The sequence below is a fragment of the Pan troglodytes genome, chromosome 8 (genome assembly GCF_028858775.2).
Source record: "Pan troglodytes isolate AG18354 chromosome 8, NHGRI_mPanTro3-v2.0_pri, whole genome shotgun sequence".
Lineage (NCBI taxonomy): Eukaryota > Metazoa > Chordata > Mammalia > Primates > Hominidae > Pan > Pan troglodytes.
Genome location: NC_072406.2, coordinates 89,022,632 through 90,176,064, shown reverse-complemented (window position 1 = coordinate 90,176,064; position 1,153,433 = coordinate 89,022,632). Strand labels below are relative to the sequence as shown.

Here is a 1,153,433-nt window from a genome sequence, read left to right as displayed (position 1 = left end):
ACCCTGTCTCTACTAAAAATACAAAAATTAGCAGGTGTGATGGCGGGTGCCTGTAATCCCAGCTACTCCGGAGGCTGAGGCAGGAAAATCACTTGAACCCAGGAGGCGGAAGTTGCAGTCAGTTGAGATTGTGCCACTGCACTCGAGCCTCAGCAACACAGAGAGACTCCATCTCCAAAAAAGAAAAACGGCTCAGACAACAGTAAGCCGTCTTTAAAGTGTTTCTCAAATAGTAAGTTTCCATCACTCCGCTGGACTTCCCTGGGACTGGCCCAGGCTGTGCACTCTCTCTGTCGCCTTGTGGGACACTTGCTCCCTTGCCAACACCAGCTATTATCACTTCATTATATGCACATGTATTTATCTATGTATGGGCATTTATCAATTTGACAAGAGAAAATGTTATCTATTTTATTTTCTTTATTTATTATTTTGAGAGAGGGCCTTGCTCTGTCACCCAGGCTGGAGTGCAGTGATGCAATCTCAGCTCACTGCCATCTTCCACCTCCGGGGCTCAAGCCATCCTCCCACCTCAGCCTCCTGAGTAGCTGGGACTACAGGCACGTGACACCATGCCTAGCTAATTTTTGAATTTTTAGTAGAGACGGGTTTTGCCATGTTGCCCAGGCTGGTGTTGAATTCTTGGGCTCAAGTGATCTGCCTGCCTCAACCTCCCAAAGTGCTGGGATTACAGACATGAGCCACCGTGTCTGGCCCTATCTATTTTAATTTTTACTTCTTTGTTTACTCCTGAGGTTCAGATTTTCTTGGCTATTTTTCTTTTTTCATGAGTTGCCTGTCCTTAAGGCTAAGAGAGCAACCAGGAGAACAAGTGTGTTCACTTAGCGTTCTCAGTCCCACAGGTGTGTCAGACCTCATTGCCCTGTTTTTAATAACTTGCATTGTTTTTGGCACCAAGTGTATTAATCAGAGTTCCTGGTAACAAGAAATAGAAACCAAATCTGGTTAATGAAGTGGAAAAGCTTTGTTTTGTCATGTTTTTGGAAACATATCAGGCAGCTCACAGAATCATCAGGAAGGCTGGAAACCCAGGATGAGAAAATGAGCAAAAAACAAGGGTTACTGGCAGCAGAGTCCAGCTGGATCCCACCCAAGGCATGGTCCGGTTAGGACACTGGGTTCCATGCCAAGGGACCCGGTGCTGCCTCTGCCTCCACTACCCAAATAACATTCTCCCGTTTTTCTTAGCAGGAGCATCCAGTGAGCCACACTGACCACCACAGAGCAAGAACGGGGACAGTGAATATCTATCATTCCTGTCCTGGGGAACAAGAAGCAAGGGGAGGCCTTCACACAGTGGAGGAAGGGGGATTTAGATGCTGGGCTGTCCAAAAGATGCTGACCACCAAGTTTATGAACTACTTAACAGGGTACAAAGCATCTTCCTGTCCATAAATAGAGCTATCAGTGGCCATCACATATTGGATGTTGCTACGTAGAAGGCACTCAGCTGAGCATATGATATGCTACATCATTAACTCTTCTAATGATCCTCCAAGATTGGTATCACTCTCTCTGTTTTGTAAATAAGAAAACCAAGCCCAGAGTGATTCCATCACTTTCCCCAGGCACACAGTAAATGTCAGAGCCAAAATGCAAACCCTGCTCCATCTGACTCTAAAATCACACCCTGGCCAGGTGTAGTGGCTCACGCCTGTAATCCCAGCACTTTGGGAGGCCGAGGCAGGTGATCACAAGGTCAGGAGTTCGAGACCAGCCTGGCCAATATGGTGAAACCCCGTCTCTACTAAAAATACAAAAATTAGCCAGGCGCGGTGATGGGCCCCTGTAATCCCAGCTACTTGGGAGGCTGAGGCAGGAGAATCGCTTGACCTTGGGAAGTGGAGGTTGCAGTGAGCCGAGATCGCGCCACTGCACTCTAGCCTGGGTGACAAAGCAAGACTTCGTCTCAAAAAATAAATAAATAATAATCACACCCCACAGGGCCTCCCAGGTAGTTGGTTTGACAATCACAACATCCTACCACCACTCACCCCTCAGGAGTGGCCAGAGGCTACCCAATGAGGAAGTGGCAGAATACAGCCCCACTAGATTCATTCTCTTTGGATTATCTTCAAGATACCAGGAGAGCTCCACATACAAGGGCTCTCCTTATTGCCATAAGGAAGAGACTTTGGTGATGTGTTTTCTGCATGTTCCCCGTTTTAGCCAGCATGTCAAGAAAATGTGAAAAATGTGTATTTAAAAATCTATTTTAGGTCAGGCGAGGTGGGTCATGCTTGTAATCCCAGCACTTTGGGTACTTCATTTGAGGTCAGGAGTTTGAAACCAGCCTGGTCAACATGGTGAAACCCTGTCTTTACTAAAAAAATACAAAAATTAGCTGGGCGTGGTGGCATGCACCTGTAGTCCCAGCTACTCGGGAGGCTGAGGCAGGAGGATAGCTTGAACCTGGGAGGTGGAGGTTTCAGTGAGTCAAGATTGTACCACTGCATTCCAGCGTGATTGACAGAGCAAAACTCCCTTTCAAAAAAAAAAAAAAAGGTATTTTAAAGCCTCTGGTTCTAGGTCTGATGGAGGTGTCTGATGGAGTAGTGGGTATCATATTTATCTTTCCTTGGCCTCTGCTGTGGGTGAATATAAAGCCCGGACAAAATATAGTAAATAACTCTTTGCAGATATGCAACATCAACCAGTACAGGGCTATGGTCACTAAGAGAGTTCACCCCTGCTTTCACGCTGAAGACGTTTTCTTGACTATGGGAAACAGTGTCCAAGGAGAGACTAGCAGTGTTACTAGCTGGGGAAAACAGATGAGAGTGAAGGCTGCTGAGGCAACAGGGATTTCGGGGAGAGGAAGCAGACACAGAGCAGAAACCCAAAAATTCTGCATAAAAATCCTTCTTGAGACACAAGGAAGCTTTTTGAGGGATAAAAATATTCTATATTTTGATTGTGGTGATGGTTACACATGTGTTTACGTTCATCAAAAGCCATTAAACTGTGCTCTTAAGATGAGTGAGTTTTATTGTAAGTATATCAATATATTAATTACATTTTGTATTTATTTATTTTGAAACAGGGTCTCGCTCTGTCACCCAGGCTGGAGCACAGTGGAGCGATTACAGCTCACTGCAGCCTTGTCCCCTGGGGCTCAAGTGATCCTCCCACCTCAGCCTTCCGAGAAGCTGGGACTACAGGTGCAAACCACCATGGCCAGCTAATTTTTTAATTTTTGTAGAGATGGGGTCTCCCAGTGTTGCCCAGACTGGTCTCAAATTCCTGGGCTCAAGTGATCCTCCTGCCTCAACCTCCCAAAGTGCTGGGATTACAGGTGTGAGCCACCACACCTGGCCAGTTTTTATTTTTGAAGAATGCCTTTGTCAAGCTCACCCATCATCACCAACACTCTGAATGAACATTAAAAAAAAATTGCCCTAGACCATTTCCTAGTAATTTTACTAAGGCAGTGATAGTTACAATAGGCTAAAATACGATGAGATTGGCATTGCTCATCTTAAATCCCAACGTACTGTATTTTAAATCAATAAAGTTATTGTATTTTATTTTGTTTATTGAGTTGGGGTCTCCCTCTATTGTCCAGGCTGGAAAATAGTGGTGCGATCGCATCTCGCTGCAACCTTGACCTCCCAGACTCATGCAATCCTCCCACCTCTGCATCCCGGGTAGCTGGGACTACAGGTATGCATCACCAAGCCCTGCTAATTTGTTAATTTTTTAATAGAAATGCAGTCTCACTATGTTGCCCAGGCTGGTCTCAAACTCCTGGGCTCAAGTGATCCTCCATCCTCAGCCTCCCAAAGTGCTGGTATTACAAACATGAGCTTCCACACCTAGCCAAAGTTGATTATTTTATTTTTTTGAGTTGGAATCTCACTCAGTCGCCCAGGCTGGAGTGCAGTGGCAGACTATCGGCTCACTGCAACCTCTGCCTCCTGGGTTCAAGTGATTCTCCTGCCTCAGCCTCCCAAGTAACTAGGATTACAGGCTCAGACCAATACGCCCAGCTAATTTTTGTATTTTTGCAGAGACAGGGTTTTCACCATGTTGCTCAGGCTGGTCTCAAACTCCTGGCCTCAATTGATCCACCCGCTTCAGTCTTCCAAAGAGCTGGGATTACAGGCATGAGCCACCGCGCCCAGCCAGAAGTTGATTATTTTAAAATTCTCCTTCTTGAGGCTTCGCTGACTCCTAAACTCCCATACACAGAGCAAGACTCTGCAGATGGAGTAGAGAATAGCCTCTGCAGCTAGACAGCTGAGTTGAAGTTTCAGAGGCTTTTCAGGGCTAGGAGAGTTGGAGTTTGGCCCCAGCCAGAGTAGAAAGACCTTGGCGAAGACCTGAGGTTTTCACTTGAGATCCTAGAAAGATCATACACACGCAGAGTGGGCCATGAGTTAGCAATGGGAATGGAGACAACTATGCCCTCTTGGAAGCTGGAAAACAAATGAATAAGTGGCAACTAATTTAGCAGATCCAAGAGAGCTGAGTCCTAAACTGAACAGGAGAAGAAGCTAAAAGTAACCAGATTTACTCTGTGGAATTTCCAACAGGCTCAGGAATTGGCACCAGAATTAGAGGTGAACGTGGGGCTTAAGAACAAGAGAGCTGTTTGAAAATTTAAGAAAAAATTATATACCCCAAATGCCCTCCCCATATCCTGCCATCCAGAAAATTGGCGGGAGATTAAAGTTTATTCCCAGGAGATGGTGGCTCACACCTGTAATCCCAGCACTTTGGGAGGCTGAGGCGGGTGGATCACTTGAGGCCAGGAGTTCGAGACCAGCCTGGCCAACATGGAGAAACTCTACCTCTATAAAAAATACTAAAATGAGTGTGGCATGGTGGCATGTGCCTGTAGTCCCAGCTACTCAGGAGGCTGAAGCACAAGAATCTCTTGAACCTAGGAGGCAGAAGTTGCAGTGAGCCGAGATCATTCCACTGTACTCCAGCCTGGGTGATACAGAGAGATTCCGTCTCTAAATAAATAAATCAATAAAGTTTATTCCCGGAAGAAAGTAAACTGCATGGTCTCTAGAGGATTCTGGACTCAGCTAGTAAGAGGGATCTGTACTTCAAGCAGGGGATTAAGCAAACATTTACAGCTGTAGTGTGAAACCCCAGCCTTCTTCATTCACTGAGCTCCCAGGGCTTCGTAACTCCAGGTGATCAGTGAAAGAGTGTATTTTGGAGAATCTGACTAGCTAAAAAACAAACAAACAAACAAACAAACAAAAACCTAAGATACTGATAACAATGAATGGCTCAGCCAGATCACCCTGCAATGAAGTTCATAGTCAAAAAGTTCTCCCCATGTGCTCAGACTTTTCAATCAGCTTTTTAGTGCCCCTACTCAGATAACCAGCAGTCATCAGACATCTGACCAAAGTCTCTAACATGAAAGGCAGAGATGAAAATAAATGGAAAAACCTACTTGGAGAAAACTATTTTATGCAGGGAAAAGAGAACTTTTAAAAATACGGCAAAAACCCTATCATTATTATTTCTTAGCGAGATCTTAAAAATATGCATCAGGCTGAGCACGGAAGGCCGAGGTGGGTGGATCATTTGAGGTCAGGAGTTCGAGACCAGCCTGGCCAACATGGTGAAACCCTGCCTCTGCTAAAAATACAAAAATTAGCTAGGCACGTTGGCAGGCGCCTGTAGTCCCAGCTACATGGGAGGCCAAGGCAGGAGAAGCTCTTGAACCCAGGAGGCGGAGGTTGCAATGAGCACAGATCACACCACCGCACTCCAGCCTGGGCGACAGAGCAAGACTCTGTCTCAAACAAACAAACAAACAAACAAAAACAAACATGCATTTCTGAAACAAGAACACAATACTATCAAAAACAGACATAATACTTACATGGATATTTTTCCCCCTTTCTGAGACAGAGTCTTGCTATGTTGCCCAGACTGGAGTGCAGTGGTTATTCATAGGCATAATCCCACTACTGATCAACTGATCAGCATGGGAGTTTTGACCTGCTCCATTTCTTTTTTTAGTTTGGGATATGACCTTTATTGAGCTTATGCACCAGAGTGGAAATAATGCCTGTACAAAACCAAATGTTTGTTACTATAACTTCTGCATCACTGTTAAAATCCAGTTTTTAAAAAACTCAATCAAAACCCACTACTTTGGAATCAATAGCTTCTTTGAAGCCATAGTAACAATTAAATATGGTTAAGACTAGAATGCAGAAATTGGTCAGTTGGAAAGCTAATTAAACTTCCAACTTGCTCAGACACAATTACAAAAAGACAAAATTGGGCCGGGGGTGGTGGCTCACGCCTGTAATCCCAGCACTTTGGGAGGCCAAGGCAGGCAGATCACCTGAGGTCAGGAGTTCGAGGCCAGCCTGACCAACATGATGAAACCTGTCTCTACTAAAAATACAAAAGTTAGCCGGGCATGGTGGCAGGCACCTGTAAACCCAGATACTTAGGAGGCTGAGCCAGGAGAATAGCTTGAACCCGGGAGGCGGTTGCAGTGAGCTGAGATCATGCCATTGCACTCCAGCCTGGGCAACAAGAGCAAAACTCCATCTAAAAAAAAAAGAAAGAAAAAGATGAAATTATGTTTTTCACAGAGATACAGCCTACTGGAATCACCACACTGGACAGCTGGTAAGGTACTTAGAGTCTCGAGATAATAAGGAATCCAGGCAGCCTTTAGACAGCCTTCTGTTGTCCTTTCTTCCCCATCAGAGATCTGTGAGTGTGTGGAATGACACCACCATCAGCAATTGTAGCCTCGATGACAGAATCCAATTCTTCATCTCCACAAACAGCAAGTTGCAAGTGACGAAGGGTAATACGCTTTACCTTGAAGTCTTTTGATGCCTTTGCTGCCAGTTCAGGTAGCTCTGTGGTGAGTTACTCCAGGATGGCTATGCTATGCACTGCGGCATTTGCACCCACATGCCCATGACTGGTCGTCCTAGATCTCAGGTGTCGATGAATATGTCCCACTGGGAACTGCAGGCCAGCTGTCTGCGAGTGGGAAACCGCCTTTGTCTTGTTTTTTCCAGAGTCCTTCCCAGCCTTATTGCCAGTCATTTTGAATTCTGCTGAAGCTCAAACAAGCAAGACAGAGAAAGGGCTAATCAAACACCCAGCAAGATCCCACCACCTATTTCTTCAATGCAATGCAATTTAAACTGCCAACCTGCTCCTTTTCTGATCTGGGCCAGTTCACCCCTCCTTGGGCAACCTGGTGGTCCTCTGCTCCTGGGAGGTCATCATATTGATGCCGAATTTAGCACCCGATCGGCATAGCATGCTACAGCCCAGAACTCCTGGGCTCAAGTGATCTTCCTGCCCCAGCGTCCCCAGGAACTGGCACTACAGGTGCAAACCACTATGCCCAGCAAGAACATAATTTATATAGACATTCCATATGCAAATATATAAACCTGAGACAAAAACACAATACTGTTGGGGTTTTGGTTGTTTTTGTTTGTTTTTGAGACAGCGTCTCACTCTGTCACCTAGACTGGAGTACAGTGGTGCGAATATGGCTTACTGCAGCCTTGACCTCCTGGAATCAAGCAACCCTCCTGCTTCAGCCTCCCATGTAGCTGGGGCTACAGGCACATGCCATCACACTCAGCTAATTTTTTTATTTTTTTGTAGAGATGGGGTCTCACTTTGCTGCCCAGGCTGGTTTTGAACTCCTGATCTCAGTCCTCTACCTCAGCCTCCCAAAGTGCTAGGATTACAGGTATGAGCCACCATGCCTGGCCACTATTGCTTTTTTTTGTTTAGGGGAACATTCAAAGGACAAAAAGGGAGCTCTTTAAACTTAAAAATATAATGTGAGAAATCAAAAACTCAGTAGAAGGATTGGAATATAAAATTGAGGAAATCTTACAAAAACATAGTCACAGAAAATAGGAGAGAATAGATAAGAAAATTAGAGGCCTAATACAGGAATTCCACTTCCTGAATAATAGGAATTCCATTAAAAAAATAAACAAAAATAAACAAAAAACAACAGAGAAAAAGGAATGGAGGAAATGATTAAAAAAACACCTGGGCTGGGCACAGTGGCTCACACCTGTAATTTCAGCAGTTTGGGAGGCCAAGGCGGGTGGATCACAAAGTCAGGAGTTTGAGACCAGCCTGGCCAACATAGTGAAACTTCATCTGTACTAAAAATACAAAAAATTATCCGGGTGTGGTGACAGGCACCTGTAATCCCAGCTACTCAGGAGGCTGAGGCAGGAGAATCGCTTGAACCTGGGAAGCGGAGGTTGCAGTAAGCTGAGATTGCACCACTGCACTCCAGCCTGGGAGACAGAGCAAGACTCTGTCTCAATAAAATAAAATAAAATAAAATACCCAAAGAAAAATTTCAAAAACGGAGACATATATTTCCAGTTTAAAAGGGCCCAAGATTTCTTGGCCCAATGGATGAAAAGAGACCAACATCAAGACAAATCATTATAATTCAGAACACTGAAGACAAAGAGAAGATCCTGCAAGTTTCCAAAGGGAAAGGGGAGGAGGTCAGGCATTAGAGTGGCTTGAATGTCTCAATAGATGCACTGGAAGTTAGAAGATAAGCAATGCTTTCAAACTTCCAAAGGAAAATCATCTCCAACATAATTCTTTCTTTTTTTTTTTTTTTTTTTGAGACAAAGTCTCACTCTGTTGCCCAGGCTGGAGTGTAGTGGCGCGATCTCAGCTCACTGCAACCTCCATCTTCTGACTTCAAGCAATTCTCCTGCCTCAGTCTCCCATGTAGCTGGGATTATAGGTATGAGCCACCAGACCTGGCTAATTTTTTGTATTTTTAGTAGAGACAGGGTTTCACCAAGTCTCAAACTCCTGACCTCAAGTGATCCACCCACCTCGTACTCCCAAAGGGCTGGGATTACAGGTGTGAGCCATGGAACCCAGCCATTCAACTTAAAATTTTATACCCAACCAAACTATCTTTTTTTTTTTTTTTTGAGATGGAGTCTTGCTCTGTCGCCCAGGCTGGAGTGCAGTGGTGCAATCTCGGCTCACTGCAAGCTCTGCCCACCTGGTTCACGCCATTCTCCTGCCTCAGCCTCCCGAGTAGCTGGGACTACAGAACCAAACTATCAATCAAGGTTGAAGATAGAAAAAGACATTTGAGTCATTTAAGGTTCAGAAAAAAATGTTTATATACTCAGGAGGCTCCTGGATGATAAGGTAGTAAACCAAGAAAAAGACAAGGGGAAACAGGAATCTGACATGTGATAGATAAAGAGAATCCCCCAGGATGTTGGTAAAAAGAGATTGCAAGATGACGACAATGCAACAGTCCTATAGGACAACCAGCCTAGACCAGATAAGGTCAGAAATGTCTAGGAGAGATTTCTTTTTTTCTTTTTTTTGAGATGCTGTTTTGCTCTTGTCACCCATGCTGGAGTATAATGATGCCATCTCGGCTCACTGCAAACTCTGCCTCCCCGGTTCAAGCACTTCTCCTGCCTCAGCCTCCCGAGTAGCTGGGATTACAGGCACCTGCCACCACGCCCAGATAATTTTTTTGTGTTTTTAGTAGAGATGGGGTTTTACCATGCTGGCCAGGCTGGTCTCAAACTCCTGACCTCAGGCGATCCACCCATGTTGTCCTCCCAAAGTGCTGGGATTACAGGCATGAGCCACCGTGCCCAGCCATGTCTAAGAGAGATTTCTTCAAGAAAATAAAATTGGTAGAATATCATCTGAAAGTATTAAGGGAAGATTATAACAACTGAAAGAGCTTGGCATTAAACACATAGGAAACTAAGTAAATGAAGGAGGGGGGTGGAGATAATTATTAGCTCCAGGGAAAATAAAAAATTGTGCATAGTCCATCACATGGTAATAGTCTTTACATAGTGGTATTAATGTAAAAACTGGCTATTGCTGTAACCAAATTATTGTATGACTGTAGTGGAAAGATGGAGGCCAGGAAGGGTGCATGGGTTGTTCGAGTATGGAAGACAATAAATAGTGCCTAAAACTGAAAAATCATGACGTAGTAATAAAATAATATTATTGAGGGAAATGGAGACAAATGCCAAAAGAATGAGCTATAAAAATTGAAGATGGCCAGGAATGCTGGCTCACACCTGTAATCCCAGCACTTTGGGAGGCCAAGGCGGGCAGATCACTTGAGGTCAGGAGTTCAAGACCAGCCTGGCCAACATGGAGAAACCCCATCTCTACTAAAAATACAAAAATTAGCCAGGTATGGTGGCATACGCCTGTAGTCCCAGCTACTCGGGAGGCTGAGGCAGGAGGAGAATCTCTTGAATCCGGGAGGTGGAGGTCGCAGTGAGCCGAGATCACAGTGAGCCGAGATCACGTCGCTGCACTCCAGCCTGGGCAACGGAGCGACACTCTGTCTCAAAAAAAAAGAAAGGTGAAGATGATTATCTCTGCTAAGGGGAAGGGAGAGGGCTCTTTTTCATAAATCTTGCACCATCCTTTGACTTTTTAAACTATATAAATGAATAACTTAAATAAAAACTAAAACTTTGACCCAATTTCTATCTCCGAAAGTACAAGCTGAGGCAGGCAAACACACAAAGCAATGTACAGACAAAGCATCCGAAACCTGGAAAGGAAAGTTAAGTTGTACACAGGGAAGAACAGCATACATGTAGGTAAGAGGAACAGCAGGACTTCCGGAAATAGGCTGAAGATATTAATGATACGTCCTTAGACTCATCCAGGAAACCATCATATTTAACATGACCTGGAACTTGACCTTCCAGGATGCAGTCTGTTCTCCCAGGGATGGGAAGTGGGAGCTTCCCTAGGGAAAGTAATGTGGGATGGAAGTTTCTAAAAGCCAAAGCAGCCATCACTCTCCCCTCACTTCCTGTTCCTCTTCATCCATCCTCTGCTCCATCCTCCACCAGCCCCTCAGGACCCAAGCTTAGAGATATTGACCTGTGCTCATGTTTGCGAAGATCAAACTGACTGAGGGGATTAGGATGCGCTTAAGAGCCAGCAGACAAATCTGGCATTACTTTTACCCCTGCATCCTCTCTCCCCAGCCATGTTTGTGGTATCTGGGCAGACAGCTCAGCCAACCCACCTGCACAGCTTCCCCAGACATTCCACACCCAGACAGTGGTGCCAGGAGTAAAGCGGCAGAGAAAGGGAAGGTATTAGGGGAGAATTAAGGTGAGGAAGTGACTCAGCCCCGCATAAGCCTGCAGGCATCCGGAGGAGTTCTCAGGAGGCAGTGGCGGCTGGGCCGAATTTCAAGCTGGCCTGTGAGTGAGGCTGAAATGTGACTCGCTCTGCCCCGCCAGGCACTGAGTGTGGTGGGGGGAGGGCTGGCTAGGGCTGGCTGTGCTCCTGTCCCCAGCTCGGACTCCCAGAACATCCCTGGTGGGCTGGTTGGGTTTGGAATCACTGGATTTTGCACGGCAATGGGTTTCTTTCTTCTGTGTTTGTTTGCCTTGCATAGGGTGGAACCAGGTAGAGAGGTGACTAGTAGAGAACATGCTGCCTTTCAGTCAGACAATTCAAATTCAGGCTCTTGACCTTGGACAAGATACCAGCCTCTCAGAGATTGTTTATTCATGGAGCAAACCCTGGAAAACAAAATTACCTCGACTGTTCGTCAAATGCGTTCACTGTGTAACCACCTCTAACATGCCAGGGTCTGGGTTCAGTTTAGAAATAATGTTTAAAAGTAAGCCATCTTACTCCATTAAGATGGCTCCTATCTGGCTGGGCGCGGTGGCTCATGCCTGTAATCCCAGCACTTTGGGAAGCCAAGGCGGGAGGATCGCTTGAGCTCAGGAGTTCAAGACCAGCCTGGGCGACACAGCTAAACCCCGCCTCTACAAAAAAAACATTTAAAATTAGGCAGGCGTGGTGCCATGCACCTGTAGTCCCAGCTACTTTGGGGCGCTGAGGCAGGAGGGTTGCTTGAATCGGGAGGTAGAGGCTGTAGTGAGCCAAGATTGTGCCACTGCATTTCAGCCTGCGGGACAAAATGAGGCCCTGTCTCAAAAAAAAAAAAAAAAAAAAAAAAGATGGTTACAATGAAAAATTTAAGAATATATTTAAAAATAGACTGGGCACAGTGGCTCACACCTGTAATCTCAGCACTTTGGGAGACCAAACCGGGTGGGTCATTTGAGGCCAGGAGTTGGAGACCAGCCTGGACAACATAGCCAGAACCTGTCTCTACATAAAATTAAAAAATTAGCCAGGCATGGTCACACATGCCTATAGTCCCAGCTACTGGGGAGGCTGAGATAGTAAGATCCTTGAGCCAAGGAGTTCAATCCTGCAGTAAGCTATGATCATGCCACTGTACTGCACTCCAGCCTGGGCAACAGAGCAAGACTCTGTCTCTATAAGTAAATAAATACATATTTTAAACATAAATAAAAACCAGAAAATAACCAGCCTTAGCAAGGATATGGAGAAACTGAATTTTTTTTTTTTTGAGACAGAGTCTCGCTTTGTCACCCAGGCTGGAGTGCAGTGGCACGATCTCGGCTCACTGCAAGCTCCGCCTCCCGGGTTCATGCCATTCTCCTGCCTCAGCCTCCCGAGTAGCTGGGACTACAGGCGCCCGCCACCACGCCCAGCTAATTTTTTTGTATTTTTAGTAGAGACGGGGTTTCACTGTGTTAGCCAGGATGGTCTCGATCTCCTGACCTCATGATCTGCCCACCTCGGCCTCCCAAAGTGCTGGGATTACAGGCGTGAGCCACCGTGCCAGGCCGAGAAACTGAAATTTTTGTGCACTCTGGGTGGAAATGTACAATCATGCATCTGCTATGGAAAAGAGTGTGGCAGTCCCTCAGAAAATTAAGCATAGACCAGGCATGGTGGCTGACACCTATAGTCTCAGCACTGTGGGAGGCCAAAGCAAGAGGATCACTTGAGGTAAGGAGTTCAAGACCAGCTTGGGCAACACAGAGAGGTCCCCATCTCTGCAAAAAAATTTTTTAATTAGCTGGGCATGGTGGTGTGTACCTGTGGTGCCAGCTACTTGGGAAACTGAGGCAGGAGGATCATTTGAGCCAGGTTGAGGCTGCAGTGAGCTGTGATCACACCACTGCACTCCAGCCTGGATAACAGAGCGAGACCCTGTCTCAAAAAAAAAAAAAAAAAAATTCAACATAGGCTGAATGTGGTGGCTCATGCCTGTAATCTCAGCGCTTTGGGAGGCAGAGGTAGAAGGATACCTTGAGCCCAGGAGTTCAAGGTTGCAGTGAACTATGATCACATGACTGCACTCCAGCCTGGATGACAGAGTGAGACCTTGTCTCGTAAATGAATAAAACATAGAATTACCATATGATCCAGGCCGGGCACAGTGGCTCACACCTGTAATCCCAGCACTTTGGGAGGCCGAGGCTGGTGGATCACCTGAGGTCAGGAGTTCAAGACCAGCCTGGCCAACATGGTGAAAATACAAAAATTAGCCAAGTAAAGTGGCAAGTGCCTGTAGTCCCAGCTATTCAGGAGGCTGATGCAGGAGAATTGCTTGAACCCAGAAGGAGGAGGTTGCAGTGAACCGAGATGGCACCACTTCACTCCACCCTGGGCGACAGAGTAAGACTCCATCTCAAAAAAAAAAAAAAAAAAAAATTGCCATATGATCCAGCAGAGTATTTGCCTAAAATAACTAATTATACTCACCATTTGGGCACCACAGTTTCCTAGATGAACAGAGAGTATATCTTGTAATATTTAAAGACATGCCATTGACAGGCAAGGTGGCTCATGCCTGTAATCCTAGCACTTTGGGAGGCTGAGGTGGTCGGATCACCTGAGGTCAGGAGTTTGAGACCAGCCTGGCCAACTGGTGAAACCCTGTCTCTACCAAAAATACAAAATTATCTGGGCATGGTGACACATGCCTGTAATTCCAGCTACTTGGGAGGCTGAAGCAGGAGAATTGCTTGAACTGGGAAGCAGAGGTTGCAATGAGCGGAGAACGTGCCATTACACTCCAGCCTGGGCAACAAGAGCAAAACTGTCTCAAAAAATAAAATAACATAAAATAAAATAAATAAAGACATGGCATTGCTAAATACCTATTTTACTCTCCATTTCGACTTGTGAGATATGTATCTGTAAGTGTGTGTGGTGAGGGCATTAGGCAGACCTACCCAGAAGTGCTTTCCTGAGCAAGGATATCCATAGCAGAGATTGTTCATTGTCCTGCAAAATCCATTCTCCCTCCTTCCTTAATCATGAAACTCCCGGATTTTAGCTGGGCACACAGCCACCAAGAACAAGGACTACATTTCCCAGTATCACTTGCAGACCTTTCTTTCTGTGAGATTAAGCTCTGGCCACTGGAATATATGCAGTGCCTGTGTGACTTTCTGAAAGTGTATTCAAAGGAAAGGGACACAAATTTATTTTTGTCTTTCCTCCTTCTTGTTGGCTAGGATATAGACATGATGGCTGGAGCTCAAGCAGCTCAAGCCATTTGCAGAGACAGTGGAACAAGAGCAAAGGAACCTACCTCGTGGAGCACTGTATCAGTCTGGATAGCTGACTTCAGACTTTCATTTATGTGGGAGAGAAATGTATTTCTGTTTTGTTTAATCTGCTGTTATTTGGGGATTTCTGTTACTCACAGAAAAAAATAATTTTTTATTTTGGGTTTTTTTTGTGTTTGTTTTTGTTTTTTTGAGACGGAGTCTTGCTCTGTCGCCCAGGCTGAAGTGCAGTGGCATGACCTTGGCTTACTGCAATCTTTGCCTCCTAGGTTCAAGTGATTCTCCTGCCTTAGTCTCCCTAGTAGCTGGGATTACAGGCGCCCGCCACCACGCCTGGCTAATTTTTGTATTTTTGTAGAGACAGGATTTTGCAATGTTGGTCAGGCTTGTCTCAAACTCCTGACCTTAATTGATCTGCCCACCTCAGCCTCCTAAAGTGCAGGATTACAGGCATGAGCCACTGCACCCAGCCAGAAAAAAATAATTTAACTGACTGTCACAGTAGCCAATGAACCTTGGGTTTACTCCCATCGGGGGTCTCTATACACCATTTTTCTTCTCCTCTTTTTTTTTTATTGAGATAGGGACTCAGTCTGTTGCCCAGGCTGGCATACAGGGGTATGATCATAGCTCACTACAGCCTCTAATTCCTGGACTCAAGTGATCCTCCTTCCTTAGCCTCCCTCCCAAAGTGCTAGTGTGTGAGCCACTATACCTGACCTTTTCTTTTTTTTTTTTTTGATATGGAGTCTCACTCTGTCACCCAGGCTGGAGTGCAGTGGCGTGATCTCAGCTCACTGTAAGCTCCGCCTCCTGGGTTCACGCCATTCTCCTGCCTCAGCCTCCCAAGTAGCTGAGACTACAGGCACACACCACCACACTCAGCTTATTTTTCTGTAGTTTTAGTAGAGACAGGGTTTCATCATGTTAGCCAGGATGGTCTCCATCTCCTGACATTGTGATCCGACCACCTTGGCCTCCCAAAGTGCTGGGATTACAGGTATGAGCTACCGCACTCGGCCACACCTAACCATTTTTATCCTCCCCTTTCCCCAAACGCTTACCCTGATGAAACTGAGAGTTCAATTGGTATTACCTGTTAGGAGAGACTACCCTAGTGCTACTGAGTAAGTTGAACTGCAGATGAGACAGCCTAGAAGCAGATGCATTTCAGAAAACAGTTAGGCACTAGCTGGGAAAGTTGAAAATCACATACCCCATGACCCAGCACTTCCTCTTAAATATATTAAATAGATGTGTGCATTAGGAGTCACATACAGCAGCATTGCTAGTAATTGCCAAAGACTGGACACAATCCAAATGACCATCAACAGGAGAATGGCTAAGTAAGTTGTGGTATGTTTACACAATAGAATCGGCCATGCAGCAGTGAGAATGTATACCTACCGCCACAAGCATCGACACAGGCAAAAGTCCAAAAAATATTGCACAAAGAAAGCAAGCCACAGAAGAAAACGTGTGGTCATAAATTCAAAACAAGGCAACGTCTTGTCTTGTGACATAGACATTCACAGTCAAACAATAAAGAAAAGTAAGAAAATGGCCAGAGGCAGTGGTAATGCCTGTAATCCCAACACTTTGGGAGGCCAAGGCAGGCAGATCACTTGAGGTCAGGAGTTCGAGACCAGAGGCAGTCTGGCCAACATGCTGAAAGTCCATCTCTACAAAAAATACAAAAATTAGCTGGGCGTGGTGGCAGGTGCCTATAATCCCAGATACTTGGGAGGCTGAGGCAGGAGGATCGTTTGAACCCGGGAGGTAGAGGTTGCAGTGAGCTGAGATTGTGCCACTGCACTCCAGCCTGGGCAACAGAGCGAGACTCTGTCTCAAAAAAAAAAAAATTAAGAAAAGTAAGAAAATGAGCCAGGCACGGTGGCTCACGCCTGTAATCCCAGCACTTTGGGAGGCCAAGGTGGGTGGATCACTTGAGGCAGGGAGTTCAAGGCCAGCCTGGCCAACATGGTGAAACCCCATCTCTACTAAACATACAAAATTAGCCAAGTGTGGTGGCGCATGCCTGTAATCCCAGCTACTTGGGAAGTTGAGGCAGGAGAATCCCTTGAACCTGGGAGGCGGAGGTTGCGGTGAGCCAAGATCATGGCATTGCACTCCAGCCTGGGTGACCGAGCGAAAGACTCTGTCTCAAAAAAAAAAAAAAAAAAAGAAGGAGAAAAAAAAAAGAAAAGTAAGAGAATGATTCCCCTCAGAATCAGATTAGAAGTTAGATGAGGGCAAGAGGCGGGGAATGATGATGTCATGGAGGGGGACAGGAAAGGCTTCTGAGGTTCTGGCAAGGTTCTATTTCTTATCCTGGGGGCCAGCACATGGGGGTGACTATATGGGTGTTTGCTTTGGAACTGTTCTTGAAACTATACACATACATTTTCTGCTCTCTGGTGCCTGTAAGAGAGATGGAGGGAGGAAGAGTGAAGGCACTGTTTTGACAGTGGAGGGGGAGAGAATGAATGCCTTTTTCCCTCTTCCTTCCCTGTCAGCATTCATGACTCATTCCACCACTATTTAGCACTTACTCCATTCTGCTTGAATTACTGTTAGCTGTTAACACGTCTGTCTCCCTCTGTCATTAATTTATTCATTCAGCTGACAATTACTAAAAGTCCCCAAGGTGTCTGCAGGAGAAAGGGGCGACTGAAGAGAGTTAACCAATAAAAGGAAACAAACCTGGCCTCTTTCCTCCAGCAGCTCAGTCTTAGGGTGGGGGACGGGAGAGACAGATTTCTCTGGAGCTCTGTGGCAATTTGGCCCTGTGCCCTCAGGGCCTGGGCTCTAACAGAGGTGGAAGCACGGGATCCACCTGAGAACCGGGACTCGTTTCCTGCTGCCCTGTATCCTTCACTACCTGGTGCAACCATGGAGACAGCTGCTGTGTGTTAGGGCCTGGGTAAGTCAGTGTGAGTCTCTGCAAGCTTCAAATGCAAGTTTAAATTGAAAGCCTCGTTGACTATCCCGGGGAAGGGATTTCAGAGAGTCCTGGTTCAGTGTCCTGATAAAATTCACCCAGCATGCTAGTTAAAAATTCAGGTTTTGCCGGGAGCGGTGGCTGACGCCTATAATCCCAGCACCTTGGGAGGCCAAGGTGGGTGGATCACCTGACATCAGGAGTTCAAGACCAGCCTGGCCAACATGGTGAAACCCTGTCTCTACTAAAAACACAAAAATTACGGCCGGGCGCAGTGGCTCATGCCTGTAATCCCAGCACTTTGGGAGGCCAAGGCAAGCAGATCACGAAGTCAGGAGTTCCAGACCAGCCTGGCCAACATGGCAAAACCCCATCTCTATTAAAAATATAAAAGCCAGTGCGGTGGCATGCACCTGTAATCCCAGCTACTCGGCAGGCCAAGGCAGTAGAATTGCTTAAACCTGGGAGACAGAGGTTGCAGTGAGCCGAGTTTGCACCACTGTACTCCAGCCTGGGCAACATAGCAAGACTCCATCTCAAGAAACTAAAAATAAATTTTAAAAATACAAAAATTAGCTGGGCGTGGTGACAGCCGCCTGTAATCTCAGCTACTCAGGAGGCTGAGGCAGGAGAATTGCTTGAACCTGGGGTAGGGTGGGGTGGGGCGGAGGCTGCAGTGAGCCGAGATCTCGCCATTGCACTCCAGCCTGGGTGACAAGAGCAAAACTCTGTCTCAAAAAAAAAAAAAAAAAAATTAGGTTTGGCCTGGTGTAGTGGCTCACACCTGTAATCCCAGCATTTTGGGAGGCCGAGGCAAGAGGATCACTTGAGCCCACGGGTTTGAGACCAGCCTGGAAAACAAAGCAAGATCCCGCCTCTACAAACATTTTTTAAAAATTAGCCCCATGTGGTGATGCGTGCCTGTAGTCCTAGCTACTCAGGAGGGTAAAGTGGGAGGATTCCTTGAGCCCAGGCATTTGAGGCTGCAGTGAGCTATTACTGCACCACTGCACTCCAGCCTGAGTGACAGAGCGAGACCTTGTCTCAAAAAAAAAAAAAAAAAAAAAATTTCTCAGGCTCTTTTCCTAGGTTGAAGCCCAGGAATCTGGATGTAAAACTAGCTCTTCCTGTGTTACGTGTGTTGTCTGGTGATACGTGTGTCCTGCTCTTTTCTGAGTGTAAACTATATTTCACCATCTGAGAAGCCCTGAAGTGAGTGGGTTGGGGGTTAGCAGAGTGGCCTCCTCAACCCCGGGAAAGTGCTAGGTCTGAGGCGGAGAAGGCCTTATTCATATCTCTCAGTATCTCTCTTAGGGGTCAGTGAATGTTTGTGGAAGCCAAATGAACTAAGAATAAATGAGAAAGAACCCAACATTTCTCTGAAATATAAATGAATCCTGCTCCCAACTTTGGAACACGCAAAATACTGTTCTATTAGTATTTGATTTTTTTGATATTGTTTAGAGAGAGGACCTGGCTGTGTCACCTAGGCTGGAGTGCAGTGGCGCAATCACAGCACACTGCAGCCTCGAACTCCTGGGCTCAAGTGATCCTTGCGCCTCAGCCTCTCCATAGGATTACAGGTGTGTGCCGCCATGCCTAGCTAATTTTATTTTATTTTATTTTATTTTATTGTAGAGATGGGGTCTCACTATGTTGCCCAGCCTTGTCTCCAACTCCTGGCTTCAAGTGATCCTCCTGCCTTAGCCTCCCAAAGTGCTGGGATTATAAACATGAGCAACTACGCTTGACCATGTCCTATTCATACTTGTGTTCATTTGAAAGCATTCTGAAGTGGTACCATAAGGTGTTTGAGAGCTCATCTCTGGATGTGGGTTTTAATCCCTGTTCTTCGACTTGCTATTTGTGTGACTTTGGGCACATCATCTGATGGCTCCATGACTCAGTTTCCCCATTTGTTAAATGGACATGCTAATAATGGTACATATATGTATCAGAGGGCTGTTCTGAGGACTGAAAGGGTCTATATATGAAAAGTAGTTAATATCGTGTATTATGGCACACTAGTACTAGAATGGTGAGTACTGTGATTTGTGATCCCCTTTGCTTTTGTCTTGCAGTGAGAAGGTGGAGCCAGGCTTGGGTGGAAACAACCCCAGGAAGGGAAAAGGGACTCTCCTAGAGCCAGCCAGCCTCCCTGAATAAAAGAGGTTCAGAAAACCTGGGTGGGGCTCACGCTCCCTGAAACCAAGGAAGAAAAACCTCCCTATGGAGGGCAGAGCTCCGTATGCAGGCCACAGCTGGCCTTTCCTGGTTGGGAAGCTTCTGTGGCACCTGGTAACTCACTCCTGTGTGCATTTTTCCTCCTTTAGCCTCCTCAGTTTCACCATAGATTGAAGCCACACCCCGCAGAGTTGCTGAAAAGCCTCATGTGCTTGCTTTCCTGGGCAGTCAGGAGGGAGGAAACCAGAGAGCAAGACTGGGTCATTAAAAACCTCTGGAGGAGAGGACCTCGGGTAAGTCAGCATTTTCCTGCTTGGATTCAGGGTCCTCCCCTGAAAAAATGAAGGAACTGGGCATGTAGATGTGCCCAGTTATGCTCAGAACAAGAGGGAGGTGGGTTATGTGGCAGCTGAACTGAGATCAGAGGTGACCCAGGGAGTGGGGATGTATCGGGGACTCCCCTGCAATTCAAGGCATTTTCCTCCCAAAAGATTTGTGTCCAAAATTATGGTCCCATTTCACAGATAAGAAAATCAAGTCATAAAACAATTAAGCAACTAGGAGGTATGGAAATAAACGAAGCCCAAATGAAAATGAGCAAAGCCTATTGATTCAGAGCTTGCTATAGCAAGGGAGTCAGCTACCATCACTTGCCTTTGTCAGAGGACTCAAAGGTGGGCAGGGAAGTGGAGAAGCTTTGTGGTGGGAAAAGGGGAGGCTTTGGGTGTGCCCTGATTGGAGGCTGTTGACATCAGGAAGCTGTAGGTGGGCCTATTAGAAGCGGGACATCCTATGTGACTGGTTAGGGGAGCACATCTGGCTTCCTCCAATTGGTCCTAAGTTGCACACTGGGGCAAAAATTAGGATGTTGTTGGTCAAGTTCTGGGCATTTTGTCAGTTGTTGGTCAAGTTCTGGCCATTTTGGGCTGATTGCCGCAGACACTGTTTGGCTTCCTGGACTTGGTTGCCAATGGTGGGTCAGCTTTCTGAATTGGTTGCTACAGGTTGTGGGTTGGAGTTCTATTTTTAAATATAGTCTGGCCATTGCCCATTTGTATGTTCAGTCTCAGAGGTCTTCATGGCCCTGCACCCAAGCAACTATCTCTGTGGTGGCCTGCTGCTGCTGCAACACCTCATGTGACCGTGTTTGCTTAAACGAGGCCTCCCATGGAGGAGCTTTTCCTCCAAGGAACTCCTCCAGTAAAGCTGCATAGAGCTGGATGGCTCCCAGCTGGAAAGTGAAGGCCAGTGTTCCATCTGGCAGCTGTTTCTCCAGCTGCTGCTTCTACACAAAGGAGGTTTGCTTAAAGGGGTCAGCCTTGCCCACACCTGTGGGGAGTTGTTTTAAGGTGGTTGATTTCATCACTTTCCAGCTTCATGATCCTGAGCAAGCTGACTTGCTTCTCTGAGCCTCAGTGTGGAATGGTGGTACTGCAATGGCTACATGGAGAAAAGGAGGAACAATAGAGGTGTAGGTGAAAGGGACTCTGAATGCCGTGGAAGGGTTGGTGCCCAGGGGGGTTTCTGTTTTACCCACACCAGAATTCCCAAGCTACACCCGTCTCTTCTAGCCAGCTGTTTCTGGCTTCGGGGCATTCTCATCACTTCCAAGAGTCTGATTGGGCCCATGGGCCCCCTTTGCATCTGGTTTCCACATGTCTGCACCCACCGGCAGGGCAGGCAGGGCCACTATTGATTTCTGGCTTATTCCCCAGGAACTGGCTTTCCTTCCTTGGAAGGCAGGGGCAGTTTTTTGTTTGTTTGTTTTGTTTTGTTTTGAGATGGAGTTTCACTCTTGTTGCCCAGGCTGGAGTGCAATGGCACGATCTCAGCTCACTGCAACCTCTGCCTCCCGGGTTCAAGTGATTCTCCTGTCTCAGCCTCCCGAGTAGCTGGGATTACAGGCATGCGCCACCACACCCGGCTAATTTTGTATTTTTAGTAGAGATGGTTTCACCATGTTGGTCAGGCTGGTCTGGAACTTCTGACCTCAGGCGATCTGCCCACCTTCCAAAGTGCTGGGATTACAGGCGTGAGCCACTGCACCGGGCCTGATAGGGGCAGTTTTGATGCATGTGCAAAAGCTCTTCTGGGACTTCTCAGCCACTCCTGAGATTTTCTTCCCCTGCAAGATGGGAACCACACACAACTAGAAAGGCTGGGAGGGGTAGAAATGCACAGCTTCAGATCCCTCATCTGTATGATGGAGCTGCTTATGATGCTTACTGCCTATGGGTGTGGTGAAGAGTAACTGGGGCCTGTGGGCAAAGCACTCAGTACAGTGCCTGGAACATACTTAGTGCTCAGGAAAGGGGGACTGCTTCAATTTGCTTTGTGGCTGGGGTTATATTTACCCTAGAGATACTGGTCCTCTCAGACCTGAGTCCCTGGTCTAGACTGAAAAATGGAAGTGTTCTTATGGAGAGTTCCTGAAGACAATTACAAATACCCAAAACAAGTAATCTCCTCTCCCTTCCTAATTCATTCTTTCAACAAGTAGGTGAGGTTTTTGTTTGTTTTTATTTTTTGAGACAGGGTCTTGCTCTGTCACCCAGGCTGGAGTACAGTGGCACAATCATAGCTCACTGCAGCCTTGACCTCCTGGGCTCAAGTGATTCTCTGATCTCAGCCTCCCAAGTAGCTGGGACCATGCCTGGCAAAATTTCATTTTACTTTTTGTAGAGACAGGGTCTCCCTATGTTGCCCAGGCTGGTCTCAAACTCCTGGGATCAAGTGATCATCGTTCCTTGGCCCCCCAAAGTGTTGCGATTACAGGCATGAGCCACCATGCCCTGCCTCAACAAATAGCTTTGAGCCCCTATTGTGCATCAAGCTAGATACTGGGGATATAGAGGTGAACTGAACAGGTGTTCTGTGGAGCTTAGAGTCTAGTAGAAAGCAGTCAGCAAACACAGAGTCACATAAAAGTAGTATAAAATATGGCCAGGCGCGGTGGCTCACGCCTGTAATCCCAGCACTTCGGGAGGCTGAGGCGGGCAGATCACCTGAGGTCAGGAGTTTGAGACCAGCCTGGCCAACATGGTGAAACCCCATCTCTCCTAAAAAAAAAAAAAAAAAAAAAAAAAAATTAGCTGAGTGCACCTGTAATCCCAGCTACTCGGGAGGCTGAGGCAGGAGAATCACCTGACCCAGGAGGTGGAGGTTGCAGTGAGCCAAGATCATGCCATTGCACTCCAGCCTGGGCAACAAGAGCGAAACTCTGTCTCAAAAAAAAAAAAAAAAAAAGTATAAAATGTGATGAATGCCAGGAAGGAAAATGACTGCTCATAGAATCCAATTTTGGTCATTTGTGGGGTAGGTGGGAACAAGGTGGGGATATGCAAAAATAACCTTTAAACTGAGACCTAAAGAACAGAAAGATGAGAGCTCCCCTTGGCACACTTTCCCTTGTCTTGGTTTTTTCGATTCTCAGGTATTTCTGAAGCATCTACTCCAGGCCTTCCTCTGTCATAGGCACTGTGAGGGATATGAGAAAAATAACAGTACAAGGTCCCTGTCCCTAGCATGTCTGGGAGGCAAAGACATCCCAGGCCAAACTTACAAATGATGCAAGGCAATAGATAATGGCAAAAGAGGAAGAGGCAATTCAAAGCATAGCACATCAGGACTTCTGGGAGGGAAAGGCAAGGTCAGTAGGAGTTTCCTGGCCCTAGAGAATGAGAGGAGTTTGGACAGGCAAAGAGGAGGCAGAAGTGGGCCCTGGGAGAGAAGGGGCACATTGTGTTGGTGGAGGACAGAGAGGGTCAGTAGCTGGAGCATTGGGCCAAGCAATAGGAGATGAGTTAGAAGACAGCCAAGCTCTGGATGCCCTGCAGGCAATGGGGAGCTAGTGAATATTCTTGAGGAATTGAGGGAGTGGTATGTTGTTCTGAAGAGGTGACTCTCACAATGCATGAGGCATTGTGCATTGGAAAACTAGGCTGACCAGGAGATAATCTGCTTGGCTCACTGGGGTTCACCGAGAAGGCTGTTCAGGCCTCAGGTTAAAGTGTCAATCCTTTGGGAGAAGTAACCAGGATGATGTTATCACAGTGTCAGATCCTTTCCAGCTGTGACTTCAAACTGGTTCCTGTAAAAGAGACACATTGTAGGAATGTTTTAACAGGAAGAAGGGATGACAGCTGAGGAGCTAGGGCATAGGCCTCGCAGGGTTGCTGCAAAGAATTGAGGTGATAAACTTGAATTCCCACTCCAGTTTTGACAATAATTGACGTGTGGTTTTGGGCAAGCAACTTCTTAGCTCTTCATTTGCAAAGTGAGGTTAGGTAGCCTTAGGGCTTAGCCAAGAACTTGGCACACAGTAAGCACTTAATAAATAGTATTTTTATTTATTTCATCGTTAATAATTCATTAGTCCTTTCTAAGGATTAATCTGAGGTTCTCAAATGCTTTGAATCTCTCATCTCAGAATCTTGCCTTGTCCTTGGTATCTGGGCAAGATTCATGACTAGGTCTGGGCCTCTCTCAGATTCCTTTTTTTTTTTTTTTTTGAGACGGAGTCTCGCTCTGTTGCCAGGCTAGAGTGCTGTGGCGTGATCTCGGCTCACTGCAACCTCCAATTTCCTGGTTCAAGGGATTCTCCTGCCTCTGCCTCCCGAGTAGCTGTGATTACAGGCATGCACCACCACGCCCAGCTAACTTTCGTATTTTTAGTAGAGATGGGATTTCACTATGTTGGCTGGGATGGTCTCGATCTCCTGACCTCGTGATCCACCTGCCTTGGCCTCCCAAAGTGCTGGGATTACAGGCATGAGCCACCATGCCCAGCCAGATTCTCTGTTTTAAAATCCTGGGATATTTGCCTCTGGGCCATTCCTGAACTAACAACAAAAGCAGTCTGGAAGAAAAATGTCTTCATGATTTGAGAAGCTACCAAGAGCCAAGTTGAAGGTAATTTTTAACAAACAGGCATAATTCATTTCATAGATATAGCATTCCTAAAAAGGTGTGTGCAATATGGCATTTTCCTAAATAGAATTCCATTTTCAGCATCCTGGAGGAGTTCATTCTTTTAAGAAACTCTGGAAGGAAATCCTTTTAAATGTTGCATCTCGGATGTTGGGCCACGTGCAATTTCCCATGTGGGACAGGAAACCTGTCCTAGAAACAGCTGCTCCTCTGCTCACACACATCCATGTGTTCAGACTCACACGTGTGCAGTTTGCACTCACAGACACCCACAGGCACCTGGAAATGGTTCCTCTCCTGCTCACAGTGCCCTCACACTCTTGTCAATGTGAGTGCATGGACACTTATGTGTGCACACGCATGCGCTAACATGCACAGACACATGTACACATGCTCTTGTTGGCAGCCTTGTGTACTTCCAAAGGAGCTGCACACTCAGAGCAGAGCGCCAGGATCTGTTTCTCCAGGGAGCAGCTGTAGCTTATCCATTAAAACATAAAATCCAAGGCCAGAGTGGGGCCTCTGCTCACTTAGCCTGCAGAGAAAGCCCTGTATCCAGTATCTTTATTTGAAAATGTTCCCTCCAATCACTAGTGGAATAATGGATTCTGCCACAGATAACTTCTCCAAAAGCAAAGCCTGGTGGAAGGGTAGGTTTCCATTCTTCCTATCACAGGGTGTTTTTGAGTGCCTAGGGCAGTGTCCTAGGCAATATCTAGGCACGTAGCTACAGAGGGTACAATAATGAACAAGTCGATGTCCCTTCTGCTCCCACAGAGCTCATAGCTCATTGGGGATTGTTGGTCTCCTAATGCCATAACAAAAACCCACCAACTTAGAGCCTTAGAACAGCACCCATTTAAGGCTGGGCACGGTGGCTCCTGCCTGTAATCCCAGCACTTTGGGAGGCCGAGGCGGGCGGATCACGAGGGCAGGAGATCGAGACCATGTGGCTAACACCGTGAAACCCTATCTCTACTAAAAATACAAAAAGTTAGCCAGGTGTGGTGGCGGGCGCCTGTAGTCCCAGCTATTGGGAAGGCTGAGGCAGGAGAATGGCATGAACCAGGGAGGCGGAGCTTGCAGTGAGCCAAGATCGTGCCACCGCACTCCAGCCTAGGCGACAGAGCAAGACTCTGTCTCAAAAAAAAAAAAAAAAAAAAAACACCAAAAAAAACAGAACAGCACCCATTTAGTATTTCTCAGCTCTGTAGATGACAGGTCCAGGTCAGCTTGGCAGGTTTCTCTGCTCAGGCTTTTATAAGGCTGATATCAAGGTGGTAGCCGCTGGGATCTTCTCCAGGGCTCTGGGAAGAATCCACTTCCAAGGTCATTCAGTTGTTGCCAGAGTCCAGTTCCTTGTGATTGTAAGAGTGAGGTTCCTGGCTCCTTGCTGGCTGTCAGCTGGGGACCACTCTTAGCTCCTTGCATGTGGGCCCCTCCATCTCAGAGCCAATAGTGACCAGTCAAATCCTTCTCATGCTTGGAATCTCTCTGACTTCCCTTTCTATTGCCTCCAGGTGGAGGAAATTCTCTGCTTTTAAGAGCTCACATTATCAGATTAGATTGTGCCTGCCTGGATACTCAAGGATACTCTCCCTATTTTACTTTATGTATTTATTTTTTCCTTTCCTTTTCTTTTTTTTTTTTTTTGAGATGGAGTTTCACTCTTGTTGCCCAGGATGGAGAACAATGGCGTGATCTTGGCTCACTGCAACCTCTGCCTCCCAGGTTCAAGCAATTCTCCTGCCTCAGCCTCCCAAGTAGCTGGGATTACATGCATGCACCACCATACTCGGATAATTTTGTATTTTTAGTAGAGACGGGGGTTTCTCCATGTTGGTCAGGCTGGTCTCAAACTCCTGACCTCGGGTGATCCACCCACCTCGGCCTCCCAAAATGCTGGAATTACAGGTGTGAGCCACTGTGCCCAGCCTACTTGCCCTTTTTTATTTTATTTTTATTTTTATTTTTTTGGAGACAGAGTCTCACTCTGTCACCCAGGCTGGAGTGCAGTGGTGCGATCTCAGCTCACTGCAACCTCTGCTTCCCGGGTTCAAGCAATTCTCCTGCCTCAGCCTCCCAAGTAGCTGGGATTACAGGTGTGAGCCACCGTGCCCGGCCTACTCTCCGTATTTTAAAGTACAGAACTTTAATCACATCTGTGAAGTCCCTGTAGCCATATAACAAAACATCTTCACAGGTTCCAGGGACTGGAGCATGGTTGTCTTTTGGGAGCTTGGAAGGGGAGCTATTCTGTTTATCACAGGAATATAGAAAAGAAACGCAATTTTTTTTTTTTAAGGCAGAGTCTTACTCTGTTACCCGGGCTGGAGTGCAGTGGCACGATCTCTCCTCACTGCAACCTCTGCCTCTCAGGTTCAAGCGATTCTCCTGCCTCAGCCTCCCGAGTAGCTGGGATTATGCTGATAAGCCGGGCACAGTGGCTCACCCCTGTAATCTTAGCACTTTGGGAGGCTGAGTGGGGTGGATCACCTGAGGTCAGGAGTTTGAGACTAGCCTGGCCAACATGGTGAAACCCCATCTGTACTAAAAATACAAAAATTAGCCGAGCGTGGTGGTGGGCATCTGTAATCCCAGGTACTTGGAAGGCTGAGGCAGGAGGCAGGAGAATTGCTTGAACCCAGGAGGCGGAGGTTGCAGTGAGCTGAGATCACGCCATTGCACTCCAGCCTGGGGAACAAGAGTGAGACTCTATCTCAAAAAAAACAAAAAACAAAAAACAAAAACAAAAACCCAAACAAAAACAAACAAAAAATACACACTGATAAACCTTAATAAAGGGAGTAAAAAGTTGCAATGAGAGCATGTAGCAGAGACACCACACCCTTTTCAAGGAGATTGGTAAGGCAAGTATGGCTTCCTAAAGGTTAACATCTAAGCTGAAGTGTGAAGAATGGGCTCAGAGTCAAAGAGTTAATGCTCCCAGACAGCACTGTGCTTGCAGAAAGCTTGAGGGGACTGTGCCCTCAGGGCTATATTTGCCTTGGTGCCATCAGTTTAGGTCTGAATTTCTGAGCAGGGGCATCTTTTTTCTTTTTTATTACCCAAAGAAAATATTTTAGAGGCAGAGTCTCACTATGTTACCCTGTTTGGCCTCGAACTTGGGTTCAAGTAATCCTCCTCCTCAGTCACCTGAGCAGCTAGGAAGAGCAGTGGGGCCTGGTAGGCCAAGTTTATCAGCAGGACAAAGCAGGACAGCGTGGAGCTCCTGGTGCTTAGCGCCCCAGCAGTGGCCACTCTGCAGTGGGCAGAGTTCATGGTCCCTGCATTAAGTTCCCAACCTGCCACCCATTTCCTGTGGCACCAGGGAGAATTTGTGACCTTCTCTCATTTTGCTTCTGATGCTTCTCCTTTTTTATTTTTTATAGACACTGGTCTCACTATGTTGCTCAGGCTGGTCTCAAACTTCTGGGCTCAAGCAATCCTGCCTCGGCCTTCCAAAGTGCTGGGATTATAGGTGTGAGCCACGGCGCCCAGCCACTTCTCCTTTTTGAGGTACTTTCCTTCCCCATCTTCCCATTTTTAGTTGATATTATTTTGAAGTAGGGCCTCAATGCAAAACTCTTTAGTTTGTTCATTCATTCATATGTTCACCTATTAATTAAAAATACTATCTATTGAGCACCTACCACATGCCCGGTACAGTGCTGTGGAGATACAGCAGATAACAAGGTACTGGGGGCCCCTGCCTCACTGTCTGAAGACAAGCTAAATGGAAATCTTTCAGCTAGAGTCCACAACCACTCATTCATGAAACTAAAAACATCTGTTCAAAACCTGTTGCTACATGCTGTGGAGTCTTTCCTTGCAGAGGGAAGCCAAAAGAACAGTGGTACTTACCACGGATTCAGCGCTAGCTACTTTGATACTATTATTGACATCCCCATTTCACACAGGAGGAAAACGAGGCAGATGGAGGTTTACCCAACATCGCTCAGCTCATAAGTTGCCAAGCCAGCATTTCAGTCAGGCATTCTGACCTACAGGAGTTGCCTGCTCTAACATTAGGGAGTTTATATGCCTGCCAGACACCAGGCATTGTGGAGGGCTTTGTATAAGTCCTATCATTTACTTCTCCTAATAACCCTACCAAAGGGTGATATTTATTGCCACTTTAGAGATGCAGAAATTGAGGCTCCGGGAAGTACAGTACCTAGCCCCAGGATACATAGCCAGTGAGTGTCAGAGCTGGGCACTGAGCTCATTTCTGTCCAGCTCCTCTGCAGGAGGGAAGGAGCATGGAGACAGAAGAGGATTGAAGAGTCAACCTTAGAGAGAAAGGAGCCAGGGGGGAGGGAGAGGAAGGTGGGAGAACAAGATGTCCCCAGTGGATGAAGCCCAGCAGAGTTGACAGTAGAGGAGGTGTGAAGGATAAGGCCTGGAGGTGGCATCAGGATGGGAGACAACAGTTTTCTATGGGGAGTTGTGCTCAGAAGCCTGATTATAGGTGGGGCATGGTGGCTAATGTCTGTAATCCCAGCATGTTGGGAGGCCAAGGCAGGAGGATAGCTTGAGGCCAGGAGTTTGAGCCTAGCCTCGGCAACATAACGAGACTCTGTCTCTACAAAAAAAAAAAAAAAAAAAAAAAAAAATACCTAGGTGTGATGATGGTGTCTGCAGTCTCAGCTACTTGGGAAGCTGAGGTGGGAGGATCACTTGAGGAGTTAGAGGCTGTAGTGAGGTATGATGGTGCCACTGCACTCCAGCCTGGGAGACAGAGTAAGAATCTATCTCTAAAAATAAATAAATAGGGCGGGGCACAGTGGCTCATGCCTATAATCCAGCACTTTGGGAGGCCCAAGAGGTGGATCTCTTGAGGCTAGGTGTTCAAGACCAGCTTGGCCAACATGGTGAAACCACATCTCTACTAAAAATACAAAAATTAAGGCCAGGTGTGGTGGCTCACACCTGTAATCCCAGCACTTTGGGAGGCCGAGAAGGGCAGATCACCTGAGGTTGGGAGTTCGAGACCAGCCTGACCAACATGGAGAAACCGTGTCTCTACTAAAAATACAAAATTAGCCAGGTGTGGTGGCACGTGCCTGTAATCCCAGCTACTCAGGAGGCTGAAGCAGGAGAATCGCTTGAACCTGGAAGGTGGAGGTTGCGGTGAGCTGAGATCATGCCATTGCACTCCAGCCTGGGCAACAAGAGTGAAATTCCGTCTCAAAAAAAAAAAAAAAAAAAAAATTAGCCAGGCGTGGTCATACGCACCTGTAATCCCAGCTACTCAGGAGGCTGAGGCAGGAGAATCACTTGAGCCTAGGAGGCAGAGGTTGCAGTGAGCCCACTGCATTCCAGCCTGGGTGACAGAGCAAGACTCTTGTCTCCAATAAATGAATAAAATAAATAAATAGGCTGGGCTTGGTGGTTCATGCCTGTAATCCCAGCACTTTGGGAGGCCGAGGCGGGTGGATCACCTGAGGTCAGGAGTTTGAGACCAGCCTGGCCAACATGGAGAAACCCCTGTCTCTACTAAAAATACAAAAATTAGCCGGGCTTGGTGGTGTGCACCTGTAGTCCTAGCTACTTGGGAGGCTGAGGCAGGAGAATCGCTTGAACCCGGGAGGTGGAGGTTGCAGTGAGCCAAAATCACGCCACTGCACTCCAGCCTGGGTGACAGAGTGCGACTCTGTCTCCAGAAAAACAAATAAAATAAATTTAAAAAAAGCAAACACAAGAATCAAAAAAAAAAAGAAGCTGATTGTAAAGCACCAACCAAGCGGTGAGCAGTCTATGAGATGTGGAGGTCCCAATGTCAAGCAATGATTGTTTCCGAAGGAAACATGAGAGGAAAGGGAGGACCCTTGAGAATGGGGAGACTCAAGCCTGTTTTTGACAAACGAGAAGGAGCCCAAACCAAAGCAGAAGCAGACTGTGTGTGAGTGCGTGTGTGCGGGGGAGGAGAGGGATACACAGATTATATCCAGAGCATGGAAGGGCTCTCCTTAAAGACAAGGAGCTCTCTTTTTCTAAGACCAGAAGAAAGTAGGAAAGGTGGGTAAATCTACAGAGATGTCCTTAGGCAGTAGAAGAGTGAAGTGATAGGGTGATTTGTAAAATAGGGACCCCCGTCTTTGTCCTTCTCACCTCCCCACTGTGCTGAGGCGAGTTTGAGTTTCTTAGGACTGCCATAACCAATGACCACAAACTGGGTGGCTTAAAACAAGAACCACTGACTCCACTGCAGTTGTTTTATTGGCTCACACTTCTCAAGGTCAGAAGTCTGAAATCCAGGTGTTGGAGGGTTGGTTTCTTCTGGATACTCTCAGGGAGAATCTGTGCTGGCGTCTCCCCTAGCTTCCGGTGGTGGCTGGCCATTCTTCACATTCCTCGGCTTGCAGCCGCATCACTTCTGTCTCTGATCCATCTTCACATGGCATTTTCTCTGTGTCTCTGCATCCAAATTTCCCTGTTCTAATAAGAACACCAGTTATTGGATGAGGACCCGCCCTAATCCAGTATGACCTCATTTGAACTAGATTACATCTGCAAAGACCCTATTTCTAAATAAGTCACATTCACAGGTACTGGGAATTAGGACTAGAACATATCTTTTGGGGGAACACAATTCGACCCACTACAAGGGTGTGCCGCAGAAGGTATAAAATGCTGCAGAAGTACAAGGTCACACCAAGGTCACTGGCTAAAGGAATCCTAAAATTGGTCCGGGTGGTGACTAACATCTGTAATTCCAGAACTTTGGGAGACCGAGGCGGGAGGATAACTTGAGCCCAGGAGTTCAAGACCAGCCTGGGCAATGTGGCAAGACCCTGTGTCTACAAAATATTTAAAAAATTAGCCAGGTGTGGTGGCAAGCACCTATGGTCCCAGCTACTCCTCGGGAGGCTGAGGCAGGATAGTTGCTTGAGCCCAAGAAATTGAGGCTGCAGTGAGCTGTGTTTGCCCCACTGCAATCCAGCCTGGGCGACAGAGTGAGACTCTGTCTCAAAAAATAAGTTTTTTTTTTTTTTTTTTTTTTTTTTGAGACAGAGTCTTGCTCGGTCACCCAGGCTGGAGTGCAGTGGTGCAATTTCAGCTCACTGCAACCTCCACCTTCTGGGTTCAAGCAATTCTCATGCCTCAGCCTCCTGAACAGCTGGGATTACAGGCTTGCACCATCATGCCTGGCTAAATTTTTGTATTTTTGTTAGAGACGGGATTTTACCACGTTGGCCAGGCTGGTCTCCAACTCCTGAGCTCAGGCAATCCGCCTACCTCAGCCTCCCAAAGTGCTGGGATTACAGGCGTGAGCCACTTTGCCTGGCCAAAAAATATGCTTCTAACCATAAGCCAGATTCGTCTCCAACTTTTCCTCTTTTCCCCTTCCTCCACTTTCACCTTCCTTCCTCCAACTAGCTTTCTAGTTAATCCAGCTAAGAACACAGGTGCCGGATGAAAGGTGCCTGAAAGGTTACTGCCTTGCAGATGATTTAAGCTCTGGGGTTGCCCTAAGGGAAGTGGCGGCCAGAAAGAACTCTATCTCAGGAGCAGGACTGGGAGGGAAGAGCCAGGGAGCCTGTCTGGAACCCTGATACTGTGCAATGGCCAGCCTTCCACTCCCCTAAAACCCTGCTTAGCCATAGAGGGTCAGACTACGGGAGCAGGCAGGTATCTTTAAATAGTTCAGTTCTGCCATATTGGGGTCCATCTGGAGGTCTTAAAGAACTTGATAACTCTATGGACCCCATTCCAGAAAAATATATAAATATTCACAAAAAAGTTGAGATCATGTCAAAAGCTTCATTGACATCCTTGAGCTTATTCATGAAGCCAAGGCTAAGAACCCCTGATCTAATATTCTCCCTCCACCATTTCTCCTAAGGACAAAACAGATCAGCAAGGATTATTGGTTTGTTCCACCTTGTGCAGCTGCTTAGAGGGGAGTCCAAGTCCAAAGTGCAAATTCTGATACTCTTGTTCTTTCTACCATATAGTGAGTTCGTTTCCATAAATAAAAACGACTTCTCCCCTTGAAGAAGCAGACTAAGAAGACACTGCTTTTTGAGGGAAGAGAGGAGGCAGGTGGCTGGGACTGGCAGTGTGGGTAGACAAAGTGCCTCCCACCCCCAGCGAGATCCACTCATTCCAACGTAGATATTTGAAATGGACCTGGGTTCCCACTCTACAGAGGAGCACTGCGGGGTCACTGAGCGCAGTCAGAGTTACAGCTTTGAAGGACCTTGTCCTGCAGTCAGGGAGGTAAGCAGTATGTGTCCACACACGGCTGTCGTGGAAGAGAAGACATTCTTGGGCTTTAAGGGGGACTGCAGATCCTTTCCAAGTCATCAAAGGAAGCAAGGTAGTCCGCTGATTTGTCTCCCTCTGAGACATTTAGGGGGAGAGCGCCTCACTTGCCAGAAAGACCAAGGACTGCACCGCAGACACCCACCTTTCTTTTCCTCATCCGGCGACACATCCTTCCTCCTGCCAACATCCCAACTCCTTTACACTCTGGGGACCAGCTCTTCTCAAATGCTGGCGCGGGGAACAGCCTATTTACCGCAGTTGAGGCGATTTTACTGGGAAATTCTCTTAGGAGCTCCTTGGAGAGGGAAAGCCTCACGGATTCGGCAGAGGTCTTAATCTGGAGATGTCCAAATTTAGGGGAAACCCTCCCCACCATTTGTCTCCAGGCTGTATTTTGGAGTTCTCAGATTAGGACCCTCTGGACTGGGGGCAAGATTTGTATGAGGGGGTCTCCAGCAGCTTGTGGGCTGGCCGCGTGCTAGGCCTGACTCCGTGTCCCCCACCCCCGGCTGCGCCTGGGCCTCGGGGGACCGGGAACCAGCCGGCGCCGCGTCCCCGCCTAGCGGGCGGGCCGGGGACCCCTCCCCTCCGCCCGTCCCCTCCTCCGCTGCTGCCGCCTCCCGGAGGGACGGCCTGGGGAGGGGAGAGAGGAGGGACGGGCCGGCGGCGGCGGCGGGGCTGTGGCCACGGCGGAGCGGGTGGCGGCCGCGGGGCCCCGGTGAGCCGGGCCGGGGTGCACGGGGGCCGAGGCGGCCTCCGAGCCGGGCCGGAGCCGTCGGGAGCCTGGGAAACACGGCCCAGGCGACTTTCTCCCGGGAGTTGTAGTCTTGCTCTGGGGGCGGCGCGCGGCCCGGCTTTCGGGGAGAGTTTTCTCGCGGGGCGGGCGGCGCGCGCGGAGGCTGAGGGGGAGGGGGAGCATGCCCGGCTGGAGCCCGGCCTCGGGGCGCGCCCCGGCCGCCGTCCCCACCTCCGCCTCCTCCTTCTCCTCCTCCGTCTCCTCCTCCTCCTCTTCCAGTCCCGCCGCCGCGGCAGCCAACATGGCTGCGCTCCGGAGCCCGGGAGGCGGCCGCTGCTGAGCGCCGCCCGCCGCCCCGGGCCCCCAGCCCGCCCAGGCCCCGGCCCATGGCTCCCGCCGCCTCACGGCTCCCGGCGCCCTAGGGCTGCTGCCGAGGCGCTCGCCTGCCCGCCCGCCGGCCTCGGGGGACCAGGGAGGCGTCCGGCGGGGCGGGGCGGCGCGGCCCGCCACCATGGAGCCCCAGCGCCGGGAGCTGCTCGCCCAGTGTCAGCAGAGCCTGGCCCAGGCCATGACGGAGGTGGAAGCCGTGCTCGGGCTGCTCGAGGCCGCGGGAGCGCTCAGTCCCGGCGAGCGGCGGCAGCTGGACGAGGAGGCGGGAGGCGCCAAGGCGGAGCTGCTGCTCAAGCTGCTCCTGGCCAAGGAGCGGGACCACTTCCAGGACCTGCGGGCGGCGCTGGAGAAGACGCAGCCTCACCTGCTGCCCATTCTCTACCTGAACGGCGTCGTCGGGCCGCCGCAGCCCGCCGAAGGCGCGGGTGAGTGGCAGACCCTTGGCCCCCGCCTCTGGGACGCGCCCTCCGCTTCTCCCTCCTGCTGGCCGAGGGTACCTCGCCGGGGCCGCCGCTCCACCTGGCGATGGCCTCGGTGGACTCGCTCCTCTGGCCCAGTTGGGGAGGCGGCGGTGCGCGGATCCCGAAGTCCCGCCGCCTCCCCCAGTCCCGCCGTTCGCTGTGAACAATGCCCCCCGCTGAAGGCCTTCACTCTCAGGTGCCTCGACGACAGGGTCCCCGGGGGCCACCAGGTCCAGTAGCGGGTAGGGGGTACCTCGGAGGATGTCCATCAGTCCCTTTTCTGAGGCTCCTCACCGTCCGCTAGCTTTGGCACCCTGTGCTAGCCTTTAACCAAGGGTACCGTCCAGAAGAATGGGACTTGGGCCAGGACCCCTACTCTTAAGTTTTGGTCGCTGCCATCCTGTGCCGGGGCCACAGCTGCTTTTTCATTTTCTGGCTGTCCCAGCTCCTTTTCCTCTGCTCAGAGCCCAGTCTCTCCCAGACTGGTGGCTGATTGTGCACAATGCCTGCCTGGGTTTCTTTGGAAACTGGGCCCGGAAAAGTTGGGGAAGTTGCATTGCACCATGGGAAAATCCTAGTAGTGGCTGCTGGGGCTAAGTTCTCTCCCTGAGAGCGCAGAGCTGCTTAACGAGGAAGGCTGGTGACTGGTTCCCTTGAGGGTGCCTTTTGGAACCCCTGTGTCTTTGGTCTTGGGGATGACTGATTTGTAAGTGTGTGTCTGGGTGCAGGAACGGATACTGGCGGGAGTTTCTGACAAGTGGTAGGCTTGTCCTGGCCTGGCCGTGGAGTGTGGAAGCCAGCCTTTTTAGACAAGGCAGCTGGAGGAAGAAGACATGGCACTGAGGGAGGAGGAGAACTAGCATTTATTGGGCATCTACTGTTGTGGCAGGCGCTCTGCTTTATCACGTTCAGTTGTCGTTGCCACTATGTGAGCTTTCTGTTATTCTTTGCCAGAGAGAAAACTCTGGCTTGGAGTGGTTAAAATGCTCAGAAAGTATTGGGCACCAGGAATTTTGAATTATAACCTATTGTTTGATTTAACTTGTTCAGAGCCAGGAAACAAAGTGCCATCTTTCTAGGTCTTGTCCCTGTTTTAACAGTGAATCGATAGGTACAGTAAAAATAAATAAGGATATATGTATAAAAGAAAAACAAGTGAACCGAGAGGGCTGAGAAACTGCCCTTAGCAACCTGAAGGTCAAAGGCTGATGGGACCCATTTATTTGGCTGTTAAAAGCCCCACTTATTAAGGGAATGATTTTATAAGGCATTCCTGGTAACAGCTCTCTTATGTTGGCCATCTTAACCTCAATTTTTGTAGCTGCAGGAAACTGACAGAGAGACTAAATTGCTGGCCACACAGCAGGTCATTTCATTGGTGGCCCTCCCGTCTCCACTTTGAGCTTCTGACTTGCATCTCTGTCCCTCAAACCTGCATTCTTTCCCCCTAGTTGTGGTCATGTCAGAGTTACTGGGCAAACCTAGTCCTTTCCTGGGATAGTGCTTTGGGAGATGCTAGGAAGGGACTGTCAGATGTGGCCATGAGGATAAGGACAGAGGGGATCTCAACAAAGTAATTTTTTTCTTTTTAATTGTATCTATGTATCTATCTAATCTATCTCTGAATGAAGAAGTTAAGATCTGTTTCTGAAAGTCTTTCGTAAAGCACAGAACTTAGTACAGACTGGAAGTCTGCATTGGGAAGCATGTGAATCAACGCTTGCCTTAATCTCTGAAAATTGATTGATGGATCAATTGCCATTAATTAGGTCTCACCCTTTCCGTGTCTGGTGGAGAATGTGGGGCCTCATGGGGCTGAAGTTCTAGGAGCTAGTCTTGACCTCTAAGGAAGGCAGAGATTAGGGTTTGGATTTTATCCCCTAGGGCATTGATTTCATACCCCAGTTTTACCACAATGCAGAGTTATGTGACTTTGGAGAGGGTCATGAAATCCTTAGAAAAATACTTTTCAAGGAGAAGTTAAGTTCATTTTATTTAATGCATTAGAAAAACCTGGTTGGGTGTGGTGGCTCATGCCTGTAATTCCAGCACTTTGGGAGGCCGAGGCGGGCAGATCTCTTAAGGCCAGGAGTTCGAGACCAGCCTGGCCAACATGGTGAAACCCCGTCTCTAATAAAAATACAAAAATTAGCTGGGCGTGGTTGTGGGCGCCTGTAGTCCCAGCTACTTGGGAGGCTGAGGCAGGAGAATCACTTGAATCTGGGAAGTGGAGGTTGCAGTGAGTTGACATGGTGCCCTTGGATTCCAGCCTAGGTGACAGAGCAAGACTCCGTCTCAAAAAAAAAAAAAAAAAAAGAAAGAAAAAAGTTAGGACAGCATTTGGTATGGCAAGATGCCACCTGAAGCCCCTGGGGAAGAGGGTGACATGGTGTGTCAGCAAACAGTGGCGTGTTGGGGGCTTTTGTTTTTTTGAGACAGGGTCTCACTGTGTCACCCAGGCTGGAGTGCAGTGGCACAATCTCGGCTCACTGCAGCCTCCGCCTCCCGGTCTCAAGCCATCCTCCTGCCTCAGCCCCGCAAGTAGCTGGGACCACAGGCACATGCCACCACACCAGCTAATTTTTGTATATTGTGTAGAGATGGCATTTCTCCATGTTGTCTAGGATGGTCTTGAACTCCTGAGCTCAAGCGATCTGCTTGCCTCAGCCTCCCAAAAGTGTTGGGATTACAGGCGTGAGCCACTGCCCCGGTGCAGGGGAGGCTCCTTTGTGAAGGGTAAATTGCTGTGTTGTAGGTCTCCAGTTTTTTGCTTTTTTTTCTTTTAGCCAGGAAGTATTCCTTATGGTCAAAGCTCAGTGCATAAGAGAGCAGCTCTGGCTGAAGGAATGGAAGTCTTCTTCCTTGAGGAGCCATAGTCAGGAAAACCCAGCACTTGGTCCTGCCTCCTTCCACTCCTGAGTGATTTCCACTCTGTGCTCTGGGCAGCAGCTCTGGGTATGAATTGGCCTCAGTTCGAGGCCATTGCGGAGCCTGAGAGAGGAACCAGCTGGCTCCCTGGGATCCTTAGCGTCAAGGGGTGGCTGCTTTGGCACCGATTCTCTGTTGGAGATGATGCCATCACCCACCTAGGAGCTTCCTTGATGGATTCCACACCCTGTGTGGGCTCCTGATCCAGAATGCCCATCCCCCACTGGCACTTGGGTGCTGAGGGAGTCTGCATTGGCAGCAGCCTACCACGTGGGGCCTGGAACTGGAAGGAAACTGGGGAGGACACGTGCCTGGGTGTTGGTGGGCAGGTGAGCAAACCCAACCCATCGGGGCAACTCTTGCTGAGTTAGATCCCCAGACATTTAAACCTACCACGCTCAGGCCTGGGGGTGTGGAGTGACTAGGAGACACACTGTGTTGTGGTTTTTTTGTTGGAGGTGTGGCTCTTATTCCGGTATTGATAGGGCATTGTCATTCAGGATTTTGTGTCCTATCTTCATATCTCATTAACTCTGTGGCAGCCCCAGGGAGATGAGTGGTGTCTTATGATCTTTGGTTCCAGGGCCCTGTCTGTAAGGAAGAAGTCGCAGGGCAGAAAGGTGCCTGAGTCAAGGCCAAGCCCAGTGCCCCTGATTCCTTGTCTGGGGTGGTTTTTCCTGTTCCCTGGTTAGGCCTTCCCACTACAATTTCAGGACATTTCCAGTCACTGTGGGACTCTGAAATTATGTAGCTTTCTCTTGTCCCGGATTTGATACATGGATCTGCCGGGAACAAGTGAACACCTTTGCCCCAGCTGGTGGTAGGGAGAAGACAGAATTGTTTACTTGAGTGGCTCAGTTGGGTCTCTTGTTTTTCCCAGTAGCCAAGTCTAGCTTGGTCACTTGGAGCCCCATGCAGTCCTTTGTTTTTTCCCTTTGATTCGGGGAAACACCTGAGTTTTTTCCCTTGAGGATTCTCAACTCCCTGCCCCTGGGGTGAGCCTCAGTATCTTCATCTGTAAGATGGGGCTAATGGTGCTGCACCGCCTGCCTCTGTCACCGGGAGCATTGAAGTGCCTGGCCCAGGTGGGGCTGGGGTGTAGACAGGGGCCGGCGTGCACAGGATGTAATTCTAGTCCGTAGCTTGCCGCCTTGTTGGGGGAATGGGACGCTCATGAGAGTGACATTATGAGACAGGTCAACTGATAGAGATGCACAAACAGGCTTTTTCTTTTACAAAAAACTCGGTATGCTACACACTTTCCCCAGATACTCTCATTCACCTCTAGTGGCTCTCATTACCATCTAAATGTGGGACTCCTCAAGTCATTCCCACCAGGCCTCTATTGGGAGGCAGAAATGGCAGAACTTGCTGGACCTCTCGTGTGCTCATTGCCTGATGTTTCCTTCTCATTCCCACTCCCCACACCTCCCGTGCCTCCTCTTTACTTTCCTAGTGAACTGGCTGACTTGCTTCATCAAACTTAAGAGAATGGAGCCAGCAGCATCCGCTGGAGAAGCCGAGGAGAGCTTCGCGAATGTGCTGGGACTTGGTGTTGAAGTGAAGCTCTGAATGCATGGAGCCATGGAGGGAGGACATGTGGGCCGCGTAGGCTGGACCGCACAGGCTGAGCCATAGAGAGGAGCCATGTGTTTACCCAGCCTGAGCAGAGCAGGGGATTGGCCTTGGCTCTGGGTGGAAGGGAATTGGGGATGCAGAGGTAATCTGGAGGACCTTAATGGCTAGGCTGAGTGGGAGGTTTGAATTTAGGCATTGTACACTGTCAGAAGTTAGAGCTGGAAGTTTGTTTTTTTTCCCCAAGGGAATAACCCTGCCAGGCTTTTCTAGTGGGACTAATGCAGATGGGTGCTGATTGTCAGGTGTGGGTTATTTATTATTCAGCAGAGGTTGCCTGGGCCTTTTGTTCTCTCTCTACTTCCTTCGGGTACCAGCCACCTTTTCTTCATCCCCTCTGCCCTGGAGGGTCAGCAGGGCAAGGGACATAAGTAAAAGCTCCAGCTGTTGTAGTTTTTCTTTTGGTTCTTTTGTTTGTTTATTTACTTATTTTTTAGAGACAGTGGAGTGCAGTGGTGCAATCATAGCTCACTGCAGCCTCAAACTCCTGGGCTCAAGCCATCCTCCTGCCTCAGCCTCCTTAGTAGCTGAGATTACAGGCGCATGCCACCCTGCATGGCTAATTTAGGTGGTTTTAATTGTGTTATTTAAGAGGAAGTGGCAGAGTCATTTGAAATTAATGGTTGAGAAGAGGTTTTTAAGTAAAGGGCAGATTTTATCTGTGTATCATTTCAGGGTACCTTTATTGCAAAATGACAGAAACTTAGCTCAGATCATCTTAGGTAGAAAAAGAGAAATGTATTGACTTAGAATATTCCACAACCTTTGGATGGATGGTGGAAACTGGCCTTTGGGACGTTTGACCTCTTGGATCGATGCTGTGGGCTTTTCCCACGGGTCTGAACATGACCTCAGGCCCCTCTGTTCATGTTCACAGCCCCTGACCAGGGAAGAAAGGGAGCTCTATCCAATCAGCCCAGGCAGACAAACCTCATGGTAGGATTCTGATTGGTCTGGCCAGTGTTATGTGTCCACATGAGGCCCGGTCACTGTGGCCAGGGCTAGAGGACTAAGACTGGCTCAGCTTTGGCACTGTGCCCAGCAGTGGAACCCCAGGGTAAGGTGATGGGCTACTGTGATTGGCAGCCCATTCCAACACTATGTGGGTTTTTGGAGGGCAGCAGAGCAGTTGTCTAAAGGAAGACAAGCAGCAGCGATGTCACGCAGGTAAAAGAGCAGATGAATGTCCACTCCAAGCATTACCACCTTTGTGCGATAATACAGTTAGCACAGGCGGTCATTGCTGGAGTGGGATGGTGGGTCTAGGTAGTAATGATCAGACCTTACAAGGTTTTAGACCTTGAGCAAGGTTTTTAACCCTTCTGAGCTTATCTCCTCTACAAAGTAATTAAAACACTAACTACTTCACTGTGCTATTTGACAATCCATGGTAGGAAAAATGGAAGAGCATTTTGTTACCCTGAGTAATATAGCACAACAGTGGCAGTAGTAGACAGCAACTAGCCTTAGAGCCAGAAAACTGGGAATCTCCTGGTGTTTCTGAGGGTTCTGTGGGAGCTCCTTGTATACTATGCCAAGCAGGTGTCAGAGCTGTCCTCCCTGAGCTGAATTTGCTGTTATAGTCCTCATGCCCAGAATAGAGCCTAGTACAAGATAGGTGTTCGATAATTTTTTGTTGAACGAATGAATAGTCAGCTGTGTGTAGAGTGAATGATGTATCCTTGTCCAGATCCTCTTCAAATATACATGCAGATTCCTAAGTGGTGACCTCATGGTGGCAGAGGCTGTGGGAGAGGAGGAAGGCTTGAGCAAGCCCCAGATGTACACAGGGATATCACCGCCCACGGTATGTCTGTGATGGAAGCAGGTGGTGTGACATTGATGTCTGAAGTTCCCAAGGTTGCCCATCAGGTACTGGTGGTGTGGAGCTGGCTGCCAGGAGCCATGTGGAGCACCCACACTGTCTAAGAGTAGAAAGTCATTCCCTTTCTACACATAGAATTTGAATGTCAACTTGATGTCCTCAAAAGAATACTGAGGAACTTTTCTTTAAAAAAAAAAAAAAAAAAAAAGCCCTGAACTGGAGATCTGCTCCTAACTGCAAAATCTTGACCTTGGCAGAGCCTTTTAGCTTCCTGGTGCTTGTTTTTTTTTTTTTCCCCCAGTTCAACAGTCAAAACAGAAGAGGTTGAGCATTGACGGGAGACTTGCTCATTCCTGTGGGGTTTTGAGCACTTACCAGGTGGCATTTGGTCCAAGGAGGTTGGGTGATTGGGTTGGACTTGATTTTGGGGGCCCTTCCAGCTCTACATCAGGATTGCTGTTAATCTGATTTAATGTTAGTGTTGAGTGGTTTTTGATACTCTGGTTTTCCATTTCCTGAAAAAGTAAGCAGAGTAGGATAAATATTTTGTTTCAGTTTTTTTTTTTTGTTTTTTTTGTTTGTTTGTTTTGAGATGGAGCCTTGCTCTGTCGCCCAGGCTGGAGTGCAGTGGTGCAATCTCAGCTTACTGCAACCTCTGCCTCCCAGGTTCAAGTGATTCTCTTGTCTCAGCCTTCCGAGTGGCTGGGATTACAGGTGTGTGCCATCACCCCCGGCTAATTTTTATATTTTTAGTAGAGACGGGATTTTGCCATCTTGGCCAGGCTGGTCTCGAATTCGTGACCTCAGGTGATCCGCCTCCCTCAGCCTCCCAGAGTGCTGTGATTACAGGCATGAGCCACCACTCTCGGCTGTTGTCTCATTTTTTTTTGTCCCACCTCATTCCAACCACCTGTATGTTCTGCCCCATGTGAGGGGGCTCTATAGTCGTTTCCTGAAACCCTGGGAAGATGTGAGCCACAGAGGTAGCAAACATAGAGAAAGAGGGCTGAGCTGCGTGTTGGCCTGGACAGTAGGGATGCTATGTGTGTTCAGCAGGGAAGAATCTTAAATGGGATTGCGCTGGGGGGAAATTGGATTTTTTTTTCGCCTTTTACCTGGGATAGACTGCATTCCTCTGAACGGTGTATCTCTATTGATCTTTTTGAGACTGCGTTCCACAAAAGTGCTACAGAAACATTTTAAACCAAATAGAGATGTTTGGAGTGTCCCATGTTGGCAGTCTATCCCTCTAAACCCTTGTTGGATAATTCCTGTTGACCTTGACGTTCATTTCACACTAAGGCTCATAACCCATTTGCTTTGAGGATTTAAACAAAATTGTGATAATAATTTACATAACATGAAATTTACCATTTGAACCTTTTTTTTTTTTTGATACAGAGTCTCACTCTGTCACCTAGGCTGGAGTGCAATGGCGCGATCTCGGCTCATGCAACCTCCGCCTCCCCAGTTGCAGCAATTCTCCTCCTTCAGCCTCCCAAGTAGCTGGGACTACAGGCATGTGCCACCACACGTGGCTAATTTTTTTGTATTTTTAGTAGAGACAAGGTTTCCCCATGTTGGCCAGGCTGGTCTTGAACTCCTGACCTCAAATGATCCACCCACCTTGGCCTCTCAAAGTGCTGGGATTACAGGCGTGAGCCACTGCACCCGGCCTTGAACCATTTTTTATTGTGGAAAAATATATATAACATTTACTATTTTAATAACTTTTTAAGTGTACAAATTCAGTAGCATTAAGTTTTTTGTTTTTTGTTTTTTTTTTTTGAGACGGAGTTTTGCTCTTGTTGCCCAGGCTGGAGTACAATGGCATGATCTCGGCTCACCACAACCTCCGCCTCCCGGGTTCTCCTGCCTCAGTCTCCTGGGTAGCTGAGATTACAGGTGCCCACCACCACGCCTGGCTAATTTTTGTATTTTTAGTAGAGACGGGGTTTCACCACGTTGGCCAGGCTGGTCTCGAACTCCGTACCTCAGGTGATCCACCCGCCTCGGCCTCCCAAAGTGCTGGGATTACAGGCGTGAGCCACTGCGCCCAGCCAGCATTAAGTATTTGTACACTGCTGTGCAAACATCAGCACCATCCATCTCTAGAAATTTTTCATCTTGCAAAATCGAAACTCTGTACCTATTGAATAATAACTACATGGCCCCCTAGACCTTGACAGTCACCATTATATGAATATTTCCTGTCTGTCTCTTTTTTTCTTTCTTTCTTTCTTGCTGTCTTTCTCTCTCTCTCTTTCTTCTTTTTTTTTTTTTTTGGAGATGGAGTCTCACTCTGTTGCTCAGGCTGGAATGCATGGAGTGCGGTGGTATAGTCATGGCTCACTGCAGCTTCAACCTCCCATGCTCAATTGATCCTCCCACCTCAGCCTCCCGAGTAGCAGGGACTATAGGCACATGCCACCACACCCAGCTCCTTTTTTTGTTTATTTTTTTTTGAGATGGAGTCTTGTTCTCTTGCCCAGGCTGCAGTGCAGTGGCGCGATCTCGGCTCACTGCAAGCTCTGCCTCCCGGGTTCACGCCATTCTCCCACCTCAGCCTCCTGAGTAGCTGGGACTACAGGCGCCCGCCACCATGCCCGACTGATTTTTTGTTTTTGTATTTTTTTAAGAGACGGGGCTTTGCCATGTTGCCCAGGCTGGTCTTGAACTCCTGGATTCAAGCAATCTGGCCGACTTGGCCTCTCAAGTTGTCGGTTTCTAGGAATTTGACTACTTTAGTTACCTTTTATAAGTGAAGTCAATACAGATTTGTCTTTTTGTGACTGGCTTACTTCTCTAAGCATAAAGTCCTCAAGGTTCATCCATATTTTAGTATATGTCAAAATTCCTTTTTTAGGCCGAATAATATTCATATATATATATATATATATTCTATATTTTATTTGTTTCTTTACCTGTTGATGGACACATTTGGGTTGTTTTCACCTTTTAGCCATTGTGAATAATGCTGCTATGACACCATGGGTGTACAAATATCTCTTCGAGTCCCTGCTTTCTCTTCTTTTGGGTTTATACCCAGAAGTGAACTTGCTGGGTCATATGGTAATTCTGTGTTCAATTTTTTGAGAAGGTACCATACTGTTTACTCTGAGTTTTAATTAAGGAAATCCATACTGTTCACAGCACCCTGACATGGGGGTGGATAGCATTTTCTTTCCTTTTTTTCTTCTAAAAATTGTTTTTGGCCGGGTGTGGTGGCTCATGCCTGTAATCCCAGCACTTTGGGAGGCTGAGGCGGGTGGATCATCTGAGGCCAGGAGTTCGAGACTAGCTGGCCAACATGATGAAACCCCATCTCTACTAAAAATACAAAAATTTAGCCGGGCGTGGTGGTTCTGTGCCTGTAATCCCAGCTACTTGGGAGGCTGAGGCAGGAGAAGTGCTTGAACCCATGAGGCAGAGGCTGCAGTTAGCTGAGATCGTGCCATTTCACTCCAGCCTGGGCAACAAGAGCGAAACTCTGTCTTACAAAAAAAAAAATTTTTTTTCTTCCTTCAGATATGGTTTGGAAAGTCTTAGGACAGTTCAGTAGTTATCTGTGACTCTTTTCTTTTTTGAGACAGGGTCTTGCTCTGTTGTTTGGGCTGAGTGCAGTGGCGTGATCATGGCTTACTGTGGCCTCAACCTCCTGGGCTCAAGCAATCCTCCTGCCTCAGCCTCCTGAGTAGTTGGTACTACAGGCATGTGCCACCATGCCCAGCTAATTTTTTTTTTATTTTTAGTAGAGACAAGGTCTCACTATATTGCCCAGGCTGGTCTCGAACTCCTGGCCTCAAACAATCCATTATTGAATAAGCCACCACACCCATCCTACATGTGACTCTTTGGAGGCCAGACATTAACCAAACAATCCTAGTGGCATTCATATCTGGCAGCCAAGGAATGTTCACACATTTTCTTTGTGTTTTCAGTACTTACATCTTCATCCCTAAAGGCCTTGAAGTATGTTCGTTATTTTTGCTCTTTGGATACTTCCTCCTTATCCCATTTAGGATTGGTTTGGTTTTTCAGTCTCAAATCCGGGATAACAAGGCTATTGAGACTTTCTTTCAAAAGGCCTAGATCAGCATTTCCCAAAGAAACATCTTCTAACTGCTAGTTTGCTGGGATGTTAGTGTTGCTATGCCCTAAAAGGGTTCTGTGGTCAAATGCATCCAGGCAGTGCTAGGTTCTTTTCTGCAGGCCACTTGAGAGGGCTAAGCCAGTGTGCTTTGGGGCTTCACTAGAGTGGCTTTATTAGGCAGTGTTTCCCAAACTGATTTAACCACAGAGTCCTTTATCATGGAGCATCTTGCGACATCAGTGTTCTGAGGAATGCATTTTTGGGAAATTAAAACATTAATGTGTGAAACTGGAGCATCAACGTATACCATCATTTTTTTACGTTTCCCCTAGCCCTCTCATTCAGAGTACCAAAACACTAAACTTTCCTATTTTTTTTTTTTTTGAAACGGCATCTCACTCTGTCGCTCAGGCTGGAGTGCAGTGGTGCAATCTTGGTTCACTGCAACCTTCGTCCCCCGGGTTCAAGCAATTCTCCTGCCTCAGCCTACCAAGTAGCTGGGATTACAGGTGCCTGCCACTGCGCCCAGCTAATTTTTGTATTTTTAGTAGAGATGGGGTTTCACTTTCTTGGCCAGGCTGGTCTTGAACTCCTGACCTCGTGATCCACCTACCTTAGCCTCCCAAAGTGCTGGGATTACAGGTGCGAGCCACCGTGCCCAGCCCCTAGTCTTTTAAATTCTGATACCAGCTGAAATAGTCACATGTGATTCTGGGGCCAGTAGTCATTATTTTATAGATGTGTGTCTTCTCTGGTCCTGTTTCCCCTATGGAGTTCGCCAAGAATGAAGCCTGGTTTTGTGATCATTATTCTTTGAATTGCTCTAGAGACTAGAAATGAGTGAAGAGAACTGGGCTTTGGGCCACAGTTGGGGTTTCTGGGAGAGCCTTGGAAAGATTTGTGGAGAGCCATCCTGGTGGTTTGGCGGCTGCAGGTCTGGGACTGGTTAAGTTTTGGGCAACTCTTTGCTGAGCCCCTGGGAGGTGCTGGGCTAGGAGGTGGGGAAGGTGGTCTCTGCTTTCAGAGTGTTATGTTACTCTTGGGAGGAGAAGGACATGGATGAATGACCCAGGGGGCATTCTTGGTGGGTTTGGAGCCAGGGAGCAAGGCTGCGGGACTGGAGACATCTGAATGTCATGAGTCCACTCTTGGGGACCCCCACAGACTGGGGCTTAAATCTTGGCTCTTTACTCCTAAGCTGTGTGACTTCAAGTCGCTTAACCTCCTGGGCCTGCTTTCTCTTCCCCATCTGTAGAAGAGGGGCTAATAGTATTCACCCAGGGCTTTGGTGAGGGTGGAGATGATTTAGGTGAGACAGGAGCAAGCTGCTGCTGCCGCCTCTGGAGCTACTCGGGGTAGCTTGTCCCTGAGTAGAGAACAAGCTCCCAGCCTGTGCATGGAATCAGGAGGCATCCCAGGGCATAGGCCATACTTGGAGTTCAAATGGGAGATGCCCAAGGCAGAGGCCTGCAGTGGACGAGGAGGCCCATGCTTCTCTGGGCTGCTCAAAAGACACCTTCACAATTCTTTGGTCCTGAAGCCCACATTTTTAAGGAGGGCATTGCTGTGACCTGTGAGGAGTTCAGTTCCAAAAGGACCTTGAAGAGCTTGTTTTTGAGGAAAGGATACTTAGAGGGACTTAGATGCTGCTCATTTTCAGATGGTGCAGGGTATGTAATAAGACCTGATTCTCTTTGATCCCAGAAAGCTGAACATGGTCTGATTGCCAGAAGGTACTTGGAGGTAGAATTGAGTTCATTTTAAGGAAGAACCATTCTCCCTCCCTGTCTTTCTTCCTTTTAAAATTCTATTAAAGACTTTCAAGAGCCAGGCATGGTGGCTTATACCTGTAATCCCAGCGCTTTAGGAGGTCGAGACAGGAGGATTCCTTGAGCCCAGGAGTTTGAGACCAGCCTGGGCAACACGGCAAAACCCCATGTCTACAAAAATAAAAAAAAATTAGCTGAGCAAGGGGACCCTGCCTGTATCCCCAGCTATTCGGGAGGCTGAGGCGGGAGGATTGGTTGAGCCCAAGAGTTTGAGGTTGCAGTGAGCTCTGAGTGTACCACTGCACTCCAGCCTGGGAGACAGAGCCAGACCCCAGCTCTAAAAAAGTAAAAAATGAAAAAGACATTCACACATGTGGAAGAACAGAGAGGATAATGTAACAATCACCCATCTCTCCCAACCAAATCCCAGGCAGCATGTCATTTTTCTTATAAATACTTAAAGATGTGTCTCTAAGAGATGAGGCATTAATAATAATTTCTTAATGTTATCAAGTTGCCCGGGTGATGCTCAGTTTTGCTTGTCTCAAAGATGTCATTTTATTGGTGGCTTATTAAAATCAGGATTTTAGCAAGGGCCACCCACCGCATTTAGTTGATGTTGTCTCTGAAGTCTGTTTTATAATCCCTGGCAGCTCCCCTTGCCCAGGCCGGTTGTTTCAGGAAGAACTTTTAAAAATGATTGGTGCTATCCAGCTCTGGAGTGGACTGTTCTAGGTGGCGACTTGCAATCCTGAAACTGTTTAGCCATGGTTTCCTCACAGGGCTGATGCAAACAATTAAATGAAATAACACGTACAAAGTGTAAATGTCTTTTATGACTTAAGTTTTTTATTTTTATTTTTTTTAGCCATGAGATCTTTTTTGTTAACTGCACTCTTAGGTGAGAGCCAGATCTGTAAATTAGACGAGAGAGGCACTGATGGGGAGTATGGGCTTGGAGCTTGTCCCTTGAGCTTGTGGCCTTCTTGAGGCTCCTCCACAGGTTTCCCTGGGGTTCTCCACAGTTCACAGAACCCAGTTTGAAAACCACTGGTCTGCTTGCTTTTGGTTTAAGATGCTCCCCATGTGGGAGAGGGAAGCACCACCTGAAAGCCTCACCTTGCTTTGCGTGAGCTGAGCTGGGGTGGTGAGCCACTGCTGGAGCCAGAGGCTGCGGATGGTGTTTTCACTGGGTACTCTTGTCTTCACCTGCTTCCTTTGTAGGTTTCCTCTTGGGATGAACTGTGCTTTTAAAAAAGACAAATAGCCACTTTGTGGCGAGTAAAAACTACTCTCTGTTAACCAGGACAGTGATGTGGGGAGGAGCAGAGTGAAAATCCCATCAGAAGGTCAATTGCAGTGAGCAGTGGTTACTTTTTTTTTTTGAAAAATTATTCTTGTGGGCATGCTGGCATGTTCCTGTAGTCCTAGCTACTTGGGAGGCTGAGGAGGGAGGATCGCTTGAGCCCAAGAGTTCTGGGCTGTAGTGTGCTGTGCTAATCAGGTGGCCAGTTTGGCATCAATATGGTAACCCTGGGAGCGGGGGACCACCAGGTTGCCTAAGGAGGTCAGAAATGGAGCAGGTTAAAACTCTCATGCTGATCAGTGGTGGGGTCATGCCTGTGAATAGCTACTGCACTCCAACCTGGGCAACATAGTGAGACCCCACCCCATCTCTATAAATAAATTGATAGATAGATATAAATAGAAAAATTATCCTTTTTTTTTTTTTTTAAAGAGACAGGGTCTTACCCTGTTGCCCATGCTGTCATGATTGATGGCATGATCCTAGCTCAATGTAATCTTGAACTCCTGGGCTCAGGTGATCCTCCTGCCTCAGCCTCCCTGAGTAGCTAGGACAACAGGTACCCACCATCATGCTGAGCTAATTAAAAAAAAATTCATAGAGATGGGGTCTCGCTGTGTTGCCCAGGCTGGTCTTGAACTCCTGGCCTTAAGTGATCCTCCCTCCTCAGCCTCCCAAAGTGTTGGGATCACAGGCATGAGTTGCCACACCCAGCCTGTTTTTTTTTTTTTTTTTTTTTAAGAAAATGTTATCACTTGTTTGCCTTACCCCTCTATTGCATAAGAGAACTGTTCGTTTTTATGCGTAAACAAGCTCCTGCTAACATGCAGCCTGCCGTGGGGGCTGTAGGGCTGCCCGTGTGGAAAGCGGTGCCATTAGAGATGGCCATCTCTGACTCAGAGCTGCTGCCCTGGTGGCCACCTCAAGCCAGGGTGTGTTTTCCCTGCCAACAGGATTTTTATAGATGTGGCATGCCTCTCAAACCTCTTCTTCAGAGTCCACCCCAGTTTGCTTGTCTGAATGGTACCTCCCTGGCTGTAAGATGACCCCTGAGTCCCCAAATTAAATCTGCACATATTTGACCATTGCCAATCTGCTATCCGAATGTAGTAAAGATCTTTCCAGCCAATATTGAGGAAGGTGATAGCAAAACAAAGGAAACAAAATCTAATTCTATTTACATATTTTAATGTAAGAAGTAATACTTTAAAATACTTTAATTCTGGCTGGGTGTGGTAGCTTACACCTGTAATTCCAGTACTTTGGGAGGCAGGCGGATTGCTTGAGCCCAGGAGTTCGAGACCAGCCTGAGCAACATAGGGAGACCCCATCTGTACAAAAAAATACAAAAATTAGCTGTGGCGCATGCCTGTGGTCCCAGTTGCTTGGGAGACTGAGGTGGGAGGATCCCTTGAACCTGACAGGTAGAGGTTGCATGAGCTGAGATTGGGCCAGTGCACTCCAACCTGGGTGGACAGTAAGACCCTGTCTCAATCAATCAATCAATCAATCAATAAAACACTTTAATTCTTAAAAAAAATATATAGTGGCCTTTTCAGTATTCATGGTAACCTCTATTCTCATTCCAAGTAACCTTTCTTCTCATCTGACCAGAACTTCTTTTCCTGTTTATGTTTTTTTTTTTTTTTTTCCTTCAGACAGAATCTCGCTCTGTCACACAGGCTGCACTCCAGACTGGAGTGCAGTGGTGCAGTCTCAGCTCACTGCAACCTCTGACTTCCGGGTTCAAGAGATTCTTGTGTCTCAGCCTCCCCAGTAGCTGGGATTACAGGCGTGTGCCATCACACCCAGGTCATTTTTGGTATTTTTAGTAGAGACGGGGTTTTATCATGTTGGTCAGGCTGATCTCAAACTCTGACTTCAGGTGATCCACCTGCCTTGGCCCCCCAAAGTGCTGGGATTACAGATGTGAGCCACGACGCCTGGCCTACATTTCTTAAGCAGCCTATGATTGTTGAATGCCATGGCTGGAAGGGATCTTAGAAACCACTTTGCCCAAACTCCTTATTTTACAAATGAGAAACAGTAGTCCTGAGACACAAAGTGACTTGACCAGGATTTCATGGCATGCCACTGGCAGAGGTGGATACAGGATCCAGGTCTCTTCCCAGGCTGGGGTTCCTTCCAAGACTTCTTTACCAGGGGCAGGCTGGGTGGGAAGTCTCAGATCCGTGGCTGGTTTTTCCTGACATTCTCCTGGCTTTGTGGGCACCAGCCTTTACAGTGAGGGTGAGCAAGTGACACAGCATCCCAGTTTCTGGACTTGAGCTACAGCCTTTCATTCCTGATCAATGAAAAAAATCTTTTATCAGCCTCTGCAATTGATATTTATCTTTTACAGATGGGCACACTCGGCCAGTAGAGTTTGGTAGCCTGCTCAGGGCCATCAGCTGCTGAGAGCTAGGCAAGCCCTGGAGTCCTTGTCAGTTTTTTGATAATGACTACCTTTACTCGGTACTGCAGGCCACCCTGTGACCATTTCTGTGGTCTGAGCCTTGCCTACCTCTCCACCTCTCTTCGTCACAGCATTCGTCCATTCATTCAGCAGATGTGTTCTGAGCATCTGTCACACTGGGGGCTTTCTGGATGTAGACGTAGGACGTGGTATCTAAATTGAGTGCTGAGTCGGGGAATGGGTCTGATGCTGGCAGGGAGACCCATGACTCCTTTTTGTGACACAGCAGAAACTCTGGGTGCTGGCTGCCGTGGCTTCTTCTTGCTTAGTCACAGGGCAGAGTTCAGGCAGGAAAATGAGGCCACCGGGCCTCTTGTCCCAGGGAAAAAAGCCTTTTATAAAGATAAGAGGATAAGGCCCTGTGGACACTGAGTTGGGACCCACCCTGATAGCCAATCTCAGTAGGAGCTGGATCCAAGAAAAAGCAGGAAAGTAAACAAAACCAAAATGTGCTGGTTTTGAGTCCTTCTCCTGAAAAAAACGGAGCTAAACCCATGGCGGTTTAGAGTTTAGGGGCTGTGGGTGTGAGTATATATACGCCTATGTATCCCCCCACTCATTTTTGCTAGAAAATGGCAAACCACCTTTCTGTATCTTGTTGCATTTCCCCCGATTTTGTGAGCCCAGGGAGAGAGAACAAAATGGTGACCAGCTGTCCTTGTTTCTGTGGGAAGTTGTGAAATTTCATGTGGTCTTGATCTTTTGTCCTCAGCCACCCTCATTTTTTTTTTTTAATACCTTTAAGTTCTGGGGTACATGTGCAGAACACGCAGGCTTGTTACATAGGTATACATGTGCCATGGTGGTTTGCTGCACCCATCAACCCGTCATCTACATTAGGTATTTCTTCTGTTGCTATCCCTCTCCTAGACCCCCACCCCTGACAGGCCCTGGTGTGTGATGTTCCCCTCCTTGTGTCCATGTGTTCTCATTGTTCAACTCTCACTTAGGAGTGAGAACATGCAGTATTTGGTTTTCTGTAACCTCCCTCATCTTCAGGCTTCTCATGAGAACTCAGTGGAGCTGGTCACAGTGTCTTCTCCTTGCATGAGATAACACAAGCTTTAGGGTGGAGCCCAGATTCTGACAAGAGTTTATCTGTCCATCTCTCCAGCAAGTACCTGGTCACTACTCTTTCCCAGGCTCGGCTAAGTGCTGAGCATGCAAAGATGGAAAGATATCTACCATGAACAATATTCCAACCTGGATTTGTTCTTTTAGCTGGAACATATATATCCTGCTGTTGTGTTTCAAAGGTTTTCCTTTTTAATTGCTCTATTGTGGAGCTTTTAGAAATACCAGAAAATAATCAGCCTAGCTTATACTGACTTCCTCCTTCTCACCTTCCATTTTGTGCTTTATAGCACATGGCAAGTGTTTTTGTGTCTAAAAATCCATCAGATTCTCAGAAGGGCAACAAAGAAGATGGCTTCTGTCCCCCCACCCCCCAGGAGTTTATTGTCTTGTTGGAAAACTTGAACGAGTGGGTATCTAGTAGTACAGATAGTGCCAGACAGGTGAGGCTGCTTGAAGTTTCAGTGCCTAAGGAAGGAGGGTGTATGGTGAGCTGGGCATAGGCAGGCGGCTGGAAGGAGGGAGGTAGACCTGGCGAGGGGAGAGCACAGAGCAGGACTTGGGAGAGAATCCATTCTGTGACTGGCGGGTTTGTCTGGTAATTCGGGGCTTCTGATTGGAGCATTCGCTCGGCAGGTGCTGGAAAAATGAGGCCAGGCCAACCAGCCTCTGTTGTCCTTCCAGTCATTCTCTCTGGGCTGGTTCTCTTGTGAGGCTGCTGGGGCTGGAGAGGGGAATGGGTTGGGTTGGCATTGGGTGGGAGGCTGATGGGTAGTCTGTGATGTGTGAAGGAGGACCCGGTGGCCGCAGGTGGGTAGGTGAGGATGTAGACTGGCTGGCCTTCCCAGGATCCCCTGAGGTGTCTGACTGGCTGTCTGTGAGTTGCTAGGAGGATTGGAAAGCCAGCGTTCTCCCCAGTTTCAACTCTGAGAGTTACAGTGGGGATGTTTGGAAATAGAGTTGGTGTGTCCTCTGGGGAGTGTGGGACATGCTCCTGTGTTGTGGCTGTCTCTTTGGGGAGGAGAAGAGCATGGCTAAGGAGAGAGGGGGCTGAGGGTACCTCTGCTTTCCAGGCCTCATGTCCTCACCTCTGCAATGGGATCCGTGACTCCCCCGCCCTCTCGTGGCTTGTGTGAAAGGTAGGTGGCTGCTGCAGGTTCATGGCCACACATGGGTGGTTGTATGCTGTGTAGGTGGTAGGTGTTGTGTTGCATAAGATGCTTTATTATTTTTGTATTTATTTTCTCATTTGATCTCACCAGCAACCTTTTAGGGGTCCTTACCTGACCTTACAAGTGAGGAAACAGGTAAGGAAGGCCGGGTTACTCAGGAGTCAGTTTAGGAGAGTAATTAAGAGCCTGTACCTGAGCCAAGATACTGGATTTGAATCCTGAATCTGCCACTTACCGTGACCATGGCCAAATTGCTTTCTCTCTCTGTGCCTTGGTTTCCTCATCTGTGGAATGGGGATAATAACAGGACCTTGTATTGTGAGGGTTAAATAAGTTAGTAAGTGTTGACAGCAGTGTGTGGCACATGGTAAGTACTGTGTAAGCATAAGCTGCTATATTTATGTGTGTATTTGAGACAGGGTATAACTCTGTTGCCCAGGCTGGAGTGCAGTGGCATGATCTCAGCTAATGGCCACCTCCACCTCACAGGCTCAATTGATTATCCTACCTTAGCCTCCTGAGTAGCTGCAACTATAGGTGCATGCCACTGTGCCTGGCTACTTTTTGTATTTTTTATAGAGACAGGGTTTCACCATGTTGCTCAGGCTGGTCTTGAACTTCTGGGCTAAAGTGATCTGCCTGCCTTGGCCTCCCAAAGTGCTGAGATAACAGGCATGAGTCACCGCGCCGGCCCGGTTATTTTCATTCTTATGATTGTCCCAGTTCCATGGCTGTTTAAGTGGCATAGGGGGGCAGGAGCCCAGCCATGACATCCAGGGCGGGTTGGTTGGTTTGTTTCTCCCTACTCTACCCCCAACTCAGGGTGTGGTCTACAGACCAGTGCTGGTTTGCAATCTCCTGGTTCCTGGTCTGTGATGAAGTAAGCAAGCACAGAGATTGAGTGTTTAGCAACCTTTAGAGCAACTTGACCTTGCTAGTACTCATTGAACAGGTATAGACTGCTTCAGTGTTGTCAGATCATGTGGTGAGTGGTGTGTAGTGTGAGCTGCAGGTAAGTCATCAATAGAAGGATGATGTGATTGCAAATAAAAAAGTGGAGCTCTGGGCCAGGCGCGGTGGCTCATACCTGTAATCCCAGCACTCTGGGAGCCTGAGTCAGGTGGATCACCTGAGGTCGGGAGTTCAAGGCCAACCTGGCCAACAGTGAAACCCCATGTCTACTAAAAAATATAAAAATTAGCTGGGCATGGTGGTACGTGCCTGTACTTCCAGCTGCTTGGGAGGCTGAGATAGGAGAGTCGCTTGAACTGGGGAGGTGGATGGTGGAGTGAGCCAAGATCGTGCCACTGCACTCCAGCCTGGGCAACAGAGTGAGACTCCATCTCAGGAAAAAAAAAAAAAAAAAGTGGAGCGCAGCACTGTTGCTGCCCATCCTGAACAGTCGACCTCCTTGGGAGGAGCCTCAGCCAGTGGGAGAAGGTGGGATTGATGGCATTTTGTAGGCCAGTGCATGACATTTGTGTTCCAGAAGTCCCTGACGATTCAAGAAAGTGAGGCCTCACAGTGGAGACTTATCAATGAGCAGTTGTTTCCATTTCACACCAGTGATGCTTAGGGTACAAGTGCTTTTCCTGCCATTCCCTTAGCAGGTACGGTTCAGTCAGGTTTGGTAAGAATCCATACTGGAACACAACCTTGAGCTCGATCCTGTTTCACCTCTTAGACTGGTGGGAACTAGAAAGCTGGATGCTGCCTATCAGCAGTGGGTGTGGGGATGCAGGAACTCTTGCCTTTGCAGTTGCAGCTGTCCTGGAGCCTCTGGCAGGGTACCAGCAAAGCCCTGACCCAGAAGCCCCTCCCATGGGTGTCAGTTCCCCAGGTTCTCATGCAGGTCCTAAGGGGAAGGTCCAGGGTGTTCACTGCAGTGTTGTTTGTGGTGGTGAGGTAGAGCTGGATGTCCATTCCTGCAGAGCAAATGGGTATAATGGGTGGGTATGAGTCTGTAGTCCCTTGCAGCAATTCCAAGTGACTGGTGAGAAGCACACGTGGCAGGCAGCATGATGTATTTAAATGCACAGTGCTCAGTGAAAACATAAGAAATAGAGCATGGATGGTGCAGTGCTATTATGTAGATTGCTGATATAGAACAATACCCATCTTGCAAGAATATGAACAGATAAACACAAGAGAATGGTTGACTGTGGGTGAGGGGAGGGAAATGGGAATAAAAGGAAATAAATAAGACGAGAGAGAGAAGAGGAAATAAATACATCTCTTTCCCATCCTAGTGCTGTCTTTGAGGGGAGGGTCTCGGCTGTGCTCCATCACTCAACTCTGTGGCACCTTGTGCCTTGGCTGAGCTGGCAACCTCAGGCAGGTCGTTCACCCAGAAATGGTTTTGGTAAAGAGTTACCCATGCTGTTACATAGCTGTTAAGGTCACTAGGTGGGGAGGGACAACTTCAGGTCATGTGATAGTTGACACAGCAGGGACAAGGGTGTTTTTAACATAGGGACAAGGATGATTAGCTAGGTGATTGTGGAAGGAAGAGGTGCGCAAACACTTGATTTAAAGATGGCATTGTGAATATGCATCAGCAGTGCTTGTAAAAACCCATATTCTCATCTTGGCCATAGTGGAAAAAGTATGAATGGTCTAGGAAAACAACCACTCCATTCCACATGTTTATTGAGCTTGTGATACTACATAAGACAGGAAGATGGGCTGGGTGAGGTGACTCATGCCTGTAATCCCAGCACTTTTGGAGGCCGAGGTGGGAGGATCGATTGAGCCCAGGAGTTTGAGACCAGCCCGGGCAACACAGTGACAACTCATCTCTATGAAAATATTTTTAAAAATGACAAGGAGCCAGGAGATTTTTTTTTTTTTTTTTTTTTGAGATGGAGTCTCACTCTTGTCGCCCAGGCTGGAGTGCAGTGGCGCGATCTCGGCTCACTGCAACTTCTGCCTCCCGGGTTCAAGTGATTCTCCTTCCTCAGCCTCCCGAGTAGCTGGGATTACAGGCACCTGCCACCACACCCGGCTAATTTTTGTATTTTTAGTAGAGATGGGGTTTCACCATGTTGGTCAGGCTGGTCTCAAACTCCTGACCTCAGGCAATCCACCCGCCTCAGCCTCTCAAAGTGTTGGGATTACAGGCCTGAGCCACCGCGCCCGGCCGGAGCCAGGAGATTTTACCTTCAGGAAAGTTAAACTCTGCTCAGGATTAGGAGCAACATGTTTTTGTTTTTTTTTTATTTGGAAGAACAGGATGTTTAATTTGACTTACAGTTCCACATGGCTGGGAGGTCTCATAATCATGGCAGAGGGCAAAAGGCACTGCTTACAATGTGGCAGCAAGAAAGAATGAGGAAGAAGCAACGGCGGAAACCCCTGATAAACCCATCAGATCTCGTGAGACTTACTATCACAAGAATAGCATGGGAAAGACCGGCCCTTATGATTCAGTTACCTCCCCGTAAGTCCCTCCCACAACACGTGAGAATTCTGGGACATATAATTCAGTTGAGATTTGAATAGGGACACAGCCAAATCATTATCATTCCGCCCCTGGCCCCTCCAAATCTCAGGTCCTCACATTTCAAAACCAATCATGCCCTCCCAACAGTCCCCCAAAGTCTTAACTCATTTCAGAATTAATCCAAAAGTCCACAGTCCAAAGTCTCATCTGAGACAAGGCAAGTCCCTTCCGCCTATGAACAGTTCCATATGGCTGGGGAGGTCTCATAATCATGGTGGAGGGCAAAAGGCACTTCTTACATGGTGGCAGCAAGACAGAATGAGAGGAGCAACATGTTCTTTTTCCTTTTGTTGAGATGGGGGTTTTGCCATGTTGCCCAGGCTGAAGTGCAGTGGCCATTCATAGGCGTGATCATTGTGCACTACAGCCTCAAACTCCTGGACTCAAGTTATCCTCCCACTGCAGCCTCCTGAGTAGCTGAGATACAGGTGCACACCACCACACTTGACTTAGAGCAGCCTTTTAATTGCCAGAAACCACTGTTAAGGAATTGCGAGAGCTCTTGTTTTCTGGGAATATTCAAGTAGAACCTCAGCCATGTCAGGGAAGGAGTTCTATCATCTTCATGGTGTATGTAGATGCCATCTGCAGTCCTTCCTGCACTAATTGAAGTGGGCTCCAAGTTTTAGGTCTGATGCTGTAACAGGCAGAATATCCCTTATCCAAAATACTTAGGACCAGAAGTATTTCAGATTTTGGATTATTTTTGGATTTTGGAATATTCCCATATACATAATGAGATATCCTGGGGATGGGACCGAAGTCTAAACATGAAATTCATTTATGTTTCATATATACCTTCTACATATAGCTTAAAAGTGATTTTTTTTTTTTTTTTTTTTTTGAGATGGAGTTTCAAAACAGAGTCTCACTCTGTTGCCCAGGCTGAAGTGCAGTGTCGCGATCTCGGCTCACCGCAACCTCTGCCTCCCAGGTTCAAGCGATTCTCCTGCCTCAGCTTCCCCAGTAGCTAGGATTACAGGTGCCCACCACCATGCCCGGCTAATTGTATTTTTAATTTTATTTTTCTTTTTTATTATTTTTTTTGAGACAGAGTCTCACTCTATCACCCAGGCTGGAGTGCAGTGGTGCAATCTCAGCTCACTGCAACCTCTGCCTCCCGAGTTCAAGCAGTCCTCCTGCCTCAGCCTCCCGAGTAGCTGGGACTACAGGCACGTGCCACCACGCCCGGCTAATTTTTGTATTTTTAGTAGAGACGGGGGTTCTCCATATTGGCCAGGCTGGCCTCGAACTCCTGACCTCAAGCAATCTGCTTGCCTCGGCCTCCCAAAGTGCTGGAATTACAGGCGTGAGCCGCTGCGCCCGGCTGCTTAATGGTGATTTTATACACTATTTTAAATAATTGTGTGTATGAAACGAAGTGTATGTACATTGAACCATCAGAATGCAAAGGTGTTACTATCTCATGTTGATGCTCTGAAAGTTTGGGATTCTGGAGCATTTTGGATTTTTGAATGAGGGATGCTCAATGGCTCGTTTATTTATTTATTTATTTATTTATTTATTTATTGATTGATTGAGACGGAGTCTCGCTCTGTCGCCCAGACTGGAGTGCAGTGGTACGATCTCGGCTCACTGCAAGCTCCGCCTGTTGGGTTCACGCCATTCTCCTGCCTCAGCCTCCCGAGTAGCTGGGACTACAGGCGCATGCCACCACGCCTAGCTAATTTTTTGTATTTTTAGTAGAGATGGGGTTTCACCATGTTAGCCAGGATGGTCTCGATCTCCTGACCTCGTGATCCGCCCACCTCGGCCTCCCAAAGTGCTGGGATTACAGGTATGAGCCACCGCGCCCGGCCCTCAATGGCTCGTTTTTAATGGGAGCACAGTCTTGCCTGATTGAGATTTATGTCACCAGTTCTCCTTGATTGGAGATGTAGAGATTTCCCATTTTTTCTGTACTTACAATGCTGCGGTGCATCGCCTCATGCTATAGATCTTTGTATGCTTCTTTATTTTCTCAGGATGAATTCCTAGAAGTGGTGCTGTTGGGTCAAAGGGTGTGGACTTTGAACGGCTGTTGATACAAATTGCTGGGCTGAAACAGCAGTCCTGGGTTCACGCTTGGGGTTCCCCAGGTGCAGTCTTTGGATTGGCTTTTTCAGAGTCACTGGGGAAGCTTCTGAAAGATTAAACCCCTTGGCCTCACCCTAGGTCTGTGAATCAGAACCTGGGTGTGGGCTGGTCCCCAGGGGGTCCTTTTACTCGGTGTTTGGGAAATAGGCACGGCATCTCCTCAGTGTCCAAGCCTGTCCTGGAAGGGAGACAGAGACCACACCTGTCTGTTCCCTCTAAGGGAGAGCTGTGGTGTGAGTGCAGCTCGGTGGCAGCGAGTGAGAGGAGCTCAGTTTAGGGACTTGGCTCTGGGTGTCACTTTGTTCCTCTGTAAAGTGGGAGTGGCCTTGGGGAGTCTAATGTGCTAATACCAGCATATGAGTGAGTATTTCTCTTACTAATGTCATAAGATGAGAAGGATCTCATAGTTGGCTTTCTGGCTGGGCCAGGCCAGATCTGGGAAGAGTGTGCAGGGAGAAGTGGGTCAGGACGGAGAGCTCGTCTTTCCAGCCCTTCCCCAGGGGGACCCTGGGCTGCTCCACTGTTGGAGCCAGGTGCTATTGGCTCAGGCCCACTGTGGGTCCTGGCGTCCTTATGTCCAGGTCAGCAAAGAGGAGCTGCTTTTGCCGGGGGTTGCTGCATCCTGTGCCTAGAAGTGAGAGTGCCAGGAGGCTGGGGTGTGGGCTTCCCAGCCATTGTCTGCAGTGCGGGAAGGAGGCCCCAAGGTGCCTCCCCGCCCGTCAGCGTGGACCGCAGAAGTCACTGATGCTGCCTTTCTGATGCGATGCAGCAGTCTTTCCTCAGAGGGCCATAGCTGCACTGTGTGGATGTGCTACTTCCTGACACCGCAGTTAGTCCAGATGGGTTTGCTCAGGTGCACCCAGCCAAGGGGTAACTCTTTGCCAGGTGTAACCTCCAGGATAGTACTGTAGATGGGCTGTTTACCAGTTGTCCCTGTAAAGGTCAAGTCTGCTCTGACGGCCCTGTTTCTTGGTCTGTAAGTCAGAAGGAACATCATTTATTCACTTCTTCAAGTAAACATACTGTGCTGTAGTAGTCAGGATGAATGGTCCACATTAGGGAGCAGACAGCAGCACAGCTGACTTGGGGACTGGTAAGTTGTGCCTTGCTGTGGGCGCTTGGGAAACACATCCAAGGAAGGGGATTGTTTTTCTTTTTTCTTCTCTTTTCTTTTTTTTTTTTTTGAGATGGAGTTTCACTCTGTCACTCAGGCTGGAGTGCAATGGCGCGATCTTGGCTCACTGCAACCTCTGCCTCCCGGGTTCAAGCCATTCTCCTGCCTCAGCCTCCCAAGTAGCTGGGACTATAGGCGTGCGCCACCATGCCCGGCTTGCTTGCTTGCTTATTTATTTATTTATTTACTTGAGACGGAGTCTCGCTCTGTCACCCAGGGTGGAGTACAGTAGCACGATCTTAGCTCACTGCAACCTCCGCCTCCCGGGTTCAAGCAATCCTCCTGCCTCAGCCTCCTGAGTAGCTGGGATTACAGGCTCATGTCACCACATCTGGCTAATTTTTATATTTTTAGTAGAGATGGGGTTTTACCATGTTGGTCAGGCTGGTCTCAAACTCCTGACCTCGTGATATGCCCGCCTCGGCCTCCCAAAGTGCTGGGATTACAGGTGTGAGCCACTGTGCCCAGGCTTTATTTTTGTATTTTTAGTAGAGACGGGGTTTCACCACGTTGGCCAGGCTGGTCTCAAACTCCTGACCTCAAGTGATCCACCCGCCTTGGCCTCCCAAAGTGTTAGGATTACAGGCGTGAGCCACCATGCCCAGCCAAAGGGGATCGTTTTTCTCTTATGGAAGGGGGCCCTGGGGTGAAGGTCTGTCTCCTGAAGGAGATAACTTGAGAGCAGAGCTTTCTGGGCTGAGTAGAAGTTCATTAGGTGATAGGTAGGTGCGTTCCAGGCAGGAGAAGCAGAAGCGTGAGGATATGCATTAATGTAGGACACAGCCAGGTGTGCCAGGTGACCATGGGCACCATGGTGACTGGACAGTGGCTGGGTCAGGGAGGGGTTGCAGGAGATGACCTGGAGAGGAGGTAGAGGCTGTGCCAAGGACCCAGCCTTGTGGCCTCCCAGATCTGGCCTCCAAATCTGCTTCTGTTTCTGAGCTGTGACGCTTAGGTAAGTTGCCTAGTGTCTTGGAGCTTCAGCTTCCTCACCTGTAAGATGCAAGCAATAAGATGAACTTTAGAGGGAGTTATTAAATGATATAATATATATACACTGTAGAGCAGAGAACTTGACACATAGTCAAATGTTCACTAAGTGTTTATCTCTTCCTTTTAAAGTCTGGGGTAAGGCTTTTTGACTTTAGGCCAGAGGGAGCCATAGAAGGTTGTGGAGGATGAAATTGATAAGATTATATCCATCTGCTGTTATGTTTGGGTGTTGGTGTTGTGTGGAGGATACTGGTCCAAGATAAGGATGAGTGAGGAGTGAGAAGAGCCTTCCTCTTTCATGGTCTCTTGCTGGATTTCTCGTCAGCCATCTCCGGTGGGCGGCAGGGATGGCTTGCCAAGGCTCTGAGCTGAAGTTTTGGAGGAAGAGGCCAGGTTTTAAAATGTGTCCCTGGTGAGCCAGCTACCCCTGAGCGAACCTATAGGAGTGGACACTTGCTGAGCACAAGTCTGGTCATGAGAAAGTGGAATGAGTATGAGGAGAGGGGCAGAAAGCTGGGCCTTGAGCCTGTGGAACTGTGCATTGTAGTGTAGCCATAGAAAGCATTTGTTGACCACTCATGTGTGCCCCGGGAGATTGCAAGGATCATCTCATCCCAGCAACTCTAAGATGAAGGCCACTACTCTCCTCATTTTACAGATGAGGGAACTGAGGCACAGAGAGAATAAGTCACTTGCCCAGAGTCCCAAGCCAGTGAGTCGGGATTTTGCCCTTGGCTGTTGGAATCCTGAGGGCACGCCCATTGTACTGGGGTGGAGAATTGGAGCAGGCTTTGGGGAGTTTTCTGCTACCAGTTCCTGCTGGCAGATTTCCATTGCCCACAAGGAAGAACGCTGCAGCAGGGTGTGTTGGTCTGTGGTGAGGTGGCTGCCTCTGGAGGTGCTGAGCTCCCCTAGTCTGGGAGGGCCTGGATGGCTGCCTGGCCTGGATGCTGCCACAGCAGAGTCAGTGCCATCCTTACTAGGGAGATAGGTTACATGCTACCCTAGCCCTTGCCAACTTCAAGGCGGATGGGACCTCAGAAACCAAGCCCTGCAGGAGGGCACAGATGTGGGAGAATTCAGAGGAAAGCCATCTTCAGATTGGGCCATGAGTTGTCTGAGTACGTGGAGAGTGGCAGGTCTGGGGTGCTACCTGCTGTTTTCCAGCACTGGCTAGTTGATAACAGCTGTCCTGGGCTGCAAACCTCTTTGCCGCATCTGGGTAGGAGGAGAATCCTGGGATTGCTGCCCCGTCCCGGCGTGGGTGACTTTGGGTGAGTGCCCTCCCTTTCTGGGTCTTTGCATCTAGCATTTGGTGACCTTGCACAGCACGGAGCTTCCTCTACTTCCTCACCGCCTGCCTGGCCCTCTCAGGCATGCACAGGCCTGTCAGGAGCCAGGCCATGGAGGGGGCAGGGGCCCACTTCCTCAGGAGCACTCAGGGCAAGCCCTGACCTGAAGGGATAGACGCGGGGCCCAGCCGCGTGACTCGTGTGCCGTCAGGAGCTGCTCCTGCACTGGTGCCAGGTGGTGTCATCGGGGTTCGGATTAAAAGATAACTCTATTGGCAGGAGGAGGCAGGCCTTTTCTGGCTTTAATAGCCAAGCCCACAGCCTGCGCCATGCAGCATCTCCCAGCCCCTGCTCCCATGTGCCTCTGCCTCTCCTTTTGCTCCCTGTGTGCCTGGAGGGCTGGCAGGGGACCCGTCCTCAGATTGTGCTGCTAGCACTGTCTCCCCTACCTTGTCCCCAGCTCCCCTCTGTGGAGAGGTTTTTAAATCCTACGAGCAATCAGGATTTGCTTCCCTTTTTCTCTCTCCTTCTCCAAGAAAAGCGAAGTCCCAGGGAACTGCAGAGTCCACGTGTGGTAGAGGGTGGAGATGTGGAAACAGAATCCAGGTCTTTGGGGAGGCCAGGTTGATGGGGACATGCAGGGCTGCTTTGGCCTAAGCGTGGTGGCCAAGTGAGCCATGTGCCACTTGGTCACCTGCGCTGATGGAGAAGGCTGTTCTGGCTCCTGGGAGGAAGGTGCTTGTGGTAGCAGCAGCTACCCTGAGGCCAAAGCTTCCTTGAAGCCATGCTGGTCTTGAGTAGTCTTTGGTGGTCCCACACTCCTGAATGGGCAATCACAGGACTTCGGAGGGTCTCTGGGGAGCCTCAGGGGCTATGCTATCTATGGGAAAGGAGATAGAACCTGCCTGGAAATTCTACCACTCTCCAGTGACACAGAGACAAGGGGACCAGAATATTTGGATAGAATATTTTCAAACTTCTTCATCATGTCTCCTGTGTTTGTATAGGCCCTCATTTTGGGAACCACATCCTTTTTTTTTTCTTTAATTCTACCACTAAGAAATTATATGATAGATCTTTTTCTTTTTCCTCTCTTTTCTTTTGTCTCTTTCTTATCTCCCCCTTTCCCCTTCTCTCCCTTTCCCCCCTCCCCCTCTCCTTCTCTTTCTCTTTCTCTCTTTGTAGAAATAGGGTCTCACTATGTTGCCCAGGCTGGTCTTGAACTCCTGGGCTTAGGTTATTGACCCACCTCGGTCTCCCAAAGTGCTGGGATTACAGGCATGAGCCAACCAGATTTTTTCTTCAAGTGTTATTTTTATCTGTTTGCCTAAACATTAGTTTATTAAGAGGAAAGATTCTCTTAGGATATTTTCCCTTTTGGGGTACATAAAACATGGCAGCAGTAGCACAACATTACTCACTTGTTTTTAAATCAATTGTTAAATAGCAAAAATTATTTATTTATTTGTTTATTTATTTATTTATTTATTTTTGGAGATGGAGTCTCTCTCTGTTGCCCAGGCTGGAGTGCAGTGGCGCAGTCTCCACTCACTGCAACCTTCGCCTCCCAGGTTCAAGCTATTCTCCCGCCTCAGCCTCCTGAGTAGCTGGGTTTACAGGCATGCACCACTACATCCAGCTAATTTTTGTATTTTTAGTAGAGATGGGGTTTCACCATGTTGGCCAGACTGGTCTTGAACTCCTGACCTCAGGTGATCTGCCCGCCTCAGCCTCCCAAAGTGTTGGGATTATAGGTGTGAGCCACCATGCCTGGCTTTTTAATTTTTTGATGCCTATTTTTTTTTCCTGCAGTAAGCAACAAATATTTTATAGAATTATTTGGGCAGTGGGATTATTTTTCTTCGAATTTTCTGTTTTAAACATTTTAATGATACTCTCTTTCTCTGACATTTTGTTTTGAAAATGTTCAGATCCATCAAAGAATGGAAGGGAAAGTACGATAAACACTTGTTTAGTCTTCACCGAGACTCACCAGTGGTTAACAGCTTGCCATATTTGCTTTTTTTTTTTTTTTTTTGAGATGGAATTTCACTCTTGTGGCCCAGGCTGGAGTGCAATGGTGTGATCTCGGCTCACTGCAACCTCTGCCTCCTGGGTTCAAGCGATTCTCCTGCCTCAGCCTCTCGTCACCATGCCCGGCAAATTTTTTTGTATTTTTAGTAGAAACAGGGTTTCACCATATTTGCTGGGCTGGTCTCGAACTCCTGACCTCAGTGATCCACCCCCCTTGGCCTCCCAAAGTGCTGGGATTACAGGCGTGAGCTACTGCGCCTGGGCCATATTTGCTTTTTTACTTTCTCACTCTGCAGATGTATCCATATAAAACTTGTTTTCCTGATTCATTTGGAAAAAAGTTGTGGACATCAGGACAGTTTACCCCTAAACCTTGAAGTATGCACAAACCAGTACATATTCCTACATGACACACCACCATTATTAGACCCAAGAACCTCAGCACTGATGCAATTATATCCTCTAGTCTATAGTTCTTCTTAAATCTCTCTAATTGCCCTATACCTGCCTTTTATAGATTTTTTAAAAATCTAGGCTCTAAAGAAACATGTTGCAACTGGTTGTTATGCTAATGTTATACTAGCCAAATAAAATCTGGATTATCCATGGTTGACAGATCTTTGTTAGAACATGTTGTTATGATATAGACATTTACACTCACTACTATTTTTTTTTTTTTGAGACACAGTCTCCTGGAGTGCTGTGGTGGGATCTTGGCTCACTGCAAACTTTGCCTCTTGGGTTCAAGTGATTCTTGTGCCTCAGCCTCCTGAGTAGCTGGGATTACAGGTGTGCATCACCATGCCTGGCTAATTTTTGTTCTGAAGGTGTTCAGAGCTAAGGAGGCCAGTGACCCCACATCAAAAGAGGAAAGGAGAGAAAAAGTTTCTGAGCTTTGTAAAAGATGCTACTGGTTTTTCTCTGTTTTATGTCAAATAACCTGTAACACTCCTGGCAATGGTACATTTGAGCCCTGGGTAGAGATGGGGTTTCACCGTGTTGGCCAGGCTGGTCTTGAACTCCTGACCTCAAGTGATCCGCCTGCCTCGGCCTCCCAAAGTGTTGGGATTACAGGCGTGAGCCACCGTGCCCAGCCTACACTGACTACTGATATCCCCAGGATAGCCTTAGAATTCTTGAAACTTGGGAGGGGACTGGGAGATCTGGGGACATCTGCTATCCTTTTTTTACAGAATCTGTGGTCTGAACAGCTGAGGGACTTTTCCAGTGTCCCTGAATTGAGGTTTGCTTCTGTGTTCTGAATTTCTTCACTTACGAAATCTGACACCTTCAAGTCTGGACATTTTAAACTGTCCTGCCAAATTCTTTTCTATACCCAGGGCTCAAATGTACCATTGCCAGGAGTGTTACAGGTTATTTGACATAAAACAGAGAAAAACCAGTAGCATCTTTTACAAAGCTCAGAAACTTTTTCTCTCTTTTCCCCTTTTGATATGGGGTCACTGGCCTCCTTAGCTCTGAACACCTTCAGAACATCAGCCAGGGCCACTGCAGACCAAAGCACAGCCAGGGGAGAAGGGAAATCCTGGGGAGGAAGGAGAAGGGGCGTGAGTAGTGAAACGGCATTGGCAGGGACAGGGTGGAGGAAGAGATGTATGATGGGCCAGGGCAGTGCTGCCCTGCGGGTGAGGGTCTGTCAGCTGAGTGCCTGCTGTGAGCCTCCCATGGGAAGCAGCCTGGGGCTGCAGAGTGAGCCCTGATGGACTTGGTCAGACTGGGGTTAAGTCCAGCAGTGTGACCTGCTCATCACTTTTCTTCCCTGAACCCATGTCCACCTCTCATAAGGTTGTATCGAAGTTCCAAGAAGAAAAGCAGAGCGAGTGCTTTGAAAGGACATAGGAAGGAAGGTGGCCCTGCCCCTCAAGACCGCTGTGCTGGGGTCTTGGCAAACCCCTTGCCCCTGGAACAGAGACCGGTACAAGACCTCTGGAGTGGATAGTGCCAGCTAGGGGAGGGCAGAGTGAGGAAAGGCCTTGTTCCCCGGGAGGAAGAGAGGTGCTGAGCTAGCAGTGAGGGCTTCTTGGAGGAGGTGAGATTTGAGTTTTTCTGGATGGGCAGAGGTGGAGAAGGGGTACGCTGGGAATCAGGGAGCAGAAAAGGTTGGGCTGCTTTGGGCAGTAGAACTCCTTGCCCATCCAGAAGATCCTAAAATAGACCAGCAGAGAGAGGGCTGCTTCCATCCTCTGTGTTTAAAAGAAAGGGTTACTTGGGATTCTGAGCTGTTCTTCCTACCCCATCAAAAAAAAAAAAAAAAAAGCTTTATTCTTTGCTGACAATAAAGCATGCACATTCATGTAGAAAATTTAATTAATGAAGAAGAAAAAGAAAAGCACACAAAATCCCAGAGGCAACCCTATTAACATTGTGCTGGGGAAAAATAGAACTTTTCTTGTCTGGCAAGTGTGCTAGGTGTTATCTCATTTTAGCCTCACAAAAATCCTGGGAGGTGGGTACTTTGCTTACCCCTGTTTTAGGGGCAAGGAGAGTGAGGTGCAGACAGAGGCACAGAGTGGTTAAAGAACTTGCCCTGAGTCACACAGCTAGTCAGTGGGTAAGCTGGGATTCCCAGGCAGGCAGTTGGGCTCCAGAGCTCACACAGGTAGCCCCTCTGCAATCCTGACCCCCCTTGTAGATACCTTGCTGTTTTTGTATGTGCACATGCAGCCTCTCACACACACAGGCTAGGGTTCAGATTCTGAGTAGGTGATAGAGATCCAAAACCACCAGGCAGTAGAAACGCACCATCTTCCACCCACAGCTTCCTATGTGAGGCCTTCCATTGGTGGCTTGGAGTTTGGGAACGGAGGTTTTGTCCACTGGCTCTGGTTCTGAGGGACAGAAAAATCAGTCCACCAGTGGGAAGGCCGCATGCCGGCCACGCGCCGGGTAGGGAGACAGTAGGGAGTGGAGAAGAGGACTCAGCTCTGGGAAGGGTTCAGGCCCAGGGAGTAGGGGGTCAAAAACTGCTGTCCCTTCCCCCATCCCCCATTGATCCAGTTTCCTCCAGGGAGAATTAGAAAACCAGGTAATGGTGTCTGCACTGACTTCTAGTCCACAGGCTGTTGGCTATGTTTTGGTTACTTTTTGCTGGTCTGTTTGAACTACTTTGGACTTATGTCATTCTGCCCCCAAGCACGGGACCGTCCAGAGCAGATGCTTCCCTATGGCATTCAGGGACTGACTATGGACTTGGCAAGTCACAGCCCAGCACTGCTGCCCATTGAGACACAAGATTGGCAGGTGCTGCTGTCTGGGGCGGGCAGGGACTCCTGGAGCCCTTTGCCGTGCCCCCAACCCCTTGGCCTGGCAGGGCCACTGGAGGACAGACACTATCGATGGCCTCTCTCGACCTTGTTTTCTCTTCAGTAAAGTGGGGCTGAGATGTCTGTTCTCATTACCTAACAGGGTTATGGAGGAGTAAATGGGCTGGTGGATAAGGAAAATGTGGCAGCATTACTGGGTGGGGGCGGGGGGGTCCCCAGTGAATACCTTTGTCCCCTGACAGTCCCGCTTAAGTATGCATTGTGTATTAGGTCTTCAGTGCACTTTCACCTCCTTCTCTCACTCCTTCCTTGCTGAGACACTGGTCGGTAGGTAAGGTGACGTTTATTTGTCCTGCAATCAAGAATGGAAGAAACTGAGCTTCAGAGAGGGGCTGCTCTGGTGGTCAAATGGCTAGCACGCCAATGCCAATGCCAGAGGCAGGGCTGGGACTAGGCTTGGCTCCCAACCAGGGGGTGCCCTGTCCCTGCACACACAGCATACTGGCCTTGCCATTCTCCCAGTGACCCAGTACCTACTGCGTTTAGTCTGAGAGGACAGCAGGAAGCCAGTGTTCCAGATTCAGCTTTGTTTGTCCTTGGCTGGTGGCCGCCTCTCTGGTTGTTCATTTATTCAGCAATCCTTTATTTTCATTTTAAAAACTTGATTACCCTTTAAAATGGACAAATACTGTATATATTTATCATGTACACGTATTGTTTTGAAATTCAGCAATCCTTTATTGGGTGTCTCCTGGCTGCCTGGCCCTGTGAGGGAAGCTAGGGCAGCAGAGATGAAGGTACCACCCTGGTCTCCAGGAACTCACCGTCTGGTGTGTGAGGTGTCTTGTAAACAGTCATTGGCAATACAGTACACAGGTGCAGTGTCCAAGGGGAGCAGGCTGGGGCCCTGGGAACACAGAGGCCTCAGTTTCCCCATCTGTCAAATGGGGCACTGGACTACTTTATCTTTGGGGTCCCTTCTGTTGTTGACATTCTGTGACTCTTCCTGATAACTGTGCTGTCTTACAAGTAAGAACACATCTAGTGTCAACCAAAATTTTATGATGAAAGTGCTCCCAAGTCAGATGCAGAGGGAGGAGGCTGTTGCATTCCATACATGTACCTTTTCACAAACAAGTCCTCACTTTCTAATGGGCCACCTACATTTGTTTTGCATGGCCAGGCAGTGTTTTTCTCACAGGTTGCTTGACTAATGGCTGTGTGCCTGTGCCAACAGGCTGCTTATGGGTCACGAGGTAGGGAGGGATTGAGGGCACGTGTCAGATGTGCTACTGTGATCAGAGCCAGGACTGGGTGCGATTCCATTAGCTGGGGCATTCCGGGAAGCTGGGGCACCCCAGGAAGCTGTGCCATCCCATGTTCCTAATGCCTTGTTTGGCCTGTGGGTGTGTCTGTCCTCCCGAGTCTGGGACTTGTGGGGACCATAAATGCAGATGATGAGGGCAGGGTGCTGTGATCCCTGGGGGCCTGTGTCTCTGAGCCAACCTGCAGAAAGAGGCAGGGTCGAGTCTGAGAGAGGGGCAGGGCTGGGGACAGCCAGATCCCTGAGGGTTCCCCCTTTCTGGGCCTTGTGCTAGGGGACTCGTTCAAAGTTATACAGCCAGCAAGCAGCAGAGCCGGATGGCTCCGGAGTCAGTGTTCCCGCATGCAGAATGTGAGCTTTTCAGCACACCAGCCCTCAGCCACCTGCTGTGGGAGAAAGTGTTTGAGATGAAGTGCTGAGGGGCTGCATTTTCAGTAGGATCCAGCGACCTTTTTTTGTGATGTCCTGTGGGAGTGATGTGTAGCGGGGTTGGAGGGAATGTGGCTTTTGGGAATGAGCTGAGCTGAATTGTTGCTTTCTTCTCGTGTGTGTGTGTGTGTGTGTGTGTGTGTGTCTGTTGGGGGACAGAGGTGAGCTCACCAGCCTATGAATAATGAGCTGTGTGAGGTGACAGCTGCTCACAGAACAAAGAGACATGGAGACTCACCACCTTCCCTCCTTTGTTAAGTCCTTACTGTGTCCCAGTCACTGCTGCAGGCTGTGAGATGCAGAGATAAACCAAAGCCTCATCCTTGAGAAGTCCTCAGCAGGACCACATCTGCAGTTTGCAGTTTGCAGTTTGCAGGCCCAGTGCAAAATGAAAATTGGGAGCTCCTTGCAGCACATAAATCATTGAGGATTTCACGATGGCAACAGCAGAGTGCGAAGCCAATTGTGAGCCTTGTGAGACTGCACAAGGTTACACATCCATGAAACCACCCTGACCCCAGCCTCATAGGTGAAGCCAGGCCTAGTAGACATCAGCTAGAACCATAGGGAGGCATGCATAGGGAGATAGGGGAGCAGGTCATTCCTGGGTAGGGGGATCTGGGAAACTCCTCGGAGAGGTCTCATTTGAGCTGGGCCTGAAGGGTCAGTTGGGATGTTGGTAGAGGCAGTAGTGATGGTGGAATCAGAAAACTGAATGGGAACACCTGGGAATGGGCTGGGTGTGATGAGCAAGTGGCACTATAGTCTGGCCAGAAGTATGGGTGGTAGAAGGGGGAGCCCTGGGAGGGTGTGGACAGGTTAGGCTGGGCCCATGGAGACCCTCCAGTGCCAGCTTCCAGGCAGGTTTTATTCTGAGGCTGGAGAGCTGGGGACTCCTGGAAGCTCAGAGATGGTACAGGGCTGGGCTCTGGGAAGCTCCCTCTGGAGGTGGCACTCGCTGATATTCCAGTAGCTCAGAATAACTACTCCAGCGCTACCTTGAGACATCCAAGTGTAAAGCATAATTATTTACAGGCATGCGCCACTATGCCCAGCTAATTTTGTATTTTTAGTAGAGATGGGGTTTCTCCATGTTGGTCAGGCTGGTCTTGAACTCCCGACCTCAGGTGATCTGCATGCCTCGGCCCCCCAAAGTGTTGGGATTACAGGCGTGAACCACCGTGCCTGGCCGTAAAGTGTAATTATTGACCTCATCCTCTGTGTGCCATTATAGAGGAGGAATCAGAGGTGCAGAGAAGTATTATGTACCTTGCCCGTGGTGGTAAATGGCAAACCTGGGACCCTAGAGACCCAAGGTGAATCGTGGGGTAGATGAGATGAGTTGAGCTATGAGAGGTGTGGCCACATCGTGGCAGTGGAGAGGAAGTGACGAGCACAAGAGGCTTGGAGGTAGGACAGGTAGACCTTGGCTGCTGATGGGCTCAAGAGCGCCCTCCAGCTGAAGACATCCTGCTGCAGCTCAGCATCCGTGTTGGCAGGGGCATCCCTCTTTGAGAAGCTGCTTGCCGTTCTCATTGTTAAATCCTGCTAGCTGTTGTCTATAGGTTTTTGGCCCCAATCTGCCTCTAAGTTTCCCCTTTTCCTCATCACCACCTTTTGGGCATGTTGTATTTTTTTTCTTCTTGCAACTCTTCGTTCTTCCCTGCCTTCCACATTTGTTGTGGCTTTGTGCTGAGTACAGTGGTTCAGGTATGGTCAGAGCAGCTAGGGTAGATGGAACTGACTTCAGTATATCTCAATGGATGCTCTTGGCTTTGGGATCTTCTGCACTTTTGGGATGCTCACCATCTCTGGCTCCCACCTATAGTGCCCCTCCCTATCATTGTGTCCACCGTACCATGTCTCCACACATTTCCAAATACTTCCTAGGATGGTTGTCAACCACTGGCTCAATTCTCAGATTACTCCTGGGATAGGTTCTAGCCTCCTCCTTGTAACACCTTTTCTTTTCTTGCCCTCCAATGTCAGAGGGTGCAGTGCTTAGCATAAAGATACGGAGGCAGATGAAGTAGCCTGTGACCCTGCCTAACCCCTTCTTGGGTCTGGAACCTGCATTCTGTCCATTCTCCCAGCCTAGCAGGTGACCTGCTGGAGCTCAGTAACTCGACACCGCCTTGCTAATTGTCTGCTGAGGTCACAGTGAGCTCTTGTCACCGCCCATCCAGCAGGACCACAGTCCCCGACTGGGTTGACTGGTTCAGCCACTGTTCTGGACACTCATGGGAAACAAGTGGCCTTTGTCATGAGCTGGTGGACAGAGTGCGCTGTCAGCACGGGTGAGGGCTGGATACCCAGAGTTTCTGGGGAAAGCTGCACCCAGGGCAGCCAGCTCAGAGCTGGGAGGCCCAGAACAGACCTCATTTTCTCTGATAATGGGAAGCACAGAGTTGCAGAGACTTTTTTTTTTTTTTCTTCCCTAGTGACTTGTGTCAACAGACTTCATTGGTTCTGCTTGGCAGAGGCCTGGGAGGTTACCTGTGGGCTTGTGAGGCCTGGGAGTTTACCTGTGGGCTTGTGAGGCCTGGGAGGTTACCTGTGGGCTTGGGAAGCCTGGGAGGTTACCTGTGGGCTTGTGAGGCCTGGGAGGTTACCTGTGGGCTTGTGAGGCCTGGGAGTTTACCTGTGGGCTTGTGAGGCCTGGGAGGTTACCTGTGGGCTTGGGAAGCCTGGGAGGTTACCTGTGGGCTTGGGAGGCCTGGGAGGTTACCTGTGGGCTTGTGAGGCCTGGGAGGTTACCTGTGGGCTTGTGAGGCCTGGGAGGTTACCTGTGGGCTTGTGAGGCCTGGGAGGTTACCTGTGGGCTTCACAGCCAGGTGTTCATCTTATCCACTGAAATGCAAACACCTAGGGGGAATGGAGACGTTTGGAGATTTGAATGTTTCAGTTTGGGCAGTTCTTCTTCAGTTATCTTGATGGGGGTGTCTTCGTCACTACCCCTCAAACACACACACAACCCACATATAAAAGACCACACATCTTAAAAGAGCTTGGAAAATATTAGTTGACTTGGTTTAATGCATAAAGCTTGAGAGGAACATGTACATATTAACAGGGGTTGGGATGGTCCTTAATGGGTGTCCTTTCCCGAGGATTCCATTTGCTTGGCACACGGTGTTGGTGCGCAGGTGGATTTGGGTGCATTCCTATCTGTCTTTTGAGACTATCTTAAGAGGCTCCAGTGAATGGACTTATAATGAAAAAGCGAGTGGCCCTTTAAAATGATTCCAGAAGAGTCAGTACCATTGCCTAAAACTATGTCGCAAAGCTCCGCCTGATGAATATTAACACATTTAACCCCTTCTTACCTAATCCTATTCATATGGGAATTCTGCTGTCCTCTGTCATCATGGTTTTTTGCACATTCTTTGCTACCATTTTCCTCTCCAGGACCTTGTAGGTCACCCGAGGGAAGAGGTGCTGACACAGACTGGGCTGTCCACGCAGGGGCTGCAGGAGAGGTGGGGAGCAGAGCCAGCCAAGGTCTTTCCTCTGAGGCTGCTGCCCAGGAGGAGGCCAGGCACATAAGTTCCTGCCGCACTTTGCCTCCTAGTAATTCATTCTGTTCTCCCTGCACTTTGCATTTGCTCTGTTCTCTGGTGCTCCCCGACAGCCCTCCCCGCCCACCTCTCATCTTTGATGTAGTCACCATGGACAAAAAGCTCTCAAAATGAAAGAACAAGTTGTAGGCTCAGAATGTTTGCCCCCGAGGAAAACGCATGTTTGCACAAAATCCTGTCTGACAGTTTCCATTTAAACTAAGAAGTTGGGAGCCCAGCAGGCCCTAGGAAATATGAAAATTGCTGCTTTGTTGGGCTGCATGATGATGGCAGCTCGGTGTGGAACTCTCTCTGCCATGAGAGATCTGAGTTTTTCAGATGAAAATCGCCGGCTGGCTGTAGGCACAGCTGCTGCTGCCGTGAGCACACACAAAGGCGTGTGGCTCTGGAGCCTGTTTGTCTGTCCCTCAAGGTCTCTTCTTTGTTTTTCTGAAATGTGATGAAATGGAACGTGACTTTAAAAATAGATATTTTCTGGAGATGGCCTGGCTGGGATCTCTGGCCTCAGCAGCCTTACTTCTGCCCCATGAATCTCTTATCTCATCTCAGCTGATGGGACATTGGCAAGGGCAGCTTGTATTTTTTTTGTTTGTTTTTATTCTTAGTAGTCTTTCCAAATATATTCCTTTTGATCACTTCTTTCTTTCCACACAGGCTACAGATTCAATAGAAACTCTTAACTGTGTTAGCTTTTTTCTCTTTAATATTAATTTTTTTTTCTGACTACCAAAGCAACAGTGCTTATTTAAAAAATAAAAGAAAGAAAAAGTTTCAAAAACTACAGATGATAGCAAGTCAGTGTTCCCCTGAAGTGTCTGCTGGGGGCCTGAGGCTGGGAAAGAAGGCACAGTGGGCTCAGACAGTGTTCATCCAGGTGGGGTAGGACTGCAGCTGCTGAGTGGGCCCAGGACGGATGGCAGAGAGGACTGAGGACTCAGGCAGCTCAGGAGCAGTTACAGGCAAAGGGCTGGGAGGTGGGTGCATCTGGTCGTTGACTTTCTAGCTGAATGATCTTGGGTTAGTTCCTTGATCTTGGAGAGCCTTGGGGTTCTTGTCTGTAAAATGGGGCTAACAGCAATACGTTTGTCCCGGGGGCTGAAGTTTTAAGTGAGATAGTGTATGTGGGTGATGTCTGTATTGGAAGGGCCTGCACAGAGCATGGGTAAATGGTTGCAACTGTATTAGTTTGCTAAGGCTGCCATACAGAGTATCACAGACCAGGAAGCTTAAACAACAGACATGGATTATCTCACAGTTCTGGAGGCTGGAAGTCCAAGGTCAAGGCGTCAGATGGGCAGGTTTCTTCTGAAGCTTCTTTCCTTAGCTTGCAGATGGCCATATTCTCCGTGCAGTTCTTCATGCAGTTCTCCTTCTGTGCATGTCTGTGTCCTGATCTCTTGTTATAAGGATGCCAGTCATTTTGGATTAGGGCCCACCCTCATGGCCTCATATTAACTTTATTACATCTTTAAAGACCTTATCTTCCAATACAGTCATATTTTGAGGAACTGCAGAAGGGGTTAGGGCTTTAACATATGGATTTTGGGGGAATACACTTCAGCCCATAAGAGCAACATTACTGGCAGGGCGCGTTGGCTCACGCCTATAATCCCAGCACTTTGGGAGGCCAAAGCAGGCAGATCACTTGAGGTCAGGAGTTCAAGACCAGACTGACCAACATAGTGACACCCCATCTCTACTAAAAATACAAAAAATTAGCCAGGCCTGGTGGTGTGTGCCTGTAATCCCAGCTACTCGGGAGGTTGAGGCAAACCTGGGAGGTGGTGGTTGCAGTGAGCTGAGATCTAGCCTGGGTGACAGAGCGAGACTCTGTCTCCAAAAAAAAAAAAAAAAAAGCAACATTACTACTCTTACACGGTTCTCTAGTGACAACGGTACCCTAAGGGGGCAAGCATTTCTGGCTGAGGGTCAGTGGCAGTGTTCAGGAAGCTCAGAAGGCAGGAAGCCCAGGGTGCGTGTGCAGACCCTGGTGGTATTCCCCAACTGAGCCACTCACCAGAGACTCTGAGCAGCATCTTAAAAGCCTGGAATGCTGGAGGTGCTGATTCCTGGGGATAGGAAGGGGTCCTGAGACATTTTTGGTTTTTATTTTTATTTTTTTCCAGCATTTTTAAAGAGCAGCTTGGATGATTCTGATGAACAGCCAGGCTGGGAGCCATTGGCCAGAAGCTCCATTGACCGACTGCCCCTCCTTGTTGGCTCTCACAGCCTGCACAGGGTGTCCAGGTGCTTATCTGAGGGGACCTTTCTTTACCTAGGGATTCCAGCACTCTTGCCTTTGCTGGAGGGCACTTTCTTCATCCCCTTCCTCCTCTCATCCTGCTCATCAGAGTTGTGGGCTTGTTTCACTCCTGGCACTGGCACCAGCTTGCTGTGTGACCTGGCTCAGTCATGCCCCCTCTGAACACCTGTAGGATGTCAGGGCTGGACGGTAGAGAGGATGCCCCTTAAACTATGAGAGGGCTGAAGTCTGACTAGAAAATGCAGATTCAACTCTTACTCTTCACACTTTCACTAAGCATTTGCCTTGCTCAGGGGGCAGGGAGAGTAGAGCAGGCATAGTGGTGCAGGCTGGAGGGTCCCAGTCCATTGAGATGAGACTGCCTGGAGAGCTCCCTGCAAATGGCCAGAGGGTCAGGAGCTGCAGGAGGCTGGAATCTTTGGGGGCTGGCACACTTTGATTCCATTTGCTGTACTCCAGGGTCTTGGATGTGGATTTTGGTTTTTTTCTCTTTGCACAAGATAGTGAGTGAAATATTTTCCCTCGTTACTCAAGATCAACTTTTCTGAGCGTTGCCCACATGTGAAAGATAATCTACATCCCTTTATGCATTTGAAATCCTTCTGTGATCTCCTCTTCCATTTTCTGTGGTTGACTTGGGGCAATTTGAAGGCATTGTGTGTCCAGATTTTGCTTGGAGTGTTTTAGGGGGAGCTCCTCTTTCTGCATTTAAACAAAGAGTAGCATGGGCCTGTTTTCTGAGCGTAGGTATCTAAGAATGGGCTCATGCTCTAGCTGAGGGCCCATGTGAGCACTTGAATGTACTGAGATGACAGGTGTGGAATGGGTCATGATGAAAGCTTGCTGTAGGGTTTTAGGGCGAAGAATGCTTGTGCTGTTTTATCTTTATTTGTGGGGGGATAGGAGGTGACAGCCTGAGTGTATAGTACCCAAAGTCTCATTTAAAAGCTCACTCCTGCTCTGGGTGTGACAAAGGTGAGCGTTGGATACCTCAGTGGATGTCTGCAGGTAAGTGTGTGCAGCGTCCTTTCTGTAAAACATTGGAAAGAGTCCCAGCAGTTTCAGGAATGGACTTCTGAAGTCCGCCATTTCCAAAATGCACACCGAGTACTGTGAAAATGAGGGTGAACCCTCCTGGATGGTGTTACTTTATCGGAGAGGAAGCATGTTTGGAACATCTGAGGGCCCGTCTTGGATTGGAGGATCATCTGCTTTGGGCAGGGCTGCCCAGAGCGCCTCTGATAGCCAAACTCTCAGACTTTCTGTTTCTCGGGGCCTCAAAAGAAGTCGATGGAAAAACGATAATTGCCCTTTTATTTTTCCCTGAGCGCTCTTTGAATCACAGTCATTTAAAGGATGTCAGAGACACAGATTAGATTGCAGAGTTTAATTCCAATCAGTAATTAATTACGGGAAGCCTGCTAAGTGCCGACCACCATGAACCATGTCTCTGGAGGTGGACAGGTCTGTAGAAACCATGTGCTCCGGGGATGAGATACTCTTGCCCGACTTGCCCAAGGCAGACGTTGCTGATCCACTGTGGGGTCCTTTCCCAGTGAGCTGAGGTATGGCTTTAGGCACAGTACTCAGGCAGGCGGTGTGATGCATGGCTGCTCTTTCAAGATGCACCTTGTGCCTTTTCTGGTCTTATCCAAGCCCTTCAATTCTCAGATGGAGAAACAGGGCCAATCAATTGCCTGCTTAATTGACTCCATGCATAGCATCTTTGACCTCCAAATGACCAGATCAGAAGTTTCATTGCTTCCGAGTCCTCCCTAGCATTTGGTGTGGCAGACCAACCCCTCCAGGCTCCCTCCACCCCATTGCCTTCTAGGATGCATCATTCTCTTGCTCCTCCTACCCCTGCTCCAAGTGATCTTTCTATGTCTTTTCCAGAAACTCATTTTTTTCTCCTGTCTTCACAGGAAGTATTTCCCCAGATTCTGAACTGTATATACACTTAGAACAATGTTACTTCAGGCCAGGCGTGATGGCTCACGCCTGTAATCCCAGAACTTTGGGAGGCTGAGGTGGGTGAATCCCCTGAGGTCAGGAGTTTGAGACCAGCCTGGCCTACATGGCAAAACACTGTCTCTCCTAAAAATACAAAAAATTAGCTGCTTCTGGTGGCAGGCACCTGTAATCCCAGTTACTTGAGAGGCTGAGTCAGGAGAATTGCTTGAACCCAGAAGGGGGAGGTTGCAGTGAGCTGAGATCACACCACTGCACTCCAGGCTGGGCAACAGAGGGAGACTCCGTCTCAAAAAAAAAAAAAAAAGAAACAATGTTACTTCATAGTCACTGTTTAGGGGGTCCATAGATCCAGCCCTCTCCTCTGTTTTTTCTTTTTCTTTCCCAATGACATTGTTCAAATTGAGTCTTATGTTTTTTTCTAACCCAGGGGCTTCACATTACCAATTAGTGACTCTGGGCTTGTCACTCACATCCTGCAGGCTCAATGGTGTGACTCTGGAGTGGACTGTGTTAGCCTGAAACTTTCTCTGTGGTGCCACATTCCAGTTTCTGAGTGTGAGCAGGCTGTCTTCACAGGGATTTTTTTTAGTGTATTCTACCTGATGGATTTCAACGATCTCATTGCTCCTCCTTCAATCCTCTGCCTCTGTTAACTGTGTCACTTTCTGGGATGCCCCAACCACAAACCTCAGCACCATCCTCCATTCTTCCCTACCCGTGGTCTTGGGCCCTCTCCCTACCCATACCCCATGACCAGTAGTTAAGGGCAGCTCTTGTGGGAACATCCTAACTGTTCTCTCGGCTTCCAGGCTCTCCCTGCTTCCATCCTTCCAGTTCACAGTTGCTGGAGACAGGTTCCTGAAGCTCATACCTGCTTGCTTATTCCTGTGTTCAAAAACCCTGGGCATTCTTGCACTCCAAGGCCCAGAAGCTGGAGCTTTCACCCATAGTAATGAAAGTCAGCGTAGAATTGCGTGAAACTAGGTGAGGTGTGGTCCACCCTGAGGGCCCAGAGATTTTGGACACCTCTAATGGAGAGAAATGGAGGTGAAGCTCTTGGGTGTTTTTTTTTTTTTCTTTGAGACATTGTTTCGCTGGAGTGCACCCAGGCTGGAGTGCAGTGGAGTGATCTCGGCCCACTGCAACCTCTGTTTCCCAGGTTCTCGTGCCTCACCCTCCCAAGTAGCTGGCATTACAGGCGTGCACCACCACACCAGGCTGACTTTTTTTTTTTTTTTTTGTATTTTTTTTAGTAGAGACGAGGTTTCACCATGTTGGCCAGGCTGGTCTCCAACTCCTGGCCTCAAGTGATCCACCTGCCTCAGCCTCCCAGAGTGCTGGGATTACAGGCGTGAGCCACTGCACCTGGTTTTAATTCCTTTTCCTTTTGTATGCATGTTTGTTGTTTTTGTTGTTTGTGTTTTGAATAAGAGTAGAAGGAAGAAGGAGTTTGTGGAAGAGAAGAGGCTGACAGTGGAAAGTAGAGAGAAGCATGAAGGAAGACTGGGAAAGATTTGCAGTGGAGTCGGGGACAGAGAGAGACCTGAGCCTCCTGAGGAGGTGAAAAATGGATCATTTATTAGCAGTTACGAAGCACTTTCAGCATCCAGTATTTCATTTACTCTGCACGACAGCCTGTGAAAAGACTGCTAAAAGCCTGCTAAAAGACTGTATAAAGACTTTTAGCCTCAGTGTGCAAATGACACCGAGGCTCAGAAAAAGTCTTTGCTCCTGGTCACTGATTAGGAGGTGGCCAAAGCAGAGGGAGCCCATGTCCATCCAGCTCCTGATCCTGGGCCCTTTCCACAGTATGGGGTCACTTTGTGCCTCCCGCCCAATGGCAGGGGTCCTGACGAGTTCAAACTCAGCAGGAATATTGTGGTGGGCAAGGGGTTCTCCATGACCTCAGGAGCCCTAGTTGCTGCTACTACAGACCCAGGCTGAGTTGCCTTGGTGGTCCGTGATTCTCAATGCAGCCCACGAAGTAGATGAGGAGGGCAGTGTAGATGACATTGAAGAAAGAGGGGGCAGAAACAGCACCCGTTTGCTGATGTCTTAGATAAGACTTTTCCTTTGTAGTTGCCCTCTTTGGCCTTTGTGGACAGAATGTCCCCGTCCTGTGAAGCCTGGGATGCCATGTCCTTGCCTAATGCCCAGCTCATGCCATGTGACTTGGGCAGTTCCCAGAGCCATCATTTTCTCTGGCTGATGACTCAGCTTACCTTGAGCTGAGATTAATGGAACATGCCATTATGGGATGGTGTGGCACTAAGGGACAGTGGGGGAGGGACACCTTTACAGTTCTTTTGCATTTGGTCTAAGCATCAGAATCATAAACAGCTTCCTGAAACTCCATTGGCCCACTCCATTTCTTGCTGCCTTCTAAAGACCCAGGATGGAGATATTTATGTAGCTTGTTCCAGAGACAGTACTGGTCTCTTCTGAGGGGGACCAGAGAAATCCACGGCCAGAGGAGTGACAAGGCCAGAGAGGTTGAAGCCAGGACTAGAGGACAAGGCTGGCAGCTGAGCTGTGACAGAGGTGACTGGAACCCTTCTTTCTCATGCTTCCCTTTTTTCCTTCTGTTGGAAAGATGGCCTTGGCCACAGTGCTGCATGCTGGCCACGAGATAGCATGCCTGCTTGGAGAAGAGCTACTGACCTGCCAGTAGTGATTACTAGGTATCTCCTGTTCCCTGAGTGTTGACACTGGGTGAGGGATGCCTGCTTGCATCTTTTTCTATCCAGTGGGACAAGGAACTAGTGAGTATCACTTTTTCTGATCTTGTCAGAAAGGAGGAGGTCTGGTCAGGAGTTCAAGACTAGCCTGGCCAACATGGTGAAATCCCATCTCTACTAAAAATACAAAAATTAGCCAGGCTCAGAGGCACATGCCTGTAACCCCAGCTACTCAGGAGGCTGAGGCAGGAGAATCACTTGGACCCAGGAGATGAAGGTTGCAGTGAGCTGAGATCACACCACTGCACTCCAGCCTGGGTGACAGAGTGAGACTTTGTCTCAAAAAAAAAAAAAAAAAAAAAAAAAAGGTCTAGGGTTAGTGGATGAGAGTCCTGCTTGAGTTGGGACCCTCTGCTTACTAGCTTTGTGGCCTTGGGCAAGTTACTTGGCTTCTCTGAGCCTACATTTCTTCATCTAGAAGGTGAGTTGATAGTGGCCCACCTTGTAGGATTGTTGGGAGAATTAAATGAAATAATCCATACAAATAGTACCTTTCTTGCAACAAGTACTCAATAAATGTTACCTGATATGAGTAGAGTGTAACAACAAAAACATGAGCTGTGCCATGTGGGATGCCTAGTATACACTGAAGGGTCTCCCTAATGCTCTGCCTCATTTCCATCAGCCTCCTTGATAACTGGAGAAGTTCAGGGGGTAGGTGGAGTGCAGATTCAGCTTGATCAGGAGTCGGGAGGATTGTGTGTCTGTCTTACCTTCACCATTAAGCAACATGGGCCTATCTGAGCACCTCTCTAAGACCTGACCACATGCAGTTGTGTTCAGTTTGTTTGTTTGTTTGTTTTTATTTATTTTTTGAGACGGAGTCTCACTCTGTTGCCCAGGTTGGAGTGCAGTGGTGCAATCTCAGCTCACTGCAACCTCCGCTTCCTGGGTTCAAGCAATTCTCTTGCCCCAGCCTCCTGAGTAGCTGGGATTACAGGCATGCGCCACCATGGCCAGCTAATTTTTGTATTTTTAGTAGAGGCGGGGTTTCACTTGTGTTGGCCAGGCCTGGCCAGGTCCTGAAACCCTGACCTCAGGTGATCCACCCGTCTTGGCCTCCCAAAGTGCTAGGATTACAGGTGTGAGCCACTGCACCCGGCTGTGTTCAGTTTCTTTACTTGTGTGGTCGACTCTCCCATCTCACTACCCACTTCTCCTCTGTCTTCTTGGTTGATTTCTCTTCTCATCCCTTAGCCCCTGCATGCTCAGGTTAATTCCTTGGACCTCTCCACTGCCCTTGCTGTCTGTACTCCTTCCTTGGGTGATTTTATCAAGGCTCATCACTTTAAATACTAAGCATATGCTGACAATTCTCAGATTACATCTCTAGCCATGACCTTGTCAGTGAACTTGAGGCCTGTACATCCATCTGCCTGCCTGACACCTCCTTTGTGTGTCTATAGGCACCTCACGCATGACCAGGCCCCGCGGGAACTCATGATTCCCCAACTCCCTCCCCCATCTGTTTTTCCTGCAGGCTTCCCCCTTTCAGCAAGGACCAACATCATCCTTGCAGTTTCCAGGCCAAGAACCCTGGAGTCATCCTTGACTTTTCTTTCTTTCCTATTCCACATTGGGCCTATGAGCAGATCCTTTCAGCTCTGCTCCAAGCCAAATGTGGAATAGGAAAGAAAGAAAAGCTCCAAAATATCCCTCAAATCCAGCTACTTCTCACCAACACCATTCTTGTCACTCTGGTCCAGACCCCCAGCATTGCTCCCCTGGACTTGCGAGTTTGCTGTCTGACTTGTTTCTATGCTTCCCTGCTTGTGGACAACATTCAACAAATCATCTAATGAGCCTAAGTAGATGTAAGTCAGATCATGGCTTTCCTCTACTCAGAACCTTCCAGAGGTTTCCCATCTCACTCTGAATAAAGCCCTGTATCCTCTGTGTGGCCCATAAGGTTCTGCCTGGAGCTGTCCTATTGCCCCTGTGACCTCATCTGCATCCTCCTCCAGGTCCCTCCACCCACAGCAGACAGGTCTCCCCGCATGGGGTGGCCCCAGGGCCTTTGCACTTGCTATTCCCTCCTCTGGCACTCCACGCTTCCTCTAGGTCTCTGGGGAAAGATGACCTGCCCAGAGAGACCCCTGCCACCGCTGTACAATAGCCACATCTCCTCTCCACCCCCACCACCTACCATTTAACTCTGCCACATTTTTCTTCATAGCACTTACTACCCAATACAGTTTATGTTTGTTTATTTCTCGCCCGCCCCTGTCACCCTGTTCATGTGAGCTCCATGAGGGCAGGGATTTGTCCATCTTGCTTCCTGCTGCATCCCAGTACTTCACCCAGCATTAACCCAGTGTTTGGCGAATGAGTGGGCCTTGTGTTTCCGGGGACAGACATGCCCACCAATGCGTAGCATCTTTTACAGGGCACTGACTGATGTCTGTATGTAGGTGGTGGGAGCCAGGACTGGATGAGTGGAGGTGCAAGCCTGGTATGATTCCAGGCACACTGTGAGCGCTCTGGTTTGTTCTTTGTGAACCAGAGAACCAGAAATCATAAGGGATGCTGGGGATGGCTTGGAATTGCCATGGCCACGTGGAATGGTGGGAGGGGAGAGGAAGCCTCCTTATCCACAGGCATAGATAGAGCTGTATTCAGGTATTGAGAGGCGACACTCATGGCTGGGTTGAGGGGGAAGCATTAGCTCCTGAGGGAGATGGTGATGGGAGGTATACAGAGTACTCAATGCAGAGCTTCTAACCAGCAAAACACTCCAGAAGTCAAGGGAAGGCTGCGTGACTGTCCTCCAGGTCCCATCCATAGCATCTGCTGTCTGTGTACACTGCAGAGGCCACCCCATGCCCTGCCTTCCTTAGGAGCCTGCGAGACGGTAACAGTAACGAGAGCTGGTGTTTGTGGATCGCTTGCTGTGCGCCTGGCTCTGTTCTAAGGGCTTTCCCTCTCGTTGCTCATTCTGTTCTCATCACCTACTATTCTTCCTATTTTATAAATGAGGAAATGCACAGAAAGTAGAAGCAACTTATTTGAGGTCACACAGCTGGTGAGTGGCAGGCCTGAGCCAGCTGGTCTGATGCAGACCAGCTGCATCAGACCTGCTACAGTTGCCCTGGGAGGGTGGAGGGCAGTGTACTCTGCAAGGTATGCGCTCCATCCTGTGTGGGAGGGAGGCAGCCTCTTCTCCATTTACTGACTAGTGGAAATTGAGCACCGGGCCAGAGCAGGAGGGAGCCGGGGGTGCCCGGTGCCTTTCAGAGAGCTGCTTCCTGCCTGTTGTGACTTCTGGGGCTTATCAGAAGTTTATTCTAGGGCAGACATGGCCCCCGGGGGATGTCCGGCTGGAGCATAATGGAGGCTTGGCTGCCTCTTGGGTGCCCCTGCTGCTCAGATTTCCTGTCTGGGTTTGGTGTGACATGTGCTGTCAGGGTGGCGGGGCAGAGGCGCTGCGGCCGGCCCTGCTCCACTCCTTCACACCTCGCCTTGTGGGTGCTGTCAGGCTTGGCTATGTTCGTTGTCCCCCCTCCACCCCCACCTTCCAGGGCATAGCATGATGGCCCCATCCTCCTCCTTAATCAGACCCTCTTTGGGCCTCCTCCTGTGCCTTTTAGGTGCAGAACTGTCTTAGTCTGGCCAGAAGTGACAGCAGGGAGCAGGGCTTGGTTTTGGTGATGGAAAGCAGGAACCGAGAGGTGGTCCCACCTGGTGTCAGGTTTGATGGTCTTAGGTCCTCCCACTGCCTTCCCTCCCTCCCTGCTCCCATCCCCAACCTGCAGCCCGGCAGCTCTGAAGGGAGGCAGAACAAAGAGGGTGGCTTTCATCAGACACAGGCTTTGTGCTCATCCCAAAGCCTCCAGGAGCCTTTGCTTCGCTGATGAAGACAAGCAGGCTATCCAACTGTGGACTCTTTTCATCCCTCGAAATTCAACAAACTTCCATCTTTCCTTTATGTGCTAGTTTTATTTTATTTTTTTTTAGTCCCTGTCACTTGCCACTTAAAAGAGGAAAAAAAAAAAAAAGTAAAGAAAAAGACCAAAACCAGTCCTGTAGTTAGCGAGTGAAGGGTCTTGCATGGTACTGAATGATTTAATTCTGGGGTGCACATGTTTTGTTTTCCCTCTCTTTACATATTTTTGCCTTGGGGCATTTTGGGTGGGGAAGGGAGGGGAGTCACAGATGGCAAAATTGATACGAGAGTTTTCTCAGGTTCAGGCAATTTAGTTCATTATTTTATAAATGGCCTCAAAAGTCCAGTGGGAAGGGGTTAGGGAATGTGTTAAGGAATGGACACAAAAGCCAGGTGTGGTGGCGCACACCTGTAATCCCAGCACTTTGGGAGGCTGAGGCGAGCGGATTGCTTGAGCCTAGAAGTTTGAGACCAGCCTGGGCAACAAAGAGAGACCCTGTCTCTATTTATTTTAAAATATAAAGTTTAAAGAAAAAAAAAAAGAATGGACAGAGAGCTCGGCAGCCATCATCTTCCTTCCTGCCACCCCACACAGATCTCACTGCATACCTGAGGTTAAATCTCCAATTATCTGGGCAATGCCCCTTCCCCTTTACTTTTTTTTTTTTTCCTTCCTTCCTTCCCTCCCTCCCTTCCCTCCCTCCCTCCCTCCCTTCCTTCCTTCCTTCCTCTTAGAAAAAAAAGATGGGATTGGCTGGGTGTGGTGGCTCATGCCTGTAATTCCAGCATTTTGGGGTGGATCACCTGAAGTCAGGAGTTCGAGACCGGCCTGGCCAACGTGGTGAAACCCCGTCTTTACTAAAAAATACAAAATAGCCAGGCATGGTGGTGCATGCCTGTAGTCCCAGCTACTCAGGAGGCTGAGGCTCGAGAATAGCTTGAACCTGGGAGGTGGAGGTTACAGTGAGCTAAGATTGCGCCACTGCACTCCAGCCTGGGCAACAGAGTGAGACTCTCTTTCAAAAAAAAAAAAAAAGAGAGATGGGGGTCTTGCTATATTGCCCAGGCTGGTCTTGAACTCCTGACCTAAGTGATCCTCCTGCTTCAGCCTCCCAAAGTGCTGGGATTACAGGCATGAGCCACCTCACCTGGCCACCTTTACCTTTTAAAGATAGGTGAGCAGTTCTTATAACGACCAGAAATAGGCTGAATCCACATCATTATGATTTTTTTTTTTTTTTAGCGCAGTGATGCTGCTTGTTCCAAAACTTGGTGGAGAATACTATAGCATTATCTCAGTTGAGGAAAACAAATATTAAATCTTAACTTACAAACCAAGAGTAGGATTTTCCCACCCTCGGGTGGCATATAAGGTGCATGAGCAGGACTTCCTTGATGACATGCCAGTGTCTGTGGTTGCTCCATTCCAGGGCCATGGTCACCCTATACCTCCCTGAAATACTGGGCCTTGTCCGCTTCCCAGTTTGGGTTTCAGTGTCTGTAGCCTTGGGCCATGCTTTTAAAGGGTAGGAGGCTGAGCCCCTAGGGAGGGGCTAGGGCTGCCCTGAATGTAGTTTTTTCTTTTCTTTTTTTTTTCCCTGCCACCTATCTTCCCTCCTGAGAACTGAGCATGGTTCTGCAAGCAGGCTTCCTAGTAGCCTAATAGTAGGATATGAGCCCTCTGTCCCCCCAGCATCCCAGGAGGTCTTTAAAACAGAGAAGGTGGGCTCTGCCAAAGGTGATAGCACTCCGCAACTTTCACGGTCACCTCCTTCCTCATCTCTGCAGTTCACAGAATTGAGTGGCTCTTGAGTGCAGGCTTGCCCACACACTGCGACTCCCCTCTGCAGCCAGCACAGGCATGGGTATGGAATGGGGGCCATGAAGCCACAGCTCCTTCTCTTTCTTCCCACTTGGGTGGAAGTGGCTCAGCTCAGCATGCCTATTGAGTGTTGTCTCGGTGTGGGGAGGTGGGCAGAGAGGAGGTGAGCCCATTCCCAGGGAATGCCCAAGCCAGCCCTGCTCTGAGACTTCTTACCCTTCCAGAGAAATGGGTTCCGCCTGTTGTCTCCTGCAAGCTGATCGGGCTTCTCATGTGCTTATCCAAGGCCACCACCTTTCAGGGCCAGCTCCAGGCCCCTGCCTCCATGAAGTCCTCTCTGACTGCTCTTCCCTGTGGAGCCGGGCAGCAGTATTGTGTGTAGGATTTGAGAGCACAGGCGCTGTGGTAGACTGCCTGGGTTTGTATCCTGTTGGTGCTCTTAGTAGCCCTAGCACGACCTTCAGCAAATTAATTTTTCTAACTCTTAGTTTCTTCCTCTGTGAAATGGGACTAATAATGACAACCTTTGGGTTGTTATGGAAATTAATGGAGGCAATACATGCAAAGTGCTTAGCACAGTCCCAGCACTTAGTAGTGCTTAGTACCTATTAGCTGCTATTATTTTTCTTGAGAGTGCCATATACAGTGCAGCAGTTTGCTTGTGGATTGTGTGACTTGTCACTCTAGTACAGCTTTCCATGTAGGTAATTGAGGAATTGAACAGCAGAGTTGGAAGGGCCCTCTGCAGGTCTGGACTGACCATAATAACACCAGCTAACACTTAGAGTACTGGCTATGCGAGGTACTGTTTCAGTCACTTTTCACAAACAGGCAGAATATCCCTTATCTGAAATCCTTGGAACCAGAAGTGTTTTTGGGGTTTGGATTTCTCTAGATTCTGGAATATTTGCATATACATAATGAGATATCTTGGGGATAGGACCCAAGTCTAGATGTGAAACGTATTCGCATTTCATATACACCTTATATACACATAGCCTGAAGATAATTTTGTTTTTCCTTTGAGGAAGCAGAATAAACTGTATCCTGCGCCTGCGTTTTGACTGGCCCATCACATGAGGTCAGGTGTGGAATTTTCTGCTGTGGTGTCATGTTGGTGCTCAAAAAGTTTCAGATTTTGGAGATTTTTGGATTAGGGATACTCAACCTGCATTAAATCAGTTTATCCTCAAACAGCTCTAAGAGATAAGCACTTCTATCATCCCATTTTGCTGATAAGTATGTGGAAGCACAGAGAGGCAGAGTGACTTACCTAACAGCACACAGCTCATAAGGGGCTGGGCTGGGAGTTAACTCCAAGCAGTTTGGCCCCAGCTGTGCTGCAATCATTATTGTTTGGCTCAGAGAGAAGGGCCTTCTTCTGAAGGCTACTCACAGCAGATGAGTAACCTCCAGGCTCTTGAGCCCCTGGCTTGCCATTCTTTCTCCCGAACCTGGCCCAGTGCCATGCTAGGCGGGGGGCACGTGTTGGAAACCTGGCTGACACGTGTGAGTCCGGGAGCGATTGGGCACCTTCGGTCATTCTGCTGTGGTTCCTCAGGCTGTGGTTCCTCAGTGTGAGCTGGAGGAGGGCGGCAGGATGTGGCAGGTGCCCTGAAAGTGACTGTCCTCCTGGGGCCCAGGCAGCACTTCCTGCTCTGTCTTCAGGGACCCCAGAGCTCCAGAGAGTAGCAGCTTGGTGTCTCCCTCTCCTTTCCCTGGGGATTGAGGTAGGGGGTGCTGGCCTCCCTGTGACCGTGAGCCGTCAGCTCTCTGCCTTTCTGCCTGGGCCCTTCTGGAGGACAGGGAGAACTCTGTGTGCTGGTTCAAGGCTGGAACAAGTTCCTTCAGCCACTGTGAGCTTCACGAAGAGGAAGCGTGAGTCACCAGGGCCTTTACAAGCTCCAGGTGAATGGAAGGGGTGTGTTGGGGGCGTGCTTCCATCTCTCTTGGGCCCCATGGTCTATGGGAGGGGGCCTGGGAGGGCTGGGGCATTCCATTATTGTTCGGGTGATTTTTCCTGGAATTTCTTTTGAAGTGGTCTTCGTGACCCAATGGCACTGAGTCACAGGGTAAACAGAATTATCAGGGGCGGGGCTCTTGGAAAGGACACAGACAGTGCCCGTGGGCCAGTCCCAGAGGGTCACCAGGCTGGCTTCCTCCCAGTGGCTTCCTTCCACCTCTCCCAGGGTTTTGGCTGCAGCTTCCATGTGCATCCCACCTGTGGACTCCAGCTCTGGGCCAGTGTGTAGAGCATGTGCCCTGGGGGCTTGTGAGAAATGCATTCTGAAACCCCACCCTCATCTGCTGAATAAGAGTTTACGTTGCCCAGGTAGTTCCTTTGATAGTAAAGAATCTCCTTATATCACGCTCTGGCCCACATGTCCACGTCTAAACTTGGCTTCAATCCCCTTTTCTGGAAATGTTTCCACATCATCCAACTTTCTCTGGATCTCATCAGCACCTCTGCATGGTACTTGGTAGCTTGCACAAGTTTGTGGTTGGTGCCCTCCTCTCGTGTGTGTGTGTGTGCACGCACGCACGCGCACACACACACACATCAGGAGGCTGATCCTACAGTCCCCCTTAGCCCTGGGCACTCTGCGAGGTAGAGAATGTCCCTCCACACTGTTTCTCCTTCCACAGCAGCCCATCCTAGGTTTCAGGGCAGGTTGGGTGGAGGTGCCTTCAGGAGAACCTGGGGAAATTGTCTCCTCCTGGATTGGGCCGTGGCAGAAGATGAGGAGCACCAAATTTGACTCCAAATTTGATGGCGAAACCCCAGAGGTAGATGACGCCGACACCTGCCCCTCAGCCCCATGGAAGCAACCGGCCTTGAAAGGACAGCGTGTGACTTTGGGGGACAGTGGCTTCTTTTGCCTTTTCCTGACTGTCCTGACCACACAGGCCTTTAGGACAACAATAACCGTAGAGACAAAGCATGACCGAGACAATGTCGTCTTTGGGCCTTTTTTCCCCCTTAATGACGTCCAAGGCTCTGGGAACATTGTAAAAACTGGGTCCTGTCCAATTTTAACCACTCCCCCCACCAGCTCCTAGGAGCCCTGCCAGCTCCCTGGGTTGGGGGTGGGAGTGATGCCCAGAGATGCACACAAAGATGTCATGCTGCCCTGGTTAGGCCCCAGAGGCCAGTCAGGACTGCAGGGACAGGGAAGAGGAACAGAACGTGTCGCTTGGCCTGCGGACTCCCCCAGCCAGGGAGGTAGGTGGGCGGAGAGAGGGAAGGGCATCTGCCAAGCTTAATTAACAGTGGAAACTTGCCACAGGGGAGGAGAGAGACGATTTGAAGAGGAGGGGCAGTTTACTGGAAGATGGGGCACTGCCGATGCCAACAGTAAGAAAGAGGGGAGCGTTCCAGCAGAGGCATCTGGAGCGCAGGCTGCCAGTGTCGTAAGCTGGGATGGGTTGAGCATAGAGATTTCTGGAGGTGAGAGTGGGGAAATTTATTTGTGCCTGCTTTCCTGAGTAGACATCTTCCAAAAACAATCCACCAACATGTCAGTGGCTAGCCTTCCTTGCCCCCATAAAGAAAAAATACTATTTAAAAAATGGTAGTTGAGTTTAGAAAACAGACATTGTGTTGGGTTCTTGTTCTTTGAAGATATCAATGGATTGCCCGAATTGCATTTGACTTTATTTCACAGATATTGAAGCAACACGTAATGTGTATGATATAGAAAGAGAGATGGGTTAAAAAAACATGTGATGCAGGCCAGACATGGTGGCTCATGCCTGTAATCCTAGCACTTTGGGAGGCTGAGGCCTGGTGGATCCCGAGGTCAGGAGTTCAAGACCAGCCTGGCCAACATAGCAAAACCCCGTCTCTACTAAAAATAGAAAAAATTAGGCAGGCATGGTGGTGGGCACCTGTAATCCCAGCTACTCAGGAGGCTGGGGCAGGAGAATCGCTTGAACCCAGGAGGTGGAGGTTGCAGTGAGCCGAGATCGCGCCATTGCACTCCAGCCCAGGCGACAGTGCAAGACTCTGTCTCAAAAAAAAAAAAAGTGTGATGCTTATTGTTTTGTTGAGACAAAAATGCAGAGATATTGAATGTACAGCAAAACTAATAGTGTGGGTTGGACTTCAGATATGGGAGGTGGAGCATGGGTTATTCATTATTAGCAGGATCATAGAATTTCAAGGCTGAACTGGGTTTTCTGGTTTCATCTCCCTTCAGATGCGCAGACTTCCCCATGACATCCATGCCACTGAGTGCTGGGCCTCCCTCACTCTCTCACCCCCTCACCCTCAGGCTTTTCATACCTGGCAGTGCTGACCGTGGCCATCCAGACCTGTTTAGAGATGCAGCTTTCTCCAGCATCCACCCGCTGCTCCTGGTTTGGCTGCTGGAGGCCATCAAGAACAAATCTAATCCCTTCTGACAGTCGTATTGAGAGACAAGACACCTACCCATTCCCCAGTCATTCTCTTCAGCCCATGCTCAACGCCTTCAGATTCTTCAGAGAGTCTCTGAAAATGTGATAATGAGGCTACTGGTCATTGCCGGTCACGCCTGTCCTAGTGCTTGCCATTACCAAAGTTGCTTTTTGCTTGCTTTCTCTTTTTTCTCTCCCCCTTCATCTCTTTTTCTGATGGACACGCCTGTTAGCTCGCCTGCCTGCAGTCTATCTCTCTGCCCTCCTGCATGGTCCTCACCTCCCCAGCAAAGTCTCCCTGCTTTCCCCTCAAGGTCTCTCCTGTCCCCCAGGGGCCTCCCACCTACTGTGCATCTCCCTCCCCTGCCCCGCTCCCCCATTTACCCCCATTTCTTCATTTCTCCTCTTTCCCGTCCAAAGATGCGTGTAGGGTGGCTAGTCAAGAATTGCAGTGGAAGAGTGTTTTTTTTTTTTTTTTTTTTGAGACAGGATCTCACTTTGTTGCCCAGGCTGAAGTGCAGTGGCATGATCATGGCTCACTGCAGCCTTGACTTCCCTGGGCTTAGGTGATCCTCCCACCTCAGACTCCCAGGTAGCTGGGATTACAGGTGCGTGCCACCACGCCCAGCTAATTTTTTGTATTTTTTATAGAGATGGAGTTTCACTGTGTTGCCCAGGCTGGTCTCAAACTCCTGAGCTGAAGCAATCTGCCCACCTCGGCCTCCCAAAGCACTGGGATTATAGGTGTGAGCCACCGTGCCCTGCTGGGAGCTCCTTAAATGTGGTCCCCCACATTTCTGGTTGTGGAGCCCAGGATCTCATTAGTTCTTGGCAGCTTTCTGACGCCAGAGCCCTAAGGCTTGTTCAAAGCCCTTATTGCAAAAATTCCATCTCCAGCTCACCCACTTGGCCTGGTACATACCGCTCTTCATTGTATAGTTCTTTTGGCTCCAAGAACAAAACACTGGATTTGTCCTTGTTTTATCTGACCTGCCATCTCTGTGTGTTATGCTTTGTCCACTCCCAATTTAGTCTCTGAGTCAGTTTGCCCTCCCTTTTAATTTTATGTCATCCATAGTCTTGATGAGCAAAGTGTACCTTCTGTTTCCATTAATCATGGAAATTGCTGAAATGGGATGGGGGATGGAGGATGGGGGAGGGACCTTATAAGCCATCTGGTTGAACTCCTTCATTTTGCAGACCAGGAAACAGAGTTCCAGAAAACAAAAGCTACTTGCTCAGCACGACCCAGCTATGGGCACCTACATAGAGCTAGGTTCAGAAACTGGGCTTCCCGGTGCTGGGAGGGTAACATCTGGTTTTGAAGATATTTGAATTCAAGCCAAACCACAGTGGTTGTGTGTCCACAACCAGGAATTAACATTAAGTGTGGACAAAAAAAAGTGCTACCCTCTGGCTTTGGTGATGGTATAATTGCTCATCATTTTAGGAGTAACTTTTAATAAGGGGGCAGATACTAACTAAATTATTAAGAACTGAGCTTGAATACAGTTAGAACCTAAAGAGCAGAACAGTCAGAGAAAGAACAGATAGTTCAGTTGTTCTTTAATTTCTGCTCTGTTACCGTCTGCATGGAAGCCAGAATCATATTGATAGAGATGTGGAGGAAACCCCCACACCCCATGTTTACCTGGGGCATGTCACTCCCTTGCTAAGCCTTTCCCCAGATGTCCCAACAAGAAGCCAGCTGACTGACTCCAAGTTCCCCTCTGCCCGCCTGCCCAGAGCAGGAGGGGCCGATAAAGTGAGGTGGGAGGCCTGGCAGAAACACCGAAGTCCAGATCTGCTGAGCGCGCCTCCTCTGCTTGGCCCCTGGATGTGGATTTCTAGTGCCTGGTGCATGTAGCTCTCATGGCCTGGCATTGACTGATGATCAGCTGGCTTGGGGTGAAGACGAGTGACCCCTTGGGGTTAGTAACATGGTCTCCCCTCTTTCCCCAGGTTCTACCTACAGCGTCCTGTCCACCATGCCCTCAGACTCAGAAAGCAGCAGCTCCCTCAGCAGTGTGGGTGAGTACCACCGTCTGGGGAGGACACCGGGTGGGCCAGGGGTCTGGGTGAAAGCCAAGGCAGCTGGGGTTCATGGGAGAGGAAGCTGGTTCTCCCTTGTCAGATTACTCACAGGATCATCCTTCTGTTGATTTCATTTACATGTTCTCCCATCATCAGAAACCCAGTTCTGATGTTAGAAGGAAGTGGGGAGGTGAGTGCTGGGAAGCACATGTTTTGCCATTGTTTACTTTGTCAGGGCACAGGGCTTCTAGGGGAGCCTGTTGACCCACCATCCCCACCCCAACCCCAAAGGCCTTGTAGTAACTCAGTGACCACTGCCCAGGAGACTCACCCCTTTTGGAGTTTCCTTGGGGATAGGCATTGCCAGTCCATGCTGAATTGGGTGTGTTTCTCTGAATATGGGTTTCAGAAAGCCCATAAAATGAGGCCAGCCCTTCTCTGAAGTCCAGCAGGAAGGCTGCAGTGGTTTCTCAGCCTTCCCACACCTCTGTGACCCATTCCCTCTGTTTAGCACCTCTAGTGGGGTTTCTCATGGCCTGATCTGACCATGATGGATGCAGACACCTTCAGTGGTGAGTCCCGGCCATCTTTTGAGCCCGAAGGACTCACAGAGGTCATCTACTCCGATTATTTTCTTTTCCCTCTGCAGAGAGATGGGGAAATTGACATTCTGGGAGGGGAAGTCACATGCCTGAGATTCTAGAACTAGTCAGGACAGCTCTTTCATATGTCAGCTCACATCTTGAACACCTCCAGTGTGCCAGAGGTCGGCTTGGGCCGTAGTGGCGAATTAGGCAGATGTGGGCCCCGCACTTCTGGATGTTAGGGTCTTTTGGTGGGAAACAGTTAAATAAGTAGCTGCAGTAAGGGAAGGCAGTGTGATAAGAGGGAAGACAGTGACCAGCCAGGGAGTTCCCTCTTAGTTTTCTAGGGCTGCTATAACAAAGTGCCGCAGACCAGGTGGCTTACACAGCAGAAATTGATTGTCTCACAGTTCTGGAGGACAGAAGCCCAAGACCAAAGTGTCAGTGAGGTCACGCAGGCTGAAGGCGCTAGGGAGAGATCTGTCCCGGGCCTCTCTCCTCGCTTCTGGTGGCTTGCTGGTAATCCTTGGTGCTCCTTGGTTTGCCGACATCACACTGATCTCTGCCTTTGTGTTCACATGATGTTCTCCCTCCGTGTGTGTCTGTCTCCAAATTTCCCCTTTTAATAAGGACACTGGTCAGATTGGCCTAGGAGCCTGCCTTACGGCAGCAAGACCTCATCTTAAATTGATCATCTGTAAAGACTGTTTCACCATCAGCAATAACTGCTGTGGGCTGAGCAGTGTCCCTCTCGGGACTCCCCTTTTAGAATGCAAATGCGCCTCGGGAAGATAACGCTTTGACCTTTCCAAATAAGGTTCACATTCACATTTACTGGATTGGGACTTTAGCATCTTTTGGGGGGCCACAACTCCACCCATAAAAACACAGTTCCTCCCATAACCCTCATCCTGTTTAGGGCTCAGGGCAGGCCCTTCTGGGACTGCAATTCAAAGCTCCCAACGGTATCCTATTACTTTGTTCTGCCTGCTTTTGGTGCCCGGAGACATATCAATGGAATGATGGGATTGTTGGAATTTGGAATGTGGGACTCACCCTTCAGGAAGTGCATGGAGTGGGGCAGTCAGGATCAGTAGATGGGGAAGGTGAGGCTTTTTAAGGTGGACTGGGTAAGCCCTGAGCATACTCCTCTGACCTGTCTAGTTTTTCACCCTTCACCAATATCTGTCTAACAGATAGCAATCAGTAAACTCATTCCCATCGGCATTTCAAGGGTTAAATCGTTACCTTTCCTAGGCACATGTGCATTCTAAAAGGGGATTCCAGAGAGGGGTATTTGCCTAACCCATAGCAATTACTGCTGATGGTGGAATTCCCAGCCTGAGTAGGAAGATATTTCTTGGGCAACTGGACCCCAGCATACTCTGGAAGAAGCGTCATGGCCGTGACCCACCAGTTGGTTCTGCACTCACCTGAAGCTGACTCAGTACTTGCGATGGAGCCGTCAACAGTATCTCTGTGCTCTTCCTGGGCATCACAGGCAGGCAGAGTGCAGTGCTCTGATGTGTTTCTTGGAGCAGGATGGGTCTGTACTGTCTGTGTCTGGATATTTAATGCTGAAATAACTGGTTGCATCCCTTCTGGGCAAAGCCTCTTGAGTTCACAGGGAACCGAGTTTTGCTTCTCTTGCTCTTCTGCTTGAGATTGCCATTGTCCTTTGGGTGCAGGCAGCAGGGAACACCCACTCATACCACCTTAACCAATCAGGAAATGTATGAGCTCCCATATGAGGCTGTGCTGAGGTCAGCCAGTACATGGGGATGCAGCTCTGCCCTCCTTTGTGTGGTGTCTTCACACAGTCTCATGGCGGGGTGTCTGTAGCAGCAGCTCCAGCCATCACATCCAGACCTGACAGTGTCCAGGTCTGCAGTGTCCAGTATGGGCGCCACTAAACACAGGTGGCTACTTAAATTTAAATGAATTAAAATGAAATTTAAATTTCTAGTTTCTCAGGCAAATCCACCACATTTCAAGTGCTCTGTAGCCATCTGCGGTGACTGGCAGAAGAAGAAGGCGGGGTTCTTATGAGCAAAGGAACCTGTTCCAGAGTCCATCAGTATGGCCTCCTTTCATTGACCACAGTTGGCTGCTTGTTTGTGCCGAAACCAGTGGCTCACAAAGCCTGGTCGCTGGACCACTGGGGCACTTTTATTAGAGATGCAGGTTTGAGCCTCCTCCCACCCCTGCTGCATCAGAAACGCTGAGGGTTTCTACAGCGTAATAGCCCTCCAGTTTGAGATGGGCTGGCCCAACCTCATCCCTGAGAAGGGAACCAGAATGTCTGTACCAGGCTTGTACCAGTCCCTCGGGGTGGAGTGCCTGGTGGGGCTGGCCCTGGCTGGGAGCACTCTAGCACCTGCCAGGGAGTTCCTGCTGGCTCAGCCACACCTGATGAGAGGCAGAAGTCTTTGCAAGCACACACCGCCCTGGCAGGAGGGGCCACTGGTAAGGTCACATGGTGATCTTAGGAACCTGAGAAAAGGCAAGAGCAAGATCCTTATAATAAAAACATCACTTCCACTTTCCCATTTACATCTCCCTAAATGGAAACGGCTGGGAAAACAATGGCAGGTTGTATTCAGCATGAGAAGAAATCGGAGGCTGAAGCCTGGGGCGTGTAGACAGCGTTCTCTCAGGCGGTCTGTCCGGTCTCAGATCTCCAGCCTGGCCCTACTCACAACTTGCCACACCTTTGCCAACAGCCTTAAAGGCAGCAGGTCTTTGTGCCAAGGCCTCCTCGGGCAGTTTTCATCAGCTAAGCACACACAGCTTCCCCGAGGCCCTCCCCCGCCTCCTGCGCCTGTTGCTGTGACCTGCCCCCGACCCTACCTGGTGGATCTGCCTGGGGACTGCACACTCGTTTCAGGCAATCAATACTTTTTTTCCTCCCCATTCATCCTGACCTAATTTCTCAGTAGCCTTTTATTTCTCATCTTGGAAAACTGGGGAGGTTTTAAGGAGGAGAAGAGACATTCTTGGGCAGCACTTATAAAGCCAGCCTTAAATTCCATGAAGATTGAAATAGCAGGAGATTTCTTATTAAATGGAGAGTTCTCCAGGCTTATCGGCAGGAGATATTGCTGGAGGGCTTCTCTCATATCCCAGGGAAGATTCCTTGAAAGTGCTTCTTCTGGTTGGCAGGGGAAGGTGGGGTGAGCCATCAGGGAAGTGGGGGCTGCCACTGATGCCCTGTGACCTCTGATCCTTCATTCCTGGCCCAGACTTTTGGGTCAGGGGTAATCCTTTGCAAAGCCAATTTATCAGAGATGGGAATGCCTCCTCCTTGTGGGGCAGGTGTTTGGTACTCATAGGGATCATGGTGAACACGGCCCCAAATGTTATCACACTGCCAGGGAGACAGGCACTGTCTGGCACGACTGGCTATTCTGTTCTGTGTAGAGCAGAAAGAAAGAAGTAACTCAAGGGAAGAAGCAGTTAGTTCTGATGAGGGGAATCACAGAAAGCTTCCTGGAGGAAGTGGCCCTTGGACTGGGCCTTCCAGGAAAGGTGCTCTGGACTAGATGCAGCTGGGAAGTAGTTGGCCATGGCTGCTTATGGTGGTTTGGGTTCTGAAAACCAGACCCTGAGTCAAGGGTTCGAAAGCAAGTCTTTGATCTGGCTGGAGATCTGGGGCCTGGGCTTCCAGCATTGGAATCTAACCTCCTTTCACTCCAAGCTGGGGAAACGCTGAACTGGAGTCATGTACTCATTGACTAAGAGGGGTGTCCCCCTTAGGCCTTCATTGTCAAGGACATCAGTGGGGGATTTCTTTAGAGGCAGTGGCTGCTGGATAGCCAGTAAAACAAAGGAGAAATATGCAAATGCAACTTTGGTCTGGAACAGAGGTTCTCAAACTCTAGCAGGCATCGGAATCACCCGGAGGGCTTTTACCACACGGAGTGCTGCAGGGACTTACTCCCAGGGTTTCTGATTCAGTGGATCTGGGTGGGACCTGAAATTTTGCCTAGCAGGTTCTCTAGTGAAGCTTAGGTGCTTTAAGAAGCACTCGTTCACCCCAGGCAGGGCCTGGGTCTTTCCTGGACGGCTCTGGGTGTCCTGAGTTGTAGGTGAGGATGACGTGGTGCTCTGATGACTGTGGCTCTGGGTGTCCTGAGTTGTAGGTGAGGATGACGTGGTGCTCTGATGACTGTGCTGTGCCACTGCTTTGCCTCTCCCGGGCAGCCAGGGCCCGGAGGTGGCCAGGAAGTTTACCTGGACATCTCTCTGGCTCCTGGAAGCACAGGCATACAGGGCCTGGAAGCAAAGGTGAGACCTGCCCAGCTGTAAGACCAAGGATGCGCCTCCAGGATCAGTGGGAGCATGACAGGGAGCCCAGGACAAAGGGCGGTGGCTGAGAAATCCACCCAGCTGCCAGTCCATTTGCTGAGCCTCGGTGGTGGTGACCGTAGCAGCCAGGGCAACTGAAGGAGCTGAGGATTCCTGTGATGGGGACACTCCCTTCTGCCCTCCTTCTTACACCCAGGTCAGAGAGAGGCTGGCCGCCCCAAGGTCCTCATGGCTGGAGACTGAGATGGGTTGTGTTGGGACGGCTCTGAGCCCCTTCCTTCTGTCCTGCTTCCTTCTCTCCTCTTCCAGCTTCCTCGTAAGCCAGGGCTGTGTCTTCCTGTTGCCTCCTTTACAAAATGGGGGTGAAAAGAACAGCGCAGGGCTGGCTGCTCTTTGTCTCCATCCAGAGCCTGCTCCTGATCTGGTGTCTTCCTGTTTTGGGCCATTTTAGTCCAAACCAAATCCCTTACCTCTGAAATCTGATCCTGAACACCAAAAGGAAAAGGACAATCTGCCTCCTTCTCCAGTGGTTGCCAGACTTGGGTAAGGAAAGCCTGAGGTCACGGGAGAGTTGACAGCTTTGCGTTTGAGTCCAGAAGAACAACTGCACGAGGTTAGAACTGCATTGGAAGCTTTTGTTGGCAGCTACTTTGGAGGCTTTTGTTGACAACCCAGCTTTATGTTAGTTTTTGTTTTGCCTGTTTTTAAAAAGTTTACTGTAAATAACCACAGTGACAGCAGAGGAGGTTGGTCCTCATCTCTTTACCTGTCAACATCACTCTTAGGATGATGGCTTCATTCAGGGCATCACAGTTTGGTTTTCTTAAAAAAATAGGCTAGATGTGGTTGCTCAAACCTATAATCCCAGCACTTTGGGAGGCCAAGGCAGGAGGATTGCTTGAGCCCAGGAGTTTGAGACTAGCCTGGGCAACATAGTGGGGCCCTGTCGCTACAATAAATAAAAATAATAATAATTAGCCAGGCATGGTAGCACACCCCTGTAGTCCCAGCTGCTTGGGAGGCTGAGGTGGGAGGATTGCTTGAGCCCAGGAGGTGGAGGTTGCAGTGAGCCTTGATTGTGTCACTGCACTCTAGCCTGGGTGACAGAGCAAGACCCTGTCTCAAAAAAGAAATTTTTTTTTGTTAAGGTTATGTTCATTGAGATATAATTTACATACAGTAAAATGTATTTTTTGTAAGTATACAGTTCAAGTTTTGACAAATAGTCATGCAACCATTGCTACTTTTAAGATGCAAAACACTGCCCTCTGTATCTTAAAAATTCCCTCTGCACTTTTGCAATCTGCCCTTTCCCCACCTTCAGTCCTTGGCAGCCACTCATCTCTTTTCTGTCCCTGTAGTGTTGCCCTTCCCAGAATGTCATATGAATGGTTGTGTAGTATGTAGCTTTTAGAGTCAGGCTTCTTTTGATTAACGCAGGGCATTCCAGCTTCCCCCACACCCTGTGTGCGTCCGCAGTTGTATTAGTCATTCATCCCTTTTCATTGCTGAGTAATACTCCATCATAAGGACATAACACAGTTGTTTATTCATTCCCTAGCTGCTCTAAACAGCTGTGTGCTGGTTTTTGTTTGAACATAAATTCTCGTTTCTCCTGGGTAAAATACCTAAGAATGGGATTGCTGGGTGGTATGGCAATTGCATGTTTAGCTTTATAAGAAACTGTCAAACTGTTTTCTGAAGTGGCTGCATGACTTTGTATTCTCATCAGCAGTGTTTGAGAATTCCAGTTTTGAGAATCCAGCTGTATCCTTGCCAGCATTTGGTGGCATTGCTTTTTATTTTAGCCATTCTGATGGGCATATGGTGGTAAAGGAACTTCATGGTTGTCTTCAAATGCTTGCAGGTCTATTGCATACAAGAAATCCAGTTGTTCCCTGTGGCCCTTAGGGGTTAGATCAAGGGTCAGTGGAGGGAATGTCCAGGGACAGATTAACTCAGTAGAGGGCATAATTTTAGGGAGAGAGATAAGATGGGCTCTGCTGGGAAGTAGTGAGCTCCTTTGCTGTAGAATTTGGTCTTGGTGGCCATTTGAGGGATCCTGACAACCATTTGGATGGTAGGACTGCATCATTTTCAGAATATCTGTCAACCTCTAGATGCAGGTAAAAAGACAAAAACTTCAGTTGAATGGGGATTGAGAGGATTTTCTGCAACCCTTGCTGTTCTTTTGGAACTTCTGGGCGTAGCACATCTTGAGATTGGTCATGAGGTCCCCTGTGGCCCTCCTTGGCCCTCCCCATCCCCCAATTACAAAAGGCCGGAGGCATCGGCTGCACTTTCTGCTGGGTCTGAGAGCCTGGTGTGTGATGGATCTTGGGTCTGGTTGACCTTACTTTCTGTATGTGTCCTGTATGCTCAAGCCTTTGGGCCAAGAGAAGTGGAACAAGAATCCTTCCCTATTAGGAGGCATTGTTGTGGAGTGGTTGAGGTGTTGGCTCTGGCGTCAGAGCTGAGTGTGCATGGGAATCCCATTTTCCTAGCCATGTAGTCTTTCTGACGTGTTTCTCAATCCTAGCACAACCCCAGTAGGGAGCTGTGGAGATTAATGAGTTGAAGGTAGAGTGTCTTTAGCACAGAACCCAGTGCTTGGGCAGTGCTTGGCACATGTCATTGCTACTTTATCTGTGTGGCCAGCCACCCCCAGGTCCTCATGGCTATAGACTGAGATGTCTGGAGACAGAGATGGGGTGTGTTGGGATGGCTCTGGGCCCCTCCTTCTGTCCTGCCGCCTCCTCTCCTCTCTCCAGCTTCTTTGAAAGCCAGGGCTGCATCTTTATGTTGCCTCGTTTACACAATGGGGATGAAAATTCAAAATTTCTTGTCTCCCCAAAGGCAGGTTACTGGGCCTGGTGGTGCTTTTCTGTTGTGAAACTGGACATTTGATGTTTCTCTGCTATTTCTTGAACTTGACTATAGCATAGAATAGCCATTCTGAAAGTGTGGCCTGATGTCCCTGAGGTCCTTTCAGAGGGCTCGTGAGGTGAGACTGTTTTCATAATGATACTAGGATGTCACTGGTCTTTTCTGCTTCCATCCTCACATGGGTGTAGAGTCTAGTTTTCTAAAGGTTCCATCCTGGGTGTGTGACATTACACAGAGATGAGACTCCAGCTGTCTCTGTGAAGCTGGATGTTAAACAGCCTGTGTAACAAAATGCAAAGCAATGATGCTGTTCCTGCCGCATTGCTTTGTTTTGTAATGGAAAGGGTGGTTAATGTCTCATAAAAAATCTTATGTCAATATATAATGGAGTTTTGATTTTTTAAAAAATAAATAAATATTTAAAAATTCTTCTTGGTTTTAATTTCTAATCTTGTAAATTTTATTAGACATAACGTCTGTGAACAAGAGCTCTTTGGAGTGCCAGATAAGTACAGAGGTCCTAAGATCCAAAAATGTGCAAGTTTTGAGGTTAATACCTTGGGTTCTAGGATCATTTAGAGGTCCATATTCCATATTCCATAGCTCTGTGACCTGGACACACTATTTAACCTTGGTAAGATTGTGTTTCCTGATGTGCAAAATGAGGATAACAGTGATATCTACCTTATGAGGCTCGAAATGGGATAATGTATGAAAAGCATTTCAAAAACTGCCAGGCATGGCCGGGTGCGGTGCCTCACGCCTGTAATCCCAGCATTTTGGGAGGCCAAGGTGAATGGGTGGATCACCCACTCCTGAGGTCAGGAGTTTGAGACCAGCCTGGCCAACATGGTGAAATTCCATCTCTACTAAATACAAAAAATTAGCCGGGCATGGTGGCGCATGCCTATAATCCCAGCTACTTGGTAGGCTGAGGCAGGACAATCGCTTGAACCCAGGAGGTGGAGGTTGCGGTGAGCCGAGATCGCGCCACTGCACTCCAGCCTGGGCAACAAGAGTGAAACTCTGTCTCAAAAAAACAAAACCAAACAAAAAAACCCAAAACCTGCCAGGCTTGCATTGTGCGCTACTGGTGGTTGTTATTTGGGAGGCAGCGAGGCATGAGGGTGAAGTGCATGTGTTTAGAATCCAGACTGCCTGGGCACTTGAGTCAATTACCTAACCTTGCTGGGCCTCAGTTTATCACCTGTGAAATGGGGACGATGTTATCAGTACACACTTGTGAGGTTGTTGTGAAGGTGAAATCAATGCCTGGAACATAACCTCCCCCTGGGCTTGGTTAGAGGTTGAGTAGCAGGCACGTTCAAAGGAAGCTCCACTTGTTGGAGAGTCAGGTAGGTTATGGTCAGTCAGATGACTCAGCACCATCACCCACCTGACCCACAAAACTGCTGGGGGAAGCAGTGAAGCTCAGGGTCTCTTGGTGGAAAGGTGTGGGAAGGCTTCGAAGCTGCAGAGGAGACCCCTTTGGGGAGAGGAAATGCTGACCCCTGGCCTCACCGCCAAAGAATATTTTGACCCCAAAGGTGCGGCCTGGAGCAGAGAAATCCTGGCTGTCGTGGTGCTGGTGGCTTTTAAACACAGTCTGTGTTGCTTAATGACAGGGACACATTCTGAGAAATGCGTTGTCATTTGGTAATTTAGTTGTTGTGTAAACATGAGTGTGCTTACACAAACTTAGATGGTATCTACCCCATACCTAGGCTACACGATATGGCCTGTTGCTCCTGAGCTGCAAACCTGTGCAGCATGGTACTGTACTGGCTACGGTAGCCAGTTGTAACACAATGGTAAGTATTTGTGTGTCTATACATAGAAAAGAAAAGCTGCAGCAACAGTACAGAATAAAAGATAAAAAATGGTCCACCTGTACAGGGCACTTACATGAATGGAGCTTGCAGGACCTGAAGTTACTCTGGGTAAGTCAGTGAGTGAGTGGAGAGAGAATGTGAGGGCCTAAAACATGACTGTACACTGCTGTAGGCTTTGTAAACACTGTACACTTAGGCTATATTCGACTTACAGAAAATATTTTTCTTTCTTCAGTAGTAAACTGTAGCTTACTGTAACTTTTTTACTTTATAAACTTTATATTTTTTTAACTTTTTGACTGTTTTGTAATAACACTTAGCTTAAAACACAAACACATTGGGCCGGGTGTGGTGGCTCACGCCTGTAATCCGACCACTTTGGGAGGCCAAGGCAGGCAGATCCCTTGAGCTCAGAAGTTTGAGACCAGCCTGGGCAACATAGCGAAACCCCGTCTCTAACAAAAAATACAAAAAAATTAGCTGGGTGTGGTGGCACATGCCTGTAGTCCCAGCTACTTAGGAGGCTGAGGTGAGAGGATCGCTTGAGCCCAGGAGGCAGAGGTTATAGTGAGCCGAGACTGTGCCACTGTACTCCAGCCTGGGTGACAACAAGACCCTGTCTCAAAAAAACAAACACACACACACAAAAAGAATACACACAAACACATTGTACAGCTGAATATTTTCTTTCTTTATATCCTTATTCTATAGGCTTTTTCTATTTTAAAAATGTTTAATTTTTTCGTACTTTTTTTGTTAAAAACTAAGACACAAATATATTCATATATTAGCCTAGGGCTACAGAGGGTCAGGATCAACAAGACGTCATTAGGTGACAGGAATTTTTCATCTCCATGGTAATCTTTTAATTTATTTTTTTAGAGAGAAGTTCTTGCTTTGTCACCCAGGCTGGAATACAGTGGTGTGATCTCGGCTCACTGCAGCCTTGACGTCCTGGGCTCAGGCGATCCTCCCACCTCAGCCTCCCAAGTAGCTGTGACTCTAGGCACGTGCCACCACACCCAGCTAATTTTTTGGTATTTTTTGTTAGAGACGGGGTTTCGCCATGTTGCCCAGGCTGGTCTCAAACTCCTGAGCTCAAGGGATCCGTCTGCCTTGGCCTCCCAGAGTGCTTGGATTACAGGCATGAGCCACCACTCTTGGCTAATTTTTGTATTTTTTGTAGAGATGTGATTTAATCTTTTTTTTTTTTAAATACATATTTCTTTTGTTTCTAACTCTATTATAATCTTATGGGACCACGTCCTACATGTGGTCCATCATTGACTGAAACGTCGTTATGTGGCACATGACTGTCGTGCATTTCAGGGGGTGCTGGAGTCAAGTGGTTGGGGTTCCACAACCTGAAAAGACTGAAAAGCACAGCACTGGGAGTTGAGGATCCTCCTCCCACTGTGGTCTGGCTTGTCATGCCTGGCCCTGAGCTCCCTATCCTCTCTGGCCCTTCTGGAAGGCCCCAAGCCACTGCTTTTGTCTTGGGTTGGGGGACTCTTGGTTTGCATGAACATTTGACCAACAAGGATCAGTGGGACAGGGGTGGTCAGGACAGCACAGAGAATCAGAAGACCTATCATGTCCTATGCCCTTTGTGCGTTGTGGGTCCAGTGCGGAACAGACACCGTGTCCCCTGACACGAGTCAGCCTGCCAGATCCCATCCACAAATTGGATGGTTGCTGTGAGCTCCTCTGACCCCAACAAGGGTCTCTAAGGGTTGATTGAGATATCAGGTAGACATATTGACAGGGTTCAATATAAAAGCACCATGGATTAGTCTCTTCTCCTGGGATGAGGTGCTTTCTTCCTAGAGATGGATTTGGATCTTATCAGAGGTGGTGGTGGCAGCGGTGGCTGTTGCCTGCTAGGAGCATAAGGTGTGGGGCTCCCTGTAGGACACTCAGTCCTAGGGTGGGTGATGAGGGCTGGTGAGGGTTAAGTAGCCTGGAGGCATCAGGACCAACTTGAATTGCGTCACACTGACCTCAGCTGGGAGCCAGCAGCCCTCCTCTTAGCCTGCACGCCTGGGCTGGTTGGGCAGGTCTTTCAGGCGGGTGGACGGCTTGCAAAAAGGGAGCCGTGCACTGTCCAGCCCTGGTCGAGGAGGGCGGGGACACGGCCCTTGGGCCCCAGCTGCCCTGGTCCTTAGTAGCGTCATTGGATTTCAGGTGTGCCTTTCTCCTCGAGCCATGCCTTCCACTCTCGTCAGGGCACAGGTTGGTCTGTCCTGCTCCATGTGCCAGGCTTAGTGGTGGGTAACAGCTGATATTTCCAAACCAGGGGAGGATGCAAGGATCACGGCCAAAACAGTCGCATCCTGGAGGTGTGAAAGCCAGGTTGGGGAGAGAGTGCGCGTCTTTAGGGTCCTTGCTGGGGCGGTTACTGGGGGTTGTTGAGTGCTTGGATGCTGGAGCCAGATGCCCTGCACTCACTTTCAGTTCTACCTGCTACCGTCTGTGGCTCAGTGTTCTCATCTGTGAAAGGGGAATGCTAAGAGGACCCACTTGTTGGGTCACGAATAGCTAACACAAGCCAACAGCTCAGAACAGCACCAGGCGCCTCGTGAATGCCAGATGAACACAAGTTCATTTCATTATTCTCCTTCCGCAGGCACTACCGGGAAGGCGCCGTCCCCACCACCCCTCCTCACTGACCGGCAAGTGAATGAGAAGGTGGAGAACCTCTCCATTCAGCTGCGGCTGATGACCCGGGAGAGAAACGAGCTCCGCAAGCGCCTGGCCTTTGCTACGCATGGCACGGCCTTTGACAAGAGGTAGTAATTGCGCCGTCTCCCCTGCCCAGGCCCCATGGTTGGGATTACTACCCCGATGCTGGTGCTGTCACCCCCAAACACCCCTGGCTCCTGGGGGTCCAGGCTGCGCTGCCTGAGTGTCCCCTTTCCCCCACCTCATGTCCAGAAATGCTTCCCAGGGGCAGGACCCACAGGCTTCTTGTGGGGCAGGTCCCCATCCCATATGTGGCGAGGCCCCTGATAGTGGTGTGCTTGTGTGCAAAGTCAGCTCGTGTGTGTGTGTGTGTGTGTCCCTACCACTGTCTCCTAGACCTGCCTAAGTTGAGTGAAGCTTTATGTGGTTGGTAAACATATTAATTGTTCCCTGTCACACATGTGTTTTATTTGTTTTTTGAGACGGGGTCTTGCTCTGTTGCCTGGGCTAGAAGGCAGTGGCACAATCATGGTTCAATGCAGTTTTGACCTCCCCGGCTCAAGTGAACCTCCCACCTCAGCCTTCCAAGTAGCTGGGACTATAGGTGTGTGCCACCACGCCCAACTAATTTTTTTTTTTTAATTTTTTTGTAGCAGCAGGGTCTTTCTTTTTTGCCCAGGCTGGTCTTGAGCTTCTAGGCTCCAGTGATCCTCCTGCCTTGGCCTCCCAGAGTGCTGGAATTACAGGCGTGAGCCACAGTGTCTGGCCCCACATGATGTGTTTTAAACAGAGCACATTGTACCTGGTGTCTTTGTTGCTTTGAAGAAAATGTTTGCTGCTTTTGTTGTGATTTAGAGGTAGATACCAGGGAAGGGTGGCCCATAGGGTGGGGCAGAGAGAGTCTTTATCTACCTGCATGATCTAAGAGGACTTTCTGGGAAGGAGGAGGGCCAGAGAGTGGTTTATCCTTTAGCTCCCATGCTGGTAGAGGTCTGGAGGGGAGAGGGGCTTGGTGTAAACACTTCAGTTTCACCTCTTTCCTTCAGGAGTAAGGGTCTATGCCTCTGCACTTTGTGCCTCTGGGATTATGCCAGAGCTGCAGAGCCTGATCCCTGAGCTTGTGTTCATGAGGATATGCCCCTCAGTCAGTTGGCCCGAAGGCAGGATGAGTGAAGACGTGGATGTGCTAGCACATGAGAGTTGGCACACTATGGCCCACGGGCCCACTGCCTGTTTTATAAATGAAGTTTTATTGGAACACAGCCATGCTCATTGGTTACAAAGTGTCTATGACTGCTTTCCTGCTACAAAGGTGGAGTCGAGTGGTTGCAACAGAAACTATGTAGTGTGCAAAGCCTAAAGTATTTACTGTGTGGCCTTTTGCAAAAAAAGTTTGCTGACCTCTGCTCTAGAAAAAGGGTCCTTAAACTTGAGCATGCACCAGAATCATCCACAGAGCTTGTTAATGCACAGATCATTGCCTCTCTTTCCCTCCCTTCAGAACACCTGACTCAGGAGGGCTGGGGCTGGGGCTAGGCTTGAGAATGTCTATTTGTGACAAGTTCCCAGGTGATACTGTGCTGCAGGTCTGGGAACCCCACTCTGAGATCACTGCTCATGGCCAGTGTTCTTAACCTTGGTTGCACATTGGAATACCCTGGGGAGTTTTTTAAAAATCCTCACGTTTGGGTTTTATCCTCAGATATGCTAATGTAATTGATCTGGGCATTGGTATTTTAATGTGTACCCAAGATTGAGAGTCATTGTTCTAAAGAGAGGAGAAATTTCTTTTCTTTAATATTTTACTTTTATTTATTTATTTATTTAGTAATTATTTTTGAGACAGGATCCTCTCTGTTGCCCAGGCTGGAGTGCAGTGGTGTGATCTCGGCTCACTGCATCCTCGACCTCCTGGGCTCAAGTGATCCTCCCACGTTAGCCTCCTGAGTAGCTGGGACTACAGGCGCATGCCACCACAACAGGCTAATTTTTGTATTTTTTTTGTAGAGGCGGGGTTTCACCATGTTGCTCAGGCTGGTCTCAAACCCCTGGCTTCAAGTGATCCACCTGCCTCAGCCTCCCAAAGTGCTGGGATTACAGGCACGAGCTGTCACGCCGAGCCTACAGAGAAGAGACATTTCATCACAGGTTTCTGGTGGACTCAGACCTGTTGTACAGACTCCTGGAAGCTCCTGCAGAACAAGTTGGCACCTTCTTAGCTCTCCAGGCCCATGCAGGGAGCTCAGGCAACCACGGCTCCCTCCATCCTAGGGATTCTGATTCTGTGGGTCTGAGTGAGGCCAGGATATCTGAGTTTAACAAACACCCAGGTGTGTGTGGTGCATAGAAGACCAGTACTGGGGAACCACTGGGCTGGCCTAATCCAGGACCTGGCTCCCCTATCCGTGTGAATCCTGGGGCCTGTGTTCATGGGGCCATTCGCTCTCTGGGCCAGGCCCTACCACAGGCTGAATCCTGACTATGAGAGGCTGAAGATCCAGTGCGTGCGAGCCATGTCGGACCTGCAGAGCCTGCAGAACCAGCACACCAACGCCTTGAAGAGGTGTGAGGAGGTGGCCAAGGAGACTGACTTCTACCAGTGAGTGAGGCCTGCTTGGCCAGGGCCTCCAACACCCACAGACAGCTGCCTTTGCCCTTCTTTTCTCTGGACTTAGTAGCCAGGGGTTCTGGTTCTAGTCCTGTCCCTGTGCAAGCAGCAAGCAGTCTGCCTACAGCAGGTGGATTTGTGCCTTTGGGCCTCAGTTTTCCTAAGTGTAAAACAAGGCTATTAATCCTTCACATCTTATTGCCAGCTTCAGAGACCTGGCAGGCATGAAAGTGATTCAGAACATGCAGCAGGGCTCAGGCAGGCCTCTGGGTCTCTGTCCAGGGGCCCTACTGCAGCTTCTTCTTGTAGGGTAGGCCCAAGAGGTGTTTCCCTTTGGTCTCCCAGCATCCCTCTGAGGGTCTTTGCCTGCCCACCTGCTGATATCTGTCCAGGCCCCAGTATTTGGAGGCACTAGGTCTGTACCAGAGGGGCCTGTCTCCCTTCCCTGGAGATACATGTGCCCTTTTTGGTGTCAGGTTTGTAAGTGGTGATTTGGATGTTTCTGGAATTGGGCTGTTAGCAGGTTTTGGCTTGCCTCTGAGTGCTACAGACCTACCTGCCATTGGCTCCTGTCCGCTGTATCTACGGGAAGTGTTGGGACCTGAGGCTGGTGATGCCCTGGGGTGGGGCAGGGTGTGAGGGGCTGGCTGGGGCTCACTGAGCATGTACCGGGTGTTTCAGCACACTCCACAGCCGGCTCCTGAGTGACCAGACTCGGCTGAAGGATGACGTGGACATGCTGAGGCGGGAGAATGGGCAGCTGCTGCGGGAGCGAAACCTGCTGCAGCAGTCGTGGGAGGACATGAAGCGGCTCCACGAGGAGGACCAGAAGGAGATCGGTGACCTCCGTGCCCAGCAGCAGCAGGTAGGCCCAGCCCCTGGAGACTGGCCATTTCTCCCAAGTAGTCCTCATTCCTTTTAATGGAGAATAGTATTGAGAAGTAAATGCTGGGCCGGGCACGTTGGCTCACATCTGTGATCCCAGTGCTTTGGAAGACCAAGGTGAGAGATTGCTTGAGATGAGCCTGGGCAACATGGCAAGATCCCATCTCTACAAAAAAAAAAAAAAATTAGCTGGACATGGTGGCACACCTGTAGTCCTAGCTACTCAGGAGGTTGAGGCAGGAGGATCATTGGAGCCCAGGAATCTGAGGTTATAGTGAGCTATGATCATGCCACTGCACCCCAGCTTGGGCGAAGGAGTGAGACACTGTCTCTGATGAAAAAAACACAGCCAACCAATTGCTGGATGTGCTTGTAGCTTGGGTTGGCACTGTTTCTCGGCCCTCTTAGTGGAAAGAAGTAGGGAGTAGCTAAGTGTACACATACACACAGGCACATATACATACATACATACACATATGTATATCTGTATTTCTATATCAGACAGGTAGATTGAAAGCCATGAGTTCGCATTGACACTTTCAATTCTAATCCAAGACCACAGGTTCATTTTGGTTTCCACCTCTTTTATTTTTGTAACTTCCTTTAAAAACATCAGTGACAAGGCCGGGTGCGGTGGCTCACGCCTGTAGTCCCAGCACTTTGGGAGGCCGAGGCAGGCAGATCACGAGGTCAGGAGATCGAGACCATCCTAACATGGCGAAACCCCATCTCTACTAAAAATACAAAAAATTAGCCGGGCGTAGTGGTGGGCACCTGTAGTCCCAGCTACTTGGGAGGCTGAGGCAGGAGAATGGCGTGAACCCGGCAGGCGGAGCATGCAGTGAGCCAAGATTGCGCCACTGCACTCCAGCCTGGGTGACAGAGCGAGACTCCGCCTCAAACAAACAAACAAACAGTGACAAATGTGATTCCTGTTATTTTATTTATTTATTTTTTTTGAGACAGAGTTCGCTCTGTCGCCCAGGCTGGAGTGCAGTAGTGTGATTTTGGCTCACTGCAACCTCTGCGTCCTGGGTTCAAGCGATTCTCCTGCCTCAGCCTCCTTAGCAGCTGGGACTACAGGCACATGCCACCATACCCGGCTGATTTTTGTATTTTTAGTAGAGAGAGGGTTTCACCATGTTGTCCAGGATGGTCTTGATCTCCTGACCTCATGATCCACCCACCTTGGCCTCCCAAAGTGCTGGGATTACAGGTGTGAGCCATCACACCCAGCCAATTCCTGTTATTCTTAATTTGTTTACTTGGTCAATCCCCCATGTGTAGCTGCCTCCCATGCCCTCTGCAGTCCCCCATCCCGTTCCCATCTCCTCCTGACCCTTTGTGGGCTCTTCCACCCCATGCCTTCTCTCTGTCAGGCCTGGTCTCCTCATGCCATGCCAGGACCCACTCCTCTTTCCATGCCAGCTGTGATATCCCCTCTGGGGCGACCTGCCCTAGTGTAGGTCCTTGTCTTGCTCTGCTTTGCCTAATGGCTTTAAGGTTTAATTGTTTAGATAAAAGGAGTATTCCATATTCCAATGAAACTGTATTCCATTGAAAAACTTGCTTCTGTTGAAAAAGTTGCTGTTTATTTTCCTTTCTCCGATATTGATTGAGGTTTTATGTGGAGTAACCAGGGCAGGCTCAGCAAGAGACCCTAAGATGGATATACTTGGAGCTATTAGAAGTATTTTTTGTGTGCCCTCTGATTAGGGGAATTGGTCGTGTGAGGTCAGGCCCAGTGGCTGGGGCAAAGGTTGGTATTTAGCCCATAGGTCTTGACTGAGCCTTGGTAATGGAAAGCCGGCAGCAGGAAGACTGTCCCTTCTCGCACCTGCTGCATGGCACAGAGAAGCTGTGACAACACGCTTCCCACCCTTTATAGATTCAGGAGGTGGGGGTGGTGCTCTTGGAGCATTTCTCTAAGGATGAAATGAGAGAGTAGAAAGTGCCGTGCTAGCTCTGGTCAGTACTGCCCACAACCCATTCCCCCTGCAGGGACCCTTCCTTGTGCATGTCAGTGGAGCTTCCTGGAGCAAACAGATTTAAAGACTGTAGGTTTTCAGTTTCTAAAGAGGCAAAAATATTTTTAACCTCAAAAGAAATCCTTTGGAGGAATCTTGCGTGTGAAGCAGGTAAGGATGGCGGTGCTGTGTCGAAACAAAGCTCCCAGGAAGCTGCCCGAGGGGATGGCCCTCTAAGGGTTTGAGCCCCTTCTCTGCCCTGGGGTGCGTGGTAACTTCCCCCACCTGAGGGCAGGCGGCCTCTCCCGGCCTTCACCTGCACCCTGCTGTGTGCTTTGTTTTCTTGCTGTTTTGCCTGCCGGCAGTTTGTTCTTCTTGGTCTACGCTTGGCTCAGGTAACCTTTTGCCTTGGGGTTTAGTTTGGATTCTGTACTTCCTTGAGAGAGTCATCATTTCAGAGGTGTATGTGGCTCCACCTCGGTCCAAGGGAAGCCCCACAGCCTTGCTAGAAAGCGCGAGGTTGGCACATCTCAGTGTAGGAGAATTGGTCTGTATGGCTGTCATGAAGACACTGCGTAGAAGGCACTGCGCCGCGTGCCCGTGTGTATGAGGCACTCAGTCAGTGTTGTGGTCGTTAATGATATTATTCTAATCCTGTCAAGTCTGGGTTTAAATCTGCCTCATCCAGGATGTGTAGAAATTGGGACCTGCATACGTTGTGGGTGGGAATAAATGATACAGCCACTGTGAAAGGCAGCCTAGTGATTCCTCAAAAAACTAAACAGAGCTAACAGGTGACCTCCCAGCGACACTCCTAGGTGTGCACCCAGGAGAACTGAAAATATACGTCCACACAGAAACTTGAGGTGTGAATATTCATAGCAGCCCAAAACCGGTAACAACCCAAAGGTCTACTGACCGATGAATGGATAAATAAAATGTGATCTATCCATACAATGGAATATTATTCAGCATAACAAGGAATGCAGTACTGATCCATGCTATAGTGTGGATGAACTTCAAAAACATGACAGCCAATGAAAGAAACCAGCAAAAAGACCACAAACTATGATTCCAGGTACATGAAATGTCCACAACAGGGAAATCTATGTAGACACAAAGCAGATTTGTGGCTGTCTTGGGCTTGGGGTTTGGGAAGTGACTGCTGATGGGTATTGGTTTCTTTTTGGGGTGATAAAAATGTTCTGGAATTAGATAGTGGTAGTGGCTGCACAACTTTGTGGATTCATAACCTTGTGAATATATTAAACACTGAATTGCACACTTTGTGTGGTATGTAAATTATAACTCAGAGAGGAAAAAAAAAGACTCAGAATTTCACCTTGTCATAAATAGAGAAATCCAGGCTGGGTACAGTGGCTCACACCTGTAATCCCAGCACTTTGGAAGGAGCAGGAGGATCCCTTGATTCCAGGAGTCCAAGATCAGCTTGGGCAACATAGACTATCTCTACAAGAAATTGTTTAATTGAAAATATTATTTTTTTAGAAAGAGCACTCTGCCCTCAAGAAGCGTAAAGTTTCCTTGTCTCCCATTCTCTGACTTTCTTGAGCACCTGCTCAGCTTTACAGACATTCAGACTGAGGTCTCCCTCCCACCCCTGTCCCCCTCTCCCTTTCCTGTCTGCCTCACAGGGGAGGGTCTTCTTCCCCCACCTTGCAGCCCATTCCCTGCTCTCCTTTTCCTACCGTTGTGGTCCTTGGCAGCAGGGGCGGGGGTGGGGATGCATCCTGGTCATTGGGGTCCCCCAGGTCAGTTCAGCTGGACCAGTGCCTCTCAGCAAACGCCACCTCCAGACCCCACCAGGAGAAGAGGCCTGGCTGCCACAGGGAGCAGGGCTGAGAGCATCTCAGAGCTGCTGGGCGACCAGCCCCGCGTCCTGGCATCCTGGGCCCCCTTGCCTTCATCAGGCGTGGGGTGGATGCCTGGCTGTGGGATGCTCAGGTGGCAGTAGGCCAGCAGCAGAGGAAGCGGGGATAAGGGGATGGCCACAGGCTTGCTCCCCGCTGGGCCCAAGGGCAAAGGTCAACCTCTCTGGACAAGGGCAGTTTTGTTGCCGGGTTCCTCCCACGCCTTGTAAACTTGAAGAGGCCCTTGCAGGGTAAATGGTGCTGTTTGACTTGCATGTTTGCTTGAGGGATTTGTGGGGCTTCCCGGCCCTCTGCATGATTTATCTCAGAGGAAATGAGGCAGCCCTAGGGGAGGGGGCGCCATGGTTGAGAGCAGCACACAGGTGTTTTGTCCATATGTGTGTTTTGCTGGGGAGGGCCTCTGCCTGGCATCCCCATCTCTGGGTTTGGGCAGTCCGAGTGCACCTTCTTGGATTCTTCTAGGCTGTGTCAAGAATGCCCAGAAGACCCTGACAAGGCTTGGTTGGGAAATCTAAGTAGAGGGTGTTTTTGCATCTTTTTTTCTTTACTAAAATAGTGTGTATTCTTTAGTTAAAATAGAAAAAAAATCTTCAACCAATGTGGGCAGCCACCCACCTCCTCAGATCCAGCCTAGCTTTGTGGAAATGACCATCCTCTGTGTAAACCATTGGGATGGATGTGTATCCTTGTAGATTTTTTTTTTAATGTCACATTTAATACCCATATAGTTTTATTTTTTATTCCCTGAAACCTGCTTTAAAAAAAAAATACTACAATATATCATGGGTTTCCTTACATTTTCTGTGAATTTGCACATACAAAAAGGTCCTTGCTTGTTTTGTTGTCTGTCAGGTGTTAATCGAATTCTGTGTGGAGCGTCTTGGTGGTCAACATCTTCCCATGTTACAAACCATGTTTCAGTGGACACACATGTCTTTGTGTTCTTTTGCACACATGTTTTGAAGTTTGAGCCTTACAGGTAGAATTCCTGGGACCAGGGCAGTGCACATGTTCTCCTAGGTCCTGCTAATCTATTTGGGAAACCTCTCAGGCCCCGAGAGTCTTCTCTCTCTTCCTCCTTGCCCTTTCCCCTGTCTTTAAAATATACTTTCTCTTGTAATTCATGAAAGTTGATTTTCTTGTCCCAGGTATCCTGAATGAATGCCCTTTGATGGGCCTGGAGGAAGGAAGAGAGGAGAGGGGTTTCCTGGTTGCTGAAGGGCATCCCTTACAGAGAAGCCCACAGAGGAGTGTTCTGACCAATGTAGGGTACAGGTAGGAGGGTTGGTCTCTTCCTGGCCTCCCTGCAGGGAACAGCTTAGACTGTGGCTGTCTTTGTGCCTCCCCTGTGCAACTTACACCCATTTCTCCTAAGCCCCTTGAACTCACAGGCCAACTGTCCCGTGCTCAGGCTGGAGGGACATCATCTCTAAAGACTGCTGCCTGCCTGAGTGGAGAAGTTGACTCTCAGGCCAGGCTCAGGGGCTCACGCCTGTAATCTTAGCACTTTGGGAAGCCAAAGTGTGTGTATCACTTGAGTCTAGGAGTTCAAGACCAGCCTGGGCAACATAGTGAGACCCCCATCTCTACAAAAAATAAAAAATCAGCCAGGTGTGGTGGGGCGTGTCTGTGGTCCCAGCTACTTGGGAGGCTGAGGCAGGAGGATCACTTGAGCCTGGGAGGTTGAGGTTGCAGTGAACTGTGATCACTGGGAGGTTGAGGTTGCAGTGAACTGTGATCACTTTAATTTTAGAATTCTGGGCCAAATTTAAATAGTCTCTCTTCATTAGCTTTTGCTGGGAAGCTAAACATTTGACTGTAGTTAGGTGTGTGTGTGTGTGTGTGCACTTGTGTGTGCACATGCATGTGGAAATACCTACCAAGAACATAATCCTCTGATGGCGAGAGGGAAAAATTCTAGACCAATAGATTTAGTTTTTTGGATTCTCCGGAGTTAACCGTGACCTGGTTCCCCAGCTTTGTTCAGAGGCTGTTGGTTACATAGTACAGGCCTGACACTGAGTCCTGTTTGTAGAGAAAGGGTGAGAAGTGTTTGGGGCCTGCGAGCGTCTTTGAGTATCTGGATGCTGCCCTGTGGGAACAGGTTATTCTGTTTGACTCCAAGGCTAGAGTGAGAACCGGAGGTTAGGAGTTGCAGGGAGGCGGAGTAGCTCCTGGTGAGCACGACCCTATCCCAAGGAGCTTTCACTTGTGGAGCAGGCCGAGGGTGGCCGTCATCGTGGTGGAAGCAAGCAGTACGGGGCCTGATCTCTCTCTCTCGGTCTTCTGACCCGAGGATCCTACCATGTTATGAAGGCTGGGGGAAGCAGCTGAAAGGACCTCAAGGTCTGTGACCCACCCTGTCGCACTGGGAATTCGTGGCCCACTCTCACGGCCCTTGCTGGCAGCCTGATTCACACGGCCCTGAATCATCCCTGGATTGTCACACAGGCCCGGATCCAGGCCCCTCAAGGTTAGCCGTTCAGGGGACTGCAAAGAGGCCAAACCATGGTATAGACTCCTGATTCTGCCGAGCACTTGTGGAGGTGGGCTCTGCGGGCTACCACCCAGAACCGGGCTTTGTGTCATTTCAAGGCTGCCTTTGGAATGAGTTTGTTTCTGAGCTGGGAAGGCGGGAAGCCGCTGCAGGAGAGCGTTGGCTCGTCTCCCCGCGGCTGCCACCTTGTGGGGAACTCAGGCAATGACAGCCTCCTTTGTTCCCCAGCAAAGCAGACTCATTTGGAGCCAATGGGGTTCTCACTTGGCTTAGGGGATGTTTAGACAGTAAAACATTTGAGGTAAATTTTTTTTTTTTGAGACAGAATATTGCTCTGTCGCCAAGGCTGGGGTGCAGTGGCACAGTCTTGGCTCACTGCAACCTACGCCTCCTGGGTTCAAGTAATTCTCCTGCCTCAGCCTCCTAAGTAGCAGGGATTCCAGGTGCCTGCCACCACACCCGGCTAATTTTTGTATTTTTAGTAGAGACAGGGTTTCACCATGTTAGCCAGGCTGGTCTGGAACTTCCAATCTTGTGATCTGCTCACCTCGGCCTCCCAAAGTGCTGGGATTACAGGCGTGAGCCACTGCGCCCGGCCTGAAGTAATTTTTAATTGGCATTTTTGAGGTATTGCTCACCAATCAGGGCAATCCAGTTTAGATGCTGGACCTTTCCAGATGTGGGTAGAAGGCGTTGGTTGACCAGATGTCAGGACTGTCCTTCGCTGACCCCGTATAGTCATGGTGAGCCCATTCTTCTTCTTTTTTTTGAGACGAAGTCTCGCGCTTGTCACCCAGGCTGGAGTGCCATGGCGTGATCTCGGCTCACTGCAACCTCCGCATCCTGGGTTCAAGCAATTCTCCTGCCTCAGCCTCCCGAGTAGCTGGGATTACAGGTGCCCGCCACCACGCCCAGCTAATTTTTGTATGTTTAGTAGAGACAAGGTTTCACCATGTTGGTCAGGCTGGTCTCAAACTCCTGACCTCAGGTGATCCACCTACCTCGGCTTCCCAAAGTGCTGGGATTACAGGCATGTGCCACTGTGCCTGGCCAGGGCTTTTTTTTTTTTTTTTTTTTTTAAAGAAAGATTTTAGATGTAGAGTGGGCACTGTCAGTGAGGTTCTGTTTCTCAGTGTGCATTCCTGTTTTGCAGCAGTGATGCCATTTTACAAAACAGTGAAGATTTTGACTGCCTGAGATACCTGTGTACTGCTTTTTAAAATAAGTTCTGTATTTTTGGTGTACTAGTAAGATTTCCCTTGAAAGAAAATGTTCTGCTTTAAAAATAAATAAAGGAAAAAGAATGAGCCTGAAATGAACCAATCCTCCCTCCCTCTCTCCCTCCCTCCCTTCCCTCTCTTTCTCTCTCTCTCTTTCTCTTTCTCCTCCCCTTCCTTCCTTCCCTTCTTCCCTCCATTTCTCCCTCTTCCTTGACTTCCTCTTTAAGAGTCTACAGTCCTAGAATCTAATGCTTAGGTCTTAGAGGAAGACCTTACTTTCTTGTTGCTATGATTCTGACTTTTAAATTAAGCCCTCTTTTGCTTTTTGTGTTTTTCGTGTTTATTCAGAGCTGACCCTAACTCCAAAGGTTCTGGTTCTCTAGGCTGCAAACACTTGATAACCCAGGCTGCCACTGAATGAGCCAGGGGATTCCTCGGCTGTTGGAGCTGGAAGGGCCAGACAAGCTTTCCTGGTCTAGCCTGGGCATTTGAGGAATCCGGAAGCTGAAACCCAGAGAGGTGGAGTGACTCACCCCAGGGCTCAGCTCCCATGAGGTGCTTAGCCGAAGCCAGCAGCCCCCCTGGCAACCTCTTAACTCATCTTCTTGGTTTGTTTTTTTCTCTATAACAGCACCCCAAATGAACTTTAGTGCCTGTCATTTAGAGTAGAATGCTGTCTAGCTTAAAACCCTCCACAGCTTCCTGTCTCACTCAGGAGACAGTCTTCACTGTGAGGCCTGCGGCCATGGCCACCCCCATGCCCACACCCACTTCTCCAGGTCCCCTTTGAACCCACCTCCTCCTGTGCATTGGGCTCTTGCTACTCCGCCTTGCCCCTCTCTTTGTCTCTAGAACACGCCTGCAGGCCCTGCCTCTGGGCCTTTGCCCCTGCCCTCCCCTCTGCCCGGTGTGCTCTCGCTGCTCTTCTTCATTTGCCTCTGAAGTCACCTTCTTGAAGAAGCCTCTTCAGCCTTAGCCTCCCTCACAGACCTCCACTCTGCTGCTCAGATGGCTCTCTCCAGCCCATTATTCTGTTTTATTTTTTATTTTCTTGATAGTTCTTACCTTGCTCTGAAGTTACTTTATTTGGCCTATCTGTGTGTCCACACCCTCCAAATTAGGATAAAAGGCCCACAGGGCACAGCGTCTTTCTGTCCTGTCTGGCATCACCAGCCCCTAGACCAGTGCTAGACATATTAGGTACTTGCATGGGATGCGGGGGGACCCTACACCATGGAGGGTCACCCTAGGGCTTTTGAGAGTCTTTAGGTCCGATTTACATAACCTGATTCTGGGCTATGTCACTTTCTGGGAGGACTCACAAGATTCAGTATGTAATTATACTCAATGGCTGACATTTATTACAACAAAAGTACACAGAGCAAAGTCGGCAAAGGGGGAAAGGCGCGTGAGGCAAAGTCCAGGGGAAACTGGGCCTGAGTTTCCAAGAATCCTCTCCTGGTGGAGTTTCACCGGATGCACTTAATTCCTCCAGCATGGAATCACAACAACACACAAGAAGTGCTGGCCTCCACGGAGGCCCATTAGAGACTCAGTGCTCAAGTGTCTTATTGGGGGCTGGTCATGTAGGAACTTCTGCCTAGCATGTACCCAGATTCTGGACTCCCAGTAGAAAGCAGGTGTTCAGCATAAGCCACTTTATTTGTACAGGCTCAGTACCAGAGCTGCTTATATCACCGGAAGAAAAGTTTTACATCAGCCTAGAGAACTGTTTACTGTTCGGGTTCCTAGACGCCATTCGGTAGGGTCAACCTTGCAAACAGGCCTTTCTAAGGATATAGAAGTCTCAGGTCAGCTGTGTTAACTGTTCTGCACAATACTTAGTAAATAGTTGTGACTGAGTGAATCTAAATGAATCAGCCCAGTGTGACTGCAGGGCCTGGAGAATTGGACCTCAAGACTCTCAAAAGCCTTAGGGTGACCCCCCACCCCACCGCCTTGTCATCAGTCTCACCCTCAGATAGACAAAAGTGAGAGTGGGAGGTCTCCTCCGCCACCTCCCGCAGACCCTTGGTAAGTGAAACTGTCTGGTCTCCAGGTGTTGAAGCACAACGGGTCATCCGAGATTCTCAACAAACTGTATGACACGGCCATGGACAAGTTGGAGGTGGTCAAGAAGGACTATGACGCCCTTCGGAAGAGGTACAGTGAGAAAGTCGCCATCCACAATGCAGACCTGAGCCGCCTGGAGCAGCTGGGGGAGGAGAACCAGCGGTTGCTGAAGCAGACAGAGATGCTGACCCAGCAGAGGGACACGGCCATCCAGCTGCAGCACCAGTGCGCCCTCTCCCTGAGGAGGTAGGGCTAGGGCCATGGGGGGCCGGGGGCAAATGGGTCCTATAAGGTTCCCAGCCACCACCAGGGGAAAAGCATGAGTTATTGTGCTTTTTCAATCAAAAAATGCTTCTGACCAGGAAACATTTTTTTTTGACACCGAATCTGTCTTGGGAATCGTGGCTCCCTCTTCCCATCTGAACATCCCTGTTTACCTTCGGGTTCACGGACACCATTCAGTGGTTAGCCTTGCAAGCGGGCCTTTCTGAGCGTGTAGAAATCTCAGGTCTGCTGTGTTAACTGCTCTGCACAATACTTAATAAATACTGGTGTGTTCTGAGCATCCTGTTTCTTTGGTCACTGTCATGTGCCTCTCCCCTCTGTGGCAGTCACCCACCTAGCAAATAGGAAAGTTAATTATCTGGGGCATGTGTCTTCTGTCATCTTTAGAGATGTGATATATGCCCTCAAACAGTGTTTTGTAGAGGATGTGCCTGTGAATCACCAGTTCTCTGGGGCGTGTAGCAGTTTCACATGAAAAGTGCTCTTTGGGGATAAATAGGTTTGAGCATTGCCAGGTTGAACCCAGACAGATGTCTCTGCTGCAGGACTTCTCAGAGCCTTCAGCATGGTGTTGTGCAGTAGACAGACTCTCCAAGAGGGGGCCAAGATGCAGAGTTTCCCAAACATAAGTCATCAGATAATATACTTTTTTGGGGGTAATGGAGCCCCATGCAGAACCGGTGTCTATGGAGCACACTGAGAATTGCTGGTCTGGAGCCATGGGCTCTGATTTGCAGGCTGCCTGTGTGGAAGATGCCCCCTGGCCTGGAAGGACAGAGCTGTGCTCTTCGAGCGAACTTGATGACCTTGTCACAGGGCTGTACTGTTCGTATCTGTGAAATGAGGCGGTTTGACTAAATGATCGTTAAGGCCTCTTTATGCTGTTATCCTGGCATTGTTTTGTTTTTATTATTTTAAAAAATTAATGTGGCTTGACTGTGGGAGAAATATGCTGTTGTTTCTAGTGGAGTGGAGGGCATGAAGTCCTCAGTTCAACTCCTGGCATTTGTAAAGGGCTGAGAAAAATTCCAGGTCCGGGGGCACTGGTACTCTGTGACTTTTCTCTCTTGGGGGTAGAGAGAGTGACTTCACTTGAAACTTCACGCTTGACTGTCCAGCACAGTAGAGCTGGCGGGAGGCAGCAGCGCAGCCGGCCACTGACCGGGCAGGGCCCCCGCCCCTCCCACATCTCGCCACCTCTCTTGCCAGGTTTGAGGCGATCCACCATGAGCTGAACAAGGCCACGGCGCAGAACAAGGACCTGCAGTGGGAGATGGAGCTGCTGCAGTCAGAGCTGACCGAGCTGAGAACCACGCAGGTGAAGACAGCAAAGGAGTCGGAGAAATACAGGGAGGAGCGGGACGCTGTGTACAGCGAGTATAAGCTCATCATGAGTGAGCGTGACCAGGTCATCTCTGAGCTGGACAAGCTGCAGACCGAAGTGGAGCTGGCCGAGTCCAAGCTCAAGAGCAGCACATCTGAGAAGAAGGCGGCCAATGAGGAGATGGAGGCGCTGCGGCAGGTAGGTGGGTGGGCCGGTGGCTGGCTTTCAGCCTGTCCTACAGCGTCCCGGGAAGAGGGGCTGCAGAGTGCGTGGTGTCCGGATTAGAAGCCTCTCCTGAGTTGGAGTCAACGGCTTCTCACTGGAGGCCTAAGTGCAAGCTGGGTTATCAGACACTGCCTGAGCTCATGCTTAATGCCCAGCTCTAGTCTGGATTACAGGGGACAAGGGGGGAGGGAGACCCAGACACAGTCGTGGCTGCCCGGAGCTTACATACCAACACTCACACCCAAACCCATTGCTACGTAATTGCAGATCAGTCCCATGCTGAAAGTCATTGATATCTCAAGGACTTGCTTATTATGAAGCAAGATACCAAGGCCAAGTTCCCAAAGCCATAGATACGTTAGGCCTCTTGTGTCTGGAAGAGCACCCTCAGGGGCCCTTTTTCACCAGCAGTGTGCATCTCACGAGTCTGCTCTTGAAAAAGTATTTCACGCTCCTGCTGGGAAGATGTGCTAGTAGGCTGAGCCCAACATTCTTCTCCTAAAGCCTTGCTCTCTGGGGGCCACACCTCCAGGGTTGGGGGGCTGGGATGTTTGGTAGCACTAGATTGGGCCACCTAGCTCAACTCCTGGGTGGCCAATGTGGATTTTCTGTCTCCTTCCTACCTGTCAACCTCTCCTCATCGCGGAGCTCCTTGCCCTAGGTCTAGCTGAGCCCTGCGGGGGCTTGGATGGGCCCATGGAGATTCCCTTCAGTCTGTGTTGTGTGTGGCTCTGATTAGAGCTTCTAGACTTGATCACAGCAGATTATTTTCCTATCAGAATAGTTCTCAGATATTCACATCCCTCTATTCTTCTGCCTTTCTGTGCAGGTCAGTTAGAATGCAGCTTTCAAAGGTGGTTTATGAGAAGCAAAAAGCAAGGCGTTTAAAGGTCAGGCAGATTGGCAGGGCTGGTATGCATTGGATCATTACTACCAGGTCCTGCTGTACTAAGTGTGAGGCAGGTGATGCCCAAGGGGCGACCAGCATGTCTTTCAACCAACAGCAACTCCTCGTCAGGCCTGGGCAGTGGTAGGGGATGTGGGGAATGCATGAGACACAGGCCCCTTGCTGGGAGATGGCCCTCCTCAGTCATGTGGTCTCAAACCTCTCTAGGCCTCCGTTTCTTTCTTTTTTTTTTTATGAGACTGAGTCTCGTTGTGTTGCCCAGCCTGAAGTGCAGTGGCGCCATCTCGGCTCACTGCAACCTCTACCTCCTGGGTTCAAGCAATTCTCGTGCCTCAGCCTCCCAAGTAGCTGGGATTACAGGCATGTGCCACCACGCCCGGCTAATTTTTTGTATTTTTAGTAGAGACGTGGCTTTGCCATGTTGGCCAGGCTGGTCTCGAACTCCTGGACTCAAGTGATCCTTCCGCCTCGGCCTCCCAAAGTACTGGGATTACAAGTATAATTCACCGCCTGGTGAGCCACTGTGCCTGGCCTCTGGGCCTCAGTTTCTATTTTAAATTTATTTTTTATTTTTTTATTGAGACAGCCTCTCTGTTCCCCAGGCTGCAGTGCAGTGGCACAATCATAGCTCACTGTAATCTCGACCTCTTGGGCTCAAGTGATCCTCCCACCTCAGCCCCTCCAAGTAGCTGGGACTATAGGCGAGCACCAGCTCACCCAGCTAATTCTTAATTTTTTTGTAGTGATGCGGTCTCACTATGTTGCCCAGGCTGGTCTTAAACTCCTGGGCTCAAGCGATCCTCCTGCCTCAGCCTCCCAAAGTGCTAGGATTACAGGCGTGAGCCCCTGCACCCAGCCAGCCTCAGTTTCTTCATTTGCACAATGGAATGGTGGTCATGATGAACAAATGATTCAATATAGAAAATACATCATTGTGCCTGCACAAAGCAACAGTGAGTTGAGATGGGCATTCATTATTATGCCCGTCTGAATCTTACTACTCTGTTAGGATTAGGGTGAACCTCATTAAACTGCTTCTGTGGGTAAAAATGGGCCAGCCAAGTAATGGGAATTTCATACAAGGAACCACCAAGACTTCTCCAGACCCTTGAGGCAAAAGCCAGTGTGAAGAGAAATATTTACTGCAATGAAATTTTTGAAAAGCCTATTAGAATAAATTTTTAATAAGTAAAGATAATGCATTAGAATTTGGTAATCATCCTAGAAAAACCGTGAACTCATGTTCACATCCTGGTATCTGAGCACATAATTTTTTGGGGAAAATGTCAATATCAAATAAGGAAAACAAAATGATGAAGAAGGAAACTTGGAAAATGACCGAGTCAGTAACTGCTCTGAAATGTCACAGAATGTCAGACACACGCCTGGGGAATAACAGTGAGCCCGTGTGGATGGAGTTTTGAGATTTTCTTTTTTCTTTCTTTCTTTTTTTGAGATGTGGTTTCCCTCTTTTGCCCAGGCTGGAGTGAAGTGGCACGATCTCGGCTCACAACAACCTCCACCTGCCGGGTTCCAGCGATCCTCTTGCCTCAGCCTCCTGAGTAGCTGGGATTATAGACACCTGCCAGTACGCCCAGCTAATTTTTGTATTTTTAGTAGAGACGGGGTTTCGCTCTGTTGGCCAGGCTAGTCTCGAATTCCTGACCTCAGGTGATCTACCCACCTTGGCCTCCCAGAGTGCTAGGATTACAGGCCTGAACCACTGCGCCTGGCCAAGTTTTGAGATCTTTGAAGTTAATCGTGAAGAGTGTTTGTAGAAATATAGAAAGCACAGAGATGCACAAAGAACACCTGAGTTCCCTGTGGTGCTGGCGTCCAGCAATGAGACCTCCAGGCCTGACGTCCTTGCGGCAACCACCGCATTCCCAGCACTCAGGCGAGCCATTCAGCCTGGAGCCCGCCTCCATCCTCCACAGGGGGTGTTGACTGGGCATCAAGTGCACCTGTCAGCTGAGGCAGGGATCTTTTCCAGGCCCTGTTCCGAGTCAGCAGGCAGGAGAGAGCCCCCGTGGCTGCCCCATCAGCTCTGAGAGCTGAAATCCTCAGCTCCTTCTCAAGTTGGTCTGGCTTCATGGATAAGAGAGCACTCTCCACCGGCAAGAGCAGGCCAGGAGGGGTGGGCAGTGAGGCACCCTGGGGATTGGCCCCGCCACCCCACTGGCTGCTGCCTGTCAGGGGTCAGCTGTGGGGGGCCTTCTGGCAGGTCTAGCTCCCTCACCGCAGAGCCATCTTCATCTTGCTCAGCCCGAGGGCTGGGCTTCAGTTTCTGGCATCATGCTTGCACGCTTCTGTCTTCTATCTGCACCTCTTGCTCCATTTTCCCCTTTCCTTCTCTATGCCCTCTCTCCCTTCTGTGTTCTGAGTGGGCTGAGGCAAAGAGGGAGCAAAGAGGTAGCATGGGGAGGCCGGGGGCCTGTCAGGATCTTTGCCAGGTTGGCTGTGCCCTTGCCTCCCTCGCCTTCTTCTTCCCAGCTCCCAGGGGAGAGATATCCTCAGGAGCTCCCCTAAGGCCGCCCTCCTGCCTCAGGCCAGTAGCTGACCTTGTCCGGGGAAGGCTCATTGCTCCCAGGAGGAGGGAGGAACTGCCTGGGGAGTTGAGGTCGGCACCACTGGAAGCTGTAGGCCACTGCTGTCTGTTGCAGAAATCTCCCAGGTTCCAACGCACTTTCCTAGACGGGCCCTGCTCACCGAGTTCCGTCTGTAGAAGGGCAGCCCCCCATGCTCCTGCCGTCTGCTGCCCTGAATGCAGTTACACATGCAGCTACAGGTCCTGCTTGAGGAGCTGAGCTCAGCTGTGGTGGACAGACTGGACAGTGCCAGGGGACAAGGCAAGGCAGCAGTGGCCTTTCCAGAACTTAGAGGCAGAGGGCTGTTGTAGCAAGAGAAGCTTCCCAGGAAGCAGAGGGAGGTGCCCTCACCCGAGAGCCATCTGCTCAGGGGCACCACTCCACACTCGGGCCCCATCCTCCCCTGGGACCCTCGAGTGGGCTCTGGCCCTCTGGGGCTGGGTTGCAGCCCATAGGCTTTTCTCACTGGCCTCATGCCTGGGTCTGGCAAGTGTCTTGTGAAGACTAGCCCATCTCTTCCCACGCCTTTGTTCACCCAGCACAGGAAGAAAGAGACTGCAGGTGGCGCTTTTAGAGCAGACTCAGACTGACATCTGATGCCGAGGCAGCCTGGGGTAGAGGAGCCGGTACTGATCACGAGTCAGCTCTGCAGGATGGGGGAGCCCTGGCGAGTCACTTCTAGATCCTGTGGTTCCTCACCAGTGTAATCAGAATCAGTCAGTCCGTCACTTGGGTCCTCTGGGCTTCCAAATTTTACCATTTGTTTAAGGTACCTCATTTCCCTCTCCCCTCTCACTAAAACTAAGTATAGTACTTCTTGTATTCCTTATAAGGAAGCAGTATTTTGGGGATGAATTCATTTTGGAGACCAGCAATGGTGTGGGGCCCAGGGAAAGGAAGGGAGCTGTGGGCTGGGGGAGCTGCCCACCTCCTGCGCTGCCTGTCGTCCTGTCTGCACCTGGGGCCTCCCTCCTAGATGCTCATCTAGAGCACCATGGAGAAACCTTTCAGGGAATCCACGTGGTAACGTGTCAGCTCTAAAACTATCCGTAAATATATTGTAAAACAGCAAATATAATGTAAATTTTTCAAAGTATTGTTTATCATAAATTCTTGACTAAATTAATACACTTTTTTTTTTTTTTTTTTTTTTTGAGACCGAGTCTCCCTCTGTTGCCCAGGCTGGAGTGCAGTGGCGCCATCTGGGCTCACTGAGACCTCAGTCTCCCAAGTTCAAGCAATTCTCCTGCCTCAGTCTCCCGTGTAGCTGGGACCACAGGCACATGCCACCATGTCTGGCTAATTTTTGTAGTTTTAGTAGAGATGGGGTTTTACCATGTTGGTCAGGCTGGTCTCAAACTCCTGATCTCATGTGATCTGCCTGCCTTGGCCTCCCAAAGTGCTGGGATTACAGGTGTGAGCCACTGTACCCTGCCCCCAAATAATTCTTTTTAAAATGAAAATTTAAGAAGGATTTTTTTTTTGAAAATAGCAAACTAAACAAACACGGCATACCATGTAAAGCTGAAAAAAAATCAAAACTGAAATGATTTGAATGACCCCCAGAAACCGTGAGGTCTGAGGAAAGCCTGCCACTGCACTGTCACCCTCGAGTTTTGATGGTCCTTTTTGTGCAAATTGTTTTTCAGCTCCTCTGCCTCTGTTTTCAGAGATGAGGGGAATTATCAACTGACTCCAGGTGTTTTCTTGTCAACTTCATTCTCTTCTCTTGTTTTCTACGTCTGAGATCTTTCTGAACACGTTTTTGTAGAGGCTGCTGTCTCCTGCTGTCTGGAGAATGATCTTTAGAGGGAACGGAAGCTTTCTTCCTGTGCGTGTGTGTCTTCCTGTGTCCTAGCACTTGGGGGTGGAGAGTCTCGGGGCGGGGACACCAGTGTCATCAGCGCCTCTGCTGTCGTGCTTCTCTTTTGCATGTTTGGAAAGCCTCAAGCGGGAGGAGGAGTTATTCTTGCAGTAAACACTTGCTTTGTCATCCGTCATTTCCCTGTGTTGTCTAAGGATTATAGAGGTGTGGAGGGGGTTTTCATATGAGTGCTACTAAGAGTTTGACTTGAAATTTTAGTGGAGCATATAACTCTCTAGGGATGTGTCAAGATGCAAATGCTTTGGATTTCAGCTTTTTAAATGAACTGAGATACACAGCACTTCACCAGCAGGAATACTGGTGTATTTTTGTCTTTAAAAATAACTCAGTATGCCAGATTATAGGATCACAGACATGGTGGGGGCTAGGGGGTGCTGGTTAATAGGACCGTGGCTGTGGGGTGCAGTCACTGGGGGTATGGGGTATGCTGCGATGGGCTCCGTGTTTCCCTCCATCCAGCTCCCTAGAGCCTCAGCCTTGGCCCCCGCACTGGTGGGAGGCGCTCCTGGTCCATGAGGCTCAGCAACCTCTCCCTCTTCCTGCCCCTTGCTCCCACCAGATCAAAGACACGGTGACAATGGATGCTGGGAGAGCCAACAAGGAGGTTGAAATCCTTCGAAAGCAGTGCAAGGCTCTGTGCCAGGAGCTGAAGGAAGCCCTCCAGGAGGCGGATGTGGCCAAGTGCCGGCGGGACTGGGCCTTCCAGGAGCGAGACAAGATTGTAGCAGAGCGTGACAGCATCCGGTATGGGGTGACCTCAAGCTGGCGTGGGCTTGCGTCTCCCCAGGATGAGGGGACCTGCTAGGGTCTGTTGGGAGGGTCAGAATCATTTACTGTATGTCCAGGTAAAGTGGGAGGGACCTGGGCTCCTCCTTTCTCACCCCTAGTTGATGCCCTAGCCTTGCCTCTTAGTTTTAGAGTTTTCCATTGTTTCTCCCTCCCATCTCACTCAGCCCTAGGTGTCCCAAGTGTGTACTATGTCCACGTGAGACCGCTGTGAAGGGGCACGAGGCCGACGTCTTTTATTTGAGGGTTTCTGATGAGAAGAGCACATCCGAAGTGTGTCCTTTCAGCAGTATTCACCGGGCGCCTACTGTGTGCCAGGGTCTTAGATCTCTGGAGCAAGGAGACCTTGGGAGAGGCTTGGTCGGGCAGGGCAGTGAGGGAGGAAGATGTGTAACTGAGCTCTAGGGCTGTGGGGGGCATGCAGGGCTCCCTGGGGTGTGAGGAGGTCTCCCCAGAGAGTGTGGCATTCACGCTAGAACTGGAAGCATGAGTGGGGTTTTTCCAGGTGGAAAAGGGGGAAGGGCATTGCAGATGGAGGGCACCTGTGGAGTGTGCTCAGGGCAGGGATGTGGGCAAGTCGTGGGGAGGGCAGGCTGGCGAGATTCCCAGGGGCAGGTGTAGAGGCCTTGAAAGGGAAGCCAAGCAGTGTGGGCTTGATCCTTGGCTGGGGAGGAACCAGGAGAGGCTATGGTGGTGGTGATGTTTGGGGTGGGGAGAGATAATGTCTTGCTATTTGGGAGGTGTCCAAAAGATTTCTTGTGGTTTGTCAGGGGAGAGACCAATGTCTCTAGGGGCTGGTCAGGAGATGAGGATGGCTAGGTGGTGAGGCCCTGCTAATGGAGAGCACAGTTAGGTGCCCAGTGCAAGGGGAGGGAGGCCCAGGGGCTGCTTCCTGTCTGCTTCTGCTCAGACCCCTTCCACGGGTGTCTCCAGGGGGCAGTCCTCAGCCGGGCTCTGACTGAGGCTGGGGGAGATTCGAGGCTGTGGAGAGGTAGGAACCAGTCCTCTGGGTATATCCATTTCTGGAGGTGGCACAGATCCCAGGCCCCTCCACAGCCAGGTAATCTGTTTCCACCTCCTTGGGGTCCTCTTTCATAGAGTCTTGCCAAGCTTGTACTTTGCACCTGCACAGAGCTAAGAGAGACAGAGATGCATGAGGACTGGCTGGTATCCGAAGGGGCTCCCTTCCTAGTTGCAGGGTACAGGGACAGCTCTAGAAAGCTCTGCCTGTGGGTAGATATGAGACATGTGGTAGTGCTGGAGCACAGGCCTGCCAGGCAGGTGGGGGGTGCTTCATGCAGAGGAGAGCCACCCCCTGGCTCCCCAAGTTGGCATTAGAACAGTGAGTGTGTGCAGAGGGTGGTCCTTAACCCCAGGCACATTGAGGGTGAAACAGGGCATTGGGAACCTGACAGTTGTTGCTGGGTGACTGTGGGGGTGTCTCTTCCCTGCCCAGGTCCTCCACATTCCCTCTGTCATGCACTGGGGCTGGCCTAGGTGGTCTTACCCCTAGATTCCCAAGTGCTCCTGTGCATCTGGGGATGGGATAGGTGCCGGCAGGTATTTGGAGTGAGGTGGCCAGACCATCCGCTGCAGACCAGGAGCCCCCTTCCCCATGCCCCTTGAGATGACCTTGTCCTCTGCTCCTTCCACCAGGACACTGTGTGACAACCTGAGGCGGGAGCGGGACCGTGCGGTGAGTGAGCTGGCTGAGGCCCTGCGCAGCCTGGATGACACCCGCAAGCAGAAGAATGATGTCAGCCGCGAGCTGAAGGAGCTCAAGTAGGCTCGGGCGGGCACCCGCTGGAGTGGGCATGCATCTGGGAGCCTGGGGCCCCTCTCCCTTCTGGGCAAGGCAATGCTGAGTGCATTGGCCAGGGCCTCATCCTTCTGTGTCGACCTGGCTGTTTGTCCCTTCACTTCACTCTGCCTTACTCTGTCAGTGTGTAGAATGGGTTCGAATGTCATCTCCATGTAGGGTTAATTAGAAATTCTTAGGCCAAAAATTCTTAGACACAGGGCAGGCACCATGTGCCAAGGCACTAGGAAGGGAGGACCCTGTTCCCAAGCAGTCCATCTGGGGCAGGCATGCATGTGTTATCCATTCATTCATTCCCCTGCTCACTCACTCACTCACTCGCAGAGATTTTTCAAGTACCTGCTCTGTATGGGCCAGCCTCCATTAGAGGCACTGGAGAAATGGCACTGACAAGCATACCAAGTCCCTTTCCTCATGGGCTCACAGTGCGCAGGAAGAGACACAGACCAAGGTCAGGTCCATCTAAGAGACAAGTACGTAAATGAGTAAGATGACGACAGATTGTGATTTAGAGTTTTAAAGGCAATTGCAACCCCCATCCAGCAGTCTGTTCTGCCTGTGTTATTTGGACGCCCATTTGGAAGACCATTTAGGGTGTCAGACATCCTCCCCTCAATTACAGCAGCCTCCCAGGGTGTCATTTAAACACTCAGTGGCCTTTAGTAGTGCATTGAAATACAAAGATCAGGGTTTAAGCATAGAAATTGGCAGAGCCCAATAGGCCGTGGTCTAAAACCCAAATCTAGTAGGAAAGCAGTGGCTCTCCATCCATTGTGCGACATTTTCCTAGCTGTTAGTGTGGTGAGGGGGCAGTGAGAAGCTCGTGTGTGAGTGCAAGTGTGCAAGCCTTGCACACTCAAGTGATGCCCATCAGAAGGGAGTGACAGCTTCTCTTCTTTCCCATTCAGTAAAACTCCTAATGAGACAAAGAGCTCCATTTATTCTATAAAAACCCAGACTCTCTGGAGCTTGGGTGCTCTCAGGAATATTATAGGGGTTAAGAGGCAAGGCAAGACTCTTCACAGGAACCATCTTGGGTCTAGCAATGTGATGGAATCAAGGGGTTCTCTTCGAAGGGAAAGCCTAGAATCTCTGGCCGTGAACATGGGACATTTTGCCTCTTGTTTGGGCCAGAGTTGCCTGAAGCTTGTGCATTCAGCTTGTGTGTTCATTCAGCATGTTTGCATTTGTGCCTCCTGTCTGCTAAGTTCTCTAACTGGCAGGATGCTGGTGAGGGGGTCTGTGTTGCTGCCTGGGAAGCCTCAGGCACTCCCTGGTAATGCCAGATGAGACAGGTATAGTGAGCATTGAATGCTGAGCTCAGCTGCACTGGCCTGGGGAGGGGCTGGGGCAGTGTTGGAAGGCATTGGAGCTCTGCCCTGGAGGCTGAGTGGCATTCTAGAGCTGGCTGGTGAGAGCACAGCCTAGGCAAAGGTGCGGCCCTGGGGCCTGTCTGCTGGAGCAGGAAACACAAGTAGGTCAGGAGCCCAGTGGGCAGTGTTCATGAGCTGGCAAGGCAGCCTGGGCCCAGATTTCAGGAAGGGTGTCACAGGCAAGTCACCTGAGGATATAACGAGGCTTCTGAGTCTCCCTTTCACATCTTCATTACTAGGTCTTTCTCTGAGCTAATATTTATAATTTTGATGAAGTCAAATCTATCAAATTTTTTTTTTTTTGAGATGCCCAGGCTGGAGTGCAGTGGTATAGTCTTTGCTCACTGCATCCTCTGCTTCCTGGGTTCAGGTGATTCTTGTGCCTCAGCCTCCTGAGTAGCTGGGATTACAGGTGCATGTTACCACACCTGGCTAATTTTTGTATTTTTAGTAGAGACGGGGTTTTACCATGTTGGCCAGGCTGGTCTTGAACCCCTGACCTCAAGTGATCCACTTACCTCTGCCTCCTGAAGTGCTGGGATTACAGGCGTGAGCCTCCGCACCCGGCCATCAGTGAACATTTTTTAAAATTGTAACAATGGCATTAAAGGAAATGTTAAGAACTACATCTTCATCCTAATATAACTATTTAAGTGGCATTTCTGTTGCTGCTTCTGTCAGTTTGCATTTCAATTTGAGATATAGTTGGCGTTTTTATCTGAGGTTAAGTGGTTTAGGTTGAGATACATTTCTTTGGCCATGGATGTGCAGTCGCTCCAGCATCATTAGTTGGAGGCTGTCCTTCCTCTGTTAACTTATGCACCTTTGGTGACTTGGGGCATTCCTAGGTTCCTTATTCTGTTCTACAGACCTGTGTGTCTGTCTCCCTGACAGCAGCACCCAGTCTTGATTGCTGTAGCTGTATACTAAGTCTTAAATTGGGTAGAGAGTTTCCTCCCACTTTAGTCATTTTCAAAATAGTTTTAGTGATTCTGATGCCTTTTTGTATACATTTTAGAATAGCCGTCTATATCTACAAAAATCTTGTTGGCATTTTGATTTTATTTTTTAAATTAAATTTTATTTTTTTTTTTGAGATGGAGTTTCACTCTGTCGCCAGGCTGGAGTGCAGCGGTGTGACCTCCACTCTCTGCAACCTCTGCCTCCCTGATTCAAGTAATTCTCCTGCCTCCTGAGTAGCCGAGGTTACAGGCACATGCCACCACGCCCGGCTAATTTTTGTATTTTTAGTAGAGACGAGGTTTCACCATGTCGGTCAGGCTGGTCTCAAACTCCTGACTTCAGGTGATCTGCCTGTCTCGGCCTCCCAAAGTGCTGGGATTACAGGCATGAACCACCGTGCCCAGCTGGCATTTTGATTTTAATTGTGTTAAACCTCTAGATAAATTTGGGGAGAATTTGTCTTTTTTAAAAAACCACTGTGAAAACTCACAGATATCCCAGCAGCCTTGACCTGACTCTGAGTTATTGGGAAACAAGGGGGAAAGGAACCCATTTTAGCTCTTTCAAATGGCCTGCCTCGTGAGGTTCAGAGCCGTTACGCGGTGGGATGTTTCACCTCCCAAGGGGCTGTCACCGTGGCTTTCTCTGTTCACAGGGAACAGATGGAATCCCAGTTGGAAAAGGAGGCCCGGTTCCGACAGCTGATGGCCCACAGCTCCCACGACTCGGCCATTGACACGGATTCCATGGAGTGGGAAACGGAAGTTGTAGAGTTCGAGAGGGAGACGGTAAGCTGCCTCTGATGGTTCTTCTCTCCTTCTCTGATGGATGAAGGAGGAGACGGTGACCCGCTTGCAGTATCTCCCAGTTTCACCACTCCAAGTTTGGAGGTTCTCCTTTTCCTCCCAGGAGTGTGAGGCATCCTTTCCCAGCAGCTGTCCAGGCTGGGTTGCAGCTGGGGAAAGGCAGGGTCCTCGGAGGACGCTGACAGGGATGTCTGTCTGCAGTGGCCAGAAGGGACAGGTTGCAGATACTCATAGGTTTCCATCCTGGGGATGGAGTGTCTTATCAGATGAGGTGAAGGGACAGTCCCCCACATTGGAGTGGGCAGCTTTGGGGCTTAAGAGCCAAATGTCTCTGTCACTGCTTTGTGAAATGCGTTGCTGTTGCTGCTGTTTTTGCAGGAGGATATTGACTTGAAGGCACTGGGGTTTGATATGGCAGAAGGTGTGAATGAGCCTTGTTTCCCGGGGGACTGTGGCATATTTGTCACTAAAGTGGACAAAGGAAGCATTGCTGATGGCCGCTTAAGGTAAGAGTTGAGGCCCAGGCTCTGGAGGCAAGGTGGGGCCCTTCTCCCCAGTGCAGAGGACCCGAAGAGAGCCAGGTAGCACTTAGGTGAACGTTTCCCAGCCTTAGACTCACACACAGTCTGTCCAAGGCCTGCAGTCTCAGCAGCTAATAATGCTCCGAAAGAAACAGTGCTTCTCAGTTGCCTCTGAATCTGATTATTCTTTAGTTACCAGGTACTGTCTTTTGCTCCTTTGGGTGGGAAAGTGCTCAAGGGGTATGTGTGAGAGCCCAGGATGTACATGGCATGCTCATTCAGGGAAATAGTCATGATGATAAAATAGCTAACACTATTACAGTGCTATTTGCTGAGTACTGGTTTAAGCACTTTATAGAAATTAATTGATTAATCTTTACAATCCTACAAGGTAGGCGTGATTATTGCCCCCAGTTTACATATGAAGACGCTGAGGCCTGGAGGGGCTAGGTCATACAACTAGTAAGTGGTAGGGCCAGGATTTGAACCCAGGCTGTCTAACCTCAGCATCTGCAAATTTCACCACTGTGCACTCCTGCAAGAGGAGATTTTCTGAGCGTGTATGTGAGGCACCCACTCCTTGGCAGTCAGTCCCCTGAGTGAGAGTTGTGGGCGGTAGCCGCTGGTCTCACAGCCTGTGTGGGTGCTGAACTGGCTGTGCCCTTTCTCAGGGTCAATGACTGGCTGCTGAGAATCAACGATGTGGACCTCATCAACAAGGACAAGAAGCAGGCCATCAAGGCGCTCCTCAATGGGGAGGGGGCCATCAACATGGTCGTGCGGCGGAGGAAGTCCCTGGGTGGGAAGGTGGTCACGCCGCTGCACATCAACCTCAGTGGACAGAAAGGTAGCGGGCCTGTGGACATGGCAGAGTGCCTCAGGTGGCTGGGGCCCTTTTTTGTGGACAGGGGCCGGGGGTGCCCCTTAGAGCACCTCATTCACAGGGATGAGGGGCCAATGCCATTTAAATGTAGCCCATGTGCTTTCCTGGAAAGAGGTGGTCTGGGCCCTGAGTCTTGCTTTCTGAGTGTTTGATTCACCAGGGTAGATGTAACTGAGCCCCTGATTGGTGGGACTGGGGCAGGGTGCAGTCGTAGACAGGGCGCAGCCTGCTGACATCCTCTTTTGTAAGAAGATGGTAACAAAGATGAGGTAGGGTGACCCAGGGCTAGGCAGCGAGGCCAGGGGCTACCCAGTGACCTCCTGTGGCTTGCAGACAGTGGCATCAGTCTGGAGAATGGAGTGTACGCTGCCGCTGTGCTGCCTGGAAGCCCTGCCGCTAAAGAAGGGTCCCTTGCTGTGGGAGACAGGATCGTTGCGGTAAGTCTCAAGGCTGGAGCCAGGGTCATCTGCCATGCATAGGCAGATTACATTTGGGAGGTTTGAGCAAGAAGTAATGAGCAAAGTTTTTATATTTTCCTTGTTCTGGGCATTGTACTATGTGAACATTTAAAAATAGGTTTCTTGATGGTATGTTTCTATTTACTGTAGAAAATTAGGAAATAAAAGGTCTGGGAGGGAAATAAGAATCAATTGCATTGCTACCACCTGTAGATAACCTTTCTCTATCTCTCTCTGTCCCTCAGGCTGGAGTGCAGTGACGCAATCCCAGCTCACTGCAACCTCCAAAGGCCTAAGCGGGAAATAAGAACCACTTGCTTTGGTACCACCTGTAGATAACCTTTATTAACTTTTTTTTTTTTTTTTTTTTGATATGGAGTCTTGCTCTGTCACCCAGGTTAGAATGCAGTGGCGCAATCCCGGCTCACTGCAACCTCTGACTTTCGTGTTCAAGTGATTCTGCTGCCTCAGTCTCCTGAGTAGTTGGGATTACAGGGTGTGCACCACCATGCCTGGCTAATTTTTGTACTTTTAGTAGAGATGGGGTTTCACCATGTTGGCCAGGCTGGTCTTGAACTCCTGACCTCAGGTGATCTGCCCGCCTTGGCTTCCCAAAGTTCTGGGATTACAGGCATGATCCACAGCACCCAGCTTTATTAACATTTTAAATGTAGTTCTCTACATTTAACATTCTCATGAATGTTTATCAAGGACAATTTAAAAAATTGACATCATTGTGTTGTGACTTTTAAACGCCACCCCTTTTTTTTTTTAACTAAATGTAATACTTATTTTAAAATTTTTTTGTTACCAAAGTAAGTCCTGTTTGTTGTAAAACAGCCAAGCAATATAAAAATATGTAAAGTGAAAAGTGGCAGTCCCTTTCTTCCCCCTTTAATCCTGCTCCTAGAGATTGTCCCTGCCCCCGTTTAGAAGATAAGCACCCAGCCCAAACCATATGTGCCCCTACAAATCTATATATACCTAGATAGATTTCTTGGTGTTGTTTTGCTATTTATGTACAGTAATGGGATCTGCAATTTGCATCCTACCTTGGATATCTTTCCAAGTGTAGCCTGGCTAATGTTACCCACCTTATGGTATTCTGTTGTTTGATTATATGTAGTTTAAATTATCCACCTATTGATGGACATAGAAGTTGTTTTCAGGGTCTGCAATTGCAAACAGGCCTGCATTGAACTTTACCTGTGTGCACAGAGCCTCTGGAGACACGTAATGGTATCTCTGAGACTAAGCTACAAATGCCATGAGATTGCTGAGTCATAGGACATGCAAATTTAATACTTCTGACCTTTTAAAATTGAAAATGCCAGCGGGGCATGGTGGCTCACGCCCGTAATCATGGCACTTTGGGAGGCCGAGGTGGGTGGATCACCTGAGATAGGGAGTTCGAGACCAGCCTGGGGAACGTGGTGAAACCTGTCTTTACTACAAATACAAAAATTAGCCGGGCTTGGTGGTGGGTGCCTGTAATCCCAGCTACTCGGGAGGCTGAGGCAGGAGAATCACTTGAACCTGGGAGGCAGAGGTTGCAGTGAGCCGAGATCGCGCCACTGCACTCTAGCCTGGGTGACAGAGCAAGACTTCTGTCTCTAATAAATAAAAAACAAAAACTGAAAATGCCAGACACTTTTTCATGGCATACATACAAAATTCCAGTAGTACAAAAGGCAAATCGTGACAACAAATCTTCCTCTGGCTAGACCTCTTGTGTACTGCTTCCCACCCCGATGGCAATCACTGTTAACAATTTATTATATTATGTCCCAGACACTTTCAAAACATGTACATCTCACACATTTTTGGGGGGTTGAGGTAACCTGGATGGGATTATAATATACTCAGTTGCTCATCTTGCTTTTTGTTTTTATTTTTATTATTATTTTTTAAGATGGAGTATCACTCTGTTGCCCAGGCTGGAGTACAATGGTGTGATCTGGGCTCACTGTAGCCTCCGCCTCCCAGGTTCAAGTAACTATCCTGCTTCAGCCTCCCAAGTAGCTGGGATTACAGGCATGCGCCACCACACCCAGCTAATTTTTGTACTTTTAGTAGAGACGGGGTTTCGCCATTTTGGCCAGCCTGGTCTCGAGCTCCTGACGTCAGGTGATCCACCTGCCTTGGCCTCTCAAAGTGCTGGGATTACAGATGTGAGCCACCACGCCCAGCCAGATTTTAGCAGCATGTCTTTTTGTTTTTATTTTTGTTTGAGATAGCCTCACTCTGTTGCCCAGGCTGGAGTGCAGTGGCGTGATCTTGGCTCACTGCAACCTCTGCCTCCCAGGTCTAAGTGATTCTCCTGCCTCAGCCACCTGAGCAGCTGGGATTACAGACATGTGCCATCACGCCCTGCTAGTTTTTTTGTATTTTTAGTAGAGATGGGGGTTTCACCATGTTGCCCAGGCTGGTCTTGAACTCCTGACCTCAAATGATCTGCCCTCAGCCTCCCGAAGTGCTAGGATTACAGGTGTGAGCCACCATGCCCAGCCCACATTCACATCTTTAGATCTGCCCCAAGGCATATAACTGCGTGTCATTCCTTAGTGGCAGCAGCCTAAGTTGTTGACCAGTCCCTCCCGAGGGATAGTCTGGGCATCTCTGCCCTTACTTACATCTGTGTCGTGCTGCATGGCCACTGGCATGCTACTTCATAGGGACCCAGGAGTGTGCCCTGGGGTACATTCCTGGGGGTGGGGTTTGCTGGGTCAGAGGACATGAATGTTTAACATCCAGCTTGATCTTCCCCCTTTGCTCCAAAAAGGTCATGGCTTTTGCAGTCCTCCCTGCAGTGTGTGGGGGAACTCATTGCCTCACATCTTTGCCAGTGTTTTTCAGATTTTTTGGGGAGCCAGAGTGTAAAAGCTATATGGCCACTATGAAAATTTTTTAAATGTGGATATGTTATAAGGAAAAAACCACAAATTAATTTACTACTTCAAGATAATCACTCTGCAGATATTTTAAAAAGAAAACTTGACTGGCCGGGCATGGTGGCTCACGCCTGTAATCCTAACACTTTGGGAGGCCGAGGCGGGTGGATTGCCTGAGTTCAGGGGTTCGAGACCAGCCTGGGCAACACGATGAAACCCCATCTCTACTAAAATACAAAAATATTAGCCGGGCATGGAGGCATACATCTGTAATCCCAGCTACTCGGGAGACTGAGATAGGAGAATTGCTTGAACCTGGGAGGCGGAGGTTGCAGCGAGCCGAGATCATGCCTCTGCACTTCAGCCTGAGGGACAGAGCGAGACTCCATCTCAAAAAAAAAAAAAAGAAAACTTGACTTTGAAATGATTATAGATTCATAGGAAGCTGCAGAGATAGTACAGGGGGGTCCTATGTACTCTTCTCCCTGCTTCCCCTCATGGTTGCACCTTGCATGAGTATAATATCAAAGCTAGCATATTGACATTGGTACTGTGTGTGTGTGTGTGTGTGTGTGTGGTTGTGTGTGGTTAAACACATGTTGTTCTGTGTAACCACCACCGTAATGAAGATACGTAGCTGTTCTATCAGCACTGAGGTCTCCCTCCCACTGCCCATTTGTAGTAACACCCCCTGCTCCCTCCCATCCCTGCCCCCTGGCAGCTGATTTTTTCTCCATCTCTGTGGTGTTGTCCTTTTGAGAATGTTACAGACATGGAATCATATAGTATGTGACCTTTGGAGCTGGGCTGTTTTGATTCCGCACCATGCCTGCAAGATCCACCCAAGAGGCTGCGTGTGCTGGCTGCTTGTTACTTATCGTTGCTGAGCAGTGTTCTGCAATGTGGGTGTATCACAGTTTGGTCATTCACCGGTTGCACATATACTTCTTAAGAAGGTCTGCACATAGCTGTGAGGGATGTGGGCAGAGATTCCGGGAGCAGGGTTGAGAGGTTCTTTGTGAACACTCACAGGGCCCCACTTCGCGTGGTACTTTCTCTACAAGGCCTTTCCTATCCATGGTCTTGTTTTTAGTCCCCCGCTCTCCCGAGCCACATGCATGTATTTATCTTCCATTTCCTCTGTGGAGGCAAGGAGCTGGGAAGTTCTGAGCCAAGGTCCCACGCCACATGGCCGGGCACAGCAGTGCCAAGATGTTCCCTCCGGGTCCTCGGTGTTCTGATCCCAGAAGGACATGCTCCTCCCCTAGCCTGCTGTGAAGGCTTGTGTGTTCCTCTACCTCAGAATCCCCTTAGTTGGACTCCTTGGGCCTCACCAGGAAGACCTCTATCCTTTGCCAACTCCTGACTTTGGCACCTTGCATTTGGTGACTGTCTAGCACAGGAGGTTAGGTAGGCAGAGATCCTGACTGGTAGGCCTGAGGCCGCTCTGCCTGTGGCCTGACATGCTCTCTGTCCTGCTCTAGATCAATGGCATTGCACTGGACAACAAGTCTCTGAATGAATGTGAATCTCTGCTGCGGAGCTGCCAGGACTCCCTGACCCTGTCCCTCCTGAAGGTAAGGGCTGGACCTGGCTCTGCTCTCACGGTCAGGAGTATGGGCAGAGCCCCGGCTCCACATAGCCATGCTACTCCTCGGGGTCACAGGATCCTTGAGAACAGGGTGGGCATTTACTGAGTGCAGGGGGGGCAGGAACCCTGACTGGACGCTGGTCTGAAATCAAAAAACAGCAGTCAAGGCCATGTTGGGCACAGTTGGGTACATTTGAATCTGGACCTGATAATTAGATGATCTTAGGGAATTGTTGCCAGTTTTCCTAGGTATGATGATGGCATTGGGGTTGTTATACAGGAGAATGGCTTTATTTGGGGGAGGTACAAGCTAAAGTTGTTAGAAGTGATGTGTCATGGCCGGGCATGGTTGCTTATGCCTGTAACCCCAACACTTTGGGAGGCCAAGGCAGTCGAATCACTTGAGCCCAGCAACACAGCGAGACCTTGCCTCTACAGAAAATACAAAAAGCCTGGGAGGTCGAGGTGGCAGTGAGTTGTGATTGTGCCACTGCACTCCAGCCTGGGTGACAAAGTGAGACCCTATCTCAAAAATGAAAGGAAGAAGCTGGGTGCGATGGCTCATGCCTGTAATCCCAGCACTTTGGGAGGCGGGTGGATCACCTGAGGTCAGGAGTTCGAGACCAGCCTTGACCAACATGGAGAAACCCCGTCTCTACTAAAAATACAAAAATAGCCGGATGTGATGGTGCATTCCTGTAATCCCAGCTACTCAGGAGACTGAGGCAGGAGAATCGCTTGAACCCAGGAGGCGGAGGTTGCAGTGAGCTGAGATCACGCCTTTGCACTCCAGCCTGGGCAACAAGAGCGAACCTCCGTCTCAAAAAAAAAAAAAGGAAGGGAAGTGACATGTCATGATATTTGTAACTTGCTTTCCAGTGTTCTGTAGTATCATTATAGACAAAAAGACAATTTAGTGAAATATTTTTGAATCTAGATGGTACATTTATGGACATTTATTATACTTTTCTACATATTTGAAAAGTTTAATAATAGGAAGTTAGAAAAAATAGGCCGAATTTAGAAAACATCTCTTAATGAAATGGCTGGGCCTATTTTTTCTAACTTTCTATTAAGAGATGTTTTCTAAATTAACTATTTTCAAATTATTTGACTTTTTTGGAAGCGGTTTTATGTTTACAGAAAAGTTGGGCTGATAGAGAATTCTTAGCACTCTCTCAACCACCCCATCACCACCATCCCCACTCCTGTCCCCAAGTTTCCCCAATTTTGGCATTTTGAGTTAGTGTAGTTAGTACATGCGTTATAATTAGTGAGCCAATGTGGATGCATTAGTATTAACTATAATGCATAGTTTACATTAAGGTTCAGTCTTGGTGTATTTTCTGTGAGTTTTGATGCAGGTGATGACATGTACTACCATTGTAATATCATACAGAGTAGTTTCACTGCTCTAAAAATTCCCTATGCTCCCCATATTTATGCAAGCCCCTGGCAACAACTGATCCTTTTACTGCCTCCATGCTTTTGTGTTTTCCAGAATGCCATAGAGTTGGAATCACAGAGTGTATAGAATGGCTTCTTCATTTGCTAATATACACTTAAGGTTCTTCCACGTTGTTTCAGTTCTTTTTAGTGCTAATTTATATTCCGTTGTCTGGGTGTACCACAAGAGATATATTTTTAACAATGAATTTTTACTTTTATGTTTAATATTTAAAAAAAAATATTCAAGACATTATGCAGGTAATTTCCTTCTTTTTGAGACAGAGTCTCATTGTGTCGCCCAGACTGGAGTGCAGTGGCGTGATCTTAGTTCACTGCAGCCTCCACCTCCTGGGTTCAAGCGATTCATCTGCCTCAGCCTCCCAAGTAGCTGGGACTACAGGTGCATGCCACCGTGCCTGGCTTATTTTTGTAATTTTTGTATAGATGGGGTTTCACCATATCGGTCAGGCTGGTCTCGAACTCCTGACCTCGTGACCCGCCTGCCTCAGCCTACCAAAGCGCTGGGATTACAGGCATGAGCCACTGTGCCCGGCCCAGATGATTTCAGAAAGTGTTCAAAGTTAAGAAAACTTTGACTCTTCTTTGAGTTCAGAGTGACCAGAGCCATGAGAAAACTTATCCATTAGGGAGAAGCATATGTGTTCATGTGTGTGTGCATCTCTGTCTATCTGTCTCTTTTTTAAGGGGCAGGTGGCCCATTCCTGACCATTGCTTTACCTCTGGGGATGGTTGTCAATGGCAGCTCCAAGTCCTGCCATCTCACTCTCTCTCTCACTCCTCTGCAATCCCTGCCTAGGTATTCCCTCAGAGCTCCTCGTGGAGTGGCCAGAACATTTTTGAAAATATCAAAGACTCTGATAAGATGCTGAGTTTTCGAGCCCATGGCCCGGAGGTCCAGGCTCATAACAAACGGAACTTGATACAGCACAATAACTCCACGCAGACAGACATCTTCTACACGGACAGGCTGGAAGACAGGAAGGAGCCAGGCCCCCCAGGAGGCAGCAGCTCCTTTCTGCATAAGCCATTCCCTGGGGGACCCTTGCAGGTCTGCCCCCAGGCCTGTCCCAGTGCCTCTGAGCGTAGCCTGAGCTCCTTCCGCTCAGATGCCTCTGGGGACCGTGGCTTTGGGCTGGTGGACGTGCGTGGCCGGCGGCCACTGCTGCCCTTTGAGACTGAGGTGGGCCCCTGTGGGGTTGGGGAGGCCTCCCTGGACAAGGCAGACTCTGAAGGCTCCAACAGCGGCGGGACCTGGCCCAAGGCCATGCTCAGCTCCACGGCAGTGCCTGAGAAGCTCTCTGTTTATAAAAAGCCAAAGCAAAGAAAGTCCATCTTTGACCCTAACACTTTCAAACGCCCCCAGACACCCCCCAAAATAGACTACCTGCTTCCAGGTCCTGGGCCTGCTCACTCTCCCCAGCCCTCCAAGAGGGCGGGGCCTCTGACACCCCCAAAACCTCCCAGAAGGAGCGACTCCATTAAGTTCCAGCACAGGCTGGAGACTAGCTCCGAGTCAGAAGCCACTCTGGTGGGCAGCTCCCCATCCACTAGTCCCCCGAGCGCCCTGCCCCCTGACGTGGACCCCGGGGAGCCCATGCACGCATCACCCCCTCGCAAGGCCAGGGTCCGCATTGCTTCCAGCTACTACCCTGAAGGAGATGGGGACTCCTCCCACCTGCCGGCCAAGAAATCCTGTGATGAGGACCTCACCTCCCAGAAGGTGGATGAGCTGGGGCAGAAGCGTCGCCGGCCAAAATCTGCTCCCAGTTTTCGGCCGAAGCTTGCTCCAGTAGTGATTCCTGCTCAGTTCCTGGAGGTATAGCTGAGCCCCAGGGTGTGGGGAGGGGAGGCCTAGAGAGGGGCAGTTGGCCAAAGGAGGGCTGCTAAGTGGCCCTGCACCAGTGTCCCAGGCTCCTGTTTAGCCTGGTGCCTTTGCCTTTGCTGTTGGACTCAAGTGGGAAGTGGCCCAGCTAGGAGGTAGGTAAGTGGCGTGGAAGTGCATGGTAGTGGGAGTGTGACACAAGAGGGGAACACTTTATTAGGCATAGCATTTGGTTTGCTTTTTTAATAAGAAGCTTTTGAACTTACACAATAAAACCTAGGGCATAGACTTGCCTTGAAGGGCTAGGGAGATGAGGTGGCACGTGTGAGGCTGAGTGGGCAGCGGGACGGCCTGATTGCGTGTGCTGTCATAGTTTCTGGAAGGGTGAGATTGCTGGGGACTGTGGAAAGCATCTCAGGCACCAGTCCACACTGCTCACTGGGGACAAAGAGCTTCGCACAGCCCTGCACGTCGGGCAGAGTTGTACGTGCCTGATGCACTTGTGCATTCTCACCTTTTACGTGATCTCTATGTGAAAGATTCATTCTCTGTGGTTTTCTTCTGAAGTAAAGCTGCTTCCTTGCAGATGTGTAAGGCAACATGAATGGGCAGTGTTCCCATTCATGTCCCTTCCTGTGCCCCAGTGGGAGGAGCTGGTTCCTGGGGGGCAGAAACTGGCTTGCAGAGCTGCTCAAGCGTTCCACTGTTTGGTTTTTTTTTTTTTTTTCCCCCTAAGGTGGAGTCTCACTCTGTCACCCAGGCTGGAGTACAGTGGTGCAGTCTTGGCTCACTGCAACTTCTGCCTCCCGAGTTCAAGCGATTCTCCTGCCTCAGCCTCCCAAGTAGCTGGGATTACAGGCACCCACTACCATGCCCAGCTAATTTTTGTATTTTTGGTAGAGACGGGATTTCGCCATGTTGGCCAGGGTGGTCTTGAACTCCTGACCTTAGGTGATCTGCCCGCCTCGGCCTCCCAGAGTGCTGGGATTATAGGTGTGAGCCACTGCGCCTGGCCACACTCTACTCTTTCTAGCAGACACTCTTGCCCTTACATCTGCAGGAACAGAAGTGTGTCCCGGCCAGTGGAGAACTCTCCCCAGAGCTCCAGGAGTGGGCACCTTACTCGCCTGGGCATTCCAGCCGGCACAGCAACCCCCCGCTATACCCTAGCAGGCCGTCTGTGGGTGAGTCAGCCAGCCAGGGGCTGGGGCTGAGGGTCGGTGTAAACTCGGGATGCCTAGTCTCCAGGGAGAGGGGAGGCAGCATTTCAGAGAGCTGCCATGTGTTTTCAGCCCTGAGGTCCAGAGAACTGGGAAATGCTGCCCTGTCTGGGATGCTTTGTCTTATAGCCATGACATGTCTTAGCTTGTCAAAATGCTTTCTCCCCATAGCAACCTGGGAAATAGGAAGCATGAAAGAGACTTCCCCCCTTTTTACAAATGGAGACAGGCCAGGAGCCACAGCCACATTGTGAATTGGTGGTTAAAACTCATCTCCCAAGTCCTTTTCCCAAAAGACTGCGGCTGCGTCCTGGGATACAGGGGAAAGGCTTGTGTAAGTCCTGGGCTGGCTGGGTCCTTTGGGGCGTCTTTTCTCACCAAGCCCATTTCTAGGCACTGTTCCCCGGAGTTTGACCCCCAGCACCACTGTGAGCTCCATCCTGCGGAACCCCATCTACACTGTGCGCAGTCACAGGGTCGGCCCCTGCAGCTCTCCACCTGCGGCCCGAGATGCTGGCCCCCAGGGTTTGCATCCCAGGTATGTGAAGGCACCCTACGCTTCTCTGTACCCCAGCTGCGCAAGCCTGCCTGGACATGGAACCATGAGCGCATAAAGAGGCTCATTGGTGGAGAAGCTTCCTTGCCTGCCTGGGAGGGGACTGGCTAGAGCAGCACAGGGAAAGGGAGCCTTAGGGCTGCTTTCTGAATTCATCAGCACAAGGTTTCAAAAGGTACTGGAAGGACACGATAGTGATAGCAGCTGATGTCTGAGTGCTTATGTCCCAGCCACTGTGCTCAGACCTTTATGAATATCATTTCACCGAATCAACAGCAACCTCATGGGCTAAGTCCTATTACTGTCTCTGTCTTGAAGATGAGGAAACTGGTACTTCATAAGAGGGTGGGCTGGCTCCAGGCCACTCTTACTCATTCATTTGACAGATATTTTTTGAGCACCTACTACATGCCTTGGTCTATCCTAATTATAAGAGGATACAATGCTGAACTAAACAAATTAGCTTCTAGCTCATGTGGTGTGGTTTTTCAAATGTGGGAGGCAGACAAAAAAAAATGAACAAAGTGATATCAGATGGTGCCAAGAGGCTATGAAGGCAGTCAAACAGGGTGACAGGCTGGGCTGTAATTTGGAAGAGGGTGGCAAGTTAGAGTGGGTGGTCAGGAAGGGCCCTGTGGCAGAGGGGATGCTGCTGTGACCAGAAGGATGAAAGAGGCCAGCTGCACAAGACCTGGGCTGGAGCCTCCAGGGAGAAGGGCCATCGGTGCCAAGGCCAGGGCACCCAGGCACAGTCGTGGGAGCTTGGCAAAGGGGCAGCGAGTCAAGAAGAGGTTTGAGGTCACAGGGCACAAACCCTGTGGGACCTGCAGCCGTGATGAAGAGTTTGGATTTTATTCTAAGGACAGTGGAGACCACCATAGAGTTTAAGCAGGGAAGAGATGTCACCTCATTACATAGCTGGAAAAAGATGCTGTTGAGGCCTGGTCTCAGGGCAGCCTGATGTGGGCGATCCCTGCTCTGCCCTTCAGTTTCTTAGGCACGCTGTCCCGAGTGAGGCACATAGGTCCCCTCCCCAAAGTCCTCTGTGCCTTGTCTCTCCTTACCCACTTCCTGGGAGGACAGGTTCCCCCTCCCCAGGCCCACCCAGGTTGCAAAACCTCTGTTTTTTATCACTTCTTCCTAGTGAGCCTAATCCTGACCCTATGGCTGGAGTGGGTATGATACTGACCGCCCCATGTGTGTGGCCCTTTCTACTGCTTGAAGGCTCTTAGTGGATGCCACCTCCGGGAGTGGCTGAGGGCAGCCTGCTATCCTCGGCTGATAATCAGTGGCTCCTGGGCCTCCCTTCTGCCCGCTTGGGAACCCTTGCCTGGTCTGTGTGTTTCTCCCCAGTGGCCACATCTGTTCCTGGTTCTCCTCCCGAACTCCTCACCTCTTGTTTTTACGCAGTGTCCAGCACCAGGGACGCCTGAGCCTGGACCTGAGCCACAGGACCTGCAGCGACTACTCCGAGATGAGAGCCACCCATGGGTCCAACTCACTGCCCTCCAGCGCCCGCCTGGGTAACTGCACCACTTGGACTTTGTGCTGCAGAGGGTGCCAAGCTTTTCATCTCTGCCTGCATCCTAATGTCCAGATCTGCGGGTGGGCTCCCCACACGAGCTCCTGTCACCTCCTGGGACTGAGCTCATTTCTCTACTGGGAAGGGCTGCTTCCTTCATGGGCCAGCCATGCCCATGCTGCTGTCAGAGCCATTGCTTTCGCCTTCCGCTTTCTGTGGGGGCCTTATGGTCATTCAGGTGACCCCTCAGCTAGGAGCCTTGCTCTGTGTCCCTGAGGTTGTTGGCCTCATTCTGGACTGTTTTGTATGGCTCTTCATACATTTTTGTATGGAAAGTGAACCCCAGAGGACAGTCGGACAAAGGTAGCCCATGGAGATCTTGGGGAACTCTGGCGCTGGGGAGAAAAGATGGAGCAGCTGCCGTGTCTCTTAGGCTGCTGTTCCGTGGCTGGAAGTGAGACTTGTGCGCTCCTGTTCTGGAGCAGTCTGGGCCTGCACAGTTTATTGAGATAAATGTTAAACGTCTGCTTTTCTTGACTGTTCCACATCAAGGCTCCCTTGGGAATAAATAGCAGGGCCCAGCTTTGCATTTATTATCCTGACTGGTAGCCTGGTGGAGAGGAAGGACAGGGTGGTGTTTAACCATGAGGCCTGAAGTTTTGTTCCCTTATGGAACAATAGGTTCTTCGAGTAACTTGCAGTTCAAGGCGGAACGCATTAAAATCCCATCAACACCAAGATATCCGCGGAGTGTCGTGGGCTCCGAGAGAGGTAAGGACTTCTCGACACTCCCATCTCTCCTGCTTTTCCTGCGGTCTGACTCCTCATGGTGGAGTCTCTGGGCTTAGCTGAGAACTTCATAGTCATCTCAGTCAGTCAGTAAAAATTCACTGAGCCCAGCAGTAGGCCTGGTGGTGTGGGGGTAGGGGGCAATGCAGAGCCTAGCATCTGAGCTCCAGACTATGCGATGCAGTGGGGATAGAGCTGTGTGTCTGGATCGCATCTGCCTCTTGGTCTTGGCTGTTGGGGAAGTGAGATGGGAGTTCACACCGGCATTACCCGCTCCTCTCTGCAGGTTCAGTGTCACATTCTGAATGCAGCACTCCTCCACAGTCACCCCTGAACATCGACACCCTGTCCTCTTGTAGCCAGTCCCAGACCTCAGCCTCCACATTGCCCAGAATCGCTGTCAACCCCGCGTCCCTCGGGGAGCGGAGAAAGGACAGGTGAGCGTGGCCGGTCATCGGTGGAGTGGGTAAACCAGTGGACAGTGTGCATCCCGGCAGCGGGCCTGGGCTCTGCAGGGAAGGGGCTTAGTAGAAGCAGCAGGAGTAGCTTGGGTGTCCCAGCATTTGCTGGTGTCACCAGTAAGTGCCATGGGGCACTGGATGCAGGGAGGTGGGGCGTGTGTGGATGGCAAGGCAGGGAGCCAAGAGGGCTCACAGTAGATGATGCTGGAAATGACCTGACGGTGATCGTGCCATCATGGCACCATTTACACCTTCCTGGGCCCTTGTTCAAGCACTTTACGTGTGGCTAAGTCACGAGATCCTTACAGGGACCCTGCCAGTGTCGTTATTATTGTTATCCCTGTTTCACAGTTGAGGAAACTGGATCCAGACGTTGGAGTGACAGACCTGTGGCCACGTGGTTAGCGGCTGGCACCGGGACTCATTCTTACCCTTTGCTTTTTCCCTCTCATTCGAAGCTTTCTGTTGTGAAATAAAATATACACAGGAAGAAAGCATAAATGTGCAGCCTAGCTTTTTACTGGTACTGGTTCATTTTAGAATGTAGGTCCATCTTAGGTTTCAGGTTGACTGTAGGCTTGCTGTCTGTCCAGAGGCACCTCCTCCATGGAATCTGTCACCCCCACGCACTGTGCACACACATCCCTCTCTGTTGTTCCCCTAGCTGGAACTTACTAGATTGTGTTTATATTTAACAGCTTCTGTCTAGATTGTAGATCTTAAAGAGCTCTGATAAACTTACTTTTATTTAATCACCAAAAGAAACACAGATACTCTCTTTCATTTGAGTCCAGAAAGCTGAGGCCTCTGTAGCTGTGAGCCTCAGCAGGGGTGGGCCCTATGTTAAGAAAACATATTTTTTTTTGAGACAGAGTTTTGCTCTTTTCGCCCAGGCTGGAGTACAGTGGTGCAATCTTGGCTCACTGCAGTCTCTGCCTCCCAAGTTCAAGGCGATTCTTGTGCCTCAGCCTCCTGAGTAGCTGAGATTACAGGCGCCCACCACCACGCCTAGCTAATTTTTGTATTTTTAGTAGAGATAGGGTTTCACCATGTTGGTCAAGCTTGTCTTGAACTCCTGACCTCAGGTGATCCACGCGCCTCGGCCTCCCACAGTGTTGGGATTACAGACGTGAGCCACCGTGCCCAGCCAGAGAAAATCTTATATTTGACTTGAATATCTGAACTTAAAAGGCAACAAACCAGAGAACCTGAGGGGTAACGGAAGGACAGCAAAACACAGAGGCCTGGCCCCAGTAGGGGAATCGGGTGTAACTCGGAAGAAATGCTGACGGAGCTCTTACCATGTGGCACGCGCAGGAGCATGCTGGCCTGTTTTACTCAGCCCCGGCCCTGGCCACAGAGAGGACGGGACCTTCCCCAAGTGAAGTGGGTTCTTCAGTTGTGGAAAAGGCCTTGCCACCCACTGCCAAGCATTCCCTTAGCTCCCCACAGGGCACGGAGAGCCAGGACCTGCTCCAGGAGGGAGAAAAATGTGAGTGACTCCTGCCCTCATGGTGGTTAGGATCCGATTGGAGATGAAATTTGACATGTGTGACCTGACTGAGCAACAGCTTTCTTTTTAAAAATAGCCCTGTTTCCCAGATTCTGAAGTACAGTATTTTATACTTGTTATGGAAAATCAGAGACATAGAAAAGTAGAAAGAAGGCCGAGTGCTGTGGTTCACACCTGTAAGGAGGCCGAGGCAGGTGGATCACTGGAGGTCAGGAGTTCAAGACCAACCTGGCCAACATGGTGAAACCCCGTCTCTACTAAAAATACAAAAATTAGCCAGGCACGGTGGCGGGCACCTGTAGTCCCTGCTACTCGGGAGGCTGAGGCAGGAGAATTGCTTGAACCCGGGAGGCGGAGGTTGCAGTGAGCTGAGATTGCGCCACTGCACTCCAGCCTGGGTGACAGAGCGAGACTCTGTCTCAAAAAATAAAAAACAGAAAAGTAGAAAGAAGAAAAAAGTCACAGATTATTTCTTCAACAAGAGATTCAATTGCCATTACCCGTTGGATATATATATATATATATATATATCTCATGCTTTATTATTTATGTACATAATCAAATCTCCCTTAATGTTATGTTTTTAGCTATTTTTAATAGTTTAAGTATACTTTATAAACCTCTTTTGAGAAGCAGCTGTTGTTTAGAGAAAACTTCTATGCATATTACAAACAATTCAAATCATTCAGAAGACTATAAAGTAAAGATTATCTCTGGCTGGGTGCGGTAGCCTATGCCTGTAATCCCAGCACTTTGGGTGGCTGAGATGGGCATATCACCTGAGGTCAGGAGTTCGAGACCAGCCTGGCCAACATGGTGAAACCCTGTCTCTACTAAAAATAAAAAAATTAGCTGGGCGTGATGGCGTACACCTGTAATCCCAGCTACTTGAGAGGCTGAGGCAGGAGAATCATTGGAACCCAGGAGGTGGAGTTGCAGCAAGCTGAGATCATGCCACTGCACTCCACCCTGGGTGACAGAGCAAGAATCTGCCTCCAAAAAAAAAAGAAAGAAAAAAAAGATTAGCTCGGATCCCCTCACTTGGAGACACCATTGTTAACACTTGGTAATGTCCTACATAAGAAGCCTCCTTGTGCATAAATCCACACATACTTTTGTTTGCAGATGCAGATAAATATAAGTGAAATGATGCCGATCGGGCCTCCCCACCCCGTGGTGTGTCCCTTACGTCTTTGCATGTCACTGGAACCTGGGAACCTGGTTCAGATCATTGTTCTGTTGGGTGGCTATTGCTGTGACTTAGTTGCTTGCTCCTTTATTGTGATACACGTGTTGTACGGAGGTGGACCTCTTTCTGCTCTGGGCCTCTGTTTCATCATCTAAGGCTGGGGCAGGAGGGTGATGTAGGGGTGGCTGTGTGCTGAGGGCTCTGCAGCTCTCAACAGCACGGGGCTATAATCCGTGTTGAATTGGAAGGGACCGTGGGTGTAGTCTGGGGTGGATCTGTCTGAGCTGGAGGGTCAAGGGAGGATTTCCAGAGTGGGCAAGTTTGGGAAGTGGGAACACTTTGGAGGGTGGGAGAGAGCAGGGACAACTCAAGAAGAATTTTAATCTCCCCTTCCCAAGAGGGCTGGGCCATAGGGCCACAGGCTGAGACTGCCAAGTGGGAAGCTGCTCTGCCTCCAGGTGGCCGGGGTGGGGTGGTTTAGGTGCCTCCCCGCTAGAATCTATCCTGACCATGTGCTGTAGAGGGGACCTGGACTGGCCCCCTCAGCCTTTGGCTATATGGTTTTATCCTGCGAGGAAAATCTCAGGTGTCCATACCTTGGAGGAATGAAGCCCTGGGTGGCGTGAAGTCCCAACGGGAGGCTCCGCATCACTTGACTGTCTTTTCTGTTATGTTCCAGGTGTCTCTGATTGTCTTTCTCCTCTGAGCATCCCTTATCTTCTTTCTAACCTTTGTCACCTTCCAGATGTCTCTGCCACCACAGATCTCTTCTGAGGCTGCCCGTGGCCACCAGGCCCAGGTCTTCCACCATGCAGTTGGCCTGCCCAGAGGCTCCCTGCCGAGCCCCTGCCCCGGCGCCCTTGGGTGCACTGTACAGCCCCAGGGCAGCAAGTGCATGGCTGCAGCCTTGCTCCCAGCCTTCTCCCTTTACAAAGGCTTGGGTCTGCAGCAGCTTAATTTCCGTGACCAGTTTGCATCACTCTGTGTAGCCAGTAAACATAAAACTGGATTATTTTCTGTTGCCCCCTTAGGATGGAATGTCATCCCAGGAGCCATCTCTTTTCCTCGGAGGGCATCTCAAGACCCCCCAGAGTTTGTAATTGCATATTGTGGGGCAGCTCCTCTCCTGTAATGAAAATCCACGTGTATCAGTGTTTATAGTTCACACGGACCGTTCTCTGTGTCTTTGGCCTGGGTGGTTGCGTGTCTGCGTGTGCTGTGCTCGTGTTGCGTGAGGCTGTGGGAATGTGATCATTTGTCACACAGGGGTGGGCCCACCATGTCCCCATGTAGCTGTGTCACAGTGGGAGCATCCAGGCTCGGGGCCCTTTCTGCACTGTCTGATCATATGCCTGATCGGAGAGCTCAGGCTCTCCCCAACCCTTTTGTTTGACCCTGAGTCCCCGAAACTTTTGACTTTTCCTTAGGCCTTATGTGGAGGAGCCACGCCACGTGAAGGTGCAGAAGGGCTCAGAGCCGCTGGGCATCTCCATCGTGAGTGGAGAGAAGGGCGGCATCTACGTCTCCAAGGTGACCGTGGGGAGCATCGCTCACCAGGCTGGCCTCGAGTATGGGGATCAGTTACTGGAGGTGAGAGGGAGCTGCCCTCCTGCATGGCGCCCATGGAAACCTGCACTTCTTCCCCCTCTCCTCCTCCTAGGGAACAGCAGTGCCCCCAAGTCCCCAGGGCCTCCTCCCTGTCCACAGCCCCGACCCCCTCACTGAGCCCATCCTGGTGTTTCCCCAGTTCAACGGCATAAACCTGCGGAGCGCCACGGAGCAGCAGGCGCGGCTCATCATCGGGCAGCAGTGTGATACCATCACCATCCTGGCCCAGTACAACCCCCACGTGCACCAGCTCAGCAGCCACTCCCGGTCCAGGTGAGTGCGGGCCTCCCCGGGCCGTCTGGGCTGGGGATGGAGAGGTGGGTGCAGCAGCACTCTGCTCATTGCAGGGAGACCCAGGGTGCCAGCCGTAAGTTCTGGGGATCCTACTGCTGCTAAAGAGAGAGTTGACCAGCCCTGGATTTTGGAAAAGGGGCATATATAGAGAGGCTGTCTCCTCCTGAAATGGGGTGTGGAAACAGATGGCTGTGGTCCCCCTGACCAGCAGGGGCCCATGGTAGCCAGGAGTTGTGGCCCCGGGGGTGGATTCTCACTCAAAGTGTTTGGCTCCCTGTCCAGGAGCAGATGCTGTACACCTGTCTGTATCTGCCCCTGAGCTGTGGGTTGAAGGGCAGAAAAGAAGGGGAGGCATGCCCTGCAGTGCTGCGCCACAAGCTCAGCAGGAGAGATGGGATGCACAGGCAGAGGAAAAGGGACAGGATGCTCACAGCTTCCTGAGGTCAGATGCCTTTGGAGAGTGCCCCTGAGCTGAGGACAGGTGGAGGGGAGAGGACAGGTGGATGTCATGGGTCCAGGCTTCTAATGTGTCTGCTCTGCTCAGGGCACAGGGTGCAGGGCTATGTGACCTGGTCCCCATTTATAGCTCAGATCTAGTTGCCACAGGAGTGGGGGTGGCTCTGGGTGGCTTCGTACTGCTCCTTATCCCTCCTGTCCTCCGCCTCCAGCTCACACCTGGACCCTGCCGGTACCCACTCCACTCTCCAGGGCAGTGGCACCACCACCCCGGAGCATCCATCTGTCATCGACCCACTGATGGAGCAGGACGAGGGGCCTAGCACCCCCCCAGCCAAGCAGAGCAGCTCCAGGTCAGCAGATGTTGCTGTGAGCCTTCCCTGTGTCCGCTTCGGCTGGGTGGGGCTGAGCACATTCTCCAAGTGGCGTGGGCACTGGGCAGCTGGCCTCATGTGCTGCAGGCCGCACACCAGGTCTTCAGGAGTTGGGCCGGGAGCACGGCATTCCTTTTTTCCTTCCCTACTCTCTCTTTTCCTTTCTCTTTTTCTCCTGTTTTCTATTGACTTGTTTTTTCCCCTGCATCTTCTCTTTCTCTTCTCCTTTTCTTGTTCACTCGCTTTCTGAGTCTGTCTTTGGACACATTCCCACAGTCATCACCCGGCCAGGCCCTGGGCTCTGGCCACCCACAGCAGTGCTTCCCCCAACGAGGTGGCAGACCAGTGCCGGGCACGTGCAGCAGAGTCAGGGTGCTGGGAGGGCACTGCTGGCCGCCACAGAGCAGGCAGGAAGATCACTGGAGTGTGGCAGGGGAGGTGGCAGCTGGATTAAAATGTTCAGGACAGGCAAGAGCCAAGAGTGGGCATAAAGAGAAGTCCAGGCCGAGGGAGCAGCAGAGTTCAGGAGGAGGAAGGAGCTCCATGGGAGCTGCACAGCGTCCAGCCTGGCCTGGGGCTGCAGGGAGGGCCATCCAGGCCATGGTGTGACATGATCACTCTGCCGTCCTGGAGGAGCTGTGTCTCCAGCACTGAGAGGCCTTCACCAAGCCCTGGGCAGCATCTCACAGAATGAGGCCAGCTCTGCATTCTCTATACCAGAGTCTGTCACATTGGAACTTACCTGCTGCAAGGTTTTCCTCCCGGGCTGGCGTCTCCCCTGAAGCCCCCTGTATCTGTTTCCATCGCTGTCCCATCTCACTCCCTCCATGTGTTCAGCAGCTTACTTTCAGCTTCCCTTCCTTGATTGTAAGTGCCTTGATGGCAAGGGGCCCCTCTTCACAAGTTAGCAGTTGCTGGTCTATAGAAGCTTCTTCGTAGACATTTGCTGAATACATTGCTGTGCTCTGGACAGTGAGGCCAACTTTACCTTTCCTTAGGAAGTACTAAGTTAGGAAAATGAGTGTGATCCACATGGGAGGGAGGCCATCCTGATCTTTAAGGCATGAGATTGATAGCCGGGCCTGGGAGCAGGGGCACTGATTTACGGTTCTGACTGCCCCCGCTAACTGGCTTTGGACCTGGGGTCTTGCCTTCATCTCCAGTGCACCTTAGCATCCTGTCCCGAACGCCAAGCCAGTAGAACTAGAGGCCACCTCTCAGCTCCCTGTGGTTCTGAGACCCCAAGAAGCAGGCAGAAAGCAGTTAGGGCATTGGCCACTGCTTTGTCTTTTTGTGCCTCCTCTTTGTGCACAGTTGAGGAACTTTGTTTTTTTCCTGAAAGGATTGCGGGAGATGCCAACAAGAAGACCCTGGAGCCACGCGTTGTCTTCATCAAAAAGTCCCAGCTGGAGCTTGGGGTGCACTTGTGTGGTGGGAACCTGCATGGGGTGTTTGTGGCCGAGGTGGAGGATGACAGTCCTGCCAGGGGTCCTGACGGCCTCGTGCCAGGGGACCTCATCCTGGAGGTGAGTTCTGAGCTGCTGAGCAGGCCAGGCCTCCATCTACCTGCACAGTGGGCTTGCTGCCATCTCAGGTGGCACCAAAGACGGAGGAGTACAGCCTCTCATCTGGTGAGCCAGTCAGGGCTGACTTTTGTTGTTGTTGTTGAGGCAGAGTCTTGCTCTGTCGCCCAGGCTGGAGTGCACTGGCACAATCTCAGCTCACTGCAACCTTCACTTCCCAGGTTCAAGCGATTCTCCTGCCTCAGCCTTCCGAGTAGCTGGGACTACAGGCATGTGCCACGATACCCGGCTAATTTTTATATTTTCAGTAGAGACCAGTTTCACCATGTTGCCCAGGCTGGTCTCAAACTCCTGACCTCAAGTGATCTGCCCGCCTCGGCCTTCCAAATTGCTGTGATTATAGGCATGAGCTACCGTGCCCAGCCTCAGGATTGATTTTTTTTTTTTTTTGAGACAGAGTTTTGCCCTTGTTGCCCAGGCTGGAGTGCAGTGGTGCAATCTCAACTCACCACAACCTCCACCTCCCAGGTTCAAGCGATTCTCCTGCCTCAGCCTCCTGAGTAGCTGAGATTACAGGCATGCGCCAACACGCCCAGCTAATTTATTTTTGTATTTTTTGTAGAGACGGGGTTTCATCATGTTGGCCAGGCTGGTCTCAAACTCCTGACCTCAGGTGATCCACCCGCCTCGGCCTCCCAAAGTACAGGGATTACAGGCGTGAGCCACTGTGCCTGGCCAGGCTTGTCTCAAACTCCTGACCTCAGGTGATCCACCCGCCTCGGCCTCCCAAAGTACAGGGATTACAGGCGTGAGCCACTGTGCCTGGCCAGGGTTGATTTTTAATCTCTGTAAACCCAGAATCCTGCCAAGCCCTTCTGAGGAGGTCCCTGTGAAGCCAGGCAGGCCATTGAGGGAACCTGAGGGCAGAGCCTTGGCTCAGGCCCTGGGCACCAGGAGGTGCTCGCCCTCAGGTGATGTAGCTGCAGGACTCTGTTCTGATGAGAGAGGATGGTCTTTCTCTGTGGTCTCCTGCCTCATGGGGGAGATGGTTTGTGAGAATATAAAGGCACAAGTTGGGCTGGGTTTGGTGGCTCATACCTGTGAATTTTAGGAGGCCAAGGTGGGAGAATTAGTTGAGCCCAAGAGTTCAAGACCAGCCTGGGCAACATAGTGAGACCCTGTCTTTACAGAAAACAAAACAAAAAAATTAGCCAGGTGTGGTGGAGTGTGCCTGTTGTCCCAGCTATTCTGGAGGCTGAGGTGGGAGGATCACTTGAGCCTAGGAGGTATAGGCTACTGTGAGCTGTGATTGCACCACTGCACTCAGTCTGTGTGACAGAGGGAGACCCTGTTTCAGAAAATAAATAAATAAAAGCACAGGCAGCATCAGCAAGAGGAAGGTCCCTATTCTGAAAAGCCCAGACTTGCCAGTCACCAGAACAGGGGTTTTCCTGGATAAGCTGTCAAGGGCAGGGCAGCCACTTGGCAGAGGACCTGGTGTCCAGGGAGCATGCACAGGACCTGGAGACTGGGGCGACCATGAAGACTCAGTCCTTCCTGCAGAGGGGAGGTAGCCAGAGTCTCAGTTAAGGAGGGATGTTGAATTTCTGCCGTATGGTCAGCACTGGCCCCTCTCGGGTGCCCAAGCTGCCCCCTGGCTTCTGCCTTCTGATGCATCCACCCCCATCCCTGGCAGTATGGCAGCCTGGACGTGCGGAACAAGACAGTGGAGGAAGTCTATGTGGAGATGCTGAAGCCCAGGGATGGCGTCCGCCTGAAGGTGCAGTACCGCCCTGAGGAGTTCACGAAGGCCAAGGGCCTGCCTGGTGACAGCTTCTACATCAGGTACCAGTGACTGGGGAATTGGTGGGAGATTTGGAACCAGAGGAGAGGCTTTCACTGGAGACTCTTTTCCTGGTGAATGGCTCTCTGTTTCTTGCCCCCCAAGGCTGGGGCCATGATCGTCATTCCTTGACACTCAATCTGCACGCTTATTTATGTTGAGATGATTGTGACTTAGAACAACCCTTTAGGGCTTAAAGAACCAGATGGGCTCCCTCTTTAGGGCTTAAGACCTGGAGAATTTGGAGGCAGTCAAGCCCCGTTTTCCTGTGTGCTGTGCTCCTCTTTTTCTGGTGTCCCCCAAGCCAGGTTTGCAGATCCCTCTGCAGTGTGTGTGGACTTCCAGGCATCTTCAGTGCCCTTACTACTGTATGAAATGCTGTGGGCATTTAGGGATGGCAGCAGGCTTTCTAGGAGGAGCTCAGAGCTTTCTTCACATTTCTTAAGATCCAAGATCACAGAAAGCATGAGAACACTGATGCGGTACAACTCCCTGTCTCTAGGGTAGAAGATGACATATTTCCATCCTAGAGAGATTCCAGTCTGTAGGAACCAGGGGCTGGGCCTGGGCTTCGAGGAGGGAGGCAACTGGGAAAGGCCACCTGGAAAGGGAAGTTACGGCCTCAGATCTTGGTGAGTTCTTTGATGGGGATGCGCCCTCAGTGTTAGGGGAGCAAAGGCAGTCTTTGCCCCTTTATGTAAAACACAGGGCTCCCCACTTTGAGAATCACCACCCTCGGCGATTCCTGATCAAGTTTGGAGACAGCCCAAAGCAGAATGGCAGCCTTAGGGGCCTGGCCACAGAAGGCACCTGGTTCGTCCTTGGTGGCCAGAGCCGCCTGATCGTGTTCCTTCTGTGCTGTGGTCCAGGGCCCTGTACGACCGGCTGGCAGATGTGGAGCATGAGTTGAGCTTTAAGAAGGACGACATCCTCTACGTGGATGACACCTTGCCCCAGGGCACGTTCGGGTCCTGGATGGCTTGGCAGCTGGACGAGAATGCCCAGAAGATCCAGCGCGGGCAGATTCCCAGCAAATATGTGTAAGTGTTCTCCGGGCCTGGGGTGGGGTGGGGCAGGGGTCGCCGAGGGCCACCAGCCATGGAGCTGTCCCATGGGAGGGGGCTGGGGCCAGGGCTGCTGGAGGAGGGATTCTGCTTCTTATCTTAGCTTCTGCTCTCTACATTTTGCCACAAGTGCTGGTCTAAAAAGCTGCTCCTAGTGTGAGTCAGTGCTGTATAGAGCACAGTGATGGGTCAGAAGGCATAACTTGTTTTAGAAAAATGGATTTATGGAGATACTCGTGCCTTGCCGCTCCCTCAAAGTGTACCATTCAGTGGTTTTCAACATATTCATAGGTGTGTGCAGCTGCCACTACAGTTAATTTTAGAGCATTTCCATCACCTCAAACAAACCCCAGACCCATTAGCTGTCAGCCCCTTATCCCACTGTCCTCCCACCCAGCCCTCAGCCCTAGGCAGCCACTACTTTACTTTTGATACCCATGGGTCTCCCTGTCTGGACTTCTGTGTGGTTGGGATTGCATAGTGCGGCCTTTCATCTGGCTCCTGTCACTGAGCATGTTTTCGAGGCAGCCTGCATCCCTGCATCATTTCCCTTCTATGGCAGGAAGCGTAACTCGTCATGTCACCAATTGAAGGCTGTCCTAGCAGTTCCTTTTGACACCGAGCTGAATATGCTGTAGTAGAAAAAATCGCCTGCTCTGAGAGCTTGCCCTGGTGCTGGTGTTTGTGTCACCCCCACAGCATGTACCGAGGGTTCCCAGGGGCGTGGGAGGAGATGTAGCCTTGAGACCTGCCAAGGAGTGTGGGGGGAGCCCAGTGTCTGGCCCACCTTTGCTTTTCTCACCAGGAAGGGCAGGAAGGGCAGGGCAGCAGGGTCTCGATGGCCCTGCCCAGCATTGTCCCCTGTGCCACAGGATGGACCAAGAATTCTCCAGGAGGCTCAGCATGTCTGAAGTCAAAGATGACAATAGCGCCACAAAGACGCTGTCAGCAGCTGCACGCCGGTCCTTTTTTCGGAGGAAACACAAGCACAAACGCAGCGGGTCCAAGGACGGGAAAGACCTGCTCGCCTTGGATGCCTTTTCCGGTGACTCCATTCCACTCTTTGAAGGCAAGTGGCTGAGCTCATTTTCCAGTGGGCTCTCCAGATGGGGCTTGCTGTGGATCCAGGAGCTCCACAACAGGGACTTAAACAAAAGAGAGTCTTACTTTGCTTTTGTGCACAAGTCTGAAGGTGTGTGTTCGGCTTGGTCGGGGGGTGCTGCCATCTTCAGAGCCACATCTATGGGGTGTGGCTTCCATCCTCCCAGTCACCGCCTGTCAATGCAGCTGCAGCCATCATGTCCCTGTTTCAGGCAGCAGGAGGAAGGAAGGAGTGGTAAGGCAGAAGTGTGCCTCAGCTGAGCGTGCCTCTTTCAGCAGCTATCTGGAAGCCCTAACCTGTGACTTCAACTTGCATCTCATTGTCCACTTGCATGTGCAAGAGAGGTCAAAAAGGCATGTTTTGGCCAGGCACAGTGGCTCACACGTTTAATCCCAGCACTTTGGGAGGCTGAGGTGGGTGGATCACCTGAGGTCAGGAGTTCAAGACCAGCCTGGCCAACATGGTGAAACCCTGTCTCTATTAAAAATACAAAAATTAGCCAGGTGTGGTGGCAGGCACCTGTAATCCCAGCTACTTGGGAGGCTGAGGCAGGAGAACTGCTTGAACCCAGGAGGCGGAGGTGCAGTAAGCCAAGATCACACCACCGTACTCCAGCCTGGGTGACAGAGCAAGATCCTGTCTCAAAAAATAATTAAAACAAAAAGAAAAGGCATGTTTTAGCTGGGTGCATTGCTGGCCTCAGTAAGAGGTTCAGTTACTAAGGAAGAATGGAGGGATAGCTATTGGGTAGGCAAGAAGCAATCTCTGCTGAGTGCCTTGCTTGCCATTTGTTTTTAGGTTCTTACAGGCTGCTTGGTAGTGACCAAGAGCTGTCGGTTTCTGCAGAACTTCGGCATTTCTGGCCTCAGTCCTGTGTTCATTAACAAGTCTTGTATAATCCTTATGGAGCAAGATGCTAGTCCAGGGCTGGAGTTGAGTAATAGGAGATGTCAGACATCCCCTGGTAGACAGCCCTTGTGGAAAGGATGCATTTGTCCTTTAAAGCAAGAGGCCCTTAGGAACGTGGCTCCCAGGGCCCTGGTGTGTGTCTACTGTCTACTGTCCTAGAATGTGCCCTCCCTGGCAATCAGGTATGGGGGTGGCAGTGAGCAGCAGAGTGTAGGGCAGCTGGCTGCCTCCCTCCCTCTCTTCCCTTTTTACAATGAAGACCTTAGGCCTAGGGAGTTCAGTGGATCACACTGTAGTTCATGGCCCACTGTCACTATCAGCTGGGACAAGGGTTGGCAAACTATTGGCCATGGACCGAGTCTGGACTACTGCCTATTTTTAAATGGTCTGTGAGCTGAGCATGGGTTTTTACACTTCTTAAAATGTAAGATGTAAAAAAGTCTATTAGCCCTTTGCTGATAACAATTGCTTAATTTTGCCGTTTTGCCTTCAAAGCCTAAAATATTTACTATCTTGCCCCTTATAGAAAAAGTTTAGGCCAGGCATGGTGGCGCATGCCTGTAATCCCAGCACTTTGGGAAGCCGAGGTGGGTGGATCACCTGAGGCAGGGAGTTCAAGACCAGCCTGGCCAACATGGTGAAACCCCATCTCTACTAAAAAATACAAAAATTAGCCTGGTGTGGTGGCTCATGCCTGTAGTTCCAGCTACCGAAGAGGCTGAGGCAGGAAGATTGCTTCAGCCTGGGAGGTCAAGAGCTGCAGTGAACTGTGATCACGCCACTGCACTCTAGCCCAGGCAACAGAGTGAGACCCTGTCTCAAAAAAAAAAAAAAAAAAAAAAAAAAAATTGCCAACCTGTTACTCAAGGCAAGGTTTCTCTCTTATTTTGCTTTTTGGTTTTTTTCCTTCACTCTCTTTGGCCTCCACTCTTGTGCCCTCTGCTCCTTTCTCCGTAGGTGCCATCTCCATTATGTTTGGCATTTGTCCGGTGGTGCTAGTGTCTTTAAAAAATAGCCCTTTGTCTATTCTTCCCTTTAGCTCTTCAGGTGTTTTTCAGTATATATCTTGAAGTTGTCGTTAGATACATACACCTTTTGCATTGTTACACCTTCCTGGTAAATTAACCTTTTTATCGTTATAAAATGCCCTTCTTGATCTCCAGGAATGTTTCTTGCTGAAAGTCTATTTTACGTGATATTTTTATTGACATTACCAGTTTTCTTTTGGTTATCTTTGGCACAGTTTATCTTTTTCTTTTACTTCAAACTTTTCTGTCACTTTATATTTAAATATCCCTTATAAGCAGCATGTGGGACTTTTTAAATCCACTGTGGCAATCTGTCTTTTTAAAAATTTTATCCAAGTGTAACATACATACAGCAATGCACACATTCATTTGCAGAAAAGTGAGCAGTGTGAGGAATTTCCACAATCTGAACACCCCTGTGGCAGTCTTGATTGTTTCATCAAGAGTATTTACCTCATTACATAAAGTAGACATTTCCCATCTTACTGTTTGTTTTCTATTCATTCTACCTCGTTTGTGTTTGTCCCTTCTTTCTTGCTTTTTAAAAATGAATCATGTGTTTTGTTTTATTCTGCCTCTATATCATCTACTGTTATCCTCTCACATCTACTAGTGTTTAGTTGTTTCTATTTTATTCTTTTGGGGGTTAAAATAGACCTCACAGTGTGCACCTTTGACTTACTGCTAAGAGAAATCATTGCTTTGACCACTTCCCTGATAATTCTAAGACATCAAACCACTAACTCCATTTATCTCTTTTCTAACTTTGATACTATTTGCATTTTATTTTATTATTATTTTATTTTTTGAGGCAGAATCTCGCTCTGTCGCCCAGGCCGGAGTGCAATGGTACGATCTCGGCTCACTGCAACCTCCGCCTCCCAGGTTCAAGCGATTTTCCTGCCTCAGCCTGCCGAGTAGCTGGGATTACAGGTGCCTGTCACCACATCTGGCTAATTTTTGTATTTTTAGTAAAGACGGGGTTTCACCATGTTGGCCAGGCTGGTCTTGAAACTCCTGACCTCAAGTGAGCCGCCTGCCTTAGCCTCACAAAGTGCAAGGCACTGCGCCCGGGATTACAGGCGCAAGGCACTGTGCCCGGCCATACTTTTCTCATTTTAATTCTACAGATACTTTAACTCTGACTCAGTCTGTCCATTTGCACATCAATTATTCATCGGTTTTTGCCTTTTACATTTCCATTGCTCTTTATTCCTTCCTGCAGTTTTGTGCTTCTGATTTTGTTTTCTTTCTGCTAAACAACTTGCAGAAATGTTTTTCTTGTAGTGCAGGTTTTTTGGTGACACATCCTGTCAGTGTTTGTGTCTGAAAATGTCCATTTTAATATCGTTTTTGGAGATTCTCACTGGATATAGAATTTTAGATTGGTGGATGTTTTACTTGGGTGCTTTAAAGATATCATTCCTGGTCCCTGGCTCTCTTTGTGTAGTAGTTTCCTGTGGCCGCTGTACCCAATTACCACAGACTGTGTGGCTTCAAACACACAGGTTTATCCTCCCACAGTTCTGGAGGCCAGAAGTCCACACTCAGGACCACTGGGTCAGTCAAATTGTTGGCCAACCTTCGCTCCCTCGGGGCTTGAGGAGAGAGCCTGTTCCTTGCCCCTCCCAGCTTCTGGTGGCTGCTGCCAAGCCTTTGCTGTGGCCACATCACTGTCATCTTCAAATCTCATCTGCTCCATCTTCACGTCACCTCGTCCTCCACGTGGGTCTCTCTCTCAACTCCCTCTGCCTCTCAGAGGACCCGTGGGGTTTTATTTAGGACCCACCCAGATACTCCAGGAAAAGCCCTTCCTCCCAAGGCCTTTAACTGAATCATCGCTTCTTTTGTTGCATAAGGTGTAATGCTCATGGGATCTGGGGCTTAGGACATGAGTCAGTCTTTGGGGGACACTTGTCAGCCTGCCACACTCATTGCTGGTGAGAAGTCATCTTTCCAGGCTCAGTGCTGAAGGCCGTGCCACCACCCGTCCACCACCATGAGTGGGTAGGGTTTTCTCTGCCTTCCTTTCTCAGAAAGAAACTTCTTAATTTCTTACCATACCGTGCTTCCCCCGTGTGGTTTTCTTTGTGTTTATCCTGCTCAGAAGGTGCTTAGCACTTTTTACATCTGTAGTTTGATGGTATGGTCGGTTTTGGAGATTCCTGGCCGCAGTTTCTTTCATATTGCTTCTGTGCTGACCTTGCCTCTCCTCGGGGTTTTTGTTCTTCGACAATACCCTGTCTGTCTCCTGTCTTCTGGGCTCTTTTTCTCCTGTATTTTCCACTTCTTTCTTTCTCTCCATGATTCAGCCAGCCTGGTTGTTTTCTACTCTTTTTTCCTGTTCATTATTCCACTCTTCTGTTGCATCCATTATGTTCTTACTTTCAGAAGTTGTATTTTATTTATCACTCTAGAGTTTCCACTTGGTTCTTTTTTACCAGGCTTTAATTCTCTGCTGAGACTTTCCCTCTTGTCATCTGTCCTCTTAAATACTTGAATCATATGTTTGTAAAGACTGCGTTTGGTAACTGTCATGTGTGGTCATCCCTGAGTCTCTTTCTGTGGTCTTTGTTTTTCTTGGTCCTGCCCCATGATATGCCTGGTTATTGTTTATTGAGATGTCAGAAGTTATGTTTAGGGGATTTTCAGGGCTCCGGGTGATGTTGCCAGCTTCCAGAGAGGGTCTGCCCTCTGCTCTGGAGATAGCCGCTGCTCGCAGATCACTTTGATCGAGCCACAGACTCAGCTGACCTCAGGCTGGGTTGCAGCTTTTGTGCAGCTGGTGGTTCACCTGACCCTAGGGGGTGGCCCACCAGTGGTCCCAGCCTGGGGTGTTCCCTAGGGCCGCTCTTCCCTAGGGAGCCTTGACTTCCAGTTTCTCACTCTTCAGCACTGGGAGGCCATGGAACACTGCTCAGTGTCTTAGTGACTGTCTTAGATGCTTAGCTTCTTGCTTTTCACAGCTTAAGAATTTGGCAAATGGCTTTAAGGGAAAACCTGTGATACCAGACTTAGTTCTTTGCCCTTCCCTTCCTCTGGAATCATGACCCACCAGGTCCTGGCAGCCCTGAACTCCGTTTTGATCTCACCTGCTTTGGAGATTTTCAGAAACTTTTTGTGGGTTCTCAGTCCTTAGCAGCCCTGTGCCTGGGTTCTCAGCCCTCAGCAGCGGCCCTGTGCCTGGGTTCTCAGCCCTCAGCAGCGGCCCTGTGCCTGGGTTCTCAGCCCTCAGCAGCGGCCCTGTGCCTGGGTTCTCAGCCCTCAGCAGCGGCCCAGTGCCTGGGTTCTCAGTCCTCAGCAGCGGCCCTGTGCCTGGGTTCTCAGCCCTCAGCAGCGGCCCAGTGCCTGGGTTCTCAGCCCCTCAGCAGCGGCCCTGTGCCTGGGTTCTCTGCCCCTCACTCTCACTTTAGAAGTCTCCAGTTGCTCTGAAGGGGGAAAGGCCTGCAGAATGTCAGCTTCTAATACTCCAGTTTCCTTCTCTCCAGGATCTTGGCATCTCAAATCCTGTCTTGTCTCTGCCACTCTACGATGCCTTCAAAAAGATATTTCTCATTTTTTATCCAGATTTTCTAGGTGTTCTCCAAGGGATGCTGCAAGCTGTTCCATTATACCTGGGAGTGGTAATCCCTGTGTAGTAGTTTAAAAGTTACCCCAGCTAATTCTAATGCACAGTGGGTTTTGAATTCCTGCTTTAGTTTATTGCTTCCAACTGCTGCATAGCATCCCTGGTACCCCCCACCCTGCTGATAGTGCACCCACCTGCAATGGTCTAAGTGGACTCAACTCTCCACCACCCAGAGGACACTGTATGTCTTTATGCTTGCTCTTTTAGGGGCTTGTGCAGGAGTGTCTCAGGAATATATGGAGGACTGGTTTTCCTCTTATCTTAGTCTGCTAGGGCTGCTGTAACCAAATACCACAGGCCAGGCACGGTAGCTCACACCTGTAATCCCAGCACTTTGGGAAGCTGAGGCAAGAGGATCGCTTGAGGCCAGGAGTTTGAGACCAGCCTGGGCAACATGGCAAGACTCCCATCTCTACAAAAACTTTAAAAAACTAATCAAGTGTGGTGGCGTGTGCCTGTAGTCCCGGCTACTCAGGAGGCTGAGGCTGGAGGATCACCTAAGCCCAGGAGTTCAGTGCTGCAATGAGCTATGATTGTGCCACTCCACTTCAGCCTGGCAACAAAGCAAGAGCATTTCTCAAAAACAAAAACAAACCAAAAAACCAATACCACAGACTAGGTGACTTAAATAACAAGAATTCATTTTCTCACAGTTCTTGAGGTTGGAAATCCGAGATCTGGGTGCCAGTGTGGTTGGTTCTGGTGAGGGCTGTCATCCTGCCTTGTACGCAGCTGCCTCCTTGCTGTGTCCTCACATGTTGGAGACAGAGAGATCTCTGGTGTCTCTTCCTCTTAAAAAGCCGCAGTTCTATCAGATTAGGGCCTTGCTCTTCTGACCTCATTTAACTTACCTCCTGAAGACTCCGTCTCCAAGGGGAGTCACACTGGGGCTTAGGGCTTCAACATATAAATGTCGAGGGGACATAGTTCAGTCCACAGCACCTTTTAAAGAAAGCCATTGCAGTATGGTCTAAGGTTGGAACCCCCAGGACCATGCCTTTGCTCTGCCCTGATTAGCTGTGACCTTGGATAGGCTGTTTTTCTTCTCCAGTTGGAGTCAGTGACTCATAAGATGCTGTCTAGTCTTACAATTCTGTAATTGTGAGGACATCTGACAAAGAAGATTGTCAGGGAGGAAAAAGAATCTCCTAAATTGGTACCCCACAGTGTGGAATGTTAGTAATCATTAAGGGAGAATATGGTTTTTTTTAACGATTAACATTTTAATGTATTTCTTACCAGTTTTTTACTTAATACAACAAAGCTGGGATTACACTGCATTACACTGTTTTCATCCAGGTATTTCCACTATCATATTGTTAGCATCTTCCCATCTCAGTAATATTCTTCCAAACCATTCTTTTAAGCACTATATTGAATTCCACCCTACAGCGACTGTGCCATAATTTGGGAATATGATTCTTATACCAGTAAATGGAGGGAATGGTGACGTAGTGTCCATCAGCAGGGAAGTGGATAAGTCAATCCAGAATAAGTGTTAATGGGATGCCCAAAAGGAGCAGAGCGGCCCACGACGAATCACCAGGGATGCCTCCCAGAAACACAGCCCCGGACAAGGAGCGAGTTATAAAGTATCCACAGACACACTTAAACAATATATATTCTAGGTTTTCTTTAGCATATAAAAATCAGTTTATAAGAAGAACTAGGATACACTTCCAGCTCATAATAGTGGTTACCTTCAAGGAGCCCAGTGGGGACTGGGGTTGGGGAAGGGGTATCAGAGAGGAGTGCTGGCCTTATCCGTGAGGTTCAGATTTGTTACAGAGAGGATTTGTTTATGTAAACTCCTCTCGGAGGAAGTTCTTTGCCCCGTGACTCCTCCTCAGAGCCTTCACTCGGGACCACATGGGGTTCCAAGGTGGTGAATGTGACCACCAAACCCTCCTCCAGTTTTAAACAACAGAGCTGCTGGTCACCAGGTTAGGAAGTGCTGTGTAAAAGACTGTGTGGATGTATGTGGATAATGATCAGTTTTATTATTTTATTTATTTTTATTGAGATCTAGTCTTGCTCTGTTGCCCAGGCTGGAGTACAGTGGTGCAGTCTCGGCTCACTGCAACCTCCGCCTCCTGGGTTCAAGTGATTGTTGTGCTTCAGCCTCCTGAGTAGCTGGGATTACAGGTGTGCGCCAGCACACCCGGCTAATTTTTGTATTTTTAGTAGAGAAGGGGTCTTGCCTTATTGGCCAGGCTGGTCTCAAACTCTTGACCTCAAGCGATCCACCTGCCTCAGCCTCCCAAAGTGCTGGGATTACAGACGTGAGCCACCATGCCCAGCAGTGATCACTTCTAAAAAACACACACACAGGGACAGGGCAAGAGGAGAGGAGAGACTTTACTTACTCCCCGAGTTTGCCCACAGGTTGCTCTTCATGGAGCCTGCTGCTGCAGCTGGCACTGTGCTTGTGTTCTCCTGAGCCTTCTGCCTCCTGGTCCCTGTGCCTGCTCTGCAGTCACTCCTTGTTCTGCATATGCGTACAGATCCCTCCAGGCCAAGCCTCTCATGGACCCTTCCTCCCAAGCCTGCAGTCATCTTGTGCTCTGCCCTCCCCATCATCTCCATACTCACCCTCTTGCCCTGCTCTTTCTGGAGACACCGTTCTCATCCCACTTCCCTCCTGGGCCTGCCCAAGTGGTCTTTTCACCCTGTCATCCAGCCGCAGTGTCTACTGAAGCCCGCCGCTCCTGGAATTGCCAGGCAGCTCTTGCGTGCTGTCTTGCTGTTCATGTGTTGCTCTGTTGTGACTCTAGTTAAAGTGTGTGCTTTTTAATGGCAGGAACTCTGTGTTCTATTCTTTATTATGTTTCTGAGATTCCAGCACAGTGACTTATATACCAGGGAGACGCCAGGAAGATCTTGCTGGGTTTTAGACTGTGTCTCCCTGCAAGGACTTTATTCATTTGGTGCAAGGGGAGGTTTACTGCATGTATCAACTAGGATATTGGTTTGACTGCTTTAACTGAAACCAAATAACAATGGCTTAAGCATAATGGGCAGTTTATTTCTCTGTCGTGTACAAGTCTGAGCTGTGGTTGATGTGGGAGAGGCATTGCGTTCTGAGGATCATCCAGGACCCAGGTCCCTTCCATCTTGTGCCTCTGCCATTTCTTAAGGGTTATCCTCAACTGCATGGCCAGAGCTGGCTCACAGCACTCACCCGTTCTAGCCGTGCAGATTGGGGGGGCCTCACCTGTCACTGGGCAGGTCTGGGTTACACTGACCACACCTTCCTGGGGAGTGGGAGCTTTACCTGCCAAACCCCAGAGGCTGCCTTGCCAGAGAGCAGAGGAGAATGGAGATGGGGCAGGGGAAGCAGGCGTCGACCCACGAGGAAAAACCAGAGCAGAAGGAAGCTCTGGGATGAGTGGTTGAGACCAGCTGCCTCTGGTGTTCACAGAGGGCATGGGGGGTGCTCATGCTGGACTCCAGGGGTGACGATGCCCGGTTGTGCCTGGGACACGAGATTTTCAGTGCTGAAGCTGGGGGAGTCCCAGGCAAACCAGAGTGGGCAAGGTCAGGGAGTGGGGTTCCCCAGCCCCACTCAGGTCCTCCACTCCAAGCTGGGTCCGTGACGCTGCTGCTCTCTCTCCCTCAGATTCGGTGAGCCTGGCCTATCAGCGGGTCCAGAAGGTGGACTGCACCGCTCTGAGGCCTGTCCTGATTCTGGGGCCTTTGCTGGACGTGGTGAAGGAGATGCTGGTGAATGAGGCTCCTGGCAAGTTCTGCAGATGTCCCCTTGGTAAGGGGCACGGGGCACCCTCTGTGCCTACTGAGCTCTTTGTCTCTATGTCCCTGTCCACCTGCCTGCCCAGCTGTGCACAGTGGGTGGCAGTACCGGGGGGCAGATTTCACAGTGTTCCAGAAGCCTCCTGACATGGGTCAGATTCATGCATGGCAGGACTGGGTTACTGACAGCTGCTGAGCAGTGTTCTTCCCCTGCTCCCTCTGCTGGGGCTCAGCAGGGCCTGGGGCTCCCTGATTCCTGTGTCTGTGCATTGCAGAGGTGATGAAGGCCTCCCAGCAGGCCATTGAGCGGGGTGTCAAAGATTGCCTGTTTGTCGACTATAAGCGGAGAAGCGGCCATTTCGATGTGACCACTGTGGCGTCAATAAAGGAGATCACAGAAAAGGTACCCAGGGCTTCAGTCTGAGGATTAGGCATCCAGTATTAGACCTCCTGTGCACAGGTCTAGGCCCCTGGTCCGTGATCCTCTGCCCCAGCGGCTCAGACCTTCAGTGAGCCCACCGTGTTGTGTTAGTCTGAGTTCACCTGTGCCTGGGCTTGCCCTCATGGCTGCTGTGTGTTTCTGCAAGTACATCCCTTGGTGGGGATGGAGGAGTTCCCCTGTGTATGTGCCGCCCCGTCTCCCTCTCTGGCGGGTGCAGGGAGTCTCATCTCTGATGAGAGTATTGAGCTCTGCGGAAAGGCCTCTCGCAGGGCATTCCGGAACGGGGTCCCCAAATGCATGTGCCGAACAATTTCACATGCACCTTCTGGGGACAGGAACGTGCCTTCCCTCAGGGTCCCTGCCCCTAAAAGGGCTATGACTCTTGGTGCCTTCGAACATCCTAGGCAGCACGAGGGCGGGGACGTCTGTGGGGAGTGCTGGCGGGGCAAACACTCGGAGTCCAAGGACACAGCCGCTCCTTGGGCTCCATTTCTCCAGGCTGCTCAGCTCGCTCGCTGGGCTTTGCTTCCCTTCTCTGTTAGATGAAGGTGTTGGCTTCTCACTGCTGAAAGTGGGCAAACTCTACTTGGGGGAATGCCCCGGTGGAGCATCTGGGGGTCGGGAGTGCACGGGCCTGCACTCCACCTGGATGCCTGGGACGACAGACATGACAGACATATTTCAGTCTCAGCCACACAAAGGCTCACCAGACTCTGGCTCTTCATTCGCTCAGTCTGGCAAAAATAAGGCTTCAGAGGCCAGGGTGGGGCAGGGCTTTCAGAAGGTCCCTGTATCTGGGCAAAGACGGGAAAGGAAGTTTGGAGTTGGGCTGGCCAGCACCCCTAGCCCCCTAAGCCCTGGCTCCCAGCCTTGGCCTTCCTCACAGCAAGTGGGGTTTGTTGGGAGTTTCGTGGGTATGGTTTCCCCACGGTGCACTGTGTGGCTTTACTGCCTTGTTTGTAGGTAGAGCCCTGTGAGGTGAGGTGGGTCCTGCTGGTGGCAGGACAGGGGGCTGGCTGCCCCTCACTGCCCGCCAGGGCTCACTCTGCACCCCCTCCCCCTAGAACCGACACTGCCTCCTGGACATTGCTCCGCACGCTATTGAGCGGCTCCACCACATGCACATCTACCCCATTGTCATCTTCATCCACTACAAGAGCGCCAAGCACATCAAGTAGGTAACTGGCCCCCTGGGCTCCGCTGGGGCCTTGTCACAGGTGGGGCTGGGAGCCCAAGTAGGGAGCAGGGTGTGTTGGGGTGGGGGGTTGAGGAATGAGAGATGGGCCTGTGGGTCTTGAAATAGGCAGTACGTGTAGAAAATGACCCTTCCCTCTCGGCCCTGTCCCCTACTCAGAGGTGGTGTCAGCCAAGCACAGCCCCTTCCTCGCGCCCCTCCGCCATTTGGGTGCTGCCGCTGTTTTTTTGGGCATGGCCAGCTTGGTCTGCACAGCTCCCCTCTCCTCCCCCAGCCCCCTTTCCTCTCTACGTGCTGCTTAGGAGCAGGGGAGCCAGTGGCCTGGGCATAGTCCTACTCAGCCCCGAGCTGGCTCATGACTCAGGAGCTGGTTGGCCAGCTCCTGTGCTGGTTGGGCCAAGGGCTCACCAAGGCCCTGCTCCATTTTGCCTTTCTGTGCTGCTGAGCTTCTGGGACCTGCGCTAGGGGCTGCTGGTGCATCTGTTCCAAGTGTGTGTGCTGGGGGGCCCTCCTTCCCCCATCTGCCCAGAGCTACCCCAACAGCCTACAGGCTGTTGCTGTGCTTTATGTGGGGAGCACATGGGGCCTCCCTCCACAGCCTACCCCTGCCTTGATGGGGCCCCTGTTAGCCTGGACAGAGGAAGGAAAGAGGGCCTGGAGGAGGCTCAGTGCTCAGCCTGGTGTCTGGCTGTCCCCACAGGGAGCAGAGAGACCCCATCTACCTGAGGGACAAGGTGACTCAGAGGCATTCCAAAGAGCAGTTTGAGGCGGCGCAGAAGCTTGAGCAGGAGTACAGCAGGTACTTCACAGGTAGGTGTGCGTGGGCCTGGAGTGGGGAGCAGGCAGCAGGGAAGGAAGCAGACCAAGGCTGTTTTCTTAGCCGTGGAGAAGCCCGTGCTTTCTACATGCTCCCAAGTGCTGTCATGAGCACGTTCCTGACAAGTCAGGTGTTCAGATCGCAGTCCCTGGCCAACGTCAGGATTCTTACAGGTTGAATGTTAAGCTCACCGATCTTGGCCTCAGGTCCTGCCTGGCTTGCCTGCTCATTTTCACACGTGCAGTGGTGGGTCTGTCCCATAGCACAGGTGCAGTTTAGTGCAGCCACAGTGTCCCCAGGCAGGGCGGGGACTGGAGCAGCCCCCAGTGTGCCAGCAGTGTGGGCAGCGGAGGCTAGGGGCCCATCTGTCCCTAGCACCCTCCAGGGCAGTCCCGTTTTGCAGCGGGATTTGGCAAACCCCCCTCCAAAAAAAAAAAGCAAAAAACAAAACAAAAAAAACAATGCTGTCCCCTTACCATCTCTGGTCTTCAAAGTGAAACAAACTCAGTGAAGTGTTGTTCTATTTTACCTTCTGGCCTTCAGCCTCTTTGGGAAAGTCTGTCATTTGCAGGGCATTAGCATTTGCAGTCACAGAGGATGGGACAGGGATTCTAACTGCATTGTGGAGAGTGTTATGATCTAGTCCAGGGACCTGGGCTTGGTGCCCATGTGTGTGTAGGTATGTGCAGGTGTGCATGCCTCCGTGTGTGTGTGTGTGTGTATGTGTGAACTTTCATTTCCAATTCCTCACAGACTGGTATTTAGCCAAATACACTGACAATTCCTAGAGAGATGAAAATTTAAAACTCTAAGTCTTGCAAAAGGTAAGCTCTATTTTTTTCTTGTTAGATTCAACAGACATAAAATTACGACATCCTGTTTCCATAGCAGTTTCTAGACACTCGCTGTCAATTTCTGAGCATGCCTTGTTGCAGTAGGGGCTTGGTTTGTGTCCAGGTGCTGTTATGTGGAGCACACTGGAGTACCCCTGGCCTGGTGTCTATAGACCCCTTTGTCAAACTCCTATAGTACAGGGCTGGCCCAAGTTGGTGTCATCATCTTGCTGTGACTCTCCTCTTGGCCATGAGCTATCTGGCTCCTTAAACTTGTCGTTTCCTGCAGAATCCTGCTAATGATTAGACCCCCGCCACATGTCCTCCAAACTTCCTTCTGATGCCCTGGGATTCCCCCAACCATTGCAAACCCAACCCAGGGTGTTAACTGCGGTGGGGTGGGCAGTTTACATATGAGTGATCAACTCAAGAGGGGCAATTTTCTTTCCCAGTTTCTTGCTGGTGAAGGAGAGTCAGGTGGGGATGGAGCAGAGTGCCAAGGAGCACAAAGCAGACAGCCACACAGTAGAAAGAGTGAAAGCTGTACTGCCTTGCCTCAAACCTGGGGTCTTACTCTGAGCTGAATGACGTGTCTGGGGGGCTCTTTTGCAGGGGTCATCCAGGGAGGAGCCCTGTCAAGCATTTGCACTCAGATCTTGGCAATGGTCAATCAAGAACAAAATAAAGTCCTGTGGATTCCAGCCTGCCCGCTCTAGGAGAATGCTGTGCTGTGGATGACTGCAGCTGGCCGCCTGAGGGGACGCCAGGCTCAGCTCTTTTCTAGCGACTGAAAGTAGAAGTCTGTCCGTCTATGAACATGCAGGGGAAGGATCCGGAACCAGGACCCAGAAGCACCTCCTTTGTAGACAGAGGGCCACGGCTGCATGCGATCCAGGCCCAGGCCCACACACTCTGCCCGTGTCACACGTGTGCTTTAACACAAAACAGATAACACTAAAGACGGGTTCAGCACCCACCTTTCTTTAGCCAGCTGATCAGAGATGCTGCAAAGAGAACCTTTCGGATCACTCGTTTACAAGCCTTTTCTAAGTATTTGGTGGTTTATGTTTACTTGAACGGCTCCATGTTGCCGGTGCCCAGCCCCTGTCCCCTCTGTCAACCCCCTGTCGCTTTGGTGTTGGTTTCGTTCCCGTCTTCAGCAAAACGACCTTGGAACCTCAATGGGGGCTGCTTTGCTTTGGGAGGTTCTTGTTGGTGGGACCAGAGCTTTGACAAACCTCCTGCTCCTTGGTGGCACCTCTCCTGGAAGGACGTCACAACTCCAGGTGCTCAGACTGCCTGTGGCAGCAGAACCAGTGCCTTTGGCATTTTCCTCCCACACTGGGGAAGGTGACTTTGGCATTCTTACAAACTCGTCTCTCGGCCTTTCTCTCCTGCCTTCCACAGCCTCTCGTTTCTCCTCCATCTGTGCTTATTACTTGAGCACTGTGTCTGCTCCGTGAGAGCTGCGTGGGCAGGGCTGCAGTGGGGTCCAGGTGGTGTTCAGCTGTGCTGATGCCTGCCATTGGGTCCTCCTTAGGCTCTGTAAGTCGTGACAGCCTTCATCAGTGCAATGTTTGCAGGGTAATTCTTAAACTTTTTAGAGGGTGGCAGGTACATCAGTTCTTTTTGATATGAAAACATTCATGTTTCAGACATTGAATTGAGAGCTTTTAGGGGAAGCATAATGGTTATTGTCACTATCAACAGTCTAAAAAGAAAAACTGAGGTCTTTTTAATCTTGATTACAGCACTCACGGCATGCACCCTACTCAATGTGGGTGTCTTCGTTTGGGGGCTTTTTTTTTTTTTTTTTTTTTTTGCACTTCTGAGGCTAGATATGTCTGGCTGAAGATTTGATGTGGTTCCTCCTTAAGCTGTGCGTCCTGTTAATAATAGGTACTGTACTGGGCTCTGTGTAAGTGTCGTTGGGGTAGGACCTATATTTTAATACTGTTCCTAACATTTCATTTTACTAGCGAGAAATCTTTGATTTCATTTTATTCTTTGTAATTCTAGACACTAGATTGTAGTTTAGCCATAACTGATGTTTTTTAAAAAGGGATATATTTTCTTGCACAGTTGTTCAAAAAAGAGACAAGTTTCAGTCCTCAATGCTGTCCTTTGTTTTACAGGTACAAGTTTTCTAGCTCAGACAAACTATGAAAAACTGTAGACTATTCTCAAGGTATTAACTCGCAGACCCTCTGGGGGTAGGGGCTGTTTTCTAAGTTACAGGCAGAGTGGGACTGAGATGGTACAGTGTGCACAGACAGGTACTGAGCTGACAGACTGGGATTTTCTGTACTAAAATGTTACTTTGTATCAAAAGTTAAACAGGCTTTAGTACAACAAATAAAGGTCAATTTCTGTAAGGCTGTGTTTGAAGATGCGAGTTTTTAATCTCTTCCTAGTCAGTCAGCTTTCCTGTATTTCTAAACTTGAGACAGCTTCTCCTCTGCAGCGCGTAGCTGGAGTTGGCTGATGTGTAGGTTCTTTCTGTCTCACATGACAATTTGCAGTCCCTGCTACCCGCTGCATCAGCCTCTCTCTCACTCCTTCCTGCCCTTCCCTGCCACCCATCTGTCCAGTGTGGCATGAACTGGTGACTGCAGCCAGGCTGCCCATCTGTGTGAGACCCAGATTCTGCCCTCTGGCCCTCACATTCAATTCTGCAGGCTTGGGAAAAGCAAAAGGGAGTGAGCTGAGTGCTCTGGGTAGCATTCTCAGTCAGGGCCCTGTCTGGGGCCCTTGGCTGGGAATGGCCCCACCTGCTTGGGGGCTGCTTTGTAGTACCTGACAGCATCACACTGGGAGATCACCCAGCATTGCTGGACTCCCAGAACAGCCCACATGGGCCTGAACTCCGTGTTGCAAGGTGATGAGGAAGTTGGGAGGCTGGGCCTTTAGCTGCAGGAAGCCAGGTTGAGGCCTGGGGCAGAGCAGAGCCCTCCTTCTCTGATCCTTTTTCTTGGAGGGGCTTGGGGGCAGAATGTTCTCCAGAAGCCTCACTCACACTGTACTGGTGGCCAGGCTGGTGGGGGCAGACTGGTGTGGATGCCTCCCTCATCATTTCCTGCTGGGTGAAGTTCCACTGTGGCCCTGCAGTCTTGATCTCACCTGTGGCCACGGGGTGTCACAGAGCTGTGCGGGGCTCTGGTAGTTGGAGTGGGCCCTTGTGTCCATAGGGACAGGGCCTGCCTCTGTCTCCTTGACAGCCCACACCCTGCGCCATCCTCAGAATGGGCAGCAGAGCCGTTGATATATTTTTTTTTTGAGACGGAGTTTCGCTCTCGTTGCCCAGTCTGGAGTGCAGTGGCATGCTCTCAGCTCACTGCAGCCTCTACCTGCTGGGTTCAAGTGATTCTCCTGCCTTAGCCTCCTGAGTAGCTGGGATTACAGGCATGCGCCACCACACCTGGCTAATTTTGTATTTTTAGTAGAGACGGGGTTTCTCCATGTTGGTCAGGCTGGTCTCAAACTCCCGACCTCAGGTGATCTGCCTGCCTCGGCCTCCCAAAGTGCTGGGATTACAGGCATGAGCCACCACTCCCGGCCTAACACGATGGATTTTAAGTCACTGACTGGGCAGATGGGGGTGTAGGGGTTGGGGTGGTGGCTGCTGGTTTTAGGGCTGGTTTCTTTCACAGAGCTCAGGTGTGATGCCAAACCTTCACAGTTGCACTTAGGCCATTGTGATTTTATTTTCTTCTTTAGATTTTTCTGTAATTTCCAGATTTTCTACAGGTACCTTGGTTTTCTTTTATAATTACAAGGGGGGAAAAATCCTATGTCTTTTTCAGGTGGAAGGCACTTAAGTCACTGAGATCGCTCTTTCTGGACACACGGGCCTTGCAGGGCAGCCCCGAGACATGCTGTCAAGCAGCCCTGAAAGGATTTGTACCCTGGTGGGTTAGAGGCTTATTTACCCCACATGGAGACCGTGCTGGGGGGCGGGGTTGTGGGCACAGCCAAATGGGCCTCCTCCTGGAGGTGGTGTCTGTCTCACGCTGGCTCAGATCATTCTGGAAAGGCAGAGCAGATTTTCAACTCCAGCCATGAGACCAAGAAATTGAATATGAGATGACCTCTGCGGCCCCTTCCCATGCTAACAGCTACGATTCTGTGATATGGGTGGGCAACAGGACTCAAATGGAGCTTGACTTTGCTCCTGGCCTAGCAGAGACTGTGGGAAACCCCAGCTTCAAGGCAGGAGGAGACCTCATGCTTAGGCGCGGACCCTGAGCAGCTCTGGAGTAGAAGCCGAGCACCGGCCAGAAGCCTCAGGCCTTTCTTTCCAGCCAAGACAAAGCTTTGAGGCTCAACAGCAGTGGGCTAACCAGAGGCTTGGGGAAGCCGAGCTGCCACCTCCTGTGGGGTTGATGAGACACAGGGCCACAAGGGTCATGATGTCAAAGATGAAGAGAAACGTGAAGTACAGGAAGGGATGCAGAGTGAACATAAACCGCAGACAAGGGTGCACGTGCTGGCATGGGAACGGTGGACCTCTCAGCAGATGGGGGCTCCAGGGCGGGTGGGCCTTCTGTACTGCTCCCTTCTGCTACTTTTCTGGCCTGTGGGTTCCCTCACCCTTCTCTTGTCCGTCCATACTCTTTCATTTGCTCTCCCTTTGTAGAATATAGTCTCTGGCCTCCTAATGGTTCCCGTTTAGTTCTCCCTATTACTATGTGTTTTTATCTCTTTTTTTCCCCAACTGTGAAAGATGTCATCCATAGAGAAGAGCATATCCAATATAAGTGTATAGTTTTGTTATTAAGTAGAGATGGGATCTTGCTATGTTGCCCAGGCTGGTTTTGAGCTCCTGGGCTCAAACAAACAGTCCTCCCACCTTAGCCTCCCCAAGTGCTGGGATTACAGGCATGAGCCACTGTGCCTGGCCATAAATGCATAGTTTAAAGAGTAAAATGGATAGTGTTTCCATCTTTAAGGAACAGAACACTACCAACTACCTTAGAAGCACTCATATGTCTTCACCCGGTTGAATGCCCCACCCTCTCTACCAAAGTAAGTGCTAGCCTGACCTGTAGTGAATAATTTACTTGCTCTTCACATATTGTTCATTTTTAAAAACATTGAGCATCAAGCACAGATTAGCTGTGTGGGGAAAGCACAGTGTTTCCAATGTTGAATGAAGTCTGCTGGAGAACATAATGTGATCTCAAGGTCAGAGTGGACCTCAGCTTCTCCAAGAATTTACAAGGGGCCCTTCTGGGGAAGCCAGGGAGCAGCAAGGCTTGAATGAGTCCTGGGCGTAGCAGGGCTGCCACCATCAGGGCCTGTGGCCACACTATCCATGGACCAGACCCTGATCATCTGGCAAGAATGTGGATGGAGTGTGCCGGCTGCTGAGTTCTGTTTTTGTAGTCCCCACAGCTGACCTTTTGATTTCGGGAGGATGTCAAAGCCGAGCGCTGCTGTGGGATGGAGTGAGGATCTTCAGCTGATCTGGAGGGCAGGAAGCTTCTCCATCAAGTCAAGGTAAGCCGAGTAGAAAGAATGTGAATGGGATCGCCCGGTTGACCTGTCCTCAGCTGAGCTGCGGGAAGCCCGCAGGGATCTTGGTGCTGAGGGCTCCTGACCTGTCTGTCCTGAATCCTTGCTCCAGGCCAGAATCACTGCCCTCGGGGTCTGGTGCCAGCTCTCATCTTGACACCTCTCCTCTATTTTGCTGAGAATCTCCTGGGAATGTTGACTTCTTTTGATTTTCCTGTCCTCCTCTCCTTCGATGGATCTGTTTCCTGTGAGGAAACACTTGAGGAGAAAGGCTTAGCCTCGGATCTGAATTCTTAATCCACAGGAGGGTCACTGGGTTTATCTTCTCCTATGCATCATCTTCTTGAACAGGGCTGGATGAAGTAAAAACTAGCAAAGTCTGGCCGGGCGCGGTGGCTCACGCCTGTAATCCCAGCACTTTGGGAGGCTGAGGCGGGCGGATCACAAGGTCAGGAGATCGAGACTATCCTGATTAACGCGGTGCAACCCTGTCTCTACTAAAAATCCAAAAATTTGACCGGGTGTGGTGGCAGGCACCTATAGTCTCAGCTACTCGGGAGGCTGAGGCAGGAGAATGGCGTGAACCTGGGAGGCGGAGCTTGCAGTGAGCCGAGATCGTGCACTGCACTCCAGCCTGGGCAACAGAGCGAGACTCCATCTCAGAAACAAAAACAAAAAACAAAGAAACTAGCAAAATCTGTGTTCATCCTTGTGTGTGGATTGATATGTATGGGTTGGGAGGCTGGAGGCTGGGGTGGACACACAGACCCAGAGAGCCAAAACAGCAAGGGCCGTGAGCACCTGCTGCAGGCCACTTCCTTGTTCTTTCTGGAGCTTCAGTTATTTATGTGTTGGGGATCCTGGACAGTTCCCTCATGTTCTCTTCTCTTTTTCTTTTCTTTTTTTTTTTTTTTGAGACAGAATCTTATTCTGTCACCCAGGCTGGAGTGCAGAGGTGCAATCATAGCTCACTGTAGCCTCCAACTCCTGGGCTCAAGTGATCTTCCCGCCTCAGCCTCCCAAGTAGCTAGGACTACAGGTACAAGCCACCAAGCCCAGCCAATTTTTAAATTTTTTGTAGAAATGGGTCTCACTGTGTTGTCCAGGCTGGTCTCAAACTCCTGGCCTCATGATTCTCCCATCTTGGCCTCCCAAAGTGTTGGGATTACAGGCGTGAGCCCCTGGATCTGGCCAGCTCCCTCGTTTTTTGGTTACTCCAGTGTCGTTTTGTCATTTTACTCTTATTTTGTGGCGATTCACTCAACTTTCATCCTTCAGTCTCTTCTCTTGAGTTTTTCAGTTTTGCTAACAAGTTCTTAATTTCCAAGAACTCTTTTATATCTTCCTGTACTTGTTTCATGAATACAATATCTTATCTGAGGATAGTATTTTTTTCTTCATCCCACATAATTCCATTTCCTCTAAGGTTGTTTTTTGTTTGTTTGTTTGTTTGTTTGTTTGTTTTGCCTTGGTCTTGGTTTTGCACATTAGAGGTTTTAACTTCAGGTGTCAGGTAATCACTGGGTGTCGACTGATGAAGCCTGGGAAATGTAAAAGTCCGGATCAAATGGGTGAGAGTGCGGTCTTTTGAGTCTTTTGAGTTTCACTGTAGGATGGTCTGGCTGGGCTGTTCACTGGCGAAGCACAGCAGTGCTCTCTTTAGGTCTTCAGAGATTTGCCAGATTACCCCAAGGGGCCCTTCCTATGTGATGGGAAGGATCGGCCTGGCCGCATCTTGGAGCCCAGTAGGGGAAGAAGGCTAGGACTCTTTGCACTCAGCGTTCAGCATGACAGCATGTGGTCACTTCATCCTTTTGTTTTCAGTGTGGCGCCCATTCTCTGGATCCACGCTGGCATCCCCTAGTTCCAAACCTCACTTATACTCTCTAGAGAATAACCTCCTAGCTTCGGCCATGTTGAGGAAAAGGCTGTAGCTCTGTAGTTTGGAAACTAGGAATGGGTTTCTCACCCAGCTTTTACCCATTCCATACTTAAGCCTCCCCTCCACCCCAACTTCCATGGGGTAACAACGCCACAGTTCTGTGCATTTAAAGATTCTTAGCATTTTCTTCTGCTGGTTTTGGGTGTGGTATTCTCAGGTCTGCTAAGGAATTTGCCACTGGTCTCTCTCCTTTTCAACTTCTAAAATGATTTTGTGGTTGTTGCCCCTCTGCTTTCTCTGTATTTCTAAATTAATATCCTTTTAAAAGAAATTCTTTTACTATATTTACTGTTTTGTAGTAGGATTTTAATAGAGGAGCAAAATTAAGTTTATATATCAATCTGTGATTTCTTAACCCCAAAGTAAGGTTTTTCTTTGCTATTATTTTACTGTCATTTATTGGAGTCTTGAATGGCCTAAAATGTATACCTTATTCCTTCTAACAGCAGCATCCCCTTCTAATTTTTGGGTGTGTTGGCCAGGCTTTAATTAGAGAGGAAGAACCAGTGTATTTCATATATATACAAATTTGTTAAAGGAATTGGCTTACAAGATTGTGGGTGCTGGCTAAGCAAGTCCAGAATCAGGGAGGTCATGGGCACAGACCACAACTGTTGTCTATGGGCAGTCAGGAGGGAAGTGAATGAGCAGAATGGAACTCCACAGGCACAAGTACAGCAGACGCCACTGCCCGTGGGTGGAATTTCTTTTCTTTTTCAGGGAAGCTTCAACTTTTAAGGCCTTTTTAGGCTTCTGCTTTTAAAGCTTTTCAACTGATTGAATCGGGCTCACCCAGATCTTTCAGGATACTCTTTTTTTTTTTTTTTTTTTTGAGACGGAGTCTTGCTCTGTCGCTCAGGCTGGAGTGCAGAGATTTGGCTCACTGCAAGCTCTGCCTCCCAGGTTCATGCCATTCTCCTGCCTCAGCCTCCCAAGTAGCTGGGACTACAGACACCTGCCACCACGCCCGGCTAATTTTTTGTATTTTTCAGTAGAGATGGGTTTCACCGTGTTAGCCAGGATGGTCTCGGTCTCCTGACCTCATGATCCACCCATTTCAGCCTCCCAAAGTGCTGGGATTACAGGTGTGAGCCACCACACCCGGTCCAGGATACTCTTAATATTCATCACATCTGCAAAATACCTTCACAGCAGCACCTAGCTTACATAACTAGGGACTGTCACTGAGCCAACTTGACATGTACACACACACACATACACACACATCATCACAGTGGGTTTACCAGTAAATTTCTTCACTAGTTTCCCATAACTGGGCATTTGGATTACATTCTTGTTGTTACTGTTATTTGTGTTTATAGACTTATTTAACATTATACTTACAGAAGCTTCTGTGGGGAGTTTTTAGTTTATAGATAAGGACATCAGGACCGTCAATTACAGTAAACTGCCTGAGCTGTTCTCTTATGCTGTGTACCATTAAGAATAAAAGAAAATTTGTTTTTTTCTGAATTGCTGTCACAGATGGGATGTGCTGTGAGGAAGCTTAGGAACATGTAAGCTACTTTAACGTTCTCTCACTTAAGTCATTTAAAGATGGGCAGAGGTGCTGAGAACTAAGTAAATATGACAATAAGAAGTGGGAATGGCAGGGCCTTAGGTGCCCACCTGCAGACTAGAGTGCTGTGTGGGGCCAGGCTGTGCCCCGAGCACATGTAGGGTGTGTGGCTGGTATCTGACACACATCTTAGAACACAGAGTGGAACAGAACAGAATCAAAAAGTTGCTTCACCTTCAGCAACAATACATGCTGGTGTTGCTTTTCCATAGAAATAAAAAGTGATAAATCTAAAATTACATGATATTTTGCTGTAAATAACAGCTCATTTTTATTAAGGTTATCTGCTAATAATAGAATGAAGATAAAATACATTTAACCTTTGTATTTTACAAGTTTTAAGTTTTTCTTGATGCTTGGTAACCAGTTTTTGCATTTTTGTGTTTGAGATATATTAAATATTTACTTTTGTTAATATATTGTATAATTTCTAAATCGTTCCTCTTGTTCTTAAAAACCAATGTACTTTTTCAAATTGCATTTTTCATAACACCCTAAATACTTATTACTTAGTAAAAATACTAAATATTTTTAAGGGCTACAAGATTTGGACTCAGCAGTTGATTCCAGGAGGCTGCTGCTTGAGGGAATCTTCATTTGTGATGAACACAATTGTTTGTTTAAAACCAAAAATCTCAAGAGTTGAATCTGAAAGATGTGTGTCCATGTACATATCCTTGAAGATCAGAAGGCAGGTTCCTTATTTCAGGTTAAAGCACAGATAATTGGCCCTTAGAAATGGAACCAATCAAAATGTCTACAAATGCAGAAGACCATGAGAGGGAATCCTACCAGGAGAACATCTTTGGGTCCCCTCAGGCTCCTCACTCCAGTTACCCCAACAATTGGAGAAGAAAGGCCCAGGTATTGGGGAACAATGCCAAAGCAATGCTTGATCCTGGCTGGAGCCAGTTCTTCTGCCCTGTACCACTGGGCTTGATTTTCCTGTGTGGTGTAATAGATGGATTATATGGTACTGTCAATGTCGTTAGTATTAAGAGGTTAGAGTTACCACTTATAACCCAACTCCCTGGTCAGCAAAATCCTGTGCAATATCTACGCTGCCTGGGAACGGAGCTCAGGATGACAAGCCAACTGCAGATGAAGTTGTGTCAATATCCAAATGTGTTCCTGATGATACGTTCTTCTGTGCTGTTGTTGGATCTGCAGAAGATCATTGCCAATGCTGATCAGGTTCAGAGAGGTTTAAAGCCTTCATGCTGTCTATTCACAAGTGGGAACTGACTCAGTCTCTTAATCACAGCTCTGCCGCACCTGTTGATTAGGTCAGTGTGCAGCCTTGGGCTAATCTGTCATAATGGCATCATTATGACATCATTCTAGAACCCAGGTACAGAACTAGCTGAGCAGTCAAGATGGTGGCCGCACATGCCCAGGTGACAAAAGCCAACACAGACCAGTGTATGGATGGGACAATTGTAATCCCTATAGGCAGCAGCAGAGATCCAGCCATTCCTGGCTGCAGTGAAAGAGGTTAAAAAGGCTCTCGGAAAGTTTGACCTGTGCCCAGATGCCACCTGGTACCCCACAAGGATTAAACTGTCATCCAAGAGGTTTCCTAGTCATTCCACAGCAGCCAGTTGGTGGAACAAGAAACGCACAACATCATGTGCTGGGCTCAAAGCCCTGGAAAGGAGAGCAGGAACTATAATCACGATACTTTGTGCTTGTCACTGCATCAGCCTGCATGGTCAGGCATGTGGGCATCCCCTAGGGGACACAGTGCCCTCAAGCTTATTAGATAGCTAGATATGACAACTGAACCATTCTGTGGGGGATGAATTCAGGGATGAAAAACAGAGGCCCACAGGGGGCATGGTGCATGTCCCCACAGTGGGGAGCCAGCCCGTCTGTGAGAACTGCTGGCAGAAAACATTCCTCTTCCAAAACTGCGGGCCTCAGATGACCCCCAGGACCAGGTGGAGGCCTGACTTCTTGATTGCATGAAGGATCTCGCAGGCCACACCTCCGAGCCGGGTTGACACAGGTGAATAAAGGACTGGATGATTTCAGTGGGTGGGACTGAAAACCTCTTTGGCTTGGAAGATCGCTCTCTGGAAGGATTTGGTGATCAGACCTTCCTGGGGCATTTTTTTTTCCCAAAAGTAGAAGGGATATAAAAAGATTTACACTGCCCGGCCCGCAGCGGCAGTGTGCCTGCGGCAGGTGGCCACTCGGGTGTTTATGTCGGGTCGTGGGGTGTCACGGCAGCCTGGCAGACTACCTGATCAGCAGCGGCACCAGCTACGTGCCCGAGGACGGGCTCACCGTGCAGCAGCTCTTCACCAGCACCAACGGCCTCACCTACAATGACTTCCTGATTCTCCCAGGATTCATAGACTTCATAGCTGATGATGAGGTGGACCTGACCTCAGCCCTGACCCGCAAGGGCTGAAGACGCTGCTGATCTCCTCCCCTATGGACACTGACAGAGGCTGACATGGCAATCGGGATGGCTCTGATGGGAGGTATTGGTTTCATTCACCACAACTGCACCCCAGAGTTCGAGGCCAATGAGGTGCGGAAGGTCAAGAAGTTTGAACAGGGCTTCATCACGGACCCTGTGGTGCTGAGCCCCTTGCACACCGTGGGTGATGTGCTTGGAGGCCAAGATGCTGCATGGCTTCTCTGGTATCCCCCTCACTGAGACGGGCACCATGGGCAGCAAGCTGGTGGGCATCATCACCTCCCGAGACGTCGACTTTCTTGCTAAGAAGGAGCACACCACCTTCATCAGTGAGGTGATGACGCCAAGGATGGAACTGGTGGTGGCTGACGTTGAAAGGTGTGACGTTGAAAGAGGCAAATGAGATCCTGCAGCGTAGCAAGAAAGGGAAGCTGCCTATCGTCAGTGATCGCGATGAGCTGGTGGCCATCATTGCCCGCACTGACCTGAAGAAGAATCGAGACTACCCTCTGGCCTCCAAGGATTCCCACAAACAGCTGCTGTGCGGGGCAGCTGTGGGCACCCGTGAGGATGACAAATGCCACCTGGACCTGCTCACCCAGGTGGGTGTCAACGTTGTAGTCTTGGACTCATCCCAAGGGAGCTCGGTGTATCAGATCACCATGGTGCATTACATCAAACAGAAGTACCCCCACCTCCAGGTGATTGGGGGGAACGTGGTGACAGCAGCCCAGGCCAAGAACCTGATGGACGCTCGTGTGGACGGGCTGCATGTGGGCATGGGCTACGGCTCCATCTGCATTACCCAGGAAGTGATGGCCTGCGGTTGGCCCCAGGGCACTGCTGTGTACAAGGTGGCCAAGTATGCCCAGTGCTTTGGTGTGCCCATCATAGTCGATGGTGGCATCCAGACTGTGGGGCACGTGGTCAAGGCCCTGGCCCTTGGAGCCTCCACAGTGATGATGGGCTTCTGCTGGCCATCACCACGGAGGCACCTGGTGAGTACTTCTTCTTAGAAAGGGTGCAGCTCAAGAAGTACCAGGGCATGGGCTCACTGGATGCCATGGAGAAGAGCAGCAGCAGCCAGAAACGATACTTCAGCAAGGGGGATAAGGTGAAGATCGCACAGGGTGTCTCGGGCTCCATCCAGGACAAAGGGTCCATTCAGAAGTTCATGCCCTACCTCATAGCGGGCATCCAGCACAGCTGCCAGGATATCGGGGCCCACAGCCTGTCTGTCCTTTGGTCCATGATGTACTCAGGGGAGCTCAAGTTTGAGAAGCAGACCATGTCGGCCCAGATCAAGGGTGGTGTCCATGGCCTGCACTCGTATGAGAAGCAGCTGTGATGAGGACAGCGGTGGAGGCTGAGGTGGTGGAGGGGGTGCACCCCAGTGTCCACCTTGGGGCACAGTCTCCCTCCATCACTGAGTGGTACACAGATTTGCACTATGGGTTCCCCAGCTCCTTTCCAGGGAGAGAGGAGGGGAGGTCCTGAGGGGTCTGCGGCCCCTTGCTTGGCATCCCCTGCAGAGTCAGGACTGCTTCCTGGGCCAGGCTGCCCTGGGAGCACCCCCTGCTCAGCTAGCTGGGCTCTCAGGCCCTGCACCTGCCTCAGGTCTTTCTTGCTGCAGCCTGCTGCAGCCTCCTTCAGCCTGGCCCCCACCCCAGGGGCAGGCAACCCCTCCTGGCTTCTTCTCTAGGGCAACTTCCTGCCCCCAGACCCCCAGGAAATGGTGCTGTCCTGGCCCTGCCTCTGGCCCTTCCGGGGTCCTGTCCCCTCAGCCATGTGGCACTTCTGAGCTCCTGACCTAGGCCAAGGGGAGGTCTCTGCCCCCTTCCCCGGCCCTGGGCTACCCTTGGGTCCTGCTCCTCAGGCTACTCCCCTGTTCCTGGCCCTGGGGAGGAAGCTGCCCTGGTCATGGCCACCTGCCTGTCATTCCTGACTCACCACCGTCCCGAGGTGTACCATTCCTGCCCTCTCCCTCAGCTGCAGTTGAAGGCTTTTAACTTTGCACTCTTTGGGATCACAGTTGCGTCAGTGTGTATTAAATAATCAGAATAAATCAAGCAGGTTTCAATGCCTCCAAATATATATCTATATCTATATAGATATAGATATAGATATCAGTCTCATGCCACTCTTCATCCCAAAAAGTAACATTATTTTTATGCATTTCTAAATCCCTACTGCTGCTTTCTGCAGATACCAGCTAAATCAAATGTGAATTCATGTTCCCTCCTTCACACCCAGAAGGTAGCATACATAAATTTTCAGTATCTTAATTTTTTTCCACATAACACAGAAAACAGGTGTCGTGACCCTATTGCAGTCACTGCTGTGGTGGCAAATGGACTCGTTAGAGGAGGGGAGTCCGAAAGTGCAGAACTGCCAGGCAAGGAGCAGGAGAACGCAAGTCCATGTCAGTAGGGCGAGGGTTCAAAGTGCATCCTGGGGAGCCTGCTTCCCTGGCAAAGGTGCTACCAAAATGCTAACCAGTCCTCGAGAAAGACAGAGAAGACTGGGAGAGGGGTGTGTGTATATGGGGTGGGGGTGGGGGAGCCCTGGGGCTATGTGAGCTCTTAGTGGAAGAGTTGCAGCCCCTGTCCTGGGAATCACATGTAGTGATTCCTGAGTGTAGAACAGCCATTGTGTATCCTGGGGTCACAGGGAACAGAGATCTTCTCCCGAAACTGGACAAGGAAGAGTGCCTGTCTGGGCTCACCCCCTTGATGCTTATGTGATATTTTGAGCTTGAAGTGTTGGATGAGACCTTGAGACCTGAAGGGAAGGGAGGAGCTTGGAGGGAGGAACACCAAGTATGTCAAACGTCCTGGGAAGTGAAGAAAGAAATGTATATTGGCCGCCACCAAGAAGAATATGGAAGGGAGTTTCCCCTGAGGACTAGGAGTTGTCGGTGGTCCTCCAGTACTGTGGGTGGAGATGCTGCCTTCGGGATTCACTATGGGTGATGACTGGATGGGACCAGAAAGATAAAAGGGCTGGACCTCTGTGGTCTTGTGCAGTGTGCACCACCGTGGGAATGGGCTCTAATTGCAAAACACCTGCAATGTGCCAGACATTATACTGGGTGACTTTCCTATGCTTTTATATGTTTGCCCAGGGTTAAGGTCCTTTATTCTTTTTTTTTTTTTTTTAATGGTCAGTATTTCATTGTGGCATTCTTTTATTCAAATTAAAATTAAACTTATTTTTATGGAGATCAACGTAATTAACTACATGTCTTATATAAAGAGCAATAAACCTTGTTATTTTAAAACCACACAACATTATTTTGATATTTTGAGCCAAACATGCAAAACTTGACTTAAAATTGCATATTTGATGCATTTAAGATAAATTCTAAATGAAAATCTAAATCATGCTTTTATTGTAAATATTAATATAGACACATGGAAAACATCCAAGCAGTATAAGCAAGGCATGAAGTAAAAAGTCTGAGCCCATTGACAGTGTAAAGGGTCTGACTATTACCACCTTAACTGTGATCACACTTCACTTCAGTAATAATTATAGACCACCCAAATGAGAATGAGCAGCAGCTACTTATTCTCAGCGTGGTATATACCCAGAGAGTCAGCCACAGTCACTTGCCATTGCAGACACTCAAAGGCAGTCAGCGGAGTGAGAAAGCTTTATGCTGGGAAAAGGGGAGGCTTCAGGTGAGCCTTGATCAAAGGCTGTTGGCATCTGGAGGCTGTGGGTGAGCTAACTAGAAGCAGGGTATCCTATGTGATTGGTTAGGGAAGCATATTTGGCCTTCTCTGGTTGGTCCTACTAAAGGATTTTCAAAACAGAGGCAAGAATTAGGGAAGCTGGCAGGTATTGATCAAGTCCTGGCCATTTGGGACCAAAGGCTACAGGGGTTGTTTGGCTTCCTGGACTGGTTACTGCAGACTGTGGGTCAGAGTTCTGTTTTTGTATATGATCTGCCCATGGTCTGTATATTCTAGTAGATCCCATAATGAAACCACCAGATATGAGTTACAACATGAAGTAGGTAAGTACACAGTGTCAACTGGAATGTGTTCTTGCCAAAAATCCTCCACCTGGGTCTTATCAAGGCTTTCAATCCAACTGCTGGTTTATAGGAAGTTTAGGGAATGAAGACACAATCAGGCAAATCTAAAATGAAGGATATTCTATAATGACCTGGTCTCTTCAATGCTATGGATTTAAAAAGGGCTGGGGAAGGAGGGCTGGTGGGAGGACTGTTTTAGATTGAAAGAATGTTGAGACTTGAATAACCAAATAAAATAAACATTGAAACAGGTCCAGTTTTCTCATAAAACTGAAGCTTGGGCCGGGTGCGGTGGCTCATGCCTGTAATTCTAGCACTTTAGGAGGCCAAGGTGGGTGGATCACCTGAGGTCAGGAGTTCGAGACCAGCCTGGCCCACATGGCAAAACCCCGCCTCTACTGAAATACAAAAATTAGCCAGGCGTGGTGGCATACACCTGTAATCCCAGCTACTTGGGAGGCTGAGGCAGGAGAATCACTTGAACCTGGGAGGTGGAGGTTGCAGTGAGCTAAGATGGTGCCACTTCACTCCAGCCTGGGTGAAAGAATGAAACTGTTGTCTTGAAAAAACAAAGTGCTCACTTCAGCAGCACATATTCTAAAATTGGAACGATACAGAGAAGATTAGCATGGCCCCTGTAAGGATGACACTCAAATTAGTGAAGGGTTCCATATTTAAAAAAAAACAAAAACCCTGAAGCTTGGAAAACTTACATTTGTCTTATCTGAGTTCCTTTCTTGGGAAACAAACCATCGGGCCTCCTGAATGATACCGGGAACTGAGACTTTCCAGATCACTGCCACTGGACAGTGAGGTGCACCTGCTCCTTTTTGACCAACTTCTTATCCCTGCCTCATTCCTGTTTTCCCACATGTGGTTACAATGAGATGCTGGAACCCCTTATACTACCGCCTGCTGCCTATTGACCAACTCCTCATTCCTGCCCCTCTTCTTTTCCCTTAACTTTAGTTGGTGGGAAGGGACATATTTGAGGCTGGTCTCCCTTCTCTCCGGCTGACATCACTCAAATAAAATCTTCTTCCCTGGCAATACTTGTTGCCACAGTGATTGGCTTTCTGTGTGGTGAGCAACAGGACCTAGACCAAGCCCCTGGTGATCAGCAACAACATTTGGGAAACAATTGAGATTTTCATATGGACTCAATTATATGGTATTGGGGAATCACTTATTGTGTTAGGGTGTTAATGGCATCTTGTAGGGGAATATGTTGAGGCAAGGTAAACTCAACACTTTAAAGATGCAGCATCTGAAGTAATTTCCTCTGAAATGGCTCAGTAAAAAAAAAAAATTTATAATGCAGTATGGCGAAATGTAGTCTTAGATCTAAGTGGTGAGTACATGGGTTTTCATGACAGAAAAACAGACTAGTCTGTGTGTGTACTTTTTATAATCATGTTTAGAGAGGAGTCTATTGTGCTCTATCTTAAATTCTACTTAGTAACTACTGTTGCAGTTTAATGTCTATAGGAGCAAAAAATAGTCTTGTATTCCCCTTTCATATTTTTTCCTAAACATAATTATAATCCACCTACTAGATTTTTTCCCTACCCAATGCCATGGAAATTTTCCTGTATCAGACCATGTGGATCTGCTGCATTCTTTTTTATGGCAACACACATAGTATTTATTTGGGAGAATGTACTCACTTATTGAGTATTGATAACTTCATTTTTTATAGTCTTTCCACTGTTAAAAGCATTATATTACTCTAGTCTCAAAGAAACAGTGAAGGAGGCATTGAAGGAAATAGGCTGGTTGTTTGCTGTAAGAGATAGAACGTAGGATGCTGACCAGGATGGTTGAGAAGGTGGTCAGCCCAGCCCAGAGCTGGTAATCGGAGGGGACTAGTGTCTGGAGAAGCAGCCAGGTGTGCTCATCCCTCAAGGGACACAGCACGGCCAAGGGAGGTGGGAGCCAGAGGAGAGGGGAAACTGACCATGACTAAGAGCCTCTCCTTAAACTCAGCCAGTTTCAGTGAAGGTCATGGTTTCTAAGGTTTAGCTGTGAGACATCCTCATTAGGTTTTTTAAAGGGAAGGCGAGGGTTAAAGAAAGGGAGTCGGCGGCTCTACAGCAATGCAGGTTCTATGTTCAGCATAAGACCTGCAGAGATGGGGGACCAGCTTAATGCCAGTGCTCACCACTGCTTACAGGCTGGGGCAATTATAGCCCTGGGCGGGAGGGATCTTGGGGAGCATGTTGCCTGGGAAAAGGTTGATAACATGTTCCCACGATGAGGTGGTTTGGCCCTTGTTCTGGCTGAATGTGATGTTCTTTGTACTTTTTTACAGCAGAATGTAAGAAAGTCAGGTGGTTGGTCAGGCTGTTTCTCATGGCCCAAACCCCCATGGAATGTTTCACTTTAACCAAGATCTGTGAAATGCAGGAGTATGGGTGGAGGGTGTTTACAGAATGGTGCAGTTTGGACTAACAGTCCTTAGGGCAGGGGCAGCTGCCTTTCCAGCCACCTTATGTCTGCCTGGGCATGTGGACCCTTGGGGTTGTGTCTGTGCTGACTGGCTAATGCCATGGCTAGAGGCCTGAGATAGCCAGCCTGGCCAATTCCACCTCCAGCAGTCTGGCAGGGTTGCAGCAGCTGTTGGGGAAGGGCCAGATAGGGGGTGTGCATGGACCACACTGTGAACACATGCATGAGTGACTATGGCCCAGTCAGTGTCCTGCAGACAGGCATCTGTTCTGTTAGGACAATGACACAAATACTTCAAATGTCATCTCACAAGGGGCCCTATCATCCCTTACCCTCATCCCCCAGGGCAGTTAGGAAGGGGAGATGACCCATTTCCAAAGTGGGTACCGTTGACTGTGAGAGAGGTAGACTTCTTAAACAACCTTTTAAGGGCTTATTTTCAAGAATTTTTTTTTTTTTTTTAAAGAATTCAACCAGAAGTGATTGCTAGAAATAGGCAGGTGGCCTGGTGGCATGGGTGCATTTTCCAAATGTTTTGTCAACAAAGCTGCAGGGTCCTGCTACTTTTGTGTGTAGATCAGAGCCCAAACCAGGATCTTTGCTTGGAGGAGAACCTCCAGAAAAGCCCCTCTTAGCTGTGTCCCTCCGCAAGATGAGTGGGCAGCCTTGCCCTGCGAGCTTGGACAAAACTAAAACTCCAAGCTCCCCGGAGGCAGGGTGGTTCCGTGTGCATTCCTCCTCGGAGGCCAGCTTCCTCTGGATTTGTTCTTAGGCTTTTGCAGCCGAGGGCCACTGCAAAGAAAGGTTATCCAGGGAGATGACATGGCGGCGAGGGCTCTAGCTGGCCCTGTAGATGAGCCTAAAAGACGAGATTAGAGCAGCTCAGTGTGCGTCCATGACCTCAGTGGGGATCTGAACCATCAAGAAAACCATCCTATTTGTGGGCAAGAATGTCTGTTCTTGTTTGGGATCAGTGGGTCAGCAGCAACACCCTATGGAAGCAGCAGAAGCAATGGCAGCTTACAGAAGCAATGGCAGCTTACAGTTGCGGCTGGTTCTTAACTCTCACCAAGAGAATGGAGAGGTTTGGCCTTTCCCCAGGGAAAACAGGACTGAGCCACCTCTAGCGATTCTTGGGACAACTCAAGGGGACTAGGGTATTCCCAGGAGAGACACTGGGCCTGCTACTAATCTGGAAAGAAGGCCGAGAGTGAATTTAAATGAAATAGAAAATGCATTATCACCCTGAACACAAAAAGCAGCTCCTCTGCCCACACAGAGGTAGGATACAGGCGATCAGATTCCCCACGTTCCTGAGGCTGTTCTTTGGAGGACAGATCACAGGTTGAGTTACAAAACACATCCTACAGCAAATCCTGACGGCAAATCCAGAGACATTTTAGGGGGACAGTGTCACTGGCTTCAAATATCTGTGTGGGCGGAGGATTACCTAGGTGCTGAGGCAAGAGACTGAAGGCACAAACTGTTTCAGTATAATAAAGAAAATAGTTAGAATAAGAATAGTCATAATACAAATTAGATACAGAGATGATCATGAACAATTATCAATCATTATTATCAACATTAATCATTAGCTTTTAATATTACTCTTTGTTGCATTACTAATATAACCTAGGAATAACCGGTGGATATAGGGTCAGGTGCTTAAGGGACATTGTGAGAAGTGACCTAGAAGGCAAGAGGTGAGCCTTCTGTCACGCCCGCATAAGGGCTGCTTGAGGGCTCCTTGGTCAAGTGGTAACGCCAGTGTCTGGGAAGGCACCCGTTACTTAGCAGACTGCAAAAGGGAGTCTCCTTTCCTTGGAGGAGTCAGGGAACACTCTGCTCCACCAGCTTCTTGTGGAAGGCTGGATATTATCCAGGCCTGCCCTCAGTCATCCGGAGGCCTAAACCCCTCCCTGTGGTGCTGTGCTTCAATGGTCACACTCCTTGTCCACTTTCATGCTCCTCCCGTACTCCTGGTTCCTCTTTGAAGTTCCTAGTAGATAGCGGTAGAAGAAATAGTGAAAGTAAAGTCTTTGATCTTTCTTGTACGTGTGAACAGAAAACGCTGTCATATGCTGCCTTCTCTCTCTGCTTTGGCTACCTAAAAGGGAAGGGCCCGCCTATCCTGTAATCACGTGACTTGCTTCACCTTGTCAATCACTTAGAAGATTCACCCTCCTTACCCTGCCCCCTTGTCTTGTGTGCAATAAATATCAGCGAGCCCAGCTGTTCGGGGCCACTACCGGTCTCCATGTCTTGATGGTAGTGGTCCCCCGGGCCCAGCTGCTTTCTCTTTATCTCTTTGTCTTGTGCCTTTATTTATTACAATCTCTTGTCTCTGCACACGGGGAGAACACCCGCTAAGCCCCCATAGGGCTGGACCCTACATATCTGGACGGCCATCAGAAGCAGGCCCAAGGAAAGACATTCCAGGAGGCAGATTTCTGATCAGTATGGAGAACAGCTTTCCTGCCACTGCACACATTCCTTGGTGCAAGCAGACCCCGGGCCGGGCAAGGCTGATCCATGAATTGGCTGGGCCACAGGTCCCTGCCACTGCTTCCCTGACCCCAGTCCAATTCCTTGCTGGGTTTTCAGGTTGGAGCTCTACCTACACATGGAACTAATCTGAGGGAGTCACAAAGGGCCTCTGGTCTCCTTCCCCAGATGTTCCTTACTGGCCCTTTCGAGGTAGATAGCCCCTTACCCTGGATGTGAGGTCCTTCTCCTACTCTTTTTGCCCTGCAATCCTGCTGCCCCCACCCCAGGGCAACATTGCTTCCTGGGAAGGGAACCCAGGAGAAGGCAGAGTTCAAGCTCTCTTCATTGGCTCCTGGGAATATATGTTTGTGTCCATGAAGACAAGTTCTTCTGGGAGGAGGCTGAGGACTCCACCTAGGATAGCTGATGAGCACCTTCTTCTTAACGACGACAACTAAAAGGACTTCTTAATAAGGTCCTAATTACTTTTCATTTCTTAATGAGGCTACTCAAAAGCAGGAGAAACATCAGCGAAAAGGATTGGTGCATTTCTACCTGAGACTGCCTTCTTGAGAGCCTCAGAATGACAGCTGGTGGCCTGGCTTCCTTAATAAAGTACTGGTATGAAATCGGGGAATTCTGACCTCACTTCGGGTGCGTGTACTGAGTAAACTGAAATTTCTTTCTTGTATGAAGAGTGAAGGTATGGCTCTGAGCATAGAAATCCCTTCTGGGTGCCAGAAATGTCTTTTTCAAAGGGGTTGGTGTTAAAAGGGTTCTGGCTGTGCCTCTGTGACGTGGACAGAGTCAGCCCAGTTCTTTGGGTCTCAATGTTCCCTTCTGTAAAGACAAGGCTTGGAGACTTTCCCTTGGGATAGGGGAAGGGAACACATGGAGACCCCCTAGGAGGGCAGTGAGCCTCACGTGGATTCTGTTTCTAGAGGAGCAAAGCTGCTTCTGGTTACCTCCTGGGTCGGGGCTGCTTGCCCTGTGATGGGGCAGCTGGCTCTCAATGTGATGATGATGGCACCTCTTGGGCCGGACTGGGATGGGTTGAGTTGGGCTCACAGGGAAAGTTGTCCAGAGGTTGAACTATGTCTCAGAGTGTGGCCTGACCACAAAGAGTAGGGTCTGTCTGCAGCTGCTGCACCCTGACTGGGGCTGGGCCTTCCTCCTGGGTCCTGTACTCAGCTGGGGAGAATGGCAGCAGCACCAGCTCTCTCTTGCCTCTCCCCAGCACCTCATGGCATGAGGGCTGGGACCCCTGCTCCACTGGCTAGGTCCATGGGGCCAAAGGAGGGTCTAGTTTTGACTCCTGGCCTTTTTTTTTTTTAATGACATAGAAAATATTTTTAAGAAATAAAAACCTTTCTCTGCCCTGGTTATACTGCCCAGCAAAAAATTCTTCCTGCCCCTTGATATGCTTTGAGTCAAACATATCTGTCTAAAAAACACACAGCAGTGTGGCCTGAGCTTCAACTTTTAATTCTCATTGAAATTTGAATTTAAATCACAGAGATAGTATATGGTTGTTGTGTTCAAACAACACAGAAGAATATAGAGACTCTGGAAGTAATTTCTGCTATCGCCTCCACCCCTCTCCTCCCCACTCTCCTCCCTTCTCTTTCTGGCCTGAGTATCAGGCGACATTGCTTTGAGAGGCCACAGTATGCAGTCTGGGTTGGAGGGCCAAGCCAACGACAGGAGGAGCATCACCTCAGAGAGACTCAGCGGCAGGCAAAGCGCGATAACCACAGAAGAGACAGGTCTGTCGTGACCTCCAAGGCCGAGGCAGCAGGTACCAGCCAGGACTGTGCCTCTGCCATCCACACATTGACAGGGAAGAGCCAGTGCTGCCCATCTGCACTTCAGCTCCCGTGGGCTTTCTTTTTCTGGCCTCAAAGGGAAGAAGGCGTCTTCAGCTCAGTCATAGCAAAGCCCCTGACTACACATGTGGAAACCTCAGTGGATCAGGCTCAGGAGGGAAGCTGCATGACCCCGTGGCTGGCGGCATTCAGCAGGGGCCACTTTAGCAGGAAAGAGCAGGGAAGCAACATAAGCTGAAGGGCGGGGACGTGTGAGCCATGAGATAGGTGGCTGCTGTCCGCGAGTCCATTCCAGGGTCTCCTAGGGGGCTGCCAGCCCTGTGGGCTGTGGGGGGATCATTCAGAGGTGCCCCGTGTCTCAGGTCTCTCTCGTCTCCTCCCCACCACTGCATGAATTGAACATGGACATTCAGAGCTGTGGTGTACGGAATATACTGCGTCGGGGAGCAGGTGTCATTCCCTTGTCTCTGGACTGACGCTGCTGGGCTGCCCTGGTTATGCAGCATCCATTTAACTTCTTTAGGGAGCACTGACAGTGTGCCAAGCTCTCTTCTGAGTGCTCAGAATACAGGTTATTGAATCAGACATGGGTCTTGCCCTCGAGATCCTGACAGCAATCTGGTGGTGCTGATGCTAGCGGGATGAGCTGTCACCTTCACTCACACAGCAGACGGCAACACAGCCTCTGCAGGGAGTGTGGAGTATGCACTTTGTTTAGTGATGAGCTCCTAGAGTCCTAAAACACAGAGTCCTTTATTTATGTCTTTGGCCCCACTGCCCCAACCTTTCACCGTGCCCACCCTCTCTGGGCTTTTCAGCCTCCTGGTAATCCAAGAGACCCTCATTGGTTGTTTTTGAGCACAGGTAGCTTTTCCCCTCTGAATGGCCCTTTGAAAGGTAATCCCAACACCCGCCCTCACCAGTCCCCGTACAGGAGCCATGGCTCTAATAAACAATCAAGTGGCAATTATCCATTCAAGGATCATCTGTCTTGGGAATTAGTTTTTGTTGTGGTGGTTGTTTCAACTGACTTCTCAGATACTTTCTCTCCAACATGGTTGGTGAGTAATCAGAGAAGTGGGACTCATTTTACTATTGCCAATACTCGCTGCAAGAAAGAGAGAAGCAAAATAGTGAAGTGGAAAGAGCAGGAGCCAGGAGCCTGAGGACTTGTACCCTAGTCTTGATTCTGACGTGAGCTGGCTCACAGGCTTTTATCGTGGGCATTATTCCCATCACCTGTGAGCTTGAGGTTGCAAACCAGTGTGTATTATTTGTGGGAGCACGTGGTGTATTTTAAGTATAAACAATGCATGGGAGCTATAAGGAACTTAGGGACTGCTCTCAAGGAGGCAAGAAATAGGATACAGGAAGGGAAAACAGTCCTTCGGTTCTAATTCTGCTGCGTGAGAGGAACAGTTTGTATCACAGAGCGGCGTAACTTGTAGCTGGAAGGAGCAGGGAGAAAATGTAGGCCAAGGGGTAGATTGTTTAAATGGATTAATTCTTGGACTGTGCACTCAGCTTTAGCAGGGCTGTATCAGTGGGACTCCTGTGAGGCCTGGCTTGTGGATGGGTCCTGTAGACATTTGTGATTTGCTTATGCAAGGTCACCGAGGGATAGTATAGGCTTAGAGACAATTTTTTGAGTTCCCAAAATAAAAGGGCAGTGTTATATTTGAACTTCAAAACCCCTGAGAGTCCTAGACATTGGTTAATCCTCCCAGCTCAGCCTCTTGAGTAGCTGGAACTACTCAAGTATCATGTCACACCATGCCTGGCTAATTAAAAAAAATTTTTTTTGGCGGAGATACGGTTTTGCTATGTTGCCCAGGCTGGTCTTAAGCTCTTGGCCTCAAGCGGTCCTCCCGCCTCAAATCTCCCAAGGTGCTGTGTTGCTCCTAGATAATCCCAAATTTATGTATCTGTGTGAGGGGTTTCTTAGTTCCAACAACCCATAGGCAAGGCCAAAGGTTTCTGTCACTTTTCCCTGTGTGTTTCCTAAAACAGCCCCATCCTACCATACCCTTCCACCTTCAAGGCAGCTACAGCAGGCACTTATGCTTCATTCTCCAGAGTTCTGTCCCCTTGGCCTTCTGACTCCTGGGGGTTTCCATTACCTTCCTGTGAGCTCAGCTATGCATTAAAATTATGTTTTATAAATTGCACCCAACATTTTCTAGGCATTTTGTTGCAGAAAGCCCTTCAGGTTGTCTTGTCTACCCTGGTGCCAGAAGAGAAGCCTCATGAACATCAGCAGCATCTGACTTTTTACAAAGGAATCTGAGCTAGGAGAGTAAAATAGTAGGATTTGCTAGAGCTACATACACAGTGTAAGGATGCTCAGTCTCCAAATTGTTCAGTTTGTGGAAATAGCTTCTAATAAACAAAAGGATCTTACTTTGTATCTGTGGTCCTTTTTTGTTTCTCATTGAGAATAGCTTTAAGTGTTTGAGCAAGTTTCCATCTTGCATCGGGGAAGGTAGGATTCTTTAGGGTGAGAACTTCTCAGCAGTGAGGACAAGAAGCTTACCTTGGTTGATCCTGGTTAATTGAAAGTGACAGACAAAGCCTCTCAGACGTCCCCCCCTCATCTCAGGCTGGATGCTGGTGAGCTTATTCAGCACTGGTTACAGCAAGTCCTGTTCCATTGACCAACCAGCTCTCTTGCCACATGGGCCATCTGTCCATTAATATGGGGTGTGACCATTTATGGAAATGACTACAAACCCTCATCCTACTCACAGCCTCAACATCTATTGTATCTTGGTGGCCAAGTAGGAATAAGTAGCAAAGTTAATTTCATTGTGACTGTATTCTTTTTTCTGGTCCTCCCTGTCTTCACTTTATTCATATAAGTAAAGAAAACTCCTATTAAAGGCAAAACAAACAAAAAACAGGCAGCCAAGGAGTTTGAGAGTAATGTAGTTTCATAAACAGCACCTTCAGATATGTATGATCTCCCGTGATTTGCGGGTATACCCCAAACAGTTTTTTCTTAAAAGTATGGGACACACAGTTTGATGTCAAATTACTGAGAGGAAGATCAAACCCTGCAGATTTCAGATTTCAGATTTCCCTTGATAGTGGCTGTTTTACTCTGACATGCCTAGAATTAACATATGTCACATTTAAAAATGTATTACACATATTCACGTAAGCTTAAGAAAGGGTATCATGAAACAAGGAAATTGAAACACACTTCAGTGATAGAAGTTAAAGAAACATGCATGAGGTCAACTCTATAAGATTCTGCAAAAAACAGCTCTAGGCAGTTCACTGCTACGTAAACAAGAAGTTGGAAGTTGGGGGTTCAGCTTCACTTGAAAATCGTGGAGTTGTCACCCATTCCTCTCTCAACCCTGTACCCTTATCCTCCACCTCGACTCTTGTTTCCCTTTCTTTAGTTTCTGACACTGGCTTCTTGGCTTCAGCCATTCTCAACAGAGGGAACAGCATGAGAAAAGTCAGTTGAGCTTCCCCATGGGGTTACATCTCCTCCACCTCCTAGGAAACATCCTCCCTATTTTTTTGTAGCTGCCATTTTTGGAAGGCAGCTTCCTCTACACCCCTCCACTTATGCAAACTGCTCGTCTTCACAGGTTCAGATCTAGTTCTCCCTTCTCCAGGATCCAGGAGTTTCCCTCCAATTTCATGAACGGCATCATATTTATTGTCTGTACAACTCATTTTACTCAGGGGGCAGAGGGCAGTTGTAACCTCTATGGACATTGTTCTCTTCAGACAAGCCTGCCATTTGGAGAGGGATACAGTGGATGGGGGATACACATGGTGAGTCAGCTGAGTCTAATACTCTTTGGAAACCAGTAGGTGACAGACGCCACAGCCAACTCTTCCCCCACATTTAGGTCGCTCATTCTTGTACACAATAGACCCTGCCTTACCTTCACTCATTTCACCTCCATCTCTTCTCTCTTGAGATCCTAAATTTAACTCACTGAAGGGAGGGACCACTTCATCTGTTACATCCCTTTTGACATGCAACACAGGGCTGATTTTTCCAGAGGTTACCAGCCAAATTCCTATGGCATGAATGAATAAATGGGTGCTTCTGATTACCAAATCAGTCTCCAGCCCTCAGTTCCCTAAGACCATCTCAAAATTCATAGTTCTCCCATCATCTCTAGTCTGAAATATCTAAAATCCTCCACTTCTATTTTCTCCTTCAAATCTGGCCCTCTTAACCTTCTCATATCTCTTAATGATACAGTTATTCTCTAATACTCAGCAGAAACCTCAATCATCTTGGAATCCTTCTCTTCTTGGTCTCTAAAAATCACCAAAATCCACTGAGTTAGGTATTTCCTTTTCATTCGCACGGCTACAACCTGGGTTTCATCAACAGCCTAAGTTTAGGCCCTTATCACCCAAGCCTGGACTTTTGTAAGTGCCTCCTGCTTCATTGCCTTGAACAATAAAACCAGGCTAATCTTCCTAAGACATTGTTTTCTTCAAGTCAATGAACTGCATTTAAAAAATAAACATCCATGGCTCCTATAACTAGTGAAATATAATTCAGATGTCAGCCTACACTCAAGGCCCACCCCCACCACCCCCAACTGACTTCAGCTGACTTTCCAGCCTTCCTCTTTCCACCTGGACTTTGCAACGTTTCTGTCCAATTGGACTGGTTTGCTCACGGGCTCCCCAAGAAGGCCTCTGGCAATATTAAATGTCTTTGTTCATCCTGCCACACGGCCCTTTTTATTTTGTCTTTCCAAATTCTGCCCAGTCTTCCAGGCTCAGTCAAGGGTGAGTCCCATCTCTTTGACACCTTCGCCAGCCACTTGCAAAGACCACAGGCTATTTACCCTTGAAGTTCTTGAAGTTTCAACTTCAGGGCCTCACACCCCCAAGACTTGGACCTTATTATATATTTGTAACTATATATATATATTTTTTTTTTCTAAAGATGTTCTTTCAATATTATGAACTTCGACCCCACATAAACTTGCACCCACCATTCTGATCATCTGCAGCTCTCAGCTGCAGTTTAACTGATCTGCAGGGTTAGAGCTACTTACAGTGTCTTATTCAGTAAGCCTGGAAACATACTCAGAGCTCACACTGAGTCTCCTATTTCTTTGATTTCCATTTGGATCAAATCCCCAATGGTATGTTGAATACGTATTTTGAATATATATTTCCATTTGTGTAGACTTCAGAGCTCCTGGATGCAGAGGCGGGGAAGATCTTGCCCTTGGCATCAGGGCACATGTTTTTGGAAGGATTAAATATGAGCATCTATAAAGGGAGGCGGGCAACATGAGTACCCTAAGAAAAGTACAAACAAAGTACTGTAGGGGGTTAAAGAAAAGATGACGCTAGGTTTGGCATTTTACCCATGGTATACCAACATCCCAGCAAGGTGTGCTGGGTATGCGAGAGAATGGCAGCAGCCTTTTCCTGGTGCCTGGCTTATTCTCCACACCCTTGGCCCCCCAGCACAGCTAATGAGGCATTCCTTGTGCTCCTAGTTTTGCCACCCCAGCTCCTTTCTGGCTTCCCCAGAAATCTGTGGTCTAAAAAGATGTCAAAGTGCCTCCTAGTCTAATTTTCCAACATGCAATGCTTTTAGAAGAGCACTTACAACTTTCACTTTGTGTGTGTTTGAACAGTTTTAAACAACAAAGTCTTGCTCTGTCACCCTAGACTAGACTGCAGTGGCACAATCATAGCACACTGCAACGTCAACCTCCTAGGCTCAAACTCAAACCCTCCTCCTGCCTCAGCCTCCTGAGTAGGGACTACAGCCATGTGCCACCATGCCTGGTTATTATTATTATTATTATTTTAAATTTTGTAGACATGAAATTTCACTATGTTGTCCAGCCTGGTTTCGAACTCCTGGCCTCCAGTCATCCTCCTGCCTCAGCTCCCAGAGTGCAGACAGGCGTATGAACCACTGCTCCAGGTCCTTGTTTTTGTTTTTAAATCCCCATCTGTACCCATGAATTGAGTTTGTAAAGTCAACAAAAGCGAAAACTTAAATCTCTAGTTTGCCCTGGTGGACGGAGAAAGGGGAGAGAATGTGAGGGAAGGACCTGCAACTGTGCGATCCTGAAGCCGAGCTTCATTAGCTTTGCAGCCTTGTTCTTCCTTCTAACCTAAATAAACTGTTGTCTTCTTTGATTTGGTGTCCCTCACTAGCCTCCCTCTGGGGTAAGACTTCCCTTTGCTATGAATGCTGAATCCCTGGTTTAGGGATTCTTCATTAAGAAGTATGAGAAGGGACTGTGGTTTGCTGCCTTTGCTCAGAAGTCAGGAAAGCAATTTCTTTTCTGAGAAATGGATACTAATGCTTCCTTCTACTAGTCAGAGAGTCTAATGTCACTCATCTGCTCCCTTCTCTGTTTTGGGTGCCCAGCTCAGAGCTACATTTTGTGTACAGTTACTCCAGTGTTTGGAGGCAATTTCTTTGGAATTATATTTCTCTATTCCCTCTCCACTACTTTTTGGTTTCCCTGTTTTATTCTGTGTTAACAAGCTTTGGTCCGACTATATCTTGATATACTAACATAGGTCCATGTGAATCCCCATGTTGTCATTGCCCTGGTCATTTCTACCTCCTTGCTGAGAATCCTGGCCCACCCCCAGCAGGAGACCTATGGTGACATGGCCTTCTCCCCTTCAGGACAGAGCAGAAGGACTTTCTCCGCAGCAGCGGCCTCTGATGGCAGCTCTCCCAGGCCTGGCAACAGCTGTGAGGCTTCTTCAGACCCAGTTTCTGAAAGACAGCTGCAGGTCTTCAAACAGACCTGCATTTATTGGACTTCTGTTAGGGCCTGGTTCCCTAAGCCCTGAAGGGACTGCCCTTCTCCCTTTCTCCTCATCTTCAAGCCTCTCTCCAGCCTCAGGGCCAGGGGCAGCACCCCTACAGGCTTCTTTGGTAGCTCTTTTTGCAGGTTTCCTCTTCAGTGGATCGAGTCACACTGGCCACTGAGTCTGAGAGTCTAGTCCCGGCTCAGGAGGTCTGGTTTCCCTGGCAACATGGGTGGGGCTGAGCCTCCCAACTGCCCATGACAGTTATTCAGGAACTTTCAGTTGGTGCTCACCTGCTTGCTGGGGTTGACGGGGCGGTGACTGTTTAACTGTATTTTACGGAAGCGAGGCAAGGCTTGGTCAGAGTCTTCCAGGCTGGGACTGAAACCCAAGTATCCTCTCTCTGATCCATTTGTGATCTTTTACATCACACTCTGTGTCATCAATTGCTCCAATGTCACCTCCAGCCCTATATTAGAAATGCTAGGCTTGGGGACGTTTCAGGATCCCTATCAGATGGTCAAACACAGCCTGATTCTGATCCAGGGGAGAAATCTAATGCCAAACTTCACCTAGGGCAAGTTTTCCGAAGTGTGGTCACAGGACACCTGAATCAGAATCATCTAGAATATTTGTTTTAAATGCTGAGTCCCAGGCCCCAGTCCTTACCGAATCTCCTGGGGATGGGCCTGGAAAGAATGAAACTAGGCCCCTGTGTCTCACCATACACAAAAATAAAATAAAAATGGATTAGAGACTTAAATCCAAGACCTGAAACTACAAAGCTACTAGAAGAAAACATTGGGGAAATGCTCCAGGACATTGGTCTGAGCAAAGATTTTTTTCTGTAAGACATGAAAAGCAGAGGCAAACAAAGCAAAAATGATTTTTTTTTCAATGGAGTTTCACTCTTGTTGCCCAGGCTGGAGTGCAATGGCACGATCTCGGCTCACTGCAACCTTTGCCTCCTGGGTTCAAGTGATTCTCCTGCCTCAGCCTCCAAAGTAGCTGGGATTACAGGCATCCGCCATTACACCTCGCTAATTTTTGTATTTTTAGTAGAGACTGGGTTTCACCATGTTGGCCAGGCTGGTCTCGAACTCCTGACCTCAGGTGATCCACCGACCTCAGCCTCCCAAAGTGCTAGGATAACAGGCGTGAACCACAGTACCTGGACTTTTTTTTTTTTTTTTTTTTTTTTTTTTTGAGACAGAGTCTTACTCTGTCACCCAGGCCCGAGTGTAGTGGTGCAATCTCGGGTTACTGCAACCTCTGCCTCCCTGGTTCAAGTGATTCTCGTGCCTCAGCCTCCCAAGTAGTTGGGATTACAGGTGTGCACCACCACACCCGGCTAATTTTTGTATTTTTAGTAGAGATGGGGTTTCACCATATTGGCCAGGCTGGTCTCGGACTCCTGGCCTCATGTGATCTGCCCGCCTGAGGCTCCCAAAGTGCTGGGATTACAGGTGTGAGCCACCATGCGTGGCCCCCAAAATGATACTTTGGATTACATCAAACTAAAAAAGCTTCTGCACAGCAAAGAAAACAATCAACAAAGTGAAGAGGGAACCTGTAGAATAGAAGAAAACATGTGCAAACGATCTTAGACCTTTCCTCTTCACCTCATAGACAGTAGATTAGTGGTTACCAGAGGCTGGGGAAGGGGAGGAAGGAGGGGGAATAAATAAATAAACATCTTCATTACCACTAAACTGTACACTTAAAAATGGTAAAGGTGGTAAATTATATATGTATATTTTATCTCAATTAAAAATACTCAAATAAAAGGTAATTTTTTAAAAAGTTACAGTCTTCTGTATCACTGTAGGAAGGTTGTAGTTAATAACAATATATAGTTTCAAATAGCTAGAGGGAGGATATTGAATATTTCCAACACAAAGAAATGATAAGTGTTTGAGATGATGGATATGCTAATCACCCTAATCTAATCATGATAACATTTCTATCAAAACATCACTATGAACCCCAATGAATATGTACAATGATTATTTGTACATATATTTATAAATATCTTTGTACTAGTCAAAGAGTCTAATGTCACTCATCTGCTCCCTTCCCTGCTTTGGCTGCGCAGCTCAGAGCTACATTTTGTGTACAGTTACTCTAGTGTTTGGAGACAATTTTTTTTTCAATGGAGTTTCACTCTTGTCACCCAGGCTGGAGTGCAATGGCGCGATCTCAGCTCACTGCAACCTCTGCCTCCTGGGTTCAAGAGATTCTCTTGCCTCAGCCTCCAAAGAGGCTGGGATTACAGGCATTTGCCACCACATCTGAATATTTTTTGATAGTCAATCAAAAAATGAATAAAGCTTCTATGAACATTCAAAATAATGCAAATTAAAAGAAAGGAAATGATCACCCTGGAAAACATTTTTAAAAATTAAAAGGCTTAGGTTGGGCGTGGTGGCTTATGCCTGTATTCCCAGCAATTTGGGAAGCCGAGGCAGGTGGATCATTTGAGGTCAGGAGTTCAAGACCAGCCTGGCCAACATGATGAAACCTTGTCTCTATTAAAAATACAAAAATTAGCTGGGTGTGGTGCTGCATGCCTGTAATCCCATCTACTCAGAGGCTGAGGCAGGGGAATCGCTTCAATCTGGGAGGCAGAGGTTGCAGTGAGTGGAGATTGCGCCACTGCACTCCAGCCTGGGTGAGAGCGAGACTCCGTCTCAATTTAAAAGAAAATTAAAAGGCTTTGCTCTGTAAAAGACTTTTGCTCTTTACAGAGATGAAAAGGCGAGCTACAGACTAGAAGAAAATAATTGGAAATTACTGACAAAGTACTCATATCTTGAATACATAAAGAATTCTCAAGCTCAACGTCATTAGCCATCAGAACAATAAAAATTAAGAACAACTTTGGGAGGCCGAGGCGGGCGGATCACGAGGTCAGGAGATCAAGACCATCCTGGCTAACACAGTGAAACCCCGTCTCTACTAAAAATACAAAAAAAATTAGCCAGGTGTGGTGGTGGGCACCTGTAGTCCCAGCTGCTCGGGAGGCTGAGGCAGGAGAATGGCATAAACTTGGGAGGCGGAGCTTGCAGTGAGCCGAGATTGCGCCACTGCACTGCAGCCTGGGCAACAGAGCAAGACTCCATCTCAAAAAAAAAGACATCATCCTATTTATAGCATTCTGCTTTTAGTAGTGATATTTCCATTGACAAAATATAGTAATTCTCAATTGCTAAAAATGTCAAATCCTAGAAAATGTAGCTTTTTTTTTTTTTGAGACGGAGTCTCGCTCTTATTGCCCATGTGGGAGTGCAATGGCGTGATCTCTGCTTACTGTAACCTCTGCCTCACAGGTTCAAGTGATTCTCCTGCCTCAACCTCCCAAGTAGCTGAGATTACAGGCACCCACCACCACGCCCAGCTAATTTTTATATTTTTAATAGAGACAGGGTTTCACCATGTTGGCCAGGCTGGTCTTGAACTCCTGACCTCAGGCGATCTGCCCGCCTCGGCCTCCCAAAGTGCTGGGATTACAGGCATGAGCCACTGCACCCGGCAAATGTAGCATTTCTTTTTCTTTTTTTAAATTATACTTTAACTTCTAGGGTACACGTACACAACGTGCAGGTTTGTTACATAGGAATACATGTGCCATGTTGGTTTGCTGCACCCATTAACTCATCATTTACATTAGGTATTTCTCCTAATGCTATCCCTTCCTCTGCCCCCCACACCATGATGTCTATGTGTGATGTTAACATTGTTCTCAAAGAGTTGTTGGCCAAAGATTCATTTGGTGAATTTTATTTGTCTGAAATAGATGATTTTTATGATTCAGATGATTCTGATGTTAGTTCTGTTTAGAATTAACTCCAAGAACAATTTTTATATTTTCTATTTTCTTTTCTTTTTTTTTTTTTTTTTTTTGAGATGGAGTCTCACTCTGTCACCCAGGCTGCAGTGCAGTGGAGCCATCTCAGCTCACTGCAACCTTCGCCTCTCAGGTTCAAGCGATTCTCCTGCCTCAGCCTCTCAAGTAGCTGGGATTACAGGTGCCTGCCACCATGCCTGGCTAATTTTTGTATTTTTGTAGAGACTGGGTTTCACCGTGTCTTGAACTCCTAACCTCAGGTGATCCACCTGCCTCAGCCTCTCAAAGTGCTGGGATTACACTCCTGACCTCAGGTGATCCATCTGCCTCAGTCTCTCAGAGTGCTGGGATTACAGGCGTGAGCCACCGCGCCCAACTGTATTTTATTTTTACATTGAAAATCAGTCCGATTTGCTCCAAACTCAAAGAGTGTGTTTAGGTAAAATTTAATGAGCGCTGGCAACGAGCTGCACTTTTTAATTTTCTAAACAGAAAAAGGGTTAATAGATGCTAAAATTAGTGGGCAAAAATAGAACGAAAAAGAAGAGATATGATTGGTCTCAAAATATGTCTCCAGAAGATACTAATTATAAAGGGGAAATAGTAACTTTACAGTTAATAAATGTGACAAGCATCACCTTAACCAATTGCTAAAAATTAACATGAGTCATAAGACATATTGGCATCTTGTACCTCTTGATAAGATGCACTGAGAAGGGCACAACATGGTTTCTGTAGTGTTCATGCCAAAATTGCATAACTACAACCTAATGATGAGAAAATATCAGACACAAGCAAGTTGACAAACATTGTGCAAAATAATGTTTTGCAAAAAAGTGTCAAAATTATGAGCTGTCTCAAATTGGAAGACTAGGGACATGTGACAACTAAATGCAATGTGGTGGCCTTGATTGGATCCTGGGCCAGAAACATAACATTAAATTAAGAGGCATTGGTGAAATTTGAATAAGGCCTATAGATTCATTATAGTATTGAATCTGTGTTAACTTCCTGATTTAATGTGTTGGTGTACAGTTTTTCATGATAGCCTCTAATGATTCTTTGTATTTCTGAGATATCAATTGTTATGTCTCCTTTTTCATTTCTGATTTTGTTTATTTGGGTCTTTTTTTCTTAGTCCATCTAAAGGCTTGTCAATTTTGTTTATCTTTTCAGAAAAAAACTTTTCATTTTGTTGATGTGCGTTTTTTAGTCTCACTTTCATTTATTTCTGCTCTGATCCTAGTTATGTCTTTCCTTCTACTAATTTTGGGTGTGGTTTGTTCTTGCTTTTCTTGTTCCTTGAGGTGCATTGTTAAGTTGTTTATTTGAAGTCTTTCTACTTTTTTGACATAGGCACTTATTGCTAAATACTTTCCTCTTAGTACTGCATTTACCGTATCCCATAGATTTTGGTATGTTGTATTTCCATTTTCATTTGTTTCAAAAATATTTAAAATTTTCTTCTTAATATTCTTTCATTGACCCAGTGGTCATTCAGGAGCATGTTGTTTAATTTCCATGGGTTTGTATGTTCTCTGAGGTTCCTCTTGTTACTGATTTCTAGTTTTGTTCCATTGTGATCAGGAAAGATACTTGATGTGATTTCTGTTTTTACAGTTTGTTCAGACTTGTTTTTTGGCCTGAGATACGATCTATTCTGAAGAATATTCCATGTGCTGATCAAAAGAATGTGTATCCTGCAGCAGCTGATGAAATGTTCTATAAATGTCAGCTGGGCCCTAGTATGTGGTTTCATTTATTTTTATTTATTTATTTATTTTTGAGATGGAGTTTTGCTCTTGTCACCCAGGCTGGAGTGCAATGGCACGATCTCAGTTCACTGCAACCTCTGCTTCCCAGGTTCAAGTGATTCTCCTGCCTCAGCCTCCCAAGTAGCTGGGATTACAGGCGCCCACAACCATGCCTAGCTAATATTTGTATTTATAGTAGAGATGGGGTTTCACCATGTTGGTCAGGCTGGCTAGTATATAGTTTCAGTCCACTATTTCCACTATTTCTTTCTTTCTTTCTTTTTTTTTTTTTTTGAGACAGAATCTTGCTCTGTCACCCAGGCTGGAGTGCAGTGGCCAGATCTCAGTTCACTGCAACCTCTGCCTCCCGGGTTCAAGTAATTCTCCTGCCTCAGCCTCCCAAGTAGCTGGGATTACAGACATGTGCCACCACGCCTGGCTAATTTTTTTTGTATTTTCAGTAGAGATGGGGTTTCACCATGTTGGCCAGGTTAGTCTTGAACTCCTGACCTCAGGTGATTGCCCACCTGGGGCTCCCAGAGTGCTGGCATTACAGGTGTGAGCCACCGTGCCTGGCCTAACTCTACTACTTTTTTTGTTGATTTTCTGTCTGGATAACCTATCTGTTACTGAGAGTGGGGTATTAAAGTCTCTTACCATTATTGTATTGCAGTCTATTTCTCCCTTTAGATTTATTAACATTTGCTTTACTTGGGAGTTCCAATGTTAGGTGCATAGCGATTTATAATTGTGATATGCTCCTGAAGAATTGACCCCTTTATTATTATATAGTAACCTTCTTTGTCTTTTTTTTTTTACAGTCTTTGATTTGTAGTCTATTTTACCTGATATAATTACAACTACACCTAGCCTTTTCTGGTTTCCACTTGCATGTTATATATTTTTCCACCCCTTCTGTTTCAGTCTGTGTGTGACTTTGTAGGTGAAATGGGTTTCTTGAAGGTAGCATATAGTAGGGTCATGTTTCTTTATCCATTCAGCCACTGTGTTAGTCTGTTTTGCATTGTTATAAAGCATGCATCCCAGGACAGCTCTGAATGCAGCCCAACACAAATTCATAAACTTTCTTGAAACACTGTGAGATTTTTCTGCTATTTTAAAAAGTTCATCAGCTATCATTAGTGTTAGTATATTTTATTTGTGGCTGAGCACAGTGCTTCTTGGCACAGGGAAGCCAAAAGATTGGACACCCCTGTAATTTAAAGAAATATCTGAGACTGGGTAATTTGTAAAGAAAAGGAGTTTATTTGGCTGACAGTTCTACAGACTATACAAGAAGGACGGCACCAGCCTCTGCTTCTGGTGAAGGCCTCAGACTGCTTCCATCCACGGTAGAAGGCAAAGAGGTAGTAGACATATCACATGGCAAGAGAGGGAGCAAGAGAGAGAAAGGAAGTGCCAGATTCTTTTTAAACAACCAGCTCTTGCATGAACTAATAGAGTGAGAACTCACTCATCACCAAGGGGATGACACCAAGCCATTCATGAGGGACCCACCCCTGTGATGTAAACACTTCCCATTGGGCTCCACCTCCAGTGTTGGAGATCAAATTCCAACATGAGATTAGGAGGGGACAAATATTCAACTATATCAGCCACTCTATGCCTTTTAATTAGAGAATTGAGTCAATTTACTTCCAGTGCTGTTATTGATAAGAACTTACTTGTCTCATGACCTCCTTTTGGGGAGGTCATGGTTCCCTGTTTGTTGTTGTTTCTTGTGAGTATCCATCTACGTCTTTGCATTGAAGGGTTAGTTATTTATTCCAATTTTCTCCGTTCACTTTTGTTTTTTATTGAATATATCAGCTTAGCAAATCTTTGCTAGTAGGTCGCTGCCTCCATTTCGGCTGTAGATGGCGCCTCAAGCCCAAGTTCACGTTGGCTCTAGTAAATGGTCAGAGCCAAATGAGGGAGGTCCCAAAGGGATTGTCCAGGCAGTGTGGGACCGCTGGCTGGGGGTTTGTGCTGGGGCGTGGGGGTTGCTGTGGAATGTACCTCCTACAGTGTGGTGCTACTGAACAGCCGCTCTTTGATTTGTTGTCTCCTTTGGCTAAGTTTTTGACAAAGCAGAGTTTCCAGGGCTGGGGATGGTAGTCCCACAATCCCCCTTTGTCTCAGCAGTGGGATTGCTGGGTCATATGGTAGTTCTAGTTGTAGTTTTTTGAGTGACCTCCATACTGTTCTCCTGAGTGGCTGTACTAGTTTACATCCCCATCAGTAGTGTATAAGTATTCCCTTTTCTCTGTATCCCTGCCAGCATTTGCTATTTATTTATTTATTTTTTGATAATAGCCATGTTAACTGGGGTGAGATGATACCTCCCTGGGGTTTTGATTTGCATTTCCATGATAATTAGTGATGTTGAGAATTTTTAATGTATTTATTGGCCATTTGTATGTCTTCTTTTGAGAAATATCTGCTGAGATCATTTGCCCATTTTTAATGGATGATTATTATTATTTTGCTGTTGAGTTCCTTGTATATTCTGGATATTAATCCCCTATCAGATGAGTAGTTTGCAAATATTTTCTCCCATTCTGTAGGTTGTCTTTTCACTTTGCTGATTGTTTCCTTTGCTGCGCAGAAGATTTGTAGTTCCATATACTCCTGTTTATTTTTACTTTACCATATACTATTTGTTTATTCCATATGCTATTTGTTTATACCATATACCATATACTATTTGTAAACCGATTTATTTTTACTTTACCATATACTCCTATTTCTTTGCTTTTACTTTTGTTTCCTGTGCTTTTGCAGTCTTATTCATAAAATCTTTTCCCAGACCAATGTCTTGAAGTGTTTCCCCTGTTTTATTCTAGAAGTTTTATCAATTTTGGCCTCATATTTAGGATTTTGAATTTATTTTTGTATAGGATGAGAGGTAGCTGGGCACAGTGGCTCACGCCTTTAATCCCAGCACTTTGGGAGGTCGAGGCGGGCGGATCACAAGGTCAGGAGTTTGAGACCAGCCTGGCCAACACAGTTAAACCTCGTCTCTACTAAAAATACAAAAATTAGCCAGGCGTGGTGGCACAAGCCTGTAGTCCCAGCTACTCAGGAGGCTGAGGCAGGAGAATTGCTTGAACCTGGGAGGCGGAGGTTGCAGTGAGCCGAGATCACGCCACTGCACTCCAGCTTGGGTGACAGAGTGAGATGTCTTAAAAAAAAAAAAAGATGAGAGGTGAGGGTCTAGTTTCATTCTTTTTCATGTGAATATCCAATTTTCCTAGCACCATTTATTGAAGAGACTGTTCTTTTCCTAAAAAGTATTGTTAGCACCTTTGTCAAAAATCAGTTGGCTGTTGTACACTATTCACAATAGTAAAGACATGGAATCAACCCGAATGCCCATCAATGACAGACTGGATAAAGAAAATATGGTACATATACACCATTGACTACTATGCAGCCATAAAAAGGAATGAGATCATGTCCTCTGCAGGGACATGGATGGAGCTAGAAACCAGCAAACTGTTGCAGAAACAGAAAACTAAACACCACATGTTCTCACAAGTGGGAGCTGAACAATGAGAACACATAGACACAGGGAGGGGAACAATACACACTGGGGCCTGTCAGGGCGTGGGCAGCAAGAGGGAGAGCATCAGTAATGCATGCTGGGCTTAATACCTAGGTGATGGGTTGATAGGTACAGCAAACCTCCATGACACACGTTTACCTATGCAACAAGCCTGCACATCCTGCACGTGTATACTGGAACTTAAAATAAAAAACTTTAAAAAAAATCAGTTGACTGTAGATATGTGGATTAATTTCTGTGTTCTCAATTCTGTTCCATTGGTCTATGTGTTTTTATGCCAGTACCATGCTGTTTTGGTTATTAGAGATTTGTAGTAGATTTTGAGTTCTGGTAGTATGATACTTCCAGCTTTTTTCTTCGTTCCTTGTGCTCAGTATTGCTTTGGCTATTTGGAGTTTTTGTAGTTTCATACAACTTTTAGGATTTTTTTCCTGTTTCTGTGAAGAGTATCATTGGTATTTTGATAGGGATTGCATTGAATCTATAGATTGCTTTGGGTAGTATTGTCATTTTAACAATATTAATCCTTCTGATCCATGAGCATGGAAGGTCTTTCCATTTGCATCTTTTTCTATTTTTTTCATAACTGCTTTGGAGATTTTTTTGTTGAGCTTTTTCACCTCCTTGGTTAAATTTATTTTAGGTGTTTTACTTATTTGGTAGCTATTGTAAATGAAATTGCCCTCTTGATTACTTTTTAGCTAGTTCATTGTTCATATATCGAAACACAAATTTTGTATATTAATTTTATATCTTGTGACTTTGGTGAAATTGTTTATCAGGTTTTTTTTTTAAAAGAGTACTTAGGTTTTTCTGTACACGAGATCATGTTATCTGCAAACAGGGACAATTTTACTTCCTTTCCCATTTGGATGTCTTTTATTTCTTTGTCTTGTCTAATTGGTCTGGTTAGGACTTCCAGTATTACCTTGAATAAGAGTGGTAAGAGTGGGCATCCTTGTCTTGTTCCAGTTCTTAGAAGAAAAGATTTCAGCTATTCCCCATTTAGTTAAATGTTATCTGTGTGTTTGTTATATATGACCATTATTATATTGAGGTACTTTCCTTCTATACCTAATTAAGAGGTTTTTTTTAAATCATGAATGGATGTTGAATTCTATCAAAAGCTGTTTCTGTGTCTATTGAGATGATCATATGGTTTTTGTCCTTCATTTTATTGATGTGATGTATGAAGTTTATTGATTTGCGTATGTTGAAACATCCTTGCATTCCTGGAATAAATCCCACTTAATCTTGGTGTATTTTCTTTTTGATATGTTGTTAAATTAAGTTTGCTAGTATTTTGTTGAGAGATTTTGCATTAATGTTCTCTAGTGATATTGGCCTGTACGTTTTTTTTTTTGTGTGTGTGTGTGTTCTTGTCTGGTTTTGGTATCAGGGTTATGCTGGCCTTGTAGAATGAGTTAGCAAGAATACACTCTGCTTCAATTTTTGGGAATAGTTTAAGAAGGACTAGTACTAATTCTTCCTTGAATGTTCAGTATAATTCAATGATGAAGCCATCTGGTCTTGGGCTTTTCTTTGTTGGAAGACTTTTTATTACTGATTCAATCTCATTACTTGTTATTGTTCTGTTTAGTTTTTTTTTTTTATTTCTTCTTGATTCAGTCTTGGTAGGTTGTAAGTGTTCAGGAATTTGTCTATTTCATCTAGGTTTTCAGATTTATTGGCATATAGGTTTTCATAATAGTCTCTAATGGTCCTTTGTATTTCTGTGCTATCCTTTGTGATGTCTCATTTTATTTTGTCGTTCAGTTTATTTGCTTGGGCCTTCTTTCTTTTAAAGTTTTAAATTTTGATGATGTACTACTTAACCTTTTTTTTTCTTTTACGAATTGTGTTTTTAATGCCATGACCAGGAACTCTTCACCAAGCCCTAGGTCCTAAAGATTTTCTCCTGTGTTTTCTTCTAGAAGTTTTATAGTTTTACATTTAAATTTATAACCCATTTTTAATTGGATTGTTTGTTTGTTTTTGCTGTTGAGATGTTTGAGTTCCTTGTATATTTTGGATATTAATCCTCTATCAGATGAGTAGTTTGCAAATATTTTAAGTTGATTTTCATATAAGTTGTGAGGTTCAGGTCGAGGTTCATTTTTTGCCTATGGATGTCTACTTGGTCAAATACCATTTGTTGAAAAGACCATTCTTCCTGCATTTGATTACTTTTGCACCTTAAAAAAATCAGTAGATTGTACCTGTACAGGGCTACTTTGGGGTCTTCTAGTCCATTGATCTATGTGTCTATTACTCCACCAGTACCACAAAGTCTTGATCACTGTAGCTATGCAATGTCTTAAAATTGGGTTGAATTATCCCTCCTACCTTAGTCTTCATTTTCAAAATTGTTTTAGCTTTTTAAGTTCCTTTGCCTTCCCATATACATTTTCAAATAATCTTGTGTATATCTGTAATTTTTATAGAAATTGTAGCAAAAGTATGTATTAACAGCATGGTGGGTGTTGTAACCCATGAATATGCTATGTCTCTATTTCTCTTTATTTATTTTAATCTTTTAATTTTTTTGATCAGCATTTTGTCATTTTTTGCATTCAGTCTTGTATAGGTTTTGCTATATTCACACCTAAGTATTAGAAATTTTTATTACAGTCATAAATGGTATTTTAAATTTCAGTTTCCATGGATATATAGTAATACAAGTGTTTTTTGTATGTTGAACTTGTATCTTTCAGTCTTACCATAATTCCTAGGAGTTGGATGATTTTATTGGTTTTGTTTTGTTTAGGTATATTCCCTGAGGATTTCTATTTTTTTGTTTGTTTTTTTGAGATGGAGTCTTGCTCTGTCGCCCAGGTTGGAGTGCAGTGGTGCGATCTCGGCTCACTGCAAGCTCTGCCTCCCGGGTTCACGCCATTCTTCTGCCTCAGCCTCCCTAGCAGCTGGGACTACAGGCGCCTGCCACCACGCCCAGAAAAGTTTTTTTTTGTATTTTTAGTAGAGACGGGGTTTCACCGTGTTAGCCAGGATGGTCTTGATCTCCTGACCTCGTGATCCGCCCACCTCGGCCTCTCAAAGTGCTGAGATTACAGGTGTGAGCCACTGCGCCCCGCCTCCCTGAGGATTTTTATAGATGATCATATGATCTGCAAATAGGACAACTTTTTCTTGGTGATTTTTATGTATTTTATTTACTTTTATTTTTTTGAGACAGAGTCTTGCTCTCTCACCAGGCTGGAGTGCAAAGGTGCAATCTTGGCTCACTGCAACCTCTGCCTCCTGGGTTCAAGCGATTCTCCTGCCTCAGCCTCCTGAGTAGCTGGGACTACAGGTGTGAGCCACCACACCTGACTAATTTTTGTATTTTTAGTAGAGACAGGATTTCACCACGTTGGCCAGGCTGGTCTTGAACTCCCGACCTCGTGATCCACCCGCCTCAGCCTCCCAAAATGCTGGGATTACAGGCATGAGCCACCAGGCCTAGCCTTTATTTCCTTTTTTTTTTTCTTTTTATTGTTATACTGGCTAGCCCTTCCAGTACTAGAAGTGATAAAAGACATCCTTGTGTCTAATCTTAGGGAGAAAGTACTCCATCTTTTACCATTATATATGATGTTATCTGTAGATTTTTTTTGTAGCTGATCTTTACTAATTTGAGAAAGTTTCCCTCTTAAGTATTTTGAGAATTTTTATTATAAATGAGTGTCAAATTTTGTAAAATTCTTCTTTTGCATCAATTGACATAATCATGTAATTTTTTTCCTGTAGCATGGCAATATGGTAGATTACCTTGATTGATTTTCAAATATTGAACCAGCTTTGCATTCCTGAAATAACCCTTACTTGATGGTGGTATATAATTCTTTTTGGATATTATTGAATTCTCTGCTATTTTTAAATAAGGATTATTTCTATATTTATCAGGCCTGTTGATCTGTCATTTTCTTTTTTTTTAATATATTTGTCTGGTTTTAGCATCAGGGTAATATTAACTTTACAAAATAAATTGGGGATGTGTTTCTTTATTTTCTATATTCTGGAAGAGATTGTGTAGCATTGGAGTTAATTCTTCTTTAAAATTTGGCATAATTCAGTGATGAAGGCATCTGTGCCTGGAGATTTGGTTGGGGGAGGAGTTTTAAAATTAGGGGTTTAATTTTCTCAATAGTTATATCGCTATTCAAACTTTTTATACCATATTAGTTGACTTGTGGTCATGTGTGGGTTTCAAGGATTTAAGTTCATTTTATCAAAATTGTCAAGATTTATGTGTGTAAAGTTGTAGTATTCCTTTATTATCCTTTTGATGTCTGTAGGGTCTGTAATTATATCTCTTGTTTCATTTCTGATACTGTATTTTCCCTCTTTGCCTTTGTCAGTCTTTTTTTTTTCTTTTCTTTTCTTTTTTTTTGACAGACTCTCACTCTGTTGCCCAGGCTGGAGTGCAGTGTTGTGATCTCAGCTCACTGCAACCTCTGCCTCCTGGGTTCAAGCAATTCTTGTGCTTCAGCCTCACGAATAGCTGGGACCACAGGCGTGCACCACCATGCCTGGCTAATTTTTGATTTTTAGTAGAGATGGGTTTCACCACGTTGGCCAGGCTGATCTTGAACTCCAGGCCTCAAGTGATCCACCCACCTCAATAGAAGTTTGTCAATTTCACAAATTTTTTGAAATAACCAGTTTTTGCTTCATTAATTTACTATGTATTTTTTTCAATTTCATTTACTTCTGCTATTGTCATTTTTTCTTCCTTCTGTTTGCTTTTTGTTTCATTTTCTTTTTTTTCCCTTTTTTTTGTTTTTTGAGACAGGATCTTGCTTTATTGCCCAGGCTGGAGTGCATGTGAGGATTTCAAGGATTTGGTGCGATCTCAGCTCACTGCAATCTCTACCTCCCAGGCTCAAGCAATTCTAGTGCTTCAGCCTTCCACATAGCTGGGGTTACAGAGATGGGGTTTCATCATGTTGGCCAGGCTGGTCTTGAACTCCTGGCCTCAAGTGATCCACCCACCTTGGCCTCCCAAAGTGCTGGGATTACAAGTGTGAGCCACTATGCCCGGCCCCTGTTTAGTTTGTTCTTATTTTTCTAGTTTCCTGATATAGGACCTTGTAATATTAATTTGTGGCCTCTTGTCTTTTCTAATATAAACATTTCACTCAGTGCTATAAATTTCCCTATCAGCACTGTTTTGGCTGCACCACACAAATTTGAATATGTTGTATTTTCATTGTCATTGAATCTTCATGTACGTATTGGTCCGTATAGGGACAGATAGTAAATACTTTAGACTTTGTGGGGCACAAAGTCTGTGTCACTCCTCCTCCTTTTTTTTCTTTTTCCTTATAACATTTTCTGTTATAAGGAAATATAACACAAAGTCTGTGTCACTCCTCCTTTTTTTCTTTTTCCTTATAACATTTTCTAAGTGTAAAAATTATTCTTAGCTTACAGCTTATACCAAAATTGGCTCATGGGGCTGTAGTTTTCCTATCTCTGCTTTAGACCTATTTCTTACCTTTCACAGTCAGAGTATGCGTCTCTAGCCTAGCATAGTGTATGTCCTGGTTGAGCTTTTCAGCTTAAAATGCGCGCGCACACACACACACACACACACACACACAATTGCCTTCCTTCCTTCTTGCAATTTTTCTACAACCTTCTTTTTTTCTAGGACCCATTTCAGTTCTTACCACCACTTCTATGAAATTTGTTCTACCTGATTCACTCTACATCTGACTCTCAGAAAACTTACTGAATGTGGGTTTGATAACACTATCTCGTGCTGAGCACAGATTGCCATTATTTGCTACTTATGTATTTTAATTTCATGTATTTTATTTCTACAACTGGACTGTAGGTTCCCAGAGAGCTAGAATTTATCTTAACTTCAACTATAATAATAATGCTTTGTTTTAAAACAACTCCTTCTGGATTATAAAGCTTTATAAAGTGTTGTGTGTGTGTGTGTGTCTGTGTGTCTGTGTGTTTTAGTTCATCATGAGAATCCTGTGAAGCATCCAGGGCAAGGAATTTTATCTATAGTTGATAAATGAAGAAACCGAAGCTCAGACAGTTAACATGGACCAAGGCTCCAAGGCTAGTAAAGGACAAAATCAGATCTCAACCTCAGTGCTGGCCCATTGCTCCCTTCAGCTCCCTGAAACCCAGCAGTGGGATGGGCACATCAAACATCCTTGACTTAGCCTGTTGAGTATTAATGTCCATTTCCCTGGCCATGTCACCCAGTCCTTAAGTCCATACCTCTACTTCTTCCCCTCCCTCTGCACTGTCTTTCTGCTGCCTACTACTGTTGTTTCAGTGAGAACTTGGACTGTCATCCTTTAAGAAGACATGGTCAAAATAGGAACCTCGATTCTTTCATATTTAGAAAATCCCTCTCTAGAGAAAGAGGACTCGACCTGACACTATATTCATTCCCTGGAGCTGTTCTTTTTTATTTTTTTGAGATGGAGTTTCACTCTTGTTGCCCAGACTGGAGTGCAAAGGCACGATCTCGGATCACTGCAACCTCTGCCTTCTGGATTCAAGCGATTCTCCTGCCTCAGCCTCCTAAGTAGCTGGGATTATAGGTGCCTGCCACCATGCCTGGCTAATTTTGTATTTTTAGTAGAGGTGGGATTTCACCATGTTGGTTAGGCTGGTCTCGAAGTCCTAACCTCAAGTGATCCACTCACCTCGGCCTCCCAAAGTGTTGGGATTACAGGGATGAGCCACTGCGCCCGGCCTCCTGGAGCTGTTCTTGATAGGAAGGGCCACATTCCATTGGAGGGGGCTTATCGCTCAAGGGCTTTACAACTGTCCCCAAAGAAAGACCATTTCCTTGTCATTGCCTTGTCTTCCATGATAACACACTGAGGATGGGAGCCCAGGCCTGTTGGGCTCTGGCACATGAAATTGGCTCCTTTGGGGCTTCTGCATTTACAGTGAAGAAGTTAGTGGAGAATCTAGGGATGGGATTTTCACACCCCAATAAGTGACTTGAAAAACACAGAAGCAAATGAAGGCCTGCTCACTGCTGCTGTGAAACAAATACTCTATACTTGTCCCCACCGTGAGCCGGATCTCCTGAGGCTTTGAGGAAGGTCTTCAGCTTAGACTTGGGATTTCAGAATAGCCATTCCCCTTCCGGACACCCTAAGCCCGAGCCTGAACCCTGCCTGGTGTGTGCTTGCCAGTGTCCTTGCTGTCTTCACACAGGCACTGGCCACACAGGCTCTGCCTTACCCGGGAAGGGCTTGCCCACCACCACCCCCATCCCAGAGCTAAAAGGCAGCGTGCGCACAGACCTTGTCCATGAGTCAAACTCCCCCAAATCTGACTTTCAAAGGAGAAGATAACTGGGACCCAGGCAAGGAGGTTCCCTTGAGCACATGATGGGAATACTCAAACACTGGATGGCTCTTTCTTCAGTGCTCAGCACCCATTAATTCAAAAATAACACATCTCAATCAGCTGGGTGGCCATGGTTCTGTGTGCCTATAGTCCTAGCTACTTGGGAAGCTGAGGTGGGAGGATCACTTGAACCCTGGATTTTGAGACTGCAGCGAGCTATGATCACACCATTGCACTCCAGCCTGGGTGACAGAGTGAGACCCTGTCTCTAAAACAAACAAACTCTAAAAACCCAAAACAAAGATAACACATCTATCATGCCTGGAGAAGCTCATTTTCCTATAAGACCCCTTCTTCTGCCCAGTCCTCTACAATCATTCAAATCTTTGTGAGTACCTCCTCCAGGAAGCCTCTGAAGGCTGGATACCTTGGGAGGATAAATAATGGATACCATTTACTGAGCACTTACTGCAGGCCAGCTGTGCTAGGCACTTTCCTCGCATTAACTTACTCTATCCTCACAACAACTTCATAGGGTAGATGCTATTATTCTCTGCACTTTATGGAAGATGAGGCCCGGTCACTTGCCAAAAGTGTGAAGTTTAGTAAAGCAAGAGCCTGGAGTTTGAGTGCAGGTATGTGCTCCTGAACAGTATATCCTATTGGACCTCCCATCTTTCTATCAGTCAAGGACATTAGTTGCAGACAATAGAAACCAATCTTGGCTGGGGTCATCAGAAAATGAACCTCTGAAAGGATAAGAGGTGGCTCATAAAATCTCTGAGAGAGTGCTCACATATACCACATACCAAATTGGAAGAATAAAATTTCTTGAAGGGTAAACCCTGGCTGGATCCTCCCCAGTCCCATTTCTGCTTCTTAAGCACATAGGAAGATGAGGTTTTTCAGCCTGCCTTTCAGTTAGGCCAACGGAGCATAAGGGGAAATTAATGCATAGTGTTTCCAGGCCTGTCCCTAAAATTTCTTGCCATATCCTTGGCTCTCATGGTCCTGTGAAAGAGAAGGAGCTGCGATGCTGGAACCACACTAGGAACAGCCCAGGGCATGAGTCACTGCCTGGAGATGCACCGCCCAGACAAGCTGTCCAACCCGCCTCCACTCGTGTGTGATTGGAAAGCAAAACTGCTGAAATGTTGGAATTTATTTGTTTCATGGGATGACCTAGCCTATTCTGACCAATAAGACCGGAAAATTAAGCTAGGTGGCTTCATGTTCAAGGCCAGCCTCCCAAATCATAGGCTAGAACTGCTTCAGTGAAGACAGTAATGCCATTGCTGCTGGCATAGATGCTGCAACTTGCACCACTATCACCGCTGGCCCTGGACAGTGGACACTGGACAGAGCCTGTGCTGGCTGCTTCTGGAGAGTAGGAGCTGACACTACGCTTGCTCGAATACATTCTGTGCAGCTGGATCATTAAGATATGGATTCTACCTTCAAAGGGCCAACTGTCTAGTCCGAGGAGTGAAAATCCACAAAAGGCTGTTGTAATAAAAGAGAAAGTGCTGAGTCTGCTGGCAGAGGACAGTTACTAGACTCTGATTCCTGGAAGAAGAGAGGATTTTAGGTCAGGATAAGTTGGCTATGTGGTTTTGGGCTCTTGGGATATTGTCTAAGTGTATGTCAAATTAAGTTACTATCTTTTGAAATTCAAGAACCTAAGGAAAAATACCTGAGGAAAAAAGAACCTGAGGATAAAAGTGATACGGAATTAATTTTTACCAACCAAAAGAGTCCTACAATCCCCAAATACACAGTCTCAGTGTATATATAGGTATGTATATGTACATTTATACTCCAGTCTTCACTCTTAGGTCAATAGTTACCTCTTTCTCTTCCAGTATAGCCTTATTTGGCAGAGTGAAGTAAAAGGTAACTTTATTTGTTGTTGTTTTAATTATAGGACATTATGGTTTTTTTTAGATCTTTTATTAATGAACGCAAAGTCCTATCCTTTTCCTGTCAGTACTTTCATTAATGGCACAATAACAACATCACCATCAATTGTTTTACTAGTACTCTTAATTGTCATTTGGGTTTCATGTCTGGAATAGTTTTCCAAAAAAAAAAAAAAAAAAACTCATTGTATTCAAATGCTTTTCCAGGAAGGTTTATTTAATAGTTAATACAGAGAGCTGTTAACATTGACCTCCTCACAATCATTCTTGGTTTTTCTTCTTCTATTTTTTTTTTTTTTTTTTGAGACAGTCTCAGTCTGTCACCAGGCTGAAGTGTAGTCACAGGATCCCAGCTCACTGCAACCTCCGCCTCCCAGGTTCAAGCGATTCTCCTGCCTCAGCCTCCCAAGTAGCTGGGACTACAGCGCATGCCACCAGGCCTGGCTAATTTTTGTACTTTTGTAGAGACAGGGTTTTACCAAGTTGGCCAGGATGGTCTCGATCTCTTGACCTCGTGATCCACCTGCCTCGGCCTCCCAAAGTGCTGGGATTACAGGCACATTCTTGGTTTTTCATACTCATCAATCATTCCTTCACACATCTAGTTTCCTGACTCATAACATAAAACGTTGCATTTCTTAGTATCCATTTAAAATATAATTCCTAATGAAATTATTAATGACATATTAATGTCATACTTTTACTATATGTTTATGTTCCCAATCTTCCTGGGTCCCTTGATGTTTGCTATTCTACAGATGTTAATAAGGGATAGCAAAAGATTGGAAACAAGCTGAATATCCAGAGAACAGGGCCTGCTTCAGTTATGGTACATCTCACAGTGGAATACTAGATAGTGGTAAAAAATAATGAGGAGGCACTTCATGTTCTGATGTGGATTGATCTTCAAGATTACAGTGATGCCCTGCCTAACAAATGTTTTTGTCAGTGATGGACCACATATATAATGTTGATCCCATAAGATTATAATGGAGCTGCCCTATGCAGGTATACCGTTTTTAATCTTTTCTACCATATTGTTACTGTACTTTTTCTATGTTTAGGTGTGTTTAGATGCATAAATACTTTCCATTTTGTTGCAATTACCTACAGTGTTCTGTAAATTAACATGTTTAGGTTTGTAGTGTAGGGGCAGTAGGCATTACCACATAGCCTAGGTGAGTAGTAGGCTGTTCCATCTATGTTTGTGTAAGTACTCTAAGATGTTCACAGAACAACAGACAAAATTGCCTAAGGCCATATCCCTGTCATTAAGTGATGCATGACTGTATTAAGAAAGACAGCCAGGCTGGGTGTGGTGGCTCATGCCTGTAATCCCAGCACTTTGGGAGGGCGAGGTGGGTGGATCACCTCCCAGCACTTTGGGAGGGCAAGGTGGGTGGTCAGGAGATCGAGACCATCCTGGCTAACATGGTCAAACCCCGTCTCTACTAAAAATACAAAAAATTAGCTGGGTGTGGTGGCACACGCATATAGTCCCAGCTACTCAGGAGGTTGAGGCAGGAGAATCGCTTGAACTCGGGAGGCAGAGGTTGCAGCGAGCGGAAACCCACGCCACTGCACTCCAGCCTGGGCTACAGAGCGAGACTCTGTCTCAAAAAAAAAAAAAAAGAAAGAAAGAAAGCGAAATGCAGAATAGACTGTAGAGAATGGTCTCACTTTTGTTATAAAAGAGATTTAGGACATGTATTGGTTGTAAAAGCATGAAATGCCTCTGTGAGGATTTATCCAAGAAGGAGATAACATTTGTTCGCTATTGGGAAGGAAATTGTGTGGCTGAAAGGCTGTGTTGATGGGGAGAATTTTCAGTGATAATTTATACCCCTAAATACATCAGTGTGTATTTCCTAAGTGTGAGGACATTCTCTTACATAACCACTATGCAATGATCCAAATTTGGAAATTTAACACGAATATACTATAATCTACAGCCCATATTGAAATTTCAGTTGTCTCAATCATGACTTTATAGCCATTTTTTCCCCCAGTTTAAGACTGTCTTAGTTCATTCAGGCTACTATAACAAAACACCATAGACTGGGTGGCTTATGAACAGAGATTTATTTCTTGCAGTTCTGGACACTGGCAAGTCCAAGAGCAAGGTGCTGGCAGATTCAGTGTCTGGCGAGGGCCTTGCTTTCTGGCTCATAGATGGTGACTTCTTGCTGTGTCCTCACATGGTAAAGGGGTGAGGGGTCTCTCGGCCTCTTTTATAAGGGCACTGATCCCATTCATGAGAACTTACCTCCATGACCTAATAACCTCCTAAAAGCCCTAACTTCTAATATCATCACTTTAGGGGTTAGGATTTCAACATTTGATGGTAAGGATGGGAGTTGCAGGGGCACAAACATTTCAATCATAGAAAGAACCCAATTCAGGATTGCATATTGCACTTAGCTGTCTTGTATCTTAGTGTCTTTTAATGTGGAATGGTTTCTAGGACTTTCTTTCTCTTTCTTTTTGTCAACAGCAGCAATGATTAAGCCTCTTTAAGTGGCTTCTCAGGCAGTAGACGTAGACAAGTGAGAGCTGGGTTTAGAGAGTCAGAGGATAGAAAATGATAGGGATGGCTGTCAGCTTCTGCCTAGTTTGTGGTCTAATATGCAGAACCCCTTTGTGGGCTTCTTGGAATAATGGAGTCTGGAGAGGGTCAGAATATGCCCCTGCTTGGAGATGTGGCAGATGGGGGTAATGCTTACAGTCATTCTAAATTGGGTCTAAATAGAAATAGGAACGTATTTTGAGATCATAAGCTGATGAGGCCGGGTAATATTTAGAATGCATTCTTAGGTAGATTTATTTTTATTTATTTATTATTATTATTATTATTATTTTTTGAGATGGAATCTCACTCTGTTGCAAGGCTGGGGAGCAGTGGCACGATCTTGGCTCACTGCAACCTCTGCCTCCCAGGTTCAAGTGATTCTCCTGCCTCAGCCTCCCGAGTAGCTGGGACTACAGGTGCCCGCCACCACGCCCGGCTAATTTTTTGTATTTTTAGTAGAGACGGGGTTTCACTGTGTTAGCCAGGATGGTCTTGATCTCCTTACCTCGTGATCCACCCACCTCAGCCTCCCAAAGTGCTGGGATTACAGGCGTGAGCCACGGCACCAGGCCTCATCAATATCTTTTTACAGTTGGTTTGTTTGTGTTGAGATTTAAATAGGAGGACTTTCTGGTGTGGCCCTGAAGGACAGTAGTGAAGGAAAATACTCCTACTGGGCATAACTTCAAGCAGTACCCCTGATTGTTTATTTCCGGGAAAGAAGAGGTTACCAGAGATATAGATCTACACTGATTTATGGGCAGTGGCTAATGGTTTAGCTGGCTGGGCTTGGAAGGGACACAATTGGAAATTGGTCACAAGGCATTTGAGGAAGAGGTGTATGGACAGACCTCTTAGATTGGCCACAAAAGTGAAGATATCTGCATCCCATGTGAATGCTCACCTAGAGTAATTACAGCAGAAGAAGATTTTAATAATCAAGTGGGCAAGATAATCTGTCCTCTGGATCAGCCAGCCTCTTTCCTCAGCTACCTAAAGTGTTCATGCTCAAAGTGGCCAAGGCAAGAGTGATGTGGACTGTCCACTTACTAAAGTCTAATGCCTACCACCACTGCTGAGTGGCCAACCTTTGAACAGCAGAGACCAGCTGAGCCCTCAATGGCACCTTTCCCTGGAAGAACCAGCCAGCCTTTGCTTTTTCTGCCTGCAATACTCCTGCCAGAACTATTATCCATATACAGAAAGAATGCCTTATTCGCCATGGTGGTATGACACTCTGCTTTGCTTCTGGCCAAGAAATTCATTTTACAGCAAATAAAGTTCAGCAGTGGGTTCATGCTCATGGAAATCGTGGGTCTACCTTACCGTCTTGATTATTATAGCTTTATAGAAAGTCTTAAAATCAGATAGTATAAGTCTTCTTTGTTCTTTTTAAAATTGTTCTGGCTATTGTAGATTCTTTGTGTTTTCATATAGCTTTTAGAATAAGCTTGTGAATTTCTACCAAAAAAAAAAAAAAAAAGAAAACCCTGTTGAAATTTGAATGGGATTGTGTTGAATCTGTAGATGGATTTGGAGAAAATTGGTGTCTTAACAATACTGAGTCTTTCAATCCATGAACATGGCATATCCCTCTATTTATTTAAGTCTTCTTTATTTTATTTCAGCAATATTTTACAGGATTTTATTTTGTTTTTTGTGTTAAAAATTTTTAAATAGAGATGGGGTCTTTCTATGTTGGCCAGGCTGGACTCAAACTCCACTCAAGCCATCCTTCTTCATCAGGCTTCCAAGTAGGTGGGACTATAGGCTCATGTCACCATGCCTGGCTTACAGCTTTTTGTATATAGGTCTTGTGTCCACATTTTGTTAAATCCAGTCCTAATTATTTTAAAGTTTGTGAGGCTATTGTATAAATGGTATATTTTACATTTTCATTTCCCAACAGTTTATTGTCAATATGTAAAAATCAATTAATTTGATTTTGTAATTTATGATATTTACTTTGTAATTTATGATTTTTATAAGTTTTCTTATTTTAGTAGTTTTTTGTATTTCTTAGGATTTTTACACACAAATATAATTGTGTCCTCTGCAAAAATGGTTTTACTTCCCTCTTTCCAATCTGTTTGTTTCTTCTTCCCTTCCTTTTCTTTTGTTCTTTCTTTCTTTTTCTTTCTTCTTTCTTTCTTCCTCTCTCTCTCTTTTTCTTCCTTTCTTACTAAATCTTTTCATTTCCATAGGTTAATGGGGAACAGGTGGTGTTTGGTTACATGAGTCAGTTCTTTAGTGGTGTTGTGTGAGATTTTGGTGCACCCATCGCCCAAGCAGTATACACTGAAACAAATTTGTGGTCTTTTATCCCTTACTCCCTTCCCACCCTTTCCTGTTGAGTCCCCAAAGTACACTGTATCTTTCTTATACCTTTGCATCCTCATAGCTTAGCTTCCACATATGAGTGAGAACATATATTTGGTTTTCCATTCCTGAGTTACTTCACTTAGACTAACAGTCTCCAGTCTCATGCAGGTCACTGTGAATGCCATTAATTCATTCCTTTTTATGGCCGAGTAGTATTCCATTGTATATATATACCATAGTTTCTTTATCCACTCATTGATTGATGGGCATTTGGGTTGGTTCCATGTTTTTACAATTGCAAATTGTGCTGCCATATCTTTTGTATGTGTACAAGTATCTTTTTCATATAATGACTTCTTTTCCTCTGGGTAGATAACCAGTAGTGGGATTGCTGAATTAAATGGTAGTTCTACTTTTAGCTCTTTAAGGAATCTTCACAGTGTTTTCCATAGTGGTTGTACTAGTTTACATTCCCACCTGCCTCAAAGGTCTCTGAAATGCCTTGGAGGCTTTTTCCCCATTGCCTTGGATATTAGCACTCGTCTCCCTTTTAGTTATGTAAATATCTCTAGCAAGTGGTTGCTCCATAGAGACTGGTTAAATACTTGTTACCAAAAGGAAGTATCTCTAGTAAGTGGTTACTCCATAGCCTGCTTGGATTCTTCCCTTGAAAAAGCTTTTTCTTTCTTTGGCACATGGCTAGGCTGAAAAATTTCCAAACTATTATGCTCTGCTTCCTCTTTAAATATAAGTTCCAACTTTAAGTCATTCCTTTGCTCCCACATCTGAGCTTATGTTGTTAGAGGCAGCCATGCCACTTCTTAAACACTTTGGTGCTCAGAAATTTCTTCTGCCAGATAACGTAGATCATCACTTTGACATTCAAACTTGCATAGATCCCTAGCGCATGGACACAATACTGCTAAGTTCTCTGCTAAGGCATAACAAAGGTGACATTTGTTCCATTTCCCAATAAGTTTGTCATTTCCATCTGATACCTCATCAGCCTGGACTTCACTGTTCATATCACTATCACCGTTTTGGTCACAAGTATTTAACCAGTCTTTAAATAAAGTTCCAAATTTTCTCTCATCTTTCTCTCTTCTTCTGAGCTCTCCAAACTTTTCCAACCTCTGCCCATTACCTAGTTCCAAAGCTGCTTCCACATTTCCAGGTATCTTCATAGCAATGTCCCACTCCTTGGTACCAATTTTCTGTATTAAGCAATTCTTGTATTTCTATAAAAATACCTGAGACTGGTTAATTTATAAAGAAAAATGGTTTAATTGGCTTATAGTTCTTCAGACTGTACAGGAAGCATAGCACTGGCATCTGCTTCTGGGGAGGTCTCAGGAAGCTTACAATCATGGTGAAAGGTGAAGCAGGAGCATGTGTCTCACATGGTGGGAGTAGAAGCAAGAGAGAGTAGGGGAGGTGCCACACACTTTAAACAACCAGATTTTGCAGAGAAAGCACCAAGCTATGAGGGATCCACCTCCATGACCCAGACACCTCCCACCAGGCCTGACTTCCAACACTGGGGATTTTATTTCAACATGAGATTGGGGTGGGGACAAATATCCAAACTGCATCAACCTCTGATGTAAAAATCCAATAATCAAGCAGCAATATTTTAAGTGCAGCACAGAGTCTTCCATGTTATTATTTACAAGACCTAAATCTCTTTACATAATAACAAAATTGAATACAGATGACTTAGCCATTAAGTCCATTTAAAAAATCTGTCCTTTTACATGGTGACAGATTTCACTTTTTGTTATCTTTCTCTTTCTCTTTCTCTTTTGCTCTTCTTTGACTTCCTTTTCTTATGTCTGTGTTTTTTGGCTTTTTTCCAATTCCCCTGCAGTACCTACATGTATGGTTTTTTTTTTTTTTTAATGTTTCTTGTGCTTTTCCTTTTCCTACTTTTTCTTATTCTTCCTGCTATTCTAACTTTCTGCGGAACTGGCCCTGCTGCTATGGCCTCAAGTCTGGCCTCCAGAAGGGCTCTGACTTCTGCCTGGACTCTGGCTCCTCCTATGCCTACCTGGCCAACTGTGTCCAGGCTTTCTTTTGCTTTCTCCTGCTTTCTCCATTATCTTATCTTTCAGGACCTTAGAAGTGTTTCCTGAAGTTTCCTCATCTTTTACAGATACGTAACTTCCACTGTCACTTTCATTATAATCTGGCTCAAAAGCAGCTTCATCAGTGTCTCTAGTTAAGTCAGGGGACAGTCGAGAGGAGTGACTTAACTGGGGTTTAGGGTTGGTAGCATTCTTCTCAACTTGCCCAGTAATTTGCTCTTTCTCAATTTGCGTGCCTGGTGGATTAAGAATATCAAGTAACTTATTGCCACTTGACTCTTTGTTGTTCTTTGCTTCTAATATATGTGTCTCATGATCTTCACAAAGACTTTTATCTACAAATTTTGCCTCTTACCTTGAGTGTTTAGTATCATAAGTGACTATCATAAGTGTTTAGTATCATAAGTGATCATGAGGTCTTTTGGTCTCTTGAGTGACTAGAATTACTTTTTTTTGGAATCTCCTCTGCCATTTTTAAGAAACTCTCTTTCCTCCATCAGCTTAGTTTTCCGTTCAGATCAGAAGCTATAGTTTATTGTTGTTGTTTTTATTTTTTATTTTTTTCATGCTTTGTACATACTTTTTATTTGTTGAATAAATGAATATTTGTCAATATGTACATAACCACATAGAGCGAGCATTAGATTTAGAGAGCAAAATATTTGGGTTCTAATATGCAAAGCCACTTACCAGCTATGAGGGCTTCAGCAAAGAACTGAATCTGAGCTCAGCTTCCTCAACTGTAAAACTAGGTTATTTGGACCTATGTGGCCTACCACACAGGCTTATTGCAAGGTTCAAATGCAGAAACATATGAAAGTGCTATGAATACAATTTACAGCAATACAAACATAACAAGTAACAGCAATGGAATTTCAAGCTGAAATTCACACCCTTGGATTGTACCGATGTACTGATGGAGTCAATGAGAAAGTGACAAAATAGCTGATTACTAATAAGAAAGAACATGCCATTCTTCTGAGTGGGAAGGATTCTGCAACATCCTGTAGCTTGTCCCTGCAATTAGTCACTTTCCAAACTTCACAAAGATGTCAGAGACTCACAATCAATAACTCTCTCACAGAAGCACAAGGGCCAAATGTCCCACGTTTATTTACATATGAAATGTGTTTCACACAGTTATGATGGATGGAGTGCATAACACCTGACAGCAGCAAGACCTTTCGAGGAACCGAACGTTGACTACAGTAGATCATGCAAGTATCTATATATACACAAAAGAATTCCTTTTCTTAACAACAAAAAAAAAGTACAAAACATGTTCAGGGATAAATGTAAGATATGAAATGCAAAATAAAACACAAAACAAGCCTGGGCATGGTGGCTCACACCTGTAATCCCAGCACTTTGGGAGGCTGAGGTGGGCAGATCACGAGGTCAGGAGATTGAGACCATCCTGGCTAACATGGTGTATCGGGGGACCTGCCCCGATAATCACGTAGGTTCTTTTCTATTTTCCTAAGCGTTGGCTGGCTTGAGAAATAAAGGGACAGAGTACAAAAGAGAGAAATTTTAAAGCTGGCTGTCTGGGGGAGACATCACACGTTGGTAGGATCCGTGATTGCCCCACAAGCCACAAAAACCAGCAAGTTTTTATTAGGGATTTTCAAAAGGGGAGGTGTGCGAATAGGTGTGGGTCGCAGACATCAAGTACTTAACAGGGTAATAGAATGTCACAAGGCAAGTGGAGGCAGGGCAAGATCACAGGACCACAGGACCGAGGCGAAATTAAAATTGCTAATGAAGTTTCGGGCACCATTGTCATTGATAACATCTTATCAGGAGACAGGGTTTTGAGATCAACCTGTCTGACCAAAATTTATTAGGCGGGAATTTCCTCTTCCTAATAAGACTGGGAGCGCTATGGGAGACTAGAGTTTATTTCACCTCTGCAATCTCGACCATAAGAGACAGGTACGCCCCGGGGGGGCCAGTTCAGAGACCTACCCCTAGGTGTGCATTCTCTTTCTCAGGGACGTTCCATGCTGAGAAAAAGAATTCAGCGATATTTCTCCCATTTGTTTTTGAAAGAAGAGAAATATGGCTCTGTTCTGCCCGGCTCGCCGGCAGTCAGAGTTTAAGGTTATCTCTCTTATTCCCTGAACAATTGCTGTTATCCTGTTCTTTTTTCAGGGTGCCCACATTTCATATTGCTCAAACACACATGCTGTACAATTTGTGTAGTTAACGCAATTATTACAGGTTCCTGAGACGATATACATCCTTCTCAGCTGACAGGATTAAGAGATTAAAGACAAGACAGGCATAGGAAATCACAAGGGTATTGATTGGGGAAGTGATAAGTGTCCATGAAATCTTTACAATTTATGTTTAGAGATTGCAGTAAAGACAGGCATTAAGAAATTACAAAAGTATTAATTTGGGGAACTAATAAATGTCCATAAAATCTTCATAATCCATGTTCTTCTGTCATGGCTTCAGCCGGTCCCTCCGTTTGGGTTCCCTGACTTCCTGCAACAATGGTGAAACCCCGTCTCTACTAAAAAAAACAAAAAAAAACTTATCTGGGCGTGGTGGCGGGCGCCTGTAGTCCCAGCTACTCGGGAAGGTGAGGCAGGAGAATGGCGTGAACCCGGCAGGCAGAGCTTGCAGTGAGCCAAGATCACTCCACTGCACTCCAGCCTGGGCGACAGAGAGAGCAAGACTCAGTCTCAAAAAAAAAAAAAAAAAAAAAAAGAAAACACGAAACAAAACCAAAAAATAGAACTCTCTCAGAGAACTATAAACGGAAGGGACGGAAGAGTACCTCTGCTGCATTTTAATAAAGCAGAACTACCGACGTTAAATATACTTCTTGAAATGGCTGAACTAAACCCGGGTGGCTCCGCGCTTAAGGTAACGGCCAATTGCAATACACAGGCGGCTGCACTGAGAAGTCAGTGGTTGACGTTGTGCATCCCAACTCTAAGTATCAGAACGTTTGGCAGTAGCACCCAGAACAGGCAATGCCAACTCTTTTGACAGCAAAGGGTTAAGTCAACTGATTTTTTTTTCTGTCAAGAGCCAGAGAAATACTTGATATTCTTAGTTGTGTTTCTGTAATAGTTAATAAATTACATGACAAAAACCTGACTATATAAATCTATTGGTCTAACTACGTATTTGTAACTTTTATAGTAGTCCAGCCCTTTCGTTACTTTCCCTCCTCGTGCTTTTAAAGCCAGTCTTGCAGATCTGCCTAGAAAACCAGTCCCATTTTTTTCTTTAGAACAGCCTTCCCCATGCCCCAATATGGAATTGAGGAAATCAGCATTCCTTATTAGATTCCTGGCTTCAGTTTTTATCCACGGCTGGGAAAGGAGCGACCTGCAAGGCTGCTTTAAACACCCTTTGCATGGCCTGAAGACAAAGGCACGCCCACACTGGAGTGCAGTTGTCTTACATGTGAGCTCACTCCTTCAGGGCAGGCACATCGAGGCAGTGCTAAGACACTTAAAAGTTCCTAGGGTTTTTGAGACCCACAATTACTTACAATTTATGTAGTGTATTCTAAAAATTAAAAACACTAAAAAAGGCATTATTTTAGCCTGTAATTAGTTAACCCCTTCAAAATCCAAACATACAAAATGGTTTATTTGAATTCAGGAGCTGCCCCTGTTACTAAGAACTCTGTTTTAAAGAAACAATACAAAAAGAAAAATTCTGACCCAAAACAACTCAAATCGTTTTCCACTAAATATTGATACAAATGTGTAACAAACAGTATAAAAAGTTATTCATTTAAATATATACAAACTCTTTTAAACTCAAATACTGTTTTACTACTTATCGAGGATATATACAATGAGGTGAAGGAAGGTACGTTGAAAGAGAACATATTGCAACAGCCTAGACAGTACTGTTTATTATACTGCAAACTTTTTGTAACAAAAATATCTTTTTTATTCCAATGTGGACAGGGATTTTCCTCATGTACCTTCTCTGGCTATTTCTTGGCTGAGCTCATCCTTTTGGATTTGATGAAGGCCATGCCATGTATCCGCATGTGAGTATTTAAGGCAGCTTCAGTTTCAAAAGTTTTCACGCACACTTTGCACTTTCTGTCTGACACGGTGCCATTGGGGGATTCATCCTCGTGGCTGGGTTTGTTCTCCTGTTGGTTATCTTCCCCAGCCCCATTTTGCTTGGACACTGGCTGAGGTTCCTTTAACTTGTGTACAATGAAGAGGTGCCTGGACAGAGAGACGTGAGACGTGTACCAGAGGCCACACTCCTGGCACTGGTAGGAAGAACTATCAGATTTGTGCTGAGGGATGTGTTCGTGGAACTGAAGCAGGTTTTCGGTGGTGAAGCCACACATGGCACACTTGAGAACCTTAAAAACATTGATTTTCAGCTTTTTCAGTGGTTGAGTGATTGCTCCTCAGGAAGGCCTGAGCTCCAGAACTGGTTCTTCCAACTTCCACTTGGGACTGGGGAACTTGGTGTCTTCTTTTATTTCTGTTTCCTCCTCACTGGTGGCATCTGTCATTTCTTTCAGGTCAGGGTCCTTGATGCTGTGCATCAGCTGGATGTGCTTCTCTAGCATCAATCGTTTGGTAAAGGTACGTCTGGAGTCTGGGCAGTGCGAGCAGGCATACACTTTCCTGATGCCTTTGTGCTTGATCCGGTTGTGCTGGCACAGGCTGTGGGATGAGCTTGTCACACTGGCGGCAGGGATGTTTCTTCATTTGCTTCCCTTGCTCCTTCCTCACGTGGGATATGTACACATCTCTCTGAATGAACAGGCGGTCACACTCCCAACACGTCCACCCAGGACTGGCCACTTTCTTGGTTTCCACTGATTTTTTCACAGGAGATGGAGATTTCTTTTCCAATTTCTCTTTCCCATTCAGGGACTTGGTGTCCTCTTTGTTCTGATTTGCTGAATTTTGAGTTGCTGGCTTAATGCTCAAAGGCAAGTTTATACCCAAGTTCGGAGGCCCTTCAATACTTTTCAATGTTCCATGCGTAGACTTGATATGGTCCATCATAAGTTGCTTCTGTGCATATAAAGGATAACAGTCTGGACACTTGAAAACAGACAACTTCTGGTTTTCAATGTGTTGGTCAAAGTGGCGATACAGCAAGGTTTGCAGGGTGAACACAGTGTCGCACATGGAACACTTATATATTATTTCTGGTTCTCCTATCTTGATGCCAGGATGCTGTGTGTAGGTGTGGGAATGTGTGCTTGGGGCGGACTTACATGCCATTGGACAAATAGGACACTTGTAGAAGACTTCACAGTGAGAACCTTGAATGTGAGACTGCAGGGCAGCCACATCAGAATATACAACATTGCAATGCACACATCGAAAACCACCTCTCCTCATGTAGTGCAGACAGTTCTTGGTGACGTGGGTCTGGAAGTGCACTGACCTGCAGATGGCCCCGCACTCAGGGCAGGTGTAGAGAGATTTGTGCTGATGGATTCTCTGGTGTGATGCGTAACTGCACTGGTTAGGAAGCAGCATCTGGCAGATAGTGCAAGTCTTTTGTCCACTCGTATCTGCAGCCTGCTGGAAATGTGTAGCCATTGATGTCTCATACTGAAGACTTCATTACACTCCAAACATTTTAGACTATGTCTACACACTTTGGAGGGGTCTTCATCTAGGGGCATGGCTGGGGTGATGGGAATGCTTAAAGGAGCCGATATGACTGTCCCAGTTATGCCAGACTGAATTTTTGTGACAGTGTGTGTGCCGGCTCCCACAGGGCTCTGAAGAGTGGAAGTTGAAGTGGAAGTATTGCTTGATGGAGAAACTATCATTTGACCTGCTGGGACTGGCTTTAAAATTAAGTGGGAGCATTGTATTACCACCCCTTTCTCCTTATGCCCACGGGCATGGGAAAGGAGGCTGCATTTGTTGTAAAAAATGAGGTTCTTTGTACCATGGTTGCATGTTACTTCGATGCGCATGCTCTGTCTGTCGTAGTGCTGGGTCAGACTCTTTTCAACTGCAAAGGAGTCCCCACACTCCAAGCACTTGTACCCACGCGTTGGTAACGTGATCCCTGCATTGGTGGGAGGACTCAGGTTTGGAATGTAAACAGGGACTGGATTGACACTGCTCAGCACCTTGTTGAAAGCTTCCACCACAGAACTCTGCAAGGACGACACCACCTGGACTCGAGACAACTTTTTGGGGGGTTGCGAGGCTGCTGCATTGATTATTGCCTGCTTTATTTGTTGCTGAGCTTTGGTTAGCACTTGGTGGAGTTCAGAGGTGGCCTGGGCACCCTGAGGCAAAAGGTTAATGTTGGCAAGGTGCACAGTCTTTGGCACGAGTTTGGCGTTGGCCCGGCTGGGTGCCGGCACCACGACAGTTTGCTGCTGGATGGCGTTGGCGGCTTTAATGATGGCGCTGCTGGCGCTCTGGACAGAGGCAGCAGATATGACTGTGGCTTTCACTGTGGTGTTGTTAGCGAGCTTCAAATTAATGACTCGGGATCCTGCCGTCTTCACTTTCCTTCACAGCAGACACTGGGAGGAAAGCAGTAGCCACAGGCTTGATTGTGACCTGTTTAGGGGTGAGCTCTGCAGGTGAAACTGCATTGGTCATGACCGTGGACTGGAGAGGCGCCCTGAGGAGAGAGGAAAGGATGGCAGCTGATGCTGGAGATGACAGAAGGAATGTCACAGAGGCCATCACAGACGCCGTCTGCTCAGAAGATTTCTTCCCAGAGTCAAGATCCACTTCTGGCAATACCCTGGTCACTGTTCTCTTGATTTCCCCAGAAGACATCTTAATGGTTTTTATGCGGACTTTGAAGATTGCTGGTGCGGACCCTGCAGGAGAGGACGGGGAACTCTTGCTGCTGTTCTCACTTGAGATGCTTCTGGGATTATCCGGTTGCTTTAGGGATGGTCTTTTTGGTCCCGTTTATGAGATTCTGGGATTCAGGAGACTTGTTGGTGGCTCTCGGACTGTCGTTTACTTCTTCTTCTTCTTTTTTTTTTTTGAGACAGAGTCTTGCTCTGTCACCCAGGCTGGAGTGCAGTAGCGTGATCTCGGCTCACTGCAACCTCCGCCTCCCAGGTTCAAGCGATTCTCCTGCCCCAGCCTCCCAAATAGCTGGGATTACAGGCGCGCACCTCCATGCCCAACTAATTTTTGCATTTTTAGTAGAGACAGGGTTTCACCATGTTGGTCAGGCTGGTCTCGAACTTCTGACCTCATGATCCGCCCGCCTTGGCCTCCCAAAGTGCTGGGATTACAAGCGTGAGCCACCGCGCCTGGCTGTCATTTACTTCTTTTGGTAATGGGGAGGATTCCCTCGAATTGGCCACTGGTTCTTTGCAGGAGTCTGAAGCCGCCTTTTTAGCGCTGAGAGCCATGATGGCAGAGCTGCAGGATGAGAGCTTGGAGGATGACTTTGTCTTTGATGGCGCAGTGCCGGGGAGGCAGGTGTCATTCTTCTCGGAGCTCAGCTTCCCATCCAGGACTCTGTTTTCCAGCACGTTGTCAGAGTTTTCCTTCAATTTATCCTCTGCTTTTCTGACTTTAAAAGGTTCATAAACACTCAGGTTTATAGAATTGGCTTCTGCTTCTCTCTTAACAACTTTGTTTTTCTCCATATTGCCTGATGGAGAGAGTCCAGTTTTACTGGAGTTTTCCCCTCCAAATGCCTTCAGCTTGTCATAGTCCTGCTGGGGAGCCGACCCTGTCAACACGTTCGACCTGAAGCTTGATTGCACGTCCTCCTTGTCAGGGGGTCATCCACCTTGATCTTCTCGTCGTCACCACACTCTTCAGCACTAGAGATCGGACTAAACTGGCTGAACGTCGAGTCTTTCGAAGTCACCTCAGAGGCAGGCACATCTCCTTTCAAGGACTTCGCTCCATCTTTACTGTAACTGTCAAGGGAGGACGCTGTGAGAAACTCATTATGTAGGCCATTGCCAGCGGGGTTGTAGCCGTCTTTCTACCTGCCCTCTGTCGCCCAGGCTGGAGTGCAGTGGTGCAATCTTGGTTCACTGCAACCTCCACCTCCTGGTTTCAAGTGATGCTCCCACCTCAGCCTTCCAAGTAGCTGGGACTATAGGCATCTGCCCACATCCAGCTAATTTTTGTATTTTTTATAGAGATGGGGTTTCACTATGTTACCCAGGCTGGTCTTGAACTTCTGGGCTCAAGTGATCCTCCCACCTTGGCCTCCCAAAGTGCTGGGATTACAGGTGAGCCACCGCGCCTGATAAGAGTTTTTTTTGGTTTTTTTTTTTTTAATGTTATAAACACCTATTTCTGTTAAGTTTTTTCACATCTCTCAAGATTATGATTTTTCTCTTTTATCCTATTAATGTCACGAATTACACAAATTTTTCAAATATTAGACCAACTCTGCATTCTGGGATAAGCGCCGCCTCCCTCCAAGTCACATGTATTATCCTTTTTCTATATTACTATGTTTGATTTGCTAATATTTTGTTAAGGATTTATATTAATAAGAAATACTATTAGCCTGTAGTTTTCTTGTAATGACTTTGTTTTTCTTATCAGGTTAATACTGGCATCATAAAATGATACAGGAAATATTCTCTCCATCTGTTTTTTGAAAGTGTTAGTGTGATATTGGTGTTATTTTCTCCTTAAATATTTTATAAACTTCACCAGTGAAGTGATCTGTGTTGGTATTTTCTTTGTGAAAAAAACATTTTAAAACTACAATTTCTATTTCTTTCGTAGATATAGTATAACTTAGATTATCTCTTCTGTCATTTTTGTAATTTGCTTCTTTGAAAAAATGGATAATTTCATTATATCCATAAACATATTTGCATATGTTTGTTTATATTATTCCTTTCTATCATTTTAATGTTCATAGGACTTGTAGTTATGTCTCCTTTTAAACTTCTGATATTGGTAATTTTTGTTTTTTCTTGAGCAGTCTAAAGGTTTATCAATTTTATTATACTTTTAAAAGATACAGCTTTTGCTTTAATTGGGTTATCTCTGCTGTTATCCATTTTCTATTTCATTATTCTTATTCTCACCTTGATTTTATTCTTTTCTTCTATTTATTTTCAGTTTAATCTATCTTTCTAGTCTTTAATGTGGAAGCTTAGATGATTGCTTTTAGACCTTCCTTCTAAGTACCACTTACCTGTTCTACAAATGTCTTTTTGTTCTCCTTTTGCAGTCCTAATTGTTCTATTTGTCCCTGGAGGGCACTGGGCGTTTCAAGTGTCCTGCAACTGAAGCTACCTGCATTAGACTCTTCATCAGATTTTAAGAAGGGTTTGTCACCAGAAAATTTCAGACTATTTGATACCAATTAAGTATAGATTTTTAGGTAATTTCTTACAGAATCTATCAATTGTACACTTCTACATAATAAGGCCTAGAGCAGTTGACTGAACATTGTGGGGAAAGAAGATGTGTGTTTCATCTTTTTAATTCTCTTTCTCTCCCACTTCAGGAGAATCGTTGCTGCATAAGGCCTCTCAGGTCAGTGCCGTTTCCCTCCTATTTTTCTTTATGTGAAATAGCATAAATTCTGGCTGTGCCCAAGTTTGTTGGTGAACAGAAAGTCAAACTCTCACTTCAGACTCAGTAAGTTTGTTAGAAAAACTGATTTCTGGATTTGGTTCTAGTCTAGCACAGATTAAGAAGTAGAAATATGTTGAAATGAGGATAAAGAGCATTTTAAATGAAAACAGAGATCCAGTATGATGAAATAGGGGTAAATTCTTTTTTGCTTCATTTTCCTCCAATTTCATTTTAAAACAGGTGATTTTTTTAAAAGAAGATGTTTTTGTTCCAGTGGGCATTTGATGCATTAGCCTTCCTGGGCCTTCCCAGCAGGGATATAGACCTAGCTAAATGACCTGGTGGTATTTTCTCTGAGTCAAGTTAGCATTAAATATGGTCCCTGGATATGGAAAGGGATGGATAATCTAATAGTCTACAGATGTCAGAAACTTTATTCTCACCTTTTCTCTTCATATTTTAAATGTATAAGTCTTTTTGAAAAACATTTAGACTGCCACCTCCAATTAGGATATAGAAAGTTTCAAGAGATCATTGCTCTCACTGAAATACTGTGAGTAAGCTGGATAAGCTACAGAAGCATAGTTGTTAAAAACCCAAGCTGAGGATAAAGAAGTGGAAATAAACTAAATTCCAGAGTGCAAAGAGCCCTTGCTAGGAAAGTGAGACCCAAGGCTGCTTTCCTCATAGGGGTATGGTGGATGGAAGATTGAACCCACTATAGATGGGAATTTTTGCAGATGCAAGGAGAAACTAGCTGAACTTTTAACAAATTTGCATGAGCTGGCAAAATGTATTAAAATCCCCCAAAGTCCCAAATACAAAATGACATCTATATGCCAGTTCTCATCTACAGGGTCTTCACCAACTTCATAGCCCTGTCCTGGTAAAGGCTAAGGACAGGAAATGAGGGTAAAGAGATTTCTCTAGGACCATTCACCCATCAACTCTTCCTAAGTCTTCACTGAGAACCTGGCAGCAGGAGGTACAGGGAAAGGAGAATTAAGAGAGACTTGCTCAGGGCACACCTGCCCACTAATTCTTTCTAAATGTGCACATAACTAAATAGAGAAGACATGTTTATAAAAAGCAGGAAGGGCTGGGTGCGGTGGTTCATGCCTGTAATCCCAGCACTTTGGGAGGCTGAGGTGGGTGGATCACCTGAGGTCAGGAGTTTGAGACCAGCCTGGCCAATATGGCGAAAGCCCATCTCTACTAAAAATACAAAAATTAGCCAGCCATGGTGGTGCACACCTGTAATCCCAGCTACTTGGGAGGCTGAGGCATGAGAATTGCTTGAACCTGGGAGGTGGAGGTTGCAGTGAGCAGAGATTGTGCCACTGCACTCCAGCCTGGGCAGCAGAGTGAGACTCTGTCTAAAAAAAAAAAAAGCAGGAAGATGTAATGAATAATCAAGAGAAAGAAAAACAACAACAACAACAACAAAAAAAAAAACAGAATGAGGAATGACCCAGATGTTGAAATCAGCCGACAAAAACTTTAAAATAAGTATTACAACTCTGTTAAAATATTCACTGGAAAAGCCAAGCAAAATGTGTGAATAGATTGTAAATTTCGGCAGGAAATCTGAAACTCTACAAAAGAATAAAATGGGAATTCCAGTACTGAAATGAAAAATTCATTTGAAGGACTTATCAGCAGACTGAATAGAGCACAAGGGAAGATCCATAAACTTGAAGATAGGTTAATTAAATTAATCCAAACCGATGCATAAAGAGAAAAATTAAAACTCAAGCAGAATAAATACAAAGAAAACCATACCAAAGCACATCATGGTCAAATTGCTGAAAACCAATACTAAAGAGAATATCTTAAGTGCTATCAGAGAAAAGGGGCAAATACATTTAAGAAGGTAACAAGAAGAAAGAATGATGGCTGAATTCTTATTAAAAATGCAGAAGACAATGTAATGGCTTCTTTAAAATGCTGAAAGAATTTAACAAAGCATTCAAAATACATACTTCAAAAATAAAGGCAAAATAAAGACATTTGTAGACAGGAAAAAGCTGAGGAAATTAGTCCAGTAAGTAGACTTGCACTACATAAGTCTGCAAACTATAAACATTTTAGGTTAAAAGGAAATGACACCTGATGATATGGTTTGCATCTATGTCCCCATCCAAATCTCATGTTATATTGTAATCCCTATTCTTGGAGGTGGGGCCACCCGGTGGGAGGCGACTGGGGGCTGATTCATCATAAATAGTTTAGCACCATTTCCTTGGTGCTGTTCTTGTGATTATGAGTGAGTTCTCGTGTGATCTGGTTGTTTGGAAGTGTGTAGCAATTCCTCCTTTTTTTCTCTCTCTTTCTCCTGCTCCCTTCTTATAAGATAGCCTGATCCCACTTTGCCTTCCACCACAAGTATAAGCTCCCTAGGCCTCCCCAGAAACAGAAGCTGTCATGCTTCCTGTACAGCCTGCAGAACCATGAACCAATTAAACCTCTTTTCTTACAAATTACTCAGTCTCAGGTATGTCTTTATAGCAATGGAAGAATGGCCTGATACACCTGATAAATCCTGGATGTGTAGGAAAGAAGAGCGTTGGAAAGGGTAAATATGTAGAAATGTGTGTGTGTGTATTTGTGTAGATGCATGTGGATGCTCACATACATCAAGACACTATTATTATTTTATTTGCTTAATATTTATGTCTATATATTATATAAATATGTATATATTATGCATGTGTTTAATACATATTAATATGTAATTAATATATTAATATGTATGTATTTATTAAGCAAATAATAATGTCTTGATGGATGTGAGTATGTACATGCAGGCACATACATACATATATATACACATATACATACATATATATACTCATATGTAAGTAATATATATGTATACACACACACACACATATCACTTTCTTGGCTCCATATTGAAGAATGAATACTGGTATACTGGTGGTGAACTCCCTCAGATTTTATCTGTTGAATATGTCTTTAGTTTGTATTTATTGTTGGTGAGTTTTTTTCCTGGGTAAAGGAAATTGTAAATTTGTATGTTAACAGGTGTATTAGGCCATTCTGGCACTGCTATGAAGAAATACCTGAGACTGAGTAATTTATAAGGAAAGAAGTGCAGTTGGCTCACTGTTCTGCAGTCTGTATAGGAAGCATAGAGGCATATGCTTCTGGGGAGGCCTCAGGAAGCTTTTACTCATGGTAGAAGGCGAAGCAGCAGCAGGCACTTCATATGGTGAAAGCAGGAAGCAGGAGCAGGAGATGGAGAGTGAGCAGGGGTGCCACACATTTTTTTTTTTTTTAGACAGTTTCACTCTTTTTGCCCAGGCTGGAGTGCAATGGTGTGATCTCAGCTCACTGCAACCTCTGCCTCCCGGGTTCAAGCGATTCTCCTGCCTCAGCCTCCTGAGTAGCTGGGATCAGAGGTGTGCACCACCATGCCTGGCTAATTTTGTATTTTTAGTAGAGATAGGGTTTCACCATGTTGGCCAGGCTGGTCTCAAACTCCTGACCTCAGGTGATCTGCCCACCTTGGTCTCTCAAAATGTTGGGATTACAGGCATGAGCCACTGCGCCCGGCCAAGTGCCACACACTTTTAAATGACCAGATTTCATGAGAACTCACTATCACAAAGACAGGACCAAGCCATGAGGGAAACACCCCCATGATCCAAGCATCTTCCACCAGGCCCCACCTCCAGCACTGGGGATCATAATCCAACATGATTTGGGAAAGGACAAATATCCAAACTATATCATTCCACCCCTGGCCCCTCCTAAACTCATGTCCTTTACACATTGCAAAATATAGTCATGCCTTCCCAACAGTCCCCCAAAGTCTTAACTCATTCCAGCATTAACTCAAAAGTCCAAAGTCTCATTTGAAACAAAGCAAATCCCTTCCACCTATGATCCTCTAAAATAAAAAACAAGTTACCTCCAAGGTACAATGGGAGTATAAGCATTGGATAAACATTCCCATTCCAAAGGGAGAAACTGGCCAAAAGGAAAGGGCTACAGGCTCCATGCATGTTTGAAACCCAGCAGGGCAGTCATTCAATCTTAAAGCTCCAAAAATAAACTTTTTTGACTCTATGTCCTGTAACAAGGGGACACTGGTGCAAGGGGTGGGCTCCCTAGGCCTCGGGCAGCTCCACCTCTGTGGCTTTGCAGGGTACATCCCCTGTGGCTGCTCTCAGTTTAGTGCTTGTGGCTTTTGCAGGTGCAGGGTACAAGCTGCCAGTGGATCTGCCATTCTGGGGTCTGGAGAAAGGTGGTCTCCTTTTCACAGCTCCACTAGGCAGTGGCCCAGTGGGGGGGACTCCGTGTGGGGGCTCCAACCTCACATTTCCCCTTGGTACTTTCCTAGTAGAGGTTTTCTATAAGGACTCTGTCCCTGAATCAGGTTTTTGCATGGGCACCTGGGCATTCTCATACAGCCTCTAAAATCTAGGCAGAGGCTGCCTAGCATTCTTCACTCTTGCATTCTGCACATCTACAGGTTTAACATCACATGAAAGCCACCAAGGCTTATGGCTTGCATTCCCCAAAGTGGCAGCCTGAGCTGTACCTGGGCCCTTTTGAGCCAGTTGGAGCTGGAGCAGCTGGGATGTGGGGAGCAGTGTCCTGAAGCTGTGCAGGGCCACTGGGCCCTGGGCCTGGCCCATGAAACCATTCTTTCCTTCTAAGCCTCTGGACCTGGGAAGGGAGGGACAGGCATGAAGGTTGTCTTCAAAATGTCATGGCCTTTTCCTCATGTCTTAGATAAAGGTACTTGGCTCCATTTAGTTACACAAATATCTTGTACAAGTGGTTATTCCACAGCCTGCTTGAATTCCTCTCCCAAAAAAGCTTTTTCTTTCTTTGTCACATGGTCCAGCTGCAAATTTTCCAAACATTTAAGTTCTGCTTCCTGTTCATATATAAATTTCAACTTTATTTCTTTGCTCCTGCATCTGAATGTGGACTGTTAGAAGCAGTCAGGTACATCTTGAACACTTTGCTGCTTAGAAATTTCTTCTGCCAGATACTGTCAATAATCACTTCAAATTTCCACAGACCTCTAGGGCAAGAGCAGAAGGCAGTCAAGATCTTTGCTAAAGTATAACAAGGGTGACCTTTGCTCCAGTTCCCAATAAGTTTCTGATTTCCATCTGAGACCTCATCAGCCTGGACTTCACTGTCCATATCACTATCAGCATTTTGGTCACAACTATTTAACCAGTCTCTAAGAAGTTCCAAATTTCCCCTCATCTTCCTGTCTTCTTTTGAGCTCTCCAAACTCTTCAAACCTCTGCTCATTACCCAGTTGCAAAGCTGCTTTCACATTTCCAGGTATCTTTATAGCAATGCCCCATGCTAGGTACCAATTTTCTATATTAGGCTGTTTTTGCATTTATAAAGAAATACTTGAGACTAGGTATTTATATGAAAGGAGGTTTAATTGGCTTACAATTCTTCAGGCTGTACAGGAAGCATAGTACTGGCATCTGCTTCTCGGGAGGCCTCAGGGAGCTTTTACTGATGGTGGAAGGTGAAGCAGGAGCAGGCGCTTCACATAGTAAAAGCAGGAGCAAGAGAGAGAGAGTTGGGGGGAAGTGACACACAGTTTTAAATGACCAGATCTTGTGAGAACTCACTATCATGAAGACAACACCAAGCCACGAGGGAGCTGCCTCCATGACACAAACACCTCCCACCAGGCCCCATCTCCATCATTGGACATCACAATTCAATATGAGATCTGGGTGGGACAAATATCCAAACAATATAAGCAGTTATTTTCTGTTGGGAAAAGCTGAGTGTTGACAGAAGCTGAGGCAGGGTTTGCATGTCTGACATAATATAAAAAAGTCTTGGAATATGTCCGGGGTCCAGGGTCTAAAGCCCCTTGTGGCCTTTGGAACACCAAGCTCTGTGCTAAAGGGTAGAAGGCTACCCTGATGCACCATAACTTAAACCCAGGGCATAAAATCCCTCATGGCTTGGATAGAATCCAGGGCTCGAGGCTCTGGAATGTGTCTAGACTTGCTGGCTTCTTGCTCCTTGCTCTCCCAGGATCGATTGTATCTTGAGTTAAAAGAATCTGCTCTCCATTATCTCAAGTAGCAGAGCAAATGCTAAACCATCACAGCTGTAAATCATGTGCTTAATGCAACATGCCCTTTTGACCTCCACATTCTCATCACCTGTTTCTTTGTTGGATTACCAATAAATAGCATGGGCTCCTAGAGCTCAGGGCCTTCGCGGCCTTCATACACTAGTGATGTCCCCCTGGTCCCAGGTTTTTCCTCTCAAACTGTCTTTTTCTCAATCCTTTGACTCCGCCAGACTTTGTACCCCCACAACTTGGTGTTGGGTCTGATCACCCCAACAATTTTCTTTCAGTGCATTGAGATGGTCATTCTACTGTCTTCTAGCTTCCATTGTTTCTTTTGAGAATTTAGCTGTTACTCTAACTGCTGCCTCTGTAAAGACATCTTTTAAGGTTTCTCTTTGTCTTTGGTTTTTTGCAGTTTCACTATAATGTATCTACATGTTGATTTATTTTTAAAATTTTCTGCCTTGAGATTTATTTGGCTTCTTAAACACGTGGTTTTGTGTCTTTAATTAGTGGGTTTTTTTTTTTTTTTCTGAGACGGAGTCTTGCAGTGTTGCCCAGGCTGGAGTGCAGTGGTATGATCTCGGCCCACTGCAACCTCCACCTCCCAGGTTCTAGCAATTCTCCTGCCTCAGCCTCCCAAGTAGCTGGGGTTACAGGCATGCGCCACCATGCCCAGCTCATTTTTGTATTTTTAGTAGAGACAGGGTTTCACCATATTGGCCAGGCTGGTCTCGATTCCTGATCTCATGATCCACCTGCCTCAACCTCCCAAAGTGCTGGAATTACAGGCCTGAGCCACTGTGCTTGGCCTTTTATTAGTTTTGGACACTCTTTAGTAATGATTTATTCACATTTGCCTCTGTTCCCATTATTTTTTTCTTTAGGGACACCAATAAAACATATGCGTTAAGACTGTCTCACCATATCCTCTGCATCTCGATCTGTCAAGAAGCAATTATTTTCATGTCTCTTCACAATTAGGGCTTTCTGAGCAAATGTTATTGATATCTGAGTTAAGGTTAGAGGGTGTTAGGACTAAAGCCATCTGCTCCCATTCAAAGGGCAATAAGATTTATCATCTTCTAACTCCCACCCACCCCACCTCAGGCCAAATGCTTGCATTCTGTAGTAGAGACCTTCCCATTTTTCTTTCTGAGACTATTAATTTACACTTCAAAGGGGAATAAAGCCTGGAACCATGGAGCCAGTTGCTTCCATTCTGAAGGATTGTAAATGACTGGAGAGCAAAGGTGCTTCTCTCTCTGAAAGAGGATTGTAGCTGGGAATGGTGTAGTCTATATGAATTACGTTCCTAATTTAAACTGTTAGATTCATAATTTCAGAATTTCTCTCCTTCAAAAAGTCCTCTGCATAGGCAGCCTCATTGAACTAAGCACTTTAAATAGGTGGATTTTACTGTATGTAAACCATACCTCAATAAAGCTGTTAAAAAGATAAAATCAGGCAGAAAAAAAGTTATTGAATTTTTAATTTTAATAGTATTGTATTTTTCAATTCTAAAAAATCTATTTGGTTTTGTGAAAGGAAAATAAATCTTGGGGCCCCCAAATTGCTAAGTTAAAGGCAAAAGTGAAGCTGAGAACTGCTTAGAGTCAACCTGCCTCCCATTCTACCCAAAGTCACCCCTCTGCTCACTGAGATAAATGTATATCTGATTGCCTCCTTTGGAGAGACTAATCAGGAACTCAGAAGAGTGCAACCATTTGTCTCTTATTTACCTATGACCTGGAAACCTTGCCCTGCTTCGAGTCTTCCCATCTTTGCTTCAAGTTGTCCCACCTTTCCAGAGCAAACCTGTGTTCATCTTGCATTATGTTGATTGATGTCTCATGTCTCCCTAGAATGTATAAAACCAAACTGGGCTCTGACCACCTTGGGCACATGTTGTCAGGACCTCCTGAGGGTGTATCACAGGCACATGTCCTCAATCTTGGCAAAATATACTTTCTAAATTAATTGAGACCATCTCAGATGTTCAGGGTTCACAGTTTCCTTACATATCTGTTATGTCACTTTTTATGATTTCCAGTTTTCTGCCAAAATGGTTTAAATAAACTTTTATCTCCTTGAACATAGCAGACCTATTTATTTTATGGTATCTGCTGATGATTCCATTATTTGCAGTTCCTGTGGGTGTGTCTGTTTGCTGTTTCTGTTTATTCTCATCCATAGCATTTTTTTATCTTTTTTTTTTTTTTTTTGAGACGGAGTTTCGCTCTGTCGCCCAGGCTGGAGTGCAGTGGCACGATCTCAAGTGATTCTCCTGCCTCAGCTTTCTGAGTAGCTGGAATTATAGGGGCCCCCCACCACGCCCGGCTAATTTTTGTATTTTTAGTAGAGATGGGGTTTTGCCATGTTAGTCAGGCTGGTCTCAAACTCCTGACCTCGTGATCCGTCCGCCTCAGCCTCCCAAAGTGCTGGGATTACAGGCGTGAGCCACGGCACCTGGCCTCATCCATAGCATTTTATCTTCACATGTACTTGGTTATCCTTGACTCTGTGTTAGACATTGTGCTTGGAAAACATAATTTAAGGCCTATACTGTGCCCTTGTCTTCTAAAAGTAGGTTCTTTATTCGTTTTGCCAGGTGACTGGGAGCACTACCAACACAGGATTACCTTAATTCAAGTTCAGGCCTTGTTGTTTTCTCCAGCACTCAGATTTTTGAAGCACATTTTCATCTATGCGAGGACTGGTTTGTTTCTTGTTATTCTTACTCCAAGTGTGCAGCATTCTGGGGTCACATCCCAAAGCCAGATCATATATTGGGTCTGACACGTGGTGGGCCCTGGATGCCAACTTTTTTCCCATAGTATCTTGAGGCCACCAAAGCCCAGAAGCGCAGCTAAACTTGGAACAACAGAAGCCCAATTGTTTTACTAACCTCTCTAGATTCTGGGCCTCTTTTGGAACTTGGCCAGATAATTTTTCACTATCTTGCAAGCTCTGTGATGCTTGTAAGGCCAAGGAGGGAGGATCACTTGAGCCTAGGAGTTCAAGACCAGCCTTGGCAACATGGGGAAACCCTGTCTCCACTAAAAATACAAAAAATTAGCCAGGCGTGCTGGTGCGTGCCTGTAATCCCAGCTACTCGGGAGACTGAGGCAGGAGAATCGCTTGAACCTGGGAGGTGGAGGTTGTAGTAAGCAGAGATTGCACCGCTGCACTTCACCCTGGGCAACAGAGCGAGACTCCGTCTCAAAAAAAAAAGGAAGTGAAGTCTCAGAGCCTCCGCTTGGGACCCCATTGTAGCTTGGACAGGGACCAGAACCAGCAAGAACATCGCATCAACAGACCACCAGCGCCAATTGCAGGCTACACCTTCCATAGCGACACCGCGTGGCAGCATCCAGCAATGGCAGCATAGGGCTGGAGTTGTTCTTTGTCCATCTGGTGCCAGGGAGCAGGACTGAAGAAGCAGGATTCTTGGACAATACAGGGGAGGAGGGAGGGCCCAGAAAGGAGGCGTTGGACTTCCTGTGCATCAGGGTAGGCGAGTGCTGAGGCAATTATGAGAGAAGGCGAGCTCACATCTTTGCTCTGCCACAGCCTGGGGAGTTGGCAAGTTACTGCATCTTTCTGCCTCCGTTTCTTTATTTGCAGAATGGTGACAATAATAGAACCTATCTCCTAAGGTGGTTGTGAGGATCAAATGAATTAGTGCATGTTGAATAGTGCCTGGCACATATTAGGTGCCCAGTAAATGTTGGAGGTTGCTGTTGTTATCATTATTATTAGAAAAGATGAAAAGGGATGAGACAATATTGGCACCCAAGTTAGCTTATGCCATAAGATGCAGAGGTAGATATCATAATTCTCACTTTACAAATGATGAGACTGAGTTTCAGAAAATGCAAATAATTTGCTCAAAAGCAAACAGGACTGATAGCACCAAATGTTTTCCAGAAACTGAATTTATTGCCAGTAGAGATCATATCTGCATGGAAACTCTGATCTTCCGGTCTGACTTGTGTTTCCCAGAAGTTTGAACTTAACCTAAAAACCAGATCTCCACGATGCTTCAGTCAGGATCAAGTCAGATGCAAAATTTTATGGCAAATGAATGTGAAGTCCAAGTGAACCACACAGGGGAAAAAACCTTCATTTTTATTACCTCTGATTTCTTTTTATTTAATCCATTCTCTTTTTCCATCCTCAGTGCTTCTGCCTGAGTTTAACCTTCATCTCCTGCCTGGACTATGCGTCATCATCATCATCATCATCATCTTCTTCTTCTTATTATTATTATTTTGAGACGGAGTTTCACTCTTGTTGCCTAGGCTAGAGTGCAGTGGCGGGATCTGGGCTCACTGCAACCTCCGCCTCCCAGGTTCAAGTGATTGTCCCCCCTCAGCCTCCGGAGCAGCTGAGATTACAGGCACCTGCAACCATGCCCGGCTAGTTTTTTGTATTTTTAGTAGAGACGGGTTTCACCATGTTGGCCAGGCTGGTCTCAAACTCCTGACCTCAGGTGATCCATCTGCCTCGGCCTCCCACAGTGCTAGGATTACAGGCGTGAGTCACCATGCCTGGCCCCGTCATCTCCTACTTAGTTGTCTTTCTCCCAGCACTGCTGCCCTCTAGCCTGCCCTCCATGCATGTAGAAGGGTGGGGTGGTTTTCCTAACTAAAATATCCCCCTACCTAGATCCTTCCAGAGACCGCCCCCCCGCCAACTCCTGTAACACTGCACAGCCTCCTTAGCTGTGTTCAATCTGACCCCGTCTCCCTGCTGAACCTCTTTTTCTGCTGCTATCTCAAGAGCTGGGTTCTCTTTCTTTTTGTTCCTGAAGCATTTAGGCACAGTCCTACAATAGCACTCACCATGTTTTATTGCAACTATCGTTTGCACCGAATCTTCCCAGGAGACTGAATTCATTGCCAGTAGAGATCATATCTGCTCCCCTGGTGTCCCCTTAGTCACCAACATGGTGCAAACTAGAAAGTGTTGATGAATGGGGCAGATTATCCTTGGGGCTCATTTAGTATACAGAGGTGGCCACTCGAGTTTAGGATCAAATGCAGCTCTTCTTTATATTACGGGGAAGTAAAAAAAAGGGGGGGAAAAAGTAAATGGCCATTACACATTATATCAATGTGTCAATTCTATATATGCTAAGAAACCTCAAATAATGCAGTTTGGCTGTACATCAGAGATCTGTAATCAACAAGTGGAAGAAAAGATATTATCATGGCCAGAATTTATAGAGATACTTTCTTGTGATATCAGAGAACAGCACCTCAAATTGGAAAGCTTGGGCAGGTCCCAAATGGCAGGTTAGAAGACCAGAGTACTAGAGTAGTCTGTATATTTATGGGGGCACGCTGGGAGCATCAGCAGCAACTCCTTATTCTTCTGGCTGTTGGTGGTACAGCAGCGAAGTCAGGCATTCCTAACTGAGCTACTTGGATTCAATCCTAACCTGGCTGTGCTACTAGCTGTGTGACCTTGGATAAGTTCCTCAGCCTCTCTGTGACAAAGTTGACTCATATGTAAAATGGGGTAGTCATAGCACACCCAGTGTTATTATGAGGAGTTAATATTTACAAAGTGCTTGGCACAGTGTCTTAGTCCATTTCTGTTGCTATAAAGGAAAGCCCAAGGCCGGATAACTTATAAAGAAAAGAGGTTTATTGGGCTCACAGTTTGGCAGGCTGTGCAGGAAGAATGGCACCAGCATCTGCTCCTGGTGAGAGCTCCAGGCTGCTTCCACCCATGGTGGAAGGTGAAAGGGAGCCTATGGGTGCAGAGATCGCTGGTGAGAGGAAGAGAGAGAGGAGGGAGGAGGTGCCACACTCCTCTAAAAAAAAGCTCTTGCGAGAAGAGAGTGAGAACTCACTTATCCCTCCACCATCCCCCAGGGAGGGCATTAATCTATTCATGAGGGATCCACTCCCAAGATCCAAACACCTTCCATCAGGCCCCACCACCAGCCCTGGGGATCGAATTTCAACATGTGATTTGGAGCAAAAACATCCCAACTATAGCAAACTGTGTCTGGCAAGTAGTAAGCAGCACACACGTGTTAGCTCATGATGTCACCCATCCAGGAATCAGTCCTATTCTAATGAAGGCTAACCCACAACATCAAGGTGTCTGGGAGAGAAGGGTCTTGCTTCCTTCCACTCACTGTGATGCTCCACACTCATGCATGTCTAGTTCTTGTGTCATATCGAGTGTAGCTCTGGTTTTGAAAACACGTAGCCCTCATTTCCCTTCTTCTGGAGAGCTGTGGTCAACAGCTCGGTTAACGAGCCATCGTTCCTCTGAGAATAACTGAATCTGGACCATCTGATCAGTATATCACCTGAATGCATTTGGCTCCCCATGGCCTGTCTCCCTGAGAATTGGCTCCCTTGTCTCACCTCCTTGGCATTGCAAGTTTAAAAACAAAAGCTTTCTGGGCTTTGAGTTATGGCCGCCTGCTGTTTCTGTTGCCCAGCCGGCACTGAAGAATGTTCTGTCTTAGGCGCTTCCATTATTGGCAACAAAGGTTTTTCCCCCTGATAAATTGCTTAAGTTGCATCAATTGATTAATGATCTGTAGAGTGCATTTTCTAGCACTTTTCCATCGGTGTCTCCTGAGTGGGCTCGTTCATGAGCAAAATGTGTCTGCTTTTTTCTCTCTCCCTTGCCTCACTCACGGCTGTTTCTGGGTGGTGTGTGGTGGGCAGGGAATGGGGTTTCATGGCAAGAGAGGAGCTGGATCCCAGGATTCATCTGTCAACAGTGGGCACTCGAACCACCCCTTCACTTCTTGGGGCCCAGGGTCTTCTGTGGAATGAGAAGGTTGGACTTGGAATTGCCAAGGCTCCTTCCAGCTCATTATTCTTTGATGCTTCTCAGCTTCTCTCCTGATTCCTGCCTTAGAGCTGACCATTCAGGAAACCCCTTAGAGGGGGTGGCACGGGGAGCCCCCGTCTGCTGCAGTTGGAGGAAGTTCAAGACATATAATGGCCAGACTTCTCAGTCTGGAGGCCTGGCCCCCAGTAGAGGCTCTGCTGATGCAGAGGGTCCATGTGCTCCTAATGAGACCCTGGATTTGGAATCAGTGACGATGACTCCTTGAGGATCTCCTTTGGGACCTGAAGATCTTGTCCAGTTGCCAGTTAACCAACATTTCAGTGAGACTAACAGTGGCTTCTAAAGAGGCTGAGACCAGGCCTCTTGCTTCTGTTGCACTCCTGTGACATCCAGCATAGGGTTGGGTGCACTGTAAATGTTTCTAAAGATTTCTGAAGAATGGTAAGAAGTCAATGGTAGGATGTGGCTGCTGAGAAACCTGATGTCATCTCAGGTTGCATTAATAGAAGCATGTTAATTAGAATGAGGGAGGTGATAGCCTCACTGTTGCATGCTGAAGAGAACTTATCTGTAGAACACAGTTCCATTTTGATTACTCACTAATGCTCCATGAGAGTAGGCACAGTGTTTGCCTTTTTTGCTACTGTGTTGCCAGAAGAAGCACTGGGCCTATCAGATACCAGGCTTGCAATAAAGGTGTCACCTGCCCAACAAAGAGAGATCTTGGGCTCCTTCAAGATTGCAAGGAGGCTCCTCCACATGTCTCATGAAGAGCTGCAGAAGCAGCTGGAGAGATTTAACCCACTGACCCCAGGAAGCCTGAGAGTTACCCCCAAATGTTTGAAGAGTTGCTACATAGAGGGGAATTGTAACTCTGAGTCTTGTATCACAAGACTCAGAACTTAGTAATTATCGGAGCATCCACAAATAGATTGGGTATGGTGGAATGGTGAGCCTTCTGTCACTGGAGGAACTCAAGCCTAAGCCAGGGGGCCACCTGGTGGAGATGTCACGAACATTCAAATGTTACCTGGGGAGGGGCACAGTGTACCTCTGTGTTTTTTCCTGCCTAACATCTCTCCTCCCTTTTAGTCATAGTATCCTGTTTTTCATTTGAAAATCCCATTGATTTCAGCCTTGTGGGACTTGGTGATCCCACTGAGTACAGCTGTGGTGGGGACTATTTCTCAGCGTGCCCCATGCTCCCCAGCTAAGTGTGACACAAAACTTAAGTGAGGTTTCCTTAGAGTAGTGATTCTCAAAGTATGGTGCCCAGAACAGTGACATCGGCATCGCCTGGGAACTTGTTAAAAATGCACAATTCTGGAGTTCTACCCCAGAATCAGGAACTCTGTAGGGTCCAGCTATCTGTCTGCATGAGCCCTCAAGAGGCTGTGTATTTTATTTTACATTCCCTGCCCATTCCCTGCCTGCTACACCACCTAGAAGCAGCCATGGGTGAGGCAAGGGAGAGAGAGAAAGGGGAAAACGTTTTGCTCATGAACAAGCCCACTCAGAAGACACCAGTGGAAAAGTGCTTGAAGATGCACTCTATAGATCATTAAATTCATGCTTTTAAGGTCCCTGGAGCCTGTCCTATTAGGACACAAGTCTTCAGCTTTTTAAAAAATTTTCCAATTCTTTGAGCTTCTTCTTTTACTTTAAATAAACTCTGAGTCTTCTTTTGCTTCAGTTAGCTAGAGTCAATGTTTGTGGCTTAGAGTCAAACAGCCCAGTGAACACCGGATGGGAAGGATTTGGCCAGATGAGCCCTAAGGCCCCTTCCAGCCTCGCCACTTTGAAGGATGAGTGAATGAATGAATGGTTGATGGAACTGAACCAGATCCCTTCTAGTTTGAGCTCTGAGAGAAAGTCAAGTGACGGTGGTGGGAGGCAGGGGGAAGGTGAGGAATGTGACCACTGCAGATGCTGATCCCAGAATGACCAGAGTTCTGCGAGGACTAGGATTAGGACACGCTCAGGGAGCCTGCCCCTGCTGAGCGCTTCTTTTCTGACTGGCTGAGTGACCTGAGGGAAGCCATGCAAGCTCCCGAGGTCCCATTTTCCTCTCTAAGGAGAGGATTATTCTGTGCTCTTTGCTCCTTCCTCTTCTGTAGCTAAATTAAAATGCACGCGTGACTAACAGCAGCGCTGGGGTGGTCTGCGTGGAGTGCTGCCTGTTGGGCTGTGAGCAATTTGCCGAAAAAGTCTTCATCCTGGTAATTTGGGGCCAGATGCTTCAGTGCAGACCCTGCTGACTCATCAACAGCCCTGCCTTCCTGAAGACTGAGCTGGGGGTCAGCTCTCCACTCATGCCATCTGCCTTTCCAGAAGCACCCTGCTGGAGGGGTGCGGGGGAGTAGGGGGCAGGAAGAACACACACTTAGGGAGACTACTTGGTGTGGGGGGATCTGAAGGATGGGGAGTTATTTTAGCTGGCATGAACATTTATCGGAAGGAGGAATTGGTATAAGTGATTGTCTACGTGTGGGACTCAGGGGGCTGTGAAACTTGCATGCATTTGGAAGAGGAAATGTTCAAAAGCACCAGTTCACGATATTTTCACAGCTGTTTGGGAAGCAGTCTGTGGGCAGAAGCAGCAAGCTCAGGGACAAGTGAGAGAGCTGATGGTTTGGCAAGATGGGCAAAAGGCTCTTTATAGCTTTGCACCCTTTGTTCTTTCTGCTGCTCTCGGCTTCTCTTTCCTCTCATTTTTCCAGATCCTCTGGACTTCTGGGTTTCCGCCTCTTGTTTCCATATGTCACCTTCTGTGGCAGAGCCCATTTTGGTTGCAACTATTCCCCAACTTGTAACAACTTGGGGACACAGTGGGGCTTTATTGACACCTGGAGTCAAACCCTGAATTTGAACAACCAAGTTTTAGAAAGGGAAGGTTGCAGCTGGATTTCAGGAATGGCCGGAACTGGGACTTGAACTCTGTTGGCGGAGCCTCATCTTTGCTTCTCTCTGTGTGGTGGTTTTATCGTCTCTTACCATAGACCAGCTTCTGCTACACGGTCGGAAATGTGATTGCCAACAGGTCCCTCGTTCACCTTTTGTAATTCTGACGGCTGGAGAGGGGCTGGCTTTTACTTTCTTTTCTTTTCTTTTTTTTTTTTTTTTTGAGACGGAATCTTGCTCTTTCGCCCAGGCCAGACTGCAGTGGCGCTATCTCGGCTCACTGCAAGCTCCGCCTCCTGGGTTCCCGCCATTCTCCTGCCTCAGCCTCCTGAGTAGCTGGGACTATAGGCGCCCGCCACCACGCCCGGCTAATTTTTTGTATTTTTAGTAGAGACGGGGTTTCACCGTGTTAGCCAGGATGGTCTCAATCTCCTGGCCTCGTGATCCGCCCGCCTTGGCCTCCCAAAGTACTGGGATTACAGGCGTGAGCAACCGCGCCTGGCCAGCTTTTACTTTCTCTATCCCAAGTTGAATTACGGAGAAAGCTCAAGACTAAAAATCACAGCTCTGCCAGTGACTACCTGTGTGACCTTGCACGAATTCATCGCTCTGAACAGCAGTTTTCTCGCCTGAGAAGTGGGAATGAATATAGCTCCCAGATCAGAGAGGCAGGTATTGCCTGGTGGTTGGGAGCAGAGGCTCTGGAGCCAGAACACCTGGCTACAATTTCAGTTTTGCTGCTTAGATGCAGTGTGACTTTGGTCTGGGTCCCCAATCTGTGAATGTCCCAGCTTTCTCATCTCTAAAATAATGGGGATGATAATGACACCTATTTGTAGGGGTGGTGTGAGAAGTAAATGAGTCAATGCTTATAAAGAATGCAGTTCATTGAATGGCATTTGGCAGACAATCAGTGCTAGCATTTACTCCTTGCTGTCTCCACAGTTCTTGGTGACATTTCTCTAGGGCCTCCCCATGGCTGCCACTTAACCAGGACAGGCTGTGAGCTCTGGGCCATTCCCTCTGCAGCCAGTGGCCCCTCTGCTTCTTTCTCTGCTACTCCAGAATGGAAGTGAGTAAGAATTGAGAGTGATGTTCTTATATTGAATCTGTTCTGATTTATAGTTTTAAAAAGTAGCCATTCTAGAACCTTCGTTCCCTATTATGAGTGGATTGCTTTTAAGAATAGCTTCTATTCTGAGCACTGCATCAAATGCTCCATATTCATGATTTAATTGTAACAACAACACAACCAGACAAGAGTTCCTAACCATCCCCCCACCCCTTTTTTAAATAGGTTAAGGAAATGCACCTGTAGTTAACTAGCCAGAGATCATGCACCTGGCTTATGAAGGCGGCATGATTAGAACCAGCTCTGTCCGGCTAGAGACATCTTCTGGGGAAGGCTGAGCCGAGATTGAGCGTGGAGACCACGTTTCCTGGAGCCCCAAGGCCTGGGCATCCTGGTGGCCTCGGCGGGAGCTTCTCATCTGCCTCAGTCTCCCCTGCTCCCTGAGTCAGGCAGGCCTGTTTGCTTAGAAGCTTAACCTCTGCTGGCTGGTGTTTTGTTTGCTCACACACTGACTTTCACTCTGTGCGCCTTTGCCTTGACTTGTTTCCCAACTAGAGAATAGGTTCTATGTGGTGGGTGTTGTGCCCAAAGTCTTTGTCTCCCTCACTCCCCTCGCCCAGGGCAGGAGATGCAGCTGCGCGCCTCCGTGATCTGGGCTGGAGGAGAGGGAGAGGAGCGCGTCAGTCCCGCTCCCCGCCAGGCGGTGGCGCCAGTGTGCAGGCCAGGCCGGGCTCAGCGTGGCTGTGGCGGCTCGGCAGCTGCAGCCCAGGCTCCTCAGGACCCCACCTGGAGAAGCACTCGTTCTGGGCGTTACCTGTGGGGGCAGGGGGCAAGGGGAGAGGCGCAGGGGAGTGGCGAGGCTGTAGCAGAGAATGTGGGCGTTCGTTGGCCCCGCGGTTCGGGCTCCTGCTTTCTGGGGACAGCCAGCATGGCCCTGAAGTCCGCCGCCCTTCAGGAAGCGCCCCTCAGAGCCCAGGGGTGCCCGCGCCCGCTCCGGTCCCTCCGCCTTCTGCGGAAGGAAAACCAGGCCCTGGCTCGCTGGGACGGGTCCTTTCGGGGACTGCGGCTGCTTCCCTGTTCGTAGACTCAGCAGCCAGCGATGTGACTTCAAGGCCCCCTCGAGCTCTGCCTTCCTAAAAAATAAAACGTAGACCTCTCCTTAGCCATGTGGGTTATGTGAGAGCAGCCTGATGTGGTGCTGCTATTCATTCATTCATTAGTTCATTCACTCATCTGGGATCGAGAGCATGGTATGCCAGGCACCTTAGCAGAGCAGAAGACAGAGCGAGAACCCGGCAGACACCGCCACTGCTCCTGTGGGATATGAGGTTTAGTGGGGACACAAGGAATTGAGCACATGGCACCGAAAGTGCCCTTAAACCAGCCCGGGAAGATGAAGGCGAGCTTCCTGGAGGAAGAGGCACCTAAGCTGATGACTGAAGGCGAGAAAGAGTTGACAGGGCTTAAAAAGGGGGGTGGGGGTGGGATTGAACATGAGGCCTCAGGGACTCCTTGTTTTTTCAGGGGGTGTGGGGAGCTGGCTCTGTGCTCTCCCATTTTTGTCACTGAGTGCAGAGATCCATGACCTGGGTAGGGAGGAAGCTTATTTCCATCTGTCCCTGTGCAAGGCATGTCCTGCACAGGATTAGGACTCTGATGAAATTGAATTTTCTTTCTCCCCAGGAAAACGATGTCTGTATGGGTCTCCCCGGTTTTGCCCACAACTGCAGGGTCCTATGGATGCCCAGTGGAGCCCACGATGAGAACCTGAGGGTGAGGCTGAAGAGACCATGCTCCCCTGTGGTAAGTACCTGGCTTCCTGAACCGCCCTTCCCACCTGCTGCCCCGGTGACTCTGCCGGCCTGTGTGTCTACACAGGCTGTGGGGAGGGAGGTGCGGGGGGTGGGCTCTGCCCTGGCTTCTCGACTTGCTTCCATCTAGTGTGGCTCTGCAGGGCGAGCCTACTCCCTTTAGGATACCCTTCTGGTTTTGGTGGCATGAGGCAAGTGTCATTCTTGGCCCACAACAGCACCCCAGGATGCCCGGTGAAACACAATGGGTTTTCCCAGCAGGGTGGGGTGAGCTGTGCCTGGCTGGGCTGGCCTCCCTGCTTTCTTCATTTGTGGTCTCTGAATGACAGGTTCCTGGCACCCATATCTTGGGGCCACCGGGGCGGGGCTTGCTGCCTTTCCCCTGCTGTTTGGTGAAGGGCCGAGACTGCCAGTGTTCCCTGCCAGGCCAGTACTCCTCCTCTGGCGGCCTCCCCTGACCAGAGGAGGGTGGGAGGCAGTGCCCTGGAGGAGAAAGGGCTTGGGGGTTGGGAGCAAAAGGCTGAGGGGCTGGCCATTTTGGGCTCTTTACCCACAGCAGGGTTTTTACAAAGTCCTGCAGGCTAAGGTGTGGACCTTGGTTTCCTACTATAAAACAAAGATGCCCATGCCTATGGTGACTTGGGTGTAGTATGAAGCTATGAGATACAAGGACAGTGACAGTAATGATAACCAGGGCTCCTGCTTATCAATTTTTGCTAAGCCAGCTCCTGTGCATGGTCTTTACATTTGTGAATCATGCATGGGGCATAGATGTGAGCTGTCTACATACTGAAGAGCACAGTGTTACTGAGAGTGGGGTGGTGATGACTGCTGTCCTGGGCTCCCTAGACCTGGGTGAGCCCAATAGCAACCCCAGGCCTCCTGTGTAACCTAGACAAGTCCACCTCCTCTCTGGTGCTCATGCTTTATCACGGAGGAGTTTGGCCCAGATGACCCATGAGGGTCCATCCTGTGAAGTGGCCTTGGGAGTGTCACCATCAGGAATCTGCCAGGGATGCTGAAGGCAGGGGACAAGGAGACCAAGGTGCTGGTTATTGATGACAGGTGAGGATGGGAACCTGGTGGAACCAAGATCTGACCCTTGAAGGGCCTCCAAATCCATGGTTCCTCATTGGCAGTTATTCTCAGCCCTAAGAAGAGGGTGTCTCTTGCTGGAGGTGATTCAGAATCATCATGACAGTGGGGCATGGTGGCTTTGTCATCCCAGCACTTTGGGAGACCAAGGTGGGAGGATCGCTTGAACCTAGGAGTCAGAGACCAGCCTGGGCAACATCATGAGACTCATATTTCTACAGAAAATTTAAAAATTAGCCAGATGTGGTGGTGTGTGCCTGTACTCTCAGCTACTCAGGAGGCTGAGACAGGAGGATCCTTTGAGCCCAGGAGTTTAAGGTTGCAGCGAGCTATGATCATACCACTGTACTCCGGCTTGGGCAACAGAACGAGATCTTGTCTCTAAAAAAATAAAAACAATAATAAAAGCAAAAAAGACAGGGAAAACAGAATCACTGAGACTTTTTGGTAAATGAGACTTCCCTGTTGGGAGTCAAACTGCCCTGGGGAGTCAGCCTTAGGCATCAGAAGCAATAAAGGTAGAAATCAGGCCCAAGCTCCATGAAAGGCCCGGAAGGACCTGTAAATCCAATCAACAAGCTGTATTAAACACCTTGCCTGTTCAAACTTAGGTCTGGTAACCATTTACTGGGTTTGCAATGTTATTATTAAAGTTCAAAAAAATGCCAGTGCCATCCCCATTGCCCCCACAATTTATACTTTTCTTCTCTTTGCAATATTTTCCATCTGCCTCCATTCTCTCTGACCCAAGACAAGTAAAAATAAGAGCCACCATTTAATGAACATGTATAATATGGTTTGGCTGTGTCCCTACCCAAATGTCTTCTTGAATTGTAATCCCCATAATCCCTGCGTGTCTAGGGGGATACCTGGTGGGAGCTGATTGGATCATGGGGGCGGTTTCCCCCATGCTGTTGTAGTGATAGAGTGAGTTCTCATGAGATCTGATGGTTTTATAAGGGACTCTTCCCCCTAATCCTCACTCTTCTCTCTCCTGCCACCATGTGAAGGACCTTGCTTCCCCTTTGCCTTGCACCATGATTGTAAATTTCCTGAGGCCTCCCTAGCCATGTGGAACTGTGAGTCAGTTAAGCCTCTTTCCTTTATAAATTACTCAGTCTCCAGTATTTCTTTATAGCAGTGTGAAAATGGACTAATACAATGTATTGTGTGCCAGGCCCTGTATTAAGTACTTTATGAGCATTATTTCATTTAAGATTTCTGTGAGGTAGCATCATTATAATCACTTCCTTTTTATTTATTTTTTAATGAATTTTTGATTGTTGATTTTTGTTGGTATATAGCAAGTCTATATATTTATGGGCTGCATGAGATATTTTGATACAGGCATGAACTGAATACTAATCACAGCATGGAGAATGGGGTATTTATTACCTCAAGCATTTATCTTTTGTGTCACAATCCAGTTATAATCTTTTAGTTATTTTTAAATGTATTAAATTATTTTTGACTATAGTTGTGCTAGCAAATACTATGTCTTATTCATTCTAATAATATTTTTGGGTCTATTAACCATCCCCACTTCCCCTCACTCCCCCATTACCTTTCCCAGCTTCTGGTAACTATCCTTCCACTCTCTGTGTCCATGAGTTTCATTGTTTTAATTTTTAGCTCCCACACATAAGTGAGAACATATGTTTGTCTTTCTGTGCCTGGCTTATTTCACTTAACATAATGACCTTCAGTTCCATCCATGTTGTTGCAAATAATAGGATCTCATTCTTTTTTTGTAGCTGAATGGTACTCCATTGTGTATCTGTACATTTTCTTTATCCATTCATCTGTTGATGAACAACAGATGAATTTTGACTATTTCCAAATTTTCACTATTGTAAACAGTGCTGCAATAAGCATGAGAGTGCAGATATACTGATCTTTGATATACCGATATCCTTTCTTTTGGGTAAATACCTAGGAGTGGGATTGCTGGATCATATGGTAGCTCTATTTTTAGTTTTTTGAGAAACCTCCAGACTGTTCTCCGTAGTGGTTGTACTAATTTATATTCCTACCAACAGTGGACAAGGGTTCTCTTTTCTCCACATCCTCGCCAGCATTTGTTATTGCCTGTCTTTTGGATAAAAGCCATTTTAACTAGTGTGAGATGATATTTCATTATAGTTTTCATTTGCATTTCTCTGATGATCAATGATGTTGAGCACCTTTTCATATGCCTGTTTGCCATTTGTATGTCTTCTTTTGAAAAATGTCTATTCAGATCTTTTGCCCATTTTCAAATTGGATTATTTTATTTTTTCCTATAAAGTTGTTTGAGCTCCTTATGTATTCTGGTTACTAATCTCTTATCAGATGGGTAGTTTGAAAATATTTTCTCCCATTTTGTGGGTTGTCTCTTCACTTTCTTTATTGTTTCCTTTCCTTCTCAGAATCTTTTTAACTTGATGTGATCCCATTTGTCCATTTTTGCTTTGGTTGCCTGTGCTTGTGGGGTATTGCTCAAGAAATCTTTGTCCATTACAATGTCCAGGAGAGTTTCCCCAATGTTTTCCTTTAGTAGTTTCATAGTTTGAGGTCATAGATTTAAGTCTTTAATCCATTTTGATTTGCTTTTGTATATGATGAGACTTAGAGGTCTAGTTTCATTCTTCTGCATATGGATATCCACCTTTCCCAGCACTATTTATTGAAGAGACTGCCCTTTCCCCAATGCATATTCTTGGCACTTTTGTCAAAAATGAGTTCACTGTAGATATGTGAATTTATTTCTGGGTTCTCTATTCTGTTCCACTGGTTTATGTGTCTGTTTTGATGCCAGTACCATGCCGTTTTGGTTACTGTAGCTCTGTAGTAAAATTTGAAGTCAGATAATGTGATTCCTCCAGTTTTGTTCTTTTTGCTTAGGATAGCTTTGATTGTTCTGTGTCTTTTGTGGTTCCATGTAAGTTTTAAGATTGTTTTTCTATTTCTGTAAAGAATGTCATTGGTGTTTTGATAGGGATTGCATTGTGTCTGTAGACTGCTTTGGGTAGTATGAATCTTTTAGTAATATTGACTCTTCCAATCCATGAACATGGAATATTTTTCCATTTTTTTGTGTCCTCTTCAATTTCTTTAATCGGTGTTTTATAGTTTTCACTGTACAGATCTTTTATTTCTTTGGTTAATTATTTGTCGCTATTGTAAATGGGATGATTTTCTTAACTTCTTTTTCAGATTGTTTGCTGTTGGCATATAGAAATGCTATTGATTTTTGTATGTTGATTTTGTATCCTGCAACTTTACTGAATTTGCTAATCAGTTGTAATAGTATTTTGGTGGAGTCTTTAGATTTTTCTGACTATAAGATCATGTCATCTGCAAATAATGATAATTTGACTTCTTCTTTTCCAATTTGGATGCCTGTTTTTTCTTTCTTTTGTCTGATTGCTCTAGCTAAGACTTCCAGTACTATGTTGAATAACAGTGGTGAAAGTGGGCATCCTTGTCTTGTTCCAGATCTTAGAGGAAAGGCTTTCAATTTCTCCTCATTTGCTATCATCACCTCCTCTTTAGAGATGAGGAATCTGGTATACAGAGAACATAAGTAGCGTGTCTGAGGTTACCTTGTTAGGTTACATCCAGAGCCTGATTCAAAACCAGGTCTGTTAGACTCCACTGAATTGTGTTCCACAAAGTAAGGAGATATTTTTTGGTTTTTTATTGTCCCTTGTATTGATCCGATGTGGCTAGGATTGTTCACCTGACTTTACGTTGACCATACTGTTCTCCCCAAAAAGCTGGCCAGTTTGTGTTTTGTTCCTCCTGTCCTTCTGCCTAATAAACTTTGGGAAACCTAAGTGTCCCCAAAAAAGCTGCAGGCAAGTCAACTGCTGTGGCCTCCACTTTTGGTTCAGGGTCAGCCCCTCTCAGTCATAGCAGGACTCAGCCCACCTACAGGCAGTGACATCAAAACATTGGGGTGGAAGAGGCTCTGAGGTCAATAGACGGAAATGGAAATGTTTCTTCCTTTTGGCGTTTATTTTCTGGGCGGCAGGCCTTAGGGAGGAATTGTGGGAGGTGAAGGATTCATTCTTTCTAGCATCAGACTGGTTTAGTGGGCTTCTTTGCCACTTCTTCAGTCCAGTGGTGATTGCCTGTGCCAGGTCAGACAAGAGGGAGGCCCAAGGACATCCAGGGAGCAGCTGTTCCCAAAGTCATGGTGACAACACCCTTTCTTTTTTTATTTTTATGTTTTTATTTTATTATTTTTTTTGACATGAAGTCTTGCTCTTGTTCCTCAGGCTGGAGTGCAATGGCACTATCTCGGCTCACTGCAACCTCCGCCTCCCGGGTTCAAGCAATTTTCCTGCCTCAGCCTCCTGAGTAGCTGAGATTACAGGCGCCCGCCACCATGCCCGGCTAATTTTTCTATTTTTAGTAGAGACAGGGTTTCTCCATGTTGGCCAGGCTGGTCTCGAACTCAGGTGATCCACCTGCCTCGGCCTCCCAAAGTGCTGGGATTACAGGTGTGAGCCACCGCGCCCGGCTGACAACACCCTTTCTTTTGGGGATCCTTCCTGTCTTGCCCACTGCCCCCCTGCCAACAATAATCTCACTTCCCTGTCTTCTAGGAAAGGAGCAATAACTCAGTAATAATAAAGAATAAGTGACTATCAATGTTGAGTAGCTCCCTGCTTCCGAGGGGTGGTGAGGGGTGAGACAGGAGCTGCATCTCAATTGTAAAGTTGAAGGAATTACCATAACTTCTGGAACTTCAAATGTCAGTGAGTGGCTTGCGGAAAGGATATCCTAGGTTGGATGCTGATGCTGCTAGTAGTCACAAAGTATTCTCGACCTTTTTTTTTTTTTTTTTTTTTTTTTTTTTAGCTTTTAGGTTTAATTTACAAATGCCAACCTTCAGGCCCATATTCAATGGGTTCTCACCAGACTCACTCCCAGTCTCCTTGGTCTGTGCACTCTGAAAACAGCTCGTTAGTTTCCTTCAGGCGTCTCCCTCCAGGGATTCCACTTAGCAGGTGGAATCCCCATAAAAATCCAACTGTTGGGTGCTTGGTTTTGAGTGCCACTAGCCTGATAAGCCCAAGATCCCCTGGTATGATTTCGGGAGGCCATGGGCACCGCCCTCTTAATGTCATCCCCAAAGCTTTGACTACATCCCAGGGTGGCTTTAGACTGATGTAACAAAATACCATAGACTGAGTGGCTTATAAACAGCATAAATTTATTCCTCACAGTTCTGGAGGTTGGGAAGTCTAAGATCAAGGAACTGGCAGATCTGGTGTCTGGTGAGGACCTGCCTCCTGGTTCATAGATGGCACCTTCTGGCTGTGTCCTCACATAGTGGAAGGGGCAAGAGGTCTTTCTGGGGTCTCTTTTATAAGGGCACTAATCCCATTTGGAAGGGCTCCACCCTCATGACCTAACCACCTACCAAAGGCCTCATTGCCGCATACCACCACATTAGGGATTAGTTTCAGCATATGGATTTGGGGAGGATACAAACATTCAGACCATGGTGCATCTGTAGTGTGGACAACTCCTTTTCAGTCATCAGAACACCTTCTGCTTGCCTATCCTTGCAGGCATTATGGCCCAATGAGAAGGAAACTGAATTCAGACCAAGGAAACTTGGGTTTGAGTCCCATCCTTGTCACCATTTTTCTATCATGTGATGTTGAGCATTCAACATCCTGGCTCTCAATTTCCTCAGCTATTATAACTCTTGACCACTTTGAGAGGTTTTTTGTCAGGATCAAATAAGATAATATAAATAAAAGTAATTTTACTAATTTTAAGCTGAATAGTGATTAGGATGCTTGCAGCAAACAGGCAAAATAAAACAAAACCAAGACTGGCTGTCTTAGTCTGTTTTACACTGCTGTAACAGAATACCTGAGACTGGATAATTTATAATGAACAGAAATTTATTGGCTCATAGTTCTGAAGGCTGGGAAGTCCAAGATCAAGGTGCTGGCCTCTGATGAGGACCTTCTTGCTGTGTGACCACATGGCAGAAGGTAGGAGGACAAAGACAGGGCAAGACAGAAACACAAAAGGGACCAAATATGCCCTGTCATAAGGACATTAATTCCACCCATGAGGGCAGAGCCCTCACAGCCTAATCACCTCTCAAAGGCCTCCCCTCTTAATACTGTTACAATTAAATTTCAACATGCATTTTGGGGGAGACAAACATTCAAACCATAGCACTGGCTTAAATAATAAAGGAGATTTATTGGGTCCTATAAGTGAAAAGTCCAGACTGGACACATTGACACTATGGTTTCTCTGTGTGTCTCTCAGCTCTGTCCTTCTCCTGGTTCTGGCTTCATCCTGAGGCTTGAGCTGTGGTGGCTTCAGGATTCATAGGTTCTCACAACAACCCCAGTAAGAGAGACTCTTGAGAAGGACGAACAGTTTCCCCAAAGCATCCACCAAACCTACCCTTGTATCTCATGGGCCCGAATTGGGTCATATATCTGTTGTGCTCTCTGAAGAGACTCCCAGTAAATGGGACTTCTAAATTTTGATATATAAAACAAAAGAAGAAAGTATGACCTCTACTTCTAATACTGTTGGAGGCTATAACCTAGTTATACAATGGAAATTAAGGTCCATAGAGATTAAGATATATGCCTAAATTATATTGCAGAGTGGAATTTAAACTCAGGTTGTTGACTGCAAAGTCTCTAATTTTTCTTTTTCCCAGTTTGCCTCTTTTTAAAATATGAGAATGTCTGTAATGTTTTTGTAAGAATGACCATGTTCAAACCCATGTTGTTTAAAGGTAAAGAAAAAAAGGATGACCATGTCTATCAAAAAATTCAATGTAGAAAATTTCAGAGAAGTAAGTAAAAGTAAACTGAGATCTCCTATACGATGATAAACCACAAATACATTGGTAAACATCCTTCCAAATGTAACACTGCATAAAATCACATGTAAGTGTACAACTTAATAAAAATGGAGTCATATTCTACGTGACTAAGACTGCGAATTGCCTGCCAAGTGTATATTCTCATCTTCTCCTGTGGTAACAGGGCTCTTGGCCACATGCCCAGTAGAAAAGTTCTTTTCTAGGCTCCCTGACAGATAGGAGTGGGACGTGGCTCAGTAGGAGTCCTGGTAAAAGCTATTGTGTCCCTTCTCTGGGATCCCCAGACATGACATGATGGCTGAAGCTCCAGTAGCCATAATGTAGCCTTGAGGGTAGAAGCCACCTTCTAAGGATGGCAGAGTAGAAGGACTGAACGATCCTGAGCCTCTGATAGTTTCAAGGAGCTGCCACACAAGCATAACCTGTCTATCTCCAACTTCTTTTATGTCAGAGAATAAACCATTAGTCTGTTCCAGCCATTAGGCTTTAAAAACTATGTACCTTATGAACATTTTAAAGTTGAAATCTAAAATTCTTAATAAGTTTAAATAGTTGCAAATAATGTAATTCTGACTTACTGAAACTGTTAACATTCTAAAACTGTCACATCATTCTTTAAAGTGCATTCAGAGGAGGCTGGGCGCAGTGGTTCATGCCTGTAATCCCAGCACTTTTCAAGGCCGAGACAAGAGGATTGCTTGAGCTCAGGAGTTCGAGACTAGCCTGGACAACATGGGCAACCCTGTCTCTACCAAAAAATATAAAAATTAGCTGGGTGTGGCAGCTCACACCTGTAGTCCCAGCTACTCAGGAGGCTGAGATGGGAGGATCGCTTGAGCCCAGGAGCTCGAGGCTGCAGTGAGCCCTGATTGCACCACTGCACTCCAGCGTAGGTGACAGAGCGAGACCCTGTTTCAAAAAACAAAGTGTATTCAAAGAAATATAAGTTTTATAATAATCTGATATTCACTATCATCTACTTAAAAATACATGAATAAGGCCGGGCGCAGTGGCTCACGCCTGTAATCCCAGCACTTTGGGAGGCCGAGGCGGGTGGATCACGAGGTCAAGAGATTGAGACCATCCTGGCCAACACGGTGAAACCTCGTCTCTACTAAAAATACAAAAAGTAGCTGGGCATGGTGGTGCACGCCTGTAGTCCCAGGTACTCAGGAGGCTGAGGCAGGAGAATCGCTTGAACCCGGGAGGCAGAGGTTACAGTGAGCCACGATCGTGCCACTGCACTCCAGCCTGGGTGACAGAGCAAGATGCTGTCTCAAAAAAACAAAAACAAACAAACAACACAAAAAACAAAACCATGAACAAAACCTCCTTTAACAGTTTAATTTTAGATCATTCATTTTTCTGCTTGAACTCTTATTTTCATTTTGTGTATCTTATAGGAATTCAACCTAACATACTTTTATGCTTGAAAGTCTTTTATAGATTACATTTGCCAATGTTTCTACAATAAAATTCCATACACAGGAACACATACATTAAAATCCTTTCTTATTTTGTGCGATCATACACCTCTGAGGATTAAAATTTTGTCCAAATTAAGCTACATTACAATTTTAATGAATATACAATTGAGAAAAAAGTATTTTAAAATTTTATAAATAATAAACATAAACATAAATAAATTGAGAAATGCATTTCTTAATAAGATGAATGGAGTATTTTTTTTCAACTAACTGGTTTGTTCATTCATGGTTGAATATTACATACTGCTAGAATGAAACAGGATTCAGCTAGTCTTCCTATTAATTGTTTTTGTAGATGTTAGCACTCAGAAACCTTGTTCATGTAAATAAGTAAATAAAAATGGAATATGTTTTATTATAGCACTGTCATGATTCTTTGAACTTTTTATGAATTGCATGCTAAAATTGCATAATGATATATCATCGAAACCATTTTTAATATTCTATCAGCTAATAGTTTGATTAAGCCTTCCTTTAGTTTTCTTGAAAGCAAGGAATTAGAAATCATTGGCTTCATAGGATTTGCAACCCAATCATTAGAGTAATTCACGTTCTCAGTTTCTGGGAATTGTATCAAAAAGGCTATGCACCAAAACCTATCAAATGACTATTAATTACCTTCTCATTCCTTTACACAGGGGCACTTGTTTAAACTGCTATTCACAAAACGTGTTGGGAGATATCCAAACATAAATTTCAGTTTACCTTTATCAGCATAATATTTTTGATGGAATGCTTTGTCTGAGTGCCAGCTTTAAACATATTTTCATCCAAACGTTGGAAAATGTCCACCAAATATCCTAGATGGTAAAGCTAGTTCTTATTGCCAAACCAATAAGTCAAGTCAAGATTATTTATTTTGATATATGACACACATTCAGAAAATTGCACTAAGCAAACTTTTACAAGTCAATAAATAATCAAAAGCCAACATCCATGTAACTATCACTCTTTTTAATTATTATTATTTTATTAATATTATACTTTAAGTTTTAGGGTACATGTGCACAACGTGCAGGTTTGTTACATATGTATACATATGCAATGTTGGTGTGCTGCACCCATTAACTCGTCATTTAGCATTAGGTATATCTCCTAATGCTATCCCTCCCCCCTCCCCCGACCCCACAACAGTCCCCGATGTGTGATGTTCCCCTTCCTGTGTCCATGTGTTCTCATTGCATGTAACTATCACTCTTTTCTGGCATCCTAGAAAGCGCAGCTCCTCTCCTTTCGCACTCACACTTCCCTCCCTTCCTGCTAGAGGATACCACTATCCTGACTTTATGGTAAGCGTGCTTTTCTTCTTTATAATTTTACCATGCATGTACTTATCCCTAAACAATACAGTTAGTTTTTGCTTAATTTTGAATTTTTTATAAATGGAAATCTTACTGTGTGTTTCCTTTTGTGTTGCAACATTGTGTTTGAGAAATTCATACATATACTTACATGTGTTCATTTTCATTTTGCTACAGTTGCCCATTGTATAAAATTAGTACAATAAATTTACCCATGCTGCTGTTAATGGGCATTTAGGTTATTTCCAGTTTGGTACTGCAATGAATCATGTTGCTATGAATATGCATTTCTGTTCTACCTAGAAGTAGAATTGTTGAATTCTAGAACATGTCTGTCTTCAATTACAGTATATAGTGCCAATGTTTTTCAAAGTGGTTGTACCCAAATTGCACTCCTACTCATAGGAGACTGCTTTTTGCTTCACGTCCTCACCCACACTTAGGTTCATCAGCTCAAAGACCACACATTTGTACCTTCTTTGTAACTCCTGCATATACCTTTGCATTTTATGTAGCTTCTGGAGGGCACATGGAGGTAGCTCACCATGGTTTTAATTTGCATTTCTCTGATAATGAATGAGACTTAGTTCTTCCGGTGAGTTGCCTGTTAAGACTTTGCCATTTATCTATTGCAATCTTTATTTCTTGCTGTTTTGTAGGAGTTCTTTTTTATATTTCGGATATGATCCCATTAATACTTGCATGTATTACAATGTTTTCTCCCACTCTGTGATTTGTCTTTTTACTTTTAAATGGTTGTTTTTGATGAACAAGAACTTCTTTTTTTAATGGGGTCTGAATAACAAGCTTTTCCTCATTGGTAGTTCTTCTTGTGTCCTGATGAGGAAATTTTTCCCTACACTGGGGCTATGAAGGTAGTTTCTCATATTATCTTCTAGAATCTCAATGAACACAATTTTAAGCAATTTTTACTTGCTGTGTTTTTCAATTCTAGAATTCCCATTTTTTTTCCCCAAATCTGGTGTGTCTTTGTATAGTTTCTGGATTTTGCTGACGTTGTTTTTTTTTTTTTCCTTTTATCTGCATATACACAGGAAGCATAGAATTTTTAAAACTTTTAAATTATGAACACTTGTGTATGGATCTGTGTATTAAATATGCACAGGTGGAAAAAATAGTATAATGAATTTCTGTGTATTCACTCTGCTTCAATAATGATCAATATTCTTTAATTCCTTTACAAAATGTATTCCCTACTCCCTCCCCCATTGCTGCTGCTTCTGCTCCCCTCCTTCTCCTCCTTCATCATCATCTTCCTCTTCCTCCTTTTCTTCTTCCTCTTTCACTTCCACTTCCTTCTTTACTTTAAAGCAATTTAAAGCTTTAAATTTAAATTGTAATTTAAAGCAAATTCAAAGAGCCAGGCATGCTGGTGTGTGCTTGTAGTTCTAGCTACTTGGGAGGCTGAGATGGGAAGATCACTTGAGTCTCGGAGTTTGAGTCCACCCCGGGCAACATAGACCGCCATCTCTAAAAATATATATAATTAAAAAAAGCAAACCCAAGATGTTAGTGTATTTCTTTAACCAATATGAACTTTAAAAAATATATAACTGGCTGGGTACAGTGGCTCATGCCTGTAATCCCAGAACTTTGGGAGGCTGAGGTGGGTGGATTGTTTGAGGTCAGGAGTTCAAGACCAGCCTGGCCAACATGGTAAAACCCCATCTCTACTAAAAATACAAAAATGAGCTTGTTTGGTGGCGTGTGCCTGTAATCCCAGCTACTTGGGAGGCTGAGACAGGAGAATCACTTGAACTCAGGAGGTGGAGGTTGCAGTGAGCCGAGATTGCCCTACTGCACTCCAGCCTGGGCGACAGAGCAAGACTCCATCTCAAAAAACAAAAAACACCCCCCCCCTACACAAAACGTATATACATATATACATATATATATATATATATATATAACCACAAAATCACACTAAGTGATATTAATACTGATTCCTTAATGTCACCTACTACCTTGTTCACCTTCAATTTTCAGTATTCCCAGATTAGCTTTACAACTCTTTAACAATTTAATTTTTTTTCAACCCGGGCTCCAGACAGGGTCTACACATTGTATTTGGTCATGGTGGCACAATTCTCCTTCCACAGTATAGTTGTTTTAAAGTCTATATATGATAATGCCAGTATTTGGAGCCCCTGTGGGTCTGTTTCTAGTGTTTATTGTTTCTGCTGCTGCTTTTGTTGTTGTTGTTGTTGTTGAGACAGAGTCTTGCTCTGTCACCCAGGCTGAAGTGCAGTGGCACAATCTTGGCTCACTGCTCCTTCCGTCTCCCGGGTGCAAGCTATTCTCCTGCCTCAGCCTCCTGAGTAGCTGGGATTACAGGTGCCCACCACCACATCTGGCTAATTTTTGTATTTTTAGTAGACATGGGCTTTCACCATGTTTGCCAGGCTGGTCTCGAACTCCTGACCTCAGGTGATCTGTCTGCCTTGGCCTCCCAAGTTGCTGGGATTACAGGCTAAGCCACTGGGCTTGGCCTGTTTCTACTTCTTTTCTTTCATATTGTCTTGTCTTATGTGGCTGGTTATCTTTTATTGTATGCTTGAATTGTATTTGAAAAGTTGTTTTTTAAAAAATAATGTTTAATCTAGGAGGATGTTTTCTTTTTCTAGAGAGGATTTGTTTTTGCTTCTGCCAGATGTTTGGGGGCACTAGCTATCCTGCATCACCTTATTCCAGATGTAAAGACTGAAATTCGTTAAAGCTGGTTTAGACTGGGTGCGGTGGCTCACGCCTGTAATCCCAGCACTTTGGGAGGCCAAGGCGGCGGGATCATTTGAGGCCAGGAGTTCAAGACCAGCCTGGCCCACATGGTGAAACCCTCTTTCTACTAATAATACAAAAATTAGCTGGGTGTGATGGCAGGCACCTGTAGTCCCAGCTTCTCGGGAGGCTGAGGCACGAGAGTCGCTCGAATCTGACTGTCAGAGGTTACAGTGAGCCACGATCATGCTACTGCCCTTGTGCCTGGGTGATAGCGTGAGACTGTCTCAAAGAAAAAGTTTTATGTGGCTTCAGGGACTATTTTGTTTCTCTTTTACTCCTAGGTACCACTGCTATGGTGGGCCTTGGTATCCAACTTCTGTCCCTTTTGTCCTGTGAAGTAATAGAAGCACTCTTCAGGTCGGGCGCGGTAGCTCACGCCTGTAATCCCAGCACTTTGGGAGGCTGAGGTGGGCGGATCACGAGGTCAGGAGTTCAAGACCAGTCTGGCCAACATGGTGAAACCCCGTCTCTACTAAAAATATAAAAAAAAATTAGCCAGGCATGGTGGCGTGCGCCTGTAATCCCAGCTACTTGGGAGGCTGAGGCAGGAGAATTGCTTGAACCCAGGAGGCGGAGGTTGCAGTGAGCCGAGATTGCGCCACTGTACTCCAGCCTGGGTGACAGAGTGAGACTCTGTCTCAAAAAAAAAAAAAAACCAAACAAACAAACAACAAAGAAGCACTCTTCAGCCTCTTTGCCTCTCATTCTTATAGTTGGCTTTTCCAGGCAGAATTATCAAACGTCCCCAGGAGAAAAGCAGACCGACCTCTATGGCACCAGTTGCATCTCTGAATTTCTGTCTTGTCCTAGATCTTGGCCAGGTTTTTTGTTTACCTGTTTTTTGTTTCTTACTGTTTTAGTAGTTCTCCTATGGCTTAAAGAGGATTTTAAAAATACTACGTCCCCATTTTCTATTTCAATTAAGCCATCCTTAAGAGATTGGTTAAATATTCTCAATTTGCCATTAGCATCAGATTTAATTTATATTCTAAAATTGAAGTCTAATTTATATACATAAAATACAAAAATCCTAAGTGTATAACTCAATAAATTTCTCCATATTTATATATACATGTAATCAGTTATTATTATCTCAAGTAGATATATTAATATAAAATACCATGCGAACCTCACTTCTGAATTTTAATTCTAAGGAAAAAAGATAAGGTGCCATGAATGTGTCACCAAATGAAATAAGATGCTGCTTCATTCAATATTTTTCACTGACAGGTTTTTTCCCCCCTTTACTCATGGAGCTTTCCTTCAGAAGCAATGTATTCTTTGACAATACTTAGAATTTGGAAGAGGTGAGATATCATTAAATAAAAATTGTCATCACTCCTAAACATCACTCTACAATATGTCTGAATTCAAAACATCCCAGTATAGTGCAAAATACCCCATTTCTAACAGCATGTTTCACCCTTAACTGAAATGTGTTTAAGGGAAAAATAATGAGCTATTGGGTAGCAATGAGAGCATCAATTTATGGTACCTTGATTAAGGGAGGCTTTGTGACACCAAGATTTTGAATGGTTCCTTTGTTTGACATCCATGAGCAATGCACCATACTATGATTCAAGACAGGCGAGAGATACACTTTTCTTTTGTAAACTAGGAGAAGGAAAATTATTAAAGGAGCCATAGGAAAGGAGACATTGGGAAAGAGTAAATGTGGAAGTTTAGTTCTGGAAATGGATTCTCTTAGATCCATTTTGCCTGGATTATTTTGGAAAGTGCTCACAGACCCAAGGACACACATACCCTAATAAAACTATTGTTTGAAGCCACTGGAGTCTACTTCATACACCATCAGCTGAACATGATTCCTAAATGATAAACTATAATCTTTATGTTATAGGATTGTTGTGTAGGTTTAATGAGATAATGTATGTAAGTTCCTTAGCAACCATTACTTGGCATGTAATAAAAATGCAATAATAAGTTACTTATCGATCATCACTTTGATCATCACCAACTGAATGAATACATTCATTCATTCAAATATTTATTGCATAAAAGCAATTCTCAAGGTGTTTTATGGTATACTCTGATGGCCTTTATCACTGAACAAGTGTTCAAGAGGGGACTTCTTAGTTTGGAACAAAGAGCAGAAGGTGGTGAAACCTGGATTCTTGCCTCAGCTCAAACTTTGGGAGCTGTGACATCTTGGGTTTTGGTTTCATCATCATCTGCCCAAATTTTTCACTGGGTTGATCAAGAACTTAATAAGAAAGTGAACATGAAATCTTTCTGAAATACTGCAGAATGTGCAAGGAACCCCCCACCTCCCACTTTTTTTTTTTCAAAGTCCAGTTTCCAGGCTTAAAAGGAACCCTTAAGATGCCATCTCAATCCCTATGGGCCAAAGTTCCTCTTCATACACTGGTCTCAAGCCCTTTTTGCCTCTAGACTCTTCATGTGAGAACACTCTTCCATAAATAACAGCTTTCATTAGACACTATAATTCCCACACAGGGAAGATAGACACAGCAAAACCAGGGAGAGGTAGGTGGGGAAGGAGTTGGGACAGCTAGTTTGTAAAAGCCTCTTGTGGAATCAACAGCCTTCTCCCTGGAGAGACGGTTCTTCCTCCATCTCCCATGAAACTACTACTTGGCCCAGCATTCCCCAGAGTGTGGACCAAGGGGCACAAATGCCATGAAAGGTGGATCTAGATGGAAGGCAGGAAGGGCAGTGAATAAGAGTGTATCATGAGGCAAGATTGCTGTTCCCCTTTCAATTCTCCTCACCACTGCTGATGACTTCTCTAACTTTGGTTCATCTCGAATTTTGACAAGGAGAAAACTTGTCTTTGGGCAAGTAGTCTTTAGTTAATTTTTTAATTAATAGTTTGGTTTTCATTGTGTTTTTTTTTTCTGTTATCCCCTACTTATGGCAAGGGATATGCCGTAAGTAGTAGCTAACACTTACCAAGTACTAAGCCGTGTTGTGAATCATTTCTTTCTTTTTTAGTAGAGATGTTGCTGAGGCTGGCCTCGAACTCCTGGGATCAAGTGATCCTCCCACCTCAGCCTCCCAAGTAGCTGGGATTACAAGTATGAGCCACTATGCCCAGCTATTTTTTTTATATAAATTTTTTTAGAGACAGAGTCTTGCTGTGTTACCCAGGTTGGTCTCAAACTCCTGGTCTCAAGCAATCCTCCTGCCTTGGCCTCCCAAAGTGTTGGGATTACAGGCATGAGCCACTGCACCCAGCCTGAAGCTAATTCTTAAGTAAAGAATAAAAAGTAAAGGTACTATGTGGATGCGTAAAAATTGAGACAGAGGTCCTCAAAAGATCCAACTTTGGGAAATATCAGTTTAGCCCAGGCTCCACTGTCCTGCCCCAAGGGCTGAGAGTCTGGCAGAAAGTCAGTGCAGAGCTGGCTGGACTGAAGGGAGAAAGGAGAAGCCCCTTTGGTTCTCCATTTAAAGCCATGGAAGAATGGTCCACCTGGATATGGGCTGATTTATATTCTTTTATCCCTCTTGTATTTTTCACCATGCAATTGTATTACCAATTCGAACAATGTGATGTGATGTAATCTGATACAATATAAACCAGAGCTTTTTCCAGTAAACCTAGCATGGCAGGTAAGGGTCATTAGGATTAATGGATTAACACGTCAAGCATTTAGGATAGGGCCTAGCGCCATGTAAGTGCACTTATAAGGGTATTGGAGGGTGAAGGTGGTTAACAGAAGCTGAGATGGGCTGAGGGTTGTGGAGGAGGAGCTCTCTCACAGTCCTGGAAGAGGCAAGTCCTCAATGAGCTCCATCCATGGTAGCTCAACAATGGGCCTGTCTATTGTGGTTCAGGACTCACTTCATTCTGGGCAGTTGCATGGATCTGCCAGGGTGGGCTGGGGATGCGAAACATTCTGCCTGGGTGCCTGGACAGCCGCCAATGATCCGAGCCTCTATGCATCGCCAGCTGCAGGACCCCACCTCCACAGGAGTGGAACATTGATAAGTTCCTGAATGAACACTCATCAAATCCCTGCCCTGTGTTGAGGGCTGCATGCAGCTGGCTGATGAATTGGGAAAGTATGTGTTTCCAGATACCACCACCATCAGGCAGAAGTGAGCTGTTAAAGCCAGAGGAGATGGATCCTTCTATACTTCTTTAAAAAAATATTTTTAAATTCATTTTTAAAATTTTACTTTTTTAGAGGGGGTACATATGGTAATTTAATATATTAATATAGTTTTTTTTTTTTTTGAGACGGAGTCTTGCTCTGTTGCCCAGGCTGGAGTGCAGTGGCGCGATCTCGGCTCACTGCAAGCTCTGCCTGCCAGGTTCACGCCATTCTCCTGCCTCAGCCTCCCGAATAGCTGGGACAACAGGTGCCTGCCACCATGCCCGGCTAATTTTTTGTATTTTTAGTAGAGACGGGGTTTCACTGTGTTAGCCAGGATGGTCTGTATCTCCTGACCTCGTGATCCACCCGCCTCAGCCTCCCAAAGTCCTGGGATTACAGGTGTGAGCCACCACGCCCGGCCCATTCATATAATTTTTAAAGACCAAATCTGTGTATATGGGATATCCATTACCTTAAATATTTGTCTTTTCTTTATGCTGGAAACATTCAAATTATTCACTTCTAGCTATTTTGAAGTGCACAATAGATTATTGTAAAATGTAGTCACCCTCCTGATCTATTGAACCAGCTCTTATTTCTTCTATACTTATTAGACAGACCAATAGACCAAGAGAACAGGATTAGGCAGGAACCCAGGCAGCTCAGTGAGCTCGAGTGCTTGGAGCTTGGACTTGCTTACATGCTTCTGATAGGCCCTTACCTTCTGCAGAGCTCCTCCATTTGTAGAATATCCACAGGCATGTTGGTAGTTCAAGGACAGAGCTTGTATAGAATGAACACGGCCACATCACTGATTAGCCGTCCAACCCCAGACAAAACATTTTTCCCTTTGGGCCTGATATGGTTTGGCTGTGTCCCCACCCAAATCTCATCTTGAATTATAGTCCCCATAATCCCCACATGTCCTGGGAAGGACCATTCAATTATCTCCCATGTGTGTGGCAAGTAATTGAATCATAGGGGCATTTTCCCCCATGCTATTCCCATGATAGTGAGTAAGTTCTCACGAGATCTGATGGTTTTATAAGGGGCTTCCCCCTTAACTCTGCTGTCATTCTTCTCCCTCCTGCTGCCATGTGAAGAAGGATGTGTTTGCTTCTCCTTCTGCCATGATTTTAAGTTTCCTGAGACTTCTCCAGCCCTGCAGAACTGTGAATCTTTTCAATTTACCCAGTTTCAGGCAGTTCTTTATAGTAGCGTGAGAACAGACTAATACACAGCCTCTGCATCCTCATCTGTAAAATGCAAGTTGTAATTAGTACCTACCTTAAATGGTTGTTGTGTGGGTCAAATTAGATAAGGCAGGACAGGTGCCTGGCACACTGTGGGTGATGCTGCTCTGGGCAGGCAGGACCAGGGGACTGGGCTGCAGGAGGTGAAGCTACTACCCTCTGACACATGGCTGCTAAAAGGACAGAGCCCTTTTTTCAAGCCCAGTGGCCTCTACCTTAGGAAATATGTCCCCACTATGGTGTGATGTCCAGCCTCTGAAGTGCCACAAAATGAAACAGTGAAGTTCAAGACTCAGAAGTCAGCCTGTGATTTCTATAAGTTCAGATAGACAAGAATTTGGTTTATTTGATTTACATCAATGTTATGGACAGAAATGTGACCGAAGTCTTTGGGGTCTTCAGTTAGAGGTGAGTAGGGGCTTAGTAAACTGAATAAAGAGAAGCTTTATTTGCATCTCCATGGCTAAAATGAATCATACGGGTTTTAAATGAGATGTTCCACTTGTTATGCAGTGCCTCAGAAAATGCATCTAAACTTCCACATATATGTTAGATGTACCCAGGCTCAGAAAAGGGTCTTCTGTGGTGCAAGACTTACACAGACAGTTCAGCACGAGGCTCTGGAAACTGCTTAGGTTCAAATTCTGGCTACACCTCTATACCAGGAGCTGGGTAGCCTGGCACGCTTCAGCTTCCTCATGTGCAAGATGGTGCTGAGAGTGGTGTCTATTTCACAGGGGATCTATCAATGGAAATGGGGCCCAACAGAGTCTAAGCTAGATAAGGCATTTAGCACAGGGCCTGGCAAACAAGATGAGCTCCATGATCATAGCTATTATCATAATTAAGACACAAAGTCTCAGTCAAACTTACAAAGCTCTATCCTTGACAGCCAAAGTATGAACACATTGTTTTTCCCAGCTGTGGACTTGAATGCTGGCTGAGACTGGAGCCCTGGTATCTGAGCTCACAGATGTCTCCTACCTTCACGAAGCCAGCCTCTGCATTTTGTGTGGCTCTGAATTCTGCCCCCTCCTGCCCTCCCCAGCCTGCTGCCATCCTGCCTCAGGCTCAGCACAATGGGTTCCACCTAATGGTCTGCCCACCAGCATTTAATATGCCATGCATCAATTGGGGGAAGTTGTTCTAGAAGGGATGGCAGATCGGCAATGCCTGAGGATGGGACCAAGGAAAAAGAGGCCAGTGGGACCCTGTTGGACAGATGCCTGGCTGTGACTTCAGCAATGACCTTCCTGATCAAAGGTGGTGCTTTCTTTCCAAGCAACATTTCAGACATCTAATAATTGATGGGATGATGCTAACTCACAACGAGTTTTAATACAGCTGCTCCTGGGTAGTTTGTTTACCCCTCTCCGACTCAATTCTTTATCTCAAAAAATAGGAAGAAAAAATATCTGCCCTTCTAGGCATTTATAAGGATCAACTTAGCTTGTAAGTATAATGTTCTGCAAATGTAAATGCTCTCTCTCTCTCTCTCTCACACACACACACACACACAGTTTTGGTTTTTCCATCTCTCAACCTAATAGGCTAGTAGAAGATAGGAGACCAGAAGTCCTTTTTCCCGACATTAATTTGATCCTGTGCATCTCCTTTCTGTCTTCGGCTGCAGCCTCTAAAGAGAAGAGGCCATTGTGGGGCCTGCTGGGCAAAGGGAGATGGAACATGAAAGATGATGATGATCCTAGTGATTTATCTCCTAGTCGGCTCAGGAAGCAGACCTTTTGCAGGTGAGAGATTTGTGAGCAAAAGGCAATCCCTCTTTGAGAGCAAACAATTTGTAGCTAAGGTGCTTGCTCTGGCTGAGGGGAGAGTGTGTTGGCAACCCGTCCTCCCTTAGTGTGAAGTCTCAGCCACCCCAGCTCAGTTCAGTTCATCAGGACTCTGCCTCCTGTGGGCTTCTGAACTTGCCCCTGGCCTCAGCTCCTGCTCCAACTTTGACATGTACATAGCTCAATAAATAAGTTGATGATGATGATAATGATGATGATGATGATAGGGGGTTTGGTATGGATTGTTTTATTTAATTCTCTTGCCATCCCAGCAAGGCAAATACTATTATTATTCCTATTTTGCAAGTTGACAGAGACACAGAAAGCTTAAAATGCACCATTTTATAAAGTCATCTGCTTGGGAAATCGATATCAAGCCCTGGAAGTCCAACTCCAAAGCCTAAACGTTTTACCCTTAAGTCGTTACTTGTTGCCCACCATTTGGAAGAAAGGAGGGAGGGAGGGAGGTGGGAAGGGAGGAAGGGAGGATCTCTTCCAGGCTGTGAGGATGAAGTGAGAGACTGTGGGCGTGTGAAAGAGCTTTCTAAAATATGAAGTGTAAAAACGGACTAGAGTATCATTGTTAGACCAAAGCTGTCCTCTTTCAGGAAGGGAAGTGTGCCCTCTCTGAGCCGAGAGTTCGGGATTTCTAGCATCTGCCGAGGCTCTCAGGCTTTTCTACCCTTCAGTGAGCTCTCTTTACTTCAGTTCTAAGGGGTCTTTCCCTGGGAGGTGAGGGGAACAAGCTCACTCCTGAGAACTGGGAGGTTCAGAGACTTCCAGCTTTGGCCATCTTGCTGCTGTGTGTGACTTTGGTTGAGTCCCTTAACCACTGTGTGCCCAAGAATGCCCCTTTGTATTTATGAGAAATCACCATGGCCCTGCCCAAGCCATAGGGTGAGAGTCTGTGTGAAATAGCACTGAATTCAGTTGCCAGATTTCCAGTGCTCCATGGCCACAGGTGGCTAGTGGCTAGCCTTTGGACAAAACAGACGTAGAACATTTTCATTGCTGCAGAACATTCTATTAGACTGCACTGCTCTATAATTTAATATTTGTTTACAGTTTTTTTTCTTTTGAGATAAAACTTACAATGCAACACACAAAATCAAGGTACAGAATCTTGCCATCACCCTGGAAAGTTCTTTCATGTCCCATTCTAATTCAGTCTCTACCCTCATTTCCAGAGGAAACTGCTGTTTTGATCATTCTTTTAGCCATAAATTAGCTTTCTGTGTATGTGAAAGACTTTGATTGGCATTTCTAAGGGTCCCCTGAAAGCTTGCACCATTTTTCACCAGAGAGTCTTGGGACTAACAATTTCCAGCCTCTCTCCTCAGTTCACTGGGTGTTCCTACATCTAAAAGGCAACCTAGGCTTCAGCCAGTCTTTGGGGCTTGAAGATGGCCTGCCTTTGGGGAGCCACTTTCCTCTACACTATTCCACTTTCCTCTGTTTAGATCTCACCCATTGGGAAAGGGCTGGACATATTTCTCTCTGTCTTAGTCTGTTCCGGCTGCTATAACAAAATAATAAAATGTCTGAGACTGGGTAATTTATAAAGACCAGGGCCCCAGCAGATTAGGTGTCTGGCAAGGGCCGCCCCCTGCTTCCCCCTTGCTGTGTCTGCACAAGGCAAAAGGGCAAAAGGCAAAAGGGTGAACAACCTCGAACCTCTTCTGTAAGGTAATTAATCCCATTAATGAAGGAGAAGCCCTCAGGACCTAGTCACCTCTCCAAAGCCCTATGTTCGAATACTAATTCCAACACCTTGGTGATTAGGTTTCAACATGGGAATTTTAGAGAGACACAGATATTCAGGCCATAGTCCCCACTGTGTCCCTTTCTAGGAGTGTATGACTGGCATTCCCAATGCAGTCTTTCTGCCACTGTTTGCAGGGTAGCCAGGTGGATGGCAGGGGGCAGGAGAGAGAGGCTGCCACCTTCTAAGGACTGTCCTCCGAGCTGGAGTTGGCCCTGAGGATACAGTCTAAGGCCATATCCACCCAGGCTGCTTGGTGACTGGTGGCCCTGATCCTGGAGTGGGGATTGCATGATTTGAATCAAATGTAAGCTGCAAAGTGGGAGCTCTGAGCTTTTGGCTTAAAATTCTGGAAAGGGGTAAAGAATCACACTTTACCTTTATGCTTCAGTGGAGATTAAAAAAGTTTCTAGAAGGAAAAGCCCAACCCACCTGTTTGCAGAGATGCTACACCAAAGCTTGGAAAATCCTAAGTGCTCCCAGCTGCCCCCAGGCCAGCCCCTCCCAGTCCTGCCATCCCTGGGGGTGGCCAGAGAAGGCACCTGTGTGCTGAGAGCCAACCAGGAGGAAAGGAACTGCGATTCTAGGGACTTTTGAGCTGGTGGGGAAGGACCTGAACTGACTTTTCCTGGGTGAAGAAAGGGGCCCCACTGGAGTGAGGTGGGAGGAAGGAGCAGAGAGGGATAAGTGTCACAGTGCAGTGCTGGAGTCTTCCTGAGCCATCAAAGGGTGGGGGATGGCTCCAGTGCCCAGCAGGAGGGGACTTGTCTGCTCAGCTTGGGAACTATCACTTCCCAATGCCTGCTGGTTGTGATCACTTCAGTGTGTACTGATAGGCAGCTAAACCCAGATGAAAGCAAAGGGCCTTGTGACCTGGATCCCAGGAAGCGGGAGAGCGGGCAGCTGAGGACACTGCAGCTGGGAGGATGGGACTCAGGAAGGATGCAACTGGGAGCCGACCCCCAGAGTTGCTGGAGGGAGCAGCGTTCCTGAAGCTGATGGGGAGGAAGCAGGCTCAGTATGGGAGGGGTCCAGGGACACTTCTGGCAGCAGGGAGAACACAGGGATCCATGAAAATGCACCTTGGCAAGGCCAGAAAGTGATAGGCAGGGAATCTCCTTATGGAACACATGTGGAAAGGGAAACCTTTTTGGTTCACTGGGTAAAGGCCCCTTGAGAGTGTGCGTGTGTGTGTGTGTGTGTGTGTGTGTGTGTTTCAAAAGAGGAATGGATTGGCGATTCACACCATTAGTATAGGTTTCGACTAGATTAGTGTTTCTCACTCCTCTTTCAGATTTTTGACCTATCTGTGACCACGTTTTGGACACAAATAGCTATATGATTAAGGAAAACTTGAAATCAATATCATAAGGGAAAGAAAGAATAATCATGAATCATAAATAGAGGATAACCCTTAACAATCACTACACCCACCACAGCAAACTCAACCAGTGTTCATCCTAGCTTGGAACTACTGCCGGTGTCGTGGTCCCTGTCAAAATTGAGATAGCAAATGTTCAATCCTAAAGAGAGACCACCTCCAAATAAGGCTTTTTCTTTAAGACAATCAGAAGGCTTGGGGATGAACTGAGAGGTAAACAGCCTCGCACTGTGTTTCCCTCTAATGGCCCTTGTGGGCCCCACTACAAATCCCCACAGGCGGCTTAGCTCTTGATTGTTTCTTTCCCTGCCATCTCCTGTGGCCTGGGGGGAAGACTCTCCCTTTCCTCACCACAAATGCTGTTCCCCAATTTGTAAGACAAGTTTTTTGGTTGGAGAACAATTGCTAGGCTCCTTGGTGCTGTAGCATTCCTTCCATTCAATCCATTGGCCCCTATAGGATTCTTCTATTCCTGGAGGATTTGTCAGGGGTTGCCTTTCACCAGCCATCATCCAGGGAAGGGAAGGGGTTCATGCTGGCATCAGCTCCTTCCACGGGAAGCACCTGTCAGCCTGGCAGGAGGAGCACACTCCACTATTGAGCTTCTGCCTCCAAACTGTCCTCTGGGCCTTGCTCTTCTCCCCATCACCCTGCTTCCGGGTCTTGCCCCATTGAGAGCTTTATGCAGGCTAAATGTTGGTTTGAAAAATAGGATTCTGATGAAAGATTATTGTCTGCCTCCTTACTTGGGCTTTTGAGATGGAGCCTGTTATTATTTGATTTCGTTCAGGGACACCTTCAAAAGAAGGTGGCTGGGGGGTGGGGGAAGCCAATTTATCACTGAGAGTGATACAGTCAGAGAGGCAGGTTTCATTTGAGGCTTTGTTTAAAACTTGGCAGAAGGCTTTGAAACGTTTTCACCAGCAGGCGGTCAGCAGCATGATGCCCACTCATACTAAGCACAGCACCTATGTCAGAATACAGCAACAGCTGGCTTGAAACAAGTTCATGATGGGAAAATTAGGCCGGAGGAGTGAAAGGTAAATTAGTAGGTAATTATGCTCTTAACACAGGAAGAGTTTCTATAATGAATCCTTTAACCAGGCAATCCCTGGTGAGTTTTAAATAGAATTGTATTTTTTTTTCCAGGCTATGGTAAGAACTTAATAAGATGACCATGTTTAAACCAGATGCATTTCGGGGATGGCTTTCCTTCTGGAAACCACTAATCTCCTTTCTGTCTCTGTGAATTGGCCTATTCTGGGCATCTCATAGAAATGGAATCACATGTGGCCTTTTGTGTCTGGCTTGTTTCACTTAGCATAATATTTTCAAGGTCAATCCATATATCAGAACTTCATTCCTTTTTAGGGATGAATGGTTATCTTCTGTTGTATGGATATACCAAGTTTTAATTATCCATTCCTCAGTTGATTGACATTTGGATTGTTTCCACTTTTTGGCTATTATGAATAACACTGCTATGAACATTTGTATATAGATTTCTGTGTGGAAGTACATGTTCTCATTTCTCTTGGATATATACCTAGGAGTGGTATATACCTGGGTCCTATGGTAACTTCATGTTCAACTTTTTGAGAAACTGTCAGACTGGTTTCCATGCAGCTGTAGCATTGTACATTCCCACAAACAATGTCTGAGGGTTCCAGCTTCTCTACATCCTTGTGAACACTCCTTATCGTCTGTCTTTTTGTTTCAGTCATCCTAGAGACTGTGAAGTGGTATCTCCTTGTAGTTTTGATTTTTATTTACTTAATGCACACCTGGAATTTAAACTCAAGCCTCAATTCCCAAGTCCCTGCTTTACCCACAATGCCAAAAAACAAGAGAAGCAATGATGTCGGGAAAGGGAATCTTCTACCATTCCCTCCTACTGTGTCTAGGGAGAGAGGGATTTGTTCAGATTCACTGTATGAAAACTCTATTGGACATAATGACAGTATGGGACAGTGTGTTATAGATGATACAAAAAGCTCAGGCCACAGCTTTTTGGGAAATCTGTTTTTTAAATAGACTAAAAGATGTGGGCAGAGAGGATGACATGGAAATGTGGAACCAGTTCATTTAAGACACAATAGTAAAAAACAAAATCCATCATAGGGCCGGGCGCGGTGGCTCACGCCTGTAATCCCAGCACTTTGGGAGGCCGAGGCGGGCAGATCACGAGGTCAGGAGATCAAGACCATCCTGGCTAACATGGTGAAACCCCGTCTCTACTAAAAATACAAAATAATTAGCTGGGCATAGTAGCGGGCGCCTGTAGTCCCAGCTACTTGGGAGGGTGAGGCAGGAGAATGGCGTGAACCCAGGAGGCAGAGCTTGCAGTGAGCCAAGATCACGCCACTGCACTCCAGCCTGGGCGAGAGCCAGACTCTGCCTCAAAAAAACAAACAAACAAACAAACAAACACAAAAACCATCATAGTACCAGATAGATGATAGACATTCATATCGCCAACAGAGCCAACAAGACAGTGATTTTCAGGGCACGTGCCTACCATTCCCTCCCTCCAGCCTTTGGGGGGAAGGCTCCCTGATGTAGGGCCACTATCCCTGCTTGAGTTGTGTCTAGTTCCTCAGGTTATGGGGGCAAAATCAGCACTGAGTACCACCACTCTCATGGCTGATAATTCCAGAGTAATGCATTTCATCATTATAGAAGTGAATTATGAGTCAATTCAAGTCTTTTTCAAAAGGCAAGTACCATGGTTTTTAACCTTTGAATCCTCAGTGCCTGGCATATAATAGGCTTCTATAAATGTTTGTTAAATTCATCCACCCATCTATCTATCCATCTAATCAACAAATATTTATTGAGCAACTACTTTGTGTCAGGCACTGTCATGGGCTTCAAGGACACAGTAGTGAATAAAACTACTAAAATTTCCCTACCTGAATAACACTTACAATCTAGTGGATGAATGAACAAAGTCAACAAGTTTGTGTTTCAAACAATGAATTTGGAGGGAATTTGTAAGCTTTATATGCTACATAAAATAAGGGGTGATTGTCACAAAGAAGTAGCAACACCACTTATGTGGTGGCATTGACTATGTGCTGTTCACTGTTCTAATACAATATAATAGCAATTTGATTCTCACCATAACCCTGGAGCAGGACGAGCCGCAGACAAAACCTCTCAGACACTGAGTTGTAGAAGGAAGGGCTTTATTCAGCTGGGAGCATCGGCAAGCTACTGCCTCAAAATCCGAGCTCCCCGAACGCACAATTTCTGTCCCTTTTAAGGGCTCACAACACTAAAGATTTCACATGAAAGGGTTGTGATTGATTTGAGCAAGCAGGCGGTATGTGATGGGCTGCATGCACAGGTGGTCAGACAGAAACAGAACAGGGCAGGGAGTTTCATAATGTTCTTCTATACAATGTCTGGAATCTATGAATAACATTGGTTTCTAAGTTATGAGTTGATTTTTAACTACTGGGTTTAGGCCAGGCAGGCCCAGGCCTGGTTTCGGGCCTGGCGCCGGGCTGCCTGTCTTTGGTTTTACTTCCTTGTTGTTTTTCCTTAAAACAGGTACTGAGTATAAAACAATATAAGACAATATGAGAGGGTCTCTCTCTCTTCCCTCAACCCTATTAGGTGGGAGTTATTATCTCTATTTTGTAGATGAGAAAACTGAGGCACAGAGAGGTTAAGTAACTTGTCCAGAATCACACAGCTAGCAGGTGGTAAAGCCAGAATCTGAACCCAGGCAAGCGGCCGCAATGCTTATGATCTTGACTGCGATGCTATGGTCCTTCTAAATGTACGGCGGATATGAATTTGGCATCAGTTGGATTTTTGTGCTCTGAGGTCTGGCTGCCACAGCTTTTATTCATTGGGTCCATTCTTCTTGGTGCATGCCTGAGAAATTTGGGTTGGCCACAAGCTAGCCAGCCCATTACAGTGGATACAAGAACAGTTTTTCAGGACCCACTCTGTCATCTGTCTGTCCCCATAGGGCTGTCCTCAGTCTGGGTGGCTCATGACCTCATGCCCTTGAAGCTGGCCTTCCCGGAGTACATTCCTTCTATCCCTCTTGACGCCTTTCTCCTAGGTAACTGTGTGGGAATCTGCACCCACCCCTGGCAGCCCCTGAGCAACCTCTTGGCTGTGGCAAGGGCTTGACAGTCAGGAACCTGGCTCCCCAAGCTCAGAGCCACTGCTTCCCATGTGTTTTAATTTCGGGTCTTTGTAATAGAGGTTGCCCCTTCAACGATTAGGAGAGATACAAGATAGAAATAAAGGTTTTATTACTTACAGGTCTTGGGAAGTTCACGGCATGCCTAGAGCCCCTCCTCCACAACAGAGAGGGAATGAACAGGGGGTGCACGAAGGAAGAGAAAGTGGGGGGCCCCCTATGCGTCAGGGCTTTTATTGAGGCCCAGGGCATTATCCATGCACATTTCCCATAGGGAATTTTAATTGGTGGGTTTAAATGCAAAAGAGCAAGCAGGCATGAGTTCCAGGAGGTCATGCTGTGACTGAGAGGGGGTCACTGTGGCACATCTGCAGTCTGTGTAGGGGGTGAAAGTTAGCGGGCTGAATAGGTTGTCTCTAGCTCTCCCGTGGGGAGGTGAGCACCAGGGAGCAGCTGTGTATGACATTGAAGGACGGGGGGGAGGTGTAGCAGGAGAGACTGTGTCAAGGATAACTGAGCCCTGCTTCTGGTGTGAGAAAAGTAAGCTTATATTTAAAATGGATGCCGAGGGTGGGTCACTTGAGGTCAGGAGTTCAAGACCAGCCTAGGCAACATGGTGAAACCCCGTGTCTACTTAAAATACAAAAATTAGCTAGGCATGGTGACGGGCACCTGTAATCCCAGCTAGTCGGGAGGCTGAGGCAGGAGAATCACCTGAATCCAGGAAATGGAGGTTGCAGTGAGCCAAGATTGCACCACTGCACTCTAGCCTGGGCGACAGAGCGAGACTCCATCTCAACAAACAAACAAACAAACAAAAACAAAACCAACAACAAAAACCAAAATGGATCCTGAGGCAGCATAAATTATAAGAATTCACTACATTGTGCCCAGCCCCGTCAGCATCCCCATTGTGGGGCAGAGAGGGAGGTAGGCAGTGAGTGACTGGGGTTTGGTCACATTTACCCCCTGACCCTGGTGAGCTGTGAATGTCCTTTGAGTTTCTTTGCAAAGGGCAGACCACCCAAGGCTGGTCTCAGTATCTTTGGCTCAGAAGCTGGAAGTACCCCCAAGCAGGAACCAGGAGCGAGGCCTCAGGAGCTGGAGAAATGCACCAAGGACCCTCAGAATCCAAGAACCTAGGCTGCTAGAATGTTCTGCTAATCAGAAAGCTGGTAAGACTTGGTGTGCCTCACTCATGGCTCTACCCAACCTACTGCTTAGACCGGGGCCGTGCACACAACAGGCCCTCTCAAAATACCTGCTGAATGAAAAGGCTGAAAAGTAGTCTAGTCCAATCTTCTTCTTTTCCAGGAAGGAGAAACTGAAATCTAGCAAGGAGAAGTGACTCAGCTAAGCTAGTATTTGTAGACAATAAATAGGAGAACCAGAGAACCAGGCCAGGCCACCGCTGTGTGCTTTAAAAACATGGTTCTTTCCATGGCACCAGGTGGTGGCCCCAGGCGGTGGAGGTCGGCGGGATGCCTCTCCTGCTGGCATCCGTGTTCAAAGTCCCTGTCCCCACCCTTGATCTCCAGGAACATCTGCTGATTCGCAGCCTAAATGAATAGTGGGGAGGCAGAGAGGAGCCAGTTCACCTTTGCGGTTAGAAGGGCTTTCATGAGAGAAGGGGAAAGAAGAGTGGAAAAGGGGGAATAACAGCAGCAGTAATAGTAACAGCTATGATATTTTTGGGGACCTACTTCTAGCCAAGTCCTGCAAATAAACAAAGCAAATAAGGGGAACTTTCTTTTTCTTTCTTTCTTTTTTTTTTTAAGACAGTCTTGCTCTGTCACCCAGGCTACAGTGCAGTGGCGTGATCTCAGCTCACTGCAACCTCCACCTCCAGGGTTCAAGCAATTCTCCTGCCTCAGCGTCCCAAGTAGCTGGGATTACAGGCACCTGCCACCATGCACGGCTAATTTTTTTTTGTATTTTTAGTAGAGATGGGGTTTCACTGTGTTGGCCACGATGGTCTCGATCTCCTGACATCAAGTGACTGCCCACCTTGGCCTCCCAAAGTACTAGGATTACAGGTGTGAGCCACCATGCCTGGCCTGGAAACTTTCTAAATAGATTTTTAAAAAATATATAAGTGGGTCCAGGAACCCCAGACATGACCTCAGCTGTCTAGTGCTCTGCGTAGCAGTGGCTAGCAAAGCTCCCACTGCCTGAATCATGGGCTGTCCATGGTCCTGGGGCACACAGCCACAGCACAAGCTGGTGGCCCTGGAAAGCCTCCCATGAAAGGGAGCACCTGACCTGTACAGCCACACCACATGCAACTAAGTAGCTTTCTCTCATACTCCAAACCAGGTGGATAAGCGAGAGCTACCTCCCAGCACTGTAAACCACCCATGGGAACCTCCCACCAACTCACCTCCATGACACCCAGGGTTAAAGCTGATAAGGTCTCTGTCAGCCTGGTCTTTGAATGATTTAGAGGAGGAGAGTGCCCCGGTCTATAGTTAATTGAAATGTGATGAAAGGGTCTCCTTAGCATGGCACACAGCAGACATTCAGCACATGGGAGTTCCCTTTCTGCCCCTACTCCCCAAACCAAAGTCTACTTCCAAGAAAGATGATGGCCTTGCATCTTCTTCTCCCAGGGAATTAGCAATTTAATTGAAGAGTCTTAGAAATCATAGCCCAAAGCCTCAAAGAAATGCATTTCAAAGATAATTAGGGAATATAATAAAAACCACTGAATGGTACACTTAAGAAAAATTGAAATGTCTTGACATTTTTCTGCTGTTATATGAAAGAATCTGAATAAAAGTTTTCCCCAGTTTGCTAACAATTCTTGTTGCTGGAAAGGGGTCTTGATCCAGACTCCAAAAGAGGGTTCTTGGATATCGCACAAGAAAGAACTTGGGGTGAGTCCATAGAGTAAAATGAAAGCAAATTTATTGAGTAAGTAAAGAAACAAAAGAGTGGCTACTCCATAGGCAAAGCAGCCCCAAGGGCTGCTGGTTGGCTATTTTTGTGGTTATTTCTTGGTCATATGCTAAACAAGGGGTGGATTATTCATGAGTTTTCCAGGAAAGGGGCAGGCAATTCATGGAACTGAAGGTCCTTTTTTAGATCATATAGGCTAATTTCCCGATGTTGCCAAGGCATTTGTAAACTGTCATGGCGCTGGTGGGAGTGTCTTTTGGCATGCTAATGCATTATAATTAGTGTATAACGAGCAGTAAGGACAACCAGAGGTCATTTTCCTAATCATCTTGGAGATGGTTTTGGGTGACTTCTTTACCGTATCCTGTTTTGTTAGCAGAGTGTTTATGAACTATCTTGTGCTGACCTCCTATGTCATTCTGTGGCTAAGAATGCCTAATCTCTGGGGACTGCAACCCAGCAGGTCTCAGCCTCATTTTCACAGCCCCTATTCTAGATGGAGTCACTCTGGTTCAGATGCTTCTGACATTCTGAAGGTGTGGATGATAATACTGATAATAAATTGTGAAGCTGAAAGGAACTTCTCTAAACTATCAATGATAAAAAAAAGAAACCCACCAAAATTTGACTAAAAAAAGGTAATTAGGAGAGATGCTTAGGGACAGACAAGCTTTCAGAAGGGAGGGCCCTCAAGACTCCAGAAATGGAAGAGCTTCACTTACTTCAAAGTGACAAGAGCTTTCTGAGTTAACCACCTTTTCTGGAGAAGGGCAAACTTGGGATGAGGCAGGTGTATTAGTTCATTCTCACACTGCTATAAAGAACTATCTGAGACTGGGTAATTTAAAAAGAAAAGTGGTTTAGTTGACTCACAGTTCCACAGGCTGTACAGGAGGCATGGCTGGGGAGGCCTCAGGAAACATACAATCATAGCAGAAGGGCAAAGGGGAAGCAAGCATGTATTCACATGGCAGTAGAAGAGAGAGAGTGAAGGGGGATGTGCTACACACTTTTAAACAACCAGATCTTGTGAGAACCCACTCACTATCATGAGAACAGCATGGTGGAAATCCAATCTTATGATCCAGTCACCTCCCTCCAGGTCCCTCCTGCAACATGTAGGGATTACAATTCGACATGAGATTTGGGTGGGGACACAGAGCCAAACTATATCAGCAGGGTGTTAGAGAAGATGTACCATCCAGCCAGGATGGATGTAAAGGCAGGTTCAGTTGCTGTATCTTTTTTCAGAAGAAGGTGGGCTGTCCTCTGCTTCTCTCTGTGGCAGGGCAGGGCTGGACTCTTGTACAGGGAGATTGAGGTCCATGGAGATGCTTGAGCAGTGCCTGGACAGAATGCCCTGACCTGCCTTTGTCAGCCTCACGGAGGTCAGTTACATCCCTGCATGTGCCCTGCTTGAAGGCTGGGGACAGAGAGAAGGGAGCAGGGAGGCAGTTATTTGGGAGCTTGGGTTGTGGAGGGGCAGTGGTGACTTCTGGCACCAGGATAAAGGAATGGGGTCTGTTTCTATGGTAGAGTTTTGTTGTTTTGTTACTATCTTGACCAGGAAGAGGAGGAGGAGGAGGAGGAAGAGGAAGAGAGCAATGATAATTTCCCTTAGTGAATGCCCACTAGATGGGGTGAGAAGAAACTCTGGAATGCTTGAGATGAACACTTTTATCACTGGTGGGATGGGGACTTGGAGTAAACTAAATTTGATTTTAGAAAAGTGCTGTGATGTTTTCTTGTGTTGGGGTAAAACTGACATCACTACAGATACATCTACCAGCATATTTAAGTATAATACAATCATACTGTATCTATACCCTTAAAAAAAAAACAATGATATAGCCAAAACCCTTTTATCTGATGCTGTCACTGCTGGTTAATTTTAAAGAGCAGGTTAAGAGAGTAGTTATAAAAATTATATACACATACTTTAAACATTTTATTCTAATTTATGATATATAAACACATATTATTCTGACTTTTTTTCTACTTTTTATTATGGAAAATATTAAACATATACAAAAATTAGGCAGAATAGCATAATAAACCCTCATGGGCCCATCATTCAGCTTCAAAAATTACCAAATCACAGCCAAGTTTGTTTCATCTGTATCTGCCCTCCCACTGTTATCACTTTTATTTTTGAGGCGGTGTTCCACTCTTGTCACCCAGGCTAGAGGGCAGTGGTGCGATCTTGGCTCACTGCAACCTCCGCTTCCCAGGTTCAAGCGATTCTCCTGCCTCAGCCTCCCAAATAGCAGGGATTACAGGTGTGCACCACCACGCCCAGCTAATTTTGTATTTTTTTAGTAGAGATGGGGTTTCACCATGTTGGTCAGGCTGGTCTTGAACTCCTGACCTCAAGTGATCCCACCTTGGCCTCTCAAAGTGCTGGGATTACAGGTGTGAGCCACCTCACCTGGCCTCCATTATTACTTTGAAGCCAATCTCAGATGTAATTTTACTCATTCCCTAATATTTCAGCCTGCATCTCTAAAAGGTAAAAATTCAAACAAATGAACATAATAACAATATTATTGCACCTACAAAATCCATCTTTAAGCTCACAGGTATCGGTGGATGAACTTTTAATGTGATATTAAGGCTCTTCTTTTATGAGGATGCATCAGCTAATTGGAGTCCCATATTACTGTCAGTCAAAACCATACCTGTAATGAGTAATGCGTAATCTACAATTTGCGGTTTACGTTTCTTTCTCGAAGTTGCAAGATATCTGAGAGCAGAAACCTCCCCAGATCACTCCTGCCTGCCGTCTTTCACAGTCACCTCACATCTATTTTAACATCATTTTGGTTTTTGGTAAAAACTCACTTATGTTGAGTATTTTCAAAGCATTTCCCTTAGCTTTCAGAGAACTGACTCTTATTTTGTACTCATGCTCAATTAGTTCTTTCGTAGTATTTAGTTATGAATAAAAAATAACAAATGCAACTTGAGTAACCAGGCCTGGCGACGAACACAATTGCTCCTGCTAAGCCCCCTACTCAACTTGTAGGAGAAGGGTCCTGGAATGCCAGAGAGTAGGCCATGTTCATCACGTGGTGTATTTTCTGGAGGGACTAAGCATCACACGATGTGGTAGGTCTGTTAAGTGAAGACCCATTAAGTGAGCATCTTCTGGGTATTTTGGAGATCTTTCTGTTAGGACAAATGGATCCACATTATTCTCTTAACAGACTGTACCACATCCATTATATAGACATATGTTTCTTACTGGTAGATATACAAATTGTTCCTAGTTTTTGTCTGTCTACTTTGCTTTTTTGCTAATATATACAATGCATCAATGAGCTTCCTTATTCATATGACTTAGTGTACTTTAACCAGTATAGGACACATTTATTAGTGTGGAATTGTTGGGTTAAACAAAAGATACATGTATTTAAAATTATTATTGATATTACCAAATCGTTCTCCAAAAGTGTTACACTAATGTATACTCCCACCAACAGTATTTGAAGGTGTGTATGGTACACACACTTATCAACTCTTACCAAACGTTTTCATCATTACCAGTCTGATAAATAAAAAGTGGCATTTTCCTGTTGCTTTTATTTTAATGTGCTTAATTATGACAAACTTTAGGATTTTTCATTTGCTTAATGAGTATCTGCATTTTCTGTTCTATGAACTGTGAGTTCATAGCCTCTGCTCTGCTTGTCTTTTTGAATAGATTTCTGGAACTCTTTTTAATTTAGCAATATTTGCCCTCTGCCTTTCTACGTGTGACATGCATGAACGATGCGGCTGAGATGGCTAACTGCTCATCAGAAATGTGTGCTCTGCATTCTGGTGTGTAGAATTGTCCCTGGGAAGAAGCATCTAGCGAGGGACTACATTTCTCAGCCCTGTTTAGGGTAGATATGGCTATGTGAATGAGTTCTAGCCAAGGGACTGTGCGCACAGATGACATACGCTACTGCCAAGCCTAGCCCGTGGGAACTTCCCACCAACTCGCCTCCATGACACCCGGGGTTAGAGCTGGTAAGACCTGTCAGCCTGGTCTTTGAATGATTTAGAGGAGAGGGTTCCCTTTTCTGTAGTTAACTGAAACCACTGGACTTGAACCATCATACACTTTAGGTCTTTTTTTTTTTTTTAATATAATAGTAGTTCCCCTATCCTAACTAGTACACAAAATACCCAAGAAGTAGTCTATTTAACTTATATGCTAAATATGTTTAGTATTCGTTTTTTGACCTTTTACATGCTATTTTTCTAAACCTACAGACTTACACAACTTTACATGGTCAATATTTTTAATGACTTTTGGGTTTTGTGTTATGCATACAGAGACTCTCTCTAGCCTAAGATTATTTTTAAAGTCATCTGTGTATCTTTCTGGAACTTTTAAGGTGTACGTTTTACGTTTAAATTTTTGCTTCATCTGTAATTTTTTTTAGTATAAGGTGTGAAATGGGTTTCCAGCTTAGTTCTTTCCCAACCCCAATGGTTAAGCAGTTTTCCCATTTTATTTATTGAGTAATTTATTTATTACTGATTTGAATTATACCTTTATGGTATACCCAATTCCAATATGCATTTGGGTTTATATCTGGACTCTCTTGTGAATCTGTCTGTGCCAAATTGCACTTTACCGAATTGTTTTGTTGTAGATTTACAATAAATACATTTAAATATCTGACGAGGAAGTCCATCTGCCCACTTTCATTTTCCTCCATCATTTTTCCTAGCTATTCTCATATATTTGCTTTTCCAGATAAACTTTAGAATAAGTTTGTATAGCCAAAAGAAATTATGCTGATACTTTAACAAGGATTGCTTTGAATAAGGAAAACCAAAATTTCTACAACACTGAAATTTTGTATTCAAGAATATGTCTTTTATTCAAGTGTGATTAAAATTCCTAAGTGGCAGTTTAAAGTTTTGTTTTGTTTTTTTTATAGAGATCCTGCACAGTTCTTGTGAAATTTATTCTTGGATGTGTTTTTCTTTTTCTTCATATTATAAATGGTACTTTTTCTTCCAGTATATTCTCTTAACTGGTGGTTGTTTATATAAGAAGAAGCCACCCAAGTCAATTATCTTTTTGTTTCTAAAGTTTTTTAGTTGATTTAGATATATAATCATATCATCTGTAAATCATATTAAATTTGCTTCCTCCTTTCTAATACATTTACCTCTTATTTTTCTCCTTATCTAATTGCATTGGCTTGCACTTCCAGAATAATGTTGCATGATAATGTTGGTGGTGCCTTCCTGTTCCTAAAGACCATTAGAGGAGTCCTAAGTCATCTGTTGCCTGCCATCAAACCCTCTCAGCGGAAGGAGGGGGAGTTTGCTATGAGAAGCCTCTTAGGAGAGCCAGTAACCCTCTTTAGAAGGTTCCTCCCTGACCCTTCTCTTTACAATAGTGACCCTGGCCACCCCACAGTTCCTGAGCCTCACCTGCTTATCTCCTGCCCATAACTCTATGCTATGTCATGCTATTCATTCACTGTCTGTTTCCCCGACTAGAATGTAAGCTCTTCCAGGGCAGGGATGTGGCCTTTTGTTCACTGCAGCTTCCCTCCAGCTTAGGGCCCTGCCTATCACACAGGAAACAAACACAGGAATCAAGATGTGTTCTAGGAGGTGACACAATCACAGATATCCTTAGGTGACCTCCTACAATGCATGTTCTTTCTGATAACCGCCTCATATTTTCACAGCACTTCCTGTTAACAAAGCGTTTTCATATACACTGTCTTGCTTTCCCTTCTTCACAAAAGCCCTGCAAAGGTTTCCTTTTTCGTTGTCATTTCACAGATATGGAAAAGGCGGTTCAGAGAGGTTCAGCAACTGGCTCAAGATTGCCCAGCTAATAAATGCAGAGCAGGACGATGTCATAGTCTTCTGGTTCTTTCTGTTGGGCTGTGCTGCTTTTCACTGACCACCCTTAAGATCTTCCATCTTGATAATAAAATGTGACTTTTTTAGTTGCTAGCTGAAGGGGAAGAGGAGAGTGAATGGGAGAATTTCATTCCCCTGAAGATGCAATTGATTTTGCGCCTGCCAGCAAAGAGTAGGACAGTGGGAAGGTGGGGCAGGGTTGGGGGTGGGGAGGGTAGCAATGTGGGAGGAGCAGAATGTACAGTGGCCAGGGTGTTTCTCAGCTCTTTATCCAGATCCACAGGCCTTGGCTATTGCTTCTTGGAACTGCTGGGAACAGTCACTCAACTTTGGTTTAGAGGCGGAGGCTAGACCTCTTGGTTGGTGAACCTGTGGAGGGTGACTCAGAGCCCTGGGGCCTTGGCCACTGGCTACTTGGTAGCCCTCCCTGAACACATCACTCCTTTCCAGCCACTTTGGGATGGCCCAAAGCACAGACCAAGAACACCCAGTCCTTAACCTCAGGGGTTCATTTCTGAAGGGAGAGAAATAATTTAGTACCTACTGTGGTGCCAAGCCTGGTGCTTGGCCCCCTCACATGCATTCATTATTTCCTTTAATCTGCACTAGGACTCAAGAGTTAGAGATAATGACATCCATGAATTGACTCTCAGCAAGGTGGAGGGTCACAAGGTCCAACCACCACCAGTGTCACAGCTGGAATTCCAGCCCCGGGGACCCCCAGGCTAAAGCTTCTTCCACAGTGCCTACAAGGTGACTTGGAGGAGGTGCTGTGAATGGCCCCTGGGGAAGGCAGGGAGGCCGGAGACCGCAGGCTCCAAGAGGGATGGGTAAACAGTTTGGCCCGGTGGTAAGGAGAGATGAGAGGGATTAAGCGTAGGCTTTGCATTAAAGGGTAACTTCTGAGTCAGCAACACTGAAGGCCTTGTGTCCCTGAAGGCTGACCTTGGCGAAATAGTGATGTCAGTAATGTTTAGCTAGTGTTTCATCCCCTCCCAGAGCCCAGACTGAATTCTGATCCTGTTAGGCTTTATATTCAGCTACAGGTCCACTCTTTGCCCCTTATCCCTTCTCTTATTCTCCCCTCACACCATGTCAGGTTCCCCCTCCTGTGTCTCTGTGATTATTGATGCTATGTAAGGGATTCTCAGAGACCCCCAAAGCCTTCCTGGCTGTCTGCAGAGGAGTCATTAATGGGGAAATTCTGGTAGGAGGATCTCTCAGCACCCCTTATTGTCTCTATCTACTCCTGAGCCTACACTGGTGGTCCACAGGTTCAGGAAGACAGAGAGGCCTGTGGTGGCTTTTCCCATCCCTGGCCCTGGTACAAGGCCTTCCACTGTCATTGACTCCCCTCTAAACAAGCAAAGTAGAGCAGCAGCCCCATATGACAGCCTGCACTGGGCGACTCGATTTCACTATCGGAATGGAAAATCTTCAGGGGCTGGCCCCCACTCACCCACATCTCCATTAGTAACTCCTTAAAATGCAATCCAATATCCTGGTGAATATCACTTTGAAACCAAATCTGGTGTCCCTCGCTTTGCCTTAATCCCTGTAAACCTCCTGCCGTGGCTCAAAGCTGACCCAGCACTGGCCTCCTGCAGCTAGACCCTAAAACGACTTGGCTTGGGTGGTAGGGGGAAAATGAACATGGCAGCTCATACTTACAGGCTGGACAAAAATGGACTAAATCTGAGGACACTACCCTTTAGGAATCTGAGTTCCCTTCAACTGTAGGTGACAAGCAATCCACAAATAGGTACACCCTCAGCAAGCAAGAGCAATTCTTAGTCAAGAATAATACTGACATGGAAGGAGGGGCTGCCGAGTTGGAAGACGGGGTTATAAATTGCGTAACAAGATTGAGGAAGCCAGATCCCCTCAAACTTTCCCAAGGCCAAGCACATCATTAACTCCCTAATCCCAGTTGGTTTTATCCCAGCTCTTTCATCTGTGCCCAAAGAACAAGAGTGCCAGGTTGGCATGGCAGGGACCTATCAGATGGTCTCATCAAGGCAGCATGTAGCGCACTTGCACACATACACACACACACACACAAGCACATGCACACACCTCCTGCCTCTCACTTCCGCAGTCAGCGCTCTTTTACTTCTAAGAGAAATTGACAACCTGAGAGGCTCAACGAGCTCAGCTAGCTCCATGAAGTTCCTCCAAAAGAGCAGGGTTCCAAAGATCTGGACACAGCGTCCCCAGTGACCTTCACAAATACTTAGCTCACTTCTGTTACCACCTTACACTCTGCCTAAGAATGTGAAATAGTGCTCCCTTCAGTCACCCCAACCTTCTGTCTGCTATTCAAGATCACTCTCCGGGTCTCCATTGCTTGGCAATTTCCCTCCTCTCCTTTACGTGTTTGTGTGCCGTCCCTCCCTCCCTCTCCCATTCTCTCATGCCCTCATTCTCTCTCTCTCCTTGCCTGTCTTCCTCCCTCTCCCCTCTGTCCATCTCTCTCTACCTCTCTTTCTCCCCCTCCCTCATTCTGTCTCCCTGTCCTCCCCTCCCCACCTCTCCTCCCTCCTCCTCTCATATTTCTGCCCCTCTTTCTCTCCCCCAAGTCTCTCTCTTTTCTCTGTCTTTCCCTGTCCCTCTCCCCTCTCTCTTTCCATCTCTCCCTCTGTCTCTCTCTCGCTGTCCCTCTCTCTCCCTATTGCTCTCTCCCCTCTCTTTCTGTTTCTCCCTGTGTCTCTCTCTTTCTCTGTCTCCCTGTTACTCTCTTTCTCCCTGTCTCTGCCAGTCTCCCTGTCTCCCCCTCATTCTCTCTGTCTCTCTGTTCCCCCTCTGTCCCCACTGCTCTTCATATTTCTTCCCCCCTTTTTCTTTCTCTCCCCTAGTCTGTCTCTCTTTCTTTTCTCTGTCTTCCTTTCTCTCTCCCTTCTCTCATTCTCTCCTCCCCTTCCTGTCTCATTCTTTCCCTCTTTCTCTCTCCCCCTCCCTCTCTCATTCTCCCCCTTCCTCTCTTCCCCTCCTTCTCTCATTCTTTCCCTCCCTCTCTTCCCCTTCCTCTCTCATTCCCTCCCTCCGTCTTCCCCTTCCTCTCTCATTCTCTCCCTCCCTCTCTCCCCCTTTCCTCTCTCATTCTCTCCCTCCCTCCCCCTTCCTCTCTCATTCTCTCCCTCTTTCTCTCTCCCCCTCCTTCTCTCATTCTCCCCCTTCCTCTCTTCCCCTCCCTCTCTCATTCTTTCCCTCCCTCTCTTCCCCTTCCTCTCTCATTCCCTCCCTCCGTCTTCCCCTTCCTCTCTCATTCTCTCCCTCCCTCTCTCCCCCTTTCCTCTCTCATTCTCTCCCTCCCTCCCCCTTCCTCTCTCATTCTCTCCCTCTTTCTCTCTCCCCCTCCTTCTCTCATTCTCCCCCTTCCTCTCTTCCCCTCCCTCTCTCATTCTTTCCCTCCCTCTCTTCCCCTTCCTCTCTCATTCTCTCCCTCCCTCTCTCCCCCTTTCCTCTCTCATTCTCTCCCTCCTTCCCCCTTCCTCTCTCATTCTCTCCCTCCCTCTTCCTCTCTCATTCTCTCCCTCCCTCCCTCCGCCTTCCTCTCTCATTCTCTCCCTCCCTCTCTTCCTTTCCCTCTCTCATTCTCTCCCTCCTTGATTCTCTCCCTCCCTTCCCCCCCCTCTCTCATTTTCTCTTTCTCTCTCTCCTCTGTCTCTTTCTCTGTCTCTCTCATTGTCTTCTGCCTTCTATCCCCTCTTCTCAAGAAAGACCATTCTATATGTTTGTCTCATGCCTGTACAACATGACTCTTCCCTCCAGGCTAAGCCCAGTTTGGTTTTTACTTTTTCCTGAGATCCCTTATGCCCAGACCTTTCTCTCAGAGTGCCAGAGGCATTTAAAAGATGACAATACCCTCCTTTTTTCCTGCTGTCATTTCTTTCTTTCTTTTCTTTTTGTCTTTTCTTTTTTTTTTTTTAGACAGTCTCGCTCTGTTGCCAGGCTGGAGTACAGTGGCATGATCTCGGCTGACTGCAAACTCTGCCTCCTGGGTTCAAGCGATTCTCGAATGTCAGCCTCCCGAGTAGCTGGGATTACAGGTGCGCCATCACGCCTGGCTAATATTTGTATTTTTAGTAGAGTTAGGGTTTCACCACGTTGGCCAGGCTGGTCTCGAACTCTTGACCTCAAATCATCCACCCGCCTTGGCTTCCCAAATTGCTAGGATTACAGGCATGAGCCACTGCACCAGGCCTGTTGTTTCTTTAGTGCTTTGTTTTGTGGGCACTGATTCTTTCTCCCTAATGAGATTATAAACTCCATGAGGACATGTGTTTTTCTCTGTTATCCCCTGGGGTACCCACACCAGACTTGGCCATATGTAGGCCCTCAAGAAATACTGAATACTTAATTGAAGATTTTGGTTTCCTATTTCAAAAAATAACTCCTCATTGCTTAAAAAAAGCTAAAGAAAGTGAAGCAGAAGAATGTAATCAGGAAGCATTTGGATATTTTTCACAAGATGTTCTAAGAGTGCTGCGTGTGTGTGTGTGTGTTGTGTGCATGGATATGCTTGCTGTCATAGGTATACACGTTACTTTGAATCCAAGACAAGATTAGGCTTATTAAGATGTTTGCTGACCACCTGCATATGGGTGCATCCACAGAATCCTTACACTGTCCTCATTTGAGATGCTTTTTTTCCTTCGCACATTGTAACAAATCCACAGTCATGTCAGGGAGCTGAGGCTGGAATACCTAATGAGCTGTGGATGAAGAAATGATGTGATAGTATCTTCCAGATTGTAATTAACATGAGGGCCCTATAGTGCCCTATTAAAGCTGCATCTTCTTGCTGACACAGAATTCCCCAAAATAATCACTTGTCTTTCAACATCTTGATGAAAGGACTAATTGTGGAGAGCTTCAGCCTGGAAAGGCCACCCGGAGCAATTTGGGGACAATTACATGGGAACTGGTAGCTGCTGGGCACAATTACCTGGACTTGAATACGTGGTGAGTGAGATGGAGCGTGGGGAATGAGGCTTTGGCCAGGCATTCAGACAGCACCTGCCCAGGGCTGCCAGCTTCCTGGTGGAGTTTTTGCAGAACTAACATGTTGCTCTGGAGAAGAAGAATAAAGTTCTTATCAGGAATACTTGAAAGACTGGCAGAGTGTGGTGGCTCACACATGTAAGTTCAACACTTTCGGAGGCCAAAGCGGGCGGATCACTTGAGGTCAGGAGTTCGAGACCAGCCTGGCCAACATGGTGAAACCCTGTCTCTAGAAAAAATACAAAAAAAATTAGCAGGGTGTGGTGGCGCACACCTGTAATCCCAGCTACTTGGATGGCTGAGGCACGAGAATCACTCGAACCTGGGAGATGGAGGTTGCAGTGAGCCAAGGTCATGCCATTGCACTCCAGCCTGGGTGATGGAGTTAGACTCTGTCTCAAAAAAAAGAGAAAGATTTAAACCATTTTTTCATAAATCATGCTAGTCATGAAAAGATAGAAAGTATAGGTAAACAATAAAACCACTACTAACATCTTGGTTAGTACAGTCACTATCATCACCACCACCACCACTATCATCATCATCAATCTTCAAAATTGCTACCATTTAGCTTATACCCGATTCCATGTACTTTGCTAGGCAGCTTAAATATGTTACCTCTAGATCTAACATGATTTTGCAAGGTAGGTAACTATGGGCCCATTTTAGAGATGAGAAAACTGAGACTCAGAACTGTCCCAGCTCACCCAAAGCAATAGACATCGGAGGTGGGGTTTCCATGCGGGTCTGTGTGTCTAAAATTGGTGTACCTGCTACCATTCTTGTCTCTCCTCATCTTTAAGATGGAACAATGACCCTTACTCTCCTGGCTACCATGTAAGGCTGTTGTGAGAGTTGGATAAGATGCTGGATGCGAAAGCACTTTGCAGACTGCAAAGTCCTGTACAGCTGCAAGGCTTGTAGGCAGTCCCTGGCATCCAGCCAGATACTGTACCCAGCTGCCACATAAGTGAGCGATATGGTATTTAATTGGGTCTCATTGAGACATGGAGCCTGGGAAGGTCTTTGCAGAGTCTGGGTAAAAGGAAGGAAGTGAAATGAGCACAACTAGGCACATGAGTCTGGACATCATGAGTTGAGGGGCAAGAGAATGACTGGACCACGTGGCAGGATTGATGGAACAGAAATTGTACTGGGCAGTGGAAACCCCCTGACAGTTCCCATTGGCCACACCAAGTGAGCATTTAGTCAAAACCAAAAGTGTGCCCAGTATGCAAATGCAGCCTCAAAGCTAGTTCCTTAGCCCCTCTTCCAACTAGATGGTCAACTTCTTACATAAAAATTATAGAACCACTGCTGGTGCTGGGGAACAAGAGGGGCATGAGTTTGAACATGAGGGGTGAGCACAGTTAAGTGTCTGAGTGTGAGAAATGGGCTAGGCAACTTGGAACGAGGCTCCCTCTGTTCCTGTAGTCTGCCTCTCTGCCTCTCTCAGCTTTCTGTCTGCTTCTGTGTCTTCGTTGGTGTCGCTCTTTCTCCACCTCTCCTTCATTCTGACTTTTGAATTTAGAAAATATGTGGAATTCTAATATTGGGCCCCATTGTGTTTGGGAGAGCATTGGAGTCAGGAACTCGTCCTCATATTGAAAGGCATAAGTAAGGAGGACCCAGCATCCTAAATGTCTTCCCCAAATGCCAGCCAAGTTCCCTGCCAGGCTTGGACGCTGAGCTCCACTCCCATGTCGGAGGTCCTGATGGCAGTCTGGGAAATTAATTGAAGTTCTGTTGGGCAACTCTCTGCCAGGGCAACTCTCCAGCCCCCTGTGGCTTCTGGATTTGTCTTGGAAGAGGACCAAACCAGGAGTGGAGTTTGACCAAAAATAGGTGGAATTGACTCATAAGAGCTAACTCAGGCAGTCACTATCATCCAAAAAAGAAAAGAGATGGTGGGTGGAGAGGGAAATTGGAGAACATCAATGAAGATGGACTTTGCCAGGAAGAACTTGTAGCCACAACTTGGGAGGTGGCAATGGTGGCTACGTGCCACTGCACATATCTTCTCCCTGGGGCCAAGGCAGAAACAGAGCCTGAACTTGAGCTTCACATCCATACACTGTGAAGGTGAATCCAAAAATGAAGGTAGCTCCCAGGCCCCCCAGTGTGGGCCACCTGGATCTGTCCTGGCATGCAGAAATAACCAGGCCTGGTGATATAATTGGGAACTCTTTATACCAACCAGGCATCTTGTACTTGGCTATGTGGCCCTGAGTCCAGTGAGCTGGGAGAAGTAGGGAGCCAATGATTGCTCATCTGTTCACTGTTGTGGTGGTGGTTTCCTTAAGAGAGGACACCAGTTGGGCATGAACTTTCTTTCTCAGTGCTTTATTCTCTGTATGAAAGACTACATCTACGTTCCTTTTTGGAATGCTGCTAGGCTTAATAGAAAAAGGGGATGTTGACGCATGTTCTCACTCTCACATACTGGGGCCTGTCAGGGGGTGGGGGGCTCGAGGAGGGAGAACATTAGGAGAAATACCTAATGTAGATGATGGGTTGATGGGTGCAGCAAACTACCATGGCAAGTGCATACCTATGTAACAAACCTGCACATTCTGCACATGTATCCCAGAACATAAAGTATAATAAAAAATAATTTTAAAAAACAGAAAAGAAAAAGGGAGTGTTGATGTGGTATTTGCACTGGGGAGGTTGTTAGAACTAAAGAGTGATGTAAGGAGGAAGAATAATGGATGGAGATTTTCTCAATGGAAAGTGATGAATGAATGTTTAGGAAAACAAGCCTTTGAGTTGCAGCAGAGGACAAATACTTGGATAACTTGAGATGAAAAAAATCACCTAGGACTAAAAAAATGTGCAAATGCATGGGATCTAATTGAAGTAAACACCAGGGATCTGCCAACCTATTAACTAGGTTAATAGATTAATCAGATTATCACTATTAACCACTATCAATTAGTAGATCTCGGTGATAATGCCACTGCTCCTGTATGGTCTTTGGGGTCCACAGGGATTTCCAGGGAGGGGAACAAAGCCACTCAGTATCCCCTGCCTGTTCTACTATACATTGTCCCTCTACTGTGTCCTGCAATGCCACCAAGTTATCACAGGGAAATGAGGGAGACATTTTCTGTTCAAGGGTGGGACTTAGCCCTTGGAATGTGGAGGCCAAAGTCTTCATAGCATAACTTTCCACCTAAAGATGGAGAGGGTGACTTTGGGGGGGTGTTAAGAACCTTCTTAATACCCTACTTAGATGGGCTCACATGGAGGTGAACCTCAGAGATTTAGTAATGAAATAGCAGAATTCCCAGGGACTTAGCCAGGGAGCCCTATCAAATCCTGGCATTCCTTGGTCCAAGGCTAACCCGGCTGATAGTCCTGTATTGGTGCTCTCATGGATCACTGCTCTGAACTAAGTTCTGAAGAATCACTTCTTTGGGCCTCTGACCCAAGGAGTCACTCCTTTCTCATCCTGTTTCCTCTGTCCCTGGGTCTCAAATTCTACCTGCCTCTCATCTGTGGCCCATCTCACTTTCATGGAATGGAGCTCCTCTCCTCATGTCTCCCTTGTTTCAATCTGTCAAAATGCTTCATGAGGGTCTAGAAACCAAGTTTTCTGAAGGATGTTTGAAGAATGATGAGATATTCAGATTGAAGAAGAGGAGATACCAGGAGGAACCATTGCTGTCTTTAACCCACTGACGTGTGTGTAATGGGAAGTGTAATCAGATTGTGGGTGGCCCAATGTAGAATTAAGACCCATTGGAAGTTGGAGGGATTGGATTTCAGATCAGTATAAGGAGGTTAGCTGCTCCAATATTTAGGAGCTGAGCCACTACTCAGGCAGCTGATTTTTGAGGAATTTATCATCATTACCATTATCATTTTCAGTCATCTGCATCATCATCACCATTCACTGAACAGTAGCTGGATACAGACCCCCTGCTAAGCACTTTACATACATCATCTTGTCCACATAGCTTGTCACTTTATGTGCAGCGTCCTTTCTACTTACTGTTACTTCCTTTGCTCTCTCAGGCTCATCCTACCTATCTCTCAATGCCCCCTGGCATGTGGTCCTCAGGTGGCTTGGAGCTTGGGAAGAGGAATATTGACACAGCTGGGAAATCTGGGGAGAGGGCGATGGCATTAGGGAGGTGCCCACAGAACTGCATGTCTTAGAAAACCAAGTACTTGCTGGGTGCAAAGCCAAATTCACTCTCCTCCATCCAACAACTAGGCAACTTAGTCCTTAGACTAAGAAGTAGATAAAATATAGCATTCTTTTTCTGAGTCCTCTGACCCCACATACCATGGGATATACCATCCCCACTGCCCTTTCCAGCATCCTCTACCTGACCCACACAGAGAGCTGCATATAGAAAGGAGCCATTCACAAGTTTATGTGAAATTTAAAGATTTTGATTTCTTCTTCCAGGAGAATTTTTTTCTACAAGGCTAATCTCTTATCATACAATGAAAGCCTTTGTTCCTCTATTATTAAACGAGTACGATGGTTCAGAGAGCAAGTGGGAGTGTTTTGGGGGATTTGTCAGGAAGGTTTATTCCCCTCCAACTATGCTATATGGGCAAGTGCCAGCATAAACAAGAATGGATGAGGGAATAGGGGGTTCTTGTTAATGGGCACAGAGTTTCAGTTTGGGATAAATGCTTTGGTGACACTTAAACATTATGCACTTACTGCCATTGAATTGTATGCTTAAATAAGGTTAAGATGGTTAAAAAAAAAAAGAGAGAAGGAAAGAAACTGGCTGAGCATAACATTTGGAGACATGGGGGCAGCTAGCAGAAGAAACAATGAAAAGAGTTAAAAGGATTGCTCCCTCTTGTACATTGCTTGGGGAGGTGCAAAATGGCACAATCCCAATGGGGAGCCCTCAGCAATAACCAGCCACAGTCACAGATGCTTGTGCCCTTTGACCAATGATCTCACTGCTGGGGATTCATTCTAAGGATGTGCCTGCACTTGTACAAGATGACGATGAACAAGGGGCCTCACTGTGGCAGTGTCAAGAGCAATACACGACTGGAATTGGAAACAGCCCAGGTGTCCGTTCAGAGGGAGCTGGTTAAATAAACTGTGATAGAGCTATGCAAAGGAATACAATGTAGCACTCTCTCTCTCTCTCTCTGTGTGTGTGTGTGTGTGTGTGTGTGTGTGTGTGTGTGTGTATGAGAGAGAGAAAGAGATCCAGCAAGCTTCCTATATACTAATATGGAAAGTAGGATCTCTCCATAGTAAGATTTATTAATATAAAGTAAAAATAGCAAATAGCAGAATAGTGTGAATAGAATGCTACTTTTGTGTAAAAAATGGGGGGAAGCTGAATATATGTATTTGTAGAAAGAAACACTGGTTCATATGTAGGACCTAAGGAAAGTGTTACCTTCAAGGGCAGCTGTGGAGGAGGGGAGAAGGTGGATAGAGACGGGGTGGGAGCTAGGGTTTCATTATGTACTTGTATATCATTTTTATTTTTAATTATATGAATTAATACATTTCCTAGTCAGATTTTTCTCAAACAAAAAAAGGAATGAATAGAGCAGCCCGTTGCAAATTCTAAAACACTATGCAGCTATAAGGAGTTAATAATGAGAAAATGATAATACTCTTAATAATAATAATAATTACCATTGAGGGTAATAATACTCTCAATACTCTCATTTGTGAAATATTTACTATTTATCAGGTGCAATGCTAAATATTTTATGTCTGTTATCTTCTTTGATCCTTACACAACCTATGGATAGAATTATTTTCAGTACTATAGATGGGGAATCTGGCAATCGGAGTAGTTAACCAAATTGTTTAAGGTCATATTTCTACAAAGGTGCAGAGCAGCCCTTTGAACCTAGATCCTCCACTGCCAAGACGTGGCTGTTGACTCTCTGCCATACATTCCCTTGTGCTAGATGGCTTACGTGGGGAGCTTTCTTTATTTCCTGCGCTGCCAGTGCTTTCCCTAGCATGACACACCCATTTTCCAAGAAGCTTAGCTCTTCTGTGGTCTTCTTCTCTGTGCCATACTTGGAAAAAGCTGAACACCTTGACACCGCCAGTCTGCCGCAGGCCGTGTGGTCATTCTGTCTTCAGGAGGTATTTTCGGTCATAATTTTCCTATGATATCCGGACGAGTGCCACGATTAGGCACAGTGCTTCCTTGCGGTCGCTCGCAGCCTCCCTGAAATATCCGTCCAGGGCCATGCTGGCTCCGCCGCCTTGGATGGAGCCCAGAAGAAGGTTTTTATGGGACACATCTTTAAACTGGTGAACGATTTAGGAATAACTTGGCTATGAAGGCAATATGCGTACAGATGCACGGCAAAGCCTTTTCCTGTGTTCAGATGACCGCAGAGCCACGCACTTAAACTTGCAAATAGGGCTGGGTAATTACATGGTCCCAGAGGAGGCCTAACAGTCAAAAGAAAATTTGGTCATAAAAATAATTACATTGCAGGATATTTATAAAAGTAGGGTCCAGAAGTAGAGGCACAGCCTCCATCCTCCTTTGACTTTAGTGAAGGGACCGCAAGTTGAGAAGCAGAAGTGCTGGCACCTGGGGGATTGAAATTCCAGGCTACCTGACCTAGGGGACAGGCCTGCTGCTGACGGGATCACCAGATGGAAGGAGAAGCTTTTTCAAAAGATTCCGTTGCAGAAGTCTGTGGCCTGCAAGTGCCCAGTGTTTTTCCTTAAATGGAGCCCAAACCGCCCTGTTCCCAGCACCATGCTTGATGACTTGTCTCTCGTACAACCGTTGATGTATTTTTAAAGTTAATGGTATTCTGTGCCCAGAGAACGAGGCAACTGACGTGCAAGTTCTTCCTGGAGGGCTGAGTTATGGGTGTCTCTTGGAAACTGAAGGGCCAGTTTGTTTCAGGATAAATGGCCTTATTGTGTTCTGTTTGCCTTATCTCAGCCGATTTCCCACAGTCAGCTTAGCATGTTTGGGTGTAGTATTCAGGGTTTGTTTTTGTTGTGACCAGCAGCTGAGGTATACCTGTATATCATCCTCCCCCAGGCCATAGCCTCCCCCCAGGATCTGAGTACTAGTTACAGTGAATTAAGTTCCCTCTCAGGCTGTTTGGACCTTTTCCTGGTGAGGTTTGCTGGTGGGGAGCTGGCTTTTCCTTTCAGTGATGGGTATGTTGAAAATCAATGATGCTTTCTACAAAGATGTTAAGGATGACTGTATAATAGGAAGAAAAGAACAGTTTTCCCTTCTACATTCACACTCAACACAGAATACTTCTCCTCTGGTCAACAAAATGTGTGTGGGTTATTTTTTCTCATGCAACCAGATCTTTGATACCAGTTGGGTGTCCTCTAATTCAATTCAATCCTGACACTATCCACCTGAAGTTAGAGTCAGATCTCACAGGGTTAAAGATTCAGTCCCACAAGACTGCAAGACTGCCCCCATTCGGAAGCCAGTCATAAATCCCAGGCTGTGACCTGTGCTTCTGACCAAGTGGCTGTAAATTGGAGGTTTCCACGACCCCCTCCTCTTGGTTGATTATGAGGTAGGATTGCTCCCAGACCTCATGGAAATACTTGACTTAATTTTACCCATTCATTATAAAAGGATACAACTCAGGTACAGCTTGAAGAAAAGACAGATAGGGCAAGGTATAAAGGAAGGGGTGCAGAGCTTCCCTCTAGGGGCACGCCACCCTCCCAGTTCCTCCATGTGTTCAGCAATCCAGAAGCTTCCTGAGCCTCAGCCTTTTGGGTTTTTATGGAGTCTTCTTTATGTAGGCACAATTGATTATATCATTGGACATTGATGATCACCTCAGCCTTCAGCCCTCCCCCTCCCTGGAGGTCAGGGGGAAGAGTTGAATATCCCAATCCTCCAATCACAAGGTTGGTTCCACTGGCAACCAGTCCCCATTCTGAGGCTATCCAGGGGCCCCCAGCCAACAGTCAACCCATTAGTATACAAAAGGACAAATCACTTCTGCTACTCTAAGGGTTTTAGGAGGTGTGTGCTAGGATGAAGACCAAATATATATTTCTTATTAAAAATCACAATATCTACTGAGTGTGGTTGGTCACACTTGTAATCCCAGCACATTCAAAGGCCAAGGTGGGCAGATCACTTGAGACCAAGTTTTGCCAGCCTGCCCCACATGGTGAAACCCTGTCTCTGCTGAAAATATAAAAAATTAGTGGGGGTGGTGGCGCATGCCTGTAGTCCCAGCTACTTGGAGGCTGAGGCATGAGAATAACTTGAACCCAGGAGGCAGAGGTTGCAGCAAGATCGTACCACTGCACTCCAGCCTGGGCAACAGAGCAAGACTCTGCCTCAAAAAAAAAAAAAAAAATCACAATATCCAGTAACACATGCCAAGATGGGGAGAGAGCACTCTGATAAATAAGTTCCTGGAACTAGACCCTCTCTTTGACCATGTCAGTGGGAGTTTTCATCATAAGCTTTGGAAGCCCTGGCTCCTGTGCAGGTCTCGGTTGCTGTTCCAGCCACTGGCTGTCAGCAGGACTCAGAGGCTCCCATGGCTAGTGACCCACTTGGTGGCGGTTGTTCCTGCTGCCCCTCTGCTATGGGTGGTTTCTCTTTCCTGTGGTAACCCCCTGCAAACCCCTCAGCAAGATGCTGCCCCTGTGACTGTATGGATTCTTGACCCTGCTTACAGAGTTCCCAGGCTATTTCCTGAAAGCTCTCTTAAGGAACTTGTTCTGATGTCCCTAGAGTCAGGAAGTCACTGTAGAGTCACAGTTACATCTGGAGCTTTGCGGAGAGAATTCTCCAGACCATAGTAACTGTGTGTGATCTCAGGTAGCACTTGGTAACAGCTCTGAATTCTCCTTCCTGTGTCCCACTGTGGGCTAACCAGGCAAACCAGATCCCGTGAATAACCTGGGTTACCTGCTACTCCCGAAGATGGGTATGCAAATGTGAAAGGAAAATATCTTGGGTTCCCGAAATCACTAAGCTAAAGGGAAAATTCAAGCTGGGAACTGCTCAGGGCAAATCTGCCTCCCATTCTGTTCAAAGTAATCCCTCCGCTCACTGAGATTGTAGAAAGTAGAAAACTTCCTCTTCAAAGCTTGTCTTGGTTTAAAAATAAAATAATAGACACTAGGAATAATAGTTCCTTACTCTAAACCCTCCTATCAACTATTAGTTCTTACACTTTAGCCCAGTTAGTTGCTTTGGCTTACTCAGGCATGTCTGGACAGGCCCAGGCAAATCTTAGCTCATAGCTTATGCCCCTTCCTTATTTGGAAATGTTATTGCTTCCTTAAACCTTTCATAAGCAACTTCCTCTCCTTCTTTGTCCTTCCCTGCACTTACCTATTTAGGAAAGTTTCAGGTTATTAGCAAATCGGATATCAGTGAGGTCCTTCTCCAGCAAATGGATGCAGGACACAGCAGTAAGGATGACCCAAATGAGTAAGGGATAAATATTTCTGCTTTTCCTTTGTTCAGGTATATTCTCACCATTGTTCCATCTGTGATTGAGCACCCTTTCTGCAGAAAGTAAAGATTGCCTTGCTGAGAGATCTTATGTCTACGTGCTGACTTTTCTTCATGGCACCGATTATCTATTTCTAACAATTTTGGTATTTCTAACATAGATGCATATTCTGATTGCCTCCTTTGGAAAGGCTTATGAGAAACTCAAAAGAATGCAACCATTTGTCTCTCACATACCTGTGACCAGGAAGACCCCTCCTTGCTTCAAGTTGTCCCCGTCTTTCTGGGTGGAATCAATGTACTTCTTACATATATTGATTGATGTCTCATGTTTCCCTAAAATGTATAAAACCAAAGGTGTGCCCCAACCACCTTGGGCACATGTTGTCAGGACTTCCTGAGGCTGTCTCAGGGGCACGCGTACTCAACCTTGGCAAAAATAAACTTTCTAAATTAGCTAAGACCTGTCTCAAATGTTTGGGGTTCACACAAGTCATCCACAGGTTACTTTCAGGTGGAGCCATGTCTTAGTTTGCTTGGGGTGCTTTAACAAAATACCAGACTGTGTGACTTATAGACCACAGAGCTTTTTTTCTCACAGATATGGAGGCTGGAAAAGCCCAAGGCCAAGGTGCCAGCAGATTCAGTGTCTGGTGAGGGCCTGCTTCCTGGTTCATCGATGTTCCTTCTTGCTGTGTCCTCACGTGGTAGAAGGGGTGAGGAGTCTCTCTCAGTACTCTTTTATAAGGGCACTAATCCCATTCACCTCCCAAAGGCCCTACTTCCTAAAACTATCACACTGGGGATGAGGACTAAGCTCTGATTTTTTTTATCTTGTCCAAATTCCTAAGGGGTGTGGGGAGTCATGCCCTACAAATCATAAATTCTCATCAGATGGGTTTATTTAACCCTGTATATCATGACATACTTTCCAATCTGACTCTGGCATAACAAGGAAGAAAATTTGAAATGTTTTACCCCAAAATATATTTCCTTGCCATACCTTGAAATTGCCCTGCGAAGTCTCTTGTGGGAAAAAGCCACATTCTACAGAGAATACCTTTGCCCCTCTGTTTTCCTTCCTTCCTTCCCAGATCCAGGAGATAATCAACTATGAACCAGGGACCCTTTTAAGTCTGATAAGAAACAATTTACAACCTGCTGTCTCTGAAGTCTGCTATCGGAGAGCTTCCTCTGCACAATAAAACTTGGTATGCACAACCCTTTACCTTAACCTGAACATCCCTTTCCATTGATCTCAGGTCTTCAGACAAACTCAGCCAATTATCTGCCAGAAAATATTTAAATTTACCTGTAGCCTGGAAGCCCCCACTTTAAGTTGTCCCACCTTTCTGAACCGAACCAATGTATTTCTTAAATGTATTTGATTGATGTCTCATGCCTCCCTAAAATATATGAAACCAAGCTGTACCCCCATCACCTTGGGCACATGTTCTGAGGACCTCTTGAGGGCTGTGTCAGGGGCCAAGGTCACTCATATTTGGCTCAGAATAAATCTCTTAAAATATTTTACAGAGTTTGACTCTTTTTGTCAACAGGGATTAGGTTTCAACATATAAATTTCGGGGCTAGTGGACACAAATATCCAGACCATAGCAGGCTGAGTGCAGCCGAGCCTTCTTCTATAATCACAACTGATACATGAGTGCAGAAGTCAAGTTAGCTTCAATAACTAACCTATGTTTTCACTGTACAGAGACAAACCACTCTCATTCTTTCCTCCTGCTGATGAGGTGCGAGCTGGTATCATTGCTTTAGGGAAGAGAGGGTCTGATGCAGCAGCCCCAAAGCTACAGGAATATTGGTTTCTCAATTCAGGCAACAACTCCCTATCCACACTTGATCCTCTGATGTGGGCTTTCTCAACACTATTGGTATTTTGGACCAGAAAATTCTTTGTTGTCAGGGGCTTTTTGTGCATTGAAGGATATTTAGCAGCAGACCTGGCTTCTACCTACTAGATACCCATAAGCAACTCCACTCCCACCCGAGATAAGACAACCAAAGCTATCCTCGTGAGATGGAGCAGGGACCCCTCTCAGGTTGCTGAATGTACCCTAAACATGGAAATAAAGGGAAATCTTGAGTTCCTTCAAGGGAAATTCGAGGCACCGAGCTGGCTCTGAGAAGAAAGTGAGCAAGTGCATAACCTAAAAGGAAATGGTAGCTTAAACAATAGCCAAGGACGTTAGAGCCATGAGGTGTTTGGTTCCCTATAGAAACTAAAGGTAACACTTTAAACACATGTCCCTGAGTGGTTCTTCAGAAACCCAGACCCCTACCAGATGGATCTACTGGCACATAGACCTCAGATAAGGGGGAACTGAGGACTGAACTCTTACCGCTTTTGCTGGTCTTTGTTCTAAAGTTCTTCCTGAGGGGCCTGAAGGAAGTTATGCCCATGAAATAGGTAACATTCTCTACTTCTTTTTTTAAACAAAGCTTATCTTCCTTAACCAATTGCAAATCAGAAAATCTTTAAACCCACCTGTGACCTCTAAGGCCCTGCTTCCAGATATCCCACCTTTTCAAGCCAACCCACTGTGTAACCTCTATGTATTGATTTAGGATTTTGCCTGTAACTTCTGCTTTCATGAAATTTACCCACGCCTTTGAAAACCCTTACCTGCCAGCCATTGGGGAGGCTGGGTCTTAAGTGTGAGCTGCTCAATTCTCCTTGCTTGGTGCCCTGCAAATAAATGCCATTATTTCTCTTGCTGAAAACATAGATGTGGATGTTTGGTCTTAACTGTGCTGGGCAAGTGGACCTCAGTTCTGTTGGATAACACTCAGACATTGTCAAATGTCCTTAATGGGATGTCCCGAGTGGGGTGGCAAATCACCCTCATTGACAACTACTGCCTTAGTGATACCAATATGCTTGATGTTCCCACACATGTCACTCTACATGCATGTGGGTCTCATGTTTCTACCACCAGCAGTGCTCCCCTCCTCCCTCAGTTCTTTGCCAGAAAACACCTGATCCTCCTTCCGCTGAGACTTTCTCTCCTGGAACCTTCCCTTACTTTCCACCTCCTGCCAGTGTTCCCATAGGATTTTAGCACAGCTCTACCTTAGCATTCACCACACTGAAGTGAAATTGTTGCTTATGCATCTGTCTTGAGCTTCTAGGGATTCAGGACAGGGTCTTACTCTAGTTTGTATCCAGCAGAGTACCTGGCACATAGTGGCACTCAGCTGGTATTTTAAAATTGGAGCTGAATGGGATCCATTGCAGTCAACAGCTAACTATGAAATGTGCTTTTATGGGTTAGCACTTCTTGTCCATTTAAGATAGTCACATATGAATTGGCCCCAATCTTTTTGAGTTGATTGAATAGCCTCCCAATGCTGTCTCTTGGGGGTACTAAGTTTTATTCTCTTCTTGTTGAGGCAGTTCTTAACTCCCAGGGATTCCTGGATACATTTCAGGGGCCTGCAAAGTTGCTGAAAGTGTGTGTGTATGTGCAAATAGGCATTGATTCCCCCTTTTCCTCGGGGTGGGAGCCCATAGGTTTCATCAGTTTTCCAGATGGGTTCATGAGTTAAAAAGTGTTGGAGCCAATCATTTAAACATCTACTAGTGGCTCATTTGGGTGTTGTAGAGGAGAAAGGGAGGTGCTAGACCTGGACAAGCTGTGAAATAATTAAAGATGGTTTTAGGGCTGAACTGCACAGTACAAATTATCAATGCAAAGGAGTTCTAAGCATGAGGATCTATGATGCCAAGTTCATTGGTGTCTGTGGAGGGTCCTTGGGAGGGCCCATATGCTGTAGGGTTGTTGGCCCTAGAAACAAGTTCCTCATTCCAAATCTTTTAATGATTATAAAGAAAATGATCAATTTTCTTTATATTCTATAGGTCCTTTAAAATAATGAATTAGTATATATCTTGAGAACTTAACTCTGTGCAAAGTCCTATGTTCATTGCTTGGAGAAAAAGTTCAGCCTTTTAGAGGAAAAAACCTGGTTTCCCATCAGCTCTGCCATGTAGGTGCTTGGGGCTTTGGACAAGTCCCTTGGCCTCTGAGTCTGAGACTTCATTTATAAAATGAGGATAATACAATCTACTCTTGTGGAATTGTTTGTTTTTGTCAGACCCCTACTTTCAGAGAAGCAGTCCTTCTGTACATCAATCATGTTTTCTTTTATTTATTTTTTATTGTAACACCCCACACTTCAGGCTGGGCAGGCACTTGACCCAAGCTTGGCCTGTCCTCCTGAACTCAGTAATGAGCTGGAGAGTGGGCATGGGATCCAAAGTTGGCCCAAACAGTGTCCTTCCTTCTATGGGGTTTTTCTAGTGAGAGATCCATCTATTCTTACTTTTAACTCAGACTGATTCAAATTGGGTTTCAGTTTTCTATAACCAAAATTGTACTGAATAACAAAGCATCTGCATTGTGAGATTTTTCGAGGAGTAGAAATAATTTATAGAAATAATTTATAGCATGGTGTCTGGTGCCTACATGCTCAAAAATATACATTAAAAATAACAGAGCATAATGTTACAATGAAGAAGCTTCTCTATTTTAACCTATATTTGAACTTGAGCTATTGAGATTTGTTAGGGATAGTCCTCCCTTGATGTCTTTGCTCATGCAGTTCTCTCTGCTTTCAATAACTCTCCTTCTCCACCTGCCATTGTACTTAGGTCACTTCTAGTTACTCCTAAAGTCTATTTTGTCTGGTATTAAAACAGTTACACTGCTTTCTTTTCGTTACAATTTGGTACATCTTTCCTCAGTCCTTTTCAGAGTCTTTAATGTATAGATATGCTTCTGTGAAATAGCACATTGCTAAGCAATTAAATTCTTCATTTGATTGGTGAGTTGAATCTATTTACAATTACTACAGCTTCAGATGTTTGAATATATTGTATTTATTTATTGTATAGCATTTTCTTTTATTAGTTCTGTTTACTTTACTTTATACTGCTTTCCCTGACTCTTCTTTTCTTTTCTTTCTTTTTTTTTTTTGAGACAGAGTTTCACTCTTGTTGCCCAGGCTGGATTGCAATGGTGCGATCTCGGCTCACCGCAACCTCTGCCTCCCAGGTCCAAGTGATTCTCCTGCCTCTGCCTCCGGAGTAGCTGGGATTACAGGCATGCGCCACCACACCCAGCTAATTTTTTATTTTTAGAAAAAAAAAATAAGAGATGAGTTTCTCCATGTTGGTCAGGCTGGTCTCAAACTCCTGACCTCAGGTAATCTGCCTGCCTCAGTCTCCCAAAGTGTTGGGATTACAGGTGTAAGCCACCATGCCTGGCTGACTCTTCTTTTCTATCTTTATTTCCCTTTCCATCCCTCCCTGGTTTGGAAGCTATATATTTCATTTTTATTCTTTCAGTGGTTACCCCTAAACTTTTAATGTTTACTTGACTTAACAGTATCAAGTTAATTCATACCTCTATTGCCTTACAAACAATCTAGGAATCTTGATATGCTTTAACTCTGATGTAACAGTCCCTGTCTAGCATGTTATTGTTTTCTAATATTTTAGTTCCATCTTGTTTTGGTAATGATCAAAATTATCATTAATATTTTTTCTGTTTTAGAAATCAATGCTTGTTTAGTATTATCTATATGGTAATCATCATCTTTGCTCTTCAGTGCTTCTTTATTACTCTTCTGGGTTCATTTTCTTTTCTCCTGAAGTTTATCCTTTAGAAATTCTTTCAGGGAGAGTCTGTTGGTGACAGATTCTGTTAGTTTTTATTTGTCTAAAAACACTTTGTGTTCAGCCTACAATTCTAGGTTGACAGTAATTTTCACTTAGTTCTTTGAAGATCTTGTTCCATTGTTTCTTGTTTCAGTTGTTTCTGTTGAGAAGCTGGCTGTCTAATTGTCATTCCTCTGTAGGTAGTCTCTCCTTTCTCTCTTGTTACTTTAAAAATTTTATTCTTTGGCTTTGGTGAATTATGATTTCTCTATAAGGCATGTAAAAGTGGGTTTTTATTTATTTTACTTAAAATTTGTGGCATTATGAATCTATTAATTCTTGTTTTTTTACTTCCCAGCCATTATCTCTGATTATTGCTTCTCCCCATTCTCCATCATCTTCATCTGGAACTCTCATTAGGTGTATGGTAGATTTTCTCATTCTATTTTCATTCATTTTTTTTTTTTTTGAGACAAAGGTGTGCTCTGTCACCTAGGCTGGAGTGCGGTGGGCATGATCTCAGCTCACTGCAACCTCTGCCTCCCAGGTTCAAGGAATTCTCCTGCCTCAGCCTCCTAAGTAGCTGGGATTACAGGCACCCACCACCATGCATGGTTAATTTTTGTATTTTTAGTAGAGACAGGGTTTCACCATGTTGGCCAGGCTGGTCTCAAACTCCTGACCTCAAGTGATCTGCCTGGCTTGGCCTCCCAAAGTGCTGGGATTACAGGTGTGAGCCGCTGTGCCTGGCCCTATTTTTATTCTGTTCTCTGATAGAAATAAGAGCCATGCCTGTGTTCTTATTTCTATCATTTTCTTTGTATATACTACATTCTGATTATGTTTCTCAGATCTATTTTTATTGGCCTAATTGTTACAGTCCAAGTGAGTCTAATCTGCTATTTATCCTACTTGCTGAGTTGTAAAATTTCTGTGGCCGTAAAAGGATTTCCATAAGTTCTATTTGGTTCTTTTCCAAATCTGTTTTATTTTCTGTTGTGTTTTTTACATTTCATATTCCTTCCTTTATGTCTAATAATTTTACACTTACTAGTTTTGTGGTCTCTATCATATTATTCATTTACTTCAAGTTCTTGGCAGTCTTATCTGATTTTGCTTTTTTTCTATTTATTGACATTTGCTCATAATGTGATTATTTATTCACGGGTTTTGAAATTTTGAATTGTGAATTCATATTAAATGAGCCTTTATCTTTAGGAATCTTTTTCATCTTGAATTGAGGATTTGTGTCTTCTCCCTTTTTAAATCATGGTAATTAATATATTTGCATGTGTGTAATAGATGCTTAACAAACACTTGTATTTGTTGATGATATGAAAGACCCACAAAAAGACACCAAAGATCCTCATTCCCCTTATTGGAAAGGTACCTCATTTCTCTAAGATATCCTCTCCAAGATGTTTTGATTCTGAGTCTGTGAGGATTTTCATTGTTGTTAAGATATACATTCTTGAGACAAGAGGCTGCAGCTGGCCTTGGGAGAAGGGAAATGAGAACAGGTTCTGGAAGGGGGAAAAGGACAGAACAATCCTTCCATCACAGGAAGGAGAGACAGCATTGAACACCAAACAAAGGCGAGTAAACAAGAATATCACCATTCCTGGGTTGAGATAGGGGAGCAAAGACAAGAATAGCATGGCTTCAAACTAAAGGGGTTGCAGGGAGTACCTCACGGTATACATCAGAGGATGGAGACTCAAAGAAAGTGGGTACAGGTTTATATAACCACACTTCTGCCTTCATTAATTGTAGCAAAGGCCAACAAAAGGACACCATGTGCCAGGCACTGTGCTAACTAAGAGCTTTACCAGGATTCTTCCATTCAATCCTCACACCAACTCACTGAGAAGGCACTGTTATTCTCCCTACTATATAGATGGAGAAACTGAAATTCAAGAGGCTAAGAAACCTAACCCACAGCCTGCAGCCTGAGAGAGGAGGAGAGCTGAAATTGGAACCCAGCTCCATGGAACTCCAGAGTGGGATCATGCAGCAACTTGAGGGCTGAGCTAGCACTTCCATTGACCCATGGTGTGAAATATTTAATCCATGTGGTTGCTCCTCCAGGGACCCTCTCATGTGGTAGGGAGAGCTGCTGTGGATGGGAAAACCCTGTTTATAGAAATTGCCAATAGCACAAAGCACATGGTAGGTGCTTAATAAATATTTACCTAATAAACACCTAATATTTTTTCCTTTGTAGAATTGAGGAACTGAGCCCTGGAGGGTAGAGTAGAATGTGTTACACTGAGACCCTCTCCTCCCCTGCCTCATCCTTGGCTTTAAAGCCCTGTGCAGTCAGCTGGAGAGACCAGTGTCCTGGGCCCTTGCCCTGCAAGGAGGCTGGGCTGGGTGGGATTCCCATGGAAAGTTCCTCCCGCAGGCCACTAATGGGGATGGGAGGCACTGCCTGGGGATGGGAGGCACTGCCTGGCCATGTGCAGCTTCTTCTCGTTTGTTTCTGCTGAGTCCTAATATGATTAATCCTCTTCTGGGTGATGAGAAAAGAATACACAATGAAGGGGATTCTGCCCTTGTCCTCACCTCCTACACAGAAGTCCGGGCTCCCTTTCAGCTGGCACAAACCCTGACACTTATAAGACAAGACCATCTGTGTTGGAGGGGCTTCCCAGGCCTGTGCTTTGCAGGTACACCCAGCATCTCAAGCATGTATCCCTCTGAGAAAGGAGACAGTCCATTGTGTGTGTGTGTGTGTGTCTGTCTGTGTGTGTGTGTTGGGGGTGGGGAGCTCACTTGTCAGAAATTTGCCACCAGGATCCTGTGCCTTTCCTTTAATGGGAGCATACTTGTTTCTTATTGTGGGCACTTTGGACCCCCTTATATTACAGGCATAATGTCTCTGTGCTTTGTTAGGGAAGTGGAGCAACTCAGAAGAGGCCACTGGCTGGGGCAGGTGATGTCCCTTTCTCTGCCTTGTTTCTTAGGTCTCTCTATTTATTTATTTCTCCTTCCTTCCTTCCTTCCTTCCTTCCTTCCTTCCTTCCTTCCTTCCTTCCCTTCCTCCCTCCCTTCTCTTTTTCTTCTCTCTCTCTTTCCTTTTATTTTTTACTTCTTTTCTTCCTTCTCTTTCTCTGTCCTCCCACTTCTACGCTCATACCCCCTCTTTTGTTTCTGTGAACTTTCTCATAACTCGACCCGCTCACCCCACCACCTTTGCTCTTCCCAAAGGTGCAGTATGGCACCTGCACCTGCCATTCTCCCTCACCCCTGCCAGCCTCCCAGGGCCTCCAAAGGTCCTGGCAGCCCCAGGGCTCACCCAACAGAGCTTCTTCACAGCTTCTGTCTTGGCCTCAGGCTGTGTCTGAGACCGATGAGCTGTGAGGTGCACCTGCTGAGTTTAAAGCCTCCTGCAGGGGCATCTCCTGGGCTAATGGGGCACCCCGGCCCCTACAGGCTGTGCAAAGGCCCAGATGCCATGGGGCAAACTCCCTGCATGCCCCCCATCAGTGAGGGACTTCTGAAGCTCTCTGTGCTGACTCACAGCCATGGGCTTACCTGGCAGTGGGGCTCCCAATGGGGGAAAGGCCCCCCCTCCCACCCTCCCACCCCAGCCTCAGAGGCCCAGATTAGCATTTGAAAGAAAGGTCAGCAAGAAAGGATTTCCTAGGCCTGCTGGGAGCAGAAAGGAGGATGGTGAGGAAACTTTACCACCTGCCTGGCTCCCAACAGGCTCATCTGCTGGCCGGGTGGACTTTGAGAGGACAGAAAGCACACCAGATAAGGATTCTAACCTCAGCTCAGTCGCTGGGGAACAAAGAGGCTTTGGGCAGGTTATTAAACACCTCTAGGCTGCACTTTTCTCACTCTAAAAAGAGGAAGTCAGACAAAATCTCTAATGTGCTTTTCCTTCTAGAATTATAATGGCCCAGACGGCGGTAGGGTCGGAGGGCTGAGTGACCCCTGATAATGCTGTGCACTGACCTTGAGGACACTCTGTGTGTGACTTTGGACAAGTTGCTTACTTAACTTACTTGAGCCTCAGTTTCCACATCTGTATAGTGGGGGTGATACTTTAGGAGGTGGTGTAAGTTTTTTTTTTTTTGAGACAGAGCCTTGCTCTGTCGCCCAGGCTGGAGCGCAGTGGCATGATCTTGGCTCACTGTAACCTTCATCTCCCGGGTTCAAACAATTCTCCTGCTTCAACCTCCTGAGTAGCTGGGATTACAGGTGCCTACCACCACACCTGGCTAATTTTTGTAGTTTTTTAGTAGAGATGGGGTTTCACCATGTTGGCCAGGCTGGTCACGAACTCCTGACCTCAGGTGATCCACCTGCCTGGGCCTCCCAAAGTGCTGGGATTACAGGCGTGAGCCACTGTGCCCAGCCTCGTGTAAGAATTAAAACGAGTAGGAAAGCAGTGCTTCCAAAAAGGCAGGCTGCTTGACCCCACGCGGTACAAAGGATGATTTGAGCTTATACTCCGGTCTTGGCACTCAGTGGGAAAGTCATGCCCTGCCCAATTCCCTCTCTAACCTGATTGCCACAGAGATGGTCATTGTGCCTGGAACATCTCTACAACACTTACCAATTTCTCCTTTTAGCAAAGGCAGTCTAGGCTTCAGATGGAGGGCTTTCACCTGAAAACAGCAAGCTCTGATTTTACAGCATTGTTTGCATTTATTATATTTACTTTTACACTTGCCTTCTATTTATTTCTAATGTATTTATATTTTGATTTACTTATTTTTATTTTATTATTACAGTAGTCCCCCTCTTATCTGAGGTTTTGCTTTCTGCAATTTCAGTTACCTGTGGTCAACCACAGTCCAAAAATATTCAATGGAAAGTTCCAGAAATAAACAATTCATAAGTTTTAAACTGCTGTCATTCTGAGTAGTATGATGAAATCTCTTGCCAAATGCTCCATCCTGCCTGGGATATAAATCATTCCTTTGTCCAGTGTATGCACCACCCACTACCTGCCTGTTAGTACCTGAGCAGTGTTCTCGGTTATCAGATGGAAAAACTTGTATATACTATGTGTAGAGTTCAGTGCTATCTGCGGCTTCAGGCATCCACAGGGGTTCTGGGAAGGTATGCCCTGCAGAAAAGTGAGAGACTACTGTATTTATTTACCTGCTACTTACAGTGATGTTGGTTTTCCAGGAAGATAGTGGTATAGAATTTCCTTTTGAAATAAATTTAGGTAAATAAAAGTAGTCTATTGAAGACAAATATTAGTAAGTAATTGAAAAGGCAGTATGACGATATGGTCAAAATTGTGAAGGTGGTCTAAGCATTAGGGAAATATGTGCATTGAATTTTGGGACATGTAAATTGCCCATTATGGTCTCTGGCCTCAACTATTATTCCCCTAGAAGGAAGGGCATGCCCTGCCTACATGCTTTTTCTCTGCCTACCACCTCAGCTCCCAGGCAGTGCTGATCTCACCAGTCTTCATGGAAGACCCAGGGAAGAGAGAGCCGAGCGAGCCCTCTGGGCAGTGCGATGTGTGCCTGCATTCTGTTTAGTTTGTAAATTGGTTCTGACTCAAATAATATCCCCCATTGAATTTAATGGAATGTCATTTCAATGGGCCACCACATTATGAACCATTGAAGTTAATGAAAAGTCATTTCAATGAGCTACCAGATTATGAACCATTGAATTTCTATACTAATGATAAAGGGGCTGGAATTCCCTTCTGGGTCATTGTACTTTAAATAGAATATGTATTACCTTCTGAAATAAAAGCCACTTATGCATACCAACTCATCTATCTCAGTAGAGTGTCACCAAGACAGATCTTGATAGAAAAGCCAAGAGCAAGTCAAATGAAAAGCTCTAAGCCCATGACCATATATCACCCAGGGAGTTCCCAGGGCTGCTAGAGCAGTTTGCAGGTTGCTTTGTTCAACTTACAGCTTTCAATTTTGTTATTAGGAGAGAAGAACAAAATGAAATTTATAGATAACCAAAAGGATGTTTTTGCACGCTTTCAATTCAGTGTAGCATCTTGCAGAAAATGCATTTAGCACAGTGTCCTGGAGCTCACAGAGGCTTTTTCTGAAGGGAGGTCTGAGACACACGCTGGGCAGTGTCTGCCTCTAACAGTCTCCCTGTTCCAGCTGCATAGTGCTGTAGGCAAGCCATCTTTCTGGAAGCATCTAAAGTTTGTGCTTAAATAAGCCCATGTCAGAGGTCCTCAGAGAGAAAGAGCTGGCGAGGCACTCTGTGGATGCTACCAAATCGTAGTGGCTGCAGTGCTCAGAGAAACGGGATCATTTCTCTTTGTGTTTGGACTTTCTAGAATGGCCAGGAAGATGGCAGGGTCTCTCCCACCTTCAGCTGTCTTTCTGGATTAGTCAGATGTCCACGCAAAGTCCACTGGGGAAATTTCCCTGGTGGGAGACTCAAAGACTCAGTTTCTAGCCAAAGGTGAGGATCTACCTCTCCTTCCTGGCTCCAGGCAGCATTCCTAGAATGGTGATTCTTACATTCTGGGACTCTAACAGCATTCTGCTGAAATATGGTAAGCGCCTTCTACTAGGACCTTTACTGAACTTCCCTCTTGAACCCAGAAACCAGTTTATTGGTCTGTATTTATGGCTTTTTTGCAGGACACTGCTAGATTGGGTTTTTGTTCTGGAAGGACCCCTTCACTGTTTTATTATTTACCCCCAGAGCCATTAAAGTACTAGAGATTGCCAGCTGGATACAACATACCCGAGTGAAGCCGTGAAAAGGCTTCAGGACACCAGAGTTGGAAGCAATGCCCTCAGCTCCTCAATACACTTGCAAGGCCCGGAAAGATCTGAGGTTCCTCTTTAAGGGGAAAGGACATTAAGCTCCAGATGATCCTCAGTGAGAGATATTGTCCTCTCAGTATTCAAGAGTCACCTTTCTAAAGGGAACCTCTAGATTGTTCATCAGTGGGACACGACAGAGGCAAAATCCTGCCCCTGTCTCCCTTAGACCTGGCTGGATACCACTTTCACCAATTCATGGACCCAAGTCGGCCCTGACAGCTAGCAAGAGGCCAAGACCCACAGAACCACCACCGCCCCTCTGTCAGCAGGAAGAAGTTGCAGAAGACTGACCTTCATCCATTTTCCCCCAAAGATTTAGGATCTTGGACTCTTGAGGGGGGACGTGTTATAGTAGGTAGCCAGTCAGGTATGAGCAAGGCAGGAGAGGGCTCCCCACAACACACTAGGAGTGTTGGGTAACCATCAGGTGATGGTCAGGGGGTTAACTGTTTCTCTAAAGTAATAATTGGTCACAGCCAGAGCCAGGGAACAGCAGTCTCCTGACAGATAGAAAACAGCTGAAACTGATCAGCAGCTTCCCAATAAGATCTCAGGAGTGGGGAGGGGTAAGGCAAGATCTTGGAAGTAGGCCAAAGTATAAAACCCTGTGTTAGTTTGTTCTCATGCTGCTAATAAAGACATACCTGAGACTGGGTAATTTATAAAGGAAAGAGGTTTAATGAACTCACAGTTCACATGGCTGGGGAGGCCTCACAATCATGGCGGAATGCGAATGAGGAGCAGGGTCATGTCTTACATGGCAGTAGGCAAGAGGGCTTGTGTAGCGGAACTCCCCTTTATAAAACCATCAGATCTCATAAGACTTATTCACTGTCATGAGAACAGCATGGGAAAGACACACCCTCATGATTCAATTACCTCCCACCGGGTCCTTCCCACAATACGTGGGAATTATGGGAGGGAGCTACAATTCAAGAGGAGATTTGGGTGGGGACACAGCCAAACCATATGAAACCCCAAGTCAAGAGGTCAAGCTATGCACTTGGTTTCTCAAGCTGCCCACTTGACCATCTTCCAAGTTGTACTCTCCTTCTTTTCTTTCCTTTCCTTCCTTTCCTTACTGTTCTAAAGCTTTTAAATAAACTTTCACTCCTGCTCTGAAAAAAAAAATGTTTATCTTTGCAAAAATATAGCAAAAGCAGAATTTCCTGGTTTCACAGAAAGAGCCTTACCTTTCATAAAAGCATCATGGTTTATAATTTTTTAAACCATCAAATGATCATCTCATCTTTGGGAAGCAGGGTGCTTGGCAACTGTGGGATACCAAGGCTGAAGAAGGGATGCACCTTCCAGGGAGGCCACTGTGAAACAAAGGGCTTTTAAAAAAATTCCATTTTTATTTTTGATTTGAGGGTACACGTACAGGTTTGTTACAAGGGTATATTGTGTGATGCTGAGGTTAGTGCTTCTATTCATCCCACCATCCAGACAGTGAACACAGTGCCCAATAGGCAGCTTTTCAGTCCTTGCTCCCCTTCCTCCCTCCCTCCTTGTGGAGTCCCCAGTGTGAGTCTATTGTTCTCATCTTTATGTCTGTGTGAACCCGAGAGTTGATTCCCACTTACAAGTGAGAACATGGGATATTTGGTTTTCTATTTCTGTGTTAATTCACTTAGGATAACAGCCTCCAGCTGCAACCATGTTGCTGCAAAGAATGGGATTTTTTTTCCTGGTTGCATAGTATTCCACCATGTACACATACTACATTTTCTTTATCCAATGCACCATCGACAGACATTCAGGTTGATTCCATGCCTTTGCCATTGTGAATAGTGCTGTGATGAACATACAAGTACATGCATTTTTTTGGTACAATGACTTATTTTCCTGAAACAAAGGGACCTTGTTTTGGAGAACATGATGACAAAAGCAGACACCAGGAAAGCAAGTCAGAATTGGAAATAAATGAAACTCTTAGAGATGTTGTACTTCCTGACTTCTCTCCTTATTCCCAAGAGGGTTTGTAAGTGGGAAGGATGATCTCAGCATTGTTCTTACTTGCATATATTGCAAAAGCTACCAGGAAGAGGCAGGAGTAAGTCCCTGCTTCATCTGCACAGTCCCTTAGATTGCGGTCATTGGATTATTTTGGAGCACTAGGAGTAAGAAGTCAAGTCCTGGACTGCCCAGGCATTGAACTAGAGCTTTTGCAAAGATTAAATCAGGAATACTCTAAGAAAAGGATTAGAAAGCTTTTTGGTCTGTCAGTCAGGAAGACAAGTTCTGTAGCACTGAGGAAAATCTTTTTCCTTTTGGTGCCTTCTTCTCCCACTAGCAAAAATGGGTGGACTGATTTTTGCCCTGCCTACCTCCCAGAGGCAAGGCCCACAGTAGTGGTGTTCTGCTGGGGGGTGACGCTGATCACAGAGAGGAAAGGGACACAGGAATCTGCAGAATTGTTATTCTGGAAATCCTGCAGAATGGTGGTGAAAGGTGAATTCTAGGCAGGGCATTGTGCCTGAGCTGTGCCTTCTTTGACCTAGCCATGGATGTCCTTTGGGGAATGAAGATGATGTTCTTGCAAGTTTGTATCTTGGCAGGCAGGTGGCGCAATGATTGAGGAGGATACGATGAGACCACAGCATTATTTTCTTCTAATGCACTGGCTTTGATGTGTTAGAAAAGAAGAGAATTACTTTGCGGGTAACATGCCCTGGCTCAAAACTTCTTCATCACAATTGGCTGATCTGAGGCCAGTGACCTGGGGCAGGGCTGGGAAGTATCCCACGGCCAGACTGACTGCCACAGGCACCTCTTTCCTACACACACCTGCTCTCCCGAGGCACTGGAGACAGGATGGAAGCATGTCAGTGGAAATCTTCTGGACATCTTTTTTGACAACTAGAAGTCATTTGCACACAGTTTTATAATTTATTTTAAAACATATTAAACTTTGGAATCATCTAAATGCCAGGAGTATGCCATCTACTGAAATGTTATCCAATTATCATTTTTTTAAATAGTGTTTTCCATGATATTTAATGACTTAGAGAAAATGCTAACAGTTTCATGTTAAGGGAAAATAGGATAAAAGTTAGATGTTTAATCTAACCCTAATTTTGCAGAAATACACACCCAAGGAAAAGTTATGAGATAAATATATAAAAATATTAATAGTGGTTATTTTGGGGTGGTAAGATTCTATGTGACATATTCTTTTTTCTTGTCACTGAACTTGAAGCTTATATGAAACTTTTATATTCCAAAGTTTATAATACATATGAATTATTCTTACAAGCAGAAGTAAATATAAAATAAATATCTATAAAAATGTAAGCATGTGAAAGCTTGTTCTGTAAGTCCCACTCTCCAGCATTATAAATTACAAACAGATAAATCACTTCAGAGGTAACAGACTTTCCTTGTCGTGCCAAGTAACCTGGCAGAGCTAAGCCTCAGTTTTCTCACCTGTAAAGTGGGAAAATAGCTACAGCCTTTTTTTTTTTTTTTTTTTGAGACAGATTCTCGCTCTGTTGCCAGTTGGAGTACAGTGGTGCGATCTTGACTCACTGCAACCTCCATCTCCCCAGTACAAGCGATTCTCCTGCCTCAGCCTCCTGAGTAGCTGGGCTTACAGGCATGCGCCACCACATCCAGCTATTTTTTTTTTTTTTGAGATGGAGTCTCGCTCTGTCGCCCAGGCTGGAGTGCAGTGGCGCAATCTCGGCTCACTGCAAGCTCTGCCTCCCGGGTTCACACCATTCTCCTGCCTCAGCCTCCCAAGTAGCTGGGACTACAGGCGTCCACCACCACGCCCGGCTAATTTTTTGTATTTTTAGTAGAGACAGGGTTTCACTGTGTTAGCCAGGATGGTCTTGATCTCCTGACCTCGTGATCCACCCGCCTTGGCCTCCCAAAGTGCTGGGATTACAGGCGTCAGCCACCGCGCCCAGCCAATTTTTATATTTTTAGTGGAGATGGGGTTTTGCCATGTTGGCCAGGCTGGTCTCGAACTCCTGACATCAGGTGATCTGCCCGCCTCAGCCTCCCAAAGTGTTGGGATTACAGGCGTGAGCCACCGCGCCTGGCCACTACTGCACTTTTTTACTTCACAAAGAGACTGTGAAGACCAAGGGTGGTTAGAAAGAGGGATACTGCTGACTTTAAAAGAAAACACAGTGGTGATTCAAGGAAGGGCAGGGTTACTGGTGGCAGTAACAGTTGAGATCTGACATCAAGTCATAGTAATAACATGAACTTTGTTAGCTGCCTTTATCCACAACAGCTTATATGCTGGTAGGACTGGTAACTAGATAATTCATACTGTTGAAGCTGTAGGGTTTTGTTGTTTTTTTATCATTTTTTCTTATTTTTTTAAGTGACAAAAAGTGTGTTTATGGTGTACATGATGTTTCAAAATACACATACATTGTGGAATGGCTAACTTAAGTAAATTAACACATGTATTACCTCACATACTTATCATTTACCTGTGATGAGAAGACTTAAAATCTCTCAGCGGTTTTCAAGTATACAAAACATTGTTTATCCACAGTAGTCACCATGTTGCACAATTAGATCTCTTGAAATTATTCCTCCTGTATAACTGAAGTTTTGTATCCTTGGACCAACATCGTCCTGATCCATGCCTCCTTCCTACTCCCTGTAGTTTTTTTTTCCAGCAGGGTTTTCCTCTTTGGAATTTTCATATCTCAAATTTCAGACTGTTAAATTAAGTCCCATTTTTGAACATTCATGAAATAATGTCATGTGCCAGGAAAATCCACCAGAGGGCGCTAGATCGTTTAAAGAGTCACCACCTGGCTTCTCCATCGCAAAATTGCGAAGATTGATGTCAGAGTATTGGAACTAGGTCCAGGTTGGAGGAAAAGAAAATCCATTGCACATTAATTGCGATGCTGGCCAACATTTCAGTAAATAATCTTTTTTGTTCTCCTTTTACCTTAGTCACTCTGCTTTTTTAGTATGTATGTTTATGCACTTCCTTTTATTTCTTTTAAATCAGTTAGGACTGTTCAGATTAGAATATTTAAGCTTGAAACCTCTGATTTGCTTTGAGAGCTGCCATAGACACACATGCACATGGTACAGAGGCTGCCCTTCTCTCTGGGAAGCTTTTGAATGAATTTAGAAATAAAAATAAGTCTCGTGGTGTTTTCAGAACAGAGGGTGAAGTTTCTACTTCTGTTGAGACTTTCAGTTCTTGTGCAATGGACCTCAATTTCCAGCCTGCAGACACACCTACATTAGGGGAAGATGTGCTGGGCTTAGAGTGCTTCTCTATACCTTTCCCATTTCCAAGGCTGTCCAGGGACTGGCAAGAAAAGGAGTGGGCATGAGTGTTGGGTAGTCAGAGAGCTCATTTAGGCTGGAGGGGCTCTGCTGTGCCCTGGAGTCTGGCCACAGTCTGGCTGTGGACATGCTGTGGACAGCATGACATGCAGGCATGTGCACATACAATTATGAGCTCAGGGGTCAGAAGATCTGGTTAGACTTGCCTGTCCATTTTTGGGGTCACAGTAATTATAGTTAAGATCTGTATAATATTTCCTTCCTTCCTTCTTTCCTTCCTTCCTTTTTCTTTTTTCTTTCTTTTCTTTCTTTCTTCTTTCTGACAGTTTCACTCTGTCATCCAGACTGGAGTGCAGTGGTGCAATTTCGGCTCACTGCAACCTCCGCCTCCCGAGTTCAAGCGATTCTTATACCTCAGCCTCCCGAGTAGCTGGGATTACAGACATGTGCCACTATGCCCAGTTAATTTTTGTATTATTAGTAGAGATGGGGTTTCACCATGTTTGCCAGGCTGGTCTTGAACTCCTGACCTCAGGTGATCCCACCGCCTCAGCCTCCCAAAGTGCTGGGATTACAGGAGTGAGCTACCATGCCCAGCCTTCTTTTTCATCCTCACATATAACCCTTCGAGGTAGGCAGGGAAGTTTCTGGCTTTATTTTGATTGTATAAATGAAGAAACACATCAAATCAAAGATACCTAAGGTTCCTTTTAAGTTTGAGGTTCTGTCTGTGCAGAGCCTTTTCCTAAATTTGTAATGCCAGGGGCCAAGTTTTCTGGAAGTGGTGCAAAAGTTTGTGAACAATGTGGAAACGGCCAGAGAGAACTGGGCAAAGGCCTGGGAATGTCTATTTCTGGTGGATGGTAGCACTCTCTCAGTGCTTACCAGCCAGGCCATTCAGGGAGGAGGTGAGAGACTGGGGATTGTAGGAAGGAAAGGATATTGACATCAACACTGAGAGTTTCTGATGATTCCTGACTAAGCCGAGGCTTTGGACAGCACAGAAGTTGCTAAAAGCTTCAATCAGCAGAGGCAGGGGTGATGAAGAGAGCAGGAGATGGCATCTGAGGGGCCTCCAAGCACCCTCTCCAAAGATGCTGAGGTGATGAAGGTGATGATGGAGGAGAAAAAGCTATAGATCCTGCAGTTGGGGTGACAGAAGTCACAGCCATTGGCTGCTTACCAGTAGACCCCAGACTGGCATTTCAGGGGAATCCAGGCTGTAGGGAATGTCTAAGAAGGCCCCAGAGGGGATTTGCTGGTTTGCAAAATTTCAATTTTGTGGGTGAGGGAATCCATTCTGGAGGTTTCATATCCCACTGGGGAGACAGTCCTATCCTTTGCTGCTCTTTTTATGTTCTGGGTGTTTTATTTTTAAATTTCAAATCTTGGCCTTGATTTAAGGAATGTCCTTAACTTTCTTGGCATTGCTGAGGCACAAAAGCAGCAAAGTACAGCCATTGAGAGGCTAATAAATAAAGGAACCTCAATGCCATAGTCACCTTCCTGCACATCCCCACAGCACTTCTGGGTCCCGCTCCCCCAGCCCAGTACCAGAAAAGGCCCAGGGCCTTTGCATGCTTGGGTCTGGTGTGGCAGGGATGCATTCAGAGTGGCTGAACACAGAGGCCGAGGTTGGAGGTACTATGGGATGGTATGGAGAGGAGGCTCAGACAATTCCATTTTCTGGAGCACACTTTCTGCAGCTCCCTTTTACATACACTTCTTTTTGAGAACCCAATACTCAAGAACTCTTACCTCATTCCATTTTCTCCTTTGACTTTGGCCTTGACTCTTTCTTAGTGGATGTGTACTCTAAACCCAATGAATGTATTCCGAATCAAGCAAGAGAGAAGCTTCAAACATCCTCTTCAGCCTCTCTGCCCAGCTCAGCCTCCCTTGCTCGCTCTTCCTTCCAGAGACCTCCAAGGACAAGGGCAGGGCTGATGTGACTCCCACTGAGACAGCCTCAGGTGTAAAGCTAAGGATGCTAACTTGGGCCTTTTCCATGGGAAGAGCTGAAAGGAACCTGAGAATTCCAATTAGGCTTAAACTAATGAGCTGGAAACTTTGCGGAAACCACTGCAGCAATGAGGGAAGAGCGTGATCATCCTCGATTTAATTAGCGCTGGAAAAACTTGGGGTCCAGCTGGTAGCACGAGGACGGACGCTGTTCAGGGGGCGCAAAGTTTCTGAAAGTGTCAGAAGGGGGATTCCCCTGGTGGTGTACGGAGACACGCTACGGAACAAACACGGACTCCTTCTTCATCTTAAGCGGGGAGAAGGGAAGACCCTAAATGGGGAACGGTGAGCCAGAATGAAGTCTGGAGTCCCTCTTCCCCCATCTGCCCTCCTCACAGGATGGATGGAGTCTGAGACTATATAAGAGGAAAGCAACCCTTCAGGGAACTCTATTGTCTATCGGGGCCTGCACTATCCCCAGGCCAGGTCGTCCTTGATCATTTCTGCCTACTCTTTGTTGGGCAGCCTCTGTTGCTAATAAGGAAAAAGGAGAGAAACCACCTGCTGCTGTCAGAGGCCACAGACCACCCGCTGGCCTTCCTGACTCTACCCTCCAGCCACACGCGGGACCCTGGGCACATAGGTAGCAGGAAGAGCGAAGTAGGGGTGGGTAGCTGTGTGTATCCTGGCGTGGGGTCCTCCTCACTCCCGAAGCCCGAGGGTCCTGGGGAGCTCAGCCTGTGGAATCCAGTTGACAGCTGGCCACTTCTCCCCTCCCCACTGGGGGCTCTTTGGGGAAAAAAACGGCCTGACCGGGGCGCCCCGCCGTCCTCCCAGTGTACCCCACCGCTCTCGGCTGGGGGCGCAGCACCTTGGAGAGAGGCGCCTGGCCCCGCGCCTGGGCTGGGGGCGCTCTACCTTGCGCCCTGGGGGTCAGGGGCGCTTGCCGGGCCGCTGCCGAGGGGCCCTGCCCACCCCTGCCCAGCCCGGAGCCCAGGCGAGCCAGCGCGGCGAGCCTCCTCCCCTCCCGCCTGGGTCGTCCTGAGTCCGCGCCCGCTCCAGTTGCTGCAGCTGCTGCTGCTGGCGGCTGCGGGGAGCGCGGGGCGCGCGCCGAAGAGGCTTGGGCGGCGAGGACGGGGACGAGGAGGAGTCGGAGGCGGCAAGGAGGAAGAGCGAGCGGAGGCCGAGGGGCTCAGCGGCGTGGCGACAGGACTAGGGGGTCCCGAGAACATGGGCTAGCAGGCGGCCACGGGCCGGCGGCCGGACGCGGTGAACCTGCCGCGGCCGGGCGCGCACTGGCGCGGCGAGCCGGAGCCGAGCGCAGCCGGGGGAGGAGGGCTGGCGCAGGGGCGCCCGGGCGGAGGGGGCCGATTATCCATTATTAACGAGTTACCACCTAATAAGCGGAGAGCGGCTCGTTAGCCGCGCGGGAGGCGCTCGGGGAAGGGGGTCACCGGCCGAGCGCAGCGCACACCCGTGGCGCACGGCGGGCGGCGCGGCGCCGAGGACACCCGGGCCCGCGCGCGGAGCCGGGGCGGGCCCGGGGGCGGCGCAGACCCCGGGCGCGGGCGGCCCGCGGCGCCCCCTGGCTCTCGGCGCTCGGGGCCAGCGCAGCCCGGGGCGAGCGGGGCGCGGGCCGGGGAGGGGGAGCTGCCCACGCACTCCATCCCCCTCCCCCCCGGGCAGGCCGGCGGCCGGGGGGAGGGCGGGCGGCGGCGGCTCGCTGTATATATCTCGGCGCACCCCGCCAGGTCGCGCACAGCGCCCCGAGCCCAGGCGCCTCCCCGCCCCCCTCCCGCGCTCCGCGGCGGCGGCGGCGGCGGCAGCAGTAGCAGCAATATGGCTGTTGATGGGTGTTTGGGGTGGCGCTGGCGGCGGGAGGAGCTCCCCCGAGCCCCTGCGCCGGCTGCCCGTTGCTAGCTATGGCAAATGGTGGCGGCGGCGGCGGCGGCAGCAGCGGCGGCGGCGGCGGCGGAGGCAGCAGTCTTAGAATGAGTAGCAATATCCACGCGAACCATCTCAGCCTAGACGCGTCCTCCTCCTCCTCCTCCTCTTCCTCTTCTTCTTCTTCCTCCTCCTCTTCCTCCTCGTCCTCGGTCCACGAGCCCAAGATGGATGCGCTCATCATCCCGGTGACCATGGAGGTGCCGTGCGACAGCCGGGGCCAACGCATGTGGTGGGCTTTCCTGGCCTCCTCCATGGTGACTTTCTTCGGGGGCCTCTTCATCATCTTGCTCTGGCGGACGCTCAAGTACCTGTGGACCGTGTGCTGCCACTGCGGGGGCAAGACGAAGGTAACGCGCGCCCCGGGCGCCCGCCCTCTGCGCCAGCCCCGCCGCTTCTCGGCGTCCCCTGCAGCCCACCTCCTCGCTCCGCTCCGCGCCGCGCCGTGCCTCCCTCCATCCCCGCCTGCCTTCCCCTCGCCGCCTTCCCTTCCCTCGGCTCTCCCGGTGCTCTCGGATCGGGGCAGCGGGCGGCGCGCCGGGGGTGAGGAGTTGCCCCCAGCCAGTGCGCTCCGGGACGCGGACGCTCAATCCTGTCCTCTTGTTTATTGTAGGGTTGTTGGCGGCTGCGGCTGGGGCCAGGGTCGGGGACTCACAGGCTCGGGTGCCGTGGTGCGGGGTGGGGACAGCCAACTCAGCGGGGACGGAGGAAGCTGGGGGCAGCTGGGTGCGTGTTTTGCACCGCTCACCTGCCGGGGCTCGGCTCCTGGCGGTGGGCGAGAGGGAACACATCCGCCCATACTTTAGGAACCTGTTGGGGAGATGAGTTCGTGGGGTCAGAAAGAAGGGAAAAATCCTTTGGGCAAGGGAGAGAATAATTTTGCACAAGGGAATCCCGGGGGAGGAGCATGGCCCGAGATAACAGGGGGACTTCGAGGGGCGAGAGAAGTTGGGGAGATCCATCCCACTATTGGGGGTAGCCCATGGGGCTGCCACTTTTGGAATGTGTCGAGGTCGCATATCTGATGTAACCTCCCACTCCGTCCCTTAGGTGCTCTAGTGGAACATACCCCAACTTCTTCGGCCTCTGTTCCTTTGCCCCCAGGCCACCCACTTTGGGTCCCCGGAAATGCCACCAGCAGCGCGGAGCTGGAGCGGGGGTCCGCCTGAGGCCGCGGTTTTACGCGGAGCGTCTTCCCTGGCGCTCGAGGTGGCTAGATGTCGTCGGCTTTAGCTATTCCTGGTGCAGACGCCCACCGGCACTGAGGCTGGCGACACCTTCGATGTATGGTTGCTAGGCTCACTGCCTGGTCTGTAGTCGTGTCCCTAGAGATGTCTTCCCTTCCCCACAGCCACTGGCTGGAGTGGGGGACCCGACACTGTTTGATAGAAAACTGCAGAATAAAAAAGAAAGAACTGGAAAAAAGAGAGTGAGCCAGCTGCCTTCTTTCTGAGTAATTCCCATCCTAGGGGACTTCACGCGCGAACCGTTTTGGAGGGAAGGGACATCCAGGGGAATAGTGCAGGGTAGATACACATTGCAGCCTCCACATGTTCACATCTTTTCTAGTAAAGTTAAACCGAGGACCCCTCAAACTTCTACAGGGCACAGCAACTTGTAGCAGCCTCCTTGGCGGCTGAGAGAAGTAGGGAAGCCTGGGGCTATGGGTGAAGGCTGGCTATGAAAACACCAGGGGGGAAGGAGCCTGTCTCTCCTGATCATTAATTATACATCCTGTTGGGTGCTGGAGCTCAGCTGTGTTTTGTGGCAGCACATTTGTGTTTTGGAAAATACTGGTGTATTGGAACAAAGGGAGAAATATGAAAACCATCATTCTCTTCGTCATCCTCTGGCTTCTCCGGAGGCCTGCAGGTGCTGGTCGGAGAGTTTTCTTTGGAATTACCTTCTCAGCCGTAGAGGTTTCTTCTTATTTGTTAAGGAGGCAAACCTCCCACCTTCCAGAGAAGCCCTCAGGTTAAGCAAAGCCCTATACACCAGATCCCTGCCCAGCCTTCCTGCTGAGAACAGCTTATTCCTGGAGCCTTCAAATTCCCACATTCCCTCTCTCTATCCTTCTCCTCCACCTCCCCCAACAGTCTCGGGAATTTTGTTCCCCGGTTTACTGAGATTCAGCGACTGTCTTTAGGGGAAAGATAGCTCATAGTTGTGTGCGTCTGAAATGTTCCCTAGATGGAGTGATCTGGGTGAACTTTTTAACAGCTTGCTTTCTTTCAGGCAGGGGGCAATTTTTATCATAATGAAAACTTTTTCAATGATTGAAAATAAGTTGTGGTGTTTTTGTGAACCTGGGGTCCTAAACACAGCTTCCAAAGTCTTTTTATGTTAGGGGGTACATAAATGCAATTGCAGTGTCTGTAATGAAATGCTAATCCCATCGCACACACAAAGGATCTCCTAAATGATGAGCAAGCATAACTTCTGTCAGTTTACTCAAGAAAATAGGTTTTTGGCAACGATTAGAAAAAACAATTCGTAAATATTTGGCTATGTTTTGTAGCCCCAAGACCTGCTGAGTGGACATAACTGGAAGTGAGTTGCTATAAGAAATCCGCCAGGGATGAGAGGTGATGGTGGTTTGTTTGGAAGATGTGAGGCCAGTATAGAATGAGTGCAGGTTCCTTTTGATACCATAAGTCCATTTTAAAGCACACCCAGAATCTCTTGATACCTGCCCCTAGATTTGCTCACTTAAGCCATAGGTAGCCAGCTCATTATATGCAATAATGGTAAGTTAGGCCTTTTAAAAGCTTTTCTTTCTATGCTTGAGGTCTGTATTTTTATTGCAATTGTGTGCGTGTGTGTTTTTGTCTTTTTTTCTTTTTTCTTTCCAAGTATTTGGTAGTTTTGTCAAGACTCGATACACAGGCATGTATTTGGCTTAAGCTTAGAATAATAATTTTTGTGCTAGATTTCCCAAGAAAACATAGGCTGCCTTTCCAGAAAATTCTACCAGCCCTCAGATGGGTTCACCCTCACCCTCCTTCAGCCCCAAGATGGTTTGATCAAGAGCTGGAGTCCAGAGGAAAGCAGGTCTTTTGTAGCATCTGAAATTCTGTGGGAGATAAAATTCAGCAAGGAGCTCCAATTTCATGAGCGTTTGGTCTCTGGGATCGCACCAAACCTTTCTGATCAAAGGAACCCAAGACTGTGGACATGCATCGTGGGACATCTCTTCATTAGTACCTTTGGCCTCTGAATCTCAAACAGTGAATGACTTTAGTCTTTTGAAAAGAGTGGCATGTGGACTTTTTCAGAAAGTGAAGAAGAAAACATTACAATTTCCTCCTGTTGGGAACTTGGTCACAGTCATTCCAGTACTGTGTTCTTTGCTGTACTTTTTCACATTATTGTTTTTTTCCTTGTGGGATTTCATCAGAGCTCTCTATTCACTTGGGTGTGACGTTGTGAAGTTCAATCCTGTCGTAGACTATATTGAATAGGGAGCTGCTCTGGTAGCCTGAATAAAGCCATGACTTTGAAGAAGTTATTTAACCTCTCTGGTGTCTATCTTTCCTTGTGTATAAAATGTGGGGATTGAATTCTGTGAGTTCTAATGTCCTTTCCTGCTCTGTGATTCGATATAGGAGAGAGGGAGGAGTTGAGGAATGAGGGTTAAAGTTTCTAGCTCAGAATGTGTTTTGCAGTTCCCTAGCAATTCCTTTAGGAATTCAGCCTTGGGACAGTTACATATCTTTATTTCCATCTTCTGCTCGTCTTCCAGCATGTGGTCTACTTCTCTTTAAATATCTGGGGAAACTGAGGCCAACTTCCTGATGGAGCTGTGGTTTGTTGAGGGGCCTGAGTGTGGCTGGGCATAGAGTTATTTCCATTCTCAGTTTGAGCTGTTGTCCTTGTAGAAGCTTGGGCTTGATCAAGGATGGTCTGCATGTAATGAATTATCGAGATGTTGTCTCCATGGCTGTGCCTGAGAAAACAACACGTTTTCTCTGTCAGGCTCGTGACTAATATAAATATCAGATCCCATTACAGCTTGGTAATTACCCAGGGTCTGGCCTGACGCATTCAATCAGGGCTGGAGCTTCAGTGCCGTGGAGCTCTTGATTCCAGATTGGCCCTTGTGCCTCATCTCATCCTGTCCTGGGGATTGGCTGCACCAGATGACCTTGAGATACTCCTTTTTGAGCAGATCACTTGGGGTGGCCTTGGAGGAGTTCTTGGGTCCTAGTCACGGGGGAGCTCCAGCTGACCTGCCCTTGTCCAGAGAGCTCGTGCTCCTCATTCCTTGCTCTCTCTCTCTCTCCTTTTATTAATTTTTTTTTTTTGAGATGGAGTCTCGCTCTGTCACCCAGGCTGGAGTGCAGCGGCGCGATCTTGGCTCACTGCAGCCTGCGCCTCCTGGGTTCAAGCAATTCTCCTGCCTCAGCCTCCCAAGTAGCTGGGACTACAGGCGCACGCTGCCACCTGGCTAATTTTTGTATTTTAAGTAGAGACGGGGTTTCACCACATTGGCCAGGATTGTCTTGATCTCCTGACCTTGTGATTCGCCCACCTTGGCCTCCCAAAGTGCTGGGATTACAGGCATGAGGCACGGCGTCCAGCCCCTGGCCCTCTTTATGGAAATGCACACTTTAGTACAAGACTCTGCAATCAGACAAACCCAAGTTCAAATCATGGATCTCACATTTATTAGCAGGGCATCTTTGACTGCCAACCATGTTGAGCTTTGGTTACATCACCTATACCAAGAGCATACTGATGCTTACTTTGTAGGGTTCTTATAGGGAGCAGGAATAGTGGGCACATAGCACCCTGCAAATGCCAGACACTTAGCAGGCCTCTTGTAAGTGGTAACTATCATAGCTTCATAAAGTGCTGAGTTTATTTTCCCTTTGATTCATTGAACTTATAGCCCCTGAAGGGCGCAGACTATAACAAATAAAATTTTTGAGCCAAAAGGAGCCTTTAGATCCTGAAGTATACTGTCATAGATCAAAAAACCAGTTAGAGTCAGACTGAGACATGGGCTTATGGCTCTTGGCTGTTGCAAGGCTGGAAGGTTAGGGCAGGGCAGCAGAGGTAGGCTTCACGGATGGGGTCCTGGCAGGATGGTTACAGTCTTGATGGTGGGGTATCAGTGGACGAACATCGACAGTATGGGGGACCAGGAGCTGCTGGGCTGGCAGAAGGGAAACACTGTGGCATTTGGTGGGCAGGTGTGGTTGTCCAGCATTGTACCCTTGAGGAGGGACAAATTCCATCCCTGTTATCCCAAGTCCAGAACTCATAGACCTGTCTCCCAAGTGATGTCATGGTCTCTTGGCCAGGACACTCACTGTCTACCCAGACCAGCTTTTCCAAGACACCCCCTAGGCCAGCGTTTCCCGAAGTGTGTTCTGTGGTACACCTGCCTTTTAAATTACCTTGTGAAAAAAAATCAGCAGGCATGGCGTGGCTGAGCTTCCCCTTTGGAGGGCCACATCACAGGCTTGGCGGCATCCTGCTGGTAGAGAAAGTGGTTAAAATGCCCTCAAATGTGCTACCTGTGAGCAGTCTTGCTTCAGTGTCAGGGGTGCTGTGCAGTGCCCAAGGTTCAGCCTGTGATCCTGGGCAAAGACGTCATGCCTTTGTGCCTCAGTTTCCTCACCTGCAAATTGAGGTCTGTGATAGAGCACAGCCTCATGGGGTGGTTTTTTTCACCAACCCCGTTTTATAGCATTTCCTAGGAGGACACTGAGAACCTATGGCCTCCCTTTGGGAGCCTTGGGCTAGCCCTGCTTCTAGGTGCCCAGGAAACTTGACCAAACATACATCAGGAGGAAAAGAAGAGCTGCCTGCCCCCTGCTGTTTGGCCTGGGGGATAAAGCATTCCAATGGTAAGTCCAAATGGACCTTCTCTTTGCCTCATGGCTATTTTGTTCCCTGGATGGGGACATTCATTGGTGGCTGATAGCCAGGAGTAAGTGCTTGCTTTGGGGCTGTCTCTCTCTCTCATCAGGGCATAAGAGGCCTGGTGCAGAAACAGTTACATTGGCATTCGATTGCAATGCCAGGACCTCCTTCCCAAAGTGGGCGTCCCGGCTCACACTGGCAGTGACCATGCTAATCTGTGAATCACAGCAGCCAATACCACCTTGCCAAGCTGCAGATCCCCTGGAAGGTCGCCTTTGTGGTTCCAGTGAAAGGGCTGTTTGTGCTGTGATGCCAGGCCCTGGGCCGTGTGGGGAACACTGGGTCCCTTGGAGACATCCCTGGGGATCAGACAGGGCCACGCCTTTCTGTGCACAGTCAGGGAGCAGACCAAGGATGTCTCTTTTAGAACTGCTTCTTGGGTGGGTAGAACCCCACGCATTAGGCACCTAGAAAAGGAAACCCAGGGACCCTTGGAGGCAAGGGTGTCCTAGCACTTTGGACAGAAAACCTGGGGAATGTTCACTGGGGATATCACATCTTTATCTCCAAGGACTGGAGAGTGTCTCTAGGCCTGGGCTTCTCAAACTTTTTTTTTTTTGGACAGGGTCTCACTCTGTTGCCCAGGCTGGAGTACAGTGGCATGATCACTGCTCACTGCAGCTTCAACCTCCCAGGCTCAAGTGATCCTCTTGCCTCAGGTCCCCAAGTAGCCAAGACTTATGGGTGTGTGCCACCACACCTGGCTAGTTTTTAAATTTTTTACAGAGATGGGGTCTCCCTATGTTGCCCAGGCTTGTCTTGAACTCCTGGGTTCAAGTGATCTTCCCATCTTGGCCTCCCAAAGTGCTCCCACAGTGGTGTGAGCCACTGTGTCTGGCTTACTCAAACTTTAATATGCTCAGGAATCACCGAGAGCTGTTAAAATGCAGGCTGTGATTCAGAAGATCCAGTGTGGGACCTGAGATTATGCTGGTCTGGCGAGACACAGGCTATACTGATGCTGTGCAGACCACACTTTGAGTATCAAGGATCTGGTCCATCCCTCAGCCTCCCTGCAGTCCATCCCTGAAGACAGGCTTATTTTTAAATGTGGAAATTCCCAGCTCTTGAAGGGGGAAGGGATGAGAAGCAGAAGGTTTGCTCTGCCAGATCGTTGGGTGGAGAAAACTCCTTTCAGACCAGGGTAGCTGTGGTTCGGGCTGGGCTCTTATTTGCGAAAACTGATGGTCCAGGTGCCTGCTCCTAAGGAACCCATCAGCGTTGTGGATTTAGGGTTGGGTTGTGGTGGCCAGAGCAGTGTTTACAGGGTGTGGTCTGTGTGTTACCCACCAATGTGTGGGCTCTTCCTCGTGCCAGTTGGTCATTCTGCAAAGGGTGCGACTTCCCGAAGTCCAGGAGGGCAACCCAGCCAAACCACCTCCTTGCAAAATTAAAGGCTGGTGTTGTCACCAGGGCTGCACTGCGGTGATGCTCCAGGCTGGCTGGGGACCACTCCCTCTGGAGTGTTTGAAGTCAGTGGGCATTAAGACTGCCAGCCTGATTTTCTGTAGGGGCCTGGGTGGGCCTTCCCAAATGGAGGGTTCAACCTCAAAGAATTGGCTGAAGAGCTGCCCGTAGAGTGGCTGGGGGACACGCGTGGCACCGTGCTGTGTGGCCCTCCAATGCACTTCTTAAGAATTCCAGAAGATGAAAGTGAAAGTAGCTCCTTTTCTCACCATACCAGGGTTTTTCACAGCTCACACTGTCAGGGACTTTTTCCATGAGATGTGCTTTTTATGTTGTTTCATCATCAGAGGGGAGCACCATGAGTGTCTGCAGCAGGCAGAATAAAGAAGGACCTAGCATCGTGGCCTGCACACAGTAGGCCCTCAAAGAAGTCTTCTGGTTATAATTATTGTTGTTGTTTTTGCTTTTGTTGCATATTAAGTGTATACGATGTGCCAGAAACCAAGCTAGGTGCTGGGGGAAAAATAATTAAGACCCAGTTCTGACTCCCTGCTTGTTAGGACTTTTATTAGTACTTGACAGGCTGAGCAGAGGAAAAAACAGTTATCTTCTCATGGAATATGAACATCTGATCTCTGAATTGCCTGCAAACTCCTTGAGGGCAGGAACTGAGTCATGCAAATGTAAACACACATAGATGTTGGAAGGCTCTTTCCAGTAGTTAGCTGGGGGCTGAATGAGAATGCATTGGTTGGGGGTGGCAAATATATTTTGCTGCTTTTTTTGGTAATTTGTTAGATGCTATGGAGAAACTCCTGGTGAAAGAGATGGGCTTGGTTTGTTGACAACATGGTGCTTGAATCATTCGTGGATTTTAATTATTCATGCCACCTGGTTTCTCTTGATCAGTAGCTAACAAGGATTTAGTTCATAATGGGCAGTTGTTTGTGAGGTGGATGAGTCAGGCACGGGAGGGAAGGGCAGTTTCAAAAGAATGGCTGCTTTAAGATGGAACTTGCTTTGTTTTTGGCATTATTTGGTGATTGTCTTGGGACATTGTGTCTAACTGCCAATTTGGAAATGTAATTGGCACTCCAGGCCCAGAATGGATATATACTTAACGTTGTCAAGCCGAGCCTTGGAATCATCTCCCTGTAAGATCTTGTTACCTGTATGACTAATACTTCTTCACGTGGCCAAAATCAAAATTATTTAACACATCTCCTTTATTTTCTATTCTTTATGCTGGTTCACTGGCCTCTCTACCAGATTTTCTTGGGGACTCAGATCCAGTGGCCTCTAGGCATTTCAAAGCGAATTCACAGGAAAGCCTGAATTCCAGCCTTCTCCCCCTCCTCCTCTTGCTCCATCCTTTCTTTTACATCCTTCTTTCCTTAGTGGCTCTCATTCCTGAGGGTTTCTGTGGAAAGTTGGTGCTGTTTAATTTTGGTTTCTAGCACAATAGGGAGGAATACTTCAATTTGGGGAAGAAGTAATTAAGGTAAACATTATGTAGATCTCCCCATTATCAGAGTTGACTTTTACTTGGGGAAGGGGTGTTTTTTTAAAAAGGAAAAATAGGATTTTAGATTTTTTTTTTTTTTTTTGAGATACCGTCTTGCTGTGTTGCCCAGGCTGGCAGGCTGGAGTGCAGTGGCATGATCTTGGCTCACTGTAACCTCTCCCTCCAGGGTTCTAGTGCCTCCTGAGTACCTGGCATTCCAGGTTCTCATGCCCCATGCCTGGCTAATTTTTGTATTTTTAATGGAGACGGGATTTCACCATGTCAGTCAGGCTGGTCTTGAACTCCTGACCTCAAATGATCCACCCGCCTTGGCCTCCCAAAGTGCTGGGATTACAGGCATGAGCCACTGCGCCCGGCCAGATTTTAGGTTTTTGACTTGAAGTGAAGTTAATTTCCATCTGTTAACTGCTGAAGTCTGGGACCATGATGTCTTTTGCAAAAGAGTTTTTAAGGCAAGACTGTCAGTAATATTCTTTCCAGGGTCACTTCTAACTGTATGAAACTATTCAGCCACGATGGGTCTGCATCTTTGCATATCATTGTAAACCAAATTATCTACAGGCTGTTGGGCTGCCTGTATGTGCATTTCAAGTTGGGAGTATAAGATGAGTATTTATTTTATTTTCTGGTTCCATGTCTTGTTCTTGCTCCTTCATCCCTTTTAGAGACTGGACAGTCCTCTCTGTCTTCATCTTTGGGAGTGAACTGGGGCTGGGGGGTGGGATCGAGAGTGGCCTCTGCTGGCTGGAGGCTTCAGGTTTGTAGATTAGTAGACAACAAATAGCGACCTGATTTAACAAGTGCAGAAGCGCATGGAACTATAAATTCACAGTGGTGGAAGGAAGCTTTGGGGCCTCAGGCCCTATGTGATTCCTCCCCAGTGCTGGAAGCCCACCCTACCAGTGTGTTTATGATCTCCTGAGGCCACTATTCCACTGGGGACAAACCCACCTTACGATGAACTTGGAAAGATCTTTCTGTTTGCACTAGTCCTTGTTTGCTTCTAGTCTGTGGCTGGGACATGCAGAACAAGCCTTGGTGGATGGTAGATTTCAAATTCTAAATCCAGTTCAGGAAGGGACAGAGCTGGGTGGTGTTTCCATGTCCGCAGTGTTGTTGAGACGTAGAATGACCTTAACCTTAACTTGTGTTTCCTCCATGAAGGCCACTTTATTTTTCTCCCTGATGGCTTCCCTGAGTTCTTCGTCCTCTTGAGACAGTGTGGTTTCCCTTTGCCCCTTTGCCCAGAGTTCAGAAAACGACCCATTCTGGTTGTTTCTTGAAGTTTGCCTTCTGAGGTCTCTTCGGTCTTGTCAGCAGCTGTGACTGGAGGCTTTTGACTGTCGCTGGGCCATAAATTCACCTCCTTATCAATGTCACGTGCCTTGTATCTCCAAGGTTTAGCCCCCTTCTCAGTTTCACGTGGGGGTTGTAATTTGGGGGCCCTGCCAAGAATTTGGATGTAGGGTACAGAGCCTTTGTTAGGAAACTTGAGTTGGATTCCATTTTCTAGGTGTTGACTCGTTTTCACCTAGGGAGACAGACAGTGCTCTTGAACCTCTTTTTGCATCACTTGAATACAGCCTCCTTCTTAGAATAGGAGGCTGTTTCTTTCCCACCTGCTCATTGGGTCTCCTTTCCTCTGGGCCTCCTGTATGCCTCTGCTGTCATCTCCCCTATTTTGCTGAACAGAAAGAAACCAGAAAAGAAAAGAGAGCAAAACACACAAAGGAAGAAGGTGAGGGAGGGCAGGAGGTAGAGGGAGAGGTTGACACCAAGGAAAAAAGAATTTCTCCTCTGAGAGTTAGAGGTTGGATAAATAGCTAATTGGGTGGATTTTGGTTTTAGTTACCTCACCTTTGTCTTAATGAATAAATCATGTCAAATGACTTCACCTCCAAGGAGTAAAGCATGTATAAAGACCAGTGGGTAGAATGAGTTCACGTTTGGAAAATTTTAGCTCTTCAAACGAGACATTCTGTGGAATGAACTGATAGCACGCGGCCTGTGTGGCTCAGAGGTGAAGCGTTGGAAGGGTTTGTGGGAGATGTTCTTTGTGTGCTTGTTAACCAAGAGCAGAATTCTGCTCCTCTTTGGGAGAAGTTGCCACATTCACGTTGTTTTCTCTTTATGTGGTTTTGGAAAGTGGACCCTTTGTGGCTCTGGAAGGGGAAAAATGGGCCTCCAGTTATTCAAATGGAGAACTCAGAGATAAGCGTTCTAAGGCTTGGAGGAAAGATTTGGAAGATGAAAGGCCTTACCTAAGTGCTAGGGATTTTTATGACCAACATTAGCTGGCAACAGCTTAATATACATTGTTGTTCTCCTTCCTGCATCTGGGAACACTTTCCTCCCAGAGCTTAGAGGAATTATTTCAGCTGCCCATGAATTATGGCCATTTCTCCTGTGGCTTGTGGCAGCCACAGCCGATCAGGTGGTAGATTCTTGAAGAGTATAGGAATGATGTCTCTAGCTGAGCCCACAAGAGGGCTCAACAGTTTGCCTCAGTCTAAAAAAAAAAACCCAATCATTTCTTAAGTTCTTTCACAACCATGTTTTCTCCATAGGATTTACTTTTTAACTTCAGTATTTTATATTTTGTCCTTAATCCCAAATACACTACATGTTTATTGTAGAAAACGTAGGCCGTGCAGGGGCATTAAACAAAAAGGACACAGTCACATCTGTTAGGATGGCTACTGTCAAAAAAAAAAAAAATAGAAAATCACCAGTGTTGGTGAGGATGTGGAGAAATTGGAATCCTTGTGCAGTGTTTGTGGGAATGCAAAGTAGTACAGATGTGGTGGAAAGCAGTATGGCAGTTTCTCAAAACAAATTAATCATTCAATTATCATATAATCCAGCAATTCCACTTCTGGTTAGATATCCAAAAAACTTAAAAGCAGGGTCTTAAGGAGATATTTGTACACCCATGTTCACAGCAGCATTATTTACAATGGCCAAAGGTGGAGCAATTCAAGGGTTCATTCACAGATGAATAGATTAGCGAATTGTGGTAGGTACATACAACAGAGTATTATTCAACTTTAAAAAGGAAGGCAAGTCTGACACGTGCTACCACATAGATGAACATCGAGGACATCAGCCAAATGAAATAAGCCAGTCACAAAAGGATAACTTCCACTTACATGAGGTACATAGAGTTGCCAAACTCATAGAAACAGAAAGTAGAAGGGTAGTTTCCAGGGGCCAGAGGGAGGGAAGTGTTTAATGGGTATAGGGTTTCAGTTTTGTAAGATGAAAAAGTTCTGGAGATGGGATGCACAACAATGTGAAACATGCACATTTTTAAGTGTGAAGTACTACGCACTTAAAAATGGTTGAGATGGTACTTTTTTTTTTTTTTTTTGGCAGAGTCTCGCTCTGTCGCCCAGGCTGGAGTGCAGTGGCATGATCTCGGCTCACTGCAAGCTCCGCCTCCCAGGTTCAAGCCATTCTCCTGCCTCAGCCTTCGGAGTAGCTGGGACTACAGGCGCCCACCACCACGCCCGGCTAACTTCTTGTATTTTTAGTAGAGACGGGGTTTCACCATGGTCTGGATCTCCTGATCTCGTGATCCGCCCGCCTCGGCCTCCCAAAGTGCTGGGATTACAGGCGTGAGCCACTGTGCCCGGCCTAAGATGGTACATTTTTGTCTTCTGTGTATTTCACCACAATTATAAATAAACATTTGAGAAAAGGGAAAAACATTCCTCCAAATTCCCCCTCCAGGAGATGACCAGCATTATCTTTGGGCACATTTCCTTCCCTGACATGTTCTTTACGGTGGCGTTCTTGTTTTCTCGGTGGGCAGCTGATATTCTTCCTCTAAAGATTGCAGCCCCTCTAGAAGCACCCAGGCTGACTTTGATGTAGGCGCTGCCCACATTGAGAGCAGACAAATGAAGAGAACAACCCTCTTTCTGCCTGTGGGGTCTGGTTTAATGGTGTCTACTCTTAGAGTGAAGTTAAGGGAGCGCCGGATTTTTGATTTTGACATATGACAAGTGACTAGCTACAGTGTCTTAGACAAGTCATAGGCTCCAGGCCTTAGTTTTCTCATGCATATAACAAATTCTCTGATTTCATGATTTCAATATAAAGCCATTTCTTAAGTCAGATTTTAAAACTATCATTTTTACCTGATAAAGAACCAAAGATTAAGTTATTGAGGGCAGTGGATCCAGGGAGAAGTTCTTGTTCTACTATAAAACACAAGAGTGAAATTTGATTGACTTGTCCCCAGAACTTCAATATTGACTTTGATGACATATTTAAGAATTACAATCTAGGGACACAGGCCCCATTGGAAATACCGTCAAACCTGTCATTTAAAAAAAAGTCTCAGAAATAGGTTTTTGTGACTCTACTATTACTTCTAATGATATAGCCACACCACTATTGAGGTTTTAATTTTAATTTTTGGTGTAGGGGAATGGTTCAGAACATCTTAGATTATAGACTATAAATAGTGTGCTATGATAGGCTGGCTTTGTTGAGGTTAAACATAAAAAGAAACATCTGATTAAAGAGAAGGTCATGCAAATCAACTTACTTTGATCCTTTTCCTTAACTTGCCCCTAAACGCAGCCTTGGAGATAGAACGTTCTTCTCAGCCCTGTTCCACGGAGCATTCCAGCTGCCGAAAGCAGGGATAAGATAACTGCGGCTTCTGTGGCAAAAGAGCAAGTGTCTGAAGGGATGATTCCTAAATACTCAGTAACCTCCGAAAAAAACTCCCCCGAACCGTAAGCAGCCAGCACATCAGAACTTACTGGAATAGTTCTCTTAGGTTACATAACATCGATTCGATTATGCTACCGGAGCCATGCATTAAATTTTAACTTGTCACAGATACATTACATTAACACTTCACAAATCCACAGAGTACCAGGTAGCTTTGGGGTGTTGGTAATTGTGTAGGACTTGCTGCAATCCAGGCAAAAATACTTAGTTGTACATTTTGTTTCTTCTGTACTATAGTTTAACTCTTTTCGGGGGTGCAAACATCCTGCAAGTATTCTTTCTTTTTTTTTTTTTTTTTGAGACGGAGTCTTGGTCTGTCGTCCAGGCTAGGGTGCAGTGTCACGATCTCGGCTCACCTCAACCTTTGTCTCCTGGGTTCAAGCAATTCTCCTGCCTCAGCCTCCCATGTAACTGGGATTACAGACATGCGCCATCATGAACAGCTAATTTTTTTTTTGTATTTTTAGTAGAGATGGGGTTTTACCATGTTGGCCAGGCTGGTCTTGAACTCCTGATCTCAAGTAATCCACCTGCCTCGGCCTCCCAAAGTGCTGGGATTACAGGTGTGAGCCACTGCACCCAGCTGTTCCAAGTACTTCTTACAAAATAAACTAAAAATTTAGACAATAGTGATTGCCACCATAGTACTGAATACTTGATTTATGACCATGGACTAGATATGGCAGAGGTTTTTAAAACTCTGTGAACCTTTTCATTTTCCTGTGACAGGCAATGCAAGTGCTGTATTTTTAATTGGTCCCTTTTTAAAGTCAGGAGATGAAATGTTATCATGCAAATCTCTCCTAAGTTGCATGGAAACTAATAAAATCATGAAGGTTTCTATTTGTACTCTACGAACACAGACTGTAATGAAACTAAAACAGCTATCTCCAGGGATGATGCTATTTAAATTCTAGGCAGGGCTTTAAAATGATTTTCATGGTGAAAACAGAAACTAGCAACTGAGATGTTCCTGTTCTTTCTTCCTCATCTCACCAGTGCCTGTTCACCCATGATCGTTTTTACTTCCTGACCTCAGAAAATGAATGTAAAGCAAGAACCTCCGGTCTCTAAGATAGCCTGTCTATCACTGGTTTTAGAAAACAGCAATGATTCCTCCTCAGGTCTTGCATTTATTTTCAGACTTACTGGTACTTTTGTTTTGGGAAGTCTTTCTGTGGGAATTGGAGTTACTATTTTCTTAGGGGAAAAAAAATTAGAACAAACTTGTTTGAGTGGCTTCTATGCATTAAGCATTGTTTTAAGCTCCTTATGTTTATTCTGTTATTTAATCCTCAAAACAATCCTGTGATGTAGGCCCCTTTTAAACTCCCATTTTACAGGTTAGGAAATGGATGCATAGAGAATGAGAATGTTTTTCTTTTTTTGGATAACAAACTTTGAGTGATTACTGTGTGTCTGGTTGTTTTTAAACTATATGTATTATATAATCCTCACAACAACCCAGTGAATTCGGTGGTATTATTATACTCACTTATGGATTAGAAAACTGAGGCACAGAGAGGTTGAGTAACTGCTCAGGGTCACACACAGGTGAGGAGCAGAGCCAGTTTAAATCCAGGCAGGTGGGCTGTGGATCCCATGCACCTAATCCCACACTGTACACCTCATTTATACCTCCTTAGCTCTTCCTGGCCACAGTGTGAGGGAAACTCTGATGACATAGACAGGACTGAAAAGAGGAGTGGTGTGTTGTTCCTGGAGAGATGTGAGGTCCCTTGACAAGTTCAGAGAGTTTTGTACTACTGAATTCTCAGGTATGTCAATTCCCAGGATGAGAAGGAACCTTAAATGTTGTCTAGTTCTATTACATTCCCTGAGTCTTAGTTTTTCTTGCTGGAAAATGGGATAATCACCTTTTCTCTACCTGACAGGCAGTGGGCTGTATACAGTCATGCAGGTTACTCAATGTACAACTCCAGGACTGCTGTGAGATTCACATCAGATGACATATAAATGTACTTTATGAACCACAGCACATGTGCCACATCTCTGTGCTGGGGGGTATGTGGAGGCACAGAATCAATATTGGGTCATTTTTCTGAGTGTCAACAGTCTTCCATGAAGTTTTGGAGAAAAACACTATTTTTCTCTAAAACCTCCACCTCCTGGGCTCAAGCAGTCTCCCACCTCAGCCTCCTGAGTAGCTGGGACTGCAGGCATGTGACTACAGGCATGCACCATCATGCCTGGCTAATTTTTTGTATTTTTGGTGGAGATGGAGTTTCGCCATGTTGCCCAGGCTGGTCTCTAACTCTTGAGCTCAAGTGGTCCACCTGCCTCGGCCCCCAAAGTGCTGGAATTACAGGCGTGAGCCACTGTGCCCAGCAGAAAAACACTATTTTTGGTATTAACACTTACACTGTACACAGAGTATATTGGAGGTAGGATGCAGAATTTAAGTAGGTTTTTAAAAACTTGAGAGAGGGGTGTGTGTGTGTGTGTGTACGTGTACGTATGTGTGAGATGCACACAGATTCAAGAGAGCATGGGGGACCAGCAAAGTTTGCACCCACCAGTGAAGTCTCATCATTAAACCATGGGCCTGTGCATCCTGGTGTGGAATGATGCCTTATTATCCCCACACACTGCCTGCTCATATCTCAAACTCTGAAACTGTGTTAGTAAAAGAATGGGAATTCTGTGAAAGAGAAATAAATATATCCAAATTCCAGGTCTGTTAAAATTTAGCGCACTTGGATGTTGGTGCGACAGAGAATTTAATCTGCACACTCAGAAGAAGGTAGTGGTTAACTCATTCAGTGGTTATGAATCTTCCTTGCCTTAGAAAGATCAATTCCTTGTGCCTCTCCACCTCCATGGCCTGGAAATACATTATTATATTTCAATATGGCTCTCTTTCTAGGCCATTGCGCATTGTGGCCATGTGCCTGCCAAACCCCATGCATGGAATATTTGGAAGCAGGAGACAAATTGGTTAGTTAGCAAATCTTTATTAGCATGGCTGGCCTTTTCCCGGGGATATGGGGTCATGTAAGACATCATTTCCTCTCTGGCAATACCAGTAACCACATTGCATGATTCCAGGGCGCCACTCACATCCTGGTCATGAATGAAGCCCTCTGGAGTTGTGCAGTGCACAGCCTGCATGCCCATATATATTGTCTTTTCTAGGCATCTAGCTGTGTTTGTGTAAAACCCTTACACAACAAATTAAAAACACAGTGCAAAGCCCGTAATTCTTAATGGCAATGTGAATAACAGAAACATCAAGAATTTGGATTTCCAAAAATGGGGAGAAAACAGAACTGCCCGTAGAGGGAGTGGCCAGAGAGAACCCACTGGGGATGTGGGGTTATGACGGCAGCCCCAGCATATCCTCCAAATCCAGCCTCTGCAACAGGCGCTCTCCCTAACTTCTGATCACTGTGCAGCTCCTGACATGATACAAGAGGCCTCCCAGGCCTCTGTGCCTGTTCTAAGCATGAGCCTTGGAGAAGAGAGAATGCTCAGTGCCAGCTCATGTGTATCCCATGGACAAGGAATAATAGGACCCTGAGGACTTAGAAAAGCCTTCTCTGTTGCCAACTGTGCTATTTTTACCTCCCTCCCACAGCTCCTGCTTTCCCCAGGTATTTGTCAGCAGAGCGTCTTGCACCTGCATGGAAAGTGGCAGTCGGGGCCCAGGATGGCCTTGTGCTGTGCAGGCCACAGCAGTCTCCTTACCAGGCCTGGCAGCCAGGCCCAGCCTCTGAGGCTGGCAGGCTGTGGTGAGGATGGTTGCATAACTGGCCTTTCTGCCGCTGGTTCTGGGTGAGGTCGAGCCAGAGAAAACAGGTCCGCAGTCCACAGCCCCTCCTGGGCACTGGTGCAACAGACAGGCTTGTGGGCCTGGTGCTGACCCCTCACGGTCAGGAGCCACCCTTGCTCTTGAGCTGCTGATCATCACTGCAGAGTGCCCAGGTCTGATCAACATCCCTGCTGGGAAAAGCGGAGATGACCTGGCGTGGTCCATAGTGATCCAAATGTGATAGAAGGCTGGGGGTGGCCCCAGGGATGGCCTACTCCTTCCCTTCCAACCCTCCACCTCCTCCATCCTCCAAGTCTTAGCTTACCTTGCTGGGAATGCCGCTTTCCTGGGAAGCCTTCTCTACCTACCCTGGTCAGCTTTCTCTGCCTCTCCCTTCCCTGATGCATCCTCTCTGTTTGTCCTTCCATCCTGGGTGGGGAGCAGCCGTCTGATGCTGCAGCCCTATTTTCTATACAGGCATCCTGTCTCCTCTGCAGACAGCTCCTTGTGGACAGGGCTGGTCCTGGTTTCTTTCTGGATCTGTGCCTGGCAGGTGGTCCTAGAGGGCAGTGACCAGGGGTCGCTCAATGCAGTGGCTGGCCTTCAAAGCAGGCCCTCAGTGAACCACGACTCCTCACGTTCATCCTCTTGGGTTGTCCCCTTTGGGGCAGAGCTAGCCCCTGTAATCCATGGGTTGCTTGTAACCCATGGATTGTGGTGGAAATGATGCTATGTGACTTCTGAGGCTATGTTGGAAGAACCCTGGCAGTTCATTTGTTATCTGGGAATGCTACTTCTTAGGGAAGTTGGCCACTATAAGGGGAAGAGCGAGAGTGAGAGGAAGCACGTGCATGGGCATACGAGAAAGAGAGAGAGAGAGAGAGACAGACAGAGAGACACTACCGGGGCACCACGCCTATGTGTGAAGATGCCATCATGGAAGTGGATCCTCCAACCCCAGTTGACATAGATTGGAGATGAACCCACCAGCTGATCCCTCTATGAATTCCTGACTTAAAAGTCATAAACAAAATGAAATGATTGTTTTAAGCCACTACATTTTGGGGTAATTTGTTACATAGCCATGGATGACTGGAACAAATAATTACTATTTAGTGAAGTCCTTTCACAAGGTCCAGCTCCTGCCCTCTCTCTAGGTTCCTCTTAACATCTTCCCAAGCTCTCCACACTCAGCCACTTAGGACTTCCTTCATTTCATTAAACCTTTTGATTTTTACCTCTGGGCCTTCACACATGCTGTCCACACTGCCGGACTTCTCTTTTCTTGTCCTCCTTCTCCCTTTCCACTTAGCTGACTCCTGTTTATCCAGGGATGTGCTGGTAAATGATTAACAACTGGATTTCTAGAGAAGAAAGTCCCTATGTACAGTGTTCGTCAATTCCTATGGTATAAATATTCCTGCCCTGGCTGGTTTGAAGATACCAGTGTGATGTCACAGAACATAGGGTATTGTTATCCATGATTGGCAGATGTGGAAACTGAAGCCCAGAGGAGTTCAATCACTTTTCTGGGTAGATCCCAGGCAGATATGGCCTCTGATATGCTTGGCCTTTGAGACCATGCTCTTTCCTGTTCTCCTGAAGAACCAGTAGCTATGAGCACAGGTAATATTGCTGCTGGGCCATCCTGTTTCTTCTAGACTAGTGGTCTTCCCTCTGCATTTCTTGAGTTGCTGCAGGCTTTACCTTATGCTTACCATACCTGGCCAGTTGCCAGTTACCACACCACGCTGCTGGTTTCTCTCCTGGACCATATTTATGGTATCTAGACTCTGGTGTGTGCAGTGGCGATGGAATCATTGAGGCAACAGGGACCTGTGAGTCCATCTTGAGGTTTGATTAAATGTGTATTAGTCAGCTAGGCCACCTCTGTAACAAGAGGTCAACATGTCAATGACTTAATACAGCAGAAGTTTACATATTGCTCATACAAAGTACCATTGATGGTGTGTGTGGAGGGTGCAGTGAAGACACACTTCAGACAGTCATTAAGGACCCTGGCTCCTTTCACTTGTGGACCTGAAATCTTCTAGGGGCCCCTGAAGGTCTCTGCTGGACCCTCTGCATCTGTCTGGATGATAGGGGATGAGAAGTAAGGATCATGAGGGGTAGTTTTTTAGGGGTAGTTATGGAAGTCATTCACATCACGTCTACCCACACAGTTCATTGGCCAGAACTTGGTCACATGGTATTTTAACTGCAAGGGATCCTGGGAAATGTAGCACTGCACCCAGGAGATTGAAATAGATTTGGAGAACACCTGGACTGCTGAAGGGGCTCCCGAGTCCCACACTGAGGGCTTCTGCTGTCCATAGCTGGCTCTGCCAGAACCATTATCATGACCCAATGAGAAAACTGAATGTTTACTGGGTATTTGCTAGGTGTCAGACATGGTGTCAAGCACTTTATGTGTATTATCTCAATCCTCTAAATCAGCCTATGATGTAGATACTATCTGTATTTTTCCCATTTTACAGATGTACAAAAACTGGGGCTTGCAATGGCTATGTGATGTCACTTGCCCAAGAGGCATCCTTAATAAGTGGCAGTACCAGCATTAGAACCCAGGGTTTTCTGTCTTCAGATTGTTAACTCTTAGCCTCTTCCTATGCTGCCCTGGAGTGCCTTCAGCTCTGCCTCTTCTTATCCCTGTCTGCAGCTTGAAAGCTACTCAGCTTCTTAAACACCTTCAGGATAAAGGGACTAAGGGGCATAACTGCCTCCCTGCTTCATGTTTCAAAGAGATTGTCACTGGGTAATGTTGGCCCTAATTCAGGGGTGGTGAATTGACAGTAGTTACCTGAGCCTGCCCTCATGATTTGAATGCGTCATCTCCCAGTCTACCCTCTCCCACTTTGAATCTTACCTGGCGTGGCTCTTTGCCTGGAGCATTGAGAGCGGAAGGCTCGTGGATGACAGAGGCTGCTTCCCGGGTTTCTTGTCTCACTCCTGTGGTGATGTGCTTCACCTTGGAAATGCACTTCACTGTAGCCCCTTCTACCCACGTCCAATTTTATGTCTCAGCAAAGTAAGTTCAACAGTTCACTGCTGAGAAAACAGGGTCTCAAACGTGAGTAGTAACATAAGTAATACGGTTGCCTTTCTAAAATCCAATGGACCAGAATTGTAATGTCTCAATGAGCACCGTCTCTCATTCTAGATAGTTCAGTGTGGTCATCAGGGGCATGCCCTCTGGAGCCAGCCTACTCAGGCTTAAATCATAGTTGTGTTGCTTGCTGACCTTTGGACCTTGGGCAAGCCACTTCAGCTCTCCATGCCTCAGTTCACTCACTTGGAAAGTGGGAATAAAATAATACTGAAAACGCCCTCAAACAGTTCCTAGTATGAAATTGGCTTTTTTTTTTTTTTTGAGATGGAGCCTCACTCTCGTGCCCAGACTGGAGTGCAGTGGTGCAATCTCAGCTCACTGCAACCTCCACCTATCAGGTTCAAGTGATTCTCTTGCCTCAGCCTCCCGAGTAGCTGGGATTACAGGTGCACACCACCATGTCCGGCTAATTTCTGTATTTTTAGTAGAGACGGGGTTTCACCATGTTGGCCAGGCTGGTCTCGAACTCCTGATCTCAAGTGATCCACCCGCCTCAGCCTCCCAAAGTGCTGGGATTACAGGCATGTGCCACTGCACCCGGTCTTCAAATTGACTTTCAAATGCTGGGAGATGTCACCCCACATTATCCTCCTGCTGCCTGGGGTTGTTGGGAGGATCATGAGTTAAATGCTGAGGGTAGCACTTGCTGCAAACCAAGGGCTAGGAAAGTGTTAGTTATTATTGTTACTTTCATTTGGTCATCTTTGGGAGACTGTGACATTTTCCCCTAATGTGGGCATTGACAATAACCTCCTAGGTCATTGGTCACTCTGTTTCTGGTAAGTCTCCACTCTAGTCCATCCAGGTTGGGTTGCACGCCTGTGGAATGTCCACCCCTGCTGGAATGTAGCATCTCTGAAGCCTAGGACTCTGTGCCTTGCATCTTTGCATCCACAGTGCAACATTTTGAATGTTCATTTTGGTCTCTTAAATTCAGTCTTGTGAGCCTCTTAGCCTAGTTTGGAATTGGTCAAAGGCGGGTTTGAGTCCTGGCTCTACCTTGCATTAGCTTGGTGGTTGTGGCCAATTTACTTAACCTTGCAAAGCTCACTTTCTTCATTGGTAAACTGTGAATACTAAAAATACCAGCCACGTAAAGGTTTTGTGAGTATAATAGCATTTAGCATCTTGTAAGTGCTCAATAAATGGCCCTGTTATGATGAAGTTGGTCTTTATTTTAGATCCCTCTCCTTTGTCAATATAACCAGGATTGTGCTGAACTGAGGGACAGGAGACCACTGGAAGGGGCAGGGTAGCCAGGGGCCAACAGTGAGCACCAAGACGGACAGTGAGGTGGTGCTAAAGATGGAGGCAGAAAGTAGGGTGGGAGGAAAATGGGGTGAGAAACGCTCCCTTCCCTCTGCCTCTCATCGCCCACGGCACACCCCCATACCACTATAGGAAGGACGAGGGAGAGGGGAATGGAGAGAGAGGAAAGGAAGAATTTTGCAGTACGAGATGTCAGGCATTGAAAGGGTTAACTCAGGGGCGAGGCCTCAGTTTGCCACCTGTAAAACGGAGGATTGGATGAGGCCATTCTGAGGGTCCCTGGTGGCTCCAGCAGTCCCTTGCATTTTTATAAGAATTGTGATTGTGCTCCTGCCTGTTCTGCCCCTACACCACCCACCTTCTGCAGCCTCAGGCAGTTGGAGATGATGTCAAAAGGAACAGAAGGGGTGGAAAGTGCTGGAGGGCATGGAATGGCTTCTCCCAGAAGGCTGAGGGTCTGAAAAGAGGCTTAGAAGCCTGGTAGCCAGAGCAGGACGGACCTGGTGGACCCATCTGGTGATCCTGGGGCTGCTCTGGGGCCTGGTGAGTGGTGAATGGACCAGAGGCACCTTTTGGGCTCTGAACAAAGAAGAAAGGCCAGGCTCCAGACCCAGCCCTCCTGCCTGGTGGGCTTTTTAGTTGGCACTTTCCCCTGTTTAGGAACCTGTGCTACTCTGATAGGCTGAGGCAGGCCAGGCGCCTGTGTTAAGGTTGCTTAACATCTGGTATTCGTCTCCAGACTCTTTCCTCTATCAGGGATTATGTGTTCTGAGGCACCCAAAACATCTTTCTGTACACCGAGTTCCTTCAAGAAGACTTCCGGGTCTTCTTTCCACTTCACACTCCCTCTTATCTCAAGCTTATTCTGCCACAGGCATTTGGTTAAGCAAATATGTTGCTCATTGGCAACTTTTCCCATACCTGGGCCAGTTTATGAAGAGGATTCCAAGAGTGTCAGTCATGTGGTGCTTGCTTGGGGGAGCCCAAGCTGAGCCGGGGCTGGGTGAGGGATGGACAAGGGGGCTCCTTCCTCTGCTCATGCAGTGAGGTGGAAAGGGCATGGGGTTGGGGTGCAAGGACCTGGGTTCCTCTCTTGCCTCCCCTGTGTGGTCTTGGGCAAGTTGTCTACCCTCCTCATGCCTCAGTTTCCATTACATGTAGGGTGAAGACCACAGAGAAAGTTCCACCTAGCACATGAAAAATACTCAGTAGGTAATGGCTCCCATTTTTGTGATGTATCCAGGTAGAATAATGGCATTTAGCAGAAGTCAATTTATTCAAGCTCACCTTTGAGTCTATCTTACACAAAGCACTGGTTAGGTGAGGGATGGCGATGAGCCCCGGAGAATTCCACATGGCTTCCCTTCTTTAGCTTTCCAGCTAGATTGTAAGCTCCTAACTGGATCCTTCAGGATTTGGCACACTCTGGTCTGTGGGCCACTGAGACAGGACATACATCTTCTTCATTTCTCTCTGTATTCCCAGCACCAAACACGTGGCATGTCTCTGGTGGGCATTTGGTAGATGGTGGGGGAATGAATGAACAAACGAGCATTCAGTAACCTCTTGCTGATGAATTGACTAATACTCCACACTGGTTACATTTATATTTTGGGCACTGAATCTCTTTGTTGTCTGGTTCTCTCAGGGTATTTAATTTTTCCTGGAAGCTGAGGTTGAGCCTTTCAGGCCACCTTCACCAGGTCCCAGGCTCCAAGTAGACGAGACACCCACCCAGGCCTGGGCAGTGGTAGGGAGGGTGTGACCCAGGCATTGGCCTGCAAATTTGCCTCAACTCCTTCATGCCAATGACTTGTCACAGGGCTCCTGAAGCCTCTCATGCCTGACTGCCCCAGAAGAAAGGGTATTTTGTGAGCTCTGTGGGTGTAAGTGTTGAGGAGCAGTTCCCACCAGCAGACAGCCTTCACCTGTGTTTGATAAAATGACAAATTCATTTTTTTCTTCTCTACCCCATCCATCTCCTCTTTCCTTCCCTGTCTGAAGGGGCCTCTGTCAGGCCAGCCACCAGCTATCGTGAGAGGAGCCAAGTTCCTCATTGCCCTGTGCTGAACTGAATTGCAGCAAGTTGGATAGAGGAGGCAGTTTTAGCTTGAACGCAAACATCCTGTCAGAGAACAGAGTGATTATAGTTTTAGCTGCACACGGGGAAATAACAGCACAGAGGTGAATCATGGCATCTGTTTACTGCTAATTAACCCCTCCGTGTACACCAGTGTTGTATGTGAGCCGGCCTGCGGTCTGAACCGCCTCCTATAAGGAGGGCTCCCTTGGCAGCCAAAACCAGTTGGCCCAAATGCCTTGATAGGCTTCCTGCTTCACTTGTTGCCCATGTGGTCTGATTTTAGATAAAAGCATTGCTTTTGGGCCAGATAAGCTTTGAGTTCTTTAATGAGGCACTGTGTGTATTGGAGAGAGGCACAGAGCACCCAGAGCTGAAGCTGGTCAGTCCTGGTCGGCCACAGTTTATGGGGCTCCTGGGAGGTTTTAAACTCTGTGCTGCAACTGGGGAAGGTTGTGGGGGAAGGTTGGGTCCAGGGAGCTACTATTTATTGAGGGCTTACAATATATCACATTCTGAGCTGGCCACTTTACATCTTAGCTGGTAAAATTCTCACAGTTACCCTGAAGGACAAGTGTGGTTCAGGAGCTGAGACTCATAGAGGTTAAGAAATCACCTGGTGGTGGGGTTTTGGGGAGGGCCACACAGGCATCCCAAGAGGTAGAAGACAAGCTCAGACATCCAGGAACTTACAGACTTATTGTGTGTGAGATAGTTCCATACCATTTGTAATTTATTCCCAAAATAAACAGTTATTGAACATCTATTGCATGCCTGTGCTCAGTGGGGGTGGGGGGAGTAGGGAGAGAGAATCCAGAAAGGAGTCAGCTCCAGCTTTGTCTTCCATAAGCAAATGGCTTAGAGGGGATTGTTCATTTTCACTGTTTTGTTTTGGGGCAAGGAGGTGTGTCAGGGAGGTGAGGAGGTAGAGTAGAGAATCATCCTCCACCGTGAAGTGAAGAGAGGAAGGTACCCCCACATTGGAAATATGCCTTGAGGACCAGAAGGAATTGACCAGTCTTTTGACTTTCATTTTTTTAAATTGAAGTCTAACATACACGTAGGGCATGCACAGACATAAGGTGTACAGGTTGGTACAATGTATGCGCCTGTGCAGCCGCCTGTTCTTGGAGGCAAGAGCCCTATGAGTTGCATGTGGTCTTCAGGCAGAATGAGGAGATGCCGACCACAAGCGCTCCTAGGAATTCAGAGGAAATGGAGCGCAATGAACCCCTCCAAATCTAGTTTCCACCAGAAGGGAGAGGAAGATGAATATTCATGGATCTTGATCTCTTTTTGCATCATTTACATTTTGCTTTCTCTGGATTTGAGGCTCCCCACCTGCCCCTGAGTTCTGAAGAATAATTGTTTCATGCATCACATTTTTACTGCATTGGGAGAAAAAGAGGGAAGAAGAAAATAAATTGGGAGAAGAAAAGATGATAGGACTTCTTGACTAGTTCAGCCAGTTTCGTGACCATGACCTAGAATGTGCCTGGGTCTTCGGCCATGTCCATGAAATGTGCACATTATCTTTGGGATTTGCAGGAACAAGGCCTGGTGCTGGGCTCTGATGTCCTGTGGCCTCCATATGTTCTTGGGAGGATGTTTTTGGATCTGGTTAGGTCCATGTGTTGGGAGCATTGGGAGCCAGGAGAAACCAGAATGCCACCAGGATTCCCATCTCTTTCTTCTCTGGACTCCTTTAGCTTGCACTGTTGCATTTCTTAAATCATGTCACTAGTCAAATATATACTTTACTGTTTTGTGGACCTTGATCTTGCCTTGCTGATTAGATTATAAACTCCTCTTTGGACTTATGATCAGAGTGCCTTGTCCTTCCCTGATGTGCTGTCCCCTGCGTACCTAGTCTTGTCTGAGCACACAGTACCTCGCCCCATGAATGCTTGCTGTGTGCACTGATTTTGCACACAGCAAGGGTTTTTGGTAAAGTTGTCTGTGGCTTGCCATTACAGGGACATAGGATTGGATCTAGATAAGCCAGTAGAACAGTTTCTGTATCTAGACATCTGGGTGAACACTGGCCTTGGGGAACAGCAGAGAAGCTTGGAAAAAAAATGATAATAACTCACACTTAATGAAGAACTCGCTATGTGCCGGGCTTTATGTACCTGAAAGGGACTTTACGTACCTGAATCAGTGATAATGCTTTTGATTGCATGTAGCAGAAATGCTCACTTCAATGGGCTTAACATTAAAGGGACTCTATTGACTCATATAGTTGGAAAGGTGGATGACTTCACATGAGCCTTGATCCAGTGGCTCAATGATGTCTCCATGGACCCAGTTTCTTTCTGTCACTCTAATCTGCTCTCCTTACAGTTGGCCTTGTCCTGAGGCTGGTTTGCCTCTGGGTTCACACATGGCTGCTGCAGCTCTGGAGGGCACATGCTGATCTGCTCAACCTTGTCAGGAAATAAATCACCTTTGCACCAGCATTCCTAGCACAGGTTCTGAGAGTTGCTGTGACTGAACTGGCTGAAGCCAGGGATTATTGTCAGTATCCTCAGAACCTTATGGATCTCAAATGGAAAACAAGGTCTGCAAGGAATGAGGAAGGTGGAAGTTTGGAAAGGAGTTAGCCAAAGTCCCCTACACATGGGTGGTTGCATTTAATCCTCATAGCATCCCTGTGAAATTGGCATGATTATCACCCCCATTTACAGACAAGGAAGCAGAGGCACAGAGAGGCCAAGTAATTTGGCTCAGTTCACATAGCTCATGGCTTGAGCCAGGAATTGAGCCTGGACAGTTGGACTCCAGAGCTTTGCTCTGCTAACCACTCCATGGCATTTTTCAATAAGTGCTTTTTTGTTTTTTTAATTGAGATAAAATTCCTTCCTTTAAAGTGTACATACAGTTCGGTAGTTTTTTAGCTTATTCGCAAAGTTGTGTAACCATCATTATTATCTACATTTTCATCACCCCAAAAGGAAGTCCCGTACCATTAAGCAGTCACTCCCTATTCCCTCTGCTCCCAGTCCCTGGCTGGTCTACTTTGTGTGGGCTCTCTGGATGTGCCTGATCTGGACACTTCATATAAGTGGAATCACACAATATGTGGCCTTTTGTGTCTGGCTTCTCTCACTTAGCCAATGGGAGTTTCTGACTAGGATCTACTGTGTCTGACCTCAAGGAATCTCCATTCCTATCTTTCCCAGCAGGAAAGAGACAGCACCGCTGGCCGACTCTGGAAGAAAGAGATTCTGTGCTAGAGAGAGAGAGCCTCCATCCTTGTACTCCGCTTACCTTTTGGGGCAGCCCGAGGCTGCGGCTCAGTGAGGGCAGCTATGGATATGCACAGTGAGGGTCATTCTGGATTCTCCGGCACCCTCTATGTGCCAAGGACTGTCTGAAGCCCTGGGAAACTGCAACAGAAAGGTCTGGGTTGGGTTTGAGTGTGTGTGGTGGGGGGTGCAGATAATCAACACATCAGTAAATCAATGAATGAGATAATTTACAGTGGCACAATGAGACCACTGAACAGGGGATGGGATTGTGTGTGTCAGAGGGGCTGCTTTGGTGGGTAGCCAGAGAAGCCTCTTTCGGGGAGGAGATGGTCACATGGCAGAGGCGGGACTGAGGAGAAAGTGAGGGCCACACAGGATTTGGGCCAGAAAGCCGCAGGCAGAGGAGCAGCTGGTGCAGGGTGGGAACAGGGTGGCCTGGCCTTTGGGCGAATTGGGGATGGTGGGTGACTGGCCGCCTTGTTTCTGTTTTCATCGCCTTGTTACTGCTTTTTCTAAATGGTTCCTCCCACACAGACATCTTTTACTTGCAGCTTCTGCTATGGAAGGTTTTGTCCACTGCTGACAGGCTGTGGGGAGTTCCATCCTTGAGTCTGTTTGGGGCTTTATTTTCAGTCTGTGTTTTTGAAACTTGAGCCCTGACTTCCTCTTGTTCCTGATGCAGGCCTGAGAGTGCCAATCGGCTGTATTTTTTTTAAATGAACACTTATTATTAAAATTTTCTCTGGATAAATAAAAATTGTACTTGTTTATTGTATACAACATGTTGTTTTGAAATATGTATACATTGTGGAATGGCTGAATTGAGCTAATTATCGTATGTATTATCTCATATACCTATTTTTTGTGGTGAGAACACTGAAAATCTCTTTTCTTAGCAGTTTTCAAGAATACAATACATTGTTATTAATTGTTGTCACCATGATGTACAATAATAGATGTCTTGAATTTATTCCTCCTGTTTAACTGAAAGTTTGTACCCTTTGACCAGCATTCCTCTCCCATCCCAGCCCCTGGTAACCACTGTTCTGCTTTCTGCTCCTATGAGCTCAACTTTTTAAGAGTCCACATATAAATTACATCACGTAGTATTTGTCTTCCTATCCCTGGCTTATTTCACTTAACATACTGTCCTCTAGGTTCATCCATGTTGTTGGAAATGGCAGGCTATCCTTCTTTTTTAAAGGCTGAATAGTGTTCCACTGTGTACATGTACCACAATTTCTTTATCCATCATCCGTTGGTGGGCACTTAGGTAGATTCGATTTCTTGGCTATTGTGAATAATGCTGCCGTGAACATTGGAATGCAGACATCTCTTTGACATACTGATTTCATTTCCTTTGGATATATACCCAGTAGTGAGATTGCTGGATCATATGGTAGTTCTATTTTTTATTTTTCTGAGGAACCTCCATACTGTTTTCCATAATGACTTTATCAATTTACAGTCCCACCAACAGTGTAACAGGGTTCTCTTTTCTTTATACCCACACCAGCACTTGCTCTCTCTCTCTCTCTTTTTTTGCTAATAGCCATTTTAACAGGTGTGAGGTTATAACTCATCGTGGCTTTGATTGTGTAGCCCTGATGATTAGTGATGTTGAGCACCTTTTTATATACCTGTGGGCCATTTGTATGCCTTCCTTGGAAAAATGTCTATGCAATGGTTCTTTTTGATAGAGATGTTAAATAAAGCAGTTCTGGGCAGAGGGAGATCAATGCAAGTGTCTATAACAGGCTGAGAGTTGATTCACTGGTGAACAGGACAACCAAGGTCCCTGCCCTCAGAGGTCTGAGCAATTCCATCATCAGTGACTAGATTGAACAGATAATCCCCTCTTACACACGTATATGCACACTTCAGTCAGGAGTGTGATGAGAGACTATGGACTATAATGCGTGTGTGTGGGGGGGTGCATCCTCTCCTTGGCTGGGGCTCAGGGAAGGCTTCCCTGCAGAAATGAGACCTACAGGCCCGGCATGGTGACTCATGACTGTAACCCCAGCACTTTCAGAGGTCAAGACGGGTGGATCGCTTGAGCCCAGGAGTTTGAGACCAGCCTGGGCAACATGGCAAAACTCCATCTCTATGAAAAATACAAAAAATTAGCCAGGCATGGTGGCACATCCCCGTAGTCCCAGCTACTCTTGAGGCTGAGATGGGATGATCGCTTGAGCCTGGGAGGTGGAGGTTGCAGTGAACCAAGATTGTATCATTGCACTCCTACCTGGGCAACAGAGTGAGACCCTGTCTCCAAAAAAAAGAAATGAGATCTACAGGATGAAGAGGCATTAGCCAGGGGTGGGTGCAGGGGGACGTGCAGAGGAATGGTGTCTTTGAAGACTCTGAGGCTGGAACAAAGCTTCATGGAAGGAATGAGAGCTGGAAGGACGGGGAGGACTTAGGCAGAAAGCAGCATAGTCCAGGCCACAGAGACCCTAGGAAAGAGGATGGAGGAAAGAGGATGACAATATGTTACAGGAAGGCAGGGATGGGTCTCTTTTGTGAATTACTTAACCCCTAATGGCTAGCAGTGTTGAGCAGGAGAAGGGACCTCTCGAGTGGCTGAGTGTGGGTGTCAGTTTTCCCTTGCTGCTGTAACGACCACAAACATAGTGCCTTAAGATAACACAAATACACTCCTACAGTTCTGAAGGCGAGAAGTCGGAAATCAGTTTCCCTGGGCTTTTAAAGTCAAAGCATCTGCAGGGCTGGTTCCTTCTGGAGGCTCTGAGGGGCAAGTCGTTTTTCTTGCCTTTTGCAGCTTCCAGTAGCCACCTGCATCCCCAGTCTTGTGGCTTTCTCCTCCGTATCCAAAGCACATTGCTCCATCTCGGTTTCCATCATCACATCTCTTACTTTCTCTTCTGTGTCAAATCTCCCTCTACCTCCCTCTTTGAAGGACCTTTGTGATTGCATTTAGGGCCCACCTGGATGATCCAGGCTAATCTCTTCATCTCAAGGTCCTTAATTAAATTATGTCTGTAGAGTCCCTTGTGCCAGTTAAGGTCGCAGTCACAGATTCCAGGGATGAGGACGTGGACATCTTCTAGGGCCATGATTCAGCCCACCTCAGCATATAGATGAATGCCATTTTTATGGGAATCAGTGAGGCATGCTAAGCAGGAAGCAATGCCTTTTGCAAGCAGAGGTAGGAAGATCGGTCTAGTCCGTCAGCTGGCACTGGCCAGGCTCCACTGTCCATTATCCTCCTCACCTGCCCTAATCTTTCCTTTCTTGCTCCTAAGTGATACCACGTAGCTTCTTCAGTCTCAAATCATCCTACTCAGACCCTTTTCTGACATTCAGAGCCTTCCTTATCCCACAGTTCTTTCTGTCCTTTTCCCTTCCTATCTGATAAATCCTTGTGAGTAGTTGACAAAAGAGTGCCTGAAGATGTCAGGGCAGAGGCTCACTTCTGATCTGTCTGGTTGGGTGAGTCTGAACTTGAGGCCCCAGGGCTTATTGGAGGCAAACTGAGTCATGGAGAGGGAGAATACAGTAAGGCCACTACCAAGGGCTGGCTGCAGAGGGTGCAAGGGTTGCAAGGGTTTTGGGGTTTTTGGCTTCCCCAGAGGAGTTCTTTGTATGGTGTCAAGGTGCCTGTGGGCATTAGGTGACTAAAAGGACTGAACACGATAAACTCTTGGTGGCTCTTCCTGCTACAGGAAGGGAGTACTCCAAGTTCCCAGAGAAGACCACCCAGTGATGGAGTGAAGCTGCGTGCTTGGCTCCCCTCAGCTCAGGACCCTCAGAAAGGACTTAGGAAGACGGGCACTGCCAGATACAGACGTCTTTTTGGACTCTAGGAAGGGGTGCCTTTTTTCTTTTCTTTAAGAGATAGTCTCACTCTGTTGCCCAGGCTGGAGTGCAGTGGCATGGTCATAACTTACTGCAGCCTTGAACTCCTGGGCTCAAGTGATCCTCCCACATCAGCCTCTGAAGTAGCTAGGACTACAGGTGCGCACTACTGTGCCCAGCTAATTTTTTAATTATTTTGTAGAGATGGGGTCTTGAACTCCCAGCCTCAAGCGATCCTCCCCTCTTGGCCTCCCAAAGCACTGGGATTACAGGTGTGAGCCACTGTACCTGGCCAAAGATGCCTTTTTGAGGGCCATGAGGGGTTGCTGCTCTGGGTCTGGGCATTTCTCTGGAGGAGCTGCTTGTACAGCAATGATTGTCCCATCCCTCCTTTTAGTCCCACAGGTCAGAGTGGGACTTAGGACAGTGGGACAGTGGGACCCGAAACTTAGAGCCAGCCTGGTCTTTCAGCAGTATTATCTGTTACCTAGAGAGAGGCTGATGCAGGGGTGTCTGGGAGGCTGGAGGGCTGCACCAAGGGTGGATGGCAGAGCCTGAGCCATGGGTCCAGGCCGCAGCACTGCCATGCGGCTGGGAAGATGGTAGTGTGTGGGTATAGTCATGGGTGTTGCGGCTTATCTGCACCTGCTTGCGTTCAGGCAGAAGCAGGGTAGCGTGGCATGGTGAGGACCATGGATTCAGTTCCAGCTCGGCTGCTGATAGCTGCATGACCTTGGGCAAGTTGCACATCCTCCATAAGTCCCAGTTTTCTATAACATGGGCATCCCTGATGTAGAGCATTTGTGCAGTTGCGTGTAAAGGATGTGGCAGTTAGGAAGCACCTACCAAGTGTGAGCCATTTCTGTTGTCATTGCCATGTATCAGCCAGCCTGAGGGCCTACAGGACCTGGCCTGGGATGTGGGAAAGCTTTCCAGAAAAGGAGCAGGAGATGGCACCCTGTCACCTCCCCCAACTGGGCCAGAGTGTGGGGAGGCTGCTCGGGGCTTGCTCCTTCTGAAACACCCCTGACGACTGTCCCAGCAGAGGAGGGAGGCTGCCTTGGAAGCCTGGCTGCACTGTGTAGGGAGGGTACCCAGCAGAGGGCTGGGAGGTCTCCAGGCCCCTTTGAGCACTGACAGCCCATCATCTGACCTCTCCAGGAGCCCGCGAGAAAGCATGAGATGAACAGACAGACTTGGCTTGAAGCTCACTTCCTAGTTGTGTTACTCCTCAGGGCCTCAGTTTTGCTGCCTAAAAGATGGGAATCACGTCCCACTTGCCGAGTGCTTTGAAGCTCAGGAAAGATGAAGCGTCTCTTTAAGAGGCCCTCAGGGCTGCAGGCACCATGCCAGCTCTTTCCTGTGTTACCTCCTTAACCCTCTTCAAGGAGGGCATCTGGGACAGTCCCTGGCAGCTAGCAAGCACCCAACACAGGGCCCTTCTTACCAGGTGGCCTCTGAGGACCTTTCAGCCATGTGCCCCTGGGCTGCGGCTGGGCGCGGTCCTTGGGAGGGATGTCCCTCTGTGGTTCCTGGAAAGCCCAGCAGCTGGCTGCTTTGTTCTGGCCACTGGGTGTCTGCTGTTAGGACTGCGGGTTTTATGGCTGTTTCCTTGTGCTCAACCTTTTATAGGTGACCCTGTGTTTTTTGGAGCCACACCTGATGGGGGCCAAGGCCTTTGAAATGTTCCAGAGTCTTTATGGGCTGCAGCGGCATATGGTGGGTGGCCCAAGCTGCCTGACAAGGAAGGGGTGGGGGAGGGTGGAGGCAAGGAGGCCAGGACCTGCATTTCCAGGTGAGCCTGAGACCTCAGACGGATGTGTTGTTTTTCTGGTTGCCTACTTAGGTCTACTAATCTTTAGGAAGGAATGATAGCCTGGTTTATGGGATATGACATAAGTTTTTCTAAAAGGGATCTGAGATGAAGAATTAGGCAACTCTTTTTTTGGGGGGGGGATGGGGTTTTGCTCTGTTGTGCAGGCTGGAGTGCAGTGGTGCAATCATAGCTCACTGCAGCCTCCACCTCCTGAGTTCAAGCGACATAGGTGCACATCACCATGCCCAGCTAATTTTTTTTAATTAAATAAATTTTTGGGGGGGTAGAAATGAGGTCTCATTCTGTTGCCCAGGCTGGTCTTGAACTGCTGGCCTCAAGTGATCCTCCTGCCTCAGCCTCCCAAAGTACTGGGATTATAGAAGTGAGCCACTGTGCCTGGCCAACAACTTTTAAAAACTAAAATAAATATCATGCCTGCTGATTGTTTTTTCTTGAGACTTCTTTTTTTCTTCTCTTTCAGTTTCTGTTACTATGTCCCTCACTGTCCTTGACAAAAGAGGCTTTTTATGCCCACTGTGGGTTTTGCAGGTGATAGTTTAGTGTAGAATGGTAGTGAAAGCCATGGGCTTAGGGTCAGACAAAGCTTTGTTTGAATCCTGTCCCTACCACTGAACTGATTTGATTGTCACCCAGACTAGAGGAGCAACTCCTAGCATTCACTTCCTTGGGGCCAGGACAAGTTGGCATCCTGCTGCACACAGGGCAACCTGGAGAATCAAGAGAAGGCCGCCAGCCTCAGATGCCAGTGGCTCCCCAGGAAAGACAGTGTTAGTTGGTCCCCAGTAATATCTGGCCTTTATCACACACCTTTATGTGTCAGGCACCGTTGTGAGCAATTCACATTAGTCCTGGAGGCAGGAAATGTCATTAACCTCATGTTGCAGGTAGGGGAACTGAGGTTAAGTAACTTGTCTAAGGCCACACATGTAGCAAGTGGCAGAGGCAGGATTTGAATCAGGCAGCCCAATGCCAGTGTCTGCACTTAGAATCACTGAGAGCCATATTGCCTTTCTGAGGGCTGTTCTTGATCTGAGAGACTAGAGTCCTCTGTCAAGAGCTAGTACTGGGCAGCCCTGGGGGCTGGGTTGTGGGCTGTGGGCTGTGGAAGGAGTAAGGGAGGTGCTTTCTGCTGTGTAATGGGGCAGGTGGTTGGGTGTGAACTCGCCTGACTTATGGCCCCAGCTGTTTCCTCTTCTAACTCCTTCTCCTAGACGCCTGCCAGGATGCCAGAGGTTAGAGGGAGGTGTGTCCAATCATGGACTGGATCTGAGGTCCCTCTCCTTCCCTGCTTATGATACAAATGCTCAGACCCTGTTCTCCTGAAGGGACACAGAACCTGTCTCCCTGTTTGGATTGCAAGCTCCAGACTGCATCCTTGAAGTGGGACAACAGAGGGAAATCTATCTCAGCCTCATGATCCACGGATGCGTCTCATTCAGTCCTGGGCTCCTTGCTGGCCCCTGGTGCTGCAGAAATCCATGGCTGAGGGGGTGGAGATGGGTGGGGGGACCGAAGGAAGCTGTGCAAGCCTGACTCTGCAGGAAGTCCTGAGAACGCTGGCATTAAAAACGCCATTGCCTGTTGCTTTATTTTTAGTGGTACAAGGAGCCCTGAGGGCACCAGGGGGATGTGGGAATCCTATTTTTTGCTCTGTCTTGCTAATGGAACCTCTAGCAGTTTTTATGCCTGATTTGTTTCCCTCTGAAGTCTGTCATGCCTGCAGCCCCAGACTGTACTCTTCCTTGCACACAGCTCAGAGGAACATAGACGATGGTGTCAGCTGTTGGACTTGCAGCCCCACTTCCTGCCAGCCCCGGCTTCCCTGAGAAGGAAGAGGGCCGCCTCTCTTGTTTCATACCCTTCCCCATTCTTGGCTTGGTTACATTGTGCTTGTCAAATAAGCACTCAGCTCCCCTCTGAGATGAATGCATATTCCCGGAGGTGTCCCCTGGACATGTTCTGAGAATGTTCCCATGCCTGCTTTCGTTACTCAGAACCCCGAAATCCACGGGAGGGATGAGGGTGGTTGGCTGGCAGGAGGGGCTGCTGGAGGGCTGAACAAATGCCCATGTGGGGTGCTGGTCTCCTATGGTATGATTGCAAGGGCTGCTAGGTAGGACTGATATGTGCCCAGTGCCCAGGTGACAAATGACAGACAGCTTGTGGGGCAGGGAAGCACCTCCTAGTGTGCTACCTCCATATTCTTCTACACCATCAAATTTTAAAAACCGAGCTTTATTGAGGTATCACTCACATGCTATAAAATTTACTCATTTGCAGTGGTTTTTGGTATATACAGAGAGTTGTGCAATCATTGCTATTATTTAATTCCAGAACATTTTCATCAACCTAAAAGAAACAAACCCCATACCCATGAGCAGTCACTCCCCACACCCCTCCTTCCCCAGCCTCAGACAGACAGACAGCTGTCTGTCTGTACGGATTTGCCCCTTGTGGCCATTCCATCTAAATGTGCTCATACAATAGGTGGCCTTTCTGAGCCCGTGTCATGCTACAGTAGTGAACCCCTACCCTATTCTATGACAGACATGAGAGTGCTCAGAACCTGAAGAGTTGGCATTATCACAAGCGCATCCCCATCTCCCCCAAACCAGGCTTCAGTGCCAGGGCAGACATGGAAGACCTGGGAAGCCTGCCCCCCAGATTTTGCTGTCAGGCATTGGTGAGTTTTGTGTCCCTCACAAGTGGGAATACATTCAAAAGACCCCTCCCACCAACTGGGATGGTGAAAAGTATAAAGGACAGTCTCATTCTCAGTGCCATTTAGAATAGGGCAGTTTTGATGAGGAGCAAGGTAAGTTTCTTAGGTGGTGTGGCTCTTCTCGAAATCAAGGGAGCTGGAGCTGGACTCCTGCTATATCCCTTGCTCAGAACTCTGTACTGCCTGGATCTGATCATTAGCAGAGTCTGCGCCACCTGCTTTGGCTCTTGGTCCAAAAAATTTGCTGTATCCTTTGCTTAGCTACTCTGTGTCCTTGAGGGCCAGGAGGTTGCCTTGAAGTCCATGTGGTTCCTGGTTGAGTCACTGACAAATAAAGTGGCCTTGGTGCTTACCAGGGCCCGGGGAGGGGAGACACCATGGTAATGACCTCAGACAATAAACAGACCATTGGGATTGGACTGTGGCCTCCAGTGTCCTGCTGACTCCTGTCTTGGAACCAAATGCAGAAGCTACTTTGTCCTGCAGCTGATGGGAATAAGCTGCCAGCAGATATTTTGGTGCCTAGATTATGAAAGGAGAGTCAATATGTAATCCACGGGTATAAAGGTCATCACATGGTCCGAGTCTAAGGCGATGGTGTTATTTGTGCTTGATTGGCGGAATCTTATGCTGACTGCTTCTTCACTTCACCATTTAGAGAGTGGACATCACACATTAGTCAATGGTACACATTTGGGTTTGAAGATAGGTTCAATTGTATCTCCGTATTTTCATGACATCTTAGAGATCGTCCGTCCTTTTCACTCATGAGGCTTTGGGGTGGAGATAGTAAAGGTGGCTGATGTCCCTGGATGTGAGTGTGCTAGTTCAGCATGGGACCTCAGGCAGAACCTTCCCCACGTGAGCCCCAGTGACCTTCTCTGCCGAGACCCTGCCTCTTAGAGGTGTGAAGCTCAAAGGAGATCATGTTTCTGAATACATTTTGCAAAGGTGGCAAGTAAAAGCCAGGCAGTCAGACCTTCCTGCCTGTGAAGGGCCAAGATGAAGTCTCTCTTTTGCTTCGCAGATGAGAAAATTGACTTTGCTCAGTGGGAGGGATGTCTGACCATCTGAATCTGGGGAGAATCATTAAGTGCCCATTATGTGGCTGTCACTGTGTTAGGCAGTTTGACAAGCATACCCTGGAGCCTGGGAGGGGGAGTGGTGGAGTGGAGTGAGCTTAAGGACTGGAACAGAAGCCCTTGGTGCATGCCTGGGCGCTGTCACCTACTGACTATGTGACCTTGAACAAGGTGTGTCTGTGTATGTGTGTGTGTGCATGTGCGCATATGTGTGTGTGCATGTGTGTGTGTGTGTGTTTGAGATGGAGTTTCGCTCTGTCACCCAGGCTGGAGTGCAATGGCATGATCTCGGCTCACCGCAACCTCTCCTCCTGGGTTCAAGTGATTCTCCTGCCTCAGCCTCCTGAGTAGCTGGGATTACAGGCATGTGCCACCAAACCTGGCTAATTTTGTATTTTTAGTAGAGATGGGGTTTCTCCATGTTGGTCAGGCTGGTCTCAAACTGCCGACCTCAGGTGATCCGCCTGCCTTGGCCTCCCAAAGTGCTGGAATTATAGGCATGAGCCACTGTGCCCGGCCTCTGTGTGTGTGTTTTGTAGCAACTTCTCTGTGTCCTGATAGCTACAGGGGCTGCTGTGAGGACTAAGTGAGGAGGTGTATGTCAGGTGCTTGGAATGTCAGTCCATCCCACCTCCTGCTCTCCCCACTAGGCTGCCACCTCCTCCTCCTCCATTACCTTTTGATAGGTCTGATTACCTTCATTTTACAGATGACTCTGGGTCACTCTTCATCTTTTGTAGAAATACCTCTGTAACAAATGTCATGGGGACATTCTCATCTTTGGTAGCAGGGAGCTCACTGCCTCCTAGGTTTCCTATTCCATTTTGGAATAGCTTCATGTGAATCTTAGCATGTGCCAAGGTGGATGTGGAGTCTTTGCATCAGAATCCTGAACTGCTCATCCTGAAAAAATGATGCAATCAGCCTGCTTCCCACAGCGTATGCTCAGGGTGACTTCTTGTGACATGGAGATGGTTGGCAGTGAGCTTTCTCTTGTGACTTCACACAGGGACAAGTCTGTGGCATTTTAGGGACTAGTGAGAGTTCAGGATGGAGGTGAAGGAGATTGGCCCAGAGAGCTACGGAGTTGAGGAGAGGAGGGGTGGCACACAGGAGGATGGACCATCAGGGGCTCAGGCTGGCGGCTGAGGTGGGAGTGGTGTCGTTATCTTCAGGGTCCCAGGCCTTGTTCCTCCTGACCCTGAAAGGCAGTATTGGGTAGAGGCATCCCCTTGCTTCGCAGACCTCTATTAAAAAAAAGGAGAACAATCATGTAATGATCTCTCTAATTGCTGAAACGACATTCAATATGATCCAGTAGGTGCTTCATGATCACACATCGTCAACTCTGCGCAGTGGGAACTTACTTAATCTGAAGACAGATAGCTACTGAAATCTCTAGCAAACCTTATTCCTGATAGATAGACATGAGATGCAATCCCTTCAGGTTAAAAAGAAGACAAGAACGCCCACTATCACCTCTCTTATTCAACCTTGCACCCTAGGTCAGAGCCAGTGCAATACCACAAGAGAAAACCAATAGAGACATAAGTCTTGGAAAGGAAGAGATGAAGGCATCATTATTTTCTGGTGCAGCGATCATCTGGCTGGAGGAAATCGTAGACTCTGAATCTATAAATTATTAGAAGCAACAGAGTTGAGCCAGGTGGCCAAAGGTCAGATATTAAAATGCATATTAAATGCATTTTTGATAGACCAACAGCAAGTAATTGGAAAACACAATAGAGGAAACCAAGGCTCTGTGTGGGGCGGGGTTTTGCATTATCCAGTGAGGCATCCACGCCGCTGATTCTCTTTCTAATGATATTTGTACAGCATGATAAAGCAGTATCGCATACATCCAGCCCACTGGGGCAAGGCAGATACCTTTATTTTGAGTTTTAGGGAGGAAGAACCAGAGGCTCAGAGGTTAGAGCACCCTTGCCCAAGCTGACTCAGTGACTAGGAGGCTGAGCTGGGGCCTGGCCCCCTGGACCAACCCTCATTCCTTTTTGCTGCTTTCTACCCACCCCACCTTCTTCAGACCTTACTGTCTCCACCATTTGTCTTGTTCTGCCAGCTTTTCGTTGTCTGCCTCTAGTACCAGCTGAGCTGGGTGGGAGGGAGAGTCTGGGAGTGTTCGGATTTGGGTTAGCATCTACTCTATAGTGTCTTTCATGAGCCACAGCCTGACCTTCCCAGGACGCTTGCTGCACTGGATGCGGGGCAGGGATGGGTTCTTCTGAGGGAGGAGAGAGCCAGGCGGTTGTTTGGCGTGGCCTGGGTCCCTCTCTCTTCGCGTTGTCTCCCCTCCCCTCCACACTGCTCCTCTGAGTCTGACTTACATCTTTGCTTTTTTGTTTTATTTAATGTGTGTTCAAAAGTTATAAAAATAGCATATGTTCACAGCAACTGGTGGAATCATAATATGGAGAAAAAGAAAGTCTTTCTTATTTACTGTTTGATGGCTCTCGGATGCCATGCACTCCTCTCCTGCAGATTTCCTGGCCAAGTGCTTAGGGCCTAGGGTGGACCCTTCCACTTATTTCCCCAGGCCCGGGTCAAGATAGGCAAACAGGTTTTCCATTCATTCAGCAAAAATTTGCTGGATATTTACCGTGTGCTAGGTGCTGGGGATGCCACAGGGAACAAGACAGGGAAAAACCCTTGCCCTCTTGGAGCTGACAGTCCAGGGGATTAAAATATTTTACAGTGGGCCGGGTGCAGTGGCTCATGCCTGTAATCCCAGCACTTTGGGAGGCCAAGGTGGGCGGATCACTTGAGGTCATGAATTCAAGACCAGCCTGGCCAACATGGTGAAACCCCATCTCTACTAAAAATACAAAAATTAGCCAGGTGTGGTGGCACACACCTGTAATCCAGCTACTGGGGAGGCTGAGGCAGGAGAATCACTTGAACCTGGGAGGCGGAGGTTGCAGTGAACCGAGATCGCGCCACTGCACTCCAGCCTGGGCGGCAAAGTGAGACTCAGTCTCAATAAAAATGAAAACAAAACAAAACAAAAATATCTTACAGTGAAGTGAATGCAGCCAATGATAAGTGCTATGGAGAAAAATAAAACAGGATAAAGTTCCTCCCTGTTTTGTAATTTTAAAGGAGGGATCAGGGTAGAATTCACTGAGAAGGTCAGTTTTGCACAGAGACCAAAAGGAACTTGGGAGAAAGCCATATGGCTTTCTGGGGAAGGAGCACTGAGGCCAAGGGTAAGTGCAAAGGCCCTGGGGCAGAATGTACCTGGAAATGTGTCCTGTCAATGGGACAGAGCAGAGCATGTGACAGGAATAAAGGCAGGAAATGAAGTCACAGAAGGAGGGGAAGGAATTGGAGGAGGGCAGATTGGGTAGGGCCTTGTGAGCCTTGTATATGGCTTTTCAGTTGTTTAATGAAAATGGGATCTTATTACATTCCTGTCCCCGGCCTCTTGCTTTTCTTTTTAAATTTCAATTTATTATTATTTATTGATACATAATATTTTACCTGTTTATGGGGTATGTGTGATATTTGTTACATGTGTGGAATGTATAATGATCAAGTCAGGGAATTTGGGGTATCCATCACCTTGAGTATTTATCATTTCTATGTGTTGGGGACATCTGAAATTCTTTCTCTTCTAGCTACTTTGAAATATGCATTAGAAATATACAATACATTGTTGATAACTACGTTTTTCATCCTGAACGTCTCTCCTGAGGCAGGAGAGATGAGATCTATATCTTCCTGTAGATATAGATCTCATTTTAAAATATAATTACAGAATTTTCACGGTATAGAGGTACCATAATTTTTTCAATCATTCTCTTTTGATGGACTTTCAGGTTGTTGTCAGGGTATGGTTTCTTTCTCCACTACATCTCATATATGTTGCCTTTCATGCTGGTGTTGAGAGAGCGGGATTCCTAAGTCAAAAGGTGTATGTCTATATAGAATATTAATAGACACTGTTAGATTTCGCTCCAGAAAGGTTGTCGCCAATTTCTCTGATATAATTCTGTTCCTAAGTCTCAGTTGCCTGGCTTTGCCCCCTAGTTGCTAAATAGCTACTCTGCAAAGAGGGGAAGTCACACCTATAAAAAGAGATGTCCCTGGAATCCTTCATCCCGTGGGAAGGTGTGTGGCCTTTTGGCATGTGCTGCTGGGAACAATATCGTTCGCTCTTTTTTGGAGCTTGTATTTGATGGCTGTGACGTCAAAATAGCCAAGAAGATGAAAACACAGCTGTTGCTGTGTTATTTGCATTATGGCTAATTTTCCATATGTTTAAAATAAGCACAACACCAAGGAACTGCATGGAAACAGATTCACACCTTGTCGAACATTGGATTGTGCTCCCGTAGCATCTTAAGGATAATGCTTCCCCATAGCATCCCTTCTTGTGCGCATGTAAATCCTGGTACAACCTCTGTGGGTATGCGCTTGATTGCCAGTTCCCCCACCCCCCAACCTCCGGATGTTATGGAGCAGGATCGTCTAAACTTTGGGGTAGACTTTTCATCTGTTTAGTAGCCAAATGTATTTGTGTGATTTGTACTGTTGGACATTTAGGCCATGTCCCATCTGTTGCACTTCAAACAATGAATAATCTTGTGTATGAGTCTTTTTATGCATGTATGAGGATTTCTTTTGGATAGATTTCTAGAAGTGGAATTGCTGAATTGAAAGGGACTTGCCATTTACAAGTTGATAGATATTATGAAATTGATCTCTGGAGAGGAACCAGTGTCCCTGTCCACAGATAGTACAAGTGAGTGCCTTTTCCCTGCTTCTTCGGCAATTCGAGGTCTTGCCACCCTTTTTGATTTTTGCCAGTCTAATGGGTGAGACGTGATTTATTTTGTATGAGTAAGGGTGAACATTACATGTTTGGGGGCTATTTGTTTTATGTTTGTGAATTGTCTTTCATGTCCTTTGTCCCCCACTTTTTTTCTAGTGGCTTATTAGTCTCTTATGTGGCCCAGCATGGCCTGTCCACATTAGGAGGGCATTTGATACTGTGATTGGATAAACTAACCTATCTGGGCTGGGGGCAGTGGCTCACGCCTGTAATCCCAGCACTTTGGGAGGTCGAGGCGGATGGATCACGAGGTCAGGAGTTCGAGACCAGCCTGGCCAATATGGGTCAGAAGCCCAGTCTCTACTAAAAATATAAAAATCAGCCAGGCATGATGGCGCGCACCTGTAGTCCCAGCTACTTGGGAGGCTGGGGAGAAGAATCGCTTGAACCTGGGAGGCAGAGATTGCGCCACTGCACTCCAGCCTGGGCAACAGAGTGAGAGTCCATCTCAAAAAACAAAACAAAACAAAACAAAACAAAAACTAGCCTGTCTGGCTAGTTAGAGGTTGATCCGCACTTCTTTATTGTCAGGAGTATAAATCTATTAATAGGTGTTTGAGAAAAGGAAGAGCACCTCAGCAACAAACTAGATGGGAGCTGCGTTTTGGTGTGTGCTGTACTGACTGTTCCACAAACAGGTTGAACACAGACATCACAGAACTGTGGGGCCCCGAAGTCCATCTGCCGGGGTACATCTTTTATATGGTCTCATTTTTATCCTATTACTGGGTGGAAGAATTATGAGGAGACTTGGCTGTTTGCTACTAAAACCTTTTTTTTTTTTTTTTTTTTTTTTTTTTGAGACGGAGTCTCGCTCTGTAACCCAGGCTGGAGTGCAGTGGCGTGATCTCGGCTCACTGCAACCTCCACTTCCCAGGTTCAAGTGATTCTCTGGCCGCAGTCTCCCCAGTAACTGGGAATACAGGTGCCCACCACCATGCCCGGCTAATTTTTGGATTTTTTTAGTAGAGATGGGGTTTCACTATATTGGCCAGGCTGGTCTCGAACTCCTCACCTCACGTGATCTGCCCGCCTTGGCCTCCCAAAGTGCTGGGATTACGGGCGTGAGCTACTGCGCCCGACCACTAAAACCTTTTTTTCCACTCACTTGAATTTACAACCTCATTGTGAGATTTTCTAGGCAGCTACTCCACTGGGACATTTTGCTAGTCCAGGTGGCCTAGCTGCTGTAGCAAGCAACCCCCAACTCCAGCCATGTAACACAATCAAAGGGTGTGTCTGTGGCTCTGTCCTTTCTAGGTACCCAGAATCCTCCTCTGGGTCTTCAGCTGGCAGAGGAGAAAAAGAGAGAGCAGGATCGTGTGTGAAGGCTTTATAGAGCAGATACTCTGCCCACATTCTGCTGGCCAGAACTTGATCTTCCAGTCCATCTAACCGGAGGGAGGCTGGGAAAGGCCAGCCATACGCCATTGTCATCAGTCCTGACCAGGTGCTTGGTGAACCATGGTCTCTTAGTGCCCTGTGGGACTTGTAAGTTTTTGAAGTGTCTTCTCAAGTGTGATCTCACTCCATCCTCATAGCACTGACAACCCTATGAGGAAGTAAGATGAGTGCTTCTAACTCCCAGTTCAGAACCATGGAGACTGAGGTCTAGGGAGATAAGTGTTGTGGGCAAGGGTAGGCACTTAGGTAGGGACACAAACGGTATGGAGACGGGGCTTGAACAAAGAGCTCTCATGCTGACCGGCCCCGTCTGGACACAAGAGCACCCACTCTGGGTGTGCCTGGGTCACCCTCTGCATGTAGTGGGCATGGGAGAAAAGGGCTGCTTAGCGAGGGGAAATTGGTGGCTGGCTGGAGTGCTTCTCCTATCCTAGAGTGTGGCAAGAAAGGAAGTTGTCTCTTGCCTTTTGCAAATTGCAACCGAATGGTGAGGGGTGACAGTATTGCTACTGGTAGGAAGACTTGGATGGCAGGGACAGAACGGCTGTAAACCTGGCACCTCTGGGGGAGCTGCCCCCTCACCTTGACTTTGACCATTGTCCCTTTCTTTTCACGTCCATGGGACACTAGCGTTGAAAAATTGGGGCCCTTTTCTTCACACTCCCATTTCTCTTCATTTAATTATTTTAAAACATCTGATGCTGCAGTGAGATCAGCTGTGATACATCATCTGTTCTATTTTGAGCTGCAGGGAGACAAATGGAGAATGCTGCTACCTCCCCTCCTGGCGAGGACTGTGCTCCCAGGAGCCCAATGGATGGACCAAGCCAAGGCAGCTCTGGGCACAATTTGGATGCTTTCCCCTCCAGGGGAATGCCTGGGTTTCCTTATCGTGCAGATGCCTTGAACTAACCTGGTCAAAACCTAGAGACACAAAATCACAGATGGTTGCACAGGTTGTTGGAGTAGCAAAGACAGCACCAAGCAGCAGAAAGAAGATGAGGCATTGAGTCCTACGCTCAGGGCTAAGCACCGTCACTCCTAATTGAATGGCCACTGAACTTTGTTTCCTCATCTATGCAAAAGAAATAACATTTTTCCTACCACTTTCACTGGGTTCTTATGAGGATCACACAAGATAATGTGTATAAAAATGCTTTGTAAATGGAAAAGCACTCTGCAATTTAAGACATTATTATATTAATAGTAACAATTACCATTTCCAATTCTGGTGATTCACTTGGGGTAGGAGCCCATAGATCTCATCACTGCTACCATTACTACCCCACATTGTACTTCAAAGCTGCAATTACCTTGCACAATTTCATTTGATACATTACTGATTATGCAGTGTTAGAACTGGAAAGCATCTTGGGGATTAACTAATCCAACTGTATCGCTTTATAGATGGTGACCTGGCGCCTGGAAGGGAGAGACTTATTTGAGGTCCCTAGAACTCAGGACTGTGGGCTGTCATTCCTAGGGAGTGGGCTGTTTTACTATGGATTATGGTTCCCTGTCCTTTCTGAAGGGCTAGACATGGGAACTTTGGGTGGGACGTTGATCCTTAGTCATTAGGTGGAGTCTCAGCCTGACTCATGTGTGCTTACTCACGTCGACCCTGCTCTGAGCTCCACTGCTCAAGGTTCTGGGCGCGTGTGGACAGTGCTTAGAGGAGAAGCTCACATGCTGAGAAGCTTGGGCACAGGGTCAAAGAGAGGAGAAAGTAGGAACTAAAGTGGTTTGCTGGCAAGAAAAGGAGACCAGGGCAATTCCAGAACAAAGAAGGTGGAGGTGCTCCTGGTCTCAACCTTGGTCTTTATTGGACCCCACTGCCTTTGTGCGCTCTCTCTTACTGTCCACTCCAGGGGCTCAGACTGCCGGGGCACACTCAGTGGGCACAGCTGCAGGACTGTGAGGCCTCCTCTAAAGAGAAGACTGAGGGGCCTCCAACATTATTGTAAGTGTTCAAAGCGTGGTCAGAATTCATCTGGATAGAAGAACAAGCACAAACGGGTAAACATCCTGGCAAGACTGAGTTTGGCCTCATGTCATTCACAGTGCCACTGGTTGGCCCCTTTCCTGCCTCTGGGTCTTGCCCAAATGTCATCTTGCCCACATGTCACTTCGCTATTTAAGGATGCCAACTGCACCTCACCTCTTATTTGGACCATCTTTCCCAACTGGATTTGCCATCAAAATATTATACAGAAAATTTGCAAATTAGTACAGAGAATTCCTGTCTACCTGTTAGCCAGTTTCCCATAATTGTTCACATCTTACATCACTATAGAATAGCACAAGTTTCATGTTGGTCTAAAACTGCATGTCAAACTGTAAGCCTTCCTCAAATATCACCACTTTTCCCACTGATGCTGTTTTTCTTTTCCAGGATCCAGTCCAGGGTCCCACATTGCATGTACCCACCATGTCTCCTTAGTGTGCTTTTGTGACTCGTCTTTCCTTACCTTTCATGACTTTGACATTGGTGAAGAGTGCTGGTTAGTTATTTTCATAGGCGGTCTGTATATTTTGGTGTGTCTGATGTTTTCTAATGGTTAAAGCATATGGGTTTTTTTTGTTTTATTTATTTATTGCTATTGATTGGGTCTCTCCTGCCACTGGAATATCTGCTCCCTCCGAGCAAGGATTCTCATTGGTCTCGTTCACTTGTGTGCAGGAACATCTGTGTGTGCCTCGCACCCATGCTCAGTCAATATTTGCTGGGCGAACGAATGAGACTGAACTCCCAGGCATTAATGGAGCATCTGACCTGACCTGAGAGAAACGTGGAGAAGCTGGGTCCCGGCAGAGCCTTGATGGGCAGTTGGGCTGGATGGGCACTAAGGCCTCTTTCAGCATTCAGGTTCTGTGATTTTGTAACCTGATGGTGGTATCTGAACTCAAGCTAATTAAATTCCACAGGTGTTTGCTGAGGAAGTACTTGCTGTGGCATCCTGGGCTGGGCAAGGTGGGGGATTGATGGGCATGTGCGATCCAGGCTCTGAAATGCAACCACATTCCCAGGGAAGCCAGGAGCACAGGGATTGCATGTAAAACACAGGTGTCCAGTTAGTGGTTTAGAATCTAGACTTTGGATTAGTGGCTCCCAAACCACAGCCTGCTTTAGAATCACTAGGAGGACATTATTAAAACACCAATTGCTGGGTCCCACCCTCAGAATTTCTAAGTTGCTTGGCCTGGGTGGGGCCTGAGAACTTCCAACAGCAGTTCCAGCAACTTCCCAGGTGGTGCTTATTGATGATGCTGGTCTCGCAACCCTATGTTGAGAAGTATTACTCTAGATGTTAAGAGAACACACAATTTACTGCTAATTAGCAAGAGCCAGGAGGGCTTCCTGGAGGAGGTGGTCAGGCTTGAGTAGGGTAGGATTTTCAGAGGTGGGTCTGAGGCTTGAATCTATACACAGCTGGCTTGCTGCCACCACATGCGATCTGTGGTGCCTTTTGCCTGCCTTTGCCCTGCTGGCACCTGGCCTCACTCGTGGCCTTGTCCAATCCTCTTGGTACATGAGTGATCTTGGCCAGGGGAGTCTGAGCCCCCAGAGGAGGAGGCTGACTAAGCCTTAGAATGGAGTTGACCTTGGCTGGCTGAGATGAAGTCACTCTGAGGCCTGGACGTGGCCTGCGCTGCGCAGCCTGCCTTAATGTGTTTATCTGCCTGGGCCTTGCTCGCTGCCTGCTGGCACCATATGAGGTGTTGCTGTTGAGCTCCGTGGCTCTATTTCTGTTTTCTCGCCTGGCACCAGCACAGCAGGGCAGATGAGGTGTGTGCCCACCCTTGGTTTCTTCCTGGCTCCAGGTTCTTCTTGAGGTGGGCATTTGGTCAGGAAGAACATTTGAGTCTCGCTAGAGTGTCTGGTACAGAAGCAGCTGGACCTTTTTCAGGAGGGAGAGGTTCTGGGAAGGAGGGAGAAAACCTTTAGAAATTTAAATAAATTTAGACTTAGCATCTGGCGGTGGTAGTGAGAGGTGACAGCGTGCTGGCAGTCCTCACAGCCCTCGCTCGCTCTGGGCACCTCTTCTGCCTGGGCTCCCACTTTGGCGGCACTTGAGGAGCCCTTCAGCCCGCTGCTGCACTGTGGGAGCCCCTTTCTGGGGTGGCCAAGGCCGGAGCCGGCTCCCTCAGCTTGCGGGGAGGTGTGGAGGGAGAGGCGCGGGCAGGAACAGGGGCTGCCAGTGGTGCTTGCGGGCCAGCGCGAGTTCCGGGTGGGTGTGGGCTCAGCAGGCTTAGCACCTGGGCCAGCAGCTGCTGTGCTCAATTTCTCACCGGGCCTTAGCTGCCTTCCCACAGGGCAGGGCTCAGGACCTGCAGCCCACCATGCCTGAGCCTCCCCGCCCCTCCGTGGGCTCCTGTGCTGCCCGAGCCTCCTCGAGGAGCGCCGCCCCCTGCTCCACGGCGCCCAGTCCCATCGACCACCCAAGGGCTGAGGAGTGCGGGCGCACGGCGCGGGACTGGCAGGCAGCTCCACCTGCGGCCCCAGTGCGGGATCCACTGGGTGAAGCCAGCTGGGCTCCTGAGTCTGGTGGGGACTTGGAAAACCTTTATGTCTAGCTAAGAGATTATAAATACACCAGTCGGCATTCTGTATCTAGCTCAAGGTTTGTAAACACACCAATCAGCACCCTGTATCTAGCTCAGGGTTTGTGAATGCACCAGTGGACACTCTGTATCTAGCTACTCTGGTGGGGACTTGGAGAACCTTTGTGTCTAGCTCAGGGATTGTAAACGCACCAATCAGCACCCTGTCAAAAGAGACCACTTGGCTCTCTGTAAAATGGACCAATCAGCAAGATGTGGGTGGGGCCAGATAAGACAATGAAAGCAGGCTGCCTGAGCCAGCAGTGGCAACCCGGGTTCCCTTCCACGCTGTGGAAGCTTTGTTCTTTCCCACTTTGCGATAAATCCTGCTGCTGCTCACTCTTTGGGCCCACGCTGCCTTTATGAGCTGTAACACCGCGAAGGTCTGCAGCTTCACTCCTGCCTGAGCCAGCGAGACCATGAACCCACCAGAAGGAAGAAACTCCGAACACATCCGAACATCAGAAGGAACAAACTCCAGACGCGCCACCTTAAGAGCTGTAACACTCACCGCGAGGGTCCGCGGCTTCATTCTTGAAGTCAGACCAAGAACCCACCAATTCCGGACACAGTAGGATGTACACACACTTTGTGCGTGTGCGTGTGTGTGTTCAGCCTTCCAGGATCATTTAGGAATTTTTATTCCTTAATTGACATTCAAAACTTGATGGTAGAGGTGAGGAGAGGCCCAGGGAGCTTGGGAGAGGCCACGTTGTTTGTGCAGTTGGAAGACTCTGGGCAGGAAAGGAGCACCACATCCAAGTCAGAGAACATGGGAACAAGAAGGGCCGTCCATGTGCTTCTGATTCAGCCCCATCGTTTTAACTGAGACCTAGAAAACTAAGTACTTGTCCTACTCCAGTGCTGCCTCGCCAGTCATCCATGGCCAGACTAAATTACTCTATCTTTCCTTTGGGCTGCAAAGTCGTTTTATTTATAACACACCTCTCTTGTTTTATAAGTAGCCATGAAGGGGTTTGTTTTACCCACTAGATTAGGGATTGGTACATTACAGGTCGAATCCGGCCCACTGCCTGTTTTGTAAATAAAGTTTTATTGGAACACAGATATGCTCATTTGTTCGTGTATTGTGCATGGCCACTTTTGTGCTATGTCAGAGGTGAGCATTTGCTACAGAGACTAACTGGCCTGCACGGTCTGAAGTATTCACTATCCGGTTCTTCACAGAAAATGTTTGCCAGCTCCTCCCCTGGGAGGTGAGCTCCCTGAGGGCAGGAATGGCACTCCGTTTATCTTGCTGCTTCTTGTTTCTTGCTGGTAGTAGGCACTCAGTAAATGTATGTTGAATAGGCTTGAAATGCAGTGGATTGATTTGTCAAAGATGAGCGCAGCCACATGGCTGTTCTGGCTTCCCCAGGTTTCCTCTTGCTGTTTGGCCACTTTGTGCCCCAGTTTTCTCTCTACAGAAAGAAGATAATATTATCTATCTTGCTGAGTTCGTTGATCTGTGGTGAGGGTAGAACAGGATATTAAAATATCTTACTAGAACCTTGGGCCCAGCTTCCGGTCTTCCTGATGGTTTCAATCCAGCCCTAGCACGGGACCTCTGTCTAAAATTCTCTGCTCTCATGGCCCTGCCATTCCTGAGGCACCCTTTGCCTCCAGGCTAAAGTAAACACCTCTCATTCATGATCCTCCTTACTTTGATATGATAAAATATCAGGGCCCAGACTGCAGTCCCATGGCCCTGGACTCCAGACCTACCTGTCTTGATCTCTCAATCCTCTAGGGCAGCCTTCTCCTACATCCAGAATTTTCTGCATTCTGTCCCCTACATGAGTATTGCACTTTTTCTTGGGACCCTATCCCCCTCTCCCTCCTAACTTCCTACCTTTCCCCTTTCTGCCTTTCTGCTCTCAGCCTCCTGTCTGCCCTTGCAGGTCTCTTTTATGTCTGACCTTGCTGGAGTCCTTTGACCTCGGCCAACTGGAGTGACTGTCTCATTTGCCACTTAGGCACTGTCTTAGGTTTTAAATTTTTAATCTTTGTGGCTGCTTGTTAAAAATACAGGGACCCAGGCTTCATTCCCACGGAATTAGAATCTCCAAAGATGTGATCCAGGCCCCTTTGACTTTTAATAAGCTCCTAATGTGGTTGTGATTATGATCAAAGTTTGAGGAAGACTAACTTAAAATAGAGTGCTTTGCAGTATTATTTCTCTTTCTGTGGGACTCTGCTTATGTCTCCAAATAAACTATAAACATCTTGAAGGCAGATCTGGGCCTTATTTTCTTTTCAGAGTGGCACATATATCTGAAGACTGGGGCCGTGAGATCATCTGTCGGTGAGATAACTCCACCTGGGGCCCTGCATCTGATAGGCGCTCAGTAAGTGTTTGCTTGTTGATCAATAAAAGACATGAAAGCGCCTGGGAAAGCAAAACAGCCTCTGCAAAGCAGGGCATTATTACTGGGAGCAGATCTGATGTGTACCTTCCACAGATTCCACTGAAGATGTCCTCAGAGCACCGGACACTCAGGGGCCTGCAGCCCAGACACAGAAAGTCCACTCTGCTGAGAAATGCTCACCAAACAGAATCCCTCACACTCTCTAGCTTTGTTCTCTTTGATCTCTCTGAGCTTAGGAGGAAAGGCTCCTGTTCCCTCCCTCTTGGCTTATCCCAATAATGCAAAGCCATAGAAGTGCAGGCTGCTGGGGAAAAGTTTGTTTGGACACTTAAGAATGTAGAAGAGGGTTTAGCTTGTATAAAGAGTTTTGCTTTCTCATTATAATGCTTGGAGAGAAGTGCAAATGTTTCATCTCCGCCTACTGAGTTATACTGCCTGTTTACATAAGCCTATATTCAGTGGCCTGAGAAAAGGCTTCTTGCCTTCTTCAGGGCGTGATGGTGCAACCTTGGTGTAGAGTTTCCAAGCAGAGATGATGCTACGGCCTCACGTGGTGGGAAGGCTGTGTGGCAGGAAGAATAAGTTCAAACTGTGCTTTGTTTAGAACTGTTGTGCAAAGTTGTTTCTTCCATCCAAGTATTAACTGGGCCAGACCCTGCTTAGCTGCCAAGATCAGACAAGATCAGGTGTGTCCAGGGTGGTATGGCCGCAGATACCAAGCTATTTCTAACACAAGGATGCTCTCCTTTTATTGAGCAGGGAGAAGACAGCACGTACAGACCAACCATCCTGGTTGTAAACTTGTGTCCTAGTCAGAGCTCTTTCTAGCTGGAGTAGAAAATTCTTAGGCTGTATGTAATGGAAAGAGAGTGGAGTCCAGCAATAAAAACAGATCAGGTAAAAATAGAGCTAGGAGTCAATAGTGAGGGCTGAGTTAGGAGAGTTCTCTGTACTTCCCTAGAGATTTCCAGCCATCTAAGCACATGTGTGAGTTCTTGCTTTGACAAATAAGTACTCCACTGGTATGCACATAGAAACTTCTTTCACCTGTGGGATCATTATCAACATGTTTTATGTGGAGGGAAAAATAAAGATTTTAGAACTTCTTTCTTCCCTCATGTTTTCACTCCATTAATATTAGGCTTAATTATTCAAATTTATTATATTAGAGTCTTATTGCTTAATTTAAAAAATTGAATGGATTATTAGCTTTTTAATAAACAATGACATTTACTGTCTACTAATGAGGGCTCAAATCATGTAATTTATTGCTGCATCTCTATTTTGTTCATGAAATGGAACAGAAATTACTACCTACTTGAAACTGGACTTGTTTTCTGCGCTCCTATGAAACTGAACAGTGGAGGGTTGCTCGTGAAGGATCTGGGACATGTTTCATATGGAGCACAAGAAAAGGACGTCGAACATGCAACGGTCTGCATCCAGGTGCTAGAACCATTTTGTTTTTCCCTTCATCATCCCTAGAACCAAGAGCGTGGGTGGGAATAGCTCAGTAGAGTGACCATGTGATCCTGTGTTACAACTGAAGACAAAATCTGGCACAGAGTCTCTCCAGTGATGACTATGAAACTGACTGGTGCCCCATCAGATTCAGAAGTGGAGAGTGTTACATACTGATTTCAGAAAAATGTTAGATAAACATTGGGACCCTTTATTATATACCGGGAATAGAAAATGCATGTTGATAAAAGTTTGGGATGTTCCATTTCACTCTGATATAAAGTGTGCGTGGTCAGATTGGTTTCTATTTTTGATAAAAATGAGGTTCTGGAAAGCCATTCTGGCTCATGCGCTTATGAGAAAAAGGTTTCGGAAAGGAGTTTTGGAGTGCTCCCCTACAGAAATAGCACTGCTTTTTAATTGTTCTGTCACTAGAGCCTTGGCCCCAAATAACAATGCATGAATCTCAGTATTTGTCTTCAAGGAGCTGTGGTCTGATAGGAGCATATAGTATACCTATATGGATGGGTATAACTGAAGGTGGTGAGGACCTGTTTTTAGATGCCTGAGAAATCCAAAAACAAGACAGGGAAGTTGTTCGTCTGGGAATCATGAAGCATGTAAACCTAATTAGGGGAGGTGGCATCTGATCTCATCCTTGCAGAATACATAATTTTTACACAAACAATGTTGAAGAGGTGATGAGAACAGAAAAGCTGGGTAAAGTGCAGAGCATGTTCAAGGCAGGGTTACAAACATTTCTTGAGGGCCTGCCATGTGCACAGGGCACCAATCTAGTGAAAGCAATCTGATAAGACCTTGGTACAAAACCAAGTAATATAGCTTGTGCATTACCTTCACTCCTCTTACTCCAGTAATTTTTGAGTAAAATAAATGTTGTCTTTAATTATATTAATTCATACAACTGCGACAACGGCCTGATGAAATCAGTACCATGCTTGTCCTCATATGATAGAAGAGGAAACAGACATTTTAAGTTAAGCGACTTGCTTCAGGTCACCCGGCTAGTGCGTCGTGGGGCTGAGACTCACCCCAGCCAGTCTGACTGTGCAGGAGTTGCAGCCATTTGTTCCTCTGTTCACCTCCCCCGATAGTCTGAGTGGCCTGAGAGCAGGCATGTGTTTTCGTCCTCTTGGTACTCCTGTCATCCAGCAAACTGCCCAGCATGTGGTCAGAGTTCAGTATGCCAAGTACAAAAGATCTGCTATGGAGATTCTTAAGTGATCAATGAGTTTTGAGGGACAGCTTGGAGAAGGGTAGGGAGGTTGTTCTGGGGTCAGAGAAGAACGTGAGCAAAGGGCTAGAGTGGCTGAGAGGACTGTGCAGGGAGTGCATGCTCCAGTGTCCCTTGGCCAGGTGTGTGGGCTGCCCATAGGGAGCTGGAGGTGATGCTGGAACAGCGTGCTGTGGAAGCCTTAAGTGCAGCCGAGTGCTGGGTTCTCTGTGAGACTTCTTAGGGTCTGGAAGACTGGGTCAGACCTCAGCCTCCTAGGTGATGTCAGACAGCCAGGCCTTCTCCCAGCTCACTCTTGAGTGTCTCTGTCAGAGACAGAGTCAGAGACTGAATGGCGTATGGGCTGGATTTCAGGGAGCATGTTCTTCTTTAAAAACATTTATGGAACAAGGCCAGGCGTGGTGGCTTATGCCTGTAATCCTAGCACTTTGGGAGGCTGAGGCAGGCAGATCATGAGGTCAAGAGATCGAGACCACCCTGGCTAACATGGTGAAACCCTCCCTGTCTCTACTAAAAATACAAAAATTAGCTGGGCATGGTGGCATGCACCTGTAGTCCCAGCTACTCTGGAGGCTGAGGCAGGAGAATTGCTTGAACCTGGGAGGCAGGGGTTGCAGTGAGCCGAGATTGTGCCAGTGCACTCCAGCCTGGCAACAGAGCGAGACTTAGTCTCAAAACAAAAACAAAAACATTTATGGAACAACTTAAATGTACCACATTCTGTGGCTATAAAGACAAATAAGGGCTTCCCACAAGTCTTACGTATATGTTGGATTGTTGGTGCTTGTTGCTAGGGGAGGACTAGTGGGTAGTGAATACCAAGGCCCCATCTAAGGTGGTTGGGTGGTTATAAAGCACTGTGGACTGATGGTGTTTCTCTGACCCTAAGGAGCTGACTGGCAGGGTACCCAAGTCCTGCTCACTGCGTTTTTGTAACTGAGCTAAGAACTGAAGAAATCAACAAATTGCCACCAAATCAGATCCTTAGTAATGCATGATAAAGCATGACATATGAAAGAGGACACAGAATTTAATCATCTTACCCCATAAATCCAGCCCCCCTGCAATCTGTCTCTTGTGTGAATAAGACTTCAATTTACAGAAATGGAAAGTTCCTTTTTTATCTACTTATGGTTATACCTCCTTTCCTACCTGGAAGGCATTTCCTTGTATTTCCTTCCTGAGTAGTGATCAGGACTTGGGGTTGGGCACCAAAGCCTTTAGGAAGTGGAGTTGGGTGTGTTGGCCTCTCCTGTTGAGTCAGGACTGAGGCTAGGCCTGAAAGGTAGGTGACAAGGTTGAAGCCCCAAACCACCAAGAATCAACACCCACTTCCTCTTCATCTGCTCTGCCCCAGGCCAGGGAGGCAACCCTGAGACCCAGGAGTAAGCTCAATCCTGCTTTACTTGCCTGGAAAGTCAAGTCACTCATCAGAGGAGGAAGAGTCAGTTTCCCTCAAGGATGGGCTCTTGGTCATGAAGCTGACTGCTGTTGTATTACTTAGATTTCAGATCTTAGAAAATTATAGCAGCATGGGCTTTGAAGGCCAAATACATGATCATCACCTCCTTTTGAGATGAGACTCTCCTGGTGTGACATCCAGTACTCAGAGATGCCATATGCCTTCTGGACTTGTGTCCCTATATGAGAAATATTCAACCACGCTCTATCAAGTCTCTATTTGTCAGGACCTGGATTCCAGCAGCCATTTGTGCCCCCGTCCATCTTTCTGTGAAACTGGGCCAGTGATGCATTGACCTCATTTCTGATGGGCTTCATAGTGGGACTAGTTGTGGTCAGACCAGCATAAGACTGACCAGGAAGAAGCCCAACCTGGGAGTCCAAGGAGCAGAAGCAAGGTTCAGGACCAGGGAAGAGCGGGCAGAGCTACAAGGGCCAGGCTCTGAGCAGTAAGAGATTGGCAAGAGCAGCCCTGCTGATGAGCCTGTCATAGAGGTACCATGATAATCCTGGACCTGTGAGTTATCTTTGTAGCACAAAGAAGGTTGGAGGCACAGATTGCCGTGGACTGAAGTAGGAGGGGAGGGAGATGCTCTCGTAATCTCATGTTGCCTGAGTCAGCTTTGCCTTGCTATTGGCGGATGGGGCTGGTGGCCTGTCATGTGTGCAGATGAGTCAGAGGAAGTGGGCCCTCCCTGGCTGGTGGCTTGCCCCATGCCTTGGGGCATAGCTAAGCAGTTGCATGTCTACTAAACAGTCTTATCTGGAAGCAAATATGGAACCAAACACCTGAGCGTCTGCCAAGGCCTCCACCACCAAGGTCAAGAAGTCCCCCGAGGGGCATGGCTCTGTGAGCTGCCCTTGTAGGTGTCCTGGAGAAGCAGGCACTTCCTTGCAGTTGGTCAAGAAGAGGCAATACTTCTTGCTTGTGTTAGGGATTTTAGAGCAGCGGATTTAGGGCATGGCAAGGTTGGGGCTACTTCCGGGGGAATGAACATTTTTTAAAAATTTTACTTTAAGTTCTGGGATACAGGTGCAGAACATGCAGGTTTGTTACATAGGTATACATGTGCCATGGTGGTTTGCTGCACCCATCAACCCGTCATCTAGGTTTTAAGCCCCACTTGCATTAGGTAGGGAATGAGCATTTCTTCAGGTCCCTAAGCAGAGCTTGAAAATGATGATATCAACATTAATCACTAGCAATTATTAAGCTCCTCTTCCACATATATTAAGTTGTTTATGCCTCATAATAACCCTGATGCAGGCATCATTATTTATGTTTTACAGAGGAAGAAACAAAGATATGAAGAGGTTAAATAACTTGCCAAGGCCAATCAGCTAGCGAGCATCAGAGCTAGGATTCAAGCCCAGGCAGACCAGCTCCAGAGCCTGAGCTAGACTCAATGTCAGTGATGATGTCGTTGACCTTCGGGGACAGACTCTGCTTTTGCCCTGGTGGGTCTGGGTTGAGATGCATTGCATTTGATCTTGCTGGAGAAATTTCCAGTCTTCTCAGCCCTGGGAAAATATGTACATTGGAACCTCAGAGCTACACCCTGAGGGTATGTCTCCTGGTTTGCTGAATTTTTAAAAAGAGGTTTTACTCTATGGCCAGCTTTCTTGCCAGGAGATCAGAGACCGATGACAGCTGGCAGAATCGGCCTCTGTTCCAGCCGTCTCCTACCCTTCCTAAAACTCAGATGCTCTTTGAAGCTGTCTTCCTCCATTGAGGAGCATGTGCTTCTTCAGTGACAGCCGGAGAGTGGGACTGGGCTGGCCCCTGTCCTTCTAAGGCCACCACCTGCAGCACTCCTAGTCACCGTTCCAAGGTCACTGTGGAGGAAACAGAAGTGGCCGAGAGAGGAAAGGTGCTTCTCAAGGAGGCTGAGAGTGGAGGGAGTAAGGGAGCTGAGCACGGCAGTTGGGTGGGCCCAGGCCACCAACTGTTTGTCCTGCCTGAGTTAAGAGTCCAGAATTGGGGCTGGGTGTGGTGGCTAACGCCTGTAATCCCAGCACTTTGGGAGGCTGAGGTGGGTGGATCACTAGGTCAGGAGATCGAGACCATCCTGGCTAACACGGTGAAACCCCGTCTCTACTAAAAATACAAAAAATTAAACAGGCGTGGTGGCGGGCGCCTGTAGTCCCAGCTACTGAGGCTGAGGCAGGAGAATGCCGTGAACCTGGGAGGCAGAGGTTACAGTGAGCCGAGATCACGCCACTGCACTCTGCCTGGGTGACAGAGCGAGACTCTGTCTCAAAAAAAAAAAAAAGTGTTGAGAATTGGGTATCTAACAGAGCCTGGTGTCTGTCCTGGCTTTGGCTTTTAGCAGCCTGGAATCAAATAGCCACTTACATGAAATTTCTAACACTGTCATGGATGGCAGGCAGGTGCTGGAGTCCTACTGCCTGCATTACCCCTGATGTCACCACCAGTGAGCCGTGAGACCTGAGTGAGATTGGCTATGTAACTTGCAGGGTCCTGTGCAGAATGCGAATGTAGGGTTCCTATAAAATGTATGAAGAATTTTATGATGGTGATAGCAGAGCATTAAGCCAAGCATGGATTCTTCCCAGGTGTGGGGACCTGTATGATGGCACAGGTTGTACTCTAAGCCTCAGTTTCCTCATCTGCAAAGTGGAGAAAATAGTATATTTCTCATAGGCTTGTTGTGAAGTTTAGGAAAGATAATAATGCATATAAAGTATTGGGCCACATGGTAAGGGCTTGATGGACACCAGCATTTATGAGTGCAGGGTCAGAAATTCACAGCTTCTTTTTGGGTCATTGGCAAAAGATCACGGAGAGCAAAGGTACCTGCAACAGTGGTTTAGCTTCAGGAACAGGTCTGGACTTTGGTCTCTGCCCTTGGCTGCTATGGCTTGGGACTCTGACCTCTTTTGCAAAGCACAGATGGCTCTTCTGCAGGAGCAAGAGGCCCCTCATCACATGCACAGGCCACATGGATCCAGAGACACCTACCTCCCAGAAGTGTGTGTGGGATCCCGGGGCAGGCTGACCCTGCCCTGCATTTCCCAAGTCATGGGCCAGGAGGAAGGCAGTAGAGATTGGAGCTGTTTTTGATGCATTCATTTTTCATTTGCTGAAATATGTTGAAAGTCAGTTACCAATATCACAGGATTTCATCCCTAGAGATTTTAGTTTGCATTTCTGAAAATAAAGACATTTCTTTTTTTTTTTTTTGAGATGGAGTCTCCCTCTGTTGTCCAGGCTGGAGTGCAGTGGCGCCATCTCGGCTCACTGCAAGCTCCATCTCCTGGGTTCACACCATTCTTCTGCCTCAGCCTCCCAAGTAGCTGGGACTACAGGCGCCCGCCACCACGCCCGGCTAATTTTTTGTATTTTTAGTGGAGACGGGGTTTCACTATGTTAGCCAAGATGGTCTCGATCTCCAGACCTCGTGATCTGCCCGCCTCGGCCTCCCAAAGTGCTGGGATTACAGGCATGAGCCACGGCGCTCGGCCAGACATTTCTTATATATATACTATAATCTTATTGTAGACATTGAAGGTTTTTGTTTGTTTTCTGGATTTATTAAGGATAGCATTTTATGGAAAGTTAGCTGGATATGTATGGGGAGGGAAAGTGATTAGTATTAATTTGGTTTGCTAGGATGAGAGGCTGTTATCCAAATTCAAATTTGGCATTCAATTCAATTGCTGTTCATGGAAGAAACATCCGGGGACACCTGCCTCACTGCCCCAATGGGTCAGATGGAAATCACTTTCTAGGGGAGCTTCTGTGACTCATTTCCTTTGCTGGGATCCCTTCTGTCTTCCACCTAAACCATCACAAGGGCCTCCTGAGGGTCTCCCAGCCTCTGGAATAACACCTTCACTGGTCCGTTCTTTACTGGCCACCAGAGAGGCCTCTTGAAGACATAACCCAGATCTTGTCTTTCTTTTTCTTAAAACCTCCCAAAACTTCCCCATTGCCCACAGCAGGAGTCTGCCGGCCACTTCTTTTTGTGTAGTCCATGAGCTAAGGATGGGTTCTATCTCTTTAAATGGTTGAAAAAAACAATAGACACATTATATTTTTGACATATGAACATGATAAGATATTCAGATTCAAATATCTATAAATAAAGTTTTATTGGGAAAGAGCCATCTGCATTCACTGATGTATCTTTTATGGCTGCTTTCAAGCTTACCGTGGCAGAGTTGAGTAATTGTGACAGATTGACAGCTTGTTACAGAGAAGTTTGCCCACACCTGAGCTGTAGGATAAAATTCAGGCTTCTTCGCACACACCTGTGGCCATTTGTCACTGACACCCCTGCCTCCCTGATCCCTCCTGCTTTGATAACCTTCCATGCTCTTAGCAACTCCCAGCTGCCGGCAGATGCCCTGCATGGGCCATTTCCACCTCTGTGCTTTGCCCCTTCTCTTCTCTCCATCCTTGCTGCTTCCTTGGCTAGACATCACTGACTCATCCTTGAAGAAATCCCCTTCTCCAAGAAGCCTTCCTGACCTCCCCTCTTTCCCTTTCATCCTGTTTGGTTTAGTGGCTCCCTCCCTGTTTGGACAGGAAAAACAGAAGCCCAACGACTCCGGGAGGTTGGCAGCTGGGCGCTCAGCACAGAGAAAGGAGGCCTGGGGCCAAAATGGCTCACTGAGTCAGCAGACCCAGTGCCTGGTATATGCCAGGTGCTCTAGATGTGAAGAGCACAGATGCAGGCCCTGCCTCTGTGGGGCTCACATCCCAGTGGGAGATACAGACAGTTAATGCACATTTTAACAAATATATAGGGGATGAGAATCCATGTCTTGGGAGTGCCCTGGCCAGTGGCTAGGAAGTGGTGGCAGGTGGATTTTCTAGATAAGGAACCCAGGAAGGCCTCTGAGGAGGTGACATCTGAGTCCCGAGAGAGGCAGAGCCCTTGGCGGCTGGATACTCTGGAGCGAGAGGGAAGATGAGATCTCTTTCTGTGTCCTCTTCAGGCTCCAGGAGGTGGTGAGAGGTTGTCACTTCTCTTCTTCCAGGCTCACAGCACCAGCAGCCTGAGAGTTTACACCAGACTTTCAAGTCAGAGTCCTCCTCCCTCCTTGGGGGCTGCAGGCTTCCCTCGGACCCTTCTCTAGAGGGCGTTTGATCCCTACCACAGGACTTAACTGGAAGCCCCTTTTTGAGATCTGTGAGATGTCTGGGATTTTCCGGCCAAGAAGGACTTCAGAGATAGGCCTGTCTTCATCTCAAGAAGCAAAGCTGAAACCCAGAGCAGTTGAGTCCCTTGGCCACCGGGCTGATCAGCGGCACAGCCGGGACCAGAGTTCTGGTTTTCTGACCCTCAGAGCATGAGATCACTCATCTTCTTCTGATTTAATTGGGGGATCTCAGGACAGATCAGCCACTAGAATTGGGAGGAGGCCATTAAAGGAACCCCTTGGGTCCACACACCACTCAGGAGAAAGGCCCACTGGTGAGGCCAAACTACTTCTTTGAAGAGGCTTCTCTTAGTATCACCAGTGGTGTGTTGCTGGAGGTGTCCAGAGGCACTGTCCGAAGCTGCTGGCCTCTAATCCCACCAGTTTAATTTAGCTCCAGTCCTAGGGGAGCTTTGCTAATTATAGCTAGCTGGCCATGCTGGGAGCTATAAATAGGGCAGGAGGCACCTGTTTGGTCCTTACTGGATGTTTATCAAGGTACCTGCAGAGGATTTGGCCACTGGACTGGGTGCAATGTGGGCACAGAAAGCACCTTGAACTGTGCTCTTTATTCAGTTTAGGCACCAAAGCCAATGTGAACTGTGGAGGGGGCAGGGGGATGTCACCAGCACAACCTGGAAACCAGACTGTCAGAGTTCAAATTCTGGCTTCACCACCAACTAGCTGGGAGACCCTAGTTACCCAGGTTCTTTGTCCTTTAGTTTTCCCATCTGCACAATGGAAATCTAGATATTTACAAAGAAGGCTGTTGTGAGGATGGAATGAGTGTATGTTTTTATCTATACATAAGTTACGTATGTGTGTATATATGTGTATACACATGTAATTTAGAGTTGCCTGGTGTATTAAGTGCAATTATATTGCTTGATGTTATTTATTACCATATGAAGTGGCCTGAGGACGGGACCATCTTGCATAGAAACCTGGATCTTGGAAGGAGGCTGAGTCTCGGTCTCTCCCAGTCCTTGATGAGGCAAGTTAAGTGCCTCATCTTTAGGCAGTTAAGGCAAGTTAACTGCTTTAACTACATGGCAGTTAAGAGAGTGTGAGCCGGGCGTGGTGCCTCATGCCTGTAATCCCAGCACTTTGGGAGGCCGAGGCGAGTGGATCACAAGGTCAGGAGTTCAAGACCAGCCTGGCCAAGATGGTGAAACCCCCGTCTCTACTAAAAATACAAAAAAATTAGCCGGGCGTGGTGGTGGGCGCCTGTAATCCCAGCCACTTGGGAGGCTGAGGCAGAGAATTGCTTGAACCCGGGAGGCAGAGGTTGCAGTGAGCCGAGGAAAAAATAAAAAAGAGAGAGAGTGTGTAGGCTCGTCAACATGGGGTCAGTTACTGCTGTTAACTCCTGTTTGGCATGCTACTTCACATCTGTAATTCTCCATTCTTCTCCATTCTTTCCTGTTAAACTGTGGTGCCATAGCAATGAGCATTTCATGGGATTTCAGTGAGAATTGAATGAAATAATACCTGCAGAGCATTTCACACAGTGCCTAACACATGGTGCATGGGAAACAGTGTAAGCCATTGTCGTCCTTCCTCCTCCCGTTAAATGACTTGGACGGGTCACCAGCATCTCGAGGCTTGATATCCTGTAGCTCTCTAGGCTAGAGAATGGGACCAGTGGCTTAGAGGGCAGAAGGCTAGCAGTCCTGAGACCCCTGGCCTGCAGATGGGAACTGGATCTTCTTCCTTTGCAGTCTTCTTGTCCCAGCTGTTAGCGTCACTCCTTTTAGAATCCCATGGTGAGCTTTCTTGCACGGCTGTGTGCTTCCCGTGTTTCTGTCATTGTGCCCCAGCTGGGTCCCAAGCCCTGAGGACCATATGCAGCATGTGGTGGACACTTAGGAAGCACGTCTCCAGTGGAGGGGACTTAACTGTCATGTAGTACTGCCCCATCAAGTGCTGGGAGAGGCTGAGAGTCCGCCTGCTTCCAAGATCCCTGAGGTTTTGTTTGTTGTGACATAGCAAGAGGAGTTAAAGGATGGGGGATTGTTTCGTAGGGAGAAAGAGAGGCCAAGAGGTAGAGGTGGGGACAGGATACCTGGGTGCCTTTCTGGGAGAGGAAGTCTTTTTCTTTGTCCTGTGGCTCAGAGCAAGTCTCTCAGAGTGGAGGTTTCAAGGAGGCAGATCTCTGTTAGGGAAGGGCGAGTTGCCTGGCCCTAGACCTGCTTGAAGTGGGAAGAATGTAGATTTGGCAGTCAGGCCTGCTAGTCTAGGGCCTTGTTCCTCAGACTGTGGTTAGAGGATCAGCAGCACAGGTTCCACCCAAACCTACTGGGCATGAATCTAGATGCGTCCGGATGTGCACACAGAAGACTGAGGAGTGCTATTCTAGAACAGAGCTTCTCAAGCCAGGAGCCATTCTCCCCAATCCATGGCTGAGAAGCCTAAGGCTAGAAACATGGGCCTGGAGCACTGGATCTCAAAGCTCTAGTTTCCTCTCTGGACCAGCAGCATCAGCCTCACCTGGGAGCTTGTTGGAAATGGAAATTCAGAGGCCCAACCCCCAAGTCAGTGACTCCACTCTGGGGGTGGGGCCCAGGGCTCTATTTTAACTGGCCTTCCAGTGGCTCTGAGGCACCAGTGAGATCGATAACCAAGAGCCAGAGCACCTGCACGTTGGAAACTCCTGGGGAGATAAAGCAAATGCTTGGAACAAATCCGAATAGCCTCTGGGTATGGCAGGGACTCTGGGAACTTCAGATGCTCCCCGGGTGATCCTAATGTGCAGCCAAGATTGCGAACCAGCATTTTAGGCCTGAGAACTAAATCTCAGTGTTCTCAGCTATCAGTTGGGTAGACTAACCTCTGTTTGCCTGCCAGTGATGGGAAAGTGCCTTGGGGAGCATTAAGACTTAGCTCCCTGGGTTCTGGAAGGCACACCAGAAAGTGGGCTTCCATCTGTCCAGAAAGGTGCAGCCAAGATTCCCATTTTGGAGGAGGCAAGATTGGATGCCCGCCATGGCCTCAGGTGGAATTGCAATGTGGTGGCTGGTTGGTCCAAGTACTAAGTGCCGTAAAGGCGATAACCTGCTCTGGAAAAGGAAATCGCTAGTGCCTTGAGAGAACAGTTCATGCATTCTCCTCCTCTTGTGCTTCCCAGCCTCTGCCACCACTGCTTAATTCTGGGGCTTACCTTTAGTGAGGTCATTTGCCCTGTATTCAGGGAGCTGATGCTGTCAGCACTGTCCTAGCATTGGAATGGTGGGGCTGTTGGGGAGCTGACCGGCTCGTTCTGGGCACTGGTGGAGGCAAGAATGAGGTTTAGAGAAATATTTACCCAAAGTAATCCGTTTGCTATGCCACTGCCCATCTCCCAGGAGGCTGGGCAACAAACACAGGGTTCTGGTCATCATTTATTGAGGGGACAAGCTTTGCCTCCCAAGGGCTAGGAGGAGGCAGGAACAAAGGGTGGTGGTACGATCTGTGGTCCCAGCCCCTGCAGTGGTCAGGCCCTGGGGCCTCCTGAAAGCCATCAGCTCCCACTCCAAGCAGGCTGCATGTGCAAAATGAATACTGGATTCAAAAGCATCATGAAGCACCAGACATGGAAAGCATTCATAGTCTTGTCTTAGAGGCAAAATTATATGGCACTTACAGTGTGTTGGGTGCACCATTCAAAGTATGACCTCATGTGATCCTCACGACCATTCTATGAGCTAGGAGTCGTCATTTCTCCAATTTTATGTGAGCAGTTGCTCTTCAGAGGTCTGTGATGGTCAGCCTCTGCATTTCAGAAATAAGGAACTAAAGGCTCAGAGATTAGATACATGCCCTAGTGGTCATAATGAGTGAGTGGCAGAGACCTTAGAAGTCAGGTCCCAGTGGCTAAAGTACATCCTGAAAAAGAGAGAATTTAACGAGACTTCTTTTTGATTTTCAGTCTGGGATGATTTTAATACAGAATGCCTGGATTCAGTAACACCAGAAAAAACAATCCACAGGATGTTTGTGTTAAAAAGATTCAGAGGCAGTCATCTAGCACAGTAAATCCTAAATTTTTTAGACCACATCCCACAGTTAAAGCACACATTGTGTGTGCAAAGCATACATTGTGTATATACATGTGTATTATATCTATGTGTTATATATACATGTGGATACATTCTGCTAGATTATATATATATATATATATATACACACGCATAGATATTAATATATATATCTTATAGAAAGAAAAGTTCCTGAAACAATGGCTGTTCTTACCACATGAGATGCAGCTTGACATAATCTTTTCATTATAAAGAATGTTACAAAGGATAGGTCTGGGTACAGTGGCTCATGCCTGTAATCCCAGCACTTTTGGAGGCCAAGATGGGTGGATCGCTTCAGGCCAGGAGTTCGAGACCAGCCTGGCCAACATGGTGAAACCCTGTCTCTACTAAAAATACAAAAATTAGCCTGGCATTGGCACACGCATGTAGTCCTAACTACTCGGGAGGCTGACGTGGGAGAATCACTTGAGCCTGGGAGGCGGAAGTTGCAGTGAGCTGAGATTGTGTCACTGCACTCCAGCCTGGGTGACAGAGTGAGACCCTGTCTCAGAAAAAAAAAAAAAAAGAGTATTATAAAGGATATAAATGAACAGGCAGGTGGACAGGTATACAGGGTGAGTCTGGAAGGGTCCTGAGTACAGAAGCTTCTGTCCCTGTTGAGCGAGGTACAGACCTATTCTATTCTATTCTATTCTATTCTATTCTATTCTATTCTATTCTATTCTATTCCATTCCATTCCATTTTCTTAAAAAATAATTGCTTATAACCTGTTACATAGATTTCCTGGTCAACCAGGGGGCTGAGGCCTGCCATCTGAAATTGCTGTTGTGGTCCAGCTCTCCTGCTGTAGAGGAGGATGCTGAGGTTTTGCCTCATATTATGCTTCTCTTAGTCACAAATCTGAGGCCAAATGTAACGGTACTGAGGGCCACCCCTGCCCAGCCTGCCCCTGCTGTTACACCTGAGGCTTTGTTAAGAGTCTTCCTGGGTCATGTCTGACCTATCCTGTGGTTTTATGCCTACACATCCCCACCGCCCATGCACACACTACACATCGTGGCTCCCGGGGAGGCCCACTGGGCTCTCTCTGGCCATCAACTGTTTCATGCTCCTCTCCTCTTCTGGTCACTGTTCTTTTCTGCCCCTTCTGAGAATCAGAGTGAAGATTTTGAGACTTAGTGTGAAGGACTTTTAAGCTGATGGATTTAAATATAAGATATTTTGAGAGATGACTTATGTATCCAGTTCTACACCAGCTCATTCCCAACCTGAAGTCCCCCCAAACTCTGAAAAGTAAGTGTTTTTACCTAATTCATGGAGGGGCTGGTGGTGAGTGGAAGCTGCCCTGAACTGCGAGGCAGTTTATGGTCTTCATTCATCCAGCTTAGTCTGAATTGTCGTGTGTCATTGAAGAAATGTTAGTGTGTGTGACTGTGATGTGCAGCCCAAACCTCAGAGATTCACCTTAATAATTTCCTAAAACCCGAAACAATTGGAATTCTAAAACACATCTGGTTTTGAAGATTTTGAGTGAGGAATCATAGAGCTGGAGATATATTTGCAGTGTGTGCATGTTATTGATTTTTTTTTTTTTTTGAGACAAGATCTCACTCTGTTGCCCAGGCTGGAGCACAGTGGCACGATCATGGCTCACTGCAGCCTTGACCTCTCGAGCTCAAGCGATTATCCTGCCTCAGCCTCCTGAGTAGCTGGGACTATAGGCACATGCCACCATGCCCAGCTAATATATATATATATATATATATATGGATTTTTTTTTTTTGTTTGGAGCGACAGAGTTTTGCCATGTTGCCCAGGCTGCCTCGAACTTCTGGGCTCAAGTGATCCAGACATCTCAGCCTCCCAAACGTATTATTGATTAATCAATGAATTTTTTTTGATAAGAAGTAGTGACAGATGTGAGAAAGTACAGTAGACTGGTTATCAGAAGGTTGGCCATTACTGGTTATAAAATGCACTTCTGAGGGCTTTTGTGAGGACGAACTGAGTGATGGCTATGAAGCCTGCTGGAAACTACCTGGATAAGTTGTTGTGTGTGGTCTGGTTTCTTTGTAAAATTCTGAATTGTAGTTTCTAATCCTACACTCATTTTCAACTTTTGGCCCACATCATGTGTGTATAGGGTAAAATATACCTCTTATGTTGACATCCTGTGATGAAGAATGACCCAGAAAGATACGGAGACAGAGATAAATGTCTCTGCAGTCTTTGTGGATTCTTTCCCCATCCACTCTGCTCTGTTCTAATATTTCCCACTTTGTTCTACCTTCTTACAGCATTTCAGATGCTCCTCAATTGGAATTGCTGACTACACAGGCGTGTACGTTTTTTCCTCCCTTCCATTAGCCTTATAGGTCATTAAAACCTTGTTGCTGCTGCTTTCCTTTTCCTATAAATACATCTACATTTCAAAGTTTTGAAAGCTTATTCCTTAGAAGGCCCTGGGAACTCTGGGCTCCAAAGACCAAAGAAAGGTGTATCTAGCTTTAAATTAGGTACGGGAAAAAGCACAGATCTAGGCTCTAAGAAAGACTTCGCTGTGTTTACAATAAATCAGATTGAGGGCGTGTCAGGCTTTAAGCCAGGATTGAAAGCATGGCCTTTAGAGTACCCAGGGAGCCAGACCTGGGACCCTTGCCAGGTGGGGAGTTGGAAATGAGATTCCTGTCTGAAGCTTTCCCCTACAGGAGAAATACATCCCTAGGGGACAGACAGGTGGTCCAGCAGACATCTGCAGGGGGGCAAAGGGAGAAGACAGGGGCCCTTATCTGTTTTGGCTTTGGCTTGCCAAAGGATGGAACAATGTTTGCTGTGAGAATTTGTAATCATAAGTCTGCCTTCATGCAAGTTTGGGGTTTGAATTTGTACTGCCTGGGTGACCCAGGAAACTCCATGCTGCAAAATTAACTGGAGGTAGTTTGGGGTTGGTCACACCAGAGTTCCTGTCAGAATCAAATGCACATTCTCTCTGGAGGGACATACTTGTAGCTCAAGCCTTGATGGATTCCTGTAGGTAAAACCCAGCCATTCAAGCATGAGCTTTCACTCTCAAAATCCAAAACAGATGAGGAAACCAGTCACCACGAGTGAAAGTCAGCAGAAACAACAGACAGAAGAATCAGATTCCCAAGGGTTTCAGATATAGTTCCAATGGAATAGGTAATGTATTTTAAATGTTTGAAACAAATGAGGAAGAAACAATAGACTAATTTTTAAAATCCATGGAGATTTGAAGAATACAAATAGGACTTCCAGAAATAAAAAATAGAATAACTGAAATTGAAGATCTTCAGCAATTGGCACACATTTGTGTAAGTTATTTTTATGAGCAACATTAAGATAGCAATTCTCATAAAGATATGTCAAAGAAAGTATTTTTTTTTTTTTTGAGACAGAGTCTGGCTCTGTTGCCCAGGTTCTAGTGCAGTGGCGCAATCCTGTCTCACTGCAGCCTCCACCTCCCAGGCTCAAGTGATCCTCCTGCCTCAGCTTCCAGAGTAGCTGGTACCATAGGTATGTGCCACCACACCTGGCTAATTTTTTTTTTCCCATTCAAAAGTAATTTCTTTTTTTTAAAAATATTATTATACTTTAAGTTTTAGGGTACATGTGCACAATGTGCAGGTGAGTTACATATGTATACATGTGCCATGCTGGTGCGCTGCACCCACTAACTCGTCATCTAGCATTAGGTATATCTCCCAATGCTATCCCTCCCCCCTCCCCCCTCCCCCTACCCCACAACAGTCCCCAGAGTGTGATGTTCCCCTTCCTGTGTCCATGTGTTCTCATTGTTCAATTCGCACCTGTGAGTGAGAATATGCGGTGTTTGGTTTTTTGTTCTTGCAATAGTTTACTGAGAATGATGATTTCCAATTTCATCCATGTCCCTACAAAGGACATGAACTCATGATTTTTTATGGCTGCATAGTATTCCATGGTGTATATGTGCCACATTTTCTTAATCCAGTCTATCATTGTTGGACATTTGGGTTGGTTCCAAGTCTTTGCTATTGTGAACGATGCTGCAATAAACATATGTATGCATGTGTCTTTATAGCAGCATGATTTATAGTCGTTTGGGTATATACCCAGTAATGGGATGGCTGGGTCAAATGGTATTTCTAGTTCTAGATCCCTGAGGAATCGCCACACTGACTTCCACAATGGTTGAACTAGTTTACAGTCCCACCAACAGTGTAAAAGTGTTCCTATTTCTCCACATCCTCTCCAGCACCTGTTGTTTCCTGACTTTTTAATGATTGCCATTTGAACTAGTGTGAGATGGTATCTCATTGTGGTTTTGATTTGCATTTCTCTGATGGCCAGTGATGGTGAGCATTTTTTCGTGTGTTTTTTGGCTGCATAAATGTCTTCTTTTGAGAAGTGTCTGTTCATGTCCTTTGCCCACTTTTTGATGGGGTTGTTTGTTTTTTTCTTGTAAATTTGTTTGAGTTCATTGTAGACTCTGGATATTAGCCCTTTGTCAGATGAGTAGGTTGTGAAAATTTTCTCCCATTTTGTAGGTTGCCTGTTCACTCTGATGGTAGTTTCTTTTGGTGTGCAGAAGCTCTTTAGTTTAATTAGATCCCATTTGTCAATTTTGGCTTTTGTTGCTATTGCTTTTGGTGTTTTAGACATGAAGTCCTTGCCCATGCCCATGTCCTGAATGGTAATGCCTAGGTTTTCTTCTAGGGTTTTTATGGTTTTAGGTCTAACATTTAAGTCTTTAATCCATCTTGAATTGATTTTTGTATAAGGTGTAAGGAAGGGATCCAGTTCCAGCTTTCTACATATGGCTAGCCAGTTTTCCCAGCACCATTTATTAAATAGGGAATTGTTTCCCCATTGCTTGTTTTTGTCAGGTTTGTCAAAGATCAGATAGTTGTAGATATGCAGCGTTATTTCTGAGGGCTCTGTTCTGTTCCATTGATCTATATCTCTGTTTTGGTACCAGTACCATGCTGTTTTGGTTACTGTAGCCTTGTAGTATAGTTTGAAGTCAGGTAGTGTGATGCCTCCAGCTTTGTTCTTTTGGCTCAGGATTGACTTGGCAATGCGGGCTCTTTTTTGGTTCCATATGAACTTTAAAGTATTTTCCAATTCTGTGAAGAAAGTCATTGGTAGCTTGATGGGGATGGCATTGAATCTGTAAATTACCTTGGGCAGTATGGCCATTTTCATGATATTGATTCTTCCTACCCATGAGCATGGAATGTTCTTCCATTTGTTTGTATCCTCTTTTATTTCCTTGAGCAGTGGTTTGTAGTTCTCCTTGAAGAGGTCCTTCACATCCCTTGTAAGTTGGATTCCTAGGTATTTTATTCTCTTTGAAGCAATTGTGAATGGGAGTTCACTCATGATTTGGCTCTCTGTTTGTCTGTTGTTGGTGTATGAGAATGCTTGTGATTTTTGTACATTGATTTTGTATCCTGAGACTTTGCTGAACTTGCTTATCAGCTTAAGGAGATTTTGGGCTGAGACAATGGGGTTTTCTAGATATACAATCATGTCATCTGCAAACAGGGACAATTTGACTTCCTCTTTTTCTAATTGAATACCCTTTATTTCCTTCTCCTGCCTAATTGCCCTGGCCAGAACTTCCAACACTATGTTGAATAGGAGTGGTGAGAGAGGACATCCCTGTCTTGTGCCAGTTTTCAAAGGGAATGCTTCCAGTTTTTGCCCATTCAGTATGATATTGGCTGTGGGTTTGTCATAGATAGCTCTTATTATTTTGAGATACGTCCCATCAGTACCTAATTTATTGAGAGTTTTTAGCAAGAAGAGTTGTTGAATTTTGTCAAAGGCCTTTTCTGCATCTATTGAGATAATCATGTGGTTTTTGTCTTTGGTTCTGTTTATATGCTGGATTACATTTATTGATTTGCATATGTGGAACCAGCCTTGCATCCCAGGGATGAAGCCGACTTGATCATGGTGGATAAGCTTTTTGATGTGCTGCTGGATTCGGTTTGCCAGTATTTTATTGAGGATTTTTGCATCAATGTTCATCAGGGATATTGGTCTAAAATTCTCTTTTTTGTTTGTGTCTCTGCCAGGCTTTGGTATCAGGATGATGCTGGCCTCATAAAATGAGTTAGGGAGGATTCCCTCGTTTTCTATTGATTGGAATAGTTTCAGAAGGAATGGTACCAGTTCCTCCTTGTACCTCTGGTAGAATTCGGCTGTGAATCCATCTGGTCTTGGACTCTTTTTCATTGGTAAGCTATTGATTATTGCCACAATTTCAGCTCCTGTTATTGGTCTATTCAGAGATTCAACTTCTTCCTGGTTTAGTCTTGGGAGAGTGTATGTGTCGAGGAATTTATCAATTTCTTCTAGATTTTCTAGTTTATTTGCGTAGAGCACACCTGGCTAATTTTTGTACTTTTTGTAGAGACAGGGTTTCATCATGTTGGCCAGGCTTATGTTGGACTCCTGAGCTCAAGCAATCCACTTGCCTTGGCCTCCCAAAGTGCTGGGATTATAGGTGTGAGCCATAGCACCTGGCCCAAGAGAGTTTTTTTTTTTAAAAAAATAATTTACAGTTTTACAGATTAAATGTGTCATAATGCATTGGAAAGGGTGCCCTAGCTCAGACCTGAGTGTTTCACTTAATGGCTGTGTCACCTTGGGTTACACTGCAGCCCCTTGGATCCTCTTGTGTAATCTGACTGCATGGTTTTGCTCCCAAGGTTCAATTAGATAGTTTTTGAAAGGATCTGGATTTCCCTTTAGCCTTTACTTTCCTTGGTTCTGGATACTAAATAGTTTCTCCCTTAGGAAGGGTCCATAGTTTCTCGTTTAATTAAATCAGCTCCTGAGATGAACAAAGGGACTGTGTTCATAACCGCCGGTAGTTCCTCCAGGGGCTAGGATTTGCTCAAGAGTTACACACACTTATCTGGAAGCCCATGGAGGAGGCTGGCGGCTAAAAGGTAGGCTGCCAGCCAGAAGGTCAGTCTTGGACTGCGAGGCTCTGGCCGTGCCTCTCCACCGGGGTGGTGATGGATGGCGGGGTTCTGATTTTAGGAGGGGCCTGAATGTGGTTAACATGGTGACAGATATGGATCTTGGTTGGGCACAGTCTGCAAATTCCAATTAATCTAATCCCCCGCCTTGGGAAATCTGAACATTGCGTTGAGCTTGAACTCTACTGTAGGGCTCAGTGCCCAATCTGTTACATCGCTCTGCAGGCATCCCGTGCTCTGTCTCCTTGGTCAGCTCTTCTAGAGGGCAGTATCTGCCAGGGCTCCCCCAGGGCCTGAGCTCCCTGAGCAAGGGAGAGGAGGAGAGAGGAACTGGGAAGGTCTTGAGTAGGGAGGTTCAAGGTAAAACTAGCCACAGGACAAAAACTTCTTCCCTGCTTTTCTCCCTCCTTCCTTCCCTTCCCCTCTCTCTCTTTTCCTCTTTTCATTTCCTTCCCACCTTTTCCTTCTTTTGCTTTTTCTCCGTTTCTCTCTTTCCCTTTTTTACTTCCCTTATTGTCTCTCTGTAGCCGAAGAATGCAAGACCATTTTGTTTTCATGCCGCGAAGTGAGTACATGAACATTTGGAAAGTAGGTCTCACCTGGGCTTGCCTCCACCCGGAACAACTCTGGACACATAGTAAGTTTTCAGAAGCAGTCAGATGGAATCATCCTGGACATTGGTGCAGCTTCTGGACCTTTCCTGGTGTGAATCCAAGTTATGGCAATGGAATTCTACCCAGGAAGGGAAGCAGCAAACCTGAGTAGTGCCCACCTTTGTGGGGGAAATGGCAGGTTCCTCCCTCTCCAGTGATGGGGGCTCAGCCTGCAGGGAACCTTTCTTCCCAGCCAGCCTTGGAACTCAGTGCTGTCAGGCTTGCTGATGACATCACTGGCCTTCCGTGGGACAGCTGCAGCCAGCATCAGGACACTCCAGAAATGCCAGCAGTAATTGGAAACTTCATGTTCAGATGCTTTCCACAGCATTCACGCATGGCGAGAAGTGCTTCTGCCGAGGGACTTTTCAGGTGGTGCCCCGAGCAGGATCCCTGGGAGACCAGGGAGATCAGAAGCCAACTTCCATGTTTCCTGGACCAGGGATCCTGGGGGATGGGATGGGGGGACATTCCCCAGAGGGCTGCAGCTTTCTGTCAATGGGATTTCATTTGGGTTGGTCTCCAGAGAGCCCACGGGGTAAATTTCTAGGCATTAATTTCCAAAGCCTATTTTTGCTCTTCCACTTAAAGAATATTTCCATCTTTCCTTGCCTGTCACTGCTGCCTAATCTTGTTTGTGCAGTGGGTGAATAGAAGAGAAATAAGAGGAGAGAAAAACATGAAGATTTTAGGGGAGAGAATATTCCATGGAGGCACAGCAACTGCCTTTGCATTTCTGATGGTCTGTAAAGCGAGGAGGCACTGGCTTGTTCTGTGTGTCCTTGGTGAGAGCGTTAGGGCTGTGGGGAGGTGCATTCATCTGGGGATCTCAGGGGGATGGGATGGGAGGCTCACATTTGACACCTCCTGTGGGACAGCTGCAGTGCTAGGGTTTGCGTCTCCAGATGTTAGAGGCAGTAACTGCTAGCCTGGTGCCCATCACAGATAACAGTTACTAACCACTTATCTTGTGCCAGGTACTAAGCACTGCACCAGATCAACTCATTTCCTTCTTACAACTACCCTCTTGGGTGGGAACTATCTCTGACATCATTTTACAGGTGGAAGAGAGTGACTGGGAAGAGCACAGCTGCTTAAGGTCACACAGTGCGTTGGTGGCAGGGCCTGCCCTGGAACCGAGGCTGCCCATCACCAGGCTCCTGTCCCCAGCTCTTCAGCACCAGGATCTGTTTCTCAATCATGTCTGAGCTGTGTGTTGAATGCACTGTTCCTGTCTTCCACATTTTTTCCCTCTACTTTCTTTTTATCATCATCTTAACTGTCATATTAACATACTACCTTATAAAAGTGTTGAAAAGATAGCAATTTGGGAAAATGTGCTCAGAAGTAAAAGCTCTCTCCCTGTTTCCCCGCCCGCTGCTGCATCACTGTGCTTCCTTTAAGGGAGTGCTTACCATCCGCGTTGTCCTCTAAAACGGGAATGGGAGGGAATCCCTGGAATCCCTGGAATCCCTGAGCCTGGAGGGATTCACAAGGGGAAGGTAACCACTTGCAGGAGGCCAGTGCTGGGTGCAAGGCAGGAGGACTAGGGACATTTAAGGTCCAGCCTAAAGAGGACAGTCACTGAGAGTGGCCCTTGATGGGGCTTCCACTGGGACAGAGATGGGTGCTCCCAGAGGGCGATTTGGCCGAGAGGCAGTGGCTTCCCTTCTCACCGTCTGCCTGACTCATTGCCCTTGCCTCCTGGCCACTCTGCCAGCTTTCCTTCACCCCCTGCTGCATATCCTGCATGCAGCTGCCCAATTAAGCTCCCCAAATACTGATTTCATGATGTCACTGACTCCTCTGAACTCCTTTTACCTCCCTTTGTGATCAGAAGCCTGAACTTCTGAACTCCTCTACTCCTAAGCCAAAGAGTCCGCCCTCTGACCCCAGCTTGTCTTCCCTCTGCTATCTGGGAGTCTCTCCTCTTTTCCACTTAGTTGAGTTCCTGGTTAATTCAAGGCTCCATTCATTCTTTCTTTCACCTAGATGCCAGGAGGAAGCTGCGAAGGCTGAGACATAAAGACATGTCACCTGCCCTCAAAGAGCGCTTGGTCTTGGGAAGGGGCATGCATGAAATCACCTTTTTTACATTTACATTTAAATTTTTTTTTGAGACAGAGTCTTGCTCTGTTGCCCAGGCTGGAGTGCAGTGGTGTGATCTTGGCTCACTTCAATCTTTGTCTCCCGGGTTCAAGTGATTCTTCTGTCTCAGCCTCCAGAGTAGTTGGGATTACAGGCGTGTGCCACCTGTAAAAAAAATACCTGGCTAATTTTTGTATTTTTAGTAGAGATGGGGTTTCACCATGTTGGCCAGGCTGGTCTTGAACTCCTGACCTCAAGTGATCTGTCCGCCTCAGCCTCCCAAAGTGCTCGTGTTACAGGCATGAGCCACCATGCCTGGCCATGACATCACCTTTGATCAGCGTGGTGAGAGCCACTTCAGGCTGCATACAAAGCCTTCCTCTTGCAGGAAGCCTTTATTGATTGCACTGTCACTGTGAATTCACTCTTCTCTGGAGCCTGGTGAATCCTCATCTCTGTTCTTCTCTTTTTGTTCCTTGTTTTCTGCCCGGTATAATTCACTTTCTTTTATTGCCAATATCTCTTGGACTTTAGCCCCAAGGAACATACCACACTGCCTGGCACTGTGCCATGTAGTACATTTATATTGAGCTCTGATTCTGAAGCCTGTTCACATCTATGATTCCCCTTAGTTTGCATAACAGCTCTCTGGGACAGGTGGGACAAATGTGATAAGCCCCAGTCTGCAGAGCAAGAGACGACTTGCTTATGGGCACACAGTTCATAAGTGGCAGAGCCGGGACCAGGGACTGGAGTCTTGCCGTGGGTGTGCTACGCGGCCGCACAGAAGGATGGATGCATGGAGTCCCATTTTGTGGACTCCTCCCTGGGCCTGCAATGTGTAGGGATGTGTTAGGGGAGGATGAGAGGGCAAGAGGGGGATCTGTGGCTAGAATTCCGGAGGTTCATTGGAACCAGGGAGGTACATGGGGTGACTTGAACCCCAACTCTTTTCATCTAGGCATGACACTCCCTTTTTCCTCTATGGAGACTGGGAATAGCAGGATGGAGGGAGGGTAGAAGGAGTAGAGGGGTCAGTGTTGGGGCTAGGGCTGGAAGGGACGGGGTAGAAGAGAGCAAGTTCTGGGGACAGAGGGCAGTCAGGCGACCTGTCAGTTCTCCCTGGGTAGCCTGGACTCTCGAGAGGACTGAAATGCATCAAAGGATGGGTAATGAAAAAATGGTGATGAGGACGGGTTGCCTTATCACCCAGAAGGGAGGAAAAGCTTCAGGCCCAACCATCCTGCTTAAACATTTGAGAATTCTATGCGGTTCTTTTAAGTATTTAGAGGTACTGGGGACAATGTGTCCAGAAAGTGGAATCCCAGCTCCTTCTCACCCTGGCTATTGATTTTTGGCCTTGCAATTACTGCAGAGGTGCTGCCTCTGTGAACACTATTAGTGCTAGTTAGAAAGCTTGAGCTTTTGAAGCTTAGCTGTTTGAGCTACCTACGGGTTTGGAAAAAAAAAGAATCTTACCATGTGTTTCTTTAGCCTGGGCATGAATCAAAAATAGTTGAACTTTTTTTTTTTTTGCTCAAGTCTCAAGTTTAAAAATAAAAAAGTCACCTTTGGGCTGAGATCAAGAATGGAAAATTTCAGGGCATAGCGTAATTTTTTCCCCATCTGTTCTGGGCAAGGGATGATAAAGCATTCTGTTGGAAGATTGTGTGTAAGCATCAACCATGAGTCTCACTACTTTATTGCGTTGCAATGTCTACTTTGTTAAGATGTCTTGAAAGAAAGACTTCCTCCATCTTTCTGGCACAACTGAATGTGCTTGGTATGGGGAGACGTGTCTAACTGAATCTAAGCAACTAATTGGAATAGGCAAAGGAGGAAGTGATGAAAGTGAAGCTGCAGTTTCTGCAAAGGTGGCTTTATTGTATAAGGTTCAGGTTACTACCCCAAATGATCAATTACTAAAGTTCTGGATTGGGCAGTGACAAGTGTCTAGAGGGAATGCTGGGCCGAGGGAATTGCATTGTCATGTGAGAATAAGGCTGGGGCCACCTTTACATTTTCATTAAAAAAAGATCTGGACAGTACTTGACTGTGGTAGTAAACTTTGTAAAGGTTATTATGGTTACAGCTTTGTTTGCTTGAGATCCTCTATTTTTATAGTTCAATATTATTAAGGTATGAAGAAACTGTTTTATGGATGTCAATTTTACTGTTTCTGACAACAGCTTGCGAGGAAGTATACGTTTGTGCAACAGACTGCTTTGGATGTTAATTCTAAATTTAGAAGCCGCCTTCAATGGGTGTGGAAATCAGTTACACAAAATTCAGGTGCTTACTAAAAAAAATCTGAATATCCACGAAGCTTGTATGGTCCCTGGTGGAACTTTGAGCAGCAGAGCCTCTCTGAAGATCCTGAGGTTGTCAGGGTGTGGCACAGCAGCTGGGGGCTGGGCCCCGTGCATGCACATCAGCATCTGTGTATTGAATATAATCAGCACAGATAGGGAAGAAACAAACCACCACCACCAAACACCCTAAGTACCAATCTGGGCATCTGGGCACCCTGGATTTTCATTTTGACTCTGTCATTTACTAGTTCTCTGACCTTGGGCACCATGCTTTGCATAGCAGCCTTGGTTTCCTCATCGGTAAAATGAGGCTGTTGAATTCTATACGGCTCAAGAGTTCTTTCCAGCCCCGAAACATGCAAAAATTCAGTTTCAACTAAGAGCTATAGCACTCTCTTATCTGGGCTGTTTGCAGTGGCCAAAATTGATAACATATTGGAAAACTTCCCTGCTGATTAAAATAGACATTGCCCTAAGTGCTGTGAGTGTCCCTGTTACCTTATCCCTTCTCTGAAACCCTCTGGGTTTCCCCTTGAAGCAGCCCCTAAAATGGCTCAGTTTCCAGCATAGCAGGAGGTCTCCAGCCTAGCCAATGGTGCCCCTTGTGAAGGTCATGGACCTGCCTTACCCATTGTTAAATGTTTTCCATCCCTCTGGTGTACGTGGAGAGCTTCTGGGTGGAGTGGACACAAATGATTTAACTTTCCCGAGTCTTTGCTTCTGCGCCAGAAAGTGGAAGGAATCATAACCAGTGTAGTGGAGGTAATTAGGAGGGTCCAAAGCTTGGACCATCTGGGTTCAAACCCTGGCCCCACCACTTAGTATCTATGTGAGTGTGGGCATGTCAGGTAGCCTTTCTTACCTCAATTCATAATCCGCAAAGTGGGGATGAGAATAGCACCAACTGTATCAAGCTGATGATGAGATCAAATAACACACAAAATTCTTAGAATAGAATAAGCACTGTAGAAGTGATAGCTCTGTGTATGTCATTAATACATTCACTGGTATCACTGAACTTTATTTTATATCAAGTGAGATAACTACTATACCATCCAGGGAGATAATGTGTGTGAAGCCCATAGCACAATGCTTGACAAATAGTTTTCAGGGAATGTTAGCTTCTATCTAAGCAGGTCCCATTGGAAAAAAAAATAGTTGTATTTTTATATAGTTCTAGTTAGTTTCTCATCTGTGATCTATGCTATTTTTAATTGAAAAAAAAAAAAGTGTTTCCATACATCGTCAGGAGGAGCCATTCACCTGTCCCAGCCTCTCACAAAGCACACCCTCACTCCCTCATTTTTCCAGTAGTCCCAGGGCTAGACCACCTGTAGAGACAGGAAGCCTGCCTAAAGAGCAGAAGCATCTGCTCAGAAAGATCTAGTTGTTTGCTGGAGCCTCAGCTTGAAGAAGGCTCCAAGTTTATTATAAAGTCCCAGCCACACAGTTTGCTTGAGACTTTATAAAGAGAGAATGAGATGTGGAGGCTGGGCCCAAACCCACTACCAGGCTGTGGGAATGGGGGATGGGGTGCTTGGCTGGCATCTCTTCTCAGGGCCTCCTGGTCAGCCTCAGGAGATCTAGTGCTAAGGGTTACTCTGCTGGGGAAAATCTCAATGGCACTAGAGACCACTTGAGCACAGCTCTTAGGAACTGAGGAGCCAGCTACTTAGCATCCCAGAATCCCAATGCCCATGGCCAGAGCCAGAGCTGCTTAGAAGAAAAGCAAAGTCCGCAGGCTGCATGGACTGAGAACCACCTCACCTGGCTGCACATTCTCTGAGCGGCCTTGACCATGCTGTTCTCTGAGCCTCACTTTCCTCATCAATGATAGGGTGGAGTTAGCTAGATCAGGGGCTTTCAAAAGCTTTTTCCCCTGAAACCCAGAATAAGAAATACCTTTTCTTTCTCAACCCAATACGTATGTTCATGTATGTAATTAAACAAAAGTTCCATGCAGCAACCCTTTTAATATGCAGTACTCTGTTTTCTGTGCTGTTGTTTCAGTTGAAAAATGCTGATTGTGAATGATTCAGTTGATTCTGTGACCTGCTGATGGGTCATAACCTGCAGGGTTTTTGTTTTATTTTGTTTTGTTTTTGTTGACAGAGTCTCGCACTGTCACCCAGGCTGGAGTGCAGTAGTGCGATCTTGGCTCACTGCAGCCTCCGCCTCCAGGGTTCAAGTAATTCTCCTGCCTCAGCCTCCCAAGTAGCTGAGATTACAGGCACCCGCCACCATGCCTGGCTGATTTTTTTTTTTGTATTTTTAGTAGAGACAGGGTTTCACCATGTTGGTCAGGCTGATCTTAAACTCCTGACCTCGTGATCCACCTGCTTCAGCCTCCCAAAGTGCTGGGATTACAGGTGTGAGCCACCATGCCTGGCCATAACCTGCAGTTTTAAACATATCGGGCTGAATATAGTTGAGGGCGCTTAAATGCTATGATGCTGTGATTCAGCTGGGCCAGGAATATAGAGAATAGTGGCACCCTACTCTGTGTTGGGCCAGAGATTGCTGAAATGTCTAGCATATTAGATCAACCAGATTTTTAGTTCTAAAGGTGAAACCAGAAGCATTTTTTTTTTTCCTCTCAAAAACACACATAGACTCAGAGGTATGGATACAATACCTGAAGGGCTATAGTTCTTTTTCCAGGATTGTCCCTCTCAGCAGGAATGGAGGATCCCTAGCTAGAGAGGAGAGCTGGGGGTGACACCTTCTTGCCCAGTGGAGGACAGCTGGTGGTGTGGCCTCAACAGGTTCTTAGGAAGGTGAGTTCCTTAGCCTTTCTACTAGTGAGGTGTTTGGGTTAAGGTGCAGCACCATTGACTGGGCCCGTGTGGGGAGGATATTCAAAGCATTTCACAATTACACAGCTGCCTGGGCACCGACAGAGTCCTAGAGAAGTGTCGACTGTGCCAGGTCCAACCCTTCAGTCGCTGGATCATGGGGAGGCATGGAGTCCCATTGTAGAGGCTGGGTGGTGGTAGTAGGCATGCAGGAATTCAGGGAAGCCGCTACTTACCACCATGTAAAAAGGATTTCAATATTTTCACCCTGGTAGGGATGCACCAGTATGTGCTTCTCAGCCTCAGTCCTGGACGTATGCCCCATTGCCCTAAGGTTGTCCCAAAGAGGCCACCATTAGACCTCACCTTTTATGGACAGGTGGGAGATGTCTGAACGCAACCACATGTTGCCCAGTGACAGGGGCTGGGCTGACCAGGACACGGAGAGTGACTTGCCATCTGGGGCTGAGCCAGTCACTCATACTCCCAGCGTAGCCCTGGAGCTTCACTGCAACTGCTATGTTACAGGAAGTTGTACCAGCAGCTCTACACTAAGGTGTATAGTCAGTGACCACTTTAAAGAAAGACTCATTAGAAAGAGGCATTGTTTGGGGAGGCCAACAGGCCAGCTGTTGGGGACCATGCCAGAGGTTCTGTGTCAAGGTACCTGGCTTGATGCTTACTTCCCATTGTCTGTTTCTTGAGTTTATTTTGCGCCATCTGCCTTCTTCCACCTGATTTGGAATTCCAGGACTGCTGTGTAGGCTTCTCTTCAGATGAGATGCAGCAGTGTTCTCAACTGGCAGGGGCAGCTTTCTTGGGGGCAGGGACTGGGCATCTGTGTTATCTATCCTGGGCCCATCTGTTTCTTTCCCCTTGACACCCACCACAGGGGTCTGTGTACAAGAGGGTTGGTTGATACCAGTTTTAATGAGGGAACCTATCTTCTTGGAACCATCCAGAAGCTGTGGTCTTTTTCCCTGGAACACCCCACCCCCGACATCCCAGTGCTGGATTCAAGCTGGTGAACCACAGGTCAAAATTTTCAGTTGCTGTCTTCCAGGGCCTTGGTTGTTCCACTGTCCCCTCTCCCTGTACCAGGATCATCGTGAGCCAATGGATCTGATGGAGTTGCTACACCCAGCTTGGCGTGCAGGGGTGTTTGGCACATCCCTGCCTGTGGAATTCTACGCTCTAAGGGAGATGCTGCCAGGGTATTACCTGATTCACGAGGCATGTCCTACCATCTGTGTTATATTTTTTTTAAGATCAGAATTATGAATATTTCAGGAGTCATCTGGGATCTGAAGAAGCAAGAACCCACTTTCTGAGTCTTTTCCTTAACCATTCTTGGGGGGTAAGAAATGTCACAGGTTTGTTGTGAAGGTCAAATGAAAGAGAACTTGAGAAAATTTGAAAATCCTTCAGTTCAAGGTGAAAGAAGGTAATTTATTATTAATTCATATTGTTATTATGTAGCATTTCTTAGAATATATATACCAAATGCCTTTTTTGACTGGTGCAATCTTTCTATAATTCCAGTCTGGGATGTTAGCTTATTTGCTTAGAGAATGATGTAAAGAGGGGAGCCCGAGGCCGGCAGATCACCTGAGGTCAGGAGTTCAAGACTAGCCTGGCTAACATGGTGAAACCCTGTCTCTACTAAAAATACAAAAATTAGCCAGGTATGGTGGCGGCCACCTGTAATCCTGGCTACTCGAGAGGCTGAGGCAGAATTGCTTGAACCCAGGAGGCGGAGGTTGCATTGAGCTGAGATCATGCCATTGCACTCCACTCTAGCCTGGGTGACAAGAACGAAATTCCATGCAAAAAAAAAAAAAAATCACTTCCTAGGCAGTCTGAATTTCTTAACCTGCCCCAGAGAGCTTAAAAACTTTAGAAAATGTGGAGGATCCACTTTTTAAAAAAATATATATATTCTCTGTTCATTTCGGGAAGCCCTAAGGAGGATGAGAGTTACATTCTCTGTCACTGCCCAAGGTTCTCTCATGAACTGTATAAACAGTGTTGAACTACATGCTTGTCTCATAAACCCAGTTAGGCAAATATTATAGGCCTATTTCTGTCACCTCTGGCTGGTGGAGTGTTTGTATTTGTCCACACATCCTGATAGGAGAAGCTTGTGCCCTCCCAGCTGGAAAATGCCCATAACTCATCAGCCCAACATTGGACTGCTAATTGTAGGCCTGGACTCATAGTGTTCTTGAAAGCTTCAGGGTGAGATTAAACTGCCTTTTGACAGTGATTGACAGCTTTCAAGATTGAAATAATGAGCCTGGAGCCCCCATTCCCTGCAAACCACTCTGGAGTTAATTTCCTTGCATTCTTCCTACCTTCCAGAAACCTGACTCCTGTGCAGCTCTGTGTTCAATGGATGTCACATCTATCTTTTGCTCTTTTGCCAAAATTAATTGCCAGCATTATCCAAGGGAGTTATCTATATTAGTCTCAAACCAATCAGGTCTTGCAGCTAGAGGATCATCAATATAATACATGCTCTATTGCCTCAGTGACTTTCAGTCTCTGCCCTGGCAGGGGTCCTAGGAGATTGGTTTGAGGCATTGCAGTTTGATTGTGCTTGTGATTGATGGGCCGGAGGCTGGAGCTGAGGAAATGCCCCAAGGATTACATTTTCTTAGGGTGTTTTTGACTCACAGGTGTGCACCACCATGGAATGACTATTGTGTGTGGAGGGAAGATGGTTCCCTGGAGTTGGGCATCAGGCACTTGGTTGGGATGCTCATGACCCAGGGATCCACGCTTATCTTGATCCTCAGTTCTGGGTGTGTCTGGGCCATATTTCCAGGGTCCTGGCTTCCACCAGATGCAGCATAATCACGGTTTTGAAAGCATAAAGAGTCCTTATTGTACTGTATCCTGGTCTTCATCATCATCACTTCCATAGACTGCACTTTACAGGGCATAGAATTCCCTTTTTTTTTTTTTTTTTTTTTTTGAGACAGTCCCACTCTGTTGTCCAGGCTGGAGTGCAGTGGTGTGATCTCGGCTTACCACAACCTCTGCCTACCAGGCTCAAGCAATTCTCCTGCCTCGGCCTCCCGAGTAACTAAGATTACAGGCACATGCTACTATGCCTGGCTAGTTTTTGTATTTTCAGCAGAGATGGGGTTTCACCATGTTGGCCAGGCTGGTCTCGAACTCCTAAACTCAAATGATCCACCTGCCTCGGCCTCCCAAAGTGCTGGGATTACAGCATGAGCCACCGCGCCTGACCCTGAATTGACTTCTAATTCCTCGCAATTACTTTGAGAACTATAATACCATTTTTAAAGGTGAAGACACAGGCTCAGAGAGATTGGGTAATTTGCCCACGGTTCCTCTGATGGTAACTGGCAGAAAGGGGAACTGACCGGAAATCCAAGCCCAAGCTATTTCTCTCTGTTCACACCATATGTCAGCTGTGTCGATTCTTATGCCATCCTCTTTGAAAAGAACTCAGAATGCTTTTGAAAACCCTCATTTTGCAATTGCTGCTTTATAGAGTGTCAATGTTTGTCTAAGTTAATTCTCAGGTAGTGACGATCAAAGATGTAACAGTTCATCCAGGGTTTACCTAGTTAATTCCAGCACAGAACCAGAGGCCCCCAAATACAAACAAGATTTCTGGCCTCTCTAGCACTAACCTCTCCAGATGCCTTCCATGAGGCATATGTGTGTGCTAGAGGCGTGGAGGAGCTAAGTTTGGGTCTCTGTACTGTTCCCTTCTCATCTGTTTAACCTCCAAAGTATTGTAGCATGTTCTCTGTGTCCAATGGAAAATGATGTTTTTACATTGCATCATCCGTCATTCTTAACCCCAGAGTGGGGCTGGAGTGTTGAACACTTCAGCACAGGACTCTGTTTAAAGCTGTGAGAAGCTCTTTTTGTTTTTCTAAGTCGGCTGAACTAGTAAAACAGTTTTACAACTGTATTTTTAAGTTCTGTTCAGAAAGACAAGCTTGAAAAAATAGGTGATGCTGAAGTGTCATTTTAGTAAATGGCTCTTCCTTGATTCTAATCTTTAGGTTATTTCTCCAAGAGCTACCTTTCTGTTTTTTTTCTTTCTGCCCCATGAGGTCTTCAGTCCTGGATACTCTCATCCTATAATAGCCAGAAATGACCCTTGATCCATGGAGTTTGACTTGGGCTGAAATTAAGTTTCAAGAAATACCACAGGGCCTTGTGACTTTGTCACATGTCACCCTGGCCTGTGAGGGGGCCATCTGACTCCCACCCTGAAGTGTATCAGTCACATGCCCTTGTTTGTTTGCCCCCTCCCCAAGTCCCCAGCCCACCTCCCTATGTCAGTGTCCTCTTTCTTAAATCTGCACTGGACTGGGGAAGTTCTTCATCTGATGTGTTTTCCTGTGGTGTGCGTGTGTGCGTGTGTGTGTGTGTGTGTGTGTGTATGTGGTAAGAGTGAAGAGATGATAAAGGAAGATTGAGGCAGCTCGAATTTCATTACGAACGGTTCTTCTGAGAAGAGAAGTCACTTTCATATTATGAGAAACGTTAGGAAGAGGTCAATGCCAACCTGCACCCCTCTGTGATTGGCTATCCCCTTCACCTGCCTTGTGTAATGTTGCCCCCTTTCCCTAAGACCCCCAGGAGGGCCTAGTTTGAGAAAATGGGCCGTAATGGTTGACTGTGCCCGAGAGATCAGGCTCTTCCATGTGCGGAGGAGTCTTTGGAGATGGCACCGTTTCCAGGAACAGGAAGGCCTTGGAGAGTGTGTGGGCTCCTTGGGCAGAGGCAAAGTTTCTTTTGGACTCTTCCTTAGTCTTCCTCATTTCCAAATTTCAAAAGTGTTTTCTCTTTCTCTTTCTTTCTTTTCTTTTTTTTTTTTTTTGAGATGGAATATTACTCTTGTCACCCAGACTGGAGTGCAGTGGTGCGATCTCGGCTCACTGCAACCTCTGCGTCCCAGGTTCAAGTGATTCTCCTGCCTTAGCCTCCTGAGTAGCTGGGATTATAGGTGCACACTAGCACGCTCAGCTAATTTTTGTATTTTAGTAGAGAGGAGGTTTTACCGTGTTGGCCAGGCTGGTCTTAAAACTCCTGACCTCAAGTGAGCTGCCTGCCTTGTTCTCCCAAAGTGCTGGGATTATAGGTGTGAGCCACCACACCCAGCCCAAAAGTAATTTCTTTGGACTCTTCCTTACCTCATCAGAGAGGAGCTGCTACTTTGTTGCCACAGACTGTCCTCAGGGAGCCTTTGATCCTGTCTCTGCTGTTCCCTGTGCTGCAACCTGGGCTTTCAGCAGGCGAAAGACACAGCAGACCTGCCCATAGCTGTGGGCAGTCCGGCTTGGCTTGTTACCAAGAGATTTGCTCAGCTTGCTTTGAAGAGCTTGTGTCGCCCAGTGAGGAACCCTGTGGGCTTCTCCTTCCACTCTGTGTTGCCAGTGGCCTACATCTGAGCTGCCCATCGTGGCCACAGTATCATCTGTTGGAACCTAAAAAAAAAAAAAAAAAAAAGTCAATCCCTGCTCAAGACCTACAAAACTGGAATATCCAGGAGTGGAATATCAAATCTGTGTTATTGAACCCAGATCCACAGGGAGTTCTGATGCTCTTCTAGGTTTTAGAACCATGTCTGTTTACTTATTTACTAGCCAATGGGTAAGCTGGGAGGAGGGGCAAGATGACACTTGGGTGGGGCCTTCTGTCCTTTTGGTTACCTTGAGCAAAGCTCCTGGCCTTCCTGGTGAAACAGCCTGCTGCTGACCTTGAACCTGGGGTGGGTTCAGCAGGACCCTCTAGTCCCTGATGGGGCATCCCCTGGGAGTAGGCTTGAAGTAGAAGCAGCTTTCTGGGTGTGGGATGCCCCTGAGACATAGCAGGTGGGCTCACTGCTGAGTAACTAGAGGTGCCCAGGCCCTGACTGGGTGTGCATTATGGAGGAACAGCTTGGTGCACTGCCTGCAGGGTTGCCTGGTGACTGCCCAGCAGGAGGGAGGCGAGGGCACTTCTTGGGCTGGTGCTCACTGCTGGCCCAGTGGAGGGAACATTCATCTCACTAGAGGAGTGTCAACGGTGCCTGGTTCCTGCCTTCTCAGCTCCCAAGTGCCCCTTTCCTTGCTGCAGCAGGAGAGGAGACTTGGCCAATGGGGGAAGAGTCATTTATCCATGAGCTCCAATTCAGGAACATTTGAAATATTGACAGGCTGCCTTTTAAAACATTTACAACAAAAATAGTTTTATGGAGTCCCATGGGGGAAAAAAAAACAAGAAAAAGTTATATTTCTGATTTCACTCAATAAAGGAATGATACTGAGAATATCAGCTTTGTTATTTCATCACTAAAATGTTAATGTCTATGCTGTTTGGGAAGTTGTAATGCAGAGGCAGGTTTCTCCCCGCCTCCCCACCCCGCCACCCCGCGTTTTTTTGTTTTGTTTTGTTTTCTGTTTTTTTGAGACAGGGTCTTGCTCTGGGGTACAGTGGTGCAATCTCGGCTCACTGCAACCTCCACCTCCTGGGTTCAAGCGATTCTCATGCCCCAGCCTCCCAAGTAGCTGGGACTACAGGTGTGCACCACCATGCCCGGCTAATTTTTGTATTTTTAGTGGAGACAGGGTTTCACCAGGTTGGCCAGGCTGGTCTTCAACTCCTGGCCTCAAGTGATCGGCCTGCCTCAGCCTCCCAAAGTGCTGAGATTACAGGCGTGAGCCACTGCGCCTGGCTAACCTTTTTGGATTCTTAAATGTGTTCATGGGCTGCATCAGGAAGCCAGGCCACCGCTGGTCCCTAGGTCTGGGGTGTTCACAACAAGAGAAGATCATAAACATCATGTCAAAGGCAGGAAAAACAAAACTCTGCCCTCTGTGGTATTAAGTCCCAGCACTTGAAATTCCAAATGTCCAAAGGGGAGCAGAGAGCAGCACACCCATGTATCAGTTGCTTGTCCACCTGGTAGTTGAGTGCCTTCACTGGGTATGTGTGGTAGCTACAGCCTAGACAGTACTGCTCTGTGCTGTGCACTGTGCTAAGTGCTTGCCCTATATTAACCCTTTTAGTCTTCCCTACATCCCTGAAATGTGTTTATGCACTTCTTGTTCCTGTTTTCATATGAGGAAGCAGACCCAGAGGATGAAATAATCTTATCAAGGTCACACAGCTGGGAAATGGAGAAATTAAGATTCAAACCAGACAGGCATCCTCCAGAGCTAATGGTTTAACCCAGGCACTGAGTTGCCTTTTCCCAAAGTAGAGGATAAGTCAGTCAGGCAGCCATGGCCCTCAGGGTATCTCCAGCACACCTCATGCTGGGCCCCTTTGTAGTGGCTGGGCTCTCCCCTTGAAGAATTTTCTCCATCTCTTGGTCTACAATCTAGCTTCCCAGCCTTCTGCAACCAAATCCTTTCCTTACTGGTCAGAAATGCCTGGAAATTGCAGATTGGTTCAGGGAGATTTTTCCCACCATGGCTCAGAGAGGTCTGAGCCTCTCTGTCACTGACATTCGACCTCATCCTCGTCACTTCTGGCCTTCCAGTGGGGCTGGTCTGTTCTAACCATCTGTAAGCTTAGAACTGTACGGTCCCCTTTGTGGAAATCTGCTTCCAAGAGTGGTCCCTGGAAGGAGAAGGTGACTTCTACATCTGTCCTCTGGTTGATGGCTTGAGTAGATGTGCTGGCCAGGTTGGATTGGAAGGTCTCAGTCTTCCCAGCAAGCTCCACACACACCATGCTTAGGGGAAAGAGGCTCTTCCTTGATGGCTCCAGGCTGCAGCATCAGTTGAATCCTAGCTAGAATTTTGAAGCATCATTGTGCTCATCAGAAATATTTAATTAAGGCTGCATATTAACAGTGTGTTTTTCCAGGCCCTAGGCAGGACCAGTTTAGTTGGAAACAGTTCCTGGCCACATGGAGAGCAGTGCCTCCGATTGGAGGTGGAAAGAGCATCAACTGTGGGGCACAGGGATTTGGGATCCAGTCTGTTTCTGCTCTTCTTTCTATAGGTCTGAGTTTTCTCATCTGTAAAATGAAGCCATTAGAAAGTTGGAGCTTTTGAGATTTTTGCTGGGTATACATTTGTCCAGAAGTATCTTCCCACCATGGCTCAGGGGGTCTGTGCCTCTGTCTGTGACATATGATGAATTTTTAAAATTGGATACACAGAATTCTCTAGGGAGAGAGAAGAATGAAGGTAAATGAGCCCTTCCTCTGTCCTTCCCCTGTACATATAAGAGCATAATTTAAAGTCACCCACTTTAAGTACAATATTTACTTAAACTTGCATAGGTTTTTCCTGTCACTCCATGATACTTGTTTTATTTAATATAAAAATAGTGGTAGCTGGGTGTGGTGGCGTGTTCCTGTAGTTCCAGCTACTCGGGAGGATGAGGTGGGAAGATCACTTGAGCCTAGGAGTTTGAGAGCAACCTGGGCAACATAGCAAGACCCTGTTTCTACAAAAAAATTAATAGGAATAGCGTTCTTCCCACATCTCTGAATCAGTTGAATACTCTATGAGTGTGTCCCCTGAGTGGGCTTTGTATGCCCCTGACTCCAAAATCTTGGTTGGAGTCTTACATCTGGGAGGTGAAGCTTGAGGGGTAGGGCCCATGTACTGCTTGGGTTGTGGGGGGAAATGTATAAAAATAGTCCCCCACCTGGACAACCTCAGAGTCTTATTTTCACACTGCTTCTAGCATCTGCCTTCATGGACCTAACAATTATGTCAACATCCTACCTTGAAAATGCTCCACTTCTGAAGATGTGCTTCGAGGGAGTACACACAATCCTTGCCACTCCCCCAAGCCTTGCTTCTGCCCAGATGCGGCCTGGTTCCCTGGGGAGAGGCATGCCTGAGTCTGCCGAGACGCCTGCTCCAGAATGTTTCCAGGGCCCGTTCCAGCTCTTAGGTTCTGTGGATCTACGTGAGATCACAAAGCTGAGACAGGCACGCTGACAACTGGGTAGATGGCACAACAGTATGTTAATCCAGGAGATAAAAGAGAAAGCGAGACAGGAAAGAATAGGGTGAAATCCCAGAGGGAGCGCCAGGGCCCCTGGGACTTCCAGTTGCTTCCAGCGGCAGAAAGAGGACAGCTCCAGCTGCTACAGCACCTCCCAGGACCAAACATGGGGAAGTCTACCCAGCAGGTGCTGGGAGAGAGGCAGCCCCAACCAGAGCCAATATCAGATGGGAGTTCCTAGGGGAAGATGATCCCACTGGGCTTGGGAGTAGGCTGGGATCCCTCTCTTCTCCAACCCTTCACTCTCCCATCCAGTGTGCTCCTGTCTCTTCCTTCTCTTCTTTTCTCCTTTGCTCTGACTTGGTCCTGGTGGTGAAGGACCAGATGTGAGCATCACTGCCTGGCTTGGGAGAATCTCTTGGTTGGCTGGGCTGGGGGTTCGTGCACAATGCTGAATCTTACTCCATTTGTTTTCAACTTATTCTTGCTCCCTTCTTAGCATCCTGCTCTTCTAAAAAGGAAACTGTGATTTCCCTGAATAAACTAGTGCTTTCATTGTCCAGCGTTGGCAAGGAGGAAAATGCTCTGAGAGGGCAAAAAGTAGTTGGATGACCCTGACTCTCTCCAGCTTTACCTTCCTTTGGGAGAATTTCTCACGTATTTAGTACGAACACCTACATACTAGTTTTAAGGTGGTGCCATTTTCCTCTAACTGTGGTGGGCCAAGCTTGGGTGCATGACTTTCTAACCTTTCGCTAATTGTCTATGTTGCGTTGAGAGTCTGGTGGGATGTTTAGACAGGACGTTACTGAAAATGTGGAGACAGAAAAAAGGAAATGAATGGAGGCTGACAGAGCTAGATAACTGCCCTGTAGGGCATAGCTCATCTTAGCTCACAGACCCTGCCAGAGTCCTCATTTTTTTGGCCTTCTTCATGGGCTGGGTTCGCTCTTCTCACTGCAGCCCACAACTGGTTATCCACCCTTCTAAAAATCCCCTGCTAGGAGAGTTCAGCCCAAAGAGGCAGATAGGAGGATCACCTCTTCCAAGGAGTTTAAGGCCTCTCTTCTGGGTGCTACTTTCCTGTTAGATGCTTTCCTTTTCTGTGATGATTGAACTAGGGAAGGAGAACTTCCCTTCCCCATCTAGGGAGAGAGACTTCCTCTCCATCTGAAGGGTCCTGGCCTTACTCCTCAAGATAATGGAGAAGAATTTAATATAGTAAATTCAACATCTCCAGCCAGTATGGGAGATATCATGAGGGACAGGACACATATTTCCTTTTTAGCTCCAGTGCTCCAGGCCTCAGCTTCCTTGTTTGTGGAGTATGCATATTTAGAGTTCCTACTTCAGTGTTGAGGACTCTCTGTGATGCTGAGGTTAATACATACAAGGCATTTAGAATAGTTCCCAGTGAATGACTTTTATCAGTGATGTGTTCCCAGCAGGTCTGCTCAGTGTGTGAGTCTAGTCCATGAATGGCCCAGAGTGGGAAGATAGCATCACCATCCACGACTCAAGTGAAGCACATCATGATTTTTCAAAGTATTCATCTATGCATCCCTTATTAGTTTCCATACCAACCCCAGAGTGTAAGCTCCACAAGGCAGGGAATTTGTCCATCTTGATTGCCACTATATCCCAAGTGCTTAGCATAATGTCTGACTCATAGTAGATGCCCAATAATTACTTGTTGCATGACTGAGCTCTGTGAGTTAGATGGAGTGGGTAGTATGAATCCATTTGACAGAAGAAGAAAGTGAGTCCCAGAGACATGATATGACTCTTCTAAGGTTGCATCAGGAGTTAGCCACAGAGCTGGGGCAAGACCCTGAGTCTCCTCAGTCCTGATGCAGTGCTCCATCCCCAGTGTGCTGTTAGATCTATCAAGAGTTGTGCCTGCTGGTAGGTTGGAAGCAGGGAATAAACCCTGAGCTGCCACCAGGTCAGCTTCATGGATTCCATCGACCCTGCTTCTCTGGGCCTCTGTGCACACCTACATGTGTACATGCTGGGAGTCAGAGGCTGTAGAGACTGTAGACTAGTGGCATCTGCTACATGAAATCCTGCCAAGGGACAGCTTTGGAGAAGGCTTCTGTCTGCCTCTGAGCTAAGTGGGGGTGGAACATCTGACCACATGCCCTCTTGCACCAGGCGTTGTCCACGTTAGGCTTCCAAGTGTTGGGCGTGGTTGCAGGGTAAGGCTGCATGATTGCACCAGGCATGTTGGTTTGGCCTCCCTGAGGTGGTGCACAGATTGCCTTTCTGTAAATAGGATGTCTGTCACCTGAGGCATTTGTACCAGGCACCTCATTCCTTTTTTGGCTTCCTGTGGATTTGGAGGGAAACTCAGGGGCCATTTTTTTTCATCCTTTTCCCTCCATATAAGACTATACCAAATATATTCCAGAGATATTATTTGCTCTTAAAAAGGCTCAAGAAATAGGCCTAACTACATCTGAAAGTTTTTCTAAATCAAGGGTTGGCAATTTTTTTTTTTAATTTGTAAAAGGCCAGATAATAGAGATTTTAGGCTTTTCTGGGCCATGCTGTTGCAGCCACTCAACTATGCCTTTGTAGCATGAAATCAGCCACAGACACCCCAGAACAGATGAGCATGGCTGTGTGCCAATAAAACTTTATTTATAAAAATAGGCATCGGGCTGGATTGGGCCCTTAGGCTGTTGGTTTGCTGACTCCTGTTGTAAATGGTTATCTTTGGGTCAGCCCATCTTTGGTCTTGCTAGTCTTGGGTGCTGCTTGAGTCAGATAATCCAAGAGAAATAAAATTCCATGTTGACTCCTCTCCTTAGCCTCTGCTTCAAAACCTTTTTAAGAGAATATTTACTCAAGAAAGAGCTTGGAAGTTCCTGGAAACATGTGCCTTTCATGCAGATGCCTTACTGCATGGAGAAAGGCAGGCTTTCACCCCAAATTTCTGTTGATCTGGAGAAGCCACACAGAAGTGGGCCCGGTTGGGCAGCCTGTCTTGGGTGAGTTTGGGTTACTGTAAAAGCTCAGACACTTGGGTTCTTGGCTCTGTATGCCCTCCCTCCCTGTTTTCCTAAAGCCAAGAGAAATGAAAGGCGAGGGCTGTCTGAACTAGGGTGTGATATTTAAGTCTTAGTGGGTAGGGTGAAATATAACGGAGCCATTCTGTTCATTGAGCCAAGCCTGTGGACTCCTTAATAATCCATGGTCGTGATTGCAGCCCTGTGGGGAGGCAGTGGGAGCCTTCAGCAGCTTGAAAGTAGATGTCTGGATTCCAGGAGGTACAAGCTTCCAAGAAGGAAATTTTCGTAGCCCATCTTTGCACAGGAAGGTTTTAATGGAAATTTGAACACTCCTAGTAAACACCCTTGCTATTAGCATCCTTCATTTTGACAGAGGAGTTTTCTTCCTCTGTTCTGATGGATTATCCAGGCTGGGCTGGGTTCCTGTGTGGAGTTATGGGCTCTCTTTAGGGAAACATTTGGTGTGGTAGAAAGATGTTGGTTTCTGGAATGAGATTTGTGTCTTGACCACGTGCCATTAATTGTAGGTAAGATCCTCAGGCAAGGTCTTTGACTTCTCTGAGCTTTGGGCCTCACTGTTGCTGGGTGATGGAATGAGAGTGGGTTTACAAAGCACCGAGCACAGAGCCCGACACATAGTAGGTAGCCTAGAAGGGAAAACAGAACTCCAGTTGCTAATACCCAGGTCTGCCCCGCCATCTTTGGGGCTGGGTTGTCTGTGTGCTCCCCTGACAGGGAACCACCCAGGATTCACTTTCAAAGATGGGAAAGGAGGCCTGAAGGGGACATGCTACCACGGAGTGAGCAGGCATTCCTGAGAGTTGGTCTGTCCTTTCCTCTCCCACTGGAGATACTCAGCCAGTGTGGGGGCCATGCAGCACCGGGGAAGGGACACATGTCTGGGAATATTGGGGATAACCTTCTGTGAAATTTTTCAGAACAGGCCAGCAGTGGCCTGGGACATGGATAGCTCAGGCTGCCTGCTTTGCTCCTGTGCTTGTCCTCGTGACTTAGATTCTTCAAGATGGAGGGGCTCCCTGGCTGGTCCCCTGCACAAGGCCCCTATATCTGTGCTGGGTGGTGGTTCTGATCCCTTTTTCCCTGTGGGGTGGATCAGAGCTTCCTGTGGCTTCTCGGTGGGGCTGGGGGGCCCTAGCACACTGTGAACTAGTGGGAGGCAGTGAGCTGGGAATTCAGTGGAGGAGGGAGAGGGAATAGGAGGAGGATGAGGAGGAAGAGGAGGAGGCAGTTGAGACAGTTCTCTCACTTATGCAGAAAGTGTGTGATGAAAGTGTGTGATCACAGCCAGCCCCACACAGACTTTCCTCCAAATGAGAAGGGAGTGAGAAAATGTAATTTTAGTGTCTGTCTTTTGACTGACTCCCTGTGGAGGTTCCTTCTGGGCTGTGGTGTTGGGTGTCTCTCCTTCCCTCCAAGGGACAGCCAGGCCTGGGCCTGGAATAAGTGAGTTCAGATGGTAACTGGGGAATGGCCATAGGGAGGGAGTGAAGAGCTGTGCCTGTGCCCCAGGGGGCTGGGGGGCTTGGATTTCAGGACATCAAGGAGGTGACATCAAGGACACTGCAGGGGGGATTTAGGGACAGGGTAGTGGGGTCAGTGCCTGACTCAGTCCAAGCTGAGCTATATTGGGTCTCTGTTCCTACGCTGAGGCATGCTCTCCCAGGCGTGAGGCCATGTTTTCCAGGCCACAGTCCACAGCCTCGCTGCCAACACAGGTGTGCATGTTGGTGGAGGCTTGCTACCCTCTGTGTGAAACCAAGGGAACAGAATATTTCCCTGAAATCGGGGCTCCTGGAACATGACCCTGCCAGGAAGCTCAAAGTCCTGGGAGAATATGTTCCGGGCAGGGCCCGGGGGGCACCTCCATGCCCCACTGCCTTGTGGCTCCTGGCACAGGAGATGCTGGACAGTATATACTCTGCTGGCTGGACAGGCTCTCATGTCTGCATGTGAAAATCAGGTTCTGGGGAGTTTATAAACCAAAGAAAACCCCTCCACCCAGCCCACAGAGTGCCAGCGATTCCCTCAGTGATTCGTGTGTGGAGGATTCACACTTGGTGGAAAATCTACTTAACATTTTTATCCTATTTTCCCTCCACTCACTGTCAGTCCTCATGTGTTAGGGGAGTGGAAACTCATTTAAATATGAGTCTATGAAAAAATATAATTAGGAGGATAAATTGAAAAATGCATATAATACATTTCCGTGTCAGACATAAATTACTTTATCCACACCACTGCACCCCTCAGTTAACCCAGGGAGTTGGGAGTTGTCTGTGGGATGAAACCCTCTTAGGAGATTTTCCGGAGGAACCCAACTATTAGGAACTCCTTAAAAGCAGAACTTAAATGATAGCATATAGTTAAGTACATATTAGAAACTTCATGATTCCATTTAAACTAATCATTCAGTGACTTCATCGTGGGTCAGAAAAAATATGCTCTCTTCTCGGTACATTTTGCACCTGCAGAAGGATCACTTGGGGAGGAAGAAGATGGGGTAGATGAGGGTCACATGATTTTTGTCTTCCTATGTTAGAAGACAATGCTTATGGAAGGGGATTAGACTTTTTGCTATGTCCCCAGGGAGCACAGTCGGTGCCATTGGTTAGAAGTTATAGAAAAGTGGATTTGGGGTCAATGTGATGCAATACTTTCTAGCAAAGAATTTTGGTTAAAAACACAGGCTTTGTATTCAACCACAGTGAAAGCTGAAGCCCAGCTCTGCAAACTACTAGCTGGGGGACCTCGGGAAAATTTACTTCTCTGGGCTTCAGTCTCTTCAACAGGAAGACGGGCAAAACTATAGTGAAACCTCATACCTTCATAGAGTTGCTCTGAAGATTTAAAGAATACGCTTAGCTCACAGTTAGGGAAATTCAGTGAAAGGTGGATATTATTACTAGAAGATAGGGTAGCAGTAGAAAGAAAATTTGTAGTCCTGTAAAATTGAAGTTGCCCTGCAGTGGGATGGGGCATATGAGGATAGTGAGTGCTTCATCATCACTGGAGATTTTGACAGCAGCTTGGTGTGTGGCTTCTTCTCAGGAGTGATTTTTGGAGATTCAGGAATCAGATTCCTGGGCTAGATGCCGTGCTCTTCAAGTTTAGCTATGACCATCTCAACCACTTGGGAATTTTTTCCTTTAAACAATTATAACAATTGTTTTTGAAAATATCAAAGTTCAGAGAAGAAATTTAAAAATTACTAAAAAATCTCACTTCCTAGACATAACCATCATGAACATTAAGGAAACTCATGTAATCTCTCTATCATCACACACACACACACACACACACACACACACACAGAGCTGGAAAGATATGTAGATCACAGATTGACAGGAATAATTTTAGAATAGTGGGATCACACTCTACATCCCAATTTTAACAAAGAGTATTAACGTGCATGGCTTAAATTTCTAAGAGGAAACAAGTACATCTAAAGGAAGTTCTGAGTTCTGGATAAATATGTCTTCATTGAAATGGATATCCTTTAGAAGAGCTCATCAAGGTTATGAAAAATTTTAAGAAGATGGAGTCATTGCTTTCTGTTAATACCTAGTTTCAATTTTAGACTTTTGAGCCCATGTTATAAATGATGAAAAAATTAGCAATCACCTGCTTCTTCCTACCTTCTACCCCCTTTCTTATTTTAATTATAGCTTATTTTTACATTGTTAAGGCTGATAATATCTAACAAGTCCCTGAGTTGTTTAGTCTCAAGCATGTCCCCTACGTAGGAATTCAATTTCCAGTTGTATTCTTTCTGTTCTAGTTTACTCGACAATCTAAAATGGGATTATTTTGGTCTTTGATTTGTTTTCTTTGACCTGCTAACTTTTCTGAATTCATTGAATATATGTTTTTGTTAATTTCTTCTATAGCATTAAACATTTACAGGGAATTTTCTTTGTTTCTTTGGTTATGTTTTCTTCTAGAGAGGTTCTTCATCATCATAATAGCACAATATACTATTATGTTCCTTATTTTCCTCCTGTAGTGTGTGTTCACAAGTGCCATATTTTTTTTTATCTTGCATATGTTTAACTTGGGTAGCTGTGTCCACTTCTTCTAATCACTCTGATATTGAGGGCAAATTCTTTAGGACTCCTTTTGTGACTTACCTGAAACCTCTGCCATGGTGTCAGCTCCAGTTTGAGATGCTTTCTGATGCCTGGGAGCATTATAGGGGAACATGGGAGATGAGGGTGGTCAGACTCAGAGCTGTGTGCTCCTTTGGGTAGGACCACATTTAACTCTTGCATGACTTTGTTAAATGTGCTGTTCCAGGGTTCATTCCACTAATGAGGGGATATAGGAGGGGATGTCCTTGCCATTTAGATGATCCCCTCAATTAAGCAATGAGTCCTGGAACCTATGTTTCTATGAGAGAAAGAGAGAGAGAATGAGAGAGAGAGAAAGAGAGAGAGTCTTGATTGTTCATGCTGCTGTTTTATAGCTCTTTTTCTAATAGTTCTCAATCTGTTTCCCCAACTCTCTCCGTATTAAGTCAGAAAAGAGGAAGAAATGATGTCACACTCACAGTCTGCTTCTCTGCAAATATATAGTAATTAGTGAGAAGTCTAAAGATTTTGGCCTCAGCAATAATACTTCTGAAGCATGGGGTGGGGTTAGGAACCTGACAACTTCTGCCAAACCCTGTTCCTGCCCCCACCCTCACCCCAGGTCTTTTAGATGTTGATAGTATGAGTGTGTGCCAGTTCCTTGTTTGATTGCTGCTCGCTTTCCTCCTTCACTTATTGGTTTTTGTTTTTTTGTTTTGCTTTGTCTGATTATGTATTGGGACACTCTGCCATCTTTCTCCAAAAGCCTCCCTGTGTATCTTTTAAAAAAATACAATTTCCTAGGCTCAACACAGAGCTATAGAATTAGATTCCCTTAGGGGAGGGCCACAGAAATTTATATTTTTATAAAACTTCCAAGGCGTTCTAACAATCAGCCAAGTCTGGGATCCATTTTAAGTTTCCCCTAAGATTCTTTCCAGTGCTGAGATTCTGTGGTTCATTGTGTTCTCTTTAAGAAGCAGGGAGGGGGTGTTAGCACAGGGATTCTGTCATATTCTCAGGCATGGCATCCTCTCACTATGCAGAAGAAGGGCTTACGTCTCTCTTTATGCCAATTCTTCCTTTTGTCTTGGTCCATTTGGGTTGATATAATAAAAATGCCTTGCACTGGGTGATTTGCAAACAGTAGAAATTTATTTCTCACAATTCTGGAGGATGGGAAGTCCAAGATCAAGGTGCTTGTGGTTTTTGGTAAGAGCCCACTTCCTGGTTCATACATGGAGCCTTCTGTGTCCTCACATAATGGAAGGGACCAGGCAGCTCTCTGGGACCTCTTTTATAGAGCAGTAATTCCACTTATAAGGGTTAAAATTGCTACATATAAATTTTTGGGGAGGGACACAAATATTCAAACCATTGCAAAGGGATAAGGTTGGAGGATCTTCTCATTTCTCTTTGTCACAATGACCTAAAGATACCCTCCATGTTTTAGCAAACTTGCCCTTGAGTTAATGAATGGATAAGTTGTTCTCAACTCTGGCTGCACATTAAAATCACTTTGGAAGCTTTTAAAATATTGATGCCTGGGCCCCACCCCTAGGCATGTGAAGTTAATTGGTCTAGGGTAGGGCCAAATCACTGGCCTTTTCTTTGAGTTCCCTAGGTGTTCTATCTAGCATGCTTCCAAGACTGAGAACCAGTAGATTGTTCTTTCTTATTTTTTTAGTGACTCATGATCCATTCTCCATTTTCCTTACTCCTATCTCAAGCCTTGATTTTGGAACATGTACTTTCTACACACTGAATAGTTTCTAAGGTAATGTTACTTAGAACAATAGAGTCACGTAGTTTCAAGAATGGGCTTTGGAGTAATAGAAATCCAAGTGTGGATCCTTTTTCTGCCCCTGCTGCTTGTGTGAGCTTGAGCAAGTAACCTAACTTCTCTATTTCACAGTCTCATGCAAAATAGGGATTTTAATTCTACTTTGCATTGTTTTGAGGAACAAAATTAGTTTCATATCATATTAATTACATGTTACACTAGTTTTCTTGTGGGTAGAGTTTTTCTGACATATTATTTTTTGTCTTTTTATTGTCAATCTTTTAATAAGGCTTTTCTATATGTTTCTTACAATCATCAAATAATTGAATTTTGTTTAATGTTTTCATCTGGTTTGATAATCTCTGTCTTTTAGTAGGTACGTTTAATTCATTTATACTTAATATACTCACTGATACAATATGTGAGTTTTTTCTGCTGTTTTATTTTGGGTTTCTTTGCTCCTCTTTCCCCCTTTCCTGTCTTATATTAAAGGAATTGTTCCATATTTCTTCTTTTTTTTAATTTTGTTGGTTCATAAGCTGTAGATCATATTCTGTTCTCCTAGTGATTACTCTTTTTTTTCTGAGAGGAAGTCTTGCTCTATTGCCCAAGCTGGAGTGCAGTGGTGCGATCTTGGCTCACTGCGATCTCTGCCTCCTGGGTTCAAGCGATTCTCCTGCCTCAGCCTCCTGAGTAGTTGGGATTACAGGCGTGCACCACCACACTTAGCTATTTTTTTTGTGTATTTTTAGTAGAGTTGGGGTTTCGCCCTCTTGACCAGGCTGGTGTCCAACTCCTGACCTCAGGGGATCAGCCCACCTCGGCCTCCCGAAGTGCTAGGATTACAGGCATGAGCCACCATGCCCAGCCTTCTCCTAGTGATTACTCTTAAATTTTTGAGATACATTTTCATAATTCTGGGAACATTGAAAGTGATAACAGTATTTTTACTCAAATAATGTATTCAAAATATTCAGCACAATGCCTGACAGTCATTAAAATACATAATAAATTCCAATTGCTAGTGCTAGTCTTACTACTGCCAACACTACAATTAATATTACCATTTTTACCCAAAGAGCCACTAAGTATTATTTTTTATCCATAAGTATGGTATCAAGAAGATGAACATTGTGAAAGTTATATGAACAAATTATATTCTGAACAGTGCCAGTTTTTCCCAAAGGAGTTTGCTCATTTGTAAAATGTTATACTGATTATTCAATGAGGTAAGTTCTGCAGAGTGCTTAGCCCACAGTAGGTGCTCAATCACTGTTAGCCTTTATATGGATACCAACCTGGACTTCCCTTTTAAAACACCCCAGCTTTGCCTTATTGCTCTGCAAGCCAGTTCTAGGCATGTGTCTCTTTGGCTGTGACCCTGGATCCAAAGCTTTTGGGGACTGAGTGTGGATGTGACTGCTCTGCTCCACCTGGCTGGGACATAGCAGGACAGGCAGCAACCCAGGTCTGTGAAATCAATCATGATGATTCTGGGAGGAATTATTGGTGAATTAGGGGGATGCTCCAAGGGATGGTCCAGATGGAGGTAGGTGTAAAGTGGAGTTTTGCTGGAAGGAGTTGTTTTTGCACAACATATTGATCTCCTTGGGGTGGGAGAAAAAAGAAACAGCCGCTCCTCGCTGCTCTCCCAGAGTGGTGGGTAGGAGAGGACAGGTGGGAGTCTGTGGGCCCCTTTAGCTGATTATTTTTTTAGATGTACCATCAGGTAGCTGCAACTGTATTCCCACTGCTTCCCCAGCAATGCAAAGGGCAGATTACGAAGCAGAGCTGGGCTGGCAGCAAGTTTTGCTTTGCTTTCTCCCAGCGGCCAACAGCATTTGCATTGGTGGGTGGTGCGCACACTCTGCAGAGAGAGGGCGATACCCAAGCCCAGGGCCCACAGACTGAGCACAGAACAGAAAATTAGGGCTGGGAATTCACCCGTGGCTCCTCAGTGTCTGGGTTGCCCATCTCTGATAGACTTCCAAAATAGCAGGGGCCAGGAATTGGGTGGGGACACCTGGGGATGAGGGGCCCTGCCAGAGCTGGGTTCATTCTTGAGGGAATGTCTCCCAAATCTGCCATTTGAGAGGATAGAGTTTCGGTCCCCAAGCTCAATTCTGCCTCACCTCCATGCTCCATTATCTGGGTATCCCCAGGCCACTCACTTATCCCACCCATGTCTATTCTCTTACCTGTAAAACTAGAATTGCAGGTATTTTAGTGGATACGTTGTTGGGAGATGAGACATAGGTTTTGATCCCATCTCCATCTCTGCATTATCTTGGACAAGCAACCTGACTTAGGTGCTTGCTTGTCTTTAAAATGCAGAATGTTAGTACCTGTCATGCTAGCTCATGGGGAAGTTGGGAATGGCAAATAAGAGAATGGCCTTGCAGGCTCTTGAGGGAACAGAAAAGAGAAAAGTGGGTTCCTCAGAGACATATGCTCTTACCTAGGGTTGGGGAGCTGGTTTATGAATGGTGTAAGTCTCAGAGTCTCCAGCTTCTTCCCTAGGGTCCTCCCGGACCAACCAGCCTGTATTGGAGTGTGTTCAGCCTCTTGGGTAGATGTAGGACCATGGGTGGTGGCATGAAGGAGACAGGTTACTGCTCAGCAGGAGGGGCGACCTATGTATGGAGCCTCCTAGCCTCAGAGGCAGCTGTTACTATGCAGAGCCTTCATGCTGAGCCCTGTGCTAACCACTCCACACACACTGTCCCCTGAATCAGTCTTGACAACCAGCCCTTCACAGGCAGGGAGCAATGGGATTAGATGCCTTTTGTGGCATGAGAACAGGTTCATAGAGGCCCTCTGTTGGGTCAGATTTTAACTCCATATCCTTAGGTTTTAAGGAGATCCATGGAGTCTGTGGCAGAGGGACCAAGGTGGGGGAGGGGGTGCCATTGATGGATCATAGATGGGACTCACCATCTAGCTGGGCTGTTGAGGACTCCATATTAGCCTGGGAGTTTAGTACTGGCATTCTCCAAGACACACCTGAAGAAATTGAGGTTCAGAGAGGTGACCTTGCCAAGGCCACACAGCTAGTAAGCTGTGGAGCTGGGATTCTAACTGAGATCTGGTTGACTCAGAAGTCCAGCTGGGGGTAATGATGGCAATGAAAGCTCTAGAGTTGGAAGAGACCCAGACAAAGCCGGTTTGGGGCTGCTTCAGCGACCAAGGATCTTGGGGAGAATCCTGGCCCACGAGACCACAGTGGATTCACCTGGGTGCTGCTGGCCAAGAGTTTGAGTGTGAGTGTGTATGGGTATGTGTAGGGTGTAGGGTATAGCACATGTATGCAGTGTGAGTGTAGAGTATGTGAGTGTGACAGCATATGTGTGTGTGATTGTGAGTGTGTAGAGTATGTGAATATGAGAGTATGTGTGAGTATGAGTGTGTCTAGTGTATGTGTGTGTGTTTAGAGTATGTGAAGAGTGTGTATGTGAATGTAGAGTATGTGGTGTGTGTGAGTGTGTGTAGAGTATGTGAATGTGAGAGTATGTGGACGTGTGTGAGTGTGTGTGTAGAGTATGTGAATATGAGAGTGTGTGTGAGAGTACGTGTAGAGTATACGAATGTGAGAGTATGTGAGTGTGTGTGTATGAGTGTGTGTGTATGTGCGTGTGTATACAGTGCCTCCCCAAAGGCCCCACTCCACCAGCAGCCTGCCCATCCATCATCGTAACGGGCGTGGAAGCCCATTCCATTCCTGCTGAGCCCTGCCAAAAAATCAGTGAGGGAGAGCCAGGAAGAATGTGCGCCGGGAGGAGCAGGCAGCGTGTTGCAGTCCGAATGGCCCACTGTGATGATTTGGGTGACGATGGGGCCAGCGGTGCCACCGAGACTCTGATGGCTCATTAGGAGTTGTTATAGTCAAAATAATAGATTGTTCTCTGTTTCTCAATGCTAGGTCCATTCTTTAAAATTTTTTTTTCTTCCTTTAGAGGCAGAGGAGGAGATGGAGGGTTGGTGAGATTGAGATTTTAGGTGTCCTCAAGTCAATTCTGAAACTCTAAGAAGAAATAGAGAATTCTGAGTGATTTTAATTTTTCTGCAGTCATGGGGGGAATTTCCATAGGGAAGATGCTTTCCAAGGAAGCTCATGTGTCTTGGACTCTGAAAGAGCCCTTCTCAGGCCTGGTTCTGGCATTTGTCCATGGTTTGGGGAAGGCGGGTCCTGGGTGGGGGCAAGGATGCAACTTTTGGAGCAAGGTGTGGGCACTGTAGGCTCAACGTGGTTCTGCTGGGGTGGTGTTCTTGTGGCTGAAGAATGTGTCCCCTGAGTTGGCACAGTGATGCATGACATAGGATGGACCAAACGGAAGGCATTTCCTGTCACTGAAATTAAAGGAGCAGGGGGGTGGAGGGGAAGCAATGGAGCAGAAGAGGAGTTTGGTTCTAGGAGCATTCAGAGGTCTTGGGAGTGTTGGGTTAGGTGACACAGTTCCTGTCTGTCCTGGGGCTCTATGTACTCCCCCTGGAGATTCCACTGGAACTGGTGATGTCCCGTGTTTAGGGCTATCTCTGGAAAATAAATATGAACATAAAATAATAAGAGGCTGAACCTACGAAGGAAATGAACTAAAGTCAATACACATTTTTCCCAGGCACCATACGAGGTCCTGCAAATCACTGGGAAATGAATGGGACACAGGACATCACACTCCATGCAGTGAGCTTTGTGTTTGGTTTTTCCCAGTCATTGGCTGTGGTGAATCATGTGTTCTCCCTGTGTTCAAACGGCTGTTGAGAGAAATGTGTGGACGTTGGCAGCTCTGGGGAGGAGACCAGTGATGACAGCAATTGAGGGCGCCCTATGGTGTTTAGATCATTGGCTTTTAAAATTTAGACAATGACTTCTGAAGTGGGCCTTTTTGCTTCCAGCTGACAGACATATCAGAGTGCGGGAGACAGAGTACCCAATTCCAACCCCAACATCCTGCCCACAAGCTGTGGGAACCTGAGTAAGTTACTCACCTCTTTGTGCCTCTACTTCCTCATCTCTACCTGGGGTAGGCAGTCAAAGTACCTAATGTTATTTTCATAGTAAGGCTGTTGCACAGAATAGATGAGTTCGTAGGTATGAAGCCCTTAGCTTTGTATCTAGCACATTCTAAATGATAAAAATATTGGCATTACTGTCATTAATGAGGATATTGAAGATCAGTGAAGTGAGGGAATTCTCCCAACACTGGGAAGAAAGACCACAGCAGGAAGTAAGCTCTGGGAAAGCCCATGCTGTCTGATTCTAACAAGAAGGATGCTGGCGTCCTCCTGCTCCGAGATGCCAGGAACTGTGGCCTCAAACCTGAGGGACAATTCTAAACTCCATCTCTAGACAAGGAGTAGTTGCCAAACCAAATCATTCCACAAAATACACATGCCAGTGCATTTTCCTTTCTTTGTCTTAACAATTTTTATGGATACATAATAGTTTTATGTATTTATGAGGCCCCTGTGATAGTTTGCTGTGAGCACACAATGTGTAATGATCAAATCTGGGCACCTGGGATACCATCACCTCAAACATTTATCATTTCTTTGTATTGGGAGCATCCCACATATTCTCTTCTAGCTATTTTGAAATGTAGAATAAATTCTTGTTAACTACAGTCGCCCTGTTGTGCTACTGAACACTAGATCGTATTCCTTCTATCTACCTGTATGTTTGCACCTATCAACCAATCCCTCTTAATATCCCCTCCCCACTACCCTTCCCAGCTTCTGGTAACTACCATTCCACTCTCTTGCTCCATGAGATAGTTTTTTAGCTTCTACATGAGTAAGGACATGTCATATTTGTCTTTCTGTGCCTGGCTTATTTCACTTAACATAATGTCCTCCTGTTCCATCCATGTTACTGCAAAGGACAGAATTCCATTCTTTTGCATGGCTGAATAACATTCCATTGTGTATATGTAACACATTTTCTTTATCCATTTGTTCATTGATGGACACTCAGGTTGATTCCGTGTTTTGGCTATTGTGAAGAGTGCTGCAATAAATACAAGAGTGAAGAGATCTCTTCCGTGTGATTGCTTTTCTTTTGGGTATATACCCAGCAGTGGAATTGCTGGATCATATGGTAATTCTATTTTTAGTTTTTTGAGGAGCCTTCATACTGTTTTCCATAGTGGCTGTACCAATTTACATTCCCACCAACAGTGTATGAATGTTCCCTGTTCTCCACTTCCTTGCCAGCATTTGTTATTTTCAGACTTTTTGATAATAGCTGTCTTTTATAAAACTGAATTAAAGCTACTTCCATCCGTATTTTTCGGGAGGAGGGGAATAAACTTCTTGGACCAAATCTGATGAGTCCTGAGATATATGGGATAGATGAACAGGAGTCAATGGTGGGACCTTTTGACTTTTGAGCCCTGGTTGGAGTATTTTGGGATGTTAGAGCATCCTTCTGGAATTAAGATGTGCTTAGTAACTGATGTGTGGTTGCTACTGGAGTGTGTGCATGTGTGTAGAATTTAAGAAATTATAATTCATGCGCCACCTTCATATAACATATTCAGGTAAAGATTGGCACTTGGTGAATCTCCACGACCCTTATAGCATCCCTGTAGTTTGTAGGTGTGGTTGTAGATATAGGTTGTAGATTATGGGTTATAGGTTGTAGGTATATGGTATAGATTGCAGTTGTAGGTTGCAGGGTATAAGTTGGAGGTACAGGGTGTAGGTTTTAGTTTGTAGTTATATGCTGTAGGTTATAGCTGTAAATGGTAGGTATGGGTTGTAGGCTGTGGGTTGTAGTTATAGATTGTAGGCTGGAAACAGAAAGAACATTGATCAAACGTTCGTCACTTCTTTCTTTTGGGAACATCTCAAATATTTTCTTTTAGCTATTTTGAAATGTAGAGTAAATTATTATTAACTGTAGTCGTTCTGTTGTGCTACTGAACACTAGATCTTATTCCTTCCATCTACCTGTATTTTTGTGCCTATTGTATACATAGACCTGGACCTTGAACCCAGAACTTTTGATGCCCAAATCCCTGATCTTCCTGAGTATATTAAGTTCCTTCAGGAAAAATGAGATGCTTTTCAGTGGTAATGTTTATGCTTTGCTATAATAAATACACATAAACGTGGATAGAGAAAGGACCTCGTATCTAGTTTCTTCCTAGGGACACCTGTTGGTTATCTTTTGATGCATTTTCTTTAAGCCTGCTTGTACCAATTTTTTAAATTATTTCAACTTCTTTAGCTCTGACTGTACCCTCTGCCAATTTTGTATGCTGCCTTCTGCCTCCCAGTTACTATAACAAACATCTCCTATGTAAACCCTTTTTATGACTACATTCTACTTGGTATGGCTGCACCATAATTTCTCTAGTGTAGGATATTTAGGCTGTTTCTGCTGTTTGGCTATTATAAATAACATAGCAATAATCATCTCTGAGCTAGAAGTTTTCCTAATGATTTTATCTTTAGGTTTCTGGGGTGAGCATAGGGCTGGATGTTTGCCAGGCTAGGGAGAAGCTTGGGAGGAGCCTGGTAACGCCCTGAGGGGGAAGCCTGGCCTGGAGTTACCTGGCTGCCTGGCTCAAGTGTGCCCTTGGCAGGGGCTGCTGGCCCAGAGGCCAGCACCAAGCAGCATAGTGGGCCAGCTTTGGCATAGATGGAGCAAGAGAGGGAAGGATTCTCCCTCTGTAATCAGGAGTAGAACATTCAGGCATGGAGCTAAGACAAATGAGTACCTTTTAGAGCTTTGGCTCTATAGAGACAGTAGAGGTAGCCATGAGGTGGTAAGGAACAGTCACACATTTATAGCCTCCCCACAGTTCATCCTTCTGATATTTCTGCCCTGAGTTACCAATGAGCAACAGGCAGTTCTCTCCCACAAAGCCTAAGCAGGGGGAGTTCATCCTCCTTTGTTAGGATTTGATTTTATCAGAGGGATATTTGGAGGTCAGTGGCTGGAAGAATAATGCTGTCAGAGTTTGGTGACTCTTGCCGGGCAGTGATGGAGGTGGGGGAGGGGCAGAGCCTGGCACACAAATCTGGGGAAGAGTGGTGGGATGCGGGAAGAAAGACTGGTCCCTGTACTCAAGGAGATTAGGATCCTTAGGGTTTTTACTTCCAACATTTACTGTTCCTCCTCCCGGGATGCCTGCCTTCCTCTTGTTTGGCTTGTGTTTGCAAATGAAGCAGACAAGTTCTAGAGAAGTTAAATGATTTGTCCTAAGTCATGTAATCATTGACTAGGGAAGGGAAACTAGACCCGGAGTTCCAGCTTCACGGGTGCCCTTTCTCCCGTGTCATGCAGCTGCTTCTGTGTGTTGGCTAGTCTGCCCAGTAGACTCTGCTCCTTGGGGCTCTGGTTGCATCTGACCTTGTTGAATCCCCTGCATGTGTAGTATGACCTTGTTGGGGTGTCTCAACACTGGGCATATTAGCAACACTGAGGGATGAAAGCACTGTCATGCCCTGGATGGTCAGCCTTGGTTTGTTGAATGCACGAGTGTTCATATGTCAGAAATACATATGCATTCACTCTACAAATATTTTCAAACATTTATTATGTTCCCAGCATAATAGTAGAGCTTCTACTATTGCAGGGGAGAAAGTCTTCAATAAAAGTTATAGAATAATTAATTACAGATGGTAGAAGAGCTAAGGAAGAGAGTGATTTCAGGTTGCCAAGAGAACATACTCAGAGAGGCATGATAGCTTTTGGGGACCCTGTCAGTATCATCAGGATAGCCCGGACTCAGAAGTTAGTCTTTCATAGAGCCAATAGGAAGGTTTTGGCAAATCTGGATTTTTTCATTTGCATTCTGGTTTTGGTTCTGCTATTGACTATCAGGGTTACTTTGAAAAAACCATTTGCTTCTTTATGTCTTGCTTGCTTTATCTGTAAAATGAAGAGGTTGTAAAATTCTGCTGTAAATCATTTAATTACCACCCTCTTCCCCCGTGGAAACAAACCTAGAAAATCCTAACTTTGCTTTAAAAATATTCAGTACATGGAATATTTTAGTGTTCATGTTTTCTCTTTTGAGTGGGGTTTGGCCATTGGCTGGTTCTTGGATAAAATTTGGAGGGAGGTATTCTCCAGGCTTAAATGAGTGAAAAAGTCTGGGAAAAAATAAACCAACCCTACCTCCTTCCCACCCGAGGAGTGTCCTTTGCATCTGGCATCGCTGTGTTTTCATTCGCTGGTCAGTCCCTCATCTGCTGCCAACCTCTTCCCTTCCTGGCTTGGTCAGAAGGTCCAGAGAGCCCACTGTGCTGGCGGGGAGAATCTGTCCCTTTTGCGCACATCATTGGGAACTCAAAATCATCTCATGGTGGAGTCAAACGACGTGTTAGCACACGCCTGCTTGGGGGATCCTCCTGCAGTTGGCATATTGCGTGACACACGGGGGGATTCTCATCGTGCTGGAATGCATGGCTAGCCCCTTCTTTCTCCAAGCACAGTTCAGTGCATTTTCCCCCCAGTTGCTGCTTCTCGTAGGAGATTATTTCTGATTCATATTGAGTTGTTACTGGAAAACACTTCAGAGAGATAATGAGCTGGGTAGTTTTCCTCTTCATTTTTCTTTGTTGTTGTTGAATTCATATGGGTAACTGGGCTCTCCACTTACACTTTATTGATTCCTGAATTTAGGGCATAGCTCTGTAATTGGCAATTTCCTCAGTGCCACGTGGGCAGAGAGAAGTACTGTGCCTGGGGCTGCTGACTCTGCGGGAAGCTGTAGGGGCACTTCCTTTCAGCCCTGGACTGACACAGCTGAGTGCCCGTGGGCAAGTCCCTTGTCGCCTCTTTCTTGGCTCTGGTTTTTCCTTGCTGTCTTGTGAGGGGTCAGACCAGATGACTTTGAGCACCAGCCCTTCCAGTTCTTGAATTTTCCAGGCTAGGTTGGAAGCCCTTTTCTTTGGTGGGTTTATGCATGAAGGGCCGGGTGTTTCTGTGTTCACGGATGACACTGCTGATCCCATGTGCTCTTGTCATTGTTTTCCTTGGAGGGCTGAGGGATGTGTGCTGAGTCACGCACATGCACAGCCGGAGTCCCTTGTGACTAAGCTGTGCATTTGCAGGAGCGCTGGCAGGGTCGGTGGTGCAGCCTCTGAACTGGGACAGCTTGAACCCAGCGTTGCCTGGAGTGGGAATAAACCTTGACCTTGCTGGCGTGGGTGAGGGGCACCTGCCCAGGGAGCTAACTGGTCTGGACTCATACAGTGCTCTCCTTCTGTCCATTTCAGTATGCTGGCTGTCAGCTTTGTTTATGCATAGATGAATTACTCTCATTTCAGATTATCGTGGAAAATCTTGCTGTCAAGTTCTTAGGACAGGATTAAGTAGAATAGGTGATAAAGGTCATTGGCATTATTTACAATCTCTTGACTTTCATTCACCCCCATCTGCTGTAGACAAGCTGGATGCTTGCAAGAGCGGCAAAGACTTGGGACTTAGAATCCGGCACACCCAAGTTTGAAGGCCCGCGTGGTGCTTTCTGGCTGCGTCACCTTGAACGCTTGCTTCCCTGAGTCTCGGTTTTTCTAAAATGGTAGGAAACAGCTTTGTTTGGCCTAAGAGGTTTGCTGGTGGAAACTAAGTGAGCTACTGCTGTGTTTTGCCACACCTCAACGCTGGTGGGATGCAAGATGCTTTGAGGAGGGCCACAGACGAATTTCTTATTATAGTTGTGTATTTGAATACACTTGTGGAAAAATAGAACTAGCACATCAGAGCTCGTGATTTCACAGATATTATTGCCCAGGACAATGCTAATTTGAAAAAATCGAGACAATTTCAAGTTGATTTCAAGGATAATATGCACTGAATATTAGTGCAGGGCAGGCAGGCGGGGCAGAAATCAGGAAGATGGGAGAGAATGACAGAATTTGGAGTACTACTGAGACCTACACTACAGGTTTCCTATAGAACATGTGGTGGGAGCAGAATAAATGCATCTTTCTCTTTGTGTCTGTCCTGGTACAAGGAATGTTTGGGGCATTGGTATAAGAAGCTCCCAGAGAAAAGGTGATGGTGACTTAGCTTTGTGCACTGCATCACCCTCACAGGCAACGCTGTCTGCTCTAGGCGTGACTTGCACTAAGTGAATGTGGACAAGATGGCCACTTTTTCTAGATCCTTCTGGGGAAGCTGTTAGTTGTAATAGTGTTAGAACCTAAGAGCTAGAAGAGACTTTGGAGATGATTTACTGCATTTTATGTTAGACTTAGACAATTTTTTTACAAAAGGGAAAAATTAAAAAGCCCCAGAGAGACCTGGACTTACTCAAAGCCACACAAGTAGTTGAGCACAGTGGCTGAGACGAATCATTTTGTGTCTTTCCCCAAGGATCTCTCTTTCCTTGTCCCTCTGTCTATCCTGGTCAACAGCATCATTGTTTGAAGTGAGTTTTTGGAACAGGACCCAGCTGCATTCGGTGGGTTAGTCCAGCACCACAAGGATCTGTCCTTTAGCATTGCCTGTGTCTCTGGCCTTCTCGTGTTGGTTAGAAGATTGAGGAGGCAACCATGTAGACACTGCTGGAGGAAGAGGAAACGAATTTAAAAGCCACAAGTTTTGGCCTCAGATGCCTGTGGTGTTGAACATTAGCTTTGTTGTCGGGGCATGCGCCTGACCTCCGGAGTCTCAATTTCCTCCTCTATAAGGTGGCTTTTACCTCTGCAGGTTTGAATGAGGTAAGAGGTGGGGAGAGCCTAGGGAGACTGAATCCAAGGCCAGGCTGTCCACTCCAAACTGGGATTAGGACATCATGGTTCTTCAGCCCCTGACTTTCCTGACAAAGGCCCACGTGGGGGCTCTTGGTTGGCCTGGTCACTCTCTGCTTGGGGTGTCCTCATTCTTTTCCCTGGAGAGGTTCTGGGATCAGGGGTGAGAATGGGGTTAAGTTATCTAGGAATTGAGAGTCCCTTCTTCATAACTAATTTTTCTTTCCTATCTCATGACTTCTAGATAATAGTCTGTAGTTTTAACTCATTTGTTATTTATATAATTTCTCTGTGCTCGGCTCTAAGGGTATGAGAGTAAATTAGATCTGGCCCTTGCATGGAAGAAGCTTACAGCTGAGGTGGGGAGCTCTGTCTAGCATGCACAGAACATGGTGCTTTGACAAAGGGTAGGTGCCGGGGAGTGAGGTGGGAGCCCTGAGGAGGAGATCTTAACAAGGGAAAGCCTTCTACAGCAGGCAGGGGCTGAGCTGGGTTTGAAGGGCTGAGAGGAGCTAGGCTGGCCGAGGTGGGAGGGTGCTGGGGTGGCAGGGGGTGCACTCCTGGCAGAGGGAATAGCACAGGAAAGGCCCAGAGGTGAGCTGGGAAACCACAGGCAGAGTGGTGCGGGGAAAAAGAGGGGAGGGCAGGAACACAGTGGGGGAACTTAGTGCATAACAACAATGCCCTCAACCCTTTTGCCTGGCTCTTCACCACGTGAGAGGACTCAGGGGAGAAGAGTCTGAGTGCTGTGTCCTTTCTGAATTCTTTTTTTTTATTATTATAGTAAAATATACACACTATAAAATTGACCATTGTGAGTATTTTAAGTATACAACCAGAATTCTGTTCAACCATCTGTGCTACTTACTTCCAGAACCGTCCAGCACTGCAGATGGAAACCCTGGACCAATGGGGAGTCACTGCCGTTCTCTCCTCCATCCAGCCTGAGAACCTGTGATCTGCTTGCTGCTTCTTGAGGCCTATTTGGATATTTCCTATGAGTAGAATGATAGGATATGTGGCCTTTTGTGTCCGGCTTCTTCCACTTAGCATAATGTTCTTGAGGTTCACCTGTGTTGTGGCATGCAGCAGTACTCCGTTCCTTTAGTTCTGTACATGGCCACACCACATTTTTCTTATTCATACATCAGTTGATGGACATCTGTGTTGTTTCCGCCTTTGGCTATTGTGAATAGTGCTGCTATGAACACTTGTGTACGAGCTTTTGTTGGTATCTTTTCTTTTCTTTTCTTTTTTTGAGATGGGCTCTCACTCTGTCACCCAGGCTGGAGTGCAGTGACACAATCTCAGCTCACTGCAACCTCTGCCTCCTGGTTCAAGCGATTCTCCTGCCTCAGCCTCCCGAGTTGCTGGGATTACAGGTATCCGCCATCACACCCGGCTAATTTTTTGTATTTTTAGTAGAGATAGGGTTTCACCATGTTGGCCAGGCTGGTCTCAAACTCCTGATCTCAGGTGATCTGCCTGCCTCGGCCTCCCAAAGTACTGGGATTACAGGCATGAACCACTGTGCCAGGCCTGTGTTTGATTTGGGGTATATGCCTAGGAATGGGATTGCTAGATCCTATGGTAATGCTGTGTTTAACTTATTGAGGAAATTGCTGGATTCTTGAGGATGTGTTTCAGGTCCACCCTCTGTTGTTGCCTTGACCTTGTTACTTGCTCTGTTGGGTGCAAGCTCTTAGGCATGGGCTAGACACCTTGTGCCAGGTCCTGTTTTCCATCCTCACAAGCAACCCCAGGTGGTGGGCACTCTTCTTGGTCCTGGTTTTCAGATGAGGAGACGCAGGCACAGAGTGGTTAAGCATCATACCCAAGGTCACACAGCTTGTGAGTAGAGGGTCTGGGAATTGAACCCAGACAGGCTGTCCAGAGTGCAGTCTCTCCCCAACACACCCCATGGTGCCTCAGAGACAGGAGTCCCATAGACAACATGGAGCCTGTAGCCTCCTGATGGTGGTTGGAGGCTGTGCGCACAGCATGGAGCCCGAGCCAGCCCCTGGGGATGAGGGCTGCACCAGGGCCCACTCGGCCACCCTCCACCCTGTGTTCTTTCCTTGCCTTGCCTCCCCTCTGCACTCCTTCCTTGTGCCTCCTCCTCACTCCCCACCAGCCTCACCTCTCTCTCTCTCTCTCTCTTTCTTTCTCTTTTAATAAATGGAAATGGTTTATGGGCTCTTCTAGAAATTGCACCTGCCTTCTGGTTATAACTGGGGAGAGAGAGAGGAAGAGACACAGAGAAGAGACAGAGAGGCCTCCTTCAGCAGATCTGGGTATGCCCATGGGACCTCCTGGCCTGGAAATCCTGGTGGTGCTTTCAGGCCTGCCACAGAAGTGACCCTGAGTTGGCTCTGGCTCTAATGTCTGAGAGTGCCTTCTTCCCCTCTCCCCCTGTGACTGCCTGCAGGACAGCGCAATTCCTCTGCCATTGTGTAAGCAGCCCCCACAGATGATACTCCATGCTAGGGCATTAACTACTTGTTGAAAAGCACTTGTGTGTTCCCCTGGCTGAGGCTGAAAGTGGGGGAACCCTGGGGAAGGGGGTGGCCTGGCTATGGATGGGGAGAAGGCCCTCTGGGGAAATGAAGAGGGGAGCCCCAAGCCAGTTCGTCCTGTGGGAGCTGGCCCAGATTATGGTTCACAATGTAAATTTGGGAGTATGCCAGGGCCATATTAATACTGCATGAGGCAGTAAGGGGACCTCGGGCTTGAAACCTGAGCTGTGGCCTAGAATGGAACTGAACAGTGGGCCTTGTCTTAAAGGGACATGACGAGCTCCCAGAAGTATGTGTCGGCATTATTTCCCTCTAATGCTGTTTACTATATTTGTACACAATGCCCCCAAAGGATTTGAAAAGGAAATGGCAATGTAATAAGAGAGGTATTTTTTATTGCACATGCGAGCATGCTCATTGACTTAATTATTGTTTCTTTTGTTACCTTGGTGAATTAGAGAGGGGGAGATATGGAGAGGGAGGATGGGAAGTTGGAGAGGGGGAAGAGAGAGAGAGGAGAAGGAAACCCATGTCTACTGTTATTTTGCTGAAATCTATCTCAGCGAGTAGGCAGATTGAGAAATCAAGGATTCATTCACAGGTAGAAAAAAATGAATAACACTTTGAAAGCTCAGAAAATCAACACAACAGAGAATTCAGTTTCAAGGTGCCACTTTTGACTCTTCTGCTGCTCTTTGAATTGAGTTCATGGCTGTGCTCATCGTCTCCATGGAGAAGGGCAAGTCAGTGCCATTTCTTGTAGGAATGATCGGGCCACTAACATTTGTCTAGAAACCAAGCAACCGAAAAGTGCAAATATCTGGATGCTATTGGCTTTTGAGAAAGAAAGGATGTCAGGCATTTATTTGAAAGGGTAACCTCCATCCAGATGGTGTTGTAGAGCATTTTCTCAGACATTAGAAAGATTCAACTGTGTACAGTAGTTTTAGTGTTGAGTGTTTCAGAATATTTTCATTCTTTCCAAATTGGGGGTCCACTACATTAGTTAGATGCTTTTGATTACTAATGATCAAGAACACTGACTCAAATTGGCTTAGACAGTAAGGAAATGTATCTCCCATAAGAGAACAGAGTTGGGGGAGGAAAGGCTCCACTATGGATGGATCAGTGGTTCAGTGATGTGGTTGAGGCCCTGGGCCCTTTCTTTTCTTCACTCTACTGTCCTTAGTGACAACTTTATACCAAGTCTGATTTCTCTCATGGCTGCAAGATAGCTGCAGTGGTTCTGGACATCACATCTAGACATGGCAATGTCCAGAGTCAAGGCAGGGACCATGTCTTCTGGTGAAAACTTTATATATAGAGAAAATCTTTCTCCAAAGCCCCCGATACTTCTCCCATTTTTCTCATTGACCAAAACCAGGCCACTTGCCTGGCTCCAAATCAGTCAGTGTCAATAGAATGGGAAAGCCCTGATGGTTGTAAACTAGACAGGACCCACCAGCTGGTGAAGGAATGGGGTCAGTTTATCTGAGCTGCAAGACAGTGTGGAGAAGGAGTGGGAACCTGGACAAGATGGGGCCATGTTAGTAACGAGGAGGAGGGTGACATCTTTTGCCTCCATGAATAGCAAAGGGCAGTTCTCACTTAACTGGGGTGCACATGGCATCACAGAATGCTAGAACTTGGAAGGGAAATTAGAGACAATCTTCTTCAATCCTTTCATTTTACACATGAAGAAACTGAGCTCCAGGAATGAGGAGGAGTTGCCCAAACTCACAGATCCACCCTGGGCCCCAGGCACCAGCTGTGTGGGGCCAGTGGGCCGTTGGAGCACTCTAGTCAATGCCACACAGCCTGGGAGCAGTACCAGAACCCAGGGTGGGAAAATGTTGGCAGGGCTTCCAGAAACTACTTGTAGGGCCTGTCATTTTCATTCAATAAATGTACTGATCAACCATTGAGTCTCCAACCCTGCACTTTCTGGGTGGTTATGAGGAAGAGTAAAGTTAAAGAAGCCTCAAGGCATCTGGAAGAGAATGGGTTCCAACCTGTAAGGACCTATTCCAGGCTGGGTGTGCTTTCTCTTCTGGAGATAATTCTCATTTTGGTCTCTTTTTTCATATTCTTACTGCCTGATTCCAAGGACTTACAACAGTGTCTAGAACACAACTGGTATCCATAAATCCATATGGAATTATATTAATTAGAACTGCATGAGGTCCAGAAAGTATTGTTTTCATCTTATTTTAATGTGTATACATTGGCTACAAAATTAAGTCATGGTAGATATCGTCTAGATAAAATTGTCCAAAGAAAAATCGAACACGGTACCTTACTGAAAGTGAGCTCATTTGAGGACTGTGATCTTGATGGTTGGGTATTGACTGGGTTAGGGAGTCAGGCAGTGACAGCGGCTCAGCCTGCTGGTGCGGAGGGAGGCCGGGGATCATATCCGTGCAGGTGATCCATGACAGCCCTCGACCCCAGTGTTTAGAGGAAGTGGATGGGCTCATATTATTTCCTCCTCTTCCCTCCCACATAACCCTCTGAGTAGTCTTTAGAGCCTTCTCTTACCAGCTAGGTGGCTCTCATTGTGCGTGATGTCAATTGCAGAAAATGTGAGTGGGGAGGTAGCTGATAGATAATGAGACCCAGGTCCCTCAGTCCCGAGCTGCCACCCTAAATAAAGCAATAAAGCAACCCACAAGCTGCATCAGTGTGCCTGGTATTTTCATTTCTCCTCTAGAAACAGGTTTCTAGGGCTGTCAAGAATTTGGAACTCATACCACACATACCACCATGCTGAGGTTTCTAAATTCAGGCTGCGGTTTCTGCATGTTTTTGAGAGTGTCAGAAACTTCAAAACATTTGAAGAGTCCCAGAGGAGAAGGGAAAATTCTTCTTCTTATTATTCTGAGAGAGCATAGTTTGCACATTCTTGGCTTCTTCAGCATTTGGATGCTGGAGCTCTGTTGGTCTGAGGCTGAAGAGCAAACTCTGCCAAAGCTTCTCTTACCGTGGGGATGGAAAGTTTTCTGTCTGTTTTATTACTTAGGCATTCCACGTTCTCCTTCGACATCTCACATACTCCTGCTGCTTTCCTTTGTGAGTGGAGACCTCGCTTTCTTTATAGGTGGTAACAGCTGTGTTCTCTAGAGAGTGAATTTTTGCACCACAAACCCTATTCTCACAATAACTTCACTTGGACATCGAGGATAAGTTTCCATGTGAGAAATATTGTTTAGTCATTTATTTTAAAAAAGCTTTTAAATTATTTAAAACAATTTGTGGGTTACATAGTAGGTGTGTAGATTTATGGAGCCCATGAGATGTTTTGATACAGGCATGCAATGTGAAATAAGCACATCATGGAGAGTGAATATTCATCTCCTCAAGCATTTATCCTTTGAGTTACAAACAATCCAGTTACATTCTATAAGTTATTTTAAAATATACAATTAAGTTATTATTGACTATAGTCACCCTATTATGTTATCAAATAGTAGGTGTTATTCATTCTTTCTATTTTTTTGTATCCATTAACCATCCTGCCTCCCCTCCAATCCGCCACTCCCCTTCCCAGCCTCTGGTAACCCTCCTTCTACTCTAATTTGATTTTTTAGATCCCACAAATATTTTTACTTTTCAAGTTGAACTATATAATATGATACTAAAACTTGAACACACCACAAAGTGTATGCATATTCAAAACTGAACACACCCATGGAACTAACATCCAAATCAAGAAACATAGCTGCTTTACACTTTCTTGAAATAAGCACTTACCTGGAGATGCAAAGGCACTTGCGTGCTCTTTCAGTAGCATTTCTCTTCTCCAGCATCTTCCCTTGACATCAGCCTTGCCTGCACATTGCCCAGTTGGGCAAATTTCTCTCCCAGGTAGAGGTTACCAGGCTTGCATTCCCTATGTTTTAGCTTCTGTCTTGGTCTGTCTGTGTGTTTGTATACCTCCATTTGAAGCAAACCCAACACATGAAAAGCTATATTTACCAATGGGACCAACTATTGGGGCAGTGTCTACTTACTATACATATTTTTAAAAAACTGTTTCTTTAAATTGGTGAGCTCCAAGGTGACTAATGTTAATAATTTATAACTATTTATTAAGCACCTACTATGCGGTTCTGTGGTGTGATTGCAAGGGGGGGCCACGTCCAAGGTTGAGTAAGACATAGCTTCTGTTCTTAAGGATGTCCCAGTCTAGAAGTGGAGATAAGCTATGCATGAGCTTGACCAAGATCTTGCTACAATGAAAGATAGCTGGGAAGAGCATGAGAGAGTTCAGGGGAGGAAAAGACCACTCCCACCTGTGGCATGGAGGGGCATTCAGGAGGACTACATAGAGGAGGGGGCACTTTACATTGGCACTTAGAGGAATCTGCCCCTTGATGGGACCCAAACTTACATTTATGATGTGAAAAATGGAAAGGAGACTTGTTATGCTTTAACAGTAGGTGTTGCTATTTAATGTATAAAGCTTACTCAAATGGAAGAGTTTGGGTTTATTAAAGGAAATTAGAGGTCTCTGTGTTAGCAGTTCTGTATGTTCAAAATGTGATACAATGGGTTTACTTAAACCATTGGTTGCCCCGAGACCCCTTTCTTGAGGAATTGGCAGCTTGGCAGAGTTTGCACCTTTGAAGGCTGCCCTCCAAGGATAAAGACCTCCCTCCAAGGGGAAAGGCCGGAAGCAGGCTCAGAGCTAGGTCCCACAACTCTGCTTCCCTGTATCCGGCCCCCCTGCCAGCTCACTCAAGCAAGCCCTGTTTCTGGGCAGCAACAGCTGTGAGGTGTGGGTGAGGGGCTGTTGCTAGGAGCAGGGATCCAGCTTGCCTTTTCTGACGCGTGTGTTTAAATTAGCATCTTTAAATGCTGTTCCCGACAGTTATTCAATTTTGAAACTACTGGGGATTTTGGGGCAGGTGGAGAGTGTTAAGGAGGAGGCGAGGCAAATGAAAAGGCAAAACATTTGGGGGTGTTTTTGAAAAAGTTAAATAAGGAAAAGAGTGTCAGCTGGGGGAAAGCACATCTCAGGCCCCATTGCAGGACCCCTCCCCCAGTGGAGTCATAGAGTCCCCTACTGTGCCCCAAGGTGTTGGAGATGGCTCATGGCTCATGGGAATGTGCAGGAAGTCCCCTGAGTCTTATTTATTTATTTATTTATTTATTTATTTTGAGATGGAGTCTTGCTCTGTCACCCAGGCTGGAGTAGTGCAGTGACATGATCTTGGCTCACTGCAACCTCCGCCTCCTGGGTTCAAGTGATTCTCCTGCCTCAGCCTCCTGAGCAGCTGGGATTACAGGGACCTGCCACCACGCCTGGCTAATTTTTGTATTTTTAGTAGAGATAGGTTTTGCCATGTTGGCCAGGCTGGTCTGAAACTCCTGACTTCAGGTGATCTACCTGCCTCGACCTCCCAAAGTGCTGGGATTACAGGCATGAGCCACCGTGCCTGGTCCCCGAGTGTCCTCTTAGGGTCTCCAGAAATTACTATATCAAGTGAGGTTTGGGGATGGGCACATCTAAGTGATAACCACCCACTAGGCAAAAGGATCCTGGTGTTGGGAGATGGGGTGAGAAACTGGGGTGGGTGTCATTCATTCAACCGAGTCATCACTCTCAAGGGACCAGATGGAGAAAGGGAATATAACAAGAAAAATGAAGATGCTTAAAATAAATATTGATAATGCCCACATTTTCAGGGAACTTCTATGTGCCTTAGATATTTATTTATCCAAGAGCCTCACTTCTTTTTACTTGTCCGATCCTTACAGCAGATCTCCAAAGAGGTTCTCTGTTATCCATGGTTTACAGATGAGGAAACTGAGGCACAGAGAGGCAGTTAAATCACTTGCCCCAAACCACTGAAGCCATAATTGGTGGATCTGGGATTGAAGCCCAAGCTTCCGGGCACTAGTGTGTGGGCCTCTAATCTTGCAATTTGCTGCCACCAGAAATTAGGCACCAGGATGGTAACTGAGGAAACCAGACAAGAGTGAGAATGTAGGGGTGGAGGATGGAAGATGGGTATCAGGGAGGTTTTCTGAGTTGAAGACAGTCTGTCCTGTGGCTTCTTAAAGGTTGCTTTCAGATGAGGGTGACACAAAGGTGTCCCCCTGTCCTGGACATGATTTAGAACCCTGTCCACAGAGAACATGCCAAATTTTATGCACCTCAGGGCCTTTGCACATGCTGTTTTCTTTGGCTGGAATCACTGTTCTCCCTGCTTTGTGTGTTATGGTTCGTTCTCATCTGTCACACTTAGTTTAAAGCTGCCTCCTGCAGAGGCTGACACGTCGTAGCAGTTGCTCCATGAAAGTGTTGAGTAAATGGATGAAGAATAAAGCTCTTGGCCTTTCAGGGAATAACTATAATGAGAAATTTGGAAGATCTTTCTGCAGCTGAGCCTTTGGAATTTTGATGTCTTCCAAAAGCTGGGGTTGTTAGGAGAAGAGGTACCAAAGTGGGGCTTCATCTGTAAAGACCCAGCTGGAGCTCTTGTTCACGCCTTTCCCTGAGGCTGGAAGGTCTCATGGATGTCACAGGCTGCCTCTTTAAAATGGAGACAGTGGTGGACTTTCCTCTCTGTTGAGGATGGGAATGAGGATGAGGGAGCAGGCTTGGGGTGAGCCTACCATCCAGGGGCAGTGAACTTTATATGGCGTGGGATGACCAGTGGCCTCCCCTGGGGTGGCTGCTGGATATTGGCTGATGAATGGTAGAGGAAACACTATTCTCATCTCAATTCCTGGATTGGTGTGGGGGCCAAATGAGATCCCATCATTCCTAATTAAGATGTAGTTACATTAATGATAAAGACAACAATGGCAGCTAATACTTAGAGAGTGCTGCTACCTGCTGGGCACTGTGCCAAGCCCTTTAGTGTGCCTTATCCTTGAGTCCTCACCAGCCCCTATGTGCAGGAACCTGCTGAGATGAAGTGACTTGCCCGGGCCACACACCTGGTAAAGTTGGAAACCAACTGGAGCCAGCCCCAGACCTCACATTGCATACCCCAGACCTCACACTGGATACCCTCACACTGCACACCCTCACACTGCATACCCTCACACCACATAACCCAGACCTCACACTGCATACCCTCACACCACGTACCCCAGACCTCACACTGCACACCCTCACACTGCATACCCGAGACCTCACACTGCACAACCTCACACCACATACCCCAGACCTCACACTGCACATCCTCACACTGCACACCCCAGACCTCACACTGCATACCCTCACACCACATACCCCAGACCGCACACTGCACACCCTCACACTGCATACCTCAGACCTCACACTGCACACCCTCACACCACACACCCCAGACCTCACACTGCACACCCTCACACTGCACACCCTCACACTGCATACCCCAGACCTCACACTGCACACCCTCACACTGCACACCCTCACACTGCATACCCCGGACCTCACACTGCACACCCTCACACTGCATACTCCAGACCTCACACTGCACACCCTCACACTGCATACCCCAGCCCTCACACTGCATATGCCAGGCCTCACACTGCACACCCTCACACTGCATACCCCAGACCTCACACTGCATACCCTCACACTGCATACTGCACACCTCACACTGCATACCCTCACACTGCATACTGCAGACCTCATGTATACCCTCACACTGCATACTCTCACACTGCATACCCTCAAACAAGGCCCTTTTCTGACTGTCACTTGCACCAAACAGAATGCAGAAGTTTTCTAACTTGAACCTTTGAAAATTTTTTCTGTTCTGTGTTTCACGAAGGGACGTGTTAATTGTTGAGGTAATTGCAGAGTTCCCTGGCTTTATAATCACTCATGTTATTTATTGTTCTTGTTATTATTAGTAAAAGCCATAGTAATTCAGCCTTTGGGTTGGAATGGCAGCAGGAGCCAGCTGAGTGACCTTGGCCGTGATATTAATACTCTTTACAGTCTTCCCTCGATTATCCAGGCTAATGGAAAGAGAACCAGTGCCCGCAAATAATCATAAAACAAAAAAAAATCAATTATCTTCTCAGTGGAGTGTTGACTGACACGTAGGTCCTACGCCTTTTATGAGGCTGGCCTTCAAACACAGCTGCATCTCTGGTGATATTTCAGAAAGCGTGAGGTGGGAAATAATCCCTGTTTTGCAAGTCAAGGATGGAGAAGGAGCCTTTCATCTCTGGATAGAGATGGTGTGTGGATATCACCAGCTGCCAACGGAGGGGTCAGTGCTGTTATTCTCTTTCCTAAAGCAACTCGGGGGTGATGGAGAAGGTTGCCTTAATCCCCTCTGAGCATTTCACTGGCTGATGTGGACTCATGGAAAATGTCAGCGTGCTGGCCCAGGCCAGGCGGGCTGAAGCCAGTGTGTCTTACAGCTCTGTGGAGCAGACGTGGTGTGTGGCTTGAATGGAAAGGTCATAAAGGCCTGGGACAAGGGAGTGGATGGAGCTAATGGCACTGTCTGGTAACACTATATGGAAGATGAAATTGTAGTGTGGAGCTGAGAGGTGCAGGGCTGGGGAAAGAGACCTCAGCATTTTCCATGATTAACTTTCTAATAGTAACCAGGCGTGGACAGTGGGTGCTGGGCAGCAGGGAGACAGTCTTCTCCAAGCGTGCATTCATACAGTGCAGGCGGCTTCCCACTATCTTTGGGTTTTCTCCATTTTGTCTGAGGCAGGGATCAGAACACAGACCTATTGTCTTTGATGGCAAAGTGAGGAGGCAGCCAAGTTCATGTCCTCCTAATTGACTCATTTCCTCCCCGCTGGAGTCCCCAAAGCATAGGTGACCAAGAGCTCCCTCTCAGCTCTAAGTCATGAAGAAACGGATGCTTAGAGAGGTTACCCAGAAGCTGGGGACAGAGCTGGCACCATACCCAGGCCTCCTCCCTTCCAGTCCTGTGCTTGGGCAGGCAGCCTGTGGGCTTCTTCCTTCGGCTCTGTCCCCTTCCCTCAGTACTAACACGTGCTCCTAGATTTCTGAGCAGCCCCTAGAGAGAAGTGACGGATTCACACTAGAGTGTTCATGACTTCATGTATCACTTGCCTGAGAGTATTTTTAAATGGATGCTGGGGGAGGGCATTGCTTAACCCAAAGGAACAAGAAGTGGACTATGAAATTTCAGTCCCAGGGCCTACCATGTGTTGGCCTGTTCTGGGTGCTGAAGATATAGTGGTCAGCAAGACACACATCCTCTCTCCTTTGAGACCTCATATTTCACTGGGGGAGGCAGAAATATAGTAAATAAATAATAAACTAACTTCAGATAATGAGAACTGGTTTTAGAATATGAAACAGGCTAAGGGGATAGTGATGTGAGTGCAATGGGGAACCTGTTTTATGTAGTTGGCCAGGGAGGGTCTTTCTAAGGAAGTGACCAATGAGTGGAACAAGATCAACTTGCCTGGAAAAGGAAACTATGGGGGATGTTTGAGGGAACAGCACTTCAGGTGTGTGGAACAGCAGCTGTGAAGCCTCTGGGGAGGGAACGAGGCTGGCTGCTGGAGAGTTTCCTTGGCTACCCTGATTAACGGCCCCTCTTCCTGCCTCCCTTCCCTATTTTATTATTTTCTCTGGGGCATTTGTCACCATCTTATATTTGTCTTAACACACCTTATATTTCTCTTATCAGTTTGGCTTATTGCCTGTTTCCTCAACTACAATGTCTGTTGCATGGAGGCAGTACTTTACCTGTGTTGTTCAGTTCTACACCCTAGGAATGTGCCTGGGAAATAGTGGTGCTTGATACCTCCTTGTTGAATGGGGAAATGAACAAATGCATGGACTCAGCAAGCAAGGCAGACGGTGGGAGGAGATGTGACCAGGAAGATGGGCAGGAGTCGGAGGGGGAGAGGCTGAGAACACGGGCCCTTCAGTGTCTGTGTCCTTGTCTCACTGCTGCTGGGAGGGGCTGGCAGAAACTGGCCTTCTTGCCCCATGAGCCCCAACTCAGCAGAACCACCCAGCAGGTCTTAGCATCCCCAGCCTGGCTGCTCCCAGTGGATGCAATGCTCATTAACCATGGAGCTGGTAATAACACGCCCATGTCCTGCACTGCACTGGTGCCTCAAATCTATGTGTTCAGCCTTGGTGCAAAATCACTAGGAGCCAGGGACAGAGGGATTCCAGGGACCCCATGCCCAGGGGGCCTGAGAGGCTCATCCTTCGTGTCAGCTTGTGTTTTCCAGGGGTGGTTTTGCCTGCCCGGTTACTGCTGTGGAATTGCCTCTGGCCCATTTATGGTGGAGGCCTGGGTTCCGGTGGCACTGCTTTCTTTCTGTACACCTTGAATGAGGTCAGGCAGCTCTTCATAGAGGGAGGAATTCTTCTTGGAGCGCCAAGGGTAGGGTCTGCCTAGTCCCAGTCTCTCCAGCCTGAGTTTGCATCAGGGAGAAAAAGCACCAGCACCTTTTTCACCAATGCGCCCTTCCCCACATTCACACACGCATGTTCACATGCATGCACATGTATGCAGGCCGGCTTCCCCTCACCTTTTGTTTTGTTTTTTTTGTAAAAAACACACATCCCTATGTCCACAAACACCCTCACCCTCACTTCCTCCCTCATCCACAGACACCTGTTCCCCAGTGATGCACATTTGCTCACACACCTGCAGCTGCTCACACATGCCTGCATGAGAGGCCCTCTCCACCCTTCAGTCTCCCATACACAGGCAGGTGCCCACCCCACACCAGCCGCTCACACGGGCACCCCCGTTTTAGCCTCTTACACTTGCACAGGGGGCCCTTCACCTGCTTTGTAGCACCGGAGCCCAGACACGTGATGAGGCATGAGAAGTGGAAAGTTCTGCAGGTGCTCTGCCCGCCGTGCAAAGGAGGAGGCAGAGGTCCAGCTGCCTCTCAGCATATAGAGGCTCAGAGGCCTTTGCAGCATGCAGAGCTTTTGGAACGGATCTTACTTTCTCATTCTTAAATTCATTCGGGTAGCCACTGTTTACTGTGCACCTACCATGGGTCAGGCGCTGTCCTCTGCACCGGGCATACTGCAGAAAACGAAGCAGATGCAGGCCCTGCCCTCATTGGGTTAGGTCTAGTAGTGGAGACAGACCACAGACAGGACAAATAGGGAAACAGGAGAAGCCAGGTGGCCATAAGTGCACAAGCACAAATGAAACAGGGAATGGGAAAAAATAGTGCTATGGAGGGTGCATGGAGAGGAAGCTCTTTGTTAAGGGGAGTTTGGAGCAGATTTCAGGAAAGGGCCATGTTGCAGGCAGAAGGAAGAGCAAGTGTGGCCAAGACCCAGGAAGGATGGGAGGAGGGTGGCTGTGGCGGGGCGGAGTAGGGGGGTGGGCTGTGGGTACTCTCCATGATGGGGATTTCTTAAACATCTGTCAGACCCAAGAGACTGTGATCCTCTGAAGCCCCTGGATATGTCAAACTCATCTCAGTGGCCTTATGCACCCTTCGCATGCACCTGGTATAGGCCAGTGCTCAGAAAACATTTGCTGCTGGAGAAGTTGCTGGTTCAGTTCTGTGTGGAGCTGCTCTGTGTTCCAAGATCTGCGCTGGCTGCAAGGATAACAGGGATGGAAGAGAACCAGCCCTTCTCTTGAGGAGCTCCCTGCTAGTGAGGGTCAATCAAGTGCCTGGAAGTTGTGTGTGGGCATGCAGAGTGCATGATATGCCAGGTGCCGGGAAGCCTCCCAGCCCAGGGGCTGGAGGGAGGGGCACTGCTTAGTGGGCAGCTCTTTGGAGGGGCTGATGCTTGAACAGAGTCTTCAGGAAGGAGAGGAGTTAGCCCTGGGTGGGGAGGCAGAGAAGGAAAGAGACACTGAAAGCCGAGGGGTGAACCACAAATATTTGGGAAATGGCACCAGCAAGGTGTACAGCAGGGGATTCCAAAGAGTTCCTGATTCCCTCCTCAAAGTGATGGGAGCCACACTTCCTGGCTTATCAGTTGGTCCTTGCCCTCTGGCTGGTGCTGTGTGTCTGAGAGGCAGCCTAGGAAGACCTCTCTGGGGAGAAGCAGAGAAAGATAGCGACCTCTGAACGTGCTCCCCAGAATTCAGTCACCCCATCCTACCTATGAGAGGGGACAAACTGGCAGTCTACAGGTGTGTTTGGTTTAGCCCATGTGGCTTCATTGTTTTTTAATTTTTTTTTCATCAATTGCCTATATTTACAAAGGAGATTTTGGATAAAAATCTGGATTGCTAGCTGTTTTTGAAAAAATAAAAGATTGAAAATGTACCTTTGTGTGCCTGTGTCCCCTCATGGTGATGATTGGTTTGGGCAGAGCCATTGCACGCTCTCCTTTCCCCCCCACCCCCCGGTGCTGAATGCAGCACCCCTCACTCACCATAACAGGCTGGCTCCTGTAGACACATGACCTTGGATCCTTTTTTGGATTAAGGAGGCAAACATGTAGGATTGTGCTTCTGCAAATTCTCAGAGATGGCTTTTGAGTCCTTAAGCTCTTCTGGGGCATTCTCATTTCTCAACTAGAGCTAGCGGGTGGGAGCCCTCTCTCTGTTTTCATCTGCTGCAGGACAGCTGGACTTCGCTGTATCTCATAAAGAAAAGGAGGTGGGGTGGGCAGGGCCCTAGGCTGTATTACTGGAAAAAAAACAAAAAAAACAAAACAGGCAGTAGCTCCTGGTTTCTGTAAAAATGGTGTCTAGACGTGAGTGAAGAGGCAGAAGGTCAGAGGGGATTTGGAAATCTCAAAGGCTGAGCACAGAGCGCCCACAGGTGCAAGGAGAAAGTACAGGGCCAGGGCCAGAGATTTCCTTTCTCTTGTTCCTCAGCTTATTCTTACCCTATTCCACCCACCCTGCCACTGCCAGGTGCTCAGCGAGTCTTTATTGAAAGAGAGATTATTAATATGGTGAAATGTCTGAGATGGTTCTCTCTCTGCATACCCAGTAATACAGGGTCCCTTTGGCTTGTGGGAGTCACATGTGGCCATTTTCAGTAGGTGGGAAGCCTGGGGGCCAGCTGGGAGTTGTCACTGCATTGGGAATCTGCCTCCTGGGCCTTTTTATTAAGGCGTGGAGTTGTGTGCTGTTCTCTTACCTCTGGTCCCTGCTTGGAGGAAGAGGCTGAACTTGTACCACCTGGGCAAGCCAGTTTGCTGTGACCACACATGGATTAGGTGCCAGATGACCACCTGGGGAATGTGCCAGTCAGGCAGCCAGGATGCAAAGTGATTCGCTTCCCCCTTGCCAGTATTTTCTAGGGCGTGGTGTTTGCCCGCATCTTCTGGTGAGGCCTGGCTGTCTCTGAGGGGCAGACCAGCACACCTGTGGGTGCAGCAGCTCACAGGAGTCTGTCGGGCAGCACTGCCAGGCCCTCGGGACCCTGAGTAAGGTCTGACGCATCAGGGCAGGCAGAGGGGAGGCCACATTTCGCCTGCCACTGATGTTAGCGGGGAGGCCCCAGACCCAGGTGCCAGGCGGGCAAATTGATTTTTCAGCCTGCGGAACTTCTAAAGATAGGCACGGGTGGTGCTCTGTGCTGGCACTGGGAGTGACGGGCCATCTGTGAGTCATAGTCCCGCCCGCTGGAGGAGTGCAGGTCCTGGGCAGGCAGCACTGCGGTGAGAGGGGCCCAGATGCAGGAGGGGAGGGCTAATGCAATGAGCTTGAGTCAGCCCTGCTTGCCAGGCCAGGATCCTCCTCCCAGGCTGGCCCCAAGGAGTGTTCTGCTGCCTGGCTCCAGGAAAACTGCTGCTGCCTGTAATTTATGCAGTTTCTATGGCTGAGTGGAGCAGACATGGCCTGAATGGATCATTGGAGTGGTTTGTGCTTCCCTCGCCCTGTGGCCTCACATATTTAACAAAATTGGTTGCTTGGTTTATTTCTTGAATCATCACTTGAAATCTCTCAACTTCATTCTGAATTCCTCATCCCTCTTCTCCCCTTGTTTCCTATTTTCTTTGAATTATTTGGCTGGCTCTTTTTGATATTTGTGACATTATCTTACATTTATGCAGCACTTTACAGTTTGCAAAGCTCTTTCACATACATTATCCAGGCAACACATATTTACTAAGCTCCAAGGCCTTGGAATAAGTGCTAGGCTCCCGGGAGGCAGCAGTGCATTCGATAGCTACGGTGGCTGCTCTCAGGGAGACAGTGATAAGCTACTGCTAACTTGTAGGAAGACAATAGCGTGAGATGATGCTGAGGGTTTCTTTGTGATGGATGGGAAAAGCCTCTCCGAGGAGAAGACATTTGAACTCAGAGGAAGCCAGCCAGGAGGAAATTTGGGGGAAGAGCGTTCCACGTAGTAGCACCAGCTAGTGCAAAGGCCTGGTGGCAAGGATTAGCTTGCTTGTTTCTGAAACAGCAAAAACGCCACTCTGAGTGGAGTTTAGGGCATGAGGTGGTGATGGTGGGGGTGGGGGAAATGCTGGGTAGGGGGAGGCTGGCAGGGGCCATTTTTCAGGGCTTTGTTGGCCATGGTGAGGAGCTTGGATTTCCTTCTCAGTATTAGGTGACATATTGGAGGAATTTAGGCAGCCACGCGTGTGATCTGGTTAACATTGGTGAAGTTCACTCTTGTAACAGTAAGGCCAGGGAGTAAGGGCAGGAGTGGAAGCAGAAGGGCCCCTCAGGTCACTGCACTTGTCCTGGTGGGAGTTAATAGTGGAATGGTGGCTTGGACTTAAGGCTCAAGTCGGATATACCATCTCAGTCCTTACTATCTGGAAGTCCAAGATCATGGTGTTGACAGGGTTGGTTTCATCACAGGCCTCTCTGCCTAGCTTGTAGGTGGCTGTCTTCTCCCCATGTCTTCACACTGTCTTCTCAGTGTAAGTCTGTGCCCTAATCTCCTTTTCTTATAAGGGCTCCAGTTATATTGGATGAGGGCCCACCCTAATGACCTCATTTTAACTTAATTACTTCTTTAAAGACCCTGTCTCCAAATACAGTAGATGCCCTTATCTTTAGGGGTTACATTCCAAGACCCCAGTGGATGCCTGGAACTGCAGATGGATAGTACCGATACCTGTATATACTGTGTTTTCTCCTACACAGGCATACCTGCAATAAAGTTTAATTTATAAATTAGGTACAGTGACAGATGAGCAACAGTAATGAATAATAAAATTGTGCAATTATAACAATATACTGTAATAAAAGTCATGTGACTGTGCTCTGTCTCATTACAGAGCACAAAAATTCCTCATTGTACTGTACTGTGGGTAACTGAAAAAATGAAAAGTGAAACTATGGATAAGGGGGGACTGTGGAGTCCTAATTAGGGAAAAGGAGTCAGGCTGGTGGGACCAGGGGAAAGCAAGAGATAAAGCAGATAAGCTATAAATCTGCCTTTCTTCACGTCCAGAGAATTTAAACAAAAGAGAAACCAGATAAGTTACAGGTCTGCCTTTCTTTGTGGCCCAGGGCATATGGCCCAGGATATATGACCCAAGACATTTGGCCTTCATGCCCGGATAACATACATAACTCCCGGGCTTCCTGCTCACCATCAAACACCTCAATTTATCAAACATCCAGGCTGACAGAGGAATGCAAGTTAAGCTCCCTGCTGCCTTGGCATTATCAATCAGCCCAAGTTCCATTCTCTAAAATCTGCAGCAAGCTTTTGTCTTCTGGAAGTTAGCTTCTCTCAGGCTAACTTGCCCATTGTCTCTCGGGCAACATATTTCCCCACTTTCTCTAATAAATCTGCCTTTCTTGACCTATGATTTTCTTGGTAAATTCTTTTACCCCTGTGCCATCAGCCTGCATTCGCCCGTGACAGGGACGACTGTATAGTCACATCCTGAGGTCAGCTGACAGTACGCAGATGAGCTATTTACCAGATAAGATGATTAAATAACAGTCATTAAAAAGAATAACCAATCTTTATTGAGCACTTACTAGATGCCAGGCATTCCCCAAGCATCCTGCTTGCTTTATTTCTACATCACAGAAATTCTATGAACTAGGCATTGCCATGATTTTCCCTCCCTTAGAGATGAAGAGGCTGTGGCTTGGGAAGTTTTAATAACTTGCTGTGTTCACATAGCCAGGCACTGGGAGATCTGGGACTTGCAAACGTGCTGTTTTCTGACTCCAGAGTCCATTTTCTTAACTACTATGAAATGCTTCCTTTAAGAACTTGTCCCAGAAGAGAATGGATGTTTCAAGTTCTGAATTATACTTGATTTCTTTGGCATTGCAGAAAGTAGACAGATTTCCTGTATGGTCCTGTATTAAACTTGTATGTGAGGGGTTTTTGACTGTCTGCATCAGTGGTTCTCAAAATGGGGTCCCTGGGTCAACAGCATCAGCATCACCTGGGAATTTGTTAGAAATGCACATTCTTGGGTCCCAGCCCAGAGCTGCTGAATCAGAAACTGAGGCTGGGGCCCAGGACGCTGGTTTAACAAGCCTTCCTGGTGATTCTCATGCTCTATGAATTTTGAGACTGCTGATCTGCAGCAGCCCCAACATACTCACAGGTGTTTGCATGTGGAAATTCAAGGCTCGATGTCCTTGAGGAACCAGACTTCCAGGTTTCAGGTCGGATGAGGAGTGGAGCAGCACTGCTCACTCCATGTGTTGTTAATCGGCGTTATCTCCATGTGTTGGAGATATGTTATTTCCATGTGTTTCCACATGGAAAATCATCTCCATGTGTTGTTAATTGGCGTTATGCCAAAAAGGTGTTCAGTGGTCAATATGTTTCAGAAACATAGGTTTCTCCTTTTTTATTTTTCTAAAGAAGTAGGGCCTTGCTTGTTGCTCAGGCTGGAGTGCAGTGGCGCTGTCATAGCTCACTGCAGCCTTGAATTCCTGGGCTCAAGTGATCCTCCTGCCTAAGGCTCCCAGGTAGCTGGGACTACAGGCGTGTGCCCCCATGCCCAGCTAATTTTTTCTTTTTTTTTTGTAGAGACAGGGTCTTGCCAGAGAAACATAGGTTTCTTGGTTACAGACCTTTCATATGTTAATTATTATTCTTTCACTGTTTTTGAAGATAGCAATCTTTGTGCTTCCCAGGCTTATTTGATCCTGAGATCCTTTGTTTGAGGAGAAGAGAACAGGACTATGTTTGAGAAACCTGCACTCCATAGAGGCTTCCAGGAGAGGACATAAATAATTGAATTGGGATCCTCACGGTGACGGGTTTCTTTCAATCAGTCAATTAAGTGGTATTTACTAGTAGGTATGCTGTATTTCTTCCTGTGGCAGAAGCTATGCACAATTCCAGAAATGAATAGGGATCCTTATTTGTCAAACACTGACTCTATGGCAAGTGGAGTGCAAGACCCTACAAGCTTATGGACCTGATACCATCACCCAATTAGCAGATGAGCAATCTGAGGTCCAGGAAGGTGACATTGCTTATCTTATCACTGAGCAACTGTGGAGCTGCGATTGTACCCCAGGACTGTGTGAATCCCCAAATCTCTTTTCTTTCCTTTCTATACTCCTGTCATCGCTTGGAGCTTGAAGTGGGGGGTAGGAGTGGGGAGAAAGGAGCAACACTCATGGAAGGAGAACCAGGCCTCCAAGCAGCAGCAGTGGGATCGTGCTAATTGGGTGATGATATCAGCCCCGTAAGGTTGTAGGGTCTTGCACTCCACTTGCCATAGAGTTGGTGTTTGACAACTAATGATCCCCAGAATTTAGCTGTGCCTTGCTGAGGGTGGGAGGAGGACTGTTAGCCCAGCAGCATTGAGGAGTGAAGTGGATAACATCCAGTGAGCCATTCCCTGGCACAGTTTTAAAACATAACGTTAATTTTTGTTTTTCTTATTATAAACATACCACATGCTTCCCGAAGGAGATTCTGAAAATACATAAAAGCATAAAAATGCATATCCATTAGGATGGCTATTATCAAAAAAGTTGGAAAACAACAAGTGTTGACAGGATGTGGAGAAATTGGAACCCTTGTCCATTGCTGGCGGGAATGTAAAATGATGTATTCACTGTGGAAAACAGTATGGCAGTTCCTCAAAATATGACACATAGAATTACCATGATCCAGCAGTTCCACTTTGGGGTATATAACCAAAAGATATGAATGCAGGAAATCAAAACGATATTTGCAAACCCATCTTCATAACAGCATTATTCACAATAACCAAGAGGTAGGGCCGGGCACGGTGGCTCACGCCTGTAATCCCAGAACTTTGAGAGGCTGAGTCAGGCAGATCACTGAGGTCACGAGTTCGAGACCAGCCTGGCCAACATGGTCAAACCCCGTCTCTACTAAAAAGACAAAAATTAGCCAGGTATGGTGGTATGCACCTGTAATCCCAGCTACTGGAGGCTGAGGCAGGAGAATCACTGGAAGCTGGGAGGCGGAGGTTGCAGTGAGCCGAGATTGCATCACTGCACTCCAGCCTGGGTGACAGAGTGATACTCTGTCAAACAACAACAACAACAACAAAACCCAACAAAATGACAACAACAAAAAACAGTAACCAAGAGGTAGAATCAACTGAAATGTCCGTTCAATGTGGTATAGACATACAGTGATTATTCTACCTTGAAAAGGAAGGTAATCCTGCCACATGCTACAACATGGATGAACACACCTTGAGGACATTATGCTAAGTGGAATAAGCCAGTCGCAAAAAGACAAAACACAATACTGTGTGATTCCACTTATATGAGATACCTGGAGTAGGCAAATTCACAGAGACAAAAAGCGAATGGTGGTGGCCAGAGGCTGGAGGTGGAGGGAATAGGGAGATGTTTTTGGTTACAGGGTTTCACCATGGGTTGATGAAAAAATTCTGGACGTGGATGGTGATGATAGTTGCACCACAATGTGAATGTACTTCGTGCTATAGAACTAGACACTTAGTTCAATACCAGCCTAGGCAATGTAGTGAGATCATGCCTTTACAAAAAGAAAAAAAAAGAGAGAGAGGGAGAGAGCACCTCTACAAAAAAAAAAAAAAAAAAAAAAAAAAAAAAGAAAAGAAAGAAAAAAGAAAAGTGGTTCCAATGGTAAATTTTATGTGATATTTATTTTGCCACAATAAAAAGAGCATAAAAGTCAAAGCAGGCTGAGTGCGGGGACTCGCACCTCTAATCCTGGAACTTTGGGAGTCCGAGGCAGGCAGATTGCTTGAGCCTAGGAGTTTGAAACCACCCTGGGTAACATGATGAAACCCCATCTCTACAAAAATTACAAAAAAAAAAAAAAAAAAATAGCCAGGCATGGTGATGCGTATCTGTAGTCCCAGCTACTTAGGAGGTTGAGGTGGGAGGATTGATTGAGCCCAGGGGGTTGCAGTTCAGTGAGCTGAGATCGTGCCACTGCATTGCCGGCTGGGTGATACAGTGATACCCTGTCTCAAAATAAAATCAAATAAAAATGAAAGCAGCAGTTAAATCCTAGAGATGATTGCTGTTCATATTTGAATGTTTTATGTCACTCTTTTCTCTATGCATTTAGATGCATACATAAATATCTTCCTGTTTTATCAATAATTCTTTGAAGCTATGCTTTTAAATGATGCATATTAGTTTCCCAAGTAGATACACTGCAGTTTACTTAACCATCTCCCTATTGTTGGTCCTCTGAGTTATTTTCAGTTTTTCAGTGTTTCAGGTTGCACTGCAGTCAAGAACTGAATATGTCCATTTTTATTTACATCACAGACTTGTTTCTTTAGGACAGATTCCTAGAAGCAGAATTGCTGGGCCAAAGGATGCACATGTTTTTTAAGATTCTCTATACATTGCCAAGTTGCTTTCCAGAAAGGTCACGCAGCTTTCATGAAATCTCACCAAAAGTGTGTGAGAAAGTGGCTTTTCTGTTAGCTTTCCTTTCCTTTTCAAGAGGGAGCTCAGGGGATGCAGAGAAAGACAGGAAGGCAGTCTGGTCCCTTCAGATCTTGGAGCTGGGTCATAGCTTGGGCATGTTGTCTCTTGGGCAGTGAATGGGCACCTCGTTAGAGCACTGGGACAGGGCTGATTGGCACTCTGGCCACCCAGGAGCGTGGAGCCTGCCTGCAGGAAAGAACAGTCAGTTCATGGATAATCCCTTGATATTGGTGCTCTGGTTCTAGTCCAGAGATTTTTATCAGGGCTGACTGCAAGTTCAGCTCTGGGATGGGGCAGTGGGGGTAGTCTGCTGAGCTGGTCAGACTGAGCTTCCTGATTCGGTCCTCAGGTCATTTCAAGGGAACACATTGGAAAGTCATCTCCACATTGCTCTTCTCCATTGTATGCAATACAACATTTTAAGGAACAAACAAACAGTGCCTTCTTCCTCATGAACATTATTCTGTTTAACAGGGAGCCAAACGAAGTTGCAAGAGTCCTCATTTTCCCATGGTGTTCCATAGAGCTGTTTGTATTTTTAATAAAAAACTAATAATTCAGAGGCTGCAAAGCATTTGTTTTTAAATTTAAAAATGTTTTATAGACTATGGAAACAAAAGTTTGCTTCCCCTGCCCGTTTGGGAAACAGAGCACTGCTCTCATTCTTAGGGGACAGCATACACATGGGTCTGGGATGCATGGCCCGCTCCTCTGGAAGGAAGTTTTGCCATGGGCGGCTGGAGGGGCTTCAAACACTGAGCCAGAGAGAGGGTTAGGAGCTGAGGGCTTCATAGGAACATCTGTCTTTTACTCTCTCTCTTCATATTTCAAAGCTCTCTCTCTCTCCCTCTCTAACACACACACACACACACACACACACACACACACACTCTCTCTCTCTCTCTCTCTCTCTCTCTCTTTCTCTCTCTCTCTCTCGGAACATCTTTCTCTCTCTTTCTTCATATTTCAAAGCTCTCTCTCTCTCTCTCTCTCTCTCTCCCTCTCTGTCTCTCTCCCTCTCTAACTAACACACACACACACACACACACACACACACACACACACACACTCTCTCTCTGTCTCTCTCTCGGAACATCTCTCTTTCCCTCTCTCTCTTCATATTTCAAAGCTCTCTCTCTCTCTCTCTCTCCCTCTCTGTCTCTCTTCCTCTCTAACACACACACACACACACTCTCTCTCTCTCTCTCTCTCTCTCTCTCTCTCTCGGAACATCTCTCTTTCCCTCTCTCTCTTCATATTTCAAAACTCTGTCTCTCTCTAACTCTGTCTCTCTCTTTCTCTCTCTGTCTCTCTGATAGATGCATACAGATTTGGTATTTAAAAACATCAACTCTGACTGTGTTCTTGGTTTCTCTCTAAGTATAAGAAGCCAACAAGGCTCCTTGAAGATTCCCTCTTTTGATTTTAGAATGATTTTGAAAGGAGCTCTAACCATACCCAGAGTAGGGGGGCTCCCTTAGGTTGAACCCCTAGATGTGCTGCAGCCAGTGGGGAGATGCTGGAAGAAACAGATTGAATCATGGACCTGCCTATCAGGGTCATCTGAGGAGTCTCACTGTTGGTGGTTTCAGATCTTCCAGAAGAAACTCTAATTAGCTCTACACAAGAGCCAGAGGGGTTAAAGTCACCAAAGAATGATTCACCCCATCACTCTTTGGTGAATTTAACCAAATCTAAATGGTGATAGGGAATTCCTTTTACAATTCCCTAAGAGGAAATGAGAGAAAGAGTTGGTCTTTCCCAAGCAGCATGGTTTTCAGGGACTTGCTTCTCCTGGCGCCTTCTCTAGTCAGTTGCCAAATCCTCGTGGCTCAACTCTTCTCCACTGCTGCTGTCTCTTTTCTAGTTCAGGCTTCCATTGCTGCTTGCTTGGACTCTTGCAGTACTCTTCCAGCTGGTCTCGTGACTCTGTCATTTCTGATTAGTCATACATCTTACTACCCACTTAAACTTTCTAAATGTTAGCTAATTACTTCACTTTCCTCCACAAATACTCTTTCATGGCTCCTCATTAACCAAAGGAAAACAAAAAGTCCAAACTTCTCTTCTTGGTGCTCAAAGATCTCCATCATTCCTCCCTGTGTTCCTGGGCTGCAACCCACATAACTAGTCACCCCTATCTCCTGCCTTATGTGGGAGTTCATTTTATCTTTTCTGCTTTCTTGTCTGTGTATCCTGAAATTCCACTCATTCTTCATGGCCTGGGGCTAAAGCCAGGAAGCTTCTGTTTTTGATGTTCTAAGTTAGAAGTAACATCTCTCTCCTCTAACTAATGAGCTTCCCCCCCAACCAAAGCTTCTACCCCATTTCCTCTCTAATGGCACTAATCTTTTGTATCTTCTGTTAGGGTTTTTGGAATACTAGTGACATCTCCTAGAGCCTTGTAAAGCTCTTATTTGCCTTCAAGTGCCCCCCATTGCCAGGGCATGGAGCCTTGCACAGGGCAAATATTCAGCAATGTTGGATGAATAAATGAAGAGTGACCAAGGGTTGCCAGTGGTAGTCAGTCTTTATTTTCACCCCGCACTGCTATTTGCCCTGTACTCACTTGGACTGGTTCCTGCTGGTGAGAAACTTGCTACCCAGGTACCACTTATTTTAAGCACATTTATGCATTTCCAGGCACGTAGCAAGGGGGCAGCAGGTTAGTGATTCATGAGTAGGTGGAAAAGGTGATTGCCTTGAGAGCTGCTGACTCAGCCGCCAGCCGTTAACCCTGGTGCTCCTCTGGGCCCTAAATCAATGAGTGGATGGCATGAATGAACAGATGGCCAAGGAATCTCAGGAGACCCGAGTCTCCTGGATTTGGACTTTCCAGCATTAGAGGTGCACAGCCCAGAGCCTCACAGGGAATGCTAGAAGCTGCAGTATAATCATGGCACATTTTCCTGGAGAACCAGTTCTTCTTGAAGGTTTGGGAATGAATATTATTTTGTATTCAATCGCATTTGTCATGAGGAGGAATAAAATATGCATACATATTTTAAAAGATAAAATGCAACAATTTAAAGAAGCTTCCTGGCTGGACATGGTGACTCATGCCTGTAATACCTAGTGATTTGGGAGGCTGAGGCAGGAGAATTGCTTGAGCCCAGGAGTTCATTGCATCATAGTGCAATGAGCTATGATTGCACTACTGCAGTCCAGCATGGGCAACAGAGTGAGACCCTGTCTCTAAAAAAATAACAAAAACAAAAAGATAAAATTTAAAATATATATAAAGAAACTGTCTGCTTGTGGAAGGCTTGCTTCAAATTCTAATCCAGACTCCCTGAGGTAGGAGGTAAAAGTTTCTTCTTTTCTGCCTTCAGGGCTGTCATGGGAAAGTTTGCAAGGATCTGGGCTAGTCTGGCACCCCTCTCCGTTGCTCGGTTCCCCATCACTGCCTCCCCACTCCATGGCTTCTCCTCTGCAGGGTGTAGACTGTGATGAAGGTTACACTTGAAGAGCAGTGAAACAGAACTGGGTTCCAATCCTGCCAGCTGCACAGACACCATATCTGGAGGGTGATGGGGCAAGGGACATGCTCACTCTCCCTTTCCAGAAGAGATAAAGCCATATGGGCAACCTGCTATCACTGTGAAAAGTGAGTGGAATAAATCGTATAGTGAGTGAAGTGTAAGCCCATGGCGGCAGTATAAGAAACACATTCTTGCCAGGCAGGCAGATAACCAAGAAATGACAATTGGGAACACGTCAGCTGATGGAGATGCTACCCAATTGTATCCCTATGTGGAGAGACCCTCCAGCACCATATCCCAGCCACCTGCGCCCTGCCCCCCATCGGACCCCCTCTTCACTCTTTGCTGAGCTGAACATTGGACATGTCACATGTTCCCTCCCTCAGTGCCTGACTTACTGAACAGAAAATGCCCAGTGAAAACTTAGGTAAGATGTCGCACAGTGTTTGGCACTTGATACCTTGTTGCTAATATGGTGGGGACCCCTTCCAGCACTGAAAAATCCCGCAGCACTTGTGGCAGCTCAAACAGAGAATGTACCAGTCACTGGCTTCCCTGAGTTTCTTCAGAAATTGTTTAAGGAGTGCTGGATCCATGAGGGCAGAGGCTTGTCCCAGTCACTACACTGTCTCTACCTGCTGGAACAGGTGCTTAGTATGTACACCTGCTCTGTGCTGGGCCCATGACTGCACAAGGACAGCTGACTTCAGAGGATTTGCTCAGGATCACTGAGAAATTCATTTGGCAAAATATTGTGAATTTAATGACCTCTTCAATTTGAAATAAAGCCACCCGGCTTTTTGAAATAGAGCTTCCTTTGGGAGCTTAGAACTAAATTCTTGGCTTCATAGAATGCCCTAGCTGGGTGGACGGAGAATCCTCACATATAGATGTGTCTAGAATGTCAGAAGTGAAGTGATCTGTCTCTCCAAATCACTGGTGCTAGGGAGAAAGAGGTGAGCATGCTGTCTTTTTAAAGGATTCAACTAACTCTCAGAGCTTTGGAAGAAAGAAAAAAAATCCAAAATGTGTACTAGGTCAGTTTTTATTTGGAAGATGGATTTTATTGTTACATTTTTAAACTAGGAAGTCTCTTACCACTCCCATTCTCCTTCCCTGGCCTAGAGGGGTGGGAGTTCAGATCCCTGCAACATTTTAACCCAAAAAGCTCTTACCTGTTTACCTTTCTTTGATAGAGTTGCCAAGTGGTCTTGGTTTTGTTTTGTTTTTCTTTTAGAAGAGAGGATCTAGCTATGTTGCCTAGGCTTGTCTCAAACTCCTGGGCTCAAGCAGTCCTCCAGCTTCAGCCTCTCAAGCAGCTAGGATTACAGGCATGTGCCGCCACACTCAGCTCACCGAGCGGTCTTGAACAAAAAACCCAAATTGGTCCAAGTATGGATTATACACTAATGATATTTATCACCATCACTATCGTTGTCATTATCAGTTTTATTATAGTGACTTCCAGTTCGGTATCTATTGTGGGTGCTTGGAGCTTTTGCACATGTAATCTTACTTAATCCTCACACCAACCTAGGAGGAAGGTATTATTATTATTGCCCTTTTCCAGGTGGGAAAATTGAGGCTCGGAGAGTTGTAAGTGGCTTGCCTGATGACAAAGGGTGGGTGAGTGGTAGAGGCAAATTTGAACTCAGTGAAGAAAGAGTTCAGGCTTTGCTGTCAGATGGACTGAAGTTCTTCTCTTGGTGTCCATGGGGGTGCCAGAGATGTGGGGGTTCTTCTTTCTCCTTCCAAATCAGATGCAACTGCAAGTCTGAGGACTCAGCTTCAATCTGAGCTCTGATTTCTCTAGAGTATCCAGGATGGAAAAGGGGATGGTAAGATGAAGTTTGCAGGGAGGGCTTCCTGGAGGAGAGGGCTCTGAAACATGAGAGCATTCGGGCAAATAGGAAGGGCAGGTATTTCGGTGGATCCAGAGGCAGGTGGATTCAGAGGTGGGTGGCTCAAGAGTACGGGCCTCCGTCTCCTCGTCTTCCTAAGCATATTTAACTGTGAATGAAGCAAGACAAGAGGTGTATTTCTCCATGTAAGGGAAATGCTATGAAGAAAAGGCATTTCTGGTGTCAGAATCACGATTGTCAGTGGGAGTGTCAGGAAGAAACTTCGTGACTTTTTCTCTCTTCCCAGGCGCCCCCAGCTGTTAGGTTTCATGGCAACCCAATGTGGTAGAAGGCAGTTTCTTTTCCATTCTTGCTGTTAGATTTTTATGTTGTGTGACCTTGGGGCTGCCTTAGGGCCTCTCTGTCCTTCATGGGTCTCACCTGGCAGAGGAGGGGGATACACAGGGTGATTTCCATAGGGACTTACAGCTCTAAAATGCTCGAGTGTATGATCTAATCATGATGACACACAGTCAGCCACAGTGAAATCCCTGACACATCTCAAATTTGAACTGCATCTTTATGAGTGGAAAAACTGTTTCCTGCCCCACAGGACATTTTGATTTAACTAGGACACACCTGACCCTGGTCTGCTCACAGACAGAGAGAATTTGTTCTGTGGCCCAAGGCCTCTGCCTGCCCCTGCTCCCACCCCACCATGGGTAGCAGTGGCCACGTGGTACTTGAGGACAGCATCCTGGAACTTGCCCAGGAGTCCGCTGCATGCTGGCTTTCTCTCTTCTGCAGAGACGAGGGGCCCAGATCGGGTCAGCCTCTGCTCAGCTCTGCAGTCTTGCCAGGGGGAGGAGGAATCAGGCTGGGGGGCAGGGATAGAGGGCCGTGTGCATCAGGGAAGGAGGCCCTGAGATGACAAGCTCCATGAGTCACTCAACTGGCCGCTCCAGCCAGAGAACATCAAGGAGGGGTTTATGACACTGCCTCATGCAGCAGTGATCAGCCATGAGGTGGCATCCATCCATTGTCAGGGGACAGTCCATCCTCCTCAGGCACATGCACAGAGGATTGGGTGCAGAGGAGTTCACCCTCAACACCTCTGGGTGTTGGGAGGCAGGAGAGCAGTGGGGCTGGAGGCACAGCTCTGCCAAGCATTCCTGAACCAAAGCAAGCCATCAATGAGTGCTCACACCGTGCAGGCACTGTAAGCCTGTGTCCACGTGATCTCATCTTGTCCTCAGGGCCATGCCAAGAGGAGGCACTATTCTTCTTCTTCTCAGTTTATGGATGATGATAATGGAGGCATAGAGAGGTTAAGCAACTTGTTTGATGTCACCCAACAATGCTGAAATGGGGCAGGATTTGGCCCTGGCCCTCCAGAGCCTATGGGCTTAATTGTTGCCTTGGCGGGTCTTAGCCTTGAGCCTGCATTAGAACAACCTGGAGGGCTTGGCCCCACTCCAGAGTTTCTGATTTCGGTCAGGTCTGCGATAGGTCTGAGAATGTGTGTTTTTAATAAGTTTCCATTTGAGGTAAAGCCCAGGGACCACACTAGTCTTTGCTGTACTGACTCATCATCCCGTCTCAGTTTCCAACCTCCGAAACCAGAGGGTTGAGCTTTCTACCAGTTCTCTCCAGTTGACCAGTTAACCCAGAAATTCCAGCCTTCTAATCACCCATAATTATGTTTAGTTTTGGACAACTTAACGTATGAGAGAGCAATAGTACTTCAGTAAACTCCTCTACTGCTACTGGGTTTCTGTCACTTGTCTCCTCTTATTTTTGACAATTTGATGTTATGTGTTGTGAGGCTTCCTTTGTGCCTAAAAGTCATTGACTTTTAGATACTCACTTTGGATTATCTCCATCAATGTGAAACCTCCTGTGTTGCCTTATTTAATGTCTTTTGCCTTGAATTTCACTTGCTTGGATACCATTGCCTTTAACTTGGCATCACTCCTTAGCTTGCTTTTCACAGTTTGGTAGAGATGGGGTCTCACTATATTGCCCTGGCTGGTTTCAAACTCCTGGCCTCAAGTGATCCTGCCACCTCGGCCTCCCAAAGCAGTGGGATTACAGGTGTGAGCCTCACTTGATTTTTGCCTGGCATATTCTGGTTTATTCTTTTACTTTTAACCTTATTTTGTCACTTGGTTTAGGGTATATTTCTTATAAACAGTGTATAATTTTATATATTTATTTATTATATATTATTGCATATAGTTAATACTATATATAATGTGTACCACACATTTTGATTGTAATAACTAATATGTTTTGGCCTTTCTGTTTTTTAGAAAATGCTTTTTGCAGTCTTTTTTGTCTATCTGTAATAGATATTTAAATTTTTTATTTTATACTTTTCTTTATTAAATTGGAATGTCTACCCATGCTGCCTCTCAAGTATTTAAAACTATTGTTCAACCATATTTTGCCAATGGTTAATGTGTAGAGTGAAATAGCCTCTTACTCCTTGCCACGTAAGATAAATAATTTTTCTCTTTTCATTCCCCCATTCCATAATATTACATTCATGCTTTTATGGTATAATCTGATATTTAAAACTTCTACTTATTATTATTATATTTTTCACATTTTATCTTCTCTTCCAATAAATTTTAGTTTTCATTTTCATTTTGATTTGTAATCACAGTTGTAACAATTATTTAAACCTAATAGATCTTAGGGTTCATTGCCAGATCTTTATTACCACGGACATCTCCTGTTGTTGAATTCCTTGTTTTGATTAATGTCTTAATTACAAATATGAAAAATTTTAACACCTATTTAATCTTCTTGAACAACGTATTCTGCTTTATCGCACTTTGCACTTTGTTTCTTTTAATATGAATGACAACTTGGCCCTGCTGTTGGGTTTTGCAGAGGAGACATCAGATATCAGCTTGATTTTTCTCTTTTTTTTTCATAGATAATCTGATATCTTCTGTTTGGATGCTGATAATTCTTCACCATGAAATTAAAATATATGTATGTATGTGTATATATATGTGTGTGTGTGTGTGTGTGTATATATATATATATATATATATATATATATATATATATATATATATGCCTACTGAGCATTTTGACTTTCAGACTTGGGTCTGTCTTCTGTGTTAAGAAACTTTTTTTTGTTTTCGTCTTTTCAGTTTGGTTTATTCTGAATTGGCTGCCTGTCCTCTATATCTGTCATCTTTTTGTATAATCTGTCTTAGACCTCACAGTATTTCTGCTTCTGTATTTTTTTCCTCTTCATTTTGAGAGTGCTTTCTAAATGTGCCCTTCATAACACATCTTGTTTCAGAAATAAGTTCTCTTGACTTTTACTGCAGACATAGAATAGATGATTTCTCCAAGTTCAATTATCACAATATCACACGAGTTGTTTACTGAGCACAGACTGTCCTCTGTGCACTGTGCTAAGCACTTTGTGTGCATTACCTCAGAACAACTCCAAGGGGCATGTGCTTTGTTTGTCCTCATTATATAGATTGGGGAAACGCATGTCCAGAGGGTTGAGCCCTACTCAGCCTCATCTGGGTACTGACTGGGGGCCAGGACTCAGGTCCAGCCAGTTTCACAGCAGAGCCTGTGCTCTTGGCCATGATGATAATGGCACTTTCCCACCCAGTCCTTTTTTTTTTCAAATTTATTTATTTTGAGTGCTGCATTCTCTGCCTTTTATAGTTAAGAATGTTTTCAAGGTCTGGTGGGAGGTTTTCGTGTTTTGCATCCATGAATGCAGTCAGTGTTTGCCTGTAAATAGGGAGGGTCAATTCTCTTGGGCTCCTCTGCTGTGCACCTCATTGCCCATAGAATGCTCCTCTCGGATCTTGCACTAGAGCACTGGATGATGAAGTGAAGCCTTGCAGAGACCTGTGAGTCTGGGTGAGTGAGCTGGAACCATGAATAGTTCCAGAAGGGGAACTTAATCCTGTGATATTTCTTCTCTGTGTTTGGTAAAGCCACTGCACCTTGTGCCAACTGTTTGCATCTGGCTTGCTGTTTAACCTGGCCAACATGCCAGGTACAAACTGTGCTTGGACTTGTCCTCCTTCCTGGAGCTGCCACCTGCTGTGTCAGGGACAAGCCCCTGCCCTGGCCAGTTTTCTTCTGGATGTATCTGCCATGTGATTCCCAGGGCTTCTCAGAGCTGCTGCTGCTGCTGAACACTGCTGTGATCCATAGTGACCAGGGAGTCCCGGTGCCTGATACTTGGCTCACCTCCCTGTTCAGCCCTACTGATGTAGGCAGCTCTGATGTGAGGTTCTTCAAGGGCCTCACTCCTTGTTTCACAACCATCCCGCCGCTTCTCAGGGAGCAAAGCTGCCCAAGGGACCTCCCTGCCTTCTCTTTTTCTGCATAACTGATTTTTTTTTTTTTCAGATTCCTTTAGGTTTTTGGCACATTGATGGCACCTGTTCCTAGTTTGCTGAGCTGTGGCAGGTTTTCCAGGCATACTGGATTTGTTTTGATTTTGAAGCAGGAATCTGGGCAGGAGGGCATTGCATGCCTGAGCTCAGGTTGCCATGGTATTTGTAAATGGACAAATGTAAATGAAGCTAGTGGCAGCATCCTTCTCCCTCCACTGCCCATGCTCCTGAGTGTGGGAATTGGGGGACAAGTCACTACTTCTTCCTGACTTCTCCTTTACTCACCTGCAAGTTAGCCACATCTTCCACTTTCTCCCTTATTCCCCACCTCAAATACAAAGTCCTAGGAGAAGAGGACTGGGAGCACTGGATTTCATATTGAATTGGAGAAGACCATTACAACCTCAGATTCTAAGATTCTGTGATAGCATCTGTCCTGGTGATCTAAGTCGGGTTAAACTCAGCTCTCTTTTAGGAGATCAAGAGGTTTTATAATATAGGTTGGGTCCCCTGCCAGTTCTTCTTACATATCACACAGTCTTAGTTTGGGGACACAGTTTTTGGAAGCCTGTCTGCGGGGGTTCTGGGACTCAGGGGTGGATGCAAGAAAGCAGCATTGGTTCTTTGTCACGAGGTGAGAGCAACAGTGTCAGGAATAGACTCTGTGAGCTCACCCACCCTCAAGGGGCATCGACTTCCAGCGCATCACTTTCAAGTTCATCTGTGTCTGGCCATAGGCTTGGTCACATGCTGAGGTTTAGTGCATGAACCATCATGTCTACCGAGGTACCTGACACTCCAGAGGCATTCAATATGTTATGCAAATGGCCTTCATGCCCAGGCTAATTGGGGAGTCCCCATTGGACTTTGATTATTCATAAAAGACAGTTGATAATAAAGCCCTGGCTGCTTTTGAAAATTCATCAAGCAAGAATGCAGGGTTTTTCCAGTGGGAGCTCAGACAAAAAGCCAGTGGAAGGACACAATAGGATCTGTGCTGAACTCCCATGGTTAGTTCGCTCTCTGAGATGCATGCACAGACCTCTGCAGAGGCCTTGGGCAACACTGGTCCTTTTGTTCGCCTGGGTCCTTTTGTTTGCCTGGCCAGCAGAGTAGAGGGTGGTGTCCTAGTGAGGACAAAGGATTCAGGAAGAGCAAGGTAGTGTGGGTAGGGGCTGGTAAGGATGGCGAGTGGGAAGACAAGGAGCAGAGCTTTGGAGAGCAGAGTTTGAAGTACTTGTGGGACACCAGGTGAAGACAGCCAGGTGACAGCAGGAGCCAGGTGTCCTCAGGCTCTTGCTAGTGCTGTGTCCTGGGCAACACACTTAATCTAGCTGAACTTCAGTTACCTTACCTGTAAAATGAGGATGTTCATAGCTCCCTCACAGTGACATTGAGAAATCAAGTAGGTAAACAAACATGGTATATAGCTTTGGGGGCCCACTGGTCTGACAGGGCGCTCAACCTGTCCTCTTTTTTTTTTTTGAGACAGTGTCTTGCTCTGTCACCCAGGCTGCAGTGCAGTGGCGCAATCTTGGCTCACTGCAAGCTTTGCCTCCCGGGTTCACGCCATTCTCCTGCCTCAGTCTCCCAAGTAGATGGGACTACAGGTGCCCGCCACCACACCTGGCTGATTTTTTTGTATTTTTAGTAGAGACGGGGTTTCACCATGTTAGCCAGTATGGTCTCGATCTCCTGACCTTGTGATATGCCCATCTCGGCCTCCCAAAGTGCTGGGATTACAGGCGTGAGCCACCGTGCCTGGCCCTGTCCTGTCTTTCTTGAATGGTGCTCCTTCTAGAGCATTCCTTGTAACATGCATGAGGTGGTCTCTTATCTTGAAGACCCGCACCTGGTGAGGAGGGTGACAGACAGGATTTTGTTGTCAAGGAGGCGGTAGGAATGGAGTCCAGGGTGCTGCTAAGGGAGGGCCAGGCTGTATGGTCAGATGGGCACAGCTGCATGGAGGATGCTTCAGGGGCTCTGGAGAAGAAATGAGTGACAGAGTTTTCAAGGACCACCTTCTAGGGGTGGGGCTTCCAGGCCTCCAAGGAGGGCTCTGTGTCTTTATCAGACCGATGGCTGCCCAGAACCTTTGGCAGAGGGGCTCAGCCTGCCTTGGTGCCAGTGAGCTTCCACATAGGAAGACTTCCTGAGGCTGGTGGCTTTCCATGAGCAACTACAGGGAGGAACCGCGGGGTTACTGGTGGCTCAGTAGCCTCTGCTTCCTCTGAGGGAATGGAGGGGTCTGTCCCTGGTGTGGGGGTCTCTTCCCCGTCCTCTGCTCATCGTGAGGCTGGCTTTCCTCTTTTGCCCACCCCTTGGGCTGGGACCAGAGCACAGCCAGTCACCAGTATGGTGGCCCAGCATGGCAGGCTGTGCCTGTCTGTGTACATGCCAGCCCCATGAGGTGGTAGCCTTGGCAATGGGCTCCCAGGGAGCTTCCCCGCAGGTTTCTCAGGGGAATGTGTTGGGAGTAGATGCATGGAGAGTTCGTTTTTTCTCCCTTTCATGAATGAGAAAACGGGCAGAGAAATCACGGCACTCATTGGCCAATGTTTCTGTTGGTGCAGATTACCAAGGGTGCTGAAGTCAAAAGGAGTGAGCCACAGTCAGCCCTCTGGGTGGCTGACTGCCACTGGGGGCTTTAGACCAGGAAGGTGTCGTGACCGAGGTGGACCTGGTGGTGAGATGCAAGGTGTGGCAGCCTGATGCGGAGATAGCAGAAGGGAGACAGGCCAAGTCAGGGCAGCCGGCAAGGGGCCCGTCACAGAGCAGTGCAGGCGGGAGGCCACAAAGGCCTGGGCTGGGGTAACGTGGGGGCCGGAACCGGGAAGCTCCTTCACACATTGAGCCTACTTCTTGGGACTCTGTTCCAGTATATTAGTAATGTTAGGAATTTCAGTTTGGCTTTTTAAAAAGCTGTTTTTCCTTTGAGGAACTCAAATATTATTGGTTGAATTGTGTCTCCCCAACAGATAATGAAGTCCTAGCCCTCCGTACCTGTGAATGTGACCTTATTTGGAAATAAGGTCTTTGCAGATGATCAAGTTAAGATGAGATCATTAGCGTGGGCTCTAACCCAAAATAACTGGTGTCATATTTATAAAAAGGGGAACTTTGGACACAGAGACAGACATGCACACAGGGAGAATGCCTATAAAGATGAAGGCAGAGATTGCGGTGATGAATCTGTAAGCCAAGGAAGGACAAGAAAACTAGGAGAGAGGCCTGGAACACATGCGCCCTCACAGCCCTCAGAAGGAACTGACCCCAACGACATCTCCATGTCAGACTTCTGGCCTCCAGACCTGTGAGACAATGCATTTCTATTATTTAATCCAACTCAGTTTTTGATACTTTATGATGGCAGCCCCAGCAGACGAATTCACCAAGCTTCCCGGATCCCATTTCTTCACTCTCTGGAAAACTGCTCCCTCTGGTGTCTGAGAATCACACGTATGACCTCCCTGAGGGGCTCAGGGTTGGCAAGGCCTCCCCATCTGGGTGGTGAAAGGTGCTTTCTGGGCTGCAAAGAATCCAGACAGCTCTGTGAGCAGCGGCTGCCAATTCACTGACATTGACTGACTCTGGGGACTCTACCCTTTTCATCCCCATGTGCCCATTTGTCCAGCCCCTGCAGAAACCTCTGTGGGGTCTGGCAGTAAGCGAGGCTGCTGTTCCAGGGAATGTGTGTGCTGAGGCTAGCCAGGCAGCTGGGCTAGCCTCCTCCTGCACAGTCCTTCTTAGGAATGTCCTAAGTACCTATCCAGCCCTGGCCTGAAGCAAAGGAGGCACTGGGTAATGAGGACTGGGACCCCATTGCTCATGGTCCAATTGGCGAAATGCCAGACTAAGCACAGATCACTTTTCAAAGTCAAAGGCAACGTGGTGAGTTTCTTTGGCATTAAAAGTCCTCTCCCATGGTTATCCCATTCTGAGTAGCCAGTTGTGTATTTATTCACCCAGCCCTGTGTTGCGGTTATTGTCTTTTGAATGTTTGATTCTATCCCCTTTATATGACTCATCAGCCCCCAGAAAGAAAAGGCCCTGTCTTGTTCAGCCTGGCACAGGGGCAGCCGAAATTCCCACAGGGCTCACCTCCTTCAGCCTCTGCCTGAGATGTCTTATCAGCATCACTCTCATTCTGCAGGGGAGGAAACCAAGACTCCAGGGTGGAGTGATTGGCTGTATGTTTCACCTGCAGCCAAGCGAGGCCCAGAAGTCTTCCAGTGCTTTGGAGGTTCACAAGAAATATGGTGACTCAACTGGAACCACATTAGAGGTCAGCGTTTAACAGGTCCCCTCAATTTTCCCACAAGGGCCAGTCTTGTGTCCTTGGCTATGACCATGAGCCACTGGGGACAGAGATGCTCTCTTCCCTGCAGCTGCACGGCTCCCCGTGCTGGGTTGGCCACGCACTCCCCACCCAGTGCACCTCCGTTGATTGATTGACGTGGTGTTAAACATGTGGCCTTTTGCAGGCAACTCTAGGAGGGTGATGAGCTTTGCAAATCTGCCCAGTGCCTAAAACTGAACCACACACATAATTCACTCACACGCACTCGCTCAGTTGGGCTTGCATTCTCACTGCCATCCTGCCTCCAGCTCACGCTTGACGCCTCACAGTTCTGGACTTCTCTTCTACCACACAGCAGTGCCTGCCCTGGCTGGCCAGTACTACATTCCTGACCTTTGGGTTTTGGGTCCCTGGGGGCAGCTTGCTGCCATCCGAACCACCAGGCCCTGGCCCTCAGCGAGGCTTCTCCAAGTGTTCTGCTGCCTTACTTCTGCTTTCGAAGCACCATGCCTGTCCTGGGGTGGAGTCAGAAGTCAGAAGAAGAGGCTGATCAGCCGGGGTGCCCTTGGAGGGGCCAGGGTCTCCTGATCTGCAGCCAGGGCTCTGCATTTAGGAAGCCTTGTCAGAAGCCTGCAGTTGGCATTGAATCTGTTTAGAGTGCTCAACCTAGTGCCAGGAACTGTGGGAAATCTGAAGACATGATCAGTTTCCAGAGAGTCAAGACAACCAGCAGAGGATTCAGGTTAATAAACTTAGACTTGTGTTCAACTACCTGGTTCAAATCCCCATTCACTAGCTTTGACCACAGGAGAATGATTTCACTTCTCTAAGCTTAATTTCTTCGTAAAATTTCACAAGGTATTATGAGCATTAAATAAGATAATACATGCAGAATGCTTTAGTACATTGCATAACACATTGTAGGCACTAATACATCTTACCTTACAATACTCTGGCCTCTCCTCTCCACTCCCATACAAGCGAGGACTCTTAGACAGTGCCTGTCATGTGCCAGACATCTGTAAAGGGATCATATAAGCATTAACTCATTTAATCTTTACAGGAACTCAGGGAAAGACTGAGGCACAGACTGAGGAACTTGTCCATGGTTCCAAGGTGCAGAACCAGGGTTTGACCTAGACCGTGAGGCTCTTGCATCTGTAGTCTTGCTTAGAGCACTACTTGCAAAGAAGCCTTGGGTAACTTCCCTATACCTCCATTTCATCATCTCGAAAATCTAGATGATGATGATACCAGCTAGGATCCTCAGGAAAGTTCCCTGAACTTCATTAAGGGCTTAGAATGATGCCTGGTGCATCCTCAGTACAGAGTAAATGCAGTGGCTTCAATAAGAAATACAAGTACACAGGTGGCCAACAATTCAAGCTATTAGATGCAGAAGGCCAAGGAGGTGATCCAGCTCTTTCATTATGGGGAATCAGAGCATGCCGATCAGCAGGGGCTGGGTTATGAGAGATGAGGAGTGGGCTGATCCAAATGAGAGGTCAGCTTGAGCAGAGGGGAGGATGTGGGAAGGCAGAGAGTGTGGAAGCCGTGTGTTGGGAGCAGGGTCTGAGAACATCAGGTTGGGGACAGCCCACGAGGGACCTTCATTAGCAGTGTGGATTTTCACCTGCACTCTGTCGGCAAGCACTGAAGGTTGTCATTAGCACACTGGCTGTCACAGACCAGAGGGGCTTCCCATTCAGTCAAATCTTGCTGCCCATCCCCAGTGAACGGAGCAGTAGGCAGTGAGGCGGGACCGGCAGGGCGTACAAGATGCTCGCCCATTCCCTCCATTTGAATTGGGCTTGGGACATCCCAAGGGGCTGCTGCCTGGGCCCTGAACACATCTAAGGGCTATGGGTTTATGGTCTTTCAGCTGCTGTTTATGTCACAAATGCCTGTCACAGAAGGGGCATTAAAAATAACCCAATGGCTAATACCATTTCTCAAAATAACTACTTGCAAAGTGCTTTGCTGGGGCGAATGGCTACTAAAATTAGACTTCCTGGTGGTGTATGTAGCGGGGGTGTGTGTGTGTGTGTGTGTGTGTGTGTATGACTTTTAAGCCCATTTCCCCCCAGGGTGAGGCCCACAGTTTGCACCCTTTTGTTCTGTGGTCCCTTCTGTCATAGCTGGGTGTCCCAGAGCAGTGTTCACCCAGTCACCCCAAGATGGCCTCTTTCATCCTGCAGTCCTCAGCAAATTGGAGCCACTGCCCTACATTGCCCTGTTGTCCTGCTCTAAGGAGCAGAATTTTGAAGAATCTTGGAGGGCGGGGTGGCCTCATTGTAGCAGTGGCCTAATTCCTTGGTGTGCCAGGTAATAATAGCACGCCGTGGGGGGAATCTCACTCAGCATGCTGTCCGAGGGGAAACTGGGCCATGGAACAATGTGGCAGCCCCACTCAAGGTGACCTAGTAACTGAGGGCACGGACACACGATTTTCCAGGCCCCAGTTCCAGATCCAGGCTCTAGAACTCTTCAGTGGTCTCCCAGGCCAGTCCTTTGGGCCACCAGGCAACCAGGTCACTCAAATCCAATCAACTCTCCATCCACTAATAATACAAAAGGAAATGTGGGATCTTAAGAGCAAGTTAAAAAACAAAGTGAATCAGCACTGTGGGGGATTTTGGATGCAGGACAAACAAAACCTGAGAGCCAGCGTTGGTTTTCTTTTAGATAATGACTTGCACGGAAAGAGGTGGACCTCAGTGTCTCCATCTTTGAAATGGGGGAACACTGAGTTATTTAGCAACCGTTTATTGAGGGAGTGCCTGATGTGGGCCTGGCTCCTACAGTAGGGCTGATTAGGGCTCCTACAGTAGGCCCTGGAGTTACAAAGAGCGGTTCAAGGTAAAAGCAAGGTCAAGATACATTTACAAGCCAGTGTGTTGTCTGTACGTGGCAGCCCTATAGGGACTGGGGTTCTGTGTGGTCCTAGAGATTTGGGTCCTGGAGATGAAAGACTGTGAGTGTTTACCTGGAATGGAGGCCCAGGGAGGAATGAATTTCCCTACTCCTGTGAGAGCTGTATGTAAATAGACTGTTTCTTTGTTGGAAAGAGCACAGGCAGAGTCTGTGACTTTAGGCAAACTGCCTAATTTCTTTTCAACTGCTAAATGTGAATAAGCACAGCACCAACCTCCTAGGTCTATTGTGAAGATTAAATGACATAACCTAGTGTGGTCTTAGCATGTTGTAGGCACTCTACATACCCTAACTATCATTAGTAGTAGTCATATTAATATTAAACTAGCAAAAACTGTTTGCCCAAGAAGTTCCAGTAAATCATTCCCTTCAATCAGGGTGATGATAATTTTATTTTTTAGTATTATTAAGTCATTGCTGTCTGTAAGGCCATCAAAGAGCTGGAGCCACTTACTGGAATCAGGCTAGGTCAATTTCTGAATGCTGGAATGAGGTTGAGGGGAGTGAGGTAGAGGATACATTTTTAAAAAGTTTACATGTAATCAAACCCTGGTCATTCACATCTCCTGTTAGATTCATTATGGGAGTTGGATATTTAAGAGGAATCTTTGCCACAAATTCATGTGTAAACCCAATAATTCTCGACTGTTAAAAGTGGTGGGAGCCCTAGATATTAGGATATAGGGTCATTTAACCCCGTGGTTCTCAACCAGGCGTGATTTTGCCTCCCATGAGACATTGGCAAATTGGGGTGGGTGCTGCTGGCATCTGGTGCATAGCGGCCAGGGACACTGCTCATCTTATAATACACAGGATAACCCTCCTCAATAAAGAGTAATCTGGACCAAAATGTCAACAGTGCCGGGGTTGAGAAACTCTGTCCTAACCTGAAGATGAGACAACTGACCACCAGGAAGGGGGAGTGACTTGCTGAGGTTAGGCAGCACAGCTGCACCAGAGCTGGGATCCAAAGTTTGAATCAATTGACCAGAGGCCAGAGGCCAGATGGAACCTTGATACTGTCATCTTACCTGTGAAGTAAATTATCAACCTCACCCATGTGAATGAGGCCTTACTCTATATTATTTTCAAGGCTCTTTCTCTTGTGATATTAAGCTCTGCTTTGGAAAAACCAGGTTTTCCTATTCTGGGCTTGCTGATAGAGTAAGGATGGTAGATTCAGCAAATGAAAATAAGGTTGTCCAGGCCAGGCGCGGTGGCTCATGCCTGTAATCCCAGCACTTTGGGAGGCTGAGGCAGGCGGATCACCTGAGGTCAGGAGTTCAAGGCCAACCTGGTCAATGTGGTGAAACCCTGTCTTTACTAAAAATACAAACAAAATTAGCCGGGTGTGGTAGCAGGTGCCTGTAATTCCAGCTACCAGGGAGACTAAGGCAGGAGAATTGCTTGAACCTGGGAGGCAGAGGTTGCAGTCAGCCAAGATCGTGCCACTCCACTCCAGCCTGGGCGACAAGAGTGAGACTCCATCTCAAAAAAAATAAATAAATAATAAAAAATAAATAAATAAAAAGAAAATAAGGTTGTCCAGTTACATTTGAATTTCAGATAAGCAAGATAGGTTTTTGGTTTTTAGTTTTTAGTTTAAGTATGCCCTATGCAATATTTGAGACATACTTATGCTAAAAAATTATTTCTTGTTTATTCTGAATTTCAAATGTAACTGGCACCCTATCTTTTGTCTGTCAGCCCTGTGAGCTCTACCCATCGCCCTGAGATCACAGGTAGGCCCTGGGGTCATCTACCCCTGTCTGAGGCTCCTGCATCCCTTATGACCCCCTCTGCCTAGAGGGGGAAGATGAGAAGGGGCAGGTGGGCCTTGAGTGGAGCAGGCATTCCTAGCTCCTGGCCTGTGGGTGCCTGGGAAGAGCCGGCTAGCCACACTGGGCTAAAGGGCCTGTAAGTTGAGAGGTTGGCCAAACTGTCCTTTTTTATAACAGGAGAATAGTTTAAATGAAGTGTCAGCAGGTGACCTATGGCCCTGGAAAACCAAGTCTGGAGAAGTTGTGGCAACTTTGCCCCTGAATGGGGAACAGAGTGTCCTCTGCACTTCTACTGGTTTCCAGAGAACATGGCTGCCCTGCCTGAGGAGCACTTGGACATGGTACCTTCCAGGGCTGAGGTGCTGTCTCCTTGTCACCCCTGGGCTCTGGGCCTGCCCCAGGGGCCAGAGTTGGGCAGTTGTTCCTAATACAGGGGGAAATGATGGGCAGGGCTGTGCACCCACAGAGCTGCTGCTGAGCCGGCAGCTCAGCCTTTTTGTTTAGAAGAGGCCTAGATGTGGAGCCTATCAACAGATCAGAAGGGGATGCTGGCTCAGCTGCTTCCTCACCTTGCCTTATCCCACACCCCTTTCACCTTTGCTTCCTTACCAGCCCAGACACCAGGCTCCAAACTAGTCAGTGCTCAGGGTCCGACAGCCAATGGCACAAGGTGGGTGGCCCACTGCCCTGCCCCATTCCCTCCGCCTCCCAACCCATGGTCCAGGCTGTTGCTCCCAGGTGTCAGGATGCCATCCCCCTTCCCCAGAGCAGCTTCCTGCTAGGAAATCTCATCCTCACAGCTCCTCCTAAAGGGCAGTCAGCTGGCCACAGCCACAACTTGGTGGCCTTTCTTCCTGTTGACTCAGAACAGCCTTTGAGGGTCTTTGGGAGTAACTGCTCAGGGACTCACCATGTTGTCTGCCATCTTGTTGACATCGTTGGGCCACCTAATGACCAGGGCTGGCTCCACCTGGCCTTTGCTGCATGGGTGCTTATTAATAAGCATATATTGAATGAATATATGCCTATATTCACAGAGTTGAGGACAGTTAACCCATATTGCAGAAGGTGTCTGATGATAAAGGCTGAATGAAGTCATTGGTTCTCAAACTTGAGTGGGCATTAGCATCACCTGGATGGCCTTGTTAAAACACACAGTACCAGCCCAACCTGGGGACTCCTGACTTTGTAGTTCTGGGGTAGGGACAACTTTGCATTTCTTACACATCCCCAGGTGATGTTGCAGGTCCAGGGCCACCTCTGAGGACCACTGGCTTAAGCTGGTGCCCTTCTCAAAATGTCTTGCATTTCCATTTTACTTTTATTAAAATATTCCTTAATTAATAATTTTTAAAAATCTTCATTGACTACTTACTCTGTCCCATGCACGAAATTTGGGGGATAAAAAGAGAAAAATTGCCTCAAGGAACTCACAGTACAGTGAGAGAATTGCCCATGACAAACAATGACCATTTAATCTAATTACTTTTATTGGGATATTGTGTTGAAGGTGCAATGGGGGTGTGGTAAGGGGAATGTGCAGTGTTGTTGGGGGTATCCCTTTGAGGGCAAGTGTGATAGTGTCTCTCTCTCTCTTTTGTATTGTACTTCTCTCTCTTTCTGTGTATTGCACCAAAAGTGTATACTTTTTGAAGAAGTATACACTTCTTTTTGTGTATTACACTTCTGTGTGGCTTGTTTTCCCCAGTTGACTTGTGAGATTTCTAAGGGGAGAGGCTGAGGTGAATCTTGGTCTTCTTCATTTAAGTGTGTTCCAGTTGACATACCAGGCAACCAAAAAAAAATGTATTACCTACAGAAAAGAAGTTCATATCAAAGAAGTGAATGCCTAATGGTGGAATTTCAGGGCCAAGTCTGTGTGGGGGTTTACTCATCTAGATTCTACTATATGTGTTGAGTTCTAGGGCTGAGCTGGATGGAGAGAAAGTTAGGCAGGACGGTACCTTTCCTGGTTCCTACCATCAACATCGCTGACTGAGTTTATGGGGAACACTGCTGGTATTTCATCCTGCAGGGATTCTTGAAACCTGCCATGAGCTAAGACAGCTCATTTTCAAGAGCTTTAAGTGGTCCTGAGCGGATGCTTAGCTGGGGACTTGTCATGGCCTGAGGTGACATACCCATTCTGCAGAGGGAGGAGGCCTCTGAACCTTTCTTTCTTCAGAACCTGGGGGACTAGGGAGGAAGGGAAACCCCTCCATGACTTGCCTGCTTGGGGCTAGGAGCTGGAAATGGAGACAGAGGAAGCTGCTTCTTGTTATGCACAGGGCCAGGAGAAACCCTTGGGCTTTGCCCGGGGCCAGGGCTGGCTTCCCTGTGACTTTCTCTCCACACACCCTCTCATCCTCCCTGGCTTCAGGAGTGACAGATAGAAGCAGAACTAAGCCGGCTGTACCCATCATTAATAACAGAAATATTCAGGATAGCTCATTCTCATGGAGAGCTCACTGTTCTTTGAAAATACCTTAGATTCACGAACAGATTGAAAAGGGTCAAGAGAGGTTAAGAACAGCCAATATTTATAGAGCTTGTGCTCTCAGCCACAATTTCAAAGTGTTCTGTGTGCATTACTTCATTGAATCTTTAGAACAACCCTGGGAAGTGGGGTATAATTGGCTCCATTTTAAAGAAAACAATACCTCAGCTATGCAGTTTGAGTAATGGTCCCGAGATCACTCCAAAAGGAAAAGTGTAGCACCAGATTTGGAATCAAACAGGAAGACTCCAGAGCCTAAGTTCATTCTCTGCGGTCCTGCTCTACTTGGTGGTGGGGAAGGGGAGGGAGGAGATGAGGTGAGGTTGAGGAAAGAATACTTCAGTGTGTGCTTAATCTGCCTCCTCCTGCACCCTGCCCTCCTCCTGAAGGTCTGTCCTGGCCACGGCAGCCTACATTATGTCCTCTTTCCAGCTTCTGTTTTGACCTGGTATTGACATTTGACTTGGCATGGCTTATCATTATCTCTATCTTGTTAGGATTGCAACACCCTAGTGAGCAGGGAATGGCCTCCAGCTCCCTCAGGCTCTCCTAGGATACCTTACAGCAGAGGTCAGGGTAGGGCTGATAAACACTTATAGTTGCCCAGAGCCCGGTACCTGGTCCGCAGCTAGGGTGACCAAACATTCTAGTGTGTTTCAGTTTTGGCACTAAACTCTGGCATTCTGGGAGGCCCCACAATACTGGTTGGTCACCCTATATCTCATTTGACAAGCAAGGACATTGGTCCTTGGGGGACACAGTGTGGTCCCAGTCTCACCCATGGTTATTGGTAGAGGCTGATCCCAAGGCCTGCTCTCTGACCCTGATCCAGTTCCCTCTCCTCCTGCTGCTTTAGAAGTGAGGGCTCAGTCTCCTGCTCTTGCTTGTTAGGTCAAAAGCTTTTAGAGACAGCCACTGTCTTCTCTATGGGCTCTGAGATGCTTCTTATTCTCTTTTGGAGAAAAGACCCCCACAATCAAGAAGCTTTGGCTGAGCCATCCTTACTTACAGAGCTTGTGCTGGGCAAGTCTTGGAGGGTCAGCCTGTGTTCTCTAGGGGCTTGCTAACAGAAAGGAAACGGCTTTTCCTCGAACCACAGAGCACAGCAACTCTTCAGACATGCTCGGTCAGCCTGCAGGGGCAGGGGGTGGTTGCCAAATTCTAATGATCAGAAATTAGAAACGGGAACAGTGAATTCTAGACCAGCAGCCTCCAAAGTGGGATGCACAAAACTATCCTTTGGAATAGGGGAAGAAAATGTTAAGACATCTATTTCTATTTACGTTTATCACTCTTTAAAATGATTACATCTGTGTGCACTTTATTGCGTATGTAATATGAGCACCATATGGCGCATGATGGGCATACAAATACACACGTGGGAGTGGACACTGATGGGGGTTGCTAATTCAGAAGTGCGCCCTATGTCTCCACAGCTGTATTTTAATGATCATGAGGTGGGCTGGCTGGAAGATGGTCACTTTCAGCAGAGGAGGTTCAGAAGAAGGAGAGAGTGAGTCTTAGAGTAAATTGGCTTAGAACATCCCTTAGTTGATGTTTAATGCAGATGATGCTTAAGTGTCTCTGGATGGTGTGTGATTTCTTGGAGCGATTTTGTGCATCAGGAAGTGAACTTCCTGCAGCCACATTTTGCACATCTTGTTCCATTACTTGTCTAACAGGATGCTCACATTAGCTTGTGGGTGACAAGAGGCAGGCTAGACAGAGCAGAGGTTCTCAAAGTGGAGTTTTCATATCAGCAGTAAGAGCCTCACTTGGGAAGTTGTTGGCGATGCAGATTCTTAGGCTTGCTTTCAGCCCCACTGACTTAGCGACTCTTTGGGTGGGGCCCAGCATGTCTTGTTTGGACCATTTGTCCACGTGATGCTGATGATAGGCAAGATTGAGAACCATGGAGATACACAGGCAGGGGCACACAGTTTGAATCCTGGTTCTGCTCCTGCTGCTTCTGTGGCCTGGGACAAGTGACTGATGGCCCAGAGCCTTGATTTCCCCATCTGACAAATGAGAGTGATAACACCTCTCTCCTGGCATTAGTATGAGGATTAAAATAGGAGACAACTGATGTAAAGTGCTTAGCACTGTGCAGAGCACAAGGAGTTACTGCATATCTAGCCTCAGTTGTGATTTTTACCATTAATTGGATTATGATGGGGGACGGCAACTTCTATAAGGAGGTGGCACAGAAATGTCTGATTTCTCCTTCCTTCTTTCAGTAGCTCTGTGACCTTGGGCACATCATTTTCCTTGCCTATAAGATGTAGATAACGACACCCACGTAACGGGATAAGTGAATGGAGGTGCCTGCAGTGCTTTGCACTTTGTAAAACACCAACTGAATAGGAGAAGTTTCTAGAGAGCTCTTTACTGAGGCTGCTTCTACTTCGTCCTTTCTGGAAAATACTTCCCCTCTGCCCAAATAGTAAATGAGAGAGGAGAAAAAAGCCAGAAATCCCACGGTGCCAGACTTGCAGGCACAAAGAGCCTTTGCACCATAGGTGACTTTGTTTCCTGAGTGCCATTTTTGGCCCCTCCCACCCTGGTCCTCCTAGATCCCGGCCTCAACTTACTTCCTCTGTGGTTCCATGTTGATTCCTTATTAAAATGTCACCTGCAAGTCATGAAAACTCAGTGTGGTTTCCTGAAAGAGGAGGGGCAGTGATTGTCCAGAGTGTTCTTTTGTCACGATGAGAATTGCTTGGGCGACAGTGTCAAGACAGCAAATAAATTGCCTCCTCCCCTTCAATGTCTCAGTGCTGTTTTTGCAGCATGAATGGTTCCAGTGTGGAGATAATCCTTGCTCATCTTTTCACCAGGTTCTTGAATGTGGAAAATGGGCAAACAGTTCTCCCTCACCACACACTCCTGTTATTTCCAGTGTCCCGTGGCCATACACCCATCAGCAGAGAGGCCTGGAGTGGCAAGCAGGGGTGGCTGGAAGTCTGCTCTCTTCTCATGAGAGTACTGAGGGCCCAGTGAGGTGTCTGTAGAGCAAGATAGAGCCAGGTGATCTGGGAAGAGAGCCCTCCACCCCAGTTTTCCCAGGAGGCGACAGGCCCCATCTCTGGGGGGAGTGGCGCATGCCTTTCTCCTCGTCACCTGCCCCGATGAGCCCCACATGGATGAAGTGAGAGCTTGTGTCACCACCCCGGCTCCTCAGGAGGCTGGTGATGAATAGGGATGGCAGGAAAAAGGAGCTGGGCTCTGCTGTGACATGTCTCTATTTTTCCAGAAAACTGCCGGATGTCCTTCCCTTGTAAAAGTTGAAGAGAACAGAGGAGAGGAGAAGGGTCGGAGCAGAGAGATTTCTGATATGCTGTTAGTGGCGCTGCCAATTAAAAAGAAATTAAAACAGAAATCTCCGTGGGCTGCTGGAGTGAAAAAGTCTCCTCTCCTGGCCCCTCTAAACCCTTGAACAAATTAATTGGTTGGATGTTGACTGGGTACCAGTGAAATTCTTAGATATTAGGTCTTCTTCTATGGTAGGCACAGAAGAACAAGGTGTGTGTGTGTGTGTGTATGTGAGAGAGAGAGAGAAGAGAGGAAGGATGGGGGAGAGAAGAAGGGAAGGAGGGAGAAAGGGAAGGAGGAAAGGAGGGAAGGAGAGCAAGAGAGAGACTTGGGGGCATCGGGGTGGGTTGGAGCAGTTCAGGGATTGAAATCATGCTGCCTGACATTTGGGCATTTTGGGGTAGCTGAGACAAAAACTGCTGGAATTTCATTTTGAAGATAAGAAAAGGACTAGGAAAGAGAGCTTCTTTAGGCCAGAGGAGAACAGATTGAGGCTGTGAAGGACTCTTGGCTCCCAGCTCTTCTTGTTCTCTGTGGACTTTCAAGCTTCTGCAGGGAGACAGTGAACTGGGTGGAATATGTAGTGACTGTGAAGGATACATGTGGCTGGAAGGGGCAGGCAAAAGGTCCCAAATGGCCCTGTGGTGCTTTAGTTGGCAGAGAGATGGACAAGTTGATCCTGCCCTTATGCCGTCTCATGCATTTGTCCAAAAGCTTTGTCTCTGCTGCGTGGTCAGAGACAGAAGGAGGAGGCTGCCTCCCCTTCCTGGGACCTGGATGTTTTGGTTCATCTGGGTTCCTTTCTGATTTTGTGATGCCCTAAGCCTGCTGTCCCCACAGCCCTTCTTTCCTTTTTGTAGATTCTCTTGCAAACTTACAAAGCGTCTGTAACCTTTGGCCCTGGGACCCAGCATGAGCAGCTTACTGGAGTCAGGACAGATGCACGTGGGTGCTGAGCAGAGCCCTGTGGAGCCTCGGCCTCTGGCCTCCTTGGCCAGCTGCTGCCCTGTCCCAGGGACAGTGTGGCTTCCCAGGGAGCACTTCACTCCAATCTCTGAGCCATAAAAAATTAAACTACAGGGCTATCAAATATTTAATCTGCCTGAATAATGAACATGGGCAGATTCTTATGAATTCTTTGCTTTGATTAAATAAAATTGAAGGATGGGAACTGTCTGCTTGGCACATTAGCTGAAGGCAATGCAGGGTAGGCACTTTGTGCCAGGGATCTGGCCCTGAGTCTGGAAGAACCATTTGGTTCATGTTTCCTCACCCACTGTCTATACTTCAGTTGTGGATAGCCCTCTGGTCTTTATTCTTCTTACGTGTAAAATGGGGATAATAATGATAATACTACCTCACTTACAAGATTAATGTATGAGATTTATATCAAAAGCCTAGTACCTGGCACCTGTTAGTTTCTTTCTTTTTTTTTTTTTTTTTGAGACAGAGTCTCTCTCTGTTGCCCAGGCTACAGTGCAGTGGTGCGATCTCGGCTCACTGCAAGCTCTGCCTCCAGGGTTCACGCCATTCTCCTGTCTCAGCCTCCCAAGTAGCTGGGACTACAGGGGCCTGCCACCATGCCCAGCTAATTTTTCTATATTTTTAGTAGAGATGGGCTTTCACCGTGTTCACCAGGATGGTCTCGATCTCCTGACCTTGTGATCCGCCCGCCTCGGCCTCCCAAAGTGCTGGGATTATAGGCGTGAGCCATCGTGCCTGGCCAGGCACCTGTTAGTTTCTAAACAATTGTTAATATCATTCATTACTTTATTTCTAAAACAGCGTGATTGAATTGAGCATTTCCTTGGACTTGGAAAGGTATGATTTTGGAGGAGGGTGAACCTGTGTAGGCTGTTGCAGGGAGTTCCTTGACATTATCAACTGACCAGTCCATCAACAAATTTATTTGTTCATTTATTTATTAATTCAAGGATGTTGGGTCCATTTTTCAGTTAGACTCTGGAAAGATAAGTGGTTGGTCCTATCCCTTAAGGGAAATATGCTTTCATTGGAGAAATAACATGTACACGCTGTGTGTATGTGTGTGTGCACACGCGTGTGTATGTGCATACACATGTGTATCTTTTTTTTTTTTGAGATGGAGTCTCACTCTGTTGCCCAGGCTGGAGTGCAGTGGCATCATCTCAGCTCACTGGAACCTCCACCTCCCAGGTTCGAGATTCTCCTGTCTTAGCCTCCCAAGTAGCTGGGATTACAGGCGCCCGCCACTACCTCCGGCTATTTTTTTTTTTTTTTTTTTGTATTTTTAGTAGAGACAGGATTTCACCATGTTGGCCAGGCTGGTCTCGAACTCCTGACCTCAGGTGATCTGCCCACCTCGGCCTCCCAAAGTGCTGGGATTACAGGTGTGAGCCACCGTGCCCGGCTGCACATGTGTGTCTTTATGCGTTCACCCTATGGGGAGAGAAAAGGTTCATGAAAGTTGAGATTACTGTGGGTAGGGTTGTCAGGGAGTGCTTTGCCGGGAGGGGGAACCTGCGCTAGGCAAGCTGTGGCTCCAGAGTCTTGGAGGCGCCTGTAACAGTCCCTGCGGTTTCAAAAGAATTCAGAGAGGGGAGCCATAGCCTGGTCTCCAAATGTGCAGCACCTTCTGGGCAAGCTTAGACTTAAAGGATATCATCGTAAATAATGATTTGCTTATTTCTTGCTCTAGGATATGGGGACTGTTTCTTTTTTTTCTGGGATGCTTTAATAGGATAGTAAAAGTAAACATGTCCCTGTCTGATGGCCCTTGGCTCAGCTGGAAGAAGATCAGCTCTGCTGCAATTTAGGAAGAGATAACTGGGGTCCATCACGTGGCTGGTTCAGACCAGGGTTTTATGACTGGGATTTGCCTGCTGGAGCCCTGGGTCACTGTGCCAGACTCAACCGCAGGTCACAATCTGGAACTGGATCCTTGCTGCCAGATGGGAGGCGGGCAGGGCCAGCCCTATGCTGTCATTGGCCTGTAGCCAGCTCAGGTCTGGTGGCAAGTGAGGGACACATCCTGATGTCTGAGTGCCCTGCAATTTATTGGCTTGTGGTTTAGGGGTGTGGGGGACAAACACCAATGTCACAGTTGACATATATGGGCGTCGTATTTGGTGGGGTCAAGAGTCCGGAGGGAGGCGCATCCAGCTTCTGTCTTGGCTGCAGGCCAGGTCTGCCCATGAGACGGTTCTCCTCCTTAACCTATTCAATCCAATAATCGATGAGCAGGTATTTTCTGAGATCTGAAGTGTCAAGTACTGAAGACATCACCAGGCTTGGCTCCGTGGGACACACAAGGAATTATAAGGCAGGACCCCCTCATCCCCCTCAGGAGCTAACAGTCCAATTGAGGGAAGCAAGAGAGACAGACGCACGTGAAAGGTTAAACAACTTGTCCTAGCCTGAAAGACAAGACCCGTGGGAAACAATTCAGGAAATGTCACCAGGCAGCATCTTCTTAGTGCTGCAAAGATCTGGAGGAACGAATGACCAGCCGGGGCACAGGGGCGAGGGCTTAGGCTTCTGGGGTCCGGTTACAAACTGTGACACCTTGGCCACCTGGGTTTACCTGTGTGAGTCCTGGTCTCTATATCCCTCAGATGGGCACAGTAAGACCTACCTCAGAGACATGGGGAGGATTTAATGGGACAATGTATATAGCACATTGCCTGACGAAGGGGAAAAACCTCACTGTGATAGTTAATTTATTGTCATTGGCTGCAGGGGCCAGAGAGTCTTTGGGGAGGCTCTGCGGGTAAAGGCTGAGCCTAGCCTTGTATTGCTCATCTTTTGGATAAGGTAAGGATGGAACCTTTGTGAAGAGGAAGACTGGACACCTCCTGCCCCCTCCCACTGTGGTTTGAGTGGATTTTATCCCACATCTGTTGTTTGCCTGGCATTGGATGGCCCCCCACACCAGAGAGCTAATGCCTGCCTTCATCACTAGTGTCTCTGTCTCTTTGTTTCATCAGCTTCTTTATGTGAAAAGAGAGAAATGATCTCTGTCTCTTTCCAAATCCCAGCAAGGCTGAATAATATCTGTGGATATTCTTTTCTATTTCTTAATACCCTCGCATTGCTTATGAAAATCCTATGGGCACATTGTAAATTATCTGCAAAAAACAGCAGAGTGCAAAGAAGCAGAAATAAAACCTCCCATAATCACAACAGAAACATCTACTACTGTTCATGATTTGTTTTATTTTCCCCCAAATATATTACTGTGCATTTTTCTTTATAATGCCGAGATCCTAGAATATGTGCGATTTAGTGTTCTACTTTTCTTCTTAACGTTACGTTATCAGCATTTCCAAGTGACACTGGGACTCTATAAACATATTTTAAATGACTATATCTTATATGGATGCTCACTCCTTTTCCTTATATTTGCTCTTTACTTTTTCCTCTTTTTTGCTATTATAAATAGCATTGTACTGAAATCCTTCTGCAGGGTTATGTACATTACCTCATTGGTTTATTTATTTAACAGACTTTGAGTATCTACAATGTGCAATACAATGTGCTTTTAGTTCTGAGAGGAAACCATCTGAAATAGCAAAAAGAGACATAAATGAAATACTTCACATGTAGAGTTTTGTGATACTCTTTTTTATAGTAAGTATACCTGGCTTGGAGTAACACTGTGGGCCGGTTAATTGTTCTGGGCCTGAATTTCTGCATCTTTAGTCACTAGATGGTTTCTAAGCTGCCTCTTGTCTCCAGCACTCTGTGGTCCTGACTGCAAATGTAAGAATCACCGTAGCATTCATCTATCCTTGTGACTCACTAGGGCTGTTTGTGTTTGGAGCATTCCTGGTGCACAGATGATGTGTTGATGGACTTGGACACAGTCTGTTCTCTTCCCCTCTCAGTCATGAGCAGAGCGTTCATCTGCTCAGTGCTTCTTTTTAATAAGTAGTTCAGGGGTTGACTGCAGCTCGGCTCTGTTGGGAATTAACACAGACATAATAGACTTTTATAAAAGTGTGAGCAGAGCAACTAAGCCAGTACAGACTCTTTGCCACATCCTGACATGCTAAGAGAGAGGTCCCCTTTAAAACGCAAGCAGGGTAAATATTAGAAAAATGGTAAGAATTCATAGAGCATAAAGCTCATAATAAACTCAGAGAACACATTGTCCTGAGAAGTGGTAAAGGAAGGAAGTGGAATAGACTTCAACAAAATGGCATAGAATTAACGGCAGAGGGTATCATGTACCTGCAGGGTATTTGAACCGGGTGATTTTGTGTGGCAGTGCCCGGGATCCACAGACCCTAATGACACCCAAATTTGTGAGGCATTGTTCTCAGTTTATAAAGAACATGACTGAGACCACCTAGCACATTTAACCGGGTCTGAAGGACCAGCTAATTTCCTAAAAATAGCAGTTTCTTGCTGGGGATATGTCTTAGGCTTTGCTGGCTCTAAGAACTTAATATTAACAATTCACACAGAAGGAATTGTGTTCAGGGCATTGACCAATACTCAGCTCACCTTTGAATGGCCAGAGGACACAGCTCTAAAGAAAGGTGTGCAACAAGGAGTGTGGTTGAGTGGGCATGTTATCTTCCTAGGTCACAAGTAACAAAGTGCCACTCCCCAACTCCATATTCATAACAGACATCCATAATCTATCAGGATGTTCTTTCTAGCCAAGCCAAGATGCAACTTCAGGATCTTTTTTAACACAGTGCTCCAGGCAGCCACTACCACACAGATGGGGTTCGTTTGCTCCTGGAATAAAACCTTCTTGTCATCCCTAGACATAGAGGCAGTCTTTCCCCTGTGAGCCACAGCATATGAGAAAATGTCACCATCTAGAAGGTTCCTTGGTAAGCACAGACATATGGTGGCCTGATAAATTGCCTTTCTCTACCCTGGGGATCTTTGTCCAAGGAACTAGGTGCCATCTTGAGTCAGACTGGCAAGTGTGGGAAAATAGAATTCTTATTCCTATCAGCCAACAGAATCTTCAGTGGTTCGTGTTATGATAAGGAGTTACACTGCAGACATTTCTCAGAGGGTCTGTTCCTGTGTTTTATCATGTTTTCCATGGCAACCCCTGTTGCCTCCTGGGATCCCTCCTGGGATCCACGAGGTTGGTATTATCTCCATGGCACAGATGATGGAGGCCCAAGGAAGACAAATGACTGGCAGGAGGCAAGTCATGCAGCTAAGAGCTTTTCCTGGAATCCAGGTGTCCTGCCTTCAGATGCCAGTTCTCTTGCTGGTTTTCGTTTTTGTTTTTCTAAAAATGTTTTCACCTGTCAAGTATGTGCTACTATGAATTCTGGGAGGGTAGGGTCGTGTCTTATTTATTTCTGTGTTTTTGACTGCTTTTCCTCTCCAATCTCAAGTGCTGTGACTAACACATAGGAAGTACTCAAGAAAATATTTATGGCATATAAGTAAACCAGTAGAAAATCCATTCATTCATTCATTCATGGAAGAAACAAGGAGGTGCCCCGACCTCTTTTGCATGCTGGCCTTTCCAAGTCTGCACTGGGATTGTGCCCTGAGCTTTCATCATAAGAGCAGGGTTCTGGCTGTGAGGCTTACCTGGGCACATGCACCTGAGCAGCAGACGATGACATTATCAGTCCACTGGAGACATTTTCTTCCTCATAAAAAGGCTAGTCATTAAATCCTTATTTGCAGCCTGTGACAGCAGGATCCAAAAGCCTCTGACCAGCTCAGGACCTGGGGTTGGAGCTTCATGGACCCTGAAGAGAGGGATCCCTGTGCTAAGGCCTTCAGACAGTGGCCCTGACTGAGCAGCAGAGGGAAGAGGGCTTAGGGAGCGGGAAGCACCAATGCTGGGCTTGCAAAGGGCAAAGCAGCAGGAGAGAGGCTGGCATAGGAGGGAGGAGGGCTCACAGGAGTGGGAGGTGGATTGGATTTAGGGCCATCAGGAGGGGTGGGAGGCCAAACAGCTCAGCTCCCCAGTCCCTTTGTGGGGCCATCTTTGTTTTCTGATTTATAATGTGTCCCCTTTGGGGATGGCCTTTTGACATGTGCTAATTATAAATTGTCCTTTGGTGCATTCCGAGAGTTCTAATAATTAGAATTTCTAATTCCAGTCCTCTGAGCTGCTTGCTCCCAGCAGCCTCATCCTGTGAGGGGAGCTTGACTCATTTGCTCTCCTGCTCAAAGTCGCTGCAGGAGGCCAGCAGCGTGAGGCCTGGAGGAAGTATCCAGGTTTGGGGGTGGGGGTGGAACTTCTTTCTGCAATCCAATACAGATAACCCAGAAGACCCTTCTCTTTGTGGTTGTGGTTTGTGTTGAAGAGGAAGATTTTGAAGTCAAATTGACAGGGCAGGATGGTCTATGGAAAAGAACCCTGGACTCTGGTTTTAGTCCAGCCAGAGCCTCACTGTGAGACCCTGAGCAAGGAGATCTTTAGACCTCAGTTTCCTTGGCATAAATCCAAAGGAATCAGATCTGTGATTGCCAAGGGCCCTTCCAGTTCTGAGATTATTTGAATCTGTGAAATGTGCATATGGCGTGTTCTGGGTGGAAGTCCTCAGGTCATGTTTTGACCCTGCTTGTACTGGCTACAGGACTTTGTTTGCAGGCCATGTGATAACAAGATATTAAGTGACTTTGTTAAAGGTCAAAGTAAGAACCCAAGCCTTGTGCTTTTTTTTACACTGCCTTATTTTCGTCATTAATCTCCCCTTGCCTTGGTTTCTTCATCTGTAAAATGGGAATAATAATACCTGGGAGATTGTATTGGTGAAAGCTCTATGTAAAATGCAGACCACTAAGCATGTGTAAGGATCTTAATTTCACTTCTAGCCTTTGGGAGATGCAAGTTACAATTTCTCCCCTGCCTCCTTCAGCACGAAACCACAATCCTAAAGCATCTTTAGGACTGTATAGTAATGTGGCACCTAGGTTTGTGGTGGGGAGAAGACAGGCACTCCGGCCCCAACTCTGAAGACCCACCTTGCCTTGCCCAGGGAGTTGCCCCTTGGGGAATCTGATAGATGTAGATGTCAGTCTTGAGAAGCCACTGGGCACCCACCTGTCCTTGTCCTCTTTCGTAATGGTGAGCATGCTTGGCATAGTGTAGGCTTTCACTGGTACACAACACGTGCACTCCTATTATCTCATTTACAGATGCCCGGGAGGGGGACAAGTTGAGGCACTTAGCAAGTAGAGCAGCTGGGACAGGAACGAAAGCTCCTAGCTCCAGGAAAGAGTCAAGCAGCCTCCTGACATCACCCACACCTCTGTGTGCTCCTTCTGCAGTTGTCCCACTCTGTCCTCCAGGGCTTCTCCCTTCTAGGCTCATGATCTGAGGCTGCCCCTTGCTACCCAGGGGCAAAATTGTTAGTCCTGGAAGGCTCTTTAAAGGTCATTGTGGGCCAGGTGTTTCAGTTAACTGATGACAGGGTGGGGGCCAACATAATTGAATAGTTCCCAAGACTGAGCAGCTTGCTCAGGTAGCCTGGCTAAACCTACCAGCTCTCCCGGCCAGGCTAATGTCCTTTCTCTGACACCCTATTGCTTTTCTTTCCTTACATTCTCTCAGGGAGTCATATACAATGACAGAGAAGTCCAGGGCTCTGTGTTGTTTGGCTGTCCAGTCTTTGGGAGAGAGAGAAAAAAAAAAGAATGTGGAACCTCCAGACAGGGCACACCCTACCGCGCCCCATGTGAGTTTCCTGAGGTGCTGTAACAAAGGACCATTGCCTGGGTGGCTCACACAACTGACAGCTACCTTCTCACCCTGCTAGAGGCTGTAAGTCTGAGGTCAAGGTGCCAGCAGGATTGGTTTCCTCCGAGGCCTCTCTCCTTGGCTCTTGTAGATGGCCGCCTTGTTTTCCCTGTATCTTCACATGGTCTTTTTTCTGTCCATGTCCTAATCTCCTGTTCTTATAAGGACATCAGTCCTGTTGGATGAAGGCCCACCCTAATGACCTCATTTAACCATAATCACCTGTTCAAAGACCCTGTCACCAAGTACAGCCACATTCTGAGGTCCTGGGGATTAGGATATGAACATGTGGATTTGCGGGGAACCAATTCAGTCCGTAACGCTCTCTCTCACATCATGCCGCGTGTGATTTACATGTCTTTGCTCTATGTCTGGCTCTTGTAGACTTTGCGTTTTCACCCCCTGTCTTCCTGTTGGAAGTCTTGGTGAATGATCAAGGGAGAATGTAGGCCCCAGAATGGAAGGAGTGTCTCAGGGACATTAGAGAGAGGGAAGCAGAGAGACTGCCCACCCACCCTTCATCCTTGTGACTGCTCTAAGGACCGGCCCTGGGTGAGGTGGAGGAGGAGCGCACCTGTTCAGAACGCAGCGAGGCTGAGCGGGGAGCTAGCTGGCAGTCCTTCTAGGGAGTGTAGCTGATTAAAATAATTATATTAACTGGCCCTCAAAGAGACTTATTTATAGCCATGGTGACACGTCATTAAGGATCTAATTTGGATCAGGACCCTGGGAATCTTATTTTTAGGCCCAGAAGAGAGCCCTGCAGGCAGGTGACCAGGAGGTCTCAGATGGCTGTGTATTCACTCTGTCGAGTCAGGGATTCTCAAGGTGGGAGGCAATTGGAAAGGTCGCACTGGCCCACCCTTCCCCCGATGTCTGTCCCCCTGCTCCAGTGTCCCACTGAGAGACCATCCACCTCTTCTTAAATGCCTCCTGTGCCAGGGAGCCTGTTTCCATCCACGGAGGCCCCTCCTATCTTGTGAAAGTCAGGCTCTACTGAAAAGCAAGAGAGAGATTTCTCTCTAAATCTTCTGTCTGGTGGTTCTGGTCTCCCCCTGGGGATGGACAGAATACATCTGACCACTGGGCCACTCTCTTCAGGCCCTTGAAGACAGGGCTAAAGCTCTTCTTGGCCTCCACTGCTCCAGTTCATCAGCCCCCCTCAGGAGATAATTGCAAGAGCCTTCACTGCTCCGTTTCTCAGAGGATGTGAGTGTTCAGTTCTGCGGTCCAGCAACTCCTCCAATGCCTGCCTCCTGGGGATAGCTGTAATTCTGGGTTGAGATGAAAGTTGGCCAGTTGAAGTCAACTGGCCTTTGGTTGAGGGCCTATGGTGAAAACAGACTTCATCTAAAAAGAACTCAGTCAGCAGGCACCTGCACTTTGGAATCAGGGAGGAGAAAGATGGAGGCTGGGAACTGACAGAGGGGTTTTCCTCGTGTGAAGGGCAGCACCAGGCCATGAGGTGACCCAGGGCAGGCCACAGCCGTGGAGGGTTAGGGTACAGCACCCTGGTGGGTGGCCCCGCTGGGAAGTGCACATTTGGGTTTTGGTTTGCCAAACTCACCCTGCCCAATCCTAGTACGAGCCCACCATGAATGTCAGACAGCATAGAGTAAGTGCACCTGGAGCCCATCCTGAGCCCTTGAGCTAATGTCTTCACTCCTCTGATCTCTGGGTTCCACCTGCCTCCTTTGTTGTTTGAAGGGTGGAACGGACTGATGCCTATAAATAAACACAAGCTCCAGCGCTCTCCACAGATGTCACAGATGAAAGACTAAAAGCTGCTTCTGCACGCACAGATATTTATATTGTAGTGCCAAACAACAACAGAATAAAAAGAAATAATTTTTAGATGTGGGAAAATCAGACTCTAGAAGATGTTTTATAGGAGCTATCATGGTAGGATGGGGCTAATTTTCCAAATGCCTATTTTCCTCTGCTTCCTTTTAAAGTTCTCTCTCTCTCTCTTTTTTTTTTTTATTAAAGCAAGGAAATAAACAGTATGTGTGTGTGGTGTGTGTATGTGTGATGTGTGTTTAGTATGTATGCTCTCTCTGTGTGTGTGATGTGTGTGTGACGTGCATAGTGTGCCTAGGTGTGCTATGTGTATGTGTCTGTGTCTGTGATGTTTGTATAGTGTGTGTGTAGTATGTGTGTGTGGTGTGTGTATGTGTATATGTGATGTGTGTTTAGAGTGTACGCTCTGTGTGTGTGTGTGATGTGTGTGTGACATGTGCATAGTGTGCCTAGGTGTGCTATGTGTATGTGTCTGTGTCTATGTGATGTATGTATAGTGTGTGTGTAGTGTGTGTGTGTGTGTGTGTGTGGTGTATTTGTGTGGTGTGTATGTGGGTAGTGAATATATAATATATGTGTGATATGTGTGGTATGTGGTGTGTGCAGAGTGCGTGGTGTGTGGGTATTTATGTGGTGTGTGTCTGTGGTGTGTATGTGTATGGTGCATGTGTGTATGTGGTACATGTATGTGAATATGTGTGTGTCATGTGTGTGGTGTGTGTGGTGTATGTGTGTGTGGTGTGTGTATGTGGCATTATGTGTGTGTGATGTGTAGTGTGTGGTGTATGTATGGTGTATGTGGTGTGTATATATATATATGGTGTGTGTATAGTGTGTGTATACCACTTGTATGTTTATGTGTGTGTATATATGTGTGATGTGTGTATAGTGTGTACATGCGTTGTGTATAATGTGTGTATAGTATGTGTGTGCTGCGTGTATATTTGTTGGGTGTGTGTATATGTGTGGTATGTACGTGGACGGTGTGTGGACAATGCGTGTATGTGTGTTATGTGTGTATGTGTGATATGTGTATATAATGTGTATGTGTGTATAGTGTGTGTGGTGTGTGTGTGTAGTGTGTGATGTGTCCATATGTGTTGGGTGTGTATTATGTATGTATATGTATAGTGTGTGTGGTGTGTGTGTGTGACCTGTGGTATTTGGTATGGAGCGTGTGCAGTGTATGGTGTGTGTGTAGTATGTGCTGTGTGTATGTGTATGGTGTGTGGTGTATGGTGTGAAGTGTGTGTGTAGCATGTATTGTGTTACGTGTGTGGTGCATGGTGTGTGTGTAGTGTGAGTTGCATTGTGTGTGGTGCTTGGTGTGTGTATGTGTGATGTGTGTTATGTGGTGTGTGTGGTAAGTAGTGTGTGTTGTGTTACATGTGTTGTGTTGTGCGTGTAGTGTGAGTTGTGTGTGGTGTGCACTGTGTAGTGTGTGTTGTGTTACATGTGTGGTGTGTATTGTGTGTTGTATGTGCATTGTGTGTGTAGTGTGAGTTGTGTCATGTGTGTAATGTGTGTTGTGTAGTGTGTGTTGCATGTGTGGTGTGTATTGTGTGTGGTGTGTGTGTAGTGTGAGTTGTGTTACGTGTGTGGTGTGTAGTGTGAGTTATGTAACATGTCTGGTGTGTATTGTGTGTTGTATATGTGTTGTGTGTGTAGTATGAGTTGTGTTATGTATGTGGTGTGCAGTGTGTAGTGTGTGTTGTGTTACATGTGTGTTGTGTGGTGTGTGTGTGGTGTGCGTCTATCCATTGGATGAGCCGGGCTGCCTCTCTGAGGGCAGGAGGCCCTCTTGCCTGCTTCATTCCCCACCCCGGTTTTCTCCTCACTGCCTCAGCTGGCATAGTTGTGCTTGATTTAGCTCAAGGAACAAAGTAAGAGAATCCAAGTTTTTGGACAAAACAAATGCCTAGAAATTGTGCTTCTAAAGAAGTAGTTTTTGATGGCTCTTGTAGAGAAACCCTGGTTGCCTGAAATGAGGTGAGAGTTTCCCAAGTTAGACCCCAGTAAGATGGCGGAGCCTGCACACAGGCTTTAAAAATGATTAAATTACTCGTTCAGTATGATCAGGATTATGGTCAAGTGCCTTCTTTCTGCTCTTCTGTCTGACTTGCAGCTAAAAATAAAAGTCAGGAATTAGATTCTTCTTTTTCTTCTCCACTGAAGAGCACCCTTTGTGGTCGCTGGCGCTGGTTAGGAGGAGATCCCCTGCCCAGAGCCCTCATGTGGGGACAGGATCTTCCGGCAGCACTGGGTGTTCAAGGTAGGGTGCCGGGCCTTTGGTTTACATTTCTGGATGAAGCTCTTCTGCTGCCCTACCCTCCCTCTGTCTGAGGCCACCCGGAGTCTTCCCTTTGCAGCACACAGTAAGCAGCTTTAGTGACACGTTTCCAGGCCTCACCTCCTCAGTTTGCTGAGTCTCCATTACATCTGTGGCACCGTTTAAGCAGCCCATAATCATTTGTGGGGTAAATTAATACAGTACATGTCTCAGGCCCTCCCCCAGGATTGGCATAGGGAACTGAGAATTCCACCTGTTTCCCTTTCCTGGATCCTTGCAGTTGGTGACCAGTGGAGAAGATGGTCCTGGGGTTTCCTCCTCAGCCCCAAATTCCTACATCCCTCCAAAAGAACCTCAGAGAGCAAAGGCAGCCGGACGCATCCGACCCTGGCCTCCTTCTCACCACTGCTGACAGAAGGAGCAGAATCTTGGCAGCATTGTCAGGTCTTCATCTATTAGCTGATTAAAAAGTTAAAAAAAAAATCTGTATCCCTGGGTAGCCCAGCCTGTTCCTTGCTGCAGTTGAAGACTGACCGAGGAGCTATCAGCGGCTTCCCGGCCACTGTGGTGCCATTTTTGGCCTCAAACCCATTGTGAATTGCTATCTTTTCCCCCAGCCATCAGCCGGAAGATCCATTAACAAATTAAAATTCCCTCTAGAGTCAGAATGGCTTTGGTTTCTGGGTTCTAAATGACCTTGATTTTAATTACCATGCCATACAGGTTTGGAAGAAGACACCATCACTGAATCCCTGGCTCCTTGCTGAGGCAGCAAAGAGCTGGGGTATTCAGTTTGGCCACACTTCTGGGCTTGTGGGTGATACCTCTGAAGTCTTTATTGGTTTCTAAAGGTCTTTGTGCCACTCCCAGTTTCTCAGTCAGCTGCCAGTGAGTTCACACACCTCTGAGAACTCTTCCAGGACCCCCAGTAAGCTTGCTCTAGGCCCCAAGGAGTCCCCTCTGGCAACCGTTATATTCAGGGACCCTTCTCAAGACAAATTTCTTGAGGAGACACAGTTCTGGCGCTGCCCTCTAAACGCTGTGTTTTCCTTAGGTGGCCAGGCAAACTGTCCAGAGTGGTGTCTGCTCTTCACCTCATCTTGAAGGTGGACGTCTTGACCAGAAATCCTCCTTCTCCAATAAACTGGAAGGAGAGGCTTCTAATTTCTGTAATGTGGAGACTTGGATGGCGTGTGGATCTCTAACTGCATCCTAAGTTGTCTAATATTGATAAACCAAGGAGAAGCGGGGTTCCTATTGTGGCCTTTGAAGGTATTGGGTGGAGAGAACACAGGATGGGCAGGCGGGTCCTACAACAGTCAGCAAAGTACATGGCTAGAGCAAAAGAAACCTTATGCAAGTGCAGATTTGGGACTCAAACCATTCAACCTTAAGGTGCTTGGGGCGAAGTGGTCGGGGAGGGTGGTGGGGATTGTGAAGTGTGTGACTTGTCTGCAGAATTTACTGTTCTCTGCTTTCATTATAAGCCTCTTTTCTCACACAGAAGAGTAGGATGAAGCATGCAGAGAACAAGTTGGGTTAAGACTCTGTACTAATCACAAGTAGTGCAAGAAACATTTGCTGGACACCTACTGAGTGCTGGGAACTGGGTACTCAACACATCTCTGTGAGGAAGGGACTATTATCATTTCTATTTTATTGATGAGGAAAGGGAGGCACTGTATTAGTTTGCTAGGCCTGCTGTGACAAAGTACTACAGGCCAGGTGGCTTGCACAACAGAAATTAATTTTCTTACAGTTCTAGAGGCCAGAAGTCTGAGATCAAGGTGTTGGCAGGGCTGGTTCCTTCTCTGGGTTGTGAAGGAAGGATCGGTTCCAGGACTCTCTCATTGCCTTGTGGAAGACTGCCTTCTTCTCCCTGTGTATATATCATCTCCCTCCTGTATATGTCTGTGTCCTAATTTCCTCTTCCTCTAAGGACACCAGTCATATTGCATTAGGACCCACCCTAATGACCTCATTTTAATTTTATCACATCTTTGAATATCCTGTCTCTGAATACATCCCATTCTGAGGTACTGGGCATTAGGACTTCAATGTGAATTTTTGGTGGGGAACATAAATCAGCCCTTAATAGGCACAGAGGGGCTAAGTAACTTGTGTGTAGACACAGAGCTATAGGAGAAGATGGCAGGCATTCTGACTCCAGAATCCCCTGGTTCTGACAGAATCCCTTGACAGTTCTGACAGTTCGAGACCAGCCTGGCCCACATGGTGAAACCCTGTCTCTACCAAAAATACAAAAATTAGCCAGGCATGGTTGTGCACATCTGTAGTCCCAGCTACTTGGGAGGCTGAGGCACAAGAATCACTGGAACCCGGGAGGCGGAGTCTGCAATAAGCCAAGATCGCACCACTGCACTCCAGCCTGGGCGACAGAGTGAGACTCTGTGTCAAAAAATTTAAAAATAAATAAAAATAAAAATAAAAACAAGGAAACAATATGATTGTACTATTCAAAGGATAATACTTAATTTGCAAACTTCATATTAATTCCTAGTGTACTACCAGAATGAGATCTGGTAACAGGATAAAAGTTTAAATCAGATGATCAATGCCATATTTTTTCCTTCCATGAATACATCTCCAGGAATGTGTACATAACCTAATCAGGAATAGCTTCAAGGTCAAAATTCGTGGTCCCTGTGAATGTAGAACTCGGTGAGTGGCCAAGTGGCCCTGCTGTGCCTCCCTTCCCTTTTGGAGCAGCCTTTCAGAAACTTCTGGACTGTCTGACCACTGTCCTCTCTCAAGTCTGGAAACTTGGGAACTAGCCTTGACCTCGAGTTGGCTTTCCCTAGGGGCAAATGCAGGCGCTGGTGGAAAAGGCTATGGCCTTTATAGTCTCTGGCAGCTCTGTGTGTCCACGCAACTGTGATGCTGTGACATAGAGTTCTGCCACTGGATTCTATGACTGAGGATGAAGTCCAACTAAATTGCCATGTCTGGAACCCTGTTGGATCATCGCACTGGCACCCTGGAGTCCCTTGGGATCCCCTATTCGCTCAGCATTACATCTGCTGAGCACTGCTCAGTCAACATTAGTGAAGACAACTGCTTCGGAGACGGACTTTCCATCATCAAAAAATGCAACCAACAGAGAGCTTGATTAAAGTGTAGTTATTTGGTGTGAAACATGTCCTGCCAACAGTGTGGCAGTACAGCCATGAATTAAGATGAAAACTGACACAGTCACTGAGTCTCAGCCTCTGAGAAGCAGCTGCAATGTAAGAGTTTTTTTAAAAACTGGTGAATCTATAAGGCCAAGAGCCAGGAGAGGTGATGGTGCACATCAAATGGAGGTGGCAATGGCTTTATGACATGGTGCCCTTCACAGTCTGGCCTAGAAGTCACCTTAAGATCACAGGCTAGGCTCTGCGTTCCTCTAGCTGGATTTTTCCTAGCACAGGGGTCTGGCTTTCTTTTTTCTTTTCTCTACTTTTTCTTTTTTTCCTTCTCCTCTTCCTTTTCCTCTCCTCCCCTTTCCCCCCTCCCTCCCTTTTTTCATTCTTTCAGGTCCTGTCTATCTGATTGCAACTTCACTGCCTCTAGGGCTTTCAAATCAAAGGTGATAACCTGCCTCCCTCATGGACATCAGCATCCCACGTGACAGAACAGGCAAGCCCTCAGTTCTGTGAAGGGTGGTCACAGCAGACGGAAATGTCCTGCACAGGAGGCTTGTTTGCTCATATTCTCCCCTCCTTACCTTTCTGGCTCCTTACTCTCTCACTAGAGCTACATTCAGCCTGTCTCTTGCATCAGTCTTTCTGTGACTATTGAAGCCTTCAATGGTTGATTATATAATGCAGTGAACTCATTTCTTGTAGTTGATTACAATTTAACATATATGTAATATGTAGTATTTGTTTGTGTACTTGATTGGTCTTTGTCTCTCACTAGAGAATAAGCTCTTTGAGGACAGGAATCCTTTCTGCCTGTTTCACTATTGCACTCCAGAGCTCATGCAGTAGGTTCTCAATGCATGTTTGTTGAAAGACTGAGGGAGCATCGTTTGGGCTCTCTAACCATCCTCTGAGATACATGGGTGGCTGTGTCAATTGGGCTTTGGAGATGAAGAAGCAGCTAGCCAGCAGATGATGCAGGCCTGGGCTTTCTTAGCACAGTGTGTTTGGCTCAAGAGGACCACAGTGATATCAGTTACTCCCCTGCCCACAGGGAGCTTGATCTCTAGTTAGGGAGACCAGGCGAAGTGAGGGAGAGTGGGTGTGGAGAGTCCATGCTAGGCACTGAGGATCGAGGAGTGAGGGCAGCCAGGCTTCAGAGGGGCAGAGAGGTCTGGGCCAGGAAGAGGTGGATGCAGCCCTGGGCCTCACGGTCTGTTTTTGCCTTAGCTCCTGATGCTCCTGCCAAGGGTATGCCCTTGCTGGGCATCCTACCTCCTGCCCACTGAGCTCCTGCCAGGAACACTTTCTTGGGATGGGTCCCATTTTCTGCCAAGGGTGGATTTGGATCTCTTCTTTCCCTCTTAGCATCCCATGGGTGTCTCCATAGGCTGAGGCAGGTTGTGGACTGCCCAGCCCCGGGAAGCGTCACACATCTAGACCACCATATGGGCAGTGCCTCCTGAAGCTGTGCAATGGAGCAGCCTTGGGCTGAAGGATGGAATTGGGAATCTGGCTTGGACTGGTTCACCCTCTTAATGTAATGTATAAAGGAAGAGAATATTCCTAGGGAGAGGCTACCCCTCGACCAGTTTTTCTGGTCTATGTTGGAGGGATCCCACACTCATTAAATGCCTGCTGTTTGCCAGGTGCCGATAGGGTGCTTTGTATATGTTACCTTATTCAATCCTCTTGATAGCCCTCTGACACTGGCATTGTTATTATCCCCATTTTGCAGATGAGAAAGCTGTGGTTCAGTATGTTTAAATGGCTCACCCAAGGCAGACACAGCTAGTGAGTGGCAGCATCCAGAATCAAACTCAGGCTGTTCTAACTCCAAAACTCTGAGTATTTCTGTAATACCAGAATTCCTTTTAAGACCTGGGAAAAGCCCAGCAGCCCCAGGAGGTGCCATCCTGGAGCCAGAAGGAGGGCCCAGCAAAGTTGCCTTACCGTTTGCATTAAAACACCCTCCATAGCTGTAGACTGACTGGTGCCCCTGGGTCTGCAGGTACCAGCTTTGCACTTAGCTGAATCTCCAGCCTTAAGTGTCCTTCCCAAAGCCCAGGGAAGGCAACGCAGTTTGCTGCAGGGATCGTGGCCTATGCAAAGGCCTCATTGCCACGCTCAGCATCATCAGAGACTGTGTGTTTGGTCTCTGGTTGGAGGCTGAGAGGGACTCAGGCCTGGCCGTCTCAGAACTTAATACTTGAGTTACCGAGTGTGTGTGTGTTTTATTTTGGGGTGTGCTTAAGTCTCTCATCTATTTTTGTTTTAGAATTTTGGCTATTCCTTTGTTACCTACCCAAGTTGATTTACACACGGCCGCCGTCCTGTGCAGAAGGCAGGTAATTGGCCACTTCAGCCCTGGGCTAATGGAGGGAAGCAATTCATTTGATGAAACAAGTTAAGCAATAATTTAGAAACTTTCTATCTAAACCCTTGTGATATCATATCCTCCCAGATTTATCCTCTTAACTCTGTCCAACTCAGGCAATAGTCAGAATGTCTTTTCCCTTCCTGTCCTCACACCAGTCTGGGTCAGCTGTCAAGGACGTGGGCACCTTGAGGTACTTAAAAGAGTTTCTCTTAGAGGGCCGGGAGCCTGGCTTCCCGTCCTGGCCCTGCTTCTCACTGGCTGTGTGACTCTGACCCACTCACTTAACCTCTCTGAGCCCCAGAAGCCACATTTCTCAAGTGCAGTAGTGATATTGAATGTCCCAAAGGCAATGGGTAACACCAGACCAGGGATTTCCAGATGAAATGCTCTGGCTTACTTAGCATGACTCAGACCCGCTGCTTCCCCATTAGCAAGAGGCTGCTTTATAATTTTTTTTTTTAATGGAGAGATATCAAGGCTTAAAATGACATTAAGAAGTCTTCTTCCTGACTGCAGTGTGTCCTTCAAGGATCATCTCCCCATCTACCTCTCTGTGTACTAATGACTCCAAGAAAGCGGAAGGGAGCAGCCTGATAGAAAATGGAAACGTTTTTCTGTAAAGGCCCTCCCATGCTTCCGAAGCCTGCAGATGAAGGGTCTGACTTGAGCCTCTCAGAACCCAGGAGAAAGAAACAAGCCTCACTCATCCTGTAGCCCAGAGGAAGAAATTCTAGCACCCAGAGAGGTCAAGCAAGTCCTGCAAAACCACACAGCAATTTGATGGCAATAGCTGGACCAGGAACTCGGGGATTTTGACTCCTAATCTTGTGCTTCTCAAACTTTAGTGTGCACAGGAAATCTGAGGATCTTGTGGCAATGTATATTCGGGAGGTCTAGGGTGGGGTCTGAGATTCTATTTTTCTGATGAGAGCCCTGGTGATGCAGATGCTGCTGGTCTCTGGAGCTTACTTGGAATAGCAAGGGGCTCCATAAAGCTGGGAGGCTGGGGTCTTTGCAGCCCAATCTAGGAGGGAGTAGCCCTTCCAGCTCCTGTCGCCTGTCCCACTTCCTGTTACTAATTTGCATGTTGCCTCCTTTCTTTCCCTCATGCTCCTAAGGCCTGGGCACTCCCTTCTCCACCACCCCCTATGCTTCCCCAGCCCATTTTCTCTGGTTCCGTCTTGCTCAGCCTTTAAGTAAACAGCACTTCTCAGCTGGGTTGCCTGAGGCCTCCTGGCTCAGGAGTCTGCTGCTCTGGGCTCACAGTCCCTGTTCCATGGAGATTTGAGTGCCTGAATTAACTCCCTCTTGGAGCAATAAACCACCCTGAGTGCTAACCTAGTTTGTATTTTTAGCGTGTGCTCCATCAATTACTTAACTTGCAGAGCGGCTCCTCTCTGCTCATCAGGGAGGTGCCGCCAAAGAATGTTCTTCCTCAGGCTTTTGTGAGTTGCCCCTCTCCTTGGTCCCACCTCCTGTGAGGTCAGAGTCCTTTCTCCTTGATGCTGTATCCTTGGTATTTCGGAGGCAAAGGTTATTCACCCCGTTTTATAGAAGCAGAGGAAACACTGAGGTCCAGATAGGGTGACAACACAGTACAGTGTGATGGTGCCAAGAAGCAGGTCTCCTAAGCCCTTCACCTTCCCACTGTGGGGAGGTAACAAATGGTGGTGGGTGGTATCTTCCCAGGCCATGCAGGGCCAGGAGGCTCTCTCTGAGCCAGTTTTGCAAGATAGTGATATGAAGGGAAGCAGGTGGGGCCATGCACTGTGTTACCTCAGGTAGAAGTGAGCTCCTCGCTGTGGTTTTTACTTGTAAAGTCCAGCCAGAAAACCTACATGCTGGGAGAATGGGGCCAGGACCACTTTAGTCAGTGGTTTCTTCCACCTTCTCCCCACCCCAGGAGGACCTTCAGCCATCCCTAGATAAGTCAAGACTTGGTTTGAGTTTCATCGAGGTTTCTCCCACCTCTGGCAGAGGCATGGATCAGCAACACTCCACCAAGAGGCCAGCAAGATGCTGGCTGTTTCCCAAGCTGGGGTGGGGTGAGAGAGTGTGGCTTGGAAACTCAGAGGTGATAGAGGCAGCACCGGCTTCCTGAGCCAAGCTCTGCCCATGGACCTGAGGCCCAGGCATGAGACGACTTCATTCATCCGTCCATTGAGGAAACGTGAGCACTAGCTGTGTTCAAGACACCAGGCAGATGCTGTGGGTGGGCGGGACTCTCTCCCAGGGGAGAGCACAGGACACAGTCCCTTTCCCAGGGACCTTACATCTTCCAGGGAAAGATCCCATGTCTATCTGTAAAGGTAAAAGCTAAAAACATCACACAGCGTGTAAGTGCATATGTGAGAGTGTGTGTGTTTATCTGTGTGTGCATAGGTATATAAGGGTCCCTGTGAGCACATGAGCATCTATAGGTGTGTGTATGTTTATGTGTGTGTATGTTTACATGTCTGTGTGTATGCATGTGTATTTATATGTCTATTTGAGTGCATACATTTGTGTTTATGTTTGTAAATATATGTGTTTTTACGTCTAAGTGTGTGTGCGCACATGTATGCATTTGTTTCTCCATGCATATATGTATTTAAGTGTATATATGTTTCTGTGTATGTGTGTGTATGCTCATGTATGTATGTGTTAGCATCAGTGTGGGTATACATGTGTATATTTGTGTTTAGGTGTGTGCATCTGTCTGAGTATATGTGCTGTGTGTATTTATGTTAGTGTGTGCATGTGTCTGTGTGCCTGTTTCATTGTGTGCATGTGTGTATGTGTGTGCATGTATGTGTTTATGTTAGTGTGTGCATGTTTCTGTGTGTGTATGTGTCCGTGTGTATGTGTATGTGTGTCTATGTTGTTTATATTAGTGTGTGCATGTGTCTGCTTGTGTGTGTGTGTGCATGTGTGTGTCTGAATTTGTGTGTCTGTGAGCATGGTACTTTGTGCTGTGCCTCTCTGAAGCCCCATAGTCAGTGGGGAGTCCCCACACAGCCCTGGCTATAGGCTGCTCTGGAATTTGCCTTTGATGACTTAGATAGGCATGAACAGGACATGTCCCCTGGGGAAGATCTGTGAGTCTGTCCTGGGTGTCCCAGGGGCAATGGGCAGACTCACGGGGAAGGAAGAGGAAGACAAAGCACACAGGGCCAACACTATTGCATCTGGAGCGTGCCTGGGCCCATGCTGGATATGTGACAGACTCAGAAGTGAGCCAGACCTGTCTAGTTGGGGCAACAAGCCCCATAAGTGTTCTGCCTGGAGGGGTGCTGAGGCAGGAAGTAAGGAACCTCTGTGGAGGAGTGATCTAGTCCAGCCCTAAATCAAGGGTAGAAGGCTGGGTGATCTGTGCCCCCACTCTCCTCAGTATTGAAATCTCCTTAAGCCCAAGACTGTACTGAATCATGAATCAAGACACATCCATGTCTGGTCCTGACTCTGCCGTCACTGTGTGACCTTGAATAAGTCGCTTGGCTTCTCTGGGCCTTGCTTCCCTCCCTGTAAAATGAAGACATTGGATCATCTCATCATTTAACAGCAACAATGAAATTCTACAGCGAAACAAGTTGCCCCACAAATAGCAGGGTGGGGCAAGGGTCACCACAGAAGAGCAACTTGGAAGTGGTCTAAGGATGTGGCTAAGAAAAGAGGGAGGGTCCAGGGAGGCCTCTTTTTTGGAAAAAAAAAAAAAAAGAGGGAGTACAAGTGCGGTTTTGTTACATGGATATATTGTGTAGTGGTAAAGTCTGGGCTTTTAGTGCACCCATCACCCAAATAGTGTACATTGTATCCAATAGGTAATTTTTTTTTTCTTGAGACAGAGTTTCACTCTTGTTACCCAGGCTGGAGTGCAATGGTGTGATCTTGGCTTACTGCAACCTCTGCCTCCCGTGTTCAAGTAATTCTCCAGCCTCAGCCTCCCAAGGAGCTGGGATTACAGGGGCATGCCACCACGCCCAGCTAATTTTTGTATTTTTAGTAGAGATGGGGTTTCACCGTGTTGGCAAGGCTGGTCTTGAACTCTTGACCTCAGGTGATCTGCCCACCTCGGCCTCCCAGAGTACTGGGATTACAGGCTTGAGCCACCATGCCCAGCCCAATAGGTAATTTTTTATCCCACACCCCCTCACCGTCCCACTTTTTGGAGTCTCCAGTATTATTATTCCATTCTGTATGTCCATGTGTACTCAGTTTAGCTCCCACTTATAAGTGACAACATGGGCTTTTAGTGTACCCATCACTTTCTGTCTGACTTTGTTTCTGAGTTAGTTCACTTAGGATAACGGCCTCCAGTTCCCTCTGTGTTGCTGCAAAAGACATGATTTCATTTTTTTTCTAAGGCTGAGTAATATTCCATGGTGTGCGTGTGTGTGTGTGTGTGTGTGTGCACGTGTGTACCACATTTTCTTTATCCAGCCATCCATTGATGGACACTTAGGTTGATTCCACGACTTTGCTAATGTGAATAGTGCTGCAATAAACATGAGTGCAGGTGTTTTTTTGGTCTAATGATTTCCTTTCGGTAGATACTCATTAGTGGGGTTGCTAGATTGAATAGTAGTTCTATTTTGAGCTCTTTGAGAAATCTCCACACTGTTTCAGGAAGGCTACTTGAGCTTGGTCTTAAAGGATGGGTGGAGAGGGAGGCAGAGAGAATAATAATACAAGAAGAATCTGAGAGGTGGGAGAGCACAGCAGACTTTATCAACGAACATTCATATAGCACTCACTGTAGAGCAGGAATCATTCCAAGATAGGAGTTAGTAAACTATGGCCTGCAGGGCAAATCTGGCTCACTACCTGATTTTATAAATAAAGTTTTATTGGAACATCCATTTGTTTACATATTGCCTATGGCTGGTTTGGAGCTACAAGGACCGAAGTGAGAGGTTGTGAGAATCTGTGTGACCTGCAATGCCGTAGAATATTTGCTATCTGGCTCTTTATGGAAAAAGTTTGCCATCCTTCTTATAAGATCTTTAAAAGCATGGGCTCATTTAATTTTCTTGACAACCATATTGGAAAGTTATTGTTATTGTGTCCACTTTATAGATGAGGAAATGCAGGCTCAGAGAGATCAAATAGTGCGCCTAAGGCCACCCAGTGAGGAAGGAGGAGATGAGACATGACCTCAGGCAGTGGGCTCCAGAGAGTCTGTGTTCTGGCCAATGTGCTGTGCCAAGAGCGGGCCCCTGGGAGGAAGGCTAAGCTGTGAAGATTTTGGGTGCTGGTCTTCAGAGCACTTTCTTGACCTTGCCAGGTTTGTGACCAGCACAGTGATGTCTCATAGCTGTGTTTTGGTCACCACAATAATGTGGGTATTCGGGGACCAGCCTGCCTAATGGGGACGCTCAGTCTCCAACTGTGTCTCTCAAATGCTAGACAGTTCTTGGAGGCAACACCTACATGCTGTTAGCCAGGCACTGCTCACAATGGTTTCTCCATAAAGATTTCCGATTTTAGCTTATTAGTCAGTGTTTGTATAGTTGCTGCGTGCTGTGGTCTGTGTCCCAGCTGCCTGCTGTAGATCACAAATGCTTGGAAGGCCTGGATTGTGTCTCTCTCTGTGTGTTGTCTCCAGGGAGAATGGCTTGTCATCAGGTCAGAGGATTCTGGGGCCACATTCCCATTGCGAAGAAGCTGTCAAAATGCCTGCATCCAGAGGTGCTTCAACAAGAGCAGAGGTGATGTGCAGGAAGGGCTGGTGATTGTGGCAGAGGCTGTGAATGCTCTGCCCATGCCCCCAGGCCACTCTGTTCCTATCCCACTCAAATGCCCCTACTGTCAGTGCCTTCCCTCCCCCTACCAGTGTGAGCCAAGACATCTGGAAGTGCCTGCAGCAAATACCCCCAGGTGCAGCCCTTGCCAATGATAGACCCTAATGGGAGTATAAATTCCCCAGATTCTACCCCTCAGATGACACAGCTCTGAGGCATGTTCTATGCCAGTGCTACCCCTATGATTTTCTGTAATGATGGAAATGTTCTGTATGTGTGCTGTCCAATATGATAGCCACCAGCCATCTGTGGTTATTGAGCTTTTGGAATTTGGCTAGTGGACTGAGGAACTAAGTTTTTCAATTCAAGTAATTTAAATGTAGATAGCTCAATGTGGCTGGTGCCTTCCATGTTGGACAGGGTGGTTCTGCCCCATCTCCCAGAGGTCTCCAGTGGCATTGAGCCTTGGTTGTCTGCAGCAGTGTCCTGACCATTAACAAACCCTGCCCTCTCACTTTCCCATTTTATTTCCCCACTCCCCAGCTGGTTCTCCCCTGGGATCACTACCCAAATAAACTATTCATGTAAGCCACATGAAATTGCCATTTTTGAGGTTAAAAAATGGTTGAATGTCAGTATTTTCAAATGATTAAATTTGCACTGAAATCTCTACCATGCATGTGTGTCTAGGGAACCCCACCATAACAGGGAGTTGAGATTCGTGTTTGTTCATGTGTGTAAGTTGAAGTCATTCCCTGTCCAGGCAGGGTTCTAATCCCAGCTCTGCTTCCAAGTGACTGTGTGGCCTTGGAAACTCTCTGTGCCTTGGTCCTCAGGGAGGAGGACCTGCCCATACCCCTGGCCTTGGTGCCTGCCCTATCTTTAGAATGGTTGGAAGGAACAAGGGAGCTCATAGATAGGGCTATTTGTTAAAAGAAGCCAGCACAGTGAGGAGGGAAGGTGCCCTCCTGCGTGGGTGGGGCCATTCTGGGGCACAGTGCCCTGGCTGCATTATCTCTGGGTGGAGGATGCCTGCTTGTGGCTGATGGAATTCAGACAGTGTGTTTCTTTGATGCTACAAGACTGGCTTTCCTGCTGCCCCACTTTGTATAATCGGGTCTTTTTGGCAGGGAGGACTTAGTAGCTAGCGTGAGCTCCCAAGTAGGAACTCTAGGAACATTCACTCGGGCTGCCGTTTGATCTGAGCAAGAGCACGATTTGATGGGAGGCTGCTCTGGGCCTTACATTTGTTTCCCTCATTTAGAAAAAGGCAGTAAACAGTTTTTAACTACATTGCGATTGTGAGGCTTTTCATATATAACTTTTTTTCCTGGAATGGAACCAGACAGGATGGAGGCACTGCACTCGCAGGCAACGTGGGTTTTCCCAGCCCCTCCATCTTCTTGACCTTCCTAGGGATTTGTTAATTCAGCTCAGATTGGCCTTTCCAGGAAGCTACCAGGCTCTCAGAATGCCCGTGCTGGAGGGAGGCTGATCCCACCAGGGACCCCAGAGGAAACCCAGAATTCATGCCAAAATATCTAGTAGAAGGAGTTTATATGGGGAACTAGTTATAAAGGTGTCCAAGGAGATAAAAAGTCAAGCAAAAAATGGAGAGGCAGCCCAGAGAATAGCAATGGCAGGAAGCTGCTAGCATCCTAGGGCTAGAGGGGGAAGGGAGGAGCTGGTTTTCTAGAACTCAGGATCCAGCAGCACCTGGCGGATGCTGGAACTACAGAAGGCCTGCTGGGCTGGGCAGGACCACAGAGGAAAGGACTCTGGGGAGGGCAGGATACCTAGAGGTGATAGATATAATGATGGAAATGTTCTCTATCTGGAGATGCCACCAAATGCAGAAGGAGGGAGAAATGTCCTGGTTTCTGCCTGCCCCCACCCTGCAGACTTCTGCCTGCATTCCTGCTGAATAGAACAAACTTCCCTAGAAGAAAGAGCGAGGGAGCCTGGGGAGTGTAGTCCACAGTCTACAGATGAGGGGGTAAAGACTGGGTCTCAGAGCAAGCAGGCCAATGACTAGCAGGGCGGCCCAAGAGCCTTTAAGTGAGAGGCTGTCATCCTGGGGCTGTGAATGAACTTCGGAGGGGTCCTTGCCCTTCTAGGAAGTGCAGGCATATTTTGTCTCTATGTAAGCACATGCATTTCTCCAGAAAGAAAGTTGATATCTTCAGATTCTCAAGTTGGTCTGTGCCACCAAAAGATTCAGCATAATCAATAACCAGTAATCCAACCAGCTTATCTTAAACATGGGAAGTCTCAGGGCTCAGAGAAACACCCATAGCGACAGTGTCTATACTCTTGGTCTAGGGTCCTACTGGATGTTGTCCTTCAACTGTCCTGGAAGATCCAACCTGTTAGGAGAGTCCCCTGTCTGTTCCCTGCCTCTCCAGAATCGACTGTGTCCCATCTTCTTGGTCAGCTTTCCCTGATCTCAAGCACACAGACCTGCTTCCACAGTGCACTTCTGCAGCCTGGGGAAACCACACCATGGATGTGGATCCTGGTCTAGATGCGCCACATAGTGCTCGATGCAGGCAGAGCTGGCACTGGAAAGAGGGCCCAGTCTCCTCCATGCAGCCTCCCTCCTTCAGCAAACATTTGCCTTGCACCTGCCATATGCCAGACGTTTTGCTAACTGCCGGGGATATGGCACTGATCAAGATAGATGATGTCCCTGCTGTCACGGAGGTAGAAGTGGAAACAGAAAACAAACAAGAGAACAAATGCAGCAACAAGGTCATTTCTGATTATGATAAGTGTGGAGATAATAGAGTAGGGGGCTGGCAGACAGTGATGCGGGTAGAGTCTGGGGGCTACTTTTGATGAGAAAGGTTTCTCTCCGGAGGTCCTGTGCAAGCTGACATGAGAAGGATGAGAAGGAGCCAGCTTTCCAAGGTCTCCAGAGAAAGTATGCCACATGGGGACAAAAGCCAGTGCAAAGTCCCTGGGGTGGGAATGAGCAGAGGAAGAAGAATCCATGCCTATGTGGCCAAAGACGAATCCTGCCTCACAGTCTTTGACTCTTTTGACTTCCCCTGTCGTGCCTCCTGCAGACTCTTCTTGCTTCCCTGGGAGAATGGGTGGCAAAGAGTGCCTTCCTTAGCCATGCTTCCTTGTCAGCATGGTGCCTGGCAGGTGGCTGGAAGCTACAGCTGAATTTTTGCAGTGTCTTTGAGATGCCGGGAGGATGGCAGATCATTTCTGTTCAATTCATCAGCCACACAAAAGCCCTGAGATCAAAGAGCATGGGCTTAATTTATTTTGTTTATTTTGCAGAGGAAATAGTGCTTCCTTGGACTGAAAGCTCTGAGGACTAAGAGCTGAATGGAAAGGGGGCGTTTGGATTAAATGAATGGGCTGGCCAGCTCTGACCCAATTTCCACCCAGTGCAGCAGTGATGGGGGAGGGAATTGCCTTCTGGCTCTCTGCTCTGGCCCAGGGGCTGGTCATTTCTCAGGTCTGGGCCTTCTGTGTGAGTCAGGTTTGATGGAAGTGTCCTTGAAGGTGATTCATGGGGAGGAGAGGAGGGGAACCGGGAGTAGTGGCCTCAAAGCCCTGCCTGAGTTCATCCTTGGATCCCTCAGCCTTTCTTGACACTAGCTCATCACCTTAGCAATGAGGACAGGTGCAGATTCAGGTGAAGCTCACCTACATTTCATAGGAGCCTATCAAATGTGAGTGGACTCGGAGAAGGAAATCACTGAGCTTCACATGGCAAAGGAGCACTCAAAGTAGGGAATTCTGAGGAAGCGTAGAATGGGCTGGGCAGGGAGGGCAGGGGACAGTCCCACTCATCATCGTGACCAGGCTGGACCTGTGATTGCAGTGAATGAGACTTGGCCAGGAGAGGCTTGGGTCTAGGATTCCTGGGTTCGAGTTCCATTAATTATTTGACCCTGAGCTGGTGACTTTTTCTATTTTAGAAGCCTCAGCCTCTTCACCTTTTTGAGTAGGAGTAAGGATAGCTGCCTGTGCTTGGGCTTGGTGTGAGAGCCCGGTTCTGAAGATTGGAAAGTATTGCCAAGCACATGGTAGGTACTCAGTAAATACCTGTTTACTTAAATGAAAGAATGCATGAATAACTGAAAGAGATCAAAGCTGATATATTCTTCTAGAACTTTATGACTACAGGGAATGAAGATTAATATGGCAAGGATAGGGAGGAAGTTAAAGCCAACTGCCACAAGGTATCTGTGGTGGAGGGTCCAGGGTTCTAGTGGCTTGGCCCACTCTTTCAGGTGCCCTCATCTCAGAAAGGTCAATGGTGCAGACAGACTGCAGTTTATCTAGTTCACATTGGATGGATGCCTTGGATCCACAACTCTAGGATACTTGGGCCCATTTTTGGATTTCTTGCTCTTCTAGATTGTTTTAGACAGCAGTCCATATGAAGACCTTAAGAGAGAATATAGCCCAAGAGTGATGGAAGGCTGCAACCATGACATTTTGAGTATGCTCCACTAATTAAAAATTAAATTGTTAATCCCCAAGTAAAGAAGGAAAATGTGAGGGCATCTGAAGAAGAGAGCATGTTCGTGTATCGTGATCGCTGATCAACTCTAGGTTTAACAGACAGAACTTTATGAATGAGGAATGAGGAGTCATCTAACTTAGGGTACAGTGAAAGGGGTTCAGGTGGCTGAAACACAAAACTGGTGAAAACTGCTAAAGATAGCCACAGACATTTGTAAAATTATAGGCAGAGAATTAGAAGATGAACGAGATGGGAGAGTATCACTGCTTGGGAAATGTGACACTGTTAGCAAACAGAGAAACAAACTAGAAAGTGAGCATTTCTGTTTTTTTTTTTTTCTCTCTTGTTTCTACCTAGGATTACTGTCTTTAGAATGAAAAAGAGAAAATCTCTTGCACAGAGCTAGAGAGGCACTTTGAAATGCATTTCTAGGACCAGAGGGGCTCTATGGCTGGGTCCTGAAATACACTGTAGATGTGGTTGCAGAAGTGGGGAGTCTTTTGATGGACTATTTTTTCATTATGGGTTCAATTTTTTTGCCTCTTTGAATGCCTGGTAGTTTTTGATTGGATACCAGACATTGTGAATTTTACCTTGTTGGTTGCTGGATATCTTAGTACTCCTATAAAACATTCTTGAGCTTATTTTCTGGGACATGATCAAGTTGTATGGAAACAGTTTGATCTTTTTTGGGTCTTGCCTTTGAGCTTTATTAGGTGGAACCAGAGCTCTCTTAATCTAGGGCTAATTTTTTCCCACTACAGAGACGCTGCTATTCTCAGTACTCTACCAGGTGCTCTGTGAGCTTGAGGTTTCCACTCTGGCTGGTGGGAAGGTGAACCGTTCCCAGCCCTGTATAAACTCTGGGAAATGTTCTGTCTGCTCCTTTAGGGTGTTTCTCTCCCCCACCTTGGATAGCTTTCACACATGCCTGTGTCCACCAATACTTAGCTAAAGACTCAAGGGGGTCCCTCTGCTGATCTCAAGTATTCACTGGGCAGTTCTTTCCTTTTTGCTGCCCTGGCCTGTGAATTCCAGCCTCCTTGGCCTCGCTGGAATCCAGCCTTCATCTCCTCAACTCAGGGAGACATCTGGGCCCTGCTGGGGTCCTCCTTCTTTCTGCTGTGACTTGGACACTCTCTCCAGACAGGAAGTTGAGGCAACTGTAGGGCTCACTTCGTTTCTCCTCTCTCAGGGATTGCTGTCTTTCCCTGACTGAGCTCCAGTGTCTGAAAATCATTGTCTTGTCTGAATTTTTAGTTGTTTCAGGTGGGAGGAGAGATCTAGTCCATGCTACTTCTTTGGAGAATCTTTGAATGGTGAGATAAGATTATTTATTTATTTATTTATTTATTTATTTTTTACCTCTAGCATTCTGGAACTTCTTGTGCTTGTTAGAATTTCTCAGTGGGTGTCAGAAGATGGATTCTGTAATCTGTATTCTAATGATATCGTGGCTTATCTCTGGAAATACTCTTGATTGGATTTTAAAACTGAGTGCTTAGGAGCCCTTAGAGAGGCAAATGCTGGTCACAGGGGCCAAGCTAGACTCTATACAAACAGGTCAGGCTGGAATCCCCAGTTATCAAGGGACTGAAGTTAACCTGAAACGTTTCCTTTACCATGACTTAACCTAAGGTGCATGATAATGAGTGTTAACTGGGTACCAGGCTTGCCTTTACACCAGGTTCTGTCCTTATAGCAACCCCATCAGCTAGGTTCCCCCATCCCTGTTTTCCAGATGAGATTAAGGAACTTTCCCAAATTTAGGGTCTGAATTCACATCTGCTCACCCTTAAATGAGATGCCGCATTGGGCAGCATCTTTCTTATCATCTTGATTAGGGAGGATCCAAGAGCTGGAACTTGAATATGATCAGTAAAACAAAAACAAAGAATCAGACACAAGATAAAGGATCCCTCTTTGTCCCTGAATTGAGATAAGAAAACATCATCAGAAGCAGATGGAGGCTAAGTACTGATTCCCAGAAAAGGCCTCATTTTTAGAAGGGTATTTAGAGATTATTCAGTCCCCAACTTACAGCTGTGGTTGGCAGAAGCCAAGTGGCCAACAGCTCTTGAGGTGGTGTCATACTCATGGGCAGACAGAAACTTCCCTGACAGGATTTTCCCTTAAACCTCCATCGCATGAAAGGACTTTTTTTGCACATTTATAAAGTATATAATTACTATCCCAGTAGCTAGATGCAACCTTGTCAATTATAAATAAATCATCACCTCGCCTCCTCATCACCACCCAAATGTCTTTCACACTCCAATTTAATTAACTCAATTACTTTATTCTCTAATAAACTTTCACAAAATTTAACCCCCCATTCCCAGCTCCATCTAGCAAAGAATGCTGGCTGGATGTCAGCCATGTTTTGGGCCCCCACCTGAATCTCCGCCTCAAATGTAACTCAAATGTGATCATCTCCCCCATCTGGGGTCTCACATGAGGACATGAGGTATGGGACATGACCAGGAGGCATGGCCAGTCTTACTGTCTGGATTGCCCTGGGGGTCATGGCAGGCGAAAAGATCAGAGAATGAGAAATTCCTTCCTCCTTCCAGAGGCCAGGTGGGAGGGCGGGGGAAAGGACAGGGTCTTGTTGAATTTTGTTAAAAAGCACTTTGCTCTCTTGGAATGCTATCTCATGTCTAAAGCAGCCAAGATCATTAAGTAAATATAGGATCTGTGCTTTTATTTTCACTGCTATTAGCAAAGTTTGCAGGAGGAAAGAGACATTGAATGGGGAGTTTCATCAAAGCCAGGGGTGTTCCACAGGAAAATACTTGTTAGGCCTAGTTTCCTGTGGTGAAAGTCTTATACATTTCAAATATGTTTTGTGACTCTCCACAAACTTTTTGTTTCCTGCAGGTTTGTAATTGAGATCTATGCCCTGGGGAGAAAAAACATCCAGGCATCCAGGTCCTTAGAAATATAGGTGCCCTGATAGGACTGTAGCTGGCAGACTTGCCCATAAAACAGGTGAGGCAGGTGCTTGAACATGTGGTTCACATGTTGCATAGACTGCCTACTCCTGGGCAGGGGCACACTTGGCCTGTATTTGAATACCCCTAGACTTCAAACCCAGTTTGTGAATCACCTCCTTTGGAAGCTGTCCTTGCACACTAGGCTGGAAGCGAGCTTTCGTCCTCTGGACTTCAATTGCCCTGTATTCATACCTCTGTAGTTCGGGCTCTGGTCACTTTCTACCTGGGATTTGAGTTGGTACATGCCTTCTCACCTACTCGCCTGGACTGGACTCTCCTTTGAAGACAGGGTCGAGGTTGAAGTCATCTTTGTGACCCCTGCAGGGCATTGCACATAGCAGATGTGACCTCTCGCTGGTGGTCAGATCAACTTCAGGGGCACAGGGTTCCTCTTTTTATCTGCCCGATGGCCTCTGTCTAGTGTATGGCTCAGGATGACAATAAGAGGAAGATTCTCCCCCTGTTTAATTCTGGGATGTCACTGGTCAGGCTCCTCTTGTATCTCAGGGGTCCAGGGCTGAGGGCTGTGGCTTCAGCTGAGGCTCTAGGCTAAGCCAGTAGGGCTTGTGTCTTGTATTATTCTGTTCTCATGCTGCTAGTAAAGACATACCTGAGACTGGGTAGTTTCCAAAGGAAAGAGGTTTAATGGACTCACAGTTCCACATGGCTGGGGAAGCCTCACAATCATGGCAGAAGGTAAATGAGGAGCAAAGTCACATCTTACATGGCAGCAGGTAAGAAGGCATGTGCAGGGGAACTCCCCTTAATAAAACCATCAGATCTCATGAGACCTATTCACTATAATGAGAACAGTATGGGAAAAACATGCCCCCATCATTCTGTTACCCCTGACTGGGTCCCTCCTACAACACATGGGAATTATTACAATTCAAGAGGAGATTTGAGTGGGGACACAGAGCCAAACCATTTCAGGTCTACTACTTTGGTAACCTCCTGGAATGAGTCTCATGGGGCCCTTCTATCCCCTGTACTCATGATAGTATGACTCTTTGGGTGGGTCTGAGGCAGGACATGACTGGTGGTGAAACCCAAACTCTTATTAGAGAAAGTATATCCTCTTACTAGTGAGATACCTTAAAGTTTTGAAAAGGAGGCTTTTTATGATAATAAAATTATGCTTTTATGGGAGAAAATTTGGCAAATACAGAAAAATTATAAAGAGAAAGCAATGTCTGTAATTCTGCAATGCAGAAATCACATTTGGGTGTATTTTATTATTATATAATGAAATGTTATTCTGAAAACATAGATTGGTTAATATATATAAATGTTAATATGTATATTGATTAATATACATAATATATGTAAAGCTTTCAAATATACTTAGTTTAAAAAATAAATCTGTGTACGGCGGCTCACGCCTGTACTCCCAGCACTTTGGGAGGCCGAGGCAGGTGGATCAACTCAGGGCAGGAGTTCGAGACCAACCTGGCCAACATGGCAAAACCCCATCTCTACTAAAAATGCAAAAGTTAGCCAGGCATGGTAGCGGGCAACTGTAATCCCAGCTACTCGGGAGACTGAATTAGGAGAATCACTTGAACCTGGGAGACAAAGGTTGAAGTGAGCCAAGATCGTGCCACTGCACTGTGTCTCAAATAAATAAATAAATGAATAATAAAGCCAGGCATGGTGGAGGACCACTTGAGCCCAGGAGTTGGAGGCTGCAGAGGGCTGTGATTGCACCACTGCACTCTAGCCTGGGTGACAGAGTGAGACACATTCTCTATTTTAAATTAAAAATAAATAGGCCAGGTGTGGTGGCTCACACCTGTAATCCCAGCACTTTGGGAGGCCGAGGCAGGTGGATCATGAGGTCAGGAGATCAAGACCATCCTGGCTAACACAGTGAAACCCCCGTCTCTACTAAAAATACAAAAAATTAGCTGGGCATGGTGGTGGGCGCCTGTAGTCCCAGCTACTTGGGAGGCTGAGGCAGGAGAATGGTGTGAACCCGGGAGGTGGAGCTTGCAGTGGGCTGACATCCCGCCACTGCACTCCAGCCTGGGCGACAAAGTGAGACTCCGTCTCAAAAAAAAAAAAATTAAAAATTAAAAAAAAAATTGAAAAAGTGAAATGAAATTAAAGTAATACATATGGTAAACATTGAAATAACTTATAAAAATATAAAATGAAAAGTAAAAGTTTTCTGCCCACCCTACCCCACCCACCCTAATCCTGGAAACCTCTCTCCAAAGATGTCTACTCTTCCTAAATTCCTTTGTATGCCTGTGGGTCCTGGGAGGGATGCAGATACCAGCATTTACATGCATGAATACTTAGTTTATTTATTGATTCTTAAACCTAGAAACATGTAATGAGCATTTCCCCTTGTGGTTGCTGACATTTCAAAACTATTTTTAATAGCATCACCCTAGTTTATCATGAGGATATCCAGTCTTTATTTTCTGTTGTTGGGTATCGAGTTTCTTGCCAGTTTATTTCTTATTAAAGGTAACACTTCAAAATAAAGGCAGCTTTTTTATTTAATATAATTTGGTGTCTCTGCTTATTTTTTTCAGGATAGGTTTCCAGAAATGAAATTATTGTAGCAAAGAACAGATTTTTTTTTTTTATTTCAATGGCTGTTTGTAATTTTTTTTTTTTTTTCGGAGTCTTGCTCTGTTGCCCAGGCTGGAGTGCAGTGATGCGATCTCGGCTCACTGCAACCTCCACCTCCCGGATTCAAGCGATTCTCCTGCATCAGTCTCATGAGTAGCTGGGATTACAGGCATGCACCACTGCGCCTGGCTAATTTTTGTATTTTTAGTAGAGACGGGGTTTCACCATGTTAGTCTGGCTGGTCTCGATCTCCTGACTTCATAATCTGCCCGCCTTGGCCTCCCAAAGTGCTGGGATTACAGGCATGAGCACTGCACCCGGCCTGTTAGTAGTATTTTGTTACATCAAATTAAGATACATTTCCAACAGAAATAGGACCATTTCTCTTGCCCATAAATTCTTTTTGATGATTTGAAGATTTAAAAAGTAATACAAGAAAATATGCTATTGATAAAAATTTCAAATAATACAGAAGTACACGGAGGGAGAAGAAAAAGGGGCCCCTTCTGAACCTCCCTTCTCACATCTGAAAGAACCCTGGAATTGGACAGACCTGAATTCAAATTTAGATGTCGCTGCTGATCAGTTTTATGATGTTGCGAGTCTTGATTGTCTCATATGTAAAGTGACTATGTCAACAATGGCCTTGTAAGATTGTGGTGAGGATAAAGTGAATGTGTGCAGAGGCCTGGCCGGTGGCAGGCACTGTGACAATTATCGTCTTTGTTGGTAGGTTGATTGCCTGTTCTCTGTGTCATGTGTACCCAGCAGACTCCAGTTGATATCACCCTAGAAAACAATTTCCTCATTCTGATAAATGTTGGCCCTTTTCTGCAAGATTGCTTTAAATTTGGAGCCGATGGAATCACAATGCTGTGACCTCTCCATGCAGGAGACAGTGTTTCTAGCAGCTTGAGGGGCTGCAGCTGCCCCACTGAGCTTCAACAGGTGTCCTGGTGCAAGGTTGTCCTACTCTTTGAGTAGCAAGGTCTTTTCACCCCTTTATGAGAATGGGCACACTCTGGATATCTATTTCTGAGAACTCTGACACTGGAGAGAAAACAATCAGTTGAGAGAAATCCCAGCTTGGATGGGCATTCACTGAACATCCCCTTGGAACATCAGCCTGCTCAAAATTTTAGGCATGACACCATAAACCCTGCTATTTATATTGCACCAGATTCTGCAAATATCTTTAGTAACACTAAGCCCTTGGTTGTTTTAACTGTGTCTCTAATTATAACCTTTTTAATATTTACAGTGGTGTCATGCCATCCTGATTAAAGTGCCGTGGTGAGCGATGCTGTTGGCACCTAGTAGCAGCATTGCTGATGAGAAGGTGTCACTAAAGCTGACCTTCCATCACTTCTTAAGTGAGCCATCATTTAGGATGGACACAGAGGTACCAATGAGCCACTGTTCTTGATCCCAGGATCCAAAACCTCTCAGGTGAGGCATCTCCTTGTGTGTTCTTCAGGAGCCAGCATGCTGTGTGATTCCTAGGGAGCCAGAGGAAGCCATGCTCTTGTGATGGCATATTTATTTCATTGGCCTCATGTCATTTGGTCTACCTGATCAGCAGCTGCTGTGAGTGTGCCTGAAAGAGTGGCAGGCTCTGCAAGAGCTCCGTCAGCAAGTAGAAATGCTAAATTATCTCATGTGTTTATCAAAGGTTTATTGAGCACCTTTTGTGGCAGAAACATGGGCTATAATAATAATGACCATTGATTGAATTTCTGGTGGGAGATGGGTACTGGTGGAGACCAGTTTGAGCTCATGATGTTTATTAGGAATCCACCTCTGAGAAGGGAGAGGCAGAGGCCAGAGTGACAAGAGGGACAAGTCGAGAGCTGATGCAGCTTCCACAAAACCTCGGCCAACCCAGCAGACAACTCTGGAGTGGATTTATCCAACAGAGATGATCCCTTTGGGCCCAAATTGCTGTGCTTCTATACCCCACCTCACTCTGTCACCAGATGCAGGCTGTCCCAGGAAGGGTGACCTTGCCTGAAGCTGTAGCTGAGGCTGACCCTGAAGGAACCGACAGCTGGGGGCTGTTTGCAAAGCCGTCTCCCTGAAGCTGGGCCTCAAGTCCTTCTTCGAGGTGAGGTTGGGGGCAGCACATCTCCATGGCATGCAGAGCTTGATGAGGAGCTTGAGTTTGACCTGACCCTGAAGGGCAAGTGGGGCTTTGGTAGGCAGAGAGGAGCAGGAAGAACTTGCCAGCTAAGCAAAACAGTGTGAACAAAGGTATGGAGGTAGAAAGAGAGGACTCTGTAAGGAAGTGCCAATATGGAAAACATTGCAGTGTGGACGCCTGGGCAGAGAGGCTGTCACCTTGAGAAATGGCCAGGGGCCACCTCTAGGGTGACCTTCTCTGGTGTTACTTTCTAGCTATCTTCTGAAGCCTGTCTTTCCTGCCCACTCTAAGGAAGTCAGGTCAACTTAGGGATGTGTCTTCCCAAGTGACCCCCATTGGCCTTTGTTGGTTGTCCTCCAAGTTATTGCCTTGGGCAACTGGGCAGATTATCTGCATCTTCTTGCACAGAGTATGGATTTTCAAGGCTCAGCTCATCCTTGACTAAGATTGAGGTGACTTCTAGGGCGGCTGACCGGGGCCTTGAGAATCTCCCTGGGCCCTTTCATTCATTTCTCTTCATGGGCTCTTTTGGGGTGGGTGCCAAGGATCTGGGTACAGCTTCCCTAACTCCCAAGCTTGGAGAGGCCACTCTAGCTCTTGGACTGGCATCTGGGCCAGAAGCTACCAGCCAGGCAACCCATATTTGCTGGGCATCTAATAGCCCCTCAGATGGTGAAAGGCTGGTCTTTGGCCTGGATGGCTTATCTGTTTCCTCAGACAGCTCCAGACTGAAGGGACTTCATAGGCAGTGACTCTGTTCAGTTTCACTGGTGGTCCAAGGGCCTCCTTAGCTAGGCCCTGGGGGAATCAGGGGCTGTAAGAGTGGGACACCGAACAGAAGTTTCATCTCATGGAGGCAGGATTTAGAAAATGTAGATCTCTTTGGAGAGAGGTTTCAGGGAGAGAGGTTTCAGGGATTAGGGTCCAGCCAGCTCCCTCCCGATGCCAGCCTTACCTGCTAAGTGCCTTCTAAGCTTTCCCACTCACCCTGTCTGTGTTTCCAGCCTCTTGTGTTTATCTCTCTCTCCAGCCCACCCTGCCTTTTGGCCGAAAAGGGCCATACCTTGAGTCCCTGTTGCATGAAGTTGGATTTCCTCTCATGTGTCCTCAGAGGCCCTGGCTTGGGTGTTGTCATGGTATTTTGTGATTTGATGGAGGAGGAGAGATAGAGCGTCCCCATCGCCTGTTTGCGCTAGCCTCTCTCAGCTTGACCGATGACTGTGATGACATCTGTGGACAGTAAGCAGGTCCCTGGTGGGATTGAGTTTCCTGAGCTATTCCATATCAGCATTCGAGAAGCCAGTACACTGGCTGCTAATTGTGCTAGCTTGTACCTGGGGCTGGGTTTGGGTTTCAGGTCCCTCCCTTCCTCCCTTTCTCCCAATGCTTGGTCTTATTAGGAAACATTGCATCGCTAAAATAACAATTACTCTACAGATAGAGTAATAGAAGTGTTCAAAGGTAGGGTTAATTAGAAACTTTCATTAAAGGACCTTGGACCTTGTTGCAATTGGTCATTCATTGATATTTTTCTGATCAACAAATCAACCATAGTTTCTTTTGAATAATTGCAAGATGTTTTTTATTTCTTCATATATGTGTGTGTGTGTGTGTGTGTGTCTGTGTGTGTGCGTGTGAGAGAGAGAGAGAGAATATGGACGATGCAGAGGTAGATGGAGGATTATTTTCTGTTAAAATCCCCAGCGTGGCTCAGCTCACCTGTGGGGCCTGCCTCAGCTCTGCATGCCAGCTTTGGGCTGCCAGATAGTCTTGGAGCTTGCCTTATAGAAAGCGGGGATCCTAGCCCCATTTTTTTCCTGTGGCTTCCCTGGGTTTTTCTGAACATGAACAAACCTTGCTTTCCATCTCTAAATGCTGCTGGGTGGTCCTTGCCGTTGGGATTCTGGAATTCTGGCCCTGTCTGGGGTGAGCCTTGGGCATCTATCTCATAGGCACTCATGCAACCTCAGTTGGGTTGCTATAGAAACCAAATCTCATGGCCTGCTGGGGGCCTGTTTAGTTCTTTATGTCCTGCCTCTGTCTGGGGAGATAATGTGGATGGTGACACTGTTGTTCACTGCTCAAGTGGGGAATTCCCTCTATCACCCAACAAGGCTTTTCAAGGACCCAACCACAGAAGGGACTCGGTAACTCTTGGGTGTGTTTTTCCTCTTGCTCGGTGGGGGGAATCCACCTTCAAAGAGGCTGCCCAGCTGCTCCCTGGGACTCAGCAGGTTCACTGGGGCTGGTGGTCCTCAAGTCTTTTTGAATGCTGGGGAAGTTCCCAGGACAATCTCCAGAGTGGTTAGGAGGCCTGGAATTGATAACCACCCTGAGGACAGCCCCCATCTCAACATGGGAGACAAGAGAGGCATATGGCATGGCATTATAGCATTTTACAGCTCATGGACCAGCTGATAGGATAGTGAATATAATTGCCATGTGACAAATTAAAGTGGCTGCAAGTGAGCTAACAGGTGTCGTTTCATTATTAATTTCAATCAAAGTCATTAGTTGCTATTTAGGGATCTGGCTGCTTGGCCACCTACACCATACTTCATCTGGCTGCTACAGCTTTTGAAGAAGACGGAGAAAAGTTCTCTTTCTCTCCTCCTCCTTTCTTCATCCTTGGAGAATTTACTATGGCAAAACATTGGGTAAGTCTCTGGACTAAGTCTTTTCCCAGTGCAGGAGTCTGAACAAGTCACTGCAGTAATTTTGTATGCTGGCAAGCCCCAGCCCTATTAAGTAAGGTCCTGCAATGTGCTTGTCACCTTTCTAAATTAGAGCCTCATAGTCTCAAAACGGTCCTTTGCAGAAGGATTTCTTTTTTTAATGACTTAGCATACAGGTCAGTATCCCATGTGTACTTAGAAAGGATTTGTAATCTCTATTTCATATGCAGGAAGTCTCTCTCCCTTTTATAATTTTAATTTTATTTTTACTGATAAATAATAGATGTACATATGTACATGTGATATTTAATATAGTCATATAATTTGTAAAGGTCAAATCAGGGTTATTGGGATATCTATCATATTAAATATTTGTCTTTATGCTAGAAACCTTTGAATTATTCTCTTCTAGCTACTTTGAAATATATAATAGATTATTTTCTAAACTATAGTCACCCTACTGATCTATCAAACACTAGGTCTTATTTCTGCAGAAGATATTTTTATTTTCATTTCAGCATTCAGTATTGCTTTATCACAAATCTATCCAAAGATTGTCTCCTTTGGTTCCATTTGAAAAGCAACCTAGAAAGCACTTTAGAGGCGGAGCTCAGATGTTGCCATTTCTGAATTAGAAATAATTTGGCTCAGAAAGGTTAAAGGAAACAGCACAGTTGACCTAGCTAGGAAGTGGCACAGCTAGGAATTGATCCCTGGCCTCTGATTCCAAAGCCCACTCCCTCCATGTTCCACGAGAGCCAATGCAGTGCCAGGCAGGGTAGATACCTCGTGTGCTGGGGTCTCTGAACTTCATGAGGGGCTGCCATTCTCTCCAACTGGCAGCATCTCACCCTGCCCTCCGTGTTCTCTGTGAAGCCTAGTCCAGCCATACTCCCAGCCTAAGAATAATTTTCCAAGTCATGACCACAACCCATGAATGCTCTGCAGATGCCCATGATGGGGGGATAGTGATGGATCTGAAGGAGGTTGGTGGCTATGCTAGACCATGAATGCAGGGCTTCTAGACAAACAGAAACCAGTCCCTGGCCTGCAGGAGTGTCCTGGAAGCCTGCCGGGACCACTGAGAAAAGCTTTCCATTGGGAAAACATATGTAGGCCCCTGGGAGGGACAGCCTTTCCCCCTCTTTTGGGAGCCACTCTGGCCCCTCGTGGGATGATGGTGGCCCCCATGGGCTTTTTCTTTCACTTGATTTCCCTGTCTATGTGTGTGTACCCAGCCACCCTGGATCATGGGTGTCACCATGGTATCCTGTCTCTGAGCAAACACATGAGCGAAAAAACAAACAAGCATTAGGAAGGAGGGCTCTCCCCCACACCTTGGCCACCTATGCGGAGTGAGGGACCCTGAGCCAGGTAGGAGGAGGGAAGGTGATGGAGATTAAACAGCAGGTGTCAGACAGTCAGGGAAATGCGTTTGGATTCACACTGGATGGTCAGGAGCCCCAGGTACCAAAGTCAAACATGCTGACTCCTGTGGCCACCTGGTCATTCCTCTTGGGTGTGAAGGAGGAGGAGGGGAGCGTGGAGAAACCAACAACTTAGCAAATGTGTGCTGAGTCCCATGCATATAGGTGATGGGAGTTGGACTCAGAGAAAAGCTGCCAGTAACACCCCTTAGCAAGCACTTGCTGTGTGCCAGGCTCTAGATGACAACCTTTACCTGCTCTCTCGATAGGTCCTCATAAGCAGTCCCTAGAGGTCAGTATCGTTATTGTGCCCATTGTACAGGTGGGGAAGCTGAGGCACTGAGCAATGAAACCTCTTGCCCATGATCTTACAACTAGTAAAGTAGCAGACCCAAGAGGCCAAGCCAGGCTCATCTGACTTCCATGCCAGGTCCCTGCTAAGATTAGGGATAGGGAGAACAGCTTAGGAGCTGGGGCAGGAGAGTGCTTATGTGTGGAGTAGAGAAAGCCCATCCTAGATGGGGAGGTGGCGGGGGTCTAGGTGGCAAGGGGAACCCTGGGTGCCTGGCTTCCTCCTGCAGGCACTGGGAACATTTGCTCTGCTCACCTCCTGGCTCTGGATCCAGAGGAGTCCATTCCTCCAGGTGGCTGCTCTTGCCTGGGAATGGGGTGGGGGTGAGAGTGAAGGCTGAATGTGGGTGCAGTGAGTGGTAAGGTAGGAAAAGCTGTGGGTGGCTAGAGTGAGGTCTTGGCCCCATAGGCAAGGACATGCCTAAAGCAAACGGACCTTTCGAGTCTCCTGGGTGATCTCTTTCCTGAAACCCACCCCGACTCTAAGAACTGTGAGTGACCCCAGCACATCTCCTTGCTGGCGCAGTTGAGACAGGGCTGTCCCTAGCTCATCCAGGACAGTTCTGAAGCCGCCCTGAGGCTGTGGTGGCTCAGGTGGAAGACAATGGCCTGGAGGGAGGGAGTGAAATCCTACTCTCCAATCCTGCCAACTAGGGACCCTCTCTTTGTTTGCAAGACCAAAAAAAGAAGAAAAAAAAAAGATCTCAGGCTATTGTCCAATGCTTCTATTTATAGCTGCCAAATAATTAAGCAGATCAGCCCTTCCAGGATCAGAAGGGGCCATGTAGCTGGTGGACCATATGGTGAGTCTGCAGGGTCGCAGAGTGGTTAACAGGAGGGAAGAGAGGGGAGAGAGTTTGTAGAGCCTCTTGTTGATGTTCATGCTTCATTTCTTCTCAGTGTGTTTTTGGTCAACAGAAAGATTAAAAATAGCATTAAAAAATTCTGTTCTCTGGATATAACCCTGCGAGGGGGTGGGGGGACTTTGGATCATATTTACTTGCTTCCCTGATGATGCAGAGTGCCAAATTCTAAAGTCCTTAGGATGGAACCCAACTGAAGACTTCCAGCTGAAGTATCCCCCTTCTTCCTTCTTTGGTCAGTCTCTGAGGAGTATCATGACCTTAACTTCTTGCTTTCCTTTGTCAAGACCCAAGGACTCCTTGGCCAACACTTTGGGGAATTTATTAATTTTCTCCCTTGCACCCCTAGTGTATCCAGTGTGTCATCAGCAGACATTTGGGTCATGATGCTCCTCTACTCTACTGAAATTCCTCTATGACTCCCTATTACTTATAAGGCAAAGTTCAGACCCAGCCTCAGCTCACCCTTCCTGCACCCCTGAGCCATCTTCAGTTGTTCAGGGCCCTTCACCTTTCCAAACATGAGAGCTGGCCCTTTGAATTTTGATTCTTGGCCGGGCATGGTGGCTCACTCCTGTAATCCCAGCACTTTGGGAGGTCAAGGAGGGTGGATCACGAGGTCAGGAGATCGAGACCACCCTGGCCAACATGGTGAAACCCCGTCTCTACTAAAAAAAAAACAGAAAAAATTAGCCAGGCATGGTGGCTGGCGCCTGCAGTCCCAGCCACTCGGAGGGCTGAGGCAGGAGAATGGCGTGAACCCAAGGGGTGGAGCTTGCAGTGAGCCAAGATCGTGCCACTGCACTCCAGCCTGGGCGACAGAATGAGACTCTGTCTCAAAAACAAAAACAAAAAAAGAATTTTGATTCTTGCTGGAATGCTTTCTGCCCTACTCTTTCCTGTTCAAGTCCTGCTCACTCTGCAAAAGCCAGTGACATTTAACCTCCCAGGCTTCCTCCAACTCAGAATGAGCTCACGGTAGAGGGGTTTTTTTCCTCCCCTTTTCTGGACTGTTAGAGCAATTTTGTCTGAACACTTTCATTTGACAATTAATCATGTTCTCCCTGGCAGCATCTTTCCCACTATTATCTCAAAGAATTATTTAAATATTTTATCAGCATTTAAATCTTCACTTTTGTCTTGCTCCCTCCCCTGGACCGAGTCTTCCTGGAGGTCAGAGAGGGGGTCTTGGGCTTCTCTAGCAAGCAGCGTTTTGTGGTGGTCACCTGTGCAGGCTTCTGAAACTGTTGCCCATGTTTCACCCTTGCTCTGCCTCTTACTTAACCCTGTGGCCTTAGGAAAGTTTTAACTTCTCTCCTCCTGAGTTTTCTCACCTATAGAATGTGGATAAAAGTCACACCCACCTTGTAGAGTTGATGTCAGTATTAAAAACGTGCAAAGCGCTTAGACCAGGGCTCTGAGGTATCTGCTGAGCTCCTTAGTATGCCTCTTTCCCCTCCACCCAGCGTCTGGCCCACTGTCTTGAACATAGGAGATAGCCAGAATTTGCTTGTTTTTTTTCCTTTGGTGTGGCGTCACTTGTAAAGCTCTGACCCAGAGAGGATAGGAAGGTTTCTTAAGGTCACATAGCAAGAAGTGGTGGAGAAGCTATGGTGTCAGAATTGAGAGTCCAGCACTCCCAGCCCCGGCCCTGGCCCCAAGACCTTTCATAGGCAGCCCTCTTGCAGGGTCTTTACTGTGCGTGGGACACTGGAGAAAGCTGCTGTTTATGCTCGAACAACTTTTGCATGAATCAGATGGACTTGAAGATTGCCACCACTCTGCAGGACTCCAGGAGGACCATTCACATTGCATTCTGTGGGCATGGTATCCCCTTGAGGTGTACGAAGAGGCCCCAGGTGGGAAACCTCCCTGACAACCCTCCCATCCCACGAATGCAGCTAAAAGACACAGGAGGTATCAGGGCCACAGAGTGAGAATAAAATCCCACTGGAGCAGGTGAAAGGGCTCCGAAGATAGGTACCGCTGCCCTTTTCGGAGTACTGCCTCTCCTGCTGTCCCCTGGCCACTTTCAGAGAGCCCATGGGCTGACTTAGCCTTCAGGGTTTAGGGAGATATTTTGGGGTGGTGAGCTTTTCCCAAATACCCATCTCTCCCTGCTTTGAGCCAGGGGAGAAATCAGAGCTGGTTGGGATGTGTGTTGTGATGATGTGTGCAGATGTTCCTGGATCAACACTCTCCTTCCTGCCTGCCCCCTTCCCACCCCCATACTCCCCAGCCACAAAGGGAATGGGATGAGTGGGTTTCAGAAGAGGCCAAATTATTTCTAATTCAGAAATGGCAACATCTGGGCTCCACCTCTAACGTACTTTCTAGGTTGCTTTTCAAATGGAACCAAAGGAGACAATCTTTGGATAGATTTGTGATAGAGCAATACAGTAAAATTTAACGTTTATGGTATGATCTAGGTGATGGGATACAGGTATTGTCTGTGAAATCCTTTCAACCTTGTTGTATGTTTGGAATCTTCTCTTCTCTTTTCTTCTCTTCTCTTCTCTTCTCTTTTCTTTCTTTTTTTGAGACAGAGTCTCGCTCTGTCGCCCAGGCTGGAGTGCAGTGGCATGATCTGGGCTCACTGCAGCCTCTGCCTCCCGGGTTCAAGTCATTCTCCTGTTTCAGCCTCCCGAGTAGCTGGGACCACAGGCATGCACCATCACCCCGGCTAATTTTTGTATTTTTAGTGGAGATGGGGTTTCACCATGTTGGTCAGGCTGGTCTTGAACTCCTGACCTCAGGTGATCCACCCGTCTTGGCCTCCCAAAGTGCTGGGATTACAGGCATGAGCCACCTGGGCCACTACACTCGGCCTTGTTTGAAATTTTCTTAATAAAATGTTGTGGAGAGAAGGAATAAGGACTTTGTAGTAGCCAATCCTGGCTCTGCCCCTTTTTAGCTGTGTTACCTTGGGCAAATTACTTAATGTCTCTGAGCCTCAGTTTCCTCATTTGTAAAAATGGTGCCAATCTTACAACATATCACAGAGTAGTGAGATAACACATTTGAAGTACTTCTTTGTTTTTTTTTTTTTTTTTTTGAGACAGAGTTTCGCTCTTGTTGCCCAGGCTGGAGTGCAATGACACAATCTCGGCTCACTGCAGCCTCTGCCTCCCAGGTTCAAGCAATTCTCCTGCCTCAGCTTCCCAAGTAGCTGGGATTATAGGCATGCACCGCCACGCCCGGCTAATTTTGTATTTTTAGGAGAGACGGGGTTTCTCCTAATTGAGGCTGGTCTCGAACTCCTGACCTCAGGTGATCTGCCCGCCTTGGCCTCCCAAAGTGTTGGAATTACAGATTCAGGCACTGTGCTTGGTACTACGTTTTTTAGAAACTGGATGCCAACAGAAAAATTAGAGCCCACATGAAAGTCTAGTTTTCTTCTGGTGTGGCGGCCCATGCTTCTAGTCCTAGCAACTTGGGAGGCTGAGGCGGGAGGATCACTTTGAGCCCAGGAGTCTAAAGCTGTAGTGAGCTATGATTGTACCACTTCACTCTAGGCAACACAGTGGGATCCCATCTCTAAAAACAAAAAAAATTAAAATTAAACCAAACATTTAAAAAAGTATAGATTCCCAACTTCTCTACACTGGCAGCATGGGGCCCAGCATTCACCTAGGTCTGGGTAGCAGCTGCACCCTTGGCCTCCGGGTGTGTGATTTCCAGGCCACCATAGGCTCTGGTGGCCCATTCAGTTCTGTGATCCCAGCCTAACTCTTTAAAGCATTTGAGTTTGTCACTCCTGATCGCATGCAGCCTCTTACTTTAAGGAAGATGACCCGAGTCAGCGAGGTAAGGGATTTGCCTGAAATCATCTATTTTGTCCACAGAGCATGGTCCTGGCCCCGGTGCAGGCCTCCTGCCTCTGTATGCTGTGGCCTCTCTTTGTGGGTGACTAGCCTCTGCCATCAGAAGCCCCATTAAGCTCTGTGAAATTCAGAAGCTTGGTCCAATGGGTCTTGGTTGTGGCTCTCAGGGGGCCTGGGGATAGGTTAGGAATGTATGTAACACTGTTTTATAAAATTATCACAAACCAAGTTCCCCTTGGTGACTTGTTCTGAATTTTCTATCCATGAATGTTTTTATATCTTTCTGCTCCAAAATTTTACCTGCTGTAAAACTATATAAGAACATTAAAAGACATTTACAAAAGCAGTCATAATCCCACCACCATAGCACAGCAGCTGTTCCTATCTTTGATTTTTAGAAATGCTTTCAATCACAGAAAAGGCTATTATTTTTATCCGGTGCCACTGACAGTATATTTTAACCGAACTTCCTGCCTCCCATCCTCCCACTCTCCCCTTCCTTTTTCTCCCTGTCTTGTGCTTTTCTTTACCCTCCATCCTTTCCCACCTATTGCCCACCAGGTACTACAATCCTTCCATCTTACATCCAGAGTTTCTGGAGGGTACAGCCACACAATGCTGCTCCATGGCAGCCCTGGCCCACCCTAGGTAATGGAGTTCTGTGCTCTGTCTGGTGGTCAAGATAAATTCCAGATCCTGGGAGGCAGAGTGGGGAACACCAGGCTCTCTTTTCCCTCCAGGCTCTCTTTTCCCTCCACTAAAGTGGAGGGAATAAGCTAGACTTATGGCTCCAGGCTCTCTTTTCCCTCCACTAAAGTGGAACATTTTGGCTGAAGGATTGTGTGTGTGTGTGTGTGTGTGTGTGTGTGTGTGTGTAAAGAAAGAAGACTGGAATAGTAGGACTTTAGGCACCAAGAATCCCCTCCCTTGCTAGCCTGGCATATTCAGATAATTTTCTTTTGATACCTCTGACCTGTAATAAATTTTAAGCTCCATATGGTCATCTTTACTGTGTTTGGCATTCTTAGCATTTATGTATATTCATGTCAATAAATAGTTATTGCACTGTGTGCCAGAGGGGTATGTTTTAGTAGATGGTGATAACAAAATGCAAATGGCACTTCCTTAGGAAGTTCCATGTCATGTGCTGCTGGAAACAGCCCCTGCTTCTAGTGCTGTAGTACCTGTGTGACCTTGGCCAAGTTACTTCACTTCTCTGTGCTGTTTCCTTTTCTGTATAATGGAGATTCTTAACCCTGCTGGGAGGATTAGTTAAATGAGATACTGTAAGTGAAGCATGTAGCACAAAGCTTGGCGAACCGATGGTGCAGAGATTCCAGTTCCCTCCCCTTCCTTTCTCTGCAAGTTTTCTTTAGTGCTTGCACTCCTGCCAAATGGTTAGTAATCTGTTAACAAACACTTAAGTCTTTAGGGGTGCTCAGACGACAAAGGGTTGCTTTTGGAGAGTGAAGAATCTTCTTGTAATGTAAATAGTCAACTCCAATTCCAGTTTTAAAGTTTGGTACGCCTTGAATTCAACCTGTTAAGTTAGCCCAGCTCTATCTGGGGTTCTGGAAAAATCTATCCAAGCCTGATGTTGCTTGAGAGCAGGGCCTGGGTATGTGGCCTGTGAAGGCCAGCTTTGCTGTGATTTTCACCAATTTCCTTACAAATGGATTTTGGACCAGACTTGTGCAAGCTTCCCCCAGCAGGTCTTAGGAACATCTGGGGATCCAATTCAGCCTTTTCTGATGTTCTCTACGTGCAGGGCCTCCACCAAGTCATTGCCTTCATTTCTTAAGGACCATTTGGCTGAACTTCACGAAGTGGTGGAAACACATATTGCACACACAGGTAGTCTAAGATCGGGAATAAAAGATTACAAGTCCTCCCCTTTCATAGGCATCTGGGTCCCATGGTTCATCCAAAATGAAGACCTCTGAGCTCTGTCACTGCCAGGTGGATGGGTTGGGTACATTCCCTCCTCTCTCTCTGCTTTTCTGTCCTCATTTGTAACCCGAAGACCATAGGATATAATGAATCTGGGAGGGCCAGAAACTTTGGAAATCTAATTCAGTCAACAGACCTGTGTTGTTTAGGTGCTGTCTTTCTTCCATGCGCTTGATTTCTTTGACATTAAATAATCTGCTTATGGTGTTATAGGACCTGGATGTTGAAAGAAATGTTAAAGCTCATTTCAGCTTTATGGTTTCCCCACACCACAGGTGGTGTAGCAGATACCTTCTAGTGATATGTGGACAGGACCCTGAGTCACCAAGGAGGGATTTAGTTCATTTCCAGTTTTCTTCCAGTCTTTCTAGTTATCTCAGGGAGAAAGTCTTGGTTTACTGTTTGAACATCTCTTAACCCTTGCCTGTCTCCCTTTTGAACAAAGGCACAGAACAGCCCCCATTGAGACTGCATGCAAACGGAGGCATCTACCTAGAATTTCATACCCTGGTTTTGTTTTGCATTTATTTTGAAAGTTTTCTTCTATTTTGTTTATTTTGAAGGTTATCTTCTATTTCTTCACTGGTGATACCAGTTTTTCACATGTGGTAATGTTACGGAGTATCCTTAAGATATATTTATTTAAGCTGGGTGCAGTGGCTCATTGCTGTAATCTCAGCACTTTGTGAGGCTGAGGCCGGAAGATCGCTTGAGCCTAGGAGTTTGAGGCCAGCCTAGGCAACAGAGGGAGACACCATCTCTACAAAAAATTAAAAAAAAAAATAGCCAGGTGTGGCAGCACATGCCTGTAGTCCCAGCTTTTCAGGAGGCTGAAGTGGGAGGTTGAGCCTGCAGTGAGTTATGATCACACCACTGCCCTCCATCCTAGGAGGCAGAGTGAGACTCTCTCCCCAAAAAAGATATCTTTAGTTAAAAAATTTGACTCCATTGAAAGAAAAATGTTTAGTGAATAGCATAGGAGTCATGCAGCTAGGGCAGAAGTTGTGATGGGAGTATGTGAATAACACATTTAAGAAGCACTGATCCAGTCCTTCTTCTAGATTAGTCCAAAACCCGCTGACCTTGACTCCATTTCTGACCCCACCAGTGACAAATAATAAGGGGGAATCTCCCACTAGCCAAAAAACTCCTTGGAGGCAGGGGTGGTGTCTTTATCGTCCTTGTATTTCCAGTGGTCGACACCGGCACTTGGACGTATTCATCTATTTCACCCGTATTGATGGAGCACCTGTTCCTCAGCAGCTGTGTTCTGGGTTCGGGGGTCCTGTAGTGAGAGATGCCATGTGCAGCATTGGATATCTTCATACAAAAGAATGTATGTCAATCCATAATGGTCCAAGACATGCATCACGCTAATAGGGGAGCCTCTCGCTTAGGAGAGGGTTGAGCTGGTGCAGGCTGGCCTTGAGATGTGTGTTGGGAGACTGGTTCTCTCAGGGATGGTGTTCTTCCTGAACACGATCTTCCCTGTTCTGACCGCCAGCAGCTCCAGCCCACACTGTCCAGAACAAGATACCTCCTTTCCACAGGAACGAGACACACCTCCACAGCAGCAGGAAGAATGCCTGTTCTGGTGCAGTCTGATTTTCAAGCAGTTTGTTCTTCTACAGAGAAAATAGCCTAGAAGGTGAGAGGCAGGCCTGGCTGCAGATGTCTAGATGTGCCAAGGCCCCTTGCCAGTGGTCAGCAGGCTGTAGCGCTGGCCTGAGCTTGTAGTTAGTGGGGACCGTGGTTGGGGAAGCCGAAGGAAGCTTGAAGCTAGGTGGTGACGTTGAAGATAAATGTCCCGTGTGTTGAGTGAGGAAGGGACAACTCTGAGGTTGGGGCGTGTTGGTGACATAAAAAGTTTAACTGAGCTTCCTAAACGGGAGGCATTCTGTATTTGGCTGTGGCTTGTTGGAATTGCAGTTACCCTTGTGGCCTGGGAATCAGCCTCGGGACCATTAGGATATTATGATACAGTCCCTTGGTGCCACTGATTGGATTGGTGGTGTCAAACTCATCTGTCAAAAAATGAAATCGATCAGCCAGGAAGGATGCTGGTGTTGAGGCTGACATACCTTTTGAGCATAATAACTACTGTGGCTTCCGGTGCTTTGACAAAACCTCAGATACATGGCCTTCTGGCTGAGCATCTGTGATTTCATATTGTTGGCGCATTTGTTATTTCCCTGGGGGTTGCAACCCTCTGTAACTTTGCTGTGGCTGAACTAAAAAAGAAGGCATACACGGATTCTACAGAAATTATGATTCTATGAAAGATTTTGAGGAGATGAGGTATCTTTCAGAGTGCAAAGTGATTTTGGAATATAAAGTATTCCTTTGGGAAGAATTACCTAGAGATTTGTTACTGACCTGTGTTCTTGAACTATAAAACATGAATATGTGGCTTAACAAATAGTTTTTCTTAAGGCTGGGCACAGTGGCTCATGCCTGTAATCCCAGAATTTTGGGAGGCCAAGGTGGGCAGATCACTTGAGGCCAGAAGTTCAAGACCAGCCTGACCAACATGGTGAAACCCTGTCTCTACTAAAAATACAAAAATTAGCCAGATGTGGTGGTTTGCACCTGTAGTCCCAGCTACTCAGGAGGCTGAGGTGTGAGAATTGCTTGAACCCGGGAGGTGGATGTTGCAGTGAGCGGAGATCATAGCATTGCACTCCAGCCTGGGTAACAGAGTGAGACTCTGTCTCAAAATAAAAATAAAAATAAATAGTTTCTCTTGACAAATAAACAAAAAATTTTTAAAAATGAAATCACCTTTGTTTTGAAAAATTAAAACTTACCTCATGACCATTGCCTGATTCCTGAGTCCTGCTCCTCTCTGAATATGAAGTTGCGGAGTCTTTTTAAATTCATGAACAGATATCCGTGATCTTTTCTCACCTTCAGAGAGGTTCAAGGCTCCCTAATCTCTACTCCATCCCAATCATGAACACTCCCACCCTCACTCAGTCCCTTCCCCCTCACCATTCATGACCCTCTCCTTCTTCCCTCCCTGCCCCTTCCCCCTCTGTAAGTCTCTCTCGCCCAGGTGTAGGATAAGAAAGTGTTTTGCAACCTGTTTGGTAGTTTTTTAAAAGTTGAAAGTTTAATGATTTGTTGTTGTTTTTTTTGAGTGGGACCAGAGTGTCCCAGGCTTAAATGGCTCTTTTGAAATGACAGTATGGAAGAAACACAACATTGAAAATGGGGACCTTTGAGATCTCTGCTGTCTGGGCCTGGCTCTGCCACCACTTCCTTGTGTGAGGGTGTATCTGGCCTTTCCCTTTCATGGGCCTCTGTTTCTCATTGACCATAGAAGGGATTTAGGTCCCTCATTTGAGTGAGTCTCTTCATTTCTGCATGCCAGTTGGCTTGTTGCTGTGACAGTGACTCCAAAGCTCATCTTCAGGCTTCTGCTTCTGAAGTTCATGAGTCTGACACTGGATGGCTGTACTTGGGTTCCACAGTTGTGAAATGGGGAAATAAGAGAAGCAGGATGACTGCTTGTTTTTGATGGATTTTATGAAGAGCATAACAGAGTAAGAGTAACAGGTGAGCAGGGCCTTCCCAGCCTCACGCAGTGCCTAGAATAGTGCCCATAAGTGACTGATTAAGTGAAGGAACATAAGGTGATTCTATGAGTTTTGTGCAAAGCAATCAAAAGCCTCAAGGAGGCAAAGTCCCTTTGGCCTCTCATTAAGCACTACTTTATCCCAGTAACCCGAAGGTGCTCAGAAGGGGAAAGGAAAGGAGAGAGGTAGAGTGAATCTGTGGCTCTGGGAGCCTGGAGTCCTGCAGGTGTGAGAGGCTTGCTGTATGCTTCTCCTGCCCCGAAGCTGAGCATCCCAACCTCCACACCCTTTGCTGTGAGGCTTTTTTTTTTTTCTGAGATAGAGTCTTGCTCTGTCACCAGGCTGGAGTGCAGTGGCACTATCTTGGCTCACTGCAACCTCTGCCTCCTGGGTCCAAGTGATTCCCGTGCCTCAACCTCCCGAGTAGCTGGGACTACAGGTGTGCACCACCACACCCGGCTAATTTTTTGTATTTTAGAGATGGGGTTTCACCATGTTGGCCAGGATAGTCTCAGTCTCCTAACCTCGTGATCCATCCGCATCGGCTTCCCAAAGTTTTGGGATTACAGGCGTGAGCCACCGCTCCCGGCCTTTTTTTTTTTTTTTTTTTTTTTTTTTTAAAACAGACCAGACTTCAGGGGCATGCTGCAAATATCTAGCAGTTGCTGCTGCATTTGTGTTGCAGCTGCCCTAGGGCTGAGCCCTTAGTCTCAAATCAGTGGTCTGCAAGCTGCCTGTGTATTCTTTGGACTGGCTGGAGCCAAGGTAAACCAAGAGGGGGCCCCAGGTCTGCCCTCTGGCTGAGACTCTTGGCTGTTCCTGCATCCATACACTCTGCTTAGAATGTCATAAAAGGATTAGAGAAATCCCTATGACACTGTTCTGTTCCCAGGGCTGAAAGAGGATTCCTGGAATACCAGAGGCCTCAAGGTATGATTACATTTCAATCCCCATGCAAAATTGTAGAATGTCTTACCATCCAGTTTCTCTGTCAATATTAGTTCTATTGTTTGCAATCTGAGAATGGGAGCCAATCTATGGCCTCTCCAGTGCCTGCTTTTGGCAAGAGAGACCATCAAGAGACTGAATGACCAGTCACTGCATGTTTTCTACCTAGAATGATAGGAAACTGGTCCCTTGATGTACTATCTTCAGGAGGGACATTGGGCTGGCTGATCTGAGCTGGAAATTGATCTTTTATCTTTCTGAACTGGCGCAAGTGAAGAGATGACAGTAGATGTGTCAGGGAAGCGGGGAGCTGCCATCCTAAAAGGAGTAGTTCCCTGCAGCCTGGAGAGGCCAGGGTAGAATATGACCCAAGAAAATCATGAAGAGGACAGAGAGGATTGGGGAGGCTTTATTGTGTTGGTGACGATCTGTGAATTATAATCAAGGCATGTTGATGGACAAGTCCTTAGCATGTGTTGCCTAACAGTTTATTCCTTCCACCTAACTTAATGGAGGCCCACTCTGTGCTCGCCACAATACAAAGATGTATTGCATTGATACAAAGACGAATCAGCTTTAGTGATTCTCATGGAAGTTGTACTTATAGTAGATTAGCAGGTGCATGGACATGATGTAAGTGGATGGCGCCTCCTTGCACCCTCCCTTGTTATGACCACTGTGAGGTCCTTCTCAACTATGTCTGCAAAAAGTGCCTGCTTTGTCTGTTCTCCTGGGGAACAGAAATGCTGATGTTTCACTAGGCGTTGTTCCTAGGTGAGTATTCTGGATGGTGGTGGTGGAGCCTATAAACCAAAACATGTCTGAAAGAGTTCTCAATCAATTTAGAGGTTCATTTTGCCAAGGTTGAGGATGAGCCCAGGAAAAAGAGATAAAGGCTACAGTAGACTCTGTGGCCTGTGCTTTTTCCAAAGAGGGTTTTGAGAACTTCAGTATTTAAAGGCAGGAGAGTGGGAAGGAGCAAAAAGAGGGACACTCAATAGTGCATTCGGCTCCTGCTTAGTAAATCTTGTATTTTACATAAGATAAGGTAAACATAGAGTAGAGGAAGAAGAAGTCAGATCTGCATTTGTCTTGAGGTGGGCAGAGGGATGATTTCTAGTCTTGTCTTTGTCCCTTACCTGTGAAGATACATTGTCAGGGTGAGAGAGGCTACCTGGGGAGATAGGTGACCTTCTCTCTTGCAGCAATCTGTTTAGGAACAAAGAGAAAGCAGCCTTTGCATGACAAAGTTCACTCTTTCTTTTGGCATAGTGAGTTGAGGGTCCCAAGATTTTACTTTCCTTTCACAAACCAAATTGTGACATGGCTGTGAGAGGAAGGTTTCTTGTATCTTGTATCTTCTTGAGGATTAATCTAAATCATTTGTGTAAGAGAAGGAAGTAGACTGGGAATCAGGACTTCAGCTTCTATGCATGGCTCTGACACTCATCTCTTAGTAGGATTTTGAACCCTGACTTGCTTATTGCTTCAGTTCCTCTTGTTCAATGGAAAGGTTGGGTTGACTGATATATCATATATATACATATATGATAGATACATATTAACATATATATAAATCACAATATTCTTTGGAACATGAACTCTGAAAGATGCAAATATAGGAATAAAGGGGTTTTGTTTGAGAAAGCTTGCAAGATGTTAGGTCAAACAAAACAATTAAATAGTGTTCTTCTTATTGCAGAACTTTTTAGGGCCTTTAATAGACTACTATGGGGAATTTCCAAAAGAGGGTACAATATGCAGTGATTCTCAAACTTAGTTGACCATGGAATACTTGTGTTGGGGAGAAGCTTATGAAATTAATATTCCTTGGAATTCTACTTTGGGAATTGTAAGGGTAGACCAGCGATGTTCAAATGGTGGCGATTTTGCCCTCGAGGGGACGTTTGGCCATGTTGGGAGACATTTTAGTTGTCACAATTAGGGATGGGGGTGGAATGGAGGAGAATAGCTACTGGATAGATGCCAGGGATGCTGCCAAACCTCCTGCAATATACAGGACAGCCTCCCACAACAAAAAGTTTATCCATCTAGCCAAAATGACAATTGTACTGAGGTTGAGAAACCCTGAACTTAAAACCCCCTTCTGTTCCTGGCTCTAACACTTGGGGGATTAGGTGGTTTGGTGACCCTTCCCAACTTGGCATACCAGTTCACCCTCAGGCATCTTTGGCTCTTGAACTGTATATTATTCTCTAGAAGGCAGGAGAGGTGAGGCCTTTCGTACTCATCCCTGCAGACCTGCACATTTCTGGCACCAGACCCATATATCTATATATCTATATATTCATTTACCACAGCCCAGCATTCCTGGCAGCCCGAGAGCTGGTGGCTAGTTGAGAAGAACATTTAGTCTCCCTTTCCTGGGTCTTGTTTCCACCCCTAGTGGCCAAGCTGGGGCGGCTCGCTTTGCTCTGTGGTCTGACAAACTTGGATTTCAAAACCCACTGCCTGCCAGGAGCAGTTCCCGCAGACAGAGCTCAGATTCCAAGAAGACTATCTGGCTCTTAGAGATCCATCATCTTTATGAAGTTTTTAAAATCACAGATGGTTTTTATGGATATTCAAGGTATTCCAGCCTTTCATGTTTTCTCTTCATCCCTCTTTCTTCCCCAATCACACATTTTTCTCCAGTAACCAAAACACAATAGGTAATGGAAATTCCATTACAGGCTGACCCACAGAGACTGCATGGGACCAATGCAATTATGTCTGGAGCAAAGCACTGTCATGACTAATTAGCCTCTCACATAAATGGATTTTCCTATGGATAACTTCAGAAAAATCAGCCTGCAAAACACCCTCCTTATTAGTTTTCCTTCCTTCTCTGGGCTTCGGAGTTAGGCTTTCCCTAAGGATTCTCTCCACCACTGGGCCACGTGAACAGTCTAGCCCATGGTGGAAATCCATTTTCTGCTTGCTCTTCACCCCCTCAGTCCTGTGCTTAGTTTCATTAGGGACTAAGTCTCATCAGAGACCTCATTATTTTTAGGGTGATGAGCTATTTATTGAGCAACTTGCTTCTCTCTTGGAAGGCAACATAGGCAGTGATGAGCAGGGGCTCTGTCACCCCAGCTCTGCACTGACAGTAACTTTGGGGGAACCTTGGAGAAGCCACATTGGGACCTCCTGGTTTTGTCTTCCCACCTGTAGAGAGGGGCATTATCCTTGATCTAGAGATATCAGCTGTGATTGAATGAGTGTAATTCATGGAGCAGACTTTATTGGCCACTGAATTTAGAAGGGATTATAAAACACATCTTCCTTCAAAAGGATGCTTAGAGCTGGGCATGGTGGCTCACACCTGTAATCCCAGCACTTTGGGAGGCCAAGGCAGGTGGATTACAAGGTCAGGAGATCAAGACCATCCTGGCCAACATGGTGAAACCCTGTCTCTACTAAAAATACAAAAATTAGCCAGGCGTGGTGGCATGCACCTGTAGTCCCAGCTACTCGGGAAGCCGAGGCAGGAGAATTGCTTGAACGTGGGAGGTGGAGGTTGCAGCAGTGAGCCGAGATCATGCCACTGCACTCCAACCTGGGTGACAGAGCGAGACTCCGTCTCAATAAATAAATAAATAAATAAATAAATAAATAAATAAATAAATGGATGCTCAGGATTGGATGACTTATTGGGCAAAAGCCTGGGCCCTTGCTTAATTGGTTCAGACATTTGTTGAGTGTTACCTGTGTGCTAGGAAGTACTGCTATTTCTTCTGAAGATTGTAGAATCTCTAAATATAGAGACAAAAAGAGAGGGGAGGGAAGGCCCTTGTGAGGTGTTGGGTTAGACTTAGAGGGCCCAGCAAAGACCTCCCACCACCACTGACTGGCACTGATTCAGTATCCTGTATCTGGGTGCTGTGCCAAGTCATCTCCACATCTCAGCTAACACCCTCTGTGGTGCATATTGATAGTGCCCCCTTCCAGGGGAGGGCACTGAGGCTCACAGAGGTTAAGAACCCGTCCAACAACATCTGAGTTAGTAACTAGCAGAGGTGAGATTTGAGCTCAGTTCTATCATACTCTAAAGCAAGCCTCTTCACTCTGTGTCTGCTGTGAGCATTGTTTTGAATGGGTCCTTGATTCCCAGCCTGTATTGACTTTCCACTGCCTGGGTGCTCCAGCCAGGCTCAGGGCTCTGGGGAATATATAAGTGACCATCTGGGCTGGGACAGCACCATGATGCTGATGTGCACCAGGAAGGGCTGGCTTTGGGAAGAATTGCTGTGCACTGCACTCAGAAATTGCATGTGCTAGATGTTGGAGCTGAACTCCCCTAAGAGGAATTTTCTAAGTGGATTATGAAATCAATTTAGTGAGTTGTAATCAATGTTAAAAAAATACAGGATATCAAAGTACATTCCATGTAACAGTGTAGGTATTGTTTCATGAATCCTGTGTTGCAATTACTTGTATAGTAGGTATGTGTGGGTCACGATGTAAAATGTATTTCTTACTTTGGGTCCAGGTCACAAGTTGGAAAGCGTGGCCCTGGAGGGAGGTGGGGCATGCAGCAGTGCTGCAGAGGGAGGTGTGCAGGCTTTGCCCTTTAAGGCTCTGCTGGGGATGCCTTGAAGAAGGCAGAGGGCACAGCAAGTCCTGGCAAGTGGGTCAGCAAACTCACTCTGACTGGCTCTATGAAGTGCTGCAGGGGCTTCAGAGATGTTATAGGGGAGGCCCCTACCATTTGTCAAGAAAGTGGGAGAGAGACTAGCTCTGCTCCGCAAGACAAGAGACTATAATAGTGAACATCTACAAGAATAATAACAGCAGCACACTGTATCCATCTTTAACTAACATGAACTCTAGCGCAGACTGTCTGGATTTATATCCCAGCTCAACCTCTTATAACTGTGTGACCTCGAGTCGTTCACCTAACCCCTCATGCCTATTTTCCTCATCCGTAAAATGGGCATAATAATAGTACATACTACATAAACTTGTTGTGAGGATTCAATGAGTTACTATTTAGGGAGTGCTCAGAACCATACCCAGTAGACAGTCATCATATATACATGTCTGTTATATATATAAAAAAAAAGTCATATAAGCTTTATTTGAGTGCCCAATAGAAAGCTTTACCAAGGCAAGACTTGAAGCAGGCCTTGAAGATTACTCCATTGGATCTTCTTCTTTTCATCTCTGTCATCAATAACTATTTATTTCAGGGGCCATAAATATGTTCCAGACACTGCAGAGTCCTTCACGTATGTCCTACAGTCCGGTGAAGTGGGACTCATATGCTCATTTTACAGATGAGGAATGAATATTTAAAGAGAGTCCAAGCCAGGCCCCGATTATTCTGGCTGTGTAGTCTGTACTCTTGAATCAGACGACACAGTCCCTCTTTGGCCTGCCATCTGTGTTGTACTGGGGTCTGGAGATGGTCGGTGTCCTGTTCTGCCCCTTGCTTAGCTTATCCTCTCTCAGCCTCAGAAACCAAGGCCCTGTGTGGACAGAAAGCACCGCGATGAACACAGGTGCCTATTTGAAGTGCTCTGTTGTCCCAGACTGGAGGCCAGCAGACTCCTAAGCAGGATGTGTCACCTAGCAGAGACCCATGCATTTTTAAATGTCCTCCTGCCTTTGGAGACAGGTCCTGAAAAAATACCAGAATCATTAGGACTCTTAGTCATCCAGTTCAGCCTTGGGGAGCTGAGTATCACAGCCCTGTTCTCAGCAGCAGAAGTCCTGCCACCTGGACAAGGCTGGGAAGGCAGCCCACATTGCCACACCAGGGAGACCCCAGGACCAATGCCTCTGGGGTCGATGTGGGATGATTGGTGGTTGACTGATGGCAATAAATGAGGACAAGGAGAAGGCAGGGCCCCTCAGCTGCATGCCATGGGCAGGTTTCAACCGAGTGTGGGCTACATGTACAGATCTCACCCAAGCACTGTGGACAAACATGAAGGAGAAGGCAGGGCTGCTGCCCACATGGGGAGTCTCATCTATTTGGGGAGATACCAGTGCTCAGAAGCCTAAATTCGAGTGCTGCAGGAATCCAGGGAGGGGGCATTTAGGGAAACTGGGGTGGTTGTGTAAAACTTCCCCCAAAAGAGAAAATTCAGGTGAGGGTAACCAAGATTTGGAGTGACTACAATGTTAAATAAATCGGGGCAATGTGTTTATAGATAATGTGCTCTCCTTCTGCAAGCTGCCACCAGCCTGCCAATACTTATATCCTCATCCATCCATCCATCCATCCATCCATCCATCCATCCATCCATCCACTCATCCATCCATCCATCCATCCATCCATCCATCCATCCATCCATCCACTCATCCATCCACCCATCCATCCACCCATCCATCCATTCATTTATTCAGCACATACCTCCCAGGTGCCTGCCCTGGCCCAGGCCCAGTGCTAGGCCCTGTGTAGACAACGAGCACAGTTGCATGCTGCCTCTCCTTCCTGCTCATGGTCTAGTGTGGGAGACCAGCATTGAACAAATAGATCAGCAAATAGCTGTGAAATTAAAATCACAGTGAGTCCAACAAAGGAAATGAATGGGTTGTGATGAGAAAGAACAAGGGGGCCCTAATTTGGACTGAACCAGGCTGAGTGCATCTGTCAAAATCATGCCTATCCTTTGAGGCTCAGCAGAAATACCACCACCTTCATTAAATCAGTCTGTTCCTGCCATTTAACAGGTCCTCTGCCATACTCTCTTCCTCCCTGGTGTCATATTCTACCTTGATTTAGTTTTGGGTACTTGTCTATTTCCCCTGAGAGATCTTCAACTCCTGGAAGGAGAGATTGTATTTTTTTTTTGTCTGAGAACCTGTTGTGAGTAATCCTCTCTCAGAGATGCCCAGGTGAATTGTCGAATGAATGAATGAATGAATGAATGAACACAGATCTTCATTCCTAGCCCCAGGCTTCCACTATGGGTATATAGCAGTCCCTGTGGTGAGAGCACCAGCTCCAGAATCAGCTGCTTACTGACTTTGTGACTGTGGGCAGGTGCCTTGACCTCTCTGAGCCTTCATTTGCCATATGGGGGCAATGCTATAAATAGTTGTAAGGATGGAAAAGATTAGGGCATGTGCATTACTTAGATTCATACTTGGCATATAATGCTTTATAAGTTAGAAGGAATGTGCTAGACACATCCAACAACTCTCAGAATCCTCACAAATCTGCTGCAAAGCACTTATAATTATTCCTGTATTATAGCTCAGAAACCTGAGGTTTCAAAGGATTAACTAACCTGCTGTAGTTTGCAGAATAAATTAGATTTTAATACAAAGCAAAACAAACCAACAAAACAAGGCCAATATGCAAACCTGGCATTGTCTGACTCCAAAAGCTTGTCTTCCTTGACAGTGTCCCATTCCTCTGCCGAGCTGAATTCTCACCTCTGCAGACAGAGGCTGAGATGTTTGCATTTTGGAAGCTCACCGCCTGGCCAAAGGCTAACATATTGTTCATGGATGGACTGGACATTTGAAATTACATGCTGGCCTTGGGAGGGAAGAGAGAAGGAATGATTGACTTCCACGGGGTGCCTCTGCCTTACCCATCTCAAAGAATCAGACCCCTCTCTCATTTTTCAAGGGCCTTGGGGTGAGCATCCTAAAAGTCTCACAATCTGTTGCAGCAGAAAGCGTGGCTTTGTCCCCCCTATAAAACATCTGGAGATTTTCAAGTTTGTGCAGGCCCCATGTGAGCAGCCAGCCCTGGGTTGGCATGGATTGGAGAGGCAGAGAAGGCATTCACTTGGCTCTGATTTTTCATCCTGTGGCCTCAGAGCTTCAGAATACAGAGTCCCCACCCCTGGTTTCTCCTTCCTCTCCATCCACCATGACAAGCTGTGTCCACATTCTCTTTTTGGCTCTTTCCTAAGGTATTGGGCACAGGACTATGTCTGCCCAAGAATAAAAATTATACCCCTTATATTTCCAAAAGGAGAGGCATATAATTTATGACTAAAACTGGGGTGCTCTGACTGAAAATATCTACTGCTTAGCCGTTTCTATGTCGATTAGAGAAGGTGTTTATAGCTCAGAACTAGAGGAGAAGAAACCATTTCTTTGTCACTGAGAAACTCCTTGCCAGGGTCTCTCAGTGAGAAACAGGACATGGGGAGCCCAAGATAGGGCAAAGCCAAGTCTCCTTATCTTATTTATTGACATTTTTTTAAGAGTAAAAAATAATCGCATGCTTTTTGCCAAATCCAGCCCTAAGGCATGGATCCAACAAAACATCACATTAATTAGATAATCTAATTTCCAAAAACAGACCCCAGCACAGACACCCACTGTCTAGCAGTGATGACAAAGGGATCAGATAGCTGACATCATGGCTTCCTCCTTCAGAGTTCATGTGGACACCTACCAAGAATAAGGCCTTGGCCAGAGCTTTATCTGTCCTTGGACTAGAATGTTTCTTAGTGATGCCATAACAACGGGGTTGACTTAAAACAATGTTAATTTATTGTCTCACAGTTCAGAAGGCTGGAAGGCTTAAATCAAGATGTCAGCAGGGCCAGCCTCCCTCTGAAGCCTGTAGGGTTTCTCCTTCCTTGCATCTTCCGTGTTTCTGCTGGTGGCTGGCAGTCTTTGACTTGCAGCCACCACTCCAGTCTCTGCTTCTTTGGTCATGGGGCGTTCTCCCTATGTGTGTCTCTTTCCTCCTCTCCTAGGGACACCAGTCATATTGGATTAGGAGCTCACCCTACTCCAGTATGACCTCATTTTAACTTGATTACATCTGCAAAGACCTTCTTTCCAAATAAGGCTTACCTTCACAGGAACTGGGGATTACTATTGAAACAAATCTTTTGGAAAAAAACATCGCAACCCATTACAGGTGCCTAAGGCTAGAAAGATGGGTCAGGGCTGCTACTGCCAGCGTGAGAAAGTGGACAAGTTGGAGTTCACCTGGGAATAAGATCCTTGGATGGAGAAGCAAACTCCAGCTAGAGGACCGAAGCCTTGAAATCATTTATTCTGCAGATCAGTGTTTCTCAAAACGGGGTTCCCCTAGCCATCAGCATTAGCGTCAGCTGAGAAACATGTAAGGCATGTAAATTCTTACGCTCCAACCTAAGCCTACTGAATTGGAAACTCTGGGCTGGGGTAGTTTCTTATTTTAATAAGCCTTCCTGGTGACTCTGATGCACACTAAAGTTTGAGATCCATTCCTCTAAGTTCTGCCGTCTCTCCTCACTGCATCACTTTTCAGTGGGGCTGCCCTTGGACACTGGCAGATGTTTTGGGTTAAAGAAGAAAGTTCTTTGGTCAAAATGAGTGTGGGCAGCATTGTATTGGTCTATGTTGAACAGGTTCCTTGACTGAAGCCTAGCTCTGAGCTTTTGCTATGCTGTATGCAGTGAGCATTGAACATTTGTTAGAAGAGGAATGATGGCATTTCCAGATTTCACTGCAAAGAGAAGTGTCCCTTTTGTATGGAGTTTCCCATCAGACTGGTGTTCCGTGAATTTTCACTGGGAAACATGGCTGTAGTCCACATATCAAGGCATTCAGTGAATTTTTATGAACCGCCTTGTGAGAACAAGACGCTGTGCTGGAGAGATACATCTGTGAACAAGACGTGGCTTCCGTCTCTAGGAAACTGATAGTCTAGTGCAGGAGCTGGCATACCACAGGCTGTGGGCCAAGTCTGGCCTGCCATCTGTTTTTGTATGGCCCATTAGCTAAGAATGGTTTTCACATTTTTAAATAGTTGAACAAAAATTTTAAATGAAGAATATTTCATGAAACATGAAATGGTATGAAATTCTGATTTCAATGTCTCTAAATAAAATTCCGCTGGAATACAACCACACTCATTTGTTTATATATTGTCTAAGGCCACTTTTGCCCCCCAGCAACAGAGCTGAATAGTTGCAACAGAGACCATATGCTAAAGCCTAAAATATTTCCTATCTGGCCCTTTACAGAAACAATTTGCCCACCTCTAGTCTAGTGAAGCAAAGAGGCCCTGAACAAGTACTTGCAAATGCCTTGAGTGTTATGAAGGAGCAGTGCAAAGACCACATGATTGGAAGGTTTTATTGACTGATAGCAATGGTGGTGGTGGAGTGGAGGTGGAGGGTGAGTTAGGAAAGGCTTTCTGAGGAGAGATCTTAAATATGAGTAGGACATCTGGAATATGACTGTGTGAAGAAGGTTGTTACAGGAAAAGGAAACCTAGGACATGCAGATCCCTGAATTAGAAAAGAGGACTGCTCATTGAAGGAATGCAAGAATGTCCAGTATTGCTGTGGATTAAGGGAGGTGAGGCCAAGAGTATTTCAGTATGTGGCCAGATGCCTGGCAAAGGCCAGATGTGCCAGAGCATCTTCGACGGCCATGCTGAGGGCCTTAACTTTTGCCTAAGAGCAAGGGGGAATCCCTGAGAAGAGTTTAAGCACAGGCATGATGTGACTGATAGAAACCTTGTGGTATCTCTCTGGCTTCAGTGTGGAGAATGAGGGACAGAACTAAGTGGGAATTGTACCATTGCATGATACAATGTAAATGATTATGAAGCTTAGGAGTCAACCAGGGGAGAGAAGCTGAGATGGAGAGAAGTGGGTAGATTTGAAAGGTGAAGTTTCTCTGTGATGCTTGGCCTCCCTCCTGCCAGGCCCTTTGTGTTCTCTGACAACCTAAAGAACCTTCTTTCCTGGTTACTGGGTCTGTGCTCTTGGACCCTGATATATTAATAAATATTGATTGTTTGTTGCACACCTGCTATAAATCCACCAGGCCCAGTGCTAGATACTATGAAATATAAGAATTAATAAGCCCTGGCTCCTGACCTCAGGTTCTTAGCTGGGAGACTGATGGATGTAGCCACTGGACTAGAATGTAATGAGGACTGATAAGCAGAGAAACAAGTGATATCTGAGGGGACTGATACCTGAAAGGAAGTATTGAGCAAACAGCCCTGGAGACGTTAGCTCTACTGAAGAGGTCTGGGGAGGCTTCATGGCAGAGGCAGCATTTAGACTTTCTCTTAAACAATGTGTAGGATTTGGGAAGGAGGACAGTGGTCATTAATCCAACATGAGCACAATGACAGGTCTATTAACAGCCTCTGGCGGGTGCAGGGGAGGCTAGGGGAGCCATGTGGCTGGCATGAGCCATCAGTGGAGGTTACAGAGAGTAAAGAGGTGCTCCTGTTTTGGAAACTCAATCTAGACTCCTGATTGCTTCATGTGCCTGACAGTTCAGTGAAGGCTGTGCTGGGACCATGAGTTACCCTCAGCAATGGATCAGCAGGGCAGCGGAAGACCCACTCTTTCACTGATGGCCAGGGCCCTGCGTACCCCAATTCACTTCAGGCCCTTCCAAGGCAGGTACAAATCATGAATCACATTCCCCTCTCTATGACTTTGTTTATAGGCAGAGCTCTAAAGCTGGGATAACAGCAAACTGCATCAACAAGTCCTCTGGGGCCTCTAGCCCATTGATCCTATGACTTGTTGTGATTGCCCCTGACCTCTTCACTTTCTCCTTCAGTTTGGTGCTTTGGCCACTGGGACCAATGACTTCCACTGAAGTTTTCTGGTTCTCAGTCCTGCTTTCCAGGGCTGTGACACAGGGTGATTTGCAGACTGATTTCTGTCCTGTGCCAGAAGATACTTAATAAATGCTGGCAATGACGATGGGTCCCTGAAGAGCAGTTTGCCCAATTTATTTTTTAAAGACTTTAAAAAAATAGTATAGACAGAAAAGTCTATAAAATGAAAAATTACAAAATAGCAAATTATTATAGAAAATTTGTGTCACTACCACTGAGTTCAAAAAATAAAATACTGACGGTATCCCCAGAAGCTTCCCTGACCATCCCTTCTCCTTGGCTGGCGTCTCACCTTTGATGTCTCAAGTTCAAGAAATTTGAGTAACAACTCTGTCTGCCTAGCTTCTAGTAAGAAAAACAGCTGCAAAAGGAGAAAAACAAAACAAAACAAAACAGAGACTTGGGATTCAGGTAACCACCTGACCTTTCTTCTGGATCTGCCCCTCCAAAAAAGGTCTCCCTCCCTGTCAGTGCTAAGGGCTGGATGGTTAGTTGTTATGGAGACGTGGGGCGTCTTTCCAAGATGCCAGCAAAGTTGATGCCTGCAGCGCTCTGGCAGGTCCCCCCGCTCTGCAGGGCTCTTCTCTCCTTGCAGTTGGCAGATCCTTATAATAAGAGACTTCTGAGATGTAAAAGGAACTCTCCCCTCATGTGACCTTCATGCCAGCCCCCCTGGTGCCACCCCACCTCAGTGCAGTAGCTGAGCAGTAACAGAGGGACAGCCTGTTTCCCTCTGTCCAGGGGAGATTGTGGGTCTTCAGGTGAGAGTGTGGCAGCACTAACAGCTTAGTCACAATTCATTAGTAAACTTGGCATTCAGGTTACTGACATTTTTGCAAACTGCACCTTCTAACAATTACCCTCTGGTTAAAATCTGTATTTGTAGAAGGAGGCCAGTCTGAAAAGGAATGAGGGGAAGAACGACTTCCCCTGGAGAAGTCTGAATGAGGTGGCCCTCTCTTCTAAAAGAAAGGTGTGTGCCTTTTGAGATTTCAATTATTGAGCCACTTCCATCGGGAGCTCTTCAATTATTTATACTGGGTGTGTTGCAAGTAGATTCACCAATTTAGAAAGTTGGGGGGAAGAGGGGACATGGTAGGAGGGAGGCCCCCGTGGATGCAAGTGTGTGGGCAAGTCCTTTTGGCTTCCTCTTGGCTCTTTTTCTGGATCCAACTTCATCGTAGGGCTGGACCAGCCACTTTGTCAAGGGTATCCTCCTCACTTCATCGTAGGGCTGGACCAGCCACTTTGTCAAGGGTATCCTCCTCACTGTCCCCATTCCCCTCCCCTGATGGGGACAGGGTGTGGATGCCCCTGGGTGTAGGGAACCAACGCTTCCAGACACTCGGTGAGCTCTGTCTGGGTGGAAAACCTCATCAGAAGCCAGATTGAATCACACCAGTTTCTAAGACATTCCTCAACCATGTTAGGCAAAAGAGTCCCCCACTGACAAGCTGGGGTAGAAGGAAACCTGATATAATTTTGGAAAAAAACCTTACTTGAGAAAGAAGGTTCTCACAGCTGCCGAGTCTCTCTCGACGTCCAGGGTTGGAGGGGTCCCAGGCCATGGAGAGAAGATTGATGGGTTGAGGCGAGCCAAGTAGAGAGTTGAGGCTTTGCAGGGCCAGGCGCTTGCCATCCTTAACTCCCATTAGGGATCGAGAAGGAAAAGAAGAAGGAGTTCTCTGAATCCAATGGAAAAAGAAGTCCTGTCTCCTTTCCCTGGGCTGTTGAATTGTTTTTATTTCACATTAGCAACTGCTCTGGACTCTCTTGTGTTTGGCTGCTGTGTTGGAGACCTAGATCCAAACTAGGGTGTGTGGGAACCCAGGGACATAGAGGCTGAAGTTTTGGAACCCAGCCAGTTCTTCCAAGGGGTGAGGTCAGAGGCAGAGTCCAGGGAGCAGGGCAGCTCTGGGAGCCTGGTTCCTCAGGCTGGGCTGTGCTCGGAGTGGTAGATCCTGACTGCCGCTGTATGCCTGGTAACCTGGCCATCTTTCTGCCTCCCAAAGTCTGTCTGTCTTGCTAGCCCTTGGTTTCCTGAATGGGGGTCATCTTAAGTGTGGAGAAAGGCTGTCCGACGACCTAACTGGGACAGCTCTTTTGACCCGAAGCCAAGCCCCATCCAAGTTCAGCAAATGGAAGAAGCAGGAACATGTTCAGTTGGTGAGGTCTATAGGCACAGACTGGATTAGGTCCTAAATCATGGTGGAAATTTTCCTGGCATGGGACAAATCCTTTTGTAAACAAGAACATTCATCTTTCTTTTGACTGACATGCCTGGTGGGGCATGTGCCTCTCAGAAGCTCCATGTCATCTGATCTCATTTGAGATTTAGTGTTTGTATTTGAAAATGTAGCTGCCCTGAGGAACAGCAGTTAGGAGCCAACCCCCAGTTTAAGCTTCAAGTCATGGAAACTGGCCTGGTTTACCCGGATGTCAGTGATGCCTTGGAAAGCTCTTGCTTTTCCAGTGCCCGCTGAGCAGAGATTTAATTTACTCAATCGGTACGTGTCTGTTAACCACATTGCTGTATGCCAAACACTTTGGGCATGAAAAGTATATAGGCCTTGCCTTCAAGGATTGTCCAGGCTAACTGGGGCAATGCAACATGCATGGACCAAAAGACAGCTAAGTACCTGTCCCATGTGGAATTGGGGGAGCAGATGTGGGCGCTGGAGACAGGACAGGGAGAGCTTCGGGGAGATCTAGCCAGGAAGGAGAACTTCACTGCACCTCTGGGATTTGATCAGGGAGGATGAAGATGGGTGGGGAGCAATGGGGAGAGCATCCCAGGAGTGGGGACAGCCAGCACGGAGGTGTGGCAGTCAGGAGGACCAAGTCATAGCCGAGAAGTCAGGTGGAAGAGCAGGTCAGTGACGAGTGGGGAGGGCAGCCGGCAGCCTCAGCTCCAGGCCTTGAAGATCAGGTCTTGAGGAGTTTGACTTCTATGCTTTGGGCATTGTGGACTTGGCAGGATTTTTGAGATTCCAGAAGATATGAGCGAAGAGCGAAAACAAAGCAGGACAGAACAAAAAACAGAATTTCTTCATTTATTATTTCAGTGCACTGTGAAATGCTCACCGTGTGCTAGGTGCTGTTCAGGCTCTGAGGATGTGGAGTGGGCAAATCAGGCAGACTCTGCCCTGACTGCTAGAGAATAAGCACACGTGTGTGATGAAGGTGGTAGTGGTGGGAAGCAAAGAACAGCAGCGAAGGGGATGATCGTGTTTCATTCCATGTGGGGCACTGGGCTGTGACTTATATTGCTCTCAGGTTACTCATCTTTTTACTCCAAATTGCTTGGAGTCCTTTGTTGACTCTGAAGGGAATATTCAACCATAAACAATTCATCCTATCTGCTATCTGTGGTTGAATACTTTCTTCCCAGTTGCCCCTTGGGTGGTGGCTTGGGGCCACGGTAACACTTGTAGTATTTCCCGGGAGGTTGTTATAGTTCTGTGCATTTCCTGCAGTAGTGGTAGTGAGGGCATTAGATGCCAGGAGCTCAGGCGGTTGGTATGGCCCTGAGCTCTGAAAATGCTTGCCTTCCCCTTTCCCCTATTGTGTGGGCCAGCAGCTTGCAGAGCTCCTCCAGCCCTGAGAGACCATGCCTCCATCCCTCAGATCCTACCTTTCCTGGCCCCAAGGCTGCCTCTGGCTAGTGTGACAGACACACCCTGGGCCCCTGAAGTCTGAAAGCCATATTTTTCAAGGGGAACCTGGCCACTATGAGTGGAATATTGGGGCCTTAAATTTCCTGCCTGTAGAATGAGGCATTTGGGCTAGGGGAGTGGTTCCTAGACTTTTTGTGGGATAATCAATGAATTTTTATAAAACACAATATCACAAGGCCACCAGCTTTTTATTTTGACAAGCAAAAACATAAAAAAAGAAACTGTCAAATGCCAGCTCTGCCACCATTGTCATTTCATTAAAAGGACCTGTTAATACCCAACAAAGGAGTAACGACATAATGTCAAAGAAAAGGACAGTTCTTCCTGGGAGAGGCCCTTCATCAGTTGTCTTCCACTGACACACACAGTGCGCTGTACTGAGGCTTTTCATTCCATTCCACATCAGGGGCAGCACTGCCCTGTGGCCATGCAGGACCCATGGGAACAGAGCACCTGTGAGCCACCTGCAGGAGCCTTTGCTGAGGAGAGTGAGGCTCCTTGGGGGCTGGATCCTCCTCCTGGTCTACAGGATGGCAATGGGCTCCCTCTGGTAAAAGTTAACTTGGCATGAAGATTTCTGCCTTCTTTTATGAACATGAGGGTTTGGGATTTCCTGTGTGTTTGGTTATCCATATCCCAGTCTGCCCTGATGAGAAACAAATGTAATTTTTGCCTTCCTGCTGGGCCCCTGCCACAGTTTTCTTGTCTGGGCAGGTCTTGAGCTGAGCTTCTGGGGCAGGATGGGCTGCCCTGCAGACTGGCAGCTGAGTCTCCGAGTCTCTGATGGACAGCAGGCTGTCTTGGACCCTGCCAGGGTCATCCTGGCTGAGGACTCTACTAATCCAATTCAAAGTCTCTATGGCTCTGATAGTGGACTCTGGACTGTCACTTATATTTTCCAATTTTATTAAGCTAATTGAAAGAGAAGGAGATTGTTATTTTACAAATATGGCACATTGGCCAGGATGTATGTATTAGCCCTGAAAGTTTGGAGGTTGCCTTACTAATTTTAGGCAGCATATGTGGCCGTTTGAGAACATATCTAATGTCTAATGAGCATTGTATTCCCAAGTTGGATCCCCGTCCCCTAGCCCATTTCTCCAATTCTCTGTCCATACATAGTGGATTATAACTGAATTTAGATGTCTGTACTACAGGATTTTGTTACTTAGAAGCCATAGGTTGTGAGATGGTTGTTTCAGTAGTAGTAGTAAACAGAATTTTATATGGAGATTCCATCTCTGTTCTTGTACATTGGACCTATCCCAAGACAGTGTGGAATAGAGAGAAAAAATATGGCCTTCAGAGTTAGAATGGACTAGATTGAAATTTCAGCTCTGCCACTTACAAGATGGGTAATCTTGGAAAATTACCCAACCTCTCTGAGCCTCATGACATTCCTACCTTGCAGCCAGGCGTGGTGGCTCACGCCTGTAATCCCAGCACTTTGGGAGGCTAAGGCGGGCAGATCACTTGAGGTCAGGAGTTCCAGACCAGCCTATCCAACATGTTGAAACCCCATCTTACTAGGAAAAAAAAAAATTACTGGAGCATGGTGGTGGGTGCCTGTAATCCCAGCTACCTGGGAGACTGAGGAGGAGAATCGCTTGAACCTGGGAGGTGGAGGCTGCAGTGAGCTGAGATTGCATCACTGCACTCCATCCTGCGTGACAGAGTGAGACTGTCTCAAAAGAAAAAGAAAAAGAAAAAAGAAAAAAAGAAAAAACATTCCTATCTTGCAGGCTTGTTGTGAAGATTAAGTTGGTGTAAAATCACCAAGGACAGAACACAGTAGATGTAAGAGGGGATCAGTGATCTCCTGAGCGCCAGTTGACCCCCTTGGTCCTCAGGGAATGGGAGAGCAGCTTTGAACCTGGCTCTGAGAAGAGCTGAAAAGGAATCTGTCCTGCAGCATTTCCCGGGGGAGGGAAATGATGCTTGATTGACTTGCCCAGGGTTACAGAGCTGAGACAGTGCGTGCAAAGTAAGGGACTTAACAATCCAGGCCTCCGGGTCAGACAGTTTAGAGCTGGACAGACCTTGGGGAGTGTTTACATGGCTCCCTGCATTTGAGACAAAGAAACCTGAGGCACAAGATGGTAAGGACTTGTTAAAGGTCACCTGGCCTTTTTCTACCATGAAGACTTCCAAAGAGTAGTTGTTCACACCCAGCGCAGGGGTGCTTCTAAGAGCGAGAATCTGGACAGTGCACCCAGAAAGCAATGGCTAAAAATGCCTCAATGGTGGAGCACTGTAGGTCCAGCTGAGACACCCAGTAAACTCACAGGGCTTTCTGACAGCTCGGGGCAATCGGTTAGGTCCCAGCTTCTTTATAAGTTCCTGTTGCCTGAATCTGTGGACAGTGTGTCCCTTCCCTAAAGGTACAGCCCACAGTTAGCAAACACAGTAACTGCTAGGTGAATTAATCAGTGCAAATGTCTTAAGCCCTGCTGGTGCAGAGTCTCCGGGGTGCAGAGCAGGAGAAGTGATGGCAGCCAGGGAGAGGTTGGACTATGCAACTTCCCAGGGGCAGAAGTGAACTCTGCCACTCCTGACACCAGCTCTAGGAAAGACCTGGGTCCCCTGTTGCCCTATTTCTCTGGTCCTTGAGTCTCAGAGTAACCACCTCCTCCATCCATTCCCTTTGCAGAACTCTTGCCATGAAAACCCCAGCTGGTGGTGCCCATGCTATGCTTGATTTGCTTGAGCTGCTTTGGGTAATCTGCCTAATACCCTAATATGCAGGATTATTGGTACCTGGGAGAATGCCCGTGGCTGGGAAACCCGCCCAGGAGGTGAAAGAGGTTGCTGGGTGGATTTCCTCTTTGGCATGGGAGAGGGGACACAGAAGACCCAGCCCCAGCATTCAGGGCTGGTGAAAACCTGAGGCAAAGGAGAGGAGAGCAGCCCGCAGGGAGGGACCAGCAGCCCCAGGGCTTCCTAAGGTATTGAGGTTCAGACACTTCTGGATCTTAGGCCAAACTGTGCCATAGGATGTCATAGTTATTGTCATGAAATAAAGCATTTTTTAAAAAGCTAACATGGGGCCGGGCGAGGTGGCTCACTCCTGTAAATCCTAGCACTTTGGGAGGCTGAGGCAGGTGGATCACTTGAGGTCAGAAGTTTGAGACCAGCCTGGCCAACATGGTGAAACCCTGTCTGTACTAAAAATACAAAAATTAGCCGGGTATGATGACACACGCCTGTAATCCCAGCTACTAGGGAGGCTGAGGCACAAGAATCACTTGAACCTGGGAGGCAGAAATTGCAGTGAGCTGAGATCACGCCACTGTACTCCAGCCTGGGCAACAGAGCGAGACTCTTTCTCAAAAAAAAAAAAAAAAAAAAAGCTAACATGGGCCTATGGACTTTTACTCAGGGGATTTCTAATGTTTTTCCCCAGAAAATCCCTTCACTCAGATGCAGTCTAGCACAGAACGATAATAGGTGAAATTGCTCAATGCAGAGGTGCTTTTATTTCCGTGGGGTCCGGGGCCCTGCCTCCTCTGCCCTCCCTTGGTAACCAGCCCCCCTGGGGCACCTCACAATGCTGGGCTTCAAGGTACAGAAAACTGTGGATTTAACTCACCACCCCCTCTCATCTCCCAGATAGGGACTCTTCTCAGAGAGATTAGGTGACTGGCCCAGGGCTCACAGCCAGTGCCTGGCTTCATAGCTTCTGGTCCAGAAGGCTTCCCCCTGCCCCCACCCTCTGGTAGGAGAGAAGGAGCCCTTCTGCATTGTGCCCAGTTGAGGACAGCAGCATGTGGGGCTGCTGGGTCAGTTTCAACAGACGAGAGGAGATGGGGCAATGGAGTGGCCAGGGAGAGGGTGGGGTGGGGCTCCTGGAAGATGGAATGAGTAACTCAGAGCGCAGTCCATCAGTGAAGGCTCAGGGGAAACGGCCTTCTGATGTTGACCAGGAAAATTTGAGGACAAAGGGGCTGTGAGGCATGAGGCCCTTCCTTCTCTCACAGCCCTCTGGGGGGTCAAGCATCCTGGGACTATCCCATGGTTCCAGGGTGCTGGGCAGAACATCCAGCTTCCAGGGATGAGAGGGGCTTCCCAGCCCCTACTCTGGTCCCAAAAGGGCTAGGGGAGATGGTTTTGTGCTAACCTGATCTCTCCTGTTCCCTGTCAGAACCCTACCTCCCACTCAGGTGCGTCAGGCCCTGCAGAGCTCAGCCTCTTAGTGCTGGAGACCGCTGGGCAGAGCGTGCTAAGGACTCCAAGGATACGCATGGTGAGGGAGGAAGCCAAACCTTCCTTTAGCAGCATCTGCATAGAGAACCGTGGTTCTTAGCAGGAGGGCTTCACAGCCCGTCAGCTTGGCCACGCTCATTTCCAATGTGATGCTCTGCTCCACGAAGGGTGAATTTATGGTTCCGGGCAGGTTCTTGGCAGAGAAAGGAACTGTGTTTCTCTGTCCTTGATGGAACTGCCCTCCATAGGCACAGGGCCCTGGAAGAAGGGTCGTGATGGTACAAGCAGTACCCAGAAGTGGGATGAATTGAGTGCTCTTCATGTTAATAAACCTTTCGTGGGCACTTTGCAGCAGCCAATAATCCTTGCACATGCATTCTCCCATCTGCTGCTCACACTGTTCCCGGGAGGGCAGCAGGATGGGTACGTGTCCCTTTTTGGCATCAGACAGCTGGATTTAAATTCGCACTATGTCTTCCTGGGCCAGCTACTTAACCTCTCATCTGTCAATGGAGGACATTAGTACCAACCTCATAGAGTTACTATGATCATGCTAAAAAACAGTAGTCGATAGTATAATTATTGTTAGTAGTACTATTTACTAGTAATATCTATTCTAGATTGTGCATGGTAAGAACTGACTTTCCATTTGCTGTAGCTCTCTTCCCTCCTCTCCTCCTTCCCCCACTCCTTCCTTCCCTCCCACCCACCAAGATTTGTCAGGTGCTTACTCTGAGCTCACAGGGATTCAATATTGAAGATACAGCCATAAATGAAACAGACATGGTGAAACCCCCATCTCTACTAAAAATGCAAAAACTAAACAGGTGTGATGGCACATGCCTGTACTCCTAGCACTCAGGAAGCTGAGACAGGAGAATCGCTTGAACCCAAGAGGCAGAGGTTGCAGTGAGCCGAGATCACGCCACTGCACTCCAGCCTGGGTGACAGAGAAAGACTCTGTCTAAAACAAAACAAACAAAACAAAAAGAAACAGACAAAAACTCTTTCCCTCATGCAGCTTGCAGACAGTACACAATGATGAAGTAAAGGAAGCAGGTGGCAGACACACTCTGGAGAAGACAGCACAGACAGGGAGAGGTTGGGATGAGGTGGAGAGCTCATGGACAAAGTGAGGATGTGAACCAAAACTCGAGAGAAATGAGGGTGCAGCCACGGGGATCTCTGGAGCAGAGGCAGAGGCCAGTGCAGACAGCCCTGAGACGGGACTGGGTCTGGAATGTCCTGGCAGCATGAGGAGGCCATTGCATCTGAAGTGGAGCTAGTGAGCGGCAGACTCGCAGGATGACAGGCACGAGTGGGGCTGATTGGGTGTGAAGACTTCACTTGTCCTCTGAATGGGCCAAGAAGCCATAGGAGGGTGTTGGGTACAACAGTGACATGATTTCAGTTACATTTTTGAAAAGTATTTTTCTTCCCAGATGGCCTTTGCCTAAACGACTTCCCAGATCCTGGATGAGGAACCAGTGTCCAAAGAACTGACACGTAGTTAAACCCGAGGCAGACTTGGAGCTTCAAGGCTTGGCTCTAGGCAGGCAGCAGGGAGGGGCCCTGGGATCCCCTCAAGGCGGGCCCAGCCAGCTTCTCATGCCTGAGGCAGTCATCCAGCAGGTGTGGTGCCTGCAGTGACCTTGGTGCCTGGTTCAGCTTGACAGGTGTCAGGAGTGTGCCTGGGGGTGAGAGAGTCCAACCGGGTGAGAGCAGGTGTGGCAGCAGCTCACCCTGTCAGGGAGGGTGTGCCCAGCATGACAGGTCACCTGCTGAGACTTGGCAATTTGACATCCTGTTAGGGTGCAGGGTGACAACGGGGGACCTGCCCTGCAAGTTGCAGCTGGGTAGGAATCTGAGTGTTGAGCCCTGCGTTCTGTGAGGCCTCTGGCTTTGTGGCACAGGACTTCTTTCTCCAGAGCAGCCCTGCTTCCTGCCCAGAACCAGAGGACAGTGACTCCACTTGCCTGCCGTTTGTAAAGCAGTTGCTTTCAGAAAGGTAATGCTCTGTTACCAGATTAGGGCTCCTGCAAGAATCAGGCAGGGTGACAAGGCAGGACTCATCCCTGTTCATAGAAGAGAATATGGAGGGTTTGAGGAATGACATGACTTGCTGGAGGCCACCCAGAAAAGCTGGACTTGGTCCAGAGTATCTTTTGATTTTCATAGTTCTTCCTGCCACACCACAGACCTGAGAGTCCCAGTATACTGGGTCTAATTCAGCAAGGATGAGAGACGGAGACAGCCAAATCTGAGGGTTGGGGCTGTGGGGTCCTAGGATTAGCACAAGCTTGCTCTCCTGTGCTAGACCAGAGCAGCTGCCGTGTCTGGGGAAGGCTGGGCCCTTTGAAGACAAGCAGGATTAGCCCTTGTCGTGACCCTCACACCTGAACCCAGTACCAGGCCAGGTGGAGCCTTCTGCCAGTCCTAGGAACACCCTGAACTCCAGGTTCCAGGCTGGGGCAGCAGAGTGACTGTCACTTGGGCTAGATTTGGAGCAATTGTCTTATCGGGGAGGCAACAAGAAATAAGGGAAACAGAGCAACTGGGGCTTGCTTCCTGGCCCGGTGGTCACCTGGCTGGGCTGGGTGGCCCTGAGCTTGTGGCTTTCCCTCTGGGCCTCAGTTTTCTCATCTGTACACTGTGTGTGTGGTAGTTGGGTGGTGGTGGGGATCCTCAGGAATTGCTAAGGTCCCTTCTCAAGCTTTGGTCTTTGATCTTGTGATTCAGCGGGAAATGCCCAAATGCATCAGATGAGGTTTGTATCTTGAGCACCAGGTGATGGGGTCCAGTCAGGCCCTTGGCCCCAAGTGACATAGGAAGGGTGAGCCCCTCTGCGGCCATGTCAACAGAAAGTCATCGTGGGGAACACCACTAAAGGGAATGGGGAGAAGGCATAGAAAGGGGTGAGGGTGTAAGGCTGGGCACAGCCCCGTGAGAGGTTGCCTGGTAGGGTGGGTGTTGGGAGGGGACTGTGGCCACTCTTCTCTCTGGTGTTCCCTGCCTCCTGTGCCTGCACCCTTGCCCTGAATTCCTGCCCACCTTCTGATGTGGGCACTGAAATTAGATGTCACTGTTGCCACTGAGAGGTAGCTGTGGCCTGCTTTACACAAGGCTCTAGTGGGGAGAGAGGGCAGGGTTGGAGGCAGATCAAGAGTGGCCTCCAGTGCAAGGCCGAATCCCTTTCTCAGGGAGCTGCCAAGGGCAGGGGGAGGGCTCCTGCAGGACCTCCTCTTTCTGAGATGGCCTCCCCACGCGATGGCCTCACCTCTCATTTTTCTCCCTGTTCTTCCCTCCATGTTCCTTTCTTTTCCCAAGGCATCTTTTCTTGCATTTCAGAAGATCTGGTGGCCTGTCCTCCTGAAGCTGGGGTAGCTGGAGGCTGCAGCCAGTGGGGTTTCTCTCCCTTACACACACAGACACACACACGCATGTGTGAGCACACGCACAGATGCACACACACATGCACACACACGCACACATTCTCAGACATGCACACACATGCACACACTCACACGTACACACTCACACGTGCACACAAACGCACACACAGGCACACACTCTCACACGTGCACACACATGCACACACTCACACATGCACACACATACACACACACACATGCCCACACACATGTGTGAGCACACGCACACAGTGATTTCCTGACTGACATCGGGCTGCCCCTACTCGGAAGTGCTTCCTGTGTAAGGACAGGGTCCTCTGCAGTGGGAGGTGGAAGGTTTGGGCGTGGCTGCATATCCCCTTTGCTATTTGGAACAAACCATTTGTTCCCCTGTGAGGCAGTGTCCTGTGGGGCCAGGAGCAAGAACAGAATGCTGGGACTCAGGAGGCAGCCTCTCCCTGGTCCTCAGCCTTCTCATCTTAAAAATGGGAGGTTGATCTAATGGGGCGAGTCAGAAGGGGTCTGAGATGTCACTGGGTCTGGGGTCCACCCTGTGCGGGAATCCCTGCCCCAGCTGTCCTGGATGGCGGTCACACAGCGCCTACTAGAAACCCTGCAGGAGTCACAGCACCTTACCTTATAGGGACTCCTTGCTCATTGGAGGATAACAGTGTTAGAACCTGCACCTCCTTATCCTCCATTCTGTGATTATTTATTAAAGGTTCACTCTGGCCAGTGTGCCTCCCAGGGCCACTGGTTGATGAAAGTGGTGCAGCTTCAGTGGATTACTCTTAGAGGCCCCAGCCCCATCAGTGGGTGCTTCATCAGGGCAGCTGTAACCACTGTGTGCCCGGGACTGTGCCAAGCTTCAGCTTCCCCACCACCTTAATGAGGCGGCATGTTTGTCCCCATCTTACACGGAAGAGGCTGAGACTCAAGGGTTGATGGGCCACAGCCATCAGCTTGGAAGTTCTGGAGCAGGTACAAGCCCAGGTGGGCTCTCTGCTTCCAGCCTGAGCTCTCAGGCTCTGTGCCTTTTTCTGAGAGATACCTGCTCTTAGTTAACCTGTCTGTAAAATGGAAATAATTTCACTTGCCTGTTGGATGTATTATAAGGTTTAAGCAAGACAATGCATAGAAAACACTTAATTCTTAGTTGCTGGCACCTAGTTCTGGCTTGTTCAATGGTGGCCAACACTCTTATAATGGACTCTGCCCCTGCATGTTCCCAGCAAGGCTACTGAACCTTCTCTGCTTTTTCTTTGGAGCATGGAGTTATAATGCCTGCTCCCCATAAGAGGTGCTTTGGCCAGAGTGAAGTCAGTGGTGGAGAGAGGGGCCTCTTCCTCCGGGCACAAGATCTGTGGCTAACCTGGTGGCTAGTCTGGCCGGCTGGCATCAGGCTTTAAATAGCTCCCCCATCACTCCTCCCAGTCCTGCTTCCCACACATGGTAATTAAGCTCACAACATCTAGTGTAAGCAAATAATAACAAGGGCATTATCTCCCTTTAGTCTGTGTTTTTCCTTGCCTATCATAAAGTAATTAAAATAATGAATGCCTTGTAAAACAATAGGTAAGAGGGCTGGCGAAATAGCATTATCTGCCACATACCTCTTGTGCTATGAATTACCGATGCAGTTAACCACTGTGACTGGAGGGCCCCCCTGCCTCCCAGCCTTTTTCACGTTGATTTCTCCTCTCCAGGGTCTACCAAGGGGCTGTGGAACTTGGGCCCCCAGGACTGAGGAGCAGGGAGCTAGTCTTCCAGGTCCCCACGTGGTGGCCAGGGACCAGTTCAGAAACGTCCTGGGAGGCTTGACTCAAAAGGAAACACTAGAGCCTCAGATGTGGGACGATCTCCCTGCCCTCCTCTTTTCCTCACCCCTCCACCAATGTCCAGTATTGAAACAAGCAGGTGGTTCTGTCCTTGGGTGAAGGGAGAGGCCAGGAGAGAGCTGGGGGTGAAGATCCATGTCTCATTTCAGCAGTCACCGAGCCATACTAGGGTAGTCAGGAGCTGTGGTCCCCAAAGTGGGCTTCCAAGCCCAGCAGCATCAGAAGTGCCTGACATCTTGGTTCAAATGTAGGTTCTGGGATGGGCCCAGCACACTGTGTTTCAACAAGCCCTCTGGTGTGCTTATGATGCCCGCTCATTGTGATAACCATTGCTTTATGGTGTCAGTGGCACGAGAAGAAGCAAGGGGTGCTGGGATAATTGTTTGAACCTGTGTTTTGTGCTATTGGACACTGTTTAATCCTGACAATGCCTGAGGGGCTGGCAGTACTGTCCCCATCTTATTGAGGTCCCACAGCGGTGGGAGAGCTGGATTTTCCCCCGAATCTACACCTTCAGTTACCATGGTTGACCCTGTATCAGGGCCTCCCCATCCTCCTAAATACCCTCCTGTTCAGAGTCTCACAGGGCAGAGGCTCAGGGACCAGGGCAAGACCTAACAGGTCCTATCTGAGGCTGGCCTGGGAGGCTTGGGCAGCAGGTCCCACACATGTCAGCAGGCAGCCCCCAGATACATCTGCCCTGTGGCCTCCCCCTCCTGGGCCTCCTCTTGGATCATTGTAGCTCTGTGGGGCTTAACACATTTGGAAAGAAAATATTAGCATCCAGGGCTGCAGGTCCCACTTTTCTCTTCCCCAGCTTCCCTGAGCCACAGGCAGCCAGAGGGAGAGAAGCAGGAATCGGGACCAGCTTCCTGCCTGCCGTGGCCAAGTCCCCAAGAGGATGACTCACCAGTGCACCCTCCCCACCTGCCTCCCACGTGCCTGGCCTCCCTCTGCCCCGCCCCCTTTGTCACTGCAGACAAAGCTTTTCACCACTGTCTTTGGTTCTTCCCCTTACTCCAAATCACAATGATCCCCAGTGTGGCTTTGCCTTGGGAATTAATTCCAGAGTTTTAAATGATGAACATAATTTGCTGGCATCTTTTTAAACATCTTCATCTGCAGTCATAGTTGCAGTGGGTATTTGTGTTGGGGTCCAGTTAAATGTACATTGTTAGATAAATAATGAATAAGGTTTTAGTATAAGTATGTCCCATGTAGTATTTGGAATATACTTATACTAAAAAGTTATTTGTTGTTTATCTGAAATTTAAATTTTACTGGGTATCCTGTATTTTATCTGGCAACACTAAACCCAGCCTTTGTAGCTAATGAGGGGCTGATACTCATAGCCCTTTCTAGTCATTCATTCATGGTTATTGAGCCAACTCTGTGCCAGACACTCTATTAGGCACCAAGGCTGCAGCAGTGGGGAAGGCAGACAGTAAGTGAAAGAAGTAAATGAATTATTAAGTATATTAGCGGTTTTAAGTGCTATGGAGAAAAATAAAGCAGAAAAGTGCTATTGGAAAGAAAGTGTTGCAAATTTAAACAGGTGGCCAGGGAAGACTTCATTGAAAAGGAGATATTTGAGCAAAGACTTAAGGGAGCAGGCCATAAGTCTCTGTGGGAGAAGAGTATTCCAGGCAGAACACTCACTGTATGCAAAGGTTTACAGTTTCGGCCCCTATGTGGGGCTCAGTTATCTGATGAAATCAGCCTTGTTTCCTCAAGCACATTTTAAGCCAGAAGGGGAATGTATTGTCTCCTGTAACTGAAAAGGTCTGGTGTAGATTTCAGGCACAGCTGGATCCGGGTGTTCAAATGATGACATCAGTAGTCTATTACTTTTACTTTTCTCTGCAGTGGCTTCATTCTCAGGGAAGGATGACTTTTCCTATTCTTTCCTGCAAATGTTCCACGCTTGAGTCTTATTGGCTTGGCATGGATCATGTGATTATTAATGGCCCAATTGCTGTTGGCAGGGGGTAGAAAGGACTCCAATGTTGGAGCCAATGTGAGGCCATCTGTCCCCTTTGAACTACATAGACTGAGAGGAAGAGATAATTTTCCTAAAGGAAAGTGTGTGTGCTGCTGTGAAAAGGGGCATAGAGGCTGGGTAGGCAAAGACCACAGGACATCTCCCACACTTTCCTCCTCCCTCCTCAGCGTGCCCTAATCTTAGACAGATTGCGTTTCCTCTTGCTTTGGTATTTTCTTTTTCTTTAAAATGGGAGGAGACCAGAACTTTGGGAGGCTGAGGTGGGCGGATCACTTGAGGTCAGGAGTTTGAGACCAGCCTGGCCAACATGGTGAAACCCTCTCTACTAAAAATACAAAAATTAGCTGAGCATGGTGGCTGCGCGCCTGTAATTCTAGCTACTAGGGAGGCTGAGGCATGAGAATCGCTTGCACCTGGTGGGTGGAGGTTGCAGAGAGCCGAGATTGCGCCACTGCACTCCAGCCTGGGTGACAGAGTGAGACTTCATCTCAAAAAATAAAATAAAATAAAATAGAATAGAATAATACCATCCTTCTTTGTTTCACTAAGATATTTTAAGAGGAAATAAAGAAAATATTCTTTTTTAAATAAAGGCTTTTAAAAAATCAAAGGCATAATTTACCCCTTCTGCTTTACTCCTGTACCTTTAAGCTAGTTTCCATCTCAGCTGGGGACCCCTTCTGGCTCTGGTTCTTTATGGGTAGAGCATGTTATTTAAATCCATTGTTCCCTATGTCTTAACTCTTGCTCTCTCTGTTGCCAGGAGGCCCAGAAGATTAACAATGGCTCAAGCCAGGCGGATGGCACTCTCAAACCAGTGGATGAAAAAGAGGAGGCAGTGGCCGCCGAGGTCGGCTGGATGACCTCCGTGAAGGACTGGGCGGGGGTGATGATATCCGCCCAGACACTGACTGGCAGAGTCCTGGTGAGTCTCCACCCACTTCTCACACCAGGAGGCCTTGCTGTCTGGGCCAAGGTGGCTTTGCTTATGAGACGTGATATTCCCCAGGGTCTTCTGCAGGAGGCTGGCTATTGGGAGGTGGGGGTGAGCAGCAAGTGCTCCCACGTGGTCATGGAGGAGAGGCTCGGTTCCTCGTGTACAGTGGTTTGTGGAGGGATTTTCAGGGAGTGGGATTTGCAGTGGAGAAGGGTTGTTGGGAAGATGTAGCACATTTTCTCTGCTAAAGCGCACATGCACGCACACACACACACCCTCCATCATCTTGGAGAGGAGAAGAGGGTTAAGGAAATATACCAGAAACTCATGGAAGGGCTACAAATGCGGGGATCCTGGGGAGTGCTGAGTGAGTGTGTGTTTGGTGGTCTTCGGGGGATGTTCTTCTTGTCCTGTGGTAGCCCATAGGGACCCCCTCTTGGAGCAGTTTCCTAATTTTCTGCAGTGTGTGAGCTGGGCCCTGTGCACGGTAGAAATCAGTCATGCTGATGGTGGATGCATCAGTAGCCCACCTGAGGCTGCCTGGCCCGTGTACCTAGAGCTCGCTTGTGTGCCCTTTTCTGATGAGATTGTCTCCTAAGCCCACCTGCAACCAGGGCTGATTCTGCCCCTTCTCTGTATGTTTCCAACATCTCTCTGATCTGCTTATATGAAGCTTGGCTTCACTGGCTGGCCTCATGAGCCCTTGGTTTTTGTCAAGGATCATTACTGGGACAGGCTTATAGTGATCAACCATCCCAGTTTGCCTGAGACTGAGGGGTACATGAGACATGAGTCTTTCAGTGCAAAAACTGGGAAAGTCCTGGGCAAACAGGGATGAATTGGTCGCTATAGCCAGGCCCATGCTCTAGGAAAGCCCTGGCTTGCTTTCTTGGGTCTGCTCTGGGTCAGGAGTTTCCCTGAGAAGGATATTGCATTCGGAGTGATTTCTCATTGTGATTCTGGAAGCTGTTTTGTTTGGGCCACCTGTCCTGGCATGAAGCTAGGGCTCAGTCAAGAGTCATTTGGCTCATAGATGGAAGGAGTAGGGACATCCTGAGGGCTGCGAGGCTCAAAGACCAGGCAGGGACACTGGAAAACAGTCATTATCTCTGAGTCTCACAGCAAAAACTCAGTGAAGAGGTGACTGTAGATGGAGGGAGGTGGTGAGAATTTCACTTCTCAGAATCCTTCTTGGGGAGAACTCAATGTTATGTCTGGGATCAATATCACACACACTTTTGTGGGAATGAGTGAGAGAATGAACGTGGTGCTTGAGTAATCAAAGGTGCTGGCCACACAGCCTTCAAGAAGGACAGGTTCTGTTCACCGAGGGATCTGCCGTGAGCTGTGTGCTGAAGGGTCTGGTTATGAAACCATGGCTGATGTCAATTGATGGCAAAATGGAAAGAGGGGACATTTAAAGTTGGAGTTTTGGAGGAGGAGAGAGAAACTGATGAGGTCAGTGGCTGCTTGGAGGAAGGCAGAGAGGGAGACAATTCAGTCTGGTGTGACCCAGGAGGGACAGTGTCTAGTGGGGACTTGGAGGTGACTTGCTGTTGGCTGAGCTGTGTAACAGCACCTCTATCTCTCCTCCTGCCTCTTGACTGAAGTCTCCATTGCTCTTTCATGCTTGAAGAGGAGTGGATTCTGCATTGGAAACTTAAGAGAGGTTGAATTCTGAGTCTGGGTATTCATGGGGACAAAATGGAGGTAGTGTATTCTATATGTATGGTGGTGATAGTGAATGGGGAGCAGCAGACAGTTTAGCTGCACAAATGTGACACTTGTTCCTTCCATGTGGCCATTATAGACAGTTCTAATTTTCTTCATCAGCATTGCAAGAGTTACTGAACACTAATTCTGGGCCAAGTGTATTTGTTTCAGCTCTGGAGAAAACAAGGAAGGATCCTGATTCTATTGCACCGTATGTGGAAGTTATTGAAGGAATGCATGGAGGATAAGTGCTATGAGTACAAACACGGTGTGCACTTGTGGAGTGTGGGGAGGGGCTGTAGGGGAAAGTAGGGCTGATCAGAAAAGCTTTCATAGGGAGGAAAGTCTTTGAACTAAAACTCCCATTTGAAGATGAACTGCTTTATGGCGGGAAGATATAAAAAATAAAAACATATCCAAGCTTAAACACAAGAAAATGACCACTAGGTGGGCCGGAATTTGTGAAGAATACTTAATAAGACAGAATGCATTTGCAGTGAGTTTTTAAGTGTGAGTTAGGATCTTGAGAGTTAAAGGAGAGGAAAGCCTTCAAAGTGAGGAGCAGGAAAAACAGAGAAGGAGCCTGGTGCTCTGAGAAATGGGGGGTGCAGACCCCAAAGTCTGGGGAAGTGTCCTGGAGACAGCCTGGTGGGGCTTTAAAGGCCATGCTAAAGAATTTTGGGGCCAGGCGTGGTGGCTTACGCCTGTAATCCCAGCACTTCGGGAGGCTCAGGTGGGTGGATCACGAGGTCCGGAGATCGAGACCATCCTGGCTAACACAGTGAAACCCCATCTCTACTAAAAATACAAAAAATTAGCCAGTGTGGTGGCGGGTGCCTGTAGTCCCAGCTACTCGAGAGGCTGAGGCAGGATAATGGCACGGACCCAGGAGGCGGAACGTGCAGTGGGCCGCTCTGCTGAGATCGCCCCACTGCACTCCAGCCTGGGCGACAGAGCAAGACTCCGTCTCAAAAAAAAAAAATGAATTTTTGAAGTTTGTAGAACAAGGAGATTTTGAGGCAGGGGGTGTTGTACAGAGAGAGCTGGGGGACAAGTGGAGACTGAATGGGTGAGGCTAGAGCTTGGAGGCTATAGGACAAGTTAGGGCAGTAAGCTACTGCTTTAGTGATGGCATGGGAGCAGATTCCTGCTGTGGTCCTGGTGAGGCATGGTCTGCACTGACACCAAGCAGAAGATGCAGGTAGCCCATGTGGGTGATATCATGGAAATGGAACTCATTGGGCCAAGCACACCCAGCGGCCACCTTGACACTCTCCTGGCAATCACACTGTTGAATGCCTCTTGTGATCCAGGCACTCTGCTAACCTTATATGTTATGATCAGTTTGAAGGGGAAGGACAATGTCGTATTTCTTCCATATCTCCTTATTGCTGTTGTGTTGTAGGGGTTCATTACAAGAAAACAGGCCAATCTTATCAGTGAATTCATCTCTGTTTTACAGTTGAGAAAATCAAGATATAGCAAGGGCAATTATTTGTCTAAAAACATTCAGCTTTGAGTGACAGAGCCAGGCTAGTACCTGCCAGCTCCGTGTCTCCCAGTCTGGTGCTCCTTTTGTGTCATTACTTCCCAGTCGAAGATAATGCCTTTTCTTTTCTAAGCCACTGCCAGCTGTCACTTTGGCTGTGACATTTTGACATTACCATCTTTTAGCCAATTTGGTCCTGAGGATGCTTGGCCTGCTTGTTAAACATTTGCATGTAGAAGCATGGTCCACTCAGGCCTCTTTGCCTGAGCCTGCCCAAGGTGCCAGCTGCTCTCTGAAGGTCTCCTTGGAGAAAATCCTGCCCAGGCTGCTGGGGCCATGCAGAGCAAGTGGGACCTGCTGCACAGAAAGCAGGCATCTCAGAGCTCCAGGCGGTATCCTGAGAATAGGCCTGCCCTTTAGGAGCAGGCAGGTCCCCGCACTGAACAAAGAAGAGATTTCACAATTAAGTAATGGCGGGCAAGAGAAAGCAGCACTGCCTGTTCAGAACCCAAAGCTGTGTTTGTCTTGAGCCGTCCAAATGTTTATCCCTGCAACAATGGGACCAAAGCAAGACCAGACAGCTGGCTATTCAGTTTCCCGTTTCAATTTTTAATTTGTTTTCCTTGATGCACGCTCAGGAGCTTGGCCTCCTCATCTGGGCCTCTATCTCACCTGTCTAATTGTCACAGGTGTGAATCTCGAAGCTGGGACATCATGAGTAAGGTCCAGCTGGGGAAGAATTTGCCAATACAACCTCAGAATATCTGTAGGATCTCCCAGACGAGCACATCCGTTATTCACTAAGTGTTTACTGCTCATCTGTACCTGGCACTGTTCAAGGCACTGGGCATAAAGCAGTGAGCAACAGAGATCCAGGTGTGAATTATTTATATTGATAAACTAGATATAAGGATGCAGAGCTCAATTTAAGAAATGACAAATGATAATTGCCATTCACCAGTGCTTTTTATAGTCAACGCCTGGAGCCTGATTATCCACATGATAAAAATTCCTTGACCCCCCGGCTCCAGATCTCAGAATAGCCTGTCTTTGCCTCCTCTCTCACCCTGGCACTCAGGCTCAACTGGCCAAAAACAGCAGGACTGGACAGAACCTTCTCTTGGAGCACGTGGCTGAGGGATTCTACATTAAAGTGAACACCAGGCTGTCAAGAGTACTGCTTCCTTTTATTTTTTTCTTAACTAAACAAATGTTTATTTTCTGATTATAAAAGTAATATATGTTTGCTTTTTAAAAAAAAATTGAAATGTACTGGAAGACGTGCTGATAAATTCCACTGTGGGATTTGGAGTCAGCTCATGCGGAGGGAAATTTGGATATAGCAGTCAATGTCGTCAGGATTTCTCTTAACTGTTTGGATGTCGTTGAGGACTTTGTTCACTGCATCTCATGTTACCTGCTTTATGCACAGACTCATGGGATAAGTAGTGTTTTGCACCAGAGATTGTTGTGGTTTTCCTGGTGAACATCCAGTGAGCATGCTAAATTGAGAAAGGGATCATGTCTCTCAGTGGTGGCTGCTCAGAGCCAAGTCGGTGGCTTATGGAAAATACAGAGTGGCTCAGGTTTGCACTCTGTGTCTTTGCACCCCTGCTCTGGCTTGTCTTCATCATCTCTCCTCTCATTTTCCCTTTGCCCTACTCTTCTTACTCCTATTTGAAATTTACATGTATGCAGTTATGTGTTCCATACATTTTTGTCAGGTAAATTAAATCCCCCTAAGAATAAGGTGGTTTCTAAATAAAGAGGGCAAGAAACATATGGTGTAGGTTTTAGTATAGTTTGGTTGTGCTGTATAGAATCATAAGCCAAAGTCAACAGTGATAGTCAAATTCAGGGTTGGTAAGTTTTTCCATAAAAGGCCAAATAGTAAATATTCTAGGCTTGCAGACCATGTGGGCTCCACGACTCAACTCTGCCACAATAGTTTGAAAGCAGCCACAAACAGCCTTGGTGTGACTTTGTTCCAGTAAACTTTCTTTATAGAATGGGAGAAAATATTTGCAAACAATGCATTCAACAATGGCCTGATGTCCAGAATTCATGAGGAACTTAAAAAACTCAACAACAAAAATCACCAAATAACATTTAAAAGTGGGCAAAAGATATGAATAGTCATTTTTCAAAAGAAGACATACGAATGGCCAAAAAGCATATGAAAAAATACTCAACATCTCTAGTCATCAGAGACATGCAAATTAAAACCACGATTAGATATCATCTCACAGCAGCCAGAATGGCTATTATTAAAAAGACAAAAAATAACAGATGTTGGTGAGGATGTGGAGAAAAGGATCACTTATATGGAGATGTAAATTAGTACAACCTTTATGAAAAACAGCACAGAAATTTCTCAAAGAAGTGAAAACAGAACTTCCATTTGATCCAGCATTTCTACTAATTGGTGTCTACCCATAGGAAAAGAAATCATTATATAAGAAAGATACCTGAACTCCTATGTTTATCACAACACTACTCACAATAGCAAAGCTATGGAATCAACCCAAGGGTCCATCAATGGATGATTAAATAAAGAAAAATATATATATATATACACACACACACACACACACATATATATACACACATGCATATATATCACATTATATATGTACATATATTACATTTATATATATACAAACACACACAATAAGATACTATTCAGCCATAAAAAAGAATGAAATCATGTCTTTTGCAGCAACATGGATGGAACTAGACACCATTATCTTAAGTGGAACAACTCAGAAACGAAGTCAAATACCACATGTTCTCATGAATAAGTGGGAGCTAAACAGTGTGTACACATGGACAGAGAGTGGAATAGTAGTCAGTGGAGACTCAGAATGGTGGAAGGGTGGGAGGTGGCGATGAGTGATGAGAAATTACTTAATGGTTGCAATGCACACTATTTGGATGACGGTTACACTAAAAGCCCAGACTTCACCACTGTGCAAAATATCCATGTGACAAAACTGCACTTGTACTCCTTACATTTATACAAATAAACTGTATTTATAGAAATAGTGGGTAGAGAAAACAGTTGACTAGAAGGAATAAGTTCCAGCATGTGATAGTACAATAGGGAGATTATAGTTAACAGTAATTTATTGTACATCTCAAAATAGCTAGAAAAGAATTAGAATGTTCCCAACACAAAGATAAATGTTTGAGGTGATGGTTTTCTGTTACCCTGATCTAATCGTTATACATGTACCAAAATATCACATGCATCCCCCAAAATATGTACACTATTATATGTCAATACAACGTTTTAAAAAAAGAAACAGGTGGTGGGCCAGATTTGTTTCACACACCATAGTTTGCTGACTCAGTCTAATTTATCCCCTTGTTTTATACATAAAGAAATTGAAAGTCTGGGGCTGGAGGCGAAGAGATTCTCTAAGGTCGAGTAGCAAGAGTGTCACACTCTTTGTAAAGGGGAGCGTTACAGACTCAGTGATACACACACAAAGATAAATACAGGCACACACACATACTCTCACTATCCACATTGTCACTTAGTTTCTGCATGTTCATATTCATTTCCATGTTGATCTCACAGCAACTGTCTCCCTAGGGAAACTATGTCCTGTGGTGAAGGACAGCCTCACCTCAACTTGGGAGCGACATCTACACTGCCTAGACTTTACCTCAACCCCCTGACAGATTCAATGTTTTGTGTGTCTCTTCAAAGACTGGTCTTGCCAAAATAGCTACCAGCTCCTGAGCAAAGCTAGAGAGAGCCCTTAGAATCACTCTTTGTAGTTACTTTCCCCATATTCCTATGCTGTTACATCTGTGTATTGCTCCAGGAAGCTTACACAGCTAATTCTATGAACTGAAAGCATATGCTACTTGCTTGAATGTATAGGGATGATTTATCGATGTAAGAAGAAAGAAAAATATCAGCCTCTCTCTTTATCCCCCTAAATATGTTGCATGTGTGGCATTTTACATTAACGGTATATACATAGCCTGGACCATTTCATCTTTATCTCCAAGGGCCCAAAAGAAAATATGTGTCAAATATGCCTTTCAAATAGGAATAATCCTATTGGTTTAACAGAGTTAAATAGATGTACATTCACTGATGTGCTGTTTGTGCATGAAATTAGACTGGTTGAACCCAGTGGGAGTACACATGGGCACACACATAATCAAATATATCACATTCATTACATTCACTTCTGTTAGGTGCCCTATGGAGGTTGTGACATTTCCCATCAGTATCCTCTACTTTTCTTTCTCAGTGGTGCCTGGTGGCAAATTCACACACACTTCTCTCTCTCTCTGTCTCTGTCTCTCTCTCTCATCCCCTCATCTATGCCCCAGCTTTTATTATATTTTAGGCAAATCTATGTAAAATTCTTACATCATTGGCCAATGCCTTGTGTAGCAGAAAGACTAGAGGTTTCACAGGACTGTACTTTTAGTAAGAATGTCCCATAGTGAATAGGTATGTCTTGCTCTCTGCTATTGGGAATCAGTTGGAGTTTTATTGGCATTGTTTTAACACTCCTAAGGGAGGCTTCTGTTTAAAGGAATCATATGATAATTTCCTTCCAGGACTTAATAGTGGTTCTGTATTTCATCTCATGCATAGATACTGAAATCACATTATGGGTATCAGTCAAAAAGTCAAAGAAGATACATTCTTTTTTTACTATTAAACATGAAATTTTGTGTTTATCTAATGAAAGATACACTAGATTTGCACTAGATTTGTTATTTTTGACTCAACATCATTTACCCAGATGAGAAAACATGAGTCAGAGAAATAATTGAATTGAGCAGTCTCCCCCAACAGGTAGTGAGCTGCCTGTTACTAGAAATATTCAAAGAGCAGCAGGATCGCATTTCATAGTGCTGTTGCTGACAGTTGGTTAGACTTTATCCTCATTGCTTTAATTAGGTTCCATAGAACACTAGACCCACGAATTGTTCCCGGATAAAAATGGTTCCCTGGGAACTTGGATAGACTTCATTTCTCATCCCCCTCCTCGAGATTGCCAATGCATATCAGCATATAAATACTTACAGAAGTCCTGCAGTCAGAAAGCGGAAAGGCTCTGTTTTGCCCAGCATTTTCCATTTTCATTTCCCTGTGGAATCCTTTCCCCATGTAATACCTGTGGGCATCACATAGCACTCACTTTGGGAAACATTTAATTAGCCCAGGGATCAGTTAGTTATAGCCTGTGGGACAGTCTGGCTCATTGCCTCTTTTGTGTGGTTCATAAGCTAAGGATGGTTTTTACATTTTTTTATTTTTTTTTCAGAGACAAGGTTTCACTCTATTGCTCAGGCTGGAGTGCATTGGTGCAATCATAGCTCCCTGCAGCCTCAAACTCCTGGGTTCAAGCGATCCTTCTGCCTCAGCCTCCCTGATAGCTGGGATTACAGGTGCAGGCCACCATGACATGCTATGTTTTCTTAAATTTTTTGTACTGATGGGGTTCTACTGTGTTGCCCAGGTTGGTCTTGAACCCCTGGGCCCAGGCAATCCTCTCACCTTGACCTCCCAAAGTGCTGGGATTACAGATGTGAGCCACCATACCTGGCCTAAATGGTTATTTTTTAAAAATCAAAATAAGTGTATTTTGTGACATGTGAAAGCTATATGAAATTCAAATTTCAGCGTCCATAAACAAAGTTGCATTGGAATACAGCCATGCTCACTCATTTACGTATCGTCTGTGGCTGCTTCTGTAACAAGCTACAAAGGCAGAGTTGAGTAGTATCCGGAGTCCAAAACACCCACCAGCCTAAAATAATTACCATCTGTCCCTGTAAAGAAACAATTGCCACTCCCTGTATGCCTGTCAATATTCCTCTTCAAGTGGCCTACAGGACTTGCTCCATAAGTTACCTATGGCATAGGTAATAGATAAGATGTAACATCTGTCCCCTTCTCATGGGGACATGTCTACATTCACTTCCCCAAGCTCAACTAAGTACTGCATTAGAGATGGAGAGGCCAGAGCCACGTGGGTCCCCAAGTTCCATAGCAGATTCCCAGCTGGGGTGAACATATGGATTTCCACTTCGCAAGGTCAGGAGAATGTGTCTGAGAATTTTGTAGCAGCATCATTCCTTGAGTTTCTCCATCCACCTGCCCACTGCTTCGGCAGGCCCCACACCCCAGGCCCTGCTGGCAGCTCAGAGTCTAAGCCTTACCCCCAAGAGGACCCCTGATCAGGGCCTGCAGGCCAGGCACCTCAGCTCACAGCAGCTGCTGGTCTGCAGGCCTCGAGGCATGTGCTGGGCTCTCCGGCACGCCCTGTAAAGAGCAGCTGTTAATTTTACTAGCTGGTGTGTTGGCTCCTCTGCCCTCCCCAGGGCTGCTGTGAAAATGAAGGAGAGTTTCAGAAATCAACCCTCAGTTGGCTCCAGAGTGAGGAAGAGCCTCCTGGTCCAGGGACAGCCCACTTGATCCTGGCCACTCATCTCTGGCTCCCAGGCCCTCAGGGCTCTGATGGCAAGTGCTGGCATGGCTGTTTTCCCTCTCCTCTGAAGTTTCCAGGTGCCTGCGGGTGCCTGCTTTGGCCTTCCATCCCATTGTCTGTCTGCCCATCCATCTATGTCCATTCATCCACCTGTGTGATCCACCGACATTGATTGGTGTTCCCTAGTATACAGAACTGAGCGTAGCACAGGTCAGTGGGGGCCTGCTAAGCAAGCAGAGCACTTGCAGCCTCTGTGCAGTCAGCAGCCAGTCCGGCCTGCTTCTGCCGGTCCTGTCTTGTCTCTGTCCGCTCTGCTTCAGTCTCTGTTGGGGCCTGGGAGTGAGAAACCCTGCCCCTTTGTCAGTGCATCATGATCTGAACTAGAGCTCCTACTCTTTTTTGATCTCCATCTTGCTCCTTGTGTCTCGTTCTCACTTGATTGGAACAAACAAGGAGGATGGGTGGAGCCCATAGCAGCCTCAAAACTCACTCCAGCTCTTGCATTGCCTCTCTCCCTGGGACACCCATCTTGGGAAGGAGCTGCTGTGTGTGGTGCGGCTGGGCAGTTGGGAGCCCAGCCTCTGCAGACTCCTGACTCCCAGCTCCATCTGTCTCAGGGGCTTGGCTTTTACCCTGGGTGAGTGGCTTCATTGTCTCATACCTCAGTTTCCTCATCTGCAAAATGGGGACGATAATAGCCCCTGCCTCTTAATGAGTTAATGCATGTAAAATATTTAGAACAGTGCCTCTGACATGGTTAGTGCTTGATAAGCATGGTTATTATTATTTTTGTTATTGTGTGTGTGAGCCCAGTCACCATGTCATGGAGGAAATGGGCTGGTATGGAGACAGACGGGTCAGGGGGTGAAGAACAAATCCTTTTCTGGGGCAGGGGTAGAACAGCCCTTGAGCCTCCCCAAACCCAGACATCTTCCAAGAGTGCTGAGCAGCTCTGGGCAGGGCCATCTGAAAGGCTCTGAATGCCCCAGGCAAGCCCTGGTTTGGATCCATCCAGATGATGATGTTTGCTCTGTGCACACACTTAATTCAGGCTTGTCCAGGCTGTGTCCTCTTTGCAGCTGGCTCATGCCAGCCTGACTCACCATTGTCAAGTTGGCCAGGAAATTCTCACTTCATATAGCCTCCCTGAGCTGGCTGGGGACTGGAGAACGGGCTGGGCTCTCCCTGGAGCTGTACGTTGTGGGCGCATGTGTCACAGGAAATGCCTTGGCAGGACAACAGATGAGTCTTAAGGAAAAAGGGTCAAGTGCACTTACTGTGGTCTCCGTATCCACTTCTCCCTGGAGGTGGGGCGAGGCTGACAGGGCAGGGACAGGCTGGTTTCGGAGGGCACATCTGCACCAGTATTTGGGGAGGTATGTTTGATGTACATTTTGACAGGTGGCGACCACACATTCATTGAAAGGAGATGGGAAAGCGTGTGAGGTCACCAGAAGATAAAGACCCAGATTCTACTGCACATGCGAGGCAGCTCCTCTGAGCTATTCCTCCAACCCTTCATCCATTCCTTCAAACATTCTGGAGCACCTGCTCGGGGTCAGATACTGTTCAATGTGCTGGACACATGTTGGTTCATTCAGCAAAAGCTGCAAAGTGCAGTCATCCAAAGTGTTGAAGGTGGAAATGTTATGCTTGCATTTTCTAGAATGATTTGGGGTGGCAAGGTTTCTGAAGTAGGGTTTAGTGATAAGTCAGAACCTGTGACCCATCTCTCAGTCCCTTGGACAGGCCTGGGAGCTCAAACATTCTAGTCCTGATTGCACATCCTGTGCAGTTCTGCAGCTGAATCCCAGGGGCCTGGGCGAATATGTGAGTAGTGGTTTCCCTCCCTGCCTCCCTCCCTTCCCTCCCTTCCCTCCCTTCCCTTCCCTCCCTTCCCTCCCTTCCCTCCCTTCCTTTCCCTCCCTTTCCCTCCCTTCCCTTCCCTCTCTCCCTCCCTTCTTTCCCTCCCTCCCTTCCTTCCTCCCCACTGCCCCTCTCCCACCTCCCCCACTCCTCCCTCCTCCCTCCCTCCCTTCCTCCCTCCCTCCCTTCTTCTCTTCCTCCCTTCCTTCCTTCCTTCCTTCCTTGCCTCATTCCATTCCTCCGTCCTTCCCTCCCTCCCTCCCAACCCATAAAAGCTGGCGCCCCCTGGAGGCATTTCAGGAAATGAAATGTCTGTATTTGCGGCTACTGAGTTGGGCTGGGAGACTTTTCTTACCCAGGTTTTCCCCCAAGGCCTTCAGAGGGTGCTGACGGCTTAGCACTCCGTTTTTGTCAGAAAAATATCCTTAGAGCCTCCATTTCAGCTGCGAGAAAGTTTGTTTAGCAGGGAGACTCAAAAATAGAGATGATGATGACAAAGTCATCAGCCTTTGTCGTTGCAGGGGAGCGCATGCTTGGAAAGTCACACTCGGGACCACATGCAAGCTGATGCCTCCAAGTTTAGTTTACGAGGCTATGTTTAGGAGGAGGCAGACTGACTCGTGCCTACGGGCCCCAAACAGCCCAATTTGGTGCACTAAAAGCCTCATTTTTAGACTCTGGGTCCAGAGTGAGGCTTTTTCCAGAAACAAACAAACAAACAAACAAACAAGAAACCTACTTCAGGGAAATGACAACAACAGAAAGCCACCATTTGCCCTAAAATTTTTATTGTAAAAACTATTCTCTCCTGTTTGGGTAGTGAGGACAGGACATGACAGTGGCTTCTCTGGCTTTCTTAAGGAATCGGGGCACTTGGAAACTCAATTAAATGTACCCAAGCCTCTTAAGCACCAAGGCTATCTTTTTGCTCATCCAGTTAATTTCAGTTTGTAAAATTGGCCTTGTGCTGACATGATGGAGGCAGGGTGAGGGTGGCAAGCCAGGGTCCTCTGTGAGCGGAAGCTTGCTTCTCTGTTCACAAGCCTCCAAGGGCACACATCCTTCCCCGGGGCATCAAAGGGGACCATTAAACCTGTTTGCACCACATCCCTGGGAGAGCAAACTTCTGGGCCTTCCTTGTTTACTGGAGGTTGGTTAATTCGGAAGGTAGATGGACTGGGCATATTGGTTCCCCACTGGCAGGAGCAGCCCAGGATTCAGCAGGTTAACGCAAAGGATCGAGAAACTATCACGTTCCTAGAACTGTTCCCAGACTTTTAGCAAACAGGCTGAATTTTGACCTTTTTTCCATTTTTCTTTTTAATCCTCCCTCCCCGCACGTTTTGTGGCTTTTGGTGAAATGGCTGTCCTAAGGGAAACAGGACAGTTCATTGAAAAGGAGAGAGAAAGTAAAGACCCCTTTCCCACACCACCTTCCCTCAGATGCAGCCTTTGCTTACACTAAAAATAGCTTGAAACAGAGGCTGAATCACACAAAAAAGTGGCATTTCAGGGGACAGAGGCTGCCAGCTCCCTGGCTGCTGCTGAAGTCTGTTGGGTTTATTGGTCTCTGAGCCCCGACTTGCCCAGGAAGGCGTGGGGTTTGGAAGTGTACTGGGATAGGTCCAGAACATTCTTTTTGTTTCTAGAGCAAGGGCCTGGTTGTGTCTGCCTTGGTTGGAGAGTCTGTCCAGAGCTAATTATATCGGCAGGCACTGATAGAGCCTCTGCCTGGTGTTATGCCTCAGGGGTGGAAAATCACTTCCTGCAAAGGAAAGGGGTTGTTTTCAGGAGCTCCTTAATCCCTGAGGCACCTGCATGGGCTCCCGGGGAAGCTGCCATGAGGTTATTGTTTCCCTCTGAACCATGAGGTGGGCAACTTGGTTTCTTGGCCACCTGAGATCTCTCCAGGAAAAAGCTCAGATCATCAGAAAGAGAGAAAACAGTTTACTCACCTTGGTCCATGCTGTGTGTCTCTCTGGCCCTTGGGGATTCATGACAGTGTTTGAGATCAATTCTGGATATGGGAGAAGAGAGGCAAGTCACTTACTTTTATCTGAGGAGCTGCAATCAGCAGAAACCTGGATACTAACCCTGGCTCTGCTATCACTTTTCTGGTTGACCTTGGACAAGTCAATTCCCTCTCCAAGGCCTCAGCATCTCCATAAATAGAGGGGGCCGCAGTAGTTTTTCAGTAGTTCGTTCCCTTGCAGCCCAAAATGTCTTTATGTTTTCTTATCCCCTTCACTGTCCTTCATCAGCAAAGGCCACAAGGGTTAGGCTCACATCTACTGTGCCCTTGGCCCTGTGCTAGGCACCAGGAGAACTGCAAAAGGAGAGAGAATGCACTTTTCTTAGCTGCCAGAGTGATTGGCGTGAAGCAGAGTTCATCAAGGGGTGTCTCTGCATGGCTTTCCCCTGGTTTTGCCTCCATTTGAAGTAAAATCTCAAACTGTGTCCCTGGCTTACAAGGCCTCATGAGTTACGGTGCCTACTTTTGACTCACCTCCAATGATTCTTTTCCTTCTTCGCTCCTTTCCAGAGAAGAAGCAAAGCCTATAGGTAGAAGCATGTAGATGGGCCTGAGGCACTGGGCAGGGGGAAGGATGCCGTGGGAGGAGGGGGCCATATTCCAAAGGGCCAGATCAATGAGAAGGAGTTGGCTTCTTTTGAATCATTTCAGCTATGGAGCTCTCTTTTGGAACCCTCCTCAGTTGGAAGCCTCTAAGGGGATCTTGTTCCTAGTTGGTATCAAACGTGGTAACCCCACTAGCCCCAAATTTGACTGCAAGAGCCTCCTTTCCAATTGAGTATCCTCTGCTTGAGGAGCTCTTGGGTAAGATAACAGCCCCTATCCTTTGCTCTTTGTATTGCTTTTGACTGAACTGCTGCAAATCATGGGGCCCCTGAAAGTCCATCCCTCCTCCAGAGGTAGAAGCGCCTCCATCTCTGTGTACCTGAAAACAATAAAAGGCATGTTTATTTAAAATAATGACTGCCGGAGGCCCCCAGGAGGGGCTGAGGATCGAGGAAACATTACTGTGGCCAAAGTCATTTTTTATTTCTGGAGCAAGGTAGCAGACTCAGGGGGGTGGCAGGAGCTGCCAAGCTAGCCCCCAAATTTATAGCAAGGGTGTTAAACACTGTGGGTGATCAGTGGAGTTGACATTGCAGAAATTCCCCAAATGAAAATTCCTTGTAGGTTAACTTTTAGATGAACTTTAAAAAACAGGGGCAACAGACCCTCAATGGGCTAGTTCAAGTGTTTCCAATTTCATTAACATGATTTAAGCGAAGACTCTCCCTTGCCTCCCTGGATGCTAAATTAGAAAACATCACTATTCCTCTGCCCTTGTGCCTAGTTTGCAAACCAGTGGGTTTATCTGGTTGTTTTCCCCTGAGTTGGAGCACTGCAGCTGTTTCCATAGCACTCCGGCCCACAGGGAGTTGTGTGTTGGGGGCTCAGTGTTGTCTTACAGAAAAAAACCTTGTAAAGGCAATTCAGCAAGCCACCCTTCTAGCACCAAGAGATACAATTCCTCTTCCCGGGGCTGAGATGGAGAGATACAGATAGAGAGAAAATAAATAAATAAATAACCAGTTTCTCTTTCATTTAACTCTCAGAAACAGCCTCTGGTGCTAATTATTTCTGCTGTAGATTTTGTCAGACTTTGAATCCCAATCCTTTTGCCATAGGTAGTATATTTTAGAGATGCAAAATGATATAAAAAACAATCCACTTTCCTGAAAGATAATTTTGTGTACATTAAGCAGACACATTAAGCCATTTACAAGAGAGTTGTTTGTTCTCAGGGATTTGGAGGAAATCTGAATTTCTAATTCTGGGCTCTTTAATAATTTTCAAAAGAACTGAGGCTAATGATTAAACGTCTTTGAACTTCCCCAGGCTGTCTTCTATCCCATGATCTCAAAGCATTTGAAAAGGAATAGAATTCTTTACCTTGATGAAATCAGCAGGAGAGTAGAGGAGACACCAGCCCCACCAGGAGCTTTGTGGCAGAATGGGGGAACGTAAAGTAAAGAGGCTCAAGAAAAGTGCACAAGGTCACTTTCAGAGCTTCAGATGTGGAGTTGAATGAAGAGCCTTCACACCAGTTCTTATTTCACAGCCTTGGCTGCTAAGACTTGGAAAGAAGGCCAAAGAGAAAAGAAAACCAAGGTAGGACTTAGTTAAGGATGTCTATAATGAGATTACACATGACATGCAACCTTATCTAGCTCTAGTGTTTAAGGATTAGAAGAGATCAAGTCTAGCAATGGTGAACTTTCATCATCTTTCATCTTCTGGGTTCATTCTGATTGATCAGTAGCAGCTACAGAGAATATTTGGCCAAAGATTCAAGGTTCAGCAGCAAACAATCATAATGGCTCTGCTCTAAGGATTCCGAGGGCTGGGTGCAGTGGCTCATGCCTGTAATCCCAGCACTTTGGGAGGCCAAGGCAGGTGGATCACTTGAGGTCAGGAGTTTAAGACCAGCCTGGCCAACATGCTAAAACCCTGTCTCAACTAAAAATGTAAAAATTAGCTGAGCATGCTGGCAGGCACCTGTAGTCTCAGCTACTTGGGAGGCTGAGGCAGGAGAATCACTTGAACCTGGGAGTGAGAGGTTGCAGTGAGCCGAGATCACGCTACTGGACTCCAACCTGGGTGACAGAGCAAGATTTCATCTAAAAATAAATAAAATAAAATAAAATAAAATAAACAATTCCATCATTGACTAATGATGCCTGCCATGAGTGCCAGCTTGGAAGGTGGTAGTACTAGTGTTATTTGTGCCTTAGCTACCTGTTCTAGGTCACATTCCCTAAAGTTTACATTATGTGTGATTAAAGTGGGGCTTGTCCAAGGTCTTTTGGTCAGTTTCAGACATGTCTCCTGACCCTGTCTAGTATTTGATACCCCAGCTGCATAGGTTAGACCTCAGAGAAATAGCAAATTTGTCAGCTTCCTGTAGCAGCCTTCTTTTTCTTTTCTTTTTTCATATTGCAGCCTGACTTCAGATTTTTCCATCTGGAGACTTTCTTTAGTGTTTGGAGAGCAGAGGGGGTGGATTTCAGAGCCACAGTGATTCTACAGACAAACAGAAATGCAAGCACAATTTTCCTGTTTGTTATGTCCACTCTCAAAATTCTCTTTGCATGAAGCACACGCTGATCACAGCCCTCCCACTGCAAAGCCTTCCCCTCAGCCCACTCCCGGGTTCTTTCTCCCAATCGCTGCAGATGCCTTTCCCTGTGCCCCACTCCCCCGGCACTGTAAAAAGCTTTTGGTGGGGGTTGATGCGTCATCATTTCCTTCCATCATAGCCTCACCTTCTATTTCTTCCTGTTTCTCCCTTAATGTTCTTTCTCTTAGCTATTCATGCTCACATCTTAGTGGCTGTGCTTACAGAGATAAATACATTTTGCCTCTGACCAAAAACAGTTTCTGCCCTGACTTGAATTTAAAAGCCTGCCAGAATTGCAGTGGGGAGCAGAGGCAGAGTCCTCAGTTTCATCCTGGGAGCCATAAAAGTTTTCTAAGAGTTTATCATCTCCATCAAGATGAAAATGGGATTTCAAGGCTTCAAATAGGAAAGATAAATAACAAGGAAAACTCCAGCTTTTGTCAAAGCAAAGTTCTCTTTACCAGTTTTATGAGTCTACCTGTTGTGCCTGCACCCTGGCATCTGTTTCATTGTGGTATCAGACAAAGCCTTCTCCAGGAATTTATGCAAACCTATGACTGGATAGAGAATTTCAGGCAATTGGTAGAGCTTGGAAGATGGCTGACAAGTCATATTCTTGGGCCGTAACTCACTCTCAGACTCCTCATTCGTTCCTCAATTCTTCCTCCTTCCCTTCCAGCATAATGGGAATTGGAATAGAAAGCCCCATTAACTGTAAGGCCTAGGCTCTGATTTATAGGGCATTATAACAAACGGGACTACGGTTCGTTGTACTTGGCTATCTTTTGCATTTGAGGTGGCCAGGATTCTTTGTCAGGATTAGATATTGCCCCCTTGGCCTCAGTAAATGGCTGCGTGCAACTAGGAAAGGCTCAGTCAGTGTTTCCAGCTGCTCAAGATGACCCCATGTTTCCTTTGAGGAAAGCAGTGCTATAGAGCACCCATGTGTCACTCTGGATGGCCACGAAAGTGCCCAGTGAGTGCTCCCTGGAACTTGTTTCTGATGTGAAAGGTTTGGTGGGAAACTCAGGGAGACATATTACATCCTGGTAGAAGGCACGTCCTATGGATTTGCCCTTGATGCTTCTTTTTCCATTGTCCTGGCTTAAGCCCTGTGACCCCTTCCTTCACTCATTATAGCAGCTACATGTCACTCTCCTCATTTGTCCCATCTCCCCGCTTCAGTCCATCTTTCATGCCATTGCCAGATGAATTTTCCCCAAAGCCAGCTTTGCTTAGGTTTCCCCATGGCTCAGAGACCTTCAGTGGCTTTCCAAGGTCTAAAGCCCAAACACTTCAAGCAAATGGTCAGGGCCCCTATCCTCTTTCCAACCTGTCCTTCTTCTGCTCTCCTCCATGCACTCCATGTGTTCAAATCCTACCTCATCTTTAAGATGCAGTGCATAGTGTTCCTTCCTCTGAATCCATCAGTCTTGGAGAGTATTCGCATACACTTGTGAATGTGACTTATCCACTCTAAAGGCAATGAGGCTGAGTGGTTAAGAGCACAGGCTATAGAGCCAGATTGGCTGTTTGACCTTTGTTCTGCCATGTACTAGTGTGACCCTGAGCCAGTGACAGAAGACAATCGTAGTACTTACCTCGTAGGGTTATTATGCAGATTACATGACCTAATATTTATAAAGTACTTAGTACAATAGCTGGGGCAGACTAAGTGTTGTATACATTGTTAATAAAACATAGTAAACTCTAAGTTCACTGAGAGTCAGAAACATGTGTTTAATTTTATAATCCTCTTTGTCCTGTGCTGGGCTGAAACAACCTTGAACCAGATTGCTGTGAAAATGAAATTTGAAGAGAGAGAGAGAGAAGAAATATATGTGAAAGCACATTGTCATATTTTTATTCAATAATCAATAATTCAATAATCTTATTGAGTATCTGGAGAGACCAGGCTCTCTGTTGGGTAATTGTTGAACAAAATGGAATGAGATATAAATCATGTATAAACACATTGAGTATGACTGTGTAGAAGACAAGTGGCAAACATTATTCTTCTCTTGTCCCCATGTTACAGATGAGAAAACCAAGGCTCAGAGAATCTTTAATAGCTTAGGTGAGATCACACATCCAATAAGCATCTGAACTGAGATTTAAATCTGGGATCTCATGACTCGATGACCCAGGCTGTTTTCATGTTACCATGGTGCTTCTCATTCAAGAATAAGTGAAGGAATGAATGGGCATAGGAAAGAATGAATGAATGGGAAGATCTCAAACATACGTGGCTCCAGAAAGAGAGCAAACCAGAGACTTGCCATAGAAAGTGAGTTGTAAGTCATCTTGGGCAGGTAGCAAATCCCTGAAGCCATAACCATTTGTCCAGTCGAGCATTCACTATGGTGGTGAGATGGGGCAGTTTCATTGCCTCCCCTTTGGGGACCACCTTGCTACCCCTAGTGTCATACCTCAGTGCTCTCCAGTTATTTCCCTCTGTGGCAAGAGTGGCTTTATTTTCTTCTCTTTTGGGTATTACCCAGGGCAAACAGTGGATGTGACGATGGATGGTAAAGGTATGTCATCATTCCCTCTTTGATGTGCTTTCATCATAATGGGCCTATTTGGAAGGTTTCCATAGGTACAGGAACAATGCCTCTCCACTGGGCTTCGTCAGCCACCAATGATCCAAGCATCAGGGAAAAAGTCTGGAGTGATGCTGGCTGGTTTCCATGGCAACCACGGCTTGCCTCAACCCTGCACACATGCTGCCCTCTTTCCAAGTAGGAGTGTGTTTATTTATTATTGGTCCAACCTGGGAGTGCCTGTGCAGCTGCGTAGGTGTTGTCCCTACCTCTGCCATTGAGGTCATGTTCTCAACTGGGAGATGAAATCACAGCTGGGTGATGGAGGCACGATATTTTCTCCACCAGGAAAAGCTCTCATTTAGGCTTCAGATCTTGTGTTGTCCATCAGCGTGATGACAGTGTTCTCCGCAGGGGTTAGAGAGGCTGATCTAGAACCGTTAGAGTCAGACACCATCTAGGGTCCTGCGGTGAATCGCAAACTGCCCCAGAGAGCTGATGGTGACGCACAAATCTTTCATAAACATACAGCATGCTGCTATCCCTTGGGGATGCCCATGAGCTGGCTGAGCACGCACAAGCCTGAGAAACTCTAAACCTGGGCAGTCCAACACCAGTGGTCAGTGAGCATCTGAAATATGAGTTGCTATGTGCTGTAAAGCTGGGAGTAGTAGTGCACACCTGTAGTCCCAACTACTTTGGAGGCTGAGGCAGGAGAATCGCTTGAGGCCAGGAGTTCAAGGACTGTGCAGTGAGCTATGATCATGCCAATGCACTCCAGAGAGACCCTGTCTCTAAAAAAGCAACAATGCTGTAAGTGGAAATTTAGTACAAAAAAAGACTGTTAAAAACCTTATTATAATTTTTATATTGATTACTTATTGATAATATTTTGTATAGATTAAACTCCATTATTAAAATTAATTTCACTTTTTTCTTTTTACTTTTAAAAAATATGCTTTCTAGATGGATAATGGTGATGGCTGTGCGACCATGTGAATGTACTTAATACCACTGAGCTGTATACTTAAAAATTACTTAAATGGTAAATTTTATCTTATGTATATTTTATCATACTAAAAAGAAAGCAAAAAAAAAAAAATCTCGAGGTTAAGCAACCATCTCTCCAGGCCTCTTCTTCAGCAGTCTGGCCCACATTTCTAGAAGCCCCCAGCACACCTGCGCATTTATTTCACAGGTCAAGAACCAGTCACAGGTCGCTCCTAAGCCAATTGTTGGCATAAGAATGAGAGCACCAGGGCTTGCTCAGACTAATCGAGGTCTGCCCAGGAGTGGGGCCAGCATCAGTTTTGGTGAGGTACCTGCACCCCTGAACAAAATCAGGTTTCTCTGAATGAGGGAGGGGAATGGAAATGACTGTTAGGAGGCAATCAACATTATAATCTTAAAGAAAAATGTACAAGAAAATTAATGTATGGGAGTTATAAGTGAGAGCAATCTGAAAACTTCTTTCCTCCACTTGGAATATATATATATATATATACACACACACACACACACACACGTATATATATGTATATGTGTGTATATATGTATATGTGTATATATATATATGTATGTGTGTGTGTGTGTGTGTGTGTATATATATATATATTTTTTTTTTTTTTTCTTTTTTTTTTTGAGACAGAGCTTTGCTCTTGTCTCCCAGGCTGGAATGCAATGGTGTGATCTCGGCTTACTGCAACCTCCACCTTCTGGGTTCAAGTGATTCTACTGCCTCAGACTCCTGAGTAGCTGGGATTACAGGCACCCACCACCACACCCGGCTAATTTTTGTATTTTTAGTAGAGACAGGGTTTTACCATGTTGGCCAAGCTGTTCTCAAACTCCTGACCTCAGGTGATCCACCCGCCTTGGCCTCCCAAAGTGCTGGGATTACAGGTATGAGCCACCATGCCCGGCCCCACTTGGAATATTATTTGTCTTTAAATTTGCATAGAGTTGTAAATAAAATAAGTGTCAAAGAAATGTGCCTTCTAGAAAATTTAGAATGACCTGTGTGGTTTGTCTTATGTTTCTTCTGGACAGCGATGCTGATAGGGGCTCTTCTCCTCCAATTACAAACTGTCATCTTGGACAAGCTGCTTCACTGTGTCTCACTTGCTTCATCTGTAAAATGGGAATAATGATAACACCGGTTTCATAGACTTGTTAGTTAATACATGTAAAGTGCTTAGAATGTGTCTAGCACGTAGCAGGAGCTGAACAAGGATCATCTCTCATTAGGGGCTGCAGGGGGACTGGTGGCTGCTGAAGCCTTCAGAACCTCCCTTCACATGCTCACCACAGCTCCTCCAGCAGGCAGAAGGCTTACTCGGCAGTGCAGAGAAATTACCCCAAAGGAAGCTTTTCATCAGAGGTGGCTGATGAGTGCCTGATGGATGCTTTTTCCTCCCTGGATGGTCCCAAGATGACTCTTCCTAGATGAAGGGCCTCCTCCTGAGCCTTGTTGTAGCTCAGTGGAAAATAAATAAAGAGGGAACAAAAAGTCCACGAAGAAGAAACAGTTTGTTGGGTGGCGCCTCTCAGGGCCAGTCTGATTTAATTGACGTCAAGCCTGTTATGAGTACTCATGTGGCTAGGATAAGTGGCATTGGAAGCCGGGTTGCCCAGCATCCTTGCTCTCAGAGCCCCACTTTATGACCCTCTTAGGGGTTAGTGCCTATCAGGAGGCTGTTTTGAGAGTATCTGTGGGGAAGAAGGGCTCAGATTTAAAACTGATTCTAAGTCAACAATTCAAAAATATAAACAAGGGAATTTGTGGTTGCTCTCACAATTAATTTGGACCAGCAGCCCACTGGAGACATTGCTGGGAACCCCAAGGAATGTAGGGATTTAAAAAAAATGTCATTGAAACTTAGACCACAATCACTGGGTCCCAACAGGCTCTAGTGTTAATTCAAATTGCTATCTATTGGGCAGAGAAAGAGAATTTCAGTGCCAGAAGCTACCATAGAGATACCTTGTAGTTCCACCTTATACTGCCGAGAAGGAAACCGAGGCCTGGAGGGAGCCCATGATGTGTTCATGTTTACACCGCAAGTTAGTGTTAAATATTCCATTTTTTGGAAGGAATTTTACTTACATGCATATTTTCCATTATGTTTATAAATTTCCCCCTATTTTAAATTATCCCCATTCCCTACTATTTGTATCTTTCATTTTTTCTTTATAAACCTTATAATTCTCTAATATACTATATATACTTTATTTATTTTACTTATTATCTATCTTCCCCTGTCTCCACTAAAATCCAAACTAACTCCATAAAAGCAGGGCTTTTTGTCTGGGTCACTCCTGTATGGTTGACACTTATTTCCTGGAACACAGTAGGGGCTGAATGAATGAATCTGTTGAACGAATGGATGAGAGCCTGAATGGGTCTCATAGACCCATCTTGGTAGAAGTAAGTTCTCCTTTGGTCATCTAATTCAGAGAAACTTGGGGAGAAATAGAAAAGCCATTTCCACTCCAAATGGGAATCTAAGGTCAGAAAAGCACAGGGTTGCCCAGGGCTAAGCTGTAAATATTGGCATTCTGAGAAAGAGGTCATAAGTTTGGAGACTTTGCACTTTCTCTTTTGAAATGGAAAAGTCATTTCATTTCACCACATCCACTAAGGTGCATGAAGTAAACAGCAGACACGCTGGATGCTTGGGGCATCATTCCTTCAACAGGGACAACAGCTTTCATGAGGGTTCTACTAGGTTAAGTAGAGAGGAGCAGATTTTTCAGGGGAAGGGATGGCAGAAGCAAGGCTGAGAAGTCAGGCGTGATCATTCATCTGAGCTCCTACTATGTGCTGGGCTCAGAACCAGATGTGGATCTACAGCTTATTTATGGGTGCATTTGAGGGAGTAAGCGTTTATGAGTAGGACAATGAGGGAGAGAAGGATTAACATTTTCTGCCTGTTTCTTGAAATGTGTCTTAATTCCTTCCTAAGGAAGGCTGACCAAGAAAATAATGCAAGAAGAGAAAGTCTCTTCAAAGGAGCCCAGCTAGGGGCTGTAGATGAAAGGATTCCTTTGTGAATAAAATGAAGGAAGGAAACTGAAGTGGTTCAGTGGTTGAACCACTGGCCGAATGAAGACCTGAAATAAGGGAAATGCTTCTCAAAATTAGAGACCAGGCTGGGCTTCCTAAAGACGACTCATGCGGAGGGAGGCCCCTTGAGCTGGAGGGCTCAGTGGAAACCTAGAGACAGAAATGAGATGTAGCAGTCAAGCAGAAATTGAAGAATGTTCTTTATATTGATACCCACCATGTGAAGAGGGTGACAGTGAGTATGATGCCTTTAGATGCATATGAAAGAACTTTCAGACGACAACATAAAATTTCCAAAATATTTTGTTTAACCTGTTCACACACTTTCATTCATTTTTCCCCCTCTGAGAGTAACTATTTGTAACCCCAACTAATAATGAACACTAGTGTTTATGAAGGATTTACTAAATGCCACCTACAATACCAGGTGCTTTTTCTACATCACCTCATTAATCCTCATATCCCTACTATGAGAGTAGGTACCGCATTCATCCCCATTCAGTGGAGCCCATAGGGGAGGAAACTGACGTGGGAGGCTGGCTCAGTTCCCTTAGTGATGGCAGTCTGATGGAGGTGCTGACCCAAGTGTTTTGTATTGAAAAATAATACAGTGCAGCATTATGGGGCAGGGATGGGGAGCTGCTGGCCCATGAGCTGGATATAGTCTTGATGTGATTTTATGTCATTAAGGAAACAATTACTAAGAGTAACACACCCTTTACTCCTGTAGTCATAAATCTGTAGTCTACTTTTAAAATCTACTGATAAGCTTCCAAAATTATGGGTTCCTTTAAGAAAGTTTCTCTTTAGTTCTAATTTTATTATTGTTGTTTGATTGATTGTTTTCTTTTCTGCCTACATATGTCTGATTTTCTCTTCACAACTGCATCCTAGATGCCTTCCTTAGTCTCTTCTGCTTCTCTTCTGTTACTCTTGTTTTCTGCTTCTATATATTTATCTGCTGTTTTCCTTTCTGTACTTTTCCCTCTTCTGTCTGGACCCATTAGTATCCCTTAAATGCCTGTGAAAAGGAATTCAAGTGAGTTCTTATTGCTTATTGGGTAGAAGAGGGTTTTATGCTTTAATTTAAAAATGGTTGAGGATTTAATAGTATTTCTGTCTTTAAAAGATAATAACATTACATTGCTTTTTTACTTTATTTGTATTAGAAAAATATTCTGACTCTTCATTAGGCAGTTGTCCTTGATGGAGTGGGAAAAAGGCTCAGAATTCCGTCAAGCAGGTGTATCAAGAAGTTGCTATTTGGTCTGTTGTCTTTCCTGGTTATTCATTATTCAGTTTAACACAGAAATCATTAAACATACACTGTTTTCTATGGTGCCAAACATCAAATGAAACATGCTTAGGCTTGTGAACCAAGAACTTCTAGAAACCAGACAATTACCAAGGGCGTCAAAATGTCTCATCTTGTTGCTTGTAACTGAACAGTGAAAATGAGCGTACATGTAGGGGCCATGGAATGAGGATTTTAATTTGAATCAGAGGTTGGGGTGAAGAGCAGTCATTTACAATATTACACAAGTCATCTTACAATGAATAGTAATTCTATCTTGAAATTCCACCCTTCCTGCCATGTGATTATAAATTTGTTTATAATTGGGTAAGTCCCACCAGTCCTGTGAGATTGCACCATGCTTTATGTTTGCATACAGTGCTTTATGCTTGTCAAGGTGCTCTGCCTTCTGCTATCTTATTTGGCATCTAAACATCCTAAATACCCTGAAAGTAATGAGACCTGGAGCTAAGAGCTCTCTTTACAATAAGGAAGCTGAGGATCAGAGAGCTTATGTCATTTGCCTTGACTACAGCAAGTTACTAGTGGCTGTAGACCCAATGCAAACCCCACCCAAACCAGAGCCCCACCCAAACCAGGGCTTTTCTCTTGAATGCATATGGCAAGAGAGAGACATCCCACTGTCCATTGTGTTGAAGGTAGAAAATGGAGAATGTGGCAGAGTGAGCTAACCCGCTTGGTGGCCCTCACCCTGGCAAGAGACAGATTTTCCTTCCTCTCCCTGAAGGGTTAAGACAAAAGAAAATATCTGAAACTTTTCCTAGCTGAGCCTTTGCTCCAGAACTCAGACACTTTTGCGATGGAAGTGGGGCATTGGGGAGGCAGAAAAAGCCAATACATAAAAAAGCAGCAACCTCACCACCTCACCTGGGTCCCCATGAAACCATTCCACCCAGATGAGTGAGTCAGTGGGTGTTCTTTTCATGGTCTGTCGGCTCGGTGGCACCTGAGGCTGCAGTGATCCCCATTGCTGCTTCAGGTGAATGAGCACACAGAGCATTTTCAGAACTATGGCTTACTCTCTCAGTGTATAGCAGTTTAAGTGCTGGGGACTTCTCTGAACTCATTGAAAGAAATAAAGCCCCTCTGTCTTTGTATCCCTAGAATTGGAAGCTCATGTATTTGTGATGCTGGAAAGGGCAAATATTCATTGAAGGAAAATAGCTCACATTTACTGAGGTCTCACTATGAGCCAGGCACGGAGTGAAGCAACTGGTTGGCCTCACCTTGAACTCTCACACCCAGACTAGGAGCTAGGCACTGTGATAATTGCTGTTTTACACAGGAGGGAACTCGGGCTCAGAGTGGATGAATGACTTGCTGAGGGTTGCACAGCTATTAAGTGGTCTGCCTCCATAGCCTCTACTTCCCAGGATCTCCAGCAAGGGATATCTCCTGAGGCAGTGGCTTTCACACTCTTAGAGGCCTGGAGCTCTGTGTACACTAACTGAAACCTAGCTGCTTTGGTTAAAGGATTGGGGTCAGGAGGAGACTGTATCCTCATGGCCCAGCAAGAGTTCTGCAAAACCCTTGGGATTCTCAGTAGAGCAGATCAGGATGCTAATGCCAGCCTTCTCTGGAAGTCTGTCTCTTTGAAGTTGAGGTCATTTCCACCACACCCCAGAGGGACCCATCTAGTCGATGCCTGCCTGCCTGGCCACCACTTCCCTACTGGAAAATCATCATTTCCCATGTTCTAGTTGGGGAAGGACCCAGCAGCTCTTTCTCTTTGGCCCATCTCTCTTCCTTTTATGAGCCAGCTAAAAGGAATTCCCCAGAGGTCATCTTTGTCCTTGGCGTGGGAAAGAGAGAGGCCTTGTCAGCAGGTGGGGGAGGTAGGAAATGCTGTTCTCCTGTGGGCTGAAGGTCAGTGAAAGGTGAGCTGGGGCTCCTGAGGCCAGCAGGTTCTGGCACAGAAGCAGCCCGGGAGGAAGCTGCCCTGGAATGTGCTGTGGACAGACCTGCGTAGATCCCTTCTTTCCCACGTCCAGGCTGTCCCAGCGTCTCTGACCAGGCCAAGGTCACCTAGGCGCAGGCTCTTCTCCTTACCTCACAGACAAAAAGAACTTAGCACTGTAATCTAAGTGTTCCCACTCCTCATTTGAAAAGGGAAGCATTTCATTTTTATGTATGTATGTATGTATGTATGTATTTATTTATTTTGAGAGGGAATCTTGCTCTGTCACCCAGGCTGGAGTGCAGTGGCACGATCTCGGCTCACTACAACCTCTGCCTCTTGGGTTCAAGTGATTCTCCCACCTCAGCCTCCTGAGTAGCTGGGAATACAGGCATGCGCCACGACTCCTGGCTAATTTTTGTATTTTTAGTAGAGATGGGGTTTCACCATGTTGACCAAGCTGGTCTTGAATACCTGACCTCAGGTGATCCACCCACCTCGGCCTCCCAAAGTGCTGGGATTACAGGCATGAGCCACTGTGCCCGGCCTCATTTTTTTTTTTTTAATGAATTAAAAAAAAAAACTTATGTGGCAGTTGATAAAATAATTATTTTGAAATTAGCCACTTATCTTCTAGAAAAAAAATGTTTGTTGCTCTTCTGATATTGGTAGGAGTTTCTTCCTCTTCCAAGGTGACTTTTTGGATAACACCCTGAGGGGACTGCCCTTCATCCTTTATCTCCATCGCAGCCATTCCAGGCCTTCTGTGACTCCTGGGATAAAATAAACATTAGTGGGCACTGTTCCATTACAGGGTTCCCTTTTAGTGTGTTCCATTGTTATCTCCCCCTCTCCCCCAGGACCTATTCTCCTGGGAAATGATAAACCTGGGAGCTTTAGTGGTGGAGAAGGTCTACAGAGCCCAACCTCAACTTGAAATTTCCCCAGCCTCTGTTGGAAGCCAACTAGGTACCTGATTTTCCTGAGTGGGACACGGCAGCCCCCTGGGTGGTCATAGCACCACAGTATACTGTTTTACTTACCTGTATCTCTTGGCCATGCCAGCAGCAAGAGCCTCTTGGACCTAGAATGACCAAGGACCGTGGCCTGTCTGAGTTTTAACTCTGGATTTAGAAGATTGGGGATCTTGTTTCAGACATTTACTCATCAACAAATACCAAGTTCATTGCAGGTAGGGTTCTTGGAAGGTAAGCTCTGACACGAAGTTGAGTGTGCTGGAGGCTCATACCCACGGGAGGAGGGGAAGGCAGCAGGACTGTGCAGAGGTTGAGTCGTGATGCAGGCTGGATGCAGCCACAGCCAGCCCCAAGAGCACCAAGATGGCCTGCCAGCATTGTGCTGGAAGGAGTGCTGGGATGGGCTGACATGGGCCTTTATTCCATCACTCCCATCACTCAGAGGAGGTGGGCTGCCCCTGAGGGCATGACCTCGGGCCAGGTAGCTCTCTGCAACTGAGCAAGCCCTGAAGAAGCTGCTGACAACCCTCTCACGAGCTGAGCAGCAAGTCCTTCTTGAAGGGGGTCTGTGCCTGTCACAGGATTTTCTCAATGGCTGAGGCACTGTGTTGAAACACGGCAGATCAAGTTGGAAAGGCTTGGTCTCTGTCCATGAAGTGCTTACAGTGCTGTTGCCCTGACTGCAATGCGGTGGATGCTATTATGGAGGACTCTTGTGGTGGCTGCTTGGTAGCCCCAGGCAGGCACCAGGTCATTAACAGCCGTGTGAATTCCCTTGTCACTCCTAGGAGATATATACCTGCACCTCTGTTTTGCTGAAGAAGAAAGTGAGGTTCTGAAGTGTTGAGTAGCTCCTAGGGGTCATACGGCCAGCTGGGAAAGATGCCAGGATTCAAACTTAGGTCGGACTCTGAAGGCAGTGTGCTTTCCTTTATTCATAATTGCCTTTGAGATTGAAGGCAGAGCCAACAGGAGCAGGACCATTGTGGGTGTTCAGCAGTGTCCCCTCTCCTACCCTTGCTCATACCCAGTTTTAGCTCTGTGCCTGGACTCTAGCTGTCCCCCGCCAATGGTGCCACAGCTCCATGCCTCTTCTGTGACCTTCACCACTTTCTCTGCCCTTGGGGCTTCCTCTTCCTCTTGACTTTTCTCAGCACTTAGGTGTTGGCCATAACTGTGTTTTTGGATGACTGCATTGGGTAAGTCCCACCAGTCCTGTGAGATTGCACCTTCCCAAAAGGCAAGGAAGTTGTATGGGAACTGATTTAGGCCTTGTGTGAGATTCCTTTGCTAACAGTCCAGGAAGCTGTGTCTGGGGCAGCTTCCTTCCCCCAAATATAGATACTTCTCCAAGCTTCCTGTCTGGAATCAGGGTGTTGTGAAATGTGGGCACTCATTCAGTCCTAGGGGTCATGGGGAACCCTACCAGCTTTCCTATTAAACCCAGCTGGTAAAACGGACTCATGTCTGTTTGTTTTTGGGGTTTGTATTCCCTCCTACCTCAAGAAACTGCAAGAGAAGGGATAGAAAAGACCAAGGCATCAGCAAGTCTGTGCCCAGGAGTGCAATAATCCTTGTGTTTACTGGAAGGGGAGGCTGGCATTGAACCCATGTCAAGATAGGTTTGGAGAAAACCCAAAGATGCCAAGGCCTTGCCTTCCATCCCCTGTGATCTACTACTTAATCAAATGGCCAAGGATGTGTTAAGAGGGAGAAATGTGTAAATGTTTAGAGAGCAGTGAGTTGTGAGCTGTAAATGGCCCTGGCATGTTTATAAGAAATGAGCAGGCCAGAAATGAAACCCCAATAGTTTTTTTGTGTGGATAGAATTACCAAACTGATGGATGGAGGGAGTGTTCTGGTTGTTAAATATTTGGGCCTTGGGAGTCTTTTGATGTAGCACCTTGTGACAACTGCTTGCAAAGTGAGCTCAGACTAGCTTAAATTAGCTCAGGCCCACATGTTCGGGAAGGGAGGCTGGAATAGATTCCCGCCATGGTTGTTTGCAGCTCTCCCTTCTAAGAGTTCAGGACTCTGGTAGTCAGAGCGCCCAGGCTTGGCCAGATCAGGGCACCTGGGGAAGGGTTTGTCTCTGCCTCTTACTACCACATGAACTACTCAAAGTCTGGGTGATTGTAGACAGGGCTTCAGATCAAGGAAACTTAAGATTCTCAATCAGCCATTGACATATGCCAAGACCAATCAATCTTTTTCATCTCATCTCCCATTATCCACCCTTCCCACAGCCATGACCACCCACTGGTCACTGTGCATGTCTCCCTCCTTTGTCTTCTGGTGTCCCTGCCATGGTTCCTTCAGGCAAAGATGCTTCTTCAACCTATCCCTAAATAATTCTGCTTGAACCTTCAGGGTCAAGCTGAAAGTGGTACCTTTTTCACAGTCTTCCTGGGCCCACCAACTGGAAGCAATCACTGCCTCTACTAAAGTCCACATCAATTAAATAGTCAATTAGATAGATCCAGAGTGAAAATGGAAACCACCTTCTTTTCGCATCAGTGGGATGGATGACTGGAAACATGGATGACCAGACAGGTGAAAAGAAGAATGGAAGGAAACATGAGTGGAAGGACAAACATAGTGTCTCCTCGTTAAAAAAAATACTGTTTCAGCTTTCTTAACCTCACCTGTAATGGAGCTAGGAACAATAGCCCCATCTCATTATGTGAGAATTAAAATACTTAGCCCTAGGTATGAAGCACTATCCCATTATTGTTGTTATTTTGGAAAATAACTCCGTAAGATGTTCAACCCTATGAGGAAATTATTCCTTTTAAGATTCAGGCTTAAAATCAAATATTCCTGGGGCTTGTAATTTCCCATGCAGACCTACGCCCTCATGTTACTGTTGAAGAAACTGAGTCCAGAAGAGGGGAGGGAGGGACTTGCTCACACTCCCAGAGTTGGTGGCACCTGGGTGGCAAAGTATAATTTTCAAAAAGTTAAAATTGTGACTCATACAAATCTAGAATGTGGACATGTCAAAAATGCATTTAGCTCATTAATGAGGAAACCAACAAGATGGCAGCATGAGTTTACATAGGCACTGGAGGAAGAGTGTTGGAATGAGATTGCTAAATTAGAAACAAAACTGGTTAATGTTCTACACGGGAGTCAATTAATAAACTTTGAGATTATCTTTTCTCCTGAACAGAAAACATTTGTATTTCTACTAGGCAAAATCCTACACATTAATGTGTAACTTCACATAATCTGGCTATTTAGTTGGTAGCAAATATCAAGTCAACAAAGGTACTTACTTTCCTCTAGGTAATTAAATATTTCTTGGGCAGGCTGTTAAACATTGCTCCAAAGATGACCTTGAAAGGACATGACACATTTCCATTCCATTGCTTGACCCCTGCTAATAGAACCAAGTCTTCTCACCCAAGCTGCTCCTCTCTTCCTCTTCCATCTCTCTGCTGCATGCAGGGAGCCTGGTGCCTTGCTTCCATTTTCTCATTGGAAAAATGAGGGCCATAATACCTGCCTTCTCCACCAGACTAATTATGTCCAGTTATGACTTGGGGAACCAGGCAAGCGCATGGAAGAAGATCACACAATCCTGGATCCGGAAGACCTTGGCATCCAAGGGAAAAACAGGTGTGGGCAAACAATTGCACCAACATTTGGCAATGGCTGTGGCAGGCAAGAGCAAAGGACTGCGGCAGCCTAGAGAGAGGAGTGACTTGGCTGAGTAAAGGAAGAGAAAAAGATTGAGAGAGGAACACTGAACTGGGATTTCCAAGACCCGTAGATCTGTTGGTGAAAAGGGAGAAGGGCATGGTCAGCCTGGTGAACTGCAGATGTTAAGATATAGGGACTAAAAAGTAAGGCACTTTCCATTTAATGTGCATATGCTGAGCTTTTGTTATGTGACAGGTTCTGTGTTTAGCCCTGGGGAGTGGCAGCGATGGGAACAATCGTCGGCAAAACAGGAAACAAATTCTAGTCCTTTTGGAGTGATTCCAGGAGGATGGGGGTTTGGGTGGATTTGAGAGGGGAACAAGGGAAGTGGAGTGGAGGCAAAAGAGGCTGGAGAGACTGGTCTTGCACTGAGTGATGATATGGTTGATAGCTCCTGACCAAACAATTAATCTTTGTTCAGAACTTTCCCTTTGGAAAGTCTGTGGCTGCCTTCTGGGGAAGGCAAACAAATGGGAACTCAAGAAGTTTACAATTTAGCTAGGGAAACAGGATGTGCAAACAGGAAGAACCAACTATGTGAAGGTGGGTAACATAACTGTTGACTCCATGCTTTAAGGAAAGGAGAGCTCTTTGTGGCTTGGGTGGTCAGCAAGAATTTTTTAAGGAGAGATACTCTTGATTGGGTTGGGTAAATAAAAGAGCAAGGAGGACATTGTAGGAGGGGAATTGCTCCCAGCAGAGCCTAGAAGCAGAGAGATTTTCCAGGGTTCCCAGGAGAAGAGATTGAATAAGTGCAGTGGGCCATGTGGTGACACATCTTGAGTGTCCAGCTGGAGAACTGGAAGTGCATATCATAACAGGGGTGGAAAACTCAGAGGTTGATAGGGAATGGGGAGGTTGCAATGAGGGGACCGGTGGGGACTTTGACCAGTGGAGCAAGAGTCTTTCCAGATGAAGGGAGCAGCTGCCTCACAGCTCTGGCCAGCTGTGGACATTTGGCCAGTTTGTAATTTGTCAAAAGAAGTCAGAAATCTGCATTGTTGTGAAATCTCCAGATTTTTTACATGTTGTCAATTTAATTAAAATGTTAAAATCAGCCCATGGGTCAAGACTGCTGACCCGTGCATGGGGCCTGGGGGGAAACTTGTGGGGCTCCAGCTTGTGGCTTCTCTGTTGGCGGTGCAGCTGTTGAAGATTCCTACACACGGGTGCCACAGGGGAAGATGGCACAGGAAAGGAGTGTGGACCTGGAGAATCAAGTAAGGAGCAGGCAGCAACTGAGGCAGGGCCATATGCAACTGTGGCCAGGGGTCACATATCATACTGAGCAGAGTTCACCTTGCCCGAGAACCACAAACCCAGGACAAATAGAAGGGAAACAAAATAAAGGAAAGGGAGCCAGCGTGTCTCGTTCAGGGTTGGGTAAGTAGTATGAATTTGGTTTGTTTTCCTGGCTGTCTTTAAAGAACGCTGGGCGGTGCTAGCCTGTATTTCTGACGAGAGGAAGGGGATTTAACCTGTGGTTCAAGTGCACTTATTGGATAGCTCAGAGTCTTCATATGGTGTTGTTGTGCAAAGAGCACTGGACTAGAAGTTGGGAGACCTGGATTACAGGAATGACTGGTGTTAGCTGAGTGCCCCACTGTGTCTCAGGTATTTTGTGCACATTTTCAGTAATTCTCCAAACAGCCCTGTGAAGTAGAGGGCACTGTGACTCTACTTTTTCAAGGTCAAGGTCACAGAGTTGGTCAATGCAAGGCTGGGATTGGAATGAGACTTCAAAGGCCAAGTCTTTTCCAGTAGACCCCGCTACTGCACTGGCCAATGCTGAGTCTCTCCACATGCTCCATGTTACCTGTTGTGTGAACTTGGATAGGTCATCTTCCACAGAGGAGCAAGAGGGGAAACTTCTTCAGGGTTTGCTTGGTCCAATCTCAACATGCTGTGGTTCTGCAGTTGAGATGCATGTTGAAATGCATCTCATTTGTATGTTGACTTTTTTTATTCTAAAGGTCTTTGGATGTTTAATTTCAAACAAAGAGCTAGAGATTGGAGAGGCATCAATCTCAAACAGGCAGCGGCAGGGGTGTTTAGAATGAACTTGACAGCCCTGCAAGAAAAGATGTGTTCTTATCATATGTGGAAGGGCTTTTTTTTTTGGTAGGAAATAGGTACTTGGACATGTAAAAATCAGGCATTCCAGCATGGCTGTCCCCAAGGCCCTCACCTGGAGGCTTAGACTGCAGCTTCTGCTGTTTTCATATCTTTCTCCCCTTTTATCCTCTCTGAATGTTTCCAAACCCCCAAAGGACCTGCAACTTTAAAGAGAAATATTATTGTTGCAGTTGAATCTATTTTTAGCCTGCTGGGGTTGGTGCACATCCAAAGCAGAATTTGGTTTTATATCTATTTTATCTACATCAACACTTCTTTACCTAAAATCCATTAAAAGATAACAGAAACAGAGCTGACTTCAGACGACATTCAATTGGTTCATATTTTGGGGGGCAATATGTCATGCCCCACCTTGCTGTAGCTGAGACATGCGTTTAACATTTCCAAGGAGCCACAGAAAAAGACATAGAAAACCTTCGATTGCATTTAGAGATTAGAAGAGGGTTTTTCTCCTAAATATGGAGCTGTTTCCTTGACTCAGCAGGTATGTGAGATGGATATGAAAGCAAAAGATGTTCCCTTGCCATGAAGCAAGTATTTTTGAGTCATAGATCTTATTGATCAGACTCATTCAATTGGACATTTCTCTTGTGTGCACACATGTTCCCTCTCTCCTCTGTCTCCTCCTGCCTCAGTAACTTGCAGAGAGACTTCCAAAAAGAGAGCAGGTTTTTAGAGTTGAGAGTTAAAACTTCTGGAATGTTGTTCTAGCTCCTGGGGTTGGGCAGGGAAAGGTAATCCTCAAATATAGGTGGGGCCTCAGAGGAAGTTTGGTGAATCTGTCAACTAGAATTTTTTCTTGAAAATTCTTATTGAAGTAACCTCTATCCTCAAAGGATTCCAATATGCATCTAGGGTTGAAAAGGAGTGAACTGATGGCCTTAATCAGATTGATTTAATGAGCATAGGGCCATAGCCACAAGAGCCCAGACTGGGTTTAGAGTAGAGGTTCACACATGGCTGCCAGTTAGAATCACCTACAAGACGTAGAAAAAATTCCAGCACCTAGGCCCCCCTTCAGAGATTCTTATTCAGTTGGTCTGAGTGAGGTCTAGGCTTCCATATTTTGTAAATCCTCCCAGATGACTTCACTGTCATTTCCACTGTAGAGCTGTGCTTCCCAGACTCTAATGTACAGGGAAATTACCTGGGATTCTTGTTAAGATGCAGATTCTGAGGACCTAGAGAAATGGCAAGACATACCATGTTCATGGACTGGAAGACTCATCCTAGTAATGGTGCCAGCTCACCCCCAGATTTCTCTATAGATTTAACATAACTCCAACCAAAATCTAAGCAGGACTCTTTGCAGATATAAACAAACCAATTTCTAAAATTTATGTGAAAAGGCAAAGCAACTAGAATAGGTAAAATAATTTTGAAAAAGAAGTGTATATTTGAAGAAATCACCAATCGCCCTACCTGATTTTAACACTTGCTATAAAGCTATAGTAATCAAGACAGTGTCATATTGGCAAAGGGATAGACACATAGATCAATGGAGCAGACTAGAGTCCAAAAATAGACCTATAACAAATATGGTCAATTGCTTTGATAGAGGTACAAAGACAATTCAATGGAGAAGGAGTCTTTTCTACAATGGTCTTGGAACAATTGGACATCCAAGGGCAAACGAAACAAAACAAAACAAAAAGCTCAACCTAAACTTCATGTCTTATACAAAAATTGACTCAAAGTGGATCACAGATATAAGTGTAAAACTATAAAGCTTTGATAAAAACACATAGGAGAAAATCTTTCTGACCTGAAGTTAGGTAAGTTAGACATGACCCCAAAAAGATGATTCACAAAAGAAAAATGGATCACTTAGACACGTCAAAATTAGAAACTATTATTCTGTGAAAGATACTATTATGAGAATGAAAAGATAAGCTACATAATGGGAGAGAATACTTAAAAATCACATATATTACAGAAGGCTTTATAGCCAGGATATATAAAGAACTCTCAAAATTCAACAGGAAGAGAACAAGCTACCCAACTGGAAAATGGGCAAAAGACTTGAATAGACACATGATCAAAGAGGATATTTGGATGGCAAATAAGCTCAGAAAAAGAACATCAGCATCTTTAGCCATTAGGGAAATACAAGTGTAAGCAATGATGAGATGTGAACACACCTATTATAATGGCTGAAATAAAAATACTAACAATACCAAGTAGTGGTGAGGATGGGGGGCAACTGGAACTCTCAGACATTACTAATGGGAATGCAAAACAATGTCGCTATTCAGGAAAACAGTTTAGAAGTTTTCTTATAAAATTAAGCATATACTTAGCATATTACCAGAAATTCAATGTCTAGATATTTACCCTAGGGAAATGAAAACTTAAGTTTACAGAAAAAACATTCATATACATGTTTGTAGCATCTCTATTCATAATTACCCAAAACTAGGAAGAATCTCAGTGGGTGAATGGCTAAAACAACTGTGATACATCCTTACCATGAATACATGTAGTCGCAAAAAAGAATGAACTATTGATAAAAGCAACAACTTGGATGAATCTCAACAACATTTTGCTCAATTAAAAAAGCCAGCGTTAATAGGTTACATATTATATCAATTTCATTTATGTGACTTCCTTGGAAAGGTAAAACTGTAGTGACAGAGGACAGATTAGTGGTTATTAGTGGGTAGGGGTGATAGGTGTGATCATAAAGGATAATGCAAGATAGTTTTTGGGGCAGAGTTGTTCTGTATCTTGATTATGGTGGTGGCTATACAAATTGACACATATACTAACATTCGTAGAACTTTACACCAAAAATAAAAAGTTAAATTTACTGTCTAGTAATTTAGAAAATGAAACTTTTGAAAAGTGCAGATTCTTATTCAAGAGGTCTAGCAATGGGGCCTGGGACTCTGCATTTCTTATAAGCTCCTGAGTGATGCTGGGGCTCTCGGGAACACAAGTGGAGGGGGTTAGGCTCTACGTAACATGCAGATTCAGCTCATTTCATTCCTATGCTGAGAGACCTTTAACGGATCCATAGTTCTTCCAAGATAAAATTCAAATATTTTATCACTTCAAAAACTTAAAGTAAGCTCTTTCCCCTGAAATCTCCCATATCCCTCAGATCATACCCTACAGCAGTGTATATTCTCTGCTTTGTTTGTGGCCTAGAGTGCTCTCTATCCACCCATTCCCTGGAGGATGAGTGACCCCTTAGTCACTGGCCAGCTTGAAAGGCACCTTCCCAGGGAAGCCATCCCCGACCCTGCCAGTCCCTGACACACCCGTGCGGAATGAGGGTGCACCTTCTAATGCAGTATGCATGCTATTTTGCTCTCATGTTCTTTCACTTTTCAGATGTTTCTCTCCCTAGGAACACAGGCTTTTCAAAGACAAGATCTATGTCTTGTAGGCCCGGTGACCATCATCATGGCAAATAGTGAGGGTCGCTGAGGAGCTTACAGAATGAAGACAAACTGACTTTATAGAAATAGTGAATGTTTCAGAAGCAGGAAAGTATCCTCTTAGGAACTATGGGGAAAATAATGAAGGACATTCATTGATTTCCAAGAACAGAAGATGCCAGGGAAGGAAAACAGCTTCCTCCACAATCTGTGCTGCCCACTCCATGCAGGAGATAGGGTTCATCCACATTTGTAAAGAACATGTGTGTGTAGAGTGGACTTGTAATGTAGGCATCACTTCCATCACCACCACCATCATATCTCCCCAGTATCACCATCATCTTCACCATTACCACTATGGAACATCAGCAACATTGCCGTCATCATCACTGTCATCACCAACACCACCCTTATACCATCATCATCTCAATCTCTTAATGTTATTGCAATTTGTGTGGTGTAACAAAAATAATAATGACTCCAAAAATGAAATAATAAAAATGTTAAAAAGCACATGTGGCTGGGCGTGGTGGCTCACGCCTGTAATCCCAGCACTTTGGGAGGCTGAGGCGGGCGGATCACCTAAGGTCAGGAGTTTGAGACCAGCCTGGTCAACAAGGTGAAACCCTGTCTCTAATAAAAATACAAAAATTAGCTGGGCATGGTGGCGGGCACCTGTAATCTCAACTACTCCAGGGGCTGAGACAGGAGAATTACTTGAACCCGGGAGGCGGAGGTGGCAGTGATCTGAGATCGTGCCATTGCACTCCAGCGTGGGTGACAAGACAGAAACGCGATCTCAAAAATAGAAAGAAAGGAAGGAAGAAAGAAAGAGAGAGAAAGAGAGAGAGAGAGAAGAAAAGAAAAAGAAAGAAAGAAAGAACATGCATAGTACCTGAGAATTTGCAAAGTGCTTCCTTGGAATTAACTCCAGCTGCATAAGGAGGATGCACTGAATTATTCACCTCACTGCAGTCTGAGTTTTATTCTTTTCTCCAAGCCCTTATATATTATTGTCTTTGGATTTCCTACATTTGTGTGGGGATCTAGGCTGGAATTCTTCTGCCCATCTTGCAGGTAGTATAACTGAGACCCTGGGAGGTTAAGATTATAGAACTTGTTAGCGAAGGATCAAGGAGGAAGATGGTTTCTAAGTAGGGCCCACCAAAGTGCCAGAGATCCCCATGAGAGGTGTGATGAGTGGCCTGAACCATCACAGAGCACAAAGCACAGGAAATCGGTTCTCAGAACTCATTTGGGAAGTCAGCGGCAAGTTCACACACCAAGGTGAAAGCGGCACTATAAAAGGATGGATGGAGGTACAGTAAAGAGGAAGAGGAAGAAAAGAGGAAACAAAACGTGGCCATAAAGTGTAGCTTCTAATACATAGTGAAGGGACAGAAGGTGAATCCTTGTAAAGTGGCTAGCCTGTCGGGAGCCACAGTATCACCTGCTCCAAGTTACCCCTCCTCTGCCCCCAACCAAAGAAGATTGTGCATGAGAGTTCTACCATTGATTGAGAGACTCTCTAGGATCATAACATCTGGAATTCAGTCCTGCTTTAGCCATCGTCTATGGTAGTAAGTGATCTTGAAGAAGTCAACTAAAGCCTCCTCTTCAGAAGGTCCCCAGACAAAGTATCTAGGTTGCTGAAGGCTTGGGAGTGGAGGATGCACATGAATTGCCATTGCCTGTCTTGGGTTGGGTTGTGGAACTTTTGAAGGAGACAGTGACAAGGTGGCTTTGTTTCCTAGGGTGGGGTGCTAGAGAGTGAGATTGTGATGCTTGTCATTTGGTCCAATTGCTACTGCTTTCAGTTGAGCACTGGTGAGGAACCTTAGTTGATTCTTCTATGTAAATGGCTCTTGCACCTCAATTTTCTTGGCAATTACTCCCCAGCTGTGCCCTTCTTGCTGCATAAAACCTCAATCAATCCTTCATTAAAATGCTACAGAAACTGAAAGCTTTTCCCCCTTGTTTCCTAATTTTTCCCCGAGTGGATTGGATTTGTTATGACTCAAATGGCAAAGGACTAGCTTTGTAAGCAGGTTCAGATTCTAGCCCAGTTCCTATTTATTTATAGCCCAAATTATTTCAACAACTGCTGTCCAGTAAAAACTCTGTTTAATCAGAGGCAGGTAAACGTGCCAATTTCATCTCATTGCCTAAGTAGTCTCCTCTGCTGTGGAGGAGGAGGATGCCACTCTGGGTCTTGTCCCAGGTGCTGTGGGGCTGGGGACCAAGACAGTTCTAGACTTGCTACCCATTCAGGCCTGGCCACTCAGGTTGTAGCCACTTGTGTCATTTGGTAGGAAAAGTGAGAAGTTATGAGCCAGAGGTTTCAATTATGGTTTTGCCACTTACTGATTCTATGACTTATAAGGTTACTTAGCTTCTTGGGGTCAGGGTTCACTCATTTAAAAATGGTGATGTTACTAACTACAAATATAAATGAGTTAATGTAAGCCTCCAGTCACAGCTTGGAAGACAGTGCTTTCTTTCTCTTTTTTTCTTTTCTTTTTTCTTTCTTTTTTTTGAGATGGAGCTTTGCTCTGTTACCCAAGCTGGAGTGCAGTGGCACTATCTTGGCTCACTGCAGCCTCTGCCTCTGGGGTTCAAGCGATTGTCCTGCCTCAGCCTCCCAAGTAGCTGAGACTACAGACACACACCACCATACCTGGCTAATTTTTGTATTTTTAGTAGAGACAGGGTTTTGCTATGTTGGCCAGGCTGGTCTTGAACTCCTGATCTCAGGCAGTCTGCCCACCTTGACCTCCCAAAGTGCTGGGATTACAGGTGTGAGCCACTGCCCCCGGCTGCACAGTGATTTCTTAATTTATGGTTCATGGAGATTATAAAAATTGGCATTTTAATTGTAAGTGATTGAATGAAGTCAGACATTGGAGAACTGAATAAATGGACACATTTATTCAACAAAGGGTGTTGAGGATCTGCTAGGTGTCAGGCATTGTGCAAACTGGTCGAGAGAATAAGATATTCTCTCTGGCTTCATAGAGTGTACATGGTCAGAGAGCGAGGACAATAAACACAAAAACATATTGACAAGTCCATTTAAAAAAGAACAGGGAACTATAGGAGAGAAGGGGGCAGGAGTGGGAATAAATTGTACTGGGAAGCAGTCAGGGGAGTTTTTCTTGAGGAGGCAACATTTGAGCTGAGACCAGAAAAGGGAGCAGGAATTAACTGGACAAAGAGGAGGAGGAGTGTACATCTCACTATGAAGCAAGAAAGAGCTACGCACAGTCAAGGAAGGAGAAGTGAAGCCAGGGAGTCTGAATTGGATGGCCAAGCCAGTGCCTGGCATGAAGGAGGCCAGAGAGGAGGGCAAGAGCATGTGGGCTTTGTGTGCCAGAGAAAGTATTTTACATTTTTGCATAGGCACCATGGAAGTGTTTTAAGCAAGGAAGTAATGTAATTCTATTTACTAGGACTAGATGAAGTTGAATTGAATAAAAGGTTACTAAGGGTGCAAATGCCATTTTTATGGGAAGAGCTTATGCACTCACCCTGAGGGCTGGCATAAGGCAGGAGTGGCATTGAGTGTCCTTGGCTCTTCCTGGCTTTGGTCCCTGCTGTGGAGCTGGGGACAGGCTCATAGATGCTGCAGCCTCAGTGGCTGCAGATTCTGCCCATCTAAAGCCATGGACTTTCCCATGACCAGGGCCCATTTTGCCTTTGGGTCTGAGAATCCCCAGGAGTGGGAATCCAGAAGATGTCAGCTATGTGGCCTGAACTGGAATTCCAACTGGATCATTTCATTCCACTATTGATTGGAAGAGGAACAGTAAAGCTGTGGTGTTAGCTGGAGTAAACTGGAGTTGAGAAACTCACTGTGTATTTTTCAGAAAAAAAAAAATAATTCTTAACAATCTCAAACTAGTCTCAGTATTGTAAGTCACCTTGACAGCACAAGGACTTAAATGGTTTGCCTGGAGGGCTAACGATCTTGGCTCTCCCAGGTGCCTGTCCCCATTGGGAGACGGCGCAAGCTAAGCCAGCTGTGCATCTCTCCTATTATATCATGGACCAGGGGACCATAGACATTTTGAAAGGGAATGTATCTGCCTCTCTCACACTTCAGCCTGCTTGTGGGATGGCTTGGCCCAGACAGCAGCAGGCACTATGTGTTTTCTAAATGTTCTGCCTCTTGATATAAGCAAGCGGTCCGTGAAGAGATTTATCAGAGGCCCTTGTGATGGATACATGTCTTCTTATAAGCTGATAGTCCAGGGGAGACTCCTAAACAAGAAAGGGAACTGAAGGCAGACTGGCAGCAATTCTAGTGTCCTACAGGGCTGTGGCTTGTCCTGTGAGCTGGACGGTGGGGTCTGAGGCAGGACGTCAGGCAGGGCCATGCTGAGAGCATTTCACATTTATTGAAAGCCTGCTGTCCTCTGGGCACTGTGTTTTCCTCTTGCCATTCCATTTATCCCTCCCAGTCATGCTCCGCTTTATGGATGGAGCAGTTGAGGCTCAGAGGGGTTACATAAAGCACCCAAAGACATATGGGCAGGAAGTGACACAACCTGGATTTGAATGCAAATCTTTCTGGCTGTTTCCATATTGTCTCACAGCCTATCCCAGCATCGTGTGTGTGGGGGGGGTGGGGGTGGGGGGTGGGGGGGATAGGGGGTGGGGGCTGGTGGTGTTTAGGGATGCCCTCTTCTTAAGGATGTGTCCTGGGGCTAAGTCATTGTTCTTGGGGGTGCAGGGAAGGGACAATGGATCGGAAGGGTCTCAGTTTGCCTCTGGCCTGTCAGTGGGCCACCCTCCTCTCCTCTGTGATGCAGGGGCAGTGTGGCTGCCTTGCCAGCCTGCCCTCCTCCAGCCTGCTGGGAGCCTCGCGTGAGACAACCGATCTGAAAGCCCCTTAGGGAGGACACAGCGCAGGAGAGGCAGCTGAGGCTCTAAGGACAGCTGCTATCAACTGCCAGCAGCCACTGAGGGAGACCCCGGGCCTGGCATGGCTACAAATGGGCTCAGCTCCAAGGGAACAGAGAATTGGGCCACATTTGCCTGGGCTGGGTCAGAAATGGCAGTTCCTGAGCCCATATCACCAGCTCCCATTTGCAAGGCTGAGGAGGTGCCTGGGCTTGCTGTGTGCTGCCTGGCTTTCATCCCCGCTTTTTAAGGCACATATCAGCCTGGGCAGCTCTTGACCCACAAGGTGGACTCTTCTGGGCCAGCCACGGGCAGTGGCCACCCTGTCCTGCCAGGCCGCAGAAAGGCCCTGGGCCACTCCCAACTGGAGCCAGTGCTCCTGGAGAGAGCAGTGACCTGGACCAGCAGACCTACGGATCCCCTCTTGCTCCTGCACTCGCCTCCTCCTTGCAGTGACTCTGCAGTGGGAGTGGGAGGTGTCAGAGCAATTAGGCGGAAACTCCTTTCGTGCACCTCTAATTTTCGAGCTCTCTGAATCTCATTAGTTCCCGGGCTTTCCTGCTCTGCCCTCCTGTTCTTTGCTTGCAGAAAATCCAGGGGGCAGCCAGTCACCCTGTTGCTGGTGGTGATGATGAGACCCCAGGCCAGTGGCACAGAGGCCTCCTGGGAGGAAGTCCCTGTTTGGATGCCCAGCACTGTTCAGGGCCTCCTCTAGTCCTGTTCTACTTTAGGCCTTACCTTCTCATTTCTGTTGCTGGAGCAAAAGGCTCTGAATTCAGAGTTGGGAATTCTCAGGCCTGGTCTGAGATTTGTCTGCCCCAATGATGATGATGATGACGATGACGATCATGATAATACTACACTAATAGTAGTTAAGAGTTACCAATTGCCTATTCTGTACTAGGAGCAATTTAGACCTCATCACATGTAATTCTAACAACATCCCCGCAAGACAAGCATTATAGTCCTTTCATAGATGAGAACATCTGTGCTTAGAGAGATTAAGTAACTTTCAGACTCAAACAGCTGGATGGTGACTGAGCTGAGGTTTGTACCCATGTCTTGATGACTAAGCCCAGCTGTGCCCACCAGGGCACCTTGACCTAGTACTTCTGAGAGCCCCAGGGTCACTATTCAGAGGCTCCCAGAGCTGCCAGTACCCCAGATCATTGCGGCTCCCTCATCCTGGCAGTGAGGAGGCTCAGGCCTCCATGCTAGTGCCCCACTCCTTGATTCTACCCGTCCCTCCCTCCCTGTGGCCTGCAGAGATTCCGACTGCTGCTTCGTTTCACCCAGAGCACCTCTTCTGGGCTGAGTGCTGTGGAAAGGGCCAGGTAGGAAAGGAGATTTAAAGTAGCTTGACTCAGTTTCTCCCCTGAGTTTCCCTTTGGAGACCCGAGAAACACATCTGGGAAGTGAATGGGAAGATGAGAAGAAGTAAGCAAAATTGGGAAGAGTGAAGGCCTTGGAAGTGCAGAGGATGCCGGTTGTCCCAGGTGCTCCGGGGAGTATTTCTGTTTAGAGTGGCATGGGGAGGGAGTGCTCTCCTGGTACAGCAGGCGTCCAGGCAGAGTGAGACTCTGCTAGACTCAACTCTTTCTTCTTCTCTGAAGGAATCAGGGACTGAAACAAGGATGGCTTCATCAGTTTGGCCATAGCCTGGAAAGACTGGGAAACCCAGCAGCTCTCTGGCCCCTGGGCTCACAGAAGACACAGTTCTTGGAAGCTGTCATCCCTACCTGCAATGACTGACCTGTCTCTTGCCAGGCTTCCATCCTTGCTTCAAGGCCTGCTAATCATCAGCTCCACTGGGAGATCTTTGCAGGCTGCCCTGGAATCATAGCTCCAGGCCTTTGTTCTAGAACATCTGTTGCATCGTATTGTACCTATTGCTTTATATATTTTTCTTCCTTTTCTCCAAGACAAGAATGTGCACTCATTTAAGCCTGGGATGGCCTCTTCTTATGTGCATATTCAGTTCCAAGAAATATTTAAACTATCACTAGCGTAATTCAGCATCCATAATGAGTTTATACTCTTGTGTACTGAAATCAGATGACTTTCCTGTCTTTGTGGTTCATATTATTAATATTCTTCTTATCGCTTTGCTCTGCTTAGTTTTTTTTTTATACATCTTTTCCTCTCACCCCCGTTTTCTGCCTTGGCATTCGTTTGTTCTTTCAGCAAATGTCCACTGGGCACCTACTGTGTGCCAGGCACTGTTCTAGGTGCTGGGGATACAGAAATGAAGAGGAAAATTGATTGGCTCATTTATTTGAAAAGCACAGAATTAGGGTTGACTCAGGGTGAAGCTTGATCCACTGGCTCAACAGTGTCACCCCCAGAGCTCCCATCTCCGTGGGCACTCACCCTGTGGGTTAACTGAGTCTTTGGGGTGCCATTTCCTGGACATGCCTCAAGACTTCCCTGAATGAATGGTTCATCTGGTAATGAATGAGGCCACACAGGCTCCCTTATACTTGTCCCTGGCGTGGGAGCTGCCTTCTAAGGTTTCATAATGAGAACATGCTTTTTTAGGGGAGCAGGTGTGTGGTAGACTCTGGACTCCTACGCTGCTGTCTTCTGATTATTCCCAGAGAACTGCACCTCTCTGCTATGGTTGGGCTGAGGCTGTTTTTGTCACCCCACAGGCCTGTGTTGTTTGTTCGTAAAGCAGAGAGACATCTGTCATCCTCACTGAGCCCTGACAGATGCCACATTCAAAGACCCAGCACATGCAGCAGCAGCGGTGGCAGCACTGTCATTGCGGCGCTCACACACACATACCGACACACTCGTTTCTTCTTCCTGGCGGACAAACCTTCCTGCCCCTCCACGCCAACCCATGCTTCCACACCTATGAGATTCAAAATAGGGTAACAGCAGAACTGCAGGCCTGAAGCACTTGCTGGACAGTGAGGACACCTCTGGGTTGAGGGGACAGGGTTAAATGGGGTAGAACAGGAAGAATATTCCTCCTCCTGGGTGTGAACGAGTCTCCTTTGATCTCTGCAGGAAGTGCCTTACCCAGCCCCTGTTACCTTTAGGAGCAAGAACTTGAGGAAATGGTGTGGGCACATGCACAAAACATGGGGCTTACTTTTAGCATGAAGGGGAAACTGAGGATGCCCAGCTCATTGTGTAAGAGAGTGAAAGTTTGACCGAGGGTGGCTTCTAAAGCAAAACTTAGACAGATGACGACAGGGATGAGGTGGCAGGATCCGAAGACAAAGAAGAACCAGGCACGGATTCACTCGTACTTGTAGGAGGACCTTGGACATGTTTTATGTAATACAGAACATTTCCTCTTTTAGGATTGTAAGTAATATCATGGTAGATGTTACTGGAAATTTTATCACTCCCACCCTGTGGGTCTTAGCAGGAATCATCCTGAATGGTGTTTGTGGACTTGTTTTGGAGAAGTCTGTGTTGAGGGCAGGGGTGGTAGGACTTTGTGTTCAACTTGGCAGGCTCCTGGAGGGAGAGAGTGGTCTGGGACAGGCATTAGAGGGTCAGGCCCTCTGGGCTTAAAAGAGAAAAAGGAAGAGGGGAATGTCTTGGAGAAGGAGGGACCAATCACTTGTTAGGTCCTAGGCAGTGTCTTGGTGCCATGTATTAGAAGGGAGGTGGAGGGAGTGGGGAGGTATCAGCCTGTAGATAACATCCTGTTCTAATGGGTGGGTGTGAGAAGGTGAGGGAGTTGCTTTGAGACATATTTAATAATATCTACTACAGATAAGTCAGTGAAACCCACTCTTTACCATGTAGGCTTATCAAAGACCACTAGCAGAAAAAGACTGGTCTAATCCTGAGAGTTTCCTTGGAGGACTTCCTCTTAGTGTAGCCCCACCTAAGGCTCTGGGATGTTGGAGAACAGCCGGAGAGAGAGGACCAGTTCTGTGGCTCTCAGCTAGGTTGCAGGAGTCTTGGGGGTGGGACAGAGGATTCTCAGCTGATTTTCCCTGCTTTTCCTTAACATCCCCCACTGCTTGAAGGAGCTGTTCCACTTGCATCTTTTTCTTATATTGTGCTTTGGCTCAAATATTTATCTGGGAAAAGTCCTCAAGAACTAAAACCTTTCTTTGTATCTTGAATCAGATCATTTGCAAGTTCCCTCTGACTGTAAGCTGATTTTGTGACTTGGTGTTCCCGAGACCCCCCAGTCCACTTCATCTCATCTTTGATTTTTAAGCCATTCTGTCTTTCTTAAGCTGACATTTGAATTCCTAGGTGGTTCTTTCTGCATTTCACCAGCTTACAGTTGTGACTCATCCTCCTCATGTTGTTTTAAGTCATGAAGAGAATCTGAATCCAGCAGGAAAACTGAGAGCCATCTTCATAACAGTGAAAGTTTCTGGAATCTATAAAACATCAATTTGTATGTAGAAACTGAAGTTTAAGAAAGACAAGCTTTTCTCTTAATTTAAATTATTGCGTCTCATGGGAAATTTAATTTTTTAAATAAATCACATATTCCAATAAAGCAGAAAGCTTTGCTAGATACACAGTGAAGATGTTTGCTTTAAAAATTGTTCTTTATTCAGCTAGAGAGGAACCAGGGGAATACAGGAAGATAAAAAGTGCTGAATGGAATATACAAGACAAGGTTTTGAAATCAAGGCTAAATTAATCATCTCTCCCTTTCAGTGGGCTATATCTAAGCAGAGGCTGGCAGATCCTCTCTGACTGTCAGATTTGACTATGTTATTCTCTACCAGAGGATGCTACCAGAATGACTGTCCCAGGGTCCATGGGTGCCAGGATCTGTTAACTGATGGCAATCTTCACCTGAGGAAGTGCATGTATCTTCAGGGATCTCTTGCATGCAAGTGAGACAACTATGGTTCAAGCTGCTTAAGAACCAAAAAAATGGGGATGGGAATTTGATGGCTTGGGTAACTGAAAAGCTTAGGGTTAGGCTTCTCTTCAGGCTTAGCTGATTCCAGGCAATCAAATGATGTTCTTCAGTCTCTTGCTGTCACTGGTTCACTCCATTTCTTTTTCCATCTCTTACCTCTGCTTTCTTCTGTGTTGGTTTTATACTTGGGCAGCCTTCTTTTATGTGGATTTCCATAACAGAATCAAATGCATATCATATTGGCTTCTTACCCTTGGCTTTCAATAGAAAGATAGATTCTCTTTTATATATAGACATACAGTAGTTCCAGCAAAAGTCCTAGAACTCACTCTCATTGGATCAGGTTGGTTGGCATGTTGCTTCTGAACCAACACCACAGCCAGGAAGATAGGTCTCATAGTCTTACTGAGCAAACCTGGGTGGATATCACTCCTGGAGATGGAAGGTGGAGGTGGGGGCATTCTTAAAACAGAGGGATTGAGAGTGGGGAATAGGGCATACCAGAAGGGGCAATGAATGCTAGTCAGGTAAAGATAATAGTTATCCACTATGATATGGTTTGGTTGAGTAGATTTGAGGGACCAGACCTGGAGTGACCCATGTTTGCCCAGCTGATCCCATTGGGTGATTTCTTCCTGTTTGATTTCCTGCAAGGTACCTCAGTTGTTGGCATGATCCTCCTGCCATCTTGCTCCTGGATGTTGAAAGGCCACACGGTGTCTAATTTACCAACACAGACCTTATCTAGAAGGCAAAGACAAGTTCTGTGCCCACACTTTTCCAACTGTAGAGTTAAGAAGTTATTTCTATCCTCCAGGCTTAATTTTTGGCTATCAATATTGAGCTAAAGACTATTGAAGATTTACAAAATTATGTATCAATTTAATTTTACTATAATTAAACACATTTTAATGAAATTCCTGTAGCTTCCGTTATTGATATTTTTCACAACAATCCTCTGAGATATACAATTAGCCCTATTTTACAGGAGAGAAAACAGGGTCAGAATGGTAGAGAACTTGTTAAAGGCCATGCAACCTGGAGAATCCAGCATCTATGTGCTTGTGCTGGGTTTGATGCATATAGGGATGAATAAGACATTCTTTGCCCTTGAGCTGTATGTAATTGCTCTGTGTTTATAGTTACATAAAAGAATGAGTAATATGCCTCTATGGAAATAAAACAGAAGGAAGTGATTAATTTTACGTAAATGTAGTCTAGGAGACAGAAGGGACATTAGAGATGGGTCTTGATGAGTGAGTAGGAGTTTCTCACGTGGATATTGTGTACAGGGAATCTGTTTTTTCACTGAGTAATGCATGAGTTTTCTATGAGATGGAGCTGCCAGTTTCAGGAAATGTAATGTCACCCTTGACTCTGCCTTCTCCTTTTACCAGAAGGATGGCCACAGAGATCTACATTAGTATGAGTTAGGTGCTTTCATTTGCAAAGACTAGAACTCCTAACACAAATAGGCTTAAATAATAAAGGGGATGTATTGTCTTATCTAATTGAAAAGCACAGAATTAGGGCTGACTTAAGGCCAAACTTGATCTGTTGGCTCAACAATATCACCAAGGATCTGGCTTCTTTCCATCTCTCCATTCTGTCTGATGCTATCTTTCATATCCTTTGGTGTCTTTATCAAAGGCTGGCACCTTTTAGGCCCTAATATGACCGAAGGAGCTCCTGGGGCTAGATGCTTCCTTCATCATGCCCAACAGGAAGGAAATGGCATCGTTTCCAGGCACTCTCAGTAAGACCTGAGAGTCACTCTGATTGGACTGGCTTGGGTCACATGCCCATCCCTGAACCCATCACTGCTGCCACGGGACAGAGAACATTGATAAAGTTGATTTCCCTGAAGCCACATGGATCCCCAAATGGAATTTTGCAGACTGATGGAAGGAGGAAGTGGATAACGGATGCTGTATTAGTCCGTTTTCACACTGCTGATAAAGACATACCTGAGACTGCGAAGAAAAAGAGGTTTAATTGGACTTACAGTTCCACATGGCTGGGGAGGCCTCAGAGTCACAGTGGGAGGTGAAAGGCACTTCTTTACCTGACAGCAGCAAGATAAAAATGAGGAGGATGCAAAGGTGGAAACCCCTGATAAAACCATCAGATCTCATGAGATTTATTCGCTACCACGAGAACAGTATGGGGGAAACCACCCCGTGATTCAAATTATCTCCCACGGGATCCCTCCCACAATACATGGGAATTATGGGAATACAATTCAAGATGAGATTTGGGTGGGGACACAGAGCCAAACCATATCAAATGCTCAGAAGGCATATGTTTTGGTAAGGCATCAAAGAAATGTTTACCAGAGCACTGAAGTTTGCTTAGTCTCTCTTTTTTGGGCAGTAAAGGTTCTATATAGCTCCAAGACATAATCTTTGATGCTCAGTCTATGACAACTCAAATTCTAGGCCTTTCCTTGGATAATTCAGCCACTGAACTACCTTTTGCTTCCCTCTGTAGTCTCTTCTTAGTTAGTACTCTGGACAAACTTGCTTTGACTTTGTCCAAAGACACCCATTCTTTATTAGTATATGACGAATTTTCTGGACAGAGAAGAGTGCTATGGGCATGATGGCATACTTACCACACAGAATGATCTAGAACTTTGTAGCAACTAATGTCCTAGGCCTTTTCCAGAGCTGCTTTCTTTAAAGGGGCAACAGACTTGATGCCGCATTTTCTAAAGCTCTTCCCAACCTCCAAAACAGCTTCTTTTCTTTCTGCTGAGGAAGCTAAATTTACTTTCAGTCCTCAAATGGTGAAAAAAAGGGGAGCCTCCCCAGATGTCTCACACTGATAAGAGGAAGAAGTATCCAAAGCCATTAGCCAGTGGTGACAAACAGTGTGTGAATTGTAACGGACGCAGGATGGCTGGAGAAAAGACTGAGTGGTTGGAGACAGGCAGGCAGGCCTGAGTTTCAAATCCTTACCCTGTCACTTTCAGCACTTTGGGATGCTGAGGCAGGCAGATCACGAGGTCAAGAGATCGAGACCATGGTGCCATCATGGCCAACATGGTGAAACCCTGTCTCTACTAAAAATACAAAAGTTAGCTGGGTGTGGTGGCACGCATCTGTAGTCCCAGCTACTTGGGAGGCTGAGGCAGGAGAACCGCTTGAACCCAGGAGGCGGAGGTTGCAGTTAGCTGAGATTGCACCACTGCACTCCAGCCTGGGTGACAGAATGAGACTCCATCCCCACCCCTCCCCACCCCCCCCCCCAAAAAAAAAGAGGCAGGATGCCATGGGGTTGAAGAAAACAGGCCCTGTAGCCAGGCTGCCTGAGTCTGAATCCTGGCTCTACTGTTCACCAACTGTGCCTGCGTTCATGTACCAGCTCTTCCATTGACTAAGCCTGGATCAAGAAATAATCCCTGAGTTCTAATCTGTCATTCAGGTAATTGCGTTCTTATGTTTCCTTTTGTCCTTTGGCCTTCCAACTTAGTTGGGATGATGGTGGCTGTCACTTTACCTCTTTGGCCTCAATTGTTTCATCTGTAAAATATTGATACAAGTAATGTCCACATTATAAGTTGTTGTAAGGATTAATCCTCATTTAACTCATTTACAAGTTTTATACATTATATATGTATATATTATATATACCTTCATATATATGGAAAACACTTGTAACAGCATCTAGTAAGCATGAATGATGTGGATAGATAGACATATCTTATAGGGTTGCTGTAAGCCCTAGAGACTTTGCATATATATTGTCTGGCAATAGCAGACACTGAATAAATCTTAGCTATTATTAATAATTATTATGTTGATTGAACTGTTTAATAATAATGTGATTCATCTAAATAGAGCTTTATAGTTTCTGGAGTTCTTGCTGCCAATATGATCCTTCTTGAGCCCTACAACCACTCAGTGATGGGGCTCCTATTCCTCTGTCCAGTGGCTCTCAGGGAAGGGTTGGATACCTTTCCAGGGTCTCCTGGCCAGGTGGTCATTAGCAGGACCAGGGTGTGAATCATAGTGAGGAGGTTCCCAGTCCAGGGCTTGTTCCACATCCTCTCTTCCCCCATTCTAAAGGCCTCCCAGCCATTTGTCACAGCCTCATTTGAAATGCCTGTGCTTCTCATCTGTAATATCCTGATTGTCCCATTAATCTCCTTTAAGCTTCATGAAAAATACAAGGGGCTGGATCAGGAAATAGTCACCAAGTTCTAATTTTGCATTCAGGGGATTGTCTTCCATGGACGTGAAGAGACTGATGTTTCCCATTTGGCCTTTGCCTTTCCAACTGAGTCGGGGAGAGCTGTCACTTTCTGAATTATCAACCAGTTTACAAGGTGGCATCTATATTTTGCCTCTAATGTGTCTGTACTTTTGTTGCTTCTCTATCTTCATATCATCCTCTCCCTAGTAGATGTTCTACAGTACTGCACAGAGGGAGTGGTAAGAAATTTCTTTTGATAAAACCTTAAAAGCTTAAAACTTCCAGTCACTTCCTTTTGCATATTCCTTAGACCCTGGCCATAGGCCAGTGCTCACTACAGAAGGAGCAGTGTTTGTTTTGTTAACACAAACACACAAACTCACACACACACACACACACACACACCCCGTACTGCAAGATCCTAAATTTTAGACTTAGTTCACTGTTTTATATGGTAGCCACTAGACACGAGCGGTTGTTTAAATTTAAATGAAATTACAGGTTCAGTTTCTCTTTGCATTAGCCACATTTTGAGTACTCAATAGCCATGTGTGGTTAGTGGCTACCATATTGGGCAGCACAGATAGAGAACATTTCCATCAATCACAAAGTCATATGGGACAACATTTGCCATAAAGGGGAAAGGGAACGGGAATGGGCACATGAGTGTAGTGTTCAGTTAAGTAGCATCACGGGACAACAGATGTGAAGTAGTCCTCTTAACTCTCTGCATGTATTTCCTCTGTGATTTCCAAAGGACCACTAACCAGGAGAAATAAGAAACTGTTGTTTTCTGACCCAACACCAGCATGCAATGAAAGTAGGATATTTTTCATTCTATAGAGAACCGTCAATGCGTATTTTGTTATCTGATTTGAACCCTGCACGTGGACAGCACATTTCACGTGTTTTAGCCCATTTGTGGCTGGCACAGGTGTGGCCAGAAAGCCAGCATAGGATCTTGTTTGTGTTTAAGAGAGAAGTTCAGGGAGACTATTCAGGCACATTGTCTGGCAAGTCTAGCACTGGTCAAACCCTCATAAATATTCCTGTCCAATCTGAACTTGAAATGTTCTTGTTGTGGACACCTTTGGTGAGCCAGTCTACTTGAGGACAATCCAGTCTACTAGTTTAGCTTCAAAAAGCATGCACTAGAAACAATTAGAAGAACAGGGTTGCTTTTAAAGCTATCAGGATGGTGTTTGCTGTTGTTTTGTTGTTAAATATCAATGGGTTACTCAATGGTAATAGATCTAAAGAGATGAACATTGTTACATGAATATTGCAAGAAATCCGTGGATCTCTTGGGGACCCTCCAGACCTAGTTTTGAGAATGACTCATATAAACAATTTGAAGAGTCTAATTCATATACTCAGACTAGGGTTCTGAATTCTTTTCCCCCTGGGAGGAAGGAAAAACAGAGGATAACATTGGTTATCTGGGGTAATAAGAAAGCAAGGGGCAGACTACAGCTGCCCTAAGATCTGAGATCTGAGTGACAGAGCCTAGTTCAGGGAAGGGCTGACATGCTGCTGAAATGGGCTTATCCAGCCACACTCAGAGCTCTAGTGAGTATCAGGGTCATTGTGTTCTAAATCATCTGTGGCCAGCTTACCAAATAGGCTGGAGTCTGGCAGAGAATATCTATAGAATTTTCCACAAATCAGAAATTCTGGTTTCCAGAAGGATAAACTTCCCCAAATATCCTGGTAGTCTTGAGTTAATTGTGGCTTCCTGGGAGTTTCTGTCGTTGGTAAGGGTCACATTTTCATTGTCCCTTGACCTTTAGTCTTCTCAGAGTTGACTGGTAACATTAAAATGAGCATGTCTTCACTTCTGTCACTTACAAAGCTCTTAAAAAATTTATAATACTTTAAACATATCACAGTAATAAAAGCAATCGTATCTCTTTACATTGTTGCAGTCTTTTGGATAAAGTCCCCTGAAAGCATTGTCCTGGTGGTTTTCAAACTTTTTTCTTTGATCTTTCAGAATCTTTGTTCAAATGACATCTTGGCTAGACTCCAACATATAGCACAGATAAAAATGGAGTTGGGACTGCAGGGAGAGAAAGGGTGGAGCCCAGCTCACTGGACCTCTGCCTCCACCCCCAAACCACCCCCTAGCCTTTGAGTCAACCACTGAGTCACCAGTGAGCAATCCCTGTGGTTGCCCGGAGCATCATCCCACTAAGTCCTCATAATCACCAGGCATGATTGTGAGGTCATCACAGTGACTTGGTGCGCCCCTGGAGGTAGGAAGGCAGCTGAAGAGGGGAGAGAGACACCCTCCCCACCCCCATATGAGGATGGTCTGTGATGATATGCATGCAGGGGAAGGGACTTATCCAAGGTCCCTGATAGATAGGGACTGGAATTTTGGCAGTGTCTTTTCTAGAGTAGAACAAATTTATCAGTTGAATTTGCTGTAGTTCTCTGAAGGTTTCTTTGGCCACATTAGAATTTTTGAGCCCTGGCATCCGTGTAGGCCAACTTCAAAATGGCTGTGTGCTCCACTCAGAGATTCTGCTGTGAAGACCGGCAGGAGATTTTTTAGCCTATTCTGAACTCCAACTGTTCCAGTTCCTCTTGCTTTCCAGAGGTGTGAGCACCTGGAAGCCCCTGCTCTGGTCTACACCCCAGGCTCAAGATTCATCCTGCTCACTCAGCCACTCATGCTGTCACCAGCGATAAAACTGTAAGTGTCAGCAGTTGCATTTGATTCTTGCACAAGAAATAGTTACCCTCCAAAGACTTGTTCATTCTTGTGCCTGTAAAGTGTGGTGTGCCCTATGCATCAGTATTCTTGCCTATGAAATGGGCATATAGGCTGGGCACAGTGGATCATGCTTATAATCCCAGCACTTTGGGAGGCCGTGGCTGGTGGATCACCTGAGGTGAGGAGTTTGTGACTGGCCTGGCCAACATGGTGAAACCCCATCTCTATTAAAAATACAAAAATTAGCCAGGTGTGGTGGCAGGCGCCTGTAGTCCCAGCTATTCGGGAGGCTGAAGCAGGAGAATCGCTTGAGCCTGGGAGGCAGAGGTTGCGGTGAGCTAAGCCGAGATCGCACCACTATACTCCAGGCTGGGTGACAGAGCAAGACTCTGTCTCAAAAAAAAATAATAATAATAAGAAATGGGTATATACATAGATCTACATAAGACTCACTGGAAGTTTAGAGCTATTTAAAAAAATGGACAACAACAAGTTTTTCCAAATAAATGTTGATTCTGGGCCTGGAAAGTTTGAGTGGCTGGCTTCTCAGAGACAGTTGCTGCCATCCATGCTCTTTAAAGTTCCATTGCTCTTATTCTAACCTTGAAATCTAAGAAACCAAAGCTGTAGTTTCTTGTCTGACCTTGGCTAATGATTTTCTGATTGACTCTAGATGCAAAAGAACTGCTGATAAGTTTCTTATAGGGGAGAAAAGATGATGGGGAGAAAAGGAACTGAGTTCATTTCCTAACCTCAGTTTCCCTGCTTACTCACCCAGTGGGTTGGGAGCCACTTGCTGGGTCTGAGTTTCCATAATCACCATAGAAATGGAAGTAATACTATCCTTTTGCCCAGTCAATGGGAGGATGGAGGAATGTCTTAGTCTGTTTGGCCTGCTGTAACAAGATACCATAAACTTGGGGGGCTGATAAGCACATTTATTTCTCACAGTTCTGGAGGCTGGAAAGTTCAAGGTCAAGACACCAGCAGATTTGGTGTCTGGTGAGGGCCTGCTGTCTGGTTCATAGATGGCACTTTCTTGCTGTGTCCTCACATGGTGGAAAGGGCAAGGCAGCTCTCTGGAGGCTCTTTTATAAGGGCATGAATCTCATTCATGAGAGCTCTGTCTCCATGACGTTATCACCTCCCAAAGGCTCCATCTCTTAATATAATTACATTGGTGATGAGGTTTCAACGTATGAATTGGGGGTGGGCAGGCATAAACATTCAGAGCATAGCAAGGAGAATTCAGGGATTGCATTAAGAAAGTAAGTTGCTGAGCAAAGGGACTCATCTTCAAAGTCCAATACAATCTTTATAATCTTACAAAAAGCTTTCCTGGTTTTAGAATTAGCTCCAAGGAATTTGGCACTAGATTTTAGATTTGCTCAGAGAAAGAGTGTGAGAGAGAGAGGGATGTGGCTTTTGTGAGGAATTCCAGCACCTTCCTTTGCAAAGATATGCCCTAAAGAACAGTGGCGGCCTATCCTCAGGACAGAAGCACTTAATTTTTTCTAATTGTGTCAATTTCTAGGAGTCATTGGGAAATTCAGCAGCTAATGAAGATGGCCCTGTTCTGTCAGGTCCCTACTGGAATATTTAAAATTCTGTTTTTCATACTTATCAGCTAAAAGAATTACAGAAATATATTTCTGGATCCTGTGGGGAATAAGAGCAGAAATATACAAAGCTTCTTTCAAGACGGATCCCAGCAGCCCAAGTGAATGTCACAGTTGTGTTAAAGACTATTGATTCCAGCAGGTTCTGGGCTGGGTCTCAGCTTCCCAGGACTGTTCCAGACTGACCTCCTTTCCCTGGTTCCATCTTTTTTTGGGACTTCTGTGGGCCTTCATTCAGCATGTGGCTTGCGGGTGTCCAGGTCTGCAGGCATACACACTTCTCCTGATCTGAATCAGAGAACAAAAGATAAAGGATCGAGGACAATGGCCTCTTCACTTTTGCTTTCTCTCTTCTTTGGATTTTACTTTGTGTTTCCAACAGCCAATGGAAGGCTGTTCTATTTAGAGTAAATGACTCAGACTTGGTACATCTCGAATCGTATGTCAGAGCACACTGTTGCCCCTCAAAGCTCAGGAAAGGCTGCATACTCTATCTCCCTCTTGATGGTTTCCTCGTATTTACAAGTTAAAGACCATAGATGTCCTGTAGTAAAGGGGTTAGCTTGCCTCTGTTTATCCCAGTGATTCTAGTGAAACTAAAATGCTTGTTTCTATGGGGCACAGTCCAGATGTGTTGTTCACTTGGATTGACCAATCCTTTCAATAAAGTTTTGATGCAACCATGTGAATCGCAAGTTTTCAGCACTTAGTTTTGTGACCTTGAGCAAGTCACCTAATCATTACATGCCTCAGTTTCCTCATCTGTAAAAGGGGATAATAAAAAGCATCTACTTCACAGGGTTGCATTGAGGATTAAATGCTTTAATTAAGGTTTTAGTACAGTTTCTGAAATATAATGTATTCTATATATGGTAGCTGTTATTATGTTAGTATCCATTATTATTTGCTGGAATCTTTTAACACTGTGCTGAGTGTTGGTACTGTCTTCTTATTGTCATAGAGCATGGGGTAGTATAAGAATCCTACCTTAAGTCAAAGGTCACAAAGCCCTATTGTTTTATTCCCAATAGTCTTACAGGGAAGATGCAGTTGTCCTTGTCTTATGGAGGAAGGAGGTGAAGCACACCCGAGCGGTAAAGAGGCCCCGGGTCACACAGCCCATATAGGAGTCAAACCCTGGCCTCTGGCTGCAAGCCTGCCATCCCCAAGCGTCTCTCTAAAGCTGCTTATCAACCAGCCTCAGACAGGGGCCCACAGACACGAACCTCATCTCAGCGTTGGTAGGAGGCACCTTCCACTTGGATTCTCTTCATGTGGTTAAGAGAGTCCTGAGTTCCAATCCTAAGTTCACTCATCTCTACCTCCTTGCCTTTGTGCAGGTTACTTAACTTTTCTGACCATCAGTCTTCTCTGTTGTAACATAGGGATGGTAACACCCATTTCTTATGCATGCAATGATGCTTAATGACATAATGTAGGTGGGGTTCATGCACAAGGCCTGGTATATGATGAGTGCTGGTAAATCTTAGCTCCCAATGACACTGTATCAGGCTCTGTGCTAGGGTGCTTTACGAAAATGATCTCATGTAATCCTCACAACACATCAGGATATTGGTACTCTTCATTTTACAGATGGGGAAACTGAGGCTCTGTGGGATTAAGGGACTCACCCAAGGTCATAAAGCCAGATTGTGACATTGAGATTCAAATCTTGGCAACCTTACTTTCTGGAAACACTTTCCCCCTTCCTCTTCTTTAGACCCACATGCAGGCTGCTTGCAGACTCTGTGCTTGGCCATGTTTCTTGGTCAGCAGGGCAGTCGGGCAATGGGCATTTTAATCATGTTTATGCTGGACAGGGCTGTCCCTTGGGCTTGAGGACAATGTTCTTGAACCAGAAGAGTATGGCAGAAGTATAATGCCATTTCACCAGGACAGATGCATCAAATTCAGTCTTGGGTCTGGTAATTCTGCCACAGATGGTGGCCCATTGATATGTGCATGCTTGGCTGGGGTGAGAGTCTGTGCCAATGTCACAGGACACAGCAACCCCAATGAGTCTGTTTACTTATTTAACAGTCAAGGTGACCAGAAGAGACACTTTCCAACAGGACACAATGAGGAGGTACCCAGCAAGTCTTCTAGCTGATTGGGGGAAGAAACCCAGTGTATTACAGGAAAATGAGAGAGTGCATTTGAATTTGTTTCTAATCTGAATTTTCCATATAAACTCTAGTTAGCAGTTTCAAAACTGTGGACGCACTTCAGCCTAAGGGACAAAAACAAAACAAATGACCCAAGGTACCAGCTGCAAGATGCTGGAATAGGAGGGAGGGAGGGAAGGCCAGTGAGAGGGCAAGATTATTAATATGCTTTTCTTACTAAATTGGCTTTCAGAATCAAGGGGAAGAACCAAGGTGGGTTGTTAAGGGAGTACTGATTTAGATGTGCTGAGCAGTTGAAATGTTTTTGTTTCTCAAACATGAAAGCACTTGGCTTTACATGACTGGGTTTTAAATTGCTCAGCAAAGCATCACTTGGGGCTAACCTGAGTCTGTGAAGTTCCACAATTCAGGAATGATGGTTACTGCAGCACTCTTGTGTTTCAAGGTTCGTCGTGAAGACTAGCATAGATTCCACTGTTCAATTAAAGCAACGTTTACCATGATATTCCTATTTTCCATGATGCAGGGTCCTGGGAAGCATCTCTTTCAGGAAGGGAGTATGTATTCAAGGTCAGTCAGTATATGAATGTGTCTGAGACTTGGATGGCTCAAGGGGATAGAGCTAGGTGTTATCTGGCAGTCGCAAAAGTGAGAGATGATGACAAGGCCAAGGTAGGTAGGAGAATGGGGATCCCTCATTCATTTATCCCATCATTATTTATTGAGCACCAACTGTGTCCCAGGCATTGTTCAAGGTTCAAGCACAAAGCCATGTTCAATGGGTTCAGGTAGAAACATGCACAGTTACATCACAACAGAGTAAACCATGGGAACTGCATGGTGCAGAGTAGGGGGTATTTGCATGGCAGTTGAAGACCTGTGTCGGATGCTGATGCTTCTATAATAACCCAACTTGGTTCCTCTCCACTTTTAGAGCCAATTAATTAGGAAAAACACTTTCTTCCTTCCCTCTCTGCCATTCTATGTTGGCATTTGTCCCTTGGGTTGATGGGCAGACACAGGTATGAAACCCATAACTTCATCTCTCTGGGATTCAGTTTCTGGGCAGAGTGGGCAAGGGAGGCCAGGGTCTTCTAGACTCACTAAGTCAGAAGCATCTCCTCCTGATCTTTGGTTTAATTTTTCTTTTGAAGGTACTCAGTCCATGATTTCAGATTAGGGGGGCACCACCTGGCAAAGGGGGAGCCTGACAATGCAGGGCAGTTCTAAGTACCAGGCTTGGGACCGATTCTATGGAGATATGGTAGATGGGACTACCCTCAACTGAATAATGTGTGAAGAGAATTTAAGACCATGCCTGATACATAGAGGGTCCAGTGAAAGTTGAAGGCAAATAACCCTGGGAAAGAAGGCAGGAAACCCAAGGAAGCCATTCATTTATTTATTATTCATTCAATCAACAAATATTTCTTAAATATTTCTACCAACAAAGCATGGAACCTCTAGCCAAACTCTCTGGTTTCAAATCCTGGCTGTTTTACAATATCTGTATAACCTTGAGCAAGTTACTTAATTATTCTCTGTGCCTCCATTTCTTCATTTGTAACATGGGAATAATCAAAAAGAATAAATGGAGATTGTTATGAAGACTAACACGTGATTGTTATTATTATCTTTTTGTTCATTTATTTAGCTGTGTCCTTAGTCTGTTGCTTGATTGGTGTGGTGTTGGGGATGTGGCCAACGGAGACAGGAAAGGTCTCTGTCTTTACCCACCTTATATTACAGTAGAAGAGTCAGATTATAAAAAAATAATAAATCAATAAATAATACTTTAAGGTAGTGATGAGTGCTATGCAGGAAACAAGAGAAGATGATTGTGGAGTGAGTGATTACTACGGGTGAGGTCCAATGATAGAGAGGACTAGTGAAGAGGGAAGACAGTCAGTCTACACAAAGATCATCCTGTTGAAAAATATGAAATATGCAAGTCTTTGGAATTTACCCAAAAAAAAAATAGAGAAAGCATTTCTTGAGTTTCCAAGAGAGGCAAGCAGGATGAGCCACCAAAAATAAGTATGGTTAAATAAAGAATGATTCTGGGACCAAATAAGCTTCAAGATAATTATTTCTCATGGTAGTGAATCAGTATGTCTCACAAATGCATTCATCTTTTCATGTTTTCAGTACCCAAGGTCCTTGATGGATGGATTAATCCTCCTTTTCACCTTGCTTCCTTCACCTGATCCCTCACCTCTCAATGAATTGAAATTAAGGGCCGTTCATTTGGAAAAACCTATTAACTCCCTGCTTGTCGATGGCTTACTTTCTACTCAGCCTGGCTGGGTTCCACCTCTTAGCTTGTGAGCCCTCACGCAACTCTGCTGTCTCCATTAGTGTCCCTTGTGGGCTGGTGGCCGAGGCAGTTAGGCTTATGAATATTCCAGTTGCTCCTGTAAATTTCCAGCATCCACTGTTAGGCAGGACATGAGGCACTAAGAGATGTGCATCACTTCTGGGCTGGGGCAGGGGATGCCTGTGTGTGGTGGTGCAGTTGCTGTCTTCCCTGATGGCACTGAAGAGACTGTGGCTTCCAGGGTTGCAGTGCAAGATGGCGGAGCTTCTGATGCCTAGGCCCATGAGTGGGCAGGTGGAGCAGAGCCCAGGCTGCCTTTGTCTTCATAGGTCTCTAACTTCTTGGCTTCTCAATAGCCTCAATGACTGGTTCCTTCCTGTATTTGGTAGGTGATTGAAAACCTCTTAACACATGAATTATTCAGTCTTGGCTAGGCCTTCTCCTAAATAGTTGTCTCTGGTTCTTAAAGTTACCTTTTCCTCCTCTCTAAAATAACTTCCTTACCTTTTCCTGCCACGGACACTATGACCTCTTGGTTTTATTTTCTTGATTGTATTTGGCATTCTCTGAAATTGTCTTATTTGTACATTTATATGGGATTTGTGTCTCCTCGCTAGAATATAACTCTTATCTATTTATACTCCACTGTATCCTCAGTGCCTACAGCAGTATCTGGTTGAAAGGGGTGCCTGATAAAAATGTGAATGAAATGAATGCCAACAGCCAGGAAGGCACCTCATCCCCCTCCCCTCTGCCACCCCCTTTATCAGGGCTGGGCTGTTTCAGCTCATTGAGGCAGTAGGGAGTATGGTTAGGATGATGGACTGCCCGGGCTCAAACACAACTTCCCACCTGTGTGATCTTAGATAAATTCACCTCTCTGTGCCTCAATTTCTTTATCTATACAATCAGGACAATGGCAATACCTATCACATGGATTGTTTTTCAGTTTAAATGAGTTAATATACATAAAGTCCTCAGAAAATTATCTGATTCATAGTAGGGGCCATGGAGGTATTACCATTGTCAACAGTTACTGGGGAAGCAAAGGGCCTGTCCTCTCTCTGGTAACCCCCCGACCCCCTTCAGTCTCTTGAGAACCCGGCCTCAATGCTCACCTGGGGTCCCCTGGGATCCATTCAGCAAGAAGGTTCAGCCACACCAAGCCCTGTTCCTTAAGTCCAGGAGACATAAATCCACAAAGCCTACAGGAGAGATCCCTGAGGAAAGTGGCTATTCTGGATGGGGCCAGAAGGTTCTTTCTCAAGGTCAAAGCTCTCAGAGACCTGATGAGGCCCTGCCCCTCAAGCTTCTGTCCTTTCCACAGCCCTGCAGCATTATTTCCATAATGTTATTAAAAACCAATGTGTGCTGGCCAGATGAGTGACACTTCCCAGTGATGGGGCTCGGCTCTGCTCCTCCAGGCATGGAGAACTTGTTCAATTATGTGCCACCCCGTGATGGGCCCAATCACAGTACACATATTAGCTTCTGATTATACCCTTGTTGAGTTTCTCTTGACAGGAAGGAAATGAATTTACCTCGTGTCACCTCTGTAGTTTGCAAGCAGGCTTGGCTTCTGATAATAGCACCTTTCATGTTTTGTAAGACCAAGGAGAAGCATTCGTGTGGTGGCCAGTCCTTGGTGACCCTTTGTCTCAGCCTGGAGGTGAGCTTGAGCTGATTCTTCATGGGAGTGTTTACTCCTGGGGCTCATAGGAATCTGGCTGGGGATTGGGTGGTCAGCTGTCCCATAAGATTGTGGGCCTTGGCCACTGCAGCATGCACATCCGTGAATCCACACTCTTATGGTATCGAGGCCTTGGGCAAATGTCTGAATTTCCCTTGACCTTCCCTTCCACCTGTAAAATGGGGACAATGATAGTAGTTATCTCACAGGGTAGGCATCAGATTTAATGAGCTAATAGATGCAAAGCCCTTGCATGTGCCTGGCATATAATAAATGCTACATTGTGTTTATATCATTAAAATTATCTTAATATTATTTTGCTGTTGCTGTTATTATTGATGTTGTTATTTCTTAGACTGGAACATGTCTTTGCCATTTATAACTGTGTGACCTTGAACATATCACTTAGCCCCCATGTGCCATGACATTTGTAAAATGGGGAAAGAGGAGTCTGTTCCTTGGTGCAGCTGCAAGGATGTCAGTGGGTTGGCACAGGAAAGGCCTTTGAAGCAGCATCAGTGCAGGGCAAGTGTTGTGGGTTATTATTGGTGACTTGCCCCCCTCACCAGAGGGGTCATTTGGGTGCTGTGGAGCCAGAGGGGTCTGTCCATGGTGGGTTAGGATTATGCACATAGGTCTTGCTTTCCATTTGGGACAGTAAGCATCTGAGAGAAGAGTTTGTCCCTGACTATACCAAATTCCAAGTTCTGCCAAGGAATCCTGGGGCAGGCCAGAAAGGGAGGCAGGAATGGAGCCAGTGGTGGACCCAGCATTTCCTTCCAAAGCTTTTAGACTCAGCTGCTAAAGCCAGTCATGAAGTGGACGTGATTCCTGAGGCAGGGCAGCAGGCCCCTCTCTCACTACCCCCTTCACCAGCCCCAACCTTCAGCAACTTTTCCTGGCAGGAGACCACATCACCATCCCCTCCCCTTCCCATCACAGGCATTTCAGAACACAAGGGGATCTGGGGGACCCACGTCTAAGGAACTGTGACTGAGAGCCTGGGAAGGGCTTTCTCTTGACCTGGGAGAGGGAAAATTAGGCAAATCGCTGTGTTTCTCCACTGTAAACCTGAATGGGAATGAGGGAGGAGGGAGAAAAAGCCAGACAAAAATGGATACACATGCAGAGAGATGAAGAAACAGAGAAAGGAGAAGGAAAGAGCTACAGAGATAAGGAAATGAGAAAACACTGAGAAATAATTGGGAAATGAGACAGACAAGCTCATAGAAGGACTTAGACCCAGAAAGGGAAAGTGGAAAATTATCTTGACAGCTAACACGTATTGAGAAGATAGTATGTGCCAGGCACTGAGATTAGTGTGTGATGTATCTCATTTAATCTTTGCAACAATTCTATGAGATAAGTGCTGTTGTCAACTTCATTCTACAGTGAAAACAATGGACATACAGAACGGTGAAGTGTCTAAGATCACACAGCTTTTGTGGAGGAGTTAGGACTGGAATCCAGGTCAATTTGACTGCAAAGCCCATGTGCTTAACCTCCTGCAGAGAGGCCATGACCCTGGGACCTAAAGCATGGCAGAGCATCTCTGAGTCTCCCTGCACTCTGGACATTGAGAAGCACTAGTCATTCTGTTTTGTAGTACAGATGTGTTTATAAAGAGACTCCAGGGAAGTCAGATGGGTAAGGATTATGCCTGTCACTCTTTTTTTTTGGCATTTTTTAAATTATACTTTAAGTTCTAGGGTACATGTGCACAACATGCAGGTTTGTTACATATGTATACATGTGCCGTGTTGGTGTGCTGCACCCATTAACTCATCATTTACATTAGTTATATCTCCTAATGCTATCCCTCCCCCCTCCCCCCGACCCCACGACAGGCCCCAGTGTGTGATGTTCCCTTTCCTGTGTCCAAGTGTTCTCATTGTTCAATTCCCACCTATGAGTGAGAACATGCAGTGTTTGGTTTTTGTCCTTGCGATAGTTTGCTGAGAATGATGGTTTCCAGCTTCATCCATGTCCCTACAAAAGGACATGAACTCATCCTTTTTTTATGGCTGCATAGTGTTTCATGGTGTATATGTGCACATTTTCTTAATCCAGTCTATCATTGTTGGACGTTTGGGTTGGTTCCAAGTCCATGCTATTGTGATTAGTGCCACAATAAACATACATGTGCATGTGTCTTAATAGCAGCATAATTTATAATCCTTTGGGTATATATCCAGTAATGGGATGGCTGGGTCAAATGGTATTTCTAGTTCTAGATGCTTGAAGAAACGCCACACTGTCTTCCACAATGGTTGAACTAGTTTACAGTCCCACCAACGGTGTAAAAGTGTTCCTATTTCTCCACATCCTCTCCAGCACCTGTTGTTTCCTGACTTTTTAATGATCGCCATTCTAACTGGTGTGAGATGGTATCTCATTGTGGTTTTGATTTGCATTTCTCTGATGGCCAGTGATGATGAGCATTTTTTCATGTGTCTGTGCCTGTCACTCTTGACTTCTGTGTTAGTTAGGATTCCTTGGGCTTCATGTAACAGAGAGAAAAGCAGTTTTTCCTACAAGTGGAAGTCTAGATGTAGGGGTTTCTGGCACTAGTGCTGCTGCTACATCATGTCAAGGTAGTGTCTGTAGGATGTCAGGATTCCCTTGGCTTTTCACTCATGGCTGCAAGAGAGATGGAGAGCTTCAGACTTTGGGTCCATTTCAAGGTAGAAAGAAAAGGGGGAAGGGCAATATCAGGTTAAGCTGTTCCCTCCTGCTTTTTATCAGACATTTTCCCCTGCAGAATATGTGGCGTGGCCACCTATAGCTGCAAGGGAGGCTGGAAGGTGATTATTCAGCTTTCCATCTTCGAGGACAGGCAAGGTTGGACTCCACCTTGGGTGAGCCAAACTGCAGTGTCAGCCACCTTCCAACAAACCAGCCTAAGCCCAAACCCACCAGTAACCCTCCCCTAGTGGAGGGAAACATTTAGTTCTCTTGGGAGTTGCAGGCAGGTCTTTGACTTGAGGCACCATTCTGAGTCAAGCTGGGTGGTGGGGAGGTGGGGTGAGGCAGGAGTGCCTAGCTCTGCTTCCCCATGGTGTTGCTGGGGGTAGATACAAACACAGTCACATCTGCTATGTCTGGAAAACCAAGACTGGAGTCTCTCAGCTCTCCAGTGCCTGCTTTCCCTGTAGCCAATTGCAAGGCTGACATCCCAGGAAAGGCAGCAGATTAGATGAGCGCAGGAGCAGAGAGGCTGGGAATGCGGTGGAGGAGGGAGAAATGTGGGTTTGGCAGAATTTTCTAAAATATCACTTTATTGATTTGGAAGAGACACAAGAGAGGAAATATAAGAGACAAGTGATAAGAGGCTCAGCTGAGATGGGCATGGAAGAGCCTGCCTTTTTTTTTTCCTTTATTGCATACCTATGGAGCTTTTCTAAGCATTAAAAAAACACTTCCTTACCCCCTCCCCATGAGATTTTAATACCACAGCTACACTGTATATCTGTGTGTGTACTCTGTATGTATCTGTGTTTATACATAAAGGTTGTTTTTTCACTTTTCAATGTCTGCCGTCCTGGAGGAGACTTTGCCCCCCTTGAGAATACATGCATGAGACACATCTCTAGAGACGCATCTGGGCTTACTGTGGGAGTAGAAGAGCTGGTCCCACTTTGTCAAACTGTCTTGTAGACAAAGGGAATTGAGAAGAGTCTTACATTTCTTGAGCACCTGTTAGGTATTTGGCACCAAGACAGGGGCTTTAGATCTGACAACTCACCTGATGCCCAATGGCAGTTCTGAGTGGTCAGAGCAGGGGCCTCATTTCACAAATGACATCGTCAAGATTTAGGGGTTCCTCCCTCCTTTGAAGAGATCCAACCTGCCCAGATGAACAAGCTAGCACTATTCTGATGACAGGGCATGGTTGAGTGTCAGATGGGTTCAAAGCTCGTAGGATGAGCACAGAATAGGCTGGAGTCTGTAGTGGTCCTCCCTGGAGGAGATGGGGTGTGAACTGAGCTCTGCAGGACAGACAGATGCAGAGATGAGAAGGGGAGGCAGCACCTGCTGGAGAAGAGCAGGAGCAGAGGCTTAGGGTCTGTAAGGGCCTCTGGCTGCAGGGGAGGATTTTCGCTGAGAGCTGAGAGAGATGGAGGCAGAGCCATCCCGGGCAAAGAGAAAAAGCCCCACCCTGGCATGTTTATTCCTCAGTCTCTGGTTGTGTTGTAGTACTGAGCCAGGGATCCTACCCAGCTATACTTAGCACCATTTCCAGAAGGCATGAGGGCGGGAGATGGGGATATAAAAGGCAGGAGTCTGGGGCTCCTCACTCAGAGACTTCTGAAACCTGAGTGGCATTTTCAGTGTATCCCTGTGGAGGAAATCTCCGAAAGAAGGTAGCTGAGTCTGTGACCAAAGAGAGGCTTGAGTCCTGTTTCCTTTTCACTCTCAAGAGCCTTCAGGCTCACTCACCCCTTCCCTTACAGATACTTTGCTGGAGCTCCTCCTGACATGATTGTATTAGTAAACAGAGGCACCAATAACAAATGGCCCCCAAATCTCAGTCGGATTCTGCAACAAAGGTGTATTTCTTGCTTGTCCTTCATGTTCTGTATAGGTTGTACTGAAACCCCTGCTTCTGGAGCCATTTTCCCCCAAGATTCTTCATTTTAACATGTCCTTCCATTTGCCATACTGCAGGAAGAAAACATGGAGAACTGCACAGCTCCTAAAGTTTCTGCCAAAATGAGACATATGCCACTTCTGCTGATGTTTCATTGGCCAGTGTAGGACCCATGGCTTAGCCTAACTTCAGAGGGTGCAGGGTAATGTAATCCTGCTGCATGCCTAGGATGTGAAGAGCAGGAAATATTTGTCAACAGCATTAAACATGACCATAGTGATTATAATAAATGATTTTTCAATATCCAGTTGAAATGATTTTTCTGTTTCTTTTCTTTTTTTGACACAGAGTCTCACTCTGTCACCCGGGCTGGAGTGCAGTGGTGCAATCTTGGCTCACTACAACCTCCGCCTCTCGGGCTCAAGCGAGTCTCCTGCCTCAACCTCCCGAGTAGCTGGGATTTCAGGTGTGCAGCACCACACCCAGCTAATTTTTGTATTTTTTAGTAGAGAAGGGGTTTCACTATGTTGCCCATGCTGGTCTGGAACTCGACCTCAAATGACCCACCTGCCTTAGCCTTGGCATTGGGCCTCTCAAAGTGCTGGGATTACAGGCATGAGCCACCATGCCCGGCCTAGTGTTTCTTCTTCCTCTGTAATTCTCTGATGGTCTCTGCATCAGTACTTATATTATGCTTGGTAAATATTTGTCTTCCCATCTAAAGTCAAAACATTAGGGACAAGATCCTGTTGAATGAGGGAGCTACAAATACTTATTGAGGATCCACTCACTGTATACCAGGCACAGTGCTAGGTACACAGAGCAAACTCCCAGTCCTACAAGGTGGTGGATCTAATGACATGACAGATGACTTGTCTCCGAGTTCTGGAACATCTTGAGCATGTTCTCATCCCAGCACTGACTAGTCCAACTACTTGTTGATTCTCTAAGTTAGAATTGGGAGATGTGGGAAGCTTCCAGAAAGAAATGACCTGTGACCTAGCACAGGCTCTACCCACAGTGGGAGCACAATGCATTCTTGACCTTCACAATGCTTTTGACAATGGTTCATTCACCCTCCATCACACTTGTTCCTTTCAGTAGGGCAGATATTGTTAGTCCCATTTTACAGATGGGAAAACAGATTCTAAGAGGTCCATCAGCCTGGTCTGCTTAGTTCTTTGAGGATGAGTGTTCATCTCTCTGGCTGTGTCAGCTGAGCTGGACCTGCCGAATTCAATCTTCCCATCACTCAGCTCCCAATGCCATCAGTCAAGTGTTATCAAATTGGTGGAGCTTAAAAATGACAGTCATTTGAAACTGAGTAGAATTTGGTATTATTAAAATAGCATTCTAAATTTTAATCTTGTGCATCGACTTTTTAATAGCTTCTACTTTCACTAAAAATTGTGGGCCATGCTCACAGACATTCAATTTAAATACTGTCAGGCAAGACTGATTTCTCTTCCAACATTGCCAGATTTTTCTTCTTTTTTTTCTTTCTTTGCATTCATCTTCTTTTTTTTTTTAAGCGTTGAGTTAATTTTTCACTACTTGGAAATTTCACAGTGTATGAAACCTCAGAAAAAGAACATATCTTTGTGTACAGCTCTTTTATTCTTTGTCTTCTGTTCTGTAGCCTTCTTTCTAGCCTATCTGTTGGTTAGGGCAGGATCCTCTGTGGAAGCTAGGTAATGGTTAATTTTCTGGGACACCTTTTCTCATCACTTCTTCCTTGTCATGATGCCAAACAAGTCTCGTAGTCAATATCAGCACCCTCCCCTGCATGTGTCCTTTCAACACTTAATCTCTCTAGCGCTTAAAAAAATATCTGGGAGATGCTGGCCATCTATGAAGGAAGTTTCTCCCTTGCTGCTGTGTCCATTACTATTTTTTTCCCAACTTCCCCCTGCATCTGCTGTATGCATTACTATTTTTTCCCAACCTGTCCCTGCATCTTACCTAGTTTTCTTCATCCTCTCATTCACATCCCAGTTTCTCACCTTGAACCAAGATTGGTGGAGTGGAAATGGAGGGCAAGGTTGATGAAGAGGAGGGACAAGGGGTGATACGAAGTGAGGAGCATGGGTCTTGGAGTCAGACCTGACCGGGCTTGAGTTTCTTCCTTTGCCAATTGCTAACTGTGTGACCCTGGAAAAATTGCTTAACCTCCTAGAGCCTTGGTTTTCTCACTTGCAAAATGAGGTTAGTGGTACCTGTCACAGAGGGTTATCATATGGATTCAACGAGAAAGGGTACATAAAGTGATGCTGAGTGCTGTGGTTAATAGCATCATAGCCAACTGGCCACTCTTTCCTCTCCTCCACTCTGCAATTTATGCACCCCAGCCTAGCAGTTCTCAGGTCTAGATACACATTAGAACCACCTAGGAGCCTTTAAAAAAGGTGCAAACGTCCCTAGGCCTCACTCTAGACCAATTAAATCAGAATCTGGGAGCGTATACTTGTGGCATCTTTACTTTTAAAATTTTCTCTAGGTGAGTCTGATGGATGCTAGGGTTGAGAACAACTCTAAGTCCCCAGGGTTGCCTAAAGTCCAAATACACTTTTCTTTTAAGATCAGAGGAATCTTATTTTAGTGCTTGTGGGCAGATCTCTCATTAGTGATGGAATGGGATTTAACCTTCCTTGGCTGTGCCTAGGAGAAAGAGAAGAAGAGGCGGTGTGGAACAGGGACTCTCAGTGGGCAAGCCCAGGGTTTCCCTTTGTTTTCATCTTGGGACACCTATTTACCTCTGCAACTATACCACTTGTGCTTCCATAAGGATGAGGACGGGAGGAGGAGGAAGATGGGGGAGGAAAGAGCAGGAAAAGGAGGGAAGGGGAGAGGCTTTTCTCATGGGACCTTCTCCACACTCCTGTGCCCGCTGAGATGTGTCCCCTCCTCTGTACTCTGAAAATCCTTTAGTCTAACCCTGAGGGTCCAATATGTGGCCAGTAGCCACATATGGCTGTTAGACACTTGAATATGGCTAGCCTGAATTGAGATGTGCTGTGTCATACATGTTCCAAAACTAAGTAAGAAAAATAATATCTCATTCATAAAACTTTAAAAATATTGGATACATGTTGAAATTATAATATATTACATATATTGGGTTATGCAAAATAGTATCAAAATTAACTTTGCTTGTTTATTTTTCATTTTTTAATATGAGTAATAGACAAATTTAAATTAGCTATATAGCTCTCATTATTATATTTCTGTCAGACAGAACTGGTTCAACCCGTTGTTTGACACTGAGTGTATGTTTCATGTGTAAATATGTCTCAACGCTTGCATTAGATGGGCAGTTTGAGAACAGAGACCTCAGCATCCCATTCATTTTCTGGCCCCAAACACCTATTTTCAAAATGCCTTGTACTCAGCAGGCAGTTGGTAAATGTTTTCTGTAATTGTGAATGATAACAGTGATGGTAGTGATGATTGTGGTAATGAAGAAGATGATGATGTAATAAAGCTCAAATGGTATATTGGGGCCAAATTACAAAGATTTTTGTAAGAAAACAGTGCAAGGTGGAATGGTTACATTTTTAAGAACAAGCGCCCTCAAATACACCTTAATTTTTGATCAATTTACATATATAAAGACCCTTGATACACAGAACAAAAACATCTTCCATCATTTCTGTTTAGAGATAGAGTGATTCTTAAAGAGTCTTACAATGAACTCCCCCACAAAATGCTCAGTGAACTCTTGCTAGGGACCAGTTCTAGGTGGTGGGAGTAGAGCGGTGAGCGAATGAGATAAAAATCCATGCCCTTTGGACTTTACACAGCATGTGAAAATAAACACATTTCCAAGTAAAGTGCTTACATGTCCGATAGTATAATAAGCAGCCTGGTGGAAAATCAAACAAGGCAAAGGAAAGGAGGTGTGGTTGGGGCAGGCAGGGGGCATGTGAAGAAGGTGAACAAATCTATGTGGGCTTACTTGATCTTATTGTTTCAATAATTCAGCTAATATATTTCTTTATTCATTTATTCACTCAACAGTTGCATATACTGAAATCCTATTATGTCGTTCCAGCCATGGTGAGACAAGGAAGTGGGTTTCACCTCCCAAGGAGCGCACAGCTTACTCTCAGAAGCAGGAAAACGTGCCAATTACCCATCACACTCACATCCTTTCAAAAGTAGATCCTCAATTAGGCAACACTTCAGCAGCTGCGGAGTCACTCCGTAGTAGTCTGAGGCAACACAAGTGCATCTCATCTGAAATATCCTCTAATGCAGGATATACTGGAGCTGTTGCCTAGGGAGATACTGCTCAAGGAATATGGGTTCCACAAGCAAATGCTATGAAGTTCTAGTTATTATTTTGAGCCCAGAATGAGTTGAGGCCTAAAAATGTTGCCATTCCATTAAAATGTGTTAGTTTGAATTTAGGCACAAATGTTATTTTTGAATTATAAGCATGCGACTCGTTTATAGTAATGTAGCTTTGAGAGGACTTTGGGTTATTTGCCAGGCCATTCTTTTTCTTTTTTTCTTTTCTTTTCTTTTCTTTTCTTTTCTTTTCTTTTCTTTTCTTTTCTTTCCTTTTCTTTTCTTTCTTTCTCTCTTTCTTTCTTTTTTCTTTTTCTTTCTTTTGGTAGACATGGGTCTCTCTATGTTGCACAGGCTGGTCTCAAACTCCTGGGTTCAATCCTCCCAAAGTACTGGACTTACAGGCATGTGCCAGGCCATTCTTGATATAAGCTGTTTCTCACCCATTTGGTCCAAAAATAGAGGAGACAATAGGCCCTCTGTCCAGGGCAATCCAAGGTATAGGACTCACATCCTGCTCTATGCCATCTATACCATTGCTATTTGCCTTCTCGAATGGGCTGGCAGAACCGAGACCTTCCTTGATCAGATGAGGCCATTCTGGAGCTCCAAGCAGGAAGCAGAATGAAAACATGTGTTTGTTTTACTAAATAGCTGTTGCATTTGTTGGATGTAAGAGTCCCCCTTGCTTAAAGAGAAAATAACCTAAGAACTTGCTCTTCGTGCATTTCACCTTTAGAACTAGAAAAGCTGTCTAGTTAGATTAACACACAGGTGCATGTATGTGTGTGTTAGAGTATAGATACTGCTAAATAAGTCCAGTGTTTCTCTGCATTAGTCTGAATTTTGGAAAATGGGATGAGGCTGATTAAGTGGCTTTCATCTGAGAGCTGTGTACTTCTGTGGTTCTGTTTTTCTCCTTTGAATCCCTATCCTATCTCATTTGGCCTCCTTGCTGTGATCCCATGGATGTGTTCAAGTGTACTGCTAGTTCCCTACCACTGCAAAACTCTCCTAGCTCTGCCTGGTGACCCCATAAATCCCCAGTGTTCCATGCCTGGTGCTCTGGGGAGGGAAGCAGATGGCAGGGCTGTCCATTCTGCCACCCAGGGAGGCAGGAGGTCAACTAGGGTAACAGCAGCAGGTGGGGAGGTGGGGTTTCTAGTCTGTGCATGCAGGGGACAACAGATCATCAATGATCCATGGGCAGAACAGCCCTCATGGAACTAACACTGCTGGCAGAAGGTGGCAGCAGCTAGAGGCTGCTTCAGCTCTTGATCAAGCACAGAATAATGTTGGGTGGGTGGCTGAGAGTTGCTGCATTTATGAATTGTCACTCAGTGGCAGCACTGAGGTCCCCAAGCTCTGTTTACAAATGGATTTTTTGCTCAAATGTTTCCTTAACTCAGAGCAACTCTCTCTCCTTTTTTTCCCTCTCATCCCCTGGCCAACTCCTGTGCACCCTTTAGGTCTCAGCTTTGGGCCCCAAATTCAGGAAACATGTTCCTCCTCTGTGTTCCCTTACCCCTGCATACTCAGCCTATCGTAATGTAAATGCTCTGTAATCTGTCTCCCACAATGGGCTGTGCCCTCGTAACAACAGGGATTGTGTCTTGTTCCTCATTGCATTTTCAGGGCCTCAAAATGTATATCTAGTGCTGTCAATATTTGTAGACTTGAGTGGATCTCATCTATGTGCATGGTCTAATTTCATTAATTATAGACAAAAAGGAAGTAGCAGCTTGGGTAACCAAACAAGCAGATAATCCCCAATTTATTTCTTTAAGGCTTTGCAGTGCTCCCCAAGGCAATTTGGGACAGGGGACAGGTTACCTATTTTATATATATACATATATTAGAGATGAGGTCTGGCTCTGTTGCCCAGGCTGGAGTATAGAGGTGCAATCATAGCTCCCTGCAGCCTCGACCTCCCGGACTCAAGGGATCTTCGCATCTCAGCATCCCAAGCAGCTGGGACCACAGGCATGCACCACCATACCCAGCTGATTTTTTTTTTTTTTTTTTTAAAGGTTTTGTAGAGACAGGCCCACGCTGGTCTTGAACTCCTGGGCTCAAGTGATCTTCCTGCCTTGGCCTTCCAAAGTTCTGGGATTACAGGTGTGAGCCACTGTGCCTGGCCCATTGTCATATTTATTAAGTAAATATGAGGACTTAAGTGCTATTTGAATATTGATATTTATAAAATACCCTTCACTGCCTTCCTCTTCAGCATCATTTCATCCTTACTGGCTCTACCCGGTCAAAACAGGAATGGTTGTTTATGGAAATGGATATGTTTAATGGAAATTCATATGTTTCACTGACCCATTGTTGCCATCATGCCATATATCATAAAGCACTTTTGTATAAATTAAATATAAGGATAAGCAAGTTGTTGCTCAGATTAGATACTGTATTCCTCATGCTCAGACCTGCTGCCAGTGTCAGAGGCCTGAGAGTATGCCAGCTGGGGTGAGTCAGGCCAGTGTGGGATTTAAAAGTTCTCTAGATAAGCCACATGTGATGATTGAGCTCTCTGCTGTTCAGGCATGTGGCTGGCAGGTACATGGGGGGCAGGGAGAAAGACACTGGACTTAGATTGGAGCCAGTGTGTTTTATGGCCTCCTTAGTTTAGATTCCATGTGGCTCTGTACATTGGAGAGGGAATGGGGCTCCCCTAACAATAGTAATAATAACAATAGGACCCTCCTATTTAATCCCATCTCTGTGCCAAACACTTGGCTCAGTGCTCTCTCACATTATTGCATGCCCCAGCATCCTGAATGGAAAATACTATTTTCATTTTACATGTGAGGAAACTGAGTCCTCACAGGTTAAGTGACTTTATTGAGGTCATATAGGTAGTAAGTGTTAAGATTCAAGTAGAGTTCTCCCTGGCTGCTTTTCCCACTAAACTTTGCTGCCTGAAGAGCCATCCTGGGCTGTTCTGATTTTGCCATTCACTGATAGCTATGTGAATTTTAGCAAGTCATGTCAATCTCTAGGCCTCAGCTACCTTTCTGTATAATCGGGAGGTCACTAACCACCTGCTTTGGAGGGATGTTAAGAAGATTGAAGGAACCAAGGTGCATAGCAGTATTTACGAAATTATTGTGAGTTCCAGATAAGGAGGGGTCATTGCTGTTGTTTGTATTTCATCCTGACTCCTGGAGGCTTTAGGTTGTGGGCTGGGAACACTGAACTAATATTGAACATTCTTCCAAGGAGCAAGGCAATGGAGATACTGACCTTGGTGATCTGCACAGCTTGTATGAGCCCCGTGGGCTCCTCTAAAATTGACAGAATGATGAGGAAGTGAGTAGGAGTGGCCCCAAGCATGGCTGGGTAAGGGAGTGGAGAGTGGCTCTGTTGTGATGTGGACTGAGGGTGTATAAGCTCTCTGCAGCTTTTTGGGAATTGTGGCCATTATGTTTTTACTGTCTCCCATTTTAAGAAATTTCTGAATTCTTTTATGGTGAACTCAGTGGGTGGGTGGGTGAGTGAACAAACTTTCTTCAGCTCTTACGTGATATGTCCACAGTTTTCTCAGGCAGAGGATAGAAGGGGTTAGATATTAGAAACAGTACAAAGAAAGGGCACCTGTGCAAACCAATATGTGGTTACCTCTAATTTGGAACAACAACAATAATAATAACGATAAAACTAATTATAATATTAACATTTATCCTTACTGGGGTTGTACAATGTGGCAAGCACTTTCTAAGCTATTCAGGTGCATTATCTCATTTAATTTTTATAATAACCTTATGAACTAAGTATTATTTTTGTTATCATTTTTATAGATGAATAAACTGAGGGACAAAGAGGTGAAGCAATTTGCCCAAGGTCTTATCCTGATTAGTGACGGATTTAGGATTGGAATCAGAAGTTAGGATTGAAATCTCAGAGCCTTGCTCCTACTAAATATTTTCTGCCATGTCTTTGCAATAAATGAGGGAATAGACGAATTAAATTATTTTCAGGATAGGACATTCATGTTGTTCAATTTCTTATTATCCAAACCAACAGAGGGGAGGTGTTTTAGTTCATTTGAGCTGCTATAACAAAAATACCTAGACTGTGTGGTTGACACAAAAACACTTTTTACAGTTCTGAAAACTGGGCAATCGAAGATCAAGGTGCTAACTGATGCCATGCCTGGTGATGGCCCACTTTCTGGTTCATAGATGGCAGTCCTCTGACTGTGTCCTCACCTGGCAGAAGAAACAAGAGGGCCCTCTGGAATCTCTTTTTTGAAGACAGTAGTCTCATTCATGAGAGATCCTTCTCATGACCTAGTTAGCTTCCAAAGGCTTTGCCTCCTAATATCACATTGGATGACAGGATTTCAATATATGGATTTTGAGGGGACAAAACATTCAGACCATAGCAGTAGCCAAAGACCACACAAGTGATTTGTATTATTTCTGGTATGCATTATGAAGGGTTTTTTGATGATTTTAGAGTCAGGGTATAAGAGGTGGGGAAGCCCAATGACTAAAAATATAGATATATATTGACCGGGTGCAGTGGCTCACACCTGTAATTCCAGCACTTTGGGAGGCCGAGGCAGGGGGATCACGAGGTCAGGAGATCGAGACCATCCTGGATAACATGGTGAAACCCTGTCCGTACTAAAAATACAAAAAATTAGCCGGGCATGGTGGCAGGCGCCTGTAGTCCCAGCTACTCGGGAGGCTGAGGCAGGAGAATGGCGTGAACTGAGGAGGTGAAGCTTGCAGTGAGCCGAGATCATGCCACTGCACTCCAGCCTGGGTGACAGTGCAAGACTCCATCTTAAAAAAACAAAATAAAACAAAAACAAAAAATATAGATATATATTTATTCTCAATAATTTTGTTTATTTGAACTTGATGCCAAAGAGTCTTTCTGTTTTCTCCTTGGAAATGTCTCAGAAGTCATGACCTCCCATATATGTTTTCTTCTGTTATCTTTTGTTGATACCATTTGCATCAGAAGAGGTCTTCAACTATTTGCAAAAGGGAAAAAGAAAAGTCATGACCACCCGTCAGTCTTTGTCCACTTGTCTCTTTCAGGACCACGGACAGGGGCCAAGGTGTCTGAGTAGACAAACATTTTAGTTAAGCTACGCCTGTGTTCTTGGCTCAGGTTATCTTCTTTGAGGCATTTTTTCTGACTTTTATAGGATGTCACACTAGCACTGCCTGAGCACACACCTGCTGACATCAGAGTGGATGATGCTTTAAACATTTTCCAAGGATAATCTGCGGATGGGTAACTGGTCCTGTGGCCTCGTTGGGACTTGACAGTACTGGCCCTCTGACTTGCAGTTTGACCTGCCTGCCTGAGATTTTAGTGTGGTTGGTGCCAAGATTTAAAGGAAGTGATAAGCACTTACTTGTTATTCAGCATCATTAAATGATGATGATAACATGGGTGATGACAATTACATATTTATTGAGTGCTTACTGTGCGCCAAGTACTGTTTTGCATGTATTGTTTTGTTTAATTCCCAACAACAAATCTCGGGGATATGAATAGTTTTAGATGAAGAAAATGAGACACAGACAGATATTTAAAATGTGCAAGACAACCCAGTTATGTTATAAACAGTGGAGCAGAGTCCCACTTTACCTTGAGGTCACGTTGTGTGCACTCCCACAAGGTCCTCAGGGTGGAAAGGGAGGGGCTGACCTCTTCAGAGTGCCTATTTGTGTGCTTTGTGAATATTATTATACTCAAAGCCTATTTCCTGGGGTTGTGTTGACATAAAAATCCCCACTTTATAGTAGAGGAAACTGAGAGAGCATTTAAGTCGCTTACCTAAGATCGCACAGACTATACATAGAGAAGCCAGGTTTGTCTGTCTTGAAACTTTTTTTTTTTTTGCAGTGAGCTATTTACTATTTATTTCCCAGATGGCTCTTTACACCATTGTGGGCAGTCCTACCTTACAGTGGGGTCTGGTTTCTCACCTTATAGGAGGATGTGGTTGATACTTGATAAGATTTGATACTGGTCAGGCAAGGTGGCTCACACCTGTAATCCTAGCACTTTGAGAGGCTGAGGCAGGCAGATCACCTGAGGTCAAGAGTTCGAGACCAGCCTGGCTAATATGGTGAAACCCCATCTCTACTAAAAATATAAAACATTAGCAGGATGTGATGGTGGGCACCTGTAATCCCAGCTACCTAGGAGGCTGAGGTAGGAGAATCGCTTGAACCCAGGAGGCAGAGGTTGCAGTGAGCTGAGATTGCACCACTGCATTCCAGCCTGGGTGTGACAGAGCGAGACTCCATCTCAAACAACAACAACAACAATAACAACAACAACAACAGCAAAGATATGATGCTCAGTCTCCTCTTCTGCTTGGGATTCAAGCTTGTCTAGACAAGAAGGTGGTGATGCTCTTGATGACAGGGATGGCGGGTGAACTTGTCTTAGGTGTGCAAGTGTGGATCCAGAAGCAAAAACGGGTATGCTGTGCGGAAGGGTTAATAATCACCTCCAGTCAGGATCATTTTGCTGTAACATCTGCTGCTAACCCACTGCTAGGAGGGGGAATGCCAATTGTAGTGCTGCTGGAGTAGATTTTAAAACAGAAAACATTTGTGTGTTGAAGTGAGGATTGGCGTTCTGTTGGTTGGATGACATAAGTCCCAATTTCTTCCATTTCCCCCATGGTGTGCTTGCATTTTGGGGCCCAGGTATACGGGGGAGGGATGACCCATATGGATGGAGTGTAGGCTCACTTTGGTGTGGACTAGTCTCACTAATAACCACGTAATTATCATTGCTAGAAAGGACTACAGATCATTCTGGAAAACTCTGGAAAACTCATTTATTTATAGCTAAGGAAGCTGAGGCCCAAAGTGGAAAAACAGGACTGAAAGTCTGCATTTGACTTTGAATCCAATGCTCTTTCCCTGGTAACGTGATTAATACCAATAACATGAAAATATTATCAATAGCATTAATATGGTCAGTAAAGCTTCCACCAGAAATAAGCATTGGGCCATATGTTTTGAAGTTTGTCAAGACCACTATAAGCAGTGGCCCTTTCCCTCAAAGAAGGAATTGACATTCTGGGTCTTGCAATATAAAACAGAGATATCATCATCATTATCACTGTCACCACCACCACCACCACACTCATCCTCACCATCAGACAAATCTATTTTCAGCACTTACTGTGTGCCAGATTCTGTGCTATGTTCTTTATTTATATTGCATCATAATTTAAAATTTATGGCAAATCTATTGTGAACCATCCTTGTAGATGAGGTTCAGAGGTGTAAAGTAACTATTACAAAGCCTACCCTTATGAAGTTCCACGTGGGGGATGCAGTTAGAGAAGACAAAACAGTGTAGAGGCTTCATGGTGGTGAGACTTGTGGGGGAACCTGAGCTAAGCTCCAGAAAGTGATTAGGACAGAGAAAACAGATGAGATGAGGAAGACAGTCCTGTCAGGAGCAACCTGAAGGATTTTTGCAGTGAGGGAGGTTGTGGGTTAGACTCAGGGACAATTTGTAGAGAGGTCTGAGTAAGGAATGAATGGCTTCCAATCACTACTGAGCACATTTCCTGTTCCATACCCCATGTAAGGCACTGGGTGTGCAGAGGTAAGAGGCATGGTTCCTGTCCTTAGAAATGGGGGAGAAGACACCAAAACAGTCAACCCCCATCCTGGATAATAAGGGTTGGGCAAAGGGTAAACTCAAAGGACCATGTGAGTTCAGAGGAATGGGGTCAAACTCATTCCTCAGTGGCTTGCTAAGGGTTTGGCTTTACATTAAAAGCCAGAGGGAGCTACAGAAGGATTCTGAGTTAAGGAGTAACCTGGCCAGATCATCTAATTGGGGAGACTCTGCAGATACTGTGGACAATGGTATGGCGACAAGGAGACCTGTTGGGGCAGCAGAGGCAAGCACAGCAAAGCCCCCCAGCAACAACAGTGTCAATGTCAATGCAGAGATAAGGCAGAAAGGAGCGATCATGAGAAGTTAGAATGGATAGGGACTTGGTGGGGGGAGGAGTGGGAATGGGCCCAGTGGGCATCCATGGGAAATGCATTTGGAGCCTGTTGGTAACTGGCCTTGAAGGTCATCCTCCCTCCTTGCCTACCTGTTCTTGGCTTGTGAGTAAGTACACGGAGAACATGTGTTAGTGCCATCCCCTGGCTTAGTCAGCTACCCAAGCTGTAGCCCAAAGCCCAGAGCTCCCCAAAGTCAGAGCTTGAGGCTGTCCCAGGATATCACTCCATGCAAAGGCTGATTCCACTTTGCGGTTGGACTGGTTGTGTTTGCATTTACTGTGCCAGCCACACCTGCTCTCCTCAACGCCCAGTGCTGAGCCTAGGTGGCTGGTGAAGGGCAGACTTCCAGGAGCCTGGACTCACTGTGGCAGGGAAGGAGGGGAGAGGCACAGCTGGTGCCAAGAGGGTATTAACTTGACATTTAGCAAAAGGGTGAATCTGTTTATTGTTCTGTAACAATGAGGCATTTGCATCCTGAGTCGCCTTCTGTTTTCCTATTGTCTTTGCTCCTCAGTGGTCAGGCCAGGCTGCAGTCTTGACAGTTTAAATCGGCATGGTAATGAAGGAGTGGCACCTAGTCAGTTCAAAATAAAAAATCAATCTCACTCTCTCTCTCTGACACACACACACACACACACACACACACACACACACACACAGAGAGAGAGAGAGAGAGAGAGAGAGAGAGAGAGAGAGAGAGAGAGTCTAGAGCTATACTGAGTGTCCAGAAGTTCCTCTCTCCAGCTCCTTCCTTGATACTCTTAAAATTGTAGTATCCCAACCCAGATAACTTGGAGGTTTGGAAAGGGGACTCCTGTATTCCTTCTGTTGCCTCCACCATAGCCTGGCTTTCCAGCTACCAACAGAACCCACTTGTAGGCAAGAAGAAGCATGAATTGAAGTCCTGATGCATGCATCTAGGAATGCTGAGAACGTGACAAAAAAGCTCTTACACAAGCTGGGCATGGTGGCACCCAGCTACTCTGGAGGCTAAGGTTGGAGAATTATGGGAGTTTGAGTCCAGTCTGGGCAGCATAGTGATACCCTGTCTCTATACAGAAGAAAAAAATCAGACATTCAGGATGAAAATTTAAAAAAATATTCTCTATAGCTTCATAAATATTTTAGCATTGACAGGGCTTGTGTGCTTTTATCATCTCACAGTGGTATAGTGAGCTGGGTGGGAGAGGTGTCATGCTAGGTGAAGAAGCTAAGACCTAGGCTCTTGGATGTTTATAATGTACCAGGCTTGGTACTGGGTACTTTAATGGCATGACATCATGTAATTCTCACTAGGATACAATGGGACAGGTCTGGTTTTCCCATTTTACAGGACACTGGAAAAGTTTAAGAACGTTTTCAGCTGGGAATTGGCAGAGCTGGGAAGGAAGCCATATCTACCTGACCCTGGAGTGGCCACTCCACTACTGTGGGTTGCATGGACAGGTCTGGAGAGTGGGCACAGTGTCCAGTTGGTGCCATGCTGTCTGCTCTCCATCTACTCCAGTAGCCCGCAGTGGCTTGCGATGAAGCCAGATGTTCTGGAGAAGGAGGAAACACTCTTTTGCTTCTGTGCCCATCTTTACCACCAGAATCCCCACAGAAGATATTACTTCTTACCCTCTTCTTTTTCCCAAATTAGATCTGGTAAGTCAGCATCTGCATACCGACCTCAGGATCATTTAGAAGCTCACAGAATGTTCTGTCTAGAAATTGCCTCCAGGCAGGATTTACCTATGACAGCCTTGGCCAGTGGATGGTTCTGTATCTTTATGCCCAGTTCAAACTCTGGAACACTGTCATCCCTGAATCCCTCCCCATCTCCCAGGTCCCTCCCTTTATGGCAGGAAAAAGATCCAACAGGCCTGACATGGAACTTGACTGCTAGGGTTTATAGTGATACAGGAGGCAGGAGAGAGAAGTAGAAAATGCATATAAATACATCTCATATACAATGTAACTTATCTTCAGTTACTAAATTAGCACTCTTTGCTCTCCCTAACTATATGCACATTGATATCACTCCTCTTGCAGCTCAATAGGTATGTGGTGAACCTCTTGCCATAAAATTATGCTCCTGTAAAGTGATGGGCCTGAGCACAGTTGGGATGGGGACAGAGGAAATCTCACAGGTCCAAAGCTAAGTCCTGCTCCTTCAGACTCTCAACTGGGTTCCCAAGCTGGCATGGATAGAAAGGGCACAGTTTACCATTGGTAAAGGCTTTGCTCTTTAGAATTTGCCCCCCACTTCAAACTCACTCTTCCATGCCTGTAAATATTCTTCCATGGACTTCCACTTGTCACTAAAGGAAAGATTCAACTCTTGAGTCTTGGTGTACAAATGAGGGGACCTGTTGCTTCTTTAATGTACCAGTCTGTCCTCAACATGGAAACCAGTTTCATCTCCTTTGCCTTCCATCAGATGTGGATGGGAGCCCTGTATTCTGCTGAGCTAATAGAATGCCTGTGTCCTTACTGGGAGGTGACAGAGAAGTATGCATCCAGCAATCTATGGGAATATCAAGGCCACATTCCCTTTTTTAAAATGAGGATGGCAGTGTGTTAGAATAGAAAGAGTTGACATGAGGAACAGCTGTGAGGTTATGAATTCTGATCTTGGTTTGGTCCCAGTCAATTACGTGGTCTTAGTTCTCATTTAAATGCTGAATAAGTCAATCCTCAGGGGTAAATTCTTTCAAAATGCTCATAAATTGTGAAATCCTAGTGTTGGTGGGGACCTTGGATATTCCTCTAGTGCAATGACTGCAAAATATGACTGTGCATTGGATTGCCCAGGGATGCTTGCTAATATGTGAATAGCCAGGCTCTGGCATAGAGTATTTAGGCTCTAGCATGGGTATTTTTTTTTTAACAGTCGGTCCTCCTTCCAGTGTTTGGGAACAATGATCTGGTTTATCTGCCAGCTCCCAGGTAGAGGAAAATTTGCAATGAAATCTCCCCAGCATGGCTACTCTTGGCCAGTCCTTACTCCCTTCCCCTCATTGACAACTTTCATTCTGTTTCTAAGGAGTAGGGCTCTTACCAAAATGTCAAAGTGGCCCACCTCCGGTCCACTCTTTTCTTCGCAGAGCATAAGAAGTAGTTCTGTCTGGCACTCCTGGAATAGTCATAGGACAGAGAAAAGAGAGGAAACTTTTGAGTTCTGATAAACACATCTGTAGCACACATCTTGTGAGTTGCTCAGTGTTCTGTATCCTCTTGTCTTTTCTGGTGAGGATTTGATGATGAAGTTGGAGCATGGTCTTCAAGGGCTGGAATCCAAGAGTTTCTAAGTAGAGTAACAACATCATGAAGTCTCTTAACATCACTATGAGATAACCCGTGTAAAGAGAGATGTAGTAACCATCAAATACTTGTGGACTCTCCCATGCTTCCAAGGAGCCTTGTTGTTGAGTGGATTGTGCACAGAAATAATATATGTCCCTCCTAGTCCAAGTCAGTAAAATGCCTCTACCTGCTTCTCCATGCTCTCCCTTGGCCTTTTATGGTGATTGCAGAGGCCATGCATTGAGATTGTAGACCACAAGATACAATCAGCTTGAATCCTTGAGTCATCTCTTTAAAAGAAGCTGTGTTGGAGAGTCACCAGACCCAAAGTGACTTTTCCTGAGTGAGAAGTAAATGTTTAAGTGTTATGCCTTTGGAATTTTAGGTTTTAGTTGTTACTGCAGCATAACCTTGTCTATCCTGATTAATGCAGTTGGTATCATCCTGAAGCATACTCCCTTGTGGATAAAGCTTCTAGTTCTTGGCATGTTTAGGTTGCTTTTCCTCCTAAAAACTGAATGGAACTAGAACTTTCTAGGAAGCCTTTCAAGCTGCAGTAATGATTTACTGAAGCAGAAAGAACATGGTTATTTTGAGTCTCAGAAGAAAAACACAAAACAAAACAAATCTAGGACTGTTGTCTTTCCCCAAGAAAGGAATTAAAAATAGACTCATATGGACAGGGGAAAAAAAACCCGACACTGCCTGATCTGGTGTGGACATGTTCTTCGAAAGTATTAATTGCACACTCATGCCATTTAAAAATATTAATTTAAATGCACACAGCTTGTAAATCTCTTCTTATTCTGTCTGCTGGATGACTTGGGACAAAGCAAGCTGAGAATTAATTGATTAATAACAAGCTGTGACCTGTGTGTGTGGTTTTACTGACAATATCCTCAGGACTTGGGCTTCTTGTAGCCATGCTTCTGTCAGTGGGAAAAGTGCTTTCATCTTTAGAGAATGTTACCACTAAGCAGAGTTATCTAATCTGATGCTTTCTCCTCTGGGTATGGCAGAAGTCGCTTACTTGAGAATGGATACTGATATGTTATTTTTGGAGCTGTATTTAGGGGATTTATTTGGCACATGTGGTATATATTATAGAATGGCATGTAGGGTGAAGCCACAGACTCCACAAAGAGCCTTCTGTCCATTATGATCTGTTGCATACTGAAAATTTCCACTCTGAGTAATGCATATCTTTACACTAAACATATATCATTCCCAGAAGTTGTTTGATTAAATATAAACATCTTGCCTAGGGAAGGCAAAATATTAAGCTGCTAGAGACATACATTTGGAATTTTCTTAGAAAGGCCCTGAAAGAATAGGATACAAGTCAGACATATTTTGATGGGGGACGTGAATGAGGGAGATGAACCACTGAGGACAGAGTCTTGCATGAGCAGAACATTGTAGTGGAGGAGCCGTCAGCTCAACAGCACAGATTCCTGGAGGTGGACAGTGACGTAGGTTCCAGGGATAAAAGATTTGGATTTGTTCAGGACAGGCCGTGAGTGCCTGCCTTGGTGTGTTATAAAGATCCTATGCGGTTGGTTTCTTTAGCATTCAACACAGGATTCTCGAATATTTTAGAAATGTGCTTGGGTTTTTTTCTGTAACTCCTAGGCTAGAGTTACGTCATATCATATTTAGTTCAATGTGTCTGCTGTTCTCAAGTGTGGTGGTGCTGGCAGGTAACAAGGAGGAAGAAGTGAGGCAGGGCTCAAATTGGGGAATACATACCTGTGTGCATCCTGGCCCAGGGAGTGGGCTGAAAGGAGGGCAGGAGTGGACTGGCCTGCTCAGGCTCCCACACCTGTGTGGCAAGAAGGGTTTGACCCAGAGAAGCAGAGCACCAAGAGCCACAGAAACTCCCTCTTCCTTCTTTGAGTATGCCTGGGGTCTCAGCCTCAGCTTTGGCACCCAGAACCACATTCCAATTAGGTTCTTAGGGGAGTAGCCCCTTCCTTCCTTGCAGAGAAACCTGCATGAAAGTTTGGGGGACTTCACTTTCTTCTTGAAGACAACTTATGTCCAAATTAACGCTACTATTTCCTGTGTCTCCACTGTTTTGACACTTACCTTTTTCATGCACTTCCCAGAGCATATTTCTTTTGTGCCAGACACTCTTTCCCCAGAATTCTTTCCCCAGAATTATTCTTCTCCACCATTTTGTTTAGAAAAAATATGTTGATGAGTCTCATGGAGTAAGGGGTAAGACCTCAAGGAAAATGCTCCACCATCAAAAGATGCCATAACTTTCCATCCACAGAGTGTAGATTGTGTTACCTGGAGAATCTTTTGTTTGGTGAGTGCCCACCTTGGTTTAGTGTGAAAGTCTGACTGTAGGTCAGAGCAAAGCAGAATTGTTCTGCATCGAAGAGGGCAGTATCAGTCAAGTGAGGCCATGCTCTGCTACAGTAACAGACAGCCCCCACAGTGGCATAACACAAGATTTATTTCTTGCTCAATACAGTATAAATCAGTCATGAAGGTAGGGGGCCAGTAGGAGGGTGGAGGCTGTTCATCAGAGTCACTCAGCAAACCAGATTGATGGAAACTTCCTCTTGGTCTTTGCTTCCAGCACCGTCCTGGCAGGAGGCAGTGGTGAACTGCTCTGGCTAAGAGCTTCCATCCAGAAGTGTCACGCATTATGTGGCTCATGTTACATTGGCTAGAGCAAACCACTCAGCACTCAGCCACACTTAACTTTAGGAGACTAGAAAGTGCAATCCTACAATTGCCCAGAAAGAGGACGTAATAGGAGCATTTGTGAATATCCTTAATGACATCTACAAGGGGTGAAGACTGCTCTAGTGAAAAGGTGAGGCTTTTGGAGGGCGAGTGAAGGACTTGGGCTTCTTGGAGCCACCTTTCTACCTCAAGGAACTCTGTGGGGAAAGGTCAGGGAAGGAAATCCTTGGTTGTGCTTTGGCCTGGAAGGAACTAAGGCAAACTCAAAATCTGTTAGAGCCATTTGCCATGAGATATGTGATTTAAATTCCTTTTCTGCCTTACCTGTGAAATCTTCAACAGTCTGTGTTGTTCCTTTTTGCTTGTATCTGGAGCAATGGCATGGGGTGGTGATGGGGTGGGATCAGGGACAAGAGGGAGAAGCTCAAAAAAGTGTAACCTTCAGGATACAAGTTATTCAGGGCAAAACAAGATGCTCTATACATGGGCCTAGGCACTGGAGAAGCCAGAGACAGCTGACACCTGAGTTAATGTATCTGTTATTTTTCCTCCTAGCTCATAAATTCCTCAAGGTCAAGGATGGTTTCTTATTTATATGTATGTTCTCCGCAGAGCCCAAAACTACTCTGGCCTCAGTAGGTGCTCAATTGCTTGAGGCATGTTTGTGGGTGAATGAATAAACGAGCAAATGTGCTTCTGCCTCTTTCTCTTGTGTGCCAAGGCTTGCAGTGGGCCAGCAGCCAGGGGAGGATGTGGGGTGGGCCAGCACTCTCTTTGCTCAGAAAAGCAACTTGCCTAGTTCTGCATCCAATCTTGACTTCTAAGCCAAGGAACGAAGTCTCCAACTGCTCTCAGAGTAGGATACAAAAACCTTCCTCAACTCTTCTCACCTGTGCTTAGGGACATTTGGCCCTTGGTGAATAGGTCCACCAAGATACCAAGAGGTGGACAGCAGCATAGGAGACTAATTTCAACTGTCCTTTCACAAATCTTCTAGGACGTGAGTAGGGACTGACCATCAATTCATTTATTTATCAAACATTGAAAGGGTGCCTACCAGGTGCTTGGTTCTATGTCAAGAGCTGGGGCTGCACCCTTCTGTAAGCTTGCCTATGAGTGCAAGCTGCTTTCATACTAGAAGGTAGGATGATAGGTGAACCGCCTTCTACAAGTGGAGACCCATGGGGCCCTCTGGTTGTGCCTCCACAGTACAGTCCATGGTGGTGTGAGCCGTAACAAGCACAGTCCATGGCGGCATGAGCTTCAGAATCCAACACACATGGATTCCATCACTGGCTATGCATCTTGAGTCTGATCTTGAGCCTCACGTTTAACCTCTCTAAGCCTCTATTTTCAACTCTGTAAAATGGCGATCACAGTGCTTAATTGATAGCTTGTCGTGCAAATGAAAAGTGAAAATGCAGGTAAAATCCTAAGCTCAGTCACATAGAAAGCACTTAGTGTCAGTCAATATTGCAATATGATGATGCCAATATTGTTAATGATAACCTTTCTAAGTTGGAGTGACCTCACCTAAAAATAGTACCTCCATCACTGAGCCTATGGTAATTACATGAGATAGTATGAGACACTTAGCACTTTCTGGGTACAAAACAATAGTGAGTAACATTTACCCAAGACTTTATTTTGTAAATGCCTCTCTTCCATCACTACTGCCTCACTTGGGGCACCTGGGAGTATCCAGGTTGAAGATGCGGGCTCAACCCAGGAGTCAAGCAAACAATTTCTAGTTTTTGGGGTGCCTTAAACAAAACCGTGAATCTCTAAGCTCCTCAGGCTGGAAATGGCTCACTGCTGGTGGGATCATTAAGAGTGCCAGCCAGATCTGATTGCTGCATTCAGAGGTTTATTAATATCACCTCGAATTTATCTTCCCCGATGAGGAAATTTTGCCAGCATCTGACAAAAATGAAATGTACAGCGGCCTTGTGCCAACAAGCATCCTCTCCCTGCCATCGGCTGTTAGCAGAAAGCCAGTGCAGTGGGCTGCTATGGGGCTAATAAAAGTATAAGATGAAAATGGCTTCGCATCTTCAATTAGGAATTTGGGCTTCCAACCCTCCTCCTGAGGCTCCCTTCCCCACAACCAGGCTATGATAATAAATTTCAGAACCTCATCTCCCTCTGCGAGTGTGGATTCTCTCCCCAACTAATCCTCCAATAGTCATCTGAGCATAACACTCCCGATGAAACCACACTTGTCCCTTCTAAACACTTCAATGAATTCCCTTATCTTCCAGTCTGGAATGCAACCACAAAAGAATATCAATGAGAGGCATGAGTGGAGCTGGCTACAAATGAAACGTGAACAAAATCTTGGTGGAGTGCAATAGGGTTTCAGCAAGAAGGATCCCAGGTTGCACTTTCCAGGTGGAAGTGGGTTCCTTAGACTACATTCGGTGAGTCAGGTGGGCACCTGTGGCCAAGTGGAAAGACTTCAAGGCCAAGGAACCAGACAATGTCTTCAAGGCAGTCTTGAGTTATCCTGCTGGGGCCTGGCAGTTGGCAGTCTAAGTGGTAGGGGGTGATTGGGAAGGCACTACAGATACGTGACGCTGTGTGATAGAGTCAGGAGCAAGGAGCTTTGGAAGCTTCTAGCGCCAAGGCACCTTCAGTCCATTATAGAATGTCCAGTGTCCCCATTTTATGAATGAGGGCGTGACCCAGAAAGAAGTCACTTGTCCAGGGTCACACAGCAAGTCAGGGTGGCAGGGCTAGAGCTAGAATGCATATCTGGCTTCTCTGACCAGCAGTCTTTCCCCCAGACCATATCCCTACTTTCCTTTATGTGGTTAACTTTAATCAAGCTCTTTCTATCTATCAAGCACACCCCTAAGCAGTGGATGTCCTCCTTTGACCTTCGTAACAATCTCGTGAGAAAGATCCTCTTGGTGCTTTGGTTTGACACTTGCATCCTGGGGAGGGGAAAGTTTAAATGACTTGCCTAAAATTATTGGCTGAGGTGGTGGATTCAGGGTTCCAGCATAGATAGCCAGCTCTAGAGCCTTGCTTGTAATAAGCAGGCTAAACCAATGCTTCTCAAAGTGGGGTGCCTGGAGGAGCAGCGTTACCTGGATCTTAGAGGTGCAGATTCCTGAATCAGAAACTCTGAGGGTGAAGCCAACCCTCTGTGCTTGAACAATCCCTCCAGGAGAGTCCTGTGCAGGCTCAAGCTCAAGTTTGAGTTGGTCTAAACTACTTAAGCTGGTAAATCTTCTGTATTTTACAATGAGTCTTCCTTTTCATGCTTTGTAAACCAAATTGCTGACTTCCCAAACCTGAGGACATTTCCAAAGTCATCGTTACCTCTCAGCAGCCCATTTTCAGGTGGCCTCTTTTAACTGTGGGATTCTTTAGGAAGACTGAGATTGGCACAGGTTCCCTGCTGCCCAGCAGGGCTCCTGAGCTTGAAGACAGCAAAATTGGTGTTGTTGAACCTTCTGTTGGCCAGAGGGGATTTTGAGAGTCCTGTCTGCTATCACGTGGACTTGGAAAATTTGGTCCAGTCAAGTGGAAAATTAATAAACCAGAAAGGAAAGGGACACAGTATTCAAGACACTAAATGCTCATTGCAACCAGGGAGCCTCCAGGCTTCTAAGCATTGCTCTTCTGAATCCCACACTGGAGATATTTTCCTCTTAATTCAATAGATGTTTATCTTGCACCCACCAATGCTGAGTACTTTGCTTAGCACTGGGAATATAAAGATGAAGGGATGTGGTCCCTGCCCACAGAGAACCCACAGTCTAGAATGATTATGTGGTGATGGGATCCTCCACTGGGGAAAATGCAGTGGCTTTTACTTGATGCAGTTTATGATGTTTGGCTAATAGAATGTCACATAAAAACAAATCCCCTGATTATCCCACTGCCAATGGGTGGCACTGCATTCTAATAAAGGCAGCACTTCTTTGGTGGTGTGGGGGAAAAGAATTGCAGCCCAGTGCAGGAGAGCCTGATGAAGACTTCATTATTTAATGAACCATGTCATATGAACAGCTGTGGTGTAAACCAGCCAGGACAATTATGCAAGTTGGATTATGTCTCCAGTAAATTGATTCTACTTTATTTGATTAGGTTGGTTCTCCAAAGACAAATTCTTCCAAGTTGGGTTGGGGGAAAAAAATCACCATTCTAACTTTGCTTCTGACTTTCAATCTTCAGATTGCTTTTGCTTTCTAATCCGAAGAGGAAACAAACACAAGATGGCAGCTACGTTGTTATCATCAACAGAACTGAGAATAATCACGTATCTGTAATAGTTATCAGCATGCTCTGTACGAGACTCACACTGTCTTTTCTCAATGAGCTTGCCGGGGGGGCAATAAGAGACAGGCAGGAAACTGTGACCATTCCTTTGTGAGTCCCCAAAACAGCCTGGCTGCAGCTCACTAAGCCATTATCTTCCTTTACACACAACCAAACGTAGGCACACGGCTAAATAAACATAATGAAAAGAAATGGGCTTGGTGTGAAATTCTTCCCAGATGCCCTTCCCTGCCTTTTCAGATTATTAGGTACTATCTAGTTCAGTGTCACTGTGGGTCATGGTCCATCAGTAGCTTGTGAAATCTATTTAATGGGTCATCACCAACATCATAAGAAATGAAGCAGAATAGAATAAAACATCATAGTACATCCCATTATATATAGTAAAGGTAAACATTGCTTCGTGTGTGTGTGTGTGTGTGTGTGTGTTGGGGGTGTGGTGGTGTCTTCTGAACCATGTTGTAAAGTACATTTCTTCCTGAGGGTTGTGGTCAAAAACATTTGAAAAATACTATTAGTTCAAGCTGTTTATTCACAGACAAGAGGGCAGGGATGATGAAATTACCCTGCTAGGTGAATGCAGGCTTTTGAACAGATAATGTGAGAGCTTTTAGGAAGAGAGTTGGTGAGCACTAGGAGCTAACATGGGTTCACCTCAGCCATCACCCAGACAAGCTTCAGACCAGACTCAAATGTGATGGTCTTCATGCCACACACCAGGGGTCATGAATGGGCTGGAACTTACATAAACACAACCAAGATGGATAACGAGCAGGTACAAAGCAACATCTTAGGAGCAATTGTTAGGATAACTAGAACTATTCCAGCTCTTCTCCAAGCCATTCAGCAGGGGCACAATTGACATTCTAAAATCTTTGAATGTTTGTCATGTGGAAAATGGAATCGATCTCATGTCTATGGCCCCAGCACTTAGATGGGTGTTTTGATCTAGGAAACATTTTCTTTTTCTTTCTATAACATCTCTGATTTGCGCTAATTCCTGCAGCCAGACAGTCTGTAAGTGAAACAGGCTGCTTCTGGATGAAATTTATTTCCTGTAACAAGAGGGGATCAAAAAGGAAAATTATTTGTCCCTGATGTGGCCTCTGAGGGCAGTGAAAATCACTGGATGAATGGTTAGATTCATCAGTGGCTTTTGGCCTTAAGACACTGTACACCCAATAGACACACACTCATGCCCTGCAAGTACAAGCCTAATTTTCCTGTACTCACCTTTACTACATGTGATGTACTTTGATAGTTTCTATTCTGGAATATTCTATTATTTCCTGCTAGTTCCATCTCATTCCATCCCACTCCACTCCACTTCATTTCATTCCATTCCATTCTCATTTCATTTATAAAATGACAGTCAGGACTCATGAAACTGATCTCATGGTCCACTAATAGGTTGCAACCTGTGATTTTAAAAATACTAGATTGGGTTATATTCAAATTCCCTTTAACCCCCAAATCCTGTGAGTCCAATGTAAATTGCTACTACAGTATTAGGGTACAAAATTCTGTGCACAGCAGGCTCACAGATAAAGTTTTTGACAAACTGAAAATCACGTGTTATTAATTCACTTACTCATTGATTCACTTCCTCATCCATCCCGTTCATTACTTACCATGTGCCAGGTACTGTGCTAGGCCACATTGATGTAAGGTAAATAAGACACAGCCCCTGTTCTCAAAGAGCTCTTGGTTACAGGGACACTGATTAGGTTTCCTGGGGTTGCCAGGATCCTAGCATCTGCTTTCCCTGAGTTTCCTTGGAAGGAAGGTCCCATGCATGACACATCCTGTTCGCTGTTCTTGGGTGACGTATGTAGCCCTAAAGTCTTGGCCCAGTAGCAGAGAATTTCACATCCTTCAGTAAATAAAAACCAAAGTCAAAATGAACATATGCTAGAAAACAGAGACTGGCAGTGCTGTGAAGGCCCTGTCCCCTCATGGACTCTGTCGTGAGTGGCTTAAGGGGAAGAGAAGTGCCCCTCTTACCGGCATCAGGAGCCCTAATTACTGTTGTATATTGATTTGCTTCTTCCGCAGACCGCTAATCCTGCAGAGCAACTTGCAGGGCATAATAATTGGGATTGCCCAATGCTGGGAGCTAATCAGATTTCTTATGTGTAGACCAGCTTTATGCTAGCGTTTAAGGAAGCTCCTGATTCAAGCACAGAAATGAACTGTTTAACCATTTCCGAGCCAGAGATGAGCCATCACAGACCAACGCGGAGTCTGATAGGTTAGGGGTGAATTGCGCTGGAGAGGCTGAACATTTCTTAAAGTCCACTGGCAACAGGAAGTCCTCAGAAGTCCAATTTGTTGTTGTTCCTCCCTGAACTTCTGGATTTCTGAGGATGGTTGTGAGAGTGGCCATGTGTCAATTTTTAAATCATGTGGTAATTTGTCCATGATTGTTTATTTTGTCCCCCAGCAAGATTGTATACTCCAGAAAAGGGGTAGCTGACCTACTAGGTGAAATCATGCTGTAGTTCTGAGTTGCTGCTTCTTCATGCATACAATGGAAACAAGTACACCCCCACCAGGCTCATGTGGAGGGCTCAGTGACTAACCTGGCCTTCAGCTGTCCCCTGCTACTCCCATAAAAGCTAGCACTGGGCATGTGGCTTGTACTTCCAACAATGAGTACTCCCTTTTCTCCCCTAAATCCAGCCCTGGAAGCATTGCCATGTTTTTATGCCTCTTGGCATTCTTTATTTTTTGAGACAGAATCTCGCTCTGTTGCCCAGACTGGAGTGCAGTGTCACGATTTCAGCTCACTACAATCTCCGTCTCCCAAGTTCAAACAGTCCTCCTCTCTCAGCCTCCCAAGTAGCTGGGATTACAAATGTGCATCACCATTCCCAGTTATTTTTTGTATCTTTAGTAGAGATGGGGTTTCACCATGTTGGCCAGGCTGGTCTCGAACTCCTGATCTGAGGTGATCCGCCCGCCTTGGCCTCCCAAACGGGCATGAGCCACCGCGGCCGGCCACCTCCTGGAATTCTTTGTCCATTTTTCTGTCCTTCCTCTCTTCCCTTCTCTCATGCTACACTCCTCTTTCCACTTTTGGTCAATCAGCCAAAATTACAAGTACTTCTCCAAACCTTGGGGAGTATTGGAGTCCATGGCTCCTGGCTGCTGTGCATGGTTTCCCCTTTTCCTGGGAAGCTTCTGTCCCACTCCCTGCCCCTCACCTCACCCTAGCACTCTTCATACCAAACAAAATGACCTTTCTGGGTGTTCTCCCTGGAGTTCCTTCACTTGCGCAGTCATAGCAGGCTAGCGCCTAGTGGGCTGTATGCATCTGAATTGCAGGTTGAATCCAACAACATCAGTGAGGTGGGAGGCAAGTGGCTGGGTGGGGCGCCATGACATTTTGGCTCACCTGTCATGTTGGATGGCTTGTGTGAGCCCCAGGAAACCCGTGCACCCTTAGGAAAGCATGGGATAGATCTCCTGAGATGATTTCAGAGAAATGACAGCAGACCATTGTGAGGGAGGCAGCATGACTGGGGGAATGGATAAGGCTTGGGTCCCTGAGAGGCAGATCCACTCCAGCCTTGCGGAATGTCATGCTCCTGCAGAGGGCTGCAAGAAGAGGTGAACCCATTCCCAATCACTGGCCAGGTTAGACAAATCACTGGATTCTGGGACATCAGAGCTGAAATAGCTTTATTGGATCATCTCTGGCCCAGCTCGCTCACTCTCTCTCTCAATCTCTTGATCTTTTTTATTTATTTATTTTTTTAAATGATAAAAACAAAGTTAGAGCTGGGGCATAACTTGTCCAAGGTCACTGAGAGCTGTAACCATCAACATGTGGGGCAGCAGCTGCCTGGGTTTCAAAGAAAGGGGACTTGCTGCCATTCCTCCTCCCCCTAGTTGCCACTGTCTTCTCATGGGTTTCCTTGTCCTTCCCTGGTGCCGAGAAGCAGGGAGGAGGGAGCGTCTGTTGCCATGGAAACAAGCCTATAGTATGAGTTCGCTCTCCCCAACTGGCTGTGGTTTCTCTGACAGGGGCTGCTACTGGTCCTGCTGTTGGGCCCTAATGGGGACTCAGGGACCACCACTGTATTTGCCAGGGGAGAAAGCTGGAGGAGCAGCAGACATCCCCTAACATGAGTTGTGCAGGCTTGGTAATGTGGAGTGGGCATGCATTGTGGTGATTCTTCTTGCTTTTTTAAACCAATTTCTCCTCTGCTGAAGACTCTTCACAGAATTTAAGAGTCTTTCTCAGAAGCTGATCAGCCTTGGACAGACTTTGGTCTTCAGACCCCAGAGCCAAACTTTTGAACTGACAGCAGCTGTGGCCGAAAATGGTGTTTGTCAGACCTGCAGGAAGAAAATCTGCAATGAAGAGTTGGAGTGGTAGGAAAAGAGGAAAAAGAGGGAACTTGTTTTGCCTTCAGACATATTTAAGTCTCCTAAGTCCTTCAGGAGTTAAAATGGGGCTTTGAAAATAAATAGACTTTTCTGTTCATGTGGGGCTGAAGTGTTCCAGGGTTGGAAAGGGTTTTATTAGGTCATTTCATCTCTCCCTCTGTCTCTGGGCCTATTCTAACCCCTCTTACTTATAAAAATCGCAGAAGAGGGTGATTTCATAAGCTGCCATGACAACTTGTTCCACTAACAATTCGTGATCTTAAAACAATCTCCATAGCAGGGAGAAATTCCTCCTATTTCCTCCAAAGCTCGTCTGTCTGCGGGCCAAGGCTGCTCAGAGGCAGCTGGGGTTTTAAGAAGTGAGCTCTGGACTTGGATTTAATGGTCTTTGTTCAAATACTGTTATTGCATCCTTGAACAAGTCACATAACTGCTCCAAGCCTCAGTTCCTTAATCTGAAGAGGTTAGTGTGAAGGGGAGAAGAAGTAACATATGTTAATGTGCCTAAGATGGTATCTGGCACACAGGAATGCTTGTTAGATGTGTGTTGTGGCTTTGGGCTGACTAGGATCACCATGGTATGGGCACCTTTTGGATCGAGATCTCAGAAATTAACCCTTTGGTTGTTGGATCATGGGGTTGGGATGGGGGATAGGCACTGCAGCAGCAGGGGCAGCTGAGGGGGCACTCCTGAGTCAAGGCCATTGGCTGTTTACCAGCCAGTACAAAAGGTTTCAATATTTGAGAGACTGGTTTAGTTGTACCAGTGCACGCTGTCTAAATTATCATCCCTAGTGGTTCCTTCAAAGACGCTAAGCACATTCCTGACTCCACTTCTTTGTTTATGCCACTCTTGTCCCCCCATGCCTTCAATGCCTTTACAAATCCTCCCAACCCATGAAAATCCAACTCAAATTCTGCCTCATACATGATGCAATTCAGCACCAAACCCATAAATCTCATGCCCCACAAGCTTTATCCAGGCTGGAAGAGAGAAGAGGAAATGTTGTTTCTGTGTGGCTGATTGAGCTGTTGGCTGACTCAAGCAATCACAGAGCCTCAGGTATCATTCAACCTGCAAATTATAGACGAGGAATTGAGACCAGAGAGGCTGTGGGACTCATCCCAGGCCATCTTAGTCATCAACAACAGGTCTAGAGCCTTGGTCTCCTGACTCTCTGCCTATACTTCTTGTCCATGACTGAGGCTATTCCTTGAGCCTGGAATGAGAACAGAGTCGTCCCCGACCCTACCAGCACTCCTCCTACCCAGCACTTGCTTGCTGAGTCACACAGAGGGAGGTGGGTAGGGGGAAAATATATATTTGCCTGGAGAACACACCAGTCTGGAAAAATGAAGCCAGCCAGGTTCAGTGTGGGTGGAGTCTCCCACCAGGGATCCCACCCTAGCACTAACCAGGGTTGAGGTGCTGGGGAAAATGAAAAGCATTGGTGTCTTTCTGACCCACCTAGGTGAGTGACCAACTTTAAGCCATGTGTCACAACGTGGCGGTTTTACTGTTTATTAGAACCTTGCTTGGCTTAGCTTTTGTAGAACTTGGCTTTTAAATAGAAATTCCTTATACTAACTTGTTCTGCTGTCAGGGAGATGCTGGCCAGCCTCGAAGCACCTGGTATATAGAGACATCTGGAGAGCGTACTTCAGGCTGGGAGGCTTTGAAGTAGATGGTTGTGGGCTCGTGTGTACATGTATGTCTATGATCCCCTTTGCTGGCTGCAAATTCTGTCATCACATCATGGAAAAATTCTTCTTAAGGAAAGTTGCAGGTGCAAAGATGCTGATGTTGGATCAACCGAGGAAATACAGTTTTGGTCACAAAAGTGGTATTTATGCACTCTGCCGGCACGTGGTTGGCCCAGATGGCGAAAATACTGTTGAGATGGCCTGGCTCCTTTGGGTAAGGGAAATACAGGGCTTTAAGAGCAGTAGGGAACAGTGAAGGATAGAGAAGCTTGATGCTTTGGAGCTCACAGGATCAGAGTTCAAATCCTGACTTGGCGGCCATTTTAGCTGTGTGGTCTTAAGCAATTCTCCAGCACCTTGAGCATGCTTTATGGGTAGGGGCTCAGTGTTAATTTGGGATTCTTTCTCATGAGGATCTCAAAGATAACTGTAACTGGGTATCTCAGGGGAATATGGCCCACAGTTTTGAGTCCTCCAGCCTCAGACATCAGAGTAGACTCAGGGCAGGTAATGTATGTGTGATGGTGGACACACATTATCTGCATGGCGGTGGAGAAACCTGCACATGAGTGATCCCTCATGCTGCCATTTTGGTCATGTCTCAGTGTTAGGAAACTTACAGCTGCTTTGCTTCATTTCCTGACAAGGCGGCAGCTGGAATTGTCGACTTTGCTGTTATCTGGAACAGCTGCTGGGATTTAATAGTGCACTTAGAGGAATTACCTGGAATCACAGCAGGCATTATGAAATGGGAATGCATTTCTGTAAGCCCATCTAATGTTTGAGGGCAAGAGAGCAGGGGCTTTCCCTCCATAGTGAGTGAGACATAAAAGAGACTGGTTTGTCTGGGATGTTGCCCTCAAGATGAGCAATCATTTCATCTGGGCTATGCTCAGCATGGCACTCAGCTTGGGCAGTGTGTGAACTTCAGTGACAAGGTCTGCTTAGGGGACCTATTTTCAGATCAATTGCTCAAGAAAGCCACCATCTCTGGGCACCTGGGGAGTGACAGCCATCTTGGCTAGGACTCAAGGGCAACTCTGGATAGTTCAGTGCTGAGCCTGTCCTCCCACTCACTCCTCTCTGCTGGTCTGGCATCACCAGACTGGCATTTTCCTCTCTTCTGGGCCCAGTCAATTGACTTCATTCTCTGATATTTAGTAGGTGCTCATCTACAGCACCTTGTCGCTGGGTATGCTGTGCTTATCTTAAGGTGGCTTAAAGTCTTTTTGGAAAACAGGTTAATGAACATGCAATTATTAGACAACAATGACAGCCTAAGTTGTGATTCTAAATTGAATCTAAGCAAGGTAGAATGAGGTGCTTCTCAACGTACAATGGGGTTACATCCTGATAGCCCATCATAGGTTGAAAATATCATAAGTTAAAAATGCGTTTAGGCCGGGTGCGGTGGCTCATGCCTGTAATCCCAGCCCTTTGGGAGGCCGAGGAGGGTGGATCACGAGGTCAGGAGATCGAGACCATCCTGGTTAACACGGTGAAACCCCGTCTCTACTAAAAAAATACAAAAAAATTAGCTGGGCGTGGTGGTGCGCGCCTGTAGTCCCAGCTACTTGGGAGGCTGAGGCAGGAGAATGGCCTGAACCCGGGAGGTGGAGCTTGCAGTGAGCCAAGATCGCGCCACTTGCAAGGCTGGATCAATCCAGCCTGGGTGACAGAACGAGACTCCATCTACTGAACATCATGGCTTAGCCTAGCCTTAAACCTTAAATGTGCTCAGAACACTTACATTAGCTCGTAGTTGGGCAAAATTATCTAACCCAACACCTATTTTCTGATAAGCGTTGAACATTGCATGTAATTTATTGAATATTGCACTTAAAGTAGGAAACAAAATGGTCGTATGGGTACTTGAAGTACAGCTTCTTCTGAATACCCATTGCTTTTGGAGTATTGTAATCTCAAAAAATCATAAGTTGAGCCATTGTAAGTTGGGGACTGTGTCTGCATGTACAGGGATGATATAAATGCCCTTGGAGCTTGGAAGAGGGAGAAATTTCTGAAGGCCAGAAGAGACTGGCTTTGGATGAGCTATGTAAAACCAAAACCCTTGTAGCCTTGTTGGGATTCAGGGAGCCATGCCCCTTCTGCTGATCTTGCAATTGATGACCTTTGAACTGAGGCAGTAGTAGAGCTTGGGTTAAATTAAAGGAAAGGGATTCTGCCTCTTGTGTTCTTTTGCAAGTTGAGAGTGTCAACTGGTCTGGGGATGACTTGAGCTGCGTGTGCTATGTTGCACTGGTGAGGTGGTCACTTGACCTAGTACCAATACTGGCTTCTGAGTGGCTTCCAGGTATTGACCTTGGCTAATGAGACTGGATTCAAAGCATTTGCAAGTGCCAGTAGGTCAGTGATCACCATTATCTACTGTGCACCTCCTAAATGCCCTGCCCTTTTTGCGTAAGCTGCGTCTGACAGCCCTAATCAGTCCTACCTCCTAGATAGCACTGTGGCCCATTTATTCTTACCTAGTTCAGGCCACCATCACTTCTTGTGTAGACAACTGCAATAGTGTCCTACAAATCTGCTGACATTCCCTCCTAAACACCCCCTCTCTGTCAAATCCATTCTTCTAACTGTGGCTGGCAGAATCTTTCTAAGATGGTTTTCTGATCATGTTAATTCTTTTCTTAAAACTCTTCATTTATTTCTATTGCACTTGGAAGAAAACCTAATCTTATTATATCCTATATGTGTTGTCTGACCCAGAATTTTTGTCATTCTTTATTTGATACTCATGTGGCTCAACTGCAACAGCAGCAAACAGCTGGGCTCTACCCATGTGGATCCCTCTACTTGGAATGTCTCTCCTCTTCTCCCTTTCCCCACCTTTTGCTTAGCCTCCACTTACTCATCCTTCTTGGGCATCACCCCTACCAGATCAGGTTAGCTGCTCCTGTTCCACAGCTCATAGCTTGCTGTACTTTCCCTTTGCATTCCCTAATGAACCCCCATGTGTTATCCATGTAGTTTTCTGTTTAGTGTCTGTCTCCTCTTTCCCTTTCAGGGACCCTTGCAAGGTCCCTGAGGGCAGAGACCACCCCCATTTTGTTGGCTACTGCTCAAGACCTAGCACAGAAGCCTGCAGCTCAGCAGGCTCTCAGGGCATGTTTGTAGAGGCAGTGGCTGCTTTGGGGTTTCCAGAGCTTCCTTGGGAGGTTTCTTCTGTGTGTCCCACTGACCAGAGCACCACTGGGGGTGAAGTGAGCCCCAGACATCTTTAGGTTTCCATCTTTAGGTGAGCTTTTTGCCCAGGCACGTAGCAGAAGAAACTGTTTCTACTCATAAACCAAGCAAATTTATAGTGGAAATCAGTGGGAGAGAATAAATATGAATCCCCATGATGTCATTTTATGGGCTGCTTTATAGATTGTAATCACCCATTTAGAGTTTGCAGGCTATTAATTTTGTTTGCGCAGAGCCTCAGGACTCTTGGGGACAGAATTTACAGGGCTGTGGTGTCAGACACGTGGTTCTAGGTCTTAAACCCCTGAAAGGTTTTGGAAAGAGAATGACAGGCAGCCTTTGGAGCAGTTGGGGCTTAGGGCTCTTTCCTCTAGCTTTCCTCCTGGACATAGTTTTAAAATATTTGTTCACTGTTTTATCATCTTAATTTTACCCTAGTCTTCAGGCCTGTCCTTTCTGTAAGCTAGGTGACTATGTGGGTTTTGCATTAAACCTTTGGTAGAGAGAGCTCCCCTCTGAGAACCTGAAGAGATGTAAAGAGGAACAGCACAAGGTCAGAGAGAACTGGGTGGAATCCAGCTCTACTCCTTGGCTTGTGATCTAGAGCCAATTTTCATTGTTGTTGTTACTTTTTTCAACCTTCGTTTCTTTCTCTATAAGTTGAGACCCATGCCCTCAACCTCAAAGGGTGATTATAAAGATAAAGAAGAGGAAATAGGAAAAGCACTTGGTACTCAAAATGAGTTATAGTTCATAAAATGACTATGATGATTGCTGTTTTAAGGTAAGCTGGTAGAGTGGGAACACAGTGGAAACTAGGAGTCAGGGCACCTGGTCCCAACCCTGTCACTGATGTGCTGGGTGATTTTGGACATACTAGTTAGCCTCTCTGGTCCCAAATTCTTCATTGGTGAAATAAAATATTTGGCTCAAAAGATTTTCAGACGTGGTGCTTCTCAGTGTGGTCCATCGACCACCATCCCCTGGAGACTTGTTAGAAATGTAGATTCTCAGGTTCAGCCCCAGCTCTCTTGGCCCAGCAGTCAAAATTTTAACAAGCTCTCCAGGTGTCTGGTGGGCATAGTGAAGTCTGGGAAGCATTACCTTGGTTCTAGCACTCATGTCCGATATTGACTTCCCAAGCAGCAGTCACCTCTGGAGCCTTCCTCTTTGGGGTCTTGGACCGCAATGGCCTTTGGCAAGGAGTCTCTGCTGGATCTGTGCTGCACACGGGGTGTGGGAATCTCTGGGCAACCAGAAGAGCAGTAGTAACATCTTTAGGTAACTGAAGTCAATCCTGCCCATTGGGCAAATATTAACTGGTTGCTCAGGGCTGCACTGAGTTCAAATACTGAGCCACTCAGGGGCTTCCAACGACCAAGATCAGGCAGTTTTCAACCTGTGATCCACTTTTGGTAGATTTAAGGCAAAAGCAAATACTTTTTGCCATTTTTTCCCAAATTATTTTACCATTATGGCACATGTTGATCCTGCCTAGGAGATGCATTCCCCAGAACCAAGCAAACAAGAAGAGGGTCCTCCTTCAGTGGGCTGTCATCGATCATTCCCCGTTCCATGGCCTCAGGACTGCCTGCTGATGAAATCTAAAAGACCAGCTTGCAGAAGGCATGGAAATCCTGGGGTTAGGGGCCCCTCTGCTATGGAGGTATGACTCACAGTGGGTCAGGGAACCTGAGTGGGATCATCCCTGGAACTCAGAATCTCTAAGACACACTTATTGGCTCTCTATAAGCAATAACAGATGGCAAGATAATATTATTCTTCTAATCTTTTGCTAAAAACATTCAGTCATTTCTCAGGGGCCTCCCTAGTAGAGGAAGACACCTGCAGGGTATCTCATTCTTTCTTGTTCTCATTTTCCCTTCTACCATTTTCCCCTTAGTATATTTCCGGCCCTATGTGCAGGAAATCAGGTAGCTGAGGTGTGGTTTAAGGGACCCGTTGTGGTTCTTATGGCCCATCAACACAATTCCTTGGTGTTGGCCTGCAGTATCCATGTTTGTTACCCTTTTGGGTCAAGGCATGAAAACATCTGTCCACAATGCCAGTCTTACCTCTGATATCAAAGATAGTATCTGAGACGGGTGATAAACAAATTTAATGTGAAAAGCTGATGATGTTTTGAAGTCAGTAGAGGACGGAGCTGACAATGAGCGTCTTGCAATGAGTCTGTTCTCAATTTCATTGCTGATAAAGAGAAACAGTGTAGTGTGGTGGCGAAGAGCACAGACCCTGAAGCAAGAATCCATGGGCTCAAATTCTGAGTCTCTAAGTCTGTGGCCCAAGAATTCACATTTCTAACTGACTTCCTGGGTATGCTGATGCTGCTGGTCTGCAGGTCACACTCAGGGTGGCAAGGTCAGGCAAGGTCAGAGCACAGCATGGGAGGGACTGTGCTGCCTGTGGTACACAGTGGAAGGTGGAGGAAGCCCAGGGGTGACATGGCTTACTTATATCATCTATGAGTTTTTTGTTTCCTTTAGGAAATTTACTGAAACATTCTTCATTGCAAAGTATAAAAACAAATATAAAATATTCAATGGGTATTAGAAAATCAGGTATACTCTGTTTACCTATGGGTTTTTCTAGAATGGGGGTTAAGGGTGGGAAAGTGATGGGAGACTTAAGTAGTAGAAGTCTATCAGAGGCCCCTTCAGATTAGGAAATGCCCTCAATGGGCTTCAGTATCCTTTATGAGATAATGCATAAGTGAGTGGACCCTAAGGAGAGGAGAGAAGAACAAGACCTTCCCCTAAGGACTATACAAGACATGTACCCATGGAAAGATGGATGCCATGATACAGTGACCCTGTGAGACAGTACTGGTGGAGTCAATATGAATAATGGGAGAAGGAACATTCACTTCTGTCCACTCTTCTAAATGCCATCGTAAATGAGCTCATTTAGTGTTCAGAGCAGAGTAGGTATTATTATTTCCACCTCAAACATGGAGAAACTGAGGCCAGAGAGGTTAGTAATTTTCCCAAGGCTACACAGCTGGCAAGTGGTAGAATGGGGATTTGAACTCAGTGATACAGCAGGAGGTAGACAAATCCCTAGGCAAACACAGGTGAGTCCCCAGTGAAACCCCCACCTGCAAACCAAAGCCAGTTTAAAGCCTGAAAGCCAAGCTACAAGTCTTGGATAAATCCACAGACTGGATTGAGAACCTCTCTTCCCATTTGGCATGCTTTCCTCTGATTAACCCCCACCTCTTCACCTATACCCACCCTTCCCCAATTGGTTTTTACACTGTTGCCTTTTTTTGCATACTCACAGACCAATCAGTATCCACCCCCCCCCCCCCCCCATTCTGAGCCCATAAAAACCCTGGACTTAGCCACACTGGGACACAGAGACTACCTGACTTTGGGTGGTAGACAATTCTCACGTCCCCTCTCTGCTGACAGCTGTTTCATCAGTTAATAAAACTTTTCACCTTGCTCACCCACTGGCTGGCAGCATAACCTCATTCTTTTTGAATGTGGGACAAGAAATTGGGACCCTGGAGAATGTGGGGGCTGAACAAACAGTCATGGTAGCTGTGAGATCTGCACCGGAGTAGTCAGGGTGTCTCCTACAGTGGGCCTGGACCCGAGCAATGCTTGTAGGGGGAATTGGCAGCTGGAAGTCTGTGGCCCACAGAGTGACCAAGAAAAACTGCATCATCAGGACTGGCCACAGGACACCATTAATTAAGTGCTTAAGGAGCAGTATGGGGGTGGGCAGCAACCCAGGGATGCAAAAAAGAGAGGATTCTCAACCAAGAGCTCCTGGAGCTCAGAGAAGCAGCCCCTTTCCCAGGTCTGGATCCATGGATTGGGAGCAAGTTACTCCACCATTTGGTGGAAGGAAGCTTGGAAATCAGAGGGACCAGGGCTAAGTCCTAGGTCTGCTGTTTACTATCTTTTTGACCTTATGCGAGCCTGACTCTAATCTCTGTCTCCCCACTTACTGTGAGAAGGAAGTTAAAGGAGAAGGCATGTGTAAAGGGCCCATCCAACATGTAGGACATGGTGCACCCCTAATATTTGGCAGCTTGTCTCCACTTTGCCCATTCCTACTCCCAAGCCTTGGAGTCTGAGATGAGAGGTCACTCCACCTGGCTTTAGTTGGGTTTGTTTTGAGTCCCTGTAGGCTCTCTGGGACTCTGCTTTCTGATGGGTTGAAAACATTAGGCTGTTGTGAGATGCTCCCATTACTGTGATCTAAAAGCATCTAGGATGCCTAGTGTAGCTTTCTCACTGGATTGCCAATTTCTCAGAGAATTAAACATTTAGTGCCCAATCAGATATTTTTCTATCTGCATACATGTGGAAATGTATGCTTACCCACCTCTAGGGGGTCAATTGAAGTGCAGTTGAAGCCAACTCACTAATTCTCCAGTGCATGGTAGAATCTTCGTGGTTGGTGAAATGAGGCATGTGTATGATTTGATGGACTGTATCTACGAAAGTAGAAGATGGAGAGGAAACAAGGTCTGCCATAAAGAAAAGAGCTTGGTATGTATGCAAGAGGAAAAAGAAGGGGGAAATATAATCCTTCAAAAGTCCATCAAGTTTACCTAGAAACAGATTTACTTAAAAGTTTTGAGAAATTTATTTCTGATGATGATCCTTATGAGTCACTATTTCTTATGGAATCAAGCCAGCATAAAAGTTATCTTGCATTCTCAGCATAGCTAGTTTAGAGAATTAGGTCATTTGTAAGTCAAAAGATTTCTTTTTTTTTTTTTTTTAATTATACTTTAAGTTTTAGGGTACATGTGCACATTGTGCAGGTTAGTTACATATGTATACATGTGCCATGCTGGTGCGCTGCACCCACTAACTCGTCATCTAGCATTAGGTATATCTCCCAATGCTATCCCTCCCCCCTCCCCCCTCCCCACCACAGTCCCCAGAGTATGATATTCCCCTTCCTGTGTCCATGTGATCTCATTGTTCAATTCCCACCTATGAGTGAGAATATGCGGTGTTTGGTTTTTTGTTCTTGCGATAGTTTACTGAGAATGATGGTTTCCAATTTCATCCATGTCCCTACAAAGGATATGAACTCATCATTTTTTATGGCTGCATAGTATTCCATGGTGTATATGTGCCACATTTTCTTAATCCAGTCTATCATTGTTGGACATTTGGGTTGGTTCCAAGTCTTTGCTATTGTGAATAATGCCGCAATAAACATACGTGTGCATGTGTCTTTATAGCAGCATGATTTATAGTCATTTGGGTATATACCCAGTAATGGGATGGCTGGGTCAAATGGTATTTCTAGTTCTAGATCCCTGAGGAATCGCCACACTGACTTCCACAATGGTTGAACTAGTTTACAGTCCCACCAACAGTGTAAAAGTGTTCCTATTTCTCCACATCCTCTCCAGCACCTGTTGTTTCCTGACTTTTTAATGATTGCCATTCTAACTGGTGTGAGATGATATCTCATAGTGGTTTTGCAAGTCAAAAGATTTCTACAAAGTTCAAAATAAATAAATTCCAGGTATCTGAGCTTAAGATGGCTGGGAAGAAGGACTCCATTTGAGGCAGGTTTTCTCATTTCCCAGCTTAGAATTGCCTTCAAGGTCTTTTTCTTTATCTCAGAACAACAAAGACACTGCCTGAGGAAGAACCTCTGCTTTATTATGGTGTTCTGCAACCTAAGTCAGTGAAGTTTTGATTCTCCTGGAAGAGGCTGGCCAGCTACTCATTAGCTGCAGGGATTGAGGGGATTTCAGGCATCAGATGGAGGTGGGGACAGACTGGAGCCAGAGTTCTTGACTCCAATGCATGTTACAACCATCTGGGGAGCTTTTAAAAATGCTGATGCCCGGGCCTCACTTCCATTAATGGAATCAGAACCTGTGGGGCCAGCGAGTGCCCTAGGATTTCTGTGAGCAGCTCAGGCTCAGAACCACTTGTCGGATGCTCCCTAAGGATCTGGCAAGGATTTTATGAGTTTAGGTTTGAGAGCACCTGAAGGAGTCCAGAGGGGCTGGAGAAGAAAGGAGATGGTGGCTTGGTAGGCACCTACATCCCCAGGGGTGCTGGTAGAGACTATGCTGCAAAATTACCCAGGAAGAAGTGAGTCTTTAACATTGCAGCCATTACTATGCATGAAATGGTAATTAAAAGACCATATTTTCTTAACTCAAATACATTGATTAGAAAGATGCACCATTGATTTAATACCTGCTTTTTTGGAGGATGGGGTGGGAGAAAACTCTATTAAGTATGTATTAACATATGGACTGATTATAAGATAGATCTCAGTTTCACAAATCATTTTATGTTGGAAAATGTGCTTCTTGAAATTGATCTAACAGCATAATGATAGAGTGCCTTATATGGATTACTCTGCCTAATCCTCACAACAACTCTACCTGTGAGATAGATGCTAACATCCTCCCCATTGTATGGGGGAGGGAGTTGAGGCACAGATTGAATAGCTTATTCAAAGTCACAGGTAGTCCAGAGCTGGTCAGTGATGGGACTGGAATTCAAAGTGTGGTTTTCAGAAGTAGCCCACAAAATGTAGTGAGATCCAAGGCTGTTGCTTTCTCAGGTCTCTTACCTTCCCCAGAGCCAGGGAGGTGGCTTTCCCTTAATCAGGGTACCGAATCTCCCAAGTGCAGGGGCATCCTGTCCACTGGCTCTCATGCCCTGCACAGGGTACCTGGCTTAGGAAGTGAGTGGGAATGAAATCTGGCTTGAGGTCCCTTAGCAGGCCCTGAGCCCAAGGGATTATTTTTTCTAATGCCACAGAGGCTCAGCGTGAGCTGATGGAGCCCAGCCCAGGGAGAGAAGCCACACTGACTGGGCTGAACAGTGGACACAGCCTCCCTATGGTTCTTTCACCTTTCTGAGCACAGCATGTTAAAGAATCACTCTATTGGGTTTGTCTGATGATACGGGACCAGGGAGAAGGAATTGGAGAGCCTTGTAGCTCTGGGGACCTTGATGCTATGCCTTTAGGACAAAAGCCCCCACTTCCCATGCCAGTTTGCCCTAACAGCATGGCAGAAATGGAAAAGGGGAGTGTAGGCTGAACAGGACCTTTGGAAAACACCAGGTTCTGATTTCCAGACCCTCGGTCTTCTTGTGCAGGCTTTCCCCCTCTTTGTTTTTCCCTTTTCTCAAATTCCTTGACGTGGTGGCAAGCTGAACCTCTTAGAGCTGCGTTCCAGAACAACCTGGGTAATGGAAAGTACAAAAACAACTTAAACTTGTTTCCAAAGCTTGATAGGTTACACCGACTTCTCAGAAAGTGTCCATTTGGACCCAAAATGTGAAATAACATTTTGAGGCACGTTGGAGGGGGGCCAGAGGGTTACGCAGCTGCAGGCGTGGGCTAGATGGGAAATCCAGATGCTGGCCTAGGGAGCAAGGTCCCTTCTGCTGCTCATGCAGGCTGTCAAAGCAGCAGCCTCCTTAGGACCCTCACTGCAAGCTTTAAAATGTTACTCCTTAGGGAGAATTTCAGATGGGAGGGAAGGCTTAATCAATACATGCAACGTTTAACTGGCATTAGAATGATGTTTTGTTTTGTTTCTTTTAATGGGAGATGATTGGTCGTAGTAGTAAGTCAGGGAGGGCGTTGCAGGGTGTGGTCTTCAACTTTCCCCATCTTTATCACATGCCAAAAGTTGCTCCATTTCAGCATGCAATCTAAATTTAAATAGTCTTCTGGTTTTTAAGAAAGCCCCCTAGCTCACCTGTGCAGTAAGACTGAACTACTATGAAACCAGCACTGCTGAACATATATGTGTGGAAACACAACAACAACAAAATCAGTTGTTCAAAAGACATATTTATTATTCCTTCAGCAGAGAGGCCCATCTGATGCTCTGGGGCGCAGGTCCCATGAATGTTCAGGGCAGTCTCTGCCCAGGCCAGCTCCTTCCCCGATTGTCCACAGTGATGATCTCTTACAGACTGTCCTGCCTGCCCTGCACACAATGGGAGCCAGTCTGGAGGAAGGTTTGGTGGCCATCACTCTGGTGGGCACTGGAAAGAACTCTGCTGGATGCCGAGGGCCATTTCTCTCTGGACTTGCTGGTGTTCAGTGTGGAAGTGGGAGGGAACTCAAATGAGGGGAACTTTGGGAGGTCACCTAATGTGGTAGGACCTAAACTCAGCTGGGTATTGGAATCATCTGGAGATTTTTTTTTTCAGTTAGGGTGCCCCCTCCTGCCTTGTCACCATAGATCTGCAGTGCAGCCCAGACATCCATTTAAAATAAGCTGCAAGTTTGGGCACAGTGGCTCACACCTGTAATCCCAGCACTTTGGGAGGCCAAGGTGGGTGGATCACCTGAGGTCAGGAGTTCGAGACCAGCCTGGCCAACATGATGAAACCCTGTCTCTGCTAAAAGTACAAAGATTAGCTGAGCGTGGTGGTGAATGCCTGTAGCCCAGCTACTCGGGAGGCTGAGGCAGGAGAATCGCTTGAGCCCAGGAGGCGGAGGTTGCAGTGAGCCGAGATCACGCCACTGCACTCCAGCCTGGGCATTGAGAGTGAAACTGTCTCAAAATAAATAAATAAATAAAATAAGCTCCCCAGGTATTTCTGAAGGTTCAGGTAGCCTTTCTCATTAGCCCATTCCCCAGGATTCTTCTCTCAGTCCTTTTTGTTGACAAGCTCTCTCTGGTTTAGCAGGGGACACAAGGTTCAATTATTGTTCCATTCTTACGATACAATTCTTGGATCTGGTTTGGATATAAATGTCTAGGTTGCCAGTTTCTTGACAACTTCAAGGGCCTTGAAGTTGACTGGTGAGGAAAAGGCAAAGTAAATCCCTGAGGGATGGATACCAATTGCTGTCCCCAGGTTTAGTCAGCAACTTTTGCTGTTGCTCCTGGGTCTACTGTGTGCACTCCTTTGAGGGCCAGTTATCACACAGGTCTCCCTTTGGGTCTCCATCTTGGAATCCAGGCAGGAGAAATTAACCAGGAAATTAAAGACATCTTCCCTTCTCCACTCCTGTCATGTTTAGATCTTGGGAGTAAGGAGAGGAATGGGAGAGCAAACATAGCTTGGCTGGAGAAGGAGGTGGTTTTGATCTTTTCTTCTCCCCTTCCTTTCATAGGTAGAGGTTGTCTCCTTTATACCATGTGTCTTGGAGAGTAGTCACATTAATTATGCGTGTATTTAGAGCTTTACAAGCCTTGCCACCAGACGTGTGTAGTGCCTTACAGTTTACCAAATAGGTTCACATACTAATCTCTTTTGACTTAGTGAGATGATGACTCAGCTGGTTATAAATCATCAAAGCAGCACCATGGACCATGCATGACAACCATGGAGCTAGGGCAAAGCTGTTACTTGAATGAAGGAAAATGATAAAAGCTTATGTTCCCTGAGCCGCAAAAGAAAATAGCCGTAAAATTTCCATTGAGGCTTTTTCTGTTATATCTTTAGCTCTTTAAAAATCTCATATTGAAGATACCTAAGAAGTTTGGCAACAATGTCCTGTAGATGAAATGTGGGTGGAGCCAATTGATTGGGCTTCAAGTTGCATAATGTTGGGTATGGTGAGGCTATTTGGTTTGGCTCTACTCTTGGGACAAGAGACAGTGGGAATGTGTCCTTGTTTTGTAGTTCTCTGGAAGCCAGAGGAAGGTTGTGATTATAAATTTAATCTCTCAGTTTTCTCTGTGTCTCAGCCTTCTTCACAGGGGGTAGGACCTCCGTCCTCACAAGTTACGGGGGTGGTCTCAGCTTCTGGAGCAATGAGGCAAGTCTGCACCCTGTTGGATGTCTTGGGTACAACCAGATTAATGATTCAAAGGCTGGGGGCAGTCCAGGCTCACAAACGGCTTTCCCAAAGCTCCAGAAGGAACTTTGTTCTTCTCTACATTCCCCCACCGCCCCCCCCACACACCCAGGCATTCCTCTTAGATTTTATAATCTCTTTGGAGCAGATCGGCAGGTAGGACCTCTCATCTGTTTTTTTCATACCGCCATGTCATCAGCTTGATAAATGAGACAGACACATGCTAGAGTGGAGATAGCATTCTGTGAAGAGCATAGTGATGAGGCCAGATGGCTGCCAAGCTCACTCCAGTGTGGGTCTGGGATGCAGTTCTATCCAGGAGTCTGCTACCATCAGACCAACTAAGGGAGATGTTTTTCATACATCAGCTTTCATTGGAACTGATAGTGTTATGGAAAATCTGTCCTGTCCCCAGCAGAATGATCAATCAAGGGTGATGAGCCTCCACTTGGGGTAAGCATGGCTGATGGTCCCCCTTCTGACACATGAATTAGTTGGTTTTAAAAGGTTTACCTCCATATTAGTTCCCTGTTGCTGCTGTAACAAATTACCACAAACGTAGTGGCTGCAATAATATAAATTTATTGTCTTACAGATTTGAGGGGTCAGAATCCCAAATCATCTCACTGGGCTAAAGTCAAAGTGTCAGCAGGACTGGAGGCTGGCTCTGGGGAGACTCTGCTTCCTTTCCTTTTCTAGCCTCTAGAGACTGCCTACACTTTTTGGTCCATGGCCCCTTCCTCACATCACTTCTTACTTTTGCTTCTGTTGGCACATCTTCTTCTCTGATACTGACCCTCTACCTCCCTTTTATAAAGACCTAGTGATTACAGTGGGCCCACCTGGATAATCAAGGACAATCTCCCCATTTCAAGATCTTTAACTTAATCACACCAGCAAAGCCCCTTTTGCCATGTAAGGTCACATATTCATGGGTTCTTGGGATTAAGATACTGGCATCTTTGAGGGTCATTATTTTATCTACCACAACTTCCAGTCAGTGATTTCTCGGTTTATTTACCAGAGCCTCAGGGAGCACTGCATTTTGCCCTTTTACAAAATTACTTTTAAAGAGATTAAGTATGTACTTGTAAAAATAAAAAAAGTTAATTTGTTTGAAATCATATACTTTAAAATATCTCTTCATCCCCAGTTTCTAATGCCCCATTTTTCCTTCCCAGAGCTGAAAACTATGTTTATCAACAATCTCTAGTGTACACTTTCAGTGAGAATCTATGCACGTACAAGCGTATATGCACACATATATGCGTGTCTATGTATAATTTTCCCATTTAAAAAATGATGGTGCGCTTTCACACTACTCTCTTTTTGTTTTTGAGACCGAGTTTCACTCTTGTTGTCCAGGCTAGAGTGCAGTGGCATGATCTCGGCTCACTGCAACCTCTGCCTCCGGGATTCAAGTGATTCTCCTGCTTCAGCCTCTGGAGTAGCTGGGATTATAGGCATGCACCACCTTGCTGGCTAATTTTTGTATTTTTAGTAGAGACAGGGTTTCACCATGTTGGCCAGGCTGGTCTTGAACTCCTGTCCTCAGGTGATCTGCCCACCTTGGCTTCCCAAAGTGCTGGGATTACAGTCCTGAGCCACCACACCCGGCCTCACACTATTTCTTAATGATCTATTCACATCAGACCTATATACCTGCCTTTAAAAACAGCTACAACATATTTTTACTTTGCATTGGTGTATCCAAATATATGTCATTGGGAGCCCCTTATCAATAGATTGTTTCTTTTCTTTTTTTTGAGACAGAGTCTCGCTCTGTTGTCCAGGCTGGAGTGCAGTGGCACAATCTCGGCTGACTGCAACCTCCACCTCCTGGGTTCAAAAGATTCTCCTGCTTCAGCCTCCCAAGTAGAGGGGATTACAGGCGTGTGGCACCAGGCCTGGCTAGTTTTTGTATTTTTAGTAGAGACAAGGTTTCACCATGTTGGCAAGCCTGGCCTCGAACTCCTGACCTCAGATGACCCGCCCACCTCAGCCTTCCAAAGTGCTGGGATTACAGGCGTGAGTCACTGTGCCTGGCCCTGACTGTAACATTGTTTCTAATCTTGTGCTGTAATAAACAATGTAACAGCAAATGCATTCTTACATTGGTCTTTGCACACATGTGCCAGTGTATCTATGGGGTAAACTCCTATGAATGGCATTTTTGGGTCCCAGGTTATGTGCACCTTAAATAATGATAGTTGTTGCTGCATTGCCTTCCAAGATGTATATATGAACATATGCTTAGAGACCATGGCACCTGGGCCTGGTCAAACACCATGCTCAGCAGGGCTCTGCCATGTTACTCACTAATAGCTCTGGGGACATCTCATTATAGTTCTGCCTCTGACAATGTCCACCCTCCAGGAAATAGCTCACTAGTTGGGGGTTAAGTCAAGGATGATAAGTACACCCATTGGGTGAGCCACTGCAAACCTGGGCCCAGAGTTGAAGCCAGGACAAACATGTTCACTAGAAAGGCTATTCATTAAACATCATATTCCAAGCTATTCTGTCGAATTCTAGGGACACAGCACTATGTCTTCTTGAAAACCTCTGATTTCTTTTGTCTGTCCACGTTGCTGGAGCTAGACAGTGTCGAGACTTTGATTTGAGTACCGCAGTGGCGGGCTATTCTGGGAGGAACAGACCTGAAAGAGGCAGCACATTTAGCAGAGATTGCAGCCACGCCGGCTGGGGCCAGGGTGCTTGGATGTGACACAGCTATTGTTTGTGAAAGAGATTTGATGCTTCATTAGAGAAAAACTGTGTACAGAAACCCGGCAGAGATTTCTTAATGGCATTCTGATTAAAGGAGCAAACAACCTAAATGCCAGATTAGTAGCATTTCGGGAAAGAATGCATGATGGGGACTGCATTTCTATTTCCTTCTTTCCCTCAGCCTTGCTTGGCAGCATACATTTGTCACTTTGAGGACATGAGAAAGGGGCTCTCTGATGTAGCAGAGAAAGAGCTGGAAAGCAGAGGCATGGAAACTTTCAGCTTTCTGGCAGGCCAAGGGGCAGGTTGGAGGTTCTGATACAGTGTATGCGACTCCCAGGGTCCAGAGATAAAAGTCTAGACGGTCCAGTGGATCACCTTGGAATGCAGGGCTATGTGGATGTGCATCAGTCCTTTCACCAGGAACCTTCCAGAATGGTTAAGAAAGGAACCCACAATGCCCCTGAGAGCCAGGGCTGTCATGCACATGAATGGTTACCTCTTCTGTACCATGGCCTCAGAACATGGTAAAGCTGATATCAAGGGAACCACCGTTTCTCCCTCAGAACCATGCTTTAGGAGCTATGGTTGTCCCCCCCATTCTTGTTGTGCAAACCCATTAGGAGGGGTAGTTCTCTCTTAGACCTTCAAGATGGGGATATGCCTGGACAGGGTGAGGCATTAAGGGTCTCTCTTTATAAACAATGAGGAAAATTCCCTATACATTGGCCAAAGTGATCTTTTTAAATGTAAATGAAATCAATTGTAAGTTCCAAACTCCTTCCCATGGCATTGGCCCCTGACACATCCCCCATTGCTCAGATGCATTGGCCACATTGGCTTCTGGAGGCTCTTGAAGCACACCAAGCTAGTTCTTCCTGGGAGACCTTTGACCTACTGTTCCCTCTGCCTGCCATGCTCTTCTCCTGGCCTTTCAAAGGTAGATCCATTGCGTTCTTCAGATCTCAGCAGAGATATCCCCTTACCAGCTGATATAGCTCCCCACCCCCAAATCCTGCCACCTCGATGCTAATTTCCTTCATAATCCTAACATGATCAGGAACTGTTCTTATTCATGTATTTGAATGCTTACTTGCTTATTGTATTCCTGCCCACTGGAATGTAAGTTCTAAGAGGGCAGGGATCTGGTTAGTCAGATTCAATGCTTGTAGAGGTCAGAACCCACCCAGGAAAACAAAGTGGCTCAAGAGAGTATATTTAATGTAGGGAACTATTACCCTAGCATCAGAAGAGTGGAATGGCTAAGTAGGTCACTGTAGGGCAACCCAGAGGTTGACAAGAGAAAGGAGCTGGGGCCTGGAAGGACAAAAAGAGGAGGTGGTATCATGGAGGAGACCTAATCATGGCTGAAGAACAGACAGGAGAGGGACAGGTTCCAACTTCTCCCTTCCTTCCGCCCTCTGGGCTTTGCCCAGTGCTTCCACTGGCCAAATCCAGTATGATCCAGTTGGCAACAGTGCCAGAAAACATAGTGGGGGCCGCCCCTGTGATTAAGAATAGAGCAGGCAATAGGTGGGGAATTCATCCGAAAACACTGAAATGACTGGTGCCTTGCTCTATCTCCAGCTGTCTTGACACATACTAGGTCCTCAGCAAGCAATTGTTGGATGGATGAATTAATGGAACGCACCACTCCAAAGGAGTCAGCTTTCAGGTCAACTCTAATGGAGTGGATCCCTAAGAGGGAAGGGCTTTGCAGGCTGGGCTTAACAGTGGAGACTTCCTGAGGCCCGGCGGGGTCTCAGCCGGCTGTGCCTTCTATCTCTGCTGCCCTGCCCAGAGGAGGATGAAGGATTCTTATCTCTGGAAATAACCCTCTTTCATGAGCCCTTTAATCTGAGCCTGCTGACACTTTTATATGTGCAGGGTTATGTTACTTGAGGAATTCCTTTGAAGACAATTTTAAACTTTCATCCCTTAGTTCAATTTTAAAGTTTGTAACATTTGGGACCCTTCTCAGAGCCCTGGATTTACTCCTGGCATCAAGATGTTCAGGGCAGAGCTGAGCTGGAGGGGAATTCCGCATTCCTAGTGATCCTTAACTGGTGCCCCTGGGGAATTTATCTAACATACTGGAGCCTCCACTGGTCTGTAAGGCAGAATTAAGAACACCTTGAAGGAACATGAAAAAATGAAATAAACAGCCCAAGTAAAGCACCAGCACATATGAGGCACTTGAAAATGTTCATTCTTTTTCCCCCAGACGCTGGGAAATAGTTCAGATGCCCCCTATCCCGGGACCCATGAAGCAGCTCACTGCAGCCTCTCTATGTTGATTTTTAGATTTCCTTCTGTTGATTATTCTCCATGGAAGACGACTGGAGCAAAAGAGGTGGTTGGCCACCCATTACTACATCTCCTTCTTGTTGGGACATTTCGCCCTGCTAAAGGAGTAATCGTGGATTTTCTGTGAATTTTCCTTTAAGCGTTTTCTGTGTTAAAAAAAACTGTAGTCTGCCTAAACTGATTTATGTGGGTAATTTATGGAGTACATGTTTTTCTTTTTTCTCTCTTCCTTTTTCTTCTTGCTGAGGTGGTACCGTTGCTGCCTCGTCCCTGGAGTTTTGCATGAGAGTTGAATTTTGAGCTGCAACAGTTTTTCCCATTTAAATGTTAGAGTTGACTGGTACTTTATCAAAGTTCCGTAAGTACATTTCATACAAGAAATCTCAGCAGGTTAGAATCCAGGGACTTTTTATTTAAACCTCTAATGACAGTGATACTGGCCTGTAATTAAGGCATTTCTGGAAGTTACTTCAATTGACTTGCAGAAAGGAAGGCAGAAACCCTTGGAGGCTGGTACTAAATTCATGGGGAAGAGAGGCACGGGAAGCTGTGGTTTGGGAGGAGGGCTCATGTGTAGCGTGGGGCATATGTGTGTGCTAACTTTCCTGGGTTTCTGTCTGAATTGCTAATATGACATTAGGTGAAAGGCATCTTGTCAAGAATGCTGCATGTCTGGTGGACTTCCTGAATATCAAATCTCCGAGCCTTCTTTCCAACTGCCCCTCCTGGCCAGCCTCATGAGACACTGATGAGAAAAATGCCACAGCTTTCAAAACGGTTAACCTCTCCTCTGGCAATTCACAGCACTGGGTTTATTCAAGCTTACGATGACACAGAATTTTCCTCCCTTTGAAAAGTACTGGTTAAATCTTTCTGTCTCCTGCCCTTCAAAAGCAGTCATTGTGTTTGTTTTTTTCAGAGGTACCATCAGGGTTGTCAGAAAGTGGAATTTCCCGCGAGATCAGAATTTCTTCAGCCTTCATTCATGACCTGAGTACTTTTGGTTTTGAAGGACAAACTTGCTCTATTTTGAGCACTGAAGGAAAACATCTAACTCCCAATTATGGGTCTGTGCACGTGAATAATTGGGTAATGGGATTAAAGTGCTTGAAGATACAACCCTTCCTCAGGTGCCCCTTTTCACACATAAGGAAAGTGGAGTGCGAAGGGCACTGGCTCACGGGAAGGAGTGGTGGGGACCCCAGGCCTTCAGTCCCTCATTTAACAAGGTTGTAAAGTCTGATTTGACTTCTTACTGCAAGCACCGCTACTGCTATGACATCCTCCATGCCCTTTTTATTTCAAAAGCAGTTTAATATGTTATTTCATTTAATCTCCACGGCAACTATTTCCATTTAAAATTTTGTTAGATAATCAATAGTGCTCTAAATATGATCCAATTTGGAAGAAATATGAAGAAAAGTCATCTTTTAGAGACAACCCAATTCATGGGCCTTGTAAACATTTTTATTTTTTAGGTAATCATAAAATAAAATTGACTTTTTAAAAAAATTTGGTGTGTAGGTCTATGAATTTTCACAAATGTATGGAGGCGTGTAACCACCACTATAATCAGTGGAACTGTGCCTTTACCGCATCGAACCGCCTCCTTCCATCTCTAACCCCTGGCAGCCAGGGATCTGTTTTTCATCACCATAGCTTTATCTTTTCAAGAATGTCAAATAAGGAGAATCCACAGGATGTGGCCTTTTGAGACTGGTTTCTCTTATGGGCTTACTTTTTTTTTCTCAGTTAGAACTTTTATTTAAAATCAACAATCCATTGAACTTGCCTATTTGCCGAACAATATCTACAGGTAGAAATTTGCAAGGATAACTCTGGATAAGCATAGTAGGCCATCTATTTCATCATGAAGGAAATTTTTGATGTACTATTTTGAAGACTCTATTTACAGTCCCTTATATTTAAACTATATCTATTAAATTAGTGTTATATTGAAATAGCCGTTAAAACAAAACAAAACAAAAGTCTTATATGGACCAGGCACTTGTGAAGTACTCTATTATTTCATTTAAGCAAATATACATCCTTTATGGGTCATCTGTGTCATTTTGTTATTTACTCCTCTTGTACAAGCTTGGCAGGGTTTGAGTGGTTCTTTAAAAGAGAAGTTGGTGATAGGGAGGGAACTTCATTTCTGTCCCAGATGCTGACACCTTGTGGGCCCTTGGTAACTTCCGCTGCTGTCCGTTTCCCTCATGTAAGGGCAGATGGCATTTGCATACCTGGAGGGACGCTGGCTGGAGTTACAGATGCCTGCTGATGATTGGAATGTTAGGGACTTAGTGACATGTGCTTTAGTCATGGGGTCCTCTCAGACACTTAGGGCATGCAGGCCTTAGGGGAGCCCTGTGCCTTTGGGGCTGGCTGATGCTGGGGAGTGGGACCGTCTGCTGGGTTCAAGGTGGAAAGGGAACTGCTCCTGTGTGGTTTGCCTGCCAAGGAGCTAATTAGGAGAATGGGTTTGGTGATCTTGATCTGACAGCCAATGGGAGACTTCCTGGGGAGCTGGAGGAGATAAGCCTGTCAAGAGGCTCCCAGCTGTGTTAGGGCCAGGATTGTCATTGCTGCTAGGCAGGGCTTTGGTCCTCCCAAAATGAGAGTGAGCAGATTGCAGCATTCTTTCTCATAGCACCAAGGAATCATAGACTCCATGGCTAAGTGAGGTGGAACCAACCACATTGTGTGGTCAGCCAGTGCCAACCTTTCTTCTTGCCTGGCCTTGTGGATGGTGTTCACTTTTGAGATGCAAACTTCAGGTTATGTTATGAAACTCCACTTCTTTGTCTCTCAAAAAAAGCTTGTTAAAATGCGAGTATCAGTAGCCTTTTATTTCAAGCCTCAGATCTCCTCTAATCAGGCCATCAATTGGCCATACTGATAGCTATTATTAACCATTATTGAGAGGCACTAGATTATGAAGAGTTGAGTAGTTAAAAGCAGCATTTCTGGAGATAGACCACATGATTCCTAGTCTCACCTCTGCACCTGGCTGGCTGGGTGACCCTTGCATGTTGTCAGCCTTTCTGAGCCTTGGTTACCCCACTGGTAAAATAGGGATGATAATAGTACCTCCTTCACAGGTTTATTGTGAAGATTAAATTAGTCAATACATGTAAAGCTACTGACAGATACCAGCCTTTGGTTGTAAGTTAATTTTGAGGATTCTATATTCGGCCACCTCTGCTACTCTGTCATCACATTCAGATTGAGAACTGCTGATCAGTCTAATAGTCTCACAGGGAATAAAGCTGAGGTCTACAAAGGCTCAGTGATGTACACAGGCAGAACCAGAACTAGAAGTGTCCCTGGACCCTTAATCTCTTCACACTGCAAAGCAGAAAGCTGGTGATCTGAATAAACTGTTTGCTCTTGGGGACTTTGCTAACTAGAAATCTTTATTAACTTGGACTCTGATTTTATTGTCAAGGCAAGAATAAGCAATTTTTAGATCAACAACTCCAAGTCACTGGAGTCACTTCAGCAGAGTTTCAGTGTTTAGTGTGATTTGCTGTGCCCATTTCTCTGCATAATGGCCTTCCATGCATGTATGAGGGGAAGTCCATAGTTAACTGGAATGCATGCTTAGGCAGAGCTTTTTGTTTGCCAACCAGGAGTGATAACGGAGTTTATTGCCACTTGATCCCCTCTGCCAGCCCATCTGGGTCAACTTGTTTTTCTCTGGTGTTTGCCCTTTCCATCAAATTGTTCCAGAGACTAACAACCTGGCTTAGTGATGACAAGTGTGTTAATAGTGGAGCTCAAGATAAGGCAGCAGTAACTCTGTTTGCCCTGAGAGTTTGCTGCCTGCCTGCTGAGTGATCCAGGGACTTGTCAGCCCTTTGAGTTAATGTGTGTGAGGTGCTGGATGCAGAGAAGAGCACTTGGTGTGCTTTCAGCTTGCACATGTGTCTTGGTGCTCAGCACTCCCCATCCCATGCCAGGAAACCTCTCTCTCTCTCTTTGCAGGAGATCCTCATGCCAACTCCCATCTAAAAAATGAATGCTTGTGATTTGGAAATACTTTTTCATAGATGCTCAGAAGGTGTTTAGAGTTTTGGCTTTTGCTTAGTTCACAAACCAGGTAATTCCCAGTTGTCCATATGAATGCTCTATAGTCAAATTTAGGATCCCAAATTGGCTTCTTTCATCACTGAGCAAGCTTCTGGACTAGACAGTCTCTTCTGTAATAAAATTGCTAAAGTGAATGCAACAGGAAGGAGAGGAGGAATTTGCAATGACCTCTTTGTGTAGGTAGATAGTCTGTGCTTTCCTGATGCAGGCTCCCTTAACATGAGGATTGTGTATGGGGCAGTGATGTACTGCTTCTGAATTATCCATGCAAAATGTTTGGCTCTTTGAGTGTGAAGCAGCAGCAGTTGCTTGTATTTTCAGACAAGGGTCTCAGTGCACAGAGAGGACTCCCTCCAAGTGTTGTCTTTGCATTTCCATTCATCTTATTAGAGCAGTGCAAACCCTGATGCATGAATGAACTGGGTTTGTGGCTGAATGAGTTTGGATTTGCTGAGCAGGCTGATTCAGGAAATTGTCCTTGATTCCCCTGCTGTTTCCCATGTATATACACCCTTCCTAAGTGAATGTGGCATTTGTATTGGATGAAGGCCATAGCTCAGTATGAAACGTGATTATATGTCTACTCTAATCCTCAACAGGCAATGCTTTCCACTTAAGGTGTTTTAGAGGACATGTATACCATTGGACTTGCATGATATTTGGGTCAAAGGCATTTATGGACAGAGATGGAAGGTATGATCTATCAGCTTAGAAACTCAACCTCAAGAGAGAAGAGGGTGTATAAATGAGGATGCATAAAGTAAGAATGGAACCCCCCCACCCACACACACACCGTCCCTAGTCAAATTTGCAAAGACTTACGGATATGCTAATAAGATTGCTGCTTGCTAGGGGAATTCACAGGTCTGCAAATTCTATGAATTCTAATGCCTCACTCAGCAATTTTAAAAATGAATGGACTGGAATTAATTGGGAGCCTCCTTCCATGGGAATTTTGGAAGTATTCTTAGGTATCACAGAACACTGTCTGTTTATGCATAAAACTCCATAAACTACAATGGAAATCACTCTAGATAACAACGTGAGAGATGGGTATTACCAGGGGCATATGGCGTAATTTTAGGTGGTGGCCTGACCCAGCATAGGATGACACAGACTCCAATGAGGAGAGGGTTATGTTTTCTTTTACATTCTCTTTAACACAGAGAGAATGTCTTCCCTAGGTTCTACCAGGTCTTTAACACCTCTCCAAACTTTGGCAATCAGCCTCCGCTCTCAGGCTCTGAGTCTTTGTTGGGGTGACAAGATCGAGGTGGCGTTTAAATGATCTGGGTTTTCTTTTTTGCTGTATGTTTAGAATTACCTTCTAGTTATAGCAAGTGAGATGGGCTTTCCATTTGTGGTAGTGAAATAAAGTTCAATTTAAAAGTTAAACTTTAAAGAATGAGATTTAAAGAAAAAAATTACACAATTAATTGTGTAGGTAGAGTCCCATTATAAATAATGTTGTCAGGACAGGACATGAGTGATAGAGATAAGGAAACCCTGGCAATAGGAGATAATGACTACTTTGATTACACAGGGAGGCAGTAAGGACTGGTTCCTCCTTCATCTTGTAAACATGGCCACTGTTTCCACCAGGGGAATACTGATTGCTGTCCTTTACAGAGGCACTGTGCTAAGTAAGTACTTTTCACACATCTCATTTAATCATCTGAACAACCCATGAGGTATGCATAATAACAAACCTCTTCCTTTAAAGATGAGGAAGCTGGAACTTAGAGATAGTAACTGGCTTTTCCAAAAATACATGGCCAGTAAGGGGCAGAGGCAGCATTTGAGCACAGGCAATTTGACTCCAGAGCCTGGCACCTCACCCCTATGCCATGTTGGTAACACCCAGTAACAGCCCCAGAGAAATCTAATCAGAGAAAATTCCAGTCATTTCAGTTTACTACCTGGGGCAAATTGAGTTTATGGTGGGGGAAAAGAAAAACACATTTTAAAGAAGGGCAAAACACCATCCTAAACTTAATGAGTCCCATATGCCATCCCTATGTAACATCTTAATTTTCACCTGTTTCAGTGTCTGTTCTATTTCTCTCATACCACTGCCTGTTGAAAATAGATGCATGTTCTTGAAATTCCTACTTTTTCTCATTAAAGGTTAGATTTTATTATTCTTTCTCTCAAAGTTTGGATTGCCAAAGCTTTTGGATTTGGAATATATTCGGCTTGCATAGATGCCAATATTTATACATTGATACGAAGATTTTAAAAAAAACTTTAGAGGAAAGATCCTTTTACAACTAGACTTGATTTAGAGTCTATCAGCAATTTTCTTACATATTTAGCATAAGTATTGTGAGATAATGTATGCTTTCTAAAAATATACATGATGTTCTGCTCAGTCGAATGCATTTATTTCTTTCTTTAAAGTTTTCTGAGTAAATTTCAAGAGCATCGGGATATTACTTAACTTGGTAGATTTTATTAAACCTCCAAAGAACATAATTAACTCATTTTACAAACTGTTAATGCTTACAGAAATTCATGATAAATTAGATCGCTTAAGACTGTTTCGGGAGAACAGGAAAAGCCAGTTTGTTAATGCTGGTCCTCTTCTCTATTATAATATTGTGAGAAATGAAGGAATGTTTATCACTAGCTGTTATAACCTTAATTTGAGAGTTCTTTAAATGGCAATTACATATATTTACAGAAGAATGACACTGGCATTTAGCTCAATATTTTCAGCTTAACAGAGTCTCGTTGGGCGTGGTGGTTCACACCTGTAATCCTAGCACTTTGGGAGGCCAAGGTGGGAGGATCACCTGAGGTCAGGAGTTCACGACCAGCCTGGCCAATGTGGTGAAACCCCATCTCTACTAAAAATACAAAAATTAGCTGGGTGTGATGCCATGTGCCTGTAATCCCGGCTACTTGGGAGGCTGAGGCAAGAGAATCGCTTGAACCTGGGAGGTGGAGGTTGCAGTGAGTCGAGATCGTGCCACTGCACTCCAGCCTGAGCAACATAGAGAGACACCATCTTGAGCAATAATAATAATAATAACAACAACAACAGAGTCTCCCCTGAAAGAGGGATTATAAAACCAGGGCAAGCCTGTCAAAGAGAAATTTGATGTGGTTCTGCTGTTTTACATTTTAATATGCCTGTATGATGACCTAGCCCATTAAAATTTTTTTCTTTAAATTATCAATAGGCTGTCTCAACCTCTGTTCAATTGAATTTTACTCTACTCTCCCAGGGAACAAAATGACAGAGCATTTTGTTCTAGGTACCTTAGTTCTTGTTGCCTATTGTGGAAGCTCTATTTCCAGTACAGAGTTTCATAGGAAACCTCTCTTCTTCTGGTCATGACTATCACCCAGTCACCTTTCCTGAACAATTAGGAATTGACTTTCTCTTCCCCAATGCTACATTTCACTCTCACCCTCAGTGTCCAGCCCTGGTCATATTGTCTTTAGCCCAATTTTTCACCACGCCATAGTCTTTCTTGCCACTGGGCTTTGCACGTGCTGTTCCCTCTGTTTGCACATGCTGTTCCCTCTTTCTCCTCTTCTTCCCATCCCTTTCCCACAGCACACGCCTTTCATCCAAATAGCACCTACTCATTCTTCAGATGCCAGCTCCAGTGCGACTTTCTTGAGAAACTTCTTTTCACCTTGATCCTTTGTGAGCAGCTCTTCTAGAATTGTGTTGTGTTCTTCCATGCCCTTGTTTCATTTTGGGTTCACATTCATTGGGGATGATTATGAATGGATACCTGTCTCCCCCATTAACTGACATTGTTAAGTTCCCTGAAAGCAGCTACTATCTGGTTTTTGTCTCAGTTCTATCCCAGCACAGGATGAGCACTCCATTAAGTATCTGCAGTATACATAAGTGGACAGAAGTGTTTGTAAACACCCACATTCTGCCATTCTTCCCTCAATGACAAAGGATCCAACTCTACCACCTCATCAAATTCAGAGACAGCTTCTGATTTTGAGCCATAGGAGTGTCAACAGCACAAGTGCCTGAAGGGCCCACAGAATTCCTGGCATGTGCTGTACTTTATCAAGAATCTGACAGGGAATGCGGCTGTCCCTATCAAGCTGTTGTGCCTGACAGGCACCATCTCGGTTAGCTGTGGGACCACTGGTGTTTCTCCTGAAGCTGCAGGACAACCAGCTGCAATGGGCTGACTGATCTTGAAATGAAACCCTGCCTCCTTCTCCCTCCTCCTCGAGCCAGAGTGAGGTGGTTTTAACTTCTATCTAGACAGTTCTGAGATTGGTAGAGGAGAAAATAGAAAGTTCTTACTTAAATTATTGGTGCAGAAAGAAGGTGTAGGTGAAGAAAGAAAATGGACATTTACTGACTATTCTGCAACACAGCCTGTGCAGTGTGTTAGGATACACACCCATCATCTCCTTTAACTCATCTGTTGCCGCAGACTAGTCAATGGGAGCACCAAAAACTAGGTAAAGGCTGGTAGTTAAACTAGGTCTGTTTGGCTCCAAAGCTTATGTTGGCACCACAACTTCTTCCTAAGACGAAGGTTGGCCCTCACTGGTCTGACTCAAAAGTAGAGAACATTTACTCTGCCAGAGGCAGGAACATATTCAGCTAGCTTCAGGGGTCCTGGTGCTACAATCACTTGTGTTTCTTTCTTTTGTTTTTTTATGTCAAAAGTAATTAGCAAAGAAATTCTGTTTTGATTGTTTGTTTTAGAGATGGGGTCTTGCTATGTTGCCCTGGCTGAATTTGAACTCCTGGGCTCAAGGGGATCCTTGTGAGTAGCTGGGACTACAGAGCACACCACCCACCCAGCCACTTGTGTTTCTTATCAGATCTTCTATCTCTTTGTTGTTGCAGATTGGAGCCTGGGAGGCTGGGGGCTGGGGAGATAGTCAGGACCCCTAGAAGGGCAGGAAGGATGCACAATTATTCCACAGAAGAAACCTGCCTCTGTTTCCCTTGATGTCACCTAGTCAACAAAGTCCCACAGTTTATGAGTTTAACCTACAGAAATTCTAATATACCTGCCCTGCATACATTCTGCTATGAGAGCCAAGGGATTAAAGATCAACAAAGGCTTCCGAGAAGAATGCTTGGCTTGAGATTGGGAGGAAGAATAACAGTCATCCTTCATCCATGATGAAAGAAGACTGGTGGGAGGAGAATGGGAGAGAATGTTGCAGATAGGAGAAACAGAATTTGCAAAGTCCACGTGGCGGCACAGAGGAAGGTTCACCTGAGTCATGGAGGAAAGTGCAGCCTGGCTGGAGTGTTTAGGGAGAGGAAGCCTGATACCAGAGGTCAAGGCCATGACAGGTACCAAATCTGCCCCCACACATTGTTCTCTTTCCATCCTGTTGGGTAAAACATACAGATTTGAGAGATGGGATCTAAGGGATGGGAGGAAAGTGGGAAAAAGCTGGGGAGAAAGACTAAGTGATAGTTACTAAAAATAAAATTTGCTAAGAGCATGTTTTAAGGATCGTGGCAGAACCAGTCAGTAATAAGGGTTGAAAAACAAAGCATGAAAATGAGGTTAACCTCCCTGTTAACCCAAATTGAGGTCTCCCTGGCTTTTATTATCATGGTTATCGTAACACTCAGACACATGGATTGGAGTGTCTGGGGAAATCCCTTCAGTCCCCTCCCTAACCACCGAAGCCTTAGGAAACCACTAATCTACTTTATATGAACCTATTTTTAGGTTTCTATAGATTTTTCTATTCTGAGCATTTAATACAAATTAACTCATACAGTATGTAATCCTTTATGTCTGGCTTTTTTGTATGCAGCATAATGATTGTAAGGTTCCTCCATGTTGTAGCAGGTATCAGTAGTTCATTCCTTTTTATTACCAGTCAGGCACTTTTTGACTCCCTGAAAAGGGCATCCCATCATAAGGCAGTCACCGGTTCCCAGGCATGGCTGGAGCAGGGTTCCATAGAGTTGGTGATTTTCCTCAATCGTATTGGATCTCGGTGGTCTAGATAAAGTCAGCCCGGACACAGCCCTCTCAGTTTCTCTCATGCCCTGCTTAGCAGCAGCTGTTCTCTAGCTATATATCCCTGTTATGGTTTTGGGTCCTGGGTCATGAGTGGTCCTTCCATTCACGGCCACCATGTACAGTTGTATAGGTTGAGTACTGCACAAAGGTGCCCAGCTGAAGAAGGTACAAGAAAGCACTCAAATGCAACCTGTACCCCTTTCGCTAAGCCAGGGGCTCCAGAATGGTGCTGTGTCAGCCAGAGGGGAGAGTACTTTTTTTTCTAATGCATTCAAGGCTTCCTAAGGGCAGTCCTTTGGATAGCATGCTGTTGTCTGCGGCACTTGCCAGGGCTCAGGTCCTGGATCCAGTTAACATGTCTTATATTTGAGTTAACAAGATTGAAGTGGTAGGAAGATAGAGGATAAAATCACAGATATTTTCTGATTTATGGATTTGTTCTCATAAGAAAATCTTTTCCACTTTGTGTTCGGAGATCTACACCCCTATTTTCTCCATCAGTCCTCTTGTGAGTTCTAACATCTCTTGCTGTTCCCATCTGTGTTTCTAACTTTGAGGTTGAGCATTTCTGAGATTGAATTGGTATTAAAAATTAATTTTCACAAAAGAAGAAAATCATGACTTTCAGATATCAAAATGAATATGTGTTAAAGATTTTATTCTACTCCTATTCAATGAGGGGACCAGGCAGATGTTATAACCAGTTGAGGACAGGCAGGACATGGTGGCTCACACCTGTAATCTCAGCATTTTGGGATGCCAAGGTGAAAGGATCACTTGAGCCCAGGAGTTCGAGACCAGCCTGGGCAACATAGTAAGACTCTGCCTATACCTGAAAAAAAAAAAAAGCCAGGCATGGTGATGCCTGTCTGTAGTCCCAGCTACTCAGGAGGCTGAGGTGGGAGGAGCCCTTGAGCCTAGGAGGTAGAGGCTGCAGTGAGCCATGATTGTGCCACTGCACTCCAGTCTGGGCAACAAAGCAAGACCCTGTCTTGAAGAAACAAAGACACAAACATAAACAAAAAAGAAAAGAACAGACACTTACAGGTCAGTAATATTTCAATGAATGTGGAAACAGAGGCAAAACTGTTTTTTTCCACAAAGGCAGGAGAGAAGTCAATGGAACCTCTCTTGGACAGGACAGAATTTTCATGTCCATGGACAGGAATTATTTGCATTGCTGTCACTTATGTACAATTTACAGAATTATAAAATAACTTCTATATGGTCAGAATCAGCTTACCAGCGTTCTCTGGAGTCTGTCAATGCATCCCTTGTAGCAGCATACATCATTTTCCCCTGCATTGGTAATTTGTGGTGTTTCCAGCGCATTGATGAACCTAGGTAAGTTTTTACCATTCCACTTGAGATTTCAAGATAAGCACACCATTTCTTTCATGTCTGAAGTAGTCTTTGGTATGTTGGTGTTCTCTATTAGAGGAGGAAGGATCTGGAAGTTTTCAAAGGAAACTGGTTTATGGAAAGAGCAAATGGTGGGGATGTACTGTGGGTTCAAAGGGAGGCATGTGTTAGTCTGTTTTCTTGTTGCTGATAAAGATTTAACTGAGACTGAGAAATTTATAAAGAAAAAGAGGTTTAACAGACTCACAGTTCCACGTGGCTGGGGAGGCCTCACAATCATGACAGAAAGCAAAAGGCAAGTCTTATATGGCAGCAGGCAAGAGAGAACTTGTGCAGGGAAACCCCCCCCCCCTTATAAAACCATCAGATCTCATGAGACTTATTCCTTATCATGAGAACAGCATGGGAAAGACCTGCCCCATGATTTAATTACCTCCCATTGGGTTCCTCCTATGACATGTAGGAATTGTGGGAGCTGCAATTCAAGATGAGATCTGGGTGGGGATATAGCCAAACCATATCAAGACACCTGGTAGGCCACCAACTGGGAAATAAGGCCTGGATTTTATTCTTAAAATCATCACACCCTTGCTGTGTGATGTTTGGGCTTGCCATTTATCTCCCTGCTTCTGTGAGGCAGGAAAATAAGTGTTATTTGTAAAGTGTGTTGAGGTTCCTTGATGAAAGGTACCAGTTAACCACAAAGTAGTGTTATGAATCTGCCCTTTGTCCGCTTGCTGGGATTGGATGCCCTGGGTACATTTGTCTTCCACATCTTTCATCTCTTCTCACCATTCACTTCCGCTGCAGCAAGTGGGCACCCTGCCATGGGCTTACATGTTTTCAGCAGCTGCATTTGGATTTTTCTATTTACCCTTGAAACAATCTGTTATAAAAAGCCTTAAACATCTCCCAGTTTCTTTCCTTTCCTCTAAAATGTTTAAGTAAATAGTTGATGGAATAATTATTCTAAATGTAGTAGAGTTCACATTGTCTTAAAAGACTGGCTAAAAATAAAAAATTGGTCTTGTCGAAGCTTAATGAGATTCTTCAGCTTTGCTGTCCCAGTACTGCAGGTGGTGAAGAGGAAAATGCTGGAGCTTCCAACAACAACACACCCCCCAAAAACCTAAAAACAAAAAAAAGTGTGGAAACACTTCCAAAATCTACTCATCTAAAATAGACTGTTCCTATTCATCATGAGGGGATCTTCAGGTGTATTTTCAGTCTATGAGGAAAAAGCCACTTTTACAGGAATATCTGTAACAAATTTGTGACGTAATACAGTGTCTACTCCAGTAGCTTCACTTCATGAAACTGAATAGCAGAGGGATGGATAATAGTAGCTGAAAGGCTTATTTTTCCTTTTAGCTGCGATGCTTTAATGACTTTGCTATGCCTCAACTGTCCCCTTGGGTGGAAGTTATATTCTTTAACGAATCGTCATGTGATTCTTCACTTTTACCATACCAAATCCTATATACTTTGCTTTAATTTTTGCTTTGCTTTTGGTGACCCCATATGGCAGAGAAAATATTTTTTGTCTTCACTGCCATTACAAATTTCCATAGTCCTGGGTTGAGGCTGGATTTCGGAGACCACCTTGTTTTTTTCCAAATGCAGGAGAGAGGAAAGTAGTATTAGCAGCAGTTCAATCCAGTGCACGAAATATTTGTTGCCTTTTGGGATGCAATACTACAACTCATTTACACTTCGCACATTTATCACTTTACTTACTTTTGATAGATTATCTTCCTAGCCATTCTAGCCAAACTGATCATCTGCTTCTGAATTCCCAAGGTATTTAATATCTTTCCTACTGATATTTCCATTTAACCATATGCAGTCTGATATGGTTGTTTATCTATCTGTTGGGTATTTATTTTGTCTCTCCATCAGAAAAAATACATTCCTTAAAGGAGAGAATCATATTTTATATTTCTGTTTTGTCCTCTATAGCACCTATCAGGTGGCCAGAGTCACAATAGAGTCTGAGAAAATTCTTTTCCATTTGCTTAAATGCAAATGACATTGGGTAAACTTGTACTAAGTGACATAGATTGCCACAAAGGTCTACAACAGAGCACATGCTGATTATATACATATCATCAGAGGACAGACTTGAGAAACTCAGCATGCTCATTTTTGGATTTGAGCTGCATGAACAGCTCTTGGTATTGATTAATGGAAAGATACAAGCCTTTAATTGTTTGGATGGAAAGAAAACATCTCTAGCATTCTTTTTTCTTTGAACTCTTAGAAACTGAAAAGTCCCAATAGCCCATGTCCAAAGGCGTAACTGCAGACTTCCCAGGCAGCTTTGGAGATCATCCTTCTCCAATTGTGGTACTTGGGGTCAAGTGTAGAAGCAGGGAGACCACTTAGGAGGGTATTGTAATAATCTGGTGAAAGACCATGACACTTTGCATCCAGTTTGGGGCAGTGGGAGTGGTGAGAAATGTGATCTGTTGCATCGACTTTGATGTAGAGTCAGTTACATGGAGAAGTGATTGGTGATTCCAGAAGTTCAGAGAATGAGCCCCCTGGGGAAGGTCATTTTCAGTGAGGAGGTCATTCATGTCCCTGAAAGTCAGTTGTCTGTGGCAGAGCTTGGGTGCTGGTGCTTTTGCTGTGGTCCGTCCCAGCTTCTCTGGCAGGTTGGCATGTGGACTGGGTGTTGGAGAAACTGCTGAGGTCTTCCTCTCCCTGGGGAGGTAGTATCAATGATTCGGAAGTTTTAAAAATGCATCAGCTTGCTGGACAGTGCCCTCAATCCTGGCCCAGACACATCGTGGAAAAGCTATCATGGTGCAGCCTCTGCATTTTGCATTAGTTGACCTCTTTATGGTAAGGGGCCAAGTCTGAACCCCAGGGAGCAGAGGCCCAGGAATGCTCCTTCTCATTAGAGTTTGGCCTGGAGGTATGGTCCTGAAAACTTTGCAGGTGGGCCCTGTTAGTGGCTCCTCACCCCTTCTCCTCCCTTGAAGGAGGGAGAGCTTCCCCCAACCATGCTGAGAAGGCAAAGCTCTCTTAAGGCAACGACCACTTGCTGAGCACATCTCAGGGCAGAGACAACAAAGAGAAGGCACGAACCACACAGCCAGCTGACATCTCAGGAAGGTGTGGGAGTTTGAAGAATCCCCGCTGTGTGTCATTTACTGGCTGCAGGACATTGGGAGAATTGCCTAACAGCCCTGGGCCTCAGTTTCCTCAGCTATAAAGTGGGGATAATAATAATAGAACTATCTTCTAAATTTTTTGTGGGGATTAAATGGGGAAATATAAGTAAAATATTTAGAATAGTGCCTGGCACAAAATATGTACCATATTTTGTTTGCTATGAATATTTTATAATATTATTCATTTATAATATGATAGGTTATATAGTGTATTTGGCTATTATCAATATATTGTGTGATTAGTATATTCTCAAGCCAGGCCCAGTCCCCAGCCTTTTGAAACCCACTCCCTGGGGATCTGGTTCAGGGTAGTTACTGGGTCAATCTGTGTATGAACAAACCTCACACATAATACAGACATCTCGAATTGAGTACCTACTGAGCCTGGATCTGTGTTGGTAGCTTCACATCCATGATCCACAAATGTCTGACATTTATTTTAGAGGTGAAGAAGTTGAATACCAGAGGGTTAAGTGACTTCCGCAGGGCCACACAGCAAGGTTAAAATTAGGTCCCCTGACGCCAAGCCCCTCTCTGTGATCAATGAGTGTTTCCTGATGTCTGCAGTATGCCCTTTGCTGTGGGAGGCACTGTAGGCAGTTATTCCTGAACTGGCTCAAGATTCTGAGTTTGCAAGTCAGGGATTAGGCCTAGGCATCTAACTGTTAGCAGGCCCCTGCAGGAACTTCCAGAGCAGATGGCCTCAATGGCCCAATGGAGACACAATGGTAGAAGGTAGACGAAGGATGGTCTCAGCTCCTGAGGAGTCTTATTACAGAGGTGATCAACAAATTACATGAAAATGCCCAGCAGGTGCTGATTCTGTGCGTGTCTGTGAGGCTCACTCTGAGATGCAGCAGCCTGGTTAAGCGGAGAGGACTGTGGTACTCATGTTGACTCAGCTTAGGGAATTAAGATGCCCTGTGAATGTGGAGAGGTGGGGCGAGGGCAAGGAAGGGGGGACACCATTTCAGGAAGGTTCAGAGGCATAAAGAACTTGACATGGGACAGGGCTGGTGAGGATTCCCTCTGGGACATTTCCCCCGTCTTCCTAGTGAAGACCCATTCTGCAAAATCCGTGGATGGAAAGCAGGGGGCATAACCTCCCAGGGTGGATTACATAACTGGGCTGGGCCTTGGCTGGGGCTGGGCCTCCCTTGCCATCCTTTTCTCCTGGTTCTCAGGTCCTGTGCTCCTCTCATCTACCTCTCTACCTCCTGCTGAGCGGTGATGGTGGAGCAGGGCAACCTGCTCACAACTTCCTGCAGGAGTGGATGATGTGCATGTGTTTTGTGGGGTCTGTTGTAGTCTTATGTCTTTTGCCTGTGAGTGGTTAGGCCAGCTGTGCCCTCACTAGGGGAGCAACAATTGGGACTATGGCAATGGAAGGCAGACCCTGTGGGCTTTTGGAACTTCCTTCTTTTTCACCCATCCTCCTAATTTTGCTTCTGTCCATAACACACAATAGGGCGTTGGACAAGTCAATTCCTCTCTGGGTCCCAGTTTTCTCCTCTAAAATACAGGCTTATGACTAGGTGATCTTGCTTCCTTCTCAAAGTAACATTCAATGACTTTTTTGAACCCAATCTTTGGAACCACTCTTGGTGTTCTGTTCTTTTGGCTTTGAGAAGGCTTCCTCCTCCTGTATTAGACAGATACTGGAGTAAGAGCCCAGGTTTTCTGGTTACATTCTCCTTTAAACCTCCAGGCAAACTGGAGCTAGTCAAGACATCAGAAAGAGTATCCTGAAGCTCAGGGTTATGCTTTCAGATCCTACCTCACAAATGTTCAGTTGGTATAGGCTCTCTGAGGTCTAAGCTGTCCAAATAAGAAGGATCTGCCTTCTGTGTGGTTGATCCAGTTGCCCATGAAGGAGACTCTGAAAAGAAAAGCCCCTCCATACTCAAGATAATGATTGCCATTATCTTGAGGTTTTGCACTAAAAGCACACATCTGCCTGGGACTTTATGAGTGATTGCTGTGTGTTAGCTGCAGGAGGCAACAGGAGGCAATCTGCCCGAATGGTGGACACCATGGCCAGCCAAGGCTGCCCCATCTCGGTCTTCATCACTTCCCTTCTCAGTTTCTCTCCCCACAAAGCTCACCATGAGATGGCTTCTGCGGCAGTGAGGTTTACCATCCAATAGAAAGAAACCCCATGGCAGTTGGCTAACCGACCAAACTTACTCCATTTCCTCTGACAATCGATAATTATTAATCACCTACATTCTCCAGAAGGCTGTAAACCGCCCTCCCTTCTGTGTCTCTGGGATGACAAATGGAGTCGGGGTTAGCCAGCCCGGCTTTGTGGCGTCCAATGTGTTTGTGTTTGTGCTTTGGGCTTGTCAGTTGCCTTTGCTGGGATGAAATAGTGGGGCTTCCACTAGGCATGGTTCAGCAGCTCTGCTAGTGTCTGTGCTTTATTGGGCAATAAATTAACAGTGAGCACTGCCAAGGAAATAGATAAATGGATAGGGTGGCAAGCACATTTTTAACAAGGAAAATGGCTTTGTTTCTCAGTAGCATCATTTAAATGATTCGCTCAGTTGTGTAGTTTCCTTGATTAGGGGATGGGGAGGAGATCTTAAATAAACATGTCTGTAGGAAGAACATTGTGGGGGCATCCTCACTGCCCTTCTTTGGAAGGTTTAGGGAAGGAGAGGGGATTTGTTTAGGACCCTAGGTCTGGGAGAGTCTTGCATTTTAGTCATGTGTGATACATGACTAATTCTGCCTGTGGGTTAAGCCTATAAATAGTGTGTGATTCTGGCTGGCCATACCTGGAGGCTATAATCAGGATAGTCATACTTGAAAGAGTTAGGAGAAATCTTTTATGGCTTGTCATGGTCCTTAACTGCATCCCCATGGTAAACAGTGGCAAGAGGGAAGAGAGGGAACTCTTTGTTTGCAAGGCAAATCTCCACAAAGCTAAGAGGAATGCTAGCCATCAGTACAAAGGAAAACCTTCCAGGCTCAAGAGAAGGGCAGTAGAAAACAAAAACATGAAGGCCTCCTTTCCATGTATGTACACGTAAACATAAAAGGGTGCCTGCTTTTTCATAACTAATTTCTAGAAGTGGTGCCTTCCCCACTAGAATATCATCTGAATAAGGGGTCTTTGTCATGTGTTCTCTGTGATAGCCCCTGTGCTGGGAATGGTGCCCAGCATATAGTAAGAAATCAACAAATACATGTGGAATAAATGAACTTACAGGTGGGCTGCTTTCCACCCTCCAAATTCTATCCATGATTCCTTTACAGCTTAATTACACTTCCACCAGCTCCTTCCCCAGCCACTCTTGCCTGAAGGACTGTCCTCTCCTCTGCTCACCAGTTATCTCTTCTTTTCCTTTTTATTGGAAATTGAGACCTTGTTTTGGACCATGTTTTCTATTGTTTCAATTTGACACTAAAATCTTATAGTATTGATCTCTTTTATATCCATTCCACAAACCTTTTCAGGTTGCTATAAAATTTTTTATCTGTGTTTCTCTAGGAATAGATGAGTTGCCTGAATGTGAATTCAATTCATCTTGCAAGTATAATAGCTTATCATAATAAGCTCTTCATGTAATGTAATAAGTACTTCAGAAAATAATTTAGCCTTTACTGGATTTTTTTTCCCTTCAAATGATTGGTTTGTATGCTTAATCGCTCAAGAACTCAGCTTTCTGGTGGAAATTGAACTTGTATTTGCCTGTGACCAACCTACTGATTTTTGTTTTAGAAAAACAGAAACAAAGGGAGAATAAGAGAGAGGCAGGAGGAAAGAAAATGAGAGAGAGAAAAAAGATGAATGTATATTTACATCTATAGCTTACTTCACAATAGGTTTTGAGGACTTATTTACAGCTACCTTATAGAAGATATTTACAAAAAGTAAGTGCTATAGGTTTTGAAATCAGAGAAAAGGGTAGATGAATAGATGCTTCTGCTTTAGGGAATGTATCTTGGTAACTTCTGATAAAGGAAGCTTTTTAAGCTTTCTCTTCTCTGGCGCTTAAAATAGGTCCATGTTTTGGTAGGGGGTCTAGAAGAAATAGCAGCTCTTTGCCAAGGGATTGCTTATTGGAACAAATCATTTGCAATAGAAATGTGTTTACTAAGATAAGTGCCATTTTAAATGTAGTGTGCTGTACCCCTGGCAAGGAATCTTAAAGGTGACTCAAAGCCTTTTTGAAACACTGCCATATAATTAAAGAAAACCAACTTAATGATCTAACATTTAGCATTATTCTTTACAGTTTTACACTTGGACTGGAAAACAGTTGCAAAAATAGCTTCATTTAATTAGGATGAGAAACATAATACACATATATAGGTGCATGTATATATATATATATATTTACTTCATTTTAAAAATTATTATTTGTAGAAATAGTCTACTATGTGTGACCAAGAAAATTAATTTAGGATTTGTGCTTTATTCTTCCCAGTCATTCATCAACAAGTATTCACTGAGGATGCAAGAGGACCTCAGGAGGGATGTACATTCAAGACATACCATCAAAGGGGCTTATTGTCTAGTTGGGGAGATAAGACATATACACAAAAATAGTTAACTGTATGCATCAAGTATTATGGAATTGACTGCCTTCAAAATATGAAAGATGGAAAGTGCTTTGGAATATCAAGCAAGGGGAAATAGGAACCTATACTTTAAGGAGGGTATTCATTCATTCATTCAACAATTGTATATAAAGCATGTACTGTGTTCTAGGTACTCACACCTGGGTGCTAGAGATACAGCAAGGACTGAACAGACCAGGTCTCTGTCCTTACAGAATTTATCTTCTTTTGAGGTTAGGCAAGCAATAGACAAGTAAGAAGTAAGTCAACAATGTGATTTCAGGGAATGATAAGCCAATGAAGGAAATGAAACAGTGTGAGGGGACAGGCCAGTGCTGTGTGTGCCTAACTGCATGCACTTGCTTGCTCACAACTCAGTCGTGCTTTAGAAAGGATAGTCAGGAAAGGCCTTGTAGGAGGAGCTGGCCTGGACTCAGACCTGAATAAGGAGAAATAACCTGGAGAAGGGATGGCATTCTGTCCTCACCTTGGAGGGTCAGGAAGATATGGTTTGGAGGATAGGAAAGGGACAGACATTCTAGAACATTTCAGAGTATCTGAGCTCTTTTTCTCCCCCAGGGTGTGGGGTTGTGGTGTTTTGCATCAGGTAAGGCTCAGGTGAATCAATGCATAATTTTGGCAGCCAGAAGACTGGGAGCTGTTCACAATGAGAGATTTTTTTTGCATCTGCCAGTAAGGCCATTCTGGGATGAAAGATGTCAGAGTGTCTGGCAACCAACTGGCAGCCATTGAACTGGGGATTTATTTAGCACTTACTTCTAGAGAGCTTGCTATGTGCCAGGCACTGTTTTGAGTGCTTTACAAACATATTAACTTACTCAATCCTTACAACTCTTTGTGGTAGATGCTCATCTTCGGCTCCTCTGTCAGAGGCAGGAACTGAGCCTTGAGAGTTACCTGCTCTAGGCCACATCTCTGGGAGGTGTTCTAGTTATGCTGTTCTAGCCCTTAACTCTTGTGCTTCTTTTTTGTGAGACGAGAGAGCACCCATGTCACTCAGGACACTTCTAAGCGTCTCTAGCCTGGACCAGCAGAATGAGAGTTGGGACCTTTTCTAATTGTTTAAGGGATCTAAGGACTTTCCACCCTGATGGAAACATTCTCAGTCTGCCCAGTGTGGTACCCACTTGCAACATGTGCCCATTGGGCACTTCAGTGTAGCCGGTGCAACTGAGGAACTGAGTTTTTAATTCGTGTTTAACTTTAATTAACATAAATATAAACCTAAAAACTGAAGGAATATAAAATGTTTGTTAAACAATACTTTGTTGTTTTGGTAGGACTAATTTTCACAAGATGCAACAATTGTTGCAACACATGAAACACTGTTATATTTCAGTGGGGGTGTCAGGTGCATGAAGTATTTCTACTATCTCATTAGGAATTTTTAATATTAATGATATGTTGAAGTAAAAATATTCTGGATATATTGGGTTAAATATGAAACACTTTACACATTAATATTATATGTTTCTTTTTTTTGAAATGTGGCTAACTGGGACATTCAAAATTACAAATGTGGCTTGAATCTTTGAATATTTCTATTAGAGGGAGCTGGGATGAAGTTTACCCTCAAGCCTCTAAAAAGAGCGCTTGGGCCAGGCACGGTGCCTCAACGCCTGTAATCCCAGCATTTTGGGAGGCCGAGGCGGGCCAATCACTTAGTGAAACCCCAACTCTACTAAAAAAAAAAAAAAAAAAAAAATTTAGCTAGGTGTGGTGGTGTGCACCTGTAGTCCCAGCTACTTGAGTGGCTGTGGCATGAGAATCGCTGGAACCCAGGAGGCAGAGGTTGCAGTGAGCTGACATTGCACTACCGCACTCTAGCCTGGGCAACAGAGCAAGACCCTGGAAAAAAAAAAAAGAAAGAGAGAGAGAGAGAAAAGAAAAGAAAGAAAGGAAAGAAAGGAAAGAAAGAGAGCTTGAACAAAGAGGAAATAACGGCTGTGTTTTGGGTGGACATTGAGCCATCATCCTAAGCACCAGTTCTCCCGGACTTCTGGGCTCTTGCTGAGCTCACTCCAGTTCCCAGTTCCCCGGGACCAACATGCACCACTATTTCTTGGGTTTTGCAGATGGAATTGCCACATGGATAGAGGTTGGTGGGAACTCATACATGAACATAACCCCCATTTTGCTCAAAAATGGTGTGGATTTAGTTGGAGTTGGGGAGTCTCTCAACCATATGTGACTTCTGCCTTCTGCGCTTGCCTGTTCCTTGACAAGGAACGAGGCCTGCATTGCCACTGGCAGGAAGCAGCTATCCACCCAGCACGATGCTTGAGGGCCAAATCCTGCACCTGGTCCCAGAGGTGCCCAAAAGCAGGAGGTGAGAGGGCTGTGCTTGCTTGAGGGACCCCACAGAGCCAGGGAACAGCCTGCCAAAGCAACTCAGGCTACTGAAATCCAAGTGGCAGCAAATGGCCAATCATTGTCTGGTTCTGGCTCTGTCCCAGCCTCTACTTGCCTGTATCTCCTCAGAGGTACAGCTTGGGGCAGCCTCCCTATCACCGTGGTTTCAAGGAGAGGTGTGGGTTTGTATAGGGGAGATGGGGCTCCTCCATAACTGAGTCAACTGAAGACTCCTCCAGGGTCACTCAAGTGGGGACATTGAAGACCAGGTCGCTGCCCACTTCGCCAGTGCAGAGACCTGAGTCCCAGGCAGCCCAGACCCCTGGAGATAGTCACATGTTCCATTTGCTCTGCTGTGTCAGCATTAAGATCCCACCCATTGGCTGTTCAGGTGGCCACGGCCCTGACTGCACACTGGAATTACTTGGGGAGCTTTCTTTTTCTAATACATCAGAAAAATACTGATACCTGGTCTTCCCCACAGAGATGCTGATGTAATTGCTCTGGGGTGTAACCTGACAATCCAGGTTTTAAAAACTCTGAAGTTATCTTTCCCTGAGAGGATATGGTGCATTGAAATGAACTTTCTCAAAGTGCTTCAGAATTACAGCAGATGGGGGTGCAGGGTGCCTGTTGAAAATGCAGAGTTCTAAGCTGTTCATCAGACCTTTGGAATCAGAATATTTGGAAATGCACTTGTAACCTACAGCCCAAGTGGATATTCAGTAGGCTGCCATTTCAACATCACCCTGTGAAATCATTAACAACTCAGTATGGATTTGCTCCTTATTCCTTGTGCTTTTTAAGAAGTCCAAGAAAGAGAGTTAAGGTAAAATTGAAAGGAAGTAATCTCTAATGGTGAAATTTCAGGCTCTTAGATAGGGAATACTTTTCGGGGAAAGGGGGTCTTCTAGAAGCCCCTGAAATGATGACAAGGAGTGACCACCCACTCCTCGAGCCAGAACTGGGGCAGTGCTTCACTTGGGGACTCTGCCCTTGTGCAGTGGGAAAGCAGCTTATATCAAGGCTTGGCCAGGCCTCCTTTGGTCCCAGGCTGGGGACTGCTGGGACTTCTGCCACGGGATGCTTGGATTGTGTTTCTTTGCATTGGTGCAGCGTCTCCTGGAGACTGCTTTTATTCAGTCACTACTGAGGCGTGTATTCATTAAATCGCTGTGCGCACTAAGGTAGCAGTGCAGAGACACCCTCTCTGTCAAAATTGAGCCAGCCCATCCTGCATGGTCTAAGTTTTCCTGAGAAAAGTAGCCATAAGCGATGGGCTCCCACTACTCCCTGCTTTATTACTTGAGGTACAGAGAGCATATGACGCATTCGAACCCCATGTGAGTTAGAGTTCAGTATGGGATCAGAGTCTGGTTTACTCTTTTCACCGGGAAGCGATCTTGAGAAGCCTGCGGATGCCATTTCCCATGACCTGAGGGGCTGTGTTTTATGGACTGCTTTTGATCTGAAATCTAGAGATCCCTGTTTTCATCCTTGTAAGCCTCCAGTAACTCAATCACAGTAGAGCAGTCCCCATCATCTCCAGCAATTTATTAATCGTGTTCAATGCCAGACAAGGCCTTAAAAAAACAACACTTACTCATCAGCAGACCACTAGCAGCATGGAAAGGCTACTGGCTTCTCTCGGAGAATCTCCTATACTCTGCGAACAGCATGAGTGTCTGTGTGTGTGTGTTTTAGTGTGTGTGTGCCTGTGTGTAGGCACAGAACTATGGAGGTTTTAGACATTGTCGTTCGCCTGCTGGTATATCAGGTTACTAAACAGAGAACTAGAAACTCTCCTAGAGTGGCTACAGGAGCACTGCAGATTCTCAACAGTGCTTCCCCATCTTCTCCTGGATGTTTGGCAGCCAGTGTGTCAGGATGTATTAGGCCTCTCTCCAAGGACCCAAGTGCAACTTAAATTGGATGACCATATTCTTTGGCATCTACTCAGGGCACTTGTGAGAGTGGAAAGGAGGTGCTCTTAATAATTATTCCAGGACATCAAGCAAACTGGGAAGTAGAGTCTCCTTAGGCATATTCACTTGGCAGGGTCTACTGTCAAGAAGCATCTATTCTTGGCTTATTAAAATGCCATCAGAAATCAGTCAGCATTCTGATATAACAGGGAATTCCTTTTATGGTATTCTTGGCAGGTGATCTCCTGTGTCAACTTAAATGTCCCCAGGGACTGAAAGCTCAGTGCCACATGCAGCAGCCGTTCTATTGTTGGATGATTGTCACGTTAGATTGGGACTCATTAGAAGACTTTTCTGATATGAGATTGGAAAATATGCTAATAATATGTACAGTGATGCAGGCAACTTAAAATTTTCTTGGAGAGAGAGGGTTGCTATGGTTTGGGAAAATGAGTGGGGCCGATGCTTACCCTTTGTGAACCCATTTTTGGAGGGTGCAGCCATCACAGCGATCCAAGAAAAATCTTCCTGCCTTGGATGCTCTTTCACCAAATAACTCTGGAAAGCTGATGAGATGAAACAGAGTTTCACAAGGGAAAGTGGAGAAGAAGTTTCTGAGAGACAGGAGGATTTATACCCACCAATTCAGGCAGGAGCTTTGGAGTCATGGATTAAAGGAACAAAGGCAGGGAGTCCGACATGGATTTGAGACTAAGCTCTGCCTCTTATACAGGGCATTTAAGCTCTCTGGGCCTCAGTTGCTCCACCTTTAGAATGGAGATGCCTCTTCCTTTTTGAAGACAGTGGGTCCTCCCTCAATTGAATTCAGTGGGACTTCATCGCTTGCTCCACACAGAGCTCCTCCCCAGTCTGTCACATTGAGTGCAAAACTCTGCCTAGGTCCATCCAGTCACTCAACAAGCATCCATGGGGGAAGCATTAAGGAGCTTTAGATGCACTGGGTTCTGTGAGAGCAATGTTAGTCTTCATCTTCTTCACTCCTTCTCATCCTCCTTCCATGGAACACCCCTAGACTCCACAGCCTGCAAAGCTCATTGCCCCTTCTCTGGAGAGTCCTCCTATTCATGTGCAAATTTTACTCACTAGTGGGGTCATTTGTTGAGTGTCTGTCCCTACTTCAGACTGTAAGGTTCATGAGGGCAAGGGCTGTGGCTCTTTGGTCCTCTGCTGCATATTCAGGCTTAGCACAAAGCTTGGTATACAGCAGTCACTTAATAAATATACATTGATTGAATAAATGAATGAGTGAATGGTGGGGCCACAGCCATGATTGATACCCTTTCCATCCTCAAGGAGGAGATCACAGACAAGAGACTCAGAAGAAAACTCATGACTACAATAAAGAGTAAGAAGTGCTTTGTTTAAAGCATCCTTGGGGTCTTTCAAGAGGTCCCTTGGGTGAAGTAGCAGATTCAGGGTAATTAGGGAAGCCTAAGAGTTGACCTTTCTGTGCCTGAATGGATTGATTATTCAATAGAAGAAAAGAAAAGAAACAACCAAGACTTAAACCTATTCAACTACGCTGTGTACTTCAAATGTCATTTAAAGTAAAATCTAGCATGGCAACTTCAAATAACAAACATAGGTGATGCTGGAGAGGGTGCGCCAAGCTGACCAGCATTCTTACGAAGTTTGGCTGGCACAGAGCACACAAGAGAAGTCATATTATTGCCAAAAAGTTCTTGCAGTGGGTGGAACCTGGACAAAGGGAGCTGTTCTCTCCCCACTAAGTCTTAGATATAGCTGGGAAAAACAGACAGAGTCATGACCCTGGGTTCCTTTGTTTTTGGAAGTCATGTGGACATTCTTCTTTTTTAGCACTGTTTCTTTCTAATGATAAAGGAAACAGTATATTGATGAACTCCTATTTTTCATTTGTGGTGCTTTCTGAATGCTTTCTTTGGAACCCAAAGTCTCCTCAGCCGCACCTTTACAAGTTTTTTGGTTCGGGGTGGAAGCATGTTTTCAGAAATCTAAGCCTACGAGGTATTTTTTTTTTTTTTGGCAGGTTTTCACTCTCATTGCCCAGGTTGGAGTGCAGTTGTGCTATCTCAGCTCGCTGCAACCTCCGCCTCCCAGGCTCAAGGGATTCTCTTGCCTCAGCCTCCTGAATAGCAGGGATTACAGGTGCCCACCACTGCACCTGGCTAATTTTTGTATTTTTTATAGAAATGGGATTTCACCATGTTGCCCAGGCTGGTCTTGAACTCCTGAGCTCAAGTGAACTGCCCATCTCGGCCTCCCAAAGTGCTGGGATTATAGGCATGAGCCACAGCACCCAGCCTAAGCCTATGTATTTTTGTTTTGTTTTGTTTTGTTTTGTTTTTAGCAGCCATGGCATCATGGTTAAATTCATGAGGTACCTTTCAATGGAGATGATATTTCAACTTTAATTAAAAACCAAACACCTTGCTGGCATTGTCCAGCCCATTGAACTAGACTCTGAAAATGATTTTGAACAATAATTCAAGATAAAGAGCTCCAGCCGGTTTTATCCCATTTGGAAGCCTTCAAAGTATATTTTTATAGATATATTAAAGAGATTTTGTCCAAATGGCACATACCTAAACAGTTTAAAATGTTTTTATACCCATGTTCAAAGAAAAAGAATATCTTGAAAGAATAAACTTTTTATCTTTTATAAATAAGGTTAAAAGCAGTAATTCTCAAAATGTGGTCTCTGAACCAGCAGCATCAGCATCACCTGAAACTTATTAGAAATGCACATTCTGGCAGGTTGCAGTGGCTCACACCTGTAATCCCAGCACTTTGGGAGACCAAGGCGGTTGGATCATTTGAGGTCAGGAGTTTGAGACCAGCTTGGCCAACATGGTGAAACCCCGTCTCTACTTAAAATACAAAACTTAGCTGGGCGTGGTGGTGCACACCTGTAATCCCAGGTACTTGGGAGGCTGAGACAGGAGAATCACTTGAACCTGGGAGGCAGAAGTTGCAGTGAGATGAGATTGTGCCACTGCACTCTAGCCTGGGCAATAGAGTGAAACCCTGTCTCAAGAAAAAAAAAAAGAGTCTTTTGATGCTATGAACATCATCTGGCTTCTGGCATCCTGCTTTGCTCAAGAATGAAAATTCCAGTTCCAGTTCCAGAAAAAAAGGGCATTCTTCAGTTTTGTGTCCCCTGCCAGGTCAACTCTGAACCTATAGTGGATACTCGGCAACTTTGTGCACTGAAAGAATGAATGAATGACTTGTAGGCTGGTGTGGGAGGTTAAGAGAAATTTATTCTAGCACATAAAGATCTTCTGATGGAGTGGATGAGGGATGGAATTTGGTGATCAGGCTGGGGCTGTGCTGAAATATGCAGGCAGGTTATGACAACAAGAGACCGTAAACCCTGAAAGGATGAAGGTTCTCCTCACATATAAATTTGACACATGGAAAAACCATGCAGTAAGCTTAAGGGAGCCCACCTCAATTCTGATTTCTTCCTGATAACTATGTTAAAGCTCTTAAAACTGTGCAATGAAAGATCTCCACGCATTTTCTGGCCCTTGTCTTGCCAATTCTTTGTGTACCTGGTATGCCTGGTCTGCTGAACTATGAAGCATACTCGAACATCATACACATGATCTTCCTTTTTAAAAATGACCTTGAGAAGATAACAAGTGACATTCTACAGACAGACTCCATTTCTTCTCTTTTGTTTGCAAAAGTGTGAGGCTGAAGGAGGAAGGAAAGCTTGGGTCACCTGACCACATTCTCATCCACCCACCCTCAAACAAATGCCCCACACATGTAGAGGATGTGGTTTTCTGACTGTTTATCTCCAGTGAGCCAGAGCTCTAGGTCCCCTGTGCTGGAGGGGGCACAGAGGCATTATTATCACCCACTCCTCACTGTGTGAGAGGGAGAATGGTGAGACCATTGTAGGAAGCAAGGTGGAATCAGGGGCTGTGGGCCAGGCTTTCGAAACTTGCACGAATACACATGCAGAGGTTTATGCTGCTGACTTTGCCTTCCAATTTTCCAGGCTGTAGGAGTGGGAATTTATTGAGCATGAGGGATGCTATCTTGTGAAACTTTCTACTTCATTTGGGAAGGGTAGTTTGTCTGTAAGAATTCAATTGTAAATACAAAAATACCATTTATTTCTGAGGTGAGGGCAGGAAGGAGAGATGTCAGAAGTAGACAGGTTAGGGCTTTCTCTTTGGAGACCTGGATTTCAACCCACTGAAAGTCTTAACAAAGAGGCATGCTAGTATCATTCTTAGCAAGCCCAGCCCATTGTTATGGTCAGATTCGATTCTGCAGAGGAGAAAATGGAGTGTGACATGTTTGGTGCCAGGAATGTGAGCATGCACCTGCACAGCCGATGTTGGTGTCATATTGTCAGCTGAATGGTCATTTAGCAATTTTGGCCAACTCCCTTGACACTATAGGGCTTAGATGGCATTGCTTTCTGGGATGCACTGATAAGCCTTTTACATAAGCCTTTTACAAAGTAAGACCTTGGTGCCAAAGTCCTTGCTGTAGAAGATGAAAATTTTATGTTATTTCTAGGGGTGCTTTCAATGTTCCATTAACCCACTGAGGAGCTACAACCAAGCTTGACCTTGAGGTTTAGTCTTAGGGACCAGATGCCCTCTGTGTGTTTCATTATCTTCCAGAGGAAATTGTTGAGTGTTTGCAAAGTGGTTATAGGATGAAGGGAACACTCTTTTAAAGTTCCTAATTATATCTTGGACTTTAGCTACAGTTACCGAAAGACAAAATAAGGTCTCTAAAAAATTCATAGCCAACTTTGGGCATTGGTTGTAGACTAGAGTGCAGTGCAAGGGAAAGGCGGGACACACATAACATCTCTGTGGCTACATGGGGATAGATTCTGGAAATGAAAGGAGAAATTCCAGCGTCCTAGGGGGTAAGATCAATGCTCTAGAGAGGGAAGAGTCACTTGCATGTAATACAAGTTTCTTGGAGATACCCACTGCCATTGAATTGAGAGATGTCAGTATTCCTGTGGGAGGGTTATGATGTTTGAGTTTTTAAATATACATATGCTTCTGAATTCTACTTGTGGGTTCTCAGAATTTTCCTTCCATTTTGTAAATTGCAGTAAAATATGCATAAGATTTACCATTTCAGCCATTTGTAAGGGTACAATTCAGTGGCTTTTAGTACATTCACATTGTGCAATCATCATCACTATCTGTACTAGTTATTTGCAGTGCCATAAAGGAATATCTGAAGATGGGTAATTTATAAAGAAAAGAGGTTTATCTTGGCTCATGGTTCTGCAGGCTGTACAAGCATGGCACCCACTTCTGCTTGGCTTCTGGTAAGGACTTCAGGAAGCTTACAATCATGGCGGAAGGCAAAGGGAGAGCTGGTGTATCACATGGCAAGAGAGGGAGCAGGAGCAAGGGGACAAGAAAGAAGTGCAGAGGTCCCAGACTCTTTTAAACAATCATATCTCTCACTAACTCATTACCACTGGAAGGACACCAAGCCATTCATGAGGGATCCACCCCCATGACCAAAACACCTCCCATCAGGCCTCACCTCCAACACTGGGGGTAATGTTTCAACAGGATATTTGGAGGAGGGAAAACATCCAAACCATATCACCATCCATATCCAGAACTGTTTTCATCTTACAAAACAGAAACTCTGTACCCATTAAACAATAATTCCCCACTTCTCCCTCTCTCCCACTTCCAAGGAACCATCATTCTACTTCCTGTCTCAATGAATGTGACTACTCTAGTTACCTCCTTTAGGTAGATTCACACAATATTTGTCCTTTTATGTATAGCTTATTTCACTTAGCATAATGTCTTCAAGGGTCATTCACGTTGTAGTATGGACCAGAATTTCCTTCTTTATTAACACTGGATAGTATTCCATTGTATGGAGAGACATCTTGTTTATCCATTCATCTGTCCATGGACACTTTGGGTTGCTTCTACCTTTTGGCTGCAACAAACATGGGCATATAAGTATTTGTTTGAGTCCCAGCTTTAAATTCCAGTTTTGCCTTTAATGTAATTTAACAACTGGCAGGGTTTGAGAAGTAGGGCAAAGATAGCCACAAATTTAGTCCTTGGTGACAGTGAGTGGCAACTTCTGACCTGACTATGCTACAGAAGATTTCTCATCTCATAAACCTAATTAAATTAAAAATCCAGTTGGCCAAACCCACATGCACTTAAGCCAGACAATTTCTTAAAAAGCTCATTAGCTGCAAACTTGAGCACTCCACCAGCAGATGGAACTTTTTCCCCTAGGTTTTTCAATAATTGGACAGGAAAGGTCTTCCAACTTTAGACCTCAAATGGAAGATTTTATCGTGCTTGCCAGTGCATCGGTTTTAATGTCATTGGTAAAATTATGCAAAAAGCAACCTTTTAAGTTTTATGATGCAATGATGTAAGATTTCAGTGTCATTAAACCTCGACTTGCAGGAAGGACACAGGTTTTAGGGAAAGTTTTCTGACTTCCTGTTACAACTGCTTTCCCTCATTTCAGTTATAATAAATTAAGCCCTAGGAGGAATATATTGAACTTTTCTGTATTTTTAATTTGGGCAAAATGAGATGAACGTCATCAACAAAATCCAGGATGTAGGACAACACTCCTGCGATGTTTGGGGAACACGAACCTGCAGAAGTTCACATGACTCTGGCCCTATAGTTATGTCACAGGAAGCCCTCAGAAGGGAAGAGATTAGGCAATTGGCTTGTAGTAATCATGTCCCAGATTCTTCTTTGGGGAGCATTAAAAAATGAGAATTCAGACACTGTGTCTATCTGCATGAGTCAAGTTTTCTTCTGCCCTCTCAAAAAAAAGTCCATGATTGCAGTTAACTTTGTCTATATACCGATGGATGCATGATTTATAGTAAACTTACAGTAAGAGGGAACCCTGTTGTTTCCCAGGGTTTCGTATGTATTTATAGTCACTTTGAAGTGACCTGATTTGAAAATGGACAGAGACAAACTGCTGGGGGGCATGCAGGTGGTTAATAAATAGTGATAGAGACCCCCAGGTGGTTAATAAATACTGATAGAGACCCGGTCTTTCTGATTAGAGGAATCACAGTTTGTCTCTGTGCCCCTTGCAGCGTGTTTGTGTGCATACAAATACACACAAATATATTCACTTATTATTGGAACGTTGGCATTTACATTATTTTATGCCTCTCCATCTCACTTTCTTATGACATCTGTTTTCACAGATTCCTAGTCCTGATTCAAATCTGAATTCTCTGCTTCTTCACGTAATGCTCCCTGTATCTGCCACCTCAGTTGAATCTGTTTTTCCTAGAGACATAGTTGTTTCCCTCACTCCTCTCTCTCGAGGTTGCTGTTTCTGTTTTTGTTTGTTTTTTGTTTGTTTGTTTGTTTGTTTGTTTTTTGAGATGGAGTCTCACTCTGTTGCCCAGGCTGGAGTACAGTGGTATGATCTCAGCTCACTGCAACCTCCACCACTGGGGTTCAAGCAATTCTCATGCCTCAGCCTCCCCAGTAGCTGGGAATAGAGGTGCACAGCACCACGCCCAACTAATTTTTGTACTTTTAGTAGAGATGGGTTTTCACCATGTTGCCCAGGCTGGTCTTGAACTCCTGACCTCAGGTGACCCACCTGCCTCCACCTCCCAAAGTACTGGGATTACAGACATGAGCCACCATGCCCGGCCATCTTTATAACCCAGGAGTGCTGGACACTCTGGCCCTTCATTGCCCTTCTGTTCTTGTAGAAACCTGTTTTCTCCAGGCTCCTGCCATCCGACCAAATCCTTCCTCTCTCTGTCCTTCCTGATGCTGTCACCCATCTAGGTCCAGGCCCCTCCCCCTATTCAGGGATGGCCCTGTCCTCTTCTATTCTCAACCTCAGCTCCCGCCATCCCCTTTGAGTCTGTGTGCAGGACTGTCCTTGCTATCCCTGTGTGTGTCTCAGACCCTCGACCTCTACCACCGCGGTGCTCTTCTTCCTGCTCCACTTTCACCAGGGATCCCCTGGATGCTGCCATTACCTGGAACTGCATCTCACCTTTATTCCGGGTTATAAACTTCAGGGTCTCACTCAGTGAGGGTAATCCATGTTTCTCCCACCTCTCTTTTGCTTCCACTACACTCAGTCTTCAAACTATTTCTCCAGCCTTTTATCCACATATTTATTTATTTAACAAATACTGATTGAGACACTTTGCTACTTTCTTGGAATTTCGTGATAACTAAAAATGGACACACACCCGGCCTTCATAGAACTTGCCATCCAGCAAAGGAAAGAGGAAAGCAATTGATCAAAATGATTGCACAAAGACATGTAAAATTGCTGCTTTGCTAACTGCTACACAAAACAGAATACCTGTGGGCAGGGAAGTGACAGCAGAGCTGATTTCTGAAGGATGGGCATCCCATGTGAGCAGGTGAGGCTTCTGGGAGGAGGGAAGTGCTTGTGCGAAGGCTCTGTGGTGGTTGGGGTGGGAGGAGGCAAATGGAGAATGAGAATAACTGCAAGTTAGATTCCTGGAGTCTAGATGTGGAAGCATGTGAAATAAAGCCAGAGAGGAGGAAAAGACCAGAGCTTTCAGGGCCTTGTGGACTCTGTCAGGGATTTTTTTTTCTTCATACCAAAAGTTATGGAGGACATTTGAGGTGATTTAAGGAGGGATTCTCTCCGATTTACATGTGTGTCCTAAGAATTCAGTCCATTGCACACTGAGTATGGCTTCATAGTATTGCATTTTTGGAAGCACCAGATCCTAATGCCTGTAAAATCATAGAGATTTTTACTAGGTTTCCTTACATGTGAACAAACCAGTTTTACTCTTATCTGGCAATCCCATGCATTTTATTTTAATGCTATAATCCCAAATACCAACTACAAAGCCCCTCTTTCTTCTTCCCTTCTTTCATCTTGGATACATCTCTACTTAATCCATTGTTTGGAGTCTTGGTTTCCAGTGAATCAATTTACAGCATTTTTGTGCATGTGCTTCCATAAGTCAAATGTGATGTTTCACAGTGCTAGCTTGGTAATTTAGGGGACCTATGGATGATTAAATGGCTCTGCAGAAATATTACAGATATTTTTAAATGTATGATAACAAAAATCATTTTTTGGTGACAAGATTATATATTATATATATATTTTTTTGAGACAGAGTCTTGCTCTGTTGCCCAGGCTGCAGTGCAGTGGCGTTATCTCGGCTTGCTGAAACCTCCGTTTCCTGGGTTCAAGCAATTCTCCTGCCTCAGCCTCCTGAGTAGCTGGGATTACAGGTGTGTGCCACCACACCCAGCTAATTTTTGTATTTTTAATAGAGATGGGGTTTCACCATATTGGCCAGGTTGGTCTTGAGCTCCTGATCTCAAGTAATCCACCTGCCTCAGCCTCCCAAAGTGTTGGGATTATAGGCATGAGCCACCGCACCTGGCCTATATCTTCTTCTATTGAGAACCATTCATGACTTAGGAATGACAAGAACATATCAACTATACTTGCTAAACAGTAAAGAGAAAAAAATCATTTTCTTTTTCCCTTAGGAAAACACTGAGACTCAGTCTGAGCTTCTGGAAGGCTAAAGCCTGCAAAAACATGGGCTTTTCAAAGCTCACAGAGGCAAGGAGAGGGAGGGGATGGGTCAGACCACCACTCAGTTTTCTGTAGTGATGGCAGAGCTGAGACCCAGACTCAGGAGAAAGCTGACCCATGGCCCTTCTATGTCTTGTGTTAGTTTTGTGGGATGACATTCTGCATGAGCAATTGATTGTGCTGCTGGAAACACAAACTATGAATCTGAGTGTCTATGGAGTTTATTCTTGTGATCTTATGAAACAAGTCTCCTGCATACAGATTTAGGGACAGGCATATTGTCAGCATGTTGAATCAGACTTATGTATACATGGTTTACAGTTAGCATAAGTGAGGGCTACCTTTTCAAGCCAAAAGTTTTTAGTTCCTACCAAGGTCCCATCTCATAATCATCTGTTTCAATCTCATTATTTCACAGATTGGGAAACTTAGAGATTAGGTGACGTGCTTAAGAGCATGTTGCTTATAGGGGCAGAGTGGAGATTCACACCCAGGTCTTCTGTGTCCTGTGCTCTTCCTTCTCCACATCACTCATCCTGTGTGCCTGGTTGTATTAGTCTGTTTTCACACTGCTGATAAAGACATACCCAATACTGTGTAATTTATAAAGAAAAAGAGGTTTAATGGACTCACAGTTCCACGTGGCTGGGGAGGCCTAACAATCATGGCGGAAGGCAAGGAGGAGCAAGTCACATCTTACATGGTGGCAGGGAAGAGAGAGAGCTTGTGCAGGGAAACTCCCCTTTATAAAACCATCTGATCTTGTGAGACTTATTCACTATCACAGGAACAGCATGGGAAAGACCCGCCCCCATGATTCAATTACCTCCCACCAGGTCCCTCCCACAACACGTGGGAATTGTGAGAGCAACAGTTCAAGATAAAATTTGGGTGGGGACACAGCCAAACCATATCACTGGTGTCTGTCCTTTCCTAGAACAGCCAGGTGGACTTGGAATGTCAAAAATTCTTCTTCCTTCTTCCTTGGTTTTCCATTTCTCACTTTCTCTCCCCGTTCCACTTTGGGAGTCTGAAATGAGGGTGGTGTTGCTTCTCTGCCTGAACTGATCCTTCCTTGATATCCTGGAGATGACTGTTGATATGTGTAGCGCTTCTTACATTCAGAAGGGACTCTTGAGTAATTTAAACTTCTAGATCCCATGCTCCCTGAGGGCAAAGGCCAGGCCAGACTTAACTGTTTCAGTTTTGCATTTCTCTGTCTCTCACTCTGGCCCTTGTGCATAGGTGTTCAATAAATGTTTGTTGGCATTGTTATTAATAAATTCACCAGGACAAAAACGTTATAATTTAGATGTTGGAATGATATTATCTCTCAAAAAACAAAATGTCACCAGATTGTTTTGCCTTGGGAGTTCTCACATCTATTTTTTTCTTTTTTGTGTGTGTGAGACAGGGTCTTGCCTTGTCACCCAGGTTGGAGTGCAGTGGTTTGATCACAGCTCAACTGCAGCTTCCACTTCCCAGGCTCAAGCGATCCTCCTGACTCACCCTCTGGAGTAGCTGGGATTATAGGCACATGCTATCACGCCTGGATAATTTTTTTAAAGTTTTTTTTGTAGAGATACGGTCTCTCTATGTTGCCCAGGCTGGTCTCAAACTCCTGAGCTCAAGCAATCTTCCTGCCTTGGCCTCCCAAAGTGTATTTTTTAATATAGTGGATTTTATTATATGTAAATAATATACTTCAATTTAAAAAGTCCTATGCCTTTGGGATCATATATAGAAAATTGTCCATTTTCTGAGAAGGGTCTCTGCCGTCAGTAGGCAGCTAAACCCTGATCAAACATGCAGAATCATTAATTAGGGTCATTTGTTCTGCTGAGCTAAGAAGAATGTGTAAAACCTGCTCAGGAGAGAATTAATTCATCCTCCTCTCTGTACTTTTTCTAGTACTCCTAGCACGATTCTCTAAGCCTGCAGGCCTCATACATATGTTCTAATGGGCTAATTGTTAAGGCGACATTTGTAAATTAATCTCTGACTTGAGCTAAGTGGTTTCTCCTAATGGCTTTAATTCAGTGACTCCCATTGTCAGATTCACTGGAGGAGCTTGTTAAAAAGAGTTACCCAGACTTCCCCTCCCCCAGCTCATGATTTGCTGGCCCTAGGGTGGGATGAGGGCATCTCTGCTTTGGAAGGAAAGCTCCTCAGGTGACTGGATTCTGGTGGTAGCCACCTTTGTGAGCCTTGGCTCTGAATCTGCCTCCCAAGGCCGTGAAGCCTCACACACCCGCTGAAAGCATATGGGCCTAATTGCAACAACTCCAGTCCAGGTTCTAGAACAGGAAATATTTCTAAGAGCCAGCTTTCCCGACTCAATCACCTCTATACTCACATCACTGAATCTGCCTTTTTCCTGAAGTGCTCCATCACCTGAGGGGGAATAGTCTATGCTTGGCTGTACTATTGTCCATTTTCATGAACTTTCATGAACTTTGTCAGACATTTGAAAGATCTTCATGGTCCACCGGGATTTTCATCTAGCGAGATGGCTATGGACTTCCCCTCTCTCCTCCCCATTTTGCACCAGGCTCCTTCTTTGCATCAGGTGTTAGGGACAGATTTTTTTTTTTTTTTTGAGATGGAGTCTCACTCTGTTGCCCAGGCTGGAGTGCAGTGGCACCATCTCGGCTAACTGCAACCTCTGCCTCCCAAGTTCAAGAGATTCTTCTGCCTCATCCTCCTGAGTAGCTGGGAATACAGGTGAGCGCCACCATGCCTGGCTAACTTTTTATATTTTTAGTAGAGACAGGGTTTCACCATATTGGCCAGGCTGGTCTCGAACTCCTGACCTCGTGATCCCCCCACCTCGGCCTCCCAAAGTGCTGGGATTACAGGTGTGAGCCACCATGCCCAGCCCACTTTTGTATTTTTTTATTTTGTTTTTTTTTGGAGACAGAGTCTCACTTCGTTGTCCAGGCTGGAGTGTAGTTTTATACTCTTGGCTCACTGCAACCTCTGCCTCCAGGGTTCAAGTGATTCTCCTGTTTCAACTTCCCAAGTAGCTGGGACTACAGGTGTGCACCACCACAACTGCTAAGTTTTGCATTTTTTGGTAGAGCCAGGGTTTCACTGTGTTGGACAGGCTGGTCTAGAACTCCTGGCCTCAAGTGATCCGCCTGTCATGGCCTCCCAAAGTGCTGGGATTACAGGCATGAGCCACTGCACCCTGCCCTTAAAAAAAAATACACCGTGTATGTGTGTTCCTGGCATTCTTTTGTGCAAACACATGTCTTGTTTGATCTTGGAGTTTTGAAAATAGATGACTCAAACACCATTGTTCCAATGACATTTATCAAATTGCTTTTGTTTTTAGGAATCTGGCACACCGAGTACTCAATATCTCCACAGAGCATATGGGTGTTTTCAGTAAATCTGAGAAGGTGACAATTCATACTGTCCAAGGTGGCTGAGGTAATTTGTTGAGCTGAGACTATGGCAAGTTTAGCAACCAGGACAGGCTGTCAAGCAAGCTAGCAGAAGTGCCCTAAGAGGCAATGCTCAAATTATCTGTGTATCACACTGCTGCCCCCAAGCCCTTGTGTGGGACAATGCTTTGTTACATGCTTGGTTATTGTCTTATTCTATGACTCAGCTGCTGTAGGGCAGGGATGCTTTGCTTTCTGGGGTACTGTGCTTTCCTTGGCCTCATTTTACCATGTCCCTTGGGCTTCTGTCCTCCTTGTCCCTGAAACTATAGAAGCTTGCAAAAGGATTCCCAATGGCCTCAGCCCTTCGTGAAGAGATATTAGAGTAGTGGTACTATGTAGAAAGGAAGGACATTTTGGGAAAGGAGAGGATATTGAGATAAGGGCCCTACTTTTTCTATCTTTACCCAGTTACTAATGATCCATCTAGGCAATAGTTCATTTTATATTGGCTAAACCTGTACTATATGATTTATCACTAATTGCACAATAGCATGGGATTAATCTACAGAAGAATGACTCTATAAAAAAGAGTATATTTTGCCAGGTGCAGTGGCTCATGCCTGTAATCCCAACACTTGGGGAGGCTGAGCCAGGCGGTTCACTTGAGGTCAGGAGTTTGAGACCAGCCTGGCCAACATGGTGAAACCCCCTCTCTACTAAAAATACAAAAAATTAGCCGGGTATGGTGGCAGGCACCTGTAGTCCCAGCTACTTGGGAGGCTGAGGCAAGATAATTGCTTGAACCTGGGAGGCAGAGGTTGCAGTGAACTGAGATTGCGCCACTGCACTCCAGCCTGGGCGACAGAACGAGGATCTGTCTAAAAAAAAAAAAAAAAGAGTATATTTCATGACTCCAAGTGGCCTTCCATCTTCTGTTTTTCTTGGGCCTTATGTATAGCATATGTTAAATACTTAGATGACTATTTGGGGTGCTCTATAATAATACCATTACCATGCAGACTAAAATGTAATCACTTTGTGTTTTCAAACTTAGAGTTCTCAGACAATGGGGATTTGTTAGAGAGATAGAGAAAGAGAGAGACTAAACTGACACTTCTAAGGTGGCTTTGCTAGGGGCCTAGAGAAGACAAGTCTCTGATGGGGATTCTATTTTCATGGCCACATCCAAAGTATTGATGTGTTTTCTGCAGCACCTGGATCTGGGCTGACAATGTGATCAAGCCTGACACGATAAAGAGGCATTTAGCAAGTTTCAAGACTACGTGCACAGTTACCTTAATACTGAGAGGCAGATCATCTCCCCAGGGAGCATTTCATGGTACATCATGGGGCAGTTTGCCTATCCTGTATCTCATTGAGAGGAGGCCTTCCAGCTGAATACGTGGACCCAAATGCATGTCCATTCAACAGAGTCTTCAGGTCCAGGGAGCTGTGGAGGTTATTTCCCTCCTGGATTTCTTCCCTCTCTTACCCTATCAGAGAGATGCTGATATTTGAGTTTTCATCTTCAGAGGGTAGCAGGATTCCTGGCCTCCTCCTGTCACTGGCTGATTTGCTTAAATAAGGAATGCATTAGTCCCCATCACTGACTCCAAGTGGAGGCAGCTGGAGCAAATTAGGATCAGCTACATTGGCCATCTGGATGCTGCGAAATCATTGCCATTGCAGGGGTCTTAGATTTCGAGTTCCTTACAGAATGGTGTAGATGCCATTTGCAAGGGCTTCTTTCCTGTCCTTTTCTGCAACAGTGGCTTTGGGTGGCATAGGCCTATATAGCCAGCTCTGACAGATGCTCAGCATTCACAGATACACACACAGGGAGCCAAATGGACAGGGATTAGTCTTAAATCAGCTGTTTATGAATGGAGAAGAGGCCCTTCTCCTGGGTTCTGGCCACACCCCTTCTCTTTGCAGCTTTTTGAGAATGAGGTCAGGGCCAGGATCTAACTGCTTATGCCTCAGAAATAGCAGCACAGATCAAAATTAATCTTAAGCTTTTTGTTTTGCTGCCTCCTTTAGATAATAGAGGAAAAAGCGAAGGCCTGCTCATGTTTTTGTTTGCTTGTTTTTGTGTGTACCTTTGAAAGGAACATATGAATGAATGTGTGTGAGGGGAGGGGTTGAGGTGAGGCAGCTAAGAGGGATTAGTCCTGGGCGGGTGATAATTACTGATAGACTGCAGCATTCAATTGGAGCATGTTTTAGTTGTTTTTTTTTTAAATGGCAGAAATAAACCTCAGTGGTGTATTGTTTTAGCACCTCCCTTTATATGGAGATTTTATCAGTTGCTATGAAACTGCATATTCCTTTTACAGTGTCCAATTGTTTTTAATGGTCATTTTCTGGGCTGTGCAAGCCACCATTCTGCCCCAGGAGCTCCATGGAGTTTTGCAATGCTTTAAATGAGTATCTCATGCAGATTTCATTTTCTGTCAGCCACTTTGGCACACATAAAAAATACAGGGCTGTGTGTGTGTGGGTGGGTGTAAAAGAGAGAGATTCTGTCTCTCATACATACACAGGCACATGCGTGCGCACACACACACACACAAAGCTTGATCATGCTTAGTCTTTACATAAATTGGGATTCCTCTCTACCCACCAGCCAAGGCCTGAGAGATGTCAATAGATGGACACTGAGGAGACTGACTTCCAATGCCCTTCAGCCTGCATTAGCAGGCTGGGTATTAGCATACCTGGAAAGGTTGACCTAGCAGCCAGGCGTTGTGTGTAATGGTGGTGCTTACTTTTTATTCTCAGGCTTAATTGTTGGCTGAAAGCATCTTCCTTATTTCTGACTATCCTTTATTTGCATTAATAGTCTCCTCTGTGAAAGATTAAAGAAACTAGAATGTGTACTGAGGACAGAAGTGTCAGTGTCAGCCTAATCTGCTACATATTCATTCTATGGACCTTAGCATGACAGGTATCAACTGAAGGAGATGCCAAAACTGTCTTCCATCCATGGAGATTAATTTTGAGTGAAGAATGTAAAATAGGACAAGGATTGTCACATAACTGGCCTAATGGATTGCCTAATTGACTTCCTGAACTGGAACTACTTTCCTAAATATTTCAGAAGTGTTATAATCATATACATCATACATGCAGTGAATATATCTTTATGTATGTCCACACATACACACAGGGACATTTGTACGAGCAAATTTGTGATCTTCAAACTGGTATCTCTTATGTAGTGACAGAAAGTAGATTAGTGTGGTCTGGGGCTCGGAAATGGGAAAGGGGATGATTGATTTAACAGGCATGAGGGATCTTACTGGGACGATGAAAATGTTCTGAAACTGGATTACAGTGATGGTTGCATAACTTAGTAGATTTGCTAAAGTAATTGATATATTGTACTTTTTAAATGGGTGAATATTGTGGTATGTAAATTATGCCTCAATGAAGCTGTTAAAGTTGATATTCCTCTATTGGAGTTCCTGCAGATCCTAGACTACATATAATATTAAAAATTGTATCACCCTAAATTTTCACCTGCTTTTTTCCCACTGAAGTTTATCAACTACAATTGCAGAGAAGCTGGACTTCGAGATAACAGAGTCAGATAAAAACCCAGTGCCCTGAGACATAAAAGGCTACCCTGACCCCTATTGGCAAGGAGCAAGGTTGCTGCCCATTGCTGTGTGAAGAGCCAAACCTGAAGCAGTAATGGGGGGCTGGGGATGAGGGTGAGATTTCCAAGCAGGTCCCCAAGAGCAATGGGCACCGTATTTCAAAGCTGCTTCAGTATGTGTCAAAAAACCCAAACATCCTGAGGTCCAACTCTTAAGTGATAGCATTCTCCTCTTCTTTTACAGGTTGTCTTAGTCTTTGCTCTCAGCATCGGTGCACTTGTAATATACTTCATAGATTCGTCAAAGTGAGTATTCAAATATACTTTCTTGCCCTCGTTTCATAAACAATCATGAGCCTTTACATTGATCCATTTATTTACCTTGACACCAACCTTTGCAAGACCTTCTGAGTGCAGAAGATTTTGGAGGAAGCTAGGGCTGTACTGTACTGATTTTCTAAATGGGAAAGAAAGTTCTCAGAAGGAAGGCTATTTTGAGTCTGCTGGCATAGGAGGGTGAGGTATATGAGGTCAAGTCTTCTTGCTGGGTATTACTTATTTTTAAAGAGCTGTTTCCTGATGATGTATTTGCACTGAAGATGTCAAGTAGTTAAGATGACTTGATGGGAATTTGCAACTTCTGGGAGGGTGACAGTTTCCCCCAGATGAGGGTCTGAGCCATTCTTGCTATGGTTGTAGGATCCTTTTCTCAATTGGGTTTCCAGTGCTTTGATCTTACTGGAGGTCAGATTAGAAAGCATGGTGCTATCCTTTCACCTGCCAATCGGGTATTCAGCTGAAGCATTGCACGCTGGTGCTTCTTGACTTGTGAAGGTAAGGAGATGGATGGAGGAGTTCATCATGACCCCCAGAGGTGGAGGCCCTGGCCATTTGAGGACTTCTAGAGTGGACACTCATGCAGACTCCTTGGGTGCCAGCCGAATGGACAGGTGCTCCAGAGTGAGCCTGGTGACAGATGATAAAGACCTTGCAGAAGGATGAAGAGGGCACAGACTAGAACTGCAACGTTGCAGCCAGTTCTGCCCTGATTCCTGCAGGTGCCAACCCTGAGGAAATAATTTGTTCCAACTATACTATTGCAATCATGAAGTTGATGGCATCTGGGAAACAAGCTGGAATCTAACTCATTTTCTGTTGTGGCGTGAACTTGGCAACTCTGGTGACAATGGCCTTGAGCTTGTTGCCTTTATTGTCCACTGTGTGAGTGTTTTGAACTTTAAACTCTATCCCTGGCATGGTTGGCTACTAGACTTTGATACTAGGAAACTTGCTTGGTGTGCCTGTTGGCTCAGACTCTGGTGTGCCTGAATTCTGAGCTTAGCACTCCTTTCCTGTGGCTTGGGATGGTGGTAATTTCATGCACAGCTAAACTCAGAATTTCTCAGAGCCATCTGGTCACCGGCCAAGGATTTTGTGCATTTGGGTGGAGAGGCCAAAATGTCAGTCAGGGAAAACAAAGCAAATATCTCCTTTAATAACCTGTCTCTGGGAATCAGCCGAGTTCAAGCCTATCAGAGGTCCTTCAGCCCACCCCACATGCGAGGCTGGGCTGCCCTCACCCATCTCAGATGGAGAGTCCTTTAAACGCTGTCAGGAGACAAGATTCCACATGCTCCCTCCATCAGCTCTCCCGAGCCAAGAAAGAGAAGAGCTTGTTTAAGTTTGGAAGACTCCCATTGGCATGTCATTGAAGGTAAGCCCCCTTTTAAATATTTACTCTTAATGATTCTGGACCCTATTTGTATTGAACTGAAGATCCTCTAAAGCCCCTGGTCTTATTTCTCCAATCTCTCTCCAGGGGTGTTCTTACATGTCGTGGGGTGCAGACCCTGCCAACTTCCATGCTGAGACTCAGGAAAGAGGTTTGGGCTTGAAGCTTGTGTGTCCCAGAGAAAGAAAACCCTAATGTGGAGGTGAGTGTGTTGATGGGTTAGAAGTCCAGATGCCTCAGCCAGCACCTTCCTTCCCTTTTCCTTTTTTTTTTTAATTATTTTTTTTTAACCTTTTGTCCCTCTGTATTTCTCAGAAATAAAATGCTCTTTAGATGGATTTGGATTGTGTCTTTTTTTACAGTCTACTATGAGGCAGTCTTTTGTTCTGTAGATCCTGGTGTTCTCTGTTTCCGTGTGAGAAGATGAAAAGGAATGAAATTCCCCAATGCATACCCTCTTCCCCTAATGTCCTACACCATCTCAATGTCCTTTGGCTTTAATTGTGATCCTTCTAGGCCTTGGCGAAGACGGCACTGAGAGTCCTCTCTGATTCTGGTTTCTTTTATGAACTTGCAAATAGTCTATCCCAAGGATGGAACTTCAGTCCTGTCCTCACCTTTTCCTGGCAAAAATGCCCATAAGGTTAGAAACAAGGCTATTCCCATTCTGCCTGAGGACTGTCGTAGCCTCATCCCAGCTTTAGCCTTTCTTCTCTGTTGCTAAACTGTGTGATTTGGCATAGCAAGGCTTTGTTTATAAGAAGACCTTCTGGTTATTTATATAGAAACTTTTCATTTTCATGACTTCATTTTGTTCTGAGAGCATATCCGAAGATTCTGTCCGGTGGCAGGCCCAATCAGTGGATTCGGCACAAGGGAGTTTTCCATCTTCCTTGGGAAAGACGACAAGCAAGCTCAGTTTTAGTTTGGGAGAGAATTAGTATAGAATCTCTAAAGCCATCTCTATGGTAAGTCCATAGATTTCCAGGAATAAAACACAGTGAAACCTATTAAAAAATTATAATCGAGCTTAGTGAATGAGAAAAAAAAAATGAAGTTCTATCCACATATAAGATGCAAATGGAAAGAAAGTGAGAAAGTAGAATGTACATTCTTAAAATCCATGTCTTTCATTCAAAACTGTTACCAGTTTTACACATTGGTGGTTTGGCTGGCCATCTGGGTATTTTGGAAAGACAGCTTTAAACTTCTCGTGGAAGTTATACTAAATCATCACCCTGGAAAAAAAGCACCCAGAGTTCTCCAGATGAATTGTAGCTAGTATTTACACCCTTCAAATAAATAAATCAGGGGACAGTCTATAGGCTTTCCCACAAGTGAATCTAAACCAACAGACATGCATGAAATGGCTTGTCTCAGTGAATTTTAGCCAGAGCTGCCCCTCCCCTCCAGAATGCTGAGGACTATCCTGTAGCACAAGTTTGAGATTCCAGGCTCTCTGCACCCAGCCCTTTGAAAAGTGCAAGGAATGCCGATTAATGTATAAAACAGGCTCCCTAGGTCTGCTGGACCAGCTATGTCTCGAGGCAGGCCAGCTCCAGTTGTGCAAGTGGACAAGCAGGCTAGGTAGTTATTTTACTTCTGTCCATTAGCAATACAGCTCAGAGAAAGGTCATCATTGGTGGTTTATGATCTTTTTAACCTTTTAAAGCTCTTTTTACTATCCAGAGGTGATGGATAAGTCACTTCCAAAGACAGCTGCACACCTTTCATTTTTGGCCATTAGGCAAAGACAGATCCCAGCATAGGGCGTTTTCTTTGGGTCCGATCTTAATGAACCTAGGGTGGTTGTGAGGGAAGACTCATTTGTGTAGCTGCAAGTGATTACTATCTGGCTAAGACAGATTGTCCTCAGAGCTCCTGGAATTGAAAACCAAAGACAATTACATTAAACCTTATTAAAATTATGCTTTATCATCCCAGCAGTAGACTCTCTAGAAACACCCAAGCAGAGGAAGATGCCTCTGGACTGAGTCTTTGGTCAGACATCATGTCAGTGCCTTAACAAGCACAGACAAGCATTGAGCCCTCCACACACCATCTCCCCAAAGATCTCCAATTAGCCACACGAGGTGGATTGTGTACAAAAAGCTCCCTTTCTTTTGCATTCTTTTTAAAAGGACTCCTGCCCAATTTATGTCACACGTCACTTTAGTTCCTAATTCTGATGTCTCCCGACACCAACGCCAACCCTGTCCTCCCACATATTCTGATCCTTGTGAAGCAAAGATTTTTTAGAAATTGTACAACCAAGTCAAGAGTGCCTGCAGAAGCCCTGTGGGTGCTAATGTCACCATTGCTGCTTCCATCCTTGTCTATTTCCTCCCTTTGACACAAGAACAGCAATTCTTATCTAACAGATAAGGAAAAAAAACAAAGACCCACCAGTGTCAGCATGAGAGCGAGATTCATGGATTGCATAATGCAGCAGTCCCTGTAGCTTTCAGAATTTCAAGAGAAAGTTGGAAGACACAGAGGCCCAGAGCTCTGGGTATTTGCATTTTCACCAGGGGCATTCTGGGAAAGGATGACTCACATGTGTGAAGATATTTATTCCTTTGATTCATGTTTAAACGCTGCTACTTCTTATGCTACGGTTACGCGGATTATGAATATTTAATGTGGCGTATACTGAAAATGAAGGTCAAGTCCTGCTCACTGGTGACTTCAATGCAGGCTCTTGTCTCTGAAAGGGAAGCTACCTGCTGTTTGCAGAGTAAAGCTGAAAGGTTATATGTTGTTAAATGTTTCCTTAATGACTTTATCTGCTCCAAAATGGCTGGCACACAATGGGGGCACTTGCTGATTTTGCCAGTCTTTGCTCTTGGCTTCTGGTATCAGCACTGCTGTTTTGGGGATATGGACGTTAGGAAGGAGCAGGAAATGGCAGCACAAATTTTGTAGAGCATCTCACCCAAGGGCACAATTGCCAAGGCAACAGTGGGGTTACGATTGGAAAATGGCCTCTCCCCAGTCTTTTAAAATGTTACTTTTGCATCCACTCACCCATTTATTCATTTTGTATTCATTTATTAGTTTGTAACATCTTCAAATGTGATAATGCTGAATATTTTCCAGGCAGTAAAATTGCTTATGGTTAAGGAAAACTATCTTTAAGATTGCGATAGAAATTGACCAGATTGTTTTCATAGTCTCTGAAAATAAAACTGGCACCATTGATGTATTGGGGATGTCCAGAGCTTTAGCAGAACTGGTTTAGTTGCCCAGTGGTTTCTCCCTCCCCGGTCTTCACATAGCCTGGTCTCTCATCCCTTGGCCTAGAAATTCTCTTTCAAAAGGGAAGAGAGGGCAAGTCGTTGGAGGGAACTAACATTCACTGATTATGTACTGTCTGTGAGCTACAGAGCTAGGCACTTTACCAAAAATAGCACATGCAACCTCATTGAATTCCCCTAACAACTTCTTAGGATAGGTATTACTATTCCCACTTACAGATGAGGAGGCTGAAGCTGCAGGCATAGCCCAAGCTATGTAGCTAGTAAGCAGTAGAGCCAGGATTAGATTCCAGCATGGCTCATTCTAAAGCCATCTCTCTTCTAAGTGTCGAGAAGTAAATTTCCAGATTGTGGAAGTAACTGACGGGGTTTAATGAGATGTTGCAAGAATGGGAAGTTGCATCACCTCATCCTGCCAATGCACCGGTCTTGTTTTCTCTTTTGTTCTCCCTTTCTCCATTTCTCACCCTGAGAACCAAGTGTGCAGTTGTGGGTACGTAGGAGGCTCCTATCACAGGCCTTCCATGTAAGACACTGCCCTGGGTCAGGTGCTGTCTGATGTCTGTTTGGGCCTTGATTCAGTCCTTCCTAATAATGGCTTAATGAGACCAGCTTCTCTGTTATCTCAGTGGAGTGGCAGCATTTTGCAATGAGATAGGATCAAATGAACAAAAAACAAGGAGAGCTGATTGTTCCTCATTAGCTTCCACCACCTAGGGGTGTCTTTCCGAGTAGAAAGACTCTTTGGCCTTCCTATCCTTACCTACTCTGTCCCTGTGATTTGGCATACTGAAATAGATATGAGAAATGCTGTTTCCCCATGAGATACATTCTTTTATCTCTTTTAGAGAGTTACAGAATTAGTTGATTTGTTATAGTTTTGCATTGTGTTATGCAATGTTTATATGCCCAGAGAGTTGGTATTATCAAACTAATGGACTTCAGGAAAATTTGGCCCCAAAGAATGGAGCCACATAGGATGGAGGTCTTTGAAATGACATAAAGTATCTGGCTTCCTTCTCCAGCCTTGTTCAAACTGACTAGGCACAGGTGTAGACCCACTGCCTCTCCTGTGCTCAGCCCCAAGACAGGCACCTGGGAGAGCTGTGAGGACAGCACAGATCCCATCCCATTCATGACAGCGCATTTTAAACTGTAAAGGACTGTGTATACCAGCTTTCACTATCCCCTTTAGTGTACCCCATCCTGCAGCTTGATGAGATGGGCAGCCTGTGACATGGAAAAGGAAGCTCACCAGCCTACTCTGTAACCAGTTCCTTTATGGAATACAGCCTTTCTAGGTAGTGTTCTGGAAAATTAGCTCCAGCTCTCTGCCTTCGTGCCCTTTTTTGAGAAGTCACGGCATGCATTTAACCTTTGTTGAAGAAGTCAACACAAATCACTGTGTGTGCAAAGCACCTCCCTGTTTTTTTTTTCCCCTTTTAAAATACTCCCCCCAGTTTTCTCCATCCCTCACTGACATTTTTATTGCCAGGCTTTGGTTTGGAAAATTTGGGGTAGGGAAAGTTCAAGGGCAGGATGTTCAGAACGGCACTGCACATCTGTGAAGGGAACACAACAGGAGAGCCAGCAGCTGTTGAAAGAATGGAATGTCAGATGGTAGAGGAGCCGAGCCCACTCAGGGATGGTGGAAGAGAAGATGCCTTCAGGGCAAAGAGGCTGTATGGGAAGTCCTTGTCTCCCTTCAGAATGTACCCTTTAATAGCAACACTTGGTGCTCTGATATGAGAGTAACTCTAACTCAGCCTTCCTAGCTCATCTGACCTTCCATATTGCCATTTGTTCAGGAATCGAGTGAAAGCCTGGTAGAGAAGACAGGTGGAGAGTATGCCAAGGAACAGAGTCAACTTCTATATATGTCCTTGTCTCCATATAGGTAGATTTTGGGGACAGGATCTGTTCTTTGGTTGTCAAACAGATTGGTTTTATTTACGTCAAAGTTCAGAGCATTAGCACCCTTCCTCCTTCTCCCTTCCACATTGGTGAGGAAATCTTGTCTTCCTTGCTTATTTGTCATTGCACAAGCGGTACCTAGGCATCGTAGGCAATGGCGTCTAGAAGCATTAAGGGAACTGCTTATCTTTGGCTTTCATTGGGGAAATCAGGGACTATGCTAGGAAAGGACAGGAGGACTGAGCTGAACCTTTCAGGTCTGCCACAAAAGACAACTGTAGAATATAGTATTAGAGTCAAAGAGGCATTGGATCCCAACTGGTGCCACTGTTCTCTGAGCCTCAGCATCCTTTCCTGAGGAATGAGGATGAGGGACCTCCTCAAGGTCATCTGACCAGCCAGGGGCAGAGCTGGAGCTGGAAGATAGAACTTTTCTCTCCCAGTTCTTTTCTACTTGATCTCCTGGGTTCTTTCTACTAAATACAGAAATGAACAAAGACATGATAACCTACTCATTGAATAGCAAAGTATATATTGTCTTTTTATGCCAATTCTGGACTTCTAGGCCCTTATCATGGGGGAACCTTTAGGGCCATGGGAAAGAACAAAGATAATCCCAGGTGGAAAAGATCAAATCCAGCCAGGTGGCTGCGTGGGATTAGTTTGTTTCATCCTCACTGGTAAGAGGCCTTGAATTCCTTGATTTTATGACCCTCCTACTAATCTCTCTCTCTCCCTCCCCACTGTCTCCCTCTCTTTTTTGTACTGTTTCAGCATGGAGTTGGGGATGGGTAAGAGTTAAGAGTTTAGCTCCACTGTGGAAGGGTAACACAGGGCTGAACGCATTGAAGAGCTGAACACATTGTTTTGGCCTGTTTGGAATTTGTTATGCATAACTTTTGAGGACATTTTGCCCAATTGCTCATTTGTTTCCCCTGTGGAAACACTATCTGATAACTATGTCTATACATCCCTATCTACTTTGCCTTCCAAAATTAGGATGAATTATTTCTTCCCTTCTCGCCACTCTCCAAAACTTAAAAAGAATGCTTTGGACAACCTGGCACTCTCTCAGCCCTCTCTTATTCTTTTTAAAAGAATAATTGTTTCAGGGCAAATGAAGAAATGCATTCCCTTTCAGACCCACTAGCCCACTAGTTACTTCTGTCCTCTACAACAAGCCTGAGTTTATACCGCAAGAGGGCTGCATCTCCTCCCTGTCACATGGCACTGGGCCTTTCCCTATAGTCACAGGCTGACATGCATTCAGAGACTGCTGAGAGATCAGGATAGGAGCCAGCTGGAGCAAAATGTTATAGCTCAGAACAGTTTAATCCAAACACAAGGGCAGTGCTTGTGCCTAACACAACTGTGGCAGGGGTGTGGTGTGGTGTGTGGAGTGGTGGCAGCTTTTACAGCTTTATCATGGGGTTCATGGGCTGGAGGAGATGTGAACTCTTCCTTGTCTTTTACCCCTTGTCTTTTGACCTGACAGCCTGACACATGTAGCTTTGGGGAGACCCTGGTTGGTGATGAGTCATTTGTGGCTTAAAAATAGAACTCTCAAAGCAACAATGCCCTTGGGACTTTTTGATGCATATGTCTTTGTTCATAGAATTTGGGAGAAAAGAGAGAGAGGGAGAGAAAGACTGTGTGTGTGTGTGTGTGTGTGTGTGTGTGTGTGTGTAGGAAACAATTATGTCCTGCCTAAAAATTAAGTGGAGAAGCAGAGCATGGGGGAATTGGCCACCAGGCTCATCACAGTAGCAGAGATGAGGCTGAGAGCTGTCTGTGTACCTGTGGCCTTAAAGGTACCAATCAGATAATAGCTCTCCACTGAGTACAAACTCTGTATAAGGCATTTTGCTAGGTACTGGGGAATTTTGAGTACTTATGTATAATGCTAGATCTTTTCCATTAAGATATTTAAATTATACATATTTTTACAAGGGGCAGGAAGTCCAGCCATATATAAAGGAAAAATAAGATAACAAAACAAGAACAAGTAAGGCATCGCTAAGCAATATATCAATGACTAATATGAGCATTGCACACAGTAAGTGCTGAAGGTTGAGGAGTTGAAAAGATAGCTGGATGCTATAACATGTTTTGGCTGTAGGGGAGATTTTGAGTTGCATAGACAGAAAACTCAGTCTGCCCTCAACTCTAGGAGTCCACAAGAGAAGACTCTCATTATGGCCTGTACTCGGGCTTTGTGATTTTCAGTATACGCTAAAGTCAAGCAAAACCTTGCCTTGAAATCAGCCACTGAGATTAGCGATTGAGAATGCTTCAGGGACGGCATAAAATAATCAGAGAAGCGGACTGTATCCAGTGGCAGTAATACCTGTTGTCCAGTGATAGATGATTAAAACTTTTGGAAATTTCCAGAAGCATCTGAATGGCATCCACTCCATCTTTTTGAAACTGAGGTCAGTGTGCGACGTGCTTTGCAGGGGTCTTGTTACGAACTTGCCACATACAGAGCATCACAGGGGCATGATGGGGAGGAGAGTCTGCAGTAAAATGAGCTTGTGCTGCTCGCAAACAGGCCACAGTGTGGACATGGATGTTGGTCTGAAGACCAGCATTTGCCTCCAGCTCCATGCTGTGATTTCCATGGACTCTAGGTACGTTGGCCTTGTTGAGCCAATTCTTCCATAAGAATATTAAATATTATATTTTGCGGCTGCATTGGTATAAGAATGAATATAATCCAGGCTGGATTTGTTATTGTTGTTATTATTACTATTATTTTTAGAGACACGGTCTCACTCTGTCACCCAGGCTGAAGTGTACTGACATGATCATAGCTCACTGTAACCTTGACCTCTTTGGCTCAAGTGATCCTTCAGTCTCAGTCTCCTGAGTAGTTGGGATTACAGGAATGCACCACCATGGCTGGCTAATTTTTTTTTTTTTTCTTTGAGACAGGGTCTCACTCTGTTGCTCAGACTGGAGTGCAGTGGTGCAATCATGGCTCACAACAACCTCTGCCTCCAGGGCTCAAGTAATCTTCCTGCTTTAGCTTTCTGAGTAGCTGGGACTACAGCTGGGCACCATCATGCCCAGCTAATTAAAAAAAAATTATTGTAGAGATGGGGGGTCTCACTGTGTTGCCCAGACTGGTTTTAAGCTCCTGTGCTCTAGCAATCCTCCCACCTCAGCTTCCCAAAGTGTTGGCATTGCAGGCATGAGCCACTGTGCCCAGCCTGGATTCGTTGTTATTATTCGTCATTTATTATTATATTTATTTTCTTCTGATTTTAAAGAAGTTAAAATTTAGACTTTTTTGTGTCCCATAAGTACAGTGGCCTCAGGCACTGTGCCTGGACTGCCTGCTGGAGAAATTGACTTTATTTCTCCCTTTCCAACAGCCCCATCCTTCTGGAAATTTTCACAGATAAGAAAACATGCTCAGAGACAGATGCCTTATACTACACCCCTTCAATGTGGTCTAATTCTTTCAAATGAGAAAATTAAAATAAGCATTTTATTTTAAGCCCTGTCTGATAACTTGGCTTTGGGAAATAGAAACTTCAGCAACCCAGCATTCAAAACAATGGATACAACAAAAATTTTAAGACAACTTAATAGTCTTGCTTTTCTCCCGAGTTTTGGAAAAACATGTGCCTTTTCCATTCTTTTATCTGACAATGAGTCTTACTGGTTTAAGAGATCTGTTCGCTGAGAGTGCAACAGTACAAAATGACATTTTTTTCATCTGATGTTTGCAAATTCATCTGGACAGGGAAGGGCAGACATTGGAAATGAGTGAGGCGGATCTGGTGAGGACTGCAATGAGAGCTGAAGCCTCACCTGAAGTGGCTTCCCAGGTCCAGCTGATTGTTCCTATGCAGAAATGCAGGCTCTAGTGGCCAGATCTTCCTGTGTTTCAAAGAGGAGAGAGAATACTGCATTTTATGTTGAATCTCCAATTTTAAAATATTGGCCTCAAATCCAAAACTCTTAAAGTACTTGCAGGCCAAGCAAAACACCTCTGCAGGCCAGATTTGGGCCTCCTGTTTTCAGCCTCTATTCTAAACTGTCTCTCTTTCTGGTCTTGAATTGGCTGTGCTCCCTGAGTGCCAGGAAACGTTCTTAACCCTTGCTCCTCCATCTGCCAAAAAGGACCCCTTCTCTCTCTAAGATGGGAAGCCTTTGGTCTCAGGGTGCCCCGGGTCGTTTGCCATCTAACACATTTTCAAACACTGCTTAAATTTCCATTTTTCTCGAGGCAAATACTGTATGCCACACCAATAAATCATCTACAGCTTACTGTAAGCCCCAGAGCTACATATCACTAACTCTACATCATCTCTGAAAATAACGTCGTTAGAAGCTCATAAACATACACTCTGTTTGTTTAAGAACTGCAAGAGCTTTTAAAACATGGTTGCTAAGTCACAGGGCATATTTTCCAGGACATAAATGGAAGTGAACATATGCCCCTTAAATTGTCAGATTCTTTTTTTATAAGAAGAGAGGCCCAAATCTGTCTGTTCTGCCAGGATATTAACTTGACCAAAGAAGAGTTGATTATACTAAGTGTATAAGTGTTAGTAATTATTGGAAACTATCCTCTGACTTACTTAGCTAAATGGGCACATTGTATGAAACTTGATTTAGTTTCTAGCATATGTAGGTATAAGGTACAGGTTGACATGGATAAACCCTGGCTTTAGTTTTCATGAACCCTAAAGTTCACAATTTGCTGAACTTTGTATTTAATATTTACTGATGAAATTCTTACGGTATCGTCCCTTCCAAAACAAAATCGGAGGCATACCTAGACTTTTCCCCTGAGACATGGTCCCAAGTCTAGGCTACAACTTCATCACTGACCCTTTTGCATGGAAATTTGGCAGTTAGTGATAGGTAGCGTCTGAGCTTATAGCTCAGATATTTTCAAAGTAGGAAGTAGATGGCCCTATTAATATCAACTGCCATTTCAGTAGAGCTGCCTCATCAGTCTCTTTTCCCCGTGGAAGACACTCACACCACCTTTTACCTGTCAGGACACTCTCAGGAAGAAATAGTAGGTAGGGCTCCAGGACCTCTGATGGTGGAATCTACTGGAAGGCAGTTGTCCTTAACAAGGATACCTATCTCATGTTGCTCATCACACCCATGCAGAGACCTGCCACCTTGTAATTTGAGAGCTGGAATTTCCATACACCCGCTACCCTCACTCCATGCCAGAAAACGCAGAAAATGAACCCATGGCCCAGTTTGAGATACAATTGATCTTGAGGCCCCAGAGAGAACTGCAGGGACAGTGTGCAGAGAAGGTGAAAATAACGTGGATGCTATTAGATGACTGTACCTAGCATGTGCTTTTCCTCTAGCAGTGGGAGGAAGTGGCACAGGAGTGCATTAAGGAGTTTGCCCTCTTCATAATAGCATGAATAGAAATAATAAGGCAAGGCCTTTAAAGAACAGCATTAATAATTGAAAGGTGCTCCAGGCAGCCATGTGGTCTTCCAGTGCCTTTGAGTACAATCTGTTATCAGGTACGAGGTGAGGCTGAGGAGTAGACAAGGAGGGTGCATTTGGTGGCTGTGTCTGTGTGCATGCATGTGCTTATGCTTGGAGGAAGTATGAATAAGATTTGGCAGCTACAGGAAGTAAAATTATAGAAGGCAATGTATGTATATTACCATGTAGACTGGTGGTGGTTCTTTTGTGGGTCAAACACCCATTTGGGAATTGGATGAAAGCTGCAAAAATTTTGCCTGCCAGGTACCCTATAGTTGGTCAATGAAACCCAAACTAAGGATTTCTGTTCTCTTAAGATGGATTCATCTGCTCATTCACTCCTGTTTCTTCTGCCATGAAGATCAGGTGACTGACAGAGGGCCATCTTCAAACCCGAAGGTTAAGCAGAGGTTGACTGGGAACTTTTCCCTGCATGACTTACAAAACATGTCTAAGTGAAAGTCTCTGCTGTGTTTTCCCTTCTTGATCAAGTGTCCCTTAACCTGCAATGCATTCAAAATCTCAACAATGACAGGTGATGCTAAGGAAACTCTGGGAGGGAGGCCCTGGGCTTCCTACCTCTTCCTCCAATAACAGACAACACTAAAAGGGGTAGGTAAGACAAGATGCATCTATTAGGCCAAGCCTAAGAGCTCTTTGATTTGCTTCTCTTGTGTATTGTGGGTTAGCACTTGTTTGTAGAGGACAAATTCCTCTTTAGGCAATGATTCCAGGATGCAAAAAATCTCCAGCCAAAATCATTCCACCCAAGACCCACTGCTGTTGCACCAGGAACTAGGGACCACTGGGGACCCAAACAGATGCAAAAGCTGCCACTTCTGTACAAGGCCGTATTTCTCACCCTCCATTGGAGAGGAAGAGGTGAGTGTAGAGAGTCACCAGGGATCTCTATGGGCTCATCCAATCAGTCTTCAGACCAGTTTGACAGAAAACAGAAGAGGAGCTTCAGCACAAGGAGGCCTCATCTCATCTGAATTCCCAGCTTCCTTCAGATTTCTTCCTGACCTCACCTGCCTCCAAGCCAGCCGACTGTGACAGTTTAATTGGTGCAGGGAAGGCGAGGCAGTGGGGAGGCAGGCAGGGGTGCCTGGCATTCTGGAAGGAGACTCTCCTGAGATGAGTTAGGGGAACCGTAACAGACAGGCCTGAGAGCGCTGCCTTCGGGTAGAAGGTCACAGAGCTTTGCTTGAAAAGAATGCTGGCTGAAGAGGAAACATTGCCAACTCCCTCCTCTTTGAGCCCACTGGGCCAGAATTGTATATTCATATTTGTCATCTGTGCCCTTTCCACTCTGGGGCAAAAAGGTCTGCTGGGCAGCTCTGGCGGGGAATGAAAATGGGTGGGAATGTAGCTGGGCATGGTGGCTCACATGAGGTAAGAGGATCACTTGAGCCCAGGAGTTCAAGACCAGCCTGGGCAATGTAGTGAGGCCCTGGAAAATGTTTTAAAGATTAGCTGGTCATGGTGGTATGTGCCTATAGTCTCAGCTACTCAAGAGACTGAGGTGGGAGCATGGCTTCAGCACAGGAGTTTGAGGCAGAAGTGAGCCCTGGTTGCACCACTGTGTTCCAGCCTGAGTGACAGAGTGAGACCCTGTCTTTAAAAAAACAATTTTGCAAAAAGAAAGTAGGGAGGAAGGAGCCTAGTGGTGAACACCAGGGTTTGGAATCAGACCAGACCTTCTTGGCTTACTTGGCTCTACTACTTTGTAGCTGTCCTGGGCAAGCCAGTTAACCTTTCCAAGTTATGAAGTCTTTCCTTTGTCACATGGGGTGAAAGTGGTGATGAGAGATGTCATAGTGGATAATACCTACCTGATAGTAGTGTGTGGAAACAATTAGACACTGCATGGAAAGGCTGTTAGTACAGTGCCCAGCTTGAACATGACCAAAAAAAGTATTAGATATTATTGGTATTGTTCTTTTTGAGGTCTGTTTTGAAACTTTTAATCAAGTCTTGAGAGAGATGAGATATAAACACAGTGAAGTTAAGAAACAAAATAAGATGTATTGTAAGGCAGTAAAGAGATCGGTTATCAGAATAATGAATGAGACCTGTGCTTCTGAAAACTGCAATCTCAACTCATTCATGGTTTGTGAAAGGAAAAACAAGCATTTAAAAAAGATGACATAGCTGGGCATGGCAGCTGGTACCTATAATCCCAGCTACTCAGGAGGCTGAGTCAAGAGTATGGCTTGAGGCCAAGAGTTTGAGATCAGCCTGGGAAACAGAGTGGGACCTTGTCTCTAAAAGTACATACATAAATAAATAAAACACGAGATTGATCAGCCCAAGATGGATGGAAATATAGCTAGAGAAGTTCAATTTGATTTTATGAAACTTTTGTTTCCATTACATATATAGATCTATGTACTGTATAAATGTATATATACTGTATAAACATATGTATACTGTATAAATGTACTGATTTGTGATGTAAACTCTGTTTCTTACTGTGGAATTTGCTAAAAAGCGCTTAAGAAACACTAGCTTTTAGTGTAGAAGCCAGCATACTCACTGGTTGCAGTAATCCAGGGAACTTTAAGGAAGGACGGCAGGCTAGAGTTGGGTCCCAAGGCGTGGGTAGAATTTGGATGCTGCAGAAGAGGGGCATGGGGTGAGCAGTTCCCAAGACCATCCTCCCTCTGACATCAACTGCAGGTTTGGCACGTTCCCCAAGTCACCTTCAGGTTCGATAATGCATGGGACTGCAGAGCTCACTGAAGGCTATTATACTCACGGTTACAATTTATTACAGGGAAAAGATACAGATTAAAATCAACCAAAGGACAAAGTACATAGGCCAGAGTCTGGGAAAGATCCAAATATGGTGCTTTCATTATCTCCTCCATGTGGAGTCATGGATCGTGTTACCTCCCAGCATCAATGTGTGACTACATGCAAGGAGTACTGTCAATCAAGAAAGTTCACCCGGGCCTCGGAGTTCAAAGTTTTTACTGGGACTGGATCATGTAAACTTGGATGACTGCCCTCATGGCCAGCCTCAGTCCCCTGCTCCCCTGGAGGTGGATGGATACCATGTAACCCAAAGCCTCCATCATAAATGACATTGTTAGACTTTCTGGCATGGTCAGCCCCTACCCAAAATAACACTGTTACTATCTGGCCAGCCCAAGACCCCTGGAAAAGACACTTTTATCAGGCATGACACTCCAAGGGCTTAGACATTGCCTCCCAGAGGCTCAGGACAAGGCCAGGCCTCTCTTTGGGCAAAGTTAATGTCTTTACAAAAATAGTCAGTGAAGGGACTTTGTTGGCTGGAGGAGAGGCCTCTCTTGAGGAAGGCTGGAAGTGGGTCCTTTGATCACTTGCATGAATAGCAGAGGAGAGGAAAATGCTACTCCATGAAGTGGATGCTTCCAGATTCTACTAATGTCAACAAAATCCCTGTTGAAAACGAAGCGATTTATTCCTTCCCTTGGCTCCTCTGCATACCCTGGCTGAATAACCTGTTAGCCAGTAAGGGGAAAATGAGGCACAGGAAAGAGGAAAGGGGTCAGCCTGGATGTATGCTTGCCATGTGGGTGAGTGACCTTGGGCATAATGGACCTTTGGTTAGATCTTATTTGCTGCCACCTCCAGGTGACCAGGACTTTTCCTGTGCCTTGTTTCTTTGCAGACCTGATGAATGGTCCTCTGCGTGCCCGTGACAACTTTAGTAAGGAGAATATCTGTCTCCCTGCTCCAATTTAACTTCCTTTCTGTAAAACTTGATGAGGTCAAAGCCAGAAAGCACTGAAACTTCAAGCTGGGGATCAAAAGCATGTCATCCAGCCATGCTGCCCCCTTGCAACCTGGCAAATGAGACAACCTCCAGCCAGGGACAGTTTATAATTGTGCAATCAAATTAACTTGGATTTCAGCCTAATGAAGTCCTTAATGCCCTGAATGAGGCCAAGCCCTAATATTTAGAGAAGCAGGCTGGACCCCAGGAAAGAAAAGAACAGGCTTCAGTTAATGCCTGCTAGTATTAATTATGCTTGCAAAGTAAATCTTTTCCAAAATTCATCTTCTCGTAGGAGGCAACCTGATAGCACCCAGTTCTGCTAAGGGGTTTTCCTGCTGTGGCTCATAAAGAGAACAGTGGAAAGAACATTTTATTGGAAATCTCTACTGAACTCTGCGTTCTGGGCCACATTTCTTAACTTCACAGGATCTTAGCTTTCTCAGTTGAACAGGAAGAAAATTCCTCCTCTCTTAGAAGTGTTTTATTGTAGTTAAAAATCAATACTCTGAAGGCAGGTAGGCTTGGTTGCAAATCCCAACTCTGTCATTTGTTAGCTATGTGACCTTGAGTGAGAAATTAACCTCTCTGAGGCTTAGCTCCCTTAACTGTAAGTATGGTTAATGATATTCTTGGTCGTTAGTATGGAGAATAGTGAATGAGATACCGTGCATCAAGCACTTAATACAGCACATAGGACAGGCTGGCATTTATTAAATCTAATGATGATGATGGCATAAATGTAAAATAATTTTCAGTATGGATTACATGTCACTAATTTGGTATCAGTAGTCTTTATTTTCATTAAGCCAATGATTTAGCTCTTGTTTAGAAAATTGCTGCTGATTCCGTAATTAACTCAATAAATATTTATTGAATGGCTATTATGTGCCTGACACTATTTTAAGCCCTAAGCACTTACATTCCAGTATCAGAAAGAGACAGACCGTAAACAAGTTGACAAGTAAATAAGATAAATTCAGTTGATGCCATGTGCTGGGAAGAAAATAAAACTGGTAATGGAAAAAGCAGGGTTTCTTAAATGTTTTGTGCTGAGGACTTCTTTGGCAGTCTGGTGAAGACTATGACCCCTTTCTCAGAAAAATATTATTTATAAAGGCATAATATAAAAACATTGGATTATAAGAAAATAGATTATGTTAAAATCAGTTATCAGATTATAAAAAACAAATTATGATAAAGTCTGCTTGCTTCTTGATTAGGGTATTTTTATGAAGATCCAGCAATAATTCTAATATACCACCATCATTTTAAAGTAGGATTAATATAAGTAATACTTTGAGATACCTGTAACAATTGTAATCTTATATGTAAATATCTGAGATTTCTGTTGCTAAAAAAAGTTACAAGTGTCATTAATACTGTTCTAATTTATCGTAGAACACCTGATTCTGTCACTGTTCGGGGTGCCACTTGTAACCTGCCATGATCCCTGGTGGACTGAACAAAGGGGGCTAACTGGGGAATAAAAGTCAAAGACAAGAGAGTATATTTGGAAGAAGGGGTTGGGGGCACCTCGCCTCTAGTGGACAAGGGCCCTGAGCTGTTTCAGTCCTCCGAATTTATTAGGTAAAAGAGATAACGAGAAAGGGGCAGGTGGTTGTCGGCCAGCAGTTTGAATCACAGCAGGCTTGCAAGACTGCATTCTTCAAACAATAGGCACTAGATTTCCCAGTAGATAACTTTAAGGAGCCCAGCAAACCTCCTGGCCCTTAGCAAACCTCCTGGAGGCATGCGCAGTCCTGAGTTTGCTCACATTCTGCATTCACGATAAACAGTTTGCTGTTTGATCATATAGCCTCCAGTGGAATGCTGAGTTGGTCACGTCCCATGGGCCTTTGGCTCCCTACAATTTATTGCTATATTCATAATTAAAGGAAATGCCAAATTTGAATTAGAGGTTAATAAAAATAAAGATGTAATTTTTTTGGTCCAAATCATGGACTCCCTGAGTACTGCCCAAGGACCTCTTGGAAGTATATGGCCCCAAGTGAAGAATCCTTGGGATAGAGAATGACTTGTATTGGGCATTAGGCTATTACTTTAGAAAGAGTAATAATGCAATTTCCACTTTTAAACAGTCATTCTGGACATATAGATCAGTGGAATAGAATTGAGAGTCCAGAAATGCACCCAGTTTTTATAGTCAACTAATTTTTGAGAATAATACCAAGACCATTTAATGAGGAAAGAATAGTTTTTCCAATTAATGATGCTGTCCAGTGTGGGCAACATAGTGAGACTCTGTCTCTACAAATTTCTTTTTTAAACATTAGCCAGGTATGGTGGCACATGCTTGTGAACCCAGCTACTTGAGAGGCTGAGATGAGAGGATCACTTGAGCCTGAGAGGTGGAGGCTGCAGTGAGTTGTGATTGTGCCACTGCACTCCAGTCTGGGTGACAGAGTGAGACCCTGTCTCAAAAAAAAAAAAAATGGTGCTGGGATAACTAGATAGGCACATGCAAAATAATAAAATTGGACTCTTCACATCAATTAACTCAAAATAGATCAAAGATCTACATGTGAGAGCAAAAACATTTAAACTTTTAGGAGAGAAGACAGGGTAGACCTTTGTGACATTGGATTTAGCCATGAATTCTTAAATATGATACCAAACACAAAAGCAACAAAAGAAAAAGTAGATAAATTGGACCTCATCAAAATTAAAAACATTTGTGTTTCAATGGAAGGACATTACAAAGAAAGTGAAATGACAGCCCAATTTAAAAATGTTCAGTTTATGAATACATCTCTCTCTAAAGAAGATATACAAATAGTCAAGAAGCACATGAAAAGATGTTCAACACCTTAGTCATCAGAGAAATGCAAATCAAAACCACAGTGAGATACCACTTTACACCCATTTGGATGGCTATACTTGAAAAGACAGATCATAACAAGTGTTGACAAGGATATGGATAAATTGCAACCCTTGTGGCTGCTGGTGGGGATGATGCAGAATGGTGCCGTCGCTTTGGAAAACAGCCTGGCAATTCCTGAAAAACTGAAAGACAGAGCTACTATTACATGTCTATTCCACTCCTAGGTATTTACCCAACAGAAATGAAAATACATGTCCACACAAAACTTGCGCTTGAACATTCGTAACAGCGAAAGAATCTAAATGCCCATCAACAGATGACTGGATTAACAAAATGTGATGTACCTATGCAGTGGAATACCATTTGGCTATAAAAAGGAATGGAGAACTGAAACATGCCACAACATATGTGTACCTTGAAAGCATCATGCTAAGTGGAAGAAACTAGTCACAAAAGATCACACAGTATATGACTTCACTTGTGTAAAATGTCAAGAATAGGCAAATGTATAGAGTCAGGGAGTAGATTACTGACTGCTTGCTTGTGGGGAGATTGGGGGTTGATAGCTGAAGGCTATAGGGCTTCTTTTTGAGGTGATGAAAGTGTTCTAAAATTGATTGTCCCATTGAATTTTAAACCTCAAATGGGTGAATTGTATGGTGTAGAAACTAGAACTCAATAAAGCCATTAGCAAATAATGACTGTGATGTGGAGAATAGAGTTCAGGGAAAGATAAAAGCAAGGAAAATATTTGGGAGGCAGTTTTCTTAGGTCTCAACTGAGAGGATGCTGCCTTGGGAGAGGTCAGAGGCAGTTGGGATGTGAGCACATGCTGGAGGCGTCACAGACAGAACAGCTGTTTAGTTGAAAATGGAGAGGAATCAAGAGTGACTCTTAGGTTGTTGACCTTAATAACAGGTATTTTCCTCCTAGAAAAGCTGCGCTTCAGTTACAATCTGCAGAAATGCTGGGAGGATTAGTGGCAAACCTAAAAAAAAAAAACACTAGAAGCTTATCGGAGAGTTGGTTTGCAAAGTGTCACTATCAATTTCATTGTACCTTTTAGCAGGGAAAAATATTCGTCATACATGCACACAAATTTACACACAACTTCACATCTTGAAAAGCAACAATATAAAACTCGCACGCTTTAGAAAGCCAAGCCAGGGGAGAAAGAATGAACCCCCTGCCTTGTGACTTCTCATGCTGATACTCAATTTGTTCAGTGGAAACGGATCAGTGAGTAGAGCAAGTAGGAAAGAATCTCTTCAAGAACTTATGTATCTTTGACATGTCCATCACGCATAATTTTCTCCTAGTCACATGTACAAATGATAAAGGAGAGGAAAATGTCATTTCAGGGCCTTGAGTATCATAGGATTTTGATAATGTTAGCAAAGTAATGGGTAAAATAACTGATTTCTCAATTAAAGCCCAAGCTAAGTAACTTGTCAGCCCAGGTGTATTAAAATCTAAGTTACTCTAGGTCCTTCTCTAGAGACAGTGTGGCTTCGGTAATGAGCAAGCTCTGGAAATTAAAGAAGTAATCAGATGTTGATTGAGGTTATCTGCTTCACTTCAAGCAGAAGCAAATCAAGTGGACTTCCCTTGAAGACAGAAATTTCTCTATTGATAGAGCTAAGGGTGTTTCATGATGCTGAATTCTTTGTGGCTCCTTTTCACATAAAAGTAGGAAGCCATTTTCCCGGAGTGGAATGGAAGATGACTTCCCAGGAATATGAGCTTTGAGCCAAAGAGGCAGGAACTGGGAGGCTCTCAGTTACACTTGAGAAAGAATTGTTTCTCTCAATATTGTTCTTCTTTTCCTCCAGAGCCCCAGTGTGAGCCTGGGTGCAAGCTCTGATAAATTAATTGACAGAGGGTTGATTTCTCACCCCAACTTCACCGGCAAACTTTAGCTATATAATTCCACACTGGACAGACTGACAGGGCTCATTTTCCTCATCCACAAAGAATGCAGTGCAATAGAGAACTTGTGAAATATCTTCTAACTTTACCACTCTTTGGTTTTCTTAATCCTGGCAAAATTCACAGAGCATAAAAGTAACTATTAGCCATTTTAATATGTACGATTCAGTGGTGATTCGTACCTTCACAATGTTATGCAACCATCACTTCTATTTAGTCAAGACATTTCTGTAAACCCAAAAGGAAACCCCATACTCATCAGAGTCACTCCCCATTCCTCTGTCCTCCTAGGCCCTGACAACCACTGATCTGCTTTCTGTCTCTATGGATTTACCTCTTCTAGATGTTTCATCTAAATGGAATCATATATTTGTGACCTTTGTGTCTGGTTTCCTTCATTGACATAATGCTTTCAAGGTTCATCCACGTTGTAGCACGTATCAGTACTTAATTCCCTTTGATGGCTGAATAATATTCCATTGTATGGCTGCCACACATTTTGTTTATCCATTCATTTGTCAATGAACATGTAGATTGTTTCTACCTTTTGGCTATTGTGAATAATGCTCCAATAAACAATTGTGCACAAGTATCTGTTTGAATTGCTGTTTTCAATTCTTATATGCATAGGAGTAGAATTGCAGGGTCATTTAGGAATTCAATGTTTAGCTTTTTGATGAATCACTAAACTATTTTCCACAATGGCTGTACCATTTTACATTTCCACCAACAACATGCGGGGGTTGCAATTTGTCCACATCCTCACCAACTTATTTTGTTTTTGTTTGTTTGCTTTGTGTGTGTGTACATATATATATATAGCCACTACTCCCTTGGTTCGTCTCAGGGAGTATGCTCCACCTACAGCGGCAGCTTCAGGGATGGCCAGCAGCACAATATGGGAAGAGCACAGGCTTTGGACTCAGACCGAGGTGGGGTTCAAATCCAGATCTCCCTCTTCCCAGGAAGGTAGCCTTGGGCAGGTGATAATATCTGCAAATCTTGGTTTCTCCATCCATACAACAGCAATAATATACTGGGGTGAAGAGATGAGTGAAGCTCCTGGCACATGCCTGGCAGACAGTAGGCTGAACAAATGCTCTTCCTCCTCAATTATGGATAGACACAGAGAGAAAGAGATGGATTTTAAACAATCTGCTTTTAAATTATTGTTACTACTATTTTTGGTATTGGACCTCATTATAGAAAGTTGTTTTTTTTTTTTTTTTTTTTTTGCCATGGGCTTCTCTGCAAAATCATGCCTGATTAAATTAATACCAAAATTGTAATATGTTTATTCTCTAGACCAGTTCATGGGGTTAAGGGAGATGGAGCTGCATGGTAAATTGGGAAGATTTACTGAGCTAACCATTGAACTAGAGATTCCCAGGTGGATGACACACCTTTGTTTGCTTTTCCATTATGTCCATATTTCAGGGTGGACTTGAAGTAGTCATTGTTCCTCAAGTTCCTTCAAGAACATGGCCTTCTTATTCATCCTAGAAAACAAAAACCTCTTGGCCACAAACTGCTTTGTTAGCTTTGTACTCTGTTACTTGTGATGGAAGCACATATTCCCTATGTAAAACTTCAGCCACATCTTTCAAATAACACTAACAAGTCCCAGTGATGTCGTATTCATGCTGAATTATTCTTTTCTTGGTCCCAAGCAAAGTAGGTTTTCATGTAGTGAGTGCTGAGGATACCTCCCCTTAGGGTTGGCGCCCATGGTAGTGAGGGCTTTGGACCAATGCCACATGACTACAGGTGGCTCAAGCTGGAATTTCTGATCACTGAATGTGGTGAATAATGAGGGAGGGAAAGAGCAAAGCAGTAGCCGGGAGAGTGTTTACACTCAGTGCCCCAGTTAGCTCAGAGCATGGTAGGCCAAGAAGACACTTGGGCAGGCTCATAATTTTATGTGCCTTCAGATTGATATTTGTTACGTAAGTATTCAATATTTATTTAGCAGAGAAACTAAGCTTTGTGTTGGGGAAGGGGAGGAGGAAGAAAACTGTTGTAGAGGTGCCTCAGGGACCCTGGCAAGCCTCTTTAGCAGTTCGGAGACTCTTTGTTTATCTCTGATCTTGTCCTTATGGGAGCTTTACCTCCTCACACATGGCTTTTTATAGTGCTCTTCTTGATCATGTATAGTGAGTGCTCACCCTGAAAATCTCATTTTTCCATCTTGTTACTTTTCCAGTGATCTCCTGGGGACTTTATAGATTGGCTACCAGGAAACCGAGTGGTTGGCTTACCCCCTAATTCATCTCTGGCTGAGAGTTTTCTAAAAGATATTTTAAATTAGGCCGGGCGTGGTGGCTCACGCCTGTAATCCCAGCACTTTGGGAGGCTGAGGCAAGTGGATCACCTGAGGTCAGGAGTTCGAAACCAGCCTGGCCAACATGGTGAAACCCCGTCTCTACGAAAAATATAAAAATTAGTCGGGCGTGGTGGCACGTGCCTGTAATCCCAGCTACTCAGGAGGCTGAAGCAGGAGAATCACTTGAACCCTGGAGGTGGAGGTTCCAGTGAGCCGAGATTGCGCCACTGCACTCCAGTCCGGGCGACAAGAACAAAACTCCGTCTCAAAAAAAAAAAAAAAATTAAATGCTTGCTTTTTGGCAGGCGCTGTGGCCTTTGTAAGTATCACCTCATTTAATCCTCATAACATGTTACAGGGTAGGTAGCAGTATTACCCCCTTCTTACAGATGAGGAGACCAAGGCACAGAGAGGCTAAAGTATCTTGCTTAAAGTGACAGCTGGGAAGTGGCAGAAGTACTCCCAAATGGCTAATAAAAATTAGCCATTTTATGTGAACAATTCAGTTCAAATGGAGCATTTTATCCCAGAACTTTACCATTAATGCCTGCATTTGGCTTGGGCAAAATAGCATAACACTTCTTTCCAAAATAGTCAGGATTTCAGACCCCTGATAACGTCAGAGAAATGAAAGCAGTTTGAGGACAGTTTTATCTTAAAGCATCATATGTGCTAAACCTGGTGATTTATTTCTGAGTTAAGATTGGTATAATAATGAAGTACTAATGAAGTACTAGTATCCATAATATAAATATTTCTGGGAACTGGTGGGAGCTACCCATCTACAAAGGTGGTTCTGTTTTATTTGGTTCCCAGGAAGTATAGCATTGATGTCATAATTTGCATCTGGCAGTACCTTCTGAGTCACTGGTTAATGCCAAAACATGAGAATAATGGAGCCCTGAAATTCATTAGCTTCTTCTGGGGCTTGGTGAACCTCAAAACCAGAACCTGGGTTTAATCAGACATTCAGTAAGGAAAGTGATCAATTGCTTTTCCTATCTGTAACTAATTGTATTTTTTAAAAAGCAGGGAACTTAATGGGGAAAAATTTTCCCTCTTCTGCTTTTCTCCATGAGCCTCAAATTGCTAGATATTCTGTTTCCAGGGTGTTGATGTCAGTGGAAATGGCATGCACAGAATCATTATCTACTATGCCACAAACTCCATGCTATGGTCTGGCAAAGAAAAGACTGCCCCAGGCAAAGGGGAAGTCAGCTTATATGAAAAAGCAATAAGCTTTTCCTTAATTGCTCCCCAAGAAGGAGGATTCTGGCATTTAAGATGAGCTAAAATTACAAAAAGAACATGTTTTGTAATGAAGGAGGCACACTTCCCTCAAAGACCCCTACAACTACTCTTCTGGTTTTTGGCTATTAGTAAAATAGAGACTGAAAAATCTCCCATTGTGCACTCAGGAGTATGTGGCTGTTCCGGTAGCCCCCTCCTCTTTTACCTGAAGCCCCTCAGAGCAGTTATGATTGATTCCACTTCTCTTCTGAAAGCATCAAGTCCTGGGCTGGGCAAAGGAAAGATGAATGACTCCCATGGCTCTGTTGTAGATTACTTAGTGCCAGTTGTCAGTTTTTTTCTCCCTGGGAAGGGTTTGAAATGAGATTGTTTTCGACAGGCTATCCATGATAAATGATTTTCCGAGTAAGAAATTGCTTTCACTGCTGAACTTCACCAAATCACTCTGACAAATGTTTGTGGCTGCAGGGGGCCTTCTCGTGGCTGTCTCATGCTTGAGGGATGGGAGACTGGCATCTCAAACCAGGATGGCTCAAATAGGACGTCTCCCAGTGAAGACAGAAAGAGACAGGAATGTCGTCTCGTTAATGTGCATTTGGTCAGCTCCTTTCAACTGCTGCTAAAAATCAACAAGTGAGGCCCAAAATATTCCAGATCCAAGAAAAATAGGTAGGCTAAAGGGATGTATACATCTCTTAGTTCTGATTATTACATTGTTTTCATGTTGGTTATAAATAGAACAGCAATATGTACCTACAGCAAGGGCAAGAACCCTCCCAGCAATGTTCCAACGTTTGCAACCTGTTATTAGTCCATGACCCTTCCTGAAAAATCATAAAAGCAGCATGCCCTCTTTTAATATTATTTGGCATTTCAAAAGAGATTAAATACCATGTCTAAAATCACAAAGGACTGTTAGAATTTGCCTTTTCCAGCTGCATAAAGTCCCCCTTCCTCCCCTAGATTCTGGGAGAATAGGGCCTTCTGCAATCACAGACACATGTCACTTGGCAACAGGGGCCCCCAGGGCATTGACAGGAAGATGCCTCCTAAGCTTGGATGTGCGGCCTTTGTGGGTAGCATCATTGGATTGTTTACTCAGAGCCCAGGGTCCAGGTGAGACGACTGGCCTGCAAGAGGGGCCCACAGCACTGTCTGAGCTGTAGACAGACCTCGGCAGTTCTGGCTTCAAGGAAGGTTGCCACGCTCCTCCATTCGGCATGTGGCCTCCATGGCCCCTTGGTGCCTGCTAGCTCCCAGTTCCTGTCTCCTCCTGGGGCCACAGGAAGAAGGCCACAAAGGCCTCTTCAGTGGTGGTGGCACAGTGCCCAGCAGTCCCGTGGGCACCTACGACAGCCGCAGGAGGTTCCCATGCTTCCTGCCGTGTGGTTCAGAGAGAGGTGAGGTATTTACACTGCACTCCACAGGCCTGTGTGGGGAGGAGGAGGCTCTCAGGTGGGAGAATTCTAGAGAATTACTGGGGACACTGGACATGGTTTTTGCTGTGACTTCAGAAGCAGGGTCTGTTTAGAGCTTCTGTTTTTTCCTGGCCAGGGGGAGTCCCCTGGGGCAGGTGGAGAAAGATGAGTCATGTTTCACCTCTCCACCTGTTCTTGCTGAAATGATACCCCATCTTTCTAGTAGTTCCTGCCTTTGTTTAGACACACAGATGGCCAGACTGAAGCCCAAGAGGAAATGGATGTGCTCAAGACAACCCAGTTGGTCAGCTTCAATGCCAGTCTTTTTTGCTGTAATGCCCATTCTCTCCTGGCCATTCTCAGATTGCTCAGTTTCTCTCTGGCCAGTGTGCCTGCCCGTTGACATTCTGCCCTCTTTCAGAACATTGCAGTGGAGGAGTCTGTAAGGTAACCATCACCAAGTCAAGCTGTATATAGTCCAGCATTGCCAACTGGATTCGCTTTATTCATTCACTTATAAAACATTTTGAGCCTTTTGTGCACCATGCTCTGTGCTGGGTGCTGGGACCATAGAAGTAAACAGAAAAAGTTTCCCACCTTCAAGGGGCTCCTGGTCTCACATGGTATCTGACAAGTGGGAGCAGCGGTGCCAACAACAGCATGGGAAGTATGTTGAGTGCTTACTATTCTAGTCCACGTTCTAAGCATTTTCTTTATATTAACTCTTCTGAGCCTTACCCAAGTCTGTGAGATGGGTGCTGTCATCATCGACATTTGATGGATGAGGACATTAGGGTGCAGATTAACTAAGTAGCTCCCACAGAGTTGCATAGGGAATGGGTGACACCTCCAAGATCTGAATCCCAGGAACTCTGGCTTTGGGGATAGATGCTCTGAGTTGGCACTGCAATGGGAGTGAGTCAAGGGCAGGGATGGTCAGCACTTCAGGAGGGTAAGGAAGAGCTGCCGGAAGGAGCTGGTGCCTGAGTGGGGTCCTGAGTGTTCCCAAGGTGTCCTGGTTTTCAGTTTTGGTGAGAAGCAGCCTGGCTTTCCTGAGCTCTGGGCTGGGTCTTTGGGAGCTGGGATTGTCCTGCAGCCCCTTTCTTGTAGTGTAAAGACTGTCATAGAAAAGGCAAGTTCATCAGAGTCCTGCCTTTGCATCCAGGGGCTTGAGAGCTATACTGAAAACAGGAGAAGATGTGAAATCCACGTGCTCAGCTCCATCCTCAAAACTCCACTTCTAAAGTCACTCATTTGGGACTGAAAGTTTTTTAGAAACTGTTCAGAAGGAATGTGGCTCCTCTCCCAGTCTGGGGCTATGGGCCATGGGCCTAGGTCACACCTTGCTGATCAGGACAGAAACTGGAATAAATGACTCTCTATTTTGGGAGCAGACACATATAAGGCTAATTAGGTCTGCTGACCCCCAGGTGTATCAGGGTCTGTGGAACAGTACCATCCCAGATAGGGAGCAAATATGGCAAAGTGAGAAGGCAGAAGCAGCAGTTGAGAATGGCTGACTCATGGGCAGCACCTCTTCCCTGGCCTGACTTCAGCAGGGGGCAGATGGCAGAGGCGTGGCAGAGCAAGCAATCTGAGCCCTCCTGTAGCTGCTGGGTCCATGCTGGAAGAGGCTCCTCTGTTCTGGAACTTCTCTCATGGCAGTTGGATATTTTAAGTCATGAAGGCTTCCATATACTTACCAGATCTCTGACTCATTGGGCTGTTTGATTCCTTGCGTGAACCAGTACCACCAAGACTTCACTTTTGTCTTCACTTCGTCCATGACCTCTACCAGATCCAAGCACACCCTCCTTGAAACTGTGCTATCTGCAACTGTGTGGCGTAAAGAAGTCATCTGTGGTTAGAGGACAGTGCCCCACAATTGAGGAAGGAAAGGAGGCATGCCAATCAGAGAGGGCAAAACACTCACATTTGAGAAAATGAACTTGTGTTCTAGTAAGCTCCATCGCTCTGACCCTCCCGGCTTCTGAGTTTTCTGTCACCATGTCTGTCTGTATGTCCATTCAAGACTGTATCCCATCTTGGATGTCATGGGATTCTCATTTTTTATTCGTTCTAGACACACTCTGATTATTCTGCACTTTCTTTTCAACTTGTTTGGGGGAAAAACAGCTTTTATAGCTGGGGAGTGAGGTTGATAATAAAGACTTTAAAGACAAAAAATACAGATGTGCAGGTTAACTGAGCAGGACCAAGATGAGCAGGTGGCTGGGTTAATGTCATCTGAAAAGCCAATACACTGTGTGTCACAACATGGTCTGAGCAAAAACTACAACCACTATGAATGGCTTCCAAATTAAAATTCTTTTTTTTTTTCTGAGATGGAAACTTGCTCTGTCACCCAGAGCTGGAGTGCAATGGCATGATCTCAGTGCACTGCAACCCCTGCCTCCTGGGTTCAAGCAATTCTCCTGCCTCAGCCTCCCGAGTAGCTGGGACTACAGGTGCCTGCCACCACGCCCGGTTAAGTTTTTGTATTTTTAGTAGAGACAGGGTTTCACCATGTTGGCCAGGCTGGTCTCGAACTCCTGACCTTGTGATCTGCCTGCTTCAGCCTCCCAAAGTGCTGAGATTACATGTGTGAGCCACCATGCCCAGCCCCAAATTAAAATTCTTTATAGCCAAAGAGAAATGATATAATGATTTCAATGCAGTTAAACTCTGCAGTAGCACGCCCCACAATACAATCATAATATAAAATCAGATATGTAGAGAATGGCAATCAGCTTCAATCCTCTGCCTGTCTCAGATAATAAAGCTAAAGTTCTTTTTTCTGGGAGTGAGGCAACCTTGCCATGAGAAATAGAAATGCAAAGGTGGGGTCCTCTTGGCCTGCATTCTGTTGGCCTGTTCTCTGGAATCAGGAATCTAGCCCATACAACAGGAGCAGATTAATCGACTTCAGGATGTTTTTGAAGTCACTGATGCTGTTCTGGAAGTCCCAACAGCCAAAGGATCTAGAAGCCTCTAATTGATATTTACCCCAGAGCAGCGAACTGACCCAGGTAGAACCTGAAAATATTGGGATCTTGCAGAAGGACTGCAGACATCTGGCTATGCGGGCTTCCTGAGGTCATTTCAGTGCCCTTACTGTGGTGCAACTTCACATTGTACATGATTGAAATGTTTAGGCTTTGCTTATCACATTATGTTGGGAGTAGTAGGTAGAGACAGTAGGAGAATAGAGGGTTAGAGGCTTATTTTAAATCAGATTGGGCATGTCACTATAAGATCTATAAAAAGGTTTATAATCTAATATGATGTTCATAAAGAGTGCTCTTCCAATCTGATTCTTATGGATTTCCCAGGGGTGATCCCAATCTGATTGTCTTTGTAGTACAGTGACTTTCATCTTCAGCAAAGCCAGAAATGCAGTTCCCAAAGATGGGAGAGCAGCGTCTCTGCTCCTGAGCCTAGATCTGCCTTTTTTCTCTCTCTTGTAGGGAGGATTTTCATTTTGCCCTTTCTATATACAAATGCTTTGTGCTTTCTTATATTATTTTGTATAGTCACCCAATAATCCTGTGCTGAAGGAGTTATTATGATCACCATTTTACAGATGATGAAATAGGCTCAGAGAATTTGACATTTGTCTAAATTCATGCAGCTCGTAAGTGACAGAGCTGGGATTTGAACCTGCATCTGTCTGGCTCCTAAGCCTGGGCTTTGTCACTCTGCATCATAAATATTCCTTGTGATGCAGTGTTTAGGTGGGTACAGTCTAGTCCTTTAATGCTTAATGCTGTTTTAGGGGGTTGGGGAGAACATAGACTTTCTTGAGAATTTGATGAAAATTGAACCTCTTGGGTGGGCAGGGAGCCAGGAAGTACCCTACCCCCACAATTTTTTGTTTGTTTTTAATTTTTAATTTTTGCGGGTATATAGCAAGTGTATATATTTGTGGCGTACATGACCTGTTTTGATACAGGCACTCAATATGTAATAATCACATCATGGAGAATGGGGTATCCATCCCCTAGAGCACTTATCGTTTGTGTTGCAAACAATCCAATTACACTCTTGCAGTTAATTTTAAAATGTACAATTAAGTTACTATTGACTATAGTCACCCTCTTGTGCTATCAAATAGTAGGTCTTATTCATTCTTTCTGATTTTTTTGCACCCACCCCCACAATTTTGCATATAATTTCAGCTAGCTCATGGGGTCCCTGAAGCGCATCTATGGATTATTTAGGCCTAGGGCAGTCCTTGGATCCCAGGTTAAGCTAATTAGGGTCTTGGGAAGATTCATTAAATTTTTTTAAAGAAAAAGCTTGAGTGATTAGAAGGTCATTTCCAGAAATTTCCTTTTGGCTCTTCAGGAATAAAGAGACTGGGTGAGGAGAGAGGAGGATGGTGAGGGGAAGAGGAACTGGATGGAAGACGTGAAGAAATTAGCAAGCAGTAAAAGCAATTTGCATTTGTGAATAATTAAGGTTGTTAAGACCCTACGGACTTGGCTAACGCACCATTCACTAGCAGCTTCTTTTCAGGTTAAAATTAATTGGAGTGTTGGTTTATTTATCTTTTCCCTTGGTGAATCAAATGACTCATCCTGATTTATAAACCTTCCACCTATCCACTCTCTATTAAGACCTGTGGGGGCTAGCGATTGATAATTTTACTGAGTTCCCCAGGGGCATTATTTGTAGAACCCAGTTGCTAATGGTTAGGTCAGTGACCGGCTAGAGACATCTCAGAACCCCAGAAGCTCTGGTTTCTATGAAAAGAGAAAACAGCCCCAGCAGTTGGATGTCACTTATATCTTGAGGCAGACTTTTTTAGCAGAAACTGGAATATATGGCTAAGGGGGTAAAAAGGACCAGAGCCAAGAGCTTGGGGATTTTTAGATTTCAAAACTAGATAGTTTCAAACTCCCCAGGAAAGGAAGAGAGGGCTACTAAAACAATCTCCTCCCCTTGTGTCTAGAAAAGACCCCTTGAAACCACTATTAAAATGGCCCCTTTGTATGCACAAAAACGACCCAGATTTTCTTCTTATCACTTATCTCTTCTCCTAGAAGTTTTAAAATCTCCAGACATTTAAAAAATAAATGACAAGGAAACGTTTTTCCCAGCCTAGCTCTGAGAAAGGCAGTACATCCATCCCAGACCCTGCTGCCAGCCGTTGGAGCCACTGCAGAGGAAATCTGACCCCATGAACATCTAAGCAGGCCACAGAGCACATGGCTGCCCCTGTGGCTCTAGATTCTGACCACATGGAGTAGACTCAAACTCCAGCCTTAACCAGTGGTGTGACTTTGAGCAAATCAGCCTAGCAGTAAAAGCACAGCTTTGGTGTCAAGCTGCCCAAGTTCAAGTTCTGCCTAATTACTCACCAGCTAAGTGATCTTATTTCACCTCTTTCCTGTGCCTCAGTTTCTTCATTTGTAATATGAAGACAACATAAATAGTAACACAAAAAGGGTGTTATGAGGATTAATTGAGTCAACAGATAAAAACACTCAGAACAGTGCCTGGTATGTGTAGTGGGCTAGAAGGGCACCCTTCATGAATTTTAGTTTTTATTATTATTTAAGCTCTCTAAGTTTCAAGGTCTCCACTTGTAGAATGGAGCTGATAATGGGGATTTTATGAGGATAATGAGAAGATACACTTAAGTGCTTAGAAAACAATGCCACTGGGCAGAGCATGGCTGCTCAGCCAGTGTTCGGCAATCATGAGTTACCATGTTAGTGATGAGAAACAAACCAGTGGTCTTCTTACAGTTCCTATATGGATTAAGACTTGAGGTTGCTAAATTAGCCAGGTGTGGTGGTGGGTGCCTGTAGTCCCAGCTACTCGGGAGGCTGAGGCAGGAGAATCGCTTGAACCCGGGAGGCAGAGCTTGCAGTGAGCCAAGATCGCGCCACTGCACTCCAGCCTGGGCGACAGAGCAAAACTCCATCTCAAAAACAAAACAAAACGAAAAACAACAACAAAGGACATTTGAGGTTGCTGAGAAATATGGTGGGTGGAGACTTTAAAACACTGATCTTTCTTTACTTTCTGTACCCTTATAAGCTTTGGCACTAACTGCAGCTGCTGGGTTTAGGGCTCAGGCAAAAGCCACCACCCCTCTTAGAACCCAAGACCCCAGGCTGGTATGGATATGGAATGTACACGTCTCTCTTCTGCCCCACTCTGCTAGTTTAAGCAGAGTGAGCCTGAGTGCCTGAGTCCAATGTCTATTAACTTTTTGTTGTCAGCTCACTGGTAATAGTGCTTCAAAGAAATGAATGTCTTAGGATCCTTCTTAGAAGCATGTCGTCACGATTGTATTAAGCTGATGGAAAGCAGAACAATAACAACAACAACAAAAACAACATTCCTTTCTAAGCCCTGTGGTCTAAAGGGTAAAGTGAATTTATTAAGCATGTCTGTGAAGCAAAAGCTCTGGAGGCATGGCTGCTGTGCTGATTCTCTGGGAAAGTGGTGATATGGAGTCATATTTGTCACTAGACGAGATGAACCAGGAGGGCACTTCAAGAACAGAGGATCTGAAAGAATTTGGGCTAGCTCTAAAATATTTATTAAATAAAAAAACAAATAAGGCCAGGCGTAGTAGCTTATGCCTGTAATCCCAGCACTTTGGGAGGCCGAGGTGGGCAGATCACTTGAGGTCAACAGTTTGAGATCAGCCTGGCCAACATGATGAAATCCCATCTCTACCCAAAAAACAAAAATTAGCCGGATATGGTGGCGTGCACCTGTGATCCCAGCTACCTGTGAGGCTGAGGCAGGAGAATCACTTGAACCCAGGAAGCGGAGGTTGCAGTGAGCCGAGATTGCACCACTGCACTCTAGCCTGGTCGATGGAGTGAGACTCTGTCTCAATAAATAAATAAATAAATAAGTAAATAAATAAATCCAACAGTCTCATATATTTTGAAATGAGACCACATTAAAGAAAGGACGCTCTTGGGATCATGGATATTTGTGGGCTCTACATGGGATTGGGTGAGTCGTGTGGTGGTGACCCTTAGCTCGGAGGAGACTTCTACTGGGCTGCAAGTGAAAATGCCTGCAGGAGCCAGGCTGGATGCAAGGCTTAAGAAGTAGTGGGGACCAGGAGACATGTCTTCAGGAGCATCTCCCCAGCTCCAGTGAGTTATTCCCCAGTGGAAACATGGAGCATGTCTTGCAGATCTTTTATTCATTCAAGTAATTCTGCAAATCCATTTTAAGAAATGTAACACTTGATTTTTAAAACCTGTATGGGTGGCCATTTTGTAACCTTTGGCTATGGAAGACCAGGGAGCTAGTGACGTTGTAATTTGCAAGGAGGCCATGGGGGTCATTTGGTAATGATGTGCTGGACTCCTTCAACTTCTCCCTCCCTCTCAACTGTCAAGAGAGAAGGGTTCAGGGCTTTTGGTTACCCAGGGGAGATACTTATCTCCTCTGAACTTCCCCCCACGCAAATAATCTCCTTCAATAGTGGTCCTAGAATTCCATCCCTGAGAAGCATCCTCTCAACCCTCCCATTATGTTGAGATATATATTTAAATTATTATGGAAATGGCTATTATAAATGGCATAGATAGTTTATATTTTTAAGCCTTTGTAAAGCATTTTGGTCTCATGACATTCCTGCACATCAAGAATCCCTGGTGGTTATCGAACTTTTATGTGCAGGTAGGCTCCCCTTGAGAAGAATAACAAGTAAATTCAAAAGAGAGGCTGAGAATCAACTATTCTCAGCACAAATAAATTTTTCTGATTACAAAAGTTTCCATCACAATGTTTTTGTTGAATTTATGATAGGGTTTAGTTCATAAATCAATTTGATCTACACATAATTTTCAAGAAAGCATCTGCAGCATAAATTGAGGTGCAACTGCACTTCATACCACTTTTTTTCTCCTTTTGTTTCTCATTTTCCACTTTGTTCTGTCTGTGTCCTATCTCCTTTGTTCTATCTGTCTTTGTTCTATCTCCATGTTTTCATTCGGCAGCTCCTGGAGACTTCATGGCAAACCAACATATTGAATGCAGGAAATTCCAGGGTGGCCAAGAATATTCTCCAGAAATGTACTGTAATTCCTATTCCTTTAATACATACCAGTTGATGCTGGGAGAAGGTGGCCATGTGAGAAGTAAGGCCTGAGATGATGGGATGGATGGGTATCTACATCTCTAAAGCTGACAGAGGAAACATTTGGCTTAGAAAAAAATTTAGTTTTTTTTTGTTTGTTTGTTTAGTTTCTTTTTTTTTTTTTTTTTTTGAGACAGAGTCACCCAGGTTGGAGTGCAGTGGCATGATCTCAGCTCACTGCAATCTCCACCTTCTAGGTTCAAGCGATTCTCCTGCCTCAGCCTCCTGAGTAGGTGGGACCACAGGCACCTGCCACCATGCCTAGCTAATTTTTGTATTTTTAGTAGAGATGGGATTTCATCATGTTGGCCAAGCTGGTCTCAATCTCCTGACCTCAGGTGATCTGCCTGCCTCAGCCTCCCAGAGTGCTGGGATTAAAGGCGTGAGCGATTAAGATCGCACCTGGCCAAAAATTCAGTTTTTGCTCACAAGGTTTCTGCATCTGAACTGTTCATTCATAACACAGGGACAGAGCAGAGACCTGGAGACATGGCTTAGGATCCTGGCTGTGCCACTTAAGAACTATGGGACCTTTCTGTAGCCCACACCCTTATCTATAAAGTGAGGAATATAATGTTTATCTTGAAGGGTAGTTGTTGAAGATTAAATGAATGATGTGCACAGAGTCAAAACCATATATAAAGTCAATATCCAGCTTATAATACTCATTTGATAAAATTTTTTCTTATGAGTGAATGAGTTCATGGTTAATAAATTATCTTTAAAGAAGTAATTCAAATTTAGAAGCCTTCAGAAGCTGGTACCTAGATCTGACAACAGCTACATATACTGTATTTTACTAATTCTAAGATACAATTTTTTCATAGTTTAAAATCTCCAAAATCAGGAAGTGTCTCATCATTCATAACTTCTTATGGCTATAATTGGTAAATATTTTCTTTCTTGGTGGCATATAAAGCAGTGGCTTACTTTTTTGTTGGTGGCAACTTAGATTCCATAGACTAACTCAGCTAGGTTAACTAACTTGAGCTGCTGCTGTTCGCCTTCTCTTCCTCCCGCTTCTCTCACCCTTCCTTCCCACTTCTCCTCTTCCCCCCTTCTTCTTCATAGTTTTATTGAAATATATTTTATATACCATAGAATTCACTCATTTAAAGTGGTTTCTAGTATAGTCACAGATTTGTGCAACTATCACTGCAATCTAATTCCAGAAAATTTTCAACACCCCAGAAAGAAACCCTATATCAATTGGCAATCATTCCACTTTCTCCCAGTCCCCCAGTCTTCTCAGCCCTAGGCAACTACACATCTACTTTCTGTCTCTATAGAGTTGCCTGTTCTAGACATTTCATATAAATTGAATTTTGTAATATGTGGCTTTTTGTGACTTCCTTCTTTCAATTAGCATGATGTTTTCAAGATAGAAATAGAGGCTAAGAAGTCTAAGATCAAGGCAACAGCATGGTCAATTTCTGGTGAGGGCTCTCTTCCAGGCTTGCAGATGGCCAACTTCTTGCTGTGTCCTCACACGGCAGAGAGAGAGAGAGAGAGAGGAGAGAGGAGAGAGGAGAGAGAGAGAGACAGGTGGGGGGGAGGGGCAAGCTCACTGCTCACTGGTATCTGTTCTTACAAGGACATTAATCTCATCATAAGGCCCCACTCTTATGATGACCTCATTAGACCTAATTATCTCCCAAAGGCCCCACCTCCAAATGCCATAACACTGGGGACTGGGGCTTCAACATATGAATTTTGGGGGAATGCAATCCAGTTCATAGCACATCAAGATATGGTATCTTGATGTTTAACTTTTTGAGTAGCTTTCAGCTAAGTTTATTATCTCTGCTCTGGCCCTGGCTTTCATCTTGGCCCTTATAAGTTTACCATGAGGCTCATAGTCTGCATATTATAGACACCAACACCATAGTCATTTATTTATGTATCTAATGAAAGTTAATTACCTGATCTATGCTGGAAACTGTAAATAAGTAAAACAATAAATGTAATCAGGGAACACAGTCTAGAGGAGGAGACAGGCAAAAAAAAAAAAAAGCAAAAATAAAAGACAGACAAAACAAAACAAAACAAAACAAAACAAGTGCAATCTGTAATCATGTTCAGAAGATAAAAGAAAAGACCATCCCAACAGAAGAGGGCACTGGCCTGATCTAGTGGGGTGGTGAAGTAGGGAAATTAAAGAGGAGAAAGACATTTTGGACAGGACTCCCTGATGGATTGGATGTGGAGTGAATGGAAGGAGGAATCAGGGTCCTCCTAGCCTTCTAGTGTTTGGTTTCAATGACAGGTCGCTGGTGGTAGCATTTACTGGGAAGGGAGGGGCTGCATTGGGGGCTAAGGGCTGCACTGGGGAGAAATCAGGATTTCCATCTTGGATATGTTCAGTTTAAGAAGTCTGTGACACCCGAAAGAAAAGATGTCAAACAGCAGGGTAGATAATTGAGTCCAGAACTCAGAAGAGAGGAATCATATTACATTTGGAAATTACAAAGATGACTTTGAATGCCTGTGAGTTGATGGTACCATCTGGGGAAAGAGTGTAGGGAGAGGAGAGAAGGTGCCCCAGGTGAAGGCAAGAGGATGCCCAACATTTAGAGGGTGAGTAAAGCAGGAGGAGGCTGGATGGGAAACTGAGGAAGGGCACACACAGGGCAAGGAGATGGCAGAAGCCTAGGGAGGAAAGGGTTTCAGGCAGAGGGAGTGGCCAATTGCCAAGCACTGTTGAGACAGAGGGAAGGTAAGGGTCTAGGGTCATCTGTGGAGTTTGTGACAGGGATGTTGCTGGTTTCTTTGACATTGAAGATCTAGCGAGTGGAGGGAGGGCCTGATCAAAGTGGGCTAAAGGATGGAGCCTGCAGTAGTCTCTGGAAATGTGGTTGGCTATGGAGGACAGTTGAGCAAGCTTATATTTTGGCAGCAGAGCTCCAGCAGCAAGGGAGAGCTTGCTATAGCAACACAGTACAGTTAGACAGTACAGGGCTGAAAGAGTGTCTATGGAGGGCATGGTGTGTTATGAATGAAGAGGCAGAGGATGTGCTGGGTGCCTGTGAGCGCAGTGTTGGAGAGCTGCTGGTAGGAAAAAAGGTGTAACTGGCCTGATTCTTTTATGTGACTTTTAATGACATGATGAGGCGAGGCCATCCACTGAGCCTGATGGTGCAGAAAAGAACATGGGAGGTTGGAGGAGAGAAGAAAAACTGTGAAATAGTGGCCTTGGAAAATTGGAAAGCAAACCAATTCAAGAAAAATAGCAGTTTGCCAGTCAGTATGGAGTGTCAATTTGCAGTTTGAGATCATGAATTTAAAGCGAAACCAGTCATTTCCCTTGTGTGGTTTTATTCAGGAACTTTCAGCTTTCCAGAGCTGGTGTGAAGTAGGGCTGAGGGCTTCTGTTATGGAAGGAGGGTGCTGCCCAGGGGTGATGACAGTGGTGGACTATGGGAATTAGGCTGGACAAGGAGCGTTGCAAGGCAGGGCAGGGAGCAGATGGCTGGCCAGGGGTGGGATGTTGGGGGAGGTGTCCAGAATTTGGAGATTTCTCTGAGGTTGGGGAAGGGTCCCAGTGGGGAGCACGTGAACAGGCGAGCACAAGGATGAGAGGTTGCTGTTGATGAATGGGGTGTTTGAGGCCGAGATATCAGAAACACTATAGTTGCTGCTTTCTTCGGGTCCAGAGCAAGATCATGGGAGTGGGTGGGTGGCGTGGAGGAAAGGAAATGGTCACCGACAATCAGCAGAGCAAGGACCTGGGAGGCCAGCACTTCTGGTGGTTGGTCTGTGTCCTGGTGATTAAGATGACTGGAGTTGGGGTGGAGAGGGCAGACTGAGAGCTGGGAGCTATGTCCCAGGCCATAATCACTAGGCCCACTTGTAATTGTGTTGTGTGATCACCAGACATTCTCCAACCCTATCTTTTTGTCTCCTGATTACAGTTTCAAACTTAAAACTGACATGCAGGAGTGACTGTTTCAGAAATGTGAGTCCATCTCTTGCTGCTCCTTTCTGTCTAAGGGCTGATTGTATTGGTGATTTGGTTCTTGGAGATGTGAGTGCTCCTGCCCTCATGAGGACCTTCCTTAGACCTCGCCTACTGCCTTTGATTCCTGTGGAGTATAAAAGTCAAAGGCTATATTAGGGGGATAAAGATGATGAGCAAGGCCAAGTATAGGTGCTGAAAGCTACTTTCCAGGTCTCCAACTTTAGCTGTGCTCCATTCAGGCAGGGTTAGAGCCGTTTTTGCTCGTTGCAGAATACCCTGTGAATGTTATACATCATAATTGTATCATTACACGTCATAACAATAGGATTTCAACTGTTATTATTGCACATTCTAATTATGTGATTACTCAGTCTTTCACCGATTATGTAATTAGATTTAATTACACCAATTGCAGAAATAAACGATAGTCAACTACAAATTACTTAAAAAAAAATCCAGAACTATGCATACGTCGGCAATTGTCCCAAAAATAAGAATAGAAAACATAAGGAAGGGAAGAAGGCTTACGAAACCAATTAGCAAGTGAAAGGAATGATGTGATTTGGATAGATCTTTAAGGATAATGGCAGGGAATCATCTTGTCTAGAAGTTTCCTGTCATTTTTTTTCTCTGACGAAGTGTGGTAGTAGGAATTGAAGATGTCAAAGTCAAGAGCGCTGATTCCTCTTGGCTGTGCCTTGAAGCAGAGATTGCTCTCATTTCCTTAACCATACAGCTTAATGAGGAAGAGGGAAGAGAAGACAGCAAGAGAGGGAAAAGAGCAAGAGACACTGAGCAGGGGAGGGAGAGAAGGAGAGAGAGAGAATATAACAAATTGGCATTTCATAATTAAAAGTAGTATACATACAGTACTTTTAAAAATATATATTTTTAATTTCAGCTTTTATTTTAGATACAGGGGGTACATATGCAGGTTTGTTATGTGAATGTATTGCACCCAGGTAGCGAGCATAGTACCCAATAGGTAGTTTTTCAACCCACGGTCCTTTCCCTCCCCTCTCTAGTAGTCCATAGTATATATTGTTCCCATGTTTATGTCCATGTGTGCTCAGTGCTCAGCTCCCACTTATAAGTGAGAACATGCAGTGTTTGGTTTTCTGTTTCTGTGTTAATTTGCTTAGGATTATGGCCTCCAGCTCCATTCCCGTTACCACAAAAGACTTGATTTCACTCTTTTTTATGGCTTTTTAATATTCCATGATGTGTATGTACCACATTTTCTTTATTTAGTCCACCATTGATGGGCACCTAGGTTGATTCAGTGTATTTGCTACTGTGAAATTTCATGGCAATGAGCATGTAGGTGCATGTGTTTTTTTGGTATAATTATCTAGTTTCCTTTGGGTATATACCCAGTAGTGGGATTGTTGGGTTGAATGGTAGCTCTGATTTAAGTGTTTTGAGAAATTTCCAAACTGCTTTCCACATTGGCTGAACACATTTACATTCCCACCAACAGTGTGTAAGCATTCCCTTTTCTCCACAGCCTTGCCAGCATCTGTTGTTTTTTGATTTTTTAGTAATAGCCATTCTAACTGGTGTGAGACGGTATCTCATTGTGGTTTAAATTTGGATTTCTCTGATGATTAGTGATGATGAGCAGTTTTTCATGTTTGTTAGCCACTTGTATGTCTTCTTTTGAGAAGTGTCATTTCATGTCTTTTGTCCATTTTTTAGTGGGATTATTTGCTTTTCAATTTTTTAAAGTTCCTTATAGATCCTAGTTATTAGACCTTTGTCAGATGCATAGTTTGCGGATATTTTCTCCCATTCTATAGGTTGTCTTTTTACTTTGTTGATAGTTTCTTTTGCTGTGCAGAAGCTCTTTAGTTTAATTAGGTCCCACTTGTCAATTTTTGTTTTTGTTATAGTTGCTTTTAGGAACTTAATAAAAAATTCTTTGGCAAGGCTGATGTTGAGATGGGTATTTCCTAGGTTTTCTTCAAAGATTTTATAGTTTGAGGTCTTATATTTAAATCTTTAATCCATTTTGAGTTAATTTTTGTACATGGTGAAAGGTAAGAGTCCAGTTTCATTCTTCTACATATGGTTAGCCAGTTATACCCACACCATTTATTTAATAGAGAGTCCCTTCCCCACTGCGCGTTTTTGTCAGCCTTGTTGAAAATCAGATGGCTCTAGATGTGCGGCTTTATTTCTGTGTTCTCTGTTCAGTCCCACTGATCTATATGTCTGTTTTTTTTTACCAATACCATGCTGTTTTGGTTACTGTAGCCTTATAGTATATTTGAAGTCAGGTAGTTTGATGCCTCCAGCTTTGTTGGTAGTTTGATGCCTCCAGCTTTGTTTTTTTATTTTTGTTTTTGTTGTTTAGAATTGCTTTGGCCACTCAGGCTCTTTTATGGAGTCATATGAACTTTAGAATAGTTTTTTCTAATTCTGTGAAGAATATTATTGGTAGTTTGATAGGAATAGTGTTGAATCTGTAAATTGCTTTAGGTAGTATGGCCATTTTAACAATATTCAGTCGTCCTATCCATGAGCATGAAATGTTTTTCCATTTATTTGTGTTGTCTCTGACTTCTTTCAGCAGTGTTTTGTAGTTCTCCACATAGAGATCTTTCACTTCCTTTTTTAGCTGTGCTCCTAGGTATTTTATTTTCTGTGTGGCTATTGTCAATGGGACTGTGTTCTTGATTTGACTCTCAGCACGGATGTTGTTGGTGTGTAGAAATGCTACTGATTTTTGTACATTGATTTTGTATTCTGAAACCTTGCTAAAATCATTGATCAGTTATAACAGCCTTTTATAAGAATCTTTAGGGTTTTCTAAGTAAAGAGTAATATTATCAGTGAAGAGAGGTAGTTTGACTTCTTCTTTTCCTATTTGGTTATCTTTTCTTTCTTTCTCTTGCCTGGTTGCTCTGGCTAGGACTTGCAATGCCATATTGAATAGGAGTAATGAGAGTGGGAGTCTTTGCTTTGTTCCTCTTCTCAAGGGGAATGCTTGTAGCTTTGCCCATTCAGTATAATGTTGGTTGTGGGTTTGTCATAGATGGTTTTTTATTATTTTGAGGTATGTTCCTTTGATGCTTACTCTTTTCAGAGTTTCTATCATGAAGGGATGTTAGATTTAATCAAAATCTTTTTCTGAGGCTATTGAGATGATCATGTGTTTTTGCTTTTAATTCTGTTTATAATGCTAATCGCGTTTATTGATTTGCATATACTGAACCAACCTTGCATCCCAGGGATAAAGCCTACTTGGTTTGTGGTGAATTAACTTTTTGATGTGCCACTGGATTTGATTTGCCAGTATTTTGTTGAGGATTTTTGCATCTATGTTCATCAGGGATATTGGCCTAATGTTTTTCTTTTTTTGTTGTGTCTCTGCCATCTTCTGGTATAAAGATGATGCTGGCTTCATAGAATGCATCAGGGAGGAGCCCTTCCTCCTCAGTGTTTTGGCATAGTTGCAGTAGGATTGGTACCAGTTCCTTGCACATCTGGTAGAATTTGGTTATGAAGCCATCTGGTCCAGAACTTTTTTTTTTTTTTTTTTGGTTGGTAGGTTTTTTTAAATTACTGATTCCATTTCAGAGCTTGTTATTGGTCTGTTCAGGTTTTCACTTTCTTCCTGGTTCAATCTTGGGAGGTTGTGTGTTTCCAGGAATTTATCTATTTCCTCTAGATTTCCTAATTTGTGTGCATAGAGGTATTCATAATAGTCTTCGAGAATCTTTTGTAATTCTGTGGGATCAGTTGTAATGTCATCTGTGTCATTTCTGATTGCACTTATTTGAATCTTCTCTCTTTTTTTGTTAAGCTGGCCAGCTGTCTAGCATTCTTGTATATTCTTTCGAAGAGCCAACTCTTGGTTTCTTTGATATGTTATATGAAAAAAGGCAGTACAATATATTTTAATGTGGAGAACAGAGTCCATGTTAAGGTTCAAATTTATGATTCTCCCTTGGGTTAGTTTCCTAAACCCCTTTTGAGTTTGTTATCTGAACCTAGAACTTTAGAGCCAGTACTCTATCATGTTCTGTTCCAGCAAAATTTGCAAGACCAAAAATTAATAGGTGAGAAACCAAGAATTTGGTACGTGAATAAATGTCATACTCTTTTGTTTTTCTTTTCCATTACCTCAGGTTATTGGGTAGCTTTGATCTGAGGTGCCTATAAGAATTCAATTGGGGCTGTGTCACAGGTGTGACCATTTTTTTTTCCTATGAAGACATTGTAGACGGTGGTCTTTTTCTGGAGAACAGGTTTTCTCTGTTGTAACTCCTAGAGGTAAGAAAAGAACAGTGATAGCTCCCCTAGGCTGAGTTCACTCAGCTGCTTCTGTGCCTAGAGAAAGGACTAACCCAGAGCTTCTAGAGAGGAGAGGCGAAGAGACAGCTCTGTGGAGGCGGGAATGTGCACACATCTGGGAGAGTGGGCATGCTACACTTGCACTCTTCCAAAGAGAGATAATTGGTAGGTGCCATTTAAGCATATATATACTTAGGAGAAATTACCCACTGAGCTTGGCCAAGTACTGCATAACCATAGAACACCAGCATTGCTCAGCATCTTCCCCAGGATCTTACAGCAGTTGACAGGATGAGGATTACTTCATAAGAACACATAATAGCTGGTGCATGTACTTACACTGCTATAAAAATAGGTCTTGATGCTATAGAGGGTCACATTGGGGAATCAGTGTATTTGTTTAGCTCTTGCCTGTGCATGAAAAACTAATAGTCTGCAATAACACAAATAAGGAAAAAATGTAGTTTTAAATATAGAATAAAGCCATTTTATTTTGAGCTTTTCTACTGTATGTTTGTCTCTGGAATCCCATAAGATGGACAGTAGATGCTAAAGAACTTTAATCTGGACATATTCATCTCTCCTTTGGTTTCTGCATAGCTCCAGGATTGCATTTGATTTTTTTGCTGTTCTATCATGGGCTTTCATTTCTGCGCACAGGTTTTTAAAACATTTTATTTACTTATTATTTATTTTTAGAGACAAGGTCTTGCTATGTTGCCCAGGCTGGAGTTGTGTGATCATAACTTACTGCAGTCTCAAACTTCTGGGCTCAAGTGATCTTCCCGCCTCAGCCTCCAAGGAGCCGGGATTATAAGCATGTGCCACCATGCCTGGCTCTGCATACAGGTTTAATGCCTGTTGAGGTCAACCCACAGCAGTGGAAGGTGGCCCCTAGAATAGAGTAGTGCTGTTACATTGGGCATTTGAGCAAACAAACCCTGGGAAATTGGAACTAAGAGAAGGGAATCAAGCTGGAAGTTTGTAGCCCAAATATTCATTCTCATCTACAAAAATCCACCAGAACAAATAAGGTTAAGCTGATGCGTATCCGCAGATTTGCAACAGTGTGGCATTCCACTCTCTACTTTTCTTGTCAGAAACTGAGAATGTGTAAAATGGAAGATGTGGCGATATCAAGCAGCCAAAGCTATTTTCCAAATGAGGACAAAAGATGTGCGGCCAGTTTACACAAAGCAAGCGAACTTGCTGAGCAGTTATAATCTGCGTTCCAGATTCTCAGCCCAGAGCCATCATTCCTGGTTTGCTCTTCTAAACAGAAATGTCAATGCAAAGATTAAAGTGGATTGTAGTGAGGTAGAAAGTTGTGAGCAGGGACTAACATCAGAGTCTTACAAAGGCATTTTACCTAGTTAAGCATTTATGGTATGCACGCAATTTTGGCCATCACAGGCTCAAGGAGAGGGATTCTACAAAATACATCACATCAGTATAGGAAGGGCCACACAACCTGAACAGACATTAGCGAGGAAGACAAGGAAAGGCTGTCATGCAGTTAGTCACCAGTAGCAGCCGTTCATTCAGTGGATCTCTACCAGATGTTCAATAGGTCAGGTACTGACTTGCCTGGCTATCATTAGGGGATTCTGATCTTAGTTCTAGTTTGCTCTCTCTAGGTCTACAAGCAGCTTCTGTATTTATTGAGTACTTACTAGGTGCAAAGTGCCATGATAAGCCTTTTACAAACTTATTATTCTACTTAGTAGCACTACTACGATTTTCTTTATTTGCTTGATGAAGAAAGAGCACCTCAGAAGGTTTCAATGTCCACATGGTTAGTAATAGGAACTAGAGTTTGAACCCCTGGTCTGAATCCAGAGTCCATTTTCTTAACCTCTAAATTATGCAATGTGTTATATTCCAATATCTATAGAATGCAGAACAATTTTGTCATTGTAAAGATACTTTAAGTGTGGAATTAAAGTTTGTTTAGGGAGAGTCCTCTATTAAATGTATGTAATCAGAAGAGCTTTAGATTAACATGGGACAAGACTATTAATTTCTTCTTCACATAATCTAGAAAAAAAAATTGACAAGAAAATGTTCCATTTTGCCTTCAAATGAAAGCGGAAATATGTGGTTAAGTGTAAGTCAAAAATTAGATGTCAAACATCTTTCCAGGTGCATATATTATATAATATTAAATTGTCAAGGAACTCCTTGTGTTGGAATGCAAGAGAGGAAAATCCTTTTTGTGAGTACAAAAAAATCATATAGACATAGGAAGTGAGGTGGGAGCAGCCTGATGCTAATAACAAGCATGGTTTGATAAAGGAAACACTAGCAAACTAGTATTGACCATAGACTTAATCTTAGGGAGATTGAACTAAGACCCGCCCCCCCTTCCCTCCCTGCCTCCCTTTATTCCTTCCTTTGGCTCTCCATTTATTTATTTACTTGTTTAGCAAAGTTTATTGAGTACTTAGTCTGTGTCAGGCACTTGTGTAGGTTTTGGTGAAACAATGAACAAAACACACATGTTTTCTGCTTTTATGGGCCTTGCATTCCAGTGGAGATGGCCAAAAACTTGGACAGTTGAAGAAACAGAAAGAAGATGAGTATGGTTAGAGCTCAGTGGGAAAGAGAGAGAGTAATATGGGTGGTAGGAAACTTATGTAGAGGCAAGAGGTCCAGTTCCCAGTTAGATGAAAAACCAAGAGCAGATAGAAGTTTGGCGCATGACTTTACATTTGACAACAGGTAACAGTCAATGAGCCCTTAATCAGTGCCAGTGACTGTCTAAGCCCTTGTCCTGTTTTAACTCATTTAAGCTCCACAACACCCCTCAATGATTTCTTAAACATATCTACTAAATAGAAAAACAATGAATCCAACGTCAGGTTGACACATTTTTTTCAAACTCTTTTATTGATTTAACAGTGAGTTAGAACACAATAAGATTAATTAAACCTCTTTTTTTCAGTTTTAAAAATGGTGATGCTGTATTAATTGTCTTAGCACTTATAATTTTTTTACTGAGAAAAAGTATTTTGTATGTAAAGAGATTGTTCTTAAGCTTTAAATTAAACAAAGGTTCTCTCGCCTTATGGGGAAATGGGCTTATTTGCAAATGGACCCACTCAATGGTTTTATTTTGTTCTGTTCACACCATACTGTCATGTTGTCCATAGATTCATTAGAGCGAGATTGGTGCATTAATTCGTTCCATTATTCTGTTGCTCATAATAAACAAATAATACAGTTTTACATCACTGCTTCTATACTATTGGCTCATATAGTTACTAATAGTCTTTTTAGAATTGCCTACCCAGAGAGTGTCACTTCAGAAGCTAGTGATAACTCTACAAATTTTTACAATTTCATAGACTTTTAAAAAGTCGTCCTGATTTTTTAAAAAATGGTTTTATATTTAGGGAGAGTGATGACTAGAAGGAGCAGGTTATCAAAATCTAGGCTGATATGAGAGGACAAATTCAAAGGAAAGTTAATGTTAAGTGATTTAAATACTTGGTTCAGATGGACTTCCTAATGGAATCTTCATCATATATGCAGCATGGAGTAAAAACTATAAGAACCACCTTCATCAATCTAAGACTGCATTAAAAATTACTATATTTTTTGAAGGTTTAAATATATTCAGCCTTACTGGAAAAATTAGAGCATGTTGACTTATATCCAGTAAGATAAGTTACTCTCCAAGGAGACCCTTTGGGTTAAAATCCTCACCCACACTCCTCTTCATCTATGTATTCTTATGTGGAGATTTTAATTCATCTTTTTCCATTGTTGCTTGAACACTTGATTCCTTGGGTTGACTTCCTGGAGAAATGAATCAGCAAGAGAAACCTGAGCTGACTTCCTCCTATTTGATATGCACACATCTCTAGATTTTTAGCTTTGCTCCTAGTATGCTTCGTGTCAAGTTTGGGTCCAGCTTCCTGAGCTAGAGCACAAAAAAATATATCATTTGAAGCAAAGAGAGAAGAACGAACTGGGGCTTCAGTCACCTCTGTGTATTATTTCTGATATAGAACCAATAAGTTTGTGTGCCCACTGCATAGTAACAGACCCATTACCCCGAGACAGCAGGTTTGCAGCAGAGAAGGGTTTAACTATCTCAGGGCACCAAGGGAGGAGATGGGAGGAGAGCCTCAAATTCATCTTTCTGAGGAGTTCTGGGCTGTGGTTTTTAAGAACATCATGGAGCATGATGGGCTGGAAAATTGGGGTTGTTGACTGATCAGGGGAAGGGGGATTAAATCATCAGAATGTGGAAATTGTGTTCTTTGGTGAGTCAGCTTCTTGTGGTGTTCCTCAGACCTTCCTGGGGTCACCCGTGGGGTCTTTCATTCAGATCAGCTGATGTAGTAGTTTCACTGGTATGCAGGACCTGAAAGACTACCTCACGGGGAAAGCTTAACATTTCTTAATGTTCAAGTTGTTATCTATAGAGCACTTAAGGGGAACTATCATCTTATCACAGAGTCTACATGATTCTAGGACAATAGGCACCAAACCATGTCAAGGAAGCAGGTCAGAGAATGAGTTGACCTCATGCTTAATGCTGAATGTGCTTCAAGCTTGGTTTATTAATTTATTTTTCCCCTTTCTTCTTCCCTGATTAATTTTATAATGTATACAGGGGCAACTTCATTTCAATCTTGGTTTCCCAGTTATAGAAGATAACCCTCATAGAAGGAGAAAAGTGCATACTCATTAGTTTCAGAGGAATGACTTTTTTTAGTTTTAGGCATTTAGATTTTGTGATGCCTAATGACACAGAAATGGAATGCCCTCGGGGAGACTCTCCTGTGGAATTTTAATTATCCCATAGCCTTCTCAGGTCTTGGACCTCTCATGGCTAGTGAGGTCAAATGGCTTTGCTGAGTGGTGAATCTTGTTACCTCCAAGGTCATTCCCATTCTTCTTCTTGCACACATGAGGTGAGATAACCTGAAACTCCCCTGGAACACGGGAAGAGTACACAAATCAGTCCTTTGAATGCACCTCATCCTCTAGGGATTGTAGTAATATTGTAACTGATGTAATTGTCATATAATTTAAGTTCTTTTTTCTTTCTTTCTTTTTTTTTCCTGAGAGGGAGTCTCACTGTGTCCCCCAGGCTGGAATGCAGTGATGTGATCTTGGCTTGCTGCAACTTCCACCTCATGGATTCAAGTGATTCTCCTGACTCAGTCTCCCAAGTAGCTGGGATTATAGGAACCCGCCACCATGCCCAGCTAATTTTTGTATTCTAGTAGAGATGAGGTTTCACTATGTTGGCCAGACTGGCCTCGGATTCCTGACTTCAAGTGATCTGCCCGCCTCAGCCTCCCAAAGTGCTGGGATTACAGGTGTGAGCCATCACGCCCAGCCTAATTTAAGTTCTGAATTGGTATGGGATTATGGGGCCATTTGAAACCATGTTGGGAGATGGGACTTCCCTAGTATCTTGGTACTGTTGAATTATAATCAGTTTCCTCCAGGTTTGTCTATTTTCTCCCTCAATTCATTTATTTTTCTCCTCCTCCTTAAACATGTATTGAGGGCCTATTTTGCGGGTACCATGATGATGGGAACCCAGACACAAAACACCAAGGCTCTCCCTTCAGGAGCTCACAGTCTAGCAGGGAAGGGAGACAGATACACAAACAAATAAATTACCACTTCATGAGTGATGAGCGCCACAACAGAAGCACCCAGGAAGAAAAGCCTAGAAAAAGGTTCAGTTACCTCTGGGTGGGAGGAGGATCAGGGGAGGCTTTCTGGAGGAGGCAGCCACTGAGTTGAGTGTTCAAAGGTGGATGAGTAAGAGCTTGCAAGGGAATAGCATGGGTGTGAAACAGAGGAGTGAATGCAGCAGCCCGTCCATTCTTAGCTGCTGTTCATTCTTACAGATGTCAAATATTTCTGGGAGTCTTCTGTCTTCCACTGTTACAAAACTTCTTTAAAAATTGTTGTGATTAGGATAGGACCCTTCTTCATAGCAGGAGTTTCCCAGTTCTTTGGGGAATGCTTTGAAAAATTCATTTGTTCCCAGATTGAGCTGTTCCAGTTGTTTATCCTTTAAACAGCAAGAAAAAGATGGTACTTCCAGACTTCTTAAAAGCCCAAGCCACTTGCAGGTAATAACGGTGTCAGGTTAACAGCAGTGACACATCTTCTATTTCAGGAAGGATTGAATTGGCTCTTCCTGGATATTCATTTGCTGAGGCTTCAATTCCAGGAGATTTTATTCTTTGCACATTTCTCTGTTTTCTTTTTGTTCCTGTTAGAGGCAGCTTCTCAGAATGATAAAAACTGTTGATATGTTCCTTGCAAAGTCTTTGGCATTCTAAGGATCCATCCTTATTGCCTCATTTGGCCTTGACTTTACTTCCAATATAATTGCCCATGACAACTTATTTTAGTAGAGAGTGTGGTAGATGGCCATCCTTGGGTGAGTTTGAGGGTGCTGTAAATACTCCTATACTCCAAAACATCTCTTCTAACTTGCAAAGTACCTAAAATTCCACCAATTAGACATTCATTCTTGAAGCCTTTTCAGTTGTTTCTTAAAATCTAAGTAGCTCTTAGTGTCACCCTGCACCTTCATTAAGCAGGTATCACTTGCTGGCTCCTCAGTGTGGTGAGCACTGAGTTCTGGGAAGGACAAAACAGGGACTGAAAAACTAAGGAAAAGGATGGCTTAGCCTGCACAACTGTACGTGAAGGAAGAGAGTCATTATCACATCAGTTGCATTATTCAGCACAGCTTGTTACCTGATATCTGCTTACCTGAAGAGATTACTGTGGGTTAATTCTAGAAGCTTGCTTATTACATTAACGACCTACATTTATTGACAGCTGATTATCTTGGGGGATTGTCTCTGAGAATTTGTGCAGTAGGTAAATGATGTCTTTGCCTCAATTAGCACTCCTTTGAGAAAGGAACTAAGATAGTTAATGTTGATTTGTATCACTGTGGTTTCTTATCCCTCTTTTATATCTTTTGGAATTGAACGCAGTATTATACCTATAACAGGTGCTGAGTAAATGTTTGTTAAACAAATCAGTCTGTAGACATTTAGAGGCGCATATCACCAGAAATAGACCACTAGCCTGATGTCTGGCTACAGTAAAACCAAACAGGAGAATAACTGTTTTTTAAAATTAGAACTTCATTTTGAAATAGTTTAAGATTCACAAGAAGTTGCAAAAACAGGACAGAGTTTCTGTATCCTTTCCAAGCTTTCCCCATGATAGTGCTATATGCTACATAGGCATGCATGGTATGTTATCAAAACCAGGAAATTGATATTGGCGTACTGCTGTAAACTCAAGTACAGATGTTTTGCCAGTTTTTACAAGCACTTTTTTTTTTTTTTTGCTGTATAGATCCAAGACATTTTATCCCACATAAATTTGTTTTATTACCTCTCCAGTCAGTATACAGAACTCTTCCATCAGCACAATGAAATTTTCTTGTGAGAAACCAAATTTTAAAAAGAAAAAGAAATAACTTAAAAATAAGCACCAACATTTTTATAAGGTCACATGCGTGAACTTTAAAATAATACTAATTTCAGGCTGGGTGCGGTGCCTCACGCCTGTAATCCCAGCACTTAGGCCTGTTCTACTCTCCTTTGAAATGAGGTCCTTCCCCAGCATGCCTTCCTGCTGAGCAAATGCTGCCTGGAGCACCTCCCTGAGTGTCTGCTGAGCAGCAAGGTGGCTGCCACTTTAGGGAATCTCAGCCTGTGCTCCTTTTCCAAGTTCAGTGTGTATTGTCTTCTCCGTAAGTCCATGTATAGAGGGTTCTTTTTCCCTGTGTTAGCATTTATACACTTGGCCTGGCTTCATGGAAACTCCAAACTAGAATGGACTTGGAACAAATGGAAATCCACCAAACAAATATGACCGCATGGTCACAGCAGCACACAGACAGAACTTTCCTGTTTCTGATTTACCAACATAGGGTGCAGAGCTCCCACCACGGTTAAAATTGAGCTAAGTGGGTATCAAACACACTTGGTCACTTTTTAAAGAGAAAGCACGTTACCTGAAAATGGCATCTTTCCTCTTGTCAACTCCTGCCAAAAGAAAGCCTCACCCCCCACCCCCTGCACACCCCAGAATTCATACTTTCAGGCAGCCCTCTGGAAACTAAGGACATCTAAATCTAAAGGTCAGGATTCTGTGAGAGAAAACCAGTCCAACATGCTCATGAAATCCTAACTGTGCACAGGGTTGGATGGACACTTAAAAGGCAGTTAAGTTGATGGCTTGACGGTATGACTAACCAAGTTCTTTAGGTAATTAATAGTGGATGCAGCAGAAGTGTTCACTGTAATTTTTCTATGTGCCTGGGTGTGATCACATGTATACAATTTGTCTATAATCTGTTATCTGTAATTTGTCTATAATTGTTGGCATGTGTCTACTATGTCCAGGTACCCCTATTTGAGGTACTGAAATATGTTCATTTTATGTCGATTCTAACTATAATTTAGAGACTGCTCTCCAAATAGCAGAAAGAACAGCTTCTTACTAGGGTGGGTTTTTTTTTTTTTCCAGAAGATTAAGAGACATGTGCTGTCATTTCTTCATGACACAGATTCCTGCAATAGACATGGGGGCCGTGGTAGGAGAGAGAACCATGTGGTTTAGGAAATTGCTTCAGTGATACTGTGGGCGTAATCCCCTCTCCCTAAAGAACTCTGACAGCAGCAGGCCCTGAAGAAGGGGTATTTCCCAGGATATTAAGATACTGTAATTATATGGCAACAATGATGCTCATCTTAGTATGTGCATAGGTTACTTTTTTCTGTGGGGATTTAATTTGACTAATTGACCTCTGTCTTCACAACCTTCTGCTTCCAATTCCTACTCTATATTGTCCCCAGAATTAACTTGCTACAAGACAAGATAATGGTACCACTCTCCAGCATTTAAATTTCTATCAGGCTGGGCGTGGTGGCTCACACTTGTAATCCCAGCACTTTGGGAGGCCAAGACAGGCGGATCACCTGAGGTCAGGAGTTCGAGACTAGCCTAGCCAACATGGTGAAACCCCATCTCTACCAAAAATACAAAAATTAGCCAGCCATGGTGGCAGGCGCCTGTAGTCCCAGCTACTTGGGAGGCTGAGGCAGGAGAATCGCTTGAACCTGGGAGGCAGAGGTTGCAGAGAGCCAAGATCGCACCACTGCACTCCAGCCTGGGTGACAGAGTGAGACTCTGTCTCAAAAACTAGATTTAATAAAAATAAAAAATAAATAAACTTCTATCAGCTCCCTATTTCCTATAGGATAAAGAGCAGACATGCTTCCAGGGCACACAGATGCTTCACCGTCTCCTGTCTGGCCTTGTTTCTTGCCAACCTTACAATCTACTTAGGCTCTATATGAGGTGTCCTTCCACTCCCAGAATGCACTGTGTTCTCTGTGCTTCTGTCTCTCTGCCCAAGCTTAGCCGTCTGCTTCCATCCCTTCCCCTGCCTTCTCACCCTGATGAGTTTCTAATCCTCACTCAAGGCCTACTGCAAAAGTTAGGCAGAGGCGATCTTCTGCTTCCAGAGTCCTTTGCTTCTTACTTATATTTGAGTACTACTGATCATAATAGCTACCACTGACATAGCATCCATCATGTGCTGGCCACTAACAAAGCAGTTCACGTTTACTAACTCATTTATTTCTCTCAACAACCTCAGGAGGTAGGTATTATTTGCATTTTATAAATGAGGACACTGAGGCACAGCACGATTAAATATCTTATCCAAGGTCATACAATGTAATCAGTAGAATTTTTAAACAAGCTGCTCTTGCATATCTGCTGCCAGAAATTAAAATCTGGGTAGACTTCTCTGCTAAATGGAAAACTACTCCAGAGCAAGAATCATGTCTTATTGAATTATATGTCTCCAAAACCAGCATAGTGCCTGTCACCAAAGAAAAAATCTCAGAGACATTTGTTGAATGAATGTACAGACTATTATGTTTTTGTTCAAAAAGATAATCCTTTGAAAAGATGTCATTCAACTAAGCCTCTGAGTTTTTAATCTATAAGAGAGAATAAATTGTGATCAAGTGGAAACAGCTGCATCTCAAGGAATGAGGAAGGTAGTGTCGGGAGGAATCCTGTGTTTTGCTTCTACCTGCATTCACTCCCATGTTCTGGGTGGTGCTCAAGTTTCAGTGGGTGTGTTAAGGTCTCACTGAGTGTGGAAGGTGAGGCAGTGCACTGCTCATTCACACTGGATCTAAGTTCCCTATCAAGGCTTCCATCAGACACGCAGGGAATCAGAAGGCTGAACTCCTGGAGAACATTTTAGAAGGAGTAATTCATAAGCACGGGGCTTGCTCTTCCCCTGTCAGAACTAGGAGGCAGGAATTGTGAGTTAGGACTAGACCGTACCATTTTTTGAGTTGTGTTCAATGTACCAGAGATCATAAAAGGCAGAAGAGGCAAGAAAAATGATAACAAGCCTTATATTAAGCAGGGAGTTTACAGGAAACTAGTTTTTAGATATCCAGTGTAGCCTTGACATTAGAGCGAAGCTTGATGAATCTCTGCTGAATTTAAAACAGTATTATTACTCCTTTAAGAGAAATGTTAAGAAATATATATATATATATCACATATATATGCTTTTTGCTGATGAATTGCTTTTGATAAGAAATACCTTTGAGAGTCTTGCTCATAACTAGGGTTCTGCTAAATGGTCAATATGTATGAGGTGAGCTCACTGTTCACCTGTCATTCGTGCTGAGATGAAGAAAAGTTGGCTTCACTTAAGAGTGTGGTTAACTTCAGGGTTATAAATGGCTTTCAGGGGTATAGATGCATAGAGTCCCTACCCTTGCACCACCCGAGGTTTCACGACTGTTGGGTTCCTTCAACACTACATTACGCCTTGAGAGTCATCATGAGCTCTGTAACCAAAGTGTTAAGGATGTTGGCACTTAACTGTCTCTTATTTATCTGACCAGCTTCAGCTCTGCTTCTATAATGAACTGTAACTACAGGAAACCATGGTGTGTATCTTTATGTAACTGATGCCTTGTTTCTCCTGAATTTTCACAACATCTTAACAATTATGGTTGATGTTAAAAACTCTCATGAGGTTATTTGTTGAAGTGAAATACATTATAAAAATACATGCATATGAAAGGATGGCCAGGGAAGCCATTTCACTGAGTAACGGCCAGTTCTGTCCTCACCTTCCCTCTGTCTCGCCCCTCCTCGTCCCCAAAGCTGCCTCTTCTCGCGTGTAATGCCAGCGCTCTGTACAGTGTTCTGTTTAGAGTGGTTTGAACATTTTTCTGCCTGTGTCTCTCATTGCTGAAGTAACTCACCTCTCTCATATCGACTCTTACCCAGGAGCCGCACTGCAGACTCTTTGATGTAGGTCCTTTCTGCATGGCAGCTAAGGCCAAGCTGTGGTTTTCATTTGCATGATGCAACCTCCCCCTTTCAGTTGTCGCCTCCAGGTTAACCAGATTCTTTTCCTGCACTGCCCAAGCATGTTGACGTGCTTTCCCCGATGGCCCTGAATGTGGTGAGCACTGGACGCATGCATGAATTAAAGCAGCGAGCATTCCAATACACTGAAGCACTGGGCCTGAGGCTTCTCCTGGATCATCCCTGTGGGCCCTCAGTTTGCTGTGATATCACAAAGGCCACCATGTCCCTTGAAAATTCAAGACTAGGACATTGGAAAAGAGAGAAATAAATCTCCCGTTTTTAGGTTTATGCTGAGCAAAGACTAATGACAAATAATTAGAAGCTAGGACCAGTTTTCCAAGTAACAACCTACCTGATCATCAGTCCTACATGTTCCTGACTCCACCCAGGTGTGCACCAAGTGACCAGGATGATGATACCCTTTCATGTCTTTCTGAATAATGTTACCTGATTTGATTTTGCTTAGATCTAACAAATATCTAAATAAAAAGATATACCTTTTAAAAGCACTTCTTGGGCTAAATGCCTCAGGAAATGCAATTATTGATCGTTTTCATAGTGTTTAGTAAAACTATTAATTCAACTTTAAAAGAAATAAAATGGTACTACTAGGAAGAAATATCGCATTTGTTAAAGCATGTTGGCACTGCATTCAACATCATTGATTAGTAAATTGTGATCATTTTCTCTCCTTGAAATATTTTTTTTTTGCCTTAGGGCTGTCTAATGACTTACTTTAAAACTGCTTTCTTTTCCTTATTTTTTTTAAACTTGTATACTTCTTTCTTGTATTCTCAGAATGGACTTTTATAAAACACAACTGTCAGGATCTGTTTTCTCACTGGATTTCTTTTTTTGTCATTTCAAATAGATACTTTGCATTTTAGACATGCCTTGGTTGTAAGCTGAGAAAAATGAAAGGCGAGGCATTCCAAGCTGTGATAATCCTAGGGTAGGAATAACAATTCCTAGAGAATTCTTGATGATACTAGCGTGTCAGCATCCCTTAGCCCGAGACTAGGCACTAAGCAGTCAGAATGAAACAAAGCTGAATGCTTCTTATCTTATTTTTAGGTTTTCTTCATGAAATCTGGTCTTCTACAATCTGGGGGCTTAGTAGATTGAAGCTCTTCCCACAGTCCTTTTTCCTCCTATTCTATTAACCATATCCCATGTATTATATTGAAATGGACTTTGCTTAGAATTTCATAACATGTTCTTTTGGTAACCAGTAAAAAGATCCTTTGAATGGGAGCATTTCGCTTTTTGAAAGGAGCTTAAATGTAATTACAGTACAGACCTGTGCAGGCAGGCGATCCTGCCCAGCACGTTGGCATATTCTCACTTTATGAACGCTTTCATCTGGGGGCTTGGCGAAGGAAACATCTGATTCTCTTTTGTGAGATTCTTCAGTACAGAGACCCATTCCTCTTTCCCAGAAAAACACAGTGATTCCTCATAAAATGAAAGGATTTCTGAAGCCCAACAGAAAGTGGGGATACAGAGATCCATTCACGGAGACAGAAGAGAAAATCCTAAGAAATCGGCTTCCTGGGGCCATCCTAGGCCTCTCACAGAGATGTTTTTATAATGATAGGAATAACATCTCTAGAGAAGTTCAAAGATAGGACAATAAAATTAAAAGAAGGGCCTGCAGGAGGAAGCAAGGAGAAAGACACTTCACCCCACTGAGCAGGTAATTCATCATATTTCTTTCCAAATTTATACCCAAAAATCTAGTGGATGTCATTGATATGGTGGAAATAGCTATTTATTATTATTTTTCTTTTTTTGAGACAGTCTCACTCCGTTGCCCAGGCTGGAGTGCAGTGGTATGATCTTGGCTCACTGCAACTTCTACCACCTGAGTTCAAACCATTCTCCTGCCTCAGCCTCCCGAGTAGCTGGGTCTATAGGTGTTCACCACCACTCCCAGCTAATTTTTATATTTTCAGTGGAGATGGGGTTTCACCATGTTGGCCAGGCTGGTCTCGAACTCCTGACTTCAAGTGATCCACCTGCCTCGGCCTCCCAAAGTGCTGGGATTACAGGCTTGAGTCACCACACTCAGCCAGCTATTTATTATTTCTGAAACATGGGCAGGGGAAACCTAATTTTGATAAATAAATGATTTTCAATGTTAATTAGAAGCAAGAAGGAAAGAAAATAAAAGGAAAAGAAATGTTCCAGGAGATGAGACATTACTTTCATGAAGTTGTCAAGAAGGAAATGAAAAGTGTGCATACTTGAAGATATGATTGTATAATCATAGGGGTTAATAAGTCATTGCCATTTTCCCTATTAATGATGACAGTTTGTTTTAAAGGTAACTCATCCTGTCTGATTTTCCATGGTGGTGTTGGTTTCTACTGCCCAGGTCCTTTATGACATTCCTAAGGAGTGACTCTAGCCTTGTACTCAGCAGACCCATGACTTCTAATCAGCAGCATCTCAGACACTCCGTTTTGGCCGTGAGGCTGCTAGGCTCTCAACAGAACTCCTAAATAGGAAAACTTACAAAACTTCCAGGCCTTAGCTGTCAGCCAAAGACGGAGCTAAGACACAGCTATTTTATTTCCTTGTGCAATAAAGGTATAATTGTCTTCTATGCCAGATGTCAGAAAGACTTCTACCAGGTCTTTCTCTGTGTGTTCTTAAAAAAAATCCTCAGCAACAACAACAATAACAACAACAACAACAACAACAAAACTTCAAGATGTTAGAAATAGATATAAGCCATTATAATTATCCTTCAGCATCACATATAAATTCATGTGTAACTTTAAACAAGCTGGTGTCCTTGTGGTGACTATCTATGTTATGTGACATTGTTTTCTGTTCGTCAAAGTGAAGCAGCAGATAAATGGAACAACTCTTTTTTAAACATAATTATTTTTTTTCCAGATGTTCTCAGGCTTCCTACATTCAGGATCAGCAAGTCTTCAGCATTGGTACTCTTTGTTAGTGTAGACCTTGAGTGCCCTGCTGAGGGGCTTGTGTGCCATTCTGCTTGAGTGCAGATGTGCCAAGAGGTACAAGAGTTGGAACTGTAATAGACCTCTTAGGCTACTGGCTGAAATACTAAGGTTCAGAATAAGAAAGAGATACGTCTCAGGCATCTCATTATCCGCAACTGTCAGTCCGGAACTCAGAACAGGCTGGTTCTAGCTGTCGATTCAATAGTTTTAGCTTCTGTACTCCAAATCCTTACAGGTAGACCCATAGCAAGGTGCCATTGCCAGGGTCATGCCATCCAGGTATGACAGGACTATGTCAAAGCCAGGTAGGAGGGCAAGAAAAGGGAGTATAAGGCATAAGTTAAATAGGGGACTGGTGAGATGACCAGGGGAGGCCCAAAGAGTCCAAGGCAAACATCTGGAGAAGGCTCAGACAGAATTTTGAAGTCTGCATCTAGTAACAGCCCAAAGAAGTCCCACAGTGATTTGACAGTCTGTTATGCTATGGGAGTACCAGCCTACCTGCCCAACCGTGCCCTGATTGGCCAGCCTTTGGCAAATAGAGAGCTCTTCTTTTCTCTTAGGAGCCTCTGCCATCCCCTGTATGAATATGAGGGCTTCTTATTTGGGAAGCCTTGATATGAAGTGCCTTGAAACTGTACCCTGAGCTACTTTCTCTAGGATGCCCTCTCTTTCAGAAATGTGAGCTCCAGGCTGTTGCTCCCCAATGGCTAGGGGTTGTTGGCTATCCCTGGTTATAGATTATTGTTTATCAGCCTCCTAGCACATAGGTGGCAATTTTAATATCCAGAAAAAAAGGCATAGGAAGCAGAATGTAGTGGTTACATGAATAGTCTATTCTTGTTTCCCTAGGACTAAATTCCTGTAGATGTGAGAGGAGTATGGATCCAGGGGTCAGAGGTTCCATTCCCCATGCCAGCATTTGTGTCTAGATTCTCAGCTCTCCATTCAGACCTGGGACTTCTCTTCTCTTTCCTTTCCCCCATTTCTAATCACCTCATCTAGGCTGTCCTGTTTTGTGAGTGGTCCCAGAGTGGGGTTGGGGTTGGATGGAGAGCATATATTTGTGCTGGGAGGCTGGGGATGTTTGTGTGTACACGTTGTGTGGGTTCCCACCCACATGAACCACTCCATACCTATACATGGCTCATTGACCCTGCCCTCGAAGAACTTTCACTCTGTCTTCTGGTATATGTGCATAAGTGCATATGCATTTAGTGCTATTTGAATCACCTACTCCATCCCATTCCTTTTCTAGATAAATAAGGGTTTCCTAAAAAAAAGGGATGGCTAGAATCAGTGGAGGGAGTGGAACGAGTGAGTAGAATTGGTCAGTCATGATTCCTAAGACAGTTTAGTGAAAACTAAAATCAAGCAATACTTGTTTGGAAAGACTCTGTTTTATGTAGTAGCTTAGCTCTGATTTATTACATAGAAGTTGCTGGCAAATGTGAACACTAATTCTACTCTGGTAACAACTGTGATTGAAATAATTGTAGTCTGCAGATAAGCTGGAGAAAACAAGCATTAGTGGGTAGGTTGTCTTGGACATCATTCCAAGAGTGTAACAGTGAAAAAGTACGTGCTCTTAGAGAAGAAAACTTACAAGAGATATTTATAAGACATATGACTGGTTCAGATCTCTGCCTCTTATGTAGATCCGTGCTAAGCCAACCAGGCAAGGAAAGCTGTCATCTCTAAAAAAAAACTAGGAAAAAAGGAGAATAACAAACTCCTGTGGCCACTCATTAAAGTGACTTATGGCTTTCTCTGTCAAGAAATCTTGGCTAATTATTTAGCATTTATGAGACTGTGTGGCTGCCTTCATGGAAATATAATTTTCACTTTTTCTTCTTTAATACTCTATAGAATTATACTAGGCATTTGTGAAATCTTACAGTAGCCCAATGCACAGCCTGTTTGGGCGTTTGGATTACAGTGCAACACCAGATAAAGAGGCAGTAAAGCAGATACAAATGAAAAAAATAGAAACAATTGATCCTATCAGTTTTTGTTCAGTTGAATGATTGCCTTTTGGGGGCATTTTCTACAAACAGTTACTATTATCACTATTATTATTACCTTAGTTTTGGAAATTACTATCACTTTTGAGTGCCGAGTCATCTGATTCATTCTTAGAACAACGTTGGGAATTCGTAACCGTATCCCCAGTTTACAGAAGAGAAAACAAAGACTTGAAGAGGTCAAATTATTTGCTTAAGATCCTATAGCTAGGAGGTGATAGGGCTGGAACTTTAACTCTTCCATTGAATTCTAAAACTACCTAGCTGCCAACCACTTTTGAGGTCAACTTTTAATGCCCGTATTTTGCTTTTGCTATACCTATCTAGGTCTATCGTGGATAACAAATACGGAATGAAGATGGGAAAGGAGACTCTTAGTTCAGATATAATATTGAAGTCTTGTTAGATAAAACTTAAAAGAACTTCATAACAAACAAGAGGGTTCTCGCCACCTGAGTTTCTTGAAAGCAAATGATCTGTGTGTGTTTTATTGAGAAATTTATAAAGAATTGACATATTGCATTCTCTCTGTTAGCAATCTATGTCATTTTCTTTGTCTCCTAGAAGAATGTTTTACTCTTAGGAATAATTATTCAGGTAGACATCCTGAGCCTTACAACTGCTCTGAAGTCAACTGCTATCATTGTTTCAGGAGTCTCCATATTACTCAAAGCTCAAGAATACAGAGTGTATATGGATGCTAAAGAGTTGTGAGGGTTTTTATACTACTTTCCGGTATGCTCCAATTCATTTCAACATGGAATACATATATTTGTGGCTATTGGATCACATCTCTTCAACTGAGCAGAGCTATAATTAGAAGCCTGCTGCCATCAAAAGGATTAATAGTCCTGTTGATACAAACCCATAACTGATGACTTCCCAGTAAAGCCAGTTAAACAACCAGCTGGCATGGGATCATAATCGATCAGTACTGCAGAGTAACAAAAACTGTTTTCTATTTACATTAGAGCCATTTCAAGGTCTAAGAAAAATGTTTTAAGATTAAAAAAGGGGGGCCCATTTTGATGTTATCATCATTACTATTGATGGATGATTGACCACAAACTGACCCATCAAAGGTGACCACATCTTAGAAGATAACTACTCCATGATGTCTGGGATAAAGTGAAGAGGCTTTATTCTGTTTGGTAAAACTAAAAACTACACAACTTATTGAACACACATGCCCCGTCCAGTGTAAACATGAGAAGAATTGATATTAGAAAGATAAACTCTTAGGTACACAGCTCTGATAAGATAAGTAAAATGGCAGCATGAAGAAAACCAAAAGAATATAAAGCTTTCAGCTTGGATCCTGTCAGGTTCAGGGCAGTCTTGGGGTGTTGTCCCAAATTCAGGAGAAAATGTTCTATATAAATATTATTGCTTTCTCAATGATGAATTCATATCATGTCATTCACACTAAATCCATTATTGTTATTAGCTCACAAAATATTTTTCTATGATCTTAAATTTTATGAATAATAATATCAGTTTCTAATTTGAAGTACATTGCAAAGACTTGCCTCCTTTTAAAATTAGTCTGTCTCATAATATTCTGGCTGGCTAGATGCTTTTATTCCAGTGTAGGCAGTTTATCCAGGATATCCAGAGGTAGCCAGGAAAGCTTCAAATCACTTAGACCTACTCTCTTGGTTATAGATAGATTCCATAAAAATCCATATCCATATGATGTCATCTTTTTTATTTATTTTGATTGGATCAAATGGGATGCAAAGCTTATTAATCATCTAGTTCATAATTAAGAGTCTTCAGAATATCTAAGTATTATCAGCTTTCATTATCTTCATCCTTGTTCTCCTAGAATAGGAGAGGGTGAGGGAAAATTGGGCCACTTGAAGGGTCATTCATCTTTAATCAGTTGGATAACTAGGAGTTATTCCTCTATAAGCAGAAGAACTTCCCCTCAGCCGATGGGATCAGTCTTCCTGATACCACCACCCCACACGGGGTCCCAGAGAGGACTTCTGGGGATTATTAGTGTCCCACATGACAGTCTCTACAGAGCAGGGTTAGGGTTAGGTACAGGTTGAATACATCTGCTTCCTCTGCATTTTCCTAGACCACCCAACAGACACATCAGTTATTTTCTAGGGCAGTTTGTCCTCCTCTATGAAGGATTTATGAATCAGTCAACCCCCATCATTTTTGCATGAGCCCCAGGCGAGGCTCTGTAGATAGCAGACACTATGTCTTATGCTTCCTCTTCCTCTCCAAGAAGGCTGCACTCCATCTGGAGAGGAAGTGGTATGGCACAAGGCTAGTGGGTCTCTATCCTAACTCTACCACATAGCTGCAGGGTCTTGGTTGGATGTCTGAGCCTCTGCTTCTCTGTCTGTAAAATGGGGATTATAGTACAATATCTACTTTATTCTGCCATTTTGTGAGGACCAAATGCAATAGCATATGTAAATTTTATACAATTGTCAGGTATTATTACATTGAATTGAAGAATAATTGAATATGAACATAATGAGGCAGTTTAGAATTTTTTTCCTCCCAGTAGCATGGGAATTCAGAGATGGGAGAGGTCAATGAGGGCACAAGTAGTTTGCTGAATCAAGCCTTGAGGTTGGCCTCGAAGACTGCCCAAGGTTTGAACACAAAGAGTAATCAGCAGTTGAAGAGGCCACAGAGAAGGCATAGATTTAAAATTAGGGAATACACGGGTCACATTCATGAAATAATGAAGGCAAGGGTTTGGACTGAAACATAGTAGAAAATAAAGTAAGAGATGTAGGATGAGTTTAGGTTTTAGAAATTCTTCCTAGCCAGGCTTAGAGTTACTATATGAAACAGGCAGGGACCGTGATGGTGGATGAATGACATTTTTAATTAAATTAATTTGGCAACATTGCAGAGGTGAGACTAGGAAAAGAGTCTAGAATCATTAGGCTTATTGCATTGACTCATGTCTGTGGTGCTGTGGGCCTGAACTCTGCCTGTCCATAATCCTGGTGGGAATTGAGAGGGCCCCATTCAATTTAAAAAGGGACTAGCCACAAGAGTGAGGAGAATTTGAACGTTGGAAATTATTTCACAAAATGATATCTTGTTCCTCAGCCAGTCCCGTCCCTAGTAAATCATCTTGGGTGTGTGTTATTGTTGTTGTCATTCTTAAGCTACTTACCATTTCTTTATCCCTTGTAAATGATGGTTTCTGTAACCCCTCCCCATCTGTACTTCATCATTTTTCCTTTTAATCTTAATCTAAAATGTGCTCAGCAGATACTCTCTGATTGTTAATTGGAACGTCCACTGGTGAAGCTTGCACAGTGGCATTGCAATTGCTTCCCTGTATCTTTTTAATTTTTTCACCCCCTTGTTCGCATCTGAAACAGAAAATGTCTGTTCAACCCCTTGATCCCAGCAATTAGCTAAGTGGTAGGCAGCTGGTTATCTGGGGGCTGGCTCAAACACTGAATCATCTCTGTTCAGGTCTGAATGGGAAGCTTCTCGAGCAGCAACACCTAAAATTAGTGTGTAGTTGCAAGAAAGGTTTTTTGGGAGTGGCAGGTCTCAAAGCGGTGTTCCCAGATGAGCAGCATCCCCATTATCTGGGAAACTGTAAGAAATGCAAAATCTAGGGCCCCCACCCCAAACCTACTAAATCAGAAACGGGATGGAGCCCAGCAAGATTTTAACAAGCCCTCCAACTGCATGCCAAAGTTTGAGAACCACTACCCTGGAGAAGTAGCTTCACAGGGTTTGGCAGCCAGATTCAGGGAGGTGGGAAAACAGACTGCAGGAAACCCAGGGAAGTTTAGAGGCTGTGAGGAGGGGGTGATCCTTCCCTCTTGGAGATGAGGAAGATGCCCAGAGGAACCACTGCTAGCAGTGAGATTTTGTGCTTAGAGCTCCTGCCCTCTGAAAAAAAACCTGGGTAGCCCTCACTTGCCTTGTGCTCTGAAAAGATAAGTTCTTAAGTCAGTCTTCGGGAAGGTCTCTTGGATCTTCCTGCTCAAGAGTCTTTTTGAAAATTCTATTACTAAGTAGATGAGGAAAGAGAAACATTTCCCGCTTTGGGTGAGTCTCGTTTTCCTCTGTAGAGGCATCTAAATGCTGAGGATGTACTTACTTGATGGCCAAGAGGAAATAGGAGTTTGTATTTCAACCTCTACCCTACAACTGAACATTTACTCCATAAGAATCAACTCTTTACTGAGGCTCTTTTGAAGGTGCTCAGTCATGGAGTCGTGGTCAACATGCTAAATTTGCCTGCGGTTTTAGCATCACACTTGTTTCATGGATTATGGGAGCCTAGAAATGAATAGACTGCCACTTACCAAGTATCTTATATCCTCTAATTATTAAGAGGATATAAGTTAAGTTAGTTAACCCGTAGCAATTTAGGGTAAGTCAGTTTTCTACTACCAGAGGCAGAACTAGTGTTATTTCAGTTCGTAAAACTCCACTTTTTTTTTTTTCCTGTTGGCAACATATGCCCATGTAAATCCTTCTGAGGTGGATATGCCTCATCAGACTGGAAATCTAAGTCTGTGTGTGATCCAGAGTCACTTTACTTTGTAGTTTTTTTTTCTTTAAAGCACAATTTCTTTGCTAGCTTTTGAAGTTTCTGTGTATCTAGACAAGGAAACTCCTCCTACTTTACACAAGAAGGGAGAGGTGTTTGTATTTCATTCTCCATCCTATAATGTGCATTAATCATTAAGATGAAGTCTCTTTGGGAGGAAAATAAATCCTGGTTGATATGGCCAACTCTTTTGTTGTTGAAATATGTATTCTTTTTTTAAAGGATCATTGAACTTCTCCATGGGTTGTTTCCATTTGGGGAATGAAATAATGGGGATTTGGAAGCTCCACTCTGTGGTCTCTGATTGTGCGAGTCCGTAAACTACAGGCACTCAGAGGACTTATCTCAGAGGGGATCTGATAAACAGTTCTGTTGCCACTTGAAAAAAATCAGGCAGGACATTTCTCCTGGGGCTGTAGTGGCAAGCACGAAATAGCTAAAAGGGATAGAAAGTACATTGCCCGATCACTCATCCTATATGGGTCTTTTGTCCCAGAGTTTCCTGCTTCTCTGCCTGCCCCCTGCCCCCTCATATTATTGAGGTGTGCTCATATTACCTGCCAGCTCCAGCCAGAGGAAGAGCCACCCGTGCCAGCGGCATCATTTACTTCCTTTAGTATTTCAGCTCCAAGTCTAGTACGCAAGGAATGATAATGAAACATGATGAAATCGGTTCTAAATTTTTTGAAAGGATTAGTGAAAAGGAAAAGGTCTTGTATGGCTTCAACATGGTTTCCTGTAAACCAGGGGTGTTGTTAAGGTGCGTTTTTCAACACCCATGTCCTCTAGCTTCAAGCCCTTTCACTGTGGCCATTGAACATAAGCATTATGAGGAGGGATGACAGAAAGGACCAGGAAGGTAAGAAACAGTGGAGAAGTCACTGCAGCCAATTCCTTATGCTCTTCTCAATACCTGTTTCCATTTATGTTGAATCCAAGTATCCTCTGTGGCATTCAGCTCACATCTCTCCCCCAACTATTCCATTTTCTACCACAGCCTAGCAAATACTTTTCCAATTAGCTGTATTTCTAGGTTACCACCAAATTAATCACAGAGGCCACGGGATTAATAGGAGCTAGGGAACTCATGATGGCCCCAAATATGCCACCAGTAACTCCACCAATAACGACTGTGAGGGCAACTGTAAGGTTTTGGCCTTGGTGAAACAATAGTCAGTTTTCCATGATAGTCTTGGAAACCGAGCCCTTTTTTCTCTCCCCTTGACTGCGTATACATCAATCTTGATGACTATGAGTTTATAATGCACAGCTATGTGAGTCCCCGCTGGCACAAGTGAGCACCTGAGTACAGTAGTTACCTACAGATCTCCCCATCCTTGCTTGCTTATTCTCTGACACACACACACACACACACACACACACACCATTTACTCTTTAGTAACGTATCCTGCAGAGATGCATTGTCTCTTCAACCCTGGAGTCTATAGGATTTCTGGTCAACCTAGTTCCTGTACATTTTTCACTGCAACTAGAGTGGCTGGGAACTCTGACACCCATGGACCTTTGGGTCTTGTTTTTGAAACAAAAACAAGCACCCCCATGGCCTGAGAATTGCAGAAGTATCACCGATTCACTGTAGCCTGGATTTTCCTTTTTTCATCGAAATTAGTACCTGTGTAGGAGAGCAGGCCTAGAGCCATGGCAGGCTGTGATGTTTGGCTTCCTTGCTTGTGTCTCCTTTCAGCATTGGACTAACCAAATTCCATGCTGTCTTTCTACCCAATTCCCTACCTTAGTGAAAACCTGGCAATTGTCGTTTTTTTTTTGTTTTTTGTTTTTTTTTGAACTGTTTTTCAGTGTTGTTTTTTGTTCAGTCCACCTAGTTTGTGAATGCAAATAAAGGTTACTCTTAATGCTTGTCTGGAGATTTTTCCACGTGATTTGGGAGATGACATAGGGCATGTTTGACTTGTAGCAGAGATGAAGAATGGATAAATCCAGTGCATGGAACATGATCGGAGATTCCCACAGACTAACTTACCCTGCCTCTAAGTGGGCCCCGAGTTCCTCTACTGCACAGATTCCTGCCTGTTGAACAGCCAAGCATTGTCCTTACAGAAGTGCAACTATACTAACTGGTATTGCACACAGTGATTTCCAAAGTGGCACTACTAGGAAATCCTTCATCTTCCATTTCTCAAGCTGGCCCTCTCCTGGAGGGAGGAGGTCTGTCGCTTCCCTTTAGCTAAAGTGTTTTGCTTCTCTTGGTATTCTGTCTCCTTTCCCTCACCTCACTTCACCTTCACGTTCCTGGCCTGGGTGTTACTATTTACCTACTGATCACAGAATACTATATGAATTTCCATTCACAGCTTTGAGTGTTTATGAGGCTTTCCTACTTCCCACCCAGCCCAAACCTTGGGACTTTCCACACACTGATCCTCTGATCAGTTTGACACAGGAAAGCACACAGAAGTCTTGTACCAGTTTGTATAGTAGTACCCTTTTGAACTGGCGACTCTTGAAGTAGAGTGTGCTAGGGGTTTGCATTGGCTGCTCGACACACACACCAAGTCAATTAGCATGCATGCCAAAAAAAAAAAAAAATTAACCCTTAGAGTACTGCTTCAACCTTTTGGTTTAATGGTCTGAATTTGACTGGTCGGACAATGCTTCTTTCCCCAGATCCAAGTCCTGCACAGAAAGTCTGTGCTTAATCTAGCCAGAACCTCACCCAGGATCCTCTCCTCTCTAGCTTTCTTGAGATGCTCCTGGGTCCTGAATTTATTAATCAACTAATGGTTTTTAAAAGGTCCAAAACACAACCACTGTGTTTAATTGAAAACAGGCCCCACTGCCAATGCGTTGGAGGGCATGAGGAACTGTGTTTTAGCTTTAGTATGTGTCCTCTCAAAGAAAGAAAGAAGTTCTTTAAGGGTTAATATGAAATTAAGGAATTTGGAGGCCTCTCCTGCTTGTCCTTCCTCCAGGGTATCTGCATGATCCTCTTTAGATTCTTAGTTCAACTGCTGAATGATGATAAAAAATGATAGATATATAATAATTTCGAAAACAATAAATAAAAGAACAGTAGTTCCTGAATGGTTGAATGGAAAGACCCCTTGGCAATGCTTGCTTGATGATCCCAGGAGGCAGAAAGACCAAATGTTTTCTTTTATGAATATTCATTTCATCGTCTACCCTAAGCACTACCACTTCTCAGCATCGTGGGAGACAGGATGATACTACCTGTCATTTACCTCTTGCTTTTTCTTCTTCCTGTCTAATAGCCCAATAGAATCCTGCCAGAATTTCTACAAAGATTTCACATTACAGATCGACATGGCTTTCAACGTGTTCTTCCTTCTCTACTTTGGCTTGCGGGTAAGTTTGTGCAACATTGTTCAGTATCACAATGGGGTGTTTCAGTCTGGGACCCAGGGATCGTCTCCCTCAGCCTCTGCTCTCGCAGTCAAGATATTTCCAGGAGAAACAGCACACCCGCATTCTGATTTTCAGTCTGGGAGAGAGCCCTCTCCTTAGCTAAGCATTTTCTGGAATTCACATCAGTTTTGTTTCAAGGGGGAGAAATAGGGATTGAAGAAAAATGATGATGTATCCACTGGTGGATTGTTTCTCATCTCTCTATTCACATAATGCCCTGTTCCCTTAAAAATTAAATAGAAATAGGCTGGGTGTGGTGGCTCACGCCTGTAATCCCAGCTTTGGGAGGCTGAGGCGGGTGAATCACCTGAGGTCAGGAGTTCAAGACCAGCCTGACCAACCTGGTGAAATCCCATCTCTACTAAAAATACAAAAGTTAGCCAGGCGTGGCGGCAGGCGTCTGTAATCCCAGCTACTCAGGAGGCTGAGACAGGAGAATTGCTTGAACCTGGGAGGCAGAGGTTGCAGTGAGCTGAAATCACGCCACTGCACTCCAGCCTGGGCAACAGAGTAAGAGTCCATCTCAAAAAAATAAAACAAAACAAAAGTAAATAGAAATAAACCTCTTCAGCTCTTAAAATTATGTTTAGCAGTGTTCACTTAGCTGAGCCCTGAGAGAGCAGTTGTGAGTATGAATGAAAGGAGGGTGAGGAGAGTAGATGGATAGAATTGTGTGTGTGTGTGTGTGTGTGTGTGTGAATGCGTACATATGTGCTTTATTTATAGTTATATTTACATGAGTGAGTCTAATACAAGTAAAATCACCCAATCTTCCCTATGAAGCTGTTGGGAACCACAGAAAAATACACTGCCTGATCTTTCTCTAAGACTAGCATAGCATATAGTTAGTCTATATAGGGCTCTCTATGGGGCACTAGAAAACGTGTGTGTCCAATCATAAAAGCATGTGCTTTGTGTAGATATGAGAAGGACATAACGTCTCCCTCCAGACCTTAAAAATTAAATAGAAATAGGCCGAGTGCGGTGACTCATGCCTGTAATCCCAGCACTTTGGGAGGCTGAGGCGAGTGGATCACCTGATGTCAGGAGCTCGAGACCAGCCTGGCCAACATGGTGAAATCCCATCTTTATTAAAAATACAAAAATTAGCCGGGCGTGGTGGCCCTATGAAAATTCAAAACTTACCCCTATGAAAACTCAAAACTTACCCTTTGACAAAAGAGTGTACGTTGGATGCCGGCACCATGCTTCTCATGTTTTTTCTCTTTCTTATTTCTTCTTTCCCCCAGTTTATTGCAGCCAACGATAAATTGTGGTTCTGGCTGGAAGTGAACTCTGTAGTGGATTTCTTCACTGTGCCCCCCGTGTTTGTGTCTGTGTACTTAAACAGAAGTTGGCTTGGTAAGTCAGCCTCTCTTTCCTTCTCCTTCCTGGTTCCTGAGTCATGGCTGAAGGACAGAATTTGCAGTGGATGAGGGGGCTGTCTCCCTACAAACAATGTTGTATGTATTAATGTGAACAACGGGCTCTTGGAGTTTTAGAAGTTGATGGTGGCAGCTCTCTTTGGAGCACTAGCCCCAAAGGGTTTGCACAGTTTGCGCTTCAGGTAGTGCAGTTTTATCATTGTCAAAGCCTAGTGGTCATCACTGTCACAGCCAGGGCCTTTATGTTCATGGTTCTGTCACTTTTCATTCAGGAACTTAGAGTCAGGACTGGATTAAGAAGCCCATGGGGGTAAGGCCAACTTTCCGAGTGGCTGGCTCAGGTACCCCAGAGGCCTGCCTGCCAAAGTTAGCTTTGGTCTGCTTCCAAAAAGTGGGTTCTGCATGGTCTATTTATAGGTACAAGGTTCTTTGAAGGGCAGGGAGAGATGAAGCTTCTTGAGTCATCTCTCACCTTACAGGAGACTGAGGTCCCTTTCTGTGTTAAGGGGAGAGTGCTGCTGGGCTGTACTGTACAGGGCACCTCCTGGACCAGGACTAGAACACTTTAGTGGAGAAAGTAACTTGACCAGAGGATAGTCATGGAAGCCCAGGGCTTAGAGAGACAGCTTCAAGTTTCTCATTGCTGCGCTGATTTCATTTTTTCCCTGAATTCAGAGTATTCCTGCTGTCATGGGGTCTACTAGGGAAGAAGGCAGGCCGAAACAGAACCTGGAGGACTATTTGTGGGTTCCTTCTGTCCTTATTTTTAGGATTTTTGGCTTAATTATTTAAAAAGTAATATGCATGCGTTGTAATCAATGAAAACAAAGATGTGTGAAGAAAGCATTCATCATCTTTTCCCCTTGCATCCATCACTGCCTCCTCCTTTAGACACCCACGGTTCCCAGGCCTTCACATGTGCACACATAATAGTGTTTTAGAGATGGTGGTGTTTGTATAAGAAATTGTTTCAAATAATTACATTGCACCACAATTTGGCTTCCTAACTAATCATGATGGACATTCCGTCAGCTCTGTGATAACTCATTTTGTAAGAGTTGCATAAAATTCCATAATTTGTTTGTATCGCAGTATATTCAGCCATAACCCTAATGATAGACCACCTGAATGTTTTCCTTTTCCTTTTATTGCTGCTAGAAACAATGGTTTAATAAACACCGTTATTCATATATTTGTATAATTCTATTTCTATCAATAGTTCCAGGTTCCTGGAAGAGGAATTGCTGGTTCAAAGAATATGTGTATTTTCTTTTGTGCAGACATTGATGGATAACTTAAAAAATGTTGTGTCAAGATAGGCTTCCGCTAGCAATCCATTTTGATGCCATTGCTAGCACTGGGAATTTATTATATACCTAGTGTCAGGTATTTTTTTAAAAATAAGCATCTTCTTAATATAGTATGTGTGGTAATCTCTATATTATATGCACATACACGTGTGCATGAATATATATATATGTATGTGTCCATATCCTAAAAAGATTTCTTTTGCTACGGTTTTCTCATTAGAATTATATTCTCTTGCTCTAAGGAAAAGTTTTTGTTTTGGACCTGAGATATGCTTGGTTAGACTGGATTTTTTGCTTATCATATCCTGATTCCTCCTTATTTTCTCCTTATCATATCCTGATTCCTCCTTATTTTCTCCTTATCCTGATGAGGCTAGTAGAGTCACACACAAATCTGAGAAGTGTCCTCAGTGTAACTTACGTGTCCCTGGGTGCCAGCAGTCCCAGCTGCTGTAGCTTCACTGCTAACTGGCTTTGTGACCTGGGCGCTCACTTTTCTTCACCTAGCCTGTTGTTTTTCATCTGTAAGATAAAGATTTGGCTAGATGACTTCGAAGAATCTTTTAGCTCAGAAAGTCTTTAAGGTTCTTGGGTCATTAATGTGAAATTTGGGATCTAGGTCACTGGGGTGGACAGGGAAGCTAGTAGAATTCTATCAGCAGCATCCCTGAGTCAAAATTATGGATGAGTTGTTAACAGGGACTCCTTTTAAAACATCTTATCTTGTTGCTAAGAGTTCAAACACATACCCATGCACACACAGGGAAATCGACGGGGAAGGGGAGAGGTGGGATCTGCCTTCTTCACCGGGCTGTGCTTAATTACCCTGTGCACTCAAACAACCACTTTGCTTTTCTGGATCCTCAGTTTTCTCATCTGAAGAATGGGGGTTTAAATGAAATTACCTTCTAGTCCTCACACTTCATGAATCTGCACTTTCTGCCAGTGTCCATTGTCTCTTGGTCCCCTGCGGGCCTGGGTGATGGAAGGGCTCCCTGGTGACTGTGGTGGAGACATCCTCCTCTGCAGTGAGCAGAACATGCCCCCGGTAAAAGTGTGGAGCCCAGCTTCCTTGTGGTGAGTGACACGTTCCCTGAAGCATTTTAGGGCCAGGAGTTCTGGTATGCTTTGAAATCCATAGCCTTCCTGTGGATGATTTAATTCTAATTTTTGGAGATACGTTGTGATCTCATAAAAAATCTATTGCCACAAACACAGAATGGGGGTGAAAAAAATTGAATAGGAAATAAAAGAGGTGGAAATGAATTTCTAATGAGATACATCTTTGTATCAACTGTGGTCGCTTTCCAAAAGAAATGTGCTCTAAATGTGCTTCCATTTGTATATTAGTATTTATTGAGCATCTACTATATGTCAGGTACCATTCCAGATGATTGGGAAACAACAGTGAAGAAATAGAGTCCTATCCCCCTACCCTCCTATACTGCAGTGTTGGGAAAGCAGGAAACACTGAAGCTAATAAGGAAGTAAATGATACGGTATGGTTAGGAAGCATAAGTACTATTGAAATTGAACACATAGAACAATAACCTTTTGGGATATGAAATAATAATAACAAAAATAAAAAAAACCTCTTTCCTCTTGTAGGAGAAAGCACCTTTAATGAAATGCTTTAGGTTCTTTGGTAGCGAAATCTCCTCGGATGAAATCTAAAACTGATCTCCCTGTTATGGAAGAGAATTCAGTATAATAATATTTCAAGGAGGTTCTCTCTGACTTAATACATGGGTTATTACATTGTGAAACAACCATTGTACCGATGAGCTTCCAGAGAGAAAATGAACATTCCCATGAGATATGACTTATAAAGGAGAAGAAATAATCCCATTAAATAGGGGCATTTCAGGCATGGCTGCCCTTCTCCTGGAAAGTGGAAGGGTGCTGCCTTTTCTGGCTGAGGTTTGGGATAAGATGCAGGAAACCAAAGTCTATCCCCATTCTCCTGCACAAACTTTCCTGGCCCTGCTGAGGGTACAGGACTGTGCAGTAGCTGGCTCTGTGGGAGATAAAAACCAGAGTGAATGCAGGGTCCCTGCCCTTACCTGTCCCAGAACGCTCCCCACACCGTGTTTAGTTTTCAGTTGTCGGCATATGATTGCGTGTTGTATGGTACAGAATATATTCATTGTGCAGATCATCCTAGTGCATGTAACGGTGTACTCATAGAGACACTACTATGTAGTCAGCTCCTACTGTGTGATGGGCACTCTGGAAAGCCCCTCACAGACATGGACTCACTTAATCCTCAGAGCAAACCTATGAGGCAGGACTTGTCATTTCCCCATTTACAGATGAAGAAACTGAGGCTAAGAGAGATTATCTTGTCCAAGGTCACATCTCCTGGGAGTGGTGGGAGGGGTGCATTCCCCAGTATGTGGTCTGACTTTATGTCCACACTCTTCCTCTGCTCTTCTTTCTGTGTCCTTACCCTTGAATGATTTGGGGTTGTGAGACCTGGGTTGGGAATGACAGGGCTAGTTTTGCTGTGTTGTGTTGGCATCCCTCCATCGGTGCTTACTCATAAAGGGCTTCACTCCAGGCAGGAAGAGAGGGAAGAGATCTTATTTAAGACTCCGTGTTCTCCTGGCTCCTCTTTCCCCCTCCTCCTTGCCCACCTCCAGTTTCTAGAAATGCCAGGAGGACCAGAAGAATGCAGAGCTAGCCTGGTGGCTCCCGAATCCTAGTGCCCCTCAGCAGCTTGGAGATCCAACCTGCTCCATCTGGGACAGAGAGACTGGGGCTTAAGAACACCCCGGATATTGGCGCAGAGTAGATTAAAGCTCAGCTCTGAGCTCCACCAACTCAGTCCACATCTTGGCTAAACTGTTTGCTGATGGGTCACTCAGCATGAGCATTTTATCTGCCTCAGGCTCAGTTATCTCACCTGTACAATGGGCTAATTACAGCACCCACCTCATAGGGATTCACCGAGGTAATGTGAGTAGCACAGCACGTACTTCATACGAGCTTAATGAACAGAAGCCAGGATTACCTCGGTCTCTCTTTCTAACCTACCCATCATATTTTAAAGCACCGCAAGAGAAAACAAACCAGAACAGAATAAAAAATAAGGCAGCGGATGTGAGGACAGTCATGTCGGCAAGCAGCAAGATGCTGCTTATTTTAATTCCTGTCCCCACCCACCAACTTATTCATTTTGTTTCCCTTACAAATCCAAACCTCACTAAAATAAATGCACCTTGAAATGAGAGCTTTATCTTATTTTAAGATTTGAATAACATGCTCCAAGGAGAACTCATATGTCCGTCTGTCTCATTCTCTTTTGGGAATGTATCCCCAAGGTAGGTCAATGGGCTGTGCTGCCTCTGTTTGTGTGTATGTTTTTTTGTTTTTGTTTTTGTGTTTTGGAGTTTCGCTCTTGTTGCCCAGGCTGGAGTGCAGTGGTGCGATATTGGCTCGCTGCAACCTCTGCCTCCTGGGTTCAAGCGATTCTCCTGCCTCAGCCTCCCCGATAGCTCAGATTACAGGCACTTGCCACCACACCCAGCTAATGTTTGTATTTTTAGTAGAGACGGGGTCGCCATGTTGGCCAGGCTGGTCTCGAACTCCTGACCTCAGGTGAGCTACCCGCCTCAGCCTCCCAAAGTGCTGGTATTACAGGTGTGAGCCACTGCACCTTGCCTGTGTGTATGTTTTTGTTGAGGGTGATCTTGTGGGATTTAAAGAAGGGAGTAGGAGGAAAGTAATGGTGCACTCACCAGCCAGTTTTCTAGCCCATTTTTATTACCTACTGTGTGCTCAGCACTGGGATGAGAGGAACACATGCCGGGCCACCCTGTATCCTACTGGTACTGTGATTTCCAGCACCATCCCCTGTTCTTTGACTGATGAAATCGGCATATGATAAGGGACCATGGTCATTGGAACCATGATTGGAAAACTATAAACTTGATTCTATTGTCTGTATCAGAACTGGCCTTAGACCTTAAACCTTAAAACCTTCAGTAAACTCAGCTAGAAAATAGAAAAATGAGTTAATGCCCAATCACAGGGCAGTTGCAATGATGTAGGGTATCTGCTTATAAATATATGCCCAAATAGTCCTTTTTTTGTGTCAGAAGGCAATAAAAACAGGATTATATAAAAAAAGCACAGGTGCTTAAAAACAACAACAACAAAAGGACAAAACATTGTTCCTGTTTGAGACTAAAGTTTCAATCTCATTTTGGAACCAAAATAAACACACATGCAGTGACAGTAGGTAACACTACCCACTGTATAATTAAGCCCGTAATTGCAAGGTACAGGCTGTAAAGGCCGTGGGAGTTCAGAGGAGTGAGAGCTCATGTGGGTGGGAGAATGAGGATAGGCTTCTGTGAGAGGCTGGGGCTCAGTGGAGGCTGCAATGATGGGCTAAGACAGGGAGAATGAAGCCTAGTATGTGTGGAGCATGGTGTGTACCCACAGAAGCTAATACCAGCCTAGAGAAGAAAGTGGCCTTGCTACTGGGGAGGATGAGGCAGGAGGACCCCTGAGCTCAGGTGTTTGAGACCAACCTGGGCAACATAGTAAGACCCTGCTAAAGAAAAGAAAAAAGAAAAGAAAAGAAAGAAAGACAGAAAGAGAGAAAGAGAAACAGAGAAAGAGGAAGGAAAAGAAAAGGAAAGAAGGAAGGAAGGAAAGAGGAAAGAAGGAAGGAAGGAAAGAAGGAAGAAAGTGAAGGAAGGAAGAAAGTGAAGGAAGGAAGAAAGGAAGGAAGGAAAATAAAAGGAAGGAAAGAAAAGAAAGAAGGAAGGAAAGAAGGAAGGAAGAAAGGAAGGAAGGAAGAAAGAGAGAGGCCTTGCTGAGTGCCAAGCATCAGCCTCACAACCTTGCAAAATGGTGTAGAAGTTTTCTATTTCCAAGCAGTTCTGTGGGTGAGAAGTCCAACATGGGTCTCTCCAGAGGCTCCAGGGACGATTCCATGTCCTTGCCTTTTCCAGCTTCTAGAGGCCACCTACACCCCTTGGCTCATGGCCCCTTTCTCCACCTTCACAGCCAGCAACTGAGGGTGCATCCCCACCTTGCATCACTCTGATCTTGCTTCCTGCCATCTCTTCTTTGCCTCCTTCTTCTACTTTTAAGGACTCTTGCGATTACATTGGGCCCACCTGGATACTCCAGGATACTCTTCCCATCTCCAGGTCAGCCTATCAGCAACCTTAATTTGCCTGCTGCGTTCATTTCCTTCTGGCATGTAGATGACCATATTTACAGGTCCCAAGATTAACACAGACATCTTTGAGGGTCATCGTTCTGCCTACCAAAAGGGGCATATTATTATTCCCATTCTCATTTCCAAAGAGGAATCTGAGGCTCTGAGGGGTTGAGTAACTTGCCAAAGTCAGAGCCCAGAAGAGGGAGCACTGGGATTCAGGCCCCTGTTCAGATGTGCCAAAAGCTCTGCAGAGCCTTTTGGAGTCCTTTGCTCCTTTGCTCCAGGGGTCATTCACGGCCCTCTGGGGCCGTGCTTCATGTTATTTTACAGCCTGTTAGGGAGGAGACCCTTGGGGAGAGCCTTATTGAAGCTCAACACCCTCCCACACCCCTCATTTGCGTGGAGTGACATTTTTTTTTCTTTTCATGGGAACAGGTGAGTTACTAGACAGACTTGCCTGTTGTCTGTTGTTCTTATGCAACTTACTCTGAGGTTTGGGTGCCCCTTCCTGTGCAGCTGCAGTGACTGAGGGGAACATATTAGGTCTGCATAACCTCCACCTAGTAGCCCTCTTTTTTAGGAATCATGCTTTATTGCTTTCTGGAGTTTACAGAGAAACCCAAATGAGACCAAAGAGTTGTGGTGGTAGGCCACCATTTTCCTAAGGGAAGTGGTGGATGGGGTCAGCACACCACTCTTCCTTTTAATGGTCACCCCACCCAGGGCTCAGCTGAAGTCTCAAGCATCTCTCTGTTGTTCCTCTGCTTCAATGGAGCATCTGGGCCCAAGGCCACCTGCTTGGCTGAAGAGCCCCGCCCCACCTTCAGGCAGGGTCAGGATGATTCTGTGAATCTCTGGACCTTCTGTTGACTGGCCTCTGCATTTGGTAAGAATAATCAAGAATGAAAGCTGTGGCCTGGTTTCAGTTTCCTGACATCAGTAATTTTCAGTGTTTGGGATTTAAACAAACACAAATAGTATGGTTTGGCCAGAGAGTGGAGGCAGACCCTGGTCGGCATCCCCATATGCACAGCCCTGCCTCCTGCCTCCCCTTTCCCTGTACTTCCTGCCCCAGCTCCACTAGGCTGCTAGCTGCATCTTCTTGCTATCTCTGCCCTGTGCCTGGTCATGAGTAAGTTCCTGCCCCCACTCTGCAGGTTGTAATCCTTCTCCCCATTAAGGCACAGCTCTGACTTCAGCTCCTGTGTGCAGCTTTCCCATTCTCATCCATTGGAATGAATTCCTCTCTGACCTTTGTATTGTGCTGTTAGGATTCATGCTATAGGAGCACCATACGCAGCCTGCTTTGTACTGACAGGTAGGACTGCAGCTTCCATGATAGCAATGTGGCAGGGACTGTGGCCCCCTTGTTTTTCACTATGTCCCTAGTACCTGGAACAGTGCCTGACACATAGTTCATACTTGTTGAATGAATGAATGAGTGAGTCTTCTTAGGATCATGATAGTAATGAACAGTTATTGATTGCTTATTAAAAGTAGGCACTATGCCCAGCATCTCACAGTCATTCTCTGAGTTAATATTCACAATAACTCTATGAGTAAATATTCATAGCCCAAGTTTACAGTTTGGGAAACTGAGGTTCAGGGTCTAAGTAAGTGGCAGGTCCAAGACTCAGGTTAGTCCAATTCTGGAGCCCATCTTTTAAAATGATTAGACCAGTGGTTCTCAAAGTGTGGTTCCTGGATCAGCAGCATCAGCGTTACTGGGGACTTGTTACACATGAGGGTTCTTAGAGCTCAACCGAGGCCCATGGATCAGAAACCGCGAGTTGGAGCCAGCAATCTGTGTTTTAACAAGCACTCCTGGTGATCTCCAGTTTTGGAGCCAATGTACTCACTTATGCTGGGATGGTTCTCGAATTTTTATTAGAATCCCCCAGAGTGCTTTTAAAACTCTTCATGTTCAGGCCAAGCCTTTAAACCATTAACCTAAGAATCTCTGGGTGGAGGGTGTGACCTAGGCTCAGCTTCTTTTAATGTTTCTCAGTTGTGTCTGAAGTGCAGTCAGGATGAGAACCACTTGTATACATCTCCTAACTTTCTAAACTTTACTGTGCATGAGAAGCACCAGGAGATCTTGTTAGAATGCAGTTTCTGATTTAGGAAGCCTATGCTAACGTCAGAGATCTACATTTCCACCAGCTCTCAGGTGTAGTGATTCTCCTGCTCTGTGGACCACACTTTAAATAGCCAGGCTTACCAATCCACTTAAAAATGGCCAAAACCACAATTACTTTTGCACCAAACTAATACATTTTGCTGTCCAGTATGGTAGCTCCTAGCCACATCTGCCTATTTAAACGTTAAAATCTCAGTTCCTACATCCTACCAGCTGTTTTTCAGGTACTCAAGAGCCCCATGTGGCTCATTGGCTGCGGAGCTGGACAGCACAAATGTGGAACATTCCATCATCATAGACAGTTCTGTGGGACCACGCTGCTCTAGAATGAGTCTGTGACAGCACACACCATGGCTTTTTACTTTTTGTATGCCCAGGACACTCTTGCACATAGTGGAAGCTTAGTAAATGTTTTTTGAAGTGATTTTGAGTGAATGGACCAATGGTAAAAATTCTATATCTAAAAGAAATAAATAACTTTCCTGAAGAAAAGCTAGAGAAATCATGAATACACTGTTAAAAGGAACCCTCTACCACACTACCCAAATTAAATTAAATATACTTAAGGCCTCAGTAGGCAAAAAAGCACAAGAGACACTGGACCATGCCCCAGCTCCAGGACACACTACTCTGCTGCTACTGAAATGGCATTTTGGGCTCTGAAAGGAAAGGTCTCTGGTGCCCCCTAGAGGCTGATCCTGCAATTTGCTGGATTTGTGAGCAATTAAGTAGCCAGGGGAGAGGGGAAGGGGGCCAATTTCGTCATGCTCAGATGGGCAGTTCGTGGTTAGCAGTGGTGGAGATAGGCTCACTTTGAACTCCTATAAGCTATTTGACATCTGATAACTTGACTCAACCGCTATGACCAAAAGCACCCCTCCCCCAAGGGAGTTGCTTCTCAGTGACAGTGCCCAAAGCCTGGAAGGAAGGGCCCCTGGGTGCCCCCAGAGGTCACCCACTCCATGTTCCAGGCAGCTGACTTTCAACTTGGACATCTAGATTCCCTGAAGCCCAGAGCCTTCTAAGTAAACTGCTGTCTGTAGTCTGTGGGTTTCTTTAGAATAAGAATAGTGAAATAAAGAAAAGAAAAAGTATGATTTCCCTTTTTGGGCCAGGTGTCGTTAGGAGAGTGGGGGTTGGGGGGTTTGAGAGAAAGAGAAATCCAAAAGAAAAGTGCTTCCATAACTAGAATAAAGTTAGATGTGTTCATATTACACATATTACATATATGTGTATATATGTATGTATGTGTATGTACATATAGTATATAATTGTCTCAAGTGCTCTTCCAAACAGTACTATGAAATAGGTGTCATTTGGGGGCCCATATTACAGATGTGAAAACTGAGGCTTCAGAAGGTTAAATAAATTGCTGAGAGTCACCTAGTGAGTAAATGGTAGAGCTCGGCTTTGATCCCAGGCAATCTACCTCCAAAGTCCATGTTACTTGATATGATACTATGCTGTCTCTCAAGCTACAAGTTAACACATTTTTAATAACTAACCAGCCTCCAAACTACTTTTTTCCCCCATGTTCACCAGTCCCCTCTTCTGAGCTTCTTGACCCATTCTATACAAGTAGCCAAATAAATAAAAACAATCCATGTTTTTACCATTAGTCCATGTTGAAATAGTATCATGCTAGATGTTATGGGCTGCTATGGTCTGAATGTTTGTATCTGCCCCAAATGTATGTGTTGAAATGAAATCCCAATGCCGTCGTGTTGGAGATGGGGCCTCTGGGAGATGATTAGATCATGAGGGTGGAGCCCTCAGGAATGGTATTGGTGCCCTTATGAAAGAAGCCCTTGGGAGGCTGTTTGTCCCTCCCACCATGCAGGGAAACAAGAAAGTGCCATCTATGGAGCAGAGAAAAAACCCTCCCCAGATGCTGAATCTGTTGGTGCCTTGATCTGGGACATTCCGGCCTTTAGAACTGTGAGCAATCAATTGCTGTTGTTTATAAATTACCCAGTCTAAGGTATTTTGTTAGCGCATATAGACTGACATGGGGCTCTACTCTTGGCTTGAGCTTTTTTTTGTTTTGTTTTTTTTTGAGAAAGAATTCAATGGCAACATACACCTTACGAATAGCATTGCAACTGAATTGCTCTAGTGTGACAAGAAAAATGAACTCATTATTAAGTTCTGTCCCTATGATTGGGCTCTGAAGAAGGCAGCCCAGCCAAGTGGAATACTAAAAATTTGGATGTATTTCAGGGAGCTCATTGCTGTTCCGGTCGCTGCTATAGCTAAAACTGCTTCTAGAGAAATTACTCCTCTCCAAGAGATTTCCAATTGTGTTCCCTTGATATTGCTTTGTCAGGGACACGCTTTAAATAAGATGCCCTCCGTAAGTAGAGATTCTAAATCCTCATTGACTTGCATGGCTCTGTTATATGCCAAATTGGAAATACCATCCTAAAATGAATGTCTTCAAGGAACGAATTCAGCAGTAGGTTTGCATGGATGCCAAAACCTCTCCAGATGGCTGTACTTCATCTGGGGTATTATTGGAACAGCCTCCTCAGCAACCTAAATCTCTAGGACTGGACGTATATTTACCTTCACATCATCTTCAAAAAATAGATGCCTTGATTCTTTTCCATGAGACCAGGGCCATAATGGATTGACCTGGCTAGCAGATCAAATAGGGAGAAAATGAACACCTGAAACCAGCTCAGGGATTCGACTGCATTATTCAGCTGAACACCTACTGTGTGCAAATCCCTAGGTGCTAGGAGTGACCCAAAGATGGGGAAAACATAGATCTTGCCTCTATAAGATGTTAATAACTTAATTGGAGTGTCCTCTAGAAAGAACAGTAAGTTTATAGGAATTTAGAGGAGGAACAGATGGAGGAAAGTTGGCCATCCCAGCCCAAAGTAGATTTCAGGTATCTAAAATGTAAACATGTTTCTCCTAGAGCAAGACTACTCGAAGTGCGGTCTGCAAGCCAGCACATGGCCTGGGAGCTTAATAGAAATAAAAATGTTGGAGTTCAACCCTAAACCTGGAGAATCTCTGAAAGGTGGGGCTGAGGAATCTGTTTTAACAAATTCTCCTGGTGATTCTTCTATGGGCTAAATGATCTTGGCAGTATGTTAGAATCACCCAGGAACTCTGACACGTCCTCCTGGCCAGACTGTATTTCTAACCAAGCATATGAGAATTGGGGATGAACTCAGTCACCAGAATGTTTTCAAGTTCTCTGAATAATTTCACTTGTGCAGCCACTGTTGAGAGGCCTGGTACAGTGGTGGTTCTTAAACCAGAGGAACATACCTGAATACCTGAGAAACTTCAACACACACACACACACACACACACACGCACACACACACACACACACGCACACGTACTTTCCGAAATCTATTCTGTGAGGCTCTTTGGGTCGTGGTAAGGACAATTGCTTTGGAACAAGCACACCACGTATTCTAGATAGACCAGTGGTTCTCAAACTTTGAGTGCACCAGAGTCACCTAGAGGTCTGGTTAAATTACAGATTTGGGGTGTTCCATCCCCAGAGTTTCAGATTCAGTACACCTGGGATGGGGCCTGAGGATCTGCATGGCTAACACATTCCCAAGTGATGCTGCTGCTGCTGATCTGGGGGCCACACTTTGAGATCTGCTGGTCCAGCCCACGGTGAGGCTGAACTTGAATTCTAGTTGTAGCTGCTATGCAAGTTTCCAGGATTCTGGTATTAGAGTAAACCTTGCTATTTTGTGCTCCTAAATATCAGTATTCTTATTAATGTAATCCTTTATTTCACATGTTTTTGAGATTAAAATCTGAGTCATTTACATCTTGAGATATACTCATCCTATGATATTCCATATTACAATTTCAACTTGAACAGCAGAACCCTTTTCCCATAGCTCTTGGATCTTCCACTTGTAATCCCCTTCTAAGGTATTCCAAGTCCTTGGTTACTAGTAAGAATGAGCACCTTTGCTTGACTTTATTAGTCACTAGTATTTTGTCTAGAGCCAATTTGGTTGATATCGCTTCCTAAACTCTCTGAAATTGGGATAGGGTCAACTCATTCAGGAAAATAGATACAGGGTATGTTGGAGATTAGGGAAGGAGAGGGGCGGGGGGAGGTCCCAGGCCAAATTTCTAACTCATCCCTAGAGTCTCACCTCTGACGTTCTCCCAGGGATGGAGCCTCACCTCCGACCTTCTCCCAGGGATGGAGCCTCACCTCTGACCTTCTCCCAGGGATGGAGCCTCACCTCCGACCTTCTCCCAGGGATGGAGCCTCACCTCCAACCTTCTCCCAGGGATACAGTATCTCAGCCCGCTCCTCGAGGGAAGGGCTCTCTTAGGGTCCAGCCTCTCTCCAATAGCAGGGTAACTTATTTTAACAAATCTTCTTTCCCAGTCATCTCACTTGCAGACACTGAGATGCCCAGGCCTGGGCCCAAGCCTGCTCATGAGAGTAAGAACAGATGATAGGTGGTGAGCAGAGCTCCATTTTTCTTTTTTTTAAATTTATTTTTATTATTATTTTTTAGATTGGGTCTTGCATTGTTGCCCAGGCTGGAGTGCAGTGGCACAATCTTGGCTCACTGCAACCTCCGCCTCCTGGGTTCAAGTGATTCTCCTGCCTCAGCCTCCCAAGTAGCTGGGATTACAGGTGCCCACCACCACGCCCAGCTAATTTTTGTATTTTTAGTAGAGATGGGGTTTCACCATGTTGGACAGACTGGTCTTGAACACCTGACCTCAAGTGATCTGCCCACTTCGGTCTCCCAAAGTACTGGGATACAGGTGTGAGCCACTGTGCCTGGCCCCATTTTTCATAAGACACACTATATCACTCGAAATAAATGCCAAACACTAGTGTGGTGCCACTTTGCTCCCATATCACAATCACTAAATTCGACTTACCCCTTTAAGGCCAGGTAGGAATTTAGCAACCCAGCTCATAAAGGGTAAAATTAGCTTATTATTTCCTGAGTGGATTGCAACCTCACTGGCCAGACTGGGAGCACAGCAGATACTTCCTTTTTGTAAAAACTTGGCTGAGTGTGGTGGCTTACTCCTGTAATCCCAGCACTTTGAGAGCCCAAGGCAAGAGGATCGTTTGAGGCCAGCCTAGGCAACACAGTGAGACCCTGTCTCTACAAAAATTTTTTTAAAAAATTAGCCCGGCATGGTGGCACATACCTGTGGTCCCAGCTACTCAGGAGGCTGAGGTGGGAGGATTGCTTGAGCCTTGGAGGTTGAAGCTACAGTGAGCTGTGGTTGTGCTACTGTACTCCAGCCTGGGCAATACAGTGAAATCCCATCTTTAAAAAAAAATAAAAATAAAAAATAAAATTAAATTAAACAAACAAAAAACTCAGTCTCATGGTCTTCCTTCTTTATATTCTCACCTAGCCTTCCTCTCCAGCCCTGTTTGCATTTTTGTGAATTTCTCCCATTTTCACTCTAGCCAGCCTACTTACCAACCACTCCTACCCAATCTCAGATATGTTCCATCTCCATGGTTTTGGTAGTTTCTTGTCTAGCAGCTGCTTTCTTGTCTTCTCTGCTTACCTGCACTCAACCAGTTATTATCCTGTTACTTGCCTCTTCCAAAACCACTATAGTCTGAGCCACTCTTTTGATCATGGGTGATCTTCTGATGTGGTTGTGTTTTTATAAGTAACATGTACATGTCCTGACTCATCAACTAGATCAGGAGTTGGCCACTCTGGCCTACTGCCTGTTTTTGTAAATAAAGTTTTCTTGGAACATAGCCATGTTCATTCGTTCACATACTGTTTATGGCAATGACATGAAGAAGATAGGACCCAAAAAAGCCTTAAAAAATTATTATCTTTCTTTTTAGAGAAAGTTTGCTGATCCCTGGTCTAGATTTGCAGCTATGTTATATATTCTTTTATATTCCTCTAAATGTCTGGCACTATGTTTTGCATACAATAGCTACTAATCAATTTTGATGACCTGAACATGAATTTTTCTCTGAAATCCTTATAAATGTAATAGGAATAAAATAAGTTATTTTTGCTGTTGTTATTGTTATTATTATTATAGCTGCTATGTACAGTCCTGCTACATAATGTTTCTGTCAGCAACAATTCCCATATGCAATGGTGGTCCCATAAGCTTATAATATGTATTTTTACTGTATCTTTTATATGTTTAGATGCACAAAACTTACGATTGTGTTACAGTTGCTTGCAGTATTCAGTACAGTAATGCTGTACAAATTTGTAGCTTAGGAGCAATAGGCTATACCATATAGCCTAGGTGTGTAGTAGGCTATACAATCTAGGTTTGTCTAAGTGCACTTTATGATGTTTGCTCAATGACAAAATTGCCTAATGACACATCCCTGTTATTAAGCAATGCATGACTATATTTTGTGGCAGGTATTGGACAAAGCTCTTTACCGGCCTATCTCATTTAATCCTAACACACAGGTAGAAGAACTTGGAACTTGGAGAGGTGACCTGTGTGACCTGTCTTACTTGCCGTATGACTTCAGCAAGTGATACAGCAAGAATTCGAACTCACATCTTTGTGACCTCAGCGCCTGAGCTTTTAATTACTACTATATACTCACGGTTTAGTAGTAACTCATACATGTGATGCGAGACAGAAATGTTTAAAAGCCCTACCAATGAGATAAATCATGTAAACAAAACTGGCCTATGTTATAAATAGGCTAGGAGCAAGATGAAGCAAGTCACCCTGAAAGTGAGGGCCTCAGCTGGGCGCAGCAGCTCATGCCTGTAATCCCAGCAATTTGGGAAGCTGAGGTGGGAGGATCGCTTGAGTCCTGGAGTTTGAGACCAGCCTGGGCAACATGGTGAGACCCCATCTCTACAAAAAATACAAAAATTAGCCAGACATGATGCTGCATGTTTGAAGTTCCTGCTATTTGGGGGCTGAGGTGGAAGGATTGCTCGAGGAAGTTGAGGCTGCAGTGAGACAAGATCATGCCATTGCACTCCAGCCTGGGGACAGAGTCAGCCCCTGTCTCAAAATTAAAAAAAAAGAAAGAAAGAAAAAGAAAATGAGCGTGCCTTTCAATTTTGTTCCCTGGATGCATCACTGTCTTACCCTAGTCTCTGCCCTGGTTAAGAAACTTCATAAATATTGCCGGTTTCATTATTATCATCATCTTTATTATTATCATCATTCACTCAACAAACCTTAAAACAAGTGTAATGTGCCAGCTGTTGTCCTAGGCTTGGAGTTTAAACTAAGATATTTTAGCCCTACTATAGGAAAGATGAATCTATAAACCCCAGATTGCAAACACAAATGCTTACAGGGACAAGAAGATAACAAATGGGTGAAGCAGGCCAGGTGGAGGCTGTCTCTAGCGGGAGAGTGAATGTCTCTTTTCAAAGGAAGGCTGTTCCATGAAAAAGAATGAAACCCTGTCATTTGTGGCACCGTGGATAGAGCTGGAGGTCATTGTGTTAAGTGAAATAATCCAAGCACAGAAAGACAAATATCGCGTGTTCTCATTCACATGTGGGAGCTAAAAAAAAGGGGATCTCGTGAAGATAGAGAGTAGATTGGTAGTTATCTGAGGCAGGGAAGGGTAGGAAGGAGGGGAGGATGAAGAGAGGTTGATTAATGGGAATAAATATACACTTAGAAGAAATAAGACTTGGTGTTTGATAGATCAGTAGGGTGACCAGTTAACATTAGGGTGACAAGTTAACATGAATCAATTGTACATTTCAAAATAGCTACAAAAGAATAATTTCAATGTTCCTAGCATGTAGAAAAGATAAATATTTTAAGGTGATGGATGTCCCAGTTACCCTAGTTTGACAATATGGATGTATCAAATGATCACATAGACACTGAAAATACATCCATCTACTATGTATTAATTTTAAAAAGAGGCTATTGATCAACCTTTGGCAAGGTCTTGCTGTATTGACAGCTTCTCAATGTCCACTAGCAGTTACCTCCTTCTCCCCTTCATCTTTCCTACATTAAGGCAAAAATACAGTATTCAGTTAAAACTCCTCCTCCCCTCCTTTTCTTCTTCCTCTTCATCCTCTTCCTCCTTCTCCTCTCCCTCTCCCTCCTTCTCCTTTTCTTTTCCCTCCTCCATGTCCTTCCCCTCCTCTTCCTCTCTTTCTTCTTCCTTCCCTTCCTCTTCCTCTGAATCAATCATTTTTGGCCATAGCGACTTGCCCTTTGCAAACTAGTATGTGTTGCAGTATTATGATTTCTCTGCTTGAGACAGGAACCTCTGGTGTTTTGGAGGAAATTATCATCTTGGGCTGCTCCCATTCTTACCACATCTGTTGCCCAGTATCCATCACAAAGCCTGTAACTTAGCATCTGCCTATAACACCAAACAGGTTGCATCAGATAAACAAAAATTCTTACTGTGGTAGGTGAATATTTTAGCAAACGTAAAATACTATAACTCGAATTTACAAACTGGGTCAGAAGTGCTTTCTCATGTTTTGGTGTCTGGAGCAACGTGCACATGGTCAGAGGACTTCTTATTTCAATTTTCTTGTTTGTTTGTATTTATTTTATGAAATAAATAGCCTCCCTTCCATTAGTACAAGTACTTCTGGTTTGTTAGAGACGAAGGGCCCCAGTTCCACTGGGAACAAAGGGGACCTATAGGAAACACAAGTGTCGCCAGCTTTTCCATGCACTGACCTGCCCTAATGTGTATCCTCCTCCCATAGCCCGCAGAGACTCCCCAACCTCGCTTTAGCTCAACTGCATTTTTCCCGGACTGTTCTGAAAAATGTGTTGTGACGTGCTGCCACCTAGTGAAAGAAAGTAGGAATGGACATTATAGTGGCTGTCGCCCTCAGAATCCTCTTTGAAGCCTGGTTTAGTTAACCTCTGCCGAAATAAGGTCCTACGTTTTTAACTTTCAGAAAATAACTCTTATAAGACTCCCAAAGGGTCCAAAGACTATTTAGTGAAGACTGAAGAAGACAAATGTCAAGTGAATAGCTAAGAGTTTGAAAAGTAGGTATACGTGTTCGGGCTAAGTATAAATGGAAAACAACTCCCCGCAAAAAACCATTCTAATTGGACTTGCAGGGCAGGTTAAGAGGACGAAGTCAGCCCGACTCCAGAGTACAGACATTACCTGTTTTCACTAAAATAAAGGACTGTCTTCAATTGTTTGCACTATCATTTTATCTCCGTAGAATATTTTCCTTCGGTCTTTTGACTGAATTGGTTTTGAATTTAAAAGAAATATTGAAATGATCTGTCACTTTACTTTTTGCCTATCAAGCTGTCAGCTTCAAAAAATGAACAAATGTATGGATTCTGAATAGATATGTTTCTCAGACCTAAAAAGAAAGAAAATGTATTAATAAACTTGCGTCTAGGCATCATATGTGTACTTCAATGTATCAGAACTGATTTATGAACCAGAAGTACTGTGTTTAAGTGAGGACTTCTCTGCATTCGTATTTTAAGTATTATTATTTCATTCTTTCCTCTTGGGGGGCAAGTTAGTATAATATTACCATTGACTACCGTTGGGTGGGTCCCAAAGGTCATTTCTGTGGAGGATAATAGAGCTTTTCATATGAGACGCTTTCAGCTGCCTAGCAGAGGCAGCACACTATGACAAGTGGCCAAAAAAAAGTAGTGAATATTTTTATCGTGAGTTTTCATGGCATGAATCAACTCATTCTTCAGAAGTCTGTATTTTTTTCTTTCTATTATGGCATGTCTGTCATTTCCTTTGACTCTCTGGCTGGTCTTCATCTCAGCAAAGTGGAAAAAACATATTTTAGATGGGAAAAAATGGGAAGAAACTGAAAGAGGGAAAATATCCCTAATACAAGGAGAAACACAACTCTAGATTCCCTATTGCCATATGGAACATTTAGGATTTCCCAGGAGGAAACACGTTCAACCAGTTGCTTCTGTTACCTCCGGACTAAGAGGGATCCTGATAGTAGCTGTGGCTGGTGAAGGAACACCTCTATTATCTGGCTCTGGGTGCTGCAGAACCAGGCAGTTAACAGGACAAGAAAACCAAATGATCCATGGTTGCAAATGTGCTTTTGCCAAAGCCACTTCCCTGGGGTCTAGATAGCGAAGAGAAATGGTGGCTTCTAGAGGAGGAAGAGCTAGGAACTAATCCTGGAGTCCAGTTGTCTTTTCTTAAAGATCATGTTTCAGGATTCCAAAAAAAAAAAAAAAAAAAGAAAGATCAATGGCATGTAGGAGGGTGGGGGACAAAGAGGGTGAATTATGAGTTTGTGTCTGTGTTTTAAAATAGCCACCTGCCTTGAAACTGCCATTTAGAAATGTGCATGGAAGGAGAATCTTCCTGATTCTTAGCTCTAATTTATGGCCAATTTATGAAGTCAAGGTCATCTCTCTTCCTGCTGGTGTGTGTTCAACCTGGCCTCCCTTTCTGCCAAAGACCTTGAGCAGACCTTGGCTAAAACCCCCAGGTATACTCCCATTCACTGTCAGCAGTGATCCGTGGAATGGATTGGGGCTGGCCGCCTTGCCTTGGGCAGAGTTCATGTGTCACTCAGGAAGATGCATCAGGCTGCTGAGTCAGAGGGAGTCTGCCTTATGTCCACAGAGAGGAGTGAATCAGAAAGCCAGATGAGTCCAGCTCTCAGGACATGACAAATTGCAGAATGCCGAGCTGGGAGGCTTGAGTACGTCATATCCTTCTTATTCTACTGATGAGAAAACTGGGGCCTGGGGATGCCCAGGAATTTGCTTACATTTCTTCTCCTAATGAATTAATTCTTTCATTTGTTCAACAGTGATGCCCTGAGTGTCTCCCGTGTGTCAGGCTTTGTTCTAGGTGCTGGGGTTAGAAAGAGGAAGAGTGTCACATGAGGAGAAGACACATGTCACAGGTCATTCTAAAAGGGAAACCCAACTGAGAATGAAGAGTGTCTCAGGGCAGAAAAAGGAAGGAGCAAAGGCATCCACCTTGGCACTAGACAATTTGGGTCCTGATTTGACAGTCTTTAGTAATTAGCATAACCATCAGTACATCATGGAAGCTTACCCCATGTACCATTTCTTAGCTCTCCTCACTGTTGGGATTGCAAAGGTGCTTGGAAGGTTACTTGATGAGTCTCTTTCTGCTGCTCCAGACCCAGACTGTGAGTTCCATCAAGGCAGGGATCTTTCTCAGCTCTCTGTTTTATCCCCAGAATGGGACAGAGCACTGCACGCATGGGAGATACTCAGTAAATAGCCACTGAGTGAACAATGGAATGAATGACAAATGATAAGGGTTCCCAAGTTCCATTCTATAGAATAAGGGTCAGCAAAATTCTTCCATAAAGGGCCTGACAGTCAATGTTTTTGGCTTCAGGGGCCGTGTGATCTCCACCACCACCATTCAACTCTGCCTCTGTGGCATGAAAGCAGCCATAGGCAATAGGTAAAAGAGTGGACATAGCTGTGTCCCAATAAAATTGTATTCGGGACACTGAAATTTGAATTTCATACAATTTTCATATTCCATAAAATATTCTAATTTTTTTAGCTGTTTTAAAATGTAGGGGGAAAACGTTTTTAGCTGGTGTCCTGTGCAAGAACTGGTGGTGGCCAGATTTGTCTCACAGGCTGCAGTTTACCAACCCCTGCTATAGGAGGAAGATTAATAGGGTAAAGATTTTATGAGGTTTTTAATCGATTCATTTATCCATATGTTTGAGCATTTACTTACTCTATGTCAGGCTCTGTAGCAGACACTGGGCATACAAACAGAAATATTAGTCACCAATATCAAGATGAAATCATTATCCTTGATGGGTCAGATCTTCTGAGGATGAGTCACGACTGTGTAGGAAATATGAACCCCGCAGTCTGTTTAATTGATGTATGCTGTGCACTCTAAAATTAATTGGAGATTTCTAGATAAAACTTTCCAAATGTCACAAGTATCCTTCCGGCATTTCATATTTACAGACTGGAAAATCAATGGAGATGGAATCATTCTCCCACTGTCTCTAAGTTAATTTGCCTGTCTAATGCTTAAACACTTTCTGCTAGTTCTATCTCATTCTTTACCCATTGGAGAGTACCAGTGGGTTTTCAGATAACTTCCTTAAAGACCAGAAAGAAAGATTAAAAAAAAATTCCAGCCCCTTCCTTTTGGCTTGGGTCTTCCAGGTCTTTATCTTGATGAAAACTAGAGGCAAAGATGTTATCTCTGGATTGTAGTCAGAGAACAACAAAAACCCCCATCTTTTTTTTCCCAGGAAAATATTAATAAAAATAGAAATAAGGTGAGATTAGAACCTTAGAAGGTTTTGCATAATACTTTTCTTGTTTGACTGTTTCTGGCCTGTCTTAATCCAATAATCTATTAAACTCTAGCTAGTACTTTCTTTCTTCATCCCCAGCAAATTTGCAATCCTCCAGAATCCTTTTGGGAATTCCAAGGCAAACGGCCTTAAACAAGAACATAATTGTCTGAGAGATTTTGTTTGCTTATTAGAACTGTTTGGTCCACAGCATTATCTGCATGGGGGCATAATTCCCTTAGCTGCAGTCAGTTTTACAGGTCTTTGCTCATAGGATTACAGTTCTTTTACATAAAAGGATGCTTGGAATGGGGGCCACCAAGAGTGCCAATATTTAGTATCTTTAACTGAGCTCAAAGTAATAACTATTTAACTAGAATCAGTGTGCTTCTTGATATCTAGGAAAAAAAGGCAAAGGAAGGAAAGAACAGGATTTGGGGATGTAATTTGAGATTAATAAATGATTCACTCAATAGATACATATGGATCATAGCACTCTGTTGTGCATGGTATACTGTGAAATGTAAGACACAATTTCAGCCTAGAGTAGCTTAATCTAGTTATAGATATGGGAATTCCAAATACCTTTTCTACAACAAGAGTTCAGTCTTTCATAAGTCAATATAACAAAAGATGAATAAATAGTTAAATAATACTACAGAAGAGTAAACATGAGAAGAAGTGCATTTAAATGTATGCAGAGCACTTATTGCTTTGGATAGAATTCACATGTTATCCATGCGTTGATTACAAGATACATGCACATCTCTAAACACACTCATAACTGAATTCAGCTTAATAGGATAGTAATTGAATGATGGAACCTAGTGTGCCTGACTTTTCTCAGATGAAATATCTGGCTGGTGCAATGCAGTAACTACTATTAAAACTCCACCAGGCATGGTGGCTCACACCTGTAATCTCAGCAGCTTGGGAGGCCAGGGCAGGAAGATTGCTTGAGCCCAGGGGTTGAAGACCAGCTTGGGCAACATAGTGAGACCCCATCCCTACAAAAAAAAAAGTAGTTGGGCGTGGTGGCTTATGCCTGTAGTCCTAACTACTTGGGAAGCTGAGGCAGGAGGATCGCTTGAGGCAAAGAGGTTGAGGCTGCTCAGAGCCATAATCATGCCACTGTACCCTAGCCTGGGTGACAAACACAGAGACCCTGTCTCTTAAACAAAACTCACTAGGATATACCAGTGAGTCCATATGAAGAATCCTACCCATCCTTCTCACCTTGGCCTGAATGAATGAGTACAAGTGTCAGTAAAACAGCTGTTATTTATTTCCTTATCCCACATCTGTCCTTGAAGGCTGTCACGTGGCCAAGGACCATGGAGCCGACAGACAATGTTTCTATCAACAGGCAGTTCAAACCAAGCCTGTGGCTGACCATATTGAGTGGATGAAAGAGCCTTGGAGGGACTGGGCCTTTTAGAAAAATAGGCTCGTAAGTCAAGAGCATGGTGTCAGCTGTCTGTGTGTATTTCATGGTGAGAGTGAAAGCAGATCTAAATTATGAGTTGTTGAGTCACCTGCATGAATCAATTCAATTCTTAATTTGAAAGGAAGCTCAGTGCCAAGGGAACATAACATATGGAAGGAGTGGCCTCAATGACTAACAAAACCAGGGCCTATTAGGGTTGCCTGAGTTTACTTAGGTGCATTTATAAGACATGACATTTCCACAGCTGTTCAACTATGTGAAAACCTTTTGTAAGCATTACTGTATTTGATAAACTCTGTGAGATGGATGTTATTGTTACCTCTGAATTGGCAGATATGGGCAAGGATGTTCCAAGAGGTCTGCAGTGTCACACAAGTAGTAAATAGCATAGCCTGGGCTAGACTTAGAGGTCTTTTAACCAGTCACATTCCCCCTCAGCAGTGAAAACTATGGTCTGCCCCTGCTCCCTCAGTGCACGCCAATTAGTTTAGGCCTGCATTCAGACGGGATGAGTTATGTTCTGATTAGGAACCACATGTAGTATATGCTATAAGTTAAAAGTAGGCAGATGTACCTGTAGCCATGGGGACTTGCTGGGGGAGCTGGACTTGAGTTGAGTCTTAAAACATGGAAAAGCCTTAACTAAGTGGAGTGGAGGGCCAAGAGCATTCCAGACAAGAGAAAAAGGTGAGCAGGGGGAGGAATTTGCATCCTTCTTTGGGGAGCCAGGAAGTGGACTGGTGTGAATATTTCAGAGTGATCATATAGGGAGGCAGCTGAGGGATCCTCAGTGCGTGGTTATAGTAACTGGAGTGGATTTACTCTGGGGCAGGACTTACTCCGTTGACACCCTTGGAGAAGAGCAGGGGAACAGGAGGAGAGCCTTCCCAGTTACCCTGTTAGGGACCTTCTCTTTGACCGTGTCCTGCAGATGCACAGTAGTTGGGATTCATCCACCTCCATCCACTTATTTCTTTTTAGCTCATTTTGTTTCATTCAACAGACATTCCCATTACCACATTCTAGGCACTGTGTCAAGTCTTACTGAAGTTACTAAAAGGAACCCTCAAAGAATATTTTGTGAATTTAGACATGAATGAATGAACAAAAGAAAAGGGACAAGGGCTGGTGAGCTCATTCATGGGGGAGAAGGAAGTAAGTAAAGAATTCCAGTGTGTTGCATTGAATATGGCAGGAGAGTGCTGGGGGAACAGGCAGAAAAGAGACAGCCTGACGTGTCCCAGGGAAGACTTTCCAAAAGGAGGTGGTGTTCTGGCTAGTTCCTGGAGTCTGAAGTAGAAATTTGTTAGCTACAGGAGGGGGGAATAGGCAGGTCAAACTGAGGGCAAGTGTTTGCAAATGAACAAAGGCCTGAAAATTAGGGGAAAAGCAAGGATGTAGGTGTAACTTAAGTTGAAGTGGAGAAGAAGATAAGGACAGAAGACCAGGGAAAACATTTCCACCTGAGACTGAACAGAACCACCTGGTCCAAGGTCACTTCGTTATGTCTTTAGGCAAGCCCTGGGCCAAAATGGTGTGGCTCTGGGAACTTTGCTCACTCAAAGCCCTACATAAGCCCATCTTTCCCATAAGAAGGCTGAGGGAACATCTATCTAAGATAGATGCTAGTAATTTAACAAAAAAATAAAAGGCAATGATACTATAGGGAAGAAAAGAAAGAAAGGAGCGGATGATGTTACTTGGCTATTGTTTTCCTAAAACAAAAGCAAGAAATGAAGCATCTTTTAAGAGCTGGCCTAGAATGCCATTCTGGGGGCTTAGGAAAAAAAATCAAAATGTATTAGAGCTCTCTCAGACATTGGATGGTTTATGGCAGCATCTAAAATTGCTGGTAAAATTATGACCTTGTAATTCACAGCCGTGTCATATATTCTCTAGCACACAGTGTAATTTATGTACCAAGCCAGTTGCTTCAAAAAGGAATGGGGAAAAAACTCACACAACACAAAGTTTATAAAATGCGGTTATTTTTAATGTATAATGTCTTTAGCCTAAACCTGTGTTGTTAGGAGGAAGGGTGTGCTGTTGCTCAAGGTTATTACCACAGTTCTTGCAGCATGGGGTGAGAGTATGAGAATTACTTATTACACTTACGCATTGGCTGGCCAGGCTACCATATCCACAACTACACAGTCCTCCCTTCCTCCCTCAAAGAGAGCTATCACCTTGAACTCCTTCTTCCCTTGAAATAAAACCTGGGCAACTACTGAAGCTTGACCTTGACTCATGCCTTAAACCTGAGCACAAAACTTAACCTCTGCTGGGAAACCTTCCTCCCTATGAAACAAAGGGGTCTCAAGACAACTTCTTAGCAAGCCAAAAATGAGATTTCCACTCAGCTTCTCAAGTTAGCCTGGCTTTGACCCCAGTTGTGGAGCTAGAGAGGGGAGAGGAGCTGGGAGCAAACTAGGAATCGTGGAGGGGGGGACTATGGGGAATATCAGATTCACACAACTCTCACTTCCATGAAAAGGGGGAAGGGGAGAGAGAGGAGACTCCCATGGCCGAGTGATCAGGTCCAGAGACCTCCTTGTGGTCCAGGCTGCACCTGCACCAGTCTGCTTGACCTTGAGCAACAAGCTATAGTCTCTGAATCCTATCACCCTCACCTATAATAAGGAGATGAGCTCTTGCCTTCACTACCTAAGGGAGTTACTGTGAGGATCAAAGGGTCTATTATAGCTTTTAATCTTGAGCCAATGACTAGGTCATTATTTTTCTCTTGCTCTGCCTGTATCATTTTCTCCTCATGGCATACAGCTCTTTTGCCTCAAAGAAGATTCTTGAGGATGATGACCTGCCTCAAACTTCCTTCTCCCTAAAAGTGTTTTCTTTTGTTCAGTTTCATTTCTGTCTTTCCACTTATTCCTGATTATTTTCCCTGAGCCTCTTAGAGATCTGATCACCTCATTGTATAGGAGCTATTTACACTCCTTCTTTGATATGACCACATGCTTCTTTGGATCTGATTCTTAATCCTTTGCTACTTCCCTCCCTGCCCCCAACCCATGGGGGCACCAGAAGCTGTGGGAAAGGAGGCAGCCCATCGCTAAGGAGGAGGAGGACCTTGTCAGGGTGTTGGTGGCGCAGGTGACCAGAGGACAGAGCTCACTGCTGTGATCCTGGAGAGGGTGCCAGGATGCTGTTCCCATTAAAGGCAGTGGGGCTTGGAGACACTGCAGCCTCATGCTCAGGCCTCCTAGACTTTGGCCCTTGCTGTGGGGCTCACCTCGCTGAAGGCAGGATGAAGGGCTTATTTTTCTGGCTGAGATATTGCATCCCAGAAACCATAGAAATACTTCCAAAACCCCCAAGATAAGAGTGCTCTTATTTTGCTCCAGCGTGAAGAGGGGTTTATTTCATATGATCAAGTAAAGCAAGTCTGGACGTCTTCGTTATGTATTTTCAAAATAATTATTTTATTATTTAAAAAACTCAACATATTCATTTAAGAGAAATGGAAGCAACACAGAAAATGCCAAGAAGAATGTGTCCAACAAACCAAAGCAAATATCATAAAACATTTGATCACATTGGATAAAGATCATTCTAGATATTTTTCTGTACAGTAGATAAGTAAATAAGTTAGACAAACGAAATTTATATAAAATGAACTTGTACTAGCCTCCCGAGTAGCTGGGATTACAGGCACTTGCCACCATGCCCGGCTAATTTTTTGTATTTTTTAGCAGAGACAGGGTTTCACCATGTTGGCCAGGATGGTTTTGAATTCCTGACCTCGGGACCCGCCTGCCTCAGCCTCCCATAGTGCTGGGGTTATAGGCATGAGCCACTGTGCCTGGCCTACATGTTTTTTTAAAAAATAAAACTGTTAAGTTTAAGCTTATTTGTGTAGTCACCCAGTGGATTTTCCCTGTCTGCTGCACAGACAAAAGTAATTCAGTGAGATGGCAGTATTGCTGTAAAGAAAGAGTTTAATTAATGTGAGTCTGGCTATGCTGGAGGACTAGGGTTATCCTTCAAATCAGTCTCCCCAAAGGCTAGGAGGTTAGGAGTTTTTCAGGATGGTTTGGTGGGCAGGGGGCTAGGGAACAGGGAATGTTGATTGCTTGGGGGTAAAACCACAAGCATATGGAAAACAGTCCTCTCGTGTTGAGTCCTCTGGGTGGGGACCACAGGACTGGCTGAGTCATGAGTCTTGGGTCCAGGTGGGGTCAGTCACTCGCCAGAAATGCCAGAAGTCTGAAAAACATCTCCCAGGGCCAGTCTTCGGTTCTACAGTAGTGATGTTATTTACAAGAGTAATTGAGGAAGTTACAAATCTGTGACCTCCAGAACAATGGCTGGTTATCATTTAACTGCGCTTATGTGTTAGCAGAATTCAGGCATCTCTTATAACCCTAACCTTATGGCCTTTCGTTAGTTTTACAAGGACAATTTAGTTTTGGGAAGGGCTATTACTGTCCTTGCTTAAAGGTTAAACTATAAATTCCTCCCAAAGTTAGCTTGGCCTATGCCCAGGAATGACTAAGGGTAGCTTGGAAGTTGGAAGCAAGATGGAGTCAGCTCTGTCAGATTTCTCTTGTCATAATTTTGCAAAGGTGATTTCACTTGAATGTAGAAAAATTGGAGAAAAATGAAGCAATTGCTAAACTTTGTAACTTTTAGCTCCTAAGACATGCTGATATGAATATGAGAAAGCAATTAGGAGAAAAGATGAAGGTAGAGTCATGTTTTCATTTAACTTTGTTTTTTTTTTTTTTTTTTTTTTTTTGAGATGGAGTCTCGCTCTGTCACCCAGGCTGGAGTGCAGTGGTGTGATCTTGGCTCACTGCAAACTCTGCCTCCCAGGTTCATGCCATTCTCCTGCCTCAGTCTCCCAAGTAGCTGGGACTACAGATGCCTGCCACCGTGCCCGGCTAATTTTTTTGTATTTTTAGTACAGACGGAGTTTCACCCTGTTAGCCAGGATGGTCTCGATCTCCTGACCTCGTGATCCACCCGCCTTGGCCTCCCAAAGTGCTGGGATTACAGGCGTGAGCCACCATGCCCGGCCAACTTTGTTTTTTAATTTGGTGTAAAACAGATGAACTTTCTGCTGTGAAAGAAGAGAAAATGACAACGTTTCATTTTCTCCCCCATCCTTTCCCCTCACTTCTTAGTTATGTAATTGTTTCACTGTGTCAGGGTTTTGTGACATTCTCTTCTGAGGCTATAGCTTTCAATTCTATTTAGCCTGAGTAAAGTCTTGCATTTTAAAGTGTTCAGTACTCACCCAGGTTCATTTTTTGCATAGCATCTTCTTATTGTTTTAGTTCAGATCGTAATGGTGGAGGAACTGTTTCCATGGGACTGAGAAGAAAGACACTTGTGTTGACGTTCAGGCATACAGGGAATGAAATCTTGGGGGCAGCATGGGAGAGGCAGCCAGAGCCATGGCTGAGCGTGCTTCCAGGGAGGCAGAACAGGGCAGGGTGAGCACACATCTGGAGTTCCACTGCCTAAATTTCAACCGCGGCTCCATCATCTCATTGCTAGGTGAGCTTGGGCAAGATGTTTAAGCTCTCTGTGCCTCAACTGCTGCCACATCTGTAAAATGGGGACAACCATGGCCACCACGTGTAAGGTGTTGTGGGAATAAAATGAGTGATTTAAAAATGTGAGGTATCTGACTCACTGTCAATGTTTGCTCTTGTTATAGAATCACACTTTTTGGAGATCAATAGCAGGCAGGAAAGAATTCTCTGAGAATCTCACAGTCATCTCCTTTCTTTAGTTGTTTGCAGGGATCTTTTAAAATGTCAACCCTTTTTCAATCTGCTTTTGTGGCCCACCTCTTTAAACTTTTTCCTTCTTCTTAGATGGAAACCAAAACCTCCTTACGGCCCATAAAGCCTGCCATGGCCTTAGAGCTTCTGCCTTCTCCTGCACCCCCCAGGCTTCTTCTCCCTGCCTCAGCAATGGCAGGCAGCAACCTGCTCCTTTGGATGGCACTTGCCCCTGCGTCCCCTGATGGCCCACTCTCCCCCTTCAGTTCTCCACTGATCTATCACCTCATTAGAAAGGCCTCTGTGGCCACACAGTCTAAAGTGTCCCTCACTGGAATTTGTGTGTTTTGTAGCAATTTATACAAGCATTTGCTTGAAGCAATTTGTAATTATTTGTTTGTTTGCTTCATTGTTTAGTTGTTTCTTGATGTGACTTGTCTGTACTACTAGGCCGTAACCTACTTGTGAGCAGGGATCATGTCTGTCTTATTCAGTATTTTCCTCCAACACAGAGCAATGCCAGGCACCAGCAGGTGCTTAATAAATATTTATTGCATGAAATATCTCTGCCTCTATATATCTGTATCTCTATATAGATACAGATGGACATTGCATATTAAGGTACCTACCTGTAGAGAGGTAGCTACACAGCTGTCTATATGGATATAGATACTCACTAAGTGGCCTGAATTATTCAGGCAACAGTCTTTCCCTTTCATCATTCTATTTTCTCTTTATATGACAATTATCTAAGTAATGAAGAATTGGAATCAGGGCTAGGGGTGGTTAGAGGAAGAAATTTGAAAGGCAAGCGACATTCATTGAGCATTAACTGGTGGCTGCACAGTGCTGGATGTTTTGTGCTGTAATTCATTTAATTTCTATAGTAACCTGTGGTATTAGTCCATTCTCACACTACTATGAAGAAATCCTCCAGACCGGGTAATTTATAAAGGAAAGAGGTTGAATTGACTCACAGTTCCGCATGCCTGGGGAGGCCTCAGGAAACTTACAATCACGGTGGAAGGCAAAGGAGAAGAAGGCACCTTCTTCACAGGGTGGCAGGACAGAGTGAGTTCAAGCAGGGGAAATGCCAGTTGCTTATAAAACCATCAGCTTTCTTGAGACTTACTCACTATCACGAGAAAAGCATGAGGGAAACCGCCCCCGTGATCCAATTACCTCCACCTGGTCCCACCCTTGACATGTGGAGATTATAGGGATTACAATTCAAGATGAGATTTTGGATGGGGACACAGAGCCTAACTATATTACCTGTGAACAACAGACATTTTCTCATTTTACAAATGACATTGGGAAAGTTAATAAGCAACAGAGCTGGGCCCGGAGACTCCTGTCCATTAGGTAACGCTGCCTCTGAGAGAAGCAGGACTTGGTGAGCACTCAGCAACTTTGGGCAGGGTGCAATACCTATAAACTCCAGGATGTAAGTTGCTCATGCAGCTCCCATAAATAATTTCAAATCACACGTGAAAACCATTATGAATCTGAGAAATGCAGAATAAAAAAATCATCAGGGTGGGTTTGGGTTCATTAAAAAAGGAGGTAAGGCTGGGCATGGTGGCTCATGCCTGTAATCCAGCACTTTGGGAGGCCAAGGTGCTTGAGCTTGTGAGTTCGAGACCAGCCTGGGCAACATGGTGAAACCCATCTCTAGAAAAAATACAAAAAATTAGCTGGATGTAGAGGTGCGTGCCTGTAGTCCCAGCTATGCAGGACGCTGAGGTGAAAGGATCCTTTGAGCCCTGGAGACTGAGGTTGCAGTGAGCCAAGATGGTGCCACTGGACTCCAGCCTGGGCAATAGGGCCAGACCTTGTCTCAAAAAACAAAAAGAAAAAGAAAAAAAGAAGATGAAATCAGAAGATTTGGGTGTAGTTAAGGAAACATATTTGTCAGCAGAATTTTGGGGGTGAGCTGGAAATTATGGAATGCTTTTCTGGGTAAAATTCACCAGTCTCAGGCCTTCTTTTCCCAAAATGTGCTTCATGGAGTGTTGGATTACACTGAAAGTTGGCACACATTATTTGGAAAGAGAACTCTGTGCTCCAGTAAGTTTGGGAAATCCTCATTTAATTAAAGAGTTTCTTAACCATAAGAATCCTCAGAGCCTTCCATATGCTAATGTGCATTGTCAGTTTCCAAGGCTAGGAAGTGGCATTTCTCTGGATCTATAAGGTCTCAAGATGCCCTTGAGACTGTATTCTACCTGATGCATGGCTCCAGGGGCCTTAGTGGGGGAGCGCCACATTTTCCATGTTCTCGTGACAGCAGGAAGCCCTCAGTGAATGGAGGTACAGTGTGCAGGGTCGCAATCAGTCCTTTCCATCCGCCGCTTCATTTAAGCCTCACATCAACCTAAGACATAGGTTTTATTATTCCTGGGAGGCTGGCCCTGTTGGTGCCTGTCACCGCAACCCAGACCCGCTTGCCCTTACCTATAGTGCAGGTGGCTAGATTTTGAATTGCCAGCATCTGCATTTCTTTGCCAGAGGACTTTCTCCAGTCACTGAAGCTTGCTTGTGGGCCTGTCTACAGGTCGTAAGTGCTAGGGACTTAATGCCTCCTCAACCAGTGACCAACAGGAGGTGATGGATCAATGCCCCAGCCCCCTCACCCCTTGGTGGCAAGGCTCTTCTGTTTACACATAAAGCCATGTGTAGATCCTGGCTGCCAGAGTACCCCAGTGGGATTTTCCTTTAGTTGCCCACAGTGATAAATGCTTGATAACAAACTCTTTATGGATGCTTTCCCATCTCCTCCCCACTTTCCTGTTCCCTTACTGGTGTTTCCTGAGATCACTTCCCAAGTTAACTATTTGTAATCAAATCCTTTTCTCAGGTTCTCCTGCAGAGGAACCCCAACTGAGACATCCCATTTTACAAAATAATGACAACAGCAACAACACACACACACACACACACACACACACACACACAAGCAAAAAAACAAAAGAGTCTCCAAGAGGTTATGGAAGGTACCCTAGGAAATAGCTTATGCATGGTAGAACCAGGACTTAAATTTCACAACACATTTATTTAGCACCTGCTATGTGCCCCTTGCTATCCTAAATGCTGAGATGACAAGATGAAAAAGACAGTCTTGGACCCTCTGTCCTAAACAATAGGCAAAAATAAATTAGTCCAGGCCTGTCTTCAAAGCCTCTGCCCTTAACCACAATACTCTGCTAATTCTCCCAGGATGGACATTTGACTCTCTTTTAAACTGGGAGTCCATTTCCATACCAGCCTTATGAAGAGAAGCTGTGGTATTCAGCTCCTATTCTGCCCTCTAGGCCATGAAAAAACTGCATCAGATCAAGACTTTTGATTCATGAAATATGCTAGAGAAAATTGCAAGATTTCCTGACTCATTGATTTTCCTGCCCAGTGTAACATCTCTCTTAATTAGTGAGTTGCAATTAGCATTTATAAAAAGAAATCATTGCACAAGGTGAGTCAACTGAGATGTAACATTTTGCTCTAAACACTGTCCTCCTGGTGTGAGTGGGATCATTCAGAAATTAGGTATCTTAATCAGCTGAGTGCTCCAGCATTCAAATGTATCTGGCCCAGCTGGGAGGCCAGAGTCTGTGGCATGCATAAGAAGCTTACAGGAGGGAGGGAGTTTTCTGTGTACACTAGCATTTGTTCATAGTTGCAAAGTAGCTATAGAAACTGCAGATTTATGGCCAGGTGTGGTGGCTCATGCCTATAATACCAGCACTTTGGAAGGGCAAGGGGGGACAGATCACAAGGTCAAGAGATCGAGACCATCCTGACCAACATGGTGAAACTCCATCTCTACTAAAAATACAAAAATTAGCTGGGCCTGGTGACTCTCACCTGTAGTCCTAGCTACTTGGGAGGCTGAGGCAGGGGAATCGCTTGAACCCAGGAGGTGGAGGTTGCAGTGAGCTGATCTGGCGCCACTGCACTCCCACCTGGTGACAGAGCAAGACTCCATCAGAAAGGAAGAAAGAGAAAGAAAGAAGGAAAGAAAGAAAGAGAGAGAGAGAGAGAGACAGGGAAAGAAAGAAAGAAAAGAAAGAAAGAAAAGAAAGAAAGAAAGGAAAGAAAGAAAGAAGAAAGGAAGGAAGGAAGAGAAGAGAGAGAGAGAGAAGAAAAGAGAGAGAGAGAGAGAAAGAAAGAAACTGCAGATTTATGAGAATGATTGTTATTTTTCCTACTTTGGCTATTTTTAAAGTTATATTTCTTTGTTATTGAGTGACCTCCAGAGGCAGAGAGCCACATTATAATTATAGAAATTTGATCTGAATGGGATATTAGGGGTTATCTATTACCAACACTCCCAGTCCCTTCTTCCTCCCTTCCTTCTTTCCTTCCTTTTGATGAGAAACCTAATCACAAAGAGAGAACATGACTTGTCTAAGGTAACATAGTGTGTTGGAATACTCCTGAAACTAGAACCTACTTAGAATCGCCAGAAACTTGAAGTTCTTTTGTTATTATTATCTTCTTTATCTCTCTCAGCGGTTCTGACAGAAGAATGATCATGAAGGGAAGTTTAAATTGTCAGCCAATGTAAGGTTTTGCATTATTTATGCACTTCTGCCATGTGGGCTATGCTCTCAGCACTTTTAAACTATCCATAGTCCATAGTTGGTTCTGATAAATGATTATGATTCTTTATTTGCTGTTTTTCAGTTTTGCTTTTATTTTTGGTGATTGTTTGTACTTCTTTAAAGCAGGGACTGTGTCTTACAGTCCCTTTCTGGCCCTAACAGCTCCCAGAAAAGAACTTACCATGTAATAGGGATGTGGTGACTTATTGATGATTAATTCATTTTATATATCTGGATTCTTTCCCTTTGCTCACATAAATTTCCTGGGTTTGAAATTTATGCCTGTTTATTTCTTCTGTTGGCCCCTCATGTTGTCAGTGAAATGGCTACAAGAACGGCATTTGATGGAAGAAGAAGGAAGACAGGGCTGGCCTATTTCATCCTCTAATTGGATAATCAGTCCAGAATAATGATGGTTTGATTTTATTTGCAAACCTACACCTCAGGCAGTGGGTGAAGAACAACAGCATAAGCAACAATGCGAGTATGGTGTTCATTTACATCCTCAGTTTGTCTGTGGCAGGAAGAAAGAATCCACTTATTGCTAATGATAAAGTAGTAGACCCACTTTATTTATTTTCACATAAATCATATTGTGGCAGAAATTTTCATAGCCCGAGACCAACTTCTGGAGTTTTTCTTATCTGTGAGATTGTTCCTGTTGTGTATGAGCAGTTTTGCAGAGATCAAGAATCCCTGCTCAAGTGTGATCCATCTTCATCAGTGAAGTCATATGCTGCGAGGACTTCTGAGATACTGTCTGCTGCCACATGACCACTAAGCAGATGGTTTTGTGCCTCTTGCATGGGTTCTATGAAAAGATGGAGATTTCAGTGTCCATCCTCTGTCACTCACCAGTAGTATGCAGAAATGGGTGAGCCTAACAGAATTGTTAGGTCAACAAAGCCTGCCATTCAAATTCAGATCAGTGACCTTGCACTCAGGGACAAATTGGGGTTAGGATGCAGGCTGAGATTGGAGATGGATTATTTCACTATGCATGGGTTTGACCACGCAGCCCAACACACAGGTCTTGCCCATCAAAATATTGTAACTGCCTAAAAGAGTTGGCAAAGGTCTCTAACAAAACAAAGAGTTTATGAGCTAAGCCCATCTTGCATTCATTTCCTCATTCCTTCTACACATATTTAGTGAAGGCCACTCTACACTGGACATTGGGATATGAACACAAAGAAGGAGACAAGTCACACAGCCATTTATTTATAGGAAAAAAATGTTGAAATAAATACATGAGCTGAAGACTTTAGAATTACAAAATGAGACTTGCTAACTTGTTTTGGATTGGAAGAAATTAGTTTATGCCCATGACATCGCTTTATTCCAGACTGATTAGAAGCATAATGTACATGGCAGGGGCAGGGAGAAGGGGATGACAATCCATTCTTTGAAAGAGACTCTTCTCCCCTTAGGTTAAATAGATCGTCAAGTCCTTGCATGTCAAAAGCAGAGATGTGAATCACTGTCCTTCAGAAAGGGAAGAAAACACTTTAAGCAAGTGCAAAGTTCCCAGCTGTGCTAGGCACGATGGATTATACCCAAAGAAGTTGGACAGAGACCTTGACCTCAAGGATTTCATCGTCTATTTGAATAGAAATGATTTCTATATAACTGAATTAAGCCAGAGCATTAAAAATAGCATGATATTAGGTTCTAAAGTGAGTGTTGCAGGAAACAGAAGGAACTTCCAAATGTTGTTATTTACAGATTTCTACCTTGTGAAATGTAGAAGTACCTGTTCTCAAATTAAACATTCCTTCCTCATTTCAAGATGTCAGCTACATCAGAGGTTGACCAACTATGGCCTACAGGCTACATCTGGTCCATCACCTATTTTTGGAAGGAAAGTTTTACTGGAACGAGGCCAAGCTCATTCATTTTTGTATCATCTATGGCTAGTTTTCTCACTCCAATGGCCGCATTGAGCACTTGCAATAGAGATTGTGCAGCTTACAAAGCCCAAAATATTTATGATCTGGCCCTTTACAGAAAAAAATTGCCAACCCCTGATTTAGATTATCCAGGTTGATCCTGGTGCTAATTTAGAGCTTCAGAATAAAACACAGCTGAGGTGTGCCTGGTAGCAAATTAATCCCCCCCAAAACAAGTACTTCATTTTCCTTAAATTAATGTTGAGCATCAGAATTAAACAGAGCTAAATCTCATGATACCTGAGGCCCTTGTGAAAATGTTTTTGCTGACCCAAGATTCAGTGTTATGCTTTCTGTCCTTACAGAGAGCTAAATCAAGAGTCCCCTTTTGGAAGGAGTACCTCTGTTCTTTGTAAACTGTAATTGAAGATATAACTCACCGTGTTCTTCAGTCTTTATTCAAAGCCGCTGGCACAAAAATTCTGCTTGAATTTAATTTTAGGATAGATTTGATCTCTGAATTGGCTTTATAGGTTTTCTCAGTTCACAATAATCATAACCTAGTTGTTTCTCTCTTGCCATAGGTGACAGGCAATGCAGAGCCAATTTCAGAAGTGAGCTCAGTAGTAAACTCATGGCAGGTGCAGGATGAGGCAAGAGAGAGGCCTGGGTGCAAACATGAGGGTGGCTCATTCCCAGGGCTATGCAAAGCCAGGGTCAGTCCCAAAAGGAGCACCTCCTTACATGTTGTGCCTGAAGTGTCCCTTTCTCAGTCTTTTCTTGGTGGTGGCAGGTGCTGCCTGGCAATCCCCATCCCTTCTACTTTTAGATGGTGGGGGCCCTGTCCTGCTTTATCCTTGTATATGGCGCTTTTATTTTAACCATGTAAACTGATTCAGGTCCTCCCTGTAGTCAACAGAGATAAAAGTCTCAAAAATCAAACCTGTGGGTACTTCAGTGACCAGGGACCACCATCTGTCCCCTGTGGGTCCAGACATCAGGCAGGAGAAAAAGTTGGGGCCATGTGTCAGCGTCCCAGCTGGGGCTCACCATGGGAAGTGGGATTAGGGAGGATTATTCCAGTTCTCTTCTTTGAGTTCAGGTTTTTATCTACGGGAAGAAGAGGGAGATTGGACGAGGTTAGATTCACTTGTCTCCAGTGTCCTGCATGGGGTTCTGAGACAGACAATGCCTCAGAAATGGGAGGTCCAAGAGGATGGTGACTTTCACTGCTAGCTGATGATGAAGGGGAAAGGGATGAGGGAAGAATGGGCTGAATTAGAGACTATTCCACCCCTCTGATGGTTAGCTTTCAGGGGGAAGGGAAGGAGGGAGGGAGGCTGGTGGGGTGGGAGACAAAGACGAATTGGAGATTAGGAAAGATTCTTTGGAATAGTCAAACCAGAGACCAAGCAAAGCATCTTTTTCCCTTGTAACTTGAGACCTGTGCAAATGACACAGGCTTCTAGTTCCCAAACTTAATAAGAGTAAGTGCGTGAAGAAGTGACCTGCAGACACTTAATTCAAACAGTCTAGAATTCTGGGAATAAGTTATAGTACAAGTTATATGTGGCTGGTTATAGATTCAGCCTTGATGTTTATGGTCCCTGTTTCAAGTCACACACATCAGATTACTCACTTGTCAGCTAAAAATAGGGCCATCACTGGCTTGCAAGTCGAGTTAGGTTTTATTTCTCTATGTGCTTCATTGTTCGTTCTTTTGTGCTCCCTCCTCTGTGCCTGGCCCCCTCTGCCATGCCCAGGTGGCTTCACAGTCCCCCTTCCCCATGGTCAATACTTCTTTCTAACTGAGGGATAAATGACTCCGAAAAGGAAATGTATTTCAATGGGGACCAATCCATTACACCCGAGAGAGAGAGGCCGAGTGCAGGGACTTCTGGAGGAGACCAGGAATGAGTGATTATGTAGCATATTCTGTGTGAAAGGCATTTTAAAACACACGTAGATCAATTTATTGTCACAGCCCCTGAGAGGCATAATTCTCATCTTTTTTCTTTCTTTCTTTCTTTCTTTGTCTTTCTTTTTTTTTTTTTGAGATGAAGTCTTGCTCTGTCACCCAGGCTGGAGTGTAGTGGCACCATCTCTGCTCACTGCAACCTCCACCTCCTGGGTCCAAGCGATTCTACTGCTTCAGCCTCCCCAGTAGCTGGGACTACGGGTGCAGGCCACCACGCCTGGCTAATTTTTGTATTTTTTAGAAGAGATGAAGTTTCGCCATGTTGACTAGGCTGGTCTCAAACTCCTGGCCTCAACCTATCTGCCTGCCTTGGCCTCCCAAAGTGCTGGGATTACAGGCATGAGCCACCGCGCCCAGCTTCTCGTCTTTATTTTTTACATGCAGTCATAGACTTTCAGGTTTCATATAAGCAGCCAGGGTCTCTCAGTGCATCAGGAGCAGAGCCAGGGTCCAAACTTACATCCATTTGACCCCAAAGCACAGTTTTTTCTTACTGGGTAACGCTGCTGTCTTATGGGGGAATTTTAGGCATCAATAAACAAGGAAGAGAAGAAGGCTAATTTCTTTTGGGGGCTGGTGGATCGTCCCCTAAAATTATGTAGATAGTCATCTTTCCTATCTTAGCTAAATACAAATGTAGTTTGTAAACAGCTCCTCAAGACTGTACATTTTTTAAGGATAGATTTAGAGCAAATCACATTTGTATCCCCAATATGGTTAGCCCAGTATCTGGCTCCTAGTAATAATTATAGCAAGCACTGACTGAACATTTGCTATATGCCAAGGACAATTTTAACTGTTATAGATATTAATTCATTCCTCACAATAACCCCATGAGGTAGGTTACTATTACTGTTCCCATTTTATAGTTGGGGAAACTGAGATACTTTGAGTTGAAGGAACTTGCTAATGCTCACTCCCAATTAATGGCAGAGCTGGGATTTGAATCCTATAACACTGGGCCCAGATTCCATCTCTTTTCTAAATAGGTACTCAGTGAAAATCTGTTGTTGAATAAATGTACTATTACTTTGTACAGGGTTGAGGGAATTAGATGTGACTTCACTGAAGAGGTCAATTTCGTCTGAGTTCATTTCTTGGTCAATATTTTTAAATGAATGAATGGATTCCAGTGTCCTTTTTCTCTGACCACTTCTGTCTCAGAAAAACAAGCCTAATGCAGAGGAAGAGGAGCAAGGGAGTTTTCCCAGTATTGGTAGATGAAGGTCTATGACTTCAGAGACAAATGAAGCCCTCCTAGAATTCTTTTAGGCAGACAATACCAGGTGGCACCATGGGACACACTGGTGGGAGGAGTGCAAAATGAGGATACAGTTTATGACAGTTTTTTTTGGAATAGACACATGTTCAGAGAAATGGGCCCACATTCACTTGTATGTGTGCATACGTTTGCATAGAATTCTCTTTTAAATATTTTAAATTTATAAGAAATCCTTTCTTGTGATGAACAGATTTATCTTGAGAAGTATTTCCCATTTTAAGAGTCAGAGACTTGAGGCAGGGTTGGAATAACTTCCAAGAGCATGTGGCTCGTATGTGGAGATGCCAGGAACCAAATCCCCTGCTGCTGGTTCCAGGGACCACATTTATTGCCACACCTACAGGGTCCTAGGAAGAGGCTGGCAGATGTGCCCCATGGAGACAGGTGGGGTTTTTATTTACAGTAGGAGACCAGATTGCCCAGTGATGATGGGGCGTTCGATGGCAGAATATAGACCAGTTTGACTGGGCCCTAGTGCTTTGGCAGATTTTTGGAGGAGAATTTGCTGAGTGTGAGACCCTGTGCAGAGCTTGGCAAACATCGTTTTCTTTAATCTGGATAGTTCGTCTGTGAAGTAGATGTCATAATCCCTATTTCGGAGATGAGGAAATGAGGCTAGGAGTTACATAACTTACTCAGATGTGCAGCTGCTGGTGGCAGAGCCTGAATACAAATCCTTCACTTCTCCAATTAAACCAGCCATCTCCGAGTTGCAGGGGTTTCATGCCATACTGCCCATTGGAAGTTGGGAGGGAATTTACAGGGTTACAGCAGATGATCTCTGTTTAGGCATCAGGTGAAACTTTAGTGTTCTCTAAATTGGTACAAGCAGACTCTGTTTGAGTATCTCTGTTGACAGGGAGATACCATCTAACATGGCAGCCCATCTCAATGTTTTTAATAAGTATATTATACATGCAATAAAATGCATAGATCCTGAGGGTGCATTCAGTGAGTTTTGACAGAGATATGCACCACTGTAAAATGGTCTGTCATCCATATCAACATAGAGAACATTTTCACTATCCTGGAATGTTTCTTTATGCCCATTTCTGTCAATATCTGCTCTCTCCTCCCTTGAACATAAAAAAATCACTATCTTGGCTTCAGTCACTATAGATTAGTCTTGTCTGCTCTCAATTTTTGTATGAATGGAATCATGCAGGATATTCACTTTTCTAACTAGCTCCTTTCCTTCAAAATAAGGTTTTTGATATTTGTATATATTGTTATATATATTAATAATTTCTTCCATTTTATTGCTGCTAATATTCCATTATGGGATATACCACAATTTATTTATCAAACCACCCTGTTGATGGCCATTAGGTTGTTTCCAACTCTGGCTTATTTTGAATAAAGCTGTTATGAACATCCTTGTACAAATGATTTTGTGGACATATTTTTTTTTCTTGGGTAAATACTTAGAAATTGAGTCTCTGGGTCATAGGATAGATGCATGTTTAACATTACAAGAAACTGCCAGTTTTCCAAAGGAAGATACACCATTTTACACTTCTACTAGCAACCTGTGAGGGTGCCGGCTGCTTTGTTTCTTCACCAACACTTGATAATGTCAACTTTTAAATTTTAGCCATTCTAATGGATTTGTGGTGCCATCTTGTTGTAGTTTTAATTTTTATTTCTGTAAGTTCTTTGTCATATAAAAGTACTGCAAGTGTTTCCTCTTAATCTGTGGCTTATCTTTTAATTTATTGTCTTTTTATGAGAAGTTTTTTATTTTACTGATATTTATCAGTCTTTTTAAAAATGTGAGTGCCTTTTGTGTCCTATCTAAGAAGCCTTTGCTTATCCTAGTGTCCTCAAGACACTCTGCTGTGTTTGTTTATAGAGGCTTCAGATTTAGCTTTTACATTGAAGTCAGTGATCCATCTCAAACTAATTTTGAAGATTGTGTTAGGTAAGAGTTGAGACTGATTTCTTTCCCTTTGTAGATACCCATTTTTCCTTCCATTTGTGGAGATGACTTTCTTTTTCTCATTGAGTTGTATTGGTGCTTTTGTTGTAAATCAATTGATTGTATATATATGGGTCTATTTCTGGACTCTGTTTCATTAATCAACTTGTCTTTATGGGGGGCACAACACATTATCTTAACACAACATAGTTTCATTATTTTTTGATGCCTATTAAAATGATCATATGATTTGTCTTTTAATTTTTCAATGTGGTGAATTACATTAATTAGTTTTCATTTTTTAAACCAATCTTTTACTCATGGGATGAACTCTATTTACTCGATTCTAAAGTATTATTCTTTTTATATACTGCTGGACTCATTTGACTAGTATTTATTTAAGGATTGTTGTGTCTATGTTGATGACATATATTTTTCTGTAAGTTTTTTTCTTTTCGTAATACTCTTATTAGGTTTCAATGTCATGATTATTCTGGCGTTATAAATCAAGTTGGGTTCTCTTTTCCTCCAGTCTCTGAAAGAGTTTGTGTAATATTGGTATTATTTCCACCATAAATATTTGGTAGAATTCTGCAGTGGAAACTGCCTGAACCTGAAATTTTCTTTTTGGGAATGTTTTTCATTGAAGTTTCCATTTATTTAACAGATATGTAGCTGTTTACATTTTCTATTTTTTCTTGTGTCAGTTGGAGAAAATTGTATTTTTAAAGGAATTTGTTCATTTCATCAGGGTGTCAAGTTTTGGAGACATAATATTATTCCTAATATTTTAAAATTATCCTCTTAGTGTTTGTAGGACCTGTAGTTATGTCTATCATTTCCAGATAACTTTAGGTGTTGGAGAGTTAGTTTCCCACCAATTTCTTTTTAAACACATTGAGTTTCTTTCAAGTCAGGACCAGGCCATCTACTTCCCTCTTCAAGATATTCGTCATGCTTTTCCCTCGGCCTAAAAAAATTGCCATCACCATAATTTTTTTACCTGGCTGTCTGCTACTATATCATTAGGATATAGAATTATTGTGAAGCCCTTTTGCATATGTATGTCACATTTTCCATACACATTCACTCAGATACACATTTATGTAACATACACATACACATACTCAGATAACTACTTGGGGTTTTTCCTTTTTCTTTTTTGTTTTCTTTTTTTTCTTTTCTTTCTTTTTTTTTTTTTTTAAATGGAGTCTCCCTCTGTCGCCCAGGCTGGAGTGCAGTGGCGCTATCTTGGCTTACTGCAAGCTCCACCTCCCGGGTTCATGCCATTCTCCTGCCTCAGCCTCCTGAGTAGCTGGGACTACAGGCGCCTGCCACCATGCCCGGCTAATTTTTTTTGTATTTTTTAGTAGAGACAGGGTTTCACCGTGTTAGCCAGAATGGTCTCGATCTCCTGACCTTGTGATCCGCCCGCCTCGGCCTCCCAAAGTGCTGGGATTACAGGCATGAGCCACTGTGCCCGGCCTACTTAGGGTTTTTCTTTACAGCACTTTACCCAAATTGTTAATTACAGTTATGATATATTGTTTCACTCTCTGATTATACTATAAATGCCACCAAGGCTGGACTTGTGCATTGTTCCTGTTAATCAGCAAATACCCAGTACCCAGCAAAATGCTTGGCACATAATAGATGCTCAATACATCATGGTCAGGTGAATGAACTAATCCACATTGAGAAGAAATGTTATGCTTTGAAAATTCTACCAATAATTTTAGCCTTGCTAGGGGTCTGAAAAAATAGGTGGGGATTAAATTATGAGGAGCCTCAGCTAACAACTTGTGGAATGTGGATATTTTCCTGTTTATATTTTTAATGTTTCCCCTCTCTCTGTCTGTGTCATATTTTTGTTTACACTCAGTACCCTGGGAAGGGAGACTGTCATAGTCACTGTGGGCTTCCTTAACAAGATATCAAAAACTGGGTGGCTGAAATAACAGAGATTTATTTTCTCACAGTTCTGAAAGCTGGACATCTGAGATCAGCATTCCAGCATGGTCAGGTTCTGGTGAGGGCTCTCTTTCTGGCTTGCAGGCAGCTGCCCTCTCACTGTGTCCTGACATGGCAGAGAGGGAGAAAGAGCAAACTCTCTGGTCTCTCTTCTTATAATGGCACTAATCTCATCATGAGGGCCCTATCCTCATGATCTTGTCTAAACCTAATCACTCCCTAAAGTACCTCATCTCCAAATACCATCACATTGGGATTTGGGCTTCAACCTACGACTTTGGCAGGGATGGGGGTCCATAATGTAGCCTGTAACAGAGAACTAAGAGGGGGCTGGGGTTGGTAATGAGAGAAGATGCTGAAAACAATGGGACAAAGAAGCAGGGGGTGGGCCAAGGAGCTCTAATGAGTGTCTCCTCCCATCTTCCTCTGGAAAGCCCAGAATCCCTCTTCTTCCTCAGTCCTGTATGTAGGATTAGCAGAGGATTTGGGTATTTGGGTTATGTTAGTGGTGGGAGGTGGCCACGACAGGAGGAGTAGGACAATTCAGTTTTTCTCTCGTGTTGGGCATCACATCCTCTAAGGGAATCCTCCTTATGAGTCCTCAGTTGTTAAGCAGGATTACTAAAATAAAAGAAACGACTTAGTGGGCCCCAAACTTCAGCCTCTCTCACACTCTATTCTATACCACTTGATTTGAGGAATTATAGCCTTTTCTCTTTCTATCCCCCTAAACCATGTCCAAAGGAGCTTACATGGTTATTTCCAGCGTGAAGCTGATTGATCAGCTCGCAGGACATCGTGGATCAGAGCGCTTCCCCCGCCCCTCTTAACCCCCTTTCTGATGTGGCTGTGTGCATCCAGTGCCCAGAGCATGCCGGGGTTCTTGCAAGAGGGACTGGAGGGTGAGGGAGGAGAGAGTGTCTATTGGCTCCACCAGGACATAGATGCTGGTGACCCACACTGCGCTGGACAGGAGGACCTGTTTGCAGCACGGGTCAGAGGAACACAGGCTCCTCCAGGTCTTTCCAGAGCATTGGCTCCTGCAAGAAGTGAACGGAAGGGAGCCGAAAGCCTAGCCCATCTCCCTCCTTCTACCATGATCCCCAGTAAGATTCTGGTGTACCACCACCCATCCAGCAGAACTGGCACAGAGCTTTACAGACCCGGCAGGCGCCGCAAGAAGTCCCTGGGGGACCTGTTCCATAATGGCTACCGGGTGAAGTCTGGGCCTGCTGCTCCAGAGAAGGAGGAACCGCCGAACTTCCGGCAGTCATTGGTGTCTTGCTGTGGTGTTTGTGCATCCTGGGGTAAGGACTCACCCGTCCATGGCTCTTCTCCTCCCAAAAGTATTCCGTATTCCTGGAGGCTGCCTGGGAAAAAAAGTGCTTTCCGTCTAGGCTGGATTTGGGGAACTGTCTAGTGGAGAGGTGATAGCCACCTTGATTCCTGTTTTCTTAGCATACCCACCCAACGCAGATGTGCTGGGTGAGGCAGAAATCTTGTCCTTCCTTTTTAGATGAATTTAACGGGCCTCTAGTGCTCCTGAATGTTATTGAGCTATTAAAGAATATATTTCAGAAATGTGGGAGAAAGTTTGGCAAACGATGTAATAGCTTGCTTCCTATTTATTAAATGGCAATAATTTTCAGTGAGTCAGCATTTTTAGAAGAGGCATTTGGACCTATCGATAATTTTTTTTTCAGGGGCTACAGTGCGAGTTGTGGCTCATTTTCTGTCCTTACATTTGACCATGGGAGTGTGGTCTTGCCTGTCTTGGGTGGTACTTTTTTATTCTTACCCAGCAGAGATCATAAGAATAGTTTTCTAGGCAGATTTTCTTTTCTCAACTGCTTTCTGATAGGCATTTGGCTTTATTTAGGCATCCATAATATATTAGAGTTTAAAACAAATAGATTAAATGTACATTTCTGGCCATAAAAATGTCAGTCTTAGGGAGGGATAGCTTTTATTTCCAGGAAAGTTAGCAGTACTAGGAATTTCTTTAAAATGGAATGTAGTCCCTTTGAAACCTAGTTTAGGATTCTAATGTGGGTAGGCACAGCTCAAATACTTCTGCATTATGTAATTGTGCCTAACAAAATTCCAGTTAGCAAGCAATAAGTGAAACCTAGTCAATCCTTTTCATTAGAACTGATATAAAATGTTTCTGTCAGCTGAAATGCCTGGAATCTAAATATTCATGCTTCTGTGTCTATAACCCTAGAATTAGCTGGCCAGATTGTTTTATTTCCTCTCCCTTCATCACAGAGAAGAGCTGCTCTGTACTGTAACATCTGGCCTTGGAGAGAATCAGGATTAAAGCCAGTAGAGAGAAGAGACCAAATGATGGAATTATTAAGCTAAGAGCACATACACTACTTCCTGAGAAAACGTTGAATAATTGAGTAAAACCAGGGGTTTAACTTAGTATCCAATACCCTTCTTACTTTTCCTTTGAAAGGATTAATGCATTTATTAATTTTCAGTAGTGAGTACTCACTATGTACCAGTCATCACTGTTCTAGAAGAGGGTGCACTTGGTAGTGAGCCAGTGAGTGAGACACCTGCCCCAATAGAGCAGATAGTCTGCTGAGGAACGGGCAGGAGGCAGGCACCTGAACACGCAAATGAGATCATTTTAGATTGTGGTAAACCCTATAAAGAAGAATGGGTAATGGTGGCGAAGGACTGGGCTCCAGATCGGGTGGTCAGAGAAGACCTCCATTAGCCAACCTTGCAATGATCTGGGGGAAGAACATTCCCAAGAAAAGAAACAGAAGGGAAGACTCAGAGCTGAGGACGAACTGGGAAATGTTTCTGGAGCAGAGACACTGTGTGCAGGGCATGAGGACATGGAGAGTGGTGATGAAATGAGCAGAAACCATGGAAAGCCTTCCAGAGCGAGATAAGGAATCTGAAAGTAATTTTAGTGAGATGGATGCCATGTAATGGCTTTTAGCAGGGAGCAATGTAATCTGATGGATATTTGAAAAGACCATGCTGGCTGCTTTCTGGAGAATGCTGGCGGGGCCTGGGGGGACTGGGGTAGAGAAGTGAAGCAGGAAGAGCTGTGTGGGGCTCTTGGTCCAGATGGAGGTAACAGCAGTGTGAACCATGGTTCTGGCAGTGGAGAGGGAAAAGATAAGTTATTTCACATATATTTAAGATGTAAAGTCAGACCAGGCAAAATGGCTTATGCCTTTAATCCCAGCATGTTGGGAGGCTGAGGTGAGAGGATCATTTGAGCCCATGAGGTCAAGACTCCAGTGAGCTATGATCATGCACCCCAGGATGGGTGACCATGAGACACTGTCTCTTAAAAAATTCAATAATTTTAAAAGAAAGTAAAGAGGTAAAGTGAGTAAGTCCTATTTGTTTACTTTTTAAAAATGTGTTTCTCTACTTACTGGCTCCTCTATTCAAATAGAAGACCTGGAAGCAGGAGCCTCATCCCTGTGCTGCAGCATCGGGAACCACAAGGGGTGGTGGAAGCAGTGACTCTGTGCATGTGTGTGGGTGAATGAATGAATGAATGAATGGGCGACAATCCCAGTCTGAATATCAACTGATGTTGAGCATCTATCAGAACAGGAACCAGGACTGGGTTAAGGTAGGGAGCCAGGATTGGCAACATGGTGAAACTGTGTCACTAAAAAAATAGAAAAAATTAGCCAGGCACGGTGGCTGGCTACTTGGGGGGCTGAGGTGGGAGGATCACTTGAGCCCAGGAGGTCGAGACTGTAGTGAGCTGTGATCGTGCCACTGCACTCCAGCATGGGTGACAAAGTAAGACCCTGTCTCAAAAAAATTTTTTTAAAAAGTAGGGAGCAAAACAACCTGAACAATTACCAAAGGAAAGGATGGTGAAAAGGTCAGACGAGCAAGAACTGTTTATAGAACACACATTCTGACTGTGGGAACAAAAGCCCAGGGGCATTTGAGAGGAAGCGGGACAGTCCTTTTTCTCCAGCTGGGAAAGGGAGGCTCAGATTCATTCTGTGCTGGGGCTAAGAAGCAGGTGGTCCTCACAGTGACCAAGCTGGGGATGGGAGGTGGGACCTGTGATGGCAGAAGGGTGCAGGGGACCACCCTGAAGAAGCCTCCCCATGCTCCTGGGCATCCTGTTTACCCTGATATGCCTGCCCTCAGTTTGATCCCTCTGAGCTGCAAGGCCAGATAACAATGACCTTGTCAGACACCACAAAAATAATTGCTCTTCAGGATTTGCGTGGGGCTGCAGGGATTGGAAACGACAGAGGTTTATTGGAACCTTTCAGCTTTTTGGATTTAAAGATTAAGGAGTGAAAGGGAATGGAAAATAGCAAATTGGAAAACCCTGGCAGGCTTTCTGGTATGGGCTGGGATGTGTTTGCTGTGGTGTTTTCTGTCTTGTCCTCTCCCGAGACCTCACATGCATGAATCTCCAGAGTCTTTTCTCTCTGGGGATCACAGGAACCCTGAACAGTGAATGAGTTATCATTTACCTGTTTATCCCTCAATTTCTGTCAGCACAGTAACTCTGCTTTTATCTGAGAAGGGAGTTCAAGATCCCTTAATCTGTCTGGTCATTGTTAAAATTCCACAGCAATAGTTCTCAGGAGGAGCCTCACCTAGTTGTTCAGGCCCTGGGCAGCAAGTTTCAAAGGGACAGCTCTGGCAGGGGGTCCTCCTCACCTGGAGCCAATGGTCTCACGTGACTGAATCTTGCATGTGAGTACAGGGCTCGGAGCCAGGAAAACCTGTATTCCAGTCCTGACTTGCCACTGACTTTATGACTACAGCAATAAGTAATTATGCATAAAAATAGAAATTTTGATATAAATATTACAAAAAAATTAAAAAACTCCAGAATATTAAAGAGATCCAAAATGTCTGCCTTTGTAACATGGCCACTGTCATCATTTTATGCTTTTCTTCTACTTTTTCATTTTACACATACCTATAGTTTTCATAGTTTTATCATAGGGACCATGCACTTCATCTTTTACTTCTTTTTTTTTTTCCAGCATTTCCAGTTTGCTATTTTTAAAAATTTGTGGTGAAAAACACATAACATAAAATTTACCATTTTAATTATTTTTAGTGTACAGTTCAGTAATGTTAAGTATATCCTATTGTTGCAAAACAGAGCTCCAGTACTTTTTGACCTTGCAAAGTTGAAACTCTAAACCCATTAAACAATTAATTTTTCCTCTCCCCTCAGCTTCTGGTAATCGCTATTTTAATTTCGACATTCTACTTCTTTAACTTAACATTATGTCAAAAATTTTCCTTGTTACAATCTTTGAGCATATATAATATCCTATAAAGAAGATGTATCAGACTTAAGACCTATTTTTGGATTTTAAGCTGCTTTCTATTTTTCTTGCTTAATGAACAATTTTGCAATGAGCATGTTTGTTTCTGTAGCATATTTCCATATTTTGTTATATTTTCTTAGGCTATATTCCCAGAAATGGAATTACTTTGATTAATAATGCTGAATTACTTTCTGAAAAGGTTTTATCAGTTTATAATTCCACAATCGAATTATAAGACTATTTCATTGTAGAGTCATCTCCACTAGGTGAAACTCAAATATGTTGCTATTAAGTAGAATAAATACAGTGCTTACTTATTTTTGTTTAATTTGCATTTCTTTTAATTTTTTAAAGCATTTTTCAAGAATACTATATGGTTATTAACTATAGTCACCATGTTATACAGTAGATATCTTAAACTTATTTCTCTTATTTAACTGAAATTTTGTATCCTTTGACCAACATCTACCCAACCACCCTTCCCTCCAACCACCCCAGCCCCTGTTTCTATGGGATCAACTTTTTTATATGAGTGAGATCATGTGATGTTTGTCATTCTGTGCATGGCTTATTTAACTTAATATAAACTTTAGGTTCATCCACATTGTTGCAAATGAAAGGATTTATTCTTTTCATGGCTGAATAATATGCCATTGTGTATATATATCACATTTTCTTTATTCATTCATCTGTTGATGGACACTGAGGTTGATTTCATACCTTGGCTATTGTGAATAGTGCTGCAAAGAACATGGGAATGCAGACATCTCTTCAGCACGTTGATTTCATTTCCTCTGAATATATACCCAGTGGTGGGGTTGCTGGATTTTATGGTAGTTCTATTTTTGGGTTTTTGTGGAAACTTTTTACCTTTTTCCATAATGGAAAATAGTACTAATTTACCTTCCCATCAACAGTATGCAAGGGTTCCTTTTTCCCACATCCTCACCAACACTTAACCTTTTGTCTTTTCGATAATAACCCTTCTAACAGATGTGAAGTGATAGTTCATTGTAGTTTTAATTTGCACTTCCCTGATAAATAGTGATGTCAAACATTTTAAACATTTACTGTTGGCTATTTGCATTTCTTCTTTTGCGAAATGTCTATTCAGGTCCCTTGCCCATTTCTTAATTGGGCTATTTGCTTTCTTGCTATTGAGTTGTGTTCTCTATATATTTTGAATATTAAGCCCTTATCAGATGTATAGTTTTCAAATATTTTTCTCCCATTCCGTAGGTTGTCTCTTCACTCCGTTGATTCTTTCTTTCTTTTTTTTTTTCTTTTTTCTTTTTTTTTTTTTTTTTTGAGACAGAGTCTTGCTCTGTCTCCCAGGCTGGAGTGCGGTGGCATGATCTCAGCTCACTGCAATCTCCACCTCCCGGGTTCACGCCATTCTCCTGCCTCAGCCTCCCAAGTAGCTGGGACTACAGGTGCCCACCACCACACCCGGCTAATTTTTTGTATTTTTAGTAGAGATGGGGTTTCACCGTATTAGCCAGGATGGTCTCGATCTCCTGATCTTGTGATCCACCCGCCTTGGCCTCCCAAAGTGCTGGGATTACAGGCGTGAGCCACTGCGCCCCGCCTCTCTTCACTCAGTTGATTCTTTCTTTTGTTGGGCCAAGCTTTTTAGTTTGATGTAATCCTCTTTGTCCATTTTTGCTTTTATTGCCTGTGTTTTAGGGGTCATTTCCAAAAAATTATTGCCCAGACCATTGTCATGGGGCTCTTTCTCAATACTTTCTTCTAGTAGTTTCACAGTTTTGGACCTTAAGTCATTAATTCATTGTGAGTTGGTTTTTGTATATGGTGCGCATTTTTTTTATTTGAACCAAGTTAAGATAAAATAGTTTCATTTAATTAATTTAATGATTATTCACTAGTTATATTATCTTCTTCATGATGTAGCTGTTTGTGATTTTTGCCTACTTATCAACTAATGATAAAGTATTTTACATACATGCTTTTGACATTACAAAGAATTTATCCTTATTGTATCATATTTGATTATTTTTTCATTGGATATTGTGTTTATTATGATTTTAAACATGCAGAATTTTGACGTTTTTATGGTGGTGGCAGAGCCTGTATTTCAAAGATTGTATGACTGCTTTTACACATGAAATTAGAAATTCTTCTTTTCAGAGGGCTAATAATATATACCTATATTTTCCTCAATTTTTCTGTCCCTTATTATCTATATTTAATTTTTAATTCATCTCAAACTTATTTCCATTATGGTATGAGGTCCATCATTGCATGATGCCTGTCTTCCTTTTGATTTGTGATGACCTCTTTATTGTCTGTAAAATTCTTCTGATAAAATAGAGTCTATTTCTCTACTGCTTAGTCATTGTTGCCATTCTCTTATTACTTTCTTATTCTATTGCTTTGTGGTAAATGTGACTTAGATGATTTTTGCATTTTAGATTTTGATGAAATTTCTTTGTGGCCTAATATGTGGTCAGTTTTTGAGACTGCTCATGGCTGTTATTAAAGAATGTGTGTTCCTAGTTTACTAATATATGTGTGTGTCTTTCTGCCCATCCATTCAGATACATATAGATATGAATATATCCCAAGGGATTAAATGCTACTTAAATATCCTATATTTGTGCATTCTTGTCATATTTGCTTTATTTATCTCAAAGGAATACTTTTAGGTGTATAAAGTTTTTTTTGTTACACATTCTTTGTGGATTGTTTCTTTTATCAATATGAGGTATTACTTTTTATTCTTTTTAATATAATTTTTATGTATAATTTTATATATAATTTTTATATAACTTTTTGCAGTAGCTGCCACTTTATTTGATATAATCATTGCTCTATTTGTTCCTCTTTTCTCAGCATTTGCCAGGCACATAATTTCCATTCTTTCATTTCCAACTTTTCTGTGTGTCTTGTTTGCAGTGTATGTCTTTTAAATAGCATGCGCCTGGAATTTATTACTGTTGTTGTTTTCATATCATGTGAATCTCTGTCTTTCCATAGGTGAAAGTAATTTTAATTTAATTTTATTATGATTACAAATATATTTGGACTCTTTTGCTATTGTAACTGTGTTTTCTGATTAATATACCTTTTATTTATTTTTTTTCCTTTTCATTGGATGGGCTGAAGTTTTTGTTCTTTTTTTCTTTTCTCCATTTGATTAAATTCCTTTGTCCTTTTTTTCCTCTAGGCTATGGAATTTATATCCTTAAGGTTTTGATACACATACTTTAATTTTTTTCTGTTAATATGTATGATTGATTGTATCCTATCAAGACAAGAATTTCTGCACACCTTTCTTTTTCCCATTGCCCTCTCTCCTTCACACCTCCATCTTCCATTTATTTCCAGAGATTTTAATTTTAGATCATTGTTATTATTTATTCATTTAAAACATACTCAGTCAACACATAAATGAATCCATTACTTTTATCTTTTCCATGTTGCTTCTTGTATCTTGCTTCTTTTGGATTTATTTTTCTTTCAACTGGCTAAGTATATATTACTTGGTTCAAATTAATCTGTCCTGAGAATTGTAAAGATATCCTTCTTTTGTTTTCTTGCAACCAGTGAAGCCAGGAGAATTGTGACAATAATTTGACTCTTGTTGCTTTGAAGGGATTTATTTCTTCACATTGATGTTATAAAATTTATCCACAATATGCTTGGATTTAGGTCTTTTAAAATGTAATCTGCTGGCCGTGGGGCGGAGCTCTCAGTGAGCCGAGATCACGCCACGGCACTCCAGCCTGGGCAACAGTGCCAGACTCTGTCTCAAAAAAAAAAAAAAAATTTAACCTGCTGGACACTTAAAAGACCTTTCCAATCTGAGGATACAGGTCATTCTTTCAGTCTAGGACACTTTAATGTTATTTTAAATGTTTCCTGTTCTCTATTTCCTTCATTTTTTTCCCTCTGGCAGCTCAATTACATGAATGTGGAAAACTTTATTCCTGTTTTCTGGGTCTCTTAGTTTTTCTTTTGCACTTTTCATTCCTGTGCCCCTTTGTATGAAGATGGCTGTGTGATAGTCCAGCCCTCTACTTTGCTGTGTGGCTATGCCCATTCTTCTATTAAGTTGGCCTTTTAAGATTTTGATGTTCAAAATTTGAATTGCTAAGATATTTAGTTGATTTTTTGAGTTGAGATAATTTTTCACAACTCTTTATATTTTTCAAATATTTTTCTAAAGCATTTTTTGTTTAATGCTTTGTTAATGTTGTATCCTTAAGGGTCAGTTGGCCTGAAGTGTAATATGTGTATTTCTTGAAGGAAAGTTGCCTTTCCTCAAATGTTTGGCAATTCTTTAGTTCTTTTCTTTCCTTTCCTTTTCTTTTTTCTTTTTTTTTTTTTTTGAGACCGAGTCTTGCTCTGTTGCCCAGGTTGGAGTGCAGTGGCGCGATCTCAGCTCACTGCAACCCCTGCCTCCCAGGTTCAAGCGATTCTCGTGCCTCAGCCTCCCAAGTAGCTGGGATTACAGGTGCCTGCCTCCATGCCCAGCTAATTTTTGAATTTTTGGTAGAGATGGGGTTTCATCATATTGGCCAGGCTGGTCTCGAACTCCTGACCTCAAGTGATCCGCCTGCCTCAGCCTCCCAAAGTGCTAGGATTACAGGCATGAGCCACCGTGCCTGGCAACAGCTGGATAAATTTTCACGAAGAGAATGCATTTGAGAAGCCAATGCTCAGCTCAAGAAACAGTCATTATTGCCTGTCACCCCCTAGTCCCTTCTCCTGGCAACCTTCTAGTCACTACACCCCACAAAGGTAACCACTCTCCTGACCATATATCAGTTTTGCGCAGTTTTGAACTTCATATAACTGGGTCATATAGAATGACTCTGTGTCAGGCCTTTTTCTCTCAATGTTACGCCTGTGTGATTCATCCATGTGGTTATATGTAGGTGTACTTGACAGTGTTTTTTTGTTTGGAGATGGAGTCTTGCTCAGCCTCCCAAAGTTCTGAGATGACGGGCATGAGCCACCATGCTTGGCCTGTTTTGTGCTTATCTTTGCATTTGAGATTTTCTGTTAGCCTATATGTGAATGCTGTCTTTGTGTGTTGCAGTTTGTCTGGGGAGTACTGAGATACGCTACGGTGTGTTTCTATTTGGTAACTGGTCTTACAGCTGTAGAGACAGTGTGTTTCTTCCAAGAGTTACAGTTTACTCAGGATATTGCTCTATTTTAACACCTCAAGTGTATGCACTTGCTGCCATGTAGTGACTACTCCTGTTTGGCACCCCAGTCAATCAGTGTTATTGTCACAGCCTCCCTCTTCCCAGGGTCAGCCACTTCATTTCACCTTTTGGATGGTGGTTTTCTTCTTCACTGTGACCTCTGCATCCCACACACCCCCCCATCAACCTCAGTCTTTATGTATTGACCAAAGACATTTTTAATATTCCGTTTATCATTGTGGAGATAGACAAAGAAAGATAGTCTTTCTTTCTCATTATGGAAATATATACATGGAAAATATACGTATATGTTTATATAAATATAAATAAATACATATATATGTATGCCAAGTCAGTTTCTAACAGAGTATCTACCCACATTTTGTGTTCGTCTGTTCTGTGTTGTAATCTCCTCTTCCATTCTTTTTGTTCTTGTGGGATTCTGCTGTTTCCTACCCCCTCAACATTTGTATTACTTTAGTGAAGTTTTGAGAGGGGGCAGACATAAACCATTGTGATCCATCTGCTATGTTTAACTAGAATGCTCTGGATTATCATTTTAATTCATTGATGAATAATTTATGTTGGCATTATATACAGAATTTTGGCATCTATGATCTTAGTGATATTAGAATACAGATGCTTCTCAATTTAACCATGGAGTTACATCCTCACAAACCCATCATAAACTGAAAATATTTTAAGTTTGAGAATGCATTTAATACCCCTCACCTACCAAACATCATAGCTGAGCCTACCCTATCTTAAACATGCTCAGAACACTTACATTACCTACAGTTGGGCAAAATCATCTAATGCAAAGCATATTTTATAATAAAGTGCTGAAAATTTAGTGTAATGTATTGAATACTGTACTGAAAGTGAAAAACAGAATGGGTGTGTGAATACTTAAAGTATGGTTTCTGGTGAATAGGTATCACTTTTGCACCACTGAAAAGTCAGAAAATCGTTAAGTTGAACCATTGTAAGTTGAGGGCCATTTCTACTTTATTTTTGTGCTTTGAGAGTCAGTTTTTGGTCCTCAGTTTATGTTTATTTTATAATATAAGTTAGTAGCTTTAGATCTCGTTTTGTATTATGGAACAGTTTAGAATGTTAATAAAATGTATGTGCAATAATTTAATCATAAATTATATATGGATGCAGAGTCTTTAAGGGAAGCTGTTACTATATATTTCAATTTATATCTCAATTGTTATCCTATAATGGATTTCTTTTTTGTGTGTATCAAGTTTCGAAGTTTATATTTTTCAGAAAGTCATCCCTCTCACTGAGGTTTTTCACAGATTTATTAGAATATCATTGTGGATAATTTTTTTCTTTTTTTTATTGGATCAGTCAGAACTTTGTTTGTTTTCTTGTTGCTATTGTTTGCTCCCATAAAATTCTACAGATTTTTAAAATTTTTTTCATATTTATTGGTTTTCTGGTTATTTAGTCATAAACACTAAACTAAAAAATCAGCTTTCTCCTATTGTCAAGACTACTTTTCCCCCAAAATCCTAAGCTGAATGCTTTGTTTTGTAAATAATCTCTTATTATATTATTGATTTAACTTCTAGTTAGCCAGTATGTTCTTTAAAATTGATTTAAATAGACTGGTAGTGTGCTTAGAGGGTAGATTACTGGTTTTAAATTACTCAACTGATTACTCGGGTTAACGGAAATTTGCTATTTGGAGAAAAAATAAAGCGTTCTCCTTTCGGCATACTACTAGCCAAAATAAATAAATATATCCTGATGGATTAATAAGTTAGAGGTTAAAAAAAGAAAATAAAAGATACTCTAAAGCAGTGATTCCCAAACTTGGCTGTACACTGGACTCATCATCATCCACCATCTGGCTGTACATTAGAATCTTCTTGATTAGAAAAAGAAAGCTTGGTCCTTTTGGTGCACTGTTAACCAAAATAAATAAATACATCAAAACGGATTAACAAATTAAAGGTTAGAGAAAAGAAAATATATTCTGAACCACTGGTTCCCAAACTTGGCTGCACACTCAAATCAGAATTTATAAAAATTCTGATGCCCAGCTTGTATCCCAGACCCGTTGAATCTGGTGGGAAGCAGGCCTCAGTATTGCTTTAAAATCCTCAGGTGATTACAATGGCAGAGAAATCTGGGGACCACTGCCTTGCAGCCTTGTTTTCCCAAAGTGTGGTCTTCTGACCAACAGCATTGACAATAGCTTAGAGCTTGTTAGAAATGCACAGTATCAGGCCCCATCTGAGATCCACTGAGTCAGAATCTGGATGTTTACAAATGCCAGGTGATTCATGTGCACAATGGATTTGAATCTCATGCCTCCAAAGCAAGTGTAGAAAATTAGTGTCCATGGCCTATTTATATGAGTAACATTTTACTGGAATATGGTCACACCTATTTGTTTTCCTATTATTTACAGCAAAGTTGAGTCGTTGTGACAGCCTAAAATATTTATTAATATTTACTATATGTTCATTTATAGAAAAAGTTTGCAATGCTTCTTAACCTGGATGGCTCATTAGAATCACTCCGGAGCCTTAATACTCCCTCTGCCTGAATGTACCCCACGCCCATTAAATCAGAATGCAGGTAGGGGGTGCTGAGACCCAGGTGTCAACAATTCTGAAAGTTTCCCAGGTGATTTAAATGTACAGTCAAAGTCCAGAACCAGTGCCCCAAAAGTACAAAGAAAAAAAAATAGATGCAGTGAAAAAAAAAATAGATGCATTAAAAAAAAAATTATCTATATGATGGGGATGGCCAAAAAAATTTTTAAAAAAGGGAACATGGTAGAAAGATTGATATATTTTAGAATTCATGGGGAAAGAAACCCACCTTAAGTAAAATTTGACAGTAGGAAAAATACTTTAAGCCAAATTGAGAAGAATGACAAACGGTGGGAGATAATATATGGTATACAAAATCTTCTTTATATGAGAACACAATTGTATTACTACAATTAAGATAATACACAGGCAGACTGGCAAAGCCCACTCTAAAGCACTTTAGAGAAGAAAATAAAATGACTAATAATTATATGAAAAAATAATTAGCTCCATTTGTTAAGATAGAAAAGCAAAATAAAACAGCCATGAGCTCTTATTTGGGGTCTATCAAATTAGGATTATTTTTTTAATTTTTAAATTTTTAATTTTTTTGAGATGGACTCTCACTCTGTAGCCCAGGCTGGAGTGCAGTGGCGAGATCTCGGCTCACTGCAACTTCCACCTCCCAGGTTCAAGTGATTCTCCTGCCTCAGCCTCCCAAGTAGCTGGGATTACAGGCACATACCACCACACTTGGTTAATTTTTTGTATTTTTGGTAGAGACAGGGTTTTACCATGTTGGCCAGGCTGGTCTCGAACTCCTGACCTCAAGTGATCAGTCCACCTCAGCCTCCCAAAGTGCTGGGATTACAGGCATGAGCCACCATGCCCGACCTCAATTGGAATTCTTACCCTTGTTCCCTCCCTCTTTCCCCTCCTGCCTTCCTGCCTTCCTGCCTTCTCTCCTTCTCTCCCTTCTTGCCTTCATGCCTGCCTGCCTGCCTGCCTGCCTGCCTGCCTGCCTGCCTGCCTTCCTTCCTTCCTTCCTTCCTTCCTTCCTTCCTTCCTTCCTTCCTTCCTTCCTTCCTTCCTATTTTCTCTATCACTGTACTCAATCCAGTGGGAATACAGGCAAAAGAGCATTTGCATACTGAAGGGAATGCAAATTGTGAGGACAAGTTGGTAAGATGTATCACAAGTCTTGAAAGTGTGTGCTTGAGTCCTAATGTCTGAACTGGAAATGACTGGCTGAAGTCTGGGGCAGTGGCTAGAAGCTTGGGCTTTGTGGAGTTTGTCACATTTGTGGTGAAACTTGGCTCTGTTGCTTTCAAACTATGCTGGATACACTGTCTCATTTGTGTCTCCTTAGCTATTTTCTTCTGTGGTACGTATTTTTTAAAAAAGATATAGTTAGAAGTTTTAGTGTGTGTAAGTAAATAAATATACTAGATATCATCAGTAATAATAGATTAATGTCATTGTCAACATCATCATTTCACCAGTAATTTAAAATAATAGTAACACTATATGTACTCTGTGTGTGTGTGTGTGTGTGTGTGTGTGTGTGTGTGTTTCTGGGCTTTCTAGTCCAGTTTGATGACTTTTCTGTGGCGTGTGTACACTCCTACGCTATTGTAATTCTTCACCTTCATATGATGAAATTACCATTTACTGAGTGCCTCCAGTATGCTCACATGGACTCTTAGAATGCTCGGTCTTCTGGTATGCAGATCACCAGGGTAGGATTTAATGCCCATGCCTGTGAGGGAATAAGGGTGGAGAACTCAGGCTGGGTGCAGCTGCCTGGGAAGCCTCAACCCATCCCACAGGAAAAAGTATCCCAAATTGAGGCAAGGCAGCTGACCTTTGTCCCTACATCAGCCAGCGTTTGTGTGTGGTGGCGGGGGGGTGGGGGGGTGGGGGGCACCACGACTGACAGGGGATGTAGCCCCAGATGAGGCAGCTCCTTGTAGCAGAGGGCAGTTCTCATGAAGGGACTAGCTCTGAGCCTTTAGCAGGTCACTCTTCAAGAGCCCAGGACAAATAAGGTCCCTGAAGAGGGGATTTGGGCTGTACCCTACAGCATCTGCTATAGCTCATGTCTTTTATTCATTTAATGCAGTCTTGGATATGATACCCTAGTATTTTATTTAGGATTATTGTTGTTAGTCATTAGTGTGATAAGCTTGCCATTTAAGAAAAAATGCAAGGGAACTTGTGTCCAGGTAATGCCAACTTTCTAAACCAATACAGAACATGGAAAAACACAGATAAGTCCATTTTTAAGACTTGATCATATAATAGAGAATAGATAGAGAAGTTACTATTTTTTGAAACTGTAAAAATCTCACTTGTAAAACTCTCTGAACCTGGAAGCTTTTGGGGAGGGCATGTAATTCCTGGCTTTTGGTATATACACATTTTCTTCTTCACAACTCTATTATAGCTATTTTGTGTTACCTTAGAAAATCATTTATTTCAGAGATTTTATAGAATAAAAATAATAAAAGATATTATAAAATAGAGAAGATGAATAATTGTCACCAAAGAGTTCCCCCTCTCACCTCTCTTATCTTGGTCTCCTCTCTTAGCCTGAAGTCGCTGTCTGTAGTCTTCTGGGCTCTTTCTGGGTATAGCCAGAGTGGTCATTGGTTAAGACTTTTCCCTGATGAGGCTACTTTCTACTTCCCAAGAGTGCAGCCCTGACCTCTCTCAGGGGACCCCGCAGGGCTTCTGGCTTTTCCCTTTAGTAGGCAACATATAGTCTCAGAATTCTGAATGTGGATTATCTAACCTTTAACTCCACCGTCTAATTATTTCTCAAAACTTTGATTCACTCATTCAGTTCAAACAAGGATTTATTGAGCCTTCACCTTATGCCAGACACTATGTTCAATGCTGGAAATATAGCCCTGAACAAAACAGACATCAGCCCCTCCCCTCATAGAGCTGATGCTAAAGAGAGGAAGGCAGAAAGTAACCACATAACCGAGGTGCTAGTGCTTCATGCTGAGGAGAAAAGTGAAGCAGGAAAGAGGATAGGGAGTTGCAAGGGTGGTGTGGGAGGAGTTGCATGTTTAGGTCAGGTAGCCAGGGAAAGTCACGCTGATCAAGGGACATTGAGTAAGAACCCAAAGGAGGTGAGGGAGTATGTCATGTGGGCATCTGGCAAACAGCATTCCAGGCAGAGAGGCTGCATGTGCAGAGGCCCTGGGGCAGTAGCATACCTGTGTGTTCAAGGGTCACTGAAGACATCTGCCAGATCAGCGGACAGTAGTAGGAGTGACAGTAGGAAGCCATCAGATCCAAAAGGAGATAGTGCTGGTGGTGGGATGGTGTTGCTTTAGGCCTTTGAAAGACTTTGACTTTTACTCTGTGTGAAATGGGTGGCATTGGAGGCTTCTGAGCAGAGAACACAAGGGGTCCAGGGCAGAAAGCGGTTAGGAAGCTGATATGGTTTGGCTGTGTCCCTACCCAAATCTCATCTTGAATTGTAGTTCCCATAATACCCCTATGTCGTAGGAGGGACCGTGTGGAAGGTAATTGAATCATGGGGGCAGTTACCCCCATGCTGCTGTTCTCGTGATAGTGAGTTCTCACGAGATCTGATGGTTTTATAAGGGGCTTTTCCCTCTTATGCTCAACACTTCTCCTTCCTGCCACCGTGTGAAGTAGGATGTGTTTGCTTCCCCTTCTGCCATGACTGTAAGTTTCCTGAGGCTTCTCCAGCCCTGTGGAATTGCGTCAATTAAACCTCTTTCCTTTATAAATTACCCAGTCTCGGGTATGTCTTTATTAGCAGAGTGAGAACGGACTAATACGGAAGCTATTGTGAATGATTCCTGAAAGACCAACCATTTCTCCAGATAGTCTGGCTTGATCTGAGGATGAAATGTAGACTGACTTTTTTAACCTATGGAGAACTTCATTGACTCATTTGCATTAGTGAAACTCAGTGCCATAAAAATGCCCAGTATGAGGCAGTCAAATAAGCAAAGGCCACCCTTGTTCAGCCCACAGGGGTCTTGCTCCTGCATCACCCTGGGTCCCTTTTGCAAGGAGATATTTCCCTCTGGTCTCCATGTTGGGAAAAATAAATGATTCTCCTGCAAGCCAGTTTGTTTTTCTCTCATATGTATACACTATTGATCTTATCCTGTCTGCCTGCTTGCTTTTGTTAAGAAGGTGCTCAGAGCTAGATCTGCAGTTTGTGTCTAGCAAGAGTATATGACCTTGTGGCCTCTGCATTCATTTCTTTCCTGCCCTTACTTTCATGCACCTTAATTAAAAGAAAAGCTTTTATTCTACTATATTTGTGTAACTCACTCAAATGTGGCAAGCTGCCAATCAGCAATGGATATACGATACAAACACCATCATTTAAAGATAAAAAGAAGAAATCCAGTTTGAAGTTCAGGTTGTTTGTATTCTATTTTTAGTTCCATAAATAAAAGCATATCTATGCACACACAGAATGTTCAGGATTAAACCCTAAGTGGCTAATACATTGCTAGCGTGTATTTCTACAGGAGTGCCTCTTATCTATGGTTTTGCTTCCTGAGGTTTCAGTTATCCCCAGGCAACCGTAGTCTGAAAATATTAAATAGGAAATTCTAGAAATAAACAATTCATAAGTTTTAAGTTGCATGCTGTCCTGCTTGGTTCCATCTGGGACAAGAATCCTCCCTTTGTCCAGCACATCCGTGCCATCTGCACTCCCTGGCCATTAGTCTCTCACGGCACTTCAGTGGGCAGACCGATGTCTTGCTGTAACCCATGTTACCTGTGTTCAACTAACCCTTATTTTACTTAATAATGGCCCCAAAGCGCAAGTATAGTGATGCTAGTACATATTGTCATAATTGTTCTATTTTATTATTGCCATTGTTAATCCCTTCCTGTGCTAATTTATGAGTTAAATTTTACCATAGGTGTGTGTATATAATGCATATAGGATTTGGCACTATCTGAGGTTTCAGGCATCCACTGGGAGGTCTTGGAATGTATCCCTCAAGGAACATGGAAGAGTGTTGTTATCTTTCATAGTTTCAGTGCTAACTGCCAGTCGCCTTCTACTCCACGTTTCTACATTTGTCGTTTTAGCTCAGCAATATGCGACAGTGATACTGGTATAAGATAACAGTCTAGGTTGGGCTGGAAGGTTAGGACCAGCAGTAGAGTCTGTTATAAATTTAATTTCCAGCCCTTGCCCCCTCCCATTCTGATTTAGCAAGTCTTCTGAACCTCTTTGGAAACTTTATGCACACACTGAGCAAACAATGTATTTTTTGAGACCTTAGAATTTGAAATTTTTTTTGTTACTTTTATTCTTGAACAACCACTTGACTGGGTATAAAAATCTTGGGTCAAATTCTGTTTGTCTAAAAATTCTGAAAATTGCCCAATTGCTGTTTAACACTTTTTGTTAAATATAATGATCTTAGTTACATTAACGGTAAATAACCCCATCAACACTGGTGGTTTATTTTTATTGCCTGATTTTAATACTTGAAATGTGAAAATGAAAAGCCAGATGCTTCTTGGCATTGGTCTCTAAGAACTGATCCTTCATTTTACCTTTTAGTCGCCAGTCATTTTTTCATATCTCAAAAGTTCTTTTCTGTTATGTCCTGGCCTTTGCTTATGATCAATGTGATGTTTTGACTTCCCTTTGGCCAACACATTTTATCCATGGGTTGGATCTCTGTGATTTCCACTGTGTTTCTATTTTCTGAAGTTTCCTCTTTTTTTTTCTCCCTTTCTCTTATTTTCTCTGCTTTCTGAGATGACTTCTTAGTTTTGTACTCTGCGCCGTGGTCGGTTTTCAGCAGTGCTAAGTCAGCCTTTCATCAGCTCAGTTACGACTGTGCTTTTGGCCGTGAGCCTTTTTATTTCATCAACATCCCGTCTCATCTCTGCAATTATTTAATAAAAGTTATATAAGTATTATTTAGCATAGAAGGAGAATGTTTTCAAAAAAAGTCTTCTGTTCATGATGGTTAATCCTTTTCAGATGAGAAGTTATTTTTTTGAGCCAATCCTTTTCTCCCTCTTTCCTTGTACAATCAGATTTTCCCCCACCCCATGAACTTTAAGTTAATTTTCCCTTATTACCTAAACAGCTCCACGTTGCGTGCAGTTAGTGTACTCCTCATTCAAGTAGAAGGTAGTAAGGATTCCTTCCCACCACTGTGCCCTAGGCTGCCCTTTACTGGCTCACAGGCGTGGGAGAACAAAGCCCCACCCACGGGCGTGGAGTTGTCTGTCAACTCAGTGCACTGGAGGGCTTCGCACTGCCTTTGGCACGTGGCGGTGCTTAACAAAATGCTTCTAGAAAGTCTGCAAAAGAAAATCCCCTTGGGAGTGGGTGTGACATTCAATGTGTCTCAAAGCGGTGACAAACCAGCATTTTGTAAGTAATTCCCTTGCATGATAGCCAAATTGTTATAGCCCAGGACTGACTGAATGTTTTGACCATGAATTTCACCTGAACAGAAATATAATTCACTCTTAGCTATTACAACATAATAATTTGCATTTTTAAAATGTCCTTGATGTGTTTTCCTTCTCCATTTCTCTTCTGCCACCTAAACACTGATGCTTCTTTTTCATTCAAGAGAGGTTGTTGATTTAGAAAGGACAAACCATTTATCTTAACACTTAATAAAAGGGGAACTATATAAATTTTGAATCCTGAAGTTGTAGGGTGTGATATCTCACTGATCTTTTTTTTTTTTTAATTGGGAGGAAAATATAGAAGTTTGTAGAAAACAGATAACACTGTGGGGTGTACTCTTCATTTTATCAGGGCTGAAGATAAAGATAAAAAATAAAATCCATCAAAGACATAAGGTTATCCGATTTATTCTCAATCTGCTCTTAGCACAAGGGTTACCCTGAGCTATCACAATTCCTAGGATTTTTCAGAGACAAAATCCTGCCAGATAACTAGGTAACTTAGAAACAGTGCTTTCAATCAGAGATCACCAAATGAAAAGTCTCATTAACCTGGCTTCTCCCCATGAGCCCTTCCTCTAAAGAGGTTCCGAACAGGCCACCTTTATAAAGAGAAAGTCCATTTCCCAGTCGAGATTAAACCAGTCAAGAATCAGAATGAAGGAATATGTCCGAGGTACCAGCTGGTTTATCTTCTGCAAGAACTTCCCATCCCTTCGACCCTTGGGAACTGTAAATCAAATGGCAGACTGTGAACATTAAAATCACACATTGAAAATAATGCATCTGTATTTCATTCTTTTTTCCAGGTTTGAGATTTTTAAGAGCTCTGAGACTGATACAGTTTTCAGAAATTTTGCAGTTTCTGAATATTCTTAAAACAAGGTAAGATGTTCTTCATCATTTTTTTTTCATTCCAGTCCCCTATGCCAAGTTGCAAATATCAGGTGTGCTTGCTTTCATCACAATGACATAATTAATAGTTATATTATTCACAGAAAGAGTGATCTAACACAGAGAGGGAGAGAAAACCAGAGTAGGGTTTGAGTTGCTCTCTTCTGCAGGGCCAGGGAACTATGTGGTGAAAAGAGAGAAATAGCTGTGCATGCAGGCAAGTAGGGACACTTTTAGGGACACATAGCTGATATCTGTGTGCCCAGTGGGGTTGCCCAGATAAGAGCCACGGTGTCAAGGGGAAAGGTGCACAGTGAATGAGGGATAGATTTGCTCATTGATTGGGAAGTCCTTGCTGCCAGATTCTAAATTGCCCCTTTATTACATCACTAAATAAGAAATTGAACCCAGTCGTAAAGGCAATAGAAGCAATGCTGTGAGAGGCAATCACAAACCTCATACGGCAAACAGAAAATCATTTCATTTCAAAGCACATTTTAGATGTTCACTTTATATCCGTATAGCCCTTGGGGCTTTCTCTGTGAATTGCCTTTTGGGGGAAAACCTACAAACCTCCTGTCGAATGTACCATGAATACTTCTGTTAACTGCGTTATGATCTGGAAAACACAACTGGACCAGGAGGAAAAGCCCCCAGAGGATCCCTTTCCTGATGACCTGCCGGCTTGCAGAGCTGGCCTGAAACCAGGGCTGTCTTGATGAATAAACTAATAAAAGAGGTTAGACGTGCTCTAATGGAGAAAAAGTACAGGCCATAAATTTCTCTTCTAGGAAATTACACTCTAAGAAGCTAACTTCTAATGTTCCATTTCCTCTTTGGTTGCCCTTCATGCATTTGATAAATGATTAAAAACAGGACACCTCCATATTTTGTGATTTGTAATTAATATATCTGTAGTTTTGAGGATTAGATTCAGCATCATTTTCCTGGTAACACAGGCTGGGACCTAGCTTCCTGAATGAACCTGACACAGCCAACAAATTCAACCTATGATTGGCTTTACTCCTTGGGTGTTAGTGTTTTTTTTGCTTGTTTATTTTATTTTGCTTTAATTCCAAATTGGTTTCCTCTCTCTGACTGCTCATCTATGTGACTGTGAGGTCAAATTCACTTTCTATTAGTCAAGTTGAAAAGAAAAAGAGAATCCAATGGCACTGAAGTCTTTAAAAGTATGTCCTCCTGCCTTTTACTGTTCATTATCCTGAGATAAGAATTTATCAGTCCTCTATTTATTAGCAATAATGTAATATTATTCACATACAGTGAATATTGTATTTCTTCATGTTTTTCTGATTGCCAATAACCTTGATTTCTGCCTTTTAATTATTCTTCTATGTGCTAGAATCATATTACTTTTGAAATGTAAACGATCAATGAAGCTAGCATCTCTCCAATATTTACGTATGTCAGATTCACTCCACTAGACTGTGTTTTAAAGATGGAACGCGTGAGTACCCAGCACCAAGCATAGAGCCTTGTCCTTAAGAGACACTTACTTTTTTGGTAGGGATGGTGTTTTGTGACACTCTCTAACATTGGGTAGTGTCTGTCTCTCCCTGTTTCACAATTACATCATATGTTAGGGGGATTTTTATTCTCTGATGCCAGCATTTTGAGAAGGTTCCATTGCTCTGAGGAATACTGTCTACTCCCTGGACCGTTTTAGAACTTGAGAAAATGATGGACCATCTGAATATCTTTTTCTGACTTTCTGCTAGGACACTCACCTCTCTTTCCTTTGGATGCGGGAAGTGGCTGTGGGATCCCTGGTGGTCAGCTCACCTGCCAACTGCACTCAGTGCTGCCTCTCTCAGTGCAGAGCGGGGAAGCTGAAGCAGCCAGCCAGGGGACGAGGGAGAGAATGGCCCTAGGGAAGAGTCACGGGGTGGAAGGCTGTCTGGGCATCTGCCATCCGGGCCCCAAAACAGCCTTTCTCCAGCACCCCACTTCCCACTATATGAAACTCTTGTTAGAGGGTACTTTTTGCCACAAACCCACAACCTGGGTTTTCAGAGTTCCTTTCACTTATGGTCATAACCAGATGGTTGAGATAATTCAGCAAGCCTGGAGTGAGCACCCATTGGTATCAGCAGCAAGGTGGGTGCTAGGAGTCCTGCTGTCAGAGAACTTGCTGCGTAGGGGGCCAGGCCGCCTGATGGTGTGGTTAATGCTGATGTCAGCATGCCCAGGGGTTGAGAGGGGAGTAACTAAGCTGGGCTTAGCCTGAGTTGCGGGGCAGTCAAGGATCTTTTCGAGGAGAAGGTTACTTTTAGGTAAGCCTTGTAGAAAACTTAAGTGTCATCCTCGTGGAGCTGGGCATGTGAGGGGTAGGGTGGGGGTTGACTTCTAATCAAGGAAGCTGCTAACAGCACACTGGTGTGAGAGCATAGCACTTGGGGAAACTTTGGGTAATTCTGCACTCCTGGACATTAAGCGTTCTGTGATGAAAAGAGGAGGATGAGGTTAAGAGGGTAGGAAAGGCCAGGTCACCAGGCACAGAAGCAAACGTCATGTAATTGTAAGAAATCTAGAAGCTTCAGGACAACTCTCTGAGGCCATTCTCTCTCCAGGTGCCAGCCTGGCTAATCTTGGCTCCTTGCTTTTGGGCATCCCCAAGTGTGGATCCCAAAGTTCTGTCCCAGAGAAAGTGCAGCCTTGGCTTTTGTAGGGTTTTGGACTTTTGAGCGATTCTCCTGTGACTCTTCCATACTCTGCTGCTTTCATAGCGGTCCTTCCAGAAGGGTGGGTTGGGGGACCCATGTAATCGTCTTTAGGGAGATTTTGTCTGGCTCTCTTTGGCGGTGAATTCCTGCCAATCTGTGGCATTAGGCAGGGATGGAGGCTTTGCAATGCAATTTGAAATAATGATTTGGAGTTGCTGTTTCATTCCCAGTACTTTGGCTGCCTCACTGGGCCAAGAGCTGAAAGAAACAAGGCAGAGAAGCATAAGGTGGGCAGAAAGATTGATAAAGAATTAAGAAGGCAGCAGAAGGAAAATTAAAGTGCATGGGATGAAATGGGCAAATCACAATTATGTGACCAGCATCAGGGCCCTTTCCCAAACTGCAAGCCCACAGGGTGCCTAGAATACTCCATAGCCTGAAACGGCCAATTAAAGGGGAGACAAGGAGACTCCCTCTCACTATCTGAGGTTTTGGCAGTTTCTCAGTTGCCCTGCAAACTGGAGATCTAACACACAGGTGCTAGAACACTTATTCTACTGTCAGAGGAAAGTCAGCAGCTGTGTTTAAAGGCTGTAATTCCACATCTCATTGACTGTGGTAAATATTGATGACTAAAACATGGATCACTCAGCAATTTTTTCCAAAATGGGAATTTCCTTATTGTTTCCTCTAATTTTTCTTTTCTTTTCTTTTTTTTTTTTTTTTTTGAGATAGACTCTTGCTCTGTCGTCCAGGCTGGGCGTGATCTCAGCTCACTGCAACCTCCATCTCCAGGGTTCAAGCCATTCTCCTGCCTCAGCCTCCTGAGTAGCTGGGATTACAGGTGCCTGCCACCACACCTGGCTACTTTTTGTATTTTTAGTGGAGACAGGGTTTCACCATGTTGGCCACGCTGGTCTCGAACTTTTGACCTCAGGTAATCTGCCCACTTTGGCCTCCCAAAGTGCTGGGATTACAGGTGTGAGCCACTGTGCCCAGCCTGTTTCCTCTAATTTTAAAAATATGTTCACGGTAAACGTTGCAACAACACACAAAATCATATAGGATAAAGTAAAATTGACTCCACATCACACTACTTTGAGATAACTATTACATCTACTATGTCACCTTTTGTTTCTCACATAGCATTCCATGATATGCATGAGTCATCGTGTACCTAACCAATATGGTTTTGGGAGGCGTTTTTGAAACTAAAACATTACTACTGACATGAACTTAGAAATGGCTCCAAGATAAAGTTTGTAAAGAAGAGTATTCTATATGGAGACTGCAAAAGATGTGCATGGAGAGGCCAAATCATGCAGGTTCTTAGATTCATGGACTTTACTGAGAACAAAGGAGAGCTGTTGAAGGATTTTAATCAGGAGAGGAAATGTGGTTAGACTGACATTTTAGAAAGATCCACTATTCCAACAGTTGTATAGAGAATGGGGTTGAAGCATCAAAGACCTCATAGACCATAAGACCAATTAGGAGGCAGTAGTCCAGGGCAGAGGTATTAGGGCATGGCCTTAGGCAGTGCAAATTGGGGCAGAGAAAGAAGAAGGGATCTAGAGATAATTAAGGGATTGAATTGGCAGAATTTCACTTTGTTCCACTCATGTTGTCATTCAGACCATTTATGTTAGTGTGGTGCAGTCCAGTTAACTTTTTAGGGGGTGGGTATTTTACATCTGTCCAGCAAAGAGAGCAGTAAAACAAACAAGGCCAGCAGCACCTGGCAATACCAGAAACAAAGAGAAAAATTAGAGACAAGCAGAACAGGGACAAATGTGCACTTCTTTGTACAAAGTGCATGGCATTTTCTGTGTTAACTGAAACATGTTAAACATATAGAGGACAAAGGAGGCCCCAGAAGCTCTGGGTTTACAGCTGTAATCTCTGGAGCCAGACCTTCTCTTGCAGCATCCACAGTTTCTTGGAAGAGGTCTCTAATCTACAAGAATCCTGTGCCTGACCTATCATGATTCACTGTGTCCATCGTTGTGAATTAGATCTCCATGGGATGGAGACTCAGGAATTGTATAGGCAACATGAGAATGATTGACTTTTGTTGGATCAGGTGTTGATGATAAGATCATAATCTCCCTCAAAGCTTAGGAAGCAGGCTAGAATCTGAATGGTTCAAATCATTCTAACCACTGGTAGCTTCATGTTTGGCCCAGATCCCTGGGCTTGACCAGGAAGGCTATGACTATCTCCACACAGAGATATATAACCTTTGCTATGCAGAGCACACAGCCCTGCTCCTGGCATGCCCCACTCTTTCTTCCCAAGGAGCCCTACTTAACCTGGCAAGGTTCACATTTCAGACTATGGAGAATGCCCACCAGGGGTTAACCTTGCATCTTTTGCTTGTAGCTTTCAGATGTGTGGTCATACAGTTTCATTTAGAAAGCAAATTCCTAAACCTAGGGATCTGTGATAATACTGATGTCGTAAAAATAATCAGATTTCAGAGCTAAACATGGACTGTTTTAGCAACAATGATTAAACGTTCTGCATATGGCAAGAGCTCCCTAACGCACTACTAATATCACTGTAACCTCATTTAGAGTTTAATAATCACCATATTTAGGTCATTTTTCCAAAGCACCAGGAGACTCAGACTCCAAATAGGTTTAATATCTCAAGAGGACTCTACATGGTTGTTGGTGGGACACTGCTGTGTTCAGGTCCCAAGAATCCAGGAGTATGTAAGTGAAGCCACTTGGTATTTAACGATACCCTGAGAAAATGAACAACACACACCTCCCTAAGAGCCCTCCCTTTGCCTCTGGCTATCAGTTCTTCATCTATTTCTTACCCTCCAATGTGGGAGCACACCTTAGAGGACTTACAAGGTACAGGCAGGAGAGAATTCTGCTCAACACAACATCTAACACATAATAAGGGCTCAATAAATATTGGCAATTATTATAATCTGGTAACTCTAGAAATGACCAAGAGAGACAGAATGGACATTTTGGCTGTTTTTCCAAGTTTTCGAGCCAAAAGAAAGTTGTTCCACACATTTTGAAAGATCAGTCTCACCCACAAAGTTGAAAGTATCTGTTTATTCTTTCCATGAACTGTCAGAATCAACTCTGGAAAAACTAAGACTGTGGATTCCTCTGTGCTCTTCCATAGAAGAGGAAAGATTATTGTTATGAGCATTAAATGACTTAGTATACATAAAGCACAGGTGATCCTAAAGCACTTAGGATGGTGGCACATGTGGTGAGCACTGGGAAAGAACTGTAAACAAGCTAGCTGAAACTATTACTGTGATCTTAAATGCCTAGAATTTAAATCATTGGTTCTCCAAAAGAGAGGTAAGAGAGGGCAGTCATAACAGAGATGAATTGACCAAACCTAATGGGTTGGGCAACCCTGTAGGCTGCATTAAGCCACTACTGGGAAAATGCAAGAGCTAGAAAAGAGAGTCCTTTTCTGCAAGATGCAGCAAGGAACACAAGAGTCAAATAGCAACCTAAAACTTTACAAAAGACATCTTAAGTCAGTAGGATCAATTACCAATGAATGGCTGGAGGTGAGAGCCGGGGAAAGTCACTTTGTCTTGCAGGTGGGTGGAACGACTTTAAGGAAGCAGTAGGGATTGAACTGGGCTTTGAAGAATGGGGAAATTTGGCTAGATGGGAAGGGCTTTCGAGTTGAATAAATAGTGTAAACAATAGCTATAGTAAATAGGTTTAGCTGGCATGGCAGTTTCAAGAGTTCATGTGAAAGAGTGGTGGTGGGAGAGACTGGGACTTCACAAGGTGTTGACAATGGAAGGAGAGAGTTTGAATGTCATCTTTTAGTCAACAAGAAGCCTTTGGACAGTGAAGTGACCTGCTGACAGCAGCGTTCAGGTATACCCCAGTGGGACTGAACAGGATGCAGTTTAGAAAGAGAGCAGGGGCAGATACCAGTACACTCAGTGCAGAGTCACAGGGGCCTGCTATGCTCCAGGGACCCAGGGCTCCTGGAATCCAGACAGACAAGGCCTCAGCTCTTAGGGACCTCAAAATGTCATAAGGTCCAGTTGATCCACTCAAGGAACACCAGTGAATGCTAAAGCTATTAGGTATAAGGTTTTTGGGGAGCAGGTTATTCCTGCAGTCTCGGGGCCTCACTCAAGGTGGCATATTCATTACAAAGGGAAATGGGCACCTCTCAGTGGAGACATTAGCATTTCTGCCTTAGCCACATGGATGGAGCTAGTCATTGGGCTGGGATATCCTGATGTGATGCCATCCACGCAGAGATTCTTAACAGAAATACTTAAGTAGGGAGCTATGTAGGATGATCAAGTCTAGAGGTCTAATGTACAACATGAGGACTATTGCTAATAAAATTGTATGGTATTTGGGATTTTTGTTAAATATGTAGATTTTAGCTGCTCTTGTCACACACAAAAACGTAACTATGTGAGATGGTAGGTAATATCATGTTGTAAACCTCAAACATACACAGTAACATTTATTTAAAAAATAAACTGGGCTGGGCGCAGTGGATCACACCTGTAATCCTAGCACTTTGGGAGGCCAAGGCGGGCAGATCACCTGAGGTCAGGAGTTCGAGATCAGCCTGGCCAACGTGGTGAAACCCCATCTCTACTAAAAATACAAAAATTAGCTGGGCGTGGTGGCGGGTGCCTGTAATCCCAGCTACTCGGGAGGCTAAGGCAGGAGAATTGCTTGAACCTGGCAGGCAGAGGTTGCAGTGAGCCAAGACCGTGCCACTGCACTCCAGCCTGGGTGACAGAGTCAGACCTCGTCTCAAAAAATAAAAAATAAAATAAAAATAAATAAGTAAATAAACAGGATCCAGAATATAGAGCATTATAGAAGACAACCTAGGTTCACACAAAATTTAATGTCATTACAAAGGAGTGGTGTCAATTATACATTAGAAGGGACTGAAGTTGGGATTGGCAAACTATAGCCCATGCCGGCTGCCTGTTTTTGTAAATAAAATTTTATTGGAACAAAGCCATATCTATTCCTGTACATGTTGTCCAAAAGCTGCTCTGAAGCCACAGTGACAGAGTTGAGTATTTGTGACAACGTCTATATGGCCTGTAAAGCCTAAAATATTTACTCTCTGTCCTTGTTTCCTGACAGTTGGATTTAAGCCACCTAACAGCCAAATGCAGTGCATGAAACTTGGGTCTGGGGGGAAAATAAAAAAAAAATCAATAAACATAATTTTGGGGCAACTGGAGACATTTAAATAAGGTCTGCATATTAAATAGCATTACTGAATTTTTATGTTTTAATTTTCTGAGGCGTGCAATGGTATTGTGATTATGCTGTGCAATGCCCTTCTTCTTAGGAGTTGGGTGCTAAAGTATTTAGGGCTTGTGCCATGGTGTCTCTGATTTATTGGTAAATGGTTTAGCAAATATATATATATATATATATATATATATATATATATATATATATATATGTACATGGCAAGAAGAAGAGAAGGAAAAAGGGTGGGGGGTATAAGAGAAAAAGCATGTAGGGAGATAAAGCACCCGTGGTAAAATGTTAATAATTGGTCAGTCTAAATGAAGAGCATACAAGTGTTCATTATACTGTTCTTTCCACTTTTCTGTAGATTTGAAGAGTTTTTTAAATAAAAGTTAATTTTTTACCAAAGTTAAATTTGTTCCTCTAGGCTCTGTCCTGACCTTCATCCTAGCAGCTTCCTCCACCTTCCAGAATTCCCTTATAATGGAGAAATGGTTGGGAGTTAGATGTGGCAGCCTCTCCTGCTAAGCGGGTGCTGTTACCCTGTAAGGCAGCCCAAGCAGGGCCTTCCCTTGGTAACGTGGGGATTTTGCTTGTTGTCTCTTGCACAGTAATTCCATCAAGCTGGTGAATCTGCTCTCCATATTTATCAGCACGTGGCTGACTGCAGCCGGGTTCATCCATTTGGTGAGTAACCTTGAAGACCCTTCTGCTCTCGCTTGCCTGCAACAAGACCCTCTCTGAGTCATTTTATTACCTAAAATTTATCTTGCTGGAAATAAACTTCACCTCAGTTGTAGACAGGAAGATAGGAAGCAACCACACAATTGTCTGGGTTTCCAACCTTTTTACCCCAAACTAGTTCCAAATGGTGAGTAATGTTTGCACTATTAACCTGCATTTTTCTGTTCATTGCTCATTGGTATTGTCATGGGGGCTTTGGTAGATTTTCCTTCTGTCTGCAATAACTATAGTAAGCCACAAGATGGCAGTGCTTCCTAAGCAAACACCTGGAAAAGGTCTGGGGACAAGGTTGGAAGTTGGACCCACACCTCCTAGTAAACAACAAATTCAGATCCCTCAATTTCTTTCCACTTCTGCCTTACGAAAAGCCACCTTTGATTATTTTGTCTGATTTGTACCTCAAAAATGTTCATTCTTTTTCATTAGTGACTCTTTGAAAGCCTTGTATTAAGTCAAGCCCCTCACACCACCCGAAGGCAGACTTTCCCCCTGCTTTTAGAGAGCACAGCCATTGTGGGAAGTGTGTTTCATGCAAACATAGACTGTTACAACTGGAAGGAGCCTCGTCTAGCTCTGAGACTTTGGATAAAGTTGACCACCAGTGGCTGAGCCTCTATTTGCATAACGGATAGAAGGACGCGCTTAGCTACCCACACTTGGGATTTAGGTAATTATCACCCAAAGGAAGACAGGCCTGGGATGGCAGTGGGTGGGGCATGGGGGCTCATGTAGTCACCAGATCTGGAGTCTCCTGCCCAGCCCTTAATGCTGATGGGATTCATGGCCAAAATCAACCTTAATCACCCTAATTCTTGCTGTAACCAAGCACGAAGCACCCAAATCACATATGTGGAGGAGATAGTTGTCTTTAATAAGATGGTGACCCCACCTTACTATGGGTATTAGTGAAGTCCCTTCAGGTTCACCAGGAAACTTTTGTGAAAGTGGCACATTGAGGACAAACTGATGTGTGAAAGAGGCCAGGCCCTGGAAACATTTTGCAGAGGCAGAGGTGGAGGCCTGGGGGCCACCGTCTACAGGCCCTGTGGGTGGATCACAGGCATATTTGAGTAAAATTGGGCCCGCAGCTCCCTCTCTCCTGAGAGTATCTAAAGTACCTTTCCTGCCCATCTACTAGCCTTGTTGGCAGATCAAATATGATGGAAGGACAGGAAAGTGGGGAAACTGCAGTCTCGGGCCAAAGCTCTCCAAATCCAGCCACACCCATTTGTTGAAGTTTTGCCTCTGCAGAGTTGACCAGGACCTGTGTCGCCCACAAAACTGAAAAAGTTTGCCAGCCCTTGATCTAACGGGCTGTGCCAGTGCAAGCTGCTCTCATGAGCTCACTTTCCATGCCCCTGCGAAGATTCCGGCAGCCTCAAGGCTGGGACCACCATTGGCAATTTGCAAAGGAGGGAGAGCAGGGCCAGATTCCAGAGATGCTGTTTGAATCAGAAATAAGCAGGGCCCATATATACTCTCTGGATAAACTGATGGAAGGAGGCAGCCCCCTACGGAAGGGTTTAGAATTTCTGTGGGAGAGGCAGAGCCAGGCCATCTGGGCCTTAGAAATCCATTGAGGAAGGTCAGGGAAGGAATCTCTGGCTCTTTCCTTGAAGAGAGTGCTCTAAAACCTGGCCAGAGGCAATGCCCTGAATTTTAGCTGGCTTCCCACATCTTACCAGAAGAAGAGAAAAGGCCTAGAGATATTTCCCTTCTTGCTTTCCCTCTCTGTCTCAATCAGCCAGGAAGACATCTCCTGCAGCTGCTTCTCCACTTTCTCTGTGTCCTGCTCAGGAGCTCTGCATCCTGACTCACAGAACTCAGCCCGGGAACCACACATCTCGTGTGGAGAGTGGTGTGCATTAGCAAGTGGCCTTCGGGAGTGCCGAGCTTCCGCGTTTATTGCATGTATACACTTCAATAGCATGTTTTTCTTTTTTCTCCCCTGTCCCATTTGCTTTAGGTGGAGAATTCAGGGGACCCATGGGAAAATTTCCAAAACAACCAGGCTCTCACCTACTGGGAATGTGTCTATTTACTCATGGTCACAATGTCCACCGTTGGTTATGGGGATGTTTATGCAAAAACCACACTTGGGCGCCTCTTCATGGTCTTCTTCATCCTCGGGGGACTGGTAAAAAAAATCTTTATTATGATGTTGATTTTGATGGTTGTTAATATTTTCCATGATACATTTCCTTAAAGCTTTGTATTTTAGACTGTATTCTGCACTAGAAGCAAGCCTTAATGTTACAATCAGGCTAAGTAAATCCAAACACGATGGTGACTTTTCTGCATAATTCTTGGTGTATTACACTTGTCCCATAGATCCAGGCACATTGCCCTTGTCAGGGACAGCCATTTAGCCAGGAGCAAACCTAATTGTCTTAAGAAAAGTGATGCTGTTAATAAGGGAGAGTGTCTACCCCTTAGCAATGTAACTCAGCATCTGGTATGCTACAAGGACAGTGGCTGTCACCTGCCTCTGGTAGAAGCTGTCGATACTTTGTAGAGACAGTTTGCGGTTTCAAGAGCTCCCCCTTCCCCTTTATGTTCCTCCCCAGACTTCCAACAAACACTGTGGCTGGGGCCTGCCCTAAAGAGAAGGGTCCCTACATCAAAGGAGGGAGAGCACCTTAGTCTTGTCCAGGCGGACATCCCCATGTGAGCAGTGTGCAGTTTTGCAAACAGCTCACTCCATTCTGCAGCGGACACATGGGGTATTTTTGCTCCTTTCTTCTAAGAAAGTTTCACTGTTTGCTTTTTAAAAGTCTACGCAGCTCTTTATGTTGCACTAAACCATCCCTTCTGATGTAAATCGAGGGGATTTCTGGCCACACGTTGGCAGTTGCTGTATTTTGTCTTTCAAAGTAGCTCATTTTAAGTTTAGATTTTTTTTGCCATTTATGAAGCGAGTGATTAAAATCCTAATCCATACACAGCTTTCATGTATGTACACCGTGCGCACATTTATATGTAGTGATGCATACACCTCTCTCTGTTTTGTATGCATAGGGCCTATACATTTTAAAAATGTATATAAATGTGCACATGCATGTGTACATTCACGCAAGCATTTCTACAGCGTCCGTGAGGTGCCTATAGATAATAAGACCCATCCAGCCAGCCACAGGCCAGATGTTTGTTGGACAAAACATGGCAGATTTGTGTTTCTCCTTGCTATCTTCTCCTCCCAGGTGATTTCCTAAATTTCCCTTTTGAGCTTTTTAGTGTTTTTTTTAATAGAAAAATGTAGTTTTTAATCTTTTGGTGTTTATTTTCTTTTGTCACTCATAAAAACATTGATTCTCCTCTGAAATTTAATGACAAAGGAAGATCTTCTCTTGCGAAACTGTGTGTGTCTGTGCATGCACACATGTGTCTGTGTGTGTTTAGTTTCACTAGCATGCCCCCCTTTTGCCTATTTTTCTTCAGCAAGAAGAACTAGATATCACCTTATTTATTCCTGTCTCCTTTGTATTTTTCTCGACTGTGATTTTTTTTTGTTCTTTAGTTGTCAAGGTGGCTAATGTTTGTTTGTCTTGTGTATTTCTGGGAGCTTGCTCTCTTCGTGCTTTTAGTTTTTTATGATCCAACATATCAATATATACCTTTGCAGGCCTAATCCTTTTGTGTTTTCAGATCTTAGTGCCCCCACCCTCTGAACAGGTCCCCCCTTTTCTTTGGCCTGTCTTTTTAGTCTCTCTCTGTCTCCTATCTTCTCAGGCCATGTTTGCCAGCTACGTCCCTGAAATCATAGAGTTAATAGGAAACCGCAAGAAATACGGGGGCTCCTATAGTGCGGTTAGTGGAAGAAAGTAAGTATGCCAAGAGGTTTTGCTGCCTCTGCTGCGGTAGAATCCTCTCTGCATGCCATTTTTTTTTTTTTTTTTTTTGGCTCTTGTTTCTTTGTTTCATGCATGTAGGCAATGTTTGCCCGCTACGTGCCCGAAATTGCTGCTCTCATCCTGAATCGGAATAAATTCGGCGGGACTTTTAACAAACATGGAGGCAGAAAGTAAGTCAGTTGCATCAGAAAAGATGTGGTTGAGTGACTTTCAGGAGTCCCTGTGGAGGTGCCATCTGAATTCTGCCCCTCCCCAACCCCACCGGGTGCTTCTGTGAGGGAAGGCCCAGTTTCTGCATGGGGTGTGATGTCAGAGGTGACCCGAGGATGTTGCCATGCTTGGACCAACTCCCATTCACAAATTCCAAGAGATGTAATGAATTTATCCTGAAAGGAGTCCATTTATAACTGGGCCCATATTTTCTCTTCTGACCCCTAACAAGTAAACAAAACTCATTCATTCTTCACATCATCTGGCTATGTGATAAAATTCTGGTCCCTCAAACTAGTATGATGCCTTCCTATGGTGGTTTGTGTGTAGCAAGAACACAGGATAAGACTCTGGCAGAGAAGTCCTTGGGTGGCAGATCCAGGTCATCTGGCCTACTGCAAAGGCACTGTGGCCACTGGGAACCCAGTTCTCCTCTTCATCCAGGAGGCACTGATCTTATCCTCAAAGGGACTCATTACTCAGCTGAAATTCCTTCCGGGCAAGAAATAGTATATTTCTGGTAGTTTAGGGTACTACGTGCTATTCCTGCTGAATCTTTTGTTTGGCTTCCCAAATGTGAATGCTTTCTTCTCGGGAACTATTTTAGTGTATGCTCAGATCACTTTATCACTCTCGATATCAATGTGCAGGTTCAATAGAGACCCCAAGGTTTTCTCCTAAGTAGAGGGCAGTACCTTACAACCTCAAGAGGGGAATGCCATGGGGGAGAGGGGGCTGGCAGCAGCCATCCTTTATTTATTTTTTTAAAGCTTTTTCTGGAGCAGTCACCTTTGTTTGTTTTTGGTTTTGAGGTATAACTTACATAGAGTTAAATATTCACATCTTTAACATATAAAGTGAGGAACTTGTACCTATGTACACACCCAGTCACTATCATCCTACCATCCGGATCAGGACACAGAAAACTTTCAGCACTCATGCCTCTTCCCAGTCATGGGCGTTCCTATCATGGAACTGTTTTGTTTTGTTTTGTTTTCCCTTCTCTTTCTGTTTCAAATGAACTCTTAAAGAGCTTCTTTGGTTTTTTTTAAGAGGAAATAAAATCAGACTGGGAGCATTGTATTTCCCTCCACTGCTGCCTTCTCTTTTTGACAGTCAGCCGTGTCAGACAGAGTGGACCCTCCCCTTTGGTCAGTGAGTCCAGTGCTTCCTGAGCTCAGGTGTCCAGGCCTCTGCACAGGAAATGAGGAGGTGGACAAAAGGGCTCATTTTCTTGAACTACCCACAGGACACCCGTTTCCTTTCAAAGGCACAAAGGACAGTGGGCCAGAGGAGGCCAGTTGGCGTCTTTTCAGGGAGGCAGCACATCCCTCCATCTTCCCTCTAATGGAGCCCTCCCCTCAATATTATCTTAACAGCCCTGGATGAGGTTAGAACCAAGCTGTTCTGATTTCTGGGCCATCGGTTGGATCCAAAAGGCCAAATAAGTCCAAAGATTCCCAGTGGTCATGTATCCCATGCCAAGAGGAAAACAGCATCTCGATTCATTTTGCTTTGAAGGTGTGGACAGGTCTCCATAAAGCAGAAGGCATTCTGAGGGCCTGGGGCTCTCTTTATGGCCTCCCTATCTTCTGATGTCTCCGCCAGCATTTCCCAATCACTGCCCCGAAGAAGTCAATAAAATCAATTGCCCTGAAGGCTAAGTTGAAAATATTTCTTAACTCTCATTCCAGGTGATTTTTTTTTTTTTAATGAAATAATTTTCCTAGTCAAATGTGGGTGAGCTGGTGGGTGGGCTGGAGGCCGGCAGCTTTTGGTGCCGGCTGACCCAGATGGGGCTCTCAGCCCGGCACTCACTCACTGCCCCCAGTCCGATCCGGTCATCTTTCACCCTGGCAGTTCCACTCAAACTTTCAGGTGCTGATGACTTCAGATCACAGACTTCCTGCCATTCTGTTCTGGCTCTGTAATCTTTTATCACCGCTTTTAGCCTGGTTTTCTCTCTCTCTCTTTCTCTTTTTTTTCTTCTCCGTTTATGAAAATGCACTTTGCTTTTAATGTTCTTTTTGGGTCCCCACTGTTCCTGACCCTGCAGACACAGAGTCCGTCCTGTCATCAGCACCGGGCCTGTTCACTACTTTATGCATTGTTTCCTGGTTCAAAAGCTAATTACTAAGTAGTTTAAGGAAGGCCTTTGGTCACTTAGATCTTTCATCAGAAAATATAAGCTTGGGAAAGGCATGGTAATAAAGGGCCATTAGCACCCTTTGTTTGATGTTGTTTTTCCAGTCAGTAAAACAAGATTGATGAAATGTTATGTTTGGCCAAATTTTGAGTTTTCATTTGGAATTCAGTGTTGAGAGAATGGGCTGTCAGAATCAATAAGTTTTCTTTCGCTTGGGATATGGGCATGTGGTAGTAATTAGCAATATAAGGTCTTTAGTTGAGCAACCAAGCATGGATTCTGGCAGCAAACATAATGAGAAACTACAGTTGTTCTATTTCTAACGTCAAAAAGTTTCCAGATAAAATTAAATGCATTTGCAAAAGGAAAGCAGCTAAACTTTGTTGAAAGATAAAGTTCAGACTCTTAAAACAGTGTGCTGTGCTCTGAGTTTTTGTGTATGCATAAGTCCATGTGCTCTGCCCATGGACACACACATACATGTTCTCTGCTCCCCAGGACCCAATCAAATAAATGCCCAGAAAGAAATTAGAATGTATACATAGTTAAGGGATTTGTTTACTTGTGCATATTTTATTCAGAAATGATTTCTCTAACAATATATTAACTTGTCAGAGAACTCAAGGTAACTCATGATCTAAAGCTACAGAGACATAAAACTTTGAAATTCAAAGATTATTTAAACTACAAAATTTAGGCAGAGAAGATCAGGGTTTTGTTTGTACAACACCCAAATTCAGGATATTTGAGAATATGAAGATTTCATTGGCATTTCATTTTCAGTTTTAATCAATGTGTTTGGCATAATATAAACACTTCAAGTAGCATTCTCAAAGCCTCTTCACCATCAACACTATTTCAAGGGCCTAGAGTGCCTTACCCAACATTTTCATCACCTCCTGAAGGATACCCAGTCCCTGCAGTAGGTATGGGTAATTGTGCACATGTGCGTGTGTGTTGGCTATTTCATGTATGTTATGATGGATTGGAGCATCTAAGAATAGGGGTTTGGGTGTCCACAACCAAGGGTTCAGTGAGTAGCTGAGGCAGGTAATCTCTCTGAGTTGGAGGGATTAGGGACAACTGGGCTCTTGGGCTGATACCCCTAAATCTTATTCAGAAGGGTAGCCCTCCTGCAGCCCAGCCTGCCTCCCAAGGCCACTGCCTCCTCCTCCTTTCCTTTGTGTAAGGTCAAAGCTGCTTAGAGACAGGGAAGGCCTGAGGGCTGGTGACGCTCCCATGGCCTTTGGGATCCCCAGCTCTCTCCTCCCTCTCACAGCCCCTTGCAGTTTCCCCCAGAGGTCTCCTCCCTGAGTGTGATTCATTCCACTCCTGGTTAGTTTATGAGAACTGACAAGATCATGGTCCAAGGTCACATGGCCAAGGGCCATGGAAAATAATCAGTCACAGAGAGGAATCCATCTGCTGTAACCCCCTTGTTAGAGGGAGTCCAGCCAGGAGCCACCCAGACCTTGTGTTTCCCATGTTGGGACTTGAGTGACTCAAGTTTGAGGCAATCCTAGGCCCAGGTGTTTGGGACAGAGAGAATGGGATGGGTTTGGATTATTCTACTGATTCCTGGTAGCCAAATGCTGACAGGGCACACGAGAGGGGAATGAGTCATGAAAGACTAGATGTAGCCAAGGTGGGAGAGGAAAGTGAGTGTAATTAACTTGGAGGAAGGTCCTCAGGATGAAGCTGCTGAGCCGCCATTCTGGTTTGGGGAATAGTTGTCATGGACTAACCCATCTCTTGCTCCAATTCAAGAAAGCTGCCTGTGAAACTTAAATGCTGTGGCTTCTCTTGGAACATTTGCCTATAGAGACAGGAGTGCCACACACTTCCTGAAATGAGAATGTGAATCAGTGCAGCCTAAAGCCCCAGGACTGCCTTCTCTGGCAATAGTAATACCTACAAATATTGGCATATTTCAGAATCCTCACACTGATCCTGTGAGAAAGGTATTACCATCATCTCCATTTGGAATGAGTGAAGAAACTGAGGAACAGGGAGGTTAAGTAACTTACCTGACATCACCCAGCTAGTAAAGAGTTGGGCTGGGGTTTGAACCTGGACAGCCTGCTTCCCTGTGTCCTGCTGCCTCTCCAAGTCATCTCTTGAGACTCCATTCTGCTCTAAACTCAGTGATCTCCTATTGTTTGTATCTTCCTCCACCTTTCCCTATAAGTGGAGCCAGAGTACCGTGCTCATGATGGAGAGGAAGAGAAAGGCATGAGCTTCACTTCGGGGCTGTCTCCTCTCCCCTCCTGCCCACCCACTACCCCTAAGGGTCCTGGCCCCAGGATTGAGGGGAAAAAGATGGAGAGGGGACAAAACCATTCCTTCCTTTATTTTTCTCATTTGGTTAGACTAGAATTCTAATTCCCTCTTGAACACTTCTAGCAATGAAAGGCTCTCAAGGACAGACAGATGAACCACACCCAAAGTGAGAATTGCACCTTTTTTGTGGATTTCAACATTTTCTTCCCCTTCCTGGCTCCATCCTTTAAAGGTAGTTCCATGGAGAATTGTAGTGATCTGCTAAACTTGGACTTCCCCGCTGGGCAGATCTCACCTGCAGAGCCTTCTATACCCTTGCAGATGGAACCACCTGTTCCCTTTCACTCCTTAGTTGGTCTGCCGCACAGCACAGAGCAGTTATCTGGAGGTGGTTTCTTACTTACCAGTGAAAGGCACAGTAGAGCCCCACATGACCAGTTCTGCAGGGTGCATTTTGTGTGTTTGTTTCATAGCTTTGACTTGGAATATTCACCCTCAGGAGCCTGTATCCCACTGGAGGGAGTTAGGGCTGTCTGCATTCAACCTCGGATGTGGTCTCCACATTGGAAAGAGCCTTACATTCAGAGAGATGGGGACAGTTTGTCATGCTTTTCTATTTAAATATGAAACTAGAGTACTTAATTATCTTCTTTATTGTAAATGCTCATATTTTAAAGAGGATTCCATACTTTAGAAGAAATGATTGAGTATTCAATAGTTGAGAACAAAATTCAAAAACTAAAAACAGCCCAGCACAGTTAGTGACCTGCCTCACTGTCCATTCCTGTGGCCCCTCTCCATCGGTTCATTCACTCACTCGGCAAGCAGGCATTCTCTGTGTTATGCGTCAGGCATGATGCTGGGTTGTGTTGGGTGCTCAGGGTTCATTGGTGAACAAACTACCCTCGGAACCTGTCCTCATGGAGTTTACAGTCTCAAGGAGGTTGCAAGCACTGAGCAAGGGTACAACTAAAGCAAATGCCAATTACACATTTTTAATGTGTGCTGCAAAACCAAAAAAGACTAAGATTCTGCAACTGAGAAAAACAGGGATTAGTTACACTGGATAAAGTAGTCCAAGGAAGCGACACCTCAGAGGAGGAGATGCTAACTAACGCTTGTTCAATGACCTTGACCCAGCTTGCATTACCCACTAAGCTGGGGGAGCTAACGCTCTTGCTTTTAAAATCCAGGTTATGCAAGCCCCACTTGCAAACATAGGTCTTCAGTTCTACCTCCACTAGAGGAAGTCTTAAAAACTGATTGCTCGCTCGGACCCCAACCTGCCGGAACAGTGCTCACTTGACTTATCTGGAGATGGCATCCTGCGTATCTTCCCTGCTTCCTGATTATTGGGTTGTTTTTAAACTCTGTGTCTTTCCTTATATCAGAATTTGGACTCTCCTTCTCACTCAGACCTTTTGTTCCTTCCTGAGACCACACACTATTCCCTCCTGCCTGGCTGTCTTGTATCAACATGGAATTCCACTCCACTTCCTCCACCACACTCATGTCTTGTCCACCAGGGTTCTAGACTGATTTCTAAAGGATTTGGAATTTTAAATTGTCTAGTGTGCCAGAGCATGGATTATTTATTTACAAAGACTCATTTAATCTACGGCCGCATAGCCTACCCTACCTTAAAGGAATTAACATGAGTCACGCTTTCATGTCCATCCATTCCACATGTGTTTACTGAGGGCTTGCTACCAGGCACTGGGGACAGATGCGTTTCTACACATCCATAAAAATCTCCAACTATACCACAGCTTTTCTGAGCTACACATCGTACTATTTGGCCACCTAAGTGGTTGGGAAGTCCAATATCAGAGCTTATTGAAACCTCTTCTCTTGGTTCTGAGAGAGTCTTGCTACAACACCATTTCCCTCTCGACTCTTTCTGGGAAGGCATGGCCTCTAGCACTTGGGAATCGGATTTGAGATGATTTCATGTTATACTGACTTGGGCCGATCCACAGGCCTTTCCTTTCCTGTTTACTTGTGTCTTGGGCAACAGTCATTCTCACTTTTCCTCACCTGCAAGGGGCGGACTGCTCTCATGAGGGGTGTTTCCTATAAAATGTCATTTATGATTTCTCTATTGCAGACATGGCTCTGGTCGAAATGTGACTGAAGCTTTGCATCCTACACAGACTTAGATCCCTCATCAAGTAGCCATTCAGCCTTCATTGCATGAGCCACGTGACTTCCCCAGCCTGAACCCCTCAGCAATGTCTTTGGATTCCTAGATTTTAAAAGCCATAAATTAGCAAATCATCAACATATCACCAGGAAGGATCATCTGGTAGCGATTCTAGTCAGAAGGAAACACAGGCCCCAATAACCGATCTTTACAAAGATATGAAGAACTGTAGACAGACAGATACAGTAAATAAGAAGACAAATAGATAATTCAAGTTGACAGAACATCTGGGACTGATTAGGCATTCTGCTTTGATTAGCATTAAACTTCTTGGGAACAGGGAAAAAAATGAGCTTGCCCTAATACTTTGGAAAAATGACCTCTTGACTACTTCTGAAACGCGGTGCTGAGGGGTAGATACCCAAAGCGCTTGTCATTAGATGCCATGTCTTCTGATGTGATGTGCTAGGTATCCCTTCCTGATGAGAGGGGTCTTGGTGGGCGTGGGACATGGGCACTTCTTTCTTGGCATCTGTTTTGGATTCCTCTAAGCCATATCTTCAGTCCCTTTCAAACTTGAAGCTCTATTTAAAGAGACTTGGAAGCATATTAAATCAATTTCCTGATAATACTGATAGAATGAAGCTCCCCTGCTTTCCTGCTGTCACTCTTCCCTTCCACACACTTAGCAAAATGTTCCAGCTATTGTTCTGAAAACAAGAATAGAAATGTAGGTGGGAGATGAACTGTGTACCTTAAAAAAAGTCATATTCAAGCCTAGATTTTCACTCTCAAATATACTTTCTTCCATTAAAAAATAATTCGAATATGATTTCTCAAATTATAATTGCTGAAGATTCTGATCAATGGCTCCTTTGATTGGGTGAATCCTTGCCGGGTAGATTCAGAATCTCAGGAACAATTGCAGCCATCCAGACTAGGTTGCTCCATGTTTTCTGTCTTCGTACCATGTCATTCACTCTGCTGGACTTCTTTCCAGAGCTGTGCAAAATGGTTCCTGGTAGCTTTGGAGTTCCTTCCATGCTGCTGTCATCATACTATGAAACTAAACCAGAAAACTTTCTAACTGGCCAAGTCCAGTGTCTCTTTTTATTAAAACATTATAGAGGCCAATACACTGTGAGAGTTGTGGAAATCTGATTCTCTTGTCCCAAGGGTTCCAGTCTCCACAGCCAGTACTGGTGTTGCATCACAATGGCCTGCTGTCACCCCCAGAACCACAGGGACTGTTCCAAATATGGGTACCAGTTGCTGTAAAAGTAACCTATCTCCCCTCCTTGTACCTTTCTAACAAGAGGACATGGGGGCAGTTCAGAGATAGATATGTGCCCATCTCAGTGGGAGCTTATATGACCTTAGCCATTGACTCCAAAGGCAAATGTCAGCTAGTGTATAGAACAGCCTTAGGAAAACTCCCATTCTAACATATTGGCTCAACAAACAATAATTTGAATCCCCACCATGTGCTAAGCTCTGTGCTGTGGGTAAAATGTGGTTCTTGCTCTCCTGGAGCTTCTCTGAGATTCTGACCAATCAGTACCACCCAAGGAAACAGTGGCAGTGAAACAGAAGCTTGAGTATGCAGGAGCGTCTTCCCAGTGAAATGCTCTTTTTTCAGGAATTTTATTCATTGAAATCATAGAAGTGTACAATAATCATGAAAGCAAGAGACATTAGAGGGAAGCCTCCCAAAAGCATTTGATAATTCACATTGTTGAACATACCCATTGAACAGTGGAGAGCATAGGTAATAGCAGAGTGCCTTGTTCACCTAAAAGCTTACAGACCCAGTAAAAGAGGGGTGCAGAAAGATTTGGGAGGGTTGGGAATCCGCTGATGTGATCCTGAGGTCCACTCCTTTCCAGACCCCACAAAGGTCCTGCTGTGGCCTGTCATGCCTCGTATCATGCCTTCTTTTTACTTTTTTCCTTTTCTTTTTTTTTTTTTTTTTGAGATGGAGTTTTGCTCTTGTTGCCCAGGCTGGAGTGCAATGACGCAATCTTGGCTCACCACAACCTCCACCTCCCAGATTCAAGCGATTCTCCTGCCTCAGCCCCTCGAGTAGCTGGGATTACAGGCGTACGCCACCATGCCCGGCTAATTTTGTATTTTTAGTAGAGACGGGGTTTCTCTATGTTGGTCAGGCTGGTCTCGAACTCCTGACCGCAGGTGATCCGCCAGCCTTCTAACCTGTAGCTCCTTCCAGTCCCTGTGTGACTAACAGATGCTGGAGGTCTGCTGGGGCCTATGCAAGTATGTTGGGTCTACAGAGTGAATGGCTAGCAGCTTATGCTAGCTGTGGCAACACCGTTGGGTGTGGCTGGAGAACAAGGCAAAGATATGTCAAGTTGGTTGTCATTATGGGAGGGTCAGTCCCAACAGTATGTGCTCAAGGACCATGATACATGATTCACCAGGGGTGTTAGGGAGGGAGGTGGGGCTCGCTTTGTAAATCAAAACCCTCTCCTGGGCAAAATTCAGAGCCATTTCTTTGCTTGGACTCATTCTCCCTCTATTCCACCTTCATCCCTGAAGAGTGAGGCTGACCTTTGCCTGCCTTAGTCTTCTCTCAGTCTCTGCTTGTACAGAAGCAGCATTAAAAATGAAATCGGGCAAATCTGCTTTGATCTGAAAAAAGGAAAGTGCCATTCAGCTCCCTGATTTCTCTGTAAGAGCAGAGAACCATCTAGCATTGGGAGAGTCAGGTCAAGGGAAGACTTGCTTATTTTAAAATGGCCAAAGGCCACCAAGCCCAGAGTAATGGGATGAATAAGATGCAGAGGGGTGAGGGTGTTGGGGAGGGAGGCATAGGAGGAATCAGTGCAGTTTGTGAGGGTTCAGCAACTGTGGAATTGCTTACTGAAGAAAGCTGCAGAATTCCCCTTCCAGAGAGGAAGGAAGGAAAGAAAGGAAAGGAGAGAGAAAGAAACCTAAATGGTGGTAATACTTGCATACTAGGTAACAGTGAGAATTAGGTGAGAAACCAAAGTAAAGGTAAACAAGTCTACCAGTTAGGATTCTCTGGTTGCAGGCAACAGAAACTTATTTTTTTGCTGACTTAAGAAGAAAAGTTTTTTTTTTTTTTTTTTTTTTTTTTAAAGGTTAGGGTACCTTAGAGATTCCAATGAAAAACTGAAGAGCAAGATCCCAGAAAGGACAGAAAAGAACCAGAGATGCAGCTCTGACACTGAGGAAGTGGAAACTCGGGAGTAGTCATTACAGGGTTTTGTCATCAGGTTGAATCAACTCCCACTGTGATTAGCGTCAGCCCATCCAAGATTTAAAAGTACTCATTGGCCTCACTTGGGCAGAAAACCTTGACTAAAGGTCCCAAGACTGTATGTAATTGGGAGACTGTATTTAATTTGGGGAGGAGCAATTCCCCAAATTAAAATGAGGTGCTGTCCACAGAAGGGAGGGTGTATGCAGGACAGGCAAAATCTACCAATGTCCCCCGCACTGAGTTTCTCAGAATGTAAAGAATTGGACTGAGGCTCCATGTAGGCTACAAGCTACAAAATATGTGTGATCATTTCTCACCACGGTCTAATTATGGAGGTCTAACTGTGATTTGGGATGGTGGAAGTGTAGACACAGATCCCTCTAGGGTAGCTGAGGTTCTGACTGTCTGCATGCGATAAGATGCAAAGTTTTGGCCCAGGTGGGACATCACGGTATTCCCCACTGGGGCTGCCAGTTGTCTGTCCTCTGACCTTGGGGCTCTGCTTTAGAGGTGCCTTTGCTGCACTGTTGGGATCTATTTGCTCAGACTTCTGCCCCATTTAGGGAAACAGCAGCACAGCCTGCCACACCCAGAACAGCTCCATTGACAGCTGGAGAAGATTACTTTATTCACTTCCTCACTAGGAGGGAGAATGCATTTCCTTCCTTTGTGATTAGCAAAGTACTAGATGTGTCCATGGATAGGAAATTATCTTATTGCTGAACCTCCTTTTTTTAAAAAAAATTATTTTAACAGGAAATGGTGATAGGGTTTGGGGTTGTGGGACTGATACACACTCTCATTTGCTTTGTTTTTATTTTTCTTTATGTGTACAGATCCCTTACAAACTTGAAATATGCTAGTAGATTCAGGGTGGTGGAATAAGCCTATGGTCTAAAAGGCTTGCAGTGAACTACCTGTTAATTTTTTTCCGCACTTACCATGGGATAGAGTCTCCAAGATGCATACTTTGTCAACCAATCCATCGGTTAACAAATAGTTCCTGAAAGCCCAGCAAGTTTCGGGGGTTCCAAGCCGGGTCCTGGGGTAGGGTGGAGGGATGAGGCAGCACAGCCTGGAGTTAGGCTTCATTTGCCCATGATGTCTCCCCTATCTTTACTGAAGTCAGTCCCTTTGAGACATTGAGTAAAGGAGGAAGTGGGAAGGTAGGAGTTGGATTAGTCTTATTTTTTGGCAGTGGGGGATTGAGCCTCAAGGGAAGCGCTGGGAAACAGTAACCCTGAAGGACATGCCCCAAATCAGGGAAACCTGCATTAAGACTAAGTAGCCAAGAAAAGCACTACCAGGTGAGAAGGAAAGGAAAGGCCAGCTTGCAGGAGTGTCATGGAGAGGTGGTGATGCAGACACCAAGGGTTCAAGGTCAACCTAGGGGGGCAAACGTGAAGCTTTGGTGCTGACCACTGTGTGGTTTAGGTCGTTGGGTCTCTAACCCCCCACACCCTGCTTCCTTTATGATACAGTGCTGCTGGTTCCCTTGAGAAGTACTTCTTAAAATTCATTCCCATCATGTCAGGGGCTACCAATGTTGAGATGCATTTTGGGAGGAGCAGGACGAGGAAAGCATGATTAGAAGGCTCAGCAGAAAGACAGAGAGAGTCTAGCATATGTATTTGATATAAATATTATAGTTTTACAGAGACATCTAGATCAATATGTGCCACATTTCATCTACCTCTTTGATAAAGTGAACACAATGTATTCAGGGAAAGCTGTATAGGATTTTCAATTTACTCTGTCTGATTTATTGTGACAAGATAGCTCTGGGTTTTTTAAGTTCTTTATACTCATTCCAGTAAAAATGGATATAGTATCTTTAAAAATAAACAGCCCAGAGCTGTGCATTTTACATTGTCTTCCTAGAGCAAGGCTCCGCTAAAGAAAGATCTAAGGCCTCCCCGCCCTCGCAGAACCTGATCGCAGTAGGATTTGCTGCCATCCCTTCTCTTTGGCTTTTTTGAGGGAGTGTGGGAATGGTTGGGGGCAGTGGGGACAGTAAATAGGAAAATCAGTTAGGAAGCGATTGCAGATGTCTAGATAAGTTATGATGGTGGTGTGAACTAAGGTCGGACAGAGAACTGGAGCCCTGTGTGAGGATTCATCAGTGTCTGGTGGGTGCAGCCCAGTCAGCCTGGGCCTCTTCATTTTAGTGACTGGCCCCAGGTCACTGAGAACTCACCCCCCAGTCTCCCAATTCCCAGCTTAGGTTTTCCTCCCTGGCACCAGCTGCTTTCTTTCATCAGAAGGCATGAAACTGAGGGAGGTGTTGTGCTCTGGATCTGGCACTCATCTTGCAACCTGTTTCCACATCAAAGAGAAGAAAGGTGCTAGATTAAACAATTGCCAAGGGCTATTCATTCAGATGCTGAGATAAACTTAAGAACGTGGGAGGGGGCCCATTGGTGACTATTCCATGGTCACAGCTTCCCTTTTCAAAGGCTACTGGCTCTAACAACCAGTATCTGAGGCTTGTGAAAAGTATGTAGATTTTCCTTGTCATAGACCTAAAAGTCATCTTCAGTGGCTCTCTTGATGCCTCAGTCACTGCCCTCCTGTCCTCTTCTGCCTTCTGCCTTAAGTCACTTCCCCTAGGTTGTCCTGTGTATCTGTGGAATTGAGCTCTGAAACTGAAGTTCTGGCTCAACTTGGGCATGTGGGCTTTCCTGGCCCATCACTGAGAAGAGAGTAGAAGGATTGAGGAGAATGTGTGGGATTTCATTCTGGAGGCAGCGATGCTTAAATGGCAGGAGAAGCACACCCATGTATATTTAGTGAAGATATGCACATGAAATAAGCAACTGGCAAATTTATGGTGACCCTCAATAGTGTTCATAATCATCAAACTTCTTCTCATGAAGTCGTTCTTACCCCTCCAATGCCATGACCCACCAGCACTGCCCTTTTCAGTTAAACCAGCCCATATTTATGGAGCCCTGACCCAGCACCAGGCACTACTTGCTCACACTGGATGAATAATTCCTCTCCAGAAAGTGCCATTGGATACTATTTTGGCATTGAAGATGCTTCCTTGTGTGTCTGAGGTGGATCTTTTATTCTAAGCCATGACCTGTCAGCTTATGTTTATTTTATGTTACCTTTGCCCAAGAAATATTTGTTTACAGATCCAGACCTAGCGTTTAAAACCAAAAAGTTCATCAGATCAGAAATGGTTATTGATTGAGGACTATTGGTCATCTTCACAAATTGAGCGGTCAGGCCCTATAGAAATTGGTCAGGACAATCGCTGGTGGTCTAAGAAAGTTCAGATCCACATCCACAGATGGGGAGAGATTTAGCTACTCTCATAGCTGAACTTTCCTAAATATTCCCCATTGTAAATGGATCATTAAGATTCTTGTTATCTTCTAGATTCCAGGCTGGTGAGGAAGTCCTGAGCTGTACATGACATGTCTAAAATAGACATTTGGGGTAGGGCACGGTGGCTCATGCCTGTAATCTCAGCACTTTGGGGGCCGAGGTGAGCAGATCACTTGAGGTTGGGAGTTCATGACCAGCCTGGGCAACATAGCAAGAACCTATCTCTACAAAAACCAAAAGAAAATTAGCCAGCTGTGGTGGCATGCCTATAGTCCCAGCTACCCAGGAAGTTAAGACAGGAGGATCGCTTCAGCCTGGGAGTTGAAGGCTGCAATTACCTCTGATTGAGCCACTGTACTCCAGCCTGGGCAACAGAGCAATACCCTGTCTCTAAAAAATAAATATAATATAATATAAAATAAAATGGACATTTGCATCACTTTGCAGCCCGTTACTTGCTCCAATCATATGGCTTCAGTTAAGTTTGGCTTAGAGTTCCTGACCAGTGGGACTTATGATTTCTGCCTGTAATCGGACTTTGCTAAGACTATCATGATACTGCCTATCCAGCCAGACTCTAGTGATCTTGCAAAACTGTGATGGTTTATCCACTCCAGTTCCCAGACTAAACCTCTCTCTTGGCCGGTGGAGGACCCCTCCAACACCCCCTCCATCACGTATCCAGGAGGACCTCTGTGGGTCCATTTTTGCTTGCCCTGAAGGAGCAGAAGCTGAGATATACAAGCCTCTTTCCTTTCCACCACCACCTTCATCTTAGTGGGAACTGAAGTGGGAGACCCAGATTGCATCCTGGGCAAGTCACTTTTACTTGCTGTGGGATGCCAGGCATATATGACTTAAGGAAAGAGTTTCAGAGAGGTTACCTGAAAAGACTCAGGCAGTGAGAACACAGTGTTGTTGAAGGATTAGGTGGGATTGCATAGGCCACAGAATACTTTATATTGGTTACATCCTAATTTACAGATACCATATGGCATTTACCATTTCATAGTGCTTACCATGGAGCAGATTACTTGGCCCTTCCATGTATCATCTCCTTAGATATCAGGATAACTTCATGAATCAGGCACCAGCTCTGGCCCCTCAAAGGCTCTGGCTTTTTAATTGTAAGATGCAAAATTGGTACATTGTCCAAGACTATTTAGTTATTTAGTGTCTGAGCTGAGTTAACACAGGGCTATCAGAGTATGAATCTCACATGGTAGATATGTAGGCATCATGGAACCCAACAGAGATAACTTTGGATGGGGATCTTTTTTGGCATTCTTCAAATCACGCCCTGTGAACAACCATTACTCTGCCTCCAATGAGGTCACACCCTGCTCTCTATCTTAGCATATTTGTGATGATATCTCTAATAATTGAGGATGCAATAAATTCTAGTTCTCTTCTTCCTGCAATAATATCCTTCCCCAAACTATGGCCCTAGAATCTTCAAAAGTCTTGAAAATATTTCTGGTAAATAAATGTTCCCTATTCACTGTCCATCCCTCATGCTCTTGCAGGGCCCTCCTCAGACACAGGCTGGCGGAAGCAGATCTCCTCATACCGACTGCTGAGTTAGAGGCAGCTTCTCCCCCATCCATCAATTCTAACTGCATTCAAACATTTTCAATATGTGGGCTCCTTGATAACTTTCACTGTATGGAAAACAAAATGGAGGGAAATGATTATTGGCACAAAAGGGGGAGGCCATAAATCTTCAAATCAGATATAGGACAGATTGGAACAATATGGGTTCTCCAAGGTTGCCATGATAATGTACCTAATAACTCTCCTTGGGCAAAAAGGCAATCTGCTTTCAATCAATCTCGCTTTTTTTCTGAGCAAAAATACCAATTACGTTGAAGGAAGATTTTTTTTCTTCCTTTTTTGATAAAGACAGCTCTCCACCCCAGAAATCATGCTGTGGCTAAAAGATATATTTTCAATTGTCTAGAATGGTATTGGATAGCTAGCACCAAATGAAAAAAGTCAATCCTTTTTTTCTCCTCACTCTTGCCGGCATTTGTCTACTTCTTAAGAGAAGTGAAAGTTAATTAAAGGCTTAAGGGATAATATTGATTGCATTGGAATATATTTTATATGTACCCAGCACATTTTCAAGGAAGAGAACCCTGACTTTTTCTAAGGCTGAATAAATCAGCCAGCTGAGCTTTTGATTCAAGGGTGAGAGGGGGGAACTCATCTTTTCCCCTTGCACTTCTCACACATCTTTCCTAGGGATGAATGATTTCAGAGAGGAGGAGGAGATGCTGGCTGATGTTCATTCAGTTCTTTGCATGCTGGGTAGGAAGAATGAATGTTCAGGCATTTCCCCAGACCTATCATTGATTTGAGCCTAGCTTTGAGTAATAACCAGGCTTATGCTGGTATAGAACTTCGAACTTTACAGTGCCTGGCACAGGAGGCTGGCTGGGTGGTATTAACCTCTCAGCTTCCTCCTGCACTGAATGGGAATAAATACTTTGCCCACACCCTTGGTCGCAGAGCAGGGAATCACATCTGGCTTACTTTCACATCTAAGTGATGAGAACAGTCTCAACCACGTATCTGTCCTGTGGAGATACCCACGCATTGGATTCATGTTGGCTTTGCTCCTAATCTTGGAAGTCTATGTGCAGAGGATGTTAGAATGGCAAAGTAGCCCTATTGTCAGTTGCAAGGAAGTTAGGTCAGTAGGGGAATTCTGTTTCTCATTCACTTCAAACATAATTGGCAAATTCAAAGTCTGAAATCTTATTCAGAACATGCAAATTTATTTGAAGTATTTTGTCCATGTAAATGTACATGTGCCACAAGAAACATTTTAAAATATATGATAAAATGCATATCATCCAAATGTTCAATCTATATTGTGTATTCTGATATACTGTGTGTCACACTATCTTAGCCTCATACTACCCACCATATACTAATGAGGGGGTTAGTCATATGGGCTTTGGGCAGAAAATTTGGGTGGGTGGCTAAGGGACCTTCATCAACCTAGCAGGAGAGCAAAGTGATCATGTTAAGACGTCTCTTCTGAAGTAGCTCATTGACACTCTTCCCTCACCTTGGTGGCCGCTGCGTGCCTGATTGCTAAGCGCACCACCGTAACAATAACAGTCTATAATGGTGATATTATTAACTGCATCGTGCATATTATTGATTTACTCTTTGTTCTGCATCATTATCCTTTCACCAATGAGTTTACTGCATTATTCTCACATACTTAGTCAAGCACCAAATTACAACGAAAGGGCAGGCTCTTATAATGGCATCTAATGGAACATTGCATAAGCCATCATCACTGCCTCCTATTATGAGCCACCTCCAGCCAATGAGCTTTCTGCCTTAGTGGAATGTGCACAGAGCAATTATGAAGTGCAAGGGACATGGCCATTCTAAATTTTACCCAGGAAATTACCATGCTGCATGTTCACCACCTGCCCAAGTCTCAGAGCGCAGCTAGAGACTCAGATGCTGTCACTATCAGCCTGGGGGGCACAGGGACAAGAGTCGAGCCTCTTGCTACATACAGTCTCTTCACTAGAAGCCAGTGGTTTTATCTCCACAGTCAGTCCTTGGCTTTTTGTCTTGTGGCTGACTCTTGCATCAAATGCTTACTCCTGACTGGGCATTATGTGGCACATATAAGTGGCCATGACATTGCCTGGTGCCAAAGTCAGATTGGCCAGGAGCCCCGAGCGGTTGGAGGGACTGTCAGTCTCAACAGTTGTGGGGCTCATCTCTTCCGGGTGAGCCACTACTTCCAGAAACAGAAGTCCAAACCACCCTCAAACAAGGCGAGCAATTCCAGCCTCATCCCTTCCCAGCATCTCCCCATCTTGAGGTAAATTCCTTTAGCTCTCCTGGAAATCCCAGGCACCCTAAGGAAGCAGCCCTCTGGGGACGCACAGCCAGCTGGCATGATCTTCCATTCCATAGGCATCCCAGCCCCATTTAGCCCTGAGTAATGCTCACTTACTGTAAAGTGTTACATGCCCCCATTGTCGGAGGAGTTATAGTGGAAAAATGCAAAATTTCCTTTTTACTGCTTATGGCCAGCAGAGCCTATAACGTGTCAGGCCGCACATTAGCCACCCTGATAAAAGTCTGCTTTCTTACACACAAAATCATCGTTTCAGCAAGATTTGTTATCTCATTACCTGATAAGCTCTATGTCATAAACCAAGACTCATACAGTAAATCTCCCCGGAGGACACTTTGTGGGCAGAAAGGGAGAGATATGAATCTGCAAGGGACTTGATAATGCAGCATTTAAGCACAAGCATAATGTCACTTATTGTTAAATGCATAAAACCACTTGGCCAAACGGTTGGGCTTTTAATAGGATTTTGTGCAGCATCAGGTGAGAAGCCATATGCCTTTTCTGTCTAGGAGTCTCTGAGCACCTGCTAGCACCGCTGCTTTGCCTCACTGCCCTCTGGGGATGGGAGCTGGGCTTTTATGGAGGTGGAGGGAGGAGACGAATGCTTCCCCTGCAGCTGCCTGGCTTCTGCTGTCTTGCCAGGGGGTGGGATGCAGGGTCCTGTCGTGGTGCCTGGCCTGATCTAACTGGCCTCTCCTGTTCAGGCACATTGTGGTCTGCGGACACATCACTCTGGAGAGTGTTTCCAACTTCCTGAAGGACTTTCTGCACAAGGACCGGGACGACGTCAATGTGGAGATCGTTTTTCTTCACAAGTAAGAGCTTCCTACTGCTGTCAGACCCTCTGCCCAACCACACACCCTGCGAGGGACTCCGTGAATGTCTGTAAGAGTGGAGGTCTTGGGGAATGGCACTGGGGATGGGGCCAGAGTTGGATAAGCCATAATCCCTTTTGGCCTCGTTGGAGAAGATATTGCAGAACCAATGGAAAGGGAAGCAACACACTGGTTCAATGATGAGAGCAGAGTCTGCCTCTGTGGAGGCGATTCTGGGACCACATCCGACTTTATTTCTGGAAGAAATAATAGTGGAGCTCATTGTGGGTCCAAGTCATCATCATTGTCCCCTTAGCAATCTGGCGTGTCCACATTATCTGCTGTGGGATGATTAGCTGTATGGTGTGGATACATTAGGAGTCCTGGAGTCAGTTGGTGACCAAGCAAGACACCAACTTAAGAGGAAGCAGGACAGAAGGTAATAGTAATAACAACTGCCGCTCCTAGGAACCCCCAGCATGGGACCCTAGCCCATCACTGTGCATGCAGGCTCCCATTTACTCCACAAACAGAGTAAAAATACATATTCTGGACTCAGATTCCCTGATCTGAATCCTGACTCAACCAACTACTGGCTGAGCAAGTTACTTAAGCTCCCTGTGCCTCAGCTTCCTCATCCATAAATCATGGAGATGATAGTAGTTCCTACCTAGTTGGGCTGTGATGAGAATGAAATGAATTAATCCATATGAAGTGTGCAGAGCAGAGTCAGGCATGCAGTAAGTCTTCAATAAGTGTTAGCTATCAGCCTGAAAAATAATGTATATTTGGTTGTATAATCCACTTAGGAGGTAGGTCTTATCTTGTATGTTTTACAGGGGAGGAAAGCAAGGTATCTCCCTTCTACCCAATGTTGAGGTTTTCAACTTTGCCTAATCCTCTTTTTAGATAAAAGGTAGTCTGCCCCAGGAATGGAGAGAATTAGGGGGCTCCATTATGGTGACATGTGTGGTACCATGGTCATCTTCTTTTATGGAGATGGGGCTGTCATGGGGCCAGTCCTGGCACCACATTGCAAAGTCCAGGACAAAGCTAACATGTTTGTGCTGGCTTGACCTGCTGTTGACTACCCAGCACGCGGTCCTACTCTGAGGTTCCACTGAGGTCGGCTTCCCTACAAACTCCCTGTTTGGTGGATTGCTGTCCTCTGGCATTTGCTCACAGAATGCTAGACTTCTGACTTGTCACCATGTTGGGGCACCAACATTTCTCTTTTCTGCACTGATTTCTCCAAACTTTGAAAAAACAGACCAGGCTATGTTAGCACAGGAGCAGGTACCCACAGGTTCCATTCAGTGCTTAGCCACTGATTACCTGCTGTGTGGCCCATCCTCTGCTGAGTGTTTTGGAAAGTTCACGAGAGGTATAGTGTGTAGGCTGTGCCCCCACATGAGTTGGGCATTTCAAGATGAACACACATGCAACCATTAGAGACAACATCAACCCTGTGTTATCCAAGGGATGCTGAAGTCATTTTGATCAGGTGGCAGAAGTGACTGGGGACATCTCTTTCAAGGAGCGTCAGTCTATGGTATTACCCGGGCAGGCTTCTGAATAGGGTATGACTTGTCATGGGTCTGAAAGACTGGTCAGATTCACAGAGGCAGCCACTTTTCTCTCATCCACTGCTTTAGTTTGAATAAACAAGCTGGTAAGGTGTGGTTGCTCATGCTTGTAATCCCAGCACTTTGGGAGGCCAAGGTGGGCAGATCACTTGAGCTCAGGAGTTCGAGACCAGCTTGGGCAACACAGTGAGACCCCATCTATACAAAAATAGAAAGATTAGCCAGGCATAGGGGCACATGCCTGTAGCCCTCGCTACTCTGGAGGCTGTGGTGGGAGGATGGCTTGAGCCTGAGAGGCAGAGGTTGCAGTGAGTCAAGATGGCACCACTGCACTCCAGTCCCTGTCTCCAAAAACAAAACAAAACAAAACAAAACAAAACAAAAACTGGCTGCTAATGCTTCCATTGCTAGGATTCACCTTTGTATCCCTAACGTCCATCAATGTCATACTTATAGTAGATGGCCCAGTTAATTAACCTCTTGAAGCTCTGGGTTAATAACATACCTTCCTATAGGGTTGTTTTGAGATTTAAATGAATTAATGCTCATCACAGCCAGGCATGGTGGCTCACGCCTGTAATCCCAGCACTTTGGGAGGGCAAGGTGGGTGGCTCACTTGAGGCCAGGAGTTCAAGACCAGCCTCGCCAATGTGGCAAAACCCTGTGTCTACTGAAAATACAAAAATTAGCCGGGCATGGTGGCACATACCTATAATCCCGGCTACTCTGAAGGCTGAGGCACAAAAATCACTTGAACCTGGGAAGTTGCAGTGAGCAGAGATCCTGCCACTGCACTGCAGTCTGTGTGACAGAGATAAACTCTAAGTAAAATAAAATAAAATAAATAAATATTATTTATTTTACTTATTTATTTATAATACTATTTTACTATTATTTATTTAAAATGTTATCTGCCATATAGTAAATGTTACAAAACATGAACTATTATTATCATTATCATTATGGACTTCACAAATGTTAGGCAAGTGTTGACTTATCACGGTACCTGGCGTATAGTAGGTTCTAACTAAATATCATCTCCCAGTGCCTAGCACGGTACCTTATCGACAGTCTTTTTCATCTCTGCAGAATTAACAAATGAATAAATAGGTCACTTGTTTAATCCTTGTCCTCCAAAGAGAAAGATGTCAGTACAGATCAGCACCAAGAAGTGTGATGAGTCGCGTACATGTGTGTGAATCAAGAACAATAATGAGAGTAAATTAAGTCTGTCTGTGGCTCCTCAGAGTGATACTTTTTGATCCAGGCCTTGGGGGATGAGAAGTCCATGAGACACAGAAGCAGAGATAAGGTTCATGATGGAGGGAACAGCAGGATGCCTCTCCCAGGGGAACCTTCGGCTAATCCTTGATTGTATTAGTCAGGGCTCTCCAGTGAAACAGAGTCAATAGGAAATATATATATCAATATATCTAATACAGATATATATCGGTATCTATATATTGATACATCTATCTATCTATCTATCTCTAGAGAGATTTATTAGGAAGAATTGGCTCATTTGATTACAGAGGCTGGGAAGTCCCACTGCCTGCCACCAGCAAGCTGGAGACCCAGGAAAGCTGGTGGTGTTTGAGTCTGAAGGCCAGAGAGTCATAGAGCCAATGTCAACCCCAGTCCAAGGATAGGAGAATGACAAGAGATGCCCAGTTCAAGCCGGCAGGAAAGAAGCAAAGGGACAAACGCCTCTGTCCTCTGCTTTATTGTTCTCTTCAGACCCTCAAAGGACTGGATGATGCCCACTCCCACAAAGGAAGGCAGTCTACTGAATTCACTGATTCAAATGCCATTCTCATCCAGAGACTCTCCCAGACACACCCAGAAATCACACTGGATCTGGGCACCCTCTGGCACAGTCCGCATAAAATGAACCATCCCACTAGTGGTGCAGCCCAGCTTCCATATTTATAAGATAGGAATTCCATTCATACCGAAGATAAGACATTTGTCCTGAGGTCTTGGCCTTCCTAAAGCCCATGAACCTCTTTCTTTTACCATGGTACTGGTTTGGTTTTCAGTTGGGCTGGGGTTTTACTTCTCTTGAGTGTGAGTCTTTTATTTATGGCAAGCAAAAGGGTGAATGTAGGTCACAGCCTCTCCCCAGGGCTCCCTGTGGAAATTAGAGAGGAAGGAGCCCATGGAGGCTGAAACCCCCGAGTCCATTAAATTAATAGCGATTTCTTCTCTCCCTGTGTAGCATCTCCCCCAACCTGGAGCTTGAAGCTCTGTTCAAACGACATTTTACTCAGGTGGAATTTTATCAGGGTTCCGTCCTCAATCCACATGATCTTGCAAGAGTCAAGGTAAGGAGGAAGAGGTGACTTCTGCTTTTATTCCATCTTGGTGTGGGTCTTGGGGGAGTCCTGACTCTGTGCTGAGGGGACACACCTCCTAGGTTGGCCACGAGTCATCTCCTAAACACCTAATGAGATCAATCACATACAAGCAACCTTGACGTCACGCTTCCACTGGTCCCAGGACCTCCTTCTGCTGGCATATGCAACACTACCTATAACCATCCCACACTTGGACTGGTCATAACATGAAACTTGCTTTGCTGGATTCCTCAAAATCAGCTACTCATCAAGGAAGTAGACCAGTTATATGGACCCAGTAGCTTTATACAACATAATAATCAAGTAATTCCTATATTGAACACTTAAGTTGGACTCAATATAGCTCTGACATCTATTATTTACATCTGAAAGAAACATTAGGCTAAAATATAAAATAAAATTTTACTAAGCGATAAAACATTTGAGCTTTCTTTTTTCCCCATCTAAGACTCAGGGTGTAAAACTAAACATACAGTTATCTGATATCATTGATAATGGGCGAATCTTTTTTTCCAGAAACTGGTAATTTAGAATCTTCTCATAAAGCACACCTGAGGCTTAGAAGGGAAAGGTACAAGGCAAAATGGCATCTGCTACTTTACCTATGTAATATAGATTTTGTAAGCACGTTCAATATTTGCATGCCAGGGGGTGTACATTAATATAATGAATTCACTGAAGTCTAAATGCTAACTGTGGTCACCGCATAATTCTGTAAATAATATAATTGGCCAAGATGAATAATCCAAAAGGATTTGGATAAATTCTTTCTTTGTATTATTAAAGAAATCAGAGATGATTTGTGACATACCACGGAGGATATTATGGCCTCCCTCAAAATCCAGGAATGATCTATTAAGTATAACATACCAAGTAGGACAGATTGCAGACCTGAGCCAGCATAAGAATTCTTATGCTCATAGAGTCCAGTTAATCTTGATATTATCCAGACATAACTCAAGTTATTGCTTATGTAAAATCTTATGAGAACGTAGGGACAATTGTTATTGTTCGTGGACCTGATTTAAATGCAAGCAATCATTAGCGCATCAAACTCATGGTCCCCTCTAAGGAATAAACCCCTGTGGGCTCGTGTTTGGATAAGTCAGTAGGTATATTTTGAGTTCAACTGTAACACATTATTTCATACATAGATTTGTTGTCTTTTGAATATCTGAATACTAATTGGATACTAAGCAATATGGTGATGTTATCTGATTTAGAGCTCTGATCTCTTCCCAGCCTATAGAAAATGAAGATGTGAAAAAGGTCGGATGAAGGACTTCAGAGTGTACATTTCTGAATCCCCAATACTCAGTTAACTTGCTAACTGGAGAGAAGGGATTTAACCCACCCACCTCCAACTCCTGATAGGAAGAATTAGGATGATGGTGCAGATGGTTGAGAAAGGAGGTGGGGAGGAAACTGAAAGGCTTAATTAATTGTTATTTAAAGAAATCTGGAAATCCTACAAGTAAGCAACGATGCCAAATGAAAAGCATAATTACCAAGGTACATGTTGTACCCTCCAACAGCAACAAGATGAAATGTTTATACCATAACAAGAACTTGGAACCTACACTTTTGACAACAACTATAATCTCTCAGGCTCTCAGGATTGTTTTTTTTTTTTCTTTGCAAAGCTTCCCCAAGAAGCTGTCAACAGAGAGAGACTACAGTCGAGCATGGCTATTTATATGTTTGTGTTCTGTGATTTTTCCTTTCGGTGTCTTAGATAGAGTCAGCAGATGCATGCCTGATCCTTGCCAACAAGTACTGCGCTGACCCGGATGCGGAGGATGCCTCGAACATCATGAGGTAACTCTTGGGGCGCTGGGGAAGGCCCTGGGCTTGGCAGTCTGTGGCCGTTCACGGCCCTTTTGGGTCTTCTGCAGAGGACTATCTCTATGAGGCCTTTTTGCCCCACAAGCCACTGTACAACTCAGCAGCTGCATAGGCCTGGGGGAGCCGAGGCTGTCTGTGTGGGTTGGGGCAGTGGCACACAGGGTGTCACCAACAGGAAGCTCACCCTCAGCAGGTGGCAGCTCTGGGGCTTACAGCTGGCCTTGGGTTTGAGAGATTCCTTGAGACAGAACTAGGAAATAGATTGAGATGGGTGCTGGCCTGAATTAAAGTACCATGTTCCCTAAAGGAAATGGGCCTGAGATATCTTAACTAAAGGCAGATGCCCCCAGGGGACATTTTGCAATGTCTGGAGATGTTTTTGGTTGTCACAACTAGGGGACCATGCTGCTGGCATCTGATAGGTAGAGCCCAGGGACACTGCGAACCACCCTGCAATGCACAGGGCAGCTCCCAAAACAGAGAATTGTCTGGTCCAGAATGTTAATGGTGTCGAGGCTGAGAAAACCCTTATTAGGGCTTTCCACGTGTGTCTACGGCATATTGATTCCTATCACCCCAAAGGGGAGTTTAGTGACCAGTTAGGCTGTTTCATCCAGTTTCCCAAAATTAATGTTCTTTCTTGAAAGCCTTTTCAGTGCTTTTAATACTAATATGCATCTCTGAGATAACGTACTATAGAACACTTTCCAAACCTATTTGACTATAAGCCTCTGCTCCTCTCCCACCTTCCCCAACCCCCCCTTTTTTTTTTTCATAGAGACAGGGTCTGGCACTATCGCCCAGGCTGGAGTGCAGGGATGCAATCATAGCTCACTATAACCTTGAACTCCTGAGCCCAAACGATCCTCTCACCTCAGCCTCCCAAGTAGCCGAGGCTATAGGAATGTGCCACCACACATGGCCAATTTTTAGATTTTTTTTTTTAGTAGGGACAGGGTCTTGCTATGTTGCCCAGGCTGATCTCAACGAACTCCTAACCTCACGTGATCCTCCCACCTGGGCATCCCAAAACTCTGGATTACAGGAGTGTGCCGCTGTGGCCCTGCCCTGCCCTCCCTTTTTTTTTTTTTTTTTTTTTTTTTACAGAACATCTAGGGGAGGTCATACTGGGAAACACTGCGCAGTGCTTTTTGTGCACATGGGTTAGGCCTGTCAACTGCTAATCTTGGCCCCAACACCAACACCTTATTCTTTTCTTAATTCAGAAAAAAGCAATTGTTCAGTTTTTGTTCCTTGCATAAACCCAATAGTCACACTGTGTGACAATGAAATGACTAAAAAGTCAAGGCATTTTGCTCCAGGTAGTTAGAGGCCCTTTGGAATTTGTCTTTTCTGTAGCATGAATTGCAGAAGAGTTAAGAGGGCTGAGAGGAAATGATAAAGGGAAGCTTCTGGAGAGTTGAGCTAAATTCAGTGGGATTTCCGTCCCACTGCATTCCCAGGAACTTTTACGTAACTGTGAAGAGCCATCTTTCGGGCCAAAGGTTTCCCCTCTACCGGTGGCTTGGTTTACTGCCTCCTGGGAACTTACCTGAGGTTGAAGGTCAAGAAGTTACCTTTACATCCTGACAATGTTTGCATCGCCTTTGTCTTTGCTTTCCATCAGTGGTCCCAAGTGACCGGAGCTTCCCCATCAGTGGGGTGGGGGAATTCCTCCAGTGCATTTCAGAGGAGCCAGTCCTCCCTTAAGCATCTGGTCCTTGTGTCTGGCAGGCAACATCTGGCACCATCTTCTCTTGCCACTCAGTTTTCTTTGGCAATATGCTTAGTGAGGTCATTTTAAGGAAGTGGATGCGTGAACTCTTCTAAGCTTTGGGCTTGCCAGGCTGCAGAGAGAGGGTGGAACAGATTCTGGCTTCACACCTGGGCCCATTCCCGAATCAGTTACAGCTGCACAGTGGCTACACCAGCATCAGGGTTGGGTGTGTCACTTGTTCCTTTCTTTGAAGTAGGAAGGATTTTCAACTTTTGACACCTTTTTCTGTCATTGGAAATGATTTTTTAAAAAATGTAACCCTTTAAGGAACCTGGCTTCACTGTCTTCAAAATTCCAAATGGAAAACCAAAAGAAGATGAAGCTTAATGTTTCGACTCCACAGAGATGTTTGGGGCTACCTGAGTAATAGTTTTGAAATGGGTGTTTCTCTTAATTGTAGTATTTTATTTAAACCCTAACTGTGGTAGGGTTAATATGAAGACACATAGGTACTAGGGTGACTGGCAGGACAAGGAGGCATAGAAATTACTGGTCAAGGGCCGGGCTCAGTGGCTCACACCTGTAATCCCAGCACTTTGGGAGGCCAAGGTGGGCAGATCATGAGGTCAGGAGTTCAAGACCAGCCTGACCAACATGGTGAAACCCCGTATCTACTAAAAATACAAAACTTAGCTGGGTGTGGTGGTGTGTGCCTGTAATCCCAGTTACTCAGGAGGTTGAGGCAGAGGAATCGCTTGAACCCAGGAGGCGGAGGTTGCAGTGAGCCAAGATCGCGCCACTGCACTACAGCCTGGGCAACAGAGCCAGCGAGGCTCCGTCTCAAAAAAAAAAAAAAAAAAAAAAAACAAGAAAAAAAGAAATTACTGGTCAAAGGTAGTATCAGAAATGTAATTAAGTAGAGCCAGAACTGAGGCCTTGGCTGCAAAAAGAAGTGGGAAGTTCAGGGTTAAAAATGGGCTTTGTCTTTCTCTTATTTGTATAATCCTCCTTCCTCCTCAGTTTAATGAGACCAATCTGCCTCCTTTGAAATTAAAATGTCAAAGATCCATTTGAAATGAGCTAATGCAGAAAACTGGCTGAAGCTGTGAACTGCAAGGCAGGGCTGACAGAGGCTCAAAGTCCTTGAGTTATAAGCGTGGGCCAACGCAACACTTTTTCAAAAATAAAATGAAATCCTTCAAGTGCAAAAACCCAGGGTGAATTTTTGCTGGGAGAGGCTTTAGCGTGATCCATTTCCTAAATTCGTAAGTTGCAGCTTTTCAGATAAAGCTGCTCCCTGGCTGCCTTCTCTCCATTTCTGCACTAAAAGGGGTGAAATGGGGAGCGCTGCTGGGTGGGAAGTTTGTGGGGGTGGTCATAATAAATGCACTTGCATTTCTGATTAGGCTTAGGAGGTGGGCCTTTCTGTGGAATTCCATTCTTTAGCCTTCCTTGTCACAGAAGGAAATGTACAATGTCACTTCTGACAGACTTGGTAATGACAAAAACCATAACTTACACGTGGAGAGAACTTTTAATGATTTCAAAGCATTTTCACATCTGGTCTCCCATTTGCTGCTCAAACCAAGCCTGTGAAGTAAATAAAGCAGGTACTGTTGCTCCCAGTGTCCAGATGAGGAAACAGGAACAGAGAGCCCAGGGTTTTCCTAAAGGTCGCGCAGTTCATTAGTACAATAGCTGTGACTGGAACCCAGGTGTTTCCATTCATCTGCACTCTGCCACTGCCTTTAGCACCATGATTGATGTGGGGAGGACACGTGAGGACTGGGGTGGGTGCAGGCCATGCTTGACATTGAGTTTGGACTAAGGGCAGGTAGGAGACAATTTTCCACTAGATCATGACCCCCGCAATGCCTTGGCACTTATTTTTAACCAGCGTTTAAGTCATCATTTTCTCTATTAGCTATGGAAGGCTGAGTCCTTGATCTCATCCTAAGAGCCCTGCTTAGAAATCATTTTTTGTGATAGTGGCCAAGCGTGTGTCACAATTAGAACCATTTGTCATCCTGCTTGTTTGATTTGTCATTGTTGTCTCAAGTTGTTAACTTGGAGAATTGGACTCAGCAGATTGTTTCTGGGCTAGTCCCTAGGGTGTGGGAGATTGCAAACCTCTGGAGGCCCCATGATTTGGGCTTGCTTTCAATGTCTACGTAGGCAATAAGCTAGCAACCCCTGCTCCAGGCCCCCTACTCCCCAGTACGCACATGCATACATCCCATCCCCAATGCATTCCAGGGGGCCCTCAAATTTTTCATGCCCAGGACACAGACTGTGGCTGTTTTGTGATTTTGTTTTCACACTAGCAAGAGGTATGGTGGTGGGAATACTGTTTAACCTGGCCCAGTGTCTGCAACCCCTCAGGATAGCCCTGGCTGCTGGTCCTGATGCAGGATAGGTGAGCCCCAAACTGGGGCTTAGCCCATGAAGGTTTTTAGCTTCCCCCAGAAAAGAATTCAAAGGCAAGCTGGTGGTAGGGCAGAAGGAAACAGCTTTATTGAAGCAGTAGTATTACAGCTCCGTGACTGCTCCTGCACAGCGGGGCTACACCATAGAGTAGCAGCTCTGGGCAGTTCTGCTGTCGTATTTATACCTACTTTTAATTGAATGCAGATTAAGGGGCAGCTTATGCAAAAATTTCTAGGGAAGGGGTAGTAACTTCTGGGTCACCGGGTCATTGCCATAGAAAGGGAAGTCCCATGAGCCCAGTGCAGATAGAAACAAGTTCTTTGAGCTTTCTTTCTCACTGTCCACCCTGACACTTAGGCAATCGTATTAAAGGGTTCCCTCTCTCATGGCCTTCTTTGTTCCTCATGGTGGCTTCCCCAAATTGTATGTAGTGAGAGATGGAACTGGGACTGGAATTCATCCATGCATTACAACTTGCTTTCAGGAAAGGACCTGGTATGTGCCTGTAAAGTTATGTCACTATGAACATATTCCAAGAGATAGTTGATTTCATAATTGGACAACGGGCTTGAAATATGAAGCATTTCAATCCCCTATGATCTAGTAATAGTAATGTTCTAGGGCCTAGAGGATATAGGGAACCTCCTGGGTGTTGCCATGGCAATGGTAAACTGACAGGGCACATTGCTGGGCATGTCCAGTGAAAAGTTGCTTCTGCCCCATCCCTGTTTCAGCTAGTCTTCAATTTTGTCTGGTATCTGAGCCCTGCCTCTGGAATCAAGTCCTGCCTCCTACCTCAGTCCCATGGGTACCCCATTTGGAGACAGTGAAATTGATCTTTTTATCAGACACCATGCATAAGGCAGACCTGTCTCAGCATTGGTTCTTTCTTTTTCAGAGTAATCTCCATAAAGAACTACCATCCGAAGATAAGAATCATCACTCAAATGCTGCAGTATCACAACAAGGTAGGAGTGCGAGAGCCCGCTCCAGGTCTGAAGACCCATCCACCGGTCCAGCCTCTTCTTCCTCATTATACAGCCTCACACACACACACACACACACTCACATGCCCACATGTGCGCAACTCAAAGACCTGAGTAAAGAGGTGTGATTGTTAAAAATCTTCCTGGGACATTTCTTTCTTTCTTTCTTTCTTTTTGGGGGGGATGGAGTCTTGCTCTTGTTGCCCAGGCTGGAGTGCAATGGCATGATCTTGGCTCCCCACAACCTCCACCTCCCAAGTTCAAGCAATTCTCCTGCCTCTGCCTCTTGAGTAGCTGGGATTACAGGCATGCGCCACCATGCCAGGCTAATTTTGTACTTTTAGTAGAGATGGGGTTTCTGCATGTTGGTCAGGATGGTCTCGAACTCCCAACCTCAGGTGATCTGCCCGCCTCGGCCTCCCAAAGTGCTGGGATTACAGGCATGAGCCACCACGCCTCTGGCCCATTTCTTTAGTCCAAACAACGTGTTTGCATTTGGTCACTGGAAGGATGCTCCTTCATGTACTGATTCATTCATTCGGGAAGTGTCTATTGGAACCTGAGGTTCAGAACTATTGATTTACTCTTGGATCCCATCCATACTTAAGTTACAACAACTTTTATTTGTATGTGCTGCAGTCATTTATTTATTCAGTAAATATTTATTGAATACATACTGTGTGATTAGCACTCTCCCTGACACCCGCAGGAATATCAGTGAAGGAGACACCCTATTTTGTGTCCTCGGGGATTTAGCAGTTAAGGTGTAGAATGCTCCAGGCAAGTGAGTGATAGGATTTCTCTATCTGAGACCAGGTGAACCAGTGAGTGCATAATGCGCTCTGTAAGAGTGTAATGTGGGACACATTCCCAGAGTCGAGATGAGAATTTGCAGAGTTGAATCAGGAAAATAGTAAGCTATCCAGAGATTAAAGAGAAAGGAATTTTCCTTGTGTTATAGCTTACAGTGGGGGATTGATTAGAAAGAAGACAAAAGTCAGAGTCTATGCTGTTTCCCTGTGATTACTTCTCAGTAAACCAGAGTCCAGTGTCTCATTCAAAGGCTGTGCTCCTTCTCTCAGCCAGTCAGTAAACTTCCAAAAAAACAGCTTTAGGGGAGGGAAGGTGGCACCTTTCTCCATTTGATGCGGTACCAGTTATGTCCTTAATGAAACCTAGAAACCGGAGGCTGCCCAGTACCTGGAGCCAGGTGTCCTGTCTGTACAGAATAACTCCCTGCTGGGTTATGAGTGACAGCGTACCCCCTCTTATGGGCCATATTCCCTATGAAATAGGCAGTCAGGTGATGCAGAGAAAAACCCATTCTGCCAAATGCACCAGTGCCATGCCGTTATTTCTTAATTGCTGGCAAGTGCTGGCCCATTTTGCTGTGTGGAGGCCCATCAGAGGCTGTCACTGAGTGGAGCCTGCTGTCAGTGACTGGCCCACCATCCAGAACGGCTGACTGCTGCCAGCCACTGCCCAGCCCTCGGCAGGTGGCTCCCTTGCAGAACGTGTTGTTCTCCAGCCAATGGATTTGGTGGTGGGCACCCAAGGTCACATTCGCCTGTTTGTCTCTGGAAAACCCAAGGACACTGAAGAGATAAAGTGAGGATATTGGTAATGTACAGGTGTCAAGCTGGAGAAGTTTTTGATGGCAGCCCTTGTAGGTGGAGGTGAATTTTATTAGCAAGGCTGTGACTAGTGACAGCTCCTGCAGCAATGAGCCCTCCTTCTTTCATTTGTGATCTGAAATTTCATTTAGTGTGGGAGTGCTTTAAGCTGTTGTTTAGATTTTTGGCTGAATTTAGATTGAATAGGAAAATTAATGTTGTATGTTTAGAAGGGGTTGTCAGTTCCTTTTTTTTCTCTTTCCAATGAGTGCTGATGCAGCATCTTCAAGAAATTAAGGAGGATTTTAGCTGTGGTTCTTGTCCAACTCAAAGCAGCTCAGCCGGCCTGGGATCCAGACAGTCCCTGGTCAGTAATCACATGATCATAGCAACCTGAATGTCTTTGGCAAACCTCTGTGTTGTAATTATTCAGAAACAGTGAGGAAGATATCAACCAATTCATGATTATTTGCTTAAAACACATTTTGTTTAGAACCAGCCCAAACTATTCGAGTTTTGGGGTTGGGCAGAATCACTTACAGATCCTTGGATGATTAGTAAGGACACAAGGAATAGAGTGACTTTGACACAGGGCATTTTGTTGTTGTTGTTCTTTCATATCTCTCTTCTAGAGAAAGAAGAAAACGTCCACTCATCATTGTTTGTCTTTCATTCCTTGTAGAATTGCAAATGGACATTCTTCACCTTGCTTCACAGTTTTGCTGTGTTTCCTGAGATGTTTCCTACTCTTTCAATACATTTTCTTCCTCTTCCCTTTCAACATTTTTTTTCTGCCTTTCTTGGCACTTTTTGCTGCACTCATCCTAGATGCTTAGAGATCTCCATGCATTACAATTTGCTTTCAGGAAAGGACCTGGTATGTGCCTGTAAAGTTATGTCACTATGAACATATTCCAAGAGATAGCTGATTTCATAATTGGACAACGGGCTTGAAATATGAAGCATTTCAATCCCCTATGATCCAGTAATAGTAATATTCTAGGGCCTAGAGGGATGTAGGGAAGCTGCCTACTTTCTCTCCATGTAAAACTGGCCCTGAGTTTGTCATCATCATAATTGTAGATATTTGTGTCATATTTTATGGTTTTAAAAGAGCTTTGACATCCATTATCTTCTTTAGTACTCGTTGGACCATCTGTGCATGTTAGCATCCCAGGGTAACTTCAGAGCAGGGCATCTAAGCTCTGTATAGACAGCGCAGCTCTGCTGGGCACAAATCATGGCCACCACTCTGCAGCCAGCGAGCGGGGAGACAGAACAGCTTACTGCCACCGACTCTTTAAATGGAGCCACAGCCCATTGAACCAAACTGTGGTTCCCGAGAGTAGGCATTATAGAAGGGCTGTTGCTCTCCAAAGTGTATCTTTTAATATCACTAGAATTCTTGGAGAGAAACGCTTTCATGCTGGCCATCTTTTAAATGCTGGCCCTGCATCTTCTGATTCGAGTGTAAATGGCTCAAAGCTCTTCAAGGAAAGATTGGTTTATAACTTCTTGGAAAAGTATCACGCCTGATGATTTACCTGTCAGTGGATTTTTTATTTTTCCCAAAGACTCTAGTGAAAGAGGCCTTTATCTCTGGAAGCCAAGTCCCATGAGCCCAGGGCAGATAGAGGCAAGTTCTTTGAGCTTTTTTTTTCCACTGTCCACCCTGACACTTGGGCAATTGTATTAAATCGTTTCCTCTTTCATGGCCTTCTTTGTTCCTCATAGTGGCTTCCCAAAATTGTATGTAGTGAGAGATGGAAGTAGGACTGAAATCCATCTCTCCTGGTTTTCCAGGACAGCGTATTTCCAGTTCCTTCTCCATGAGAGGAGGGAGGGGTGGTGAAGTAGTAGAAATGAAGGGCAGCCAGGTCTGCCAGATCTGCTCTTTATATTCTCCAAGTTAGGGAGAGAGGATTTACCTCCAGACTTCTGGGCACTAACACTGGCATTTTTCATCAGACTCAATTTACTTCAAATGGAAAAGGACGAAGTTTCCAGAAACAAAGGATTTATGTTCCTGGGTCAGTCTCTTCTCTTTGTTTCATGCACAGAGATTTCCCTCCAAGCATTCAGCAGGTCACCCTCACTCCTTCCCTGCGTTGGAGAAAATATAATATCCAAAAAAAGAGGGCACAGAACCCTGAGATAAGGAACAAACTCAACTTTTCTATATAATCACATGGCCAAGTGTCAAGGTGGACAGTGAGAAAGAAAGCTCAAAGTATGCCTACAGAACTCAAACCAGACAGGGCCATGGGGGACCCAAGGATGAAATGCCTCAGCCTTATACCTTAGATAGCACATGCGGATAGGAGAGACTTTCTCTGAAAGGTTTTGCTTGTTTGTTTGAAGGTGCCATGAAGTTTCAGAGCTGTCTCTTTAGGGCTTGGACCAAAAAAATCTCCTTTCACACACAATGCTTGACTTGTTCATTACTTAAACTGAATTTCGCCTCATTCCTCTCAGGTTCTCAGATGATATTACTGCAAGTGAGTATTTCTCCAGTTATACCAATGTGTTCTCTACGATGCCCAGGAAGTAAAAGGGAAAGTGGCCATCTGAAGCCACTGGAGAGTAGGGAGAGGAAGGAATAAAGGGTAGGGCTAGTTGTTGGAATTGAGTCTGCAGTGTGGGGAAGGTCCTTTGATAGCTTGACAGCAATTACCACTTGCTGTGGCCCCTCCATGAGACTATTTAACCATGCTCTCATCAGGGAGGGCACTGTCATCTCTCCCTGGAGTACCCACTTTTGGCTTAGGATGCACAAGATTGTCACAGAAGCGGATTTTGCAAGAAGGAATTTCACAAGAGTAGTATTTTTGAAAGCAGAGCGTGGAACCCTTGGACGTGCTCTTTGTTTTCACAATGGAGTCTTCCATCCTTCTAGTTCAACTATTGTATATTGTTCTGAAAGTGAAGGGAATGCTCCCTTGGTGCTCCTTGTGTTTGCTGAGATGTGCAGAGAAATAATAACTTCAAAGCCATAGAATCTTGGCACTAGCAGAGACTTAGAAGGGCTCTCTGATTCAACCTCCTAGTGCAGAGCAAAAGTTCTTTCCATAGTAACTTGGAGAAATACTTACTGAGTCTTAGGGACAAAGACCTTTCATTTTTTAAGGTAACCTTCTCCGTTTGGTAGACAAATTACATCCTTAGGAAGTTCATTTATAAAACAAGACAAAAATCTGCTTTCTTGGAATATATACCAGTCAGTCTTAATTCTGGCTTCTAGAACAAAGCAGGACAAACCTAATCTTGGACACAGCAGCACCTGAAGTATTCAGATGTAACCATCCTGTCTCTGTGAGGACGAGAGCCTTCTTCAGGCCAAATATTACTGGCTCTCTTAACTGTTCCTCAAAAGATCTTTTCCAGACGCTACCTCCTCTTGTCTTTGTCACTTTTCTCTGGAAGTTATTCAGTTGATCATTTTCCCTCTTTAAATCTGACTGAAAACTGGATCAAGTACTCTGGAACTAGTCTGACCAATTCACAACAGAATGAAATGTTCATTTCCCTTGATCTGGGGAGCACTTCTAAAAAGTAAACACTGGCTTTCTCTGTAATGTCACATGGCTAGCCTAAAATTTGAGGTTTTAGTTACCCACACACTTAAATTTAGCTTTGTGTGTTTTGTTTTCTTTTATTTCTCTCCTGCCTGCTGCCAAGCTAGGTCTTCTCATTTTGAATGTATATAGTTGATTTTTTTTAACCTAAATGCTGTACTTGACATGAAAGCCTTGTAAATCTTTTTAGTTTGGTCTTTTGCCGATTTTTCCAACTCTGGAGAACCTTTTGAACTTTGATTCTTTCATCCAATGTATTTTCTATGACTCTCTGCTTCATGCCACTTAAAAGTAATTGGATGAGCATGCCTCTGGGTTCTTGTCTCAGGGCCTGACATAAGGGTTGAATAGGACCAGTCCATTTGCAAGAGATTGGAAACGTCGACACTGTGATTTACCTGATGTTTTAGGCCAGTGGTTCTCAAAGTGTGGCCCCTAGATCAACAGCGTCAGCGTCACCTCCAACTTGTGAGAAATGCCAAATTCTCCAGCCTTACCCCAGATCTACTGAATCAGAAATGCTGGCGGGGGGCCAGCAATCTGTGTTTTCAGAAACTGTACAGGTGATTCTGATGCCCGCTCCTGATGCCTGGGAGTCACTGATCTGGAGTATTGGAAAGGCAGGTAAAAAAGAAACTGAAAATATACAGGCATTTGGCACTCCTACGGTCTATTAGAGGACTCAACTTAATGATTTAGCTAGACATCCTAGTAACCCAGGCTGTTGGGTCTGTCACAAGAGGAAATTCCCTCTGGGCTCTATTTGGCTAAATGACAAACCCAGGGGAGGACTTGGGCTTGGTGGGTGCAGAAGCAACAGTCCAGAGAGACTGAAGTGTGATGAGCAGAAGAGTTGCATAAAACAGCAAACATCAGACCGCAGCAAGGGAAAAGAAGGGCAAGACTGGATGGCCCTGAGTGGTTGGGCAATGCTGCATTTCCCAGAAGAAATGTTAAACAATTGAACATTTAACAGAGCAAGGTCTCATACCTGCTTTTCTTTCCCCAGGCCCATCTGCTAAACATCCCGAGCTGGAATTGGAAAGAAGGTGATGACGCAATCTGCCTCGCAGAGTTGAAGTTGGGCTTCATAGCCCAGAGCTGCCTGGCTCAAGGCCTCTCCACCATGCTTGCCAACCTCTTCTCCATGAGGTCATTCATAAAGGTAACGTCTCGTCTTATTAGAGCACATTAGCTCGGGATTCCATTTGTCGTGGGGTTGAGTAGAGAGCCCAGCTTAAACTCAAAACAGATCGACGGGCTCTAACCACTTGGGTTAAGGAGAAATTCCTTGTTATGGATTTGGGCATGAAGCCAACTTCTTTCAAAATTATGTTTTTATTTTTATTTGGCACATCCACGGCCATTAAATGATTGTTCAAAGCACAATCCCCTCTTTTTTTAGATAAACCACATGTTTATCTATCAACAAAGCCTCCGCTGTTAAAACAAAAATATGATTTATATACATTCCATATGGCAACAGAGCGCCTAAAGAAAAGAATTATCATTTTGCTCTTTTATATCAAGTGGCTGGTGGACCTCTCACTGTGTGGATAAATGCAGACCATGTGTTTGTGCTGAAGCCCAAACCCCAACAGCATAATTCATTTATTTATTTCTGCACAATCAAGGAGGCCAGCAGGACTGACATGCCGCGGTTGTTTGAATGGAGAGTGAAACAATGTACCGAGTCCTCGGCAGCAGTGCCCTTTGCACCGAGAGACAGGCGGTCTGGATGTGTTCATGTCCTTGTCAGAGCTGGCTGGGCAGACACTCCAGAGTCCCCAAGGTGGCCATACCTGCTGCACCAGTGCAGGCAAGGAGAGAAAAAAAACCGACTCTGTCCTCCCAGGGTGGGCCAGGTTAGGATTGTGTTTCCAGAGCCTTGCATTGAGCGCCCAGCCCCTAGCAAGGGGGCTTCTGGAGCCTGGGATAACAGTCACTCCAGTCCTCATCCTTAGACTGTTCTTAGATTAGGCAGTCAAGGTGACAAACCCGTGTGTAAAACGGGTCTAGCTTGAGCCTTTCTGTTATGGCATGGGAGGCAGTTAGCTCTGGATCTGGGCTTACATCTTGCCTCTTACTATGTAAGGAGCAGAATTAATAGCTGGCAAGGTGGGAAATTACATCCTTAGAAAGTTCATAAGTCAGCACGAGGTCCATAAAGGAGGCTGGAAGCTCTGCAATCAAAGGTATGAGACCTCCTGCCTTTTGCTGTCATGTGGCTACCTAATTGACTGCCAAGTTCCTTGATGGTTTTGAGGAAATGGCCTAGGTTGCAATAAGAGGGATGGGTGGGAAGCATGAGGATACAGATGCATTGGTGCTCACCTTGGGCACCTATGAGTGATATTATTTAGAGCAGAAGTTTTTCTAAGTCCTTATCCTTCGTACCTGCCAAATCGGCATTATGTAGCCAACTGATAGTTAACATTGCTCTACATAAAGGAACAAATTGCTTTGGAGCTCCTTCAATCACTTTAGCAACACTGATAGCAAGGGATACCTTGATTTAAAAAATCCTCTTATGTTCATTATGCAGCCAAAGGTCTCAGCTCAGCAGAACTCTGAGCTCAGATCCAGCTTACAAATAAAGATGTTGCATTCCTTTAGGTATCTTCTTTAATCCAGGCTGCTCTCATCCTGCATGGGTGGAACTGAATGGAGGTGGCAGGGAGGTCTGTGTAGCTGTGTTTAGAGACAAGACCCTGAAGCCAGATGTAGCCACGTGTCTCCCAGGGATCTTATGTTCAACGTGAAAAGCCCAGACTCAGGATAAAGGACTGTCACCAAGAGAACTTCTCTGGCTCTTTCAATCAAGCTCTGGTGGTTTTCTTCCAGGGCATGGCCCATGGGACAAGCACATGGTGTGTGGAGCTGTGCTCTGCTTCCTCGTGTTGATGTAACATGGGCTTTGGCAGGGCCCCACCACAGATGGGGCCCCTTGACATCTGTATGTTTTGATTTTGTGGTGCCTGCATGGTAACTAGAGCTGTCTGTCAAGGAAATTAATAAAATGGATGTGATGCTGATTCTTCAGTGCTATTAGCAGCAGGGAAAACCTCTGCCCAACCTTCCTCCAGACCCTGATGGGCCTCACCTCTAAAGCCAAGGATGTCCGCTCCAGCTCAGCTAATCCCATTGCCAAGTTCCTATTTAGGAAGAGCTTGTGGGAAAGGCTGGGCCTGGCCCTGGTGTAACTGAAAACACATTTTCCTCTGGGGGTTATGTTACCACATTATTTCTGTATAAGGCCAATTCCCGCCTGTTTGGAAGTAGCTCTCTGAATATGACCTTTTGACACTGAGATGGTCTTTGTGTTGGAATTGGCTAAGGTACATGACCTGGAAATCACAAGCCTTCCCCTCATATATTTTTCTCAGTTAAAATAGAGATGCCTTATTCACATGCTCCCCATTCTACATTGCTATCTTTGTTACTTACCTCCAAATCCCAGATCTTTGTCTCCTTTAGGTCATGGTGAACACCATAATGACACCCTCCTTGGCATGTTTTATGTATTATCTCCCATTCCAGGGATCACAGAGCCCTCACTTACTTTTGTTGGGGGTGGGGGGGTAGGTGGAAAAGTAAACCTACAAATGGATTATTGTTTACAGAAATTGCTTCCTTCTCTAATGACCTCTGTATCCTATAACGGAGAATTCATCAATATTTCCATGGGGACAAGCAGGCCTATTAGGATGGACAAAGAAGGGGTGAGGCTTTGGCAGCACTTGATCCTTTGGGAACAATTAGCATTTCTGGAAGCCAAGGTAAAGTGTTAGCTCACCCTCTCCCTTCCCCTAGGCCGGTCATGTCTGTTTTTTGGTGCAGCAGAACCCCTGTTAAAATAAGAGAAACAAGACTGTAACAGCAAAGATGTGGCACAGGCAGAAGCACAGTGACTATCCACTGGGCTTTTTAATTTTATTTTAATTTTTTGTAGAGACCAGTCTCCCTGTGTTGTCTAGATTGGTCTCAAACTCCTGCGTTCAAGCAATCCTCCTGCCTCAGCCTCCCAAAGTGCTGGGATTATATAGGTGTGAGCCACTTCCACTGGGCTTTTTATCATGCATGAGACCAAAATGCCAAGACTGAAAGTGGGGGTGGTATGTTTAATAAAAGAAAGAGGGATTACTGGCCAGGTGTGTTGGCCCACACCTGTAATATAAGCACTTTGGGAGGCCAAGGCAGGTGGATCACCTGAGGTCAGGAGTTCGAGACCAGCCTGGCCAACATGGTGAAATCCCTTTTCTACTAAAAATACAAAAATTAGCTGGGCCTGGTGGCGCATGCCTGTAGTCCCAGCTACTCAAGAAGCTGAAGCCGGGGAATTGCTTGAACCCAGGAGGCGGAGGTCGCAGTGAGCCAAGATCATGCCATTGCACTCCAGCCTGGGCAACAGAGAAAGAAGACCCCGTCTCCAAAAAAAAAAAAAAAAAAAAAAAAAAAAGAAAGAAAGAAAAAGAAAGAGAGACTACTGGCATACAGGAATTACAAAAGAGGCCCAGCCTGGAGGTACCAAGAAATATGGAGCAATGCTTCTTTATCTCTCCATCAATGCCACTCTCAAAGATACCAACCTTAGGACCCCAAGTCTTTGTCCCTGAAAACCTCACTCCTGTGTGGATATATCTCTGAATTGATCTAAACTTTTTAGGAATCTTTTTTATATTTTATATACCCCCATATCTTTGGGGGTAATGAATTTCTTAACTTTGCTAACTACTGTTAAATATTTTTTTCTGGCTATTTGTCCTTAATTTACTCCATTTAAACTTCAAGGCATGCCCTCTACAGCTTCTGTAGTGCTAGGATTTAACAAATCTTATGCTAATTTTATATCTAATACCTTTAGGAAAGAGACTCAAGCTGGCAATCCAGGGATCCTCCAGCTCAGCAGCTGCTGTTAAGGACAGGTTAAGCATTTTGTGCAATAGGATCTTATTTGAACCCTTGAGTTCCTTTAAGGAGTTCGCACGAACATCCTGGTGCCTGTGACTTATCTGCATTGACATCATCAGCCAGCCCTGGAACATGCTGTTCATTTGCCACTGTCTGATCTCCTACTCCTAGCCTGTCAGGTTCTAGTGAGACTCTCCCTGCTGTCTTCTGTAAAGACCCAGGCAATGAACTTACTTAGCCTATCTGCTATTGCCTCAGCCCTGAATAAGTGGCCACACTTACTCTCTACTTGGCTTCCTCACTTGGATGTAATTTAAGATCCATTGATTTGTTTTTGTTTTTGTTTTTGAGTCTTACTATGCATACTTAACTTCTCTTCGGCGTATGAGGTTTCAAGTTGGGGCGTGGCCTGCCATCTTCATGAATTGTGCTATTATTTTTACTAGGATTAGCTGTCTTTGCACATGACAAATTGTGTGTGTGTGTGTGTGTGTGTGTTTAGAGGGTGATTAACTCTTAAAATTGTTTTTCAGTGTACATTGGGACTTCCAATGTAGCACATTTAAATAGTTCTCAGAATTGCCAACTATTTGAAGTCTGTTAATCTATCATTTTATACACATACACACATATACACACACACACAACCTGGAACACAGTATGCTCTCCATGATTATTTCTTTGTTGAATAAATCAGTTTTAAGAATGAAGAAAATATGTTATGTATTTCTTGTGTTGTTTTTTTTTTCCCTATGCCGCAAGATTTGGAATTTGCGGGTGAAATGTTACTTAATATCGATAACAACACACGCTTCTCTGTCATGTTTTCTGTTTCTGAATGAGAATGCGCTAGAGAAATCAGAAGCATGCTATTCAGATTGTATCTTGGCTGAAGTGGATGTGGCTGGACACACAAAGTTTTTGTCCTAGCACTAACCATAGCCAAGGGAATCATTTAAATATTTTTAGTCTGGGTTATGTTTATGTGTATATGTGTGCTTGTACATATGTATGTATAGAATTAGCCTGGTTTAGCAGCTAAAAATGTAAATCAAGGACTTTTAATAATAGCTAAAAAATACTGATTCCCATGTGCTAAATCCCGTATTAAGTGCTTTAGCTGCAATATCACATTTAATTCTCACAATGACCATACCCAAACTTGTCACTATTATTATCCTCCTTTTACAGTGGCAAGCACTATGGGTTAAGAGAATTTCAACAACCTGCATGTGGATGTGTGATTTGGAATTGACAAACTCAGGTGTTCAAACCCAAGCAAACTGGTTCCAGGTTTGCCCTTGAGTATACTGAAAGGAAATGTGAGAAACGATAAGAGAAAACTTTAGCTAGTGCCATCATCTTAGTACAAATCTTAGCTTTCTATAGTTCATTCTATGTGAACTATTGATGCAATAGAGATGCCCTGGGGACCTACCATGTTCCAGACAGTGCGCTAATCCCATCAGCATCCTTAGGGCTAGGAAGCTCTGGTAAGCTTCAGAAAGCTTCTGTTCTGACTTGGATGTATGGGCACATGTTTGCATAGCTCCATTCTGTGCATCTTCTTTACCTTTCTGTCTGCCCAGCTCTGCAAAGGCAGAGGCCACTGCATCATAACAGTTACCCTAGGCTGGGCTGAGTCAGGGTAAGGAATAAACTAGGCTCCCAAGAAGGGATTGACATTACACACTGCTGTTTTGAGGAGGTGAAACTAATTGGAGTCTAAACCAAGTGGAGCTGAAGGGCTAGGGATGACTTAGGTAGGTGCTTCTGGGACAAAGTAAGTATATTAGGGTTCTCTACAGAAACAGAGCGACGGTGTCTCTCTGTGTGTGTGTGCACACACATGCATGAGAGAGAGAGAGAGAGAGAGAGAGAGAGAGAGAGAGATGTTGATTATAAAGAATTGGCCCACACGGTTATAGTGGCTGGGAAATCCCAAGCTCTATAAACTGGAGACCCAGGAAAGAAGATGGTATAGTCTCTGTCTGAGTCTGAAAATCTGAGAACCAGCAAAGTCAATGGTATAAGTCTAGATCTGAAGGCAGGAGGAGACTGATGTCCCAGCTTAAGACTGACCATCAGGCAGAGGGAGGAAATTCTCCCTTACTCCTCCTTTTTATTCTATTCAGGCCTTCAGTGGGTTAGATGAAGCCCACCCACATGGGTTGGGTTGAGGGTTGTTGGGGGAGCAATCTGCTTTACTCACTCCACAAATTCAAATGTTAATCTCATGCAGAAACACCCTCCACCCTCAAAGACACACCCGGAATAATGTTTAGCCAAATATCTGGGTACACTGTGACCCAGTCAAGTTAACATTAATCATCACAGCAAGCAATTCTTATTGTCTGGTGAGTGTAAGCTCTGCTAACCAGGTTGAAGGAGGCATACCAGAAGCAGAACTCAACCTTGCGTGGCAGAGTTGGAGTTGACAAGAGCTCTGAAATGGGGCCAGGGCTGCAACTGATAAGGCTGGGATTGAGGTGGCTCTCTACTTAGGAAAGAACAACTAGTGGTACCAGAGTAGAGAGTTTGTCTGGCAAAGTAAACCCACATGGTGGAAATTAGATAGGGAGATGCAAGATGTTGCCTACTCTATTACCCATGGACAATGTCACCCTAACCACAGATGGCATTATGACAGCAGACTTCTGCACATATTCCTCACCAGTGGAGAGCAGCTCCCAATACAATTATACTCACTTCCTTGATAATCTCAATTATTCTCATTGCTTTTAGATACATAGATGACTTCCATATTTGTATTTCCATGAAGAACCTCTCCCCTGAACCCGGCGTCACCGATTCAACTGCTGCTCAACATCTACATTTGAATACCCCATCTCCTCTCAGACTTACCATTCCACAATCGAATTCCTTTTCTTTGTCCACAAACCTGTTCTTTGCTCATTTTACTATTGGCAATGCCATCCTTCCCATGGCTGAAACTAAAAACTCTGGAGTCACCCTTGACTCATTTTTAAAAATTTATTTATTTGCCCTCAAACACCACATTCTATACAGCAGGAAATCCTCTTGGTTCAAGTTTCAAAATATTCCCAGAATCGGAGCACTTCTCACCACCTGCACTCCTACTACTAGCTCCAAACCACCATCATGTCTCTCCTAGAATATTACACCAGCCTCCTAACTGGTCTGTCTGCTCTGCCCTTACCACCCCACCTCCAATCTATCTTCAACAAAGCATCCAGAACAACCTTCTCAAGCATGAATCAGATCCTGTCACTCTTCTGCATAAGTCTCTCCATGGGGTCCCATCTCATCTGAATAAAGTCCCTACAATGGCCTGCAGGTCCTAAGCAGTCAGGTCCCTGGAACCTCATTGGCTTAAGTCCTGAGTGTTCTCCTGCTTCTTATGTTAGCCACACTCCCTTGAGCTGGTCTAGGGATTTTTACTTCTTGTTCCCCCTGGCTGGATATTCCTTCCCTGAGCAGCTGCTTGGCTCCCCTCTGTCCAACTCTTGTTGTCTTTGCTTAATATTAATTTCTCAGTTGAGTCTTTCCTCTAAGGCATTAGAACTGCATTTTTAAAAGGGATTAAAAATGAATTTTTAATTGAAATATAATAAAAGTGTGCATGTAATAAATGTACAACTGTTAAATACTTATACCCTCAGTGCTCATGTAACTAGGACCTAGATTAACAGAGAGTACATTACAAATATCCCAGAACCCCCTGTTTTTTTTTTAAATAAGTCAGGTGATACTACATGATCGGGTCTGTTTCTGGATTCTGTTGGGAGAATTGACATCTCCACAATACTGAGTTCTCCAATCTATGAATATGGTATATTTCTTATAAAGGGATACTTTATGATTCAACAACTTCCCTGGCAAATACAGGAAAATCAGGAAGAAAGTAACTAAGCTCATACAAGTTCTCTGGGGCTTGTGAGGGTCTCTAGAGAGAGTAGATGTCCCACTTCATATTCTCTAGGAAGTATACAGCTGTTCTTCTCAGCTTCATGGGGGGATAAAGTTTCCATGTGGAAAAAACAGAATTGCATTTTAGGAATCTGCACCCCCTTCCCCTCCACACACCATACATCCACATCCTTATTTACTCTCTTGGCTTTGTTTTTTCCCGTGGCACTGTTTGGTGTTTATTGCCTCTTTTCCCTGGGACAAGGTGAGCACTGTGAAGATGGGGCTACTTGCTGAATCCTCAGTGCCTAGAACAGCGCCTGACTCATAATAGGTACTCAATACGTGTTTGTGGAGTAAATGAATGCATCAGTTGGCCTCAGCCTAGCCTGACCAGCCTGTATTACAGACAGCTGGGTGGGACCAGGACCAGCAGGGACTTGTAATTTGGTGTGATTTTGGTGCAGAAAACTTCTTTCTTTGCTACTGTATATGATTCCCTTGCCAAATTAAAGAGCTTTGATTCAATGTAGAAACATGAAATGCAAAGCTCTTTAATCCTTGGCAAGGATTGTGCAGAGGCTGGTTAGATTTGGTTATAAAGCTCTTCAACTGCCAGAAAATCCAGTCACTGTGTTGTTTAAGTTCACAAATCAAAATAAACACCCATGAATTGAAATGAATTTGCTAAACCCCAGTATCCTATTTGGGTCAACGTCACTGTGTACCTGCTTTTCACCCTACTTAGATCCCATTAGATCAGAGGCTTCCATGCAGGATGCTGCCTCCCACAGTGCCACTCAGTCTGACCAAGCCCACTAATGCCCACCCGAAAGTAGAGTAACTTCTGTGAAAACTATTTCCAATAAAGAGAGAAGTAATCCTTGAGTTATTAACAGGGATTCATTTCCCCTATGGCCCTGGTAATTTCTAGAACATTGAATTAAAGAGTTCTCAGACCTTTACAAATTCTCAAGGCAAACATTATTAGCAAAAAGAAGCCCATACAGCATGTTAGAAGATTGCCAGAAAATGTCAATGGATCTTCTGAATAAAATAAAAGAAGTTGAAACTCCTTTCCCTATCTTCTTCCCTTCTCCCTCCTTCCCCCTAACATGATTAGAAAGTCATTTCATGTGTCTTATATGTTTGGTGAATCAAAGGCAAATGTACATGATTGATGGTGACAGGGAACACATTTAACTCATTATTCTTTACTTTGCAGCAAAATGATTTGTGTAAACTGTCTGCCTAGCATTAAAGGTAAAGCAAACTTAGAAACCCCAAAATGTTATATTTTCATCTAATATTTTCCTCTTGGTTTTATAGCTGTAATCACATATGGATTCTTTTATATGGGTCTTGGCATGGACTGAACAAAGAGAAAGGCAGCACAGAAAGATTACATAACATATACACAGAGTCCGGTGCCCAGCGAGGATGGAGCCCGAGAAGTGGCAATGGTCAGGACTTAATGCGAAAATCCAGTAGAAGCTGACACTCACCCTGGCCCTTCTCGGCTGGCAGGATATAGTCACTGATGTGAAGTAAGGGCCATCTTATTGAACAAGCCTCTGGCCAAGCATCAGTCTGAGCTCTTTCAGAGATAATTGGCCTTTAATTAATTGCATGCATTCCTGAGTCCACCTGGGTATCCACAGACTGGGTCTACTCTGCCTCCCCACTCTTCCAACTTTTTGACTTTGGTTTTTTGAGTGCCATCCACTGTTAGTGATTGTTACATGAAAATCGCAAAGTCCTGTGTAAGCCATAAGGAATAAAATATCAGGTTTCCTTAAGTCTATTGGTTGTCGTTGCCCTAAGGTGATTCTAAGTGTGAATCTATATCCAGAACAATGATGAGGAATTTGGAACTTTGAGGCAACTATTCTACACATCTAGGGGTGCAAAACAAGGAACCACCATTGATTTGATACCGTGGGTATTCTGTTAAGAACTTTGGAATTATAGTAATACTTTACGTTTGCACAGCACTTTTCAGTTTACGTGATATACCTTTTTTTTTTGAGATGGAGATTTCGCTCTCTCACCCAGGCTGGAGTGCGGTGGTGCAGTCTCGGCTCACTGCAACCTCCGCCCACCTCTCCCCCAGCAACCCGGCCGCTGCAGCCCCCAGGTTCAAGTGATTCTGCTGCCTCAGTCTCCCAAGTAGCTGGGACTGCAGGCACGAGCCACCACACCCGGCTAATTTTTGTATTTTTAGTAGAGACGGGGTTTCACCATGTTGCCCAGGCTGGTCTCAAACTCCTGACCTCAAGTGATATGCCCACCTCAGCCTCCCAAAGTGCTGGGATTACAGCATGAGCCACCGTGCCTGGCTGAGATATACATTTTCACTTAAATTCTTTATTTGACCAGATACACAAGGAAACCAGATACATATGGAAAACATGCCAAATGCAAAGAACCTAATGTCTCTGACCTTTCTTCAGTTGTAGACTAGTAAGCCACAGGACCCATCACCATAGCTCTTTGGGAGGAGGAAATCGGAAGATGACTTCTGGTTGCATGGCTGGTTGGGGAATGGTAGAGCTAGGGCCAGAACGCTACAACATCATTGGCTTCTCAGCTCAGTGCTTTCCCCACTGTTACACATTGCTTCTCCAAGAGAAATGTCTTGAATGTAAACACTGCTTTGTTTTATATTCAAATCAATAGCTTCTAAGAATAGAAACCACTTTGCAACATTTGTAAAATGAGCTTATCCTAGGTTTCCCCTCAACCACGAAAAACTATAAAAATTAAGCTCTTTTCCAAGGTAGGAGATACATATGTCTGCCCCATTCCCTTGATGGTGGCTTAGTCTGGAAAAGACCCAGGCAAGTGCTGTCTTGTCTAGACCATAATGCCTTGTAGTGGGAGGATGTATTGCTCAAGCCAAGGGACGCAACTGAGTACAGAAGGGAGATGATGACTGGTTTGTTGAGGGACATGTAAGAAAGCTATAAAGTTTAGTCTCAACCATTTGAAAGAAGGAAGCAGTAGGTTACAGTGCAGTATGATAGACTTCCCATGTGTGAAATGTATCTGTAAAGAGGGAGTGAGATCCGGACGGGTTAGGTAGTGCTAATAAGATGAAGGAAGAAAAATATCTTGGAGAAAAAAATATAGTTAATCCTAATGTTTACCAACACCTTCTGATCATAACAAAAATATTCAAGTAACTCAAACAATTTGAGTGGAGGTGTTGGGGCTTTGGATTGATAAGTCCTCAAGGTTATTAGCAGAGTAATCCATTTGCATTATAGGAAAATGCTGAAGGTACATGATTCCAGTAAGATTTGGAAATGATTATAGTTTTCCAGAAGTGTTTTTCATTTTATTTTTTAAATTAACATACAGTAAAGTTGATTTTGTGTATGTGTAGTCATGCAACCACCACCACAATCAGGATACAGGATAGTTTCCATACCCCTAAATTCCCTCATGCTGTCATATTGTAGAGTCACACCCTCCTGTCACTCCTAGGCCCTGGCAACCACTGATCTATTCTCTGTCATTACAGTTTTGTCGTTTCAAGTCTGTCATGTAAAGGCATCATGGAGCATGTAACCTTTTGAGATTGGCTTTTTTCATTTAGCATAGTTCCCTTGACATCCATCCAGGTTGTTGCATGTATCAGTATTCCATCCTTTCTGTTGATGAATAGTATGACATCTTATATGCAGGTACCAGTTTGTTTATCCGTTCATCCATTGGACACCATTTAGTTTTCCTCCAGTTGGGGCGATCATGAATACAGTTGATATAAACATTTACATGGAAGTTTGTGTGGATATAAGTTTTAATTTCTCTAGGGTAAGTATCTCGAATTAGGATTGCTGGATTATAGGGTAAGTTTATATTTAACTTTAGAAGAAACTGCCAAAATGTTTTCCAGAAGGACTGTACCATTTATCATTCCCATCAGCAAGCAATGCAGGAGTATCTGTAGCTCTGCATCCTTACCATCACTTGGCATTGTCAATACTTTTTATTTTAAACAGTCTAGTAGGTGGGCAGTGGTATCTTATTGTGGTTTTCTCGTGTATTTCCCTACTGATGTTGAACACCTTCCCAGTGGTTATTTGTCATCTGTATATGCTTTTTGGTGAAGTGCTGGGTCCATTTTAATTGAGTTGTTTCTTTGTATTTGTTTTTTACTGTTTAAGAATTCTTTATATATTTTGGATCTCGTTGGATATACAATTTGTAAATATTTGCCCCTAATCTGTAGCTTGTGTTTTCATTTTCTTAACTTAAACTTTCTTTCCTGGAAAGAAGTTTTTAAGTTGAAATATTTGGAGTTTTTCTTAAAAGATTAAACATTGAGTTACCATATGACTCAGAAATACCACTCCTAGATATCTACCCAAGATAAATGAAACTCTATGTATTAGTTTCCTATGGCTACTGCAATAAATTACTACAAACCTAGTTGCTGTAAATATCACAAGTTTTTTTCCTTCCTTTACTGGAGGCCAAAACTTGGAAACTGAGTTTCAGTGGAGTTAGAGTCAACATGGTGGCGGGGCTGGTTCCTTCTGGGGGCTCTAGAGGAGAATCTGTTTCCTTGCATTTTCTAGCTTCTGGAGGCTGACCACATTCCTTGGCTCTTGTCCCTGTCATCGCATCACTCCAACATTGTGCTTCCATTGTCACATCTCCTATTTCTTCTTCTTTAGCCAAACCTCCTCTAAAAAGACAATAGAGATTACATTTAGAGCCCACTTAGATAACCTTCCTATCACAAGATCGTTAATCACTTCTGCAAAAATCTATATTCATCCCACATGCAAAATACATTCACCTCATTCCCCCATCCCCAAAAGTCTCAACCCTGCAAAACAATTCAAGTCCAAAATCAGAGCTGAAGATCAGCAACTCACATGTCCCAATGTCATCATCTAATCAGTTATGGGTGAGACTTTGGGTGTGATCAATCCTGGGACAAAATTCTTCTCCATTTTTGGATCTGTGAAACTAGAAAACAAGTACTCTGCACCCCAAATGCAATGGCAGGACAGCCATAGGATAATGGCTATAGACAGTGCCATTCCAAAAGGGAGAATATGGAAGGATGAAAGGAGGTACCGGAACCAAACAACTTCAGATTCCAATATGGCAAACTCCATTGAGCTTCAAGGTCTAGAAACAATCTTCTGTTGCTTAAAATGGGCATTACAAAGTTTGAGTCCTCCAAATGTATTCTTTTTCAAAATTGCTTTGGCTATTCTAGTGTCCTTGTCTTTCCATATATACTTTAAAATCAGCTTGCCTATACCTAAAAAAAATTCCTCCTGGTGTTTTGATTGGAATTGTATTAAACCTATAGACCAATTTGGGGGAGCACTGACATCTTTACTATGTCGTATCTTCCAATCCATCAATTTGGTCTCTTCATTTATTTAGGTCATCTTTAACTTGTTTTACCCAGTGTTTTATAGTTTTCAGCATCAAGATTCTGTACATGTTTTGTTAGATTTATATGTAAGTTTTACATTTTTGGAGCTATTATAAATGACATCTTAAAAAAATTGGGTTCCAATTGTTCATTGGTGGTATGTAGAAATATACATTATGTTTCTGTATTGACCTTGTACCTGGCAATCATATTGTACCGGCTAGCACTTCTTGCAGAATATTGAATAGAGGGAGTGGGAGTAGACATCTTTTCTTTGTCACCTGTCTTCAAGGGAAAACATTCATTTCTTTCACCATTAAGTATGATATGAACTATAGGTGTTTTGTAGATACATTTCTTTTGAGGTTGAGGGAGTTCCTTCCTATTTCTATTTTGGTGAGAGTTTTATTTTTTTCAATCATGAATGGAGGTTGAATTTTGCTAAATGCTTTCCTGCATCAATGTATAGGATCATGTAGTTTTTCTTCTTTAGACTGTTAATATGGTAAATTACGTTGATTGATTGTACAATATTGAAACAGCCACCATACATTCCTGGGAGAGACCCTAGTTAGTGTGATTATTTCTTATATATGTTGGTGGATTTGGTTTGTTAATATTTTTATGAAGAATTTGTGTGTGTTTGTTTTTTGGTGTATATTAGTTTGTACGTTTCTTAGACTGTCTTTGATTTTAGTGTCAGGTAATGTTGGCTTTATAAAATGAGTTGGGAAATCTTTCCCTTCCTTCTGTTTTCTGGGAGAAATTGTGTAGAATTGGTGATTTTTTTTTCTTTAAATATTTAGTAGTATTTGGCAGTGAAATACTACTAGGTTTGGGCCTAGATTTTTTTCTTTTCTGAAAGTTTTTAAATACAAATTCAATGTCTTCAATGGCTATAGGACTATTCAGGTTAAATAGTTAATCTTGGGTGAGTTGTGACAATTCAAAGTTTTTGAAAAATTGGTCTAATTTATCTGAGTTTTTCAATTTATGTATGTAGAGTTATTCATAGTATCCCATTATTGTCCTTTTAATGTGGGCAGTGATAACCACTCTTTCATTCTTGATTTTGTTATTTGTGTCTTCTCTCTTATTTGTCACTCTTACTAGATATAAAGTTTGCTGATCTTTGTTAAATAATCGGCTTTGGTTTTATTATTTCCTGTATTTTTTGTTTGTTTGTTTCCTTTCTGCTTGCTTTAGATTTACTTTGCTCCTCTTCTCTAGTTTCTTCTTAAGATGAAGCTTAGATTTTGGATTTGAGACTCTTCTTTTTTGGTGTAAACATTTCGTGCTATATATTTCTTCCTGGTCCCTGCTTTAGCTGCATTCCACAAATTTTGATATGTTGTGTTTTCATTTTTGTTCAGTTAACAATATTTTCTAATTTCACATGAAACTTCTTTGATCCATGAATTATTTAGAAGTGTGTTGCCTAATTTCCAAGTATTTGAAGATATTCCTCTTATCTTTCTATTATTGATTTGTAGTCTCATTCCATTCTGGTTAAGAACCTACTTGGCATGATTTCAATTCTTTTAAATTTGTTAAGGTGCATTTTATGGCCCAGAATGTAATCTGTCTTGGTGAATGTTCCAGGTGAGCTTAAAAAGAATGTATATTCTGCTGTTGTTGGGCAGAGTGTTCTATAAATGTCAATTATTACTAGTCGGCTAATGGTGGTGTTCATTTCTTCTATACCCTTGCTAATTTCCTGTCTGCTAGTTCTGCATCTTACTACGAGAAGGATGCTGAAGTCTCCAATTATAACTGTGGATTTGTCTACTTTAGTTCCGTCAGGTTTTGCTTTGTGTGTGTTTGAAAGTCTGTTAAGTGCATATACTTTAGATTGTTAAGTTTTCTTGGTGAATTGACCTTTTTATCATTATATATTATCTCTATATCCTTGTAATTTTCTTTGTTCTGAAGTCTACTTTATCTGATATTAATATAGCCACTCAAGCTTTCTTTTTTGATTGGTGTTTTCATGGAAAAAGTATATCTTTTCTCATTCTTTTTTGTTTGAACCAAACCTATCTTTAAAACTTAAGTGATCTTCTTATAGACAGTTTATAGTCGGGTGATTTTTAAAAAATCGATTCTTTGAATCTCTCTTTCTTAATTGGTTGCATTAGACAATTTATCTATAATATTATTATTTATATGTTTGGATTTAGGCCTAATATTTTATTTGCTTTCTGTTTGTTTCCTCTGTTTCAGTTTTGAAAATTAGACTAATTTTTCAAAAACTTTGAACTCTCTTCTTTCTTCTTTTGAATTATTTTGAACATTTTCAAAATTTTTTTTGGTCTCTGGTATTTCTTATACTTCTTTATATAGTTTTTAAAAAATTGATTGCTCATGGGATTGTAATGTACATACTTAACTTTTTAAGTCTACTTGGATTCCATGATTTGCCTCTTTAAGTGAAATGTAGAACCCTTACCAAGCTATAGGTTTCTTTACCCTCCCCATTTTATGTTATAGTTGTATTATGTATTACAGCTGTTGCAAACTATATCAGACAATGTTATAATTTTTGCTTTTATCTATTTTAAAGAATTCAAGAGAAGTATAGTCTATTATATTATTCTAATATTTATTAATGTTGTTGTTTTCTCTTTGTTTCCTTCCTTTTAGTATCATTCCTGTTCTGTTTGTCCAACTTATGTTAGCAGTTCCTTCAGAGCCATGCTCTGGCAACAAACACTGTTTTCTGTCATCTGAAAATATCTTTATTTCACTTTCATTACTTAGGGACATTTTGGTGGATATAGAATTCGGGGTTCAACATTTTAAAAGTGTTGTTCTACTTTCTTCTTGCCTCCATTGCTTCTGATGAGAAATCCATAGTCATTTGAATTGTGGTTACCTATAAGTAATGAGTCATTTTTCTCTGATTGCCTTCTAGATTTTCTCTTTGTCTTTAGTTTTCTGTTGTTTGATTACAATGTGTCTAGGCATTATTCTTTTGGGTTTATCCTGTTGGAGTTCATTGAGATTCTTCAACTGCTAGGTTTGTCTCTGGGGAAAGTAAAGAAGTTTTCACTTATTGTTTCCTCAAAAAAATTTTTTTTTCCTGCACCATATTATTTCTGCTTTCCTTCTAGGATTCCTATGACGCAAATGCTAAATCTTTTTCTGATGTATCAGAGGACCCTGAGGCTCTCTGTGAAACTTTTCAATACTTTTTTCTCTCTGTTGTTCAAATTGCACAATTTATATTGATCTAGCTTCAAGTTCATTGACTCTTCCCTCCATCATCTTTGCTCTGCTGTTGAGCCCATTCAGTGAATGTTTTAGTTATTGTATTTTTTAATTGTAGTATTTCCATTTGATTTTTAAATTATGCATCCTGTCTTTTACTTCTTTACAAATGTGTTCTTTCTTAGTTATCGGGAAATAGTAGTTGCTTTAAGGTTTTTGTCAGATTATTGCAACATCTGTGTCATCTAGGCATTGTCATCTGCTGATTGTCTTTTTCCATGCAAGTTGAGATTTTCCTGGTTACTCTTATGGCAAGTAATTTTTTATTGTGTCTTGGATATTTTAATTTTTTTATTATGAAACTCTGATTCTTGTTTAAATTTTGTAAGAATGTTGATAATTTTATTTTGGAAGGTAATGACCTGCTTTATTTTATTTTACTTTATTATTATCATTGTTATTATTATTATTATTTGAGATGGAGTCTCACTCTGTCACCCAAGCTGGAGTGCAGTGGTGCAATCTCAGCTCACTACAACTTCTGCCTTCTGGGTTCAAGCAATTTTCCTGCCTCAGCCTCCCAAGTAGCTGGGATTACAGGTGCCCACCACCACGCCTGGCTAATTTTTGTATTTTTAGTAGAAACAGGGTTTTGCCATGTTGGCCAGGCTGGTCTTGAACTCTTGGCTTCAGGTGATCCACTCGCCTTGGCTTCCCAAATACTGGGATTACAGACACGAGACACTGCGCCGGGCCTGATCGGCTTGATTTTAGGCTACAGGTTCTTATGAGGCTTCTATGGGTTGTGATTTCAATGTTAGTTGAGTTTTCAAAGCGTTGGCAGTGCTATTTGGATCTGTCCAATATTGCCCTCAGACTGGGTGGTGGTCTATATTGTAGTTTAGTTCTTAGAATCTAAATGTGCTGTGTAGGGTCAGTTTCATCCATGTACAGCTTAGCGTGAGCCCCAGAGTTTATAAACAATTTTGTGACTACTTCCCCATGTCCTCTTTCTATGTGATCTCTGCAATATTTTCAGGTTCCCTGGGGCCTTCCTTTTTGATCTTTTGATGGAAGGGCTGCTGAGGCTTTAGTTATCCGGCTTTCTGTATACTTTCTGTGATTGTGTTCACATCTGGGGCCAAGTGGTAGAAGGGCAGAGAGAGACAAAGAGCAATAGGGTTTGGTTTTCATTCTCTCAGGACCATAGGTTTTTTGGGCAGAGAGGAAAATTCTCCTATCTCCTTTAATCTTTTTCTGGCTTGCATTGTCACCACTGCTACTGCCACTACTAGATGGCTTGGTGTTGGGGCACAGGAGGAGAGAAAAAGAAAGGAAGAAAGGAAAGAAGAAAGAGAGGAAGGAAGAGAGAGAGGAAGGAATGGAGGGAGGGAGGGAGGGAAAAACAGTGATTTCCTCCATTTTTTCTAAGAGTTACCTCTCATTAGTTAGTTCTACTATGAGGCTTCTCGTGGAGGTTTTTTGTCCACATCTTGATGATCCCTTCCAGGTTCTGGCTGCCTCGAGGTCAGGCTAGAGGATACCAGAAGAGAACAATGGTAAATTCACTGCTGATTTGGTGGTATTTCTAATTCGGGTCTTCTTCCTCAATCTACCTGCCATTGTTTATTCTCAATGTCTTCAAATAGCTGCTCCATGCATTCTGTCCAGGTCTTAGAACATCATTCAGTGGGAAAGACAGGATGAACTGTGATAACTCCATCTTACCCAGAACCAGTAACTCAGATATCTCTTTAGCCACCATATTCTATGTTTGCCCTGTACAGCCAGAATGGGGAGAATATTGCCTTTAAGTCAGGGTCATCAGCATCATGGCTTTTTAGCATATTCAATAATCATTCTCTGTGGGGCAAGTTTCAGGTAGTTCACCTATTTTTTTTTTAATCAGAGCCTATGAATACTATAATTCAGCAAACTGCATTACAGTGGCATCCTGTGCGTCTCCTGGTAGAACAATGTGAGGTGGCCGTTTCAACTTCAAACTCATTTGGCTGATTTAGAGAAACTTAGGGGCACCTGTAACATGACACTGAGATCAATTTAGGCAGCCATCTGCCATCTTGAAGAATGGCATGCAATAAAACGTTTGAACTGAGTATAATTTTTGTGGTTTTTATCATTAACTGCCACATGTATTTCATGGTAACGAGTGATGCAGTCCCAGTGATTAGGGTTTCATGTTCGGAGAAATACAGGGGTCCTGTCTTGATGGCTGTACTCTGTATACACTGGAGGATGGGAAGTGGATGTAACTAATTAATATCTATGAGTAAGAGTCATCACTTCCTCTCTTTTTTCCATACCCTGTAAGTAGATAGGGTATCTCTGCCCACTGAGAAGTAACATATATCTCTGTGCCCACTGATGATGGTGTGCAGAAGCTCTTTGTTGTCAGTCTGGCTGTGGAAGTCTGTTTATTCCTGGCCCCCATACCTATGGCATTGCTTTTTAGGGTGATGGATTCTATCCTTTCTCCTTTTTCTAGACTGGGACAAATAGGTATAGTTTCTTAAGAAGCTTCTGTTGATTTCATGTTTTGGCTAAAATTTGGCAATGAGAAGGACATTTCTATCTGTGGTTGAGTATTTTTTTCTCCTTCTCCTTAAATAGACTGGAGAGGCAAGAACAACTGAAAGAGGAATATTTGATTCCCCTTCAGAATGGGATTGGGTATTCCAGTCTAACTAGGATTCAATTTTGATCATCTGAAGATCTCAGATAGTATTTCCCTGCTATAAGTACCCATGGACCACTATATTATCCAAAATTGCTACCACAGCCCTCACCCTTCCTGTTATCCCTGGTTTGTGAAGTGTGAGGGGGGTTGTGCGGCTGTGCAGTGGGCAGCAGGATGGGACAGGGCAAGGATTATAAGACTCTGATTAGGACGTGATTTGCTGTAAGACCTGGGGAAGGCTACTGAACCTCTCTTAGCTCCCTATTTACCTGCTGTAAAAAAAAAAAAGGAAGAGCTTATGGTATTTTTGAAAGATTATCCGTATATGAAAGCACCTACCCCTCAGTCTATAAATTCTCTCCTTCAACTTTCTTAAGAGATGGAGGTAGGTGCTGTTTGGCTTTCTATTTGTGATGAGATTTGAGACTGGGTCAGAATTGGATCACTGATGGGAGAAGATAGAGGAATAATCCGGATATAAAACCACTCTGTAAGGTGGCATAAAGGCATCCCTACCTACAGTGCTTACAATTTTGTGTTGCCAACACTTTTGTAAATGACTGATGTCGGGGAAGTTCCCTGGAGCTCTTTGTGGTGAGATACGGAGTCAGCAGAATTTTCTGACTGAATACATTTTTTAGGGCAGCAGCATTGTTCATCAACCTAAATGACACTGGTTTTCCCAACCCCTTCAGCCTCTCTGGCAATCCACCCTCCACTCCCTAAGGCTAGATGATTTTGTCTGCATGGATAGGTGAGAACTAGGTGCATCTGTCTGGTTTTTCCCAGTCCTCTGCAACAGTGAAGATTTGCTGACTATTCTTTCCCATATGTTAATGAAAACCCATCCAGCAAGTGCAGCTTTGCCCAGGGAGAGCTCTGCACTGGTGTTGACTGGAAGGAGAACAGCTGTGTGCTGCAATGAGTTACCTCAGTGGATAGACATGTATTATTGACTTGAACTTGCTCATGGAACAGGTGAGCATGGGGACAGGGAGGGGTCTCTTTGCCCAAACAGGATCATAGCAAGTCCTCTCCCTCTTTCCATCTTATACCAACTGCAGGGTGATGGCCTGCCTGTCAGTTTTCTGGGGATGCTGAACTACAATGAGTGGTAAAACATTCTAGAAATGCAACAAGAAATAGAAAAGTGTGCTTCCCAGAACTCTTCTCAGGAGGCAGAAAGTTTGAGATTACTTTGAATACTTTAATAAGGTATTTGGGGGAATACTTTGATATGGTTTTTGGGCTAGGAGGGATGAGTCTCCTCCTCCCAAATGGCATGTCCAAGTAATGACAGATATTTTATAACTTGCTTTCTAAAAAGCATGGGTCTGCTTGACTGCAAAACTTTTCTTTTGCTGAGTATGCAAAATTGGGCTCAAGATTGAATTACTAGGGTCAGTAGCTGAGGACTCTGACCAGGGATCATTCCTGTCTCTATCACCCCACCTACTGCTCTGCCTGTCCTCCAAATACAAGCTGGACAAGTATTTTTAAAAAGAATATTTTGAATAAGTACTCTTTTTTTTTTGCACACTCATCCTGTGGACCAAGGATATGCTAGGTATCCATTCAAAATCAGTCGTGGAGGCAAGGCTGGAAGTGAGTAGCAAAGCCATTTGATAGGAAGGAGAACGACAGATACGAATAGTGTGTGGGGAGTAGTAACCGAGAGATGTGGGCAAGTGTCATTCTGGTCATCAGGGTCCTGTTTGCCCAGGGCTCCTTTCAGAAAGCCAGGCTGGGTGATCCTGCATCATGTTAATGGTGCTACCCACACATGATCCATTTTCTATTTTGGGAGACCATCATGTCCCCTCAAAATATCAACTTCTCCCTTATCATCATATCTACCCAGAGTTAACTTACTGGCCGTTAGGAAAGTCCATGGGTGGCAGAGAGGACCTCCAGAGAATATTGCTGTCTTTTGGGGACAAACTCAGGCTGCTTAATGTTTCTCTTCAATTCAGAGAACCACTGTATGATCACTGATGTTCCAGCCTTTTCTAGCAGCAGCTAAGCAATAGGAAGCCATGAATCACAGGCCCCACATCTAATTGGCATAGTTCCTTTGTCTGAGCAGTAGAGCTATCTTGTCTATCATCACCATCATCAGCATCATCAGCATCATCACTATCACTCATTACTTATAATGACAGCTGACATGTATAGACTGTCTACAAGGTACAAACTCAATAAATGCCATCTCTTAGTATGGTTAGAACACATGCTCATCTGTTGCATAGAAAGTACTCCACAAATGTTAGCTATTTGCCAGGCACCCTGCTAAGCACTTTACATGCACCACCTCATTTCAGCTGCCTCCCTAGGAGGTAGGTACTAGTGTTGCTCTCATTTTGCAGGTGAAGGGAATTAAGGCTTGGAGAGGTTATGCTCCTTGGCTCAGGAGCACATGATAAGGCTGGGATTTTTTGAAGCCAGAGGCTGCGTGAACTTAGGCACTTCCCTACTGTACTCAGTGAGCACTCAGGATCATGGTTTCCTCCTCAAAGGAAAACTGCTAAGCCCAGCTAAATACCTCAGCAATTTATAGGCTGCCCACTTTCAATCTCTGAACCAAATGTTTTTTTGATGAGGCCTAAAATCCACTCTGAGAAACTGCAGAGGGGAATTTCTGAAATCGCTTCTAACTTCCTGTGAAAATATTCTCTAACTGGCAAGAGATTGTCCAGATAACAATGAATACACAATAAAGCTGGTGCTTCTGCCTTTGCTACCAGGCTCACAAATAACCCATTTGGCTTCCCAATCACTCTGATACCTAAAACTAGCAGAATTTATGCTCGCGGCTGGAATGGCTCTGTTCAGCCAGAAAGCAAAAGTTTATGACTGAACCCTTTGCTCTGAAATGAAATCTAGTCTCTTTGGCGCGACTTTATTAGGCCATATTGTATGGCGATAGGAGACATAAGTACCCAGAATCTGCTGTCACTAAAACGGGACTGGGTTGGCGAGCGTTTTCGTCCTCACACTCAATACTGTGTCCTAAAATGGGAAAGTTGAATAGAAATTAGGGATGCAAATCAGGGCCATTTTCTGAAACTTTATTTTTAATTGAATTCAATATAGTCATGATATTGCTTCTGTATCTACACAACCCACATTCCAATGGAGATTCAGCTATTACTGGGGTCACTGAATCAATGGAGAGAGACTAAGTAGATAAATCTGGACCCCTGAAATATTGTTTAGGCTAATTATCACAACAGCCCAAACACTTGGATACCCATCTTGTGCTTAACTGTCTAAAAGCTTTCTCTGTAACTGGCTCCAATATCTAGCAATACTTCATGGAAAGCATTCTTTTTCATCTCTGGTTCAAATCCTTTAGGCTGTAATCGATTCTTCTGAATCTCTGGTCCTCAAGGCATCATGGAGAATACTTGCCCCTTATTCTTCACCGTCTTTGGGAACAGCTCCTTGCTACTCAAAATGTGGGCCCTATAGGGGAAGCATCAGTATCATCTGCGAGCTTGTTAGAAATGCAGACTCATAGACTTGACCCCACCTCAGGACTAAGGCATGAGAAACTGGATTTTGCCAAGACCCTTGGGTGACATACGTGCATATCAAAGTATAGATAGTGCTGGACTCCATATTTCAAAGGACTTTTATTAAGTAAGCCCTCAGACACATCCACTGGTGAGACCTTGTCATTTGTTAACAGCAGTGGCTGGTGGGATTCTCACCAAACTGTCTAAAATAGTAAAGATCCTTCAAAGGCACAGGCAACTCTCTAGTTTTTTGTGTTATCAAAAGCAAGCTCCCCATTCCTATGTGGATTCAAATGTTCTTTCTAACTCCCTTCCTCTTCTCCCAGTTTTTTTTTGTTTTTTAATTTTTTTTTAAGAAAAGATCAAGTTGTTTTGGCCTCAATTTTAGAATTTAGGAACAACGAACTTGCCAAATATCACCTTCCCTGGGCTCAGTCTACTTCCTGTTGAATTGTTGTTTGACTTTACTTTGGAATCCAAAAAATGAAGACAAGGAGAAGACAAGGAGGGCTGAGTCACATGGGGAGGATAGAATAGGCATGAGATGGGGAGGGACGGGGCTTCCTCTCCCAGAGGAATGCAGGCAGGACTTCTAGGTAGTAGGAATAACTCCACTTAGATTGGTGGCAATATACCAGTTCTTGAGAGTTTTGTCTTTCAAATTCAAGCCTCCAAGTTATTGGATTTAGAATTTAGAAAACCGTAAGTCACTTGCTAAGAAGCCCAAGATGTTCTGTAATGAAAAATTTCCCAGAAAATATTGCTCATAGTAAGAAGTTTTTTGGGAAGTGTAAAAATGACCCAGTTATACATACTCCCTGGTAGATCCTAACAGTGCAGAAATTTTTTCCACGCTCAGAAGCAGAATTGATTTATTTCATGCCCCAACACTAAACGCTATGAAGTTATTCATGCTTACTTATGATCAGATGCCTGGAAAAATTGTTCTTGTTTCTTTAGGCCTCTCTCTCCAGTTTTATCTTGCTTAGTTCAACTCAGCAGATATTAACCCAGCACCTCTTATTTGCAAAGTACTGCGCTGCTCCTTCTAGAAGATACAGACCTGAGTAAGACAGCTCTTCCTTTAAGGAGCTTACAGTCGATACGGAAATGGAATTCCACCTCATTGTAGTTCTCTTCAGATGTCAGAGAAGTCAAATGCTGTGATGGTACTTAATGCTAATCACCACACATGGAGCACTTACTAAGTGCCAGGTACTGTTCTAGACATTCTGTACTGATCATCTCATTCAGCCCGCATGGCCTCCTGAGAGATGTGTGCAGTTACTATTCCCATTAAGGCAGGGACAGCACAGCACATTGGTGAAATGAGGAAAGGCCTCAGAGAGGAGGTAGTTTATGACTTGAAAGTTACAGGAAGCACTGGATTTTGACAACCGAAAAAGGTCATAGAGAGACATATTTGTGATAGAAGCGTCAAGGGAAACAGAGATTTCAGGGTGGGAAGTCAGGAGAGGAAGTTTTTAGATTAGCATTTCCCATCTTCTTAAGCTGCTCCTTGAAATAAAGGATTCTGTGACTAAATATCATGTTCTGGCCGGGCGCGGTGGCTCACGCCTGTAATCTCAGCACTTTGGGAGGCCGAGGCGGGTGGATCTCCAGGTCAGGAGATCGAGACCATCTTGGCTAACACAGTGAAACCCCGTCTCTACTAAAAATACAAAAACAAAATTAACCGGGTGTGGTGGCAGGCGCTTGTAGTCCCAGCTAGTCAGGAGGCTGAGGTGGGAGAATGGCATGAACCCGCGAGGGGGAGCTTGCAGTGAGCCAAGATTGCACCACTGCACTCCAGCCTGGGTGACAGAGCGAGACTCCATCTCAAAAAAAAAAGAAGTCATGTTCTCCTCTTGGAGATTTACGATTCCTCTTAACATGTTAAATACTCTAAGGAGTATTGTGCTGAAAGTAAAATAATAAAATTAAATAAAACAGGTTGGCTTTGTTAAATTCTGTGCTTCCCAAGTTTATTTCATTCATTCAGAAACTATTATTGAGCTATGACTATGTACCACGCACGGTTCCAGGCAGTGGAGATTCAGGTAAAAATCTGTGCCTTCGACATTTCCCACATTCTAGTAGGGGCCACCACAGAATCCCCTCCCCATTCTCCTTTGTTTCAGATAACACCTGCTATTAAGTTTTGTCAAGTTCTTTCTGTGAAGTATTAGTTGAGAATAATTCTGCCTTTCTGAAGCAGTGGAAATTATGGGAAGTCAGATTTTTAAGACAGAGTGGTGCCATGTTGTGGACCAGCACAATTCCAAGTGTGGTCCATGGTCCATAGATGGGGACTGTGAGCTGTTTGATACTCATCCGTGATGAGTTAAGTACAGAAGATGAGAGTAAGTGCTTAGAAACTTTCAAAGCAATTGGATGGATTAATTTTATATGGATTGTGAATCTATGATAAAAATTTTGGATTTGTACCTTGCGTATTGTCTTTTCATTTTTTTTGTAATTCTTATTTATTTATTTATTTATTTATGGTCTCATCATGTTGTCCAGACAGGTCTAGAACTCCTGGGCTCAAACGATCCTCCTGCCTTGGCCTCTCAAATTGCTGGGATTACAGGTGTGAGCCAGTGCCTGGCCTGTAATTCATTTTTATTAGATTTTGCAAAAGAATGGATATTAGAAATAAAAGCTAAACCCTGGTCCCTCACCTCAGATGGGGTAAGAAGGGCTGTCCTGAAAACCCTGCATACGAAGCTGAACTATTCTGAGGTTGGTTTGGCAGACGTCTGCCTGAAAACATTTACTTCCTGCTCAATTTACCCAAATAAGAATTATTTTCAGTGGTATTTTTAAGAATCCTTATTATTTGAAGGACATGTAAATATGTTCTTTACTATTAGCAAGGTTGCAAAACCAAATTCCTCTCTGAACAGAGAGTGAATAGGCCAAACTTTAAAAAGGTCTCTTAAGTGTAAACACCTTTTCTATATTGGAGAGAAAATTGAGGAGAGGGTGGCAAAACCTTCTACGTGTTAAAAAAAAAAAAATAAGGACCAGTTTCCTGCCACATATGTAACACTTTAAAAAATAATTTCTCAATTATTATTTTAAAAAGTTCTCATATCACTCCTGCTGTTTACCCTTCCTTTACCTTCAGTTCCTCTGGCACTCTGTCTTTCCAGAAATAATCCTGGTTGTGATAATGGAGTGAGGGAAAATACCATGTATTCTGGCGCTTTTGCATGTGGTGTGGTCTTTTAATCTCCCTCTGAACACCTCATGTGGGTTGATCCTTTTTCATAATGCCTGATGGAAGAAATCTCATTTGATAGTCTGCAGCCCACTTGTCTGGGAGTAAGAGATTTGGCTCAAGTCCACTCTGAAATTAATATTTGGAGTTGTTTATTTATTTGTTCATGGCTGAAGCAACCAGTTTTCTGGCATTCCATCAAATCCCCCCAAAATTGTTTTAATTGACATTGTCCTGAAGCCTTTGGAAAAATCTGAGATCTTTTTGTCCTGGTCACACATTCTGGAAAATGCTCTCTGAAAGAGGCCATAATTGTGGAATGCCAAATTGTTATGGAGTCCCTGAAATCCAAGCAACTTTCAGAAAGATAGCTGAACTGAGTCCACATCCAAGAAGTTCAGCGTTGAGATGCAGTTTGGCACAGAGAAGAAATACATTCTGAAAAGGTGCAAATCACTATTCTCTTCTGCTTTCTTCCTTTGGCTTCAACTTGATCACTAGTTCACTCCACCCCAGAAAGCTGTGCAGTGAGGCATTCTCTGTGCTGGCACCATTTGGACCTCAGCTAACAAGACTCAAACATTTCATTTTGTTTATTCTATGAATTGCTTTTAGGATTTGCAATTATACTGAAGAACGAAGAGGCTAAGAAGGGGTGGAGAAGGAGATAACCACATGCCCTTTGATAAAAACTGGGGCAAGTTTGTTGACATTGGAACATAGAGGGAAATAGAGGAGGAGAGAATCTGACAAGTCCCATGATGAAGTCTTCTTAATACCTTGCTGGCCTTAACATCGTACTTTTCAGCAAGAAATGAGAAAACGCAAGATTCAATTAAACTTTTCCCCTTGACAGAGCATGCTGTTGAGGAATGGATACAAATGACCCCCCATCCATTTTAGTAACCAGCCCAAACATTCATCAACTTAGAGCCCATCAATTCTGATTTCATGTTTAGTATTGTAGGCAAGGACTTGACACATTTTGTGGGGTTTTCTTAGGGGGTGTGGGGTCATGATAAATACGTTTTAATGGCATCTAAGGTACGCCAGTCAGTTCATATGACTGCATTCTGTTTCAGACAATCTTATTATAAAGGACAGTGACAATGTATTGCATAATTGATATATATAAATATTCATTCAAATGTGTCTAATTCTTATTAAGCACTTCTAAGATTTAAAACTGTGGATCCTTTACAGGAAGAATATTTACTGAAAATTCAGATAGACTTTTTAAAAATAGTAAATGTAGTAAGTTCTTGTGAATACACTAACCTTCTACTACCCATTTTCGGCAGTCTTAGTGTGTATATGTTACGACTCATCTCTTCTTATTGCAGCTATTAACATAATGGTCATTGGTTTTTATAATTTCCTTTTAGTTCTTTATTTTTGATGTGCATAATATAATGTATATTTGGATTAAAAGAGTTTGCCTGTTTTCAATTAAATTAGGACTAGTATATGACAATCTTTGGAATTATTTACATGACTTCACGGGTAGAGGTGGACTTTTGCAAGATTATTTGGCTGTAATCAACACAGTTATTCAGACTTTTTACTGGGAACAGAAATCATGATGGCTGTAACATACTCCCAGCCAGGAGAGTTGAATTTTTCACATTCACTGGGCTGTTAGCATTAGAGAAACACAGTTTCACTCTAATCAGAGGAAGCATAAAAAATAAAAGGCATCATTACCAACCCACCATTAGTGACACACACAGAACCTGGGATCAGGAAGGTGTGACTTCCCGTGGAGCCAAGGCTGAGGTTTCCAGTTGGAAGGTACATTTGATGGGGGAGCTGTCTGCCCATGGATTGGTGTGAAACCATTTGCTTGGGAGTTTCAACTAGACTGGTTGAAAAATTAGATAATGAAGAGTAGATAAATAAGACAGTAAATGAGAGGTGTAGGCAAGCTAGTTCATTGGCTCAATCCCCTGTTCTCACTGATGATCCTGTGTGTATTTGATGAATAAGGACCCACAGAGCATCACCTGCTCATCTTTGCTAGGCGCTCTTCTAAAACAGCTGGGGTTTGATGTGACAGCCAAAGGATAAATTGCTGCCTCAGGAAATGCTCTGCCTTTGACTGATTGCTGAATGGCTGGCAAATTAATTCTGGCAACTTTCCCTAAGTCATTTTGGTCCCATTCCTTCATTTTTTTCTGCTGAGAAGTGTGTCTTCACATTACAGTGAAAAATACATTGACAACACAAATGTGGGGAACAGCATGTACTATTTTAGGAAAGAAGTTGTAGGCCAGGAAGGTTCCATTTTGTATAATAGAAACCATACTTTTATGCTCTGAGAGGAGGCTTGAACCGCCCTTTCAGCTAGAGCCAAAATGGATTATTACTCCTTGCTAGACGTCTCGTAAAGTCATAGGCTATAGAGTTTGGGCTTTTGAGTCCTTGATGGGCTTCGGTTTTGATATTTCCCTCTTTGGTACTTGTACACAGCAAATCCTCCCCATTCCCCGAAATCCTAACACCACAACCTCCCTACACCTCTATCTTTGTGGTGGGTGGTTAAGAGTGTGAACTCTGAACCTTGTTTGTACCACGGATTCACTTTGTGACTGTCAGCAGGTTTCTTAACCTCTCTGTGCCTCAGTTTTATCATCTATAAAAGGGGAATTCATAATGACAATAACTCCCTTTACCTGGTCCAGATTTCTTTGTTCACTTTCATTTTCTTAGTATTAAACACAAGGTTTTATTTATTTATTTTAGAGACAGGATCTCTCTCTGTTGCCCATGCTGGAGTGCAGTGGCGCAGTCATAGCTCACTGCAGCCTTGAACTCCTGTGCTCAAGCTATCCTCCTGCCTCAGCCTCCTGAGTAGCTGGCACTACAGGGGTGTGCTACCACACTTGGCAAATTTTTTAATTTTTTGTAGAGACAGGGTCTTGCTGTGTTGCCCAGGCTGGTCTCAAATATCTAGCCTCAAACTTCCTGCCTCAGCTTCCAAAGTGCTGGGATTACAGGTGTGGCTAAGGATTTAAATTCAATGTATTTTACACTGTTTTTTTTTTCTGTCCTAAGAATGCATTGTATGAGAAATGTACACTTTCGTTTCTGCTTTTCCAAAGTAAGTCAAAGATATCACACTCGAGACTTAGAAAAGTTACCTTGATAGAAGGTGATAATTTCAGCCCTTGGGTAGGTATAAAGACTGAAGTTCTGTTGCTGAGTTTGTGATGCACTATGATGTAATGACTCTGGGTTCTCACTCCTGACTTGTCTGATGTGATTGGCCTATTCCTGTCCTTGTTCTGGCATGACTTAAGGATTAAATGGTCTCAGTATTAATTATAATTACTGATTCTCCTGCTCTTATGTTATACATAAGGGTTTTAAAAATCTTTTTAATTGTGATAAAATACACATATAAAATTTACTATCTTAATCATTTTTAAGCATGTAGTTCAGTGGAACATTCACGTGACTGTGTGACCATCACTACCATCCACTTCCGGAACTCTTTTTATCTTGCAAAACGGACACTGTCTCAGTTAAACAATGACTCCTCATTCCCTCTCCCTCCAACCCCTGGCAGCCACCTTCCTACTTTCTGTTTCTATGCATTTGAGGACTCTAGGTACCTCATATAAGTGGAATCATAACACGGTTGTCCTTTTTGTGATTGGGTTATTTCAATTAGCGTAATGCCGTCAAGGGTCATCCATGTTGTAGCATGTGTCAGAGTTTTCTTCTTTTTTAAGACTGAATAATGTTCCATTGTAAATTACCACACTTTGTTTATCTAGTCATCTGTCCATGGACACTTGGGGTGCTTCCACCTCTTAGATATTATGACTAATGCTGCTGTGAGCATGAGTGTACAAATATCTCTTTGAGATCCTTCTTCCAGTTCGTTTGGATATATGCCTAGAAGTGGAATTATGAATCCAATGGTAATTCTATGTTTAATTTTTTGAGGAACCACCATACTGTTTTCCACAGTGGCTGTGCCACTTTACATTCCCACCGACTACATACATTGCTTGAGAATATGACAGTGTAATTCAATTAGCAATTTTAGACTCTTTTTAAAGTGAAATTCCTTTACCAGAAACCTCAAAAACATATTGACTATCCATATGGAAATAGTGTTAAAGATGTGGAAATCTTAAACAGATGGCAATGGCAACGGATTTAAATGCCCCAGCATTTATTCAGTTGATTCGATACTACTAGGTCTAGTGTGTAGAGACTATCCGCAGGTCTACACAAGGATGTGGAAGAGGCATTTTGTTTTCTAGAACATTCTGTACTTTTTTCCAGTTATACGACTTTCAGTCCTCAAGCATTTTGATTAGCCACAAAGGCAAACTTGCAGGAAAAAAGATATGGAAAAATCAGTAAAAGTCAGATATATGTGGTCAGGTATATCATAGTCAGATACATCTGGTGCTTTCTCTAGCAAAGAGAAAAATATGGGGAAGTAAATACCAGTTTTGATTTAATCAGAAACTAGAACAGATCCTAAGATGAAAAATATATGCAATCAATATTTGCTGAATGAATGACTCAATAAAACAATTTTTGCTAAATTCAAAACAAACATGAATAATATTGTTATCCTACAAAGAATGTGTTCCTTCTTATTTAAAAAGTTTAGTGATTCACCTACAATACAATTTGGTATAAATAATAGCTTCATTAGGACATAAAGGCATGAAAATTCTGACCAAAACTAAAAGAACCTTGTTAAAACCATATTAATTGAGGAATACCACCAATGATCAATAATAAAGGTTTGTATTTTCATTATTTTTGATAATCAGTTGTTGTATTTAAATTAGACCATAAACAACACATTATAAAAGAACACATATGAAAAGAATAGGCTGAATTATTTTACTTCAGGAATACTATTTGCCCATAAGCCTCTAGTATGGGGATTTGTAATTAGTGATACCTCATATAGTATCCTATTCATTAATAAAACAAATTATGTTAATACTGTTTCCCAAATATTCTATATTCCAACATTTTTTTACTAAGGCAGATTAGGCTTTCTTCAAATTAGTTAGAGTTAGTGACCTTTGCTTATAAGTCAAGCATATCTTTTATTTGAAAAAAATTATTGAGATCTTATGGTTTGGAGAAATTAAAAAGTTCATGCTTAGCTAAACACATTGCAGTTAATTTTTAAAATCATACCATTTAGCAATAGAATTGGTTGAGTGACTTTTTTTTTTTTTTAAAGACCCCACTCTGGGGAAGGCCAATTTGTAGATAAACTGCTCATACCCAGCAGCACTGCCTAGCTAATGTCTAACCTGTGGGAGTAGGCTGGAAGCAGCTCAAACTAATGAGGTTAACCTACATAATCTAATCACCCAGACTGAGCTAAAAGCAGACAAAAAGCACAGAGCCAGGGAGCCTTCAGTTTATTTCTAAATTTTTTCTGGCTTTTGTATGCTGGAGCGTCACCAAGTAGATGGTAGGTGTGCCCTTGCCCACTGTTCCTAGCTCGCCTTCTGGTCCACGTGTTGCATTTCTCCCAGTGAACTGACTGATTGGCCGCCGGCAAGATGCCTTTTAATACAAGATCAGCACAGGCTGTTCTAAAGAGCCACTTCCTGTTGGCGGGGTGGCTTCCTCTCATCTTCCTCTTACCCATGCCCCCACTGGAAGGGAAACCTGAGAGGCTGCAGCCAAAGACACAGCTTGCCCTCCTTCCCTCAGGGAGGCCTGTGAGATCCCTAAGCTCCCATAGCGGCTCAACATTCTCCTTGTAATTCACCAGTTTCTAAAGACTGACTCCATTGTAAGCCGGCAGCAGTGGCTCATGCCTGTATTTTGGGAGCATTTTGGGAGGCCGAGGCAGGCAGATCACTTGAGGTCAGGAGTTTGAGATCAGTCTGGCCAACATGGTGAAACCCTGTCTCTACCAAAAATACAAGAATTAGCCAGGCATGGTGGTGCACACCTGCAATTCCAGCTACTCAGGAGGCTGAGGCAATAGAATCTCTTGAACCCAGGGGGCAGAGATTGCAGTGAGCTGAGATCCCACCACTGCACTCCAGCCTGGGTGACAGAGCAAGACTGTCTCAAAAAAACAAAAAAGAAGATTCACTATATTGTGAAATCCTTTCAGAGATGCCTAGCATGAAGAGGGTTGCTGGGAAAACCAGCTAAATTTGACTACTTAGAAAAAATGCATATTTTAATGAAATTTGGAGCAAGACCTCTCTGAAACTACATTTTACTTTTGTGATACTCCTTTTGAAATTTGGAGCAAGTCATCTCTGAAACTAACATTTTACCTTTTGTGATATTCCTTGGGGGGTCAGAAAAATCTGTCGTCATTTTGTGCAAAGTAGAAATATACTGTTTCATTATAATATATACATGCTCATTATAAAAGCCTTCAGACAATACAGGAATCTATAGAGAAAAAAAGTATCATTCTACCACTCAGAGGTAACAACTGTTAGTGTTTTGATATAAAGCTTCCTAAATTTTTTTTTATGGCTTTACAAACATTCAGATAACTATAGGCCATCTAAACAAATAGGATCAGATTATGTACACTATTTTATAATGTGCTTTTTTACAGAATTTCTGTATGAACAGGTATACATTTTCATTATAATTTTTAATTGCTTCTTAGTATTCCATTGTATGTGTGCCATTTACGGTTATTTCCCATTTTTCATGAATAGAAAGGATGTTCTTGTATATTTTTTTACCTCTGTTTTCCTGTTTCTTTGCTATGAATACTTCAAATGGAATTGTAGTGTAAAAGACTATGTACTTTTACAAATTTTGATAATAATTGCAAAATTGCTCTTCAAAACAGTTGTATCAATTTCCTTGCCCACTAATGTGGGTGAGTGCCCATGTCTCCACACCATTAGAAGTCATACAGATTAAAGACTGTGCACGGTGGCTCACACCTGTAATCCCAGGACTTTGAGAGGCAGCGGCAGGAGGATCACTTGAGGCTGGGAGTTCAAGACAAGCCTAGGCAACATAGCAAGACTCTGTCTCTTAAAAAAAAAAAAATTGCCAGGTGTGGTGATGCACACCTATAGTCCCAGCTACTCCAGAGGCTGAGGCAGGAGGATTGCTTCAGTGCAGGTGTCCAAGGCTTCAGTGAGCTATGATCCACTGCACTCCAGCCCAGGCAACAGTAAGACCCTGTCTCAAAAAAAAAAAAAAAAAAGAAAAAAGAAAAAAAGAAAAAGGAAAGAAATCACACAGGTTAAAAAAGAAGTGTTTTAGAGGGCACACACTTTATGAGTTTAGGGTTATTGAAGGCTTTATATGGGTGCAGAGGCCGTGTTCCTGATTGCTGAAAAGGTCACCATTATCTAACCAGTGCATTCATTTGTTTGCCTAAGAGTGTAACTCAGGTTTCCCTTTTACAGCCCACCGTCATATTTTAAACTCTCCGCATGTGTTCCTTTCCTTTAGATTGAGGAAGACACGTGGCAGAAATACTACTTGGAAGGAGTCTCAAATGAAATGTACACAGAATATCTCTCCAGTGCCTTCGTGGGTCTGTCCTTCCCTACTGTTTGTGAGTAAGTGACCTTTAACTGGATGCTCTTTGGCTTTCAGGGATATTGAATGTGCCCCTTGCAAGGAAGCCTCCCACCTCTGCTGGGTACAGTTGGAGCACTTGACAATTGCCGAGGGTATCCTGTGTGCTCGGCCCCATGTGATGAATAGGAGGGTGGGTCATTACATGGCCTCTGCCTGGGGAATTTCCACTGGCCCCACTTTTCTTGACAGGCCTGAGAGTCTTGGACTTGAATTCATCATTTATGCTAACTTATGAGCTACAGTTATCCTGCATGCCTTCTGTGATGTAGACACATTTATGAAGAGTGGCATAAACCCCTGCCTGTCTGATTCTAAGAGGGCAAAACAAATCTTGCCAGCCCCTCAATGAAAGGAATTTTAATCTGTCTTCCCATCAAGTCTGATCATAGAGACAACAGAGAAGCTACTGAAATAAAGCCATTCAAAGTGTTTTCACCCTTTGCTGAGGAAATGTGGAACCAAATATACGGAAGGAGGCCTTGAGCCCCCACATAGACAACTGCCATGTTATAATAATAAGTCTTAGCTTCTCTTTCCACTGGCTCAGCAGGATGGATCAAAGCCACCCGCCATGGCCACTGCAGGTAGAATAGATGGTCACCTATGGGGGATGACCTCAAGAGCTCCAGGTGTCTGCCGTGAGGCATGACAGTGCCTCAGATTCCTCACTTAGAATCCTCATGTCTGCAATCCCAGCACTTTTAGAAGCTGAGGTGAGAGGATCACTTGAGGCTAGGCATTCAAGACTAGCCTGGGCAACACAGTGAGACTTTATCTCTACAAAAAATAAGGAAAATTAGCTGAGTGTGGTGGCACACACGTATGGTCCTAGCTACTCTAGAGGCTGGGGTAGAAGGATTGCTTGAGCCCAGGAGGTTGAGGCTGCCCAGGAGGTTGATTACGCAACTGCATTCCAGCCTGGATAACAGTGATTATATCTCTAAAATAATAATAATAAAAAAAAATCTCAGATGTTGAGTTTAAGATGAACGGGGTCTTTGTGCCCTCTGAAAACACAAACTCCCTGAGGTTGGTGAAACATTAAGCCTATTCTCCTGACACCTTAGCAAAGGATTTGACAAGGATTCTTCTCACTGGGAAGAAACAGGGGTATCTGGGAGCTCACTGGGCTGAGGAAGAAAAGCCATTTGCTTGCACTTCCTGCCTACATACAAACCAAAAGAGAGGTCTGAAGACATCGAAACAAAACTGATCAGGCTTTACCACAAAGGGGAGGACAGTCCTGGGTGCCCTTGGCCTCTTCTGTATCGTGGTTTTCTTTCTGTATGCAGGAGGGAGGGAGGCGGAGCTGTTGGTGGCTTCGTGTTTACCTGGAGCCTCCTGTCACTGAACACAGCAGGTGCACTCTGTCAGTCCCTGGGCCCAGACTCTAAGCAATCCAAAATGGTTTGGCTGTTTACTGAAATTTCTCACCCTGTCTCTAAGCGAAAGTTTAAATGCTAAATGGACTGGAAAAGTGAATAGGTAATTGATTCGGAAGGAGTTATTTTCTGAAAATGGATGCCCTATTGTGACTCCCATGTGTGCCTTTCTTTGAGAGCTATTTCTCTTCCTGCCACTGAGAGGAGTTAACCATTCAGAGGCATTGGGTCCTGGAACACTGAGGCTGTCCCAGGGGATCTCCCCCTCCCTGGAGCTTGGTCTGCCTAGGATACAAAGCCCCGGGGGAAAGCAGGCTTTTTAACGGAAGCTAGTTTTATAAAAAGGCAATTGAAGCCTTGTCTGTCTAATGTGGTGGTGGTCTGAGCACATAGCAGAGCTGCCAGCGCCTGCGGGAGTCTTATGTTGGTGAGGGTGTCAGCAGGGGCTCCGTCAAGCCCCCTTCCTTGGCTGTAGGGTTTCCCTGGCCTAACTGGTGTTTGTATCTAACAAGAGTGCTCCCTCCCCAACCCCCAGGCCCTTCTTGCTTTTCCACCCTTCTCTTACTCTGCTCTTGGGAACTGAGTCGGTTCCTCTTATGGGTAACTTGAAGGGTCAGGACTGCTCCCCCTACAGGCTCTAACTGGGATACTCACTAGGTATGTTTGACTCACATAGATAGCAACTAGTTGCTGATATTTCGAAATAGTAGTATTTCACGTAAAAACTAGATTTCTGGATTCTTTAGAAAATCTGATGTGACAATGCAAGACCTGCATTTCCTTGGAATGCTAACTGGCTCCAGTTTGATGTAGCAAAGGGGTTAGTATAGTCATGTAGTTACTCCTCCCTGATATCTTAAACCAGGCCAGATTTGCACATAAATCCCAGGCCTGGCCCTGTGGTTGTGTGAGTTTGCCAACCCTGACCCACTGGGTGGTGTGGAACTTCACTGGCCTTCAGCCAGCTCAAGAGCTGGCACTAGTGGCTCTGTGAATATTCCCTTTGATTGATTTTTGTATTTAGAACATGTCCCAAGAAGGAGACAAATTGTTGTCAGATAATTTAGTATTTGCTCAGTAAAGTTTCTGGAATATATATATATTCCACTTCTGATGTGAGTGAGAATGTGTACAACTTAGTGCTATTATTCGTTTAATACAATGACACAGCAGAGGTAGAAATGATCAATAAAAGAAGGACATTTAATGAGATTTAGGAACATCCCAAAACATTGAAGCTCTCCTCAAGCATTTGATTATCTGGAGGCTTAATTATCTGTGTTTTCTACTTTAAATTAAAGAAAAGCCATAACTCAAAGTTACCAGCAGTTTAATGATAACACTCTTCAATTCAGGTTAATTAAAGCACAGCCGTAATTAGAGTGTAGTGTTGTATATCACTGGGCTGGCACATAAGTATTTTCATTACAGTAAGAATTGGCTATTCAATTTCAAAATGACATAAAGGATGCCAAAATATATTTTAAGCTGGTTCACGAAGAAGAAAAAGAATTGGGGAATATTCTGGGTATCATAAAGCACAGATAAAATATACAGATTTTCAGAGCGGTTTCTGTAATTATGCGCTGCACTAAAACAATATGCAGCCAATAACATCTTAAAGCATGGAAAGAAATAAATGTGCTTTTTCTCTAGGCTGGCAAAATGCTCCCTTGCAGGGTGGGATTGGGAGAGCTTGGAGTTTTCTCAGAAGCTAGGAGAGTCATTCTATGAAAAGATATGGGAGCAGGATGCAGGGGTGAAATTTGAGATTGTTTCCCAAGAGAACAGGAAGGAGAGCAAAAGAGGCAGTGGGGGCAGAAGGTCCTGCCACCCCGAAAGCTATCTCTATCAATTTCAAGCCAAGAGATTCTCAGTGTAGCCTTCAGTCTGTGGCCAAAGGCCCAAGAGCCCCTGGCAAATCACTGGTGTAAGTCCAAGAGTCCAAAAGCTGAAGAACTTGGAGTGTGATGTTCAAGGGCAGGAAGCATCCAGCACAGGAGAAAGATGAAGGCTGGAAGACTTCACAAGTCTAGTCCTTCCACTTTCTTCTGCCTGCGTTATCCTAGCCATGCTGGCCGCTGATTAGATCGTGCCCATCCAGAGTGAGGGTGGATCTACTTCCCCCAGTCCACAGACTCAAATGTTAATCTCCTTTGGTAACACCCTCACAGATACACCCAGGAACAATACTTTGTATCCTTCAGTCCAATCAAGTTGACACTCAATATTAACCATCACAGGTGCTTACTCCAATCTCCTTCTCTGAAATAGGAGTGCTATGACTTATCTGTCAGTACGGGTTAATGTCTTTTCCCCTCTCCCTCCTCTCCTTTTCCTTCTACCTTTATCTTTCTCATTGAATATAATAGAAGCACTTAGAAAGAAGGAAACACATTGCGAGCTATATGTGTATCCAAGTTATATTTACTTTTAACCTTTAGGAAATTCTCTTATCGGTTAATCACCAATTAACCAGATATTTAATGAATTGGGATATGTGCACCATTGTGCCAAGCTTGGTGCCACTTCTAGAGGAAACTGCTACTAGATTTGATCAAATATATGTGCATGAAAAGATTAATAGCAATACTTACAAATGCCAACAAATGCCAAGTAAAATATTCAGTTTCCCTAGGGTGGCTGCCTCCAGAGTTTACTGTCTGGCTAAGGAAAATAGTACCCATCGTAAGAGAGATCTAGACACCCACTGATAAGTGCTGTGGTAGATGCACACAGCTGGAATAGAGATGCTGAGAGTTACAGGGACATCTCCTTGTAGGCTGGGGGGACATGGGAGTTCTTCCTGGAAGAGATGACATTTGAGCTGTGTCTTGTCGGGAGTTTTGATTCAGATGGGGGATAAAGAAGGAAGAGGATATTCTAAGTGGTAGGGAATCTGGAGGCTGCGCCACCTGGTACCATAGGGAGCTCTCTCAACACCTAGGTCTCCGAGATTTTCCAGTTACAGCAAATTGCTTTCCTCTTTAGATGAGACAAAGAGATGCATCAGATTTATTTTGACTTGTGATTTTTTTGGGGGAAACTGATAACAGTGTTTTTGGTGAGCACTTGCGAAAGCAAGGGTGCACTCCCCTACCCCCAGGGAGGGCAGAGGGGAGGGGAGGGGCTGGACAAGGAGGAGCTGCAGGAAACCACAGGTTCAGCAGTTGGGCTGCCTCAAGAACACTGTGTTCTAGGTTCTGAATCTCACCGGAAACCTATTAGTCAGTCATTCATCATTTGCAAAATATAAAAGCTTAATTGTATCAGGTTTTACAGCTCAGCGGGGATTAGGACAAAAGATGTATTTAAAATATGGTGTGTGCGTCTCTCTGTCCCTCTGCAGCTGATGGAGCAGTTAAAATTCAGGTTTGATGTGGAGTATTTAATGCCTGGGGAACTTGGGGAACTCCGATCAGATCTTCCTCAGCTGTGCTGAAGGGCAGGAGTTCTGTCCCCAAGCCCAGGGGCAAGTATGGATGCTACTGTGCTGGTTTAAGAGTGCAGGGGGATTCTCTTTTCCCTCCTCTACCTCCCTGCATTCAGTGCTCCCCTCCTAAATTCAGAAAATCATGCTCTCAACCTGTGTTGTTTTGCACAGACAGATCTTTAAAAAGAAGCCGCTTGGGGAAATTTAAAATTTAAGACCGCCCGGAGAAAGCTGGGCCTCTTGCCCAATGAAAACTGTAGCTAGTTTAACTTCAGTTCTGTGAAATCATTAGTTTTTGGAGAAAGACATCCAAATTTGAACATGGAGCAGAAACCAGGCAGACCCAATTGTTAATATGATAGATTTCTTTAGCCTGGCTGCAAAAATGAGCATTTTAAGTGAATTTATGGAGAGGCTCAGATCTCTCTCTCTTTTTTTTTTTTTTTTTTTTTTGAGATGGAGTCTCACTCTGTAGCCCAAGCTCGAGTGCAGTGGTGTGATCTCAGCTCACAGCAACCTTGTCCTCTGGGGCTCAAGAGAGTCTCCTACCTCAGCCTCCCAAGTAGCTGGGACTAGAGGCATGTGCCACCACACCCGGTTAATTTTTTTGTATTTTTAGTAGATACGGGGTTTCACCATGTTGCCCTGGGTGGTCTTGAACTCCTGAGCTCAGGCGATCCACCCGCCTTGGCCTCCCAAAGTGCTGGGATTACAGGCGTGAGCCACCGCACCTGGCAGATCTCATTTTTTAAAAAATATTTTCCCCTCACAGAACTGGCTCTATTCATCCACTTGATTGGGGAGTATTGTAATTAGGGTTGAACATATATGAATAGAGATGTGAATACAGTATTGGTGGTTATTTCTACTACAGAGACCCAAGAGGTGACCTTCTATGAGCTAGTGAATAAACCGTTGACCCTAAAGTCTATTGAAATCCTCAATAACAGGCTACTGAGGCAGTGGTGGGTCCAGAATTCTCTACAGAGGGGTCAGGGAAGGAGTCCTGTTGGAAATGGGGTGGACGCTTGGGCTTTGACTCAACACTGGGTTCTTATAGCAAACACATGGTTTTTTCTTTCATATTATGTTTCTCATTAACAATAATAGCAAGGCTCTCTAAAAATGCAGTTGTTCACACTTTAGGCAAAAGTTAATTGTCTGTATCAAGTAATATATTTATAAATTCTAGTGTCTTAGGTGTGCTAGTGGAGATTGTGTGTGAGTGAGTGTGTTTGTGTGTGTGTGTGCAAGAGAGAGAGAGAAGGAGAGAATAAGAGAGTGGGAGAGAGGGTGGGGATATTCTGAAACCTTCCCACTCCACTCCTATCAAAGCTTCATAGAGAAAAAGAGTCTTAACATTTCCATGAACATTTTAAATCACTTCTATTTTCTTGGTGCTGAGTCTTGGAAATCCGGATGTTTCAAAGTTTCTTTACCTGGATATTTCGATTTCTAGGGCCTGTCATTTTAAATTAAAGCTCCTGAATGTGAATCTTTTCCATTCCAGCCCCTCGATCCAGAAGACCTTGTTTCCCAATGTGCAGTGTTTGTATCCGTATCTACTTCAATTGCATGTGCCAACCTGACATTCCCAGGGGCCCTCTGGATAGCTGAAGAGGGGCTGGTGCTTTGGGTGGGGTTGGGTTCAGGGCGAATGATGACAGTTGCTTCTTTCATCCTCCCTCACCTGACTTGTGGGGTGAGTCCTCTTCAACAGCCCCAAACCTCCTCTTTGTATTTTCTTCCTGAAGGTGCAAACTCTATGACAGGTTTCCATGTTTAATTCACACCAGCAAGTAATGTTTCCAGTAAAGGGGGCTGGTTTAATGGCAGGAACAATGTATTTCCCTCTGGGTAGGCAGAAACAGTTGGACTCTAATTCTTAAGAGCCTTTGTTCAGGAACATCTGGGTTGAAACTACTGTAGTTAACAGATGATGTTGGCAGTAAAAAAAAAAAGGGGGAGCTTTGTATAATGTCGTTGTCAAATTTGGTAGACCTTTACTTAATAATTATCAAGAAAGCAATCTAACTTGTTATTACAACAGTTTTATTGCAGATTGCTGGCTTAAGACCTTTTTGTGACAAGTGGCATTTTTTTCTTGAAAAAAGAAGTCATTTCTATTCCCCTGTAATTATTTTTGCAACCAGCAACAACTTCCTGCATTGGACATACTGGGGCATTTTATTTTAGAAACCAAGAATTAAATTATTGCTAGCTTATGGCTGATTTTATCCCATTTATCACATTGTGAAGGCTTTCTTACTTCCTTTTTTCCCCTTACCTCACCTCACCCTGTTTCCTGATTTCACACCAATTCTGTATATGTTGAAACACTGTAAGTTGAGTAAAGGCAGAATTAGAATAAGGATTAGATGGCTAATGTCCATTCTTCTTTACCAAAAAATGGTGTTGAGTGATGCAAGTAAATGTTTAACCAGAGAACATCAGTTCTGGGTAGACTGAAAGTATATATATTCTTGGGAGTGTAAGGGGTACATAAGGGTATAAGAGGGTCTCTGGAAGGTCCCAAGGACAAATTGTTGTATCTTAGAATTGGACTTGCATCTTGGCATTGTGGATTGAAGGCAAAAATTAGATTCCCAGAGCATATCACTACTTTTATTTCCTTCTGTATCCTTCCTTTCCCATCTGTCTGCTTCTAACAAATAAGACAAGCTAAGAAGCAGCTTGTTTCATGATTCTATACTCACTTCCAAGCTTTCTCTGCATAGACTTTCCTAGTTTGCCACTTTATCTTTTCTCCATCCCTCCAGCCACTCATGAGATTCTACTCCCCATTCATACCTGCATTTATTTATCCAGACTTTACTGAAGGCTTACTCTTTGAACTTTGCAAAATGCCAGTGAGGCAAAGCATGCATCCTGTACAGGAAAAACTCAGTCTAGAGGGGAGAGATAAGCAAACAAGTGATTACCACACCAGCTCCCCTGTTCATTCACCTTGCTCTGCTCTTCCCCAATGGACATCTCCAATAGAGGGTGCATCTCTGCAACAGGATGCAGTCCTTAAGCCCAGGATTGTGACATTGGCCAACTCTCTGTGGCAGGATCTAACAGAAACGTGTGATTTGAACACTCACAGAGGGAGCCATAGCTCTTGCTTCCAGTGTAAATCATGGTTTATTATACTTGATTTGTATTTTGCAATATCTAGAGGATACCTATTGTAGTAGGGATTAAAAACTTAGATACCTATAGGGTTCAGGCAGTTAGCAAGAAAGAATGAAGAGTGAGGCCATCTGAGACAATAGAGAGTGGTGGGAACTGTGGCACATTGGAGAACAAACATCCCATCCAGAGGGATAAGTGCTTCACAGCTGCACTCCCTTTTAGCATGTGGAATGTGGTGCCAATGTAGCCCTATCTGATTTTGCAAGGAAAGCTGAAAAGCCAGTTTTTATGTGAATTCACTTGTTGGCATCTATTTACAGTTTTTTAAAAAACACTGTACTTACCAAACAGAATGTGTCTGCCTGTTGGGCTTGTGACTGCCACTTCATTTCCTCTCTTCTGATGAGAAGCATCTGTGCAGCACATTGCATCAAAGACTCGATTTCCACTTTTGGCTTTTTACATAAAAGTCAATTGGCCTTGACCTAGTTGCTCTCCTCTGTTTGGGCTCAGTTTGTTATCTGCATAGGAAGGGCAAGATCAGCCAATCTTGAAGGGCTTGAGTCTGAAAATCTGTGTTGTGGCACGGCTTGCCTATGTTCTCTCTGTTCACATCATTCTATCCCTCTCCTTTCCTTTGGCCAGTGGGCAACAGCTTGTTTTCGGTCAAAGGACTTTTTAAAAGGGGCTTCTATAAGGCATTGTAGAATCATCTTAGGTATGGATTTGAATGTTTTGAAGTTATGGATTTAAAACTGGAAGAGGACTCAGGTCTGCGGGTCCATCCCCTATAAGGGTAAGGAATGAATACAAGGCCACATAGACTTTAGGACTTTCTTGTAGAGGAAACTCTTTTCTTTTTATATCCAGTTGGTAGATGGTACTGTAGTAGCTAGGAAGACATAATTCACCATTACTACGAACTGTTACTTCCCTTCTTACCAGCGGGATTATGTTTATAAAAGCAATGAAGATCTTTGATCCCATGAACTACCAGAGTCCCAAAGTGGACTGGTCATTGCTCATAGGATATTAGCAAATTAACCTTTGCACGATCCATACTAAGTTTAAGATCAGCCTTCTCCCTGATGTTTTGGTATTTAGCTACTATTTACATTAGAAAGTGGTTACTTAATTTGGTAATTTGGTTCAATAAACATTGCATAAGCTATCTTATTTTTTAAAAAAACAATTTAAGCTCCAGAAGTAACAGTCCCATAAAGGGTGCATGTTAGCAGTGCTCTTTGGGACATAAATTAAGGATGGCATTTTCCAGCTGTAGTTGGATATGTGTGTTGGTGTTTCAGCAAGCTGCATAATCAGCACAAAGCCCAGGTCATTAGAATCTGCTGGCAGGAATCAGAAAACCTGCAAATCACCAGGAGATCCCAGATATGCCTGGATAGAAGTGGTCCTTTGACATCTGACTGTCTGCTGAAGGCAGTGCTGTGGACCACAACCTCACATGTAGGAATGAGCAATTGGTTTCACTCCCTGGAGAGCATGAGGCCTTCAGCAGCACTTTCCTTGAAAGCAAAACATCCCCCTATCCAGCACATCTGATTATGTCACTTTTCTATTTTAAACCAACTAAAATCCCCCAATTCCACTTATAATAAGCTGTAGACTCCTTGCTCTGGAAAGCAAAGACCTCATGATCTTGCTCCCACCTCATTTCCTGACCTAATCACTGTCACGCTTGACTTTGCTCACAGCTGCAGTCTTACTGAATTTATTGCTGATCCTCAAACACCCAGAGCTCTTTCCTGCCTCAGGGCCTCTGTGCTTGCTGTTTCTACTTGCTAGAAAGCTCTTTCCCCATATCTTCTCATCATGCTGTTGTGCTCCCTGCATCCTCAGAATGGTCCTCCTGGACCATCACAGATGATATACCCCTTCTGAGTTACTCTTTATATTCTTAGGTTGTTTTATTTTCAACATAGAACTTGTCATCATCTAGGAATTTATTATTTATTCACTTGTATATTTTCTTATTGTCTGTCTCTCCCAATACAAAATAGGCTTCACTGGAGATCAAGATTTAGTGTATCCTGCCAGGTATTAGCTAGAGACCTTAGGCATGTTACATGGACTTTCTGATCCTTGGTTTCATCACATGTAAAATGGAGCTATCAATAGAAGTCTGAATAATTGGGGTAATAGCTTCCTCTTAGGGATATTGAGGGGATTAAATTGACCCACAAGGAAGCCTTCCCCACACTGTGACCCAGTATCTTATCCCCCTTACAATGCTGGAGCTAAATAAATAAGCATCAACTCATTGTTCAATCTATCAGTTAATCAATGTTCTATTATTCAAAATGGTAATGCTAATTGTAGACATTTGTCATACATCATGTATGTAATTATTTTGTTTATGTGAGCTTTTATTCTGTAAGTATGTAAGTGTATAGGTTCATCTAACTGTATTGTGCCATTTACATATTCATGTATTTTTATATATTTGTTCTATTTACATGTTCATGTCTTTTTATATGATATTATTTATTGATCTTATATCTTGAAATATTCTTTGAAAAGCCATTTAGAATGCTAATACCATATTGCACTGTACTTTATGGCCTTATTATTGGACATTTAGGTTGTTTTCTATTTTTCTACTCCATATAAATAACACTTACTCTGAACATCTTTAAGCATAAACATTTTACTGCACCTTTTGTTATTTTCTTAGACTTGAAACCCAGTAAGTGGAAACCATTTGTTTGTTTAGCTTCTCTGTATCGGTGGGTCTATTCACTATGCACTATGGAGAATTCCAAACAAGTCCAGGACTCTTAAGGAAGTTGCTCTGGTTAAGGAGACAAAGTTCAGACACATGAAACAATAGGGAGCGACCACAGCCAGTGTAAAATTGACTAAAGGCTCAGTGATTTGGTTACAGACAAGGTGCTGGGAGAGTTTTGAGAATAGAAAATCACAGGGTAGCAGTAGCTGGAGAAGACCTACTGCTTGCAAGATTAGAGTTGACGTGGCCTGTGAGGATGGGTTGGGAAGAGAGAAGAAGGGATCGAGAGTGGGGAACGCACAAGGGAAGGGATGGAAACAGGAACAAGCCAGCCTCAAAGCAGTCTACTCTGCAGTCGAGAGCACCAAGCAGGTGAGGTGAGACAGCTTATATGGAGCCAGGAGTGACAATGCCATCGTCATGTGCTGGGCACTTACACAGAGGCCAAGTATTATTACCATCATTGCAAGCACACAGGGGTCTGCTCGGAACAACAATATGAGCCATTTGTACAAAAGACCGAAACGGAATCCAAATAACAGGTCCAGCTGGTCCAAATCTTTCCCTCCCCCTGTAGTTAACATTTTACTACCCGACCGAGTAACTAATGAATCTGGCCCAGTGTAAATCCCCAGGCACAAATTCCTGCTTGGGCTCTGTGTCTAGACAGCCAGACCTGAGTGCAATTTGCACTTTGAGCATCCAGCACCTTATCACTTGCAAGAAATCAGGTTTAATAGGGAAGATGGGGAGGTGTTGCTTCCACCCCCTCCCTTTGGCACAGTGCCGGTGGAATGAGGATCCCCTCGGTAATGACCGCATTAGGAGACTGAAAGATCGTAATAGTGTTTGTTATGTGGCTCTGGTCATTCAGAAGAACTGATTGGGAGGCTTCTCCATCTCATTGCAGGCTGTGTTTTGTGAAGCTCAAGCTCCTAATGATAGCCATTGAGTACAAGTCTGCCAACCGAGAGAGCCGGTAAGTTTGCGGTGACCCAGTAGCCAGCTGACACTTTTGATGGTGAGAGTGCGTTCTGAGAACGGTCGGTTCACTTCTGCTTTCTTGTGCATTATTTATCTGCATGGAACCAGATGTAAAACCTCTCTGACCCTAGAGCACATTTCGAGGCATGCCCCACCAGACACTGCAGCTTCTATGCCAGACCAGCCGGGCACCCAAAGCCCTGCTGGGCATTCAGAGAGTGTTTCTCCAGGGAAGAGGGATGAGTCCTCAAAATATCTCCACCTGATCATGCCGACCTGGACTTTTCACCTTCTAAGTATTAAACCAGAACTTAAAACCCCTTTTTACTGCTGTGAGCAAAAAAGCAGGTGGACTCTGGCCTCCTTTACAGCAGCCTTGGGGTAGAGCTGTGAGGGGAGACACCAACTCTCTTGATAGCCAAATTACAAGCAGCCTATTGTGTACCATATGTGCTTCTCCCGGTGCAACCAAAATCCAGGTGGCAGAATATCAGCTTCATGTAAATGAGCCAGGAGAGTGGAGCTCAGAGGCAGGAGCTCTCTTTATTTATTTATTTTACACTTAATTATGTGCAAATCAGACTGATAAGGGACTGGGTCTGGTTGAAATAGATAACATCCCAGTCAGTATGTGAGTTCACACTGGAGGTGGGAAGCATCGTGCTAACAAGAAATTTTGCTGATGGAGTACTGTATGCCTTACAGATAAAATAGAGATGATTTTTTTGCTCCCCAGTTCTTGTCAATAGTTTTGGAAGAAAGAGAGCTCATTGAGAAATACTCAAGCTTTTGTTCTCTGAAATGACACCCACAGTCTATTCCTCTATAGTTCATATTTTTGATCCTGCAGATGCCCAAATGTAGAGTGCAGATCCCCTCCAACAAACACCTTAATAACTGAGCAGAGTACAGGGGAAGACTAGACGTTTCCTTTTATCATCATTTAAGGAGTTTTCCTTATCTGGGTGAATAACCCAATACAGCCAGACTTTCAAATGTATAGTCTGTGTCTATGACAAGACAAAACAAAAGAAAAGAAAACACTGGATTGTAAACAGATCAATCCAATGTTTTCTGTTACCTTAACTACCAGATCAGATTGCTCACAAAGTCAATCTGATCAAATGTTAAGCTATTTTGAAAACCCAAATCAACCAAAAGGAAGAAAAAATGGTAGATTTGGCGGCCATATGTAGAACATGGCTGTAGCAGTTAACAAATATGTAGATAGATAAATATTTTCTTTTTCATGTTGGCAAAGTGAAGAATATTGTTTGCAAAAACTGACAGTCCTGATTATTAGTTGTTCAGCAGATGAGGTGGAATTTTCTGGGATTACTGTTTACCCATGTTTTTGCCAATACTCACTTGTACCTGTGTAGGGGAACTGTATGTATCCTGGATTTTTGCAAATGATATTCCCCGTGTTGCGAAATCGCAAATCTTTGTGTAACTCAATGTTCTCTATTTACTTTTGTGCATCTTTCAAAAAAAAAATGTCATGATGTGGGTGATGCTGATGCTGCATAGTGTTTTTCGACCATTCTGGAATAATCTGACTGCAGGAGATTGCACCCTGAACCTTGAGCAGTTGTCTTTCACTTGTTGCCTTTTGGTTCCAAGGAGAGAAAAAGAGCGAAAGGCTGTTAATGGTTCATTGTGAACTCAATGTCACTATTCTAAGAAAACTAACTCAGAGCACTCCCTGAAGATGAAACTTTTCTTGGATAGGCCCTTCAATTGAGTCACAATTCTGAGATGTTTTCAACAAAGCCATATTTGTAGATATAGTTTTTAGTATATATATATATATTTTTTTTTTTCTTCTTCAGAAAAGGGCAAAAAGGACTTGTTTGGCTTTGTTTGGGCTTTCTTTGTGCAGTTGCCAGCTTTAATTCTCAAATGTGGCTTGGTCTCAGTGTGGAAGCACATTGGTTCTTGTGGAAAAAGGTGTGTTTGAGGGAATGTGGATCATGCCTCTGAGAAAACACAGGACTTATCAAACACAATATCCACGTTAAAAACACACATTTTTAAAAATCTTCCCTGAGATAATAATTTTAATGTTTTTCTTTATTTAAACATGTCCCACTTCTTTCCCTCTCACATTTTCTAACTGACTGGGTGTGAAAATTCAAAGGACCTGTTTCTCCTTCCCACCTTCTTTAACCTGTGTTTAACTGCCTTTGTTGTTGGTTTCACCCCATGATACTGTTTTCATGCTTTGCCAAAAAACCTTGTTTTCACATGCATCCTTCAAGTGATTTGAAACAAAGGTTTTATTCCTTCTTTCCTTCTGGTGTCAGTCGATTTATTATCAAATTGTTTGATTTTAAATTCTTTTCTTGTCGTTTTGCAGAAGCCGAAAGCGGTATGCACTCTTCGTTAACTTTTCTTCCAACCTCCACCCTCTATCTTCACTCCTAACCACAGGACTAACCATTTGCCAAGAATTCAAGAAGAGAGAGATTATATATATGTATATATAATCTCATTCCCTTGTCTGGTGTATATATATTATATATGTGTGTGTGTGTGTATATATATATATATACACACACCCCTCTCCAACTAGAGTACATAAATTGGAAGTAGCCTATTTCTGTTCCTGTTTGATTTGTTGGTTCTTTTGGATGACGCACTAACTTCTTTGCAGGAAACCTAAGAAAGGAAAGGCACACTCCTGTTTTCAGTCATGGCACCAATAATGGGAACAAATACTATTAAAGTTGAACAGGAGGATGCTTCTCTCCAGCCCTTTGTGTCTGTTTCTGTATTGTCCTGACGTGTCTTGATGTCCATTGCACTCTGGTGCCATTTTGTCTACATACCACATCCACATTCCCAGTGACCTCCTCCTCCCTGTGTCAAGTTTCTTGTCTATAGAGCAGAATTCATGTCCTTTTATCCACAAAACAGAGACCAAGCCCTTACACTTCTATTTTTCCTTACATTTATTTTGGTGATAACATTTCGAATATTTTATTTCTTGGGCAGTGCTCAGTATAGTCTTAGAACACTGCTATTAAATTGCCAGATTATCACACTTGATTTACGGAGGTAGTACTGTTTATTGAGACAGACTCATGGCTTTTTTTTCCTAGTGTGTTTGGGCATATTTCTTAATATGAAGTTTCTCAATTTTCACCATGTGATTTCACCCTGTTTTGCTGCTGTTTTACATTGCATGAAGCATGACTAAATCATCATCAATGGCATTTAAAAAAAAACTTTTGGGTTAATAGTTCCAGGATAGCTTTTCAATAATGTGTTATCTAAGACAATATTGTTGAAAACATACTGTTGAGATGCCTACTTGTTCATCTTTTCAAGTTACTTTTCTCTGTGATTGTAATCACTATCATGTGTTTGTGTTTGTAATTGTGTGTGTGTGTGTGTCTGTGCGTGTGTATTTGTCTGTATCTTTTTCCAAAGTCTGATTCTTCTGTTGTTTTTTTGAGTACATGTGTATAAATAGAGGTGGCTTCCTGTCAGTTTGGTATTATTGATATGATCCAACTGCAAGAAGTTACTGCAACACTTTGCATCTTAAAGGTCCACAGTGGTTGCACCTCTGCTGTTGGCTTTTGGCCTTTGAGTCCTTTTATCTTGTGGTGAAGGCATGTTGTGATGTAGGCATGACTTGTCCTAAGTATACCAGAAAATGATTTGGCTTGCTCCCAGAACCAAATATCCAGCATTATCCTTTCTAGATCACCTCTCTGTTCCCCATCCCATATGGCTAATATTTTTTTGTATGTGCGAAATATATTTGAAAATGCCATTTCTAAAGTTATTGAGATGGATGCAGGCTGAGTAAGTCCTCACCAGTATCTCTGGTGGACCACAGTGGCAGTCATTTGAGTCTGACCAACTGGGAGCAATCTTTATCATGCTGTCTGTGTGTAAGTGAACTGGGCTTAAGTATATTGACATATGAAATACACAACTGTGTCTCCAATGGTATCCTAAAGTAAAAGTGCGTGTGTCTAGTTGTGTGGGACTCCAGCAGCAGCATGTATTTGAAAGCCCAGAAAAAATGAAAAGTTCCAGAAAGGTGATAAGATTTGAGATGTGGGGTTTCTCCGAACTGTGCCTGCACATAGCCTGTAAACTACAAATGCAGTCATACTCTCTGAGAGGGGACACGGATTGGTTCAAACAAAGTTCCAACTGAGAGTCATTGTATATGAACTTGTGTGATCAAAGAAGCCTCTTCTCAATGGCATGATTCATCTGGGCATAGCATGAATGGAAACCCTAGATGGTTCTTATTTGCTTGCTTTAGTTAATGAAGTCCCATTAGCTTGCTAGACACAAATATAATTACTACGTTATCAAGCACAAACTATGTTCTCATATAAGTCATGCTATTTTTTAAAAATTGCCTGAGGAATGGTACATTACACCTACCAAAAATGAAAGGGAGAGGAGAGAAATATATATCTATCATATTTACCCATAATGGATAGAAGTTTCCTTAAACAATATCTGTTTCACTTGAATTACCAATCATAGGTTGTCTTCAGAAACAGGAAACAAGTAAAGTTTACAATGATTGAAGACAAAACTAGATGTCCCCCAGTTATGCACAAGTGGTGGAGAAAGGAATGCATTACTTTCCTCCATCAAGCTGCAGTCTTCCAACCTGACCAGTGTTTAGCGAGAGATACCCAATGAAATGTGATACAACTTGAGACGCGGTGCTCCTCTCATGGAGGGACCTGAGAGAGGCATTTCCCTGCGGGACTGAGCCCCGCTAGCCAATTGCACGTAGATGTGTTTTATGTCTAGGAACCCATATTTCTCTTTGAAGTTTTGCTTTCAGTGTTGAAATCAATTGCCCCAACTTCGCAAGTGGCAGGCTGTTTACATATTGGGATATTTACATATTCATACTTAACACATCTGAGAGATTGCTAGTTCATTGGCCAATCCCCTAGCCCTAGCAGAGGTGTGGTCACTCCTTTAATCGGCCTGACTGATGAGAATTGTAGCTTGTTCTTTGAAAGAAAACTGTGACCTCCTTTCCACTTATTTGTGAAAAAAAGGAAAACTTATGGAACTGAGGCTTTAAAAACTTATTTTTTTTATTCATTCAACAAATAGTTGAAATGTGCCTGTTGCGTGCAAGGCTCTAAGCCTGCTACTCCAGGAAACTCAAAGGTAAATAGAATGTGATCATGTTTTGTACCCCTCTACTCAACTGTGGGTTCCTTACAGAAAATACGTATTTGCTCCATGTAGGAGGTGAGTAAACAAAGAATAAGTCGAGACTTAAAACTAGTCTGAGAGCAAAAGAAACAGAGACAGCAAGGGACCACACCAGCCCCATGCTTCCAGCTGTCACTGGATGTTTTCTGTTGAAACCAGTAAGGTCAAAGAAGAAAGGATAATTTATATGTTCCTTGAAATGAGGGAAAGTCCACCTCTGCCAACATGTCCTTGTTGGAATTCTGTTAATGGATATATGGGCTTTTTCTCTTAGAGATTTTCCTGATTCTTCACATGACACATGTTGAAGTTTATCTCTGATAAACTAGTGAATTACATAAAGTTGGAGCCAGAGAACTGATTCAGAGTGGCGCACAGAGAGAGAGACTTTTGGCAGTCATTAAAACAAAACAAACTTAACATTGGATACTCTCCTAAAGAGATCAGAGATCCTTGGAAAAATTTATGTGTTCCTATTAGAAGGTCAATAACAAATTCTAAAGATAGTAGGCAAAAGGGGGAGAAGGTTATCACTATCCAGAATCCTTGTCTTTTTATATTTTGAGGAAGGCGGGGATTAGCATTTTATTTAAACTTTCTAGATTTGGAATGTGTATAGAAGACTTAATGTCGAAAATATTAAAAACAAAAACAAAAACCAGTAATGTAGTTTCTGGTGCTTCAGCGCCAAGAGCATCTTTATGTATCTAGATTTCTTTCTTTCATTATTTCAAGGACTGGATCCATTCTTTAGATTCCCACCCAGAAGGCTGCCTTAGCCTTAGCTTAGTATCTGCAAATGGTTTTGCCTTACACCTCACATGGGGATGATTTAAACCCCCTCACCCCTGTTCACAGGGAATAAGAGGGCATCCTGGAATCCACATGATCTGTGAGGTAATTAGAGATGCTTTCGATTCCTTACACAATCAGCCATAGATTTAAGGAACACAGGATACTTCACTGTGCAGACCAAAGTCAGTCTAAATTAGCCCATCACCAGATATTGTGCAGGGATAAAATGCTTTGGATTTCCTTGCAGTCAGTGGAAAAGTCTTTCAATGCCAATAGGGCACCTCCTGGGTCATTTATTAGCAGCAGGGACAAAGTGGAGGGTGATGGTGCTGTGAGGATTTTTTTACCTCTCAGTTTTATAATCACCTAGCTCACTGAGAGTAGCAACTAAGAATTTAAGACCTTCTATGTGTCAGTCATGTAGCACATAGTACATACTTTAACTCTCTTAGAGGCATTGTAAGCTAGCGATTATTCACCCATTTTACAGATGAGAAGTGTGAGGCTTACCTGCATTTGCAAAGCCAGGACCCATTTTACAGATGAGAAGTGTGAGGCTTACCTGCATTTGCAAAGCCAGTGCATGGAATTTTTTGTGTATGTCCTTATACATTATTCTGTAGCGTACAGTTCTTTACCCTATAATTTCATCTCATTAATGGGCAAGGTATTTTGATAAGAAGACTGTATTATATTCCATGGGGTCAGCTAGAGAAAATCTGTGATAACTTTGTTGAAAATGAAATACACTTTGGATTTTTTTTTGCAAGAATTAAAAAAAGGAACAATAACCCACATGCATTGAGCCTTCTATACATCATCTCTCTTAATTCTCTAAAGATAATTGTTACCATTATCCACCTCTTGTAGGTAAGAAAGTTGAGTTCTAGGGATATTTAGTAACTGGCCCAAAGTCAAACAGCTATTAAGTGGTAGTGTTGGAATTTGGACCCAAATTCTGACTGCAGAGCCAGGGCATGTAAAAACTGCCTTGCAGGAAAGGAGGTAAAAAAATGTGCAAAATTTAGAATCCTGCCTTTCTAAAACATCATACTGAATTGGCTTTGAAAGATAAATTCATCTAAACTGTATGAGCTCTAACACTTCACCCTCATGATTGCATGAAGTCAGAGGGCTTGTTATACCCATGTGAAGAGTTGGCGGAGGGGTCATTAGGAGGTGCTTATGGAGAGCCGCTGCTCAGTTCAGGCCGTGCTATTAGTGTGGACTGCTGCTGTCTGATTTGGGAGGAATCTCACTGCTGCCTGTGGTTGTAGGGCAGAACAGTTAAATCTTCATAGCCTTTTGGTATTATTGAGTGTTAATAATAGTCATGACACAAGTACAGTTTCCTCCTGTCAGGTCTTGCTATAAGTAATGGTAGATGTTCTTGTGACCACAAAAAATTATTTTGCAATAATGATCTGCTCGGAGGTCTCCCAACCAGGTGAACAAAGGTTCACCTGGGTCCTTCCTGTATGACTACAGACGTATCACTTCATGACCACAACACTTCCCTGGAATGGTTTACCAGTAGGAAAAAAGATTATGTGTTAATTACCATCCTCTATATTTTGATTGTTTGGGGCAGCTGAGAACTTCCTTTAGACTGATTCCAAATATCTATTACCTTATTAAGCAACATCTTTTCAGAACAAGGAATACCTCTGTTGTATCTGTTGTTTTATTCAGAATCCCTGAATTCAGTATCCATTAAGCCTGAAGTCTTTTCTCAGTCTCTGCATCAGACAATCTTGTATTCTGCTTTTGATCTGCAGAAAATTAAACTTGTTTGTTTCATCCATTTATTAGATTAGGATACATTTATCTCTTCTGTCAGTCCAAACACAACTTGGTCAGCTAATCTATTTACGCCACTTTGAAATAGGACAATGTATATTTAGGTTCCCACTTCTCTGCAGGGCAAGTTTTTTTAAGGGGAGGTTTGCATTTGTTTTCTCAATTTGCCTCAATTAGGACATGCTAGACACACATCTTATTCAAACACCCTGTACATTTTTATAAACAGCAGACTGGAATTGTTAAGTATATCCAACTGCTGACTTAAAAAAAAAAACTGTTTGGGTAAATCCAATTCTTCCTATAAAGGCTGTACATGGAATCAATTTCCATGTCCTTATCAATGTCATGAAGACGTTCAGTTTGCTTCCGCATTGGTTACGGGTGTCTTGTACCATTCCCTGCGGTAATATGTGGTGTGTGTACATGTATGTTTATGTATATCTATAGGGGTCCCATTAATGCTCTGTCATTTAATGGAAAATTGTTGTAGCAATAGCTTCATCAGGCCAATAATGCTTCCGTGTTGACCACCAATAGCAGTTTCAAAAGGAATTTATTCTGATGGACTTTGCTTCAAATCATGTGCCCATGATGGCAGCTAGACTGCTCCATTATATAAACCCAGGCCCTAATACCTTGATTTGCTTTGATTTCCTCAACTGGGAGCATGCCAGCCTGGGAAGTAAGCAGTAGTGCTTAATGATGGCATTATCCAACTAAATGTATGGGGCAGTGGACATTGGACTCTGGACAAAATCTTTGGGGAAAGCTTTAGACTAGTGGGCCCCCTATAAACACAACAGTATGGTGTAGCCTTCAAGGTTTTATTCAGAACATGACCTCACAAATGTATCTTCTCTGTTTGTTTTTGTTCACTGAGCAGTATATTAATTAATCCTGGAAACCATCTTAAGATCCAAGAAGGTACTTTAGGATTTTTCATCGCAAGTGATGCCAAAGAAGTTAAAAGGTAAGAGTTTATTTTCAACTGGCTTTCTTTCTGGCCCGGCCGTAGACACCTTGACCCACGGAAGTAGGCAGGCTTCCATAACCCCAAAACTCCTTAACATGTCTATGGCCATCAACTGGTGTAAGAAAAACTTCCACGGACTCCAGTTCATGTAGTGAATTCCACATCTTTGAATGAGAATAATAAAATTTTAGAACTAGGAAGCCTAGTTACCTGCTCATTTATTTCGTGAGGGAGAAAATGGGGGCTCAGAGAGCTGAATGACTGCTCGAGGTCATCCTGATTCCTGATGATTCAGAACAACATAACAAGACAACTGGCTCCTTATCTAGTGCTCTTTACTTAATATTATCTGGGAAATTTACTTGAGAATTATCAGTTTTCTACTACTCTCCCTGCCAAATAGAATTTCAAAATGTTGGGATTAATTTCAGATGGAATATGAAACTGGCTCTATTTCTATTTGTGGCCTCCTAGGTAAGTGGCTGAAGTTGTCAGCTTCAGTTGTTAAGCCACTGTAAGTGCAGCACAGGATTTCACTGGCCTACATGTTTCATGACATTTTTATTCGTATCCTTAAACCTGTTTAAGCAGCCTAGGAATTCACAGGGCCCTTTGCAGCACAACATGGAATATTATTGTATTTGATTCTATCTTATGAACTTGGAGAAATTTACTAGCAGAAAATGTGATGCAAATGTTCAGACAGGTCATTCAGCTCAACAGTAATATTGCATAAAATATTTTAAGTACATTATTAATTGTGAAGGTCTATCATTAGTTATATAAGCCTATTGTCTTCATTGAATGAGTTCCTAGTCAAAGCCAGGCCTGTTCTAGGTGTGCTACATTCTTTATTGCTGCTCTTCAAAATAACCCTGGAAGGTAAGTCTTCTCAAACACTCAGAGCTTTGGTTTCCTCATCTGTAAAATCGAGATAAGTGATTTGTCCAAGGCCATGAGGCACATAAGTAAGTGGTGGAGCCTGGAGTGGAACTGGTCTTTCCTTTTCTAAAACCCACTCTCTTTCTACCAAATTTAATAATACTACCACATTCTTACAGAGGAGGGTTTATTACACCCCAGCACTATTCTAGGTACTAGGTTCTCTGTATCTAAAACTTGTTAAACTCTCACAGCAACCCCATGAGATAGGTAGCATTACTCTTTCCCACTTTACATATGAGGAAACTGAGGCACAACTTGGCTAACTAACTTGCCCAAAGCCATACTGCTAGTGAGGAATAAAGCCAGGAAGTTGGAGCTTGCACTCTTAATTATTTGCCTAGGTTAAGCCTGACACGCTGAGCACAGAACGATGACATGTGACCATGGATACTTAGGGTCCTCTTCCTCCCCATCCGCTCTAGCAAACTAAGCCATACTGGCTACAGAAGCTTTCGGGAAAAAGAAAATATGGGCTGTTGGAAGAAAAAAGAATTCTTAAACTGAGCGCTCTAATAACTTAAATTTATTTCTGCAAATTGGGGAAAGATTGCCATGATTGAGTTGTGGGGGAAAAATACCTCCCTACTCAGTTCACGGAATCTCCCGGTTGTTCAAGAGTATCCTGAGAACTGGGTACACCTGAGGAGGGAAATTAGGATTAATGGGACGGAACCTTCCCTCTCCCTGTGTTCCAATCAGGTCTCCTGGAGAAGAAGCTTGTGCCCTTGTCCAGACTGTGAGACACAAAAGCTTGAAACAGCATCTCAGCACCAAGTACAGGAGGCTGGGGAGCACAGGAGAACCATATATCACGTATACCTCCCAGATAGCAAATATAATATGAAACTCCCATTTGTGTAATTCTATTTCCTATTGCATCTCTCACTAATGAATGTCACAAATATCAGGCCGTCCAAAAAACAAATTACCTCCTATATTAGGGAGTGCAATATGTCTCATTTCAGTGCTTTATGGTATTCACAAATACATGCTGACACAATCAGCTACAACACCAGGCTGTAATTTTCCATGGCGTGTGATGTGTCAAAGCAAATGCTGTCAGTTAGGGGATTTCAAATAGATGAAGACTGCAAAAAACCACAGAAAGGACATTGGAGATTTGAATGAAACTAAACAAGCTTTGTAAAAATGGAAAAGTAGATTATGATGATCTAGTATCGAGTTTGCACCCTCCACTGCAAAAAAAGCAACAAAAGAAGTTAATGAATTCTAGCTTGTAGAAACCTTCAGATGCAGTGTTTTAGAAAATGAGGAGTGAAACCATCCCACTGCAGTCTTAAGAAGGTCACTTGAGGATGGGCATTTGGGTACTTGCTCTTTCCTCCTTGCCACCAAATATTTTCCTTTTAAAATAACGTTGGAACCTAGACTTTAATATAGGAGTCACAAAACGGTGGCTCAATGACTCAATTTGGCTTGCACATATGATCCTTTTGAGTCACAATTTTAAAATATAAATGAGTTGCCAAGGTGAAAAAAGTTACGAGCTTTTATATAAAAATCCTTATTGCTCATTTCTCCTGAAAAATTGGCAGACCCAACAATACTGGGAAGAAGTCTCAAACTCACTCATTCATTCACCCATCAAATGTGTATAAGTCGTTTACATTTAGAAGGCTCTATACAAGGCACCAGGGAAACAGTGGTGAAAAATGAACAATGGGGAGAAGTCCCAACTCTCATGGGGCTCATATTCTAGGCAGGAAAGAATTACAGTTTTTAAAAAAATAATTAGTGGTAAAAGAATTAATGCAACTGGGTCACTGATTTGGGTTGGGTATAAGTGAAAGCTTCTCAGAGGGGATGGTATTTGAGCAGAGATTGAGATGAAGGGAAATAATCCATCAGGCAGGGATCAGATAGGAAGAAGAGATGGGCTGGGAAGAAGTTCATTGTGGATAGGGACCCCAAGAAGGAAAGTGTGGCTCGGGAATAGATTTGCGGAGAGTGGTATGAGATGAGGTTAGAGAGAGGCAGAGGCTGGCTCCTAAAGCACTTTATAGAAAGGTTGGATCTGTTATAAAATGGAAGTCATTGATGGCTTTAAGCTGATCTGATGTATATTTTGAAAAGGTCATTCTTCCTGCACAGTAGAGAATGAGAGGAATGGGGCAGGAGAAGAGGTGAGAGACTCAGCGCCTATTGCATAGTTTAGGTGAGAGATGATGGCAGCTTGGACTGACCCCTGAGTGGAGGTGGAGAGAGGTGGGTCCCATTCAGACTGTATTTGGGAGAGTGTGCAGAACCCCCCAATGAATTGGGCAGAAGTAAGGAAAAAAGAGGAATGAAGGATGAAGGCTAGAGTCAGGGCTTAGATTGTGTTGATCTTAACCAAGATGAGGGATACTAGAGAAGGAGCAAGTTTTGGGTAGTAGGAAGTTAAGCATTCTATCTGGGCTATGTTAGGTAGGAGATGTGTACTAAACATACACACAGTGATATCATAAGGCAGTTGGATCTTAGAGTCTGGAGTTCTGGGGATAAGTGTGAATTGGAGATGAATATGTAAATGTGGGTGCTGTTTCTTGTCTTGGCAAGAAACAGATGACACACTTAAATGGGAAAAAGGAGGAGAGTTTTATGAAGAGACTGTAAAGTTATGGGCAAATAGGAAAGGAAAACCAACAAGGGATGGCCAAGCACTGCAGAGCTAGCAAGAAAGGGGAGCCACCTTCACCCTAGATCTGTGGGGTCAAGGGGAAGGAGGGCTATCAGGAGCTGGAGAGAGAGGCTGTCGTGTGCCATTTCATAGACCTGTACAGGAGGGCACCCGGGGGGTCAAGGTGGTGACCTCATCCCCCCTCACCCTAGTCTCCTGCTGACTCCTTCCACTGGACATGCAGACCAGGAAACCAGAGGACAAGGAGACCATACAGGCCAGCCTTGCAGGACACAAAGCTGGTCTGATGATGGGTGAAGCAAGATCACCAGCTGAAGGCTGCTTGTGGGAGGGGTACGGCGAGCTGGAGCAAGTGGAGAGGAGAGGAGAGAGAGCTGTTTTGGAGTGTGAGAAAGCAAGCAACAGGAGAATGGGGTAGATCCCAAAGAGTGGGAAAGGCCCCTGAAATCCATGGTTGTGGGTTTAAAGTGAGGTCGGCATGTTTTCTTTCCCAGCGAAACTCCGTTGCTCAGGTGCAGGTGTGCAGTAAGGGAGGGGCTTTGCGAGGTGAGCATGACAGAGGCAAAGATGGGTGGGGAAGAGAATGATTCTTGCAAAGAAATGCCACTTGGCAGAGGTCAGCTGAGCTTAGATACTCTGCCTGCTCCAGATCACCATGGACACCCCCGACCCTTGCCTCATTTCACTTATTAACCTTAATTGCCTAGCCTTGGAAGACATTATGCTTAGTGAAATAAGCCAGGCAAACATTGCATGATCTTATTTACATGTGGAACCTACAAAAGTTAAACTCATAGAAGCAGAAAGTGGAATGGTGGTTAACAGGGGCTGGGGTTGGGAGGGATTGGGGAGATGTCCATCAAAAACATGAAATTTCAGTTAGACAGGTGGAATAAGTTCAAGAAATCTATTGTTCAATGTGGTGACTATAGTTAAAAATGAATTGTATACCAGAAAATTGCAAAGACAGATTTTTTTTTTTTTTTGAGACAATGTCTTGCTCTATTGCCCAGGCTCCCAGGCTGGAGTGCAGTGGCACAATCTCGGCTCACTGCAACCTCCACCTCCTGGATTCAAGCGATTCTCCTGCCTCAGCCTCCCAAGGAGCTGGGATTACAGGTGCATGCCACCATGACTGGCTAATTTTTTTATTTTTAGTAGAGACGGGGTTTCACCGTGTTGGCCAGGCTGGTCTCAAACTCCTGGCCTCGTGATCTATCCACATCAGGCTCCCAAAGTGTTGGATTACAGGCGTCAGCCGCCACACCCAGCCAAGACAGTAGATTTTAAGTGTTCGTACCACACAAGGTGTGCTTCAGTTTCCTTATCTGTATAATGTATATGTTAATTAGCTTGATTCAACTATTCCACATTGTATATGTATTTCAACGTGTTGCAAAACACACATATATACAATTATTATTTGTCAATTAAAAAATAAAAATTAAATTAAAAAATCCAACTTTAGTTCATGAAGTAATCAAACTTTATCTTTTCACAAGTCTATTCAGGCTTATCATCATGTCATCATCTCTTTAGTATAGACCTTGGGCTCTGGTGCCAGGCTATGTGAATTCAATCTCAGCTTTGGTACTTTTAGCTGTGTGGCCTTGGGCAGGTCACTTAACTTCTCTGTGCTTCAGTTTCCTTATCTGTAAAATAAAATAATAATCATACCTCCTTCAAAGGGTTGTTTGAGGATCAAATATGTTTAATGCTTATAAAATACTTAGAACCACACCTGACATGTAGTCTGTTCTCTATAGATGTTAGCTATATGATTGTTACCGTTATTATCATTATGTGTTAAGAGCAACAAAGGGGGAGGGAAAATGGCCAAAGGAAGTGGACACAGAGTTACTTTCCCCAACTTGGATGCTTTCTACTTTCCTGTTCTTCCTGTGCCAAGGCAGATTGATTGGGTTCTTAGCCACATTGCCACTCAGGGTCAACAGTCAGCTAGGATTTCTTTTTATTTTTTTTTTAAATTTTTTTGAGACATAGATGACAGCTGGCATTTAAAGAAAGAGTGGAGAATTTGCTAGGATAGAGCAAGCATTGGACTTGGATTCAGAAGTCCTGGGGCTGGCTGAATCCCAGCATGGAATGACTGGGCAATCCACGACAACCTCCTCAGTTTACAGATGAGGAGACTGAGTCCCAGAGATTTAGGCTGCAAGATCTCCAAGACCTCATGTGGATCCAAAAGTCTTAACATTGGTTTCCAATGAGTGCCAATTATAAATCCAAGTCCTGTGAAAACATAAAAAGGAACCTAAGAATCAAATGGTCAAGAATTGTGTTTATTTCTGCAGCCCTGGTCAAGAAAAGGCCATGTTCATAGCTGGCATTCAGTTTCCTGTTGGGAGTGGTAAAGGCACCAAGCCAGGGATTTTGTTAGTTCTTGGATCCAGAAGGTTGTAGGGTTGTTCCAGTGAATTTTATCACCTCCCCAGTACTGAAAGGGCACAGGCCTCTTGTGCTGTTCTAGGCACTGTGATTTCAAATAGTGCTTGAATGATCTTATTTTTCTTATCCAGAATATCTTTGACACAGCTAATGCACTGTGGAATCACCTATGGACATTCAAGTCAGATTAGGAGATTTTCTTTTTGAGTGCTTCATCTCATTCTCCTTCTACCTACCTATTGCTTCAGTAAGCTCTACTCACCCCCTTCCAGTGGTCAGCTGAGCTTTGCTCCATAGTGAGAAGAAAACCCTCATTTAGTGCATGTTCTCAGGGCTGGATAGCATGGGAATTGGTCCAGTCAGCTTTGGAGTAAAATAAGCTGTGAAACGCCAGAGGGGGTTTGACAGAGGAACCCACTGACTCGTGGCTTTCGTTTTTCCCTCTCTGCAGACCTCCTCAACTCTGTCTCCCTTTGGCTGCCCAGAAAAGGTGCTTTCAGAGTGACAAGGTTGATATTTTTATTTGACTGAGAAACGACATACTTCTGCCCCCCAAATATATATTTGACCAGACTGTGGGAATTTTGGTGTTGTATTTAACTTCCCCACCAAGGGCCCAGGGCTCATTGCCCACGTGTCCGCACGAGTAGCATCAAAGGCTGTTCTCAAAAATGAAAGACGAATGAGCAGACACAGTGTGTCACATCAGCAACTTTTTTCCCAGTTTCTTTGCAAATGGAAGTTTATGAAAAGGAGCACTAACTCAAATCGCAGAATCCTGTGTTTGAAATAAATGGTCTTGCAACAAACATTTCCGTCTGCAAATGTCTAAACCTTTCAAAAGATTAAAGGAAATTAATGCTGGCGTGTTTCATTAATTTGGCACCACCGTGGAGGAAATGTGGTACTCATTTCATTTGGGTGGATTATGAAACGTGTCGGTTTTTCCATTCTCTTTCTCCAGGGCATTTTTTTACTGCAAGGCCTGTCATGATGACATCACAGATCCCAAAAGAATAAAAAAATGTGGCTGCAAACGGCGTAAGTAGTGTTTCTCTCCCTGTCCCCTCCCTTTCTCATTCCTATTCCCCAAATTCCTTTTCCTTCCCTTTTCTTATTAGAGAAACACTAAACATCAAGAGTTTTCTTGAGTATGTTTATGTTTCACCCAGCAGTTTAAAGAAATATGAAATAAATACCTGTCCTTGCTTTGTTAGAGCACAGGATGAAAAATCACCACCATCAACACCTAGGAATGAAACCTGTGCCTAGTCCCTGCTTCTTTACTCTAGAGGTGCCTCAATAGATGTGTCCAGTCTAACAGAGACAAGTATGATGTATAATAAGGAGGAGAACTAAAGCCACAGAGCACAAAGTGTTTTTGTATCGCGATTTCCAGTGGATTGGGGGTCCCTGAGTATATAGGGTTGAGAGAGAAACTAAATCTGAGGACTTGGTCTCCAAAATGGGAGTTGACTCTTTCCATTTGGAATTCCTGCTAGTTTTAATACCACAGGCCAGAGTTGGCAACTGTGATACCTTCAGACTGCCCCCAAGAAAAGAACTTTCCACTGCCAAAGGGCTTCAGTTGCCATCGTCCAAAGGTCGACCTCAAGCATCATCGCTCTTTGGGGTAGACTAGACTGGGCTCAGTTGTTTCTGGCATATTCTGTCTCAAGTCCCTTCTAAAGCAGTTTGCCACTGGGGCCTCTTGAGAAAGATATAGTGAGTCCAGAACGTGGAATTGTGAGCTCCTGAGATACCATGACTTAAGTGGCCTTTGCTTTGAGAAGGTTGTGCCTTTTGCAGTAATTATGCTGTATTGCCTAATAGAAATTGTTCTCAATCCTTGAAAAACAAACAAAAAATGATGCCATCCTTCCTATGGTGAGTTAGTCTTTTAAAAGCTCCTTATAATCATTGCTTTGATTCTCACCCTAACCCCATGTAATTGGCAGGGGTGTTATTAATCCCATTTTACAAAAAGAGGAAACTAAGCTTCCAAGTTTGAGAGGATGAGATTGCTGACAGTCACACAGCCAACATACAGGGATTTGGGCACACCTGAAGGCCTCTATTGATTCTCTGGGTGCTCTAACATTTTTTTTGCAGAAGGGAAAGGCAATGTGGGCAGTCTTGGGTCTGATGAGTAAGAACAATTATGAAAGAGTACCCCATAAAATCCTTGTTCACAAGCAGAAGCCAGACAGAAGAGCACCATTCCTAAAGTATGCCACTGAAGGAAGGACCTTTTTCATTGTACTCCTAGAGTGGGGTACAGAAAATGTAGAACCAGTCATCTATAAATATCACTCTGCTGGAAGGTAAAGAAGTTCCTCAATCCATGGGGAAAATTCCCTTGGGGTGCACTCTTGGTCTAGAGAAGTTTCTGCAGAAATCCCCTCAGGGTGGGGCAGCTTAGGCCCATGGGTTTCCTCCCCCTGTTTCCACTGACTTAATACAGCTGGTCCCCTTCCCCCAGACTCTTATCGAGATGAGTATTTATTGATATCTCAAAACAAGAGCCTCTAATTTCTTGGGACAAGAATTCCCCGATTCTGACAACCTACCGAGAAGAGCATCTAAGAGAGAACAAGGCCTAGAATGAACCTCACTCCCCATTCAACCCCCACAGACCCCATGAATCCAAAGACCTTCTTCACCAGGCAGTCCATCCCAGCCATGCTTAGTTGGTTGTGGACACAGCAGCACGGATGAGTTAACCAGACATCTCCTGAATCATTTCAATCAGAAGGAGCACAACAGTCTGAGGGTTGAGGGAAATAAGAGAGAACAAATACAAGAGGTGAACACTTCTGTAAAGAAACGCTTGTAGTGAGGGGTTGGGAAAGGGAGGAAAGGTGAGGCCAATAACCCCTGACAGGATATTTGCCAGACCCTCATCCCACAGAGTATCAAGGAAATAGCAAGACTGTGATTCACATATTGATTAGCTGTTCACATATTTTTGAGTATCTTCTTTGGATGAGCTGCTATTTTTGGTTTTAGGGATGGAGTGGTCAACAAGGTAAAGTCCCTGCCCTCCTGAATCCTTTACTCTGGTGAATGGAGACAAACCATGATGATGTAAATAAATAAATTCAGAGATAGCCAGTGCTAAGAAGAGAGAAGAGACTGCCTGAGGGTTGAGGAATCCTGCAGTGGTGCTACTTTATAGCTTGGAAGGTCAGGAAGGCCTCAGTCAGGGGTGATGTTGAGGCCAAGACCCAATCCAGATAGGGAGAAGAGCAAAGGTCAAGGTCAGGAGGCAGGAATAAGTTTGTGGTGTTTGAAGGATGGAAGAAAGGCCAGTGGCACTGGGGAAAGGGTAGTATGAGATGAGATTAGAGATGGAGAGAGGGGACGTGGTAAGAAGTGTGGGTTTTAGTCCTATATTAGGAAGCCTTTGGAAGATTTTAAGTGAGGAAATGTCATCATTAGTTCTTAGTTTAAAAGATGTCCCTGGTGTCTGGATGGAGAGCATTCTCGGGAGGAAGGAGTGGAAGTGGAAGGATGAAGTGAGAACTTCTCTGACTCTTGCTCTGACATTGGAATGTCCCTCATAGGACGCCATAGTGCAACACAGCAGACTAAATTGTCCCTAGAAATAAGAAATAAGGATTTGGCCTCTAGGGTATTTTTCCACCTTGGTTCCAGACAGGTAAACAGCAGCAGGCTTTAGCTTCATCCTGGAGAGAGGGGCCCATAATTGTTTGAAATAATTTTCTTCTCTTCATTTCCTTTAAAGTTGGTGGAGCTAGTGAGGTATATAATCTCCCATTATGCACTGCACCAATTGCTGCAAAAGGCCTGCCTCTACAAAGCCAAGCCAGTGTAACAAGGGCCTCACTTCCTTCTCTGTACATCCCTGTGCCTCCTCCCCCAACCTCAGCTTCTTCATCTCACAAAGGCCTTTGGCTATGTAACAATCAGAATTGTCTGAATATTGCTCCTACTAATTAAAAGGCCATAGAACAGAGGGCAGGATGCAGATTTGTGTGTGAGGTGAGGGGGTGGTTAGAATAAAATGAATTATTAGAAATAAACCTCCACATGTAGGTCAGGCAAGTGAGGAAATTGGAGAAGATGTTTTAGTTGCAAAGAAATTTTAATTAGAAGAAACTAGGATTATTAATAACACACTGGGGGGACCCCCATGCCTTCGAACAGACATTGCTTGGTTCCCTCTCTAAGTTGGAGAAGACAGCTGACCCACATACTCATCTGCCCAAACGTGTTAGTCCAGGTATTAATAATTCACCCTGGAATGGTAGATCCCGTGCGGGCAGAGCTCATGACAGTCACTGGCCCTTACCCATAGCTTCCTAACCCTCCTTCCCCAACCCAGTCTTCCCCTTTCACTTCCACCCCTAGCTCCTCATTCACTTTCATTCAGTAACCTTCAACATTTCACGTCATCTCATCCGGAGAAATATCAGGTGCGGACATTCCGTTTCTGGAAATCCTGTGATAGTATAGTTTAACGTTTGCATTTCTTTCCATTTCTTCATAGCTCTCTATCAAGGAAAAGAGTCAAATTCAGCTGTCTGGCCGAGGAGCAAGTTCTCAGGGTCTACTATTTACTCATTTTCTTTTTCTATATAACAAACCTTGTCTAATGATTTACATTTCTTCCCCCAGCCTCTAAAAGTTTGCCAAAGTGTGGACTCCTAGTGGACAAGTAATGTCTAGTTTGATGTGTTTGAAGGAATTTTCTTTGACTTCAAATCATTGACATATCTTTGATTTATTTTTTTCTCTTTGCTGCCTTGGAATACGGCCCCTACTCTATTTTAACTGCACACTGGTAGTGATATATTGTGAGTAAAACGGGTTCCCAGCAGCCCGGAGTCCAGTTCCCCCTGTCTTTCTCTAGAAGAGATACTCTTTTAATTTTCTGTACAGTTTTAGTTTCCCTTTTACTTTTGGTATTTATGTTGCATGTAGCAGTGACATCATGCCCCAACTCCTTCATCCCCCAATGCAGTCTACAGAGTAGCCTGGAGCCAGAGAGTCCCCAGGGAGCCTGCTCTCCATCCATCCACCCCAGTCCCCGGGCTCTGGCCAGCTTCGGGCACTGTCTTATTTTTCTATTTGAAAATAAGACCTTGACAACAGTGTGTTTCTCTTGAAGGCCTTGTCTCAGGACTTTTAAGGGACACTGATTAGGCTGAAGTAATTACCACTATAACTCCAGATGCTTCATCAGCTGGGGTAATTGTCATGCTTGCCTTTGATAAATTATACTTGGTCTCCTTTGTTATTGAGGTTGGATTCCTCTCCTAAAGGAAACACATATGCCACATATATATTCCCATGTTGTGATACATACATATATATATATATATATATATATATATATATATACACACACACACACAATATGTACCATGATGTATCAGAGTATATGTACATTCTTAAATGTAAAAATTCATATTTTTACATATAAGAGTAGAGATATTCCATAGAGTGATGTATTTATTGCACTATATGCTTCTCTGTATGAGAAGTGCTTGCTAGATAATTAATTGGTTACTCAACTTTGGGACTGTAAGTATCTCAATTGTCTTACTGGAGACAAGTATTTGCACAGTGGTAATTATTATCTGCAGTCTATGAAGTTCCCTTGCTTTACAACAAAGTTTTTCTTTTAGTCAGTACTCAGTAGGACACACCCAGTTGCTTTATGAATGTTAGTCAGACATCTTGGAAGATCCCTTTACCTGTTTAAGGCAGAAAAGCTGACTGGAGGAGAACATTCCATTTCAGCAATGAGCAATGTATAAGTCTGAACAAGTCAATGCAAGTGTCTGAACCTTTAACTTACTCAAGGAATAGGATGCCCTTTTACTCAACAAGATGTGGCCATTGAGGAGGAGCTTTTAAGGCCAGCATTGAGCTTTGGGTCTTTATTCATGTTTGTAAGGCTCTACTGAAAAGGAGACCCAATCTGTGGAACAGTTCAGTCCAATGGCTCTGGAATTTTAGAAGATGTTTCAAATTCAGTCCTCTCATTCCTTTGCAGCAAAAGAGGCAAGTTGATCATCTGATTTTGGTTAGTCATCAGTGTTTGGAGGGTACAGATTGCTCACTTTAAAAACAAAACACAATGATGACCTTCTTCAATTCAATGCACAGTCTTGCCAAAATCGACTCTGTGGCTTTCTTCATCGACAGAACCCTTTAAACATGGCTTGAGGGCATGGCCCACTTTCATACCTGCAGAGCTGCGTACTAAATTGAATGGTCCTTCAGAATTGGAGAGAAAATGTGGTGTCAATCAACCAACAACTGTAGTGCCAAATACTTCTGCCTTCCTCAGCCACAATACAGTCGTTAGGGGCAGAATCAACTAGCTCAGTGTGCTCTGTGCTGCCAACATTAACTAGCTTTTTCTTTCTCCTCTGTTTTTGGAAAACCACCTGGAAGACCTTTCTTCTTACTCCAGAAGGTAATGGGAGGAATTTTGCTAAGTGAAGACATCATTTCTCATTTATAGGACTTGAAAGAATATTCTCTGATTCCCAGTGCCACATCAAAGGCCTCACCTTAAATCCTGGTGGACTTTTTCTTCCGTGGATATTTTTGTTAGTAATGTTAGTTGCTGCAGAGCCCATGAAGAGTAGCTCCATGTTTCTTGCTTGGAAATAATCCCTCCTTCATTTGACTGATTTTAAAAGTGAGGCTGTGACCTGAAAAGTATCTATTGATTGAATGGCAGATGTTTTTTTTCTTCCATCCCAGTCTTCCCTTGAATTTGCTCCATTTGAAATCTAAAACATTTTCCCCAGCAGTTGGAAAACTCCACCTGGGCCCCTCAGTCCAGTACTGCTTTTTCCTGCCTCTTCCAATCCACCCTGGAAATTAAGATTCTGCAATTGGAAATTGGCTGACAATTTGGTTGCTGATGCAGGTGGCAGATGGTGCTGAGGATAGGATGGAATCCAATTCTTCCTTCCATTCCAGGCTTGGCTCAGAAAGGCCAGCCAGCAGAGAACCTGAGTTTGACAGCTGATTATCCATTTGACTCAAGGAAAGAGCAGTAACTGAGCTGCATCTTCACCAGCCACTTTCCAACAGGTTTCTGGTCTCATGATCATGGCCTTTGAGAATAGAGGAAAAGTTGTCCAAGAACACTTCTGAGAAGCCTTTTTGTTTTAAACACTCAAGAGTAAACAAATAGTTTTGATGATGTCCATTAGGGAAATACTTCTATTTTGTCTCTGTAAATAGTACTATGAAGTTATGATGGAAATGTTGGTTGAATATCCACTTCACTGTGGTAAAGAAAAGCACATAAAAGCTTTTTCTCAAATTGTGAAACTGCCAGGACCTAGGTCTTCAGAGGAAGGTGAGACTCAGGGTCAAATTCTTAGCAACCACATAACCTCATAGAATCCATGGCCCTGGTCCAATAACAAGAACCTTATGATGTGAACCAGAGGGTAAACTGAGTCCCTAGAGCCCTGTATTTCTGCTTTCCTAGAGTTAAGTTGGCCTATCGGGGCAGTTAATTGAGCATGAAGTTTCAAGAGCCCTAAGATGGAATGACAGCTTTGGTGTTCACACTTGCCAGAGACACACTCTTGTCTGCTCCCAGTCTCAGGAAGCTGCAGCAGGGCTTTAAAAAGGAGACGCAGTCAGCTGCCACTGAAATAGTCCTCCTGTGCCAGCGGTGGCTGCAGACCCTAGGCTTATCTCCTAGGACCTCTCACCCTTTCACTGCCCCTACCCCTAATCATCTGCTGTGGATCATGAGAAGCCATTGAATTGAAATGACACTGCATATATTTCAATTCTCAGAGACAGCAGGGTCCTCTTTCTATTCCTTTTGGAGAAAGGCTAGTTCCAACTGCCCATGAACTAGCTGCTCTTCCACATTGATCCACTAGATGTCCTCATAGATCTACTTTGTATTACCCTTGACATCCTGGGGAAAACCTTGTCTGAGAATTGGGATTTGGGAAGGGAACAATGGGTGACTATGTAAGAAAGAAAATTAGCAAACACCAAAGGAGAGAGGACGCTTTGTGTGGCCAGGGAGTAGATAAGAAACTTACTTCTGTTTTAAATAAATCCTGAAATTTTCAAAGTTGCACTTTGAGACCTAACCTTGGGAATTTAAAGTGGAACTCTTCATATCTAAAATTAACCTTCTAACCTAAATCAGCTCTAGAAAAGGAAACAGTCACTGAGAAATGGAAACAAAACACCAGTGGTTCTGAATATCCATGATTCACTGTAACAAAATTGAAGGGTTAGGAAGCCAGAGAGAGTTGAGAGAGATGAGGGGTGGTAATTTCCAAATTAGGAGGTCCATGACTTAACTTTGATATAATTTAATTTTACAACTTAAGAGTATAATTTTACACAGAGAGTGTTCAATTCTTCTGGAACATCTACCACCAGGGAGACAACTCCTCATCAGCTTTTAGTTAAAGAGTTTGTTCATGATTTGTATAATGGCCCAGAGGAGAGCTCTTCCTGGCCAGTACTCATATCCTTCAAGCCTGATGAATCGCTCCACCAGATGGGAGGTCTTACCTTTTAAGAAAGTGGACCCAGAAGTCTCTAGGTGAAGATACCTGACAGGGAGTCAATGGAAATGGACTATGCCAGCAGTAGCGAAAAAGAGCCACCTTCCCAGTTGGTGGCACCTTGATCTAGACATTCCGATTCATGAAGGTTTGTCAACATGTGGGGCTCAATAGTTTTTAACTGTTTCTGTCTTGTCTTTGAGCCTCTCATTGATCGTTCTTGCTGATTTTGTGTGTGTGTGTGTGTGTGGTGGCACTTGTTTGTCTTTTGAGATTTCTATTTTGCATTTGGTGTGAGTGTAAAAATGATTGGGAAGGAATGACAAGTAATAGCATGTTTTCTTTTTTATGCATATGCTGCTTTGGAATGTGACTGCTTATAATTAACAGTTAATCTTCTTATAGCAAATGGTTTTTTGCTGCTTCGATTACCAGTTTCAGCCTGTTCCTGCATGCTAACAATAAGAAATTTTAGAACAATGCATGGTCGCCAGAACGGCTAACAATAACAGTTGCAAACAGTCCCTGAGAGCCACTGGTTTGTCACTGTGTTTCCTCCTGAACTCATATCAAGGAGGAGGTTTACATCACCCATTCTGATCTGTTTGCCTCTGAACAAATAGTTTCAAAAGTTATTTCATCCCCATCATCCCTCCCCTTATCCTTAAAGACGGTATATTTATAAGAACTTTCTTTCTCCATAAATGTGTCAGATTCTATTATTGTACATAAACCCAAAATGGCAGTATGGAAATGAAAACCAGGGACTGTTGCTAATGAGAAGCATAGCATTCCAGAGTTTGATGGGCTTCTCTTCTGCTACAGCATTTGATTAAAAAAATTGTTTTTCAAAATGATTTATCTACGGTGAAACAAAAAAATCATCCTTGTTTCCCTCTTCTGTGTAAATAACAAATCAGTGTTTCCAGTAAAAGAAATAAGAAAGAGAAAACAAGGGAATGTCTGCAGATTGTATGCCAGATCCGGATGCATTTAAGATAAATTTATGTTCATGTCTTTAATTGAAGACTTTTTTCCCTTTCTTGACTTCAGCCGTTGCTGTTTGTTTGGGATGTCTGGGCATTCACACCATGCCTTCTAAATTCCTCTGATTCAAATGCTATAGTGGAACTTTTTTATTTTTTATTTTTTTTTGGTAAAAGCTAAAGCTCAAAGGAATGATATACCACCATTGAACAGGGCTGGGGCTGCATGATGATCTGAACAACAGACTAGCTAGGACACTAAAAGAACATGTCACTAAAAATGTGAGCCAAGTTTACAAGAATGGAGTTGCTGCTGAAGAGATCTCTCATTCATCTCCCCCAGTGCCTGTTCTTCACAATCATAACGTTACCTTTGCTTGACAAATATACTGTATGGCAAGTCATAAAGGTCTTAGAACAGGACTTGACCCATTTGAGAGATTTAAACCCCTCTTCCTGGTGACTGTAACATTCAAAGAGGGCAAAACCACAAGCCATATTTTAAAATAAGAGTGCAATCATTCTCTACAAAGAAAAAGAAAGAGTGGGGGAAATGACTTTCAAAATGGAAGGTGTGGGTGCAGGGAATAACACCTCCTCAGTTTAGGTTTACCATTTGGCAGTAATGCTTAGAATAAATGTGAATTCTTCTTCCACCTCGTGAGAGAAGCAGGCCAGTTCATGATAAGTGATAAGCAAACATGTTTGCCTGTTGTAGCATCAAAATGAGGTACAAAAACCTTCTCTTGTACTGAAATATAAATTGGCTTGAAAGGCAAAGGTGAAGGGCATTGGAAACTACGATGCTGACTTCCAACAACTTTTATAGGTTACCACTCAGTTTGGATCCCCAGGCAGTGCAGAACCTACCATACCAGCTTTAGAAGAGCTATCAATGCTGCATGCAAATTGCATTAAGATATTTCACATGGAACCTATTCTTCTATTTCATGTTTTGTCAGTTTTAATCGATTTTGGTGAATATTTTCTGTATAAGGAAAAAAAAATAATATGATTAACCAATAGCCTGATTGCTTCCTGAATTTCTATTTAGTGGGGAGAGAAAGGCAGATGCGATTTTCAGATCCTCTCAGCTTTAAGCAGGAAATACACCCATGAGTAGCTAAATGCATTCCAATAGAGCAACATCTCATATGCTTTTGGTGATTTCTTATTTGTGAACTGCCTTTAATGTCAAATCTGCAGCGTTAGTCTTGAGTAGCTGCATTTCTTATATGGACAGATTTGGATATTTGTTCTGTCAAGAGTAAATTTAAATTCCTGTAGCCATCATATAAACTCACTCTTGGGAAGTTCAGCAAAGGCATCCTCAGATTCTGTATTAACACGTAATCGTTTCACATCTAATTTGATGAAAGCTTGTCCCAGCCTCTGCCTAATGCCCAGAAATGGATGGAAATTAGAAAGCCTATATATTAGATATTTTTGCATCTTGCAAAAACCATTTATTATACCAAATAAGCAACTAATTTCATTGATTGGCAGTGTGTATATTTTGTCCTCCTGTATTAATCATACCAGGGGAAAAGTGTCGGTTACGTTTTTTGCTGTCGATAATTTGCTCTTCTTCCCATTTGAGAACCCGAGTGTTTTCAGCCATGCCCTTTTCCTGTGGTCACCGCTTTACCTAGGGGAGAAAAATCATGTGCAACAGCCTTGGGAGACGATAAAGGCAATTTATATTTTTGCTGCTTTTTTGATGTACAACCAAACTGTTACCAACAATCACTCTGCATTTTTTTCTGGGTCAAGACTGTTAAAGTGAACTAAGACCTGTGTTAAATCCCTTCAGCTCCCTTCCAGCTGCCTTGCTGTGTGTGACCTTGCCATTAATTGCCGCTCTTCCTCTCCTCCCATCCAACCACACGGTTATAGCCAAGATGTCCATCTACAAGAGAATGAGACGGGCATGTTGTTTTGATTGCGGACGTTCTGAGCGTGACTGCTCATGCATGTCAGGCCGTGTGCGTGGTAACGTGGACACCCTTGAGAGAGCCTTCCCACTTTCTTCTGTTTCTGTTAATGATTGCTCCACCAGTTTCCGTGCCTGTAAGTTTAACCTCAACACACGTAGTTCCATGTTTGTGCTGTCTGTGGTATCATCCCTGTCTTGTGCTGTGCCTTGTGGTTCTGAGTCAGTCGGGCTGATGTCTTCTTCCCAGTGTGAACTCCTGTGTGCTGACATGTTGCCCCAGCTGCCTGTGTCTCTGTGTACGTGCCTAGGAAGGCCTCCCTTCTGATTTTCTTAACTTGCGCTTCTTGTAATAGCATGCAGGACTGTGATATTACAGTCTGGTGATATCTTTCCTCTCTCTCCTTTAAATAAATATAAATGGAAATTAAAGTGACAGCATATCACCTACTGTATTAATACAGAGATATGCAGAAGTGTACATGTTAATATTTTTGAAATGGCTGTAAATTGAATTGTATCAAAGGGAGGAAGGAAAGGGTGTAGCGAGAACAAGCCAGCTCTAGCATTAAATTGCTTTTAGTGAGCTTAGATAGTTTCTTAGATAGTTTCCAAAATACAACAGAGTTTTGATGCAGATGGATATATATATATATATATATATATTTTTTTTTTTTTTTTCTTTTTACTGTGTCTCTCTAACCTGTGCCTCATTCCTCCAGTGCCAGATTTTGTCTTTTGTTCTGGAAACGAGTTTTCTATGTCTGTCAGCCTGCACTGGGCTAGTGGATTCCAGAGCTTTTTCTCAGAATGATGACTATTTTGAAGGACTGTTCCATTAATATCTTTTATTTTTCCAATAGTATAGCCCCTGTTTAACTAAGGTATCTTGCAGCAATTGTGATTCCAAATGCCAACAAAAAATTTAAGTCAGAAACCTCTGTGATATCCCTGAGTCCATAGCACAGGCCTCTGATGTCAGTCTTCTTTGTCATCCACATGCTCAGAGATGTTAAAGAACCTGTCAAGGCTATGCAGCTGGTAGCTGGCAAGGCTGAGATGTGCCAATTTCCTGAGACCTCCCTTATCCTTGCTTCACCATGGACTTTGCTGTTTTCCTGATACGGTTCATAAGTGAAGTTCCTGAAAGCTCCAGTTTGAGACCCTGGGACTGTGGGTCTTGGTCCAAGTGCAGAAAAGGCTGTGGTTCCACTGGGGGACTTTACTTGAAGTATAACTATAACTTTGTTTTCATGTTTTGGTAGCATAGAAGGTAGGAGATGGTTCTCGTTTCTTCACTTCCTCCCTTCCTCTTTAAAGCAGTCAACACATATATTGCTAACCTCTTGCTCCCTGTCCTCTCACCTTCCAAGTGCTCAGAGCTGGTTGAGCTACACTTTCCTAGCAGGGGTAGGTGTACACTGACGACAGGAGGAAGAAGATCACTGAGCTCTTAAGCATTTATTCCCATGGAAAATGAACTGGCTTGACTCCCCTGTGCTGGTGTTGAGGCTGGTCCCAGCGGAGTGCGGCTGTGTAGCAGGGATCCATGAGGCCTCTAGGGCTCAGGGAACCGGGACTTCACTGTGTGCCATGCCAGGTGCTTATGTTTGGGCCCAAAGTTCAAGTGCAAAACATGATTTGTGCATCGAGCCATATTAGAGGCATTTAGAAAACTTTGATCTAGGACCAGAGAGTCATTCTCTCTGATTCACAATTTCCTGCTGCTCCAGAGCAGTGCCAAGGGACAGGATTCACTTCAAAGTAATACGTAATGGAGGTTGCATTGAGAGGGAGTGTGGACTGCCACATGGGCCTAAAATGTTGGAAAGATTTCTGTTACAATCCTTAGATGCTACCATATGAATCCTTATCACTTTATTTTCCCCTGAAGAGTTATCTGTAGTTTGCATGCCATTACAGAGATAAGCTAGGGCACAGCTGCACAGAGAACTTGTCTGTCTACGATGTGCAGCAAGACACCAAGTTCAAAGATAGGTGCTGGGGAGGAAGAGCAGAGGAGGGCCTGAGGTGGCATGAGTTGGTCACATCTCTTTGACTGATGGTGGTGAAAGTAACCACAAGCCCCCGGGTTACTCTTCTGCCTAATGCACAACTTCTGTTCTCAAATAATCATGAGGCTCTAAAACCTTAGCCTAGACTCAGTGGAGAAAAGAAAGGAGCCACTCTGGCTCTGAGCTAGGGCCCCTTGGTCATGTCTTGGCACTGGCCAACAATACCAATCACAGCACACTCTGTGTCCCCCATGTAGACCCCATGGTGCCCAGTGTGTGTAATTTCCATTATATCCAAGAGAAATCTTAATTAGAGGGATTTCTCAGCTGTGCAATTTAATCCAACCATTGATGGAGACCAGGGAGAAGAAAACCTTGGGGTGGGATTGTCCCATTCTCTAAGAAACATTCTGTGAGTGGCATGTTGTCCCTCCCATGCCTCCAAAATCAGCCCCCACCAGGGAACACGTGGAGCTTTGGGCTGCGTGTTGAAGCCTTAACTGGTATTGACAGCTCAGGGGGCGATTTGCCTTCTCCGTTTCATCAGTCATCCTGCCGTCATCACTCCATCAAACAAAAGCAGATTTCATCCATCCCTGTGTGAGACCACTCACCTTTGACCATTAATAATAAGTTAGAAAAATCCATTCCAATTTGAGCCCCTTTTTGGGCCTGCATAAGCCCTTCTTCTCCAATTATAAAAATGTCTGTCTCTATGTGAAATTCCACTGGCAGTGCTCCAATAGCAATCCCCAGGCATCCCTCGCTGGTGGTGGAGTTGGGTGGTGCCCATTTGACAGAGCAAGTTGACTCAAGAGCAGTGGTGAGAGTGGGCTTTTCATTAAATATGAACAGATGTGAAATGTAGAGGGTTTGACAATTAGAAATGGCAGGAGAAGGGCCCTTGAATCAAAGTGAGGTCAGATGGGCGGATCAGATTACTTCTCTTACATTCTTTAGTTGTTCTGAAAATCATTTTGAATTAGTGTCAGCAGAGCCATGATGAGTTTTGCCCTTTGTCTTTTATGCTAGGGCTGTATTGTTTCCCAAGACACTCATTAAAGGTCATTATACTATTATGGAGCTTGCTTTGGTCGCAGTTTCCCAGTTGAGCCAGTGTGCTTTGGAGACTGCCTAATTCATTTCTCTCTTTCCTTTCGTTTCCCTCTTTACTCTATTTTTTTTCTTATAAGGGGAAAAATTTCCGTTTTCAAGGGATGTTAAATTGAAACACAAAGTCCCATTATGTGTTTTGTGAAGTGGGAAGAGAAGTAGCTGGTTCCCAGAGGAATGGTAATATATTAAAAGTGCTCACACAGTTCTGAAAACCTGCCTTCTAACAACAGGGGCTGCCTGCTCGGTGCACCCCTCTATGGAGGTGTGGCCCATTACTGTGGAGCGGTTGAGTCATGTGCTATTATGATAGTTGTCTTCTGTTGAACTCAGGAGGAGATGGAAGGCCAGACTGTGTTGACCAAAAGAACTTCAGAGGGGAAGGACTAGTTTAGGAAAGACAAAAATCAAAATAAAAGGTGTCAGAAAAGTAAGGCAAATTGTGACCGATAAGGATTCACCACAAAAGGATTTTATTTCTGGCAAGACTGAAGTGTTCAATATGGTAGGCTAGAATCAGTGCATAGAGTGTCATTTTATGATCATCTTGGTTTTGTTTCCACTTCAGATGGTCCTGGGCAAGAGTCCCAGCTCTCTCAAAAGACATCAGGATGGTATGGGCCTCGTCTTTTTCACAAGTAGCTGTGTTCTAGTACTATTAAATGTAAAAAATGAATGTCTAGCAACATACACACGCACATAAATATAGAAGTAGATTCCAATCAGTACGATTTCTTCCCACTATAATTTTGTAAAATGGACCTTTCTCTCTCTTTAGAAGTTTATTCTTGTTATTTCAGTCTTGCCTGCTATCTGATTGCTAAATGTAATAGAAAGGGACAATTAAAATTATGATGCAGTGGCAACATAGGGCCATACTGATTCAGACCTGCTGAGACCTGCCTGACATGATTCTGGTCACAAAGCATCAGTAACTCTGGCACAAACAAATTAATCCTGTGGTAGAAGAGAAGCAGACCTTTAGATTTGCACTTGGAACCAGCTTTAGCTAAAGTACATGTGTGATTGCTCACACCAACCTTTCAATTTACTAATTGTTTAAACCTGCACAATTACATGCAGCATTTTGCAAACTACTGTAGCTAATTTTAAATTACACATGACTTTTATTTCGGGTATAAATATAATACAAGAAGGCATTCAACTCCGATGGTTAAGCTGAGAGAAGTCCAATATGATTAGGTTGAAGGGAGACGTACCAAAATCAGTTTAGTGTAATCTCGAGTCTTGTCAGATAATAAACAAAAATCAGCTTATCCTGAGTAGCCTTTGGTTTGTGCAGACAGAGAATTAACATTGTCAATAGAACTAAAGTCACTTAAGTGAACTAATGGCATTTTGAAGTACATAAAATCAGATACAAGGGCAGGGGGTGGAAACAGCTCTAGGAAAATGTCTATAATAGGACACACCCTATCCTGACAGTCTCCAACGCCTGTTAAAGGAGAGTTAATTTAATAAGCTACATTTAAAAATCAACAGCCTACAATTATCTCATTCCTTTTATGTGCAGTTTTAGGTGACTTCCTCAAATTCCCCAATCCTAAATTCTATTTGCTTATTTTACTTCTGGGCCCTAAAATCAATTACTCCCCTCTTTCCACCACCACTACCAGTGAGAAAAAGACAGAAAAAGGAGAGCCAAGGATAATAAGCATGAATCAATGTGATCATAGTTTTTCATGTATTAGTTTTAAAGCCTGTTCGTCTGAGTCTCCATTTTCTCCCATCTTCCCATGCTTGCCATGCTGATGTGAGTGCGCGCTCTCTCTCTCTCTGTGTCAATATCCATCACACATGTGCACACCAAACACTACCAGAGCCTTTGGGTTCTCCCCTGGCTCTTTAGTTACCCTGGCCCATGCGTCTTGATTTGACCCTTTGTACTTCATTGCAGGAAGTAAAAACAGAGTGGCAGATCGGCCTAGGCAGCCATTGGGTCATCCCCTGTGACTAAGACCTAGTGATGGGCCTGGAAGGGGCTTCTTAAGACACTCTTATTGGTAGCAGGCGAGGCTACAGAAGCCACTGCCTCTTGCTTGATTTTGTGACAGCCACGCTGAGCCATAGGTTGACTGGAAATATGCCTTACTGTGGGCCTTAGCTCACTCTGTGCAGTGGGCAGCTTCTTAAATCAGCATTGTAAGGCAGAAATCATGCTTGGGCAAAATTGCCTTTGAGAAGGGTCCTTTACATCGCTCATCTGTCAAGAGCTCCCAACACACTGGGTTCTTCTCCAGAATAAATAGCTGGTTGTTTCAGTTGAGTGTCAGGTAAAGTCACTGGCTTGTATTTGGGGACCTTGTTGTGCTTTCACCACCTTCCAAAAAAAGAGTATGGTTGAATTCCTGAAGATGAATACACTATGAAGATGTACTGCAGGTAGATGAAAGGAGACGGGAACAGTAGGCAAAAGGCAGCCATCTTCTCAAAAGAAATTCTTTGAAACAGGATTGGGAAACAAGAAGGAGAAAGGTCAGAATGAGGGAAGCTGACAGGGTCCTTTGTGTATACCCCATCATGGGACACCTCTCTTCCCAGGGACACCATGCTGTAATAAATGACTCGGCTCTTTAAGGACAAACTAGAAAAGACATTGGCATGCCTCAGGTAAGCCCAGAAGAGGCCCTTATGCAAGGTGACATAGAAATTATGTTTGCTTTTTTATTTCAGGACAGTGGCCGGTTCTCAGGATACTCATCCTGACAGCTTCTACCACCAGGCAGCGAATGCTTCCTCTTACCTCCATGGTGGAGGGCAGATGTGGCCAGTTAGCTCCTCATCTTCCATCCTCCTCCACTATCTCAGGCGACAGATGCCAGGGCCAGCCCGCCTTCCACTTGAGCTTTCTTGTCAAGGCTCTGCCTTGAGCCCAAATCCTGACCTTTACTGTATGAAATAAAGTACTGATGAACAAGCAGAGGTTTGAATTAGAGCAGGCTTGGAGCAAATGTCAAGTCCGTCTCTGCCTCTTTCCTCCACCTGCACCAGGAGCCTCGATTAGACCCAGTGTGGAGTTTGCAGCGCCTTAGGCTTTATGGGTCTGGGGAGACATAACTTATTAACAAAGAGTTATTAAATTTTTATAAATTTTACAACACAATGTAAATGCCTCCTATGAATCTACATTGTATTCATTATCATTTAAAACGTTAATTAAGTCGAAGTTGCATTTAATTTCTCTCTAAATGGGCCTCTGGGAAGACGCTTTTAGAAACATCTGTGGGAGCGTGCGGCTCACGGAGCTGGGGAATCCCCCAGCCCGCATTCAGGATCGCCCCCTGAGTTGATTGCTATCACGTGTCTGTGGCTAATTTGTTGTGATGTGATTGGGCATTGTCTCAAATTAGTATCAGACCAATAATGGTGTGAAGTCACTCGAGAGAGGCTTGTGGGGCAGTGGCACAGGCTTCACTGCATCCTGCCTTCCTTCCCCATCCAGACAGAAACGGACAGTGGGTCTGCAGCACCTGTGGTTTCCATCATGCCTTGGGATTCTTCTTCTCATATGGTGCCCATCATTTCAGTTGGATACTTCCTTCATCGGAGATGGATGCTTGTCATCTGGCCCAGCACATTTAGGACATTTGCCAGCATGCTCTTCAGAACGATCTTAACATTTGGGATCTTTGACTCCCAGTGAAGCCTAGAAGCTGCAAGCACAGAGCAGCCAAAAATGGAAACCAGAATGGAGTGGACCTAGTAATCATAAGCAGGTCATGCTCATTGGTGAGGAGAGACAGAGGGAGGCATACTACCAACATCTGCTGAAAAATTATGTTTCTCTTTTGAGGCTAGCATCATGTTTTAGTCTTATCTGAGCATGGGGTCACTCCCCAAAGAGATCTATATTCTATGTATACTGCATCACCAAGGGAGTGAGACTTGTTGACACAGCAGTACTAAGAAATGGCTGGTTGGTTAACTTGGATTCATGTTACAACTAGAATTAGTGTAGTCTCTACTCTTACTGTGTGCAAGCAACTCTGAGTACACAGGGAGGATGTATGTATGTGTTGTTGTTGTTGTTAAATTTAACACTTATATAGCATTTGCTGCATTACAGGCACTACTCCCCCTATTACCACAAATATTAATTAATTTAACCCTTATTATGTGGTAACTGTTGTTTGCAGTTGAGGCAACTATAACCTGAGACATCTGCAATGTGCCCCATTTACAGATAAGGCAACTAAGGCACAAGGGTCTCATAGCCAGTGAGTCTGGCCAAGGGTCTCATAGCCTCATGTCACAGTCTCATGACTTGCCAAGGGTCTCATAGCCAGTGACTGGTGGAGCTGGGATTTCAACACAGGCCGTGTGGCTCCACAGAGTGTGGAGTCGGTTGAGTTGCTCAGTTACTCTTGCAGTTGAATATGATGGATAAGTCACTTAATCTCCAAGGGAGGAGAAAAAAGTGAGGATTCTGGTAATGAAACCTCGAGATAATGTAGAGAGTCCTGGGGGGGCCTCCTGCACAGCAGCTGGCCACCCAATTTGGCTAGAGTTTAAGACGTACTTAGCATGCAGGGAGTTGACCCCCCTGAAGGGTAAAATGGGGCCCCATTCCTGGCAGGGGCCAGGTCAAGGGTTTTGTTCTTAGTCTGTAATATGATAGAAAGTCTTTAGACAATGCGACACTATCATATTGGTGTTTGATCAGGGAAGTGACCTAACAGAGGCTTTGTTTTGGGAGGGCTGCTGTGGCTGCAGGGGAGGAAGGGACTGACTAGGGGGGAGCTGGAAGCCCCCCTCTCGGGGAGGAGACAAACAGAGGGGACCCTGTTGTGGGAGGGCCAGGGCCCAGCTGTTCTGAGAAGCCTTCAGAAGGAAGACTTGATCTATAGTCTACAGGACCCTGCAGGTGAAGCACATTACCCAGATGCAAATCCAAGAAGTTACAGTCTTTAAAAGACAGTTTAATTAGTGGCTCTGGAGCAGCTGAATTCCATGAGCCTAATTCTTCCCAGCTGACCTGGCAGCCATTGTGATTCCTAGCTGGGTTTGCTAGAGTTTCCTTCTTATTAGAGGAAGATTTCCTGACCTCTGACCCAAGACTAGGAGACCCACTCGGCTGCATCCACTACCACTGGCCTTGGGGATCTACTGCTTCTGTTTCCTTTTCCTTACCATTATTTCTTCCTTATTCCTCACCATCTTCCCCAGTTCAAATATATCTTACATCTTGAGTGTGTTGAAGGTGACAGGCAGGCAGCTCTCACCTGCTGGTGTGAAGTATTGGCTCAGGCTGAGCAGCAGACACAAAGCAAGTGGGAGCCACCAGTGGGGACAGCTGGCCAGCGCTGAGGCTCTTGCTTCCAGCTGCAGGTGGTAGCTTCAGTTAGAGCTCATGGGAATTATTCTTTAAATCCCTGTATATGGCAAGGAGACTTTTCTCCTCCTTTCTCAGGAAGTCAGCATGTCTCCTTACATCGATGGGGGAAAAAAATAATAAAGTGCTTCACATCCTATTCACTGAAAATCCACTGTAGTTTTCAACCACTTAACCTTCTCGAGTGGAAATACAAAACACATTTCCTGTGAAGTACTGCCACACAGAGTCCTAAAGAAGTCATGTGGCATTTCTAAGTATCATGCACAATTTTCTTTTCGGTTTTACTGCTTTGTGCATAAGACCTTTGTCTGTGTCCTTACTTATGTCAGCATCCGTGATTGTGGCATTTGTGTACACCATTGACCTCAGGGGGTCATTAAAACTGCATGGAAAAGCACTTGAGTCCTGGGTTCCCTCATGGTGGTAGGCTGTGCATGCTGAGAATGCCAACTTCTGGAAGTGCAATGTGGCAAAATGCACCAAGCCAACCAGCTGTGTGTTGTCCTTCTCTCTCTGGGGCTTTCTCCCAAACCAGCTTGTTGAGTTACCTGGATAGTCAGGGGACCCTCCATCGCCACATCTGCTTACAGGGGTTCTGCTTCCCCAGCTGACCTTTTTCCCAAAGGGAATCTAAATGGACAGAGCTAAATCCAGCATTGTCAGACCCTTGCATTTGAAATCTCAGAGGGAATTGCAAAGGCCTTTCTGTAAATAGCTAGATAGTGCCTGCTTTGGAGGGAGATTGCTACACATGCCCATAGATTTTTATTCTGAGGAGACATTCTTTTGATGTCCAGCTCAGATGAGCAGGACTAACAAAAGTGGCCTTTCTTCTCAGACCATCTCATTTGGTCATCCTCAGAGGGAGCTAATCTCTCATATTCAAGGGAAACAGCAAGAAAAAACTCCCCCAGCCTTTTCTAGTAAATCTGAAAGTTTTCATTCTAGCCCCTTCAATACAGCAAGATGAGTCCCACCAAATGTTCCTAGAGCTGCAGAGAAAACCCTATGCAAATAGAAAATGGAATCTTTTGAGGCAGATCTGCATTAGGGATGATCGACTGCACTGAGAGACTTATAAATGAAGTGAGAAAGACTCCAGCCCTAGAGCTGGCACTGCACCAGCTGTATCGACAGTGCATAGATGGGCATCTGCACACCATAGAGCATGGGCTATCTTCTGGGAAGGGAGCTGACTGCTTGCATTAAAATGATCTTCATTTTGGCCAATGTCAACTTTCTGGGCTGGAGCCTGTTGGATCACACTCAGTCAGGAAAGGACCCAGGGGCTGCCTTCCCTCCCTCCAAGGTCAAAAATGTAGCATGCTGACATCCTTGGCTGGGCTTCCTATATTGGCAAGAATACTTGAATAGGAAATGGCCTGAAGGATTCCAGTTCAGTAAATATTTCATGAGTAAAAGAATGAATAAATGAAGGGCTTCCCAACCCTTAAAGGAATTGGTGATGTGCTAGAAGCCAGATCGCCCTAGATCCATGAAGCTTCCCAAAACTTTCTAAGCAGCAACTTACTATATAGTACATATATGTAAACATAAAAAACTGGGATGTACAAGAAGAGTAAGAGGGAAAAATGTAGTAAGAAAGAACAAGGGCATGACTGAAGGAACTAGAAAATGATCAAATGGTAGGTGCAATTGATATTCTTTGTGAAGGATAAATTATGGGAAAGAAGATCTGGAAACAAAGTACCAGAAGAAACCACATAGGCAAAAATCCACCAATGCTTCCAATGAGGAGTGGCAGGGTTACTACCATATATAGAGCATTTGCTCTGGAAAATCAAGGACTTGTGACATTCACATTCAGTTTTATTAATTTCAGCAAACCTGATTATTTTGGTGTGAGTCAGGGCAGCATAAAACCAATGCATTGGGCAGGGCTCATGTGAGGAAAGGGGTCTGTTGTAGCTAGAGAGGTGTCAGCATCTGCAGGTGGGCACATCAACCTGCCCAAATGTAGAGCAACATTCGAGGCCTTTTATGGCGGTCAGGGTAATTTGACTCTGACTCGAGGTAGGCAGCTTGAATGCAACAGCAGCACCCAAATGATTCCTCCTACGTGGAGGTATCCAAAAGCTGAATGTCTCATAGCTATTACCTATTAGGAGCCATTATTCTGTTTGTTCTGCTCAAGCCAAGGAAGAGTTTTCCTGATTGTTCTCAAAGCTCTCTCAGGCTGCACCAAGCATTCCCTTACCTTTGAATGGTTCTGAAATGCTCTCTGCATTTTGTCAAGGCTGATCTGGCCATTTCTTCAGTGCAGATGAGTAAATTTCCACATATGGCCTGTAACGTATCCAACTGAGAGAACATATCCAGCAGGGATGCTTCAAAACCAAAGCCCTAAACAGATGTTACTGAGAAGGGATGCACAATGACCTGCAGAGAAGAGAGATGCTAGGTGAAAATAAAAGCTGCAACTATGCTAGGAATGAAGACAGGGAGGAAGGGGCTCAGGTCATGTCACAGGGTCCGGAAGTTAGGGCATGAATGTGAAATTTGCAAGGGGCTGGTTGCTGGAAACACTGCTCCTTCACAAACATCTTCTATTAAGATGAAGATGGGAAACAGGCAGACATCTCCTGTCTTTCCTCCTCTCTATGTTAGGGGATTCTGATGCCATTCCCCTCACTGTGCAGTGAACCGAGAGATCTTGTTGGCAATTACAGCCTGAAATTCTAGGAAACGTCAGAGCAGGCAGATACAAGGGTGAGATCTGTGAATTTTCTGGAAACTTTGGAAGTAAGTCCTGGTGAAGTCATGCTTTGACATGTTCACCAAGTAGAGGCTCATGGCTATAATAAGAGTAATATCTTATGTGTGTTTGAGTCTTTGTGCTTCTCAAGGCACCAACATCATCTCATTTCATCTAGGCATCCCCAGCATAGACATCATGTCCTACTACCATGTGACTTTGAGTAAGTTCCAGAACTTCACTATTTTTTAGCTTCCTCATGTATAAACTGGAGATAATAAGGACCTATCTCACAGAGTGGTTGCACGAATTCAGTGAGTGAATATATATAAAGATTGCCTGGCATATGTTGAATTATTATTATTATCATCCTTCATTAACATATGAAATTAACAAAGAAACAGAGATGAACTTGACCAAGATCACATAGCGGATGAGTGGACTGCTAGATCAGAAGCTTGCCATCTCCCATAGTATTGATGGAAATAATAATGATAAGCCACTTTAACCATAACTAGTGCTTTTTTTTTTTTTCAAATGACTGACTTTCATCAAGCTAGCCTTATAAGAGGTCATATCAGCTACAGGCAGAGAAGCCCACAGATAGTGGCTGCGAGTTGAACAGCTTAGTATAACAGACTATAAAAGTTAAATGGAGTCAATTTGTTTAATTTCTAGGTCATGGAATAATTGTCCCAACAGAAATAAGCCAACAAAAATACCAAGAGACAGCTATATCTCCCCAGAACATTGATTTCCATCTTGACTATCCAGTAGGCCTTGCAAAATTTGTGTGTAAAATAAGGAAATTGGAAGGTCATATTTCTAAGTTTCCTTTAAACTCTGAGACTCTGATTATCTTCCTTCTTCTGATTGAGAAAGGCTAAAAGTCCTTTTTGCTTCAACCCTTACTGTTATAAATCATTCTAAAATGCTGATGTCTATTACCCAACATCGTGGTAGGTCCTGTGAGGAACAATTATGTGTGTAGAAACCTCGTAGTATATCAGTGTTAGTCTTCTGTCTGTGAGTTCGCAGCTTCTAGGGCAGGAACTGGGTGCACAGGGACACACCGAAAGAGCCCAGAAGATTCTTACAGGTTTCTACTTTATTGTCAGCTTGTTTTCTTCCAAGGTGTCTTTTATTGTCCTCAAGGAAAGCACAGAAAAAGGCCCTCTCCCTAACCCGGGGTCCTGGTATTATCTATGCTCCAGTGATTTGGGGGTTATTAGTAATCAGAACGTTGTCAGCTACTGAAGCTATCCCAGACCAGTTCATATGCAGTGTCTCTACAAATGGCCCTGCCCTCCCACAATGAATGCTAACTGTTGACCTCCCCAAAGAGCCTCCTCATCATATTTGTTACACCTTGTTTTGTTATTGCCAGGTCTCCAGGAATGAAATCGTGTAGCAGGAAGCATATAGGGCCAAACGGGGACACCATCTCCAGGCAAAAGAGGCTTCCTAGTTGGAATAGTACAGATTTGATGGATGAAAATAAATGTGTGTCTTAGATTTTAGCCCAGCTGTTAGAATCCTTAGGTCCTGGGATCATTAGAAAACTGTGACTTCAGGTCTCATCATTCCTCATTCCCCTGAAACCCCTTCTTTATGGCTTGTCCATCCCTAAAATAGGTCTGGAGATCGTCAGCAAATTCAATGTGTTTTTGGGAGAGGGAGGGAAAGTTGGAACACAAAAAGAGGAGAACAGATGGGGAAAGAAGACATTCCTGTCTTTTCAAATTCCATCAAAATTTCTTTTTTTGATGATGGTCTTGATCTCAACTCATCTTTTTCTGTTGTTATTGTTGTTTTTTGAGATGGGACCTCCTTCTGTCACCCAGGCTGGAGTGCAGTGGTGTGATCATAGCTCACTGCAGCCTTGAAGTTTTAGGTTCGAGCAATCCTCTCACCTCAGCCTCCCAAGTAGCCAAGACTACAGGCGTGCACCACCATGTCTGGCCATATCTTTGAGGTCCGGTTGGTGTTGAGACTTCACATCATCACCTTTCCTACCTTGCTTTATGAGTAGTTGGGCTCTGTTTCTTGTTGATTTTGTAATTAATTAGATGAGTGCTTGGAGCAAGGCCAAGACTGGGCCCAAGTTTTTCACCCATGCCTTACCACTATCCCTTTCTTTCAGCAGACCTGATGTGTGGACAGGTCTAGGGACGAGTGGAATGAGTATCAATATGCACATTTGAAATTCTGAGTTTTACCCTGTACCACTCTCTCTTTCCTCCTACCGATGGCCAAGTCCTCTGATTTGGCCTCCAGATTACATTTCGAACCTTTTCTCACCATTGCCAGTGGCACTGCCAAGCTCACATGCTCATTTCTTCTTCAGCTAGTCTGCCATTGTTGCCCTTCAACCTTTCAATTAGTTCCTCTTGCCACCAAACCACCACCAACTTTAGTATTCTAAAGCACAGACTTTGTCATGTTATCCCATTTTAAAGAGAGGGACCTTTTGATGGTTCCTTGTTTTTTAAGAGGATAATTTCCAACTTTCTGCTATTAAAATGGCATTCAAAGCCCTTTGCAGTTTGGCCTCAACCAGTTTCCCTAGTTCCGTTCTCCACATAAGCATCCATCATCTAACAATTCTCTAGAAGCGTCTTATTCTCATTACTTTACACATTTCTGGAACCTTTTCCTGAGACTGTGATTCTTTTCCTCTCTGCTTCTAGCAGATTAAAACTTACCCATCCTTCAGAGCAGGGGTCAGCACACTGTCCCATGAGCCCAGTCTGGCCTGCCATCCATTGTAGTAAGTAAAGTTTCCTTGTAACATAGTCACACCCATTCATTTGCTCAGTGTCCATGGCTGCTTTCAGGCTACAACTGCAAAGTTGAGTAATTGTAACAAAAAGGGTATGGCCCAGAAAGCTCAAAATATTTACTATCTGGCCTTTTAGGGAAAAAGTTGGCCAACCTCTGCTGTGAAGGTACAGCTCAAGTACTGCCATCTCTGTGAAGCCTCCTTAACTAGCCCACCCGGAAACCAAATTAGAAAAAGTGAATCTCTTTTCTGTAAGCCTGTAACATTTCATGTAAACCCCATTAGACAGTTTTTATGTTGAGGTTTTTGTAGAAGTCAAAATTGGTCTTTGAATTCTTAGCATATTGCACACAGTAACCAAGACACACAGTGAGAATTCAATAAATTGCTGATTAACATGTAAACTCTGTTGAGAATATGTTTCCATAGTTTATTAAGCATGTATCTCAAGGAAAAAGGTCTTTCATGAGAAGCTGAACCAGAGACAAAAAAAAAAAAAAAGTCTCAAGGCTAGAGATCTTCCTTTCTTCCTTCTTGTTCCTTTATACCTTCTTGAACAGAACCTTTGTTTCTGAACAGCCAACAGCCAATTCCTTTGACTGCTGGAGAACTCTTGAATAGATTGATCTCAAATTGATCACTGCTTCTTCTGAAGGTAACACATTTGTTCCGTTGTTTCTGCTGACAGCACATGGTGGGCTCTGTAGTGGATCTGGGGGTGCTGATGTTTTCTCCTTCCATATGTCATTGGGTATTTGAGTCGGGGTAGGAAGCCATGGCAAACCCATTGCTTCTGTTCATCCACCTATGTTTCCTTATTGATTTGAATTTATCCCAAATAAATTTGGATATTTAAGGCAGGGCATGCACCTTTAATTGTTCAGACCCTAGCCAGTGGCCTAGACCTTATCTCACTGGACTAATACACAAGCTAACACTAGGAGTTATATCTAGGCAGGGTAAGCCCCCAACTCAAATCTTGACAGCCCTGAACCCCACCAGATTCCCCTTCACCCTTTGCATCTGTCCAGAATTGCTCCTGGAAACCCTGTCTCTCCAGAGTGAGTAGTAGCCAGCTGAGATGGGAGATGGGATGCCCATGGCCTATGCCCGAGACCCTCCTAGTCAAGCTCCCTGTCTGGATAACTGGAGACACTTCGTTCTCAAAGCAAGCATTGTGACATTTGGTTCTCTTCACGCATGTGCCTTACCCAGCTTAGACAGATGGAAGAATTGAATGTAAAGAGATTCTACAGAATGTATTGGAAATAACAAAATTGTGTATGTGTGTTTTTAAAGGATACCCTTTTGGTTGCCGCATGAGTTATTTTGTTGTTGCTGTTGTTGTTAGAGATTAAATCTCAATAACTTTTTGGAATTAGAATGGGCTTCCCATCAGCTGTATGGGCTACACACTCGCCTTCTTTTCATAGCAATCCAAGAACTCCACTGCCTTCCTCACATCCCCTGCTATGTTATCAGCATGGTAGTTTTGCTTGAGATCAAATCAGGGCAACATAGGAACTGTCATTTTTCATTTACCGGGGCCCTTTGATCCCATTTGAGGTTTATTTGTTTCAAGTGAGAAACACAATCCCTATTGCATACATCTATTCTTTAGAGTACTTTTTTATTTTATTTTTTTATGTTAGAGATCAAATCAGAGTTGTAAGTAGTATGGTCATTAGTTATCACCACTAGATTTCACAGGCTACACTTTATTTCTGTTCTTACAAAATCACCAACCTTCTCTGTTGCATAATGATCACTTCCAGTGAAGCCACAATGTGCCTTTCTTGGGTACTTGGGTGTTAATTTATTTCACAGTTTCCTTTGCAGATACAATCAGAGTCACCTATCACATTCCTGTTTCTGCTTTTTATTGTGTTCCTTTGCTATCGCGTTTGTGTGATCTTTTTCTGAAAAATGACAGGTAGTGTTTCTCTGCTCACTGTATCAGTGACATATTTTCCACGACTTCTCTATTGCTATTTTAAAAATATAACATTTTATAGATGTAATCTTAGTTGTTTGTAACTAGGTTTTGTTATAGGAGCAAATTTCCTAAATGGCATGTTGGTTTAGGTACATTTTTTAAAGAAAGGGAAAAATATTTTCTGCAAAATAGTTTCCTCTAAATTGTAAGTGAAGGAAAAGCTCTGTTAGTAAGATTATAATGCATTTTCCTGATTTCTTAGTACATCGAAATGCATGAACATTATTTTTATGTAAGTGATTAAGTTGTGGCTTTTAATAACACGTTGTTAGAGCAAAAAGAGCTATCCCTTTTGATTTACTTGTATATTTACTGGGTGACTTACAGTGCTTTACATATTAGAATTGGATTGTCAACAATTAACATTCTAGGTTTTTATATAACCCATACTTCAGGTAATAGAGGATTATTAAACTACAACCAGTGTGTTAGAAATCTGCCTACTGGTAATAAAATTCTTACGTATAACAGCAGCTGAGAAATACTGCTGTGTATTTATGCATAGATTGCAAGACAGATGGCCTGCAAGCCGCAGAAGGGCCTGACATGCAGGTCCACCAGCAGGTGGCGCTGCTTTTCTAGAAATAAACCCTCTACCTGGATTCTAGGTACTCTCCTCCTCCTCACTTTCTGCCTTTTCTCTTGCAGATTGTCTCCTTTATTTCTCTAAAATAAATATCTAAAACTGTTGTTGCTGTTGTTTGAAGAGATATACTGCCAGTACGACAATGCCCCTGAATTGCTAAGGTTTATTTGAAATCCAACTTGCCTGATGCAGTGCTTACTTGAAGCAAGTCCAAGTTAAATACATGTTACTGTTTTTAAAAGGTAACTACACAATACTGGATTCAGCACTGAGATTGGATTGCCTATGCTATCTGATTATTGTTATGTGGCAAGTTCCCATTTTAATCTAATATCTATTTACAAAAATTAATCCTATAGGCTTCTATTCACCTCAGGATAATGAGGGGCATTTTTATTAAAGTGACTGATTGATATACTGAATTAATGTTTTATATAAAAATCACCTTAGTATGATGTTCTTTCATCAAGAGTTACTCTAGAATCCAGGCTGGGTGCAGTGGCTCACGTCTGTAACCCCAGAACTTTGGGAGGCTGAGGTGGGCAGATCACTTGAGGTTAGGAGTTTGAGACCAGCCTGGCCAACATGGTGAAACCCCGTCTCTACTAAAAATACAAACATTAGTCAGGTGCCTATAATCTCAGCTACTTTGGAGGCTGAGACACTAGAGTTGCTTGAACTGGGAGGTAGAGGTTGCAGTGAGCCAAGATTGCACCACTGCATTCCAGCCTGGGAGCCTGGGTGACAGAGCGAGACTCCGTCTCAAAAAAAAAAAGTAAATAATAATACTAATAAAAGAGTTACTTTAGAATCCAAGTCATCCAAAGAATATTGCCTTTCTCTCGGGGCCAGAACTACATTTTGACAAACAGGATCAGAGTTTCTGTTAAGTTTTGTTCTGTTTTTTAAGAAGACTTTTCACAGAAAAGTTGATAAGCTCATCAACTAGGGCATCATAAATGAAGAGAGAAATCAAATGTGCAAGCAAAACTATTTTTAAAAATTATTTTGTCCACACATACCCAATTTTTCAACCATTTTTAAAAAAAGACACAGCTATATCTTTTTACTGTTTTTTTAATGGTCTGCGGTATTCCTTTGTACAGAATATTTAGTGCAAACATTAGCTTATGTGGGAGAAAATGAATTTATTGAGGTTACAGAAGGGGAGAATTGAAATATGTCTCAGGATGACTCGCTTATTTGTTTATGTTTTTCATTATTAAATTTTCTCCTTTTTTTTTTTTTTTTAAACAGTGTCTCACTGTGTCATCCAGGCTGGAGTGCAGTTGTGCGATCTTAGCTCACTGCAACCTCTGCCTCCCAGGTTCAAGTGATTCTCCTGCCTCAGCCTACCAAGTAGCTGGGACTACAGGCATATGCCGCCATGCCCAGCTAATTTTTGTATTTTTAGAGACGGGGTTTCGCCATATTGGCCAGGCTGATCTTGAACTGACCTCAAGATATCCACCTGCCTCAGCCTCCCAAAGTGCTGGGATTACAAATGTGAGCCACCATTCCCGGCCCTTCATTATTAAATTTTCTACCTATCAGGCCGTAAAGAACTTTGGAAGCATAGGCAGTATTTTACTCTTTGAATAGGATTTCTCTCTTTTGAGTTTTTAAACTTTTCTCAGGCATACTGCGCTAAGGACTGCAAGTTGAGGATCTAGATAATGTAATGTACGTTCTTATTTAACTCACCCATGTGATTTTCACAGAGAACATCTTGAAATGTTATTGATTCAACAAAATCAAGGAGGAAAGGATTGGGGAAACATTTTCTTCTCAGTGAATCTATTTTAAAGCACTGGTTTTGTTGAAAATGATTTTTTGAAAATATAGATTGCAGTCAGTTTTCATGTAAAAGTCAAACCCTGACGGGTTTCCTTCCAGTTCTCTGTAGAGGGGATGGGATGAGCTGGAGTAGTTGAAGACAAGAAATAGCCATCCTGAAATCAGGGTAAATTTACCTGGCTGGGCTGTGAGGAATAGGCCTTGTGAGTTTCACGGGACCCCTTTCTGAGGCATTAGATAACTTTATTTTCCTGTTGAATAAGCTCTCCAGAAAAAAAAGAAAAATGAGAACTTCAATGGAACTGGACAGTTGCCAAGGGCCTCCCTGCTTTATTTCCATGCACGGATGTGTGTTTCTTACCTTGGAAAGGAAAGTGGGCTGAGCGAGCTAGGCAGTTTCTGATAGACTTTTCCAAGATGCAAAGCCCACCCACTATCCTCTTTGAACTTCAGTATTTAAATCAGAAGAAAAATAGCTTTCCCAGAGGATTCAGATTATTACCAAATATTGCACAAATTCTATCATTTGGAATGTAAACGCTTACACTCTCTGCCCTTTATACCTCCAACTGTGCCCTCAAACACATTTTCCTGCTCTAGCCAAATTGACTTTCTTACAGTTTATACAGTTTAGTATTTTCCAACCACCTTGCCTTGGTTCAAACTGTGTCCTCCACCTGGCATGCCCTTCCTGCCCTCTACTGCCACTCCTTAGTCTGTTCAGCATCATGGGTCAAGTGCCCCCTGAGTGCCAGGCCCTGTGCTCCATCTGGGGATATACGGGACCTCTCTATTCATCCTATTCTTGTTTCAAGTCGTCTTCTTTTTCTTTCTTTCTTTTTTTTTTTTCCTGAACAATTCTCTCTCTAGGACTTACTTATTGTCTAAGACATTTCATGTAGCCCTCCCTTGACATTCTCATGCAACATCTTTTGTACTGTTATGTTTATGTAACTTATGAGTTCGTATATTTGTATTTGATGCAATTATCTAATTTCTCTGGCTAGGCTTGTGGTTCTCTCTTATTGTGCATCTTTAAAAAGATTTTAAAGAAAAGAACAAGAAAAAGGTATGCCCAACATTAAACTCAGAGTCATTACAAATCAGAGCCAGAAGGGTCTCATACTTAACTAATGCTCATCCCCCCAGGAAAGGGAAGTGTTTTGCCAAGGCCACACAGTTGATCCAAGGCAGGCCTAGAACCCCGGGGCTCCTGATCACTAAGCTGTGCTTCTTCCCTTTGCAACATCACCTCTGTAGCTGCTCGGAGCTATTTATTGGGAACTTTTCAGGGCCCAGCATTGTGAGAGACTCAATGATATGTGAACTCCAACAGAGGAGCTTATAAGCCTAGCTGGGGGAGTAGAACACATTAGAATTGAAAACAAATTATAATAATGCAAGGCATGAGATCAGAAGTGCCAGGGGATTTTTTAAAGAAAGGAGAGAATTGATCTTGTCATAATCATCTGGGAAGGCCCCCTGGAGGAGGCAGCCTAGCCTGTCCCTTCAAGGGTGGTCAAGTAGTCACGTGAAAGGAAGACATGGTGGGAGAGCCTGGTGAAGGAGTCACTGCCTCTCTACCCCGCCATGCCTCTGCCCCTTCTTCTGTCTCCCATGTGTCTGCATAAGCCGATCAATCCCATGACCTCCCAGCAGAAATTCAAGGGAAAGAAAAGAGGCCCTCACAATCAGACGGCGTGAATTTCCTGTAATTTAGAGGAAACAGTGGGGTTCCTCTGTCCCCATCTGTCTTTCATTTGTTCTTGCCCTGAATGGTTCCAGCCTTCTCCAATTGAGGTCCGTTTAAACGTTTTCTGGCTTTTCTTGTTTTTATGACATTTGGCAAAACCTAATTATTTGACTTGAGCACTTCATTGGGGCCATATGAAACAAGGGACAAAGGTGACAGTTGAATGAGATGCAAGGCTAGGGGTCAGGTGGGGGTGGCAATGCTCACCCCTAAGTGTTGGTTACCAGCTCAATTGCTTGGGGAAGGAGAGAGAGTATGGACCCATGTGAATTACACCATGTCCAAAGGTGGCAGACTGGTGTGGAGAAGGACCCAGCAGCAGAGAACTCTCATTGCTCTGACTCTTCAAAGCCAAGGCAATAATCATGGGTAGCATTTAGAAAGAGCTCACCAGGAATTCTTTAAAGTGCTTTTCACATTTTCAGTCCATTCTCACAACAACCTATTAGATAGGTACTCTAATTCTCATTTTATTGGTGAGAAAACTGAAGTTAGATAATTTGCCAAATACCTATGTTCAGACCCAACAGTGTGGCTTTAAGACCTGTGTGGTTAACTCTTACCTCTCTACCCACTCAATGTGAGTAGGCATTTGTGGAGGGATATCCCATGCCTTAAAATCTTTATTTTGGGGATGGTACACTTGAGTGTCACTGGTTCCAGGGCCAGAAATGCAAACATGGGGTGTCTGCCCTATATCTGAGGGTACAGTAGGAAGCAGTGGGGCATTTGAGCAGCTGATAAGCTCCTGCCCCAGGAGAATGGCACCCTTTTGGAATGAAGACTCAGTCCTCTACAAGATTTTTAATTAGAAGTTAGAAATCCATATTTGTATGGACAATCTTCAGACTTAAAGATTGTCCCACATGTGAAATCCTGTGTATCAGCAGGGCGGTGCCAAGCTCAGCACACTGGGGACAGTAGTTGGTCCTCAGGCTGTCAGCCTGCAGCCCCCTGGTTATGTCACATAATCCCAAAGCATCTCCGAAATTTGGTGTCCTCCTTGGTCCAGTAGGGATCACAGTAGATCGTAGGACATTGAGGTATGGAGTAACTGGTCTGAGATCAGAGCTCTAAAGAGGGTCAGAGCTGGGACTTGGGCAGGTGGACTGACTCAAGAAGCTCATATCCTCATGCTGTTCTCACTCACAGGCAGAATTCTGGCAGCAAATGATCTGAATTAGAAGTCAGCCGACCTGGGTCCTGGGTCAGGGTCTGCGTATGATTGCAGCTATGACGCAAAAGAGGGTGAGGCCAGAGCATCCCCAAGCCGCTTCCAGCCCTTCTGTTGCACTCCACACCTTGTTCTCTAATGCATTGACCAGAAAGGCCCACCATACACTAGATTATAAAATATTGCACAGGATGTGTCCGAGGATAAATTATGATAGCATACAGATAATGATTTTATAGTTCAAGAACATCTATAGAAGGTGATTATGCCCTTAAGAAATATACTAAATGCTGTGTTTAGTGTAAAGTCACAATCCACACTGGTCCTTACCTCCCAAGGTTAAAAGCATACTGTATTTCTAAAGTGTTCTGGCAGAATATTCTTCATCAGGCACCTGGCTTGCACTAAAAACCCATGCATTTTACCTTTATCTGAGTTTGAAAGAAAGTATCAGTGCACCCATCTGGAATATATATTAGAATTCTAGGGGGCTCTTGACACCATTGGCTCAATGGAAGATACGGTATTTCCGGACGAGCCAATAGTAATAATGTTAACAATAATAGTGGTTTGTATTTATATAACATCTTATGGTTTAGAAAACAGTTTCACATATACACAATTAGATTCTAGGCTGGTCTTTAAATATCACAATCATTGGGGCAAGCATTAATTTAAAGAATGTAAACAGCAAAGTGAAAATGGAAATGAAATGTGATTGACATCTTCTGCCAGTCATGGCTATTTGAAGCTGTTTGGAGGTGGGGGGAAAGAAAAAGAAAGAAAGTAACATTGGTGTCAAAATATGTAAGCAAATAAAAACTTTCACCCCAAAGTGGAAATGTAAATCAACATTGTGTTAACCAGGAGGATTTGATGTGGGATGTGAAATAAAGTCCACGAGAGACCTGACCCCAGCTCTCTTTTCTGTTTCTCACTCTGGGCAGGTGGCAAATCTCAGATTCCTGAGGCAGCATGATCTTTTCTCCACTCCTTTGGATGCCTGACAATTTGTAAATCCACGAGGAAGTGTTTGTTGCAAGGGCCTTCCTTAACAATCTCATGCAAACAGCATGAAGTGATCAAAAGAAATAACTCTTGTCTTAGATTTGCCTTGTCCAGTTCTGCGGGGTGGCAGAACCAGTACCTCAAACACCTTTGAGAAATGGTGTTCAGGGCTGGAAATTGGGCGAGGTGAGAGAAGCTTTTGCCCTGGGCACCAAATTTAAGAGGAGACCCAAAACCTCAGGAATCAAGATAAATGATAGTCTCATGCAATATTTTCAAACTATCAAAATAAAATATTTTCAAAATATCAAAATTTAAAAAATCCAGGATGAACAGAATGTCATAATTTTAAGTGAAGACAGTATAAATATTGATTTCAAAGCTGACATTTAAGTACTGAATTCACTAGGGGTGGAAACAATGAGGACACCAGGAAACTAGCAGCTGCAGCCATGGGTGTGAGCCCTTCCAGGGTGCCAGGAGCAGTGTTTGGTATCTTACAGGCATTTTTTTCTTGATACACATCGGGGGACCTGATTTGACCTACAGTAAATCCAAATCTATTTGGTTATAAACCGTCTTAGAAAAAGAGTTCCTTTACAGGCTCCATAAATTCCATTACAGTCCACTTTGTCTTTGTTAAATGTATGGGTTGGAAATTACAATTCTTTTATTCACAATGATGATTTTAGACGCACAGCTCAGAAAGATCAGCATTCACTTAAAAAATATATTAGCATGCTTGTATCTATTAAGCACTATTGCTTTGTAAGCTCCAGCTGATGATTTTATTAAGTAGACTGCAAAAGGGGAAGAAAAATCAAGGATAATTATAAATTCATAAATACATAATTCATTGGCATAAAATGATTTAATGGAATGGATGTGGAATTATCTATTTCCTCAAGAAAATAACAGAGATATTCTGATTAAGCCCATAATCTTGTATATGTGAAATTCTAGCCAAACTGATGGGGCACATTTTCTTTTCTGAAACTACCTTTGATAAGAAATGCATTACAAACTCATCAGTTTGGCTTCCTGTTAACAAAGAGACAGCAGCCGTCTGGATCATTCTGGATTCACAGTGAAACTGCCACACCATGTATCCTCCAACTAAAGCTGTGCAAGTTTGACAAGGGGCAGATGAATCCAGGAGTTATTGTGCAGAGGTTTAAATCTATGCGGCAGCTGACGGTTGAAATAATCATCTATATATCGCCCTGAGCTAGCTGGGGAAAGGTTGAAGCTGTATATTTTCAACATATCTAGTCTAATGGTTAATCTGTTGTCTTGTACGGGGCTCTCGCAGGGTGGACTGGCAGCACACGCTGACAGCTTCGAGGAATTGCTCACGGTAGATGTGGTTCGCCTTGCTTTCCAAAGTACTGGGTGGATGAATCTAACTTAGCTTGAGTTGGAAAATGTGAAACTCACCTGACTCATGACCTCAAACACGAGCGGACCAGCAGGGCTAATAGCAGGTTGGGTGGTAGGGACAGTAGAGTCACTAAACTACCTCTGTTCCTCCCAATGTCCCCAGATCTGCGCACTTCAGGTGGGCTCCACGGGTATTTCTTTTGTTATTTGGCTGTCTTGGCAGGTTGGGAAGAACATTGTTCTTTGTGGAGACTGGAAAGCAAGGGAAATGTGAGAAGATTAAACTACTGCAGGGGTCAGCAAACTTTCTCTGTCAAAGGTCAGCGAGTTAATATCTTAGTCTTTGCAACCCATATGGTCTCTATGGCAAGTCCTCAACTTTGTCGTTAGAGATGGAAGCAGCCAGGGATGGCTGGTAAACCAACAACTGTGGCTATGGTCTGATAAAATTTTATTTATAGCCACCAAATTTCATATCTTTTTAGTGGGTTACCAAATATTATTATTCTTAGATTTTTTTTCCCCAATGACTTAAAAATGTAAACACACTCTTCGCTCATGTGATGTACAAAAACAGGTGGCCGGCTACAGTTTGCTGACCCCTGAACTTGAGAAAGATGAGAAAGAGGCAGCTGTTGGTGCCCAGGATGTGGCAGGTTTCATCCCTACTCTAAAAGTTGTCCCTCACAAACGCGGACTGCAAGTGCTAGGGCAACCTAAAGGAGTCAGGTTTAACTTTTGCCACAAAGCCGGAAGTTGGCTTTTGGTGTCAGGAGTAGGGAGTAGGGAGAGAAGGAAAGGAAAGTTGGGAGGGGCTGTTTGTATTGGACTTCTATACATTCCCCAGCCCTCCCAGTTGGACGTAAAGTAAAAATTATCTCCCATCTCCTAGTACCTTCCCATTCTCCAAACCCCATAGCAAAAATTCAGGGAAGTTCTCGAATTTTTCTTTTCAATTGTGCATTTCCTCTTAGAATTCCATCGTTCATCTCCGTGTCTCATCTCTAAGAAACTAATACCTAGTGATCTTTGCTTGAGACTTTTCTTTGCCCTTGAGGTAATAGAGAGTCTATTCCAGGGAAAAAGAAAAGGGCTAAAGGCAACCAGAAAATTCCAAAAGGATTTTCTACTGAATACTGAACAGGGCGGAGTGCTGGGCAATGATTCTAACAGGTCAAGTCTACAGCGAAGATATATGAGCTGCGATTCTAGATATGGGGGGTTTTGGTACATGCTGAGTTCCTCTCAGGATGCATACAGAACATAGTTTGAGATTGGGGTTGAGGGCCTATGGCATGGGTAGCATGGGCACATCTAATTTACCCAATTGGATTCTAGAGGATCCATTAGGCCCACAGTATTTTGTAGAGAACACTGCATTCCACGTCATGTGGATTCTGTTAATATATTTATATAGTATTTTTTTCTCTCTCTCCTATGGAGGAGCTGAATTCTTTCATTACTCTGTGTTGATGGACTCAAACTTACACAATTCAGGTTTCCTAGGCAGTGAATAGAGCCAGAAATATACCCTGTGATTAACTTCTACATAACCTATTGTTCCTTAAAGTCTCCCTCCCCATTTTCCTATTAGCTCCACAAAAGCCAGAAATGCAAAAGCTCCAACAAGCCTCCCTTCCCTGCCCTGGCAGCCTACCATGGGTGGGCACTCCCTATGCCTGTCCTAGGGCAGTACAGGTCACTTAGACATTTTTTAAAATTCTTATTCTGCATAATGATAGATTTTTTAAAAACTGATACCCATTAGGTTTTCCAAGTAAATGTGTTTCCTATTTCCTAGCTAGAAGTTGTGAAATTATCCTGCCAGAATAATGTATATGATAATGTGGTTGTTTAATTTTAGAGAGGTGTATATGTTTGAGATATTATGATCATTGGGGTTGCTTTTAAGGGGCAGCATCTTTCTTCTTTTCCTAATCTGTGGATTAATGTTAGCCGTGATGTCAGAGGTTGCAGTGAACTAAGATAACACCACTGCACACCAGCCTGGGCAACAAAGACCCCTTGTCTCAGAAAAAGAAAATATTAGCCACGATCTTTCAAAAAATAGATTTATAGTTGATTTTTATGAAGAATACTGCAGTGCTTATCAAACTTCTTGGTGATATGTGCTATTCCAAGGTTGTCAGGCAAGAAACTCATTCCAAGGACATCACCCACTTTAACTCCCCTGCACCCTGATACTGCCCACTACTCTCTGGGCGTAGAACTTGGCTCCATTGCCTGGCTTACCTGATCCTAGCTGTGCTTAACAGCTCAGCCTCATCGATGAACACATGGCATTCCCCACCATGGGATCCATCCTGAAACAGCAGTCAAGTGCTCCTTTACAGGAATCATACTACCAAATTCACAGTATGGGTTGTTCAGCTGGCATGTATTATTATTTTTGTGGTTGTTTTCCCATCATCGCTTAAGGAAACAACCACACCCTCTCACCAGTCTGGTTCGTGTGAGAAACAGCCAGGCACCATTCCATCCTCCAATCCAGAGACCACGCTCTTGTGGCCATGCTGTAAGACTTTGAGAGTTAACTTGCACAAACTTTCTGGTGAAAGTCTTAAACAGTCATATCAGAGAGAGCTTAGGTCAGCTTGGGAGTTTTGTCTGTGGTGAATTACATTTTGCAACACGACTGTTGTAAAATTCCAGGAATTTTACTATCACTCCATACCCTTCATTTTAGTAAAACAACATTTGAAACACCCACTTTTCATTGGTGTCGCTGACGGCCGAAGGAAATGCCGTGGATCTGTCTTTCTGAGGAGTGGCAAACTCACGGCATTTAATGTTAGGCACTGATACCACAACTAATGGGGCTGACCAAGCCGGCAGTTTGAGACAGACAGCAAAAGTTTATCACCAAGGATTGATGACTCGGAATATAATGATTATTCAGTAGAATTTGTTTTAGCAGACTTCAGGAAAGAATGGGTCTGATCCTGCTGCTAAACTGAGTTTTCGGTGTCTGTACATGTTGTGGGGTGATGGGGAACTCAGTATATTTTTGGAAATTATACCAAGAAGATTGTCTTCTGAATTTCCAGAAGTATTATCCCTACTGATACAGATGACAATAAGACAGCAAAAAGAATTGCAGGAAGTCATCAGGGTAAAAGAAAGGGAAAAAGATGGCAATTCAGCTGTGAGGGAGAAACTTCCAGTTTGATTCAAAGCTATTCAATGTTAAAATTGTTTGAAACTTTTCTAAAAGAAATTTCACTATGGATTAATTTCCATTTTCTTTTCTCCTTATTGTTTGGCAGTCAAGGTTGCAGCTAGATCACGCTATTCCAAAGATCCATTTGAGTTCAAGAAGGAGACTCCCAATTCTCGGCTTGTGACCGAGCCAGGTGAAGGAAGACTGGGACCCATTCCCATTTTTAATAACTACCCTGCACCCCTCAACATTCTACTTTACCATGCTGAGCTCAGTTGAAGAAGAGCGATGCACTACTGTGGATTTCAGCTTGCACTTAGCTTGTTGGGCAGCAAAATACCAAAAGGGAAAACTGTAAAAAACGACTAATAATAATTAAAATGACCTCACCCCCAAACTGGCAGCTTGTGCAAGACTTTAGTCGGAAGCCCTGTTAGCTAGATGCCTTTGTGTTCAAACCACTTTGCATGACTCTTATTCTGAGTGACTCCAGTGTGAATATGACATTACTAATGACCTGCTAAGTGTGTACAGATGTGGGTTTCTCCAGATGTGGTGATTAATAACATAATGGAGATAGCGGTTGACTCATGTTTATGAGTTGTTTGCCTTTTATTACGTTTCTGAGTTTATTTGCTTTGAACTGTTTTTTAACTCCAGCCAACAAACTCACCTTTAAATCTTAAAGGGCATCATCCCCTTAAATCTGATTGGGGAAACAGGGCAGAGGGAATGTGCCCCAGGCTAGAGCTGAGCATCAGGTCCATCCTATGCACGCATTAGACTGAATTAGGGAAGGCTGGGAGTTGCAATCATTGCCCCATTTCACTCCAAGGACCATAAAGAGGCTTGGTAAACCCTGACACAGTGTTTGCAATCTGGCGAGGCTGACAAAGGAAGATATTTCTTTTTTAAAAAATCTAGTGAAATATGTAATCATTTTGAAGTAAGCCCAGAGTTCTGGCCAGTGTTTCTGGAAGACGTTGCTTGCTTTTGCTTGAAAACAGAATGCTAATGAAAAGTCGAGTAAAATGTTGTTACAGATGTTCAACTCTGCATTAAGGCTGTTGGAATTACCACATCTTAAATCAATTCCCAGAACATTGTCTGGAGGTTATGTCATTGAAATAACGAATCCTCTTTAGTCAAGTATAAGCAAACATGTTAAAACATCATTGTAAGTTTAAATTAAACTCTAGCGCAAACCAGGGGATCTGAAGCCTCATTAGACTTGCCTGACATTTTTCTAGCACTGAGTCTTCCCAAACTGTAAAACTGTTAGATTCAGTGCCTATTAGACAAGGGAGCGCTGGGAAGTTACAACAGCACATTAAGTGTTATACTTAGGGATGTGCAAAAACAAGCCCTTGAATTTTATGAGTACTTGGAGACTGGATGGAGTTCAGCTCCTATAAAATTCCACGTTAGATTCCTGAACTTGTTTGTGTTCTAAAGAAGTCAGGTTTCTTTAAAGGATCATATCTTCATGTGGCTTCCGCAGCATGAAGGCAAGTGAAAATGCCATAGATGGAGGTGTATTGTAATTAGCCGAAATGTAGGTTAAATAAGAGCTTGTAAATTTGCATCGTCATGAGGTAGTGGCCCATTACTTCAACACATTTGTCTTTCATGAAAGTGAGTAAATTTAAGTCTCCCTTTTAATTCCATTTTTATTCCTCTCATGTAGTCACAGAAGCCATGAAATGAAAATTATATTTTATAGCTTAACTAAAAGTTTTCCTAGATCTGCTTTCTTTATGCAGAAATTGATAGGATCCATATAAAGGCTAATAATTAAATATGGTTTATATCCTACTTATGAGAAAGAAGTTATCACTGCTTCTCTTGAGGGACCTAAGCCATATGTAATGGTCTCCATTACACAGCGTTCATATATTTAAGCTGGAGACATTTTCCCCCATCTCTTCAGGGAACAGATCTGCATTTTCAGGCTGTGAGTGCAGGAGGAAACCTTTAAACACAAGTTTCATTTTGGAGAACAAATCCCAGTTTAAATGCAGTATGATTATGATGGATGATCTTTCTGAGTTGCAATGAAAATAAATAGTTTCTTTGCATAGAAGAGGCATAACTTTACTACCAGAATAAGGTGTCTCCCTGGAGCTGGCTAACAGGTATTAACTTGCAACTCTCCCATCTGAAGATCAGTGTAGCAACAAGGTGTAAAGATAATGGCCACTTAACCAAAGAGGATTATATGTTATAGGCCCAATGCAAAAAGGGAAGCCAATGCTCAGCAAAATAATCCCACAGGCATGCTAGGGAGGATGAGTTCTGTTCAGGTCTTAACTCATCTAGATTCGTTGTGTAACTGGGCACAACCATGGTAACATCTGGTGACCTTGAAAAATGCTAGCCGTGGTAGACTAGGTTAGATAAAAACCTTTGGATGTGGGATTATAACCTTAAGAAGTCTAACTGAATTATAACCTTAAGATGAGAAAAACAGAACTTGCACCCCGACTAGAGTGACTCACATGCACACACACAAACACACACGTGTTATTTGCTCCAGCATGCTACACAACCAGTCTAGGTCACCCTGAACACAATACACCAATTGCAAGTGGCCCATATTAAAAGATGACCTTGTCTTATAGGTCTAGTTAGTGCAAGACTTTCTACTTCATTCTAAGATGGGGAAAGTGCAAAAGCATACCTACACACACACACACACACACACACACACACACACCCTCACTGCCTTTCTACCCCATTATTGCCTCAGATGCCTGGTCCCCTATCCTGTGAAAGGAAGATGAATTCAGGTCAAGCTCAGAGTGCCTGTTTGCTTGCCGAGAGATGCATATCAACTCTAAGTGATTTTTTCAATACCATTTATGTGGCTTGTATTTATTTCCTTTAATCTTTTAAGTGCTGTTTAGTCTCTGTGTGATTTGCTTTGGATACTCATTTCTGATAAGATGCGATATCATCCCAGCCACATAGTCTCTGCCTGGAGCTCTAAATGACTGATACGGTCTCAGCCTGAGCTTGGGCCCTGGTGGGTGTCAGAGGAAGCAGGTGGTTCAGGGGGTCGGCTGTGGGTGTTTGCAGGTGCTTTCTTGCTTTCATTTCTTCTGGTCTCACTCTCACCTTACACCACAGTCATTCCCTTTTTCTGCATCAGCCAGGGTTTAGACAAGCCCAAACTGACAGCAGAATAGGACAGTGTAAAATGTGTAATACTTTGAAGCAGGTTTGGAGGGTAGTTGGATTATTAAAATAGCTTTGGAAGCATGTATCATAACCTACTAAATTTATTTAGCGTTTTCAGGGAAGTACCATATAATGCATGCTCTAATATGGGTCTTCTTGGATAATACCAAGTAGCTGACATGGCACTTTCTCCCCCATCTAAGACTCCTACACCATTAACATATATCAAGTCTCTTTTGATGTCATCACTGCTAATATTTCTCTTCTTAGCTTTAAGGTAACTGCTGTGCATTCTGAGTTTCAGGGTGCTTTCCTCCTAGTCTGTGTTGCAGTCAACTATAAGAATCCAAAGATCTTATTTTTCCTTCTTGACATTACAGCTTTAGCCTGAATTGTGGGGGTGGGGAGAGGAGGACTAGAATTTTTCCGCTGATGCCCCTGGGTGACAGGCTGGGTTTGCATCTGCTAATTATCAAGCAGTTCTCTTAAAAAGAAGCATGATGCAGGCTAATACATCTGCAAAGCTTATTAGTGGGTGTCTTTGGGCAAGAGCAGTAGAGTGTGCTGTGGTGTTTCTAAGTGAAGCTTCACATTGCTTAGCAATCTGTGTGGTTTAGACATTTGGAAAACAGCTTTTGGTTTCCAATCCCCTGTGCTGCCCTCCATCCCTGCCCGGCTGCTGCATCATCAGAGATTTCATTCAATGGCAACCTCCTCCTTCATTCCGGGGCTCTCCTCCAACCTCACCAGCCCCGGTGCTCCTGTCTTCATGGGTTGAAAAAGGACCCCGTTGGCACAGCCCCACAAGCCCTCCCTCCTGGCAGTTGGAGGGATAAGAGCTGAGTTGGGCTGGGGATTATTGAGCCAGCATGCACCAATGTGCCCCGATCTGATTGAAACATTGGCTGTCAAGGCCTTGAATCCTTGCCTCTTTTCAACGCTCTTTCTCTGGTATGCAGGGGTTAGGAACCAGCTAAGTTGGTTCATCTGGAGAAGCAGCAGGCTGGCAGTTATGCTGACATTTCAAATACAACTTTATTTCTGATTTTGGTTACAACAAAACGCAGTCGATTACTGGGCAAAGCAAAGTAACCAAAATTAACTCTAAGAATAATGATAAGTATTTTTTTTGGTATACAGATAAATCATGATTTCTTTTTTTTTTTTTCTTATGGCAGGGTGTTTACAAACTGTTTTAGTCTGTTTAAAGTGCATGTTCAAAGGCTGGAGTGTAAAGAGGTGTTGCCTTCACCTTCTCTAAGCCGGCCTCTTTGACTAACACATTTGATCTTTGTCATTGGGTCCTAAAAGACAGCCATGAATTCCTAGTGAGTGACTGAGCCTTGAATGTGTGTCCTTTGATATTTTGCCTGTATTGCACAGTCTGCCCTCAAACTGTTCATAATCTCATGAGCTGCCTGTATTTCCAGTTGAAGATGAGCAGCCATCAACACTATCACCAAAAAAAAAGCAACGGAATGGAGGCATGCGGAACTCACCCAACACCTCGCCTAAGCTGATGAGGTAAGGAGAGGGGCTGGTTGCCCACGGTTTCCCTCTTAGCCCTTCTCTTCCTCCCCTCGCCCCCTCCTCACCCTGCCAGGCCCAGAGTCTCCCCTCCCCAGCAAGCCCGGGGTGGGGGAGGGGAGCGAGATCGTTAGATGGCTTCTTAAAGGCTGGAGTATTTATTCTGTCAGCTTGTCAGCAGTTAATGATAGAGCTGAAAAAATTCTGTCATGAAAAACAGTTTGAAAAGCTGTTTGAAAAATACATAGGCTTTAAAGTCTTAGCTGTCACCATGTCCTGTCTGTGTGTAGTTCCTAAACAGCAGTGGCACTAATGATGGCGGTAACCAATCAGAGGAACTCGTGTGGTTAGTTTGCCTGCGGCAGTCTCTTTCTGCTGGAGTCCCTCCGAGGACTGTTTTCTGTACTTAAGGCCATATGTGAGATGTATCATCACAATCAAAAATGAACCTGAAGATTACCTTCCTTTTATCCTGTCGATTGAAATCAAATTTCTGTTAATTGATTTTGACTGATAAAAAAAAAAAGTCTAATAATCTGTGGACTTGCCAAAGCAAAGTTCAAAAGTAATCCAGTTCTGCTCAGGCTAAAAGCAATATTAATTATGAAATACAGCATGCATGTACATGTTCCCTCCTTTCCTTCCTTCCTTCCTTCCTTCCTTCCTTCCTTCCTTCCTTCCTTCCTTCCTTCCTCCCTCCCTCCCTCCCTCCCTTCCCTCCTTCCTTCCTTCCCTTCTTCCCCCTCCCTCCCTCCGGTCCTCCTTCTCTCTCTTTCTCCCTCACTTCTTTCTTGACTATGGCTTCCTCTGGTAAATAGCAAGTGAAGTCAAATTTCAACAGCGTTCTGCAGTTTCTTCTTCTTGGCCTATCTGTCTTTTATCTCCCCTTTTTGTCTTCAATTCATCTGCCAATCCCAGCATTTTTTTCCTCCGACATCCTGACTCTCTACCACCCAAATGAAACAGGAGTGATTTCAGATTTGCACTGCTCACCCTATGTGGTTTCTGCTCTGGAAATGCCTGCCATCTTGACATTAGTTTTGTCTTTTCATGGCCACCGGCTCTGATTTTTGAAATACAATAGTGGTGATTTCCACTCCCCATATTCAATAACATTTGCATGTTCCTGGCCCTCCACATCCACCTTTCTGGAAAATAGGCAAGGGCAGTCTTTCTTCATGTGGTTGAGGACACAGGTTTTCCGTGGAAGACTCACCCCGCCCAACTCCTTTTCCATATCACCATCTATTCCTGTTAAATGTTTCCTTAAAAGTTCTCTGCCTTCCGGTTCACCCAGCCTTCCTTGGGTTTGGCTGATTTGCATGCTTGTTTACAGTTTATGAGGAGGAATAAAATGTGCCAACTGCCAAGCTTTTCGTTTTTATGATGCCAGTGTCATGCTAGCATTCATTTCCTATTTACTCACCTTTAGGTAATCACCTTATCTAATTCTAATAGTTATTCCCATTTAAAGTAGAGAAAAGCCCAGCCACTTTCCTTCACCTAAATTTAGAGAAGCAAATAAATAAATAAAGAGAAGTCTGAAAAATCTGAAACCTTTGGAGCCAAATTCCCTGTCCCTGTTTGCTATGTAAAGTATGGCTCATTTCTTTGATCTTGAGTAATAATAATTCTGAGGAGTTATACTGTTTTCATATGCTTCAAAGCTGTGTCAAAGTTTTGCTGCTTAAGGGTACTTCTTTATTCTGTTGGCTCTTGGGTACCAAGATGACAGGTCTTCTGTATGAGGTGGAGGCTTTTTTAAGTCGTAGCCTTCAGCAAAACATCAAATTACCAAATCCAGGGTAACATACTTCTACACAAATGCCTTTCCTGTAGATATATTATACCATATATATTAAATACTTTAGTGTTACACGCTACATTTTATGTGCAATAGAAAGTGATGGTTTGAGGTAGCCTTGGGGGGACTTTTTTTCCACAAGCAGAAAAAGCTAGTGTATATCGTATCAAGTATGGTTTTTACAGGACTTTCTGCCCGAAGGCCTTTGTAAATAAGTAATGATCAACAGATTGGCTGTGGGTTTTTGAAAAGCATGCCTGTGTCAGTTTGCATGATGGGGGAGAATTTTCAAAGTGGATCTTGCTTTCATTCGTTGCTGGAGAGGGGCTGAGGGAGGCAGTCATCCTGGGCTGGAGCTGTCTGTTTCATGGTACATCAGAATTGCTAAACGTGGGTCAGGTGGTGAGTGGAAACTTGCCAAGCTACAGAACTCGGGCTTCTCGTGTTGGTTGCCTTTGGGCTGCTGCTAAGGCCTCAGTTCCTGTCGCTGGGATGTCTTATCCCACCAGCCCACCATGGTCTCCCTTCACAGCCCAGCTGGAATGGGCCATCCCATGACAAGTGAGAAAGTCTTAGACACTCCTCCCTTACCACGTCTTTCTATGTCCCAGGTGCTCCACATTCTCCATCTGACCTGGGAGCAAAGATGGACCCCTCCTGAGCCCTCTCTCCATTTCCCTTGACTTCCAGTTTACAGAAAGACCCCAGGGCCCTTTGTTTTACATTTGAATATCTGGCACTGGCAATGAAGTCATGGGTCCATTTTTGCTAAACCCCCTTTGTCGATTGGCAGAAAACAAGGGCTCTCCCAGCTCCCTGTGGCTTTTCCAGTTGCCCCCGCCTCTTCCGACACCTGCTTTCTACTCTCTAGTAAATGGGACTTTCAGGTCCTATTCCTCATGACCTGAAAAATCCATAAAGGAAGCTAATGACTTATTTGAAGTGGATTTTTCGACATGAGTTTGTGGCTTGCAGTTTGAGCAGAATCAATCATTCTGAATGCGGGCAGGTTTTAGTGGCCTATGGGCAGTGATAGGAATAGCTCCAAGAGGAACTGGAGAGCCCAGAATGGGCTAGGATGGGCTGTAATTTACCACTGTGGCTTCTGCAAATAAAACAGGCTCCTGCGTGAAGGCTCCTTCCAAATCATCTGCCAGCAGGAGATGCAACGGGGACTCTGCACTAATGGTCTTTTCCTCCCCTTTGTTCTTGTATCAGGCTTACCCTAGTGTTTAAGTGTCACTTAACTCTGCACGATCATTAGGTGAACAGCCTTGTTTTGTATATCTGGATCCTGAGGTAGTATGTTTCTGAGTCGCCTCGACAGAAAACAACCCTCACATCCAGATAGAGCTGAATGGCGAGTGTCTGGGCCCTAGGCCGAGGACACACGTGTAATGATGGATAAATTTGGCTCCACACCCACAGAGGAGGTGTGAGCCATGGAGGCTTCCAAGTCCCTGGCTCTCTCTGCCTGTTATTTCCCTTCCTTCCTGGTCTCTTACTGTGGAATTATTGAAGGAGCCTCCCGTAGTTTTCCTCTAAAATCACCAAGCACCCGTTGCCCAATTCTCCCTACTTAGTGGGGTGGTGCCTTGTAAGGATAGCTATGTCTTTCCTCATTTGTAAAGTCCTAGGGGGGGCACAAAGTTTGTCTCTAAATAGCTAAGTCAAGAGTTCTTAATTTGGGGGCCTTACCAACCCTATGAACCTTCAATGAAAACTCTCTAGGAAGTCTTTCTAGGAAAAAATAAAAAGTACACTTGATCCCCTTTTGACCACAGTTGAAGTAGATTAATGGATTCCTGAAATCTCCATTCAGGATCCCTGGTTACAATCACGTTCAGTTTATTCCAGAGCCACCTCCACATAGTTGCATATACAAATGCTTTTTGGTTGATGAGATTTCTCCAATGGGTAGGTGGTATGGAGTAAACACCTGGGTTCTCACACTGAATCCTCACATGGAATCCAAAAAGTCTGTGCACTTCGGCTGCCTGCTTTTAATCTTTTTCTCAGATTAGCTCCCATCCAGCAAATATTTAGCGAGAGCCTACTGTGTGCAAGTTGTCATGGAAGTTCTTTAAGGAATCTAAAGTCTAGCACCCAAATGACTTTAGATCCCTTAAAGAACTTCCACACAGTCTAATAGATTAGACTAGATCCCTGCCTTCAAAATGCTTATAGTTTAGCAGAGGAGAAGACAAGCACATAAAAACACAGAATTGGGTAAGAACAAGCTGGGGGTTCCACTAGCATGGGCTGTGAGAATAGAAAGAGCTGTCATTACCTCTGGTTTGGGAGGCTGAGCCTGGTTTAGGAGGAGGTCTTATTGAACCTAGTTCCATACCATGAGGAGAATGCTCAGCTAGTAATATTACCTGTCTAGGTTTACCAGATGCCAGGCATCATTCCGAGACTGGATGCCTATAACTCACTGAGTCCTAACTACAACTCTATAAGTAGATATTACTCTTGCCCCCATTTTACAGGTGAGTATGTTGAGGTACAGAGATGTAAAGTCTGGTAAATCTAGGTAAGTTTTCCCTAATTAGGATGATGGAGGACATAGGGACAGTGCTCAGACCACAGTAAATGCCTGGGTGTGGCTATAGCCAGGGGTCTTTGGAGTGGCCTAGATGGAGTGGAGAATGTAAGAGTATTCTGGCACCCAGTCATGAACGCTTTGCTTGTCATAGGCATTAGGGAACCCCTGAAGGTTTTTGAGGAGGCGGTAACCTAACTTATGTTTTGGGGGAATCACTGGTGGCAGCAGAGAGAAGGGTTGGTAGTCCTCCATCAGGAGATTTCTGAGACACACACTACATAAGCACAGGGGTGTGAAATAGAAGGCCCACTCAACCCCAGCCTCTGCCAAGGCCATTTGGGTGCTAAGCCATTCAGGGTTTGCTGTAGAATAGTAGACTAGGACTGGGATACATAGTTTTCCCAAGGACACACATAATTCCTGACATCAGTCCTGAGACCTAGAGTTTTCCTCTAAAATCATCCTAGTTTTCCTCTAAAATCATCAAGCACCCGTGGCCCAATTCTCCCTACTTAGTGGGGTGGTGCCTTGTAAGGATAGCTACATCTTTCCTCATTTGTAAAGTCCTGGGGAGCACAGACTTTGTCTCTAAATAGCTAGGTCAAGAGTTCTTAATTTGGGGGCCTTACCAACCCTATGAACTTTCAATGAAAACTTCAGTGAAAGTTAGGATTTATATAGGATGTATCAGGTGGGCAGTTTACACAGATAGCACCCAGCTGGGCTGGCAAGGATAATTGACAACACCCAGAAAAAAGAAATTGAACATTTTGAGGAGAGTTTCGTGTCAGGAGACCCAGAAAATATTAGACATTAGTTTCCTGAATGGGAGGCAAAATATGATTTGAGGAAAACAGATTATCCTCTTGGGCATCTCCTGGTCATTAAGTGAAATAAACTCATCTACTTGTTAAGTCTCATCACCTCTCTTTTGACTCAAACCTTTCGTGGGGTCATTTTGTTAGGACTTCTCACATCAGAGCCTGCTAGCATGAAAGATTTTAGTAATAGAAAATGGCAAAATGGACTCAGCCAAGTCACCCTCACAATTCCTTCCACTGGGCAAAAGAAAGAAGGAAGGCAGGGACAGCTTAGCTAAGTAAATTCACCTCTTAATGCACAAGCTGATAGCATATGACAGGCCTCCCCCAGGACTGGAGAAGAAAAAAATAGTTTGTGTCATGGTACCGAGGCTTGGGTGGACCACACAGGTCCCTGGACAAGTTCATGCTCAGCAGATGGTCATGACCTTGCCCTCGTGTCAAGAGCATCTTGTACAACCTCCTGTAGGACTGATGAACGTGTTGGTTCTCCCAGGCTGTCTCCCAAACATAAAGGCAACAATTTCCTTCTTCTGAGAATGCTGGCTGCCTAACACAAGATGACATCTTAGGTGGCAGCAGGGAAAATAATGCAAGTAGATAGATGCAGAGAAGTTTAAAAGGACCCTAGTTCTGCCAGGGTGGCTACAGCCTGGCCTGAGAGTTTTGTCAGTGTGGCTCCAGGGATGGCCGTCAAGTGGGAGATGGGGAGAGGGTGGTGGGCAGTGGTGTCTCGGGGGTGATGATCGTTATCAGGAGAGTGGAAGCCCTGTTGAAGGATGAGTTAAGGCAGGAGCCAGGATTTGCCCTGCAAAGCCTCAGGAAGTATCAGGAAATAGTAATCACCCAGGAGCCAAGGCACCCAAGAATGAGGCAGATCCAGTTGGAACCATTTATGGTGCTGAACACCCAACTATGAGCCCTTTTGAGGAGACCACCTAAGACCTAATCCAGCCTTCTGTGTCTGATACAGGCTGAGACAGACCTGTGTGGCCTGATATTCTTGAACATTGTACTCAAGTTCTTAGTGACTAGATACCATGTTGTTAAAGAAGGGTAGAACACTGAATTGTAAGTATTGCACTTTGCGAGGACTAGTATTTAATTTGCTTGTTTAAATTTATTTGCTGATTAGCTCATGGGAAGAGAAGTCAGCAAGAGAGAGTCATTAGTGCAGCATCTAGTCAGTAAATCCCCATCAAGAATCAAGTGTTGACACAATGCCTCGAGTTCCACAGAGTCACAGAGAATCAGAGTAGACACCCAGAATGTGAGACGCCTCCTTCAATTTTGCACCCTAGGCACCTCCCTTGTCTAGCTGTAGTCCTGGCTTTGCTGAATAGAACTACAGCCTCATAATCTGTGTGTAGTTGACAATTGCTAACTTGGGTAGGATTTACTGAAGCCATATAGATTCTCCATCTGGGCAAAACTTTATAGTGGTGGTTCTTATACTTTAGCAGGTGTTGGAATCACCTGGAGGGCTTTGTTAAGATATAGCTTGCTGGTCCACAGCCCTACACAGTCTAATTCAGCAGATCTGGCCTGGGGATTGGAAATTTGCATTTCTGTTAAACTTCCAGGTGATGCTGATGCGGCTGGTCTGGGCCACAGTTTGAGAACCACTCTTTTGAAGAATCAGAACAGTGAGAGGAGCTTGAAGTGATGGGGGCCCATCTCTAAGAAGTGTTCAGACTTTGCACTGGAGAACCAAATAGTTGCTTAATTAAGAACATCTGTCTGACCACTGACATGTGTCCTCCCTGCTGATTAGTTACAGCAGCTGGCTCCAGGCGAACTTCAGGCAGCCTTGACTGGTTAGAGACATAATTTAGGGTTGTCCTTCACATCACAATGCCCTTTTTATAGCAAATGCGCTGTGTCCTAATTCATACGCAGTCCCTGTAAATGAAAAATGATGCAAGAACCCTGATTGTTCAAAAACAAATTGTTGCAAGATATCAGAGGTAAATAGGTTCTCACTGCACACGTTTTGGATCTCCACGAAAGGTTTGCTGAGTCTCTGTTGACTGCTTGAAGAGTGTTCGGGGACTAGAGATGATTCATCAGTTCCTTTAATTAGTTTGATTGCATCCTCTGCTGGATTCTGGAAATACATGGAAGAGCAAAATAGATCCCTGCCCCTAAATAGTTCACCATCTAATGGATAAAACAGACATGGAAATTATTATTGCCGAAGGAGCATCTCTAGAAGTTCCTAGGAAGGGAAAATAACTTCAGTCTCTCTGGCTGTTCAGGATGATGGCTTTATGAGGAACACTTGAGCCAAACTGTGAAGCCTGAGAAATGTCTTGTTAGCCCCGTCATGGTGCCTTACATAATAGATGCTCAATAAAGTCAGTATTTGCAGCTCGGATAAAAGGTCTGCAGAGGGATGAGAAATTCACCTCCTTTTAATCAAGCCTCTCATCTCCCAGGGAGACCACTGTAGGATGCCCTTAATTTGGATGGGATGCTCATAATGACAGAAAAGGCCTTATCGTGTGATAAGACATGAGGTCTTGAAAATCAAGCAGAGAAAAGAATGCAATTTTCTAGCCATTTTGTAACTTTCCTTTTTCATAACATTTTTGTGTGTTTGGCTGGTTTTTTGTACTTTCATGTAAATTTCTGAAGTCCAGCGTTGAACCCAGTGCCACCGAAGGAACTGGGATTTGCTGTCTTTGCCTGTAAGGGAAATTGTGCACTTTAAAATATGATATCAGCTTCCTCACAGCAGGTTTGCTAGAAAAGGGATTTGTGGTTTTGCTTTAGGCTGTTGTCTTCAAGGTGAGCTTTTTCTGTTCCTGTTGTAGCAGGGCATTTAGTTCACTTCCTGAGATTAATTGATGCCAAGTGGCATTTCTTGCTCTTCAAATCCTCAAAACAAAGATCTTTTGCAGGCACACCTCAGAGATATTGCAGGCTCAGTTCCAGACCACCACAACAAAGTGAATATCGCAATAAAGCAAGTAACACACATTTTTTTTTCTAGTGCATATAAAAGTTAGGTTTACACTCTTCTGTAGTCTATTAAGTGTGTACATACCTTCATTAAAATAATTTACTCCTAAAAATGCTAGTAATCATCTGAGTCATCAGTGAGTTTTAATCTTCTTTCTGGTAGAGGGTCTTGCCTCAGTGTTGGTGGCTGCTGTCTGATCGGGGGGTGGTAGCTGAAGATTGTGGTGGCTGCGACAATTTCTTAAAATAAGACAACAATGAAGATTGCTGCATCGACTGACTCTTCCTTTGACAAAAGATTTCTCTGTAGCATGTGATGCTGTTGGATAGCATTTTACCCAGAGTAGAACTTCTTTCAAAATTGGAGTCAATCCTTTCATACTCTGCTGCTGCTTCATCAACTAAGTTTATGTACTATTCTAAATCCTTTGTTGTCATTTCAACAATGCTCACAGAATCTTCACCAGGAGTAGCTTCCATCTCAAGAGACCACTTTCTTTGCTAACCCGTAAGAAGCAACTCCTCCTATGTTCAAGTTTGATCATGAGTTTGCAGCAATTCAGTCACTTGTTCAGGCTCCACTTCTAATTCTATTTCTCTTACTTTTTCCACCACATCTGCTGTTACTTCCTCCACTGAAGTCTTAAAGCCCTCAAAGTCATCCATGAGGGTTGGAATTCACTTCTTCCAAACTCCTGTTGATATTTTCACCTCCTCCCATGAATCACGAATGTTCTTATTAGCATCTAGAATGGCGATTCTTTTTCAGAAGTTTTTCAATTTATTTTGCCCAGATTCATCAAAGGAATCACTATGGCAGTGATAGCTTATTAAATATATTTCTTAAGTAATAAGTCTTGAAAGTCAAAATTACCCCTTGATCCATGGGCTACAGAATGGTAGTTGTTCTAGCAGGTATGGAAACAACATTCATCTTATACATCTCCATCAGAGCTCTTGAATAATTGGGTGCATTATCAGTGAGCAGTAACATCTTGAAAGAAATCTTTTTCTCTGAGCAGTAGGTCTCAACAGCAGGATTAAAATATTCAGTAGATCATGCTGTAAACAGATGTAAATGCCTGACTTCAAAGCTTCAAAGGACAGGCTGATTCTTGTTGGAACTAATGCAGCTGGTGACTTTAAGTTGAAGTCAAAGCTCATTTAACATTCTGAAAATCCCATAGGCATTAAGAATTATGTGAAATCTACTCTGCCTGTGCTGTAGCAATGGAAAAATAAACCTTCAATTTGTAAAAAAAAAAAAAAAAAAAAAAAAACAAAAACCATAATATCTGCAAAGTGCAATACAGCAAAGTTGAATAACATGAGGTATGCCTATGTTCTTCTTTTTTTTTTTTTTTAGACAGGGTCTGGCTCTGTTGCTGGGCTGGAGTGCAGTAGTGTGATCTCGGCTCACTGGCAGCCTCAACCTCCTGGGTTCAAGTGATTCTCGTGCCTCAGCCTCCTGAGTACCTGGGACTGCAGGCGTGCACCATCTGCCTGGCTAATTTTTATATTTTTTGTAGAGATGGGGTTTTACCATGTTGCCTAGGCTGGTCTCAAACTCCTGAGCTCAGGTGATCTGCCCACCTCAGCCCTCCAAAATGCTGAGATTACAGGCATGAGCCACCATACTTGGCCATGCCTGTATTCCTTATTAGACTTTAGGCACACTGAATTTCTAGCTGTGGACACTGGAGGGGGAGCTGAGATGCAAGGGTTATGGGGTGAATTTCTGCTAATCATTCACATAAGTGGTGCATTTTGTAAATGCCTGCGATGCTGGTTTCCCTTTCTTGGCTGCTTAGAACACTGCAACTTGGGGTGTTTTGATGGAGAATGAACAAGATACAGCTGCCTCCTTAAAGTGGGAGGGTATGAGGTGGGCACCCTGCAGCACTGGCCTTCAGCCAAGTAGACCTTTTTGTTAAGGCTTTGCCTCTCCTCTCACTGGCTGTGCCACTTGAGCATGTTACTTATCTATTCTGTTTCCCATGTATACACAGAGCTCGATAATAACAGAAATTACCTACAGGTGTTCTTGTGAGTAGCAAATCATAAAATGTAGGTAAAAGTTTTAGTGCACCAACATTTGGAAGTGTTGGACTCATGGCAGCTATTCATCATAGTAACAACAATGGTAATAGCACTAGTAGCAGCAATAGTAGTAGTATTAATAGTAGCAGTAGTAGAAATAATAGCAGTAGCTCTATATCTTTATAATTGAACTGCTCTCCCTTTCCTGCCTCCTTTCACCATAATCAGAGCTAGTAATACATGAGTGGGTCCTAAGCAAAGTATAAAGGATGATAACCATAAGACTAGTTAACACTTCTTGAGGACATGCTCTAGGTCAGATGCTGTATTCAGGGCATGAAATATCTTTACTCATGTAATCCTCAAATGGAATCCATTGAATAATGCTAATGATTAACATTCCCATTTTACAGATGAAGAAACTAAGGCAATGTACAACTTAGCAAGTAATAGGTGAGCCAAGCCTTGAAGACAGACATTTTGGCTCTGGAGCCAGGGCGCTTAACCACTATGGTATACTGTCACTAAGGAAATAGGTGGTTTCCTGCCCTTAGTGGTATCAACCCCTGAACACTCCATTTGGAGATGGACTCTATAAGTCAGACTGCTCAAATTAGCTGGCAAGTGTTCAGGCTTCCTCTTTGCTTTAAGCTGGGCTGTCATTGGCATTGATCCTCAAATGCATGTCTAAGTTAAAGACGGAGAGAAGTTACCACTCTGGCAGAGCAGATCTAACATGCCTGTAAGTTGGTGGTGGGGTAGAGAAGGTGGTTGGAGAGGGGAGGGATATTGGCCGAAAACCTTTAGAGGAGATACTGGGTATTACATATGTATGTCTATGTATTCCTGAAATAATGGCAGGATGCTTTTTTCCCCCCCTTAAATGGACAAGAAAAACTTAAGATTCAAGAAGGGCAGCCGGGGGCCTTCAGCTAAGGGATATCTGATACATTGTGCCTGTTTTTCTTCAAGGTGGGCTATTGTGTTAATTTTCTAGGAATGCTGTAATCAAGTATCACAGACCCAGTGTCTTAAACAACAGAGCTTCTCACAGTTCTGGTGGCTAGAAGTCTGAGATGAAAGTCTGGGAGGGTTGGTTCCTCCCAAGGGTACTGAGGGAAGGATCTGTTCCAGGCCTCTCTTCTTGGCTTGCAGATCTCTGTCTTTTCCCTCTGTCTTCACATGATTTTCCCTCCTGTGGAAAAGTTGGCCCAAATTTCCTCTTCTTGTAAGGACACCAGTCCTATTGGATCAGAACTCACCCCAATGACCTAATTTTAACTTAATTACTTCTTTAGAGACCATATTTCAAAATACAGTCACATTCTGAGGTACCGGGGGTTAAGACTTCACATAAAAATTTGGGGGAGAACACAGTTCAGCCCATAAAAATGAAACAGCAGATATATCTCACATCATAGAGTTTCTATTACCCTAAAATAGGGCATGTACATTGGCTAAGTCGCAAGTGACAAGTGAGCCTTGAATTAATTATGGTGCCTTTTAGGGAAATTGAAAATTACTTTGTGAGTGGAAGACTTAGGTAATGTCATTATGATGTGAAAGACAATATCTAATCCTGGTCCTTGATTTCAACTAACTGGTCTTTGAGGAGTTGTGGGAGAGGCTTTGGAAGTGGGTCTCTATCACCTTGCAAACTGAAGATGTTGGGATCCCTTGTTCAGGGAGATTTATCATGATCCTCCTTTCCATACAACAAGCTGCCCAATTCCTCTGGGTCTCCCTGGATCACAGCAGTGTTGATTGGTGTGCTCAATGGCAAATGCTTGGACTTTCTTCTAGCAATAGAAGCTTTAGAAACTTTGATTTAGTCCCTGTGGACAACTGACTGTACACTCTCCACCTGTTCCAGAGATCTCTCTGCAGCACAAGCCAGCGTAAGGCACTTGAAATTACTACAGCAACAGCCATAGTAAAGAAATTTATACTGTCTGGCCAGAAACAGTTACAGACTCTATTGTTGCTGGAACGAATTGTGTTCCCAGCTTACTCCCAGACTGTGAAATCCAGTGAGTGTGTAACAGTTCTGGCCCTTACTGGAGCCATAAATTAATCCCTCTCCCATGCTGCTTACCTCTCATCTTCACTCTAGCAACCTTTCTTTACCTACTCAGGGCTCTCCAGCCTTCTGATATCCAACAATGGTCCAGTACTTTCAAAATTCTTCCAGCTGTGTCTTTCTCCAGTGACAGCACAGTGCTTCAAACCTTCAGGATCTTCTAGGCTCGCCCAACCTTTATATGCATATGCTCATGTATCCCTTGCTCTTGTGGAATGTCTCAATGATAGAAAACCCACTGTCTTGGGCAACAACTCATTTCATTTTTGAATTACTTTCAATTTTTATAACATTCTTCCTTTTTTGGAACCATGATTTTTGTTCTCTCTTAATCTCATGGATCATTCTTAGTCTGCTGTCAATCAGTCATACTCAATCAGTTTAATCCATCTTCGACTTGACTGTCATTGCACATCTGGAGACAGCTGGAAGGCCTGGTCTGAGTCTTCTGTACCTTAGGTTAGGTGGTATGGTATGGAGCATCTTCAGCCATGGTTTTAGGTGCCATTATTTGGCCCTTTTCATTTGGGCCTCAATTCTCTGGGTGGGTCCTACTGGCTATTAGTGGATCAACACTGCAACATGCTGAGATTCCTCTTCATTTCTCATGGTTCAGATCAAATGCTACTTTTTTTTTTTTTTTTTTTTTTTTGAGACAGAGTCTCGCTCTGTTGCCCAGGCTGGAATGTAGTGGCGTGATCTCGGCTCACTGCAAGCTCCACCTCCTGGGTTCACCCCATTCTCCTGCCTCAGCCTCCCGAGTAGAGTAGCTGGGACTACAGGCACCCACCACCATGCCTGGCTAATTTTTTTGTGTTTTTAATAGAGATGGGGTTTCACCGTGTTAGCCAGGATGGACACGATCTCCTGACCTCATGATCTGCCCACCTTGGCCTCCCAAAGTGCTGGGATTACAGGCCTGAGCCACCACGCCCGGCCCAAATGCTACTTTCTTTGCAAAACCTTCCTTAATGCTACCCAAATACCAGGATATGAACAGCTTTTTTCTTGGTATTCTCATATCACCTTGTACTTTGCTGTAACACTTGCCACAAGGTACTGTAACTATTGAACTATTGGTGTATATATATTTTTTTCCTGCTATCTTGTGGACCTCTCTTTGACTAGGGACTTTATCTTAATCATTACTGTAGCCTCCATTCCATGCTCAGAATAGGGGATTCCTATTGGTTGCTTTACTGATTCAATTGGTTGCTTTACTGATTCAATAAACCAAAGTTAGAATTCCAGGTACCATGCTGGTCAGAGAAGGTAATGTCTTTGTTCCGGGAGGTTTTTGATGTTCCTCAGGTCAGTCTCTTGGGGGAAATCCTGGATTTTTAATATTTAAATGGTCCAGGCCAGGATGAGAGATGTGTGGGGAGTAGAGTGTAGTGTGGCATACCTCTAAGACTTCCTGGATGCCTCTGGATGTTCCATTGCAAACCATGGCTTGAGCTCCAGTGTGAAATTATGCCTGGTTTCTGGAAACCACTACCCCAGTTAATGAAGCTTGACATTAGCTGCCTTTTTTCTTTTTATTGAAAGGCGATCGATCATCAGGCTTGCTTATTTGCTTTTCTGGATGAAAGTTGTAGGCCCCTGTTACCAACGTCTGACTCCTTCCCAGAAAGAATCAAGTATACCAAACCAAAATGTATCTCCTCTTCCCCAAGGCACACATTTTCTAAAAGTGTTTTTTGTCAGCTTGCTGTTTCATTTGCTTGCTTGCTGATATTATGGGAACATAGTTCTGAGTATCTTTTAAATCCTAAATGCACTAGGGGCAGGTCTCAGGTCATCCTGAGGTAATACTTTCTCTCCAACCAGTAAACAGGGCAAGAGAATTTGAACCTGGCTCTATATCTTCAGGGCAAGTCTACTAATATCCTCTTGCAACTGAAATATGTTCTTCAAGGGCTGGAAAGAGTTAATTTTGTTCATTTTCTCAAACCTCTTCTCCATGATGGCTTTTGTCTACCTACCTATTCCAGATAATATTAATAGATATCTATGCAACTGTTAAAGACTCTTCAAGGACAAAAACATCCCTCAAAATGTGCTCTCACCCTGATCTGTAAATAGTTCTTATCAGCCTTTTTATCTTAACATCTTTGACTAAGTTCAGTATTTGGAAGATGGCCTGGTGGTTTACATACCTCAAGACCTCTCAACAATCCAGACACTGAGATGCTACTCGGAGTGGGATTGTTCTTCTTTTAAGATCAGATATGACAGATATTCCTATAGTAGTCTAGCATGTTCGTTGAAGATAACTTTGCAAGTTTGCTTCACATAGTATTTGTCATTTGGTGTAGTCTAAAAGCAAATTCTCAGGCATAAATAAATGCAGTGAGAAAGTTTTCTCACCTTATGTGGGAGTGGGGAGCGTATTGGAGGGTCATGGTAGTTATTCAAAAGCTTAATCCTAGGTTTTTGGGCCATGGAAGAGAGATTGCTGTCCCACTCTGTACTCTTGACATATAAGTGGGAAGTATCGGAGACATTTCAGAAGGACAAATAGTAAAAAGTAAATAAGAGTCAGCCTCTGCAGAGTGAGACTCTGTCTAAAAAAAAAAAAAAAGAAAAGAAAAAAGTCACCCTCTGATGTTGAAATATAGAATTTCAAAAGGTAAAATCACTTTACAATAAATTTATGGAATGTGACCCGATGTATATTTTCTGTCTTGTGTTGACAATATTACTCAGAAAAGATAGCTCCATTTCAAGAGTGGTTAAGTATAGCTGGGACAATGTCCTAATTATATGGCCAGTTTTGCAGGAAGGAACAATGACTTCCCAAACCCGAGGTGCTGAATCACTATCAGAGATAAAAGCATGGACATTGACTATGATTCAAGGTGCAGGAGCTTATTTATTGTGCTATAAGCTTGTTAGACCTGCCTGATTCCATTGCAGTTCTTAAGGTTGTCAGTGAGGCTCTGCCAACCCACTAGACGGGAGGCCTTTATGGAAGCATCTTCCTTTTCCACCAATAAACAAGGCAATAGAGGGTGAATGTTGCCCTGAGAATTTGAAACAAGTTTATTAAGACGCATCTGAGCTTGAGGCTCTCATCTAAGATATGCAGCAGTTGGGAGGTGAAGGTGGCGGGGAGCATCATTGGATGGTTAGTGCATATACAGTTGTCAAGGCAAGGAGAGAGGGTGTTGTTTAGTATTGAAATCATGTATTCCAGATGTGGGCATTTGGTAGTCAGTCTGCTCTGAAGTGACATGCTGCTGAATCTTTAAAGGCTTCAGCCAGGGAGAGCAAAATCTGATTGGGCAAATTGCTAAAATATTTAAAGTGCAGCCTGTTAAAGCTTTTACTGCGAAGAGCATCACGTCAGAAGTTGTAGTCAGAAGGAGCGAGTAATTGGCTTTCCATCCTCATGCCAGTCAGTCAGCATGAGGCTCTATTCCTATTCCTTCCTCTTCATTGCCGAGGCTCACAGCAACCCTTTGGTGTGTCTGTCTGTGTGTGTGTATGTGTGTGTGTGTGTGTGTGTGTGTGTGCACGCTGGGGAGATCGAATAGCTGGTAAAATGAGAGGAAGAGGAGTGAGGTAGCCTTAAAAAGGGAGGCTGAATCCACAAAATGTTAGGAAGACCATTTAGGAAAAGAGGAGCGGGGGAAAGGCAGAAATGCTCCCTGACAAAGGTCAGCTGCACTTCCAGAAGTGGGGTGGTGGTTTGGGGCAGTTGTCTCTCAAAGGATGGATTCTGTAAGCAGAAGAATGGCCTTCAGTGACAACCACTTCCTCTGCATCTTTCACATCCTCTGAGATGTAATTCAGGGGGCACTTTCCATTTATAATTTATCACATTTTTCCACTTAGGTTTTCCTGTCCTTTTCTTCCCAGGCATGACCCCTTGTTAATTCCTGGCAATGATCAGATTGACAACATGGACTCCAATGTGAAGAAGTACGACTCTACTGGGATGTTTCACTGGTGTGCACCCAAGGAGATAGAGAAAGTCATCCTGGTGAGTGAGGGACTGTGCATCTGATGTTGCCCGCTTCTGCCCTAAACCACATTTGCTAGGAATGGGGTTTCCCTAGTGGGACAGTGGGATAACACTGTCCCTGGTCCTAATTATTTTTGATGAGTGAAATTCTGAGCATAGATTGAAGCAGCTAGACCTCTGATCAGAACATAAGCAATATTCAGATTTTTCAATCTCTGAATATATTGGCTCCTCATAAGAGTAGGTGAGCACTTGCTGTGGGAAAGGCATGGTGGGAGGTGGTATGAACATAATTCCTGTGGCCATGGCGCTGGTGTCAGAGCCTGCCTGTACCAATTATTAGCTGCATGGCTTGGGTAATTCATTTGACTTTTTGCACTTCGGTTTTCTTATCTGTAAAAAGATGAGATGAGAATGACCCTAACTCATAGGGCTGTAGTGAAGATTAAAATCCAACAGATGACTCAGTAAAGTTACCTCTTATTCTTACTATTATTAAATGCTGTAAGGAAAGCTGAATGCTGCCTGTATTGTTACTGGTTTATAGCAATGTTTTGTATTCTTATAGATAATAGCCTTGTGCATCTGTGAGCTTTCTTAGTGCATGTTGTAGACAGGCAAATGCATGATGATGCATGACATAATGATGACAATAATGAACTACAGTCCCCTTGGGGAGGCTGGGGCTCAGAGCCCTATTTCGTGGAAGGCTTGTGAACATCTTCATAGCAGCAGTGGGCTCACCCAGTCTCTCCCAGGAATGTCAGCATAGGTAACAATCCATTCTACTCTCTGCCCTTGTTCTATTAACAGCTTTGGGTCTTAATGCCTACACTGGCTTTCCTACAGTTTATTGTCTTGCTAATCCATGAAAAATGGATTAATAATCAGGAAAGTCAGATGGAAGGGTTCTTTCTCCCTTGGGCCTCTAATCCCCAGATTGGTATGGGTCTGTTCCTTTTTGTCAGCCAGGAAAATCCTATCATTTCTGATGTCAGGACCACCCTTCCTAAACAAAGACTGTTCTGGGTCCTCGGAATGGCTTTGTATGCTAACACACTGGACTTTCCCCTATGCTTTATCTATGTGTATGTGTGTTCTCAACTTAATTATAAATGAGCATTAACAGCCAATACAGTATCAAGCTAGAGGCTGTCTCAGAGGTGGGAAAGTTGCAGGCAAGAGCACAGAAAGTCAGAATTCTTAGCAAACAGCCATTGTCCAACTGACCAGGAGTGCAAATGGTTCTACTCGCAAAGCTGCTTCACGTATGTACATTATTTTTGTTTTGTTTTGTTTTCTTGAGACAGAGTCTGGCTCTGTCGCCAGGCTGGAGTGCAGAGCCCTATCAGCTCACTGAAACATCTGCCTCCCAGATTCAAGCGATTCTCCTGCCTCAGCCTCCCGAGTAGCTGGGACTATGGGTTCGCGCCACCATACCCAGTTATTTTTTTGTATTTTTAGTAGAGACAGGGTTTCACTGTATTGGCCAGGATGGTCTCGATTTCTTGAGCTCGTGATCCGCCAACCTTGGCCTCCCAAAGTGCTGGGATTACAGGCGTGAGTCACTGCCCCCAGCCATATATGTACATTCTGATGTATTCATGGCACTTTTGCCCTGGTGGCCTAAATTTAGCCTGATGTTACCACTTGTGGCAGGTCACAGGCTGGATGCCGTATCTGGGACCTAGGGTTTTAATGACTTGCCTGGATATTGGTGTAGTATGCATGCCAACTGATATTCAATCAACATCTCCTGCCAGCATAAAAAAGTTTAAGGAGGTGAGTTACTACTTCTATCCTATGAAAAATAACATCATTTAACAAAACATCTCCAGGAGGCCTACTATGTGCCACACACCATTCTAGTTACTGGAGATGCAATCCCTGACAACGACTGCTCTCACAGAGCTTGTGTTCTAGCAGGGTGGGGCTGGGGGAAGAGGAGTTATCTCTAGGTAGACAAATGAGTACTTAATAACATTTCAGATATTTATAGGATGCTTTGAAAAAAGTAAAGCAGCATTGTAGGCTAGAAAGAGACTGGGAGGTGCTGTCTGGAAAGTATGATCCAAGAAGCCCTCTCTAAAGTAACACGGCTAGAGATAAGAATGACAGGTAGGGCCAGCTACATGAGGATGCTTTGAGGTTGTGTACCCACTGGGCACGGGAAACTAACTACTTTGGGGATTTGAAGATATAAGAGATAGTCCCAATTGTAATTTCCTGGATTAATTAGAGAGAAGATATAAAATGTAACCCATGAAACAGTGTATTTAAAGCTAAGTGGTAAGAGGTGCAAAATGCTATTGAAATGTAGGGGAGAAGGACTAGGGTGTGTTTAAGTGACCAGGCAAGTCCCATCATATACACATAGATTGTGCTTGGGTTGGGCCTGGAAGGATGCATGGGAATTCCAGATACATAGAGAAATGATCAGTTTCTCTCTCTAGTGTGCTTTAAACCCGGCAAAATCAGACACACCAGGGCTGAGGCTCTAGAATTAGGATATTCATAAGGTTCTCTGGGTGATGTAGCTGTGGCCAGTCTGAGGATGGGTGTTTTGATCCCAGATCGAAGTTCCTGGGGTCAGCATCTGTGCCTCGGCCACTCGACTAACTGTGCCTTCCCCACCTCCCTATTCTAGAATTCACTTCCACCGTGGGCCCAGTTTATATTCCTCTGGCTTGTTGAAGGGAGCTAGCCTCCCAGGTGACCTGGCCAATTAAAAATAATTAGGAGCCCCATCACATAACAGTGCTTTATAGACTGGTTGGCTGTCTCCTGGTGGCACCCAGGCACTTGCACTTCCGTGCGGCCCAGATAACTAACTCCAGGTCTTCTGCAGGAAGTGGGGATATGTGATGTGAGCTCCCCAGTGGGTCTTCCTTGGTCACAGTTTCTAAGGCATTTCTTATAGCTTATGTCTCCGGTTTCCCTGGACTATTGCAGAGGGAAACCAATAATGGTGACAGCCCCTGCTTTATTCTAATGATCAGAGAGTGAAAGCTAGTTTCCTCCTCTCCTTGGGGGTTACTGTAATAACCCTGACATTGTTGTGAATTGCAACATTGGCATTTATACAATCAATGCAGTGGTCAATTCTAGAGATTAAATCAAGCAGAGTTTGATATGTACAGTGGACATTAATATGCCTCCCCCAAAGCATTGTAAGCCACATGGGGCCATCCAGGCATGCAGTGGGTGGACAGGAATGGGAGGCATTGAACCAGAAGGAAAGGCAGAGAAAGGTCCACAGCTGGCCTCCTGGCTTCACTAGCTCAGTGAATCAAAGGGCCAGCAGTGACTAAACATTTGTATTTCCTGGGAAGTGGGGGTTCTCCTCTAATAGAGTGACTGTGTTCTTTCATTTGTCTCCTTTGTAGATAGAGGTTTGGAGTTGGAGGAAGACACTGGCCTGTTGCTCTTACTAATCTCTCTCTAGCCCCTTGTAATGATTATTTGGGGAGATCTTTTCTCTGAATGATTTAAGCAAAACAGGCCCCTCCAGAAATGTCCCTGGAAAGTCCAAGGCAGCATTGGACAGGGGTCAGCAAACTTTTTCTGTAACAAGTCATATAATGAAAAATTTAGGTTTTTCAGGGTATAAGATCTCTGTTGCTACTGATTAGCTCTGCTGTTGTAGCATAAAGGCAGCCATAGGCAATACCTAAATGTATGAGCATGGCTGCATTCCAATACAACTTTATGGGAATTTGAACTTTATGTAATTTTCACAGATTATGACATTGTCTTCTTTTGATTTTTTTTCAACCGTTTTGAAGCACAAAAACAATTTTTAGCTCACTGAACATATAAAAGAATGTAGTGGGCCAGATTTGGCCTGTGGCTCATAGTTTTCCACTCCTGGCTTTAGGTAGCATATTCCACCTGCTGATGCACGGACATCTCACTGATAAGTCTAGAATTCTAAAGTCAAATTTCTCCCACTGAGCCCAGTGCAGGCATCTGACCATTTTATCATCATCTCAGCAAGCAAGCCAGAAAAGGCAGCTCATTTAATCAACAATTTCATGGAAACTAAGACTTCTCTTTCCAAATAGCATAAATATTCCTTTTCCTTTTTATTTTACCTCCTGAAAATTATTATGAAGGTCTGCTCACACGTATTTATGGCATATCTTTCTTAAATCTTTTGTCAAAGAAGGTAGCAATGTGTATGGCTATACATTTGGACAGATTTATTACAAAAATATAATACATATACACATGCTCAAATTATAGCTCTATATGGCACGTATATAACATTGATGAAATAAAAATAATAGCACATAGTAAGCTCTCAGCAAATATTTGCTTGATTCTTTGCACAAATGATTTTTTTCACTCCTTACAACAGCCCTATGCAGTCTTCTCTCTGACTCTTACCCACTTCTCCCTGTTGTAGACTCGAAGTGAAGCTGCCATGACCGTCCTGAGTGGCCATGTCGTGGTCTGCATCTTTGGCGATGTCAGCTCAGCCCTGATCGGCCTCCGGAACCTGGTGATGCCGCTCCGTGCCAGCAACTTTCATTACCATGAGCTCAAGCACATTGTGTTTGTGGGCTCTATTGAGTACCTCAAGCGGGAATGGGAGACGCTTCATAACTTCCCCAAAGTGTCCATATTGCCTGTAAGTCCAAGGTCACATTATTGATGTCTTTTCTTCTTTTCATTCACAAAAGAAAATCCCGGATGGATATAATAGTTGTAGCTTTGATCATGCCTGTGCTTCTTCATCTGGGTATGGGCCTGAGGACTCAGCACTTCCCCTATGCTCTGTCAAGGAAAATCCAAACCCTGGGAGACCTTATTAAAAGGAATTTGCAGCCAAGTTCAGTCCCTCATCAGGGATGAAGTTTAGCTTGTATCAAGTATATTAACCATATCAGCGTCTAAACACTCTCACTCCTGCCTATACAAAACCTAGAGCATTGTTATATTATGATGTTTATAGTAAGGATTTGCTTACAGAACTATTTATAGCATTATACTTATGGCATTTTTAATGCTTGAAGAAACCTTGATCTGTGCCACCTTTTGTTTTTAACTAAATAAATGCAAATAACAGAGTTCTTTATTTCTGCTGTACAGAAGGCCAACTCCTTCTGCAGCTCAGCCCCTAACCCCTGTTCATTTAGAAGTCCAGCAACGTGTTCATGGTTGTGTTTGTGTGTGTGTGTCCGTGTGTGCATGTGTGCATGATATTCTTGACTGCAAAACATTAGGACTTCAGTCTGAAAAAACAGTCTGGGACTCCACAATTTAGTGTGAGGATATGGGATTTAGGAGTCATATAATTAACTACTTCCTAATCATAATGAATGCATAGTCCACAAACTCTCAAAACATTGTAGAGAATTATGCATTTCAACATTTGATGTAATTCTCCACATCACAAATTCATGCAAATCTCACTTATCCTCCAAATATTTTTCTTGTAAGTTCACATCCCTGAAACTGAGAAACAGAGGCCAGGTGCAGTGGCTAATCCCTGTAATCCCTGCATTTTGGGATGCTGAGGCGGGAGGACCACTTAAGCTCAGGAGTTCATGAGCAGCCTGGGCAACATGGTGAGACCTCTTCTCTACAAAAAGTTAAAAAAATTAGCCTGATGTGGTGGCGTGTGCTTGTAGTTCCAGCTACTTGAGAGGCTGAGTTGGGAGGATCACTTGAGCCTGAGAGGTGGAGGCTGCAGTGGGCTGTGAAAGCACCACTGCACTCCAGCCTGGGCAACAGAACAAGACCCTGCCTCAAACAAAAACAAAAACAAAAACTGAGGAACATGGATTTCTCTACATGTTAAGAAGTCTGGGTTTTCCCCCACTTACAAAGCTAAAATGTATTATTTCTGTTATCAGCTTCCAAAACCTCAGAAATGGGGGGGAAAAGAGCCAAGTAATATAATTCATTAAAGAACACATAAGAATCTATCCACAAGCAGTACATGTTACTCATTAGATGCCACCATGTGTCTTTACATAATGCCTGGCACAATAGGGACTCAATAAATATTTAAAGGAGTGAGAAAAAATCAGACAGTTATCTTTTGGATGCTGGGCCAAAAACCCACTGCCTTAGTGAGCACAGGCAATTGAAAATAGTCACCTATAGACAAACAGTCATACACAGAGGAGAGCATAAGCATATATATACTTTGCTCATTCCAGAAATATGGTCGATTTGATTATATGGTTCCATGGTTATCTTTCTGTCATGTGCTCCTCCACATAGTCCCCTGACCTCTGAAAGTGTCTTTGTAAAGGGTTTATTATTTTACCAGGATACATGAGTCTGTGTGTGTATGTGTGTGTAGAGAGATGGGTATATGTGTGATATTTGGTATTCGTGTGTGTGTTTTGTGTGTTTGTGTATGTTTCCTCCTGTGTGACCTTTTTTGTTTGTTTGTTTTTGTTTGTTTGTTTGTTTTGAGTCCACGTTTCACTCTTGCTGCCCAGGCTGGAGTGCAAAGGCATGATCTCGGCTCACTGCAACCTTCACCTCCTGGGTTCAAGCGATTCTCCTGCCTCAGTCTCCTGAGTAGCTGGGTTTACAGGCATGCACCACCAAGCCTGGCTATTTTTTTTTGTATTTTCAGTAGAGACAGGGTTTCACCATGTTGGCCAGGATGGTCGCAAACTCCTGATCTCAGGTGATCCACCCACCTCGGCCTCCCAAAGTGCTGGGATTACAGGCATCAGCCACCGCGCCCGGCTCTGTGTGCCCTTGTACACGTTCACTCATCTGTCTTCATGTATATGAATGAGCTGTCATCTTTGCAGGTCATTTCAAACCCTCCAAAATTTAACATACTCAAGCACAATAGATTTTCACAAAATGGGCCTTCACCTATGTCTTCACAGAGTTTATTGGTTAAACAGTACCCTGCCTATAGGGCCAGCCCAGAGAAACAAGCGATTTCTGTGTATGTCATTTGTATTTCTTGTAGTTTGAAATCACGTGTGTACAACTGCACAGGGATCATCTTATATCACAATTACGGCTGGCTTCCCTACAAGGTGAAAATTAAAAGAATATGGATGCAGGCAATTGAAGCTTATGCACTGGCAAAATGATTCAGGAAGTTGGTTGGACTTGTTTTGTACCAAGAGATCACAGGAGAAGAGGGCATTCTCCTTCTCTCAAAAAGACGCTGCTCCAGAGCTTGGAACTAGTTGTGTCTCAGCAGCAACCACAGTGCTAAATGTCCCTTCCTCCATAGTTGCACAATGTTTTAGGGCCTGAGAATAGAATCATGACTACCAGTGACTCGTAAAAGAGGGTAGATAGGCTCCATCTCTGCAGCCAAGTCTCTTCTTCTCAAAGCCAGTTCTCCAGAAAGGCAGATTAGAGGAGGACATTCACAGATACGTGACAGTTGGCAAACCCTTGGTCTACACAATCAGTGAGTTGAAGGTAACTCAGGTCACCACACAGGCAAAGAGGAAGCTAGATTCAAGCTAGAGGACCAATGAAGCTGGTGGCCAGACAGGAGCCCCAAAATGATACTGTGTGGCCACTGGGGAGCTATGGCATGGGGTGGCCTGATGATTTTGCTGTGGCTTCACCTGAAGACACAGAGCATGTGGAGGCCATGGCCCTGTCCTAACCTAACCCTTCTATTTTCCCTATGCTTGCATTCCCGGACTCTGTTGTTACTTCCTGGATCTGGGATTTTTCAACTGTCTTTTGTTGTTATTTTTTATGTTAAAAAATCTGTTTACTGGCTTATTTATTTTTTAAATGTACCTGTAATATACAAATATGTTCTTGTTATAAAATATTCAAACAATATAAAAGTATATAAAGTGAAAAGCAAACTTTCCCCTCACCCCCACGAATCCTATTTCCCTTCCCAGAGGGAATTACCATTATTAGTGTAATGGCTATTTTTCCTGTGCTTTCCTTCCAAATTTACATACATTTATATATATGTAATTTTATTTTGTGGGGTTTTTTTTTTTTTACATAAATGAAACTATACTTTTTTTTAACTGCTCTAGAACTTTTTTTTTCACTTCCCCCTCTATCTTAGGCTTCTAAACCGATGCCTGCATGGAGAGCCAGCTCTGCCTCTTTACCTCCTGCATACATTTTCACTGTGTGCATGTCCAAAAGTATATTTCTCCATTCCTATGTTGTTGGACAATTAGGTCATTTCCCTGTGTATTTTTTTCTTGCTGAAAATATGTAATAAAATTATATGACCTGAAGCTTAACTCCTTTCCATATCTCTTTTGCATTGCACACATTAATTCCACTCCATCCATAGCCTCCAAATTGAGCCGCACATCCAGGCCCACCTCATCACTCTGTGCTCACTGGCCATTTCTCCTTGGCTGCATTGGAACTGCTGTCTTTTGCCTGAGACAGAAGTGACCCGCTATTAAATAAACAGGCATTTGAAACCCACCCCCTTGTTACATTCTGAAAGCCAGAGGTTGCCACAGGACAGTTACTTAAATCAAGACAATTTCCAGGCAGGAAGAAGATGTAGAACCCTGGCATTATTCCTCTCCCGCGTTTGTTAGTAATAGCTTGATTGAGTATTGAGAACAAGCTTAAAATGCTGCCATCAGCACCAACTACCCTTTAGATTAGCACACAGCTCCTATTCCCTTGAATGTAGTTAGGCCAGCTTAATGTCAAGGCATAAAAAAAGATACTTGTTAAATAATTTCCCAAAGCTCCGACTCAATCTTTAATTTGTTTTTATTTTTTTCCTCTTTCCCTCTCCTCTCACTTTTGCTCCTCTCTCTCTCTCTCTCTCTCTCTCTCTCCCCCCCTCTGTTTTTTTTTTCTTTCCTCTATGCCAAAGGGTACGCCATTAAGTCGGGCTGATTTAAGGGCTGTCAACATCAACCTCTGTGACATGTGCGTTATCCTGTCAGCCAATCAGAATAATATTGATGATACTTCGCTGCAGGACAAGGAATGCATCTTGGCGTCACTCAACATCAAATCTATGCAGTTTGATGACAGCATTGGGGTCTTGCAGGCTAATTCCCAAGGTAAGGACAGCCTGTAATACTTCTTTGCTGTGCCTGCAGGGGACAGGGGCTGGCAAGAGGGATATCCTTCACTCAGTAATTCAAAGAGGCTCACATCAGCCTTCCTGGCAGTGAAACCTGCGGTCACCATGATGGCTTTCAAAGGGGCATCTGCTGCCTCTTCTTTCCATTCCAGAATGCAGGCTTGAGACCTGGTCACCCACACACAGACTAGGTTGCCTTTCCAGAGGATAAACAAGCCTTTAAATAGCCACCCCCTCAGCTTTCCCAAGGAGTGGCTTCATGACCGGTGTCATCAGCTAAATGTCAGAGCACTGAAAAGAAGCTGGCTGCACAATTCTGACCGTTTCCTTCCAGTATATGTTTTTGCCATTGAGCTGGGATGGGAATGAAGCTTTGCTATTGTTAGAGCTGCCTCTAGGACTCTGCTGACCAAGGGATGGTAATCTCTGGAGAGTGGCAACTCTATGGACACTAAAAGTCATTTAGCAAATGGTGACACTTGTCAGAACACACATTTTCCTATAGGAGGCAAAGCAGCCTTAAGTGACACACATCTGCCTTCCTTCTCTGCCCCTAGTCTTTCCTGTCATTTGCTTTGGGACCCTGGGCAGGTAGTTACAAGTAAAGATGTCTAGGGGTCTCAGAAAGGCAACACAGCAAAACCTTCATAACAAATGACTTCTGTAATCAGGATCTGGCAGGATAGGATGCAAAGCATTTTCTATTGAGTGACACCTCCGTGTAGGCTAGCCATGAATTGGAGGATCATTGTTACAGACAAGCTACCAGAGGGTGGCATTGGCTGCCTGATGGGGACCAGAATCCCATCAGTCCAGGATGGAAGGGTGTAGGAGCACAGCCCATGAGAGCTATGGCTACTGGGATATGAAGCATCACCTTATTGATAGCTTGGCAAGTGTCTGACCTCCTCCCCATCATGCCAGGCTTTCTAGAAGCTCAGCTGAATCATGCATCCTGGATCTGTGAGCTACATTATTTTTTGTCAACTTGACATCACCACCACTGCCTTCTAACATTTGCTTAGCATTGCAGAAAAGCCAGGAACAATAGTTCCTGGAATCCTCTTCCCTGCATGGCTCTGGGCTAGAGTCAGCTGGTGGGAGATGGGCACTGGGGTGAGATTTGGAAAGTGGAGGAGAAAGATAGGCTTTGATTCTTTGGAGGCAACTGCAGCCAGACCCTGGCAGACCCAGGTTCAAATCTTCTATCAGATGAGCTTTCTGGGAGCCAGTGTCTTCACTGCTACGGACTGAGAGAGGGGCTGGGGCTTCTCTGAGGATCTTGAGATTCACAGCAGCTTCTGGTCAAGCTTAAGAGAACCTTCCCCTTTGGTGGTGCATGTGAAATGGCTTCTGTCCTTCTGACATCACCCTGTTACAGCCTGAAGCCTAATTTTGACCTCTCCATGCCACCATCCTCCCTGCCACACCCAAATGTAAATCTTGGTATCCACCTGCTCAGCTGTGCCCGCAGGACAGCACAACATGTGAAGGCCTAGGAGAGGCTCTGAGCTTACTCCCAGCTGCATCCTGAAGAGGTAGAGCCCGCCTCCTGTGCGGCCTGCCCGGGTAGCACAGGTGAGAAAGGATGTGAGAAGACAGTAAGCTGACCTTCTGGGAGTTGAAAGAGGCAAGCTGGCATTTGGTTCCTGCCTTTAAGCCCTTGACTTTCAATATGTGTCCTCTCTGCCCTGCCCCAGTATGGGTGTCTGTTGGGGGAGCCTGTTAGAGTTACAGAACCTCATGGGCCATCCCAGACCTGCTGGGTCAGAATCTGCATTCCAACAAGATCCCCAGGCAACTCAAATGTGCCCCTGTAAAGCACAGTAAACCTTCACATGAACAGGATGTGACCAACCCTTGGTAGATGCTCCTCCTCTCCTGGGGAGGAGTGAACCATCAAGGGGAAAGGAAAACAGTGAAAGCAATGATTCTCCCTTTAAGTACAGACAGAAGCCAGCAGGAGGAGGCAGGAAAACACTCCCTTTCCCCAACATGCCTGTTTCCTCCAAACTCGATCATGATTTTCCAGGGCCACAGATTAGAATCTCAGTGTATAATTTAGTTACATACACATCTGATATAGTTGTTCCTTCCAGTTCTCTTAAACCTCATCCCAGCCTCTTAGATCCTATATAAAGGCCAAACTGGTAACAATTCTTCCACTCCCCGGTGCCCAAAAGCCTTCTTTATTCTTTTATAGCACAGGATAAGCAAGAAAAATAGGTTTTGACAGGAGATATGGAGGAAAGAGAAAGGGAGCTTATTTTTCCTCCAAAGAAAAAAAGGGCACTCTTTCTTTTGTATACACACATGCACACAGTTATGGTCTGAATGTTTTTGTACCCTCCACCTACTCCCTGCCAAATACATACATTGAAATCCTAACCCTCAAGGCGATGGTATTAGGTGGTGGGGCCTTTGAGAGGTGTTTAGGTCATGAGGGTGGAGCCCTCATGAATGGGACTGGTGTCCTTATAAAAGAAGCCTGAGGCCAGGCATGGTGGCTCACGCCTTGGGAGGCTAAGGCGGGTGGATCACCTGAGGTCAGGAGTTTGAGACCACTTGGCCAACATGGCGAAACCCAATCTCTACTAAAAATACAAAAAAGTTAGCCAGGCGTGGTGGCGGGTGCCTATAATCCCAGCTACTCGGGAGGCTGAGGCAGGAGAATGGCTTGAACCCGGGAGGTGGAGGTTACAGTGAGCCGAGATGGCACCACTGCATTCCAGCCTGGGTGACAGAGCAAGACTCTGTCTAAAACAAAATAAAATAAACCAACAAACAAATAAATAAAGTAAAAGAAGCCTGAGAGAGACCCCTCGTCCCTTCTGTCATGTGAGGACACTGCGAGAAAGTCCTCACCAGAGACTGAACATGCCAGCGCCTTGACCTTGAACTTTCCGTTCTCCAGAACTGTGGGAAATAAATATCTGTTGTCTATCAGCCACCCAGATTATGGTGTTTGTTACAGCAGCCCAAATGGACTAAGACAGCACAAATGACAGAAGAAGGCAGAGGATGTGTTTCTATGCTCAGCAGTGATTCTCGTAGACCCCTGGTCAGCAGTGGAGAGGAGCATCTGTCTCTCACTAGCCAGCAGTCTGTTCTGCTCCCTAAGAGAGAGTGTCAAAGCTCTAGGCCCACCAAGACTTTATGTCCCATTGTTTTCTTGTCTGTCTGTCTGCTCCTCTCTTGTTTTTGAATACTGTTCTCTGGTGATACTCTAACCTTGTAAAGGCAGTGGTCCAGTGGGAGCCATCAACACAGAGAAATCGCTCCTTCTCCAGAGCTCACCTCTGGCTGCAGACCCAGCACCCCACTCCTTGGGCTCCTCCCAGCCTGTGAGCTGACTCTGTGAGCTGAGTTTCCCTGCTTTTCTATATCTGAGACCCTTTTGACTAACTGGAGTGCCCACTGGCCTGAGATACTTTTGTCATCCTTCCTCTGGGCATTTGGCATGATCAGGCTCCAAGGGAATAGGGATTATGGGGAACAAAAAGGATTTCATGTTACTCTCCATTTTTTTTCTTTTCTTTTCTTTCCCTCCTTCCCTCCCTTGCTCCCTCCCTCCCTCCCTTCCTTCCCTTCCCTTCCCTTCCCTTCCCTCCCTCCCTCCCTTCTTTCTTTTTCTTTCTTTCTTTCTTTCTTTCTTTCTTTCTTTCTTTCTTTTCTTCTTTCTTTCTTTCTTTCTTTCCTTTCTTTCTTCCTTCCTTCCTTCCTTTCTTTCTCTCTTTCTCTCTTTCTTTCTTTCGAGGTAGAGTCTCTCTCTGTTGCCCAGGCTGGAATGCAATGGTGTGATATCAGCTTACTGCAACCTCCACCTCCTGGGTTCAAGTGATTCTCCTGCCTTAGCCTCCCAAGTAGCTGGGATTACAGGTGCGTGCTGCCACACCCGGCTAATTTTTGTATTTTTAGTAGAGACAGAGTTTCACTATGTTGGCCAGGCTGGTCTCAAACTTCTGACCTCAGGTGATCCACTCACCTTGGCCTCCCAAAGTGCTGGGGATTTCATGTTACTCTTATCATTTTGGAAAACAAATCTAACTTCCTCTGAGTGATAACTACACAGATTTCTGGCCACTGACACCTTGCTTTCACTCTTATGTATTCTATGGTCCTTTATGGAACCTCATGCTCTGCATTGTCTGAAGAACTGTCTCCATGTCTCTAGAACCTCACTGGGTAGAAATGTGGACTCAGGACAAATGTCATGCTCTTGGGCCAGAATATGCATGCAACCCTATGGAAAGCTTTCCTAAGATGATATAATTTAGCATGAAAAATGTGCATTCACATTGAGAAAGTAGAGCCTTCATCGGACAGCTGCCACTGCATGTTATTAGGGCTCCTAGACTAACAAAGCCTCTCTTTTCTCTTCTGTTCTCTTTTCACACTCCCTTTTGATGTCACTTTTCTAGCCCACATGGTGTCAGAACTGACCTAGCCTAGGGATTCTGGACCGGACACTTTCTGAAAAGACCCAAGATGTGATGGCTTGTTGTCAAAAACAATTACAGAAAAGGTGGCATATCCCAAGCCAGATGGTATATCCGATGTGACAGTCGGGTCTATGAGATGCAGTTTTAATATACAGCAGGCAAAACTGCAGTGACAATTATATAAAGCAGATGAAGCTGCTTCTTGCTGGTCAGCAAACATCAGCTCAGAACCACTTTACAGCTCTTTACCAGCAACTAAGTGCCTTTATTTACAGAGTGCCTGTCACTTCCCTTTGGCTGGAGAGCTGGTGTATTATTTAGCACGCATTTATCTGGGGAAAACATTTCAATTTAAATCAGCTGGTACAACAGTGGCTCTTGCCAGACTGTTTCCCTGTGGTTCAAAAAGATGAGGACTGAGTCTGATCTTGGAAGAAAGGGTGAGCAGAGGGAGGCAGGGTCCGCTCTCTGAGCTGCTTCAGTTCATACCTGAAAAGAGGGAGCATGCCGTGGCATTTCCCATTCTGCTTTCATATTGTTTTGAAATGATGATCTTGTAGTTGCTTCCTGCTTACCCTTCCATGAAAGGTAACTCCTAAGGAAAAGAAAAAGGAATAAATGGCTGTTCTCCATGCATCAGGCACTCTAAAGGCCCAGAACACAAAGGTGACCAAAGGTTGCTTGGATTCAGCCACTCACTATGCTTGCAGGACTCAGGTGAGTGGAGGAGGTATCCCCATAAACAATGACAGTCCAAGGAAACAAGGACGAGGCTAGAAATAGAGGAACACAAAGGGATCCTTGGTTTATGTATTTTGAGGAATTGAGAAGGCTTTCAAGAAGAGGTGGCATCGGCCAGGCACGGTGGCTTACGCCTGTAATCCCAGCACTCTGGGAGGCCAAGGCAGGTGGATCACAAGGTCAGGAGATCGAGACCATCCTGGCTAACATGGTGAAACCCCCTCTCTACTAAAAATACAAAAAATTAGCCAGGCCTGGTGGCACGCCCCTGTAGTCCCAGCTACTTGGGAGGCTAAGGCAGGAGAATCATTTGAACCCGGGAGGCGGAGCTTGCAGTGAGCCGAAATCATGCCACTGCACTCCAGCCTGGGCGACAGAGCAAGACTCCATCTCAAAAAAAAAAAAAAAAAAAGAAGAGGTGGCATCTGTGGATGACTTGAATGCATGTGGCTATGGAGCACTTGAAATTTAGGAATTAAATTTTTCCTTTTAATTTAATTTTAACAAATATAAAACTTTAAAGTGATCCATAGCCAGTGGCTACCATATTGGATGGTGCAGTCCTAGAGTGTAGACTTGTCTTGCTAAGGGTTTGGATTTGGGGGAGTCATCAAAGATTTATAGGAAAAGGGTAATTAATTCCATGCTTGAAAAAGATAACAGGTGGAGGCAAAGTGAGCTGGCTTGAGACGGAGCGAATGGAAGTGACGGCAAAGATCCCTGGGAATGTGTTAGAGGGACAGGGACAAGTACAATTTGGCCCCAATACAGGGTACATATAAGGCAGCAGGGAGAGATGAAGTTGAAATGTGGGTTGGGCATTGAGGAATTTCTTTTCTTTCTTGAGTTAGGAAGCTGTAAATAATTTTTTATGTGTTTATGAGTTAGGAAGCTGTAAATAATTCACTAGGCACTGGGGAGCTACAGAAGGTTTCAAAGCAAGAGAGTGATGGGATTGGACCTGAGCTTTAGGGAGATGGATCTGGCAGCCCTGTGAAGCATTGTTTGGAGTGGGAAGGAAGAAGATGCAAGGACTCTGGTTAGGAACTGTGGCTATCCAGATGGAAGCCTGAAACCTTGGACTGGAAAAAGAATGGGAGGTTCTAGAAGGAGTCACTGTACATGCAAAACAGTCTGCATGGATGTGTGTTTCCTTCTGGGGGTCAGAGGATGGCAGAGTGGAGGGACAGGCTGCAGGAGAAAGCAGTGTTGGGAGGATTGGGTTTTAGTCATGGTTTATTTCCACGGGGACTTAGTGGAAAATCCAGATGGGCATGAAAAGCTGAAGGGTGGAAATGAAGTCCTTAATCCAGGAAAAGTTTGCTTCTAGCAATCTGGCCCATTGCTCATGCTCTAGGAGCAAAGGAGAGCCTCAGAGAGAGGGAGAGAGGCAAGAGAATTGCAGGACAGAAGTATAAGGACCATCTCAGAAAGAGAGGGTAGAGGAAAACTTTGGTAGAAGCCGGAGAACCAAAAGCTGAGCCTGTCCCGAATGTCCCAGGGGAGGGAGGAGCCAAGATCTCAAACCCAAGACATATGTCCACTGCCTTTTTTCCATATTTTGTGCTTTATAGACACACAGACACACACACACACACACAAACACACACACACACACACACGCACACACACACAGCTTTCCTCCCGCCCTCTTTGACCTGAAGCTATAGTTACACTAAATGAACATCCACATATAAGCAGACACCCTCCTTTCTCCACATTTCAACAAAGGTTAAGAGCCTCAAGTAGGGAATGACATTTTTCTTTGGTAGTATGGCAGCAGTCCTTGGAGAGATAGCATTAATTGGGGGCATAGGGTACACCTTCCCTATCCTAAAGTCTGAGATGTCTTTTACTGTTCCAAAGAAGAAAATGTGATTTCTCTTTTATCTTTGTGTGAGACAGTGTGGATTAGGATCTCTAAATTACTGGATGACAAAAAGCAGAACGAAAAGGGCCTTCCTAAAGTGGAACTCTGGGATCAAATCCACAGGATAGAATGCATTGAGGACCTCTGCATGTTAATTTTCAAATGATCAGTAAAGACAGGCTAGATAAACCTTGGTGATAAAAGCATCATTTCTTTTGAGCAGTGATTGTTTCATCTTTGTTGGGATAGGAGGGAATGTGTCAAGAGCTGTGAAGATTTGAAGCAGAAATTTGACAAACAAACAGAAAAATGTTGTAAAGAGGACGGCCAGAATGGGGCAGTGCCTGGACAACATGTCACTTGCCAAGTGGTTAAGAGAACAAAGCCAGCAGGCTTAAAGGGCCATTTAATCTTCTGCTCCATTGGACAAAAACCAGGGCCAATGGTTAATAATTAAGGAGAACAGGATTTTAGCCCAACATAAGGAAGATATTTCCAGAACAGCATGGACCGCCTGCAAATGCAGCGAGCCTCCTATCCCTGACTGTCTCTTTGCTAAAGGAGAGTTACTGACACGCTCTTTGTGATGGGAGGGAGATTGGTAGAGAGATGAGTTCTGTGGTCCTTTATAACTAAGGATATCCAGCATGTTCTTGATTTTTATTACATAGGGATCTGTGTTTTATATGATTTGCATTGTAACTCCAGAGGGAGAGCTATGGTGTTTGTCAGGATTGGGGTCATGAGTCTTTTAGGGGAAGCATTCGTGTCCTTCCTGAACGGCACTGTCTTTGTGTTTAAAGATGGGGAGCGGATGGCATTGGGGTGAGCAGCTGCAGATCTGGCTTTTCCATTAATTGGACAGACCACCCCATCTTCAACTTCCACACCACCCTTCCACACCTGCCTTTTTCCCAGGGCTCTGCCTTCTCCCACTTCTACAAGCCTGGCTTTCCTGACCCCCAGGCTGCTCACTGTTTCTTGCAGACGCACCTACACATGTATCCTCACACACATTTCCCCTCCTTGAGGTCAGAGAAGCATTTTTTCAGCTGCTCCCATATAACATTTCATTACCACAATATTCTCTCTCAATTCTGAAATGGTGATACGGGAGAAGCCATTTCTCTTTATACCCACTAAACGAACAAAGCTCAGCGCTAAAATATTTTTCTTCCATTGTAACTGAAACTGCTGTTGGCTTCCGTCCCAAAAACCAGAAAGACAATTATACTTAACTGTTTAGAGATTTATAAATACCACACTGGAGTAGCCTCTAGGTAGTAACTTTAGATACCTACCCCAATAATTTTCTTTTATTGGTTTGTGATTTAGATCTTATTTTGAGTCCTCTATAATAAGAGTAGTACATTTCATTAAAAGAGCTTACTAAACAATAAAGAAAATCTGGCTTAGGGCTCTGAGCAGATCTCAAGTACAGAAAGGGGCCTGCCCTGTTACATTTCTTCCGTGGACATCCCAAGATGAATCTCATCACAAGAATCTCAGGTGCAGATGTATTTCAGCAAAGCAGCAATTGCAGCTGTTTTCTAAATGACTTCAACTTAGGAGAATTTTTCCTATATAGCATATTTCATCACATGAGAGATCCTCTTTAACCCTGCCATTTACTATTCTAGTAATGTATTCCTAGCAAGAGAAACAAGGAAAAACAACAGCAGCAGCTATAATAAGAGACTGAGAAACTTGGACTACTTTTTGAACTCATGGAGGGTTTTATGCCTTCCATGCATGAAAGACTTTCTTGGAGAGTGGATGTGCAGAAGAAAAAGTAAAAACAGACAGAATCATCTTTTCCTTCTAAATGGATGCAGAGCAGATTCACGTCCCCACTCAGGCTGTGCCCGGCTTGTGACAACTGTCGTGAAGGGAAATCTTAGCTTCAGAGACAGAAAGCAGATTTGGGGTGGTCTTGGGGTTGGACTGAACTTAACGGTTTTAGCATCTGGCTCTCACGTGCCAGTTTACTCCTCAAAATTTGTGTGCCCGGTTAATGCCTCTTTTAAAAAAATGTAATTTTTTTTTTCAGGTGAGCCGTACACCAGGCACATTCCTATGTAATATCTTATTTAATCTCCCTGACAATGTGCTGAGGGAGAGTTACCACCTTCATTTTACAGATGAGAAAACAGAGATTCAAGGGAATTAGGCACCTTTCCCATAGCCTTATAGCTAGTCAAGGGCACATGGAGTTGATCTCCAAACATCTGATTTCAAAGTCTATGCTTTTCTCAGCACATCAGCCTGTCTCTTAAAAGGCAAGTGTTATCCTGATGAGAATGGGCCTGAAGCTATACACGTACTTTCAAGGGTCACGGGGGCACCCCGAGGACAAACATTCAAGGGGATGAAAGTGCTCAAGGTGTGCCAGCCTCACTTCCAAACTGGTCCTTGCACCTAAGGGGCTGAAGTTTGTTTTCAACGGTTCTTGTCTCTGTGAATCCCCATTTTTTGAGCCCCTTGACCCTAGCTGTTCCAACAATGAGAGATACTAGGATTCTGTTGGCTTCAGTCTTTCTTGCTACTACCACTGGACAAATGAGTAAATCTGGGGGCAATGTGAAGCACTGTGCTTAGCCTGTCTCTGTGAACAGTATGACTGTTGGAGTCTTTCTTTTCTGTTTTTCTTGTGAATATAGATTGGACTTTGGAGCTGTAAGGAAGAGAGTGGAATATTTGAGACCCAGCTGTTACTTTCTTTGTGAAGACACTTAAATAACATTTTCAGGTTTTATTTACTCCTTCCATGCTCAAGCGGAAGTTTCCGTGACAGCAGATGAGAATGAAGAGACCACTGTAGCGCCCAAAGCCTAGGCTCAGAAAATGGTCCAGAGAAATTGTCTTATAGTGGGGAAACCACAGCTGTAGAATCAGAGAAAAGTAAAGGAAGTCTTGTAATCCCATGGACCCTCTAAGACACCTCATGAAATTCTGGATAAGGATAGGTCAACTACCCTATCCTGAGTGTCAGTTTGGTTTGCATCCTATGCATGAGGTTAGTGCCCCTGTTCTCTCCATAGTCTATGCTGTCATAGAAGTAATGGGGTCTACAGGCAAAAGGGACAGAAACATAAAATAAGTTGTATGGAACGACTTTGACACACATACTTAACGATACAGGGCTTGGAACATTCCAGTGTATTCCTTGTGCAGAGTGTGAGCCATTTCATTTGATACACCTGCTGTGAAGATAGAACACATGCCTCAAGCTGGCAGATAAATCTAGCCAGGTATTCAGTGCATTTTTATCTTCACCTATTCTCTATAGGCAATAGCTCATGTGCAGTCTTAAAAACTTTACTTCTTTTCTTAAAAGCAACAAGAGCGAAATTCCATCTCAAGAAAAAAATAAAGAAATAAATGGCCCTGAGGCCAGATGCAGTGGCTCATGCCTATAATCCCAGCACATTGGGAGGCCGAAGCAGGTGGATCACCTGAGGTTGGGAGTTTGAGACCAGCCTGGCTAACATGGTGAAACCCCATCTCTATTAAAGTACAAAAATAAGCCTGGTGTGGTGGCTCACATCTGTAGACCCAGCTACTCCAGAAGCTGAGGCAGGAGAATCACATGAACCCAGGAGGTGGAGGTTGCAGTGAGCCGAGATTGCGCCATTGCCCTCCAGCCTGGGTAACAGAGTGAGACCCCATCTCAAAAACAAAACCAAAAACAAACAAGCAAAAAAAAGAAAGAAAGAAAGAAAGAAAAAAAAAAGTGGCACTGCAAAGGAGCCAACTGATTTATAAATGACTTTAGTTCTGGATTTATTGAACATTTAAGGATATGGCTAGTCCTTAAATGCTTCAATTATACTTCATAGAATGGCCTGGAGGAAAATTATTTTCTGAATTCTAGAAAAGCAGGATAGTCCTTGAGCATCTTGTTACAGATCTCCAGGAGGGATGTTCTACCAGATGCTTTCAGTGTCCCATGCATGCTGCCACACAATGTGTTATGAGAAGGCAGAGGTGGCTTTGGGCTGTGGTAGTCAGGAAAGACTCCAGAGTAAAGGGACCAGAATTTGAAAATAAGTGTGATTAATATAAATAAAGGTGCCGACAGGCATGTGGAAAGGGCTGAAGCTGAGTAATAGAAGGCACAGAAACAGGAAAGGCCGAGTGTTTTTCACAGAGGGTCACCTGGCTATTTGTGTACTAATGGTATAACCAAGGTACTTAAAGGGCTCACTATGTCAAAGGAAATGCTTGTAGGTGGGTGCACTGTTAACCTGAGTAGATCCTCCAAAGAAGAGCCTGTTCTTTTGTTTTGCTGACCTCTTCATGCTCGCCAACTGCCAGAAATCTTTCTAAATGCTTAGCACAGTACCTCACACCTAGTAGACACTCAGTAGAGGTTTGTGGAGGGGATGAGTACATGAATAAATGATTTAATCCTGCTATCTGTTGTTTGCAGCCTGTTCTCTCTTAACGTGCCCTCAAATGAGATAAAGCAGCCAAATACCTGTATTAAAAACCTACACTTTCCCTCCAGGATTTAGTCTCCCTTTATTTGACAACTGGTCACTGGACAAGGGTTACAGAGATCGAAGATGTTGCACTTGTGTGGAGGAGCCTTTATCAGATGGCCAGGTTGTCTCTAATATAAACTGTACTATTCCCTTAACCTTTACCAATAGCTCCTGGCCCTCAACCTTTGACTGGCCTCGCTGAATGTACTATTACACAGTACCAACCCAGGGCCCAAGGCTGTAGCACTGAGACCTCCAAAGTTCAACAAAGGGCAGAAAATATCTCTGCTTTCTGCTCCAGGGAGCTGTGAATGCTTCCTGAGAGCTTCCCTGGCCATGTAGAAATGAACATTCCTCTCAGCGGTAGACTGGAGCAGGAGGAACTTGGAAGATGGGTTTTGTTGCTCTGGTTCATGATAGTGAATCACAAACATGGCTGTCAGAGTAATGATGCAGTCATGGAGGGTTAAGGAACAGCTTTTAAATCCTGGTTCTGTCCATCATGAGCAATTTGACATAATAAAGATTCCAGATTTCATTTCCTCATCTATATATCTATATATTAAATGACCCCACCCCAAAACACCGAGGGATCAGTGTATGAATACAAAGACATAATGGCTGCAGAAAGGTTATTAAACATCAAAGGCTGTAGAAATAGCACTTTGCAGTCAAGTTCAGTCATGGCACACATGGGTCTGGAATGACAGCTTGGGTTTGAAGCCCAGATCTGCCACTTACTAGGCCTGGGAAAATTACTTAACCTCTTTTTATCTCAATTTTCTCACTAAGAATACTAAATGCACCTGGCTTATCAAATGACTATGAGAATTCAATGAGATACAGGTACAGGACTTTCTATTGTCCATACAGTACCTTTAAGTAAGCCAGAAAAAGTCACTCTTTTCTCAAGACACCTTATTTTCATCTGCTGAAAAAAATGGTGATAATCTACTAATATGTTTGAACAATACACTTTTCTGTCATCTGCTAGGAAAAAATATTGTCATAAATATGCAAATATACAATGCCTATTGATATGAGTGGTACCCACTTAGATTAGCTACTGTGTAGTGCCCAACCTTCACAACCATACATGGCAACCCTGAGTGAATGGCTGTTAAAGCACTTCCTACCTAGGATGGGAGAAATCAAGCAATGTTAGCTATTTTTGTTATTATTATTACAATTTTACTATTTTATTTCATCCCCTCCTACTCCCAGATTAACAAATCATAAGTTAGGATTATCCACTTGTACCTAGCAGCCAGAATTACTGTTGATCTGTTTGTCTGTAAATATGCATAGAAAATAGATGATGATAGAAACCAACACACCTTTGGAAGGTGAGCAGACCAGGTAAGGTAGACTAACAAAAGCCTACAGAGGAGTTGAGGAAGAACTAGGGCAGATGAACAGTGAGCATGGGGCACTTCCCCTCCATAGACAGGGTAGCATGGCGCCATGCAACGCAGCTGCTCTCTGAAGCAGAGATTGGGACAGCTCGCTGACAGAAAACCTCATACACTTCCAACCTCTGGGGTTTGGTTGTGGTAGGAGCCCTGATGTTGGTGAAGTGACACCCTTCCAGAGCAGGACCCATGCTACTCCACCTAGTCAACAGATGGCACTTGGCCTCCCTCCTTTGCCTCTTTTTTTTTTTTTTTCCTTAAAATAGTAATTTTGGGTCTCAGCCAGAAAACCTATAGCATATTAGTTCTCAACTGGGAAAGGGGTCTTGTACCCCTTTAAATAGCTAATAATGAATCTTCTCTGTGACCCTCCTCCTACCTCCTCATAGACACATAAATATTTATATACAAATTTAAGAGTTTTGTCTACCCTAATGATTTTCTTCCCCTCCAGGTTTATTGAAATACAACTGACAAGTAAAAGTTGTATATATTCAAGGTTTACAACATGATGATTTGATATACATATACATTGTGAAATGATTACCAAAATCAAGTTAATAAACACATCCATCATCTCCCATAGTTACTATTGTGTGTGTGTGTGCCCAGGTGTGTGTCATGAGGACACTTAAAATCTATTCTTTTTGCAAACTTCAAGTGTACTACACAGCACTATCAACTATAGTCACCATACTTTACATTACAGCCCCAGAATTTATTCATCCGATAATGGCAAGTTTGTATCCTTTGACCAACATCTCCCCATTCCCCCTGACCCTCACCACAGTCCCTGGCCACCACTGTTCTACTTTCTGCTTCTATGAGTTCAACTTTTTAGATTCCATGTATAAGTGAGATCATATCATACAGTATTTGTCCTTCTATAACTGGCTTATTTCACTTAGCATGATGTTCTCCAGTTCATCTATGTTGTTGAATGACATAATTTCTTTCTTTTTTATGGCTGAATAATATTCCATTATATATATGTGCAGGTACATACACAACACAGACCATATTTTCTTTATCTACTCATCTGTCAATGGACACCAGTGGTTTCTATATCTTGGCTATTGTGAATAGTGCTCCAATAAACATGGAGGTGCAGATGTCTCTTTGAGATACTGATTTCATTTCTGTTGGATATATACCCAGAAGTGGGATTGCTAAATCATATGGTGGTTCTATTTTTAATTTTTTATAGAAACTTCATACTGTCTTCTATAGGGCTGTACCAATTTACATTCCCACCAGCAGTGTACAAGGGTTCACTTTTCTCTCCACCCTCACCAACACTTGTTATCACTTGTCTTTTCAATAATAGCAATCTTAACAGGTATGAGGTGATATCTTATTGTGATTTGCATTTTTCTGATGATTAGTGATATTGAGCACCTTTTCATATCTACTTGTTGGCCATTTGTATATCTTCTTTATAAAGATGTCTATTAGGTTCCTTTGCCCATTTCTTAATCAGGTTATTTATTTTCTAGCTATTGAGTATATGAGTTCTTTATATAGATGGGATATTAACCCTTTATTGGCTAGGTGGTTTTAAAATATTTTCTCCCGTTCAGTAGATTGGCTTCTCACTTTGTTGATTGTTTTCCTTGCTGTGCAGATTTTTAGTTTGATGTAGTCCCACTTTTTAATTTTTGCTTTTGTTGCCTGTGCTTTTGGTGTCATATCCAAGAAATCATTGCCCAGACCAATGTCAAAGAGCTTTTCCCCTATTTTTTCTCCTAGGAGTTTTACGGTTTCAGATTTTACATTCAAGTCTTTAATCCACTTGATTTTTGTATATGCTGTAAGAGAAGTGTTCAGATTTATTCTTTTGCATGTAAATATTATTTTCTGAACATTATTCATTGAATAGACTGTCCTTTACCTATTGTGTGTTCTTGACATCCTTGTCAAAGATTAGTTGCCCATAAATGGGTGGATTTATTTCTGAACTAGCCCACTGTTTTTCAACCTTAGCTGCACATTGCGCTCACCTGGGGAACTTTTAACATTCTTGAAATGCTCAGGCCATACTCCAGAGCAATTAAATTAGACACTGATGCAGACATGCATTGGTGATTCCAACGTGCAGCCCAAGTTGAGAAACACCGGCCTAGCCCCTTACTTACTCAAGGAAACCATCTCTGATCCTTGTATCAGGCAGCTGATTTACTAGAGCTTACATTTCCATAGAAATTTATCTTGGAAATTTATTTATAGAATAAATCATTCTCCTAGGCATGATTGCTAGGAGATTTGGAAAGCATATAACGGACATTGTGAAAATGCAAGATACATGAGAAATTCACAAACTTCCACATGGTTCCCAGCAGGGAGCTAATGGGAACTGGGAAAATAAACCAGGGGGTGTCCATTTGAGAGGTCAAGGCAGGTGGGCACAAACAATTCTTTGAATACCTAATCAGCATAGGAAATGGAAGAATTTTGAAAATCAATCAGGCCATGGGCCTAAAGGCTAGCAAGGAAGGTAAATAATAATAACATCAGGGTTGAGGTTTCACACTTAATCTATAAAACTACTTTTAATAGGCCCCTAGGTGATTATAAATTTGTGGTGGCTTTCTCTTTATTGGGATTATATGGGTCTATTCCATATTTCCAAAGGAAGCCCTTCCTATTATGCAGGTGTGTCTCCTTATTTATTTATTTATTTGCATTTAAGATATTGAAACTTTTTAAAAAAAAAAAACTCATTTCTGTGAGCATTAAGTATATACCATGCAAGGAAGCAATTGTCTCTATCTTATGAAATATTAAATCAAAATGCTTCCTGTTCCCACATGTCCCAGAGATAAATACAGCAGTACTTTGAAGCCCCTCTTGGAGCTGTTTTGCCTGCAAATTTATTGTTTTGTCTCCATTTTCAGAAAGCCCTGTTTTCTATGAAGTATAGCACTCTAGGTAGTTTTTAAGGCACAAACTCCTCTGGAGTTGCCTGTGTAGGCAACAACTCTTATGTAGATGGCACACGAGGGATGGCGCGTTGATCGGCTCCTTTAAGATGACAAATGGGCAGAGAGTGTTATTGTCTTTGATTGCATGCCTTACATCATCTGTATGTAGGAATAAGAGGGCCATACTTTATCTTTAGCCATTTTATAAATATTTAAGTCCTTATAGTTGCCTAAAGATATTAAAGCATATTTTACAGTAGTCGGAATATAAATATTATATATAGCACAAGATACCAAAGTAGTTTAATGAATTCATAATTTTCTGCTCACGTTTATTGGAATGTGTTTTATGTTCCAAAAGTTCCATTTAAAGAATAAGATACCATTCTACTCCCTGACAACACACCAAGGATTGGCCAGTGTTGGGGGCGGGGTCTGAGTTCCAATGTGGGGAAGATTCTATTAGGAAGCATGGAGGCAGGAAGTCTCTTCCCTGGAATATATTTCTTCTCTCTTTAGGTCTAAATATGTGTGTGTGTGTGTGTGTGTGCGCGCGCGCGCGTGTTCGTGTGTGTGTGTGTGTGTGTATTTTTCTGAATAAATAATTCTGGTGCTTATTTAAGTCCCGTAGCATTTCAAAAAGAAAATTTTATATCTCCTTTCTTCTGTTTCAAGGAGATTAATTCAAATAACATAAGTAAGAGCAATAAAGATGAAGTTTGCAATTTTCCCATCCTCCCATCTCCAGCTCCCTTTTGTAAACAGGGATGCAGATTCTATTTGCCAGTATACAATGGTGATCCAGGGTCTTAATGTGGATAGTGACTTCCCAATGCATTTTGAATATTTCTCCTGAAATTAAAGAGTTCCAAGTTGCGTTTTCCTTTTCCTAAATGCAAAAAGATGACAGGGAGAATATTACTGCACCTCTTTTCAATTTTCCAGTGAAATATAAAGGCTTTCTTCTTTAATATTTCACAAAGTTCCTCCAGTTCCCAGTGGGAGTCTATGCTGGGTAATGTTTGCTAATTACCAACAACAAAACTAGACATACAACGTTGGTAAATTACCTGACCCTTTCCTTTTTAATGAGACAACAAGGATTTCGCGAAGTGGTGTTGTTTCACTGGTTAATGGTGTCAGCAATGTTGTAATTGTGGGTTGAGACACATTAGCTGAACAACCACATGTAGAAAGGGCTTTCTCTCGACAAGCTGTTTGGAGACTAGAACCATATTATCATTAAGCCTATGTCATTTGCATGCTGCTAATCACTTACTTTATTATCCTGCATATCCATTGTCTTTCTTTAATTGCTCTTTAAATTAAAATTAAAAATAGTTTTAAAGCCCACAATGCCTGAGATAGCATCTTGATTATGAAGATAACTTCAAGAAAATGGAACAACTGGTTATATATTGCCTGGATTATGAGAGTCCCATCGTTATGTACTGTGCCTGCAGGCCTCAGGGGCCTAATTGCGGTGGTTTCTCTTCCTTTAGCCGATAGTGTTTGTTTAATAAATGGTTATTTATGGCCTTCTCAGCCATTAGAGCAACTTTGGAGAAAGTACATCCTTCTCCTTGGTTTGAGAAGTGAAGTTTCATCCTCTGGGCAAAGGTATAAAACTGAATCAAAAAAATCTGGATGTACACTAGAGCTTGTGAAGGAGTCTGTAAGGAGATCCTCTGGATCCCCTTTGTTGGAGATCACGTTTAAAATTTGGGGTCATGAAAGAGACATAAATCTCAAAGCTGAGAGGGCCTTAGAGTCATTTCTATTTTACAGATGAAGACACCAAGGGCCACAGCCATTGCCACGACTGTGATCGCATAGCAGCAAATGAATGATTTGACTGTTAGCAAATGGAAAGGATGCAGGGCTCCTGGAGGGAGGATCATGCCTTAGGGGCTACTCCTGAGAGAGGATATGATGTTGTGCCTGGAGTTGTGATGTGCAAGCTACACGGTTGTTGTGGTTTAATGTATTTGGTGTGCATCTCTTGTATGAAATGTTGATATGTTTGTTGATACAGACAATGTGATAGGATTCTGGAAGAGAGGGCTCCTGTGTTCCACTTCCTTAAAAGAACAACCCCATGAATGACTCCACAGACATTCCTGAATATTGAGTAGCTGAACACAGAATTATCATGGTTTCAATATTATGTATGATGCACGGTAATCTAAAGGGATTTGGGACATTGCTACTACCTCATTTTATGGATGGGAGAACTGAGTTTGGATAAGACATTGAATCCTTCTACATTCTCACAGAGAGGTAGGAGTTGACCTGGGACTAAAACCCATGTGTTTTGTTTTCTCTGTCAGCTTACAACCCTGTTGTTGATAAATAATAGTAAGTTAGTACTGATGAAATACATGTTCTGTGCCAGGTGCTGTTGTAAGCAGTTTCCCTGTATTATTATTATTAACTCATTCAATCTTCATGATATCTTCCTCTTCCAATTTGCAGATGAGGAAACTGAGACACAAAATTTAAATAAATTGCCCCAGATCACAAATTAGAAACAGAAAGAGGCAGGACCCAAACTCATTCAGTCTAGCCACAGTGTTCAAGTTCTAGACCACAAATGGTATGGCTTATTTCAGGTAGTGGTCAAAAGTTATTGACCACGCTGTACAGAGAGATGCTCAGAGTCAAACCAGCATCAAACCCTCATCTAGTGAAGATTCGTGTGTGTATGTATGTGGGAATGCCTGACCCCAAGATCCAAGATCCCAGTTTCCTATTCATCTGCCAGCATAAACGTATATACAGGAAACACTTCAACACTTAAGAAAAAAAGATTCTTTCTTTTAAAGAACCATCAACTGTTTGGAACCTTGGTGCTATCTTGGGCCAGGCGTCTTGTCTCTAGAACCATTCAGAGACAGCTGGCTGAAAGTTGTTGTTGATGCGATTCTGCTTTCCTGAATTTCATGGCAAGGCCTTGGATCACTTGGCAAACCCATCTTTTACAGCTACTTAATTTTCTGTGTGCTTAAGATATGGATGTTATACTTTGCTTGTGATTTTGGAGTTCTGGTTTCTGCTGTGCTGGCCATCAATTCATACTAAACCAAACAACTGGGGCCCATTTGGCATTTGGTGTTTTAAATGTAAAAGGACATTTGAACTACATGACAAATGCTGAAAAACAAAGCCCATAGCACCAAGAACATAAAGAAACTGTTTATAATGAAAAGGTGGTTACATTTTCAGTCAATCTATCACTTTAATGAGCTCTTCACATTTCTTTGATTAATGCTTGCAAAAGGGGAGAAAAAAATTGATGTAATGGAAACAAAATGGTATATAGTCTTGGCAGCATGAGGGGGGATGTCTGTGTGTTTTATTAGTATCCCCTTGATATCATTGTCTTGTAATGTATATATCTGCCTTTTCCCTGGCATAGTAAGCCTCTAGTTTACTGGAAATGTGATCCATCATGAAAGAGGAGATCCCATGTTAGTGGCAAAACAGCCTTTGTCCTCTTGTGGTGGCAGCAAAGAGGGAGGGTCCCAGAACAGGAATTAAGAATAAATAAAAACAATAAAGAAAGGCTAGCATAAGCTGTGCCGTATTGAAATTGGGGAGTCCAGTGGGTATATGAAGATAAAACAGAAGAATTAAAGATGCTTAACAACATTTAAACATTAATATGTAGTAATTTGTATATATTTAGTAATAATTCATACATTTTAAAATAACGAATAAAGGGGATGGAAAAAAAGGCAGAGGAAAACATCTTCGTAAAGTAACTAAATGTGAGAAGTTATTCAAGGCAGACGTCCTGGAAGAGGTAAAGAAACGACAGGAGCTGGGTTGGGAGGGAAGAGGGGGAACAGCGTTTCTGAAGTGGGTAAGGCTGGTGGGAGCAGGGATGGGCATCAGCAGGTGCCACTTTCCCTCTGTGTTGGAAACCAGCTCTGACTGCTCCTCCCTTCCCCTATGTGCATGGGGCATTGTGGGTTTCTTGGGCTCTTCACTGCCCATGTGTGCTTTATGTAAATGGCCTCTGCTCTGAGATTAAGTAGCTCTTACAAGATGGTGGGAGGCTGAAATAACAGAGAACTAGGAAGCCTGAAAACTCTCTCTGGGCCCTGTTCTTTTAAAGCCCCTTTGCTTTGTAACCTTGGCCTGATCACTTCCATCTCAGAACTTCAGTCTCCTTAACTGCCAAATCAAGTGGATGTTCAAAGACCTGTCAGACCCTTACAGATGAACCAGCTGTGTCCATGCATCATGTTCATCAGCTGCTCTCAACCCATAGAGATCACATGAGGTTTCGAGATTTCAGGGTCTTTAACATCAATTTATAATTTAAAAAAATTTTTTCATTACATAAATAAAATGTGTTTATTTTAGAAAATTTAGCAATTATAGAAACCAAAAAGAAAATGCACATTCCCTGTAATTTTACTGCTCAGACATAAGAAAGTTGACATATTAGTCTTATTTCCATAGATATAAATACTTTTACCCTCAAAAAAATGGATCGTACATGTCAGTATGTTACCTGTGGTTTTTCACAAAAATTTTATCATGACCATTTTTCTGTCGTGAAATGTTTCTCTGCATTATTTTTAGTGGATGCATACTTAACCAATTTCCCTAAAATTGGACATTCATGTTGTTTTCAATGGAATGTTGTTACTTAATACCTATGAATGAAGACCCTGGCAGCCAAATTTTTAATGTAAGGAAATTATGGCTGTACACATATTTTTAGAAGTACAATTGCTTAGGCCAAAGTGGAGGTAAAATTATAAGTAATTTGATCCACACTGGCCAAGCAAGTATGTCTCATTATATTTTATTTTTTGAGACAGGGTCTCACCTTTTCACCCAGGCTGGAGTACAATGGCACAATCTTGGCTCACTGCAACCTCTGCCTCCCTGGCTCAAGCAATCCTCCCACGTCAGCCTCCCAAGTAGCTGGGAATACAGGCACACCCTACCATGCCCAGCTAATTTATTTTATTTTATTTTTATTTTTATTTTTAGTAGAGACGAGGTTTCACCATGTTGCTCAGGCTTGTCTTGAATTCCTGAGCTCAAGCAATCCACTCACATTGGCCTCCAAAGTGCTGGGATTACAGGCATGAGCCACTGCATCTGGCCTTATTTTTAAATTGTAAGATGAATTAGGATAAGGTAAAACTGAGAAGTTGAGATGTTGTGGAGAAAGCAATGATACCATGAGCCCTTGGGTAAACAGAGACATTAGACCAGGTGAATATTAGGTTTCTCTCCAAATCTGTAGTTTTAGGTGTGTTTGAGTTGTTACTAGCTTTGTCTTTTTCTTCCTTCCTCCCCTTAACCAACCCTTCTGAGAAACATCTTACACAGTAAGCTCTTTAAGCTAATTCTTTTTTTTTTTTTTTTTTTTTGAGACGGAGTCTCGCTCTGTTGCCCAGGCTGGAGTGCAGTGGCGCAATCTCAGCTCACTGCAAGCTCTGCCTCCCAGGTTCAGGCCATTTTCCTGCCTCAGCCTCCCAAATAGCTGGGACTACATCTTTAAGTTAATTCTAAGGAAAGAGACTGTCTGCTTGGAGAGACAAGTCCTATAAATATATTTGTTTCATGTGTGTGAGACTTGTCTAAGAGCTGAATATATTTTACAAAGCTTAATGGGCAAATAACTATAGAGAAGTTTTGTTTGTTTGGTTGGTTTAATTTGCTTTGGTTTGGGTTGGACCCAAAATGTAAACTCTAAAAAGGATGGGGCACTTTATTCAGTGGGTGGAGTCAACTTGCAAAGGTGCTAATCAAAGACAGTCTCTAAAAAAATGTACCGCTAAAAATGTCACTGTTAGTTACTGTAAATAGAAAGAAACGAGGAGAGTATTAAGCCAGGTCTTGTCCCTGGTCACTGGAGACAAGCAGGAAACCTTAAATGAAGATGCAGTCATTTGTTTCAGTAGAAAATCAGGCCAGCATGAATCATTTCACCGCGAAGAGAATGGAGATTTTTCTCAGTTGTTGTACTAGCTGGGACATTTTGGCGCAAGTGAAATCCAATGCAAAAAGGCTTAAGTAAAAACAGAGACATATAACTAGAATGTCTCTGGTTTTAGGCACATTTGTGTGCAGGAACTTGAACAATGACAGAGCTCTATCTCATTCTCTCCACCTCTTGGTTCATTTGCCCTGTTTTCATTCACCCCATGGTGGGCTAACTGCTTGCCAGTAGCCCCACACCTGCAGGCTCCTGACTTTGCAACCACAGCACCTTTACCATCTTTTACATAATGTCCTGGGGAGAATATGGACAGGCCCTAGATTGAGGAGGACAGACTCATCTCTAAACCGATGATGTGGCCAGGATTATGCAGGACCATGAGCGGCCCTGTGAAGTCAGGATGCCTGGCTTCATGTTGCCACTTCTGTTTCCAGGGTGGGGGTGGAGTTTCTTCCCTGCACCCCCAACAAACACTGTGGAATGGGTTTCTTATGCATAGAAGGAGTTAAAAAGGAACAGAAAACAGCAGATATCAACTATCCTGGTTCTGCTGCTAACTGGTTCTGTGATCTTGGATATAATAACTTCTCCATTCTAAGCCTCAGTTTCTTCATCTGAAGAATGGAGGAATTGATTAGAGGATTTTTTAAACTCTCGTGTTTCTAGCATAGAATGATTGCTGAAGAGGCAAAAGACACCTTATGGTGTGGCTCAGGATCCACAGAATTATCTGTTTATACAGTTTCCAAGCACTGTCATTAGGCTTTGTGCGGGGGAGTCACAAATTGGCAGGGGCATTTCCCCGCTTCCCCCCTTGACACTGACCTCCAGCACCTTGTTGGGGGCTACCTCTACCCTGTTGGGGTAGCCTTTGGGGAGTTTCAGGAGAAGCTGCTGCCTTGGTAAATAATCTTTTTTTTTAATTGAGTAAACATGGTCAGCTGCCTGGCCTTCCTGACTCTGGATTCTAGCTTCATAGGAAGCCACTGAAAACTACTGTGAAAAAATATTACAAGGTTAAACTGAGGTTTTTCCTTTGGCTGGATTTTTCTTGCAGTCATTTCCAAAAACCTATTTCCCAAATCAACCCGGTGTGTGTGGATTTTCTTCCCCTACAAGTTAGAAAGCAATTGTGCTTCTATACATGGAATTTTCTTTACTTCAGCTGCTGAAGCATTCGTTGGAATACATACTGCAAAAATGACTGCTGTGGCTATTACTGTAGTTGCTCAGGGGAGCTATTCAGATGCCTCATTTATTGGAGCTTAATAGATTAAAAGTCCAAATTGAGTCTCATGATATAAGCCTAATCAAGTTCTAATCTGCATAATTTTCCCATAAGCAGCAATGGGAAATTTGGATAATTTATGTTTCAGCAGTTGCCAATCATGTGTTAAATAGCATTGTTGCATTTACTTATCAAAATATTTTTATTGATCTGCACTTCATCTGACATTTGCCTTTGAGGTTTTTTCCCCTGGCATTAACAGGAAATTTAATTCATCTCATAGATGATGTAATATGAGATGTTTCTCTTGATTTTAACATGTCTTTATAGATCATTTTTAAAGGTGATCTTTCCCTTTTACAACTTCATATTGAATACCTGTCTCAGCAAACCTAGATGACTCGGCCTAATTTATTTCCCTAGTTTAACGTAGCATATGGATTTCTAACCATCATTTATATGCACACAATAAAAGATAATTTGGCCCACCATTTGAACCAATTCCTTTATGTTAAGTCTATGGGGGTGGGAGAAGCACTTACCTTCATTTCTCCATCTATTCTAGGGGAGATGATTGATAAGAATTTCCATCTCCCTCTCTCCCTGGAAAGGCTCAGGGATTTAACTAGGGAAGATTTAGAAAGTACTTTGTGTTTCCCCCATGGAAAAGTACTGTAATAAAGCATTTATTATATGTACTGAGTTGTGCATGCTGCCATACCAAAGCAAGTTAAGCATAACTACAATGGGTCCCAGTTGTTATCTGCTATTGTTTAAAAGTGAAAACAATAAAAAGTAAGACTGGCTCAGGCCTCAGACTTGCCTGCCAGGGACAGTACCTAGAAGGAGAAGGCCAGCACCCAAGTCAGGGATGCGGCACAGCCTGCAGGTGTCAGGAGTCTGAGGTCAGACTGCCTGGCTGCGGCTCCCAGGGACACTTACCAATTGGGTATGCTTGAGCCAGTTACGCCACTGCTCTGAATCTTATTTTCCTCTTCTACAAAATGCAAATATCAACAGTCCCTAAACACACAGGGACTGTTATGAGGAATAAACAAGGTGGCCCATGAAAAAACCCTTAGCCCAGCCTGGCACATAAGAAGCAATATGGCGTGGTGGCTTAGAGGAGACACTGGGACTTGTTTATCTGGGTTCCGCTCTGAGATCTGCTAATTCCTAGATGTATGTCCTGGGGCAAGTTGCTTACCTTCTCTGTGCTTCAGTTTCCTCCTCTGAAAAATAGTAGTATATACATAGGATGGTTCTGAGAACCGAAGTTATTACGTGAGCAAAATTCAGTACATAGTAAGCACTCAGTAAATGTTGGCTATTTTTTTTCTTTGGGTTCTAGTTCAGCCTTCCCCCTCTCTTCTTCATTCTCAATTATTAACCAGTTTAGGTCTAGAGTATTCTTGCCTCTTCTTTGAGTCTCATAAAAACAATGCCATTGAGCCTTTCTCATTTTCTAATGCACTTGGGTTTACAGTGTCCTAGAACCCTTTTCCAGCCATTACTTGTGTATATCTTGTCTGAGCCATAGTCCTTCTTTCCTTATGATCACATAAGGAATATTGTGTATTCACACACACACACACACACACACAATGCTCATTGCCTTCTCATTAGTATTCTAGGATTTTCTGTGTGTGAAAAATCTTTTTTAAGAATCTACTAAATACTTCTTCAGTTCTTTATCCATAGGGAAGGGGAAGTGATCCACGAATATTTATTGTATACCTAATAAAATATTAATATTGGTAGCCAGCATTTTTTAGCACTTGCCTCATACCAGATATTGTACTAAATGTTTTAAATACATTATTTTATTTTATCCTTACAGTTGTCCTATGTGGGAGGTATTTGTGGTTTATCGATGAAGAAGCAGACTTGGAGAGAGTCTGCACAATGCTTATAGTGCCATGGCTTATAAGTGGAGGTGCCAGAATTTGAATCCAGGACACCTGACTTTACAGCCCATGCTGTTAACAATTTCATTCTATTTCTTTTCTATGTGCTGGGCATTTTGTAGATAAACTGGGAAGTTCAAAGAAATGAAAATCCAGTCTCTGACCTAAAGTTCTTATACAGTATATAGAATGAGAATACCTGTCATAGGATAAAGTTGGTCAAGCACTTATGCCTCACGCTGAATGAATAAAATAGATAACAAAAACCTGCCACACCGGCCACTGAAGATTGGAGTGGGGAGAAAACTTACAGTGTAAGGAGGTCAGGTGGTCTTTGGAAGTTATTTATTTTATTTTTATTGTTTCCAGAAGTTATTGGGGTATTGGGGTACAGGTGGTGTTTGGTTGCATGAGTAAGTTCTTTAGTGGTGATCTGTGAGATTTTGGTGCATCCTTCACCCAAGCAGTATACACTGCCCCATATTTGTAGTCTTTTATCCCTCGTCTCCCTCCCACTCTTAACCCCTAAGTCCCTGAAGTCCGTTGTATCATTCTTATGCCTTTGCATCTCCATAGCATAGCTCCCACATACCAGTGAGAACATATGATGTTTGGTTTTCCATTCCTGAGTTACATCACTTAGAATAATAGTCTCCAATCTCATCCAGGTCACTGCAAATACTGTTAATTAATTCCTTTGTGTGGCTGTGTAGTATTCACTCACATATATATATATGTGTGTGTGTGTGTGTGATGTGATATATATGTGTGTATATATATATATATATATATATATATATCTCACAGTTTCTTTATCCTCTCATTGATTAATGGGCATTTGGGTTAGTTCCATGGTTTTGCAATTGTGAATTGTGCTGCTATAAACATTCGTGTGCAAGTATCTTTTTCGAATAATGACTTCTTTTCCTCTGGGTAGATAACCAGTGGTGGGATTGCTGGATAAAATGGTAGATCTACTTTTAGTTCTTTGAGGAATCTCCACACTGTTTTCCATCGTGGCTGTAGTAGTTTACATTGCCGCCAGCAGTGTAGAGGTGTTCTCTGTTCACCGCATCCATGCCAACATCTACTGTTTCTTGATATTTTGATTATGGCCATTCTTGCAGGAATAAGGTGGTATCACACTGTGTTTTGATTTGCATTTTCCTGATACTTAGTGATGTTATATACAAATGGCCAACAAACATATGGAAGTCATTTTTAGCACAAAACTTGCCTCCCATGGCCATGATCAACAAAGTGCTATGGGGACATGGCTAAAGAATCAGGAGCCCATCTGGTGATAGCTTTGGCTGTGGACAATTTAAACTTCAGTCTTTTCCTGATTGAGGACTTCTCATTCCATGTCTCTAATGGTGATATTCTTAGTCATCTTTTCTGGCAAAATAAGTGGTTGTTTCTAAAATTAACTTCCCAAGTGTTAGTTTAACTAATGAAGGGAGTGTTTCCCAGTTTCACTGTTCTCTAGCTGTAGATCTCTGGAGTATATTCCATGTGCCAGTGTGTTCACATGCAGAACTAGGGCGTTGTTTAATGTAGAGAGACTTCAGGTGCTACCCATGATATAGTCATGGCTGCAAGCAATAATGGGAAGGAGAGCAAGACGGTCAGAGATTGGGCCACAATTTAGACCTGCCCCTTTATCAAATGCAGCTATGAGGAATGGGGTGGACACCATCCTATGGCATCAAAGGCCGGATTGCCTCATCCCTTTATGGAAGGTGCTTGAATTTCTCTTCTCTCCAAAGCCATTTAAGGAATCTGGGGCAATCCTGCTGTTTCTGACCATAATTTTCCCATATCAGTACCCCTAAGAAAGAAACAATGCTAATAAATTATGTTCACCTTTAACATAACTCTACACCAGGGAAAAAGAAGAAGCCAATTTTGCTGTTATTGTTGCCTTTTGCTTTTAAAAATGTGTGACTAGAAAAGTAGGGAAACAAAAAGAGGCATGAAGTTTTCTTACCAATAAAAGCACACTTTTTTGGGGAGTCATGCATAGGGGAGAGTTGGGCCTTCAACAGAGAGATGTCTTTGGACACCTACCATAGTTTGTCAGTTGCAGATGCTAATGGAACCAGGCCTGGTGACTGAAGGGGAAAATGGAATATGAAAGCAAAATGAAAGAAGCCTATGAAGCAAGCATGTCATTTCTAAATGAAGGTTTCATGCAATGGAATTGAGTCTTTTCACAGCTGAAAATGGAATCTTTAAATAAGATAAAATAAAAGGATGCCATGGCTTGTTGCGAGTTCTGTAATGAAATACAGTTTTCCTAATACTGTGTGACCTGCATTTCTCCCTGCTTTATGGGTGCTATTCCTTGACGTACAAACCCGTATTTTCTCAAGTCAGCATTTGATGATGGATGTCAAAATACAGGCCATGTATTATGCATATAGCATTACCGATTTAAGGTGTTTACTTGTCAAGTTGAAGAAATTCAAAAACGTCACATCCACTGAATCTGCACAGCTGTCACTTCCAGTTTTTCATGTTTTTGAATGAAACTTCTAATGAAAACAGTTTAGTTTTCCCCTTCACCATCCTAGAAGAAAACAGCTAGCATTTAAAAATGTGTGTTTTTGGTTATGTGGTTGGCTGAAAAACATATATTCGAAAGTTTGAAAAGATGGACACTACAATGTCAATCAAAATGACTTACCCTTTTCATAGTATATTAATGTAAAGAATCAATTTAAGTGCAGTCAGGGAATGGATATTAAGTAAAACTTTGTCTTTCTTTTTGAAAGTATGGCACTCAGTGATAAGAAATGTATACACGGGAGAGCAGAAAGTAAGAAAACCCTTTTATATTTCTCTGGCATTTTATGCATTATGCACCTCCAAAACAACAGGCAATTATTGAGCTCCCGTATTTCATTCCTGACTCACACCTAGCCAAAATGCCAGACTCAACACAATCTTGTCACATTGCTGGAAAGTGAGTCAGATATCTGGTCACATAGTAATCTATTTGGAGTTTTATCCTTGGAAATTTAGCAAGTGAATTTGTTCCTAAAAGTCCCTAATTCATTGGTAAGCCCATGTAGCATTCCGCTGAAGGAAAAAAGGAGAAACCGAAGTGAGTGTGAATGCTTGCCTATCATCTAAATGTAATTGCACTGGGTCTTGCCACTTGCGTGGAGCTGCCGTATGCTTCGTTAGAAAAATTAATTTTCACCAGATGAATGTAGGAAGTAAATAGGTTTCTAATATTGATATGTGTCCATGCAAAACCTTAACGAGGCAGCCATTCTGCCTAGCCAGAATATTTCTCACTCTCACTAAACTGAAAGTTACAGTTGTTCCAACCTCATCCAGGTATGTACTTGGCTTGGACCTGGGACCCAAAGAAGCCCAAACTGCAAAATCGGAGACCAAGCAGGCTGCTTTCCAATTTTCCTGTGTCCACGTATACCTTATGTGGTCTATGTTTGGCACACTGGGAAGTTCAAGGGATCAGCCATAAGCAGGTGGCATATACATTAGTCAGGAGGATTTAGATGCAAGTAAACTCCTTCTCCATTTAGCTTAAACAGAAAGAAAAAATGTGTACATCTTATTATATTGTGTGTATGTATATGTATAAATACATTTGTGTATGTGTGTGTGTGTGTGTGTGTGTGTGTGTGTGTGTTTATGTGTATAAAATCTCACATAGGGAGAAATCCTGAGGTGGGATGGCTCCAGGCTGCTTGCCCCAGGAGCTCCAGGACAGCTCTTCCTGTCATTCACTTGAGCCAATATCACTAAGTTAGTTATGCCCTCAGCTGGTGCCTCAGTTCCTGGCACTACAGGCACATAAAACCGTGCTCAGTAAATTAAAAGAGAATCTCTTCCTATGTGTTTCTTTTTAAGAGCAAGGAAACACTTCCTGAAAGCCCCAGGAAGATTTCCTGACACCTCCCATTGGCCAGAACTCTGTGAAAACTGAGGCCTAAGTCACTCACCAGCAAGAGGATAAGCAATTGATTGGTTTACGGTAACAGTCAGGCCAGGTTAGGTTATGTTGTGGTAACAACAACAACAAACAAACAAACAAACAAACAAATCTCAGCGGCTTAAAGCAACACAGCTTTATTCTTGACTCACTCAGTATGCTTTGTGGGTCTGGGTAACTGTCCAGGGCTGTTGTCTAGCCTTCATCTCCATAGTAACCTGTATTCTCACAGTTGCCATGGCCTGGGAAGAGAGAGATGGCTGTCCAGTACCTGAACCAGCAGTGATATGCACTGCTCTGCTCACTTTTCATGGGCCAGAGCATTTCATGTGTCACATGGCCATACCTAACTTCAAGAGGGCACAGGGGATAATTCTCCTGTGTCCCTGGAAAGAGATGGGAGCCAAGATCTATGAGCAGAATAAATAATTGGTATGAAGTCTGGATTTTTTAGGGAACTATGAAGTGAGTTACGATTATTTATAATGGTTTCCTAGCCTGTCCTTCTAAAGAATTAATCATCAGAGTTTATCCTGGGAATACTAATTGTTGACCTGTGAATAATGCATAAGCTACATTTTTGGGGTTGTGTGTATATAGTGTACTCTGATTATTTCCAAATTTTCTACTTCTCTGATTTTTCTTCCTCCTCTGTTTCCTTCCCACTAGGGTTCACACCTCCAGGAATGGATAGATCCTCTCCAGATAACAGCCCAGTGCACGGGATGTTACGTCAACCATCCATCACAACTGGGGTCAACATCCCCATCATCACTGAACTAGGTAGGGGTCAATGTCAGCTTTGGGGGGAATTTTTGTTCTCTCTTTCAAACCATACAGGATATGAGGAGGTTGGTTTGTTTCTTAGCCCTTTCAACTTTGTAGTTGCTATGGGGTTTGTTTTGAGGGGGCTGGGAGGAAGATATGGGTAGAAATATGGCAGATTACCGGAAGGGAAAACTGATCTATCTTTCTTCTGAGATGAATAGACAGTTTCCTTCATGCTGGTCACTGTTTTCAAAGGAGCATGAGATGATGGATTTGCGATTGGGGCATTCAATTGGGAATGGAGAGGAAAGGAGGAAAGGCTTAGTTCATGGATTCTTTCTGGTGATTTTTACCGTAAGAACCTCTTTTGAGCATTCTGTCTGGACAGCTCCTACAATCTGAGTCCTCCACTGATATACAAAGCCTCGGATCTAAGCCAAACCCATTTTGGGAACAAGGTAGAAGCCCTGGGCTAATGTGTAATAACTTGACATTTAACGTATCGTAGTTGAATATCTCAGCCAAAAGCCATTTTCAGCAAATGCCATTCTGGCCCCCAAAATGATGGGGTTTTGAGGGCCATGTTGGTTGGACAATAGAATCTAACTTCTAACCTGGCCATGGCACTCCCTGTTACCATTAGTGAGTGTGCAAAACTGTAGAGTGGCCTCTTCCCCCAAGACAAATGCAAACTACCTGTGGTCCGGGGTCCCTTTACTTGAGAATGTTTCCTCTGTTATTCCCTCACTCTCTTCTTTTTCTGTACTTTCCTCCACTCCCTTTCCCCAACCCTTAAATGCTGTATCCAATTAGCTAAACCGGGCAAGTTGCCTTTGGTATCAGTCAATCAGGAAAAAAACAGTGGGACGCACATTCTAATGATAACTGAACTGGGTAAGAAGCACTGTTTTCCTTCACATCAGTATCTCCTTTTGTTCTGTTGTTGGTGTTTCCAACTATCATCGGCTTGTTTTTATTTCACCGGCTGTAACAGAAAGGCTACCCCATGGCACTGCTTTGAATGTGTTTTATTTGTGGCTCTGGTTGGAATCGACTGTCTTGTTCTGGCCTTTCTTAATGATTTTTTCCCCACACAGCATCAGTAAACCTTTGATCACACCCATCTGACCTGGCAGTTGTTTCCAAAGCATCTTTGCTCTAATTCATTTTCTCTGGCCTGAGCCTTTTTTCCCCACTTTTTTTTGTCACCCCGCTCTCCCGCCTTCTCCCTTCTACTCCTCTTCCAACATACTGTCAGTTTGAATGACATGTCTTCACAGCTCTTAGAGGAAGTCAAAGGAGAATATCAAAATTTTAAGATAAGAAACCCAAGATGGCGCTTTCCCTCCAGCTGTTTATTTTTCTTTATTCTGACTTTATTTGCCTTTTTTTTTTTTTCCCCCTACTAGGGCATTTCTCAGAAGCTCTGGTTCTGAAGCCATAAAAACACCTGGTCCCTAGGAGAACTTTTTTTACTAAAGGCAGATTTCAAGAAGGGTGCAGAGGATAAGGTTAGCAGCCACCCACGTGCAGCCCTGCACTCTGGCCCCCAATCCCAGCCCAGAATCCTCTCTGGGAGATTCACAATGGACTCAGGTGGACGATAAAGGCCTCCAGTCATGACTGCATTTGTTAGGTTCTTCCCCACTTCCCCATGACTTGGTTAATAACTCCATGAAGGGCACCCATCAGCAGCAAGTCTCAGAACTGGGGATTGATCTTCTAAATAGAGACAGCAAAAGTGCTGCTCAGCAGAGGGGTGGATAGAGAGGTGGGAGCACCTGCCTTCACATGACTCACAAATGAAATGAACACTCCATTTTCTTGGCCCAAAAATATATTTCAAAATAAGGGAGCAGGCTTTCAACACAGTAATCTTGCTTGCGAGATGTCTAGAAACCAAGGAATAAATTGTCCACCACTCAGCAGTGCATTATTGTAGATATAGCTATTTATCAGGACAAATTCACTCAGGTCAGGGAGTATCACACTATTTTCTGTTTCCAACCATAGGAGGGGTATCTTTTTCATGTTTAGTGTAGTTGTTTAAAAGCCCTAGGTTTCTGGATTGCTCTCCTCAGAACTGGAGGGCAATAAGAGACCCAGGGCTCATGTGGTCCACACCTCTGGTTGGAAAATTAATCCAAACATCTCCATCTCACAAACCTACAGCAGCATTTCAGAATCCTCACTGCCGGGAATTTCATTTTCTATTTGGAATTCACGTGCCGCTGACTAACTAGGATATCTTAATTTGTCATTAGTAGACGAGAAAAGGAAAAGCTTGGTGCCCCAAACCTAAGGCAACAATTCTGGTATTTGATTAGCATCATTGACTCTCCTGAAGCCTTTGTCCCACACCAGATTTCTTCCTTGTGTTCAGAGAATCTTTCAGGTGCTCACACCACCCTTGTCTTCTGCCTTGAAACCGATTTCTCTAGCCACTATACCACCCTCCTCAGACCACTTCACCTCCCACATCCCCCACAAATACTTCTTATTTATCTACATGTTCTGAGATGTGTTCTGCATTATGCCAGGCCAGTATAATGAATTTTAAGAGACACAGAGGGCACCAAGGCCACACAAGCTTTCAAAGCTGTGTAGCACATTCCACTTTTCATCTACTTGGAGACTCTCAATTGATGTTAGCATGGCAAAGGCTCCTCAGAGTCTCACAAGAAAGGACTGTGTTACAGCTGTTTCACTTGACTATTCCAATTGTATTTGACCACATATGCTTTGGGGTGATTACGTGGGTACCTCTTAGCACCCACATAATTACTGTTCTGTGAAATAGGCCTTGAGTAGCATTGCTTGCTCTCCTTGTGAGACTGGGTATTTCAGAACGGTATACAAGGTATTCACTGGACCCTGGCTGGTCTCTTGGAGCGCTTTTCCTATGACCCCAGATGTCTAGCTCACTGGCAATCTGGAGTCCCCTCCCCCTACTTGGAGTCACTTCACCTCCATATCTGGTACCAATGCTTCCCCATCTTCCTGATAAGAGGTAACAGATGCTGTGCTTTTCGGAGCATTGCCACACGCACCATTGGTGGCTATTAAAAGTAACTAAAACCACATTCTTCCATATGTGGTCTCCAGTTTACATTTTCTGATTCACAAAACAGAAAGACTAAACAGTGGCCTACAACATCCCTTTGGACAAGTGAAGGGAGGTGAGGAAAAGCTACCTCTTGAAAGACCCCTGAGCAAGACCTTCAGTGTTTCCAAGAGAGGCAGAGGGAAGCTGGGCATTTTCATGCTATAATGGGTGGACAGGTATTTAATGTCAGAAGGGAGATCATGACAGCAACTGGTATTTATCAAGTCATGGCATGATCCAGATGCTGGGCCAGGCTTACTGGGCACCATCCCATTCGTATGAGCCTCCTGACAGCCTCATGAGAGAGCTGCTGTAACTCCCCCATTTTACAGAAACAGAAACTAAGGTATAGAATGATGAAATGCTTTGCCCAAGGAAGTTGGCAGCACAGGCTGGACTGAAGCCCAGTTGTCAGAGCCTGGATTTTGGACTTTCACCACTAGCCTGCAATTCAATTGCTGCTTAAACAATGGGGACCCAAATGTGACCAATTTTGGAAGAACGGAGCAAAGATTTTCCCCATTAGAATTTTTCTCTGGGGAAACAAGATGATGTCATTTAAAAATACTAATTCCATGCCTAGCCTTTCATGCTAGTATCATTTATTCTGCTTCATACAATAAACAAAAGTTTTTTTTTTTTTAAAAGAAGAGTTATCAAGAAAGTTGCTTAAAAATTAAAACAATCACTCTAGAAAAAAGAATTAGCTGTTGATACATTTAGAAAGGAATCAGGGAAAGGAAACCTCATCTGTTCTCTTCCTAAAAGCACAATAATTATTTCAGAAATTGTGAGTGCCCCCTTCTCCCATCCCCCCACCAACTTTTCCCCTATTACTTGCTCTGCGAAACTGATAATTTCCAAATCCAAGATGGGAATGGAAATTAATTTGTCATTTAATTTTTAATAAGTTAAAGACATCTGAGTGACACAACTAATCAGTCTGCACGTACATGCGGGAGGAGTCCTTGAGGAATCCTCAGATGGAAATGAAATACAGCATCCAATGCTGCATCTGCTTGAATGCAAGCACATAAAAGATTGAGCTGTTTAGGATGGGAAAGGGAGAACGTGGGCGTCCCCATGCAACTCAAAATTCAGAGCAAGTCCTTGTCAGCAAGCAGCAGGAGACAGCCAGGCATCCATCCCACCTGGGGTTTCCTGTGTATTAAACAGGGCCTATTGGGTGTGGACCTAGATTTAGGGCCTGGGACCCCGGGAACTACCCAGGCCAATCCCAGTGGGTAGGCTGCGGGTTATGCCTGCGGCTGAATTCCTTGCTATCTGCCTTTGCTGTGCTCCCCTTCCAGCGCTCTTTACTCCCAATAAGCTGCTTTCTTTTCATTGTGGCTAAAATGACTATCCCAGCATGGCTGCTCATCATTGAAATATGTCCATCTCTCAAAGGACTTGGTTACCAAAAAACACTGGAAAGTGTTTTTAGGTCATGATCCTAAAGCTATGCCAAAGGACTGGCCAGCACAGTCTATTGGTCCTCCAGTGGCCTGCCGTGGAGCAAGCCTGCTTGAACTTATTGCTCTCCAGGTCTCAGACACTTAAACAGTGACACAGGAACAGTCCATTGAGTCCCACTGCCCCCCTTACCCAAAGATCCATCTACAGCTTATTCCATGCTTTTGTTTCCTTCTCAATGACTTCAGTGTTTCTAAACCAGTAGCCTGGTCTCCCTCTGGCTTCACTGCCTGTGTGTGGTCTTCAGAGCTAATTCTTATTTTATGCTTTTTCTAGTGAACGATACTAATGTTCAGTTTTTGGACCAAGACGATGATGATGACCCTGATACAGAACTGTACCTCACGCAGCCCTTTGCCTGTGGGACAGCATTTGCCGTCAGTGTCCTGGACTCACTCATGAGCGCGGTGAGTTATCCTGTTCCCTCCTCCTCACTCAAGGGTGGAGGATGTGCCAATAGAGCACCTCCAACCTTTGAGGCCCTGGGCTGCACTGGGGCCACAGTGGAGAGCAAGACTCCTAGAAGCTCACACCCTAGAAGGGGAGACCCACATTATAAAACCATCACACAAGTAAATGTTTGATTATAAATTCCTCAAGTGCAAGGAAGGCAAGGCAGGCTAGAAGGAAATATAGGTGAGGGCTTGACCTGGTTTTGGGGATCCCAGAAAAATTCCCCAAGGGAGTTGTACATTTTATGCTAAAATTTGAGCCATAAAGAGGGGAGATCTTGGGGGAAGAGCATTCTCTGAAGAAGAAAGAAAGCAAATGCAAAACCTGGTGTTGGGGGGGACCTGAGGCTCTCAAAGAAGGCAAAGAAACCCCGTGAGGCTGGACCATGGGGAGACAAGGGTGCAGGAGGATGGCCAAGGTTAGACCTGCAGGACCTTGAAACACATTTTCATGGTTTTGGACTTTTTCTTAAGAATAATGAAGAGGCACTGAAGGATTTTAGTTGGAGAGTGACATAATCAGGTTCATGCTCTAAGGGGATTGCCTTGGCTGTTGTAGGGAGGATGATTCAGAGGTACAAGATGGTGGCAGGAGGTCTGAGTAAGAGGCTATCATAGCTTGGACTAGGATAGAGCTGGTGTTGGGATCGAGGGAGGTGGATGGAGCTCAGAGGTATCGGGCAGTAAAATTAATAGGACTTGGGAAAAGATTGAGCATGAGCAGAAGGTGGAGAGGACAGTGGGTCAAAGATGACTGCCAGGCCTGTCACTGAGACTGAAGTCCTTGGGAGAGAACCAGGCATGGAGGCAAGGCCTGGCTGGAAGGAGGGAGGAGTTAGTGGCAGAGAGAGGACAGTGGGCTGGCCCAGGGATCAAACACAACTTTGGTTTCTTTTATAACTTGATGTGCATCTAGCAATCAGGCATTTGTTTTTTCACTTTTGCAACCGAAAAACAAATAACGATTAAAAAATGGATCCCAACATAATAGAGCCATCTTTCACTGCAAAAGGCAAAAGTAGGCATTTAGAATGAGTCATAACCTGGTATTATGAAGTCTTCCCACTGAGCATCTTTATTTATTATATAGAAAATCTTCTTCATTTTGGAGTTCTCAAATTCTCAATTTGTGAAAAATGCAGACATAGGCTGAACAAAAACTGACCTTTGGAGAATGCATGATAAAGAGCTTTTCTGAACACATTAAAACCATAAACAGAACTCAGAGTTTTTACACACGTATATTTCTTAAAGTGCTGAAAGTTATTCTCCTGAATGTGCTAAACAACTGATATGCTAATTATGTACCGGTCTCATCTATTCATTAAATAATGCTAATCCCAGAAGGACCTCTATTTGAGGAAAGAAAAAACATAAAGCTTTTTAAGACTAATTTGGGTTATTCTGTATGCCTGAACATTGTCCAACTGCAAGCATATCTTAGTTAAAAATCAGAATTTTGGATTTAAAAATGACTGTGAGATGACATTCATCTGAATTAAGGTTAACTGGGCTTCATGCCATGCCATGGCTTTCCAAGCCAACAAGGAGATAAAATGGTCCTTGGAAAAGGGCTCCCTTGGTTTCCTGGGGCTCATGATCTTTCTTATGGCCTGATGATACCAAGGCTAACCTTTCTACCTGCTAGTGATGTTGGGCTCAGTTTGGGCAAACTCCTTGAGCAAGCCAGAAGGAATGATAGAAGCCTCAAGATGTGTTCCTAAGAAGACCATATTCTCAGTCATAGGCCTCATATTCTGCAAATCCAGTTTCAAATGGATTTTGGTAATTCATCTCATTAGAAATTTTTATTTTAGTTCTGATCCTAATTACAGAGATCTCAGAAGACTGTTCTAAGAGCTGGTTAAACTATTTACAGTAGAATTTTTTTTTTCAGAACTACAAAATACTCTGATAACATTTTTAAAATTCCAAATTTATAAAATTGTTTATGTTTCTACATATCAGATATTTAGTATGTTTCTAGCAGGACTGGCTACATAATTTGCAAGGTCACTTTTCATGAATTATTAAGAATTTCAAAATGATGACAGCAGAGTATTAAAACAAAAGAGACTTGGGGCTGGGCGCGGTGGCTAATGCTTTAACCCAGCACTTTAGAAGGCCGAGGTGGGCAGATCACTTGAGCCCAGGAGTTTGAGACCAGCCTGGGCAACATGGCAAAACCCTGTCTCTACTAAAAATATAAAAAAATTAGCTGGGTGTGGTGGTGTGCACCTGTAATCCCAGCTACTTGGGAGGCTGAGGCATGAGAATCACTTGAGCCTGGGAGGTGGAGGTTGCTGTGAGATGATATAGCACCACTGCACTCCAGCCTGGGTGACAGAGTGAGACCCTGTCTCAAAAAATAAAATAAAATAAAATAAAACAACAGAGATGTGTCTGAGTACAGCCCTGTGCAACCACATAGGCTGAACACCCATGAAACCAGCCCTGGTTCCAAGGAATAAAATCGGTTTGAGCACCAGAGAACTTCTTTTCAACACAGCCAAAGGGGCATATGGTAGCCACAGGGTGGAGGTGGGGGCCCATCTGGATTTGAGTTGCACAAGCATCTGTATCATCAGTAGGTAGTCAGTTCTTGGAAATTCAAATGAGAATCCAAAGTGAATTGATTTGAAATTTTTAAACAAGTCATCTCTCATCTCCTTTGAAATGCACACAAAAATGTTTGGGATAGTGTGACTAAGGCATGTTTGGATGCAATAGTATGGGAGCAGCATGTCTTCTGCATTCTAGCCTAGGATAAAAGGGTATCAGGAATCTGGTAACTGTCGTTGTATTTATCATCAGGAGCATCATTTACTAAGGGCCCAGAACTGTGCGAGGCACTTTAGATACACTATTGAATCTTTTGGACAATAATGTGAATACTCTTGGTTTAAGTGTTGAAGCAAGACATATTTAAGTAAGTCATTGATGGTAACTTTTCAAATCATTAATCAAAATGCCTATCAAATTATTCCAGGTCTTGTTTTCATTGTCTAGGATGAACAAGCTTCATAATGAGGTCTTGAGTAGGGTCTGAGTCCACAAATCCAGTTGGATCCAGACGTTTTGGTAAAATGTTACCTGTGATTTCTTTGCATTCTACCCCAACCTTAATGTATGAAAAAACAGATTAGTCAAGTGCCAAGGCAGTAACTAGAAGGAACAAAAAGGGCTGTCATGAATATAAATTGAGAAAGTGAGACTCCTCCAAACAGCAGGAGACAGAGGTAAACTTTCATTGCAGGCATTCACTCATAAGCAACATCACAACATCCACACACAAATCTCTTCAGCTGTTGACAGTCTCCTTATTCTAGCGCTCCTCCCCAAATTGTCATTTAATCATGTGTCTAAACATTCTCTGAATATTGTCCTTCATAACCCAACTCCTGCTGCTTACTGCTTCATTTGTTAAAAGAATAATATTTTGATTCATCACAGGCATTCCTGGAACAGATCAGGATGTTACAGACATGGCCCTGTGGCTTTATCTCACAAATCAGCAGCAGAAACACAGGATGAGAGGGAATAATTAGGTTTTTGGATATATGTCTCTAAGAAGATCACAACTTAGAAATGTATTTTTCAGAATGATACCATCTTGATGCACACAGTCGCACCAGATGAAAGGAATTCTCTCTGTTTTTAGGGATGAGACTCACATATGAGTATTCAGATTTCTTTTTCATCCAGCTATCACTTTCTCCCAACCCCAGCCCCAATTTAAGCTCCACTTGGACCCTGAAAAGTGAATACTGGACATGGACTCAAGCGCCAGATGGCTTAGATCTGGATTCCAGAACTGCTGTTTACTGGCTGGGTAACCTTAACCTCCCTGTGCCTCAGTTTTCTCATCTTTAAAATGAAGATAGTAATAGTACCTATGTCACAGGGTTGCAGAGATGAGTAAATGGGTAAAGGTTGTAAAGCGATTAGAGCGGTGCTTAGCACTTGACAAGCTCTGTATGTATTTATTGTTGCTAGTGTTTTTAATCAATACATTTATTGGGCACTTACTGGACACCAGGCATGATTCCCCATGCTGCGGATTCAGTTGTAAAAAAGAAGGATGAAGACCTTGCCTTCATGTTATTTAAACTTTCATTCTAGTGGGTTAAGAGTAAATAGGTAAGTGAATAAATGAATAGTGTCACATAAGGATAATTGATTTGAAGAACATGAAATAGCTTGAATGGGTGTGGAGACCTGTTTTACCCTCAGTGGTCAGAGTAAAATTATCCTAGGAGGTAACATTGAAGCTGGCACTGAAAAAAACAGAGGGAGAGAACACTGTAAAGGCCAAAGCTGCACAGTGGTGACAAGCTGGGTTTGGTTTGTTGGAGGAAGCAGTTGGAGGCCATTATGCTTGGAATGTGGTAGACAGGAAGGCAATCAAGAAGGCAAGGCCGCTGGCCACACTGAGTATTCCGAGTACAATAGACCACATCTGGCCAAGTTCTAAGTCTGGAATGAGACACTTCAGACTTGGCGAGAGGATCCTCCTTCTTCTGAAAGCCACCAGCTTCCTCCTAATGCCACTGTTTCTGGATACGCTGGCTAGGACAGTGAGCTCATCACTGAGTTGATTCCTGAAGTGCAACCCTTGATTATTTTTTTGTCCAACACCCCATCCTCATGCACTCATTTTAGAAGAAGAAATAGCACAATATATTGGCATAGTACTTGGCTTGATATCTTGTTTCTAATAAAAGATCTGTAATAGAAGTCTCGAAATGTCACATTGCAGTCTACATCCACCCCACAGACAACTTCTGCATTTATCAAGTTTTTATTTTTAAATTGAATTTGTTGCCAATATTTTAAAATAAGATTTTATATAAAATCTGGGTTCCTGCCTTCTTTAAATTAGAGTCAGAAGGCAGAGTTCCAGATTCCCGTAAAGCAGCTATTGGCTTGAGCTGAGCAGCTGCTCCCTTTAGCCACAGTCCACACTACTCTCTATTGTATCCCACCAGGCCTGCTTCATTCATGTCCCTTCCCTGCTTGGTTCATCCCACTGTCCTGGCCTTGCCAGCCTCCTGCGTTTTGCTTCTAATCTTATGTGTCTGCATTGCAATGTCTGTGGTCAGACAGCATCCTTGGCCTTCTGGTCACTTGCTTGTCCTCTGAGTTAGGAGGTTGTGCACATGATGTCCATTTTCCTTGAGCCTTGGACCTTTCCTAAACACATACCAATCACACTGAACCATCGTTATTGAAGGAGCAGTGAGGAGCCACCTCCTTCTGAGGAGAAAAAGGGGAACCCTACTACAAGAGCTAATGAGTTCCAATGCACACAATTTGGGAGTGTTGTCGTTTTTTTTTTAGAAAACAAGATTTAATGAAGCTTTAGGTTTGCAGGGCCTGCCTAATCTGGAAAAATAAAGAAAAAGCATATTATAACAGTGTTAAGAGAAAGAGCAGAGAAAAGCAGAGGCCCCTTTTGCTAGTGTACGATACATCTGAGAAGCGTGAATGCCAGCCTATGGAGAGACCCATGCTGCAGGATCCCCCAGGAGCTAGAGAGAAATTTCAATGTGAGCCAGTTAAGGCAGGTGTGTCTTTGCTCTGCCCACTGCACCACAATGCCCAGGGCAGGAGTTTGCATGTCCAGTGCATTCATATTTTCAGAACAAAGGCAGTGACTTGGAGGAGGGAAACTGGGCCATGAATTAGGACTTGTAGCTTCTGGTCCTGGCTCACCGGCAGCCCTTGCACATTTTTTCTACTGTTAAATGGGAATGATGTTACTCCTTATGACTTTCTGCTAATCGGAGAATGGCAAAGGCATATAAAAATCTTTCACAGAGCAGATACGTATTTCTTAAGATCACATGTAATTACAAAGAAGCAGATTTTTTTGGTATATGTGCATGTACATATATGTATATATATTTATGTGTTTGTGTGCACTTATCCTCTCTCTTTCTCTCTTTCATGAACACACATCTTAGATAATATTTGGGAGCTTAGTGGGTAGATGAGTTGGGGTACCCAGAAGATATGATTCCATGTTCTCATCTTTAATATCAGAGAGCTGGCCTGTTTGCCAGAAACGAAGTTATATCAGTAAGACTGGAGGGTGTGACCGTCTGGAATGTGGGTTCACATGATTTACTGTCTTTCCTGTACTTTCATTAAGGGCCAAACCCTTGAACCTGGTGTTATGGAGAGGCCTGAGTTCTCTATCAGTCCAAGCTAACCTAATGCCATGTGATTTTAGTTACATAAACAATTTATTGCTCCATAACCCTATTTCTTACACTCCACTGAAGAGCCTCCATTTCGACTGCTCACACGGAGACAGAGGGCACATGGCCGTCCCGAGGCAGAGGAGCTAGCAGTGGTGTCAGTTGGGTACATGGAGGTATGTCCTGCTAGACTCAGGACAGACCACTGCTGTCACATCAGGCCAGGCAGGCCTGGGATAGGGAAAAAAAAATCCAATCATTTTCATCCCTCACGAAAGAAAAATACTAAAAATAAAAATCTACACCATGAAAACTAGCAAATATAAAAAATGGCAGCTATGACATGGAAAATGACAATTTTAGAGCAATTATAAACGAAAGGCAGAGAGCCATTAAAGTTAAGGCAATGTTATTAAAAGATGTGTTAATTTTCAGTTAAATTTTCTATAAAAGACCAATTAGTTTAAAAGGCTTGACAGCATTAACTGTGAAACATAAGCTCCAGTAATTATACTTTAAAAAAATTAAAAGAGGAGGATGCTTGGGCGGGTTGCACTTGCAGGCACAGCGGGGCGTGGGCCAAGCGGGCTAGATGGCGCTGTGGGCTCAGGTTTCCCTGTTACAGTGCCTTGGTCCCTCCCCTGGCATTTCATGGTTTCCTCAGTGTCCTTTTACAGGACCTGAGAATCATCAAACTTTAGAGGCCAAGCGGGCCACCCTTGTGTTCTGAGCCAGCTCTCAGAGATTAGAATCAGAACGCCGAGACACCCGGAGAGGGAATTGTCTAAATTGGTTGCATTGCTAGTTGATGGTTCTTTTTATAAACTCCCATTTTTTGAGTATGCTTTGTCTATCAGAAGTTTCACAAATCCTCTCATTTAACTCTAATCTATAAATTTTTGTTTTGTTTTGTTTTTTCATCTCTGTTATATGGATGAGGAATTCAAGGCAGAGAAAAGTTAGGCAACTTTTTCATTGTTGTGGCTATTGGATAGCAAAGCAGGTATTAAAAGCCACACTAATTGGATTTGGAAATCTGTACTCATAACCAGGGGGCCATGTTGCCTTAATCAGAAGAAGGGCTTCGCTAGTCAGGTTTGCAACCTTGTCCTTGGCAGTGGGAAGAGGGACTCCTGTATTCCTTAGACTATGGGGGTTCCCTGATCCCAGGCTCTGAACAGGACCCTAACTCAGCTGTCTTATACTCCCAAATGCCCATGTGACGCAAGGATAGACATTGAGAAGGTCTCTGCCTGAAGCATCCCTGAAGACTAACCCTGCCAGAGTTGGAGGTTCTATACAAGAGCTTCCCAGAAGACTTCTAGCACAGGTATCATGGTAAGGCACAGAAAAGACTGGCAGGACAAAAGCTTAGGAGGCAAAGGATCTCACCTACATGATCCTGCCTTTAGAATGTTTCATTTCTTCAATTTTAGCATTTATGTTAACCCAGAAAAAAATGTGTGCCTTCTGGGTCAGGTGAGTTGTAGAGAGGTTTCCTCCACAGGAAGCGCCTTTGGTAATTGGCATTTGAAGTTCTAGCACCTGGTTTGCCCCATGATGCAGAAACAGCCATCACCTATGCAGAAAGCCTTGGAGTGATGCTTAATTGCAGACTGCTGAATGCTTCGTGAAGTGCCCTACCCCAACCCTCACTCCCATCACATAAGGAAATTTGCATCCTCCAATATGACTGACCTGACACCCTTTTCCAGAAAAGGCATTGTCTTTCCACCAAATTATTCAGATCCTGAAGAGATAGGTGTGCAGAGCACACCCATCAGCAATGCTCAGAGTCCTTTTCTGCATCCGAATATTGGGGTATCAAAACAGGAGCAAAAGCATCTGCTGGCAAAAATACATCATCATTCTCTGTCATCACAGATTCTGCTGCCCCACAGCTCTGCTCCTGGATGCCTGCATGGAAAAATCAAGGAGAGCCATCTGGGATGCAGTGCCAGCTCAGAGAGCAGACAATTATGCTCAGAGATATGAGTGGTCCCAGAGTTGTTCAGACACCTGTGAAACCCTGGGACTGACTATGAAATTGTACCTGTTGATGAGCAATTCTAAAAGTCATGCACTCTTTGACTTTCACACAATTTCAGGCTAAACCAAGGCCCAACGATTAGTAGGTGCTCAATAAATGTCAGTGACTGATCAAAAAGATTTGGGTATAACTGATTTCAACACAGAAGTGGGAACATGTTAGGGTCAAATCCCAAAGATTTGACAAAACAATAACCTCCCAGCCTGACCTTCTAGATTTATCATTGCAATGGATAACCTATAGTGCCCTTTGTTTAAAAAAAATTGACTGTGTTTTTATTAGAACAGTTATTCATACTTCTTGATGAAAATTTGGAAAGCACAGAAACATATAAAAGAAGACATATAAAGAAGAAACATATAAAGAAGAAAATATAAATGGCCTATGTTTCCAACACCAAGGATAAGCATGGTTAATATTTTGGTGTCTTTCCTTCTAAATGGATGGATAAATACAGAATTATCTCATTTTATAGGTTGGTTATTTTTTCCCTTTTCAGTTAATATTTTATCCAGAGTATTTTATTATTTCCTTAGGTGTCATGATTTGCAGAGCCTCCATAGGACTTTATGAGACTCCAGTCTGTGGATGTTCCAGAATCGATTTATCACTAAATTTTTGGCTATTTAGCTTTAAAAAATTTTTGTTATAGCAATGATTAATCCTGTAATAAAAATTATTGTACATAAATCTTTGAACAAGTAGCAACTTATTATATTGAGGCAAATGTACTGGGTTTTTTTTTTAACAAATAGGGACATTTTAAAATTTCTTGATACATATTGTCATGATATCTCCAAGAAACAATTTTACCAATCCACACTCTTGTCATACTGAGCCATCTCATACATTATGGCAAATGCCAATTGTCATTTTTCCTAGGAGGCCCTTTAATTGTGTTTATGATAGTTTTGAAGCATATCAGTTTTTAATCTGTATATAATGATGTAAATACATATTTTATATAGTGAATTCAGTTTTTATGCATAAAAAGTGCATGCTGAACATGAGAACTATCAAGCCTCTTGAGATTAAACAGTTTGCTATATTTTTGTGAAGTTGTTTGTGGCTACATTTTTTGCCTTTAACTATTTAGTAACATTTACTTTCTTTTTTACAGAAATTTAAAATAAATGTATTTTCACAGCAGAAAATATATAAAATAAAACTATAGGAAAAAAACCCCAAATTCTAAAACCAAGAGTTAACTACTAAGTAGAAATTTTGTGTACTACTTACAGTTACTTTCACATAAATACGTCTATCAGTTCAGGTATGCGTTATTTTTCCCTCTGGAAGTCCCCAAAGCAGAGCATTGTGTACTTTTTGTAATACTTTATGGTAGAAATAAATGAGTGACCATAATAATAAACAGGATATCATTTTTCTGATAACTTTCCATTAAACATTGAAGATTTATATTTAAAAAATAATTCAAAAAGTAATAAGTGCATGATTTGTTATATTATGAAACTGTATATTATAAAGTTTAATAATAAAAGTGATCTCTACATTTTATAAACATATGATAATTGAAAACATTAAAAGGAATCATTAGTATGAAAAAGCCAATTAAAAGTAATATTAAAACTTAAAACCCAGTACCATAAAGATTCAATATTTAAAAGTGGGTACTCTTAAAATTAAATTTTAAATACAGAAAAAGGTAATTTCCCTAGCCAATAGTTTTGCAGGTATGCATTTTTAACATGAATTGTGATTCATGGTGTTTTGGGGATCCTACTTTTAAAAAACATTTTAGTATTATATAATTATTACCATGCCATTAAATATTATCTGAAAGCACAATATTCATGTCTGTACAATGTGAGTCATGTCAAAGAACCATTGTTTAATCATTACCATATTGTTGAAAAATTTTTATCAGAGAGCCAGTTTTTATCAGAGAGCCAAATCATTCATTGAGTAAAATCCCTTCCCTGTGGTATGCAATGCTTTCCTTATTATACTAAGGAATGGATCAGCAAACTGTCTTGTAAAGAGCCAGATGGTAAATATTTTCAGCCTTTGAGGGCCACATAGTCTCTGTCACAACTACTTAACTCTGAGTTTGTTAGCACCAAAGCAGCCCTAGACAATACATAAACAAATGGACATAGCTGGGTCCCAACAAAACTTTATTTTAAAAAAGTAATGGATGGCAGAGCAAGATTTGGCCCAAGAGCCAGATTTGCCAACTTTTGTATTAAGGTCTTATAACTACTAAGCTATGGTTCTCATAAATCCATTCTGGTTGATCTTCTAATTTTTCACATTGTCTACAATATTTGGTTAGGAAGCCTTTAAAATTTACTATACTACATGAGAGGACACTTTTGTACAACTCTTTCCAGGGGAAATTTAGCATAATTTTATCAAGTTTTAAAAAGTCCAATTCAAATCTGCAATTACGCATATATCAAACAATTTTACTAGAAAAAATGACATTAAATGGCCTATTTACATGTTAAGGAACATGGGATTTTCCTTTTTTCCTAATACTCTCCTCTGTCTCTTCATAGATGATTACTACTTTGCTTTTTGCCTAAAAACAGTAGCGATTCTTATTCACGTCCAGTGATTGGTATTAAAGAGAGTATCTGGAATAATACTGTTAATTCTCCTATGTATCTGACATTTTATTCTCCTTATTTCTAATTTTATTTGTGTTTTTTCAGTTATATTGTCATAAGTTTATTTTTTCAAGGAATTATTTCTTGAATTTAACAATTCACTAAATATCCTCTTGCTAATTCATTAACTGACGCTTTTCATCCTGCTTTTTTTTAAAAAGAATTCTTTTAATACTTAATTCTACTTATTATAATTCTGTTGTATTTAATAATAGCATTAAAGGCTCCGAATTTGTCTCTATAGCATTGGCCTCAAGACATGATATTTTTATATGTCATTCTCAAATATTCTTTAATTTTAAAATATTTCATATTCTAAGTTTGATTTCCATCTTGACCTAGTAGTTATAGGATACTTAACAAAATTTTTTTGATGTTCTGGAATATTTACTTTTGCCTCTATTACATTGTATTTAATTTTTAAAATGTAGGTTATACAGCTTATACTTTGTTATATGTATTGAGATTTGATGGTTTTGGCCATTGATTTTTTTTTTTTGTAATTGTTGTTACAAAGTTTAGTAAAAATACACTAAATCAACCTGATTATATCCTCAATTTTCTTATCTTTTGATCTATTTGGCCTGTAAAAGCTAAAAACAGTGATAGTGGGAATATTTCACATATTACCCTTAGTCCAGATTTATTCTAGTGTAATTCTAATTAGTTTTGCTTTCTATATTTCAGTTATAATGTTTGTCCATAAAAAGTTATAGCTTTATTGTGTCAACTATGAATATAAAATTAACTTATCTAACATAATAGTTTAAAATTTTTCTTTGAAGCTATACTTTTTTTCTTCCCTTTTTCTCTTTTAAAGATATCAGAGTTTGATTTTGGCATTTGAACAAGTCTGAAAATCTTTGCCATTTTATAGGATCATTTAGCTCATTTATGTTTAGTTATATAACATAAGATGCTATAGTCTTGCATTATGTTTTTTACATGCTTCTATCATAATTATATGTTTTATGATCCATCTTTTGGTATGTGGACTATATTTTGTATGCTTATTTTCTGTAGTGTAAACTTTCCATTCTATTTTTAACTCTAGTTAGTTGTTATCAGCCATTCTATAGATGTATTTTCTAAGTATTATTGTCTAGAAAAATTTAGTAGTTCTTGATTCCTCCTTGTATAAGATCAGGCAATTTTCATGCCTTTATTTCCATCATCATCTCTATCTCATCTCATTTTTCTAACTTTAAAACATAATTTTAGCAATACTATATTAATAGCTAGTTTTGTCAATTTTTTAATAATTAGTTTTGACATTTGCATTCCATTTTGTAATAATATATACAATAATCTTTTACAATTCTGTTTTAAATATATTTTAACAGTAAACCAAATTTGCTCATATTTTAGTTACTAAGGGTTTAAAATTATCTTTAAAGAAGCTAATTTTTGTTTCTAAGTATAAAATTAAATCAATAAATGCTTATGTACGCAAAGAGTCAAAAAATATTTCAGTTGCCTTCACAAATTATTGGCAATTTAGCTATATGTAGAATTTTTGGAACAAATGTGTCCTGTCAAAATTCCTTTGACATTCCTCTTACATTTTCTAGAGAAGCTTCAGCCTAGCCTCATTTTATACTTGTATTTCTTACAGCATTGTTTTAGGTCATTTTTATTCTCCATTTAATATTTTGAATTCAAATATTCACCGAGTACAGGCCTAGGAGTTGGCCACATTAACTTGCTGAATGCTTTTGGTCTGCATCCTAGATTCATTTCCCAGCTCAGGACAGGTTATTTTTATTTGTTTGTTTGCTTGTTTTACATGCTTGCATTTTGTTCACAACTTTGATTTGTAAATACTTACTGTTTATCACTTAACCTTTGTTGTCTTTTTCTCAATATCAACCAGCACTCTTATTAAACAAACAAACAAAAATCCCTATATCTTTCTCTATTTAGCTTAGAACTTCCTGGTTTTACTTCCGTATCACTAATTGTGTGTGTGTGTGTGTGTGTGTGTGTGTAATTTTCAGCTCTAATACTCATGGCTCCTTAGATTAAAAAGTTGGCCAGTGCAAATTTAGTTGTCTTTTAACTATTTCTTTTAAAAAAATGAGACACAACATACCATACAACTCATCCATTTAAAGTGTACGATTCAGTGTTTTTTTTTTTTTAGCATATTCACAGACATGTACAGCCATCACTACGGTCAATTTTAGAACATTTTCATGGCATCAAAAAGAAACTTTGTATTTTAGTTATCCTCCCCACCCCTACAACTCTACCCATCAACCCACCAACCCTAAGCCACCACTGGTCTACTCATTATTTCTGTAGACATGCCTTTTCTGGATATTTTATATAAATAGACTCTTGTTGCAGGAAGTCAGGGACCCCAAACGGAGGGACTGGCTGAAGCCATGGCAGAAGAACATAAATTATGAAGATTTCATGGACATTTATCACTTCCCCAATCAGTACTCTTAATAATTTCCTATGTCTGTCTTTAATCTCTTAATCCCATCATCTTCGTAAGCTGAGGATGTATGTCGCCTCAGGACCCTGTGATGATTCCGTTAACTGCACAAATTGTTTGTAAAGCATGTGTGTTTGAACAATATGAAATCTGGGCACCTTAAGAACAGGATAACAGCAATTTTCAGGGAACAAGGGAGATAACCTTAAAGTCTGGCTGCCTGTGGGCTGGGTGGAACAGAGCCATGTTTCTCTTATTACTGAAAACAGGTAAGAGAAATATTGCTGAATTCTTTCCCCAGTAAGGAATATTAATAATTATCAACCCTGGGAAAAGAATGCATTCCCAGGAGGAGCCTCTAAAATGGCTGCTCTGGGGATGTCTGCCTTATGGAGTTGCAGATAAGGGATGAAACACGCCCTGGCCTCCTGCAGCGCCCCCAGGCTTGCTAGGATTAGGAAATTCCAGCCCGGCAAATTCTAGTCAGACCGGTTCTCTGCTCTTGAACCCTGTTAAGATGTTTATCAATGACAACGCCTGCACAGCAGGACATGGAAGTTCCTTAATAATTCTAGTTTCGCCCTGAACTTGTGATCTCGCCCTGACCTTTTGCCTTGTGACCTTTTGTTGCCCTTGAAGCATGTGATCTCTGTGACCCACACCCTATTCATACACTCCCTCCCCTTTGAAAATTGCTAATAAAAACTTGCTGGTTTTGCGGCTCAGGGGGCATCATGGAACCCGCCGACATGTGATGTCTCCCCCAGACACCCAGCTTTAAAACTTCTCCCTTTTGTACTCTTTCCCTTTATTTCTCAGACTGGCCGACACTTAAGGAAATAGAAAAGAACGTACGTTGAATTATCAGAGGTGGTTTGTCTGATAGACTCTCAGTACAATGTGTTCAAGGTTCATCCATGTTGTAGCATGTATCATTGCATCACTCTTTTTTACGGCCAAATAATACTCATTGCACGGATATAATACGTTTTGTGCATGCATTCATTAGCTGATGGAAATTTGGGTTATTTTCACCTTTTGGGTATTACCAATAATGCTGCTATAAACATCTGTGTACACGTTTTCATATGGACATATATTTTTATTTATCTTGGGTATATACTGTAAGAGTGGAATTTCTGGGTCATATAGCAACACAATGTTCAAACATATGAGGAACTGCCTAGCTGTTTTCCAAAGTGACTGTGTAGCAGGACGAGCTGCAGACAAAACTCCTCAGACACCGAGTTAAAGAAGGAAGAGGTTTATAGGTTTATTCGGCCAGCGGCATTGGCAAGACTCCTGTCTCAAGAGCTGAGTATCCCGAGTGAGCAATTCCTTTCCCTTTTAAGGGCTCACAACTCTAAGGGGGTGCGTGTGAGAGGGTTGTGATCGATTGAGCAAGCAGGGGGTACGTGACTAGGGGCTGCATGCACCGGTAATTAGATCGGAACAAAAAAGGATAGGGATTTTCACAGTGCTTTTCTATACAATGTCTGTAATCTATAGATAACATAACCAATTAAGTCAGGGGTCAATCTTTAACTACCAGGCCCAGGGTGTGGCACCGGGCTATCTGCTTGTGGGTTTCATTTCTGCCTTTTAATGTTTACTTTTTCTTTCTTTGGAGGCAGAAATTGGGCATAACACAATGTGAGGGGTGGTCTCCTCCCTTAACTGCACCACTTTACATTCCCACCAGCAGTGTGTGAGAGTTCCAGTTTCTCCTTATTCTTACCAATTCTTGTTATTATCATCAGTCTTTTTTATTACAGCTATTCTAGTAGGTGTAAAATATCTCACTGTGGTTTTGATTTGCATTTCTCTGATGAATAGAGCTGTTGAGCCTCTTTGCATAAGTTTATTAACCATTTTTATATCTTTTTGGAGAAATGTTTAAGTCTTCTGCCCGTTTAAAAAATTGGGTTATCTTTTTTGGTTGAGTTATAAAAGGCTTTGTAATACTGAATATTAGACCCTTATCAGATATATGATTTGCAAACATGTTCTCTCATTTTGTAGGTTTTTTTTTCACTTTTTGGATGGTGTCCTTCAAAGAACAAATATTTTTTAAATTTTTATGAAGTCCAATTTAATCTGTTCTTCTTGTAGTTTATGCTTTTTGTGTCATGTCCAAGAAACTATTGCCAAATCAAAGGTCGTAAAGATTTACTCCTATATTTTCTTCTAAGCATTTTGCAGTTTTAGCTTTTACATTTAGATCTTTGACCCCTTTTGAGTTAATTTTTGCATATAGTGTGAGGTATAGGTCCCACTTTATTCTTCTGCCTGTGGATACCCAGTTGTTGCTATGCCATTTGTTTAAAAGACTATATTAACTTCTCCATTGAATGGTCTTGGCACACTCACTGAAATTAATAGATCATAACTGAATGAGTTTATTTCTGGATTTTCAATTATTTTCCATTGGTCTATAGGTCTATCCTATGCCATTACTATCTTGATTACTATAGTCTTGTAGTATGTTTTGAAACTGGGAAGTATGAAACTTCCAACTTCGTCTTTCTTTTATAAGACTATAAGATTGCTTTGGCTATTTTGGGTCTGTTGCAGTTTTAGAGTCAATTTTTCCATTTTTACAAAAAAATGGACTTTGTGATTTTGATAGGTATTACATAAAATCTGGAAATTAGGGTAGTATTCCATCTTAATAAATCAAGTCTTCCAATCCAGGAACACAGGATGTCTGTCCATTTATTTAGGTCTTCTTTAATTTCTTTCAGTAATATTTTGTAGTTTGCAGTATACCAGTCTTGTTCCTCCTTCAATATATTTATTTCTAAGTATTTTATTCATTATTTTTCTGAGACAGAATCTCACTCTGTCACCCAGGCTGGGGTGCAGTGGCATGATCTCAGCTTACTGCAACCTCTGCCACCCGGGTTCAAGTAATTCTCTGGCCTCAGCCTCCCGAGGATCTGGGATTATAGGTGCCTGCCACCATGCCTAGCTAATTTTTTAATTTTTAGTAGAGACTAGGATTCACCACATTGGCCAGCCTGGTCCCAACTCCTGACCTCACTCCTGACCTCAAATGATCCTCCCACCTTGGCCTCCCAAAGTTCTGGGATTACAGGTGTGCACCATGCTTGGCTGACCTCCCATTTTCTACCACATCGAGTTTAAAATCCCTTGCTTGGTTTTTAAAGCCCTGAGTTTCCCACCCCTCCAAGAAAACAAAGAAGATTAAAAATTCAAAGGAAAGTTGGGAATGGAGCTGACTGTTCCTCTCCTTGGCAAAGGCCTCATGTCTCTGATATGAGGCCAAAATGTTTATCAGTGCTTCCTGTACACCAAGCATGTTTCTAAGTGCTTCATGGGTAGGTCATAGAGCCCCACAGCCTTCTATTATTACATTTTACAGATCATGAAACGGAGGCACAAAAATGTTAAATTAACTTTCCAAGGTCACACAGCTTCTGAGAGGTGAAGTCAGCATTAAACCCCTCAGCCCAGCTCTGGATCCCTGGATCCCATAACCTCTCCAGCAACATATCCTACTTTAAGTATCCTTTTTCTGCTTCTGTGCCTAAGGGCATATCTTAAGTCTGAGCATAAATTTCCTTTAGGGTCTGGCAGGCTATGGATAACATTCCTAGTTTCTTTTGCAGTTGGAATTTTGTATCACAATGGGTGTTTTTGTAAGTATTTCAATGAGGATTCTGAATCCAGCCCCACTAGTAACTATCATCTTAATTCAGAAGTCCTCACGGAATTATGTGAATATAAATTTGGTTTTAATGACCACTGTTATTTTACAGATGAGAAAAATCAAAGCCCAGAATGACTAGGCAACCTCCAAGATGTAGAACTAGTTAGCAAACCTGGGATGGGAACTTGAGCTCACCCTTACTTGGTTTGTTCCCTAATATGCCTTGCCAGGTAAACTCTCTAAGAAGCTGCTGAGGTGCAATTGCATCTTTCCTTACCTCTTTCCAAAGTACATCCTCAAAAGCCACAGGCAAACTTTGATTTGAGTTTTTTAGCCTGCTTGATTTCTACTTACATAGGAAAATGGAATGCACACCCTTACCTGAGAATTTCTCAAATTAGGCTGGTGACAAATACCTTTTAAAGCTCCTTTATTTGACACCCTATTAATTTTTTTTAAACTCCCATTCTTTTGTTCCTGACAGATCTGTTATGTTTCAGATGTGACACAAATGTACACTTAGAGGGAAACTTCTTTAATAAGTGATATTTGCCTCAGACTACTGAGGTTATTTTAGAAAACAAAAGCCAAAGTACACTTACCAGGACATTCACCTTGTCATAAATTTATCTGGCATATTTAATTGATCGAGATTTCTGAGTTAGACAGTTATCAACGCATGTGGTAAATTGTTGAGCGTGTGGCATTAATGAAAGGTTTTGCCATTGTCGTGGGGAGGAAGCTTCCTGGCACGTGGATGACAGGGCCTCAGAGACAATGCTGCTTGGGTTAGTAGCTGGGGCAGGCTGCATTTTATTACATGTGTCCAGAGTCTCATAGTAGACACGTAGACTTGAGGAGGGGGAGGCAATATTTGTATCCCTACTAAAACCAATTATGGCAAACACTAATTATTCAGATTTGAGCCCTTTACTAAAAAATCCCCTGAACTGGGTTTTTTAAGTCAGGCTGTCGTAGCAGAGCCAAGCAAGAGAGAAAATAATGGAATAATTGGAGGCTGCTGTCTTTTCACTTCCCACATGAAATTATTTGAAGAGACAGGCCAGAACTTTAAACAGGAGATACCAAGAAAAGTTGTAATTTGGATGTCGGCTGTCATGACTTTAGGGTGTTTGCTTAAAGGACTTTTCCCCACTTTCTCTCCTTCCCCAGACATACTTCAATGACAATATCCTCACCCTGATACGGACCCTGGTGACCGGAGGAGCCACGCCGGAGCTGGAGGCTCTGATTGCTGAGGAGAACGCCCTTAGAGGTGGCTACAGCACCCCGCAGACACTGGCCAATAGGGACCGCTGCCGCGTGGCCCAGTTAGCTCTGCTCGATGGGCCATTTGCGGACTTAGGGGTGAGTCCACAGCACCGAGGTCACCTGAGCTTGCTGTTTGGGAAAAGCTTGATCCTGAAGAACGTGGTATCAGATGTGACAAGCTAGGCATCTGGCTTTTCTCCTTCCTATTGTAGATAACTGTAAGAGGTGATATTTATTTATAGTTTACTCTGGATCAGGCACTTTGCTCTATGCATAGTCATTCATTTTAATCTTCATAGCAATCCTTTGATATAAGTTCTAGTATCACACCTTCTAAGTCAACTGAGGCCCAGAGAGAATGAGCACTAGACCTATTGGGAATTTGCACCAAGGCATCCTGGCTTCGGAGCCAGTGGGCTTTCTCCCTCCTTGGTGTTCTCTTCACGTATCCTCTGCACAAGGTGACAAGCAGCAGGTGATGCCAGCATGCAGCCAAGGTTGGGAAATATTTCCATAGGCTCTTAGCATAGCTTAGGGATACTCAACCCAACTATACATTAATAGCACATGGAGGTGGCCAGCCTCAGCCTGCAGGTTTCTTAGTTTTTATATGTGAATAGGATCCAGGCACTGGTGGTTTTCAAAGCACCAGGGTAGTCAGTAGTCAGATGTATCCAGAACCACCGGCCAAACAAACAGAATCTTATGTGGATCCTTTAATGCCTGTAAATCAAAACCTAGACTTTGTAATTTCTGAGAGTGGACCCAGTCACGTTCCCTCATGTCCTCCCTGTGACGGAAGTGGCCAGCGTCTCCCTTCTGATTCCATGTATCTGCCTAGTGTAGGCACTGTGACAGAAGTGTGCTGTCTTTGCCCTTATTCCCAGCCCAACCCCACAGATGCATTTAAGAGATGCAGCCATAAGTCACAGAAACTGATAAACCTGTTACACAAACAATAGTGTCGCCCAGAAAGACTAAATAGTGGAAAAGGAGCCAAGGAAAAGGTCTGTCTCTGTTTTTTCTGAAACAGTGCTGCATACTTTCCCCATATTTTAGTTTGATCATGGACTGGGACCTATGTTAGACTAGGCTTTTTTTGAAAGGGAATTTTCATAGCTAGTGGCTCTTTATACCCATCATTTACTTACTGATGCACTTGATTAGGATAAATACTTCAGATAATGGTAAGATTTGGTCCCATCAGTGTTCTTTAGTATGAGACCAATATGAGAATTCCAATGATTGGAAGGACAAAGACAGTCATTTTATACCCAGTGAAGCCATCCCGCAGTGCCCAGTGCCCTTCATATAATACAGGTAACATCTACCTGAAGCCACCTGGCCGCTGAAGCCAGCATTTCCAAGTGGATGCATTTGCTTTCACTTTCTGCATCAGGCCCCAGACCCCGGGAAGGTGGCTGTGAACTGATCAGAACTGCGAATCCCAGTTATTCAGCCTGCAGACCCCTGGCTCCTTGGGAAACACATTCTCTTGCACCCTTGCCATCTCTGAGGTCTGTAAATTGTGCTTTTCACAGGGTCCTTACCTCCTGAAAGAGTCTGTCACCATAGGACCTGGTGGGGTCCTCCTCCTTGCGGTGGTTTTCATTATCACTCAGGCAGTTTTGACAACACGAGCCTATCACAGCGGTTACAGCTGAGCTGGGACTGAACATAATCACCATTTTGCAGAGAAGGGTTCATCTCCTCAGCTGAGCATACATCTGAGACCATCAAGCTTTACACTTTGACTTAAAGTGAGGGAGAAACATAATCTCCTTAGAGCTTTCAAACCCCACTGGGACAGGTGGAAAACTGGAGAGACACCAGAGGAAAACCCCATTGTTACCTGATCCCTAAAAATCACACATATTGGGTGTAGTCTGTTAAACATGTTGACTTCTTCCACTGCCGTCCCTTGGCACATGGACCCTCCAACTTGGGAGACACCAAAACAAGCTTTGATGAAAAGACCCGTTTCCCTGCTGTCCCTTGATTTTCAGGCAAATAAAAAGGATGTTTCTCTCTGTTCTTTTGCTGTCTCCCAGGATGGTGGTTGTTATGGTGATCTGTTCTGCAAAGCTCTGAAAACATATAATATGCTTTGTTTTGGAATTTACCGGCTGAGAGATGCTCACCTCAGCACCCCCAGTCAGTGCACAAAGAGGTGAGTATTGGTTTCAACTCTGCCCTCCCACCTAATCACAGAAATATTAATATCCTTTCCTGTCCCCTACTGTAAAGGCAAAGGTCTGTATACATCTCCTCAACATGCAAATTACTCTGCCCATATTAAATCCAACACTGAGTTTGGAGGTGATGGGAAGCATTTTTCTATAATTACTAATAGTAGATGTAAAGACATTTTGGTAAGAATTCAAGTTTTGTATTAATAGAATAATTCCATCACCTAATTACAAAAGTCTGAATACACAAACATCTCTCCCAAACTCTAGCTACTAGGATAACATCTGTTGGTACCTAATATAGAGATATTTTACATTGCTAGTGTTTAAGATAAGTTTTTTTGTTTTCTTGTTTTTTGTTTGTTTGTTTGTTTGTTTTTTGAGATGGAGTGTTGCTCTGTTGCCCAGGCTGGAGTGCAGTGGCACAATCTTGGCTCACTGCAACCTCTGCCTCCTGGGTTCCAGTGATTCTCTTGCCTTAGCCTCCTGAGTAGCTGGGATTATAGGCACACACCACCACACCCAGCCAATTTTTGTGTTTTTAGTAGAGAGAAGGCTTGTTGGCCAGGCTGGTCTCAAACTCCTGACCTCAAGTGATCCACCCACCTCGGCCTCCCAAAGTGCTGGGCTTACAGGTGTGAGCCACCACACCTGGCCCTAAGATAAGTGGTTCTTCTGCCATATCTCAGAATCCCATATTTTTACTTCACATATTTTAAATTGACTCGCTTTTTAACTTTTATATATTTATTTTTGAGACAATTATATATTATCACCTTAAGCAGAAAAATAACAGTTTAGATGTGCTAATTATATTTTTCTCATATGCATTAAAATAAATTCATAGCAGGCAAAAATTAAAAGTACATCCTAGAATTACCAAGATCAGTGAGTTTGCATAATATACCCTAGGCAACAATGCTGCAGAGACAAGCGTTTCTCATCCCTGCTTGCATAGTAGAATCACCTGGGGAGCTTTTAAAAAATATTCTGATTACTCTAATTTAACTGGTCTGGAAGGAAGAAAACATCATATATATATTTTAAAATATGTAAACATTTTATATATAATAACCAGGGATTATAGTGTATAGCCAGAATTGAGAACAATTGCTATAGACCAGTGGGTTCTCAAAATTTAGCCATCATGAGACTCACCTGCAGAGCTTGTTCAACCACAGATTGCTGGACCCCATCCTCAGCACTTCCAATTCAGTAGGTCTGGGTGGGATTGCTTAAGAACTTGCATTTCCTAGTTCCTAGGTGATGCTGAGCTGTGTGGCCTAAGGACCACACTTGGTGACCCACTGCTCTAAGTGAAACAGCGTGATTTTCTTAGTCACATCTGCTGTTGACCAAAGAAAGCTCCAACTAATTGTGAAGAACAACAAAGTAGTGCTGATAAGTAGGCAGGTTTCTTAGATTCTTCCATGTGGTGAATTCCAAATTCCAAATTCTCTCACCAAAGTAGATTTTAAAAGGTAAAGAGCGAGAATAGTCTAAGGAGACACTCTGTCATGGTAAACAAAGATCTTGTGATGTATATCTGGGATTGTCCGAAAATTATGAAATGAAAGTTGCATCACACTTCATGGAACCTCTTGCGGTTGGGCTACTTGAAAGTGACTTTGACCTTGTATAGAAAGGTACATGTAGACCACGAGAAGCGAAGTTTGGTTCTTCCATTACTGGCTCTAATTCCACATCTCTGCCTGGGCTCCTGGCTGGCCTCCTTTATTGAGTTAAACAGAGGAAGTTTCCATTTAACAAGAAAAAGAATGTTTAAGGCCTCAGACCAGCTAGGAGTGCATCTTCCAGATCCTCTTAAAGTCCTGAGTAACCAGGCCATTGCTTTTGGTTCAGAGAGGGTTGAATTCTCTACTCAGTTACTCTCAGGAGGTGACATCTCTGCTTTCCCTGTCCAGGTATGTCATCACCAACCCGCCCTATGAGTTTGAGCTCGTGCCGACGGACCTGATCTTCTGCTTAATGCAGTTTGACCACAATGCCGGCCAGTCCCGGGCCAGCCTGTCCCATTCCTCCCACTCGTCGCAGTCCTCCAGCAAGAAGAGCTCCTCTGTTCACTCCATCCCATCCACAGCAAACCGACAGAACCGGCCCAAGTCCAGGGAGTCCCGGGACAAACAGAAGTACGTGCAGGAAGAGCGGCTTTGATATGTGTATCCACCGCCACTGTGTGAAACTGTATCTGCCACTCATTTCCCCAGTTGGTGTTTCCAACAAAGTAACTTTCCCTGTTTTCCCCTGTAGTCCCCCCCTTTTTTTTACACATATTTGCATATGTATGATAGTGTGCATGTGGTTGTCATTTTTATTTCACCACCATAAAACCCTTGAGCACAACAGCAAATAAGCAGACGGACCAAAAGTTATTTATGATTCTGGGGGAAAAATAACCCAAAGGCATGCTCCAGACATAAATAGCTCACTGCAGGAATGAGTTCACAGATTAGAAGGGAGCACTTGTGATCAATGTCAGTTAGGCAGAGCAAGTTTATTTAATGTAAAAGAAAAGTTGATTCTGATTTATCAGGATTATCAGGGTGCTTTGGGTTTTGATTTTGTTGTTGTTGTTGTTTTCCTTTCTTTCTTTTTTTATACACACAATAAGTTAGCACATGTTTATTTGAAACAAGCAACCAAACAGCAATGAAAACATATTGATTGTTTCCAGTCTCTGGGCCGAAGTATCGCGAAGCATTTGAAAAGCTTTCACGATTTGTGTAGATGATTATGAAGGACCTGCTTGTTGCAAGAGAACATCAGTGATTTTTTTAGTTACTCACCAAGGCCTTTTGTCCCAGAGCCAGTTCCCTCTGGGAGTTCTTATGAACATTTCTCACCTTAATATGGAGGAGAGAATAGTATTCCAATCATGGATGTATCAAATTCTAGTCATTTAGTTTAAGTGAAAAGAGGTTTGATTGCATATTAAATTGTTATTCTGTCTCCTTATGTTGCCATATGAATAGCTATTTTTTTTCTTTCACTTTTGACATTTGGGATGAAAAGCCATATGTATCATAAATATCAGATGTAAGTCATTAAAAACTGCCTTCCTGGGACTTTTACATCTTTTAAAAGGTGAATTACTTACCTTTTGTACAGAATAAATAATGCTCAGGAAAGAGCAAGTATTTTTCCATGCATTCTCAGGGGATCTTTTTACTCCCCTTTGTTTGATTAGTTAGGGCCCCAATGCCAGGTAGGAGGAAGGGCTGGGGCAATGGTAGAGTGAGAGGAAGACAAACCCAGCTGCAGATCATGTTTTTCTAGGAGCCGACATGCTAAATAAATTAGAATGTAGGAGGATCAGCCACAGTTGACTCAACAAAGACAAAAGCCAGCCACCACCTTCAACTGTTGGCACAGCTGTGCGGTGCTGGCTGTCCCAATGCAGAAAGCTGGTGGGAAGGAATTCCTCATCATCACTTTCTTTAATATAGCCAATTTAGGCAGGGTAATGACGGCAATAGAGAGCTGCTCCTTGTCATTATGAGACGTGGGATAAGAAGAGTGCAACAGTGAGCCAAACACATTTTGGTATAGTTATTTTTTTCTTTTGTTTTCTTTCTTTTTTAACACTTAGTAAGCATGAGAGGAGAGGTAGAAAAATACCCTTTTTTCAACATATAGTTGTCAGATGCTTTGTGCATGCAAATCATGCTTTAGGCAGTGCAGTAGTTCTTAAAAATTGGCCAATTCACCATAACCAATTTCTCTTATGGATGGACTAGGCTGGTATATACATATTTGAAAAGTTTTACTTCAAAGAATTCCATCGAATAGAATAGGGGTAAAAGGGAGGAGGAAAACATGTCACAGCTGTACCATCTCTAAAAAGGTGTTTTTATGGTGAATGTTTTGGATTTAGATTTTGGATCCCCCGTCCCCTCAAGCATGATAGTTTTGGATATTTGCTTGCTGTGTGAATTGACAAGCACTTTTACTGACAAATGGTGAGGCTCAGTCAGAACCTCCACCCTCCCCCACACCAAAGACAGGGGCAGCGTAGTATTCAAACCAGTATTGTGGTGGGGAATAATTGTATACATGTAAATTATCAAGCCCTATGAGTGGAAGAATTTTTTCAAATTATTTTTGTCTCTCTATATATTGATTTATATTATGTATAACTATCTCTTTATATAAACTATATATAATTATATATATATAACTATATAATTATATATATATAACTATATATATAACTATATATATGTATCCCCTAGTATTGGATCATGAAGAGCTCTTCATGCATTCTTTGCAAAGGAGGTTATAAAGTTACGCCCTCAGAACATTTATAACTATAAGAATGTGCCAGTTAAAGTGCTCAACAGGAAATATGACAGTTTAAAAGCATTGTAAAACTCACATAGCTTACTTCTCTCTCTAAAGTGCAACAAGGATGAATAGAATGGGCCAAGGTATGACAATTAATGGTTCTGCATGACCTAGCCACTGCTGGGGGTTTTCTTCTATAACGTTGTCCTTGTGAAAACTTTTGTGAAATTAAAAAAAAAAAGGAGTTACAAATTTTATTCTGTTATTGGTTTGTTTATTTTTATTTATATTGTTCTGTTTGTGGTTTTATTTATTTCGTTTTGCTTTTCCCCCCCTCCCCTTTCCCTCTCCTTTTCCCTTCCTTCTTCTCTTCCTTCCTTCTTCCACTTTCTAAATTGCTCAGCGCAATGAGGCTGTGCTGCTGCTATCGCTAGATTCCTTAGAGTTTGTTTTGGTGTTCTTGGGTGTGGGGTTGGGTAATTTGGGGGGAACTTCTCTCCATCTGGCTTGCCTTTTAATCTGCACGTGGCCTCCCTGCCCACCCTGGTACCTTGCTCCAAGTCCGAAAGCATTTTCCTATCAAGAAACCCAGCTTCCTTCACTTCCCCCATTGCCACCCCCCAATCCCAGTCCCCCCATCGGTCTGTTCACATCTCTGTGTTCATCTTGGCAAGACCTACTCAATCAAGTGATGATGCCAGTTGATAAACTTTTCTGGAAAACATTTACAGCTATTCCATTTGGCAAACTTGCTTCTCTGTCAATATTTCATCCTCCTTTAAACCAGGAGGGTTACTAATGGCAAAAGCATTGGTCTTCTTTATGCTTGATCAGTATGACTCAAATTAAAAGTGTTCTGCTGTGTATATCAACTCAATAGCCCACACCCAGTTATCTGGGAGCTGATGGTTCAGTCACTGTATTATCCAAATCTTTCCTGCCAGCTGCCTTTCAGACATTTGTTAAATCCCAACCAGAGATCGGGCAGATAGAGAGAAGTAAATCCGAGGTGCGTTTTATATACAGTCTGTTAGCAACTCCAGTGAGATGATATTGTGATGGGAATGGAATGGGAACAGACTATGATAAGAGATGGAATTTTGAGGTTTTCCTGGACTTTGGGCACACAGTCATGCCCCAGTGGTAGATAATTGAGAATTCACCATATTTGACTAATGATAAATTTGATGATGGAGAAGGATCATTACTACTTCAATTTTATTTGCCAAAATTACTATATTATACTTTCCTTAATAGAGTGAAGAGTCCCCTCCATTGTTTTCTATTTGACTCCAAACTTCCCCTTCCTCTTTCAGTAGAACATCTGCTTACTTAGGAAGTAGGCATACAAGTTTCTTATTATTATATCTCTTCCTGTTCACTGCCTCCCGCAAAAACAAACAAACAAACAAACAAACAAAAAACAAGGAAGTAAGGGTAGAAAGTGAGAGTTCTTTGAAAATAAAGTATATACATTTAAAAAGTTAGGAACTCTGTTATCTGCACCATTCTAGAAGAGAAGAAATTTGTAAGCCATTTAGTCCAACTTGCTTTGGGCTTTGAAAGGGGTGAACAATAAGTAGGCTGGTAAACCAGAAGGCACGATGAAGCCTTCTCAGTCTCAACACTTGGGTGATCATGGCATCATCAGTGTCCCTAAAGTCTGCTACCCAGGTTCTTCCCAAAGCCAGTTCAAATGGATGGAGAAAGCTGGACTCTTATACACACAGTTAAATTTCTGCCACAATTGGGAGAGGTTTCAAATTCTGTTCTGAATATTAAAGATTATGACCCAGAACCTTACCATCGGTGCTCAATAAATATTTGATATAAATTGACTTTACACATTTTTATACCTTTAACCATTTTCTATATTACCCTTGTCCTCTTGGTTTGATTTTTTTAAAAAAATATGAGTGCCTCTACATGCCTTATGATGCTGCTGTGTTGGTGGCACTTTCTCAAGCTGGTCACATGGCTTCTGAGAAAGGGGAATAGCCCTGTAAGCTCAATGAGTAGAGACACTGAGTATGCCTCTTGGCAGCATCATCAAGATCCCAGATGACCAGAAAAAGCTTTTGTCTGGCTCTTCTGCAGCATGGGAAAAGCCTAAAGGTGTCTGCATCCCAACAGAGACAATTAACTCAACCTGCCAGGTTCCTATAGCAACAGGCTCCTTGAAGGAGAAAGAGGAGAGTACAGAAACTCCAGGGCCTGTGGAAGTCAAGACAGGGTAAAAATCAATTTCTCAATCAGCTTCTTTTAGCCCATCCCTGCTTTGTCACAATATGATAAAGAAGTAGCTGTGGGCACCTGTCACTACACTGGCTGACTGTCTCCCATGCAAGATTGCATGCCCATTGCAACCATTGGAGGTGAGAGGGATTATCCGAAAGGGATTAGTGAAGAATCTGTCCTCAGGGTGTTGGCTGGACCAAGGGCCACAGAGGAGGGCTGGGAGAGCAGTTTGCTCAAAGATTGGCAGCATCAGACTTTCAGTTAGAAGAGACAGAGTCATGGTAGCCAATTGCAAAGAAGTGAGAAGGTTTTTCATAAACGGTAATTGCTTTTGTTCTGGTACAAATAATTTGTATCTCTATGAAATAAGCATACTTTGCTCACAGAGAGGAGAGGAGGTAGTATGTGTGGGTGCGGACGGTGGAGGCATCAGGGTTTGCTGGGCAGAGGAAGTGTGCCAGGCTGCCTATCACAAGCGCGGGACAGGAAACCACACAGCATTACCCTTGAAGGTCGAAGCTCCTTGTTAGCCCTTACTGTTCTCCACGGTTGTCTCTCTCCAAACAGCATCTTTTCTTTTTGAGCCTTTTCTCTCTCAACCTCAGCTTGTGGTGAGTGAGAAGAGGGCCAATTATTCCAAATGCTTTTGCTGTATCATTGTCTCCCCTTTTCTGCAATCTTCTCTAGGGAGTACTGTGAAAAGGCTAAATCCCATGTCACTGACAACCCACAGAGCCAACAGAGAAGCTCAATTCTCACAGTGCAGCCTGTTTCTTCCTCTGCTGGTGGCAGCTCAGTCAGCCCAGCTCTGGGGCCCTTCCCTGCAAGAGCCCATTCCTCCAGGGTGACCTGCAGCCCTGTGGCTGGAGGAGGTTTTGACCCTTATTTTAAACCCTGTGATCTCAGTGATGAAACTAGAAATGCAAGAAACAGATGGCTCTAAGATGGGATAGGATGTCTGGTGAGTCAAAGCCAGTATTTCAGAGGCACAGAGTCACCCTGGGAGGGGAAAAACCCTAAGCTCCCCAGAAATAACACCAGGTTACCTCTTCCTCTCCTTTACCTTCCAAATGAAGATGACCAACCAAATCCCCCTCTGTCACCTCTGCTGCCACAATCCATGTTCTTCAGGATACACCCCGATATACACACCCCTGTTCTCTACCCCCAGAATCTCTGCTGAAGGGCATCATTTGTCATCACATTCAAGAGGTACGACCCATGCTTACATCATCCTTTAGTACTGATAGTACTCAGGCTAGTACTAAACTTACTCTAAAAGCTAACGCTTCAGCAATTGCCTTGGGCCAGGCATTCTCATGAGCACTCTTTAGTTACCTATACAAACTCAATCCTCACAACAGCTTCAGATGGAGATGCTGTGTCTCCATTTGAAAGACACAGAATCTGAGAGACACTAGAGTCTGTGAAGTTAGCCACTGTGATATAATGCCCGCTGATATTACTCCAAATACTCATAACCTTAACAACTCACATTTACTTACCATGTATCTGGACCTGTGTAAGCGCTTCAAGGGTACTGGCTTCATTTATCTAAACAACACTATTAGGAAGTTTGTATCATCAGCCCTATTTTACAGAAAAGGAATGAAGCTAAGATAAATTTGCTAATAACTTGTTCAGAGCCATGCAACTAGTATGTGAGCTAGATCTGCTTAACTTTCACCTCCTGCCCTGCGCTGTCTCCTTAGCCCTCATCTCCTTGCTTCTTCATGGTGGACAGCTCATAGCATGGCTGGTCTTGATAGGTGACATCTGCCAATGGCAGTGGCAATTGCTCTACCAGCATCTCTCTGCAGTTGTTTTCCAGAGTTTTATCTTGTCCCACTAGCCCCCTCCCAGCCACAGACTGAAATGACTCTTCCTTCCTAACTCCACGAACTCCTGACATGTCACACATTGTACTCAGAGCACTGACAACAGGCATCTCATCCTTAAGAAGCTTATTAAGAAATAAGGCTATTTTTCTCTGGCAGCGAGGAAGCCCTCCCACCCCGATCAATTGCCCTTCTCATCTTAGAGATGAAAATAAAGCCCCTGGAAATCTTTCTGGTATGTGAGATGAAACAGGGAGTGGAGATAAAGTCAGGGATTTGGATTTATCCTTGTCATGGCAGCATTCATTAGAGCTGCTTCCCTGAGTCCTCTTCCTCGTGGTCAATTTTGTAGCCACCCATTGGCATTGTTTCTTCTTCAGAAGGCAAGATTCAATACATCAAATTATCATTGTCCTACTTGCAGCACTCTCCATGGATGCTGAATGGCTGGCGATCATTGAAATGTGTGTTCCTTGGAAGCATGTTGGGAGAATCTGTTCGTAAAATACCTTTGCACCAGACATTTTAGTAAAACGCCCAGAGCATTCATACAGTTCCGTTTCCTGAACATCCTATATAACCAAGTCTCCAAAAACACACACATTTTTATCTTAGGAGGCACCCAAATTAAACAGCTGTTTCTCAGGCATAAGGAAGACCTCAACTCCTCACCACAATGTGTGTTAACACAACTCACTCCTTGTGTTGAGGCAGCATGGCCAAAACATGGGCTACTCTGCTTAGATTTTTTTTTTAATGGCAAGAAATGTAAAAGGAAAGAGAGAAGTTTAAATGAGGAAATAATGCTCTCTTTCTTACAGACAGCATAAGGAAATTGATATTCTCTCTGCCGCGAAAGGTCAAAATGCCAACTTTGAATTGAACTGTAAAGACTAAATTCCGAACAATTATTCTCTGCAGCAGTTGTAAAAATTTCAGCAAATTGCAGCTGTCTTAGGTCTTTCACCCAAAAGACCTACTCATTTCCATCAGCTGAGTTCACTCTTCCAACCTGGCATGTCCAACCTAGCACCAAATCCCTTTGCAAAGTCAGTCTGCATAACAGCATGGCCAAAACCGAGGGCAGCTCAGGCAACCTGAGCACAAACACCAGGCTCAACCTCTCTGAAAATCATCTTTACACATAAACCCCTGGAAAAAGTCGTAGTGTGAAATTGTTTCAGCGGCCTGGCAAAGCTTTTAAAACATGATAACCATCACACTTTACTCCTCTCTGAAAGGTTAGTTTAATCGTAGATCACAAAAAATTGGTTTCCACAAATGCATAATGGTTCATCTATGTCACACTTGAACTAAATGGTTTTTTAAATGGAGCTGAAATTATTTTGATGTGTACACAGTCCCGGATTTCTATACAACCTTTTTTAACCAGCCCATCAGGAACCTTGCCTCTAAAGCCTCATTAATAATTCAGATGTGCTGATGACTTTAAAAGATCTATGGAATTGAAGCTTAGGGAAAAAAAAAAAAACTCCGCTTGACAAAAAGATAAATGAATGTAGAAAGAAGCTGTAGGAGTCTGGCAAGCTGTAGATCATCTCAGAACAGATTGTAACTTTATCATTCTGTCAGGGGGAATAATTTAAAGCACTTAATCAGTTAGCTTCACTGTGAGGATGTAGCATTATGAATTCCTATCGTCCAATCTGTTCAAATCAAAGTGAGCTTAATTATAATAGGTGAGTGAGCCAGAGCAGGAGAGGGGGTGGGGAGAACGAGGCAAGAGGCAGCAAGTTTCCTGTGGGGTAAACTGAGCTGCCGCATTAAACTGGGGCGAGGCTTTGACTCAGGCATATCCCAGCTCCAGTGACAGCCCTCCTTGACATTGACAGCTCAGGGCACTTGAAATAGCAGAAGTAGGAACTGAGGAGAAACAAGCAGAGTGGTCATGAACTGATCATAGATAATATATAAATCATTAGCCAAACATGCACATACCCCACCCCCAACGCCCCCTATCAAACCAGGTGAGCAGTTTTCACTAATGTGTCCATTCAGGACCACTGACAAGGCAGTTACAAATTGTTCTGGTAAGCAGAAAAAGCAGCTACAGAGGCCATTGTCTCTATAGCAGTGGACGTGCTTGATAGCTTTTACCCTTTTTCTTTTTCTTTTCTTTCCCTAAGCCACTAAAGTGAGGCATATGATTCCCAAGTTAGAATGTCCTATTTGCCCAGTCCTTTCCTATCAATACACATGGCCAATTTCCCAGAAAATTTCAATCCTAGAAAGAGGTGGGGATGAGGGTTGAGTCTTGTAAAATAGCTTTGCACTGCTAAGAGGATGCTAGACCATTTTCATTCTCACCCCAGCCCCCAAACGCCCTGACTCAGCATTCTCTCTCAGCCATTTCTGTATTTAGGGTGGAAATGAAATGCCAAGACTTCATTGAGCTCCCTTGTCGACAGCTTGGGTTATTATAGTCAGTTAAGATATTGCCACTTGGAACTCTATTCATAACTTTATACCAACACAGAGTTTTCTTTCTTGAAATAAAAGCCACCTCAAAATCCTCTTTAAAACATTGGTCGCTATTCTGATTTTCATAGATTTTTGGCCAGCAAAATCTATGGGTTTAGTTTAGACCCCCCAAAGTGGCTACAAATGAAACAGGAGAGTGGTATAGTTGAGACATGGCTTTAAGTGTGTGTATATAAGCAAAGCCAAGAAAAAGCTGGGAGGTGGTGATTCTGTGTAAGATTCTGGATCACTCGCTCTGCAGCAAGGGTGATGGTGCCCTTCCGTTCCACTCAAATCAATGGATGCACACATCTCTCCTCAGGCACAATGTCTGTACCCAATGGCTGATATACGCAACATCCCCTCCCCACCAAACCATTTCTGGCCATGAAATTAACTCCAAGGGACATTGCCAGAGTCCATTCTCCAATCCCTCCTTAGCCTCTGAGGTCCGCCCATGGTGCCTCTGAGTCCCAGTGGCACATTTTGTTCATCACTTGCTACAGGAAGCAGAGGTATATTTCAGGTTCTGGGGTCCTCCCTACACTGCACTGTCTCTCTTAGCAATTACTCACTGTCGGCTTCTATCGATTACCTTTTTGCGTTTTTCAATGAACTTTCCAAAGGCTTTACCCTAGGACTAATTAAACTTCTCATTTCTCCTTCTTGTTCTCTATCCATTTTGCCCTTTAGCAGAAAAGAAATGGTTTACAGATGAACCGGATAATGCCTATCCCAGAAACATTCAAATCAAGCCCATGAGTACCCACATGGCTAACCAGATCAACCAATATAAATCCACAAGCAGCTTGATTCCACCAATCAGAGAAGTTGAAGATGAATGTTGACTCCCAGGAGACCAGAACTATTTTTTTAAAGCCTGACAAACTTCATAAATGGTGATGTGACTTTTCTTCTTACATGCTGAATCACTGGTGGAAACGTTAGGATAAGCAAGAATTGCCAGAAAATAAAGTAGACAGATCTTTCTCTTTGTCTGCCTTGAATATTGCTTCCATGTATTTTGGAAAAGAAAATGATTTCATTTATAAATGAACATACTAAAATAGTCATGTATAGCCTCTAGCATTTTAAATTATTTTTATTTATTAGAAAGAAAATATATTTTTTCTTTTCATTGTCAAATATCTTCCCTATATCTAAACAATGCAAAATCTAAATGAATAAGTGGTCAGACTCCTTAATGTGTTTTTCTCTTCTTTCTCTCTTTTTCTTTGAGGAGAATGATGGTCACCACCACAATTAATTGTAATTAAGGGAAATGAATTATTAAAACAATTTTAAAATGGCCAACGATGTATACATGTATTTTAGTAAATCCAAAAAAGAAGACTAAGGGGACAGGTGAATACCTGCTCCTCGCCTGGATGGGTGTGTATTTTGATCTGCATTAATACACCAGCTCTTAATAAATGGAAACTTATTTATTTTCACAGTTGAAAGTCATATTTTTGTAGTTTTAGTTTTCATTCTGTAGTTCTCACCCCTTTGTTCATATTTTTAAAGGGAAGACCTTCTGCTGCTTTTCTACAATTGGCAGATCAGGTTTGTCTGGCCAACTAAGGACACCAGGAGGGTTGTGGGCACACCTGGGATGTGGAAGCTGAGGACCAGATGCACACAAGGCATTGCTCTGTTTGCTGTTCTAGTGGTGGAGACTCCTACGTGCTGTTATGCTTCTCATGTTATATTTCCAAACCACCTGAGCGAGTAATGTCAACTTCGGGAGGGTCTGGTGGACTTTCTCCCCACTCCCCAAGTCTCAGAGCTTTTAGCCTGGAAGTTTGTAAAACTGATTAGTAGTTTTACTTTACCATAGGATGTGAGAGGGCAGTCATTCTTCTCACTGAGTTTTTGTTTAAAAACCAGGAAATTTCTACAATCATGGAGACAGATTTTAATTTGCATGCTCTCCTTTATTTTGTTGCTGGGGCCAAACACATGAACTTGTTACAACAATTTAAAAATAATAATAACAAAAGGAAAGCAACGAATGCACTTCATATAGACTGTTAGAAAAGGCCTTTGAAAATTACCAGCAGTGAAATCAAATAAATTAGCCACTTTAAACTGCGGTCAAAAGATTTTTCTAGCCATCAGATGCAATTACGATGTCTCAGAGCTCTGCTGTCGCTTGCATGCTCGGTGTACAGTCTCCTGGCAACTGTTTTGTTCCAATCAACTTAGCAAGTCTTTCAACTTTAAAATTATCAATCTTTGATATGATCATCAAGGTCTCTGGAGAAGCATGGATGTAATAGTGATTTCTATTTTCTTAAAAAATGTAAACTGTGGACACTTAATGGAACCAAGCTAACCAAAGTATCTCCCCGAAGTTTCATGATATCTAGTCCATTAACTCTTTGGGCCATGACCTGTGGTACCTAGTTATGGTAGTGCAAATCAGATCAGAGCAAAGCAATGAGATCATCATGAAGACATATGTCCACTAAGTACTCCAATTACCAACGTAGGCAAAATGAGCTTCCACCTCTGTCCACTCCCTGCAGAGCCAATATAGTCGTGCTTCCACCTCGTAGGCATTGTCCTGCAGTGACTTGTCGGACTGTGGTTACTCTGTCGTCACATTTTGTAGAATTAGTTCTATAAAAGTATCGTGAATACAATGTATGTCCAATTGGATTGTTTAAAAACTACTTATAATTAATCACTAGCCTACTCAGCAGACTAAAATGATGTCAACAGTCTATATTCAGGCTTAGAAACATTTCTTGGTTTCCAACAGAAGTCAAATGTGTTTGTGGGGAGAACGTTTTGCTAGGATTTTGACAACTTTCCTGAAAGCTAGGCCTTCTTTTACATAACGATTTTGCATTGGGGTCACCTTAGTATATTCACGTCAATCCACGCTCTTCTTTCCTTTGTGAACCATAGTGGGCTCTTCACTCCTGCTCGTAATAACCACCTCCAAATTTGTTAGAGTGATTTGGTCTCCTCTGGCAGGCTGTGGTGGCCACATAAAGGATCTTCCATTAGAGGGACACAGGACACAAAGCTCCATTCCCATGACCCTCTCTTCCCTGTGTCACCCCTACCAAGGCAATCTGGAAGCAGAAATGCAAACTCCAGCCCCACCACACATCCACTGATGCATTTGTGGCTAGAAATTTTAATCTAAATTTTTAAAAAAAAAAAAATCATAATAGTTAGGATAGTTTCCTATAGCAAAGGGCTCCTTGATTCATAAGCACCTCCCCCCCAAAAAAACCAAATTGGTAGAAATTCATTTTCTTTTAAGTAGAGCAATAAGTTCATACTGTGTTGCCGTCGTAATAATGAATTGTTCTGGACCAGAAAACAAAATGAGGCATTTTGTTAAGGGGGTAGGAAAATGACTAGTTGTTGGGCCCTTTGGCAAAAGCTGGTGCCTGGTAAGTAGAAGCGAAATGGAAACAGAAATAACATTTGTGAAATCACTGGAGGGCTCAAGCAAATGCCAGAGCTTCTCCCTGGCTTGTTCCTACTTGTTGAGCTCTTTGGCCCTGAGTCCCATCCATCTCCACTGCAACAGTCTGTCTTTCTGCCTACATCTGCCTGAGACCAAGGAGGGTCTTTGGTACAGTCCACATTATGAGGCTCTGATTTCCTATCCTAGTTTAGGGCTCCAGAAAAGCCATTCTCCCAAACTAATGATTCTTGGGTGCTGTGGGTCACCAACAGGCTGTTTACAAAGCAGAAAATATCATCACCATCATAACCTTTCTCCTTGAGAAAACTTTTATTTTTGTCTAAGCAATTTTATATTTTAGAATATCATCTTGAACCATTATAAAACACCTTAAATAAAAGTGATTGTGACTAAGGCGCGTTGGAGAACATTCCAATCTTTCCTCCCAAGGGTTCTGGCACCTTATGACGTACTTTGTAAAATAATTGATTGAAGATTTTAAATAAACAGGAAATTAGAAGTGTTTGTTAGGGTTAGATAAAGGAAAAGTGAAAAAGCGTAAGAAATTTGGGACTTTTTCATGTTGAAAGGAGAAAAAGCACAAGTTCCCTAGTTACCATTTAATATGAGGGTGCAAGAGCCACATTTACAAACAACAAACTTGATCTTTAAAAATGTTTTCAAAACTCTCTGAGTCTCAGTGACTTCATTTGTAAATGAGAGTGATTCATCTAGATGACTCTAAGGTCTCTTTCAGGTCCCAGGGGACGTGATCTAAGTTAGGAGTGGGAACATGGGAGTGGCTGCTTCTCCTTGGCTAAGCCCATGCAGACTATTGTGTCCAGGACTGGAATAAAGGTCCTTTTTGCTGCATCACCCAGGCAACACTCCCAGCCTTACTCAGGAGTGGTGAACATTTTCTGCTCTGGACATAGAATAGGTAGGTTCATTCCTGGTCTTTTCACTTTAGATTCTCTTTAGGTTCAAGATGCAAATTTCTCAATTCGGACACACCTGCATCATGTTGGTCAAATTTTGCTGCCTGTTTCTAGGGTTTTCTTCTCAGTTTCATCCCTGCCTTCCCTTTTTTGTTGTTGTTTTTTTTTTGGTTCAAGGCCCAGCTTCAGTTAATCCCTTCATCTCTATGCCATGTCTCCAATTCCTAGTATGTAACTAGAGGTTCAAGAGACCCCAAATTCCTGCCATTTTCCCCATTTATGTTTCCCCATGTGAATCTTCAGGAAGTAACCAGTCTTCCTTCTCACTTCATTTCCTGTCCTCTGTTTATTTGGTTATTTTCTTTCGTTAATAAACTAACCATCTCTTAGCTACTTACATTCACAAATGTAATTTTAATCTATTGTGTTTTATTGTGAAAGAGAATCTCATTGAAGGAAGGAAGGAAGAAATTGAGGAATAAAGGTAGGAAGGGAGAGAAACAAAGACTATCCAACCAATTGACTGAGATGTGAGCCGGCTTGACTCCTAGGAGACTAAGTAGATCCATTCAGCTTGAACACTGAGTTCCAGGGCAGAATCTGTCCATTTTCTGTTTTGTTCTTACTTGCTGCTTTTGGAATGGTGGTAAAGCCACCAGTCACCATGAGCCTTGAAAGGACCCTCACTAATGAGGACTTGACTCACCCTCTTTAAAAAGCAAAAGAAACAGAATTTACTTACAGTCTTCTGGTAAATTACCTTTCTGATCCTCTCCTTATTCCCAAAAGGCAATTTTTTTAATCCAGCAGAGATGATTTAGCATATAAATCCCAGGTCATTTGAGGAGGTGATGACGCTATTTGGATTTATTTATGAGACAGTAGTAATTATAAATGATTCCTAGGCAGTTTGTACTAGTTTGGTCATATTGGTTGTTTAAGTGGAGTCTCTCCTGATTGGTTGTTTCCAATAAAGTATCAGTTGTTAATAATTTCAAGATTTCCATAAAAATAAGGAAACTTGGAAAACATTTTTAATTTTATTTCTTAAGAGACCACAGAGCCTAATTTTCAATTTTTATGGTAAGCTTGCTTAAAACATGTATAAAAAGAAGCCTACATGCTCAAAGGCAGAGGCACCTTTAGCCCTACAACAGTTGGAAGCTCCATGATATCACAGCCCCACATGGATAGATTGGAGAAAGAATTCTGACTTAGACCACCTGTAGCAGACCTTCCTCTTTTGGCATATTTTTTTAATCACAAAAAGGACCTGAGACTCCCTATCTAAAGATAAGCCAAACTTGGGGTATACATTAAGAATCTGGGAAGAAAGAAAAAAAAGAAAAAGATATAATAAGCAGTATTTTAAAATACCATGAGTTATGGGCATGCATATGGTACAAAGAGTAGTTCTTTGGGTTGAAAGAAAGAAGAGTTTGCATTGAACTGCGTAGGCTGGCAAGAATGCAGAGGTATACAATGTTTGATGGGCTTTGGAGGCATTTCAATAGTAAATGGGTGACAGGACTGGAAAGATGTGGAATATGAGGGTTTTCCAGGGAGATGGGACTTAATGGGCCATGATGTATTTGTAGGAATGTGATTTCAATAGATTGACTATTTTGTCTACTGTGATAAGTTTGTGTAGGGGAACTGAGGAAAACTGAGATGAGACTTCATGGAAGGGGCTACAAAGTACAGTCTAAAGGCCTAGATAAAGTTTGAAACTTGATTTAGAAAGTCATGAAAAGCCACTCAGAGTTTTAAGCAAAGAGTGATGGGGCAGCAATGGCTGTGCATTTTTCAGGTTGAAAGTAGTGAGATGTCAGTTCTTCCTGGCAGATATCATGAGAATGCACACAAAACTGAACATTTTCTCAGCAGCAAGGAGCGCTAAAGGGTGCACACTCCAAGTCAACAACTCACCGTGTGCAGCACCTTCCTCACACATTTTGCTTTGCTTTCTGTCACAGGACCATCAGACATAGAACGTCCTGACTCTCCTGAATTACTAGAATGTCAGCAACAAACTCACAAAGTAGATTAGAGGGTAGGAATAGATACATAAATTTTTAAAAACCTGCCAATCATACTATTTTCTAGACAGTAATATAATAAGAACATGAGGCAGGACATCCACAAATTGTAGAGAATAATTAATAGTCCAGAACTGCCAAATAGGAATTCCCCTTACGAAAACACCCTTGCAGCTAATCAGGTAGCCCTTGTTTAGAAACCGGTTAGCACTCATAAAATATTTGTACAAGGAGTGAGTGGGGGAGAAATGAGCACAATATAGGTTCTGCCATCAATCAGCTTATAATACAACTAAAGAAAGAAAACATGCTCAAAGCACCATTAGAGAAAGGGTGAGCCCTAACGACATAGTTTCACATTCAATATGGTAGGAGTTGAAACAAGGGAGAAATGCTGTGGTTTGAAGTGGTTCAGCAAGGTAGGATTTCTAGAGAAAGGGGGGTTTAGGAGTTAGATAAGTAGAGGATCAGCATTCTAGGTGTGAAGGCAGGATTATCTGGCATGTGGCAGGGTGAATGATGTTAATCAGTAACTGCTAATTGATATTTACTGAGCAGCTGCTGTGTCCTCACGACGGTAAGACTATTAGAGGAAGACAGCCCACCTGCCTAACTGGGAACACAAGGCCCACATATATTGGAAAGATCATGTTGCACAAAACAGGTGTTCAATAAATAATTTTTGAATAAATGTGAACACTGAATAGCAAATACATGTTATAGATCGTAATAGTTGTAGAAGATTGGTTGGGATTGTAGGGACTGGATGTGGGGCAATGGCTGTGGGTCTAGAGTATATTCATTGTGCAGTGGACACACACCTAATCTGTCCTCAAGGACAGAACCATGTGGAGGAATAGGAAAACAAGAGAAGCAGGCAAGAAGCGGAGGCAGTGAGTACAGCAGCTAAGAAATGTTACATTGGGTTCATCCAGAGCAAGAAAAGCTGAGAGCTGTCCATGAGGGAAGGCCACACAGGCAAGAGGAGTGGGACAGGGGAGTAAAGGAGTGGGCTACAACAGGCCCTGCAGATGTGGAAGCCAGACCCACAGAGGCACTTAGAAAGTGAGGATCCTGGATGAATTATTTTAGGGAGAAAGTGTAGGTTTAGATCAGCTGGCAGATGTGTTTGTGGGCTACAGCCATGTTTTTCAGGACTAAAAAGGAGCAAAATAAGTAGAACTTCTTGGGACAGGAGATCTAGGGTATTCCAGAACCAGGGAAATGAGAAACAAGAGGGGAATTTTAAGAAAGAGAGGGAAGATCATCTATGAGGTTGGAGATGAAAGGTGTTGGAGATGGTGAGGCACAAGTCAAAAGACTCACTCGAAGGGCAGGAACTCTGCTTATTTGTCCATATTCCCAGAGTTTGTCATGAGGTCTGGCCCACGTGGGCAGTCACTCGGCCACTATGTATCACTGTGGCTGCCATGGTGGATGGAGGCTGGACAGGACCTGTGGTGATCGGCAGTCTTTCTGGAGGACTCACCAGGGAGGGGTCTCAGGGTGGGCATCTCCTTTCACCTTCCTGTGCATGTCACTGCACTGTTCTTCTTCCCTCCCTGAACAGCACACACACTGCACCCTTAGTTTCAGGGGTCTGAAAACAAATGCTATGACCACCTTGCTTTGGTGGCTTTTCTGAACAGGCATTGTGAGAAGAGATGTTCTGGCCAGGTGAAAGTGGACTTTATTTTTAGGTAGGTTTTTCAGTTTAGAAAGGTTTCCTTTGCTTATCCCTTGAGGACTTCTGTGCTGCTGCTTCTCCTCCATCTTGCTAGTTAACAGAACAGGGGCAGAAGTGACACCAATGCTCTCGGCCATGCCTGCCTTGGGAAGCACTACCGGGCCCCACTGTTTAGAATCTTAGATGGAAATGTACACAAGGCATTGACACACGCCTGCGGGAGTGACCCAGTGCTTCCCTCCCATGGGACTCAGGGTCAGCGTGGGAAGGCAGCTGGCAGGGACAGGAGCCCCGCCCGCAAGGTGGACTGAGCCTCACTTCCACACAAAACCAGAGTCCCATCTGCCCCAGAGCGCTCGCTCTCCTCCCCTTCCTTCCGCTCAATGCAGCCTGACATGCCTTTGACCAGAACTGCAACATTTCAAACACAAACCCAGATCTGTTGGGAAATCCTAATTAAAAACGTTCCATTCCCAGGTGGCACAATCACATCCTGCCTAAAACTTCTGGCCCACATCCCACCACCCAGATGTTGAAAAGAAACCTTTCTCTGCTTAACACCAAAACCTGCACTTCAAGGTTTCTTTAGGGGACAAAGAAAAAAAAAGTACACACATGCAGAGTTCAGCCTACATGTTCATTGAGGAAAAAGAGCGTGGCTTATTCATCTTTCAATCTTTTGATTGTTGGCATTATGATTATGATTATGATTAATTACTCTGACCTGACAGGAATTGAAGAAGAGACTATATGCTGGTGCTCTGAAATGATCTACCCAACTCTGTCATCTGTAACAACCAGTGATAACTCTCTTGTCTTGTAAAAAGGGTTTGTACATAACTTGTACATGGTTTCATTTTGTATTTTTCGCAGATTAAAAATTTATGTATTTGTGTTCTAAAACAAGGAGTGTTTCTTGTGTCTTTGTAGCAGTTACATGCCATGGGGGTGAGAGGTGGGCTGGGGATGGTGAGGTCCCTGAGTTCTAATCAGGCAGCTTTTGTCTCCTCCCTTCATGCTCCTCCATGAAGGCAAAGTTGTGGATTGATTGAAACCATGAGCTTCCCTTTGCAGCTTCGAGTGCAAATAGACCTCTCCACCTCCATGGTCTTCAAGGAGCCAGTCAGTGGGTGCTGCCCAAGACTGCAATAGGCATGGCAGAGAGGAAGAGCTGCTGTCATTCAATGTGGTGCCTGAGAGCCCTACGCAGCCACACTGGGGCCAATGGGACAGGTGCTCCTGCAGAAGGCTCCAGCAAGCCGGCCACTAAAGAAATGCACAGCATTCAGTAGGTCCTTGAAAAGCTAAAGCATTTCTCCCCTCAGCCACCCACTCTCAAGCTAGTTACCATTTCCTGCCATTTGCACAGACAAATGGTGTTCTTTCCCCTGCATTTAGCTTATCAAAACCCAGGACAATGTGTTAAAGGTTTGACTCATCCTGCTCCATGCTCATCCCCAACAGGGCAACAGATGGAACTTTTAAAAGCTAAAAAAAAAAAAAAAAAAAAAGCCCTTAAAAATGAATGTTGCCATGTTGGGCCATGCTCTAAACCTTCTTCAGAACCTTCAGAGTTTGCACTCTTTTCAGGGGCCTGGACTCCCAAGAGTAAAGCTGGTCCAGCCTAGAGAAAGGGAAGGATCTGGAGAATGGGAAAAAGCCATCCAAGGCATATAGATGTAATGTGCAGAATGTATTGAGATTTAATGTATTCTAGAGATTGTCTCGTTTGCTCATTAGCCAAATATTTACTGAATAGCTATTATGTTAACAGTCCTCTGCTGGGAGCTGGGAAAACAACAGTGAGGAATTCTATGATTCCAGTTCTCCAGTCTGGGGGAGGGTTGGGATCAACAAATAAACAGGTGATAGTCATGTATTAAAAATTGATCTGCAGGGGAAAGCACAGTTTGCCATTGGGAACACATCAGAGGGGCACTTAGCTATTTGAAGAGAAGTATACCAACTGATAGATATTTTAAAAAAACAAATCCCCCTTCTACCTAAGTCGGTATAAGCCCTAACTGGAACTTATTCCCAGTGGTCAGCAAATGCAGGTTTACCTGTCAGAATGTGCCAGTTCCTGACAGTCCTTTGCACTCCAGTTTCTCAACTTGCCTTCTCCAATATTTGCTAACAAATCTGAATGTTGTTGGGGAATGTAATTGCAGAGCATATGGTCCCCATTAGTTAGGCAAACTCCACTGCCAAATTCAGCTCCAAGGAAGGAGTCTGCGTAAAGGATGAAGTATTAGGAAAACATCGACAGTGACAGAGAAGGCAAAATATAAGAGATGAGACAGTGAGTTACAAAAGAGCAGGCTCGGCAAACCCAGCACAATGAATGTGGAACATAATTTTCCATTTGTTGAGAAAACAATATATGTGAATTTGTACTAAAATCTCCCTGTAGCAAAAATCAAAGTAGACCATTCACCAGAATCAATGTTAACTGCTTTGCAATGTCAGATGAGATAGATTCTGCTTGGGAGAAAAACATGGGTGGAACAGAATAGAGAGTCTGCTAAGGAAATAAAGCATGAGTGACATCAAAATGTAAATACAGACTTAACGCTATTTTAAATGTTACTGGACCAGCCTTTGAGAGGAGAAACAGAATCTCATGCTTAATAACCTCTCACATTCAGAGAGTATAAAAACGTAGGCTAAATGTAGTCAGAGACATGAGGTCCCCCAAGACCCAGGAAAGATGATCAGACAAGGTGAGAGCCTGGGGCTTCATCGGGCAGAAGGCAGATTCCCCAGACCAGTCAACCTTCTGAAAATCAAAGAGGGACCTGGGCTGAACCTGAACCCATATTCAGCCTGGCTGCTTGGCCTCCTCTCCCAAGGAGCTGATGCTATGGGTCCTTCACCCCAAAGTCTACCACATGCTCGCTGGTTTTTAGTCTATTGTAATTAACTCAACCTATACCTAATTCAACAGTTTTTTTTTTTTGAAAAAGCATTTAAATTAGGTGTTTCCAAAAATAATCAACTTCATTTTTCTGGAGTCAACAATCTCTTTCCTTCACTTCTATTTCTCTGGTTAACATACTGTTTAATTCAATTGCATACTACGATAACAAGTACAGGTGTTTAAACAAGGTCTGACTGCTGGTCAGCTCAGCTGGTGAAATCCCAAGGACACAGGTGAAGTAAGGAGTTCTGTGCAAGACACACAATTTCAGTATACCACGGAAAGCCGTTAACTTGTTCACAGGAGAAAGGAGACAGACATCAGCTAATCCAGCTAGTGGATAACTGGTGCTTATTTAAGAGAGCTTCTAAGGGAAATGACTTTTAATATCTATATATGGGTGACTATGAAAGTGAATTTGTTCACCCATTCCATGGAGTGCCAGTAAAAAAGATGAGGTAGACTTAATTGTTATATATTAGGGGTTGGTGAACTACGTCTTGAAGGATGCAGCCTGCCACTTGCTTGTTTTCTAAATAAAGTTTTATTGAAACACAGCTATGCCCATTCATTTACATATCATCTATAGCTGAGTTTCTGATACAACAGCAGAGTTCAGTATCTGAGACAAAGGATAAGGTTCATAAAGCCTAAATATTTACCATCTTACTTTTCACAAAAAAATTGTGCTGACTCTTGGTCTATATTGCATATAGGGAGAAAATAAAATGTATAGTAGAATCCCATTCATGTTAAACAATTAGGTTTATTTATTCATTCATTAAAATTGGGAAGGAAATAAGGTCAAGTCATAAGCAGCAATTATCAGAGTAGTAGGAAGCAAAGGGGAAATATTAAGAGACAGAAAGGAGTTTTGCTTTTCACTTTATACATTTCTGTTTTATTTAGATTTATGTAGATCCAACATGCACAATTGTTACTACTGGAAAAATGTTAAAGATAATTCTTTTAGGAAAATTAATAAATAAGTTTAATTAGCTAACAAAATACATTTATAATAAATAAAAGCCTATGGTTACCCTGGGTGTAAGTGGCATTGCCAGGATGGGAACACAGTTCTGCTGACTCCAAAGACCATTCCAGAGCTCTGCATCTCGTAGCTGCCAGTTTCCAAGTGGCCTGTATAAAGCAGGAAAGTGTGAGACATAGTGACAGTTTATCCAGTACTCTGAGTTTGCTGCTTTGCCACAGCTTTTGAGCACTGGACCTGCCAGGCTAGCAAGCAGGAGTCTCATTCCCCAACCAACTTTTCTTCCTGTAATTGCATCCCCAGCACCAATGCAGCAGCAGGAGAACTCTACCCGCCTGCAGAAGGAGGCTGCAGGCCTGAGCTACTTAACTCCAAGGCTCTGCTTACATTCACCCTCAGGGTTCAACTCGACAGCACTGCACTGGGTCCTGACGTCATTCTATTTTGTGGAGTCCTTTTTATATCAAGGCATCTTCCCAAGAAAGGATATGCCCTCCAATAATCTTTTATCTATTAATTAATTAAAACAAAATTAATTAAGCATAATAGATTATGCATACTATTGGCACACATTTTAAAGATACAGAATAAACAGTGAAAAGAAATACCCCTCCCATTTCTGTCTTAGACGTCCAGCTCCCCTCCCTAAGACAACCATGGTTAATAGTTTCTTCTTCATCCTTCCAGAAAGTCTTTGCATATACAATCATAATCCAAAAATAGCATGCTATATACTTTATAACACTTTAAATGCACTCTATATATCTTTTTAAAACAATATAATGTGTAGATTTTTTGTCCATCCATCAATTTTCCTAAGGGCTGCATAGTATTCCATATAAAAATCATCTATTTAACCTTTCCCCTATTGATGATTATTAGGCTGTGTTTATTCTTTTGCTATTTCACCCACAATTTCAATGAACACTCTGTGCATATATCTTTGTGCACAAATGTAAGCATAGCAGTAGGTTAAATTCCCAGAAGCGGAATTGCCCTGTCATTAAAAAAAAGTTTTAAGTGCAGTTGTAGTTGATTTGCCAAACTATCCCCCAAAGATGTTTTAAATCATAATTCTACCCTCTACCCCTGCATGCTGGCTTTCCACACCCTCTTCAACTTGGGTTATTATATTAACCAGCATGCTTTTCACTGTAAGTAATAGAATGTCCAACTAAAAATTAGTTATGGAAATGAAAAGTCCACAGGTGTGTTAGTTATAGAGTTGGTTGATTCAGCAGCTGAACCTTGTTACCAAGAACCTAGGAGCTTTCCATTTTTATGTTCTGTTGTCTTCAGCACACTGACAATGGCTGTGCTCATTGCCAAAGGACAGCTACAACTATTGTAGTGGTCACATACAAAGAAAATAATGTTCTATAAAAAAAGAAGAGGCTAGTTTTTCTCATGGGACTTTTTTTTTAATTGAAGAAAAAACATTTTCTAGAGTCACCTAGTACACTTTCTTTTGGATCCCATTGGCCAGAATGAGGTCACATGACCACACTCAAAATAATAAAAGACTTGATATGAAAAGGGCATAATAATTATATGTTTGACTTAGACTTTGAGCCGCCCATGTTAGTTTGGGAGTGAGATCACCTCTTCTGCTTCTTGAGTGGGGAATCCAGCAAACAAGAAGGAGGAGTGGTCGTAGAGCAGACCACCAAATAGTGGCCAATGTGAGATTTGAAGGTAAATTTTCATTTCAACTACATTTAAATGTTTAAATTATGAGCAAAGTTAAACATCTTTTGACATTTTGTTGCCAATTTTTTCATTTATATTTCTCTAACTGAACTTCCTATGTGATTTACTTTAAAGTTATCCAGTTTTTAAATTTCTTAATTAAATTTCTTTTTAAAATTTCAAAACTAGCATATGCTCACCGTAAATAATGAAAAGATATTTATATTTAAAGTAATCTCCTAAAACCTCCTTTATATTTTCCACCCCTCCATTGCGAAACCAATGCAAATATATAAAATAGGTGGGGAAATGTTTAATAATTTTTTGGCAAATGAAAAGCTCATACTACAAACAAGATTTTGCAACTTGCTTTTCTTAATTAAAAATACAGAATTATATTCCCTCCAGATTAATAGATATAGTTAACATCTTTTTAATTAATGTATCCTTTAATTAACTTATCTATTGAAAGTAGTAAAATAACAAAATTAAATTTTAAGAATAAAAAGCTATAGAAAATTAATATTCTAATTGATGTATAGATCTAAGTTAAAAGCCCACCCACCTTTTATGACATTCAGGTGTTTCCTATTCTTTTCCACCCTCTAGAGTTCCTTTCTCTCTAATAGACAGGGCCATTGCTTCCCTGAAGAGACATAAATGAGCAGGTGAGTGGAATCTAGGATGAGACCAAGGCTAAAAGTTTTAAGGATTGTCATCTGTAGGTCAGTCTCCCTGCCCCGCCAAAGTCAATTAACTCTTGAATACATCAGAGAAAAAACTGCTGTTAAAAGAGTGGTGCTAGGTGCATTAAAAATGAAATACAGAGGAAATTTCTGAAGTTTCAGAACTATCACACCTACATAAAGCAAACATAGGTATGTAGTTTACTAAATTATAGATGAACCATCAAAAGGGGCAACAAAAAATAGAAAAGATAGAAAATATGATGGCAAATCTGAGACAAACATATTATGTAAGTAAATAAAAATGGGCTTTTTAAAAAAGACCTATGGTGGAAAAGTAAACCCAAAAATTATGCTGCATAAAAATGTTATCAAAAAATAAACTTTATTGCAGCACTATTCACAATAGCAAAGACATGGAATCAACCCAAATGCCCATCAATGAGAGACTGAATAGAGAAAATGTGGTACATATACATCATGGAATACTATGCAGCCATAAAAAGGAATGAGATCATGTCCTTTGTGGGGACATGGATGGAACTGGAAGCCATTATCCTCAGCCAACTCAGGCACAGAAAACCAAACACCACATGTTCTCACTATAAGTGAGAACTGAACAATGAGAACACATGGACATGGGGAGGGAAACAATACACACTGGGGCCTGTTGGAGGCGGGGTGTAGTAGGGGGAGGGAGAGCATTAAGAAAAATAGCTAATGCATGCTGGGCTTAATACCTAGGTGATGGGTTGATAGGTGCAGTAAACCACCATGGCACACTTGTTAGCCTATGTAACAAACCTGCACATGTACCTCAGAGCTTAAAATAAAAATTAAAAATTAAAAAAAGGAACTTAGAACAGTTGAAAGTAAAAGCATATGCAAAGGCATTTGGATCAATTAGAATTTTTGGTTTAAGCAGAGAATAGCAAATTCATAATATCAGATAATGTTAACATCAAGACAAAAATTATTGAACAAGAAAAAGCATGGTATTTTTTATGATAAAAGTGCAGTATAATCACACAAGCTGTAACAACCACAGATACCAGACTCAAATTATCACACCATCAAATTCTGTAAAGCAAAAATAGGAGGGAACTTCAAAATATTCATGGAAAAACTGAAATAAAAAATAAAAATTAAAATCATATATCTTATTTATCAACATGAACTCCATCAAGGTCAAGATACTTTGTAAGTGATACCAGCTCTTAGTCCATCCCTAAAGAACTGAGGGTCCTGGGAATTTAACCATATTAATGTGGTCTATTTTACATTATTAACAGAAGGAAAATGGGTGGCCTATACAGACTTTTTAAGATTAGGAAACAAAAAGAAGTCAAAAGGAGCCAAATCAGGACTGTAAAGTGATGCCTAATGATTTCCCATTGAAACCGTTACAAAATTGACCTTTTTTATGAGGGGAATAGGAGCACTGTCCTGCTGGAGAAGAACTCTCTGGTGAAGCTTTCCTGGACATTTTTCTGCTAAAGCTTGACTACCTTTCTCAAAATACTTTCATAATGAGCAGATGTCGTTGTTCTTTGGCCCTCTAGAGAGTTAACAAGCAAAATGCCTTGAGCATCCCAAAAATCTGTTGCCATGAACTTTGCTCTCGACCAGTAGACTTTTGCTTTGTCTGGACCACTTTCACCTCTTAGTAGCCATTGCTTTGATTGTGCTTTGACTTCAGGATCATACTGGAAAAGCCACACTTCATCTCCTGTTGCAACTCTTCAGGAAAATGCTTCAGGATCTTGATCCTGCTTGTTTAAAATTTCCATTGAAAGCTCTTTTCTTGTCTGCAGCCAATCTGGGAGCAATAGTTTTGGCACCCATCAAATGGAAAGTTTGCTCAGCTTTAATTTTTCAGTCAAAATTGTGTAAGCTGAATCAATTGAGATGTGGTGTTGACTATTGTTTCTGCTGTTAATCGTTGGTCCTCTTCAATTATTGCACAAGCAGTATTAATTTTTTCCTTGCAAATTGATGTAGCTGGTCTGCCACTGTGGGCTTCACCTGCAACATCATCTCATCCCTTCTTAAAACAAGTTATCCATTTTAAACTGCTGATTTCCATGGGGCATTCTCCCCATAAACTTTTTGTAAAGATTCAGTGATTTCACCTTTCTTCCACCCAAGCTTCACCATAAATTTGCTGTTTTTTCTTGCTTCAATTTTAGCAGAATTCATGTTGCTCTGATAAGGGCTCTTTTCAAATTGATGTCTTACCCTTCTTAGATCCTGTTCAGACATGTTATAAGAAGTTAGTACTAGTTTTTTTTGTGCCAAAAATGTTTTGAAATCCATGCATAGTTTTTTCATAGTATGCATTTTCATAAACTTTTTCAAGACTGCTCATATATGAAATGTGGGGAGAAATACTTAGAAGCAACTAATAGTAGGAGATATTAATCTCTCTTATTCCATGAAAGATTGAGTGAATAAAAATAAGCAAGACTATGAAAAATTCAGCATTGTTAATAAGATAGATTATATATGTAAGTTTTATACTTGGGTATGTATATATGTTATATGGACATATGTGTGTATGTATATATGTTATATGGACATATATGTGTGTATATGTGTGTGTGTTTATATATACATGTATAATTATATATATAATGAAAACAGAATATGTTCCCTTTTCATGAAGCATTCTTAAAACTCTACCACATACTATTCTGCAAAATACCAATATATTCTAAAAGTAGAAATTGTACACATTATTTAGTGCAAGAAAATTGGTAGCTAACAAAAAAATCAGAAAGAAAAATAAACTTACTAGCTGGAAATTAACTATTTCAAAGCAAAAATCAAAGCCAAAATTGGAGATTATTCAGAAAATCACAATAATAAAATACTTGATATTATAATCTATGGAATGCTGATAAAACACTGTGAAAAGGAAAATTCATGTATTTAAATACATATATTTAAGCAAGAAATAATAAAATAAGTTCAGCATACAACACAAGAAGTCAGAAAGAAAGTGAATGAAATCAACTTTAGACAAGAAAATAAACTAAAAAATATTAAAGCAGGCATTAATGAACTAGACAACAAAAAGTTATAGAACTAATGCATACACAAGAGCAATTCTATGAGAACAAAAAACGATGAAATAATAAAGAAGAAAGTACAAATTCACAAAAATATAAATGGTAAATAACTATAAAAACAAATAATATGAATCTGAAGTGTGTTTAACTCTGTAAAAGTAAATTTGAAAATTTTGATGAAATGAAAATCTTAGGAAAATATAAACTGGTGCTTAGAAAAGAGATAAGTGAAATTAACCTATTGCCCTGGGAAAAATGGAGACCATTGTTGAAGCCTACTCACCCTTAATAAAAAATGTGTTAGGCCTAGTAATTTTGTGGGTGAGTTTCACCCAAAATTTAAAAACAGGTATTTTCAATGCTATTCCAGAGCATAGAAAAATAATGCTTTCAATTCTTTTATGAAATGTTCAAAACATTGTTTACAAAACCTGACAATTACAGCAAAAAAATTAGAGACCAATTTCACTTACAAATATTAATTCAAATATAGCAAATATGAAAATAAAACTTGCAACATATGTACAAAATACATATTTCAATATTAGGAATTATTACAGTGTAATTCTCCACACTAACATGTCTGAGGTGAAAATCATATTGTAATTTCTATATATGGTGAAAGAGATTTGATAAAAACACCTTGATCAAAAATCACAATAAAGTAGGTAATTTTCTTAACATTATAAACAATATGTATTTTAAAAATCAGCATTAGACGTAATGAAGGAACTACAGAACTCTTCCCATTCCAATAATGATTCCAAAAAGAAAGTTTTAGAAACTCAGCTTTGTTTATTATGTCTAGCTTATTCTATTAGACAATTTAAAAAGTGAGATGTCTTTAAAAATTGGAATGGAGGCAAACTTTTATTATTTGCACATTATGATTATATCTATGAAAAATCCAAGAAAATCAACTGGAAAACACTAATGAATTATAAAAGAATCAAATAAGTTGATTGGGTAAAAAAAAACTGAACTACAAAAGAGAATAGTCTCCCTAAGTACAATTATGAAATATAAAAATGTGAAACTATTAAGAAGTAAAAAATTATATGAAACAATTAAAAATAAAATATTAATTAGCTTAAAATAAATATTCAATGAAAAAATACTCAATATTATTAGTCATCATGGAAATGTAAGTTAAAACTACAATGAGAAACAACTTCATGTACACTACGATGGCTATTTTAAAAGACTGACAATACCAAGGGCCGTGAGGATGTGTAGCAACTAAACCTTCCATACATTGCTCATGGTAATGCCACTTTGGAAAACAGTTTAGTAGCGCCAGCAAAGTTACAGATGTACTTTTTATTAAAAAGAGACAATTCCACTCATAGTATAAAACCAGATATTCACAGCAGCTTTATTCATAATAACCCTAAACTGGAAACAATTCAAAGCTTATTGACAGGTGAATGTATAAACAAATTATAATGTATTTATGCTATGAACTACTATACAACAAAGAAAAGAAATGAACGACTGATGCATATAAGAATATGAATAAATTTCAAAAATATTATGTTGCCCAAATAATCAAAACAAAAAAGATACATACTGTATGATTTCATTTATATGAAACTCTAGAAAAACCTCTATAGCGATAAAAAGTAGACTTGTGGTTGCTTGGGGAAAGGCAAGAAAGGAGAAGATTGATTAGGATATGATATGATTGAAATTTGGGGGTCATAGAAATTTTCTATATCTTTATTGTGGTTGTTATATGGCTGTATAAATTTGTCATAATTAATGAAATGCACAGTTAAAATCAGCGCATTTCATTGTACGTAAACTATACCTCAATATAGTGACTGAAGAAAACAAAGACAAATTATAAAATGACAATAATCAAAATTGTCTAGTACTGATGCTTGACTTGACAGATTAGAGAGATAGAATAGACAGACAAGAAATTCTTCCCATATATCTAATCATTTAGCATATGAGAAAGATGGCATTACTTATTAGTGAAGGAAAGGTGGGTAATTCACATGATATCAAGATAGAGTAGTCATGTATAAAAGATACAGCTTTATGCCTGTTACGGGTTAAATTCTGTCACCCAAAAAGATATGTTGAAGTTTTAACTCACACTACCTCAGAATATGGCCTTATTTGGGAATAGTGTCATCGCAGATGTAATTAGTAAAGATAAGGTCACACTTTACTCAGTGGGCCCATAATACAATATGACTGGTGTCCTTATGAGAAGACACAGACAGAGATTGAAGTTGGCTATGTGATGATAGAGGCAGAGATTGGAGTGATGCATTTATAAGCAAAAGAACACCAAGGATTGCTGGCCACCACGAGAAGCCAGGAAGAGGCAAGAAGGATTTGTCCTAGGGTCTCAGAGACAGCATGGCCCTGCTGCTAACTAGATTTAGAACTTCTCACCTTCAGAACTGTGAGAGAATACATTTATGCTGTTTTAAGTCCTTCAGACCAGTTGTAGTACTTTGTTATGGCCCTAGGAAATTAATATAAGGCCTATATAACTCCTTTTGCAAAAAATAAGTAACTGAAAAGATTAAAAAGAAAAAGCAATAAAAGAAAACATGCTAGACATGAAAAGAAAATCTCAGATTGGGAAAGGTATTATAAAAATGATGAAATATTCAAAAGCCAAAAACTGGAACATTGTTGTAAACAACTAAATCATTTAAAAAGTATTCATACAAATTAATAAAATATGTATAGCTCTTGATTTTATTTGTTAAGTTTTGAGAGAATTTTTCTATCTATGTCCTGGAGAGGATCTTGTTATTTTTCAGTGTATGGAAAGCTTTTTCATTCATCGTCAAACATTGGCATCAAGATTATACTGGCCTGATATAATGAGCTAAAAAGTGTTTCCACTTTTTCAATTCCCTGAGAGAGTTTATATAAAATTAGTGCTATTTTTCGCCCCCAGTCTTTGGAAAAAAATCACTGATGAAGCTGTCTGTACTTGGAAATTACTTTGTGAGAAGTATTTTCATTACAGATTCAGTATACTTAATAGATGTAGAACTATTTAGATTTTCTTTCTCCTTTTCTGTTGGGTTTTGTGAATTGTGTTGGTTTAGGATTTGTCTATTTCATGTAAATTTTCAAAAATTTTAGTATAATACTGTTTATAAAATCTTTTTATTATCTTTGTAATATTGGAAACATCTGTCCTTTTTTATGTTATTGGTAATTTGTACCTTTCATTTTTCTGATGTAAATCTCCTTTCAATTTCCTTTAGGCAGAGTATATTTGTGATGAACTCTCTTAGTTTTTTTGCTTGTCTGGAAATATCTTTGTTTTTTTATCTCCCCTTAAATGATAATTTAGTAAGAAAATATAATTCTAGTTTAGTTTAGGCAGTGTCAATATAATAATCTTTTCTTTTGAGTTTTCTCTCTTCTTTCTGGCTACATACAAGTTACTATCTTGATCTTTGCTGTTTTGTGGCTTCATTGAATAGAAGTTGTCTATTTCATGTAAATTTTCAAAACTTTTAGAATAAAGTTGTTCATAACATCATCTATATTGGGAGCATCTATAGATATGTCCTCTTTATTATTCTTGTTATTGGTAATTTGTGACTTTCTTTTTCCTTTTTTAAAAAAATTAACCTTATTAGTTTATTAGTTTTTCAGAGAATCAACTTTTAGAATGAAATAAGGAAAATGATTCTAGAAGTAAAGTGTGAAATCCAGAATGAAGAGTGAGCAAATAAATTAGTAAACATGTGGGTAAATAAGAAAACAATGACTTTAAAATGAAAAGCAATAAATACGAGCTAAGGAAAAATAGTTTAACAATAGAAGAGGAGTAGATATAGAGTGATGATCAGAGTTAAACATTCTACATTCTATGACTTGCTCAGAAGATCAGAGATTTTTTTTTTTTTTTTTTTAAAGACAGAGTCTTGCTCTGTCACCCAGGCTGGAGTGCAGTGGCGGAATCTCAGCTCACTGCAACCTCTGCTTCCTGGGTTCAAGCGGTGATCCTGTCTCAGCCTCCCCACTAGCTGGGATTATAGGCGCCTGCCACCATGCCTGGCTAATTTTTGTATTCCTAGTGGAGATGGGGTTTCTCCATGCTGGCCAGGCTGGTCTTGAACTCCTGACCTCGGGATCAACCTGCCTTGGCCTCCCGAAGTGCTGGGATTACAGGTGTGAGCCACTGTGCCCAGCCACTGTTTTTTTAAATATCATTAAGTTTAGTGTGCAATGTTAAAATTTAACAGTAACCATTGGCTGGGGGTGGTGGCTCAAGCCTGTAATCCCAGCACTTAGGGAGGCAGAGGTGGGCAGATCATGAGGTCAAAAGATCGAGACTATCCTGGCCAACATGGTGAAACCTCATCTTTACTAAAAATACAAAAATTAGCTGGGCATGGTGGTGCATGCCTGTAGTCCCAGCTACTCGGGAGGCTGAGGCAGGAGAATCACTTGAACCCCAGAGGCAGAGGTTGCAGTGAGCCAAGTTCGTGCCATTGCACTGCAGCATGGTGACAGAACAAGACTCTGTCAAAACAAAAACAAAAACAAAAACAAAAAACAAAAAACAATCAAAAGGAAGAAATAGGGTTTATAACTTCCAAATCAGTACAGGAGAAAATGCAACCAAAAAATCTACCCAAAATAAACCACAAAAATGTTAAAAAGAAGCATCAAACAAGCAGTGCAATTAAGGTGGTAGAAGTAAATATAAACAGATATATAAATGAACATAAGTGAACCAAATACTTTAATTAAAAATTAGTTAAAACATTGTTTATGGAACTTCCATCGCTTCTTGGCCTCATGGCTAAGATCAAGTGTGGAACTTCCAGAGACAGCCAAGGGGAAGTTGGGCAACTATAGCTACTTTCTGACTGGTTAGAGATTACTGAATTGATACTGATTTCTAAAACGTCTCATCTGAGTACTAAAAGCAAATATTTATGGACCCTGAAGGAGTCTGAAATGTAAACAATAATAATAACACGGTGGTTCATGCCTGTAATCCCAGCAGTCTGGGATGCCAAGGCGGGTGGATCACTTGAGGTCGGGAGACCAGCCTGGGCAACATGGTGAAACCCTGTCTCCACCAAAAACTACAAAACTTAGCCAGGTGTGGTGGCATGTGCCTGTAGTCCCCAGCTACTCAGGAGGCTGAGACAGGAGAATCGCTTGAACTTGGGAGGCAGAGGTTGCAGTGAGCTGTGATTGTGCCACTGAACTCAAGCCTGGGGGACAGAGTGAGACTCCATCTCAATAAATAAATAAATAAATAAATAAATAAATAAATAAATAAATAAAATAACTAGACTAATATGAGACAAAATATGAGAATGACAAAAAACAGCTTTACAATAGACATGTTGAATGTGGATGTGGATAATTTGCCCAAAGTATATACAATTCTAAACTCATAGGCATCCAATAACTTGACATCTGACCTCAAAATATGTTTTAAAATAGCAACTCTTACAACTAGGAAATATTAAACACCACCATAATGAATGAAATATTCTATTTCAATGTAAGATAAATCATAAGACAAAAAATTAGATAAACTTAGAGACAGTTTCAAATCAGTATGTATTTAAAAACTAAGAAGTTTAGTGAACTGGCATATATAGAATACTGCGTCCAATATTTCAAGAACTCATTATTCTTAAGTACACAGGAAATAGGAAAAAACAACCATGTAACTAATCAGTAAAGCAAACCTCAATAAACTTTAAAGAAGTAGTTTTAAATAAAAGAACAAATCATTTGGGAAATTAGAAAATCTTTGTACCTGAACATTAATGAATATTCTACACATGAAAATTTTTGACGTGAAGATAAACCGGTACTTAAAGGGAAATTTAAAGCCATATATGCCTAAATTAGAAATGAAGAATGGCTCCAATTGATGAGTTCAGTATTTCTCTTGAAAACTAAAAAAAGAGAAACCCAAACGAATTAACATTAAGAAAATAAAAGGAAGGAAATAATTAAAGACAACCATAGAAATTTATGAAAATGAAGATCTAATAGAATGCATAAGCTTTAAAGCCAAGAGTTGTTTCTTTGAAAAGTCAAAGATTAGTAAAAAGGAAAATAATAATGACAAAGAGGAAACAAATAAATTATATGAGATATGAAAAATGGGCATAGAGATATATCTAATAATAAGAAGAAGAATATAAACCATTTATGCTAATATATTTATAAATAAAAATGAAGTTAATTTCTTAGTTAAAAATTTTTTTAACTGTCTTTGATACATAGTAGGTAGATATATTTATGGGTCACATGAGATATCTTGGTACAGGCATGCAAGGTATAATAATCACATCAGGATAAATGGGATATCCATCACCTCAAGCATTCATCATTTCTGTTTCAAACAATCTGATTATATTATTTTAATTGTTGTAAAATGTACAATTAAATTATTTTTTACTATAGTCACCCTGTTGTGCTAGCAAATACTAGGTCTTATACATTCTAACTATTTTTTGTACCCATTAACGATCCCTACCTCCCCCTATCCATCCACTACACTTCCTAGCCTCTGGTAACCATTCTTTCACTCTCTATTTCCGTGAGTTCAATTATTTTAATTTTTAGCTCGCACAGATAGGCAAGAAAATGCAATGTTCATCTTTTTGTGCCTAGTTTATTTCACTTAGCATGATGATCTCCAGCTCCATCCATGTTGCAAATGACAGGGTCTCCTTCTTTTTGTGGCTGAATAGTACTCCACTGTGTATATGTATGACATTTTCTGTATCCATTCATCTGTTGATAGATGCTTAGGCTGCTTCCACGTCTTGGCTATTGTGAATAGTGCTGCAATAAACATGGGAGTGCAGATATCTTTTCAATATGCTGATTTATTTTCTTTTGTGTATATGCTTACGAGTGGGGTTGCTGGATCATATGATAGCTGTACTTTTAGTTTTTTGAGGAACCTCCAAACTGTTCTCCACAGTAGCTGTGCTAATTCACATACCAACAAAAAGTGTACAAGAGTCCCCTTTTCTCTACATCCTTGCCAGCATTTGTTTTGCTTGCCTGTTGAATAAAAGTCATTTTAACTGGGGTCGAATGATATCTCATTGTAGTTTTAATTTGTATTTTCCTGATGATCAATTATGTTAAGCACCTTTTAATATATCTGCCATTTGTATGTCTTCTTTTGAAAAATATCTATTCAAATTATCTGCCCATTTTTAATGGGATTATTGGATTTTTTTCCTATAGAGTTGTTTGAGTCCCTTATATATTCTGGTTATTAATCCTTTGTCAGGTGAGTAGTTTGCAAATATTTTCCCCCATTCTGTGGGTTGTATCTTCACTTCGTTGATTATTTCCTTTGCTGTGCAGAAATTTTTTTAACTTCATGTGATTCCATTTGTCCATTTTTGCTTTGGTTGCCTGTGCTCGTGGGGTATTACTCAAGAAGTCTTTGCCCAGTACAATGTCTTGGAGAGTTTCCCCAATATTTTCTTCTAGTAGTTTCATTGCTTGAGGTCTTAGATTTAAGTCTTTAATCCGTGGTGATTTGATTTTGTATATGGTGAGATATAGGGATCTAGTTTCATTCTCCTGCATATGAATATCTAGTTTTCCCAGCACCATTAATTGAAGAGACTTTCCTTTCCTCAATGTACATTCTTGGAACCTTTGTAAACAATGAGTTCACTGTAGCTGCATGGAAATATTTCTCTATTCTCCCCCACTGGTCTATATGTCTGATATTTTTTAGGAGAGTACCATGCTGTTTTGGTTACTATAAATCTATAGCATAATTTGAAGTCGGGTAATGTGATTCCTCCAGTTTTGTTGTTTCTGTTTAGAACAGCTTTGGCTATTCTGGGTCTTTTGTAAGTCCATACCAGTTATGATGTTATAATATTCTGTGTTTTTCTATTTACCTACTATTACCCGCGAGTTTTGTACCTTCAGATGATTTCTTATTGCTCATTAATGTCCTTTTCTTTCTGATTGAAATATTCCCTTTATCATTTTTTGTAGGATAGGTCTGGTGTTGATGATGTTTTTCAGTTTTGTTTGTCTGGAAAAGTCTTTATTTCTCCTTCATGTTTGAAGGATATTTTCACTGGGTATACTATTCTAGGGTAAAAGTTTTTTTTTCCCCTTCAGCACATATAAGGTTTCCACTGAAAATCTTATATGTCTATTGCCAGACATATGGGAGTTCTATTGTATACTCTTTGTTTCTTTTCTCTTGCTGCTTTTAGAATCCTTTCTTTATCCTTGACTTTTGGGAGTTAGATTATTAAAGGCCTTGAGGTAGTCTTCTTTAGGTGAAATCTGCTTGGTGTTCTATAACTTTCTTGTACTTAGATATTGATATCTTTCTCTAGGTTTGGAATATTCTCTTTGAATAAACTTTCTACCCCTACCTCTTTCTCTACCTCCTCTTTAAGGCTAGTAACGTATATTTGCCCTTTTGAGGCTATTTTGTAGATCTTGCAGGTGAGCTCTGTGATTTTCAATTCTTTTTTCTTTTTCCTCCTCTGTGTATTTTCAAAAAAACCTGCTTCAAGCTCACTAATTCTTTCTTCTCCATGATTAATTCTGGTATTGAAAGACTCTGATGCATTCTTAAGTATGTCAATTGTATTTTTCAACTCTAGAATTGCTGCTTGATTCTTTTAAATTTTTTCAATCTCTTTGTTAAATTTATCTGATAGAATTCTGAATTCCTTCTTGGTGTTATCCTGAATTTCTTTGAGTTTCCTCAAAGTGGTTGTTTTGAATTCTCTGCCTGAAAGGTCACCTATCTTTGTCTCTCCAGAATTGGGCCCTGGTGCTTTATTCACTTTTTTTATTTTATTTTATTTTATTATACTTTAAGTTTTAGGGTACATGTGCACAATGTGCAGGTTTGTTACATATGTATACATGTACCATGTTGGTGTGCTGCACCCATTAACTCGTCATTTAGCATTACGTATATCTCCTAATGCTATCCCTCCCCACTACCCCCACCCCACAACAGTACCTAGAGTGTGATGTTCCCCTTCCTGTGTCCATGTGTTCTCATTGTTCAGTTCCCACCTATGAGTGAGAACATGCAGTGTTTGGTTTTTTGTCCTTGCGATAGTTTGCTGAGAATGATGGTTTCCAGTTTCATCCATGTCCCTGCAAAGGACATGAACTCATCATTTTTTATGGCTGCATAGTATTCCATGGTGTATACGTGCCACATTTTCTTAATCCAGTCTATCATTGTTGGACATTTGGGTTGGCTCCAAGTCTTTGCTATTGTGAATAGTGCTGCAATAAACATACGTGTGCATGTGTCTTCATAGCAGCATGATTTATAATCCTTTGGATATATACCCAGTAATGGGATGGCTGGGTGAAATGGTATTTCTAGTTCCCCAGCAACAGTGTAAAAGTGTTCCTATTTCTCCACATCCTCTCCAGCGCCTGTTGTTTCCTGACTTTTTAATGATCGCCATTCTAACTGGTGTGAGATGGTATCTCATTGTGGTTTTGATTTGCATTTCTCTGATGGCCAGTGATGATGAGCATTTTTTCATGTGTTTTTTGGCTGCATAAATGTCTTCTTTTGAGAAGTGTCTGTTCATATCCTTCACCCACTTTTTGATGGGGTTGTTTGTTTTTTTTCTTGTAAATTTGTTGGAGTTCATTGTAGATTCTGGATATTAGCCCTTTGTCAGACGAGGAGGTTGCAAAAATTTTCTCCCATTTTGTAGGTTGCCTATTCACTCTGATGGTAGTTTCTTTTGCTGTGCAGAAGCTCTTGAGTTTAATTAGATCCCATTTGTCAATTTTGTCTTTTGTTGCCATTGCTTTTGGTGTTTTAGACATGAAGTCCTTGCCCATGCCTATGTCCTGAATGGTATTGCCTAGGATTTCTTCTATGGTTTTTATGGTTTTAGGTCTAACATGTAAGTCTTTAATCCATCTTGAATTAATTTTTGTATAAGGTGTAAGGAAGGGATCCAGTTTCAGCTTTCTACATATGGCTAGCCAGTTTTCCCAGCACCATTTATTAAATAGGGAATCCTTTCCCCATTGCTTGTTTTTCTCAGGTTTGTCAAAGATTAGATGGTTGTAGATATGCGGCATTATTTCTAAGGGCTCTGTTCTGTTCCATTGTTCAATATCTCTGTTTTGGTACCAGTACCATGCTGTTTTGGTTACTGTAGCCTTGTGGTATAGTTTGAAGTCAGGTAGCGTGATGTCTCCAGCTTTATTCTTTTGGCTTAGGACTGACTTGGTGATGCAGGCTCTTTTTTGGTTCCATATGAACTTTAAAGTATTTTTTTCCAATTCTGTGAAGAAAGTCATTGGTAGCTTGATGGGATGGCATTGAATCTATAAATTACCTTGGGCAGTATGGCCATTTTCACGATATTGATTCTTCCTACCCATGAGCATGGAATGTTCTTCCATTTCTTTGTATCCTCTTTTATTTCATTGAGCAGTGGTTTGTAGTTCTTCTTGAAGAGGTCCTTCACATCCCTTGTAAGTTGGATTCCTAGGTATTTTATTCTCTTTGAAGAAATTGTGAATGGGAGTTCACTCATGATTTGGCTCTTTGTTTGTCTGTATAAGCATTCTTATTGGTGTATAAGAATGCTTGTGATTTTTGTACATTGATTTTGTATCCTGAGACTTTGCTGAAGTTGCTTATCAGCTTAAGGAGATTTTGGGCTGAGAAAATGGGGTTTTCTAGATATACAATCATGTCGTCTGCAAACAGGGACAATTTGACTTCCTCTTTTCCTAATTGAATACCCTTTATTTCCTTCTCGTGCCTAATTGTCCTGGCCAGAACTTCCAACACTATGTTGAATAGGAGTGGTGAGAGAGGGCATCTCTGTCTTGTGCCCATTTTCAAAGGGAATGTTTCCAGTTTTTGCCCATTCAGTATGACATTGGCTGTGGGTTTGTCATAGATAGCTCTTATTATTTTGAGATACGTCCCATCAATACCTAATTTATTGAGAGTTTTTAGCATGAAGAGTTGTTGAATTTTGTCAAAGGCCTTTTCTGCATCTATTGAGATAATCATGTGGTTTTTGTCTTTGGTTCTGTTTATATGCTGGATTACATTTATTGATTTGCTTATGTTGAACCAGCCTTGCATCCCAGGGATGAAGCCCACTTGATCATGGTGGATAAGCTTTTTGATGTGCTGCTGGATTCGGTTTGCCAGTATTTTATTGAGGATTTTTGCATCAATGTTCATCAAGGATATTCGTCTAAAATTCTCTTTTTTGTTTATGTCTCTGCCAGGCTTTGGTATCAGGATGATGCTGGCCTCATAAAATGAGTTAGGGAGGATTCCCTCTTTTTCTATTGATTGGAATAATTTCAGAAGGAATGGTACCAGCTCCTCCTTGTACCTCTGGTAGAATTCGGCTGTGAATCCATCTGGTCCTGGACTTTTTTTGGTTGGTAAGCTATTGATTATTGCCACAATTTCAGAGCCTGTTATTGGTCTATTCAGAGATTCAACTTCTTCCTGGTTTAGTCTTGGGAGGGTGTATGTGTCAAGGAATTTATCCATTTCTTCTAGATTTTCTAGTTTATTTGCATAGAGGTGTTTGTGGTATTCTCTGATGGTAGTTTGTATTTCTGTGGGATCGGTGGTGATATCCCCTTTATCATTTTTTATTGCATCTATTTGATTCTTCTCTCTTTTCTTCTTTATTAGTCTTGCTAGCGGTCTATCAATTTTGTTGATCTTCTCAAAAAACCAGCTCCTGGATTCATTAATTTTTTGAAGGGTTTTTCGCGTCTCTAGTTCCTTCAGTTATGCTCTGATTTTAGTTATTTCTTGCGTTCTGTTAGCTTTTGAATGTGTTTGGTCTTGCTTTTCTAGTTCTTTTATTTGTGATGTTAGGGTGTCAATTTTAGATCTTTCCTGCTTTCTCTTGTGGGCATTTAGTGCTATAAATTTCCCTCTACACACTGCTTGACATGTGTCCCAGAGATTCTGGTATGTTTTGTCTTTGTTCTCATTGGTTTCAAAGGACATCTTTATTTCTGCCTTCATTTCGTTATGTACCCAGTAGTCACTCAGGAGCAGGTTGTTCAGTTTCCATGTAGTTGAGCAGTTTTGAGTGAGTTTCTTAATCCTGAGTTCTAGTTTGATTGCACTGTGGTCTGAGAGACAGTTAGTTGTAATTTCTGTTCTTTTACATTTGCTGAGGAGAGCTTTACTTCCAACTATGTGGTCAATTTTGGAATAGGTGTGGTGTGGTGCTGAAAAAAATGTATATTCTGTTGATTTGGGGTGGAGAGTTCTGTAGATGTCTATTAGGTCCGCTTGGTGCAGAGCTGAGTTCAATTCCTGGGTATCCTTGTTGACTTTCTGTCTTGCTACCCCAGTTGTTCCTTTCCATGTTTAGCGTTTCCTTCAGGAGCTCTTTTAGGGCAGGCCTGGTGGTGACAAAATCTCTCAGCATTTGCTTGTCTGTAAAGTATTTTATTTCTCCTTCACTTATGAAGCTTAGTTTGGCTGGATATGAGATTCTGGGTTAAAAATTCTTTTCTTTAATAATGTTGAATATTGGTCCCCACTCTCTTCTGGCTTGTAGAGTTTCTGCCAAGAGATCTGCTGTTAGTCTGATGGGCTTCCCTTTGTGGGTAACCCGACCTTTCTCTCTGGCTGCCCTTAACATTTTTTCCTTCATTTCAACTTTGGTGAATCAGACAGTTATGTGTCTTGGAGTTGCCCTTCTCGAGGAGTATCTTTGTGGCGTTCTCTGTATTTCCTGAATTTGAATGTTGGCCCGCCTTGCTAGATTGGGGAAGTTCTCCTGGTTAATATCCTGCAGAGTGTTTTCCAACTTGGTTCCATTCTCCCTGTCACTTTCAGGTACACCAATCAGACGTAGATTTGGTCTTTTCACATAGTCCCATATTTCTTGGAGGCTTTGTTCATTTCTTTTTATTCTTTTTTCTCTAAACTTCCCTTCTCGCTTCATTTCATTCATTTCGTCTTCCATCACTGATACCCTTTCTTCCAGTTGATCACATCGGCTCCTGAGGCTTCTGCATTCTTCACATAGTTCTCGAGCCTTGGCTTCCAGCTCCATCAGCTCCTTTAAGGACTTCTTTGCATTGGTTATTCTAGTTATCCATTTGTCTAATTTTTTTTCAAAGTTTTTAACTTCTTTGCCATTGGTTTGAATTTCCTCCTGTAGCTCGGAGTAATTTGATCATCTGAAGCCTTCTTCTCTCAACTCGTCAAAGTCATTCTCTGTCCAGCTGTGTTCCATTGCTGGTGAGGAGCTGTGTTCCTTGGGAGGAGGAGAGACGCTCTGATTTTTAGTTTCCAGTTTTTCTGTTCTGTTTTTTCCCCATCTTTGTGGTTGTATCTACTTTTGGTCTTTCATGATGGTGATGTAGAGATGGGTTTTTGGTGTGGATATCCTTTCTGTTTGTTAGTTTTCCTTCTAACAGACAGGCCCCTCAGCTGCAGGTCTGTTGGAGTTTGCTAGAGGTCCACTCCAGACCCTGTTTGCCTGGGTATCAGCAGCGGTGGCTGCAGAACAGCAGTGGCTGTAGAACAGCAGATATTGGTGACCCACAAATGCTGCTCCCTGATCGTTCCTCTGGAATTTTTGTCTCAGAGGAGTACCCGGCTGTGTGAGGTGTCAGTCTGCCCCTACTGGGGGGTGCCTCCCAGTTAGGCTGCTCGGGTGTCAGGGACCCACTTGAGGAGGCAGTCTGCCTGTTCCCAGATGTCAAGCTGAATGCTGGGAGAACCACTATTCTCTTCAAAGCTGTCAGACAGGGACATTTAAGTCTGCAGAGGTTACTGCTGTCTTTTTGTTCATCTGTGCCCTGCCCCCAGAGGTGCAGCCTACAGAGGCAGGCAGGCCTCCTTGAGCTGTGGTGGGCTCCACTCAGTTCGAGCTTCCCAGCTGCTTTGTTTACCTAATCAAGCCTGGGCAATGGCAGGCGCCCCTCTCCCAGTCTCACTGCCACCTTGCAGTTTGATCTCAGACTGCTGTGCTAGCAATTAGCGAGACTCCGTGGGCATAGGACCCTCTGAGCCATGTGCAGGATATAATCTCCTGGTGTGCCGTTTTTTAAGCCCATTAGAAAAGTGCACTATTAGGGTGGGAGTGACCCGATTTTCCAGGTGCCATCTGTCACCCCTTTCTTTGACTAGGAAAGGGAACTCCCTGACCCCTTGCACTTCCTGCGTGAGGCAATGCCTCGCCCTTCTTTGGCTCCTGCACAGTGCACTGCCCCCACTGTCCTGCACCCACTGTCTGGCACTCCCTAGTGAGATGAACCTGGTACCTCAGATGGAAATGCAGAAATCACCCGTCTTCTCCGTTGCTCATGCTGGGAGGTGTACACCGGAGCTGTTCCTATTCGGCCATCTTGGCTCCATCTGCTTTATTCACTTTGATAAGGTCATGTTTTCCCAGACGGTGTTGATGCTTGTAGATACTCATTGGTGTTTGGGTATTGAAGAGTTAGGTATTTATTGCAGTCTTTGCAGTCTGGGCTTATTTGTACCCACCCTGCTTGGGAAGGATTTCCAGGAATTCAAAGAACTTGAGTGTTATGATCTAAGCTGTATCTGCATTAGGGGGGACCCATGGCCCAGTAATGCTGTGGTTCTTGCAGATTCATGGAGGTACCACCTTAGTGGTCTTGGATAAGATCCAGAAGAATTCTCTGGAATACCAAGTAGAGATGCTCATTCTCTTCCCTTATTTTCTCCAAAACTAACAGAGTCTATCTTTCTGTGCTGAGCCACCTGGAGCTTGAGTGGGGTGACACAAGCACCTCTATGACCATCACCACCGTGACTGCACTGGGTCAGACCTGAAACCAGCAGACCACTGGGTCTTGCCCAAGGCTTGCTGTAACCTCTATCTATCTACTATCTATGTTTGCTCAAGACCCTAGGACTAGATAATCAGCAGATGGTGAAGTCAGACAGGCTTGTGTTTTTTCCTTCAGGGTGTCAAGTTCCCCAGGCCCAGGGTGGGTCCAGAGATGCCATACAGAAACCAGGGATGGGAGTTAAAAACCTACAGCGTTCAACTGTACTGATGCTGAGCTGGCTCTCAAACAATGAAACAAAGTCTTTCTTACTCTTCCCTCCCTTTTCCACAGGCAGAGGAGCCTCACCACATGGCCACCACAACCACAGTCGCATGAGGAGTACTGTCAGGCTTCCACCAATGTTCACTTAAAGCCCAAGGGCTCTTACGTCAGCTTGTGGTGAAAGTTGCTAGGCCTGGGAGTCACCCTTCAGGGTGATAGGCTACTGTCTGGCTCAGAGCAGGTTCAGAAATGCAATCCAAATGCCAATGCCTAGAATCGGGGACCCTAAGAGCCTGCCTGGTGCTCTAAATCTCTGTGGGCCAAGCTGGTACCTAAGGTGCCTCCCAAGTAGCTGGGACTACAGGCACGCACCATCATGCATATTCTTTATCAATCTGTCTTCAAGTTAGCTGTTTCTTCTGACTATTGAAATCTACTACTGAGTCCCTTCTAGTGCAATTTTTATTTCTGTATTGTGCTATTTCACTAAACATTTCCGTTTTGTTCTTCTTTAAAAAAATAAAACTTCTTTATACTTATTGACATTCTGTATTTGCTATGACATTGTCATCATACCTTCCTTAACTTCTTTAAGCATGGTATTTTTTAGATCTTAGAACTTATTTATAATAACTGTTTTGAAAGCTTTGTCTGCTAAGTCCTACATCTTAGTCCTCTTTAAGTTGTTCCTGTTGCCATCTAATGATCTTGTGTGCAGTTTACTCTTTCCCCTTCCTTTGCGTGTCTCATATTTTTTGTAAAAAACTGGATATTTAAAATACTATACTGTAGCCACTCTGGATACTGATTTTTCTTCCCAATTATACTTTGTTGTAATTATTACTTTATATAACTTTACGTCTTATGAAGAAGCCAAGAGAAGAAAGGAGAACAGCTATACATTATGGAGTTTAAAAAAATATTAACTTTATTAGTATAGTTTCTTAGGTACTTTTTCATTGTTGGTTGGCTTGTTGATTTGTTTACTCACTTCCTTGAACTCATATAATAAATTATATTTCTCCCTGCAGCGTGACACCTTTGATGTTGCTCCTGAGAGGGTACAGCCTAGGGATGGAGATAGTCACCCTGGGATTTACAGTGCTTTTAGTGGAGCTTTCTGGCCGTCTCTTTATGGGTTTCTAAGTTAAACTGCTTGCCTCTCTTGGTTTCACACCCAGCCGTTGGGGTACACTAAATTGTAGGCTGATTGTTCTATTGTTTTTGACAATGACATGGAGCATAAATAGCTTCACAGTCTCATCTAATAACGTAAGAGCCCCTCATAAGGGTAGTTTTTGAAGCAAGTCACTGAAATTTGTTTTGACTCCAGGAGGGCTCTTCTTGGCTGTCTTTTTTCTTGTTGTTGTTGTTTTATTTTCCTAGTAACTAGTTGGCCTAGAGTTTAACTGATGCTTTTATTGGATCTACCAACATCCTTTCAATTGCTTACATCTGAAATCTCCATTGTTTTTGACAGTGCACTTAGGCTTGAACTTTTCTACAGTCTGTTCCAAATGAAGTCAGTTCCCCTGGGGAAAGCATTGGCTCTTTCTGTTCTTATGGGCTGATTTTTCTCCTGAGCAAAAATTTTAGGCGACTTCTCCAGAGGTGAGATGGGGACAGTGGCATGCTACTCTTGAGTGACATCCTTGATTTATGGGCAAAGCGCTGGGTGGAGGCAGCAGCCTCTGGTCTTTTCTTGCCTCCCCAGGCATGAAAACCACCTTACCAACATGCTCAGGTGAGGGTAATCAGGACTCCAGTATTCTTAGCCTTCTACACCTGAGCTAGAGCCTTTACAAGAAGCAGGTGGGTAAAGGGAGGGAACGCCTGACCTCTTACCCATATTCACCTGGAATTTAGCCTCTGCTACATGGAAGTTAACAGGTATAAGAAATGCTGGTAGCCTGCCTCAGCGAGAGAGATACAGTAGCACCTACATGGGAACTGGATGGAGAGACCCATCTTATTGACCAAGCTCAGTCAGAAAGGCACTTCCACCACACTGAGCTGAAAAAGGGGAGAGAGGGATTAGGTCATAGCTCAAGTGCCACAGACACTCACTGTTCTTACCCAGCTTTAATAGATTTTGTTAAATATTCCCAGAGACTTTAAATGGCTGTTCATTTTATAATTTTTACCAATTATAGTTATTTCACTCAAGAGAGGATTTGCATGGCTCCTCCTGATACCATTCATGATGTTGTCTTCTTTGGGAAATTATTTTGCAAGATACGGAAAAGCACAACCTACAAAAGAAAAGTACACTTAACTGCATTCAGATTAAGAAATTCTCTCATTAAAAGATAGTATAGCAGCAGTAAAAAAAGGCACAGGTTGGGAGCAATTTTTTGAAACAAATATAGCCAATAAAGAACAGATATATAAAATATCTAAAGAACCCTCAACACTCAATAAAAAAGACAACAATCCAATGGAATAAAATTAATGATAGATGTGAATTGACAACTTGGAACAGAAACTGACATGATCAGAATATTCCTACAAACACTCAACCTAAGTAATTATCTAAGCAATGTAAATTAAAACCACGGTGAGCTACTATTACATACCTATCAGATTAACAAGCATTAAATTATTTCATCAACAACTTGCAGTGCCCAGAGTATAAATGTCAAATGCCATTCCCACTGAAACACACACACGCACACACACACACACACACACACACACACACCAAGGATCCCTGGAGAAGTGGATAATTTCAGACCTGGGCCAGGATAAATATAAGATGAGCGTGCAATAGCCTATCACAGAAAATAACAAGAAGGGTATCGAAACTGTCAAAGTGACTCAAGATCCAACTCAAGGAGGCTCCATCAGACAAAGGTGAAAAATCTGAGTATCAGAAAGAACAAGAACTGAGATGGATTGAACCCCATCAATTATATTTAAATTCATGAGCTTTTATACTTTATTATTTTGAATTCTAAATAATACAAAAAATAAATTTATTAGTCATCATTGAAGAGTGGTTGTAAACCAACTCATTTTTTCCAAGAACAGATAAACATTATAAAACAAATCATTTTTGTTTCATCTTTACTGTATGAACCCTACTACTAAGTAACTCAACAGTAGAAGGGAAAGTTTCTCTTCATAGAAGTATTCCAGCTATTTAGTTGAGAAGGGGTGAGAAAATTAGAATTAAACATTTTGCAGCATGAAACAAATTACGAATGTAGAGATTAAGTACCAACTGCTAAAATCACAAGGAATCAGATAACCAGGCATTACAATGGAAAAATACGATACCAACCCTGTAGCCTATAGTCCTAACTAGCAACTTCCTGGTCATATCAAACAGCATCATGGAGATGCAATCAGCAAAATCCAGTCTGTGGAAAATTCTACAGGATAAAACATTTAATTTCTTTAACAAGTAAAGGAAGTGGGGAAACAGAAAATAGGAAAAGGAATCTGCAGACCAAAAGAATACATGAGACATTAATCATTTCCAATATGTGAATTTTATTTGATACTGATTAAAACTATTAAAAATGTTCATGATGATACTGACACTATTGGATATTTGCTGGTAAGAAATTTTTTTTTGAGGTGTGGTACTGGCACTGTGGTCATTTTTTAAATAAAAAAGTCTTAAAGTTGTAATACCATACAATATTTACAAATTAAATGATAATGATTTTTTTTTTTTTTTGAAACGGAGTTTCGCTCTTGTTGCGCAGGCTGGAGTGCAATGGCGCGATCTTGGCTAACTGCAACCTCCCCTTCCTGGGTTCAAGTGATTCTCCTGCCTCAGTCCCCTGAGTAGCTGGGATTACAGGCATGTGCCACCACACCCGGCTAATTTTGTATTTTTAGTAGAGACGGGGTTTCTCCATGTTGGTCAGGCTGGTCTTGAACTCCAGACCTCAGCTGATCCGCCTGCCTTGGCCTCCCAAAATGCTGGGATTACAGGCATGAGCCACCGCGCCCAACCGATAATGATTTTTATGCCTGTGGTTTGCTAAAACATGACATGTGATAAGGGAAGTGGATATCAGCACACATGAAATAATACTGACTATGAGATGATAATTCTTGAAACTGGGTAATGGATACTTAGGATCCATTACGTTGTTTCTCTATTTTTTTATGCTTGAAAATCTCCATTAAAAGCTTAAAAGTTTTAAACAATACCATATCTTAGTAACGATTTGGAGCAATGAGTACTTTTACAGACTGCAGAGAAGAAGGGGAATGGGTTCACTTATGGGGCGGAAGTAAAGTAATCATTAGCATACTTTAAGATGTACATCGGGGGCCGGGCGCGGTGGCTCAAGCCTGTAATCCCAGGCTTGGAAGGCCGAGGCGGGAGGATCACGAGGTCAGGAGATGGAGATCATCCTGGCTAACGTGGTGAAACCTCGTCTCTACTAAAAAATACAAAAAAAAAAAAAAAAAAAAAAAAAGAAAGATGTACATCACCTACGACCAAGCAATTCTGCCCCTGCATATGTGATGACTACGGAGGAGTTCTCCCAGATGTGCACAAGGTGGCAGGCAAAATACTTTCAGAGCAGCACATATTTGTGTGTGCCAAAAATTGGAAGCAGCCTTGATGTTCGTCAACAGAATAGACAGAGTGTGGTGTATTCATCAAATGCGTTTCAATAGAGCAGTAAAAGTTAATGAATTGTAGCTACATAAATCAACTTTGATGACTCTCACAGATACAATGCTAAGATGAAAAAAAGAAAAAGCAAAAAAAAGTAAATTTTAGAAAAATTCACATGTTTTTATAAAGCTTTAAACATATAACAACGTTACACTCACACATATGGGAATAACTGGAGATGCTATACAATTATAATGATATGAAAAGACGGATAGGTACCAAATCACGGGTGGAGAGTACCTGTCTAACAGAGAGAAAAATGTGTTTCAGGAAAGGTACAAAATAGAATTGAAGTGTATGGGTCATGTATTAACTGTTATGCCCAGTTGTACACATAATACACAAGTGTTTAGTATTTTATAGCATTTTATATGCCTGAAGTTTCACAATTTTAAAATGTCAAAATGAGTGAAGGAACTGAGTAAAGGTTATGAGTCTAGAAAAGTAAAGCATGGAAGAGAGAACATAGGACCCAACATATGCAATCCCAGGAATGGCCATTGTAAGGAGATATTTGTGCTGATTCTTGAAGGATAACAATGAAATGAGCAAATACTTTCTTCTAAGAGACAGAAAAAGAAAGAATGTTCAAAGTAAGATAAGCCATTTTTTTTGCAGGGCCTGCAGGTCAAATACATGAGGCTGATTTTTTTTAATAGCAAGGGAGTTAAGAATGGTTTTTACCTTTTAAAATTGTTGCATTTAAAATAGTGTGTTATGTTCGTCTGTGCTACTTTAACAACATACATGAGATTGGGTAATTTATAAACAATGCACATTTATTTCTCACATTTCTGGAAGTTGAGAAGTCCAAGGTCAAGGCACCGGCAGGATTGGCATCTGGTGAGGGCTGCTCTCTGCTTCCAAGATGGCGCCTTTTTGCTGAAATTTCCAGAGGGGAGGAAGGTTGTGTTCTTGCATGATGGAAAGTATGGAAGGACAAGAGAGCTCTCCCTTCAGCCTTGAGCTGTTTCATAAGGGTGTTAATTCCATTCCTGAGGCCAGAATATTCAGGACTTAATCACTCCCTAAGTGCAACATCTCTTAATACTGTTGCATTAGGAATAAATTTCAACATGAATTTTGGAGGGGACACTATCATTCAAACTATTGTAGATGGCTATTTAAGTATCTACATAGTATCCTGAGTTTTGCCTCTTGGTCCACAAAGCCTAAAATTTTACTATTTGACACTTTAAGAAAAAGTTTGCCCAGCCCTAGAGCTTTAAATATTTGTTTCCCAGTACTTCTGTATGTATATTCCTGGTGCTGATATAGAAACAAAAAAATACCCTCAGTTATAAAATGTCTTATGAGCTTAAGGGAGTAAGTGCAGTTTTATATTAGTCAGTGGCAAAGGTTGGAAATATAATTAAAACTGCCTTAAACAAAAAGGGTGGATTATTTGCTTATGTGTCTAAAAGTCCAGCATCATGGCTTTAGGCCAGCATGGCGAGCTCATTGTGCTCAATTACATCACGTGTTGTCTTTTTTTGTTTCTAGAGTCTGCTTTCTTCTGCACTGACTTCATTCTCAAGCAAGCTCTCCTGTTTTTTGTTTTTTTTTTTTGAGGCCAATATTACTTTAATACCAAAAGCAAGATAAAGGCATTACAACAAGTACAATACAGACCAGTATCCTCCAGTGTCTTCAACAAAATATTAGCAAAAAATATTCCCCAAAAAATTAGCTAATAAAATTCAGCCTTGTATGAATTACACACAATGGTCAAATAGGATTTATTCAAGGTATGCAAGTCTGGTTCAATATTCTAAATTCAATCAATATAATCCACCACATCTATAGATGAAAGAAGAAAAATTATATGGTTATATCAATTGCTGATAAAAATCTTCAGCAAAATATAACTGGGGGCACTTCCTCAGTTAGATAAAGAACATCTACAAAACAAACAAACCTCCAGATAACATCATCCTTAGTGGGGAAAAATGGGTGCTTTCTCCATAAGACCAAGAACAAAGCAAGAATGGCCCTTCTCCCTGCTCTTATTTACACCATACTTGAAGTCCCTAGTGTAATAGAATAAAAAGCTAAAATAAAAGGCATGTAGTTGGGGAAGAAAGAAACCAAATTGTCTGTAGACAATGTGATTGTCTATGTAGAAAATACCAAATAATTTTTTAAACCTTTCTGTAACAAATAAATGAGTATAGCAAGGTTGCAGGATAAAACGTTAATATACAAAGGTCGACTGTTTTCCTTTTTTTTTTTTTTTTTTTTTTTGAGGCAGAGTCTCACTCTGTCACCCAGGCTGGAGTGCAGTGGTGCAATCTCAGCTCACTGCAAGCTCCACCTCACGGGTTCACACCATTCTCCTGCCTTAGCCTCCCAAGTAGCTGGGACTACAGGCGCCCACCACCACGCCTGGCTAATTTTTTGTATTTTTTTTAGTAGAGACGGGGTTGCACCATGTTACCCAGCATGGTCTTGATCTCCTGACCTTGTGATCCGCCTGCCTTGGCCTCCTAAAGTGTTGAGATTACAGGCATGAGCCACTGTGCCCAGCCAGTCGACTGTTTTTCTTTGTTTCTTTTTTTTTTTTTAATCATACTTTAAGTTCTAGGGTACATGTGTACAACATGCAGGTTTGTTACATATGTATACATGTGCCATGTTGGTTTGCTGCACCCATTAACTTGTCATTTACATTAGGTATTTCTCCTAATGCTATCCCTCCCCTTGCCCCCCTCCCCACGACAGGCCCTGGGGTGTGATGTTTCCCTCCCTGTGTCCAAGTGTTCTCATTGTTCACTTCCCACCTATGAGTGAGAACATGCGATGTTTGGTTTTCTGTCCTTCTGTCCTTGTGATAGTTTGCTGAGAATGATGGTTTCCAGCTTCATCCATGTCCCTACAAAGGACATGAACTCATCCTTTTTTATGGCTGCATAGTATTCCATGGTGTATATGAGCCACATTTTCTTAATCCAGTCTATCATTGATGGACATTTGGGTTGGTTCCAAGTCTTTACTATTGTGAATAGTGCCACAATAAACATACATGTGCATGTGTCTTTATAGCAGCATGATTTATAATCCTTTGGGTATATACCCAGTAATGGGATCACTGGGTCAAATGGTATTTCTAGTTCTAGATCCTTGAGGAATTGCCACACCATCTTTCACAATGGTTGAACTACTTTACACTCCCAACAGTGTAAAAACGTTCCTATTTCTCCACATCCTCTCCAGCATCTGTTGTTTCCTGACATTTTAATGATCTCCATTCTAACTGGTGTGAGATGGTATCTCATTGTGGTTTTGATTTGCATTTCTCTGATGACTAGTGATGATGAGCATTTTCTCATGTGTCTTTTGGCTGCATAAATGTCTTATTTTAAGAAGTGCCTGTTCATATTCTTTGCCCACTTTTTGATGGGGTTGTTTTTTTCTTGTAAATTTGTTTAACTTCTTTGTAGATTCTGGATATTAGCCCTTTGTCAGATGGGTAGATGGCAAAAATTTTCTCACATTCTGTAGGTTGCCTGTTCACTCTGATGGTAGTTTCTTTTGCTGTGCAGAAGCTCTTTAGTTTAATGAGATCCCATCTATCTATTTTGGCTTTTGTTGCCATTGCTTTTGGTGTTTTAGTCATGAAGTCCTTGCCCATGCCTATGTCCTGAACGGTATTGCCTAGGTTTTCTTCTAGGGTTTTTATGGTTTAGGTCTAACATTTAAGTCTTTAATCCATCTTGAATTAATTTTTGTATAAGGTGTAGGGAAGGCAGCCAGTTTCAGTTTTCTACCTATGGCTAGCCAGTTTTCCCAGCACCATTTATTAAATAGGGAATCCTTTCCCCATTTCTTGTTTTAGTCAGGTTTGTCAAAGATCAGATGGTTTTGTTTCTAGAGTCTGCTTTCTTCTGCACTGACTTCATTCTCAAGCAAGCTCTCCTGGTTTTTGTTTGTTTGTTTGTTTGTTTGTTTGAGAAATATTGTATTTAATGGTAAAGCTTAGCACACCCAAGCACCAGGAATGATGTGGAGTTGCAGCAGCAGGGACACGCAGGTGACCGTCAGGGAGGGCAAAGAGGATGAGGAAGGCAGCCATCAAACCGAAGAGCCCCAAGTCCCCAGGCAAAGCCCATAATGACACAGGAGAAGAACTGCTGCTTGAGAGACGGGTTTCTGGCATAGCCAATGATCAAGCTACCAAACACTGTTCCAATGCCAGCCCCTGAACCAGCCACACTTACTGTGGCTGCCCCAGCACCAATCAACTTGGCTGCTGTGTCAATGTTCCGTGAGACAACACTGGTCTAAAACTCCTGTCTGGCCACCTGGAGTGGGGAGCTGCTATAGGAGGGCTGTTTAGATGAATTCTCTGGGCTATTCAAGAAGGAGGCAGACACAGGCCTGATTAGACCCCTGGTACAACAGCACATCAGAGCTGGAGAAATGAGTAGTGCCCAGGTCTGCATTTTTTCAGTCTGCACTCCCACTGCCCTGCAGCCCCTGCTCAGCCCACAGCGCTCGCCTGGCTCAATGTGACTGACTCACCTCCCAGCTTTAGCCCTTAGCAATGGCAGCTCCAGGCTTATAACATCCTATTAATTATTAGTCCAGGAAATTTCCAAGAGTATATATTCCTTATCCCGGCTTGGATTAAGTGCCCATCCCTGGATCTGGGGGTGGGTATTACACCTCCTTGAACACATAGCCAGAAAATATAGGAGGCAATTTTCTAGAGGAAAATGACAGGACTGTTCCATAAGAAGAAAGAGTAGATATAGGATAGGCAGAAACCTTCACGCGTTCCCTTTAAACTCTGTGCAGACAATGTTTTTTGTTTACTGGAAAGTTATTTCCCCTCTACTCCCACCCCTGCCAAAACTGATGATAAACTGACTCTCCCCAACTCTTTGGGTAATATAAAGTTTTCTATAGTCCTAGGCTGCTCACTTTTTGGTGGACCAATGTATGGATTTGTCTGCTTTGGTTTCAGTATGTAGCTTTATTTATTTATTTTTTTTGAGATGGAGTCTCACTCTGTTGCCCAGGCTGGAGTGCAGTGGCGTGATCTCGGCTCACTGCAAGCTCCACCTCCCGGGTTGACACCATTCTCCTGCCTCAGCCTCCCGAGTAGCTGGGACTACAGGCACCCGCCACCATGCCTGGCTATTTTTTTGTATTTTTAGTAGAGATGGGGTTTCACCGTGTTAGCCAGGATGGTCTCCATCTCCTGACATCATGATCCACCCGCCTTGGCCTCCCAAAGTGCTGGGATTACAGGCGTGAGCCACCACATCTGGCCTTCAGTATGTAGCTTTAATTTACGTTTGCCACATCCTTGTAACTTAATGACTTTTTTTTTTTTTTTGCTTTGGTTTCTCAATAATGCTTGTGAAAATTAAATTCTCTAGTCCACATTATAAATTAATGGGAATGCCTCTATTTGACACATGAAACAGTTACTGCCTGCTGCTATGGTTTCCACTACAGATGCAACAAAAGAATATCTTCATGCTTTCATGGGATTGCTGCTGCCATGATTGAATGAGGAATACAGGAGGAATATAGGAATACAGGGAAAAACAGAGAGAGATCTTTTGCAACTCAGAAATAACCTTGAAAACAGTGAAAAGCCTGAACCCGTTTTACTCCAAAGAAGGATTTAAAATTTAAGTTTACATGAGAATTGTTCGAAAATTTTTTCCCATATACCCTAACCTTCTGGTTGACTTCACTTTTAAAAGCTTAAAAGTTAAAACTAAAAAAAAAAAGAAAAAGAAAAAAGAAAAAAAGGGACTAGTGGGAATTATGGCACATGTATAAATCCAACAATTAACCAACATTTGGGAATACCTACATGGCAAACCTTTGCTTTACTATATTTTCAACACAATTAAAATGTTTTAGGTGATAATCTACCTCTTTAGTCAGTTTTACCAAAGCCCAATTCCTAACAGTAGGAATGAGGAAAGGAGAAAAGGAGGTGAAGAGGTAACAATATTCTGCCACATGTATGGTGAAAAGCCATCTAAGACACACTTTCTCAGTCCCGGACTGAATAGGAGAGTAAAGTTCTCAGCCTTAGTAATTGCCACCCCATCTGATTAAACCACACCCTCCTTAAGTCACTCCAGGAAATCAAGCATGGACAGAACTTTCAGGCCCTGATAGTCTGCTTAAAGCTGAAAGTTTACCTAAATAATGTTTTATGGGGGAAAAAAAGAAAAATGCACACATATATGGACTACCCAGACAAGTAGTTCCTCTGACATTATATTTGGAGACAGAGAGGTAAGGATTTCAGAAAACGTTCTCCTTTTGCTGAGCTACATTCAAGTTGTGGCTACAGAATCAACAATTAGACAGCCAACCCCTAAGAATATGTGCCAATAACTCTCTCTTGCCAGCTTCTGTCTTGGGTCCCAAATCCACTCTATGCCACCCTGACCCTCACTCCATATCCCTTACATCCACTAGCATCTCTCAGTGAATTGGCTGGTTTAGATGTGGGCCCTTACTCCATCCCTGGCACTGGAACTAACCCTTTATCAGTGGGTACATGTAGCCTCTCCCTTGTTGCGATTTTCTAACCAGAAACTAGTTATCCCACTTCCGACTCCCACTGCTGATGCCTGACCACATCCCTCCCACAAGCACACACAGCCAGGAAGGCAGCCAGGTAATCTCTGCAGCCAAATTGCCTGTTTGAATCCTGTTGTGTTAAACATTAGCTGTGCAGCCTCTGTTTCACCCCTGTTCCTCAGTTTCCCTGTTTGAAAAAAATGGGGCTGATAATAATGGCACCTACCATCATTATTATGAAGATTGGGTGAGTTAATAGTGGTTGCTATGCTTAAGACAATGCCTTGTACATACTGCTGTGTGTGTTGATCAAAATAAGAGCCCATCCAGCGCTGTCTTCTTGAGACATGGCTGTTCAGTTTCTAATCTGCATTCCCAAAACCAGAAAAGGAAAACTGTCAAGGATAATAACAGGCTGAGGGGGGAATTGAGCAAAAAGGAAACCTGGAAAGGACGAATGAAAAGGCTACTACATAGCTCATCCCAGGGAAGAGTCAGCATCAAACCTGAGCAAGGTCCCATAAAGCCAGCATCTAAAACCTCAACTCTACTTACAGCAATGGAGACAATGGAGAGGGAGGCAGAAGGCTCCAGTGAGAGAGATAACAAGCTTCTGTCCATTTAAGAAAAAGAAATCAGACAGAAATCTGGTTGTAGCTACCAAGATGCTTCCTGGAGGAAGGTGGCTGACTTTTTATCTGATGTGTCACTTGGTGAAATAATTGCTGGCAATAATGGTGCAATAGCAGCCTGCTCGGGGTACTGCTTATCCGTGTCTGTTCTATCTTTCAACTTCAAAGTGCCCACTGCCTCACGGAGCACATCAAAATGACACCACTGTTGTTAACAGCAGTGGCCTAATGCAACACACAGAAGTCAAGTGATTTCTCTAGATAGGCAAAATTAAACACACACACACACACACACGACTCATGGAGAAGTGAGGTTTGTGTGCAGATCCTGACACTCCACTTTAATTTGCAAGTTGGGAGAGGAAAGTGGATTGTAGGTTTAGTCACCTTCAGGAAACAGTAAAATCTGAGATGGGCAGGGGCACAGGAGGTGGGACACAGAAGTATAATGCCAATAAAGAGATTACAGAAATGGAATTCTCTTTCTGGTTTCCTAGTAATTCGTTCCCATATTGGGAGTGACCAAGTCTCTTTATGAAATCAGAAAAAAATATGAATTCAATTGTGATTAAGAATGCAAGAGACTTCTACTGTCTCTCGCCTTCATCCCACTTCAGATAATGACTTGTACCATCACATCTTTACCTGACCCTCTCAACCTCCACCTCTCCTGTTATTCATTGCAGGAAATTGACACTTAGATATCATTGTATCCTTAAGTCTCTTAGCCTTGGATAAGGCTCCTCATCACCTCCCTCCATCCTGGGATCATTGCCATCCTATGCCCAAGTGGTTAATGTGGTTTAATCAAATCAAGGACACTCTCTTAGTATTTTCTTCTCAAACTCCTCAGTTTCATCTTCTTCTTGACCTTTTGCTCACGTGTCCTGCTGATTTCATGAATCTTAGATTTACACACCCCTCACTTCTCTTAGCATCCATCCCCAAGCTTGTTACCAAGAGCTCACATTGAGAATCCTGTGGCCACGATGATGAGCTACTTTGCGTGCTTATGATTTCTAACTTCACCTGGACCCATAATTCTCCGTAATCCATTTCCTCATCTCTGGTCAATTGCTTTTCATATCTCTATAGCATCGCTTCAGCAAGTTTAACGTGCATAATAGCCAGTTGAGGAGCTTATTAAAACACATATTTCTGGGCCCCATTTCAAGAGATTCTGAATCTGTAGGTCTGGAATGGAGCCTGAGAATTCATAGACAAGAATTTCTAACAAGTTTCCAAGTGATATTAACCACATTGGTCCATGGGCCACACTTTCAGTAGCACTAATGTTAAGCTCCTGGCATATAGTAAATTTTTATTAAATAATTATTTTTAAAAGACCTCAATCTTTTCCTTTCCCCATTTCAACAGACCTCTTTTACTTGGCAATGACAAAAAATGCTTTAAAATATAAACTTTTAAAATGTACTTTCTTTCCTTCTTCAACTTATGTTTTTATCCATCCCTAAATTTTCACTTCATATGCCAGAAGAAGTAGTGACTGGATTGCTACTTCTTAAAAGAATAGATGTATGTTATTTTGTTCTGCTTTGCTATAAAGAAACACTTGAGGCTGGGTAATTTCTTTAAAATCAGGGTTTATTTGGCTGATGGTTCTGCAAGATGTACAGACATGGCACCAGCATCTGCTCAGCTTCTGGTGAGGTCTTAGGAAACTTACAGTCATGGCAGAAGGTGAAGGGAGGCTCGATATATCACACAGCAAGAGAGGAAGCAAGAGAGAGAAAGGAGAGGTCCCAGACTCTTTCAAACAAACAGAGCCCACATGAACGAGCTGAGCAAGAACTCACTCATCAACAAGGGGATGGCACTAAACCATTCATGAGGGATCCATGCCTATGATCCAATACCTCCCACTAGACCCCATCTCCAACATTGAAGATCACATTTCAACATGAGATTTGGAGGCAACACACATCCAAACCACAGCCAGATGGGAGCAATGTGGAGTTTCTAGAGGAAGGCTTGGGTCACATCTTCACCTGATTTGCTCTGTCATCTGCCCTTAGCACTGCAGAAAAACAGAAGCAGGAAAGATTAGGAACACCCTCCTGGCCAGACCCAAAAGCCTGACACAGCTGACCACTTTCCCCTTGACTCTAGAAAACAGGAATGTGCAATACAAATGGAATAGCAACATGAGCAAAGATTCTTGACCCAGGAAGACCTAAGCTTATAAACAAGCTCCATCATTGCTCAGCTGCATGGCCTTTGGAAATCCACTTAACTGCCTCCCCTAGATGCAGTTTTACTGATGATTGCAAGCACAAATCTTTGAATGGAAATTTAGCAGTGCAAAAAATAGAATTTCCTTTTTTTTCAATATTTTAAGCTCCCATTCTATTGGCAGGCAAATAGACAACCTTAATCTTTTCAGGGTTTCCCCACCACCCCACCAAGCCTCTTCCTTTGTTCTCAGGGACTCAGACAGTTCAGGTTTGGGTTGAGGATTTCTCATCTTGGGTTAGTCAGGATCCTCCCACACTGACATCTGCTGAGATGCCTATTCCCATCTGGTCTTTTGTTGTGAGTCCATGAAGTTTGCTTTGGAGCCATCTCTCATTCCTGAACCCAAGGCCTCCTCAGGCTTACCCCTATCTGAGCTAGCTCATGCCTTTCTTGAGTGTATAAGAAGCAGTCCACTGCTACATTGCTTTATAGGGCAGTAAGAAGCTCAGCGGGTTTTTAAAGATCTTCCTCACTCCCATGCCACTCTTGCCTTGAATGCTTCTCCTCTTTTACCTTGCTGGGACATGAGGAATCCTGTCAGGCTGCCTGTGACACATCAGCCTGGGACACACCATGGTCCCAGGCCTTTCTGTTTCCCAGAGCACTGAGAACCAGAGACACAAATCTCCCTCCTTTCAAATTTCCTAGAGCTATTTATTTTTGAACATTAAAAGTCTAGGCTCTTTAAATCAAAAGTCCGTTTCTCCTACTTTCTCTTGTAACATCTGTTCTATGAGCCAATGGATCCCACATGGGAAAAGGCCTATGGGTACAAAGAAATTGCAGGGAAATGTCAGTTAATATTTTGAAATCTTCCAATCACATGTATAAAGTGGAATAAAATCATTTTTAAGCTTACTGTGGGGATTAAATGGCATAACCCAGGTTAAGTTCTTTATGGAATTTGATTTAAAATAAATACTAGGTAAATATACTTTCCCTTCCTTTAGTTTCTCCTACCTTTCTGACCATTTTGGCTTTTACTCAATGACTTTTCTTCCCTTACCTTTTCCCTCCCTTCTCTTTAAATCTAGTGGTTCCTTAAGTGTTAAGCATTTGTCTCTGAAAACATTTTTACAATTCTCCTGAACACCTCACAGACACCTCACATTCATCATGTCAAGAACTGCATCCAGCCGGGTGTGGTGGCTCATGCCTGTAATCCCAACACTTTGGGAGGCTAAGGCGGGTGGATCACGAGGTCAGGAGATCGAGACCCTTCTGGCTAATACAGTGAAACCCTGTCTCTACTAAAAATACAAAAAATTAGCCAGGCATGGCGGCGTGCGCCTGTGGTCCCAGCTACTGGGGAGGCTGAGGCAGAAGAATGGTGGGAACCCAGGAGGCAAAGCTTGCAGTGAGCCGAGATCATGCCACTGCACTCCAGCCTGGGTGACAGAGCAAGACTCCGTCTCAAAAAAAAAAAAAAAAGAACTGCATCCATGCGATTCCCCAAATCTATCCCTCTTTTGGGATTTTCTATGTCAGAAATAACACAACATTCACAACTTTGCTTAAGAGAGAAGCATCAACATCAGTCTTGATATCTTACTTCCACATCATCACCTCCCACAGTGAATGAGTCCTCAGTGAATATTTCTCCAATCTGACCCCTCCTGTTTATTTTCACAACCACTGGTGTAGCTGTTTCTCAGCACATCATACTTCATACCTTATCCTCCTAACTAATCCCTTTTCTTTCTATTTCTGGCCATTCTCTAGTCATCTACTAACAGTATTCTTTTTCTAAAACTTAGACATTGTTATGTTGCCCTCCCAAATTAAGTATTTACCATGTTTCTTCATTCCCTTCAGGTAATGGTATTCAAAGACCTTGGCTTTCTAGTGCAAATCTTCCCATCCATCTCTATTTCTTTCTTTTTCTCCTCCTCCTCTGCTCTTCACCCACATCCCAAGGCAGTTCACAGCAGTGGTATTATAAAAATAAACTTGAGGGCATGGCCAACTGTGATAGGATACAAGAACTTTGTTACTACTACAAAGTTAGAGGTTTGGACATGTGTATGCTTATAAAGTGAGCTCCTTTAATAATGTCACTTTCATAGGGGAAAGAAAACACAAGAAAAGGAGAGAGGAAATAAAGAAAAGTGAAGTTTCAATACCCTAACCACATCATCATAAGATTTATTGTGTAGTCCAGTGCTTCAGACATAGAAGATTCCTAAAAACAATCTCTGAGTAAATGAAGGCACCCTTGGAGGTTTTACTGCTGTATCCTCTCCACCTCCCTGGGACACTCCTGTTGGGTGATGAATACATGATGCCACGCTCTTAGGCACAACACTGCTGGGAAGACCCTTTTGACACACAAGCCTCTATGTTTTCCACCTTGCCCAACTACGCTCACTTTTCAAGCTCAGCTTAAATATCAGCTCCTATGTTAAGCTTTCATGGACACTGTGGATCATTTCTACTTTCCCAGAGATATTAATCATTTTCTTCTTTGTACTTCCACACCACTTGGGGAATATAGTTTCCAAGTGCTTCAGTGCTACATTGTTATTTGGTGTCTGTATTACATCTTATCATTCTGATACAAAGTGAACTCCTTCAAGAGCCTATCTTGTTCTTTTGTTTCCAGTATCAGCACTCAGAGAGGCAATCTCTGCATTTTTGTTTGGTTAAGTTGGGTAAGAAGTTGAAGGCAAGAAAGCTAAGAAGTGTTAGCCCAGCCATATACATTGAAATAAATATGCCTGGGTCTTATTTCTAAGCAGAAACATGATGATTGGCCTTTCCAGGATGGTAGAATCGTCTTTACCTAATAAATACTTTATTTCTTCTGTTTGTTCATTTGTCCTAATCTCAGGGAAAATCCTGGTCCTTGTTGTCCAGGGGTTTCTCAGGGGATGGAAGACCATAAATCCATGGATTTCTTCCCTTCCAAACTTCCCACACTCCAGTGAACAAGCATGCATAGAAGACCCTCTGTCCAAACCAGAGCCATGATGTAGAGCAAGTAGCAGAAGTATGGGAGATTAGGCTTGGAAGGCTAAGGAAACCTCGTCCTCCTGGCACACAGAGTTTCATTCAGAACACAGTGGGATGCCCATTCTGCAGCTCTTTTCAAGTGTACCCATTTGGTTACAATATACTGCAGTTCCTGAAACACGATGTCTGCTCTTTCTCCCAATGAATGTTGAAACGTATGATCCAGTTTTTGAAGGTAAATACATGTCCCCACCTGTATTCTGCAAAGGCAAAACCAAACCCTTCTCATTGGGAAATTTCCTACCTCTAGCTAGAGGTCACCCGTTTCTTCACTGTAAACCTCTGGTTTCAATTATGTCCCTCCAGGGGAAACAAGCAACACTCTGGAAATTTTAGAAATCATTTTCTTGGGTTATTTGTTCTGAGGGACTAATCTGAAAAGTTGTACTATCCCCAAGGTGCCTTAGTCCCCAAAAGGGCGCCATCCACAGTCCAGCTGGTCTCAGCCCCTATATATGGAAACTAATTATTAAAGCCATATCCTTCTTGATTGAAGATCTTCTAATGGACAGCTAGAAGCTTGGCCATTACTTTCCACCTGCCATAGTGTCAATCAATTGTGGGAGAAAACCATTTTTATGTCAATCAAGAAATCCATGGGGATGTTGTAACCTGTTATGATGCATTACCCTTTGACCACTGTGACTTGAAGGCTCTGGCATTAAAGAGCACGTCCCAGAAATAATTAGAAGTTACTCTTAATTGTATTCACATATAAATGAAGCATTTAGCACTGGAGCATTTATACTGTCTGGAGAAGAAGCCTGGGAAGTCCATCTTCCTTGGTGCCACCATTAACATCACTATTAATCAAATGTAGTAGGTTGAGATTCAAAGCTATTGCCCTAACACTGTAAATATTTAGCACCAATATGATGACTATTATCCTGTATTAATGTCCTGCCACAAGTATTAACAAGACCAGTATAGCAAACTGACTAATTTTTAATACCCTTAGCACCCCGTGGTGAAAGAGATGGATTTTCCAGGAAACAGCCATTGTGGAAAACAGCAATATATAGGGCTGAGACTGGCCTTACACATTTTAGTGGTTACAAAAATGTCTCCCCCCACCCCTGGTGAGTTACAGCTCTCGGAGGTATGACACTGAATCACCTTATCTCTCCCAGTAACTGCTCTGTTGTGCCTGGCTCAGGGGCATTCATCTGAATGACACTGACCTCAAAATCGGAATTTGGGCTCTAAATCTTGAGCATGGGATATTTTTCTTTATGGGCCAGATTTCAGAGAGTCCAAAAGAAGAGCAGGAGAGAGAATCACCAACACACACCTGGCTTGCACTTGTTCACAATTCATCTCGGCCATTGCAACATCCTGTCCTTAGAATGACCTTACAGAAAAGGAGAGCTAAAGGGAATAGCTACAAAAATGAGAATGGCTGAGGAGTAAATAAAACAACAGGAAGGCAGGCAGGAGCCACAATGCCCAGACTGAACCAGAATAAAACAAATTCATTATACTGTAAATTGCTCACACTATATGGGAGTCTATTACGGGGAGTTCGTGAGAACTGGGAAGAGGGGCAGTAGATTCTCACTATAGCCAGAGCCTATCAATCACTCCAAAATACCCAGGGCCAAAGAAATCTAAGTCGTGATGGATTGCTCATGGTTGTAGAGGGTGAGTAAAGAGTAGGTAAATTAAACCCCCAGATTGCCGTGTCCATGGTGTGAAGTACATTACAGGTCTTTCTTTTGTATTTCTGCTATGAATGCTTGAGTGTAATTCGCCAACCTGAGGGCCTAATTAATACAGGGCCAGCCAGAGGGTCTAGTACTCAGTATATTTCTGTTGACTTCAAGAGGATTGTCCTGAAGTGTTAAAGCACTGAGCACATAGCCTAGCAGAGATAAACATCAATAATTCTGTAGCTGCATAATCACTTCCTCCATTTAAGCTTGCCCCCTTCACCATGGATGTATAATCCACAAGATATATAAGCCCTCTCATTCTCAAATTACTGCTGCATTCATTCTTTCATTCATTCATTTAGCAAACATTGATCGAGCAGTTGCTGTGTGCTAGGCACTAGATCAATCAGTGGCTTGGAGTCTGGTAAAAGCTTTGGTATCGAATGGGTCTGAGTCCAAATTCTGGCTCTGTAATATTGATGTTATTAAGTTCCTTAATGTCTTTGAGCTGCAGTTTCTGCTCTGCAAAATGAACATAATCATAATGCCTACCTTGAGTTAATGTGAAGACTAAGAGAGCTTGCATAGCGGATACTTAGCACAGAACTCTGCATGTGGTGAGCTTCATAAATGTAGTGGCTTCAAGACCCTACCTAAATCCAGGGATCACTGTGAAGCCTACCTTGGCTTCCACAGCCTTGTGAATTGTCTTCCCCTGAGCCCGGTGAGTATTTGTTATTTGTTCTTTAGGTTTAGTTCCTGACTTTTTGCTTTATTTGGTAGGCTTTCTTTCCTGGACTATTACTCCATGAATAAACCTTTGGACAAAGCTTTGGTTTTTCCCATGGGAAAACACAATCGCTAAGAAGCCCAGGTTAGGAGCAAATTAGGAGCAGGGTACTGAGTCAAGATGAAGATCAAGGCAGGAAAGAGTTCACCTTCTCAAAAGTAGAGTGAGGCTTAAGGGAGGATGGATAGAGTCCCTGTAGGGAAAAATTGGATAGGGCTAAGAAAGGGGAACAATGGGTAAGTACCTAGTGGTCATCCCAAAGAGAGTGGGGCATATTCTGTCATGTGAGAAGTCCCCTAGAGCACAGGGGGAAGTTGTTAAGGATAGTGGTTCACAGCACCTGGATGAAGGAACAGAAGATTTCCCATGTGGATTTTGGAGCACTCGACATCACTCAGGGACCATCAACAGCTGTGTTTACCCTAATTCTTCATCTCTACTCTTTAATTCTTCTTGGCTATAAGCAACTTTAGTTTCATAGAAGAGAGTTCCCATAGTGACTTTACCTCTGTGCCTCCTGAGCCCCTTGGGACATCTGGATGTCCAGTCACAGGCTGGGATTCAAGAAGATAATTCTGAAGAATGAAATGGTAAGTAGCAGAGAAGTGAGAAAGAGCCAGTTATGGCCCCTGGATTTCAATGTTCTTGTTCATAAAGTGGAGTTCTTAACACTCTGAAATTGTAAGTAAAGTTTTATGTATGTGTGCACATGAAATTTTTTCTTAAGGAAATTAGCAGATTTCATCATATTCTGAAAGAGAGCTGAAAATTGTCCCTGTCTTGCTTTGCTCAGAGGACTCTCATGGGATGGTCTATGGTCCCTTGATAATCACTGAACATTCTCAGGGGCTTCCACAGTGCGTAGTAGAATAGGAGGCCAGAGAATATAGGATCAGGAACTCCATCTCACTTTAGTAACAGTAATTCTTTATTTATTTAGTTAGTCGGTTTTTTGTTATTATTAGTATTATTTATTATACTTTAAGTACTGGAATACATGTGCAGAACTTACAGGTTTGTTACATAGCTATACATGTGCCATGGTGGTTTGCTGCACCCATCACCCATCATCTAGGTTTTAGGTATTTATCTAATTAGGTATTTATCCTAATGCTCTCCCTCTCCTAGCCCCCAGCCCCTGACAGGCCCTGCTGTGTGATGTTCCCCTCCCTGGGTCCATGTTTTCTCATTGTTCAATTCTCACTTATGAGTGAGAATATGCGGTGTTTGGTTTTCTGTTCCTGTGTTAGTTTGTGGAGAATAATGGTTTCCAGCTTCATCCATGTCCCTGGAAAGGACATGAACTCATCCTTTTTTATGGCTGCATAGTATTCCATAGTGTATATGTGCCACATTTTCTTTGTCCAGTCTAACATTGATGGGCATTTGGGTTGGTCCCAAGTCTTTGCTATTGTGAATAGTGTCACAGTAAACATACATATGCATTTGTCTTTATACTAGAATGATTTATAATGCTTTGGGTATTTCATACGCGTCCGTGTGAAGAGACCACCAAACAGGCTTTGTGTGAGCAACATGGCTGTTTATTTCACCTGGGTGCAGGCAGACTGAGTCCGAAAAGAGAGTCAGGGAAGGGAGATAGGGGTGGGGCCATTTTATAGGATTTGGGAAGGTAATGGAAAATTACAGTCAAAGGGGGTTGTTCTCTGGTGGGCAGGGGTGGATCTCACCAAGTACATTCTCAAGGGTGGGAGAATTACAAAGAACCTTCTTAAGGGTGGGGGAGATTACAAAGTACATTGATTAGTTAGGGTGGGGCAGGAACAAATCACAATGGTGGAATGTCATCAGTTAAGGCTATTTTTACTTCTTTTGTGGCTCTTCAGTTAATTCAGGCCATCTGGGCATATACGTGCAAGTCCCAGGGGATGCGATGGCTTGGCTTGGGCTCAGAGGCCTGACATTCCTGCCTTCTTATATTAATAAGAAAAATAAAACAAAATAGTGTTGAAGTGTTGGGGCGGCGAAAATTTTTTGGGGGGTGGTATGGAGAGAGAATGGGCGATGTTTCTCAGGGCTGCTTCAAGCGGGATTAGGGGTGGTGTGGGAACCTAGAGTGGGAGAGATTAAGCTGAAGGGAGGTCTTGTGGTAAGGGGTGATACTGTGGGGATGTTAGAAGAAACATTTGTCATATAGAATGATTGGTGATGGCCTGGATACGGTTTTGTATGAATTGAAAAACTAAATGGAATAACAGAAGGAGAAAAACAGGTATAAAAGGTCTAAGAATTGGGATGACTCAGGATGTCTGATTAGATAGTGCTTAAGGAGATTTGGCATAGTCCTGCCAGCAAAGATTATTTATTTACTTCAAGAGTTAAGAGTGGCAGTTTGGGGATAGCACCAGGAGATATCAGCTGTGATGGCTTGGAAAAACAGTGTAAACAGGCAGTGTAAACAAGAGCAGGGCATGTATGTGTAGTTGAGAATGGTGAATAGGAGTATGACTAGACAGAAAATAGTAGGGATGACAAGTTTTTTTTTTTTTTTTGTGGCACAGTCTAAGTTGGTCTGGTGTCTGGAATGAGACTGGGGCCTAATAAAAAGGAGCGTCTATACAGGACCTTCAATGGGCTGTACCCTGTAGCATTCCGAGGACAGGCCTGAATTCTGAGAAGGGAAAGCGGTAAAAGTATTGTCCAGTACTTTTTAAGTTGGTGGCTGAACTTGGTGAGGTGTGTTTTTAAAAGACCTTTAGTCCATTCTACTTTTCTTGAAGATGGAGGACCATAAGGGATATAAAGGTTTCACTGAATACTAAGAGCCTGAAAAACTGCTTGGCTGATTTGACTAATAAAGGCTCATCTGTTATCAGACTGTATTGAGGTGGGAAGGCTAAACTGAGGAATTATGTCTGACAGAATGGAAGAAATGACTGCGGTGGCCTTCTCAGACCCTGTAGGAAAGGCCTCTACTTATTTTGAGGGCCTCTAAAAGTATTAAAGCAGCGGCAGCCACTGCACACAGACATGAGGGCTAGGCTAAAACAGTAAGGTCAAGTTGTTTGGACAGAAAGGCTACAGGGTGTGGTCCTGGCTCTTGTGTAAAAATTCTGACCGCGCTAACCATGCCTAGGAAGGAAAGGAGTTGTTTTGTAGAAGGTGCTTGGGTTTGAGAGATCAGTTGGACACGATTGGCAGGGAGAGCACGTGTGTTTTTATGAGAATTATGCCAAGATAGGTAACAGATGAGGAAGAAATTTGGGCTTGATTGAAGTAATGGGGGCTGTCTGTGAAGCTTTGCGGCAGTACAGCCTAGGTAATTTGCTGAGCTTGATGGGTGTCAGGGTCAGTCCAAGTGAAAGCGAAGAGAGGCTGGGATTAAGGGTGCAAAGGAATAGTAAAGAAAGCATGTTTGAGATCTAGAACAGAATAATGGGTTGTAGAGGCAGGTGTTGAGGATAGGAGAGTATATGGGTTTGGCACCACGGGGTGTATAGGCAAAACAATTTGGTTGATAAGGAGCAGATCCTGAACTAACTTGTAAGGCTTGTCTGGTTTTAGGACAGGTAAAATGGGGGAATTGTAAGGAGAGTTTATAGGCTTTAAAAGGCCATGCTGTAGCAGGTGAGTGATAACAGGCTTTAATCTTTTTAAATCATGCTGCGGGATGGGATATTGGCGTTGAGTGGGGTAAGGGTGATTAGGTTTTAATGAGATGGTAAGGAGTGCATGATCAGTCGCCAAGGAGGGAGTAGAGGTATCTTATACTTGTGGGTTAAGGTTGGGGGATACAAGAAGAGGACGCAAAGGAGGCTTTGGATTGGGAAGAAGGGCGGCAATGAGATATAGCTGTAGTCCAGTAATAGTCAGGGAAGCAGATAACTTAGTTAAAGTGTCTCAGCCTAATAAGGGAACTGGGCAGGTGGGGATAACTAAAAAGGAGTGCTTGAAAGAGTATTGTCTAAGTTGGCACCAGAGTTGGGGAGTTTTAAGAGGTTTAGAAGCCTGGCCGTCAGCAGTTATGGAGGCAAGGGAAACAGGCCCTTGAAAAGCGGGTAATGTGGAGTGGGTAGCCTCCGCATTGATTAAGAAGGGGAGGGGCTTCCTTCCACTGTGAGAGTTACCCGAACCTTGGTGTCCGTGATGGTCTAGGGGGCTTCCGAGGCTATCGGGCAGTGTCAGTCTTCAGCCGCTAAGCTGAGAAGATCTGGGACGGAGTCAGTCAGAGAGCCTCGCGCCAGAGTTCCAGGGTCTCCGGGAGTGGCTGCCAGGTGAGTTGAACAGTCCGATTTTCAGTGGGGTCCCACAGAGATGGGACACGGCTTAGGAGGAATCCCAGGCTGCGGGCATTCCTTGGCCCAGTGGCCAGATTTCCTGCATGTGTAGCAAGCTCCTGTGGGAGGAGGTTCTGGAGGAACGCCTGGCCGCTGCGGTTCAGGCGTTTGGAAGTTCTTGTGTGCTGGAGATGTGGCTGGGGTTTGTCTCACAGTGGAGGCAAGGAACTGCAACTTTTTTCTATTGTACACTTTGAAGGCGAGGTTAATTAAATGCTGTTGTGGGGTTTGAGGGCCGGAATTTAATTTTTGGAGTTTTATTTAATGTCGGGAGCAGATTGGGTAATAAAATGTATATTGAGGATAAGATGGCCTTTTGACTTTTTAGGGTCTAGGGCTGTAAAGCGTCTCAGGGTTGCTGCCGAATGAGCCATGAACTGGGCTGGGTTTTTATATTTGATGAAAAAGAGCCTAAATGCTATCTGATTTGGGATAAAGTAAAAGGAGCATTAACTTTGACTATGCCTTTGGCTCCAGCCACCTTTTTAAGAGTAAATTGCTGGGCAGGTGGGGGAGGGCTAGTCACAGAACGAAACTGTAAGCTAGACCACGTGTGAGGAGGGGAGGCGATAAAAAGATTACAGGGTGGAGGAGCGGAGGCTGAGGAAGAATTGGGACCTAGCTTGGGCTGGCGAGGAGGGGAGAGGTCAGATGGGTCTGTAGAAAAGGAATATTAGAAAGACTCAGTGACGCTTGGGGTTGGGACTGAGGGTACAGGCGGGAGGGAAAGAAGGAAGATTTGGGACGAGTTGCACTGGGCACAGAGACTAGGAAGGGACTGATGTGTAAAAGAATGCCTGGACATCAGGCACCTCAGACCATTTGCCCATTTTACGACAAGAATTATTTAGATCTTGTAGGATGGAAAAATTGAAAGTGCCGTTTTCCGGCTATTTGGAACTACTGTTGAGCTTGTACTGGAGTCAAGTGACATTGCAGAAGAAAATAAGGCATTTAGGTTTTAGATCAGGTGTGAGTTGAAGAGGTTTTAAGTTTTTGAGAACACAGGCTAAGGGAGAAGAAGGAGGAATGGAAGGTGGAAACTTACCCATAGTGAAGGAGGCAAGCCCAGAAAAAAGAGTAGAGACACGGAGAAGGGGTGGGGGGTTCTTGCCCTCCAGAAAAGCAGAGAAGGGGTTGGGGCACGGAAATAAGGGATTGGGGCACAGAGATAAGAGGTCAGGGTGCGGAAATAAGGGATTGGGGTGCAGAGATAAGAGGTTGGGGTGCAGAAATAAGCGATTGGGTGTTTCTTGCCCCCTAGGAAAGCGGGACTTGCCGCTAAGGGTGAAGGAGAAGGGGTTGAGGGGTACTTGCCCCTGCCCCAGGAAAGCGGGACTTGCCGCTAAGGGTGAAGAAGAAGGGGTTGAGGGGTACTTGCCCCTGCCCCAGGAAAGCGGGACTTGCCGCTGAGGGTGAAGGAGAACGGGTTGAGGGGTATTTGCCCCTGCCCCAGGAAAGCGGGACTTGCCGCTGAGGGTGAAGAAGAAGGGGTTGAGGGGTACTTGCCCCTGCCCCAGGAAAGCGGGACTTGCTGCTAAGGGTGAAGGACCAAGGCAGGCGTCCCTGCGTGGTCTGACACCCTTGAAACGTGAGTGTATAATCAGAGAGGCGTCCCTGCAATGATTAAACACCAAGGGAAGGCTGCCTCCCCAGTCCGTGACCGGCGCCGGAGTTTTGGGTTCACGGATAAAACATGTCTCTTTTGTCTCTACCAGAAAATGAAAGGAATTGAAATTAAGAGAAGGGAGAGATTGAAGTGTGGCACCAAGATTGAAAGGAGAAAGAGGTTGAGGGATAGTGAGGGAGTTTGGAGACGAGAGTAAAAAGAGGCCACTTACCGGATTTGAAATTGGTGAGATGTTTCTTGGGCTGGTCGGTCTGAGGACCTGAGGTCGTAGGTGGATCTTTCTCACGAAGCAAAGAGCAGGAGGACAGGGGATTGATCTCCCAAGGGAGGTCCCTCAATCCGAGTCACGGCACCAAATTTCACTAAGCTAAAAGTCAAGCTGGCAGCTGCTTAGTTCCGGCACCAAATTTCATGCGCGTCCGTGTGAAGAGACCACCAAACAGGCTTTGTGTGAGCAACATGGCTGTTTATTTCACCTGGGTGCAGGCGGGCTGAGTCCGAAAAGAGAGTCAGCGAAGGGAGATAGGGTTGGGGCCATTTTATAGGATTTGGGAAGGTAATGGAAAATTACAGTCAAAGGGGGTTGTTCTCTGGTGGGCAGGGGTGGATCTCACCAAGTACATTCTCAAGGGTGGGAGAATTACAAAGAACCTTCTTAAGGGTGGGGGAGATTACAAAGTACATTGATTAGTTAGGGTGGGGCAGGAACAAATCACAATGGTGGAATGTCATCAGTTAAGGCTATTTTTACTTCTTTTGTGGCTCTTCAGTTACTTCAGGCCATCTGGGCATATACGTGCAAGTCCCAGGGGATGCGATGGCTTGGCTTGGGCTCAGAGGCCTGACAGGGTATATATATACTCAGTAATGGGATTGCTGGGTCAAATGGTATTTCTGGTTCTAGATCCAAGAAAAAACAACCCCATTAAAAAGTGAGCAAAGGATATGAACAGACACTTCCCAAAAGAAGACATTTATGTGGCCAAGAAACATGAAAAAAACTCATCATCACTGGTCATTAGAGAACTGCAGATTGAAAAACCACAAGGAGATACTATCTCATGCCAGTTAGAATGGTGATCATTATAAAGTCTGGAAACAACAGATGCTGGAGAGGATGTAGAGAAATAGGAACACTATTTATTTCTATATTCAAAGGAGGTTTTACTCTTTTAAAAAGTTAGAAAATAATCAGGAAAAAATAAAGAGGAGAGTTACCTAGCCGATATGGCTCCTTTTAGCTCTTGTATCCACCTCCACCCTAGCAGCCAGGCATCTTGTAGCAGGCCACCCATTGTCTACTTGGTGTCAGTGGCCTCAGCCCCTGACTGCAACCACATGACATACTTCATATTTTCTGGATTTTCCAACTATGAATCCATTTCTCATTTTCTTATTTTCATTCTTGCTATGCCCATATAATTTTATAAATTTCTGAAAACTACCTTGGCTCTTTGTCTAATTATATAATTTTCTTTATTTTATTTTATTTTATTTTATTTTATATTATTATACTCTAAGTTTTAGGGTACATGTGCACAATGTGCAGGTTTGTTACATATGTATACATGTGCCATGTTGGTGTGCTGCACCCATTAACTCATCATTTAGCATTAGGTATATCTCCTGATGCTATCCCTCCCCCCTCCCCCCACCCCACAACCATCCTCAGTGTGTGATGTTCCCCTTCCTGTGTCCGTGTGTTCTCATTGTTCAGTTCCCACCTATGAGTGAGAACATGTGGTGTTTGGTTTTTTGTCCTTGCAATAGTTTGCTGAGACTGATGGTTTCCAGCTTCATCCATGTCCCTACAAAGGACATGAACTCATCATTTTTTATGGCTGCATAGCATTCCATGGTGTATATGTGGCACATTTTCTTAATCCAGTCTATCATTGTTGATTGTTGGACATTTGGGTTGGTTCCAAGTCTTTGCTCTTGTGAATAGTGCCTCAATAAACATACATGTGCATGTGTCTTTAAAGCAGCATGATTTATAATCCTTTGGGTATATACCCAGTAATGGGTTGGCTGGGTGAAATGGTATTTCTAGTTCTAGATCCCTGAGGAATCGCCACACTGACTTCCACACTAGTTAAAGTAGTTTACAATCCCGCCAACAATGTAAAAGTCTTCCTATTTCTCCACATCCTCTCCAGCACCTGTTGTTTCCTGACTTTTTAATGATCGCCATTCTAACTGGTGTGAGATGGTATCTCATTGTGGTTTTGATTTGCATTTCTCTGATGGCCAGTAATGATGAGCATTTTTTCATGTGTTTTTTGGCTGCATAAATGTCTTCTTTTGAGAAGTGTCTGTTCACATCCTTCGCCCACTTTTTGATGGGGTTGTTTGTTTTTTTCCTGTAAATTTGTTCGAGTTCATTGTAGATTCTGGATATTAGGCCTTTGTCAGATGAGTAGGTTGCAAAAATTTTCTCCCATTCTGTAGGTTGCCTGTTCACTCTAATGGTAGTTTCTTTTGCTGTGCAGAAGCTCTTTAGTTTAATGAGATCCCATTTGTCAATTTTGGCTTTTGTTGCCATTGCTTTTGGTGTTTTAGACATGAAGTCCTTGCCCATGCCTATGTCCTGAATGCTATTGCCTAGGTTTTCTTCTAGGGTTTTTATGGTTTTAGGTCTAACATTTAAGTCTTTAATCCATCTTGAATTAATTTTTCTATAAGGTGTAAGGAAGGGATCTAGTTTCAGCTTTCTACATATGGCTAGCCAGTTCTCCCAGCACCATTTATTAAATAGGGAATCCTTTCCCCATTTCTTGTTTTTGTCAGGTTTGTCAAAGATCAGATAGTTGTAGATATGCAGCATTATTTCTGAGGGCTCTGTTCTGTTCCTTTGGTCTATATCTCTGTTTTGGCACCAGTACCATGCTGTTTTCATTATTGTAGCCTGTAGTATAATTTGAAGTCACAAGATGGCCAAATAGGAACAGCTCCAGTCTACAGCTTCCAGCATGAGCTTTGCAGAAGATGGGTGATTTCTGCATTTCCAACTGAGGTACTGGGTTCATCTCACTGGGGAGTGCCAGACAGTGGGTGCAGGACAGTGGGTACAGCACACCGTGTATGAGCCGAAGCAGGGCGAGGCATCACCTAACCGAGGAAGCACAAGGGGTCAGGGAATTCCCTTTCCTAGTCAAAGAAAGGGGTGACAGATGGCACCTGGAAAATCGGGTCACTCCCACCCTAATACTGCACTTTTCCAATGGGCTTAACAAACGGCACACCAGGAGATTGTATCCCACACCTGGCTCGGAAGGTCCTATGCCCATGGAGCCTCGCTCATTGCTAGCACAGCAGTCTGAGATCAAACTGCAAGGCGGCAGCAAGGCTGGGGGAAGGGTGCCCGCCATTGCCCAGGCTTGAGTAGGTAAACAAAGCGGCCAGGAAGCTCGAACTGGGTGGAGCCCACCACAGATCAAGGAGGCCTGCCTGCCTCCATAGGCTCCACCTCTGGGGGCAGGGCACAGAAAAACAAAAGACAGCAATAACCTCTGCAGACTTAAATGTCCCTGTCTGACAGCTTTGAAGAGAGTAGTGGTTCTCCTAGCATGCAGCTTGAGATCTGAGAATGGGCAGACTGCCTCCTCAAGTGGGTCCCTGACACCCGAGTAGCCTAACTGGGAGGCACCCCCCAGTAGGGGAAGACTGACACCTCACACGGCCGGGTACTCCTCTGACACAAAACTTCCAGAGGAATGATCAGGCAGCAGCATTTACGGTTCACAATATCCACTGTTCTGCACCACCGCTGCTGATACCCAGGCAAACAGGGTCTGGAGTGGACCTCCAGCAAACTCCAACAGACCTGCAGCTGAGGGTCCTGACTGTTAGAAGGAAAACTAACAAACAGAAAGGACATCCACACCAAAAACCCATCTGTACGTCACCATCATCAAAGACCAAAGGTAGATAAAACCACGAAGATGAGGAAAAAACAGAGCAGAAAAACTGGAAACTCTAAAAAGCAGAGCACCTCTCCTCCTCCAAAGGAATGCAGCTCCTCACCAGCAACGGAACAAAACTGGACGGAGAATGACTTTGACGAGTTGAGAGAAGAAGGCTTCAGAAGATGAAACTACTCTGAGCTAAAGGAGGAAGTTCAAACCAATGGCAAAGAAGTTAAAACTTTGAAAAAAATTAGACGAATGGCTAACTAGAATAACCAATGCAGAGAAGTCCTTAAAGGACCTGATGGAGCTGGAAACCATGGCATGAGAACTACGTGACGAATGCACAAGCCTCGTAACCGATGCAATCAATTGGAAGAAAGAGTATCAGCGATGGAAGATGAAATGAATGAAATGAAGTGTGAAGAGAAGTTTAGAGAAAAAAGAATAAAAAGAAATGAACAAAGCCTCCAAGAAATATGGGACTATGTGAAAAGACCAAATCTACGTCTGATTGGTGTACCTGAAAGTGACGGGGAGAATGGAACCAAGTTGGAAAACACTCTGCAGGATATTATCCAGGAGAACTTCCCCAATCTAGGAAGGCTGGCCAACATTCAAATTCAGGAAATACAGAGAACGCCACAAAGATACTCCTCGAGAAAGGCGACTCCAAGACACATAATTGTCAGATTCACCAAAGCTGAAATGAAGGAAAAAATGTTAAGGGCAGCCAGAGAGAAAGGTCGGGTTACCCACAAAGGGAAGCCCATCAGACTAACAGCTGATCTCTCGGCGGAAACTCTACAAAACAGAAGAGAGTGGGGACCAATATTAAACATTCTTAAAGAAAATAATTTTCAACCCAGACTTTCATATCTAGCCAAACTAAGCTTCATAATTGAAGGAGAAATAAAGTACTTTACAGACAAGCAAATGCTGAGAGATTTTATCACCACCATGCCTGCCCTAAAAGAGTTCCTGAAGGAAGCACTAAACATGGAAAGGAACAACCGGTACAAGCCACTACCTTGGCTCTTTTAAAAGATGATTCTGTTTCTCCACACTAGCTTTGGTGCCCCTTAGGCAACACTTTTCCAATTCAGTCCAGCCCCCGATCTCTCCAGCATATAGGTGGAATGTCCACTGAGCTCACTTGGGGCCTGGATCTTACAGGGAAGATGTGGGTATCCACCATGCTTTAGAATATAGACCACTGCATAGATGCCTTCCAAGCGTTTCAAGCTCCAAACTCATTCATCATGTCTTCTGAAACCCAGAGGGCATTCAAATCAGTGTCCAGCCAAACACTAACCCCAATGGCAGCCCATCACAGTGCACAGCTAGCTGTAACTCCCAATCCCTCAAATTTGAATGATACAGAAGATGAATAAAGCAGCATATTCACAACAATGGGAAAATAGTAAGAAAGACATACTATAGTATATCCATTCAATGTAATCATATATGTACAATCTAAATTGATACTTACAAAGAATATTTAATGATGTATGAAAATATGTATGATTAAATCTTATGTAAAAAAGTAAACTCAATTATACAATAGCTTCCTGAGAAGTAATGAATAAGAGGCAAATTTTTTCAGATGTTGCAAACCTTTATGATTGTCTTGGCTATCTCCAGTGATTACAAGATGACTGCTGCAGTTCTAGCCATCAGGTGCGCATTCCAGCAGGAACAAAGAGGGAAAAATAAGGAGAAAAGAATATTACCTTAATGAGGAAAGCAAAACTTTCTCTGGAATTTCTCCAGAAATTCCACAGACAATTATGTTTATGTCCCATTGACCCACACTATGACACATGATCAGGCCTGGATGGAAAGTAGATAGGGATAAGGAGGTTGGGAACAGGGACTGGATCAGCCAGTCAACACTGAATACCCCTGGTGGTAACTGAAAAGTCACCCTGAGCTTAATTTAGTCACTCCCCTGCCAGACCACAAAATTATTCAAACAAGCCAATCACACCTTCCTAAGTGAACAAAGGGTCACCCCACCCCTGTGTCACTACAGAGCCTGCCTGCTACAACTCCTTTCAGTTCTGTCTGCTCCCAAGCAATTCTCGTGTGTTTCTGCAGGGCCTGTGGTGTTCTCCCACTCTGGGCTGTGAGTATATATGACTAAGAAACTGCTGTTTGTCTCAGCTGTATGGTGTCAGACGTGTGTTCAGCCATCTCATATTATTTAGGGCAGATGGTGCCTCCCACAACAAGGAGGTGAATATAAAGTGATCAGACTACTCTCCCAGCTACCTCTCTCCCTCCCTTCTTTTCTTCATTACTTCCTTGATTTCTTTCTTGCTTGCTTTCTTCCTTCCTTTTTTCTAATACTACATGCCAGGCACTTCTCTGGGCACTGGCATTACAACAGTGAACCAGACACACTCAAGCCCTGCCCTCAGGTAGCTTACTACCTAGTCAGAAAGATATCTGCTTATATTGTGTATTTTCTTCTTCAAGTACTGGGGGCACATGAGAGGAGCAACAAATCTAGAGCAGTATGTGTGTATGTGTGTGTGTATACATACATCAGAAAAAATTGAGGTATGTGAGAGGGAAATAGCCAAGCAGAGGGGTTAGAATGGTGAGAGAGGGGATTTTAAAATTCAGGGTGGCTGAAGCTGAGAGTTTAAGGAGCTTGAGAACATTGTAGTGAAGTGCCTCTACAAAAGAATTGGCTGGGGGAGAAGGTGGAGAGAAATGTAGAGGCCAAATCTTGGAAAGCCTTCCCAGCAGAGAGAAGGCTTTCATGAAGGAGCATTGGAATGATGGAGAATATGGATCACATTTGCTTCTAGGAAAACCTCAAGGGCTGCAGGGTGGAGAATGACTGGGAGGGTACCACAGTGGAGAGGAAGGTAACTAGGGAGGCTGTGGCAGTAGTTGGGGCAGGAGAATATCATGCACTGAACTAGCAGAGTCGCAAAGCTACAGGGAGAAATAAAGGGAGTGTCTATGAAGTCACTTTTTTTTTTTTTAACCTAGTGGGAGAGTGACATAATGGGCTCTAAATGATTTTATACTCAAGGGTTTTTGTTTCTGCCATCCTCATAAAGGTCAGAGAAGTAAAATTTACCTGTTCACTTATACAAGAAGGGTCCAATTGTCAATCAGACACCTAATTTTCTGCAATTTCATATCAGTTAGAATTTTCTGCATATGCACTAGAAAATGCAACTAACAGTGGCTACAAAAATAGAGACTTTTTCATACAGAGTGAAAGGCAGTTGGGTCAAAGATATCAGAACAGATACTAATCTTGGAGTTTTCCTCTTTCTCACAAGATGGCTGCTGCAGCTCCATCCCTCATGCTTTCAAGGCTGTAGAAAGAGTAAGTGGGAAAGGCTGTGTCAGCATTATGTGCCCTTATTTCAGGAAAGAGAAATATTTTGCAAAAATCCTCTTCCTGAAGGCTTTTGCTTCTTCCTTGTGGACTCTGGTCACCCTTAGATGCCTAGGAAGCTGAGATAGCAAGTACTGGTTTTCTGAATTCTATAGAAGGAGACAGAAAGGGAGAAGGGGTTGGGAATGATAACAGTGTTTGCCACAAGTGCCTTACAAGCCTGGGTTATATTTGAGGGTGGAAGAGAAAGTCGTGGGGCAAGCATGTAGCAGAGGTCAGCCACAGTTATGAATTTTATGAAAGGTTTGCTGGGAAACTACATTTAAGAGAATATATATAGTGACTGTGATTCCCTCGACAGCACAACTGAGTGATTTGCAATGTACTTGCATTTCATGGCCCTCGTTCCAAACATTGTCTCTTGCTTTCATGTCAGACACTTGAGTTGTTTCAAAGTCACCAGGCTGGCCCACTATTAAATTACACACACACACACACACACACACACACACACACTTTAGAAGCCCCTAGTGCATGGTAAGAAGTGTGCTTGCTCTTCCAATGGCTGCAGCATCAACATTATTGGTTTGTTTGGGCAAATATGCTTTTTGCAAGACTGAAACTAAAGCAAGATTAAAACTGCCCTCTGCCCCAGATCTTGCCAAAAATCTGGAGTCTAAATTCCATTAAAGCAGTTTTGCATCCATGGTATCATTTGATTCTCACAGGAATCTTTCAAAGCAGGCTTTGCTCATCCTTTTAGAAGAGAAAACTGATCCAAAGATATGAAACGATTTGCTTAAGGTCACCTAGTAGAGTGAGGGGGTCAGAAACAATTCTTGAGTTCAAATCTCAGATCCTTCGAATGCTGGATAGCTCAAAAGACTGTGGCAGTAGCAGCAAAGCAAGGTAACTGGGAAAAGAAGTTCAGCATTGATAAGCTTAACTGTAACTGTAGTTTAGGAAAATCTGGAAAGAAGCTGTTCTGTAATGTGCTAACAATGCACCCCAAAACTTAATTGTATTAAACATCAACTGTTTTATTATGCTTATGGGTTCTGTGATTCAGAAACTCATACACATCACAGTGGGGAGGATGGTTTGTCTGCTCCGTGATGTCTGGGGCTTCAGCTGGGAAGAGTTAAATGGCTGTGGGGCTACTGGCTGGGGGCTGGAATCATCTGAAGACTTTCACTCACATTTCTGACTCCTGGGCTTGGATGACTCCAAGTCTGGGCTCTGATGGGACCCTTGACTTAAGCACCCATGCATGGCCTTTCCACATGGCTTGGGCTTTCTCACAACATGGTGACCTCAGGCTAATTGGACCTTTTACATGGCTGCCCACAGTTCTAAGAGAATGTATTCCAGCAAAGAAAGAAAAACTGAATGACCCTTTATGGTCTAGCCTTGGCAGTCACAGAGTGCCTCTTTTACCATACTCTGTTGGTTGAAGCAGTCTCAAATCCACCCAGATTCAAGAGGAGTGGATTCCTCTCACTAGGAGGAGTACCAAACAATTTGCAGCCATGTTTTAAAACCAGTGCAGGGGCCAATCTATGTTGGTTACCTTTATCTTGAATGGACATTCAATATGAAAAATGTATTCTACTATCTTTCCAGAGAGTATCTGTAAATGCATTTATCTGGCCCTAATACTATCACTTACTAGGCATATAACCATAGGAATCATGCCTAGTTTCCCTGAGTCAAAATTTACATGTCTTCGAAATGGGAATAATACTAATATCTCACAGAAGCAATGAGCTTCTGTAAGAAGGAAATGAGGTGCAAAGTGCCTAGCAAGGACCCTTTTGATATTTATTTAACACATACATCTTAACACTTACTATGTGCTAAACTGCTCTAAGCATTTCACAAAAACTGTCTCATTTAATCCTCATTTATCCTTATGACAAAGAAACTGCTATTATCTCTATTTTAGGGATGAAGAAACTGAAATGCAGAGAAGATAGTTAATTGTCCATGGTCACAAAGCACATAAGTGACAGACCAGGACTTGAACTGAGCAATATGGTGCTAGAGTCCATACTCTGCTTTGTAGTTCACAGTGTAGATATAAGTGTATACTTGCATATATGGTTTCTTGAGCATGCACAAGTGGCAGCATGAGCCCAGGGTTTCGTTTTTTGCAAAGACTGTTCATCTAGACCAGAGGTCCACAAACTATGACTGTGGTCCAAATGTGGCCACTCCCATTCGTTATATATTATCCATGACTGCTTTCATGCTGCAATAGCAGAGTTAAATACTCATGACAGAGACCATATGGCCTGCAAAGCTGAAAATATTTATTATCTGGCTCTCTGCAGAAAAGGTGTGCCAATCCCTTTTCTAGACCTTACCCGCGACAGCCCTTTATCCTGTGTTTCTTGGAATTCAAACACGTTATATCTTTGTTCTGATTAATTCCTTCATTTAACATGTGCTTATTGTGTTCCTAATATGTGGCAGCCATAGTTCTAGACCCAAAAGCTACCTGGCAAATAAAAGACAAAATCTTTGTCTTCACAGAGTGTATGTTTCTGGTTGAGGAAAATAAAAAATATATAAAGCAATAAGCAAAACCCAGAATGATTGTAGAGTGTAATGATTGCTGTGAATGAAATAAACAGGATAACTGAGGTTACAGCGGGGACTTCTTATAAATAGAAACCATTTTAGTTGAAAACTCTATAACTGCCGCTAAAAGCGTTCTAATGAGAAAGTATGTGGGAAGGAGAAATAAATCATCATCTCTGAGAGAGAAATAGAAGGCTTCCTAGAAGGTGTAGGAGGATGGCTGCTTAGGGTGAGTGTCACGTGCGATGTGATACTGAGTTGTATATGAAGCTGGTCAGCCTGATTGCATTATTTTTCTTCTCTTCAATGTGAAGCAACGTGGATGCAGACATGGAGAAAACAGGGAGTTCAATGAAAGTTGAGATTTTAGAAGATAATAATGAATGGAAATAAGGTGAGAGGTGACATGAAAAATTTAGCCTGGAGACAGATTTTGTTTGGCTCATTCATTGTATTAAAACTATGCATTTGAATGCTTTTAGATGGAGCACAATCAATTTGGTTCATCCCATCTGGACAAGTTCTTGCTGTGTTTTCTCTTGCCAGTTTTACTCATTTATGTTGCCTGCCTGGCCCCGTAAGCTTGTGAGATTGCAAGCATTGAATTGTGGTAATAGATGATGGACTCTTACCTGCATGAGGAGGAAATGGAAAGACAGGGAGAAGTAAAGGCTTATAAGAAGTGGTTGGATTAATTAATTGGACTGAAGTTTTGATGAGGCCAGGAAAAGTTCAAAAAAGTTTTTCTAGCTGTGTGATGCAGTCATTAGGAAAGTCTAAATGCAAATCACTCAAGGGCAAGCCTGGGCTAGAATGCGGGGAATCATTTTCCTGACAAAACAACTTCTCTTTTTTCTCTATATCTGTCTATATTTATACATATTCGAAAGCCACATCCTCAGAATAAATAGAACACACAAAATACCCAAATTTCAAAGTAACTATAATTTAAAAAAGATAAAATATCAAATTCCAGTGAGCAAACTTTCACACTCCCACATTTGAGGTCAGCTGGGGCAGTTCAAAAAACCTCAAGAGAAGAATCAGCTCATTGTATAGGCAGTGGTTAGAAGTTAATGGGTACTATGAAAAACCGAGAAGTCAGATGGCGAAAGACTACCTAAGGAAACACTGGACGAGGGGTATTCAATAAAGTATAAGTGCAAAGGTAACCAACAAAACAATAACATAAACCTTCCAAAATGGAAGAAATAAAAGGAGAAAAAGAAAGAAGAAAAAATTAAACATACACATCAAATGAAAAACAGCAAATAGAATGCAGTTAAAAATTATTTTGCCACAGTTGGAACTAGACATATAGTCACACTGATAAATTAGAATCGATGTTATCCACTTAATAAAAGAAAAACATTTGAAATATACACAAAATAAGACTAAAAGATATGTTGTATATAATAGATATACTTAAATTAAAATGATTTGAAATGTTTGGAAAAAAGGTATGGGTGGATAAGGGTATACTAAGAAACTAAGGTAATTGGAATTAAAAATAAAGTAAGTAAAAGGAACATATTCTTATAGTAGACAGAAGAGAATTCAAACCAAAAAATCACATTAAATGTAGAAAATGTTTAAAGGCTAAAAGACACAATTCACAATAAAGATATATTATAGAGATCTATGCACCAAATAATGTAGCAATCACCTTTAATAAGCAAAACCCATAGGAGATTCAAGGATACACTTTAACAATAGAGAATTTTAACACAACAGTCTCAGTACAAGAACTATCAAGCGGACAAAAATACATAAGAATATAGAAGACCTAAAAATACATAAGAAAAATGTAGATCTTATGAATATATATTGATTTTTATATGTTATTATAAGTTGAATTATGTCTCCCAAAATGATAAACTGAAGTCCTAACCCCTTGCACCTTAGAATGTGACCTTATTTGTAAATAGGATTGTTGCAGACGTAATTAGTTCAGATGAAGTTACACTGGAGTAGAGTGAAACCTTAATCAATTGTGACTGGTGTCTTTATAAGAAAAAGAGAAGAGACAGAGACACACAGGATAAGACAGTCATGTGATGATGAAGGCAGAGATTGGGGTGATGTACCTACCAGCCCAGGACTGCCACAGATTGTCAGCAAACACCAGAGCTAGAAGACACAAGGAAGGAGTCCCCACTACAGGCCTCAGAGAGAGCATGACCATGGCTTGATCTCTGACTTCTCCTCTCTGGGACTGTGAAACGATACATTTATAGTGTTTTAAGCCACTCAGTTTGTGGTTCTTTGTTATGGCAGCACTAGAAAATGAATACACACTCTACTCATAGAGAATACAGTTTTTCAAAGGCTCATATAACCTTACACACACACACACACACACACACACACACATCAAAAGGAAACATCAGTGAATCCCATACATTAGCAGTATTACATGCACATGCAACAGTCTCTGATCGAAATACAATTAAATGAGAAGTGTCAATATAGTAACAAAAAAAGAAAGCAGAAAAAAACCATGTGAATAAAATACAAACAAAAGAAAAAAGGCTTAATAAAGTACCTGGAAAGTAGAAAAAAGTAAACCCTCCATTGTAAAAACTCTTTGTTGAAAGAGGAATTATGGGGAAAAAAAATGAACACAAATGAATTAAATTCTAAGCTCAAAAAAAGAAAAGAAAACCAAAGTATGAAAAAATAATTTCAAGGTAGGAACTAAAAAAATAACATTAAGAATAGAAAAATGGCAAATCTAATTAGCAGATAAAATCCTGTTTTGTTGAAAAATTAACAAAATAGACAAACCACTAGCTAACTTAATCAAGAAAAGAAAAGAAAGATCTCTAAACAAATAATTTTGAAAACATAGGTGAAATGGGAAATTTTCCTAGGGAAATAAAGTTAATAAAATTGACACCATTAGGGATAGAACACTTAAACCAATTTTCATAAGAGAAATAGAGACAAAGTTATCAAGAAACTATCCCACAAGACAGAATCTGACCCAGATGGTATCATAGATATTAATAGTGTGACAGATGCTATCACAGGCAAACTTCATAAAACCTTCAAAGACTGGGTAGTTCCAATGCTCCATATATTTTTCCAGAGCATTAAAAATGAAGAAAAACTTGTTAATTACTTTTATGATGCAACTATCATGTTGATATGTAAACATAATAGAGTACAAGAAAACTAGAGACCAATACCACTTTTAAATGTTGATGAAAAGTAACTAAACTAAATATTAGCAAATATACTCCAACACTTCATTGCAGTAAGAAAATAAACACCATAACCAAGTATCATTTATTCCAGGTGTGCAAAGTTGACTTAATATTAGGAATTCTATTTATGTAACAAACTATATTAATAAGTCTCAGAAATAGACCAAACCTCCATAAATGCTGAAAAATCTTTTGGGAAAATTCATCACTTATTCTTTAATAAATAAGTTAAGAACATATAAACTGATTGATACTTTCTTATCATGAACAAATATGTAAACCATCATAAAGCTAGCATGTTTCTTATTGGGAAATACAAGAGGTATTTACAATAACATCAGTCAATTGGAGGAATAATAATGGTAAAGAAGGGGTAAAGTTTCTCTATCTGCAGATAATATGATAACATCAGGAACAAGGGAAGGAATCTACCTCTACTACTTCAATATTGTATTAAAGGTATTTGCTAGTGCCATAAGACAAGAGAAATCAATTGGATATAATGATGGTAAAGAAGGGGTAAAGCCCCAGGCAATCAATGATAAAGCTAACGTAAGAAACAAAATAATTCAGCAAGGTAAGAGGATATAAAATTAATATCTAGAAATTAATAGCCTTTATATGCATGAACAACAACCAGTTAGAAGACATAATGGTAGAGAACCTCCATTTATAATAGCAACAAAGAAAATTAAATAG

General features: G+C 44.5%; 2 protein-coding genes, 9 long non-coding RNA genes, 1 other non-coding gene and 5 pseudogenes across 64 annotated transcripts; 4 read left to right on the top strand and 13 right to left on the bottom strand.

The window, feature by feature from the left end:
• Positions 1-6,681: 6,681 nt before the first annotated feature.
• Positions 6,682-7,228, bottom strand: LOC107966928 (histone H2A.Z-like; annotated as a pseudogene).
• A 26,714-nt stretch (positions 7,229-33,942) lies between these two features.
• Positions 33,943-169,996, top strand: DLG5 (discs large MAGUK scaffold protein 5). Of its 2 annotated transcripts, none has more exons than XM_016918719.4 (32): positions 33,943-34,341; positions 91,403-91,471; positions 103,711-103,873; positions 106,234-106,365; positions 107,056-107,239; positions 116,895-117,154; positions 118,403-118,715; positions 124,682-124,866; positions 126,565-126,690; positions 129,719-129,851; positions 130,248-130,375; positions 131,062-131,237; positions 131,607-131,710; positions 136,107-136,199; positions 138,480-139,499; positions 140,566-140,689; positions 141,119-141,263; positions 142,692-142,804; positions 143,485-143,574; positions 143,879-144,029; positions 148,183-148,345; positions 148,503-148,636; positions 149,326-149,466; positions 150,830-151,013; positions 152,707-152,855; positions 153,723-153,893; positions 154,790-154,986; positions 164,204-164,347; positions 164,610-164,737; positions 165,841-165,950; positions 166,672-166,781; positions 168,234-169,996. In XM_016918719.4, exons 1-32 carry the CDS (start codon positions 34,038-34,040, stop codon positions 168,335-168,337), a joined length of 5,748 nt encoding a protein of 1,915 aa, XP_016774208.2. In that variant the 5' UTR covers positions 33,943-34,037; the 3' UTR covers positions 168,338-169,996. The 2 variants fall into 2 exon arrangements, with proteins under 2 accessions (XP_016774208.2, XP_016774206.2); XM_016918717.4 differs by having other exon boundaries at positions 33,973-34,341; positions 106,222-106,365.
• On the bottom strand, positions 54,185-70,902 carry LOC107966764 (uncharacterized). Of its 2 annotated transcripts, XR_010146940.1 has the most exons (6): positions 69,023-70,902; positions 67,856-68,537; positions 67,569-67,701; positions 67,258-67,383; positions 66,405-66,596; positions 54,185-54,580 (listed from the first exon to the last, which is right to left on the bottom strand). It is a non-coding gene; the product is annotated as an uncharacterized LOC107966764 (long non-coding RNA). The 2 variants fall into 2 exon arrangements; XR_010146939.1 differs by lacking the exon at positions 54,185-54,580 and having other exon boundaries at positions 66,040-66,596; positions 69,023-70,873.
• A 7,743-nt stretch (positions 169,997-177,739) lies between the features above and the next one.
• LOC134807042 (inosine-5'-monophosphate dehydrogenase 1-like) lies at positions 177,740-180,526 on the top strand (annotated as a pseudogene).
• A 3,173-nt stretch (positions 180,527-183,699) lies between these two features.
• LOC112204734 (U6 spliceosomal RNA) lies at positions 183,700-183,804 on the top strand. Its single transcript, XR_002938384.1, has one exon. It is a non-coding gene; the product is annotated as a U6 spliceosomal RNA (small nuclear RNA).
• Positions 183,805-221,734: 37,930 nt separating this feature from the next.
• Positions 221,735-222,540, bottom strand: LOC107966732 (E3 ubiquitin-protein ligase RBBP6-like; annotated as a pseudogene).
• Positions 222,541-226,035: 3,495 nt separating this feature from the next.
• Positions 226,036-243,878, bottom strand: LOC739715 (zinc finger protein 532-like; annotated as a pseudogene).
• Positions 243,879-322,899: 79,021 nt separating this feature from the next.
• KCNMA1 (potassium calcium-activated channel subfamily M alpha 1) lies at positions 322,900-1,087,504 on the top strand. Of its 48 annotated transcripts, XM_054659718.2 has the most exons (33): positions 322,944-323,504; positions 556,848-557,009; positions 709,820-709,881; positions 776,106-776,199; positions 777,510-777,621; positions 839,673-839,748; positions 848,299-848,374; positions 850,398-850,568; positions 852,161-852,252; positions 870,241-870,351; positions 874,156-874,261; positions 876,030-876,112; positions 881,182-881,251; positions 887,467-887,622; positions 920,756-920,865; positions 932,500-932,568; positions 934,933-934,944; positions 941,269-941,355; positions 948,318-948,394; positions 982,709-982,804; positions 985,773-985,859; positions 990,277-990,370; positions 1,006,495-1,006,618; positions 1,011,009-1,011,233; positions 1,015,419-1,015,611; positions 1,045,247-1,045,360; positions 1,046,159-1,046,239; positions 1,050,201-1,050,331; positions 1,068,552-1,068,746; positions 1,070,702-1,070,820; positions 1,072,765-1,072,989; positions 1,075,259-1,075,287; positions 1,082,395-1,087,504. In XM_054659718.2, the coding sequence occupies exons 1-33, from the start codon at positions 323,133-323,135 to the stop codon at positions 1,082,547-1,082,549; spliced, it is 3,966 nt and encodes a 1,321-aa protein (XP_054515693.1). In that variant the 5' UTR covers positions 322,944-323,132; the 3' UTR covers positions 1,082,550-1,087,504. The 48 variants fall into 48 exon arrangements, 44 of the variants coding, with proteins under 44 accessions (XP_054515703.1, XP_054515704.1, XP_054515702.1 ...); XM_016918668.3 differs by lacking the exons at positions 982,709-982,804; positions 985,773-985,859 and adding an exon at positions 958,773-958,946; XM_016918673.3 differs by lacking the exon at positions 982,709-982,804 and having other exon boundaries at positions 322,945-323,504.
• On the bottom strand, positions 339,721-341,862 carry LOC134807182 (uncharacterized). 2 transcript variants are annotated; one of them, XR_010146936.1, is made up of 3 exons: positions 341,774-341,862; positions 340,861-341,094; positions 339,721-340,723 (listed from the first exon to the last, which is right to left on the bottom strand). It is a non-coding gene; the product is annotated as an uncharacterized LOC134807182 (long non-coding RNA). The 2 variants fall into 2 exon arrangements; XR_010146937.1 differs by having other exon boundaries at positions 339,725-340,726.
• On the bottom strand, positions 530,403-537,755 carry LOC107966757 (uncharacterized). 3 transcript variants are annotated; one of them, XR_010146935.1, is made up of 6 exons: positions 537,684-537,755; positions 536,709-536,886; positions 535,753-535,887; positions 534,498-535,014; positions 533,100-533,146; positions 530,403-530,600 (listed from the first exon to the last, which is right to left on the bottom strand). It is a non-coding gene; the product is annotated as an uncharacterized LOC107966757 (long non-coding RNA). The 3 variants fall into 3 exon arrangements; XR_001706679.4 differs by having other exon boundaries at positions 534,498-534,862; XR_010146934.1 differs by lacking the exon at positions 534,498-535,014.
• LOC107966759 (uncharacterized) lies at positions 570,064-576,387 on the bottom strand. Its single transcript, XR_008537413.1, has 2 exons — positions 576,175-576,387; positions 570,064-572,701 (listed from the first exon to the last, which is right to left on the bottom strand). It is a non-coding gene; the product is annotated as an uncharacterized LOC107966759 (long non-coding RNA).
• Positions 603,182-609,900, bottom strand: LOC107966758 (uncharacterized). Its single transcript, XR_001706682.3, has 4 exons — positions 609,341-609,900; positions 606,142-607,051; positions 605,533-605,592; positions 603,182-604,271 (listed from the first exon to the last, which is right to left on the bottom strand). It is a non-coding gene; the product is annotated as an uncharacterized LOC107966758 (long non-coding RNA).
• Positions 810,889-823,020, bottom strand: LOC104008223 (uncharacterized). Its single transcript, XR_008537412.2, has 3 exons — positions 820,128-823,020; positions 813,170-813,336; positions 810,889-811,148 (listed from the first exon to the last, which is right to left on the bottom strand). It is a non-coding gene; the product is annotated as an uncharacterized LOC104008223 (long non-coding RNA).
• Positions 837,889-838,629, bottom strand: LOC107966761 (uncharacterized). Its single transcript, XR_001706685.3, has 2 exons — positions 838,522-838,629; positions 837,889-838,322 (listed from the first exon to the last, which is right to left on the bottom strand). It is a non-coding gene; the product is annotated as an uncharacterized LOC107966761 (long non-coding RNA).
• Positions 1,057,949-1,072,346, bottom strand: LOC107966760 (uncharacterized). Its single transcript, XR_001706684.4, has 2 exons — positions 1,071,998-1,072,346; positions 1,057,949-1,058,496 (listed from the first exon to the last, which is right to left on the bottom strand). It is a non-coding gene; the product is annotated as an uncharacterized LOC107966760 (long non-coding RNA).
• LOC134807183 (uncharacterized) lies at positions 1,068,000-1,070,288 on the bottom strand. The gene is made up of 2 exons (XR_010146938.1): positions 1,070,201-1,070,288; positions 1,068,000-1,068,866 (listed from the first exon to the last, which is right to left on the bottom strand). It is a non-coding gene; the product is annotated as an uncharacterized LOC134807183 (long non-coding RNA).
• A 25,157-nt stretch (positions 1,087,505-1,112,661) lies between the features above and the next one.
• On the bottom strand, positions 1,112,662-1,123,311 carry LOC739565 (ATP synthase F(0) complex subunit C1, mitochondrial-like; annotated as a pseudogene).
• Positions 1,123,312-1,153,433: the final 30,122 nt, after the last annotated feature.

Coding starts and splice junctions, on each gene's coding strand:
- DLG5 (XM_016918717.4), top strand. CDS start 34,038: ATGGAGCCCCAGCGCCGGGAGCTGCTCGCCCAGTGTCAGCAGAGCCTG. Junction 141,264..142,691: donor CCCCAGGGTTTGCATCCCAG/GTATGTGAAGGC, acceptor GTTTTTACGCAG/TGTCCAGCACCAGGGACGCC. Junction 165,951..166,671: donor AAGAGCGCCAAGCACATCAA/GTAGGTAACTGG, acceptor CTGTCCCCACAG/GGAGCAGAGAGACCCCATCT.
- KCNMA1 (XM_054659718.2), top strand. CDS start 323,133: ATGGCAAATGGTGGCGGCGGCGGCGGCGGCAGCAGCGGCGGCGGCGGC. Junction 848,375..850,397: donor CAGCCGGGTTCATCCATTTG/GTGAGTAACCTT, acceptor CATTTGCTTTAG/GTGGAGAATTCAGGGGACCC. Junction 1,075,288..1,082,394: donor GATGAATAGAATGGGCCAAG/GTATGACAATTA, acceptor TTTGCCCTTTAG/CAGAAAAGAAATGGTTTACA.